The 1,153,433-nt window shown below is 47.6% G+C and overlaps 6 protein-coding genes, 2 non-coding genes and 4 pseudogenes across 18 annotated transcripts in view; 4 read left to right on the top strand and 8 right to left on the bottom strand.

Annotated features, from left to right (window-relative positions):
- Positions 1 to 284,882, top strand: part of TENM2 (teneurin transmembrane protein 2) — a 1,191,402-nt gene extending 906,520 nt beyond the window's left edge. For 8 of the 10 annotated variants that reach the window (XM_070414454.1, XM_070414451.1, XM_070414455.1 and 5 more), the window contains 26 exons: positions 10,448 to 10,679; positions 43,578 to 43,816; positions 98,823 to 98,945; positions 112,783 to 112,988; positions 131,371 to 131,566; positions 136,581 to 136,682; positions 150,736 to 150,930; positions 156,913 to 157,113; positions 158,717 to 158,929; positions 189,704 to 189,850; positions 213,052 to 213,262; positions 217,797 to 217,916; positions 220,818 to 221,079; positions 221,830 to 222,097; positions 226,000 to 226,143; positions 226,511 to 226,760; positions 234,016 to 234,036; positions 237,004 to 237,236; positions 238,405 to 238,559; positions 240,656 to 241,530; positions 247,404 to 247,579; positions 249,354 to 249,589; positions 266,243 to 266,539; positions 267,982 to 269,596; positions 280,734 to 280,864; positions 282,658 to 284,882. In XM_070414454.1, coding sequence (XP_070270555.1) covers positions 10,448 to 10,679; positions 43,578 to 43,816; positions 98,823 to 98,945; positions 112,783 to 112,988; positions 131,371 to 131,566; positions 136,581 to 136,682; positions 150,736 to 150,930; positions 156,913 to 157,113; positions 158,717 to 158,929; positions 189,704 to 189,850; positions 213,052 to 213,262; positions 217,797 to 217,916; positions 220,818 to 221,079; positions 221,830 to 222,097; positions 226,000 to 226,143; positions 226,511 to 226,760; positions 234,016 to 234,036; positions 237,004 to 237,236; positions 238,405 to 238,559; positions 240,656 to 241,530; positions 247,404 to 247,579; positions 249,354 to 249,589; positions 266,243 to 266,539; positions 267,982 to 269,596; positions 280,734 to 280,864; positions 282,658 to 283,419 — 7,610 coding nt within the window. In that variant the 3' untranslated portion in view covers positions 283,420 to 284,882. The remainder of the gene's footprint in view (positions 1 to 10,447; positions 10,680 to 43,577; positions 43,817 to 98,822; positions 98,946 to 112,782; positions 112,989 to 131,370; positions 131,567 to 136,580; positions 136,683 to 150,735; positions 150,931 to 156,912; positions 157,114 to 158,716; positions 158,930 to 189,703; positions 189,851 to 213,051; positions 213,263 to 217,796; positions 217,917 to 220,817; positions 221,080 to 221,829; positions 222,098 to 225,999; positions 226,144 to 226,510; positions 226,761 to 234,015; positions 234,037 to 237,003; positions 237,237 to 238,404; positions 238,560 to 240,655; positions 241,531 to 247,403; positions 247,580 to 249,353; positions 249,590 to 266,242; positions 266,540 to 267,981; positions 269,597 to 280,733; positions 280,865 to 282,657) is intronic. The other 2 variants (XM_070414453.1, XM_070414452.1) reach the window with 2 other exon arrangements.
- Positions 272,068 to 273,176, bottom strand: LOC139010042 (Y-box-binding protein 2 pseudogene; annotated as a pseudogene).
- Positions 284,883 to 302,210: 17,328 nt separating the features above from the next.
- WWC1 (WW and C2 domain containing 1) lies at positions 302,211 to 419,881 on the top strand. Its single transcript, XM_070414449.1, has 23 exons — positions 302,211 to 302,563; positions 356,134 to 356,243; positions 363,008 to 363,211; positions 369,973 to 370,049; positions 371,368 to 371,447; positions 376,765 to 376,894; positions 377,529 to 377,675; positions 379,137 to 379,210; positions 383,736 to 383,978; positions 386,483 to 386,572; positions 387,346 to 387,881; positions 390,911 to 391,019; positions 391,426 to 391,509; positions 392,819 to 392,905; positions 394,062 to 394,254; positions 399,481 to 399,633; positions 401,817 to 401,908; positions 408,734 to 408,842; positions 410,364 to 410,528; positions 411,076 to 411,168; positions 414,755 to 414,988; positions 417,873 to 417,994; positions 419,133 to 419,881. The coding sequence occupies exons 1-23, from the start codon at positions 302,445 to 302,447 to the stop codon at positions 419,197 to 419,199; spliced, it is 3,318 nt and encodes a 1,105-aa protein (XP_070270550.1). The 5' UTR covers positions 302,211 to 302,444; the 3' UTR covers positions 419,200 to 419,881.
- On the bottom strand, positions 319,439 to 319,548 carry LOC139011844 (U6 spliceosomal RNA). The gene has a single exon (XR_011471673.1). It is a non-coding gene; the product is annotated as a U6 spliceosomal RNA (small nuclear RNA).
- Positions 419,882 to 423,096: 3,215 nt separating the features above from the next.
- Positions 423,097 to 449,258, top strand: RARS1 (arginyl-tRNA synthetase 1). Its single transcript, XM_070414448.1, has 15 exons — positions 423,097 to 423,178; positions 424,513 to 424,647; positions 427,324 to 427,512; positions 428,432 to 428,540; positions 429,094 to 429,194; positions 429,785 to 429,906; positions 431,116 to 431,236; positions 433,863 to 433,992; positions 435,500 to 435,604; positions 438,470 to 438,648; positions 439,179 to 439,288; positions 441,756 to 441,861; positions 446,625 to 446,797; positions 446,942 to 447,189; positions 449,041 to 449,258. Exons 1-15 carry the CDS (start codon positions 423,134 to 423,136, stop codon positions 449,148 to 449,150), a joined length of 1,983 nt encoding a protein of 660 aa, XP_070270549.1. The 5' UTR covers positions 423,097 to 423,133; the 3' UTR covers positions 449,151 to 449,258.
- A 4,908-nt stretch (positions 449,259 to 454,166) lies between these two features.
- Positions 454,167 to 454,249, bottom strand: LOC139011978 (U4 spliceosomal RNA; annotated as a pseudogene).
- Positions 454,250 to 455,952: 1,703 nt separating this feature from the next.
- On the bottom strand, positions 455,953 to 456,670 carry LOC139010245 (large ribosomal subunit protein uL11-like; annotated as a pseudogene).
- Positions 456,671 to 456,694: 24 nt separating this feature from the next.
- LOC139010247 (ubiquitin-ribosomal protein eS31 fusion protein-like) lies at positions 456,695 to 459,034 on the bottom strand (annotated as a pseudogene).
- A 3,484-nt stretch (positions 459,035 to 462,518) lies between these two features.
- Positions 462,519 to 463,963, top strand: FBLL1 (fibrillarin like 1). Its single transcript, XM_070417082.1, has one exon. The coding sequence runs from the start codon at positions 462,667 to 462,669 to the stop codon at positions 463,831 to 463,833; it is 1,167 nt and encodes a 388-aa protein (XP_070273183.1). The 5' UTR covers positions 462,519 to 462,666; the 3' UTR covers positions 463,834 to 463,963.
- A 10,834-nt stretch (positions 463,964 to 474,797) lies between these two features.
- Positions 474,798 to 504,823, bottom strand: PANK3 (pantothenate kinase 3). 2 transcript variants are annotated; one of them, XM_070414446.1, is made up of 7 exons: positions 504,503 to 504,823; positions 496,657 to 497,009; positions 494,911 to 495,164; positions 488,597 to 488,773; positions 485,835 to 485,958; positions 481,779 to 481,904; positions 474,798 to 480,615 (listed from the first exon to the last, which is right to left on the bottom strand). In XM_070414446.1, exons 1-7 carry the CDS (start codon positions 504,528 to 504,530, stop codon positions 480,565 to 480,567), a joined length of 1,113 nt encoding a protein of 370 aa, XP_070270547.1. In that variant the 5' UTR covers positions 504,531 to 504,823; the 3' UTR covers positions 474,798 to 480,564. The 2 variants fall into 2 exon arrangements, with proteins under 2 accessions (XP_070270547.1, XP_070270548.1); XM_070414447.1 differs by lacking the exon at positions 504,503 to 504,823 and having other exon boundaries at positions 496,854 to 496,942.
- On the bottom strand, positions 487,643 to 487,776 carry LOC139011897 (small nucleolar RNA SNORA5). Its single transcript, XR_011471710.1, has one exon. It is a non-coding gene; the product is annotated as a small nucleolar RNA SNORA5 (small nucleolar RNA).
- An 18,996-nt stretch (positions 504,824 to 523,819) lies between the features above and the next one.
- Positions 523,820 to 1,047,875, bottom strand: SLIT3 (slit guidance ligand 3). Its single transcript, XM_070414445.1, has 36 exons — positions 1,047,332 to 1,047,875; positions 1,004,993 to 1,005,064; positions 998,693 to 998,764; positions 945,821 to 945,892; positions 680,065 to 680,136; positions 649,726 to 649,797; positions 629,074 to 629,145; positions 622,943 to 623,106; positions 614,079 to 614,220; positions 603,808 to 603,879; positions 597,639 to 597,710; positions 594,053 to 594,124; positions 583,578 to 583,721; positions 582,287 to 582,450; positions 572,692 to 572,842; positions 571,435 to 571,509; positions 565,148 to 565,291; positions 564,540 to 564,683; positions 563,071 to 563,234; positions 561,853 to 561,985; positions 555,157 to 555,225; positions 553,548 to 553,619; positions 552,740 to 552,811; positions 546,862 to 546,933; positions 545,867 to 546,030; positions 543,516 to 543,640; positions 540,237 to 540,334; positions 535,844 to 535,983; positions 534,478 to 534,571; positions 534,040 to 534,177; positions 533,422 to 533,662; positions 531,905 to 532,035; positions 529,020 to 529,174; positions 527,680 to 527,965; positions 526,416 to 526,624; positions 523,820 to 524,378 (listed from the first exon to the last, which is right to left on the bottom strand). The coding sequence occupies exons 1-36, from the start codon at positions 1,047,526 to 1,047,528 to the stop codon at positions 524,143 to 524,145; spliced, it is 4,572 nt and encodes a 1,523-aa protein (XP_070270546.1). The 5' UTR covers positions 1,047,529 to 1,047,875; the 3' UTR covers positions 523,820 to 524,142.
- Between the last annotated feature and the right edge of the window lie 105,558 nt (positions 1,047,876 to 1,153,433).

Genomic DNA, 1,153,433 nt, shown 5'->3' with positions numbered 1-1,153,433 from the left:
TAGCACTGGGTACCCCTGCATTCACGCTACAGAATAAGAAGGGCCGCCCTAACCAGTTTGGCTCAGGGGATAGAGCATCAGCCTGCGGACTGAAAGGTCCCAGGTTTGATTCTGGTCAAGGGCATGTACCTTGGTTGTGGGCACATCCCAGTAGGGGGTGTGCAGGAGGCAGCTGGTCGATGTTTCTCTCTGGTCGATGTTTCTAACTCTCTATCCCTCTCTCTTCCTCTCTGTAAAAAATCAATAAAATATTTTTTAAAAAAAGAAAGAATAAGAAGGGCCAGGAGCAATGTAATCCTGGGCAGACTTCTTGAGGAAGCTCTCAGATATTTGTTTCCTTGGGTAATTACCTGACTACAGGTATGCATGCGTGTGTGCGTGTGTGCATGTATGTGTGCATTCTTGTGTGTGTGTGTTTTGAAGGCAGAAAGGGTCTCCTAAGAATATCCCTAGTACCCCCGATACATCCCATCACCTCAGCAGCCACCTGCCATGAAAGCAGATGCAGCTTGAGGTCTGACATTCAGCTGACTTCTGTTTATCGAGTGTGGAGAAACTTTTGTTCCCTCGCACTATAAGGCACAGACCATGAGAGATTTGGGGAAAAGGTCACCCAGATAGTAAGTAATTCTGCTGAGCTTTGAAGTGAAAATGCCCAGGAACCTCTATTCTGCACTTGCCCTTTGACGGGTGTGCGCGGGACTAACGAACACTGGACAGCAGAGCTGGTGCCCGGCCCCTGCTCGTCAGAGTCTCATCTGGAATCAAAATCATATTTTATCTTTGTTCCATCGTCTCCCTGTGTTCAGGGGAAAGCACTGTGACCATCTCATAGACAGAAAGAAAAAGTATGAGATACACCCCACGGGAAACCTGAAGAGCTAAAGAATGCCATCTTGATGGAAGAAAATCCCTCTTCAAGTTTTATTTAAAAGAAAGAAATATATATAGTTTGGTCTTTGGAAAACATATTACTTTTCATGGGAAGGGAAATACCCAAATTTTGCCCAGCCTATTTTACAGTGAGACCTTGAAAAGCTATGCAATGAGCCAGAATGAGGGGAGTTTAAATTTTTGATGCAATTCTCTGCTCGGGCAAGTGATAATGCAGCTCAAATAACAGAGAGTATTTTCTGCGACAGCGTAACAATCAACATAATGTCTGGGCGTATTAATAATTTCACTCCTAAACTTCTCGATAGGGAGAGCATGGGCCTTAATAGCACTGGCGAGATCCTTGGGGCAATTGAAAAACCCAAAATCATTACTTTCCGCTGATAGGCTTGCCTCTCCCTGAGGATGCCGCGATACCAGGGGTAATGCAGATTTATTGAAATGCGCCGATAGGCGCTGCTCGGATGAGCTCTGCAATGAAATCTCTTTAGAAGGGCTCCTCTCACATATTTCAAGTGGTCTTTTTTCGTCTTTGTCATTTGGAAAGGAGCTAAATGGAGTTGACATTGATCTCGAGTGATACTTTCCTGATGATTTCAGAAAGCAAGAGTGTAAGGAGCACGGGAAAATGATGTGGTACCTATGATTAAAATCCCTTTTGACCTCTCCTATGTGAGAACTTGCCCTATTTGGGCAGAATGGTCCCAAACCTGCAATCGCTGGTTCTGCACCCAATTCAAGAGTTCCCTCCTCCCTCTCCCTCCTCGCGTGTGGGGCTCTCTCTCCACTGGGATTCCAGCCATTCCTGAGGCATCAGCACAAGTTCCAGGATCCCTGTGGGACTCTGTAGTGTGCAACAGGCGCTCAGATGGCCATTAATCACCTAACAATCTCCGTCTGAAATATATCCACAGCAGGAGGGTCCCAGCCACAGCTCCTCTGAAGGACCGGCTTCAGGTTGCCGGGGAAAGATGTTTGGGCATGGTCTGAACTCTGAAGTATTCCCCATCTGAGATCTAGCTGTGCGTCCAGCGGGGCTCACAACAGACATCTTGGTTATAAAAAAAATAGAGGGAATCACCATGTATGTGTAATGTCAAGAATAGGCGAATCCACTGCAGACTGAAGGGTCCCAGGTTTGATTCCAGTCAAAGGCACATGCCCGGGTTGTGGGCTCGATCCCCAGTGTGGGGCGTGCAGAAGGCAGCTGATCAATGATTCTCTCTCTCATTGATGTTTCTATCTTTCACTCCCTTTCTCTTCCCCTCTAAAATCAATAAAAATATTTTTTTAGGAAAAAGAATAGGCAAATCCATAGAAACAAAAAGGAGATTACTGTGTGCCAGGAGTTTGGGGAAGGTGGGACTGGAGAGGATGTTAATGGGTAAGGGGTTTCCTTGAGGGGTGATGAAATCTTCTCAAATCGGGTAGTGGTGATGGTTGCACATCTTGGTGAATATACAAAAAAAACACTAAAATGTGTACTTTAAAAAGCTGAATTTTATTACATCTCAGTAAAGCTGTTATAAAAAGAAAAAAAAGAATAGGTGATCAGGCAGAACCAGGGAAAACAGACAGATAAAAACAGAAGGGATGAGAGTTGTGTTCCCTGTGTCCAGTTGTCTCCCTGTGAAAGAGCCCTCAAAGAGCAATAAGAATTCACTGAATTCAGCTGAAGGAAGACCCATCAGATTTCAGCAAACAACTGGAATGGTCAAAGAACAGAGGCAGAGACCTGCTCTGGCCCTTCTCCCGGAGGCCCTCCAAAAGTAACCCCCAGGAGTGTAAGTTGTTCACTCACCTGTTTGATCATTCAGTCAGTCAGTCATCTATTCATTCATTCCTTCATCCACTGGGTACTAGTTCTGTGCCAGGCACTGCAGCCTAGCACTGGGGACAGAAAAACAGAGTGGCAGGCGCCTGGCACTGGGTGAGTCCACAATGTAGCAGGGAAACAGGAAAGCCCAAAAAGAATATGAAACCATGTGCCAAGGGTTATACAACAGAGATGTGCCCAGTGTGCCCTTGAGAGGGGCACAGGTGTATCACAGTTAAACACAAAATTCAAGGAAGGAAACATTATTTAACCTTCCTGCACCTCAATTTCCTCATCTTTAAAATGGAGAATAATATTTACTTGGAAGGTTATTATACGTTTTAAATTAGGTGAGATATGGCGAGCGCTTAACACAGCTGGTGCTTATTCGGTGAGGGCTGTTTTGAGATGATCGAAGATGTCCCTCCACACCCTGGTGTTTTACGAATGCAGGTGGAGCCGACCACATCTTGGTTTCTAGGCCTGCAAATGATCGCTCCGTACGACTGCAGGCCTTGCAGCGTGGATCTGTGTCCTTGAGAAAGCACTTGGAAGGTTTTCCTCTGAGGTCATATATTTTGTGGAAGCAAGAGAACAACAAATCATTGCTTATGAGTGAGTACAGCCATTTCCTCCTCGGGCGCTCTGTGCTGGTTGAGAGGGGCCTTTCCATCCAGGATAGCCCCCTGGTCCAGAGCTGTGCAGGCGGGCCAAGGATGCACTGGCCAGGGCTGTGGCCTCAGGCTCGGAGATGAGAAAGGACACATGACTTGGCCCCTTCTTCATCCTTCCTTCCTTCTTCTCCTCCCTTCTGAGCCATGCGGAAAGGCTGCAGCTTGTGACAATAGTGGCCAGATCTGACAAACACTGCAGACCAGCCAACGGCCCTGCAAAGCCAGCAATACCATACGTTGGTCAGTAATCCTATATAATAAAAGGCCAGGGACCATAAGCGTAACAACCAGAATGACCGCTCGACCAGTCACCATGAGGTGCATTGACCACCTTTCGGTCCGCCCCCCACCTTGGCCCTCGAGCAGTGGCGGGCAGGGCGGCTTGTGGCAGTGAGCAGGCCGGGCGACAAGCAGCAACAAGCGGCGGCAAGCTTTGGGCGCGCAATTTCGTGCGCTGGGCCTCTAGTCAAAAAATAAAAGCCCATTCCTTAGGAGACAAATCAGTCCTTGGATATCAAAACAGGGAAGAAGGAAGCAAGCTGAATCTCCAAAGTGCCCAGTACTTAAGAGACTAATCAAGAAATCTCTTTCCATCCCTTAGCAAACACAGGAGAAAGCTGGATCTGGACCCACCTCTCCATCCCCTGGTTTTTGGCAAAGTACCTTTTGCCAGAGCAGGGAGGACAGCTGGGACTGAGCTGGAACCCAGCATGCCCTTGTGTCTGCCTCTGGCAAACCTAACTGCTACCCATCCCTCTGCGAGCCAGCGCTGCAGCTCAGCTCGGAGGAGGAAGTTTGGGGAGGGCCTTTGGGGAAGGTGCAGGAGAGGGACCACACTGCAGTGTGGTGGTTCTGGCCTATTTCCCCCAACTCAGGCAGCACTGGGAGGTGCAGAGATTGGAGGCAGGCAGTTCCCTCCAATTTCTTGCAAGATTCAGTTCTGCCATTTAAGCAAATGTGCAAAGAGGTGGATTGAGACAGTTGTCCCCTGTATTTGCAAGGGCACGGATGCACCAAGGCAGGATCTGGTTCTTTGCCTGTGCAAGTGCATCCTGCGGCCTGGTGCTCCTTTGCATCTGGCAGAGTGGGAAAGAGACCTCGGGGTCGAATAGCAGCTCTACCTCTTACTAAGCCACGTGACCTTTGGTGCCTTACTTGACCTCCCGGAACCTCACCTGCTGGATCTGTGAAATGGGGATGATAGCAGAAACTGCCCCACAGGAGTGCATGGGAGTACATTGAAATAATTGATGTACAGCACTTAGCCCAGGACCAGGCACACAGGGAGAGCTTAACTCATAGCAGCTGTTTCCAATAGGAGTGTTGTGTAGTGATGAACATCAATTGCTTTGCTTATGGGAATGAAGCAGTTCTGAATCCCAAGTTTCATTCCCACAAGCTCTTCCACAGATTCTCTTAAGAATGCCTTTCTTAATGCCTGGGTCGTGTCACTTAGCCACTGTGCCTTTCTGCAGACAATCTGAAGGTGGGGTGGAGTCTGATGTTGGCAATTTTGCCTCCATATGTTGATTTGATCTCACCCTACAAAAAGCTGCCACTCAAAGAGCTGGGAAAACGGGAGTGCCCCAGGAGGTACGCAGCATTTGCCCCAGAGCCATAGTTGTTGTTGCTGTAATTACTATGATTCGTGTTATTAATTATAACACAATAACATATGATAGCATTTATTAATAGCTTGAAATGTGCCAAGAATTGTGCAAGCTTCTAATAGATAGTCTCATTTGATTCTCCCAACAGCCAAATTAGAGAAGTACAGTTATTATACCCATTTTCCAGATGCAGAAACTGGCTCAGAAAAAAAAAAAAATACGGAGCTTTCCAGCGGTCACCCAGCTAGTAGGTGGCCGAGCCCGGGGTTCAAAGCCAACCACCAGCCTGGCTATCTGCAACAGACTCTTCTTAGCTCTCACCAGAGGCTGTTATTCTTGAAAATCCTCACCTCTGATTTCCTCTGGCTCCCATTCAAGGTCACATTTGAACAGGGCGTCCTGGTGCCAGTTTTCATCAACCAGAGTCTGCAGAGTCTCTGCCAACAGCATCCCACGTGTAGCATCTTTAAATTGCTGTCAAGATAGAACTCGCCCCATAGACATGATTTGGTAGAAGGCAGAGAGTTTGTGGTTAATTCATCATCTCGGGGTCTGAGGGGTTGAAAAATTTAAAGACCAACATTTGGCATGGCTTCTTCCAGAATGAGTGAATTATTAGCAGGCAGGCAGGCCTCAACTTTTTATTCTGTCATACCTTTTATGATCATTTTTACTCTCTGGGAAAAAAAAAATTGGTGTGGACGCTAGAGTAAGACAAGGGTATCTAAGTTTATCCCTGCCCTCTCACCCAGGTCCCTCCACCCCTCCACCCCACCCCCTTGGCAAGGGTAGGCCCAGCCTAAATGCCTCCCTCAGCTGTTTATTTAAGAAGATGCAATAACAATGGCCAATTATAAAGAATTTACTCCCTCAGCTCCAAAGAAAATCCTTTCTTTATACGTTACTTCAGTGTGGGTGTGGGTTGTTTCTATAGGCTCTTTGAACACCGCTAGTCTAGTCAACACAAGAGTTGCTACTCCAAGATTTTCCAGTCCCCACGTCTAGCTTTGTTGGAATTGATATTGTTACCCAACAAAGAAGCACTGCTTTATCTTTCTTAAGACTCCACTGTCAACCTACTGACATTTAGGAAGAACAGAGTATGTGAATGGCATGCCTGTTGAGATCAAAACTTCTGGCAACTCCCCTGCAACGGATCTAAAAACACAGAAGTAGAGACCATTCAGGCAAACAAGACCAAACAAGCATACAGGATGCATTAAGTGCATATTCAAATGCTTAGATTGTCAATAGACAGGAAGCACCTTGTCCACACTTGGACTTACCTCTGCTGGGTGCCTCACCTGTCCCACCCTGTCTTTTCACAAAGAACCGATACACAGCTCCTCCCTAGGACAAAAGTCACCCAGTCCCTAAAATAAGTCCCAGGTTCTCAGCTCAAGGCATATCAGGTGCACTATAACAGGTTAGCCCCGAGATTTTAATGACAGTTGCTGCGAATGGCATACTGATTAGGTCAACACTATGTAAGCATTTATGTGACATAGTTATTTGTGGCTTAATTGCATTATTATGTGATTTCGTATTTATGTGCTAGAAGAACTATTAATAATATGCATATTAATAAAACCCAAGAAATGTGTGAAACACAGAGTGGCCGTGAAGGTTCTGGGTTACTCCTTTTGGTTTCACCATAGATCAGGGGTCTCCGTTGCCTTGGAGAAGGGCATTTTCATGTAGTTTGACTTTGTGGAAAGCAGTAAGCATGTTGCTGCCAGTGTTTGTATTTCTGGAATGGAAAGCCATCCCAGCCAGCAAGCACATGGGATGGCTGTAATGAAAACTGATAAACACAAGCAGTGCCTGAGATCAGCAGTCGTTGCAGAAGTGTTGTCGTGTCAGGGATACGTTATCCACTTAGAATACTAAGGGGCCCAGGTTAAACCAGCAGTCAAAAGCACAGATGCCGCCCTAGTGGGTTTGGCTCAGTGGATAGAGCATCGGCCCATGGACTGAAGGGTCCTGGGTTCAATTCCAATCAAGGGCACGTACCTAGGTTGCAAGTTGGATCCCAGCCCTGGTCGGGAGCATGTGGGAGGCAATCAATCTATGTGTTGCTCTCACAATGTTTCTCTCTCTGTGTGTGTGTGTCTCTCTCTCCCTCCCTCCTTCCCTTCCTCTCTCTAAAATTAATCGTGGGGGAGGAATATCCTTGGGTGAGGATTTACTAAAAATCAAAGATAATGAGGTTGTTCAGGTTGGTGGCAAAGCAGAAAAACCAACTGAGGGTGTTCAGCTCTATCCAGTTGCTGCCGTGAGAGAATACAGAGTCAGTACTTCTGTTCCTTTTTTATTTTCAAGAGAAGTCAGGAAACCGGAACACTGTACAAAATCTTGACTTTGAATTTTTGACAATACCCACCTTAGGGCAGCCGGTGTGTGACTTCTGCCCTCGATAGACGAAGTTTACTTCCCCTTCACAAGTCTGCAGCTCCATTTTGTCTGGCCTTTCATTCCCAGAAGAACTGAGCGGTGTTCCATGGACATGGTTTTGAGGGGATATTCCAGCCATCGTGTGGCATCTTTCACAGTTTCCGTTCATCCTTCCCTTCGCACTTTTACAGCAACCCTCCGGGGAATTACTGCTGTTTGCACTGTTGGGCAGAGGGGTATGCTGAGAATTAAAGAAATGAGGTCCTGAGCCCAGGTTCACACATCTTGAAAGTGGCAGACCCACGCCTTGAGCCCACCTCTTCAGATTTGACCTCCTAAACATGGCTGGATGCCGCCCCCCCCCCCCCCCCCCCCCCCCGCCGCCAGGCACTCCCACATCACCCCGCATAGACCCCAGTGGTGGCATTTGGCACTCGGCATCGTAATATCTTTCCCTTCTATCTCCTGTTCCTAATTGAAAAAGATGACTTTGGGATAGATAGATAAATGAGCAGATATAATCAATGTCACAGTGGAAATGAACAACGGTAATGAGGAGACCATCTTCCAATGCGGAGGATGCTGGGTAATTTTTGTGGTTCTCGCAATAATTTGATTTACTTGCAGCGAAATAGCATGTTGCTCCATAGGAGGGCTGGGTGAGTGGAGAATTATGTATGCTTTCATCCTCCGGATTCTTCTTTCCCCATCTCCCCCAGGAAGCTCTTGGCCTTCTCTATAGGAGAAGTGCAGAGAGCTGGACTCCCCCGGTGAACTGGAAAACGCACCTTCCACTTCATTTGGAACGTGCCAGGTCGGTGCTTGCCTCCCCCTCAGCCTCCCCCCTGGGGTTGTATCATCAGCAGAAAGGCAACCACAGGAATCCCACCCACACAGAGCGCAGATGGACAGAGAAGGGCCACACAGGCTGGAGTGGGCAGAGCAGCCTTAGCTCGGGGTGCACAGACAGGAAGCAGGCAGGTTTCGGTGTCTCATGTAGTGAATTAAATGCCTCACACAGCCTCTTTGTACTTTGGGAGGGTGTGTGGTCTCCAGAGCTGGAGAGGGGGAGCCAGAGGCAGAAGGAGATGGAAAGTTAGGGCTTGGGGGCCAGGGAGGGAGGTTCTCACTTGTACACTGATTCATCTCATCTTCCCCAGGCAAGTCTCATTATTATCCTCCTAATGGAGAATAATGACACCACTTGGATTGGGGGGGAGGCAAAAGGGGGGGAGGTGGTGAGAGAGGCGTGCGATTCATTCACCGTGAGTGAGGGGTTTGGCCAGCATCTCCGAAGGATCATGATTACATCACTTCACCCCCTTTTCTCACCTCTTTCCACTAATACGAGACAAATGCTAAATAACTATATAATAATACATTACTAGACAGAAAATATAATAGCCTGCTACGGCTATGAAACTCCCTCAAAGATATATTTAAAATGTCACCGGTGCATAATGTAAAATGCGAATTACAGGTTCATTTGGAGGACGCGATTTAAAATCCGTACCATTGTACAATGGCATCTCCCACTGGGTTTGCGCTTTAGTTGTCTTTTTCTGAACACCAAAAAAAAAAAAAAATCCTCCAAGTAATTTCGGCCCAGAGATGCAAACTTCGAGGACGTATTTTCCTTTCCTCCATATTTTCCTTTCTCGTTTTCATTGGCCAGGATGCTCTGCAAACCTAGTATCTTCTTGACACGTTGTCTTCTCCTGGGGATGAGTCTGCAGGCATCACAGGAGCCACGGGGTGTAGATTACACCTTTTGGAGATGTCGCCCCGCCACAGAAGGATACAAGTAGTTGAAATGTGTGTCCAATTGCTAGCTTAAATGACTTGAGCCAACTTCTTAAAGCCAGGACAGCAGGGGCTGAGGATTTCAGAAGTTGGCAGGGGCCAAAAATGACAAGGCTGGGCAGTCACCTGCGGAGCTGCCAACCCTGACTGGAGGCTTCAAAACATAAACTTCCTCAGAGGACACAAATCAAAAGTCATGTTTCCGCAGCCGTTAAAACCAACTCATAGGCTTATGCTGCATCGTGCACCACTTCCATTTTCGTCCCGCTTAAAATAGTCCATTGTGTGGATCGAGCGTGGGTTGCTCGGAAAACCCTGGGCGGAGTTGTCATATGTGGTCATAGTTACAAGGGACTTTGTACAGAGGTGGAGCTCTCCTTTGTGTGTGTTTCCTGCACGGAGGGGGATTTCAAGGTTGGGAAACAGGATGCAGTTTGGAGTCAAAGGTCATGGCTTGAAAACATCAACCCTGACCTTCTCTGGGGACAGAGTCCTCGAGGCTCCTCTCTCAGAGGAGAGATGGCATCAACCCGCTGGTTTGAGCAGGCTCCCAGGTGTGTGAATGTTGACTCCTTACAGATAAAAATGTATCCATATATGTCGGTACACGTATTTTTTAGTTAATTGTCAATCTTTTTTTAAAGTGGGAAATTTTATCTAAAAATCTAGATTGTTAGTTTTCTTAGAAAAACTAGATCTGTCCCTTGAGCCCTAATCCCGTCCTGGCCACGTGGGCCTGGGCCTGAGTGAGGGCTGCCCCTAACCCTAGCTGGTTCCCCTCCATCCAATAACTGGTCCATTTCTGGTCCTGCCTGACCCCTACAAGTGGTCAAATTTGCTTCTCTGTGGCTCAGAGTGTGCCATGTTCTCATTGTCTTTAGAAAAAGGAAGTCGTTTCACAGAATGTGCACGGTCTACAGGTTTACCAGGAAATGGAACGGGGACTTGTCCCAGGAATGATCAGCCTTGAACTTTCCATGCACGATTAATATATTTCAAATAACTCCACCAGTCAGCCTTCTTTTGCTAACTGAGTTTCTCATTCTTCACTTGATGCCAATGGAAAAAGGCCAATGGAAGCATGTTATTATGAGTAACCCTGGGATGCTTTACGTGGTCTTAGCTCTCTCTAGTTTGCAACTTTCAGCAATGGCCAACATAATGACTTTGGTTCCAGGCTTTCCTCCCCAGGTTTGCGGAGTGTCTGCAGCTGTAACCTGCAGTCAGTGATGGTTGTTTCTCCTTTTTCTTTCCAGGCCCTCCAAACCACAGCCAGTCGACTCTGAGGCCCCCTCTGCCACCTCCTCACAACCACACGCTGTCCCATCACCACTCGTCCGCCAACTCCCTCAACAGGAACTCGCTGACCAACCGGCGGAGTCAGATCCACGCCCCGGCACCCGCACCCAATGACCTGGCCACCACACCTGAGTCCGTTCAGCTTCAGGACAGCTGGGTGCTAAACAGCAACGTGCCGCTGGAGACCCGGTAAGTCCCCATGGCCGATCATACCCGTGTACCTACCTGAGCCACCCACACTGAGTCCCTGGGTGGCTCTGAGGTGCAGGGGGGGAGAAAATCTTGGCATAAATAAATGAGGCAAGTCTACCACCTCCTGGTGGTTCCCTGGGGAATTTGACCCTGGATGGTAGGGTGATACGTATTTCTCTGTTCACAGGTGTTTCCTTTCAATGCCTGTTTACTCTCTTAGCTCTTGTGTACCCAACTAATAGAATTAGCATAACATATTTTTCCTCAGAGGCTCATGGGAAACATGCTTATAAGGATATATTGACTGAAAGCTACTGATAAATTATGCATTTGGCCTTTCTTGAAGTAATAAATGAAGACTCATTTGAAATTAAGTGTTTGGGGAGACCTTGAGAAACAATCCCTGATTCCAGACTGACGGAAGTATAGTTTTAATTTATATTTCATCCAGCAAGCAGTCTCACTTTAATCCCTCCCGTATACACTGGCAGCCTGAGGGGCAAACAGTAATGTGTAAAAACAAACAAGAGAAAAAGGGGCCGCGCGCATGTTGGGCGGGGAGAGTTTCAAAGTGATCTTCAGGCCTGGCTCTGTTTGGGTTTGCCTTTGCTTCTCTCCTTTTCCCACTTCTGGTCTTTCCAAGTGTGCCCACCTTCAGGGCCTGGAACAAGGGTCACAGCGTGGCTGCAGGGATGTGATTGACAGCGAAGGCCACACGTGGGTGGGCCAGGCCTTTGTGCTCCCTCCCCGGACACCTGCATGGATTCTGTGCTCATGTTGTTATGGTTTTCTCATCTGGAAGAATCACAGAGAATGAACAGAGAAAGGGGCTAATTCATATGGACCCTTTCAAAAGTTCTCACACGGGTTTTGTTGGTGTTTTCTTTTTTAATATATTTTTATTGATTTCAGAGAGGAAGGGAAAGGAAGGGAGAGGTAGAAGCATCAATGATGAGAGAGAATCATTGATTGGCTGCCTCCTGCACGCCCCCTACTGGGGATCATATGCCCTGACCAGGAATCAAACCATGACCTCCTAGTTCATAAGTGACACTCAACCACTGAGCCACACCAGCCAGGCTCTAACTGGTTTTTAGACTTCTTTATTTTCAGTTTAATACTAGCTTTAATAAGGGCACATGTAATATTAGTCTTAACTGCAAAAATGTTAGCCACATTTAGAAAAAAACTAACTTACTGGGAATATAACTATATATTTCTAAATGACAGATGAAAAAATACTAATTCTTTTCTTGTAAGTTACTTAGGTTTAAGGAAAGATAGATATAACCTATAACTTTTTTGGTAACAACCATTGACTTTTCTGTGCTGACCTGAAAACAAGTTTACAAGCCATAGATTTTCATGTTGTTTCTTTGTTTTGTTTCTTTGTTTGTTTCACGTCAGCATCATCGCCTTTAATAGGAAAGGTCCTTTTTGTAATTGAGGTATGTAATTGACATATAATATCATATTAGTTTCAGTCGTACAACAGAATGATTTGATACTCATATATATTGTGAAATGATCACCACAATAAGTCTAGTTAACATCAGTCACCATAACAAAGTTATAATAAAAATATTTCTTACAATCAATTTTTAAGTTCTACTTTCTTAGCAACTTTCAGATCTGCAACACAGGAAGCTGGTACCTTTTTACCCCCTTCACCCATTTCTCCCACCCCCCATGCTCCCCCTCTGGCAACCACCAATCTGTCCTCTGTATCTATGAGTTTGGTTTTGTTTTTATAAGATTTCACATATAAGTGAGGTCATAAAGTATTTCTCTTTCCCTGTCGACTTATTGCACTTAGCATAATGCCCTCAAGATCCATCCACATTGTCATGAATGATAAGATTTTATTCTTTTTTTATGGCTGAATAGTATATTGTTTCTCATCTATAATATTTTTTGTTTTAATAAGGTCGTGAGCATTAATATGTTGTACACCATCGTCTCTGTCGTCACTCCAAGCTTTATAATATTTTATTTTCTGACAATTATAGGTTATTCTTAATCATGTCCACAATCTTCATCTCTAAGGCTTAAAATATGTAAAGTCAGTAGAAACCATGCATATATTACATGTAAGCAGTAGACTTAAACATCTGCACTGATTTAGTAACCCTCTAATAAACAGCTTTGCTGGCTGGTTTCCAGGCTGACGCTGCCTGGTCCAGCAGGCTGTACGCAGGGTGTCTCCATGGTCGATGGTCTTTAGGCTGGATCAGACTTTCTGTCTTTTCCTCCTTGTATTTAGGAACTGCCATAGACTTTGTTGGGCACTAGTCAGCCAATTTTTACATTGACAGACTGTTGTTTGAAAAAATAGTTTCTGGACATAAAGGCTACATAGAGTGGACTAGATGAAGAAGGCAATGGAGGCAGAGAAAGGCAAGGAGAAATGTAACAGCTGTTGGAGACAAGAAAGCAGAGAGGAAGGAAGCGGACACTATCCCCATGAACAACCCGTGTTTGTTGTGCACTTTGCATGTGCAGGACCCAAGTGCTCTGCATGCCTGTCTCCGTCAAGCCTGACAGCCATCCAGTGGGGTCCGAAGGAACCATTATTATCACCCTTTTAAATATTCGGAGTCTAAGTGTTACAGCGGCGAAGTCATTGCTGGGAGGTCTTGGGCTTCAGGGAGATGGTAAATTAGGAGCCATCATGGATGGCCCTCTGGTGGCTCCACCATGTCTGACAGGTGAATAACCACACACTTTCACTGGTCGCCCTAACTGTTACATGTCCAGGGCAAGCTCCGTCCGAGCGGTTGTTCCTCACAAAGATTTCCCCCTTGGCAATAAGACGGAGTGTGCTCACACTACCTCCCATCTCCCATTGGTTTCCCCGGTGATTTATTTTGAGCCACTTGTACTTGTGTTCTCTTGACGAGGATCTAATGGAAAGGACCAGCAAAGCCATGCCCTGTCACCTTTCTGTTTTAAGTTCTGCTAGATGTGGGCTTCTTAATGATGATTTTGAAGGAGGCGAGTTGAAGACAGAGCTTGGGGAGTAGACAGGATTGCTGAAACCTGTAAGCCTAGCAGGAGAAAACCTCTTCTGCTCTTTGGTCAGGACGTTCAAGGTCCCAGGATTAGAGAACGGGAGGCCCTTGGGATGGAGTTATTACCGGAAATCAAACACGGGATACAGAAGTCAGCAGATAATTAAAACGCCATTCATGGAACTGAATACATATAACATGGATGTGCAACTGGTCTAATGTTTAAAAACTTTGGCAGTAATTCAGAGGATTATTGAGCTTTATGTTTCTCTTTTGAGTATGATTCATTCGGGGTCTTATTAGCAAATATTTACCGAGTCCCTCATGTATACCCAGGGCTATGTTAGGTACCGGGGGGATAATGATCAAAACGTGTATCCTGTCCTTCAGGGTTACAGAAGCTACAGGAGGAGAAAGGTACATGAACAAAAGGATAGTGTGGTGTATACAATAATGGGAGTGTGGGAAGTGATGAACTCTCTCGGGATGGTCCGGAAATGTTTCACAGCTGAGGGACTGTTTGAGCTGGGTTTTGAAGGATGAGTAAGAGTTTACCTCATGAATAAGTAGAAAAAAAAAAAAACCTCAAAATTGTAGCATATTATTTGTTCCCATTCCTCACGGGCTTTTCATATAGTCTTGGAAACTGTAGAAGTAGACAGATCCACTCATTCAAATGCTGAAACATTGTGAGTTTAAGAGTCATTTTCTTACACAGAAGGAAGTGTAGGCATGGGAGCTCTGGTTTTAGGGACATGCTGCTGTACCAGGATTCCCACTCAAATAAGGGCTGAGTACCGCATCCAGGAGAGAAAACCAGCGAAGGCAAGACTTCGTGGAGGCTGGTCGCAATGTAGTCATCAATATTGAAGACGCAGTGGAACTTTACACACAGCTTCCCCACCTGCATGCTCCTGCACACAGACTTCTGGCGTGATGGAAGGATTTCCTAACCTTGCACTTGATGACAGACGCCCGCCACCCCCAGAGACTCCAAGCCAAGCCCAGTGTGTTTTCAGGCCCGTGAGGAACAAGCCCTTGCCGCTCTGCCTTGTTTTTTGATGTTCTGTCCGTCTTAATGAGGCGTGTCAGATCTCTGGGCTGGGCTTCATCCGTCGTTTTCCATGACAAGTAGAATTAGAGGTGCTGATTGAGGAGGCATGGCCAGATAAATGGGACTGTGCAAATGAGGAATTTTACACAAGACAAAGCATATAAGGAAAAGCTCTGTATCGCTGTGAATCATATAAGTAATGTGGATAAATGTCTGTTACCAGAAGTAGTCAGTCCATGTACTAAACCATTATCTAATCCAAGAGAAAACACATGGGCCAGAGGAACTAATTGCAAGAAATCTGTTCTGTCTTTTGTAACGTGTTACGTAACAAAATGACTCTGCCCATCCTCTTCCTCTCAGCCAACCCACGGGTCTTAGCACACAGTCCACATGTGTCTTTGGTGGATGTCGCCTCTCTCCCCTTCCTCTCTTTCGAGGGGCAAGGGCAGGAATCTGCGTGGCCCGCTGCTGCCTGGGGCGTTTCTGAAGTCAGCACCTCTCATCTAAAACAGTAGGAAGTAGCTCAGCGACAGAGCCTTCTTTTTCTTCTTGTCTGCATTTTGCTGAAGCAAGCTTCTCCCTCAGAACCCGTCTCAGCAGCAGGTCAGGAAAGAGAATTCCTAAGCAGGACGAAACCTCCCCGAGTTTCCTTTCGCCCTGAAATACCAAAAGCCCTCATTTTCATCATCAGGATCCTCAAGCTTACAAACCAGATTGCAAGTTGCTTTTTAAAGTGGTCATCCAGCCCGGCCGGCGTGGCTCAGTGGCTGAGCATTAAGCTAGGAAGTGCAATTCCCTGTCAAGGTGCAATTCCCTGTCAAGATGCAATTCCCTGTCAAGGCACATGCCCGGGTTGTGGGCTCCCTCCCCAGTGTGGGGCCTGCTGGAGGCAGCCGATCAATGATTCTCTCTCATCATTGATGTTTCTATCTCTCCCTCCTTGTCCCTTCTTCTCTGAAAATAATTTTAAAATATATTTTTAAAAATAATAATAAAAAAAATAAAGTTCATCCATGATCCATTCAAGAAACACCTATGAGAACCTACTATGTGCTGGGCACTGAGGGCTCAACAATGAAGAAGAAAAGCAAAGCCTTTCCCCGACAGATTTAAGGATGAATATAGACAGAGCGTGAGTGAGGGACCAGACAGGTGCCCCACACTGACACATGTAGTGAGTGCCCTGTGAAGTACAGAGAAACCAGACCCATGGGAAACTGGCATTTAAGCAGACCCCTAAGAATGAGTCGGTGTTCATTAGCCTTACAGAACATTCTAGGTGAGGGGAGGGAAGACGCCAGGAAGGGAACACTGAGACACCAGGAAGGGAAGCAAGCTGAGAAGGTGGCAAGGGCAGGATGGCGCAGGCTTGGGGTAAAGACCTTGGACTCTACCCCCAGAACAGTGAAAAGTCACTGAAGCATTTGAAACAGGAGAAGGAAATGCTAACATTGTTTTGTTTTGTTTTTAATGGTGGTAGCTTCCAGGTAGTAAGTAGATGGAGTGTAGGGTGGAAGGTGTAGCAAGGCTAAAGGTCTGGTCTGGAGGTGATTGCTGAGATGCAAGGTGGTGTGTTGTGGCTTCCAGCAGGAGCCCCGCAGCTGCGGTGCCCAGAGCTATGTGGCTTTCTCCGACCACGGAGGCAGGAAGGTACACACTCCCAAAAGTGAGGCCTCTGTTGAAGGAAGGATCAGTGGGAATGAATGATTGCCAGAAGTGGGAGCTGTGGGCTAGGTAGGTGTGAGCACAAAGACCAATGCTTTTGAAGTAGGGGCGGGTGGATAGCAATGTCTTTTGGAAAACGAAAGTTCGGTCTTAGACATGTGCAAATATGAGGCAACAAGAGAACTTAGCACAGCTGTTATTGGCCAGGCGTATTTTGATTCAAAAATAATAGTTGTAACACAGAAATTCCTGCATTTACAAATAATAGCATATTTGCTGCATCTGAAGCTCTCAGCAATTGATTTTTCTCTTTTAAAAAAATCTCTTGAGAAATTTTGTTCAATTTAACGGTTATTCTATGGTTGTACAGGTCTGTGAGTCACAATCCTTCTGTTTTTTTAAAGTTTATCTTTATTATTGAAAATGTTACAGATGTACCATTTGTTTGTTTGTTTTCCCATTGACCCCATCCACCCTGTATTCACCCCTCCCAGGCCTTTACCCCTCTATTGTCGTGTCCATGGGTTATGTATATATGCATATAAGTTCCCCGGTTAATCATTCCCCATCCACCCACCCACCCCTGCCTTCCCTCTGAAACTTGTCAGTCTGTCCCATGCTTCTATGTCTCTAGATCTATTTTGTTCATCAGTTTATTTTGTTCATTAGATTCCACATATGAGTGAGATCATGTGATATTCACCTTTCTCTGACTGGCTTATTTCACTTAACATAATGCTCTCCAGGTCAATCCATGCTATTGTAAATGGTAAGAGTTCTTTCTTTTTCACTGCTGCATTGTATTCCATTGTGTAGATGTGCCACAACTTTTTATCCACTTATCTGCTGATGGGCACTTGGGTTATTTCCAAATCTTACCTATTGTAAATTGTGCTGGTATGAACAGAGCGGTGAATATATTCTTCCTGATTGGTGTTTCTGGTTCCTTAGGATATATTCCTAGAAGTGGGATCACTGGGTCAAATGAGAGTTCCACTTTTAATTGTTTGAGGAAATTTCATACCGTTTTCTTCAGAGACTGCACCTGTCTGCATTCCCATCAGCAGTGTGTAGGGTCCCCTTTTCCTCACATCCTAGCCATCACTTGTCTTTTGTTGATTTCACAACCCTTCTTGTCAAAAACTTTTTGTTTGACACTTAGTTTTACATACATGACCCCATTTAATCCCTCTTACCCTATGCTAGGTGTATGTTACTATCCCTATTTTAAAAAAATATAAACTGAGGCTTAGGAAGGTTAAATGACCTACACATCTCCAAATAAGCAAGTGGCAGAACGGGGATTTAAACCTGGGCCCGCCTGATTCCAAAGGCAATGTTCTTTTTTATTGTTGTTGTTTTTTTTGATGTTTTTTTTTTTTTTTTTTGAGAGAGAGAGAGAGAGAGAGAGAGAGAGATTGATTTGTTGTTCCACGTATTCATACATTCATTGATTGATTCTTATACGTGCCCTGACTGGGGCTCAAACCCACAACCTGGACATATCAGGACAACACTCTAACCTACTGAGCTCCCCGGCCAGGGCCAACTGTCATGTTCTTAGCTACTATGGATAGTGCCTTTGGGGCTAGAAATGCAAAGCAAAACGATGCTTATTCTGATAGCAAACAAATTAACTTGCCCAAGCCATGGAAATGGTGAGGTTGATACATGGTGACACAGGGCACGAAATTCCCTAGGGGATGGACTCCGGCCTGTTGCTGGACATAGACTTGGTTATTGACAAAACCATAAGCCAGTTGGGATGTAAGGAACCCTGTCTGCAGCGCTGTGGGACTGGTGGCAGCCTAGCATGGTAAATGGGAGGCCTCCTGCTCCGTGGCGGTGGCGGCATAGGCTACGTGTGAGCTGACGCACAGAGCTTCAGCGCTCTGCATGGTATAGAATGTGAGAGCAAACTGACAGTCTAGAAATAAGAAGCACTGCTACCTCTTTAGCTCCTTGATTTATAGAATTTTTATCTTCCAGCCGGGCTCTGCCAGACAGGTGGGAGGAAGCCACGCAGCCACGGGTGCAGCGATTGACCGTTGGGTCGTATTTTGAATGTCATCGTTATTCCTGTTCGTGGGAAGTCGTGCAAAGCGCTCTGAGAAAGAATTGACGATCCTGTGCTTTACAGAGTGTACACCTGCAACTGATACCAAACAATACTGGATGTAAACTGTACCTGAAAAAAATGTAGCACTTTGGGCTTGATGGATGGCACCCAAGGACTCTCATTTTGGTATCAGGATTCCAGAAAACACACTTTTTGTCTTCAAGATGAAGGAAGGTTACCCCAGTCTGGATACCCTAGTGCAGTGGTCGGCAAACTGCGGCTCGCGAGCCACATGCAGCTCTTTGGCCCCGTGAGTGTGGCTCTTCCACAAAATACCGACTTCTGCGCATGGGCCACAAAGTTTCAATCGCACTGTACGTGCGCGCCCGCACGTGGTATTTTGTGGAAGAGCCACACTCAGGGGGCCAAAGAGCCACATGTGGCTCGCGAGCCGCAGTTTGCCGACCACTGCTCTAGTGCATGTTTGGGAATTGAGACGTGAGACCTTTATAGTAAGTAAGGTTTTCCCGGGGAAGCAGCAAGGTTGTTGAAACGTCACTATGCAGAACCCCAAGACTATTCCAAACTTGTCCTCTGATTTATTTTCCTACCTAAGGGATTAACTTCCTGACAGGATCACTGACACGCTCGATCTTGAGAATATTAAACCAAGGTAACCTGTTTACACTTTTTATGTTTCCGAGTGAGGTTTGGAAACTAGAATTCATTCTGAGCAAACGAAAAGCACGCCAGCACTTTGATAATTGGTAGGCAGCTGGATTTCTCCGTACTGTACACAACATTCTGCCCCCTCTCCATTCTCATCAGAGGCAACACGGACATTAATGAGACCCTCAGGTGAGCCTCTCAAGCTCAGCCTTATCTTATAGCTGCACCTCGCCTCTTTGACACCGTGATCCCGCCCAGCCACCAGCAGCTTTTCACGTCGCGGTGCACTTTAATTTTGTAGTTTTCTTAGTCTTCCTTGGAAACTGACAGCTTATTAATCTCAATAACTGAGCTGCTCGATAGGCAAGCTCTCCAATGAGAAAGCAGGCTGTGTCTTCCCTCCCCCTGCCCTTGGCAGGTGGAGACAAGGAGTTGGTTGTTGGGTAGAGGAAGGGGTGGGGTGGTAGAGAAAAAGCCAGTTAGGTGGCAGGGCAGCGGGGGGAGTACCCTAGACCCTACATTACTTTCTGACAATTGGCAGGAAAATAAAGAGAACCTAGTTTCGTCTGCAATTTATGGCTTGTGCTCTTAAACACACTCCAACCATTAATATGAAAGAAACCTAGGGTTGTGGCACGTGTGCAAATCACAAGGTGCATGAAGAAAGAAACAAGTGTTGCATCTTATTCCAGACCACCCCAAGCTGCTCTGGGCCAGGTCTGCAAACCTGGAGGCATCCTTGAAGGTAGAAGTGTCCAAGGAGAGGCTGTCCTTTTTACATTTGGCTCCTGCTGTAAAATTAAAGCCCTGTGAAGTGTATGAAAGCTTTGGGGACTTGAACTTCTTACAGGGCAAGTTAGCACAGCTAAGCCTCTGGGTGGAAAGCACTTTTTGTACAAAAGCCATCCCTCCGCAGCCTGGACCAGGGGACCGGATTATCGGTGGAGGCCACCTAGTGGTCATGCCTTGAAAGTGCAAAGCTGCCCTGCGTGTAAACGTGGAAAGCGCTTGGGTTAAATTCAGAGTTGAAAAAAAGCGGAGTATTTCCGTTGTCTGTCTGAGCTCTTTCACCCATCCGGCTAATATCGACTGTCACTCCCTCAGGGCATTTCCCGCAGCCTCCCCAGAGGACTTGGTATCTGGCTCAGACAGGGAGAAACCTGATGAAAGTCCTTTTCTAATTCTGGCTCCCAATGCTCCTTTTCTTTCCAGGGAAGTCAGATAAGGCATCTGGTTCTCCCAGGCAGGGCACGCCGGCTCTGCGGCTTCTCTGAAGTTTCCTTTGATTTATTAGTCTCGGTCTCGCCTGCCTTTTGTGAGTTGGGATCTTGTGTCCCCAGAATCTATCCGTCACGAGGCTCTGGGCAGGTCTCCGCCACTGGGGCTGCGTCTCCTAGCTGACAGGGGAGCGTTCAGGAGACTCTTTGTCAGATAGCTTTTCTCCCTCCCAAGCCCACCAAACAGTTTTGGGCTATTCCGTGAGCCTTGTTTGCAAATATCCACCTTTAGAGGTCGTGACTCTGCTAACCACAAAGGATTTCTCTCAAAATGGTGTGTTTTAAATCCTTACAGGACCCCTTCTTGCTCAGACTAGTGTTTGGGGAACCAGCAAATGCCCCCAAGTCCTGTAATCAGTGTTTCAGCAGTTCATGCCTTACATTTCCAATGAGAGCGAGTAACACTTCTGTTTTGTTAGCTTGTCTTGCAATTGCCTTTAAGTGTGTTACAGCTTCAGCGGGGGATGAGCAGAGCAGGTCCATTTTTCAACAATCAGTCTGTGAAGATGTTGCACACCAACCGTATGATGATTAAAAGCTTCTTAAAATTTTAATTTTTTTGCACAAACAGATTTAAACACCCTGCCCTGAGAGAAGGCAGGAAATGTTGCTCTCCTTTGCCTTGGTGTGCTTAGATAAGAATTTGAAATGGAAAGCTTAATCTTAGTGACATTTTAATCTCTTATCAACAAGATCCTCTTACTGGCCTTGGGAGCATGGTATGAGAAGGCACTGGGAGGGACCCTGAGGGAATCTACCCTACCCCAACCCCACCCTGGACGAGTCCTTAAAATGAGAGAATAAATGGTGGGGGGGGGACCCTCTGGCCATGGGGCAGGCTGTACACACATGGGCTTTGTGGGTGTCATGTAGCTGCTCTCTTAGTTGGTATCCTGCCTCCACCTACCGAAGCCTCCTGAACCCCAGGATCCACGTGAGAACTTACGGCCATGTAAAAACCTTTTCGCTTCCTGGAAACAACTGAACACTTTCTGGTCTATTTTCAGACGTCATCGTCTCCTCGGGGCCTGCGTCGTGCCAAGTATTGTATTAGGCACTTGGCACCATGTTACCCGGCTGCAGCCCTGTGGGACAGACACCCGCATCCCCTTCGGGCATGTCGGGAAGATGAAACGGGAGGATGAAGGGTTGGGACAGAATCAAGATGCTGGCAGAATTAGATTCAAGGCTGTAAACTGGGGCATTAGGCGTTTTCTCTCAGCCTTGCTTTTCTCTGTTTCCTATCATTAATCTCCTTTTTAACATATGTATTCTTTTATTGATTTCAGAAAGGAAGGGAGAGGGAGAGAGATAGAAACATCAATGATGAGAGAGAATCATTGATCGGCTGCCTCCTGCATACCCCCTACTGGGGATTGAGCCCGAAACCCTGGCATATGCCCTGACAGGGAATTGAACCATGACCTCCGGGTTCATAGGTCAAAGCTCAACCACTGAGCCATACCGGCCAGGCCCTATCATTATTCTTCAGCAGGCCTCCTTATGTGAGATCTTTGTGGGATCTACAGGCTGTATTCTCTTAGCATAGAACCTAACAGAAAAAGGATTTCTCCTTCCTGACATTTCAGTAACACTCCCTTGACCGAATTTCCTGGAGCCCAACTAGAGTCCTATGCCCACGACAGACCGGATCCCAAGGCCTGAGGAATAAACCATACTGATTGGCTAGACCTGGAGCATGTTCCCACATAGAGCCTGATAGGAGGGAAGGGGCGGGTAGAGAGAAGGGTGAGGCCATAACCAAACACCGTGATATTAGCTGACCATTTAAAAGAAAAAGAAGAAATAAGGTCAAGTGCAATACTAGTTTTGTCCCAGCTCAGCTGCCTTCTCCTCTTGCCTGATTATAGTGATTTTGTCCTCTGGGCACACTCAGTCTGAGGGGAAGGGGTGGAGGAATTAGGGGGCATTGGGTTATCTCACTTGCCTGGACACAGAACAGGTTTTACAGCTGATCCCATTATAAAGTGGAAAGAGTAACTTCCATGACTGCTTCCCACCCGCTTCTGAATCATCACCCTCTCTGGTTCACATCCCAAACATCCCACGACTTTACCTTTGCGTTCACTGCGGCCCCTGCATGCGTTTTAACTTTTATTAGTCTCCCGACGTCCCTTTAAAGCGATCATCTTCCTTCCTGCAAAAGTGCCTGGATTCCGCGTTTTCTAATTAAAAAGTGCTCATTTATTGTCTCACTAACCAGTGCTCTTTATGAGGGCTCGTGATGAGAAAGTTAACTCAAAGCAAACTCGATGCCTCTCCCATCACCCGAAAATGGCTGGAGAAGCAGTTTTACCTTCATGAACCTGAAGTGCTTTGGAGAATTTTGGGTTTTGCTTTTTTTTTTACTAAAACCACGAATGGGAAACATTTAGCTCCATGCTCCAAGCTCCTGTTCTCAGCAACGCATTTTATCTGCTTTGTGTTGAAAATGTTAGGCAGGACGATTTGCAGGGGCCAGTCTGCTCTGTATTGGACCATAATGCAGATAGCATCAGCCTCCGTGTACATCTAATTAGACAAATTAATATCCTAATGTCGATAATTATGCCCATTGCATTTACATTCCTGTGAATCGATTGGATATTTAGAAGTAGTAAGGCTCAATGAAGTAGGGGGAAAGGAATCACCCATACATTTAAACCCACCTAGAATTTCGGTCTGATAGTGTATGTGGTGTTGGCGTGGGTGTGAGAAGAAGGCAAGGAGGGCATAGTCCGTGGGTGTCGGGGTTTGCTTTGTTTTCTGAGTTTTCGCCATTGAGGGCCTTGTCTGGAATTACGAAAGTAGTGTGAGGGTGGGGGCCTCCTCATGTCCTGCCTGTTGCATCCGTCTTCAAATGCACAACCCCATTCCGTTTGGGGGAAAGGGAGAAGTGTAGAAACCTCTACAGAGCTAAAGCCAAAGGGCTGTGTCACAAAGGGAGAGGAAGGGATGGAGGGAGAGAAGCAGGAGAGAGGAGAGAGGGTGGGGGAAGGGAGGGAGAGGTGGGGAGAGGAAGAGAGAGGTAAGGTCTCTGGCAATAAGGATACAGAGACAGTACCTAGTACCTGTTGGGAAGTTGTCCTTGATGCTGACCACTACGTCAGAACGTAGATCGTGAGAAGGAATCAAGGTCAACATGATTGAGGTTGATGAATTCTTTAGGCTCCCTTGACTCCTGAAGGCCTCCTCTGAATGCCCGACGTGGGGCGGGCGGCCAGCAGGCCTCTGGATGGAGCTGTCCTCGCCTCTTTTCCTGCATGGTTCTGGGCCTATGTAAGCAGCCTGCAATCTTTATCTGCATTTCCTCCTGCAGAGGAATGGTCCAGAATTGAAGACAAAGAATTGCAACACATATTGCAACAGATTTTGTTTTGGGGTTTTTTTTTTTCCAGTTATTTTATTACAAATATATACATTCTCTTGATTGAAAAATTAGCAATTAATAAGATAAAAAGTACACAGTAGTAATCCATGCCCCTCCATTCCTATTTCTAGGAAAAATCTCACCTGAAGGCTTGTTATTTAGGCTTCCGGAAATGCTTATGAACGCCTGAGCATGTTTTCTAAGTTTAATATAAGTGGGATCGTGTTATACAGACCATTTGCAACTTCCTGTCTTAATTTCATGAGATATTGTGGAAATCATTGCCACGATAGGTAATTCCATGTAGACCTACCTCATTCTTTTCTAAAGTCTGTGTAATATTCCATAATGCCATCATTTATTTAGCCAATCTCTTCTTGATGGATGCTTAGATGGCTTTCAGGTTTTTGCTATTACAAAACAAAGCTGTAAGGAAAGAGGCTTGCGTAGGTACCTTTCTTTGCATACTTACACGATTGTATTTAAAAGTTAAATTCCTGGAAGTGAAATTGCTAGATCAAAGGGTATGGAGAATGTGCGTTTTGAATTTTGATAGATTGTGCCAAATTACACCCATCTCAATTCAAATGTTCCAATCTCTCCTCATTCCTCCTCCTTTAATGGCCTGAATGTCTTTAATGGGTTTTTAAAAAAGAGTCCCGAAGTCTACGGTGTTGGATGTTAAACATAGAGCTGAAAGGATTTTCTTTTTCAAGGATGAATGTACTAAGAAATACTCGAGCATTCTGGAAACTCCCCCTCCCCCCCTCCTTCTTGCGTGCCAGGCGTAGGATGAGAAAGAGGCCTGGCTGTGGGGGAGTCTGCCGCTCACTTTCCCTGGCTCCTGCTTCAGGGCCCTTCCCTTAATTCCCAAATTCTGTGCGCAGTGTGGCCTGCGAGATTACCCACACCTAAACTTGCCTGCCTTTTGTTTTCTCATTTATAACTTCCCACCATTTGAATGTGCCTCTTCTCCCGGTCTCCCTTGCCGCTATCTACCTAACGGGGATATTACAGGGAAGTCTAAGATGACCTAGATCAGTGGTTCTCAACCTTCCTAATGCTGCGACCCTTTAACACAGTTCCTCATGTTGTGGTGACCCCCAACCATAAAATTATTTTTGTTGCTACTTCATAACTGTAATTTTGCTATTGTTATGAATCGTAATGTAAGTATCTGATATGCTATATGTGTTTTCCGATGGTCGCGACCCACAGGTTGAGAACCGCTGAAGAGCAATGCCCCCATCGGCAGTGTTATTGTTCTAACTATTGCAGGGGAGCTGATGATCAAGGGCTTGAAAATCCCCAGGAAGACACCTCTTTTGTGAAATGAGAATGGGAGGGCTCTGTCAAGAAGAGGCCCTCAGGCCACACTTAGATAGTTACTTTATCTGAAACTCCGATTTTATGCTAAATAAGGATTTTTGTACTTCCCGCCTCCCGTTGGTAATCCCATTACTAGCTGTGTTCATAGGACTTCAGCTTAATTCCGCCAATATTTACAGAGGCCCTTTTAGGGGCTGAGGGTGAAGGATGAAAAAAGGTATGACCTCTGGGAATTACTGTTTAGTGAGGGAGATATGGCTGAGCAGATCATTTCTATTCATATAGGATGCCAGAAGATGAAGGTAAGCTCAGAGGGCTGCATGCATGTATGGGAACAGGTGATGGAGCCAGGAGGGGGCGAGGGGAGGGGCCAAGAGGAGATGCGGGCAGAGATCCATACCTACCTGGTCAGGGAAGTCTGGCCAGTAGGAATGATGTCTGAGTCCCATTTTGATGACAAAGTGAAAGTCACCCCATCAAAGGCGCATTTCGGGCAGAGGCAAGAGAATGAGAAAAGGCCAGAAAAGTAATAGTGTGCAAGCATTCTAAGTCAGCTAGCTGGGGACTCGGGACACAGTGCTCGAGAGGCCTCCTGGCTGTGTGAGGACACCTCCTAGGCCCAGTCAGGGCTGAATGGTTTGTTCTGGGTGGGATGTGGGGCCTGGGGAGGGGTCCTTGCGATCACGTTTGCAGGGAGAGGAGGAGAGATCTTGGCTGACATACCAGAAAGACAAGAACTGAAAGTCCAGGGCAGTTCACGGGAGGATCCACAGTGAAGAAAGGAAGTGGGAGAGAAGGGAGGAGACAGGGAGAGTGGAAGGAAAGAGATGTACACTTAAGGTAGGCAGTCTACAGACTCAGTGATTGCCATCTCCATGGCAGCCAAAGCCAACACTTATTGAGGGGCCACTAGGTGTCAAGGATGTGCCGACTCCCTCACTGAAGCCACACAATATCCCTATGAAACAGTTCCAGTCCTTTTCACCACTTCCCATACGAGGAAACAGATTCAACGACATGAAGTCATTTGCCCAAAGGCTGCCCAGGTTCCAGGTGTGACAGCCAGGCTCGAACCCCACACACTGCCAGTAGTTTACCCAATGCCCACTGCCCCGCCCAGCCTGACCCTGGCCTTCCTCCTGATTCGGGCCCCTGCCCTTTCCATCCACCATCCTCTCCCTCCTCCCCCTGCCCTGGCAGAAATGCAGACCTGGCTTTGAGGTTCATGTAACCACTGAACTTCTTGTCAAGCAAAACCTTAGAGCCGGGAAGAGATAACCAGTTCAGGACCACACATCTGAGGTGTCTGCAGAGGCAGCCTGCCCTGCACCCTCCCCTCCGGGTTTTGTTTCATCCTGCCACGTGCAAAGAAAATGCCTGCAGGTAGGCACCTGCCTTTTAGTCCAACGCGCCACCACCCTGTCAGGCAGCGTTCAGCTCGCCACGCCTCGGCTGTCCAACTGCATCTCCGTCACGACTTGCAAGATGGCAGTGACAAGCTTGTCGGGTACTTAAGGCAAGCGTGCATGACAGTTTTCCTTGACACCTGCATTTTTAAAAAGCCTGGCCTGGGGCCCTAGGAAACCCAGCATTTAAGAAACCAGGCGCCTTTCAAGGAAGCCAGGTTTGTGGAGTCTGCTTCCTGGGACTTGTCTTGTGACGGGGATGCAACTGCAGGATCCGCCTGAGAGTGTATTAAGGGCCAGGCCAGTATTTACGTGCTGATGCGAAATGACGGTTGCCTTTTTTAATGGCATTTTTTTGACGAGTGAAATGTATGAATCCGCTCTGTGCAGCGTCAGTGGGTATGTGGCTGGCCTACAAACACACTTAAATGGCACACTTCTGCGGAGCATTAATTTCTGAGTGTCCACCAGATATATGTAGGCAGACAGACATGTCACCGGGGTTGCCATAAAGCTTAATTAATATCCCTGAAGAGCCCTTAGATCATTTCACAGAGTGCTAAATAAGAAAATATTGTACCTACGGATATTATACCCATAAAGAAACACGGGTAAATACACTGATAGGCCATCTTAGATTTGGTTATGCCTCAAAGGTCTGATGTAGACTCCACTGGGAAAATAAATTGTTTTGAAGATAACCATCTTTTATGTGAGGTTTAAAAAGAAAAGAACAGAGCCCCAGACTTAAACGCTAGAAATCTCTACACACTGTTGATTTGGAAGAAGCAAATCTAATAGGCAAAAAAAGAATAGCAAGTTTTCTTTCTTGGTTTTGTGTTTGTTTTTTTTCACTGTTTCCCCTCTGCCAGTCCCTATATCTAGGATTGCTTTGATGATTTCAGAATTATTGTCAGTTATGCATCAACTCAAATAAACCAGGGTGTTGTTGTTTTCTGTGTAAGTCTTGAAGAAGTCCCATAAAATACTTAACCTGTCCCTTTTAATTTTTATAACACAGACATGCCTTCTTTCTTTCCTTACTTCCTTCCTCCCACCCTCTACCCAGTGACTAGGTCTGGAAAACTTTCTGAAATCTAAGAAATAACCATTATTGGTGTTTGTTTTGTTGTTGTTGTTGTTTCTTTCTGGGCCTTAGTGTACTCATTCAGAAATAGAGGGAACTAAATCAGAACTTCCCAAAGGTATACCCCATGGAACACCAGTTTTAAGACTGGGGAGGTGGGTGGGTTAAAATGTATGTGGTCAAATAAATAAATAAATAAATAAAATGTGGTCATATAAGTTAGCAGAATGATATTTAGGTTATTTAAGATATGAAAGGCTTGTGAAGATAGGTAGCAATCTCCTTAATTTCGTTTACTCCAGTGTTTCCCTAATATTATGGAACAAACAATTTCTTGACCGAAAACTAGTCATATGCAAATACACCTGGTGATCCAGAGAATATGCTTTGAGATCTTATATTTCAGATCCTCTCTGATCTCACGACAGAAGTAGGAAGCCCAGAATTTCTTCAAACCCTTCTTAAGAAAGGACTTTGTGATTTTGCTTCTCTCGGCCTAAACTGTTGAAACTCATCCACACCAAGACTCATTTATCAGCTGCTGCAATATTTAGGGCTGGCAAGTTAGTGCTCAGATATGCACTAACAATAAACCTTTTTATAAAAAATGTCATGATAGATAGCTTTCCTAGAATATAAACCTGTTAGGCTCTCGCTCAAACCTCTTTCCTGAAGTGGGAGCCTGATGACTCGGTGTGCTCAAACATTTTGTAAGATTTGAAGTGTTATTGCTCTTTCTGTGACTGCTGCTCCCTGGCTCCTTGGTGAGGGTCCCTGTTCCCTTAATTCATTAACAGTTTTCAAAAGCAAGCTCATGACATGGGTAGGATGCAAGGAGACTGAGGAAATGTTTAGGGCCAACCAGAATTTGGCCTTGCCGAGGAGTTCAATGTTGATCATCATTTTCTACATAGAGAAAAGAGCTAAAAGTTCCTCAAAAAGTTTAACATAGAATGACCATATAACCGAGAAATTTTTCTCCTTGGGATATCCCCAAAAGAATAAAAATAGGTGCTTAGACAAACACTGTACACAAATGCCCAGAGCAGCACTATGCACAATAGCCAAGATCAGGAAACAACCCAAATGCCCATCAGCAAATAAGTGGATTTAAAAAAAAAAAAAAAAAAGCTGTGGTACATTTATACAATGAAATACTACTCAGATGTAAAAAAGAAGGAAATCTTTCCCTTTGTGACAGCATGAATGGACCTGGAGAATATTATGCTAAGTGAAATAAGCCAGTCAGAGAAAGACAAATACCATATGATCTCACTTATATGTGGAATCTAATGAACAAAGTAATTTAACAAACAAAATGGGTGCATGATGCAGTGTGCCGATGATGTTTTGTTGAGTTATTCACTTGAAACCTGTATGGTTTTATGAACCAATGTCACCCCAATAAACTCAATTTTTTAAAAAAGGACAGAAAAGTTGTGGAGAATTCCCCCGTACAAGGTCAAGAAAGTGAGGAGGCTCTCAGGAATCATTCGAAAAGCCGCAGAATAAAAAGATGAAGATTTCTCAAATGATTTGAAATAGCTATGTGTAGGTATCATGAGAACATGGTCTTTATTTACCCAAATCTTGAAAATCTAGTGCCAGGGCATCCTTGAAGAAGACACTACAAGATAAATAAAGAGAAGTGCTGCGTCTGAGAGCTGACAGAAGACGTTCAATTTATCGGCTCCTAAAGACAGTATAAAATGAACTTTTCAAGATCTACATTGGTCATGTTTTATTCATCTCCTAGAAATTGATAGAATACCAAGCATGCACTCTTTCAGGGGCGGAGATACAGCGATGAGGAGGACTCAATCCAGGCCAACAAAAACGAGGAAACGAGTGAGCCAGCTACTCCAAGGGGTTAGTGTTGAATGAATGAGAGGCCAGGGTCTTTATCCCATCGCCACCACCCCACCTGTGCCAACAACAAGGCTGGTAACATGATGGGGTTGGAAAGGCTGAGCAAGGATGCCTTTCTGAGAAAGTGAGTTTGAAGGGAAGACTTGAAAGACCTGAGGAGGAGGAGCCACGCAAAGGGCGAGTTCAGGACCTTCCAGACAGAGGGAAATAAAATGTTAACGTCCTGAGGAGGGAGGAGACCTCAGGAGCAGAGTGAGTGGAGCCTGGGAAGGGATGAGATACACCACACCAGGTGCCTTGTGGGCCAGGATGAGCTGGACTACTTCCAAGTATAAAGCAACTGGAAGATTTTTAAGGCAGAGAGAAATATGATTTGATTTGTGTCTATAGACAACAACTGGCTCCTATGAGATCGGATGTAGAGGACCAAAGTGGAAACCCATTTAGAGGCTACTGAATGCAGTAGACCAGGTGCCAAGTGATGTAGAGGTATAAGGGTAAGAAGAGGACAGATATTTGTCAGAGTCTGAGAGGAAATCATCTGATGCTGGATCAGGTGAGAGGGAGGGACAGGAGCCATAGTGAAGCCTGGTGATGTATATGGCATGGCACCCACCAGATGCCACCCTCCAGGACGGGAGCATGCATTTTGTCCCAGTGGCTGAGAATGTTCGCAGCCAACAGATCTCAGCCAAGTTCTTCTCGGGACTAAACTTCAGCTGAAGAGAGCCACCTCTCCCAAGGTTATGCCCTGATGGCCGGTTCATGTGAGGGTAATAAAGCCACACTCCCTCAGCCCAAATTGGAGCAACTCTGCAGAGCCATCCCTGCTCCAGAGCTGCCCATGAGATTGACCAGGGCCCTTTCCAATGGCATCACAGCTCAGTTTCTCCCTCTGCCCAGCCTGCTTTCTTCACTCCCTCACAGGTGGTGTTTCCAAGAGCACTTTCTAACAAACAACCTGCATGCAGCTTTCTCTTCCTTAGGAAATGCTTCCTGGGGTGGCACCTGTACCACTGGTAGTGATGACTTCTGTGTTGTTTTGTTGTTCTTGTTGTTTTTTTAGAGACAGAGGAAGGAAGGGAGAGGGAGAAAGGGAGAGAAACATCAACGTGAGAGAAAAATATCAATCAACTGCCTCCTATATGTCCCCCACCGTGGATCGAGCCCACAACCTGGGCATGTGGCCTGACTGGAAATTGAATAGGCAACATTGCGGAGCACGGGATGATGCCCAATCAACTGAGCCACACCAGCCAGAGCGTGATGACTTCTTTAACCAACATGGGTGAAGCCTGGTAGAGAAGGATACTATAGAGTGAAAAGTCAAGAGTTGTATTTTGGTTATGTTAAATTTGAAATGTCTAATGATATTGAAATGTACAGAGACTAATAGGTGCCATATTGAGGAGTGGCTAGAATATTCTGGACGAAAACCAAAACCCTCAAGGCAGAGGGCAAAGAAGACAGCCAGGCCTTTTCAGAGACATGGACTGAGATCTCCTTGAGTCTGTTCTACCAAATCATTTTGGAGATTGAATGTCTCTAAATCTGCTTCCTTTGTGCAAGGAGAAGACAAAGTTTAAAACCTTTGATTTTGGACTAAAATCCAGATTCCATGCCCTCAAAAGTATTTGTAATATAGTTACTGTCCATCTTGCCTACCTCTTCTTTCTACCACTCACTCCCTGCATCACTGTGCTCCAGCAATACAGTTCTTTCACATCCTCAAGAATGAGATCTTTTCCACCTCAGGGACTTTGCACATGCTGTTTTCGTTGCCTGCCATGTTCTTTTCAGGACTCCTTGCATGATTAGTTGCTTCTTATCCTCAGACCACCCCATTTCTTTTTATCATCTCCTCAGAGAGGAGCGACCACACTAAGGTAGTCCCACAATTTCTCTGTCCTAGTTCCTGGTTTCCTTCATGACACTTCTCGCAATTTATAATTATCTGATGTGTTTGTTGGTTTGCCTGGACTTGAGTTTTGTTTACTTGGTATGTTTCTTCAGTCATAAATTCCAGATGAAGATAAAGATGTAGTCACCACTGTATCCACATGCTCTGTAGCTATTGGTTGACTCATAACTTCATATTTTAAATGTTGTATTCTTTCCAAGGACATGGGGGAAATATGCTACAGATACGTATTAAACACCTCCTGTGGGCCAGCTTCTGTGCTCACAAATTGTTTTCACGATTTCTTTCAGCCCTTCCAACAGCTCTGTGATGTAGATATTGTTATTTCCCATTTTTTTAGAGATGGCATCTGAGGCTCAGGAAAATTATCTTTCCCAGCATCACACAGTTCCCGGTGGAGCTGAGATTTGGATTCAGATGTGCCTCACTCCAAAGCCTGCCCATTTTCTTTCTATTTTTTTTTTTTTTAGATATATTTTTATTGATTTCAGAGAGGAAGGGAGGGGGAGAGAGAGAGAGAAACATCAATGATGAGAATCAGTGATTGACTGCCTCCGACACTCCCCACACTGGGGATCAAGCCCGCAATCTAGGCATGTGCCCTGACCAGGAATTGAACAGTGACCTCCTGATTCATAGGCCGATGCTCACACACTGAGCAACACCAGCTGGGCTCTTTTTTAAATTCTAATTTATTTTATTTTACTATTTTATTTTATTTTTTCTATCACCGTTTATCCCCTCTATGCCCTCCACTCTCCCACCTCCTCCCCACTGTCACCACACTGTTGTCCATGTCCATCAGTTCTCTCTCTTTTTTTTTCTTATTTGCTCAATCTCTCCACATACACACCCAGCCCGCCACACGGCTGTCTATACCATCCTGTGTGTGTTCCTTTAGCAGACATTTGTGAGCACCTACTAAGAACAGAGGAAGCAGAAGATCTAGCACCTGCCTTTGAGAAGTTTGTAATTTGGGGAGACAAGGCAAACACACAGGACAGATGTAATGGCATGAAGCAGAGTATGATAAAGGGACAGACCCCAAGGTTCCTTCAGCTCGACAGTTCCTTGACTCTCAGAATGATACCGGCGGTGAACGCGAGGGAAGAAATCATCCGCTCGTTGATAGTATCTGATGGCATGCATTCTTTCTTCATCTCGCTCTGGCTGCCGGTGGACGCCAGTGCAAGTCTATTTGAGATGTCTGTCTGTACACTCCCATATTATAGTGTACGGTGAAGTCAAGGTCAAGTGTGAAGTCAAAGTCAGAAGTCTTTGCGGTTTCTTTTTTTCCTTTACTACATTAAGACTCTAACCAATTAACTTGAAAAAAGTCAATAAGTTAACAACACCAAGGGGAGAAAAGCCTCCTCATTTTATCCCAAAGAGTGAAATGGATTTGCTCACAACACCAGCTTTCTTTAGTGACCTCAGTGACCTTGCCTGTTGCACTCAGCAGTATATCATTTCTTGGGGGGTGAGTGGGGGAGAATAAGTTTTGCCATGAGAAATGCTATGTCACATCACAGTGTGACACTATTTAAATATCAAGAGTTGAAGCTTCTATTTAGAAAAACGGAAGGCAATAAATTGAGTGGCTAATTATTCCAGCTGTGGGCATTTTGGGTCTGACTGCACATTTTGAAGAGGGCAACATAGAGGATTTTCCTGTTGTTCACGGCATATGCAAATGTGGTGATGTCCCCTGTGATCGGAAAGGTTCAGGGATCAGAAACCTTGAAGCCTATTTTCCCCTGAATCAAAATTAGTTTGAGGAAGCTTAGGGAATCATGATGTGAAATGGGCTTTTAATTATACTAATTGGGTTATTGGCTTTTTCAAACTTGGGAAGTGGCATTTTTTTAAAAAAACATTTTTAAAGTTTAATTTTAAAAGCAACAGTTCATTTCTCAACTCAAGCATAAATTCCCAACTGGGGGAAGAGAGCAAGCACATTAGTGAATCCTCCCTCCCTCCCCTTCCTAATAAAACGACTTTTGAGGGGCTGTGCTAATTAGAACAACTCATTCGTCCCACAAGGTGCTGAAGTGAGCTGGGCACTGTGCGAGGTCAAGGAGATCTAGTAAAGAGCAGGATATACATGATTGCTGCCCTTCAGTGGATTAATAGCTACACTTACTGACCGTTCACTGGACATCAAGATGAATGTGAAGCGTGTCATGTAAATAAACTCACCACTCCCCCAAACCAGCCCATGAAGTGGGTACTAGCATCCTCTCACTTTATAGGTGAGGCCACCGGGACCCAGAGAGGTTAAGTCACTTCCCAATGTCACATAGTGATAAGTATAGGAGCCAAACCCTGGTCGTCCAAGTCCAGAATCTGTAGGCTTAGTACCGCCTCTTTGATAAAATCCTATTGGTTTCAAACAGTCCTATATAATAAAGGGGTAATATGCAAATTTACCCTCATGCCCTCACAAGATGGCTGCCTACGACTAGGCCGGCAGGGTATTAGTGAGGGACGACCAAATGACTGAACAAGCAGGCTACATGGGGCAATCAGGCCAGCAGGGAGGTTAGTGAGGGACGACCAAATGACTGAACAATCAGGCTGTGAGGGGCGACCAGGATGGCAGGGGGAGGCATTTGGGGATGACCCGGCCAACAGGGGTGGGGCGGCAGTTGGGGGCAACCTGGCCAGCAGGGCAGGACTGATAGGGGCGACCAGGCAGGCAGGCAGGTGAGCAATTAGGATCTAGTGGTCCAGGATTGTGAGAGGGATGTCCAACTGCCGATTTAGGCCCAATCTGGCCTAAACCAGCAATCAGACATCCCCCGAGGAGTCCCAGATTGAAGAGGGTGCAGGCTGGGCAGAGGGGGACTCAACCTCCGCCCCCCCTCCGCCCCCCCTGCACGAATGTCATGCACCGGGCCTCTAGTTAAATCAATAAGAAGAACAATAATGCAGGGATGTTTATATGTGGGGGAAAGTCTGACTCTATCAAATGTTTACCAGTTTGTCCCTCAAGAGTATAGGAGCCTTTTGCTGTCTGGTGGTTTTTTTTTTAATTTATGTACTTGGGGTTTTTTTAAATAGTGTGTACATTTTACATTTGCAAAAAGGAAAATAAAGGCAGAACCCTTTAAAGATTACTTAGTTTTGCTAGTCAAGAAGTGGCTGAGCAGCACAGTATCCAAGGTCTCCTTTCTCATTGTCTCTTGTGCTTTTTCCATCTCATCCTGTAGGCTTCTCTCTCTCTTCCTCTTTCTCTCCACATCCCATTTCTCTCTCTCTCTCTCTCTCTCTCTCTCTCTCTCTTTCTCTCTCTCTATCTATCTCTCTATCTATCTCTATCTCTATCTCTATCTCTCTCCCTCCCTCCCGCCCTCCCTCTCCCAGGGTCCCACCCATTGAGTTTCCCTTCTTTCAGCACCATTCCTTCTCGTGTGGGAGAGTATAATAACGATTCCAGAAAGTGTGCTGGTTATTTAACCTCTCTCCAGCTAAATGTTTTATTATGACTCCTGAAAACCTAATTACAGTAACTTGACATGCCACAGTACCCTTTATAGGCTGCCTCTGTAGTAAACTTACTCCTTTAGAGACAATAAACCTGATGCTTCAAAGAGCACGGCCAGTACCAGTAAAATGTGATGAAATCTCGCGTTCTCGGCTGCACACCTGGTCTCCCTCACTGGTCCCACATCCCAATTCCTCCTCTATCCCTTCTCTGGGTTGTTTGTTTGTTTGTTTTATCAAATTTCAGCAATGGTATCTATGCTTTAAAATTTTTTAGAGCCCAGCTGGTGTTGCTCAGTGGTTGAGCATCAAACCTTGCACCAAGAGGTCACTATTTGATTCCCAGCCGGGGCACATACCCAGGTTGCAGGCTCAATCCCCAGTGGGGAGCATGCAGGAGGCAGCCGATCAGTGTGTATCTTTTATCATTGATGTTTCTATCTCTTTCTCTCTCTCTCCCTTTCCCTTCCTCTCTCTAAAAATCAATAAAAACATATTTTTAAAAATCGTTTAGGCTCCTGGCTAGGTGGTCAGTTATTTGGAGTGTCATACCATGCACCAAACGATTGCGGGTTCGATTTCCAGTCACATATGGGAGACAACCGATCGATGTTTTTCTCGCTCTCTTTCTCTCTCTCCCTTCCTCTTTCTCTGGAAATCAATAAAAAGATATCCTTGTGTGAGGATTTTTTTTTCAAAAACTCTTTTAGGAACTAATGGCCTGAGTATCAATATTTTCGTCCGCTGCTCCACACACCTGGGGGTTTATTTCCTGGGAAGTCAGTTTTCTCGGTAGAGCAACAGTGAACACCCATTTTCCTGATACCAGAGCCACTTTTTTGCACACGCGCTACATCAAAACCATTCAGGACTTTTGTTCGGTTTCAAGGAGAATGTTGGCGGAAACTGACCTCATGGGCCAAAGGGAACTCACCTGCACTGTCAGTCATTGGCGTCCCCCTTAGCTGAGTGCTGAGCTGGGGTGAGGTAGTGGGGTGCAGGTTGAGAGAGAGGAAGGAAAAGAGGGGAAAAAATAGAAACTTGACCTCTGGGGCTGAGACAATGCCATTATTTATGTAGCACGTCTCTGTTTCGAAGGATTGCTAGGACTTCCCCTTGAGAGTAAAGCCAAACCTGGAGCCGGTCGGCAGCCAGCCTCCTGGACCCCACTGGCTGCAGCTGGGAAATGCACAGGGTGGTAAGGGGTTGGCTGTATGCGTTCCTTCTTTGGTAGGCTGCGTGGCTAGTGAGTGTGTTTCCTTGTGATTGACACTTAAAAGAGAGAGGGAAGTCTTTTGTTGGGGCCTTAAGTCACCTTACCAACCACCTCTTCTCGAAGCTTCCCCTCGAGAGCAGCCAAGCTCCTTCTGATTCCCAAGGATAAAATAAAACCCCGCGGCATTTTGAATTGACAGCGCCCTCCTGGCATGGATGCTATGCACGAGTTTCTTGTTTGTTGGACTTCTTTGGAGAATCTCCCATGGTTGTTTCATCAGAGAACATGCATGGCCTTCATTCTCTAAGCCAAGCTGGCGCCAAAGCCTGGTTTGCCAAGAGTCTGCCTCGACTACGCATTTTTGCCGTCTCTCCGAAAACGCCCAAAAGGATGGCTGCTAGCTCTCTCGGTGTTCATTAAATGCTTTTGTTTTCACATGAGAAAAGGGGAGACATTTCTCCAAAAGATTGGCAGCTTCGGGGGACGTGATGGTGGCTGTATTCCTAAGAAATCCCTGGGACCCAGGGCACAGAGCTGGGCACCTGGAGGGCCGTCCTTCCTGAGTCTCACTACTCAATCGCATGGCCATTCTGCGGGCCTGCCCCGTGCCCAGAGGGACGCTGTGTGCTAGGACTGAAGCCCGGTAGCCCCCGTGGCTGGGGAAGGGTGTGCAGGCTCTTCTGGTGCTTTTCATGAGCCCTTGAGGGCTGGTTCTCTCTATCCCTCTGAGTGTCAGCAAACTCCAAGGACAGCACTTTGGAGGCCCCTCATTTGCCTTTCCTTCCCAAGACTTAAGTGGCCAATTCTGAGAGCAATTGAGTTGTGCTTGAAAAATGTCAAGTGCATTTGGAAGCGACGCATTTTTGCTGACGCCTGGAGTCCCGCGCTGAGCTCCTTCCATGACCAGCCGCTGGGGAGCAGTTCAGTTGGGGCGTCACGAATGATTCCTCATTTCCCAGCTGGCTCGGGGAACAACCCCAAGTCCTCTCAGCCTCCTTGGTCCTCCCAGTGGCCGTCTGGCCAGACGATTACCTATGGGTCTGGCTTCATTTTATTTATTCTTTTTTCTGCAACATGTGAGGGCAGTCCTTGAGTGCATCAGAACTTGCCCTTTTTTCAACCTGGAATTAGGAAAATTTTCCAACATCCAGAAAAGTTGGAAGAATAGCACGATAGAATAACCACCTAGTTTCAACAATTGCTATCCTTTTGCCCCATTTGCCTCATCTATCTGTACATAGAGAGATATAAAGATCTTTTTGCTGAATCATTTGAAAGGAAGTTGGCAACTTCATGACACTTCACCCCTAAAAACATCAGCACTCAAAACTTGCATTTAAAAAAATACATCCACTCACCATCTAGTGTCTGTAAGTTAGACACATTTAAAAGCTGCAGAAACGATTAGGGTAGAGTTTCTTAAACTTGAGCGTACATTCAAATCACCTAGGGAGCTTCGTAGGGGATGCACTCCCAGACCCCAGGCTTGGGTCTGGTCGGAGCCAGGAATTTGTACTTTCCTAACAGAGCGCTCAAGTCACCCTAAAGCAGGTATTTGGGGGACACAATCTAAAGATAGTTTCTTTAGAACCTTTCTTTTTTTGTTTGTTTGTTTGCTGAATTGAATCTTCTAAAGATTTGTAACACCAGGGTGTAACCATGTTGTGGCTGAAACAGGAGTCTACATATCTTTGGTATTTTAGTTTAATCGTTTGAAGCACCGGCAACTAGAAAGAAGAGATGTGATAACTGAGCGGGTTTCCTTTAGCTGTGACTACCACAGACACTGTGATACCCCTGAGCAGCCTGAGAGGTTTATCTTTTGAGGGGCAATGCCCGATGGGAAGTATATGGGTTGTTTTTCTGTAGAGGGATCTCGCCTGTATGTGTAAATGTAGACACTCACTTTGCAAACTTGTAAATCTGTTTGGAAAGCAAGAATCAATAGAGCAGAAGGAATCCTAATCTTAAAATAAAAAATGTTTATTTAATCTTTATGGTTGAAAGTATTACACATGTACCTTCCTCCCCGCCCCCTCCACCCCCCCCCCCCCCACTGACCTCTTCTAGCTTGCCCCGCCCCCAACCCCAGGCCTCCACCACTCTGTTGTCTGTGTCCATGGGTTATGCATATGTGCCTACAAGTTCTTTGGTTGATCTCTTCCCACCCACCTCCCCACCCCCACCTTCCTTCTGAAATTCATCAGTCTGTTCCATGTCGCTGGATCTGTTTTGTTCATCAGTTTATTTTCCACATATGAGTGAGATCATGTGATACTTGTCTCTCTCTGACTGGCTTATTTAAAAATGTTTACAGTCATATCCTTTTAATATTTATTATTTTGACCTTGGAAAGGCTGTAGGTCATTCATTTAACAAAGATTTGTTGAATGCCCACTATGTCCCAGGCTCTATTCTAGATGTTAAGATATAGCATTGAACAAATCAGACAAAATACATTATTATTTTAAACTTCATAGAGATTCAGTTCTAAATGATAGATGCAGGTGATAAAGATAGATGCAGATAGATGCATATATGATGAAGAAAAACAAAACAGTTATAACTGGATGGAAAATGGCTGATAAAGGAGTGAGGGGGGCCAGAGAAGATCTCTCAAGAGTAGTGGTGAAACGAGGTGGAGAAATAAGTCATGCATATATTTCCAGGTGGAGGGAACGGGCAAGTGCAAAGGCCCTGGGGCAGAAATGTGATGGATGTGCTATGATGAAGAATAGAAAAAGGACAATGTAACTGATGGGAGGATAAAGTGGTAGAAGATGTGGTTGGAAGGGTGGCCAGAGGGCAAGGTCTTGTAGGCCATGGGAAGATTTATTCTAAGAGTTATTGGAAGCCTTTTTTATTTATTTGTTGTTTGTTTGAGGGAGGGGGAGGAGTGGTGATTTATGATGTAATCTTTTTAGAAGGAGGTATGGAAAATAGACTGGATTGCAAGGGGACAATTTTAGGATCTTGTGAAGCAATCCCATACCACAGGAATAATGGCTATTTCCCTCTGTTCCTATAAATGACTGCATTAAAAATAACATTAACACCAACTTAAATTTCATAATCTTCATCTTGTGATTTCTCTCATGTTGCTGAAACGTTCCTGCTTCTAATTTACTGATTCTGTCAACAAATATGGCTGATGTCGAGCACTGGGGTTTAAGGCTCTGGACATCCTAAGAGTAATAGCTGGAGTATCAAGTGTCAAGGATTTCACAGTTTGACTTGGGACAGATACATTAATTATTAAGGTTATGACCTAGCCATTTTGGCTGAGTGCATAGAGCATTGGCCTGCAGACCAAAGGTTCCTGGGTTTGATTCCGGTCAAGGGCATGTACCTCGGTTGCAGGCTCCTCCCTGGCTTCTTTGTCCAGGACTCCAATCCAGATGTATCTTGCTCCAAAATTCTGCCTTTACACACTGTGCCTACTGCCTCCTCTGCTAACGGATTCTTTGTAACCTGGAGCTACTGGACAAGGAATACAGGGCCTTATGTATGAAAGGACCCCATGAGCCTTAAAATTGCCCCCTCACAACCCGAACCTCTCAGCTTCATTCAGGTCATCAAACATACTTAGAGTACAAATAACATTTAAATATGAGTTAGTTGTTTATTTTTAATGAGATGTTCATTTTCTGACATGATTGTTAGTCATATCAGGCCTGTTTGATCTTCGTCAAGGATTTAAATACTTTCAAGGTTTTGTCTGAAAGCAGCCAAGATACAGATGTGTGTAATGATAGGGATGTTGCCTCAGAATCCCGCTGGGCAAGCTTGCTAGCCCCAGTGTGCAGGGGCAGTATGGTGTAGTAGCTCAATTAGAGCTCTTAGATTCAGGCAGATTGGAGCTGGAGCTTTACAGACCCGGCTTGCTAACTCTTAGCTTCCATTTTCTCATCTGTACAACTGCAGTAATCATAGTACCTACCTCCCAGGGTTGATGTGAGTTTTAGTGCAAGTAAAACATTTAGCGTTGTCACTGTCAAATAGTAAGTGGTCCATAAATACAGTTGCACCTACTGAAGACTTGAAGAGAAGGGAATACCTGTAAAAGATTTTGGGATCTTAGAATTGAAGCTGAGTAAAAATCACAACACAGCGAGGGAGCTCCATTCATTCATGCATTCATTCATTTGCTCGTTCATTCACATCTCCCCTGCATGCCGAACGAACTTAGAGTTGGGCACATAAAGGTGAACATGTTACAGAAGGAGACACAGCCCCTGGCTTTCAGCTGCTCAAAGTCTAGACTCTACCTAACCTATGCTTTAAAGTCCACTAGTATATATGTCTTGGAAGATAAGCTATCATTGTAAAAGGTGTGGCAAGCTACATTTGAAGCCCTGAATGGCACACGATCAGAGAGTTGATGGTCCTTGAAGTGTCCTTGGAGAAACAGTCTCCTGACCCTAAGGAAGGGTTATATTAGGTGTCCACAGGAGACCCCATTTCCCTGTTGTCACCCCATGGCTTTAGCCACCAAGGGCAAAGATGTTTCCAAAGAAGGAACCACGACACCATGACCTAGAGAGATGGTCTCAGAACAGAAAGCAGGATGGAGGGGAAAACAGCTTAGGAAGAAGACTCAAGAGAGACAGGTTAGGGTAACACTCAAGAGCACAGACTTGAGCATAAGACAGAGCTCAGGGTTTAAATCCATGGATAGTTGCTTAACTTCTCCAAGCCTGATTTCTAATATTTTAAATGGGAATATTATAATATTTATTCGTAAGTAGTTGTGCCAATATATTTCACATGGTCTATCTTTGTGAATGACCCATGTGCACTTGAAAAGAATGTATATTCTGCAGCTTTGGGGTGAAATGTTCTATAAATGTCAAATAAAGCCATCTGATCCAGTGTGTCCTTTAGAACCACTGTTTCCTTGTTAATTTTTTGTCTGGAAGTTCTATCCAGTCAAGTCAATGGGGTTTTAAAGTCCCCTACTATGCCTGTGTTGTTGATGATCTCTCCCTTAAAGTTCTCTAGAGATTATATATATATATATATATATATATATATATACATACACTTCTATATTAGATGCATATATGTTTACCAGGGTTATAGCCTCTTGTTAGATCAATCCCTTTAGTATTATGTAGTGCCCTTTGTTGTCTCTTGTGATGGCCTTGATTTTGAAGTCTATTTTGTCAGATATGAGTATTGCTATCCCAGGTTTTTTTTCTTTTCTATTTGCATGGAAAAAATTTTTCCATCCCTTCACTTTCATTCTGTGTGTGTCTTTTGTTCTGAGGTGGGTCTCTTGTAGACAGCATATAGTTGGGTCATGTTTTTGTATCCATTCAGCTACCCTATGTCTTTTGATTAGAGAATTTAATCCATTTACATTTAAGGTTATTATTGATAGGTACTTATTTATTGCCATTTTAATTCTGTAGGCCTAGGTTTCTCTCTCTATTTCTTCTTCTCATTACAGCAGCCCCTTTAGCATTTCTTGTAATGCTGGCTTGGTGGTGATAAAATCCTTTAGCCTTTTTTTTGTCTGGGAAGCTCTTTATTTCACAGTCTGTTTTGAATGATAGCCTTGCTGGATATAGTAATCTTGGTTTCAGATCCTTGCTTTTCATTACCTTGAGTACTTCATGCTATTCCCTTCTGGCCTGTAGAGTTTCTGATGAGAAATCATATGATAGCCTTATGGGAACTCCTTTGTAGGTAATAGTTTGCTTTTCTCTTGCTGCCTTTAAGATTCTGTCTTTGTCTTTAATTTTTGGCATTTTAATTATGATGTGTCTGGGCATGAGCCTGTTCAGGTTCTTCATGCTTGGGGTTCTCTGTGCCTCCTGAACTTGTGTGACTTTTTCCTTCACCAGGTTTTGGAAGTTTTCTGCCATTATTTCTTCAAACACCTTCTCTATGCCTTTCTCCCTTTCTGCCTCTTCTGGCACACCAACTATGTGAATATTGTTATGTTTCATGTTGTCCCACAGCTCCCTTAGGCTGTCCTGTTTTTCAATTGTTTTTTTCTTTTTGGTTCTCTGATTGAATATTTTTCTACCCTGTCTTCTAATTCACCAATTTGATCCTCAGCTTCCCCTAATCTGATGTGTATTCCTTCCTATGTGTTTTTTATTTATACTATGTCATTCTTTATTTCCATTTTCATAGTTATATGTCTTTTCTCATGCTGTTGAGCATCTTTACCATCGTTATTCTGAAGTCTATATCAGATAAATTTATCTCCATTTTATTTATCTCTTCTTCTGGAGAATTCCCTTGTTCTTTCATTTAGGGATTGTTTTTTTGTCTCCTCATTTTGGCTGCCTGTTTGGCTTTGTGACTATGTATTAGGTTGATCTGCTATGGCTCTCAATCTCTAGTGCAATACAGTGTCAAATGCTGTTTCTGACTAATTAGATCAGGCAAAGACTCAAAGCCTCCAAAGACTGCCTCTGCCTGCAGACTGATTAGATTCCATCTTGAGTAGCCTTCAGGCAATGGTCCACAGGTGTGGCGAGAGTTTTTCCAACAGGGTGAGGCAATTGCTTCTGCCTGGAGGCTACTTGTTATTCTCAGCCTCTTAATGGGCCTCAGCACTCCACACCATAGGGGAAGGTATTTTCCAATAGGATGGGTCAACTGTCTTCCCCCCAGACAAAACTGCCTGGATAGCAAAAGTCTGTGTGAGAAAGATGACCTCAGCAGTGTGAGGGAATGACAGCACAGGAAACCAGGATGTCTGCCTTCTGAGCCCTAACCTCAGAGCTCCCAATCCTGGCTTTTGCTCACACAGCTCCAATCCCCCCTCCCTCTCTCTGCTGGAGCACAAGTGGCTGCACATGAAATTTTGTGTGTTGGCCCTTTAAGAGGATGCCTGCATTTCTAGCCAGATGTCATATGGGCAACTTTCTCACTTCTGGTGCTCTCTGCTGGGACCCAGCTTGGGATTAGACCCCAAAGTTCTCATTGGCAACCCCCCACAGCTGAGATATCTCTCCGGAACTTCCACTGCTGTCTATGGGGAGCCCATCCAGCTCTTTCGCACCTTCGCCCTTCCTACCAGTATGTGGTCTCCACTTTCTATCCTTGGTTATCAGGATTCTCTCCAGCTAGTCTTCCATTGATTATTCAGGATTTTTTTTTAAATTTTAGTTATAATTACAGTTTGGTCCTGGGAGCGTGTCTGTGAATCATCCACTTACTCCACCACCATTTTTAATCTCTCTCAGTAACTCGGTTTTTGTATTTGCTTTGACTACATTGCGAATCGTTGTGGAAGATAAAATCTAGATGCATATGGGAGAGTCTGTAATGATGTGAGTTTGCAGAATTCATGTGTGTCACCATCAAGGGTAGCATTTTGCCCCTTCATCCTGATGGGCAGGCAGGGTCGCTAGCCAGGACTGTCCTAGCATCTATAAGGCAGAGTGTGTGAGAGCAGTGACTGCCCCTCCCAGGTCACTGTGTGGATCCTGACTCTCTCCCTTCTCCTGGCAGGCACTTTCTCTTTAAGACCTCCTCTGGAAGCACACCCCTGTTCAGCAGCTCTTCTCCGGGGTACCCTTTGACCTCAGGAACCGTTTACACGCCGCCACCCCGCCTGCTGCCCCGGAACACCTTCTCCAGGAAGGCCTTCAAGCTGAAGAAGCCCTCCAAGTACTGCAGCTGGAAATGTGCCGCCCTGTCCGCCATCGCCGCCGCCCTCCTCCTGGCCATTCTGCTGGCCTATTTCATCGGTGAGTGGGGAGCCAGCTTCCTCTGTTGGGGGGAGGAGGGAACCAGGCCCTCTGTTGTCTGCTTTCAATGAGCTTGTTGGCTCCTGAAAGACGTAAGAGTGAGTGACAGACGGGAGTGATTTTTCCCCTCCTGAAATCCATTTCTATCTGAGGTGTTTCTCCGTGATTCTAAACGACAGTTCTCATATGTGAACTTAAGCATCCTTGCTATATTCTTTCTTGGAGATCACCTGAGAATTGTTCCTACAAACCCATCCCTCGTTCCCAAAGTAGCCTTCTAGTCTCCTCCATCACTGGATTTTAACCCAGGTGTATGCTCTGAAATTCATGAGCATTGGTTAACTACAGCCAAAAATCAAAGAGAAGAAGAATAGTGATCAGCATCTCTGGGAATAAACACCACATGCTACTGAATCCGAATCAGGTCCACTTCCCATGCCAGCTGTGCTTCTGGGAACTCTGAATATGACTTAGGGTAGCAGATTGGCAAAGTTGCTGGGGTATCTTTTTTCCCATGCCAAGGATGTTGGTTTGCATCCTTGGGGTGCAGCCTGTGTAACTATGGGAAGCAGTGAATGCCAAGAGCTTAGGGGCAGGGTGCCACATGCATGCGAGCATCCTGGGCTGGACACAAAGCCCATTCACGGCTCCTGGCCCCGACAGAGAGCCCCTGCTGCCACTCTGTCAACTGAGCCTGCCAATGGCAGATCTCCTGGCCCGGGCAGAGGCCACAGGGACATTTGTGAAAGTTTATTTGAAACACGTGGCAGTTCTGGCTTGGTTTCAGGGCAGTGATGATCGGCCTCCCCAATTTGTCTGTGCCATGTTGCAAAGCAAACCTAGAAAACAGCAAAAGGAGGCCAACTCCCAAACAGCTCCCAACATTTATGTAGAAACCCCTCCCACAGAAGAGGGGAAAAGACAGCCCTGCGCATGCTGGCTTTGCCCCTTCTCTCTGGGGAGTGGGACTCACACACCTCCTTCATCCTCAGACAGCCAGTATGGTGCCTGCCAGAGAAGGGCTGGTCCAGGAGTTCCAATCCCATTCTTCCCAAGCTTGCCTGATGGCAAGGGAAGGTGACTGTGCACCCCCAGAGATCTTAGACCCTGACCACGGCCGACCATTACTAGCCCAAAACTGATGTGAAGTTTTCACTCTCTCCCATAGTATCCGTGTGCTCATCTTAAAATGGAAAAATAAGTTTCACATTCCTTACCGGGCGCACCTCTCAGCAGTACCCTCCAAACGTGAGAACACTGACATCCCTGGGAAAGGCACTGTGTGTATCTGGGGCTTTGCAAACACCTTTGTACTCTAAACCCATCTCTCTAGGGGCAGAGGTTCAAGTCCGGTCTGCCTCTCACTTACCTCTTGAAGGATGGAGCAATAGGTTGACTTGAAGGAGGGGGAAGGGCATCTGTTACACCCTCAATCACTTGCGTACCCGTTTTTGTGTTGTTAGAGGTAGTTTTATGGGCTTCCCCAGATGATTGTTCAGTGGAAGTGAACTGAATTGCCTTCGGTTGCCTCTGGGGTTGTTGCATGATTCGGCTTTATGTCAGAAACTTCAGAAAGGGTCCATGAGCTCACTTCTCAGGCTTGATGTTCCGCTGGGCTGGTGGGCACTGCCAGCCACTGCCAAAACTGTCCTCGGCGTACCTCCTCCTCCACTGGCAAGAGAGAGATAGATGGCTACTGCCTGATTTATTGAGCTTGATAGTTAAAATATAATAGCTTTCTGTAGGGCGATCACATAAATGGGACATCGTATAGGGAGCGCTTAATGTTTTAATCGGGTGTGTAACTTGTAAATGATGGATTAGGAAACATATTTATTCTCAGTCTTGAGGCTACTGGAAGCTGGACCTGAGCATCTAAGGATGGTTTATTAGGTTATAATCCATCATCTCCTATTATGTATGCTTTAGGTAAGATTGTGCTCTGACCCTGGAGTATTGAAGAATAGTTTAATGACTCAAAATGAGTGATGTAATGAGCCAATTTACCCAGCAGCAATGGGGGAGAGCATGGAGCCATGGGGGCTACTCTCCACAGGTGATGGCAAGTCTGCAAGCGTGGTGGGAGGTCAAGACCGTGAGTTCTGATCTTGACCCCAGAGACCCCTTTCTCCTCAGCCTTCACAAAGTTGCTTTCCTTGTGGATCTTGGTTCCCTGAATGAAACGTGGGAACAGGGTGGTTATTTATGTGCAGAAACTCTGAAGTATGGTGAGGATTAATTAATGTGGGTGACTTTGAAGATGAAAAGCAGTACATTATTAATTACAGAGCTTCAGGGGCATACACAGTGCATTGCAAACACAGAGAAAAGTGCTGTCGGGAGCAGTGAGGGGTGGTGCCTACCTAGAAACAACCTTCGGGGAAGGAGGGAGAGGCAACACAAGGGCCAAAGCCCATTCTGGTCCATGTGGGACTCTGTGTTCCAGTAGAACATGACAGGTCCTCCGTTGAAGCACCGGCCCGAGGGCATTTATGGACAGGCCTGCCAGGAGCGGTGACCATGGGTCAAATGAGCTTGTTTGCACGTTCCAACCCATCAGAGGAGACTTTCCAGAAATGAGTAATCCGAACTCGTTCAGCCCCATGACAAGTTCTCCCATAGATCCAGCATGTGGGTGGTGTTGACGCAGGATAGCATCAGCTCTCCTGGAAATGGGAAAAGGTGGGGCCTTTTATCAACTCAGGGAAGGACCCTTCCCCCTCGTCCCCCAGTTCCTGATCTCAGAGCTAGGGTCAGCAACCTTTTATGATATACTCTCCATTCGATTCCCCCAGTGTACAGAACACCCTGGAATAAATTACTCTGAGGAGCTGCATGAACCACTCAGGGACCATTTGAGGCCTCATGCGGCCTCTGGCCCATGTGGTTCCAAGGGAATACCAGTTTAGGAGAAGCTGGAATGCAAGGGAGCGTCCCCCTTAAGAAGCTATCTACCATCCTTGGGCAGCTCAAGGACTTTCATTGCCAGCAACACCAGAAATCCCTCTAGATCCCGAAATTTCTGAGTTGTATGAGCAGCATAGAGCTCCTCACCTGTGTTATGCTGACTACAGTGTGTTTTTATCCTTACAGTGTACATAACAAGAACAGGTTAGAAACTTTCCCATTTAAAGCATGTTTATATAATTATGAAATTTGAACCATACCCACAGCCCCCAACACACACTCTAGCAGAAAATAAAATTGGTGCCACCAGCATGGCCCAGTGGTTGAACATCGACCTATAAACCAGGAGACCGCAGTTCGATTCCTGGTCAGCGTGCATGCATGGATTGCAGGCTCAGTCCCCAGTGGGGGGCATACAGGAGGCAGCCGATCAATGATTCTCTCTCGTCATTGATGTTTCTATCTCTCTCCCTCTCCCTTCCTCTCTGAAATCAATAAAAAAATATTTTTTTTAATTGGCACACAACAGTCATTTGACAAGAGTTGATGCTGAGGTCCAGAGCATCTAAGTCACATGGCTAGTTAACTGCAGGGTGGAGACTAGAGCCTTGGTTTCCTGATGTCGGGTCTAGCATCTTTGCCCTGACTACTCTCTCCTAAAGTTTACAGTTGGCCATGTTCTCCAAATGCTGCCTCAAACCTACAAGGCCCTGAATCATCTAACACCTTGGGCAGCAGCCAAGCCTCCTCAGTCTCCTAACCCGCGTCCCCAGCACCCAGCAGCCTTTCTCTGTAAAGAGCGAGGGAGTAGGCATTCTCGGGTTGGCGGGCCATGCAGTCTCTGTCACAACTGCTTGTTGTTAAGCAAAAGCAAACAAAGATGTAAACAAATGGGCATGGTTGTGCTCCAAGAGACTTCAGTTACGGACACTGAAATTTGAGTTTTATGTACTTTTCATGTGTCAACCAATACTATCCTTTGGATTTTTTTTCAACCAGTCTGAGTGTACAACTATACCTGTTTAGCCCAGAGGGTCTTAAAACCATACAAACAACCAGGTGGCAGACAGGATTTGGCCCACAGGCCGCAGTGTGCCAACCCCTATCTGATTATATTACTGTTCTTTTCCTAAGATTGCCTTTTCAGAGTGTTTTCACCGTTACAAAAGGGGGAAAAAATGTTTTCAAACTGGCTACGTCCAACCATATGTCCGCTGTAGGTGGGCAGGTGATTGACATTTTCTGACATTGCATTCCCATTTCACAATGAGTAATTACACCTGCCTTTCTGACCCACTCCCCAAACTCAAAGAAGAAAGCCACTTAGTTGAAAATTTTGTGTAGGATAAGGGTTCCCATCTTAACAGGCTGCTCCACACAGTGCTCCAACGCAGATAAAGTGGAATTGTCTTGCAATGTTGCCCTGTATTCATTGTCCTCCATCTTCAGTTAAACCCCATCTTCCTGGGCAAAACCTTTGCCTATTCAAAATCACTCAGGGCCTGCCGCCTTCTCGCCAAGGGTTTCCAACAGGTTGTAACAGCGCTGGGTCATCGAATAATGTCATCGTTTTCTGGCCCTAGGTGAAGGTTTCCTTACAGGGCACCAAAGTTTTTGCACAGCTTCCCCACAGCAAGAAGAAAGAGGCTTGCGAGGTATGACTTTGTTGTTTAAATGCAGATAATCCTGGAAATTCTAGACGAGAATCCACACAATGGCTCAGCGTGACTCCAGCCTCAGCCCATCCCCCCTGAGTTAAAAACATACACAGCATAACTGACAAAACTCCCCACCTGGTTGAGAAGGAGGGAGGCAGGGGGCAGAGAGAAAGATAAGCATTTGTGTCATCCTAAATTAGTTTTCAGCTCTTCGGATCTCTGCCAAACTAAAATACGTATATATAGTAGAAAGTCACCTTGTCTTTTTTCACTACGGTAATTCCTGCCAAATGTGAAACACTGTGTTTTAAGTCAGCTGCTCAGCACTGTCTTCTGACACGCTCGCTTTGATCTGGGAAGAACGCAGGCCATCAACATGTCAGGATGTTAAAAGTGCGGTAATTTGGGGTGCTTTCAGGTTTTGTGTTTTTTTTTCGAAAACAATGAGGGATTATTTTCTATGGAAACTAAAAGCTTGCAATGTGCTTAAAGTTGCTACACTTGAAAATTGATATGTTGAGACTCAGACTGATGAATGCTGTGTTCTCAGCTGCTATTTTGTGTGTATTCCCATCTCACTGAACAGAGCAGGTTTGGGGAAAACAAAGAAAATGACAGAAAATGATGAGAACAGCACACTTACCTGGCAGCCTTTGTGAGGACCCAGCCTGGGGGGGGGCGGAAATTGGTCCTCGTTCCAACTCCGGCTCTTTGTCCAGAGAGATGCTAAACCCCTCCCTCCTTTGTGAATTCCAAATCATGTATTTACATCTTAGTATCTAAGGGGCAAAATTCTAATGATTAAATCCAGCAAATAGCATTTCCACCCAACTCCAGGCCCAAATGGTCAAACCTCGCAGTTAGTCACACAAACAAAAAAGAGAACTGCCCACAAGTAAGCCAGGGGACCAGTTAGTGGCAGTTTTTTTATCTATTGGATATGCTAATGTGCTTTAAATATATATATATAATTTCAGAAAGGAAAGAAGAGGGACAGAGAGAAACATCAATGATGAGAGAGAATCTTGATTGGCTGCCTCCTGCACACCCCACACTGGAGATCCAGCCCACAACCTGGGCATGTGCCCTGACCGGGAATTGAACCACAATCTTCTGGTTCACAGGTCAGTGCTCAACCACTGAGTTGCTAATGTGCTCTTAACCAGGTAATATGTCCTGTCAGTGCCCTCACATAGGTGAGCCTTTGGCAGTGGGACTGCCACGTCATAACTGTACACCTGATTTCAAAGGGTTTGTCAGTTTACAGAAAGTCAAGTAAATAATTGGGGGGGGGGTGTTGGGGGGGGGTCCCTAATTGCCTAGCAGAAACATACATGGCAATGTTTGTATCTCATGTTTGACATTCAGAAAAGATGAGTTCCTCCACTGAGGTGGCATGCCTTTGTCATCCCTCTAAGACACCTGTCAGAAATCAAGGTAGTCAGCCAACATGGGCTGTCCATCTTCGTGGGCACACTCGGTGGATGCAAATGAGGAAGCAACTTTTGGTCCTGACTTTGTAGAGCATCTTGATGCTAAACTAGGGAGGAAGAAGTGAGTAGTTGCTACAACCCCAAGCCCCTCGAGGACAATGACAAGGAAACAGGGTACTGATATCAGCTGCCAACCCAGGACTTTGTGTCTCCCCAAAGTACACGTTAGGTGAAGGGTGTGGCGGGTTCATCACCTGTCCATCTATCCTTTGATCACCATTCTGGCCTCAGTCCTGGACTTCCTCTGGAATAATTCTCTCTCTAGCTGCCTACCAGTCCAACAGCTGTACTGGGAGGCTGTGACATTACTGTCCCCCTCTCCTCACACTCTGTTTGTTTAACTGGAGTACTTAGGGCAGTCACCAGGACCACAGATCCCCATGTCTTGAGTCGTTCGTTTGTTCGTTTATTTGTACTTGTTCCAGGATTTAGGATTCCGGGCACAACTTCAAACGTACTGTAAATAGATATTATTTCGTTCTGTGTTTTGCCTATAACAACATTGCAGAAGTTCTTGCCTTGCCGTGCTAATTAGAAAAGACGCAACTTGGTGTAATGGGAAGCTCGAACGTGGGCTTTGGTGTCAGAGAAACCGGGTTCAAGTTCTGATAGATATACTTAAAAGCCATTTGACTTTGGGCTTGCTATTTAATCTCCCTGCACCCCATATGTCATCATATGTGGGAAGTATCATTACTGTATGTATTCTCGAGGAGAGAAAAGGTTTCATTCAAAATGTGACATGACTTCTTAGCATTTCAAATTTTTATTTATTTACTTATTTTTTTGGAAAGAGGTAGACACAGACCACCTGTGACATGATTTCTTAGCGCTCAGAATTTTTATTTCATGTTTTCGGAAAGAGGTAGTCACAGGCCAGATGGATTGATGCACAGCCATGTGACTAGACGGGTCCACGGTCACGCCAGCAGACCAGTGTGCTGCCTGGCTGATTGTGAGAAAGCACCAATTAAGAGGTGTATTCTGATTTCAGAGATGTGAAAATGTGAAAAAAAATAGTCGAGTCTTAGAATCAGCGAGCTACAGGAGTACCTAGCACATGGTAGCCTAAAAGTAAAAGGTCAAAGTGAGAGGCAGCAGCCTTCATTTGAGATTTTTAAAAAAAAAAAAAGCTACTCAGAGAGCACTGATTCAGGCAAAAACCCAAATGGTGATCCCATTAGGTGACAACGTCAACAGAAGGGAGACATGTTTAATTTCAGCCCGGTAGTCATCAGTCTAGTCATCATATCTGCTTGCTTGCCATCCCGCCTGACAGTTCTTTGGGGCACAGTGTCCTTTAGGCCCAGTCCAGAGGCTATTTTGTCCTGTTTTAACACTCCGAAGCTTTGAAGCATAAGACACACAAGGCGGTTCTTCTGGGGTCACAGCTCCGGCTCCATTTTAAAGTAGCTTCGTTTATATTATTTTTCATACACAATAGAAACTCAACTAAGTGGAGTTATTGTTATTAATGTATTGGCTACCACACTGCCAGGCCAGGTCCAGTGAGAAGTATACTGACCCCAGGTTCTTAGGGTCATTGCATCCCCAGAGCAGTGCCTGGTGCCTTGTAAGCAATTGGTAAATATTTGTTGGATTAATCAATGCTGTTTAGGGGTAGGGCTGAGTTGGACCATTTGTGGAAGAGGTTATGAAGTACCCAGAATCCCCGCCCCCTGGTTTCACTTGTTCCTCCATGAAGAAGGGACGTTTCTGGTTCCCTGGTGTTCTAATTGCCTCTCTTCCCAAATTACATTTCCAAGTTAGAAAGCATTTAGGCAAAGGAACATGGTGGGGGGGGGGGGGCAGGGGGGGCGAGATGCATAAGCAGCACAGCTAAGCCCTCTGGCAGGAATCTGCGCCTCCCTGAAATTGAGGGAGCTCCTGAGGGAAGCTGGGAAGTGTTTGTGTCTGGCATGCGGCCACCTGTTTGGCAGTCAGATTACCAAAGTGTGGCAGGATTTAGTTGGAGTTCAAGGTGAAGAAGCAAATAATGGCATAAATCTGAAAGTCTGTTGGCTGCTTCTCTGTAAATGAGGATGTGCTAAGAAATGAAAGCAATTGCTCCAAGGCACCAAGTAGAGAAAGGAACTATTATATGGTGAATTAGGTCTGTGAGCACAAGCAATATGAAAGCGTTTGTGCTCTACATTGCCCTGCTTAGCTCTGTGGCCTCAGACAACAGAAACTTGACCCAAAAACGAACTTTCATAGCATTCATATTTCTCTTAAGGTCACCGTAAGCCAGGATTCCTGTGTCCTTTATTGAAAACTCAGTTATAGAAAATTCATATTTTGGTTGTTAAGAATAGACACCCAGAACTTTTGCCTGAGCCCTTTGCTCATCGAATAAATCATTTATTAAATTGATGGCTCAGAATAAGCATCATCTGCATTAGGAGAGCAGATGATCCGTGAACTATATTAACATGCTTAATATTACCATTAAAGGGGGGGGCAACGCGTTGCATATTTCATTTATTTTATTTTTTTATGTTATCAACTTGTAGCCTTAAATAAACATGTCAATATTGGAGTGCTTCAGAAAATATAACTGTACTAAGCTACATGTTGATAAGAAAAGAGCTTCGCTGAAGAAAATATTGTCTTCCATTCTTGCAAAGAGAAAGGAAGGGATAAGAAGCACAATATGGATCCTCTTTCAAAGGCTTTTCCTTCCTACAAACCAAAACTACGGGCCAGAAGGGAGGATCGGCTGTGCCTCCGGTCTTTGCATTTCTTTCATCGTGACTTTCTTCAGGGCGGGCTGTCAGGGAAGGCCTGTCCATTGGGATGGGTTTCCAGTGGAACCAGGTCATCGGTGGGAAGATTTGTACCAACATGTTGGGCACTCCCTCAGGGACGCTGATCTCTGTAAAAGAGAGCCACGGTACCTCGCTTTGGCCTTTGTAGTCATGATGCAATTCTGTCCGTTTGCTTACTTATATTACACCATGAGCGTTTTAGAGGCGCATTAATGAAGTTTAGATTAGCCTTGCTTCTATTCCACAGGGGAAGGTAAGTGGCAGTGTGTCAGATGCATCCTGTTCTTCAGGCCACGATAAACAAGATGACATCTTTCAAGGGAGTTCTGTGAGCCTTTGAATCAGATGTATTTTTGAAACCGGTTTTAAGGCCACCTTATGCCCCAGATTCTGCAAACGTCGACTTCTGGGGCGTTAGCTAAGTTAGAGTACATGTGTTTAAACTTTCTTTTAATGAGATTTGAAGACTTGCTGAATCTTGAGAGAATTGTGGGTTAAAGACTTTTTTCCCCCATGAAAAAAAAATTCTTGTGACTTTGTATATTAATTTTATGTGTTAATTATTTTACATTAATTTAATATGTATTCAGTGCATTATATAAAGTTTATGTTTTTCCATTGGGCAAGAAATTTTATTTAGGCAAGTGATTAGTCAGTCGCATGGTATGCTGGAATCCGCTGACTAGTCTCAGAATCTGGGACATTTTTACTTGAAATGTGTTTCCTAGACCTAGAGTCTAATAAGCAACCCCATAAAATAGTACAGTTAATAGGAAAGCTTAGAGAGCCTGGATAAGTTATGGTTTGCACAAGCGACCCATGCCATGGTGTTAATCAGGCACACACAACAGTGATAGAAGGATTCTGAGTTTCATTTTTCCCAATCCATCAAGACACAGAACCTTTTATTTAAAAGCTTTTATTAACTTATCGGTATGAATCAAAGGTCAGTCATTTTCCCCCTAGAAATGTGGAGTGATCTAACAATGAGAAATTGAGGATATTTGGGTCTATTTTTATCCAATCTGTTTTTGTGAAATGAAGGCATTATCTCCTCCTGAGTTTACATTAGAAACTTTAAAGCTTCTGCCCTGGTCGATGTGGCTCAGTTGGTTGGGTGTCATCCCATTCACCAAAAGGTTGCTGGTTGGATTCCCTGTCAGGACATATGCCTGGGTTTTAGGCTCAATCCCTGGTAGGGAGCTTGCAGGAGGCAGCCGATTGATGTTTCGCTCTCACATTGATGTTTCTCTCCCTCTCCCTTCCTTTCTCTATAAAAATCAATTTAAAAATCTTTAAAAAAAAAAAAAAAGAAAAAAACACCTATAACACTTCCAAGAAGAAAAAGAAGCCAGCCTGTAATTAACTTATACTTCTTGGGACCACAGCAATGAAGAGTGAAGAGCCAAAGAAAGAAGAGTAAATACTAAGAGTGGAATAATATTAAGACGAGAAGTAAGACAGGGGCATAAGAAACTGAATAGAATAATTACAAACATTAACTAGCAACACAAACTATGAAATACCATGAATTCAACCAGGATAAAACATGAAACAATTAAGAGACACAGCTATGGTGAAAAAACGACCCTCATCATAGCAAAGTACATGCAGTCTTCCGCACGATTTCCTGAACCAGTAAGTCCAGCCGAGGTAATGAGATGAAAAGCAATCCCTGAGAATTGCTTGGAGGTGCTGTTTCACCACCTCATCCGACATCATTAAACTTTTGGTTCCCTCATGAGCTACTTAGATAAATAACAGTGGACAGCTCAACATTTATCCAAATAAACCAGAAAGCCACCATGATAAAGGAAATTGAATTTATAGACACGGCAGGCTCTTGCCTAATAGATGAGAGTAATGTGTCTAATGTTGAACATCAATCTATATTTCAAATAAAGTGTATGAAGTGGGGGGGGGGGGGCTCTAAAAATACCTCCTACAAAATCATTTCTCAGGTTGGTTTTCTCCGGTTGTGTCTAATTGATATCCATGAAAATGATGCAAGAGCTGGAAAGAACGGCTGTGCATGTTGGTTCCCAGGAGAGTGCCAAAAGTTGGGGGTTAGAGATCACTTTTTTGTTTTGTTTTGTTCATCCTCACCTGAGGATATTTTTCCACTGATGTTTAGAGAGGGTGGAAAGGAGGAGGAGAGACAGAGAGATACATTGATGTGAGAGAGACACATCAACTGGTTGCCTCCCACATGCACCTCGACTAGGGCCAGGAATCAAGCTTGCAACCGGTACATGCCCTTGACCAGAATCGAACCCAGGACCCTTCCGTCCATGGGCCAATGCTTTATTCACTGAGCCAAACTGGCTAGGGCAGAAATCACTTTTTACCTTCAGATGTGTTGTCTTTGGAATGACCCTGGAAGTCAGGGAGTGAGTACATTTGTGTGTGTTTTTAATCAGGTGAGGGCATTTTCTAAAGTCTTCTTTTAGATCTTGATCAAAAACTGATAGGAGGGAGGAGAATTATTTTATACCAGATCCCTTCTCTGCCTTATCTTGCCAGGCTTCATGGTGTAAGGAAGGTCCAGTGGGGATAGTTGAGATTACCCTACAATTTTAGGTCCCAATCAAATTCAATGGATTTATGAACTAGCATCATTTCAGAGCATTTCCTAATTCCTAATCAGGCAAGTCTTGGTCTAAGACAGAACATGGATATTGTCAGTGTGATAGGAAGTCTTCTTACCCAAGTCCTGGCTGATGGGAGAGCAGGGGGTGCAGAGGAGTGGGGCAGTGCAGACAGGCAAAGGGATCTCAGCCCCTCTGTTCGGCATGTAAATGGTACCCACATAGCGCTACTCCCATTCTTTCCCGCATGTTCTGGTGAGGAACTTTTCTTAATATGTGTGCATTTTTTAAATATATATTTTTATTGATATCAGAGGGGGAGAGAGAGATAGAAACATCAATGATAAGAGAGAATCATTGATTTGTTGCCTCCTGCACACCCCACACTGGAGGTGGAGCCGACAACCTGGGCATGTGCCCTGACCGGGAATCAAACCGTGACCTCCAGTTTCATAGGTTGACACTCAACCACTGAGCCACGCAGCTGGGGCAATATATATGCGATTTAATGAAATGTTGTGATGGGTAAATTTGGTCTGACTTTAAGGAAACCCACATCTGATCCTGTCCCCAAAGGTTTCATCTCTCCCAGTGTTTGTCTGTACTGTTTTTCCCCTCCTCTCCTCTGGACAATCCACCTGTAAGTATCCTGGAGGGCAAGTTGCCAGGTTTATCTTGCTCCGTCATGTTTAAATTTTTAAAAGGAAAATATATACATTACAGTGAATTTCAGGCTTTTAACAAATTTGCTGGTCTACCGATCTACATCGTTTCCCCATCTCTACTCCCCCACCCCAACCTTGGTTCTCTAGGTGGAGGTCACTGGGGTGAGAGTGCTGCCTAGTGCCTCGTGCTCCCGCTCCTGTCTGGGAGGAAATAGCTCTACTTTTTGTGTAAGGATGCAGACGCTGATTGCATGGTATTTTATTCCTCTCTTCAAAACTGACAGAATTAAGCCTTCTGGAAAGGTCAGCTGACCCCCAGTTCTATCTGTAGCGTAGTGAAATACTACTGATGGCTTGTTTTAATGTCAGAGGAAATTGGAGAGTGGACCCAACTGAAATAGCCGTGACTACATTTCTCTAGAAGGAAGAAAAGCATTGTCCGTCATGTGTGTCTGACTCAGGGATTTATTAAACAGCATCCACCCAGGGTGAATGCTGTCAAAACACAAAGAAGGGGAGAGAACACCCAGAGATCACACGGAAGCCAAGCCCCAGGTCTTCCCATAATCGTGGAACGTCCCTGCTGATCTTGCCCACACCCTTTGTAATTCTTTCTTCCTCACACACTACTGCCTTGCTCCTCCCCAAGCCCTTCCCCAAATCCCCCCCATGCCTGTGTCTCCCACAGTATGGCCAAGCAAGACAACAAAACACAAAACCTGCTCATTCAGAAGACACCCAGAGCGAACTGAATCGGCGTTTGGCTTGTTGTTTCTCCGTTCAAAACTCACTTAGCAGGACGCAGATATAGCCGGGGCTTCTTGGAATGGCTGGTCTGGAATCTTTCTCAGTGGAAATGTAGAGAGAGACTCCAGACGTGAACACTGACTGGGTGTGAATTGCAGAACAACAGAAAGGATTCTTTATATTGGGCAAATGCTATCTGATTTATCTGATTTGCATTCATGGCATAGGCCAGGTGGCGTGTAGACCCTAACACGCAAGGAATATCTTTAAACAGAGGGAGAAGGGGAAAGTACCGCAGGAAAAAGCAAACAGGCACAAGAGGGGAAAAAGATGGGAAGACGTTCCTGTGAGTAACTGGAGTATGTGTGGCGTATATTTTTTTCTAGGAATATACAGGGAGAAGGAGGCCAGATGAATAGCTGAAGAGAACTGTAGCTTCCCCTGGCTTCTGTACAAGAGAGACCCACATGCTCCCACCACCAGCCCAGTGACTAAATGGAAGCCCAGGCCTCATGGTCGGCTCAGATAATCCTCTGACTTAGATTAAGCTAGTTCTTATGTTTCCACTGGATGATGAGGCTACAGTTTTAGCCCATCTGTTCACCGCCCTGTTCCCAGCATCCTAAGAGACTACCCATTTATCTCCAAAAGCCAAAGAGCCTGGTGTGAGAGGGGGAGGTGAAGCCAGTGGCCAGGACAGATTTCTGTAATGCTACACGGGAAGGCGTAGCATCCACCCTGATCCAGGATCGTGGACAGGTCCGGCGGTCTCAGCACACACGGGTTACTGTGGTGTCGTGACGGAAGGTTTCCCGTTTATGCATAAAGGCTCTCTGCATAGAAAAGAATTTTGATTTGGGGCTTTTAGGCCTTTGAAAGAGTAACACTGACATGCTCTCCCCATAGCCTTGGAATCCTAAAATAAATAATAGAAAAATTGCGATTTATAATGTAATTCCCAATACTAACTGGGCCCCGCTGCCTACATGAGTAATAAGCTTCAATAAATGTGTGACAGGCACAAGGCTCTTCAGTATGAAGAGTAGTGAGGCCTCAGAAATAGAAATAGGTTTTTCATTATATGAGGGATTATGTTCGGCCTGACGGTGGAGCCTGTTCCCAGGGCCACAGCTGCATTTTCTCCTGCGGTTGAATTAACCGGTAATAGCGAACCGGGCCGTGCAGCCTGAGACAGCCATTTGGTTCAGGGAAGGGAGAAAGGTCTCTTTCTCCCACTTAAATCAGGATTATCATTGTTCACAACACACTTTCCGTTAAACTTCTATTCATCTCTGCTAATGAGCTGCAATTTGGGTCGGGTTCCACCTGGTGCCCGCTGAAATCTGAGGAGACAGGGGTAAAGAGATAGGCATGGTTTGGGGTGGTGGTTGCTGTTCTGTTTTTACCCACGTATGCTCATCAACACATGTACGGGTATTTTCCTTTTGCACATGATACAAAGTTTTACCCTTTCGTTTCAAGCAGACGCAACTCTTCATTTGAGACTTTCCTAATACGGGAACTCAAAAGTCAGCACACCCACTCCAGGTCTGTCTGTCTGTCTGTCTGTCTCTCTCTCTCTCTCTCTCTCTCTCCATGTCGTTGAGGAACTATTTGAGCCCATCCTGCTTCTTGGTCACCAAGGAGACTGTGAGGTCTTCAAAGATGAGTTTCAGTAGGGATTTTTTAAAAAATATATTTTATTGACTTTTTACAGAGAGGAAGAGAGAGGGATAGAGAGTTAGAAACATCGATGAGAGAGAAACATCAATCAGCTGCCTCCTGCACACCCCCTACTGGGGATGTGCCCGCAACCAAGGTACATGCTCTTGACCAGAATCAAACCTGGGACCTTTCAGTCTGCAGGCCGCCACTCTATCCACTGAGCCAAACTGATTAGGGCTTGTAGGGATTTGAGAAAGGTTTGGGGATGCGGGGGCAGCAAGGGCCCCCATGGGGAGGGGAGTTGATGACCAATTTTGAGACAGGTTTTCTTTTTCAGACATTGTCAATATAGAATTTCCTACCTCTGTTCCTTCTTGACTCAAACAATGGCCATTGGAACTGAGTACTTCTAGGATTATTGTTTATCTGGAGCAGGAAACCTGATCTTGGTTGTAACTGCTCCTTGTTGTAAGGGTCGGCTGGGCATTGGAGGAGTCCAGCAAAGAAAGACTGGGGTTTGGTTTAGAAAGTTCAGCTCAGATCCCATCCCTGGCTAAGTGGGGGCTTTGGGGAAAGACAATTCAATGCCCTGGGCCTCGTTCTCAACTACAGGAAATGGTTGATGACAGTCATCATACCTTTTCATAGTCTTTCTGTGTAAACTTTAGAGTAGGTATTGATATTCTCTATTATTGCCGCTCTGTGCATTCAGTCAAGAGCACACGCCCGCACATGCTAAGTTGCAGTGCAGGAGTTGAGCTGTTGAAGTTCAGACAAAGTAGAAACTCCTCCCACAGCTGGAGGAGCGGAAGACGACTGGGTGGGAGAAGTCCGGGCTGACCCAGTTCTGGGAGGGCATAGAGGCACTGAACTAGAAGTGGACTGGGAAACATTCCAGGCAGAGGAACTCACAGCAGGGAAGGTGAGAGGGCAGAATTAATAGGCCGAGGTGAAGAGGAAATGAGCTTAGCCAGGGAGGAGAAGAAGGATGCCTGCTGAAGGGCAGTGGAAGAATCCTAGGGAAGGTGGAGCGGGAGCAGGTGATGGATGGCCTCCTTATGTGATGGGAGGTCTCGTTTGATGAATTTGGCAATAGGGAGGTGCTTAAAGTTCACAAGAGGGAGTGGAATGTGACAAAATCATGACATGATATCATGTCAGTTAACTAGTAGATGCTCTGTACATATCTATTCACTAATTGAGTGAAGGTTCAGGATAGATTGGTAAGTGGGACAGGAAACAGAGAGACTTTTTGAAAGGCTCTGGCAATAATCAGTGGGTGTGCGAGTTGGTGAGGACCCAGTTTAGGAAAAAAAACAACAACAAGTGAATCCGTGAGAGCCTTCTTCCAAAGAAGGAAAGACAGATTTGTCTGGTGTTGACCATGAAGGTGAAGACAGAAATATCTAATATGCCCTCCAGGTTTCTAACTAGGATCACTAGAGGAATGTTGTCAAGAATGGGGAAACTGCCCAGCCAGTGTGGCTCAGTGGCTGAGTGTAGACCTATGAACCAGGAGGTCATGGTTCGATTCCTGGTCAGGGCACATGCCCGGGTTTCAAGCTGGATCTCCAGTAGGGGGGCGCACAGGAAGCAGCTGATGGATGATTCTCTCTCATCATTGATGTTTCTACCTCCCTCTCCCTCTCCCTTTCTCTCTGAAATCAATAGAAATATTTTTTAAAAGAATGAGGAAACTGGAAAACTAAGAATTAGCCCACCATCTTTAAATCAGCACTCGCTTTTCTAAAAGCATGGTGAGCCAAAGCATTTTTTATTGGTGTGTAATTCTATCAGGGCTGGCGAGAAGCCATTCTTTTCTAATGCGCTCAGTAAATCTCTGTGTGCGGGTTCTTTATTATGAGGGCCCTTTGATCCAATAAAACCCACCAAGACCCCTTCAGAGGAATTCACTTTGGATTTGGTCTAAAAGTGTGGAGAGAAAAAGGAGAGCAGAACTGGGTTAAAACTAACCTCCAACGGCTAAGAAAACTCCTCCACCCCATCATGCTTATTTGTAGTGCAAATGCTGTGAACCAAAAAGAGGGACCAGGAGATGCCTTGAAACTCCGCGGGCCCATTTATAAACAGACCCGCGCTCCAGGACCCGAAGGCACTTGCCTCACAAATGCAGAATGTGGTCCTGGGCGTCGGTCGGGCCCAGCGCCCTTTTTGATTTGGGGCAGTGAAGCTTCCAACTGGAAATATTCAAAGGAGAAACTCACCTTTTGATCAGCTGCTTGGAGGCAGGTTGGAAATTATGATAAATCTGCTACATATTCACTGTATGAGCAGGTCTAGACGCTCATGCTGCTGCCTGCGTCTCCGCAGATGAGGCTGACTCACTGGACCTGGGCTGAAGGGTGAGATGGATGAAGTTGGTTATGGGTTTATGGATCTGGGCAGAGAGGGCCAGACAGCAGGGAATGGACCTTTGCCCTCCTCCCCCCACCCTCTCTCTGCACCACATTGAAGTCTCGATTTATTTTCTAGGCGTTAACGTTTGGCTGAAGTGCATGAAATACCCTCTCCGAGGCGAGGCGGCCCAAGTAAAACACAGAGCATCATGCGTACCTGGGGAATTTTAGAATTAGCTTCCAAACTAACCAAGATAATGTAGGCCCCAAAGGCACTTTAGTTTGCGTTATATGGCTTGTCTGTGCGGATGGTCCAAAATTTAGTAGATAATTATGTCTCTGCGTCTCTTTTGTCTCTATATCAGTGGTTCTCAACCTGTGGGTCTCGACCCCTTTGGGGGTCAAATGACCCTTTCACAGGGTTCGCCTAAGACCGTCAGAAAACACATATATAATTACATATTGTTTTTGTGATTAATCACTATGCTTTAATTATGTTCAATTTGTAACAATGAAATTAGGGGTCACCACAACATAAGGAACTGTATTAAAGGGTCGCAGCATTAGGAAGGTTGAGAACCACTGCTCTATATCCTTCTCAGCTCTTCTAGTCTCCTATCTGCTTTGTGGGAGCATGGCCATGAAGCCAGACAGCCCATTTCTGTTCAGTTTTTGACCCTATGTCATGGTGCTAGTCTTGAGGGAATCCAAAAGCAGTCACCCTTTCCCAGCCTGGCTGGGTTAAGACCGCTGTCAGACCCTTGCCTTCTCCCCTTCACCCTCAAGGGAGGCAATACTGTGATGCTATGAGGACCCACCCCTGAAGCCCGTGGAGTCCCACCATGTCCCCATGCCGCCACGAGAGGAAAGGTCCAGGGTTGGGTGTCAGGTGTTGTGTGATTTTCATTGCGGTGTACACTTCCAGCAAGCCCAGCAGCGCATCACAAACATGGAGAGTTATTCTCGATGGCTCTTAAATTGAGTCGACATACCAGCCAGATTAGAATAATCACAGGACAATACGGCGTTATTGTCTAATAGCATCTCTGTAGCCCACGACGCTCTCAAAGCCTCTTTAAAATATAAAGGAATCTGCTCTTGGGACTCAGAGACTGGCTGAGCGTCGTAAAACATCCAGGGGAAGTGCAGAGTGGAGTCTGGAACCGAGTGAGCAGGCTCTTCACCGTGGGTAAAATCGTAGGAGAACATCTTACACTACTCTTGCGCACCAATTTGTCATTTCTCAAGTGCGTAATGAATTAATGTGTGTGAATACCTTCACGCAGAGCAGCCTTTTCCTCGAGTTTCACCCTCTTCAGGGCTTCGTGGAACATACAGCAGAACAGTGTTTTACAATCTCAAGACCAAGGGCTCCCACAAAGATCCCGAGAGAAGCCTAAGTGGGTAGCAGCTCGAAGGCTGCGTTTTTGTAAGCAAATGAGAACCATGAAGGATAAGGAGGGATGTGCGTGGGGAAGAGCGCTTTTAAAACTAGTGCGAGTGAGATGCAAAGGCTGCTGGTCCTCAGCTCTACTGATTAGCAGGTGTTTCAGAGTCTCTGTGCGAGGGGAGCGCAGGGCTAGCAAGCCCTGGCCGTGCCAGAGGCAGGAGTGCCCTCCGGTATTCCAAGGTGGGGGGCAAGGACTAGAAAACAGCGCAGGCTCCACTTCCCTTTCATAACTGCTCTTTCATAGACACGTTTGGCTGTAATAGGGCTTTGTGTGAGGAAGATGGATTGGAACCCGCTGGGTCTTTTTGCAGAATATCAAATATTTTACCCATTAAGACGACTTGATTTGAAGAGTCCTTGGCACAGATTGATGGCGCAGTCCAAATATTTTCACTTCTTGTCCTGTCGACTGGATGGAGTTCAGTCACCTCAATCTCTGCTCATGTAGGAAATGGCCAGGGCCTGGAGATGTGTGGCATTCTTTCCTTTTTCTTTCACACACTGTGCAGGGGTACAATGCACTGGGGACCACTTGCAGATCGACCCCAGTGAGATGCAAGATGCTCAGTGACACTGTGTACTGCAGGACTCTCTTTGCTGTACCTCAGTGCACCCCCACCCCACCCTGGGAACAGTTTGCAATCTCTGGAGACACCTTTGGTTGTCACAAGGGAAGTGGGGGTGCTACTGGCATCTAGTGGGTAGAGACCAGAGATGCTGCTAAACATCCTACAGTGCCCAGGACAGCCTCACACCAAAGAATGTTCCGACCCAAAATGTTGATAGTGCCAAAGCTGAGGTCATAACTGATTTGTAATCATGACTTTCGGTATATTCTTTTTCTCCTTCACCACCAGAATTAAAGTGTTCAAATCTTTCTATTGCCCTGTGGGGGGTCAGCTTTGGTTCTCCATCGCTTACTCCTTTTGGCGTAATATTTTCAGACTCAAAGCCATCAATGCCATCACGAAGGCATCGGTGGTGCTAAGTTCTGAGAAGTTATTTGAACTGGTCAACTTTACGCTGTGAAAGGAGGGTTCGACTGAAGAGGTGTAATGACAAGTACCCCTGAATGTATGCCTTTCCCAAAGTGTCACCACTTTTTTCTCCATGAAAAGGACCATGAAGTCAGCCATTTATGAAGGACCTACTATGTGCAGAAACATCACATTCAATATCTGATCTAATCTTCCCAAGGACTCAATTTTCTTATTCTTAAGTAAGGAAAGAGATTCAGAGGGGTTAGGTAACTTGGCCAGGTTCACACACGAGTCAGTGGTTGGGATTTGAAATTCAAAACTCAGGTCTGTTTAACTCCAAAGTCCACTTTTCACCAATATGCATACTGCCAACAACTTACAAATATGTGCTTGGCGACTTTGACTTTTTGTGTTCCCAGAAGTCCTTGCAACCACCCTAATGACAACACTTCCAAGGAAAAGAAAATAGGTACCTCTGCTCATGCAAACAGCTTAACCTTGTCCTGAGAGCTAGGAAATGACACATTCCTTAGCCAGTTCTCCGCCTCAGGGCAGGTGGAAAGACTGGAAACAGGCAGAAAGAACTGGGAGATTAAATGAAATACACTTCAAAACTGAACGTGATGAGGGGAGCCCAAAGTCCTGGGCAGTCTGGTCAGTTAAGACAGTGTTCCAGTTAAAAATACATTCAACTTAAGTTCTTAGAAACAACCACCAAAACTCCTAACAGCGGCTTTAAAAATACAAGGCTCTAGTTTCCTCGCATAGCTAGCTAGCTAGGTATCGCGGGTTGGCAGCAATGGACATTGTCTGTACTGCTCAGGGGTGCCAACTGTGACATGCGCTCTTCCTCTCTCCCCACTTTGCCCTTCCCAGCACTTTCGTTTTTCTCCCTTGGTTTTGCTGCCTCATTGTCACAAGATGGCTGATGCAGCTCCAGACCTCATATCCACCTTCAGGGGGAAGAAAGAAGGAAAGAAATCAAGTTTTTTGTTGTTGTTTTTTTGTCCCTTTTATTAGGAAAAGCCTAACCCCACCCCATACACGTGCATGAACACACACACACTCATAATTTTAGTTGCTAATTATATCTTATTAATTAGAATTGTGTTCCATGGCTTTCCCCTCTTCACAGGAGGCTAGGAAAGCTCTTCTGGGCCCTTTGATAGGAGGCAACAAGGGACAAGAAGGTTGGAATTGTCTGATAAATCCCAAAACCAACAGTGTCTTATTGGAGTGATTTTTGCACTCAAAAGCTAAGTTTCTGCTTTTTCTGGAGGTAGATCCAACAGCTATTTCTAAGTAATCTCTTTTGGTTTTTGGTGGAGGGTTTTTGTTTGTTTTTAAATATATTTTTTATTGATTTTTCACAGAGAGGAAGGGAAAGGGATAGAGAGCTAGAAACATCGATGAGAGAGAAACATCGATCAGCTGCCTCCTACACACCCCCTACTGGGGATGTGCCCACAACCAAGGTACATGCCCTTTACTGGAATCCAACCTGGGACCCTTCAGTCCATAGGCCGACGCTCTATCCACTGAGCCAAACCGGTTAGGGCAAGTAATTTCTTTTGTGTACTGGTCCCACGTGGCATTCTGAAAGAGGGTGTGCTGGTTTGCTAGGGCTGCCTTCACAAAGTACCACCAAATGAATGGCTTATGGCAAACGTTCATTGTTGCACAGTTCAGGAGGCTAGAAGTCAAAGATAAAAGAGTTGACTGAGCCATGCTCCCTCAGAAGGCCCTAGGAAAGGGTCTGCTGCAGGCCTCTCTCTCAGCTTCTGGTAGTTCCTGGGCTCGAGGTATCACAGCTCCAGTCTTCACAAGGCATGCTGCCTGTGTGCCTACTGTCCCTATGGAGAAGTGTCCCCTTTTTTAAAATAAATTTTTTTATTGATTTCAGAGAGGAAAGGAGAGGGAGAGAGAGATAGAAACATCAATGATGAGAGAGAATCATCTATTGGCTTCCTCCTGCACGCCCCCTGCTGGGGATCAAGCCTGCAACCCATGCATGTTCCATGACCGGGAATCAAACCGGGACCTCCTGGTTCCTGGTCGGTGCTCAACCACTGAGCCATGCCAGCTGGGTACCAAGTGTTCCCTTTTTCTGAGGACACCAGTCATATTGGAGGAGGCTCACCCTAATGAGTTCATCTTCACGTCATCTTCTGAAAAAAGAAAAAAAACACTTCTAAATAAGGTCACATCCACAGATACGGGATTTGAGGCCTTCAACATCTCGGGGGAGAGGGGCAGTACAACTCAGCCAATAACACGGGGTTTTTCTGACCCTCATAGAATCATAGCAGTAATGATATAGTTAATATTTTGATCATTTACTATATGCTGGACTTTTCATATGAATTTTTTAAGTTTAATTCATCCCAATGCCATAAGAGTTCGGTGCTCTAACTTCTATCTTACAGAAGAGGAAACTGAGGCACGAAAATATTAGATGACTTTCTCTCATTCACATAATTAGTACGGGGGCCAGGTCTCAACTCAGTCTGACCTCTGAGTCCTTGCCCTTCGTCACCATCCAGTCTGCCTCTACCACAGCTATCCTCAGCTCTGCTCCTAAAGGCCAAAGAAGGGTAGGCACGTGGGTTTCCTAAAGCTTAAAAATGTCTTTTTTCTCAAAAGCTTTCTTTACTGCCTTAGAAACACACAAAAAAACACTGCATTCTGTGCTGGGCATGATGGCTCCTCTTATTCAGATGCAGAGCTGTCTGAGCAAGGTATTTCAGCATTTGCTAAAGTTCGCTGAAATGATGACATCACCTTTAATGGAACAATGAAATGGAAGGATTCCCACATTTAAGGCTAATGATTTGTGTAGGAACCAAACGTGCCACCTTTGAGGCAAAGGCAGGGGGCAGAGGGGCGCTTCTGGCCCTGCCCCCCACTCCTGCTCAGTCTTATGGGTGATGGCGGTTCTGTTCTGGTGGGCCCGACAGGGGGGATGGGCCCTTGGGGAGCAAGATGAAACAGTGCCGTTGATGGCCAAGCAGTCCATGCCCACGCTGTCCTTGGGGCCCTTCTGAGTCGCCGGGAGCCAGGCGTTGAGCTGTGTCAATGACCCAGCTTCCCCTGCTGGACCCGTACTGTTTGGGCGACACAGCCCCGTCTGGGACCCTCTGGCTATGAAGCAGCCTTCGCGGCCACTGCCAGTCGCCCGGGGCTTTGCCTTGGCCTCCTCCTGCAGCCGTTCCCCACGCGGAAGAGCAGCCTGCTTCCTCTTGAATAAAGGGCTGGAGACGTGGAGGGAAAGTTGGCATTTTTAAAGGCCATTGTGCAGGTTTCTCATTTCCTCCTGACGGGGGGCAGGCGATGCAGGAAATGATGGTGGAAGCCAGCAGCGCTTTATGTTCCTGTGGCCCCTCGTGGCTGTGTGGTAGACAGCAGGCGTCATTATCCGCGTTTTACAGCCTCGGAGCCGGCTCAGGTAGGGGAGGGCTTGTCCAAGGCCCACAGCGAGTAACTAGCAGGTGTGCGGCTGGTGCCCAGGTAGTCAGACCGCAAACACCGCTCTTTTCACAATAACATCAGCACTGCCACAGAGAACGACAGTCAAGTGCTTCTGATTTGAGCTGACAGAAGCTTCTAGAATCAGAAAGGGAAAGAATTCCACACGAGGACTAAACCGCTTACTCCAGGAGAAGTGTGTTTCATCTGGAGGGTGACAAGAGACTTCTCCTGGGATCGTCCCCTTCCCAGTGGCTTCTCTTCTGTGCTGAGTGTCCCCACCTCGTTCTCTGAGTCAGCAAACAGCCACGAAGAAACGTTCCCTCCCATTTTTCTCATTTTTACTCCTGAGGATAAAAATCTACTCTTTCAGCCCTAACCGGTTTGGCTCAGTGGATAGAGCGTCGGCCTGCAGACTCAAGGGTCCCAGGTTCGATTCCGGTCAAGGGCATGTACCTTGGTTGCGGGCATATACCCAGTAGGGGGTGTGCAGGAGGCAGCTGATCGATGTTTCTCTCTCATCGATGTTTCTCTCTCATCGATGTTTCTAGTTCTCTATCCCTCTCCCTTCCTCTCTGTAAAAAATCAATAAAATATATATTTTTTTAAAAATTTACTCTTTCAAATCAGAAGGGAAGGGACTGTTATAGCAGCTCATGTTTAATGAGCACTAAGGATGCTACAGGTTGAGGGCATCGCTTGAATCACTTGTCTAATCCCCTCCACATCCTTGTCGGTAGAAATAAGAATTGTCCCCATTGAACAGATGGGGAGACTGAGTCTTAGAAATTCTAAGTAACTTGCCCAAGATTGCACCACTGAGGAGAAGCAGAGTGAACTGGACATCAGGAGGCCTGGATTCTGTCTCTTTCTCTACCGTTAACCTGTGGTGTCCCCTTGACCAGCGTTTATCTTCCTAAGGTCTGTTTCCCCATCGTAACAACCATACCTTTACGCAGCACTTAACGGTGCAGGTCACTGGACTCGGCCATGTCATCTCGTTTCATCCTCAGAACAACCCTGTCTTTATCTCCATTTCATAGATGACAACACTGAGGCTTAGAGACATTAAGTCACTTACCCGGGGTCACACAGCCAGGAGCCGCCTAAGCAAAGCATCCATGCCCGTAACCATACTGCTCCCTGCCTTTCAACTCTGACGCTATCATTCTGCTGTTTTATCTGACTAAAGTTAGTGTGTATTTCTCTTCCCAAATATAGCAGCTCTACAGCGAGTTCCTGCAACACTTCATAGATGCAGAAACTTGATGAAATACAATTAGTGAAGGGAAGGAGTGTCTTCCAAGGCAGGCCTGCCGAATTCCAGGGCCCATGTGAACCTGGATTCTGTGGCACTGACACTCAGAAACCATGTTTATTGCCTCCTGACCTTGACCTCATAGAGCAATAAGGTCATGATCCCTGCTCAGTAGGACGTGGTGACTAACAGCAGACCTTCCGGAATCAGACAGGACAGGGCTGTAACCCCCACTCTTCCACTGACAGCTGTGTGACTCTGTGTGAGTTCCTTAACCTCCGTGAGATGGTTTTGTCATCTATAAAATGGTAATAATAAATGCATGCACCTCTGAGAATTGTTGCAGAAATTAAATCGCATGTTGCATGCACAGCTTTTGGCACAGCGGTGGTAAAGTGAACGCTCGTTGCTTGTTAGGAGGGGTTAGAGTGGAATTCCTAGTGTCACCGACTGAGCCAGCCCAGGACAATATCCACCTTTGCAGGGGCTTCCTCTCCTAGCAGGCACCCTGCTTATTGTTCCTTCTACCTGTGTGCACCATTTAGCACCACCTTCTTCTGCCCCTCGGGATTTCTTCACTCCCCTTGTCCTGACCCAGCTAGAGGGCCTCTTGTCCTTCCACGAGAGAAAAAGGGAGTAGGGACCATTCATCATCAGTTTTAGAAGCAGGGGACTGAGGTGGAAGAATGTAGGTTCAGATCTTCTTAGACCTGGGTTTGAATTTGAGTATCATCTAAACCGCCAACGGTCATTCTAAAAGGAGGATAATAATGCCCATACTTGCAGTGTGATCATTAAGATAAATAAGAGAATAGCGACGAAGCGCCCTGGAGCGTGATAGGAAAATGGCTGTTATTTTTAGATTGGGCAGTTGGCTTGCGGTGGGCCACTGAGAAGTGATCTGAGTTCTGCACATGTTCTCCGCTCCTGTCATTTGGCGTGGTTTTGTATTCTGAACTCTTCCCACTCCAGCTGGGGCTGGTGGGCCTCTGAGAGCATGTGATGCATGAATCACCTTGAAAAACATATGTGGCTATTTCATGTTTATTGAATAGAGAGAGACGTATCCAAGGAGAGCAGTCTGCCCCTCAGGATGCAAAGTTCTTCAGGTCAGTTTTGGCATTAAGTGTTGATGTTGGGCAAGTCTTCAGGGGTCCTCTTACCTCGTTCTTCTCGACATGTTAGCTTTCTTCCATTCCTTCTCCGTCTTCTCATCCTGTTCCCTTCCCTCCCTCTTCTCCCACACTTCTCACTTGCGAGTCCCAACTCTCCTCCCATTGGGTGATGGAAATCATGTCTTTTTGTTCAGCGTAAACCTTCTTTTCTGCAGTGTGGAGAAATTAACTACCCACCAGCATCTTGGAGTTGGTTTGTGGCAGTCATAGAAGTAATACATATTCACTGTTTTGAAAATTCTACTTACTATAGAATTTTGAATTACTGGTCTTTTCCTTTTCCTTTCTTCCTATTCCTCTCTGCTCCCAGCATTAAATCTAATTTCTTCTCTCGCTCAATTTACCCAGCTCACATAATGTGCCTTTTCATTTTATGAATGAAGATAATTTGTGAATAGAAGTTACTTCCAAATATTTTCTAAGCATTTGCTTTAACGTGGTCTTGTGAGCTTCCCCCCGCCCCCCACCCACCCCTCTTTCTTTTTTTTCCGTAAGGAAATAAGTGTTTCCAGGGAAATAGAGCCTGGAGGAAGAAAGTATCAGATTGCCCTCTGTTCTCAGGTCTTTTATTGATAACAATTTGGGTCTCTAATTGCTGAAGTGACTGAAAATAGGACTTGCTTCTCCCTTCTTTCCCCCCCCCCTACCCCCACCCCACCCCTAAGCAGGAGGAGGGCAATTTTCTTCAGATCCCTGCACCAGAAGTTCCAGAAAGAAATGGAATAGGAAGGAAGAAAGGAGAAGAAGCAACTGAGCTCTCAAAATAGAGCTAGTCTGACAGCTGGGGAGTTTTTAGGCAAGAGAATCCCCGTGTTGCTATTTTAATTTTAAGGCTTATTCTCAAGTTTGAGTTGATTCTGGGGTACCCACCTTCCAAGGACTGACTTTGTCCTTTATCCATTCATGCAGCAAACATTTACTGAATCCTTCCTTCTCTCTAAGTGATGCAGAGATGGGTGACCAAGTTCCCTGCCCTCCAACAGATTCCTTCACACACAGAGGGAAACAGATGTGCACGCAATCACTTATAACACCAGGATAAAGAAAAAAAACAACAACAACAACAACAACAAAAAACACACCCAAAGATGGAAGCCAAGGAAGGCTCCATAGGAAGTGAGTAGGAAGTAGAAAAGGCAGACTTCACCTGAAGGTATCAGGGAGTATTTCAGAGAGGAGGTGACATTTGAATTTTAGCTGGACAGGTGCAAAGGAGTTTGCAGAAGGATAAGGTCAGAGAAGTACATTTTAGGGGTAAAGAACACCAAGAACAGTGAGTAATGCCTGAGAAAGCATAACATTGTAGGGAACCACAGATAGTCAACAATGAAGCAAAACAGATACAGGGAGCTGAGGTGTCAGTGAAGAGGGGGCTGGATGGAAGGGCCAGTCCACAAGTACCATATGAACGTGTGTTGGGTTTGATTCTTAAGTGATGCGAAACCTGCTGGAAATACCTGATAGAGGAGGGCATGGAACGGTCTGGCATCCCCGTGCAGGTGGAAGTGAGGAGGACAAGACTAGAGGCAAGAGAAGCCAAGAGGGCTGTTTCAAAGCCCAGAAAGCAGAGCAGATGAGCCGAGCAAGGACAGAAGCAGGGCAGGCGGAGAGGAGAGCAGAGAGGGGAGACATTGTGTAGGCTGAGTGCTCAGGGTCAGTCATTGGCTGTACCTGGTAGAGAAGAGGGGTGCTCCAGGCAGGGCTCCATCAGCGTGATGAGACTCGCATTCTATCTTGGACACAGTGACCCAAGGCTGGCCCCTGGAAATGGGGGGACGGGGTAGCTAAGAGAAGTGTCCCTGCTCCTACAATTCAGTGACGTCTGTTACATCAGTGCACACCAGTTGGGCTGGATGGTGCTGGAGGTTCTGCAACAATGTACCTCCTAAGCTATTTTCACATGAGCCATGAAAAAGTTGGAAGACAGTAGAATTAGATTTAATAAACTGCCCAATGTTGCCACTGAATGAGGTTTTAAGGAAAACAGGCACTAGAAAGAACAAAGGCTTAAGAAGTACCTACTTCACTTCGCTTGAAATGGCGGTTCACCTACCTGGGACTTAATTGCCCGAGAGGAAGGGGCAGACAAGGGGCAGATACCCTGGGGGAGGCTGCACAGGGCAGGGTCGTCTCCTCCCGACCACTGTGTACTGGGTTCTCTGAGCATAACGATCCTTACTGGGCTTCAGGGCCGAGTTCCGGGTGCTCAGGGGTTAGAGCGTTAGGATTAACAGTCAGCATCGGATTGGGGGGATAATGTTAAGGATATAGGTAGGCTTTCTGGTCAAATTCATAGAGTCCTCATCTCACTCAAATACACATTCCCCACTTAGCTACAAAAGGCAGGGCTGGGGCTACCCAATGATCCCCCAAACATCTATAACGAGTGCTCGGGGTCTCCCATTCCCCAGAGATAAGTGAGAAAGAAGGATTCTTGAAAAGCCCTCTCTCTACAAGGCAGAGGCACAAACCCCAATTCTTAGTCAGTGTTGGACTAGGTCGTGCCTGATCCCGACTTTCCTTGTCTTCCTGCGGAGGTTAATGTTATGCTTTTCGTGGGGGAGCGGGAGGCCACTGTGCTCCTACAAGGCTTTTGTCAATCCGATCTGTCTGCCCCTCCTACTTAGCTCTGTTTTATATGTGTTTGGGGGCAGGGGATGTCATTTTGTCTCGTTTTCTTGAGCAATGTTGCCTGCCCGCTGAGGGCCACTTGCTTTTCGGCAGCCTGGGTACAGATGCTGAAAGTGACTGCCACTTCCCCGCGGGGCGTGTCGATGAGTGATCCATGGTTGGGGAGGTTGGAACTTCCACCAGGCGGCTTCCCAGACCCAAGTGCTGGCTTTTCTGAACTTCAGAAGTTGCTAAGAGACTGTGTGTGTCTTTGGACGCCGTCCAGGCTGTTCCTTCCACGCTCACAGCTTTGATGGAATATTTCCTCTCCCCGGTCTCGTTAGACAGGTGACATGCCAAACCAAAGTTAGAGCTGTTACAAGACATTGCTGTGAGCGCCGGTTCCGTGGTTTGCCCATTCATCTGCGGTGCTGGAAGGGAAAAAAAAGTCAAATCAAAAAAAAAAAAAGCAGCTCTGTTAAATAGACATGCCAAGGAACGAGGAGAAAAAGAAAAGTTTCTTCAACTTTTATATGCTCAGAATTGTGCTCACACGCACATTTTTGTTCCTTTTCTCTGTTTAAAAATTGATAACCTAGAAATAAAGTAGAGCGAGGGCCGGAGATGGTTTGTGGCACAAAGGTGGCACCTACTGGCAAGCCTGGGCGGAAATGTGAAGCGTAGATTTGTGCGTGACCTTGACCAAAGTTACATCCTCCTGAGGAGGCTTCCTAATGATTTTCCGTGTCTGCGAGGGCAAACCCTCTTTAGATGTATAAATATTAAAAAGCGCTTCCTAGGCATGAGGGCAGGGGTTTCAGGGCTACGGTAGGACTTTTTCTGCTTGTAACTAAAAACATCTACCGACCCTGGTAAGTCACCAGCAGCGCTGTCTGCTCAGAGGAGCAAATGATTTGAAACTGACAGGGCTGCACACTCAAGGGGAGTGACCTGTGAGTAGCTGTCCTTCCCTCTGCTTTCTAGAAACATCTACCCAGCTCCCCCAGGATGCCCCATCCTTCCAGGTCTCGACATTGGCAACCTTCCTTTGCTTCCATCTTGGGTATCTTTGCTTTATCCTGGTGCTGTTGGTTGTACATTTTGGTTTCTATGTCTTTACTCTGTATCCCAGTCCAAAGAACTAGTTCTTAAGGAAACTCATGGCTCCATCATTGACACACCCCGACACTGACTGTGCTGAGCAGGCAAAACAGTCCCTTCTGAAGGATTATGACATTTTTCAAAAAATAAAGGCTCTCCTATATGTTCGAAATGCTTTTTTTCTTTTTGAAGTGGACTCCATAGGGTTATTATGCAAGCGGCACAGAGAGGGGACTTACCCATTTGATAAATGGGAGAGAAGGAGTTGAGACCTACCCCTTGTAAGCCGTGGCCTCCAATCCTCAGAACAGCCCTATATAGGGGGTCCCATTACCCAACACATTTTATAGATGGGAAAACTGAGGCCTAGAGATACTTCATCCAGTGCCATGTAACCATTCAGTGGTCATATTAGGAGTCTTTTCTGACTCTAAAATCCATATTGCACCCCGGGTGACATATAGGAAGCCTTTGTTTGCTTGTTCATGCATTCCATAAATACCCATTGAGTACCCACTAATGGCCAGGACTATGGGGCGCAGTGTGAGGAGGGGCAGGGGGCAGCCTGTGCTGTGAAGCCGCTGTCTGGGTCACTCAGAGCCACCACAGCCCTACTCGTTCTCTGCCCTAAGGTTTCCTTTCACCCCTGAGGGAAGGAGTTGACACATTGTGAACATCAATAGTGACTGACCTGGTTTTGTCCCGAGGCCTCTCAAAAACAGTTTTCCAGGCGTGCCAAGCCCTAAACGCACCCCAGGTCCTCGTGCAAGAAGCCAGAACAGATGCTGCTGTGACTGTCCAGCCAACCTCAGCCGGGCTTTGTCTCCGGGGCCGGTTTTTTCTGCACCTCTTCAGTCCTCTACCTTGTGGGTTGAGTGTTGCTTCGTGCATTTGAAATAAATGCCTTCCAGGCACGGGTAGAGCAGGGTTCAGAGACAGTGTTGGGGTGAGAGAAGACAGATTTCTGGAGCTGGTAGGAAGACTCCATGCAATGCAGGGTTCCCAGCATGGGCCCAGTCACACCACAGCGTGGATAGTGACGGGGGTAGGGGTACAGTTGTTCCAGAACAAGTTTGGAATTGCTCCTGACTTTCTGGATGCTTGGTCAGCCCTGCCACCCTGTCCGCCCAGGGCCACACTTCTGGGCATCGTGCCTGTCCAGCCTGCACTCTGTGAGCAAGATCACAGGCGCCAACCTCCATGTCCTGCCTCTTTCCCGTCCAGTTAAACCCACCCCATTTCATTCCCCTACCCATCTTTTTATATATATATTGATTTCAGAGAAGGAAAAGGGAGAGAAAGGAACATCAACGATGAGAGAGAATCAGTAATCAATTGCCCCTTGCACACCCCATACTGGGGATCAAGCCCACAACCCCGGTCATGTGCCCTGACTAGGAATCGAACCGGGGATCTCTTGGTTCCTGGGTCAGTGCTCAACCACTGAGCCACACCAGCCGGGCCCCCTACTCGTCTTTAGTCGGTGGGAGAAGTTTGCTCACCCACCAGGGCCTGAGCAGCGAGGACCACGGATTAGCCCGACAGCTTTCACCCTGTCAGCAAGGGCCCTAATAGAGTTGGTAGAGAGGGTTCTTCCGAGGCGCCGGTCCTGACAAGGAAAGCTTCTGTAATCTCGTCTTTGTTTAGAAATATGAACTTCGGGGCCCTGCTGCCGAGAGTGTCAGCAGCCACGCTGATCCGCGGCCTTGGGCACATTCATTGGAATTGCTTTGAAATTGGATATTCAGAATTCAATAAGAATAAGCCGGCCTGATGGTACAGCTGCAGCATCTCACCCATCCAGCTGGGGAAGCAGCCACGGTTTCCAGACCCGCGACGCACACAGCCCGGGTGTGACGGAGAGATGGAGAGACAGGAGCGTGGGAGCTGCCAGAGAGCTCTTCCTGGCAGCCTGGCCCACCCCCGGCTCACTGCCAGCGGCTCCCGGAGCAGGGCCGGCATTGGCACCAGGGCTCCTCTCACCGGCCTGCCCAGGCCGGGACCAAGTGCCTGCTTCAGTCATGGCCAGGGTCCAGGGGGAGGGAGTGCCTCAAGGGCAAATGGATGGTGTTGAAAAAAAAAACAATAAAATCACAACGCACCATTTGTTTGGAGAGCGGCTGGACTTCCCAAATACTCCGCTGCCGATCCAGAGCTATCGGACGCGTAGGCGGGTTTAATTAAATCGTATGCAGATGTAGACAAACACCATAATTTGCCCTTGAGCAAACGCTGCGGCTTTTGCCTGTCAAGGCGGTGGTCTGTTTCCACCCATGCCGGGAGGTCCCTCTTCCGCGTCATTGTCCATTTGCAAAGGCTATTTATTCCACCAGGGACTTTAAGAGAAGACCTTTCTCACTTCCCTGTGAGACTCAGTGCTGGTTGACTTCCCTGCTCATGATGGGTAATCACAATGCTGAATAAAAACTGTGACATGCTGCCCTAGCTGGTGATCTCAGTGGTTAGAGCATTGGCCGAGCATGGAAAGGTCGTGGGTTGATTCCCAGTCAAGGGCATCGCGTACCTGGGTTGTAGGTTCTATCTCCAGCCCTGGTCGGGGATGTGTGTGGGAGGCAACTAATCGAGGTGTCTCTCTTACATCGATGCCTCTCTCTCTCTCTCTCTCTCTCTCTCTCTCTCTCTCTCTCTCTCTTCCTCTCTTCCCCTCCCCTCCCTACTCCTCCTCCCTCCCTTCTACTCTCTCTAAAAATCAATGGAAAAAATATCCTCGGATAAGGATTTAAAAAAAAACCTAGAACATGCCTATAAGACATATACATGTATGGAAGGATATATATATATATACACACACACACACTATATATATACATATATATTTTTTAGATAGATAGATGATAGATAGATAGATAGATAGATAGATAGATAGAGGAGAGAGACTTATAAGGAGAATCCATATGTGGGAAGTGTGTCTTGTTACCCCTCAGGAACTGTACTTGGCCCCCTCACACCCCAATGCATGAGTCTAGGGCTAGGCTCTTTGTTGGGACTGGTTTGTGTGATCCGCCTTGAGTCAGATTCTGGGAGAAATACCCGTGTTAACCTGCCGACTGTGGCACCGCTGCCACCCACTGTGCCATGCCTAAAGAGGGGTAATCGGGCCTCTGCTGGCAGGGCCATTGTTGGCAGCCCACTCCATTGGCCTGCGTTAGATTATCGCCAACCACTCAAGGGCCAGCCGTGAAATTTAATTTGGAGTTTTACAGGCACATTCTGAATCCGAAATCTCAATAATAACTTTCCCTTTGCTCAGCCTTTTAACTGTGAAATTCAGTCGGGGAGTTTCGAAGCAGCAGGTAATGTCACAGCACTCCGGAGGGATTTTGCCAGAATTCTACTAAAGTGCTTGCAAGTGTCATTTCCATATTTAACTAATTTCAGTTTTTAATTAGCTCCATGTGAAAAATGAGGGTTCACGCTGAGCTCCTCTGTCAGCACAGACGCTGGTTTCCTTTCTAGGATCTCAGGACAATTAAGAAAAAAACAGCCGATGCTACAGTAAGTGTGATCATGCGTGGCTCTCTCAAGCCAGCACCCCGCTCACGGGCTCCCTGGCAGGGAGAAGGTGGCGCTGCCGGGCTGGGCCGCTGCGCCAAACCGGGGAAAAGCAGTCCGGACGAGGGTTCAGATGCAAACTTGTGGATCCCAGGGCCTGAATGATTTCTGGGCTACAGGTCGCGTGCTCTTGTCCCTGAGTTCTGCACAATGACCTGAGATCAGTTTATGAAATAACACTGTCTGAAATAGCGAACTACAAAAATGGGATTTTTTATGGGGAAACAGCTTGTCTCGGTGCCATCTCTGTGCTCGGCTCCTATAAGGTCAGCTGTCCCTAGAAGGTCATCGATGTCCCTAGAAGGTCATCCAGTCGCAGATGAGTAAGGCCCTTGGCATATGAAAGTAACTGTGATGATTAAGTTCCAAAATGTAGGACAGACCTGGGAATGTGTTCATCCTACATTCAAAGTGTAAAATGTACCCTTGGGATTCACATGCAAATAGAAAACTACATCCCCTTCCAAAAAAAATGTATTGAGAGGTTCTGTTTTGCATAAACTGAAAAATATTTGATGTGATCAGGTTTCTGAAACAATTTCGAGGAAGCCAAACAAATGCAGGCCCTGCATATCATTTGCATAGCATCCATGCTAATGGCATTACTTGTTGAAAAGAAGATTCATTAGAAGTTTTTTAAATGTTGAACATGGAGACGTGTTTGACATTTCTCTTTAGTAGCAATTTTTGGAAATTGGTTTGGTTGGAACATAGAATCCTTTCCTTGCCCCCCAAGGTGTGAGTGTTGGGTAACGATTCCCCATTGATGATGGACATTAACAGATGACATGAAAAAATAAAAACAGATGACTCCATCTTGAGAACACTGATATCTCTAACAGAAACTGAAAATTGGAATTCAAGTGGCAAAAGGAAGACTCAAATATTGGGTCTCGGTGGTGTGCTTAGGGAGCAGAGCAGATAACAGTTGCGTTTGCTTCCATCGTCTCTTGTCTACTGATGAAGCGTGAGTTCCCAAGAGCAGACACAAACGTGTGGGTCCAGTGGACCACCTCTTTGGTGTGAAATTAGAGAAGCACATGTCCTGTGGGTTGGCAGAAACCCCACCGTTTAGAGATTTGCTTGTGTGAATCATACGTGATAAAAGGGAAGCATCACAAGACCACCCAGAGATTGTCTAACCTAAAATAGCTGCCACGTTGACCAGCAGTGAAGGCGTCATTAGCCACTGATGCCGAGGTGGGCTTTGCTCTCCCTATTTGGGACAGCTCCCACCCGCCTAAGCTCAGGGGTGTGACGCTCTTCCTCAGGCCGTGATCGGGGCCCCCCCTGTGATGGGGAGCGGATCTGTGAACTGAGAAAAAAACACACCTTCGGACTCGGCGTGGTCTGTTCTCCTCTCTGGGGAGGACTGTAGTGGGGAGCTTTGCTATTTCTTCGCTCGTCTCAAGGTGTGATCTCAGGTGGGCCTCTGCTGAGTCTCAGCCCGGCCCCTGCAGTCACAAGAAGCGTGTCTTGTTGTGAGGAGGTCTGACCCCCAGTTCCTTTGAGTGTTCGGGACCCCTCTCGACATGCAAAGAGCAGGCAGAAGCGGTGTCCACCTTAAATGTTTATCTACTGACATGGGATTAGCAATGAGCCGTCCCATGAGCTGAGAAGCACACGCTCTGAAGGGCGAAGTCAGAATGAGCAGTAGAGGTGGTGGACGGTCATGGGCTGAAGCCACAGAGAGAAGTGCTGAAATGGCAGTGCTTTCAGGGAATTTTATGTGGATTCTGGGCCTGATAACTAAGGTTGGAGGCCATGGTTGTGTCACAGAGAACTTTAATCTTACTCCTACCGGTCATCCTCTTATTAATGGATAAAACCAGTCTTTTCTAGGACAAGGTAAGAGAACAGACTCCACAATCCACGATGCCCAGCATCCAGTCCCGGGTTTTTCTACTTACTAGCTCCATGAGCACAGGTCATGTCCTTCACCTCCCTGTGACTCAGTTTCCTCCTGTGAAAGGACACAGTAATAGTACCTGTCTCAGGGGGGGTTGTAAAGATTAAATGAGATGGTTTTTGAACAGCCCTTAGCACAGTGCTCAGCAGAAGCAGGGGGTAAATGAAGATATTTTTCTATGCTAGGTTTGGGGTGCACAATAGTGAGCCAGACATACTTAGTTATTGCCCCTCCCAAATACACAGCCGCCTCCCCAGCTAGAACCAGTGCAGGAAAATCACTCAGTACCATTCAAGACTCAGCCAGCTTTCCAATTTCTACATGAGAACAGGGCATCGCATTAGGGGTGTGAAATGGGACCATCTCAGCAAAAATAAACTAATTAGCTAAAGCTACTTATTAGAATGATAATCCCTCCCATGGACAGACTGGTCACATGTGCACCTGACAAGAAATTAGCTACACACACACACACACACACACACACACACACACACACACCCCTGATGACCCTAAGTCACATTTCCCAGAAAGACTGGAGAGCCCTAAGTCACGCTCACCCAATGAGAGTTGGCTCCTGACCATGGTATGAAGCACAGGGCTCTGTGGGAAGGATGTTGAAGGTCAGCTCTGAGGTCATTGCCCCTTCATTAAGGAGTCTGTTCCAAGTGCACGAGGCTTTCCCAGAAGAAGAAATGTTATGTTCCCCTTAAATCCAAGCACACTGCACGGGCTTTGTGTTTCACTAAAACTATCAGATAACTCACCCAGAGCTTTTTGGGCACCGTAGCCTCTGCTACCAAATTGGAAAACACAAAGGAAACATGGTTCTGCTTGAAATCTTGCCCAGCACTGACCTTGACCCTGGACTGGCTTTGTGTGTCCTAAGTCCGAGATCAGCACTTCGCCCCATCACTCAGGGTTCTTTCTTGGACATTTGGCACCAAAAAAGTCACTCCTCGTCGCCAGCATGAGAAAGTGTTGCGTAAAGAAAAATTCAGTCAAACTGCTTGGTTTTCCCACTTTAGGAAATAGAATTGAACTTCAGCTTTGGGCGGCTCTATCTCGTGTTAAATATTCGAAAAGAGAATAAATCTCAGTATACGTTTTGTTTGCTGTCTTGCTTTTGTTTCTGGTTTTATTGTTTCCCTCTGCGTGGAATGTTTCGGGAACAACTGTTTGTTCTTGCTAAGAAGTTCGGCTCCCAGGTACTGGAGCAGATTTATGCGGTCGTAAGAAGACATCACCTATTACTTTGTGTAATAAACTTCCTTTCAGATGGAAGAGGAAATACGGCTGTGCCTTGACTGCAGAGCCAGTTCAGTAAATATTTACAGGGATCAACACAGTTGGCGCAAATGGAGCCTGCGGAGAGCTCGGGGCTCCAAACTTTGAGTAGGAAGGGGCAGACCTTGCACACGGTTGCAGTGGGCCTTTGAGGAGGAAAGGAACTGACGTCCAGCCCCAGGGAATGGGCTCAGACCGGCTGGTGAGCCCCACGCTGACTCCCTCAATGTCAGATGTCTCCAGGGAGCTTGCCGAGAGTGCAGCCCTAATTTTATCCAAGCTGAAATTTTCTGATAAATTCCTCAGGTCCCACCCAGGACTCCATGTGGTGGATAAAAAGAGTCACCCATATGCTTTACACCCCAGACAGCCAGGCAGTTTTGACACTTTGTAGAAAGTGTAGATGCCCGATCCGGATTCTCATCCAGGCAGAGAGCCATCCCAAGGCTACATGGAGACAGGACTTGGGCTGCGGGGCATGGACAGTGCCGTCCCCCATGAGAACTCAGTCCCTCTGCAAGGGTCCTGGCAGATTGTGGCAGACACAGCAGGGCAGCCCAACTCACACCAACTCCCTTGGCGACAGCACTGCCAGATTCAGTGTTAGGACGCCCAGCCGAACTGGAGTTTCAGGTCAAGAACGAATAATGCTTTCAGTATGAGTAAATATGTCCCAAATAGTGTATGGGAACTTCAAGTTTAACTGACATCCTGATTCTTATTTCTTTTTAAAAATATATACATATATTTTTAATATATATTTTTGTTGATTTCAGAGATAAAGAGAAAGGGAGAGAGAGAGAGAGAGAGAGAGAGAGAAAAGCATCAATGATGAGAGAGAATCATCGATTGGCTGCCTCCTACACGTCCCCCACTGGGGATCGAGCCTGCAACCCAGGCATGTGCCCTGACCAAGAATCAAACCGTGACCTCCTGGTTCACAGGTCAATGCTCAACCACTGACCCACCCCGGCTGGACCTGATTCTTATGTCTTAGTCTGGAAATTTTACTTGGTGGCCAGATCTATCGTCAACACCCTCTTCATCCTTTCTTCTCGGTCGCACCCTGAGCCCAGGTGGGGTCATAGTATGCTGTTCCCTTCCTGGCCCAGTGATTGACCCGGGGGAGGCCAGGGACCCCAGTGGAGACAAGCAGACGCCCTAGGCAAGGATGGAGGAAACACTCTTTTCTCTGGTGGCCCCAGGGGTTGCAAACATGACTGTGGCATTCTTTAGTGGCCATGGTCTCCCGTGCTTCCCCCACCCCATCTCCCCACTTTACCTCCGTGAGCTGCGCCTTTCCTTCTGTGAGCTGTCTAACAGCCTTCCAACTCACCCATTTTTTGCTTAAGCTAGGTGGAGCTGAGCTCTAATAGCCCTAAGCTAATACATGAGTTGCTCAGCAGCTCAGCCCAAACTCCTGAGTCTGGCCTCAGGGACTATAGGAAAAAGGAATTTGCCCTGGGAATGCTTACAGACGAAACCGCTACAGCTACCCCAGATGCCCTGCCACAGCTACCCCAGATGCCCCCCACAGCTACCAGTGTATCATGGCTCCGGGCAGCTCTGAGCTGAGAGCAGGATGGGAATGCAGTCATCCTGCCACACAGAGCGGGGAACCCCAAGGCCCACCTGCCTCCCGTCAGGGCTGCCCAGACAGTGGAGGAGGGGGCTTGCCTCCCTGCCATCTGGGAGCCACTGTCTGAAATATCTTCTCTCTCAAAATCTCTCCCCGCCACTAACCGACACAGTGCCTACAGTGTTCACCCTTAGAGTTGATACGTTTGGCTTCATTCGTGATTCTCCTGTAGCCTTGCACAGCCATTACTGGGAGAAAATCTAACGTTGTACTCAGGGCTGCGGATGAATTCACATATAAGTTCTGGTGGATTTTTAAAATGCTATTGAAGTGGCTGGTAGTGTCCAGGCAACATCCCCTGTACTGAGAAGGCGTCCATGCAAGTGGCCCGACTAAGTCTGGAGGTGGCCGTGAGCCTCTCGTAACTGGTCATCTTGGGCAGGCAGAATGGACAGGGCGCAGAGACTGGAAGGAGAGGAGACCTGCTCGAGGGACCGCCACCTTCTTCACCGTTGCACTTTGGCCCAGGTCTGGGTCTGGCATTTTCTCCATCTCTCCACCCTGGCTGAATCGCCCCTTTTTCATATTGCGTCTTCCAGATGCTCCCACGCCCTCTCTGGATGAGCAGAGCCCTAGGGCGCCCGGAGGGAGGGGTTGAGGAATTGTGCACGGCCTCCACCTTCTTGGAAATAGATAAGCGGAGCCTCTTCTTCCTTGACATTCTCTTCCACACTTTGCCGTCAGCCTGGCTTCATTCAACGCCAGCAGTCCTCAAACAGCATCCATCAGGATCTCCTGGAGGGCTTGTTCCACCACAGACAGCTGGGCCCCGTCCCTGCCTGCGTTTCTGATCTGTAGGACCGAAAGGAGACCCCATAATGTGCAGCTCTAACAAGTTCTCAGGGTGCTGAGGCTGCTGGTCTGGGAACCACAGCCTGAAACCACTGGCCTAGACCGCCAGCTTCTTCAGAGAAGCCGTGTCTTAGTCATCGCTGCACCCAGGACCTGACTCAGCATAAGGCGTGGAACTGAGGGGAGGGAATGCCTGTTACCCGAGCCTTCCGGCCACCCAAGCCTTTGCCCTGTGCACGGTCAACACTAACCCTGTGAGCGCCCTGCCTCTGCAGGTGGCGGTCCCTCGAGCAGGTCTCCTCTCCTTCCAGGCCCTGCACCCTGTCTATTCTGCCTGCCCAAGATGACCAATTACCAAAGAGGCTCCCGGCCACCTCCAGACTTAGTCGGGCCACTTGCATGGACGCCTTCCCGGTACAGTCCGTTGCCTGGACTCCCAGCCACACTACCAGCCACTTTAATGTGCTTTTTACACAATGGCACCTCCAGAATATTAACATAGGAGGTGGTAAAGGGCGCAGTCTGGGTGGAAAAAGGGAGGTTCGGGGCTTGTCTTGAAGCTGCATTGGCAAGGGAAGCACAGTGTTTTCACTTAGGCTGTTATTTGTGGTAGCTCGGGAGTTGGGGATGGAAACCATTTAGAGTCCCACCACCAGCTCCCCCCCCCCCCCACATACACACACACACACACACACACGAAAGCACCTTCCTCTCTCTTCCCCACTGCTCCTCCCAACCACTGCAGCGTGTGGCCACTGATACCCATGTACATGAAACATGTTAGTCAGGACAGCAGGTCTGAGGCTGCACTTAGCACGTCCCTCCGAAAGGGCGGCTCAGGAGCCAGTGCGGCAGGTAGACACAAATGCAACCAGGCAGGCGCGCTTCTCAGTGCCGGTGCCTGGCCTCTCCGCCCAGGTGCGCCACCTTCCAGGTCTCTGCAGCCACTTCTGTAAAGTGACTCTGCAGGAGGCGATCCCTAAGTATTTCCCCACAAGTATTCTGTGGTTTTCATTCAGATGGCAGGCGCTCTCCTATTTAGGCTCAGGCTGTCTGCTTGAGTCTTAGCTATTTGGAATCTGAGAGAGATTTTCCTCCAGACGGACAAGGTTATTTCTGGCCAGTCCACACAATCCCTGTTGTTTGTTGAGCTCTTAGCTCTGTGTCAAGCTGAGCTACGTGATTTGCATCCTTTATCTCATTTAAGGTCGCAAACCCCCGGTGAGTTAGAGTTCTAACATGCCCATTTTACAGAGAGGGAAACTGAGGGTCTGAGAGATTGAAAAACAAAGAGCAGAACTTTCCCAGAGCCTCAGGGCCAGGTCTGCCTGGTTCCAAAGCTTCTCTAACCATCATGCTCTCTTATTTCCACAAAAGTATATTTTACCCACAGTGCACCTGAAATGTAGTCTAGCCTCAGAAGACAGCATTCTTTTGGGGGGTATTTTTACTGTAAAAGGCGAAAAGTATTGTAGTTAGGAGTCCCCAAGTTCAAAGCCCAGCTCTACCACTACTGACAGAATGACCTTGGTCAAGTCACTCGATCTCTCTCTCTCTCTCTCATGGTCTCTTCAGTTAAAAATTGATGTAATAAAAGCATCTGTTCTCGAGATATTGTATTAAGTGATTGATATGTTTAAGTTGGACCATGTAAAATTATTGATATTTTACCATGTTTGAGCTACAAAAAACTAAAAATTTTATGTCTAAATATCTAAAGTTCTTAGAACAGCGTCTAGACATAGTAAGCACTTACATTGGTGTTGGTGTCATTCTTATTGAAAATTGCATTGAGGGTTTGCGGCGTCTGGGTATATATAGTAGGTGCCCGATGATTGCTGGTGAATTTGGGAGTTGAGTGGAAACTGGGTTGTGCAGGAACGCACTTGCAGTGGTCTGGGCTAAGGAGGCGCCCTCCCCTCAGGGCTGAGCAGAAGACAGGCAGGGAGCACACGGGCTCTCGAATGCTAATAGTTTCCAGACTCTTCCTGGCATCACCTGGCAGACAGTGGGGAAGCTCTCAGCAGGATGCCCTGACCCATGGACGCCACCTTCTGAAGCAGTCTCTGTCCTCTGGCCTTGAAGAAGTGAAGAAAAACTTCAAGGTGGAGGGGGTGGGAGGTTAAGTCTTGTGGTTTGCGTGTGTGTTGCTTTTATGCGGTTGGAAATAATGAGAAAAGACGGGCCTGGGGAGCCCTCCGCTCAGCCCGTTCCTCCGCTGCTGGTGCTATTCTTGCTTAGACCACTGCAGAGGGCAGGGAAAGCACAGGGTTAGTGCAGGGTCTTTGGGAGCAGAGAGACAAATGGCAGAAGGCAGATGTGATGGAGCAGGGGGCAGTGCTTCCCCAAGCACACTGTGACTTTGTGTGGTGTGTGTGCAAACTTTATTTCAACGTGTCTGTTTTAATGCATCACAAAACCTTATCGCTAAAACATCAAGCTTTTCATCTCACAGACATTATTTGGGGAGGAGGCTGAGTGGATTAACGTTTTCTGAATCGGGGGGCGATTTTAAAATGTGCTAAGGAAAGAGCATCAGTGGACATCAGATTTAGTGGAAAGCATGAACCTGGCCCATGATGACTGCGGTTAGGGAAACACTGATACAGGGGGTTGGGGCGGCGGGGGGGCAGGGGTGTTGAGATGCATCTGCATAGTCCTGGCTCTGGCACAGAGTAACTTAATTTCTCTAAGCAAGTTACTTATTTTCTCTAAGCCTCGGTTTTCTCATCTGTAAAATGGGAATAATAATTCCTGCCTCAAAGTTGAGTTTTTTGACAGGGGTGAGGTGGGTTGGGGAGGGGGGTGATTAAATGAGAAATGCCTTAAAAGCTGGTAGTAACTGAGAGCCTGGCACAGAATCAGAATTCAGTAGATATCATTTATTACTATTACCATTATTATCCTTAGCCTGGTACACTGTAAGACCTCAATTAACTGCATTTTTATAAACCCGACTAGTCAAGCCATTCTTTCATTCCATAATTATTTCTTGGATACCAGTATGTCCTAAACCTGATACTGGTTCCTGGGACAAATTCATAACTGGGGGGTGAAGACTCAGTCTCATCCCTCCCAGTACTCAAGGCTCAAAGTTTGGGGAAGGCGAAGGGGGAGGTAGGATGATCGGTAAATCATTACCTTGTAAAGCCATAAATGCTGTCAGAGGTGTGGGTATAAACTATCCCAGGATGCATTGAGGAGGAAATCAGCCCAGAAGAAACCCATTAAACTACTTGGTCTTACCAGGCCAGTGTGGCTCAGTGGTTGAGCATCGACCTATGAACCAGGAGGTCACAGTTTGATTCACAGCCAGGGCATGTGCCCGGGTTGCGGGCTTCATCCCCAGTGTGGACCATGCAATAAAAATAAAAATAAGAAAAGAAAAAAACAACCACATGGTCTAGAAACAGCTCCATCCAATTGCCACGTGTAGCTACTGAGCACTAAAACGTTCTCAGCGTGACTGAAGAACTGAATTTTCCACTTGATTGCATTGTAATTAATTGAAATTTTAAAGCTGGAGCAATATAAAATATTTTTCTGTTTAATACGCTTTTATTGTTTTGGCAAGACCGCCTTTCCCTTGAACCACTGAAAATACGAACCAAAGTTGGACAGGAGGTCATGGTTCAATTTCTGGGTGGAGTAAATACCCTTGTTTCAGGCTTGATCCCCAGTAGGGGATGTGCAGGAGGCAGCCACCAGTGATTCTCTCTCATCATTGATGTGTCTATCTCTCTATCCGTCTCCCTTCCTCTCTCTGAAATCACTAAAAACATATTTTAAAGTAAAAATAGAAAAACATACTACTACATTCATTTTTTGAATTTAATGTGATTAGTCACATATGCTCATGTTGTAGTTCTGTTGGACGGAACCTGAATGCAAATGACAGTCTGAGTTGAAAGGTAGAGACCGGTGGTCGGCAAACTGCAGCTCGCGAGCCACATGCGGCCCTTTGGCCCCGTGGCATGGGCCATGAAGTTTCAATTGCACTGTACGTGCGCGCCCGCACGTGGCATTTTGTGGAAGAGCCACACTCAAGGGGCCAGTTTGCCGACCACTGGCCTAGACATTCGGAGGAGAGACCCACGTCTGGTTAGCTATAGCTTGGGCAGTTCCTTCTGACAGACCTGGAGCGGAGCCTATCTGAGGCCCCGCCTACTTCGGAGGATTTGGTCCTCACTATGGGAACTCACAGAGTTGCCAGATTTAACAAATTTAAGAAAAAATAAATCTGGCAACCCTTGGCGTTAGGCACATTGCAGAAGTGCAGTGAGCCTCATTCTCTTCGTTTGTAAAATCGGGACGATAAAATACCTACCTCAGGAGAGTCTTATGTTACATTAATGATTAAATCAAATCAGAGAAGACCAGGAGGGATATATTTATCTATCTATTTTAAATATTTTTTATTGATTTCAGAGAGGAATGGAGAGGAAGAGAGAGATAGAAACATCAATGATGACAGAGGATCATTGATCAGCTGCCTCCTGCATGCCCCCCACTGGGGATCGAGCCCACAACCCAGTCATGTGCCCTGGCGAGGAATCGAACCCTGACCTCCTGGTTCATAGGTCAACACTCAACCACTGAACCCTGCCGGCCAGGCAGGAGTTGATATATTTATAAACTTCAGCCTAAAAGAGCTAAGTAATGTAAAGTTGGGGAACTCGACAAATGTGTTCATCTTTCTGGAGCTCTGAACACGCAGGTCTGAGGGAATGTGTATCCCAGGCTGGTGTTAGAGACACTGCCCCCCAACTGCAGGTGAATCGGAGTGCACCTGGATTTCGGTTTTCCACAGAATTATGTGGGGTTGGGGAGCATGAGCCAAAGGGAGGAGGGAGGTTAATCATGAACCATGTCCCATGTCTTTCTTCTGTCACTGAATGCTTCGTATAAGCCAAAAATGCCACAGCAGTTACAACGCTGCTACCTGTTGAGAGAAATGTGTACCTTTATCAGGAAAGAAATGTGTGGGACTTGAGTTTCGCATAAAACCCCTGAAATTAGCTCTATTAAGTAAATTGTCACAAACTCAAAATAAGTTTAATTGTGTCATTTATCTCATTGCAGATGAAAATGTGGTTCTTTTTTTAATGGCTACAGGTGACCTGCACTTCAAAAAGAAAGTATCCTTCCCCCCTCCCCCCAGCTTCTCTTTCTCTCAGTAAAAAGTTGTCCATGTTGATATTAGCATATCAGAGGACTAGGACTATGTATTTCTGGGAATTTCATTTCCCACTACATGATAAGGCCCTGAGAGATAGAACTAATTTTTTTTAACATGCGGTTCCTTTTCAGCAGAATCAAGTTTAAAGTGTTTCAGGTTAGACCTGTGAAATCCACTTAACTAAAAACCATTTAAGAGAAAGATCAAGCTCCATTTGCTAATACAAGATTTTTGATTTCTGAGTTTTAAAAAATCCTTGAGTGAACCATGTCAAGAATTAAATATTGAAAAGAACACCGGCAGCCTCCCCACGTGCCTAATTTGGCTCCGCTGAACAAATGATCAAATTGAGATGAGAATTATATACAGGATTTGCTCAACATCCTTATTTCTTCAACTCATTTCTCACTCCTGAAAAATTACCAAGTTCCCGTGCAGGAGGGAGCACGTCTATATTGACCATGGTGCCGTTGGTCCAGGTAGAAATAGGAAAATGGAGATTTCAGATTCTAGTTGTGAATGAACTTCTGCAGAAGACATAATTTATCATTGAAACCCAATCTGATGATTTTGGGATCAGAAAGGATCAGAATGCCTCCTTTGTTGACTAATTTATTAACAGGTCATTTTTGCTCATGCCCTACCTTACAAATGGTAATAATAAAAATTTTAAGTGGGTGAGAGAAGAAGCTTTCTCTGTGGTCCCTCATTTTCTCATTAATAAGGCATTGCCTTGCTTGTAAGTTTCAGAACTCTCTTTCTTTAGGGAGGTGGAAGAGGACAATAGAGAGAAAACCACGGAGTTGAGAGACCAAGGTTCAATCCCACTCAGCCAGTCATTGGTAGTCAAGACCTTGGGCAAGGCATTTCACCTAAGAAGGGCTCAATGTCATCTCTGCCCAGCAAAGGTCTGGACCCACATGACCTTTGAGCCCATCTTGACTGTGGTTCTGCCATTCTGATGCAATGCAAGAAGGAAGCCACGAAGCTTTCTCTGAGAGAGGGTTTATGCAAACGAGGAGGAATACATCCCCAGTCTTCCCTAGTGTTAGTTGAGTTGACAGTTGTCCTGCTATAAGCTGGGAAGGTGCAGTACACAGGCATTAGGTGTCACATGGCTCAGGTTCAAATCCCACCTCTGTCGTTTACCAGCTGCGTGTTACTTCAGCTTTCTGAGCCTCAATTTCTTTGTCTGTCAAATGGGAAAATAATATACACATATCATAACATTGGTGCCTGGCACACACTAAGGACTCAGTTAAAGTTAGCCATGATGCCATTGTGGTAATGACACAATGACCCCTGGCCCAGCAGGAAGTGAGACACATTTCTTCAGTTCCTCCTGTGTGTCTAATATGCCCAGACCCCTGCCTCCTGTATACACACTCTATAAGATCGGTGTGACCACCCTTCTCCCCATCTATATATATAAAAGCCTAAGCAACCATTCGACTGTTCGACCGTTCGACCATTCAACTGTTCGACCAGTAGCTATGATGCACAATGACCACCAGGGGGCAGATGCTCCAACCAGTAGGCTAGGTTGCTGCTGGGTCCCTGTCAGCCCTGAATCTGGTTCACCTGCACCCCAGGCCCAGAGAGAAGGGAGGAGGAAAGAGGGAGCCCAGTTCCTGGCGGAGCCCAATTCCTGGGTTAGCTTGCTGCTGGGGCCCTTTCGGCCCCGAATCTAGTTCACCTGTGCCAGATTCCCTTTCAATGTGCACAAATCCGTGCACTGGGCCACTAGTAGAGATATAATTACAGAGCAAGAGTATGTGGCTGGGAGCCTGTATTGGCTTCTCTAACCAGCTATCTGCCCTGTCAGTTTGAGCCAATTTCCCAGCACCTCTCCACCTCCATTGTCTCATCTGTGAAATGGGAGGAATAACAGTACCTACCTCTAGGTTTATTGGAAAGGGGAAATAAGGGAATGCTTATAAAGTGCTGGGCACCATGCATGACACTGAGCCAGCACTTTGCAAAATGTTAGCTTCTATTCAAGCTAAGGAACGTGGTGCTCAATCGGTTTGCACAGGGTCCTCTGCTTCTACGTAGTCATATGGAGATTCAGACCCTCATGGGGATGGATCTGTTAATCTCAGGGACCCCAGGTGGGGAGCTGGCTCTTCCTTCTCCCCATCCCTGAGGCCTCCCTGCCTCTGCTGCGGGCCTCAGGTTGCCTGGCTGTGGGCTCCAGAGTTCCATCAGAAGGCTCCCTAGTTTATGGGGGGCTGCTGGGGACTCAGGAAGGGAAATGAATCCAGACCCACCTCTTGTTGGCTGCAGCCTAGGGAAGGAAGAAATGTGCCCCAGGAACCGAGTGTGGCCCGCTCCCTAGCTGCCACCTCCCTGACCCCCTCACCACTTTCCCGTGCGGAAGGCTGTTTTCCACCCGAGAGTTCTCCCTCTTTGTTCCAGAGCACATGGCACCTCTACCGATCGATGTGACATCTTATCCTCTGCAACGCTCACCATGTCTGCTTCCTGGGGTCCCGGGGGCGCCTACCACATGCAGCCTGCGTCGCCGTTCCTTTGTGGTTGGGGCTCTTGCAGACTAGCCCCCCTTTCCCAGGGCTGCTGGTTGTTTTCTGAAAGAAAAGCAGAGATTGTTCGGGTTGTCAGCACTGAATGACAAGCTCCGGAGGGGGGTGGAGAAAAGTGCGCTTAGGTGTCTGTGTGCGGATCGCCGCGATGTGTTTTGCTATCACAAAAGCTCTTAAAATCCCAGACCATGATTTATTTGCTGAATAAAGCCTACCGATATTATCATTCTCTAAAGGTATTTTGATCACATGGGTCCTTTCTCAGAGAAAGAAAGGCTTTTATTTTATTTCTTTCCTGGGAAAAGCAGCAACGGGAACAGGGTGAATGATACCCTGTGTGGCGAATGGCTCCAAGCATGTGTTTGGTGCCTGAGAATGAGCTGGCTAAGGGGACAATGGGACACGGGACCATCATGCCAGTCCTCCAGGGCGCAGTCCGAGAGACCCGGCACCGGACAGAAAGTGGCTGTGAGCGCGCGTCTATCTTGCGTATTGATCCGCCTGGCGATGCTGAGAGCAGGGGCCCTTGTTAGAGGTCACCCTGAGCTCGCCAGACACCGCGCGCCCAGTGTCCGCAGTTGCCACCTGCAGTGCATCTATGGGGATGACAAGGGCAGGGATGACCCCAGCCCGGGGCTCCTTACATCCTGAAGCTGCAAGGAGCCCCAGTTTTTTCTCTCCAAACACAGGGATTGATTAATGCCGTACTGCTTCCCACTCGCTGTACCGGCCTGAGCCTGTCACAAGAATAGATTAATGCGCTGGTCCCTCCATGTGGATTCTTCTTGTCTCCAGAGTACACTGCTCCCTGGTCCCAGGGCTGCCTCATGCAACTGTCACCTCGTCCTCGTGGCGCCCGGGAAGGAGGGACAGAAAGCCTCCATGCATTCGCAAGGGACTGGAACGTGGGTGACACAGACAATACCCCCACGATGACCGTTTCTGCACCGTGGCTGGAGGACAAGGGGGTGCAGGTAGAGGTGTGAAGGCAGGTACATTTCTTCAGAGCCCCTCTGTCGCCCAGCGGTCCTGCCAGGATTCTGGCATCATCTCTGAGTCCTCCTTCCCCTGCTGTGTGATTCCTACACCACAAGCTTCACAGCCATTTTGGGAGATGAGAGCTGGATGTTGGACACAGGCACGTCGGTGCCAGAGCGCTCTTGGGAGATGGGTACGCACATCCCATTGCTAGCAAGGGCTCTGTGGGTGTAGCTTCCCCGCAGCACTTTGAAATTTCACTCCATTTAATGTATAATAGTACAGTGGGAGAAAAATCAGGGACATCACGTCACCAAGGCAGTTTGAAAGGGATTTTTTAAAAAACTCCTTTAAGACTTACAGCATTTCCAAGAACGTCATCCCTCCTGGCTTGCTTTGCATCTCCTCCTTTGAGCAGGTTTTGGCATTGGCAGCATCCCTAAGAAGGATGCTATTAATACATTGCAGCGGGCCCCTCCTCTTTGAGGAAGGAGCACCCCAAACGATGATATACACTAACCAGGGGAAAAGTCGCCAAACATAGTGCCCCTCGGCCTGATAGTGAATTATTCAAGTTACCACACGTGTCATTTCTATTGACAATGGCAATTCCTTTCAGTTAAACAGCAAACGGGGCCTATTGATAGAGGACTAGTGACTGCTTACAAAGGGAGGTGTCTGTCCCTGAGGGAGCCTTGACAGTATTCAGTAAGTGATGCTGTTACCACATGCCCTGTTGGTGTTGACAGCAGGAGAGCATGGGGTTGGTGGCTCTCGCTCTGCAGTTACCAGAGTCTAAGTCTGAATCCCAGATCTCCCATTTCCTTGGGCAAGTCACTTAACCTCCCTAAGCCTCGATTTCCTTTTTAGAAGATATAGATTTCATTACCACCTCACTGGGCTGGAATGGAAATACTAAGTGAGCTTTCATCCTGTTTAGAATCCTCAGTGCCATCCCTCTTGACTCAGGTAGAAGCCACTCGCTCTACTCCAACCTTGAATGTTCTTCCCCAGTTGTCAGCATGAATTACTTTCTCACGTCCCTCAGGCTTGGGCTGAGATGTCACCTATCACAGATGCCATCTTTGGCCAGTCCTCATTTAAACAAAAGAACTTTTAATTCCACCCCCCCAACCCCCCACAACCTGATATTCCCTAACCCTTTACTCTCTACTTTTCACTTAACCTGTTTTATTTCTCTGTCTCCCACTAGAATGTAAACTTATTAGCAGCTTTATTCTGGGTGCCTAGGACACACCTAACACACAGTAGGTGCTCAATAAATATTTGCTGGATGACAAAAAAACAAATAAATGATACAATTAACCTAATGAACCCAACACCTGGCAACTTGTCAAAATAAATGTTAATTGTCTCCATGTCACTGAGTAGGTTCATTTGCATGTGTTAATTTTCACGACTGTTGGCAGAAGTGCCACTGTTTGCAGGTGGCCTGTGCAAGTTGAGGGATAGCACTCCTGCACTTGAGCTCTGATTACTCCACGGTGGTTCTCTTCTCTAGGCAGTGGCACTTTTGGAATTGGCTACATTTCCCAGGGGAGCCTGTCATTGTTGACTAAATTGGCTGACTCGGGAGCTGGGAGACCCAGCCCTGACCTTTCCCATCATCCTACCTGGTCTCCGAAGAGCCTTTGGCCTCCTCTCTGAGGCCCCTGTGAGTCTGACGACGCTGAGCCACTGGACTCAGTAGGCATGGCTCCCCCTTCCCACTCCCTAAACCCTGCTTAGCTAACCTTCCATTTTCAAGGGGAAAGCCCAGTCTCTTCCTCGGGTTATGTATGGACAAGCCTGATCTTTAAAGACACCCCAGCAGACACAGAGCACCCGGGGCCCCCATGTTTGCCCTCTGTGATAAGCAGAGGCAGAGCAGCTCTCTGGGAAGCATGGCTGGTGTATTGATTGGCTCCTTTGTCAGGTTGATCCTCTGCCAGCCAATGAACATGGGAGATCTTAAGTGGCACTCAGCGGGGCCCACGCGTACTAATTACTATTTCAGACACCCCTGTTCCAAGCTGCCACTCCAAGGCGTATAATCTCCTATCCTGTGGTTGCTGGGGGATTTTGTTACCTGTAACCATCTCTTCTCCCTTCCTTTTGCTTGGGTTTCTTCTGAGTATGTCTTTTAGAGCCCATCTGGCACACACACAAAATAAAAATAACAACAAAAAAACAAAACAAAACAAAAAAACAGCAACTTCAATAAGAAAATATCCCCTAACTCCAGGTAAGCCTGTGTCTCATTCTTGCTGCAGGCAGGGTCTGTGTGGGGTCTGTTTGTGGTCTGTCCATCCTGCCTTGGTTCGCTTTCAGCACTCGATGGAAGTCCTCTCTACTTAGCCAGAGAGAAACTCTCAGAGTCTGGCTGCCTCTTGTGTTTTTTGTGGCTGCCTTCCCAGCTGCCACCTGGATTACGCGAGCTTCCACTGGGAGCCTTTCCCTGTTCCGTCCTTGCTGACCCACGGAGCCCCATTGTTCTGTCCGAGGGTCCCACTGGAGTAGAGCCTGTCACTTCGTGATAAATTGTGCATTTTGGCTGCCGGCGGGCGTGAGAACCGTTAGGGAGAGGGCCTCCCAAACTCATTTCACTTCTGACCCTCAGATGGTCCAAACAAGACCTTTTGGGGTGAGCTGCTGGGGCACCTGGGAGAGTGGGAGAGGGGACCACCCGCTGCATCCAGGATGTCTTGTTCTGTAGCATGCAAATTGATGAGGTCACTGTTTGCCCACAATCTTCAGGTGAAGAAGCAGTAACTCTGGCTCCTCTGAGGCCCCTTAGCTTTCTAAATCGGATTCTGAGAGTGGATCACAATTGGAAATATCATGACATCATGTTTAAAGAGCTATTTTGTTGTTGTTTATAAAACCAAAAGTAGTGGCCCTCAATGTGTCCTAACTCTTCCTGGCTGGGTTTTGGAAAGAATCCTCACGCTATAAATAAACAACTTCAAGGAAGGCACAGCGACCTGGTGTATGAAAATGGAATTTCTAACTTTCCCTAAAACCAAATGTGTCTGTCTAGATCAGTAGTTCTCAATCTTCTTTAATACAGTTCCTCATGTTGTGGTGACCCCCAACCATAAAATTATTTTCTTTGCTACTTCATAACTGTAATTTTGCTACTGTTATGAATCGTAATGTAAATATCTGATATGCAAGATGTATTTTCATTGTTACAAATTGAACATAATTAAAGCATAGTGATTAATCACAAAACAATATGTAATTATATATGTGTTTTCCGATGGTCTTAGGTGACCCCTGTAAAAGGGTCGTTCGACCCCCAAAGGGGTCGCAACCCACAGGTTGAGAACCGCTGGTCTAAATAGTGTCAGGTGTGCTGCTATAACAAAGAACCCCACACTCTCAGTGGCTTGCAACAGTAGCAGCTTATCACTTCACTCATTCTGTGTTCTATCACCAGTCAGCCATGGCTCTGAGCCACATTACCGTCACTCAAGACCCAGGCTGACGGTGTGGAAGAGGAAAAGAGGTGAGCATGCCCTAACCGCTTTGGCTCCATGGATGGAGCGTTGGCCTGCGGACTGAAAGGTCCCGGGTTCGATTCCAGTCAAGGGCATGTACCTTGGTTGCGGGCATATTCCTAGTGGGAGGTGTGCAGGAGGCAGCTGATCGATGTTTCTCTCTCATCGATGTTTCTAACTCTCTATCCCTCTCTCTTCCTCTCTGTAAAAAAATCAATAAAGATATATTTTTTAAAAAAAGAAAAGAGATGGGCAAAGTACGTGCCACCTGGTCATGGCCCACATCTGAGTTCAACAAGATGAGAAAATAGAACCCCCTTCAGGAATGGGTGCTGAGTACAGAAAGTGGTCACTCACCAATCACAGTGAGATTGTCCTAAATTGCAAGAAAGAGACCGTGTTTGCTGAGACCCTACTGCAAACCGGAATTTGTCACCAAACCACTGTGACACCTGCCACTGTAACCCTCCTTGGATTCCAAAATGCCCCTGTGATCAAATTTCACAGGCGCCTGTTTCCTGGCCAGTGAAAGGGGGATTATGGTAGTTCGCCCCTCAAGTGTTAGCCATGAGTCCTAAGATAATGTCCACAGGAAGTCTCCTCTGGTGCTGGCCACAAAAGGGCTTCAAGGACGGACCACCAGTATTAACATACTAATAATCAAAATAGCTTCTCTTCGCAGACTCATCCATATAGCTGCCAGCACTATCTCATCCCATCCTTTCCACCTCTGTGTTAGGTTTATTTATAAGAACACTAGAGGCCCGGTGCACAAAAATTTGTGCACTCGGCCGGGAGAGGGGGTCCCTCAGCCCGGCCTGTGCCCTCTTGCAGTCTGGGACCCCTCAGGAGATAACGACCTGCTGGCTTAGGCCTGCTCCCGGGTGGCAGAGGGCAGGCCCAATCCCTAGGTAGAGCCCCTGGTTGGGCTCAGAGCAGGGCCGATTGGGGAGTTGGGGCGCCGCCCCCTGTCATGCACAGAGCAGGGCCGATCAGGGGGTTGAGGAGCTCCCCCCTGTCACGCACAGAGTAGGGCCAATAGGGGAGTTGGGGCACTGCCCCCTGTCACATACAGAACAGGGCCCGTGGCGGGGGGTAGGGGGGGGGGAGTTGGGGCGCCAAACCCTGTCACACACAGGGCTGATCAGGGGGTTGGGGCGCCGCCACTGTCACACTCAGGGCAGGGCCGATGGGGAGGTATGGCTCTACCCCGTCTCACGTAGAGCAGGGCCCATGGGGGGGCGGATTGGGGCGCCGCCCTCTATCACCCATAGAGCAGGGCCAATCAGGGGGTTGGGGTGCTGCCCCCTGTCATGCTGATCCCGGTGCTGGGAGGCCTCGCGGCTCCGCTGATCCCGCCCGGCAGGGTCACAGATTCAGGTCCCAGACCGCAGACAGCCTTGCCTGCTGCCGCCTGCCTTCAGTATGCAAATTAGCCGCCATCTTGTTGCTTCAGGGTGGGGGTCCCCACTGGGGTGCCTGGCCAGTCTGGGTGAGGGGCTGAGGGCTGTTTTCAGGCTGGCGGGCGACTGGAGCTCCAAACCTCTCCTTTTTTTCTTTTTTTTTTATTCTGGCATTTATTTACCTTCTATGGCTGTCACAGGAGCTGAGAGCCGGCTTTCTCTCTGAGGCTCGGCTGAAAGCAGGTTTCTGGCCTTTGTTTTCTGTATTCGAAACAATGTTTCGACTCCAGCTCTGAGATCCCGGCTGGCTGACAGGAGGTTTCTGGGGTTTTGTTTATCTTCTATAAATGTTACAATGTTTCCAACTGAAGCTCAGAGGCAGGCAAGGCAGGCGGGGAACGTTGGAGTCCTCTGTCACTGAAGGAAGCAAGCCTCCTGTTAGCTTTCAGCTGCCTGGCTGCCGGCCGCCATCTTGGCTGACAGTTAATTTGCATATACTCACTGATTAGCCAATGAAAAGGGTAGCGGTCGTACGCTAATTACCATGTTTCTCTTTTATTAGTGTAGATGACAGCCTACAATCCAGCCCCTCCATCTTCCCCATGGGCATCACCTGTTCTGATAAACACTATGGGATGCCTTCCATGTGTAGGGCACTTGGCTAGACCTGCCAGGGGACAGATGCTTACCCCCACTGTCCCCGAGCAGCCATTATTCCACCTGTAAAGGGAAACTTTTACAAAGGGGGTTGTTCTCAGCCCCAGCCCCAGAGCAGATCAGTAGCCGAGTAAGAAACACAGTTCTCATTAGTCAGGAGACTCATTCACTTCATAGCTCCCCTGGGTTTTATCCTGAGGACACGCCAGCCCATCCCCACCGTTGTCTTACTCAAGAAAGAGAAAGAAGAACTGATTGAGAAAAAAAATGTGTAAACAAAAGCCTATTTCAGACCCTGCTGCCCTCCCCGCAAAAAGAAACAAGACCAGGTGGTTATACCCCTACTATAATTCTCACTTATTTACTTAACATTCACTGGAACAACAGGAAATATGCCCAAACTTGAGTCTCATTTTTGTGGTGGTGCCTCTGCTGGGAGGACAGAGCTGATCTCAGCAGATTTCGCTTCTCCATCTTACTTGCTGATCTTTTCTTTGCGCTTCTGGGAGTTGTCTGAGAAGTTACTTGCGTACTCTGACCCTAACCCTTCTCACCCCATCTATAGTTTTCTTGTTTTCAAAATACTTTAAAGAGAGAGAGGGATGCTATGCAACCCAAAATGTAAAGGGAGGACAGGTGTCTTTGAAAACAGCACAGTCCCCAGAATGCCCTGTTCCTGCGCAGGCGGGTTGGGGTGCCCTTCGCTCGCTGTGCCCCCAGAGCGAGCATGGCAGTGTGTGCAAGACAGAGTCCCGCCAGAGGGGAACGGTTTGGACAAGAGTTTTCATACTGAGGGGGCCCTGGGAGGTTGCCATCGTCGCCTGGTGGAGCCACCTCTTCCTTTCACAGCTGTGAAAAGCAACGCTTGGTTAGGCCTGAGCCCCCGTACACCAGCTATGCCTGTCTGTGTCTGCCTCAAAGCACAGAAACCCTCCACAGAACCACAGCTCTGGGGCCGCACTGAGCTGGCTCGAGGCGAGCCCTGATAGCCCAATCATTACATTTTTTTTAAAACCATTTTAAAATAGCTAATTCTTTGGTGCCCTTCGCCTTGTAATTACAAATCGGAAGCTGTCATTACCTAGAAGCAACCATGATTCGTTCCCACTGCCTCGCCTCTATGCCATGAGAATATGTCATGACTCCAGGCAGTAGGATCTGGTCTCCTCAAGTAGTGACCTCTGTATAATGGATACATTGCAGAGTAAAATTAGGTGTTACCTGGATGGAAAGTGTGAGTAAATGTCACTTATTGGTGTTTATCGTCCCAGAGGGTTGCAGCAGAGGGGCCTTGCACTTCAGAGTAATGTCTGAAACAGCACATGGTTCCTCGTGGGGACCGCGGGTGAGAAAGAAGCCGCTATACATACAGGGACACCTTGCCACCTTATCTACGGCCATCAATCTGTATTGTTGGAAGATAGGTTTTTAACCTTAATGGGAGGCAGCCCGACTTGAAGTGGTGGCAGGCCTGCAGAATTAATTGCTGTGTGAACAGTTTCCTAAGCATTGTTAATTGTGTTTCCTGCGGTTAATTGTTTCTCCCGTCCCTGCATCATCCCTGTCACCGGCCCTTTCTCTCCCGCAGCGCTGGACACATAGCAACAGCGTCAGCCTGTGTCCAGGTTGAAATGCCAGACAGACGTGGCGCGATTATTGTCTGAATGGGAAATGTGTAGGGAAATGAACTTCTTATTGATTTGCAAATGAAGCATTTCTGAGCCGAGCAGGGGCTTGGAAAGAACGCAGGTTGTTTAATCGGAGGCAGTCAAACAAAGCCCCTGGAAGCCACAGAGATGGGGGTGGGGGTGGGGGGGGCGGGTACACGGGGAGGATTGAGTTTGCTAATCTAACTGGGAAGTGGGGAGATGGGACAGACAGAGGGACAAGGAAGACCAGAGGAAGCTGGATTTGGAGGTTTGGGGTACACATTGAAGTAAAGCAGGACTTGTGCATACGTGCTTGTCTCCTGAGCAAAGAGAAGAGGCTGTGCCTGGGACCTGTCTCATTCACAGTGGTCAAGTGTATGGGTTGTTGTTTTGTTTTGTTTTGTTTTGGGCAGGGTGGAGGGGAGAAGAGGAATTGTGATGTTTTCAGAAAAGGGCCCCATGCCACCACCACACCCAAGCTTTTTCCACGATGGGCTGTAAAGTATTCATTTACTATGAATAAGGTGGACAGGAACCATATTTTTAAAGTTTGGAATAGTTGGGGGTGGGCTGGTCCCATCTCAGTAGCCTCGTCTTGAAACTGACATTTTGAGGGACCTCCTGGTCAGAGCCCCTGGACCCCCAGTCTAACAGCAGCTGCATCCAGAGTGTGGGAAAGCCGGGTATGACCAGCAGCGCCCTGCACAGCGATTCCAAAGGGGCATCTCCCCTTTGCGGTGGTGCCACTTGGGAGGTCTGGGCTGTTTTCTCCTCCCTCCGCTGGCCTCCACGGGGACCTCTCCACCTGGGGCTGTGAACAGCAGCAGAGACCTAACACCCAGAGCTGTGCTTTCTGTATTAGCTGTTCCCTGGGCCTGGGGCAGGCTACTTTTGAACTGCAGCTTCCTTAAAAGGCCAAGGCTTGGAGAGGACACCTGGCCCTCCCCCTTGACATTTGCATTGCTGAATTATCTGTTCATAGTCTCATGGCTTTGTCTCTCCCGCAGCAATGCATCTGCTCGGACTCAACTGGCAACTCCAGCCGGCAGATGGACACACCTTTAACAATGGGATCAGGACCGGCTTACCAGGAACCGATGATGTGGCAACGATGCCATCTGGAGGCAAAGGTGAGGTTACAGCTGCCGCTGGCCCTCTCGAGGTCACAGGAACGCTCAGAGCTCCCACCAGCTGGTTAATCCAAATCTGGGAAGATATGCAAAATGAGAGAAAGGGGGAGGAGAAGGAGGGGGAGGAGGGAGCATCGCCTTCCGAGGTGCCCCTGTTCAGAGCTGTTTGCTGTTCCTGTCTGTTGGCTGTGTTTGGCTGCAGCCGCTGGAGCTGGCAGGGTGCCTGCTTGGAACAATGTGCATACCTGTGCTATCTGCAGCCATGGCAGGCTCTGCAGCGCCTGGAAAGCATCCCAAGGCCTGGGCAGAGCAGCGGCCAGGCAGCAGCAGGAGAAAGTCCTTCCTGGTACAGAAAGCCCAGCGGAGGGAGCCCTCTCCTGGGGAGAAAGGTGCCTCCCCAGAGAGGAAGCCCCAACAGGCACAGCCTGGCAGATAGACTCAGACTCAGAGCAGCTGGGCTTTAGGGGAGAATGAGGAGTTTTGACAATTGGGGAGCCAAGCCTCTCTACTATGAACAGTGAAGGGGACAATGGGAATGTTTACTGAAGCAATCAGGCAACGGTATTCTTGCAGGGAAAGAAAGGTGCTGGCCAGGAGCTAAGAAGAAGAGGAAACAGATCCATGGGCAGCTACGGACCTGTGGGACAGACTAAAACTATTATTCTTGCACCATCTTTTCTCTCTCTCTCTCTCTCTCTCTCTCTCTCTTTTTTTTTGAGTTGTGTAGCCCTTTATTGGCAACTAAAGTAGAAGGAATGTGCTGTGCAACACAGGTAGAAATGGACTATAACGGGGGATTTGTTATATTCAAACTCAGATCGCTTACAAATGCACTTTATTCAAAAGCTTCTACCTTTAAAAAAGAAAAAAAGACTCCAGCAGCCAGTGGCATCATTCAACTAGCTGAATCTGGAGGAAATCACAGACGGGAGGGTTTCTCCAGACACAGAAATTCTCACTCTGCCTCAGCACACGTAGGCAGTGCACCCCCATGTTTCTTAAAATACCGCACAGGGACATTTCAAAGATGGGAATGGAACTAACATTTATTGGGCTCCTATTGTGTGCCAGGCTTAGCATTTCGTACCTTCAGCAGTTCTAAAGGGAGGAGAGATTATCTCGGAGAAACTGAGGCCCAGGAGGTTTGAGAAACTTGCCTCACATCAAATAAGTAGACAGGTACAAACCTGGACTCAGGTCTGTGCCCTGGGAATCTGTAGGCAAGCTTGCTGGAGTTTTCCTTAAATCAGCCGTTTTCCACAGAGAAGATTCCAGAATTCATCCTCCCTTACAGGTGTGTGTTCGTCAGCATCCCAAGATGCTAACGTTGCTGGAATTTTTCTCCCTGACGCTGTCCTAATGCTTAGAGTATGACTTTTGGTCTTCTTATCCAGTCTTTAATAACTGCTCTACTCATCTGTCCTAATCATAACCCTAAATTACCTTTAAGTAAGCATGAACAAGTTTTGTCCAAGGATGAAATTATATGCTTTCCATTATCAGGTAACTAACACGGCACCTAAAGATGAAAAGTAGACTTGGCCTTGACTGATCATGCCCTCCCTTCACTGACCAGAAAGCTCCAAGCTACGTGTGTTGGCCGCAGATTCCATCTCTTCACCTCCAAGACTTGAGATCACCTGCAATTTTGGTTTCTTTAAGACTGGCTTTCATTTTTGCCCACCAGGGGACACTTGGCCATGTCTGAAGACCTTTTTTTTTTTTTTAATCCTCACCAGAGGATATTTTTTTCATTGATTTTTAGAGAGAGGGAAAGACAGAAATATCAATGTGAGAGAAACACATCAATTGGTTGCCTCCTGCAGGCGCTGGGGCCAGGGAGGAGCCTGCAACTGAGGTACATGCCCTTTACCGTAATTGAACCCAGGACCCTTCGGTCAGCAGTCTGACGCTCTATCCATTGATCCAAACCAGCTAGGGCTGAAGACATTTTTTTGATAGTCACAGTTAGAGTAGGTGCAACTGGCATCCATTGGGTAGAGGCTAAGATGCCATTGGACATCCTGCAATACACAAGACAGGCCCCTCCCGTCCAAAATGGCAACCAGGATGCTCCTTGAGAAACCCGGCTTTGGGGGTCTCTCTTGTATTTTACCCATGAGTGTCCTTGGATCTACCTTCACATTTGTGAAGAATGCAGAATACATATTCGAAAATGGATAAGCATATCCTCAGGCACAGAAATGTCTATTGAATGTATATACATTCTGACATCATATACAAAGTCTTTTCACTTACTGTCCTTCACAAAAGGGGACCCCTGATAGGCATTGACTTCTGTGAGTTAAGATCAGCCACTCCGCCCATTTGTGATTAAGCCTGATCCTCCCCCACCAGCTCAGGCAGGCACCTCCCACAGAGAGTGAGTCCTGCATGAGAGCGTGGTGTCTCTAAGTCACCAATGAGGAAACACTTTCCATGGAAAGACCAGAATTTTTCCCCTCAGATGCAATAGGCTTCTGAAAATGTTGTGTAATTCGTGTATCATCACCAGTTCAGCTGTTTCCAAATGAGATATGAGACAGGTGAAAATGGTTGCCAAATCATTGTCCAATAAATTTTGTCAGTAGGACTCTTATGAAAAGGAGTGAGAATTTAAAATTGCTTCCAGTTGATGTAAAACTCTGAGCATCTTGTTTTTGAATACCGAAACAGTACTCTTCTGATGACTGAAGATATCAGATCCCTTCTTTAACTCGCTGTAAAGTTTGGTTTTATAAAAAGATTAGACAGGCCCTAGCCAGTTTTGCTCAGTGGTTAGAGCATCGACCCGAGAACTGAAAGGTTTGGGGCATGGACCTCAGTTGCAGGCTCCATCCCAACCTGGTCGGGGTATGTGCGGGAGGCAACCAATCAATTTGTCTCCCTCACATTGATGTTTCTCTCTATATATCTCTTTCCCTCCCTTCCACTCTCTCTAAAAAAAAATCAGTAGAAAAATATCCTCCAGTGTGGATTTAAAATATATGTTTTTTAAAAATGATACAATAAAACAATTAGACAGGTTTTCCTTTTTTCACACACGGCTAGCTCTTTTAGAGAGAGTGACTTGAGGTTTGAATTTCTTTCCACAGTGACCCCCCTCACTCCCACTCCCCAATTCTATACATTTAGCTCACCTGAATCAATGCCAATGGACTGCTTTTCCAGTGTTTCAAAGAGACAATCAGGAACTATTGGCAATAAGTTAATTAAATAACACCCCCTCCACTTTGGGTGGTGTACAACAATCCTTCCCTCTGCTAATGTTTTCACCAAAAACACCACGCATGGCCAGGGAGGTTAATCTTATTAAGCAATTACTGGGTAAGGATCCAGCAGCAGCAAATTGAAATGTAAGCAAAACACGGACATGCGAGTCCCATCTACGATGGCACGTCGATAGAGATTTCATTACCTGGTCTTTAGGAGTGTTTACATTTCTCAGATTTGGAAAGAAATCTAATAGACAGCGCAGCCCACACACTCTGATATGTTAGTGGAAACAAAGCACTTGATTAATTAGTTAGGAGAGTGTGTTCTTTGGCCTTTGTCTTCCCATTTCCATCTGTTGTTGCTCATGGCTTATTTTCACTCCGTTCTCTCTTTCAATTAAACCTTCATGGGGTTGGTTGTTGGGTTTCAGATCAAGAAGAGGGAGCCCACGCACTGCCAGAATCACTCACCATCTCGTGTGTATTTCTGTGTTAAGAGGAATGAACTCATACGTCTTCATTACGAGAGCTTGGAGCACGTTTTCTATAGAGCTGGGATTAGAGAAGCCTTGAGAACAAAGATTCAATACAGTGTTCTGACCTGGTCAGATAGCATAAGGGAATCCAGTTTGATTGGCTGGGCCCCGTGGCAACGTGCACAAGAGCTTTTATAGGGCACATCATAGGTAGCCAATTTGCTCATTGGTCTTAAGAAAGAGTAAGTTCCCAAGTAGGATTTCATGGATCATTCTGAAAACCTATCGCTCACTTTAAATGTAAGGTGTCCTTTCTATGAGAGGTCAGCAAATTGCATCTTGTGGACCAAATCTGACCAGCTGCCTGTTTTTGCAAATAAAGTTTTATTGGAGCACAGCCATGTCCCCTCCTTGCCTGGGGCTGCTTTTGTATCACAATGATGCAGTGAAGTAGTTGCAACAGAGACTAGATTGAGGCCCACAAAGCCTAAAAACACTTACCATGTGGCCTTTTACAGGAAAAGTTTGCTGACTGCTCTATGGCATTCGCAAACCCATTTCTACTTTTCTTGGTCTTACCTGGAACGACACAAATTATAGGAGGCTAGGAAGAAGAGACCAAACTCCCAATATATGAGTTTTCTCTTCTTGAGTAGAGTTGGGTATAATACAATCTTGATGACTTTGTACAAACAGGCCCTCTCTCATATAGGACTCTGCCGTGGTGCAGCTGGATATAAACATCAGCTTCGTCACTTGGCAGCTGCATGAATTTAAGTAGGTCATGTCCTCCCTCAGCCTCTGATTCCTCATCTGTGAAACGGTCCCCCCTCATGAGCACGCTGTCCAGCAGAAATGAGACAACTCTTGTAAAGCACGGTCTGTAGGATCCAGAAATTAATAAGAGATCCGTGAATATTAGTTGTTGTCATTGACATCTTATAGCTGGTGCATTGAGCAAGTCTCTGTAGGCTTCCACTTCTTATGAGGGGCTGTATTTTTGTTTGTTTGTTTGTTTGAGATAGTTTTATTGATTTCTAGAAAGAGAGGAAGGGAGAGAGGGAGAGAGAGAGAAACATCGATGTGAGCACCAAACATTAATCAACTGCCTCCTGCACACCTTGCACCGGGGATCAAAACCACAACCTGGGCATGTGCCCTGACCAGGAATTGAACTGGCAACCTTTCAGTGTGTGGGACGAACCCCAGCTAATTGCGCTACACTGGCCAGGGAACGTGCTATATTTCCCAAAGGCAAAGTCTGCCTTCAGCATATCATAATAAACAATCATGCTGCATCATCCTTTTTTTTTTTTTTTTAACCTTCTGAGTATTAGAATGAACCCAAATGAAGACTTCTTCCCAGACGTTTGCTTGACAAGGTCTGTGGGAAGCAGGAGGGCCAGTATGCTGGCCGGCCTGCCACGGTGTTCCTTGTCTTGCTGCAGCCTGAGTCCCATCGCTGCCAGCCTGTTTTAAGCCCCGCCATTCTCAGTTTATAACTCAGCTGTAAACATTTATTTGTGCCTGGAGCACATTTCTTTCCTCCCCTTTGAAAAAAAATCAGAATTTCCAGATGGTATGCAAGTTGGAAGAAAAATGGCAAAGACTGTTATGCTGTTTAGAAACATGTTTTTCTACACTTGCCCTTTCAGCAGAAACTTCGTAATGATTTTTACTAGTTGGCTTAGTGCACGGGACTAGGAGCCAGATTAGCAGGGAGGTTGGTAATTCCTTCTCGGGCTCTTGTCAGCCTCTCAGTGAACACAGCTCAGGGTTTCAAAATGATCACTTCCCTGCATGAGGCTTTTTCAAAGTCGGTGAGTCCCCAGAAGGGCGAGGGGTCATTTAGGTTGGAGCCAGTCATTACGACGATGACTTACTGTCCTTCAGTAAGTTCCCAAGTAGTGAAAACCTATCGCTCACTTTAAATGTAAGGTGTCCTTTCTATGAGAGGTCAGCAAATTGCATCTTGTGGACCAAATCTGACCAGCTGCCTGTTTTTGCAAATAAAGTTTTATTGGAGCACAGCCATGTCCCCTCCTTGCCTGGGGCTGCTTTTGTATCACAATGATGCAGTGAAGTAGTTGCAACAGAGACTAGATTGAGGCCCACAAAGCCTAAAAACACTTACCATGTGGCCTTTTACAGGAAAATAGTCTAGTGGAAAATAGACCAATAGCCTATGCACCGACACAGCTCCCCTCGCTTCGGAGGCCATGTTCTACCATTGTCACAGATGGGTACCGCTTACGTGTGTCACGTGGCTAGATTTAGCTTCCGATTGTCACCTGCAACTTCGTTCTAAGTTGCATAGTGTGTGCTATACCCGGCAGCCTTGTGACTTGGTGTGGGTATTAATAATGAGAGCCGGGTCCCTCCCCACCACAGTTGCCCTTGCTCGCCTTGGTACTCTTCTCTTTTGGGGTTGCCTTGCACCTGCAGGGGCTGGTGTCTGCTCTCTGCATGGATGCACACCTTGTTGTATCTTTGTACTCAGCCCAGGACCTGGAATACAGTCAGCAGAGTGGTTAGATAGGTGAGATTCGGTATTGGTCAGACATGGCTGTCAGTCCTGGCTCTGCCACTTAAGAGCCGTGTAACCTGAAGCAGGTCACTTTGCTTCTGTGGTTCTCTCATCTGAAAAAAAAAATGGGGGAGGGATCACAAAGGTGTCAGGAGATTACGTGGCAAATAGTAACCCTTCAATAAATGTTAGCTGCTGTAAGTCATATGAGTGAACTGAACTACAGAGCAATGCAGAAGCAAGACCACCTAAACAGCCAGATGTATAAGTCTCTATTGATACCATCTGTATGCCATCAGCATCTATAGACACAAGTGGTGAATCTTTTTTAATTAAATTCAAAATCTCATGGCAGTTAACTGGTTAACACTCTCAGGGACAAAGAGTTGGCCATTTTTACCTAAGGTGACAAACTGAGGTTTCTAAAGATCTAAAGGCTACGTACTTTCATAACATCCTTCAGTGCTTAGCGCCCCAAGCACTGAAGGATTTTGTAAAAATCATTATTGCCGTGGGATACCGTGACTGCCACCACGGGAGCAGTGACACTGGAACGGAAATCTGTCCATGACGAATGGCCACCCAGCGGCAGGGTGGAGGCCGATGGGCTGCTGGGGCCACAGAAAAGCTAGAATCCAGGGCAGTGAGCTAATGTCCTTAGGAGAACCTTTCCGCCCACCTCTTGGTTAAACACAACCCTCAGATGGTTGTCCTGATTCCCCAATAAATGGAAACAAGGTGTAATGACTGAAGCAATATTCTGAATTCAACTTTATTTGCAATAGATAAAAATATGTGAGGCAGAATAATCTGCAAGGCAGATTTACGCCAAGGTGCCTCCGGAGTTCGGTTAAGTTCAGGAAGTATGAAGATGAGGCTTCATTTCCCCGGTATGACGAGGAGGCCATTCCCGTTATCTCTTGTTTGGGGAATAGTCTCGCTGTTCCCATAAATGAATTATGGCAACGTTTCCTGAAATGATTAGCTCCTAATGTGGCTATGGAAGGCTGTCGATTTGCTCGGCATCAGTCTTATTTAACTGGTTGGGATTTTAGGTACATGTTTCTGAAATAGGCAATAGCTTCCCATTTACACGGGCAATCTTCCGTGGAGCTATAGAGAGAGGTGGGCTCTGCTGTGAAATTGATCATTAGAGTGTTTGCTCCTAAAAACCCAGAAATCTCATCTTTAAGCTGGAGATGAACCAGCCAGAACGATCGTGTGTGAAGCATCTGCTTCTTAGGGCCAAATGATCATCATCTCCACTTGTCACTTTGAGCTCACAGACAGACAGAAAAGTTTGCCGCAGAAGCCACAGCTCCGGGAGGTGTGGGCTGGCCTGCGTCCTGCTTGCTCACAACCCAAGGAGGGCGGCCAGACTTTCACAGAGTAGCTGCCTAGTTCCTCCTCTCCTGAGGCTGCCAAGTCAAGCCCAGCCTGAATCCATGGGACTCTGAGCTGCAGGCTGCCTGGATGAAAGATGATGGGAATGTGACATAGACCCCAATGTTGATGTTGACCAAAGATTACCTTGCACTGTCATAGATGCTCAACTAATATTTGTTGCATGAAAGTATGAATGAATGAATGAATGAATGACCCACCTAACATTGCTTTGGACATTCATGAATCATTGCTAAGTAAATGAAGTCTGGCTATTTTTCACTAACACAGGCTGCACAGAGGTAGTACCTACCAAAAAGCAGCCAGAATACATTTCAATGCCTGAAGTTTGGAACGAATGAATTTGTGACTTTGTTTTCTGGGGCCATAGCACCTTAATTCAGATGACAGTCCCTCCCTGTCTGCAGACATATTGACCATTCATTGTATATTGATTTTGGCGGCTTTGGAAAATGATGGCCTGTATCATTAAGGCCCACCCTGCCCCTTGGCCCTCTGTAGTGAATTATGCCTATACTAGGCACCCTATATTTTAAATTAGACCATCACAAATTGATCCTCCAAATCTGGGGTTGTTACAGTGTTTTTAGGTAACACAGCAATAGAATAGAAAGATGTAGCAGCACCTACAAGTCAGGTACGACATCTATTACCCTAATTACTCCTCAGAAGGAGCCCATTATACAGATGAGCAGGTAAACTCAGAGAGGGCAGTGAATAGCCTGAAGGCACACAGCTCAGAGTTGTCAGCACTGGGATTCAAGCCCAGGGCTGACCATGGCTGTGTCACACTGCCTTCTGAGGTCTCAGACATTCCCAGTGGGAGGATGCCCTCCCTGGAGGTAAAGGTATAAAACTCAGGACTTCACTTCCTGTCCCTCAATGGCAGCCTGTTAGGGACCAGCCGTGTTTGTGGTCCTAGAACAGCTGGCACAGCTCAGGAGTGGGTCAGTTTGTGGGAGAGTGGTAGCCTGGCCTATGCTGCTGCCCGTGACCTTAGGGGCAGCCCAGACCTTCACTCCTGGACACCAGCCCAGGGGCTGGACCTCCAGGGACAGTTACTGAAATGGCTCCTGACACTCTGGTGGCAGCAATTGGCAAAAATACCTTTTTTATGTCTTCTGAGGCAGTATTTACTAAATAGGTATTTTTTTTTTCATTGTTTTTAAAATTACAGAGGTTATACAACTCATTGTAAAGATTTTTTAGAAATATATAGAAAAGGTCTTTTCTCTTTTACTATAAAGAATATTAGTGTAACAATTGGGAAATTTGAATAAGGTCTGTAAATTAGACAAAGCGTTGTATCAGTGTTTATTTTCTGGTTTTTATAAGGTTACTAGAGGCACAGCACACAAAATTGTGCACAGATAGGGTCCCTAGGCCTAGCCTGGGATCAGGGACATCTTCCACCCGCTTGCCAGTCCCCAGTCCTGCCCCGCTGCTGCCACCCACCCTGGTTCCCCATGTGCCATCCGGCTATGATCGGAGCCTGCGGGCCGAGGGGAGAGACTGAGAGGTGGTCAATGCACCTCGTAGCAACTGGTTGAGTGGTTGTTTTGGTCATTACGCCATTATGGTCGCTGGGATTTTATTATATAGGGTTTTACACAAAAGATAACTAAGAGTTTACTCATGATGTTTCAAAAGGATCCACAAGGAAGTTTCATTTAAATGGTAAATATTCCCATAGAACTTTCAAAAGGTAGTTGTGTGTGTGTGTGTGTGTGTGTGTGTGTGTTTTGAGTCAGTTTACTTGCAACTGTGCACAGTGAGTCTTCCTTAAGGCGCTCATTTCATCCAGTAATCACAGGGGTTGGGTGAAAATGCCCATCAGATGGGCAGGCACACTTGATTCGGTTCAACGAGCGTTTCTAGAGCCATAATGTGTAGCTAGGGCAAAACACAGAGAACCCGGAGGTGAATTCACAGGTGAGCCTGACTGCAGGGAGCGTAGTGTCTAATAAGAGAGACTTGGGAAGGTATGCAAAACCAATCCTAGTACCTACAACAGGTGCTGTGGTAGTGTTAAGTGTAGCTAGGGAAACTCGGGAAGAACCTACTTTTCTGGTGTGGGTGGGGGGTGGGGCTGTAAAGGAAAAGAGAGCTTCAGTGTGAAGGTGAACTGCATCTTAATTTCAGTGCTACTCAATAAAGCAGGTTTTTCAATAAAATAAGCAAATCAATCAAGTAATCACTTCTTAGAGGGTCCCACCAAAAATCAGTAATGGAAACATGATTTCTAATTTTAAGCTTATTCCATAGTTATTTTGTTCTATTTCATAAATATACCCTCCCCTCTCTCTCAGTATACAGATAAATAGACAAACATGTATACATATCTACACATATACATGTATACAGACATATAGATCACACGGTGTTTGTCTTTTAGAAAATCCTTTACTCTGTAAAGAAAGCCAAATGCTTTCACATATAGTTTTTCATTCTTTTATTTAATTCAATGCAGCTAGCTGGCATTTATTTTACTATGATTGTGGTCTAGGAACTGTACGAAGCCCTGCTTTGTGTACTTCTGTTTGTTACTCCCACCCTGTGAGATAGCCACTCTTATCATTCCCATTTTATTAAAAAAATAAAGTAAAATAAAGACTGGAGGCCAAGAAAGGGTAAGCAAACTGCTGCAGGTCATCCATCAGGAAGAACCGGAGTCAGGATTCCAACCCAGTTCTGCCTGGCTGCAATGCCTGTACTTCATTGCCCAGGGGCACTGCCTCCTTTGGTGGGTGGGACATGAAGAAGGGGAGCGCCTGAAACCCTAGGGCAGTGGTTCTCAACCTGTGGGTCGCGACCCCTTTGGCGGTCAAATGACCCTTTCACAGGGGTCGCCTAAGACCATCCTGCATATCAGATATTTACATTACGATTCATAACAGTAGCAACATTACAGTTATGAAGTAGCAACGAAAATAATTTTATGGTTGGGTCACAACATGAGGAACTGTATTTAAAGGGCCAGAAGGTTGAGAACCACTGCCCTAGGGGGACGTGTGACACCTGAGAAGGCAGCCTGCGATGGTGGCATCTAACTTACTGAAGTCGGTGTCCTGAAGTTAGGGTCTCGTAAAAGAAGCGGGTCCCACTGACCTAAGAACTAAACCGCCGAGGCTTGTCCAGGCCACTCCCTGCACACCTGACATTCTCAAACTCCACTGAGGTTTCAGTGGCAGAGTATCGGCTCGTGGATGCTGACTTCCTGCTTCTTTTTCATATCCTGTCATGATCCCAGCAACCCCGAAAGCCCAGCAGACATAAAGGAAAGCCCTTCTTATTAAGCTGAAGGATGAATAATTTCTTTAAAATTTTTTATTTTTATCGACTTTATTGGGGTGATATTGGTTAATAAAATTATATAGGTTTCAGGTTTACAGTGGTATAATACATCATCTGTAGATTGTTATTGCATGTTCACCACCCAACGTCATCTCCTTCCACCACCATTTGTCCCCCCTTTACCCATTTCTTTAACTTATTGCCACACTATAATTCCTGGGGTTACTCTGGGTCGCTCTCCAACACCCTTGAACTGTTCTTCCTCTGGGATCTTTTTTAATACATTTCTTCCTCACTGGTTTTTTTTAACAAAGCCCTTCCCCTCAAAAGGCCTTAATTTGGAGGAAAGGCAGGGGGTCTATCTGAAGCAGCATTTTACATACAAATTAGTTTCCAATTTATAATAATCAGAGCTTCTGATCGACTGGTGATAATAAGTGTTTTCCCCTGGACTTGTCATTAGGAAAATAAAGAATACACTTTAGGCTTAGAGCCTTACAGATAATAATAATGATGATGAAAGCTAATTTTTATTTAGTATTTACTTGCTGCCAAAATTATTCTAAAAGCTTCCCGTGGACTGACTTGCTAAAGCCTCATAGCAATCCTGGGAAATGAATAATAATAGTGTTCCAACTCTACAGATGAGGAAACTGAGGCAGAGAGAATTGGTACATTTACCAAGGATCAAAGCTGGGGTTTGAACCAAGACAGTGTCAACCCACAGTCTCTGCTCTTACATATTACACAACACTCTTCCCCCTACAGGCGAGTATTCCATGTCTGTGAGCCAACATCAAAATGCTTGAGGAACAAGCCGTCTAGTCCCACCTAAACATCGGAACCACTCAGGACCTCCTAGTTGTTTCTTTTCTTTTTAACGATGTTATATGATGGAAGCTTCCAAACTTCTCTCAGGAGCCCGTCCTCTAGCTTATTTTTTATTCTAGAGGTCAAGAGTTTCTTCTTAGGGTCCAAACCAGTGTCCCCCCTGCTTTATTTTAAGCCTCTGTGGACTTTTTATTTCATCCACTATTGAGCTACATACAAATGAATCATCACCTTTCTTGCTAAAGAAAAGTGGGGGGGAAATAACTTCAGACCCTCAAGTCACTCTGGGGGGTGGGGGAGTTATAATTTAGATATGGAAACCTCCAGAGATCCATGTCTTATTTGACAGATGTAGAGACTGGCCCAAGTCACTCCCGAGTCCTGTCTCGGGAGAGCTGTGAGATAGGAACAGAGCCAGGTCTCCTCAGCGACGTAACTTCATTTCCCTTCCATGCTGGTCCAGTAACCATGCCGTCTCCTGACCACCCAAACCCTCCGCAATGTGTAGTGGCCACATACAGAGAAATATTTTCAGAACAGTCCCTCCTTTCCGGAATGCAGAGGGGAGCTTACTTCTAATCCTTTGCCCATTGACCTGGAGTCTTGTGCTAAGGGAAATAAGCCAGTCAGAGAAAGAGAAGTATCACATGACCTCACTCATATGTGGAATCTAATGAACAAAATAAACTGGTGATCAAAATAGACCCAGAGACATAGAAGCATGGAACAGATCGAACCTCAGAGGGAAGGCAGGGGAGGGTGTGTGGGAAGAGATCAACCAATGAACGTTTATGCATATATGCGTAACCCATGGATTAGACAATGGGACTGGGTGGGGAGGGGGGTGGCTGGAAGAGGTCAATGGGGACTTATGTAATACTTTCAACAATAAAGATTGGGGGGAAAAAAGAAGTTTCCAGACCAACAAGGCCATCAAACTGACCATTGAAAAATGAAAAGACCCTCAAAACAAAAATGTCTTTGATTCTTTTTGTGTCTGGTTTCCATTGGTTTAGACATTCTCAAGAAGGTAGGAGATTAATCTTATTTTGTTTTTCAAGTTCAGAATTCATTGGAAGGAACCACAAATGACCTTTATAAAACTAGGTTCCTCAGAAGTGTGGGAGGCAGTGGTGGTTTAAAAATCTTCTGATGATATAGGTAGTCCTGAAGCTCCTCTGATTAAAGTGATAAAAGATGCTGAGTGTGGGCAACTGATAGTTCCTTATAAGCGATTCCAAAGAATGGGGCAATGATGGTGCTCCACTGTCACCACCAGAGCAGTGTGGTTTCCGCAGAGTCTTTAAGCCCCTCCCTCTCACTCACGGAAGGAATTGCTCCCAATATTAGGTCAGCCTGAGATCAAATCCCCCTTTTCTACTGAGTTATTTTATTTCCTTTGGACTTATTTTTATTTACTGTTACTTCTTTTTTTAATTTATAAAAATGTTGGAGTGCCGAAACCGGTTTGGCTCAGTGGATAGAGCGTCGGCCTGCGGACTGAATGGTCCCAGGTTCGATTCCGGTCAAGGGCATGTACGTTGGTTGTGTGATCAGGAGGCAGCTGATCGATGTTTCTCTCTCATCGATGTTTCTAACTCTCTATCTCTCTCCCTTCCTCTCTGTAAAAAATCAATAAAATATATTTTTTAATAAAAAAAATGTTGGAGTACACTGGACTGGTTTGTGGCTGGAAAGAATAATTACAGGCTGCAAGAATTAAACATGCTGCCAAATTAATATCACTCTCCCTGCCCTGCTGATATTTTTTTTACATCCCAGTTACATTCAGGGTCGTTGCAAGCTTTGCATGTACTGAGCAGACTCCGGCTCTTATTATATTTGATCAGCAAAGGGCAGTCACGGAAGTTTGAGAAAGCATTATGCCAGTATCTCAGATGCCCTGGGGTCTGGGTTTATAGCTTTGTTATTTAATACCTGAATGTTTTAAGCTGTGACTTGAAGAGGAACTTGCCATGAGTTTAATCTTAATATGTTTTGTTTAAATCCTGGCATATCATTAAACAGAAATGGAGAGCCAGCTCATGTGTACAGATGCCGCTGACTTGACGTCAATCCCTGTTTTCCAGGGCCCTGGTCATTGAAAAACAGCAGCATAGACAGTGGCGAAGCAGAGGTCGGTCGGCGTGTGACCCAAGAAGTCCCACCAGGCGTGTTTTGGAGATCACAGATTCACATCAGCCAGCCCCAATTCCTCAAGTTCAACATCTCCCTCGGGAAGGACGCTCTCTTTGGTGTTTACATAAGAAGGGGACTTCCACCATCTCATGCCCAGGTATGACCATGCTTGATCTGACCATGAGTTATTGTTTTAAAAATACACACACACTTTACACCATCTAGGGTGGCTATCATTAAAGGGCGAACAATAACAAGTATTGGCAGGCATGTGGAGACGTTGGAACGTTGGTACCTTGCTACATTGGTACGTTGCTATTGAGAATTTGAAATGGTGCAGCCACCGTGGAAAAGAGTTTGACAGTTCTTCAAAAAGTTACACATAGAATTACCATATGACCTAGTAATTCTACCTCTAGGTATGTACCCACAGAGAATTGAGCACATCATTTCTCATAAAAACATACACATGAATGTCATAGCAGCATTATTTGGTATAACCCCCAAGTGGAAACCACCCAAATGTTCTTGACTGATGAATGGATAAACAAAATGCAACATATCCGTACAGTGAAATATTATCGAAACATAAAAAGGAATGAAGTGTCGTTACAGCTAAGACATGGATGAACCTTGAGAGCAGCTTGCTAAGTGCAAGAAGCCACATACACAGGGCCACATATTCTATGATTCCAGGTATATTGTCCAGAATAGGTAAGTCCACAGAGGCAGAAAGGAGACTGGTGATTGCCAGGGGCAGGAGAGGGTAGAATTGGACTGACTGCTAGTAGGTATGGCGTCTCTTTGGGGAGTGATATAAATGCTCTGAAATTAGATCGTGATGGTTGCACAGCATGGAGAATATTCTAAAAACTACCAAACTGTAAAATAGTGAGATTTATGTTATGTGAACTATGTCTCAAAAAACAGTAACAACCCTACCTGATGAAGTCAGCTTTGCTAGACCTGGGGGTGAATCCTTGGGTACTTAATGTTCAGGCGTTCTGGTTATTAGATTAATTTGTTAAAATTTCACTAGGAGACACTCCACTGTCTGAGAAAAGAGTGACAAAATTCAGCAGCTGTTTCTCTGAGACTTCCTGTTCTTCCCTGAACTGAGCTCCTTGGGAAGCCTTGGGCACTATGAAAGTGGCCTTATTCCCAGTGCTGGGAACGAAGAGATTGGATTACATGATGGATTTCATTGTTCCTCCTCTCACCCCTCCTTTAATTTTTCCCGGTAGGGATTGTACTATACATACCAATTGGGATAAATTAACATCCAACTAGCTTGGTTTTCTTTTCCAATAAGAATTGTATATCCAGAGGAAACCATCGTGGAGGTTTCCCGCCTCATTTGCTTTCAACGCCAGCAAGTCCATAAGGAAGTACATTAGGGAAATATTCCAGGAGTATTCCATCCAGTCAAAGATGACTTTAAAATGTTTTGGAAAGGTATTCATCTAGAAAAGTCCATTGGAAGAATTGAAAGCTTTACCGTAAACCCATTAGCAAAACTAAAACAAGAGGGCACTATTTCTTCATATTTAGTACATGGCAGGCATTGCTAATCGATGACTGTACGTTTTCCTCAGTGAACTCAGTACAGGTCCCTCCAACAGGATCCCTAAGGCAGCCACTAATGATCAACCAGTGTTGACTCTTAAGATGAAACTTATTAGCAATCCCATTTTTACAGCCTGAAATGATCGGTGTAAGGGACTCTTTCCTTTCTGAGCAGGGAGGGCCATGCTGTAGGGACCCGTATGGAAAGTGGTTGTCAATAGAACAAGCATCCATCCACACAGAAAAATATTTACTGGTCTAGGCACTGATTACCCAGAGATGCGTTAACGTAGCCCTGGCCAAGCAGAACTCCTGATACCAAAAGCACAGTTTTTTTTCCAAGAGCTTCTCATCCAGAGAAAGAGGAATTCAGCTGAGAGGAGTCCCAGAGGCATTTCTGTGACTTCCGGCCAGGCACATGTCAGAGTGCTGCTCTGGGAAGTTCTGCCAGTTGTGAGGTAGTCTCCTTGACCTTCAGGTGCCATTGCTCCTATTGCAGCATAGTGAAGGATTTGCAGTGGTGAAATCTGCCCTTTTGGCATTCGTCAAGCAAGTGTGAGCATGCCTCTGGGTACAGCTGAGCATAGCTTTCCTCTCAGCCAGTTGGATGCAGGGAGCTTGCTGGGAAAACTCGCTTCTTCCCAGCATTGTTTCCAGAACCATTATCCCCTTCCTTTGCATCCTCTGAGCAACGGAAAAGCCGGTGATCCTGGAAATCGAATAGGTAACTCTCTGGGACTGCGTGATAGTGGACAGTGGGCAAACAGATCTCCCCAGGTTCCCTGCTGTGCTGACAGTCAAGACTCAAATCCTCAGCGACAGTGTCTTTTCTGCTTTTGTGGCTACACCACACTGTCCATTTCCTGCCAACCCAGTGATAGTTCCAATGGTCATCCTCTCAAAATAGCTCTACTCCCAGGACAGGCCCATCACATTTCAGGGGAAGACAAATGAATAGGCATGGGCTGATGTGCATGAAGGGTTTCAGTCCAGCTGCCAATTTGGAAATTTAGTGTGCGTTGGAGGGTCAAGTAAGCGAGACACAGTGCAGATGCTTAGAAATGAACAAGACAGGTACAATATAGGGGCGCTCCTTTTAAAAAGGAAAGGAAGGGAAAATATGACTCCCTACACATTCTCACACCCGTTCACTGTCATTACATGCATTCCCGTCCTTTTGATGGGCTCCATTTCCTCCAGGAGATGGTGCTTAGCTCCTTGCAGGGATAGGTGACTAACTCATTATAGAATTTCTCATTTCTATTGGCATATCCTATCAAGGAACATAAGTTCTATGGGAATTGGCAGTCTAGCCAAGGTGACTCATATGAGCTGGAAAGACAGAAAAAGGTGGGGAGGGGAAAGAATATGAAATTCTATTGGCTGTGTTGCATGTAATGGCTATGCTTAAATTTTATTGAGTATTAATAAAATAATAAACCTTGTAGGCTCTGACCAAGAGCCTACAAGGTTTAGTATCCATGTCCAAGGATATTAAGTACAGAGAGAATCCTTTCTTACCTGCTGAAATTTCCCAAGAATCAGAGTCTGTCCCAGCTGACTTTTGGAAAGTGGTGAGAAGCTGTGATAGAGGCACTGTGGCAGAGGGGAGAAAGTCCTGGAGTAAGGGAGAACTGAGAATGGCTACGTATTAAGCAGGTGACCTTGGACATGTCCCTTAACTTCTTTTAGCCTCAGATTTCTTATCTACCTGTGTGACCTGCCTCACACTATTGTAATAATAAAGGTAAGATGAGAAAACATTTGGTAAACTAAAACACAATATAAAGATACTAGAGGCCCGGTGCATGAAATTCATGCATGGGGGGAGGGGGAGAGGGTCCCCTCAGCCCAGCCTGCACCCTCTCCAATCCAGGACCCCTTAGGGGATGTCCCTCTCACAATCTTGGACCTCTAGCTCCTAACTGCTTACCTGCCTGCCTGCCTGATCACCCCTCACTGTCCACCTGCTGGCCTGCTCTCTCCTAACTGCCTCTGCCTGCTGGCCTGATTGCCCCCAACTGCCCCCCCACAGCCTGTTTTCCCCCAACTGACCCCCCTGCTGGCCTGGTCACCCTACGCAGCCTGCTGCTCAGTCGTTTGGTTGCCCCTCACTAACCCCCCTGCCGGCCGGGTCACCCTATGCATCCTGTTCGGTTGTCCGTTTAGTTGTGATGGTCGCTTAGGCTTTTATATAGATAGATCATATGCAAGATATCACTGTACTAAGAAATTCTGTGTGGCCCTAGCAAATGCTGAATAGAAATAGGTGATTGTGTAAACATAGCTATTTAAAATAAAATTAATTTTCTAGTTTTATTGCTTCTTATTGAAGAACGAACTGTTTTCATTCAAGAAAAAAATTAAAAACAAAAGGAAGAATTTGAAAATATAATTTGAAGCAGACCCCTTTTGCCAAATATTTAGATAGAATTTTTGATATAGTAAAACATATTTTCGGGGGGGGGGAAATACCTCAGAATTGGAGTGGCTTAAAATGACAGAGGTTATTTCTTTTCTATTCAGAGCAGTGGTTCCCAACCAGGGGCACCTTCACCCCACCCTGGCGACATTTGGCGATGTCTGGGACTGTGGTGGGGTGTCACCCTGGGAAGAGGTGGGTGGGTGGAGACTGGGTGGGTAGAGACTGGGGATGCTGCTAAACACACACAGGACAGCTCTTCACAACGAAGAATTATCTGCCCCCAAAAGTCAAATGTGCTGAGGTTAGGAAACCCTACTTCACATGCCCGTCTTGGGTGGCACTGGGCTTTGTCAATGTCAACCTCATTCAAGGACATAAGCCTATGGAACCTCCACTACCAGACACAGGACTAGTTCTCAGCAGGAAAAAAAAAAAAAGGAGAAGGTGGTGAATTGTCCACCTATCCCTAAGAATTCTGCTTGGGAGTGACACATGTCATTTAAGCCCCTCTCCTATGGACCAAAGCAAGTCATCCTAACTTCAGCGGGGCAGGAAGTAGAATCCTATGATGCCCCTGGTTGGAGGAACACCAGATATGTCCATGAAAAGCCCTGATCACTTACAGTAAAATGTTGGGATGCCCGTCCTCCTGGCTAGTCTTTGTGAGCACCCTTCATTCTTTTCCCGAAAGCAACCCTTAAAGAATCTTACATGAGTGGTCGGATTGCCCTTCTGAAAGTCCCCGCCACCAGCAGTGAGAAAGTACCCATTTGATTTACTTGATCTGGTGCATAAACTGGGTATTATCATTGTTTACTCTTTGTCAGATTGAAAGGTAGACGTTATGTTGTCTTTTAAATGCAGCCTTTTGATAGCCTGCATTGCTTTTGTTAAGACCCACACCCCAAAAATAGAGAGTTGACCTAAGCCAATCAGAACCTACCGGCTTGAATTCTTTATGGAAGTGGTGTGTGTGAGGAAGCCTGGCACATCTTGCCAGATCTTTGCAATCCTACAAACAGTGTCAGATTTGCTCAGCCCAGTTCTAGAGAGGAAACATCAGACTTTCAAAAGGAATCAGAACCTGACCCAGCTAGAGTGCAAGGCACCCAGTAAGCCTCAGAGGCCGCGGCTGCGAGTCAGGATCCGGTAGTTAAGGCAGAGAGCAAGCCATCTGGCAGCTCCTCCCTGATTGCGGCAGGTGTGTCAAGCCAAGTGCAATCCTCTGCGAGAACAAGTCAATAATCGGCAAATTAGGTTCATGATTAGCCCCAGACAACAAGACATCATTCCCGCTTGGGAGCCCTGCCGAGACTTCGCCTTCTCCACAGTCCTGTTTAGCAAATATTACCAATGCCTATTTCATCTCTCCGATGGATGGAGCCAGGAGCCCAGTGACTTCCAGAGGCCTCCCAGCTGCAGGGGGTTGATTGGAGGGTGGGACTGGGGACTGAATGGCAGGAGCACGAAAGGGGACCGCTGTTGACCCGAGCGCTTTCCACTGGGATGCGTCCGTGGACTGGGAAGCAAAACTAGCCACACAGTAAAAAATGACAGCAGGGAGCTATTTAAAAGACCACAAATTGCCCCATGATCATACCCAGTAAATGCAAATATGGCAGCTCTGGCATGTGTGGACAAAGATCAAACATTCCCATTTGTCCTCATCAGGGGTTGATGAATTCCCCTCAATGGCTCTTTTTAAAAGTGAATTTGTAGATGGCGATGAGTGGTGTCAGCTTTGGCCACCTCGGGGTATCCCTCTCCAGTTTGAAAACTTGAAAACTCCAGTTTGACAAGAAATTCTCTTCTTCCTTGTTCCTGTCTTGCTTGCCAAAGAAGTAAATTGCACACGGTTTCATTAGAGGCGGCACTAACCAGGTCCCTGGGACAGTCGCCCGAGTTCCTGAGCGTCCTGGTTCTGTCGTGTCCTGGTTCTGTCACTGCACCACCCTCTTCGCACCCTCCCCATGCCCGTTCACCAGGCAGGTGGGCTGTCCCTGGACCTCATCCTTCCAGGGGACTATGGGCTGTGAGCCTGCTGTGGAGGGAACACCCAGGCTACACTGGCAGCTCCCAGAGCAATTGCATTTCACTTTGAAGGAGGCATGTTTGACAGACCTCCCTTTCCAAAGTCCTTGCACTGTGTGTGGAGAAAGGGTTTGTGAAACTAAGAGAATCTTGGATTCTTCTGTGTTGGACCGAACATGCTTTCAGAAAGCTCTTTCTCAAGACCCTGTCTGATTACCTGGTGGTATCAGCCCAGGAAGTGAAGCTGACACTCCAGTGGGTGGGTACCCTCCGGGGCAGCCACCACGGAGAGCTAAGGAGGAATCTCAGGGGAGGCTCGAGTCTTTCGAGAGAACTGGTCTTGACAGAGGTGCAGGGTACACACTGTGAATGCTTTTCCAGAGGGTCATGCTTGGGGAGAAAGACAAAAACAAAACCCATAAATAAGTCAGCACCCAATCACCATGTAGACTGAACAGAGTCTCAGAGGTACTGTAGTTCGGCAGTTTGCAAAATTTCTGGGCAAAAACCTTTAACTTCTAATGAAATCTTATATAGAACCCCATATATAAGTGGATAAAGTGACAGCTGTATAGTTTATAGTCTAAACCCATATTTGTTACTATAATGTTAATCTCTGTATATGTATGTTCATTATATATGGGGGGAGGAGAGAGAGAGAGAGAGAGAGAGAGAGAGAGAGAGAGAGGAGAGAGAGACTAAACTCCTACAGTGGTCACCTCTAGGAACAGGTGAGGAGAACAGGACTGAGAATTAGGTTTGAAAAGTACTTGTTTTATTTGTAATAAAGCATTAAAGGTAAGGCGAGCTCCCTTCCCATTTCCCACAACTGCGCTCACAAAGACTGAAAGTACATGTGACAAAATGTTAAGGTTTATTCATTTGAGTAGTTGAAATATGGGTATTTTCTACCATAGACTTCGCACTTTTCTTCATTTTAGTAATCGCTGTCTCTTTAAGAAAAGCAAATCTGTGACAAGCTTGAGTCTGTTTTGAGCAAAACAAGCCTTGAGAGACTATAGAGGATGACGTGATCTCTATATTCATTTCATTTATGCGCTTCGTTTTGTTTGCACAGTCTTGAGAAAAATCACAATGAATGTCTGCAAGTAGTTGCAAACAGCACAGTGTTTTCCTTAATTGTCTTTTGTAAAAGACTCTGGCTACTCTTCAATTAAGTTGATCCACACTCTTGAGGGGGGGCGGGAAATGATTGTTTGAAGATTAAATCACTTCAAATATCTAACAACTACTTTCTTGGCTTTAGATACACAAGTAGAGAAGTTGCACCCCCAAACGTTTCTAAAATCAGCTTTGAACCCCTTTATTTTTAAAAAATTGTCATAATGGGACATGTCACATGTTCATTGGAAATTGTATTCCTGGCTTAACCTCCTGGCATGACCTTGTACCCCTGCCCTGCCTGGCACTTGGTTGAACAGGATTCACCAGAACAGGTGCTTATACAACTCTGAGCAGATACACATCCGCGAGCGTTCGGAGACCAGTGCTTGAAACTTCCTAATATGCAGCGGAGCTAACGAAGTTCAAACCCACATTGGAAAATGTTAGGAAAAGGGTTACTCCAGGATCTTCACAGCCAGTACTGGCTGTGAAATGTTCACGGAAGCCCCTCTCAGGAAGGCTGTTCCCTAGGGAAGCAAAAGTTATTGTAAGTCACAAATGCCCATTCATCATCTGATCACTCATAGGAGATGTTCTCCAGGCAGAGGTCCCGCCCCAGGTGGCACTAGCCATGGTGATCACAGGCAACATTGCTTGGAGGGCTCCAATGTGCTGAGGACTGTTGTCACACGAATAACCTTACAACAACAGCCTCACAACAGCCCTGGGAGGGAGGCAGCCCCACTTGACACAGGAAAGAACTGAGACAGTTTAGGGTCACAGAGCTGGTGTGTAGTGGACATGGCAGTCAGGCGCGTCTTTTGTCTCCTCTCTGTGGGCGGTGTTCCCAGGAGCATCCTCAGTGCAGCGTAGACATGGTCACTGATGAAGTACAATGGCCACTCGGGCCCCAAACGGGAATTGCAGTCCCGTGTAAGGGATGCTGGAGGTCTGGGGTCTGCCTTAAGGGGCCAGGGGGAGCCTGGGCGAATGTGGGTCTGGCCGAGGAAGCACCGTTAAATACTGCAATGGGGGGAAGGAACCGAGGTGACAGGAGGCGCCTCCAAGGGGGAGATTGTGATCAGGTAAAGAGCAGCCGTGGAAAGTTTGAGGAAAGCATCCAATATGCTTACAGATGGACTTCTGAGTGTGTTGGGCCAGTCAAGCCGGAGGGATGCTGTATTGTTCTCGAGTGGTTCATCGATTCTGAGATGCGTGTGAGTGTGCGTGAGGCTGGTCTTCTGACATTTCTGAAAACAGGATGTGTTTTGCAATCGATGAAGCTGAGAGACAATGAAATGTTGGGTGTCACATTTCTGTGAGTGTATGAAAACTCGGTGTTTGCTCTGACAATTGGAGTGTAGTTGCAGAGATAGCCTGAATTTTCCTGAATATGAGATTTTTTTAAAGTTTCATAATTAGTTCTATTTTTCGAGATAAAGTCCTCATCAATCATTTTCTCATTGGTTAAAAAAAAAAACATTCATTTTAAGTGTCCTTTTTACTAATTCCAAATATCCTCAGATAACTAGATCTTATTGTACATACCAAGTCAGTGTGGAGATTTAAATATATTTTTAAGATATATAAATATACAAAATGAGATAAAGTTTAAATAAACATTCTGTGGAATGCCTGTGCTGCTCTTCAGATACAAACAAGCTTAGACATAAGAGTGTGGGCCAGTCCAGACTGTCTGGCCTCGAATTTCAACTTCCAGTACCTCCAAGCTGTGTGACCTCGGACAAGTCAGGCAGCCTCTCTGGGGCTCAGTTACCTCAGCTGTAAAATGGGGATAATACAATTATACATTCACAGCATTGCAGTAAGATGTAAATGAAGTCATCTGTATAAAGCACTCAGAACCGTGCTGGAATGCAGAAATGATATAAGCTATTATTTGCATGTTTTTCAAAGCATCCATAATGCAAGGCCCACAAGCCCCCAAACAAAACAAAACAAATTTCAATTGTGTGTTTTTAAGGTAACTTTTATTTGTGTTTTTCTCATAAAAGCAATATATGGTGATGTTAGGAAAAATAGAAAGCATTAACATATTTAGTATATTTTCCAGTTTTCTGTTCACGTATTGCAATCGTTTTTATAAATACAGGATCATAACATGGGTACTGTTTTTATCCTGCTTAATAATAGGGAGGGAACATCTTTTCAAATCTGAGTATTCTTCCAGGAACTCATTTTAAATGCCTCAAAAATAATTCATTGTGTAGATTTAAATTTTTTTAACCAACTCTTATCAACACTGTAATCATTCTACAGTAAATATCCTTGCAGGTATACTTTTGTGTGTTTTTAAATAATTTCCTTATGATGAATTCTTAAGAATGAAATTGCTAGCTCAAAGGAGTTACAATATGTCAAGCTTTTATATCAATAATAATAATACCCATAAGAATAGTTCACAGTGAGCATGCTTACCATGAGCTGGGCCAGACTCACCATGACCCTCAGAGGTGGGTAATTCTCTTATCCTCATCCTGAGGATGAGAGAGCAGAGACTCAGGGAGTTGACATAACTTGCCCAAGGTCACACTGTTGTCTGATGAAAGATCAGGCCAGGCTTTGGGAGAAACCGACCGGAGCCTGGGATCTGTCCCTCTGTAGTCCTCGGGAAATCATTCATCGACTGGACACATTCCCCATTTGCTCCCTCTCCTCGGGGATACATTTGATTCATGTTCACAACCAGCCCACAATAAGACCCTCCTGTTGACCTTGGGAGGGAGAGGAACCAAACATGACCTTTTGGATAAGCCATTGGCTAAAGACAAAGATGAGAACATGCAGTAAATAAGAAATCACGTCGGCGAGGCACTGAGAGGTAAGACCTCCATTCTTCTGGCCTCGTGGTAGAGCTTCGGTACATCTTGGAACAGCCTTGAGATATTCACCAGGATCCCTACACTGCTTCTCACTTGGTCTTCAGAGCAATACCTTCCACTCTTTTCCTGGCTTGGATCAAAAGATAGCGTGATAGGGGGCATGGCCTTGTGGGAAGATGAAATATAAAATCAGTCCATGCATGCACGCAACAAATATTCACTGAAGAAGGATGCAGAGATGAAAGCCATCAGCTCTACCTTTGAGGAGATGCGGACCTGGTGAGTGGAGTGAGGATGGCAGCAGCATCGTTGGGCCGTGAGATGCAGTATTGGGAGGAAGATAAGAGCTAGCTCTCGAATAAGCCTGGGCTGAATTTGAATCTTATCTGTGCTACGTTGTGTGTCTGTGATGAGTCTCCGCATTCAGTTTTGCCATCCGTAAAATAAGGACCACAGCCCATCAGGTTGTTGTGAGAATAAATGAGATAATGCCCAGCAAATAGAAAGCACCCTATGGAGATCAGTCAATCAATCTGACTGGTTCACAGCCCTTACAGCTCACTCACAGGTAACCTAGCAACCCGCGGTCTCTGCGGGGAGAAGGCAAGGCCTCGGGCTGAAACCAGTGGTGATAGGAAGATTGACTTTCAGCTGGTTCTCCTGAAGACTCTAATCCAGATCACAAAGAAGATCCTGTCTCCTCTCCATCCTTTTATAAATGTGGGAGGTGGCAGGGATTGGGGGACCTCTGCTAGGGCACCAGGCACAATGCATCCAGCCATGCCTAGCCCCAGCACAGCTCTTGTGGGATGGGAGAAAGTGGACAGCATGCTAGCTCGGTGCTGTTGTACATTTCTTGGAGCCAATGCATGTATCATCTACAGAGGTTGTTCCTGTTGGGGCACAATTAACACATCACTTGTTAGCTATTACTGTTACTGAAGAGTTGGGTACAGGAGGTTTAAGAGCATAAAAATAGGTCACCGGGCCTAACTTGTGTGGGATCTTAGGATGGCTTCCTGAGGGAGGTGTTACCCAGTGCCACCACTGACCAACTCCTGACATATGTTATCTCACTTCATCCTCCAGAAACGCTATTCTAATCCCCATTTCTCTGGAGAGAACAATGGCTGCTAGAGTCGTTAAGTAGCATAGCCAGTGCCATGGACCACAGTTGGTGGCCAAGCGAAATCTTGAACTTGGATTCAACCCTGCCCTGTCTCAGCTTCCTCATATACAAAGTGGGGATAATGATGCATATTCAGTGGGGCTATTGTAAGCATTAGAGAAGGGAGCACACGTGAATCACTTAGAACAGTGCCCTGGGCTTATTAAATGTTACCTCATTGTGTCATCTGAGCAACTAGTAAACAAAAATACAGGAAAACTGCACAGTATTTACTGAAATCTCCTAAAAGCATTTCCTAAAGAGGTCATGTCCTCTCGGTAGTTGTATCACCAAAACTCCGCTATAATGGTATAGACTTCTCTTTGGGTGTTATTTCCTTTGGGCCTAAATGTTTTTCATTCATCCAAGAAGAGGGATGTGGACTGTAACTTAGGAGATAAGTGACTTTTTTTGGAGAGGGATGAGATTTGACTGAGAATGGGAAAAGGAGAAGTGATAGAGGTATTTAGAATGGGTGGCCAGGGATGTCCTTCCTGAGGTCGTGATGTTTAGGCAGGTCAGGACTGGCAAGAAGCAGGCCGCTGTATGAAGGGGAGGAAGAACAGGCCAGGCAAGAGGCATTCGCTTGTGCAAAGGCCCTGAGGCTGATGGGCTTTGCATGTTCATGGAAGAGAGGTAAGAGCAGTATGGCTGGAACACCAGGAGGAGTTAGGAGGTTGGCAAAAGGAACGGCCAACACCCAGCAAAGCCATCCAGACCTTTCCTGGCATGCTTTTTTTTCTACTTCACTGGGGTGTCTCCCGGTCCTCAGGTGCCCCATCCGCTTCTGCTAAAGTCTGACCCTCACACTTCTGAGCTCTGCCTTCCTCCCCCATCTCTGCTCAGAGGCATCTGAGGACACCTCCACACCAGGCCAGCCGCCAGAGATGCTGGCAGCTATAGCCGGGTTCTTGGAAAACTTAAGTGAGTCCAAGTTCAAGTCCTCGCTTGGCCACCAACCGTGGTCGATGGCACTGGCTGTGCTACTTAACATCTCTACAGCCTCTGTTCTCCAGAGAAATGGGGATGAGAATAGCATTTCTGGGAGGATGAAGTGAGATAACATGTCAGCATTTGCCATTATACCTGACACATAGCAGGTGCCCAGAAAAAAATAATAATGTTTTCTTACTTTTAATGGTTACTTTTTCTACTGCTGCAAGAGGTCATGTGATGAAAGAATCAAGAATTCCTTCGTGGCCTGCCTGGTGTTGCTCAGTGGTTGAGCGTGGGCCCATGAACCAAGAGGTCACAGTTCGATTCCTGGGCAGGGCACATGCCCGGGTTGCAGGCTCAATTCCCAGTAGGGGACCGGCAGGAGGCAGCTGATTGATGTTTCTCTCTCATCAGTGTTTCTATCTCTCCATCCATTTCCCTTCCTCTCTCTAAAATCAATTTTTAAAAAAAATTTTTTAAAAAAAGGAGAATCCTATCATGTAGCTGTCTTCCTCTTTGTTCCTTATTTTAAGGTACTGTGTTTGGATCCTCTCTGTCTTCATCTACTTGATGCTTGTCTGTGGAGTCTGACACATGAGTTGTCACAATCTACAAACACAGATACTGTGTCCTCTCAGCCTAGGGGCCCTCATGGCTGGTAGAGGAGTGAGTGGCCCTGGCAGTGCCTGCAGCTGGGCCAGTCGGCATCGCATGAAGTGACTCGTAGGTAGAACTGAGTGTCAAATCCTGAAAAAGGCAGGTAGGGCCACGCTAAGAGAAGCCAGCCCCCACTGGGCACGTGTCTGCCCTGTCATCCTTCCATGCTTCCCTTAACACTCAGCCTCTTTGAAGGAGAGACAGAAATCATGCTGAGCTTTAGTGAGGAATAAGCCGGGCGCACTTTGCCACGGGCCTGGCTGGAGGCAGAAGGAAGTTCGCGGGCCCTCACAAGTGACCCGCCACTGCGGGTCGGCACTGAATGCAAACAGAAACCCCATGGCAATGTGGCTTCAAGTAGCCCTCGCTCACACATGCTGCTTCCCTGCAAACCTACCCACAGCCGAGCGTGCCCTGCCATCTGAGGTTGAATCCACACCCAACATCGGTGGGAAATGTCAGCATTCATTCTTCTCCCATCCACATTGACCCTCACCAGCAGTTGGTCCAGATAGCAGTCGAGCTATTTTTCCCCTCTCCTGGGGTCCTGGGTGCAGGAATAACATCTTCCTGAAGGGCATGAGCCTGTCCTTAACCTTGCCCTCCTTGGCAGGTGTGTATCCGAGTGGCTTCCAGAAGCATCTCTGCTGCACTCGCCCTGCCTGTGGGTGCCTTCGCTTCTGGGACAGTGACAGGCCCATTCCGCCGTCCAACCTCCTCTGCTCTCTTCCAGCTCCTCTGGAAGCCACTCAGTTACCTTAATTACCATTCCTCCTCGGTCTCTGCCCAGAAGGAGAGCGGGGAGGGTTATAATTGGATCAAATATTTGCTGGGGTTTATTTCTCTGCCTCTCAAGCGCTCATAAAAGTTGCATTTTCATGTCACTTTGGGGTATGACTGATGACTCAAAGGCACAGCCCTTGAATTGCATGCCAACGAAGGCCAAGGAAAACGAGAGAACTTTGGGGGGAAGGGGTGTTGATTTGGGGTTCTGTGCTTTAGTGCCAAGTCGAGAGAGACAAGCTGCCTTGGGAGACAGACCTCCTCCTGCAGCCAGCCCGTGCGCACATACCCCCCTTACTGGGATTTGATCAAGGGCCCCTAATCCTCATCCAGGGCTTCTGTGCATCTAGGAGGCAGAATGTGCTGTGGAGCAACCTTCTTAGTCAACCAAGCACAGCCCGGTCCCCTGAGCATCCCATATCCAGGACTGAGCCTGATGGGTCTCTGAAGCAGAGGTGACAGATGTCCCTGGTACTAAGCCCGAGCAATCAATCCCTAGTGCAGGGACATAGAGAAGGAGATCTGGCCAGGGCCTGAGCTTTTGGAAAATGGCCTCCTTTGAATGTCTGCCAGGCCGCCAAGCAAGCTGGCCAGGCCACCGTCTAGGCATCGGGGCGAACTGAGGCTCCCCCAGACCAGATGGCCTCAGCGCTAACCAGCTTCTCACTGCGCTCCTGCTCCCCCACCCTGGAAGGTCCTCTCTGTGTTTGGCCAGGCTGGTCCTCCTTGTGTTTCTAGCCTCCAGCCCTTCCTCAGGTTACAGCAGCTGTGACTGATGCTACGTGATGCTGGTTGGTACATGTTAACCTACGAATAGAGTAACTGTAGATTCCAAACCAACACACTTTCTAGAGCAGTGGTTCTCAACCTTCTGGCCCTTTAAATACAGTTCCTCATGTTATGACCCAACCATAACATTATTTTCGTTGCTACTTCATAACTGTAATGTTGCTACTGTTATGAATCGTAATGTAAATATCTGATATGCAGGATGGTCTTAGGCGACCTCTGTGAAAGGGTCATTCGACCGCCAAAGGGGTCGCAACCCACAGGTTGAGAACCGCTGTTCTAGAGGGAAAGAAGGAACAGGAGGTGTAAACTGGGACACTCCTGGGCGAACTGGGTGAACTCGACTCTCCACCCATAATAGGTTGGAACTTTTCCAACAGAGGATGCTGCCATTCCTTCCTGGGGGTTCTCTTACCACCTGCTAAGACATGGATTCGATGCTGGGACTGACTACCATCTCGGGGAGTGAGTTGGGAAGGAAGAGAAGCATGAGGTCAATATCCGGGAAGGCTCTGCTGAAATAACAAATAAGCCTCAACATCCCAGTGGCTTCATTTAATAAGTGGTCCTTGCTCACTTGTGTTATAATTTTGGGCTCTCCTCCGAGTGTTGATTCTAGGGTCCAGGACACTCCTGTCTTGTGGCGCCCACATCTTGGGCTTTAAGAGCGTCTGTAGGGGACTGCATGGGATGTTGAACTGAATACATCCCACAGCTCACGTCCCATTAACTGGAGCACCATCACATCCTTCCATCTGGTGGCAAGGAGGCTGGAAAGGAGCCAGACCGGATATGGACAACGACCGGCAGTCACTGCCACAGTGGTCACTACGGAACAGAGTCAAAGGAGGAAGGGAAGGAAGACAAGGAAACAAGCCAAGAGAGCCCAGAGGAAGAAAGCCCGCATTGTCCATCATCCTATTGGGAACTGGAAAAGTGAGGTCGTAACAGCCTTATGAAGTCACCTCTCAAATTGCGATGATATATATGAATACACAAACACCTTGGGCCACGGTGTCCCACCATAGGCATGTTCTGCACTGGGTGGTGCGTGGTCCTATGTTGCTGACTATAACACTACCCTTTTCTCTCCCATTCAAGAAAACCCATGAGAAACTAGAAAATTAAAGAACAAGTCTTTATTATTGAATACATTCCAACTTAGTTTCTTTTCAGTGGAACTCGTTGACAAATTCAGTGTTTTATTTGTTTGATATTTAACAAATATCTATTCATTAGACTCCACTGGAGATCCATTAGATATAGCAGTGAATTATAATCATGATAGCAGAAACTTTTAAGGCATGCTTAGCTGTGGTTTGATGTAGACACTATTATTAGCCCCATATTAAAAGTAAGTAGACTGAGGCGCAGAGAATTTAAAGGGCTTGGGCAAGTGTCACAGAAGTCACTGGCAGAGCTCGGATTCTAACCCAGGCAGCCTAGCTCCGAAGTCCCCACTCTTAACTACTCAGACCCAATCCCTGCCCTCCTGGGGTTTGCATTCTTCTGAGTAGACTGACAGTAGACATAACAACAAATTATATCAGTTTAGAGGGTGAGAAGTGCTTTGAAAAAAATTAAGCACAATAAAGGGCTGGGGACGCAGCAGCCACCGTATCATCACAGCCCATGCTCTGTGCGAGAGCCACCAGCTCGTGGATCCTTCCTTAAATGAAAACTGCCCTCCATGCTTCTTTGGCAGGATGCTGAGGGACCAGCCAGAATAAATGTCTTCTCTCTCCTCTGACAAATGCCTCTTCCTGGGGTAATTGGATTGGTGGGACAGTGAGCACTGCCGTGAGCCCTAAGCCATTTCTGTGCCCCTTGGCCAGTCAGCCAGTCCCAAAAGAGATGACGGATGCCCAAATTAATAATGAGCAATGGCCCACACATGAAATCACCTTCCCCCAGCGTTTCCTCATGGGGGTGATACCCCGGCCCCCAGATGAAGTACATTCTTCTCACCTCGGCGCCGAGGCAGTTCTGCTCATTCCTCTGGCTGACAGCAATTTGTGGGCATGGGTCCTGGTAGCTGGACGTTGATGAGGTTGCTAAGGAACAAATGTTTTGGTTACAAAGGCCTCCGAAAGCAGCATCGCTTTGTCATATCACTTCACATCATTTATTTTGTCCCTTAAAGACAGCTATGACCAAGGGGATATGGGTTTGAGGGAAGCTAAATACAAACACCCGTTTCCTGAGAAACGGGGGAAATTTCCACTCCCCAAGCAATGACTATCCAACCCCCCAGGTGTCAAAAACGAAGATCGTGAGCTTCTCTTCTATTATTATGATTTGCAAGTAAGTGACTCACAATCACAAAGTATTTAATTAAATGGTTATTATTGTCCAGGCACTGCCCTAAGCGTTACCTCATGCCATCCTTATAGCAACCCAGAAAGGTGGGTGTTAGTGTTCCCTCGCAAGCAGACCAGGAAGAAGGTAAAGTAGGTTTGCCCAACTTCAAAAGGCAGCAGATGGCAGAGTCGGAATTCAAAACCCTGGTTTGCCTGATGGCAAAACCTTTATACTTAGGATTATAGACTCTTTTCTTTTCAGTGATCACATTTCAAGATGGGAAAAGCCAGCAATTCTGATAACAGGGAAGTCACATTAGTAGAAGCCTGGAGTTTTGTTCTATGAAGTTTGTAGAAGGGGTTCCAGTTGATGTCTGTAACCTACAAAAAACCTTTTATGGAGGGAAAGTGGTGAGACGGAGCTTAATCTCACCGTGGTGGTTTTTATCTACTAAAGATCTACAGTTTGTCTTCTGAGAGTCACCGTGTATTTAAATGACTTTTTGGTTGCAGTGATTTTGAAAGAGTTCACAAGATGAGCCCATTTTTACCCCGGTCTTACCAATTTTCATGTCAACAAAAAAGAAACACTGGTGTCCTCTTCACCTTTTCCTTCATCCTCTCTGCCCAGCCCACGCTCAAACACTGTCCTCTCTGCCTTAGAAATGTGCCTTCAAAGTTGTCCCCTCTTCCCAAGCACTATCCTATTCAAGACCCATGTCACCAGTTTCTGTTATTCCTTCCCAACTGGTCTCCCTGATTCATTTCATTCTCCCTCTAGAACATCTCATATCCTGACTCTACATGCGAATGCTTCAAAACATTCCTTTTATTGCTTCAGTCACTGCTCAAGGACCTTCAGGGGCTCCCTCTTGGCCATCACTGTTCTCTATGATAGGCTTCTCATGAGTCGCACTTGCTGTCCCCATCCCCCCATCCTGATAGTCTTTGCTGACCACTCCCTCTCTCACTGATGACTTCCAGTTCTGAACCTGGTTTCCACTAAAATAGAGCAATGATGGCAAAGACAAAGAGATGGTTACTATTTCATTGCTGGGCTTTCCGAGGCCAGGCACTGTGAGGGCATAGACATTGCAGCTAAACAGTTCTAGGTCCAAATTTTTGCTTGGCCACTCAGTTGCTGTGTGATTTCTAACTAGTTGCATGGCTACTCTGAACCTCAGTTTTCTTATCTGTAAAAGAAGATAGAAATAACATCTACCTTATAAGGTTTTTGCAAGATATGAATTGGATGATGATGAGAGATTCTAACATGTATTTTGTATTTGCTCTGTGCCAGGCACGGTTCTAATTATTATCTTTTTCCACCCAGCCTGTGTTGTTCAGTGGTTGAGCATTGACCTATGAGCCAGGAGTTAATGGTTTGATTCCCGGTCAGGGAACATGCCCAGGTTGTGGGCTCAATCCCTAGTAGGGGGCATGCAGGAGGCAGCCAATCGATGATTCTCTCTCATCATTGATGTTCTGATCTCTCTCTTTCCTTCCTCTCTCTGAAATCAATAAAAACATATTTATTATTTTATTCCTCATAACAATCCTATAATGTCAGTACTATGATTTTCCCAGGTTTGCAGATGGAGAAAGAGCTGGAGAACAGGGAGAGGGTGGAGAAAGAAGATGACAAAAATGAAGAAGAAATCAAAACTTTGGGTTTTAAAGCTTTTGGGATTTTAAAAAGAGATTGTGACCGTTAGTAATACAACTATTAGCAGTAATTATAAGCATAGTAAATGGCAACTGTTACTGCAACATTTGTGACTCTCATTTTACTGGAGGAGCTCATTGTAAAATGTACTGGAAAGTATGTCTCTGGTAACTCATGGGGTGGGAAGGATGGGGGTCACAGGATTGGGTCTGCACCGAGTGTCTCACGTATCACTCTCTTCTCCTCCTAGTATGACTTCATGGAGCGCCTGGATGGGAAGGAGAAGTGGAGCGTGGTCGAGTCGCCCAGGGAACGCCGGAGCATACAGACCCTGGTTCAAAACGAGGCCGTGTTTGTGCAGTACCTGGACGTGGGCCTGTGGCACCTGGCCTTCTACAATGATGGCAAAGACAAAGAGATGGTTTCCTTCAACACTGTCGTCTTAGGTAGGTCAGGCCTCTCTGAGGTGACGTGCCACGGAGGAGGGGAGGGCAAGTTCTGGGCTTCTCTATAGGGGACACATCTCCCAAGGCGGTTCCTACTGAGTGGAGGACCCAAGCAGAATCCTTGATGTACTAGTGAGCCTCAGAATATCACCCACCTCAAATGAGCCCTGACTAAAACAGGAATAAAATAGGAATCTCGCCTAAATCATGCGAGATTCACCGTGGGTCCCAAGGATTCAGTGTGGTGAAGGCCTTGAGTCAGACCACCTGGCCCAGGTCCTGGCCACACAACCCAGGCAGGTCACTGGACTGCTGGAAGCCTCAGTTTCCTCATGTGGAACGGAACCTCTAGAGCCCGCCTCACAGGGCTGTTGTGAGGATTAAATAAGATAAACATATAAATCTCAAACATGTGATAGAGATATTAAATATTGACCACATCTACTCACTTTCTCTTAAAAATCGAGGAAAACTTGCCCTGGCTGGGTAGCTTGGTCGGTTGGAGTGCCATCTGTGCACCAGAAGAATACAGGTTCAACTCCCGGTCAGGGCACATACCCAGGGTTGCGGGTTCAATCCCCAATCAGGGAGCATGCGGAGGAGGGGGGGAACCGATTAATGTTTCTGTCTCACATCAATGCATCTCTCTCCCCCTCCTTCCCTCCACTCCTCTCTGTCTCCCTCCCTCCACTCCCTCTCTCTAAAGTAAGAAAAAAAATTATCCTTGGGTGAGGATTAAAAAGAAATTAAGGAAAGCTCAAACACAAAGCTTAAAAAAACTCAAAAATAAATCAGGGAAAAGACAGATATAAGAAAAAAAATCATAACTTTGTTCCCAAGTAGGTAAATATCAAAATGCTCTAATTAAGTACTTGTCATTTGGGGCTTTTTTTAGCCCTGCTTTTGATTAGCTATCAAAGGAAAAGCTAAGATTTTATCCAAATTTTCTTCTTATATGTGCATACAAGCCCTACAAGAGCCATTAGTTTGAGATTTCATGAAGTTTTCTAGAGAAAACCATAAGAATTTTAACAATCAAATAAGCTACAGATATTTTCATGAAATTTATTTTGTCATTAGATTTTAATCTTTTTACTAATGATAATAAGTGGTCCTGGGTAGGAACTTGCTGAATCGGAGCAGGTTGTAGACCCATTCCACAGAGGAATAAACTGAGGTTCAGACTACTAAGTCCCTCAGGGTCCCAGGATGTGAAAATGGTAGAAACAGCATGGGCTTCTGGGCTTTGCCCTTTGCCTTTCTGCAGCACCTTGTTGTCCCAGCAGCATCTGGTTGCGGATCTCAAGGGTCACTGGAGATGCCTGGATAAGGTGGTCTCATGAGGAAAGATCTGGTTGATCCAGGATTAAATCCCAGCTTGTCTTTCCCACATCCTCCCTAGAAAAGTCACTTACCTCCTGAGCCTCAGTTTTGTTTGTGGGAAGGTAGTGAGCAAGTCCCTGAAGGGTAGATGATGTGACATCATGTATGGAACACACCAAGGATGGAGCTGGTAGTCCCTATATGAGAGCTGATGGTGGGGCCTTGTACAGCTGTTTCTCTATTGACTGCATTTGAAGAACTTCTCTACTGGCCCCAGGATTTCTCTGAGGGCCTTGCTGATTCTTGAAAAATCTATGTTATCAAATCTGAAATTCTTCATCAGAATGACACAAAATCAAATGGGCTTGAAATTCATCCTCATTCCTTCTGCTCAGGAAAGATTGGCCCCATCAGGGCAGCCAAATGCTCCAAAGCAGGGATTGGCACACCAGAGCCCACAGGCTGAGCCTGGCCCACGGCCTGTTTTTACAAATAAAGTTTTATTGGAGCACAGCCATGTTCATCTGTTTATATATTGTCTGTGGCAGCTAAAATGACAGAGTAGTTGAAACAGTGACAGTTTGGCTCACAAAGCCCAAATATTTACTGTCTGTCCCATTCCAGAAAAACTATGCCAACCCCTGCCCTAAAGTAACATCGCAAATTCTGTATGACCAAAGTCCCCCGAGAAGTCGCCCACAGTCGGGAGATTTCAGCATCAGGTTTGGTACCCAAGGGGGGAAATGCAAAAGGATGAAAACCAGCTTAAAAAAGAAGACGCCGGCAACAACGTCGAACTAGTTTGAGATGTTGAGATTGAAAAAAGCAACCTTTAGCTTAGGAACAGGAGGAGAAATGATATCCCTTTTGTCACCTTGTGTTTGAACTCATGCATAACAGCGCAAATCACGCACTGCAGCTGGCTTAGTTGGAGTCCACAAGCACTTGGTTAATAACAAAAACAACTACCACACAGGGTACCAGCCCCTGGATTAGGCCCTTTGTGGGGACTGTCTCCATCAGCCCATGGCCTCGCCATTGGGAGGTACTGCCAAGACCCCGAGAAGTTAAACAGCTTGCTCAAGGTCTCACACAATTGGTAAGAGGTGGAGTCAGGATTCAAACTCTCCAGAGCCTGTGCTCTTAACCACTGTATTGCTTTGAATTCCAGCCAAAGAAATCCCTTTCCCCTGCACAGAAGGTTTTCTGGGGGTCAGATTATCTAATAACAGCTTCTGCCCCCCACCTCCTCTATCCACATAGACCCAGGCAATTGCCGTAGTGGGATGCCCTTCCCCCACACCATTACCCTCACCCGCCTGCCCATCAGAGCTGGGAATAGCTGTTCTCCCCAGAGGCATTCTCCCGTCTGGACTGCAGCTCAAAGAGAGAGAAAGGCAAAGGTAATCGGCCTAATAGTTGGGCAGACTCCTCAATACAGCAATGATAGTGATTGGCCCGCTATACGGGGCAAAGAACAGTGTTTTATTTGGTTCAGAGGGTCTCCCACACGTATCTATCATGAGAATGTTCTCCATCGAGAGCAGCCAGGAGCGCTGAAAGTCTGGTGATAGGAACAGAAGGGAAAATGTTAGACGGTGTCAACCAGCGGACACTCTAAACATACCTTTGACTTGGGAAAGTCTTGGGGTGCATTTTGGAGAGAAGCGGCCTGCTATCGGAAGAGAGTGTCATCTCAGGAGCAAAGAGATACACTCTCGCAGTGCGGGTTTAGGGGAGGCTGCGGCCACGTGTGAAATCCCACTGCCCTGGCTTCCTCCCATTGCCTGCCATTGTCTCCTCCGAAAACCTACACCAAGTGGACAAAAAGGAAAGCTGATAATGTCGGCAGTCATACTTAATTTGGGGGCGGAAAAGGGCCTGAAGAGGGTGGGCTCCCTTTATATTTCAGCCTTAATGTTTTTTGGTCAAAAGCTGGAGAAGTGCTTGAGATAGGTGACCTTGGGAAATTAAATGAAAACTGCTCTTTATTAAAGATTTTGCTTCTTTTGGATTCTTCTTCCCTCCTATGTGCACACACACACACACACACACACATGCATGCACACGCCCATTTTGACTGCTGTTGACCAAGGACTCACTGTGCACCAAGCGTGGAGGATACCCGAGTGAGCACTTCCGATCTGGTCTCTTTCTCAGGGAGCTCAATGAGAAAAGACAGGGATGGAAAGAGGCAATTATAAGAATTATAAGAATTTAGGAAACACTGGGGCAGACTCAGAACCCAGACACTCAGGAGCTAAATGTTTGCTAAACTGGGACTGTGGGGTACATGCCTCGGTTAAAGGGCAAGGCAGGCCTTGCAGCCCAGCGAGAGCCTGTGCAAGACCTCAGGCCTTTGGCATGGGCCTGTGGTGGCCATGAGCTCCCTGGACCTTCACTGCTTTGCCTCTGAAGTTGTTTGGTTTCAGAAAAGGGTCCTTTGGCTTCAGCGATGTCAGTTTCCACCAAAGCATCCGAGGCCCAGATAGGCTGTGAGAACCAATCCCTGCCTTGCTGCAGGAGTGATTTCTTAAAATACAAGCTGGATGGTGCCCTCCGACATTGAAAACTTCTCATCTGTTCCCATCGGACCCAGGATAAAATCCACCAGAGCCACGGGGGTTACAACAGCTGCGAAGGGAGACGCTGTAGAAAGCCCTGCCGCATGGTTTAGTTTTCCAGGGCAGAGTGGGAATAAATGGGAACTTCCGTTTAAAGGAGAAATCTGCTTTGCCTTCCAGGCAACAACAGGAACAATTAGACTTGAGGGTCTTTCACCAGATCCATGTCCCCAGCTCCCCAGGGGCTGCGTCATGTCAACGTTTGGGCACAGTGTGGCCTGTGTGTTTTGTTTCATCATCTTAGCAATTTGGAACCTGGAAGTCTATTTTAATTTAAAGTAAAATTAGGTAATAATAATCTTTAAAAAAGATGTGTATTTCTGTACAGCTCCAACTCAATGTGAAAATGTTCCAAATGACCCCTTTGAAGGTATTACTTGAGAGTACAGATAGAAAGATAAACCATGAAATCAGAAGGCCGTGTAGGTCAGAACAAACAGGGACTAATTGATTTTCATGAAATAAGATCCACAGAAGCTAGGCATGTAAGGGCTATTGTATAACCCAAAACTTACTACTTAACGAGCCCCCAAATCATGCCTGAATTGATCAATCTCACATAGGTAGGTTTTTCCTTGTGAAAATCCCTTACAGCAGGGCATATTTTTACTCTACAGACCTGGGGTGTGGAACAACTGCTGTCATGTGGACAATCACCCTCTATACCTGAGGTGATGCCCACTGGCAGTCCAGCTCTCAGATTGGCTGGATGACAGGCTGGGGGAGGAAGGGCTCCGAGTGTTTAAAACTTAATATTCAAACATGGGGAATTTCAGGTTTTATATCCAGATAAGTCGTTTCTTCTGAAAAAGCCAAAGCAGCAGCAAAATTAGCCCCACAGTCCTGCCTGGGTCCATCAGGTGGACAGCGGTGGTTACGTCCATGCATTGTCCAAGTTGCCCTAGTCCCCACCAACCCCTATTCTCTTCCTTCACTCACTGATGCTCCTCCCTACTGGTCCCCTGAGGTCGCTGTCACTGGTCTTTAAAACGGTAGGTGGCTGCTTATTAAGTTGCTTCACCAGCAAATGGAGGAAAAGGTAACTGCTAAACTTCTCTCTCTTTCAGATTCAGTGCAGGACTGTCCACGTAACTGCCACGGGAACGGCGAATGCGTGTCCGGGCTGTGTCACTGCTTCCCAGGATTCCTAGGAGCGGACTGTGCCAAAGGTACTTACCCCTACTTCCCTGCCATGGTTGGAAAACAGAACACAGGCTTCTCGGAGGAGCGGGGAGGGGAGGAGAGGGGAAAAGAGAAGGGGCACCCAAGTGGCCTCCCACCAAATCCCACTGGGACGTCTTGTAAGCCCATGCGTGCTAGAAGCCCTAGCCCTTTGGCAAAGAGTAGGGCTTGATTTATGACAATTGGCCAGTATACCTATAGGAGCAGGGCAGTTATCCTTGGCACCAAGGTGTGCTGAGGAGAAAGATTTGCTGAAAATGAGATGCTTGGATTTCCTGTAAAAGCAGAAGTGAATTACCATCACTCCTTTCTTATAATCATTAGCTTCTATGTAATGGAAGATTAAGCATCTCAGGGTTAGTAAATTTCGTTCATTCTGGCCAGCTATGCTCTTAATCTAGGAAGTGCTATTTATCTTGGTGGAATCGGTTTTAAATTGTATTATTAATTTATCTGCGCTGCTTTGCACAGGATTGCTGGGGCCCTGGGATTCTTGGGGGAAAGGTAATAAAAGAAAGAAAATGACTCTCATAGGAACAGGGGGTTTAAGGGCTGCATGCCTGTTTGCAAGAGACCTTGAGCTTGACCTTCAAGTGACACAATCAGACACAAGAGTAGCAGAGAACAGAGCTTCTCACGCTTTTGAGACACGGTGCACCCACATGTGCATATGCTAGATAAATGCAACCAAAACATTGAAAGGAAACTTTCACAAAGCAACACTTGCCTTTACTCTGTTCCTTTTCTATTCTAACCTACTTCATTTTTTTCTTTGACTTTTTAAATTTTTGTTTATCTTTTGTTTGTTTTCATCTGTATTATTGAAAGTACTACATAGTCCCCTTTTCCCCCCTACCCTACTTTATTTTTTAAAAAAATACTGGTTAAGTCGGGCTGGTGTGGCTCAGTGGTTAAACATCAACCTATAAACCAGAGATCATGGTTTGATTCCTGGTCAGGGCACATGCCCAGGTTGCAGGCTTGATCCCCAGTAGGGGCTGTGCAGGAGGCAACCAATCAATGATTCTCTCTCATCATCGATGTTTCTATCTCTCCCTCTCCCTTCCTCTCTGAAATCAATACAAATATTTTTTCTAAACACAGGTTACAATTATATTGATTTCCCACCCACCAATAGGTCATCTCCCAGTCTGAACAGCAGTAGTGGAGAGGGCCTGAGCCCTTGCTCTGCCATTAAGTATCTCCGTGACCTTGAGCAAGTGATCAAACATCTCTGCATCTTGACTTCCTCCTCTGGAAAAGTGGGGAGCCCCTTCCTGAGTTCGTTGTGAGCATGGTGTGACACACCCCACGCCCTTAGCAGAACGCATTGTGAGCCCTCAAAGGGTTTATTGTTTACCGCCTTTTAATTCATGCACATTATATTTACTTACATAACCTTTTCGTTGTTTGTATGTGCTCTTCAGTTAAAGACCATCCTTCCTTGAGGTTCTGAGAGCGAGGCAATTATCAATATATTAGTAGCTGTTCTGGTAATGCTCCATGGTGCCACCCCTCTTCCCATGCTCGCCGCAGGTGCAGGGGAAAATCCTATTTCACATACTCATAATATTTCGAGGACTTGCTGAACGATGACTGATGACTGAATGGGGCTTTTTTGTGCCTGAAGTTCTGAATTTGGTTGCATGTGTGTAAGGCTCATTCCTAAATGGCACCCATTAATGCGGAAGATTCGGTTAACTTGTCAGATACAAAAAGAAAAGACAGCACGAAGACACGGATGGTTCTCTCGGCTGCTCTTCCCCTTAGCACTCTCTGCCTATTGGCGTGGGGACACATCCCCACGCAGACCGTGGGGCCTGGACCTGGGGTTCCCAGGGGCCCTGATGGAGGAAGATGGTCAGAGCGCCGCGTCCCCGGGCTGGATGCTTTTCCTGGGAAGGCTTTACAGGAGAGAAAACCTCAGTATCATTTGAATGGCTCTTCTTGCATAATCTAATTTTCCTGGGAGTGAAGGCATTGATGGGGGCAAGGACAGAGCGGTCCTTTTACATGTGCCTGCAGACAGGCCGAGCACTCGGCTGCACGGTCTGTGAGCTGTAAATGTATATTAACACCGACACACATCGATGCATTATTAATCCCCAAAACCATGTGTGTTCCGGCGGCACATCCAGCAACTGGCCTTTCAGGCCTAAGTACCCCGGCCATTTAAGAACCCTCCGCTCTAAATCCATTTGCCGACGAGCGGCCACTCTGCATTATGGATCTGTAATGGGGTGTGCATTTAGCTGCTTAAAAGGACTCTCGGTGTGTTTTGCATTCACCACCTGTGCTGGGGCGGGGCGCCCCTCCGAGTGTGCATTAGCCGCGGTGTATAATTGATCCTTGCGAAACGAATATTGAGTGGCTGTTAAGAGTAGTTACTCCTGCATCCTCGGAAGCTGTTCCTGAAATCAGCCTTTGAACTCGGACATTTTAATTTCGCTGTTGATGCATACGGTTGACAAGATTGAAGCGTTTAAAGAATAAAATTGCTTTCTCCTTGTTTCCCCCTTTATCCTTGGCTGAACAGTGTTAGGAGGAAGCTTCTCTCTCTGTGCCCCAAAGATGTTCCTTCCATGGTATTTCTGAAATGGACCCAGTTTTGGCTCTTGCATTAACAGCACTTTCTTCTTTACTCCAAGCCCTTCTTGCCCGAACTGCATTCTTTCATGGACCACCTTAATGTTTTTTGCCAAATTCATGGGCCATCAGTATTATGATTTATTTAACACTAGAGGCCCGGTGCATGAAATTCGTGAACGGGTAGGGTCCCTAGGCTCTTAAAGTCAGCTCAGCATGTTGACATGGGAAATTTTACCTTAAAAGGAACAATGTTCAGTCCGGCCAGTGTAGTTCAGTGGTTGAGCGTCGACTGATGACTAGGGGGAGGTCATGGTTCAATTCTAGGTCAGGGCACATGCTCAGATGGTGGGCTCAATCCCCAGTAGAGGGTATGTAGGAGGCAGCCAATCGTTGTTCCTCTCTCATTAATCTTTTTCTCTCTCTCCCTCCCTCTTCCTCTCTCTGAAATCAATCAAAATATTTTTTTTTAAAAAGGAACAGTGTCCAAATCAAACATTTTTTTAAAGAACACTGGAATCAATGTAATTGGTAGGAAATATTAATCCCACCTGTAACCCTTTCAGCAGCATTCAATCCAAGTCAGCTTCTCACACTGATTTCCTATCGAGGATGCCAAAGTGGACCTGAGCACTGGGAAGCCATCCTTGCTCCTCTAACCCCTCATCTCCTGAGTCCTGGCTCCTGAAAAGTAACAACACCCACTAACTACACCTGTATGGTAATGTGAGAGCCCTGTAAAAACGGACACCCCGCTTCTAGTGGGTGAATGGAATGATCAGTGCCAGACTTACTTGGCTATGTTAAGCCTCTACTTCAGATTATTTCTAAACTAGAGGCCCAATGCACAAAATTTGTGCAAGAGTAGGCCTGCCTTCCCCCGGCTGCCGTCACCAGCTTCCCTCTGGCACCCGGGACCCAGGCTTCCCTCAGGCCACCGGCAGACACCCAGGACCCAGGCTTCCCTCACAGCCCCAGCTTCGTCTGGAATGTCATCCAGAAGGACATCCGGTCTTATTAGCATATTATACTTTTAATATTATAGATAAGAATCATTGTTAAGTACTAAATATGTTCCAGGCATTGTGCAGAGTACTTAATACATACTTTTTCTTCTTTATATCAACATCAAGTAAATCCTATTTTAACCACCTTTCCCAATGTTTATAGCATCTACACTAATAAAAGACAAAGATGCTAATTGACCATACCTTCGCTGCGCCCATCAGCCAATCAGAAGAGTATGCAAATTAACCCAATAAAGATGGCCGTTAAATATGCATACTGCAGGCAAGCCGGGGCAGCGCCATCCGCTGCCCGCCCCAACCCTGGGATCAGGCCTGCCGTGTATGTGACCCAGAGCGGCAGGGCAGGCATCGTGGGATTGGGCCTGCCATCTGCCACCCAGGAAGCAGGCCTAAGCCAGCAGGTGGTTATCTCCTGAGGGGTCCCAGACTGTGAGAGGGCACAGGTCGGGCTGAGGGACACCCCTCTCCCTGCCAGTGCACAAATTTTTGTGCACTGGGCCTCTAGTATATATATCTTTTTTATATATATATTTTATTAATTTTTTACAGAGAGGAAGGGAGAGGAATAGAGAGTTAGAAACATTGATGAGAGAGAAACATCCATCAGTTGCCTCCTTCACACCCCCTACTGGAGATGTGCTTGCAACCAAGGTACATGCCCTTGACTGGAATTGAACCTGGGACTCTTCAGTCCGCAGGCCGACGCTCTATCCACTGAACCAAGCCAGTTAGGGTTATCTTTTTTTTTCTTATTGATTTCAGAGAGGAAGGGAGAGGGAGAGAGAAATAGAAACATCAGTGATGAGAGAAAAATCATTGATCAGCTGCCTCCTGCATGCCCCACACTGGGGATTGAGCCTACAACCCAAGCATGTTCCCTGACCGGGAATCAAACTGTGACTTCCTTGTTCATAGGTCGACACTCAACCACTGAACCATGCAGGCTGGGCCCAATGATTACAGCTTTTTATATGTGAAATCATTTTAGCCTTGTGGACAAATTGTGAAAATAGTACACAGAGTTTCTATATAGGGTTCACCCCTAATGTCAACATTTTAAATTACCATAGTCCTATTATTGAAACCAGGAAATTAACATTGATGCAATGCTATTGACTAATTTTCAGACTTGTTTTTCCAGTTTTGCTCTTTTATTCCAGCCCAGATCCCACACTGCCTTTTCTGGTCACGTCTCCTGAGTCCCCTCCTCTCTGAGGGTTCCTCAGGCTTTTCCTGTCTTCTGTGCCTCCCATCACGTTGACCGTTTTGAAGGGTGCTGTCAGGTATTTTGCAGCACATCCCTCAGTGTGGTCTACCTGATGGTTTCTCGTGACTTGATGGAGGTTATGCATTTTTAGTGGGGTGCCGTGCCCTCCTCAGTGAAACCTATCAAAGATGCAGTTCTGATTTTTAATAAGAAAAAAATGTAAAATGTGGTTGTGTGTGAGTGTCAGTATGTATGTGTGTGTACCTTCCCTGTGCCCACCCCCCTTCCCCTTGCACATAAAGCAGAGACGCCGGAGGCCCTACCCCCTTGGTCCAGCACGGTTATTGGTGGCTGTCACAGGCTGCCACTCACAAACAACTTTTGAGCCTAAGAAGCTCCTGAGTGTTAACAGGAAGTAACCTGGAGCAGACAGGGTGAGGTAATGGTGCTACCAAGTACAAGGAGGAAGGACAGCTGGTCTCAGGTCTCCCACGACCCAGGACGGTGATGCCATCTCCTGGCAGTGGCCCACGATCATCCCCCTTCTTTCTGGATAAAAGCCCTCAGGAGGGCCGAGCCCAAGGTCCTCCCTCACAAATTCGCCTTCACCTTTGCTCCTTCGCTGACAGCTGTGCCAGGAGGCCCCAAGTTCTGCCAGTTTCTGCTGCAGGCAACCAGCAGACTCAGGCCCTCCTGCCAAGGGGAGAATTTGCCACGTTAGCAAGTGAGATCCCAGTCACATCTGAGCAACGGGATATGTGTCCTAGTGACAGAAATGCGGATTTACTCTCCTGACCTCATGCTGTGCATCCCGTGCCCTCGGATGCGCTCTGCGGGCGGCGGCTCCCTGTCTTCTTATGAACCTGCCAGTCTGCATCAGGCGCCTGCAGACTTCCTTGCAGTGAACGGAGGAGTCAGCAGGCATTTGCAAAGCCTTTCTTCCACAGCACCCACCAAGCTGGGGGTCTCGAGCAGCCCAGAAGTCAAAATGCACCTGACCCTCTCCCACTGAAAGAATACATGAGGGTCCCTACCCTTTATTCCAAATCATGGAGGGACTGAACTTACTCATGCATCTGACAGATGCTTAATATGTGCCTGCTATGAGCCAGGCTCTGTGCCGAGTGCCAGGAAGACCATGGTGAGCAGGAGGGCCATGGCCCTGCTCTCAAGAGCTCCCTGCTGATGGAGGTACAGGATAAGCAAGTGGGAAGTTCAAGTTCAACCCAAAATGCTGTGATGTGGGCTTTGAGTGCTGTGGTCATTATAAAGGAGAAGATGAGGAAGTTTATGGAGCAATGAAGTATGGATCTAAGAAAATAGCCAGTGAGCATCGGGGAATGCGCAGAGTCCCATGGAGAAAGCGTGTAAAGGAACTACACGGAATAGTGTCTTTCCCTGTAGAATTTCATAGCTGGTGCAATGCAGTGAGCAATCTGTTCCGATTCGGAGCTGAAGGAAAAATGGCCTTTCTTTCCTGGTAACTTGTGCCTCTCCTGTCCTCCTATAATTGTGCTTATTATTCCAGTTATTGTTTCGTCTGCAGTGTCTGGTTATTACTATTCCCCTTGCACGGCTTTCTCATTACTTTAATGCTATTTGTTGCGGGCTCGATGCTCTTTAATTATGATTCCTTTTTATTTTACTTTTATAGAAGGTCTTTCATTGACTTGCGCTGCTTCCTTGGGTGGTTGGAAAAGCCGCCTTGCATTTCCCAAGAGATCCAGGGCCTCCGAGGACTGTGCTTTGACACTGGCTCCTTGGCTGGTCTATTTGGTTCTGAACTTGAGGCCCCAACCGGCAGCAGACACTCAACACACCAGAGCCGTGCACGTTGGGTACTGCGTATTGAGTAGCTATTAGAAATGACAACTCCTGCTGCTGAGCAGCTGTCAGGGGAGGCCCGGAAATGGCACAACCATGGGAACCTAAAGTCTCCTCTCATTCTCCCTATAGGCTGGTTTCGGCTCCTACCCAGCTTCTGTGGAGTCTTGAAAACAGAGACCAGGGATCTTCCATTTTCCTCCTCTTAACCTGCAAATGTACCCACTACTCAGTCCTTCTTAGGTCTCCAACTCTCAACTCAAATTATAATCACCGTCGTCATTGCTGACGTTTATTGAGTTCCTACTGTGTGCTAGCCTCTGTACGAAGCAACTGCATACCTGTCATTTAATCATCAATAGCTCTGTTTTATGAATGGCTATTACCCCTTTCATAGATCGGACAGTGAAGCACAGAGAGGTTCAGTGACTTGCTCAAGATCCCTCAGCTGGCCCTGGCCGTTTGGCTTCGTGGATAGAGCCTCAGCCTGTGGACTGAAGGGTCCTGGGTTCGATTCTGGTCAAGGGCACATACCTTGGTTCCAGGCTCCCGCCCTGGTCAGGGCGACCAATCGATGTGTCTCTCTCACATCGATGTTTCTGTCTTTCTGCCTCTCCCCCTCTCTTCCACTCTTCCTAAAAATCAATGGAAAAAAATATCCTCGGGTAAGGATTAACAACAACAAAAATCCCTCAGCTAGTACGTGGTCTTGTTAGGATTCAAACCAGGCCTCTGGCCAGGACCCCTGATGCCAGCCCAGCCCTGAGGTTAACCATGGGGGATGTGAGACAGAAGGAAGATGTGCTTCGCAGGCAGTTTTTGTGTGGCCGCCCACTAGGATTTAGGTCGGAGCCCAAGACAACATTTTCAGGAGCGGAAACTAGGGTTTACTAGGTAGCAAGTGCAGAGCCAGCATTTGAAAGGAGGCCTGTCTACCTTCAGAGCCTGCTGCTCTGAACTCCTCTGTCCCCCCACCCCACTCAGCCAGGTATGTCCCATCACCTCCCACATCCCGTCGCCTGCCAGCTCCTGTTTGGCAGGCCTCCGACACGCTCTGCCATTTATGCTCTGTCTTCACAGCCACTACCCTGTCCGCTTGGCCTCAGATGGCATTCCTCCACCTCCTCGGCTCTCAGGACCTGTCACTGCTCTCCTCAAGCACCTCCAGATGGAGACCTGCTGCCACCCCCATGTCACAGGGCCCTTTATCTGCTGCCCCGATGCGGGCCCAGGCCTGCAACCTCTAAAACCTGGCCACTGACGGCGTGGCTCATGCTTCTCCTATTACCAAACAGAACTCACTTCCCAGGGCTTAAATCGGGCAGCCCTCCCCCAAGTTGAATTGCTTCTGGAGGTGGAAACTTTGTTTTCCTTTTTAAACTACTAGGTACGTCGCAGAGCAGCCTTAGGAAGCAGTGACTCGCCCAGGCACACACATCCTCGACCTGCACGCCAAGTTGGGTGCCTTAGGAAAACCTTCGTGTGGGAAGTAAAGGGGTCCTTAGAGAGGAGGCCGACTGAACGGTTGATGGGAAAGAGGGTGCTCCGCCCTGTCCTGTCTCTTTAAATGGGCTGAGTTGAACAATTTCCCCTTAATAACAACACTGATAGCAAAATCTTATCTATAGACTCTCATCTATAGATTTCTCACTGTGTGCCAGGCACGGTGCATAGTCCTGGACAGACATTACTTCATTTCATCCTCAGAAAAACACTGTGGGGTGGGAATCCCAGGATTCTCATCCCATTTGAAAGATTAAAAAGTCAAGGCTGAGCATAAAGTGTCTGTCATCACACCGCTGGGGAAAAGCGAAGGGGGCCCTGGCAGGTTGGCTCAGCTGTTGGAGCATCTTCCCGTACACCAAAAGGCTGTGGGTAGATCCCCATCGATGTGTCCCTCTCACATAGATGTTTCCCTCTCCCTTCCTCTCTCTCTAAAATCAATAAACATATCCTCAGGTGAGGCGTAAAAAAAATAAAAATAAATAAAAAAATTCGGGCAGCCTGACAGCAGTGAATAAACAGACCCTCCATGTCTTCCGGAAACTTCCATGCATGTGGACACCAATAATTTGCAAACTCATCTCGATGCTTGAATCGCAATCAGAATGAAAAGCTACTTCAGCCTGGACTGGAGCTGCAGAAAAAGCTTACTGTATGTGCTGAAGAATTTAAATATTCATTATGTAATTAATGCGGTTCAGTCACACTCGCGCGCACACACACAAGGAAAAACACCTTAAGACTTTTTTAAAAACCGCTTAAGCACTTATCGATTGAGAACTTTTATAACTCTCGAAATGGAGGCGTCCCCATATCTCTACAGGTATTTTAAATGAATTGAATTAATCATAGGCTTAAAAGTCTCTTGCGATCTTCGTTAACTTCCCTGGGTTTAATTAAAACATCTGTGCACTTTTAATTTATCGATTCATCCAACTCATATGTCATGTTTTTAACACACCCCAGCATGCTCTGCATCATTTTTAACCCGATTTCCACTTAACTAAAGCAATTAAATTCACCCCGGATTAATTAAAGCGTCTATACTGCCGCGCTTAAGTCAGCATGTGCTTCTTTCCCCACGTGGCTCCTGACTGTCATACATCTGACACACCTGATGAGGTTTTTGTCCTTCTAGAAATTCTTTCCTGAGTCGCTTTCCCGCTTATTAATGTGCCGTTTGACACGACGGGAGCGAGGAAGCCGGTGCACCTGCACTCTGCCCCTGTCTGTCAGAGGCGCCCTTTGCTTTCCTCTCTTCATGGGGTCCTGCTGGATCTTGCCCCCACTGAGACCAGCTAGAGATGGAGGAGACGCGAGAGTGTCTGAGTGTCCGAGTGGGGGGCCATTCGGGGTGAGGTGCCCATCGTGATCAGAATGGCTGGTGATCTTCGCATTTGTAGTTGCATCATCATTCCTTAGTTCTGCTTTCTAACTTCTTCACCACATGAAGTCTTTACTGCTGTGCCCATTTAAGAGGGAGGGAAAACCGAGGTACTGAGGTCAACAGGCTTCTCTCTGGGGTGCATTGAGCCAGGGAGCTATCCAGACGGTGGCAAACTGTGACCCCACCAGCTGTGTTTCACAGAGCAATTCCCTCGGCCATGACAGCCCTGAGCTTATCCGTCTTTCAGCTGTTTCCTTTTTTTTTTCCAATCTGATAAGCCAAGGATTCTCTCATTATTATTTTTATCTATACTTAATTCCAAATGAAAGTGCGTGTCTTTTCATACTTTTATTGGCTTTTTATGTTTATGTTTATATGTCCTCTACCCTGGTTTTCATTCCTCTGCCCTTTTATTGATTAGAAAACACCCTTTGTGTATTTCAGATATCAAACTTTATTCTGTAAAATGCGTTAAAATGTATTTCTTCCTGGTGTCGTTCATCTCTTAATTTTGGTTCTTCGTCATACAGAAGATCTAAAATTCATGTAATCAGCTCTGATCTTTCTCCTTTTCCTTCTTAGTTTCTAGAATGTATGTTTCCTTACATATCCCCCTTCCCAAGAAAATAAAATTAGCTTTAATATTTTTTCTAATAGTTCTGTAGGGTTTTTTCTAGTTACATCTTTAATGTATCTGGAAATAATTTTGAGTGTAGCATACAGTAGAGGTCAACTTGATTGTCTACCAAATGGGTTGCCAATAGCAGGAGCCTCGGAAGAAGTGAGACTCGCTTTACTAACACTGCTTTGCTCAGCGCCCAGCGCGGTCCAGTATGGAAAGACAATGGGACACAGTTTTGGCTTCAATGACACTGAACTCCATTTGTATCATCTCCGTGACCCAAACATTACATCCTCAATTGCTTCAGGGGAATCAAGGCATCTTCATTTCTCCTCATTTTCCCCTCCCACCTAACCCAGCTCTAACACCTATTAGGTTATTCATGAATATTATTCACTAACTGCGATGCCAGGCAACCAATTGTTAGTGCTATTTTGACAATTTAGCTGGTGTACGAGGTTCAAATATTTTCAAGTCTCTTTTCCAAATGGGTTTTCAATCAGATTTCAAGCCATTTTTAGAGGAGACATTATTTGAAATTCCCTCTGCCTGTATGATTAAGCCTCTTCAACCATTGCTACTTTCCTTCAGATATTCTCTCTACTGCAACTCCAAGTAGACAGGACTTGCCTTACTTAAAGCAGCAGACATGAGTGGCTTGTCCTGTTACTTCCCACCAAGTAAATACCACTGATAACTCATCTCATCCCTTACAAAGAACTTTGGTGGAAGGAAAGTAATCTCTAGCTTGATCATTAGAATGAGCTTTACTCCATTTAGGTGGATCTAAATTGTGTCATTTTTTTGTCATTGGCCTGTTAACTTGTCAGTCGTCAGTGACAACAGTAATTTATTTGTCTTCTACAGGAGCCTTAGAGCTTCCATTTACCAGGTTTAGTGAAACGGGAATAGTCACTTTGTACAAACATTTTAATTAATTTTAAGTAGAAGCTCGAATGCACGATGTTCTCCTGAAAGCCTTTAGGAAGAGGAGAGAGGGGTGGGGGACATAAAACACTCCGCACGTGATTCCAGAACCGCCTACTGCTCACAGCCAGGGAAGACTGAGGAAGGAACAGATGAGAGCTCTCTGATGCTCTTCTGTGGTGGTGGGTGTGTGTGTGTGTGTGTGTGTGTGTGTGTGTGTACGCACATTTGAGAACTACGACATTTTTCATGCTATTAACCCTTGAATTCCGTTTGGAAATACGGGTTGGAATTCATGAGAAAACACCCGTTCATGGCAAACCAGGTGACAGCTACTGTTTTGAGTCCTTGAGCACCGATCTCACTTACTACTTCATCAACTCTGAGCGACGATTTTTTAAAGGGGAAATTGGGTCTCAGAGAAGTGCAGTAATCTTGCCAAAATCCCACAGTAAGTGATGGGCTAGGTCTTGTACCCAGTTCTTTCTAGCACCCAAACCCTTGCTCTTGCCACTCCTATTCCATATTATTATTGGGCAAGGTGTTAAGTCAGAATTGTCTGTCCTGTAACTTGATATTTAAAAAATCATATGAAAACCGGTTTGGCTCAGTGGATAGAGCGTCGGCCTGCGGACCGAAAAGTCCCAGGTTCGATTCCGGTCAAGGGCATGTACCTTGGTTGCGGGCACGTCCCCAGTGGGTGATGTGCAGGAGGCAGCTGATCGATGTTTCTAACTCTCTATTTCTCTCCCTTTCTCTCTGTAAAAAATCAATAAAAAATCATATGGATTTCATGATAGTAAAAGTATGAGAAGAGTTATTACTACAGGACGTTTCCATTTCACATCCAGCCTCTGAAAAGAGGTCTAGGCTGAGCCTTCCATACCGTAATGTCTGAGAATGAATGTTACCCAAGGCCCTCTCCATGCAGGTCAACTGAGTGACCACTAGGGGGCGCTCATCTGGCATTTGCACTCTGCCCTGATGGCAATGGATTACTAGAGAGCTTCACTCCTCTTTGACCGGCCTTCTGCTTTTTAACGTGACATCAACCGAGCCACGAGTGCCCCACTTTCCAGAGAACATCACAGTGTTTTGCATTTTTTACCACACTCCCGGTGAGCATGCTGCAAACATACTGAAGGAAGGCTGCATTTGACTGGGGAGAACTCTCTGACCTGCCTATCCTCCTTTTTTTTTTCCCTGAGTAATTTAAATAGGTCACCTTTTAAATTTGATTTCCTAGGCACCTGATTTTAAATAAAATCCATTCTTACCTTCTAGACAATCCTAGTTTTTTTCACCGCTTAGAGTGTATGCAGAAGAGAAACCATTTCAATAGGAATAAAGAAAATAATCCGAACTGGCTTTTATCAAGGAATAAAGACAATAATTATTTGCTCCTTTTTTTCGATCCTCTTCCACCTCTCGGTGGAATAGACCCTCGGTCATAGGTCAGCTGCTCAGATGTTTTTGTTTTCGGTCAGTTCCCCAGAAAAAGGGAAGGGGTTTGCTGCAGACATTGGTCTGTCCACATCTTTCATTTGTGGCTATGCGGTGCCTGCCCATAACCTTCCCACGTGGGAATCCCTGATTATCAGAAACATAGGAGAAAGATTTCCTTAATCAAGTCAACATTGATGAGTGCAGCACCAGGAGGAAATCAGCCGCGATAAACCAGGTCCTGTCTTCGCGCAGTTTACCATGTCTTTGAGAAATCAGACACTCGCAGAGGAAAGCTAATTACTGTAAAACCTAAACAGAAACATGACAGTAAGAGGGGTTGATAGGGCGGGCGGGGCCGTTGACTAGGGAGTGATCTGATCAGATGTACAATCGTTTCGTGGGATGGGGAGACATTCACCACATGTTGAATTCTTGGACCCTTTGCATTGCAAATCCCAGGGAAACCAGGACATAGTATGACATCTCTGTGGGTCATTTCTGAAGGTCTCTGAATGCCAGGTCCATAGCCCAGAGCCATATCCCCATTTTAGACTCACGGAGAAGCCAGGTTGGAAATTTAGATTCTTTATAAACCGATCCGGAGGTGAGAAGTTCAAAGCCTGAAGGCGACCACTGCAATCCCACTCTCCATCTCTAAAAGGGCAGAATTGGTACAACTGAGGCCAAATGGGTGAAAACTGTGGGCAATCTCCTACCAGACAGTCCCTGCTGGCTTTCAGCTTTCTTCCCATCAACAGATGCAGAGGGTCCCGGCTGAGACAGGAACTGCTCACGACACCACAGCTCCCGCCTGCCCTCCTCTTTCTGGTTTCTGTAATAGGCCAGGCACACTCATCCTTATACTTGATTACACTCCACCGACTTGGAGCTAGCTGCAGTTATTTCTTCATAGTCTAGACAAGGAAACTGAGGCGTAGAGAGATGGTGGCACAACTGTGGCCCATCCCCCTTCCTTTCTAGGGAACATAATAGCAATAGGAATCAACTAATGGGGGGAGGGTGTGGGGGGAAGAATCAGCAAAGCGGGTTCTCAACCCCCAAAGCAACAACAGCAGCATGAGAGCCCGTACAGCTTAGCAAGGGGCACAGCTTCAAGTCGAGCCAACCTGGCTTCCAACCCGCTCATGGGTTCGGTGACTTGGGCCACCTGACTCTGAGCCTCACCTGTCAAACCTGTGAATCTAGCTTCCACCTTGTAGAGGGATTATGATGACGAGGATGATGGTAAGAGTAATTGCACATAAAGCGTTGTGCGCCCAGCCTGGCACATAATAAGCATTGAATTGTCAGTGACTGCTGCTGTCAGTAGAATTTTGCAGTGCTGGTGGTGCTGGTGGTGGTGATGGTTACTGATCATTTGAAGATGCCTCTGTACTTCCCCGGATGGCAAGCTCAGCTGAAACGCCAGGCAGGCTCCGCCTCCCGAGACCAACCAGGCCCTTCAGGCGCTGGCCCCCCGTGACCTGGTGCTCTGTCTCTGGTTTTGCAGCCGCCTGCCCTGTGCTGTGCAGCGGGAACGGACAGTACTCCAAAGGGACATGCCAGTGCTACAGCGGCTGGAAGGGCGCCGAGTGCGATGTGCCCATGAATCAGTGCATCGACCCCTCCTGCGGGGGCCACGGCTCCTGCATTGATGGGACCTGCGTCTGCTCTGCAGGCTACAAAGGGGAGCATTGTGAGGAAGGTGAGCTCCGTGGGGCGGGGCCGGGCTGGGCTAGTGGGGCGGCAGGCGGGGCTGGGGGGCGGGGAGTGTGCAAGCCCAGACTTTGACTCACCGGCCCAAGTCCCAGGCTCCATGCTCTGCAAAGGCAACTTCAACATTTTGCACAGAAAACTTCAAACTCTTTGGCTTTATGGACTTCTTTATTTTTAAGAACTCAAAGTTTGCCCTAGCCGGTTTGGCTCAGTGGATAGAGCATTGGCCTGTGGACAGAAGGATGCCAGGTTCCATTCCAGTCAAGGGCACGTACCTCAGTTGCAGGTTCCTCCTTGCCCGGGGCCCAGGGCGCATGCAGGAGGCAACCAATTGATATTTGATATTTCTCTGTTTTTCGCTCTCTCTTCCACTCTCTAAAAATCAATGGAAAAATATCCTTGGGGGAGGATTTAACAAAACAAAACTTGAAGCTTTGTTTTTCCATCATATTTCACATTCAGGATTACTTTGTATTCATTTCAGGTGTGCAGCACAGTTAGATGGACTTTTAAGTAGTAGAAGACAGAAGGCTTGTGGAATGGTTCTGGAAGGAATGTGTGGTTTTTCTTCATGTTAATTCGCTCCTTTTCGCTTTCGCCCTTTTTTCCCCTCTTTAAATTGCTTCCTCTGCCTTTGTCTTTCTGTCTTCTCTTTCCCACTGTCTTTCCTCCTCCCCTTCCTGCCTCTTTTCTTCCTTCCCCTTCCCCTGTCTTCCTCCCTCTTTTCTTTTGCTTTATTTAAAGAGCTCTGCATTGGGACTCCCTAAACCTATCCTGAAAAGAAGAAAAAATCCTTAATCCCCGCACCCAATCTTTCAGTCTTCCCCAAAGCTGTTTGTTGTTACTGTTCCTGGTAACCTAAGAGCCATATACTAGTGTATGTCTGTGCAAATACCTCTGAAAATGAATACCACTAGAAAGCAGTCAGGCCTGAAAGACCACAGGTGTCCCTGTCACTTAGAATCGCCCTGTAGGGGAAGTCGTCCTAGTTGCCTACCATCACAGGGTGGGGGACAGTGGTGGGTGTGTGGCGGGAGGGCTGGCAGGTACTGACCAAGAGCTCACTGGGGCACATGGGGAAGTGGCCTCTAACACTGTGGGTAAACGTCAGGGGGTGTCATAAACTGACTCCAGTCTTACATAACTTGAACAGAGACCAGGAGAAAGAGCCCTTCTCTGAAGTGCTCAGAAGCCACTCTGACTAGTCCTGAGGACTCTACTTAGTTCTTTCAGAAGAGTTAGTCAGTACCAAGGTGTTGGGAGCCCCTGTGGTACCTGTAAGGCAAGGGAACTCAGTCCAGCTGCCTCCAGCCACCCTGCTCTGTGTGTGCCCTTCTAGAACGTGGTATCTCTGGTTGTCCATCTATTGCTTCTCACATGGACTTTTAAGTAGTGGAAGACAGGTCCTCTCTGCCCCTCACCTACTCCCCTACCTTTGAATCGGTTTAGTGGCTGTCTTCCAGCTGAGCACACATTCTCTAAGTCCATCTCCCAGTGAAACATCCCCCCACATTTCAAACCGCCATTTTTTCTCCCCTGTTCCCAGTGAAAAAAAAGAATTGTCAGCTGACCCAACAATTAAGGGGAAAAGTGAAGTCCCCAGTGGACTCCATGGGAAACAGCTAAAGATGTCCAGGGGATCACCCAGGATGTCCCCACAGAAAAGATCCAGCTGGACACCTATGCCCGTGTTCTCTCTCAGCTGTTGACTGCCAAGGTGATAAGGAAGGACCTCAGGTGCTATGACGTTCTCAGATGCAAGTTCTCCGTTGTCCCATCCCATTAACCTATGGATCTCCAGGCTTCTGTACAAAATAGCCAACCATGACAGCCCTTACCACAAAGTAATGACGGTGGCTTAGCCTTAGAGACACACACAGACGCTCCCTCTGTGAAATCTCCCATTTCACCGTTTTTAGATCTATGGCTACAGGGAGTCAGCTTCCATGACATCTTCTTCTAAGATCGTTCTAATATATCAGTGGTAATGCCCTTAATGGGGCCCAGAAGTCTGACCCCCGGATCTTCACTTGTTCAACTCGATAGATACTTTTTCCCTCTTTATAAAAGGTAGCCTCCCTCTGTCTGCATCATAAAACCAAATTGGGAGTAGGGATGGAGGAAGTCCTGATCTAATAATCCTTCTTGAGAGGTTAAAGTTCTTAGAGATAAATGGACCGCAGGAGGCAAAGCTGCACTCGCTGAAAACAGGGGAGAGGCCAATAATGTGACCAGAAGGTTAAAGCCACCTCTTGCATCCATCATTTGGAGAGGAAAGTGCTAGAGCTATGACATTGCCCACCTTAGAATTTTTTCCCTCCAGTAAAGATTGTGCATATCTGTCTGAGTGGAATTTCAAGTGACTCCTCATCTTCCACACTCTCCCGACCAGTCTTACTTAAATGCCCAGAATGAATTAGCCATCCAACAAAACAAGGAAACCACTCGGATCATTACAAAGGGATGAAATCTCATCTATTGATTTCTCCTCCCCAAAAAGAATGAACCGAGTGATTCATATGCTGTTTTCAAAATGGGAAATGGAATCAGAAAGTCCGGATCAGCACTTTTTTCCTTCCATTTAGCTTTTTTATTTCTGATATTCATCACAGTCATAACGTTCAAACAATTTACCTGAAACGGCCGTGGCAATGAAATCAATAGTTGCCATCCTCCATTTTTTGCTGCATAAACATTGTTTTACTATTAACACATTTGCCAAAGAAAATGAAAGGACATGTTCGTGAGGTTTCATGCGATGATGTCTGGGGGAGTGGGAAGGTGATGAGTGAGGAATTGACATGTTAGTTGATGTCAGCCATGTTTTCATGTCAGTTTCACCGTTGAGTCATTTTTCAATGACATTTAACTTCATAAATGTAATTCATGGTTCTTCAGGGGTTTATAGTACTTATTGTTTGTGAAACTCCTTGACCTCCTTTTTTATCCTCGGGGATGGAACTTGCATTCACAACCCTTTTTCGTCAAACCTACAGAGGGCTCAAGACTAAATGAGTTCTAATGATCTCAGCTGCCGGGGGGCTGGTGGTGGAAGGCACATGCTACTTAGCTGGTAAAGGCCACTGTCCCCCTTTTAAGTATAACACTGTTTCTATTTATAAAGCTTCGTAACATGCCATCGTCCCTCCCGCCTGCTAAAGACTCTGAGGATGTGGCCACAAGACCCTCATCTGAAATTGGAACCAAATTTAAAATTCATAGTGAAACTGCCCCTCTTAAAGTCCACACTTAGTTATTCCATCAGTTGCTATAATTATATAGCACAATGGGGCATATTTACTGGTATCCTGACCAGAGAAAGGGTTAGCTCATATTTCTAGATGTAATAAATGGTTCCTTTTATGACATACCAGTCCTGGCTAATAAATCTCAGTGGATTTTCTTCCTCCCTTCATACCATAATTCAGGATAAAGAAGGGTGAGCTCATTTATCTGGAAGAAAAAAATGTCATTTTATTTATTTTTTTGTATATTACTTTTGATTTCATCCTTTTAAGAAAAAGATTGGGATATAGTTTTTTAGTTTTTTGAAAGCTCCTTGCTCTTGGCACCTCCCCAAACCTTTTAAGTGGGTAATTATAAATGAAGGATAATTTTGGAGGCACATAGCACATAGTGTTTTTGTGTACATTTCGATTTTGCTATGTTAGAAATGGGGTCAGAATAAAAACTAGAACTCAGGGATTTTCTTTTACTAGAAGAGTATGGAAAACGTGGATTCTGAATGAATTAGTTTATATTTTGCAGATCCCAAATTGCACAGCATTCTTCCTCAAAGCAAGAAGTCATTAACACCATTTTTCTTATCAGTCTTCACACTGGAAATTTGTCCCATTAACAACAAATGCTTATAGCAACATCTGTCATTCCTTCTTCCATGTAGCAATTGTGTATTGAACACCTACTATATCCCCTTAACACGTGCTAGGCAGAGACAACAAAGGCATTGCACAGCCTCTTTGCAAATGTCTTCTGTGTAGTCGAACCTTTCATTCATTTACGTGCAGATGTGCTCCACATTCTGAATGGAGCAGATCCGAAGGTATCAGAAAGGGTTCATTTCACCAGGAGTTATAATCCCCAAGACAATGACTTCAACATTAAAGTGATTATAATCAGAGCAAGTAACATCATCAGAACAGCTTCAACTAATAGTAAATCACTCAAATTCACCTGTCTGAGAATGTATACCTGATATTTAAAAAAATAAATAAATAACAAAACAATGGTAGCTTCTGTTTCCCCGTGGCTCAAATAGTTGCAAACTGATTTCCACAAATAATATCTTCCTGAGAATATCCTAATGGAATCCCGAGAAACACCTCTTAACACTGAAAATGCTTGTTTTTGCCTCAAGGGAGGGGTGCTCTTTGGAAACTTCATAGAATATTGCGATTTCTAACAAATCCATGTTCCTCAAGTCTGATGTCCACGTGGCATGGATAAGCTGAATAATGTCATATTTAGAGCTAATGCACACCATTTGAAAACGCATCATTATAGTGTTTACCATAAGAAAGAGAAAAGACACTGTCCTACGAAAAGCTGGGACCCCAAGGGCTTGCTCTCTCAGTGTCATGGTGAACGATTTCCAGGCCAAGAATCTTGCATGTTTTAATCCTGGCATTGGGCAAGGAGAGAAAATGAAAATCTTCTCTGAGAATCTGAACACAAGATGGCATGCACACACTGGAGGGAAGGAATGACACAATCCGTGTGGTCCAAATCACTTCAAGAGGAAAATTGGAAGAGGTCTCAAGCTAGGTGTGCCCCACCCCCCAGGTGATGGCGGAAGCAAATGCTTTCATCAATAGGCCTGTTTTCCAAGCTGTTAAAAATGGAGGAAAGATACGTTTTGGTCAAATAAGGCGATGAGACCTCCCTATTTTTCTGATCTACAAAGTAACATAGAGCCCCCTGCGAGACTATCCACCATTTGCCATTCAAACTCCATTGTGTGCAGAGCTCTCTTCTCCAAATTCCTAGGAATACCTAAGGAAGCTGGTCTTCTAAGTTGACCACCCTTGGCTGGCTGGATGTTGGAAGTTTGGGATTGCATCTCATGCACAAAGTCCATCCTCAAGAATTGCCTTTATAGCTCACTCCTCTTCTCACTTTGAGTTGATTTCAGAATAATAATCTTCAGGTGACCCACTGGATATATATCCACTCTCATTATTGAGATGGCCAAACAATCAGACCATGAAATTGGCAAGAACAACAAAATCTAACCATGAAGTAGTTCGATTGGCTGTCTAGTGGAAGGTTGGTGCCACAGCCGAGATTCACCCATCCAGTCCACTCACGATTCTCTGTGGGGAGGTTACCCCGTTGGATTATTTCCACACCCGACTTCAATTCTTCTATCCTGCACGTCTACTAACTCCTTCAATAGGTGTATGCTCAGAAAATGAAAACTCATTTCAGGCTTAGCCTAAGTGACACAGTTTAGAAAGTCAATCGTTTATGAATTGTATTGACTTTCTTTTTAGTCTTTTGTTACCTTCTGAAGTCAAGTATGAGTGAAGCTAGAATGAGCCTCTCTACTTTCTCTTCAATAATGAGGGGTAATTGGGTTTGGCAATGCCACACACATAGGTATCAACATATTCATGTTCCATCTTAGAAACTCTGATAGGTTCCACTAAGGCACCAATGTTTATAAATGCAAGGTTCTCAAGGTTGAATGGCACGCCCCTCTATCTGATTCATCCTAGTTCTGCTTGAGGAAGTCCCTTTTTTCTCTCACATTCTCTTCAAATTTGAGATTTGGTGTTTTGACAAATAACAAGTCTTGAATTCTTTAAGGGACCACGTCAGTATTACCTGGCTGTTCCACTTGCTTGCAGGGGGATAGGAACTGGTGAACCACTGGTGCATTCAGCTGGTATCTGGTGTCTCGTGGCCCATCCCCCATGAGTGATGGTATTTTCCTCTTCGTCTTTTCCAGTTGACTGCTTGGATCCCACCTGCTCCAGCCATGGGGTCTGTGTAAACGGAGAATGCCTTTGCAGCCCTGGCTGGGGTGGTCTAAACTGTGAGCTGGCGAGGGTCCAGTGCCCAGACCAGTGCAGCGGGCACGGCACCTACCTCCCCGACACGGGCCTCTGCAGCTGCGATCCCAACTGGATGGGTCCCGACTGCTCCGTTGGTAAGCCGTGAGATCTTCTGCTCACTTTCCCCAACACGTGTGTCCTGTGTCCTCCCGTGAGCCCAAATGCATGGGCATCTACTCCTCACGCTCAGCTGGGGACATAGGGCCTTTGGTCCCTGGACTTTGGTCTCTTAACTCTCTTCTCCTCCGTCATGAAGTCAGTGAGAAACAAACAAACAAAAAAAGCCACTGCATAGGTTCTCGTGCCTCATTGGTCCATCCCTGCAAAGGGATGAGGGGCCCCGGAGGGATGCTTCCGTTTGCATTATGAATTTCCTTATGTGTGCTCCCTAAAGGTACCAGAAAGCCAAACAGAACAATTCAGTCCCAGGCAAGCTGAATGGAACATCCTATAAAACAGAAAAGAGGCTCCCTCGGGTGCAGCGAGAACCTTCTATAAAACTCCGCAGTACTCCCGTGGCAGGCAGATAATGAAGTTGTGCTGTACACTTTGTTTTCCTAAAATTAAGAGTGTGTGTCTTACCTCCCAAGTGACCTTACAATAGAATGGTTCAACAGTTCAAGCCAGCCCTAGCCTTCCTGGGAAGGGCTCCCCTCACACTGACAAGTGCCCATCCAAGCAAGTGATCATGGTCCCGCCCCCTTCCTCCGGTAGCAAGACAGCTGTCAGATTGCCAGGCAATCAGGAAGGGAATCTATGCGGAGCTTTGCCGACCGTGGGAAAGAAATGAATATTTCATTGCCAAAAGCAAAAGAGAAGCGTCAGTTAACATGGGCTGTTTTGGAAACCGCTTGAGTCTGGCTTCAGCTCCGATGCTGGTGGTCCAGGCCAAACCCTGCAAAGGATGAGGGGAGGGGAGCCCACTGTGCTGATGACACGCTGTGTGACCCTCCCCCGTGGTCTGATTTCCCCTCCTGGGCCCCACGAGCCACGCCCCCCTCAGTAGTCCGTCCTGAGGATGAATGTCCGGCACGTGCTTGTCCTCGCGTGAGAGGTCTGGAAAGCCAGAGAGTGCATATCTGTCTGTCTGTCTCCTCCCCAAGCACAAAAGACTTTGAGCTCCTTTGAGAAAGAGGCTGTGTAAATGCAGCACAGCTCCAGGGCCATCGTTGCTACAAGGTGCAGGAATGACGTCACCATGTGGCCCCCAATGGGCCTTTGATCAGTTCAGGCTCTCAAGGGGGACAATGACCCAGCAGGCTAAGGAGTCAGGATTCCCAGGTCTCTTCTCAGGGGGGCACCTCCCAGGGAACTCCGCCAGAGTGGATGGCCACGCCGGCTCTCCTGTGGTAGCCTCGGCCCCACAGCAGTGGTTCTCACACTCTGGTGAGCATCAAGCCCACCTGGAGGACATGTTAGAACAGATTCCCGAGCCCCACTCCCAGTTTCTCATTCAGCGGGTCCAACCGAGGCACAGGCTCCCAGAGGACCATGCCGCTGCTGGGCCAGAGAACCGCTGCTCTGCAGAATCCGTAACAATGCACTCGTCCCCAACCAGTGGGGAGAAAGGCCTCCCAAGGTGACAGAGTGCTGGGCCGTGGGGCCTGCGCCAGGGTCCCAGGCCAGGTGCATGGTCTGGCCTCCCGCGGAGGGTGTCGCCAGGGTGGTGTTGAGCTGTAATCATTGTTTTTCTTCCAGAAGTGTGCTCAGTAGACTGTGGCACTCACGGCGTCTGCATCGGGGGAGCCTGCCGCTGTGAAGAGGGCTGGACAGGCGCCGCTTGTGACCAACGCGTGTGCCACCCCCGCTGCATTGAGCACGGGACCTGTAAAGATGGCAAATGTGAATGCCGAGAGGGCTGGAATGGTGAACACTGCACCATTGGTAGGCAAACGGCAGGCACCGAAACAGGCACATATTGCTTTATTTTCATAAATCGTAGATCGATAGTGATGGTCGTGCATTGCAACCGGCTGTTCCTTCAGGGACACGAGTGCTCTCCAACCTTCTCGCTGCCTCTCCAAATCCCCACGGGGGTGGCGAAGGGAAAAGCAAGGTTCCCTATTGCAAAAGGCTTTCCCTGCTTTCCAGAATTCAAGATTGGGAGGAAAGGGACCGAATTAGACGATCCATCCAAATTTCTGATCTTGGGGAGGGGAAATGCACATGCATGGGAAATTGTTGGGGCCTGGAGATTCAAGCTCCCCAATGACTGTGGTCTGCCTGTCACCCCTTTTTCGATGTTCGCGCAGCTGGCTGGGCCCCTGGATCCTTGCTTGCTGGCAACAATGGAACTCATTTATTTTAGACAAGGTTGGATGCAGGCAGGCTCCCAGGTTTCCTGGGTAGCCAAGGACCACTGTCATAGGTTTGAGCATTCTCTTGCTGTCCCTAGTACAGGCTTCCTCCTGGGCCCATCACCACCCCCGTCACTGAATGTCTCCTCTGGTCCCATTTCATTCTCACTCGGCCCCCTCTCTGTGTAAGCTTCCGACTGAGAGGGTTTTAAAGATCATTTCCTTTGTTGAGAAGTAATAGTTCTCAAGTGTTGTTTTTTTTTGGTGGGGGGAGCATTTGTTTTTTGTTATTCTTATAGTTTGAGTGGGGAAATACTTGATTGACTGTACCCAATGCCCCTTTAATTGAGGAGAAGGACGCCAAAGCTCTGGTTTCCACATCTCTCAGACAGTTGAGCGCCCCTACATCTTACCTCCAGTTTTCAGCTCTGCTGTTTTATCAAGTCAGGTCCGGGGTCCATTTCATGCCAAGCTGGCTAATTCACTTGCTTGCATGAAAACGCTCAGAGGTGTCTCCAGCCCAACTCCTGCCTTGCCCCCTTGAAGTCACTTGGGTTCTAGCTGTCAAGTTGGGGGCCCTCTTCTCTGTTCCACCCCAAAACCCTAGTCATAGGTTGTCCACCTGGAGTGAGAGACGGGGGTGAGGAGCTCATCCAGGGCTGACTCGTGGGGCCAGACTCAGTTTCCCATGCTGTTCATTTGGGCGCTCAGGCAGAGGTCAAGTGCACTCTGCATTAGACTTCCCTGTTCCATCTAATTGGACATCCAAGGGGCAGCCACGCCGATCAGGCCACGGCCGTAGCACTGGGACCCTGCCGGGACAGCCTGTTGGCAGTGAATTGTTTTTGCAATCTCTCAATGATGCTTCAGACCCTGCTCCCCCTGCAGCCACTTTCATCTTCAGCTCCCTGCAGAGTCGGGGGGAGAATTCAGAAGACTTTCAGGGGAGGGGTGTGCACAGCCCACTGCAGGACAGTTTGAGATTCTTACTAATAGCTTCCACTGTCAGGGACGTTCCCTGTGCTATATTTTTGCATGCCTACTGTGATTTTAAATACTTCCCAGTTTTCCATACTTCTGTTGTCCCTGACCTTCCCCCCAGAAGAGCTCTTGCCCCCCAATAATCTTTAGGTAGAAAATCTACTTTCTTTCCATCCACACAACCCAGCTTCCCCTCCCCAGGGCTCTCCCTTTCCCATATCTGCTGAGGATGTAGTGCCCCACAGGGATGCCTGCTGGCTCTCTCTTCCCTACCACCCTCTCTACTCTGGGAATAGCTCACAGAAGGGCAGCCCAGATGGATCAGAGTAAACCATGGCCAGCGGGGCAGAATCTGGCCTGCTGCCTGTTGTTCTATGGCTTTTGAGCTAAGAATAGTTTTTACATTTATTATTAAGCATTGAAAAAAATTTAATATCTTCTTGCACTTGACAATTACATGAAATTCAAGTTTCAGTGTCTGTAAACAAATGTTGTTAGTAGACAGCCACACCCTCTCATGGGTGTACTGTCAGTTTCCACATGTGTCGCTGCGTTGGATGATTGGGACCGAGGCCTCCTGGTCCACAAAGCCATTTGTTATCTGGTCCTTTACAGGAAAAAAAAAAAGGCCAATCCTGAATTAGAGAGTCGCACAATTCTTGATGGAGAGAGGGGAGAAAGAGAGGTGGGTCAGCTTGGATGAGGAGAAGGACCCCTGTTGTGGCTTGAAGGACATCAGGGGCCGAGAGAAAGGGAGAAGGTGCCGGTATCAGCACATGGAGTGGAGAGAAAACTAGAGTTGAGGTGAAGTGTCTCTGGGGCCTTTGGAAATGAGATGAGAAGATGACTCAGTAGAAAATGGTGAGGACATAGCCAGCAGAGAACACAGGAGATGTCTCGTTCTAGCTAGCCCTCCGGGAAGGATGCATTGGAAAAAGATGTTTCTGCTACTTGAAATGTTTGGTTCAAGATTCACTTCTTTGTGCGTTAAGATACATGAGTTCTTGAGAGTCATAGAGGAAATGCAAATGTATATGCCACGTCAAGCTCCCAAAATGAAGAGAGTGGTGATCCAGGCAAGCCTCTTGTTCAGAACAGTGATCGCTCGTGACTTTATGAGTTACTTACAACTGTGTAATTTTCAAAGATCTTTATCACCAAGTCTTTGCTTGCGAGAAATTAGAGCTCTCTGGTTTCATTTGTAGGATAGATGCTGTCTCCTCATAGCTGTGTTCCCTGGGGTTTACTCAAAAAAGAAAAGAAAAAAAATGGCCAGACATACCTTGGTTGCTGAGACTTGCTATTCAGAAGCTAGAGATGTTCATAGGCGCATAATTGCTTCCTTTGCTTTTCCACCTCTGGCCCCAGAGCTGTTGCGTGAAGTTTTCATCTTTTATTTTGAGCAGACACTCCTGTCCATTCATTTTAAGTAAATGCCACAATTTACAAACACAGAGAAAGGAAAGAGGGGCTTCTTGGTTCACTCCAAGCAGAACCTCAAATGCTATATTTTGAAAATAGAAATAGATAAGAATGAAATGGCACCTGGTCTGCAAACAATGTACTGGGGGATTGTGGGTAAGGGGGAGCACTGGGTGGCTATGGTTGGGGAAATTGGGTTGCCTGTGGCCTATTTTCAGAAGGTCATAGGGAGGTTGTTTGCTTGGGTCATTGCCAATAGTCCACTGGATAACTCCCATCAGCACTTGCGGATCAGATTTATTTTGCTGAAGGAAACAAGATGATCGATTGCGGTGGCGGGGGTGGGGGCGTGGAGAGGATGAGGGTAAAACCATAGACTTCTAACACAATAGGGTAGAGTCATCGGGATCTAGCCATGTTTGGCCAAATGCACTTTTGGAATTTTTTCAACCAAATCATATTTTTTATATTTGGAAAGTGAGTACATATCACTAGAGATTAAATATAAGGAATACCATTTTGATGGTAACCATTAGAGCTAAGTTATCGGTAGCCTGGATTCTACCAAGCAACAATTCTTATATTACCTCTTCTAACAAGTTAATACGAGGTATGGCTAAAAGTTACAGAATTGCATAAAGAAGAAATAAGCTTTGAATCCAAATCAAGCACAATTCATGTATATCTTTGCAATATATTAGCATTATTTGGATAGGCTGCATTTATTCTTATGAATAAGTCAGAAGGCATATTGTGTGGGTAGAATAGCTTTATTCTAAAATGGGTTGTTTTTTCTATAACCTGCCCCTATCACCACAGCCACCCCTTATTAATACAGGGGATTTAACTGCAGAAAACCATCCAAGGCTATAGCACCAGGGCATAAAGCAACCAAAGAATAGGTCAAAAATCACGACCAACTATGGTAAACTGAGAGAAGCATCTCTTGCATTATAAAGAAATAGAATAGATGTTAGTTGTGTTTTGTGAGCAGAATAGTTGGGCAGTACAGGGAGAAACCAACAATCATGTTGCCATTGAATGCAAGGAGGAAAGCTAATTATCTCCTGAATGTGGACTGTCCAGGCATCCATTCTGAATAATACAACCTAACATGCCCATAGAATAAATCCACCAACACTAGGCACCGACCCTGGGTGAACTGTAGGGTGTCTGGGCAGCGAGTAATGTCTGTAATGGTTATTTCAACTTGTTTGTTTTGTCTTATGTGATCCTGACCTCCAGTTGCTTTTCAGAATCATGAGGACTCTGTTTCTAGGACCGTGTGGCGCTGAGTGACCTGCCCATGTGCCACAAGTCAGAAAAGTTTTCTCTTTCCTCTGTCGCGCTGGGGCCCTTCTATTTTTCCTCTTTAATTGGTTGGGGGAAGAAATAGGTTCTTGTGATGTTAATAAGGAAAATGAGCCTTTACCCAAGGTAGAACCAGCCGTGAGAGGATCTGATGGGCTGATTAAGTGATTGTCATCTAAAGTAGACAGGTCACAGTCCAAGAGGGAGAGAGCTTCAGAACTACAGGGAACAGGTTGGGAAGAAAACGGCTGTCAAAATTAGCCAACTTCAGACTGAATGCGGCTGCTTCTGCATCGCAGTCCGGCTTCATTCTATGTTACGGAAACTTTCTTCTTGAAGCTATTACCCTTGAACATCGCACTTTTGTGACTCTACGCTGAGATCAAATTGAGATGAAATTAACCACTGTGGAAGGGTCTGTGGAAGCAGCTAATTCTCTGATTGGTTAATTAACCCATTCCTCTGGGGGCCCTGACTTGGAGTCTGGCCTAGGAGCTTCATCTTTTTTTTTTTTAAGTAAAACCCTAAAGTGATGGTCTTTCATGTTAAAAATTATAAACAACTCTTAGCAAAGAACAAAAGATGTCCCACTTCTGATTTGCCCCCTCCCCCGCCCCCACAATTTGGCCAAAATGTGAGCCTTCTTATTGAAGACCGACAATTGCCATGTGCCCAGAAGTTCTCGCTGAATCTGGGTCAGGCGGTCTGCATAGGTTTCTTACACAAACCCAGAACAAGGGCCAGGAGGTAGAAGTTACAGGGACACATTTTCACCGCACTGCAAAAGGTGAGCTACAACGAAAGGGGGAAACTGCCTCACCAATTTAGAACACACGTGGATGAGATCTCTAAGTTCCTGTCCACATGTCCGGAATTTTATTGCTTTTGATGCAAAATCATGAATGGGCCTGTTATAGCACAATCAGATCTTTCTTCTGTTGGAGCAGGGAGAGTTTCCTGTTTGGCTCCCTAATATACATTTTATATTAAAGGGTAGATCGAGCAGAGGGCTGGCTCAGCTGGTGATGTGTTGTTGAATTATTGAAGATAGTCAGTGGTGCTTTGCTGTTAGTCTGTCTGCTCATCTTAGTTCCCAGCTATATCCAGTTTATCTAGTGCATCGGTTCTCAACCTGTGGGTCGCGACCCCTTTGGGAGTCGAAGGACCCTTTCACAGGGGTCGCCTAAGACCATCGGAAAACACATATATAATTACATATTGTTTTTGTGATTGATCACTATGCTTTAATTATGTTCAATTTGTAACAATGAAAATACATCCTGCATATCAGATATTTACATTACGATTCATAACAGTAGCAAAATTACAGTTATGAAGTAGTAACGAAAATAATTTTATGGTTGGGGGTCACCACCACATGAGGAACTGTATTAAAGGGTCGCGGTATTAGGAAGGTTGAGAACCACTGATCTAGTGTATCTTTGGTGCATTGAAAGACATTCTTAGTCTGAATAACCAGGCTCCACTTCATCCATTTATATTCGTGTTTGTTAAAAGAGGGAGATGGTGTTAAAGTAGGGACTCATCTATCTGTGTCCACTGCTCTTGGACTCAGGACAATGCTAGTGTGATAATGAAGTGCTCAAGACAGAGGCTTTTGTGTGCATCTTCCCAAGGTCAAATCTAAGCAAGTTTCCTAATGTCTGTGTGCCTCAGTTTCTTTGTCTGTAAAATGGGAATGCTAAAACTACCTACCTCACTGGGTTATATGTAAAGTACTTGGCACAGTGTCCACCATACAGTAAGAGCCAAATAAATGTGAGCTGATGTCATCATCATCACCGTCACCATCACATCATTATCTAATACCAGTGTAAGAAACTAAAGGACAGGGAGGATTATCAAACTACATTCTCACTAACACATTTCTACTAATTTCAACCTCCTTTTGACCTATCTGCCTCCCATCCATCAGGCAGTTGATAGCATGTCAAAAATAACACCCACCCACTATTAATTTCCTAAAAAAAAGTTCTGTAACGTGGCTGGAACCTGGTTCTTACAGAGAAGCATAAACTGCCTCTCTTACCTGGAATTAAACCTGCTTCTCTTACCAAACATCCCAATAGTACCTGGAATCAAAAATCGGAATGTCCTTATGTTAATAGAGGCCTTTTGTGAAGTTGGAGTTGGCTACTTTCAACCAAAATTTCTCAAACTAGGTCTATGAGAACTTGTTTTTAACTCTGGATTGATTTTTATAATAAGTACAGTTTTTAAAAAAAAAAAACAAAAAAACACCTTTTTTGAAGTAGAAGTTTGGGATTCTGCTGTTATTGGATAGAATAAAATTTCAGAGATTAGGACGGATACTCTTCTCCTCTAAGAAGGAACCTGGCATCTCTCACATTTGAGGATGCTGCCAGGTCAGGGTCTCTTAGAACATTTTGTCCCTGCTTCTCCTTGTCTTACTCCATCTCGTTCCTCAGGGCTCTGGGTGCCACATTTATATTTGCGGTGGTGCTGTGCACAGGAACAACCCAGGAGGCTCTACTTAGTAACACACATCCCTTTGGGAGACCCAAACTCTCACTGATTTCTGTTCCTATTCAGCCCAATAAGCTCCACAATTATCCTCATTCCTCCCACGCTGCAATTGCTCCACTCCTTGGAGCAAAACTCCTGGGTAACATCTGGATAGTCTTTGCAACTCCTTGGCTCGTCTCCTGGGTTATCAGGAGCCACACAGAGAATCCCAGATGCTCATGTGAGAAGCAGATTTCGTGTTTCTTCCCACGTTGCCTGCCTCATGGGGATCCATCTCAGACCAGGCCGCTGCTGTGATCTCGCTCTGTTTTATAGCCTCCTTCAAAAGGCTCGCCTCGGTGGCCTTTGGAAAACAGGTGTCATTGTTGCACAAACCCACCAGCCAGAGGCCGGGCCCATTGCTTTCCTCCTTGTCCTTCCGTCGTGCATTTCTGTGCATCATTGTCATCGGACCCAACGAAGGCCACCCTGTCATTGACCATCTCTGAGCTTTTTCCCTCACGGGTAACAAGAAACCGCACCAAATCGCAGCTAGGAGAGAGCTAAGTATTTCATCATAAACATTCTCGGGATAATTAGAATGGATTAAATTACAAGAGGAAATGCATTTAGTTAATCTTTCTTCTAATTAAAAAAATATCCCTAGTTTTAAGTAAAGTGTTTGTTCTTAAAAACATATTTTCTTTGTAATCAGTTAAGGGGGAGGAGGCCTGGTTGGTCCTCAGTGATAGGAAGCAACATCTGCAAAGTAATTAAAAGCTGCCAGCCAGTGGGGTTTTTTATTATTATTATTGAGATCCTTACGGAGCCTGCTCAGTCTCCTCTGGTGGCTTTCACCACGGAATTCTCCGCAAACGACCTCATTCCGTGGCTCGTGGTGGCGTTACTGTCTTTCTGTTCCCAGGGTGTTGAAGATGTCATTGACTCCTCTTGGTCAAGTGCCAAGTGAGGAGACTAATTCGGTAGAGGTATATATACTTCTCCACATGGTCAGGGAAATTAGTCAAAATGAGTAGGTGACATGAGACATGGCTCAACTCAACTGCAAAACTTACTCCCACTCTCAACCCAAATATTTCTAGAAGTTTCTGTGGGGTCTTACATGCTCATGATTAGCCCATTCGGGTTCTTCCAGCTTGGTGTTCTCATTAAAGTCTGCTGCCTATGAAATTCACTTCAGGGGAACCCTACAGGACCCCCCCTCTATCAGGGTCCGTGCCAGGGGTGTGTGAGCCGGCACCCTTAGCCCCACTTAGCTGAAGTCACAGAGCAAAGGAGAGGCTGCCACCCTCCCCCACGCCAGGGCACTTTATCAGCTGGCTCCATCCATGCTCCTTTGAGAAAACAGCCTTTCACATTTTGCCAGTAGCTCCTCTTGCCTACGTCCAGGGCTTGTCCCCGGGCTGGGCTGCAGAACAGACACCAGGGGGTCCTTTGCTTCTACTCGTCTCCCCCGGCCCTCAGACACCCCACACACTCCCAGGGCTGGTGGGGGTTGCCCCAGTTCTTCACACGCAGCCAGGCTCCGAATCCCAGTTTGGACTCAGGTAGGAACCCTGGCATCTTCACAGCGATCTCTTCACAAAAACCTCCTGCTCCTCCTCCTGTATGTCAAGGGTTCCTTCCACTCTGCATCAGCTCAAGGGCAGATGAGAGCCCTGAGGTCTCCCACCCTCAGGACAGTTGTGTCACGGGAGGAATGGAGAGAGAACAGCTTCCATATCCTCCAGGCTCCAGGCTCCAGGCTTCCAGCAGTTTCTGGCGTGGCTCTTTGAGGCTGACGGCTCTAACCACCCAGCGCCACGCAGCCCAAATCACTACATCACAACAATTGCATCCTGCCAGACCCCAGAGAAAGGAAGGTTCTAGAGACAGAAAGCCCCACATCAGTGCTGCTCAGAAAAAAAATTAAAATTGATGAGACTCCCGGGCCACACATTTCAAGTGTGGCCGCAGCAGCACCTGCTCAAATTGGCAATGATGTTGGTCAGAACGTGGCCCAGAAGGGTCGTCTGTCTAAGCAGAGTCCTGAGCTCTGATACTTGTGAATGGCATTTCTTTTTTTTTTTTTTAATGATGCTTTAACATCAAGAGGAATTGCCAGACAGCCCTAATTGTCTAGAAATAATGCCGGAGGGTGGGGGCCCCAATGGTTATGAAATAACCGCCTCCCAAGCACCGAGGAGACTTTTGTACCTGAGATTATCCCAAGTGAACAAGGCGACCGCATCAGAAACACGCACTCTCTAAGGTCAGGAAACTCGAAGCCACCGGCGGCTTCTGCTTTGCAGCGAGCACCTGGCAGCAGGCAGTAAGCTGTTCCTCTCCGTGAAGGGCATGAGATCCCAGAGCCCAGATGTCACTGCTGACCGCCATGCCCATGGACTAGGAGAGAGACTGAAGACATTGGAGGCGTAAGAGAAACTAGCTTTTCCCTGTTACTGGGGAGCGCAGGCACGTGGAGTTGGGCCCCTTACGCATGTGGCTATCAACACCACGCCATACCTTGAATGTGCACTGATTTAACTTTTTAGTTCCATTTAATGGGGCCAAGAAAGCGCTGTATCCCTTCACTTACCGACCTGCTCTCTGGGGGTCTCATATGGGAAATGTTATCATAGCCTAGAGCAGTGATGGCGAACCTATGACACGCGTGTCAGAGATGACACGCGAACTCATTTTTTTGGTTGATTTTTCTTTGTTAAATGGCATTTAAATATATAAAATAAATATCAAAAATATAAGTCTTTGTTTTACTATGGTTGCAAATATCAAAAAATTTCTATATGTGACACGGCACCAGAGTTAAGTTAGGGTTTTTCAAAATGCTGACACGCCGAGCTCAAAACGTTCGCCATCACTGGCTTAGAGCCGCCTGGTGCAGGAATCCACCTACCCGAGTTAAACAGCTTGGAGCACATAATACACAACACCCACTCCACGCTCGCAAAATCTCCCACACGGCGTTTGTGGACTGTAACATCCTCCTCTCCGCTCACTATGAACACTCGCTGGCGATGCGTTGCTCTTGTCCTTATGGTGTCGTGAGCGGGTGGGGCTGGTGTGGGGAAAGGTGTAGCAAAGGAGTTAAATGCAGGAGCTCTGGGATCTCACAGGCCTGGCTTCGAATCCAGCCTCCATCAGCTGCAAGTTGGGTGGCCTTTGCCCAGTTATGTAACTTCCGTATCTGATTTTTTTTTTTTCCATCCGTCAATGAGAAACAATGACACCTAAGGGCGACTGTCGTGAGGACTTCAATTAACACAGTGTTGACACTCCATCAATGTTCACTTAGCCCTGGCCGGTTTGGCTCAGTGGATAGAGTGTCGGCCTGCGGACTGAAGGGTCCCAGTTCAATTCCGGTCAAGGGCACATGGCCAGGTTTCAGGCATGATCCCCAGTAGGCGGCGTGCGGGAGGCAGCCGATCAATGATTCGCTCTCATCATTGATGTTTCTATCTCTCTCTCCCTCTCCCTTCCTTTTTGAAATTAATTTTAAAAAATAATAATAATTAGCGCCACACCATCCTGCCTTGACCTTAGTTTGCCCAGTGTGTCTTTTCAGAGCGACCAGTTAAGGGAGCGTTAACGGTGTCATACGACCACACAAGGCAGGGGCCCAAAACCCCAGGAAGAGAGGCTGGTGGGAACCCTGATGGGTTAAGCCAGGTGTCTGGGCCCTCCTCCTGCTTCACTCGTGCGGGAGGAGCTTGGGATACCTGGGTTATACGGCCTAAAGAAGGGAGAACCAAGGGAGCGAGAGACAAGCAGGGAGAGTGTAGAAATGGCCCAGGGAGGATCCGACTGCCATTGTAACAACATGTGTGTTAGAAACAGAAGCCAGAGAACCACACGTATGTTATCGCGTGCATGTCAGGGCCCACACCTGCTCTGTCTGCTTCCAGCTGAGCAGTGGCTGCTGTGTTCATTCATTCGTGGAGCATCGGCTGAGCACCTGATGGGGGCTGGGTGCGGCCCGTACTTCCTCTGGGTGACCCCTGGGCAGCGGGGCTCAGAGAGAAGGGGTTAACAGAGGGGTGGCGACGGTCTGAGGAAATGTAGACCCCCCACTGCTTAGCCTCCTCATGAGACTTTGCTGTTTTCTAACTCAAGACACCTTTCCTGGAGTTTCTGCCAATAATTTTTGGTTGACTTCTCAGCATTCTTCCTCGCTCACAGCTTCCCAAGGCGATCAGGAAGGAAGGAAGCCTTCGACTTCAAATGGTAGTTTGAGTTCATTTGTTACACAGTGTAATTAAGTAAAAGAAAGCAGTCAGGTATCAAACTGTGTGGATACACACAAATGACTCCCTCATAACTGTTAATATTTTCAACAATGCAAGAAATTTAGTTAAATCAAATGAAGATGGCAACTCATTAAATTTTTATTTTCCTCCCTATCCTTATTTATCTTTTAATCCTCCATATATGGCACAACGTGTTCTTGTTAAATAACACTCGTTAATTAAGTCTCGTCTTCTCTTAGCTGTGGCTATATTTTTATTGATTAGGAAAACCTTCAGACGTTTATAATCTAATTTAGTTGGCTTACTGCTTGGGCATCTCTCAGGAAGAAAACCTTGAGGTTTAAAGGTGGAATGACTGGCGAGGGAAGGGAGTGGGAGAAACCGAGTTTTCTTTTCGTCCCCCCTGGCAGGAGGAGGCTGGGCCGGCCTCTCCTCTGTTAGGGGAGTTGGCCTAGATTTGGATAATGAGGGCACTATGAATTCAGTCTCTTTGTTGACTACAAGAAAAGGGAGGGAGGACAGAAAGAGTTGTAGATGCCAATGCCCCTGACTGGATGAGGCTAGAGCAACGTGAGTGCACCACGCAGGGAGTAGGACAGTAGGGAGTGGGCTCAAACTGGAAAGGGAAGCACATCTGCGCAGGGCGGACACGCCTACCTCCCCGCTGAATGTTGCCCGGGAGCCTAGTTTTGCCAAACTTTCTAATTCTCAATAGAAGCCAGAATTCAGGGTTGTTACGCATAGTCTCCCAATTCTCAAAAGTTGGCAAGCAATTCAAAGTTTGCGAGAGTGCTGTGCAGGTCCTGCAAACGAGACGGGGTGGGAGCAAAGGGAGCCCCCATCTGTGGCCATTGACACATTCCCTCTGCAGGTTGGAACTGAATCCGGGAACATCACTGGCCTGGATTGAGACTGGGACAGCTTTGGCTCCTTTTCTTTGATGGCCCAGCTCTCCTGGTGACCGGTTTAAGCTGGCGGAAGTCTCCATACCAGGCTACAATGGGGACACTTTGCACTTACACAGTGAATTTTCTCCAAGGAGCTCAAAAGACTTTGTGTTGCCTCAGTCCACCTCACAACAACCCCCAGGAAGCAGGCAGGTAGCTATTGCCCCCAGACACACAATGAGCATCAGCAGAGAGCATTGTACACAAGGCAGCTAGGTTGACTCATTGATTTAAATCCATGGCCTACATACTTGGCAAGCACAGCATCCAAGAGGCATGGGTTTCCCTTGACTTCCCCCTCTGCTGCCCTTTTTGGCTTTTCTTCCTTCCATCTGCTCTAGTTGACGGCTAAGCCCCACATCTCAACAATGTACAGGCAAACCCAGCCAGCAATCACTTCCTGTCGTGTGTGTGTGTGTGTGTGTGTGTGTACACATCTGTGTGTGCATGCATGTGTGTGCGCCCATCTGACTTCGCGGCAGGCGCAGCATGGTCCATCCCCACCCATTCCAGCACGTCTCCACACTGGTCTTTGGTCTGAAGCCACGCTCTGAAATGCTACTTTTGCAAATGTTCAACACCTAGAAACTTCAAATAGGTGTCTTTAGGATTCTAGACACGTGCTAATGACTCATGCTGCTGGGGGCTCCCACGTCACTTTATTCTCTTCCTTAGACCAATAGAATTTCCATCTCCCTCACAGAGCCAGCATCCGTGCCCACTCTTTGGCCAATGGGTTAACAGGAATGGCCATGTAAAGCTGTGATGAGGGCCCCAGCGCTACAGTGAAGGGCTGGGAGCAAAGATCTCTGAGTTGCTTTGAGTGAGACAGCCGAGAAAGTCACACTGACCAGCAGTGATTGGAGTTCTACCTCTGTCATCATTTCCCCTCTGTGACTGCCCAGCCCCTTCCCCTCGCTTCATAGGCATAGCGCTCTCTGCCCTGCTCTATTCAGGGGGATCTTCCCAGAGAGAAGGTTACCAGCAGGGTAACCTGGTGATCCTTCTCCCAGGAGAGCAGAGCACAAGTGTCCTGCATTTTACAGATTGCCCTGTTCTTCCTCCCAGATCAGCTCAGCTCCAGCTACCGTTCCCAGCATGATAGTGCACTGCAGTCACTCACCATCTCTGCCTGCGAGTGTATCATAAATACTCTTCAGAGGCAGGTGCAGAACCAGAGAAACACGTGGCCATTTCAAATGCGTGTGTTGGGGAGAGAACTGGACTTAGTGACCTTAGATGAACAGAGGCTGGCGTGCCCACCCACTTCCCACCTGACCCCGCCGATCAGACACTGACCAGTCAAAGCAGACTGCCTCCTCTGGGGGTGTAAACTTGAAAGATCCCACAGAAAAGTGTTGGCAATCTCTTGGTCTGGTCAGAAGTGCAGTGGATTGAGCAGCCAGATCCAATCATGCTGATTTAGCTCATCCCAAGAGGTCAAAATCAATATTGCATGTCTCTAAGGTGTGGAGATGTTTGAAGTATTTGAAGAGGTGGCTTTCTTTGCTGCCTTGGGAGAAAGTGACTTGGCTGTCTGCGTGGCTGTTCAGAACGGAAACTTTCAAAGGTCAGCGAGGCTCCTCTTGGGCTTCATTCATCGCGCCTCTCAAGGTGTCATGCCAACAAGTCACCGTTTGTATGTTTTATCCACATACACGAACATACATACATTCTTGGGAGTTAAAGGTCACCCTGTTGGGGACACCTCTGGTATAACAGCCTCAGGATGACATTCTAGAAATTCAAAAATGTCAGGGAAGCCCCCGGCATCCTCGGTGCTGCCGAATCCGGTGAAGCCCGAAGTGTCCTGTCGGACAGTGAATGGAACACCACGGGAGATGACCCCGGACAGTAGGTCTGCCGGCAGATTCAAGTCCACCCGGCTGAACTGGCCTTCGGGTCCAATTGGCTGCTACAGGCAATCAGGGACAGCCAGGGAGGTTCTCGTGTAGACGCACTGGTCAGCAGGAAGTGGCACTCCAGGCTGAGCTAGTGTCCGGCTAGACCAGCAGGCCACGTGGACGCCGGGTTCACTGCTCTCGGCACACTGGGACGGCTCTTTCTTGCCATTTGCATTCTGCTCCCATCACCAGTGAGGTTGGGTTACACCAAGTAATGCAACCTTAAAATATTTTCTGAGCAGTGAAGGTGCATATGACAGCGTTATAAAATCATGTCTTTCAGGAGACATTAATCCGTTACTGATCCTGATCACAGCGAGGTAAAAAGCCGAAAGCCAAGATCGTGAGGGGAAGGAGGTAGAGGCCCTGGAAACAGCATGAGACCGATTCATACAGCCAGTAGCTCAAGCCAGGCTGGGAACTATAGAGGCTAGAAATGCACATTGCTGGAGGGGAGGGGGTTTCCTGTTTATTTGTTTTCCTACTAGGCTGTGCCTTCACCCCTTTCCCTTGCAACCAACCCTTGGAACATGGTCGCTGGGAGAGTCCATTCCTTCAGTTTGGCCAAATGCTGGCTCGGGTTTATACCAAACCACTGTGGACTAAAATAACGAGAAAGGCCAAATAATTGATTTTTTTATGTGTTTTGAATTTACTGATTGACTAAATTCCCTTTTCAGATGATAACAGCTCACACAGCTCACACTTATCCAGCCCCCATGCTGGATTTTTCACATAGCTTCTCTCATCTACTCCTCATATCAATTTTATGAGGTAAAATCTATTACCAGCATCATTGTACAGGTGAGAGACCTGGCTCTGAGAGGTTAAGCAATTGGTGTAAGTCGTAACTGTCAGCCACGGGCGGGGGTGATGGGGGGGTTCTAAATCCGGGTTCACTCGACAGAGACCAGGGGTAGCCATTACACTGTTTTGATCACCTGCTTTGACCCCAGGTAGTGGCAGCAAGAGGATGATGTTGGAGGGAGCAGTGAAATGAAGGTATATGGCATCAGGGAGACAGCCTCTTCTGTTAGGAAAGTCACCCCCTGTAGGAGTGTCTCTTTGGTGCGGGGGGGGGGGGGGGGAGCAATCCCCCTGGCAGAGCACTTTGGGGTGTTCTGCTTTCCCAGTGCCCCCCAGACCAAAAATGCACTAAGTGATCTCAGATTCCGAAAATGACTCCCTGCTCTCAGCCCAGGCATCACTGGCCAGCGTCCCTAAATTCAAGCTGACTTTCTATCAGGAGTTCACATTTCCACCAACTTTTCATTAAATTAATTATTCAAAACAATTCCGAGTTCGCGTTCTCACAGCAACTGTAACTCTGCCATGACTATATTAAGGCGTAAATTGAACAGCATGTTTTACAATAAAGTTAATTTTATATTCACCAGAGAACTGAGTTATAGTTGCTGTGGGAACCATCATTTCGGATCTCTCGACTCTGGTGCATTTAAATTCTCAAGCTCAGCATTGCACAGCACAGTGTGTTCTGCATGGACGCTCGCTGCCTTCACACCTCGGCCTGGCGATCCTGAACTTGGAGACCTGTCCGGGTCTAACGTAGCAGCCTTCTAGTTTGCCCAGCCTTCTTGCTTATCCTAGTGCCTATGACACTTTACAGAGAAGTAGCCACAAAAACAAGATGATGCCCGTTTTATCTTGAAAATGTCGGTTTAGGGGAGGCGACGTCTCTTTGAAGCTCAGGTGGGGAGAAGCACCAAGCCTCGGGCAGTGTCAGTGACAGCAGGCGATGCCGTTGCACTTGTGCGGAGCCAGGATTCCCATCCAGGGTACCTGGGGATCTGTGCTGTATTATCCAGCACACACGGGTGACCTCTGAAAGGTCCAAGTCCTTGCACGTACTATTAATCACGCGGGCACGCGCAGCTGTGCATCAGAACTTATTGGAGCTCGGGAAAAGCTAAACCACATTTCCCAGAGCCATGTAAAACCCAAGCGTCTCTAAATCAAGACGCATTGCGGGGCCTCTCTAAAAGGTACATCAGCAGAACTGGGCTAGAACTCGGGCTGAGTCCTGCTGGTGTGGCATCCGTCGCACGCACCAAGGTGAAGACGGGGGCTTGTTGGGAGGGAGTAGCAGAGGGAGATGACCCTCTGAGATGGTCAGAGAGGTGAGGACTCCATCTACAAGGATTATCGATTGCTGGAGCCTTATTGGAAAGATCAGTCGTGCTTTCTGCCTCCTGGGGGTTGCTCTGCTGCAGTTTGGGAGTGTGGGGGAGACTGTAGGTCGGCAGCTGAGTAGCAGGCCCCAGTCACCATCCCATCATCCATTTAGCTAAAATGTGACTTAGCAGAAACCTACTGCTGTTCTGCATGTTTAAAATGTATTTGAAAGGAGAGATTTTTTGTTTCTCTGTAAATGAGAGGATTTGGAAGGGGACGTTCTTGCCTGCTAAGGGCAAGCTCGTTACGCAGAACTAAAGAACGGCACCTAACAATAGCGTAGGCCAGACTGTGGGGATTCTGACTCCCATTCTGTACTCTTTCAGAAAACAAGTCTCTTTATCCCCATACCGTGCCACACATAAACGCACCTGCTGGTGGAGACTCTTGCGAAATTTGTATCTAAAGACCCTGTAAGGGCCAGTGGCCTCCCCTCAAGTCCTTGATCAGCTAAAATCTGTGTTAAGAAAACGACTAGAACACTACATGCGAATAGAGTTGCAAAGAGCAGCAGAAGTTCTTGATGACTCAGGGTTACCTGGGTCACAGGGGTGGGAAAGAGTGAATGATGGAAGGCACTGGATTCATGTGTAAGGGTGGGGGTGGGAGACGAAAGAAAAAAAGAGGACAGATTGAAATGTTTTTATAGTTTCTGCACCAGGCAGGAAGTGACATGAAAGAAGATAAAATATGGTTACTGTATGAGGTCATTAGACACATCGTGTTTTGAGAACAAATCTTCAGAGAATTTGGAGAGATTGGTTGGTAAGGAAAGGTTAATAAATTAATGAAGATATATAGATAGATGATAGATAGATAGATAGATAGATAGATAGATAGATAGATAGAGGATGGATGGATAAATGGCTGGGTGGCTGGATGGAGGATGGGGTGGATGGATGGATGGATGGATGGAATGGATGGATGGATGGATGGATGGATGGATGGATGGATGGATGGAATGGATGGATGGAATGGATGGATAAATGGATGGATGGATGGATGGATGGATGGATGAAGGGATGGATGGATGGATTTGGATGGCTTGATGGAGATTGCTTTCTCTTTTAGTGTGTTTGAGTGTCACAATTCATATGGGTCAAGCTGACCCATAGGAATAAATAGAATGCAAAGGGATTAAAAGTCCAGGTATAATAACCTGGGATAGTTTTTGGGGAGGTCCAAGGAGACCTGATTGCCAAGAACTAGACAAAGCTGGTGAAATAAATGCAGCTGCATAATCTGGGGTCATTACATTAAGAAAGTTAGGAAGTTTGCTTGCTAGAGCTGTTCCATGTTAGATTATCAAGCCTGACCCTAGGGACAGAGCCTGGGTGACCCCCTAGTCCTCTGCTCTCCTCCACCCATGCCACCATTTCCCTTCACTTCCAGATGTTGTTTTCAATAGTAAAGCAACTTGAAGAGGCAGGAAGAATCATCACAAAAACCAGCCTCCTCAAGCTCATTTGTTTGCTGATCCCCAACTGAGGAGTTTAATTTGTTTGCATCCACCAGAGTGTTATTTTATGGACAGTGTATTTCATCCTCGGCAGTTGTGTCCCAAAAGTCTTTCCTTTTGTAGAGATGTGTAGCGAACCCTAACCACATATAGAATTAGCTGTGCCTCGTAGTCATGGTAGCAGGGCATGGTACAATGCCCAAACCACCACCAGGGCTTAGCAAGACTATCGCTAAGAGCCCCCTCCTGGCCAACCTCCCCATCTGCTCTCCTAGCACAAAGGGATCCTTTAAATTTAAGTCAGATCAGGCCACCCCTCTGCTCAAAACCCCCCAGTGGCTTCGTTTCATTCAGAATAAAGCCTGTATCCTTCCAGTGGAGTGCGAGGCCTGCGTGACCTGACCCTACCCCATCGCTCTGTCCTCTCATTCTCCCTGCGCTCACTCTGCTCCAGCCACACTGGCCACCTCGCTGTCCCTCCAACACCCCAAGTGCTGTATGCCTCAGGGCCTTTGCGCCTACAGTGTCCTCCGCTTGGTCTACTGTCCCCCAGATATTGGCATGACTTGCTTCCTCCCCCCCATAGACTTTTTACTCAAAGGTCACCTAATCAACAAAGACTTCCCTCACCATCCCATGTACAACAGCAATCCCCACCACACACCACCCCCATCACGATCCCCCTCCCTGTTTTTTCCCCTATAGCAATTATCATCATTAATATACTAGATAAGGATGTAAAGGGCTGAGCCCCCGGTACTCACTTTTTTTTTATTGTGGATCTCCCCCAATAGAATCTTTGAGAACAAGACATCTCTTCTGCTTACCACTGTATGCCCTGTGTCCAGAAAGCTCCTAGCATTTAGTAGATACACAGTATAAAGTCATGGTTCTACACCAGAGTTTGGCATACAATAACTCAGTGAGTTGGCTATTGGATTAGTATTCCTTCCTTAGAAGTCCTTTCACCCTTGACTCCCACACGCTACTCTCATCAAAGACAAGGAGACCAACGGCACCACTCAAGGAACCACCACCCAACTCAGGAGGACATGTGGAGGTGGCTTCCCATGGCAGGATCATTGTGGCACATTGTCTGGTTCTCCATCTTGGTCATGTTAACAGAGTGAGTCAAGCTCTAGACTGACTCCCTCACAGGAGCCCAGATTTATCCATTCATCCATCCACAGTGAAGAGGACTCACATCTCCTTCTCAGCGTAGTCTCTCCCTGAAAGGAACTCTATATGGGCAGTGAGGTCAAAATCAGAAGGTGGCTTGGGGAGCAAGGAATCAAAGCAAGGAGGAGACATTCTGAGGCCACCTCTTCCTGTAGAATCCTACCTGCTGGAGGGAAGCACAGTGCGTGGGCTCAGAGTTGGACGGGCCTGGGTTCAAACCCTGAGCTACCACTTTCAGTGATTGTGACCTTGGGCAAGTGCACCTCTCTGAGCTTCAGATTTTTCAGCCACAGTTGATGATGATGATAATTCATACTTCAGACGGTCCTTGAAAGGACTCAATGAATTAATAAGAATAGGAAGAGTTGAGCCCTGGTACCCACTCATCAACGGCAGGTGGTGTGACTTTATTTCCCTTCATCGAGCAGGACATGCTCACTTCTGAATTGACCTTGACTTGCTCTTGCTCTGTGGGTCCCCTTCCCACTCCAGGCAGACCTCTGCTCTCTGTCAGCATCCTTCTCTAAGCCTGGTTGAGGTTTCCAAACCCTGGGGTCCTTCACAGTCTCACCTCGGAGACCTCTTGCATTTTAAGGGGATTCTGTGGATACCGTGTCACATTCATTATGTGCTGACCTCACTCATGTAATTCTCGGGAGATTACCTCATCGTTCTCATTTCCATTTCAGTCTTCAGAGGGCACCTTCCTGGGATCTTTGCTGTATTGACTATACTGATCCTGTTTTAAATAATAGTGAACAGTCGCTCCTTACTGCCAATGCAAGTGCAAATCAGAAGCTCCCTAAGCCACACAGACCCTCCTGCTACCATCTCAGGTGACTTTTTTTTATAATACTTCCTATATAATAAAAGGGTAATATGCAAATCAATCCAATCACAGAACAATGAGCACTTATCACCAGGGGGCAGATGCTTAATGCAGGAGCTGCCCCGTAGTGGTCAGTGCGCTCCCACAGGGGGAGCACCGCTCAGCCACAAGCAGAGCTGACGTCTGGCGAGCGAGTGCAGTGGCCCGCCTCCGTGGCAGTGCTAAGGATGTCCGACTGCGGCTAAACCTTCAGTCAGACATCCCCCAAGGGCTCCTGGACTACAAAAAGGCACAGGCCAGGCTGAGGGACGTCCCCCCCTCCCCACACCCCAGAGCACGAATGTCAGGCACCTGGCCTCTAGTTTTAAATATATTTTTTATTGATTTTAGAGAGGAAGAGAGAGAGAAACATAAATGATGAGAAAGAATCATTGATCAGCTGCCTCCTGCACACCCCCTACTGAGGATTGAGCCAGCAACCCAGGCATGTGCCCTTGTCTGGGAATCGAACTATGACCTCCTGGTTCACAGGTCGACACTCAACCACTGAGCCACAAAGGTCCGGGCTCAGGTGACTTTTAACAACAACAACAATAATAAAATAATAATAATATTAAAAACAACAATAATAATCACTGTCAGTTCTTGAACATGTATTATGTGCATTTACAAGCAGTCTACACAGCATGCGTATTACATACATTTACACGTATTTACTTAATCAACTCATGCCTAGTAGGTGATATGTATTCTCTCTTTGAAACCCCAACAGCCAGGTACTTTAACTGTCCTGGTTTTGCAGTTGGAGGAACTAAGGAATGAATAATAATAAACAATTGTTTTTGCCCCAGATTACGCAGCCAAGGGATGGAGCCAAGATTTGAACCCAGGCAGCCTTCTAATAGAATGATTCCTGGGCTGACCTGATACTTTGGCCTGAGAAGGCAGCTGAGTCTCAAATCAGCCACCCAGTAAAAAGGTCTGTGCCCTCTCCCTTGCCCTTGAGTGCAGTTGCCTCGATCCCCACCATGCCTCCCATGGCCCCCAATGAAAAAAGCCAAGTCCACACTCCGAGTCCTAGTGATGACCTATTTTCCCAGTGCCTGACCCTAAACAGTCCCAGGTGAACAGGGACAGCTGGTCCCCCCAGTTGAGAGCAGAGACTGTGCAGCCTGTCCACCTGGTGTCAAATCCTGGGTCCACCACTAACCGACTGCAAACTCGGCCAAGTTACTTAACTTCTCTGTGCCTCCATTGCTTCGCCTGTAAAATGGGAATAATAATAGTAACTGCATTATAGGGTTGTTGTGACGATTAAATGAGCGAATGCATGAAAGGCACACGGAACAGTGCCAGGCACACCAAAAATGTCTATATGAGGGTTGGCTGTTATTGTTGTCATTATATTAAAAGCTTTCTAAAACCCATAACTACAGTCCTTGGGCAGATTCTTTGCCCTTTTTTAAAACATCTATAAGAAACACACATTTTAGTGATTTCCTTACATTTCCTAAAATTGTGCTGCAAACAGCGGCAACAACAAAAATACAAGGCAGTTTATCGTTGGCCTGATTTTACGCCAGGTAAAAGAGAGCCATCAGCCTGCAGTAAGTAACAAGTCCGTGCCCGCCGGCCTCCTAGGTGTTATTTGTATTTTTATGACTCTCCTGTGGCTATAAGGATGCTCAGTGGGTGTAGAAATTGGATGGTTAAAAATAACAAATAAGAAATCAAAGTCGTGCCTTTGTCCCTGTTTCCATACCCGGTAGGTACCACATTCATTATTTGCTGGGCAGCTGTGGGAATAGCAGCACCAGGTACAACAACTTGATTACCCTCCAAAAACCAAATTAAACCACTGGGCTTTCTTATTATAGTCGTCCCTGCCTTTGTGTAACACTTGTCACCCTCTTAATCCACCCGCGCACCTCGCTTCTGTCTCTCTGGGCTCTCTGTTCTGTCTCCTGCCGTCAGGAGGTGTCAGCTCCGTCCACATCGAAAGGCAGAGACCCGCTCCAGCACTCGTCCGCGGCGCTGTCATCGGCTTGGTTTTGGACCCTGGGCCACAACCAGCTGTTCCTTTGCTTGGGGACACGCCATCCATCCAGGGACTTGGGGCGTGGCTAGCAGGAAGCTTTTCCTTTCACCTGGCTGCCAAATCAAGGGCACAGTGAGGCAGCAGAGACACCGCACGGTGTAGTTATGTGTGCATTCAGCACATGGCTCTCCTGCAGGCCCAGGGCGGGCACTGGGAAAGCAGCCACATAGAGCAGAGTCACCGTTTCTGCACGCGGGAGGCGTAGCCAGCCCCTGGGACGGTGGACATTAAACCACTGGTTCTCAAACTCAGCCTCACATAGGAATCATCTGGGGAGCTCACAAAACAAACATAAATACTGATGCCTGGGTCTCCTCTTCAGAGATTCTGATTTAATTGGGGCGCAGCCTAGCATCGGGGTTGTTCCCAGCTCCCAGCTGATTCTTTTGTGCAGCCAAGTTGAGACCGTGGCTTTAAACAAAGGCTTCGTTAGAAGCACGGCAGGTGCTGTGGCCAGAGTCCCTGATGCTGTGGAAGCAGGTCATGGGTGGGGGAGCCCGAGCTGGTGGTCTGGGGGTCTCCCTGAGCAAATGCAAGCTGAGCCCTGAGGCACGGCCTCAACCAAAGAGAGTGTGAGGAGTGGCTCTGAGGAATGGGGATCTGCAAAGGCCAGAAGACCAGATGTCAGCCCTGTTCTAGAACCGGCAGGGCAGTGCGGCCAAAGGTCAGAGAGCAGAGCTAGGAGTGGCAGGAAGTGAGGAGAGAACAGGAAAAGGCCAGGGAACTCCGGGCCTCGGAGGCCCTTTTAAAAATTTAGGTCTTAGTTCTGAAGCCATGGTCCTCACAGGGAGCAGGCATCCGAAGCCCCCTCCCACCCATGGCTTGTTAACATGCAGATTGCCAGGCCCCGCCACTAGAGGTGCTGCCTCAGGGCTCTGGAATGGAGTCTAAGAGTGTACATCTGTGACACGTTCCCGGGTGACATTGCAGAAGCTGGTCCTAGGCCCACACTCTGATCTCAAGAAGTGGGAGGAGGCTGGTCGGTGTGGCTCAGTGGTTGAGCATCAACCCAAAAACCAGGAGGTCACCGTTCAATTCTGGTCAGGGCACATGCCTGGGTTTCGGGCTTGATCCCCAGTAGGGGGTGTGTAGGAGGCAGCCTATTAATGATTCTCTCTCATCATTGATGTTTCTCTCTCTCTCTCTCCCTCTACCTTCCTCTCTCTGAAATCAATAAAAACATATCTTAAAAATAAAATAAAATAAAGAAGTGAGAGGAACCCCAGGTGCATTCTCAGCAGGTGTCAGCATAGGCCAGGGTGAGGTTCACCCGTCACTAGCCCACTAGGTGGAATAAAGAGAGGGATGTTCCAAGGTGAGGGAGAAGCAGGCTCAGGCTTGTGTCGGGCCCAGTGCTATGGAGTGACCATGATTCAGTCTGAGTTCACGGGGCAATTGACATGGTCTTTCCCTCCCAGAAGAGCTATTTCTGGTTTCTGTTGCCTAAACTCTCAGTTTCCTCCCCCATGATCTTCTACTTAAAAAAAAAAAAAAATAGTAAGAGCTTGAAGCATCAAAACTGCAAAAAAAAAAAAAAAAATTAAACATGTCTTTCTTTCCCCTTCTTCAAAAAAAAAAAAAAAGGATTGCTTTTTTTAGATCATTTTTTCTGAGGCCGAGGCTAAGCCGGCTGCCTCCCTTCTCCCAGGCAGACGGGAAGGATGCTGATCAGTGAGAATGCAGGTGCGTGCAAGAAATGTGCAGAGTAGACAGCTGGATGCAGCTTTACATCACCTGCGGAGGCTCTGCTGCTGCTGGGCAGAGGGGCGGGATTTCTGCCTGCCGAGCAGAAGACGAGCAGTAGACCGTGCAAAGGACCACTGGCCTTCCAGCCCCTCCTGCCCCAGCATCCCCCACACTCGCCTCTGTGCAAACCCTTGAAGGCATCGGATGCTGTTGAAACAAACAGAAACATCTGCCTCTGGATTTTTCGTGTCTTTTCCACCAAAGTGGGGGCAGCTGTTCAAACTCAGATTCATGGCTGAGCGTCCGTGCCAATTTGTGCCTGGAAACAGAGGCCCTCCGCCGTGAGCGAGAGGGACGGCCCTGCCGTCTTCCTGAGACCGGAATGCTTCCTTGGCAGCCAGTCTTCTAAAATTAGTTGGCGTTTTCCCCAGAGTGTCTCCAAGCACCACATTAATTTCCTGAGCATTTGCCACGGCTGCTTCGTATAAATGGCCACTGAACCCCTGGTGATCCCTGGTCCCCAACCTCTCAGCTGTTTTCAACCCTTAAGAGCCTTGGAATGCAGTGGTGGACTCTTACCTATTTCCAGTGTGTGGCTGCTCCTTAATTCCAACAATGCACAGCTCTCGGAAAACAGTGATATTTAAAACAGTTTGGGGAGCTTGGCCAGTGTGGCTCAGTGGTTGAGCATCAACCTATGAACCAGGAGGTCACGGTTCGAATCCCTGTCAAGGCACATGCCTGGGTTGCTGGCTCGATCCCCAGTGTGGGCATGCAGGAGGCAGCCAATCAATGATCCTCTCTCATCATTGATGTTTCTATCTCTCTCTTTCTCTCCCTTCCTCTCTGAAATCAATAAAAATATTTTTTTAAAAATAATGATAAATAAAATAAAACAGTTGGGGGAGAGAGAGTTCCCTAATTAACATGTGAAAGTACAATTGTGCTCAAGAGAAAAGGCCACCATTGATTCTACCTTCAACTCCACCTTCAACCCTCAGGATTGCCCTTAGCTAAAGTGGAGCTGGATTCTCATGGTGGCCCTAGGGAAGGCTCTGTCCCTTTCCTGATCTGACGGGGAGGCAAAGAGAATGCATGGAAGAAAAAGCCTACCACTAATTATAATATTTGCGATAGCCAAAATCATAGCCGCACAAGCAGGTGCTGCTACCTGCTGAGCATTTACAGTGTTCTGAGCTCTGGGCTAAAATCTTTGCCTTTGTCACTTCATTTAACCCTTCTGGCATCTGATGACATATTATCATCAACCCTGTTAGGTTACTCACTCAACAAACATTTAGTGTCTGTTACGTGCCAACCGTTCTTCTCGACACTGAGGTGTCTCATTGAACAAAGGCGCACAAATCCCAGCCTTGTAGCAGGTTGTATTCTGTTGGGAGGGACAATAAATAATATGAATTCGTGAGATGTATCATTTTACTAACGGGGTGAGAGGTGAGTCGACCAACTCGAGGTGGCACAGACAGCAAGTACCAGGTTGTAATCCCAGAACTCTCTGACTCCGCAGCAAGGTTAAGGTTTTCTCTTGATCCAGAAAAGACTTCCCGCGGGGGGGGGGGGGGGGGGGGGGGGTTAATCCAGGACGCAGCAGCTCTCCTCGTGGTCTCTGACAGCGAGCAGGAGCAGCTCGCTTCTCTCGCTCTCCTTGTCATCCGTCTTCATTTCCATGCAGCCCGGTTTGTGTTTGCGCTTGCATTTCCATCGGGGCAGGGTGCCGGCCTCTCGGCTGTTCCCGGGTGTGCTTGATGCTGAATGTTAACATGCTGCTTCTCTTTCCATACCCCTTCCACAGCATTAGGCACTTCTTTCTACCTCCAAATTGCTGCACGCGGCAGAACATTTCTTGATGCTTTTTTAGAAAAGCCTTTTATGGTAATTATAGTTTTCTTCAAGCGCATTTATGCTCCCCTTTTTACTGTGCTGTAGACGTTATTTTGCTCATGCCTAATTTTTGTTAAGCCAAAAAGCCTGCCTACGTAGTAAGTATGTCGATGGAGGGTTTTGTGTGGGGTTTTTTTTCGGGGATGGAGGGGAGTGGTCATGTTGTTTGTGGTTTTTTTAGTATTTGAAATTTTATGTGTAAAGAAGCCTTGGAAACTATTTCATGTCTACTCTGCCAAAGGCATTGGAGATGCAGGTTTCAGTCAGAAGTCATTCATTCATTCATTCATTCCACTGACTATTGAATACTAGTTAATCCAAGAATAAATGAGGCAGATGCGGTCCCTGTCCAGACAGGCTTACATCATAACAGGAGTGCCCAGGGCTGTTGTTCAGTTGTACACTGCACAGTTCTAGGGGCACAGTTCAAATTGTAGTTAATAATGCTGTGAACATTTATTACAACAATTTTCCAACAGATGACAGTAAAGTGCCTTAAGGGGGGGCCCCTACATGAGCTAGCAAGTATCAAGGAGGTACCAGACCCTCACCATACATTGTGGTAGTTGGGATCACATAGGATAGGGTAAAGGTACCTGATAGGTGTAGCTAGTCAGGATTTGGGAGCTTTGGAAAGACTTCCTGGTGATGAATTCTGAGTGGGAATCAGAAGGATGGGTTGAAGTTGGGCAGATGAAGAAAGGAAAAAGGAAATCGGACCAATGGCTTCCATCGGACCAAAGCCTAAAGGGATATTGAGATAGGCTGACATGGTGAGAACCGGGTCATATAAGATTTTAAGGCAGGTTAAGGATTTCAGACTTCACCCTGGGGTCAGTGGAAAGCTGTAGAATTGTTCCAACAGTGTCAGGAATAGAGAGAAATGGATCATGGTGCAAGACGGGAGGCAGAGAGACCAGGTAGGAAGTTTGACAAGAGTCCAGTGCAGCGGTTCTCAACCTGTGGGTCGCAATCCCTTTGGCGGTCGAACGACCCTTTCACAGGGGTCGCCTAAGATCATCCTGCATATCAGATACTTACATTACGATTCATGACAGTAGCAACATTACAGTTATGAAGTAGCAACGAAAATAATTTTATGGTTGGGTCACAACATGAGGAACTGAATTTAAAGGGCCAGAAGGTTGAGAACCACTGGTCCAGTGCAATGTTGAGCATAGCTTGGGTTAACATAGTGGCAGTAGGGATGGGGGTGGAGGGCAGGTTCCAGAGACATTTAGAAGGAAGGACAGGTAGGACTTGTTATAGCTAAGAGGAAAATTAGGCCGGACTCAGTTGTTGCCTAAATACCTGAGGTGAGAGAGCTGGTGGGAGGGAGGGTGGAAAAGGAGAATGACCCCAAGGTTTCAGTCTTGGGCAGTGGGGTACATAGAGGTACCATTCATTGATCAAGGGATCAGAGTTTGTGGGGGGAGGAAGACAAAGGAGCTGAATTCCATTTAGTTTGAGATGCTTGTGAGTGAACAGATGGAAATGTTGAGGTGCAAGTTGGAGTCCAGGTCTGGAGTTGAAAATTCAGGAGTCATCTGAATATAAGGGAGTGTTTGGATTTGTTTGTTTTTAGTCCCAAATTTCTGCCATGGCCACTTTGGTTCAGTGGTTAGAGTATCAGACCACAGACTAAAGGGTCATGGGTTCAATTCCTGTCAAGAGCATGTACCTTAGTTGCAACTCTAATTTTTGTTAAGGCAAAAAGCCTGCCTATGGTAACTGTGCCAACGGATTTTCATTCCTGGTGGTTGGAATTTTGTGTGTAGAAAGTGTTGGAAACTGTTCCATTTCTACTCTGCCAAAGGCATTGGAAGTGTGACAGAATGAGCCCAAGATATCACTGATGCCCTTGAAAGTTCTCCCTGGAAGGTAGACTTTGACTTTGAGAAGGAGGCCATGCTATCTCCTCAGGACTCTCGGGAGAGTCTATAGGTAAGGGCCAGGCTGAAATTATCTAGGACTACTGACTGCTTTCCATTCATTCAGGTGCCCACTATGTGTGTGACATGAGGCCAGGCCCTGGGATCCAACAGCAAACAAGGAAGTCTCGGGCCTCAGGTAGCTTCAGGTCTAGGGCAGGGCTTCTCAGTCTCAGCACTATTGGCATCTGGGGCTGGATCAGTCTTTGTTATGGAAACTCACCTGTGCATTGTAGGATGCTGAGCAGTGGCATCTTTCCCAGGTGTGATCATTAAAAATGTCTCCAGCCTTAGCTGGTTTGGCTCAGTGGATAGAGTGTTGGCCTGTGGACCAAAGGGTCCCGGGTTTGATTCCGGTCAAGGGCACATACCTTGGTTGCAGGCTCCTCGAGCCCTGGCCCTGGTCGGAGGCAACCAATCGATGTTTCCCTCACATCGATGTTTCTCTCTATCTTTCCCTCTCTCTTCTACTCTCCCTAAAAATCAATGGAAAAATATCCTCGGGTGAGGATTAACAACAGCAACAACAACAAAAAAATGTCTCCAGACATTGCCAAATGCAATGGGGGAACGATGGGGGACACAGTTGCCTCGGTGGAAAATTATTGATCAAGGCTCATGAGAGATGAAGTCTCCAGACAGCCAGCTCTCTAGCTGCACAAAGAACTAAACACCTGTGCCCTGAAGCATTCTGCATCATGGTCTTGGAGATGGGCACTCAGGGAGTCAGCAATGCTAGCCTGAAAGCCAGAAGTCTCCTACAGGAGCCCTCCTGGATGCCAAGTAGGAGCCCATAGGCCCAGTCCAACTCCAGTGACACGATCTTCCCCTGGGAAAAGCCAGCATCCGATAACCCATTTGCCCTCCAGACTAATTGCTCCCTACATTTGTTTTCCCTTAAGCAGAAGCTGGCTTTGCACTTTAAAGACACAATGCATCGCAGCATCCTCAGAAGGCCACCAGCAGAATGAACTTGTGCTGGGGGTAGCTTGGGGTTGCCTAGCAACGCCACGCACCTACCAAGGCTGCTTTCTTCCTCTTCAAGCTAAAAGCAAAGTCCTGTCCATTAATTCCCAGCTGCCCCGAAACTTCTCAGAGATTTGCCAGCTTCCTACTGTTCGTGTTTTCATCTTCCTCATATGATGTGGAGAAAACCCGCTACTGTGGTCTGTTTATCTCACTTCAGTTGGTCGGGAAGGAGAAAAAAAAATGAAGAGAGAAAGAGAAGGGAGGGGAGCCTCATTCAATCTAGGAGCATACGTATTTTGAGTGCATATCTCTGACTGGCACGCTAGTGTTCTTTGCAAATTTAAATTGTATGTCGTGGACGTGGGTTTCCTACAGAATAAGGCTTCTCTTGAGACTTTGGGCATGATTTTAGTCAAACATGAGACCTCAAAGTAGCTGAATAGCAAAGCCCATATAATAGATGGCACGCTGAGCAAATGTAGGTGGTTCTCTCATTTAGTGTCCTCTCTGAGATCTGCTCCCCAAAACTCGACTGGTGGAAAGTGTACAGCTGGCGGTGGCTGGCGGTGGCTGGAGGTTGGAGGTATTCTCTTTTCCTGGAGGACCTGGGAATTGTCCCTGGGGCTTTTCCTCCGGAGTTCCCTTTTGCTCCTGCAGAAACGTCTGTGTCATTTCTCTGAAAGTGGGGGTGGCTTCCCCTCCCGGCACTGTCAGGGAGTGCGTCCCCGGTGTTCCAGGCTGGACCACGGTCACTTCCTTGGTAAGGAAGGAATGGACATGTGAATCTGGGCTTTGCGAGGGCCATGCAAACACGGTGCTTCGTGTGCACGCTGGATCCGGTGTAGGTTGTGCAGCAAAAAGAAAGCAGGTTCCCCAGGACCTTCTTTCTCTTCTCAAGACGCTGCAGCCGCCTTAGAGACTTGCCCACACGGAGCTTCTCCTCTGGCTTACCCTGCTCTCTCAGTCCTGACCCAGGCTACAGGGGAAAGGGTGGGAGAGAAGCAGCACTGAGGAGTAAAACTTCTTAGAGAAGTAAATTTCAACTCAATTCCAGATCCTCCAGGCCTTTCCTCTTAGGAGGAGTCCTTTAAATTCCCACCCCTGCCACATGTCCTCTTTCGGTTTCCTGGCATTCTCATGTAGGGTACTGGAGAGGAGAGAGAAACAATGCCAGGAGGAGGCCTCTGGAATGCTTCAGATTCAAAAGATTTGGGCCAGAAAGGCTTCAAATCAATTATCTCCATCATTTCAAAGCTCTTGATCCCTCTGCCATGACTCAATCCACCCTACACTTCATGTGGTTTAAAAAGAGATTAAAAGAGCTCTAGCTGATTTGGTTCCATGGATAGAGCATCGGCCCAAGGACTGAAGGGTCCTGGGTTGGATTCTGGTCAAGGACATGTACCTCATGTGCGAGGCAACCAATCGATGTGTCTCTCTTGCCTCTCTCTCTCTCTCCCTCTCACTCTCTCCATAAAAATCAATGGAGAAATATTGCCAGGTAAGGATTAACAAAAAGAGAGATCGGGGGGGGGGGGGGGGATGGAGATAGAGATGTCAGCAGATGGAGAGATAGAATTAGAGAGACAGAGAGATGCAGGAAAGTTAACTTTCTAGGGACAGTGAAATTAATGGTCATTTGGGATATATAAATGAAATAAGAAAACGAACCTAGATTACGACTGTAAATTTACTAGGAGTCACTGCATTGTACACTTAAAGCAGGTACATTTTATGGTATGGAAATTATGCCTCAATAAAGCTGCTAAAAGAAAGAAAATTTTTTTTAAAAAAAGAAAACTTATCTGGGAATTCTTGCCAGCAAGTGGGTTTTGCGAGTGTGGCCACATCCTACCGAGATTCGGTGCATCTCTCCGCATCTTATAAAGGGCGACAGGGCCACGAGGGAGACGACCCTTCTCGCTATCGCGCCCCCACCCTTCTTCTTTCTTCGTTCAGGCTCTGCGTGCGGAGGCTCAGGTCAGGACAGTGTAGCTGCCCTTGGTCTGGGTGCTGGAGCGATTAGGGAATTAGGTAGGCTGCTGATTTCACACATCCCCTGTCCCCGTCCCCCCCCCCCCCCAAAAAAAAAGAAAAAGAAAAGAAAACCATAAAATAAGCATTACTTGCACCCCACTGCCTCCCCCAGGCACATGTCCATTCCTCCCTCGTCACCTTCTCCTTCCGCAGCCCTCAGGTCCTGCAGTGTTTTTAAGTCAGGCCATAAGTAGGTTGAGTGATAAGCAGCCAACATTTTAAAGTGCCCCTGGAAACTAAATATTACAAAACAGTGCAAATAGCCCAGCAGAACCATCCAGTTCTTAGCCATCAGAAACCCATGATAATCACATATAAGTTTGTCTTTAAAATTCTGAAAGACAGGGGGCACTTTGGCTCCTTCCTGGGTTGTTAGGGAATTTTCTCTCTTCTGTAGAAGACACGTCTAAAAAAAGAAAGAAAGAAAAATACATGTTTTTTTGAGGTAGCATCTGTCCTGAGCCAGTGGCTGGAAATAACAGCCTCGCTAGTCCTGTCGGAAGCTCAGAGCTAGTTTAGTTTTCTGGACTGCTCCCCACATTGGGAAGGTTGCCTCAGTCCCCTACACACAGGTCAGTGTCATGGGGGCTCCCCTGCATCTGGGACCCCACTTCGTCTTGCACCTGCATGCATTGCCTGCTTCCCTGACTCCCAGACAGACACAGCCCCACTCTGAGACTGGCCCGGCGGCTGCCTGTGACCTTGCTCCCCCTTTGCATGGCGCCCCTGCTGCCCCAGCGCGGCCTCACGTCCCTCTTTCTCATCCTCTCCGTTTCTCCAACCAGATGGCTGCCCCGATCTGTGCAACGGCAATGGGAGATGCACACTGGGTCAGAACAGCTGGCAGTGTGTCTGCCAGACCGGCTGGAGAGGGCCCGGATGCAACGTTGCCATGGAAACCTCCTGTGCTGATAACAAGGATAATGAGGGAGGTGAGCAAGCGTCTTCTAATTCCCAGCCCCTCAAGAACAGAGCATGGCATCGATATGGTCGTCACGAGTCATTTTCCCTGAAAGATCTCCCCTATACTATTGTCAGATGTTGTCGTGACATTTCCTTTGAAGCAAACGCAGTGTCCTCGGGCCAACGGGGGCTCCTGGAGACTTGGGCTGCAGGCGCCGGGGTTTGATGCGGCTTTGGATTCTCAAGTACATGTCGCACAGAAAGGTGGCTGGGCCCTGGCTCTGCCTTTGCGTAACCCGTCCTGCCAGACCCTTCAGGCCTGGGAGTTACAAATACATCTCTGCCGCTGAAAATTAAATGCACCTCCTGCTGTGCTGAGCTGTCTAAGCGATGCATCCCTTCATGCAGCCCTAAGGGATGTTATTTCACAGATGAGGAAACCGAGGTCTAGAGAGCAGTTATGTATCTGTCTAAAGATAATTCAGACACAGCCCGGCTGGCGTGGCTCAGTGGTTGAGTGTTGACCTATGAACCAGGAGGTCACGGTTCGATTCCCAGTCAAGGCACATGCTTGGGTTGCAGGCTCGATCCCCAGTATGGGGCGTGGAGGAGGCAGCCAATCAATGATTCTCATCATTGGTGTTTCTGTTTCTCTTTTTCTCTCCGTTCCTCTCTCTGAAATCAATGATAGATAGATAGATAGATAGATAGATAGATAGACTCAGTCACTAATAGTAAAATTGGAGCCAAACCCAGCTCGGACTTCAGTCCACCTTCTAACCAGTGGTTGGCAAACGACAGCCTGCTTTTGTACAGGTCTAAAAGCTGAAAATAGTTTTTACATTTTTAATGGTTGAGTGGGGGGGAATCTAAAGAATAAAATTTCATGACAAGTGAAGACTATGCAGAAATTACATCTCAGTGTCCATATATAAAGTTTTATTGGAACCTAGCCATGCCTATCCAATTATGTCTCGGCCATAGCTACTTTCACCCCAGAGGTCAGCACTGAGTGACCGCATGGCTGACAAAACCTGAGCTATTTTTCTCTCGGGTGTTATTTTACTGGAAAAGTTCACCAACCCCTGTTTTAACCTCTGAGCTGAATTTTCCTATAATTCCCTGATGGAGTGAGTGCTAAGATTCTGGGAGCGAATGGGGTTGTGGTAGAATGTGGGCCACCTGAATTCCTGAGAATAGCATGCCATGTTCCGTGAACATAAGTACAGGTGTGGGATCCACCAAAATTGTTTCAGGTGTAAGAGGACCCATGCGTCAATTATTGGATTTAACAAAGGTGTGTATGTCCTGCTCTGTGCAGATCACTGCGCTCTGGGGTGTCAGCCCCTGCCCAGGGGGTCAGCTCCTGGGGTGTCCAGAGTGAGGCACTGTCCCTCAGGGGGATGGCTGAGAGAGTGAGACACTCCATCTTTATAGTCCTCATCCTCTTACTAGACATGGTGCGTTTCCACAATCTGTTATTGCAGTTGCACATGTATGTAACTTGTACATAAACAAACGTACCTACACAGTAGGAGTCCACCAATCAGAAAAGGGCTTATAGGCCTGGCGCAGCTCACAGAGCCCCGTTCATTCATTTCCCTTCCTGAAACAGAGCCAAAACAGAAGGCACTTACATTCATTTTTGAGTGAGGTGAGACATAAGTACATAATGCGTGTGTGTTTTTTCAAGGGTGAGAGTCCACATCGCACTGCTTTTCCTGTAGGGTTCCCTGTTTTTGCTCCTGGTCCCTGGTGATTTCACGGAGCCTAGCGGTTGCTAACAGACCAGCTCCTTCCTCTTCCGGAAAGAAGCTGCTCAGAGCTAGAAGCTAGAATCCGCACATGTCGGAGGGGACTCAGCCTCCCGAGGAAGCCTTGTGCAGCCCCCATCCCTCCTGGCCAGCCCTACCCCTGATCCAGGCTCCCACCAGGAGAAAACCGAAATCCCCAAGCGTAGAGCTGTTGGAGGCATGGTAGGCGCTTCCAGACTCCCCAGTGGGCACAGGTCAGGGTCCCTCCCAGGCGGTGGGCAGAGGCAGAGCGGCAGGCCACAAAAGCCAATGAGGCGGTGATTATGCTAAAGACAATCATGGCCTTGTTGTGGGAACCTCCCAAGGAAGTCATTAACCACCAAGAAAAAAAAAAAAACAACAGGCTCTGCACAGTGTTTATAAAAAGAAACTCCCAGCTAATTCAGAGTTGCTTGTGTCAGGTGAGATGCAGACACCGATTCTCTCTCACCTGGCAGAAGCAATTCACAATTAACTGAGTTCTTTTTTGGGAGGAGATTCCTCTGTGCAGAGTATCCTTTTTATGGCTAATTATTTCCCGGGGAGTTGTGCTAAGCACTTCACTGTTTATTGGTAAATATTAAAGTTACTCCTCATCTACTCCAGATCCAATCCTGCAGCACGCTAATTAAGTAACTTGTTTGTGTTTGTTTTCGGGTGGGGGTGGGAGTTCTGCCCCAGGCTCTGTCCTGCTTGGGGAGTTCTCAGAAGGGGCTCTCCGAGGGTTTTTAAATGTGCTAGTGGGTCAGAGCAGGCACCCTGCGAATGCGGTACCCACTTCCTCCCCGCAGCTGCAAGGAACACATTTCCTACACACCTCATGATGGGGGAGATGGCAGAGCACTCTTCCAAAGTGAGTTGGGAAAGACCAATCATTTTCCCATCTAGGAGCGCTTTTCGTTTTAAAAAATATATATCTCAGTTTAATGTGCTAGATAGCGATACAAATACGAATATGGAGATTGAAGCCCTAAACAGCCTTTTTCACCTGGGTTCCTCCGTGAGAGAGTGAAGCCCCTAGTACAGTGGGGCCTTGACTTACGAGTGTCCTGACTAACGAGTTTTTCGAGATACGAGCTGTCTCTCGGCCGATTTTTTGCTTTGAGTTGCGAGCTAAAATTCGGATTACTAGCCAGCTTCAGATACCCCACCGCTAGTTGGCGCAGCGAACGTCACAGTGAACACCACAACATCAGCCCAGCATTCAATTCATTGTAATGGTGAAAATTGATTTGACATACGAGTAATTTGAGTTACGAGCTCCGTCACGGAACGATTTAAACTCGTAAGTCAAGGCCCCACTGTAGTTCTGAAACTCGAACTTACAGCAAAACCACCCACAGGGCTTGTGTGGACACAGATTGGCAAGCCCCCACCCCCAGGGTTCCTCATTCTCTAGGCCTAGGGTGGGAGGCCAGAATTTGAATTCCTAGTAAATTTCCGGGGGATGCCCACGCAGGTTCTTTCTGAGAACCACTGTTCTAAGACGTCCATTATATGCCATGAACGAACTTCTCCCCATGCATCTAGAATGGTACTAGCGAAGTGCCTTCCTTGGACGACGTGAGAAAATGTTCAAATCTTTTCAGTAGCCTGAGGTGCTCAGAGGAGAAACCCTGTTGCCTTGAAATAGCCCACAAAAGCAACGCATGCCGCTTCCCTACCTCCTGACTCCCATCACTTTTAACATCTCGAAACGCCCCAGCCATGTGATGGCTGACTTAACCTCAGGGAGCCCTGGCTGCTCCGAAAGGGCCAAGCTTTACCTGCCGTGTCCCCGAAGAAAGAAGTAGAAACGGTTCAGACACGCCGGCGAGCAGACCGCCTTTTTAACAGTGCGAAGTCTCCACGTGCACTGCTCACCCCAATTTAAAAAAGAAGAGACTCTGAGAAATATTTTTGCTTACAAAAGACAAACACCAGCTCATTAAAGTCTGAGAAAGCACACAACATGTGCAGCAAGTGACAGGCGAATAATATTTAATTATCACCGCCAAGACAGAGGTGTGAGCTTCGGTTCCTCACCGCCAGGGGTAGGAGAGAGGGTGTGGGTGTCCTCTAAAAGTGGGAGCCGGGAGGTGGGGAGGTGTTGTTAGACTGTCTTGCCTGGAGTGACAGTCCTTACTCCTTCCCTACACCCTTTCTCACCCCGAACTCAGTGTCAGAAGCCCCAGCCCTCTGTCTATGCAAAGCCCAACTCCTATCACTTTAAGCCAGCCTGGGGCAGAGGCTTGGGGTGGAGTGGGGAGGAGAAAGCCCTTCCTAAGCTGAGCCTGTCCACAGGTCACCCTTGCATCAGGTACCTCCTTCCTACACTCGGGGCTGTTGTTGTTCCCCTCTGTTCTGCTTCAAGACAGCCCTGAAGTTAGACCTCTTCTTCCTTCTCCTGTCACTTCCTTGGTTTCAGATTCAGTGACACTAACATCATAGGGTTAAGAGCCTGGGGTCAGGAGGCAGTCTTTGTGTCCTACTTTTGTAAGGCATTATACTCCTCAAAGCCTCAGTTTTCGTGTCTATAAAATGGGCTTCACGTTGCCTCCTCCATTAGTGGGCAGGTGTGACGTCTCCGCGAGAAAATGCAAGCAATACATTTTACAAGTGCCTGGCTCAGAGGGTACCCTCACGTGTTGGCTGCTGCTAGCTTTCACCTCATTCGTAATGTTATTTTGTAGAACAAATGCTAAATCCACATAGATGGAGCTCAGCCAACAGTGTGCCCACAGCACATAACCCCTGAGGTTCTAACTAGGGCTCATCACACTTTGGTGTTGCATAACCACGCTGGAGAGCTGATTTAAAATTTAGATTTCCAGACCCTCGCCTTTCAGGTTCCTATTAATTAAGTCACATATGGGATCCAGGAATCCGCATTTTGACCAGGCACCCAGAGAATTCCTAGGTACGTGGTCTGCAGATGGTGTTTTGAAAAAAACACTTGTTTAAACAATGGTTTCCCCATGGTTTGCTGACCCAGCCCAATATCACAGTACCTACACCCCAAACACCTACCCCTAGAATTCCCAGGACACAGGAGTGATGTGAGAAAAGGGGAATTTTGTTTCAAGAAGAAATGAGCAATTGAAAAAACTGTGAACATTATTTTCATGTTTACTTCCTGAGTGAATAACTTTAGTATACTTTAAAAGTGCTCTGTATTCCTAGTCGGAGAGGTGACTGATGTTTGTTTCTGAATTTAAAAAGTGTCATTAAGTGTGAATCCATCCATTCGTCCATCCATCATTAGCCATTCATGGTTTAGCAAACATTTGTTGAATGTTTACTAAATGTTAGACTTTGGAAATACTAAGACAAATACGACACGTGTCCACAAAGAGCTCACATCCCTCTAAAAAGATAAGATGTATAAACATGTTATTATTATTATTTGAATCCTGTGTGTGAGGCGTGACGGGCGTGAAGCACCTTAGTGCAGTAGGAGTGTAGGGAATCAAGGGTCGTGGAGTGGGGTGTCAGCCGCAGGACAGGAGACAAGGCCCATCACAGTGCTGAGCCCAGCGTCTTCAGCCTGCCTCCCTTGAGGGCCCTCTAAACCTCAGACCTGTGTGAACAGTAATCCGTGGTGAGGACCCTCTGCCCACCAGCAGCTTTCACATTTCTCTCCCTGAACTAAGGACTCAGAACAGCGTTTCCCAGCCCACCTCCATCTGTGGGGCCTGATTCCTTGTTCTCCCAAGGAAGCTGCCTTGGGTGAAGAGATGAGGATGCTGGCCTGCGCTCCGCGCACTCCAGCCAGGTCTAAATGAGGAGGAATAACACTGGCGTCTGTCCAAAGCACTTGGAACAGACAAAACCCTCCCCTTGCCCACTGCCTCCTCCCTCCCCTCCCCATCCCATAACCATCCAAATTGGTTTGACATGATTCAGGGATGCTATTCCGGCATTTATCTCAATTGTTAATTAATAACTCACCTCGTCGGTGCATTGAGCAGAGCCAAGCTCGGGACTTCAGGGACTCCGGAAGAGTTATGGTTCTCAAGTCCAAATAGTCTGGTTTCTTCGTCCAGTGAGAGATAAAGCTTGGTGGACCCATTGTAAATGCCTTGATTAATGTGTGCAAATCATGTTGATGGATTGGTTGGGAGGGGGACAGCTTAAAAGTGCAGCAGTGCTCTATTAATTGGGTTGGATTGAGGATTCCCCTTGCAGTCCAAAGACCTGTGGCAAATGTAGCTGGAGCCATAAACAGAGTCCCCGATTAGCTCCCCGAGAGGAAAGCAATATATCTAATGCTTCAGAAGAGAACCTGGCCTTGAGGCCACTGCCAGCTGGCCAGGCGCTGGTCTCTCTTCTTTGGGAGGCAGCAGAACGAGCCCCACCTGAAATCCTAGTGGGCCACATGGTAACAGGGCGCTGAAAAGTGTTCAGGATCTTTCCATTGAAAGTAGATCTTCGACTTTCTGGGCGTATTTGAGTAGAGAGCCTTCTGTTTAGGAAACTAAGGACTGGAGTTCAGTTTTCTTTTCTTCTATTGAGGTTAACCAAAAATGATAGAATCCATGTTTTTGCATATAAAAACTCTCACCAGTAAGATTTTTGAGGGCTGGCATGGACTGAGCACTGTGCTGGGCTTAATACCGACCTGGGTACTGGGAACAGACAGCCATGGGTCTCTCTGCCGAGGCTCCACCCTCACCCTCTCTTCCTCCCCATGGCAGCCAGAGGGAGGGATTTAAGTTGTAAATCAGATCATGCCCTCAAATCATTTCTCATGTAGTTTAGAGTCAAGATCAAATGTTTCCCCTTGGCCTAGAGCAGGGGTGGGCAAACTTTTTGACTCGAGGACCACAATGGGTTCTTAAACTGGACCGGAGGGCCGGAACAAAAGCATGGATGGAGTGTTTGTGTGAACTAATATAAATTCAAAGTAAACATCATTACATAAAAGGGCACGGTCTTTTTTTTTTTTTTTTTTTAGTTTTATTCATTTCAAACGGGCCGGATCCGGCCCGCTGGCCATAGTTTGCCCACGGCTGGCCTAGAGGGCCTGCGATAAACGTCCTCTGCCTTCTCTCTCACGACCCCCCATCCCACCCCCACAGCAGCTCTGCTCACTCACTCTGGCCCGCCTCCCCCTCCTGCAGGTGCTAAGCTTATGCTGCCATCAGAAATGCTCTGACCTTGGCATTCTGTGTGACTGGCTCCCTCTGGTCACTCTCAGTTCTCAGCTCAAACATGGGCTCCCCGAACAGGCTGTCTTCACCTGTGAAGTCTCCCTCTGCCTCTCCCCGGTCTCAGCAACGTCACACTACTAACTCAGTCCCTCTGTCTGTCTCATATGTTGTCTGTGTCTTCACACTAGACATCAGTCTGGGAGTCTATTTCATCTTAGGTTTTCCATTTCACAGATAGGGAATCAGAGGGTTAAGAAGGTAACATGCAAAGTTGGCCTTTCAGCCAACCACTAGGATGGACTGTGTGTCCACACCAAAGCCAACTTCTCACTTCTCCTAAAACGAACAAAATTTGGGGCCTGTTTCTGAAGAAGGGTCAAACTAGTTCCGCATCGGTGGTGTTGCCAAGAGGCCTCAGAGGGAGTCCCCTAGATGATAAGACTTTCCCATTGAAAATCGCTTCCCAGTAAATGTACTTGGCCATGGAATTTGTTCATAAAAAAACTAAAAAGTGTTTAAAGTTTATGAGTTTACCTAATGTAGCACCTTCAATTTTTTTTCTAATCAAGTCTTTAGTAGTTAAACTGGTTATTCAGTGTCTCTTAAGGGATTATATCATCCCCTGATTAGATAACAAATCAAATATTCTCATACAATTATGATTCAAATGCACAATCTATTAAAAAATGTTAATAATTTAAATCACTATGGACTTATTTTAGGGAATTAAAGGATCAACACACAGGCTTAGCTGGTGGCCAAGAGGTAACATTTATATCATTAAGGCGCTTTGCCTTGGCTGGAGAAACTGCCTAGATTATAACAAGTACCCTCTTAGTTTCTGTGACCAGCATTGAAATTAAGGTTCAAGGGCCCTGGGGCCATGGTTAGCCCTGTGGCTCCCACAATGCTCTCCTTCATTCTGATCAGCTGTTCTCAACCAGGGGCAGGTTTGCTCTCTAGGTCAGCAGTCGCCAACCGGTGACCTGCGGACCACTGGTGGTCCATGAGGTCCAAAAGGTTGGTGACCGCTGCTCTAGGGGACATTGGCAATGACTGGAGATATTTTATGAGTCACTAAAGGGAGGTCAGGAGAAGGTACTACTGGCAGCTAGCAGGTGGAGGCCCAAGAGGCTGCTAAATATTTGATATGCAGGGGGCAGCTCCCATAACAAAGAATGACCCAGCCCAAAGGTCAACCAGGCCAAGGCTGAGAAATCTGGAGTAGACATTAACATCATCCAAGAACACACGTGAGGGTCCGGATGGTCCCAGAACAGGGAGTGTCCTCTGACTTCATGTCAAAGGGCATGAGGTCATGATGCATGGAGCACCTACAAGGGCCCAGGCCTGTGCTGCAACTCTACCCACATTGCTCAAATAAATCAGGACAAGAGCCCACAAGAGCCCTAAGAGCCTTCTTAGATCCTTTACATAGAAGCAGAAACCACGGTGCAGAGGTTTATCCAAATCCCTCCACTGAAACACGGCCACACCCAGTCTCAGAACCCAGGTCCAGTGCCCCCTGGTGGGCCCTTCCCAGCCCCTGAGTGTCGAGCCCGGGATCAGGCAAGGCAGACCAGAGTGCTCAGCACCCTCGGGCCCCTCAGAAACGCGAAGTCTGCAGCATTCTGAAAAGCAGCATTGGCCTGAGCTTTTTCCCCGGTTTGGGGGAATGCGTTTTTGCCGCAAAGTGCTTACACACCGGAATGCCCGGGGCTGGCAGGAGCAGTCGCTCTTGAAATCGCCAGGCATTCTCCACGGCACAGCAAGAGCGGCTGCCCGTGGCCCCTGCTTATGTCTTTGACTTCCCATCTTCTCAGCCAAGAGTTCTGGGGGATTGGAGCGGGGCCAGCACGGTGTGGCCAAATGTGAATCCAAGAAAACTGCACGGTATCCCCCAAAGCTCTGTGCCCATGCTTGCCTCTCTCCCCATTCACAACCAAGGCCGAACCTTTCCAAGGGCATCCCCTCCCTTTTCCAACCCTGGAGCTATGTCAGCATCAGTCTGCTCGGCCCATTTTCTGGAGCCCAGTGACCACCACACTAAGGGACACTGCCTCTTGCATTGATGGGATCACGAGGTCCAGGATGTCAGATGCAGAAAGGCCAAAAGATAGAGTCCCCAGCAGCCACGAAGCCCGAAAGGGAAAGAGACTTCTTCCAATAACAGAACAGGACAGGTCTGGGCTGGAGGCCTGGCTTCCTGGTTCTAAATTCAGTCCACTTTTCTCCATGCCACGCTGCCCCCAAAGGAACCAGTCACTTCCCTGGCATCACTGCTTTGATCTGAGGTCTGTCTCCAAACCAGCACCTAGATGAGGATGAGTTGGGGTGTCAGTCCCCCTGAGAGTGACACCTTCTTTAAGGTGGCACCCTAGGTGAGCCTTACTCTCCTCACCCCAAACCAGCCACACTCCGAAATCATTTATTCATTCGGCAAGTACATGCCAGGCCTCTACTCTGCGTGAATGAATGAGAGCCAAACAGGGTCCACAAAGAACCCGCGGACTGTTGGTGGTAAAACCAGCCGTGTTCAAAGGGCGCGTGGAAGAAGTAAGGCCAAGGGGCTAGGGCAGGCCAGGCCAGGGGCATCCCGGCTCCCGGCAGGTCAGGCTGCAGTTTTGAAAGCTACAGCGGAGTTAGATGAGGACAGAGGGCAGGGTTCTGTGGACAAAGAAAAGGGCAAAGGCACAGGGGCCAGACAGCAGTGGGTGTTTGGGGACCTCTGAGAAGTGGGTGCCGCTAGGGCGTGTGGAATGTGCAGGGGGGTGAGGCAGGGGAAGTGGGTCTGGGCAGACAGGGCTGGTGCGCCGTGCTGGGCAGGATGCAGTGTACCCCAAGGATGTGCTTTGCCTTCCTCCATTAGCTTCCTGGGCTCTAACATGGCAACCACCCCCCTCCCTCAGCCAGACGGCTGGCATCTCTGCTTGAGTTGTTCCTACACACACATGCGCACAGCAGGGAGAAAGAGTGGCCTTTCTTTGTGTCTCCTCCATGGCACGAGCGCATTCTCTCCCCCTGGGCAGAGGAGACAGCCCAGCAGTGCGGGAAAGAGGCTTTGGAGTCGGGTTCATGTCCCAGCTCCTTTACCAATTAGCAGGTCTCGCTCTCTCCGAGCCTCAGTTTCACCCTCTGTAAATGGGGCTAATAGTAGGATGCCGTGAGGCGTAGGTGATGCAAAACACGGTGGTTCCCCTAAGTGAGAATCACAGAGTGCTGGGCCTGCTCCCGGCGTTTCTAACAAGTGCCCCGGGGATGCCCACAGTGGAGAACCGCTTACTCCCGGGGTGCATGCCACGTTGAGGGAACTCGAGTGCCGGCAGTGATTGCTCCAAGCATGGCAGCTCTGGGCCGCCTGCTGGGGACAGACAGGCCAGAAGCCCCGTGCCCTGAGGCGGCGGCAGCTAGATTGGCGTGTGGACCCCGGGGACATCACCGGGCTCACTGAAGTCTCAGCTACAGAGATGTGGCTGTGGAGGGGGCTCAGGGCTCTAACCTCCCGGGTCCACCCTACTCTTTCAAGAGCTTCAGGAACAAAGAGGTTGTAGGCTAGGAGAGGGGGAGGGTGGCAGCTGGTCCTGGGCTCTTGTCCTCAGTGGCATCACTGCTTCTCCCGTTTCCACTCAGGACATTGGTCGCCTTGGCCAGCAGCCGCTGCTATGCCCTTACCGCCAGGCTCCTCAGGCACTGGGGTCGGGCCGACTTGTGTAAATTCTGGCTCTGGTTCTTACAAAGAACCTAAGGTGCCCAGGCCTCAATTCCCTCATCTGTAAACGGAACAGCAGCACCAGCCTCATAGGCCTGTTGTGAGGTTGGACTAGAACATTCATAGCAGGTGCCCTAATGCCACTTGATTTCAATGGCAGCTCTAAGCATGAGTATCTCCCTCTATAATGCAACTCAGAAACTCTACAAACACACATTGCCCCCAATCAGCAGCTCATCATCTCAGATTAACATCATCTCATCAGAACATTCCAAAATGAGAAATCCATCTTTTGGTCTCTGTTCTAACCTATCGCCCTCCATCCCACACCCACCAGCCCTGGCATGGGTGGCTCACTGACAGGTCCTGTCTGGTCAGCATGGGGCTACAGAAATCTCTGCATTAATTGCTGACCTTTAGCAGCAGAGGATTCCATTTAAACCACAAAGAAACGGAGGAGCCAGCCAGCGGCTTGTCCAAGGTCAGCAGCAATGCCCTAGTTTGAAAGCTCAGTCCTCCTCATTGTAAATGTCCTGCCCATTCTCCTCCCAGATCCGTTTTCTAAACGTAGTTGCATATCAGGTTTGCCAGGGAGTCCAAAGTGAAGTTCAGAGAGTTGGGACGGGAAAGGGGGATCACTCATAGAGCATCCAGCACAGGGGAGCAGATCCAGGGAGAATATTCCAGCCCCCCGGGACCCTGCCCCCCGAGTCTTGGCTCTCCAATGAGCCACACCAATGCCACCCCTTTCCGACTACCACCTGAGTGGCCATCCCTGGGGTCTTCCATGTGCTGCCTTTGTCTGTGCATTTTGTTGGGAAGATCTGTGGATGCTCCCTGTCTGGCCCCTCCTCTCTCTGTTCCTAACCCTTACGGCCACGGTTCCTTAATGTCTTTCCATCTCCACCCAGAGTGTGCCACCAACCTCGCTGGGCCCTCCAGCTCCTATTCCACACAGAGTTGTCAGAAGAATCCTCCTAAAAGTCCCACCCCTGTTCACACCTTCCCAGGGCACCTCACCTCCCACAGGATGGCACCCAGGCTGCAACAGTGGCCACCTTTGCTGTGCATGAGAGGGTTCCTGCTTCCACTCTGATCTTCCTTCTTCCCTCTATCCCTCTCCCTCCCATTGCCCAACATGCACCATGTTATTGTTCCTGTAACTCACACAATACACCCCCACCCCTCTGGGTGTTTGTACCTCTGTTACCTCTGCCCAGAATGCTTTTCCCCTAGAAATTCCCATGGCTTGTTTTCTTGTTTAGTTTAGGTTTCTACCCAAACATCACCTCTTCAGAAAGGCCATCCCTCCCCACCACACCACCATCTAAAACAGCAAATTCCCTCCCTCCTCCATCCCTCTCCAAACCTTTGCCCTGGTTTACTTTCTTTCAAAACACTATCACTCTGTCAAAGTCTTTTATACATTTACTAGAGGCCCGATGCACGAAATTAGCGCAAGAGTAGGCCTTCCTTCCCCTGGCTGCCAGCACCAGCTTCCCTCTGGCACCCAGGACCTGGGCTTCCCTCGCAGCCCCGGCTTCATCAGGAAGGTCGTCCAGAAGGACGTCTGGTCTAATTAGAGTATTATGCTTTTATTATTATAGATTATTTAATTGTCTATTTTCTCTCTAAAGCTCCAGGCTCCCTCTCTGTCTTGGTCAACTCATTATTAGATGAATTGAATGAATGAAAGCTTTAATGAGAAGTATCTGGAATAGGGAACAGTTGTCTTGTATTCAATAGATTATTTTAGGATGAATAAATTTCATTTTAAATTTAAAAAAAACACACACACCCATACAGACAATGATATCCAAGTCACTATATACCATTGACATTATTTGATTAATGCAAAGAAAGTCCAAATCTTAGCTACATTATTTCTTTTCAGTAAGACATGACCACATCCTCATTGTCAGCTTTGCTCACATGTCTGTCCACTTCCTATGGGCCGATGGCATAGGCCACAAGCGCCAGGATCATCCTCGAAGACAAGAGGAAAGGCAGGGCCCACTGAGAATCACTGCTCCTCATGACCCCAGACCTCCCAAACTGTGGCTTGCTGGGCATGGCATAGAGCAGTGGGGGAGATCAGCAAGTCCAAGGCTGGTCCCCAGCACTCACTAGCAGCTGCCCAACCTTGTTGAGTCACTTGGCCTCTCTAGGACTTGGTTTCTCCATCTCTAAAGCCAGAGTAAACAGATGGTTACATAGGCTAGCTGCTTCTGCATAGGTTTATTCAGTCTTTAGTAACAGCCCTGTGAAGCTGATATGATTATTTCCGTTTTACTGCTGAGGGAACTGAGGCTCAGAGAGGTACAGTAACTAGCCCAAGGCCACACAGCTAGTGTGTTGCAGACCTCCAGATTCTGGGATCATCACTGGCAGTACAATACTGGCTCCTGCCACCCACATGAGAAGATTAAATGAGCAAATCTGCAGGGAGTGCTCAGCACAGTGCCTGCAGCGTGGCAATGGCCACGTTTAGGAATTAGCACTTCTGATTTCCCTAATCCAGCCAGAGGCCGGTATGATCGCTGAGTCTGGTCTCTTCTCCCAGTTGGCAGGCTGGTGTTTCCTTATGCAGCAGAAGGAGAGACAGCTTGTCCCCTGCTAATTCTCTCAGCTCTGGGGCCAGCCCCCCTCTTCCCCAGGAGACAGGGTCTCTCCTCAGGCAAGACATACCTGTTCTGGCTTGTTGCTCCGAGGTGGTGACAGTCCCTTTTCGTTTTGAGGGGCCCAGCAGGTCACTGTCTGGCACCCCACCAGGCTGCCACCGCCTGCCGGGCCGGACTTCACTGGCCACGGCCTGCTTCTGTCTGACCTGTCAACGGGCTCTTCGAGATGGAGGTTGATGGGGTGGGGGAGGAGCAGACCAGGTCTGAGAGAGGCCGGACACTGCGGGTGGAGGGCGAGCGTTTGGGGAAATCGGTGGCTGAGATCAGAGGCTCCTGCTCTCTGTTGTCACTGGGTTTTGTAACAGAAAAGGGGGAGACAGCAGCAGCCACAACAGAAATCCCCCAGGTACAAAGCTCATGGCCCTGGGCTAACGAGGGTGAGGCTGAGCCAGAGAGGCCTGTCAGGGAATGCCCACGGTGGCAACCAGATCAAGTGAGATCATTTATTCCTGGAGGCTTTGTCTGTGCTGAGGAAAGATGTGGCGGGGGGTGAGGGGCGGGGAGCGGGGAGTAAGAGGGTGATGAAGATGAGAGACACAGAGAAAGAGAACAACAACCTGAAAACGAGGCTGTTTTCTGAAGTCTCAGCGCTTCTCCCTCAGTGTCCTCCAACACTGACAGGGTACCTTTCTATGACTGTGATTGGAACTGAGGGTTCAGAGTGTAGGCTTCAGAGGTAGACAGCCTAGGGAGGAACCGCTCCTCCATCATTTACTGGCTGTGTGATTGCAGGGAGGCCCTTAACCTCTCTGAGCCTCCGTTTCTTCATCTGCAAAATGGAAACCATGGGACCCACCTCAAAGTGTTCTTGTGCGCAGTGCTGGGTGATGGCTTGGGGGGGCTGGGGCAGCCCTGGAGGGACCCACCGGAGTCAGAAGTGTAAGCCCGGTGAAGTTAGGAGCTGAGGCAGAGGGCCGGCTAAAACATCCCGCATCCCAGTTTCCAAAAGAAGAAATCACCCTTCAACATGTGTTTAAGTCATTCCTCTCCCGGTTGGCATAGCCCTGCCTTAGATAGAAGAGCTTGGCTCAGGCACGCAGCATGTCATGGTGTCGGGCCCGATGGCTGCTGTGTGTTGGCCATGCGGGGTGTTTAACAGCCACAGACCTTCCACGCAGCTGCATGTGGGATTTGGCTTCAAGGAGCAAGACCCAGCCCACCATGGAGAAGTCATGTGGTCTTAGGAAGGTTATTTCATCTCTCGCTACACATCCTGTTTCTCATCTGTAACCAAAGGTGCTAATGATGCCGGGATTCTGGTGGGGATTTAATGAGGAGACGCATGTGAAGCGCTCAGCATGGTGCCTGGCACCTAGGAAGCTTTCACAAGTGCCAACCATTAGCTCTCATTAGACGTGGCTGCCATTGATGCTTTGTCATCCCACTGACTCCCAGGATGCTGTCCCCTCAAACAGGGTCCCTCTGCTGAAGGGCGCTGGCTTCGGGAAGCACTGGGAGCCCACGGACAAGGTCTCAGAGCTGAGGTGCTAGTGGTGGGGTTTATGCTGGGCCCGGTCACCCACAAGCCAACATTTTATGGAAAGGTCACTCAAGCCTGGGGCTGCTGCTTGTGATTATAGGGAAGATAAAGGTTTAGCTGGTCCTTTCAGAGATAGAGTCCCCAAACCTAGAGCCCTATGTTCTCATGAAGTACTTCCCAACCCGTATGGCACTGGACTATGTATGCTCTGAGCCAAAAGGGGTCCGTGGTCAGGAAGTGCTGCATCCCGACATTAGATTCATAATGCATACGCACATATCAAGGCTCTGAGAAGACCTGCTGTAAGGAAACCAGCTTAGCTTGGTCTCACCAACGTCTTACAAGTTGTATTTGACCGCAGGTCCTCCTAGCTTTCAGGGAAACCCTGTTAAAGAGACATCATTTGGGGAGCCGCTGTCGCCCTCAGGGCAGAGGTACCACTCTGGATATTTGAAGGGTGTTTTAAAAATTCAGAGCAGAAGGTCTTGAGCTTTAGTGAGCAAAAGGATCATCATGGCATCTTCTTAAAAATGCAGATTCCCAGTTTTCACTCTGAGGAATTCAGTAGGCAGGGTGACCGCAGGAATCAGCATTTTAACACCCCTATGTCAGGAAGCGCACCTTGACCAGCAGCAGGTTAATGCCTGGCTTCTAGAAATACGGTGCTCAGAACAGCAGGGTCGGCATCACCGGGGAGCTTGTGAGAAACACAGGCTCTGACCACAGAATTACAATCTATATATTTTAACAAGGTCCCCAGCGTTCAGTTGCTGGTTAGGATTTGAAAAGCATTGGTTTAAAAGGTTTTTGTTGATGGTGTTTGTTTCTGTTTTGTTTTGTTGTTCACTTACTTGGCGTTTTGGCAGGGGGAAAAACATTCAAAAACAAAACTGGACACACTCTGTGAGCTCATTGTCACCAAATTTCTACCATTCCATCCCCCAACCCCATGCATGCATGTGGGGTCGACCAGATGCCCCAGTAGCTTCACGATAAAGCCAGAGTCATATTGGAGGTCTCACCTGGATCATACTCCTGCCATGAATGACAGTGCCTGGGTTTGCCTAAGCAGCCTTTCCTTTCTTTCCCACATCCATCCTAAAAAGTAGGAAGTCCAGCAAAGCACCTCTCACTGGGGCCTCCACTTTGCCAGATCTCTGGGGGACATGATTGATCTTCCACTCCTAAGTCATCAGAAAAGCCAGGAGATGCTTTGGGGCAAGGAACTCTGGCCTTGGATTCAGAGACTGACAAAAAGAGTTGGAAAAAGCAAGAGGAACACTTCCAACAGGCCATACAGAGGGAGCACAAATACAATTTTACTTCTTGCAATATTTAAGAATGGCAGTTGCTCCGTGGGCAGAGGGGGGGACGCCTGCGGAACAACGGTCCATCAGGCAGCCTGAGTATTAATGGCAGGTGAAACCTTCCAAATGAGCACCCTGTCAGCCAATCTATTGCTTTAAAAGGTTGGCAATGCGGGAGACCTAACAGAGGCAATGAAGAACTAATCTCATGTTGCCAAGTTAAATCAAGTCAGCCTTGCCCATTTCTTTCACTTCTTAGTTACATCAAGCCAGAATACTTTCAATTATCCCTCACTTCCAACTTGTCAGGAGGCATTGGGTAAAATGCAAATGGAACAGTGCCCTTCCCTGGTGGCGAGCAGGAAGTATCATTAAGAGTAGCCTCCATTTATTGTGCTTTTCCTCTGTATTAGTGCGGTACTTTCATCACCTCATGTCACATGCACCATCGTTAGCATCCCTGTGATCTTTGGTGAAGTAGGTGCAGTTAAGTCCATTCTGTAGCTGGGAAAACGACAGCCATCACAGAAAGTCAGTCACTTGCCAAGGTTGCGTAGCTACCTTGATAGAATGATAGAACAGGTTCTAAAACCAGACCATTCTGACTCGTATTCTTTTTGCTATTTGTCTAACTGGGCAAGAGCCCAGCGCTACTCTGGGCAAGTGTGCCTGAGCTTTGCAGTGCCCTCCTTGAAATTTTCTAAGTGTTTTTCCAATGCCAGGGACTGGCCAGGGTCAGCGGTGCTGTCTGGGAGGAGCACCCCAACCCAGAGTAGGACCCCCATTTGCCATGGTCCCCTTTCAGGGTGTTCTCTGACCCTCTACCATTCCTCACGCCCAACCCCATGTATGTAGGGTTGACCAGATGCCCAGGCCCAATGCCCAACCTCAATTTCAGAGGGCAGATTGACTAGTAGATTGCTCCTGCTGGCTGGAAGAGTATTTCTTTTGCAAGATCATGTGAGATCAGAATGTCAGAATGATACTGATATGCTGATTTGGGCAAATCAAATTGTTTATAAAGAGAAATGCCTGGCAAAAGACTATCTGTCATGGGCCCCACACACATTAGGCATGGTCTCTCAAAAGCTCACCTTAACACAAAATAACTCCCAAGGCAGAACAAATCCTACAGTTGCCATATTTCTTTTCACCCAAAAGCCCCTTTATGTCTCTGGCTAAAATTCAGGAGCTTTTGGCCTTTGCCAGGCCAAAGCAAAGAGGGCCCTCCAGCCGCCAGCACTCCTCCTTCATTCCCATCACAAAGAGCAAACAGTATAGTTTTCTTCCTTCTTGCTTCAACTTGTTGCCTCCTTCCTTCTCTCCAATGCTTCATTGATTGTCCAGCTCTCCTATCATTAACTGATCTCAAACACAGCCCTAGGATTTACTGGGTGCATCACCTGGACGCCTTGTATTTTTCTTGGGGACAAGAGAACTTGGCAAGTACCTCGTTCTATGTACTAAACAAACTTAAATGGTGCCAAAAAGACTCAAAAAGAAGGAAAGACATAGAAATGATTCAGAGGCACTTAGAAGGTTACTAGGTACTCACAACTGTTCTGTGTGGATTATTTTAGTTAATCCTCCCAGGGCTCCTGTGGGGGATCACCATCATCATTACCACCATCACCATCATCATCACCACCATCACCATAATCATCACCATCACCATCATCATCACCATCACCATCATCATTGCCATCACCATCATCATGACCACTTTGAAAATGAGGAAGACAGAACACAGAGAATTTGATATCTTGCCTAAAGTCAGTCTATTGGCAAATACATAAAGTGCATAATCTTCAATACACACCTTGATGAATTTTTATATATACATTCACCTATGTAGTCAGGTGAATAAGATAAAGATCAAGAGTATTCCTACCACCCATAAAGTTCCCCTATATTTTTTCCCATCCAATACCTCCCCATAAAGGTGCTATAATTGCTAACTTTCTACCACTATTGATTAATTTTGCCTGGCCTTGAATATGCTATAAATAAAGCAGAATGTACTCTTTAAAGCCCACACTTTAACCCATCCACTCTATGGCCTCCTGGTCCAATGAGTAGGGAAGGTGGATTTGATGGTTGGTGGTGCCTCTCATGAAACCATGATCTGGAAATAGCAAGGCTCAATTTTTCAGCCTGAGCTGCTGACCAGCCTGGGCCTGTGTGCAGACCCTGCAGAGCTATCTATGGCATCTGAAGCGAATTGTTGGCATCAATTGGTGCCGCCCTGTAGCAAAATGAAACTGAGAAACGTAGATTTGGATGTTTCTCTGAAGCCTTTAATACCCAAGAAAGCCGGAGAGTTCACACAGGTTGGAGAGGGAGTCACTTGCATTCCACACTAAAGGGAACAAAAGGCAGGGAAAATTGAACAAAATCCAATGGTAAGCCACCAAAGCTTCCAGGTAGATAGTGTGGTCCCTGCAGCCCGCATTGCAGGAAGTGAATTCCCAGGCGTCCTGTTTCTCATGTTGATTCCTTTTCAAATGCTCATTTCAACCAACCAAATTCTTCCCAGCTGTAGGAGTAGACAGGCCTTCAGAAGTGATCAAGTCTCATGGCCACCCACACAAACACTTGATGGGCATCCACTGTCCTGTCTTCCGACTCTTTTTTGGAAGGAAACATCTCCTCCTTCTGATAAAAAAGACCAAACGTGATGATCTCATTGGTTGCCTTTTCCGACTTCTTATCCAAAGCTGCTTCTTAGCCACTTGGATAACTTACCCAGCTTCTTTGACACAGTTTTCAATTCTGTAGTTTGGATGGTATTGTGATAATGGGGATAATACACTTATTGAGTCTTCACAAAACACGCACCGTTCCATGTACTATGCACATAATAACCGCTTTAATCCTCCCAACAGCACTTGATCACATCTCCTTCTTCTTCTTCTTCATGTTGTACATAAGGAAACTGAGGCACGGTTTCCAAGGTCAGATCGGTAGTAGCTGATCTGAGATTCAAACCCAGATGCCCACAGTCTGCAGTTTATGGGTTACAGTATTCTGCTTTGTAAGGTTGCCAGGAGGATTTAAATCAAGGATATAAATCCTGTTCAAGCTATAGCACTGATTATTACCGTCAGTCATTATTAACTGATCACTACCTGGAAACAGCATTCTGGCCAAGATCCAACCTACCAAGCACATACCAGTAAATGACTCTAATAATGGGAAATTAATTTATTTTCATGTCCAGTTTTTATAAACTGGAAAGTTGAAAACTTCAGGAAGTTTCTGGTTATAGTGGTACCTACTATGAACAGATACTATGTGCCAGACTGATATTATATATGCATATAAATTCATTCATTCCCCATCACATCACCCTATGATACATGCACTATTCTAACTCAGGTTGTTTGTTGTTGTTGTTCTTTGTTTGTGGGGGGGTTCTTTTTTGTTGTTATCATTTTTGTTTGTTTTCATTTGCTGTTGTGTTGTTTATAACTGTTTTAAAGGTAAAGAAGTCAAGGTTCAGCAGGTTGATCCTCTTTCTAAGCTCACACACCCAAGGGGACTAGAGACAAGCTTCAAAACCAAATCCCTCTGATGCTGTGCAGATTTCTTTTTTTGGCTTTTTATGTTGGGAATTCTAACTGAGAGGGTTCAATTTAGCACAAATCTAATTTCTGCTTTCTATGCCTAAACGCTCATGGAAGAGTCTGGTTTTCTTTAGCAAAAGCAATAAAAAGAATGCCCTCTCTACTGTTCCCAGAAAGTGTCTCCATGCCCATATTTCTCTGAAACGGCCATTACAATTAGTGTACACGGTCTGCGTGGGGCACGCAGCCAGAGCTGTGATTTCTGTGTGTTCTCACAGAAAGCACCTAGATAATTCTCCACGGCCGCATCACACAGAGTGAAGTCAGTGAGTCACACCGACCCAGGACTCTGCTGTGGGCTGGCCAGGAGAGCCTGGGTCCCTTTCCCAGGACTGCTGAGTCAGAACCAGGCCCTTTGGGAGGACTCTGCAAGCCTCTGTCACCACCCTCACCATGGGGGAAGCCAACCAGACACACACGAGTCGGTAGAATAAAGAAAGAAAGAAATCGTCCGATGTCATAGGAGGGCTGTGCCACTCTCGGGCCCCTGTTGAATGGAGACGTTGGCAGCTCTCGGGCCCTGAACTGGCAATTCAGAACACTCTGATTGCCCGCGTGATTGTTTGCAAGATAACTGCGCGATTGTCAGTGACAGGGTAATTTACTGAAGATTGCCGTGTCAGACGCCACGCGAGGGGCTTGCTGGCATAAAGACGCGATTCTCATGACTGACAGGCCACCGGGAGATGGGAGTGCCAATTTAAAGTTCACAGTGTCGTCTGAAAGTGTTCGGCGGCGGCAGCCCGTAATCACGCAACATGATGAGGTCATTTCAGGCGTCACGTGTGCTCACGCCTAATAACAGATAGAACCCCAAACTCACCATCTCTGAAACAGATGGATGTAAATACATAGGAGGAAATCATTTATATGGGAGGTGGGGGTTCTGTCTCTCTCCTCCCCCCCCCGCCCCCCGCCCCTTTAGCATTTGCCATTTGCTCTTGCTGATGTGTTTGTAGGACATCTCCTGCCAGACAGGCCCTTGAATAAAAAGCCCAGAATACAAACCAACAAAATAGTGGGGAGACTTGGGGGCCACACTTCTGAAGTGCTCACAAGTCCAGAGTCACTGGCAGACAAGAGGGGGCTCGGAGAGGAACACGTTCAGGGCTTAATAGGAAAATTGTCTTAAGTTATTAGCTGAGCTGCTGAGGGTCTCCAGCTGGTGGTACGGAGTAGGTGTGTAAATGGGTTGGGGGTGGGAGGGGGCACGTTCCCTGCTTCCGGAGGAAAAGGCCACCAGAGATGGATGGAGCTTCTAATGCGAAGCGGCCGGCGGCCTTAAAGACATCTGTAGCGCTAGGAACAGTGGGTTTCCTCTCACCTGAGATGTTTCTGCAGCTGCGGAATGAAGCGCTGCCAACATAGCTCAGCAGGATATTTTTTAATCCAAAGGAGGCATTGTGCGGTAGATTCCCTCTTTCTAGGGAAGGTGGTCCATGGAGGGTGATGTGAAAGGATGGTCTCTTTTCTTTCCCTTATTCTGCCAAGGGCCCTGGGATCCGCTGGCCAGTAGGTCTGAAGCAGTGGCTCAGCTTCATCCCACAGCTGCTGGTAAAACCCTGCTGAACGTGGCGTGGGTGTGAGATTTGGGGTTCAGCCGGCACATCGGGCTGAGGTGTTCGGAGCCTCGACTTCGAGAGTCCCTGAATTTAAAGCTTTGTGTGCCTTCTCACCCTCCTGTGCCTGCATTTCTAGGAAATTGTGTAAATCTCATTTGTGTTATGAGACGCACGAGCCACATTTGCCTGTGTGGAAAATGAGAGGCTGGTTTTAGTCATTGAAAGCGGAGTAAAGCATGCAACCTCCTAATTTGTTTGCTAAAAAGAAAGTAGTGCGTTAAAATAATTGTACATTAATTGCTAAATTACAGTGGAACTTTGGTGGAATTACATATTTCAATTTTGTTAGGGGGCCCAAACGAGAAGGGTAAAACCAAAGAAATTGCACTGTAGTGAATGTAACGCACACAGCCAGGCCTCCGATTCAGCATCCCAGTACAAATGTTTGTCAAGTCACAGCCCAGGGTTTGCGTGCGTGTTCCTATGATACTAATTATGGCCCAAAAATGCCTTGGTATCAAATCCAGGAGGGGCAAGCAAGATATTCTCCAAGCCCTTCCACTGTGTTCCATCAATCCCCAGAAAAGTGAGTAAGGGATGGCCAGCTAATCCGCTCTAATAGGGAATTCCAAGGAGCACACACTGCCCTAAGCATCCCCACCCTCTGTGTTAATGAACAAGTGAGGAATGTGAAACAGTCGTATAGTCATTCAACAAACGCTTGTTGAGCGCCCAATTCGGTGGCTAAATGAGGCATGAATATAGAAATGAGTAAGACACTGTTCTTGCCTTCAAAGAGCTCCGTTTTCAGGCAGGAAGACAAGCATACAGAGATCATTAAATCTTGTACAAGAAAGTTGGCATTAACAACTGTTTCTAAAATTGATTGTGCATTAGAATCATGAGAGAATCGTGTTTAAAATGCAGCTTCCGGGACCTGTGCCTGGAGGCTGAGGCAGGCCCTCGATTCTCACAGGAGTGTGACGCAGAACCATTCTTGAGAACCTCTGATTCAAGGATACACAGAACAGGAACGCCTAACCTCGCAAGGGACACCATCAGGAAGGCTTCCTGGGGGAGGAGGCCACACCTCCCTGGGGTCTTAAAGGATGAGTCATATCTGTTTCCCCCACTACACTGTCAGCTCCTTAAAGACAAACACCATCATTCTTGGTTCTTGGTTCCCTGTTTTGTTTCCAGAACATGGATGGCACTCATTTGTTGAATGTTAGATGAGCAAATAGAAATCAGCCCAGGAAAGGGACAGAGGGGTGGAAATCTAAGCAAGATGATCAGGATATTCAAAGTCCTTCAGGTATGCGGTAAGGTAGCACCAGAAGCAATTATGTGAACTCATGGCTTAATTCCGGGGTGTTCAAGCCAAAGCTATTGGTTCAGCTTTCCTGCCAAATAAATGTAATAAATGTAAAGCTCCCTGCACCCGGTGCGCCACCTGGTCAGCAGAACGCTCCCTGGCCCAGCGGGAGCAGGATGTACTGCTTTTCTCCCCTAACTCGAGATGTAAGGAATCCCATGCATTTTGGTTACTTGTGCACTCATTCGCGCAGGCCCCTGAGAACTGGCCTTGGGTCAGTTTTTGTGCTGTGCTGTTTTAAAGTAAAGTGTATGTTTTTATTCCCAAGCACTCAATGCATACCTGCTTAGAACAGAAAAAGTAGAAACTCCAGGAAATAAAAATAAAGGAAGAGAAGCATATTCATCTACGATCTGGGGATAGCCAGTTGTCAACATTTCAATTATTTCCGTTCAGTCTTTAAGTTTTCTCTGCATATAAACTGGAATTACACTGGGATTGTCATGTGAAAGCACCAGGTCAGGCCTTTGGGCAGGGTCCCTGGCCTCAGGACAAAGGCGTTAGCATCTCTGAGTGGCTTTGTGCCACGAAGTGCACTAACCCGTCTCCGCCTCTGCCCTTCCAGATGGCCTGGTGGATTGCCTGGACCCGGACTGCTGCCTGCAGTCGGCCTGTCAGAACAGCCTGCTCTGCCGGGGATCCCGGGACCCGCTGGACATCATTCAGCAGGGCCAGACGGATTCGCCCGCAGTGAAGTCCTTCTACGACCGCATCAAGCTCTTGGCAGGCAAAGACAGCACCCACATCATCCCTGGAGACAACCCCTTCAACAGCAGGTAGGCACTCTCTATCCTCGCAGGCTGCTGAGGTCTCTGCTTCCCTCCCTGTGAGAGCAGGACCAAGTGCTCCTGGTTTTACTATGGGCCCAGGGGGCCTGGGAACTACCCCAAGGTCCAGTTCACAGGAGGCCCTATCTGCTTTGGGGGTCGATCTCTAGAGGATTTGGCCGTCAGAACCTGCTGGAGACACCTGTTGATGGCCTGGTTTTTAGATCATTTATAGGCGCTATTATTTTATGATATTATTGGTATTATTGAAGTGTCCCTTTATAATACCTCTGATTGTGGCTTTTGTTTGATCACTGCTGAAATATTTCATTCTGTGGAGTATTAACTTATAGCATAACTTATTCCGGCACCTGAGAGTCCGGATGATGCCAGTTGGTAGAATTTATTAAGGACCTGTGATGAGCCAGAGACTTTGTGTAGATTGTCTCTGATCCCCACGTCAACCCCATCAATTGTGTCTGTAATTGCCTGCTGTGTGCCAGGCATTGTGTTAGCCAGTGCATTGCAACTCTCCTTCCAAACTGGTGGGGTTTCTCTTGAGTTTATTTTTGCTCTCACTTGCTCATTTGAGGCTTATGAATATTCTAGGAACAAATTCTGGATTTATTTTATAGCCAGCTTGGCCTCTTAAACCACTCTCCCCAGGACATGTTAGAAGTGTACTCCTGTTCAAGAGAGCAAGGGGAAGGGTTGGTTTTGAGACACTGCCCATCCCCTCTTCTCCTCTAGGCACTATTTTTGTTTTTTGTTTTTTAACGTATTTTTATTGATTTCAGAGAGGAAGGGAGAGGGAGAGAGAGTTAGAAACATCAATGATGAGAGAGAATCATTGATCGGCTGCCTCCTACATACCCCACACTGGGGATCGAGCCCACAACCCAGGCATGTGCCCCGACTGGGAATCAAACAATGACCTCCTGGTTCATAGGTTGACGCTCAACCACTGAGCAACACTGGCCGGGCCTAGGCACTGTTCCTGATTCTGAAGGTGAGAAGAAGGACAGGAGACACAGGGATCTTCTTACGGCCTGCCTACATATAGCTCAGCTCACTTTTGGTAGGTCTGGGTTCAGACATCAGTTATGTCTGCAGATGGGAGAATGGCCAGCATGACCTTCTTGGGGATGTCCCACCCTATCTCCAAGCTCCTCCCACAGAGAAACAGCACCATTGGCTGGGTCCTCTTTCACAAAACCTCCAGGAACTAGGAACTTGAACAGGGTGGTCCTGGCCTCCTGGCTGCCCAGGTCATGCCTGCCATCTTCCATTTAGTTCTCTTTATTCTCGCTTAGTTCTGTGTAGTGCCAGGAGCAACTCAGGAAGTATGCTGTTTAAGCGGCTTCCATCCAGAAAACACCAGACTTCACTTCCTACAAGAGACCCTAACTTCATAAGGGGTTCTCTTGGAGCCACTCACCCCACCCCATTAGACTTTGGGGAGAAGGCATCCTCAGGCCAGGACTCAGACCCTGCGCCTCCCTGCAGAGGCTGGGATGGGAGGTGAGGGTAATGGTGGAGCTAATTAATCCAACAGCCCCTGAGAACTCCCTGGGAAGTCATGGAGCCCCAGTTCCTGGCAGCTCTTTGAACATGAGGGTTCCAAGCAAGGTCACCTTGGGCCAGCCACTTGAGCCTCTCTCTTTTCTGGTTTTACTAACAATAAAATAGAAGAGGGAAAAATAATCTCAGCCCTCTTCTATTTCAGCCCTGGCCACTCCACCCGCCACCCCCAGCTATATGTGTAGAATATACCACACACAGTCATATTATTTTAATACAAGAACCCCTACCTAAGAAAAATAAAAGAAACCACAAATCTCTGACCAAAAACGTATTTTTTCTGCTTGTTAAATCCTGGTTCTGGGGCAGGGAATGTTTCCTTTTTAATTATGAACATAATTCCCACTGCCAGAGACCCATGACCTGTCCTTGCACTGGGCCATAAGCATTCCGGTGTGGTGTGCATATGGTTTGCTATCCTGCAAATGCCCCTTTCAAAGGCTCTGTTTCTATCAGCTTCTGGTTAGCATTTCATGATTCCTACCCTCAACCTAGTCATTTCCTGATATTTTCCTTTTCATACTCTCTCCTCACCTGCTCCTTACAATTTCATCTTACCTTCTTCACCAATAGTCAGTCGCCACTTGCAGAAGACTCCTGGAGCCAAGATGCAGGAGAGCAGGCAGGGACTCCAGAATCTTTGGTGGCCCAGCCCCAGAGATCTGGGCCAAAAAAAAACTTGCTTTAGCAGTGGTTCTCAACCTTCCTAATGCCGCGACCCTTTAATACAGTTCCTCATGTTGTGGTGACCCCCAACCATAAAATTATTTTCATTGCTACTTCATAACTGTAATTTTGCTACTGTCATGAATTGTAATGTAAATATCTGATATGCAGGATGTATTTTCATTGTTCACGACCCACAGGTTGAGAACCGCTGCTTTAGAGGAAGCGCACCACCCAGTGAACCCACGCTCCATCACAATGGGCATGGATGCGTAGTTCAGAAACACAAAAGGTTACTTCAAGACATAGGTTGAAGTTCACCAAGCATGTGAATCGCAGTACATTGTCAAATAATAAAGAACAAAACTAGAGAAAAAAAAACAATTTAATCCAAGACGTCTAAGAAAGCATTTCCCCTAGATAATAGCATACAAAAATAACTAAAATGCCTTGACTCCACCACTATAATTTATAGAGCAGATCTCACTATCTAGATAATGTGATAATTGTTACACATCAATAATCATAAATAGGAATGTATGGATAGCATGTCTGAGCTCAAGCTTTTCTGCAAATCGACTGCCTAGAAACGATAGGAAGCCAGGAGCAATGAAGAATTAGAAAAGTAGGAGGTAGAAATCAGAGGCAACCCAGCTACTCCTATTCCTATCGCTCTGCCAAGTCTCATGCTACAAGAATGATTTAAAAGAACTACCAGTTGTGTAAAAAAGGGAGGGGGGAACTCCTAATTTTGTTTTCTCATCACAAGCACTTTGTACCTTGTGGTCATCAACACGCATCATGGATCTTAAAATCGTGCCAGGGAAGACCTGAAAGACATCTTAGTCGGAGCTAAGATAAGGAACCAGAAATTGAACAAAAGAATTATTTGCATAAATTAGTTTTCCACTTTCAAAAGACTCCGGCATTGTGGTTGGAACCAGCTAAAAATGGGCTTCGTTTGTTAGGCAGCCAGTAGCAGACAATTAGAGCTGTCAGTGGGACGTCTCAACCCTCCCGAGATCACCCAAGTGTTGGGGTTGAACAGTTGGGGGTATTGCTAATGAAAAGGAGAGGTGCTTGGAGAACGCATCCCTCCAACTGCGGGGTCTCCTGGGACTGCAGAATTAAGTGCATTCCAAAAATTGAGCCGGTTTGGACAAGATTCTGGCAAAGAGCGGGTCAGCTGGATTACCTAGTCCAGAAGCTGGGAGTGCGTCCAGGAACCTGGAAAACCCTCTGCCTTTGCCAAAGTGCCCAGTGGCTTAAAGGCCCGCAGGACAGCTGCCGACCTGCCTGGCAGGCTGGGGCTCAGTGCGAAAGAGGAGCGCTCGTTAGCCCACTTCTGAGGCCCAGAAATCAGGATTTTAAAAAGATTCCCAGGTGATTCTGATGTGCAGCCAAGGTTGAGAACCACTGGAATAGAGTGTTGTGTTGTCTCTGTGGCTTTGCGGATTTCCCAGGAGCAGCTGGTCGGACAGGAACCTTCTGGAGGAAGCTCTGGTGACTGTCGTCTGGAGAGAGGGGAGCTTCCTCTGACAGTGGAAAGGAGCTGAGTGGGATTTCAGCCACCTCCCCTGCCTCCGAGAGAGCAGGGATTTGATATGGGAAATACATAGTCACATGGTACCCAGAATCCAAGCTAGGTCTCCCAGGAGATAAACATATAGCTCCGATAGTCTCCTCTCCTCGGGCAGTCATGGACTGTGAGGAACTCTGCTCTTAAAGGGCAACAGAAAGCAATGTATGTAAATGTCTGGCCTCATCATAACCCTCCGTGTGCTCCCCGCCACCCCTGCCATCCCGGCCCAGAGGAGGAGGGAGCATTGCCTTCCTTCCAGACAAGAAAAGGAATGAGTCACAGCCGCAGAGGCACTCGCCCGAGCAGAGTACTCTGTGCCCGGCTAAGGCACAGCCTGGGTGACGGGGGGCAGCCTGAGGTTGGGCCACACCAATGTCACATGGAGCGAGGCCAAGGAGAGAGAGATGTGTGCGGGGGACCCCATTACCCAGCCCAGTGAGTGAGATGCTGCTCTGGGTGTCACCCCAGCGTGTTGCCAGTCCTGCTCCTCAGGTGAAGCAGGCAGTGAGGCATCCTCTTGCCCACACCCGTCTGTGAGGTGCAGTCATGTGAGCCAGAAGCTAATGTTGAGAGTCTTGGTCTTGCCTGAGGGACTAGATGAGGACGGGGTGGGAGGAACAGTGGCGATGAGGAAGGGGAGGGAACTGGACCCCCTGTCTCCTTGTTCTCCAGGGCATGGCTCTTGGCTCAAAGGCCTGTTTCTTTTTCTCTCAGCTTGGTTTCTCTCATCCGAGGCCAAGTCGTAACTACAGATGGGACGCCCCTGGTTGGTGTGAACGTGTCCTTTGTCAAGTACCCAAAATACGGCTACACCATCACCCGCCAAGATGGCACGTAAGTAGCTTGTGGGGCTCTCCCTTCTCGGGGAGCAGACAGAGCGACAGTGGTGCTGTTGGCTGCCCGAGCCTCAGAGGAACCACGCCGCTGCCCATTGCGGCTGGAAGGCCCACCCGGCCAGAGCTCTGTGAGGATTCCCCCAGAGATAGTTTTTTGCTTTTCGGTATGATATCAAAAATAAAAATACAAAATAGAACAGCCAAGCTATGGAGGGCTGCCAACAGTCCTCCTCCTTTTCCCATCTCAGGTAAACGCTTTTGTCTACCTGGTGTGTGTGTGTGTGTGTGTGTGTGTGTGTGTGTGTGTGTGTGTGTTGGATTCCGGGGAGAAGAAGGGGGAGCAGCTCTTGGAAGCTCACTCCTGTTTTAAATCAAAGGCATTGCCAGGTGACAGGGAGCCGCACGGCACAGCGTCCTGTGGTGAACCCCTTCTGCTTTCATCTGCGGCTCTCGGAGCTGTGTTGTCCACGCTCCTGTTTTGAGGAGGTGGGATGTAATCAGAGAAATCTAATTAAATACATTTAGCCGTCACCCTGCTGTGGGAAGGAGCCAACCTTTCCCTATTATCTTCTGATTAGAAACACGCACCCATGCAGCCCCCACCAAGATGAAAGCCCATCATTTTCCTAATCCATTGGGCACGGAGTTGCAATTCAGAGAAAAAGATAAGAATAAAAGAAACTTATGGGAAGGGGGAAACTCACTCACCCTGGGCTAAACCACACACACACACACACACACACACACACACACACACTTACATTCTATTCCAAATGGAAGAAGAGACTGTTGCTGTAAATCAGATGCAACACTTTTTCTATAAAACTGGACTCTGGGAAATCATAGCCATGTCGTGAAATGTGCTTCTTGCCTGTCTCTGGTGAAAAGTCTGGTCTTATTCTGTGATGCCCTAAGGTACCCTTACAGGTAGTTTCAAAGATTACCAGCCCACAGCAGCCCTATCCTCACTTGCCCACCTGTGAAACCCGAGGAAGACATCTGTGGATTCACACCACAGTCTCAATATTTGCTAAATCTCTGAGGATCTCACCCACACATTTCTGAGGACTGTGTGCCACGCAGAGCTACTCCGGCCCTTGCAAATTCTTAGAACCCAGGGCTCTTGCCTTGCAAAGTCCTGTCACAAACAGGAGGGCATTTCTGAGACCTCGCCCTGCTGTCTGTCCCCACTTTATGCTGCCCCATCTCCCTCAGCCGCTTCCTGACTAATTATGGCCCAATTCCACCTCCCAGGTCATCTCTCCAAGCTCCCGATAGGTGAATCTGTGGCTTGTCCAGGCTGCAAAGCCATGGGAGGGACAGGATGTGTTTGGGGGTGCTCTGAGGAGCCCCATTGTTTAGCAGCAGGTGGGTGCCGCTGACACTGGCGATTTGATTCTGTCACACCAACTAGACACGACTGCCCTTCAAGACACTTGCCTCTCTTCTGTGTCCCATTCAAAACCGTCCCGAGCAGCGTACATGCCCCCAAATAAATACAGGGGTGGACAAAAGCAGGTGTACAGTTGTGAGTATATGAAATACAGAGTTCATTCTTGTATTATTATTTATCTATTAATTGTTGTATTCTTTTTTATTACTAACCTACTTTTGCCCACCCCTGTAAATACACACATTTGTAATAAATAAGTTGTTATACTGCGCATGCTCTGTTCCTTATCCCAATATTCATGTGCACTGTACTCACTCCTTAAAAAACGCCAAAGGTGTTACCGAAATTGGGTGAAGCCTGTGGGTCGTGTGTTTTCGCTGAGTGTGACTGAGACGCAGGCTCTCGGGAGCTGCCGGGGATTTGGGAATGAACTGCCCTCGAAGGGTGAGAGCCTGTGGAGGAGGGACGCTTAAAACCGAGACTTCTCACCGTGAACTCCTCCCCGTCTATTATTTTACTTTACTAGCAATGCACCTCCGTCCAGCTCTGGAGGGACACACGGGGAATGACTGGCAAAAGCATCAGTAACGGGGCACAGGAGGTGAAGGGGTCCAGAGGTACACACTCAGGTATAAGATAGAAATGTCCCAGGGGGTGGATGTATCACATGGTGACTGTAATTGTTAATAATACTGTATTGTAGCTTTGAAAGTAGCTAAGAGATCTTGGAAGTTTTCATCAGAAGAAAAAAAAACTTGTGTAACTATGTGTGGGGGTGATACTAGGCTGATTGCGGTGACTATTTCACAATCTGTACAAATATCAAATCATGTTGTACACTTAAAATCAATGTAATGTCATAGGTTCCATTGTAGCTCGAAAAAGTTGAGGTTCTCTGAAACAAACAAAAGCCCAGAAACAGCCCCGGTGGGTGAGAAGGAAGCTTTAATGCCCCTCTCTGTCCTGGCATCGCATCGCTATAGCCCCGCTGTGTGTGAGCCTCGCACGATGCTAAGTGCTTTACACCAGGAGTGCGAAACACTGTCTGTAAAGGGCCAGGTGGCGAATATCTTAGGCTTTACATGACAGATGGTTCCTTGTTACACCTGCTCAGCTCTACCCTTGTAGCACACAACCTCTCCAGCAGATAAGTAATGAATGGGCGTGGCTGTATTCCAATAAGACTTTTTATACCCAAACGGGATGGGCCAGGTCTAGCTAGCCCCTGCTCTGCACTCATCACGATCTCTCCTTCTCAGCCACTCTGTGAAGTTGCTGTAATTATCCCCAGCTCATAGGTGAAGAAACGTGGGCTCAGAGAGGGTCAGTAACTTGCCCACAGACACGCAATTAGTAAGTGGAAGAGTTTGGGTTCCAACCAGCCCGTGGGCCACCAAAGCCCAGGCTCTCCCCCCGCATGCTCGGCCCCTCCCTCTGCTCTCAGAGCGCCTGCCGCGTCTGAGGGTGCGTTCACCGTCTCAAGGAGCCCACTTCCCGCCTCTCCAGGTTTGACCTGATCGCCAATGGGGGCGCCTCCTTGACCCTGCACTTCGAGCGAGCCCCGTTCATGAGCCAGGAGCGCACCGTGTGGCTGCCGTGGAACAGCTTTTACGCCATGGACACCCTGGTGATGAAGACCGAGGAGAACTCCATCCCCAGCTGTGACCTCAGCGGCTTTGTCCGGCCAGATCCGATCATCATCTCCTCCCCGCTGTCCACCTTCTTCAGTGCTGCCCCTGGGCACAACCCCATCGTGCCCGAGACCCAGGTAGGAAGGGCGGGAGCTGAGGTAGGACTTTCAATACTGCCTTGACCGAACCTGGCTGGCCACCCCGTCTCTCCCCGGGCGGGCCCAGAAACCAATAGGAAGGGGAGAAACAAAAAGTAAGAACACAGTAGAATCTGTAGTCACTGAAGAGAAGACTGAATCTCTCCTGGACGTTCGGGATGCTTCCAGGTAGCCGTGCAAGACTCTGGCCGTCACCAGCGCTTTTAATAAAATAAAAACAATATACAGATGTGTAAGCCACCTGCAAATCGCTTTTCACTCCTGTTAGTCACAGAGACACATGATAAGAGGCGCTTTAATGATCTACCTCGGGGCTGCAACAGAGGGCATATTCCATTATTGCCTCCCTGTTGCTTTATACCAATTGTCAGTGGAAGTTGCGGGTTCATATAATTACAGCCTCTCGTGGCCTCCTCGCGTGCAGCTAGCAATAAAGCCTGCTGTTCTTATTTACATCTTTTGCCAACCGCGTGGCTTTTAAAAAGAAACACAATGGTGACCAAGAATAATTATTAATCCAGAAATCATAACCTCGGCGCCTTCGCTCCATGGTGTAGGATAAAGTTTTGGTGTGGTTTTCTTTTTCCCATCAGCCTTGGGAAGTGGTTCTTGCACCCCACACGGGGCGGGATGCTTCCGCGAGGGTGGCCGCAGGCGGGCTGCCTCGGGGTCGCGAGCAGCCCACCAGCCGCGGGCGTTCGATGCAGTGTGTGTGCCGCGTGTTCTCAGGTCCTTCATGAGGAAATTGAGCTCCCCGGTTCCAATGTGAAGCTCCGCTACCTGAGCTCCCGGACGCCAGGCTACAAGTCGCTGCTGAAGATCACCATGACCCAGTCCACCGTGCCCCTGAACCTCATCAAGGTCCACCTGATGGTGGCCGTGGAGGGACACCTCTTCCAGAAGTCATTCCAGGCCTCTTCCAACCTGGCCTACACCTTCATCTGGGACAAGACCGATGCGTACGGCCAAAGGGTCTACGGACTCTCTGACGCTGTTGGTACGTTTGGGTTTCAAGCCCCTATTGATGCTTGAATTTCATCATGTATTAATTTGACCAATAGTTATGGAGTTTGTAAAATGCATCAAGAACTATTCTAGTAGATAGAGATGCAGTGGTCCATGAGACAGACAAGAGTCCCATCCCTGGACCTTCTGTGCTAGTGGGGGATCAAGATAATAAACCCAAATTAGATAAGAAAATACCAAGCAGTGATATGTGCCCATACTATGATTTGTACCAGGGAGGAGTGATGTACACTGGGAATGCCTTTTATCCATGGCGCTCAGGGAAGGCTCCTCAGAGGGTAACATCCTGGCAGAAAAAGAGAGGAGAATGAGGTGTGTTTGGAGGACAATGAGGAGGCCAGTGAGGCTGGGATGCAGTGGACAAGGAGAATATTCAAGATAGGGGAGAGAGGTGGTCACTTTCCGAGTGAGCACATGCAAATGACCCAGAATGCACCGTGAGGATCAGAAACTGGCGCTGGGGGAGCTGGAAGCCACGAGCTGTGTCTCAGGCTTTGCCTTTGAGGAGATCACATCACACACACGCGCGCGCACGCACACACACACACACACACACACACTCACTTATGAAAGACCACCCTAAGAGAAGTGTCCTGCGGTTACCAGGCTTTGAAGAGTTGTGGGCTGTGGATTAATGTCAATCTACCCAGTATAGTTTCCTACTGGGAGAAAGCTATCTGAGTTAATTAAAATCCAGATTCCTGTGTTGTTGGGTTTTGGTTTTGTTTTCTTTTTTACCAACAGGCTTGTGAATTTCAAGAACTGTAGTAAGTTACCAAAATAAAAAACCAGCATACTCAGCCATTTTCACCGTAAATGGCACCCTGTGTTTTGTGTTAGGAGTTTTATGGTTTTAGGTTTACATTCAAGCCTTTAATCCCTTTTGAGTTAATTTTTGTATATGGTGTGAGATAGTTGTCTAGTTTTCCCAACAGCATTTATTGAAGAGACTGTATGTCCTATCCCATGGTATAGTTTTGGCTGCTTTGTCATTAATTCATTGACCATATATGCATGGGTTTATTTCTGAGCTCTCTATTTTGTTCCATTGACCTATGTGTCTGTTTTTATGCTAATACCATACTGCTTTGATTACTATAACTTTGTAATATAGTTTGAAATCAGGGAGCATGATGCCTCTGGCGTTGTTCTTCTTTCTCAACATTCCTATGGATTGTTTTAGGATTGTTTGTTCTTTTTCTGTGAAAAAAGCCTTTGGTATTTTTATAGTGATTGCATTGAATGAGTCAATTGCTTTGAGTAGTATGGACATTTTAACAATATTAATTCTTTTAATCCATGAGCATGGAATACCTTTTCATTTATTTGTGTCTTCTTCAATTTCTTTCATCAGTGTCCTGTAATTTTCAGTGTGCAGGTCTTTCACCTCCTTGTTTAAATTTATTCCTAGGTATTTTATTCTTTAATTTTTTAAAAAATTTTAAGCAGGACAACTTGCTAGGTGGTGTTGTCTTCTCCATCAGATGATACCTAATGTCAGCTGGTCTTTTTCTTTGGTGATTTTAGCGGACATTGATGTTTATGGCTTGAATCCATTAGGCCATTAGGATTTGCAAATTAGTATTTTAATTCTATCATTACTTCCTTATTTATTAGCTAGAATACTTTCATTTAGAGATGCTTTCTCTTTAACTGCTTGGTTATTTGAGATATAGTTCAAATAAGAAAGGATAAAGGCTTGATTCTTTCCCTTTATTTACTAACTAGAGGCCCGGTGCACAAAATTTGTGCACGGGGGAGTGGTGGGGGAGTCCCCACAGCCCGGCCTGCAACAACACCAGCTTCCTTCACCCCGGCCTCCGGCCCCTCCTCTCCCTCCGAGCAGCTGGGGTATGGACGCTGGGCTCACGTCGCTGCGAGCCTAGCATCCCTTGCCTCAGCCTCCGGCCCAAGGCCCCTCCCTTCCCTCCACGCAGCCAGGGTGCAGACGCTGGGCTCACATTGCCAGGGCGATGCTGCCAGCGTCCCACCCTGGCCACTATGGGCACCACCATCTTTATCCTGGAGTGATTGTTAATTTACATATTACTCTTTTATTAGATAGGATTTTCAGTATAATAAGTCAGTTTCTTTAACATCCTCTAATGGTGGCACATTACTGTTTTTTAAAAATACCATTCTGCCTCTAGTCAGTTTGGCTCAGTGGATAGAGCATCGGCCTGCGGACTGAAAGGTCCTGGGTTCGATTCCGGTCAAGGGCACATGCCCAGGTTGCAGGCTTGATCCCCAGTAGGGGGCATGCGGGAGGCAGCCAATCAATGATTCTCTCTCATCATTGATGTTTCTATCTCTCTCTGCCTCTCCCTTCCTCTCTGAAATCAATAAAATTATATTTTAAATAAATAAATATACCATTCTGAACTCATAGAGTGAAGTGTCTCTAATATAGTAGTTTTAATCCATCGAAGTTATTTTCTTTACTAATGCTCAGATTGCACCATCTTTGGAAGCCTCTTCAAGCTGACTCCCAAATTCTTTCAACATAACCCCAGTAGATTCTTGTTCCTTCCTTTCTATCTGGTGTGATAAAATGGCCAGGCTTCATCTTGTTCATTTCTTGCTCTGAGTATATCTTCAAGGAGCCCTGATTCTTTTTAATGAGAAATCATATTTCAAGGCCACAAGCCAGACACAAGCAATTCTCTCTGCTGCTGGGACAGTCATTGTTTCTTGGAATTTTCAGAGAACAAGCTAGGAAATATATGGTTTTTCTAAAAAAGATCAAATGCATCTTCTGTTCCTATCGACACTCCTATATCTCAGGATTTAAAAGAAGCTGCAAGAATCCCCGAAGGTGACACACGCAGTTAAGAATTTAATGTAGTAGGAATCGCAATAATAACAGTGGCTCATCTTTCGAAAGCAGCGTTCCAATTAAAAATGTACGGCCTCTTGGTGTTCTATCTCGTGTCTCCTTCCTGCATCTCTCTGAGAAATTAAGGCCTCACTCGCTCCGTTTTCCACGTGGGAAAGGGAAGCCATGAGGAGGTCTGAGCCAAAGCAGAGTGAGGACTAAGCCCTTCATCTCCTGCTTCTCTCTCCCATTTGTCCCTGCAGCAAACACGGGGGTTTTTGCAGTTTCTGGGTTCTGTTCCCCACTAACTTGCCACAGAACTGGGGCTGGGTCCAGTGCCTGAGTCGCCCAGCACCCTCTGGAATCTGGAGTGAACATTCCGAGTGCCGCCACTCACCCAGGCTGCTGCCTCCAGTCTCCTGATAAATGGGCCACTAAGCCCTTGCCGGTTTGGCTCAGTGGCTAGAGCACTGGCCTGCGGATTGAAGGGTCCCGGGTTTGATTCCAGTCAAGGACACATGCCCGGGTTGTGGGCTGGGGGCAGCTGATCAATGATTCTCTCTCATCATTAATGTTTCTATCTTTCCTTCTTCCTTCTTCTCTGAAATCAATAAAAATAGCCACTAAGCTTCCGTAGGCCTTTCTCCCAGCGACTGCAAATAAATAACAAAACTATAATAAATGCACGCCGCGAACAGCGGGCTGAGGGAGATGGCCTCTCCTGTCCATCTCGGAAGGAGAGCTTCATCGGTTCTTAAATGATTCAGCTCCTGCCTCCACGTCACTGGGGTCATTTCTGAAAGCCAGCTCTTCTTCGGAAAGGTCTTTCCATCCCCGCGGAGCGCTACTGTGTAAAGTTTCAAGGTGGAATTCAGCTTGAAATTTGAATTTAATATCGTGTGGGATCGTGAGGAGAAGAGCAATCAGCCGCCTCCTTGGGCGGGATTTGGGAGCGGGCTGGGTCTTGGGGTGAACGCGTGTTTCCCGGGCCTGAGGAGTGCTCTGCTGTCATCAGTCAACTCTCCGGTCCCCGCCGGCCCTCCCCTCTTGTCTTTCAGTGTCGGTGGGGTTCGAGTATGAGACCTGCCCCAGCCTCATCCTGTGGGAGAAGAGGACCGCCCTTCTGCAGGGCTTTGAGCTGGACCCGTCCAACCTCGGCGGCTGGTCCCTGGACAAGCATCACATCCTCAATGTTAAGAGTGGTATGTGAGCACGTTCCCTTCCTCAAACACGGCCTCCTCTCTCCTGGACCCTTCTCTCCATTTCATTGGTAGTCTCTCCCCTTCCCTCGGCCAGTTTCATCAAACGCCCAAATACTCGCCGGTTTTCCCACCTTCTCTTTTTAAATGTCAAAGAATGTTGGGCTGGTTTTCCCAGACCGTCGGCTCATGTACCTCACAACTCTTCAATTATCTCTACAAATGCCATCCTACCCAACCCCATAGCCCGGGGTCTCCCCATCCCATCTCTCAGCAAAGGGAATCTTCCCCACATCACTTCCCGTCCCGTCGGCAGGCCCATAGAAGTGTCTCCCTAAGGGCCACACGGCCACCTCTGTACCGCCCGCAGGCATCCTGCACAAGGGCACCGGGGAGAACCAGTTCCTGACGCAGCAGCCCGCCATCATCACCAGCATCATGGGCAACGGCCGCCGCCGCAGCATCTCCTGCCCCAGCTGCAACGGCCTCGCCGAAGGCAACAAGCTGCTGGCCCCGGTGGCTCTGGCTGTGGGCGTCGATGGGAGCCTCTTCGTTGGCGACTTTAATTACATCCGGCGCATCTATCCCTCCCGCAACGTGACCAGCATCTTGGAGTTACGGTAAGCGGCCACACAGACGCCGTCTTTTGTTCTGTCGCTGCCACGGACACACGGCTCCATGGGTAATCGGTGGCTGCATTTGGGCTTCTCCAGAGAATAGACATTCCCTGTGATGGGCTGAGGTTCAAAACCTATCACCAGACTTGAGTGAGGGTTTGGGGAAAGGCTTTGTGTGCCTGTAAAACACCACACACGCATTTCAGACAGTTGTCAATACCTGAGTTACAAACAAGAAAAGCAATGTCAGTCCTGGTCTTTGGGTTGGGACCCGGGTAGCTATGTGTTATCAAACCCCCAGGCCAGAATCTAATACACACCAGACAGTGAAAGAGCTGCTCGAAGCTGTTGGTCCATTTTTGTGGTTTCTAAAGGGGCACTTTTTAAAAATACAGATTCTCGGAGCCCATCCCCAGAGGACCGATTAGTCGATCTAGAGGAGGCCAAGGCATCCTTTATCCTTGACTAGCTCGGTGGGAGATTCCAGTGCCTGTCAACATCTGAGAACCACCGATAATTATTTACTGGTTCACACGTTTATGTTGAGCAGCTCTATGTGTAAGCTCTCTGTAAATTCTCTGCATCTTCCCACTTTCACTAGGATGTGACTTAGGATGACGTAGAATAGGCCATGCTAGGCAGCTCCTGCCCCCTTCCCCGGTAGATTCAGTGCTTGCTGCTAAGTCTAAAGCCCAGACTCCCCTGTGCTGAACAGAGTTTCTTAGAAACTCTCTTTCCAGGGAAGTTGATTTTAGGCCATTGAACCTTGAGAAGTATCTGTAAGTAGAGAGAGAGATGAAGTCTATAAATAGGGGAGAAATATATTCAACAGATACTTGGGGAATGTATACTGTGCCTGGGACTGGCTGGCTGAAGGGGCCCGGGGGGAGGGGGAGCGTAGATAGGAACCAACAAAGTCCTAGTCATGTGTTTGTGGTCTGATATGGAACTTCAAATCATGTGGACAACTAAAACATAACTTCAAGTTGCATTAAATACTTTAAGGAAAACCTAACAGGCTAAGGGATATTGATTATAGTGGGAATGGAGGAGGGATGAGGAAGCTACATAAGGTAAAGTGGTCAGAAAATCCTCTCAGGCCAGGTGACATTTGAACTTGGTCCTGAATGATGAGGTCAGCCACAGGAAGATCTGGGGGAAAGGGTTCCAGGCAGAGAGAAGTTGTGCAGAAGCCCTCATATCAGCAAGTAACCTGGTTTATTTAATGGACGAATAAAGTCCAATATGGCAGAAGGGTGGTGAGCTCAGGGGAGAGTGTCTCAAAGAGGGTCAGAGAGGTAGGGAGGGGACTAATGCTTCAGGGTCTCATTATCATGTTGATGAGAATGGATCATATTCTTATTGCAATGGACAACCATTGGAGGTGAAAGTAGAAAGTAGGTAGAGTTGATGTGTTCTGATTTGCATTTTTTTAGAGACATTTCTGGCTACTGTGTGGAGAATGACTGCAAGAGTGGAGGCTGTAGCAGTTGTCCAGGACTTGGGTGATGGTGATATGGACTAGGGTGGTACCAAGGGAGATGGCGAAGTATATTAACTGGAATATATTTTCAAGATAAATCTGATCAGAATTGTTGATTGATTAGATATAAGGAATGGGAAGGAGAAAGAGAGAGAGAGAGAGAGAGAGAGAGAGAGAGAGAGAAGAATCAAGGGAGATGCCTAGGATTTTGACCTGAGCAATTAACGGGATGGTGGTCCCTTCTGCAGCAGCCTCAGCTCCCAGGTGTGGGACTTAGAGGAAGTCACAGGTTGCTCTTGCATTTTAATATCTTTGAGGCCCCTTCTGGGAGAGAGATCAATGACCTGAGCACCAGCAAGTGCTGCTGAGTATTCTTGGGAGCTGAGACTGTGCCAGGCCCTGGGAGAGGTAAAAAGAAAGGAGAAAACTGCAGCTCCACACTTAGCAGGTTGCAATCTCTGTGGTCCAGTGGACATTTCCTGAGTGTGATGGTGAGCCACGCCTGTGCTGGGCTCTGAGGTCCAGACAGGGATAAAACCAAAGCTCAAAGAGCAGCCATTCCAGGCTGAGATGGGCACCCAGGCAAGTGAGGCAATTCAAACTGTGTCTAGAAGAGCCAGCAACCAACCACCACAGAAGGACAAAGGGGGAGTTCATGTGAATAAGAAGGTGTAATAACCAAAAAATGAATGAGAGGAAGAAGGAGGCAAAATGGAAGAGGCTGGATAAACTCAACCTGCCAAGATGATAGCCAGACAAACCACTTTTCCTAGAGCTCCCCGAGGAGGTCCCCTTCCCAAGATGTTTATTTCCTCTTCTGTCCCAGGAGAGTCCTCTTCTTCTCAGGCCTCCTGTGGGCCATGGAGACCCAGGAGAGGAGGCAGGGCGCTGAAGGTAGCATTGTGCTTTCCCATGAAGGTCACGATTCTCACTGGCATTTGTCGCCCTCCACCTCTTCCTTGTCACTGCTCTTCTTGCTCAGCGCTGAATCAGCACCTGCCAGCTGCATTCCCACCTCCCAACCTTGACTCCTGCCCCTCAGCCTACTTACAATACCTTCTCTACCTCATCACCGAGCCCGTCTTTAAGGCTCCATTTGAAGGCCCCTTCTTCCTTGAAGCCCGATCTCCTTAGTGGAAATAATTCTCAACCTCGTCTGGGTCACTTTGTCTAATTTTCCACAAAAGTTGACAGTGTTCACTGCCTTGCTTTTTAGGTATTCCTGTGTAAATCTTAGGGCCCTAGTGTATGAGTCTCTGTGGAGCAGGCAGTTTGGGTATCTTTGCCCCTTGATGCCTAGAGTAGTATCTGATCCACACCAGCAGCTCCAAGACCTGTGGCTCGAGTTAAGGCGGACACAAACCAGTGTCCTCCCCTTGGTTGGAATTTGCCCTTGGTTCCGTGTCTCTTAGAGTTGTAAAGGCCACAGTATCAGTGATACCAGCCAAGGGCCCACCCAGAGCCATGCCACAACCACATGGTGACAATGACATGGCTGGAGGGCATGGAACTACCAATTTCCCTCGACAGCCATATGGTTTTTGTTGTTTCTTTTTTCCTTTTTAACCGCCTTTGGACGTGTTCTTGCTTTCATCAGCCAGGGATCCAGAGATGATTAGAAGTTAAGCTTTTACAAGAACACTGGTTTGATTCTTCTTTTCTTCCCACTACATACCTGAAAACAAAGGGCTGTCAATCCCCGCTCTTCAAAACAGTAACCTTCAAAGGGAGGGAGGAGGGAGGGAGGGACCTGTCTTGCTTATGTCTTTTCTCCACTGTGAGCTGGCAGCCCAATGATTCCATTTCAGGAGCCAGTGCCCATCCCTCTCTCGCTCACCCACCCCAGAGCCGTGCCTCTGAATCAGAATTTTATTTAGACGTTCCTGTGTGCTCTCGCTGTCCTTCTCCCTTCCTTTGCCTATGGAAAACACTCCTGGAAAACGTCCAGTGCTGGAAAAAGCCTTCTTTAGTGCCACCAGCACTGGAGACATTTTCAACATTCACTTCCCCCAAAAGCCTGACATGACCTGTTGTAGCCCACTTCCCTTCTTATAACTATCACCCTCTCCAGGTGATCCCTAGAAAACCTGAGCCCTGTGGAGCAGAATAAATGTCAGTCACTACCACCTCAGGGTGAATTTCTACCCTAGACAAATCTTTCCTTCCCTCCCCCCCCCCCAATTTGAGACTATCTTAGCAATTGGACCCCAAAATAAGGCAATAGCTGATAAGGGAGGGGACATTGTCCCGCTGCTTTTCTTAATGTGGCCCCTTTGGCAAACATAAGACTCTTGCACTTTCCATAATATTTGAAAGTCTATTTTTTAAATTTCCCAAAAATAAAGTTATATTATGATATTTATTATGTTTTTTTTCCAACTAAAACACTTGCCATGCTGAGATTCTGATGGCGCTGTTGGATTGACTCAACGGCATCATTGCATTGGGGAAGCTCTTTAGGGGAGGGAATGTCCGGCTCAGGGTTGTCAGTGCTGGAGAGGGAAGAGACGTGAGAAAGAGGGAGCATTGGAAGGAGGGCAAGGGCAGCAGAAATTGGAATAAGCCTCACCAGGCAAAGATAAGCTTTGCCTGAGAGTTCCAACCAGGACAGACCCTGCTGGATGCCAACACAGGATGTTCAGGAGGAAGATGGTTCTAGCTAGAGAGCAGACACTTTCCCTGTGTAGTCAGGGTATAAACACGGAGGTCAGGAGACCAAATATAACACAGCACAGAATAGCAGTAACAACATCACCATAAAACTTTGGGCAGTTTTTGGTTCCGTTTTCAAAGAGCTCTTTTACCAAAGACAGATCTAGGTTTCGTGCAATTTCAGAATGAAACTGAAATTATTTAGGATGAGAAAAGAAACCAAGGCAACTGCAGATTTTGAAAAGCTGACAATTACTCCAAACAGCACAAAATTCAGAAAAATAACCTAAATTTTTTATTAATTAACTACTCATACACGTCCAGGATACTTGTTTTCCTACACTTTTTGACTGCATCCTCTTTGATCGTCTCTTAATATGACAATGACTTTGTAACATCATTATCTATAAAAAGAGTAGAGAGAGATTCAGTCTTGCCTTCAGTATAGCTGGTCAAAAGTTGCTTCAGAGTGCTGATAAATTAGAAATTTTTCTTTGATGTTCAACGATTGATTATGGGCAAAGTCGTGAGAATTGTTAGAATTGTCAATGTTGGGAAAACTTCATCAAGCTTCTTTCATAGTATTTCTGAGCATTTCAGGTTTTTGTGTGCAGTGAATAATCTAAATATTTTTGGGACCGACACTCATCAGCCAGTTTGTCACTGATGTCCTGGTAATAGTGACTTCTACCCTGGGCGTTGCACTTCCTGTCAGGGTGGGAGATGAATCAGCTCAACAGGGAAGGGGCATTCCTGAAAGTCCTTCCTAGCCAGAGTGTCTAGCAATAACCTAACAAGATGGTGCAAGGAGGACATAGCAACCACATAAGCACATCCCCCTGAAGTAAACTAAGTGTGTCCCAACTCACTTTTATTTAGTTACAACTAAAACAAACAAACAAAAAATGTGGCCATTCCAACTCCACCCTCTTCTGTAGAGCGGAGGGAGTTGGAATAGAAAGGGATAACAGCTGCATAGCCCACAGACACAGACAATAGAGCAGTGAAGGCCTGGGAGAGGTGGGTGCAGGATGGGGGGGGGGGGGGCAATGAGAAAAACAAACAAACAAAGGGGACATCTGTAATACTTTCAACAATAAAGGTAAATTTTTTTAGAAAAAGGAAAAAAAGAAAGAGACAACAGCTGATTGCAGCTTTGTGATTCTGGGTAGAATATGAGGGGTTGGAACCAGTCCAAGGCAGGGTCTACCCAGCCTCATTCCCGCTCTCCATCACTCAAGAACCCATTTGCCCAGTCTACCTCTCTCCAGGACTCCTTCCTAAAAATCAGCTGCATGGGAATAAGTCATGTCCATATTTACTTCTTCTGTTCACAACAAAGACAAGCACACACACATAAATCACAAGACAGCCTGATGAGTGCTCTGCAAGGCAAGCTGAGAACGCTCGGAGAGACCCTGAAGGTCCGCAGGGGACTCATTGAGACTCCACCGTGTGAAGAGCTAATCCACCTCCGTTCTTGAACCTGAGACACCATTTTTCCCTCAAAGCATAAGCCTAAAAGCTTGGTGTTATTGAGGCCACAGACACAAAGCCTGGGCTTTGAACATAGGGATACATAACCCAACGATGCTGTTATTTTGGTTTCTTGCTAAGCACCCACTCTGCTGATGGCCCTAGACTGGAATAGCAGTGACCTCAGCCTTTCACCAGAGCTCATGTCCATGTGATCATTCAGACTCTGTACTCTCAGTGACTTGGTCCCCCACCCTTGCCCTTTTCCTTCCTCCAACATAGATACTATCTTAATCAACTTAAAGCAGATGTTCTTAGGCAATAAGTAGGTCAGGTTTGCAGACCCAAATCCCATCCAGTCTTTTTACAAAACCTTGACTTTAAAAAAAAAAAAAAAGTGGAATTGATATTGCAATAATTAAGAGCCAAATATGACTACCACTGGTGGCAGATAACATTTCACTTTCATTAAGCAATATAAAACAGACACACAGACTCCCGGCTCCCGCCCCGGTGCACCAGGCTTTGCAGAATGAATCTCAAATTGTACCATGTCAGTCAGAGCTCAGGAGTTATCAGCATCATTTAATTAACTTTTTTTTTTTTTTTTGCAAAAACCAACACGTTGGAATAAAATATAAAAATGTAATCCCTGTGCAAACCCACCACTAATGATGGCCCCCAGCAGAGGCCTGAGCAGCACCTGAGCAGGAGTCAGCCCTCAAACCCTCTTTGTTCTTTCCCTGAAGTCTCCTCCCTCAGCCCGAAGCAAAAGAAGGGTGGGGCTCCTTCTGCCTTAGCCTGGAGGCCTCAGGAATGGGGAGCAGTTTCTCTCTTTTTTTCTCTCTAATGCAGTTAACTTCCCACCACTTTCCTGTTGAACTTGCCATGTCTTTTTGTTCTTAAGAGAAAAAAAACAAACAGCAAAACTTTTACTAGTTTTCCAAAAAGGAAAGGTCTTTGGCTCCGATGACAATAGGATCTGATTACCTATGAATTTCATTTAAGAAGAACGCTGGATGGGGAGAGGGAAGGTAGCAGGGAGCAGGCATAGGAAATGGTTGTGATTCTCAGGGTTTGACAGTATTTGCCAAACTAAGATTGGGTGTGGGCAGGGACTTTCTCCTGGGTAGTACTGACTCCACCCTGTAATGTACCGATGGCAAGTAGGTGGCCCAGGTGGCACCAGGATCCCCATACACACACACACCCGGGGCAGATGTTACAGATGAGTCACGGTGCTTTTTATAGCTGAGCTTGAATTTGGCATCAGAATCTTTCTGCACCTGTCCCGCCGCAGCCATCACTCATCAGCAGGTGTTGGCATGCAAGAGGTCACCTGCTTGTCATCCCTCCATTGGCCAGAAGACCTGTCTTACCCATTGCCACCTGTGTGACATTGCTGATCCAGGAATGCAAGCATTCTTGCCTAGATCTCCCAATGGCCAGGAGGAATTCCAAATCAGGGGGCTTCCCAGGAAATTGAGCCAGGAGCTGTCAGCTAGAAGGGGCGGGGAGAAAAAGACGGCCTATTTTCGGTCCCTTTATAAAAAAAATAAATAAATAAACGAAAATGTGATGTTTGTTTTATCATCAGTTCTTCAGCTAACTGTTTGTTCTTTTTCCTTCTGTTTTCTTTCTATAAAGAAATAAAGAGTTTAAACATAGGTAAGACAAAAAACTCTTTCCTGTATAATTTGATATGATTCGTTTGCTTCCTTGTCTTTGCTTTCTGTTTCGTGCTTCCTATGTAATGTTGTATATTTTTATGTGCCAAATATGGTCACTTTTTTATGTGCTGATTGTGTGTTGTAGATATGATAAGCTTTGGCAATTATGAAATGCAGTCAAAAAGCAACCAAATAAGCTGACAGTAATTAGAATTTCCGGGAGATGCAAAAGCAAGATAATGAACCCTCGGCGAACTTTTATCCCAACTGCTCAGTGCGGTCCGTAATTGGGCTAAACAGTCGAGGCAAACTTCTGGCTTTTGTAAATGCTGGACTGGGTTCACAAAAGCTTTAATGAACTGGAAACGGGTCAAAAACTCATTTTCAACTCATTAATGATTTTTCCCCCTGGATATATGGTCATTTTTAAAAAAACAAGTTAATTGCCAATCTGCTGGTCAGAATGAATCCAACAGTTGGATGCGTTGGGGATTTTCATGGAGTTCAGTCACTTTTTAAGTAGTATGAAGGGTATAGACCGAGTACTTTTTGTCTCAATAGTCTTTGTCATTCAATCGCTCCAAGGTTAGCATGTAAAATCATACTGGTACCAACACACATATGTGTGCCTATGGCTCTGGGGAGCTTCCCCTTACAAAGTTAGGACAAGTCCAGGTTGCCCCAGGGCGCACTGAAATGGATGTAGCATGAGCTTTCTGGAAGAAAAATGATCTCACTTTTACTTGGGAGAAGAGAAAAAGCAATGCTTTTTAATACTCAAGGGAAATGTATTTTAATACTTGAGAGACATGCCTCTCCCTTGCGCCTTAAAGTGAAATGTGGAAGGCACTTCATGATGTCAGATCAAAATTAGCCAAAGGGTGGAGTCCAGATACCCACAATCATCCCAGTCAGTGGGAAAGCTGCAATGCATAGGAGGAGTCCTCTGATTTCTTCTCAGGCACCCCCAAATTGGCTGGTCATAGGCACCCCAATGGATCAAATAATAAAAGCAGCAGCAACACCCTGGAGGGACACCCCTCTTCAGACTCACCCCACTGGCCCTTCGCCTTAGCCACAGAAGTGGAAGGATGTCTGTGCATCTAGCTGAGCTTTCCTGCAAGAATCCTAGTGGGAATGAGCAAGAGGCCATGGGGAAGAAGGGAGCCCCAGCAAGCATGGCCCCACACCTTCAACTGTCTGCTCTCTGCCAGAGATGTTGAAAAGCCTCCTGAGTCAGGCTCCCTAGAAAGTCCAGAATTAATTAATCTTGCTCACAGATAGGCACAGATGTGCAAAGCCCCGATCCTTCTGCTGGCCACGCCAGCTACTGTCCACTCAGTAACAAAGTACAGCATCTAATTAAAAATGGCACAAATATCTCCCTTTCTACCCTCATTTGTTGTGTATATATGGATATTCTCTGAAGACTTAATAGCCAAAAAAAAAAAAAAAAGGAAAGAAAGGAAAGAGAAAGGAAGGGATCCGAGTAGCCTTCCCTTCCAGACTAGTTATCTAGGCTGGAATTTTAGAAAGACCTTGACTTCTAGTTCAATTATGTGTCTTCATAGCAAGCTGAGGAGAAGCTGGAATTAAAGATGGTCTCGCTTCACAGATTGTTCCTAAAAATAGCTTCCTTCTTCTTTTCTTCCTTAAATCAGGGAAGAACCCAAACGGGGGTGTTTTAATTAGTCGTTTACTAGCTGGTGTCTACAGGACACATGCATCCAACACTGTCACCGCCCTCGCCCACCCTTCACCTCTCCCAACTCCTCCCTTCCCATAATGCCAAACTGCAGTTGAAAAATAACTTTAAAAAAAAAGCCTGTGTTCATTTTAGGCATAGGGCACCAAAACCTCATCTGTCACACTAGGGCGGAGAAGTGTTCCTTGCTTGCATCACGGAGGCAGTGATTTTAGTAACCAGCATGGGAGGGCCACGAGTACCCATTCTGGCCTCAACCTCCAACCAGCAACAGACAGTGCAAAGGGAAGAAGCTGTAGGGTTCAAGCCAAAAGGAACATGCGAGTGGTCTGATTTGACTTCTTCATGACAAGGAATCTAGGACCCAGCAGAGCCAGAAGATTTACCTAAGGTCACCAGCCGAGTCAGAGTTGAATTGGAGTTTTCTGTGTCTCATTCCTGTCTACAAATCTTCCTCTGTCCTGGTCAATAACACATAGGAGATCAGAGAAAGAGGTCTAGGTCTCTGAGGCCTGATGTCTTCCTAAGACATTCCACACACCTAAGGTATTTGTCTCCTGACAAGGCTTAGGGCCCTGGCCCATCTTGGTCCATACCTGTGTCCTCATTATTACCCATGATTTAAAAACTGGGTCTCCAACCCCAGTAATTCAGATTCTGGACTTGGTATCCACAGGACATCACACTCCTTCACATGAACTTGATTCGTGTCCACACTGAGAACTAGTAGCGAAGATCTGAGGCTGAGGGCTGAGGTGCCTCCCATTACAAAACCAGGAAGACTCCCAGCAGCTGCGGGATGAATGATCCAGTACCTCGGAGGCACTGGGGAGGCACAGATTAAAAAGAGAACATTGTCCCAGGGAAGTGTCCCTAGATCCCCTTGAGAACATGTCAAACCCACGGAGGGATCAAGGAGGCTGACACACAAAACACACACACACACACACACACACACACACACACACACACACAGGACCAGAGTGGGGTCTTTCGCATCGGCTAAATGAAGCAATGGTACTCTAGCATGATGGGAAGCGATAGATTCTCTGATGGGAGCAGGTTAAGCCCAATTAGAAGTAGCTAAAAACCATGGTGTGTTAGAGCACTAACTTAATATGGTAGATTCTTTCCAGTTCACTAAAGTGGAAAGACATTGGCAATGGTTACAGTCGTGCTAGGATTTTTGTCATCTCTTCGGTCGAGCAGGCCAGCGGCATCACCCCTTTCCCATTTCTCTCTGTGTTTCTTCCACTAAAGCAACAACCCAGCACACAAGTACTACTTGGCAGTAGACCCCGTGTCGGGATCTCTCTACGTGTCTGACACCAACAGTCGGCGCATCTACCGAGTCAAGTCCCTGAGCGGAGCTAAAGACCTGGCCGGGAACTCGGAGGTCGTGGCAGGAACTGGAGAGCAATGCTTGCCCTTTGATGAGGCCCGCTGTGGGGACGGAGGGAAGGCTGTGGATGCAACCCTCATGAGCCCTCGAGGTAACGCCTGCAGAGGAAGGAAGCCCCCCCCCCCTCCCCCCAGAGAGAGAGCTGGCCACGAGCTTGGCTTTCTCCTTATTGGAGCTCAGCGGAGCCCAGGCACTCCTAAGCACAGCTTTCCCTAGAATGGCTTAACTCTGATCGATTGCTTTGGTGTGGGGGAGTGTCTTTTTTTAAGTGTATTTATTTTATTTGAAGTAAACTTCACCACCCACATATGCTACAAGTAGAAAGTGGTTGCTCCTGGAGATTTCTGACTGCAGCCAGTCACAGAGTCGGAAGGAGCCAGAGGTCTAGCTGTGTGGGCTGGAGACAGCACAGAGCCCAGTGGGTGGCCTCCAACCTCTCCCAGATGTTCCTGTTAGACAATAGTGCATTCAAAGTCTAAAGCACAGCGCCTGACATTTTATAAATGCCCAGTAAGAATGGGCATAATTTCCAAGGACCTGGGATTGGTGGGAGGGGTTCCTGGAACCAATGGATCTCTATTTGGAAAGGGATAGATAATTAAGGTTAAGGACAACCATTTGAAGGTCCAATTATTGTCACCATTTTTAGCTACCCTGAAAGCAGCTGGTGAGAAGCATTGGGTGTGGACATTAGAATAAAGATGCAAAAGATTAGATGACTGTGTCTTAGCGGGGGAAGGGTGGTCCTGGGACCTGCGTTCCCCCAAGGTGCTGATGTGCTAGGTGAAGTCAGGGCTTCATGGGGAATACTTCCTGGAGGGTATACTCTGAATGGGGAGTGTGTGGCTGCAAGAATCATTATTTCTCAACCTCAGTGTTGCAATCAGTCGTGAAGGGTAGTCAAGTAATTTACCACCAATAATTTTTCAAGCAAGGAACTTGGGAAATAACTGCTTTCCAAAAAAGAACAGATGCAACATTATTTCCCCATCCATTCATTTGCAGCCTTGGTTCATTTGCAGCCCAAGGTTTGTTCTGCAGTTCAGTGATAATACAGCCAGCACCCCAGGAATTATGCAGATCTCAACGCAGTGCTCATGAGAAAGGGGGTCACCTTAGAAGGTTGAGAACCACTGCTCTGAGTGTAATAACCTCTCAGTAAGGTCCCAGAAGGGAAGGCCCAGTAGGGCATCCCCACCTTCACCCCACAAGCTCTGCTCCTTGCCGAGAGACGCACTCCCCCCATTTGTCTTGCTCAGGTATCGCAGTGGACAAGAATGGCCTCATGTACTTCGTCGATGCCACCATGATCCGGAAGGTCGACCAGAATGGAATCATCTCCACCCTGCTGGGCTCGAATGACCTCACTGCCGTCCGGCCACTGAGCTGTGACTCCAGTATGGATGTGGCCCAGGTAGGACTCTCTCTCTATTTCTCATCACTAACTAAGCCACACCTGGTTCTTGGTCTGAAGTTCTCACCAGCAACCTGTCTGAGCGGAGTGGGAAGGGGGAGATATAGATAGAGATCACAGGTGTGTTTGCAAAAGGCTTGAGATGAACTAGGCAGCAAGACAGACTGGGAAATGTCAGGTAGGATGAGGGAGAGAGAGAGATTCTGCTCAGAAAAGTGGAGCTGGTGCCTACTGCAGCCGTGGCAGATTACAGGGTAGGAGTTCCTGTGTAATTGCCTCTCTTCTCCATCATTATTGCAGGTTTGAGAATGTACCGTGCAGTGTTATACGTCCATCAGAACTTCCCTGTTAATCTGAAATGATTGCATCCTCACTACATAAACCTTTATTTTGTGCAGTCAGAACTGGAACAGAGCCCTCTACACGATGCCCCCAAGTGATATTCTTTAGTCCGGGCTCTTGCTGCGGCAGAGAGCACAGGCTCACCCAGCTGGACAGCCTAGGAAACTGGACTAACAACCTGGCGTAGATAGATGTTGACCCTTCCTACAGGGGCCTTTCAACCCTCGGTCAACCTCATTAATTTCAGCTCAAATTCTACAACAAACTGACAACTTTCCACTGAGATTTTCATTTCAAATTCTGCAGAGAAGAAATGTGTTTTGTCCAGTTCATTTTTTCTTTTCTTTTTTTAATGTTTTCATTGATTTTGAGAGAGAGAGAGAAGAGAGGAAGGGAGAGGGAGAAAGAGAGACATGGATGAGAGAGAAGCATTTATTGGCTGCCTCCTGCACACCCCCAACTGGGGATCAAGGCAGCAACCCAGGCATGTGCCCTGACCGGGAATCAAACCAGCAACCTCTTGGTGCATGGGACGAGCCTCAACCAACTGAGCAACACTGGCCAGGACTGTCCAGTTCATTTTTTCAAGCAAACACCCGAGCTGTAATTTGCTGGCCAGCCTGGGCAGGGGCTCCCCTTGAGTCAGGGCCACATTCCAAACCTCACAGCTTCTTTCTGTGAATTAGATAAAGGGGTCGTCTTAAAATGAACATAGCTTCCTCCAGCCCACGGCTCGGTGAGCAGGATATGGGCTGGGTCACATTAGCCTCTTGGGCAGTGGACGACCAGTACAGTTGTGTATGATGACTCTGACCCTGACCTAATCACCTGGGGCTGAGAAGAACATCCTGGGAGAGCTAGTGACCTGCTCTAGCCACAGCTGACAATACAGTAAGACAGCGGTTCTCAACCTGTGGGTCGCGACCCCTTTGTTCTTCTTTCTCAAGATTGCTTTGGCTATTTGGGATCTTTTGGGGTTCCGTACAAATTTTATAACTGGAAGAATTTGCCGTGTGTACGGAAATTAGAACCTTTGGGAGTCGAACGACCCTTTCACAGGGGTCACCTAAGACCATCGGAAAACACATATATAATTACATATTGTTTTTGTGATTAATCACTATGCTTTAATTATGTTCAATTTGTAACAATGAAAATACATCCTGCATATCAGATATTCACATTACGATTCATAACAGTAGCAAAATTACAGTTATGAAGTAGCAAAGAAAATAATTTTATGGTTGGGGGTCACCACAACATGAGGAACTGTATTAAAGGGTCACTGCATTAGGAAGGTTGAGAACCACTGCAGTAAGAGATATGTGTTACACAGTCTCTTCTTCTCTGTCGTGTATATCATCATGGGCAGTGGGCAAGGGGTTTGATGATGGGCGGGTCTCCATACAGGGTGTTAGTAAAAAGTCCTTTTTCCCCAGCTGCATAAAACCAACCCAAGTGGCCCTAGCCTGTTTGGCTCAGTGGATAGAGTTTGGCCCTTTGGACTGAAGGGTCCTGGGTTTGATTCCGGTCAAGGGTACATGCATGGGTTGTAGGCTCGATCCACAATAGGGGGCATGCAGGAGGCAGTCTATCAATAATTCTTTCTCATCATTGATGTTTCTATCTCTCTCTCTGTCCCTTCTTCTCTGAAATAAAAAATATTTTTAAAAAAAACAACACAAGTGTCTGACACAGGTAAACACTGGGCACATTAGATGCTGTTCTTTAATCGGACGCCGTGTCACCCACAGGTCCGCCTGGAGTGGCCCACAGACCTTGCCGTCAACCCCATGGACAACTCCCTGTACGTCCTGGAAAACAACGTCATCCTGCGCATCACAGAGAACCACCAGGTGAGCATCATCGCGGGGCGCCCCATGCACTGCCAGGTCCCGGGCATCGACTACTCGCTCAGCAAGCTAGCCATTCACTCCGCTCTGGAGTCGGCCAGCGCCATCGCCATCTCCCACACCGGTGTCCTCTACATCACCGAGACGGACGAGAAGAAGATCAACCGTCTGCGCCAGGTGACCACCAACGGGGAGATCTGCCTGCTCGCGGGCGCAGCCTCGGACTGCGACTGCAAAAACGACGTCAACTGCAACTGCTACTCGGGAGACGACGCCTACGCCACGGACGCCATCCTGAACGCCCCGTCCTCCTTGGCCGTGGCTCCCGACGGCACCATCTACATCGCGGACCTGGGGAACATCCGGATCAGGGCGGTCAGCAAGAACAAGCCCGTGCTAAACGCTTTCAACCAGTACGAGGCCGCCTCCCCCGGGGAGCAGGAGCTGTATGTCTTCAACGCTGACGGCATCCACCAGTACACGGTGAGCCTGGTCACGGGGGAGCACTTGTACAATTTCACCTACAGCGCGGACAACGACGTCACGGAGCTGATCGACAACAGTGGCAACTCCCTGAAGATCCGGCGGGACAGCAGCGGCGTCGCCCGCCACCTGCTCATGCCCGACAACCAGATCATCACGCTCACTGTGGGCACCAACGGGGGCCTCAAAGTCGTGGCCACGCAGACCCTGGAGCTTGGCCTCATGACCTACGACGGGAACACTGGCCTCCTCGCCACCAAGAGTGACGAAACGGGATGGACGACGTTCTATGAGTAAGTGGGTTTATAAAGTATGTCCCGAGAGCGCTCACCCCACCCTCGTTGGCATCAGAGCTGGCCCTCGCCCTAGCCAGTTTGATAGAGCATCGGCCTGCGGACTGAAGGGTCCCAGGTTCGATTCCGGTCAAGGGCACATGCCCAGGTTGCATGCAGGAGGCAGCCGATCAATGATTCTCTCTCATCATTGATGTTTCTATCTCTCTCTCCCTCTCCCTTCCTCTCTGAAATCAATAAAAATATATTTTAGAAAAGAAGAAGAAGAACTGGACCTCACGTAGCTTCTAGAACTGCTAGGTCACGTTGTCTTTCTAACGTTCATATCTCCCATGGCCCTAAGGCGCCCATGGCCGCTCTCCCTGACTCCTCAGTGATTTGCACTGTGGAGCTTTCTCCCTGCAAGAGCTGGGAATTCCTCTTGCCTGCCTGTCGTCAGGGTGTCAGGATATTGGACACACGCCGCACCTGGGAGATCAAGTGCTGATTAACTCCGCTGATTATTCGTGTTTGCCGTGTGTACGGAAATTAGAACCTAAAAGGCAAGATCCTGGCGGGACTCCTGTAATTTGCCAATAGGTCCGGCCACACACTTGATTGCACAGACAGGTAGATAAACTCTGCATTTCCTCTCCAGCAGAAGCAGATCAATACAGATAAAGTGCTAGGTATATTAAAAGACGCCAGCGCCGGTCATATTTCCCCTCACAATTATCTCACACTTAATAGTCCCGCCGTGCGTTTTGCCAGAAAAAGCTGCTGCCCCTCATGCTGCAGGCGGCGCTTGGCCACACTGCCAGCGACTGCAGGTATTGACCGTTGGGATGCTGGCTGGAGGAAATTGCTAAGGCATCGTTCTGCCCATGGCTGCCTCAGATGGGGGTGGAATTTTCAAACATCTGGCTCTCCTGGATGGGGAGAGATCTGGTTAACCCCTATGTGTTCGGGGGTTTGCTTTCTGTCTGGGTGTTGCTGCTAGCTGAGAATTTAGTACGGTAGGGAGGGGTTGTCACAGAGGGAAGGGAGAACAAGAGAGAAACATTGTTGCTCACTCCTAAATCCAGGAATGTTCACTTTCTGATGGTAGTGACAGTGGGCTTGGGAGAATGTACAGGAAGCTGTTGCCACCTGCTGGGAATTTGCTGCATTGCAGAATCGCTCTCTCTTGCTCTGTCTTCTTTCTTTGGGCAAAGCTGTCTTTCTCAGATTTCTGAGGCATCCTAACATCCTTCAAGGCACAGGAACTTGACCAAACTTTACAGCCCGGTTACTCTGTCCCCAAAGGCACCATCCGAGTGCCATCTTTAGTTCTCACGCTAAATTAGGTTAAAGCTATGCAAGTGACCCAAACACCTCCCAGACCCTCATCTTCCCTCGAAAGACCCAGCGCATCTCAGTAGCATCTTGCCATTTGTCACCACCTACCATAGTCTACAGTTTAACTTGGTTGATTTTAGCCCTCTCTGCCCAGCACACACAGGTCCTGAGGGCAGGGATTTTCACCCATTTCGTTGCTAGCAATGTCCCCAGTGCTTTGTATCGTGCCAAGTACATAGTAGGCACTCAGTGAATACTCGCTGAATAACTGAGTCAAACGCAGCCTCTAGGGCCACACAGACCGAGGGAGGCCGGACTGGCTTTCTTGGTGGCCTTGAGATCCCATCGCAGGAGCGCACAGCTCCTTGCACACGTAGGCTCAAAAAGGCCTGAGGGTGAAGAGGCCCACTGCACGGGGAAGCAAGCAGAGCCAGAGGCAGCCGAATCTTCTTTGAAAGTTAAAGAGGACATGTTCCTCACCCTGTTCCTGGGAGATTCTGATCACCACCCCAATCCTCTGTTCCCCGGAAGTTATCCAATGCTTGCCACTTCTGTCATACCGAAGCCAGGCAACCTGCACATCGTAGGTGTCCAGGTAATGCAGGGGTTGGAACTCAGTCCTAGCCTGGGTCCCACAGAATAAGCACCCCCCCACCCCCCCCACCCCGGTCCCTGCTGTGCAAGAGCTGGGACTCTGTCTGTTACTGCATACTCCACTAGGTACCCCATGCCCAAACACTCAGAACAGTCATGCTATTCTTTATTGAGGTAAAATTGACATATAAGATTATATTCATTGTAGATGTACAATATAATGATTCATTGTTTATACAAAACAATAGCTACAATAAGCCTAGTTAATATCTCTCACCATACAATTATTAAACATTTTTCTTGTGATGAGAATTTTCAAAATCTACCCTCTTAGCAACCTTCAAATGTGCAATACAGTGTTATTAACTAGAGTCACCCTGCTGTACATTTCATCCATGACTTATTTTATAACTGCAAGTTTTCACCTTTTGACCCCCTTCACCCATGACACCCACCCACCCCACCTCCACCCCTGCCTCTGGCAAACACCAATCTGTTCTCTGTATCTATGAGCTCATTTGGGTTTTTTTAATTTGTCTTTCTCTGTCTGACTTCTGTCACTTGGCATAATGCCCTCAAGATCCATCATACTGTCACAAGTGGCAAGACTTCATTCTTCTATGGCTGAATACTGTTCCATTGCATATATAGTACACCATATTTTCTACATCCATTCAGACATCAATGGACACTTAGGTTGTTTCCATAGTTTGGCTATTGTAAATAATGCCGTAATGAATATGTGGTGCATATATATTCTCATGTTGGTGTTTTCATTTATTTTTTTTTTATTTCAGAGAGGAAGGGAGAGAGAGAGAGAAATAGAAACTTCAATGATGAGAATCATTGATTGGCTGCCTCCTGCAAGCCCCGCGCTGGGGATCAAGCCCACAACCCCCGGCATGTGCCCTGACAGGGAATCAAACCTCAACCTCCTGGTTCATAGGTTGAACTGGGCAAGTTGGTGTTATAATTTGAGTTATATGAGTTCTTTATATATTTGGGATATTAACACCTTACCAGATATATGATTTGCAAATATTTTCTCCCTTTTAGTAGGTGCCTTTTCATTTTATCAGTAGTTTCCTTTGCTGTGCAGAAGTTTTCTTAGTTTGATGTTGTCCCATTTGTTGATTTTTATTCTTTTTTTGCCTTTGCTTTTGGTGTCAAGTCCAAAAAAAAATATCACAAAGACCAATGTCAAGGAGCTGACCGCTTATGTTTTCTTCTAGGTCGTTTATGGTTTCAGATCTTACTTTCGAGTTTGTAATCATTTAATTTTTGTGAGTAGTGTGTAATAGTGGACAAGTACCATTTTTTGCATGTGGGTGCCCAGTTTTTCGAACACCATTTATTGACAAGACTGCCTTTACCCTATTGTGTAGTCTTGGCTGCTTTGTCGTTAATTAATTGATCATATTGGCGTGGGTTTATTTTAGCTCTCTATTCTGTTCCACATTGATCTGTGTGTCTGCTTTTATGCCAATATCGTACTGTTTGTAATAGAATTTGAAATCAGGGAGCATGATGCCTCCAGCTTTGTTCTTCTTTCTCAAGATTGCTTTGGCTATTTGGGATCTTTTGTGGTTCCATACAAATTTTAGAATTGTTTGTTCTATTTATTTTTTAATCGAGTAGTTTGGGGTTGTTATTGAGTTGTATGAGTTCTTTATTTTTTTGAGTATTAATACTTTATCAAGATATATGATTTACAAACATTTTCTCCCACTCAATAGGTGTCTTTTAATTTTGTTGATGGTTTCCTTTGCTGTGTGGAGGTTTTTTACTTTGATGGAGTTTTACTTATTGACTATTCAATAGGAAAGAATTGGACTTTTGATAGGGATTGCACTGAATCTGTTGATTGCTTTGAGTAGTATGGACATTTTTTTAAATCTTCGTTCTTTTACTCCATGAGCACAGAATATGTTTCCATTTATTTGTATCTTCAATTTCCTTCATCAGTGTCTTATAGTTTTTGGTGACAGGTTTCTTACCTCCTTGGTTCAATTTGTTCCTAGGTATTTTATTCCTTTTGATGCAATTGAAAATGGGATTGCTTTTTAATTCCTCTTTCTGCTATGTGGTTATTACTGTATAGAAATGCAACTGGTTTTATATATTGATTTTGTATCCTGCAACTTTACTGAATTTGTTTATTAATTTTAACAGTGCTTTGGTAAAGTCTTTAGGGTCTTCTATGTAATATCATGTCACATGCAAATAGTGACAGTTTTACTCCTTTCTTTCCAATTTGGATGCCTTTATTTCTTTTTCATGCCTAATTTCTCTGCCTAGGATTTTTGATGTTATATTGACTAAAGTGGCATCCCTTTGACTTGTTCCCTGGTCTTAGATGAGAAGCTTTCTGCTTTATACTATGGAGTGTGATGCTAGCTGTGGGCTTGTTATAGATGGCCTTTATTATGTTGAGGTGCATTTCCCCTGTACCCACTTTGTTGAGTTTTTATCATAAATGTATGTTGAATTTTGTTCTTTTCTAAGTCTATTGAGATGATCATAGGATTTGCATCCTTCATTTTGTTTATATGCTATATCAGATTGATTGATTTATGGACATTGAACCATCTTTTCATCCCTGGAAAGAAATCTCCACTTGGTCACTGCCTTCCAACATCCACAGAGCTTGACTCTTCCAAGTTCGCCGCAGAAGCAAAATTCCTCACTTCACTGAAAGTCAGGAGCCACATATGCATTTCTTTATTCCAGAAGCATTGGCCAAGCGCCTCTATCTGTGCTGTGTATCCTAGGCACTAAGTGGCTACCTCAAATAGGCCACAGGGTTCTGTGCACAAGAGTCCTCCCTCAGGCCCTCCTCCCTGCACCTGCTGCCCAAGCTCCCATCTCTAACTTTGTCCCTGTCTCCCTCCAATCCAGAGGGGCCCACACCGGAGGTTGAGTCGTTTTTCCTTCTTTTTAACCCTCCAAGCAAAATGATCTTCTACATTCCATCTTCCTTCTCATCCCTTCTCCAGTAGCAAAGCTGATCTCGGAGACAGCAAAGGCTTCGACATTTAGACCTTGAAATGAAAAGAGTGTCTTTCCCTTTCCTGGAGCTTAAGGAGGGCCCACACTTTCTGAATACAATGGATCTTCCAGAGTAGGGAAATGCCCCCATCAAATGGAACAATGAAGCTCCTACAAAAAGGAGGTGGGGAAAACTCAAAGCACTCCACACTTTGAGAAAAGATGACACATCAAAAAGGAGGGTTCAATTTCAGGTAACTTTCTGGTAGGAGCTCGATCGCTGGTATGCGAGACGTGGGTGCTGAGGACAACTGAGGTCAAATGAGTCACTGGGAAACTGTCTGGAAAGGCTGCTAGGGGAGTGGAGCCAGGGTTGGTTTGAGGCTATAAGGTCAGAGAATAGGTTACAGGCTGCCAGGCCTGCTGTGCTTGAGCCAAGGCCTGGAGGTGGCATTTGGCCCAGGCTGACTGTCTGGAGGACCGTGAGGTGACAAGTGGGTTGTATGAGTTGGTTGTATGAGTGTGGAAGACCTAGATGGGCATGGATGGTCTCAAATGCTAGGCTTAGGTTTGATTGAGCAACCACAATGGAAGAAGAGTGTGGTTAGCTCAGCAGAGAAGTGACATAAGGAAGCATCATTTTTAGGTTAATTTGGGGGCTTTGGGGGACAAAGAGCAAAAGATGCTCAGAAGCTGGTGTTCCCAGTAACGTGGAAGAGCATGATGAAGTGCACCTGCCGCAGGTGAAAGGTTTTCACTGAGCTGAGTCAGGTATAAGTGCCACCGCCATTTCTCAGGGCAGGCTGGGGTTTTGAGGATTGTGACGAGGGGCCTCAGACTGATGCACCACCTGGTCACCCCACCTTCCAATCTCTTCCTCTGGCCCCATGAACCTTTCTCTGTGTAGTTCTGAGGATTGGGAAAGCCTTCAGCCCCAACAGCTGTGTTCCAACCACAGTGTGTCTGTCCTCCAGCTATGACCATGAGGGCCGCCTGACCAATGTGACACGCCCCACGGGGGTGGTGACCAGTCTGCACCGGGAAATGGAGAAATCCATCACCATCGACATTGAGAACTCCAACCGTGACGATGACGTCACTGTCATTACCAACCTGTCTTCGGTGGAGGCCTCCTACACAGTGGTGCAAGGTAAGCCCCCCAATCTCAAAACCCACCCCCAGACCCCACCCAGCAGACTTCTAGAGATCTAAAGCACCCCTCCACTTGCTGTTTTAGTGAAATATCCACAGCAAACACACTCTATAAGAGCTCAACTTTGCAGAAAACGACTTAGTCAGATTCAGGAGAAGGTCATCGATACCAAACCATCGAAATGTTTGGAAATGTCTACAGGCTTATCTGAAAATATCAGTCAGTTTTCATCTCCACGTGCTATCCCCAACTCCTACCTCTCTCTCCATCACTCCCCACCGCCCCAGGACACATGGCTACCTTCTCAAAGGCCGTTGATTCTCTTGAGCCCCCCATGTTTGTGTGTGTGTGGCTCCCAGTCTGATTCTCTTTCCCAGGCATTTGTTTGTGGCGTCAGTTGTCCTGCCATCACAGCTCTTTAGCAATCTCTTGCCAAGACTGGGGTCTCAAAGGTGTCTGACCACCCCCTGGTTACTGTTGCTGTTCAACATGACACACAGTCCAGACGAGCACAGGGGCTGGTGAGAAAAGGCACTGTGCAGATTAATTTTTCTTTTAATTAAGATAGAATGTCAGTGGGTTAGCCTGTTGTCAGAGGATAAAAGTGTCCTCTCAGTAGATAAATGGTGACATTTCTGGACTGCGATCCCGCAGCAGAGTCTGTTTCGGCGACTCTATTTCTGCTCTGCCAAGTGATTAATGATGTAGATCCCGTCTCCCAACATGACGGCTGCAGGCGCGGGAGTGACAGGTACACGCGTGCTCACTGCCCCCGAAGCCCGCGTCTCAGGGGCCAGCCCAGCTGGACTCCTTTGGCCAAATAATCAGGAAGTGACATATCTGTAAAAAGGGTCTCTCACTCGCATTTCCTTCCTGGAACTTTCCGATAAAGGAAAAGGTCAGAAGTCTGATGGGCCCGTGGAAGTTCCATTCGGGCAGATAAGCGCCCGTTATCAGCGCCCGCTGGCACAATCTGCCTCATGCCAGCTGAACCTCCTTAGGGTTCTCTTGAGTGGAGGTGGCGTGGTGGTGGAGTCAGCAGCAGAGTTACCAGGGACAGGACGGTTGCTGTGTCTCTTGATTTTCTTGAAGAATCCTATACTTGATTTGCAGTTGATCTGATCTGTGGCTAACCATCAACCTCAGGTTAGATGGTAGACAAAAGGGAAAATATACATAAATATACATGTATATATATGATTGTGTGTGGTATCCAAAAATATATGTACACACTTTAAATAATTAATTCCAATGACTTAAATCTGAAAAGAAAGAAACATCAATTGAGCCATCAGGAAAAAAGTGTATATACTTTGGGGGAAATATATATATATATATATATATATATATATATATATATATATATATATGTGTGTGTGTGTGTGTGTGTGTGTGTGTGTGTATATTAGTAGTTTTTATTAATTTTTGTCCATTTGAGCTAACATATATGTTAAAGATCAAGGATTTGATTAACACAAATTGTGTAGGCAATAGACATCTTTAAATGCACTATTAATAGTCTTCAGCGAGTAAAGGAAAAATATCACGGCATAATTGTTTCTGGAGTGCCACGTATTAATAATGTTTTTCTTTCCACGGATCAGTAGCATCTCTGCTACCCACCTGAACATTGTGCGTGTGCTAATTGAAGGCCGCCTTAGACTGACAGCTGCGAAGCACCATGGAAACCTATAAAAACAGGACTTCTGTTCTCTTGCGACTGAGTGGATAATTTATCTCCCTGTCCCCGCCCCCACTTGCATTTCTCCAGATCAAGTTCGGAACAGCTACCAGCTCTGTAATAACGGGACCCTGAGGGTGATGTATGCCAATGGGATGGGTGTCAGCTTCCACAGTGAGCCCCACGTCCTAGCAGGCACCATCACCCCCACCATTGGCCGCTGCAACATCTCCTTGCCCATGGAGAATGGCCTAAACTCCATTGAGTGGCGCCTAAGAAAGGAACAGATTAAAGGCAAAGTCACCATCTTTGGCAGGAAGCTCCGGGTAAGTGGTTCCACTGAACTTGTCACCACCAAGTGGTAGGGGATGCACTTCGTCCTCGGGAGCAGAGGAAATGTCCCCGTTCCCGAGCCTCCCTGGAAAAGACAGGTCTTTCCCCCAGATGGTAGGAGCCATGTATCCCTCGGGGACTGACACCGTTTCCTGGGATTGAAAATGGGGGGACTGACCTTCTGCTACAGCTACAAGGTAGCCTGGGTCCTCATTTCACACGCGCCTTCTTCTCCCTCAGCACCCGCTGCTGGTTGGCCAGTTCAGCAGATGAACTGGTGCCAATGCCTCCCGGGTAATTTGCTAAACACTCAAGGAGTTGACAGTCGGGTGGAATATGTAGATGCAGGACCATCCTACAGGCTCAGCGAGAAGATAGAGGAACTGTCCCCCAGCCTGGGAATCAGGGCAGGTTTCCCAGGGGGAAGCAACCCACAGTAGGAAGTTTTGACCAACCCTTGCCTCCCCAGTCTAGGCAACTTACAAGTTGTATCTTTCAAAAATGAACACATAACAGCCTGAACCAGTTTGGCTCAGTGAATAAAGTGTCGGCCTGCAGACCAAAGGGTCCTGGGTTCGATTCTGGTCAAGCACATGTACCTTGGTTGCAAACTCCTCTCCAGCCCAGGCCCTGGTAGGAGCACGTGCAGGAGGCAACCAATCGATGTGTTTCTCTCACATCAATATTTCTCTCTGTCTTTCCCTCTCTCTTCCACTCTCTCTGAAAATCAATGGGGAAAATATCCTTGGGTGAAGATTAAAAAAAAAAAAATTAACACATAACATTTGTTGAGAACTTTCATGACACAAGCACTACCTTAGATGCTTTACTTACATCATGTTATTTCCAGCAGCCTCATGAGGGTAGCTATTGTCATCTCCATTTTTCAGTGAGAAAACAGAGTTTGGGAAGTTAAATAACCCATCCAAGGGCACGACGGGTAGAAAATGGCAAAGCCAGGACTCAGCCCCAGCTCCGTCTTTCGGTGTGTCTCACGTACCGGCATTCTTAACCGCCAGGCCACACAGCTTCCCGTTTAGATCCCTGGGCACCCAGGTCATCTGGGGCCTGCTCTGGTCCTTTATCCGGCACTTAGGACTGTCTCTGACCCCCAGGGGGGCAATCCTAAGGATCCCAGGCTTCATCAAATCCGGCACGTGTTCACTGAAAGCCTACTATGAGCCAGGCACTGTGCTATGTACTGGAATACAGGGCACACCACACAAAACCCCTCCCCTCCTGCAGCTCACTTACAGGGGTGGGCGGAAAGGGGCAAGAGGGCAGATAATAAGTAAATGAATCAATAACTGGAATAGCTGCAGGTGGAGATAAGCACTAGGAGAATAGGACACAGTGGAGCAGGGCAGGGTTTAACAAATGCTCGGAGCCCCTGAGAGTAGAAGGCTTGCCATCCAGAGAACTTGGCTCATCACTTATGCCGGGTTGTTGGGCTGAAATTCAACCGACCCAGGTGACCGCCCTGCAGAGCCAGGCGGTTCCATCTTAGGGTTCGCCTTTGTCTAGTTGGAGTCTAATTGTCCACGTCAGATTATCAGCTGGCTCCCATGTTGACTTCCTCTGCTGGCTCTATCTGCAGAGTCGCAAGCTGTGCACAGTATCTTCCTAAGGACAAAAATGGCCTGGCCAGCGTGGCTCAGTGATTGAGCATCGACCTATGAGCCAGGAGGTCACGGTTCAATTCCCAGGTTGTGGGCTCAATCCCCGGTGTGGGGTATGCAGGGGGGCAGCCAATCAATGATTCGCTCTCATCACTGATGTTTCCATCTCTCTCTCTCCCTCTCCCTTCCTCTCTGAAAGCAATAAAAATATTCTTTTTTTTAAAAAAGACAAAAATGAAAGGAGGTCATTAGCTAAATCCTGCGTAACTGGATTTCAAGGCTGTGTGATTGATTTTTAATACTTGGCATGGTAGAAGTTGATCATACGTAGTAATCACACCTTCTCGTGTAGTACTCAGCTATGCATTTTGACTGAGTTTTCCAAATAAAGATAAAATGTGGGCCTAAAACAAAATGGCTATCATCCCAACTCTGAATATTAACAACCTCAATAATGGGACTCTTGGTAATTAGCAGAAGTTAGGCACGCAGGTCTTATAACCGCATTTCTGCCAGGGTTAGATTTGCTGGCATCATGTTTATGCAAATCAGAACACAGCTTTATCTATCAACACCTCAACACTTAATTGTCTAGTGTTAGTTCCTGTAACAATAATCACATATCCATTTAGCTCTTAAATGAAAATCACTATGAGATTATAACAGGTCGAGTGGACTGAAAATGTAATTTGAAAATGAGGGAGAAAGCCTGGAATTTATTTGCATCTCATTTAGTTTAATTCAATTCATAAATTGTTTAGTGAATGAAATAAAAGCAGCTCACGGAGATTGGCGGGGAGCAGGTGGAAAGGCAGGGTGGAGTGGGATGTGGGTTAAGAGACCGGGGAGTGGCCCTTTCCTCAGATGCGCCCACGGCAGGGAAGTTTGCAGCCGCTCACCCAAGCTCTCTGGTGGCCCATGAGAATATAGGCCCTTCTCTCCTTACCTTTGGTCCTGACCTTTCTTTTCACTCCATTTTGACCCCCCAAATTTTTTTCATTCATTTCAAAAAGTGGACTCTTAGGAGACCATTACATGTGATGATTATAATTGCTTGCTTTCCTGGGTGGGTCTAGTTTTATTTTCTTCTAGGTTTAAGTCTCTCCTGTATTGGGACTGAAAATGAAACCCACGTTTCAAATATTTTTAAAAAAGATGTTTACTCAGTGCCAACTCTACATGCAGGATGATGGAGGGAGTAGACTAGAGGGAGAGAAAGAAAATGAAATCTTGCCACCAAGAAGCTGACGGTCTAGTGGAGAAGGCAGTGGGAGCAGTGTGATGTAAGCTGTCATAGAGGCTAATGTCCCGTGGGCAGGGACACTGCATGGGGTCGTCAGGAGAAGAGAGGCTGTGGCAGGGAACAAGCCCCAACATCTCGGGGGCTCGGCGCATCAAACCAGGTATCTCAGCTCTAATCGCTCTCTCTTGTGACCCTGCCATTGTAAGCGCATGGCCTCTCCGGTTACTGGGGAAGGGGAGGTGGGCTTGGATGACAAGGGCGCTTACTGAGCAGGGCTGGATGAGGACACAGTGGGGTCACTTCAACTCAGCCGCAAAGAGGCCCAGGAAATGCTGGTGAGCACTGAGCAGGGCCCGGCCGCCCTGTCAGGCTTGAGGTTTGACAGGCGGGCAGGAAGAGCTTCGTGGAGGAGTGGGAGTCAGTCCTGAGGAGCAGGAATTGGCCAGGTGAAGATCAAGGGAAGGCGTGATCAGCCGGAGTGTTGCCTGTGAGACAGAAAGAGGTCAGAAAAGGGAATGGCATTTCAGAAGCTTTAACTCAGCGTGGCCCAAGAGAAGGGAATGTGTTACACTGGGGTGCAGATTTTTTTTTTAAAAAATCGAGCTGGCGGGCTGCACATAGGAGGGAATAGTTTGCTAGGCTGGCATTTATCCTGAGAACGGTGGGGGGCTGTTGCAGGTTTAATTAGCAGAGTGATGGGTAGGGATGTGTAGTATTAGAAAGACCTCTCAGAGCCCAGAAATAAATCCTTGCTTCTATGGTCAATTAATATAAGGCAGAGGAGGCAAGAATATACGGCGGGATAAAGATAGTTTCCTCAGTAAGTGGTGTTGGCAAAACAGGACAGATACGTGCAAAAAAAAGAAAAGAAACTAGACCACTTTCTTACACCAGATACAAAAATCAACTCAGAATGGATTGAAGACTTACATGTTAGACCTGAAACCATAAAACGCCTAGAAGAAAACATAGACAATAAACCCTTTGACCTTGGTCTTAGCAATTTCTTTTTGGATATACCTCCTCAAGCAAGGGAGACAAAAGAAAAAAGTAAACAAATTGGAGTACATCAAACTAAAAGGATTTTGCACAGTGAAGGAAACTATCAACAAGACAAAAAGACAACCTACTGAATGGGAGAAGATATTTGCAAAGGATACATCTGATAAGGGGTCAGTACCCAAAATACATAAAGAACTCATACAACTTAACACCAACAAGGTCAACCAAAGACCTTGTATGCATATGTGTGAACTAGGAGGTCACGGTTCGATTCCTGGTCAGGACACATGCCCAGGTTGTGGGCTTGATCCCCAGTGTGGGGCGTGCAGGAGGTAGCCAATCCATGATTCTCTTTCATCGCCGATGTTTCTATCTCTCTCTTCCTCTCTGAAATCAATAAAAATATTTTTTAGAAAAAAAAGAAGGAAAAGAATGTAAGTTAAATATCTCTCTCTCTCTCTCTCTCTCTCTCTCTCTCTCTCACACACACACACACACACACACACACACACACACACACACACCAGATATATTCTGCATTCTCCAAAACCAAAATTCTCACAAGGCAAAATGCTGGCCCTGAGGATGGATCAGTAAGCGCATTAATGCCTCCCCTCCCCCCAGCAAGCTCTTTTCCTAGACTTTTGGAAGACAGAACTGAAACTGACCCCTTCTATTAAGATTTAAAACTTCTGTTCCATCCTGAAATGGATCTGGTGCGTGATTCACTCCGAAAAAGGAAGGCATGTAACCAGGATATTTCCTCCGGCTTATGATTTGCATCAAGATTGCAAAAGCAAGAAACAGCCACTTGTGTAGGAGGCAGAACAAAAGAAAAATTGCTTCCAAGGTAATCTTCCATCATGATATTGGTATTAGCGTTATGAGTACTCCCAGAGGAAGTGGGAGTTAGTAATTTTGTTTTGGTTTCCATATAATTAATATGACATTGCAATTACACGTTGGCTTGCGTTACTTTTGCTTTTGTGGCGAATGACTGTGACAGAGGAGCGAGGTATGAGGCAGCCATGCGTGTGTGCCTGGGAACACACACCCGTGAACCCAATTCTGCACGGAGCCCATTCAGGTAGATCTGTTGACAGACTCGGTCGTCATGAAAGCCTGGATTTCACCAGCTCCTTCCTGCTCCAGTGCACCCGCTCTGCACCGACTAACGTTTCCTTTTGCAAATACCCCGTATGTGCTTGGAACTGTACTCGGCACTGCGTGTTTATTGGTAAACAGAACAGACAAGACTCTAAATTGCGAGTAATGCTTGTGCAGAAAGAACAACTTGTAAGACATTTCATATTAGCTTAAAGAATACTCCATTAGAAGGACAAACTTCTGCAGACACGTTAAACAAGGCATTCCCCAAGCAAGTGTTACTTTGGGTGACTTGCTGTTTGGGAGGGTGCGATGGAAAAGGGGTAAGACCCTGGTGGAGTTCAGTCATTGGAATTGTGATGGCTGCTAGAAAGAAAACTGTAGGGTGAGCACAGTGGGAAATGTCTGATTTAGGTTAAGGCCACTCTAAGAAAATGGCATTTGAGCTGAGAACGAAATGAACAGGAATTTTCCAGGCATGGGATGGGAGGAAAACCTCCTGTGCGAGGATACCAGCATGTGCAAAGGCCCTGAGACATAAAAGACGGTTGCTTGTAACCTGAGCAGGAGGAGATCAAGGGCATGGGGCTTATTGGCCCTGGTGAGGATCTTGGAAATACAGAAGTCCTCCTCGGATTTCCCCTCTAGAGTAGGGTGGGGAACATCCGGCCTGAGGGCCACATAAGGCCCATGAAATCATTTGGTCTGGCCCTGCCCAGGCATGAGGGGTGAGTTAATGAAATGTTTAACCAAATAGAGCAGGCTAGTTGCTACGCTGATAATTTTGCACGGCCCGAGAATGATGTTATAAATACCCAAATAGCCCTTGGCAGAAACAAGGTCCCCACCCCTGCTCTAGTGAATGCGAAGGAGAATTCACCGGCAGGCTGACCGGCTGCTTCCTTCTAGACGCTGGAGACATGTGACATACCTGGCTTCTGAAAGTTAAAGTTGAAGGGTGACAAGTACAAGCTTGTTCTGGTCGTCTGGGCTGAGCCTCCATAGCAGATGCCACTCTTCTCTGCTATCTCCCTCCCCTTGGCCCCCTCACTACCTTCATTAGACTGTCCCAGAGCCTCTGACACGGAGTCCTCTGCCTGCGCGGGGGCCCTTGCTCACTCCTCAAGCTCTCCCTTGCTCACCAACCCACTGCCTTTGGGACACTGTCCTTGTCAGCCCGGTTCTGGCTGTGTCCCTCCTCTGCTCCCATTACCTCTTCCCTATGTTTACCCTCATTACCACGCTCATGTTTTCCATTGTTGGTTCACATGTCCTTATCATCCTTGGCCTGGAAGCTCCATGAGGGCAGGGCCATAACTGTCTTGCTCGATCTTAAGTGTTGATCACAGTAACAAGCACACAGTAGGTGGTCAGTCAATATTGAAAGAATGAATGAATGAATGGGACTTTAAGGTGGCATCATGAAAATCTGCTCGACCACTGTTGATTCCAGGTCTTGGTGGGGCCTCCCTGAGTGACTCTAATTGCTCTTTGGAATGAAGCCCTTCAGACATTTGGAGATCACAGATGTCCCGCCATACTTTCTGTTCTTGGTTTTCCATGTGGGAACCTTAGATCATCAGAGTTGCCAGGATTCTTAAACTACCTAATTCAAGCCCCTTATTTTAAAACGTTTGTTAAGCACCAAGCAATGCCAAAATAATAGAGACACTAAGAGAATTGAGATGAAGTTGCTGCCCACCGGAAGCTCACAGGCCACTACAGATCAGCACACTGAGGCGCGAGCGGTAAAGGTGCTGCTTTGCAGTGACAAAGCTAATCGTTGTCAAAGCTGCAACTCACAATTCAGGTCTTTCTACCTCACCACCATCCAAAATAGCAAGTCATCCAAAAGTAGTGTTTGCTTGGGGAAATACATTATGTAATGTGTTTGCCGAGGCTTGCCCTTCTGATTATGCATTATTTAAACTTAGTAAGTTGTTTTGTCTGCACAAGCACTGATCCCAGTGTAGCATTGAGTCTTGCTATATGGGAGCTGGGAGAGGAGCTGCTCTTTAACTTTTTATTTTTTAAATATGTTTTTTATTGATCTCAGAGACAGGAAGGAAGAGGGAGAGAGATAGAAACGTCATTGATGAGAGAGAAACATCGATCGCCTGCCTCCTGAATGCCCCCTACTGGGGATTGAGCCAGCAACCCCAGTATGTGCCCTGACCGGGAATCAAAACTGCGACCTCCTGGTGTATGGGACAACACTCAGTCAACTGAGCCACACCAGCCAGGTGAGAAGCTACTTTTTAAATCCCAGAAGACAGCCCTGGCTGATGTGGCTCAGTTGGTTGGAATGTCGGCCCATGCACCAAAGGGTCACAGGTTCGATTCCTGGTCAGGGCACAGACCCAGGTTGCAGGTGGGTACATAGGGGAGGCAACCAATTTATATTTCTCTCTCTCTCCCTCTCTTTTCCTTTCTCCCTCCCTCTCTCCCCCCCCCCCCTTCCCTCTCTCCTTTCCTCTCTCTCTCTAAAATCAATAAAAACATGTCCTCGGATGAGGATTAAAAAGAAAAAGAAGTAAAATAAATAAATCCCAGATAACCAGCCCAGAAAGAAATGAAGATGGCATCTGAGCCAGACCTCTCCTCTCGGAAGGTGAATAACTAGCCTCTCCACGGCAGGACTTCTGCCTTAAACGTGGCCAGACGCGGACACTCCCGGGCCTTCCTCGCTAGTGTTCTCTGCGTTTCCCTTACCGGAGGCAGGATGGGCAAACAGTTCTTCTGTCAGTCTCACTGCAGCCTCTCCTGCTGTGCTCCAGTGCCGCCTGCTGGGGGGGGGGGGGGGGGGGGGATCCAGCCCAGCGTTCATTTCCTCGGTTTCTCAGATCACCAGCTCCCATCTCTGCCCCGAGAGCTAGTTGGAGTCACCCGTTATGGGCCCAGCAGGGCCATTTTGACGCCAGCGTTTCCTTTTCCCAGGGTTTTTTATGAGCCTCCTTGTGACAGGCGGGTGCTTGGTGAGAGCCGAACATTCTGGCGGGGGGATCCCACGGGGGAAGCTACCCCGCAAGCCTGCCCTCTGCAAAAATAAAAAGCGCGCTAAATAGCTGAGTTTTATTAACTGGGAAAGCCAGGCTGAGGAAAATGCTCGATAATTAAAAATAATGGCTTCCTTACGAACACAAAATTGTATTAATTTAAAAATTGGTTTCTGTGTTGCTCCGCACCTACCGAGCCAGCTGGGAAGGGAACTGTGCTGATCCCGGCAGTGGAAATCATTCAAAATAACTTTTATGTTCTCCAGGAAGCCTCGGGGTTAATTTAAATATGGTTAGATGGGTAATTTAATTCAGGCGAAGAGGACGGCGTGGCTAAATTAAAGCTTCTGTGCTCTCGGAACTGGGGGGCAGGTGCACATGAGCCAGCCAGCCCTCCAGCACCCCACACCCCACAGCTGGGGCACCTCCTCTTCACACGTGGTGCCCTCGTAATTAACGCTACTTGCTTCTAATCAGATTGCACAACTGGCCTGCACTGCTTGGCTCAGCTTCCGGTGAATCCATCATATTTAATTATTAGAAGGAGTGGGCATTTTTATAGAAGTCACCAAGACGGTGACATAGGTGGCTCCTGACTTCATTCCCCCATAAGAGAAACTGACAACTGTTCACAGACAACCACCTGAGGAGATCGGAGAACACAGGTGAGGCCGAAGCATCCCCAGCCCTGAAGAGGCTAAGACAGTCGGCACTTTAAGGAGAAGAGGGGCAGCAACATGGTGCCCACGGGTGCCGCCCTTGGGCAGGCACAGCACCCTGCAGAGAGGTCACCCTGAGCTGATAGTACCTCCATAGGAGAGGGAGCCCAGAGGGGACCTCCAGCTGCCCCAACATTGTAGGGTCGCTTCGCGAGAACCCCGTTCTGGTTCCACCCCACAGAGAAGGCAGGGGGGTCTGATTTTGACGAAGAAGGAAGGAGGAGCTTCCAACAGCCAGCACTCAGATCTTGGCAGACCCAGCTCCCACCGGCAGAGCACAAGTCGCAGTCCCAACCAGCGGCTTTGCTCATCTGCAGCGCCAAGTTGTGGCACAGTCTGGGCAGGGAAGGCAGCGGGGTGATGGTCTGCCCTCGCCCAGGCAGAATAGCTGAGTCATGGCCCCAGCCCAGCCCCATCTGACTGGAAGGCCTGATGAGAACACCCGGAGGCTGCATAGCCCTGCAAGACTCAAGCCCACGGGTAGACAGGCAGAGATGACCATGCCAGAGCAGAGCCAGTACCAGGCGGGGAGGTCCCCCTGCTATGCCCAGGCAGGGGGAGGTTGTTCACAGCCCCACCCTCTGCTGAGTATAGCCCAGCCGTGGGCAAACTATGGCCTGCGGGCCGGATCCGGCCCATTTGAAATGAATAAAACTAAAAAAAAAAAAAAAAAGACCATACCCTTTTATGTAATGATGTTTACTTTGAATTTATATTAGTTCACACAAACACTCCATCCATGCTTTTGTTCCAGCCCTCCGGTCCAGTTTAAGAACCCATTGTGGCCCTCGAGTCAAAAAGTTTGCCCACCCCTGGTATAGCCCCTGGCCCTCCAGACCAGGAGGCCTATTTGGAAAGTTTGGGATGTGCCTAACATGGGCCCTCCTACCCTACCCAGGCAAGGGAGCTGAGCCATAGCCCACCCATGCTGAGTGTGGCTCCCAGCCCTGACCTGCCATGGGGGAGCCACAAATAATCCAACTTAAAAATGAGCAAAGGACTTAAACAGACATTTTCCAAAGAAGATACACAAATGGCTAAACAAATGAAAAGGCGCTCAACATCACTAATCATTAGGGAAATGCAAATCAAAACCACGGTGAGGTACCACATCGTGACTGTAGGAATAGCCATCATTAAAAAGATAAACCAATGCCGATGAAGATATAGAGAAAGAGGAACTCTGTGTACTCTTGGTGGAAGAGAGCATGGAGGATCCTCCAAAAATAAAAATAGTACTACTATATAATCCTGCAACTCCACTTCTGGGAATATATTCAAAGGAAATGAAAACACTATGTCAAAGAGAGAGCTCCATTCCCATATTTTCAGAGAAGAATTATTTATAACTAGAAGCCCGTTGCATGAAGATTCGTACAATAGGCCTTCCTTCCTCTGGCTGCCGGCACCAGTTTTCCTCCTGCACCCAGGACCCAGGCCTTTGGTCCGGCCACAGCGGAGAAGCCACGCCTCGAAGCTAGGCTTCTCCCCTCCAGCCGCAGTGAGGCTCCTCTTCAGTCTTCAGTCTTCACTCCAGCTGGAGCCTTCAGTCCTCCCTCTGTGTCTGGGTATGCAAATTAACTGCCATCTTTGTTGGGTTAATTTGCATACTCATCCTGATTGGCTGGTGGGTGTAGTGGAGTGACACCAATTTGCATGTTCCTCTTTTATTAGTGTAGATATCCAAGATTTAGAAACAACCTCAGTGTCTATCAATGGATGAATGGATAAAGAAGATATAAGATAAATAGGTAGACAGATGCAATGGAATATTATTCAGCCATATAAAATGAGAAAATGCTATTTTCAGCAGCATGGATGGACTTGGAGGGCATTATGCTAAGTAAAACAAGTTAGAGGAAGACAAATATTGTATTATTTCACTTATATGTAGAATCTTAAAAAAATAAAATCTAACTCATAGGAAAATTAGATCATATTATTTGTGATTACCAGAGGGGAAGGGAATTGGAGGAAGGAAAAGATACAAACTTCCAGTCATAAGTAACTAAGTACAATTTATATGGAACCCAAAAAGACCCTGAATAGCCTTGGCAATCTTGAGAAAGAAGAACAAAGTGGAGGGATCACAATACCAATAGCAAACTATATCACAAAGCCATTGTAAGCAAAACAGCCTGGTTCTGGCACAAGAATAGGCATATAGATTAATGGAACAGAACAGAGAACCCAGAAATCAACCCACACCATTATGGTCAGTTAATATTTGACAAAGGAGGCAAGAGCATACAATGGAGTCAAGACAGTCTCTTCAATAAATGGTATTGGGAAAATCAGACAGATACATGCAAGAAAATGAAACTAGACCACCAACTTACACCATACACATGAATAAACTCGAAATGAATAAAAGACAAATGTAAGTCAGGAAACCATAAAAATCCTAGAAGAATACATAGGCAGCAAAATTCAGACATCTCACATAACAGAATTTTCACCAGTACATCTCCTAGGGCAAGAGAAACAAAGGAAAGAATTTTTAAAATGGAACTGCATCAAACTAAAAAGCTTCTGCACAGCAAAAGAAACCATCCTCAAGACCGAAAGGGAGCCCACTATATGGGAGAACATATTCACCAACCATACGTCAACGATACGTCTGATAAGGAGTTCATTTCCAAAATATGTGAAGAAATCATACAACTCAGCAAAAGGAAGACAAACAATCTAACTAAAAAATGGGCAAAGAACCTGAATAGACACTTCTCCAAAGAGGACATACAGATGGCCAACAGACATATGAAAAAATGCTCAACATCACTAATCATCAGAGAGATGCAAATTAAAAATACAATGAGGTATCACCTTACACATGCCAGAATGGCTACCATTAATAAATCAACAAACAATAAGTGCTGGCAAGGATGTGGGAGGAAAGGGAACCCTTGTGCACTATGGTGGGAATGCAGACTGGTGCAGCCACTGTGGAAAACAGCCTGGAGACTCCTCAAAAAATTAAAAATAGAACTGCTATTTGACCCAGTGATACCACTTCTGGGAATATATCCTAAGAATTCCAGAACACTAATCAGAAAGGATATATGCACCTCTGTGCCGCACTATTTACAATAGCTAAGATCTGGAAACAGCCCAAGTGCCCATCAGCAGATGAGTGGATAAAAAAGCTGTGGCACATTTACACAATGGAATACTATGCATCTGTATAAAAGAAGGATCTCTTACCCTTTGAAAGGGCATGGGTAGACCTGGAGATTATTAAGCTAAGTGAAATAAGCCAGCCAGAGAAATACAAATATCACATCATCTCACTTATATGTGGACTCTAAGAACAACAATAAAAACTGATGAACAAAATAAATCCAGGGACATGGATGCATGGAACAGACTGACAGACCTTAGAGGGAAGGGAGTTGGGAGAGGGGGGTAGGGAGGGAAGAAATTAACCAAATAATGTATATGCATATATGCATAGCCCATGGACACAGACAATAGTGAGATGAAGGCCTAGGGTAGGGCGGGGGCCAGATGGAGGGGAGCAAAACTGAAAAAATAAAGGACATCTATAATACTTTCAACAGTAAAAAAATAATAAATGCCAACTAACTCTCCAACCAATAAAAATAATAACTAAGTACTGGGGACGTAATGCAAACTTGATGGCTGCAGTGAACAGTTGTTAAGAGAGTGAATCCTAAGAATTCTCATTATAAGGAGAAAAATAGTGTTTGTTCTTTTTTTCTTTTTTCTATCTGAGATGATGGATGTCAACTAAATTTACTGCTCTAATCATTTCACGATATATGTAAGTCAAATCATTACGCTGTACACCTTAAACTTATACATTAATATATGCCAATTACACCTTAATAAACAAGAAAATAAAAAGTTAATTCTAACCAGTGCTATAATAAAATCCAATTCCCAGGGACATGGTGAATTTGGGAATAAAATCCCCCCTTGAATTATCAATGGCTAATAGTTAGTGCTTATTACTTCTTCACGGTTGGTGCACCCAGACAAGGGGGCAAAGGCCTCGTCAGCGCTCATTAGTAACATCAAACCCAAATGTTGGCCATCAGAGGTCCGGGACCCCTCTTCTGTGCTTGTCCACTATTCAGTTCTGCAAGCTTAGCACCCTCATGTACTAATCTGTAATAATAAAATCGTAATATGCTAATTAGACCAGACATCCTTCTGAACGACCTTCTGGACAAAGCCGGGGCTACAAGGGAAGCCCAGGTCCCGGGTGCCAGAGAGAAGCCAGTGCTGGCAGCCAGGGGAAGGAAGGCCTACTCTTGCACGAATTTCGTGCATCGGGCCTCTAGTATAGTTTTAATGATAGTCATGCATGTGTATGTGACTTACATGTTGATCTCTGCCCTGATTATGTTACAGTATACATATACACATACACACACACACAGGCACGATTATATTATGGTTGCATGTACTATTCGCCTGTTGTTCTCTCCCACGTAACTGAAGACAGGGCCTTCTATCATACTGAGTGTATTTTTTTAAATATATTTTTATTAATTTCAGAGAGGAAGGGAAAGGGAGAAATAGAAATATCAATGATGAGAGAGACTCATTGCTCAGCTGCCTCCTGCACACCCCATACTGGGGATCAAGCCCACAAGCTGGGCATGTGCCCTGACAGGGAATCAAACTGTGACCTCCTGGTTCATAGGTCACCACTCAACCACTGAGCCATGCTGGCCATCCCATACTGAGATATTTTAACCAAGAGCACACATCAGAACCACCCACTTCTATTCCCTGGGAGCTGACTCTGTGCTATGGAATCAGTCCAGCAGCAGGATTTGCTACAGCAGCCCGCACGGTTTAGAATCACGTGCCTGATGGAATCACATGCGCTGGTCGGAGAGGCAGGACTGAGCCAGGTGAAGACCATGAACTCTTGCTTGGGGTCCTGGCTGCACAACTTACCACTTGTATAAACTTGGGCAGGGCATTTAAACCTAGTCGTGCCTTGCATGTCACAGGAAGATAATAACAGTGCTCGCCTAGGAGTGTTATTGTGAGGATTGAATAAGATAAAACAAGGGCAGTGCTCGGAGCAGGCTAAGAGCATCATAGGTCCTCAGGCCACATGGCTCTGTTGGTGGTGCTCATCCCACCTTCCACCACAGGCACCAAGCCTGATGGTGGCGCAGAATTAATGTTAAATCCTAGATAATAAAAGGCTAATGTGCAAATCGACTGAACAGCGGAACGACCAGTCACTATGATACACACTGACCACCAGGGGGCAGACGCTTAACACAGGACTGCCCCCTGGTGGTCAGTGAGCTCCCACAGGGGGACTGCCGCTCAGCCAGAAGCCAGGCTCATGGCTGGCAAGCACAGTGGCAGTGACAGGAGCCTCCCCCGCCTCCACTGCAGCACTAAGGATGTCGGACATCCCCCAAGGGCTCCCGGACTGCGAGAGTGCGCAGGCTGGGCTGAGGGACCCCCCCGCCAAGTGCATGAATTTCGTGCACTGGACCGCTAGTGAATAATAAATGCACTGGGGGCTATACACTGTTATCAAAGAGAAGCAAAAGGGGGGATAGGGAAAGGGAATGGGGATAGGAGATAGGAGATGGTGGGGTGTCACTAGCAGTTGGCTCAGAGAATGCTGAAAATCCTCCCTCTTGCCGCATCATTCATTCTGCGAATAAAACATTGGCGAGGGCTTGAGCTGGAATTCTTAAACTCGCAGGTCTGGGAATCTTCTGCAGTTGTCCCAAATGGAGCAACCCGATGTGGCCAAACTTCTGTCTCCAGATGAGGTGACCCCAGCCTGTGTGACTCTAATGTGGGATCAAGATCCCCAGTAATTCTGGCAGCGTTAAGTTTGGACTGGTTAAAAAAAAGTGCTACCCCTCCCCTGTTGCCTTCTTGACTGTTCTTCCCAATTGCTGCAAGTCTGATGGTGTGCATCTTCCGCTGAAAGCTAAGCTTCTTATAATCCCAAGAACTTGCCACCTTCATCCCTATATCCAAGTTTTTCCAAATGTTCTATCTCCAATGTTCTATCCCTTTCTCTCCACGGAAACAGCAACAGTTTGAAGAGTCGAATAGTCCTGGGTTCAAATCCAGCCCCTGAACCTGTCTAGCTATGTCATCCTCTGAGCTAACTGCCCATGTAAAAAAATAACTTCTACTTATGTTGTGAGAATTAAACTGGGATCAGGTATCTAAAGTACCTAGCACAGTACCTGTCAAAGCATCAGGGGCTTCTATCAGTTTAGATTAGTTTCAACTGCAATGTAACAGAGATATAGGAATAACTTGCTATTTTTTATGATCTAAAAGGAGTCTAGAGGTAAGCAATTCAAGGTTGGTATGGATGACCATTAAAGACACCTAGGTCGAGAGAGAGAGAGAGAGAGAGAGAGAGCGAGAAAGATCTAGACTCTTTCTCTGGGTGAGCCATCATCCTTGAGGTTTCCATCCTCAAAGTCAGCCCATAGTCACAAGGTGAATGCTGGAGCTTCAGAGATCATGTCCACATTCCACCTAAGAGGAGAGGAAAGCGGGGAAAACAAAAGGGTGCCTACTTCTTAGCTGAGTCGGCTTCTCCAAGGTTCCCAGAAGACCGAGCTAATAACTATCACTTAAATCATGTTAGCCACCCCTATCTCCAAAGGAAGCTGTGAAATGTCGTTCTTTACCTGAGTACAATACTGCTCTGCAGAATACGGGTGTCTGAGGTATCAGAGGTCGTCCTTGTCTCCCCATCATGCTGCAACATGAAGCCCTCAAGGGCCGCAGCATTGCCTTACAGTCTCTGCCTCAGTGGACATATCTCAGGGCACTCAATGCACATGTAACACAGGAAGCAGTAAACCTGGTTACATGTCTAAGTGGTTAACTGGTCAAAGTCTTTAGAGCTACTAGTAAATCCCAGACCAACCCCACCACGTCATTGCTGTGAGACCTTGAGCAAGGACGTAACCTCTCTGTTTCCAGCTCAGTTTCCTCATTGATCCAGTGATCTTTGTGAGCATCAGCTCAGACAATAGATGCAAATCGCCTAACTCAATGCCTATACATACTAGCCCTCGGGCCATGTGAAAGTTATTATTACCATCATCGTCACCAGCATCATTATTATCATTAAGTGCTGGTGAACCATTAGGGTAAGGTGAGGAGGTACCAGACATCTCTCCCGTCTCTTCCCTCTGCCTGTTTATATCCTCCATGGCCTTCAACAGTCACTCCAGGGACGTCTGGATTTGCAGTCAATTATATTGAAAGAGCCTGACTGAGTCGGCCTCATTTTATGCACTTCCAGCCATCCTCTCAGGACTAGCTAAACCTCAAGAGTCAGCCCTTCCCTTTTTTGGCATCTCTCAGCCCTGCTGAGGTCTCCCCACTGAGTTCTTGCATCCCTGGCAGTGGTAAGATTTTCTCTACATAGAAGTAAAGGAGTGCACGTAAGAATGAGCCTTCAGATTCCCAGGTCTTTGTAAAATATGGGTTTCCAAGACCTTCTCCCTACCCTCCTGGGTACTTAAGGCTTCAGAAGAAATCCTGACACCTGTTATTGCAGATTGTTAGCTGCTCAGCTGATGACATGGCCAAAAACGGTTCTAAGTGTGCAAATATACAAATCCTCTTGGCCCCTCGGTGGCCGTGCACTGCACATTTGTCGCCATCCACGCTTTCTACAACCTGGTGGTACCCTTGTAATTGTGCAAGTCACGGCCCATGTGACTGCTCCTGGCTGCCATGCCCAGATCAGCCATCACTGACCTTAAGCAGCCCCATGTCTGTATTCCAGTACATCCTACAAATATCGCCATACCGTGATGCAAGAGTTTAGAAAGCACTCCTCTAGGTAAATTCAGGGTTATTTCTTCCTCCAACGCACACTGTGCCCCAGCCGCGCCAACCACGTCCTCCATAGAAGACTGAGCTAACACGCCCAGGTGGTATATTTCAAGCCAGGCCCTTTGTGTTTGCCTAGGTCCACGGAAGGAATCTCTTGTCCATCGACTATGACCGGAATATTCGAACGGAAAAGATCTATGATGATCACCGGAAGTTCACCCTGAGGATCATTTACGACCAGGTGGGCCGCCCCTTCCTCTGGCTCCCCAGCAGCGGGTTGGCAGCCGTCAACGTCTCGTACTTCTTCAATGGGCGCTTGGCTGGCCTGCAGCGTGGGGCCATGAGTGAGAGGACAGACATCGACAAGCAAGGCCGGATCGTGTCACGCATGTTTGCTGACGGGAAAGTGTGGAGCTACTCCTACCTTGACAAGGTGGGTACCCGTGCCACCCTGGGCCAGCGGGGCTGTCTCTTGGTACGGCTGCTCTTTTTCAGCTGACCAATACACCTTGCTATAAGCCATCTGAACATCTTTACTTGGATTCCACAAGGGCTCCCCTCCTACTATCCCCCCTCACTGGGAAGGAGGAAATCTGAATGAAATGTTATTCATAGCTCAGCACTATTACCATTAAAAGCAAAAAAAAAAGTACTAGATACTCAGGAATGGCAAAACGGATAGACGGTCTGATTTTATTCCAAAAATCCTAATAAGTGCTGTTGAAGCTGACAGAATCATCCCGTTGGCAACATGGCTAATCATCACTTACAAAGTAGAAATCCTTACTTATAAATTAGAAATGGCTAATCATTTCTTACAAATTACTTATAAATTAGAAATGCCTTGCCCGAAATTTAGCCATCAGAGGAAGAGATTGTGCTTAAAACTCAAGCACACAGAGCAACGCCCTTCCTCTGGGCCAAGTGTTGAACCAGCCAACGGATCCTCTCCAGATTCCCTGTGTCTAAAAGTGCCAGGTTCAGGTCTCCGTGTAGGTCTGCGGAGGTTGGCCATGCAATAAAAAGAGGTCCCTTCAGGACACTAGTCATGACTTTTGAGGCTGCCCTGGTCATCTCGTCATTAGACAGAAGCTGCTGGACTCACCTTGACACAGGTCCATTTCCATTCCTTCCTTCCTCGCCTCCTGATTAGTGATCCCTTGCAGACAGAGCTGTTACCTCCTCTGCAAGAGAGGGGCTGCTGTCCCTTCGGTCCCTCCCAAATACTCTTCTCATTATGCCATAAAATACTGGAATGGTTGACCAGAGGAGGCAGGAATCTCCCAATGGCCTCAAGTTCAAGGCCATTTTTTTTACCCAAAGAATCAATGATTCTGAACTATTTAATCTTTTCAGTAGCTTCTAAATGGAGGCTGTGCTTTCTCTTTAATCAGGGGTGGCAGAAACATAGTATGTGTGTCACACCTGTCCCCTGCTGTGTCAGTGGCAAGTCATTACTAAACAATCTCAGGATTTCTTGTTATTGAGTCTATAGGCAAACTCAACCAATGCCTCTTAGCTCAGTCCTCCAAGCCCTCCAAGCAACAGCAGCATCACCTGGGAGCTTGTTATAAAAGCAGATTCTCAGGCCCCACCCCTCCCAGAACTAATGAATCAGAATCTGCCTTTTAACAAGGTCCCTGGGTATTTCACATGCACATTAAGGTTTGAGAAGCCCTGCTCCGGACAGCCACCCTGATCCATCAGAGTTGGCATGCCCGATGAAATCAACCTACTCATAATCTCTGGTCTAAACTTCCCCATCCCTCATGCCTTTTGAATGGACTTTTGGGGAAATGGCATAAATTCTGTCAGTGTGAGTGATTGGTCCTAAAAAGCCAACTCATGGGTTTCCTTCCCCCTTCCTTCCTCCAGTCCATGGTCCTCCTGCTTCAGAGTCAGCGTCAGTACATATTTGAGTATGACTCCTCCGACCGTCTCCATGCCGTCACCATGCCCAGCGTCGCCCGACACAGCATGTCCACGCACACCTCCATTGGCTACATCCGCAACATTTACAACCCGCCCGAAAGCAACGCTTCGGTCATCTTTGACTACAGTGATGATGGCCGAATCCTGAAGACGTCCTTTTTGGGCACCGGGCGCCAGGTATTCTACAAGTATGGGAAACTCTCCAAGTTATCAGAGATTGTCTATGACAGTACCGCTGTCACTTTTGGGTACGACGAGACCACTGGTGTTTTGAAGATGGTCAACCTCCAAAGTGGGGGCTTCTCCTGCACCATCCGGTACCGGAAGATTGGCCCACTCGTAGACAAGCAGATCTATAGGTTTTCTGAGGAAGGCATGGTCAATGCCAGGTTCGACTACACCTATCATGACAACAGCTTCCGGATCGCAAGCATTAAGCCCGTCATAAGTGAAACTCCCCTTCCTGTTGACCTCTACCGCTATGATGAGATTTCGGGCAAGGTGGAGCACTTTGGCAAGTTTGGGGTTATCTATTATGACATCAACCAAATCATTACCACCGCCGTGATGACCCTCAGCAAACACTTTGACACCCACGGGAGGATCAAGGAAGTTCAGTACGAGATGTTCAGGTCCCTCATGTACTGGATGACGGTGCAATATGACAGCATGGGAAGAGTGATCAAGAGGGAGCTAAAACTGGGGCCCTATGCCAACACCACCAAGTACACCTATGACTATGACGGGGATGGGCAGCTTCAGAGTGTGGCTGTCAATGACCGCCCGACCTGGCGCTATAGCTATGACCTCAATGGGAACCTTCACTTGCTGAACCCGGGCAATAGTGTGCGCCTTATGCCCTTGCGCTATGACCTCCGGGATCGGATAACCAGACTTGGTGATGTGCAGTACAAAATTGACGATGATGGCTATCTGTGCCAGCGAGGGGCTGACATCTTCGAGTACAACTCCAAGGGCCTCCTGACAAGAGCCTACAACAAGGCCAGTGGGTGGAGCGTCCAATACCGCTATGATGGTGTGGGGCGGCGGGCTTCCTACAAGACCAACTTGGGCCACCATCTGCAATATTTCTACTCTGACCTCCACAACCCGACTCGCATCACCCATGTCTACAATCACTCCAATTCAGAGATAACCTCGCTCTACTATGACCTCCAAGGTCACCTCTTTGCCATGGAGAGCAGCAGTGGGGAGGAGTACTATGTTGCCTCAGATAACACAGGGACTCCCCTAGCTGTGTTCAGCATCAACGGTCTCATGATCAAACAGTTGCAATATACAGCCTATGGGGAGATTTATTATGACTCCAACCCCGACTTCCAGATGGTCATTGGCTTCCATGGGGGACTCTACGATCCCCTGACCAAACTGGTCCACTTCACTCAACGTGATTATGATGTGCTGGCTGGACGGTGGACCTCTCCAGACTACACCATGTGGAAAAACGTGGGCAAGGAACCAGCCCCCTTTAACCTGTATATGTTCAAGAGCAACAATCCTCTCAGCAATGAGCTGGATTTAAAGAACTACGTGACAGGTGAGGACACTGCTGCCTCAGTTGGGCAGTGGCTCCCTGTGGGGTGGTTGTCCTGGTACACCATTGGGAACCTCAAAAGAAGGTCTTATGTCTTATACTAGGAGAATGTGGAGAACTGTAAACCCTGGGCTGTACAGTATCTAGGACAGTCAAGTGACAGCAGTACAGAGCAGTCACCAAGTCTGTTTGAAGATGTCCTGACCATTTGCAAGACCATTTAGTTGAAATAAGTTTTATAAGAGGCTTTTTACCCCCACAGAGGAAAACCACCATAGGAAGAGGGAAAGAAAGGGACTCTAGTGTCAGAACTATCTGGTTCCAATTCTCCTTCTTGATTTATAAACCAATGGACCATGGGCTACTTGTCCAATCTCTCTGAGCTGTAGTTTCCTTCTCTGTGAAAGGACACTCATAAAACCATCCCAGAGAGTGGTCTTGAAAAGTACATGAACTCTAATGTAGGTGAAGTCTAGTACCTGGCACTTAGTGGATGTTCACCAAAGGGCATCTGCTCATGCTGTTAACATCATCGTCACTAGTGAAGCAATGAGTTAGCCTCGGTATTGAGATGACTAAGACCCAGTTCCCCACCTCACCCTCAGGCTGGCAGGACACACATACAAATAACCAATGATAACACAAAGCAGAATTAAGTCTGTGCTACCTTACAGGTACCTGTTATTTATTCAACAAGCATTTCTAGAATGACCAGGCTAGTTTCTGGGGGAGACAATGCTGAACGAGACAAGCACCCTTCTCCTTCTCTCAAAGGTGTGTGTGTGTGTGTGTGTGTGTGTGTGTGTGTGTGTGACTTAAGATTTTAAAAGTTTGATGTACTACAGAAGGGCCCCAAGGGTCAAACTGGGCCTGATGAAGGTGATCTTGGTTGGCAGAAATGGGCTCAAGGCTGAAGAAGAACTATGAGCAAAAGTCAGAAGGACACAGGAAGCTTTGACAGGGTATGAAGAGGACACCAGAGAGGGTCTTCTCCACCTACATGTCCATCCATCCATTCACCCATTCAACAAATATTTTCATAGCATCTAACATATACTTAGAACCAGAGATGCAGTGGAGAGCAAGTTAAAGTCCCCGTCCTCGGGGAAATAAGCAAGGAAATCTGGATGGATGGATGGATGGATGGATGGACGGATGGATGGATGGATGGATGGAGATCCAAAGAGACCAACTTCCAGCAAAGAAGCCAAGGCCATCTCGCCTGCCCATGCATTATAGAGGAACAACACGGGGACCCCAAGTCCAAGGCCCCCAAGTTCCAAGAAACTTAACAGCTTTTGGCCATGGGCCAGAGAGGCATCAAGCCTAAGGGGCCCCAACTTTCCCATGACAAGGAATCACTTGTCCGTCCCCCAGATAGGAAAGGAAGCAGCAGTTACCAGGAGCACCGCGCAGCCCACTATGTCCCGTGCTGCAGAGAGAAATAGTTCGACCTTAACGATCAACCTGTGGCTATGCCATGCCTCATCGACAAGTTCCAGACCCTTTGAAGCCGAGCCGAGTACCCCACCCCCAACAGAAGCAGCGGGTACCTGTGAGCCCAGGAGCTACGGCCACGCTGGTTCCCTCCCATTCTCCCCCCTGCACCTCGTCAGGAGGCATTCCCATGCTACTCTGCCAGGCTCCCTCTCCTCCCTGTGGCTTAGCCTGGCTTTTGACCCCAGTTCACTGCAGTTTCAAATTAAAGCACCTCTCAGGAAAACACACACACATATGTATATAGTTTCAGATAATGATAAGTGCGATGAAGAGAAATAAAATAGTCTAAAGGGTTAGAGAGTGGTAGGCAGTGTCTACGTGGGTGCTCACAAAGGCCTTTCTGAAAAGGTGGCGTTTGAGCAGATCTTTATGAAATGGGAGGGAGGGGGCAGCGGGACTAACAGTGTCCCAGATGGAAGGAGGGGGGCATAGGAGAAGACTCTCCCATCGCCCAGACTGTGCTTCCCTAAGCCCTGCTGGGCGCTGGATACCTTAGGGATGGATCAGCCAGAGGCATATTTTTTAAAGCCCTCAAAATGAGCTGAACAGGTGCCTACAGCTGCCAAGGCCCAAACAAAATCATTCACAGAGTACACTCGACCTCACTGACCCCCTCAGCCACTTTCCTGGTTCTTCTGAAAGGGGGAAAAAAAAACCTTTATGCTATTCCTGGCAGCTCAGGGGGCACACGAAGTTCAGAGGTAGAAGGGACCCAGAAAATAAACTGGGGCGGGGAAGATAAACCACCAGCAGCAGTAAGAGCTGGCTGGCTCCTTCTCGGCCTGGTTTAGGGGAGGGGGTTGGTGCCTCTCAACACAAAGGATGGACCCCTTCCTTCATCCCAAGGTAGGGGCGAGAGAGAAAAAGCAGAAGGCTCTGGCTTTGGCCTCCTGAGTCTCAGGAAAAGGGGGGAAAGCCGGTGTTTTGAACTGGCAGATACCAGATGGTAGCTCTGGGTGTCCTCTGAGTTGGAATCACTGCTGTATTGGGGGGGGGGGGTCCCCCCTGTTCATGGGGGCTGAGGTGGGTCCTGGGCTGTAGGCTGTGGGGTCCAGGGAGCTGCTGCTGTCTTCACTGGAAGGAGGGGCGGCTTCATGGGCGCTGGGCTCTGGCCGGGAGCCGTCCGTGGGTCGTCGGTTGGGCTTGGTCTCGACGCCCTCACCTTATGGTAGGCTAGCTGCTGGGTGGCCTGGGGCGGAAGGACCTTCTGTATCTGGGCTGGAATCTGGGTGGGGACACCCACTCATCTCCTAGTTGTGGGCCCCCTCCAATGGGGCTGTGTCTTTAGGTTCTACCCGTTTGGTGTCCCTGGAGGCTGCCGCTGGGCTGGGGTCCGTGGGCCTCGCACAAAACCAGGTCCATAGAGGAAGGTGGTGGAAGCCACCCTCTGGGCCTCCCCGCAGGGTCTTCAGCTCGCTTCCCTGCGCTGCCTGTTTCCGCCACCACGGCTGGTGGGGCAGCTGGGCAAGGCCGGCGGTGAATCCATTCACCCATTCAACCAGTATCTACGTGGACTGCGGGGGGACCTGGGGGAAGCGAAGGGGCTGCCCTTCACTGGCAACCACCTAGGCCCAGTTACATGAGCAGTTTCTGCACCTTCTCTCCTTCCACAGTCTCTCCAAGGCTGCGCAGAGGCGGGGCTTCTGTAACAGCTGCCTGGGGACCCGAGGCATCCGCCTGGGTGTCCTTCCTGTTGATGGATCCGTAACCATTCGGACCTGGAACTGTCGGGCAGCACCGGCCAGTCCGTCTGACGCCGGCTGGGGGCGCAGGGGTCCCCAAGGCTGCCGTTGCGGGGGGGTGGGGGGGGCGGGGAGGCGCTAGGGGTGCGGGGTCCCAGCAGCGAAGCTCGAGGCAGCTCCGATCCCGCCGCCTGCTTTCTGTGGCTCCGCGGGCACTGGTCCCCCCACCGCTATCGCCCCAGAGACGCGAACTGGCGAGTCGCCACTGGGGGCCGCTGGCCACACAGCTGCCGCCTCTGCCTCACTCATCTCGGGGTCCAGTACCGGCCGCTCACCCCGCGAGGCGAGGTTCAGTACCAGCCGCTCACCCCGCGAGGCGAGGTCCAGTACCGGCCGTTCATGCCGTGGGGTCCAGGACTGGTCCCGGCCCCTCCCTTCCCCTCCCCTCCCCTCCCCTCCCCTCCCGCGGCTCGCGAACCGCCACCCACGTGCGCTCCCGAGCCTTGAGCCCCAGGGAGGCGGCTTTCCTCGTTCCAGGGCTTCAGAGCGACTCAATAAATGTGAATTAAATCAGGTTGAACCAAGTCCAACAAAATTAAATCCGGAAACTATTAGAAAGAGTCTGACATAAAAGGTAGTGTTAGAGAAGCCACGTGGTCTGGGCTGATGTTTCCCGTCCCAGCTGGACCCGGGAGCTGGGGGGAGAGAACAGGGCCAGGCGCACGCCCACACCCACACCCGCTGCCCCGTCAGGGGGAGGGGACCCGTGGAGCAGGGACCCCGCGGAGAACACCAACTCGTCTCCACTCTGCGCACGTTGCTCATCTGTAACCTCATCTCAATGAGCCTTCATTTGCCACTTAGGAGAGCAGCGGAGTGGTTGAACTTGCCGCTCGCCATTTAAGCAGAAGAATAATTAAGATGTAGTCGGGAGGGACGGGAAGCACGGAACCTTCTCTCTGGTGCTCAAGAGCATCTTGGCTGTTGGGAAATAGCTCTCTGAATGCAAGAGGCTCCCTGGAGAGCGGGCGGGGGAGGCCCCGTCAGCAGCTCCAAGACACCTGGGCTGGAGCAGAGGGGCAGCTGCCAGGAAGGGGCGACGGAGGTCAGGAAAGATTCCTTTCCCACTCACGGGCTCCAAAAATGCAGCCTTTTTAACAGTTGTGTGTTTTTTAATATTTTTAAATGTTTTTATTGGTTTTAGAGAAAGAGGGAGAGGGAGAAATAGAAACATTGATGAGAGAGAAACAGCCATCGGCTGCCTCCTGCACACCCGCTACTAGAGATCAAGCCCGCAACCCAATCATGTGCCCTGACCGAGAATTGAACCCGTGACCTCTTGGTGCATGGGGTTGATGCTCAATCCACTGAGCCACGTTGGCCAGGCTTAACAGTTCTTTTTTAAGGTGATATATTGATGATTGCTATATCGGTGATTAAATGGTATTAGTAAAAAGACAGACAGGGAGACAGACGTCACTCCCAATGTTAGCATCCCAGGAGACTCCCCAGTCCTGGACAAACCTGGACCAGAGCCCAGCCCAGAGCCTGGTCTGTCCTCAGGCCATGAGCACATCGATTCTGGCCTTGCCCATCACTTGCTGTGTAACTTGAACAAACGTCTTAACCTTTCTGAGCTTTCGGTTCTTTGTCAGCAAAATGGTGATAATAATAGTTCTCCCCCATGGGATTGGGAAAAGTAAATGAATTGTGACTTGTAACACACTTGGCCCAGCACAAAGGCGTATGGAATGCGGTTGCTATGCATACACAGCAATGAACTTGGACATGGGAACTTTGTAGATGAAGAGTGGGGACGCCACCCCTGCATCATTTTCTGGGGTGTGGGGGGAGGACTCTCCAGCTCTACCCTGAAACAGATCCAAATTCTGCTCTGAGTGGCATGGATTTGGCAAACCCGAAACCCCAACAAATTTGGAGCCAAGTGAACCTCCTAGGTGTCACCCACCATGACTTGCATTTTCCTCCCACCCCTTGTCCTGAGTGGGTCTTTGGGTTTATAACCCCAGGCACCTGTGAGCATAAAGTCAGATTTTGTGGGGTTTCCTTTCCCTCGGTGAGGAGGAAGGCGCCCCCTCCTCCCATCTATGCTTGCTTAGCACCAAGCTTCTGTGCTGACAGCAGGTTTTGGAGAGAGAACGTGCTTCCAGATGCATTGGAGAACCTGAGAAGAGGGAGGGAATGAGCTCTTAGGAGGCGCCATATTGCCAGATGTTTAAGGAGCCCGTCACGTACCAGTGACTTCCAAGGGAGGAGGGGGCTTGTGGTGCCAGGTGTGCCTCCCGCCGAATGGAGGAGGAGACCAGCAACTCAAATAAACACTTTACAGTAGGTTTAGACTCAGAAACCAAGCCATGTTAGAAGGTAAAAAAGGCAGGTGGCATGAGCAATTATTATTCGTGGGTGTGGCCCTTCAAATTCCTGGTCTCAAAGGCAGGGGCCAGGAATCACCTCCTGAGTGCTGGGGAGGATCCTACAGGGAAAAGGCCTCTCTTGCCTTTCAGGGAATTCCCTACACAGCCCACGTGTCTGTGAAGGTGTGCAGCTGAGGTACTAAGCAGCATGGAAACACAGATGGGGACCTCAGTCTCTTTTCAGTCCTCCTTGCATTCCTCCCAATCAGTTGAGGCGGAGAAAGTCTACCCTGGACACTGGGGTGTGTTTGCCACCTCATTAACACTTCTGATCTCCCTTTCTAATGGAGAGAGCAGATCTAAGACTCCCTCAGTATAGCTGGCAACAAAATCATGCTCAATTTAATTGCATCGATTCTGTTTTCTTTGTTTTAATTTTACAGTTATTTTCTGTTCGCATCAAGTGAGTCTGCTTTCTCATTGATGGTAGTAGCACTGTCTCTTTTTAAAAATCGACTGAGGGAAGCCCTGGCCAGTGTGGCTCAGTTGGTTGGGTGTCAACCCATGCACTGAAAGATTGCCAATTTGATTCTAGGTTGGTCAGTTTGTGGGTGTGCAGGAGGCAGCCAATCACTGTCTCGCTCTCTCATCAATAATTCTCTCTCTCTCCTCCCGTCCTCTCTCTCTAAAAATCCATTTTAAAAATAATTTTTGAAAAATTTTAAGAGTTTTCTTCAAAAAGAAAAATAGACTGGCTTAAGTGAAAAAGAAAACTTTATTTTCCTGAAATCAGGAAGTAAATGCCTGCGCAGGTGATATGTAGATATGGCCAAACAATGGTGCCGAGGCCATTAAAAAATGAATGGCCATTCAAAAACGAATATCCACAGTTGGGAAAGCCAGGCTCTACAGCATCTGGCACAAAACAGCTGCTTCGTCAATATGTGATTGTTGCTGCACTAAAGCCAGGCTTCTCTCTGCTGGATGCTAACACACTTTTGAAGGCAATCTCAAGCCTGTATTGTTAAATAATTCTTAAATGGGCTAGCGCTAATATATCATTGCCAAGTCGCTCAAGGGACTAGTCTGTGCCCAAGGCCACCGAATGCATCATGAATCCCAGATTCCCTCCCATTCAAGGGTTCTTACAAGCCTGTATGTTTAGTACCAAAGTCAGCATTAACTCATGACAGTCCCGGGGCAGACCTAGCCCCTTCACAGGCATGCTCTGAGGCAGGGATAGCTAGCTCCTCTGTCACCCTTACACCAGTCAGGGAAGCCTTTGCCACATTTGTTCACTGTTTACTCATTCATTCATTCATTCCTTCCAGGGACACTTACTGAGCACCTATTTTGTTCCAAGCGTTGTTGTAGGGCTTGGGGGGACATCAGTGACTAAAATAGTGGGGGTTTTTTACTCCCTGCCCTTGTGAAGCATACATTCTGACAATAGCCAATAGGTATAATACACATGCAAGTGATACAGCATGTTGGAATGTGACTACTGGGGGGTGAAGGCGATGAGCAGGGTAAGGAGACTTGGGATTTTGGGGGGTCAGGCAGGTGGTAAATGTGGTGGTTGGGGTTGGCCCTATTGGAAAGGCAGCATCTGAGAAGACTTGAAAGAGGTGAGGGAGCCTGAAGATACTTTTCAGGATGCGCATTCCAGGCCCTGAGATGAGTGTGCACCTGGCTTGATGGATCAATAGCAGAGGCTGGAGCTGAGGGAGCAAGGGGAGAAGGTGAAGTCAGAGAGACCTCGGGCGAGGGTCCTTAGAGACCATCAGGAGGACTTGGGCTTTTTCATGGAGAGAAATGGGGGAGTGGCATGGCATGTTCCCAGCAGAGGAATGGCAGGGCCTGCTCCATGTTTAAAGGCTCCTTCCGGCTGCTGTGCTGATAAGGCATGTGGGGTCCGAGGTGGAAGCAGGGAAGCCAGTAAGAAGTCCAGGCAAGAGGTGATGGGCCAGGGTTGAGGTGGTGAAAATGACAAGAAGTGGCACAGATTCTAGATCTATTTGTAAAGGATTGAACTATATGACCCAGCAATTTCACACCTAGGTATGTGATCAAGAAAACTGAAAACAGCCCACTGTGTGGCTCAGGGTTGAGCATCGACCTGTGAACCAGGAGGTCATGGTTCGATTCCCAGTCAAGGCACATGCTCAGGTTGTGGGCTCGATCCCCAGTGTGGGGCATGCAGGAGGCAGCCGATCAATGATTCTCTCTCATCATTAATGTTTCTCTCTCTCTCTCCCTCTCCCTTCCTCTCTGAAATCAATAAAATCAATACAAATATTTAAAAAAAAAAAAAAAAAGAAAACTGAAAACAGGCTTTTTCCTTTTTTTTAATCCTCACTCTAGGATATTTTTCCATTGATTTTTAGAGAAAGTGGAAAGGAGGGACAAGGGGGAGAGAGACAGAAACATCAATTGGTTGCCTCCCACATGCACCCCAACCCCAGGCCAAGGATTGAACCTGCAACCAAGGTACATGACCTTGACCAAGAATTGAACCCATGACCCTTCAGTCCAAGAGCCAACTCTCTAACCATTGACCAAAACTGTCCGGGGCTAAAAACAGATTTTCAACAAAAATCTGTGCACCAGTGGTCATAACAGCATTGTTCATAATAGTAAGGAAAAAAGGTATAAACAACCCAAATATTCATAAACTAATGGATAAGTAAAATGTAGTATATACAAACAATGGAATATTCTTTAGCCATAAAAAGGAATGCTAAGCCCTGGCCCATGTGACTTGGTTGGTTGGGTGTTGTCCCATGCACTGAAAGGTTTTAGGTTTGATTCCCAGTCAGGGCCCATGCCCAGGTTGCGTTTTTTTTGTTTGCTTGTTTTGTTTTTTTGCTTTTGTAATTCTTTTTTAAAATATATTTTTATTGATTTCAGAGAGGAAGGGAGAAGGAGAGATAGAAACATCAATGATGAGAGAGAATCATTGATTGGCTTGCCTCTTGCACACCCCCTACTGGGGATCGAGCCCACAACCCCAGGCACATGCCCTTGACCAGAATTGAACTTGGGACCTTTCAGTCCACAGGCCGACACTCTATCCACTGAGCCAAACCAGCCAGGGCAGGTTGAGGGTTTCAAAGGAGAATGGGAAGAGAATGGGAGACAATGAGTATAGAAAATTATTTTAAGTTTGAGAAACTTTTTGAAAGGGGGATAAGAAATGAGTGATGGCTAAAGGGAGAAGTAGAGACAAGGGAGGGATTGTTTAAGGTGGACATTTAGTAGCATGTTTGTATGCTGATGAGGTTGATCCATTGAAAGAAGAGGACATTGGTGACATCAGGGGGAGAGAGGTGCTGGAGAGATGTTCTTGAGTGGCCAGGAAAGGATGTGACCTAGTACGTAAGTGGCGGGTTGACTTAAACAGCTTCAGGAAGAAGGTGGGGAATATGGGCACGGATGCTGGTAGTTTAGGGAAACTCCCCTCTAGCTGCATCAGTTTTCTCAGGAGAATAGGAAACACGGTCAGCCGCTAGAGGGAGGAAGGGAAAGCAGAGATGAGAAGATGTAAAATCACCCAGGAGAATGGGAGGATGCCTGAGTGGAGGAAGGGAACGTAGTCAGATGGCCAGACAACTAGCAGCGGTTCTCAACCTGTGGGTCGCGACCCCTGAAAATACATCCTGCATATCAGATATTTACATTACGATTCCTAACAGTAGCAAAATTACAGTTATGAAGTAGCAACAAAAATAATTTTATGGTTGGGGGTCACCATAACAGGAGGAACTGTATTAAATGGTCGTGGCATTAGGAAGGTTGAGAACCACTGAAGGCACAATTAGGGTTGGTGGTCAGGAATTTAAAGTGGCACAGTCAGCATGATTACATTCATTTCTCCAGGAACATTCAGCTGCACAGCTCCTAACATGGAATAAGCAGAGACTCAAATTTAACCAAAACTGTGACTTCAACAAGCAAGTGTGAAGAAGTGAGAAAGGGAAGAATCTGAGCCTGTACACAAGAGAATGAGTCTAATGATTGGCCATGGAATGTGTGCTCAGTGAGAGAAGCAGAGAGACCAAGATGTTGAGGGATGAGGGAAAGAGGGTTAGGATGGATTGAAGGTCCTAGGGAGGGGAGAGGGTCAAGGAGTATGCATGTCAGTTTACAAAAATGAGTATCCTGGCAGTGGTCCCAGGGTGATGTGCATGAAAATGACATGACAGAAGATGAGAATGACTGGTGATGAGGTCCAGAGGATGAGAATGAGTGAGGGAGGATTATCAAGGAACTAAGAGGGCAGGGAGTTGAAGGATCAAGTGCTTGTATAATGAAATCACTAAAAATGAATTCAGGAACAGAGATGGAGAATGACAGTGGAGAAGAAAAGCATGAAGAAATGCAGGTGAGTGGCCTGTTGTCAGTAATGACTGCAACAAGGAGCTCTCATACCTCAGGTTCAGCGACTGTAGGAGAAGCACACAGACCAGTGTCCATGGGGGAGAGATGGTTTCAGTTAGAGCAGGAAGGGAAAGGGGCCTTAGGAAGGAGGTTGATGACATGGGGAACTTTGCTGCTGATGGACGTGAATTCCAGAACCCAATGGACATGTTTTGGGAGTTGGGTAGAAGTGGGAAGGGGACATAAGGCGTGATGTTGGGGTGCGATGGTGTGGGTGAGGCTGTGAGTATGGTGAGGGATGGATGTCCAGGACTCTCCACTGGTCACTGGGGGAGGAGGCCAGGTGCTCTGGGGGATACAGTCTTCCTATGAGAGTTGGGACCATTCAGTGGAGGGCAGGACCCAGGGGGGCAGGAGGTATGATTCCCAATGCAAGAGACTCGATCTTGCCCTCTAGCGGGAGGAGGGCAGTCTTACTGAGTGCACAGGGCTCTCTTTTGGCCTCTCCTTGAAAAGTAGTCACCTGAGCCAAGGGGCTCAGGAGCCAGAGGACTCTGCATTCCACACATTCGCAGACCCTCCTTCCCATCAAAAGCCAGCACAGGGCAGCACCCCACCCAGATGTCCTGCGCAGTGTTCACGATCACCACTTACCCATCCAGCTGATCACTGTATCTCTAGCTTCTAAACACACCCACTGGCCTGTATTAGAGGTTCCCTTAAATACTTGCCCAGGAGAATGGGAGGGTGACTGGGTGGAGCAATCCCCGTGCCAGGCTCTGTGGTAAGCCCTTCCCATGGGTTTTCTCCTTCAGCCCTCACAACAGTCCAACGAGATCGGCACAGGGGTTATCCCAAGTCCCATCTGAGGAGCCTGAAGCATAGAGAAAGGGCAGGAGCTTGTCCAAGGTCACACAGCGAGGGCATTTGAAACTAGATCTACGATCTACCTGGCTCCATCACTGGTCTTCTAAGTCACCACATGGGGGGCTAACGACTGACCAAGTGTGGGAGGGCATCTTCTTCCTCCAACCCATGCAAAGAAGCTCTGGGTCTGAACCAGGAGACCTTCACAGGCTCCTGCCTCCCTCTCCTGTTGGATTCACACCCACCCATCCGTTTCATTTTCTTCTCTTTCCAAAATCCCCTATTGCTTCCCACCCATGGTGATTTCAGAAGCCCTTGTTTTTGTTTCCACCATAGATGTGAAAAGCTGGCTTGTGATGTTTGGATTTCAGCTCAGCAACATAATTCCTGGCTTCCCAAGAGCCAAAATGTATTTCGTGCCTCCTCCCTATGAACTGTCAGAGAGCCAAGCAAGTGAGAATGGACAGGTAAGCGGGGGTTCCTGCCAAGAACATGAAGGACTGTCACTGTCCCCTTTTGCAAACAGAACTGCACGGGAGCCAAGGGCACGTGGGCAGAGGGGGAAACACCGGAGCTGGGTATAAAAGATGCATGAACCTCTGTGGCTTCCCAGGAAAGCCAGCGTCGATGCTGTCACCTGTCTGGCGCAACACGCATTTCTTCAGAACCTCGATTACAGCCTTAATTGTGGTATCATGAGTTGTTCAGTATATACCCTTGAGTGACTCCTTGATTAACAACAGCACAGAGAAATCTAGCAACCTACCATCTGCACTGCCTGTAATACCATAAACCTTTCGGCTTTTATGGGGCATCATAAAACGATGCTTTGCCGTTTCTGTCCCATTAAAGCATATTTTTATGCCCCGCATAAAACGTCGGGGTTTTATGGCCCAAACGTATACAGATTGAGTTTTCAGTACATAATCTGTCCTTGGTTTTCTCGGTGATGACCAAGGGGTGGTCATTTTCCACGTGGGTGCAGCTCCGAGCTCTGCCACAAGGGGACGGGCGGGGTGGGCGGCATGTCCCGTATCCCCCGCCACGGAACCGGCGCTCGGCACCATAAAGGCCCGAGAGGTCCCAGCTGCGCTGGAGAACGGTCCAGACTGTGTAATGAGAGCGACGAGGAAGAGCCGCTGGGTAATTGAGAACAGCCTTCTCTCCGTCCAGCCCCTCGGGGACCACTCAGCGGATGAATAGCCATCATTTCTCTCATTTCTCTAAGTGCCATTACCTCCCAAACACAGCCTCTTCCATTATCCCAGCCTGTCCCCCAACCACCAGTGGAGACAAGCTGTAATTTGTGAGTGGAGAACGGAAGGCCAAGGCGATAATGGTGATTTCCTCCCTTTGGGGAGCCAGGGCGAAAATCCCAGGCAAATGACTCAGAGCCCGGGGACAATCCCTCTGGCCCACGAAGCCAGGTGCACCTCAGACATGAATATGCTACAAACCACCCAGGGTGTCTGTCTGGTTAGAAGGCGGCTCCTGAGTGAGGTTTGAGATTTCTGGTTTTTTCTACCAGGGCGGGCCCGGGGGTTCCCCCGCTCCCAGCCATACTTTGAGTAGCAAGGTCTTAACCCAAGGAAGTTCATGACTATCCAGGGCATTGGCCTCAAAACAATCTAGGTCACGGCAGCCAGGTTCCCAGCTGCTCAAACACACACCCCACCCTTCAGGCCAGGATACGCCTGGGTGTGAAGTGGGCAAGGCAGCTGCCGAGCCCTCGGAATGCGGCGACTCTTCCTCCTCCAAGGGACAGACCAGGCGAGTGGGGAGGCCTGGGTGCAGGTGCCAGCGAGGTGGCAAACCGCCATACCGTCATTTTAGTTAGGGGCACAGTTCCAGCAGACAGGCCACACCACCAGAGCCCCGGAAACCGCCAGCCTGTCCCAGTCTCAAAAGGTAAGCTGAGTCCAGCCGGTGTGGCTCAGTTGGTTGAGCCTTGTCCCCTGCACCAGGAGGTCACCTGTTTGATTCCTGCCCAGGGCACATGCCCTGGTTGTGGGCTCGATCCCCAATAGGGGGCGTGCAGGAGACAGCTGATCAATGTTGGTGTTTCTATTTCTCCCTCTCCCCACCTCTCTCTGAAATCAATAAGAACATATGTCTTTTAAAAAAACAGTCAGTGCATGTCATCAAAGATGCAAACCTCAGTCTCACAGGGAGACCAAGCTTTTCCCTTGCTGATCCTTCTGTAACAAGCTTCCCAGCCCATGCCCACGGTCTCAGCTCTCATGTTTTCTTCTGCCCGCAGCTCATCACAGGGGTCCAGCAGACGACAGAAAGGCACAACCAGGCCTTCCTGGCCCTAGAAGGGCAGGTCATTTCTAAGAAGCTGCACGCCAGCATCCGCGAGAAAGCTGGCCACTGGTTTGCCACCACCACGCCCATCATCGGCAAAGGCATCCTGTTCGCCATCAAAGAAGGGCGGGTGAGCACGGGCGTGTCCAGCATCGCCAGCGAGGACAGCCGCAAGGTGGCGTCCGTGCTGAACAACGCCTACTACCTGGACAAAATGCACTACAGCATCGAGGGCAAGGACACCCACTACTTTGTGAAGATCAGCGCGGCTGACGGCGACCTGGTCACACTGGGCACCACCATCGGCCGCAAGGTGCTGGAGAGCGGGGTGAACGTGACCGTGTCGCAGCCCACGCTGCTGGTCAACGGCAGGACTCGAAGGTTCACCAACGTCGAGTTCCAGTACAACACGCTGCTGCTCAGCATCCGCTACGGCCTCACCCCTGACACCCTGGACGAAGAGAAGGCCCGCGTGCTGGACCAGGCCCGACAGAGGGCCCTGGGCACCGCCTGGGCCAAGGAGCAGCAGAGGGCCAGGGACGGGCGCGAGGGGAGCCGCCTGTGGACTGAGGGCGAGCGGCAGCAGCTCCTGAGCGCGGGCCGCGTGCAGGGGTACGAGGGCTACTACGTGCTTCCCGTGGAGCAGTACCCAGAGCTCGCAGACTGTAGCAGCAACATCCAGTTCTTAAGACAGAACGAGATGGGAAAGAGGTAACACAATCGCCGGCTGCCATCCCGTGTCTGGATGGCTCCGCGGGAGTAACTGTCCTCTCCTCTCCTAAGGAGATGAAGACCTAACAGGGGCACTGAGGCCGGGCTGCCTTGGGCACCAGTGGCAAGCAAGCTCACATTTTTTGAGTTCCAATGCTACTGACCAAGCGAGACGTCCCACCTCCCAAAGCAGACTAAAGCCCGGCTGACAATTCTGAGAGAAAAAAACAAAAACAAAAACAACAACACACAAAACAAACGAATGAATGAACGAACGAACGAACGAACACACGCCATGTTCCAAGTTCCCCTAACATACGACCCACTTGTTCTGGGTCTACACAGGAAAGAGACGCAAAATGTCCAAAAGGAACAAAAGAGAAAACACACACACACACACACACACACACACACACGCAAATAAAACGAAAAGCGAAACAAACACACGACTGAAAAACAAAGAGATGAAGGCGAGCAGGCCTCCTGTGCTATTACCTCACTGACTCGAAGGTGAGCGACGCAGAGACTCCCCTGGGACGGCATCCCCGGACCCGGCCCAACCAGCTGAGGAGACCCAATCAGACTGCTTGATGGACAAACTACTACCGACGTTTTTTTTCGTTTCAATACAGGTGCATTTAAAACACAACTTGTGGGGGGCGGCGATTTGTGCGTAGCGACTGGGGAGGGGGGCGTACACGTGAAAGAGTGAGCACTGGAAATACTTTTTAAAGAAAAATTTAAAGAAAAAAAAAACATGAGGGGGGGGAGCAGGAAAAGGAAATTCCTATCCAACGTCAAAGCGAAATAATACCGTTCAGCACTTAACGCTCAGGTCCCGACACCGTGGGGCCTGAGCTCACCTATGGGAGCGCAGAGTGTACCCTTCCCTTCAGAACGGCGGCTCTCGTCCCCGCAGGGGGATTTCATACTCTTTTGTCTTTGAAGACTCCATTGTGGACAGTAATCCGCAGTCACAGGGTGTAGTCCGTCTAGATTCCGTAGTTCGTGGGTTATCAGTTGCAGTAGAGGTGTGGCATCGTGACACTCTTGCTAACGGGCACCACTTCCGATCACCCTGTACATACCTTAGCCTCGAGGCACAATCACTGTTTCCGGTTTAAAAATTCTTAGTGTGTTTGTTTGGTCCAGAAACTGAGACAATCACATGACAGTCACCACGAGGAGAGAAAACAAAACAAAAAAAATTAAAAAAAAAAAAAGAAAAGAAAACCCATCAAAAAAAAACAAACAAACAAAAAAGTTTAAAAAAAAAACACAAAAAAAATGTCTAATAAGAACTTTGGTACAGGAACTTTTTTGTAATATACATGTATGAATTGTTCATCGAGTTTTTATATTAATTTTAATTTGCTGCTAAGCAAAGACTAGGGACAGGCAAAGATAATTTATGGCAAAGTGTTTAAATGGTTTATACATAAATAAAGTCTCTAAAACTCCTGTGGACACTGGTCTTCTGTGGAAATGCTTTGAGGGGAGGGCACGGTGCAAGTCGCTGGAGAAAGGGGGATGGATGCGCTGGCATGTTGAAGTTTTGGAGGAGTTTTTGCTGGAGGTCTCTCAGGGGCCCCAGACTGCTCTCCATTCTGGACTGGTCTCTCCTTACACCTGCAGCCCCCTCTCTCATGACACAGGTGGGCAGTGAGGACCCTCAGGCCCACCCAGGCTAAGTGGGTCCCTGCAGGCCTCCCAGGAAGTCAGGGCTCTCCCTGCTAGTTCTGGGAAGCGTTGGCAGGAAATTGACTGCAAACACCTTCACATTTTGGGAGACATGCATGTGTCTGTATAGTTCTGTGTGTGGAGTGTGTGTATGTCAAGCATGTCAAACTCGCTGCCCACGGGCCGCATGCCTCATTTATTTGGCCAGTGTTAGCCTTTGAGTTTGACATGCTTGGTGTATGTGTTCGTATTTTCTTCCAGATTAGGTCAATTTACTTCAAAATGGGCACACTTAGGACAACCCAAGTAAAAAGAGGACTTAGGATTTAGATGAATTTTTGTGCACCAACCCTAGTTAGAATATTATCATTCATAGCTAATATTTATAGATGCCGAGAACAGTGCTAAGTGCCCTGCACACAATACTTCCACTTAATCCTCAACATCAGCATACTGAGAGCTGGCCACGTGCCAGGGCCTGTGCTCAGTTGTGGGGATAAACGAGGTGAGTAGACATAAACAGGGGTCCTTGCCTCGTGCAACTCACGGTCAGGGTTGCAGAGAGACAATAGTCAAACAATGACCCTGGGAAGTGAAGAAAATGACAGGGGTGTTGGTGCCGGAAGGGATAGATTGCTAAAGCTATGGTTGCACATAAGTGGGGATGTGAGCTAGGCTGGGAGTGTCACAGAGGTTGCTGAGGTCTGAACGTGACGTAGGAGGTAACCAGGGGGAGAGGAGGACATGCGTTCCAGACCAGGGAGCAGCATATGCAAAGGGCCTGTGGTGAGACCACCAGCTGGGCCGGAATGCCCAAGAGGTTAACACGGGTCTGAAGATACAATGATTGAAGGCTGCATTTTTTCAAACAAACACAAGAGGGAGCCATTTTAATTTCACAAACAAGTGCTCTGTTGCTGGGAGGACAGGCAGGTCATCTGCCTGAGAGGAAGGAAGAGGCTGCCGGCCACTGACCCCAGGTGAAGGCACTCTGGGTGACAGAGGAAGAAATGGGAGTGAATTGAGCGGACAGATTGCAAAGCATTCACTGTGCAGGTGAGGGAACAGGCCAGTCATCCCCTAGCTCAGCGGTTCTCAACCTGTGGGTCGCGACCCCTTTGGCGGTCGAACGACCCTTTCACAGGGGTCGCCTAAGACCATCCTGCATATCAGATATTTACATTATGATTCATAACAGTAGCAACATTACAGTTATGAAGTAGCAACGAAAATAATTTTATGGTTGGGTCACAACATGAGGAACTGTATTTAAAGGGCCAGAAGGTTGAGAACCACTGCACCTAGCTGGTAAGTGGTGGGATCAGATTCAAAGCAGATTTCAAAACCTCTCCAGGGCGGTGGTCCCTCACCCCGAGCCCCTAAATCATGCTGCCTCCCGGCCATCTCGCCAGGTGGGTGTTTCCCGGGTGGAAGGAAGGGGAGAGAGAGGCTTTGCACCAGGTGTGGACTCATGTGCCTGTCAGCATCACCAACAGGTCACGCAAACCGGGGCCTGAACGTGTTCCAGAGACTTCCTCCTCAGAAGCACACGCAAACCCTGTACCCCGAGTGCCGAGGGTTTGGGCCATTATCCTTCAGGGAAAATAACAGGAGGCAGGAAACAGCTCCTCCCTGTGCTCGGGTCCAGCCGCCTTGTTTAACCCGACGGGCACCAGGACCACGTGGGCGTGAACCCACAGAACAGCCTCCGGATCGAATCCTGGTTTGGTGGAAGCTACAAGGGGCACTGACCACCGTGCCCTGTCTCCCTGGGGTACATGCAACCACGGGGCCCAGCAAGGCAGGGAGCTGATCTCAGGCAAGAAGCCAGGGGGCAGCCGGCTGAGCCCCAAGTCCAGGCAGGAAGACCCAGAGGGCTGGATGCCTAGCGAGGCTGACACAGGGTCATGTCACCCGAATTTTACTAGAACCTGAAACTCTCTCCAATGCCAACATCTCTGAGTGACCTGTGGGCAAGCACAGGATGAAGTGTCTGACCGCTTCCAGAAGTATTTGCGCACTGACATAGAATTCCGGAAGGCGGCACAGGGGACCAGAGGGGTACAGGTGCCCTCGGAAGTCAGCCCGCCTGGGAAAAAGGCCCGAACTCGACAATCACTGAACAGGGGGACCTGGGAAGGTCCCAGGGTATCCATTAGGCTAAGTAGCAGCAGCCGCTTTGCAAGACAAACAAACACATGTGAACAAACAAAAAATTGAACCCTCACTCATATGTGGTCCACGGTGGGTCAGCGATGGGATCTGGTTACTGTGCTCAGTCGCCCAAGGTCCTGGGCTCCTCCCGTCGGTGGCTCGGCCTTCTTCTCGGTCCTCAAAGGCCCCGGCCTTCATCCAGGCCCTCTGGATCTTTGACGTCCTCTCCATTCCGCTGGTTGATGGGAAAAGAGACCCAAGGTCACGTGTGTGACGATTTCTAACGGCCCCACCTGGAAAGGTGCACGCACACCCCTCCGCGCACACTCCCTAGGGCTGCGCGGGCCCCACCGCCCCCACGGGAGACTAGAAAATGTAGTCGGACTCTGAGCCCAGGCAGGGGAGGAGACGATGCTGGTGAGGCCGAGCAGTCTGCGCACAACGCAACATCCGTGAGCCTCAGTTTCCCCCGGGAAGGCCTGATAGATAGGGCTGCTGGGATGATTAAATGAAACACTGCCTAAGTCATTGACACACGTAAGTACTCAAGAATTCCTGGGTTTTATTATTTCACTAGAGGCCTGGTGCACCACAATAGTGCACTTGGGGGGGTGGGGGAGAGGATCCCTCAGAAGAGGTCCGCTTGCCGGCAGTCAGACATCCCCTGAGGGGTCCTTAGCGCTGCCGGGGAGGCGGGAGAGGCTCCCACCACCGAGGCTGCGCTCACCAGCCATGAGCCTGGCTCAGCCAGAAGCCGGGCTTGCTCCTCCTTAGTGCTGCTATAGGAGCACACTGACCACCAGGGGGCAGCTCCTGCATTGAGCGTCTGACCCCTGGTGGTTAGTGCATGTCATAGCAACTGGTCTTTCTGCTGTTTGGTCAATTTTCATATTAGGGTTTTATTATATAGGATCTTTGCTCCAAGCCCAGGTTTTCTAAACATGGAAACAGGCATGACCCATTCGTCATAGGGGAGGCATTTTCATCCAGGGTGTGGGGAGGGTGCTACCCCCGACCCCAGTCCAGGGGATGTGACCAGGCGCTCTCAGCGTGAGACCCTTGCTCATGGCCTCAGGGCTTCTAAGAACGGGTGACTTTGGAGTGTTGGGTGTCTCAGCACCATGAAGACTGGCATCTGAGCAGGACACCCATTGGGGCACAGTCCCCAAGCACAATGTTGTCCCAGGCACTGTCAGAATCAGGGGATACACAGGTAAATAAAACATGGTCCAAAAGCTCTCAGTCTAAAGCAGTGGTTCTCAACCTTGGCTGCACATTAGAATCACCTGGGAATCTTTTTAAAATCCTGATTTCTGGGCCTCATCCTCCAGAAATTCTGTTTCTTTGTTATGGAGTGGGGCCACAACATTAGTAACAAAGAAACAGAATTTCCGGAGGATGAGGCCCAGAAATCAGGATTTTAAAAAGATTCCCAGGTGATTCTAATGTGCAGCCAAGGTTGAGAACCACGGGTCTAAAGTATGAGACAAGCTCACAAGTCAATCAGTGGGGGGCACAGTAGGCTAAAAGCTGGCACAGAAGAGATGCATAGAGATGCCGAGCCCAGAGGAGAGGCCAGAGGTCTCTCCCGAGCACTGCAGCGAGGGGCTCCGGGTGGGAGAACCCCAGGTAGGGGTGGAGAGGGCACCTCGGGCCGAGAGGGGAGCGGGTGTGGCAGAAGGGAGAAGCGCAGAGCAATGGCTGTGCATGAGGTCCCTGGTTGCCTATGAGAATCACCTGGGAGCTTCCTATACTCGGCCACGACCTCCAGGTCCCGGGGCAATTAAACCAGAATTTCCACAAGTGTGGTCTGGGCACCGGCGGCCCGAGACTCCCCAGGTGACCTGCGTGTGCTGGACTGCGCCCCCGCCCCCAGGAGGCACGTGGCCAGAGACAGGCCCATCAGAGAGGACAAGGCAGTATGAAAACCAGGCCCAGACGCTGGACATTCTCCTGCCGGCCACTAAGGTGGGGTTCTCGTAACTGCGGAGAAATCCGCCTGGTAAATCCTTCGATTAGCAAAGTGGAGGGGCGGGAGGCGGGAGGCGGGAGGGCGGGGGAAGAGGAGGTTATAAAACACAGCCTGGGAGACTGCCACAGCCCGAGTGCCACAGCCCGGAGGAGGGTTAGAGGACAGAGGGAGAGCTCCTCACACAGGGGCAGGTGTGGGAAGGGCGGATGGGCTTCTGTCCCCTCTCGGGGTTGGGGACAGTGTCTTTAGAGCGTGGAACACCCAGGGCAGGATCTGGGGGGCTCTTTCCAAGGGAAGCCTCATCGTCGTCGTCCCAATGTTGCTTCTTCCCCGCCGCACCTGGGAGAAAGGAGAGCTCCTTGGGAGAGGGTTAGCTGAGCCCGGCTGGCGTGGCTTTGTGGTTGAGCACTGACCTATGAACCAGGAGGTCAGGGTTTGATTCCCGATCAGGGAACATGCCTGGGTTGCAGGCTGAATCCCCAATGTGGGGCGTGCAGGAGGCAGCTGACCAATGATTCTCATCATTGATGTTTCTCTCTCTCTCCCCGCCCCCCCCCCCCATTCCTCTCTGAAGTCAATAAAATCTATTTTTTTTAAAAAGAAGTCTAGCTGAGCACTAGCTGGTTTGGCTCAGTGGATAGAGTGTTGGCTGGCAGACTGAAGGGTCCCAGGTTCGATTCTGGTCTAGGGCATGTACCTCAGTTGCAAGCTCAATCCCTGACCCCGGTCAGGGTATGTGCAGGAGGCAAACAATCCATGTGACTCTCACATTGATGTTCCTCTCGCTCTTGCTCTCTCCCTCCCTTCCACTTTCTCTAAAAATCAATGGGAAAATATCCTCAGGCTCAGCCAGCCTGGCTCAGTGTTTGAGCATCGACCTATGAACCAGGAAGTCACGGTTCAATTCCCAGTGAGGGCACATGCCCAGGTTGCGGGCTCGATCCCCAGTGTGGGCATGCAGGAGACAGCCAGTCAATGATTTTCTCTCATCATTGATGTTTCTATCTCTCCCTTCTCCGTTCCTCTCTGGAATCAATAAAAATATATTTAAAAAAAATCTTTTCGGGTGAGGATTAACAACAACAAAGAAGTCTAGCTGAGGCTTACCTTCAGGGGCCTCTGGTATGCCTGAGTCAGGACTTTCCAACAAACTTCTGACCTACCGTGCCCACAGCCAAGCCCCACTTTCTGTCCTGAGGCTCCTGGGCAGCCCGAACCCTCCCCCCGATGCCCAGAACTGGCACTCTGGGTGTGAGGCAGCCCTTGAAAAGCCAGCTCCAGCTCCAGCCGGGGGCTCTTCCCAGAGACTGACTTCATCTACTACAGCGGTTCTCAACCTGTGGGTCGCAACCCCTTTGGGGGTCGAACGACCCTTTCACAGGGGTCACCTAAGACCATCGGAAAACACATATATAATTACATATTGTTTTGTGATTAATCACTATGCTTTAATTATGTTCAATTTGTAACAATGAAAATACATCCTGCATATCAGATATTTACATTATGATTCATAATAGTAGCAAAATTACAGTTATGAAGTAGCAACGAAAATAATTTAATGGTTTGGGGCCACCACAACATGAGGAACTGTATTAAAGGGTCGCGGCATTAGGAAGGTTGAGAACCACTTATCTACTAGTTCATATTCCCAAAGCCCCCCCCTTCCCAACTCTTGGCGTCCTCTTGGTAAATGGTAAGTTTTCAGTTAGGCCACTAGGTGGCAGCCTTTCCCGTAAAAACCTGGGCGCGGCCGGCCGGTGTAGGGAAGGTGAGAGGCAGCTAAATTGGTTGAGAAGAAAGAGTCCACCGGGGGAGCCCTGGGCCCAGGGCAGGGGCTCCTGAAAGAGGCCCCTGGAACTGGATCCAGGAAGCAGATTCCAAAGAGCAGCTGCCATGCGACAGCCAGACTGTGTTCTGAGCCGGCTCCACCATTCACTCCCTGGGTAGACTTTTCACACCTTCCTGCGCCCCTCTTTTCTCCTTTGTAAAATGGGAATAAAAACATCTACTTATAGGATTGTTTGAAAAGACTAATGAAAAGAATATATGCAAAGTGCTTGGCAGTGCCCAGCACTTAATAAATGCATGCTACACAGTCAGCTGCTGCTCAAGAACAATAGTGGGGCATCTTTGAGTTCTGGTCTTTGGTCTTTGGAGGGAAAAAAGAAAGTTTAAATCCCAACCGCTGCCCTTTCTAACCAGGTCTGGGCCTTTGCTGAACCTCGGAAGCCTCCGTTCCCTGGCCAGTGAGGTGGGTGTAATTACACCACCTCACAGGTTGCTGTAACAAACACCCAGTCTAGTGCCTGGCACGTGGAGGTGGCTACTGATCAGCCACTAACTATTACTATTCTCATCCTGCCTGTTGGACTTAGCAACACATGGGACTTCTGTGGCAAGAGCCACCTGCTCTGTTGGCTGCACAGAGAGAGATCTGAGCGTGCAGATGCACACACCCTCCCTGCTCCAGGCACAAAACACCTGCATCCCACGTCCTGGAGCTCAAGTGGGGATGGCAAGGAGCGGGCCCAGCGCACGGTCACTGCAAGGGAGGAAGCTGAAGAACGAGGCCTCCAGGCCCGTCACCGGCCTCTGCGTGACCCCTCAGAGCTCATGGAGCACCTTCCCTCACCCCTCGCGGCCTCACTGGGCTTACTGTTTGCCATCTTTCTGGCTCCGGAGCTCCATTTGTGATATGAGCCCCGCTCATGCCTCCCCGGGGGATGCCTCCCAGATGGAGACCATCCCACCACCCGGAGCAGGGAGTTCCTGCCCCCCTGCCCACGGGAGGGCTCAGCTGAGCAAGCCCAGGCAGTGGACTGTGCCCGTGTAGTTTGGGAAGTTGCCCCCCACCTGCCCCAGGAATTCCCATGCCCAGTCTAGCCCGCCAAAGGCACACCTGTGAACCTTGCCCCTGGGGGGAGGGCAGGAAGGGGCAGCCATGTTACTTGTTAACTTGCTGACTGGACATTCGTTTCTCTTAGCCCTGGAGCTGAGCGTGAGCACCGTGGAGAGGAGGGCTCCAGAGAGAAGGGCTCCTGGTCCTCATGCCCTCAGAATACCAGTGAGACCAACCTCCACTCAGATGAGCCTAGAGCTTTTCCAAGCTCTCAGGTGCAAGCTCTCATGTGCAGGTGCAATCTTCGCTATTTCCCCAGGGGGCGGGGGGGAGGGGTAGTGATGTTGTACTGGCCACTCTGCAGCTTCTGCAGCCTGGATTTGAATGTCAGGCAAGTCTGGGTCTGAATCCACAGGCTTACATACATTTTTGAGGCTGGAATGAGTTCTGGATGCAGGAAGTGCCGCCTCAGACCCCAGGAGACTGAGACCAGGGAAGGGGCCCCACTTGCCCACGAGTCCCTGTCAATTCCATGCAGGCGAGTCTTCAGCCTCCCAGGTGATTTCGGTCCTGAGGCGGGACCATGGGGTGGACATCAGAGGGACCCCAAGCCGCCCGCAGCTGAGCTCCTGCAGGGACATCGGGGAGCTGTCCGGAAGGATGGACCAGAGAGAGTCTGCACCCTGGACCAGGCCAGCAATTGTGACCCAAAGTCACATCCACGTCCATCTTTTTTTCCCCCGTATTTGGAATATGCTAGGCAGGTTTCGCCCCCATCTTTTGGGTTGTTTGTTTTCTGTGCTTCCACTGTTCACATGGTAAGCTCTATGGAGTACATTGGAGCTCAGGTATATAGCTCACCCAGAAAGACGGGTGTTTGCTGGGCTTCTCGGTTGTAAAGCTGCTCCAAGCCCAGTATCAGAGGTTCAGAGACAGGAAGTCAACAGAGCATCCTAAGCAATGCAGTGTCAGCCTCAGGCAGCCAGCAGCTGCTGAAGTGCAGGCGGCATTGACAGAGGCGTGTGCACTCCGTGACAGACGCCAGGCTACCTGAGATGAGTGTTGAATGAAATATAAAATACAGGTTGGCCAGCGTGGCTCAGTGGTTGGGCGTCGACCTATGAACCAGGAGGTCACGGTTCAATTCCCGGTCAGGCCACATGCTCGGGTTGCGGGCTCAGTCCCCAGTTGGGGGTGTACAGGAGGCAGCCAATCAATGATTCTCTCTCATCATTGATGTTTCTCTTTCTCTCTCCCTCTTCTTTCCTCTCTGAAATCAATAAAAACATTTTTTTAAAAAGGAAATATAAAATACCTACCTTCTCATTACCATTGACCAGTTGTTCACCTTTGTGCCGCAGTTGAGTTCTCTCCTTCCCCTCCCTGCCTCTGAAAAGCCCCAATGGTGACCGCACCATTTGAAAGTAAGTTGTAGACATCAGGACACTACACTCCCAAACGCGGCAGCTTGTGGCTCCTGAGCACAGGAGTGCTCTCCTCCGTAACCGTGACACGCTGTCACTCGAGGGATGCTTAACACTGACGCGGCGATACTGCCTACAGTGCACGCAACAGTCACACTTCCCCGGTTATCCCAGAATGTTCTTTGTAGCTTTTTTGTTGTTGTTGTTGCTGTAAGTAACCCAGGACCCACTCATGCACCACACACTGCACTTGGCTCTGTAAAGAAAGACATCGAGTTCTCAAACAGAGGCTTAGAGAAAGACACTTCAGACTCAAACTGAAAGGAAAAATCTTCCCATGCAGGACCCTTGGCTGCTGCAAAATCCTCATTCCTCACCACAGATGGGCGAATTATTTCTTGGAGGGGCATCTGGACTCCTAATTGTTCCAACAGATGAATGCCATCTGCTCCCTACAGGAGGGAAAGGGTTAGGAGGTGGTGTCAGGCGGTCTTAGGTTCTGTCCCCTAACACTGGCCCATGTGGGCTGTGCTGGGCCTGTTTCAGACACCAGAGATGTGGGGACAATAAAACAACCTTGCCCTCACGGGGCTAACCGTCTAGCTGGGAGGGACAACAGAACAGGGTAAAGTGGATGGAGGGACACGTAACCTGACCTTGGACAGAGAGCGAACAAGTCACATCTTAGCTGGAAGCTGAAGGAGGAGAATTCACAAGCTGAAGGGAGAGGAGGAGGGCTTTTTTTAAAAAAAAAAATGTTTTTATTGATTTGAGAGAGAGAGAGAGAAACATTGATGAGAGAGAAACAGGGGTCAGCTGTCTCCTGCACACCCCCTACTAGGGATCAAGCTTGCAACTCAGGCATGTGCCCTGACCAGGAATCAAACTGGTGACCTCTTGGTTCCTGGGTCGCCACTCACCTGCTGAGCCACACCGGCCGCCCGCCCGGGTGTGGAGGAGTGTTGTTAACAGACCTGTTTGAAAGTCCAGAGGCGAGGAGAGTCAAACGTTTGCAAACCACATACACAAGCTCAACTGCGCTCTGAGGGGAAGAGGCAGAAAATCGACACTGGAAGGTGGGCCAGGGCCAGCCCCAAACTGGGCCTTAGGTCACATGGCAAGGACTTATTCCAACGCCCGTGAAGCGCCATTGAGGGGTGCAACAGGTGTCCCGGGGCCTGTAGAGAATGATGGGGCAGAGGAAGCCCAGGTGGGAGGCTGCGCAGGTACATATTTTAAAAATGGAATCCAAGGCTCCTGTAGGTAGACGTACATAGGGAATCGGGAAAGGGAAGGCCTCCAGCATGATACCCAGGTCTCCGTAATTAAACTGATGATCTCACCAGAGGGGTAGGTAAGCTAAAACCCCAGGGCCAGGGGTCTGTTTTGTAAATAAAGGTTTCTTGGCACACAGCCAGGCCCTTGAGTTTACATATCCTCTAAGGCTGCTTTCAGCTACAATGAAAGGCTGAGTAGTTTCGACAGAGACCATATGGCCTGCAAAGCTGAACGTATTTCTTATCTGGCTCTTTAGTCAAATACATGTAGGCACTTTGTATTCTACACTGTCTTCCTGGCTACTCACCGTGGCTGTAGGTACACTCAGAAGGTCCCACCGTACGGAAGTCTCTTTCCTTTATGGAAGCCAACATTTTCCAAATGTATTTGCTCCCAGGCCATTTTTAAAGCTTTTTTTTTTTTTTAAATCCTCACTTGAGGATATGTTTTTGTTGATTTTAGAGAGAGAGGAAAGGAAAGATGAGAGAGAGAAACATCAATTGGTTGCCTCCCATTAATGCCCCAACTGGGAATCAAACCCACAACCTAGGTGTATGCCCTGACTGGGAATCGAACCTGAAACCTTTTTGGTATATGGGATGACGCTCCAAACAACTGAGCCACTTGGCCAGGGCCCAGACCATTTTATTTTTAAAATATATTTCTTTATCGATTTCAGAGAAGAAGGGAGAGGGAGAGAGAGCTAGAAACATCAATGATGAGAGAGAATCATCGATCGGCTACCTCCTGCATACCCCCTACTGGGGTTGAGCCCGAAACCCAGGCATGTGCCCTTGGCCGGAATCGAACCTGGGACCCTTCAGTCTGCAGGCTGACGCCCTATCCACTGAGCCAAACCAACTAGGGCCCATTTTTTAGTTTGACCCTGAGGAATGCATCTTTAGACACTTGTGTTAGAAAGATTGGGGGGTATGATGGAGGGGTAAAGATCGGTGAGAATACACGTTATGAGATCAATTAAGACCGTTAAAATTATAGGAATTAGACAAAAGGGTCTGAGCTAGGCAGGGCTTGGGTCAAACAGCAGGAAGAGATCTATGGGAGGAACCCGCAGGTTCCTATGTGGATAAGCATGCACAGAGAGCACAAATGAAGATAGGGAGGTCGAGGGCGGAGGAGGACCAGCAGGATAAGGAGCTGACCTTAGGGGAAGGAGTGGACGCCAGCTGAGACACACTGAGTGCTGTTGGCTCCGACTGAGCGATGAGTGTCTGCTTCCAGGGGGTGTTCAGGAGGCAATCGATCGATGTTTCGCTCTCACATCAATGTGTCTCTCTCTCGCTCTCCCTTCCCCTCTCTCTAAAAATCTATGTTAAACATCTTCAAAATAAATAAAGTAAAAATAAAGACATGAACAGAGCCCCAGGGGCCTGAGGGACTACAATAAAAAGTGGGAGCCCGGGGCGTAGGGGAGAAAGAGGGTGGGGCTGTGAAAGAACTCAGAAATAACGACTGAAGATGTTCCAACTTTGACCGGAGCCATCAAAGTGCAGATTCAAGACTCTGAGAACCCCACACCAAATAAACCTAAGAAACCCGCGCCAGGACACATCAGCTTCTGAAATCTAAAGACAGAGAGAGCGCCCTGGCCGGTTTGGCTCAGTGGACTGAGCGTAGGCCTGCGGAGTGAAGGGTCCCAGGTTCGATTCCGGTCAAGGGCACATGCCCGGGTTGCAGGCTCGATCAACGATTCTCTCTCATCATTGATGTTTCTATCTCTCTCTCTCCCTCTCCCTTCTTCTCTGAAATCAATAAAAAAATATATATATTTTTTAAAAAGTTAAAAAAAAAAAAAAAGACAGAGAAGGCCAGTCTTCCCAAGGCTGTGTCAGACCCTAGCGCCTGCTGCCCGAGGGTAACCAGGGCTGGGGGCAGGACGTCAATGACAGCGCAGGAAGCCATGTGTTTGGGCTCAGGGATCCTCACAAGATTGTAGGGTGACCACCTCCTAGGGCGGGTTCCCTGCACCCCCTCTTGGAAACAACCCCCTCGGGGGTGTTCGGTGGAAGGGAAACAGGGCTCCTTGGGTTGAACATACCAAATCTCTGGGCCTTTCTCCCTGCTCCTTCGCCTGCACTGCTCTTTCTTTGCCTCCTCACGTGGCTGCTGCTACAGGTTTCTGCCTGAATGGCACCTCCTCTCGTAGGCCTTCTCTGGTGCTAAGGTAGGTTTTCCACCAATCCCCACCCTCCCAAGTTTTTCCGTGGCACCTTCTTCTTGTCGACGACAACGTGCCATCATTTGCTCATTATTTGCTCATCGTCTCTCCTCTCAGCTGTAAGCCCCGTGGGACCAGATACCACGGCGTGTCCCGAGCACTTGCTTCATTGTCTGGTACACAGTTGACAGACCGGAGTCTTGTTGACTAAATGAATAAAGAGCTGAGAAGGGAAGGGACCCACCTTTAAAAGAACTCTGGTGTTTCAGGAGCTGAGCTAGCACTTTACCTCTATCGTCTCTCTAAGTTGTCACGAGTGAGCAGGGAGGTGGGTATTGTTGCTCCATTTGACAGACGAGCAAACTGAGGCTCAAAGAGGTGCAGTCTTACGCCCAAAGTCACGCATCGACCAAGATGTAGAGCCGAGTTTCATGCATAAATTTTTTTCTCCTGCCCATGTATTTTCCACTGCTCCACCCAGCCACCCTGTTATCTGGGCTTAAGCCCCAGCCTCCACTGCAGTGTCTTGTGACATTCCCTCCGATTGCTCATTGAACATTCTTAGCCAAACCAGGAGCAGTGGACAGGTAAAGAGCGTTTCGTCCCACCGGTCTCTAGGCAGTCGGGCTGGAGTTTAATTGAAGTGCCTGGGTACCATGGCGATGCACGCCGTATAAAGCGCTATAAATACCCTGAGAGAGGCTTCTCTCAGCCGCCCGCTGGTTGCCGCACCCACCCCCGCTCCCACCAGGGCTCCTCGGCTGTTGCTGGGGGGGAGAAGAGGGGAGCTCAGCAGGAACTCCCTCCCTCAGCTCACATGGTCTTTCTCCTCTCCACACACACACACACACACACACACACACACACCCGCAACCCCCGCCCTTGAAACTGAGATTTCATCTCCTCCTCCTCCTTCCGTGCATAATTCATTTCCTTGTTGGTGAAAGACACAGCTCCCAGCACTCAGTACCCAGAGGACTCTTGGACGGGAGAGTTGAAAGCCTCTCAGCCCCGGGATAGTCGTGTCCAGGAGAAATCCAGTTCATTTAATGCAGTGGTTCTCAACCTTGGCTGCACATTAGAATCACCTGGGAATCTTTTTAAAATCCTGATTTCTGGGCCTCATCCTCCGGAAATTCTGTTTCCTTGTTACTAATGTTGTGGCCCCACCCCATAACAAAGAAACAGAATTTCCGGAGGATGAGGCCCAGAAATCAGGATTTTGAAAAGATTCCCAGGTGATTCTAATGTGCAGCCAAGGTTGAGAACCACTGATTTAATGAATGAACCGGCAAGGAGAAAGGGGGAGAGGAGGCCAGCAGCACCGGGGTAAAATGCCTCTCCTCCCACGGCCACCGCTTAGCTTAGCCTATTAAATTCCCAGATCGCTAACCCCAGGTGCGGCTTGTTGCTGCACTGGTGGAGTTCAAAACCAGGTTGATCCATCTTCAGCTTAGAATTCAGACGCCCACTTCAACTCTGCCGGGTCCTTGGCAGCTCTGACCTCAGCATGTGCCCTCCCACCTCCAACCACTCCCGTCCTGGCTGCTCCTCCACTCCCTTCCAACCAGACTGGTAGTGCCCAAAGTCCCTCCTTTGTTGGCCTGGTAGAGCCCACACTTCTGTGAATTCACCAGTAAAACCCACTGGGAACTGAGTTGGAATCTTGGCTCTGTTATTTATGATGTGACCATAGGAAAGTCATGTCTCTGAGTCTCAGTTTATGCATCTGTAAAAGGGGATGAATAAGAGCCAGGGTAAGGTGTCATGAGTCATAAAAACTCCATCTCCCATCCTGGCCAGTGTGGCTCAGTTGGTTGAGTGTCGTCCTATGCACCAAGAGGTCACCAGTTCGATTCCTGGTCAGGGCACATGCCTGGCTTTCCGGTTCAATCCCCAGGAGGCAGTCAATTGATATTTCTCTCTTCTTCTCCCTTCCTCTCTAAAATCAATAAAACGTATTTTTTTTTAAAAAAAAGAAGAAAAAGGAAAGAAACTCCACCTCCCTATTTGTAAACTAAGTAGGCAATGCTAGACTTATTTCGATTTATTTTCAAGCACTGTATTAAGCACTAAGGACCCAGAGATAAATAAGAAACCATTTCTATTGCCAAGTTTCTTCTACGTTAATTTTCCCTGGCTTAGGACGTGTTTCCCCATCACTGAAAAAAAAATCAACGCATGGGCTCAATTATGAACTTCAGCAAATGCATGACTAAAGAAAGGGGACATGGTCGGCTCAGTCACAGAAGCATAGCCGTGTGTGTTCCTCAGATGTGTGGGAGGTAACGTCATGGCATCAAGAAAATCCTCAGCAGAGGTTTCCACAGCCTCCACTTTCGGGAGAAAACAGAAGCCAACAGGAAACTATTGCTGACATATCTGTTCCTTTTTTTAAAGCTTCATGTCTCCTCCTTCCCATCTTTGTGAAACGTGTTACCCTGACACGCTGAGATTCTCTGAAACACACGTGTGGAAACGGGTCTTTCTTCTTCGCTGTGGCCGTGGGGGAGAGGATATAAGTGGGTGTCTTTTTCAAAAACAAGACTACCTGTCCCGGGCACAGGTGTTTCCTGTGGGCCACCTGGATGTGAACGCAAGTGAAGAAAGGCTTGGCCTAGGGCAGTTGTGGGCAAACTACGCCCGGCCCGTTTGAAATGAATAAAACTAAAAAAAAAAAAAAGACCGTACCCTTTTATGTAATGATGTTTACTTTGAATTTATATTAGTTCACACAAACACTCCATCCATGCTTTTGTTCCGGCCCTCCGGTCCAGTTTAAGAACCCATTGTGGCCCTTGAATCAAAAAGTTTGCCCACCCCTGGCCTAGGGTCACTTCTGCCGTGTCCTCTAGCTTGGCTCTGGGGCAGCCAGACACCACCCCAGGAAGGAGGCGGGAGAGGCTGGGCTGCTGGCCTGTCCTTGGGATTCCTGCGGCTCAGTCACCTGTAGAGTAACGTCCAAGTCACGTGGCTTAGCCGGTTTTTCCTTTAATCCCTTTCACATTTGTCCTCAGCTTTGAAGAATGCCTGGGGATGATTCACCCACCATCACATGGGGCAGGCAGTCATCTGTTTTATGACCTCACCCGGCTTGCAGCTTCTGGAAGATAACCTGGGATTCTTTTGTTGGGGGGTGGGGTCGGGGATGGAGGTAAGAAGGGTGGACGAACAGACCAAGGCTTCAAGGAGGCAGTTCCTGCTCTGGTTTCGCTTTCCTGCTCCCCAACTCAGGTCTACAGGGTCCAAAGGTACAAGCTATTTGGAAGAGGCCAGGGCTTGGGCACCTGGGCTGGGGAGAGAGTTGAATTTGTCAGTCTAGAAGGTGCTTTCCCCCACCAGCGAGGCAAACAGTGAGGAGGCTTGATTGCAAAACAAGACAGAAACAAAATCAGTTATTCGGAGGGTTGTCACAAGCAACCACGTACACTGTTCAGGAAGGGGAATTGGAAGCGCATCATGGGCTTGTGTTGGGAAGAGAAAACACTTCATCGCTTCACGTTTCTTTTTTTTTTTTTTTAATATATATCTTATTGATTTCAGAGAAGAAGGGAGAGGAAGAGAGAGATAGAAACATCAATGATGAGAGGAAATCATTGATTGGCTGCCTCCTGCATGCCCCCTACTGGAGATCGAACCCAAAACCTGGGCATATGCCCTTGACCAGAATCGAACCCGTTTGAATTACTGTTCTAATTACTCGTGGGAGGTTTTTATATAGTGAAGTCATGGTCTAAGCAGAGGAAGTGTAGAGGGCTGTGGGAATTCCCCATGAAAAGATGAGGAACTCCTACTTTTGGTTGTTGGTGGCCAGTGTGAGGTCCATGTTTCCGGATTTTTATGCGTGGCATCTGTGGAATGATGGAGGGAAGGAAGGGCAAACGTTGAGTTGAGTCCGTAGGTCTGGCCTCAGGCAAGTAATTGACTTTGCAGAAGGCACTTGGAGGTGAGGAACTGCTATGGCGGTCTTCTCCGTTGAGACCACAGACCTGGGATTCCCTCCCTTGTTCAGCACACCTGGGCCCAGACAACACAAGATGCTGGTTTCTCGGGGAGACTGTGAGGGCTCAGCAAGAGGATCCACGGAAGCCCTGGGCTTCATCCCTCAGTCCAGCTTCCGGACATATGTCCAGGGCAAAAGAACGGTGATACACATTCAAGAAACACAGACAAGCCAGGGGACCCCCCCATTCAATCATGCCACCTTCTATTTTTGAATGACATATTTTTCATTTCTCAAGAAATATCGGGTCTGCTTTCTAATTTTTTTTCAAGATGAAATTTTTTGTGTGTTCTTTATTCTTTTTCAAAACCCCCTTCTTACCAAATATGTAACATACCTCAAGGCAGCAAAGAAGAGAACGTATGTGAAGCTGCTGGCACACAGCCTGGGACGGCTCCGTACTCAGTTTGGCTAACAACAGCAACATCATGACTATTATTTTTACAAAGTGCTCACCCTGACACCCTCTGGAAATCCTCTCGGGGGAGGGGCCCAAAGGAGAGCCGGCTACATTTGCAAACACTGGGGTGGAGGTGGGGGGATGGGTGAAACAACACGGGGAGAAGAATGGAGTAAGAGGGAGACAGATGGTGTGTGTGCTGGGGGGAGGGATCAGAGATCCTGTGAAACTTATGTTCCCCGATTTCCAAGAGTGTTTCTATTTAACCACTTCTTGCCTACTCCGGAGTCGGGGCCACCTGTGCCAAAAGCCTTGGACCCTCGGGGTGCGGAGAGCCAGGGGCGTCGGGAGGTAGAGGCAGAGCGGGTCTTGCTTAGCCTGCTGGAGCTCCCGTCTGGGTTTGGGACCCAGGTAAAGGGAGGACTCCCTTTGCCAGACCCGGGCCGCATAGGGGCGGGCGGGCGGCCGGCTGTTCGGACTGTCCCACGAGGGGGCGCGTCTCGGGCCGAGGACCCGCCCCTCGCGGCGCTGGGCGTGGGGAGGGGACCTGGAACCCAGGCGCCCGGCGCTCCGCCTCCCGTTTCCGGGGCAGCGCGGCTACCTGCACCGCCCGCGCCGCACCTGGCGGAGGCAGAAATCGCCAACCGAGCGAGCGCCGGGCGGCAGCGGGGAGGAGGGACGGCACCCGGCCGCGGGGCGGGAGCGGCGGCGGCGGGCGGCGTGGAGGGCGCAGCGCGCCGCGCGGCGGAGGAAGGCAGGCGGCACCCGCGCTCGGCTCGCTCAGCCCCGCCGGCCGGGCGCGCACCCGGGCCCGCACCGCGCCGCTGCGGGCGCACATGGCAGCGTGAGCGGCCGGCGGCGGGAGGAGCGGGCGGCGCCGGGCTGGGGCCGCGGGGCCACAGGGCCGCATGGACTGCCGCGCCACCCCGATCGGCCCTCGCTAGGGCCCCCCAGCCGCGGGCACCGCCGCCGCCACCCCCCCGATTATGGTGCCTCGGCGGCCGCCCGGGCCGGGTGCAGCCGGCCGGAGGCGCTGAGCCGGGGGCCCCAGCGGCGGCCGGGAGCTGCATGGGGGAGCGCGGGCCGCTCTTGGGAAGATGCCCCGGCCGGAGCTGCCCCTGCCGGAGGGCTGGGAGGAGGCGCGCGACTTCGACGGCAAGGTCTACTACATAGACCACACGAGCCGCACCACCAGCTGGATCGACCCGCGAGACAGGTAGGACCCGGGGGGCCCACACCCCCACCCGGGCCGTCTGTGCCCTGGGGGCCACCAGCCGGGACTACTGGCCGGAGGGCGGGGTGGCTCCGCCAACCTCTTGAGCTTTCTTTGCGCCCCCGCCCCCCCCCCCCCCTTGCCCTTCTGGATCTCCGCTCCGGCCCCCGTGAGCTGCTGGGAGGAGGGGACAGCAGTGAGTTGGCCCAGGCTGCCCCATCGCCATCCCTAGATGGAGGACTTAGGCCCCAGTCCGCACCTGCCCGGAGTTTTGACCTCAAGCTCTAGCCCCGCCTCCGCCCCTTTAGGAGAAGAAGGCGGGCGGGGGCGGGGGAGCGACCCAGCTGAGTGATGCTGGGGCTTCCCGGGGAGGCTTTCCCCAGCGCAGGGCGGGCAGCGGGAGGGGGCCTGGGAAGCATCTGGTTGCGGGTCGGGGGGAGGGCCTCGGGGTTCGGTGGGAGTCTGCTGGGGGAAGGACAGACGCGCGCACGGAAGGCTGGCTGGAGTGGGGGTTTTGACAGGTGCCTCTGAGGTTCGGAAAAGAGCACGGAGCCTCCGGTGGCCTGGAGGCCGGGAGTGGGAAGGGAAGGGAAGGAAGGAGCAGGGGAGGGCTGCTGGGGAGACTGGTTCTCCAGGAATCCACAGCAACTTGGGAGCTGTTGGCATGTAGATTGGGGCGAGAGGCCTCCGGCAAAGCCCTGCCCCTCGCTCTTCCTCCTCCCTTTCTTCCTCTGGGGACCGGGCTCCTCGGCCCTGCACCTGCGCGTCCTGACCTTGGTGGCCACCACGCCGGCTGTAGTACAGGATTTTTAAAAATTTTTATTTATTTTTTTGCTGAGGCAGGTGGAGTCCGAGATGCCTGGTGTGGCCTTTAGCTTCCAGACTTTCTCCCAGTTTCCACTGTTCGGCATTTCTTTTCTTTTAAATATGTTTTTATTGATCTCAGAGAGGAAGGGAGAGGGAGAGAGATAGAAGCATCAGTGATGAGAGAGAATCAATGATCGGCTGCCTCCTGCACACCTCACACTGGGGATTGAGCCTGCAACCCCCTGACCTTAATCGAACGGAATCGTGACCTCCTGGTTCATAGGTCAACGCTCAACTACTGGGCGTGCAGACTGGGCTGTTTGGCATTTCTTTGCACACAAGCACCCCCTCCCCATGTATGTGGTGGGGGGAGGGGAGGACCACCTTCTGGGACAGCTTTGTTGTCCTTTACTGACTCAGTCCTTAGTCAGAGTGTCTTAGGAATGTGGAATTTTCACCTGGTCGCCGGCTGTGACCTTGGGCATCAGGTGCCTCTACAGCAATGCAGGTAAATGTTTTGGACCCTTCACCTTGCTGGGTTACGACGTATGTCCCAGGAGGCTCGGATGGGTGTGTAGCAAGGTGAGGGTGAACAGAAAGAAAAAGTGTTAAGGTGTGAGTTCAGATTCTCAGGGTTCCTGTGAGCAAGTAAGTTCATTCATTCAACACTTCCTGGGTTTCTCTATGCTCAGTGCCATGCTGAAGGTCTCATTTACCGTAATCTGTAAGAGAGAATTTTAGTGCTAGAGAGCATTCCTTGGGCAAGCTGCTTTAACCTCTGGGCCTCAGTTTCCCTATTTGTCAGACGAGTGGTTTGCTGGGAAGGGAAGCAGTAATAGTGGAACTCTTAAAAGTTGGAAAGGATATAGAAGATCAGAGTCCCACTCCCATTTTCAAACATAGGAGAAAATTTGAGGCCCAGGGGTGTGAGGAGCTTGTTTTGATGTTTCTAATACTCTGTATGCCAAGCTCTTTTTAAATTTTATTGATTTCAGAGAGGAAAGGAGAGCGATATAGAAACATCAGTGATGAGAGAGAATCATTGATTGGCTGCCTTCTGCACGCCCCACAGTGGACAGGCCCACAACTCGGGCATGTGCCCTGGCTTGGAATCGAACCGTGACCTCCCAGTTCATAGGTCAACCCGCAACCACTGAGCCACGCTGGCTGGGCATCATATGCCAAGTTCTTGACCGGCTCAGAACTTTTAACCTCCAAACATGTTCAGGCTCACTTTCCTTCCCCAACCCCCTCGGGGCAGCCCCTTGTACTGCTCCCAGAAGAGACACAAGTTCGAGCTTGGGGTCACCTTGGGGTCTCTGATGAATCTAACTTTGGAAGTTTGGGGAAAGAGCTGAGCAGAGGGCATCTATTCCGGGCTCACCGGAATTTCCTTCCCGCACCCCGGGTAGGGATTTCTGTCTGCTGGTCCTGCCTGCGTGGCCTCAGGCTGATCACTTGAGCTCTCAGGTGCGGGTGCTTCATCAGTGAGAGAACAGGGTTGATGAGATGGTCTGGAAGACCCTGCCTGCTCTCAGGCTTCTCCTTACCCCTCCTGCCTCCAAGACAGAATTTGGTGGTGCGGGTAGGTGGGAGGGTAAGGGGGCTGTGAAGAGGAGGAAAAATTTAAAAAGCTAGAAAGAGCCAGACTTCTTTGGGGTGGGGGGTGGGGGTGGGGTAGAGGAGATAAATCCTGCCAAGGTGCTTACATCTCTGCAGCTGGTGAATGCTGGGAAACAAAATAAATCACGCACAAGATGCTTACGTGCGGCTGTTTGCGTTTGTCTGGGCTTTTTCCTTACCTGCATCAAGGAGATGCCTGCCCGTTCCCCTGAATTTAAAAGCCAGTCCAATGGGCCTTCAGTCAGAAAAGGGATTTCTTAGCCACCAAGAACAAAATAGCGTCTCGGGTTACCAACCCCGAAGAATGCCCTGGCACATTCCTCCCCGTGGGGCTGAGCTGTTTTGTGTGCTGTCCGGCCTGGAGGCTGCTGGGGGTAGGGAATCCAGTGTTCAGCGTTCCCTTTCACCAGGGGGTTGGAAGAGCAGCCAGGCAGCTGGCCCTGCCAACTCTGTCCCCTTCTCACCCAGGGGAAGGCTGGGAGGCCGGAATTCCTGAGGACGGTTGTCCCAACAACCGGAGAGGGTCCAGTGGGCAGCTCGGGCCCTGCCTACTGGGCCAAGGGCTCTTCCTGAGGCCCGGCCGCTGGGAAGGTGACGGGTCCCCCTGGGGCATGGGGTGCAGCCCCATGGAGTGGTCTTCCTTTAGCAGAGGAATAGCTCCAGGTGATTCTGGGAGCTCCCAGCCAAGGGCCAGCGTGGCGAGGGCATTTGACCCAGGGGTATGCCAAAACAAATACGCTGATTGTTCTCAGGGGAGGAATGGCCCTGCCAGAGAAGGTTCCTGAAGTCGGATTCCTGCCCATTCTGTGGTTTATGGTCAGACCTCCTTCCAGGAGCCACCTGTAAACTCCCCGCACAGTTTTGGGGGCTGTGTGATAAGTACCCAAGGCCCACACGGCCGAGGAGCTACGCGGAGAGGACTCAGCGACTTCCCTCATGACCTGAGGAAGAGCTTGAGCTACCCTGCCGTCTCAGAGATCATTGATGTTGTCGGAAGTTGGGCCTAGCAGTCACAGGCCTTAACCTCCGCTGGTCACAGACCCTTGTGAGAAGCTGACAGAGGTTAAGGATGCTTCTTGAAGACAAGTGTGAACATGGTTTGGGGCACATAATTTCAGGGGGCTCGTGGACCCCAGGTTCATAAATTCCTGCTGTAGATTAGCTTAGAAACCGCTCATCACTAACTGTGCCCCCTCCCGTGTAGGTAGGAAGTAATGATGACTTACTGCATCCAGGCCGTCTGCTGAGAGCTTTCCATGGGATTTCTTTTAATCCTCCTACCAACCCTGGGAATAGGTAGTTATCTGCCTGAGGAACCTGAGGCCGGGTGGGGGATTGGTGGGGGCGGGGCAGCTCTGAGTTGGGTGAAGCCACTCAGCTGTTGTGAAATGAAGGCACACTGACTTACGAACCCTCATTTCTAAGCCCTGCACCGCTCAGCTGCCTGCTGAATCCAGACTTCTACTCCATTGCCTAAGGAATTTGGCTTTGGGGAATGGACCTGGGACAGGCATGATTTCACTTCCCTGCAGCCATCCTGGTGTGGCCAGACCACAGTTCACCAGAGAGCAAGTGTGGATAATGGGGAAGAGGGTGAGCCTTTTGAGTCCTGGCATCTTGGGTCTGCCACGTGCTACCTGAGTGAGCCTGGCAAGTCACACACGCTCTCTGAGCCTTGGTTTCGTCTTGTGTAGGATGGGGAGCTGCATAAGCAAGCTGGCAAGGGCGGTTCTGAGCATTAAATAAGCTAAGTCGGTCGGGCAGCCGGCACAGAGCCTGACACGCAGGAGGCACTTGGGGATGCCAGCTCTTTCAGCTTTTACTAGAAGTACCTGCAAAACACTTACGCGGAGACGGAGTCTCGCCGAGCTCTGTGGCAGTTGGCAGACAGGTTGGGCCTTTCTGGTCATGTAATCCAGGGCTCTCATTTCACCGATGAGACGGAGCCTCAGAGACAAGTGACGTGCCCAAGGTCACACAGCAGGCAACCGTCAACCTCGAGTCGCTAGCACAGGTCTCTTTTCCTCTTTCTCTTACGAAAACTTGCTCCTAAAAATCAGATCCAGTTTCTCCTCTTCCATCGTAGTCGTTTGGGAATCTTTCACGCTTGGGGCTGAGTTCTTCCAAATCCCTTTTCACTGTGCAGACCAACACGTGTCTTTCCTAGTGTCACAGTCCTGGGTGAGTTGCGTCATAGGAATTTGTCATTTGCCAAACAGTTAAAGCACCAGCAATGGGCAAGTGAGTTACTATTTTATAATCAGTTAAAATGGATTTAAGGTTATTGTCAGACTACTTTTCACCAATTTCTTAAAGCAGGAGTTATAACCAGCCTGCCATGGAATTTACCTGAAGCCTCTATTCCCCATGCTTCTCTTCATGGTCCCCTAATACCTACAGATGTGCCTTCACAAGTTATTTGAGGGTTTTCCTTCTCTTTCCGTTCCCCGGGAGTCTACGGTGCATGGCGTTATCTTATGCCCACTATTAAGAAAGAAATAGGTTAAGAAGCACTAGTAGAGATAAGAGGAAGAAATAAGAGACTTTGGAACCCATAAACAAATAAAGTAATAATAAAATGCTAACGTGTGAACGTTTACTCTCTGCTGTGCACTGTTCTCTATTACCTCATTTAATCCTTTCACCGACTGTGTGAGGTGAAAGTACTATTATCTCCATCTTCGGACGAGGGAAGTGAGACCTAGAAAGGTTAAGTCACTTGTTCAAGGTCACCAGTAGGTGATGCACCCAGGGTTGGAGCCCAGGTAGTGGAACTCCTGAACCCAACGTCCTATTAGCTGTAGGTAGCACTTCCCGGTGCCAGCGTGCCCTCTTCTTGAGAGTTACCATTTATTCCTAAAGTCTGCTGTGCGTCTCAGCGAGAGATGTGGGCAAAGGAGGCTCCATCCGAGAAGCCAGTGAGAGAGATCCACGCGGCGGGTGGCTTAGGAGACTGTTGGGCAGGGACCCCACCTTCTGGGAGCAGCCGCTAACCAGAGCTCTGGGAGGGAGAGAGCAGAGACGGAGGCAGGGACACTCGGAAGGACGCAGTGTGGGTCAGGTTCTGAGTCGTTTCCAAGTTGCTTGGGTAAATGCTCCCGATGGCCAGCCAGGGAATGTGTAGCCGAGGCAGCTCCTCTCTGTCACCACCCCTCCTGCTTTCGGCCTAGCCACACTGACCTGGTTCTCCAGTCCCCGGGGACCGCAGGTAGCTGGGAAACACTGCTCTTTTGAAGAGAAGAGAATCGGGTTGCCTTAGTTACTGGGAAGGTTGGAACACCGGGCTCAGGTGCACATAAGGAAAGCCAGGCTAGAGTAAGTGGCCGTTGGGGGTGGCCGGCGGGTGGCCGGCCGGTTGCTGCAAAGCTCTTGGATGGAAGAAGCCTTGGTCAGGTTTTGATGGCATTTGTCAGGGGTAGTGGGGAGGGGAGGGTACCGACTTAGTGGCAGTTGGCTCCGTGTTGGGAGTTCTCTCCACCAAGAGGATCCACAGCCCCAGCTCAGTGAGGGGCCTGGATAAGGGAAACCCACTTCCTTTGGAGAAATGGCTCGGGTGACCTAGCGCTTCCACCGGGACAGGACTGAGGGCTGGATCTAGGCTGAGTCCCTGTGACAAATTCCCGCCCGGCCTCTCCCCGCACAGAGAGGGCCTGCCCGCCGCACACCCTTAAGTAGAACAGCGAGCGAAAGGCTCCGGTTGCCGCCACTGACAAGCCTCTCGGCCGCCTTGAATCCCTGTTTCAGAGTGAGATAAAAGGAGAGAAAACGCAGAAACTGGATACAGTGGCGTTTTGTTATTTAACCTTCGCCCAGCGGGCCATTAAGCCTCCAGCTCCGGAGCAGAAAGCCTCTTGCCAAAATGATGGGGGGAGATTGAGGAAGGGAGGGACAGGCGTTCACTGTTGTTGTGTAGGGGGAACATAGGACATTCTATAAAGAGGCTGGCCAGGAGAGGGGGTGGAGTAGAGAGAGTGGGAAGGAGGAAGAAAAAGACAAGTGTGGTGGGTCCCATGCCCCCCCCCCCTTCCCAATTCCCCTCTCAAAGCTTCTACCCATGACAGCTCGCCGTTGGGAAGAAATGGGATCTCTCCGTTTCAAATGTCTGCCTAAGAAAAAGGACCGAGGCTTAAGTTCTCGTACAATGGTCGGCCAGAAAAAAAAAATGAAGCTGCATCAAGATTAGGGACACCTTTGTTGGCTTTTTCTTCCCCCACTCCATTTATCACTCCCTGGCAGCCGGGACGCCAGGCCAGCACAGCTGCTGCCTTTCCCCGGCCGGCCGGCTGCCTGCTGTCACCGGGCCTGGTTCGGTGGCAGCCCTGCCGTCCCCACGCCAGCGTCCTCCCCGCCTCGCGGCAGTCACCTGTGTGATTCGTTCCTGGGGCAGCCCTTAGGATCCACTGACTGGGACCTGACTCGGAAGGGTCAGGTATCAAGATGCAGGGATCAGGTGGCTGAGATGAGGTGACTCCGGGGCAGCCGTCCGAGCCTGCATCTGCCGGGGCTTTCCTTGGCCGGCTCCAGCTCTGTGAGCACGTTGCCGTGTACTCCAGGAATTCCTTGCAAGTGCATTGTCTTTGTGTCACGAACAAGGAGGACGGTCACTGGCAAAGGTGATGACTACAAGGCTCTTAATCAGAGTTATCCAGAATCATCCTGATCCAGCGTCTGTCCCGGGCCAAGCACTGTTGATGATTATGTTTTTCTGGCATTTTGCAAATGGGGAAACAGAGGCTAAGAACAGTTGAGTGGCAAAGTCAAGGTCATAGAGGTAGAAAGAGGCAAGGTTGGCATCTGAATCTAGGTCCGTCTGATTTCAAGGCCTTACTCTTCGTACCACTGCACTCAGTGAATTTGGAGAGAAGAAGGGAGGAGAGAGGTGGGACAGCCAAGGGAAAGGGACTTTTTTATTTTTAATTGAACTCATTGGGGTGACATTGGTTAATAAAAGCATGTAGGTTGTCAGGTGTACTGTTCTAGAATACATCCTCTGTAAGGGGGAAGGGACTTTTAACTACAGGGAAATAAACAGAAACACTCCAATCCGCATGTAGACACCTTTTTCACGCTGGAGAAACATGTCTGTGGGGTCCCAGCCAAACGCTGGTTTGCCACACCTCACTGTTCCCTGCGGTGGGTAAGGCCTTCACCAGGATCTCCAGAGGACGCCACGTCCGGTCCTGTCTCTGTCCTTGATACCTAGTGAATGACCTTGAACAAGTTCCTTCTGGGCTGTGTGTGAGTAGCACCTGCCTACCCCGAGGGCTGAGCCGAGGATGAAATGGCACCAGACACGGCAAGTCTCAGCCCAGTGCCGTGTGCGCCTCAGGCTCCCTCACGGGAGCGGTGCCCACTGGGGCTCCTCTACCCGCCCGTGCATTGGAAGAGGAGCTGGAGCCAGTGTCCCGTCCTGGCCAGCTCAGGTCTCTTCCTGGTGAGCCACGGTGACATCAGCACCTCCAAGCCACCTTGGCGGCGCTGGTTACATAAGTAAATCAATATATCCTTCCCCCCTGGTCTTATCGGAGGCAAGCCCTGCTTAGGAATTTCTGCAGTGAGGTGACTCGCGCCAGTGAGCTGGCACCAGGCTGCGTGGGAAGCAGGGTAATGAATTGCAGTTGTCATGGCAGAGCTCAGAGGCTGGGGCAGGAACTGGAGGTCTCTGGGATTCACGGGGAACTGTTGGACCCCACGGCCCTTCTCTCGGAAGTCCCCTCTCCCCGTGCCCTGTGCCTTGTTTGAGAACCCACTGATGTTAGCCTCGTGGTGGCACGGAAGGGCACTGGTGTTTATCTGTCCCACCCAGCTGGGCCATTCACTCCACAGGTATTTATGGAGTGCCCACTGGGCTCCAGGCAACGTTGCCAGTGCGGGAGGATCAGAGCAAAGTCCCTGCTGTCACGGGGTGCACCCTTGGACGAGGGAGATGGACACACAGTTAAAGAGATAAACTGTAAGATGACGGGGGCTCGGTGTTCTCTTGGAGTTTTTTTTGTTTGTTTTTTAACACATCTTAGGAAGGTGGAGGGGCAGGCTCATCATGACCCCTGTGGGTAGTGGGGATGTGAGCTCAGACTTGGAGCTGGGAGGCCTTTGTGCCTTGGGTCGGGTACTGGGCCCTGGGCTAAATGCTGGGCGTGCGGGGCCACAGGGCAGGATCAGCTGAGGGATGGTCAGCAAGTTGTGCAACTAAGGGTAGAAATGCCAGGTTTGCCGAACCCCGATCGCCTTCCTCTCCTGTTTCACCTGGACACGGTCAGCCATTTGAAAATATTTCCTGGAGGCCTGTAAATGGATAGAGTGTCCGCAATATGCCTGGCAGTGTGGCTGCCCGGGGAGTCAGCGGTAATTAACCAACAAAAACGCTATCCTTGTGGAGCCTATGTTTAGAGCCTCGGTTGTCAAACAGGCCGAAGCTCAGAACCCCTGGAGGGCTTGTTAACCCCACTCCCACCCCCAGTGAGGCCGGAAATTTGCATTTCCAACAGCTCCCGGAGGAGGCGTTGACGCTTCACAATACCCTAGGAGGGGGGCCTCACATTCTCCCGGGTTTACAGCCTGGGAAACTGGAGACCCAGGTGAGGTCCCTCGGCCCTCCTTCTTATGCTAAGAGAGCTAACGGAAGTGGGTCCCCGACAGGCCCGTTTGCTGGCAACTCTGGGATTGCCAAGGGTGAGAACTATTGTTTTTCTGCTGACCTGAGGCCTGGGTGGTGGCAGAGCTCCATTATGAACGAAGTCACAGGGAAGCAGGAGGTCGGAAGGAATTTTCTTGACGTTAGAATGTATAGAATTATATATCCTTGCTGGGGGGAGGGGGCAGGACCCAAGGAAATGGTCTTCCCTATTTCTCAGTGGCCAACACTTTGCTGAGCTGCTCTTCAGTGGGAGGGTCCCGCCCAGGCCCCTTCAGCTCTAGAGGGCGTAGGGGAGGATTGGGGAAGAGGCCAGATCTTCCCCTCCAAGAACCCTCTTAACAGGGAGGCAGAGCCCAGGACTGTTCCTCTCGACCAAGACTTGGATTTTCCTCTCAGCCTTCTCACTAGCGACGTCTTTCCTGCCATGTTCAGTATCAGAGAGATTTGGGCTCATGTTTGCCTTCGTGTGAAAATCTCTCAACTCCCATTTTAGCTGGAATGCTTTGAAATAAATTGGTCGGAGTTACTTCAGAGTTGTACACCTGGGGGTTGGGCCTCCCTTTCATCTGCTCTCTGCCCTCAGCAGAGCCTGGTCTAGGTTTCAGGCGCACATCTGTGTCCCTGAGACGGCAGGAGTGTGGGGAGTGCAGATGTTGTCACCATAGAGATCTTAGCCCGTGGATAGGAACAAATAAGAGCGAGCATTTATTCCGACTTCAGATTGTGTCAGGATGTGGGCTGTGTGCTTGGCACGCGTCGTCCAATTTAATTCTTACAGCAGCTCTGTGAGGTGAGAACTGGTACCCTCTCCATCCTGCTGATGGAGGCTTAGAGAGTAGAGAACTTGCCCAGGATCGCACAGCCAACCAGGGGCAGTACTGGGATGTGAACCCAGTCTGTCTGCCCCCAAAATGCGTGTTCTTCACCGACCCGTAGGTCGGACCAGGCTGGTGAGCAGCCCTGACTTGATCCTGGGAATTCTGACCAGAGCTCCTCTCACTACTGTGATTGCCACAGGGGCAGCTTCTTCTGTTTGCTCGGGGTCTGCCGAGAACCAGACCTTTCTGTTTGCTCTCCCCTCCTGTCTTCGCAGGTGTCCCTCACTCAGAGCAGGGGGAGTGAGCTGTTTTCCTGAGCACAGTTGGTTTTTAAAAATCAACTGCATGCCCTAATGTTGCTCTATGTGTTTTATAGTTTATTAGCTTAACTGTCACACTCACCTTCTGAGGGAGGTCCTGTGACTGTCCCCATTTAGAGATGAGGAAGTAGAGGCACAGAGAGGCTAAGTAATTTGCCCAAGGTCACACAGCTAGAAAGGGGCAGAGCTGGATTCACGCTCAGGCCATCTGGCTCCAGAGCTCACGCTCTTAGGCTGCCATCCACGTCGAAGGGTTATTGTGAGAGTTACAGCATGAATTTCCTCATTTAAGGCATCTAGTAGAGAGCAAGGCTCAGAATAAGTAGTCAAAAATGTTTACAGTCATGACATCATTACAGCATTAGTTTGTGGGTGACTCATGGCCTTCATGGTGCTGGTCTACCTCATAACCCTCCAGCTCAGCAACCAGAGTTAACTCAGTGTCTCCAAATTCAAATTCTTGTGACCCATGCTCATTTGGAAAGATTACAGAGCTGGCCTTGAACTGGACTCATCTGATACAGGGAACCATGGCAGGGGTTGGAGAGTCGTGTGCTACCAACTTAGGACAGCAGCTGCCCACCCGGGAGAGGCCGTGGGCAATTGGCATCCCTCGGTCATTCTTGCTCAGAACCTCCACAGTAAATTGTTCTGAATGCTGTGGCGATTAGCAGGACCTGGTGGTTACTATGTCCGAGCACATGTTCGATCCTGAGCCTTGCTTCTGCCCACCCCCACCCCGTGGCAATCCTCCATTCATTGTGTGAGCCCGACCCTCTTAGCCCGACCCTCTTGCTGCTGGAAGTGTGGCAGGTGAGCCAGGGCCCCACAAGCAATGATGGCAAAACCCGCAGGAATCCATCCTCACCTCCTCACTACCCTCAGCCAGGAAGGGCCACTTAGAGACCTTCTCTGCAGCCTGAACTGGCTCCCTGCCCTCTGGGCCTGGGTCCCTCACCAGGAGGCTGCCCTCTGCTGCCCAGTGCCACCCACTCAGGCACAGGCTGTGGACCAGCACGGTGGCACTGCCTGGGAGCTCGTTAGAAATGCAGAATGCCAGACCCACAGAATCAGCAGCTGTGTTCTGACGTGATCCCTACGCATGCTCCTGTGTGAGCAGCACGGACCATCAGTGCTGCTCAGGTTTGCGTAACCCGCTTTTGGTTTTTGTTCTGTGGCTGGCTGTGCCGCTTACCAGCTCTGATCTAGGACTCACCATAGTCATCCTATCAGTTGTAAACACAGCGCCAAGGCAGCCGGTTCCCAGAGCCTCACGTGGGATAGAATAGGGATTGAAGCCGGGGGCCCCGTTGAAAGGGAATCCCATCTGCTGAGAAACGGCAGGGTCCTGAGGCCCAGCAGGTCCACCCGCGGGGTCAGATGCCAGAGGGCAGAGCAGATGCAGGCTGTGCAGGAGGTCCACGCGGCGCAGAACATGGGCGTGGGGAGCACGGGGCAGTCAGAAGGGGGAACCCTTGCAGGAGGGCATTGTCTGTCGGCTGTAACCCATAATGAGGACGTGGCCCCACGCACCTGGCAGAGATCGCAAAGGCAGGATTCTAGCCCTCATAACGTTGGCTAGAGCTGGGCAAGGAGGTCTGGGTTTCCCGATCAGCTTCCCAGGCAGGGGCTTGAACTAGCAAAATAAATGGGTCCAAACAGGGCAGAAATATTGCCATGAGGGGACTGTCAGAAACGGAGCCTTCAGCCACGGCTTAGGCTGGCTGAGCCAGCTCCTGCCCCTCAACCCCAGTCCAGCCAGGGGAGCCCAAGTGGGTCGCACTGGGGCAGCAGAGGTCAGGCTCCCGGTGCGGGGCTGGGGACCGGAGGGCAGGGAGCCAGCCAGCTCAGGCTGCAGAGAACGTCTGTAAGAGGCCCCGTGCACAGCCTGGCCCTTTCTGGGGCAGGGTGGTGAGGGCGTGTGGCCGGATCCCAGCGGGTTTTCCCGTCACTGCTCACGGGCCCTGGCTCACCTGTGAACAGCGTTCCGGCAGAAGCCTGGACCTTGCCCCAGCACATTCCTGGGATAACACCCACCGTTGTTAACAGTGACAGCCCCGGGAGTGTGAGCCAGGCGCCCAACCCCCGCCCGGCGCTCCTGTCCAGTTTGTTGGAGGTTATATGTATGTCTGTGTAAAATGACTGAAGAACGAGTCATTAGTGAGCTGTCCGAAGTCCCTTTGGGGGCATTCTATGACTATAAACCAATATTCCATCAAAGCCACAAATGGCTTTTTGCCCCATTCCTTCAAAGCAGGGTTTCTCAAGAGTGTGGTCCACAGACAACCTGCGTTAGACTCCCCAAGGAGCTTGTGAAAGAAACTCAGATTCCTGGGTCCTCACTGGAACCTGCTGAATTAGAATCTCGGCAGGGTTCCCAGGAATCTGCATTTTTAGGAATTTGCATTTTTAATATGCTACCCAGAAGATCCTAGTACTCCTTAAACTTGAAACCCTCTCCCTCCCCTCACTCACAAGGCGCTCTCTTCCCTGTGCATAGACCATGTGTGCACCCTGCCTGCTGATACTCCCTCGCTGTGCTGCTGCACACAGCTAATGGTCACCTCTTCTAGGAAGCCTGCCTGGCCATCTTTGTCCCAGCTCAGGGAGGGGCTAGCCATCACTCTTCTAACATGGATCTACCACATAGCTTTCATTTTCATGCCTGTGTTCTCTACGAGTGGTGAAGCTTCCTATCTGTCTCCCCAGTCCCAGCGCAAAGTTTTGTACATGATCAGCGCGAATGAATGAATGAGTGAATGAATGAATACAAGTGAGTGCGGCTGAGAGGCGTTTGATTTGGGGAGCTGCAGAGTGGAGGTTGTTGAGCAGATGCTTCCCAATAAGAAACTGCCACCCTCCAACTCTTCTCTTGGTCAGTTCACTCCTAGGTCCAGCTTTGAAACCAGAAGGCAAGCATTAGACCCAAGGAGAGCCCAGGGCTCAGATTGGCAGGGGCACAGCCCACCTGTTTGGGACAGTTTGCTCGCCCTGGGCCTGACCTCAAACCCAGGGTGGCTGGAATGGCAGGCCGGAGGAGTTAAAGAATAGAACTATCGGACCATGAACCTCCCTAGAGTCCTTTCCCCCAGCGCTTCTCAGAGTTTGCTACCATGATTTTCTGCGTGAGACTCTGACTTTCTGTTTGTCAAACCAGGAACTGTTGACCCAACAGAAATCACACAAAGATAGGAGAAGCCCTGGACCGGCTGTCCTAATCTTTTTGGTGAAGGGAGAGCCAGGCGCCTGCCATCTGAAGAATGCTGCCCATCACCAACTCTGGAAAACAAAATGCATTTCCTTATTCTTAAGAACTGGAGCACCATGAAACCTGCTTTACCAGTCCAGCCTCGCTGCCTCCCATCCTGCTTCTCTGGGTGTCTGTGGGGGTGGGGCACCTCTGGGGGCTGCTGGGAGTTGGCGGGAAGGGTGGCTTTGGAAAGGCCTGACCTGGAGGCTCGAGGGTCAGTTCAGATTGCTGTGACCCCAGGGGACCTCAGAACAGGAGACAGACTAACTAACCTCTTAATGTGTGAGGTCAGGGTGAGGGCAGCTCGCTCTCTCAGTCCCAAGGAGGGTCAGAACCTTGCTTGGTTCTTGGAGAAGAAAGGAGTGGCTGAATTCTAGGCAGAGCAGCTGAGGGCTCCTCAGCACATGCTTCTCGAATGGAATTGGTGAAAGGGTAGCGTCCAGTTTGGTTAAATGCGGGCTGGATCTGAATCCTTCCAGCGTTTTCCGTAATTCCACGAGGGCGGGAGTCAGGTATTATAAGTTTCGAGGTAATTAGTGGGCTTCTTTTGTGCTTTTTTCATAAGGATGTCATCTCTGAATCCACTTCCTTTCTGACCTCATCCCCAATTTCACTTGGTTTGCTTTCAGGAGGAAGATATTAGTGTTATCACTGGGTCAAGGTTTCATATTAAAAAAACAAAGTTCAGAAATCTTATTAGTTGCAGCCGCCCCCCTTTCCTCCCCCCCCCCCCCCCCCCCCATGTTGTGACGCTGCTGTTTACTGAGGAATTTTAGAGACATTTACCATTTCACTTGTCCTCCCCTTCCATTTGAGGCAGCTGAAGCCCAGAGAGGTTAGGGACTCTATCAGGATCACACAGCAAGTTGGTAAGAGGGTTAGGTTTCAACACAGGGCTGGCTCTGCAGTCCGAGTGCCCGTTGGTGCTGCATTGTCCCTGGAGGTCGCCGGGCGCATTGCGGTAACATTGCTAACACTCCCTGAGTTCTCCACCACTTTTCAGAGCGTTTTGTGTATGTGTCTTGATTGGAGAATTAGTTAAGCCTCACACTCTCCAGGGTGCAGTGGCTGGAATCCAGGCTCTGGAGGAAATTCCTGCCTCCTTCCTAGATCCTGCAGGCAGCCAGCTCCCACAGACCCTGCTCTGTAGTGAAAACGGGAGACGTGGCCCAGTGGTTGGCATGGCCTAGTGGTTTGCGTGACCTGGTGGTTGGTGTGGCCTGGTGGTTGGCGGGGCCCACTGTTTGGCGTGGCCTGGTGGTTGGCGTGGCTTGGTGGGTAACGTGGCCTGGTGGTTGACATGGCCTGGTGGTTGGTATGGCCCGGTGGTTGGTGGGGGCCCACTGTTTGGCGTGGCCCGGTGGTTGGCGTGGCTTGGTGGGTAATGTGGCCTGGTGGTTGGCGTGGTCCAGTGGTTGACATGGCCTGGCGGTTGGCGGGCAGCGTGGCCCGAGGTGCTGAGCAAGTGAGGTTGTGATGACCCACAGTGTCATCATTGGGTCATTTCCCAGGCACTGAGCCAAGGGACCTCCCCCTGCTGAGACCTCCTCTCCCATTTCCCCCTGTGCCTCCTGCCCTCTTAGGAGCCACAGCTATTTGGAGACATGAGCACAGGGGCCTTTGCAGAGAGAGTCCTCTTCTCTTCCAGCATTCCCAGTGTCCTCTCTCACGGGGAAGAGCGAGGCAGGATCCTGTGGGAAGGACAGGCGAGTGGATGGGACAGTTCAGATCTATTTGCTAGACTCCTGGAATACATCCCCTGAATGTCCCCATTGGCAGTCAGGGACTCTGCCTGCCTTTGTGAAGGGCCACACCACGATGAATGATGTGTTATCGGTGCAATGCCATCGCCGATGACGTCATGAGAATCCTGGCTTTGTGAGAACATGTGCACAGGCCGGAATGCAGCGATAGAGAGGCGGTGGAAGGGCCCTGTTACACTGCGTGACCCAGCTCTTATTGTATAACTCCCGGGCTTATTGGCCATTTGTCCCTGTTCTCTTTGACAAAGGAATTTTTTTTTTTTAACTTTCTGATTAGAAATCAGTATTGTAAGCTTGCTAATCACCTCTTTGGCTTGGCATGCGGACCCAGGAAAGGCCACACAGTACTTAATCTGTTTGCAAATGTTCTCTCGGTTCCCAGAAGTTCAGAAATGTAGTCAGCGCCTCATCTTTTAAAAAGTTAGACTGTAATTCAGGATCCTTCCAACTGTAATTGTAAATGTTCTGAGGTTTATTTCACAGATACTGTGTTTTAGTTTACTTTTTAAAAAGTTATTTTTAATTGGGGTAAAACATACATAACATAAGATATACCATTTTAACCATAGTTACGTTCATTGTTTTTTAGTACATTCCCATCCCTGTGGAGCCATCACCACCTTGTGAAAGATAAGCTCTTTTCATCTTGCAAAACTGAAACTCTATCCCCATTAAACACTAGCCCCCATTCTCTCCTCCCCGCAGCCCCTGGCAACCACCATTTTACTCTCTGTCTCTACAAATCTGATTCCTCTGGGGACCTCATGTCAATGGAATCTCAGCACTTGTCTTTTGTGACTGGCTTATTTCACTCAGTACTATGTCTTTAAGGTTCACCCATGTTGGACCTAGTATCAGAATTTCCTTGTTTAAGGCTGAGTAATTTTCCATCGTATCTATGTACCACCTTTGGTTTATCCAGTCCTTTGTTCCCGGACACTTGGGCTGCTCCCACTTTTGTTTTTGAAAAGTATTTACTTATTTTTTAAAATATATTTTTATTGATTTCAGAAAGGCAGGGAAAGGGAAAGGGAGAGAGAGACAGAAACATCAGTGATGAGAGAGAATCATCGATCGGCTGCCTCCTGAACACCCCACCCTGGGATCGAGCCCACCACCCCAGGCATGTGCCCTGACCGGGAATCGAACCATGACTTCTGGTTCATAGGTCAGCACTCAACCACTGAGCCACACCGGCTGGGCTGCTTCCACTTTGTGCCTGTCATGGACAAGGCCACTGTCATGAATAGTGTCTGCACCACTTCCCATTCCCACCAGCAGTGCGCACGGGTTCCAGTTTCTACACACCCCCACCAACACCCTTGTTATTTAACTATCCTAAATGGGTGTGTAACGGTTTGTCTTCTGGTTTTGATTTGCATTTCCCTAATGATTACTGATGTTGAACATCTACACCAGTGGTTCTCAACTTTGGCTGCACATTAGAATCACCTGGGAATCTTTTTAAAATCCTGATTTCTGGGCCTCATCCTCCGGAAATTCTGTTTCTTTGTTATGGGGTGGGGCCACAACATTAGTAACAAAGAAACAGAATTTCTGGAGGATGAGGCCCGGAAATCAGGATTTTAAAAAGATTCCCAGGTGATTCTAATGTGCAGCCAAGGTTGAGAACCACTGATTTACACAGATACTTTTTTTTTTTTTAATGGAACGCTTCATGAATTTGCGTGTCATTCTTGCGAAGGGGCCATGCTAATCTTCTCTATATCGTTCTAATTGTGTGTGTTTTTTAGTATATGTGCTGCTAAAGTGAGCACAGTTACTTTTTAAACAATATAACTCCTCGGATCATTTCGAAGCTTGAGAGGCAGTAAAACATACTGTTCAAGAAGCTAAATCCTGCTCTAACTGGTTTGGCTCAGTGGATAGAGCGTCAGCCTGCGGACTCAAGGGTCCTAGGTTCGATTCCGGTCAAGGGCATGTACCTTGGTTGCGGGCACATCCCCAGTAGGGAGTGTGCAGGAGGCAGCTGATCGATGTTTCTCTCTCATCGATGTTTCTAACTCTCTATCCTTCTCCCTTCCTCTCTGTAAAAAATCAATAAAATATATTTTAAAAAAAAAAGCTAAATCCTAGAAGCCAAACTGCCCGGGTTTCATGCTGACTTTGTGAAGGGAAAAAAAAGACATTGACTGAAAAGTTCCAAGATGATGGAACATAGCAACTCACAGATCTAAGAAGCTCACCCAACCCCTAGCATGGTAATCATATGGAAAACCACACCTAGAAATATCATAGTCAAATGGCTGGAAATGAAAGAGAGCAATAAGAATGATCTCTGACCTCTCGTCAGAAACAGTGCAAGTGAAAAAAGAAGTTGAGTAGTAATTTCTAAGGTGCTGAAAGAGGGGAAGAAAACTATTGGCCTTCAATTCTTTACCCAACAAAAGTATCCTTAGAAAATGAGGGTAGCCTTGGCTGGTGTGGCTCAGTAGGTTGGAGTGCGAGGTCACGGGTTTGATTCTCGGTTAGGCCACATACCCCACCCAGGTTTCAGGTTCGGATCAGGGTGCATAGGGGAAACAACCACTCTATGTTTTCCTTTCTTTGTAAAATAAATAAAAACATATCCTTGGGTGAGGATTTAAAAAAAATTTTAAGAAATAAAGATTTCTGCTCGGCCAGCATGGCTTCATGGTTGAGCTGTTGTTCCTATGAACTAAGAGGTCACCATTGAATTCCTATTCGATTCCTAGCCAGGGCACATGTCCGGGTTGTGGGCATGCAGGAGGCAGCCAATCACTGATTCTCTCTCATCATTGATGTTTCTCTCTCTCCCTCTCTGAAATCAATAAAAATATATTTTTAAAAAAAGAAATAAAGATTTTTTTTTTTTAAATGAGGGCAAAATCAATGCATTTTCAGGTAAAAGCTGAGAGGAATTCTTACCAGCAGACTCACACAACAAAAAATGTTAATAGAAATTCTTCAGGCTGAAAGAAAATGACATCAGATGGAAACTTGGATCTGCGTGAGAAATTAAGTGCACCAGAAATATAAAAGACTTTAACGTTTTAAAATTTGATTTCTTTAAAAGATAATCGACTGTTTAAACACAATAGTAGTATATTGTGGCTGAATTTCTTTTAAGGGGAAAAAAGAGTTAAACAGATGAGACAAATGGGGGACAATAGGCAAGTTGGTAGACGTCAGTCCAGTTGCATCAATAATTCATGAAAAGTAAATGGACTGCACACTCCAACTAAAAGGCAAATACTGTCAGGTTGGGTAAAAACAAGACTCCAGTGTTGTGGGCTGCCTACAAAAGAGTCACTTTAAATATACATATACAGACAGATTACATGCGATACAAATGCTAACCAAAAATAAAAACAAAAAACCAACAACCACTTGGGATGCCTTTAATGACAACATACGTACAAAGTATACTTAAAAAAAGGAGTATTACCAGATCCAGGGGGAGAGCTTTGTCATCATTGGCCAATTCAGCAATAAGACAGAATAATCCTAAGTGTATACACACCCAATAGCTGAGGGCAAAATACTCGGGGAAGGCTTGGTGGATACATTGCCTCATTCCGGGCCCATCTCTTTGAGCCTGTGAGGAGGACGGATGTGGGCAGAAGCAAGCTGAACCTCACGGTCTCATTCTGTGCTCAGCATGGTGACCACTGTGTCCTTTCTGTTCCTGGCTCGCCCTGGGGCTCTCTGATCACAGCCCTTATAGATAGTTCCTACCGGGGACTCCACCTTTTCTTGCCATAAGCCTTTTTCTGGAACCTGCCAGTCTCACATAAGATGTCAGCCAGGAGGCGGGGCCATGGTTCCTGTGGTTGGACAGGGCTGGGGTCCTGGAGTGATGGAGATGGGGTCAGTGTTTGTCGCTGGGGACTGCAGGTGTCCCAGGACATAGGGTGACGTGCAGTGTTTCCCCTCAGTCTGGCTCCTGCCTTTCAGACACTAAAAGGGGCTGAGTCAGCACTAGGTGGGGCAGGGGAAGGGATTAGGGGAGTTTTTGAGCAAATAATGAAAAGTCTCCTTGAAGAGGAAGAGGTTCCCAGATGGGGTGTGCTTGGTTGGCAGAGCATGGCATTGTTTTCAGGTGGGCCAATTTGCTGACAGCCCAGCAATGATTGGTTGATTAATTGATTGATTGATTTCTTTTGAACTTAAAAAAATTGTGGTAACATGCACATAACATAAAATTTACAGTCAAGCATTTTTTAGTGTACAGGTCAGTGATGACAAATATATTCATATTGTTGTGCAACCTTCCCCACCACCCATCTCCAGAGCTCTTCACCTTGCAAAACTGGAGCTCTGTCCCCATTAAACACTAACTCCTCATTTACCTCTCCCCTTAGCCCCTGGCAACCACCATTCCGCTTCCTGTCTACTCGGGGTGTTCCATGAAAGTGGAGTCAGACAGTATTTGTGGTTTTGTGACTGGCTTATTTCACTTAGCATAATGCCTGTTTCGAAGATCGTCCATGTTGTAGTAGGTGTCAGAATTTCCTTTTAAAAAAATATTTTTATTGGTTTCCAATAAAATAATTGATCAGCTGCCTCCTGCACGCCCGCTACTGGGGATCAAGCCTGCAATCCAGGCATGTGCCCTGATTGGGAAGGGAACTGTGACCTCCTGGTTCATAGCTCGATGCTCATCCACTGAACCACACCAGCCAGACAGAATTTTAAAGGCTGAGTAATACGCCACTGTATGTCCCATGTATCTATTGGGGTTGCTGCCACCTTTTAGCTATTGTGGATAATGCTGCTGTGAGCATGAGTGTACAGCAATGATTTCTTTCTGTTTAATTTCGTTTTGTTCGGAGGTAATGAGGTGAAGGTAGGGGTAAAAGTTAGTGGTTCAGGACACTGGCATGGCAACCTTATGTCACACTTGAGACTTAGAACAAAAAACATTTGGGCGAGCTTATCTTTCCAAAGCTGCATATTTGATGGGACAGAAACGTAGAGATCTCTGGGTAGTTGAGGTCTTCAAAGGCTGCCCCACCCTTCTACCAGTCCTTTGCCCTCAGGGTCCCCATAGCCACTGTCTGAGTTATGGTGTCATTCTGTGCATCCACTATTGTAACAGGCTAAGAGCGTGGCCAGGCTCCAAGATCATTTACCAACAACTCACGTCACAACTACTTTGGGAATTTTCTCCCCTAGAGCTTTCCAGAGCAAATTGTTCCCCTTCCCAGAACTTTTCATGGTTCTCTAATGCCCGTAGAAAACCCAACACTTGCCCTAGCTGGTTTGGCTCAGCGGATAGAGCATTGGCCTGCGAACTGAAGGGTCCCAGGTTCAATTCCGATCAAGGGCACATGCCCAGGTTGCAGGCTCAACCCCAGTTGGGACATGCAGGAGGCAGCCAGTCAACAATTCTTTCTCATCATTGATGTTTCTATTTCTCTCTCCTCCCTCTCCCTTCCTCTCTGAAATAAATAAAAATATATTAAAAACAAAAAGAAAATCCTAAAACTTCTTAGCATGACTCAGGGCTCCACTGGCCTTCTCACGTCTCTCCCACTCTTCTTCCCTCCATTCCTTCATTTATTGATTGGTTCAACTGTTCACCCTGTGCCCTGTATTTTGTGTGTGTGTGTGCCCTGTATTTTTGTATTTGTTTCTGACAAGCATGTCTAATATTGACTCATTCAAATGGTGTGTTAAAGGGCCCAGCACATAGTGAATTCTGAAATGTTTATGATTCGAGTTTTACCTTCTGGGCTGTCATTAGCTCTTCCTGGACACCTTGGGAGCTCAATCTTTTCATCCCCAATGGACAGTTCGGGAACTTGAGCTTTAGAAATGCTGAGAAATGGGGTTTCTCATTTTGGTCCTTGGATCAAATTCAGAATCAGAGCCAGGGTGTTGCTCTGAGATGGGGCTTGATGAGGTTCTGGGAAGCTGGAGGCAGCACGTGCAAACGCGCTGAGGCTCCGGATGAGCTCTGTCTCACCAAGCGCAGAGGAGGCCTTGCTGGGCCTGAGTTTGATTGCAGAACCGCGAGAGGCCAGTGCTGGTAGAGGTTCGCCTGACGAATGCCCAAGTATAAAATGGTGCGGGGGCCCTAGCTGGTTTGGCTCAGTGGATAGAGCGTCGGCCTGCAGACTGAAGGGTCCCGGGTTCGATTCCAGTCAAGGCCACATGCCAGGTTGCAGGCCTGATCCCCAGTAGGGGATGTGCAGGAGGCAGCCGATCAATGGTTCTCATCATTGATGTTTCTGTCTCTTCCTCTGCCTTCCTCTCTGAAATCAATAAAAAAAATATATATATGTGTATACATATACATATATATACATATATATGTATTAAAAAATACAATAAAATGGGTTCAGTGAAGCATTAAGTTGGCTGCCTTCCCAACTCTGGAGGGACCTAGAGTGAGAATAGAAGCTCATGTTAGAAAAACCATGCTTCTCCCTTTATGGGGAACCCAGGAGCAAGGAAGAAGCATGGCCCAAATCTGTGGCATCTGTGCTGATAAAATTCCAGATGCTCAGCTGGATCAGCGAGAAACTTGGAGCAAGTGCGTGGATGTGTCTGGACTTTTTCCTCTAATGTGTAACCCACCAAAACGCTGCTGCTGAAGACAGAAGTGGAATCAGAAAGACCAGTAGAAGGTTGAGTGACAGGCTCAAGGTTACCCAGCTAAGGTCACCCATGCTGAGCTGGGCTGCCCACAGGGTAGGAGGTTCAGTGCTGCGTCTAGCATACCACGCAGCCGGCTTTTACCACGTCTTCCATTTGGAGGCCTGAGCATCATTTGCAACCTGAGCTTCCTTTGCACCCTTAGCCAGGTTAGCCAGCCTTGGTGATCTCTGCAAGGTGAGGATGTATACCTGCCTCAAGGGCCCTACTGAAGGCTAGTGAACACGTCAGGTAACCAGCCAGCAGGCACCCAGGACAGAGTCGCTAGGAATGGTCTATTTTTGGTGAGTCCTTGCTTCATCGGCTCTGCCTTCACTTCGAGGTGCACGCAGTCATCACCTGGGACCCGCCCCATGTGGTCAGGATTCTTGGTTGACTGCACTTGAAGGTGCTGTTGCTGAAGGTTCTGATTAGATACCAATGCCACACAACCGTGGTGGTTTTTCCTCTTCTGATTAGAGCATTTCCATTGGTCAACACAAGCGATCGTGGGGGGAGTATGGGGAATTTCTTCACTTCCTGTTCTCCAAAACTATCTGCGTGACCTCACTGTCTGGTGACTTTGTTTGTCATGGTGTCTGGTACTTTCTCAGCCAGGGTCTGTCCTGGGCTGGTGTGCCCTCCCTGTCGCCCACCTCCAAGAAAACAGACACAGGGCATTGAGAAAATCAGCCAATTCTGCAGGGCCCAGCGGGGGCTCAGGATCTTTCCCCGTCTGTGAAGTCGGCCATGCCCTTTGGCTCCCCTTTGGTGAGGGGCTCTTCTCTTCCTCCCCCTACCCAATATCTCAGCCAGGAAGAAAGGTCTGCCCCAGAGTTCCAGGAGGGCACTCTGCTCCAGCATTGCTGTTTGATCACCAACCCCCCATCTCCCCCTGCTCCCCCCACCTCCTGGGAGCAGAGACCTGAGTTATGCTTAGGATGTTACCTCTACTGGCATCAAGGCCCAAGTGACAAGTTGAGAAGGCCCAACCAAGTCAGACAGCACCTAGAAGGTTTTGAGGTTTCTCATTTTCTGTGTTTAAAAAGGCTTCTGCTTCTTTTGAGACTGAACTTCAAAGGATGCATTCCAGGCCACACTTCCTTTTGGTAAATCTTAACCAGTGTAAATGTTTACTTTTCTGTTGTAAGTCCTGGGAGGTAGGGGGAGGAGGGATTTCTGGAGCAGGTGTCCTGCCAGCGAAAGTTAAAACTTAATCTGCCTGGTTTTGGGGTGTTTATAATTCTGGAGCCATGCTAATGATCCTGCAATTAGAAGACACAGCCTTTTGCCCTAGCCGGTTTGGCTCAGTGGATAGAGCGTCAGCCTGAGGACTGAAGGTTCCAGGGTTCGATTCCAGTCAAGGGCATATGCTCAGGTTGTGGGCTTGATCCTCAGTAGGGGGCTTGCAGGAAGCAGCTGATCAGTGATTCTCTCTCATTATTGATGTTTCTATCTCTCTCTCCCTCTCCCTTCTTCTCTGAAATCAATAAAAATATATTAAAAAAGAAGAAGAAGGCACAGCTTTTTGCCACCTTTGGTGAATTCCTGGCCCCTGTGCCCCAGGCCCACCAGAAAGGAGAGGAATTTAGGAAAACCTACCTTGCCCTGGTGGGGAGGTCAGTGCATGGAAATGAGAGGAGCAGGCAAAGCAATAATTAAGAGGGTAGGAAGATAAAGGGAAAAGCAACACGATGTATTCCTTAAAAACTGTGGCTTTGGTTAAAAATGTAAATTCTTCCAATGATTGCTAAAAGAAGACTCTGTTCCCATGCCACCTTTCTGTGGGTCCCCCTCACTGCACCCAGGGACATAATACATCCAACTGGAGGGTCTTGGGGGTTGGCCTGGGACCCACACTCTTCAGGAAAGACTTCTGAGAGTCACCTTGCTGCCTAAGAGACAGCTGAGCAGTGATGCTTCTCCCAGAACCAGTGGCAGGCCCTGCCCCCAACAAGATCAACGGAGGAGACTGATTGGTGGGGCGGAATGCCACAGGTCCCTCCTGTATCCTGGATACCAAGAGGGCGGAACGTAAACTGGGCCCAGGGACTGCATTCTTGAAATTTCCCTTTAGCCCAGGAGGAGCCTGCAGGGACGTGAACCTGACCTTGAAGTTCTTGCCTTTATTTTTTTTCCTTCTCTCTTAAAAAAAAATAGAGAGAGAGAGAGAGAGATAAGAGGCACAATCATGCAACACAGTCTTTCTGAGGGGGCTGCGAGGTGGGGCTCCTAAGTCAAGCTCCACTCATTACCCAGAACTGCCTCTTGCTGGAGCAGGTGCATCATCTGAGACTCCTGGGCATTGCACTCCCTGGAGGCGGTGAGATTCCTTGTGCGGGCTCCCTGGGCACCCACGGTCTCCGCCGCAGTCTCCCAAGTGAGGTGCCACAGAAGTTACCAAGTGCTGTGATGAGAATAGTAGGTGTTAATTGAGCATCTGTTAGTCTCAGGCAATGTGCTATGTCTGCTTCATAAGAGCTGGGCCTCCCAACACGCATAAGGGAGGAATTCTAATGGAGTTAAACAGATGCAGAATCAGGGCTCAAAGAATTGAAATGATCTGTCCATAGTCGCACAGCAGCAGGTGGAAGTGCTAGGAGATCTGCTCATAGTCACACAGTTGGGGGTGCAAGTGCCAGGATCTGAACCTGGAGCCGGGTAGGTGCTCCCAAGCCTCTTCCACTCACAGTCTTCCTAGGGCTTCCCATTCCCTAGCTTCTTTCTTTCTTTCTTTTTATTTTTTTAAGAATTCTTTATTGCTGAAAGTATTACATATGTCCCCCTTCTCTCCCCACCCATTGACCCACCTCCCCATAGCTCATTTCATTGTTTACCATATAGAGCCCAACCAGGAAGAAACAGTTACTCTCATTTCCCAAATACTAAACTGAGGCTTAGAGAACTTAAGTGACAGAACCAGGATTCAAACCCAGCGTCATGGGCCTGCACACCCTTGTGCTCCTCCCCCTCAGGGAACAGGGGATCTGGTCATTTAGAGCAAAGCACTTTTCTTCTTGGTCCCCAGATTCCCCGTAAAACAAGGACACTGGGTCTTCACACGTTTCTACTAATGGAGCCACGTCTTCAAGTGGACCCTCAGACCATCCTGTGCCTCCCACAGTCACTGCCCTAGCCTGCCTGGGTGTGTGGTGCCCTTACATTTCTCATTCTCTCAAACACAGACAGCCCTGTTTGGGAATCTCCGCAGGAGGCGACTTCCAAAGGCCTTTCCAGTGTGGTCAGCTATCTCTGCTTCTGTCATTTGGGATCCAGTACAAGAGCCAGGGCATGTCCTCATTTTTAAAAGCAGCACCTCATGGTCACCCACCTCTTTGGGTCCCCCCGGCAGAGGGGTCTGAGCCTGGCCCCAGAACACCCTCCCCGAGCGCATAGACACTGACTTGACTGCGGGAAATAGGGATGCACCTCATTGTCCTAAGGGTGTGGCCGGTGTCCTGACTTGCTAGGAAATCCATGTAAATCAGTGGTGATTGCCAGGAATGCTGAGTGGGTGTGGAGGCCTGCTCCCAAGGGGTCCCGCAGGTTAGAGGTGGCGTGGGGGTCAGGCCTTTCCTGGACCCCCACGGCCTCTTACAAGTGGGCTCAAATCCTGCACCGTCACTTCCCAGCTTTAACCTATGCTTTCATTTCTCCCGCATGTCAAGAAGGCCATGATGCCCATCTCGGGTTCCAATATTAAGCTAGAGGGTGTATGTACTCAACAAATATTAGCCATTATTAATACTCTTGATTGCAAAGCATGTGTTATTTCTAATGTGCCATGACCACAGTTAGGACTTGGCCCCGAGCTGGATATCCGTGGGTTATGTAGAGATCGGAATGGCATTCTAAGGAAAAGGACCTTCGCCCTATTCTCTGCCCTGCCATCCACACCAACTGGTGGTGACCAAATTATTGAAGTCCTGCAAAGACCTGAAACTTGTAACTTCCTGTCCCCCAAATGACTGTCTCTGGGGCAGCTCCCTCCCTTCCCAAGTCCTAGACCCCCCTCCCCACCCCACTCTCTGCTCTGGGGGAGTCTGGTTTCTACAAGGAGCCCGGCTGCTTCCTACATGTAGCCATGTGTCCTCACAAGTGCAGAGGGTCAGTGGCTTCCCTGGGGCCCTCGGTCCCTATGATGGCCAGCCTAGGTTCTTAGCACCTCAAAACATTTCTTTTTATTAAGATACTAGAGGCCCGATGCACGAAATTCATGCAAGGGGTTCGGCCTTCGCAGCCACGGCAGCTTGCCTTGGCCCTCGCAGCTCCGGCTTTGTCCGGAAGGACGTCTGGAAGGTTGTTCGGCTGTCCAGTCTAATTAGCGTATTACGCTTTTATGATTATAGATAATTGACATTCAACATTGTATTAGTTTCAGGTGTATAACACACTGATTCAGTATGTGTATACATTGGGAAATCGTGACCACAGTAAGTCTAGTTAACATCTGTCACCATACATAACAGAATTTTTTTTCTGGTGATGCAGACTTTTAAGATCTGCTCTCTTAGCAACTTGCAAATATGCAGTACAGTCTTATTAACTGTAGTCACCATGCTGTACATTCCATCCCTGTGACTAATTGATTTTATCACTGGAAGTTTGTACCTTTGACCCCCATTACCCTTTGCAGCCCCGCCACCCCAGCCTCTGGCAACCACGAATCTGTTCTCTGTCTCTATGAACTTGGTTTTGTTTGTTTTTTAAGACTCCACTAATTCTCACTGTTTTGCTTAAAGGTCTTGGACTTTTTCTGTGAAAAGAGAGATATTTGAGTGTTTAAAGGCAGCCTTGCAGATAGTATGTAAAAAATGTTTCATTGGCCTGGAAAAATGTTCACTTAGCCTGCACAATTTTTATTTGCCCTCCTTAGCTTGAGAGAGCCGGGTATCACATGGGAAAGAATGAGCTAGTAACACCCGGGTTCCAGTCCGAAAGCTTTCACCAGCCTTGTGCATGTTCTTTAGATCTGAACCTCCGTGTCCTCACCTGTAACATGTAAGCTTTACCTTGGCCTTGCAGAACTGTCCTGTGGGTCAAGGTAAGATAGCAGATGTGATAAAAATCTGTGTAAACCACAACGTGTGAGGTAACAACAGTTTCCTTAAGCCCCCGAGTTCCTGAGGCGTCGGATGAAACCATCGCCAGGAAGGCTCTGTGAAGAGGGAAAAGCTCTGTGCATCTCGGAGGCCGTGATCATAGCAGCAAGGAATCTCCCACAGCAGGAAGGGGGTGGGGGGGTTTGACAAAGCAGTGCAGGTGGCTCAGATCCCAAGGAGAGGGTTATTTTTTAATATATTTTTCTTGATTTTAGACAGGAAGGGAGAGGAGAGAATCAATTGATTGGCTGCCTCCTGCACGCCCACCACTGGGGATCAAGCCCATAACCCGGCATGTGCCCTTGACCAGAATTGAACCTGGAACCCCTCAGTCCACAGGCCGACGCTTTATCCATTGAGCCAAACCGGCTAGGGCAGGCAAGGCTTCTTTTAGAAGAGAAACTACTTAAACAGAGGCTAAACATATATAGTAAATATTGGGGGAAGAAAAGATTTTATTAGGACTTAATTTTGAGGAACAAAACAGAAAATTATGACAATAATTGTATTTTACGTTGCATTTAACAAAATTTAAGTTATAGTTGCAACTATGCCCCAATTCTCGGTATGAAAACGCGTTGATTTATATTTTGCATAATTACTTGGGTACATGAAGGAAAGCGATAAGGGGCAGTTTGCTCTTCTCATTTGGCGTTCCCAGCAAACTCCTAGAGAAGGTCATTTTTGCAGAGTATTGGAGAGAGCTTCACTAGTGTCTCAAGGGCCTCAATTAGTTCCTGATCGTCTTTGAAGTTCATCTCTTTGGAAGGGCCTGTTCTCTGTCCTTCATTTTGTTGGGTCTTCTCCTTAGTTGTTAACTGAGGAACCCTGTTGTCTCTCCTTGGGTGTGAGTGGAATAGCTCTTAGGATCACTTTCACCAACTTGGTGAAATCCTGCATCTGTTAGCATATCTGCATCTCCCTTTCAGTTAATATGCATTGTATTTGCATTGTTTAGTTAACTGCTAAGACATCTAACCAACACAGTAAGATGTTGTCTTAAAATGTTAATAAGCTGACCTGGCCCGTGTGGCTCAATTGGAGCATCATTCTGTGCACAGAAAGATTGCCAGTTCGATTCCCAGTCAGGGTACATATCTAGGTTGTGGGTTCAATCCCTGGTGGGGGCACGTACATGAGGTAATCGATCAATATTTCTCTCATACATGATGTTTCTCTCTTTCCCCCACTCCCCCTTCCCTCCATTCCCCTCTCTAAAAAGATCAGTAAAACATCCTTGCATGATGATTATAAAAAAAGTGTTAATAAGCTGGGCTGGACATAGATATTAAATGTGGAGTAATATTTGCTTTTTATAAGTGCTCAGTTTATGAGTTAAATTTTTAGATTATGATGATTTGTGCTTCCCTGAGTGATCTAAGTACAGGGATCAGAGTAATAATAAATATCCAGGTATTGAGTTTCCCATGATCAGGAGTGTGGGCTGTGGAGTCAGGATGCTTGGGTTTGAATCCCTGTGTCTACTTGTATGATCTGTGTGACCCTGGATGCTTGGGTTTGAATCCCTGTGTCTACTTGTATGATCTGTGTGACCCTTGACAAGATAATTAAATTATCAGAGTCTCAATTTGTACCACCTATATAAAGCGGATATTGTTCATTCCTAACTCATAGGGTTTTTATGAGTATTAAATGAGACAAATATAATTCTGTTCTTAATAAAGCTGCCTGGTGAGGGGAAAAAAATTAAGAAACATGAGACAGATAGTTGAGGTCAAGAACTTAGCTTAGTTCCTGAAACTTTGTATATCCTCAGCGGTGTTTGTTATTATTAAGTGTTGTTGTTCATGGTTTTCAGAAGCACTTCTTTACTCATCTGTGTCCCCGTTCTGTGAGTGACAGTGTCAGTGACAGTGTACATCCAAGCCCAAGGTCTAAAATAAATGAGGCTACCTCAGGAAGGAGGCATCTCAGAACCACGTCAAGATTGGGAACAAGAGTATTACCAGCATGCAAGGACTTTGTATGGTGCGAGAGGCTCTACCCAACATCACCTTGGTAGGGAGAAAGGACTGACCCTGGCTCCTAACAGAATCAGATGCCAGGAGAGGCATGCACCTGCAAGAGCATTGGACCCAGATGCCTCAGCTGGCTCTCCAGCTGCCTGGAGCTCTCTGCTCCCTGAAATTAATCAGGTGCCTTGTGTCTGATGTAAGAAGCAAAGAGGAGAAGGGTGTGGGAAGGGCAGGTTCTTGCAGACAGATGTCAGCGGGTCTGGAGTTAGGCTAGATATTTTGGAGGTGCAAAAACCCTGTAAAGAGATAGCACACACCTTGCATGCCTGGAATGCTTGTCGAGAGAATTAAAGGCATGCAGAATACATTGGACTACCTCCTGTTTTGCAATTAGCAAAGGAATTCAGCTGAACCATTGCTGAAAAACCTGTGCGACTGGTTAGGATTAGTTAAAAAGTAAAAGCTGGGGACCTCCCAGGGCCCAACTTTGGTATGCTGTTCGACTGAGATTGTTCCATAAATTGATGGCAGTTTGGAAATTATTGCCAGGCGTCTGTTCTTTTTTAACGCGACAATGGATGTTTGGGTCCCTGTAGAAGGATTTGAGCAGGGCCCGCGTGCTTGAATCAGGCACTGAGCCTCTCTCAGTTCTCAGATGCTTTTCTTCTGATGTTGGGGCACTGGACAAATGTTCTCAGGGTCTCTTGGGAGTCTCAGGGGGGCCAAGCAGGGCAGTGGAGGGCTGAGCAGAGCAGGAAATGAGCCTGTGGCCTTTGGCTTAGCCGGGCTTTCATCCCTAGCCTTAAGCAAATCAGTCTCAATCTGTGACACTGGTCTTGCACTCCAGGTTCCTCCTTCCTTTCCTATGGGGTCCTCAGAAATCACCCCAGGTATTGGCATCAACCCTCACCCAGTCTCTGAGCGACAGATCCCTCCCAGGCCAAGGTCAGGGTCTCGCCAGGTCAGCTGCAAGGACCGTGGAGCACCCAGCACTGTTTCCCGGGGCCTGCGATGCTGTGAATTCTTGAGACCCAGGAGGAAGGCGATTTCATGACAGCTTATTGAGGCCACTGGTCTTGGAGGAGTCCATTCTCTGCCTTCCCCACGCTCACCCTGCCCTCTCACCCTGTCCCGCCTGCAGAGGGAGTTTGGAGTTCTGTGCCACCGATCCCAGCAGCTGCTCTAGAGGATCTCCTTGAACAGCGGTTCTCAACCTGTGGGTCGCGGCCCCTTTGGGGGTTGAACAACCCTTTCACAGGGGTCGCCTAAGACCATCGGAAAACACATATATAATTACATACTGTTTTTGTGATTAATCACTATGCTTTAATTATGTTCAATTTGTAACAATGAAAATACATCCTGCCTATCAGATGTTTACATGACGATTCATAACAGTAGCAAAATTGCAGTTATGAAGTAGCAACAAAAATAATTGTATGGTTGGGGGTCACCACAACATGAGGAACCGTATTAAAGGCTTGCGGCATTAGGAAGGTTGAGAGCCACTGTCCTTGAGCCTTTTGCTGAGATACTGCTGTTGAAGAAAAGGTCGTGTGAAGCCCTTGCTCATCCTGCTGGCACCTGTTTGTGGGTCCCTCGCGTAAGTGGAGCTGAAACCCTGTCTTTGCCGTTCTGTCAGCTCATGGCTTGATCTGGACACAGCCTTCATTTTCCTACCTATGCCCTCAACTCAAGTGTGGGGGCAGGGGGTGCTCTGAAGAGGGGGCCGAGGCATCCCTGTGAGAATCTCTTTCATTTCTTAGCCGGGGTGAAATCCGATAGGTTTTGAGTGTGTGTGTTGTTGTTTTTTAAATAAAGTCATTGTCAAGTAAAGTCAGTTAAAAAACCAAATCCCTGTATATTCACTCTCATCAGATGTGCCAGGCACTATTCTGTCCACCGTCCGCTGCGGGTACGCACTGCCCTCTACAGTCCTGATGCCTGACCTTCGGGAGGTCCCTGTCTACAGGAAAGACTGTCAGTCATTTGGGATCTGACCTGGTGTAGAGGGTCAGAGGAGTGTGGTTCAGGTGATGCTGACTTAATTATTCGACTTTCCCACCATGATAAGGAGTATTGAGCACCTCCTGTGTCCACGCGCTGTGCCGATGCCCGCGTGCCTGAGCGCCTTGACCCCTAGGAGGTGGCTGTTACTGTCAGCCCCATTTGACAGGTGCGGGGTGCGTCACTGCGAGATGAAGTCATATGTGCAGGGCTGCTGCTCTGTGTTCATGCGTGTGTTCATGTGCATGTGTGTGCATGCACATGCCACGTGTGTTAGGATGCAGCTCGGTTAGACCCCAGTCGTCACCCTCACCCTCTCTACTGTTTTCCTGCCAAGGAGGGGCACATCCCCAGGATGTTTGCGGGCTTTATTCCGCCTGGGCACTTACCCAGGCTCCTTTAATCCGTGGCCGGATGGGACGAGCTGCTGGCACTGCTGGCAGAGGGAAGGGCCGCCCCGCATTGTCCTGCTCGTGAACACACCTCTTGAGGAGTTCCGGGGTGGGGCGGGAGCTTGGCCGGGAGCACAGGCCTCCCTTTATCCCACCTCGACATGGGGACATCAGATGGGCCCGAGGAGCCTCAGCAGTGTGCCAGCTGGGGGTGCCGGCCATCACAAACAAGGCTTCTCCAAGGAGGAAACCAGAGGCCCCTCCGGAAAGGTGGGGTGTAGGGATGAGGAGGTGTCTGGTTAGGGTCCACTTGCGAAACACAAAGAGAGCGGGACAGGAGCAGCCCAGGAAAGGGCCTCCAGAGGGCTCTTCCTGAAGGTGGCCTTGGAGGAACTGGGGTGCGTCTGGGGGTGACCTTCAAACTATAGTCTGGGTTCTTTGCTTGGGGATGTGGGAAGAAAGGGGTTTCTCTTCTGGTGGAAAAGTTCCCGGGTAGTCTGAAAAGTATAATAGCTCATGTGCCCGACTGCTTTCCGTATGCCAGACGGAATGCCTGCTGCATGCACACATCATCCCATAGCCCTATGAGGTGGGGGACTGTGGTTATCCCCATTTTGCAGGCGGGTAACTGAGGCACGGCAGTGTTCATTGACATGCACAAGGTTCTAGAGCAGGTAGATGGAGGAGCGAGGTGGGTTCTCCTCCCAGCTCTGCCTCTGAGTGACCCTGGCCAAGTCCCTTCCCGTCCCTCACCTCCGTTTCCTTGTCTGCAAAATGAGGTGACTGGGCACAGCGATGTCAAAAGTCCTTTCCAAACCCCGAGGCCGCGTGATTGTGTCACAGGGACTTGCAAGGTCATTCAGCCACAGAATAACCTTGTGGGGGCACAGCTCTTGGGCACCTCGATTTCTGACCCTCCTGCCCAGCTGTCCCAGGCACACCTGCTTCTGAGCAAGGCTTGTAAAATCTCCTTCTGTAAATCGTATCCCCTTTCTGTGGTGTTGTTTTCCAACTCTGAGCTCAAGAAACCTTTTCTGTTCCCTGTAAAAGCTCTGCCCCCCACTCTGCAGGGTTCCTCCTTCGGTATGGCCCTAGTTACCAGCCCTTTGGTATTTACCGAGCCTCAGTCACAGGACATGCCCATTTCCCACAGTCCGTGCCCATCTCCCACAGTCCGTGAGTGGCTACGCTAAACTGGGACTTACTCCCAACTTAGGCGCATAGTAGGTCCTCAGGGAGTGCTACTCCCCCACAACCTGGTTCTTCTTCCCTTTGCTTCTATTTGCGGGCAGAAGGAGGAGGAGGGCTTGGAGCAGGGCTGACTGCCTCGGGTCCATTGGGTGGGGGCTCCCAAGCCCATCTGCTCTTAGAAGAGTTGGTGTAGACCGGCAACTCCGCCCACCCAGCCCTGTGACCAACAGCAGCCTCCTTAGTCACGCCTCAGCTCTCAGCGCAGAACTGAGACCGGGAGGTTTGTCCAGTGACTTTCTCACTGTCCGCACACTCTCCACCCAGGACACGTGTTCGCTCCACGTTCTCTTTCCAGTCTTCCCGGGGTGGCAGCAGGTGCAGGAGAAGGAGCAGGTTTGGATCCAGCTCCCGGAGCTGCTCCTTTGCAGCCGCAGGGCCCTCTTTCCTGTCAACTGACCATAATCTGAGTCCCTGCCTCACGGAGGGTTGGGGTGTCAGAGGAGAGTGTGCACATGGGGTGCTGAGCACGCAGCCTGGCCTGGTGCAAGGGCGCAATATACACTAACAGGCACGATTGGAAAGGTGCTGTTCCACTTGTGGAGTGCTGACCACTGAGGCACAGTTGGCTTCCTGTCCCCTTTGCTGCCCAGCACTGTGACTTTGAGCAGGTCAGTTCCCTGAGCCTTAGTGTCACTATATGAGATATGGGCTCTCCGCTTTAGGCGATGAAATAAGAACCACACAGCACGCCACCGGCAGCTCTCTCCTGTGCCCGGAGACTCTGGTAGGTATTCAAGTATCATTCATTGGACCCCACTTGGTGCCAGAGCCTCCCGTTCTCCCCCCGCCCCACTCCGATTGTCAGAATAACTCTACAGGGTATTAATCTGTTGCACTGAGTGAGTGCATGGTGCGTGGTGGTTAAGAGCACAGAACCTGCTTCCCTGGGTTCAAATCCCAGCCCTGCGACTTTCCAGCTATAGGGCCTTGCGCAACTGGCTGAACCTCTCCATGCCTCAGTTTCCCTCTGAAAGGCAGATAGTAATCCTTAATTATACAAAGTAGTATCTTCACGTGATTGCTATGAGGAAGAAATTGAGTTAATATGTAAGTCTTTTTTTAAGAGTAAAAAAACATATATTGTTGTAAGTATTACATATTTCCCTCCCCATCCCCCCATTGACCTCTTCTACCCCCGCCCCCACCCCAGGCCTTCACCACACTATTGTCAGTGTCCATGTGTGATGCATATATGTATACAAGTTTTTTGGTTGATCTCTTCCCACCCACCCTCCCCTGCCTTCCCTCTGATTTTTAGAGTGAGGAAGGGAGAGGGAGAGAGAAACATCGATGTGATCGAAATATTGATCAGCTGCCTCCTGCAGGCATGCCTGTAACCTGGGCATGTGCCCTTGACTGGGAATCTACCTGGCAACTTTTGGTGCATGGGATAATGCCCAACCACTGAGCCACACTGGCCAGGGAGATATGTGTAACTCATAGGACAATACCTGCCTAATAGTAATGCTCTCTAAATGAGAACTATTATTGTTGTATTACTAACGAGGTGAATATTATTGTTATTACCAATGAGGTGAATGACTGAACTCCAAAGCCCATGTTTCTTCTATTCCACTAGCAGCCCCCCTCCCACTTAGAAACCCTTCTGTGTCTTTTGGGCCCTACTCGGGGCCTGGGACTGCTCCTCTCCTGCCCCCTCTCATCACTGGGGTCCCCAGACTCGCCCCAGCAGGCTCACCTTCCTGTCCTTCCTTCCCTAGGGGGAGGCTACCACTGACCTCCACGCCTCCCGGCCTCCCCTGGAAGTACCCCATGACTGGCCTGGTTCTTCCTTCCAGAGTATTCGTCCAGTCCCATGCTCTTCTTCCAGACCCTGAGGCAGCTCCTGCCTGTTGTACGTGAAGTTCTTAAGTAAAGGGGCAGGATGCTGCTGCTGTGCAAACGGGTGGGAACGCTGCCGAGCCTGAGCCTTCCAACCCCTGCCACCCTCGGGGAGCCTGACCTCCCTGCCCCTAGACCCGGTCTTCAGGCTGGTTCTCCATGGCCCTGTGTCGTCAGGCCAAGGATCCCAGCCCTCTTGAGGCAGTTCCTTCTGCCGCAGTGCCTGGTTGTGGAGGGTGAAGACATACCACGCTATTTACTTGGCTGAACAATGGCTGCCCTTCAGGACCCAGGCTGCTTCCTGCTTCCTCTCGGGAGCCTCCTGGGAGCCGTCCAGCACGGGCATCTCGCCTTTCTCTCTGGATCCTGTGGCACCTTTCACGGACCTTTCACTTCCAACAACGTCGTCTTTGTTCTCAGTCCTCCGTCTATACTATCGTGTGTGACTGAGTATGTTTATTTCCAGCTGGTTTTCACGTTACATATAATATTTGGTGCTGGGCATAGAGTAGCGAGGTAAAAGTTATGTGTTCATCAGCTTAGGCCAGTGGTCGGCAAACTGTGGCTCAGGAGCCACATGCGGCTCTTTGGCCCATTGAGTGTGGCTCTTCCTAAGCCTTAGGAGTACCCTAATTAAGTTAATAACAATGTACTACCTATATAGTTTAAGTTTAAAAAATTTGGCTCTCAAAAGAAATTTCAATCGTTGTACTGTTGATATTTGGCTCTGTTGACTAATGAGTTTGCCGACCACTGGCTTAGGCTCTTTAAAAAATGAATGTGTTCTTATCTCCTTTTTCAATATCGAGGCACTTGAGCAGACGTAAATCAGGGGTTCAGTGTTGAATCTTTTCTCATTGGTTTGCCTGTTGTCCAGGGAAAAGTGAAATTTAAACGATTTGGGTATATTTTGGAAATACATCATCACTTACTTTTTAAAAAGTCATTCTTTTAAAAAATACATGTATTTTTATTGGTTTCAGAGAGGAAGGGAGAGGGAGAGATAGAAACATCAATGATGAGAGAGAATCATTGATTGGCTGCTTCCTCCATGTCCCCCATGGGGGATTGAGCCCGAAACTCGGGCATGTGCCCTGACCAGGAATCGAACCATGACCTCCTAGTTCATAGGTCAATGATCAACCACTGAGCCATGCCAGCCTGGGGGGGAAAAATGTCATTCTTTATTTCCTCCGTTCTACATTTTTTGGAAACCTGGGGTGTGCCTAACACCAGCACTGTCCTAGGCACAAAAGTAAGTAATTATTCTGAAGTTTATGGGATCCTTGGGTCTGACATTTGCCCGTCTGCAGAGAGAGGTCTGGATGCCATGTAGTCCACTCTGTCGGCGAGTTTCTCCTCCATGGATCTGGTTGGGTCCTGTCGGTTCCTGTTCTTTGGTAGTTTCCAGTTTGCTGGGGGGGGGGGGGGGGGGGGGCGGGGGGAGTGGGTGGAGGGCAGCAAGGGTCCCGGGTGGGTGGTTCCTGTACCAGGCCCCGGAGTGGGACTGTGGGCTTTGCCTTGGGAGGGAGGGAAAAGGAAAAAAAATGACAAAAAAAGAAACACCAAACCTTTCCCCTGAGGGAGGAAGGGATGCTCATAGACCTCTGTTTCATTCATTCCATCTAGGTGGGAAGGTCAGATAGACTGTCAGTTAACATGTCAATCAAACAAACACAGTGATAGAAAGGAATGGGAGGGCACTCAGACAGGGCTGCCTGGGAAGGCTTCTCAGAGATGGCATTATCGCTGAGAGCTGATGGACAGAGGGCAACAGCCGTTCAAAATGTGGACAGACGTGTGGGCAGGGATGGGTCGCAGCATGGCATCCTGGGCAGGAGAACCTACTGTGTGAGCAAAGGCTGTGAGGTGGGAGTTAAGTTGCCGAGTTCTGAGAACTGAAGAAAAGGCTGCAGAGGTAGGAAGGGGCAGGGCTGTGGAGGCCCTGTGCAGGCCATGGCCAGGGGTTTGGGTGCATTCTGGTGTTGGTGGCCAGACGTGGCAGGGATTGAGCCGGAGAGTGACAAGACTGGATTTATTTATTTTGTCTTAATTTTAATACTTTGTAATGGAAAAGTGGCGAGCAGGAAGGAGCGGGCAGAAGAACGGAGAAAGCCACCAGTTGCAGAAGTGTGGAGAGAGAGAGGGGCTGAGAGAGCGAGGTGTCAGTGGTTCCCACGGGACCATGATGGGGACAGATGCAGAGATGTGGGCTTTTGGAAACCCAGTGGCGAAGGTCCAGGCCATTGACTGTGAAAGCTGGAAGCCCACGGGTCAGTTTTCCCTTCCGTGTAGAGCATGGAGAGTGAGCCTCGGGGAAGAATCCTGGCTCATCAGCCAGACCCATCCTGAAATCTTGCCACGGGGTTTCTACTGGTTAGACTTTCTCAGGAGACTTCATTTTGGGGAGAACGTAGAAGGAAGCAAAGGGGCCCACACTCCTGGAGCCCTGCCCTGTGCCGGGGAGCCCACTAAATGAGGTCCCAAGGCCCTTGCCCAGTCCCCCGACCTCATTAAGGCTCCTCTGTGTTGGTGTCTATGGACAAGAAGCTGGAGCACTGTCCAGCAAGGGCCCTCTTCATCTGGGAGCACAGTGATGGAGGCAGCAGTGGCTCCCGGGTAACTGAAACCTACAGACCATCCACAGGATCCTTTCTGCCCTTGGTGTCACCTGCGTCTCCCAGGACTGGAGCAGAGCTGTCCAAGGGCTGCAGGACGCCCGGGCCCGGGAGAGTTTTCCCTCTCCGTGATGATGATTATACTAATGAGAATGAAACAGGAGCAGGAGACCGAGGCTTGGGTTATCCATTCCCCGGAAAGGAGAATTGGCTGCTGCTGCACTTCTCCAGTTACCAGCTGGGAATGAGAGGGGAGGCCCATTGAGACCAGCTGGGAATGAGAGGGGACCAAGCAGTGGGCCAGGAGGGCTCAGGTGGCCCACGTCCAAGCCTGGCACAAACCAAGGAACCGGGAATCCTGTCCGTTTAGGAACGTCTTGAGTGTCGTTTTGCTCATCTGTGAAATGGGGGAGTAGTGTTGATGGGAATGATGCTGCCGTCGTGATGGTGATTTGAGACTCAAATAAGGTCACGGGTGCCAAGGCACTCCGAGGGCCCCACCACACAATTCTCTTTGTTAGGACAAGCCAGCCTTGGGAGGTAGGGGCCTGGCTGTGAACCCTGCGAGGAATCCCGGTGAAACAGTTCTCTCTCAGTTTGTTCTTTTGTGAACACTCACTCGGTGCCCACTCCTACGAGATGCTGGAGTTACGGTGACTAATAAGATGCTTTCAGGTCCTGGTGAAACTCATGGAGGTGGCTGACATAGAAACAAATAACAAAGTATACATATTGCAAAGAAGTCGTTCTCCAACCCCTGCAGGTGTCCACGGAAAGGTGTTTGGGGCAGAAGGAAGGGCAAGGGCAGAGGCATGGGATGTGTGAAGTAGCGTGGAGAGAGCAGTGGGTGGTCTCAGAGCATCCTCGGGGCATAGAGGTTCAGGGGGTTCAGCTCTTACTGTCTAGTATTATAACCATGGCCGTACCGCAGCTTGTGTTGTGACCTATCAATTTTCTGACTGACACCCAAAATATTCCAAGTGGGTCCCCATTTATCACTCCCCCTCCCACCAGCATTCCTCTAACGAAACCCAATGGGATGTAATTTGGGATGATTTATAATGGGTTTTTTTTCCCCATGATCTTCATACCCAGATGCTAGGAATGGGGGGGAGTGTCTAGAAACAATTTTCAAGTCTCCTTCGGGCCTTTCACATCAATCCCTAGATAAACCCCAGGCTGGTCCCTTCTGGGGTCTGCGGGCTTTAGGAGGAGACCCAGGAGGTCGACTCTTCCTCCCTGGGCAGCTGGACCCGGGCCACGCTGGGCACTCCTTGGCCTCCACGCTGCTCTGTGGATCCACTTCTCAGCAGGGTTCATGTAGTTACTGTTAATGCTTGTTGACTCTTAATATTTTAATGCTTTTCTATACTTTGAATTTTTCTATAAGAAAAATTTTAGAATGACTTTTGTATTAAGGGCTAGTAAGAGATTCTGATAAATATATTCTTGATAATTTTGGGGGTTTTTTTTGGGGGGGGGGTGTGTCTTCTTTCTGGTTGTAAAAGCAAAAACAGCCCTGTGGTTTGGCACAGTGGATAGACCGTCGGCCTGAGGACTGAGGAGTCCTGAGTTCGGTTCCAGTCAGGGACACATGCCTGGGTTTCGGGCTCGATCCCTAGTAGGGGGCGTGCAGGAGGCAGCCAATCAATGATTGTTTCTCATCACTGATGTTTCTATCTCTCCCTCTCCCTTCCTCTCTGAAATCAATAAAAATATATATATTTAAAGGCAAAAACAACTGAAAAAAACCTGAACTGTATCCCCAGCATGGAAGGGCAAACACTATCAACATTTTGGAATTTTTTTCTTACAGTCATTTTCCCTCTTTCTTGCAGGCAGGTATGATTTCGCTGTGTGCACAGTTTTTATATCCTGCCTTTTCCCACTTCTTGTAAAATTCTGTTGTAAACGCATCCTCCCTTCCTTCATTTAAAATGCTTCGTGAACATACATTTTAAACAGTTGCATCAAACAGGTAGAACCATAGTTTACTGACCATTCATTTCCTGCACACATTGAGGCTGTGTTCCTTTCCTCCCTCTGGTAAACAGTGCTGCATGGAACATCTTCGTCTCCTGGGAGGGTGATGACAGCAGTGTCGATGCGAAGGCTCCTTCTTTTAGGAGTCTCTTCAGGGTGCCTCTGTGACTCTTGTTCTGTCCTCCTTCAGCTGGGACCTCTGCTCCTGGGTTGAGGTCCAAGAATGAGCATCTCGTTCCATTTATCTAAAAGACAGTTCTTTTTCTTCTTGTCTCTTACATGCTCACCCACAGTGTTCCTGGTTAACTGACTTCCTAATATTTGTAGCCAAGGCAAGAGTGGCCCCCTACTTTTTAAAGTTTAGAACTATAGGGGATGGTGTTGAATTCTGCAGTATTTTTTTTAAATCCCCTCTTCTGGCCACCCAGTTGTGTAGAGTCCGCTGTCTCCATTCACTTCCTGAGTAGTCCTTAAGGCCTGAATTCAAATTCTCAATCTACGACTTAAGAGCCACATGACCACGGTCAACCTGATACTGCCTCTGTGGCTCCGTGTACTCATTGAGACCAGGGGGTTGTGATGGGAACCGCTTAGCTGGGAGGCTGGGAGAATTTACTGACCTGTCACACGTGTGACGTGCAGGGCATGTGTCAGTGTCATTGTTCCCTAATGGTTTTGACGCTGGGTCCTTACAAAGGGGCCTGTGGGCCACTTCTCAGGCACTGGATGTTCGTGACAAAGCGCTACCACGGGATGCCACACCTGGGGGGATTGGTTATGATGGAGTCCATACTCCTTGCTTTCATTCCTGGGGAAACGGAGGCCCACAGGGGAGAAGGGACTTGACCGAGGTCACCTGTCCAAATATAAGGTGTGCCATCACAGGGCTGCTCCGATGGGCAGGCAGCTGGAAGGCAGCCCCTGCACGAGCCTGCTGGGTGCTTGCTTGATGTCCAGACCTTGGGCGGGTGGGCTCAGGGTGGGGCTCAGCTGATGCTCCAGATCCCATCTATTGCCTGTTGAGCCCCCAAGTCAGTCCCAGACCAGCTAGGGAGCTGTGGAAGGTTAGGAACACCACATACAGGGTGGGGTCAATGTAGGTTTACAGTTGTTTGTATGGAAAATAATACAACAATTAATACATAATAATTCAAGGATGAACGATGTGTTTTGTGTACTCACCACTGTAAAGCTACTTTTGCCCCACCCTGTATCCCTTATATTTTCTTTTGTACCAGGCAGGTGATCTTTTGTCCTCCCTCTCCCCGCAGCACATGCCTGTGTGCCTCTTAAGCCAATTGGAAATTCATACATTCTCCCCTGGCACCAGAGCCGGAGGCGTCTGCCAACCTGTGGGTTTCTTTTCCGAGTGGCTCACCATCTGGAGTGGCCACCTGGCCTCCTTGTGGGCTGTGTGTGGGCGCGCGTGCGCCCGGCACCCATGTCCCAGGGCCAGGTATTGTGTCCCCTCTCTGTGCTTGAGTGGCCGGCTGAGCTGGGGCACAGAGGACAATGCCCAGAGCCCTCCCGGCAGTCTGAATGAATAATTCATATTGTATCTGCCGCCTTCCAGGGCTTCCCAAAATAGCTGTTTTAATTGCTTATTTGTTTCGCTTTTGACTTGGACCCCGCAGCCTTCAGCTCAGAGCACTTCAGTGGTTAAGGTTGACTTATAGGTAGGGCTTCCCTTCAAGTCTATTTATTTTCTCCTTTTGAAAGAAAGACGGGAAAAGAACCCCTTCGAGAAAGAACCCCTTTAAAAAAGCCGTACTTTGCAGAGGCGAAACCCATCTTTTCAACGCCTGCGTGCGGCTCCTTTGTGATTGGTTTCTGTAGGCCTCTGTGGCCCTGGCGAATAAAGAAATAGCAGTCAGATGGACCGACCAGGCGAGCTTCTGAGTGGCATCAGTCTGGCCTCGTGGTGCCACCAGCAAATGCTTGGGCGTCTGCAGCTCTCAGCTCCTCAGACGCAGCCAGCAGCGGCATCAAGGAGAGGAATCAGGAAGGCCCTACCTGCCCAGGGGAGCGGCCTGGAGGACGGCCCTGCCCTGCTGCCTGTGGGATTTTAGGGAGGTGGCAGTGCCAGTTGCCCCGGGGCTCTGGCAGGATGCCTCCAGAGTGACATGCATGGCCCAGCTTCAGAAGGGCTTCTTTCAGGGGTCCTGGTATAAGGGCCTGGAAAAGCGGGGCGTTTGGAGCCCCCATGTATGCATACGGGGCCAGCAAGAGGTAGCGAGACGTCGTTGGAAGGGCCTGAGCAGGTAGCAGCCATGTGTGGGTTACAGCGTGAGATGACAAGTGTCATCTGAAGACACAGAGAGCACCCAGAAGACCCCGTGTGGTTGCAGAGATGGGGCCATGGGCTTTGGCATCTAGTTCTGCACCTGCAGCTGAGCCAGGCTGCCTGCAGGCCAGGTGCAGGCAACACCCCTACTGCCCCCACCCCAGCTCTCCTCAGCCTTCTGTTTACACTTGTATGCAAAGGGAAAATGGCCGATTTAATGTGACGGGAAAGAAAATGATGTTCATTGAAGACCTACTCTGTGCAGAGTGGTTGAGAACCTGAGTTCCCAGATCAGATCCAAATGCCGGCGCTGTATTTCCTGACTGTGTGACCTCGGGCCCAACACAGTTTGCAGTACAACATGCCATGTTGTGCCGGCAGCAGCCTCATACAGCTCGTGTTTGCTGGCTCTCTTGATTGCATCAGGTTTCCACGTGCTTCATTTCATCTCGTACTGTTTTGTAATATACTGTGCAGGTTTGCCGCCTCGGAGCAGCAGGCTGTACCATCCAGCCTAGGTGTGGGTAGGCTGTACCATCCAGCTTGTGATTAGTGCACTCTGTGATGTTCACACAACAGTGAAATCACCCCGCGATGCATTTCTTAGAACATATATCCCCGTTGTTAAGCGGTACACGACTGTGCCACATTTCTGTATCCAGTCAGCTATGAGTGGCCATTGGGGTTGTGTCCAGCTTGGGGTTTTTACAATCGGCATAACATTGATTTTAAGAAGCACCACTGTTTTGTGTGCCACTAAGAAAGGACAAAATGCTCCCAACTAAACCCAGAGTTTTTAAATTAACGAGAATGTGTATTACTCATTGAAATAAACCTTTCAAACTTAGATTTTTTTTTAATACATACAAAAAAAAATAAAAGCAAAGAAATACATAAATAAAACCAAGCTCCATTGTTCCTAAAACGCCTTCCTATTCTAAATCCAGTTCTTTGGAGTCACAAATGATTGCTGTCTGTGCTTTTTGATATTGTCCCTGGTGCCCTCAAGAGAGGTGGTGTGGCAGCCCTGTTATGAGGACCAGAGGAATTCAAAGCTTGGGAGCTGGGCCCTGAGGCCAGCGTGGCAATTATGCAGAGTTAGCCTACTTTGCACTCCTGCTCCTGGAATGCTGCTAAACGGGTTGCTCCCCGCCTCCTCCGCCCTTCCCCCGCAACCATCTGGTTTCCAGGGGTTAAAAGTGCTCCACAGTTGTCTCTGTGATTCTGTCCCAATGACACCTTTCATGTCTGTGCACACACAGGCCGCCACAGCTCCTGGCTGACAGCGTTGTAAGGTGTCAGCAGTGGTGACACACACACCCCCATTTCGGAGATGTTAAAACACATTTACGAAGGTGCAGCTTGGAATGGTGGAAAGAGAGTCTACAGAAGGGACCCTGAATAGTGCCAGGTACTTGGTATACACTCAGTTACACTCAATGAAATGTAGCTTTTATTATTCATCATTATTACTATTACTGTTAGGCATCAGTTCCTTGTTGGTTAAGTGAGGGTGGTAGTATTTGGGAATGACTTCTTTTACATATAGCAGATGGTGCAATGCCTCGTACTTAATTGGCCTTCAGTGAAAGACGTCTTAATTATTATTTCTTTGCAATCTCACAATGCCCCTATGGGACACACAGGCCAGACAGTAGACTTCAGAAGGCGAACACTGCAAGGGAGCCCCAGAGACCTTATGTTCCAGATGGGAAGCCCAGAGAGGGTACATGCCCTGCCCAAGAGCGTGGCTGATCTGGTGGCAGGATTCAAATCCAGACCCTGTCAATCCCCTCCCAGTGCTCCGTATAGACCGTGCTGCCATGGAAGGGGCTCGAGGTGAGGCAGGATTCTGGAGAAACCTCCGCAGCTAATTCCGTTTCTAGCAGGAACAGCTCCTCAGGCTGCAGGCCTGGGGTCAGAGTCGGAGCTCAAGAAACAGAGAAATGGCCAAATTCCAGGCAAGGCTGTGCGGCAACTTTTGCTCTTAGTGCTGGATGCTCCCAGACAGCCCAGCCCCTGGGAAGACTCTTGGAAACACAGCTCATGGGACTGGACCCCATGAAGCTGGGGGCTGAGTGCCCTCAGGCTCCTAAATCCCCAAAGGAGGAGCTCTGCATGCCTGCCTGCCCAGGGTGTGTGGCAAGTGCTGTGCTGAGTCACTCCCAGGTACCAGTGCATGGAATCCTGTGAGAACCCGCGAGGCAGATTTCCCTGCCTGTTCTATATCTGTGGGGACACAGGCTTAGAGCTGGGGAAGGAATGTGCCCAGCTAAGGATGGGAACTGGGAGTCCTATTCGGTTCTGTTGGCCCTTTCTGTTGAGCACAGAACTATATTTTTGTTTGTTTTTTGTTAATCCTCACTGGAGAATATTTTTTCCTTTGATTTTTGAGGGAGGGATGGAGGGAGAGAGAGAGAGAGAGAGAGAAACATTGATGTGAGAGAGACAGATCAATTGGTTGCCTTCCACATGAGCCCTGTCTGGGGCTAGAGATTGAACCTGCAACCCAGGTATGTGCTCTTGACCAGAAATCCAACCTGTGACCCTTCAGTGCATGGGCCAACACTGCAACCATTGAGCAGTACCCGCCAGGGCTGGGCACAGAACTTCTGTAACCTAACTCCCAACTCGGGATTTCTTTGCAATCTCACAATGCCCCTATGGGACACGCAGGCCAGACAGTAGACTTCAGAAGGCAAACACTGCAAGGGAGCCCCAGAGACCTTATGTTCCAGATGGGAAGCCCAGAGAGGGTACATGCCCTGCCCAAGAGCGTGGCTGATCTGGTGGCAGGATTCAAATCCAGACCCTGTCAATCCCCTCCCAGTGCTCCGTATAGACCGTGCTGCCATGGAAGTGGTTGGAGCTCAAGAAACAGAACTGGGGTGGAGCCGAATGAGAGGCAACCATGTAGACCAGGTACTCGACTCTGCTCTTGGACTTTCAGGAAATTACTCTCCAATGAGCATAATTAAGGGTCTATCTCTCAGCATTTTCTCTGCATGAATGGGAGCTTCATAGTTTCCTATGGGTTCAGTGATAATTATTCTTCCAGTCTAATGAGGTTATAGCTATTATATAACTCATGTAACCCAGAAAAGGCTAGCAGTAACTATCTCTCGGAGGCTGTTCAGATACTCACCGCCTTTCAGATGGATTCTAACCCAGCCCCAGGCTGACTTGGTCTCTTGGTGTCATGCGTGTGGTGCAGGTCTGGGGCTGGTCCCCAGGTTTTAGTCTCAGCCCTGCCACTGCCCCTGGGTGGCCCTGGACAAGTTTTATCTCTGTGCCTCAGTTTTCTCACCAATGAAACAAAGGAATTAGAGTCTTAATCCTCACCCAAGGATATGTGTTGTTTCTGCTTTTAAGTATTGTTATTGATTTCAAAGAGGAAGGGAGAGGGAGAGAGAGAGAGAAATATCAGCGATGAGAGAGAATCATTGATGGGCTGCCTCCTGCACGCCCACACTGGGGATCGAGCCTGAAACCCAGGCACGTGCCCTGACCAGAATCGAACCGTAACCTCCTGGTTCATAGATCAACGCTCAACCATGGAGTCACACCAGCTGGGCGAGGATATGCTTTTTATATTATTTTATTTTATTGATTTTAGAGAGAGAAACATCGATGTGAGAGAGAAACATTGATCAGTTGCCTCCCGTACATGCTCTGACTGGAGATTGAACCCGCAACCTTTTGGTGTATGGGACGACGCTCCAATTAACTGAGCCACCCGGCCAGGGCTCAGTTTTAACATTCTTTAATGCTCCTGCATCAGGGGCCTCATTTGGATAGCAGTGAAAAGGATGATAATGAATTGGCTCACATTTATTGTATTCACATCATGTACCGAAGTGTTGTTTCAGGAATTATCTCATTTGATCTTCAAAGGACACTGTGAGATAGGTCTGAATGGTGCCTACGTGGAAGGGGTGTTATGTCTGTAAACTGCTTGGATTAGTTCCTGGCACATAGTGAATGCTCAATAAATGTTTTGGTGGTTTTGTTTTTTTTCTGTATTTGCACATGTGAAAACTGAGCTACAGAGAGTTTAAGTATCTTCTCCAAGGTCACACAGCTGGAAAGTGACAGAGCCTGGATTCAAACCCAGGGAGTCTGGCTCCAGGGCCCTCAGTTAACAGCCGCTCAGTGCTCCATCTTGATAAAAGACGAGAGGCAGGAGTAACACTTTGGACAGCAGGGGGACTGTCTACACTCAGAGACTGCCTGCCCCACCCTGTAGTAGACAAAGGTGTCTACAGGCTGAATTTGGCCCTCCTGTAGTCAGTTGGCCATTCCTTCTTGAATCCATGATCTGGTTCACAAGAGCTGTAATCTTAAATCCCAGTAAGCGAGCCAGGGAGAGGAATAGCAGCCCAGATTCAGCATGGTGTCAGTGAGCTGGAGGCAGCGAGACATGGGGAAGGCGGAGGAGGAAGGGGACAGGCCCAGGTTTGAGGTGTGTGAACCCAAGAACTCAGCAGGGCAGATGAAGGTGAGCCACTGGTTTGAAGAGGAGAAGGGGACTGACTGGGAGAGCAGTCTGGAACCTTCCCTCCAGCTCTCTGCCGCCTCTTCTTTTCCCCAGAAAAGAATTCCAGGAGTGGGAGTGACTAGGCCAGGAGAGTTTCTGGATAAACCAGCCCAACCAAATCAGCGAAGCAAGGAGAACTAGGGGTCGAAAAACCAGAATGTTGAGACAGGTGTTTTGAGCGTGGAGGGAGGGAATGGGGAGATTTTCAGAGACAGAGAACTTGGAAATTCCTGGTGTGACCACCTCCCTCAGCAGATTTTGAGAGCCGAGTCCCCTCCAGCTGCCATTTCCCATCTTCTCTGGTTTAATTTCCAAGGAGAGAGTCAGAGACCAGCTTCCCGGGAAAGGGCTGTGGGGATGCACAGGGCTTGTAGGCTATGTGCCTGGACAGTAACTTTGCTCCTGTTTCCCCGTCGTGAAAATAGGCAGGTAATACCTAACTCACAACAACAGCTAATGTCGGTTGAGCCCTGCGAGCCATGGGCTCAGCACTGCTCATTTGGACCAGGTGGTCACTCTGAGCAGATGAAGCACCTTGCACAGGAAGAAGCAGATTCAGGCAGGGTGGGTTCATGCCCCAGGGGACAGAACGAGGCAGGGACAGCCTGCACGGACCCAGGGGGCTGATGCTGCAGCCTGTGCGTTTTAACCACCACTGGGTATCTCTTGGGATGAAGAATGATGATGATGATGGTGATAATATGATGATCGCTAACATCTCAGTCCTAAAAGTGACCCGATTCTCACGGTACGCAGAGCACAGAAGTCGCTCAATAGGTTGGTTGACTTCCCTCATTTTACTGCGGGCTATTCCATGCCAGGCCGTGTGCTCAGCACTTTATGTGGGTTATCTCACTTAATCCCCACAACACCCTTAGGAGATTGAGATTTCTCAGTTTCACAGAGAAGGAAACGCCTCCCAACCAGGTTACGTAACACCACCCACGGTGGTGCAAGGGGCGGAGCGTGGGTTTCAGCCGAGTTTCACTGCTTTTGAGCCTCGTGGGTAGCATCGGCCCTGTCTCCCCATCAACCGTGAAATCCATCACTGTTCCCTTTCTTCTCCAGCCTCCCCTGACTACACCCCGTTGCCTCTGTCTCCCTCTTCCCCCCATTCCTTGGTCTTTCGGTCTGTACGGCAGATGCAGCACCTTATTAGCTGTCCTTGCATCCGCTGATTTTCTGTGGTCCATGGTCTCAGGTCGTGTAACTGCCACATATACTGTCACCTTCTTGCTTTCAGGGCAAGCCTTGACTCCCTGGCCTGACCCCAGGCTCCTGAAGGCAGAAGCAAGGCTAATCCAAACATTTGAGCCCCTGTGGTGCCTGGCACAGGACTGAGCTGTTGTGTCCATACAGTAAATTCTGGCTGCTTGGAAGAGTAGTGAAATGGGGAGCCCAGCCGGTGTGGCTCAGTGGTTGAGCATCGACCCATGAACCAGGAGGTCACTGGCTCGATTCCTGGTCAGGGCACATGCCTGGGTTGCAGGCTCAATCCCCAGCAGAGGGAGTGCAGGAGGCAGCCGATTGATGATGTTTCTTTCTCATCGATGTTTCTCTCTTATCCTCTCCCTTCTTCTCTCTCTCAAATCAATCTATATATATAAAAGCCTAAGCGACCGTTCAACCGTTCAACTGGTAGCTATGACACGCACTGACCACCAGGGAGCAGATGCTCAAAGCACAGGCATGGAAACATGGAACAGACTGATGAATCTCAGAGGGAAGGGGGGGGGGGGGAGGGTGGGAAGAGATTAACCAAAGATCTTACATGCATACTAGAGGCCCAGTGGGGTCTCTCGGCCTGGCCTGTGGGGATCGGGCCGAAACTGGCCGTCTGACATCCCCTGAGGGGTCCCAGATTGGGAGAGGGCACAGGCCAGGCCTAGGGATCCCACCAGTGCACAAATTTGTGCACCAGGCCTCTAGTAAAAACATACAAAAAAAAAAAAAAGAAAAGAAATGTGGGAGAAAAGAAGAGAGTGGAGGGGAGGGTGAGGCAGGGAGATTCTCCAGGTCACTTTCTGCAGCTGGGCAAGGGGGTGGTGCTTAAAGTCCTTACGAGGGGCCCCAAGCCCCTGAAAGCCCAGCTCTGCCCCTCTCTGCCTCACAGAGATGGGCCATCTTTAATGTCCGCCCCAGAGCCTGCATGGTGGCTACTCCCTTTGCCCCCCCCCCCCCCCCCCCACCGCATCTATCTGGTCTCCCTCCAAAGATCTCCTACCGGAAGCTTCCCATGGCCACCTGCCCCTTTACACTTGATCCTGTTGTGGGTTTTTTGGGGTTTTTTTTGCTTGTTTGTTTGGTTTTTGTTAATCCTCACCCAAGGATATTTTTCCATTAATTTTTAGATAGAGTGGAAGGGAGAGGGAGAGACAGAGAGAAAAACATCGATGTGAGAGAGACACATCGATTGGTTGCCTCCCGCACATGCCTGGACCAGGGCCAGGGACCAAGCCTGCAACTGAGGTACCTGCGTGCCCTTGACCAGAATCGAACCCGGGACCCTTCAGTTCTTGGGCCGACGCTCTATCCACTGAGCCAAACCGGCTAGGGTTCCGGTTGTCTTTTTTCTGAATTACAGTGCGTGGCTGAAATGACCATGTCAGTTCACGTCCAGGCTGGGGTGTCTCCCCGGCTGCAGCATGAGGGCCGGGCACTGTCTCGTCCACTCTGAAGCTGGCATTTATTGATGATGTTCACCTGTGTGTCGTGTGCTCCGCCCTCCTGGCAAACTTGGGCGATGGTTACTTTAATCATCCCCAGATTTGTTAAAATGAGTGAATGAAAGTGTTTTACAGAACTGAGTTAAGGGAAGGAAGGAGAGCCCATTCCAGTCTCCATGGTGTGAAAGGTGAAGGGCTCTCCGGAAATGATTCTGTGCAGCAGCCGGAGGCAAAGGCACGTGATGGGTGTGAAATCTAAGGTATGGGAACTATGCGTGTGAAACACCCCTGGGCGGGAAGAACCGGCAGGAGAGGTTCGGCTGAAAGTTTGGACAGTTCTTGGCGCCCAGTCTGGAGGGCCCTTTAGAAAGTTGTCCCTCCCAGCTGGCCCCTGGAGAGCGCGGGGTCGGGGCCAGCATCCTGCTGGACGCAATAAAGAGGTTACTGTGGGAAGTGTTGGGATCGCTCGGGAAGCACCAGAAACATGAAAGATACGTTCTGCGTTCCTCAGGCCCCAGAGAATCACCACCCAGTGTTAGACTTGGCAGAAGCCTTCCGCTTCTCCTCTGAGCTGCCTCCTGAGAAAAGACACGCTGTCTGAATGCTGAATGCCCGCCCGCCCGCCATGGCAGCCTGCTCCCGGGCCCTCTCCCACAGCCCATGGAGCTGGGAGCGGGACAGGTGTGCCCGTGTGCCCGGTGTAGGGTGATCTGGCAGGACCTACCTGTATCCAAGGTGACACTTCCGGGCCCCTTTTCCAGGAGGGCCTGTTGTGAAACATCCTAGAATGTTTGTGTCCCTTCACAGTTGGTAATTAAGCAGAGGCAGAACAGAGTTCTCGCTTGGCACCCTCTCTACCCTCCCTCTCTCTCGCCCTTCCAGCCTTTGGGTCATTTGACTTCATATTGGGGTTTTCTGCCGCCCAGGCCGTGGAGGCTGGAGCCTGGGATTGCACCAGCTTAGGGTGGGGTGATCACTTCATCACAGGGGGTGGGGGCAAGCCCCCCAAGTCCTGGCCACATCTGAAAACTGACATCTCTTCCCAGCTCACATTCTTGGCGCTTGGCCAAAGGGAAACATTACAAACCAGAGAAGTACCCGCAGTTTCCCAGGGGGCACTGGTTTAAACAGTTCCTCCCTGGCAGGAAGGGGTGTGTGTGTGTGTGTGTGCGCGCGCGCGCACATGCACGTGTGTATACGTATGTGTGTTTAAATCCCCGTGCAGCTAAAATCGCTTCTCTTCATCCTGTCTGAACGGCACGTCTCTGCACACTGAATAATTCATCTCCCTCTTGGCATTTGTTCCTGAGAGGTTCTCGCTGTCCAGGTTTCTTGTTAAGTTGCATAGTCTCCCAATGGAAGCTTTTCTCTTTCCCATGGAAGAGCTCTGGGCGGCCGGATATCAGCCCCCTGGCTTCCCCCATGGTCCCTTTGAAGGGAACCCTGAATATCAAATCAAAGCTGTCCTTTCTCCTCCTGCCCTCCCCTTCTAATTTTGGGTCCTCTTTATTCACTTTATTATTGTTATCTTTTCTAGCCCTCTTAGGCACAATGTCTGCATTTGCTGCAAGTTGGACTCAGCATTTTCCCCCCATCCACATGTCGGTCACATTAGTGATGCTTGTAGCCAACATTATTTCAGCTCTGACTTCTCAGTGGCCGAGGCTGGGACAGTCGTGCGTGGGTCATGTTTTGCTGGAAAAGTGATTGCATTGTTGATGCTTCACTCTGCCCCTCCCCGCTCCTCATGTCACACACAGAGAGCTCAGTGAATCACTTGTGTCGATGACTTTGAAACACTTAGCTGCCTTTTCATTAAGCAGCGTGTGTTACCCACGTGTACGGAATATGCTCCTAGGAAGGCGTAGAAGCTGAAGGTGCAAGTGGGCCAGAGCTCCATGCCTTGGGCCTGCTGCAGGCTTCCCTGTGCTCCCACTTGGTCCTCTGTATCTCTGGCGTAGCTGACGCTGCATTCCAGATTGTTCTGAGACTCACAGGGTCTCATGAATTTTTGTTAGCAAAGCCCAGGTTTGGGAATCAGGCAGCACTTCAGGTTATACTGCTGGGATGGACCAACTCTGTGATGTAGCTGTGATGATGCTCTCCAGAGAGGAAACATGTTGTATATGATTTGCTTTCTAGGCCTAGATTTAGCCATTAATAAGTATTTTAGTTATAATTGACAAGTGAACATTACAGAAAAATTAATTTTAAAAAGGATAAAAAACTTAAATTTCATTGAAATCTCTGTACTGAGATAACCTTTTAATGTCTATCTTTCTAATTTTTCTTCTACACACATAACACACACACACACACACACTTTTTTGGGCAAAATATACATAATAGTATCCTGTATATCTTCTCTTTCAACAGTTGTCTTTTGCATAGCATCCTTCCCTTTTAGCAAATTGAAAGCATCCTTCCATTTTAGCAAAATATAGAACACATTGTTATTTTTTGTTCCTACATATACATGATCGTATGCACTTCAGATACTTATTGAGAGCGAATTGTGGGGGACACAGGGCTCCTACAGATACTTATTGAGAGCGAATTGTGGGGGACACAGGGCTCCTACAGATACTTATTGAGAGCGAATTGTGGGGGACACAGGGCTCCCTTGCTCAGATGCACCATTGATGAAATTATTTCATCAGTCCCCAGCGAGGAATTTTGAAAGGTGATAATCCTCACACATATTCTGGGCAGCGGTCGGGAAGGGACATAGCTTCTTGGTTTTCTGGGTTGCAAACTGATTGTATAATAAGATTTATATCTCCACAGCCGGGCTGGGGGAGTGCAGGGCGAGGAATGAGCCTGAAGGAGAGGTCTGAGTGTGGTTGGTGCGAGCATGCCTATTCCCTCACAGCTTACCTGTCCTCAGTGATGGAGTAGTTCACCGTATATGCCTGGGGGGAGAGTTCCTTCAGGGACCCTTTCAAAGATTTGTTGGATGAAATGACGTGGGATGAGCTTTGGCTCTTGGGCATTGGTTCATTCTCCATAAGGAAGAGGGAGCAAACACTGAGAGATTTGGGAGTGGGGGAGACACCGCTGGAAGTGGCCATCTGTTTCTGAAATCTGAGCAGAGTATTGAGTGGGCTGCAGGCAGCCTCGCAGGAACTTTACCCAGACCTACCCAGACCCGCACAGGTGTCCCTGGAGGGAGCCAGCGAAGAGCATTCTTAGCTGAAGAAAGGCCCCATCCATCACCTGTGTGATTTGCCTTGGGGCTCAAGAGATGCATTGAAGATGTCGGCTTTCAAGAGGACCTTTTAGCTCACCGCAGGGGCTCTGGCGACACATTGCCTTGCTTGAAATCCCAGCTTGGTCTTCGACACTGAAAATATTATTTAGCCTTTCTTAGCCTCAGTTTCCCTGTGTGGGAAATGGGGATAATAGTAACTAATGTTTTGTTGTGCACTCATTTGTAGCGGGATCTGTGCTAAATGTTCTTATAAGCATGGCCTTATTTAAGCCAACCGACACCCCAGAGAATGATTATTATCCCCACTTCACAGATGAATATACTGAGTCTCAGAGAGGTTAAATTGCCAGACTCACACAGCTAATGGAAATGATGCTTATTGAACCCTCATTTAATGGTGATTAGCCTGTTGCATGTCATATATACCTCTGGCCTCATCCTCATTGTCTCCTACAATATAGCAGTAAATTTCCAACTAACAGAACTTTTGAGCCAGAGTGCCAGGAATTCAGTCAGTCGGTATTTGTACAGCCTACCAGACCATGGACATGCAGAGCTCATAAATGCACCAGGTCTCTCCACCGGGGACCCTTCAGTCTTTCTTTCCCCCAGGTATTTTGCTTCAAGTTTGATTTGGAAGGAGATTGCACAGGATAAGAGAGAGGGTGGATTCCTTTGGCTTGAAGGGAAGTTCTTTAAAAAACAACAACAAAAACCACAAAGTTTTTATTGATTTGAGAGAGAGAGAATCATCAATGTGACAGAGAAACATCAATTGGCTGCCTCCTGCATGCCCCCTACTGGGTATCAAACCTGCATCTCAGGCATGTGCCCTGACCCCAAATCAAACCTGTGCCTTTTTGGTGCATGGGACAAGGCTCAACCAACGGAGCCACCCCAGCCAGGCCTTGGAGGGAAGTTCTTGATCAGGATCGTAGACCTCATTGCAGTCATCTTTCTTCCTGTCCCATTGGACCTCAGTTTGCCAGTTTGCAGAAAGACCGGTGAAGCAGTCTCTGGGAGTCTGGAACTGGGAGTGGGTTGGGAGCAGACAAGAGAGGGAGGAGATGGGAATATGTATTTTAGGTAGAGGCAGCAACTGTAGAAACCCAGGAGCTGTCTGGAGGGGCCACTCAGGCGGACGGGTATGTCTAGATTCCTGGCACTCTAGCTGAAATACTTGACTGGCAGTTTGTGATGTCTTTGTTCCTTTAGTTGGGTGAGTTGCACGTCTGTCTGACTTAGCCACAAGACCGAGTGATTACTGCCACTTCACTCACAGCAGAACGGGGACTTAGTGGGTGGTTATTGTTAAAAGATAAGTTGGGGCTGGATTGTCTCGGGAAGAACAGCAGTGGGCACAGGCATTTGGGAACCAGCTCAGGAGGCAAGAAATACGGCTCTTGGCCAAACTCACAGGGCGGGGGCATCTGCTATTCTAGATGCTGCAGTAAGTCAGGTTTCCAAAGGGGAAGTGGGCATGACACCGTGCCATAGAGCTGGGAGGAAGACTGGGGGTGGGACGGGCGAGGGAGTTGCAGGCGGAGAAGCCAGAGAGGGCTGGAGTCCAAGTCCAAAAGCAAGCCTTGACCTTAGAGCGCTTTCCTGCAAACCCTTCGGGTCGAGATGCAGAACTGGAGGCCCAGAGAAGGAAGGTGACCTGTTCATATGTCTCCCTAGTTAGTGACCAAGTTGGAGCTGGGACACAGATTCCCTAGCTCCTTCCATGTGTTCACCTTCCTGGAACAACAGGGACGGATCTGGTGTCGTTGCCAGGTTTTGGGATCTGTTGGGCCAGCACCGAGTAGCATGGAGGCCAAGAGTTGCAGGGCTGATGGAGTCTTTCTCCTCTTCCTCCCCAGGTACACCAAACCGCTCACCTTTGCCGACTGCATTAGCGATGAGCTGCCTCTAGGATGGGAAGAGGCGTATGACCCACAGGTTGGAGATTACTTCATAGACCACAACACCAGTAAGTTCCTGGCCATCCTCCCTTCCTCCTCCCCTTTCCCCGATCCTCTACCTCCACGCTCACCTCCTAAGTCTGGAAGAGGCTCTTGAAGCCAAATTGTATTTTTTGGGGTTTTTTTTTCCTTCTTTCTAAAAAATATATCTTTATTGATTTAAGAGAGGAAAGGAGAGGGAGAGAGAGATAAAAACATCAATGATGAAAGAGAGTCATTGATTGGCTGCCTCCTGCACGACTGGGGATCAAGCCTGAAACCCAGGCATGTGCCCTGACTGGGAATTGAACCATGACTTCCTGGTTCACAGGTTGATGCCCAACCACTGAGCTGTATTTTGTTTTATGTACAGTTAGGTAGAGATGTCAGCGTAGGTATAGATAAATAATGTATGCTCAGATAAAATAACAGTTTAGAAGGGTTTTAAGTAGAATCTGAGACTCCCCCTCTCATAACTCATCTCCTCAATTCTACAGAGGCAGCCACTGCTGACAATGTTGTGTGTATCGTTCCAGAAATTTCCCAATTGTGTGTTTATGTGTATATATATACATACTAGAGGCCCGATGCATGAAATTTGTGCACGAGTAGGCCTTCCTCCCCCCAGCTACCGGCACCAGCTTCTCTCTGGCACCCAGGACCCGGGCTTCCCTCGCAGCCCTGGCTTCATCCGGAAGGTCGTCCGGAAGGACGTCTGGTCTAATTAACATATTACGCTTTTATTATTATAGGTATGTCCTTTTTTTACATATATCAACCTATGTGCATACAGACCTTCTTTTCCTCATAAAGGTAGATGTGTCATTGCCAGATCATTTTGGAGCAGCCAGAGCCCCAGCAAGCCCCCAGCAGCGTGCACACATAGGTGTTCATAGGGGTGTGGTGTGAGTGTGTGTGTCTCTAGCCCATCCTATGAATCAGCCCACCCTCACTTCCTGTCTGTGATCCTGGCATCCTGATGCAGATGAAGGTTCCTGGTGTCTTTGTCTCTGGGACTATGATGGAGGAATAGGCTGAGAAAGGGACAAGCATGCTGTCTGACAGGTGGAGGAGCCCTGGTTGTAGTCCCTGAGCCAGGGAGAGTCGAGTGTGCTTGGGCTTCATCCATTGTGCACCTTCTTGGCCAGGAGTATTCCTGCCTTCTGAAATTTGCTGCCCCATTTATTCGTGTGAGGAAAGAGGATTTTCTGGCTCACTCTCAACCTTGCGAATTGGAGAATTTCCTTGATCCTTTCAGGCAAAAGGAGAATGGAATGAAGTGGGACATGCCTGGCAAAGCTTGAAGGCTGAGAATAGGGCAGCAGATTCTAGCCCATGTACTGAGCGTACACTCTGTGCCAATGCTGGGCAAGGCACTAGCTAGGCAGCATCCCATTTAATCCTCCCAACTACCCTGTGGGGTGTTAGGATGATTATCCCCATCTTAAAAATGGGACTTAGAGGTAGTAATCCATCGCTGAATACTCAGAGCTAAAACATGGCAGAGCTGGGATTTGAACCGCTGCTGGGGAGCAGAGGGGTGCTTGTCCATCCACTTCCTCTGGGTTTCAGTAGCACCTGGCCATACCTTTGTCGTGCCCCTCGTCACTCTGTAGCATCGCCACTTACCTAGTGTTGCAGGTTCTCCTAGATAAGGCACGTAGTGAGTAGAAAAGGGCATACATGCCTGAGTGCGTGACGAAAGGATGAATGAGCGGACCGCTCCTGGCACCGAAGGGTAGAAGAGTTTCTGAGAGACAGCTAATGACATTAATTGCATTGTTGGGGGTAGCAGAGCTCTTTATTAGCGCTCATGATTGCATACTGGATAATGAGAAGTAAATATGCCTAATTGGGTGTGCATGGGGAATGAGGTTAATGCTGGGAGGGCTGCGTGGCGTGCTGGGTTAAACACTGATGCACAGGAGCCCTCATCAGGCCTTTCCTGTTTCTAATTGCTGAGTGCATCCCCCTCATTAAAACCTGAGGCAGGAGTGGGATTTTAAGGTGCTTCTGGGAGACGTTGGAAAAAGGAAGGAAGGAAGGAGTAGCAGGCCGTGGCAGAGTTTATTCTTGAGGGGATGATGGCAGAAATGAGGTGGGTGTATGGGGGGATAGGAGTACATAGGGGCCAGAATAGGGAGTATTCTCTATGGTAGTTTTACCAGCTATCAGGCTACTGGTTTCCTTTTGGTGTGAAGGTGCTCTCATTGGATAGAGGGCACCACCTCTGTAGATGGAGCCCGTGATGCCAGTGGCATGAATATGACCATCGAGACCCAAGCATTCAGACCCGTGGACTCAGAGGTCAATGACTGGAATTGCTCTCTTAAGAGTTACAGACACGTTAGAATTGAACAACAAATTACATCTACCACCCGACATTCATTCATTCAGCAAGTATTCACCTACCGCCTGCAATGTTCCAGGCTCTGTCCTGGGAGCTTGAGACACATAAGAGTCCCTGGCAATGATCCTTGCCCTTATAGAGCTTTCATTTCGGCAAAAGAGAAAATAAACAGAATAAATAAGCAGATTAGGTAGTGTACTAGACAATTATCAGCATTATGGGAAAAAGAAAGCAGAGCGTGGGGCTAATGGACTGGGTGTGTTTGAGGATGACAGGGCAAGGACAGGGAAGGACTTGTTGAGAAAATGAGAAGTGAGCTAAGACTTTAAGGAGTGAGGGAGCATTTCAAGTAGAGAGCATAGAGCAAAAACTAAGGTGCAGTCACATTTAGGGATGGCAAGGAGGCAGGATGAGTGAGGGATAGGAGGAAGGGCATCAGACCAGAGATAGATGGGGCTGTGGTCCATTTGCCATACTTTTCTGTCTTTTACTCCCGTGTGAGATGGGAGCCATTGGAGAGTTTCCAGCAGATGAGTGGCAAGTTCTGCTCTATGTCTTAAAAGGGTCACTGGCTGCTGTGCTACCAATAGACCTTTGTGGGTAAGGACAGGAGCAGGGAGACCCTGTGAGAGACAATTGCACGGTTCAGGTGACAGAGGACAGAGTCCCAGAGCAGGGCCATAGCAGTGGAGGTGGTGAAAAGTGTCCAGATGCTGGATGTATTTTCAAGGCAGAACCCAGAGGACTTCCTGATAGATTGCATATGGGATGAGGAAGAAAGAGGAATAAGTGACTCTCATTGGACCTCAGCAACTGGCACCATGGAGTTGCCATCAATGGGGTGGAGAAAACTGCAGGAAGAGCGGGTTTAGGAAGGAGGAACAAGGGTTCTTTGGGGCATGTTGAGTCTTCCATGCCTCTTACACGTCTGAGAGAGGATGCTGGCCAGCTTGCTATAGGAATCTGGGGCTTGGAAAGAGATCGGGGCTGAAGATACGTGCACGGGAGTTGTTGGCTATAGATAGTATTTCAAGACATGAAGCCAAATGAGATTACCAAAGGGAAATATCAAGACTGAAAAAGACCAAGGAATGAGCCATGGGGTCCTCAGACAGTAAAAGGGTGCGGAAAAGAGGAAAACAAGTGATTCTGAGGAGTGACCAGAAAGGTTTGAGGAAAGCCGAGGGTCTGGGCACCACGGGAAGGAAGTGTATCAAGGCAGGGGGGCGGGGGGGGGGGGGGGCGGGGGGGGGGTGTTGTCAGCTCTGTCAGGTCAACGATGAAGAGGCCTCAGAGTTGACCACTAGCTTTAGTAACCCAGGAGACACTGGTGACCCTGACTGTGGAGGGCAGCTTTAGACAAGGACTGGGGGGCAAAAGTCGTGAGTCTGGGAAGAAAATGGAGGAGAGGAACTAGAAACAGCACATATACTAGAAACAGACACATTTCTGGTAGACAGTTCTTTCCAAATTATCACCTCTTCTCGCCCTAGCTGGTCTGGCTCAGTAGATAGAGTGTCAGCCCTCGGACTGAAGGGTTCTGGGTTCCATTCCAGTCAAGGGCATGTACCTCGGTCACAGGCCCGATTCCCGGCCCTGGTCAGGGCGAGTGTGGGAGGCAACCAATTGACCTGTCTCTCTCACATCAGTGTTTCTCTGTCTCTCCCCTTCCCTTTCACTCTCTAAAAATCAATGGGGAAAAAATATCCTCTGGTGAGGATTAACAAAAGAACAACCCATTCTCATTATTTCATATGTCAGTATTCCCATTTACATTCATCATGGTTAGAGGGATTTGATTGGCGATCACATCATGTGTTCTGCGAAGCAATGTATGTGTAAGGAAACCAATTTTATTGTAGGCTAATGATATACAGGAGTTAAGTTCCTAGGGCCGCTTTTCAGCATTATGTGAAATGACAGTGGACAAAAAGACATTATTCGAGGACCTGCTGCATGTGTTCTTGGACAGGGTTGAAGCTTTGATTCTGTTTTTTGAAGCTCCTTGGCTGATTCTCATAATCTGCTAAGACTCAGAATTACTGGATGAAGCACCAACTTTTTTTTTAAAAAATAATTTATTCTGGAAAGTATTACCTCCCCCCCCCCCCCCCCCCATTGACTTTCTCCAGCCCGCTCAACTTTTTTTTTTTCTCCCAGCAATTTTACTGAGAATTGGAGGTGGGGGGAAGGCACTCTCATGGGCTATTTGTGAGAATAAAAATTGGTACAGTCTTTTGAAGGTAATTTGGTACTATTACTATTGTAAATGTGTTTATTCTCTGAGCCAGTAGTTCCTCTTTTAGGAACTCTATCCTACACAACTAATAGACAAGTTCACAGAAGTATGTTTGTAAGAATCATCACTGCAGCATTGACTGTGGTAGCAAAAGAATTGAGAGCGCCGAATCCTAACCACTAGACCACCAGGAAACCTAACAAAAGAATTGAGAACAATTCAGAAGTTTCCCATGAGTGGTCTGGGGAACCACTAGTACCCTACCGTAAAGAAACCTAATACCATACCATGGAATACTGTGCTGTCCTTTAAACAATTGAGGTAAGTGAAAAATATAAGCAGTAATACAACTAAAAAAATTATTAAAAATCGAGGTTAATCTTTATACACTTACTAGGAAAGGTGAAAAGCTTGTCCCAATATATATGATGCAGGACCACATTGCATTAAAAATAAGTTTGTGGCCCCAGCTGGTTTGGCCTAGTGGATAGAGCGTTGGCCTGCGGACTGAAGGGTCCTGGGTTCCATTCGGGTCAAGGGCACATGCCCGGTTATGGGATCCCCAGTAGGGGCGTGCAGGAGGTATTCTCTCTCATCATTGATATTTCTCCCTCTCCCTTCCTCTATGAAATCAAGAAAAACATATTTAAACAAAAAACAAATAAGTTTGTGTATATATACACATATATAAAAACAAATTTGTAGCTAAGTAGGGGACAATATCTGCAAGTGTGTGAGCTCTTAACAACAGTTACCTCTGGGGAGTAGGATTAGAGAGATGGAAACTCTCACTTCTTATTTTATAAATTTGCAATTGAGGGAATTATTGATCAAAGGGTTAACATTTCCTTTGTTTTATTTTGTAGTATATTTCCAAAAAATATAAATTTTAAAAAGTTACAAACTTTAAAAACAATATTCAGCCTGATCCTGACAGGCCAAGTTTCCTTTGAAAAGTAATAGAGTTCTTTGGGCAAAGTAAAACCGGTCTGCAGGCTGGGTTCACCACCTGGCCATGATGATAGAATTTTTGGTCTGTCAGTCACCCCTGACTCCACCCCCCAACTGGGAAATGTCGGAGGAGTGGATTGTCAATGGGCATTGGCTCTTTGACATTGCTTTGACCTCTTCTACATCTCTTCAGCTGCCAGCTATCCCTTTTTATTTTTTAAATTAATGTCTTTTAGTCAAATTGCCACTGTACATATTTATTTTACACATAATTAAAAAAATAAATGAAATCACTATTGATAATTTGCTAAGTGTCCTCTTAATATTTTGGAGAATGTCCATATTTATTTTGATAAACATAGAATTATTTATGAAGTTTGTACACTGTATTGCCACTCACTTTTATATCATAAGCACCTTTCCATTTTATTAATTTTTTTCAAGGACATTTTTTTTTTTAATGGCCGTATTAGTGTATCATGTAAATATAACATACTTATTTGAGCATTTATTTTCTGTTTGACCTTGAGCAAGTTACTTAACCTCTCTCTGTTTTCTCTTTTGTATGATGAGGGCAGTAATAGAATCCTTTTTATAGAAGTAGTGTAAGGATTGAACGAGTAAATAGATATAAAGTAATTAGGATAGTGCTTGGTATAGAATAAATATCAAATAAGTGCTCTTTGTTTATTTTTGATATTATCATGGTTTTGTACAAAAGCATCTTTGCTTTAATTTCTTATATTACTTATTATTATAATGAGTTACTATAAGGGGAATTATTGGTCAAAGGGTTAACATTTCAAGGCTCTTCATGTACATGGTCAGATAGCCCTCTAGTTAAGGCTCTTCTGAGTTACATTTCTGGTAGAGCATGGGAGTTCCTATTTCTTCATATCCTCTGAGGTGTTATTTATCTTGCTTTACTTTGCTCTTTACCAAAACAGACGACCTTAAGCATCTGTAATGTCCTTGAGCCTCTGCCTAGATTAGAACTCAATTCTGGTCTTTCTCCTAGCCATGCTCAGACAGATTGACTTTGGGTTTGGAAATTGATCCTGGTTTATTTTGTGTTTGTTTGCTTCAAAGTGAAGAGCCTTTGTTGTATAACAGGTAAGTAAGTTTAACCCATTCACATTTATTGTGGTTTGCTATTCATTATGCTTCTTGTTTTCTGGTAGTGGATGCCGCAGGCCACCAACCCAACAGATACTTGTGAGGTGCTGACCTAGAGTCTCTGGGGTCTGTTCCAGAAACCACTCAGATCGAGGACCCCCGGGTGCAATGGCGGCGGGAGCAGGAGCACATGCTGAAGGATTACCTGGTGGTGGCCCAGGAGGCCCTGAGTGCACAGAAGGAGATCTACCAGGTGAAGCGGCAGCGTCTGGAGCTTGCACAGCAGGAGTATCAGCAGCTGCATGCCGTCTGGGAGCACAAGCTGGGCTCCCAGGTCAGCTGTGAGTACCCCCCCCACCACCACCACCAGGGCCCACCCTCCACCACCACAAAGGGAGGAGGGAATGGCTGCCCCAAGTCCTGCCTGTACTGCCTTGCAGATCTGCCCACTTTCCTCTTTCTCCACTCCTTGTGCAAACCATCTCTTCCTGTGCCCTGCCATGATTCATTTGCCATTTTCCTTCCATTTTCTTTCATTCGTCATCATCTCAGAATGCCAACCAGGTTACATTATCTCCTTGTTTACAACCCTTCAGTGGCTGGAGAAGTGATGGATGGAGAGTTAGTGTTTAATGGCTCTGGAGTTTAAGATTGGGAAGATGAAAAAGTTCTGGAGATGGATGGTGGTGATGCTTGGACAATGTGAATGTACACTTAAAGGTGGTTAGAGTGGTGAATTTTATGTTAAATATATATTTTACCACATTTAAAAATATATATATGTTTTTATTGATTTGAGAGATGGAGAGATAGAGAAAAATATTGATGACAGAGAAACATTCATCTGCTGTCTCCTGCACGCCCCCTACTGGGAATCAAACTAGCAACCTCTTGGTGCCTGGGACAACTAAGCCACATCAGCCAGGGCTGTTTTACCCCAGTTAAAAAAAAAAATCTTCAGTGACTTCTCATTGCTCTTTTCATGGCCTATACAGTGATCAGGCCCCTGCCAGCCATGCCCACCCCATCTCATGCTGTCAGTCATTAGGCTCACCCTCTGCTCCGGTAGTCTGCCCTGCAACTTTTCCCCTCGTCCTTGCTGTTCCCCGGCTTAGAATGCTTTTCTGTTGATCCTTTTGCACAACTGGTTCCTTCTCATCCTTCCAGTTTTATCCGTCATTGCCTCTGAGAGGCTCACTGTAACAACTCCATCAGCAGACTCCCCTCCCCAAAGTTAGCCCAGCCACAGTAGTGCTCTTCATCGCATGATCACAATATATCTGCTTATTTGTCTGTCTGCATTTCCGTATGTGTCTGCCAGGGTTTTTCAACCTCAATACTACTGACATTTTGGGCCAGATAAGTCTTCCTTGTAGGGGCCTATATATTGTGGCACCTTTAGCAGCATCTCTGGTCTCTATCCACTAGATGCCAGAAGTAACCCCACCCCAAGTTGTGACAACTAAAAATGTCTCCAGACATTGCCAAATGTGTCCTCTGGGGCAGAATTCTCCCAGCTGAAAACCACTGGTCTAGGTAACATGATTGCCTTAGAACATCTTAATGGCTGAATAAATATTCTTTTTGGTTGAAAACACTTTCCATAATGTCTTGAGAGTATGGACTCTGGAGCTGGACTGCCCAGGTCCAAATCCAGGATATGCAACTTACTAGCTGTGTGACCTCACACGAGTCATGCCACTTCCCTCTGCCTCAGATTCTTCACGTGTAAGTGGACATAATAACAGTATCACCGTCAGCTATGGGGCTGAAAGTAGTTAACAACAGTGAAGTGCTTGGAATAGTACCTGTCGTATTCTTAAGCTCTCAGATAATCACAGTTATTATTTGATATTATTAATTCATGGACATGACAAAAATTTTGAACAGATGCTTGGAACCAGTAAGATTGAACTCATGATCAATGGTAGGAAGTTAATGATGCAGTCCTATCATGTGACTTCCGGGTGTTCCCGAGAGCACCATCAGGCTCAAAGACACTACTGTTTTGAATGTTAAAGAACTTCAACCTGGCCCTTGCCGGTGTTTCTCAGTGGTTAGACCACTGGCCCTTGAACCAAAAGATTGTGGGTTTGATTCTAGGAAACGTGGGTTGCATTGGAGAGGCAACTAATTGATGTGGCTCTCTCACATCAATGTTTCTCTCTCTCCCTCCCTCCCTCCCTCCCTCCCTCCCTCACCCCCCCCCCCCCCCCACTCTCTCTAACACAAATGGAAAAAATATCCTCCAATGAGGATTCACACACACACACACACACACACACACACACAGAACTTGTATTTGAAGGGACTAGGGTCATCTCAGGTAACCTGATCAGAGATCCAAACCAGCCAGGAACTGGGGCATCCCCCAGCCCAAGCGTCCCCAGTTAGAGAGAGGTGGCCCAAGCCTCCTCATGACTGTCTTTGGGTTTTACAAGCCAGGTTTGCCTTCCAAGTCCAGCTCTTGAGCACGTCGATAGACCGGTGAGGCCACCTGCCTGGCTTCTAACGCAGATGGCATGCCAGGGCCTGTGAGAGTTTTGCCACCTGCCCTTGGTTGTTGTGTGCCCTGCCGTGGGGATGGAGACTTTGTTGTCACTCCTGCTACAATCCCTAGCTCGATGGAGAAGGAGACGAGAACTACCATTTAGTGTGTACCTGTTCTATTCCTGCAGGGCAGTGTGCTGGGGGCACTCTACATGTGTCATTTAAAGTAACCTCCCTCCCCACTTGCACACACACATAGACACGTACAGTCCTGCAAGAGGCTGCTGTTCTCATGCTACAGGTAAAGAAACTGAGGCCCAGAAAAGGGAAGTCATTTCCTCCCGGTCACATTGGTAAGAAGGGTTGGAGCTAGCCTTCATACCCGGGAGCGTCTGGCCTCAAAACCAGTTCTCTTCATTTAATGCACGTCAGCCAGTCAGCTTCCAAGGTTCTTGCATTACACTGGGGTCCTCCCGTCCCCTGAAAGGTGAGAACTTAGAAGAGCTGGGTTCTATTGGACCTCACCGTGTTCCTTCCTCACTACAGGTTAGAGGAGATTTGAAAAATAAATTATTGGGAGCCTTAAGGTTAAAAATGCCAGTTGAACTACCCACCTGATTTCACTGACTCCTGAAACTAGGAAAAGATCAGAAAAAAGATCTTTAAAAGCATGCACACGTGGGGACAAGGAGACTTGGAGAACAAAGTAGCAATACAGGGTTTGGCCAAAGTAAATTTACAGTTGTATGTGAAAAACTGAACTTATTCTTAATGTTATTACTTATGAATTATTTTCTATATAAGCAACTGTAAACCTACTTCTGCCCACCCTGTATAATGTGGAAGCTGGAAGGCAGAGGGACAGGTGACAACCTATCTGGTAGACAGACCTATCTGAGAAAAGAAAAAAATGGCCTGGTAATGGAAACAACAACAACACTATAATCTGTAAAGAACACCTGCAGTCCTAGCTGGTCTGGCTCAGTGGATAGAGCATCGGCCTGCAGACTGAATGGTCCCAGGTTCGATTCCGGTCAATGGCACATGCCTGGGTTGTGGGCCCGATCCTCAGTAGGGGGTGTGCAGGAGGCAGCCAATCAATGATTCTTATTATTGATGTTTCTATCTCTCTCTCCCTCTCCCTTCCTCTGTGAAATCAATAAAAAAAATATATTTAAAAAACACCTGCAGAAGCCTTGCGAATTGGGAGGAGCACCTATTTCTGGGAGTGGAATTGGGAATAAAGTGAGGAGGGTCTTAAGTAAGAGGATTGGATGAAAGTTGCTTCTGAAACAGACCACCTGATCTCCTCCCCAAATTGGTAACTGCCCAGCCCCAACCTGCAAAAGACGGGAGGTTTATTTTTTGGAGAGAACAAAAGGGAGTTTGGACGGCAGGACACAAGGCAGGTTCACTGCGGGGCCGCACCAGACTGGACACGTGGTGATTAAGGGAATGTCGACAGGCAGGATTTTGAGACCCCAGCCCCCAGCTACCACTCGGTTCCCAGACTGGTGCCAGGCCATTACCTCCCAGGCTGGACAGTAGAAGAGTCTGGGGAAAGCTGAACAGAGAAAAGAGATAAAAAGAGAAAAGATGTAAAGATACTGACATTGAGGATTCCTGGATGAAGCAGAACAGCCAAATCACGTATCCCGTCACCCAGTCAACAAGCTCCAATCCAGCCAGCTTTTAGGGCCCCCACCCTTAGATGTGAGCCGGCAGCTGAGATCCAGATGCCTGAGGGAAGCCTCGAATGAGAAAAATAAGAGATTAAAACAAACACATGGCGATGGGAAGGCCTTGGAGGGAACAGGGAGTGTGCATGGAGAAGAAAGCTACACAACCATGAAACACGAACAGGATGCTGCATTTTATAAAAGGGACCCACAGAGAACACAAAGGAGCCTTTGGCAATTAAAATACTTTGGAAGAAATGAAAATATCTGAAGGAAGACTAGAAAGTAAAATGGAGGAACTCTTCTGAAAAGCAAAACGAAAAAACAATGAGATGAAAAATAAGGGGACAATATAAAGCACCAGGCCAGGAAAACTGAGTAATAGAAGTTCAGAAAGAGCAGAGGAAATGGGGAAAGAAGCATCAATGAAATTATTCAGAACAAGTTCTCAGAACAATTGGAGGAGAGTTTTTAGATTGAAAGGGTTCAGGGAGTGCCCAACACAACGGATCAAAGTCAACCACACCAAGTCATACCATTGTGCAACTTAAACACTGGGGACGATTCAAGATCCTAAAAGTTTTCCGAGAGAAAACCAGGTCCTAGAAAAATGATTAGGACTCAGAATAGCTCTGGGCTTCTGAATGGAGGGTGACCCTGGAAACCTAAAAGACGATAGAGCAATGCCTTAAAAAATGTAAGGACAGTCATTTCCGACCTAGAATTTTATATCCAGCAAAACTACTTATAAACTAGTGTAGGAGAGAATGAAGGTATTTTTAGAGATGCAAGATTTCAAAAAATTTACTTCCTTCTCATTTTGGTGTCCTGCCAAAATGAGGGGCTAGGCCCCAGAGGGGAAGGCATGGTATTTAGGAAAGAAGAGAGTGGCAAGGAGGGGATCCCAGGATGCCAACTGTGCACGGAGAGCAAGCAGCTCACTCTGAAGCCGGCACATGCCTTGGCAAGACAGAGCTAAAAAGAGGAATGGGGTGTACTGGCCTGGACTCTGAGAAGATTTAGATAACTGGCAGAGTGTGAGGTTGAACCAGTGATAAGTTTGTAGGCAGTCATAAAAATGACAATTATTAACTCTAGAAAAAATAAATGTGCTGGAAAGAAAAAGTGATCATTGTCGGCTACGTGCTTCTGCCCCGAATAGTGTTTACAGAGTAAAAGTAATGCAAACACTGAAGCTTGCTTCCCCCCAAACAATGTGTGGCATACGGGCTGCGAAAGGGAGGAACCTAAGCCTCCATCCCCCAGAGCAGCGGTTCTCAACCTGTGGGTCGCGACCCCTTTGGCGGTCGGACGACCCTTTCACGGGGGTCGCCTAAGACCATCCTGCATATCAGATATTTACATGACGATTCGTAACAGTAGCAACATTACAGTTATGAAGTAGCAACGAAAATAGTTTTATGGTTGGGTCACAACATGAGGAGCTGTATTTAAAGGGCCAGAAGGTTGAGAGCCACTGCTCCAGAGAGACAAGTTTAAAAATAACGCCTAACACTGAAAAAAATCTAGAAGCAGCAAAGCACACATATTGTTAAACACAAGAAACTGGCTGAACACGTTTAAATGGTTCTCTTTTAGGGAGTGAGATATGGGGATAGGGTTCTATGAAATGCATATATATATTTATATACATATATATGTATTTATATATAGCAAAACCTGTATGGTGTTGGACCATTAAACTGTGTTCAGATACAGGATGGGGCAAAAAAGTAGATTTATATTTGTGAGTACATGAAACAGTTCTTGTATTATTATTTTTATTATATTTATTTTTTGTTTTGTTTGTAAATTAAATATATTTTTTATTGATTTCAAAGACGAAGGGAGAGGGACAGGGAGATAGAAACATCAATGATGAGAGAGAATCATCCATCAGCTGCCTCCTGACACCCCATACTGGGAATCGAGCCGCAACATGGGCATGTGCCCCGACTGGAATTGAACTGTGACCTCCAGGTTCATAGGTTGATGCTCAACCACTGAGCCACGCAGCTGGGCTTATTATTTTTTAAAAATATATGTTGTTATTGATTTTAGAGAAAGGAAAGGGAGAGGAAGAGAGAAATATCTATTGGCTGCCTCCTGCACTCACCCTATTGGGGATTGAACCCCCAACCTGGGCATGTGCCCTGACCGGGAATCGAACCATGACCTCCTGGAACCGTGACCTCTGGGAATCGAACCAGTGGGACTAGGCTCAACCAACTGAGCCACACTGGCCAGGGCTCTTGTATTATTATTTATTAGTTATTACATTATTTTTCATAGGAACAACTGTAAACCTACTTTTGAGACTTGAAAGCTGGTCTCTAAGGTCCTGTTGAAATATAAAGTCCTTTTTGTTGGAGGGTTAGTGAGGGGACACGAACACAAAGGGGAAGCTGACAGCCTCTTTCTTAATTGGGTACTTAGTTACTTTTGGTATATTTCTTTCTGGTCTTTCTAGGTGTAGCATGTGTGTATTTGTTTACTGTGTATTTTTTCCTAATTTGTTATTCTTTTTTTATAGTTTTTTATAAACTATTGTTTTTAGATAACAATAAATTTTAGACATTTTTCCTTGTTCTGTATCCTTCTGCTCCATCATTTTATTTATTTATTTAAATGTATCTTTATTGTTGAATGATTACAGATGTCCCTCCCCCCCCCTTTACCCCCTTCAACCCCTATGTCCCACCCCCCTGGCCTACCGCACTATTGTCTCTGCTCCATCATTTTAAATCACATACGTTGTATAGTCCCCATTTCATGCATGTACCATATTTATTTAACATACCCCACATGGTTGGACATTTAGGTTATTCACGAATACTCATTCCTTTCTGGGTTTATCTAGATGGCCAAATAAGCCAATTTTTCCAAAGTGTGTTTCTTCTACAGAACCTTTTTCTCCTTCTTTTTCATTGCAGTGGTCTCTGGCTCGTCGTCCAGCTCTAAGTATGACCCTGAGATCCTGAAAGCTGAAATTGCTACTGCAAAATCCCGGGTAGGGCCTCTTGGTCTGTGCTGTTGATGGGGGTCATGGAGGCAGCCTTAGGTTACTAGCCCACCTGTGAGACAGAGTGGATGCTCCGACCAGGCAGGGGCAGCCAGTGCTGGCTCACAGGCCCTGAATAGTAACAGTAGTAGCAGCAGTAGGTTGTCGTCATAGTAACGGTAGTGGTAACAGCAGCCACCCTGTCGCTAGCACTCCCTGTATGCAAGGCACAGTGCTGAGAGCTTCATGTGTAATTCCTCATGTCCTCATGACAGCCCCGTGCAGTAGCTCCTGTCAAGATCTGCATTTAAAGATGAGCAAGCAGAGGCATGGGGGGGACGTTATCTTGCTCAGGGCCACAGAGACGCGGGTGTACTCCAGGGTTCGTGGTGTAGTGTGCTATCTTAGCTACTGCTAGCCCTCCGTGATCCTATTTAACTACTTCGTGGTACCTTTTACTGATGAGGAAACTGAGGCCCAGCATGGTGCTCAAGGTAAAGCCAGTATTTTGAACACTGGTTTAATTCAGTTTCAGATAGGTTCTATAAACTCAGATGCCTGTAAGAAAACATAAAAGGGGGGAGATGCAGGGGGAGGCAGTAGGAAGCAGTGGGGACCTAGAGAGGTGAGCCCTGTCTACCAGGGTAGTTGAATTTCAGCTCTAGCCTACTGTGGCCATGCAGGAATGTGGGCTCGGTGTTGGCAGATCTTCTAGTATTTTCAGAGAACTCTATATCTAGGCTTAGTATGTGAAATTTCTCAATATTTAATTATTAGCAACCAATTCTTTAAAACTTAATAACACGGCAGGCCAAACAAAAGCATTCCTGCTGGCCGGATCTGGCTCCCGGGCCAAGTCTCCCCCTGAAGTTATTGCATTTCTTTTTGCATCCATGCACAGCACTCCCATGCCCAGGACCTGCTTTCAGTAACTCGCGGCTCGGGGAATTGCCATCATCCACCAGAACAGGAAAGGGAGGCTCAGAGAGGCGCCATGGCTTGAGGCAGGTCACCCAGCCGGGCAGGGGGAAGGCCAGGCCCTATCCCATCAGCCAGCTCCTGTCCACTTCCTGTTTCCCTGGAGCGAGGGCTAGCTGTGGATGACCCGCAGGGCAACCAGGCTGGGATGCCAACTGAATGGGCAGCTGCAGAGACCAAGGCAGCACTGGGGTAGTGCGACCACGGTGACCCAAGGGTTGTTGATCTGAGTCATTATATAGGGGCGGCGGGTAGGGAAGGGGGGCCTCTGGGCTCCCCTCAGGGAGAAGCAGCTTGCAGCTCCACATGGCCTCTGACCTAGCCCCGTGTGTGGTCTTCCATCATCCAGGTCAACAAGCTGAAGAGGGAGATGGTTCACCTCCAGCAGGAGCTGCAGTTCAAAGAGCATGGCTTCCAGACCCTGCAGAAGTGAGTCCACCTGCCCTCTCGGGCTCCCCACATGCTCCCCTCCTGCCCCCTTCTCTTCCCCGCCCCCCCTTCTCGAAATGTGGCTCTCTGATCACTGGGTCTCAGTTCTTTCCACTGGCATCTACCGAACATGCCATCACCGAGTTCGGGTTTTAGAGAGAAGCGGAATCATTTCCGAGCACAGAGTTCGCACCGTCCCCTGAATTCCTGAAGCCGGCAAAGGTCCCTTCCTCCGTTCAGTTGAGGTTTATGAGCCAGTTGTAGAAAAAAGTGTTGAGCATTTCTGTGTCCCCGTCTCATCCTCTCCACCAGAATCCCACATGCACAAAAACAAAACCAGCTCTTTTCTTTCCCCCACGGCCCCGAAAACGGAGCTTCGTCTGGTGGGCTCCACTGAGGGCACAAGCATCTTCCACAGTGAATTATTGGAAGCACTGCTGGGAGTACGTACTCGATGCCATGCACACTGTACTTTGGGGTGACTTGGGAATTTCCAGGGAACCTGGACCAAATGAATTTTTCACTTTTAGAAGCCGACTTGCAGCTAAGCAAGATAGAGCTCTGTTGGGGTTTTTGTCATTGTCATGATTGTACCAAGAGCAATTACCCTGTGCCCGGAGCACTTCCATGTTTCTGCATGGGTGACCTCGTGTGATCCTGCCTACCGCTCCGTAAGGAATGTTCTTTTAGCTCACTCCATCTTGTAGATGAGGAAACTGAGTCACGTAGTAGGTGCTCAATCAGTGTGAGTTTACTGTTACTATTAACCACGCGTATGACCCAGACTGAGGCACTGGGCACGCCCAGCATCTCCCATGGGCTCCTCGGGCGGTCATCCTAAAGGAGCCTGCTAGCTCTCTTGGAAGCTCCAGGGGGGGACGTTCAGTAGCTTTCTCTGTGCTCACGGACATCTCACTCAGAATCCAGGGTAGTCACTCTGTCCAGACAGTGGCATCTGTGGTCACTTGCTCTCTCCCTGACTCATCCTCTGAACCTCAAGTCCACTCCCATCTATCTGTGGCCAGAGTGCCAGGCCTTTGGATTGGATAGCTCCCTCCAAGTCCTATTAGTCTCGGGAACTGTGACCACCAGCTGAGGGACCTGCTAATCTTATTGACATCTCCCCCCCCCACCCCCACCCCCCCGCCCATGGCCAAGCTCCCACTGCCTGGGGTGACGCACCATGAACCTTCTTCCCCCAACACAAGGTTTTAGAAAGTATGGCATTGTATTACAGGTTGTACACAAGACATTTTTTATATTATAAATTCTGGTTTTCTATATAAGTGCTTATGTAGATATGCTATTTATATATGCATATCTATGTATGCCAATCCTATCTCTCAAACCAGATTCTAATCTCTTTAAGATAAGGGACCTTGCCCTAGCTGGTTTAGCTCAGTTAAAGCATCAGCCCTTGGATTGAAGGATCTTGGGTTTGATTCTGGTCAAGGGCGTGGACCTCAGTTGCAAGCTTGATCCCCGGACCTGGCCAGGGCTCATGCAGGAGGCAGCCAATTGATGTCTCTCTTTCTCTCGCTCCCCTCCACTGTCTCTAAAAAAATCAATGGGAAAAATATCCTCGGGTGAGGATTAACAAGAACAAAAGAAAAGATAAGGGACTTTGTTTCTGCTTCTTGACAATCTTCAGTGGTGCCTCCTACAGTGGAGGGCAGTGATGTGAGCTTAGAAAATGCCTGTTTTTGACCTACAGAGCAAGTAGCCTCCTCAGGCCTCCGCTTAGCAGTGGGGCAGCTTCTGAGCACACACCTTAGGGGCTCGTCCTCCCCCGCCTCCCCCTCCTGCAGTCCTCAGGAGCTTCTGGTGAGAACCCTTCCCATTATGCTCTGAGCCACCACAAACCTGTTTTACCACTTTGCCACCCTGTCGCAGCATTGAAAATTCTTGTCGTTTGGTAAGCTGAGCTGAAACCCCAAAGACAAGCCTCCTATTTTTCCCTCTCCCTCCGCCCTCCTGATGTTTGATATCAGCCCCGATACGACTCCAGTGCAGCTCTGGCTGCCCACGCTCTAGCCGGAAGCCAGCTCCTCATGTTCCGTGCCAGGAACATCTGCTTTAATGCACACCTTGGCTCAGAGGGGTAGGAATGCAGCCTCAAAAGGTGACGGCCGGGTTCGAATCCCAGTTCCCTGGGAACTTGGGAAAGTGACATCAGCCCTCTGTTAACTGTAAAGATGGAATTGGAAAATTCACACCAAATGCGTGACAGTGCCTGGCACCCAGGGGTGGCCCAGTAAGTGTAAGGGGGGTGGGTGGCTGCTAGCGAGTCGCCTGCTTGAACTTGGGAAGGAACTCGGCTGAACTGGAGGCTATTCCAGGATTATCACTGTGCCTCATTCTCCTCCTTCCATTGTCTTTAGGCCTGAAGAGAAGTTTTTGTTCTGCCTACTTTATAGATGAAGGGGGGGGGGGGGTAAGGGGGGTTTAAAATATACCCAAGACCTCCAAACTGGTAAGCATCAGAGCAGGGGTTAGAACCCACAACTATTGGATTCTGAAGCTCATGTCCTAATACGTCCCTTCCTGGCATCCTCCCAGGTAACCCCCACCCCATCCAGAAAACATAGCCCCTTAATACAATCACTTCCTCCCACCCTTCTCTCTCTCTCTGCATTCCATGGGGGACAGTGAAACGTACTATTTCTTCAATTCATTGTCACCTACCCATTTTCAAAAGAAAAAGTCGATGGGGACTGGAGGGTACCTCTTAGGGGAGAATGGAAATCAAGACGAAAGCTGGGCATGGGGGCTGCCCGCTGCCTCGAGCCCGTGTGAATAGGAAGGAGTTGAGGCTTGGCACACCGCCCCCGGGCAGCATGGTGTCTTTCTGCGTGTCCCCAAGGCCGCCCTGCCCGGGTGAGAGCTGCCTGGACAGGACGGAGAAGAGGTGGCTTCGGTCAGAGCCTTTGCCCGCTTCTCTGTCTGTGGCTGTGCTGTGGCCACCGGGCTCCTGTGACTGCGGTGCACAGAGAAAGGACAGCTGCTCAATTTGGAAATCCTAAAACACACACACCCCTTGCACCCCCTCCTCCGCCTAAACACACAACTTTTCTTTTTCCTAAAAAAAAAAAAAAAAAAAAAAAAGATTCATTCACTGTGTTCATAATGGTGACCCTTTGTTCCCCTCCCCCATCCCCACCCCAATCCCAAAAGAGTTCCTCTCTGAGCTGCTCTCGAGCCAAATTCCAGAGCCTGGGTTGCTAAGGCCCCTGAGAGAAATCAGGTAGAGGCTGTGCGAGGAGCCGAGGCGCAGACAGACCGCTTCTGTCTCGCCCTGCTGGGCATTCACAGCCATCCTCACTGCTGGCAGAGGCCAGCCGGGCACAGCCCCTCCCCGGAGCCCCCAGCCCCTGGATGTGCTCAGATAAACGGTGTCTCCCCTCACCACCACCCCTTTGGGGGCAGGGCCGCCTCCAGACCTGGACACTCGCTCCCGGGACCCTCCTCTCCTCGGAGCATCTTGGGCGGCCTCCGCTGCGGAAAGCTCCCTTTAGACCAGTTTCTCAAACTAAATCTGAGACCAGATTTAAGGTACCCGAGCTCGCGTGACCTGGCAGGCTGGCCCAGGCCCGAGTCCTCGAAAGGAATGGATGGGCTATTTTCAGTGGGAGACACAAATGGGGCTTTGTTTTCTTTCTGAGGAGCTGAAATAACGGACAGGGAGCAGGAGGGCTGCGCTGTGGAGACCAGGACGCGGTCCCTCCGTCCCTCTCTTCTTCTCTCTCCCTCTCCTGCCCAGAGACACAAGACAATGAGACCAGGATGGAGACCTGCTCCAGGTCCTGATTCCCCACTCAGGTTATTTTTAGCTCAGGACGGGTTGGCGTCTAGCTGGACACAGAAAGGAATGCCCCTGAGCAGTTTCTGCTCCTTGAATAATGGGCTTGTGGTGTTCCCTCCACTGTCAAGTTGCTTTTTCTCCACCCTGGATCGAAGCCTCCTTGCCTTTGGCAAAAGTGGGAAGCAGTTAAAACTCTGTGCCCTCTGAACCTTGTCATCACCCCAGCCTCCTTCCCTGGGGGCTGGGACCCCGGCCATCTCTGGTGTGGTCTGACCTTCCGAAAACATCATGACCCTTCGCTTTTTTTATTTTCCCCCCATCACAGTGAATCTGTATGTAGGACCTAGATGAGCCGGTGAGTGCTCCAGGCGAGAAGTATTTTAATCCTTTACATTTGTCTAGAGCAGTGGTTCTCAACCCTCCTAATGCCGCGACCCTTTAATACAGTTCCTCATGTTGTGGTGACCCCCAATTTCATTGTTACAAATTGAACATAATTAAAGCATAGTGATTAATCACAAAAACAATATGTAATTATATATGTGTTTTCCGATGGTTTTAGGCGACCCCTGAGAAAGGGTCGTTCGACCCCCAGGTTGAGAACCGCTGGTCTACAGCTTGCCGGCTCCCCGTTCACCACCCCATTTTTATCCCCCTCGATGTTCCTCACTGCTCTGTGACATGGCTGGGCAGGTGACATTATCCAGCTTTTTTTAGAGGAGGAAACAGGCTCCTGGTGGCTGAGGGCCATACCCAAGGTCAAGATGCTACTGGCATCCAGTGGGCAGAGGCCAGGGATGACATCAAACATAGGACAGCCCCCTACAAAAAGGAATGATCCGGCCTCAACTATCAAGAGTTCTGAGGTTGAGATAGCCGGATTAAAGGACTGGTCTATGCCAGACACTAAAGCTATTCAAACATGCAAGCCTGCCAGAGTCAAGGACACAATCACACAAATTATTAATTATAACACAGTGTAATGAATGCAGTGTTGCAGCTAGGTGCAGTGTGCTCTGGGAACACCTGGCCCAGCCTGCAGGACCCCAGGAGGTAATCCGGGAAGGCTTCCTGTAAGAGCTGACACTTAGAGGACCCTGGACTTCAAGAGTGGTCTTGCTTCTACAGCCCCACACTAGGGACATTTGCAATTGAACATGGCCCTTCTGTGCCTTATTCCATAGGCAGGACAGAGAGAGGAAAATTTTTGAGAGAATGAAGCTCTGTGGTCTGTGCTTTTCTCCTGGGACACCCTGTCTCTCACCTCATCATTTTTTTGTTTTTTTACAGAGAAGAAGGGAGAGGGATAGAGAGTTAGAAATATCGATTAGAGAGAAACATCGATCAGCTGCCTCCTGCAAACTCCCTACTGGGTATGTGCTTGCAACCCAGGTACATGCCCTTGACCGGAATCGAACCTGGGACCCTTGAGTCCGCAGGCCGACGCTCTCCACTGAGCCAAACGGGTTAGGGCTCTCACCCCATCTTTGACCTTTCCCGTTGATTGTCTCCTAGAATCGACAAGAAGATGTCTGACGCTCAGGGCAGCTACAAACTGGATGAAGCTCAGGCTGTCTTGAGAGAAACGAAAGCCATCAAAAAGGCCATCACCTGTGGAGAAAAGGAAAAGCAAGATCTCATTAAGGTACCAAAGTGCCCATGATGTGGGCTCCATCTCCATGTCTCCTGGGCACCTTCCTATGCCAGGCAGTTCAGAGCGCCGAGGCTTAAGTCAGATGGACCAGGGAACCCTGGCTGTCAGCTTCTCCATGTCACAGCTCCCTCATGGGTAAAGTGGGAATAAATCCTGGGTCATTCCTGGCAGGGCTGCGGTCAGGATTAAATACAGTTGTGGTAAAGTTACTGAGTATGGACTGTGCTAGCACTTTACTCTGCTCGTCTCGTTTAGTCAGCACGATAGCCCTATGAGATGGGATCTGTGATTATTCCCATTTTGCAGGAGAGGACAATGAGGCACAGAGAGGTTCATGAACTAGCTCAGATCACACAGCTAGGAAGTAGCAGAGCCAGGGGATCTCAGGCAGTGTGGCTCCAGAGCCAGTGTCCACACCAGTCTTTCCCATGGAAGGGGCCTGGCACAGTGCCTGGCACCTAGCAAGTACCCACTCACTGCTGGCTCTTTACAGAGAAGTAGGAGGCATGGGTGAGCCTCAGTTCCTACTGAATTACCAAAGGTGGCAAGCAAGGCACATGGAGAGTGAGAGACCCAGCACTCCCTCCCGAAAAGGTATGTCACTGACCCTGTCCTCCCCGTTCAGAGCCTTGCGATGCTGAAGGACGGCTTCCGGACCGACAGAGGGTCCCACTCTGACCTGTGGTCCAGCAGCAGCTCTCTGGAGAGTTCAGGTTTCCCGCTGCCGAAGCAGTACCTGGACATGAGTTCCCAGACGGACATCTCGGGGAGTGTGAGTAGCAGTGCCTGTTGCTGGGGGCCTCGTGAGGGACCGCCCCCAGGAGACTGTTGGGATGATGGCCACCTCCTTGTGACTCACCTGGGGAGCCGGCTGGTGGCTCTCAATGGGGCTGGCTGCTCTCTCTCTCTCTTTCTCTCTCTCTTTGTTTTCTCATTGATTGTTAAGAGAGAGTGGAAGGGAAGGGAGAGGAGGAGAGAGAGAGAGAGAGAAACATGACACATCAACTGGCTGCCTCCCGCACTTGCCCAGACCTGGGGCCAGGATCAAACCTGCAACCCAAGGTATGTGCCCTTGACTGGGAATCGAACCCGTGATCCTTCAGTGCACAGGCCGACACTCTAAACACTGAGCTACACCCGCCAGGGCTGGAGCTCCGTTCTCTTGCAGAGCTCCTGGCCCCAGCGTGACAGCAGATGGTGGTCTAAGGAAAAGCCGGCACTGACTCCACATCCTTGGTGTCACTGGGCCATGTGCTTGTGTCTAGACGCTGCACAGAAAGGGTTTTTGAAGGACCAAGTGTCTTTCCTTCATGCTGTTTTGCAGCACTATTCTGTGTTTCTCACCAGCTGGAAAACAGGGCATTCTCCTCCTATTGGTCCTAAAACAATGCGTGCAGCTTGCGGACCACTGCTGACTCCCCAGTTCCCAAGCTCAGTCCGGTCACCATGGTGAATGGTGCAAGCTCTGTCCAGACGTAGCTCGTGAAAGCAAGAGCAGGCAATCCGTGGCTTTGGGGAGCTTTTGTTTCCTAGAGCAGGTGACATTGAACGAACTTGCTGCCCGGCCTCTGTGGCTAAAATGCTCTTCCTATCTGACTTCTATAGCTGTGTTCCCACTTGTGATGAGAAGCTATGTCCACGTCTGATTGGGTGAGCCTTATAGCTTCTTGCTGCTCCCGACAGCAAACAGGCCTTCCCCTTTCCTCCCCACCACCCATGTGCCAGCTACCTGCCGCCTGTGGGCCGAAATATTTGAGAACAAGCTGTGTGCCTCCTTCCGGTTCTAGAACCTTCTCCTTGCTCACCCAGTGTTTCAGTCCTGACTGCAGCCTCCTGAGTTTTCGGTCGACCTCCTCCCCAGTGCCCCCAGAATGGCTTTTCTTGTGTATTGGCTGTCCCTGACCAGCTGTCCTCCGTGCTTCTGTGGCTTGAATGGGCTCCAAGCCGTTTGCGGCTGCGAGATGATATTCTGGGCCCTCAGCTTCTCTTCTAGGCGTGACTGATGTCTGCGTTTGGGGCTCTTCCCACGGCCTGAAGGAAGGAAAGCGTTTTTGCCACCTAACTAGCTTCCTTGCAATGCGATGTGATGCGATGCGCACAGCCAGCTCAGTAATTGGGGGCTATTCTTAGCTACGTCCCACGAAAGCCTCACATATTTCCTGAGCTCCTGAAACGCCCCTGGGCACTGGCCACCGCAGCCACGTAACCAGCCTGACTCTGTTCTTCCCTCCAGTTCGGCACCAGCAGCCACAATCAGTTGGCGGAGAAGGTCCGATTGCGCCTTCGGTATGAAGAGGCTAAGAGGAGGTAATTGGGGGCCGGGGGTGAAGGGTCCTAACAGTAGAATTACTGTGGCTGAGGGTCCGCTCTTGCCTCCGTTTTACACGCCTCGTCTTGCTTAATCCTGCAGAGATTGTGAAGATAGGTGTTATAATCATCATGTTGTAATCCTCTCTGAAACTCAGAGAGGAAGTGACTGACCCACAGACACTGAGCTGGATAAAGGGTGGAGCTCTGCTCTGAACACACGTCTGATAAACCTCAGAGCCTCCTTATCTTTTCACCTGCTGGCCTCAGTGTCTATCTTCAGGGTTCTCCAATGATCCTCTACGCAGTTTGGTTTGAAGGAACACAACTGGGGTTTTAGCAACAGGCCAAAAGGACTATGGGTCCTACCCCTGGGAGCAAGCTGTGCTTATAAACCGCGGGGTCCCTGGTGCCTAGAGAGGTTCTGTGGCTTCACAGAACCCCAAGCGGTTGAGTTCCTCTGCCGCAAATAAAAAAACCTTTTTTCTTTTTAATCCTCACCCAAGGATATTTTTCCATTGATTTTTTTAGGGAGAGTGGAAGAAAAAGGGAAAGACAGGGAGAAACATCGATGTGAGAGAAACACATCGATTGGTTGCCTCCTGCACGAGCCCCCACCAGGTCCCAGGCCAGGGAGGAGCCTACAACCAAGGTATGTGCCCTTGACCAGAATCGAATCTGGGACCCTTTGGTCTGCAGGCTGCCGCTCTATCCACTGAGCCAAATCTGCTAGGGCACACAAATAAAATAATACTCAGAGAAGACATATTGAGAGCATCTGTTAGTGTCAGACATTGTACGAAAACATTCACATATAAAAAATAATAAAAATTTAAAAAATAAAACATTCACATATGCATTATCTCATTTAATATTAAAAGCAATGTATAGGATAGCTTGTATTATCTCCATGTTAGGGAAAAGAAAGGTAAGATACAAAATATTTAATGATTCTTCAACGTGGTGAAGTCAGAATTAGAACCCTGGACAATCTGGCCTCAAGTCCATCATCTTTCTATGCACTGAGCCAGCCTTGCTAGGAAATAGCCCACAGGACATTGTGTAGGTGAATGAAGCCAGGCATATGCATCCACTTTCCTTACATTAAGTTCCTGGCCAGGGACCTTCCCAAGCCAGTCCAGGTAGAGTGTGGCAGTGCCCAGCTCTGGCCGCTGTGAACTCCCTGGGAGCAGCAGAACCCTTTGCTGCAAGGCAGAAATTCGATAGAAACTAGAGGGAATAAAAAAAGGGGGGGGTGGATTTGTTGGTTTATTGAACTCAAGTCCTGGGTAAGCCAGCTTCAGGCACAGCTGTATCCAGGGACTCAAATGATGATATAAAGACTCAGTCTCTCTTCTTTTCTCCATCCTGCCTGCCTTTGTGTTGAGCTGCAGCATTTCTAGGCTTACCTACTACCAGGTTAGCAGCCCCAGTGGAAAGAGCACCACCCACCTTTCCCAAAAGTTGTAACAAGTTTGGAGTCTGAGACGCCCTGGCTTTTCTGGGTGAACCAATCATTTTTGTAGGGTGGGGAGAATTGGAATGATCGGAAGGCCTAGGCATGGGTAATGTGCCCAGTTCTTGGAGGGAGATTGATGTCAGCTTTGTGGGAACCAAACGACTTGAAAATTTGGGAGGAGTGACTTCCTAAAGAAAATTTGGAAGATTGTGACCAAAAGAGGGAGACAGGGGATACTGGTCAGTAGGGAAAAAATGTTCCCTGTGCACTATTTCAGCTCCCCCTAGAGGTCCCATAAAACAACAGGACTTCCGCGTTTGGACGGCCACTTCTAGTGCCCTCTGAAGGGGACTGCTCTGAACCCTGGATCTCTTCCAGCCTGTGGTGATGCCTGTCTTAGGTCATCAATTCTGGGGAGACTAAGATTGGAATCTTCCCTCGGGTTGAGCCATTCAACTTCTTATCACAGAGAGAAGTCCTATCACAACTTCTCATCACGTCCTGCCTCATCTGCCTTTATCCAGCTTCCTGCCTCCCCTCCACCCAGAGCTCTCTGCAGGAGTAGGGGACCGAGCCAGTCGAGGGGGAAATCAAGGCTGCAAGACCTGAGGGGTGGAGGCCAGGGGGAGGCTGTAGTGCAAGGTCAGGTCATTGTATGCCACGCTTGGTCGCATGTGCATTTCTGGGCAGCAAGTCTGGTAGTTTCCTCAGATTCTCCAAAGGATGCAGGGCCCGAGGTTTGAGGAGCACAGGCGAAGAGAAAGAGTCACTAGAAAGAACATGCAAGAAAGCATCCATCACCCCTCCAGTGTCCCACGTGTGGTTGAGCTGCTGCCAGACCTGGCCATTCCACTGCCCTCAGAGCAGCTGGAGAACAGCAGCGAGGGCTGTACATGTGAATGTGGAATTTAAATTAATTAGCTCTAAGAAACCATGCGTGCTGAGACACTTGGCTGGGGAGCGGGCAAACCGAGAAGTATCTATGGAATTTTCACTGCACAGCACAGACATCTTGTCTCCCACCGTGTTTTGATAAACTAATGTTGAGCCACATTGTCTGCAGATTTGATCAAACTGGGAGTCCAGAGGCCTGGGCTCTCAACAGGTCAAAGCCATGCTGTGACTCAATCGTAGGTGAGCCTCTCTGGACATGTGTCCAACAGGGTGACCACCAGGTCTCACCTACCCTTTAGGGGCTGGGAGAGGCTAGGACATGGTAGCTAAAAGCACTTTGCAAAGGCTAAATCCTGAAGGATCACATGACTGCCTTTAGATACGTGTCTCAGTGCTCTTGATTATACTGTGAATCTTAATTTGGCCCAGTGATAATCAGACCTACTGTCTGCAGGCACTGGGCAGTGTATAAAGAGCCCTGAATGGTATGTTCTCACTTGGTCGTCAGAACCCACCTCGTAGGCACGGGATACTCAGTCTCAAAGAAGTGAAGGGACAGGGCTCCCCACTCCTTCCTTAACGTTATTAAGTACCTGCAGTATACCAGGGAAAGTGCTAGAAGCTCGTGATGCCAAAATGATTTCTTAACAAAAATGACCTTTCATCAAGAAGGCCAGAGCCAAAACCCCAGCTCCAGGCCTCAGGCCCCAGGTCCATGGTTGCTCACAGGGCGCTGCCACCACACTCACTGGTTAGCAGTTGTGGTCTTAGCTATGGTTGTAGGGGGCCCGTGACTGCCACTGGTTTAGTACCTGTTATGTACTAAACAGATGCATACTTTAAACATTTATAATAGTAAAAACGTAACATGCCAATTAGACCAGATGTCCTTCCGGACCAAGCTGGGGCTGTGAGGGAAGCCCAGGTCCCGGGTACCAGAGGGAAGCCGGTGCTGGCAGCCTGGGAAAGGAAGGCCTACTCTTGCACGAATTTTGTGCATCGGGCCTCTAATTATGTAATAAATACATAATGGCTCATTTTCACAATAATTCTGAATGATGAATAATTGTTTTGTTATCTTTACGTGTGAATATGGAATTTAAATTAATTAACTCTAACAATCTGTGCCTACTGAGACACTTGGCTGTGAAGTGAGCAAGGCTCAGGGAGTTCGCCCAATGTCATGTACCCGATAAACGGTCAGACCAGGTACCAACAACAGAGGCAGCGGAAACATTTATTGATCACCTACTATGTGCCAAATAGCGCGCTCTGAGAGTTTATGGATGTGTCACAAAGCCTTCAACCACAACTCAGGAGGAATGGTCGCTCTCTTTAGAGAGATTATGACTTGTCCACGGTCACATCGCTAGTGGTAAGAGGCCGTTGCCTGGTGATGAACCCAGCTCTCGATTCCATTCTGCCAGGCTCGTGTCCCCCTCGACCAGGCCTTGTTTATGCCTCTACCCCATCCCTGCAGCGCCTGCTCATTGTTGGCACTTGGCAGGCACTGCCTGGGTCTCTTAGATAAAAATATGTTCCTGGAGACGACATGCTGAGCCAGTGGTCGGCAAACCGCGGCTCGCAAGCCACGTGCGGCTCTTTGGCCCCTTGAGTGTGGCTTTTCCACAAAATACCACATGCGGGCGCGCACGTACAGTGCGATTGAAACTTCGTGGCCCATGCGCAGAAGTCGGTTTTTGGCCTGGGTGAGTCTATTTTGAAGATTTGGCGTTAGAAGAAGTGGGGGGTGGACATATAGAGAGGATGAACGGAAGGAGGTAGACGAAACAAGTATACAAGACGAGTGTGGTTGGGAGAGTTGGAAGGGGTTGACCTCAGCGAACGTACCTCGATCAGATTGAGGACGTTTTTAGCAAAGGCCAGCTTAGGAGTTCCCTAATTAAGTTAATAACAATGTACCTACCTATATAGTTTAAATTTAAAAAATTTGGCTCTCAAAAGAAATTTCAGTCGTTGTACTGTTGATATTTGGCTCTGTTGACTAATGAGTTTGCCGACCACTGTGCTGAGCAAAACGAAGTCAGGAACCATCAGGCTGCTCGGAGGATGTCACGGCTCCTTGTCTCTCACAACCTTGGACGTGCCATCTGTTACCCTGCTCCTGCAATGCCGCGGGCACACCGGTCATGCCCCCTTCTCGGCCCGCAGGATCGCCAACCTGAAGATCCAGCTGGCCAAGCTGGACAGTGAGGCCTGGCCTGGAGTGCTGGACTCGGAGAGGGACCGGCTGATCCTCATCAGCGAGAAGGAGGAGCTGCTGAAGGAGATGCGCTTCATCAGCCCCCGGAAGTGGACGCAGGGCGAGGTGGAGCAGCTGGAGATGGCCCGCAAGCGGCTGGAGAAGGACCTGCAGGCAGCCCGGGACACCCAGAGCAAGGCGCTGACCGAGAGGTGGGGCTGGGCCGCGGCCCGGAGGGGGCGTGAGGCCCTTCCCTCACTGCCCGTCCTGGGGCTGCCAGAGGTCCTAGTGTTTCATGAAAAGTGTTAGGATTTTTTTTTTTTAATATTGAAAACTAATCCAAAAGGTTTTTTTAATATATGTATTTTTATTGATTTCAGAGAGGGAGGGAGAGAGAGACAGAAACATCAGTGATGAGAGAGAATCATTGATCGGCTGCCTCCTGCACACCCCACACCGGGGATCGAACCCACAACCTGGGCATGTGCCCTGACCGGGAATTAACCGTGACCTCCTGGTTCACAGGACAATGCTCAACTGCTGAGTCACGCTGGCCGGGCAAATCCAACAGTTTTTAAAAAATACTATGAAGGCTAAATCAGCTTCTTCCTGTGGGCCTGACTGAATCTGAAAGCCACTGGTTTACATTCTTTGCTTTCAACCTTGTAACAAACTTTATTTCCTTCATTGTCACACCAGTTTGCACACCCACGCTGCACAGAGCACAACCTCGCACCCACAGGAGGTCCCATAATCTCCAACTTCTCATTCATTCATTGATTCATTGTGTCCATTATCTGTCATGCAGTCCTTCATTTACACCTCCTGGCAACACTGAGGTTGATCTCCGTTTTATAGATGAGGAAACGGAGGCTCCCCCAACATCCCTGAGTGGCAGAGCTGTGCGTAGATCCCAGGCTCACTGGCTCCAGAGCCCATGCTTGCTTTAGGCTGCTGCCCACGTAGAGGGTCTTTTATTATTGCCTTCAGCCCCTGGGTGGCTTCCCTGGAACTGTAAGTTCTCACAGCCAGTCCGGGAAGCCAGGATCTCCACTCTGCAGCAGCTGCTGAGCGGGTGACTTGAAGGTCCCCCAGGGCAGGGCCCTCTGGGGGACATGCAGAGGGAAGCCAGGGGCATGTGGGCAGGAGGAGGGGAGAGCCTGGGTAAGGGTAGGAACAGGCTGAAAGCTGTGAGCCTCTGCAGGCGAGAGGAGAAAGCTGACTCAACAGTCTTCGAATCTACAGCTGTTTGCTTCCCGACCACGCTTGTCTGTCTGTGTCCATCCCTCTGACTCTTGTCTCCTTAGGTCTCTTTCTGTTCCCACGTTCCTCTCTCTCTCTCCTGTGTCTGGAAATGGGAGTATTATGCGCCTCATCTTCACACAATAGCCTTTCCATTCAAGATGCCTCTGAGGACAGGAATAGTTAAACCACTCCACGGGGCCTGCCAAACCCCAGTCACAAATCAGTCAGAATGACAGACACCTCGACACCCCTCGTCCTAACCCCTCCCCTCCTGTAGGGCCTCCCACCACTTCTGAGAGCGGCTGTGCATTCAGGCGGGGTGCTTGTTAGAGTGCGGGCTCCCCCGGCTGCCCCCCAGGGACTGGTTCCCCAGGCCTGGGATGCAGCCCAGGCTCTTGCATTTTTAACCAGCACCCCAGGTGCTGAGCTCAGCTTGTGCACCTTCTGCATCCTCTGCCTTCGGTGCTTGATGTGTTCTTGGCCTCCCGGCACGTGCCCGGCATCACACACAAATGCCATCTGGCCCGCTCGGCCCAGCGCCTCTGGGAGGAGGCCTCGGCGCCTGCGTGTTGCTGCCGGCGGCCACACCCTGTGCTCAGGAAGTCAAGGCCACCTGACTCCTGGCTCCCCAGCATCCTGTTGGGGCTTCAGTGGGGACCTGCTTTTACTCCCATAACATGCCTCCGTGGTTTTCTCCCAGAGAAGAGGATAATGGAGGTAGAAGTGGGGGCCCCAGCGGCTCCTTGACCTCTTCCTTCCAGGGCTTTGCTCTTAGGGAGGGTCAGGGGTTCGGCCCTGTTCGTTCTGTGGATAGTCAAGGATTCTGTTCCTTTCGGGCTCCGTGTGCCCGCCTGCTGCCTGCCCTACCCCGGGCAGGACTCTGGAAGAACAGTGCCAGGGACGGTGGCCAAGGACCATGCCAAGGCCTCTCTGCCTGCTGCTCCAATGGTCTTTTCTGGAATTTCACAGGTTCCATTGACCATTAATAGTCCCCGCCCATCCCTGACCACTGCTCAGGTGTCTAGAGCCAGCTCTGTGTTGAAGGCCTGGGATGCTGGTGGAGGGTTAGTGTGGTTAGATTTTTCCATGGAAATGGAGGGAGGTAAAGTTGGGTAGAATCCTAATTCTGCCACTAATTCTGTAGCTTTAAGTAAATTATTGGACCTAAGAACAACTTCTTCATATGTAAAGTGGTAAAAGCCATTCTTACCTCGTTAGGGTTATTATGCAAATGAATTAAAACATTGTCATAGCACATTGTTTCTAGCACAGCACTTGGTATATTGTGTCTGATGATATAAGCCGTTGCTATGGATTATATGGGGAGCTCACATCTCCCCAAACGTCACAGGGAAATGCTTCCAGAAGGTTCTTGTGTGTCGGTGTGTCCACCTCCATGGGTACATGCCTGTGATTCCTCTTTCAGGGACACATTCTTCAGGGCTCCCCCTCATGCCTTCTCTCCCTTCAGGTTGAAGTTAAACAGTAAGAGGAACCAGCTGGTGAGAGAACTGGAGGAAGCCACCCGGCAGGTGGCAGCTCTGCATTCCCAGCTGAAAAGGTGAGCGGTGGGCAGTGGGGACAGTGCTGTCCGGGGGCTGACCAGGTGCAGGCGTCCCTCCTGCACGACACGGAGAGCAGACCTCAGGCCTGGGCCTTGGTGGGCAACTGTGTCGCTGGACTTTCACAGCATTTGTTTTTCTCAGATATTTCTCTTTTTTTAATATATTTTTGTTGATTTCAGAGAGAAAGGGAGAGGGAGAGAGAGATAGAAACATCAATGATGAGAGAGAATCATTGATCGGCTGCCTCTTGCTGTGCTTTCAGATATTTCAACCGTAGCCTTTGTTATAAGTGATCCTGCATTTCCACTTACCCTTAGGATATAGTTTCCTTTCTATATATATATATATATATATATATATATATATATATATACACACACACACACACACACACACATATAAAAGCATAACAGAGTTGATTTGAATTAACATATTATTTTGGGCTAGATTAAAATATGGGAAAATACCATGAAAATGGAAAGCAGCCAGCGGAGGTTTGGGAAACAGAGATACAGAGGGGGAAATGAGCTTTAAGGCATTTGGCTTGGGTTCGAATCCCAGCTCTGCCAGTTTCTGATTGGGTTGCCTTCTCGGGGTATCAGTTTCCTCTAGTGAAACGGGGGTGCATGGTCTACCCTGGAGACTGTCAAGAGGGTCCGGCGAGATCATGCACTCTGAGTGCTTAGGTGCTTTTCAGAGCTGGGCAGGATGTCCCGGCTGTCCCAGCTGCTCCGTGTATCCTCACCCTCCATCCTCTCTCTGCCCCCAGCCTCTCGAGCAGCATGCAGTCCCTGTCCTCGGGCAGCAGCCCTGGGTCCCTTACGTCCAGCCGGGGCTCCCTGGCTGCCTCCAGCCTGGACTCCTCCACCTCCGCCAGCTTCACTGACCTCTACTATGACCCCTTCGAGCAGCTGGACTCGGAACTGCAGAGCAAGGTGGAGTTCCTGCTCCTGGAGGGGACCACGGGCTTCCGGCCCTCGGGCTACATCACCACCATCCACGAGGACGAGGTGGCCAAGACCCAGAGGGCCGAGGGGGGCGGCCGCCTGCAGGCCCTGCGCTCCCTGACCGGCACCCCGAAGTCCATGACTTCTCTGTCTCCACGCTCCTCCCTCTCCTCCCCGTCCCCGCCCTGCTCCCCTCTCATCGATGACCCCCTCCTGGCTGGAGACGCCTTCCTGAGCCCCCTGGAGTTTGAAGACCCGGAGCTGAGTGCCACTCTTTGCGAACTGAGCCTTGGCAGTGGCAGCCGGGAGAGGTACCAGCTGGAGGAACCCGGAATGGAGGGCAAGCAGTTGGGCCAAGGTAGAGAACACAACCACGGCGGGTGGGCAGGAGCCTCCAGGAGGGAGGGAGGGGGGAACTGTGCTCAGGCCTGGGCACGGACCACAATGATAATCATGATCATTATCATACCATAGGGCTTATGGATTTCTTTATTCATTCAGTAGAGTGTACTTACATGTTCTACGTCTTGGGCTAAGGGTTTTTCCATGGTGGATTCATTCATTCAGCAGGTAATTATCATTAAGTACATTCTGAAATGAAATGCCAGGCCCGTGCGAATGGTTGCACATGGCTCATCCATTCATTCAGCAGAGGTGCCATGCGCCAGGCACTGGGCTAGTCACAGGGATACAGTATTGAGGACAGACGGGTCCCTGCTCCCATAAAGCGTCAGTGCAAATGAAGGCCCAGGCGGTTACTGTACAACCAGGCCAATAAAAGCACCGGGAAGAAATTACACTAGGGGATGTGATGGAGGTTTTGAGGTTGGGTTGTGAAGGAGGGTGGCCTTGAACCGGGGTTTCCACAAGGGGAACGAGCCAGCCTTGAGGGAAGCAAGAGCAAGTCTCTGAGGCCAGAGCTAGGGGTCTGCAAGAGGGGCCAGGCGTCGGAGTCACCAGCAGGGCTGGAGACGCAGGGGGATTCTGGTCCCAGAAGGCCTGGGGGCCTGTGGGAAGGAGTTTGGGTTTTATCCTAATTGCAGTGGGGATCCATGTGAGTGTTTGCAGCCAGGGAATGTGATCTGACTCCCATTCTGTATGGGGTCGGATTGAGATTCATGTTGGAATGTCCCAAACAGAAGGCAATGCTGAGGATGGCAGCTAAGACTTATTGAGAGAAAGCTGCGTAATAAATCATAACAGCTAGCATTTATCGGGGTGCATCAAAGGTGGGCGATGTGATTTATAGGGTGCAATAGCTTACTTGTATTGTGCCCACTTCACAGATGAGAAAACAGCAGTTTAGAAAGATGACATCACTTGCCGTAGGCCCCCCTCCCCACACACACAGAAGCGGGAAAGCAAGGATTGGAATATGGGTGTTTCTTTGACCCAAGAACCCAACATCATTGTTGTCACTCTCCTCTTAGCATGCGAAGTAGCCAAGGGTGTTCGTTCCTGGGACACTTCGGCGCTCTGGCCCCACTGTGCCTGCCTGACCTTGGGTGTGAAGGTCAGGACTGAGCAGGTGCTCAGTAAGCTCACCTTCAGCTCTGGCCTTTCCTGGCTCTGACTTACTGAGTGCAGGTATACAAGATACTGTTATGCATATGTGCTCATTTAAGCCTCACAGCAACTCTGAGGTATGTGCTGCTCTATCCCCATAAAACAGAAGAAAGAAGTGAGGCACGGTGAGGTTACACGACTTGTCCGAGGTCAGTGTCACAGCTAGGAAGCGGAAGTGTCAGGATGGGCGCCAGGCCTTCCCGGAACCCACGTGAAGCCAGTGCCGGCTCTGTCTGCCTCAGGTGCCTGCCCCTGCCTCCTCGAGTGGCCAACTGGAAGCTGGACCCATCTGAGCATCGAGGCTACAGGAATGGGCAGGAGGGCCATGTGGTGCCCAGAATTATCCCTTTGTGTGCAAGGGAGAGCCAGATTCCCTAGTTAATTAGAGGCTCTGCTGCATGAGTTTCCTTAGATGAGGAGCTGAGAGACCCCTAGGCTCCCTCAGCAGGAAGGGGGTCATGCTGTGTGCTCTCAAACAGAATAAAAGCAGGCTTCCTCCTACAGCAGGTGGCAATTTCAGACAATTGGTCCCTGGAGAGGAGGTGCAGGTGGGACCTCTAATAACACTTGACCCCAGCCGACACTCAGACCCCAGCCGGGAGCCAGGAGTGACTCCCCTCCTGCCCCCACAGTGTCCTTTCGGGCCGTGGGCCAGAGACAGCCCCTCTTAGGATGGCGTTTCCGTCATGCCACCTCCAGAACCTCCCTACAGTGATCGATGCCAGGCTGAGCCCAGACGCTAAGCAGGTTAAGGGATTAGGGCTGCCGTTCAGTCAGCAGACAAATTAATCTCCGTAAGTGGTTTAGCGGAGGGTGGAGATGTGGGGGTCTGGAGACAGGAGGTCTGCAGGCTGCAGCAGGTGTGGGCCCCAGGCTGGAAAAGCCACCCCAGGTGGCTGCTTGCATCTCCCAGGCTCCCACCACATCCCTTTCCCCAGCTGCTCACCCCCAGTCTCTCCAGTCTGCCCCCACTCCCCCGCCTCCCCCCCCTCCCCAGAGACTTTTGAGGGCCTCCGTCAAGGGCAGGAAGCTGAGCTGAGCTAGGGGTGGAATGGGACAGGCTGAGTGGGAGAGCCAGTGCTTCTGTCCTTCCCGCCTCTCCCTTGCCCTTCCCGAGGGTCCAGGTGTGTAGGGATTCACCCGGAAGGCATGGGGGTGTCATCGCAGTAAGGACCGAGGTAATGGGTTTTGTAGAGCGCTTTCCCCACACCAGTCTATGCTGCAAACTTCCCTCTAATGTCGGAGTGAGTCTTCCCAACAGCCCTACAAGGTGAGTATCCCCCCCATTTTACAGATGAGGAATCCGGGCTCACAGACGTGACATCAGTGTCCCAGTATCTTTTTAAAATATATATATTTTTATTGATTTCAGAGAGCAAGGGGGAGAGAGAGAGAGAGAGAAATATCAGTGATGAGAGAGAATCACCAACTGGCTGCCTCCTGCACTCCCCCTACTGGAGAGTGAGCCCACAACCCAGGCTTGTGACCTGACCAGGAATCGAAACATGACCTCCTGGTTCACAGGTCAGTGCTCAACCACTGAGCCATGCTGGCCGGGCAGTGTCTCAATATCTTGAAGCAGTAAGTGGTGGAGCTGAGAACTGAACCCAGGCAGTTTCACCCAGACGTCAAACACAGAATCGGATGCTACCTTTCTTCACCCCGAAGCGAGGCGGCACCTGGCTGTCGAGTTCACAGGTGGTTGGAATTTGTCAGGACCCTCTTAGGACAGAGGATGGATGGATCTCAAGTGTGTGTTGCAAAGGCAGTGCCCTGGTTCTGAACCCCACCTTGCCACCCTTCTCCCACCTCTTCCTCCAGCTGTGAATACGGCCCAGGGGTGTGGCCTCAAAGTGGCCTGCGTCTCGGCTGCCGTGTCGGATGAATCCGTGGCCGGGGACAGTGGCGTGTATGAGGCTTCCGTGCAAAGGTGGGTCCCTGAGACCTGGGTCTCTGGGAACTGTGATCCCGCAGACGTTGGGCCCCCAGGGTGTGTGGGAGGGGCGTCCCCTACAGCAGGGCATGCCCCAGGGACCCCACCTTTCCCCAGCAGCCAAAGATGCAGGCAGGGCAGCTCCTCCCAGGGCTGGGGTGCTTCAGATTTGGGAGAGGGCTAGTTTCGTGGTCGCCATTAAGGGGCATAAGACTAGGGGAGCACGTACTAGAGAAAGGGGAGCCCCTTCAAGTCCGACCAGGAGCGATGGTGGGAAGGCAGGGTGTGTAGGGGGGCTGAGCAGACCTGCCAACCTTTTCTCCTTGAGCGACCGCACCTTCCCGGACAGAGCCCAGGTCACTGCAAGGGATTCTGACGCCCGTCTTTCCCGCGTGCCTTCCAGACTCGGTGCATCATCAGAAGCCCCTGCTTTCGACAGTGAGGAGCCAGACGCGGTGGGAGCAACCCGGGTTCAGGTTGCCCTGCAGTGAGTAACGGGGAGAGGGGACAGAGGGTCTGTGCAAGGCCTCTTCCTCCTGGGCAGCATGTGCCCAGCCCGCTGCCCAGGGAGGAAGGCAGAGCAGCAGGACCTGCTGACAGGGTGGACTCCTAGTTAAAAGGGGCCACCCTTCCCGTGCCTCCCAGCACCCATTTTACAAGAGAAAAATGAGGTTTTGAAGACCTTGTTACGTGCCCCGACTCACTGTGCGGGCCAGTGGCAGAGCCAGCCCCTGCCTGAGCCCTTCCTGCCTCTCGTTGCTGTGGCTTTTGTCGCAGCATCTCAACCAGGTCTCCGCCATCTGGACCGAAGTCACCCCCTGGGGGCTGCAGCCCAGATGGATGGTTCTTGTTTTCTCTTGATGGGGGATGGCCTCAATTGTTTTAAAAAAGTTTGCCATTTTAACCATTTTTTTAAAAGTGGTTTTCGAGAGAGGAAGGGAGAGAGAGAGAAACATTGATGTGAGAGAGACACGTTCATTGGTTGCCTCCTGAACGTGGCCCAACTGGGGATCGAGTCCACAACCTGGGAATGTGCCCTGACCAGGAATCGGACCCACCAACCACCTCTCGGTGTATGGGATGACACTCCGAACAACTGAGCCACACCAGCCAGGGCCTCAATATCTTTTTAACAGATTTTTTAATTGATTTTGAGAGAGAGAGGAAGGGAGAGGGAGAGAAACATCAATGTGAGAGCAAAACATGGATCAATCCCCTGCCCCCCTGGTACCCCCAACCGGGGATTGGGATTGAGCCCGCAACCCAGGCATGTGACCTGACTAAGAATCAAACTGGCAACCTTTCTCTGCAGGGTCTCAACACCCACCAGGGCCTCAGTATTTTTTTTTTTAATAAGAATTAATCAGGAAATTTCACACAAACTTCTGACTTCCCTTTAAAATTCGTCCTTCCCTGCTCCTGCATTCCTGCATAGCAGCGAAGCAATGGCCTGTGCTTTCTGACTCACCACAGTCTCCAGAGCTGCCCGCAGCCACATCTGTGATTATTAAGAGAGAGACAGCCCAACCGGCCTGGCTCAGTGCTTGAGCGTCGACCTATGAACCATGAGGTCACGGTTCAATTCCCAGTCAGGGCACATGCCTGGGTTTCGGACTCCATACCCATTGTGGGGCATGCAGGAGGCAGCCGATCAATGATTCTCTCTCATCATTGATGTTTCTGTCTCTCTCCCCCTCTCCCTTCCTCTCTGAAATCAATAAAAACATATTTAAAGGAAAAAAGAGAGAGAGAAATGCATTACCCACAGGTGCTTCATGTGCCCCTTTTCCTTGCAGGTATGATGAAAAGAATAAGCAGTTTGCAATATTAATCGTCCAGCTGAGTAACCTTTCTGCCCTGTTGCTGCAGCAGGACCAGAAAGTGTGAGTATCTAGCGGACAAGGTGGAGTGTGTGTCTTCCTCTCCGCAGCCATCCCTGGGTCGCTCTCCTGCTCGGACAGCGGCCTCCGTAAACCCATTGCTGGTATTTCATGCCTGTGACCTTGACGCTAAGGGTCAGGCAGTGAATGTGGATACAGGCACAGTGGCAAACACGCCCACTCTCATGAGAAGCCCTCTGGTCCCTTCGGTTCCTTCACACATACGTCCTGAGCACCTACCATGTGCCAGCACAAAGAATGGGCCAGGGAGCAAATCCCTGCACCTGTGAACTTGAGGCCTCGTGAAGAAGGTGGCCATGGCCCCTTCTGTCTGCTCTGAGCTCAGGTGTTCCCCACAGAGACAGGCGCGCCATCCTCAAGCGTCAGCGCCATCCCTGTGCTTCTGTCGGGATTTCCCTGAAATGGATCATCCAGCAAATACCTACCCCTCTGCCTGTTGGCTCCTCACTGCAGACGGGTTCTGTTTCATTGAGCTCGTCTGTCTACCTGTTCTCCTCTCGCTACACCCTAAGCCCTGAGGACAGCAGCAGGAGCTCCTATTTCTGTGGTCTGCACCCAACCAGCCTCCGGGGGTGCGCCATGCGGGAAGGAGGGGGGCAGGAGGAAAGCCAGCCCAGCAGAAGGAAGATGGGATAGCACCGGGGTGGTTTTCTGTCTCACACTCACCCACGCAGCACTGGGATGGGGAACCTTCTGCATAGCTCATTGGTCCTCCCACAGGTATCTGGGCGAGAGAGCCTAAGAGCGAGCTGTCTGGGTCCAAGGGTAAATGCATCTGTGATTTTGTTCGGATGGCACGTTCCCCTCCGCAGGGCTCGTCACACTTTGCCTTCCTACCAGCAGCGGTATGAGGGCTCCTCGGTGGTAACAAGCAGCCTCGTCCGTACGGCACGTGGACCTTTGCACGCTGCTGGCCTCAGGCTCCCCATGCGTTGAGGTCCTAAGGACTTAGGAGATTCAGGGGGAGGAAGAGCAGTGCGTTATCTTTAGGGGCCCTCTGTATCCTTCACACACACCTGCGTGACGACCTGAGAAATGACAGTTGTTCACTCTGGCATTTGCAGCATGCGGTTAGCCCCACATGTCAGGCCCAGACCTGGGCTGACCCGGGCTCTCCTGCGTCTCTGTCTCCCTCCAGGAACATCCGTGTGGCCGTCCTTCCCTGCTCCGAAAGCACCACCTGCCTGTTCCGGACGCGGCCTCTGGACGCCTCGGACGCCCTCATGTTCAATGAGGTGTTCTGGGTGTCCATGTCCTACCCAGCCCTTCACCAGAAGACCTTAAGAGTCGACGTCTGTACCACTGACCAGAGCCATCCGGAGGATTGCCTGGTGAGGGCTGTGTCTGTCTGTCCTCTGGGGAATGGTGCATCGTGTTCTTCAGGGAGAAGGTCTGGAGAAAAGGCTGTAGGCTCAGCTGGGCTTCTGGGCAGAGACCTTTCCACGGGCAGACAGCACTCTCAGACTTATTGGGGATGGGGGAGCTTGTTTCACAGGAGGAAGAGTGACAGCCCTGAAAGTGTTTTTTAAGATGCCAGGACCTCGACGATAACTAGCCGCATGCCGTGGCTTTACCGTGCGGCACTGCAGGAGAACACATATACAGGGGCTCAGATCCCACCTTCACCACTCGAGGTGTAGCTGGGTGACCTTGGGCAAGTTACTTAACCTCTCTGGTCCTGTTTTCTCATCCATAAAATGCAAATGGTAATGCCTGCCTCGTGCCCACTAAAAGAGTCGTTATAAGGCTTACAAGAGACAGTTCATGTAAAGCACCTACTCAAGTGTCTGGCACACAGTAGGTTCTCATTGGATGGGGCCACTGCTAGTCCACGCCCTGGAGCAGAGCCCCTCCAACTTCCTCCTCCTCTCCTCCTCCTCCCCCCATTGGCAGAAGTCAGGATTAGAGAGGAAATAGCTCCGGGTACATTTGTGTTCCAAGAAAGCCATTCCCTAGAGCCAGGCTGACCCAAGTACATAGAAATGTTGCTCAGTTTTCTCATCTGTAAAATGGGGCTTCGAAGCTAACTCAGGCGCTTGTTGTAATGAGTTAAGAGAAGTGGGGAACCTCCTTGCTCTCCATCCCCGACCCTGACGTGTTTGTGCTGTGAAACCCTGGTCTGCCAGGGAATTGAGGGCCGCAGCTTTGGAATGTTGGCCCTGAGGCTGTCACCAGCCCTGTGCTTCCCTGCGCAGCCCTGAGTTCCCTAAGACAGTTCATCTCTCAGTCTCAGTTTCCTTATCTGACAGGTGGCTCTCTGGGGGTTAAATGAGGTGCTAAAGCAGCACTTCCCAAACTGGTGAGAGACACGCACAGGTTACCCAGGGCTCTGGTTAGAATGCAGAGTCTGGTTCAGCAAGTCTGTGATGGGGTCCGAGGTTCTGCATTTTGACATGCCCCCAGGAGATGCTGGCACTGCTGGTGCCCATAGCAAGGATGCAGAGCAGTGAAGAGTCTCCCTGGAAGCTGGTTCCTGTCCCTCCTCAGCTGGGTACATCACTGCATCTGCGGTTGTCATTATTACCGACAGTTAGGCAATAGTCAGCATTTATGTGGCAGGCCATGGGCTAAGCTCCTTACGTGTATTCTCTCTATTGATTCTCAGTCAGTCTTATAAAATAGGTCCTATTATACCAGTGAGGAAACTGAGGCACGAAGAGGAGAAAGGACTTTCTCAAGGTCACACAGTCAGGAGGTGGCAGGTGGCAGGTGCAGAGTTAGAACCCAGGCAGGTTCGCCTCTGCAGCCCACCCAGGTCAGCCCCTCCGTGTGTCCTCAGCGCCGGCACCATGCTCCCTGGAGCCCACAGGTGGGGACGGTGGCCGAAGGGTGTGGCAGGCATGGAGGACGGTGAGTGACAGCAGAGCGCTTTTCCAAGCCCGGGCTCCCCCCAGCCTAGCGTTTCCGCAGCCCTGGCCATGCCTAGATGAGCAGAGACTCAGTCCTGTTTTCTTCTCCTAATTGGACGCCTTTTATTCCTCCTCCCTAATTGATGTCTGGCCAGTGCCGGTTGCCATGGCAGCAGCCAAGCGCTCATCCCACCGTGGCTTGTCTCCATCCTCGGCCAATGAGAGGCCTATTTCTCCGTATCCTGTGGGGAGATGGAGTGTCAGGCTGTCGTGTTCTGGTGGCTGGAGGAGGCGAGGAAGTGAGACACGAGGGGAGAGGGCTGTCTGCTTCCACGCAGAGGCCCCCTCACCGCTGCATTTGCAGAGTCTGAGCCATCTCGTCCGCCAGGCCACAGTAGTGCCCATCCTGAGTGTGTCCGTGTGTCTAGTGCTGGGCTAAGAACTTCGTGTGCAGTGTCTCGCTTCATCCTCACAGCAGCCCTGGGAAGCAGCGTTAGGATTACCGCTGTTTGACAGATAAGGGATCAAGGCTAAGTAACTTACCTGTTTGACAGATAAGGGATCAAGGCTAAGTAACTTACCAGGGCCATCCAGTGAGTAGGTGGAGGAGTCTGGGTGTGAACACAGATCCCACGTCCCTTGTGCCGAACCATCGCACTGTCCTACTTCTCACAGGGTCACTGTGTGTGTCCCTCATGTGCCCAGACCCAGATTAGGGGTTTGGAGGAGGACGTGGCCTGCCTTCCCCAGTATCGCAGGCCACAGTCCTATCTGATGCTCTAGCGTGGCCTAACGGGTCACAGGCTGTCCGGTGGGGCCCTGGTCGCCCACCCCCGACCACTGAGCTCAGTGCCACAGGTTCTGTGAAGGCAGCCCATTTCCCGGGCCCCACTCATGGCCCGTGGATAACCGGCACTGTTGGGGTCCAACCCCAACGGGTCCAGGGATCCCCAAAGGTGTGGACGGAGTCGGCGAAGAATGAATGACATGGAAACTGGTTTCAGTTCATCAGCATAGCAAGGTTCTCCCTCCAGGATCTCCAGCGAAGTTCTGGCTAGGATCTCCAGCGAAGTTCTGGCTAGGATCTCCAGCGAAGTTCTGGTCAGGATCTCCAACCAAGTTCTGGTGCCATGTTCTCTCGCTAGGTTCTCCAGCCAGGTTTAGTCACCAGGTTCTTTAGCCAGGTTCTATCCAGGTTCTTTTGCCATGTTCTGTCTAGGTTCTCCAGTGAAGTTCTGTAGCCAGGTTCTGTCCAGGATCTTTTGCCATGTTCTCTGGCTAGGTTCTGGTTAGGATCTGATGAGGAGCTGATGAGGAGCTGATGTTTATTGTCTTGTTACATCCGTATTTATACCAGCCGATTTTAATCCTGTCAATTTCTATTACAAAGGTTAGGGCGTTTCTTATCTCCATTCCAGGGAGTAAAGATTATGTAGCTCAAGCATGATTGTTTGTAGTTAAAGTGATTAACTACCCGCCTGGCACTTAGTTAAGGAGCTTTATCCCCTCCCTAACTTCAGGGAAAAATCCCTACCTGGGAAAACAACCTTTCTCGGAGAGGTGACCTTGGTTAAAACACATAGTGCTAAAGGGAGCAAACATATTAAGAACAGTATGCCATATACGCCAGGTCCCTTGAAACATATGCTGTGCAGACATTTCTTCTCTGCAGCGACTGTGTCAAGCAGCAAGGATGGACCAGCTCCCGGCACGGCACGGTGGCTCCCCACCCTTTCTTACCCTGCCACCCCCGCGTGGCACAACCCCAGGCCTGTCGCAGTGTACTCTCTCCCCCTGCGCAACAGGAGAAGCACTCAGCTGTGCTGGGTGGCGTCACTTTGTCATCATGTCTCGAAGCTCCCATGAGCCCCGATGCTGCTCAGCACTATTCTCGTCTCCATAGACAGTTCCCTCCCCGCTCCTCCCAGTGCTGAGTTCTTGCCCTCTCTCCTCCAGCCTCCAGCAGCTCTGTCCCCACCCTCCAAGGGGCCCTGGCTTCACTCAGTGAGAGGTTAGATGGAACCCGAAGAGTTCCCACAGCTTTCACCACCTCTAGCTGGTCTTGTGGGTTCTGCCATTTCTCCTGGTTCTAAGGATGGGCCCTCCCCACCCCCATCTCTGGCCATTCTCTCTCATGGATGGCATGGCCACCGTGATTCTGCTCTCTCCTGTCTTCAGGTCTGCCGCCTCCACCGCATCTGGCCGGTCAATAGACCAACATGCTGTTATTTCTCCTATGCTTCACAAGACCTTTTTTTTTTTTTTTAACCCCATTTCTACCTGCTCCTGTTACCTTGGATTTCAGCCCCAAGGCTTGCTCCAGCCTCCTTGTGCCCTTGAATACACCTGCAAGCTCCCCGCTCCAGGCCTTTGCACTTGCTGTCTCTTCTCCGAAATACTGATGGGCAAGGCTCACTCCCTTGCCTCATTCTGGGCTTAACCCACGTGCCACCCACCTCAGTGAGGTCCTTTTTTTTTTTTAATATATTTGTATTAATTTCAGAGAGGAAGGTGAGAGGGAGAGAGAGAGAAACATCAGTGATAGAGAATCATTGATTGGCTGCCCCTGCACGCCCCCTACTGGAGATTGAGCCTGCAATGTGGGCATGTGCCTTTGATCAGAATCGAACCTGGGACCTTTCAGTCCGCATGCCAGTGCTCTATCCACTGAGCCAAACCAGCTAGGGCTCAGTGAGGTCTTTTTGCCACGCTGTGGACAATCGCACTCCCCTCCTCTCTTATCCCCTCGTATACCCTTCCCCTGTATTATTTTCCCTGCTTCCATCACCTAACATCTGTCTATAGCACAGATTTCAGGGTACACGTCATTTTCACATTTTATCATCTCTGAAGGTAAGATGTAATTTATACTAGATGGCGGTTCCTCTCTATTCCGTTGATTTGTTGTAGTTTGTTTTATTCTTAAGGGATCTATTTACATGATTCAAAGAAAAAATTGTTTAGAAAGGTTTACTATAGAGAAATCCTCCTCTCTTTATCCTGTCCACCCCAGTCCCCCCACCTACTATATAGGTAACCACATTCATTGGCTTCTTTTTTCTCTTTCCATTATTTCTTTATATATACACACACACACACACACACACACACACACACACACACATATTTATTTTATTGATTTCAGAGAGGAAGGGAGAGGGAGAAAGAGATAGAAACATCAACGATGAGAGAAAGTCACTGATCAGCTGCCTCCTGCACGCCCCACACTGGGGATCGAGCCCACAACCCAGGCATGTGCCTTGACTGGGAATCGAACCATGACCTCCTGGTTCATAGGTCAGTGCTCAACCACTGAGCCACACTGGCCGGGCTCCATTTTTTCTTGTTGTACATAGGATCATGTGATCATGTTCACTCCCCCTTGTACCTCAAATATTTCTTATAGAAAATGTGGCACACTATATATTCTGTTCTGCATTATCCTATTTTTCTCTTTAACAATCTAGCCTGGGGATCTCTCCATTTCAGTACCTAGAGATAAACATTTAATAAGCTTTTGGCAAATGAGTAAACCAGTGAATGGATAATTCGTGAATGCATGATTGTTGGAAATGATCAACAACTAGCCCTCCCTTCCGCCCCGGAAGCTTCCGTCCCACCCAGAGTGATGTTTTCCATACGGGAGCCAAATTCCCCAGCTCTCCTTGTGGGCCCTGCTCCTAACTCTCCCTTTTCCCTCCTCAACAGGGAGGCGCCCAGATCAGCCTGGCTGAGGTGTGCCGGTCTGGGGAGAGGTCGACTCGCTGGTACAACCTCCTGAGCTACAAATACTTGAAGCAACAGAACAGGGAACCCAAGCCAGGAGGAGCCCGGGCCCCCACCCCCGGGCCTGAGAACACGGTGAGTGGAGGGAGGGGGGCCTCCGGCACAGGCAGCCCCTGGAGGGAGTGGCCTCTCCCAGGAGGGGGGTGGTGGGTGAAGGGACAGGGTAGGAGAGATCTCCCCCACCTGCAGCTTTCTCCTTCCCGATTGTGCCCTCCCCTCTGTGCTTTCCTTGCCCTGATACAACTTGTGTGGTGAACACCTTCACTCACCACATTTTAAACATGAATTGGGGAAGAAAAGAAAAAACTGTGGAGGGTACAAAATTAGCCTTTATTGAGACCCTACTATGTGCCTAGTGGAGGCTTTCTGTAAGAGGCAGAGGGAAACCATGGGGAGAACAGCCAGGAGACTGGGGTGAAGGGTTTCTTTCTCTTTCTCTTTCTCTCTCTCTCTCTCTCTCTCTCTCTCTCTCTCTTAGTATATTTTTATTGGTTTCAGAGAGGAAGGGCAATGGGGAGAGGACAGAAACATCAATGATGAGAGAGAACCATTGATGGGCTGCCTCCTGCATACCCCACACTGGGCATCAAGCCGGCAACCCAGGCATGTGTCCTGACTGGGGAATTGAACCTGACCTCCTAGTTCATAGGTCGACACTCAACCACTGAGCCACGCCGGCTGGGCAAGAGACTGGGGCTTTCTTAGTTGGGTGTCGGTGGTCAGTCATTTTACCTGTCAGCTTCTACACTTGTGATCTGGGTCAGAGAAGGTTGTTAGGAAGCTTTGGAGAAGTGCCTGTAAAGAGCGCTTGATCAGTGATGTCTCTTTTGTTATTAGTTTTTCTTTAAAAATCTCACATTTGCCTATTTTTTTTAGTTAAAAAATACGTATTTTCATTTTAGTGTGGTACACTTTCACCTCTGAACTGTCCTTAAACTCTTTCCTGCACTTGGAAAGCCCACATCCGCTGGCCACGTAGACGGGCCAGGGCTCTGTTGAGCAATGAAGTTGCCCTTGAACACAGAGTGATGGGGTCCCCAGAGAGCATGTTAGGGATCCTGCTTCTTCCCTCCATCAGTACTTGGTTACTTTGGGCAGTCACTGCCTAGAATTTCAGTGGACGGGATGGGCTAGGTCACCCAGGTAGGAGGAGGGTCAGAATTAAATCTATTTACTTCTCATCATCATCATCATTTTTCGTCATCATCATCATTTTCTGTACTTCCTTTTTTGTCAGGCACTGTCCCTATTTATGTACAGTTTACCAAGGTTCAGGGAGGTTACCTAAGGACAAACATCTAATAAGCAACAAAGCTATATCGCAAACCCATGTCTCCCGCGCTCCAAACATGTGACCATGAGCTGGCAAAGGTCTTAACAACAAGACCCCTCTGCTTTCTAGAGCCTGTTCTTGGATAAGTCACATTAACCTGAGGCACATTCGTTTTCTCTTTCCCTTTCCTCAAGGGAATAATCATAATCTCTCCCAGCCAGGATGGCTGCAAAGGTTCAGTTAGATGCTACTTGTAAGCCATTTACCAGTGCCTGGCACATACCAGGCCTTCAGCTGATTTTAGTTCCTCTTTCCTTCGCCAAAAGACAATCTGGCTTTATACTACCAACTGCATCTGCAATTAACCCTGTGCTCAGAAAAGGTCAGTTTTGCTTTGCTGTTAGCAGACACTGAGTGCCATTTATGTGCTAGGCACTCTTTCATACCTTATGCGTATAATCTTCATAACAACCCTTTGTCACAGGTTATTAGGAAACGGAGTTTGAGGGGTTAAATAATTTAACTCACACCAGCTTTTTCACTGTAGATATCATTCAGTATAGATGTTCTTCCTCCAGGAAGGCTTCCCTGAATGCACCCCCCTAAGCTGACTTTGCCGTTGCTTCTCTGTTCCCAACCATCAATCCTTAACGTCTGGCATGGTCCCTATCACATTGCTTTGTAATCGATGGTTCCTTTGATGGTCTCCCTGGCTGTACTGTCATCTCCTTACAACCAGGGGCCTATAATTCGGTCTCCCTCAACTACTAAACGGGGCTGTCTTCCCAAACTGTCCACACACAGGGTTATTTGCAGGAGAACTACAGAAAGAAGAGCCAACGTATTTCCAACGTATGTGACCTGGGGGCAAGCTGCTGACCCACTCTGTGCACTGGGAGGGCCTCACCCTGAGAAGCTCCGATTCTTGCCAGGAGTGGCGGCGTCCAGGGTGTGCCAGGGAACCCATCGGCCTTTGTCTCCACAGGACGCTGTGTCTGCTCTGCTGGAACAGACAGCGGTGGAGCTGGAGAAGAGGCAGGAGGGAAGGAGCAGCACCCAGGACCTGGGAGACAGCTGGTAAGCAGGGGTGCCCTTGGGCCTCGGGAACTGATCTGGCTTGGACGTGGGCCCAGGGATGAGCTCCCTGAAGGCGGGTGCCACCAGGAGAGTGTCCCCCTGGAAGACTCAGAACCTGCTTCCTCACGGGCTCTGTCCAGGCAGCCAGGCAGTATGTAGTCCAGTACAGCGGTTCCCAAACCCCTGTCCTGATTTGTCGTTTATGTTCAATGAAGCACGCACGCTAGTTCACATCTCATGTCATTGGTTTGTCTGGAAGCGCTTACATTTACTTTGGTTTAAAATTTTTTAAGCTGTATACCACTGTCAGGAAAAGAAGTATAATGTGCCATAATTTGGAGGTTCTTTCAGTAAGGAATTGCATTTCACTACGAGGAACAGAGCAGAAATAAGAGTCTTAAACAGATAGTTTATTTCTTCGTTATGGGAGAAGGCAATCCAAGGCTCATCTGTTAGCTGCAAGGTGCTACTGGGAACCCAGGCGCCTTCTCCCATTCTGCTCTGCTGTCCTCATGGTGGGCCCTCCATCATCAAGGCTGTTTTATAGCCCAAAGTGGCTGCTGAGTCACCGGCCATCAGGCAGGCATCAGGAAAGAGGACGAAAGAGTGCCCTTGTCCCTCTTAAGCGGGGAGCATTCCTGAAAGCACTTTTGAGCCAGTTGGCCTATCTAACTGCAAGGGAAGCTGGGAATCGAGGTCTATTCGGTTGGGTACAAAAATCAGGGTTCTGTTAGTAAGGCAGAAAGTGGGAATGGACACTGAGGAGGCCAAGTCTGCCTCAGATAGTGACTGTGGAAAATTAAATGTAATGAAAATAAAACAAGGGCATTAAAGTGTAGCTAGGTGCATTGCTGGCTACCGTTTTAAGCCGGAAGTCTCCCCTCCCCTTGTTAGAAAGGAAGCTTGGTCAGTGTTTCAGCTAGTGGTGGAGACCCTCCATGATGTAATCTGACAGAGAGCGAAGCGGAGACAACTTTCTCATTGTGCAGTTCGGGACCCTTTAATCCCTTGTAACCAGACAGAAAGGTCTCTTACACCTTAAGAAACAGTGATGTACGCAAGGGCTCACTCTTAGCTTCATCGTTTTTTTGTGTAACCTTGGGCAAATCATTTTTACCTTTTTTTAAAATTCTTACCTGAGGATATGTTGAGAGAGAGAGAGCGAGGGAGAGAAACATTGATCGGTTGCATTCTGTACACACCCCGACTGGGGATTCAACCCGCCACCTAGGTATGCGCCCTGAGCCACCGGGCCAGGGCAGCATTTTTAACTTTTTTTTTTTTAATATATTTGTATTGATTTCAGAGAGGAAGGAAGAGGGAGAGAGAGATAGAAACATCCATGATGAAAGAGAATCATGGATCGGCTGCCTCCTGCAAGTCCCCCACTGGGGATCGAGCCCACAACCTGGGCATGTGCCCTTGACTGGAATCGAACCTGGGACCTTTCAGTTCGAAGGCCGACGCTGTATCCACTGAGCCAAACCAGCTAGGGCACATTTTTAACTTTTTATTGCAGGATAACATACATACAGAAAAGTTCACCTAAACGTCCAGTACAGCTCAGTGAATTTTCAGAAACCAAACTCCCTGTGGGACCAGCATCCAAATCAGGGAGCCGGGCGGGCATTCATTACCAGCTCTCAGGTAGCCCACACCCTGCTTCCTCCCATCACTGCCTCCACCTCAGGGCAGCCACTCTCAGGCAAGCCATCCTAACCTATCTGACAGCATCCACTGAAAAATGGGGACATGACACCAATGACAGTGCGTCGTGGAAAGGCCAAAGGAAAAGCCACTAATGAAGATAAAAGGGCTCACGGTAGACACTCAGTAGAGGGCAGGAATTACGGTTAGGCAAACAACAAGCATCACTGCGAACCCTCAGCCCGAAAGGGAGAAGGCAGATTCCATCCTGGACATGAACACAGCCTGGAAGTCTCGTTGGGCTTCCGTGCACTGAACTCAGACCAATAGGGATCGGGAGGCTCACTCAGCCGACTTCCTGTGCGATCCTAGGTCTGGTGGGAGCAGGGGTGCTGAGCGTCAGTACATTTTAAAAGCTCCCTGGGTGATTCTGATTGCAGCCTCCATTTCTCATCTGTGAAGTACAGATTTAAAACATAGCCATGCCCTAGCCAGTTTGGCTCAGTGGATACAGCATCGGCCTGCAGACTGAAGGGTCCTGGGTTCGATTCTGGTCAAGGGCACATGCCCAGGTTGCGGGCTCAATCCCCAGTAGGGGGCGTGCAGGAGGCAGCCGATTGGTGATTCTCTCTCATCATTGATGTTTCAGTCTCTCCCTCCCTCTCCCTTCCTCTCTGAAATCAATAAAAATATATTAAAAAATTAATAAATAAAACATAGCCATTATGCATGATAAACACAACACACAGGAGGCCTTCAATACCTCTTCTGTATGTCTCTATTACGCCCAAAATTATACATTTGATCTCAGAAGGAGTCTTTGCTTTCTATCTGTTACTCCAGGGCTCACGCATGTTTTCTGGAAAGGGCAGATAGTAAGTGTCTGCTTTATGGGCCATACAGAACCTGCTGGGTCTGTTCAACTCGGCCGTTTTACTGTGAAAGCAGCCAGAGATGGCACACACGGCAGCCTCCGTGTCCCTGCCACCGAAACTTTGATTGTGGACACTGACATTGAACGTCACAGCATTTGCACATCATGAAATAGCACCCTTTTGATTTTTTTTTCTAGCCGTTTAAAAACATGAAAACCATTCATAGCTTAGATTGTCCCGAACAGGCTGGATTGGGCCCTCCGTCTGACCCCTCTCGTAGTCTCCTTTTCTGTCCTGCATGTAACTAAGGGTATGGCAAGGTTCCTGAATTTTTTATTATTCATTTGTTTGTTTTAGGGTTCTCTCTAAATTGTCCCAATTCCTTTCTCACTCCCCCTCTGTCTCCCTCCTTCCCAGTACCTTCTCTCTCTGTCTCCCCCCACCTTCCTGTCTCCATTCTTCCCCCCTCCCTCTCCTTCCCTCTCTCCCTCTCTCTAGCATGCTGCTGGGCTGGGCTGGGCTGCACACAGGCAGAAGTCTGGTGCCGGAAATAGGCCTAGGACCTGTCTTCCAAAACCCTGGCGCGAGATCACTGGTTTTCCCCAAATTCCAAGCCTGCATTGAGGCTTTTCACGCCATTGCCTAGCAACCGCCTTCTGTTCTTTCTCCCTTTGTGGCCCCCTCTCTCCCCACCCCTGGCCATTCAGACTTCCCTAGACACTGACTTACAAAGAGGGCTGCGAATCCCGTAGCTGCCCTATGAGGAAAACCCATCTGCAGCCCCCTCCTCCGGCTGCAGGCTTCTTTGGGTCCTGGAATGTTAACTAGCCTTGCTGGGCCCCGCTCCACTCTGGCGTCACGTGCGAGGCCTCTGAGAGACCAGCCCTCTGTTCTCATTTCCATTCCCTCCTCCTGCACCCAAGGCTCAGGGTGCCATTGCCACACCCTCCTCTTTTTTGTGGGGAGGGAGGGTGAGGTTTCTTTAGTGCACATAATCAGAAGACTGGATGTGTGTGTGTGTGTGTGTGTGTGTGTGTGTGTGTTTTAGATTCAAAAGCAAAACAAAATTCTAAACAATATAGGATCATATAATCACAAACAACGCCGGAGTGAAAATCCTTATGTTGACCTCCTTGGGAACATGTGCATATTTGTCTAGGGCAGAAGCTGGGAAGTGGCCTTGCAGAATAGCTCTCCGATAAGATTGTTCTAGTCAGTGCTCCCACCAGCGGTGCTTATGAGTTCCCCTAAACCAGTGGTCAGCAAACTGCAGCTCGAGAGCCACATGCGGCTCTTTGGCCCCTTGAGTGTGGCCACGAAGTTTCAATCGCACTGTACGTGCGCGCCCGCACGTGGTATTTTGTGGAAGAGCCACACTCAAGGGGCCGCAGTTTGCCAACCACTGCCCTAAACCGACACCCTCTCTGCCATCAGTATAATCCGACTGCAGTACCGAATCAAGGATATTTTAGCAGAGACTGCTAAGTTGACTTCAGAGTGTAAATTGCCTGCCCTCATTCACCCCCCACGGGGATTAGCCTGTTTCCCCTACCTTCACTAGCCCAGGGGATTACCAGATATTTCTTTTTTTTTTTTTGAACTCCAAAGGATGAAAAGATGCCTGTTTTAATTATCTTTCTCCTTCCAGTTGAGGGTTGTTTTTTGTTTTTGTTTTTGTTTTTTTTTTTCCTTTCTGGAAGTGTTTAGATCAGATTCACAGTCAAAAAGAGATTTCCCTCGTGGTTGAGCACTTAGTGGGCTTGGGTGGAAAACCAGGCTCCCCACTTAGCAGCCCGTGACCCTGGACCAGGGCTCCCAACGCTCCGGTCCTCGGCTTTTCAGTCCATAAAACAGAGGCAGTCATCGCCGGCTGCACTGTCGAAGGGCCTTAGCGTAGCACCTGGAGCTTATTAAGCCCTCGCTAAGTGGTGGTTAATGTGGCGTCTGCGGAATTCTTGGGGAGGTGCCCCTGGCGTGTTCCCATGTATAATGGCTCTTTTATAAGGAGACAGACAGGCTGCGGGTGTGAAGGAGGGAGAGCAAAGTCCCCCTCTAAGTGCAGAGGAGGTTTTCATCGTGGGGCTGGGGGTGGAGATCCAGGGCCTGTTCTCCGCACGGGAAAGTCCCGAGGGAGAGTTTATGTTTATCCACGGTCTCCCGGAGCCAGCTAACTAGATGTCAGGTTTTCTGCTTTTGGCTGGAATTCCTCCTGCTCAGTGTGGTAACGCTGTCTCATGCTGATCAGAAGCCTGGCGGTTATGTATGTCTTTGAGAAGGAAAGATGGGAACCGAAATAAATTACTAATTAACAAATGCAGTCTATTTGTCACAGCATCTCCTTCCAACCGTGGAGCCCCTGGGGAAAGGATAATTTTGAAGAGCATCAACCAAAAGGAAAGTCTCTTCAACAAATGATGCTGGAACAATTGAATATCCATATAGAAAACAGAAACTTTGAGCACGATGCACAAAAATTAAATCTGAAATGGATCATGGGGCTGAGCATCAAATCTGAAATTATAAAACTCCTCAGAGAAAATAGAGATTTTTTTTTTTTTCAACTTTAGGGTAGGCAGAGATTTCTTAGGACATAAAAAGCACAAACGGTTAAAAAATTGGTAAATCCGACTTTGTCACCATCAACATCTTCTGTTCTTTGGAAGATACCCTTTTCGAAGATTAAAAAGTGAAGCAGCCAACTTGGAGAAAATATTTTCAGAGAATTAATACTATCCAGAATATAGAATGAATTCTTCCAACTCAATAATGACAAGACAACCCAGCTTTTCAATGGGCTAATGGTTCTAACAGACGCTTTGCCAAAGAAAAATATATGGGTGGTCAATAAATGCATGAAAAGATTCTCTATGGGAAAGTGCTGATTAACAACCACAGCGAGCTGTGGGTACACACCCAGGAGAATGACTAAGTCTAGACGGGGAACTGGAATCCTCGTAACATTGCTGGTGGGAATGTCAAGTGGCATAACCACATTGGAAAACCAGTTTGTCAGTTTCTTAAAAGGATAAACTTACTGTATGGCCCAGCAATTCCACTCTCAGGTATATAGCTGTTTTGGTCTGAATTGTGTCCCTTGCAAAATTCATAAATTGAAGCCCTGGTCCCAGGACCTCAGACTGTGACTGTCTTTGGAGATGGGCCCAGTAGAAGATGACGAAGTTAACATGAGGTTGTTAGAGTTATGGTGGGCCCCAATCCAATATGATCGGTATCTTTGTAAGAAGAGGGCGTTTGGACACATAGACCCCAAGCATGCGCACACAGAGGGAAGGCCACGTGGCCACGTGAGGCCACAGCAAGAAGGTGGCCATCTGCAAGCCACAGGGAGCGGCCTCGGGAAACCAAACCTATCCACACCTTGGTCCTGGACTTTTAGCCTCCAGACCGGCAATGGATAAATTTCTATTGTTGTTTTTCTTAACTATAGTTTAAAAATATATGTGTGTGTGTGTGTGTGTGTGTGTGTATATATATATATATATATATATAATTCATTTCAGAGAGGAGGGGCGAGAGTAGATAGAAACCTCAATGATGAGAGAGAATCATTGGTTGGCTGCCTCCTGCATGCCCCCTGCTGGGGGGATCAAGCCTGCAACCCGGGCATGTGCCTTTGGCCAGGATCGAACCTGGGACCCTCTAGTCAGCAGGCCGATGCTCTAGCCACTGAACCAAAATGGCTAGGGCAAATTTCTGTTATTTTAAGCCACCCTGGTGGGTGGTATTCTTAGGGCAGCTCTGGCAAATAAACACTATCCAAGAGAAATGGAAAAGAAATTTATATCCACGTGATTGTCTGTAGAAGCTTTATTTACAATTGCTAAGAAATGGAAACAATCCAGATATTTTTCACTTCCAGTAGCTAAACAAATGGTGGCATATCCATACCATGGACTGTTCCTCGGCCATAAAGAAGAGTGAATTGATACAGTCACCGGATGAGGCCAGAGACAAGCGCACACACTGTCTCCTTCCATTTATATGAAATGTTAGAAAAATGAGATTTCATCAGTAGTGACAGGAAGCTGATCAGTGCCGGGCTGAGCTTGGGGGGGAAGTTAACTGAGAAAGGGGATGAGGAAGCCTTTCGGGGTGGAGTGGTCTAGATGCTGGTAGTGATGATACAGGGAATTACATTGGCCCAGACTCGTCTCACTATGCACTAAAATCGATTTCCTTCCTTCCCCGAAAAAATGTGTCCTCTCTCCTGAAAGGGTTTAAAGGCCGGTGAGCAGGTCAGAGCCGTCTCTGAGGGAGTAACCAAAGTTCTTTGTCATCACAGGAGGTTCGAGGAGGAGACCAGTGACAATGAGACCGCAGCGGAGGAGGGAGAGGAGGAGGTTTTTGCCGAGAAATCCTCACCAGATCCGGAAGAGTGCCCGGCGGTAAAGGTAGGGAGGGCTGGGGCGATGAGAAGGGCTCACTTGGGGGAACTAGCCCTCAGTCCTTGAGCCCAGGCAATCACGAAAGGTTCAAGATCGCATGTTGTCCTCCAGCATCAGGGACACGCCCCCCCCCTCCATTGAGTGACCAGCAGAGGGCGTACGGCAGTGTCCCTGCCTGTAATCTGGCTTGTTTCCTTAACAGTGAACCTGGAGAGGCTGACGTGCCCCCTCCTCGCTCCTGTCGTCTGCCTCGCCGCTCCCTCCCCCCCCTCCCCCCCGCCCCCGTTTCTCTGGACAGACCCCAAACTTTGCAGTCAGATGGGTCTGGGTTCAGATGCGGGCTCTGCTACCCCCCAGCTGCAGAATCCTGGGCAGACGACTTCATCCCTCTCAAGCCTTCATTTCATTGTCTCTGAACTGGACACAGTAATACTCCCCTCGAAGACAGGTTCTAGGGTTTTGAAGGAATGTGTTTCCTCATTTGGGTCCAAGTGCAGGAGGAGAAGAGAGTCCGAGGGTCAGTCCCTTGCCTCCTGCTTCCCTGCTGCTCTCGGGTTACATGTGACAACAGCACTCGCTCTCCAGAGGTCTCTGTTCTTCCACCTGCAGGGCTCCTGGACATAGAGCTCCCGTTGTGCTGGCAGGGCACCCGGGGGTGGAGCTGAAGGTGGTGCATGGCACAGAGGTTCCCTGCCAAGGGCTTCCCAGAAGCATCCGGGGCTGCCTTTTAACCCACACCAAGGGGAAAGCATTTTGAAGTTTCTCCAGACAAAGGGGGCTCCTTTTTCAAAATTACACAAAGGTGCTGTTAAGGCTAAGGGAGGCCCTGCCTTTCCGTGGTTTTTGTTTGCTTACCTTTTACTGGTGACTACCATGAAAGGACGCTAGAAAGCCGGGTCCCCTAGCCTGGCCAGTGAGGCTCAGTGGTTTAGCATCAACCCAGGAACCAAGGGGTCACCAGTTGGATTCCCAGTCAGGGCACATGCCTGGGTTGCGGGCTCCATCCCCAGTAGGGGCGTGCAGGAGGCAGCTGATCAATGAAGTTTCTCTCTCATCAATATTTCTATCTATCTCTCTCTCTCTAAAAATCAATAAAAACATATTTTAAAAACAAATTAAAAAGAAAAGAAAACCTGGTCCCCCGGTTTAAGTAAGGAAATTTGCTGGTTGCCTCCATAATTCCAATAAAACATCAGCAGCTCTTGGCTGGGGCAGCGGAGGCCTTGGTGTGGCTTTGACAAAATGTGTGTGGCTGTGAGGGGGTGACATTCAGGCCATGGAGCTTCAGGTACCTCTGCTGTCACAGGAGCTTGTTTGGGGGCTGAATATCCCACCAGCCCCAAACACAGTGTCCTGGAGAAATAGGGGACAGCCTCAGGCCTGGGGTGCTGTCCTGGCTGGGCAGGGTGGGCGCCCAAGAAGCTCCCAGCTGTGTCCGTGGGACAGAGGTGAAGTGACAGGCGTGGGGAGCGTCTCAGGGCCGGTGGCTAAAACTCCGTGGTCTCAGAGCTGTGACGTCTTCCTCAGGTGGACAAAGAGACCAACACAGAGACCCCTTCCCCGTCGCCCACAGTGGTGCGGCCCAAGGACCGGCGGGTGGGCACGCCATCCCCAGCGCCATTTCTTCGAGGAAGCACCATCATCCGCTCCAAGACCTTCTCCCCTGGACCCCAGAGCCAATACGTGTGCCGGGTAAGCAAGTGTGTGGCCCTTGCCCCTCCCACAGCGCCGGCTTCCTGTGGGGTAGCCTTCGCCTCACAGTTCTGGGTGCAAATCCCGGCTACTCTCACCGTGTCAGTATCCCTGGCGAGTTGGCAGCAGTATAGTGGGGTTGACACCAGACAGTGTGAATCTTCCCTGTTGCCTACAGAGCCCATCTTTATGGCTCAGATGGAACCACTGTCAATCCCCCGGGGTTGTTGGAAGGATTAAATGAGCTATGGCAAGTATAGCAGGTTGCAGCATGCATTGTGCTGAGTACATGCTCGATGAACGTTCACCCGGAAAGGAAAGAGAGGCCGAATGAAGCTGCCTCCCGCAGGCCCAGGGAACAGAACTCTGAGTGTTTGCACCAGAGAGAAAGGGCCGGGCTGGGCGGGGGGCGCCACCACCCGCCTGGCCCCGCCACCACCCTCCTGGCCCCGCCACCACCCTCCTGGGCCCGCCACCACCCGCCTGGCCCCGCGTGCCTTCCGAATGCACTCGGACCTTCACTGACTGCCATGGCTCTTTCTTGCAGCTGAATCGGAGTGACAGCGACAGCTCCACGCTGTCCAAGAAGCCACCTTTTGTTCGAAACTCTCTGGAGCGGCGCAGCATCCGCATGAAGCGGGTAAGGCGGACTCCTCGGAGCCCCTCGTGAGCCCCTCCAACCTCACTTCCCCAAGCACATGCCCGGGTGTCTGACCGTTGCTCCGCGGCCTCTGGTGTGAACAAGTCACTCTTGTAACGGTGGTGGTTTTTGCAAATGGAAGTTCACGAACTATAAGGCCTGAGTAGGCCCTGGGGAACGTGCCGTAGGGGGAAGGTAACATTATTATCCTGAGGAATAGGTTAGATAGAAGGGGCCTTCCTGGCTGGAAATCGCCGAAGATACCAGGGTCACCGATGGAGCCTGCCTCACGGGAGACCGCTCAGTGTGTCCGTGCGTCCAGCTGGCTGAGCGGGTCAGGGTTCTGACAGCCCTCCCAGCTGGCAGAGAAGCCGGGCATCCCCAGCACTGACCGGAGGCAGGGGTGTGAGCGGGCTTCTCTCCATCCAGCTGGAAGCACACAGGGCAGAGGCCACAACAGTCGCTGTAGAGAAACCTCGCCTTTCCTTATGGAGGCGTGGCTGAGGGACCGGGGTCAGGTGGCGTTAGGCCCAGGACTGACTCCTGTTCCGGACTTTCACCCGCCAGGGCTGCAGGAGATGCTTGTAGCTCAGACTTTGCAGCAGTTCCGCTGAGTTTGCAGAACTAAGAGAAACGTGGCTGCCAGCGTATCAGAAAGAGAAGTAGGGGGAGCAGGAGAGAGATCAGAGTGAAAGCACATGCAGGGAAGGCTCCTCTGCATCCCCTACAGATCCACTGAGGCCAGAGTCAGGAGCTGGTCCTCCGTCAATCCCCTCCCCTCCCGTGAATCTCCAGAAAGAGTGAGAGTGAGCAGGAGAAGGCCGTGCAGAGGAGGGTGCACAGGAAGGGGAGAGAGTGCTGGCTGAGGGAGAAGCTGGGCATGGCCTCCCTGGGGTGACAGGGACGGCCAGCTGCCCCCCACCCCCTCCCGTCTTCTGGTGGGTTCCGCAGGGTCTCCTGGGGAGCTTGTCGATGATGCAGATTCCAAGGCCACACACCTAGACAGTATAATTCGGCACCAGGAAACAGCGTTTTCAACAGGCTCCTCAGCGTTCTGGACGGAAAAATGCCGTTGTGTGCCCCCAAACTCCCTTCCAAGGCGGGCCCCACAGAGTTCCCCCTTCCTGACCTCCTCTTCCGCTCAGCCAAGGGCCTGGCTTGCTAAGGGAGCCCTTGACGGTGGTCTGAGCCCCATTTCCCCCGGGTCCTCTAACTATGCCCAAGGGACAGGAGAGTCCAGAGGCTGGGCCCGAGCCTGGGTTGCTGCCATTCTTCCACTCGCTACCTGAGCTGTGCCTCTGCCTGCTTCCGGCAAGGTTCTGAGCCTGGACATCAGTCAGAGCCAAGCAGAAGAATCTTCATGTCTTGCTTTGGGAACTTGGGCCACAGATTTCTGCAGTGGATTTCCTGGCCCTGCTCATTTATGAGCACAGACTGGACCGTGGTCCTCCTGGATGAGCCTTAGAAAACTTCTACCCCGAGCTGTTTGGTGTTCCTGAAAGTGTGCTTATGCAAGTGGAAGTGAGGGTAGGGCTCATCGTAGCCGTTTCCGTACCATCTCGCAAATCCTTTTATTGGCCATTGTATTTGTTTCCTGTTGCTGCATAACAAATTACCACAAATTAAGAGCTGAAAACAACACACTCTCTCACAGTTCCCAGAGGGCAGGAGTTCAGCACAGGCCAGCTGGACCCTCTGCTCAGGGTCTCCCCAGGCTGAAATCTAGGTGCTGGCTCATCTGGAATTTTGAATAGAGTGAGAGTCACATCCCCGCCCCCTCGGGGTGCTGGCAGGATGTATAACCTTGCATTTCCTCGCTAGCTGCAGGTCTGGAGTTGATGTTCAGTCCTTGCCATGTGGCCCTCTCCATACATATATTGCTTCTTTACGGCGAGCAGATCTCCAGGAAGGGCAGTTCATCATTGAGGAGCTCACCTAGTTAGGTCAGGCCCACCCAGCATGATTAAAGTCAACTGATGAGTTACCTAATCACAGGAGTGATATCCATTATCTTCACAGGTCCCACCCACACTGAAGGGGCAGGCATTATATTGGGCGTGTCTGTGAGGGGGTGGGGGTCTTGGGGGCCAGCTTAGAATTCAGTCTCCCATAGTCACTTAACCATTCTCTTTAAATCATTACTGGGTTTTGAGAGGAGAGTTAATGATTATACTAGTATTACTCGGGATCTTATGCATACAGATAACTAAAGAACTCAAATGTAGCTTACAAATGAAAAGGGCAATTTATTGGCTCATTTCATGAAAACTCCAGGATGTTGGACTAGTCTCGGGCATGGATTGATGGCAGGAGTTGAAAGAATGTCATCAAACCTCAGTCCCCCCCTCACGGCATTGCTCCCTCCACATAGCTTATTATGACTCTTTTTTTTCTTCTTCATCTTTTTTTAGCTGAATTCTTAATCAGGGTCACTCCATGTGACGGTGAAGATGACTGTGATCAGTTCTAGGTTCATACTTGCCGGCTTGAGAATCTCTGTGTAAAGACATTGCCTTTTTGCCAAGTCGCTCGCAAAGGTCCCAGAATTGAGTTTTATTGTCTGGGCTGAGAGAACATACTCACCCCGGAAGCAATCACTGTGGTTCTGCTTTGCCAGGTTCAGGTCACGTTCCTATCCCTGAAGCCCCACAGGAACCATGTGGGTTGGGCATGGAGGAGGCGTGGGTCCCCAAGGAAAAATGATGGGTTACCTGTGAGACTGGGGGCGTAGATGCTGCACACGCAGAAACAATGGATGTCCATTGCGGGAACACCAAGTCAAGAAGGGGGACAGACTTGCACTGAGGAAGCAACTTGAGGGCAGGAGACAGAAAAGCAGGCTCTGACTGAGACTGGGAATGTGGAGGACACGGAGAGCAGGGAGCCAGGCACCGTGTGGGGCGTGAGGGATGGGTCTGGAGCCCACTGCGGGGGTGGAATCTCCGCTCTGCTACTCACAATGTGTGACAGCCTCTGGGAGCTCGTCTGTGCAGGGGTCACCATCGGGAGGGACCTCATAGGGTTTGCGCAAACGAACTGGGGTCATGGAGTCAAGTGCCCAGGACCGAGCCTGGGACGTTGCCGGGGCTGACCAGCAGACCCTGAGCGGCGGAGGAACAGATGACTCTGACACACATTTCTGTGAAAGAGAAGGCTAAGGGACTGTTTCGCTTTAGCAACTGAAACAGCCCTGATTGTCTGCCTCGTTAGCTTCTTATTGTAACAACAGCTTGAACTAAGATTGATCTCTAGATACAATCAGCAAGGTGAGTATTCTTGAGAAAGCACATGCTTCCACAAGGTCGGGTTTGCAGACTAAACATAGAGATTCCAGTAAAACACCCCGGGGCTCGGACTTGTTTGGAAAAGTCAAGGAAGGGGCTGCTGCCTTCGGCAAGGTTCCCTCAGAGACCCCCGACCTTTCGGAGAATCCTCTTCACAGACTTTCCCACCAAGTCCCGTGCTTCCCCACAGGACATAACCATGCTCACTAAACATGGGCTGTAGAGTGGGAGAAATCGGGCTGAGGGCGTGGGGGCATTTTTGAAGGATGACTAAGTAGTCAAAGCCATTCTCACCCCCACAGCCTTCATCTTTCAAATCCCTGCGCCACGAGCGCCTGATGCGCACCTCGCTGGACCTGGAGTTAGACCTGCAGGCCACCCGGACCTGGCACAGCCAGCTGACGCAGGAGATCTCGGTGCTGAGGGAGCTCAAGGAGCAGCTCGAACAAGCCAGGAGCCACGGGGAGAAGGAGCTGCCCCCGGGGTTGCGCGAGGACGAGCGCTTCCGCCTGCTGCTGAGGATGCTGGAGAAGCAGGTGAGTGCCGCCCGCCTTGGGGTCCGTCCGCTGCGGCAGGAGCAGGCGGACACCACAGACCGGAGCTCTGAATGGGTCGTCCAACCCTGAGACCCACTGAGAGAGTTCCCGCCCCTGGTTCCCTTTGCCCAGTAAACGTTACCAACTCTTTTTTTTTTTTTTTTTTTAATTTCAGAGAGGAAGGGAGAGGGAAAGAAAGAGGTAGAAACATCAACGATGAGAGAGAATCATTGATCGACCGCCTCCACACCCCCTACTGGGGATCAAGCCTGCAATCCAGGCATGTGCCCTTGACCGGAATCGAACCCAGGACCCTCAGTCCACAGGTCGATGCTCTATCCACTGAGCCAAACCAGCTAGGGACGTAGCCAACTCTTGACCTCACAGCCAGGCCCTTTTTACTGCATTTCCGTGTTGATGTGCACAAGCCCTTATTATCCATTCACATGTATTCCTTTGTGCGACCCTTCATCAAATACTGGCACCTCATCTGGCTGGAGCACACTAGCCGTTCAACTAGGACAGTGACCCGCCCTGGTGCCTGCCCACGCAGTCCCACCCAGCAGGTATCACCCAAGCAGAGAGGGGTGGGCCATGCAGGGCTCAGGACTAAGAAGCAGGGAACACAGCCTGCTCACTTCTCCGCCTCTCTGTCCTCCTGCAGTGAGTTTGAGGGAATGACAGTAGCACACCATGAGTTTTATCAGGGTAGCGCTGCTTTCACAAACAAGTTAGCATGCCGGAGAAGTCCCTCAGAGCACGGGACCTCCCAGAGGCAATTTGACTGGGGCCATACCTGGAGGGCAGGAGGGCAAGGGAGCGCCTAAGGAGAGGGGGTTGGAGAGGGGGCATCGTGATGATGTCACTCAGCAGCACCACAAGGAGTCTCTGGGTCAGAGAGCAGCAGTTTGGGGTCCTTGATGGGCCCAGGTGTATCTCAGTGATGGCGAACCTATGACACGCATGTCAGAGGTGACACGTGAACTCATTTTTTTGGTTGATTTTTCGTTGTTAAATGGCATTTAAATATATAAAATAAATATAAAAAATATAAATCTTTGTTTTATTATGGTTGCAAATATCAAAAAATTTCTATATGTGACACGGCACCAGAGTTAAGTTAGGGTTTTTCAAAATTTTAAGTTTGGCCCTAGTGAGCTTTGAGCTATAACAGGTCCCAATCTACCATGAAAAAGGAAGCAACACTGGGCTAGTAGAGGCCATCTTTGACTCAGTTTCATAACACCTGCCACCCCCGGATTGGCGCGCAGGGCAGGGATGCCAGACCTTTGCCAGTTCTGTCCGCGCGCAGCCAGGCAATGCAGCGAGCTCCGTGAAGAGGGCGCCTGCCTGGATTGTTGGGAGGGCTACCCGCTGAAGCCCCAGTTCTTGATGCAGCTGGTGATGCCTTAGAGCAGGAACGTGGTGCTGGACTTCCTGGGTCAGGACTAGCGTCGGAGCTTCAGGCTGACTCAAGCGATTCAGAAAGTCCCCAAATGTTTCTTTCCAATTTATTACTTATGCCCTGTGTACTTATATCAGGGATTTAATAAGAGCATTCAGGGAAAATGGAGAATTAGAGTTCTAAGGATGAGAAGGGAATACATATATTTTTAACCTAATTGTGGTTGTCTATCACATTTACCTTTGAGCTTCCCAGTAGCCAAGGCATAGGAAGAGGTAAGAAAATAAGTGTATATGGGCCTCGCCTTGAGAAAATCTGACCTTTCAATTATAGTAAATTATGTACATGCAGGACTGTCTGGGACTGACAGTGATCTGCTAAGGAGCCATTTAAGCAGTGGCTTTACTGACCAGAGTTCCGGCTGTGTGCAGTGTTGGAAAGATGGATATTTTAGGGCTCTCGGTGACGTGTTCAGAGGCACTTACGTAGGTTTGCATCAAGAGGAAGGGCATATCCCCTAGCCAGTTTGACTCAGTGGATAGAGCGTTGAGCCACGCACTGACCTGTCCTGGGTTCGATTCTGGTCAAGGTCACATACCTTGGTTGCAGGCTCCTTCCCTGGCCCTGGTCTGCGCTTGTGTGGGAGGCAACCAATGAATGTGTCTCTCTTACATCGATGTTTCCCTCTCTGTGTCTCTCCCTCTCCCTTCTACTCTCTCTAGAAATCAATGGAAAAATAGCCTCGATTGAGCATTAAAAAAAAAAAAGAGGTAGGGCCTTGAGCACACGGCATGACTTGGAATTGGGTTTGTGCCCAAGTAACATCTTACTTGTTTGACGTTAAAGAAATTTCTTAACACATTGTGGACTGATCACGAAAATTCTCGCTTCGTATTACACAGTGTTTTTACAAAATATCATACTTTAAAACAGATATTAGCTTGTAAGGACATGTAATAAATACCTTCAAAATGCAACGGGTATCTAATTTTAAAGCATGCCTTTAACATTGATGTAAAACGTTTTTTGTACTTGTTCAGTAGGAACTTACCTGGCCACTGGGTAAAGCTAGCAATAAAACTACTGGTCCGCAATGTGTAACATGTCTGAAACTCCGTTTCCTGGGCTGTCAAAGAGAGGTCATTATACACTCGACCTTTCTGGTGGCCCAGAGGATTAGAGGAAGGAGCACACATTTCCCCAGACAGCCCGTCTCCGGGGTCCCCACAGGTGTTCAGGTTCCTGCCGCCCGATACCTGGCCCCTGTCGCAGATGGTGGGACCACTTTGCCTCCTCCTTCGGAATCAAGAGGGTCCCACAGTGGAACAGGAAGGGGGAGGGTGCCTGGGTGTGGCCCACAGACTTCTTGACTACAACGAAGTCCCCGTTTGTACTAGAAAGTTCTCCGTGGCCGGCCCATTTCCGGAGGCCCAAAGGACTCCCCCACAGCCTCACGGCTTTGCTCGCTTTGCCCTGCAGATGGACCGCGCGGGGCACAAAGGTGAGCTGCAGGCAGACAAGATGATGAGGGCGGCCGCCAAGGACGTGCACAGGCTCAGAGGCCAGAGCTGCAAGGAGCCCCCAGAAGTGCAGTCTTTCAGGTAAGCACGTGGGCGCCCAGCCAGCCGCCCGCTGGCCCACCCCGCCGGCCCAGCCTCGGTCCCCTGCTCCCTGTCCCACGGACCTTTCTCTCTCGCTGTCACAGATGTTCAGCCCCTGACCAGCCATCCCTGGCGGTCTGTGTGCCTGCACTGCCTTCCCTGGCTGTCTTTCTCAGTCCCCAACAACTCAAGCTAAATTGTTAGTCCCTCTTGTTTAATGAATGGCCTTTCCTTCTCAGCGTTTCCATCACCAGTAATTGCTGATTGCGGAGGATGGGCTGCATGATAAATAAGCCGGGGGTGCGGGTGCCCAGCGGGCCTCCTGGCTCTGCCTGCCGTCTGCCGGGACCTCGGGGATGCGCTTTCTTGCTGTGCTGGACCCCAGTGCCATCTGTCCTGGCCTCCCATCCATAAAGGGCCTTGCATTTAGACTTGTGACGTCCTCTCAGATAAGACTAAGGAAACATTTAGAATGTACTGTAATTTGTATGACCATGTTAGAACATCTCAGTTTTTTAACCAGTTGAGAATCTAAAACAAGCACTAGCAGTGGCCCAAAGGGCCTTCTAAGCCCAGGCCCCTGATTTTAACTAAAGGCCCCTGGTCCTGCCAATGTCCCCTAAAGCAGGAATGATTTGGGTCCCCCCTGGAGACATTTGGCGATTCGGGGTTCTTTTTTTTTTAAAAAAAATCCTCACCAGAGGATGTTTTTTCCATTGTTTTTTCAGAGAGACTGGAAGGGGGAGGGGGAGGGGAGAGAGGGAGAGAAATAGAGAGAGAAACATCAATGTGAGAGAGACACATCAATTGGTTGCCTCCTGCATGCGCCCTAACCTGCAAGCCAGGTACATGCCCTTGACCGGGAATCAAACCCAAGACCCTTCAGTTTGAGGGCTGGTGCTCTAACCATTGAGTCACTGGCCAGGGCAGTTCGGGGCATATTTGGTTGTGACACTGGAAGGAGGGGTGGGGGAGCTGTGACAGACATTTAGGGGGCGGGGGCGGGGATGCTGCCTCGCATCCTCCCACGTACTGCATGGCTCCGGCTGCCAGGGATGGCTGCCAGGGATCACCCTGCCCGTGGTGTGCGTAAGGCGAGGGCGAAGCTCCTGCCCTGAAGGCGTGGCCTCTGTTACAGGGAGAAGATGGCCTTTTTCACGCGGCCGCGGATGAACATCCCCACCCTCTCCGCAGACGACGTCTGAGCTCCAGAAAAGTATTTCCTCTGGTCCGGGGACCCTGCCATGAGCAGAGACTGTGGCCGCGTTATTTATGTGGTGTTATATGAAGGTTCTGCGTCCCGTGTCCTCTAGCGCTCCTCTGGTTTGAAGATGAAGATTTTTTTTTAGTTTGGGTTCTATTATTAAAAAAAAAAAAAAGAAGAAAATACAAAAAAAAAAAAAAAAAAAACCCACAGCATTAAAACGACAAGATTGTATAGTTTGTATATTTAGGAATGTATTTTTGAGAAAGAAAATTTAAATGAACTAAAAGCAGTGTCCAGTTGCTGCTCTTCTTAAAATAAAATGGTTTAGATTTTTTCTTTTTTTTTGTACAGCTCTGCCTTCTAGAGGTTTCATGCAATAAGTAAGTCATGTTTTGGGGACGGTCACCCTAAAAGGACGCCCCGCAGACATCACAGCACAGCTGACCTTTCCTACCTAACATATTTTGTACAATATTTTAAAATGCACAGCCAGCGTTTGGCGGATTCTGGGGTGTGCCTGTGAATCTTCACGAGCTGTGACGTGTTTTTACGCGGCCGCCTGAGGTGGAGCTGGCCACAGGCCTGCCCACGCTGTCTCAGATGCCCAGTGAAGCCACTGACGTGAGTGAGGGAGGGCTTTTCATTTTATCTCCATCAATAAAGTGGCCTTTCTGAACGAATCTCCTCTCTCTCTTCCTCCCCCCGCCCCCCACACCACCCCTCACTTCACCTGTGTTTCCCTGATTTTTGACTCTCCCCCTCCCAGTCCTTCCCTTCCCACCCATCCCCCATCCAGTCCAGGTGATATTCTCTTTGTTTTGGCTTGGTTTGGTTAGGTTTGGTTTTTTGCTCACCCCTCCACTCATTTGCTCATTAAATGAAAATGACTGTTGCAGACGATTGGAATTCCATCCTTAACAAACAAGCAGCAAAACCTCTTCCTCCTCCCATTCCCTGACATTATCCTGTGCAGCCTTCCTCCCAGCGTGTGGCACCGGCAGCCATGGCACAATCACTTGGGCCAGCTTGTTACAAACACACACCCCCGGACCCTCGCCCTGCCGGGATGGGCCCAGCACTTGCTTTTATCCATGCCTCACTGTCAGCCCAAAGCACACCGCAGTTTGATGGACCCGCTGGTATAACATGAGAAGCCCAGGCAGAGATGGATCATCCTGTTAGAACGCCACTCAGGGGACACTAACATGCATGGCCCTCTGCAGGCCACGGAGAACCGTCGGGGAGGTGTGATGAGGGAGTGGAGCCCTGCGCTTGGCTGCGGAGGTTTACCCCCACCTCCCACTGCGTTCCTTACCTGCTGCTTCTCCTATGGAGAAGGTACCTACAGTGGCATAAAATCCACCATTATTCCCCACATGGGATCCCAGCTGGGCCAGTCAGAGCCCTTCCCTGCATTAGCCACCTGAAGATTAAAGAGTAGATTTTCTTGCCCGGCTGGCATGGTTCAGTGGTTTTCAATCCATGCACCAAGAGGTCACTGGTTCAGTTCCGGGTCAGGGCACTTGCTCAGGTTGCGGGCTCAATCCCCATTAGGGGGCCTGAAAGAGGCAGCCGATCGATGTTGATGTTTCTCGTTGGTGTTTCTCTGTATCTCAAATCAACAAAACATTTTTTTTTAAAAGTAGATTTTCTCTTCCCAAAGCTACCCGTAGCCATGGTTCAACTTCTGGGTCCAGCCCTGCAGAGAGAAACAGATGGAACAAGCAGGGAAAGCGTGGAGGGTGGGGGGGGGATGGGGGGAGGGTACCCTTGGGGTCTGAATTGACAGACACTCGAAGTTCACTGCATCCTCGTGTGTCTGTAGTCTGCCTGGTGGCCCATGGAGGGTGCCCAGTAAAAACTCGAGGGCCGTGCAATGGGATTCCTTCCCTCGGCCACACCTTTCTCTGTGTCCAGCATTCCAAGCCATGGTCAGCCCCTCCCCCACCGCGGCAGCAGCTGCTGAGAGCAGAGCTCCGACTGCCCTCTGTGAATGGCAAAGGCTACGTGGAACACATCCTCCTGCCCGAGAAGTGTGTGCCAGTGTTGCAGAATTCACCAGGCGACCGGAAAGTACACAATGACTACTTTCAGGGAGATTCAGGGAAAACCCTTTATTTAAAGCGGCGCTGCTGGCTTGGAGATTCGAAGATCCAGAGCCTGAACCCCTTATACCAGGGGTCCTCAAACTTTTTAAACAGGGGGGCCAGTTCACTGTCCCTCAGACCGTTGGAGGGCCGGACTATAGTTTTAAAAAAAACTATGAACAAATTCCTATGCACACTGCACATATCTTATTTTGAAGTAAACAAAACGGGAACAAATACAATATTTGTATTTGCATGTGGCCCGAGGGCCGTAGTTTGAGGACCCCTGCCTTATACAATGAGACTACTCCTTACATATATATTCCTACATTTCTTTGTTTCCTATCTGTTTCCTAGTTTCCCGGCTTTTGTAGCAGGCTTTCACAGCCCCTCCTGAGTCAGTTAGAATGTATCTACTAGTAAATGCCTGGCCTGGGTGGCGCCAGCGACCCCCCCCTTCCCTCCCCTCCGGCCAAGCTGCCAGATTCCCGGCCTGTGGCCCCTGCAAACTGGGAGCACCCAGGAAAACAGACTATTGCCCAAGGATGGGCAGTGACTTCATTCTAGGCTAACAGTGTGCACTAGGACACCGGTCACTGGCACAGATTCAGATTGCTAGTGCCCCCTCCAGGGTTGCCCCCTATATTCCTCCTCACCAGTGCTGTTTGGGCTGATGGAGCATCTGTGGGGAGAGCCAGACCACCTCTTCCGAAGGCAGAAGGCCCTGTGTCTGCCCTGGCATTGAAGTCTCTGTAAACAGCCCCTGGCCAAACACCAATCCATACATCCTGTTGTTGTATGCAGAATAAATAAAGTCACTGTACACACAATTGTGCACACGTGTTCTCCAGAATCTTCAGGAAACAGGAGCTTAGAGATGTGAAATGCCCTGCTCAGGGTCACTCGGATAATACATGGCCAGAGCAAGGGCACAGCCCGCTCTTCGGACTCCCCAAGTTTCTGAGTCTTTCAGTTCTGGTTTCTGTTTCACAGTGTTGTGGTCACGTGAGGCCCCAGTCGCAGGGACTTTGAACATTTGCTTTACAGGAATGAAACCGTGAAATCCTGTGGTTCCTCTGCGTGGGGGTATGGAGAAAGGGGGTGGCTAGGATGCTAGCTGAGAAAACCTCACTGGATCTGATTGTCTCGTTCATAAAACCAATTGTTGCTTTTTGACTACAAATGTTTTAAAAATATACTTACTTACATTGATCAACATGAACATACAGGTTTCAGGTGTGGGTTTCTATGTTGCACGATCGGTTTATTGCACCGTGTGCCCACCACCCAAAGTCAAATCTGTCACCTCTTTTTTTTTTCTTTTTAATTCAACTGCAAATCTTTTGCAATTGCCATTGGCCCCGGAGGTCAGCTGCGCCCTGGCTCTATTTGTAGTGTGCCTGGTGAACCGAGGCAAGCGTGCTCGCTGGCAATCTTTGTGCTTCCTGCCTCTAAGAAAGCAACCTCCATGAGAATGCACAATAAATACTTGGTGAGTACCTAAACAGATCGTATAGTTCGGTGCCCATTTCACAGACGGGTAAACTGAAGACGTTGAGAGACAGAAGCTGTAGGTAAGCGCCTCTGACTACCCTAAGTCCGTCCAAGCACACAGAGCAGCTCGGGTCCGAACCGCATTGCCCTCCCACAAAAGCCCAGTGTCAGGGCGGCAGCCCCAATCCCGGCCGACTTCCCGCGGGTTCTCCCCGCAGTGCGTCCTGGATCCCGCCAGGGGGCAGCAGAGGCGGCGGCGGCGGCACCCTGTCAGCCTCGAGATTTCCGCTTCCGGAAAGTGCTGGCCGTTTCCGCTTCCGGCTACTTGTTGCGTGAGACGCTGACAGGAGGATGGACGGGCTGGTGGCTCAGTGCTCCGCGCGGCTGCAGCAGCAGGTCGGGCCGCAGGGGGCCAGGGCGAGGGCGTGGAGGGGAGGGACCGGCCCCGGCTCCCGCCCGAGCGTCGTCGAGGCGGCGGCAGAGCGGCCGGGACCGGCCCGTGCCCCTCAGGCGCGCGCAGCGGGGTCCCGGGACCCGGGCGGTGGTGCCTCGGAGGCGAGCCCCCTCCCAGGGGTGGGAGGGAAAGAACCCATCGTCCCAGGGCCCCGCCCTCTCGTACACCCTCCCTCTCCCAGCCAGCATGTCCTGTTGGGCTGGAGCCTGGCGAGCTCATTACAGCCGCCCCTCGGGGTCCCTCCTGCCCCGCGCACACGCGTGGCTGCAGGGGTTGCGTGTGCCCTGCAACCTCTGGCGGGGAGAAGAGAGGCGCCGTGGGTCCGGGGTTGCAGCTCAGCCTCCCTTCTCTCCGTGGTGCTGAGCAGGAGGAATTCTGAAAAGCCCAGGGCAGGGCTCATCGCACGGGACTTTGCTCGCTGCCTTCACCGTCACAAGCTCACAGTGAAAGCGAAAGTTGGGCAGTGCCTTGGGTGGGAGGCAAGGAGCTCAAGTTAGTCATCGCCACGTCCAGGGAACGGGTTTATAGCCCTAACTCGGCAGCCCCGAGGTTCAGGCGGATCGAGCAAACCGGCAGGTCGGCTGCTCCGGGCATCTGTTCTGGGCCAGCGTGGGGGTGTCAGTGCTTCTTCCCTGGCGGTGGGAAGGATTATAGACACAGTTTCTGAAGGGTTTAGCTCAGCACCTGGAAGGTAATGTTTGCTTATTTATGCCAACTGTGTTTTTGTGTTGTTGGGGTTTTTTTGGAGCGGGGGGGAGGGGAGGTGTTTGGTTTTAGTTACGTCCTGGTAAACATTCTTACATGTCAAGGGACGTCCCTCTCCCTCGGTAACAGCAGTTCGGTTGGAAGCTTCACTTCCTTGCGAGTTGGCATGTCTTTGATTTTAGGTATCAGAGTAAAAAGCCTGGTCTGGGATCTAAGACACTGGAAAGAAAGGGGGGGAGGATGGGGGGAAGATCCAGAGAGGGCAAAAGGCAAACACTTGGGCCAAAGAAAGAAACCTGGGACGTGAGGCTTACCCCATTGTGTGCTTCACACTCGTATTTTTTCTTTCACAAGTTTTCCGTATTGTCCAGGATAATGTGCTGATGTCATCAAAGAGCTTGAGGAAGGACAGTCCCCACTTATCAAAGGGAAAGTCCTCCGCCCCTATCACCTTTGCCTTGCCCATGCCTGGTGGAGAGGGGAAAGGAGGAAGTGAGTTTACAGTCCAGTGGATTACATCACGGAGGCCAACTGTCATACGCGGCCGAACAAAGTGCCTTTTCTTTTACAGGAAAGAGAGATCAAGTCTCTGACGGCTGAAATTGACCGGCTGAAAAACGGTGGCTGTTTAGAAGCTTCTCCGAATTTGGAGCAGCTGCGGGAAGAAAACTTAAAATTAAAGTATCGACTGAATATCCTTCGAAAGGTGAGTCCCCTGGCTCTGGTTTCATTCTACAGTTTGAATTATTGCCTCTCTTTAGAACTCCTTGCTATTGAAGATTCGGAAAGTTGGCTCTGAGGAATTTGGACAGTTTGTCTTCCAGGGCTCTTAGAAATGTTTCCTCGTCCTGAGTGTTTGGCCAGCTTCAAGGTAGGGTTAAGACTTCTTTTTTTTGAGACATTTTTTAAAATGTATTTTTATTGATTTCAGAGAGGAAGGGAGAGGGGGAGAGAGAGAAACATCAGTGATGAGAGAGAATCATTGATTGGCTGCCTCCTGCGCACCCCCTATTGGGGATTGAGCCCGCAACCCCGAGCGCAACCTGGGCATGTGCCCTTGACTGGAATCGAACTTGGGACCCTTCAGTCCGCAGGCCGACACTATCCACTCCGGCTAGGGCAAGACATTATTTTTTAACAGTTCATGGCTGTGCCTTTTAACAGGATACTTTTTGAATTTTAAGTAAGTGCCTCAATCAATGGGAAATGTTTCAAAATACATTCACAGTCCTCTTCTGCCCCAAGTTGGTTATTTTGCTATTTTATTTTTATATTTTATAGTGTCATAGTGGTTGGGTTCCTTTTCCAACTTAATATTTCTGAACAATTTTTTTCCATGAAGCTTGTGCTGTCTTTGTTATTTAATGACCTCACCATCTAATAGTGTCTATCAGTCTTGTTCAAAAAGCTGAGCTTGCTTCTGTTGGGTTTAATCTTCTGGCCTGCCTTTCAGGTCTGCTGATGACACATCCTCGGGGAGGACCTCAGTCCCATGCATGTTCTCCTGTGTGTGTACTACTCTCAGCCGGGCTGACTGGCACGGTGTCTTTTCCAGTCGGTCCCATTTATTCATCTCAGACTCTGCCTGCCCTACTCTCATGAAATCTTCTATTGCCTATGTGTGCTCTGTTCTGCTTCAGATAGCTTTGTCTTTCTGTCTTCTAAAATCACAAAATTCCTTTTCCATGGAATCTTCCCTAAAATACCTTACCTTTGTCATTACCTCATTCTTTCCACACTTACTTATACTCGTTTCTCTATTGTATTTTTATTTTTTCAGTTCAAAAGTATTAAGTGCCTAATATGTGCTCATGATTATGTAAAAGATACAAAAGGACATACAGTGTATTCTAATGCACATGTGCCTGATACAAATTAGCTCTAGTGTGTAAGTATGAGAACACTGCCAGTGTAATGTGGGCGGCACGGTGGTTCTTTCACAGATACTGTGGTCTACTGAGTAATAGCTCCTGAGCTGAACACAAGGTACACAACAGAAAATAGCAAGCCAAGAAGAAGAAAGTACTGTGTGGGACGCCCATTCACCCCACTTCTATTCCTGGAGCACTCTGCCATGTGCTCTGACTTAGAAACACTTATTGGATGGTTTATCTCAGAGGCATTTTACCGTTGTTTTCATTAATTCAGCACTTTCAACTCTTCCTTATCCCCTTTCCATTAAGCTGTCCTTATTTGTCTTTAAGATGAAGTCTCATGTTTTAAAAAAATACGTTTTTATTGATTTCAGAGAAGAAGGGAGAAGGGGAGAGAAACATCAATGATGAGAGAGAATCATTGATCGGCTGCCTCCTGCACACCCCCTACTAGGGATCGAGCCCACAAGTCTGGCATGAGTCCTGACTGGGAATTGAACCGTGGCCTCCAGGTTCATAGGTTGATGCTCAACCAGTGAGCAGCACAGGCCAGGCTAGGCCCAGTTCTTGACACAGTGCTACTCAAATCCCAGCTTTTATTATTTTTGCCATTGTTACTGACATTTTGATTAACATAAAATTGTGACTAGTGTGTAGGCAACGTTTTTATTTGTATTCCATTAAAAGCATATAAGTTCAGTCACCATTTTTTTACCTGTTGCATAGCAGGTGCAGTGCTAGGTGTCAGGGATGGAGCCATGAATAAGTACTTTTCCTTCCTCCAGGAGTCTGGTAGTGGAGACACATAATTCTGAGAAGGTGTGATAAGTGTAGTAATAGAGGTAACTAATTATATACCATCTTAAATGAAGGTATCCCACTTCACAGAAAATGAGAAGTAGGAGTAGGAATAGTCCAACATGGGATTATTTAACAGTAAGACAAAACCACCTGTTTTTCTGATATTTAGATATTACCTATCACATTTCATGACTGGAAGAGGTCAACATTTTAATTAAGAGACAACATGAATACATTTTTTTACTTTTATTATTATTACACTTTACAGTTCAACATTATTTTGTATTAATTCCAGGTGTACAGAATATTGGTTAGATAATCATATACTTTACAAAGTTTTTTTTACTTGTTTTTGTCCATAGAGTTTTTACTTCCAGCATTTTATATATGTCAAATTTTGTACTATTTTTTCGGAACTCTAGAGAAGCTAAGATTTGGTCAGCTCTTCATACTCCTTTCTCTCAGTTTCTGTTCTGTTAAGATAACTATAGAAAGAGAGCTTGGGGCATTTCCTGTTTCTGTCTTACATGTTCTACGGGATAGACTTGTCCTGTTACATTTCCTAGCATACCCCAGATGGGAGAGCATCGCATTGTGAGTGTATGTTACCTTTGGTCTTCTCAAGGTATTTGAAGGTTTCTCAAGGTATTTGGGAAAATTTTATATGATAATTTAATATTTTATTGACGTACTTTTTTTTTCCTCAGAGTCTTCAAGCAGAAAGGAACAGACCAACTAAAAATATGATTAACATCAATCGCCGCCTACAAGAGGTCTTTGGCTGTGCCATTAAGGCTGCGTATCCAGATTTGGAAAATCCTCCTCTACTAGTGACACCAAGTCAGCAGCCCAAGTTTGGGGACTATCAGTGTAACAGTGCCATGGGTATCTCTCAGGTGAGTGCATTGTGAAGAAGCGCTCTGGGTCATGTGATTTTCTTACACGTTAGCTTCCTCATTACCTTCTATATAAGTAATAGCAAATTTTTGTTTCCTCAACGAAAATAACATTTCCCACAATTCTGAAAAACTTGAGAAAAGGGATTTTTTTTTATTTTTAAAAAGCACAGATTTGAATATTCAATTAAATTTTGTAAGTATTCGCAATATTTAAGAGCAATAGTGGGTACTGTTCTGTTTTTGTACTTCCCTCCTGTTGCAGCCAGGGTTGCTGTGTGTTACTGGTGAGTGATAGAAGGTGAGGGAGTAAACGTTAGCCATTTACCACCCAGCATTTCCATCCAATATTTGATGCAACTGTGGTGTCTTTGAGGTAGGCTGATGGATTTCATTTCCAGTCAGTATTCCCTGTTTTTAACAGCTGCCTTGTCTAATGTGTTTGTGGTTAATTGCCCAACTTTGGGCATTTTCGCTTTCCTTTCTTTGTTGAAGAGAAAGGGTTCAGCTAAAGAGTTCAGATTCTTCCCTCCCCCCGAGATAAGGTGTGTCTTCATTGGGGTCAAGTTTATAAGGGTGGTTGTTATTACCCAAGTCTGCATATTGGCACACTCGTGATTTGAAAATTAGAAATGTAAATATCTTGGAAACAGAGTAATAACTAATGTCTTTGTAAAAATGTTATAGACGTGTGGCAACTCATTCTGAAGTGGAGATCACGTGGTTTGGGCACTTTTGTGTTCCTCTTGAGACTTGATGCTTGATGCTTTAATCTGTCCATGTACAAGGTCATTGGGCTTCTCTGCTTCTGCCTTTTGATTGGTCTGTGTCATATGCATCTAATGCTTTGTCAGTTGTGCATTTCTGAGTAACTTGCTGAAACCCGTTGTATAATGAATCGTTTTGTATTGTATTGTAGATGCTCAAAACCAAGGAACAGAGAGTTAATCCAAGAGAAATTGCCGAAAACATTACCAAACACCTCCCAGACAATGAATATATTGAAAAAGTTGAAATTGCTGGTCCTGGTATGACAATGTTACCCTTCTTAAGTTGTTGTATTGATGCTGAGCCCTTTTTGGAATAAAAATGAAAACCGTAGCTAAATATAAATGTAGGATTAAGTCCGGTATACTGAACAAGATGGTGAAAGCACCTTGGATTGAGAGTTAGGAAACCGAGGTTTTAGTCTAGAATTAGCTGCCTGATCTTAGGTGAAGTTTCCTTACCTCTCCATGATTCAGTTTTTCTTCAGCAAAAAGGTAGACAATGGCAGATAAGTCTATGGCTAAAAGGCGGTCTATTTTTTGTTCAGAGGTGAACAAATCATTTGCTGAGAGTGAAGGGGCCCTGAATTAAGTCAGCTCTCAGGACAGTGGGAAGGTCTGGAATAAGTGCTGAAACCGAGCTGACATGGGCCCTCAAGTCAAGGCCCCAAGTGGTACTGGAATCCTGAAGAGTTTTGCCAAAAGCCAGATTAGCTCTGTGGAGCCAGCATAAGTGAGATTGAGGTCTTTGGGAGAAAGCAGTTCTTAAAGATAGGAGGCTAGCTGATTTTTTTTTCTCTCTGCTGTTCATTAGGTTTTATTAATGTCCACTTAAGAAAGAATTTTGTATCAAAGCAGTTGACCAATCTCCTAGTGAATGGTGTTCAACTACCTGCCCTTGGAGAGAACAAAAAGGTATATGTACAATTTTTAATTGATATACTAATGTAATACTTAAGACTATGAAAAGTGCTGTAACTGGGAATGGCTTTTACTTCTCATACTGAGGTTTAATCACTAACATGTGAGATTATGAGCATAACTCAGCGTAGCCTTTTTCCTGGACCTTGCTTGTTACATGATTTTTCTTTTCACTTTATTTCATAAGGCATTTGAAGCAACCAGCTGATGTTTTTGAGATATTGCTGAAACAAAGCATAGATAATTTGTATAAACGAATTCAATTAATTATGGACAGGTAGATTCATCAGAAAAACAACGCAGTTGAAGTATAAGCCAAGCTATTATTTAAGTCTGAGTTTGTTATTACATGTTATTAATGAATGTGTTAGCAGAATAAAATGTTTCTGCCCCATTTAAAAATTTATTTTTATTGAATGTATTTGATATATAACATTGTGCAAATGTAATATGTATGTGTTGTTTTGATTTATTTATATGATATGTTGTGATGTGATTGCCTCTGTACCTGTATTTATCACATTACATAATTATAGTACAACATTGTTATCTATAAAAATCTCTCTTTTTGTTTTCTATTCCAGGTTGTAGTTGACTTTTCCTCTCCCAACATAGCCAAAGAGATGCACGTAGGCCATCTCAGGTCAACTATCATAGGAGAGAGCATGTGCCGCCTCTTTGAATTTGCAGGATATGATGTGCTAAGGTATATACTCTTGCCTTTGGAACGTTCTATAGCAAATGACAAATGTCACTTGAGAAAAAATCTTTGACTATATCAGTGTTTTATGAGTGTGGTTCTGCTCTTAATCATCAGTAGGCTTTTTAAAAAAATTATGTCCTGGGCCTCTCCTCTGAACTAGTAACTGGGGGTGGAACCAAGGAAAAGGTACCCCCGGCCCCATTCATTCCACAGTATTTCTTGGGTGCCTCCTGTATAGTAGGGGTTTATATTTCAGTACGGGGAGAGGTAGGCAAGGGACTTGCAGGCCATGGCAGGAAATCGGGATTTTATTCCTTAGTGTAATAGGAAGCGACTGGAGAGTCTTAATTAGTAGAACCAAGTATAGACATACCTTGGAGATACTGCAGGTTCAGTTCCAGACCACCACAATAGAGCCAGTACCACAGTAAAGCTATTCATAATCTTTTTGCTGGTGGAGGGTCTTGCCTTTGATTTTTAAAAAATGCAACTTCACCCTAGCTGGTTTGGCTCAGTGGATAGAGCGTCAGCCCACGGACTGAAGGGTCACGAGTTCTGTTCTGGTCAAGAGCATATACCTTGGTTTCAGGCCCGATCCCCAGCAACCAATCTGTTTGTCATGATGTTTATATTGATGTTTCTGTATGTGTCTCTCCCCCTCCCTTTCACTCTCTCTAAAAAAATAAAAATAAAAAAATAAGTAAATAAAAAATGCAACTTCTGTGAAGTGCTATAAAGCATGGCACAATAAAATGAGGCGTGTCTATAATCTACTTCAATATTACTTTGGCTTCCGTGAAGAAACCAGGCAAAGGAGGAATTACTATAGTGATAAGTTAGAAGGCTATTGTAATCCAGTTAAGATGTGATGTGGTGGTTTGAGACTAGTTAAAAGCAGTGAGGGATGAGAAGTGGTTGGATTGGCATGTTTTGAAGAATTTTGTCCATTGACATTTGAGAACCACCGGTACAAATTACACTGAGATAATTGGTTTAAAAGTTAAATTTTCATAAAATTATAATGACCAACATGGGCTCAACTATCATTGTCCCAGTTAACTACACAATAAGCAGATCACAGTCTATTGGTAGAGACTTCATTCATTCAGCAAATTTTGGAGACCTGTTGTATGCAGTTTGTGTTACTGGATGTACAGGCACCTAAATATTAATGTTTGTCATTTTAAAATTTTGTTCTCTGATTGGTATCAGATTAAACCATATAGGAGATTGGGGAACCCAATTTGGCATGCTCATCGCTCACCTGCAGGATAAATTTCCAGATTACCTAACAGTTTCACCTCCTATTGGGGATCTGCAGGCCTTTTATAAGGTTTGATATCATTTATTATATTATTTGTGTGTTTACCATTAAGTCATAATTATTCATTTTCCTTAGGGAGTTTAGATGGTATTTGAAGCTGCTGTGGACCTAAATAAAAGTTGCTAAACTCCCTACCCCTTAACACATTCTTTGCTATTGTATTGGTGTATGCTAAAAATTAAATTTTCCCACTTTACCTATTACTCAGTGAATTTAGGAGTTTGTTAACCAAAATACATTTTAGTATTTAAAATATTTTTCCATCGTCTCCCAGTACTTAAAATGTTTTTGATGCTGTTGTTTTCTCAGTTTTATGTATTTTGAAAATGTTATTAAGTATATGGAAGAAGAGTTTTTATTTTTTTATTTTTTAAATAAATCTTTATTGATTTCAGAGAGGAAGGGAGAGGGAAAGAGAGATAGAAACATCAGTGATGGGAAAGAATCATTGATTGGCTGCCTCCTGCATGTCCCCTACTGCGGATCAAGCCTGCAAACCAGGCATGTGCCCTTGGCAGGAATCAAACCTGGGACCCTTCGGTCTGTAGGCTGACGCTCTATCCACTGAGCCAAACCAGCTAGGGCTAGAAGAACAGTTTTTAAAAGACAAATTTACTGCCCTGGCCTGTGTGGCTTGGTTGGGCATCATCCCATGTACTAAGAATTTGCTAGTTTGATTCCCCATTGGGGTCCATTCCTGGGTTATGGGTTCAATCCCCAGTAGGGGGCATGCAGGAGGCAGCCAACTTATGTTTCTCTCTCCCCCTCTCTCTCTGAAATCAGCTTTTAAAAACATTAAATCTCTTTTTTCTAAAATTTACCATAAATCCTACCTTTAAATTAATCACTGTGGTCAACCTTCTTTGATTTTTTAACTTATCCATAAATTTTATTACATTATTTGTAATCTATATATATAAAAGCCTAAATGACTGGATGACCAGCTGGTAGCTATGATGCGCACTGACCACCAGGGGGCAGACGCTCAACGCAGGAGCTGCTTCCTGGTGGTCAGTGCACTCCCACAGCCAACCTTCACCCGCCCCCCATTGCCGACCAGCCAAGGGACCCCACCCTTGCACGAATTTGTGCACCGGGCCTCTAGTTATAGTATAATTTTGTATTATACTTAACATTTTATTATAAACTCTTTCGTGTTACTTTATAAAATGACTGCATGTTGTTTTGTTGGATTAGTGTACCAGAGTTTGTTAATCTGTTATTGATTTTCCCCTCCATTTTGGGGGGCTCTTATCTATTCAGTGAACAACTTTGTACATGTAGTTCTTTTTTTTTTACTTTTTAAAATTATTTTAACTTCCCAAGAATAGGATTATTACATTAAAAAATAAATATGTCCTAACCAGTTGGGCTCAGTGGATAGAGCATCAGTCTGTGGACTCAAGGGTCCCAGGTTCGATTCCGGTCAAGGGCATGTACCTTGGTTGCGGGCACATCCCCAGTAGGGAGTGTGCAGGAGGCAGCTGATCGATGTTTCGCTCTCATTGATGTTTCTAACTCTCTATCCCTTTCCCTTCCTCTCTGTAAAAAATCAATAAAATATTTATTTTTTTAAAAAAGTAAACATTTGTGGGGCTTTTTGTTGCTTGTGTTGAGTTTTGTTTTGTCTTTTAGTAAATGTTTTCTATTGAAAACAACCAAAATGTTTACTGATATGAGACAGGTAAAATAGCTAGTGTTATAATTATCTGTTGGAGTTCTGTGCTCTGAATAATGAAGCAAATCTATTAATGCAAGAAGATGTTTATATTACATTGCTAAAATTTTAAAACTATAGTAAAAGAAAAGTGCTGTATTTCCAGTTTTTGTTAAAACATATAGGGGTGTATTTACAAAGAAATGTCTAGAATTATATACCAAAGTTTTGTTATTACTGGTTAGTTTGGGGTGGGATTAACTAACTATGTACTAGTATATATATACTTTTATTTTCTTTACAGTAAGCATGTGTTGCTTTTAAAATTAAAATAAAACGGTGAAAGTAACTTTATTTTTAATTTTAAAAAATATTCAGGCCCTAACTGGTTTGGCTCAGTGGATAGAGTGTCGGCCTGCAGACTGAAGGGATCCGAGTTCGATTCCAGTCAAGGGCACATGCCCAGGTTGTTGGCTCAATCCCCAGTAGGAGTGCTGGAGGCAGCCAATCAGTGATTCTCTGTCACCATTGATGTTTCTATCTCTCTCACCCTCTCCCTTCCTCTCTGAAATCCATTTAAAAATATATATATTTAGGACCACATCTAAATGGAAAATAGAGTCCAGTAAAACCAGACCTACCTGCTAGCTATTCTTTATTTTTCCACTGGAACACAAAAGCATTGTTGTGAGTAGGCTTTTGTGAATTAGAAAAGTTAGAGGTAGTACCATGATGAGAATTTTGTATTTTCAAGTAAAATGATTTCAAAAGAAATAATAGCATTCTTTGACACATTCGTTTGTAACAATATTCTTGACTATGAGATAGACTACTTGTTCTGATGTTCTAACTTTCACTTCCTCACTCTTTGGCTTTTTGGTGGGTTTTGTTTGTTTTTTTGAGAAATGAACAAATGCTTAATCTAGAATACAGGGTTCGCTCTTTTTATAAACCTTACTTTTTTTTATTTAAATACAGGAATCCAAGAAGAGATTTGATACTGAGGAGGAATTTAAGAAGCGAGCGTACCAGTGTGTAGTTCTGCTCCAGAGTAAAGATCCAGATATCATAAAAGGTTGGAAGCTTATCTGTGATGTCTCCCGCCAAGGTGAGTTTCTGGACTTGGTTCATTCACTCAGCAAGGATGCTGCATGTCGTCTCCTTGAGTCTTTATTCAGATTTGATCTTAAATGACATGTTAAGCTTTCCAGGACTGGCAAATAGACTTTTAAAGCAAGTTTATTAAGATAAGCAGATAGGCCGTAACCGGTTTGGCTCAGTGGATAGAGCGTCAGCCTGTGGACTGAAAGGTCCCAGGTTCGATTCCGGTCAAGGGCATGTACCTGGGTTGCGGGCACATCCCCAGTAGGAGGTGTGCAGGAGGCAGCTGATCAATGTTTCTCTCTCATCGATGTTTCTAACTATCTCTCTCCTTTCCTCTCTGTAAAAAATCAATAAAATATATTTTAAAAATGCTGCTCTTAAGCATTGAAACTTGCTTATTTTATTTTATTTTATTTTATTTTTATTTTTTTTTTAATATATTTTTTTATTGATTTTTTTACAGAGAGGAAGGGAGAGAGATAGAGAGTTAGAAATATCGATGAGAGAGAAACATCGATCAGCCACCTCCTGCACATCTCCTACTGGGGATGTGCCCGCAACCCAGGTACATGCCCTTGACCGTAATCGAACCCGGGACCCTTCAGTCCGCAGGCCGACGCTCTATCCACTGAGCCAAACCGGTTTTGGCAAAACTTGCTTATTTTAAGAAAAAAGATAAGCAGGTAGAAAATTAAACTTTCTCAGAAATCAGAAAAAAAATTAATTAGGAAAGAAAGTGGAAGAGAAAAAGACCTTTGTTCACGTAGCAACCAAAGCTATACAACAAATGGGAATAAATTTATCCAGAGATGTATAGGACTGAGACGAAGAGAAATACACAGCAGGTGTAATAGAATGTTTGAACAGAGTATCATGCAAAGTCCCCTACTTACTGAAATTCATTTGTCATTATAAGACAATTTCAAGTTTTCAAGCTTGACAAAATAATTGTAAAGGTCACTCTGAAGAATAAGTAAATAACAATAGCTAGTAAACCTTTAAAAAGGAAGACTAACGATGGCTGTTTTGCAGCACTAGGTAGTAAAATGTTTTATAATGCTACTGTAAATAATATTGTGTCACTGATGCATGGCTAGACAGTCAGTTAAATGGTTCAAATTAGGAAGAGGTAAAAAGAAATTGAGTAAATATTTGATCTTCAAGTAGGAAAGGCTTTTCTTTCTTTTTTTGTTCTTTTTTAAAAATAAAAGTTTTTTAAATTACAAACGTATATATTCTTTGTAGGAAAAATGTAAATGTGGACAGGAAAAAGAAAAAATTACCTATAGTCCCACCCACTGTTAATATTTTGATGTGTGTCTTACAATATTCTTGCCACGTTTTCAAAATGGCAGTATGCATATAATGTTCTGTATCATACATTTTTAAATATAATTTTCTTCCTTCCAAATGGTTTAATTAAACAATAAAGTTATTTTACTCTAAGATGCATGTTTCCTCTTTGTTTAAATTCCTAACCATTTTCTTCACTTGGTGACTTTTTTCCCTAGAGTTTAATAAAATCTACGATGCATTGGACATCTCTTTAATAGAGAGGGGGGAGTCCTTCTATCAAGATAGGATGAATGATGTTGTAAAGGAATTTGAAGATAAAGGTGGGTGCTCCTTTTATATTTTAACTCTGATTATGGAAATTTTCAGACAAACGCTAAAGTGGAGAGACTATTATAGTCTCCCCCTCCCCCACAACTCCATGTACTTGTTACCCAACCTCAACAATTAGGAATACAGAACAAACCTTATTATGTCTGTTCACTGCTTATTACATCATGTAATTTCACCCGTAACTATTTTGGTATGTGTCCAAATGAACAGGCTCTTTCTCCCATTTCAGAATCATTTTACCATTACCACTCCGTGAAAATTAATGATGATTTTTTATATTAGTAAGTGGTCCATCAGAGTCTAAATATCCCACATTGATTCATAATCTATTTAACTCATGAAGTGTGGTGTGTGTTTTTTTCAGAGTCTGAACATTACATTTGTTTAAAATATACTTAAGTTCTGTAAATCCATGGGTATCGCTTCTTTTCCTCCTTTTTTTTTCCTTTTGTTGTTGGAAGAAACTGAGCCATTTGTTTTACAGAATTTTCCATATGGTGTTATTTAACATAATTACCCTCTATTTTTAAAAGAGGCTTGATTAAATTCTGGTTTGTGTTTTCTTTCCTTATTTTGTCTTTTATTTGCAAAAATGTAAACAATGTCTGGTTGGCTCTTTTTGTGATACTAAGATGGATTCCGGGGTTTAGGTGTTGTCACCTAATCTGTCATTAAATCTCCCCACTGGACTTTCCCAGCGGTTTTAGGAGCTATTGATGATGATGGCTTTGATCCATTACTTCATTAGAGGTTGGAAAATGGTGGCATTCTGTCATTCCTTCTTTGTTACCTGCAATTTCTTGTGTGCAGAACTTTGTCATATAATTTTGGTTACTCTGATGTACAGTTTATATAAGACAGTAGAATGCTTGATTTGATTTTTCTCTATCAATTTTCAGAATAATAAATTAGTTTCTTAGCCTCTTCTAGATATGACAACTGAGTTGTTCTTAGCATTATTATAAATGAGGTTTAGTATCTTACCTAATAATAGACAAACATGTAAATTGACCCTCCCTCTGCTGTACTCACCAGCCAATCAGTAGAGTATGCAAATTAACCCAACAAAGATGGTAGTTAATTTGCATATGTAGGCGCAAAGCAGGGGAGTGAAGACTGAAGGCTTTGACTGGAGCAGCAAAGACTGAAGGCTCTGGCTGGAGTAGGGCCTGGGTCCCAGGTGCCAGAGGAAAACTGGTGCCGGCAGCCAGGGGAAGGGAAGGCCTATTGCACGAATCTCTTCATGCAGCGGGCCTCTAGTCCTATATAATAAAAGCCTAATATGCTAAGTGTCCAGTCAGCCGTTCAACCAATCAAAGTGTAATATGCTAATGATATGCTAAGGCCTCTCAACCACTTGCTATGACATGCACTGACTACCAGGGGGCAGACGCTCCAACCAGTAGGTTAGCTTGCTGCTGGGGTCTGGCTGATCAGGACTGAGTGATACAGGCCGGACATGCCCTGGAGCCCTCCCGAGGTCCTTCCCCAGCTGGCCAACCCTCTGCATTCCTCCCCACCCCGATCGTTCACTGATGGGGTCCCTCGGCCTGGCTTGCACCCTCTCACAATCCGGGACCCCTCGGGATGTCGGAGAGCCAGTTTCAGCCTGATCCCGCAGGCCAGACCGAGGGACCCCGCTGGTGCACGAATTCGTGCACTGGGCCTCTAGTATTTTATATTTTTCAATCACTTGCTTTGTTATTTTTTATAATGCTCAAATTATTCCATTTTTGGCTAATGGATTTTAGAGAGAGAAACATTGATTGATTGTGTCCTCTACATACCCCAACTGGGGATCGAACCCGCAACCTGGGTATGTACCCTGACCAGGAATTGAACTGGCAACTTTTCAGTGCATGGGACAACACTCAACCAACTGAGCCACACTGCCCACACCACCCCGGGGCAGGACCATACTTTTATTTTTAATTTTTATTTATGGACTGATTGATTTTAAAGAGAAAGAGAAAGATTGATTTCTTGTTTCACTTATTTATGCATTCATTGGTTGCTTCTTGTATGCGCCCTGATGAGGGCTAGAACCTGTAACCTTGGCGTATCAGGACAATGCTCTAACCAATGGAGCTACCTGGCCGGGGCTGGAACCATACTTTTAACATAAAATTTTAGCTCATTTGCTTAGAGAGTGTTACTGATACACTAAGATTGCAGGTTTGATTCCCTGTCAAGGCAAATACAAAAATCAACCAATGAATGTTTAAATAAGTGGAACAACAAACCAATGTTTCTCTCTCAAAAAAAAAAAAGATAAAAATTTAAAGACTCTTTAATGAGAAAAGCACAGAGAAGGTAGTAACTTCCTTAGGTCACATGGCTAATAAGTGATAAGTCTGATATTCACCCTGAGGCAGTTTAACTTTTTTAAAAAAAAGCAAAAATAATAGTATTTATTGCACATAAGACTTAGCATAGTATTTGGCACACTGCAGCCCTCAAATATAGCTGTTAGTATTGTCATCATGTTCTTTTAACACAGTTTAAGAGCCAGTGATAGAAATTGCATCTCTCTCCCAGGAAAGGCTGTAGCTCCAGCTTGAAAACAAAGCATGGATTTACGTATGCTGTGTCTACTGAGTGGGTGGCTCCAGTGAGGTGTTCTACAAAGAGTTTGGGAGTGTCAGTCCAGAAAATGGTCAGGATATCTCACCTGTGCCCTGAAAATACCCTGGGTGCCAGACAACCTTGACAGTAGCCATTTTGCAAGATGCATAGGTCACGGAGAGAAAAAAGTCATGTAATGTCTGAGCTCTCTAATAAATATCCTGTAATGGCTAAGCATTTATATTCTTTCAGGGTTCTTTTAACATTATTGATAAAGATTATTCTTCTAGGATTTGTGCAAGTGGATGATGGCAGAAAGATTGTATTTGTCCCAGGATGTTCCATACCTTTAACCATAGTGAAGTCCGACGGAGGTTATACCTATGATACATCTGACCTGGCTGCTCTTAAACAAAGACTAATTGAGGAAAAAGCAAATACGATTATCTACGTGGTGGACAGTGGACAAGTGAGTTTGTAGATTCGTATATTTTCTTATATTGACTAGAGATGAGACGGTCTGGTGAGGTTTGTGGCACTTGGCACTTGAAGACTAAATTTTCCCCAAAGACTGACATTCAGAACATCATTTGTAACATAGGAGAAAAAACACGGTTTGGGTTTGGCCATACTTGGACACTTCCCTGCTTTTCAGCTTGTCTCCATAAACAGGAAACTGTTACTTCTCTGAACCTCAGTGACCATTCCCAACTGAAATGGTGTTGTGTGACAGAAAATTTAACTGAAATTAGTGTACATGAACCTGCCCTAAATTCAGTTGCTTTAAAAACCTTTATACATAGAAAGTGTACCAGTCCTGCTCTTACTGTTTCTCATATGGAGGTAATAAAAATAGCTTTTACTAGTATATTACACTTGCCTTACAAGATTTGTGAGTGATTTGAATTTTATAAACTTTTATCCTTAAGCATAAGAGCTGTAAGTCTTTTTATTATTAGAAAGCTTACCAAGTAACTTTCTATTTCTTTTCTTTTGTAGGCTGTGCACTTCCAGACAGTATTTGCTGCTGGCCAAATGATTGGTTGGTATGACCCTAAAGTAACTCGGGTGTATCATGCTGGATTTGGTGTGGTGCTGGGGGAAGACAAGTAAGTCTGGAAAACCTAAGGGGCCCAAATTTCTTTGAAATCAGAGTCTGTATTTCATTTGATACCATGTTAGAATTTTAAAAGTCCACACTTTTTAAAGTCTACATATGTTCTAGTGGTGAACCCAGCTGAGCTGTTTTGTACGTATGTCTTATCACTGCCAGAGGATGTAACCTTTTAGGGGGGTTTATACAAAGTTGAAAGAAAACCAAACTATAGAATTAATAGTTTTCATTCCCACAGATCTAAATTATAAATTCTATCACAGTACCTCCTTAGATTTCCAACAAAATATTCGACAGTATATTTCAAGCATTTTGTAAATGTCTGAGTTTTAAGGTTCACAGCTTCCATTTTTATGCTTATCTCAAGTATTTTTGAGACATGTTACTATCTATACTTTCAGTTTTTCTATAATCCAGTTCTTTCCCCACATTCTGCTTAACTTTTATGATAAGAAGGTAAATACAAGCAAATATTTATATATAGTGTTCATCAATTCCAAGGCACAAATTTTTTTTAACATTTTACATTCAATAGAGATTCCTTAGCTATTTAATTAATATGTCTTTAAAATCTGTGGCATTTTAGATTTGGTGACACAGCTCAGATACTACCATTAAACAAAGACAGTAATGCTTACAATAACCACATGAAGTAGCTCTAGCTCAAAATGCTTGACTGGCCAGTGTACAAAAGCCCCAATTAACATAAAAGGCAGGTAGGTGTGTCAAGGTATTATTTTAGATGCTGATTATCTGGAGATCAGAGGCCTTGGCATCAACAGCAAACATGTTTTAATTATAGTGTATGAACCTTCTGAAGAGCTGCACACTTTTGCAATCAGAAAACACTGACTGGGACCTCACGATGCTCATGGTCCTAAGAAAGTGCTGAGAAACTAACCAGTGAGTTGAGTGTTGTTTATAGCATCTTAGTTTCGTAACTGTTGAATTTTTGGATGAAAATTTAGATGATTATTCCTATAGTTAGGTGACATCATTAAATTGGCTTTTATCTTTTATGTTTACCACCAAAATATATCTTGACACTTAACTTCCTTATCATGTAATAGCTAAGGGGTTTTTGTGGTGGTGGTTTTACATTTCTGCGCTCTCAGCATCTTGTAATTATGGCATCCTAGACCATTAAAAATGAAGACGAATTTCAGTGATAGTTAACCACGTTAACTGGCTCCACAGAGAATTGCTCTGCTTCAGATGATAGGTTCCTTCAGGGAAGAAGCCACGTTCTAGGTACCTTCATGGACACACGTTGGAGCATCCAGCTGATGCATGCACAGCAGGTGCTCAATAAACAGGCATCCAAGGAATAACAGGGGTGATAAATAAAACAATAAATCATTTATTGTAAAATGTCTTAAAGCTGAAAAATCTCACCAAAAAATAGGTGGCAGAATCTCTGAGCATTTTAGTGTAAATATTTAAATATGATAGCCTGCCATATTTACCCAGGTAGGAAGCAACAAAAAAGATCAATGTTTGCAAAATGGTGATGGTAAGTAAGACTTCACTTAGTCCTTTGACTAGGCTTTATAATGGATATCATTTCATCAGACAAGATTTGCAAGTTGTTGGACACTCAAAGAGGGGATGGCATAAGGAAAGCCATGCCGTATTTCCTGTATTTCTGGGAAAATAAAGGTGTTTCAATTCTATGATAAAGGGCAAGGAAATCTTTTTTTTTTCTTTTTCTTTTTTTTTTTTCAAGGAGGAAGAGAGAGGGAGAAGTGATAGAAACATCAATGATGAGAGAGAATCATTGATTAGCTGCTTCCTGCACGCCCCCCACTGGGGATTGAGCCCACAACCTGGGCATGTGCTCTTGACCGGAATCGAATCTGGGACCCTTCAGTCTGCAGGCTGATGCTCTATCCACTGAGCCAAACCAGCTAGGGCAAGAAGATCCTTTCTAAGGCAACTCTGAAAATAAAACTTTAATGGGAAGTATCACAATTATTTTGGTAGGCTTTGTGAGAGATAGAAAAAGATGTTTCATTTATAGCATTGTTGTTTTTTAAGCTCTCCAGCTGATTATAATAAGTATTCAGAGTTGGTTACTGAATAGAGAAATGCAAATGAGATTCCAGTTAAGAATTCACCTACTTCCCAAACATGTATTTTATTAATAATTTTACTAAGAAAGTAAAACAGCTAAGCCAAACTTAGTGTTCAGGAAAATAGACAAAATAACAAATGCTGTTTTCCGTCGTAGGGGATGTATTAACGATGAACATGTCGAGAATGCTATTAGGAACCTAAAGCATAGAATGCTTTAAGCTGAGGGCTATAGAGGAAGGACACTTGAAAGTATCTGTTTGTTTCTTTTGGCATCTTCCCTGATTACCAACTGGAATAGGGCAGTATCAAACCTTCATTTTCAAAGATTTCTAAGTCGGGTCTGTTTCAAAATCTATATAATTAGGAATGTCAATAAATTTTTTTAGGAAGAAGTTCAAAACACGTTCAGGTGAAACAGTGCGCCTCATAGACCTTTTGGAAGAAGGACTAAAACGGTCCATGGACAAATTGAAGGAAAAAGAAAGAGACAAGGTAATTAAAGGCTTATGTGCATATGATGTACCATGCATTGTGTTGTGATTTTGTTTTTGTTTTATCGATAGAACTGGGAAGGAGTCAGTCCATTTACAACAGGCTTTATTACTCAGATCTTATTGCACAGTAAGTTTGTTTCGTGAATTGCTGAATATTTATTTTGAAAATACAGTTTTGGCGTTTACAAAACATGGCTTCTTTGTTAATATGGCATAGTATTTCTGCTTCTTTTTTTTTTTTTTTTTTTTTTAAATCTTTATTGTTCAGATTATTACATTTGTTCCTCTTTTTTCCCCCCATAACTCCCCTCCTTCCAGCTCCCACCCCACCCTCCACCCTCACTCCCCACCCACTGAGTTCATCCATAGGTACATGATTTTTGTCCGGTCACTTCCCGCATCTCCCACACCCCTTTTCCCCCAAGAATAGTCAGTCCATTCCCTTTCTATGTCCCTGATTCTATTATAATCACCAGTTCATTCTGTACATCAGGTTATTTATTCACTTGATTCTTAGATTCATTTGTTGATAGATGCATATTTGTTGTTCATAATTTGTATCTTTACCTTTTTCTTCTTCTTCCTCTTCTTAAAGGATACCTTTCAGCATTTCATATAATACTGGTTTGGCGGTGATGAACTCCTTTAGTTTTTCCTTATCTGTGAAGCTCTTTATCTGACCTTCAATTCTGAATGATAGCTTTGCTGGATAAAGTAATCTTGGTTGTAGGTTCTTGGTATTCAGCACTTTGAATATTTCTTGCCATTCCCTTCTGGCCTGCAAAGTTTCTGTTGAGAAATCAGCTGACAGTCGTATGGGTATTCCCTTGTAGGTAATTGAGCCTCTTTCTCTTGCTGCTTTTAAGATTTTCTCTTTGTCTTTTGCTCTTGGCATTTTAATGATGATGTGTCTTGGTGTGGTCCTCTTTGGATTCCTTTTGTTTGGGGTTCTCTGCGCTTCTTGGACCTGTAAGTCCATTTCTTTCTCCAGGTGGGGGAAGTTTTCTGCCATTATTTCTTGAAATAGGTTTTCAATATCTTGCTGTCTCTCATCTTCTGGCACTCCAATGACTCTGATATTAGTCCGCTTAAAGCTGTCCCAGAGGCTCCTTACACTATCTTCACACTTTCGGATTCTTTTTTCATTTTGCTTTTCCAATTGGGTGTTTTTTGTCGAATCTTTGACTTGATTCTTGTGCTCCTCTGGTCTGCTATTGGGTATAATATTCTTTATTTCAGTCCGTGTATGCTTACTTTCTAATTTCTTTATCGTAGCATCGAGGGTCTCATTAGTTTTCGTGAGGCTCTGCACAAATTTATGGCAAGCCCTCAAATTTGCGATTCTTAGCTCCATATCCTCCATTTCTGTCATGTTTTTTTGTCTCCGCATCTTTTATGCTTTCTTGGTGCACCCCCTTGTGGTCTCTGTGCACAGTCTTGTTCTAGCCAAGCCTTAATTGTTGTAGTTAACACTAGTGGGATTTGACCACCAGGCCGACTGGCGGTGGAAATCAGCTGTGGGAAAACTTCAGTCCTCAGGGGAGGCGCTAGTCCAGCCCTTGCCTGAGGCGATCGGCAAATGGCTGTGCGCAGGGTTTGGGCGGGGCGGGCTCAACAGGGCGGGGGGGAGGGAGCAGCTATGGCCGCTCTCAGTCCGTCCCCAGGGGCTCTGCCTCTCTGTCCCAGCAAACGCTGCAAACCTCGGAGGGGCCGTAGCCAGACAGTCCCGCTTCTCCCGCTTGAGTCTGGGTCCCTAGAGACTCACCCGGATCTGTAGCCCAGAGTCTGAGACTCGCTCCTGATTGAAAACGACAATCGCGCCCTCAGCCGCCAGCCCGCTTTGCGCGCGCACCCTCACCACCGCACCGCCGTACCTTTAAATTTTCCACACTGCGCCTCCGCTGAGCGTCGGAATGCTGTTGTTTTTGCTTCTAGTTGAAGAGACTCTCCTCAGCCAGCCTTCCCGTGGTTCTGGTTGATGTCCGTTCCGACTTTTAGTTGTATTTTTGAAGTGGTTGTCCACGGCGGCAGTCTCCGGTGTTTACCTATGCCGCCATCTTCGATTCTCCTATCAGTATCTCTGCTTCTTATTGGTAGTTTCCGTCATTGCTTTGAACCAGTGATGGGAAAGTATTGCAGACTGGGGCAGTTTGAGTCTCCAGTCTGCATCTGCTAAGCTCCTTTCTCTGGGAGCATTTGTAGAATAGTCATAGCAGACTACCACCCAAGGCCACTGATGCGCCATCAGAATAGGCAACACAACAGGGAGGCTTATACTTAACTTTATTAAAAATTTCCAAGGAGCTCCCACCCGCAATATATGATTATTCCACTTGCCTCATCCTCACCAACACTTGATTTGTCTGTTTTTAGCCTTTCTTTTGTGTGTAGTAGCATCTCACTGTGGTTAAAATTTACATTTCCCTATGAGCAATGATGTTGACTAACTTTTCATATGCTTATTAGCCATTTAGATATCTTCTTTTGTGAAGGGTTTGTTCAGTCTTTTGCTCAGTGTTTGTTTTAAACGGGAAATGTTTATTACTATTTATCCACACATTTAGCTTTCCTGTGTACTTTATTCCTTCCTACAGTTTTTTTACTTCCACCTAGGATTATTTTCTTCAGTCAGAAGGTCTCCTTTTAGCATTGTGTGTGTGTATAGTACAAGTCTGCTGGTGACAAATTTTGTCAGTAGTTGTCTGAAAGCATTTTTATATTGCCTTCAGTTTGGATGTTTTTATTGGGTATAGGATTCCAGTTTGTCAGCTGTTCTTTCAGCATTTCATTTTTATTTTTTTATGTTTTTTAGAGAGAGAGGAAGTGGGAGAGAGAAACACCAATAGGCCTGCCTCCTGCATGCCCCCTACTGGGGATCAAGCCCATAACCCAGACATATGCCCCAACTGGGAATCAACCGACGATCTCTTGGTGCATGGAACGACACTCAACCACTGAGTCACACCAGCCAGGACTCTTTCAGCATTTTAAAAACAATGTTCCATTGTCTTCTAGCTTCCGAGTTAATTTATCCAGTTTTTTTAATTTCTTTTTTATTGAGTACAGAGAGGAAGGGAGAGGGAGAAGAGAGAGAGAGAAACATTAATGATGACATAGAATCATTGATCAGCTGCCTCCTGCACACCCTCCTACTGGGGATCGAGCCCCCAACCCAGGTATGTGCCCTTGACCAGAATTAAACCCAGGATCCTTCAGTCTGCAGGCTGACACTCTGTCCACTGAGCCAAACGAGCTAAGGGTATCCAGCTTTTAAATAGTTGCTTCTGGTGTAAAGGTTAGTCTACTACAGTGATGGCGAACCTATGACACGCGTGTCAGAGGTGACACGTGAACTCATTTTTTTGGTTGATTTTTCTTTGTTAAATGGCATTTAAATATATAAAATAAATATAAAAAATATAAATTTTTGTTTTACTATGGTTGCAAATATCAAAAAATTTCTATATGTGACACGGCACCAGAGTTAAGTTAGGGTTTTTCTTTTTTTTTTAAATATATTTTATTGATTTTTTACAGAGAGGAAGGGAGAGAGATAGAGAGTTAGAAACATCGATGAGAGAGAAACATCGATCAGCTGCCTCCTGCACATCTCCCACTGGGGATGTGCCCGCAACCCAGGTACATGCCCTTGACCGGAATCGAACCCGGGACCTTTCAGTCCGCAGGCCGACGCTCTATCCACTGAGCCAAACCGGTTTCGGCAAGTTAGGGTTTTTCAAAATGCTGACACACCGAGCTCAAAAGGTTCGCCATCACTGGTCTACTATAAGCTACTTAATCAAGTTCAGAACAGAAATCCTTAATTACTTACTTGTGGCCTAATAATAGTTCAGAATGTGTGACCAGCCCAGCCAGAGTTGGTCAGTGGTTGAGCGTCGACCTATGAACCAGGAGGTCACACTTTTTAAAAAAAATACCTTTTTCAGAGAGGAAGGGAGAGGGGGAGAGAGGGATAGAAACATCAGTGATGAGAGAGAATCATGGATTGGTTGCCTCCTGCATGCCCCTTACAGAGGATCGAGCTCAAAAACCCTGGCATATGCCCTTGACCGAGATCGGACCTGGGACCCTTCAGTCTGCAGGCCAAGGCTCTATCCACTGAGCCAAACCAGCTAGGGCAGGAGGTCACATTTTTATTCTCAATCAGGGCACATGGCCTGGATTTCGGACTCAATCCCCAGTTAGCACCGTGCAGGAAGCAGCCAGTCAATGATTCTCTCTCATCATTGATGTTTCTATTTTCTCTCTCCCTCTCCCTTCCTCTCTGAAATCAATAAAAATACATTAAATTAAAAATGTATGAGCAGATATTGGCAAAACTACATGAATTCTTTCTCTTACTTTTGACACCGTTTTGAGTTCAATTAATTACTTGACCCTAATTTTTAGTTTTTATTTTACTCTCTTGTTTGCTCTCTGCTAACTCAGAATCTTTATGGAATGAAGTGGGTATAACTTAATAATTGACTGCACTTTTATATCTCCTGAATACATTGGAAGAAAATTAAAACTGACACCTCATACTTTACATATCAAGTTTCTCATAGAAACATTCTTTGTTATGCAGAGCTGATGAGTTGTATTTTCATTATTTTCTCTGTGGATGGGCTCATGTTGTTCCACAGTTCAATGATAAAGGAGCACCATTAGATGCTCCCTATCCCCGTTTTCTGCCCATGAGACACCAGGACAAAGGCAGTGGTCAGTAAGCTGTGAGGCTTGTTTTTGTTTCTGCAAAAGGTTCTAACCCCAGAGGAACTGAAGGCTGCTCAGACATCCGTTGCTTATGGCTGTATCAAATATGCTGATCTCTCCCATAACCGGTTGAATGACTACATCTTCTCTTTTGACAAAATGCTGGACGACAGAGGAAACACAGCTGCTTACTTGTTGTATGCATTCACCAGAATCAGGTAATTGTGGGTACACCATTGTCTTGTTTCAACCCAGAATGACAGTTCTTACATATATCAGTCACTTCTTATTCCATGTTTTCATGTGAAAGAGAATGTGCCTAACAGAGGAATGGTGATGGTGGGTATTGCCTGATTTTCCAGGTCTATTGCTCGTCTGGCCAATATTGATGAAGAGATGCTCCAGAAAGCCGCTCGAGAGACCGAGATCACCTTGGACCACGAGAAGGAATGGAAACTGGGCCGGTGTATCCTACGGTTCCCTGAGATTCTGCAGAAGATTTTGGATGACCTGTTTCTCCACACTCTCTGTGATTATATCTATGAGCTGGCAACTACTTTCACTGAATTTTATGATAGCTGCTATTGTGTGGAGAAAGATCGGCAAACTGGTAAGTGCCATGTCTCCTGGTCACTTTGCAGAAGGGACACCTAAAGGCATTTATTTGAATTGGGTATAGGTGGTTTTCTTTTCTTTTCTTTTTTTTTTTTTTTTATTAAATTTTTATTGTTCAGATTACATTTGTTCCTCTTCCCCCCCCACCCATAACTCCCCTCCTTCCAGTTCCCGCCCCACCCTCCGCCCTCACTCCCCACCCACTGTCCTCATCCATAGGTGCACGATTTTTGTCCAGTCTCTTCCCGAATCTCCCATTCCCCTTTCCCCCCCAAGAATAGTCAGTCCATTCCCTTTCTATGTCCCTGATTCATTATAATCAGGTGGTTTTCATATATAATGACAAAATTGCACTAGCTCTAATAAAAGCATAAATGGAATTCTTTCCATTTCCATATAGTCTATAGTTTTCCCACCCCTGGGCACATGGTATGAAACCGTAAGACTCCAAAGAAAACAATTAGAAGACCATTCACTAGGAATAGGATAATTTCAGTGTGACTGAGGGTTCCAGGACAAGTCTTTGGGGGTTCTTGATAATGCAAAACTGCCCTTGGGGTGGGGGGAATTATATATTTTTTTACCTTAGGCTTTCTGCTCTGTCATGTTACAAAGTTAATGAAATAGAGTGAATTAATATGTCACAGGGCAAGTAGATATTTCTGAGGTTCATGCCCGTGAACTGAAACTTTATTAAGAAAAAACATCTCACCATTATCATGATATTAAAGTTTATACTTACATAAGACCTTAAAGCCTGGGAAAGAACTCTAAATTTTAAATGGGAAGATGAAATTTACACTTGTAATAATTTCAAATCTTGTATCTGTTGTCTTATCCTATATAATAAAAGCCCAGTGACTGAAATGGCGGAATGACCAGAACAACCAGACACCAGAACAGCCCTGCCCCCCACCGAGCAGTTAGGGGTGATCAGGCAGGCAGAATAGTTAGGGGTGATCAGGCAGGTAGACAGAGGCAGTTAGGGGCGATCAGGCAGGCAGGTGAGTGGTTAGGGGCAATCAGGCAGGCAGGCAAGTGGTTAGGGGTGATGAGGCAAGCAGAGTGGGTTAAGGGCAGTGATGCAGGCAGGCGAGTGATTAGGGGCCATGAGGCAGGCAGGGGAGCGGTTAGGGCAATCAGGCAGGCAGGTGAGTGGTTAGGGCTGATCAAGCAGGTAGGCGGGCAGTTAGGAGCCAGCGAGTCCCGAATTGTGAGAGGGATGACCAACTGTCAGTTTAGGCTCAATCCACAGGAATCCCTGTGGGATCGGGCCTAAACCTGCAGTCAGACATCCCCCGAAAGGTCCCAGATAGCGAGAGGGTGCAGGCCGGGCTGAGGGACCCTTCTCCCCCCCACCCCATGCATGAATTTTGTGCACCGGGCCTCTAGTTATCAGGTAAAAACAGACTTCTTGAACAGAAACACCTTTAAAATATATATTTTATTGATTTTTTACAGAGAGGAAGGGAGAGGGATAGAGAGTTAGAAACATCAATGACAGAGAAGCATCAACCAGCTGCCTCCTGCACACCCCCTACTGGGGATGTTCCTGTAACCGAGGTACATGCCCTTGACCAGAATCAAACCTGGGACCCTTCAGTCCCCAGGCCGACGCTCTATCCAGTGAGCCAAACCGGCTAGGGCTTGAACAGAAACACCTTTAGTTCTTTGATTGTTTCTGTAGTTTAAGGTAAAGGTGATTCTAGTTAAAGCCCAAAAAACATCTATGGGTTGTTGGGCTATTCAATTCTCAGTAAAATCCAGAAGTAGCATAGATTCTTTAATAACGATTTTCGGAAAGAAAAACAAATTAGTTACTATCTTTGTTGTTCTGTCTTCTCAGGAAAAGTGTTGAAGGTGAACATGGGCCGTATGCTGCTGTGTGAAGCAGTGACTGCTGTCATGGCCAAGGGGTTCGATATCCTGGGAATAAAACCCGTCCAAAGAATGTAATCTTTCTAGGTTTGAACACTGTGTGTTTTTACCAAAGTGGCCATTCGCACTGTTGGCTTTTTTACAATCATGTGGATATAAAAACAAGTAAAGGAAATTTGTCAACTATCTATATAACATGTGGTTCTTTATCTCTAACAACTAGGCTTCTGAAAAGAAAAAAAAATTGCCATCACAAATGTGTTCTTTCTGCTGAACATTAAATCAAAATGACTTGGTGGAGGGCATGGAATCACAGGTTTTGTGTACCACGGTGAGTGTTGGTTGCCGTGACAGGGATGTTTTCATTAAATTTAATTAGATAAGGAATCCCAGTTATTGAGCCCCACTATAGGCTCCATGAACTTTTCAAACCTTCATTGTTTATCCCTTATTCCATTGTTCTATCATAGATACTTTTGCCTATTTAACAAGTGACAAAAGTAAGGTTCCACAGAAATAAGGATATTGCCCTGGATAGCTCGGGAACAAAATTGAGATTCATATCCATGTATATCTAACTCCCAAATTTAAGCTCTTTCCATTTAGTATAAGATGGCACTAGCAATATACTAGGCGTGGGTTCAGAGGAAGGAGCAAGGAAATAGAGCAGACTGGAAAATTTCCTGAAGGTCCAGATTAACTCAACGTCTCATTGGTCATAAGTTGGTCCTAGTTGCAAGGGAAGCTGAAAAACAGTTTCATGAAAATCTAAACCAGCGGTTCTCAACCTGTGGGTCGCGACCCCTTTGGGGGTCAAACAACCATTTCACAGGGGTCGCCTAAGACCATCGGGAAAACACATATATAATTACATATTGTTTTTGTGATTAATCACTATGTTTTAATTATGTTCAATTTGTAACAATGAAATTGGGGGTCACCACAACATGAGGAACTGTATTAAAGGGTCGAGGCATTAGGAAGGTTGAGAACCACTGCCTTTGGGGATCAAACGACCCTTTCACAGGAGTCGCCTAAATACATCCTGCATATCAGATATTTACATTACGATTCATAACAGTAGCAAAATTATAGTTATGAAGTAGCAACGAAAATAATTTTATGGTTGGGGTCACCACAACATGAGGAACTGTATTAAAGGGTCACGGCATTAGGAAGGTTGAGAACCACTGATCTAAATGACAGATTGCCATGATTTACTTAGATCAGTCAAGATTCATTTCCTGAGCTTGGTATATTATTTCACTCCATGAAACTGTAGTTCTGCTAGCAAGACAGCAGGTGGAGAAGTATATTCTGGTTGTTAATCCTCACCTGAAGATATATTTTCCATTGCTTTTCAGAGAGAGTAGAAGGGAGGGAAGGAAGGGGGAGAGAGAAACGTCGTTATGAGAGAGATTCATCAGCTGGTTGTGTCCTGCACTTGCCCCATCAGGGGGCAGGGAGCAAACCTGCAACCCAGGTATGTGCCCTTGACCAGGAATTGAACCTGCGACCCTTCAGTGCATGGGCTGACACTCTAATCACTGCCCTGGGCACACCGGCTAGGGTAAGAAGGTAGAGATTTTTTATGACAGTGAGGGGTCAGCAGAAGTTAGGCTAATAGTGATGCCTGAGACATTAGTTAATGTAATATTCCAATACACACTGAACTGAGAATTTAAAGAAACTAACACAATTCCTGAGAAACAAGTGCTTAATAAAAATGAATGGTATTACTCCATGCTGTTTCCAAGGGTCTCCAACTTTAAAGAAACCTTCGAGTTGATCTTAATAAGTTATAACAATAATGGTATGTAATAAAATTCAGGTTATAAAAATTTTATTGAGGCTAATGAAAGTACATGAGTCAGTTGAAAATTTTTTTTAATGTATTTTTATTGATTTCAGAAAAGAAGGGAGAGGGAGAGAGAGAGAGAGAAAAAAAATCAATCATGAGAGAATCATTGATTGGCTGCCTCTTGCACACCCCCTACTGGGGATTCAGCCCACATCCTGGCATGTGCCCTTGACCAGAATCAAACCCAGGACCCTTCAATCCACAGGCCAAGGCTCTATCCACTGAGCCAAACCCTCAGGGCTCAGTTGAAATTTTTTAAAATTTGCTTTATTTTGTGTTTGGCATGCTTTGCATTTCCATATCAGCCAACAGTTTCATGACATAGGAGAGCCCGTTTGTGGGGATTTTTAGATAATCAATTTATAGAAATTTGCTGTTTATAGGACTTGTAGCGTGGACAAGCCACCTAGCCTCGATCTCAAGTTTCTTATTCTGATTTTTGGCATTTTCATTATGATGTGTCTGGGCATGGGCCAGTTTGGGTTCTTCTTGTTGGGGGTTCTCTGTAACTCCTGTACTTGTGTGACTTTCTTTTACCAGGTTAGGGAAGTTTTCTGCCATTATTTCTTCAAACACATTCTTTATCCCTTCCTCCCTTTCTGCCTCTTCTGGCACACATGTTGTCCCACAGCTCTCTTAAGATCTCCTGTTTTTTAATTAATTTTTTTCTTTTTGGTTCTCTGATTGAGTGATTTTTTTCAACCTTGTCTTCTAATTCACTGATTCGGTACTCAGCTTCCTTTAATCTGCTGTGTATTCCTTCCAATGTGTTCTTTATTTGTGCTATGTCATTCTTTATTTCCGACTATTCTTTTTTCATAGTTATATCTTTTCTCATGCTGTTGAGCATCTTACCATCATTATTCTGAAGTCTGTTTCAGATAAAAAAAATTTTAATTCTTTATTGTTTAAAATATTACATATTGTCTCCTTTTTCCCCCATTGACCTCTCCCTGGCAACTCCCACCCCCTAGAACATGCCCTCATCCCCCCCAGTGTTTGTGTCCATTTGGTTATGCTTATATGCATGCATACAAGTCCTTTGGTTGATCTCTTACGCCTCCCTCCTCCCATCCTCCCCTGCCTTCCCTCTGAGGTTTGACGGTCTGTTCGATGCTTCTCTGTCTCTGGATCTATTTTTGTTCGTCAGTTTATGTTGTTCATTATATTCCACAAATGAGTGAGATCGTGTGATATTTATCTTTCTCCAGCTGGCTTATTTCATTTAGCATAATGCTTTCCAGGTCCATCCATGCTGTTGCCAATTTTTTTTTTAAATATATATTTTATTGATTTTTTCACAGATAGGAAGGGAGAGGGATAGAGAGTTAGAAACATGGATGAGAGAGAAGCATCGATCAGCTGCCTCCTGCACACCCCCTACTGGGGATGTTGCCCGCAACCAAGGTACATGCCCTTGACCAGAATCGAACCTGGGACCTTTCAGTCTGCAGGCCGACGCTCTATCTACTGAGCCAAACCAGTTAGGGCAACTGTTGCCAATTTTAAGAGTTCTTTCTTTTTTACAGCAGCGTAGTAAGTATTCCATTGTGTAGATGTACCCAAGTTTTTTAATCCACTCATCTGCTGATGGGCACTTAAGCTGTTTCCAAATCTTAGCTATTGTAAATTGTGCTGCTATGAACATAGGCGTACATATATCCTTTCTGATTGGTGTTTCTGATTTGGGGGGGATATATTCCTAGAAGTGTGACTACGGGGTCTAATGGGAGTTCCAGTTTTAATTTTTTGAAGAAACTCCATAGTGTTTTCCACAGTGGCTGCACCAGTCTGCATTCCCACCAGCAGTGCACAAGGGTTCCTTTTTCTCCACATCCTTGCCAGCACTTGTCATTTGTTGATTTGTTGATGTTAGCCATCCAGGTGTCAGCTGGTACCTCATTGTTGTTTTGATTTGCATCTCTTGGATGATTAGTGACTTTGAGCATGTTTTCATATGTCTCTTGGCCTTCTGTATGCTTTCTTTTTTTAAAATATATTTTTATTGATTTCAGAGAGGAAGGAAGAGGGAGAGAAAGATAGAAACATCAATGATGAGAGAGAATCATCCATCGGCTGCCTCCTGCACGCCCCCTACTGGGGATCGAGCCCGCAACCTGGCATGTGCCCTTGACCAGGAATCAAACCCAGGACCCTTTAGTCTGCAGGCCGACACTCTATCCACTGAGCCAAACCAGCTGGTGCTATATGTCCACTTTTGAAAAGTGTCTATTTAGGTCCCTTGTCCATTTTTTGATTAGATTGTTTATCTTTTGTTAAGATGTATGAGTTCCCTATAAATTTTGGAAATTAGACCCTTATCGGATATAACATTGGCAAATATGTTCTCCAATGCAGTGGGCTTTCTTGTTGTTTTGTTGATGGTTTCTTTTGCTATGCAGCAGCTTATTTTGATGTAGTCCCATTTGTTTATTTTCTCCTTAATTTCCATTGTTCTAGGAGCTGTATCAGTAAAGATATTGCTATGATATACTATGTCTGCTATTTTGCTGCCTTTGGATTCTTCTAAGATTTTTTATGGTTTCCCGTCTTACTGTTTTAAGTCCTTTATCCATTTTGAGTTTATTCTTGTGTACGGTGTAAGTTGGTGGTCTAGTTTCATTTTTTTGCATGTATCTGTCCAACTTTCCCAACACCATTTATTGAAGAGACTGTCTTGACTCCATTGTATGCTCTTGCCTCCTTTGTCAAATATTAACTGAGCATAATGGCTTAGGTCGATTACTGGGTTCTCTGTTCTGTTCTATTGGTCTATATGTCTGTTCTTGTGCCAGTACCAGGCAGTTTTGAGAACAGTGGCTTTGTAATAAAGCTTGATGTCTAGTATTGTGATCCCTCCAACTTCGTTTCCTCCTTTCTCAGTAGTGTGGTGGCTATTCGGGGTCTTTTTAAATTCCAAATGAATTTTTGGAGAGTTTATTCTAGGTCTGTGAAATACACCATTGGTATTTTAATGGGGATTGCATTGAATCTATAGATTGTTTTGGGTAGTATGGACATTTTATTTTTATTTTTTTTGAGGGGGTTAGTATGGACATTTTAATGTTGTTGATGCTACCAAACATGAACACGGTATATTCTTTCATTTGTTTATGTCTTCCTCTATCTCTTTTTTCAATGTTCTGTAGTTTTCCGAGTTTGGGTCTTTTACCTCCTTAGTTAAATTTATTCCTAGGTATCTTAATTTTTTTCTTGCAGTGGTATATGGGATTTTTTTGTTTGTTTTGTTTTCAGTTAGCAATAATCGCGCCTCAGATAAACATCATTGGCTACAATACTGCCACTGTGCAAAGTATGGGATTTTTTTTTTTTAGTTTCTCTTTATGTAAGTTCATTATTGGTATATAAAAAAACCATAGATTTCTGGGTGTTAATTTTGTATCCTGCTACATTGACGAATTCATTTATTAAGTCTGGTAGTTTTTTGATGATATTTTTAGGGTTTTCTATGTATAATATCATGTCACCTACAAATAATGACAATTTTACTTCTTTTCCAATTTGGATGCATTTTATTTCTTCTTTTCTGATATGGCTAGCACTTCTAGTACTGTGTCGAATAGGAGTGATGAATGTGAGCATCCCTATCTTGTTCCTGTTCTCAGGGGAAATGGTTTTAGTGTTTGCCCATGGAGTATGAGGTTGGCTGTAGGTTTGTCTCAGATTACATTTCTTATCTCTGTTTCATGTATCTCTTCTTCTGGAGAATTCTCTTGCTCTTTCATTTGTGGGTTCTTTGTTTGCTCATTTTGGTTCCCTGTTTAGATTTGTGACTATGTATTAAGTAGATCCTGTACGCCTCCTAATCTCTGGTGCCTGACAGTGTCAAATGCTGTTTCTGACTAAAAGACTCAAAGCTTCCAGGGACTGCCTCTGGCTGCAGACTGATAGAATTCCTCTTACTGTGCACTCCGGCAGTCATCCACAGGTGTGGCAAGAGACTTTTTCAACAGGGTACGCCAGGGTAACTGTTTCTGCCTGGAGGCTCATTGTTACTCAGTCTGGTCAGGAGCAAGGTGTTTTCCAATAGGGTGGGTCAGTTGTCTTCCGAGTGCCGCCTGTATAGCAATTGTCTGCATGAGAAAGACCACCTCTGCCGGTGAGGGAATGGCTCAGCACAGGAAACCAGGGTATCTGCCTTCTGAGCTCTCGCCCCAGAGCCCTTGATCCTGGCTTCTGCTCACCCTGCTTCAATTCAGTCCACACTGCTGTTCCTCTGTCGGAGCACAAGATGGACGGCTCCACAGGGAATTTTATGCGTTGGCCCTTTAAGAGGATGCGTGACTTTCCAGCCGTCTCTCCCTGGCAGACAGACATTATGTGGGTACCTTTCCCAGTTCTGTTGCTCTCTGCTGGGGGCCCAGCTTGGGATTAGGCCCCAGAGTTCTCAGTGGCAACTGCCCACAGCTGAGATATCTCTCTGGAACTTCAGCTCCTGTCTGTGGGGGCCCGGGCAGCCCTTTCACACCTCCATCCCTCCTACCAGCCTCCATGCGGTCTCCATTTTTGGTCCTCGGTTATCAAGGTTCTTTCCAGGGAGTCTGCCGTTGATTATTCAGTAAGTTTTTCTGTATTTTAGTTGTAACTCCAGTTTGGACGTGAGAGGGTGTCTGCAGCATCCACTTACTCCACCGCCATTTTTAATTTGTCAGTTTCTTATTCCGTAAAAAGATAAACTGATGATTTCTAAGGTTTCTCCTAGAAAGAAGACCTTTGGAACAGTAGCTCATTACTATAGATTTAAGTGTGTCTCCCCAAAATTCATGTTGAAGCCCTGACTTTCAGTGTCTGTTTTTGGAGTAAGGAAGTAACTAAGGTTAAATGAGGTCACAGGATGTCGCATTAATAGGATAAGTCTCCTTATTTTATTATTTTTTAAATTTATTTTTTGCTTTTTTAAAAAACCTTTATTGTTGAAAGTATTACAGATGTCCCCCTTTCCCCGCTCCCCCTTTCCCCCTCCACTTGGTTCCTGCCCCATCCCAGGCCTTCACCACCCTGTCCGTGTCCATATGTAATGCATATGTTCATATAAATTCTTTTTTTTTTTGGTTGTCAAATGATCTTTAATTGAAACATTTTTCCTTTGTAGTTCTTAACTAGCCGGACATTCCAATGCACCACTGTTGGTATTATCTATGATGTCATGAGGGTGGCGGCCATCAACATTGCACCCCACAGACTGGGCAGTTCCCAGGATCTCTTTAATGGTTCCAGAGAGTTCTCTAGCTAAAGATCAGTGCCGCGTCTGTCGGGCAATGCTGACAATCATCAAAAGTGATATTTCCACTGTGCTTCATGTTGTTTTGCTTCTTTCTGTCTCTTGGCAGTTCTTTGAGGGCTTTGATGGTTAGAGCAGAGGCAGAAGCACTACTTCAATCCGGGCCTGTCTGTTCTGAATGGTCAGTTTCACCGTAATCCTCAGACCCTTCCAATCACTGGTTGCTTTGGCAATGTCATCACCAACCTTTTTTGGAGACAGGTCCAGGGGGGCTGATCTTGGGGGCCAGGGCAGACGTGGCACCCACTTCCCCACTGGTGCACCTCAGGTGTACGACTTTGATTTCATTGGGGTCGAAATATAGCGGCATGGTGGAGGCAGCTGGTGTCTGATGAACCCGGATTCCGAACGACCAAAGAAAGTTGCACCTGAGCCTCTTTTGAGCCGAAAGCCATATAAATTCTTTAATCTCTTCCCGGACCCCCCCTTTCCCTCTCTCCCCTCCCCCCTTCCCTCAGATTCTTCAGTCTGCTCCATGTTTCCATGCCTCTGGTTCTATTTAATTCATCAGTTTATTTTGTTCATTAGATTCCTTGTTCATTTATTTTGATTTTTAGATTCAATTGTTGATAGAGATGTATGTATTGCCATTTTATTATTCATATTTTGATCTTTTTTTTCTTCTTTATTTTATGTTTTTTAGTTTGTCTTTTGTTGACCCAAATACAATGACTTGTCCTCTGGTTGGTTGAAGCAATAGGTTGGACAACATTTGCCACAATAATGTCTGTCAGAGTGGCTGGCCATAAAAACTTCAGCACCACATTCATCTGAAGGGCACTCCCGGCGAGGGCGACTGATTTTTCCATTCTCATCCACTTTGTAGTATTTCAGGACAGCCAGCTTAACCTTCTTTCTCTTATGCTTATTCTTCTTGGGAGTGGTGTAAGACTTCTTCTTCCTTTTCTTGGCACCACCCGAAGTCTCAACACAAGATGGACAGTGGACTCCGTTTGAATGTTGTAGTCAAAGTATGTCCATCTTCCAGTTGCTTGCCAGCAAAGATCAGTCTTCGCTGGTCAGGAGGAATTCCTGGATCTTGGCCTTTACATTTTCCATCATATCCGAGGGCTCAACCTTGAGAGTAATGGTTTTCCCCATGAGAGTTTTTACGAAAATCTGCATCTAGGCGGTGACTCCACCACAGATGGTGGATCAGAAAGGAAGCTCTTCTTCTCCTTAAGCCTCTTTAGCATTTCATGTAACACTGGTTTGGTGATGATAAACTAACTCCTTCAGCTTTTTCTTGTCTGTGAAGCTCTATCTGACCTTCAGCTCTAAATGATAGCTTTGCTGGATAGAGTAATATTGGTTGTAGGTCCTTGCTTTTCATCACTTTTAATATTTCTCGCCACTCCCTTCTGGCCTGCATAGTTTCTGTTGAGAAATTAGCTGACATTTGTATAGGTGCTTCCTTGTAGGTAATTAACTGCTTTTCTTTTTTTTCTTTGAGAGTGTAAAGGAGGGAGATACAGAGAGAGAATCATCAATATGAGAGAGACATGCCTCCCGCACAGGCATTGACCAGAGCTGGGGATCAAACCTGCATCCAAGGTACATGCCCTTGATCGGAATTGAACCCAGGACCCTTCAGTCCATGGATGAATGTTCTGTTCACTGAGCCACACTGGCTAGGGCATACCTGCTTTTATCTTGCTACTTTTAAGATTCACTGTCTTCAACCTGTGGCATTTTAATTATGTCTTGGTGTGGACCTCTTTGGGTTCATCTTGTTTGGGACTCTATGCTTCCTGGACTTGTATGTCTATTTCTTTTACCAGATAAGGGAAGTTTTCTGTCATTATTTTTTCAAATAGGTTTTCAATTTCTTGCTCCTCCTCTTCTCCCTCCAGCATTCCCTTGATGTGAATGTTGGCACATTTGAAGTTGTCCTAGAGGCTCCTTACACTATCTTCATATTTTTGGATTATTTTTTCTCTTCTGCTTGGGTGTGTTTTGTTTCCTCATATTCCAAATCGCTTACTTTATTCTTGACATTCTCTACTGTTGATTCCCTGTAAATTACTCTATTTCAGTTATTGTATGCTTCATTTCTGAAAGCTACTTTTTTATGTTGTTGATGTTCTCACTAATTTCCTTGGAAATCTCAGTAAGTTCCTGGAAGTTCTCATTAATTCCTTGAGTATCCTTTTAACCATTGTTTTGAACTCTGTATTGGTAGTTTTCTTGCTTCCACTTCATTTAGTTCTTTTTCTGGAGGTTTCTCCTGTTCTTTCACTTGTGATGTGTTTGTCTCTGCATTTTGGCTGCTTCCCTGTGCTTGCTTCTATTCATTAGGCAGAGCTGCTATGTCTCCTGGACTTAGTAGAGTGGCCTTGTTAGCAGGTGTCCTGTAGGGCCCTGTGGCTCAGCCTCCCGTCACCTGAGCTGGGCACTTCAGGTGCACCCCCGTGTGAACTGTGTGTACTTTCCTATTGTATTGAGCCTTGATTTATGTTGGCGATACTGTGAGGGATTAACCCTCAGGTCCATCGGTTGGGAAAATTAGCTTCGACTGCAGCTGAGGAGCTGCATTGCGGGAGCCAACCCTACAGGGCGGGACTTGCTTCTGTGGGGCTCTGGTGCTCACTGAGTTCTCCCCTTGAGTGTGTCACTCGTGTAGGTGGTAAGGTTGTAATCCGGCATGGTAAAAGTTGACCACCAGGTACACTGGCTCTGGGCTTCTCAGGAGTTTCAAAGTCAGCCTCTAACTGCCCTGCCTGAGGCCACCCAGCATGAGCTCCAAAGCAATCTGCAGATGGCTGCTACTTGTGTGGAGTTTGGAGTTGCCCAGGAGAGGCCACACTGAACCAGGGCAGGTTGCCTCTGCCAGGCCTAGGTTCACTTATTGAGAGGTACAGGGCACGCTGATGCCAGCTGATGCTTATTTGAGAGATGTTAAGGAAGTCCAAAGCATGAGGCAAGAGAGGCCAGTTGTATGGAAAAGTCACTGGAAATGGCTTGAATGAGCCTATAAGTAGGGAAGGGCTGGGTCTCAGGGAATCACCACGAAGGGGGGAAAGTTGTGAGCCAGGTTAACGGAGATTCAGATATGGGGCATCCTGTCAACTCTGTGGCATGGAGGGCTCAGCAAAGGAACACTGGCCTCTGCCAGCACTTCTCTCTGGAAGAAAGCTGCTCCTCCAGCTCTTGACCTGAATCCAGACAAGTTAGTTCCTCCCCAAATGTCTCAGGTTCCTTTTAAGCTGCTGCCCCAGCGCTGGAGCTCAGAGGGAGTAAGTCTGGGTAAGTCTGTGCATAGGCCCTTAAAGAGGAACTGCCTGGGACTCCTGCAACCTCCGTGTTACTCAGCCACACTCCCCACTGGTTTTTACAGCCAGAAGTTGTGGCAACTTCTCTTCCCAGCCCTGAATCAAACAGAAGGTTGACCCTCTCCCAAGAGAATTCTCCTGCCTGATGGCCTTTGAACTGGGTCAGCCTTTTGTTTGATATAGGCCTTTGACAGACAGCTGGATGAGGCCCACCCACATTACAGAGGGCAGTCTGCTTTCCCCAGTCTACCAATTTAAATGTTTCTTTTAATCCCAGAACATCTTTACAGGACAACTCAGAATAATAGTTGACCAAATATCTGAGCACCCTGTGGCCCAGTCAAGTTGACACATAAAATTAACCATTACAGGCTCTGATGTGGGAGAAATCCAATTCACAGCATCAGTCATAGCTCATCATTTTAGAGAACACTCCTCAATTTGTAATGCGAGCAGGTACCTCTAAGTAGAGTGTTTTAGGTGAACCATCCACCTCTGGAACCATCTATTGCGCTCTCTGGCCCCTTGTCTACATTCCAGCAAATAGACTTCTGGTGCCCATTAGGGAGGCACGCTGGCCCGCAGGGAAACTGGTACTGCTGTCCATGAATTTGAGACAAGAATCCTGGCCCAGATGGAATGTGTGTGTGCACCTTCAGTACCCACTGCCTGACATTCCTCCTGGCCTTCAAGTACGTTTTATCACGCTCTGGAGTAGGCAATTAATCCCTCTGATAGGGCGGTCTGCCAGTTGCTTACATCACCTTCCCCGGCTCTTGGGTTGGCTTCCTGGCGGGGAAGCTGGCTCTAGTCACCAAAGTAGCCCAATTGGTATCGCTGTCCGTGGTGCTGACCAAACCCGAAAACTTCTGCATTGGCGTGTTCACTGTCCTTGGTGCCAAAGGTTCTTTTTTTTGTGTACTCAAGACGATACTGCAGACTGAAAGAACGGATTTTTGAAATATGGACCAGAATTCAAGGATAAATATGAGATTCTTGGCTTCTGCTGAGGCACATTATAGGATTTAGGGCTCTGAGCCACTCACTCTGAAGAATCAACAGTTTCTTGCTGCCCCATGCTCCCAGAACAGGTTCTGGGATTCTGCACAGTTTATGGAGCAGAGCTAAGAGAGCAACCAGGGCTGGAGCCACTACACCTTAGCAATCCATGGTTAGAAGTTTCCACTTTCTGACTTCCTATATCTAGTCTGTCAGAAAGTCCTGTGGATTCTATCTTCTAAATATCCATTGCTTTTTTTTTTCAGAGAGAAAGGAAGAGAGGGAGGGGGGAAGAGAGAGAGAAACATTGACGTGAGTGAGATACAACACATTGAACCAGGAATCAAACCTGTGACCCTTTGGTGCCCAGGCCAACACTCTAACCATTGAGCCACACTAGTGAGGACAATTCTATCTTCTAAATATCTCTTGTATTAGTCTACTCATCTCAGCTCCTTCACCCCTTCCATGACAACAGTGTTCATCACTACCCCTGCTCCACTAGTCCTAACTACCATCACTGGTCATTGCTGAGATTGTCCCTTTAGGATAAAATTTTAGCAGTTAACTAAGTCAAAGTTTAGGTTCATTGTTTAAGTGTTTTGTTCAAGTATGTGTACCAATTTGGACTCCCACCAACCTTGTATAAGAGTGCCAGAACCGCCTTAGCCGGTTTGGCTCAGTGGATAGAACGTTGGCCTGCAGAGTGAAGGGTCCCAGGTTAGATTCTGGCCAAGGGCACATGCCTAGGTTGCAGGCTTGATCCCCAGTAGTGGGCATGCAGGAGGCAGCTGATCAATGATTATCATCATTGATGTGTCTATACCTCTCCCTTCCTCTCTAAAATCAATAAAAATATATTTTAAAAAGAGTGCCAGAACCATTCTCAAGTGGTTAAAGTTCTACAGCAATACACTGATTTAAAACAAAACGGCACTTATGTATATGTAAACTATACCTCAATAAAAAGATTGACCAAAAGAGCTTGGCCAGTGTGGCCCAGTGGTTGAGCATCGACCCATGAACCAAGAGGTCACAGTTGGATTCCTGGTCAGGGCACATAGGTGGGTTGGGGCTGGATCCCCAGTAGGGGGCGTGCAGAAGGCAGCTGATCGATGATTATCTCTCATCATTGATTTTTTTTAATCCTTTCCCAAGGATATTTTTCCATTGATTTTTAGAGAGAGTGAAAGGGAGGGGGAGAGACAGAAACATTAATTTGAGAGAAAGACATAATTGGCTGCCTCCTGCATGCATCCTGACTGGAACGGGGAATTGAACCCGGGACCCTCCAGTCCGAGGGCTGACGCTCTAGCCACTGAACAGCCAGCCAGGGCTCATTATTAATGCTGCTATATATCTCTCTGAAATCAATAAAACATTTTTTTTAAAAAAAAGATTGACCAAAAGAAATGCATTTAGCCCGCCGGGGTGGCCCAGTGGTTGAGCGTTGACCTGTAAACCAGGTCACCGCTGGATTCCGAGTTGCGGGCTCGATCTGGACTTGATCCCCATTAGGGGGCGTTCAGGAGGCAGCCGATCAATGATTCTCATCATTGATGTTTCTATATCTCCCCCTTCCTCTCCCTTCCTCTCGGAAATCAATAAAAATATTAAAAAAAAAAAAAAGAAACCCTTTGAGGCAGGTTCTGCTTTACAGATGGGATGATGAGAGGCAGCGCAAGAAACTTGCTCAAGTTCAAACAAGAACCGCAGAGAGGGTCAGTGAGCTTCCCGAGACCACACAGCACGCGAGCGGCCCAGCCAGACGAAGCCCATGCTTCTCTCCCCCAGTCCTGCCCAGGCGCCCGCTTCTGCAGCCCAGGAGAGGTGGGAGGGGTCCCTGAGGAAGCAGATGGGTGGGGGAGGGGAGAGACAGCAGGCGGCAGGCCACGTCTGCAGCCAGGGGGGCTTCCGGGGGCTCCCGCATCGCCCCTGCGGCGGATGCGATGACGCCAGTGCCTGCGTCAAGGGCGCGGGTGGAGCGGCACTGCGGCACTGCGGCACTGCGGTGCGCTCCACTGCCGCGCTCGGCGTCCGTGCCGCGGGAGCTGGGCGAGCAGTGCCGCCGACCGCCGCCGCCGCCAACCTTTGTTCCTGCGCCAGCACCGCCGCCCGGAGCCACCGGCCACAGCTGAGCACCGGTGCCCGGGGTGCGCCATGAAGTCCTCTTGGCGCGGGGGCGGCTCGGGCGGCCGCTGGGGTGGCGGCTGGGGCGGAGGACGAGGCAGGGGAGGCTACGGCGGTGATGGAGGTGGCCAGGGCGGCAAGGGCAGCTACGGCTCGCGGGGCCGTACCTTCAGCCGGGGCCGTGGGCGCGGTGGCGGTGGCGGCGGCGGCGGCGACAGGAGCAGCTGGGACCGCAGCGGTGGCTGGGACCGTGGCGGCGGCGGCAGCAGCAGCGGTGGCGGCGGCTGGGATCGCAGCGGCGGCTGGGACCGCGGTGGCAGTGGCGGCGGAGGCGGCGGCTACGGTGGTGGCGGTGGCGGTGGCGGCTATGGTGGCGGCGGCGGCTACGGTGGCGGCGGCGGCGGTGGCGGCTATGGTGGCGGGCGGCGCGGCGGCAAGAACAAGAACCGCCGCAAGAAGGGGATGAGGGTCGTGACGGTGGAGCCGCACCGGCACGAGGGCGTCTTCATCTACCGCGGCATGGAGGACGCGCTGGTCACGCTGAATATGGTGCCGGGCCAGTCGGTGTACGGCGAGCGGCGGGTCACGGTGAACGAGGGCGGCGCGAAGGTGGAGTACCGCACCTGGAACCCCTTCCGCTCCAAGCTGGCCGCGGCCATCCTGGGCGGGGTCGACCAGATCCACATCAAGCCCAAGTGCAAGGTGCTGTACCTGGGCGCCGCCTCGGGCACCACGGTCTCCCACGTCTCCGACATCATCGGCCCCGACGGCTTGGTCTACGCGGTCGAGTTCTCGCACCGCGCCGGCCGCGACCTGGTCAACGTTGCCAAGAGCCGCACCAACATCATCCCGGTCCTGGAAGATGCGCGGCACCCGCTCAAGTACCGCATGCTCGTGGGGATGGTGGATGTGATCTTCGCCGACGTGGCGCAGCCCGACCAGTCCCGCATCCTGGCTCTGAACGCCCACACCTTCCTGCGCAACGGGGGCCACTTTCTCATCTCCATCAAGGCCAACTGCATCGACTCCACCGCGTCGGCCGAGGCGGTGTTCGCCTCGGAGGTGAGGAAGCTGCAGCAGGAGAATTTGAAGCCCCAGGAGCAGCTGACCCTGGAGCCCTATGAGCGAGACCACGCCGTGGTGGTCGGCGTCTACCGGCCCCTCCGGTCCAGTTCCAAGAGCCGCAGCAGCAAGTAGGGCCCGCCGGGACTGTCCCTGAGAGATCTCCCCCAGACCTTGCCGCCTTCAGTGTTACCATGTCTGTGTTTTCTTTGTGTGCTGTTTTGCTCTCCTTCGCTTAACTATTAAATGGCATAAAGAAACCGTATCCACTTGTATCCGTGAGCCGGACTGGGTTTTGCTGCAGAAACAATCCCTGCAATAGCTGGGGATGGGGCCCATCACGCCAATCAATCAGGGCAGTGACTCCCCAGGGGCTCACACAGCCTTCCTCAACCCCTGGGGGGAGGCGGGAGGGTCAGGAAGAGCTGGACAATTGCTAATGAGCTTGTAAAGTTGCCCTTGGAACTGAGGGGCACTTCCTATACTTTGGCCAAGTTACTAGTCCCTCCAGGAAGGGGCGTTGGATATTGATAAACAGTCCTATAGCCTAACACACCCAGTCTGTCTTTCTCCCATCTCCCTCTGCTACCCTTTTCTTAGATTTCAAAACAGCAAAACAAGGTGGGGGGAAGGGGCGAGGGGAGGAGGGAGGAAGTGGATCCACCTCCCAGAATCCCACTGTGAGGCATCACATACCCAAAGTGGCATCGCCAAGTGTTGAGAAACAACTGGAAAAATGACTCCCAGGAAGACCCTGTCTCTGAAGAGCATTTCCTGCAGACCCTGAGCTGCTGGACTCGGTGCATCTCATTGTGGTTCTCACTCCAGGGAGAGGGAGCAATGCCTGGAGCGCTGGGCATGCTCCAAACGAGGCCTTAATGAGGCCTTTCATTTACTCATTCACTCACACATTTGGAAAATCCCCTTTGCCAGTTGCCAAGGTGGTGGCCCCGTAGTTGGGAGTGACTGCTCACTAATGCAGCGTTGGGAGAGTGGGTCCCTCAGACCTGCTCGGGCAAAGATAACCGTTAGTCTGCGTTTTCTGAGGACATACTTTTTGAACCAAAAAAAAAAAAAGATAAATCAGATTTGTAATAAGGCAGCCACCCCTTCACTCCTCCCCCACCCAGTCCCCCACCACACCCACACAGCTACAAAGTGGGGGTTGGGGGGGGAGCTACCATTCAGATTTGTTGGCCAGACTGATTCAGGAAGACGATGGATGAAGTACACATCTATAAAAACCCGAGCCAGGCATTTCCCTGGAGGGTGAACTCCTGCCCAGCCGGTGTGGCTCAGTGGTTGAGCGTTGACCCATGAACCAAGAGGTTGCTGGTTTGATTCCTGGTCAGGACACCTGCCCGTGCCTCAGTACTGGGCATGCAGGGGGCAGTGATTCTCTCTTATCATTGATGTTTTTATCTCTCTATCCCTCTCCCTTCCTCTCTAAAAATCAATAAAGGAAACAAACAAAAAAGCAGGTCCTAAGGAAAAAAAAAAGATAAAATGTAAAGTCTTCATTACAACCCTGCAAAGCTAGGATCCTGACTCCCACTCCACAGGTGGGAGACTGCAGTTCAGACAGATGATGAGCTTTAGCTTAAGATGCCCCAGGTAAGGTCCCAACCAGAAACCAGAGCCACAGGAATCTGACTCCAAACCCTACAGCCCTTCCACGGAGGTCTATGCTGGCTCACGCACTTTGAAAACCCTCTCTCCAATCCTAGGCTAATTAATTCATTACTGGGTTGAAACCCTGAGGCTGGAGATGGACTCCTAGGGCACAGGGAGATTCCTTTCAAAACCTTACAGGACCCAGCCCTTCCTCAGATGGCTCAGCCTCCACGAGCAGCCCTGGGTTCTTTCTTACAGGTGTCTGTGGCCCAGGACGGGGACAGAGCATGGGGACCTGGCTTCTTTCTCCTGCATCAGCACTCACACGCGCGCACACACACTCTTCAGTCTTTGAAGTGGGACCACATTGGACACAGGGCATGAAAGCAACCTCCTAGAGTGTCTCTGCATTGCAGATGGATTCCTGGCCAATGGAACGACACGGTAAATACCAAGAGGAATATGGGAGTCAGGACTTAGGGACGTGGAAGGGAAGGTCCAGGCTGGAGGCCCCAGTGGGCAGTGAGGCCCAGGACACAGGTAGCAGTGACACCGGCCCCCCGACCTGCCCAGAGCCGAGGATGTGAGAGTTCCCAGGAGGCAGGAAATGGGGGTCTCTAAGTGTCCTAGGCTGCTCAGCTGTCACAACAAAACCCTGCAGTCTGCGTGGCTTCTGCAATGGACATTTATTTTCTCCCAGCTCTGGCGGCGGCAAGTCCCGAGGTGAAGGTGCCAGCAGGTGGTTCCTGGTGGCGCCTTCCTCCTTTGCTGCAGGCTGCCTTCTCCCTGCGGCTCCTGCGGCCTTTCTCTGTGTGCGCCGGGGTGGGGGTGGGGCGGAGAGAGCGATGGAGGGAGAGGGGAGGGGGGGAGGAAGAGCGGGGAAGAGCAATCTCTGGCGTCTCTCCTATTTTTTTTCCTTCTTATTTAATTTATGAGGATGACACTTGTTAACAAAATCCTACAGGTTGCAGGCGCACAATTCTGCAACACATCATCTGTATCCTGCATTGTGTGCCTCGCACCCCAAGTCAAGTCTCCCTCCATCACCACTTAACACCCCCTACACCCTCCTCCCCCTCCCCCACCCTGTCTCTCATCTTCAGACCCTTATCAAATTAGGGCCCCACCCTGAGGTTCTCATTTAACCTTAATGACCGCCTTAATGTCCCCGTCTCCAAATACGATCGCCTGGAGGGTTAGGGCCTGGACATTTGAACTGAAGGCAGCACCGGTCAGCCCACAACCCGAGGGCTGGATGGGAGCTTTCAGCTACAGGAGCCCGCCTCACTGGCTCGTGAGGCCTGACGCAGGAACCGCCGTGCAACCTGAATTACCTGCACGGAGCCCTGCGTGCCGTCCCTCCTGTCTTTCCTCTCAATGTCAGTGTAAGGTAACAGGCAGCTGAGGACTGCGAGTTGGCAGAAAGGCCGGGGGTTGCGTTGGGGTGGCGAGGCGCTTACAGGCCTCCTGAGAGGTCTGCTTCCCATGAGGAGCTGGCGAACTCGCTGTGAGTGTCAGAGGACAAGCAGCTGGAGCAATCACTCCCGCAGCAGGTGCGGGAGGGAGGCTGGCGCTCAGCCGCGGGAGCTGAACCTCGGGCCCACAGCAGGCGGCAGGGGCCAGCGGGGAGCACGCAGGTCCGACCTCCCGCCCCGGCTGCCTCTGGGAGGAAGGGAGGAAGGAAGGGAGGAAGGGAGGAAGGGAGGGAGACTGGGGAGGGAGAAGCCCCGGGGAACGGACCTTTGTCCAGAGGAGACTGTCTTACACCAGCTGAAACCCCTTCCTTTAAATCGGCAGTTCGCCTCCCAGCTGCAGCCCTGCTCTGAGCAGCAGGCCGCACGTCTGAGCCGCAGTGAGTACGCTCGGGTTCTCCTACATTCGTATTTCTCAAGCACTTCTGTCCTAGACAGAGCGGGCTGAGCATGTCTCTGACTTTAACATGCATTGTTTTAAAACTAAGAATGAGAGCAAGCACCGGAAAAACCGAGCCGGAGATGTTCAGCCTCATGCATGGCAGTGGAATGGGCGCCGGCGTCCGAGCCCCCCCGATGTTGGTGGGGCTGCCTGTGCGTGGCCTGCGCCTCTGTCTCCCCATCCCGGGCCGGCGCACACCCTGGGAGGCCTCAGGAGCCAGTTTGCAGACCCCCAGGCCTCAGGCCCCAGGGGAGTTTCAAACAGCCTCCTTCAAGCCACGCCTTGGACTTGCGTTGCAAGTGGGTGCAACGTCCCCTCTCGGGAGGATGGCCTGGGGGAGACGAGGGGTTCCCTGGGCCTGAGGCTTGACCCACAAGCTGGGGACCCACAAGCTGGGGACGTGGGCTCGCGGGGGGGGGGGGGGGGGGGGCGCGGGCATGGCAGTCGTCCCTGTGGACTTCCTGCCCCTGGGACTGAGTTCAGACAAGTTGGTGGAGCTGGAAAGAGGGCGGTTTGGGATATTGTGGAGCAGACTCTCTGTCTTTCTGTGTCAGTGAAATGAAAATCAGATGCTCTAGGGAAGGCCTGGCTCCCACCAGGCTTAGAAGACCTCACAGGTGATTCTAATGTGCCTGCAGGCCCCCCTCCCCCCCAACCCCGTCTAAAATCCCGTGATTGCAAAAGGCAGGCTTAGGACGGTGCTTAGAATAACAGCTGAGCTTTGCTGCGTGCCTGCTGGTACCTGGGGCCTCTGAGACAGCACGGATTCCAGGGGAGGGTTGATGCCTGTGCCGGACACCAGGCTGTTGACGTGTTTGTGTGGATGGTGCTGGTCAGAAGCTCTGCTGAGCCGGGGCGGCCCGGGTCCGAGTGGCTCAGAGAGCAAGGAGCCAAACATGAGAGTCAAGCGCTTACAGGTGGTCCCCGCTTACGGTGCTGCAACTGGCGGCTTTCACCTTGACAGTGGTGTGTGCGAAGGCTGTCTGTGTGCAGTGGAAACTGTGCTTCAGATTTAGAATTTTGATCTTTTCCGGGGCTGGTGATCCCTGGGTGTGGTCCTCTCCCGGGATGCTGGGCTGAGCACCCCTGGGCAGCCCGGCGACGGAGGGACCCCCTGCAGGTGCTGGGTCGCTGGGGTTTTTGGACACTGTTTTGTGTTTTTCTGCCCAATTATGTCTACAAACGCCCGTCTGTGTGCCAGGCGCGTTCAGCCGTGGACGTGAATGGCGAGGACTCGTACGACCATTGTGCTTTGCGCTTTCAGTGCCGTATTCAGTAAACACACAGGCTTTCACCGCTTCGTTATACGGTGGCCTGTGTTCGATGCCTTTGCCCATCTGGGGGCCCATGTGAGTGTTCCGAGGCAGGCCAGGCTCTGGGTAGGTGAGGTGCATATTTTCAACTTCTGGTATTTTCCACCGCCGATGGGTGTATCAGGAGCATCTGTACTGACTCCCATGGAATGGGCAAGAGGCTAAACTTGGAGAAATCGCTGACCCTGCTCCCATTCCGCTTGTCCCACAGAATGGGGTCCCCTAGTCGAGGGTCAGGGTCATCTGAGCTCCATGGGGGTCAGCTCGCTCCAAGGGGCCCCAAACAAAAGGCTCTCGCATCTTCTGGTCCTGAGTGGGTGGTTTGGGAGCGAGGGGGAAAGGCTGGGAGTGGGGGAGTTCTGGGCACTGTCAGAGGGGACAGGCATCTTCAGGGCCCCCCACTCTCCCTCCAGGAGGCAGAGGGGCCTGAAGGAGACCTAGCAATGGTGGTGATGGATAGGAGCCAGGTGCCCTGAGCCCTGGACTGAGACCCCCCTCAGAGACCACAGTGGACCACCTGTGCCCCAGGCCTGGCGTGGGAAGGGCGGCCCCCCACCCCCGGGAGGTGTGCCAGGGGAAGCCTTTGTGAGCGCCTCCCTTCGTCAGGCCTGAGACACTGCGTTGAAGCTGATTACACATAGTTACCGCCCCTTCCAGACTCTGCGTAGGGTTCCCAATACTTAAGTTGGTTTGAATGGGCTTTTCTATCACTTGAGCAAAAGACCTTGTGTTTCTTTCCACAATCTTGCCTTTTTCCCTTTTATTTCTCATGTCTGCCATTTTCAGTCCCTGGCGGCCACCAAGCCCCCCATCGGCGACAGGTCCAGGGCCACTGTCCTTCAGGCACCTCTCCACCCCTGGCCCGCACCCGAGCCTCTGCCTGGAAACAATACGCAAGCATCCTGGCTGCGTGCGGCAGCCACTGTGCGAGGCCGAGTGTTCCAGCTCTGCCACGTGAGGAGCATTGCTGAGGCAGAAGCCGGAGGTGGTTTCTATGGAAACGTTGTCGTTCTCACCTACTCATGTGATTTTTAAAAAAATGTTTTTATTGATTTCAGAGAGGAAGGGAGAGGGAGAGAGAGATAGAAACATCAATAGCGAGAGACTCCATTGGCTGCCTCCTGCACGCCCCACACTGATTCAGCGCTCAGAACTCTCCCAAAGCCTTTTCCCCTCGCTCCCAAACCACCCACCCAGGACCATAAGATGCCACAGCCTTTAGTCTGGGGCCCCTCACAGCGAGCTGACCCTCATGGCACTCAGATGGCCCTGACCCTCGACTACATCAGGCGTGCACTCCGACTGGGAATCGAACTGTGACCTCCTGGCCTATAGGTTGAGGCTCAACCACAGAGCTATGCCAGCTAGGCCTACTCATGTGATCTCTAACAAAAATATTTTTATTACTATTTGTAATATTTTAAACAATAAAATAAAATAATTAAATAAATAATAAAATATTTTTATTGATTTCAGAGAGGAAAGGAAAGATAGAAACACCAATGATGAGAGAGAATCATTGTTTGGCTGCCTCCTGCAATGCCCCCCAATGGGGATTGAACCCACAACCTGGGCATGTGTCCTGACCCAGAATTGAATCCATGACCTCCTGGTTCATAAGTTAATGCTCAATCATTGAGCCACACTGGCCGGGCTACTCATATGATTTTAATCTTCTCCCAACCCAACCTCCTTCCTCCCCACTTATTTGCCCCCCTCACTGCCTTTAGGAGCCCTTAATCCACCCCCACGAGGACTTCTAACACCCTTGACACCACCTTTCATCACCCCTTCAACCCGCCTGCCCACATCCTCACTCCCTCCTTACCTGGCTAAGACTTCGTGGTCCATCATTAGTCACTTCCATGCTTAAGTCCTTGTCCCTCTGTCTTCATTTCTGCTCGCAAACTGGCCAGGTCCCTTCTGAACCCACCCGTTTATTGGAGTAAATTATTAAATGGAAGCAAAGCTGCCAATCTGTGCTACTGACACTTGGTTTTCCAGCTTCTCCTATGACCAAGTTCATTGGCACATTACCTACCTTTGAAGTTATCAGGCGCGTTGTAGGATTTTGTTCTTCAGTGGGATTCCATTCCTATCAGCTGGGATACCTATACCAGGGGGGTTATGTTGTGGTAACAAGCCCCCGGAGTCTGTGCCTAAATGAAGAGTTTTCTCCCTTGTAACACAGTGCCTTCATTATTTTGTGGGGGGTTGAGGGAGAGGGATCTCGGTTAATTTTAGTCACTTGGGGTGGGCACAGAGCAGCACCGTCTTGAATGCCACTGGCTGTGAAGCTAGAGGGGAAAGTGGGCTCCGGAAGGTCTCAAGCAGACCACTTCCAGTCGCTAGTCAGCCAGCACTAGTCAGATCGACCTGCTCAACCACAGGGAGCCAGGAAGTGCAGTCCTACTGTGTGTCTGAAAGGTGGGACTCTGATCCCTGCTGAACTTGAGTGATGACCACAAGAGGTAGATTGCTAGCCAGCCTCATTCTGCATCTGGAGAGGCACATGGAATTTACAAAATTTGTCTGAAAACATATGCCTAGTAAGTCATATTCTTGAACCCATGCTCAAGAATACGTGCTTTAAAAAAAAATTTAGGTATAATTAACACACACTATATTAGTTTCAGGTACGCATCATGATTTGGTTTTCAGAATACTTGCTGTTCACCACTACTCAACACCGCTTCTGAAGCTGTCAGCAATTATAGTGTTTTTTGTTCTTGTCATATAACTTAATTGTATTGTAATGTGCTTAATGTGGTCTAATTTTTAAAAATTTATTGAGACGCTATGGTCTTGCACCTGATCAGTTTTTTTTTTTTCTGATCAGTTTTTGTAAATGTTCCACGTGTGCTTGAGAGAATGAGTATGTTCTCTCTTGTTGCTGGATGCAGAATGCACCATGATGTCCCTTAGCTCAAGCTTGTAACTGTGGCGTTCCCTTTTGTTTTGCTGGTTGTTTGCTTGAACTGTCAGGAATTGAGAGATGCTGAGCTCTCCCACTGTGACGGCAGTTTCTAAGGCTTAGAATACATACTGTAGGTAAATCTATACACAGAAAGCAGAGAGTGATTCCAGGGAGCTTAAAGCTGGGAGGGATGCGGCATTGTGAGATGAAAAAAAAAAAAGTGTACGCTGTATACGAAAATTCTAGAAAAGAGCAATTGAATCCAGTGACAGAAAGCAGATCAGCGGTTGCCAGGGAACGGGAGTAGGCAGGAAGTGACTAGGATGGAGGCCAAGGGGACTTTTTTTTTTTTTTTTTTTTAATGTTTTTATTGATTTCAGAGAGGAAGGGAAAGGGATAGAAACACCAATGATGAGAATCATTGATCGGCTGCCTCCTGCACACCCCCTACTGGGATTGAGCTCACAACCCGGGCATGTACCCTGACAGGGAATTGAACTGTGACCTCCTGGTTCCTGGGTCGACACTCAACCACTGAGCAACACTGGCCAGGCAAGAGGACTTTTTGTAGTGATTGAAGTATTCTGGAGTGATGGTTACATAGGTGTATAAATTTATCAAACGTATTTATTTAAGTGTTATTGTACTTAAGCCATACATCTTTAATAAAGTTGAATATTAAAAATAAACAAGTCCCACATGGCCGAACCAGCCACTTCTTGGGACATGGGTCGACGCTCAACCACTGCCATGGAGCCACCCTGGCCAGGCAATAAAAATATATTTTAAATTTTATTTATGTATTTATTTATTTTTTAGAGAGGGATAGAGAGATAGAAATATTGATGAGAAACATCATCGATCGGCTGCCTCTGGCAGGCCCCCTACTGGGGACTGAGCCCACATTCTGGGCATGTACCCTGACCAGGAATCAAACCAGTGATCTCTTGGTTCATGGGTCGATGCTAAACTACTCAGCCAGCTGGGCAAAACATACTTAAAAAATTAAAAAATAAACAGGTCCCAAACCAAAGGTTAACAAAAATCAATAATAGTTACAAATACAACAAAATGATTTTTTGAAGTATTGAAAGAATTGTCCTGAGCAGGTGTTCTAGCGAATGTGAAAACACAGGCTATCACACACACCCCTACATAATATGTACTGACTTAACCTTTTTCCAGGATTAGGGCCTTGAATTTTCTGAAAGGCATGTTAGATATGATAAAAATGATTTTTGCGAAGACATCAGGGTAACTGACTCCAAACTCTTGGAGAGGAAAAGGAGTAAATGGGCTCTTCACCCCCAAAGAACACGCCTTTCATGGCTCTGCTAATCTGTTACTATTTCCAGAGACGTGGTTTCTGTTTAGAGTCCCGACTGGAAATATGCACTTACTCATCCAAAGGCCCAGTCACCTGCACTTCGGGGTGTGCTGTGACCCTCTGAGCAAAACTTTAAGAAGTACCAACTTTTAAAAAAAAATATATATATATTTTATTGATTTTTTTTTACAGAGAGGAAGGGAGAGGGATAGAGAATTAGAAACATTGAGAGAGAAACATCGACCAGCTGTCTCCTGCACACTCCCTACTGGGTATGTGCCCGCAACCAAGGTACATGCCCTTGGCCGAAATCGAACCTGGGACCCTTGAGTCCACAGGCCGACGCTCTATCCACTGAGCCAAACCGGTTAGGGCAAGAAGTAACAACTTTTATGTAAAGGAGAAGATAAGGACCAGCCAGGTTTTCTAAATTTATTTTTTTGGGGGAAAAAACAACCCAAAACCCCCAACAAAACAAAACTTTATAAAGACACTCAAAATCCAGAAATACGAATTTATAAAATGTTTAGCACAGGAGGTGATTAAGACTTTAGATGCTGAAACGTGAACAGTGTTTGCTCAATATACAATACATTCAACTGAGGAACATGCAAACAGAAGCGACATCTTGTTTTCGAAGTTTACTGGGTCTGGCCTGGCCAGTGTGGCTCAATGGTTGAGTATCGAACTATGCACCAGGTCACAGTTCAATTCCAGGTCAAGGTACATGCCCGGGTTGCAGACTCGATCCCCAGCGGGGGTGGGAGAGGTGCAGGAGGCAGCCAAATGATGTTGTCTCTCTCTCACTGATGTTTCTCTATCAGTGAAAACATATTTTTTTTTTTTTAAAAAAACTTACTTGGTCTGTGTATAGAATACAATACAACCCCTTTCCTCCTACCTGAACGTTTATTTTATAGCCTCGAACTGCTTTTGCTCTTCATAGTTTATTTCCAATCGCTTCTATACTTCTACACCTCATATCTATTATTTCCACACCAAATTCACCATTTTCTCCCTTAGTCTCCATTTTCATCCTCGTTCAGGTTTACTGGATTTTTCTTTTTAAATAGGCAGGTTATGTACTTCACACGGCCGTCTTCCTGTTTCCAACCATTCCTATGTGCCTGCAGCCTAGCCCAGGGGTGGGCAAACTTTTTGACTCGAGGGCCACAATGGGTTCTTAAACTGGACCGGAGGGCCGGAACAAAAGCATGGATGGAGTGTTTGTGTGAACTAATATAAATTCAAAGTAAACATCATTACATAAAAGGGTACTTTTTTTTAGTTTTATTCATTTCAAACGGGCCGGATCCGGCCCGCGGGCCGTAGTTTGCCCACGGCTGTTCTAGACAGTCACACAATATGAAAACATGGAAGTCAATTTTCCAACTTCATTCCTCACATATTAAGAAAGGTAATCAAATCCCCCCCCCTCCCTTTTACTTGAATCTAACAGGCATTGCCTATTAAAAATAAATGGATGAAGTCCTGGTTTAGAGGAAACATGTATGAAATAAGCCTCTCTGAGCTGTGTGATACCACGTGCCGTGAGCACCGGCACCTCTCCTGTGGAGCACGTCTAGGCGTGGAGGGACGATGTGAACACACTCACCTCTGAGTGGCGCAGCATGGCCTCCAGCCAAGGAAAAGCAGCACTTTTCACGTTTTATTAATTTGCATTTTAGATTTCAAGGTTTGCATCTCTGAGGAACATTGGCGCTTCCTAATGTTGTGGAGAGGAAGGTGGTGACCATCTTTGTTACTTCTGTCTTAGATGGGCGGACTGGAGAGGTAACACGTCTCTACAATGAATTCACTCAGCACACTTATTTATTTATTTATCGCCCGCCTTCTCTGTGCCAAGCACAGGGATGCAGAGGTGACCAGTCTGCACATAGTCCTTGCCTCGGCGTGTACATTGTGCTGTAGCCGACTTCAGTTAGACCCGACATTGAACCAGAATGGAAATGTGGGAGCACAATATGTAAAATAAAGAATTCATACAAAGATGCACATAGTAAACAACTTAGTGAATTTATTTGGAAAGTAGGAAATAAGCATGATTTTAACATTTAGAACATGAACAAAACTAGAAAAAGTCCAGCTACAGAAAAGAAGGCAGAATGCTGAAGTTGGCTTCATGGCCATAGAGTGCAAACCAGCCAAATCCTACAGTGCAAACAGCCAAACCCAAGGTTCTCTCATGCAAATAAGCATTAAGGAAGAGGAGGAGAATGTTTCCAGAACAGGCCACAACAAACAGTCTAAAAATTTACATAAGAAACTGTACATAAATGAAAAAATAAATTAGACAATTTACAAAAAATGTCTTATAGGTTACAATAGGCTATAACTTAGTTTGTTATGAATAAAATTTGTAGCACATCATACATTTTTACATCAGATTCAGTGTTAGGATTCCAACATGACAAAGCTTAGACAAGGACAACTTGACAAGAACAACTTGAGAGAATAAGGCAACTTAAACTGAAATGGCTTGTAGAAGTAAAGTTAACACACACAAACATCTCTTTATGATTTGGTCAGTAACTGGGCAGAATTAAGACAAATGCCATTGAACTTCAGTAAAAAGTCAAAAAAAGTGAAAACACACAATGTATAAAAAAATGATAAACCCATCTTAACATGACTTACATCTAATTCCATTCATTATATTTGGACAAGGAGACTAGAGTTACGTGCTGTTTCTAAATGTTGTAAACTAAAAAGGGCACCTCGTAAAAAACACGGCAGATTTTAAAATGGCTTCACACCTGCGACAACTGCTGACCGCGGGCACAGCAGCCATGATGCAGGGGGGGGGGGGGGGGGGGCGCAGGCTCAAGTGACCTCAAACCATCTGCGTTATCTACTCATACTTTACAAATGATGTTAAGCAGATGTGCCCTTTGATAGCTACTGGAACTGTAAGCCCTGCAACGTGTGAAAGATGTTAAGAAATAGCAAAAAAAGAAAAATAGCACTATTTTAGAATTGAAATTTAGTTGCATATTTATATAATTCAAAATCTTGATTTTGACCTTCATTTATGCCTTTGAAAAATACATTCCTCATTAGTTCTTTTAAACACAAAATTAGTGGCAGCTGTGGCAAACAGACTGAAAATGTTTAAGAAAAATAATCTTTGATTATAGTAAGGGCCAGAATGTAAATAAAGTTATAATAATGCACATATAATGTTGAAGTTAACACAACAAAAATTCCAGATATGTTTACACACTTTAATATATGTATGTATCCCTTCATATTAGTTTAAGGTATATCTACTTGCTCATTATAGGCAGTAACATAACATGATAAATAACTAATACCATCCTATTGGTTGGGTGAGAATTCAAGTCCAGTACCTATCAACATATACACATAAAATACATCCCAAGACATGAGGCCAGCATCTGAACCGACTGGGTCAGTCACTGCAGACGCTGCCATATGAGGCAAGTACCTGCCTTTCCCAGGAACTTGATGGTAACTGATGATCCCACTGTGACAAATCAATGTCCTTGTTTTACAAATAAAGAAAACATTTAAAGAAGTTAGGCCAGTGACCGGTGCTATCTCTAATACAAAACCAAATTATGACCCCACGTCCGCTGACCACACAAGACTGACAACCCGAACAACAGGGACTGCTGAAGACATCGGAACTTTTTGAAAGTGGAAATTACTCAAAAGCTGTGATGAGTTACTTTTCACAACAGTTTTTAAAATATAGGCTATTAAAACACTTTAAAGGAAGAAAATTCTTTCTTGGGTCTGCCAGTTACCAGGCTCAGTACTGAAAACAGGTAGTGGTAGTACAAAGCATACCATTTTGTGAGATTATCTGATGAAAAAACAAAGTTGGCTGAATTCCTCCGGTGTGAGAATAAAACACAGTAAGATAAACCAACTTACTAGGAAATAGGACATCATTGACATTTCATGGCAAATCATCTTAAACAGGTCAAAGAGTATTATTACAAAAGGCAACATGTTTCTAGTATTTTGCTTATACTAGTACATACCACAACGCAGTAAGTTAAATGAAAAATGATGCACATTCTTTTTTTCTGGTGATTATTCTTTCAGTCTTTTTCTAAACTACATTCTCAAATGCAATAGATTAAAAAGCATTAAGTGCTCAACCAGAAAAAAATAATACACAAAAAATATGAAAAATTTTCTATATAATACAGACTGGTTACAAAGGACATTTAGAAGCTATTGCTTTGCTAAGCTTTCCACCCAAGAATGCAGCCTTAAAAATCAAGGCGAGCCTGGCTGGTGTAGCTCAGTGATTGAGCATCGACCTATGAACCAGGAGGTCACAGCTCAATTCCCGGCAGGGCACATGCCTGGGTTGCGGGCTCAATCCCCAGTAGGGGGCGTGCAGGAGACAGCCCATCAATGATTCTCTCTTATCACTGATGTTTCTATCTCTCCCTCTCTGAAATCAATAAAAACATAAAAAAAAAAAAAAAAGACTAAGAGTGATGAGCTACTCTTAGAAGGCAAAAGTACCGCTGGACACAGAGGAAAAACTTCCCTCTGAGCTGCATCCTTTCGCTTACAGAAATGAAACTTTCAGAAACCAGAACTTATAACACAGCAATCACATTTGCACACAAAGGCAAAAAACTCAGGAACCCTTGCAATCTAATATTTGGCAAATATTCTGAACTTCCTAAAGGCCTGTCAATTACCATGTGTATTATTGGCAATAGCATTGACTTTTCCTATACTAAGAGTCCACGTATTTAAATAAAGTAGCTGAACAAGGAACTGCCAGGCAAGTCCACCAATACTTTGTCCTGGGGAAGTTGGGGTATGGAACTGAAAGCCACTAGTTCTAAAACTCTCTAATTAAAAGGCAATCTTTTTTTGGGGCGTGACAAGTTCTATCTAGACCTTGTGTTCTTTACTGAGCCTCAAAATAAGTTGATAGTGCTCCTGCATTTGAAAATGTTACCCAGTTTTTACAAATGAAAATTAAATCCGAAAGTTAAAAATTCTCTTGTACATGACTCAACAAAGAATAGGGCCTCTTTTTAATCCCTTAAAATTGGCTTCTCAAAAGTAAATTAGATAAGATGGGGGGGCATTTAAGTCACTGGAATCATCAAATTTGCTTCAGTGTAGGAAATACGCGCTTTGGAGAGTGCTGCGGGCAGTCAGAATGTGTGCTGGGCACTTTATCAGTATCACTGGGAAAGGAGACACCATGATGGATAGGATGCAATGTAAGGTATTTTTGGAATGGTCAGAAATACAGCTTGTCTGTATAAAATTAACTATCCAAACGAGCTACTTCCTATCCCTTGTTTTTAAAAAATAAGGTTCCCATATTTCTCCCTCTCCAACATGCTTTTTAAAGCCAAATTTTAAGAGCTAGTTTTAAAACTGCATTAATACAGTAGCCACTACCCAAATCTGGCTACTGAAAACTGGAAACATGGTTAGTGTAAATTGAGATGCGCTCTAAGTATAAAATACAAACTGGTTTTGAATACCAAGTGCAAAAGACCAAAACGTAAAATATCTAAGTAACTTTTAATATTGATTACATGTTGAAACAATAGCATGTCGGATATTTACTGAATTAAATTGAAATATATGATGAAAATGAATTTCACCCATTTCTTTTTACTTTAACTGTGCCCACTGGAAAACGTAAAATTTCACATGCCTCATTTTCTTTCTATTAGCGCTGTTCAAGAACACAAAATGGTGAGGCATTATAGTGATTGGGATTATAACCAAACCTATTTGCCATTGTATTCTCACATGGAGGTCATAATACAAAAGTAGAATCTTGGCAGCCTTCATCATAGTTCTGTGTTCTTATTATTCCAGTCATTCTAGATTATCCATGAGAAAAGCCAAGTGCAGAGTGGTGAGACGGCACTCCCCTTTACATGCTTGTTAGCAAGCACCTGCAGTTCTTGAGGACAGAAAGTAGGAATCATAGTCCCAAATTAAACAAAGTATTGATCAAACTAACTTGTAGAGACTTTGATCATTCCATTTCCACCTAAGCCTATGGCTGCTAATGTACCGTTTGCCACAGAAATATAACTTGAAGTTATGGTCTTTTAAAATATTCAAATATTCAGAATTAAAACTTTTTGTACCAATGCCCAAATCACAAACTTTTAAAATAAGTTGAATTGGCGGCTTTTGGCTGAAATATCTTGTCAATACAAAGGAAACATGAAAGAAACGTTTGGTCGGAGGTTTTCAAAATATCTACTGAATGACATGAATCCAAAGATCTAAATATTCTAAATTCTAAAAAATTATGCTGACATACTTTCTCTACATATTCACCAGTTCTCATATTAATGTCTTTAAATAAAAGAAAACCAAATTATAAGTATTTGAGCACAGATTCTGAAAATTCTAAGCACCTCTTGATAGTCTAGTGAAAACTGTTCTCCATGGAGCAAACTGTGTTGTGTGGAAACAGCACAATACTTCTCCGTAAGGGAAACAGCTGTACGTTCTTCAAAGCACATCAGACTTACTGTAACTTACGGAGGTGACTAGCTTCCCAAGCCTCAATACTTCATAAAAACCATGAGCAATAGTTTAACGACGTTGCTGAGCTCTAAAATGTTACTGCCAAAGTAAAAATCTGAAAAGGTTTATAACATTATAAAAAATGATTCAAAATAGAGAACAAATTCTAAGGCAAAGGGATTTACAGTAAATTTAGGAATTATAATTCTTTTATTACCAGGATGTACAAAACACTGATCCTTTTATAATTCTGCAGTATGGCCTTTGAATTCCAGTTTCAAAACAACTCTGACTTCTGTAACATCAATTTAGAATAAATGTGATTTTGTTGCTGTCCATAATAGAATTAAGTCTTTAGCTTTGATGGTTCAGACCTAATTAGACAGAAAGGACTGAGTCTGGCCCTGAGATAAATGTGGCACAGAAAGAACTCTCCAATGCATGCAAACCATACTTCATTAGAAGAGTCTTTGGGACCTCATCATAGGACTTTCAAATAAATAATTAAGCTTCCAATTACAAAATATTAACCACTGTAAATGTACTGATTAACAATGAAATCGAGAAAGTGCAATGTCACCAAATATGTGCATTTTCTAGATTCATTTAAAATTCAGGCTAATATTTCAATTAAATTATGGCATTTGAAAAAGGTACTTCTTTTAAAAAGGTTATACTTCTGGGCAAAGATCACATAAACATGTTTTTTTGGGGGGGATATGTTAGGAAAACAACAATGAATAATTAGTATTGCCTTGACACTTCTAAAATCACATAAAAATTATCATCTTTGATTGCCATTTCAATTTTGATACAGGGTATGTTACGGTCTGCTTACTAATACCCAAAACATAGAACAGACTTGTAACAAATATTCAGAATTAATTATTTTTACGAGATAAACATTTCTGAGCCTTTTAAGATTTGTTTGAGCATACAGTACTGCAATGTTGGCTACATAAAATAGAAAATCTTTTTGAGAGAAAGCTCAATAATCAGAGGCTGTACTGCATTTAAGGATTTAACACTGGCTATATACAAAAGGGAAAGCATTTCAATTAGAAATACTTCACCTGCTACCGAGTTCTTGCTGTTACTATGGCAACATTTAGCAGCTTACCATTTTGACATTTAAAAAGCAACAGGAATAGTGCTACTCTTTTATCCGTTTCCAGTGACAAATAATGCAGCAATTATGCCTGTGGTTTTCAGTTCCTCTTGGATGACATTTATTATCAGAGATAAACCTGATGCTTTTAGCTGAAATTTGGCAGCCCAAGAAGTGCACCAACTGCTCCAAAGTATCCCTGTATAATTTAAAACAATTATTAATGTAGTGCAGCTCTTAAATTATCATACAGTACGAACCACTATTAAGAACACATTTATATTATAACAACATCTATTCAGAAATCTACCGATTTGTTTTGTCAGCTATTATAAAAAATTTTAAAATGTATTCTCAATAAATACACCTTTTAAATACCTACTTTTAAAGTGTGGTTTAAAAGAAATTAAATGTCTTTTTATTGATTTTATTGATTTCAGAGAGAGAAAGAGAAAAGGAGAGAGAAACAGCAATCATGAGACAGAAACATTGATCGGCTGCCTCCTGCACGCCCCCTACTGGGGATCAAGCTGGCAAATCGGGCATGTGCCCTGACCAGGAATCAAACAGTAACCTGGTCCAAGGGTTGACGCTCAACCACTGAGCCACACCGGCAAAGCAAAGTGTGGCTTTTAGACACTAAAATTTCTAGGGCTATTATTGCAATTCTGTGCCCCCTCCCCCCCTTTCCTCAATTAACTTCCCTTGGCTAAGCCTGCCACTTTCAGTGACTCCATCCCGCATGCAGCAACTTGGTGTTTCTCATTCTGATCTCTACAGTGAGAGCAGTGACAGTGAAATATGCATGCTTTTAAGGAAATGCTCTGAACCCATGTTATTAAAACTCTTGTAACCAGTTGACTGACCAGAAACAAAATAATTCGAGGTAAATTTACTTAATCTGAAATATTATGTAAACTGATATTTGCTTAGATCAAAATTTAACTGGCTGTAGTGAATATGAAAAAAAAAAAAAAAAAAAAAGAATAATATACTCCAAAATGTTAACAGTGGTTATCTCTGGCAGTGAGGGTGAGGTTGTGGTGGGAAGATTCATTTTCACTGCTAAATTATATAGTTTTGTATTGTTCACATTTAACATTTGTTACCTCAGGGGAGAAAATAAGATCCACTAAGTGTACAAGCAGCCCAATATCTAAGGAGCTGATACTGCTCTCTCAGAACTGTGAAGCCTCAACTTAATGCGGTGCCTGCCAGGTTACAGTAACCCTGATCCCCCAATTCAAACTGCAGTGAGGAATCAATATACAATTTAGGTAAATTGCAGTTTGTACTTTACACAAGAAGCCTGCATATAAAAGCATGCTATTAAAATTCACAAACATTATTTTGCTGTCATACCTCATGCTCTAGAAACAATGCTTTCAGTTGTCCTTTTGACCAGTAATCCAGTGCATATGCCAAAAGTTTCATCGAGAGAGTATTGACTCGTAAAAAGTTTCCAACAAAGACAACTCTGTTTATTTTCTAAAGGAAAAGAACAAATAAAATGACTTTAAGAAAGAATTATAAGTAGGTTTCACAATACAAGAGGGTTTACAAAATCTCTACTTAAAAATGTAAATAACTACCACTTGCTAGTGCCTGCTACATTCCTGGCATATACTTCCATAATCCTGTATATTTAAAAACATGACTTTTGGACATTACTACACACCATGGAATGTACAGCTAGAGTGAACCCAAGTGTAAACTATGGACTCTGGATGGTGATGGTGTGTCAGTATAGGTTCATGGGTTGTAATGAGTGAGTCAGTGAGCTGCTGGATGGAAACTGGGGAGGTTGTGCAGGCGGGGTCAGGGGTATATGAGGACTCTCTGTACTTTCCACTCATTTTTGCTGTGAACCTAAAACTGCTCTAAAAAATAAAGTCTATTTTAAAAAAGAAAAGTTCTGGAAAAGATGCTACTTAAATGATTATAGATGAGACCTGTTTGTGAAAATGGCCAAGAAATAATTCATTTAATATAGCAATTTGGAGAGGTGCTATTGTTGAGATTAAAGGAGATCAACCAAAGAAGAGTTAAATGTGTTTAGGATTGCCCTCAGGGGATATAGTGTCGGCCTGTGGACTCAAGGGTCCCAGGTTTGATTCTAGTCAAGGGCATGTATCTTGGTTGCAGGCACATACCTAGTAGGGAGTGTGCAGGAGGCAGCTGATCAATGTTTCTCTCTCATCCACGTTTCTAACTCTCTATCCCTCTCCCTTCCTCTCTGTAAAAAAAATCAATAAAATATGTTAAAAAATGTGTTTAGGATTAAAAGCAGCTGTAAACTTGGCCAGTATGTTGCAATGTATGCTCAACAATGACACGCAACCTGTGGACTTTATACAGAGCTGGAGAGCAACACTGACTGGGTATGGCATGCACACCGACCACTAGGCTTCCCGTCTAACCCATCACATCATTCTGCTAAGATCCCACTCACTAATTTGGCTCCGTAGGTGTTTCTACGGCTAGGAACTGGTTTCTCCAGAATATGTACGTCCAGAACACCTATTTCTACTCTTACTAATAAATTGACCCTTTGAGTATACATGTTTGCACACTGGATTTGCCAGCGTGAACTCTGGCCAGAATTATTGTTAAGACAATTGGCCAGTGAAAATCTAGACATAGGGCTAAGAAAATAGGTCTCAAAAGTGGACCCCCAAAACTGAGGTTAAAATGCCTGCTAGTGATTCCCTCAACCAACTTAACTACACTATTATTAAAAACTAAAGAAATAAAATTCTGGATTTAAATAATAATTCAGAACATTAATTCGGGTTTTGGCACAGCTGTTCTCTCTGTGGGATCCTCTTTCCCCCCAAAATATCCACATGTATGATTCTTTTGCTTCCTTCAAATCTTTGTGCAAATGTCACATTTTCAATAAAGCCTCCTCCAACCACCCAATTACACCGCAATCTGTCCTCTGCCACGCTCTGGTCTATTCTCAAATTCTCTTTGTCCTGTTTGATTTTCTCATTTCGAAAAACAGCATTTGTTACCTAACACAAACTAAATACTTATTTACTACATCACTCGAATAGATGTAAGCTCCACCACGTCAGAGATCACTGTTTCCTTCACTAATGTAACCCAAGTGCCTAGAACAGTGATGGTGAACCTCTGACACGCGTGTCAGAGGTGACACGTGAACTCATTTTTTTGGTTGATTTTTCTTTGCTAAATGGCATTTAAATATATAAAATAAATATCAAAAATATAAATTTTTGTTTTACTATGGTTGCAAATATCAAAAAATTTCTATATGTGACACGGCACCAGAGTTCAGTTAGGGTTTTTCAAAATGCTGACACGCCGAGCTCAAAAGGTTCGCCATCACTGGCCTAGAACGATGCCTAGTACATGGCGACCTGTACATATTTATCCAACGAATAAGTGAATGAATGAAGACTAATAAAGGGTTCCTTTACAAAGCCAAGTCTCCATTCAGTTAAAAGTACTTGACATTTACAAAAATTCAATGGACTCTGGCCGGTTTGGCTCAATGGTGGAGCATCATCAACCCACACACCAAAAGGTTGCTGGTTTGATTCTGGATCAGGGCACATGCCCGGGTTTCGGGCTCGATCCCCAGTAGGGGGCGTGTGGGAGGCAGCAGATGGCTGTTTCTATCTCTCTATTCCCCTCCCTTCCTTTCTCTCTGAAAATTAAAAAATCAATTAAAAAAACATAAATTAAATGGACAAATATATCTACCACATGAAGAAAGAATTGTATATAAAGTCTCCTTCAAATAAAAATAACCCAAATATGAGATAGGTCTAGCTAGCAGTACATGCTTTTTGTAAGTATACGAAGAATGAGTCTCAATGCCTTCATAGCCCTGTACAATGCTGCTTGATCCATATGCAACAAGGCAGCACTGTAAAGAAGCCGAGGGCAGTAAGAAAACTTCCAAGCACTTCACCAATCAAATGCAACAGTACCAGGAAAAAGACAACACAAAACACACTAAAACACACTGCCTTTTTCTCTTACATCTTTAAGAGATTTAGGTCATGTACGGCCATGTGCCGACTAACGACATTTTAGGATCACATATATGATGATGGTCCCAAAGGATTACAATGGAGCTGAAAACTTCTATTACCTAGTGATGTCATAGCCATCTCACAGCCGTCCTGATGTTGTAGCACAACACGTTACTCAAATGTTTGTGGTGATGCTGGTGTAAACAAACCTACGGCACTACCAGTCGTATAAAAGTACAGAACAATTCTGTACAGTATATACAATTTGGCAATGATAATAAATGTCTGTTACTGGCTTAAATACTTACTAGAGGCCTGGTGCACAAAAATTGTGCACACTCAGGCGGGGGGGGCGTCGGGGGGAGTCCCTCAGCCCAGCCTGCACCCTCTCGCAATCCGGGTCCCCTCAGGGGATGTACAACTGACGGCACAGGCCCACTCCCCGGGGATCGGGTCTAACCTGGCAGTCAGACATCCCTCTGGCAGCCCAGGAGCCCTTGGGTGATGTCTGACTAAGAGCTTAGGGAGTGTGCCTAAGCCATCAGTCGGACATCCTTAGCACTGCCGCGGAGACGGGAGAATCTCCCGCCACTGCCACGGAGCTTGCCAGGCGTGAGCCCGGCTTTTGGCAGAGCGGTGCTCCCCGTGGGAGTGCATTGACCACCAGGGGGCAGCACCTGCATTGAGCGTCTGCCCCCTGGTGGTCAGTGTGCATCATAGCAACTGCTCGTTCCACAGTTTGGTTGATTTGCATATTAGCCTTTTATTAGATAGGATTATACTATATTATACTATACTATACTATAAACTTCTTACTGTAATTCTAGAGTGTTCTCTTTCTAAAAAGAAGGCAGTTTGCTATAAAACAGTATGCCATTTTACACCAGCAGCAGCCGCAGCCTCATAGATCTATGGGTCTCTTGGTTGCACCATTTTTCTTGTGCTTGATTTAATCTCATGTTGTTTGGTACAAGTAATATGCTGTATAGGCTTGTAGCCTAGAGTAATAGCTCTGCCATCCAGCCTACGCATGTGTAGGCTGTGCCATCCAGGTTTGTGATAAATGTGCTCTATTATGTTCACACAATAATGAAATCATCCAATAACGCATTTCTCAGAATGTACCTGTCATTAGGCAGCACGTGACTGTATTTCCGAGAAGGCAAAATGTAAATGTCTATTTGTGCTATTTCTGATTTGAATTACCTGCTACTTTCTTGAAAGGTCATGTAACAACTGGGTACATAATATACACACTTAATGAGTGTTGGGTGTTAACATACATTCATGAGTCTTGGGGTTTAACGGATTAGGTCTCTATCCTATAGGTCTCTGTAAGAAACATGAAGAAGCCCTGCTATATGTACATAAAACTCCAATTCACATTTTTCATATATTAAAATTTTCTTACCTCGTTATCAGCACACATTCGTGCCACAGAACCAATGTTATTGGTGATAGTAACTAAAGTAGCTCTTGCTAGATCTTCTTTACTAACAGATTCTCGCTTCTCCTTATAAATCATGTTGCCAAAACTGCAGAGAAATGAAAAAACAAAATCAAACCTGCTGATAAAAAGCAACATTTCATACATACAGAGAATTTATCCTACAGATAAATCTACACAAATACAGGGTTATTAATTGAACCACTAAACTGAACATACCAAAATAACAGAACCTAAACATCACCAAACAATGAAATAGCATGAAGCTGTTAATGAGAAAGAAGGGAAGGGAAGGGAATAGAGGCAGGAGAGGGATGGGAGGGAGAGAAAGAAGGTAAAGGAGGCAGAGAAAGACTAGAGTGTGTGTGTGTGTGTGTGTGTATATATATATGTGTGTGTGTGTGTATATATATATGCTGTTAGAGTATATATATATGCTGTTAGAGTATATATATTGCCCTAGTTGGTTTGGTTTAGTGGTTGAGCGTCAGCAGCCCACAGACTAAAGGGTCCTGGGTTTGATTCTGGTCAAGGGCATGTACCTCAGTTACAGGCTCGAGCCTTGCCCTGTGTCTCTCTCATATTGAAGTATCTCTCTCATGTTGATGTTTTTGTCTCTACCCCTACCTTCCATTCTCTCTAAAAATCAATGAAAAAATATCCTCGGGTGAGGATTAAGAACAACAAAAGTGTGGAATAACAAATCCATGTCTCTTTCTATCTCTCTCCCCCTTCCTCTCTCTCTATAAAAATAGTAAAATTAAAAAAAAAATCAATAAAAAAATGTTGAAAAGTATATATAGCAGTGGTTCTCAACCTGTGGGTCGCGACCCCTTTGGGGGGTCCAACAACCCTTTCACAGGGGTCGCTTAAGACCATCGGAAAAACACATATATAATTACATATTGTTTTTTGTGATTAATCACTATGCTTTAATTATGTTCAACTTGTAACAATGAAATTGGGTGTCACCACAACATGAGGAACTGTATTAAAGGGTCGTGGCATTAGGAAGGTTGAGAATCGCTGATATACAGTATGCTAGTCAATGGTATATAAATGTTACCTTCTAAGTAAGGGGAGGATAAGGATATGTATTTGTATTTGCAAAAGATTTAAAATGGAAATGCAACAGATTCAGCAATCCTACCTCTGGGTATTTATTTGAAGAAATCCAGAACACTAATTTGAAAAGACATAATCATGGAAAGAATACTCAAGGATTAATAAAAATGGTCTTCTATAGGGTGCACTCAGGAAGACATCTAAGATCTAATTCTCAAACTACATGAGCCTTCAAAACTTGGAATCTAAACTGAGTAAGAAGAAGCCCCCTTACAACTTCCTGATATATTTAACGCTTTCTAAAACTAAATAAGCAACTTTATTTTTAAATTTTCAATTACAGTTGACATACAATATTGTATTAGTTTCAGGTGTACAACTTAGTGACTAAACATTTATATAACGTAGGAAATGATCACTCTGATAATTCTAGTACCCATCTGACACCCATACATAGTTATTACATTTTTATTGACTACTAGAGCCCTGATGCACGAAATTCATGAGGAGTAGGCCTTCCATCCCCCGGCTGCCAGCACCGGCTTCCCTCGCAGCCCCAGCTTCATCCGGAAGGTTGTCCGGTCTAATTAGCATATTATGCTTTTATTATTATAGATATTCCCTACACTGTACTTTACATTCCTGTGACTGTTTTTATATCTGGTAATTTATATATCTTTTTCTTCTTCTTCTTTTTTTTTCTTCCTTGATGTCTGTAGCCAAACTTATCCCTGAGGCCCAGCAGAGGGGATCAGGGCCCATGCACCACAGTGTTTCTGTGGCAGCCTTCTGGGCCAGTGCCCGCCATGGGTGGGCAGGCACCGAATTTGATATGGCTGCAATTTATACATCTTAATCCAGTCCTTTTTCACCCATCCCCACAATCCTCTTCCATCTGACAACCATCAATTTGTTCTCTGTAGCTGTAAGTTTATTTATTTGTTTTTTAGATTCCACATAAGTGAAATCATATAATAGTTGTCTTTCTCTGTCTGACTTATTTCACTTAGCATAATACCCTCTAGGTCCACTCATGTTGAGGCAAATGGGAAGACTTCATTCGTTTTTATGGCTGAGTACTATTCCATTGTATCACAAGTTCTTTATCCAATTGTCTATCAATGAACACTTAGACTGTTTCCATAACTTGGCTACTGTTATTAACACTGCAATGAAAATATGGGTGAATATGTCTTTTCAAATTAATGTTTTGGATTTCTTCAGATAAATACCCGGAAGTAGGATTGCCGGAACTTGTGGCAGTTTTACTTTAAATCTTTTTGAGGAACCTCCACACTGTTTTCCATAGTGGCTGCCTCAATTTGCAACCCCACCAACAATGCCCCAGGGCTCCCTTTTCTCCACATCCTTGCCAACACTTATTTGCTGATTTGTTGGTGACAGCCATCCTGACAGGTGTGAGGTGGTATCTCATTATGGCTTAAATTTGCCTTTCCCTGACAATTAGTGATGTTGAGCATCTTTTCATATGTCTATTGGCCATTAGTATGTCCTCTTTGGAGAAATGTATGTTTAGGACCCCAACCCATTTTGTAATTGGATTGTTTGGAGTTTTTTTTTTTTTTGGTGTAAGTTATATGAGTTCATTATATATGGATATAAATAAACAACTTTAATTACAACACAAGTGTTAAACTTACCTAGATGCTACAGCCCAACCTGGCAGACCAAATCTTTCATAATCTCCTCCATAAATATCACGGACCAGCTTGTCAGCGTGGGTGCTGTCTCCTTTGGATGCCATTTCAAGAGCCTCTTCAAAACTTTCACAGCCAGTCAATAAACTGCATAAGCCCAGAAAGGTACCTCCTCCAAGGCTAAAGAAAATAAAGAAACTCTATGAGCTGCATTTACACACTGTATTCTTTCTCCAGAGTAAAAGGGTGGAGCACTTATTTATTCAATAAACACATAGAAACAACATATTGCTAATGCTTAGTGCTGAAATATTAACATGAGGAAAGGTTAAAAATGCTTAGCAAAATCTAACTGGTCAGGTCAAAGAATAGAAGAAAAAAGATCACTCGGTGGAAACAACATGAGGACAGGAGGGTCTTTTATTTTATTATTTTTAAAACATTTTATTTTTATTGATTACAGAGAGGAAGGGAGAAGAAAAGGGAAAGACAGAAACATCAATGATGAGAATCATTGTTTGGCTGCCTCCTGCATGCCCCGCACTGGGGATCTAGCCAGTAACCCTGGCATGTGCCCTTGACCGGAATCGAACCCAGGACCCCTCAGTCCGCAGGCTGACGCTCTATCCACTGAGCCAAACCGGCTGGGGCAGGAGGGTCTTTTATATCTTCCAATAACTTCACCTGATCCTTTATACTTTTTACTGCTAACAATAAATGTTTTCATGTGCATGTGAAAGGATTAAGTGCTAAAAATGTGTACCATCTGAAGTGAAAGGAGAAAACTTCTGATTCTACATGATTTCCAGGAAATGATTTTGTGGAAGGCCTACTTACTTGGCCTAACAAGGCTGAAAGCAGTTCAGTGCTACATTACCATTCACAGGACCCAGAAATAAACACAGCGAGGAGATTTATGTCACGCTGGGCATCATGTTAAGACAGAAGTTTACTTGGTTCTATTATTCTTTTGGATATGCTCACAAAATAAAATCATGTCTCTCTAATCCCTAAAATCAAAGCCCTCGCTCCCTCATCTCACCTAAACTTTAAACAGGTTCTATCCTCGAATGACTGTTGGAATTTAGTGAACAGGCTGAATTTCTATCTTTTAGAATTGATTTAACACATTAAGCGCCCAGCCTGTTTTGTCTTCCGGATGGAAAGTATAGTGTCAGTCACTGGTGACTGATAGGGCGCTTAACGTGTTAAGTAGGTAATATAATCGTCCCCTCTTATCTGTGGGGGACACGTTCCAAGACCTCCAGCAGATGCCTCAAACCGCAGATTGTAATGAACTCTATTTTTCCTATATGTACCCATAATAAACTTTAATTTATGAACTAGGCACAATAAGCGATTAACAATATCTAATAATGCAATAAAACAATTCTAACAATACACTGTAATAACAGTTATGTGAATGTGGGCACTCGTGTCAGGGGACCCTGGGCTGACGTCCTCCTGTAGGCTCAGTGCTTCTGGGGCACCACGTCGCCATCAGTCAGAACACAGGTTCTGCTCGCCTTCCACCCGTGGGTTTAATGCCTTTCCCACTAACTAAGCCCTTATCACACACGGTTGCTGTAATGTTGGCAGTTTGAGGTGTGGTAGCAGAACTAGCAGGCATTTTTCTCCTTCACAATTTTAGGCATAGAAAATTTGTTCCCCTCAACATATGATTTATTTTCTTTCTTTATCAAGTCAAGAACTTTCACTTAAAGAACTTTTAGGCTTCTCGTTGGCATGTCTGGATTTCCGGCATCACTGCTCTTGTGCTTTGGGACCATCATTATTGAATAAAATAATCACTTCCTATAAGTGCTGTAACTCCACCACAGCGGTTCTGATAACCGAGATGCTACTCTGTGACTAAGGGGCAGGGAGTGTACATACACAGTGTGGAGAGATCAGACAAAGGGAGGATCATGGGCAAGACAGTGTGGAGATTTTATCATGCTACTCAGAACAGTGTGCACTTTAAAACTCATACTCTGTTTAACTCTGGAAATTATCTAATAGACAAAGATGATAATTGACCACCTTCACTACGCCTCCCATTGGCTAACCAGCATGATACGCAAATTAGCCACCAACAAAGATGGCGGCTAATTTGCATACTGCAGGCAGGGCGGGACAGCGCGAGCCGCCATCCGGGCCCTGTGTGCAGTCCTGGGCGGTGGGGCTTAAGCGGCACAATCGCGATGCCTAAGCCCTGCCCCCAGCTGGGATCCCAAGGCGATTAGAGAGCAGGAAAGTGCCGCCCATAGGCAGCACCCAGCAGGGCGTGACCCTGGGTGTCCTGGCAATACAGCGATCAGTGAGCAGGAAAGCGTGGCCTTCAGGCAGCTCCCGTGTGCGCCTGCTCCTGGGTCACCGCTGTGATCCCAGAGCAGGAAAGCATGGCCTGCAGGCAGCACCCCACCCTGGCCACAGCTCAAAGGAAAGTACAACACGCAGTGGAGGCCAGGAGCCTGAGATATCAACAGAGAGGGGCGCCTGCTCCAAGCCTCCAAGGTGTGGCTGGGGGCAGACCCCCAGCAGACACACACACACACACACACACACACACACACACACACACACACGACAACTGGTCCGAGCCTACGTGGCACAGCTGGGGGCAGGCCCCAGCAGACACACACACACACACACACACACACACACACACAGGACGCCTGCTCCGAGCCTCTGCTGCCAGGCTGTGGCCGTCAGTAGGACATCCACTGAGGGCTCCCGGACTGAGGGGCAGGCTGGGCTGAGGGAACCCTACCCCGCCAGTGCACGAATTTCATGCACCGAGCCTCTAGTGATTTAATATTTTCGAACTACAGTAACAGAAACTGCAGAAAGCAAAACCACAGATAAAAGGGAACTATGGTACGTTCCTGTAATTCTTTGGCATAATTACAATGAAGGTAGATTTTTAACCACCACAAAAAGAAAATAATTTTATTAAACTTAAGTATTATTTAAATAGGAGTGCTACTTTAAAATATAAATGAGGTCCTAGCCGGTTTGGCTCAGTGGATAGAGTGTTGGCTTGCGGACTGAAGAGTCCTGGGTTTGATTCCAGTCAAGGGCACATGCCTGGGTTGCAGGCTCGATCCTGGTGGGCGGTGTGCAGGAGACAGTCAATCAATGATTCTCTCTAATCATTGGTATTTCTTTTTTTAAAAAATTAAATCTTTATTGTTCAGATTATTACAGTTGTTCCTCTTTTTTCCCCCCATAGCTCCGCTTCACCCGGTTCCCCTCCCACCCTCTGCCCTCCCCTCCCCCACTGTCCTCATTCATAGGTGCACGATTTTTGTCCAGTCTCTTCCCGCATCCTCCACACCCCTTTCCCCCCCAAGAATAGTCAGACCACTCCCTTTCTATGCCCCTGATTCTATTATAATCACCAGTTTATTCTGTTCATCAGATTATTAATTCACTTGATTTTTAGACTCACTTGTTGATAGATGTGTATTTATTGTTCATAATTTGTATCTTTACCTTTTTCTTCTTCTTCCTCATCTTAAAGGATACCTTTCAGCATTTCCTAATGCTGAACTCCTTTAGCTTTTCCTTATCTATTTGGTGGTGATGAACTCCTTTAGCTTTTCCTTATCTGTGAAGCTCTTTATCTGACCTTCAATTCTGAATGATAGCTTTGCTGGATAAAGTAATCTTGGTTGTAGGTTCTTGGCATTCATCACTTTGAATATTTCTTGCCATTCCCTTCTGGTCTGCAAAGTTTCTGTTGAGAAATCAGTTGACAGTCGTATGGGTACTCCCTTGTAGGTAACTGACTGTCTTTCTCTTGCTGCTTTTAAGATTCTCTCTTTGTCTTTTGCTCTTGGCATTTTAATTATGATGTGTCTTGGTGTGGTCCTCTTTGGATTCCTTTTGTTTGGGGTTCTCTGCGCTTCCTGGACTTGTAAGTCTATTTCTTTCAGCAGGTAGGGGAAGTTTTCTGTCATTATTTCTTAAAATAGGTTTTCAGTATCTTGCTCTTTCTCTTCTTCTGGCACCCCTATAATTTGGATGTTGGTACGCTTGAGGCTGTCCCAGAGGCTCCTTACACTATCTTCATAATTTTGGATTCTTTTTTCATTTTGCTTTTCCGGTTGGGTGTTTTTTGCTTCTTCGTATTTCAAATCTTTGACTTGATTCTTGTGATCCTCTGGTCTGCTGTTGGGAGTCTGTATAATATTCTTTATTTCAGTCAGTGTATGCTTAATTTCTAGTTGGTCCTTTATCACAACCTCGAGGGTCTCACTAGATTTCTTGAGGGTCTCATTAAGTTTATTGGCAGTTTCTAGAAAATTCTTGAAAAACCTTAAAAGTGTAGTTTTGAACTCTATATCCAGTAGTTTGCTTTCCTCCATTTCTGTCATTTGCGTCCTGTTTTTTTGTCTCGGCATTTTTTATGCGTCGCTGTGTTGATAGAGTGGCTTTCTGTGCTAAGTGTCCTATAGGGCCCAGTGGCTCAGCCTCCCCAATTACCTGAGGTAGACACTCTTGGTGCACCCCCTTGTGGGCTTTGTGCACAGTCTTGTTGTAGTTCAGCCTTGATTGTTGTAGGTAACACTGGGAGGGATTGACCTCCAGGCCAATTGGCTGTGAGAATCAGCTGTTTCTGCAGTGGGAGAACTTCTGTGCTAGAGACACCCCTCCGGGACAAGACTTGCTTCAGTGGGGCTTTGTTGCTCACTGAGTCTGCCCCGAGTGTGTCCTTTATGGATCCGAGGAGCTGCAATCTGGATGGTCCCACTCTGACCACCGGGCACACTGGCTCCTGGATCTCTAAGGAGGTGCTAATCTAGCCTCTTCCTGAGGCTACCCAGCAGAAGCCAGCTGTGAAGCAATGCAAGTTGCCGTGGGGCCTTGGGGCATCTGCAGTTTATTAAGTTATTTTCAGATTGCAAAGGGCCAGGCCTTTCATATGCAAAAGCCTCCATGCACGGCTTGGGCGGGGCGAGGTCCCAGGGGATCAACAGGGCGGGCGGAGGGAGCAGTTATGGCTGCTCTCAGTCCTGCCCTCAGAGGCCCCGCTTCTCAGTGTCCCGGCAGTCGCTGCGAGCACCTCCAAGAGAAAGCTGCCCTCGAGTTCCGACTGATGCCAGACAGTCCCTTTTCTCCCATATGAGTATGGGTCCCCAGAGGCTCGCCCGGAACTGGAGCTCAGAGCTTGAGACTCCCTCCCAGTTGAAAAAGACAACCGTGTCCTCAGCCACCAGTCTTCTCCGCATGCACCTCCGCACCTTTGTATTTTACTTCCGCACGGCACCTCCTCTGAGCCTCAGTGTGCTTTTCTCTTTCCTTCTAGTTGTAGAATTTCCACTCAGCCAGCCTTCCTGTGGTTCTGGATGATGTCCATTCCGTCTTTTAGTTGTATTTTTGAAGTGGTTGTGCGAGGCAGCAATCTCCGGTGTTTACCTATGCCGCCATCTTGGTTTCTCCCCTAATCACTGGTGTTTCTATCTCTCTCTCTCCCTTCCTCTCTGAATTCAATAAAAAATATATTTAAAAAAATTGAAATGAGCTTTCTACAAATCAATCTGAAATATCCCCAAATCGATCTAAATTAAATAAAGGAGTCTCCACCCTCCTTAAATGTCAATTAAGTATATATCAGAATGATAAGAAAAAATTTAAAATCTCATTTCACATTCATATTTCAGGTACTATAGAAAATTTGAAGGGATATTTGGAACATTAATATTATCCCATAAAGAGCGCGTACTAATTCATCCTATAACGTTACCCAATACTGTGCATGAAACCAGCAGATGGCAAGCTTTAGGCTTAAATACACCTATAAAAATGTAAAAAAAAAAAAAAGGGCAAGAAAAATGCTTTGGAAAATAAAAAAGTCACTGGAACCATTCCAGACAAAAATTCAATTTATGTTTTTATTGAATTTAGAAAGAAAGGAAGTGAGAGGGAGAGAAAGAAAGAAACAGTGATATGAGAGAAACCTTAATGGGATGCCTCCCTTATGCACCCCAACCGGGAATGAACCCGCAATCTGGGTATGTGCCTTGACCAGGAATTGAACCGGCAATCTTTTGGTACACAGGATGATGCTCAACTGGCCAGGGCAAAAATTCACTTAACATTATGGAAGCTTTAATGCCAATTGGCAATAACCCAATATAAATATTTAATGATATTAAATTGAGTCATTACATGATATTATCTGCAACGCTTTAATTTATATTTGCACATCTACATTTTTGCACAAATATATATTTTTCTGATGAATCTAGTATTAATATATTGATTTCGTAACACAGTGTGAATGCTGCAAAAAGAAAAACGTTATTTACCTTGTCCCAGTTACTCGTTTGTAGTTGTCTTTGGAATGGACTGCTAGAATACTGACTCCCGAGCCAATGTTCACTACCAGCAGCGGATAGGGGTCGTCCAGGTTAAAAGGCATCTTTTGGCATCTCTCAGGTTCTGAGGCATTAGCAAAATAATAGCACTCTGCTTGTCCATTGAAACTGACAGAATCTATATACAGCAAGCCCTTTACAAGACAGTCAAGTTCATCCAGTTTGTGCAGGTGGAGGTTTCCAATCTGCAAAAAAAAAAATACCAACAAATTTTATAAAGTGAACAAAACCAGCATTCAAAATACTGACTCAATTATACTGTACTAGAGGCCTGGTGCACCAAATTCATGCACGGGGGGTGGGGGTTCTCCCTCAGCCCAGCCTGCACCCTCTCCAATCTGGGATCCCTCTCATAAACTGGAACGGCTGGCTCCTAACTGCTCACCTGCCTGCCTGCATGATCGCCCCTAACTGCCCGCCCCCCCCCCCCCCCCCCCCCCCGGCCTGGTCGCCCCATACAGCCTGCTGTTCAGTCGTTTGATTGTCCCTCACTAACCCCCCCACCAGCCTTGTCACCCCATGCAGCCTGCTGTTCGGTTGTTACTGTGAGGGCGTCCTGACCAATTTGCATGTTACCCTTTTATTAGTATAGATAATTTTCATGTACTTTACAAAACTTCAAAATCCTCTATGACCCCCACATTTTTACTTTTTTCTTTTGTGTCAAATTCTCTTTGGGACTTTATCTAGTCCAGTGGCCTCAGTGACGGTGGTTTTATCTCTGGAGGCATTTTGGAAATCTGTGGGGACATCTTAGTTGTCATGAAGATGGGATAAAAGGACCAAACTAACATTCAGTGACAGGGACTTGGGATGCCTGACATCTTTCCTGGCTTTTGGAACATATACCCAAACAAACCGGTCTCAAAGTGATAAAATGTATGTTTAAATTACTCAATAAATTGAAATCAGGATTATCAATCAAAGAAAAATAATAATGAACATTTAGACTCTTAAACAATCCTAAATTACAAGGAGGGTAGTTTATGTGAGCCATATATAAACGATCACTTTTGTTCTATTAACACTTTTCTTACATGAACTGAGAAATTAAATGGCATACATGCATATTTTCAAGGAAAAATTTTAGTAGTCCCAAATACCAACTTTTAAATATTGATTCTAATGAAAAGGCTAGAAGCCTGGCAAACCTCTACTAGCACATAGCCCAAATCAACACTTACATAGTCCTCTTATCCAAATAATTGCCAAATTGCCTTTGAGACAGTAACATAAAACCAGGAAAAAAGGGGTAACGGACTTTCAATCAAGTGTCTACTAATCAGAAGACACTGGCTTCAGGTGGGGTTGGGGAAGGAGGTGGCTCTGGGGAAGATGACTATATGGCTAATACTCAAAAACTGCAAACACAATACAATAATGGTGAGAATTCAAGCCACATTTCTATCTGGCTTTGTATACTGCCAAATTCATTAAAGTTCTTTTTATTGTTGCAGTCCTAAAAAGAGCAGGTTTTTAGCAAATATTATATACAGCAATGACCCCAAATCTGGCACTTCTTACTTATAAAGGTGTTTAAATGCCCCAAATCAAAAGCTAGTCATGAATCAGCAGGAGGAACTAAGCTAAGAAACACTCTGGATGGAAACCTAGCCTCGTATTTAAAAACTGAAGAGACTGGGTATCAATTTCTGGCTTTGAGTAACAGACACCTACTGTGCGAAAATCTTTTTCAAACTTGTAAGCACCACCTCCTGTAGCACATAGCACCGTGTGTAATGTGGAGAAGTTTTTATCTCTTCCCATTTGGATAAAAGTAGGCAGGTCCTGGGTTGGAAATCTGATAAAGTGCAGGTTCCCTCTTCGGCCAAAAAGTGTTAAATCCTTCAGTTCAAGGTGTACATCCCGAATACCTGTGGATCCGTATGCTACATTAGAAGTCAAATATTTCCGGATACTTTTCAAGCTCTCAACTTCTTCTTGTTCTTCCTCTGCTGTGATATCAATCGGTTCAAAATATGAGAGTTTTACTAGAGTTCCCCCAATGTCCATGCCAAACCATGGGAAAGCTGTGGATAAAAACAGGAAAAATATATAAGTATATTTTGGGAAATGCAAATTAGAAATGAGTTAATTAGCCACAAACTTCATTTACCCTCAATCATTAGTCCATAATATTTATGGGTTATTGTCCATTGGGTGTACCTGTGTATGTATGGGGTAAAACATAACACCTCTTCTCCCTTCAAAATGTTTTTACATCTTTTCTAAAAGCCCGTACAGAGAAGGCCCAGGGCCTTTTAATTCCTATCAAGGCATTCCTTTTTCTTTATGAAATACTTATAAACATATTTTTTTAAAAAAGTAAAATAAGCCCTGCCAGCATGGCTTACAGCGTTGACCTATGAACCAGGAGGTCATGGTTTGATTCCTGGTCAGGGCAGGTGCCCAGGTTGCGGGCTCGATCCCCAGTGTGGGGCAAGCAGGAGGTGGCCAATCAACGATTCTCTCTCATCACTGATGTTTCTCTCTCTCTCTCTCTCCCTCCCTCCGTCCCTCCCCCTTTCTCTCTGAAATCAATAAAAACATATTTTTTAAAAAGTTATGCATCAATCTTCTCCCCCTCATTCAAATAAATCAGTAGGAGCAAGCAGCAATACTGACGGTCACAGAGGGGACATTCACAGCCAAGTGTTTGCTTGGATAAACACAGTTAAAGAAAATAATATGGAATAGGCCCAATTGATCCAATAAAGCAGAGATTCCTTCAGAATTTTCCAAATCTGTTGAGCAGATATTAGGGTACTTTTCAATGGGCATTAGATAAAATAAGGATCCTTCTCATGTTACATAACCAAAATGAATTCTCCCATTTGATTAATGCTTGATTACAGATTTCATGGGAGAGGGGGTAGAAATCATTACTGCCACATACAGTAAAATTTGGGATAGAAAAATCCCTACAGGGTGATATTAAGCTAACAATCTTTTATTTTCTAAAAGTCAAAACACATTAAAATCACTTAACACTCACAGTTGTTCCTTCTGGGCCTTTGTCAGTGTCAAACACACAGGCATCAAAACATACATACAAATAAAAATGTTACTCAGAGAGCAAACTACAAAGCTGAGGCAGCATAACCAGGTTCAAAGTTCATGCCATTTTCATTTCCAGTCAGAAGCCTAACTGCTCCTAGGTCATAAATACCTGAATGCTGTCATTCTGAAAAGCAAAAGTCCAGTAACACGTGAAGGACTTTTAATTTTTACAATAAACCATGAATAAAGTTCTAAAGCAGCGGTTCTCCACCTCCCTAATGCCGTGACCCTTTAATACAGTTCCTCACGTTGTGGTGACCCCCAACCATAAAATTATTTTCCTTGCTACTTCTTAACTGTAATTTTGCTACTATTATGAATCGTAATGTAAATATCTGATATGCAGGATGTATTTAGGCGACTCGTGTGAAAGGGTCGTTCGATCCCCAAAGGGGTCGCGACCCACAGGTTGAGAACCGCTGTTCTAGAGACACAGGAGGTTCTATGAAGTAACTAAATTAAATTTGAAAAATAATGCAATTTCCTTAAGGGTTATTGCCCACAGAGGTAGCTTTTATATCAACAGTGCAAAAAACCCATGATTCCTCTCACATCTAGCCTATTAGCTATGTCTGTTCTTTTAGTGCTGTCTGCTCTAAAAAGGAGGTTAACTAGAGATTCTATATTGCAGATGATATATTTCTTAGTAAACTAGAACATTACATGTCCTTTCTATGATTGCAAATCTTGTGTGAATTTTGGGACACCCTATATTTCTAGTAGATCTCAATTACGCCAATTTTCTTACTATTAGGAAGGTAGGGACTGAAACTCAGCCATTGCCCCCTCCCCCCCCAAAATAAATAAATCACTATTTGCATAAGGATAGGGAGGGAGCCTTCCAACTCAGCAGAGTTCTGGAATTCATTTCCTTATACCAGAGAAACAATCACCATTAAAAAGTATGGGGGCCCTGGCCGGTGTGGCTTAGTTGGTTGAACAATGCCTGTGCACCTAAAGATCCCTGGTTCGTCCCAGGTCGGGGTGTGTATCGGAGGCAACGGATGGATGCTTCTCTCACTTTGACGTTTCTCTCTCTCTCCCTCTCCCTTCCTCTAAAATCAATAAAAAAATATTTTAAAAAATTAAGTTTCTCTTTAAAAAAACAAACAACTATGGGGGAGGCAACAGAACACAGAAGTCACAAATTCTTAATTATGATCACGCCTACCATTTAGCAATTGGTCTAATGACCAACTATTACATTTTCCAGTGCATTAAAAAAGTTATCATTTTGTCACTGACAAAAATAAGTGGGGGTGGGGGCGGGGGCATGGAACTCAAACATTATTTATCTGCTATGAAAATGTTAGTTTCCTAAGAAATCAGACAAGTAACTAGCTTTTTTGCTTCTAGCCAAGGGACAGGCTAAAAGCAGGTCATCAGTGCACAAGGAGCCTACTTACTGCATATAACCTGAACATTTCTTACCTTTTGAGAATAAAACTCTCCACTGCCAAGGTGAAAAAATGAACCAAAGGACACATTTAAAAAACAAAACATGCATTCCATAAGTATACTTTATTGATGGCAAATATACATTACCTTCTCTAGACTGAGAATTTCCTACAATCTCTTGTGATCTGTGTATTTGGTTTAAAAAAAAAAAACCACACAAAACAATAGCTACCATTCTATTTCTGACAGGAGCCTAAGAGAGCTGCCAATAGTTCCCCATAAATTACAAAATATCCGGAACTACCATAAGCATAGAATACTACCAAGAATTCTGTTTCTTATCAGATAGATTATGTAAACAGCATTAGATATCTAGCTACCATCTAGCTAGACTGTTAACTTCAAAAAAAGCTGCTATTATAAAAGTTTGGTATCTTGCTAAGTACTGGTAAAGGGGTGGGAGAGGATCATTAACCCCTAGAGTGCCGGGGAGCGCAATCGTGCTCCTCCTGTCTTTTGCCAAAAGTGCCGGGAGCGCTATTGCGTTCCTCCAGCAGTGTCACTATTAGATGCTAGTAATTCACTCTTTATGTGGGAAAAAAATTTAAAAACCTTAACTCAAAATGCCTCGGCAATTTTAGCATAGTTCCTAGGATATTGGTTGGCACTCAAAGGGTTAAAGACATATTTAACTGCTATTGGCCCAATGCAAATTTCAGCCCAAAGGGATCCTATGCCAAATTAGATTTGCATTTCCCTTATAGCTAGTTACACTGAGCATCTTTTCAGATACCTGTTGGTCATCTGTATGTCTTCTTGGGAAAAGTGTCTGTTCAGGTCCTCTGCCCATTTTTAGATGGGATTTTTTTGGTTCTTGTTGAGTTATATGAGTTCTTTATATATTTTGGATATTAGCCAGTTATTGGAGGTATCGTCTGTAATATGTTCTCTATTAGGTTGGATGCCTTTTTGTTTTGTTGATGGTTTCCTTTGCTGCGCAGAAGCTTTTTAGTTTGATGTAGTCCCATTTCTTTATTTTTGCTTTTATTTCCCTTGCCTTTGAGGTCAAGGTTCATAAATTTAGTATGTTTTCTGAAAGTGATAATTCTTAAGTAGTGATTCAACTTACAAGGCCAATCAAATTATACAGACACAAACTACAAATAAATGCTATTATCATTCTCTCTGGCTTTGACAAAAATTTCAGGTACCTTACTGCTTGGGTTAGCAAAGCACAGACTCCAAAACCTATATCACATCAAATTAAAAATATATATATATATGTACAATGGGAAAAATATTCTCAGGTGGGGATTAGCCAAATATATATATAAATAATACCATCACTTTGTTAATCACGTTTACATGCCACACAAGAAAAAAAAGCTGAAAAAGCCTTTACCTTAATAAATCATGTCAGTCTAGGTGCAGAGCAACACATGACTGTTCAGTTTTTTGGTATCTTTAATATCTAATATTTAAGCGGTGTGAAAAACCGCTTATAGCAAAGGAAACAAATATTGCCATTATTTTGGTTCTCCTATTTTAACTAGCAAAAAACTTTCATTAGGTTAATGTTTGACTTCATCCTTCTCCTGGAATGTAATTCACACATAATTGCAAATGATAATCTTTTTGTTCTATAATCTTCTAGAGCAGTGGTTGGCAAACTGCGGCTCGCGAACCACAAGCAGCTCTTTGGCCCCTTGAGTGTGGCTCTTCCACAAAATACCACGTGCGGGCGCGCACGTACAGTGCAGTTGAAACTTCGTGGCCCATACACAGAAGTCGGTATTTTGTGGAAGAGCCACACTCAAGGGGCCAAAGAGCCACATGTGGCTCTCGAGCCACGGTTTGCCGAGCCGCAGTTTGCCGAACACTGGGCTAGAGGATGAAACCAATTCCTTTTCCTATTTTCTAGTTAAATACATGCATTTGTAAATAACCTGGTCATATATTAGAGATGTATCTAAAAGCAACTGTTTTCTAAACCTTAGGTGGATAATGTAAGAAAGTGTGTGAAGCCAAAGTTACTTACTTAACCAGTCTGAGATATAGCTTCTAGTTAGTGGTGTGCTGTAGGAGCTAAATGATCAATGCATATAGTGCCTTACACATACTACGTGCTCACTAAATTTATAATTTAACACATTAAGCTCCATGTCAGTCACCAGTGACTGAAACGGAAAGGAAGACAAAACAGGCTTGGTGCTTAACGTGTTAAAAACCCTATACAAGTACTCAAAAACAAAACAAATACATATCTAATATCTAACCCGAGTGATTAAAAAAATTAGAAGTAACACTTCCCATGTATATATATTTCTTTTTTTTTAAATTTTATTAATTTTAGAGAGGCAGGGAGATAGAGAGAGATAGAGAGAAACAGACATCAATGATGAGAGAGAATCACTGATCGGCTGCCTCCTGCACGCCCTCTACTAAGGACCAAGCCCACAACCTGGGCTTGTGGCCTTGACCGGAATCAAACCTGGGACCCATCAGGCCGCAGGCTGATGCTCTATCCAATGAGTCAAACCAAACTGGCTAGGGCCCTACTCAATTCTTTATGGTAAAATAAAGAACATCTTGGGTTTTTCTGTGTGTGAGAAAGAAAATATGAACTGTCCTGGAAATATATATCCCTGAAGCCCTAACCGGTTTGCAGGCTCCTCCCTGGCCCAGGCTCTGGTCGGGATTCGAGCTGGAGGCAACCAATCAATGTGTTTCTTTCACATCGACATTTCTTTGTCTTTTCCTCTCTCTCTAAAAAAAAAAAAAAAAAAAAAAAAGGAAAAATATCCTCAGGTGAGAATTAAAAAAAAAAAAAAAAGAATTAGGTCACCATTTATTTATTTATTTTAAAGCCACCTTTTATATTAAGAAACTGAAAATGTTACTTTAGACTTCTAAATCAAATTAACTGGCTAGTTTTTCAGCATGACCCTATTTTAACATTAATGGTCCCACAATGTAGTAATAGCCAACTTACCTTTAATCAATAGGTGTTTTTATTTCTCAACCTAAAGCTTATTTTATAAACTTTTAATTATCACCTTTGCTGAAAACACTTTTGACTGAAGTGGTATTCATACTTGAGTGTAAGTTTTCCCAAATCTAAGTAACCAAATCACCATCATGGCAAGAAGAAAATAATACCTTAACCCTACCAGACCGCTGTACCGATTTTTCGGTAATTTCCACACAAAGGTGGAATATTGGCGCTAGATGAAAGGTAGACCTATTTTCTACAATGTCTCCAAGTTCCATCTTATTCTAACCACTTGTTTGCATGTAACTAACATTTTTCTATATCATGTTGGTTTTTTCTCTTTAATGCTCAGGAGCCCAGGTATAGGGGACAGTTAGGTTCAGGGCCTCAGGTCTGGTAGGATTAAGAGTTAGAATCTGAGCCTGTCAGAGGTAAACTCATTCCACTAAATGGAAATTCTAAGACAAGAACAGAAAAGGTATGTGTTGAGGGAAGGCTTGTCCAAGTGTTTTACATACTGCATGTATTCAAGATTAGTTGCATTCAGCAAATGTAAATTAGAAGAGTTTCTATATTACTTCTGTCATTTAAGCCTTCATATCACTGTTTTAAAGAACTCTTCAGCACAAGAAATCATCATTAGCGTTTTTTAAAAATTAGCAAATGTAACTCCCAGGTTTGTGTTTCTAAGTATTTAGACTATGCCCTATGGGCGCAGAAGAAAGAATACGAGGCTATGAGTCAGCGGACCTAGATCTAAGGCCCTGACCCTCCTTGGTTGGCGCTGCAATCGCAAGAGTTACTCTGGGGCTCAATAAGTTCAATTTCCTCATCTGTAAAATTAAGATCAAATTATTTTACATTTAAATAACAATCAGCAGTTTTCAGCGTGCTCTGTTATGTTGCCTCTCCTTTGAGGTTCACAAGAAACCTGATGATAGCCCTAGTTGGTTTGGCTCAATGGACTGAAGGGTCCCGGGTTCGATTCCCGTCAAGGGCGTGTACCTTGGATGCAGGCTCTATCCCAGCCTGGGTCAGTGCCTGTGCAGGAGCCAACAAATCCCCATCTCTCTCACATCGATGATTCTCTCTTCCCCACACCCTTCCACTTTCTCTAAAAATCAATGGGGAAAAAAATATCCTCAAGTGAGGATTAACAAAACAAAAACAAAAACCTGATGGGCGGGAAAAGCTCAGTGTTCCCTTTTATCAGTTTTCTGAGATCTGTTGGTTCACTTGAGATACTCCCAAACCTGGAGAATATAAACACAATTCCACAGTTCTCCACATTCCGAGTGGCTCTGGAAGAATGCCCTTAAAGAATGACAATCCCAATAGCTGAGTGATTAAATAAGCCATTTATGGAAGAAGTCAGAGGTTTTTAAAACGCTAAAATTAAAAGAAAGCAAATAAAAGTTCATCTGCTCGTCCAAAGAATGTCTTGCACATACAGTTGTAAAACTGAGTGTTCACCAAAATACTTCAGAGTGGTTAAGAGCAGTTAACCAGTAACAGTGGTTGGCTTGGAGGGGCCGACATACCTGCGATGTGTATTATCTTTTTGTTTTTTTAAACAAACATAAACTAGTTTTTATGCTCAACAAGAGTAAGTCACCGGCGGGTTACAGGCACAGGCCTTTAAAAGCTCTAATTATAACAACGGTGACAACTCCCTGGAGCCCACCGGGATTTCAAGGACACAAGCAGAAAAAGCCCAGAAACCAGCAACTGCTCCGGCGCAATTTTGACAGCCAGGACCACCCATTTTCAACACGACGGCAGAGCAAGCTGGGAGCGGGCACCGGAGGCTCCGGTTAAACACTCCCTCTTGCACCGCCCAGGCCTCGGGGAGGAAGTGGGAGAAAAGGGCAAGGGGGGAGGCAGGCGTTTGCACGCAAGTATCGGGGGGTGAGGCGGGGGACCTCCAACCCTGAGCCCTAATGGTCCCTCTGCCCCAACCCGTGCAGGGCACCGGCCGTGGGCGACGGGCTGGGAACCGGGCCGCTCTGCCAAGGGGCTTCCAGACCGGGCCCAAGGCGCTCTCCCAACCCAGGGAGCCCAAGCACCGCTTACAGGGTTTCTTGGCATCCTTGATCTTCATGGCGACGGCCTGAGGGGCGAGGGGCAGCCTGGGGTTCGGTGCACGGAGTGTGGTGGTGGTGGTGGCAGCGACTCCGGAGGTGGCTAGGCCCTGCGAGGAGGCCCAGCCAGTTCTTCCCCTTTAGCTGGCCGGGCGGGGCCGGCGGGCGGGCCGAGGGCGGGACGGAGGCGTTTGAGGCGAGGCCGGCCCAGGGGGTGGCCCCCCAACCCCTGAGAGGGGCGGCCAGGACCGAGCGAGCTGGGGAAGGCCGCCGGTCTCGCCGCTCCGGGGGCCCACCCCCTGCAGCTGCTCCAAACAAAAGGCCCCGGTCCCCCAGCTGCCACCGCTGCACTGAGAAATAGCCCGCCCAGGCTGAGCGCCCACGTGACGCGAGCCCCCCTTCCCCCAGCTGGCGGCCCGGCTGCTGGGGATTGTAGTTCTCTGGGTCGCGAGGCCCTGCTCTTTGGCTGCAGAGGTGTAGATGGACTACAAAGCCCAGGATGCATTGCGGCCGCCCCTTCGAGGCCCCTCCCATTCTGGAGATCGCCTTAGAGTGGTCCCAGAGAGAAGGGGGCGGGGCCTTAATCACGCCAGTGACGAGGCGACCAATGGTGACTGGTGTGGGCGGGCCGCGGAAGTCCAGGTCTTGGGCCTCTGCCCGCGGTGGAAAGAGCAGAAGGGGAAGGAAACTCTGCAGGTACTGTCATGGCTGTTCTAGAAGTTGCCGACTTTCCCTGGAGGCAGAAAAGCTGGTCCTTGTGCCATGGAAGGCGCAGAATCCAGGGCTCTAGAGCCACTCTTAAGACAGACTGTGAAACACATTTACAAGGGAACCCCTGCGGCTTAATAGAGACACCTCAAATACTGGCGCTGGAGTAATGATGTTGTTAATAATTCCGGCAATAGTAGTAATAGGTGACATTTGTTGGATGCCTGCCGTGTCCAAGGCACTCTGCTAAGCGCTTTTGGTTTACTTTAACAACTTTGTGTACTATGGACAGTTATTCTTCGTGATGGTGTCTATCACGCATTTTGAAGATGGGCAGGATGTGAGAAGTTAAATCACGTGGGGAGCGCATGCTCTTGGTCACCATTCCAGGGTCCCCTCAGGGACCCTGCAGCCCAGCTCCTTGCTTCCAAAGGGGAAATCGATTCCCAGAGAAGAAAATTAGATGCTTGAGTTCTCATAGGAGAGTCAGGACACCCCTTTCCCTCTGCCTCCTAGACTCTGAGTCCTCCAGCTGGAAGGGGAAGGAACAGCATTGGGATCTCCTGGCTTTCCCTCCACATCTGACCCCAGTTGGCTGACCAGGAATTTCATAACCAGTGGTTTGAGACTTGGCAGTGGAGGTCTGAGCCTTCGTGCCCCTTCCTTGAACAGGATAAGCCAAGGGTTATGAATAAGGCCGGGAGGGGACACACATTACCACATAGGCGGCACGTTCTCAGCGCTGGCACGTGGCAAGGTACTTTCCTTCTTAAACTTTACATTTAGTCCTCACCACCACCCTTTGAAATATAATTATTAAGAACTCAAACTTGAGTTCACATTTTGGTCCTACAGCTTGGTAATAAATTTAGGCAAATGATTTCATCTCTCTGGCTGTCATTGGAAATAATGGTGCTGTTAACGTAAAAAACCATTGGAACCTGTGAATAATTTTTGTGAGTTTATTTGAGCCAAACTGCCGACATATGCCGGGAAGCAGAACCTCAACGAATTGAGCTAATGCTCTGGAGAATGGTGGGTTACATCTGTATTTATACATTGCAATCAAAGGAGGTGATATAGGTGGGTTATATGAAATCCATTGGTGATAGACTAGAGAGTCAGGAGAAAGCAAAGCAGGGAAACCCCTGGGACTGGGTAAAAAGTAAAATGATTGACACATACTTAGGTGGGTGCAGGAACAGTTAACATGATAATGAAGGAATTTGTGGTATCTGTCCTGGTGCCCAGCACATTAGGTTGTGCCCCAAGGGGTCCAGAAAAAGGGACATTTCAAAGGGTATGTTATTATAGATGCAAAAAGACAGTTAGGCTCAGATAGGGTAAAAGTTGACCTTGTCAGTGAAGATACCAGCCTTAGGATGTAACTACCCACCATAACTGCTTTTAGTTAAAGTTTAATTTCAGACCATCCTTTGTGGTTACTTTAGGTCTCTGAGTTTGTCTCTGAGTTTGCAAGACCTCTATGCAGGTCTTCCCTGAGCTGGTCAGGTTAGCATGTGGCCCCTGTTGTCCACAGTGCCAATCACATTTCATGCCACTGAGATGGGGGTTAGATGAAAAAAGGCATACAAAGTGCTTAATGCATTGCCTGGCATATTGTCACCATGGTATGGATAAGTAAGTGCCATCCAGGTTTATTATTGCATTGTTGTTGTTAACCTTAAGACAAGAAAGAAAACTTAAGCATTTATCCTGCTCAGGTAAGGATTTAGGATGAGACCCTAGGTTTGATTGGTGCTTTGTGCTTCCTTACCTTTTGTTGTTTGATCCCAGGTTCCACATGTGTTGTTTGGAAATATGTGGGTTTTTTTTTTTAATTTAGATTTTTTTAATAGAAACATCATTCAGACCTCCCAGATAATGTGACGTGGTAACGTAGAGCTCTGAGTGGTAGACTTAACCTTGTTTACCCTCTTGTCACTTCTTCCCACACAGAGCCCTACATGTTCTCAAATGATCCTGTTTTCCCACAATTTTATTGGGTGAGAGTCATGATTTCTGATTTGACATGGCTTCAAAGAGTGTTCACTATTCTACATGATCTGTCCACTCATTCTGTAAGTCTTGTGTGCACACCCTGTTCTCTATCAACATGTATCTTTTGGTTGTTTTCCTGTCTCTTTGAAAAATACATATATACCTGTGTAGTGTGTGTGTGTATATCTATCTATCTATCTATCTATCTATCTATCTATCTATCTATCTCGATTGCTTGATTTCAGAGAGGAAGGGAGAGGGAGAGAGAGGTAGAAACATCAATGATAAGAATCAGTGATTGGTTACCTCCTGCATGCCCCCCAACTTGGGACCAAGCCCGCAACCCAGGCATGTGCCCCTGACCAGGAATTGAACTGTGATCTCCTGGTTCATAGGTTGATGCTCAACCACTGAGCCATGCCGGCTGGGCAATTCCTGCCTCTTTTTGATAGCATTAGCTATCAAATGGGAAGTGATACTGTACCTTATGATAGGCTGGCTATGGTCTGTCTACGGGGAAGGAGAGCTAGAAATAAGAAGCTATCGGAATTTGGGTGAGTTTTGGAAATACAGTCTTGTTAGTTTCTGTGGCCACAAAGATAAGCGCACACATGAATGACTTAGCCAAACGTAGCTTAAAAGTTAGGTTTACACCTGTGATGTTATATGCCAGAAAAACAGTGAATTTCACATAGTGAGAATTCTAATCTTAGATCAGCCATGGAATTTCTGTGTGACCTTGGGAAAGTTCCTTTCTCCTCTCTGCGCTTCAAATTACCCATCTGTACAATGAAATGATTGCCTCAGATTTCTTCCATCTTTGCTTTTTGAGGTTCTCTTTTCCAGGAGCAATATGAGATGTGGCCAATTATGTTTTCCTTTAAGTTTTCCCCAGTGTTATTAAAACGGACAGGTCACCCTGCTTTAGTTTCTGGCCAGAATCTTTCTTCCACAGCCCCTGTCGGCTGTCAGCCCCAGTCCCTCCCTCCAGCACTGTCTGGTTGACTACATTTTCTCTCTTCTCTAGTATGTTCTCAGACCCTTCCTGGCAGAGTGAGTGTGGGAGCTGGGAAGAGCATCTTGTCTCAATATTTATTGTCTACCAGACACGGTAAATCCATCCCATCTTGCAAAGTGATAGAGTGCCACGACCTGCACGGCTAGGGTTCAGGATCTGAAGGAGGGGCCAACACACAAATGAAAATACTATATAAGAAATTATGAATTTAGAAGGCATGGGGGACCAGGTGGAGACCTCTCTCTTGGAGAGGCACACTGAAACCTGGCCTTATCCACTTTTTATTCAGTTTTAGATACACATCTTGTCCTCAGTAAAGCACGGCAAACAGGTAGCAGACAGACCATCTCTAAGGTCAATAAAGATCAGTAAAGATCAGTGAGGTGCAGTAAATAAACATTTACTTTGAGGCTATTAGATGAGGAAGCTGCTTCGAGCCACCGCTATTTCAATATGAACAATGGTGCTTGGTGTTAGCCCTGCTAACGCTCAAGGTCCATTGGCCTTCCGCGTTCCTTGGTGCACTCTCAAATAGTATTGACAGTGGGTGGCTTCCTGCAATAGAGGATTCCTGACACAGTCTCATTTTGCTTTTACTGAGGAGGTATCCATGGAGAAAGGTGGTACATCGGATCTAATGATGACTGAAAGGGCGAGGACTAGGCCCTCCATCTTGCCCCAGGGTAAGGGCTATGCCCTCCATCTTACCCTGGATCCTCCATTTTTGGGCAGCCATGTGCTCGGCAAGGCTTCTTCCCGGAAGCCCAAGCCTCTGCTAGCCACACCCAGGACTTCTTTAACTAACTAATGACAATCAAGGGAAGTGCGCACCATAGATATGACCATATCCCGTGTAACAAGACATGACTTGCGCCTGGCCAATCAGCAGGGCCCACAGTCCTTTCTCCTCCCCTTACTCCAACCCCCTATAAAACCCCTCTCCCCACAGGGCTGGGTCTCTCTCTCTACCACTTGCTGCTGCGTCAGTAAGGAGGGTAGGGGAGCCAAGCCCGGGCTTGAATAAAGACTCTTTGCTTTTGCATCGGACTTGGCTGGCTCCCTGGTGGTCTATTGGGGATCTTGAAATTTGGGCATAACAATGACTATGAGGTCTCCTGGCACGAATTAAACACACACACACACACACACACACACACAGCTTCAAAGCTCAGACAAAGCTTGTAAAAATGGATTCTGTCTCTAGATGGTCAAGAACATGCTATAATCAGTCCTTGGATCCACACACTCAAACAAGCATCCCACTGTGGGAAAGTATCATTAGTATGAGTATCATTGGAATCATTGTTGTATCATCATCATCACCACTACCACCATCATGATAGTGGGAGTGCAGTTTCATCCAAGAAATATCAATTGAGCTTTAACTATGTTCTAGGCATGCTGGGGGGAAGAGAGGTGAAAAAGAGAGAAACAGAAATCAAGTTACCAAATCGGTGAACAAGAGGAGTGATGAATGATGATGTGAAGGAAATAATCAGGGTGATATGCTAGAGGGCGCTGGGAGTTGCGGGAGAGGAGGAGGCTCTGTTTTAGTTTGGATGGTCAGAGAAGGCTTCTCGGAGGAGGTGGTGTAGGAGCTGAGATCCATGCAGGTTGCTGGGGAAGGCAGAGGTGTGACTAGTACTGGAGGTAGGTTTGGTTTGAGGAGCAAAAGCCAAGTACGTATGGGAAAGAGAGAGCAAGGAGTGAAGTGACTGGAGGTGAGGTTCGAGAGGCGGACATGTTGGGCCTTGAGGGCCACTGGAAGATTTTAAGTAGAGGAGTGACATGATCTGTGATTTTAGAGGGCTGCTCTGGCAGCTCTGTGGAGCATGGGCGGATTGGCGAGGTGCCCTGACTTGGAAAAGGAAAGACTAGTCGCCTCAGGCTCCTCCCTCACCTTCCCAGCACAGGCAATCAGTTGCCAAGTCCGAGGGGCTCTGGGAGCTGTGTGGGGGCTTGAACCAGGGTAGTGACAGTAGAGAAGTGCTTGAGTCAAGAACTTCATTGAACTGCCCTGGCCCATGTGGCTCAGTTGGTTGAGTGTCATCCCATGCACCAAAAGGTCCCTGTTTCCATTTCCACATATCGAGGTTGTGGGCTCCATCCCCAGGAGGGGGCGTGCAAGAGGCAGCTGATCGATGTTTCTCTTTCACATGGATGTTTTTCTCTCTCCCTCTCACTCTCCCTTCCTCTCTCTCTAAAAAGTAAAAAAAAAAACAAACACAAAAAACCCAAAACAAAACATATTTAAAAAATTTCATTTAACAAATGAGCTCCTACAGTGTGCCAGGCATTTTTCTAGGATTAGGGAGTCAGAGAAGAATAGGACAAAGCCCCCGCCCTCCTAGGACTAACATCCCAGATGGGACAGAGACAGACAAGTGGACAGATGTATACTATGTTACTTTAGATCAGTGGTTCTCAACCTTCCTAATGCCGCGACCCTTTAATACAGTTCCTCATGTTGTGGCGACCCCCAACCATAAAATTATTTTCGTTGCTACTTCATAACTGTAATTTTGCTACTCTTATGAATTGTCATGTAAATATCTGATAGGCAGGATGTATTTTCATTGTTAAAAATTAAACATAATTAAAGCATAGTGATTAATCACAAAAACAATATGTAATTATATATGTGTTTTCCGATGGTCTTAGGCGACCCCTGTGAAAGGGTCGTTCAACCCCCAAAGGGGTCGCGACCCACAGGTTGAGAACTGCTGCTTTAGACAGTACAAAGAGATGGCATGTATTTAGTGTAAATGCTGTGAAGATGATGAAGCAGGAGAGGGGGATCAGGAGTGACAAAGCCATTTGAGATAGAGGTGGTCAAGGATGAATTAGATGAGATGGATGTAGGGAGGGAAAGGGAGGCAGGAAGAAGAGGTTTTAGGGTTTGGCTTGAGCTTTGGGGTCAATGGTAGAGCCACGTCCCAGGCAGGAGAAGCACGGGGAGTACACCAGTGGGACATCAGGGCTCTGCCTTGGCCTTGTTGCTCTCCAGGGCCATGCTGTCCTCAGATTGGTGATGCAATCCATGCTTTGTCATACGAGCCAGCTTGTGTGGACAGTTGACAGTTTGCATCTGAGAGGCCCTCAGCTTGGTTGTTGCATACTTCCGCCCTGCCCAGGAATGGGTCCTCCCAGACATTTCCTTATGTGGCCAGGAAGAGAGCGTCTCTCCAGAGCTGTGTTCCACCTGCTGACCTCCACCTCCTGGCACTTTAACCTCAACAAGCCCATCCCTCCCGTCCTCCTCCTCCTCCTCCTCCTCTCATCCCTCTTCTCTTGCCTAAAGGCCCTGCTCAGCTGGCGGTACCAGCATCCACCCACTCACCCAAAGAAAAGTTGGGAGTCATCCTGGGCTCCTCTCACACCCTCACAGCCCACATCCAGGCCACCAAAGCCTTTTGCTGTTACCTCATGTCTGGTCCTTCCTGTCCAACCTCATTGCTCTCACCTGAGCACTAGCCTCTGAATCTCACATTTATATTCGTAAAGGCCCGTTTTGCCTCTTAGCTGGCTTTTCCCCAACCACCCTCCCTATCGATGCCAGAGTGAGTTTTCTTAAAAGACAATCAAACTATTATTTCTAGGGCTTAGATCCATGCCTCTCCCCCACATTGTCTTCAGGAATAAATTCCAGCTTTTCGTTTAGGATATAAGAGTCATCATGAGTGGCCACTGTGAACTTATTTAGCTGCATCTCTTGCATCTACATACCCTTCATTATATGCTCCAGTAAGACAAAAACTGCTTATAGCAAGCTGAGAGCTGGCTATGCCTGATGACTTCACCCCCTTTACACGAGTAAGGCTCCCTTGTTGAGTTCCCATTGAACTCCTAGTCATACCTTAAAACCCAACCCAGAAATTCTCTTCTCCAGAAAGACTTCCTTCCCTCTATGTTATTTCTGGTCCTTGTACATGCTTCTTTGCCACTCATCTCACACTAATGTTGTGGTCTGTTTACTTGCCGGTCCCCTTCAATACCAGAGAAGTTTTTTGAAATCTAGGATTGTGACTTACTCTGATTGGTGTTGGGTCTGGCCCAGAATGGTAGCTCACAAGTAATTAAATTGGATGCATTTGGACCTAAGTCCTTCAGAAGCAACCTGGAAATGATCATCTTTCTAGAAGCTTACAGCAACCAATAATTATTGACAACAAAGGCAGTTTAGTTGGTGCTTTATGGGGTAATATTTAAGAGAGCATGACCTGGGAGCCTGCTGGAGGCTAGCAACAGTATTAGCATAATGAATGCGAGAAGTTGGTCAGAAGGCTGATGGACATCTTCAGCAGGGCTGAAGATCTGCATATTAGTACAGCTGAGGGCAGTTCCCTACCACTGGGCAGTAACCCAGTGGTTCTCAACCTTCCTAATGCCGCGACCCTTTAATACAGTTCCTCATGTTGTGGTGACCCCAATTTCATTGTTACAAATTGAACATAATTAAAGCATAGTGATTAATCACAAAAACAATATGTAATTATATATGTGTTTTTCCAATGGTCTTAGGCGACCCCTGTGAAAGGGTCGTTCGACCCCCAAAGGGGTCGCGACCCACAGGTTGAGAACCGCTGCCCTAACCTGATAATCCTTTATTGTTTACCAAACCTTACGTTTGATATGTATATCTGCTTTGCTAAAGGGCAAAATGTGTTAATAAAAATCCGTGAGTCCAGAGATTCAGGGAGTCACCCCGCTAGAGGGTGAAGCCTCCGCCTGGTTCCCCCAAATGCCTTCCAAATTTATATTTCTTGTCTAGTTTCTCTTCATTTATGCACAGCCCTTCTCCAGATTCCTGAACGCTTGCTGCGAAAAGACTGTGGCAGGAGCCATCATGTATTTCCTAATGCCATGTTTCACCAGGGGCAGCTCGAATTACAGCCGGCCTCTCCTGGGCCTGGAACACTCATGAGAGTGTGTTTATCAGGGCTTTGACCAGGTTAGAGCAGAGTGAAAATAGTTTCCCTCTGGAGAGGCTGGGAGTGAGAAGTAGAAAACTCTGGCTGTTTTATATACTCTCTCAAATTTGTCCCAAACCCGCAAGATTTCCTTTTTTGGTTGCATTCTCTCCTTTGCATTTTACAGACTGGCCAGATCCTCACGTTCATTATGGAATATTTCCTACTTTTCACATTACAGGAGACAACAGTGTCACCAAACCTTCTAGCACACACAAGGGTCCCCTTTCCACGAGCTTCTAGTAGCATTTCCCTCACTTTCCTTTAGACTTCCACTAACTTGCTCGTGGAGGCCTCCCCGCCTTCTGTCTGCTGGTCAAACACAGGATGGATGGTTGTGATATTGTGATTTGGACGTTGGAATAGGGAGCAGAATTGCAAGGCTGCCACATGTTTCGGTTTCTGTTATAGCAGCAACCCTCGTCCACTACCAAACCCAGTTCCAGTTATCTATTGCCGTGTAATGTTTAAAAAAAAGGAACAGGCCAGAATGGAGTCACTTTTGCTAAGCCACCTCACCCAACCAAAACTTAATAACCAACCTAATTGTAGCTTCAGCCTCTTCCAGGAGTGGGATTTTATTTTTTATTTTTATAAAATATAATTTTATTGATTTCAGAGAGGAAGGGAGAGGGAGAGATAGAAACATCAATGATGAGAGCGAATCATTGATAGGCTGCCTCCTGCACGCCCCCTACTGGGGATCCAGCCAGCAACCCTGGCACGTGCCCTTGACTGGAATCGAACCCAGGACCCTTCAGTCCACAGGCCAACGCTCTATCCACTGAGTAAAACCAGTTAGGGCAAGGAGTGGGATTTTAAACCAATTAGCCTGGAATTTCTTGATTTATATGGGTGAGATAATTAGTGTGTCAAAGCCCCTGACATTCTCTTCCCCAAAAGAAGATGACCTAGCCTAAAAAAATAGCTTTCTTTTATTTATTAAAAAAAATTTTTGCTAATGACTTTCCTGCCACACCCTCTATTATCATCGTAATTAGCTTATTAATATTAATATTAATAACAGGAGGAGAGCAAAGGGGAGGCTGGACATTTAAGCATGGGCACCTGGGCTGCTTCACCACAAGCTACGGCTTCATGCTCCCAGGGACCCACCAGTCCATTTCCTGCAGATCACTGGGGGAAGGGATCGAACAAAAGGGGGAGATGGGCACATGCGCAGTGAAGTCGGGGTGACACCGGAGAGGAGCTTGTCTGTCAGTCTAGCCTGGGAAGCCATGGATTGGCTAGGGTTGGACCCCATCAGAAACCCATGATAGAGTTCATTTGAAAAAGCTCCTGGTTAAAATTTCCCGGCAAGGTTTCCTTGCTTGCCCTTGTTCTACACTTGCTCTCTCCCGCTCCGTGACCCGCACTCGCCATTTGCTGGCCTGTTCTCCATTGTCATCTGGCCTTAAGCAGCTGCATGGTCCATGCCCACACAGACCCCACACCCACCTGGGACCTGCAGCTGGGAACACAAGCTGGACTGGACTGGACTTTCCTAGGGAGCAGAAATTCTGGGCAGTGGCCTTAATTGTGGCTCTGCTGAGGTCAAGATTGGACTTCTTCCATGGTGAGACGGACAGAGATGGGACCCCCCCTTAATTTTACATCGTCAGTAAATCTTCCCACAAAACCCCATCCTCCCGTGGGGGGCCTCAGGAAATTATTTTCCTCGCGGCACCTCAAGAACTCCACTTTCACCAACAACACTTGTGCTTAAAAAGACCTTCCAGTGTGTACAGCCCCTTGGAGCACCCTTCGCGTTGTTAGATGGGATGCTGTCCAAGTCATGAATCACTTAATAAAGCCAATTAGTAGATCTTCACATGTACTTGGTTGAATTTTGCTCTTTAACAGCTACAAATCACCCCAAATACGTGACTTGAAACAAGAATAATTTTATTTTGTGGCTCATGGTCCGTAGGCTTGACAAGGCTCATTTAGCCAGTCCTCAGTCAGAGTGCTTCATGAAATGGCCATTGTTTGGCTGGGGCCACAATCATTTGAAGGTCAGTTTAGGCTCCACCAGTGTAATCCCTCCTCTGGGGATGCATGACAGACTGAGCTGGTTGCCTAAGAGCCACGCTGAGAGGCCATGGGCACTTTCCGAGCCAAAGTGGACCTGGGATTGCTGTACTGGACCATAGGCACGATGGTTAACCAGAGCAAGCCCCCAAGCTACAGAGAGGTCAGAGAGCAGGGGCATCTGGTTCCTGGTGGCTTTCCCAGCTCAAGTCCGGACTGTGCTTCGTTTCCAAAATCCCTCTGCATTCTCAGCGTAAGCTCCTCTTTTTCCTGCAGTTGTCCGGGAGAGATTTCTCTTCTTGGCACATGCAACGTGTCACCCTGACCAGGACCCGGGAAGGATCTGTGTTCTTCTCAAGGAGTGATAGGAAGAAGTGAGCATGTAGTGCAGGGCCACTGACTCTTGCGTTCATTTATTTATATCCATTATTATTTTTAAAAAATATATTCTTATTGATTTCAAAGAGGGAGTGAGAGGGAGTGAGAGATGGAAACATCAATGATGAGAGAGAATCATTGATTGGCTGCCTCCTGCACACCCCCAACTGGGGATTGAGCCCACAACCTGGGCATGTGCCCTTGACCAGAATTGAACCTGGGACCCTTCAGTCTGCAGGCTGACGCTCTATCCACTGAGCCCAACCAGCTAGGGCTATATCCATGATTAATTCAACCAAGTCTCTCTTGAACTTCTGTTAGGTGTCAACTTCTGTTAGGCACGGGGTACGAAGTTGACTGGGCACAAGATCGAGTGAGAATCACTCAGAGCCAAGTTCAGATTTCTTTGCCTGTTAGTGGTTGTGTGAAGTCCTCACTTAACTTGGGGTTCCATTTTCTCACCTGGGAAATGGGCCTCACTTTGTGGAGTTGGGTGTGAAGACTAAATGACACATGTGTATGTGTAGTTCATATGGCACATGAGAAGCCCTTAAATATTTGAGTTTTTTTTTCCTTGTTCTCTTACATCACAGTTGACTTTTGGGGCTGGATAAGTCTTCGTGTGGAAGGCTGTCCTGGGCACTGTGGGATGTTTAGCAATATCTTTGGCCTCTACCCACAAGATGGTAGTAACACTCGCCACATGGGTCCCAGGGGTGGACACAGCGTGGGGAAAATTGCTCCCATCTGCAAACCACCACTTTAGATAAAAGCCAAAGTCCGAACGTCTACCTCTGCCTTTGATTTCCCAATCTGTCTGATCCCCTTTCACTGGGTTTTTGTGTCCAAAACTCAATGGCATCAGGAGGAGAGTAGACACCAATACCAAGTTGGTATCGCTGGGTGTTCCAGAAAGGAAAATCTGCATGACCCCCTCCCTCCCTCCTTCCTTCTCCAGGAGCCAAGTCCTGTCCTGCCTGTTTAATTGGCTCCAGTGACTTCAGCATGAGGCAGGTCTGTTGACCCACCATAGCGCTGGCATGAAAAACAGGCCGGGCCAGATCTGACAGTGCAGAGAAATCGGAGCCTTTCCCCCTTGCTGCTCACCCCGGCCCCAGCTGGGCCATGGCTTTGGTGACTCACAGCTGGAACATACTTGACATGGCCTGAGGGAGAGGAAAGGGATTCTGTTTCCAGCAGTTGCTTCAGGATTTCTCAACAGGGAGCCCTGGGCAAAGCAATCTGATTGTGTAGAAACTGAATTTGCATGGCATGACTGATTTATCCAGAGATTGTGTTGCATAACTATAAAAACATCTTCTACACTTGATGTAAGTTTGAGTCAGTTGTTTATGATCAATATCATATTGATGATGATAATGGCTTCATTTGGGGTGAAGGCTTTTTCTTTTTCGTTTTTTATTGATTTCAGAGCGGAAGAGAGAGGGAGAGAGAGATTAGAAACATCAATGACGAGAGAGGATCATTGATCAGTTGCCTCCTGCACGCTCCACAATGGGGATGGAGCCTGAAACGTGGACATATGCTCTGATCTGGAATTGAACTGTGACCTCCTGGTTCATAGGTCAACGCTCAACCTCTGAGCAATGCCTGTCGGGCAGTGATGGCTTTTTCTTGACGTTCTCCTGTTTAAGCCTGTGGACTAGGCCTGGCCTGGCTCTCTGATGTCTGTCTCCCCACATTCTCCCTTGATCATTCACCAGCCTTCTGCTGTTTTCTTAGCCGCTAAGGTCCCTCAGGGCCTTTGCACCTGGAGGGCATGGTGGAGCACCAAGCGTGGTGGAGGGGATGAGCAAAATCACTGTGTCTGTAACTTCAGTGTTGAAAGTATTTAGTACTGCTTTCCATTGACCATCAAAATGACCCAGAGGTGTACTCTACGATAAACAGACTTGGATATAAAAAGCTACCTGCTCAGGATTGATACTACGAGGCATTATCAAGAATGTGACAAACATCATTGCCACAGATTCCTTTCCTTTAGAGCAGTGGTTCTCAACCTTCCTAATGCCGCGACCCTTTAACACAGTTCCTCATGTTGTGGTGACCCCCAATTTCATTGTTACAAATTGGACATAATTAAAGCATAGTGATTAATCACAAAAACATTATATAATTATATATGTGTTTTCTGATGGTCTTAGGCGACCCCTGTGAAAGGGTTGTTCAACCCCCAAAGGGGTTGCGACCTACAGGTTGAGAACTGCTGCTTTAGAGCAACTGCTAGAAAACACGTTGGGGGCTTTGGAGGCAGGCAGACCTGGGTTCCAATCCCTGCCTTCACGGACTGCCCTTGGAACCTTGGGCAGGTTCTGAGTCTCCGTCTTATCTATGAAATGGAAATAATAAAATCTACTTCATAGACTTTTAAATATCCCTGTGAATAGAGGATACTTCATAAATGGTAGCTAGTTTTTATCGTAATATGGTTTACACCAATAATTTAAACCAAAATTTGATTTTTTTAAAGAAATCACTAACCTGTACAGAAGCATCTACCCTATATAATAAAAGCCTAATATGCTAAGTGTCCAGTTGTCCAGTTGGCCATTCAACCAATCAAAGCATAATATGCTAATGATATGCTAAGGCAGCTCAACCGCTTGCTATGATGTGCACTGACCACCAAGGGGCAGATGTTCCAACTGGTAGGTTAGCTTGATGCTGGGGTCCAGCTGATTGGGACTGAGTGAGATGGGACAGACACGCCCTGGAGCCCTCCCGCAGTCCCTTCCCGGCTGGCCAACCTCCTGCGTCCCTCCCCGGTCCTGATTGTGCACCAGTGGGGTCCCTCGGCCTGGCCTGTGCCCTCTCACAATCTGGAACCCCTTGGGGGATGTCAGAGAGCCAGTTTCGGCCCGATCCCTCAGGCCAGGCTGAGGGACCCCACTGGTGCACAAATTCGTGCACCGGGCCTCTAGTATTACATAAACTGAGGCCACCCAGGAAGCGAGTTGTGTAGACTGGTCACTTGGAAGCAGTTCCTTCTCCGTGATCCCCCTGAGTGCCTCAAGATAACCCCACCGCCTCCAGTCCCTTTTCCCCTGAAAGCAGTGTCTTTGGGACTGGCAGCCTGCAAGGTTCTGGGAGCTCACAGGAGGCCAGGCCCCTTGGCACACCACGTGTCTCCTTTCTCGTTGCCTCTGGTTTCAATAGGAGGGTGTCATGTTAGTGGGTGAGGAAGAAGTGAGAGGAGGGAAAAAGGAAAAATTTGAACTTAAATCCAAGTCTGACCCAGTTCTCATTGGAGCCCCAGAAACCACCTTCCTCTTTTGGGCAGGACAGACAGAATGACAATCAAATCATCACTGGGCTTTGGCTGTGTTGGGAAGGGGGTCTGTGCATTTTGCCTGCCCCATATACATTCACTCCCTTTAAACATAACCTGACTTTTCTTTGGGAAACCACCCTTCTCCTACTCTCCACCCCCCGTCCAGGTCAGCGTGCAGCCAATCAGCACATTCCATTCCTCTGGCCACAATGATTGATTCAAGGATGGCAATATAATCCCAAACTAGACCAATGAGGCTGATATTTGGCATTTTTATTGGCCTCCTTTCCCCCCATAGAGCTGCTAAGCTCCAGAGAGGTAAACCGGCTTCTTCTGCTTCAGGCCTCTAGGGGGCGCTTAGCGAAGAGTGAAGCCAAGGAGACAGAGACACCATGCTCACATTGTCATTTTGAGTCGCCCCCCCCCCCCGCCCCCTCCGTTCCTCGATTCTTTTCTTAAATCAAATTTTGTATTGGAGCGAGAGGAGGAGGCAGCCAGGATGCGAGGGGTCTGGGAGCCGTGTCCTGGCGGAAACCTTTAGGGGGACCAGCAGTGTTCCCCCTTTCAGGAGGGCTGTGGCCGGGCATCCAGTCTCGCCTCATCTGGTCTGGTTTGGTGTGCTCTCAGGGCAGAACGAGAGCAAAGATAGGTGGTTATGGAGGAACAGATGGTAAAGATAGTTCCAATAGTAATTGCTGTGAAAAGTCCTAGGATGGGAGTGAGAGCCCTGTGACTAGAGCTGTCTGATTCCAGGAGATTCCAAGAGGCTGGACAGGCCTTACCAGGAGCGGGTGGCGGGGGTGCAGATTTGCACGGACTTGGAGCTCCCGGCTATTTTGAGAGTTTCGGATTGGATGCAAGAGTTTTAAAAATATCATTGACCTGCGATACCTTGAATGGCAAGCTGGAACTCTTGTCTCACGAAGTCTGAAGAATAAATTTCGTGGACAAAGGATTTTGAGCAAAAGTGTGGCTATTGATTGTAAGTGTATACAAGCTCCCGCACAGGGAGGGGTTCCCACATGAAAACAGAGAGCCCGTGAGTGTCTTTGTCTAGGGGTGTATAAATGCTGGCAGCTTCTTTGTCCGTTCATTCCACTTTCTAATTGTCCCCCGTGCTTTTCCCAGCTGGCCCCGTCCCCCATTCCCCTGCGTGGCATCGATTTCAAAGTTTCAAAGCTCACCGGTGCCGCCCGCCCTTCTTTCCCTTCGCTTGTAACATTCCTGGAACAGTCTGGCGGCTTGGAGGTGTCGCTGCCAGTCAGGCATGCATTCCTCTCCCGTGGGCCCCCCTTTTCCCTGCCTGCTTCTCCTGTCTCTAAAATCCTCTCAGTGGGAACCCCCTGCACATCCCCCATTGGAAGTTGGGTTCATGCAGGCCCTTTTAACCAGGTAACTTCTCCGGGCTACACGTAGATTTTATCTGTGCAGGTCCTTTTCTGCAGACCTTGGGGTGGCTAGTGGCAGCCTCTAGACCCTCGGCGTTCCTCATGCTCCAAGGCCACAGGCTCCCCAGGATGCCCAGGGCTGGGGAGCTGAGGGGTGAGCTCTACCCCCTCCCCTCAGCCACAAGCCCACTGGGAGCGCTCACTTGGCTGTATCGCCACCTCTGGCACGGAGGTGCGGGCACCGCCTCCCGTGATGGCCTTCGCGAGGGCAGATGCTAGCGAGTGCTGTGGCCACGCTTCCTCCTGCTTCCATTTCCCAGGGTTTCACCCCACCCCTATGTCCCAGTTCTTCAGAGAGGCCTCCTCCCAGCTGTGCTGGCCTGTCCTCTCGATTATATTATCTGCCGTTGTCTTTCTTGGTTTTGCTGGTTGACACCCAGTCAAAGGTTAAAGGTTAAGCTCCAGGAGAACAAGCACTTGGCCCTGACCATCCTGGGGGGTCTCAGTGCCAAGGCCTCACCTGGCAGGTAGCAGAGGTTCCCGAGATGCCGGTGGAAGGAATGAACCGAGGAGGAAGTTTAATCAGGCATCCAAGTGCCCACGAGTCTCCCCTGAACGGAGGGGCTTCCTCCCCCTGACCCCCGGCAGACCCAGGCCATGGGCATCTCGGCTCCCATGTCTGGGAACTCTGTTCCCACTTTGTTGTCCGAAAAACCAATTTTTTCACTAACTCCACCACATACTTAACCCAAACTTCATACATGCAAGCAATCTTTCCCCCAGGGAGTGTGAAGGTCAGGAATAAAATAAAAACACAGCACAGAGCAGAGCTGACCTATGGTATCACAAGAGCATCTGAGAGCTTGCCTGTGACCCATCCATTTATTTCAGTGACATCAGAATATGACAGTCTGTTGGGAAAAGCACATTTTTTTTATTCATACTGGGGTAGTGGCACTATAACATTGTTTTAAAAACATCTTAATACGTTTCCTCTAAGAACCTGTAGTTGAGTTAGAGAAATAAGCTTTGCCAAATGCCCATTTCTGTCTTCCTTGGTCCTGGCCAGCTGGCACCTCTCATCAGCTTTCCCCAGTGCTCCCCTGGCATCGTCTAAGCCAGCATGGAAACGTGGGCAAGTGCACCAGCCCGCAGTGCCCAGCCTCCTGCCGTCGCGTGCCCCGGAGCTGGCTGGGGGGAGGGTGGGGTGCGTTCCTGACACCTAGCAGCTGTCCCGGGGCTGTCTCAGGCCTCACTCTGCCTGGGTGCCCACTGGGGAGGCACCTGCTCTATTCCTGCCTCTGGCGTTAAGTTGCCAGATGACCCTGGTCTCAGATCTGGACACTCCGCTCTCTGATTCTCGGTTTTCCCACCCCCCTGGGACCCCGTGGGCTCCTTCAGCTCTGCTATCGGGGACACTGTGAGTTTTGAGGGACAGGCCAGTTGACACTAGGGATTCTGCTCCTGGCAAAGGCAGCGGTGACTGTGGAGCCTCTGGGTTCATCTGGTGGTAGATTTGTCTGCGGTGAAGGGCAGGGTTAGCATTCCTGTCCGGCTGTGCTGGGCTCCCCTAGAAGATTTTCTCCTTCGCTGGCCCTGGGGGATCTCCCCTCCTTCCCTCGCCCCTCTCCTTGTCCTCCTCTCCTGACGTGTCAGACTGGAGTTCCTGCCTATGAGACTGGAAAGGCAAAGCCGGCTTCACAGAGGACCTATTGGCACATCAACAATAGCAACAACAACAGTAATAATAACCACAGCGTCTTACATGCAAGGTTTTTTAGTTTACACTTTACAAGAGTGTTTAAGTCCATCATCTCATCAGTCACGTGAGGGCCTCTCAGAGTAGACAGGAGGAGGACCCTCCCTTCCTTTTCCCTGAGTCCTGCGGAGGGGCAGACAGGGCCCGAGCCCCCTCTTCCGCAACGTGTGTCCCCAGCAAACACTGACCCATTAAGTGTGAAAATTTCCCAACCGAACTCTTCCTGCCCCGTGGGACTCCCTGTTCTAAGAATTTGGTTGCTCAAATAGGAGAATTTTAATCTCCCCGTGTTAGAAAAGCTTCATTTGGGGGTGGATTTTTTTTAGTGGCCTTGCATTTGGCACTTGGTAAAGTCAGGGCTTCCGAAATTGAGAGGAAGGCTCAAAATCCCTCCCCTCCCCCACCAGCCCCCCTGAGAGAGAGAACCTGGTCCTTCTGGCTGGCGGGGTGATTGGGGGCTGGACTCGGGTTTGGACCCAGGGGTGACGGGCAGAGAGAGGCCTGGACTCCTGGGGAGGCAGAGGGAGGCCACAGCCCCCGAGAGTCCTTCCGGAGGACAGGGGCCCCGGTGGGCTGAGCGGCCCAGGTAGGCTGAGCGGGCTTGGTGCCACCTGCCTGTGCTCCTCCATCTTCCCTCCGCTCCTTCCTCCCTTCTGGACGCTCTGAGCCTTCGGTCCACCATCGGTCCTCTCAGACCCCCTAGGCTCATCCGTGGGCCCTCAGAGCGGGGGTCCACACTCTCCCCAACCCCCACAGGGGAGGCTCCCGGGAACGGGACGGAGGGCTGGGTGACGGGAGGTGGGCAGTTGGTGGGAGGGGCCCAGCCCGAGGGTGGCAGGGGCAGCTGAGGTGGAGGAGAGGCAGGGCCCAAAGGCCGCTTTTGCTCACATTCCCGAAATGGAGGACGCTCTGTTTAGACTCTGGGTCCCCGGGAAGCAGAACAAGGAGCAAGCGAGGCCGAGGGGAGCAGGAGAAACAGCAGAAAAGCTCTTTCCTTCTCTGGCTGGGCTGCCGGCTGGGCTTCCAGGGCCCGTGTCTGTGCTGTTCGGGGAGGAACCGGAGCGTGGAGTCTGCCTCTGGCCGCTCTCCCACAGCAGGTGGGAGGCCTGTGGCAGGTCCCAGAGGCGGGGAGGCCTCTCCTCATCGAGACGTGGGCTCTGCTGCTCTGCCCTTCCCGGGTGGGGGGGTGGGGGGGGCAGGAGTTCCGTGGGTAACGTGGGGTGCGGTGGCAGCGCCGATGTGCATGGGAAACCAGACGTGCAAGGGGGTCTCTGTCACTATGTCGGTGCCTGGATGGCCCGGTTAAGGCCTGGGCCCCAGAGCAAGAGCCTCCAAGACTTCCCAGCATCGGACTCCGGCCAGGGCTGTGGGCAGGCTTGGCTCCGGCCCTGGCTTCCCGCCCTCCTGGGGTCACAGCCCAAGCTGGAGGGAGGAGAGGCCACGGGACTCAGTTCCTGGGGAGGGAAGGGAAGGGAAAGAGCAGCTGTTTTAAATTTTGGCAAAAGAGCCCGAGTTCAGATAGTTTTGCAATGGAATCCAGGGCCACTCAGGCAGGAGGAGCGGGGTCTGCAGGGGGTGGGGGTCACAGAGGAGGCCCGTGCCCCAGGGCTTTGCCTGGAAGAACTGGGCATCTGGGACCTTAACAGCCAGGACTGAACACTGTAGAGGAGTCACGTCTCCTCCCCCCTCTCCCCTCATTCCTGAGCTCAGTTTCTGCTGACACCCTCTTGTTTCATCGACATAAAAAGTTCCTTCTTCCTCACACAGGCTTTCACTTCTTTATTCTTATCCTTCCGTTTTAAAACATTTTTATTAGTCTTTTCTCTTAAAACTTTTAACAGCTGTTTATAAAAACACGACAAATCCGCAACACAAGACAACTCGGTAACAATAGCTCACTATATGATACATATACGCGGACGGTGTGATATATTTATATAATAAAAGATGAAAATAGTCACTTTCCATAATAAAAATAAGTTCTATTTTTTGTTTATTTTACAATATACTTAATATTCTCTTCTTCTTTCCTCTGCAGGCCCCCGTGGCTGTGCCGGGGCCGCCGAGCCGGAGGGGCGGACGGAGGCCTAGGCGCAGGGCCGACAGCCGCACTCTAAGTGTCTCTCCACCTCCTCCACGAAGGAGGAGCCGTCCGTGCACTGGAAGACGTATTTCCGCCGCTTGCTGCGGGTGGGCAGGCAGCACTGGGGCCCGCAGCCCCCGCGGCACTCCACCACGGGCACCTTGGAGGCTGTGGCACACGACGCGTAACCCTTCTGGCGGCGGATCACCTCTCGGACGACCTCCCCCAGGCACGGGTTTTCTGCAGAGGGCAGCGGGGTAAGGTCAGGGCACTGGTGGGGCAGAGGGCTGGCAGGAACCAGGGTCCGTTCCTGGGCAGCGTTCTGGAACTCTGTGGTCTTTAGTCACTCACTCATCTGCCCACCCTGCTCTTCCCACCCCCCCCTCTCCCCCCCCCCCCCCCCCCCCGCAGCCATCGCCCACACTCTCACCCCCTACAAATCGTTATCTCCATGAAACTGCCCCTCCACCTATCTACCCATCCACCCTCGGATCCATTCATCGACAGATAGAATGAGGGCCAGTCCCATGTCCCGGCAAACTGATTGCACCCCCTGCTTAAAGTCAGATGAAATGCCCATGTTAGAAACAAAACCCAGGGGATTCTACCTAGCAGTTGGGGTTTCTGGCTGCTTTGGAAAGCAGGAGGCCTGGCAAACGGGGCCCACTTCTCTGCATTGGAGTGGTGGCTGGAGCCCAGGGTTTAGATGGGGTGGCTCTAGGTGCCCCGCCCTCACCCTGCTCGGTGGTGGGGAGCCTGGACACGAATGGTACCTGAGAGGGCTGGCGGGAGCACACAGCACAGGGGCTGCCGTGGGTGGGGGAGGGGCTCTAAGCCTGCAGGAACCCTCTGGACCCTAACCCACCTCTCCTCTCCACCCCTCCTGCCCTCCCTGCACTGGGAGCGCCCCTGCAGTGAGGCCCGAGGCCAGCAATGGACACAGCCAGATGCTCCGCCACACAGCCTCGGTTTCCTGGTCTGGAAAATGGTTGCCCCATGCTCTGTCCTCCCTGCTACTGCACAGGCTGGCAGGAGTCCAGAAAGGGCCTCGTGCTCTGCCCAGAGGTTGGGTGTGGGGACTAATGGGAGAGAATGTTAAGCGGGATTCAGATTTGTAAGTGATGGGATTGTCAAAAGGTCCAGAGAGAGGCTAGGGGGAACGAGTGTGTGGAAAGTGCAAGGCAGCAGCGATGGGCATTGGGATGAAGGAACGGAGTGCTGTCTGTATTGTTTTGGCAATTTTTCTGTTTAATCTGAAGTTATTTCAAATGCACTGATAAATTTTTGATTAAGAGTGGTAGTTCAGCTGGGTATAAAATGTGAGTCCTCTACTGTCAGGAGTGTGGTGAGGGAGGGGAATTTTCTCTGCAGGTTCTGACCTAAAAGGTCTCCAGTGGGGGCCTGAGACTGCACTTCTACCACCTCCCAGGTAAGTCAGTGTGCTGGTTAGAGGTCTACACCTTGTGTGGCTAAGTTAGGGATTCGTTTTGAAAGCAGGCATTTCAAGGGGTCAGAAAGAAGGAAGAGTGGAAAGGAGATGGACAGAAGAGAAGTGGGAGGAGAGGAGAGAGGCTAAAGGGAGAGAAAAGAGGGTAGAAGGCAGAGGGGGGAGAAGGGAGAAAGAAGGGAATGGAAAGAGGGGAAAGGAGTGAGGTGAGGAGAGGGAAATCGGGGCTGGGGGAGAAGGGAGAGAATAGAAGGGAAAAGGTATAGCAGAGGACAGAGATGGGAGGAGGAAGAGAAAGGATATGAAAGAGGGAAGAGGCAAGAAGAAAGAGTAGAAATAAGAGGTGAGACAGGAGAGTGGACGATAGGTGGGAGAGGAGAATGGAAAGAGAGGCGGGAAGAGCTGACAGGTAGGGCAAAGGGAGAGAGGGAAGCAGGGAGAGGGAAGAACAGAAAGGGAGAGGAAAGAGGATTGAAGAAATATGGGAGGGGAGACTAGAGAGAGGAGAGGGTGTAGGCTAGGGCCGTGGTCGGCTCTTTGGCCCCTTCAGTGTGGCTCTTCCACAAAATACCACGTGCGGGTGCGCACGTACAGTGCAGTTGAAACTTTGTGGCCCATGCACAGAAGTTGGTATTTTGTGGAAGAGCCACACTCAAGGGCCAAAGAGCTGCATGTGGCTCACGAGCTGCGGTTTGCTGACCACTGGGCTAGAGGGAACGGAAAGGGAAGAGAAGCAGGAGGGGTTGTAGGTTAGAGGGGACAGAGAGATGGGAGAGAAGAGGGAGGGAGGTTGGGCCATGCAGCCTCCAGGTGGCACACAGCAGGCCTACCTTGTTCGCAGTGCTCCCCTCCGAAGCCAGGCTGGCACAGGCAGTAGGGCTCCCCTCGGTCTGAGACGTGGCACTCCCCGTGGTGGCATTTGAAGGCTGAGCAGGCGCTGGCGGAGTCGTTTTTGTGGTCACACAAGGCCCCTCCGTAGCCCTCGGCACACTTGCACACGTAGGAGGGCCCGGTCCTCACACACTTGCCATGATTGCAGCTGTGGCAGACGAGAGGGTGAGAGGGGAACCGGGGCGTGGGTGCTACGGGAGGTGTCTTCCTCCATCTCCGGGCTCAGACCCAGACCCAGCTCCGTGGGACCGTCTCCATCCCACGCTCCACCTCCAGGCGGCCCCGTGGCCGAGCATCAGTCATTCCGCACTCTGCGGTGTCCCAGGGGCATTATCCAGTGTCTACGTGGCTGCGGCCACCATGTGGCCGGCTCAGAACTCACGGGTCCCAGCGGCAGTCACTGCTGGGGAGCGTCTCGGCTTTCTCTAGGCATGTCAACTGCCTGCAACCCTCACTGCTCATGTTAGTGCCGTGGGCACCACCAGGCACAGCCACCCTTGTTGGTGCCAGGCAGCCAGCATCGCTCTGGGTGTGAACTAAATCCCCCCCTCCTGCTGCTCCTGTGCGGTGGGTCGCCTTCTCCATGTGGCACAGGGGCAGGAACGGGTGCCCAGTCTATGTTCTAATCACGGGCAGTGCTGTCTCTGCTGGGGTGACGGTGAGAGCGGGGTTCCCTGCAGACTCAGAGCCACACACCGCAGAGCTACGCAGAGCCACCAGCCCTCATTGCCAATTTACGCCGCCACTTCCCAGCCGGTCAGCCAACCCAACCACTGGTCTTGGCTCTGGTGTTATTTTTGGCTGATTCAGATTTCTTAGCACTGAGACTCTGGGTCTCTCAGTTTAACACTGGGCAGGGCACACAGTAGGACCTCTGAATACTGTGGGGTGAATGCGAGCGATTAAGCTGTGAATGTGATTCGGCTGTGGGTGTGCACACCGGGTCTTGGAGGCAGCCGAGTCTGGGCTGAAAGTCCCTCCTCCCACTGGCCCAGCTGAGAGGGTGCCTGTCTGCCCAAAGGGGCTCCTGTCTGATTCGCAGGGAGGCAGGTAGAGGCACCTGATGCCTCGTCCTGGGCACGTGTAAGCTCTGGACTCCTCGCAGTCACACTGATGCAGGTCCTGCCTACAGTTTAACCACAGTCCCTCCAGCTGCCATCAGGGCTACTTCTCAGGTGGGCGGAGGGCGGGGGGGGCACTGACCTGTGGCCCAGGCATGGGTCCAGGGCCTCCTGGTCGCACAGCGGGCCGGTCCAGCCGGGGTGGCACTCGCAGACCACGCTGTCCTTCTCCACCGCGCGGCACAGGCCGTGCTTGCACACTGTGCAGGACTTGCAGCCAGGCGAGACCCCCAGGGACTGCGGCGGGAGCGCCTTGAAGTCCTGCAGCTCGTTGTTGATGCGCACCTCGTGGATGCAGCCGTGGAAGCCGCCCAGCGGCCGGTCGGCCCCCTGGCGCAGGGCGGAGAGGCCCGTGGAGGTCGGGATGCCTGTGGGAGCGATGCCAGGACAGCGGCCTGAGACCCTCCCCCCTGCCCAGCCCTCCCCTTAGAGCGAGAGCGCGCTCTTCCCACGTCCCTGCTAAGCCTTCGCAGCCCTGGCCGCTGCTGTGCCAATGGAGGGAATGGGCCAACGCCCGGGATCCTGTCCACGCAAGGACATGTGCCCACTGTCCTGCACTGTGACTCAAAAACGGGAAAAGTTGCCATTATTTACATATAGGAAATATCCCGTAAAAGTCCATTTTTCAGGCTCCTCTAGAGAAACAAAATGTGGCCAGCCACAGCCATGCGGCCACGGCCCGATGGAGGACCACGCACAGGCAGGGTGCCCACCTCCCCCGCTGTCCCCATCAGGCCTCTGCTGTGTGAAAGCCCCCCCACCCCGGGACACTGCAGGGGAGCAGGAGCTGGGGAGAGAAGACGCGGGGGCGGGGGGGAGGGGTGCAGCCTGGATCCGTGGAACTTCGGGATCTTCACTGGGAGAGACGCTCTGGACCCGGGCTCTCCCTGGACCACTCCAGCCTCCACAGCGGGGCTCCCTGGGGGCCCTCTGTGTTGAACAAGCAGTTCTGGTGACTGTTTTGGACACCATCCTTTCAGAACTACCAGCCCAGGGCTGCCGGTGCGGGGTCGGGGGTCACTTCTCCTTAATCTCAAACAGGTTCTTCCACGCACATCAGCTGAGCCTTGCAGTGTCCCACAAGGTGGCAGAGCACAGGGAATGTGACCTGAAGTCCAGGGATCGCAGGGCATGGACCCTGCCTTCCTCTCCCCCCCCCCCCCCCCCAACAACTTGTGGTTCTCAGAAGGAGCCCTGCGCTCTCTCCTCTCCTCTTCTCCTCCCCATGCCCTGGCTAACTATTCACCCTTTAGGGATCAGCTTGGTTGTCACTTCCTCCAGGAAGCCTGCCCTGATTGGCTTTGCAGTGGGTGCCTACATGAGCACAGGGGAACCTCAGCCAGAGGGCCCGAGTGCAGGTGCCTGAGCACAGAAGGCAGGTGAGAGGTGGAAGTGGTGGGGGTGGCAGGGGAGGGGCTTTACCTCCAAGATAGAGGGGGCTGTTGATGCCCACTGCTGGCTGCTTCTGGAGCTTTCCCAGGCTCTTGGGGGCTCCTTTGTCCACCACCAGGTTCAGGGTCTGGTTCAGCATCACCAGCTCCACGCTGTGAAACTGCCCGTCGTTCACCGTCTCCACGCTGGGCAGGAGAGGAGGAGAGAGGTTGGCCACGTGCCTTCCACAGCGGGCACTTGACTGCCATTACTTGCACTTCATTTTACTTTTTATTTGCAAATAAATTTAAACTTACATTTTATTTGCAAATAACTTCAAACTTACCAGTATATGTTGCAAAATAGCCCCGTTTGCTTTATCATTTTTCTCTCTCTCCATCTCCACACACATGAATACACACACACACATGAATACACACACACACAGTTTTTCTGAACTCTTTAAGATGAGTTACATTCCTGTGCGGCTAAGGACAGGGATGTTCTCTTCCGTAGCACATGGATGCCATATGTGTATCGAATCAGTCTGTATTCTAAGTGGTCATTGGACCCTATAAAGCCTTCTATAACATTTTTTCCTTCCAGTACAAGACCCAGCCTAGTATCTGCAGTCTCTCCTGCATTTCACAGAGCTGAGCCCGCTCCACCCTCAGACGCCTCCATTGTCGCCTGCTGCACACCGTGGGGACCAGGATGTGCTTCACACATGCTCCTCCACTCGCTCCGTTTCTCCCTTAGGTATCAGTGAGGATGCAAGGCCAGCCTCGTTCTGAGGAACGATGTACACGGAGTTGTTGTGTGATGTTTATCTTTTTCTAGGACACGAGTAACAACGACCTCGGAGGTGAAGTGGCACCAGCTCGTCTCTGTCCCACCTCAGTCTGCCTCCATCTCTGCTTTATTGTTTAGAGCCGTGAGCCGTGGCCTTTGAAGTAAAACATCAGCGGAAGCGTGGCTCTGCTGCAAAGGCAGAGGAAGGGTGGGGAAACCCCATCGATAATCCACCTGCTGTGAACTCCGAAAGAAAGGACTGCACTGTGCTTGGATCCCCACAGTCAGCCCCCTGAGAGATGCTCAGGGGTTTGGGGAGGGAGGGCTCTGAGTCTTCCCCTAATCCACTGGGCCCTCAGAGGTGGAGGCCACAGGAGGGGCCACTGGTATAGAGCCGGCTGGGTGGCCCGCTGGGTCACACATAAGAACAGGCGCTGAGCGGCCCGTCCAGTTCGCCTTTGCTTTTAACAACAACTCTGGGCATGTGTTGAGCCCTTAACAGGGGCCGCGCATGCTACTCAATGCTAAGCACTTGACCTACACTCCCACGTGGGAGGCGCCATGCTTTCTCCATTCTAGAAATAAGAGACTTAGGTGACCCTGCCAATGTCTTGAAGTGGGAGTGGTAGAGGCTGGACTTACATCCAAGCCCCCGGCCACAGGACCCTATGCCACTGGGGGACGAAGCGTCATTTCAGGTGCTGGGCTCGCTCACCTGGATGCTGAGTTGTGACCACGAGGTGGCGACAGTATCACAGGAAGAAAGGGCTGGGATTTTAGTCAACAGCCTGCACTGCACACTGCTCCCCCAGCACCCCACCACTGCTGGACCAGGGTGCCGTGGACTCTGTCTGTCTGTCTGTCTCTGCCTCGCCCTCTGTGCCCCAGCACCGGGGAGGGCAGGCTTGGGTGGGAGCCTGAGCTGGGTTTGAATCCCAGCTCTCCCACTGACTGACTGGTGTGCCTCTGGGCCAAGGACTTCCTCTGAGCCCGGGTTTCTCATCCCTGAGATGCGAGTGCTGCTGCCCGCTGGGCTTGTGGTGCGGAACCAATGAGATGAGACCTTGGCAAGGGACGGGGCTGTGGTCATGACTTGGGGAGCATGCGCAGCAGGCCAGATAGCGCTCTCAGCTGCTGCTTTAAAATGGCCAGCATTTAAACACAGGCTTCACACAGAAACCTGGATTTTTAGCTTCTCTTGAGAATCTGCATCCCCACACGGCAGCATCTGCTGGAGCCGAGGTCAGCGGTCCCAAGGCTGGTACCCTCGAGGCTACCACAGTCCCCACCACTCCCTATTGCACACCAGCCCACGCTCCCCAAGTCTGTCAGCTTAGCCCCTTGGCCTTCTGGGTAGGAAATAATGCCTGAAGCCCCTCTGACAAGTCTGGGGATGGACTTGTCCCCATTCTGGGCCAGGGCTGGGCTCAGGTGGGCTTTTCTGTGTGTTGGCCCCGGGCCTGCAATAGAACCTCAGGGGCCCCCTCCCCTCCTGCGACTGCAGCTGGCAGATGAGCATGGCCAGGCACCTGCACGAAGGAGGCCATGGACTGTAACATACGAACTAGCACGCCTGCGACTTCACAGATGTCACTGAAGACGGAGCCACATTTAAAAAGCGAGCAGACTTAAAGCTGATGTAAAGCAGCGTGTTCAGCAACAGTACGGCCGATGCACCGATCGTGTAAAAACCAGGGCGACCGGGAAGGACGGACGCTCAGGGCCGACTGTCCTTCAGAGCCGTCTGAAGGTCACTTTGGGAGTAGGCCTGTCCCTGGAGCTCTGGAGCACCCGCCCACTGAGTTGCATGCTAATCTCCCCGTTTTCTTTCTTAAACTAATAAAAGATTAGGGTGACATTTTGAAAAGGGCATCTCATTAAGCAGCCTTGTCCCCGTTGGAGCGCAGGCCCCTGCGGTAGCTGGCTGGCCATTTATCTTATGGAAATGAGGTGCCATCTCCCGGGCCTTCCTCTCCTGCGTCTTCCTCCAGCACCTTTCTCCCCCAGCCCCTCCTCTCCTGGGAGGAAAGGTGTGTGTGTGTGTTGGGGGGAGGCAACGAGAAGAGGCAGCAGAGTCTCCCTGGCATCGCCTCCCAGGGCGGATGCAGGCGAGCAGGTGCGCGGTGAAGGGCCTGGGGTCCTACCTGTACACGGTGGTCGGCGGGGAGCTCAGGCTGTCGTAGACCAGCCGCACGTGGCCCTGGTACAGCTCCAGCGCTAGGGGGTCGTTGTCTCCCTTGTAGAGGAGGATGCCGTTGTCCTTGTCCGTGGCCACCTGGGCAGAGGGATGCGGTTAGGCTCCCCGGGGCCTGCCCTCCCAGCCCACCTCCCGGAGACGGCTTCCGGGTGGCATCTCTGAGCGACCCCAGCATTCACGTCCCCCTTTCCTCCCCCTCTGGACTGTGAACCCCCAGAGGAAGGCCTGTGCTTACACCCCAGCAAATGCTGATTCAGTTCATCACATACCTGTGGAGCCCCCATCACGTTATGTTCATACTCACCCACCCTCCCAGCCGTCAGCAGCCCTGCGCTCTGGTCTAGCGCTCCCACTGGTACATGGTCACACCCAGCCCCACCCCTGTCGGCCCAGGTCGGCCTGAAGTGTGATGCTAGTTATAAACTAAATGCTAACAGTCACTATTGATTCCGTTTACTATGGACTGGGCGCTGTGCTGAGAGTCACCTGGGGAGTTTTTAAAACATCAGTGTCTGCGCTTCACCCCAAACCACTAACACAAGTCCGGAGGGTGGGGCCCAAGCAGGGACCATCTGAGAAACTCCGGGCGAGTCTAACGTGCTTCCCAGGCTGACAACCATCGGCTCCAGAGGGCACCCCTCTGTCAGGCCCGCTGCAGGGGGGTTCTCTGCCTGCAGCTCCCACCGCCTGGCACACACAGCCTGGAGGACTGGGCTGTGCAGCAGGTGGCCTGATAGACATCTGGGTGTCCAGGTACTAGACTGCACCCCTCTTCATCCTGCCCTGTCGGCCCCTCACCTTTCTGCCCTTCTCCAGGCAAACTCCTAGTCCTCCTTCCAATCTCAGCTTCGTTATCACTGCCTCTGGGGAGCCCTCCCGGATTCTTCCCAGCGGCCGGGATCCCCGCCCCACCATGTGCTCCCACAACACCAGGGCTGTCACTGTCCCTTTCCTTGTCATCCTGCTCGGACAATGGGCTTGCCCGTCTTGTCCACTATTGAACGCCCATTGCCCAGCGCAGTGCCTGGCGTGTCACAGCTGAATGAGTATTTCCTAGAGCAGGGGTGGGCAAACTTTCTGACTCGAGGGCCACAATGGGTTCTTAAACTGGACCGGAGGGCCGGAACAAAAGCATGGATGGAGTGTTTGTGTGAACTAATATAAATTCAAAGTGAACATCATTACATAAAAGGGTACGGTCTTTTTTTTTTTTAGTTTTATTCATTTCAAACGGGCCGGATCCGGCCCACGGGCCGTAGTTCGCCCACGGCTGTCCTAGAGGAAGGAGTCAGTGAGGCTGGAAGTGGGGCTGCTGGAGCATAGGAGCTGGTCAGGAGCCGGCCCAGACCCCAGAGCTGCGTGCGGCCTTGATGCTGCTGCAGGGGGCAGGGCTGCACGGCCTGGGGCCTCCCTGCTGTGCTCAGGGCAAGAAGAGCTGGGCGTGTGTGTGGGGGGAGGGCGCACCTGCAGGGAGATGTTGGCCTGGGGCCGGACCTTGGCGGAGGCCAGTTCCACGTAGGAGTCCTTGCCCACGAAGTTGACGGTGATGAGCTTCTCGCAGCGCGGGCCGGCGAAGCCCGGGGGGCAGCGGCAGGTGGGCTCCTGCTGCACCACGATGCACTGCGCCCCGTTCTGGCACTCGTACTGGTCGCAGGGGCTGGTCTGCAGCAGGACCATGGGTGGCGGGTGCTCGCAGAGGAGCCCGCTGGGGGAGGGGGAGACAGGTGTTCGGCCAGAGCCCGAGCAGAGAGGGGTGCGTGATGGGACCGGGCCTGGGCCCCGCCCGACACTAACTGGGGCGGGTCTTTTCCTTCTCTAGGGCCCAGGCCCCCATCAGATGGGACCATGCCCGAGCCTGACATGGGCTGGGCCTCAGGTCCAACCCCCGAGTGGCTGCCCGGGTGGCTTTTCTCGCCTTCTGCACACGGGGCTGACAGCCTCTGCCCTGGGCCTTGGAGGGGCTGAGGACAGTGCGGGGATACAGGTGCTTCGGAGACCCAGGGCCGGGGTGTGGCCCTCCCCCTCCCCCAGCCCCTGCCTGACACTGGCCCAGGCGGGCTCCTTCCCCGGGCTCCGCCATACCTGAAGCCCTGGGGGCAGAGGCACGTGTAGCCATTGACCGCGTCCACGCACTGGGCCCCGTGGCGGCACCTGTGGGCTGCACAGTCATCGTTGTCCACCTCGCAGAGCTTCCCGCTGTAGCCGGGGAGACACTCACACCTGGAACACAGAGAGCGAGGCTGTTCCACGCCGCCAGCGCCCACGGCCGCAGGGACAGCCCCACCGATGCGGCTGCGGACAGTCCGGGCGCATTCCCCTCCCGACCGAGCATACAGGGGCATCAGGGCTAGCCTCGCGGAGCCACGGAGGCAGGCGCCGTGAGGCTGTGCACAGGGCAGGGGACCCCGTCCCCCGTGATCTCCGCTTCCTCAGTGGGTCTCTCCTGCACCAGCCCCGGGAAGGGGACATGGTGAAAGGGGAGAGCAAGCTTCTGCCGCAGACCCCAGGAGTCCGCCTGACCTGAATCCTTTGTCCAGCGAGATGCACTTGGCCTCGTGCTGGCAGAGGTTCAGCCCCGGCACGCAGTGGTCCATCACCTCGTCGCATAGCTCACCTGTGGGGGTGGGGAGGGGGGCGGGAGAGCATGCAGGCCTCAGAGGGCGTGGGCTTTGGGCTGGCATTTGCTCTCCTGGAGCGTCCTTGCTCCTGGCCCTGCTTGGTTTCTCCAGTGACAACGGGAGATTCCGGATCTCTCCCGGGCGGTCACAGCACCACCATTCGGCTGTTTCTCCCTAACCTTGGGCTACACTTATTCGTTTTTCCCTCCACACTGTTTATTGAGCGCCTCCTCTAGGGCAGGCTCCAAGCCAGGTGGCAGGGACACGGCAGTGAGGGGTCCTGTCCTCCCCCATGGCCCAGGTCTGCAAACACGCAGGCAAGGATGACCCAGAGGTGTGAGCAGGACGACAGGCGAGCTCCAGGGAGGCCTTGCAGCTTCTTGGTGGATGGATGTGGCTTAGAGCACAGTCCACCTGCTACAGGCAAGCCAGCCCCTTGGATGACCAAGGGGAGCCGCTAGGAAAGGCGTCTGAAGGCCTGGTCTCTGGATACATCCCTTTGACGTTCACAGCACCATGAAGTGCCTGACGGGTCATAAATGCCCAGAACGGCTTCACCACTCATGGTACATGTAACCATCCTCACTAGGGCTATTAATATAGGAAATGAAGGTGCTATTGGCGTGTTGTGGTGGGGAGAGTATCAGTAATTATCCCGAGGAATAGCCTCTGGCGGGAGCCCCCGCTTATTCCCCACGAAAAGGGGCGAGGTTCCTTCTCTGTGGCCCCACGAGGTGTCAGTTTGTGTCCTATTCTCTCTCTCGCTCTCTCTCTCTCTCTCTCTCTGTCTGTCTCCGCCCCCCCCCCCCCCCCCCCCCCCATGATGAATTCTTGTGAGAAGAAGCTCTGTCTTGCTCACTTTTGCATCCCCGGCTCCTAGCAGTGTCTGGAAAGTGTAGATTTCCAGAGAAGTCTGACTAGACCTGAACACAGCACCAACAATGAGCAGGCCTCTCTGCCAGCCTCGAACACCCCTGCTCTCCAGGCTCCCAAGGGAGGGGTGGCCACCAACTGAATGAACAGACAGCTGGGAGGGCCCTGGGAACTGTTCTAGAGAGGGAAGGAGCTAGTAGTTTGTGGGGATGGAAGGACAAACAAAGAGATGGGGCCTTGGGGAAGCCCCTCGTGGGGTTTTAGGGGTTCAAACCTCAGTCTATGGGGGAAGGAGGAGGGGTCCCTGGAAAAAGCTAAGAAAACGGTGTGCTCAGTGCATGATGCCTCCCCCTCCCCCCATGCACCAATCCCCACTCAGGCATCAGGGGCCTTACCTGTGTAGTTAGGCGGGCAGACACACACGTAGTTGTTGATCCCATCCACACAGGTGGCGTTGTTCTCGCAGTCATTGTCCTCACAATCGTCTGGGTTGATCTCACATCGCTGCCCCTCAAAGCCCAGCGGGCAGGAGCAACTTTGGGGATGGGCGGGGTAGGGAGGAGGGGAGTGGGGTGGGTTGAGTGGCAGAGAAGACAGTTGGGGGGTATAATTAGTCAGGTTTCTCTCTGGATGGAGTTTCAAGGCAGAAAATCAACAAGGAAACAGTGGCCTTAAACGACACACTAGATCAGATGGATTTCATTGATATCTTCAGAGCATTTCATCCCAAAGCAGCAGAATATACATTCTTTTCAAGTGCACATGGAACATTTTCTAGGATAGACCACATGTTAGGACACAAAACAAGTCTCAACCAATTTAAGAAGATTGAAATCATATCAAGCATCTTCTCTGACCATAATGCTCTGAAACTTGAAATCGATCACAAGAAGAAAACTGGAAAACACTCAAAGGCATGGATGCTAAATAACATGTTACTAAACAGTTACTGGGTTAACCATGAGATCAAGGAAGAAATCAAAAAATACATTGAAACAAATGAAAATGAGAATGCAACAACCCAAAATCTGCGGGACACAGAGAAAGCAGTCCTAAGAGGGACATTCATAGCATTACAAGAAAAAGCTCAAATAAACAATCTAACTTTACACTTAAAGGAACTTGAAAAAGAACAATAAACAAAGCTCACAGTGAGTAGAAGGAAGGAAGTAATAAAGATCAGAGCAAAAATAAATGACATAGAGTCTAAAAAAATAAAAAATAAAAAAGATCAATGAAGCAAAGAGCTGGTTCTCTGAAAAGATAAACAAGATCGACAAACCTTTAAATAGACTCATCAAGAAAAAAAGAGAGAGGACTCAAATAAATAAAATCAGAAGTGAAAGAGGAGAAACAACAAACTGACACCAAAGAAATACAAAGGACTGTAATAAAATATTATGAATGACAAATTGGACAATCTGGAAGAAATGGATAAATTCCTAGGAACATACAACCTTCCAAAACGAATTCAGGAAGAATCAGAGAATCTGTATCCAGTGGTTCTCAGCCTTCTGGCCCTTTAAATACACTTCCTCATGTTGTGACCCAACCATAAAATTATTTTCGTTGCTACTTCATAACTGTAATGTTGCTACTGTTATGAATCGTAATGTAAATATCTGATATGCAGGATGGTCTTAGGCAACCCCTGTGAAAGGGTCGTTCGACCGCCAAAGGGGTTGCGACCAAAGGTTGAGAACTGCTGGACAGATTGCAACTAGTGAAACTGAAGCAGCAATAAAAAACTCCCAACAAACAAAAGCCCTGGACAGGATGGCTTTTCAGGAGGATTTTACCAAACATTCAAATAAGAACCAACACCTTGCCTTCTCAAACTATTCCAAAAAAAATTCAAAGACTCCTAAGCTCATTTTACGAGGCCAGCATTATCCTAATTCTAAAACCAGATAAAGATATGACAAAGAAAGAAAATTATAGGCCAATATCCCTGGTGAACATAGATGCAAAATCCTCAACAAAATATTAGCAAACCAAATCCAGCATTACATTAAAAAGATCATGCACCATGATCAAGTGGAATTTATTCCAGGGATGCAAGGTTGGTATAATACCCATAAAACAATAAACATGACATACCACATAAACAAACTGAAGGTTAAAAAACTCATGATCATATAAATAGATGCAGAAAAAGCATTCAATAAAATCCATCACTCATTTATGATAAAAACCCTCAGCAAAGTCAGAATAGAGGAACATATGTCAACATAATAAAAGCTGTATATAACAAATCCACAGCAAACGTCATGCTCAATGGGCAAAAACTACAGGCATTTCTTAAGATCGGGGAACAAGATAGGGATATCTGCGTTCACCACTCTTATTCAACACAGTACTGGAAGCCCTAGGCACAGCAATCAGACAAGAAGAAATAAAAGGCACCCACATTGGAAAGGAGGAAGTAGAACTGTCAATATTTGATACAGTTGCATACAGTGGCTTCTACAGACAATATCATCTATGGGTTTTCTATATATATATAATATCATGTCATGTAGAACCCATGTATATAAATTACCCCCCAAAACTACCAGAACTGATAAATGAATTCAGTAAAGCAGCAGGATACAAAATCAATATCCAGAAATCAGTTGCATTCTTATACACCACCTAGAGGCCTGTTGCACGAAAAGATTCGTGCAATAGACCTTCCCTTCCCCTGGCTGCCGGCACCAGTTTTCCTCCGGCACCCGGGACCCAGGCCTTCGCTCCGGCTGGAGCCGCCTTCAGTGCCTTCGCTGCTCTGCTAAGTGCCTACGTTTGCAAATTCACCACCATCTTTGTTGGCAGTTAATTTGCATTTCTTGCTGATTAGCCAATGGGAGGCGTAGCGAAGGTACGGTCAATTACCCTGTTTGTCTATTATTAGATTAGATAATGAACTATTGGGCAAGAGAAACAAAAGAAAAACAAATAGGACTACAGAGTTTTGCACAGCAAAGGAAACCGTCAACAAAATGAGAGATAACCCAACGAATGGGAGAACATATTCACCAATGATACATCTGATAAGGGGTTAATCTCCAAAATTTATTAAGAACATATAAATCTCAACACCAAAACTAACAATCCAATGAAAAAATGCGCAAAAGATCTGCATAGATACTTCAAAGAGGATATACAGATGGCCAATGGACATATGAAAAGATGCTCAACTTCACTAATCATCAAAGAAATGTAAATTAAAGTCACAGTGAGATACCACTCCCTCCGCTGGGTGGGCAGACCCAGGCTTTCCCCCTCCAGGTGTGTTTCCTGGTGGGGGCCCAGCGGATGCCACTGAGAGACTTCTTTGGCTTCTCCAGCCCTGCTCTCAGAAGAGGGTGGGGGTGTCTGGCCTGCTCCAGGAAGGAAAACAAACTCTGCCTTGCCTTTCATTTTTCAAGACTCAGAGTTTGACGGGGCGGTCTGGCAGGTGGACGTGTGGGTGGGCTGGGTGCCTGGGGAGGAGAACTGGAGCCCAGAACCTGACTTCCTTCATGGACCACACAGCAGCCCGGGCCAGAGTGCCTTTGAAAATCAATCGTTTGCAACCTGAGCTCTAGGATGTCTGCAGAGAGCTTGGCATCGGGCACCCCCTCCTGTACTGCCCAGCCCAATCGCTCACTGGTGGGGGGTGGGGGGTAAATGAGCCAGTTCTCACCCATCTGCTTCTGCCAGGGCCCTGGGCTGGGAAACTGGGCATCTGGGAGGGCAGGAAGCAGGAGGGGCCCACGCTTGGCAGGGGTCTAGCAGCGCCCCTCCTGGGACAGGGGTGAGAAGAACTTACATGGCTTTTATCCCTTCCTTGTTTTAAAAACTGTAGTGGGCATTCAATGTTATATCATTTTCAGGTGTACGACATAGTGAGTCAACATTTATGCATCGTATGATGTGCTCGCCACACCAAGTCTAGTAACCACGTGTCAGTGCAAAGTCACCGAATATTATTGACTATTTGCCCCCTCACATTTTTCACCCCACCCCACCCCACCCCCACCCCCACCCCCACCATCGGTTTGTTCTTTGTGTCTATGAGCCTGTTTTTGTTTTGTTTGTTCATTTTTGATTTTTTAAAATTCCACATATAAGTGAAATCATATGGAATTTGTCTTCCTCTGTCTGACTTGTTTCAGTTAGCATAATGCCCTCTGGGTCCACCTCCGCTGTTGGGAATTGTAGGGTTTTGTTCTTGTTTATCTAATATCCAGTTGTATACATCTCCTTATTCCATTCAGCTGCCCCCTTCTTCCTGAGCTCTGAACGCAGGGACAAGAGGTGGGGCTGGAAGACTCGGGAACGAGAGTCAGGACACATGCCCCAGAGCAAATCAATCTCCGTGCCTCAGTTTCCTCATCTGTTCAGTGGGGCCAGTATCTGGGAGGATTTAGAACACATTTGACTGGCCAGTATCTGGCACACGTGAGCATGTAATCAATGGAGCCTACTATTAATGTTATTTTTATGTCCCAGAATATAGAGTAGTGGCATCACCAGGCGGGTGGCTCTTTGAGCCACCATCTCCCGCTTCTGACCTTAGTTAGCAACTGCAAAACCCTGAGTCCTGGCTGCATTCGAGTCCCTGTATCAGTGCTTACTAACCGTGCAACCTCCTCCCTCTAACGCCTCAATTTCCTGATCTGTACGGAGGGTAACACAGGAAGAGCCTGGCAACCACCCCCACAAAGGGCTCGGCCCAGCGTGGGCACACGGACCCTCAGTGCCAGCTCTGCCCCCGCAGTTGGCAGGAGCCCAGGGGAGGGCAGGCCAAGGGTGAGCTGTTACCTGAAGCCGTCCTTGTGGCTCTCGCTCAGGTGGCAGGTGCCGCCATGCTGGCAGGGGTTCTGGACGCAGGTGTTGATGGGCGTGGCGCAGTCTTTGCCCTGCGGGGAAGGGAGAGAAGCACCCAGTTAGGGAGGCTCTCAGGGGCTGCCGTGACCCAGGAGACCCCTGGGAGTTCCCAGCATCCTCTGGGATGGGGCTGGGGAAATGGCAGGCCCTGGGACACGCCTGCAGTGTGATGGGAGAAGGCCGCAGGGAGCCCCTGCTGCTGGGGGCTCCCTAGTGAGAAGGGGAGGCATGTGGAGGATTCAGGAGTCTGGGTCCGCAGAATTCACACGGTTCTCTCTCTTCTGTTCTAAACCCCAGGGCACGAGCATGGGCTTTGGATACAGAACAACCTGGATTCACATTGCAGCTTCGTCTCTTCTTGGTTGGCTGACCTTGACCTTGTAGAAGCCCTTTAACCTCTGTAAGCCTAGCTCATCCAGTTGCTATGAGACTTAAACCAGACCTTTCTTATAAGAAAGTACTTAACATTGCATAACACATCTAGCACACAGTAGGCGTTCTATACATCCTAGTAGGTGATATTATTATTAGCCTCACTGAGGCTTGAATATAGTCCACAAGGAGGGCGTGGCCAGAAGACCTTGTCCCTGTTAAGTGACAACCCCCGAGATTCATCTCTGATTAGCCTGGACGTGGGCCCAGGTGCTGGTATTTACACTAAAGTTCTGCGGGTGATTCTCATGTCCAGCCTGAGACCCTGTGACTGAGTTCGGGGGGGAGGGGTCCTTTGGCACAGGCGCCTCTGGAGGGGATGTTTGAGCTTAGAAGGAGCCACCTGGCCACAGAAGGGACAGCGGGTCGCAGGCATGAGGAAGGGGCTAAGCGGGGTGGCCCGCAGCTTGGCCCCCTGGCTCCAGCTTCTCCCCTGGGACCCATGGGCCAGTGCTACACCCCAGTCTTGGCAAACAGTCCCTCAGAGGGCCTATGGGGCCTGGGGCGGTGCCCGCTGTGTTGGTTCCTGGGCTGTGGGCACCATGCCAGGCAGGGGTGACCACAGAGCCCTCCCACTGTCATACCACCCGCTCACCATCTGCCTGAAAATCCTCTCCCCTCGCTGCTGCCACCAGGGCCTAGAAGAGTGGCCTGGGCTTCCTGCCTGGCCGCCGCTGCCCGCCGGGTGCAGGGCTGAGGTGGGTCGCCGGCCTCCACTGTCCCAGCAGCCGGAGCCTCAGGCCAGTCCCAGCAGCCCCAGGCTGCCTGCTTCCCTTCCTGCCCCGCACGTTAAAGGGCCAGTCAGGGGTTTCCGGGAGGGGCGGAGAATGCAGGATGCATGGGATCGGGTTTATCCTAAATCACAGCACATAGGAGCATTTTCAGGGGTCAGTGTGGCAATCCCCATTTCCACACGGGTTCAGGGAGCACGTTTCCACTCCAGGCCTCGTGCTAAGTGCTCTGTATTCACCATCGCATATGATGTTCACAGCAACTGTATGGGGCTGGTACGGCTGTGACAACCCCACTTTTGCAGACAGGGAAGCTGACTTGGAAAGTGCGATGACAGGTCGTGATGGCAGTGAGCGGACCAGGCAGCAGCTGAACCCCGACCTCAGTCCAGAGCCATCCGGGCCCCTGTGCCGGCCACTCGTCCCTCAGACACGGCTGCCGAGTGAGGCAGAGCTGGGTGCACACCTGCTCCGGCTGCCACGTGCCTTGAGGGGGAGACACGCCTGGGCCTTGTTCTCACCGTCTATGATGGGGATACCTACCTACAGAGTGGCCGGTGATTAGCAACCACCTATATGAAAGGCACCTGGCGAGGCCTGGCAGCTCCGTAAATAGCCATTCTGATGATGAGGAGAAGGACTTTTCAGGTGCTGATTGTTCAGAAATGTGTGTGTGTGTGTGTGTGTGTGTGTGTGTGTGTGTGTTGAACAAATGAGCCATGAAGGGCAGGGCAGGAAAACCTGAGCAGGTCAAGGTGGGCAAGGTGGGACCCCCCTAGCCCTTGCCTGGACCAGCCTCTCTTCTCTGGGGACTTTTGGAACCCTCACTGGGGCTTGGGGGCGGGGAGGGGGGGGGGCGGTGTCTCCTCCATCCCCTTATGCTGAGCACAGGAATCCAGGAAGCAGAGCTAACACTGACAACGCGGCAACTCAGCCTGCAGGTGAGGTTTCTGTCATGCGCGACCTTGAGGAATAACCACCGTTGTCGGTGCTTGGCTAATGAGCCCAGCTCAACTTTCTTCAGCCTCGTTTTGCTCAAATCCACCAGCTCTGTGATGCTCCTTGTCTCCCCGCCCCCACCCGAGTGTGTGCCTGTGAAGGACATGGCCAGGGCCCATGACTTCCTCTGAAGGAGAGTGGGAACAGCCACCCCCACGGAAACCTCTTCCTGTGATGGGGCCAGGAAGGCTGCCCTGAGACCTTGCTACTCAAAGCATGGTCCCCGGACCAGCAGCAGCCGTGGGCCTGAGACCAGGTCTGAGGAGTCAGGGCCTGCACGTTCGTCAGCTCCCCGGGTGACTCCTGCGCCCACGAGAGTGAGAAGCACTGTTCGGAGACAGGGAACACCTGTGCATGCAGCTCCCTGGCTGAAAAAGGATCAGCTGGAATATGCATTTTATTTCTCGTCCTTGCTGGCTGCCCTGAGCCTGTCGGTGGGTGGTGTGGTGGCCCTAGGCCTTTTTTTTTTTTCCCCCAAAATTTTCCCTTTATTGATGAAGATATTACAAATGTGTCCTTATCCCCCCAATCCTGCCCTCACCCTCATTCCCTGTTGTCCACATCCATCGCTTATGCTTATATGCATGCATACTCAGAGGGAAGATAGCGGAGGGTGGGGGTGAGGGGGAGAGATCAACCAAAGGCCCTAGGCCTTTTAGTCCCCCACCCTGTGTCCTCCTCCACTGGGCTGGAACCTTTGGGGGCTGGGTGTCCTGAGGGCAGAGCTGGGGTGGGGGTGGGGTCTGGAAATCCCGTGGAAGGGAAGCCAGTGGAGTGGGTTTAGGGATGCCTCGCCCCGGAGGTCCCTCTGACTGACTGACGTTCCCACGTCTAACTAAGGCAGTATCACACTTCCTCCTCGCCTCAGTTGCTGTGGAGACCAGGGGGTCCCGGTGGTTGGCATGAGCGTGATGAAACTGGGCAGCCCTCCCCCAGCAGAACAGGCGTGTTACCAGCAAATGCCGCTTTGGGGGTGCCTGTGACACGGAGTCACTCTGGCTGCCCTGGAGGCACAGGCGTTGCACTTGGCTACAATGCTGATGCTGCCTACCTTGTAGCCGTAGGGGCAGGCGCAGCGGTACAGCTCCACTGGGTCCTGGCTGCACGTCCCGTTGTTCCTGCACGGGCTGGAGAGGCAGGCGTTGCACTTGGCCACAATGCTGATGTCCACTGGCCCTGGACAGCAGAACCGCAGGCGGTTGGTGGCGGCCCCTGAGAGGGCTCCGTTACACCTCCCTTCCCCTGGGCTCTGGCCCCTTCCTCAGCCAGTGGCAGCCCCTCCCCCCCATCCCAGCCCGCACATCCGCCCAGCCAAAGTCCCATCAATCCAGCCACTGTCCAGGGAGGGGAGGTCACAGTGGGACAGCATTCAGAAGCACCACTGCAGTCACACCAATTACTGTAATTAGCCTGATCCTATTCGGGTGCTAATCTGCAAACAATGCACCGTAATTAGAAAACCCTGTGTGTATCTTTTTTTTTGTTCCAGATGGTCTGGGCCCAGGCTCCTTTGGAACCTCCCTCCTCCGCCCCAAATGCATCCCCCACCCGCAACCCCCACGGAGGGGTCAGTGCCCGGCTATGGAGGACACAGGGTCTTGGGACCATGGAAGCAGAGCCCGTCACGGCGGGAGGAGGAAGACACAGTGGTGAGGACACAGCCACGGTGCTGACAAGGGCGGCCGTGCTCGGGACTCTGCACCCACGACGCTGTCACCGCGTCCTGCTCTCCAGCTGTGAGGGCTGCAGGGAGAGACGCGGTCCCTGCAGAGCTGGGCTGTCGCCAGCTCGGACAGTAGCCCCGGATGAACAGGCCCTACTTCATGTTAGGACTTTAAGTGAACCCAAGACCATCCATTTGGAGACCGGGTTAAGTCTGAGCTGGCGGGAGAGGGGCCGTTTCGGGTTGGTGACCCTGGGTTTCCATTAGGACAGAGACTGCCCCAGGGAGACGGTGTCCCGAGGACACGTGTAGAGGGTGGTTAAAGTACCTGGTAAAAAACCAACCAAACAGGCGAAAAACAGTACGGCTCTACGAGGTGAGCAAGGACGTTAATGGACAAGTGTAACACATGTGGGAAGTAAATTTTTGAAAAAAATCAGTTTCTCCAGTAATCAGAGACAGAAAAAATATAAAGAGATATGATATTTTAGCTATTGAATTAGCAATGATTACAAAATGAGATAAAATGAAGCCAGAAAGTGAAAAGTGCACTCACATGGTGCCACTGGGGAGTCAGCGGCTGACAGCCCTTTTTGGAAACCAGTGTGAAGGTTTTAAACATCAGCATGCACCTGGCTCAGTAATTCCTGCTTCAGAACCTTATCTGAGGACCCACTTTTAAAAAGAGCAAGAACTTAATGCAGCAACAGTGAGGAGGAAACTGGAAATACTCTACGGCAGTGGTTCTCAACCTTGGCTGCACATTAGAATCACCTGGGAATCTTTAAAATCCTGATTTCTGGGCCTCATCCTCCGGAAATTCTGTTTCTTTGTTACTAATGTTGTGGCCCCACCCCATAACAAAGGAACAGAATTTCCGGAGGATGAGGCCCAGAAATCAGGATTTTAAAAAGATTCCCAGGTGATTCTAATGTGCAGCCAAGGTTGAGAACCACTGCTCTACGGGTTCAAAAGGAGCTGGTGGGGAGATGAGGTGAGTATTACCCCTGGTGCCCAAGTGAGGTTGAGGTGGGGGTAGTACTCCTGGGGCCCAGAGAATCCAGGTGGATAGTACACCTGGGGCCCGTGAGAAGCCTGGTTGACAGTACAGTCCGGGGCCCAAGCCTGCATTCTGAATCAGCAAGGTCTCCCAGCCGTGGCCGTGAGAAATGGTTTCACCTCTCATTTTTTAAATGAGGGTGATTCTAGTGTGCACCCCACAAAGGTTCTGAGAAAGTAAATACATCAATACATGTAAAGTGAAAATGAAATGAAACAACACGTGAAAAAGTGCTTAATAGTGGGGATAAATGGTGATGGAAAGAAAATAAAGAGAAAGAAAAAGAGAAAGTACTTAACATAATGCCTCCCTCATAATAAGACCCAGCAGTAGTTTGTTATCATGACGATGCAGTCAGTCTAAGTCACAAATTGCTGGGGAAACCCGTGTGCTTTAGGAATGCTGGACAGCAGATGCAGGCTGAAGAATTTCTCAGCGACGCGGAGGATGGAGAGAAGGCAGGCAGGGAGAAAAGTCAGGGTGGGCCTTGGGGAGAGCATGACAACGGAGCCCGAGAGGCGGGTCCACGTCCCTATCAGCCTCTGCGCCTGTGACCCGTGGCAGACAGGGCGGTGGCACCAGGCGTCCCATCTGCTCAGGGCCAGCTCGGACAGGCTGCTGGAGGCAGAGCCGAGCCCGAGAGCGGAGGGCTGGCGGGAGGGGAGGCGTCAGCACCTACCTTTGCACTGGAATCGGTGGGTGGGGGTGGTGAGCAGGAGTCTGTCGGCCATGGGCTCGGGGCTACTGCAGCGGGCGATGCCGGGCTCCTTGTACCCCGCCTTCACCCACTCCGACAGCCAGCGCAGGCTGCAGTCACAGTGCAGCGGGTTGGTGCCCAGCGCCCTGGGGGCAGAGCAGGAAGTCAGGGTCCCCCCACCCAGCTGGGCCCCAGGCTCCATACCCTTGGCCCTCTGAAAGAGCAGCGTCTTTGGGCTCTGGCTAGACTGGGCGTGTCTGGCATGAGCACCAGAGGACTCCAGACTGTACCTCCAACCCCTGGAGATGTTTCGACCCCAGCCAAGCCCCTCCGCCTCTGAGGCTTTGTTCTCGCCCACCCCAGTAAGACAATCCTCCACTCGACCTCAACGACCTCAATCCCGGAGCGGCCAGGAAGCTCCCCTGCCCACCGCCCGGTCCACAGGGGGGCGCTCTCTGCGGAGGAGGTTTGATGCCCAGCCACACCGAGGGCGCTCTGAACACACACCCTCAACATGCCAGTTTGGGACGTTGAGTATTTTGAGCTGAAGGCGCTTGAGAACCGGCAGATGGAGGAAGGGCTCTGACTTCCCCCTTCCTGCCTACAAGCGGGTCACTTTCCCGAGAAAGGTGCCCCCCTGCACCAGGAGGAGAACACTCTTATCACCAGGGACTGGGAGTCTCTGAACGTGCAGACCGACTACAGTAACCCTGCTCTTTCGTCAGTTTTCCCACATATTTCCTAGTCCCTGTCCCCCAGTGTATGGCCCTACCCCAAGCCCCTCTGTCCTGCCGTAGCCCCACAATTTATCGTTCTTTGTGTCGAAAGGTGTGTCAGCTTTGGGCCCCATGGCTTGTTCGGGTCATTTCCCTCTTGCAGCCGTCCATGTACATTAACCGTGGCTGCCATGGGCCGTGGCACTAGGTGATGTTCTGTTTGAGTGGGTGCATGCTGGGGAGAGAGCCGGGGCTACTTACAGATGGGACAGGGATGGCAGGTCGTTGAAGGAGCCTTCGGGGACGCTGGAGATGTCGTTGCCGTGCAGGGTTCTGCAGCAGAGCACAGGCAGGAGGTTAGCGCCCAGAGGGGACCTGACTCGGGGCCCTCGTGCTGTCCCAGGCTGGCCCAGGCCCCTCCGTTTCACTGGGGGTCCCACTGCCAGCAGCAGGAGGCACTGCGTCCTTTGTGGCCGGTGCGTGGATGTCCCCTTGCCCCCCTCAGCAGCAGGGACTCGGGGGTAGAGGGTTTGGGAAGGAGAGGACGGACTGCTGTACGGCACGGGCCTGGGATGGGTCCAGTCCCTTTTCGCTGTGGAATGTTGGGTAAGTTACTTTACATCTTGGGCCTCCATTTTTGCACCCCCCAAAATGGAGAGCTATCTCCCTAATGGAGGCCTGGAGTTTCAGAGGTGATGCAAAGAACTGTGGCTGAGACCGTAAGTTCTGCATCCAGGTTGCTTCCATTCACACCCTGATTCTGCCACGTGCCAGCTGTGTGACGGTGGGCAGAGTTATCACCCTCTCTGGGCCTCAGTGTCCTGTTGTAAACTGGGAATGAAAGTAAAAATATTTGCCCCAGAAGGGAGTGGTGGGTGCATTAATCCATGCAGAACCGAATTTCCTAAGTGCTAAATGATGAGCCTCCACTGGTACTTGTGACAGGGTTTTGAAGAATGTCTGGTTCCAATCAAGAAACTGGTTCCCTTTTTAGCCACTTTGGGAGATTTATGGGGAGTGAGAAATGCTATCGTCCCAGCTCAGGTGACAGAAGACACTGTGGAAGGTGCCTGGGAGCCTCACACTCGCCTTAATGCAGTGGCTCTCAACCTTCCTAATGCCGCAACCCTTTAATACAGTTCCTCATGTTGTGGTGACCCCCAATTTCATTGTTACAAATTGAACATAATTAAAGCATAGTGATTAATCACAAAAACAATATGTAATTATATATGTGTTTTCCAATGGTCTTAGGCGACCCCTGTGAAAGGGTCGTTTGACCCCCAAAGGGGTCGCGACCCACAGGTCGAGAACCGCTGCTTTAATGGGACTGGATGGGCCTGGTGCATTTCCTAACAGCATGTCCAAGGGGCCAGGCAGCCTCCCTCCACCCTGCGGAGGTAGCAGGAGCTATTCTCACCTGCAGAGCAGTGCATATACTGAGCTTCAAGTAAATGCCTGGAGAATAGGTCCAGGGAGAAAACGGAATGAACTGTGCTTTGCTGCTCAAGTCACAACGCGAGCAAATCCACAACCCACGGATTACACCCTCCACTGAAGGATCAGCCTTTAGCTGCACACCCCAATCCCCCAGCCGATGGCTCCCTTAGGGCCTGGCCTGTGAGATGCACAGACTCTCAGAGGCGGCGTTAGGGACGCTGGGCACAGACCCCTGTGCTGTGAAGGGAGCCGCAGTGAAACGAAGGGGTGTGTCAGGACGACACTGGGGAATCTGCTCTTTTGTTTCCCTTGTAGCTGCTGTGAGCCTGCTCCGGGCTTTGGCAGGAAACAGACATGAGCTCAATCATCCTTAATACAGAACAGAGGCTCTCAAACCCGGGGCAGGGAGCTGATTGCAGGCAGGCTCTGCTCTGTCCCCAGAGGCTGGCTCAGGGGGGTGGGGTGGGGCCAAGAGGCTGTGTTTCTAACAGGCTTCCGGGTGACGCTCCGAACCCCGCTGAGCTGGTGTAGGGTGTCATCCATCACCCTAAGCGCCCGCCTCCCCTCCCAGGACGCCGGGCAGAGTGCGCAGGTGGCTCCTCACCTCCCGTTGCTCCCGGGTAAGAAGGTGCTGGAAGCACTTCCTAGCACTTTCGTCATCTCTGTCCACCTCCACTGCATGTGGTTATTTACGAATCACACGGCCCCTGCCTGCCATTAGCTGGGATCACCTCATGGCTGCCTGCTGGTTGGCGAAGGCCCCCCAGCCCGCCGTTAATCATTTCCGAACGAGGCCTGGGCTCCTGGAGAGGCACGGAGCCCTGATTTAAAAACAGCAAACGACCCAAAGGCAGCGCTGGCGCAGGGACTCCTGCAAGTCACGCTCCCATTTGTTATGAACGGAGCTGCTGAGCTCCCCATAGACTCCCGAGCAAGGGGCTGTGATCTACCAGGACAACACGGCGGAGGACCCCTGCCTCCCGCCGGTTCCCGCTCCTGGTTTGGCTCCCAAAGAGTGGCTCCTGCACATCTGAGCACCCTCCTACAGCCCTGCACCTGCTGCTGAAGTTTTCAGCTGCCTGCATCTCTAAAGTCTCCTTTTATGCACCAAAGGGCCACGCCAGGAGGTGTGGAGGTCCAAAGGAGTCCCCTTTTGGTTCACCAGAATTAGCTGATGTTCAATAGCTGGTCAAAAACGAAATGGGGCTCGGGGGCTGGGTGGAGGGAGGCAAAGAGGGAGGGTGGGGGGGAGGACCTCTGTGATACAGTCAACACTAAATAAAAAATACTTCCTGTAAAAAATCGAAATGAGGTTGTCTGAGAAGGGAGTGAGCTCTTGTCTCTGAAGGTAAGCAAGCCAAGGGCACATGGAGCCCTGGGCAGGCCTGCTGTAGGGACGGTCTATGCCAGCGTGGGGCATGATGAACAGCCCCCTGTGCGTAAACAGCGAACTCCATCCCACTTCAGGGATTGTCTTAGGAGCTAAAAATACCGAGGATGATGGATGATAATCCTCGCCCCCTTCAGACACACGCCAAATTAGCCGCCTGTGCTAACCGAATCCAGGTGGCTCCTGCAGCCATCGGGGGCTGGGAGTGACTGCAGGGACCACACGCACGCAAGGCATGTGGCTTGGCGTGGGGCACAGGCCAGGGAACACACAGATCCCCGGAGAAGAGCGCGGATGTTCACGAGAATGTTCTCATCTGACTTTCTTCAGATGAGGAGTGACGTAGGACAAGCATGTTTTCACACAATGTTTTGTACTCAGGGCTCCTGGACCAACCTTCTGCCACGTTCTCTGAAATGTATTTATATTCATCTGCCAACACACACACACACACACACACACACACACACACGTATACACATGTATATACACACATGCACACACACACGTATACACACGTATACACACGTATACACACACGTATACACACACATGCACACACAGACACACACGCACACTTTCTGGCCTTTGTCTGTGGCTGAATCTTGAGGCTCCTTCTCCTGCCCCACCCCAAACAGCCAGCATCCCTGGGTCACTGGTCATTTCTGAATTTTAATCAAAATTACGAATCCCTTGAAAAATGAGAAAATCTACAAATGCTTAAATGCAGTTGCATATATTGCAATTCCTGATTTCAAAAAAAACAACCCTATCTTTTTGTCCCTACTCTCTCAATTGTAGATATGTTACTGTCTTCATCCATTTCTAATGTCACCTTCATTTGTTACAGAAACGACAAGGCTAACAGTTAGCCCTCCATGAGTTTTTTCAAGTGTCTACGTTCCCCGATGGCCCCCCTTCAGAGCTATCCGTGTTTACCAGTTATAATTGTAACGTATGTGCGGATTAGGTTTATTTTTCCGCGCCCGCACCGCCGTGGAGTTTCCATCTTCTCACAGTAACTGCCCTTCATCGACTGGCTGTGTGATGTGTTCCTTGCCCGTTTCCCCACGGTGGCACTGGTAGGTAATATTTAAAATTTAGGTTAAAAATAACAGTGCAGCCAGGATCTTAATGCACAGAGCCTTTCCCTCATGTTGGATTAGGCTGCAGCATAAATTCCTCCATGTGCAGTTACTGGGAAAAGGGATACAAATATCGTAAAAGAAATGTAGCCTGTGAACATTTTTATTTTTCCTGAATTGGCTCTTATGCAGCAGATGACTGCTCCCCACTGAGGTGGAGGGCTGCAACGAAGGCCTCTAAGACCCCATTTTATTTACAAGATGCCACGATTCTAAAATCACGGCGCTCAAATCCTAGTGGCCCTAACTCAAGAAGCAGGCTCAGCGGGCTGCGTGTGTGAGTGCACCCTGATGAACTGACCGCTGCAGGGGTGGGCACGCCGTGTGCTGGCGTGGGCACGCTGTGTGCCGAGGAGGGAGAAAACAGGGTGACGTTCACCCCACTGCCTGGCGGATGGACAGATGGACAGGCAAGCATTCATTCTCTTTCTCCCTTTTCTGTGTTGAGTTGCCCCCAAAAGAACTGCTCTAACTATGAACATGTGCACAGGGATCTCATTAAAATCAGCAGGTCACCCCCTGGCAGCAAACCCATGCACAGAGCTGGAGGCTGAGGTGGGAGACAACAGGTTGAGATGGAGGGGGGACGGTGGGAGGTGGGGGCCCCCGGCTGGCGAGATGAGCCCACGTCCTGTGTGCTCGACGGGAAACAGGGGAATGGTTCTGCTGATGTTTCCATTCTGCGCCCCCCCAGAGAAGGTGGATAATAAATAAGTGACAATAACAGATGGCGCCCTGTCGGCACGGGCACTTCTCTGCCCCCAGAGAATTGATTTTTAATAACAGCGCAGATGACGTGTGGCGGAGTTGTCGCTGACACCGGTGTTTCGTGGGCCCCCATAAATCACATCAGCCTGGAGGCTCTGGAACGGACCAGCTCACTGGGTGCTGTTTGCTGACTGACTGGCCCTGGGTGCTGGGAAGGGCCCCAGGGCTCGGAGTCAGAAGGCTGGTTCCTGCCACCCTCCTCAGTTTCCCCATCTTAAAAATGGGCGTAAGCCTCTCAACCGCATGCACTGCTGCAAAAGGTTACATGAGGCAATGGCCATGAAAAGCCCATAAAATATGATTACCACTATTATAGTAACAATGGGCCAGAGGGTAAGAAGTTGGTAAGTTTGGGGCAGAATGTCTGGCACCTCCGCTCTCACGGGCATCATTCAAAGGATCCTCTTTGTGCCAGACGGAAGGCACCAGAATCAGGGGTCACCAGGCCTCGGGCGGAGGTGCCAGGGAGGTGCTTTTGCAAGTGCTGATGTGGGAACAGTAATAACAAATGAATATTTATGAGGTGTTTCCCGTGGGCCTGAGCGGTGCTTAGTGCTTTCTGTACAGTATCTGACCGAATCCTCGTAAGGATTGAGAGGCAACTAGCATCATCGTCCGATTTTGTGGATGAGAAGACGTGCGGTGGGGGCGGGGCAGAGCTGAGCGTGGGAAGAGGTGGCCCCATCTGCCTCAGTGGGTTGCCCCGTCTGTGTGCAGGGCAGGGCCAGGCAGGTGTCATATGGTGAGGAGGGGGTAGGGGGGAGGGAGAGGGACAGAGGGACAGAGGGACAGAGGGACAGAGGGAGGGTGCAGCAGGCAGGAATGCAGAGGCGAGCCCTGGAATGGCCAAGCCTCTCCATTTCCCTAGGGTTTGTATGAGAAACCTCCTGATATTTAAATGTTGGCAACTTATTGACACTGTTCTGTAAAAAAGAGACCCTAAGAGCAGACTGTCCAATTGCTGACTGACAGCTGTCTGCGGGCCAGGCCCCGAGCTCCCAGCTCACGGGTGCAGGGTTTCCCTGTGCAGGGTCACAGTGCTGGCCTCGCCACTCTGAAGCCGGAGGGACCAATTGCGAAACAGTGATCCTCAAAATAGCGGCCCCAGGCCTCGCACGTGCTGTGTAACCACATCCCCTAAACCCCACAGGGAGGCGCTACAGGTCCCAGTTACGAGTAAACAGGCAGGAACTCAGAGGTGGCGGCTTGCTCAAGGCTCCCCATGTGGTCGCGGTCTGGAACGGGGAAAGGCGAATGCTCCTTCCTCCCATTCAGCAAGTGAGGGTGCTGGGGGGGAGGTCACGGTAGGGGAAGTGGGGGGCCTGGGACCACGGAGAGCGGGGAAGGAGTGCTCAGCATTGCCCCTGTCACCCGGTGCAGGGCACCCCGTACTCACAGCACGCGCAGGGATCGCAGCCCGTGGAAGGCGTGGACGGGGATGCAGCGCAGCCGGTTGTAGCTCAGGATCCTGCGGAAAAGGACACAGTGCCCTGTTGGTCTTCCCGTCTCAGCTGCTCACAGGTGCACTGCCCACCCTGGGGCCATCAGAGCCAGAGGCTTAGCTTCCCCATTTGAATGTACTGACAAGAGCAGCTTAACAATGAGAGGGTCACCCCCACCCACGGAGGGTCACCCCTGCCATGGAGGGTCACCCCCCACCACGGAGGGTCACCCCCGCCACAGAGCACCATCCCCTGCCACAAAAGGTCACCCCCGCCACAGAGGGTCACCTCCGCCACAAAGGGTCATTCCCCGCCATGAAGGGTCATCCCCCCACGAAGGGTCACCCCCCACCACGGAGGGCCCTCTCCCACTGCCAGCGAGCTCACTGGCTGCCTGTGCCCGGTTCCTTCTGGGTCCCCTGCAGGCTGGCTGCCCAGCCAGCTCTGCCAGCGCCTGCCTCTACTGTAGAATGGTGAGTGTTCTCCGTGTGCAGAGCTCATGGGAAATGAATGGGCCTGAGCAAAGTGTAATCGTGTAGGGAAACGCCCCCTGGACGGAACCTCACACGGCACAGAAGGAATCCTAGAGGCCTCTCCAGAAGGCCTGCGGGCCAGGCCCTGTCTAACGGCCAGGCAGCGGCTCTGTTCTCCTTCTGAGGTGAGGGCCTGGCCCGGGCAGGGCAGCCACAGGCTGAAGATCATGGAGCACAGGGCTGGCCTGAGGGGTGGGGAAAGGATGGCCCAGCCCTGCCCTGTACTCACAGGGTGGAGAGGTGCGACATGTTACTGAAGGTGTAGTTGGTCAGCACGCCAATGCTGTTGTTGCTCAGGTCACTAGGGAAAGGGAAACAAAAGGGTCATATTTACTGTTAGTTGCCTCTGAGGGAGCCATTCCCAGCTTCCACACATGCCTGCCATCCATCCATCCATCCATCCATCCACCCATCACCCACCCAGTCATCCAAATGTTCATATTTTATGCACTCTTTATTCAATCATTCAAGCAGTTGTTGTCCATCCATCCATCCATTTAGCTATTCAACTATTCCATTCCATGTCTATCCATTCATTTCATTCTACCAGCAACCATAACACATAAGACGACACTCCCTGATTCTAGCACATTTCCCCTGATCATTTCTTTTTTTCACTGTCCCCTGCCCTCCCTCTCGTTTGGCGCTCACTTATTCCCCTTATCAGATTCTCTCTTGGGGGACGAGGTGGGTGGGGGTCTAGTCTCTGCCGACTACAACCTCCAGCTTCTCCTCAGGGACAAATCCCAGGCAGTGGTTTCCACAGCAGCTGCACGTGAGAATCCCCTGGGAGCGTCTCCACCCTCCGAGGCCGGGGTCCATGCCCACAGCGTCTGATCTGATTGATCAAGCGTGGGCTTGAGCATCAGTATTTGAAAAAGCAAGCACACCACTCAGGTGGTGCCGACGATCAGCTGACACTGGGGACCACGGCTCTGGGGCGGAAGGGTCTCTAGAGCGAGGTTCTCAATGGGGGGCACATCCCCCCCACCCCCCCCGCGGCATCTGACAATGTTTGGAGACATTTGTGTCACTTCCAAGGGGAAGAGGGCTGTTGGCATCTGGTGGCCAGAGGCAGGGATGCTGCTGAAATTCCCACACTGACCACGACAGCCCCGCCAGCAGGAATGATCCGGCCGCTAACGTCCCTAGTGCCGAGGTTGGGAAGTCCTCATCTTAGACTGATTTCGGGCTCAGGTGGGAAGCCAGGATGAACAAGGGGACAGGGCGCTTCCTTCCGCCTTTCTTCAGTGCCCCATTTCCCAAGGGTGACACTTTCTGAAAGAACTCTCTTTTCCCCTGTGGACGGGCTCCCTGCCCCCGCCAGGCCCCTTCTTGGCGAGGCAGGGAAGCTGTCGAGGGACGGGGCTTGGAGACCAGCTGGCTCCCCAAGCCACACCCATGCCCAGCAGCCCGCTCCTCATCTGAGGGGTTTCCTGGGTCTCGGCAGACAGAGAGCCAATAGCTGCTACCACCCTAAGGAGCCTCAATTAGAACCTTCTACTTACAACGTTTTCCGGGCAACTAAAGGAGGAGGAAGAAGAAATGCCCATTTATGCTTTGGGCAAATCTAAGTGCAGCCACAGCTGGCGGGAAACCGGAGACAGAGGGATCTCAGGAATTTAACGGGGACCCCAAGCCGAGGAGGCAGGTGATGCGATGGTTGGCAATGCCAGGCACCGGGTATTTCTGCACGTGGTTCTCACTGGGGCAGGCTGAGCCCTCAGGCTGGCCCAGCCCTGCCAGCTGTCTGTCCCTGCCCCACCCGAGGAGCCTGCAGCGCCGGCCTCCTACTCCCCACATTCCTCAGCTCCCCCAGGAGAGAAGCGGGCTCTTACATAAGTGTCAGATGTCGGAAGGCGGACAGCTCCCTGGGCACGGCCGTGAGGTGGTTTCCTTCCAGGTACCTGAAAGAGGAGCAGAGTGACACGGGCGATGGGCACCCCACGCCGTCATTCCCCCGGAGGCGCCATCCGGCCCTGACTTCCAGACTGGTAGGCCCCTGGTTTACTCTCTCACAGCTCCCCCACCCCTTCAAGGCACACACCGCATTTGCCATTTAATATCTGTTTGTGTGATTATTCCACCAATGACCTCTCCCCTACTATTGAGGTCCTCGTAGTGATTCTGCTTTTCTTGCCATGGCGTCCCGTGTGCTCTGGGCAGCAGAGAAAGTGCTCTGTGAGATGAAAACCCCAGTGTGTCCAGGGGGCAGGGGCTGCGAGGGGGCGGCTCTAAGAGCAGAATGTCCCTGGCCACCTGGCCCGGCAGCTCAGGAAACGCGAAATCAAAGGTTCCACTTCCGAAATGCAGATGTGGTTGTGGGAAAGCCCTCTTTGTAGGGAGACTCCACAGCTGCCTGCAGCCTGCAGTCCAGGGCCCCGCGGACACTTTCCGAAGGCAGCATAGGTGTTCGCCCTAGAACTAGCAGGGAGCATTTCCAGTGGGTTAACTTCCGTGTTGACTTGCATGTATCTATTTATTTTTTAAAGTATATTTTTATTGATTTCAGAGAGGAAGGGAGGAGGAGAAAGAGCTAGAAACATCAGTGATAAGAATCATTGATTGGCTGCCTTCTGCTCGCCCCCTACTGGAGCTCAAGCCCGCAACCTGGGCATGTGCCCTTAACCACAATGGAACCTGGGACCCTTCAGTCCGCAGGTCGAAGCTCTATCCACTAAGCCTAACCAGCTAGGGCAACCGGCATTTAAATACTGTGTCAGCCCTAGCTGTTTTGGCTCAGTGGACAGAGCATTGGCCTGCAGACTGAAGGGTTCTGGGTTCGATTCCAGTCAAGGGCACATACCTAGGTTGCAGGTTCCTGGCCCTGGTTTGGGGCATGTGGGAGGCAACCAATTGATGTGTCTCTTTCATGTCGATGTTTCTCTCTCTGTCTCTCCCCCTCCCTTCCACTCTCTCAAAAAACCAATGGGAAAAATATCCTGGGTTGAGAATTAAAAAAAAAAAATGCTGTGTCAGCCCCAGCAGGAGGACAGGTCTGCCTCGCATGAACATCCACACAGATCTCTGTAAAGAATGTTCCCTGTCCTGTTAGAGCTTTGCGGAGCTAACAGGTACCCCCACAAAACTCCTGGACCTGCTGGCTGGTGAATGAGAGGGAGGGTAGGCGCCTTCCAGGGCCCTCACTGTGGGCCAGCATTTCCACTGGGCCCTGGGCTGACAGAGCACAGGCAGCTGAGGCTCACATCCTGGCCCCACCAGCTCATAGCTGTGTGACTTTGGGCAAGTTGCTTACCTCTCTGAGCTTATGTTTTCTTGTCTATAAAGTGGGGCTTATAAAAGTCAGCACCCTGGAGTGATTATGAAGGTTAAATTGGAGTCTCGGGGGAGAGCTCTCGGAGCAGCCTGGCAACTGGTGTGCAATGCACTCTGAACGTAACATATATACGGAGGCGCACACATGTCTCCATCCGACGATGTGCGTGACCACGGGAAGGTAGACAACCAGCCCTGCTGTCCAGTCTCTGTTCTTCCAGACTAATATTTCCAAAGCGAGAGCCAGATCATGTCCCTTTCCTACCTAAGCTGATCCCATGGCTTCTGAGCTCCCGGGATGGAGAGCCAGCCCTCATCACGGCCGACAAGAGCCCACATGTCTCTTCAAGTCTCCAGCACACACCACCTCCTTTCCACTCTACTCGCTCCATCTCATGGCCCCTCGGCTTCTTGACCTTAAGGTCTTACCACCTTGTGGTCTTCATGAGACCTATTCTCTCTCCTTTCCCCCTTTATTTTCCTGAGAAGTGCTGTTCTATTTCCTCTCGGAAATGTCTAGTTCATGGGTTCATATTGTCCTTCTCCCCTAGTCCACATTTCTGAGATCAGGAGGGCTGCTGTCCTCCTGGCTCCTAGGACAGATCTGGTACAATAAGCTCAATAAACACTTGGTGGAGTGAAGGGGGCTCCCTCAGCCCCGCCCCTGTCCCCCCAGATAGTCATGGCACTAGAAGTGTCCTCGACTGAAGCCATCTGCTCAGGGCTTTTCAGAGCCCGTGCCAGGACCCTAAGTGCTGCGGCGCCAGAGCCGGCCTGCTCTCCGAAGATGTGATCAGTGCCCTCCGCTGGCTGCAGGCGGTTCTGTGCCCCTCCCTGGCCAGGGAAAGGCAAGGAGGCAGTCTGTGATGGGCAGTAGCTCTGTAAGTGCTGGGGAGCCTGGCCAGTGCTGGGGGCACAGCGAGCATTGCTAGGGAAGGTTGGACCCAGCGGCAGGAAGGACCCAGCCAGAGCCACTGACCAGGGCCCACGGCATCATGGCAGGGGTGCTGGGTTTGCCTTCTCCCTGTGTTTGCCAGGAGACCCGTGGCTGGCTGGCGCAAATCCCCAACAAGTCGGGCCCTGGGCAGAGTGCACGGGACCTGGGCCTCGGCCAAAGGGGAGGAAGAGTCTCGTGGTTCAAGGATGAGCCTTGGGGTCAGGCAGACCCTGGCTCAGGTCTAAGCCCTGCTGCTTCTTGGTAATATGATCTTAAGAAATTACCCCATCTTCCTGTGCCTCAGTTACCTCATCTGCAAAACGGAAGTAAAAATATCGACCTTGTCAGTTGTTGGATTAGATGAGGTCACATAAGAAGATACCTGGCATTCATAGCCCCTGGCAAGCAGTGAATGCCCTATACACGGCAGCTGCAGAGAATCCCGCAGACAGGACTCTGCCCTGCCTCCCTAAAGGCCCCGGGGGGGGGGGGGGGGGGGCGGGGGCAGGGTTTCCCAACTCCTCCCCATCCCAGGCGCATCCTGTCTGCTTGTCACTCACTGCACGGCTCCGCCCCTCCTCCTGCATGCATGGCCATCGCCCTCACTGGGTTTGAGAGAAGGAGACAGCTCGGTACTCCCAGACCCCACCCTCTAACCCCATGGAGCTGCGCAGTGCGAGGCCAGGTCCCTCCCACCCTGTCCTTCAATCAACGACTCTTGTCATCTCCTGCCACACGCACTCTCCAGGTGCCCTGTGTCCTCCTGGCCAAGCCCCATCCCTTCCGGGTCTACAGGGCTGTGTGTGTGTGTGTGTGTGTGTGTGTGTGTACGTGTACATGTGTGTGTGCGCGCGCGTGCGCGCGCCAGCCTCTTCCCATGGTGCCCTCTGACCCTACTCGGTTCCCAATAGAAACCCTTTCTTCCAACAGGTGTGCCTGGGGACAGATGGCACCCTGCCCTTCCCCTCTCCTGGGGGTATCAGTGGTAGGACAGCAACCCAAGAGCATGTTCCTCAGATTCAAGTCAGCATCAAACTCCCTGGGTACACCCCGGGGGTGGACTGCGGCACCCCGGGGTTTGCCCCTCTGCTCCAGCCTCAGGGAGGTGTGGGCCTGCGGGTCTGTTTCCAGAACCAGAGGCCTGGTGTGAGCAAACACCCCCTTAAGTGGCGCCAGCAGATGTTAGGTGTAAATGTTCCCGGAATGGCAGGCTTCTGTGGAGAAGGCTCGAGGCCCAGCAGTGATGGAACTTCCTGAAGCTGAGGAGTGTTTGTGTCAGGGACCTTGGGGGCTGGGCTGCGCCACATCCATCTGCTTCCATTCAGCGTCCAGTAAGACCCTGGAGGCTTGCTTTTAAACCCGGAACTCGCTGCTGACTTCTAGCAGGTGTCTCTGTGGATTGTTTGCCTGCTTGTATGTAATGGCCTGAGTGGTTCTCAAAGTGTTGTCCACGGGACCCTGGGGTCCCCTGGACTCTTCTGGGGTCTATGAAGGAGGCTAAAATGATATTTGCGGTTAGATTAAATCACGGTTTTTCCTTTTGTGCCGTGTGAGTAAAACTGCTGGCACCTCAGCATGAATCAAGGCAGCGGCACCAAAGAGTATAAATAAAAGCCAGTTTCATTTAAGAATGCCCTCGATGAAGAGTAAAAACTGTTAACTGCATTAAATCTCCAGCCTTGAGCACACCTCTTCAATATTCTTTGGGTCGAGCGGAAGTGTGCCTAAGGCATTTTTGCTGCATGTGAAGTGCTGTTGGAAGAAAACCTCCCGGGCACCTGAGTTACAAGCTAAACTAGCCCCCGCCCCTGTAAACCACTGCTTTTACTTAGAAGAATGACTAGCAAACAGGGTCTTCCTGAATGGGCATTGAGAAGACAATTTCTTAAGAATGAACAGGGTGAGCCTGCCACTCCAAGAAAAAGGGCTGACAGCAATTGTTGAAAACGACAACATTTGAGCTTCCCAGTGGAAATTAAAAATTTGAGAAAACCTGGAACTGCCACATGGAGCGTGACTGCGTGCCTTTACTCAAGGACTTCTCTGTGAGGTGGGCCGTGATGGGAATGGCTGTGGCATTTCTGGTTTATATGACCCAGCGTGTCAGCATGGAGAAGGACAGTAACTCGGTGAGCCAGGGTTTCCCAGTCCACAGTGCGTGCTGTCACAGGACCGGGCGTGGGGGGCGTCCCACTCAGAGTGCCAGGTGCAGCAGCGGATTTAATGGGACAGCACGAACGCACATGGACATGGTTTCGGGTCCCACACGGCAAGTAGCCGTTAAGGTGGGGGAGACAGAGAGGGGCCGTGGGGCTGCAGATGGCTGGCTGCGGGGAAACCGCTCCGTGAGCTGCCCGCTGCCCGCTGCCCGCTGCCCGCTCTCTCTGCCTGTATCAGACGTCCGCACCTGCTTTGCCCTTTCTCCTTCTCAGTGAACGGACATTTTGTTTTGTAAGCTGGCAGCTCTGCCCGAGATGGCCCAGGATGCCCGAGGGAGCTGGGAAACCGGCGTTGGACACAGCGAATCTGGACTTGGGGACTCAGCCGGCATCCCTGAACCAGAGGCCTCCGGGCCTCAGCTTCTTGGGCCGGCAACTCTCGTGCCCTCTGGCATCCACGTTCCTGCCCTCTGCCCCCTCTCCCCTCCCGGAGACCGAGATGGTGTGGGATCAAGGGGAGGGCTGCTCGCCATGGTGAGCTTCACAGACCATCTGGCCAGGGAAGCGCCATCGGTTCCAAGGCAGGCAACTAGGCCTCCTCCCCAAGCTCCGAAGTTTACTCTACAATTACAGCCAATTATCTGTGTTATTCCAATCTCTGCTTCATGAGCCGCGGGAAAGCATCCACGGGCCTGTTTTCACAGCAGGTTCTTCTCTTTGACCTGCGGCACTCGGCACTCAATTAGCCCAGAAAGGGGTCACTTTATGCAGCCCCCCCCCAACCCCCAGCCCAGCTGCCTGGGAACATCGCGGGGCTCACTGCACGTGGCACGTGCTCACACGGATCTCCAAGGGCAGGGCCTTGGCCCAAACCCGGGGCCGACTCGGACTTTCTAGTGCCATCAAGACCTTTGTTCCTTCCCCTGGGTTGGCGGCCCCAGTTACTGTCTCCCTGAGTGCCAGGAGGTGCCAGGAGCCACAACACTCACCCAAGACAATGGCACACTCAGGCCCCAGCCAGGAGGCAGTGGGACAGTCGGGAGGTGTCTGGGTCTCCTTCTGTTGAGGTCTGAGGGCTCACGCAAAGCTGGCCCGGGAGAGTGCAAGCCTGAAGGGTGGTGTGTGGGTGGGTGGGTGTGTGTGTGTCCTGCTAGGGCAGGTGTCCCTCCCGCTCTGCCACTCAGCCCTCCCCTTCTCACTTTCTGCTCCTCCCTTTCAGACCAGGGCTCCAGCTTCACCCCCAGAGCAGCCTCCTCTAACTTTCACGTGGAGGTCAAGGCTCCCCCTTTACGATTCCCAGCAGCCCTGTCCCTCTTGTGCAGCACAGGCTGTCCTCGCACGGAGCTTCTGGGACCAGCGAGCAGATGTGCTACCTCCCTGGTAAACCTCACCCCACGAGCAGAGGGGTCACACCGGGTGGCTCGCACGGCCTCCCCAGGGTTTGCAGCGTTCCTGACACACGAGCGGGAACGGAAGGATGGAGGAATCGAGAGTGGTGTGGTGTGTGAGTGAGCACGCTGGCCTGGCCTCAGCTTCGCTGCTCCTGGGACAGGTCTCTTGCCTGCGGGGCTGACTGAGCTTTCGAGGGGCAGAAATAGGTTCTCTGCCCAAGAGTCAGAGCCCTGCAGGGAGGGAGCGGCTTCTCTTCCATCTAATGGGGAAGCTGGGGCAGAAATTGCCCTGAGGAGCTAGTGCCGGGAGTGTGGGCTGCGGAGTAAGAGGCTCCTGGTCGGAGAAGGAACAGACCCAGAGCTACATGTCATCTGTGAAATGGGCTGCTTTCCGGGTGAAGAGGGTGGTGTTTGCAGCAGCGCGTGGGGAGCCACGGCGCCCGCTGGACAGTGTCCTGAGATGATCCTGTGTTGTGTTGGGTGTCAGACGGAGATATTGGTGGGGAAGCAAGAAGGTGGAGTGCAGAGCGGGGGATCCGGCGGGGGACACAGAAAACGGGGCACTGACCCTCCCACGTGTTACCGGCCAGGCAGAGGCAGGGGTGGGCTGCTTCCTATCCCCTGTCTGAGCTGCTGCCAGCTGCCTGGGAGGCTCTGCTCCATCTTGCAGGGTCCATGTAAGAAGGGGCCCCGGGCAGCTTTGTGGGACATGGCGGGCGGGGGGGAGTGATGATGCTGGTAGGGATCCCGGGGTGCTCAGGGGGTACTTACAGCTCAGTCACATCCTTGGGGATGCCTTTGGGGAGGGCATGGAGCCCCCTGTTGCTGCACCGCACCACTGTCTCCACGCAGGTGCACTGCTCGGGGCAGCGAGGGCCCAGGTGGCAGCTGCTCTCGTCGTTGCCTGTGGAGAGCCCGAGAGTCAGCGTGGCGGGGGACAGACTCCGTGGTGGGGGACAGACTCCTTTGTGGGGACAGTGAGCAAGCTGGTGTCATCAGTAAAGGGAAGCCCTTGGCTTCCAGCGGGCCCAGGACAAATGGGCCTGCTGGTCTCACTCTCGATCAGAGGAGGAGGAGGAGGAGGAGGAGGAGGAGGAGGAGGAGGAGGAGGAGAAGTGGTGCCTGGCCAGGGAGCAGGGCTGCCTGTCTTGTATCGCATTTGTCATGAAGACTCTAAAAACTTGATTGGCCAGAGTATTAGACAGGAAAGAGGTCACTGCCAACCGATCAGAAATAAACCAAACTGACTAACGAGTGGTGGGGGTGGGGGCAGAGCCCTGCCCAGGCCCTCCCTCCCCTCCTCCTCCCTTTCTTCTCTCTTCCCACAACACAGCACCTCTAAGGGTGACTGTCCCACCCTCCAGGACATGTTCACCTCAGATAACCTTTAAACCAGCTCTGTATGTGAATCGCTGGCCAGGGAAAAACTGTGCTGGCTTGAATTTAAGCAGACAATCTGCCTCTGGCATCCTGACACTCGCAGCCTCGATGCCCAGGTCTTCTCACACCTGTCCAGCGACAGGAACTTGCCGGGAGCTCACCGGGAAGTCCATTTCTCATGAGCGCACACCCGGAGCCTCAGCAAGGCGCCGGCAGGAACCGAGGCCGAGGCCCAGGGCACCGTGCTCAGCGGTGCGGGCTGCGCCCTGCATGGAGGGCCGCGCCCCTAATGGCACCATCTCACTGTGGACTCGGCAGATGAGGGTATTTGGGTCACAGTAGATGGCTGTATGGTATCTTGTTGTCACAGATCCATATATTATGACAAACTTCTGACTAATGGGAGTAAACTGTCTTTAGAAAGAGGCACCTTTTCTTAATTTGCTCTAAGGAGCCAGGTGGCCGGGCAGCCGCCTGCAGAGCCCTTTCGAGCCCCAGCTGCATGCCTGGGGGCGGGGTAGAATCGGGCTCAGGGATCCTTGCCTTCTGGTATACCCTGCCCCCCCTCACCCCCGCCGGCTGCGCCCCTGCCAGCCCCGGCTGCCTCACCTTCGCAGGTGAAGTCCTGGATGGCCACGTCCTGGATGGGAATCTCCTTGAGGAAGAATGGCTTCTGACACCGGGGGTTCCCACTGACGACCCGCCTCTTCCTCAGCCACTTGCCGAGCCAGGCCAGGTGGCAGTTGCAGTTGAAGGGGTTGGATAGGAGGTTTCTGGGAGGAGAGAAGGCCCTCTCTGGGTGCTTACCCTCTACCGTGGGAGCTGGCCCAGGTCCTGTTCTGCACCCTGGGGCCCAGCTCTCCAGCGGGTCAGGCCCAGGTCCTGTTCTGCACCCTGGGGCCCAGCTCTCCAGCAGGTCAGGCCCAGGTCCTGTTCTGCACCCTGGGGCCCAGCTCTCCAGCGGGCCAGGCCCAGGTCCTGTTCTGCACCCTGGGGCCCAGCTCTCCAGCAGGTCAGGCCCAGGGGAGGAGGGAGGAGGTCTGAGAAGGGAAATGAAGATTCTTCTGAATCAAGATGTAATCTTTGCAAGTGTCATTCCGGACCTCGGCTGATGGCCATGACCGGGGCCCTGGCCACGCACGTCCTCTCTGCGGAGCCCCAGCTGTGAGCTCCCTTTGGCTCCTTAGCCAACTCTCTCACTCAGATCCTTCACACATGGAGGTCCTCCTGCGGGGACAGGCCCCTAGTGTCCACCTGGCCGGCCCTCCTCAGCCTCCAGTCCTCGGCCTGCAGGACCCTCAGAGCAAATTCTCCTCCATCACTCGCCTTCATTCCTCCGTGGCACCCACCAGAGCTGGTCATGATTGCCCCACGTTTGCCCCCGAGAAGAGGCCCCAGGTCTGTCTGTCTCTGTGTCCCCTGGCACAGGTGTGACACCAGCACAGACACTCTGTGCATGTCTGCTGGATGCAATGATTGGGTTGATGGAGGGACAAAGGGATGATAGCACCTATCACTTCCAGTGTGTCACTTAGAGAAATGGAACCAGGCAGAGCACTTTATAAATCCTCCCCTCACTTGACTGGTCACAGCCACCCTAGGACGGAGGCAGCGTTATTCTCATTTCACAAATGAGGAAAGTAAAGCCACTCAAGTGCCCTTTGGCCCTTTGATGGGACCCCTCGAAGTTGGGCTTTCACGGTCCTGTGCATCTGTTCTGCTCCAGGCCACCACAGGGCCTTTGCACAAGCTCTTCCCAGGGGAGGAGTTGCACTTCCCACTTGACAAGCTAGCCCCCCTCCTAGAACACAGCGCCCGGTTCCCCGACAGAGCCTATGCTGGTTTCCACAGCACCGGGGCCTCGTTCTGTGGTGACTCACTGTGCTGTGAGCTCCAGGAGGGACCACACCTGTGCATCCTCAGACCTAGGTGTGCCCGGCACACGAAGGGAGCCTGATAAACGGTTGTTAGGTGGACAGATGGGTAGATGACCTTGGGCAGAGATAGCAGGGAGCCGGGAGGGGAGAGGCCTGCAGGGGAGGAGCTGGTGAGTGTGCAGTGGATCCAGGAGGACTTACATGGTGGACAGGGAGACCAGCGTGGTGAAGGCTCCGGGGGTGATGGTGCTGATGCGATTGTCATAGAGGGACAGCAGTCTCACTGAGCTCAGACCAGCGAAGGTGTCATTGCTCACACAGCTGATCAGGTTGCTCCTCAGCATCCTGCAAGGAGAGGGGTGGGGATGCGAGAGCACAGGCATTACCCTCTCCTTCCCACAGCAGGGCCACACCATGTGGTGTGTGTGAGTGTGTGTATGTGTGTGCTTGCAGGCATGCTTGTTGTGTATGCATTTATCTGCATGTTGTATATGTCATTTTTATGTACGTGTGTATATGTCACTGTTAGTGGGTAAATGTGTTTGCGCGCCTCTATCAGCATGTTTCTGGTATGATTCTCTGTGTGTGTGTGTATGTGCGCACGCGTGTGCGTGTGTTGGGGCTGCTTAGCATGCTCAGTTCTTCCCCATCATGGGCTGGGAATGTCTGAGGCCTTTGGCTCCAGGAGGAGGGGATTCAAGAGGCCAGACTGGCGCCCGGACCTGGTCTGCCGCCAGCCAGCCTTCCCAGTCCCTCGGATGCTCCCCTCCCACCTCCCTCCAGGCCGTGGCCCAGGCCCCGGCACTTACAAGGTCTTGAGGCCGCTGAGGCCACGGAACATGCGCCCGTGCACCATCTCCAGCTGGTTCCCTGTCAGCATCAGCTCCTGCACGCCTGCTGCTCCATCAAAGGCGCCCTCTCGCACCTCCTTGATCTTGTTGTTACTGAGGTTTCTAGAAGGAGGGGCAGATGGGTCAGGACAGATGCAGGCAGGGAGTCACTGGCCCTGCAGCCAACCCCTGGAGTGAGGATGGGGTGGTGGGGAGTGCAGCCTTGGGCTCCCAGACGTTTGTCTCCAGCACCTGTGCCCGGGGGCAGGGACCCCGGCCCACACGGGGGGAGGGTGAGGAGGGGGCTACCTTTGTGAAACAGACTGTGCGGGGCTTAAAGTCTTTTCAGGGTCATCACCTCTTCCATGCCCGGGGACTGCTAGTTTTACAAAGGGGCTCTCTGTTAACTACAGTCACCAATACTGTACCGCACACTTGAAAGTTGCCAAGAGAGTAAATCCTAAAAGTCCTCAACTCAAGAAAAAAGAAAAGAAAAACATGTTGTAGTTATGTATGGTGACGGCTGGCAACTGGATTAATTGTGGTGACCATTTCACGATGTGTGCAAATGTCGAGTCATTATGTTGTAACCTGAAACTAAGCTATGCCAATTATTCCTCAAAAACACGAATAAACAAAAAAGTATGCAAAACAGGACAAACAATAAAAAGTGTGTATGGATGAAAGAAAAGGTGATTCTCGAACTTCCTGTCTTCAACAGATGCCCTGGTAAGCAGCACTTCCTAAGAGGAGGGGGGAGAAAAAGGCTCAGTCCGCCCCCCCCCGCCCCCCCCCCCCCCCCCCCCCGCCCCCGCCACTCCCCACGGGCTGGGCGTTTGCAGAACTCCTAGCTCCCTCACCAGGCCAGATCACAGACAGAAACTGACACGTCCTAGTCTCCACGTTTTGAGCATTATTCTGTGAGGGGTTTGGCAACAGAATCACATCAAATTCTCATAGCAAGGCCTACCAGATGGGTGTCATTATTACCACGGTCTCATCCTGGGGCTAAGGTGACTGAGCTCAGAGAGCTTGAGCAACCTGCCCGCAGTCACACAGCTGAGACAGGAATGGGAAGCCAGGCTTTCGGGCGCACGCAGAGTCCTCCAGTGAACCTACGTGACGGTTCCTTAGGTGATGTGGGTATTGACTTTGTTTTCCTAGAGGGGGCTCGGTCCTGTCACTGTGAGTAGGCTCTCCCCTCCCCTGCGAGGTTCAGTCACCACGCCAGGCCTCCGGAGACCTGAACAGTGACCTGTAGGGCCACTGGGGCTGAGTTCCCTGGCAGGCGGGGGACCAGTGGGGGCCGGGGGCCTCTGCAGACCATCCCGAAATGCAGCGCAGGGGCAGGAGGAATGGATGGAGTGGAAGGTGAGGGCATTGACAGCCTGAGGGAGGAATTCAGCTGCCCGAGCACACAGCAGCCAGAGCCTTGCACCGGATGGTGGTGGTGGGGTCTGCGGGTGGAGACGCGCCCGCTAACTGGCCGAGCACCTGAGGTTGTTAGAGCTGAGGGCTCACTAGAGATGGCCCAGCGGGCCCACTGTGCTGCTGGGCATGCCGAGGCCCCGAGAGGAGAGGGTGCTGCTCTGGGTCCCAGAGCACCACTCCTGTCCCTGCACTGTCGCTTCTCCAAGTGCTCACCTCGTGGGAGCTCTGTGCTGAGCCACAGCGGCCTCAGGGTGTGGAACTGGGCACCTCACGGCCCCAGGCAGGCCGCCTGCCATTGTTCTAAGTAAGAACCGGCCCTGCAAGGTGCTATAGTGGCCACACCTGTGGGCAGGTATGGAGGACACAGATGGCATCTCAGTCCCACTCTCCAATCTGCTCCCTCTGTTCTTCCTCATCACCAATCTGCTCTCCTCCCCCACTTCTATCCTGCTAAGGACATAGGAGCACACCCCTCAGAACCCCTCCCCCAAGATCACGGGGAGGGGGGGCAAACGGGGGGCTCTCCCACTGGATTTCTGCTCGCTGCCTGGCTGTCCTTAATCGCAGCTGCTTTTCTTATAAATCCTGTCGTCCTGGTCCAGGAATGAAGGTAATGTTCTGGGGAGACTGCAAATTACCCCCCAAATAGACATAGGAGGCTCCCCCAGCAGCTGTAACTCATGGAAACGCTGGAGGACACAGGTTTTGCTCCTGAGAGTCAGGCTTCTCGGGGATTGAAGTGCAGGGCCGCGATGACGATGGATTGCAGCCGCGGTGCAGCGAGGGCTCCCATCGCCTGACATCTGGTTCTTTAAATGAGCAAAATTAGCATCACGTTCCTGTAAGGCTCGTGAACTGCATGTTCTCAGGCTGGGAGAATGGAAAACATCAGGGAGGACAAAAGGGGAGAGACTGTTCCAGAAGACCAGGCTACTGCTCTCTCTGCATCCATCCCAGTGGTGTTAAAAACAACAGGCGGTCTGGGCTGGAGCCCTGTGCGAGCGAGCCGGCCGGGGCAAGCACTCGGGACGCTGAATGAGGGTGTCGGGGTGTCTGCAGACCCTCCCGAAGGGTCCCGCTGGGCACTCTGCTCAGGGCTCTGCCGCCCACGAGAACGGAGGGTCCCCCTGGGAGGATCCAGGAAGCCCCGCCCCAGGCCAGGGTGCTTCAGAGGACGCAGAGGCAGAGGGACCTGATCCCGCTGCGAGCTGCTGGCTGAGCCTCTCAGACCTGTTCTAAGGCTTCCCGAGAGACACGAGGGCCCCGAGGCTGGGACGCCGCTGGGAGGTCTCTCAGCTTGCAGGGCAGCCCGTAAACCAGGCAACGGGAAGGACCTGCCGTGCTGCTGAAGCCCAGGCCAGGTGGACGGGCAGTGGGGAGAGAGCAAAGGGGTTCTGGGAACCGAGGAGTGGGTCACGGTGGAGCAAAAGCACCTGGCGCACTGGCGGGTCTGGGGTGTCCTGGTCACCTCCATGTGGACCCCTCGCTCCCCTGAGGTGGACTCTCTTTCTGCAGCGGGGTTGCAGCTCGAACGTCCACAGGGTCCAGGCAGGTGACAACGCTAGGAGCAGGCCCAGGGGGTGGGAGTGGTCAGCTGGGAGCAGGCCCAGGGGGTGGGAGTGGTCAGCTGGGAGCAGGCCCAGGGGGTGGGAGTGGTCAGCTGGGAGCAGGCCCAGAGGGTGGGAGTGGTCAGCTGGGAGCAGGTCCTGGGGGTGGGAGTGGTCAGCTGGGAGCAGGCCCAGGGGGTGGGAGTGGTCAGCTGGGAGCAGGCCCGGGGGTGGGAGTGGTCAGCTGGGAGCAGGCCCGGGGGGTGGGAGTGGTCAGCTGGGAGCAGGCCCAGGGGGTGGGAGTGGTCAGCTGGGAGCAGGCCCGGGGGGTGGGAGTGGTCAGCTGGGAGCAGGCCCGGGGGTGGGAGTGGTCAGCTGGGAGCAGGCCCGGGGGGTGGGAGTGGTCAGCTGGGAGCAGGCCCAGGGGGTGGGAGTGGTCAGCTGGGAGCAGGCCCGGGGGGTGGCAGTGGTCAGCTGGGAGCAGGCCTGGGGGGGGGGAGTGGTCAGCTGGGAGCAGGCCCAGGGGGTGGCAGTGGTCAGCTGGGAGCAGGCCCAGGGGGTGGGAGTGGTCAGCTGGGAGCAGGCCCGGGGGTGGGAGTGGTCAGCTGGGAGCAGGTCCTGGGGGATGGCAGTGGTCAGCTGGGAGCAGGTCTGGCGGGGGGGCGTGGTCAGCTGGAAGCAGGTCTGAGGGGGTGAGTGGTCAGCTGGGAGCAGGTCCAGCGAAAGGAGGAGTGGTCAGCTGGGAGCAGCCCTGGGGGATGGCAGTGGTCAGCTAGGAGCAGGTCTGAGGGGGGAGTGGTCAACTGGGAGCAGGCCTGGGGGATGGCAGTGGTCAGCTGGGAGCAGGCCTGGGAGGTGGCAGTGGTCAGCTGGGAGCAGGTCTGGGGGGATGGCAGTGGTCAGCTGGGCGCAGGTCCGGCGGGTGGCAGTGGTCAGCTGGGAGCAGGTCCGGGGGGTGGCAGTGGTCAGCTGGGAGCAGGTCTGGGGGGTGGCAGTGGTCAGCTGGGAGCCGGCCTGGGGAATGGCAGTGGTCAGCTGGGAGCAGGCCTGGGGGATGGCAGTGGTCAGCTGGGAGCAGGCCTGGGGGATGGCAGTGGTCAGCTGGGAGCAGGCCTGGGGGATGGCAGTGGTCAGCTGGGAGCAGGCCTGGGGGGCGGCAGTGGTCAGCTGGGAGCAGGCCTGGGGGATGGCAGTGGTCAGCTAGGAGCAGGTCTGAGGGGAGGAGTGGTCAGCTGGGAGCAGGTCTGGGGGGGTGGCAGTGGTCAGCTGGGAGCAGGTCTGGGGGGGTGGCAGTGGTCAGCTGGGAGCAGGCCTGGGGGATGGCAGTGGTCAGCTTGGAGCAGGTCCGGGGGGTGGCAGTGGTCAGCTGGGAGCAGGTCTGGGGGATAGCAGTGGTCAGCTGGGAGCAGGTCCGGGGGTGGCAGTGGTCAGCTGGGAGCAGGCCTGGGGGATGGCAGTGGTCAGCTGGGAGCAAGTCCGGGGGATGGCAGTGGTCAGGAGAACACATGCCCCACCTAAGGGGGGCTGCTCCTCAGGGCAACTCAATCAGAGCCATTTGGGAATGTGGGTCCAGTTCTGCCAGATCTTCCGGTTTTCCAGAAATCCTGATGTTTTGGCGTGTGCCAACTCCTGATTTTTAAAAGTGGGCAACTGGTTCTTATTAAAAACATATTCGTGGCCGGCAAACCTACCCAGGGGCACCCGGTGGCGGGGGCTGCCAGTTTTTAGACTCCGGCTGAGAGCCTCCCAGACAGAAACGGCTGCAAGTCACCCGAGAGCCGCCATGACCTCACTCTGAAGGTGATGTCATTTGAAAAGTGGCCTCCAGTTACCACAGTGCTAATGACCCCGTGGGCACCAGTTCATCCTTCTGCATCCCTTACCACAAGCGATGCTCAGGGAAACCTCATCATTCTGACATGGGCACACGGGCTCAGAATGGTCCAGAGGGCACAGCGAAGTCTAAACCCCTAACTGTGTTCATGCTCCTTTTCCCTGTCAGGGTAGAGCTATGAATGCATCCTGGCCAGGCCAGCATGGCTCAATGGTTGAGCATCGACTTATGAACCAGGAGGTCATGGTTTGATTCCCAGTCAGGGCACATGCCCAGGTTGCTGGTTCAATCCTCAGTGGAGGACATGCAGGAGGCAGCCGATCAATGATTCTCTTTCATCATTGATGTTTCTATTTCCCTCTCCTCCCTTCCTCTTTGAAATCAATACAAATATATTTAAAAAACATGAAGAATATACCCTAGGGTCCTGGTCCCACCGTCCTGAGGACACTTAGCAGACTCAGGCATAGGCACAGCTGGCTCTGACCACCAATGGGCAGAATTCAGTGGACCCAGCACCTCTCGGGGGCATAGGGGTGGTAGCAGGTCCCAGCGCATAAGGATCTCTACTTAACCAAGAGTTGCCGTCAAGTTATCTATACATATAATCTATACATATAAAGAGGTAATATGCAAATTAGCTGGGAAGTCTTAACGGGTCATGACTGGACCATTAGCATATTAGCTCTTTATTAGCTCCTATGCCTGCTGCAGGGCGTTGCTCCAGAGATGAGGCAGAAGCGGGGAGGTGCTGGGAGAATGCAAGACCAGCCTGAGGTGACTCAAGGGTGGGTGGTGCCATGGGAGAAGGCAGAAGGGACAAGGTGAATTGGGAAGGGTTCCCGGATTGGAGAGGGTGCAGGCTGGGCTGAGGAACTCCCCCACCCCGGTGCACAAATTTCGTGCACTGGGCCTCTAGTTTTATATAAGTGGTTGCAGCTGGAGGCTGTTTGGCCCAGGTTTACCCGGTTGGGTCACCTGGCTGGCTGGCCGGCCAGCAGTGTTTATATGGATTTATGTACGCGTGTACCTCCCCTCCCCCCACACACACGTTTGCTGCCTCTGTGCCGTGTGCTCCCCACCTAATGGCCCTGCCACCACTCCTGGCCCCACGCTGCTCACTGACTTTTGACCTTGGACAAGTTCCTTAGCTTTCTGTGTTTCACCCGAGACCCCCATGTCCCGTTGCTGATCCTTTCCTGAGTCCCTCCCCGCTCCCTTGGGGCAGATGCGGGTTGTGGGCTGGGGAGCAGGATGAGCAGAGGGCACGTGGGGGGCAGGGATGGCATGGGGCACACACCATCACAATATCGACGATTTAGAAATAGTGTTCTGTTTGGTCTGTGTCTACACGCCGTGCCTTAGTGCCTACTGCCCAATAGGGCCACCTGGAGCTGAGGGATCCGCCCCCGCCCCGCATTCTGCCCAGCCTGCCAATTGCCCAGCTGACTTACATCTTCCGCAGGTTGGGCAACTTCTTGAAGATACCGGTGGCCTCCAGGACAGATATCTCGTTGTCGTTCAGTCGCCTACATGGGAAGCAAGCAGATGAGGGGGCGGCTTAGCTGAAGATGGATGGGGTTCCCTCTCCCGAACCTTCCGAGGCCCCACCCAGCACCCCCATGGCTTCAGCTGAGTTGCCGCCTGGACCTCACACTCGGCCCATATCAGCCGAGCCTGGACAATGTAGTGTCCACCCTGCAGCCCACGGGTCGGGAGGGTGGAAAGGGGAGTGCGTGAGGGGCAGGAAAGGGCGAAGGCCAACCCAACTAGGTGTGTTGGGCTTTTGAATACTCAGCATCCATTGCCAGTGATCCGCCTTCACTCAGGAAGGTACCAGTGACAGCCACACCCCCAGGAAGGCCTCCCCATGTCCTCCCAAGGCGCCCAGCCTCTCGGCTTTTTCTGAATCCTTCCCTCTGCAGGGGCTGCTTGGGGATCCCAGGCCCCCATGCGTAGGTGCTCAGGAAGAGGACGGCCAGTGAGGCGGTGCCTTGCCCTGTCCTGCTGTGACTTGTGAGGCCAAGAGAAGGAGGGTGAGGGTCATGAAGGCCACCATCGTTTCCCTGGGGCTTACTCTGCGCCAGGTTCAAGGTGAGTCCTGTGCTCACATTCTCTGATCTAATCGTCCTGGCGGTGGGGTCATTGCCTCTACTTCTGCAGCTAAGAATCTGACCTTCAGGTCTGAGAAGCAGCTGCCTAGTATCAGGAAGACTGGAGAAGGCGGGCATCAGACCCAGGTCCGCCAGCCCCCCACCTCCCAGTGCTGTGTCTCTCCCCGCCCCCACCCCCTGCAGGTAACTTCCTAGCGCTTCCTTTTTGGATAAACCATCACACCCCTGTATCAGCATACTTGGAGGCACAGATACAGCTAATCATCCTAGCTGCTCTCTCGCTATATGACAGTTACTTGTTTACTATCCGTCTCTGGTTATACTGTAAGCTTCGTAAGGACGGACTGTCCGCTCTGTTTGTTGTGAAAGCTGGTGGGCCTAGCACAGTGCCTGACTCACAGGTGTTCAGGAAATATTTGTAGAATGACGGACTGTCTTCAGGTGTGAGCAAGCTGTCCCCAGGGGATGCCTGGGCGGCTGAGTCAGGGGGGCACCTCAGGAGACTCTGCCAGGGCTGACCCGAGGTGACTTGGGGTGGAGGACGTAAATGGAGTCCCCCCCCCCCCCCCCAACCTCCCTGCCCCGGGCGGCACTTACAGATCGGTGGCGTATTCAGGGAGGTGGCTGGGGATGCGGGCCAGCTTCTGGTTGGAGCAGTCCACAACGGTGCCCTCGCAGCGACATTTCTCGGGGCACACGAGGTCCATGAAGCACTCGCTGCTGAACCGGCTGCGGTAATCCTCTGAGCCTGGGTGGGCCAAAGAGGGAGGGCGGCGTCACCAGGGTTCCCGCACCCGGCGAGGTGTGGGCAGTGGGGTGGGGGTCCAGGGACAGACACAGCGCTGCCCGCATTTGTGGGCCACCTTGCTGGTGCCCTCCCGCCCCCCAGCTCTCCATCTGGGCTGCCATTCACCGCTCTCATCCCCTGGAGGCCCCTCCGAGGGCGCATGAGCTTTTGGGGGGCCGGACCTCTCAGAGGAGCTGAGGGAAGCTAGGACGCCTCCTCCTAGAAGTGCTCCAGGCACATGTGTATGGAATTTGGCTACAATTTAGGGGGCTGCTGAGTCCCGATGCTCCTCGTCCATGGACCCTCTGAATGTGCGTGACAATCGAGTGAGCAGACTTTGATGGGGTTCTGACGGGGGCTACACCAGGGGCGGGAACAAAGTAAGGGGAGGGGTCACACATTCAGGGCCCAAGCAGGGAAGGGGACGATAAAGGAGGCCCACATAGGGCCACCCGTGACCACCGACACCTGGCTCCAACAGCGGGTGACAGTACCGAGGGCCGGGGCCTGGGGATCGGAAGGCACTGCCCCAGAGCTTGGGGATGTGGCCCTGTGTTCCCTGACATTCCTTTAAAAATATGCTGGCAAAGAGTAAACATTTAAAACACAGGGAAGACAAACACCAGCCCTCTGAGGGTCAGATCTGCGGCCCCCCCGGCCCCGACCTCCGTGAGTGAGCCCTGCTGAGCTACAGTGAAAGGCCAGTTCTCAGGAGCTAAGAGTATCCGAAACTAAGGTTTATTTTTTCGAAATTTGGTTTTCTTGAGGTTGCATAGTAAGGGTAACAGGGCCAACCACGCGCTGTCTGAGTGACACCCTGGGAACCGCTTTATTGATCAGAAATGCCCCCTGACCCCGGGCAAACCTCCACGAGGCAGACCACAGGCCACACCCGCGGGACGGGGCTCTGTTCCTCCTGTGGGACCAGCTAGCGGATGGGGAAGGTCTTCATTAGCTCGCATCGACGGTCCAGGAGCGCAACGCCAGTCACAAAACAAGGGCCCGGTCCACACGTGTTCAGGGCATCAGCGGGTGCCACTGGCTCGTCGGGGTCCGAGATCGCGAGCATCATTTCCTCGTGCAGCCCACCCGGCGCCCCTTGGTGACCCTATCTGCACCGCGAGCAGTGTGGGCGCCGGCAGCACCGAGCTCTCAGGCAAGAGAGGGCGTGGGTTTGCCTAGGCTTTGCCACAGATTCGCTTTGGTCTCTCCACATGCAAGAAGGGAATCAAGCAATCGCCCGTCTCACGGGGGTCTCATGGGGGTTGTTGTGACGGTGCAAGGAAGACCGAGGCACTGGAGGGTCTCCTGGGAAAGGGGCAAGAGTTGTGTAGATGTTTGTGATTCTGCCTGTTTTTTCTAGAACGTAGTGGAACACTGGGCGTGTCGGAAGCCACTGAAACATCCGAGTAACCCGTGACAATAGCTGACATTCACTGAGCATGGACTGGAGCTGGGCACTACTCTTTGAACTTCAATGGGTGAGCACATTAAGGCTCTGAGGGCATCAGGGCTCCGTTTTATAGATGAGGACCCATTTTACAGATGAGGACACTGAGGCCCGCAGGTGCTCAGTCACGGCCCGGGGATGAGGCTGCCGCCAGGGCCCACGTGACTAGCACCACACTCTACTGCAGGCGTGCTTCCCGACAAAACCTCCCAGGACTGGTCCGGAAGCCCCACTAGGTGGGGTGGGCTGAGCTGCAGTTCCTGCCCTGGGCTACGGTGAGGTGGGAAGCAGGCGGCTCCCACCCTCTCCCTTCTCCCATGATCAATCTGTGCGAATTCCTGATTGACAATGGATCTGGTGGGTCTTTGGCTCTGAAGTGAACCTTCTCCCTATCACAAGGGGCCGGAGGTCTGGACCTGTCTCCGCTTCCTCCTCACTACCCCCCCCCCCTCCCCCGCCACCGCCGTCACTCCAACTTCCACCCCCAGGTTCGTGTGAGCAAAACCTGTCACGGATCCCCATGGTTTTTTGGGGGGCGCTTCCTTATCCGATGTCTTACACAAATCTCTTGCCCTTGGCCTGCCAGCATCCAGCCCACCAGATAACTCTGACCGGGGCCATTTCCCCCAGAGGCACCGGGGAATTTCATTTGGCAAACCCTGCTAAGTGGCAGCCCTCTGGGTTCCCTGCCAGTGGCTCCATCGGCAGGAGCGTGCAGGGGCATTTCGCACATATGCTCTGCTTGTCCTTCGGGAGGCGTTCACCTGGGATCCTTGCAAAGCGGAGGAGCCCTGAGAGCTGGTCAGAGGCAGAGAGACAGGAGGGAGCACCGTTTGCTCTTGGACACGCTGAGCCCGAAGACGGGCACCGCCGGGCCGTGTCCGGGGACAGCCGCCGGGTAACGTGTTTTCCTTTTAATCAAGGTGAGAGCCGCGTGGTTCCCAGGAATCGCTCTCTGTCATGTACTTGGATTACAACGGGCAGACCTCTGCAATGGAGCCGCTGACCCATTTTAATGAAATGATTTTGCAATTAGATTCGATGGACTAATGTGTTCTTCCCAGCATCCCCCCTGCGGTGTTTGTTATTGCCCTGGTTTGTAATAACGAGGGGGTCGGAGTGTAATATTTCGTGTGGGTGGAGGCCAGAAGTGTTAATCATGGCGTAGGCACGTAAGCAGAAGGGTCCGTCCCCAGGCACAGCCCGCCTGAAATGCCACCTCCATCGCTTCATTTTTCATGATCGAAACGACCCGGGGTTTCTCGGAGCCATTTGTTCTGCCTAATGCTCATAACCACCAGAAAGTATTTTTAACTTTCCCAGGGCTTTAGAAGTCGGTTCCCATCTCACTGCGCATTTGTCACTGCCAGAGACGCTGAGCCAGGGAGGGTAACCGCACCAGGCAGCCCGGGGCTCTCTCCGGGGCGGGTTCCGGCAGGAGAGCGCTCGGGGGACTTGCAAAGGGGCCATAGAACGAAGCCCGAAGCCCGGTTGAACCGGGTCTTGGGAGAGCTGACGTCACGGGCACTCCTCCTCCTGCCCGGGTGGTCTCCTCCCCTCCCGGGCAGCTCAGAACAAGGACACTGGGTACATGATCACAGAAAAGCTTTAATAGATCGGGTGGGGAGGGGGTGGAGGTCCACGGCAAGGCCATTTTATTACGGACCGACCCCTGGCTGGGCAGGGAGGAAGCCCCAGTCGCCCTCTATGATGGATGCGGCTGCAGCGCCAGACTGGCCCGGCCCAGCTGCTGTCACCAGCCGTCTGCTCTCTGTCATCCTTCCGGTGGAGCGGAAGTCACAGCTCCGCCATCACCTGATGACCATGGACCTGTCCAAACACACGCCCAAGGCTCTCTTCCTCTACCTCCAGTATCTCTAAGGCGGGCAGGATGAAAGAAAGAAGGAAAGGAGCAGGAAGAGGGATGGGGGCCGCGGGAGGCCTGCAGGCTCACCAGCTTGGAAAGAGAGTTATGTGGACAAGCGAAGGGTCATAAGTCATGAGTGGAGCCAAGAGGACATTGCCAGGCGCAGTGGGCGAAGACGGGGAGCAGACACCGGCGGCTGGAAAATGCCAGCTGTGCTAACGGTGCCTGGGAATCAGGTGGGTGAACAGCTGTCCCAGGCAGCTCTCCCCGCTATTGTGAATGTAGCCATATGCCTGAGGCAGAGGGAGATGCCAGTGGCCCATTGGGCACAGCCTGGTCACATGCCTGCTGCTGAGGCCCAGGGAGGTGCCAGCGGGAGGGTACTAAGATGGACACACTCCCCAAGGCCTGGCCCTGGCACGGTGGGCAGCACCAAGGAGCTCAGAATGCCCCCCGACCCTGTTCAGAGGGAAGGGGATTTCTCCAGGCCCAAGGACTTGTTCTGTACCATATGGATCTTGGCATATTCACCCCAAGAGGAGGACCCATATAAACAGCGCTGCTTGCTCTCTTTCTTCCTCAAGTTATTTTCTATTAACAGAGGAAGCTTGAAAGGGAATGTTAAAAAAGGACATTTCAATTCCCCATCAACTCAAGTCAAAGTCTTTTTGATGTTATGATTCAAGGCAATGGGACTGGCCACAGGTGGGAAGGCTGAGGACTGCAGACATAAAGAACATTAGAACATTCACGGTGCAGTCAGGGGGCCTGGGCAAGTCGGTGAACCTCTCTGAACCTCGATGTCCTCATCTGTAAAATGGGACTTATCGACAGGGTTGTCGTGAAAACTGAACACGGTAGTGACGTAGGACAGCGCAGTGCCTGGCCCCCAGGAGCACTCAGTACATGGTAAGGGATTCAGAGAGGATCACAGGACTCCCGGGTACTCAGCCAGGCGGGCACGTGGCTGCGCGGTAACCTGAGAGAGGAGATAGTCGAGTCACACATCCCCGAGGGAGCCCAGAGCCCGCTCCTGGGTCTAGGCCAGGGTTCGGTTCCCACCATGGCTGTCTCTCCTGGGAGAGGGCACAGGCTCCATGACATGCACCATCAACACAATCCTCTGGTTACACTGGGTCCAGGATTTACCAAGAAACAAGCTGAATGGGAGGCGCCAAGACCCCTCTCTTCATTATCAGACAGCAGGTGTCTGCATAGGCGTGTGGCACTGAACTAACACCATGGAAAGAACCTGCGCTTGAAGATCAAGGGAATAGACTTCAGTCTATACGGGCCCAGGGCCCAGGTGCTCCTAAGGAGTGGGGGTCAGGTTCAGAGGAGTCTCCCAGGTTCCATCAAAGTCTCGGACTCACGCCCATGGCCCCCTTCCCCTGCTCACAAACCTTCCCATAAAGACGGTGGGTGGGGGCGGGCCTAAGCACTGTGACCTTTGGGTTCACTACACTTGGGTAAAGGACCTTGGGCTGGGCTTCTTCCCCGAAACAATGGGGCATAGGCCTTGGGTGTACCTGCTCCCTTTGCGTGGAAGATACGACCGATGGTTTCTGAGCTTGGACCTGTTTCCTCTACCCGGCTGGCATCCAGACTAGATTTGGGGAGCGGCGGCTCCATTTGGGGGGATGTGGATACACATCTTAGCCTGGCCTCAGGGTGCTTCTCTGCCCCTTTCCGCCCGTATCTCTCCCTGGAGGGGAGGCACTCGGCGGTGTGAAGACTCCCACCCTGCCCAAGGCTGCCCCGAGGGTGTGGCGGGTGGCGGCTGCGGTGTCCGGAGCAGAGAGGTGTCCAGCGGTGCGGTGCGGCGGGCCATGCTGCAGGAGAGCGCGGGGCCTTCCGCGGTGCTTGACAGAACCATGTTCCGTTTCCATCGTTCCACCACATGGTTAGATCAAGCACAAAGGAAAGCCCTACGGACCGGGCAGTCAGGTCAGGAAGCAGCGTCAGAGAGAGGACAGCTCAGTGGAAGCAGCGTGGAGAGGCGGGAGCCGGAGGAGGCCCCACGGAGCGTGATTAGTACCAGGAGTGGGGGCCGCGGGAGCACTTCCGAAGACAGGAGCCCCCGCCCCGAGCCCACCCCAGGAGAGACACTGGAGGGGGGGGAAGGGAGGGGGGAGACCCAACACCTCCAGTCAGGATGTCGGGGAAGAACGCACCCTTCTCCAGAGAATGAAAGTAGCGGGTGTCTGTCACATCACAGCCTGAACTGAGCCTCTGCACCCCACGCGGTCACCCCTCTGATCCCAGACGACGCCAAACTCGGCAGAAGGGCCTGCTGTGTGCTCAGTCCCGAGGCCCCCACAGCAGACTCCCCAACAGCCTGCCCAGCTCCTTGCTAGAGACGTGCCACCATTCCCGGGGGCCTGGCAAAGCCGCTACGATCTCCAGGAAAAGCCCCCCGATGCGTCACAATTCAGGAGTCGCCTCAGTGTCCTTCAGGGTCCCCAGAAACCCCCTGGCTGATGGACGTCCCTCCCAGATTGCCTGAGATATAATGGGGGGGGGGGGATGTCCGAGGGAAAATACACGTTTCTAGCAAGGGAGGCAGAAGGGGGAGCCAATGGGGCCCCGCACTGGGACGAAGACCGCAGTCACAGGGGTCTGAGAACACGGATTTCAGAGGAGGTGCCGGTGCTCCCAGGAGGGGCCTCTTTCAGATTAAGAGGAGGAATGAGGGGAGGACACCAGTTCCAGGCCCTTGGTGAGTTCCTAAATTCTTCCATGTGAATCACGGGGTGGGGGTGGGGGTGGGGAGGCAACAACCAAGTATTTCGGATGTCAAGGCCCAGGTGAGGATGCCGGGCTTTATGTCCCTGGGATCCTACAAGAGATCGGGCAGCTTTCGTGCACCTGCTGGCTCGGGACTCCCCCCACCCCCACCCCCCAGCCACTGGGAGGAGATGTGTGTACCTGGAAGAGACCTGATCCAGGGCCAGGTGACCCCCCTTGCCCTGCCCTGTGTTGGAGGGATGGGGTCACTGTCCTTCCACAGTGTGCTTTTGGGACGAGACCATCTCAGCATCTGGACGTGCACAGGTGTCTGCAGTGGGTGGCCAGGCAGCCAAGGGCACTGCGCAGCTCTGGGTCTGGCCCCTGGTCTTCCTAAGCCCTCCCCTCTGACCGACCAGAGTTGGCCGCTGTCATTCAGACCCAACCCCGCCTGGACCCCAGATAGGCAGGGCTCTGTAAGTGCTCTGGTTTGGGGATCTGGTGCTCAGGTGTGACAGGCCCTCGGGGCCACAGCAGGGACACAGCCCGCTCCTGCCCCAGCTCCCAGCCTGAATACCAATGAGGCTTTCCTGCTCTCTGGTCTCCTCAATGACAGCCAGGGGAGGGGCCAGGGAGAAAGCTATGGAGTCTCCACAGCCCGTCAGAGCTGGGTGTCAGAGCTTGTCCCTTCTCCCGTGTGGCTCCGTCTCTCCCTCTCTGGCAGGGCCTGGTGAGCCAGGGGCTCTAAAGCTCTAATTCCCTGAGTGCCACGCTGTCGGCCACCTTTGCATATCTGGCGTCCCCACCTCTGGACTTTTTGCCAGGAGAGTTGCCTCTTGCTGCCGGGTGCCCACACACACAGTGGCGGGGGGTGGGGGTGGGGGAGAAGGAGGGAAGACGGCATCTTCCAACTGCCCGTGCTCCCTGGGGTGGGCTCGGGGTCCCCACAGCCAGACGGCGCCCTTCCGGGAGGACGTAATCTTGGGTCAGATCACCCCAGCTGGCAGCCTCTGCCTCTAGCCTGACCTGCTGCTCAGGGAGGTGGGCGCGGCTGATGGAGCAGACGCAGGGCTGCTGGAAGCCCAGACCCACCATGAGGGGCTTTATGTGCTGCAGGAGCCGCCCTCAAATTGGCTCCTAATTACATCAGCTGCCTCTGCAATGGGGCGCTTTTAGGGGGAAGTAAAACGCAGAGTTATTATCTGTCAAATCCACTACGTGTCACCTGCCCCTCCTCCTTTCTTCCTGGAAACAGCGTTAGGGCTCTGGCTCTGCTGCCCAGCGTCTCCCAGAGCCCAGGCCTCTGAGGCTCAGCAGCTCTCTCTCTCTCCCTCCTCTGCAGCTCAGAAAACAGAAGCATGCAGAATGCTCTCGCTTTCTCTGCCTTCAGAGCAATAATAGAGGGAGGGGTGTCCATCATGTCTGCTTAGTACGGATTAAAACAAGATATTTAGAGAGGGTCAGGCCAGGGGCCGCCCTTTGTCCTTGTCTGTTGCATGTGTATTTCCCACCATTCCTGCCCCACACAGAGCAAGCAGCCGATCCTGCCGTGCAGAGGCAGGTAGGCTGGGGCGAAGCTAGAGTCAGAGCCAGGCTCCACCGCCCTGTGTCCTGTGTCTACTCGCTACTTTCTTTCTCCTACTTGACACCCCCCTCTCCCCCCATCTCAGCCTATAGTCATGCTTGTGTCTCTGGGAGACGCCAGTCTCAGACCCTGCCCCCCAGAACCCAGGCATCGATCTGGAGCCCGACACCAAACAGGACCCCTGTGAGAGAGACTGAGGATCGGGTTGGACCTGCCTTCCTCTCCCTCTGATTGCCCCTCTTCTTGAGCACAACTGCCTGTCAGAGCGAATGAACGCGGCCGTGGCCAGACAGGCGCGGGACCGAGGGGACAGTGTCAGTCAGGAGGAGAGGCCCCTGGGAGGGATGGCTGAGCCTCAGGGGCAGCCCTGGGTGGGAGGAACTTCAGACAGGGTTCAGGGATGGGGTGGAGGGAGGAGCCATTAGACTGGGAAAGACAGTCATTCAAGCAGCTGGTCCTCCTTCCCAAATGCTCTTCTCTCCCAGATGCTGCGAGGAGCAAGCTAGACCGGGGTCCGGCCCCGCCTCCACCATGGCTGGCTGTGACCTCGGGGTGCCTGTCACCTCTGAGCCCTGGGCTCCCTCTGCTGCAGGGCGGGGCCAGTCCTGCTGGCCACACAGGACTCTGGGAAGAACCAAGCAGAGCAGGCGGCACAGTGCTCACCAAGGCGAGAAACTGCTCTCCAAGCAGACATGCTGCTCTGGGGAGAACACCGGGAGCAGGGCCTCCTAGTGCCCAGACTCCCTGTTACCCCCAAGCCTCTCCGGGTGTTTGCTGCTGTTGAAAAAATAAAAATCAAATAGCTGAAGTCATGCACGTGCTGGCTTTTCTGGAGACGTGGACTCAGGGGTCTGACTCGGAGGACAGGAAGGGCTTGCAGGCAGCAGAGGCCTGCCCTCGGGCCCTCTCCGGGCCGCCCAGCTGGCGTTGCCCGGGAAAGTGTGCTTCCGCACGGTGCTCTGGGGCGGGGAGAGGAGAGGTTCTTGCTGACACTCGGATTGTGAGGCTGGTGCAGCATCTCAGCACGTCCCGCTATCCATCTCTTACCGCTGGGAACGCAATGCGGCTTGGTGATTTTTTTCCAGGAGCAAATGACACAAATGACAGTCATCTTTAACTGACCATTCCCCTAACTACTGGGTCAAGGAGGGCGACCTCCCTTTCCAGGAAGAGCTGAGGGCCCCCTGCCATTCAGCCGGTGTCTCTGCCGGGGCGGTGGGGAGCCAGGCGGCAGAGGGAGCCTGGGGACCGGAGGGCAAGGCTTGCTCTTTGGCGATCAGAGTTACCAGTCTGGCGGGGGGAGCTGGCAGAAATGCCTGTGAAACCTGTAATCCACTGTGGTTGAAGGGCTGCACCAGGTGGTCTTAGAGGGGAGAAGAGGCCCCCAAGATTGTACGCTGCCTGCAGCCTGGCCTGTGCAATACCTCTCTACCTGCCACTTGGGGAGCACACTTTAGACACTAGGAAAAAATGGGTAAAAAGCCCCCCCCAACCTCTAGCTTCCACCTAGCCCCGGAGATACGCTGCCGCCTGGCCTCCGTCTCTCCTGAAACCGCGCATCCCCCTGCTGCCCCCCTCCCCGCCCCATGATTTTACTGTGTGTGTGTGTTTTATTTTAAATCCATAAGGTAATTGGTTTTCTGCAGGACTAACTGAATTTCCCCAATTTAATTTGCAAAGCTGCTCCCAGGAGCCACTGCAGCTCGCTGTCCTCCAGATCGGATTACGGGCCTCCGGGGGCGCCGAGGGGAGGTGGGCCCGCCCTAACCTGATTACCTGAGCAGCGGAACTTCTTGCTCTTGACCTGGCTGATGCGCTTGTTGGCCAGCCGCCGGGGGCTGCTGCAGCGCGCCCCGCTGGTCTCGATGGGGTTGTCCTGCAGGTAGTCCGCCAGCCACTTCAGATGGCAGTCGCACACAAACGGGTTTTGGGCTAAGTGGCTGGGAGAGGGAGGGGCGCTCATCAGGGGTGACCTGTGGTGCCCACACCACCCCCTCCCGCCTGGTGCTGGGCCCTGGCCATCCAGTGCATGGATCCCTCCCTCATCACCCCAGGAGGCCTGGGGGACACGGGCTGCTTCCAGAGGGGACCAGAGAGGGGCTGGGGACTCGGCCTCGCCCACCCGGGGCAAGACCTGCCACGGATACCCCCGACCCACACCCACGCCAATCCCGATGGGCAAAGCGAGCTGCAGGCCTAGGGTGTGTGCGTAGAGAAGACTGTGTTTATGTCTCTGAGCTGTGCCACACAGGCGCATAAGGCAGCTGGCAGGGCGACGGGCACATGGGGGTGTTCCATAAAAAGCAGCGGCACGGCTGCTGTCATCACGCCGTCGTGAGCGGCACCGTGGCCTCGCTCTCCTTGGCTCGGTAAGAAAACCCTGCAGAGCTGCACACAGTGCCTGGCACGTGGTAGGGGGCCAATAGGTAGCAGCTGTTCCTGCTCTTTATTGGTTCCTGAATCTTGCTACGGGCCAAGTGCCAGATGACTCAGACGCCCCAGGCTCACGGCCAGGCCACCGGCTGGGGTGAGGGTCTCAGCGTGGGGCTGGAGCATCAGAAACATGGCCCGAGACCTGACCTGTGCTAGGTGGTCAGCGATCTCACGGACCTATCTGTGAACATGCACAGTGCTTGGGAGTGAGGAACTGCTCCCAAGGCGGGAGGTGAAATACTCCCAGGGTGCCCGTATCAGAGGGTAGCCGGGTGGGGTGGGGTCGGTTGTGGTGGGTTATCCCTAGAGAATATAGTGGCTGCAGTGAATAAGAGAGCAGTTGAGGGGCAACTCTGCCCGGATTCAAATCTGGATTCTCACTAGCTGTGCAACCTTGAGTAAGTTACCTAACCTCTCTGAGCCTTGGTTTCCTCTCACAGAACTGGGGGATCATAACAGCACCTACTGCAAAGGGTTGTTATGAGGCTTGGAGGTTTGCATCCAGGGGAAGAACCAAGTGTGACGCCCTGCATGGTGTGAGCTCAGAACAGGGGAGCTGTACCGGTGCCCACTCTGCCCTCAAGCGGGGGTCCCCGTGGCCACGTGCGGGTCCCTGCGGCCTGGGCGTACTCACAGCGTCTGGATGGCCTGCAGAGGGGCGAAGAGCCCCTTGCTGATGGTCTGCAGCTTGTTGTCATAGAGGGAGAGCAGGTTGAGGTTCTGCAGGTCCTGGAACGTGTTCACCCGCAGGCAGTTGATCTTGTTAGCATTGAGGAGGCTGCAAGTACAAGAGAGGCGGGTGACTCGCTGACGCTGGTCGTCAGCCGTGGACCCAGGGCTGATGCAGGGACCGGGCTGCAGAGCTCCCTCGCTCTCCTTGCAGCCGGGCTCCTGCTGCTGAACAGAGAGAGAGGGACTCGCCTTCCTGTGGCCACAGACACTTAGAAGATGCCTGGGCATGGGAATGGGCATGAAGGGGCACCATGGCCACTGTGCCGCCCTCTGCCATCATCTGGAGCCACCCCTCGCGCCCACGCCCAGGAGGAAGGCTGGAGATGGCGCCCACGTGTGTGGCTTTCTGCTCTAGAATGCAGAGGTTCCAGGACTAAAAAAAAAAAAAAAAATCATATGCACAACTGTTTCCAAGCTGTAGTTGACTGACTAAAGGCCATTCTGATTCAGAAAAGTCCTTGGTTCTTTGGGATCACTTATTCCACTGGAAATCTGATGAAGTTAAAACGCAGTGGTTCTCAAACTTCTGGCCCTTTAAATACAGTTCCTCATGTTGTGACTCAACCATAAAATTATTTTCGTTGCTACTTCATAACTGTAATGTTGCTACTGTTCTGAATCGTCATGTAAATATGATATGCAGGATGGTCGTAGGCGACCCCTGTGAAAGGGTTGTTCGACCGTCAAAGGGGTTGCGACCCACAGGTTGAGAACCGCTGCTATAGAGCATCCTCCCAGAAAGCACACATCCGTGGGTGGGCTTGTATTGCACTGTTTTCTCACTCTCTCTCTCTCTCTCTCTCTCTTTCTCTCTTTCTCTCTCTCCCCCAACCCCCATAGAAACATGCCTTTTAGGTAGAACTCAGTCCGTCCAGCACAGGCGATGCTGTGAGGGGTCAGGGAGTTTTCCAGATGCAGCTGGAAAGTCAAGCAAATTTGGGTCCCCTTAGGACCCACACTCCCCAGACTGACTAGTGGTGCCCTTGCCACTGGCTTAAATTAACCTCCCAGCCCCTCTTAAATGGAAGCAGGGGAGGGGGAACCGAACTAACCAGCTAAACGTGGAAGTTTTAAAATTCCTATTTTCAGGGCTGGCCCAGAGCTTCCCTCGCGGGGAGCAACCCACGAGGCTCATAACAGACTGTCTTGTCTCCGGAGGCCCTTGATGCCAGGGTCCCCGGAGCTTCCGCTGGCAGCGGTGGGGCTGCCCTGGCGGCGGAATCATCTGTGCCACCTGTTCCTGCTGCAGCCGGTGTGCGGGCAGCTGCGGCCGTGACAAGTGGAGGAACTGCCTGTGTAATCTGGCAAATAATGGGCAGGGTCCCCAGGGCTCGCACAGATGTCCTCCTGCCTCACGCTGGAAAGGAGCTCCTGTTGCTGGAACACGTCTCGTGTTTGCCAAAGTGCCTTTCTGACGGCCTCCTCTTCTCACAGTCGCCTGGGCAGATGGGCAGAGCGCGCCTCTCAAGTCACAGGTGGGGAAACCGAGGCCGAGTGGGGAGGGGCCTGTCTGAGGTCACATGTTGGGAGTCGTTATGATCACTGGGGCTGCAGAGGGACCGTGTCTTCTGTACGAAGGCCTCACCTCCTGCCCACACCTATCCCCTTTGTAGCTCCCTCGCCCTAGAATGTCCTGTGCTTTATAGATCACATTTTAGTCCAGGCCCCTCCATGTGGGGCATTCTGAGAAGGATGCCAGGGAGCAGAGAAACAGGGAGCAAAGCTAGAGAGCCCACAGGGCCAAGCACCCAAGAGTCAGGGACAAACGGACCACACACACACACACACACACACACACACACACTTTTTGATTGGTTTGTTTAAAACAAGAAGTATGTGGTAAATGACTTGTTCCAAACTTTGATATTCAGGGCCTCCCGAGGGCACTGTCTGGGCTGGCGAATAGTGAACCATTTAGCAAAGAGGCCCACTCAGAGGTGCCGTCCGATGGCCCAAGGATAGGATCCTCCCCGCAATACAGTGCAACATCCCACATGTAAATATGTTCATTCAGTCCTCCAAGTGTTTAAAATCTCTCTCTCTCTCTCTCTCTCTCTTGCCCTCCCTCCCTCCCCCCCTTTCCCCTCTCCCCTCTCTTTCACACACACACATATATCATATTTCTATTTTCTTTTGAAAAAAAAATTCAAAATCTGGGTCCACTGAAGGCAGCTATGGAGTGGCTGCCCCTTTCGATAGAACATATGCCCTGTTTGCCACAGGCCTCACTTCTCCCTATTGTCTGCCCTTCACTATTCCACCTACCTTGCCTGCCTGCGTAGGCATTTAGATTTGAGACGCTAGTGCAGATGCATAAGCCCAATTGCAGGGCTTGGTTGTGGGGAGTGCAGGACGCTGGTCAAGGCAACCGTGACCTGCCTTGAAAGAATCCAAACTGCATCCGCTCTGGCACCCTCTGCTCCCCTCAGAACTTCCAAGGCTTCTTTTTCAGACCCAGATGCTTTCTCATTCCCTGCTGCTTCCAGATCTCTCGGCATGGGGTGCTATCTCTAAGATGTGAGGCGTCTCACCACCCAGGCTGGCAGAATTACTCGCCAAGACAGCACGGTGGGCGGCCTGCGTGGAGCAGGAGCTCAGGGAAACACGAAGGGTGCTGGCTTGGTCCCCTTTGCTCTCCCAGGATGCCTGGCTCCTAAGGCACGACTCCGGGGTGCAGGGAAAGGCAACATTAAGCTGTGTATCCAGATCGAAGTGCTGACGGCCTCACTGATCCCAGCCCGGGAGGCCTGACAGCAGGTCCCTCCTCTCTCCTCGGGAGGAAGGCTGGCAGCCACTCCCGCCTCTGCTCCGTGCATGAACACGGACAAGTCGGAGGGGCATTTAAGAAACACCCGGTCATGGAGCAAATAGAGAGCACACAGCTACTGGAAAGGGGTTCGGCAGCTCGACAAGAAGGCCTGAGCACAGGCCTTCTCCCTCCTCACTGCGCCCTCTTTCTTGATCTGCCCTGGTTCTCGCCCCTGAGACATGATGACAATCATGAGTCATCTCGGGAGACCACGGTCTGTGTGCAGCCAGGTGCCACGCACTCTCCATAGCCCTTTCTGTGCCGTATTTCCTCTCACCCGCATGTCCTCATTTTGCCGATGAGGAAACTGAGGGTCAGGGTGGCCCCCCCAGCAGTAAGTGAAGCTCCAGCCACTCGACTCCACAGCTCATCTCTGACCCACTACGTACAATCCATATTCTCTCCTCCTGGCCGATGGAAGGGGGTCCCGTCCCTGGGGAGGGGCGCTTTTGCCTGGCTCTGGAATACACTGGGCGCGCCTCAGGTGGACGGGGTCTGGTTGGGTCTGAAAGACGCTGCTGGCCTCTGGGTTGTGTAGAGGCACCTTAGGAAGGACTTGGCACCAAGCTGGCAGACGGGCTGCTCAGCACACGGCCGTGGGCACGGAGGGGCCGGTCTTCACTGATGGTTCGCCCCTGCACCACGCAGGGCTGCGGCCTTTAGGGACCACTGGCTACATGCTGATTTGGGGGGTGGTGTGCTCTTCTGTGCTCCCCTCTCCTGAGCTCTCAGTCTCCTCTGGGCAGGCCAGGGGACAACGATGAAGCAGAGACGACAGCCTCCCTCATGGAAGAAGGGGCGCTCCAGCTTGCCGTGGTCAAGAGGCTGCTCATATGCGAGCTTAGAACTTGGATGCCCCAACTGGCTCCCAGCCTGATGGACTTACAGTTGGAACCAGAGAGTCAGGGGGCTGGGGCCATGTCGTGTTCATAACTATTTCCCCAGAAGCAGATCCAACCGTGCTGTGGGGACACCTGCTCCCAGACCCAGCACCCAAGGGAACCTCAAAGTCATATAAACAAAAGGGAAGGCGTGCTGTAAGGATCAGGCCAGGTGAGCATCTGTGGTCACAGGACCTAACAGGTAAAAAGTCCTATGTGTGGCCAGGCACTCGCCACGCGCCTGTCCAATATTAACTCCCGGAAGCTCCCCACAGCCCTGTGAAGTAAGTGTTCTCTCCACCTGACAGAGGGCACCCCTGGGACTCAGAGAGCGCAAGTGCCTTCGCCCAAAATTGCACAATTAGCAACCAGTAGATTGAGAGCTGGATCCATGCCACCTAAGCCCACAGACTTTACTCCTGGCCACCGTGCCCCCGACGCTCAGCCCACTCCCACGAAGGGACCGGGAATCCCCGAGGGCCTCCGGGAGGCGGGGGCCTCATCCTCCCAGCCACTCTCAGCCACTTAGTAATGAGTCCATCACAGAACCAAACCAAAAGAGCCGGGCTTCGCAGAGGAGATGAAGGCGAAGGGTGCCACCTCCTAAATTCACTTCCCAGGGTAGCTCTGCCGGCACCCGCCGCCCCTTCTCGGAGCACTTTCAGCGTCCACATATGTTCCGTGTCAAGAGGGATTAGCGCTCAGCCCATCGACTAACCAACACAACATGCTGCGGAGAGATAATCCTTTCCAGGAGCTGCGCCTGCAGGCAAAGCCAGGCAGGAACCAGGAGCCGCTGGGGACCAGGGCGTGGAGCTGGGGGGCGTGGACCAACCCGTCCTGCTGAGGAGGGCTCCGGCCTCCGGGCCTCCCGGCCTCCTGTCCTCCTCCTGCGGGGGGATGGGCCTGGCCGGGGCAGGAAAGCTCCCAGGAGCTCATCACTCCGCAGCTTGCACTTCACTCACTCAGGTCCAGGCAATACGGGGAGATGGACCACAGGAGGGGAGTGAGGTCCACCCTGATCAGCGAGAAGCACCCACCACACCCAGTCTCCCAAAGAGGCCACCGGGCAGACCACTGAGGCCCCTTAGCAACTACCCTGGGCCGGATCTTTTCGTTGCTAATTCCCCCAGGGCCCACAGCCTTGGCTGCTAGGCTGGGAAAACACAGACATCTGGGGTCAGGTTTAAGGATGACTTGCATTCAAATCACCGTGGCAACGCCAGCGGTCCACATGTGGCTTCAGTGGCCCAGAGCTATCTTTCCCGGGTGTTCATATCCTCATAGCTGCCGTGGGCCGCGGGAGACAGTGGCCTCTCTCCTCCTGGGATAGGGGGCTTGTGTGGAAATGCCGAGTGCAAACTCCAAACTCCGCAGTGCAGGGCCTTCTCTGAAAGCTGGTGCCAAGGAGGGGTGCACCAGCTCCTCCCCAGAGAACAGGGAAGCCCCTCCAGGAAAGGGGGGCAAAGGGCGGGCCCAGGCTCCTGCCAGGGCGGGCTTCACGGCGACCCTGTTCCTAACTTGAGGCTAAGGAGTCACTTGCTGCTTCACACACACTCAGATGCAGGTACACGGGAGGAAAGACGGCACCCACAACCGCAGGGCATGGAACACTTTCTAATAAAGGCTCTTTGTGGTTACACACAGACCTCTGTGTATCCCGGGCAGTATTCCGCACCATCACACATCGGCATAAATGGTTAGTGAGGGCACCGGTTAGGGGAGCTCCTCTGGACCCCTGATTAAGCTGCCGGCTAGAGAGTCAAACCTCCCTCATTAATTTGTCTTCATCTTTAAAAAAATTTCTCTACAATTAACCTTCTGCCATCCTGAATTTCTTTATCCATTAATTGTAGTGAGACCCACTCTCCCGCCTCAGAACAAACATGCTCTCATCCTTCCCCTGTGAAATATGGGAGATTCAGTCTGACCTTTGGTAGCTTACTGAGGCCTGACCCGGGAGGAGCCTGGCGATGCCTGGCACTGTGAGATCGGGGGACTCTGACCTGTCCAGAACCTCCTCTGCTCTGTGCATGGGTGTTCTGGGCCACGTCATGCTACACGCTCACTAGAGGACACGGGGGAGTCCTCCTAGTCCAACAACGGCAAGGAGACTGTCCACATCTCTCCTGATAATGACTGCACCGCTGGCCACTGGTTGTCATGGTGACGCCGGATGCAGGGGAAATTGCAAATGCAGCAATGCCATCGGGTGGCCTGTCTGAAAAACAGGATCTCCTTCAGCTCCACAGACTCAGGGGGGCCCTGGGAGCAGGGTGCACACAGCTGGGCTCTCCCAAGGCAACCAGCGGGAAGCTGAGATCCGGAAAGCTGGGTTGGGGAGCCCTCACCTGTTCTCAGGAGACCAAGGGACCTCCCCTGGTGCCACAGGCTTGTCCCTCCATCCCCCAACAGCAAGTCGGGGAGGGGAGAAGGGAACCTGCCTATTGATGGCTACCTGGTTACTAGTAAGTCCTTTAAGAGGAGTCCACCATTCACTCAGTGACCAAGCATGGAAGGTCCCAGGCTTGAGTCTCCCCAAGGGCTTTCCTTAGGAAGCTCCGGTGCACAGAGGGAAGAACTCCTCCCTCCAGGATGAGTCAGAGAGCATGTCTGCCTCTACTGCTGGGAGCATCCTCAGCATCTCCCTCTCCCCAGTTTAAGGACCCGCAGCTCCTCGATCACCATCTCCCAGGGCTCAGGGCAAGCATCGGTGGGGCGGCGACCCCCAGTCAAAGCACGTTCCATGGAGACGAGGCATCCATCGCAAGAGGAGCTGACCACAGCCCCTTCCTCCTGGGCGGAGTCAGTGAGGATTCCTGTTCTGGGTTTCCCCAGGTAGTTCTGCGGACCTGCCGTGCCTGGGTCTGCAGCAGGAGTGTCTGGAGTGGATTCCAGAATCAGACTTACATGCTGACGATGGCCAGGTCACTCAACCCTCCAGTGCCTCAGTTTCCCCATCTGTAAAGTGGGCTTCCATCATTTCTGTAACCATGCGATGGGATGGTGCACGTGACGTTCCCGGGCACAGGTCCCGGAGCATATTAAGCATTCAGTAAAAGCAAGCACGCTTATTGGCGGCAGCGGCGATACCAGGGAAACAGCTGGCGAGGGAAAGTGAGCTGTAGGGAGTGATGTTTTGCTCGCTGCCCGGTAATTGGCATGTTGCTTGGCAAACTCTGAGATCCTCAAATGGTCTTGTCTGCCTTCCAAGAAAATCAAACAACAGGTGCCTGGCTTGTCTTAACTGATTCCAGGCCCAAGACAGTCTGGTTTGGTTTAAGACCTCCTGGAGCAGGCTTCACGTTGGATGTGGCCAGCGTTCCACAAGAGCGTCCATCTCCAGTGATGGCCGGCCCCAGGTGAGTGGCCTTTCTACGCACGCCACACAATCACTACATGGTGCTCTTTTCCCCGGAGGAGGGGAAGGGGGAGGGGTGGTCACAGCATAGCCTTCAGATGCCTATCAGAGGAGGAAGTGACCTCTTTTCTTGCTTGAGGGAGGAATGACCCTTGAGCTGCAAGGTGAGGGATTTGCGGGGGGGGGGGGGGGGCGCTCCTCGGGCTGTGCACCCAGGATCACCAACTCCATGAAGTCCCAGGAGCCCAGGAGCCTGGGGGGCAGAGGGATGGAGAGGAGCTAGAGCACACCCCTGCTTCTGGCGAGGAAGAGATGGAGGGAGCCTGGGACAGGTCACGTCTCCGGTTGTCCAGCTGCTCCCATCCTTGGAGTCCTCTCCTTGGATTCTGAGATGTCTCAGGCCTCAGCAGTTTTGGAGGCAGTCTCCAAGCACACTCCTCGTTCCGATGGGCACCTGACTCCCTCCCCAGCCCCCTGCTTGAAGCTGACCGGCTGCCCCGCACCCCTCGAATATAATGAGGGTCGTTGCTAATAACTGATGAACGTGCGTTTGTGCAGTGAACGTCTGCAGGAACTGACGCTGTTCAGATTAAGCACAGGGAGACATACCAGCTATTTTGAAAATGATGCAGGAAGGTGTGTGCGTCCCAGGCTGGCAAGTTTGGTGGGAAGGCTGAAATGTTTAGAGAATGGGGGAGGGGAGGGCAGGCAGGACAGCGATGACCACACACCCACTTTCTTACTGGCAGCATCGTGACAGGTGCCCAAAGGGAAATAGCCAAGGTCACTCCATGGGGGAAGGCGTGGCTTTGTGATGCGTGGAGAGACAGAGAGAGGAGAAAAAACACAAACCTCTCGCAAAGAGCCTGGGAGTCCAAGGAGAGGAAATTACCGACTGGCAGGGCATTCTAATCAGAGCCGTCTTATCAGAACGTCTCCCCGTCTAACGAGGAGAAAGCCAGTCTCCAGCGGGCTGAGCGCTAACTTAGATCTAATCAGGCCTCCTTCCAACTCTCAGCAGGCCAAACCCTGTGGCGGGGACCCTTGCTGGTCCTTTCTGCAAACAGCCGGCCCGAGCTGTGTCAATCTTAGTCGTGTGGTTGTGTGTGTGTGTGTGTGTGTGTGTGTGTGTGCACGTGTGTTTCTTTTCTCCCAGCTACTCAGCTCCATCTGCTTAAAATCATGATGTGAAGCTGGAGTTGCCTGCTTGGCCCAAGCAAAGCCCTGACAGTCTATTAACCCCTGACTGCTGCAGCTCCAAGCTGGGATACATTTCCTCTTTTAAAAACACACATTTATCGAACCTTCCCTGCGTGCCATGTATTGTGCTCAGCTCCTGGACGCACGCTACGTTTCTCCTTCACACACGCAAGGGCATTTTCCTCCTCACACCAAACCCAGATTATAAAAGGACATTGGAAAGGCTCCTGCCCCAGCCCGTGGAACACCACATCCCCCCCATCCACCTCGAGGCCAATGCTATGGTTACTCTTCTTTCAAGGGAATAATCGCTACAGTTAACTGGCCTTATGGTGGCAGCCAATTTCTTTGCCACAAGCAGAGAACACCATCTGTGAATCACCCAACGCCCAGCGGGGCCCTGTCCTGTCCTTCTAACAAAGGCCTCCCAGGCCCTCGGAGGGCTGGGACCCCTGAATACGAACGTGCCCTGCAGCGAGGCGGACGTGAGACAGAGCAGAGGGAGATGCAGAGAGAAGGCTAGCCTTCCCCTTGCTCTCAGCCTGCTGCTCTGATGGACGTGCTGCCAAGAAGCTGGCTGGCACCTCCTCGAGACATGACTCACACACTGTGTTGTCCGAGAGGAATCTGTCCAGGCTGAGCCTTAAAGGACACCGGGAGGCAGGGAGCAAAGATGTGAGGAGGGAAGGGCTGGAGGCACAGCCTCACTTCCTCTTACAGGAAGCATCTTGGGCGCTGCCCTCCCTCTCTCCATCCTCGCTCCTGGCCTCTCACCCCCTGGAGACCCGCTGGACTCCCTGGTCTGGAACCTCACACTGCAGCTCCGCTCAGGAGGTCCCTCTTCCCTTCCTCGCTGCCTGTGACTTGGAGGTGATTTTATTTTTTGAAAATATATTATTATTGATTTTCAGAGAGGAAGGGAGAGGGAGAGAGAGAAACATCAATGATGAGAGAGGATCATTGATCGCCTGCCTCCTGCACACCCTCTACTGGGGATTGAACCGGCAACATGGGCATGTGTCCTTACACAGTTCCCGGGAATGGAACTGTGACCTCCTGGTTCATAGGTCGACACTCAACCACTGAGCTATGCCAGCTGGGCAGAAAAGACACACTAATACACACACACACACACACATATGCACACACACACGAACACATTCACACACGCACATACTCATTTGAACTCAGATGCACACCTCGGTGAGCATACATCCCGTGCTAGTCAGAGGGCGGAGCCTTCTGAGCCACAGGGCCACGTGAGCTCCCTGCAGTTTCTACACCTTATGCTCTCCGTTGCTCACAGGATACTCGAGAGCAATTTCTGATCCCAGCAGGCATCATGGTGCACGGAGCCAACATGGGCACGGACATGCACACATACCGCCCCCCCCCCTCCCCCCGCCACAGAATATGCATGTAGATGCTACAGCTACCTACTCACAAAACAGAGGCAACTCCCCCACATCATACAATCTTAAAGTACAGGAGGAGCTGAATTCCTCTCCTCACCTCTCCGCATCAGAGTTCACGTATCTTCTTCAAACACGAAAGCACAAATGACCAGAATGAAATACAAGCAAATAAATAATCCCAGAGCTCAAAATTCAAGGCAACAAATCTTCCTTAAATTAAATAAACGCTTCCCTCTCGGCCATATCTTACCAGATGGAGTCACATCGGTGACTGATTAGGCGCCTCTCTAATTTTCTCACCCCCCTCCGCAAGGTCGCACGTCTCCCGGCAGCTCCATGGCTTCAGGACTGGGGTTTGGTGTATGTTTTAGTTCCCTGTCCCTAGCACATGCTCCTAAGATCCTACTCCTTGTAGGATTCAGCTCGGGCCTAATCTCCAGCCCCCAGCCTATGGTGAGTGCTATGCCTGGGCCAGGCTCCCAGCCGTAACCTGTAGGTTTGTTCACACTGACCTTGGACTTCCTCTGCCCACTCCCTGGCCCTCCTTCCAATAAAAGGAGGTGCTGCAGGTAAGGGGCACAGCTCAGATTTATTTTTTCCTGTTGGTGGGTGGAGCGTCAAAAGAAGACTCTACAGAGCAAGGCTCCAAGTTTGCAGGATGGAGCCTGCCAACGGTCCCAGACACACATACAGCAACCAGTTCCTACTCACAGCAGCTGCAGGGACACTAGCCCGTCAAACAGCCCCTTGGCAATCTCGGTGATCTTGTTCCCGTAGAGCACCCTGGAAAAGAACGCAGAGACGGCTGTCACCATGATGTGTGGCCACCGGGACCCATGTAGGAGGCCGCCACCTCGGCCACTCGGGGGGAAGGGCTGTCAGAGTCCCCTTCCCCATCCGCCTCATCCCTTCTCGTCACCAGGGAGGTGGCCGCAAGTGCCACCTGGGCTAGGGGCACAGGCTGCCCGGGAGGTGAGGAGAAATGGGCTCTACGCTTTCGCTCCTGGGCAGCCCAGCCCAGTAAGCGGCCCCCAGTGGGAAGAAGCAGTCCCTTTGTGGTGCCGCTCGGACCTGCCAACGTGACTCACACCCGGGCAATAACTATGATGTGGGGGAGGCTGGCTGGCCCTGTGTCCGCTCCCCTTCAGTATTGATCAGGCTGAGCCCAGCCTACAGGCCGTTTCCTTTTAGTCTCCCATCGCATCCTGGGAATCCTGAGCGGAGTCCTCCCATCATCCATCTGGACAGGCCTCTGGCTGTCTGGAGTCCCGCCCAGCTGGCTCAGAGGCTGCGGAGTCAGGGACTGGCTCTCAGGAAAAAGGGGGGACAAGGAACTGTGAGCTCGCTCGGCGGGATGGCGGCTTCTACACTCTGCCCTCCTCCTGTCCTCTGAGCCCCCAGAACCCAGCACGCCGGGTTCTTTCAGCCCTCACGCTGGGTGTCCAGGCACGGGCTGGTCTCTGGTGACTTGGGAAGCTGGGAGGAAGGCTGCTGGGTCTTCCACTCCGGCCGGTGCCCCGTGGCTCCCGCTGGCCCTCGGCCCAGGCGCGAAGACCCTGGGCCTCTCTCTGCCTCACCCACGGCATAGACGTGCTGCCTCTCGGGCCCGGCCTCCTCTGAGATGGAGGGAACTTAGCTGAGGAGGGTTTGGTGTGTGCGTGATTTAATTCCCTATGGGCCCTGAAGCGCACTGAACGAACACAATTCACCCCCCATCCAGGCTGCTGTGTGTCTTTGAGGAGGTAAAATGTGAGGGTGAGGAGATGGTAAATGGGAGAGAGCAACCAAACCCGTTTTCTAGACGCCACCAGGAGTGAAGAGTGAGCGTCTCGCTCGGCCCCCGGGTGTGTCTCATGAATGTTTCAACAAGTTAATGACTAAATAAAAGCCAGCATGATGGCTCAGGCTCACATTCTAATTCATATTAACGTCCCGCCGCTCACTGTGCCCAATGCCGTAATGTCACTGCCTGCTCGTCTCCTGATGCCCGAGCTTCCGCACGGCAGAGCTGGTGGGCGGCGGGACCAGGGGTCTGGGCAGGGGGCCCCACATCATCCATCCCGCATCCTGGGGGCCCTCCCCCAGCCTAGTGGGTCCCAGCACACCCTGCAGGCTGACGGGGCTGTGGGTCCCCAGGTGGCATCTGGGTGCGGACCCTTCCTGCTGCCATCTCCACACCCTGCAGCTTGACCCCGCCCTCTCTTCCCTGGGAAGGTTCTCCTGAGTATTTTGATTACTGCTTCTCACTACCTGTCACCCTATTTTTACTGCTTTCTCTCTTCTCATTATATCATGTTATATTACTGATATATAGGGTGGGGCGAAAGTAGGTTTACAGTTGTTTGTATAGAAAATAACCAATAATAATACAAGAATAAACTGTGTTTTGCATACTCAGAGCTGTAAACCTGCCCCCCGCCCCTCCCCATACTTATTTGCTGTAGGAACATTGTGGGCCTCCCGCCAGCCCTTGAAGACAGGCTGTGGTGACGCCATGCGGCCTGACTGGGCCCTAGAGCTGAGGACGGGCCAGGTGTCCAGCACAATCAGTGCTGAAGGACTGAATGGACAGGGATGGGTGGAGGCTTTCCGGCCCTTTCCCGTGGCCACTCTGGGCTTGGACTGAGTGTTTGTGTTGAAAGCCCACGAGGCCCGGGTCTTGCCTGTCCAGGTCACTGCCATTCTCAGTCCCCACACTGCTCCTCAGCACAGAGGGTGACACTGAGGGGTGAAGGCTTAAACTGGGGGTGAGGATGGGGGGGCACTTCCCTTAAACAGGGCCCCGATACAGTTCAGAATCGGCCAGCGGCAGGCCAATTTCCAGTCCGGCAACCATATTTTGAATTTCTTTTCCTGCAGGACTGAAGCATCTCGCTGTCTTCAGACTATTCCCACATCCTGGCAGGGGGAAACTGGACCAGGGGACCAGGCCGGTGGGGCAGGGGTGGGATCCTGGGGGCACAGGGCCGCTCTCCCATCTCCTCTGTGGTAGTCAGACGTGAATCTCACACGCAGTCCTGTCTGATATCCCAGCCAGATGTCCTACCTGATAAATGAAGCTAATTTTCTCTGCGAGCAGCAAGGCCACGGCTGCATGGAGATACCTCCCTGACCTCCCACGTTCTCGGTGGGGTGGGGCCAGGTGGGGAGCTGTGTAGCTTCTCACCTGCCCACTGGTTAATGAAGCAAACAGGCAGAGCGTGGGCATCGGCCTCTGAGCCGCCACACTCCGGCCCGGTGGGCAGGCCACCAAGGACAAAAGCAATACCGACCGGTGATGCCTTTCTGTGTCCCACTGTTTACTTTTCACCTCACCCCCGCGGCAGCAGAGCATGAGGATCGTGGATTCTGGGGCCGAATCCAGCTGCTCCCGCTGGTTACGGAGGACTTTGGATGAATTACATGTGTCTGTCCACCGAGGTTTCTTTTGTACCATAACTATGTGCCAGGTCCTGTTTGAGATGCCAGAGATCCAGCCAGGATTGAAACGATAAAACTTCCAGTCTATGTGGAGCTCGGATGGAGTCTGTCTTAGAGGGTGCTGTGAGGAGGGAACGGCAGGGCTCCTAGCACAGCACCTGGTACACAGCAGGCGCTCAATAAGAGCTGCCGGTTGTTCTAGTTGCTGTGACCACTGTCACCGAGTGTGCATTCGGCAGGAAGGTATCACTGTCCCCTGTGCCCAAGGGTGAGTCACTGACAGTCAGGACAAAGCCCCGCCCCTTCCTGCCCAGGGGTAGGGTGGGAGTGGGGGTTTCTGAGCCCAGGACAGGCAAGTCTTCTGTTCTACCAGTGGGCAGCCCTAGGGTTCCCAAGCAGAGGAAGGAAGGACTTGTGGGGGGGCGGCTGATGCTTCCTCCAACACCATGAGCTGGTTTGGAGAAAGAGTCTGAAAACCAGGGGAAGAACATGAGCTCCTCTCTGGACCAGGCCGCATTCGTGGGGCAATGGGTAATAAACATCGGTTATAAACATCTGTTACAAGCCTCTCCCCACCTCCCCGGAGAGCATGGCCCAGGCCTGCGGGGTGGGAGGGGGAGCGTGGTTAGAGTAGAAGATGCATTGGAATTAAAAGCCAATAACTGGGAAGGCTGCTGGGCAGTTAATCGATAGAAATAATGCATTTGGGTTGTAGAAATATTCCCCAAGATCAATTTCCCCTGAAGAAATATTTGTTTCCCTTACCAGGCTGCCACAAGTGTGTAAAGGAACATAAAGCCTTGACAAAGCCTCCTGAAAACGATGGATGTATTCCCCCCTCCCCTCCCCCCATCCCTGGCAACTACTCCCCACTTACAGCGACGTGAGCGATTTCAGACCCTGGAAGGCATCGGGAGCGATGTCCGATATCTGGTTCTTGCTGATGTCTCTAAAAACATGAACGTGAAAGTCTGAGAACGTGGCTCAGAGGTATAACGGCCATTCCTACATGCGAATCGAGCATTTCGGGTATTCAAAACGGTGAGAGCTAATTCACCAACCAATTTATTTAATCAGAGCGCAAGAGAAGGGCTTCAAGACCATTCAAGTCAAAATACACAGAATGTACTGCATGCATCTCCCTCTCCTGACTTCAAAGCACGCCCACCCCTGGCCCCTGCCCTCGATGGGCTTTGCACATGCAAGCCCTCCTTTGGCAGGTGGGAAACTGCGCCCAGTCAAATCAGGGCCTTGTCCAGGTCACACTGACAACAACGACAGCACAAATGAAGCAGAACCGGCCCCACCCAAACACAGGCCAGGGGTCCTCTAAGTGGCCCGTTCTACCTCACGCCTCAGCAAACGCTCATTTTTCTCCCCAAAAGTCCTGAGTCATTTCACCTCCCCAGTGACATTTCCTCCTTGACCTGGGAGGCTCTGAGCAGGACTTGAGGCTTCACTTGGCTCAGGGCATCCTCCAGCCGTGTGGGTACCTCATCAAGAGGGTCCCACAAGACGGCTGAGACCTGGACTTGGTGCGGGCAGTGCTCCCTGCATAGGAGCAGCCCCAGGCCCATGACGTCCAGGCTTTGTGACACTGTGAGCGAGAGGCAGGCTGTGTGAGAAGGCAGCTGGCCTGGCCTGGCTGGTGGAGGGGCTTCGGGGCCTCCTCAGAGCAGGAGGCTGCTGTGTTCCAGCATCCCAGGGACCTCTGAGCATCCCAGGGACCTCTGAGCATCCCAGCGACCTCTGCGCATCCCAGGTGTTGGGGTCCAACCCCAGCGGGTCCAGGGGTCCCCAAAGGTGTGGACGGAGTCGGCGAAGAAGGAATGACACGGAGTCAGTGTTCAGTTGATCAGCAGCCTAGCCAGGATCTCTAGCCAGGAACTCCAGCCAAGTTCTGGTCAGGATCTCCAGCGAAGCTCTGGCCAAGTTCTGGTTAGGAACTGATGAGGATCTGATGTTTATTGTCTTGTTACATCTGTATTTATACCAGTCGATTTTAATCCTGTCAATTTCTATTACAAAGGTTAGGGCGTTTCTTATCTCCATTCCAGGGAGTAAAGATTATGTAGCTTAACTACCCGCCTGGCACTTAATTAAGGGGTTGTATCCCCTCCCTAACCTCAGGGAAAAATCCCCACCTGGGGAAACAACCTTTCTTAGAGAGGTGACCTTGGTTAAAACACATGGCACTAAGGAGAGCAAACATATTAAGAACAATATGCTATATATGCCAGGTCCCTTGAAACATATGCTGTGCAGATGTTTCTTTCCTGCAGCGACTGTGTCAAGCGGCAAGGATGGACCGGCTTCCGGCACCCAGGGACCTCTGAGCATCCCAGGGACCTCTGTGCATCCCAGCGACCTCTGTGCATCCCAGCAACCTCTGTGCATCCCAGTGACCTCTGAGCATCCCAGGGACCTCTGAGCATCCCAGGGACCTCTGCGCATCCCAGCGACCTCTGAGCATCCAAGGGACCTCTGTACATCCCAGCGACCTCTGCGCATCCCAGGGACCTCTGTGCATCCCAGCGACCTCTGTGCATCCCAGCAACCTCTGTGCATCCCAGTGACCTCTGCGCATCCCAGGGACCTCTGAGCATCCCAGTGACCTCTGCGTACCGGCCTCGAGCTCTTGCTAATGGCTCTTCACGGAGGAAGACTGTCTCTCAGGTCACTGGCTCTGGAATGGCCTCAGGCCCCCATGGCTGGACAGGGAGATGCTCCAATCTCAGCGACAAGGAACCTCTCCCGCTCTTTCCCTCTAACAAAACAAATCAATAGGTCCTTGCTCTTGTGCAGAAGAGGGCTAGCTGGGGTCTTGGCGGGTCAACGAGGAGATGGGAATAGGAAGAAGAAAGCACATCGAAGCTGATTCCTGAGCTACTGCCTCCTGCACATCCTGCCCTGCTTCTCTCCCTCCAACATCCTCAGAGCCCTGCCGCCCCCTCGCCAGCCTCGCTCCCTCCCCTCCCCTCCCCATCTCCAAGGCCTGCAGGTTGAAGACACTTCACAGGTCAGGCGTCTTGGGCAGCACTGCAGGCTTATCTCTTTAGCTGCCGAGACGGCCTCTGACAAATCCACAGATTGTGCCTGCGAGCTCGTCGGCTTACCCCGGCTTTCCTCAGGCGCTCCATTTTTGTCTAAGGGTCTTAACAAGCAAATGCCCGGATTATCCTAAGCTCGCTCACCTTCAGCACCGCTGCCTAGCAAGGAATTTCAGGCAAGCACACAAGGTCTGCATTCAGGTCTGAGAGCAACTATTTCATTGCTGTTGTTTCTCCTGATCCTAGACGTCCCCCCGAGGTACTCAGACATCTAGCATGCAGAGGGAGTTCTGTGGCCAGTGGGGAAGCCTTGTGTTAGCCGGTGAGGGCCACCTGGGTTCCAGTCCACAATGAGACTTGGTCCCAGCCTCTGCAGCACTAGGTGCGTGTCTCGTGGTTTTGGAGGTGGTGGGGACAAGGAATAGTCCAGGTGGGAACTGACCCTGTGGTCACTTCATCCTCATCCTAACTCTGCGGGAAGGAAGCGGCAGCCCTGGGGGGTGAGGAAGCGGGGATCGGGAGTGGCCGGATGCGGCTGTTCAGGCTCAGAGCCGGCACTTGGAGCGGCCTTGCTCTCACCTCGATGGAGCGGCTCGCAGAGGTGCTGGACAGGAAGGCAGCCGGAACGGCTGAGGGTGCCCGCCTGTCTCCATGCTCGGCCCCTCCCAACCTACCCAGGGTGGCCCCAGAGCAGACTCTGGGTGTCTGGGTCACTCTCTACCGGTGGTCCTCAACCTCAAAAACGTCATGGAGGCGTTTATTAAAAGGCAGAGTCTGACTGGGTTGGCTGGGGAGTTGGGGTAAGAAATCTGCATATGTTACAAATTCCCAGGTGCTGTCCATGCAGGTGGCCCCTGAGTCAGACCTTAGGCCACAGTGTCCCAGAATCTGGTCAGTCTCAGACCCACCCAGTTTCCTGGGATTTATAAACTCAAAGGCTGAGAGGGCGTGGCCTTCCCAGGCAGTTTGTGACCGAAGTAGCCGATTCCAGGGCCGACAGGGGTCAGCGGGAAAGAAAGGTGTGTGACAGGCAAGCTGGAACCCGTGGGACGCTGCTCTGCCTGAGATGGTGCAAATGGAGAGCTCAGCACGTCCCGGCCAAGCAGCACAGGTGTGTCCCCAGGGTCAGGGCCACCAGCTACCCAACCCCGTAAGGCCCAGGGTCCTCTCCGGTGCCTCCAACTTTCTCTAAAAATGGCTTCTCTTCCTGGATACAGGTTTTAATCTGGAAATGCTGCTACACTAAGCTGACCACAAGAGATGGGTGGGAACAAAGCCACTCATTCAGGCAGAATTCTTCACCGTCGTCTTATTATTAGAGATAAGAGAAGGATGCAGATGAGGGGAAACCTGGGTTTGTTGGATCATAGAGACAAACTTGCCATGCACACCTAGGAGGAATTCACGCTTAGGGCTTTAAAATCCGTCCTCACCAGGCGTCCTGCTTCCCCCCAAGCCATCGCATGTCAGCAGGAGTTTCTGGACTTCTGTTAGAGAAATGCTAAGCGGTCTCTCTTCCCTACCATTCCCTTGGAGAAGAAGGGGCCTCAATAAGAGTGATCGGAAGTTAGAGTCCCTTCCCGGGCCGTGGCTGAGAAGGCCGTCTGAAGTTTGCATACACAGATCATGGCACGTCCAACAGGAGGAAGACAGGGCAGTAACATACAGCCCAGCTCTAAATTACCTGGACTTCACCAAAAAGTAGAGCAGGAACTTAAATCATGCAAGAGATATAGGCTGGGGCAGGGACTGAACTTGTCATTTGTCACTGAAATTACTATCTGGCTGCATAATCAAGCTGGGCTTTAAAAATGAATTGGGGGGGTAGTTATGGAGAGTGAGCTGGGGAGGCAGGGAGCCAGGAGATTAATGGGCCAGGGTTTTAAATATTAAGGCCTATATTTATCCAGCTCCTCCGGCAGGAATGCTGCCAAGGGGAGGGGAGAGCGTGCGAGGGCTGCCTCATTAGGCCGGCTTCCACTCCTGGAATTGCACCAGGAGAAGAGCCTGTTTGGTTTGGATTTCCAGGGAGATGGGGAGTTGGCTTCCTGAGATCTGAGGGTGAAGCCTATCAGTGCCACTGCTTCGCCGGGTGTTTATTTTTGACATAAAAGGAGTCAGCGGGCACTTAACCTCTTTAACGTGGGCCTCGTCCTCCAGGGAAATGGATGCTTCAGCCCCGAGTGGAAGGGCACAGCCAATCCATGCACATCCCCTGCCTCTCTCCTCGCTCTGTGGGGCCAGCAGGGGTAAGTGCAGTGGAAACGGCGCTGTGATGGCTGAGCTGTAATAATGATTTCTTAGCCTGGAAGAGGGAACGGCGTCGCCTGTCCCCCTCCCCAGATTCTTAGCTATGACGGGGATGGATGGGCCATTTCTGAACCCTACTAGTCCCTGCAGAGGGCCCAGGTCTGGTGGCTCACAGAGCAGTGCTCACGGGGCCATGTGATGGGGAGAGTGGTGCTGACGTTGCCTCAACAGCGGGAGGAGGACCATCATGCTCTCTGTGCTGCTGTGGGAGGGAAGGGGCAGAGGTCTGGTGCACCAGGTGTTGAGCCTGTCGTGGTGGCAGTGATGTTGGTTAAGGTGGTCACGGTGATGGTGGGTAATCACGGGCATGTCACAGAGCTGGAGGATAAGACCCTTCTAATCTCACTTAGAAAGACTAGAAAGGTCTTACCATAGTCTAAAGCAGCGGTTCTCAACCTGTGGGTCGCGACCCCTTTGGCGGTCGAACGACCCTTTCACAGGGGTCGCCTAAGACCATCCTGCATATCAGATATTTACATTGTGATTCATAACAGTAGCAACATTACAGTTATGAAGTAGCAACGAAAATAATTCCATGGTTGGGTCACAACATGAGGAACTGTATTTAAAGGGCCAGAAGGTTGAGAACCACTGGAAGGGTTCATGGGATCTAGGCCAGTGATGGCGAACCTTTTGAGTTCGGCGTGTCAGCATTTTGAAAAACCCTAACTTAACTCTGGTGCCGTGTCACATGTAGAAACTTTTTGATATTTGCATCCATAGTAAAACAAAGACTTATATTTTTGATATTTATTTTATATATTTAAATGCCATTTAACAAAGAAAAATCAACCAAAAAAATGAGTTCGCGTGTCACCTCTGACACGCGTGTCATAGGTTCGCCATCACTGATCTAGGCCTTACCTGCCTCTCCAACACCCACTTCATTCCTCACTCACTCCACATGCACACTCTCCATGCACAATCCCCATTGCACACTCCCCTTGCACACTCCCCCCACACACTCCCCATGTACACTCCCCTTGCACACTCCCCCACCCACATTCCCTTGCACTAACACCCATGCACACTGCCCACGGCCTTTTACGAATCCTTCCCCCGAGCCTGGCATGACTCACTTCCTCTACTCGGCCACTTGCACATATTAGCCTTCAGGACAAACCCCCCTGAAGCCCACCCACCATCACTCTCTGTGCCTTCCCTTGTTTTACTTTCTGAGCGTAGCAATTTCCAGGGCTGAAGTTAATGTCTGTGCTCTCTCACTGACATGGAGGCCCCACGAGAGCAACACCACCTCAGTTCACACGCCAACCACAGACTCTAACCCAACTCCTCACCCCCAGCGGGTGTTTGTTGAGTGGCTGTGTGTGGTGGTAGCAATGCTGGTGACAGTGCTGCAGAATGACACGGCCACTGTCACCGTCCATAGAAGCTCCTATGCTAGGTCCACATCTCAAAGCCGGGGAGCGATAGGAAAGGTGACGGCATTTTTAGGCCAAAGGAGCTCCATCCCCGCCCAGACCACTTCCTTTGCTCTCGTTGGAGCGGCCCTCGCTGTCCAACCAGGTGTGTGGGTGTCAAGACCCTTCTATCTCCCGTCGGAACGCAGCACTGCTGAACCTTAGCTCCCAGGCTTAGGGCACTGCCCGGGTAAACGAGATGCACACGACATGCTACCCCCAAACTGAACACGCGTGGGCTCGTTTGTGCCGGGTGGAGACTCACATTCGCTTCAGCTTCTTGTACGGGGTGAAGGCTCCGGCAGGGATGGACTTGATGGAGTTCTGCTCCAGGCGTCTGGGAAACAGAGCAGAGGAGAGTCAATTAACCGCCTGCCCTTCACTCGGGGTCGCTGGGGGCCCTGAGGGCAGGAGGGTCTCTCCCACCAGGTGGCACACATTCTGGGTCAAGGAGGCCAGGCAGGCACCGTGCAGAAGCCAGAGACGGGTGTTCTGCTGCATGGAGCACCTGCCTGGAGCTAGAAGAGGTGACATCCCCTGAGGACCCGGTTCCTGCTCATTGTAACCTGGCTCCAGAGGCAGCGGCTTCTTCAGAAAAAAGCTCTTGGGGTAACAGATAGAGCGGGGGGGAAGTCAGGGGAGAGAGAAGAGAGTTAAAAGCGAAGGACCGGGCCAGCCCTGCTTGGTGGAAGTGTGTCACTATTCTCGTAGAACTGCCACCCTGCTATGGGGTCTTGGACAGGCACACAGTGGCTGACTTCATGTCTGGGTTTCTTTTCTTTTCTTTCTTTCTGTGTTTTTTTTTAATGAATAATTGACATATAACATTATGTTAGTTTCAGGTGAATAGCCTAATGACTCTATTTATTTCTGTGTTTTTTTTTTTAAAAATATCTTTATTGATTTCAGAGAGGAAGAGAGAGGGAGAGATAGAAACATCTATGATGAGAGAAAATCATCCATCAGCTGCCTCTTGCACGCCCCCTACTGGGGATGGAGCCTGCAACCTGGGCATGTGCTCTGACCATGAATTGAACCGTGACCTCCTGGTTCATAGGTTGATGCTCAACCACTGAGCCACACTGGCCGGGCTATTCCTGGGTTTTTCAATCTGCTGTTCTAATCTGTGGAGAAAGAGGCCTCCCATCTTTAGCTCCTGCCTGACATTCATCAAGCTGGCTCCCCGACACCCTGGAGACGTCAGGGGACCCGGCTGGACCTCTCACTGCCCTGGGCTGCTGCTCGAATCCAGGGCTCTCACATCTTACAGACTCCCCTGAAAAGCGTCCTCTCCTATTACTCTGGGAAGACGAGAGCTGCTGCAGGCCCAGGGCCCAGAGCTTCCGTGGAAGAGAAGGGGCCATGGGGAGCCAGCGCTCACTTCCATTCTTTATTCTTTTGTCTCTCAAATGACTTCCTGTCACCAGGAACAGGTGTGGTGGGAAAGGGCCTGGGCGGGAGGCGGCCCCTATTAGAGCTGATGAATGATGGCCCGGCCCAGGCTGAGGATGCAGCCTCTCCCCTCATCCATCTCCCTCGTCTCCGAGGTGCGGATCTTTTCATCACCTCCTCATTTGGCGAGGAGGCTCCCCAAACCTCAGCTGGAAGACACAAGGAAAGGTGTGTGTGTGGGGGGGGGGGGGGGGAGGGAGAAGAGGAAGCCACGGGAGGAACCGGCTCCCTCCGAGGCCACATCTGGGGGCTGCACACTCCTGGCTGGGACGAACCTATTCATCTTGAAGAGTAATCCCCGCGGCAGAGTGGGGGAGACAGTCGTATTAATTTGTGCCTCTGCGATCTCATCTTCATTGGGGAACAGAGTATCTGTTACTGGAACGGCTAATGGAGCAGTTTGCCAGCAATTTTCCCATTTCAAACAACATCTCGGCTGCTAATGGGGAAGGGTTTGTCAGGCCAACCCATAACACAGACAAATCACTCCCCAGGCCAGAGGGAGGGGGAGGCAGGGGAGAAGGAGGGGTCGGGGGGGAGCAGAGAGGGAGCATCGGGACAGATCATTCCAGGCTGCCGGGTGAAGAGTGTGCAGACGAGACTGCACGGTCTGCTGAGAAAGCCTTTGCGGCCGCTGGAGGGGCGGGGAGTGTGCGCCGCGGGGCACGTGGGCGCAGGCTGGCTGGGCAGGGACCTGGCTGGCTCACAGTGAGCCACAGAGATGCCGCGAGGTCTCAGAGGCCTGGTCTCACAGCCACCCACCTGGGCCACTCAGGCAGGCCGCCCTGGCTGAGCAGTTCCAAGGACATTGGCGTTCTCCAGATAAGCAGAGTTCAGCAGGGTTTTCTCAGCTCAGACAGCAGCTCTGTGGGTCTCTGGGGCTGCCAGGCAGGTGGCAACTGCTCTCCAGGAATCCTGAGATTCCCCTGCCACTCGGGCGAGGGACTGCGGCTGATGGTGCCTCAGGAGGGAGCCACTGCCTCTCAGCTTTGCAAGATGACACGACCCGCTGCTCCTGGCTGGGGGCCAAGAGCCCGTGCAAGTCAGGTCAGCGTGGGGCGTGCGGTTCCTAATCACGTACCTCCACTTAGGGGAGGTGCAAGGCGGAGGGAGGGACAAGTCCGTGAGCAGGAGGGGACACCTGCCCCCCAGGGGTTGAATCAGCTGGTGGTTTAATCCAGCTCAAGACGGTCCATCACGGAACCGAGCTTCATTGCTACCATCCAGGAAAAGCTGTTGTTTAGTATGGAGTGGAGTTGATTTATGTCCATTGTCTTTTTTCATCCTTACTCTGCCCAGGCAAGCGGTTGGGCCCTGTTTTGTGAATGAGGGAAGGAAAGCCGAGAGGGAACCATCTGTCCAAAGTGACGGAGCCGGTGGGGGGCAGCACTGACACGCCTCTGCTCCTGCCCACTGATCACACTGCCTCTCCATCGTCTAGGAAAAGGGGAAACTGAGGCCTGAAGTCACCAGAAAGTCTGAGGGGTTAGGAGGCCAGGGCCCCTTCTGAGACGCCACACAGCCTCTGCAGCAGCAGGTATTTTGTGCAAAGGCTGTGGGAGATGAGGGAAGAAGGAAGAGCGATCTGAATGTGTATATCATATGCAAACAGAGTGCAAAGGTGTGATTTTTGAACAAAGAACAGAGTTCTGATCTGAGCCTGTTAACCTGCAGGGACGTGGCTGTGCCCCCCCTACTCTCGGGACTCGCACTCTGGGGAGGGTCTTTGCTGTTGCCGCTGCGGGTGCTGCTGGGGGTGCTGGCTGGGCACCCAACTCCACTGAGATGCCAAGGCCAAGAGTCGCAGGTTAACATCGGCATCAGAGTTTGTCTTGGGGAGGGGTGGGTCACTGTGAGTAGTCAGCCACTTCAATGTAAAGGCCAGGCTAGCCATAATAGCAGCATAAGTGCTTAGAAGTCAGGTATTAGGCTGAGTTCAACAAGGCTTATCTGACAACAATTAACCTCTAGGAGGCGGACCCTACGCACTACTGCCATGTCCACTTCAAACAGGAGGAAACTGAGGCTCGGAGATGTTATGTCCCTTGTCCAGATTCATGGAGCCGGGAAGAGCTACGGCGGGACGCACACAGTTTCACCGGCTCGAGAGCCGCGTCTCCGTCACTGAGCTGTGCTGAAGGCCCTTGGAGCTGAGGCCTCTCCATTCTTTTAGTCACCGCCCGTGCCCATCCCCAGGGAAACGGCCCTTCCATCAGGGAGCAAGGCTGTGTGCACACCCGCCTCTATGCGCAGGTACCCCTGGTGGTGGTGACACAGGGCCCAGTCCTATAGCCGGCAACATGCATGCAAAGATGCGTACTCCCAGCGACAAAAACTCAGAGCGGAGGACAAAAGCAGCATTAACATCAGCAAAACCCGGCACACTCAGGGATGCGTCTGAAGCCAATAGCTGTTTTAGGTCTCACTTAACTGGCACGTGTGTCTTTCTTTGTCTGGCAAACACCCTTCAGGCTGCCAGCTGATCTGATAAAACCGGCATAAAAACAAACACAGATCAAACATCCGAGCCTCTTCTGCCCAGTAAAACTCCGGGAACACCCGACGGGGATTTCAGCCATGCGCGGTCTGCATCGATTTGCCCTAGTTACTTGGTGCTGCCTTAATGATCTGTCACTTGCAAACTCACCACTGAACACAATATATTTCTAGCCACACGTAAGTCAACACCATGCCAGGGAGACTGCCTGGGGCTGCCAGTCGCCTGGCAGAGAGGGCCTGCAGCTGGGCTGGACCCCTGGCGGTGATGTGGTTGAGGCAGTGCGGACGATGAACATCCACCGTCTACTGAGGCCTTCTTCTGTCAGACACTGTGCTCGTCACATGTGGGCTCATTCATTCTTTCCACAACCCAGCAAGGCAATGGTATTATTAATATACCCATTTTATGGATGAAGAAATCGTGCTACAAAGAGGCCAGTTTGCCTGATGCCAAGTTGCTGGTAAATGGCAGAGTCTGCATGGAACCTAGAGTGGTCTGGTGCCAATGCCTGCATTCTTCACCCTGGGCTACACTGCCCACTCGCAGAAGCCACCTTCGTGAAAGCTTGCAGTGGTTCTAGTCTTTCCATCTCTAGTCTTCCCTGGACTTGGGAACTCTTGCTCGATGTCCAGGTCCTGCTAAAGGAAGGAAATTCCATGTGTGTCCTTCCCCAAGGTCACCCTGGGCCGTTGGAGAAAGGCAACATTGCAGAGCCCAGAGGCCCCATTCCTGGTGCTCCTCTGCACCTGCATCAGGGCTGAGGGGAGGTCGTGTCAAGGTCATGTTGCTGGCCTCTCCCTTTCTCTACCTTTGCTCCTGGTGGTTCTGCAGTGAGTCCTGACATCCCCACTGAGTGTGTATGCTTGGTAACAGCAGCGATGAGGATGCAGGCATCTGTGGCCTGAGCCGTTGCTAAGCTGCTCTGCAGAACACCTGGTGTCACCGGCGGGAACAGAGGGACCGACGCAGAGCCGAGTCTGCTCCTACTATATGCACATGCTCAGAGGCCTCCAGCAGGGGACATTTTTTTTCATCTTAGAAAAAATGAATGAAGAATAAACAGTGTGGGAACTTGAGCCTAATCATCCTATCATGTGCTATATGTATACATGCCCATAAATTTTTTTCTTTTTAGATCTCATTTAGATCCCAAACATTGTGCTACTTTCTACATGTTGTTGTTTAATCTTCATAGAAAATCTCTAGCAGATACCATGAGCTCCATTTTTCAAAGGGGGGACCTGGGTGAGGCAGGAGATGTTAGAGAAATGTGTCCCAAGTAAGAGGCGGAGCTGGAATTCGCACCCAGGACCGTTTATCCCAAGGCTCTGCGTTATCCTGCTGCCTGATCGGCTTCCCCTTTTCCTCCTGCCCCCCACCCCCACCTGCTTCCCGTGGCAGACCCCCAGAAACCTGGGGCTCTCAGGGCATTGGAAGAATCACTGGTGTCAGCGACTTCCAGGGCCCTTCAGCCTTTTTGTTCTATTGGCTGCTTTTCTGTTCCTGTTGTTCAGTTCTTTCTCTCTTTCCAAATCCCCTGCAGATAGGGTCATGGGGGAGGGGATATTTGCTTTTGTGAAGCAGCTGTCTCCCCAGCCCAGAAGGACCCCGGGGTTGAGGTGAGGCTAGGTGGAGAGTGGGGCGGCTTCCCCCAGATGCTTTCACTTATAATTGACCCCGAAGCCCACCACAGCCTTTTCCCACCAGATACACTGCCCTGTCCTAGCGAAGGCCCGAGGCACTGGCGGACACTGTGGGGTACAGAGCAGAAGTGGAAGAAGATGGGGCTCCGGGTGCAGACGGCCCCCCTGCAGCCCCGAGGACCCAGGAGGTGGGCTGGAGGTGACAGAACAGGAAACATGGGGGATCGGGCTCTCCCCAGAACTGCCCCTGCTGGGGGCTGGAGCTGGTCAGAGAAGCGAGCGGGAGCAGCAGGAACGGCCGGCCAGGAGCTCCTCCGTTTCGAGGAACGAGGAACGTTTGCTGTGAACCGTCTCACTGCGGGCTCTGGGGAAGAGAGCTATTTTTAGAGGAACTGGCTCTGCTGTGGGGGGAGACCAGCACACACTCCTCTGAGCGGCTCTGCCTCTGAAAAGAACCTAAAAGAGGCTGCCAGATGGCCTGGCACGAGAGGAGCTCCTCCCAACCCAAAAGGTTGGCGAGCACGGAACCCCTCCCAAGGTTAAGAGCATCACTACCAGCTAAGAATCGAGAGTCGGGAGCACAAAGTCTGACTTGGTGCCAAGCATCCCGAGGGAGAGGGAGAAGGATGGGTTGTGGAGGTGGCTGTGCACACGAGGCGGCAGAAGGAGAAGAAGTCACATTCGGCTGACTTTGGGATGATAAATCAGACACTTCCCAGTCATCCTGGGGTGCAGCCTGCAGTTTCACTCTCCGCTCCCGTTTTTCTCATCTGTCAGCCTCCCCCGCCTGCTGGGCTTCTCTCCCTGCCGAGGCGATGCATTTTAGCGGCTTGAAAGACCTTCGAGCCGCCACACAGGACCCTGAGCATCGACTTTGTTGCCTTTAGGAGCGAGCAGGTTTCCCCTAAAGTTCCCCCCCAACCATAGAGTCTCGCCTCACCGACTTTGATGCCTCAGCTTCATTGCATCGCAGAAGGGAATGAGGCAAATGCAGCAGGAGAAGTCCCGGGCAATCTGTCTGGTGGGCCTGGGTGCCCCAGGGCAGCAGGGGCAGGGGCAACCTTATTTGCAAGTCCCCATACCTTTGCGGGGAGGTGAGCCACCTCCAGGCTCAATTCATCATGCAAGCGGCTAGTCTAGATCGCCAACCTATTCTCTCAAACTTAATCTATCCTCTCCCTTAACTTTCAAAAAACTGACTTAGCTTTACGGAGGGACCTCTGGTACAGGTAGGTCCAGGTGCTATAACATGGTTTCTAACCTCTCCCCATGCCTAATAAAAGTGGTGGCCATAGCAACAGCAGTAGTACTAATTGTAGTAGTAAAGTGACAGCAATCGTTGCTAAGGCAGCGTATCTCCTGTGCCAGACCCAAGGCTAAGCATGTGACAGCATCCATTCACTCACCCCCACAAGGATCAGTAAGAGGGTACCGGTAGCCTCTGCTTTCCATTTGAGAAAACCAATACTCAGAAAGGTTATTTGCCGATGGCAAAAAGTCAGGGTTGCAGCTAGAATGTGGGGGTTTGCCTGCATCCCTGGCCTACACTTTTAAGAACCTGGCTGCTGTTTGCAGTTGCTTATTTTTGGAAACACTCTAGCTAGGCTGGTCATTCCCAGACTTTTGGATTTCATAGGCTAAGTGGTTAAAGAGCTTTTATTTTGCCAATTAAGGTAATCTCTCTCTTTTTTTCTGTGTCAGACATAATACATATTTATATAGAAATATGCATTTATAATTATATAATAATTACACATATAATTAAACACATTTAAGACATACACACTCACACATATTCTACTTTCAGTGGCCATCACTTTATAAAATAAAAGATATTTAAAAAATATATATTTTTATTGATTTCAGAGAAGGGAGAGGGAGAGAAAGAAACATCAATGATGAGAGAGAATCATTGATTGGCTGCCTCCTGCATGCCCCCTACTGGGGATCAAGCCCGCAACCCGGGCATGTGCCCTTGACCGGAATCAAACCTGGGACCCTTTAGTCTGCAGGCCGACACTCTATCCACTGAGAAAAACCGGCTAGGGCAAGGGTATATTTTAATAACAACAATAACAACAGAATAAGAAAGTCCAGGAATTTATAATAAAGGACCTTCCTTTAAGTAGAATATTTTTGCTCAATGGATAAACATCAAGTTGGCCTTATTTTTCTCAGTTTATTCCAAATAAGAAAAGATTCAGTACTAACTAGGGAGCCCTTTGGAAACCGCTGCTCTAGCTTGTTAACATCCCCTCTAAAATTCGATGTCCAGATGCCAGCTCAACAGCCTGGCTATGGCCTGGCCTGCCTGCGTCCCACCTCCTACACGGATATCTCCAAGTTCTCTCCCACACACCTGAGCTGTGTGCCTCCGAGGTTCAGAGACAAGGAACAGGTGAGGAGGGGGCAGGCTCCGAGCTCCTGAGTCAGGGGTGGGGAGGGGGCTGACGGTTACAGCTTGACCTCCTCGACTGGCCTCTTTTATCCGCTGTGGTTTGAGGCCTGGTCAAGGGGGGATCTGTGCCTGCCAAAGAGAAAACCTGGCAGATGGGGCAGAAAGGAAGGGTCCGTGGGAATCTGAAACGACATGTTGTTGGCAGGAATCCTGTCTTGAACACCCATCCATCTCGGGAGGGCCAGGGTCCTACCTTCGCATGATGGAGAGGGAAGGGGGCGGGCTCATGTAAAGAAGAGTAAAGGTTAGCTGGGTGGCGAGAGGAATGTGGCTGGGAGGAGAAGTGGAAGGACCCTGGTGGGGGGAGAGAGAGAGGCACGTGGGGGGGAATGAATCACGGGAGGGAGAAAAGAAGGGAACAGGGTGCAGAAAGGGAAGAGAGTAAGGACAAGAATCAAGAGAACGAGCATGAGGTATGAGCAGAAGAGGCGCGGAGATCTAAGGGAATTCCACGGGAAGAGGGCCCTTCGAGGCCAGAGCCGGGGACCGGGAGGAGTGAGGGAGAGTCACGGTCACGCGTGAGGGAAGTCTTTGTGGATTCTTGCTGAAAGGAAGGCTGAGGGCTGAGTGAAGGTGGGTGAAGGCTCAGAAAGGGAGGGTATCAGGTTAAAGGGACACTTGGCTAGCTAGCTCCTGGCTACAGGAAGGGTGTGGACGCACGGATTGTGTCCTCTGGGGCTGGGGAGGAAAGTGCCAAAGGAAATCAGAGACAAGCTGGCAAAGCAGATGGAGAAAGAAGAAACTGGAGCTCCATGGTTGTAAGTCAATCAGGGTGAAACCAAAGTCCTTAAAATGCCTCCAGGATTTGGTCCCTCTTACCCCCTTGAGTCATCCCCCAACACTCCCCACTGTGTTCCCTCCACACAGGCTTCTGGCCCACCAGGCACACCCCTGCCTCAGGGCCTCTGCACAACACTCTTCCTCCAGACATTCACTTTTTGGGGTCTCATTTACCTCACATCCTTTCCTTGTTTTTTCCATAGAACCTACCACCTTCTGGCATTTTATCTAATTTACTCTGCTTTGTTTATTGTTTGTCACACTCTCCCCACCACCGGAATGCAAACACTGTGAAAGCAGAAATTTTATCTACTTGTTGATGCTCCCCAAGTACAGAACAATGACTGGAACACAGTGAGCCCACAATAGATATTTGTTAAAGGAATGTATGAATGGACGAGTCAATGGCCATCGCTGGGAACACAGGGCATGCAGAGGAGGAAGAGGAGAAAGAGGAGAAAGAGGAAGAGGGGGGGGGGAGAGATAAAGCAGAGAAGTGAGGGAAATGTGTGTCTCTTATTTGGAGGGATTTTATCTAATGATGTTTTCAGTAGGAGGGTTTTATCTAATCATGTTTTTAATAAAGTTGCCCAAAGGTGAATGTAGAAAATGAAACAGTTATTGTCATATAGCGTGATCTTGGGGTCAATGCTGACTGCCCCTCCGCTCAATCCAGAATGAGACTCGGGCCATGTTCTCAGCAGAGGGACGAGGGATGAGGTGGAGCTATGTGGGCAAACCTATGTTACTGGGAATTGGGAGATCTGTGCACACACATGAACATGCACCATCTTGTCCCCACATAAAGACCGTCTAGAGGACAACCATCAGATCTGAAATGACGGAGGGCTCAGTCTCGGGCTCAAGGGCGCAGCTGTGACACCAGCTCCTCACCCGGGTTCTCCCCACCACCACCGTCGGGCACTGCCCACGTGCTCGGATTGCATGCAGAGCTCACACAAAGCATTCCGCTCAGTTTCACAGTGAGCCATTGGGGATATGTAATCGTCATGTTACTACAGAAGAGAAAACTGAAGATGAGAAAGAGCAATCCTTTTGCCTGAAGTTCTCCCCCCCCCCCCCTTAGTAAAGAGGGGAGCCAGGGGGCTCCAGGGGGCTGGCAAACTTCTACTACAAAGGACCAAACAGGGCATATCAGGCTGCTGGGCCGAACGGCTCACCCCTGCCTTCCCCGCACAGCCATGCACGGTACGTAAACAAGCGGGCGTGGCTGTGTTCCAATAAAACTTCATTTACAGTCATAGGTGGGCTCCACGGGCCATCACTTACTGCTCTAGGTCTGTGTTCTTTTTTTGTTTGTTTGTTAATCCTCACCACAGGGTATTTTTCCCCCATTGTTTTTTAGAGAGAGTGAAAGGGAGGAGAGAGACAAGAAAGAAAGAGAGAGAGAGAGAGAGAGAGCGATGTAAGAGACATATTGATTGGTTGCCTCCCACATCGATTGGTTGCCTCCCACGTGCCCCAATCAGAGCCAGGGATCGAACCTGTGACCCTTCAGTCCTGGGGCTGACACTCTAACCAGTAAGCCAAACCAGCTAGGGCTAGTCCATGCTCCTGAGCACTGACTGGCATAGCTGGGAAGCCTATAGGATAGCAGAGAGACCCGTGAGTGTTTTAACAGTCAGCTCCCACAGCCCAACGCGGCCGGTTCCTGGAGAATTGGCTGAGGCAGGGGCACTTACATTTCGACGATGCCCTCTGGCAGGTTGGCGGGGATCTCCGTCAAGCCCTTCCCCCGGCAGTCCACGATGTTATTGCTGCAGGTGCAGGCCGAAGGGCAGGAGATGGAGTTGGCATTGCAGGATGGCGGCTCCGAGTGGGGGCCTGTGGGGCCAGAGCACAGTGGTCAGCTCGTGCAGTGTCAGGAGCCGAATGGGCTCCTGGGCCCCTTCACCAGCTACCCAATGAGGTGGCACTACACGGTCAGCTACTTGGAAAAGGATCACCAGCGGGCATCGTCCGCATCTTGCAGATACAGCTGCTTCTGGCTACACATTCAGCCAGGAGGAGAGATGCTGCCCTTGACCTGACTATTTCTGGATTGTTCCACCTGCTCTGTCAGCCTATCACCCTCATCTTTCAGAGAAAGAGCTGCTCTCTGAGTCAACCACACACAAAAACATGCCACGAGCTGACCCTGGGGCTACTGTCTCAGGGTGCCCCATGTCTGGTGACCCCGGGGGGGTGTTGGAGTTTACCTGGGACGTGGATGCTGAGTATAGGCACACCTTCATTCCTTCCTCTAGTGTCTGGAAGTCACTGTCTAAACCAGTGGGAGGAAGGGAGGAGGGTGCGCATCCCCGTGTGGGGCATTGGTGTTGTCCAGGGTCAACACAGGCGTCAGCAGCGCCATCCAAGGCCCTTTCACACAGCGTTTGCATACAGAGAACAAGCTAACAAAACTGGCCGCATTAGGAAAAGGCGAGTAAGTTACCTCGTATTTCGGAGTCAGCTCTTAATTTTGCTTCAGTCGAGAACTACTGTGAATTTAAACCAAAGTGGCAAAAACCCAAGAAATGGCATCTGAGGAGCTTACTCAGAAGGCGAGTGTAGATAAACATACGCGTCACAAACTAACTCGAGATTCCGTCACGTCACGAGGATCTCAGTCACTCCCGGTGGTGGCCACACCGAACCTCTAACACAAGAAGTGAATGCGAACGCTTTGAAAAGACAGCAGATAAGTTTTCAAATAGGATTAGTTCTTCAGAGTGAGGTCAGGATCCCAAACCCGCGGTTAGTTTTTCAAATGTGGACACTGAGGTCCAAAAGGCAGACTCAGCCGAACAGCCCTCCTGGACCTTGTCCCAGGCTGCTGCGTCCAGCAGGGCTGCTCTGCGTCTGTCCATGTCCCTCCTCCCAGAACAGAGGGCCGTGGGCAGCACCAAACTCAGACTAATGCAGCAGATCTCCTCACTGGGCAGGCACAGGACGTGAGACACAGGGGAGGATGGCGGGAGTCTGGCCTCTGTCCCCTGGAGGAGCTGAGGGGAAGCCGGGTGGGTCCAGCCACAGCAGTTGAATCACAGGACCGACTGGGCCTCGGGCAAGGCCTCCTTCGGACACTGAGTGACACTTGAAGTGGAGGGTCTGCCCTCCGTGCTCACTAGTCCCCCCTGGGGGTGGCCCTTCTGCAGAGACTCAACTTGATGCCTGATGCCAGCCCCGTAACCAAAGACTCTTATTTCCCTTGGCCTCACCTTCCCACACACACACGCACACACACACACACACACACACACGCACACACGCACACACGCACGCACACACACGCACGCACACACACGCACACACACGCACACACGCACACACGCACACACACACACACACACACACACACACGCACACACACACGCACACACACGCACACACACACACGCACACACACACACACGCACACACACACACACGCACACACACGCACACACACTTAGAAAGCATCGTCTTAGCTGGACACTTGAAAAAATATTCTTGTCTAGGGTACAAGGACTTCAAACTCTCCTGTGTCACATTAGTGGATCCAGTGGAGACCGTGGAAAATGCCAGAGCGATGATGACTTACACTAAACCCCCAGCTGCAACATTCATCCCAGGAGCTCGTGACGCATATGCTTATCTTCACCTGGCTTTGTTTCCTGGGAAAGGCTTTACTAGTACATTTCTGAGGAAACAGCAGCCCAGAGAACCAGCCTGCCTGAGCCGCGGGTCAGGAAGGGGAGGGCGAGTGGCTGAGAGTGTGGGCTCTGCAGTCCCAGTGCCTCTATTTGAATCCTAGTTCTATCACCTCATCCTCCGGTCCCCGTGCCTCAGTTTCCCCCATCTGTAAAATGGGGGGAAATAGCAATGCATATTTGGTAGAATGGTTCTGTTGGAAAGGCAAAGGAAGTTAATGCATGTAAAGTGTTTGGAAGAATGTACAGCACAGAGGCAGTGCTTAGGAATGCTTGTTGTTGTTAATGTCGTTGTTATTCTTATTAATGTTATCAACAATGGCCTGCAGGACCCCCCTCTGAGCTTTTTGCTACCATCTCGGTGGATAGGGTTTGCATTGCAGACTTCGGAAGTCCTTCCTGGGTCTAAAGACTGACTATTCCTGTTCTTTGGAAACTGGAAGCAGAAGGAGTAAGACACCTCCCAGTGCCTCCCCGTCCCCTGAGCACCTGTCTTAACGGGTGGCAAAGGGGACCCACCATGTGAAGGCTCCTATCCCTCACCCACATCCCGAGGAGGTGGAATGAGTGGCCCCAGATGTCAGGGCTTTCACAGTGCCGATGGGGCCCCCAGAGAGAACTGCCAGGCCTGAGCCTGCACACCAAGGGGCAAGCACACCTGACAGTGCCAGGGACCATGGCCACACCCGGGCCTTCCTGTTGGGGAAATGCCAGGGCTCCTCAGAGGCGCAGCTTGGACTCCTGCCCATCCACCGAGGGGAGGGTATTGGATGGCTGTCCCCCTTTCATCTGTCAATATTACGTGGTTGGAGTGTTTCAGAAGAAATGGGGGGAGGCATTATACTCAAGGGCTCATCTGGGTAACAGGAAGTTCTGAAATGGAGTTTTTCAAAGGCACTCAGACTCTGATGCTAGAATCGGTTCTGTTTAAAGCGGACCAGGCTTCGGCCTTCGTCCCCTGGGAAGAAGCCGGTCCTACGCAGGGTAGCTCTGTCCTGCAGGCAGCGTGAGCGGCATTTCAAGGGGTGTTGTCAAGGCTTTTAAAAAAGCCTTTGAAAACGATCCTTAACAAGGTCACTAACAACACCTTTAATTACTCAGAGAGGTAATTATAGCCCCTGAGAGCACCTGGCTGGCAGCGCCCCAGCCGGGCATCCACACACAGGGAGGGCTTCGCTCTCCTGTAGAAACAGACAGAACACCGCAGGCTGAAGATGGTCAGCGCCTGATGGACCGAGCCCTCTCCATCTGGGCGCTGAGGGTGGAGCCGGCAGAAGCCCCTCCCCTTAGCTCTGCCTCTGGACAGACTTGAGTCTTGATGTCAGTTCTACCAGGGCACTGATGGTGTCTGTCTCCTTCCTGTTCGACCCCTGTGCCTGAAACAGGGCTCGGCAGGAAGCACCGTCTCAGTACCAGGCCTTGGGGGAGCGAGAGGATGAAGCATGGATGCAATTGGCCCAGAAGCCTTTGGACGTGGGGGTGAGAGGTCCTCCTGGAAGGGCCTTGGGGAGGCCCGAGTGCCCTGGGCTCTGGTCAACAGGGTCAGCCACAGAGCGGGGAGCTTGAGGGGCTCTGGTAGATGGGACTCCCATGCCTGAGGTCAAAGGCTTTCTACCAGAGCTCCCAGTGCTGGCCAAGGCCACCTGCCTGCCCCCAGCTCACTGGGCGCCTGGCTCACCCACACGGTAAGGGTGTCCCAGGCCCTGCACCAAACTCCGCCAGCAGGTCCATCACTCCCAGCCTTTCCCGGCCATGCATGCTGAGGGTGGTGGGGGAGAGGAGAGGGTAGTGAATTCCAAGGGGGCAAAGTGAGGAACCCCCTCCCTTTCTATCCAGTGAATTCTATGACTACAAGCTGAGAAGCAGAGAGAAGTGGGAACGGAGTTTTTACATCGGGATAGGAAGAGCCTCCACATATCTTTCATGGGAGGGACTGTCTGGGTATGTGCCTGCCGCATGCACGTGTGTTCCTGGGGCCGAGGAATCATGGGGCAAGCCTGTCGACGGGCACCACCTCCTCCTCTCCCTTAAACTAGAGCCCAGCGATGGACCAGCACATGGAACCAGTACCGACATTCTAAGGCACTGGTTATGAACTCAGGAGTGCAGGCAGCCTGACTCTGCATGCCCACCTCCTTAACTGTGTGCCTGCCTGCCTCCTTAACTGCGCGCCTGAGCTCTGCCCTGCAGCTCTCCCGTGGCACTAAAGGCTGCTGCGTGGAGGCTGGGGGGCCATCCCCTCCAGACCAGGGAAACGGACGGGGATGTGGGCCAGCACCTGTCTCCCCACTGGGGCCTGGCCCACCTTTCCCCCTTTCCGCCACTTCAGCTCTGGAATTTTCATCTGGAGCCAAAGCTACCTCCGTGCCAAAGCGGGAGGAAAGGGAAGGCACTTGGTGATCGAGGGCGGGAATATGCTCCCAGCCAGAGCTCTCACGGGGAGAGTGCCATGATCGCCAGCCTGGACGGGGCATTGGCGATCCTGTCTCTGCTGACCGCACCCTCTCTAGTCTCGAGAGGCAGGAAAGGCAGCGGGTTGACCAGGGAGACGCTCCCGCCCAGCCTCCACCTCATCAGTGTTCTCCTAACTGGCAGATGGGGATGATCATCACGCTGAAAGCGAAGGCCCTAACTTCTCTGCCCAGATGGTGGGGCAGAAGCCACTGAACTTCACCCCAGGAAGGGCTATGGAGACAGCGAGGGACCGGAGTCCTGAGAGACAGAGTTCTTGTCCAAGGACACAGTGGTGCCCAAGCTAAAAGTTACCACCATTCTCCTAAAAGCAGCTCAAGGCTGTAGGATGTGTCCTACGTGCCAGAGACTGCATTAAGGGCTGTGATGATCCCACTGGATCCTCATAAAAGCCATGGAGGCTCTGTTATTATGATTCCCATTAGACTGACGAGGAAACAAAAGAACAGGGAGGTTAAGCAAACTGCCCAGCATGTGTTCTTACCATCACCTCCGCCAAAAGACAGCCAAGCGCCTCTCTTTAGTGCCCTGGAATTGAAGGCCCTCACAGCCTCGGAGCCTCGGGAGGTGGGAGGAGGAGGCTCGGCTGACACACGGCCGTGTAAGCCACAATGCAGTGGCTGGGCACTCCTGTGCTGGGGCCGAGTTTATTTCTTTCTGTCTTTAAAGAGAATGTTGCCCAGAGGAGCGCACAGAGCGGAAGAGTCCAATGGCCTCGTGAGCATGTGGAAACAAATTAACTCCAGCATTCAAATTAAGCATCCCTGTTGGCCTCTGGCCTTTCGAAAGCCAACAACAGGCTGTGATGACAATGGGACTTGAGCAATTATGATGAGAATATAAATGCACGCGATTCAAATGCCAGAGGCATGATAATTTTGGGAATGGCTATAAACCTAATAATCTCATCCTCGCAACGTCCAATTATGGGGTTTTAATTAAAACCTCCTAAGGAGATGGGTGGCCAGTCAGGCTTACCTTAGTTATCTTTATACTTAGTAACTGGTCCCAAATTTTTTTAAAAAAAGGGGGGGGGGAGGAGGAGTTTCCTGTTTCCAGGGAGATACACCCATTTCATTTTTAATAATAAAGAAGAAGATGTTTGTTGAGAGGCCCCTCATTACTAGAAGACAAGATTAATCTTCCTGAAAAGGCATCTCACATTCAAAGGCCGAGGGCAGATGAGTGGGAAATGGCACAACCGGATGAGTGCCAAGATGTTCAGGGGAAAGAGGCATGGACTCAGGAGTCAGATGTTTAACTAAGCCCCTTGATTTACAAAGGGGGACCGGTAAACACTTTCTCAGATCAAGGTACCAGAAAACAGACACAAGGAAGATAAAGCTGAGGGCATAAACCACCAAAAAGCCCCTTAGGTAAGGACGGAATAAAACAAAACATCTTGCAACTCACATCGCATGAGCCGAGTAATGGCCAGAGCAGAGCCTTTTCTCTGGGCTGTTCTGTGAACTCAGACCCAGCCCCCGTCTGGCCAGGCCCAAGGAGCAGGGGCCAGGGACTCTCCTCGTCCTGCGCCCTAACCTTCCGCTTGAGCAAGAAAAGCTAACAGAGAAACCAAGCAGTCCAGTTGTAGATCACAGAAAAAACACGAATAGAAAATAAAATAAGATAGAGTCCCGCACCCCTGTGAAAAGTTCCCAGTTGATTCCCCAGAGGAAAAAGTAAATGCCTTCGATTGGAAGGGGACAGTCGGCAGAGAAGATGGGTTTTGTCGAAGTGCACTGCTAGAGGATTTCTGGGTTAGCTGGAGTGAGAACGAGCCCGTGGCCAGGGCCGAATAGAGAGGACTGGGCCCAGACAGTGCACTTAATTCTAAGGGGAACATCAGGTACTAGGGCAGGAGGCCCTCACAGGCCGAGACGAAAGCGCTCTCCTGTCTCTGTGGTCCTGTGTTTGACAGATTTTTTTATACCATCGAATGGCTCGGGGAGGTTATTTGTGCTGCCCTGACTGGTGCAGGTGATGGAGCAACATGCAGGGATGGCTGATTGGTGCCCCAAGTCTTTCTAGTCTCCTGAGCAGATAACCACAACTTTTGAAGAGATGTCCTTGCCCCCCTTTATTGGTTGAAGTCTTCCTCCCACAAGTTATTGAGGGAAGAGCTTGAACGAGCTAAAACAAAATTGGGTCTGCACAAAACCGCCTCATCTGGCTGCCCTGCTGGGCTCTGCCACGGGGTGGGGCCTGCACCCCCGGCAGTGTGTTTGGGGGGTGGTCAGTACATGAACACAGCCCTTCTCTGGGACCTTCCTGTGCACAGCCCGTCTTGCTCCATGCTGCTCCCTCTGAAATCCTTTTATCACAGCCTCCCAAATGACCTTGAACAATTATTAAAGAGGTAGCACATTTTGGAGACGGTGGTCATCAGCAACCCACTAATAATGGTGCTGGTTCATTCATCATGGATGTTCAATGCACCAGCTCCCCCAGACCATTAAGTCTGCCTTCGACCTTCCCAGAAAGAACCTGTACAGTGCTCTCTCTTCAACCCCTGAGATCCTGAGAAGCACCTACAGAATCCCTCACGGATTGGGGCCCCAGTATGGTGCTCCCCTAAACTCATACCATGGCAAGAGGGTGGAGATCAATAGCATGTTCACGTCTGGAATCTGTGGACTAAATTCTCATGTCCTCAAAAGATGCCTAGCTTTGCACTAAGAAGCTGCAGGGACCATCCCATGGGCCTTATTGCTATAAACAGGGGAGACGACAAGGACGCTCCTATGTACCCATTACCCTGCCTGGGCGATCGAGGCGTTTCACAGGAGGGAGATTCAGGGGTGCTGACAGGCCCAGGACCCACAAGGGTCAGCCTGCCCCCCTGGGCTCTGGATCCTGGCCTTGCCACTCCTCAGATGGGGAGGTGCCTCCGTGATGAAGCGCGTTCGCGATCTGCGCAGCGTTAAACTTGGCACCACCTTTCCTGGTGTGTTTTAACATTCTCTCTAATTAGTTTTCCTCATTAGCTCTTGGATGACTCCTGCACTCGGTAATTATTTCTTTCACTGGCACTTACACTGATATTGTCTCCTCTGCCTAATAATTACTGTAATTACAGTCACTATATTTGAGTTTGGTGCTCGTGTGATAAACGGTTGTATTAAATGTGTTTGATGGGAAGTGATTTCTGAGTGGGCGTCTATAGGAAATTATTGAGGTGCTGCTCTGAGATACGTTCCAATGTTTTTGGATAATCAACTTGATGAAGTAGTGACATGACAGGAACAAGCAGCAGAGAGCGCGATGCGGCTGAATTCACGGAAAATCCTTACTAGATTGCAATCATGCCTACGGGCAGAAGTGCCAATCTGCACCCTGGTCACACCGGCCCAAGCACATGCGGCCCCAACCCCTTCCACACTGAACAGGGTGGCAGTCCAGGAGGGCGAGAGTGCAGCCCCACAGTGCCACGCCCCCGCCCTTCTTCCTGCGCGTGGACTCCCCAAGACCAGCCTCCGGAGGCTGCTGGGCCCCAGCTCTGGGACTGGGCTCCTGGGTTCCAGGAACGCCTCTGGGACAGTCGTCTTTTTTTTAATTTTTTTTTCTGGAGGAAATAGAGGGATTAGCTCTACATTTTTTTTTGCCCCTGGAAAAGGGAGAGTTGGTAGAACTAGAGGATGTCAATGAAAAGTAAAAAATGAACAAGCAAGCAAATTTAGGATGAGGCTGAAAAGCTACTCCATCCTCCTGTATCTCTCAGCCGCCTCCCATCCCCGGAGACGAGCGCTGCCTCAGTTACCTGTGCACAGTCTGTTCCTGGGCTACACGGCAATCCGCTCCTGTGACACTTCCAATGCCCAAGGTCAACTGCTTCTGTTTGCTCAGCACATTCGGGGGCCCACTGCACTGTGCTAATTAAGCTCCGCTTATTAGCTCTCACCTCGTTCTGTGCATGGTGCTCAGGGCTTTATATGCATTATCGCATCCAGTCCTCCCAGGCATCCCTTGAGTTATGCACTATTATTATTTCCATTTTGCAGACACGCTAGGTAACCTGCCAAAGTCACATCCTAGTGAGGGGCAGAGCTAGGGTTCCCAGCCACACAGGCTGATCCTGAAGCCTCCGTGGTCCTGCCTCCCAATTTCGATGAGCGACCGGATGCCAGGAACCTGTTTAGCAAATGCTGACACGCCTAACAAGTGTGAGGTTTCTTAGCCCAGATGGATAGTCAGGCTTAACAGAAAGTGACGCATGAGCTCTTTGAGCCTTTTCCTTCAACAAATGACAAAAACCGTCTTTCTTGGAGCCCCTCGAGGCACCCCAGGGATCTCTAAGTGGCGACAGAGTGCTGGGGAAACCTTGGGGGTTCCACACCGAGCTCTGGGCTGGGCGGGTGTCCAAGGCCAGGGTCAGAGAGAGCCTACGGGTGGGGCAGCCTCACCTGGGCACACGTACTCCTTCTTCTGCACGTCTGCCACGTTGAAGCCCCTCAGGTGCACGGGCGCCATGCAGAGTGTGAACTGGCCAACTGTCCGCCGCTGCCGCAGCCAATCCGAGAGCCAGGCCAGGTGGCAGTCGCAGTGCAGGTGGTTGGAGTGGAGGCGCCTGGGAGAGGAAGGGACAGAGGGAAGACGCTGTCACAGGCTGAACGGAGGGGGCCAAACCTTTCTCCAACGTGATATCCCCAGAAGCCCCAGGAGCATGCCCTTCTGCACAACCGAGTCACCACAGGAGTCTCAACCCTAAAGTCGCTGAATCACAAACTACAGTCATCGCCGCGTGCAGGCTCCATCCCACGGATGCCTCCTGGGTTCTGAGCAATTCAGTTTCTTAATAGTCCTTCCACACTCTTCTCCCCCGCCCCCAAGCCCCCCAAAGCAGCCTCAGCACAGGAGGGGAGCGTGGCATCATCACAGTGACAGTCCTGAGCGAGCCAAACTTCAACGGGGTGGCTCCTGTGCAGATGGCATTGCTGGAGCTATGATTATGAGTTATTGACGGCTTGAAACAGTGTCTCATCAATGCCACAGTCTATGGAGGCACTGGGCTGAGATCTGAGGTGCTTTTAGCCTTTCTTTCTCTCCCCAGGTGTTCCTTCAATGACCCCCTGCATGTAATCCCAGTGAGCCCCAAACCAACACCACTGGGTGCCCCATCAGGTTGAGCACGGCCCGGAGAGAAGGTGTGCCCTCTCCACCCTCCTATTCCAATAGGGGGCTGTCCCCACCAGACGCCTGCAGTCTCCACAGCCTCTCCACAGTGCCCTGCGTCTGCCTCCCAGCCCAAGCCCCCCTGGCACACCTGCTACCCTGACTGGCTCAGGGACCCCTGGGAAGACCCCCTAACCAGTCCCAGGACTCTGGCTTCTCCCTCTAGTAGCTGTGATTCCAGATCAGTTTCAACTTGAGTGAATAAGAGGCCAAAGAGCCGCCTGCAGGTCCCAATTCCAGGGGAATCCTGTCTGGTTAAATGGCCCGGATTTCCTTCCCACTAACTGGGGGCAAACTCAGGATGTGCAGGGGCTTCTAAACATCCTTCCCCAAGGTTTCTCTCTCAGGGGTTTCCAACCTGCTCGTTCCACCAGCCCAGGTCATTGGGAGTGGTGGGAGGAGTTTAAGTCACATCAGCTTGTCATACACTTGGCTTTCCGATGCAAATGTCAAACACCCAGCCCTGGGCATGCTAATCAGCCGGCAGTGTCGGGACTTCCACTCGGTGTCCAGCCATGAGACTGAGTGCCGGCAGGAGCAGTGGTCAGGCCACCTCTGCCTGAAGTGGAGAGAGCGGAAGGGCTCTCGACCACCCTCCACTTAGTGCAAGGTCAACATTGCTAACTGTTGGCCACTTGTGCCCCCCATGGAAGTGAACCTCTGTCCAGCCAGGTCCAGTGGGGGCCTTGCAGGCTAGGGGGCCCACATCCCATCATACCAGATGGACTAAATGAATTCGATTCCCACACATAATGTCATTTTTTTCTGCTGAAAAATATTTTAAAAGATTTTTATTTTAAAATGATTAATTTTGATGGTGCAATTTTCTTTTTGGACTCCAGAGCCAATAATTAAGGTCAAACTTAATAGGCTCCTAGGTCCAAGACACAGTGCCTACCATGGGACCCAAGCAATTCGCCCTTTTGAGCTTAAAGCTCAGACACCCCCCCCTCCCACTGCTCTACACCCCTCATGCTGCTGAAGGTGCTCCAGAAAGAGATGCAACAGGTGGGAGGGGTTAGGGAGGCAAAGTCCTAAGTTGGGGGAAGGACCTTAGTTTCAAGAGGGAACGCAAGATCACTGCCTATTCAACAAAGATGACCCCTTTGTGCCGGGACAGAGAGGGCCTGGCATGAGCTTGCAGGTCCCTCTTTCCTAAAGAGCACGAGGAGAGGGACTTCCTGGAAAAGGGCAGCATCAGCGAGCTGCCAGAGAGAGAGGGGTCTCCATGGCCGACCACCCCCGCCCCCTAGGGGCTAGGCTGCCTGGGATGATGGTTGGTGGTCTGCTGGGAGGCGGGCTGGTGGCACACACAGGCTGAGGGCCTGTCCTGGGTGCCAGGAGGGAGCTTTTGCGTGAGAGTTTGGCTTTCCTTAGGAAAGGCCGTGGAATGGAAGCGGAGGACACAGGGGTTCAAGTTGAACCAACGAGAGTGGGCCCACGAGTCGGATCAATGAGAACGAATTCCTGTCGGTTCCAATCAGGGTAAGAGATCAATGCAAGAACAGAAATGAGGTTTAGGTGAGTCGGATCCTTGCTGAGTGGATTACTTTCTGAGATAATCAAAATGTCAGAGGTCCCCCTTTTGGAAGATTCGATTAGGTGGGTGCTGCCTGAATTCCCGACGGCCAGCCCCAGCCACCTCTCCCCTGAACCTTGCTCCCTGACCCTTTGTCCGTCTTTGTAGGGGCCTCTCCTCTCCCAAGGGGGACCCTGGAGAAGAGGTGACCAAAAATGACCTGGAAGCCACGTGAAGGCTCTTGTCCAAAGCCTGGGGCGGTTGGTGGACTCAGTTTCCCACCTGCTGCACACTTACCCACCAGGAATGCTGGGAGAGCCCAGCTGGGCAGGCTCTTTCATGCTGCCCTTCATATCATGTTTGGGAGACCAGGTTGAGTAGTGTCACCCCCAGTGTGAGCCTGCACTGCCAGGAGGAGTATTCCTCATCCTCTGGAGTGAGAAGGAAATGATTTTAATGACTTCCAATAATCTTGGTGGGTCGGGTCGGCAATGACATGGGGGCGACACAGAAGTTCCGGTCACCTGCCTTGGCCTATCTGGGACCCGTTCCTCTGCTGAACAGGATGCGCTCAGGCTCTGAGGTCACACTGCCTGGATGTAACACTGGCTCTGCGCTTTCTGACTGTGACTTTGGGGGGCGATTTAACTCTGGGCCTCAGGGTTAGCCTCTGTAAAATGGGGGTATTAACGATGCCCCCTTCCCACGGTTGTTGTGAGGATTGAAATGATTCCTGGTGAGTGCTCAGCACAAGGCCTGGCACACCGTGATGTTGGAACTTATTATTATTGGGAGGAGATGAGCCTCAGACTCCTTCTCCCAACCTGGGGCCCTGCCCAAGGCTTCAAGGTGGCTGGGTGCTTCCTGCACGTGGTCGCGTGTGCTTTGCTGACGGAAACACCATACTCCAGGTCGGCAAAACCACCTTCACAGAAGATAAGGTGAATGGATACAAATGCCAATTTGTAATAGGTGCCTTTTAGCCACAGACGCTAAATTAAATTTCCAGCAAATCCTTTTAGAGGGAGTCAGTGTTCATTTTCTATAAAATGTGGCTTTCTGAATTCAATATAAAAGCTTTCCTTTAGAAATCCCATTTATGACTTCCTTCCTCTCTCCCCTCCCCCCTTCTCCAGCACCAGCCCCCCACCCACCCCCTTAATCACAGGGAAGGGGATTAGTCAGCTCAAGTCTCCAGGGAGCTCTGCACAGAGCCATCTCTGAAATTAAACTAAAGAGAAAATGGCACAAGGCAGGGAGCAAAGGGAGCCGACGAGACTGATTGATTGATTTGAACTCATCAGATGAGTGTTCAGGACCACAGGGAAGGATGACAACAGAAACAAGGAGAATAAACTCTTCCATCCTCTTCCCAGACCCCATATCCTCAAAGAAAGCGCCCGAGATCCAGACCTGGCCACTCCCTGCCCGCTGCCACCCACTGTCCTAGGGACCCAGCCCAATCTCCGCTACTGCTGCTCCTAAACTGAAGGTAACAAGAGGGGAAGCAGAAGTCACAGGGGAGCAGCCCCAGGAGCTGGCTGCTGATTTCTGCAGGGAAAAGCCATATTTCTCCTAGGCAACCCACTCGCCTGGGGACACAGGCCCAGCACCCTGAGACCCACAGCCCTGGCCACACTCTTCTCCAGCCCATTGGTGATTTGATGGGAACTTTGAAAAGGTCTTTGAAGACCCAATGGTTTCTCCTTCAAACTCCATCAGTGCACCGTCCCATTTTAAAAGCGGGGGAAAGGGATGGACTTTCTTGGCTGAATTATGTTATCACACGAGGGATCAAAGGAAGGGCTGGGGAACAGTGATGGAATCTGGACCCAGATTCTTCTTCTTCATAACAACTAGTATTGGTTGAGTGCACACCATGACCAGACACACCTTGGTGCACTGCATTCTCCCAACAGCTCGGAGGCAAGCATTTCACCCGCTGTCCGTGAAGCACAGAGAGATGGAGAAATTGCCCAGAGGAAGGGTCACCCCTTGCACTTACACTCAGGTCTGCATGACTTCCAATCGGTGCCCTAGCATACTCTGCATTGTTTCCTCACACACTGCTCCATTGGTCTCCACTTCATTCCCACCTGAGATAAGGTCACTTTTTCACCCTGGCAGGGGGTCCTCAATGCTTATTAGCATCCTATGAGCATTGAAAGCTCCTGGAGGGCTAGTGAAGAACAGATGGCGGGGCCTGCCCCAGGAAATCTGATTCCGTGGGGCTGGGGTGGGGCCTGGAGTTTTTTTTTTTTTTTTTTTTTTTTTTTTTTTAACAATTTCCAGGTGATGTTGGCCCTAGTAGTCTAGGGCAGCAGTCGCCAATCTTTCAGACCTCATGGACCACCAGTGGTCCATGGACCACCGGTTGGTGACCGCTACTCCAAAGGTTTCCTTAAACCAGCGGTGGCCAACCTTTCGGACCTCACAGACCACCAGAGGTCTGTGGTCCACTGGTTGGCCACTGCTGGTCTAGGGACCCCACTTTGGGAACGACTGCTCTAAGGATTTTCAAACCTTTGTGGATTCCATGTTGCTTAGGGGCCATGGGTAAGCTAGGTGCTTAGTACTTGCAGTCCAGATCTCTGGCTAAATAGTGATGATACTGATGACCATGATGATAATAATAAACCATTAATATCAGTTACTGTCCACTCCATGCCAGGCACTTTACATTCACAGAGGAGGCAAGAGATGCCCCGGGGCTAACCATGTGTGGATCAGGTCATGGGGCAGAGGTAATGGACACGATAGAAGATGCTAGAGGGCATTTTCAGAGGAAGATACTGTGCTCGCCAAGAGCCCAAGGCAAAAATCACCTGCTTAACTAATGGGAAAGGAGATCCTGCCACAGAACACCTCCTGTAGGCGGTGCTGTCCCTGGGCCCCCATGAATGGCTCCTGTAGAAGGGTGAGCCCGGGCTGTATGTGCCTTCAGCCTGATTTCAACGGTTATTCTGAGGTTGTCCATTCCCCTGGCTTCAGGAAGTCTGGCCCTGTGCTTTGGCCCTAAATGTATTTGGCTGAGAGCTCGTGGGGGCTGACTCTCCCCTACAGCTGTGATGCACGGACCACTGAGACCCACCAACAAGAAAATCAGAGTATGAACCTCTTTGCAAGGCCAGCGGAGCTCAAATGCAAAGATATGTACAAAAGGGGTTCTGGCTGAGTAGAGGGGGACCCCCTGGTAATAGGGACACTAAATCTGCTCTCTGAATGGGGCTTCAGGGGAAGATTTGCCTCCTGAGTACACACCTTGGAAGGATAAAGAACTAAGTTATTGTGTTCCAATGTCAGCTACCCTCTGGGGCAGGTGGGCAAGGCAATGTGGTGGGTGGGGGCTGGGAGGATGGGGACAAGGAGCAGCCAAGGCTCCCTCTCCTCCACGGGCCCCAGAGGGAAAACTATTGTGATCACTGGCAATGGGTAGAACCACCAGGGGCATGACATTAGCTAAGGAGATGGTGAGTCATTGGGTCCCAGTGCTCTATGTTGTGACAAGGGAACACCAACCTACTTTCCCATCAAGATGGAAAACACAAAGGGGATTCCCACAGCCCAGGAAGGGTCCCAGGATGAAGAGCATGAGTCTGCCTGCTGCGGAGGGTGGGTCAGACCACGGATGACACCCTGGTCCTTCCCTCCACCCCCGTGCCCTCGCTCACCAACACCCCCTCTGTCAACGGCAGAGGAGGCAGCATCCGGCCAGAAAAACCCACTGGTGGGTCCTAGCACGGGAGGTCTCACAGTAGGTCTTACCCGGCTGCGCTGTGGGCTACGTGTGATGGGGAGCGGGGGTGGGGGCAGAGGGGGAGGAGAGCGGGGAGCTTTACTCACAGGGTTCGGATCTTCGGCATGTGGTTGAAGCTGGTGACCAGGATGCGGCTGATGTTGTTGTTGTTGAGGGTGCTGCGGAGATGGAGGAAAAAGGGACATGGTCAGCAGGGGCGGCCTGAGGGGCACTGCGACTCGTGAAGGCGGGGAGGGAAGGATGTGACTGCAAGAGGGACCAAGGATCCCTAGCTGGGGCAGGGGGTGGGGCAGCTGGAGACAGGCGGAGGGCTCTCCCTATGATTAGGGAATCTGTGACCCCTCCTCCCCTCTGCTGCCCACTCAGTACTTACTGGCCCACCTGGAGCAATAGTATTGCTTCCTGAAACCCGACTAGGTGCTGGGTGCCCCATGACAACAGCTCTCATTCCCACACCTGCAACACCAGCTGGTCTCTCTGTCCTCATCTTAGAGCAGGGTGGGGGAACATCCAGCCCTCGGGCTGCCGAAGGCCCGAGAAATCATTTGGTCTGGCCCTGCTAAGGCAACTGCAGGCGGGACTCGAAATTCAATAAATCTAGGAGCTTTGTCCATAGCAACATACATTTATATTAAGTGAATTATATTAAGGGAATCATGCTATAAATATCCAAATGGCCCTTGGCAGAAAAAAGGTTCCCCACTCCTGTTTTACAGAGAAGGAAACAGATTTATATCGCTCAGTAACACACAGCCCTACAAGGGAGGCATTCCCCTCGCATGAGAGACGAGGGGGCTGAGCTACATACAGAAAGGTAGGCCGGCTTCCCAGGGACCCTGGCTGCTAAGCTCTGGAGAAGGGACTTGAACCCAGCGCCATCTGCTGCAGACCCCTCGCGCTGCCTCAAAGGATGCCACGTGGCAAGGTTATCCTGACTCCTCAAGCTCCTCTTATCCATCATAAGGGAGTCCGAGAGGCCAGGGGCTAGGTCTCCTCTTCCTGTGCATGTCCATGCCGTGGCTGGCAACTCCGACAGCAGGACATTCACACTGACTGGGTTCTTTGTAAGTAAAAGGAAAGAGAGAGATGTGAGCTCCACAGATGGGTCAGCATGAAATGAGGCTGCCAGAGAATGAAATCGGGCTGGAGGCACGTACGGCCGGGCTGGCCCTTCTACCGGGGCCTGTCGTGGAGGCCCGGGGACAGCACGGCCAAGGCACTGCCTGCAGAAAGTGTCCTGTGGCAGGACCCCGCCAGGTGCGTTTAGCCTCAGGCTCTGGGCGAGCACACGATCTTCCTCTTAAAATGCCCTCTAGCATTCTCTCTCTCGCACATTACTTCCGCCCCGTGCCCCGATCCACACATGGCTCGAACTGCGTCTTATATACCCTAGTTGTGTGGTCTTGGGCAGATGATCAGCATCTCTTACCCACAGGTCTTCATCAGCAGACCTTAGTGGAGAGAATCTGGTCCTGCCTGGTCATTCCTCCCACCCCCACCCCCTTGCCCCCCAGAAATAGAAACAGCTTCGTCCAGCACACTACGGCCCCCATACCCGCCCCACCCAAGGGGCCCTGCACAGATCCCTTTCCCAGTCCCCGGTGACTGAGCTCACAGCAGGATCCCAGCGATCCATCCCCTCTGGCTTCAGGCTGTTCCTCAATCCCCACCCCCTCACCCCCTTCATACTTGGCCTGTGTTTGGCCGATAAGGCCAGCGGGGAGTCTGTTTACATAAAAGCACAGAACCGAATACTTTTCCTCCCCTCCCTCCCATATTTATTATGTACCTACCGTGTGTCTGGCATTATTTTAGGCGCATCACGAGGTCAAAAGGAATGAACAGACCTGCTCGGCCCACTCTGCAACTCTAATAACGTGCCAGTGCAGACACTTTGCCTTTTATGAAATCGAACCCACAGAGCTGCATGTTTTCCGTGAGCGTGTGTGTGAGTCCATCCCATCTCCACCCACTCAGGAAGCCTTCAGATCATCTCATCAGACAGGGCTGGAGACCCTGCCACTCCCATCTGACTGGGAGTTTCCTGGGGGTGGGAACTATGCCCCCCAACCCCTCTCCACCCGGTTAGAAACACCTTAAATGGCACCTTTGTTTCCCCTTCTATCCATCCCAGAGTTCCAGCGCCACTACCAGCTACAGTCTGAGCATCCTCCGTACTCTCGGAGGCAAAAGGAAGACGCCTTGGCAGAGAAGTGGCTTCCTTCCGGCCCGGCCCAGCCGCTCAGCGCCACTGAGTTCACAGCCAGCCCTAATTTAGCTGAACAGACGTGCAGTTATACGCAGGGCTTCGACTAACTGCGTCCGGCAGCGGTCCGGCAGCGATGACTTATTAATGTATTACTACACTGATATTTAAATGCGAGCCGTAATGAGGGCTATAAAACATTTACGATGATAGCAATTATTCCAGGACCAAGATGACTAAACACAGTGTTCAGACTTCCATGATTTGCTGCAGGGGGCTGGCCAGCCCCTGGTGGTGGAGGGTCGGTTACCTCTTAGATGCGGATCTCCAGGGCAGCTGGAGTGTCTGCTTCCCTAATAAACACAGATTTATTTGATTTCCAGCCTTGGCGGCCAGGGCCTGTGCAGGGAGCTCTGTGCTCCGTTTGGCTCGGGTGCCCCTGCCTAAGCAGCTGGCATCTGAAGGAGGCGTCGTGGTCAGCACAGCGGAGCGGAGCGGTGAGCATGGCCTCGAAGGCCCAGGCCTGGGTTAGGCTCTGGCTCTGCCACCTGTAGCCTGGGCAGCCCCGTTCCCTTAGCCCCATTAGGTCTCCTCCTTTATGACGTGGAGGTAATCACAACAGCACTGGCTGCATACAGCCTGAGTGGTGATTAAAGGATATGATACTAATAATTGTCTGTATGGGCTGAGGGCTTATTGCATGCCAGGCCGGCGCTGGGCTACGGGCTCTAGCTGCACCATCTCACTTAACCTCTCCCCCACCCTATGAGGCAGGCACTCTGTCATCATCTCCCTTTCCTGGATGAAGCAAGCAGTGGTACCAGGACATGAGTCCAGACAAGCCTGACGCCTCTATGTGTTGTTTACTGCTGCTGGAACAGGTTACCAATAATTTAGTGGCTTAAAACAACACAGATTTAGTCCTTATAGTCTGGAGGTCAGACGTCTCAAATGCGTCCAAGGGACTGCATTTTTTTTCCAGGACCATCAGGAAAAGAACATTTTGCAGTCTGTACAGGCCACCCATTCCCCGGTGCAGGGCCCCTTCCCCGAGCCATTCAACATCTCCTACTGTTCACTGTGACCTCCTGCTTCTCTCTAAGGAAGACCCTTGTGACGCAGGGCAGTTGGAGCCTAACCGGGTAATCCAGGCCCACCTCCCCCTCAGGAGGCTCCATCCCATCTGCCAAGTCCCTTGCATCACAAGTCCCTGGGATCAGACAGGGACATCTCTGGGGGAGCATTATCGGCCGACCCCTATGCCCTTAAGATCGGCACGGAAAGCACGCTGGGTAGCACACTGCCGGGCACAGAGGTAATGTTATAACATTAGCGTGTTTAGTCCTTTACAGTTTACAACGCACTTTCACCTTCATCGAGTTTGACGCCAGCAGCACTTTGAAGTCGCAACTATGCTCCCACTTTACAGATGAGCAGATTGAGGCCACGAGGCAAAGGACTGACGCAGGGCAGCACGTGAGCTGCCGCAGGATTTGGCCCTGCTGCTCTCTTTACCCCCAGTTCCTCCCCACCTGCCCACGCCTCCTGCTTCCAGGGCGGGCTTGTTTCTCCAGCAGGGCTGTTCTCTGTCTCTCCACCAGGGACCCAAAGCTGGGGAGAACCGCACAAGCCTCCCACCGCCTCTCCTTCTATCAACTGCCTTAACAATTAACCAGCAGAAAAAGAAAGGGGTCTGACAGTGACCCGCCCCCACTGGATGGCTGGTTCGGGCTGAGCCGTCCTGGCCTCATCGGCGTCACCCTATGTACCTCCCCGTCCTGGACGAGTTTTGCCAGTTCCAGCGTCTGGTTTCACCCTCCCTGCTCTGCTCCCGGGAGCTACTCTGACAAGATATGCTGTAACCCAAGTCATAGGCTTTCCCCCAAGTAAGTGCTTTCGATTCAGCATTTTTCAAGTTCAGGGTCAAATTAATTGTACGAAAGTTCAGGACTGTACTGGCCTCCCTTTTTGCACCATCACAAGCTACTGAATGGGCAGTTCAGTATGAACCAGAAATAAGGTGCTTCCCCCCACAGGATTTCAAAGACAGGCCATCTACCGCCTACTATCTCCCGTAGAACCCTTCCCCACGAGAAACTCTCTTTACACTGAGACTGAGGTGGACCCGAGACTGTCTTGTTTCTCTCTTGTCTGGTCAGACGTGGAGCATACATGCGTCATGGAGAGGGATTGTTTCCTTAATAGAGTGACCCTTCTGGACAATGCTACTGCTACCAAAGGCTCTCGCTCTTGGCTCTGAGCACTAGAAAGAGGGTGTTCCGCTTCCTTTCCAGGGCCCGAGGGGATGAGTGAACTTACTATCGCTTCTCCGGTGCACACATTAAACCTTAACGCCTGAAGAAGTGTGTGCTTCCCTGTGCCCCTCAGTGAAAGGCTGGGTCCTGCGGCAGGACAAGGCCCCCAGGAGTGGCGGATGGTGAGGGAGTGGCACACATCTTGGCCTGTTCAGGGCTTGGCCAGCTCCAGCCCCCAGGCCAAATCTCGTCATCCACGGCCTGTTTTTGTAAATAAAGTTTTACCCTCTTGCTTATGTACCATCTAAGGCTGCTTTCGTGTCACATGGCTGAGTGGTTGCTACAGAGACCGTATGGCCTGGAAGCCTAAACGAGTTGCTAAGTGGCTCTATACAGACAGCATTCCTTGACCTCTGGCCGCTCGCTCTGGGCAGAGCTCCTCCTGCCCCTGCTGTCGATGCACTGCGATGGGCCGGGCCAGTCACCTGGGAAGAAGGTCTCCCTGCGCCCAGACCTGCGAGGCTGATGGAATCGGAGCGTGGCAGGCCCTGCTCAGGGACAGGCTGGGGCACCCACCTTGGGCTGGTGCAGAATGAACGTGGGCCATGGGTCCCAAAGTGTGGTGCCAGGCCCCCCAGACCCACCGGATCAGAAGCTTGGGGGGGTGGGTGGGCGCCTTCTGTGTTTTAAGGGACCCTGCAGAGGAGTCCCAGGCCAGCTTGAGTTGGAAACCACCGACGGAGAGAAGAGCGAAGAACAGCCTTGAGCTGAGTGTGGAGGCAGTGCACAGGCGGCCCCCTGGCTGCCTCTGGGACCAAGGCCTCTGTGGGGAGGACAGTGTTTTCTGCTCAGAAAGAGGCCCGAGCTCTGAAACAGTGCTCAGCCCTCCATGCAGGTGTCTGTCGCCCTTGGAGAGCCCAGTGTGGCGTCTGCCTCAGCTCCCCTCTGCTCTCCCCTGAGTGGTGAGGTGTGGCCCTCCCCTGGCCCCTCCAGAGACCTACCTCGGATCTGGAGGCCCTGCGTCAAGCTGCAGCCACGCCACCCTGGCAACCTTAATAGGCTGACATTTCCCTCTGTCTCCTCCCATTAGGCCTTCGCTTGATCACTGTGCCTCCCTGGCTCTGGGCGTAATCTGCGTGTCGTGTGTCCATAACACTATGTAATTGCTCTAATGCAGCAGCATTATCTGTGAGCATGCATCGCCTAATTGCAAAGCCAGGCATCCACAGTGAGTGCCTCGGCCATCTCCCCGGCTGCCAACCTCCCTGGGGGTGCTCTGGGAACCCCTCTTTTTGCCTCTGCTCGGGTGAGGATCCAGACGCCCTGGCCCATCATCCCTACCTCAAGTCTGGTTACTCCTTAAGTCTAGACAAATACGGTGGTTCCCTCCTTAGCACTGCCCAGGAAGGAGACTCCCGGTGAGTCATCGGCAGCTATGGCAACAGGATGTCCTGGTTTGTCCTCACACCTGTAGGCACCCAGTGGCCAGTCCTCCAAGCCCAGACCTAAGTGCTTCTGAGAGTGCTGGTGCTGAAGGCACGAGGCCAAGCACTTTCCCACGTCGTCTCATCTAATTCTCTAACCATCCCGAGATTCCACTGCCATTTCATTTTGGACCCTAGAGAGACCAGCGCACTCTACCCGATCACACAGCTAGAGAGAGCGGAGCCAATATTCAAAGCGGGACATGAATGACCATTACACAAACCGCCTCTTACAGGACTGTCGTTGGACAGACGTTGCTGTCCGATTCCCATGTCTCCCACAGTGGAGGCGAGTCACACAGGTGAGCGGTGGACTCAGCCTTCATTGCCTTCAAGGTGGCAGGGACCAGGGACCCTGGTGCTCACCTCTCTGCCGAGGCTGCTCAGAGCAGCAGCAATGCTGACCCTCCTCTTGTCGGGGAACAGAGCGCGCTCAGCACAGAGAGCGAGGGCAGCGTGGAGGCGGCACGGGGAGAGAGGGCGATTGGGTCTGGAAGCCTTCTATGGTCAAGGCTTGGCTACCGAGTCCAAGTGTTGCCCAAAGCTGCCCTTGCTGTTGGCGCGGCTGACGGAATTGTCAGGAATACCAAGAAGCCCCGAGAGTCCAGATCCTTAAGCAAAGCTCAACTCCTGTCTGCCTGGAGCAGGCAACGAGTCCCTGCGGCCAATGGGGAGGAGGGATGAGAGTCGGAGGGAGGGAGAAGAAGAGGGGCGGGAGGCCACCTGCCCTGCATCACCTGCTCTCCTGGCCCATCCTGGGTGCTGCCTGTTCCTCACTGCCGTCATCTCCCCGCGGACCGTTTAAATTAAAGCTCATAACCATTGTGTGGGCATATAATGAAAGCAACTGATGCTGCACTGATTAGCCCATTACTCTCCACTGTTAGAAAACAGTGATCTCACAAGGGGCCTCACTCACTGACGTATAGCAGTCGGCCTCCCATTTGACACCTCAAATTAGCAGCCAAAGCAATAACAGCTGGGGTTTTTGTCTCAATATTTGTACCCGACTCCAAAGCGATTTGGCACCGGGGTGAGCGTTATTTTTAAACACAGCACTCTCACCGCCAAGTAACATTTTAAATGGTCTCCAGGTGTCATGTAAAACCTACAGAAAGGAATAAAAACAGTCCACTGCCAATCTGGGCCCTTGATGCCATGGATGCTTAGCAGAAGGGCCTGTCTTTGGTTCTCCCTTCATTGTATACTCACGTTGTGACAGACAGAAACTCCGCCCAGCAGAGCCTCGCTGTGAGAGAACAACAGGGAAAAGATGCCTCCAAACTAATTGTAAACCACGTGGGTTTAAAAAGGGAGAGATGCCTTTTCAGATCCCGCCGTTGCTCAGAGAGATGCTGGTTGTGTAAGTCTACACGATGCTCCGTGCTTGTGGCCCCTGGATGCTGAGGAGCTCTTACTCATGTGTTGAGAACATCACAGGTGACGCCTGGTGGTGGCTCAGAAAGACTCAACTGCCTGCGGAGGGCCAGCGTAACTGCAAAGTGTACCTTACCCGACAACACCAATGAGATGGCCTAGTCTCCTAATTCTATTTCATCTTCTATAAACTGAGGGCCTGGATAGGCAGTCTCATCTGCTACCATTATTTAGAAACCAGGCAGCTACCGGGGTGCCTGGAAACAGACAATTTCCACTTCCGCTGCACTGGGTGTCTAGCCCCGTGAGAGGAAGAAGGGGAAAGTGTTTACTCAGCTGCGTGCACACTAAGAGGGACGGAGCGCACACCTGTTCTGCCCCTGGGTTGGCACATAGGACGACTCCATGAATAGATACTAAGTGGATGAGTGAGTTTCAAAATGTGAAGGGTCCTGCTTTTGGCATCTTTTGATAATACACATTTCCACTCTGAACAGCCTCCTGGGCTGACCGGGGAGTCACGAACTCAGGTGCCTATGGGAGCGAGGTGTGACAGTTACGAACTCAATTGCCTACGGGAGCCCAGGCTTGACCTCTGAGTCTGTAAGTGGGCTGCGTGGGGCTGCAGCCACCACCACTCCACGACACGATTGTCACTTCTCGTGTCCAAGGATCGCTGCTACTCCGGGACGTGGGTGCTAGGCTGCCAGCTGTTCCCTTTTGTTTAAAGAGAAAGCCAGGCATCTAGAGGCTTTATGTGAAGTCTCCTGCTTTTGTTGTACTGGTGAACCGTAAGGAACAAAAGTCCACATGGAACATACCTGGGGCTGGATCTGGCTTGCAGATGCCCGTTTTCGGTCTCTAAACCAGACAGATTAATTTAATAATTTGAGTCAGATATATACATTTGACACACACATATATATCGCATGATATATATGTATCAAATATGAGTTTAGCGTATATGTATATAATGGAAGAACATTAATGGCATTACGGTGACGTGGTTAAAGCCTCTGTCCCACATGCATCTCCTGACGGGCAGTCACTAGCTGAGAGACCTTCTATTCCAATGAACTCCCTTTAACTGGTTGAAACTTATTCAATGCTTTCTTCCCCCACACATCATTACTTGAGGACAAGTCCCTGAAGAAGTTTCTGTTTATAGGGCAAAACTATGTTCCTCCTGGCAGGTGTAACCCCGCCTGTTTTCTGCCCGCTACTCATCGGTTCCGTGGCTAAACATACCAGTCCGTTCTCATGTAGAGTTCGGAACTGAGCCACTTCAGACCTGTTAGCAGAAACACTGCACAAGATGCATGAGACTCAGTTCCTGGGCTGGGTGCCGGGTGGTCCTGCTTTTACCCTCTGATAGTTGTAAGGGGGCGGCGGCTCTCTCAGGGAGCTGGCTGCAACTTACACCTGGGCCCGTGGGGCTCAAAGATGGGCAGGGGTACCCAGTGTTTCCTCGCTGGGCTCTGGTCACCACCAGGTGCCAGGACCAGTGACGGGGAAACCCACCTCTTTCCAGATTGCTCTCCACCAGACAGAAATCTATTGGGGTCCTGGGGCAATTAGCCCCTAATCAGTGGCCGCCTGATGGGAAGGCCCTCACGCTGAATGTAAAATGTTCCTTCTGGCAAAATGCTGGAGGCGGAGGGATGGTGGGAAGGCAGGACATACAGGCCAGCTTCATTCACTTTTGTTTCCTTTCTGCTAACACAGGAGGGAGGTAGGTGGCCATCTAGAGCACTGGATAAAGAGTCCGCAGACCCGTCTCCTGGCCTAATTCTTCTGTGAAACTTCCCTGTGGTTGTGGGCAAGTCACTTAACCTTTCTGAGTGACTTTCTTTCACTTAAAATGAGGCGGTGGGGCCGGCTGACCCCTGGGCCTTTCCAGCCTACAGTTCCCCTCTCCTGTTCCAACTGGGCTGGTGCTGGCTCTGACATGCCACATCTGGAGCAGTAGCAGCCTTCCCGACAGCAGTGGAAGGGACGTGGACACCCAGGTCTGTATAAAGATAGCACATCTGGCCAAACTCAAAGATGCCCGCACCCTCCCCCCCCCCCCCCCCCCCCCCCCGCCCCAGTTGAACAAAGTTACAGGGTCGGCTCTTTTTCTTCCTTTGTACAGACACCTGGCTCCGCTGCTGTGCGGTTAACGGGCCTGCTCCCCTAACCGGCTGCCACGTCTCCAGCTCACGTACAGAGAAGCGACGGGTCCAGACATGGGGGCGACTCTCCTACCTGCTGACTTTGTGGAGCCATTTCCAGAGCCAAGAGAAGCGAGTAACGGGGACCAGGAAACATTCACGCCGAGAGGGTTTACTCTGGTGGAGACGGCTTTATAATCATACTCCTGGCTTTCCATGAAAGTGCGTCTTTTGGGGGAATAAGATCCAGATGTTTAAATTAAGATAAAGGGCAGAGTGTAGTGTGAGGGGGAGGGAGTGGCAGATATTCCAAAGTATTTAGTTTCAGAAAATACACTGTTTAAACATGGTGCTTCTTAACGAATGGGACGTGACCGCAGAGAGTGGGCGCAGGGCTGGTGAAAGCGGGCCTGGTGGGAGCCGTGGCGATCCGAGGGCACGCCCTGCCCAGATGGGGTGCCCGCCACGCAGCTGTAAACCCCACTGTGCAACAAGTGGCCATGAGCCAAAGGTGGCGATTTAAAATTAAACAAATTAAAATGCAGTAAGATGAAAGCTTCCGTCTCTCATTTGTAGCCACGTTCCAGGCGCTCGAGAGGCCGTGGGCCTCACTGCACCGTGGACACGCAGGTGCCAGCCGCCGTCGCCCGCAGCGGCCCATGGCAGAGCGCTGCTCCGGACCATCCTGGCCACCTGCGGGCCCAACCACTTCCGGAACTCATGCAGAGTTGAACGCAGAGACTTCTACAGGGGTCCTCAAACTTTTTAAACAGGGGGCCAGTTCACTGTCCCTCATGCCGTTGGAGGGCTGGACTATAGTTAAAAAAACAACAACTATGAACAAATTCCTACGCACACTGCACATATCTTATTTTGAAGTAAAAAAACAAAACGGGAACAAATACAATATTTGTATTTGCATGTGGCCTGCCGGCCGTAGTTTGAGGACCCCTGGACTTTTACATATAATCACCGGAGTTTTAAACATTGGCAACTAATTACTATTACTTTTTTTTAAAAACACTGGAAAGACCAAAACAAAACAAAACAAAAAATCAAATCCCACATCTGCAGGGTTCATTCAACCTAAGGGCGGATAGTTGGGGTCCTCTCATTAGTTATATGTGGAAGGAGAACGGGGTGTCTAGAGTGTCTGCAATGATCCCAGATATAATCTGGGAGAAGCGGAATCCTACTCCCTCCATCCCTCCTCCTCACCACCCTGCTCCTGAGTGTCCTCGCAGACGGGACATGGCAGCTCGGGGAAGGGTCGGAACGGTGCTCGGATTCTCCCAGCTCTGCCTCTTCAGGGCCTGGCAGAAGGCCATCCGGCAGGAGGAGGGCCATTTCCTGCTCGAGTTCCTAGGATCTTGGCTTTCCAGACCCAGTTCTGCAGAGTCAGGGACTCCTGGCCACAGGAAGCCGAGCCATCCAGGAGGTCACGGTTTGATTCCCGACGGACGTGGCAGCAGCAACAACAGGCAGGTTTGGTTCTTCGTAGGGCTCATGGCCCCCGGTCTGGAGACCCACGAGAGCCAGGAGATGAGGGCGGATCAAGGAGCCAGGTACTCCCTGAACCTGCTCGCATACTGGCACCAAAGCTGGCAGCAGAGGATGGAGAAAGGGCACAGGCTGACCATCGGCCAGGAGCACGTTTCCCACCGGGTGCAGCAGCTCCGTTTTGGGGTGAACTGATCCCCATATGCATTCGGCAGCTCTGCGGCATTTCCCCACTGGCCTCCTTACCTCTCGCTGAGAGAAACCCTCCTGGAATCTTTTTACAAAGATGCTGAGCTGTTCCTCCATTTCGTTTGAGGCGGGACACAGCAAACCACAAGGCTGCTCCCCAACCTAGTTTGCCAAGCCAGGACGTCAGCCCAGAAACCTGGAGGCTGGAGTCCGTGGCCCCTGGGCCGTCCGTTGCCCGATTCCACCTAAATGCCGTTCATGGGAAGTTGGTAATGGGAGTCCTACCGATTCAAGAGCCTCTGTTGGTGAAGAACAGTCCAGTGACCTTCGCCACAGCCTCTTAACCCACGAATTCACAGGACACATCCATTTTGAGACTAAACTAGCCTTCAGTTAACAGGAAAAGGGAATCAGACAGAAACCACTAGGTGCTCCCATATCCTAGTTACCTGAACTGTTCAAGTGCTACTTATTTAAATGGGAAAAATTATCTTACATTTTTCTTAAGCTGATGTTCTCAAAACCAAGCTAGTCATTTTAAGAACATGACTATGATCACCCAGTGGCTCAGTGGTTGAGAGTCAACCTGTGAACCAGGAGGTCACGGTTTGATTCCTGGTCGGGGCACATGCCTGGGTTGTGGGCTCAATCACCACTAGGGGGCATGCAGGAGGCAGCTGATAGATGATTTTCCCTTTCCCTTCCTCTCTGAAATCAATATCTATCTATCTATCTATCTATCTATCATCTCTCTCTCTCTCTCTCTCTCTATATATATATATATATATTTAAAACATGTGACTATGATTGAACTTCGAGCCTGGGTGACTGAAGGAGGGGTGTGGTGTAGCACAAGCAAACCTTCATAGGACACCCAGTTCCTTTCCTAGTATTCTGGGGGCCCAACGGAAGTGATCAGTGCTTTCCACAATGTTCCATTTTAATCCCAATTACCTGAACAAATCACAATTTGCAGCATAGCTCCAAAAAAAAAAAATCATGTTCTGGAGATATTTTAAGACTTTCATTAAGCCATGACAGTTTTATATTCAAAGCTATATCATGACTAAACACTCTGATTCCAGAGTCTGTTAAAAAAAAAAAAAATCTCCCAGAGAAACCGAGGTGAAACATTCTGTAAATAAATGAAAACGAGTCTTGTCTGTTCGAAAACATCAATTTTCACCAAGGCTGTAATTTGCTCATTGTTAATAAGAAAAAAAAAATCACCATTTAACTGGAAGAATAAAAAACCAGAGGTAACATGAGAAATCTTCTGTTCCAGTAAAATACTACATTGTTCAATATTTGAGATAATTCTTAGCTCTGTTCAGGGCCAACATGTAGCAGAAAATCTAGAGACGGGGCAAAGTGGGCATGCATTTGGTTAATTAATTCCTACTCAATGTGGTCCCGTGTCCTTTGACTTCCTGCTCTGTGCCAGGCTTGTGCCAGGTACGGAGATAAGGTGGCAGAACAGGGCAGGGCTGCTTTTCAACTGCACTTGTTATGAGAGGCCTGATTGGGTGTCTGTGACTTGCCAGACACACACCTGGGGTGTCTCCTTTAACCGGCATCGCAAGCCTGGTACACAGCTTCTGTATTACAATACGGAAATGAACCCCTCGCACCACCCAGCCTGGTGAAGCTGGAGGGCGGCCCATCCGAGGGGAGGACTCTGACGCCCCCATGCTCCGCTGTGGCCTCGCACCTCCATGTGTGGGTGGTTCTGTGGACTTGGATGTGGTGCCGATTAAGTGGAGGTCACAGGATTAGTTCTGAGGGCCCTGTGGGTCAGAATCATTTTTCAAAAAGAAAAATGATTGGTCCTGAATTATTCTGAGCATTTACTACACTTGTTTCTCTGGGGTGCATTTTGGAATAAACTTTTCAATTTTCACTTTTTCATAGCAGAGCGGTTAGGAGCCGGGGCTCAAGGACCGGGCAGAGTGGGACTGGATGAAAAAGCAGCCCCCGTGCAGCCAGGGTCGCTCCGGGCAAGTCCTCCAGCTTTCCCAGCCTCAGCTCCCTCCTGGGGAAAGTGAGGTGAACAAGAGCCACGCCGTGAGGTTGTGGCGAGGATGTACGTAAAATGCTCCATTCTAATATCATAGTGCCTAGGAGACAGCCTATGCAAAATATGCAGGCGAGAGCAGTAGCTGTGATACTTATAATGCCGACACTAATAATTATCTAGTATCGCTGTACTGCAGCAGTCCCCTCTTAGCCACAGTTTTGCTTTCTGTAGTTTGTTACCTGTGGTCGACCATGGTCCAAAAATATTAAACGGAAAATCCATAAACAAACAGTACAATAAACAATTCATAAGTTTTAAACTGCGTGCCGCTGTGAGTAGCGTGATGACATCTCGCGCCCTCCCGCTCCGTCCCACCCAGGATGGAATCGCCCTGTGTCCCGCGTACCTATGCCGCACACCCTACCTGACATCAGTCACTTAGCAGCCATCTCGGTTATCAGACCGACTGTCCTGGGATCATGTGCTTGTGTTCAAGTCACCCTTATTGTACTTAGTAATGGCCTCAAAGCGCAAGAGTAGGGATGCTGGCAATTCAGAAATGCAGGAGAGAAGCCCTAAAGTGCTCCCTGTAACTGGAAAGGTGAAAGTTCTTGACATAATGAGAGAATTAAAAAAAAATCGTGTCCTGAGATTGCTAAAACCTACGGTAAGAACCTCTATCCGTGAAACTGAAGAAGGAAAATGAAATTCGAGCTAGTTCTGTTGTCACACCTCAAACTGCCAATGTTACAGCCACAGTGAGTGGTAAGTGCTTAGTTAAGGTGGAGAAGGCATTAAACCCTCAGGTGGAAGACGAGCAGAAACCGTGTTCTGATCGATGGCGACATGGTGCCTCAGAAGCACTGAGCCTACCGGAAGACGTCAGCACGGGGTCCCCGGACATGAGTGCCCACATTCACATAACGGCTATTACTGCTCAGTTATAATTGTTCTGTTTCGTGATTAGTTAGTTAATCTCTAACTGTGCCTCATTCATAATTTACACTGGGAACAGGTGCCCCGTGGGTGGGGGGCTACTGCATGGGACATGCTATCCTACTACTGTTCATCCAGCATCGAGTTCCACATCCACAGGAAGCTCAGCCAAAGCAGAGAACAGCCGGCCACCTGCCTCAAGCTCTGGGCTTTCTGAACTGGACTGACAATGTCTATGAGTGTCCCTACGGCCAGTGCCCAGCACCCCTGAGCCAGGACCGCACCCCACACTAGGAGAGTGAGCACATCCTGACCTGGGCATCAGGACTGTTGTCAATTTCTTCCCACTGACTCCTTCTTATACCAGCAAAGAACGCTCTTCTCCATTCTTCTGTGTTTACCAGTGGGGCCCAGGGCCGGGCCATGTCGTGCCCGCCCGAATGTGGATGAATTAGAACTACCCTAAAAATCTGATTGATCCCACCACTGCCTTAACTCTTGAATCTCTGAATGTGGGCTGAGACGGGGCTCAGTGCACAGGCGGACACAGGAGTCTGGGGAGCAAGAAACTGGGCGGTGGGTGTTCATCTACTTCTCAGTATTTGCACAACCCCAATCAGAACTGATTTACTATCAAAGGGACTAGGAGGCTAGTTCAACTCTCGAGAACTTCCTGGAAGATGGGGCATGAAGACCTTGCTTGCTTCTGTGGGGTCCTTGCTCAGTCTGGGAGTCCTGGACTCCACGCCCCTTAGCTGCGTGTCCGTGCGCACTCAGCAGTTCTGGTGACCTCCGGCCCAGCGAGTCTGACCCGCCGGAGCGCCTGCCTGCCCTCTGAGAGCTCTCCTGTCCCTGGCGCCTGGCGCTAGACTAGCTTGTGGGGTGTCCGCACTTCCATGGATTACAGCAGGGTCTGCCTGAGCTGGCAGCAACCCAGAGGAGTGGAGGCCAGTGGGAAAGGGGCAGCCACACCCCATGGGAGGCGGGCTTGTGCACCCAGCCACACTGACCATCGCGATGCAGGAATGAGCCCAGGGCTGCCAATGCTTCTGGTTGCTAAAAGCCCAAGCTGGAATTTTATGAAAAATACAATATATTTTAAGTATGAAATGCTCTCTTCCATTGTTAAAGAACACGTTACGAGATTAAGTAAAACTCATCCATAGATGCAATATGGTCTGTTGTCTAGTTCCAGAGAGAGAGCTGAAAGCAGGACCTGGGGTCAAAGTCTGCCCTCCCTCAACCTCCAAAATAGGAGAGGCCACTGAAGGACGGGCTAGAAAGACAACTACACTCAGGGTCCCCGTGTCACCAGGGGTTTCTCCCAAAGGGCCCAACTGCAGGAGGTGCCCAGGTGGGCAAAGAACATGGGGCCCGGGGCCTGGAGGCCCAGGTGCCAGCCTCTTTGCTACCACCAACTTGTCCTTGGCATCCCCTGGCCAGAGCCGGGACTCGGGTGAGGGAAGTGGGATAGCCGAGGTGCGAAATGCTAGGAGGCCTCGGCTCACTGTCGCCCGGCCTTGCTCTTGGCCTCTCTGTCCCTTTTCTCTACAGACACCAGGGCCAGCCTAGAGGAATGTCACCGAATTTCCATGGATTACAGCAGGGCTGCCTGAGCTGGCAGTAACCCCAAGGAACGGAGGCCTTGGTAATGACATAAATGGGAAAAGGCCTTCCAAACGGCACCCTGGTTACCTGCAGACCCGAGGATCCGCACGCAGTTTGCTGGGCCTGGGATCTCTCCGGGCAGACCCTCACCAGGAGGTGACAGCCTTTCAGGACATGTCTGCTGATCTTCTGATTTGCTACATGCAGTCAGGAGACAATATCTCAAAATCTTTTCTCTCCTCCCGTAATACTACTGAAAAAATTAATTAACTATCTTATTCATTAGGTCTTCTCATTTTTGTTTCATTTGTCCATACTCTTAATTTTTTCTTTTTCATTAAACGTTTTTCTAACCTGGGCAGGGAAGAGCCTGGTATAATTGATGAGTTGCCCACCCATTCTCAATCTCGCTAGCAGGGACCAGAAACCCACGGTTCAGAGCACGACCAGCAAGGATTCCTGCCCGAAGGGGCTGGAGATGCAGTCTTGGTGTACTCGATGGCCGTATACACATGCCTTAGAGCAGCGGTTCTCAACCTGTGGGTTGCCAACCTGTGGTCAACCCTTTCACAGGGTCGCCTAAGACCATCAGAAAACACATATATAATTACATATTGCTTTTGTGATTAATCGCTATGCTTTAATTATGTTCAATTTGTAACAATGAAAATACATCCTGCATATCAGATATTTACATTACAATTCATAACAGTAGCAAAATTACAGTTATGAAGTAGCAACGAAAATAATTTTATGGTTGGAGGTCACCATAACATGAGGAATTGTACTAAAGGGTCGCGGCATTAGGAAGGTTGAGCACCACTGCCTTGGAGAAAGCCGAGTTGTGAGTTGCCAAATGAATAGAACAGGTGGAAACGAAAGGGCAGTGATGTGGGTAATAGAAGGGCGTCGGACCCACGGGGAAACAGGCCCCTCCATGAAGAACCTTAAGTGCCATACAGGAAGTTGGGGCTGTGTTTTGGGGCAGTTTGGAGAATGGGGCCCCCAAACTGTTGGGCGCCAAAGTCAATTGGTGGCAACCAGAAGTGAGACTATATCATCCCTGGGACTAGAATGTAAGTCAGTGAAAAGTGGGATTATTTTCTTTCCTTGGTGAGTTTGATTCATCTTCAACTTTGCGGGGACCCCTAAACTGGGGGGAGGGGATGACAATTCTGCAGGCTTGTGGGAAGCGCCTGCATTCTCCTCACCAGGATTTTGAGTCCTGGGTCGCCTGCCTGGCCCGGCTCTCAGGACCAGCTCACACCACCCACGGCGCATGGTGGCCACGCTTCAGGGGAGCCAACCCTAGGAGAGCCCTGGTGACACAGCTCAGGGGGCAGCTGGTAGGATGCTGGTCACTCGGGCAATGTTGCTGCTGGGCGGGCAGTTCCCTGGCTTCCCTGACATGGGCTATTCCTCTGTACAAGGCGGGCGGCGATAACAGCAGTTTCCCAGCAGGTTTCTGAGGATGCAGAGAGCTCACGGGTTAAAGCACTGGTTGTGTTATGTGTTGGGGATGGGGCACTGCCCGAATGTCAGCTCCAATCACTAGCATTGGGATTCCTCTCCTGTGGGGGCTCGGGCCTTGAGAAGTTTTGCCTATACCAGTGGTCGGCAAACTGGCTCGCGAGGCACATGCAGCTCTTTGGCCCCTTGAGTGTGGCCACGAAGTTTCAATCGCACTGTATGCGCGCCCGCATGTGGTATTTTGTGGAAGAGCCACACTCAAGGGCCGCAGTTTGCCGACCACTGGCCTACACTATGCTTTTCCTTTTAGCCCCCTTCCTGGCTACCTGACTCCTTCCCTTTGTCCTCCATGCCCGGTGCTGGGCATCCCCCACTGGGGATGCGGACAAGGTGGGCAGAGTTCAGTCTTTTCCAACCTGTACCCCTGCCGCTCCCCTCACTGCAGAGAGTGGTTCCTGTTGACTCGCCTCCCAAGTTCTCATTCCTTGGAACAGGGGAAAGAAGTCCTATGGCATTTCCCTCACAGGGAGGACGAGTCACGGGGCGATCCCGCGTGAATATTTCCACTAGTGCAGCTGACCCTTGAACGACACAGGTTTGAACTGGGCAGGTCCACTGACCCAGGGATTCTCTTCACTAAATATCTGCACTGTTTCCCATCTGAGGTTGGGAGTCTGTGGACGTGGAGGGCCAACTGTATGCATTGCTCTACACCATTTATACAGGGGACTTGAGCATCCATGGATTTGGGTATCTGTGGGGGGCCCTGGAACCAATCCCCTGAGATACTGAGAGACGGTTTAAGTTTTGGGGGGAGTCCAAAGTTATATGCAGATTTTTGACTGTGGGCAGGGGGGAGGGGGAGTCAGCACCCCTAATGCCCATGTTGTTCAAAGGTCAACTGTAGGTGAGGTCCACAGACTTCCCTTGAGTTAATTTTGAGAGCTTTCCACGAGGTCACCCCGAGTCTTTCCTTGTTTTGTACTTCATGCTGCACGTCAGAGAGAAGACACACCTGAAAGACTGCATCTTGTCCCTTAATGTGCAGATGTTACAGCTGCAGGTGCTGAAAGATGACCTGCCCAGGGACCGCGGGCTTCGAACTCCATCCCTTCTCTCTGCATCTCTGAGGAATTTATTAAGTTAACGCACGATGCCCTCCCTTAGTTCCTATTTATGTCATTGTCAAGATTCTTTATGGTGCCAAGTTGTGATTACAGGGAAGTATTACAAAATGTCGATGCCTAGCTGAGATTTGGGAGGTCTGGGGGTGGGGAGGGGAGGTCCTTTAGATGGAGATGTCAGCTCCAGCCAGTTTCAGAATAGCTCCCCACTAAGATGGATGGTTCCAGAGCTGAGTGCCTCTGCTGGAGATTAGAAACCCGTGGACTCACTGATGATGATTAATTTTAAGTACTTAGCCACGTGAAGCCAAATGAGCGTGTCTTTAAAACAAAGCTATTGATCTGGCTTTGTTTGGAATCGCAAAGATAAACTAATCAGATCCTGCGGGCTCTGCAATGACGGGGAAAGAGAACTTTTCATCTCAGGCTTGTAAGCTTCCAGTGTGAGAGACCCGGTGTGCCTGGATACTAGCGTTTCCGAGTCCAATTGCCCCCTGGATGGGGATGGGGCATGGTCGGGAGAAAGTGAGGGACCTGGAAGAAACACTATTTGGGGAGCCCTTCCTATGAAATAGATAAGGCGCCTCTTCTTAACGTGAAGAAAACAGGCTCGGAGAGGCTCAGTAATCTGGCCAAAGTCCCACTGAGTCCCGGCTTCCACACCCAGGTGTGTCTGATTGTCAGACTGCCCCTCCCCCTGTCTTCCTGGTGAGGAGACCCCACCACATCTTGTAGAGGTCTCCCAGCTGCTCCGTGGCAGCTGGTGACTTCCATTTCCTGATCTCTTCCCAAGGAATTTCCTCATCCGTCCCAAGAATAGGGTGCTATGCTCCTAGCGGCCCTCTGCACAGAGGCTTTCTTTCAGGCTGGGAGAATCGTGCCCACCCTTCTCAGCTCCGGCCTCTTGATAAGAGAAGCCCTGGGTGACTACATTTGGGCACATGCATTGGTTGCGGGTTCCAGGGTCAGAGTGTGGTGAGGAGGGACCACCCCTGTCAGGAGTGAGCGCCTCCTGCCCCGGCTGAGGGTCTGCCCCTTCTGTGCTGGGATGCTCGGCTTTCATCAGTCCCAGCGCTGGCAGCAGCAGCTCCCCTCTATTTCCCGTGATTCCTCTTGGAATCACCTTCCTCGCATGCAATGTGGAGAGGCTCTCTCCAGCCCGTTGCTATCTGCGGGGCCAGGTGCCAGGTGCCAGGGGAAGGGACAGGGAGCCCTTCACTCCTTCTTTTATGTGTAAAGGGACATTTTAAGATATTTACTCGTGTATTTGTCTGACATTTATTCATTCTCCTGGAGTCAGAGCTATGCGACCTGGTGACTAAGTAACTTCGTATTTTCAGGGATGCTCAACAGACCCCACACTTAGCATTCTCTGGGTGGGACTGTACCATCAGAACTATTTTTAGAACCAGGCAATTATAGAACTTGGAAAGGAGAAGGGACCCCCAAGATAGAGCAACCAACCCCTTCATTTCCCAAATGAGAAAACTTAGGCTCTGAGCGAGGAAGGGACTTGCCCAAGGTCACGCAGCTAATTAGGAGCTGAGTGGGGACCGGACCCCGCATCTCCTGACACGAGTTCTGCTGGGCTTTCCTGCCTTCCTCTCCAGCTTCCCCCAAACCAGGGACGGTAGCTGGGGTGAGAGCGATCAGAATGTTTTCTCACACAATTCAACTTTAGTGTGAATGACCCGAGATGACTCCTGGCTGACTCCCTCCCCCTCGTTGCCCTCCCCTCCCATAAGTCAGGTTTCCTTACAGACCCATTTGAAAATCTGGAACCCAGAAAGGCAGCTTCATGCTTCCAGATAAAGTATACAGAGTGGGGTTCTGGGAGGTGTCCACTTCCTCTCATCCTCCCCTCCCCCCTACACTTAAGGTCGCTGCTTAAAGTTTGGATTTGCACCTGAGGCGAGAGCCCAGGAGCAAAGGCGATGGCTTGACTTGACCTGCTGTCTGGCCTCCCCCAGTCCTGCGCCCAGATCCCTTTTGGATTTTGGGTGATTGCCCTGACCCCTGGTGCTACCCTCTCTGGTCTCCCAGACCTGTAACCTGCCTCCTGCGTGCCCACACTCAAGACAGGCTCCCCGAGACCGCGCTGGCAGGGGCTGGGGGCTACTCCAGCCCATCTGTTTTGCCCAGCAACAAACACCGTGGGAACAGTGGGGAGAAAGGGCTCGGCTGAGACTTCATTAGCAGGAGCCCCAGTTTGCGGGAGGTGGGAAATCACACTTTGCTGCCTGCGAACACTTTGGCCAAGGTGAGCCGGAGGGATCTCCCGGTGCCCGATGTTAATAGCACTGCAGCAGCGGCCCCAGAAACGCACCCGCACGGAACCCCCTGCACACGCACTCCCCCTGTCTCCTCCTCACCCGGACACGCACACGCACACCAGGCAGCGGCCGCACAATCAACTCACAGGATCTCCAAATCGCGCAGCGCTCGGAAGGCTCCATCTTCAATGCAGCTGATGTGGTTGTTGTCCAGTTGCCTGTGGAAAAGCAAGGGAGAGCGTGAAGGCTGAGTGTGGGCAGCGCCGAGGAGCAGCCGGCCGGCATCCCCGGTCGCCGAGCGCCGGTCCCTCCACCCCTCGCAGGCTCTGCTCGTCCCCGCCAGGAGCTCCCGCAGAGCCAGCCCGTCTGCCAGGCTGCTCCGTCTCCTCTCTGACTGTCTGAGAGAACTACACAGACGAGCGCACCAAAGGCTGTCAGGTCTCAGTAAATATTAATTGCGCATTTTTTTTTTTAGGCAGAAGGGAGTAATTTCATTACATTAGGGCATCCAATCCATTACGAGCTCTTACCGTCATGTCACTGAAACAATTTCATTAAGCTAAAGGCCTGTAAATCATTGGAGGTCACTGCTCTGCCCTCCGAGACCTCCCAGAATGCTTTCTTCCCTTTCTCCCTCGCCCTGTCTCCTTTTACTGGAAGTGGCAGTCTCTGACACAGCGCTAAATCTCAAGGCTTTATCTGCCCACGAGCGGCGAGGGTGCATGGGGAATATACCGATTCCAAATTAGACTCAACTAATCTAATTTTATAGTCTTTTTATTATTCTAAGCACCAAATGTCTGTGGTGGTTTGATGCCTCTGTGCTTTGTTACGGGGCCCATCTGGTAGGTCATTCTATGGAAGCATTTTCTGACTAACTACAGATTCCCTCAAACTGCACCAACCATCATCAGCATTAAGGCAATCCACTGATGGAGGCGCTCCTGGTGGGGGGAGAAAAGGGAATATCGTCACTGCCTTCAAGACGGGCCACTTACATTTAAATTGGGGAGAATTAAATGCACCTATTTTAGGACTCGGTTTTCATTTCCCTTTCCATCCTCTGAGCATGAAAATCATGTCTTTTAAAAAGATGCCTCGACTAACAGACAGCCTAGTTGGGACTGAGGTATTTTAGTTGAGAGCCAGCAAACAGATACCATTATCTCTGAATCAAAATGCCTCTGATGCGTGGGGATATTTACCGTGACCACGTTCCAACTTAGATATCATGCATTAGATGACTCATGTGATTTCTAAAAAAAAGATGTTATACAGAAAGTGGTTATTGGCACCAGGTTGTCGATGGCAGTTTGTGTGCAGAACACACCGTGGTTTTGGGGAGCAAGGGGATGGCCCAAAGAAGTAGGGCTGTCCTGAAAAACTCCCTCACAGACTCTTTTTTTCTTTCCTTTGTCTCAGGAAAGATCAGCCCCTCTCAGGGGAGGGATCTCCGGGGCTGCGATTTTCATTTGTAACTTGCGATAATCTCTCCCAAGACAACTCTCTGCAAAGGACGCGTCCAAGCGACACTGGGCCACCCTCATGGAGCGTTTCACGTTCTGCTAAAGGCGGGATTAAAATTAAAACGCTATGATCGTTGGGAAAGTATAGATGTGGGGCTGTGCGATGAACAGGAGTGAAGTACATGTAATTAGAGCGATTAGTGCATCCCGGCAGATGGGTTCCACGCGATACGCCGAGGAGCTAAACCATCTCAGATGCTCACGATACAAGACACCAGCCACCCAGAATTTAAACGTAAACAGGAAATGGGCGTCTCAAGGAGCAGAGGCACTTTTTAGGGCTTTAGGTCGACCAGTTCTACACGTGGTGGTCTAAGCCCTTGCTGCTGCCTCCTTCCTGGGATCCCAGAGCTCCCTCTGCCCCCACTCTCCTGAGCCTCCCGAACAGGAGTTTATGAGCGCCCTTCCACAGGTTTCCGTAAGTGTCGCCGCCGATTCCCTGCACAAGGTCTGTTAGGGGAGCCTACCTAGTACTGCTGCCTGGCTTCCGGATTTATCATCAGTTGAAAGGCCGATGAATCAACAACCGCTGCCCCACGCCAAGGCCACCGGACCTTACCCAGCAGAAATGCAGTGGAGCTGGCTTTTGGCTCCAAGAAATGACTCAATAAACATGCTGAACTCGGCAAAAACGGAACCCTCCTCCTAAGTAGAAAAGTCCCTAAATCACCAGGCGGGGAAGTCCGGGGCAGTGCCGAGAGAGGGCAGTTTGTGGTGCTGTCCACTTTTGTGAAGACGTTTTAGCAAGGGCCCTGCTATTAGAATAGTCTTTATTTGCTGGATTTGTGAAGAATTTTCTATTCTTTTTCTTTTAGGGAGCACTAGAGACCAAACGGGATACTTTAGATCAACGGTTCTCAACCTGTGGGTCCAAACTCCTTTGGGGGTCGAACGACCCTTTCACAGGGGTTGCCTAAGACCATCGGAAAACACATCTATAATTACATATTGTTTTTGTGATTAATCACTATGCTTTAATTATGTTCAATTTGTAACAATGAAATTGGGGGTCACCACAACCCTGTATTAAAGGGTTGCAGCATTAGGAAGGTTGAGAACCACTGCATTAGATGTATAGAGTTTTACATGGAAAGAATGCAGTCTGCAGGGAAGAGGTGAAAGGAGAGAGAGAGAGAGAGAGAGAGAGTGAGAGAGAGAGAGAGAGAGAGAGAGAGGTGGTAGAAAGAGATTATAAAGGGTGTAGGGAAAGGAGGTGTGGAAAAGATTTTTAAAAATCCACTGCTCAGTGTCCCATGGGGCTCCTCCAACCCAGGACCCTGACGCGGTGGGGACAGCGTCTGAGGACCCTGATCACTGCAGGGCTAAGCGCAGAGATGCCCAGTGTATCAGCACTTCCATGATGTTTAAATATTTTCAGTGTGCGTACCAGGTGACGCCTAGTTGTTTATTAGTAACGTGAAAACCAAGCTTTAATATAAGCACCCCTGAGGGTCTATTTTATAGATCAAATTAGAACATGCAAAGCCTGTCAAAATTTAAAATATTTATGTTTAAGTGTGCTTTTCCAGAAGACATTTATTTATTATAATCAAGATGGTCTCCTTTCCTTCTGACCAGATAAACTAGACCGGGCTCTGTGGTCAGATTCATTCCCAAGACGGGTGGGGCATTATGCGCGTCTACAGGGTACAGGACTGACGAGGGTCCCGCAGGGCCAACGGAAACCTCCATGGAGTCACCTCCCAACTGTTAGATGAATCCAGGGCACGAAGCACCTGGGTGTTTGTAAAAAGCCATGCATGGTTTTGCCCCCAATGCCGCTATTTCCTGCAAATGAGCCAGGTCCTTCAACAAAGTAAGCACACACTGCTCCCGGCAAGGTGCCTTTTTCTTTCCATAGCACATCCCAGACCCACAGAAGTTGGCCCCGAAGCACAGGAGAGGGGAGGCGACATAAAGCAAGCCCCGTGTGTCTGTGAGAGGCAGGGAGTGAGGGCTGCTGCACACACACAACCTTCCGGAGCCCAGGCCAAAGCATTGGACCTCGCAGTGTGCTTCTGGGGGTGGGTGGAGGCTGCCCACGTGTGTTCTAAGCTCTCGGGTCAGAGGTCCCTAAAGTGCTTTTTCAAAGGTCCCCTCCAAAACACATGAAAACAGCCCAGCAGCCACTCACACAGAACCCGTTACTCAGGAGGCCTGTTCAAAGTGGGCCTGGGCGGTCTTAGGAGGCTTGATGGCACCCTGTCCGTTCTCCTCGGCCGTAAGTGCATTCCACGCAGCTGCTGCTCCTTTCTCCTTAACACCCAAATCACCGACGCCAGTGCCCAGCCTGGTGCAGGGAAGTCACCGCTGGTCACGGTGGCTACGGAACGAGTTCTCCATGGACAGGGTGGCAGGGCTGGGTCCAGGTAGGGGAGAGAGCTCCCCGCCATGGACCACACTGCGGGCTGTGACCCTGGAGCCCTCTCAGGACTAACAGGCAATGACCCCGCACGCCCTCTACCACCACCCGGGGTGCTGCCTGTCTGCCATGCAGACGCCTGCTGGGGAGCACTTGGGAGGACACCTGGGATAAAGTAAGATTTCCACGGGCTCAGGGTGAAGGTGAGGAGTGGGAAGGCCGGGGAGGGAGGGCAGGCTGGCTATTTTTTGGAGGCAACTTTGCCCGCCGCTTTACACAGAATACTCAGTGATTTACACTCTCCTGCCTGTGAATAAGCCCAGAAGCCCCAAAACGCTCTCGATATTAAATTAACTGCTCTAATTTCCCTGGGCAGCTCGGATTTCGGCAAACAATGTGAGAGCTAAAACGATGCCGCAGTCCATTTAGAAAGGGATCCTCAGACAAGAGCTAAAGGCAGACTCCCCGAGAGGAGCTTCCCGGCTACTGTATTTTTATTCTCTGAGAATATAAACAAGTCAGAAAGGAAAGCCAGCGTGAGTGAGGACTCAAAATAAACTCCACACACAGCGGACAGGGAGACAGCGCTTCAGTAAGAATTCCCTTTCATACACGCACCGCTACCAAGACGCCTCTCTTTGTATCACAATTTCAAATTCCATAACTGAGGCAGCACAGGCCTATCTAAATCCTTAAAAAGGGGCTTTAAGAAACCCGATTACAAGATTCAGAGCAATCCGACCATCTCCCAACCACCACCACCACAGAGAAGAAAGAAAGAAAGAAAGAAAGAAAGAAAGAAAGAAAGAAAGAAAGAAAGAAAGGAAGAAAGAAAGAAAGAAAGAAAGAAAAGGAAGAAAACTGCAGGGTTTCAACGACGCATTTGAGGCCCCATGAGAAATACCTTGAAAACAGAAATCTCTACAAACAGGCTTTGAAGATCTGAAAAAACATAGAATTCCAAGCTAGTTATCTACGTGCAAGGTCTACCTCCCGGAGCACATCCATCCAAATGCTTGCTTCTCATCCAGATGCTCTGGGCCCCTGAGCATCTCGGCCCATGGATGGTTAACCTTCCCAGGTCCAGGGCAGCCTTTCTCTCTGGGACGGCAGCTAGAGTCGCTGCGGCCCTTTCATGCTAACTCAGAGAAGTAGCTAAGGTTCAGCACCCTTTGGAGTTAAAAGGTTTGCTAATTTCTGAGCAAAACTACACAAAATGCACAAAATAAGTGGGAGGACTTCTGCAATGAAATTCACAAGGGAAACCTTACTGGAAATTGAGAGCAAGTCCGTGGTCTCGGAATCTAACGATGAATTAACCCACGCGAGCCACGGCAATAGTCTCATTGGAGGTTCACCCAGTGTTAGGTACCCGGGATGGAGAAGGAGGGGTAAGACGTCCTTTGAAAATATTTGGGAGGAGGTTACCATCCACTCGGCTTTTACATCTCAGCGATCTTAGGAGATTTAGGATAATTCTAAAAATGAAACTATGTTGAGTTGGGTTTTGGTGAAATATATGTGTTCATCCATATACATATTTGAAGTGTACTTCTTCTACACCGAGGAGAAATAGAATGTTGCAGTATTTTAAAAAAATAAACCTGTGGAAGTCCTACTTTTGTAAGATAAGCCAGAAGACAAAACATGAAGTAGCCTTGACATGTGATTTCTTTTTCTCTCCTTTGGTCCAATTGTCCTTTAAGCAGAAAACAAGAAACCTAGTAGCAATTCTGAAGGTTTTTTTTAAAAAATATATATATATGACAGTTTAACGTTTTGAAAAAAAAAATCATTATTGAAGAACAAATTATAGAAGCATTTGTCTGCTGCTGGCTGGGGTCTTCAAAAGAAAACAAGAACAAAACTCAAGGTTATTTTAACTAGTAAGAGGGGAAAAAAATTATGTTCAAAAGAAATGCATACACTTCATATAATTGAGTACCGGTCAGACTTTGTAGGCAAATCAAACACTTGATCTAACCCGCAGTCCGCTAATGAATTGTCACTACTTCTCATCATTAAGGAGCTACTGTAATTCCACATGAAAACCACATCTCAAATGAGAAGAAAAAAAAAAGAGGTGAATCTATTATTTTGCACGTTTTTGTACACTTGCCTACCAGACCTAAGAATACATGCACATAGATCTATTTACTGATCCATGAATTATTTATGTATCCACAAAGACTCCTGTCTAGAGAACCGGCAACTTTATGCCTATTTCTCCTACATAATAATCACATGTAGTCTCGCCCTATCGTGTGTAGGTAGGTAGGAATGCATATCACAAAACAGGTAAAGTGAGTGATGGTTGACTGCCGAAATTGAATGCACCTGTATCCGGTCACAATCACAGATTTATTCAGATAATCAAGTGATCGTTAGCCTTCTAAAGGCCTCAGCCAACCAGACCGACTTCATAAAGGACAGGGTCCCAGGTTAATTAAGCTCTCAGATCAGGGCATCCTGCCGAGACTTGGTTACGAATGGAAGCATGACTCTATTTTAACAAGCGTCGCTCTGCGCACTGTGCCCCTCGGCTGGTGTAATGCCTTATTTAGTGCAGTCTATGTCATATTATCTCTCAGCAGGAGAGTAACTGCATCCACTCCCGTAGATGCCTGTGAGAGTGAGCTTGCAACCCGCAAACACCATGATGGATTAGCACCGAGGAGGCAGGCCGAGCCGGCGGAGGAAGGGGTGTGTTACACATCGCTGGGAAATAGCAACAGCCCCACTGCTCTGTTTACAGTTTCCGGTTTGCCGGGGATTTGGCAAATGAAGTTGTGCTGAAAAAATGCGGGGGGCAGGACCCCTGCAAAATGATTTAGCACGAGTTCTTGTTTAATTTAGACGAGTTTCAATTTGAAACAAATTTCTGGCAGTTCTAGATAGAACAACAACAACAACAACAACCAATCAAACAAAAAAGCAAATCAAAAGAAAACACCACGGCTGGAGGGGGTCAATGGGGATAAAAAGGAGACATATGTAATACTTTCAACAATAAAGAATTATTAAAAAAGAAAACACCCCATTTTCATGACGAGAAAGTCTCATTTGTTTCCCAGGAACTTTTAGACCAAGGGACCAACGAAACTTGGTTATTGATTACAAAGTGTGCTCTCAGGTTTTGAGGCTTGTGTGCCTCAAAGCCATTTTTTTTTCTTGTGTCAGCCTGTTGTGAGGACCAAAGGGCTTTGTACCTGGGATGTCCAACTTGCCAAGCTTTGCCTGGAACTGGCTCTGTTTTAGCATCAAAGCTTCTAAATCCCATCCTGGGACACTCATCAGTCCTGGGCCAACCTCGATGCTTGTTCACCCCCTCATACTCCTAGAGCCGACACCACTGGAAATAGATTCTCCCCATTCCTTCATTGGTGTCCCTAAACTTTTCGACTCACAAACCGGCTTTTAGTTATGTCCGCTCTGAAAGGCTCCCTACCGCATCCTCCGCAAGACGGGCTGGGCTGTCCCTTTGCAGACACACCTACAACTAGCCTGGTGGGAGCCCTGGAAGTCGCTAAAATGTTCTTTGTGCATCTTCAACCCTCCTCATGGGGAATGAACATTTCTTTGTAAGAAGTATCCCCTTTTACTCTGAGGCCTTGAAGATGCCATGAATACTCAAGAGGCCAAAGGAATGAAAGGCTGTCTCCATAGCGATTGGGGCAGCTTTCTGGTTTCCCTGGTTACACTTCTGAGTGATAACCATCTGGGGCTCCTCCCTGGCACAGGGGTGGAGTGAGAGAGACCACGGAAAGATGGAATGTGCTTCTGTTAATGGGCCTGAAAGTTCTCTCTGACATCTCTGTTTTTTACTCTTTTGTTTTTATGTGTGTGTGGTTTTTTTGTTTGTTTGTTTTTTGTGTTTTTTTTTTTTTTTTTAAAAAAACAACCAGCACAAATATAGTGAGTTTATAAATGTTTTTACATTCGAGAAGGGTGCAGAAATTTCCCCTTTGGGCTCTAGAGATAAACTATCCCAGAGTGTGAGTATGATCAGGAAGCACCGCCAGAGCAGAGAATTTCTTCCTGGACAGACACAGCATCGAGCCCAGGCAGGACGCTGGCTTTCATTCAAACCCAGGATCAGAAGCGGTAGGAGCAGGTCTCCCTGACAGTGTGTGGAGGATGCATCACAGGGGCGGGGGGGCGGGGTGGGTGGGGGGGGGGTGGGTAGGGACGGCCTCCTAAAACCATGGAAGATCTGTTTCCCTTTACAAGAGTCACACGGCTCTCTCCTGGAAATTGAAGACTTGCTTGAATGTACTCACATTTCCAACCCATACTAACCTTGTGGAGGCTCTCAACACTTGCTACCCATTTTATAAATGGAAGACTACGGCTCCTGGACATTGTAGCCATGTGAACAAAGTGATTCATCTCTGCCCCTGTGATCGGAGGGCAGAACCTCAGGTCAGAGGTCATTCTCGGGCCCTAAGGTTTTGGGTTCTCAGGGACCTTTCACTCCTTCCTTCCTCCCCATGTCTCCCTCTTGGAATGACCGTGGCCGTCCTGGGCCTGTCCCACCATTGTGCTCTGGAAGCACAGGCTGAGAGCTAGAGAGCAATATGCTGGGAATGAATACACCCCAAATCTCATCCATACCCGACTGAGAGGAGACTGAGACGCCATTTTGGACTTTAGACTTCTAGATTGATGCTGGAAAGAGCTGGGACCTACTGGGATGGAATGAACGTATTTGCATGTGAGAAGAACATGAATTTTGGGGAGAGGGCAGGGGCAGGATGTTTGTATTCCCCTCCAAATTTACATGTTGGCACCTGTTCTCTAAGGTGATTGTATTAGAAGGTGGCACCTTTGGGAGGTAACTAGGTCATGAAGGCAGAGTCCTTCATGAAGGCAGGGTTCGTGCCCTTAGAAAATGGGCTCCTCACCACATGCCATTACAGTGAAAAGACAGCACTAGGGAGTGGACCATCAGCAGACAGAGAATCTGCCAGTGCCTTCGTCTTGGACTTTCCAGACTCCAGAACCACGAGAAAGAAATATCTGCCACGAATAAGCTAGCCAGTGTGTGGTGTTTTGTTATAGCAGCCTGAATGGACTGAGACCACCATCCATGCCCCCAAGTCTCAGCTTCCTCACCTATACAACGGGGAGAATAACACTTCACCCAGAAGGACGTCTTGAGTATGAAAGTAATGAAATGTATGCACTCAGAAAAGCTGCTGTGGCATGGCTCACTTGTCTTTGCTTTGAAATAAATAGTATTAAACACGGGACTTCATCTTACATAATCTCTGAAGCCTCTTTTGGCTCTGAAGCTATGTGGCCGGAGGTCAATTCCTTAAGAGATTCTCAAGTAAAAGTTCCTGTTCATCTCACTTGGGTCTTCCTGGGATTTGAGACTATCCCTTTATCCCCTCTGCTTCCGTCCCAGACCAAAGAAGCAATTATTGAGAAGTTCAGTATATGCTTTCCGAGCCGAGGGCAGCAGTTCCCGCACACGTGTTTTTTGTACTTCTCCAGCTACTATGAGACTGAAATGTGAGAAGCCATCCAAAACCTACACAAAATACAGATTTCCCTCTTACTGGGAGAAGGATGTCGACGGGCCCATATTCACAATTCCCATAGGCGAGAACCATGGAGAGTAAACGCAGAATGTAACCCCATTTCTTGGTGGTCATTTTCAATTAATAACCATTCATGCAATGTACTGAGCACTTAAAACAGGCAAGTGCCGTACCATCATCTATGGTATATAATTTCTTTTAAAAAAATATATTTTTATTGATTTCAGAGAGGAAGGGAGAGGGTGAAAGAGATAGAAACATTATTGATGAGAGAGAATCATTGCTCGGCTGTCCCTGCACACCCCACACTGGAATTAAGCCTGCAACCTGAGCCTGTCCCCCGACCAGGAATCGAACCGTGACCTCCTGGTTCATGGGTAGATGCTCAACCACTGAGCCACACCAGCCGGGCAGTGTATAATTTCTTAATCTCAACATTCCCCAATCTGTACAGAAGCCTTCAGTAGCCCCCTACACAATCACAGTAATAACTGCACATAGTATCTATTTACCCTTTTAAGGTCATCAAGTACTGAGCTGAGTGTTTCTGCCTATCTCGGTTGGGGCTCACAACAGCACGATCCCTACTTCACGGAAAAGGCAGGTGAGGCATTGAGAGTTCCACCTCTGCCCCCCGCCCACCCCCCCCCCCCCCCCCGCCCCCGGGTCTGTCATGCGCACGATGACCACAGGCGCTGCTGCTCCTCCGTAAGAGGCCCGGCCTGCTCAGTATGGCTGCTCCCCACCCCTCCACGCAATCTGTGACTACCCTACCGAGAACCTGTGCGTTTCACGCCTCCCTTACGCCGGCCGTCCTGCCCCTGCTCCATTTGGGGACTCCTTCTCGCAGAAACTCAAGCAAAATGAACTCCTCCCTCCAAGCCCTCCTGGCCCTTTGGCCATCCCTCCACTGAAGCGCTTGTTTCACAGCTGTAGGATGAATTTCAAACAAATGAGGAAACCGGCGTTCAGAGAGGTTGTGCGGCATCATCAGGAGAACTCAGCGAATGCATCAGAAAGTCAGGTCCGAACTGTGCTCCTCAGCCGAAGGCTCAGGCTCCCTACCATGTTATCCTGCCTGCCTCTGACTCTCCAAGTGCAGAGATGGGGAAGCCATAATACCACTGTGTCGTGGTCTTAACTCAGTTATCTTAGGTTGGGAAGAAGTTCCTGAAAAGAGTCCAGGTCTTACCCAGGAGACGGTGGGTGAGGGCAGTACACTCCACGGTGTCCCCTCACATCCCCTGTGTCTCTCCATTAGGTTCCCGGGGTTCCCAGGACACTTGTCTTTCCCAGGATCACGGGGGAAAGCTGGCCAATTTAGTTCCAGTAGCTGGGATGATAGGCAGGCACTTACCCCCCACCCTAAGGAGGTGACTATCACCTCCTGGACATGGAGGGTGCCTCCTGACCAGGCTGGACAGCGTAGTGCTCTCCTGAGCAGGGGAGAGGCACGCCCGGGAAACGGCTCCCTGAACTCCAGGCCGGTGGCAAACAGTCCTTCAGGGGCATGGCCTTCCCCAGGTGACACAGGCCAGGGGTCCTGAGACAATTGGGTGCACGGACCAGGTTATGCACTGGGAAGTGCGAGGTCAGTGCCATTAGCAGGGTATCACTCACAGGCATCTCTCTGGTAGCAGAAGCCAACTAAAACCCTGTAAGCTCGGCATAAGGGGGGTGTCACGGTCCCAGTGATTCACTGCAGAGAAAAGGCACGTGGAAACCCCGCACGTGGGCAGCCTGAGACTGCGCCACCTGGCTCAGGGCAGAGCTGAGACACTCGGAAAGCCGCCTCCTGCCCGGTACTATTACTTCTAGTGAGCAGTGGACGACGCCTGGGCTCTGCCACAGCAGGAGGGCAGGGGCAGGATCACCTGCTCGGGGCCGCACCTGCCCCACAGGTGCCAAAAGGCAGAGACAACCCAGATGCCCATCAGCGATGAATGGCTAACCAAATTGTGGTCTATACCTAATAATACTCCGTCATAAAAAGGGGTTTCATACTGACACACGCTACAACATGGACGAACCTTGAAAACACTGCGCTCAGTGAATGGGCCAGACACTAAAGGGGGTTTCCTTGGGGGGGATGGAATGTTCTAGACCAGTGGTCGGCAAACTCATTAGTCAGCAGAGCCAAATATCAACAGTACAACAATTGAAATTTCTTTTGAGAGCCAAATTTTTTTAACTTAAACTATATAGGTAGGTACATTGTTATTAACTTAATTGGGGTACTCCTAAGGCTTAGGAAGAGCCACACTCAAGGGGCCAAAGAGCCGCATGTGGCTGGTGAGCTGCAGTTTGCCGGCCACGGTTCTAGATGAACATGATGGCTGCACAACATTGGGAACATACTGAGTGCCACTGGACTGTATCCTTTCACATGCTGAATTCCGTTATGTCAATTGTACCTAAAGAATAAAAGAGGAGCCACTCCCTCGGTGACAGGGAAGACCTTTGTGAGAGAGTCACCGTGTGAGGGGGGCTTCCCTGCGACATTGCAGAGACAGTCAGGGAAGCTGGGCCCGATCTCCACTCGCACCTCAGGCGGCAAGCTCCGCCATCGGACGGAAGAGCAGTGGGAACGAGGGAGAGAAACATGGGGGATTAACGCACCCACTTTTGGGGATTATTTATAGCAAGTTGTAAACTCTCCTCGCTTGCTTTGGGGAAACTATGAATTGCTCCACACTTGGGGAAAAAATAAAACAGGTTTAAGCGAAGAGAATGAGGGCAGTAAACTAAATGGAAGGGGAAAAATCGTCTGCTCGACTCCCAAATATACGATGTTGTGGGATTATCCACTTTGAAAAAATGTTTAAATTATTTTTCATTTTTCAGTGACAGTTGACATACAATCTCCTATTAGTTTCAGGTGTACACCCCCATGATTAGACACTCTGTAAATCTATACCTTATTAAGTGATCATCCCGATAAATCTGTATTTTCCACTCTGCAGCTTGCTCCTCTGTAGGTACACAGATAACAGCAGATTATATTTACATTTCAGAAGCTACTTCTTTTCTTTCTTTCCTGCTTTCCTCAGGATGGTTGTCCGGCTTCCCTCTCTGAGGAGGCTAGCAAGGAGGCCTGGCTGCTACCTTTGGCAGTGAGAGCCGGTCTCTGACCAGAAGCCTCAGTCCTGGCCTCTGGGCTGGGCGATGGGAGCCCTGGGCGAGGCTCCTGGGAAGGGCCAGGTGAAGGTGGTGGTGGTGGTGGGGTGCCATTTTCCCTACAGTTTATCTCCCAATTCTTACAGGACAATTTGCAGCAGTCACATTGGTCTCACTGAGCTGAAAAAATCCCCAAAAAGTTGAACAGGACGGAAGAGCCAGAGGAACAAAGGAGAGGAAGGGCTGGAAGCCAGAGGGGTCCCTCTGAGCGGCCCCCCACCTGGTGCAAGGGAAGGGCCAGTTCCAGAGACAAGCAGGTCTGGAGCGACGGTGTCTGGCATCCTATTGCGGCGGCTGCTCTTTACTGGCTGCATCAAGCCTGAAGTCAGCGTCTAATTCCTCCCCTGATTCCGGAAAAGGGAAATCAGGACACGGCTCACACTTCAGGGCTGAGGATAAGCACCACACTGGGGAGAAAGCACCTCGTTTCTCAGCAGTGGCGTTTTATCAAAGAGCCTGAGGTTAGTGGGAAAGGACAAGCATCCTTGACCTTGCTGGGCTGGGACCTAACGGCTCTGGACTGAAATTTCCCTCTCAGTGCCACAAAGGTGTGAGGTCGGTGACTTCTCCACGCTCCCCCAGCCCCGCCTCCCGGCTGCCATGCGGAGCGTTAATCCGCCCCCAGCCCGCACAGGAGCATTTTCCCATTTTGTCGTGACAGGTACCATCCAAGGAGACAGGCTTTCTCTTTAACGCATCGTGTTGAGCATGCAAATGTGAGCTTCCCCGGTCGAGAACAGTCAGGGTGGGGATGCTCTAATGCACGGGAGGCTTGCACAGGAGGTTAAAAAAATACGGTAGGAACGAGACACGGTGTTAACTTCTGCCAGACAGTTGCACGGAGAGGCATGCGCTCAGCAGCCTCCCTGTGCCCGCAGGTAGGGGTTCGTGCAGCATTTCCCAGGCAGACACCCCACCTCTCCAGGGTTAGAAGTGGGGGGTCGGGCCGCTGTGGCTCCCTCTGCCTCGTCTCCTTGAGATGTCTCCTCTTCCTGGTCAGAAACAGCACCTTAGTCATGGAGACGACTTCTGAGGAAAGTCAGTAATATTTCCTGTGGCCTCAGAAAGCTAAGGTGACACCAACTGAGAAAGTGGCTGTTGAGTGAGCTGCCTAGAGGTACCTGGGAGGTGCCGGGGCAGAGAAATCTTCTAGGACTTTCTGAGATTCGCCACTCAAGCACCTTAGAAATGGCCCCTCGCCCCCTTCAGAAATGACCTCTCACTTGCACATCCAGCCAGAGGCCAGCCCCGTCACAGCCTGGGGTGGGAAGAGCGAGGGCCTCTGAAGTTGGACCTGAGGGGATGTGCTCATTTCCAGGTCAAAAGTGCTGTTTTCTCCACCACCCACACTTCGCCCAGTGAGTGTCCGGCTCATGCACACAGTCCTGGGAGCAGCGTCCCCCGCAGGTTCCGCTCCCTTGGCGGTGGCGGCTGGCCTTCTGCAGTCTGGGCCCGACGGGCAGGAACGGATGTGTCTTCTTACACGTCCTCAAGTTCCCTAATTCTATCTTTTTTCCTAAAAAAATTCCTTTCAAATGTGCCACTCAAGGTTCAGTTTCCCATCCCAGGTCCCTTACATCCTTTCGTGGCACCCACATCGGAGGACCAGGCTCAGCGTATATACAAAGCACTTCATCACAATACACTGAGGTCCCTTGTCCTTGGCCAGCCCGGGGGTTGGGGGTGCAGGATTCACATGTGAAATGTAAATGGGGGTGACCACCGCATGGAGTGTTCTCTCAACAGAGCGCCAGTGAGACCTGGGGTGGGGTGAACACCAGCGAGCCATGCCACCTCACAGGGCCTCAACACTGAGAAGTCGGAGCCCATCGGAGTCGGGGAGAGGGCTGGACAAGCAGAGCTAACATTTTCTTTGTGCGTGATGGATAGCCACCGCGGAACTGGTTCCTGAGCTGATTTCCCTTTGGTCAGCACCGCGGTGGAAGCGTGGGGTCCATCTCCATCACGGTGCCTGTACGAACCCCTCCAAGAAGAGCACAGCCCCCAGAATTGTGTCTGTACAAAAGGTTTGCATTAACTGTAATGAAGCAAATGGCAAAATCAATAAAGCGGGAATTGCGCGCCTGTCATAAAGATGATGTAAATCCAGGGTTCAAGATGGTTATGGAGCTATTCAGAATTGTAATTAAAACCAGCGCCATTTTTTTTCAAGATAAAAGCCCCTTTGACAACCATAAATGCAAGCTACAGGAAATTTTCAACAAATATATTCAAAATTAATGTATGGCACAAAGATGGCATAAATTAAACTGGGGGTAATCCATAAGTCCGGGCTTCAGAATGTAAGAGCAAGTAAAGAGATTTCGATTTCGCATTTGGTTTACAGGCAATGTGGTTTTCAATTTTAATCAAGTTAAAGCTTGACAGAGCACTTAGAGACCCTGAATGAATGGCATATTTCTGACAACTACTTTTCAACGGGACTGAAAAGGCTGTCTCTGTATTTGCCCAACTTGAGATCTGACAGCATTTGCTATTTTATGCATCTTACATATTAAAAAAAAAATCTAGGATGGGTGTGTGTAGGGGAAGAAGACCATTTTGTTGATTTGCAAGCGGGGGAAGAAAGTGTGGGGCGGAAGAGGGGGCTGAGCTGACCAAGTCTTCCAGTCCGAACGAGCTATCTTCCTTGGTCTTATTTTCGGAGCCCTGATGGCAAAGTGTAACACTGAGGTTTCTTGGGAAACATCCACCCACCTACCTACCTCTCCATTCACCTGACTTCAGGGCATCACTGCTCTCAGGTCAGTAACAGTGTCACCTACAATGGCCTGCGGTCCTCTGGGTGACTGTAACTGTGAAGCCACAGTATTCTGGTGTGGGGAGCAATCTGAGAGATCACCAGGTCCAAGCCCATCCTTTTTAACAGGAAAGGAAGGTCTAGAGCAGCGGTTCTTAACCTGTGGGTTGCGACCATCGGAAAACACATATAGCATATCAGATATTTACATTACGATTCATAACAGTAGCAACATTACAGTTATGAAGTAGCAACGAAAATAATTTTATGGTTGGGGGTACCACAACATGAGGAACTGTATTAAAGGGTCGCGGCATTAGGAAGGTTGAGAACCGCTGGTCTAGAGAGAGGAAGAGCTACTTAAAACCCTAAGCTAGCATTTGGCAGAGTGGTCAGGACTTGATCACGAATCCCTTAGGCCACACTGTTTGGAGAGAGAACAGTGTCATATGCCAGGGTGATACGAACAGTGTGATAACGTGTGATGCACCAGTGGAAAAAAGAAGACAGTAAATGAGATTGAATTACATTTGTCAAGTCTGAAATGCCCCTAAAATTCAGGGATGCTTGGTTCTTTCAATCCCTTTTGGTTTCCCAGTGTGGTGAGGAGGTAGGAATAGAGGGGTCCTGGGAGTTTAGGGGTGTACCATCATGTTTTATGTATTTAATTTTCTGTATTTTATGGGAGTTGGACATCTTGGGAGTGGGGTGGGGTGGGGTGGGGCTTTCTGACTGGGGAGAGACTGCCCCTCCCAGAGCCAGTTAATTCCTAGAGACAGTGATCCTGTCTTTCATATCCAAGCTAACCAACCCAGAGTCCATACCCTAACCACTACCTTTATCTAACTGCCAGGCACCAAGCAATTCCTCCCCTTCCCTGCGTCACCCCAGGGCCAGGCCTCAGGGCACTAGGCAAGGCTGCTAAACCCCAAGGCCCAGTGGAATTATTCAAACCGGCCACTCCCAGACGGCTTACGCCGCCTGCCTGGCTTTCCCCAAGGAAACCTCAATCAAGGCCGCCGCTGCCTCCGCTCTCCCGGATCCTGCTTCTGCCTCCCGGCTGCTGCTCCCTGTGTGGCCCCCACAGCATGGCCTGCCTCTCGTATCTAGGAGACCTCGGGTAATAGGGAACTTTTCCTTCAATGGCCCCCACCTCTCCGTGTTATCACTCAGTCACCTTTATGAGTTAAGCCCCTGGCACAGGTCAAAGGGACCCAGGTTTTGGTCACGACTCCTGCCCACTGAATGAATGATTCTGCAAAGATTTAATTGCCACATTTTTTAAAAAAGAGGTGTGGGTTTTCCTTCCTTCAGGTCCTCCCGAGCTTGGTTAAGTCTGACTCGAATTCCAAGTCCTCCATTCAACAGGCCCAGAGGCTGGCAGCAGTGGAGGGATTGCACGCCGGCCAAACCACTTATTATAAAAGCACAGCTCAGACTTGTCTCAGTAGCAAATGGGCAGAGAAAGGAATCCATTTTAGGAAATCGAATTGCCTTAAGGAGCTGATTTCAGAAAAAGGGCTTGGATTGATAGTCTACCGAGCAGGCTCGCCTTCTGCGACGGACAGGCCAGCGGAGAAAATGTGCACACCCACAACCCAATTGCACGGGCGACAGCGGGCTCCCACACTGCGCCCGGCCGTCGGTGAAGCAGTTTCAGGATGGACCAGCCCTTGGTTCGCAATGGCCTGCGACGTGTGAGGAGGACCCAGCGAGGGCTGATTCAAACCGTCCAACTTCAGAGACACACAGTAAGAAAGATGCTCAAAAGTCAAAGCAGGAACCTCTAGTTGGGGGGCCTGGGGCTTTCTGTGTTCAGGGCAAAGATAAACCCTTTCTAATACCTGCTGCTGGCTAGTGGCAGCGAGCACATCTCAATGGCCAAGGGACGTGTAACTGGGAGAGACTGGCCTTCTCTTTAGAAAGAGAACAAGAAAGGACCAAAGCAGAGGTACCGTTGAGAATCCTGGCTTTGTGGTCTGTGTGTTTCCCTGTAGCTGGAGAACATACCCAGGGCCGCCAGGGTCAAAGGAATCCCTTGCTGGATTTAAGGCCTGAGCAGTCAAAGGCAGATCAAAAGGAACTGGCGGGACTTAAGGAAGCTTTTGGGAAACCCCTTTTGTTTCAACCCCTGTGACATGTCTTAAAGTTCCAGTGCTGAAAACTTCAGAAACGGGAGTCCATTCACTGAGGTTTTCCGGCCTGGCATTCTTCTCGCTGTATTGTTCTAGGGCAGTGGTTCTCAACCTTTATAGTGCCGCGACCCTTTAATACAATTCCTCATGTTGTGGTGACCTCCAACCATAAAATTATTTTCGTTGCTACTTCATAACTGTAATGTTGCTACTGTTCTGAATCGTAATGTAAATATCTGATATGCAGGATGTATTTAGGCGACCCCTATGAAAGGGTCGTTCGACCCCCAAAGGGATCTCGACCCACAGGTTGAGAACCGCTGTTCTAGGGTGAGTCATTCTCACTCGGCCACACCCTCCTCCCCATTCATTTCTCTCTTGTCTGTAACTGCTCAAGATCCTCTATAGAATGCTGGGGTTTTCTCTACCTTGTTGTCTGGGGAGCTGGGAGTGAAGGAGGAGAAGAAGAAGACCTTGCAGGAGACAGCCGTACAGCAAGCGGGGGCGTGTTCACAGAGCCACAATAGATGCGGTCTGTTTACAACACCACAAAGTTGGATTTGCCTGACAACTAAATGATGACTCAGTATGTGTGTCTCCCCAGTGGACCAACGCACCAGCTCCTTTCAGCCACCACGCAGTGTCAGGAGCACACTAGGAATCTGGGTGTGGGATTGTTTTTTTAGAAAGAAGCAAGCAAACATTTGCAGGCTTGTGAGCTGAATATGCTTAAGCAAACAAAAGCCATACGCAGCCAGTGATCTAATTGACATTTCACTAGGGCCAGAGGACGAGGATGGCCCCACGGCAGGCAATTTCATTTTTCAAAGGTCGTGGGGTTGGCTGCTGGGGATTGGCTGTTGAAAGATATCTCAGGGCCGGTCAAGGCCACAATCAGAGAGACCCAAGGAATACAGATAATTCCCCTCATTCAAAACTGTCAGCCCGTGGGTCAATGTGGTTGTACTTATGCAAATGGCAATGATCACAGTTTCCAGTTACGCAGGGTCAACTGTGACATAGACAGGTGGCCTGGGGCACGGCTGGCCATAAGTCCTGAGAGTTCCTGCTCAGGAAAAGGCCCACTCTGGGATTTGGTCTGTGGGAAGGAAGTGAAACTGGGCTGAGGTCAGGTGGATTTCTCTAACTCACACATTTTTAAGACGTGAAGACAAGCACTCGAGGAAGGAAAGCTCAGAGAGCCTGGGAGAGACTAGCGTGAGAAGCAGCGCCCTCTGCCCCAGGCCCTCCAGTTCTGGACTTTGCTTCCCAGCAGCAATGATTAGAGTTGTCTATAACTTTGTCCACACATATTTCACATATTTAAAGGATATGAGGACAACTACAGGCATACTGCTTTAAAAGCAAACATGGTAAGGAACTGCACCGTTGTCGCATTTACCAGCTTCGGCTGCCGTCCCATGTCATATATAACGGCTCGTCTACTTGAACTGCTCTACAATAGCCCCGTGGGGGACATGCCACGGTTCGTCTAACTAGTGCCCTGGGATGCTTGTCCACAATGACGCCTACCCATACATCTTTTGGGTTTGTAGAAGTTTATCTTTAAAATACTATAAATTCATAAAACTCACTGGAGGGATTGAGGAGTGTGTGTATTTTCACCATTGATAGCCGTGGCCAGGTTGCTTGATAAGGGTGTTATACCAAGTAACATCCCCGCGGCCAGTGTAAGATATGCCTTGCATGCCTGCCAAGTCAGTGTCCCATCCACTCTTCCCCAGCACCCAGGAAAAGAAATCTCTGTAATCACATCTAAATTTCATGGGGGGAAGGTGGGTGCACTGCCTGGGACCAGGATAGCCAAGGCCAGTCCACTGAGGAAGGCTTTCTTCCAGAATCCTGTCGGCTTCCTAAAACAACGGGCCATGGGACAGGTTCTCCCGACTCTGGTATTTGGGGCCATTAAGTAATGTATGTTTGCTGTAGAAATATTGGAAAACAGGTAAACTAAAAAAAAATCACTCTTAGGTATTTACCCAAGACAAATGAAAACCTAAGTGAATGTCCATAGCAAATTTATTCACAAGTAGAGGCCTGGAGCATGAATTCATGCACGGGTGGGGTCCCTCAGCTTGGCCAGCAATCAGGGCCAATCGGGGTTGTCTTGCCCAGTCCTGATCAGACTTCTGGGGGCCGGCTGGCTGGGGAGGGACCTTGAGAGGCCTCCAGGGAGTGTCTGACCTTCTCACCCAATCCCGATCAGCCAGACCCCAGCAGCAAACTAACCTACTGGTTGGAGCGTCTGGCCCCTGGTGGTCAGTGTGTATCATAGCGACTGGTCAAGTGGTCGACCAATTGGTTGGACACTTAGCATATTACACTTTTATTATACTAGAGGCCCTGTGCACAAAATTCATGCACTCTGAGGGGGTCCCTCAGCCCAGCCTGTGCCCTCTTGCAGTCCCGGAGCCCTCGGCAGTTGGATATCCTTAGCACTGCTGACCACCAGGGGGTAGTTCCTGCATTGAGCATCTGCCCCCTGGTGGTCAGTGCACATCATAGCAATGGGCTGTTCTGCCATTAAGTTGATTTGCATATTAGCCTTTTATTATATAGGATAGGATAATAAATATTTGGAAACAACCCAAATACCTATCAGCAGGGAAGGATGCATGTATTGCACTGTGTCTGTACAATCAGAAAGAACAAATTACCAACAGACAATGCAAACTAAGATGCATTTCATGATATTATGCCGAGGGAAAGAAGCGAGATAACATAAGACCACATGCTGTATGAGACCCTGTACATGAACCAGGCAACACACAGTGACAGAGCAGAGGTGGGTGGCTGGGTCGAGGCCTGAGGTGAGGTTACATGACTATATGCTTGTCAAAACACACTGAACTGTATAGTTAAAATGTACATATTTTATGGTAGGTAGAGTACACCTCGACAAAATTAAAAAAGTTAAAATCATATAAATTCCTACCAGTTAGTTAATCTTTGTTAGCATCTTGGTTTTTATCCTTCAGACTTTATTTTCCATGCAAATATACATATACTGGTATATTCGCATTTTAAAACGTACCTTTTATTTTATGTTTTTAATAAATGGGAACATGTGGTTTGAAAATCTGATTTTTTAGAAATCGTAACGATATATTGGCTAAATCCTTCACAGTTTAATTCCTTGTGTGAAACTGATTTTTTCATTCCTAACAGACAGGAGTGGGCGTCACCTTGCCGCTCAGCCCAGCGGCAGGTGAAGCAGCTGGCGGAGTCAGCAAGTCTGAGGAAGCACCGGGAGTACGGGCCTCTCTTTTTACGATGCCTTTTTCTCTCTCCCTACAAGAGTGTGGGTTAAACTAGCCTCGCCCTGATGGCGACCCTCTCTCCGCCTTGCCGGGGACAGCGGAGTCAGCACAAGCTGAAAGCTGGGCCAGAGCCAACCACAGCACGCAGGGCGCGCACAGGGAGGCACCCCGAAAAGGTTCCAAGGAAAACCAGAGGTCCTCCACCCGCCACTGTCTGGGGAAACAAAAGCCCCAAAGTAACTGAAAGGGAAGCCTTGTGCTCAGGCCTTACTCCCCGGGAGGCCTGCCCTTCTCCAGGCCACTGACAGCATTCCGAGGGGCTGACAAATTAAGAGCAACACAGGCGCAGAGGGAGCCCGCAGGAGCCCAGCCACAGCCTTCATAGCCTGGAGGCCCTTGCTTGGCACACAGGGCCAGGTTTCTCTAACCCTCCAGGCCCCCAACTCTCCTTGCAATTCCAGATGGATTTCCTACTATTGTTTTAAGAATAGTTAACAGTTTGGGTCAGATTAACGCTGGTTCAAATTTCAGCTCTGCTGTGTGGTCTTGGCAAACTAGCCTTGCTGAGTCTAACTTTCTTACCTTTAAAGGACAGATAATCCCACTTATTCCATTGGACTGGTATCACAATTAAATGAAATAATAATAATAATAACTAACACTGGAAGCGCTCCGTGCTAACTGCTCTGCAAACATTACCTAACTTAGGTACTACCTTTAGTTTCCATGAAAACAGCCAAACTTGGAGAAATTAGCAACTTGCTCAAACCAGACGCCCCTCACTCAATGCCAAGTCCCGATTCCGCCTGCCAGTGGTTCCCCAACGGTACAGAATCGGCCGAGGATCGAGTTAAAAGTGCCAAGTCCTGCTCCTCGACCGGAAATTAAGATTGGTTCAGTCACTGACAGGACGCAGGGCGTGTGTTCTTAATGAGGTCCGGGGGATTGAGGAGCAGGTGGCATTCAAATCCCATCTGGGAAACACTGCACATGCTACGATGAAACAACGCGATGGTCACTTTTACAAGGATTACTTTAAAAGGCGCGTGGAGGGGAATTCCAGGGCGGGCCAGGCAGAGACGGAGGAAGGGGGCTGTTGGACTGTGAGCTCCGGACTCTGGCCAGTTTTCAAAGAACAGGCGGTCGATGACGGGGTCGAGCCGATGCTGGGGGCAGCGAAGACACACTGGCTGTTACTCACCACGTGCAGCTCTATCTGTCTAAATGAACAACCGGGAGCCGAGGTCGACAAATGAGAGCTGGACTCCGCCTGAGTGCTGTTCGCAAGTACCAGAAAGTGGTGTGAGCCATGGCTAAAGGGACAGGCCCTGCCGCCGGCTCCAGCAGGTGCACGGAGGCCCAGCTTTCACAAGTGTTTTTTCATCTTTCTAAAAGAAGCAAGCTTAGAGTTCTATGTGAAATCATCTGATTCTGAAATGTTGGCATCTAGCTCACCATCTTTTCCAACAGTGAGTATCCACACGGTGCCGGCTAAATCATACCACCTGTGGGGCAGGTTCACATGGATTTGTCAGTTCTGATACGAGGCGCTTCAATAACAGACCCGCCCCCACCCTGAGAGGGGCCCAGCTGAGATCTCAGGCTCTGCAAACTCCACAGCCTGCACACACGACTTCTTGACTCACCTACAGACATTTCCTGAGCCTTGTGGCTGACCAAGCCTCCCCCCACTGAATCCTTCCCGAACCAGCCATGTCCGAGAGGCAAAGCTGTTTCTCTGGTGCAGGGAGCAGGGAGGCCGTGTGGAAATGCTGGCTGAACTCAGACCTCCTGCAGAAATGCCTAAGGCCCAAGGATGTCCGAAAGATTTCAGAGGCCCTCAGCTGCCTTCCAGAAAACAGCTCCCAGCCAACATCCAGAGCTCTCTTTTCCTTCCCTCCGAAGGTCAGTCCAGTCTAGATCCTCCCACCTGGGTGTCCAGCTTCCAGGAGCAGGGGCCTGAGTTATCCTCACCCCTTCTCTGCCACCCCCCATCTGGCCCTGGCCTCCTGATTCTGCTGCTGAGTTTGTCTCAATGACAAAGCTACCTCCTCCCTGGTGGAAGATGGTCTCAAGGAGTTCTCACACTTTACAAATGCCCAGGGACCCGACAGATTCGCTCTCTATCCCAGTGATGTTCTGAGCTTGCTTGTTTAAATAGGACGCTTTGCTACACAAAATCTCATGGTGAGCCCTACTGCCCGACAGAGGCTATTTAAGACTTGATCATGATTGAAAAGTAACTTTCCACTTGTGGGTTCTTGAAGCACTGGAGTTTCTCAGAATACAAACTGAAATCCACTGCTCACCACACGTCAATGACTTACTTTAACATGAAGAAATGAAGACCGTGAGGTTAAGTGGCAGCCTGAGGGCAGTATCGGTATCTGGTTCTTATTGCTGCTGTAACAAGCACCACAAATGTAGTGGCTTTACAACAATGAGAATGTACTTTCTTAGTGGTCTGGAGGACCCAGGTCCTAGGTCAGTCTCCCTGGGCTCGAGCCAAGGTGTGGGCAGGGCTGTGCTCTGCTGGGAGCTCTCGGGGAGCACCTGTCTCCCTGCCTTTTCCAGGAGTGGTTCTGTCCTAAATCTCTGTAGCCTGTGGCCTTTTCTCCCCTGGCTTCCAGCATGTCCTCTTTCTCACCCGAGGAGAGAGTAGAGGAGAGGGAGGAGGAGGGAAGAGAGAGAAACATTGATTGGTGAGAGAGACACGTCAATTGGTTGCCTTCTGTATGCAACCGAGGTACGTGCCCTTGACTAGGGATCAAACTCAATACCTTTGGTCTGTGGGCCGACACTCTAACCACTGAGCAACCAGCCAGGGCCAGCATGGCCTCTTTCTTCTGATTACACTGGGTCCACTTGAATAATCCAGGATAATCTCTCCCTCCAGCACAAGATCCTTAATTTAATCCTATCTGCAAAGTCCCTTTTGCCATGCAAGGTACACAGTCACCTGTCCAGGGATCAGGGTGTGGACACCTTCGGGAGGGGCATCAGCCCTGTGACAGGCACTCAATGGACCCGCCCGCTCAGGCCCCTGTCTGTTGTAGACACTCGCTCTTTAGCTCCACTTGGCCTGATTCAGGCCCATAATCTCTGAAGAATCGCACACACAACCACCTCTCCTGCTCGCTGCGCTCCAGCCGTGAATCTATGGCAACTCATACACCTCTGCGCCTTGGATCAGGTTGGTGATTCTTCACGTGCTGGTGCTTCCCCCTGGAATGCTATTCCCCTGGGAAAACTCCTGCTCATCCTTCAAGACCCAACTTCATGTCACTTCCTGAGTGAAGCCTGAGTCAGGCCTGTCTCCCTGGGCTTTCCCACCTTGCTGTACCTCCAGCAGTGTCCTGCACCTGCCCACTTACTGTCTGTGAGTCCTCCGAGTATAAGGATGATGCTTTATTCTGTCTATAATATTACTCTCATGTTAAACATGTTAACAATTGTACATGATTTCTTGTATGTAATAGGTCAACTGCAAACACTTGAGGAATGAAAGAATAAGTACATTCCTTCTACTTTTTTAGTCTGCCTTACTCTCTGCTGAACTGTTTGGGGATTCCACTGTGATTGAGACAGGCAGGGTGCCTGTGTACACACATGCATTCTGAAATACTAGAGGCCTGGTGCACGAATTCATGCACCAGTGGGGTCCCTCAGTCTGGCCTGCAGATCAGGCCAAAACTGGCTCTCCAACATCCCCTGAGGGGTCCCAGATTGCGAGAGGGCGTAGGCCAGGCCAAGGGACCCCACTGGTGCACAATTGGGGTGGGGAGGGGCATAGGAGATTGGCCAGCTGGGGAGGGATAGCAGGAAGGTTCCAGGGTGTGTCTGGCCAGTCTCACTCAGTCCCGATCTGCCAGACCCCAGCAGCAAGCTAACCTACCGGTTGAAGCGTCTGTCCCGTGGTGGTCAGTGCACGTCATAGTGAGTGGTCGAGTGGTCTTACCATATCATTAGCATATTACGCTTTGATTGGTTGAACAGAAAACCGGATAACCGGACACTTAGCATATTAGGCTTTTATTATATAGGATAACTGGGCAATGGGGTAGAGAAGAGGGGCAGTGGGTACTGGAAAGCTGCTTTAAATGGGTCAGGGAAGGCCACTCTGGAGAGGAGGTGACATTGAGCTGACATCTGAAGGATCAGAAGGAGCCAAATGTGCAGAGGTCTGAGGGCTTAGCAGGTCCCAGGCAAAGGAAAGAACAAGTGCAAAGGCCCTGAGGCAGGAAGGAGCCTGGTGTGTGAAGGGATGAAATGGTGCATAGGGAGCATGATGCGCTGAGAGAGGACCCAGACCACATGCTGCCTTGCAGGGCAGGACCAGGAGAGTGAGCACTGGCCCAGGTGCAGGGACAGAAGGAATGGTTGCTGAGATCAGCAGACAGAGAGGCTGCCAATGGAATGGGTGCTTCGTGCCCTCCCCACACCTCCCTCAGCCTCACGTAAGATCACTGCCTGCTCCCTGGGGCGGAGACGGCCCTCATTCATCTCGGGAAGCGGGAGGGCAGTGCAGCCACACAGACAAACTAGAGAACACAAAGGCTGCCCGCTCAGCCTGTGCTGAAGCCGTCAATTCCGAATTCTGTGCGCTGCCAGGGACAGGGCTATTGATTTTCCCTTCTGGAATGCATGTCCTACAGAGTCCTGGCAAATAGAAACCGAAAAAACAGGAAAGCACAACTGCTGAGGAAGACAGGCCAAAGGGACATAAAAAAACCAAACAACAACCACCTATACAGGTTTTTACCTTTTCCCTATTACGCTTGGCTGGACTGTGGCTTGTCATCTCTGCCCCCCCGTCCCAATTAATTTTCTCCCGATCTCTATGTCTTTCTGATTCTTTCTTCCCTCTCTCCCTCCCCCTGCCTCACCCCTCTCCCTCTCCTTCTCGCTTCTTTCTTGCCATCCCTTTGTCTGTTATGGCACCTACCACAGCGTTTACACACAGCAGTAAGACAGGTGTTGTTGAGTGTTGGTCTATCAGGGGTGGGGAACCTTTTCTCTGCCAAGGGCCATTTGGATATGTGTAATATCATTCATTCATGGGCCATACCAAATTATCAACTTAAAATTAGCCTGATGTATTTGGTCATACATTTAATTAACTCACCCCTAGTGCCTTGGCAGGGCCAGACCACATGATTTCACAGGCCTTATAGGGCCCGTGGGCCAGACGTTCCCCACCCCTGGGCTATCTACAGGCCAGTCTCTCCAAGCGGCTCTTCCTCCACATCAACCTGCTCATCAAACTGCCTGTCTCTTTAAATACAGCCTGTCTCCCGCTTCCAGGCAGCAGCAGAGTGGGACCAGCCCATAAAGTCACCTTTTAGTAACTGCAGAGTGGTGTCCCCAGCTAATTACTTTCTCTCATCTCTGGAGAAGCAGGAAGCAATTAGGGGGTTCCTTGCACTGCCCGGGGGCAGGGTACCCCGTCCCCTCAGCACCAGTGTGCAGGGTGGTTCCACACTCCCACAGGGTCCCAGCGCCTGCGTCTTTCCGCTCACTCTGCTGAGAGCTGTGCGCTTGCCTCCCTGCCTCTGTGAGTCAGACCTCCGCTCACCAGCAGCCCCTGGTACCACCCATTCTCCCTGCTGCTGGCATGGCTGAGTGAGGAGGGATTTGTGTGCACAGACGTTCAATGCACAGAGTCCAAAAGACGGTCGCACATGCCACTGAGGGCAGGCTCGGCGGGGAGGCCTCGGCCCGCTGGGGTCTGCTGACTTTTGGCAAATTGCACCGCCGATTGAAACTGAACTCTTTCATCTGGAAAGTGGGGACATCACAGACTCTTCCTCCTTGAAGGGGAATGTTAGGGCAAGCAAAGAAAAGCCATGTCACAATGACAAAGTGACAAAAAGTAGAACGTCTTCCCTGGTCAGCTTGGCTCAGTGGATAGAGCGTCAGCCTGCGGACTGAAGGGTCCCAGGTTCGATTCCGGCCAAGGGCATGTGCCTGGGTTGCAGGCTCCATCCCCAGTAGGGGGTGTGCAGGAGGCAGCTGATCAATGATTCTCTCTCATCATTGATGTTTCTATCTCTCTCTCCTCCCCTCCTCTCTGAAATCAATAAATATATATTTTTTAAAAAGTAGAAAGTCCTGGATTTTCTCCTCTTTTTTAAAAATTATATTTTTATTGATTTCAGAGAGGAAGGGGGAGGGAGGTAGGGAGGGAGAAAGAAAGAGAGAGAGAGAGAGAGAGAGAGAGAGAGAGAGAGAAACATCAGTGATAAGAGAGAATCATTTATCAGCTGCCTCCTGCACGCTCCACACGGGGGACTGAGCCTGCAATCCAAGCATGTGCCCTGACCGGGAACCGGACCATGACCTCCTAGTTCATAGGTTGACGCTCAACCACTGAGCCACGCCGGGCAGATTTTCTCTTCTTAATGAAGCACATGGAATCATGGACAGGCCCAATTGCGGTCACTTCACAACCCGCTTGACCAATAATGTATCTTCTACTCCTATTACTTAAGTAATAGTCTCAGCTCACACAGGGGCAGGGGAGGGCGGGCCTGGGAGCTGGCTCTCGAACAGACTGAGGAGGGGATGGGCATTCCTGGGATTTAACAGTTGCCACTCATCACTCATAAGACAATCTGCCTGCGGGTAGCTGAGGTCTAGTAGGACGGGCAGTGCTTCCCTAACAGGTTTCGTACAGACGTCATTTCTGCAAAGCGCTTCCCATTTTGCATGTACGGATACAGATTTAAACGCACAACTTCATTATCGCCTTGACCAGATGTTCCCCTCTTTGAACTTGCTCCTCAGCTCCAATCCGATATCTCTAATGACCCACATGACCTTTTCTCTCACGACTGTAAGATTATTTACAAGTAGTTGGACTTCCTCTTATAAAACCCATGGAAGCTGAGGCCCGTAGACCGGCAGGAACCGGATGGCACGTCGGCCCCGAGTTTCTGAGCACACATTGTCCAGGGAGGACGTGACAGCACTCCACGCCCGACTCCTGCCCTTCCAGCCTGGCTCTCCCGCCTCACCTTCCAATCTCCGTGGGCTGGAAGCTCCAAGGAAGCGGAGCTCACAGATCTATCTACTTCACCTTAGGTTTCCCCCAAACTGGCATTTAAGAGGCTCAGAAAAATATTCTGATGGCTGCATGGATGAATGGCTGCGAGAACCTGCCATCATTCTCTGCGTTGTCAGAGCCCGTAGCGCATCGCTTTCTGCTTCTTTTTCCCTGGTGCCCGTAACTCGCTGTTCGACAAGCTCTGTTGAGTTGGCCCCCACGGATTCCTCCTTTCACTTCCGACGGCTCCATCCCGAGTGCCAGCCCTGATCCCTCATGTTGAACTCCAGCTCCATCTCCAGCCCAGCCTTCCCCTTTCCACCTCCTCCTGTCCTAGGTGTCTCTTCCACAGCCAACGATTTCATCGAGGCCTATCCCCGGCCAGAAGCCCGCCAAACTCTTAGCATCTGCATCTCAAGTCCACACTCCTCGCAGGCAAGGCTCATCCACCTGGCCTCCTCTTTTTTTTTCTAACCTCATCACCTATTATTCTGCCTCATAACCACCCCACTCCCACCAGACGGCTCTGTCTGTGTCCTTGGGGCTCACCTTACACAGGTTTCCTCCACACTTTCCACACACAGTTTGCCTCGTCTATGCTGTGAATTCTGATCATTGTTCAGGCCCAACTAAAGTCTTTACAATGATAACAACTGTTAGGTCGGAGGGAGCCCGGGATCGGATACATGCGGACATGAGATGAGACAATGGACTTCCTCTGGAATTTCTCACAGATCTGGAATCTCTCACAGGTCAACGTGCCAGACACAGATACCTGCTTCTCCTTGAAGTTCACAGAGATCCCCACACAGATACTGACCCATTCCTGAATGTGCTGCCCACCCCCTGCGGCCGAGACTCCCTCAGTTGAATGTGTGATGATCCCTGCTGCGGGCACTTCCTCAGTTCAGGCCCCCGCCCTCACCAAACACCTGAATAAAGAGATGTCCCTCCCTCCCTGAAGTCGCGAAATTCACTGGCCCCACCTTTTGGGCCGGTGGGTCTCGCCCGAGAACGCAAATAAACTTCTCCTTTTTCTTTCTGATTCACTCGATTCTCTTTCTTTTCCTCGCCGCCGCTTTCCTGGGCCACCTAACAACAACGAAGGAATATATAGTAGGAGCTAGAACTTTCTAAATAACTTCCATGTTGGCATAGCACTAAGTTATTCATACGCATTATTTTATTAATCTTCACAAAAACTCCAGAGATTAAGTACAATTCTTATCCTCATCTTACAGTGGAGGAAATCCAGGCTCAGAAGTGGCAAGTAATGTGCTTAAGGTTGCTGCACAGAACAGCTGGGGATCAGACATCAATCTATCACACCCCAAAGCCGTGATACTAGCAGCGCTGCCCAACGCTATTTTCTTCTCTGAGCTCTGATAGCCCTTTACTATGCGTAGCCACTCATGTGCCACTTTTCACTCGGGTTGTTAAATCACAGGACACTTTCTTGTGTTCCCATGTTTCTTGCCCCCAGTTCCACCTGAGAACAGGAATTACCCTTTTGGGACTTATAAGTTCTGGCCAACAAATGTGTGCTGACCGAACTGATGAGAGGTGTCAGGTGACCCATCTGTCTTTAGTTCTGCTGGTTAATTCATCCGTTAAGCGGTGAGTTTACTGCCCTCCCCTCTCCCCACAGGACCACATGCTGACCCCGGGGAAAAACCAGAGAGATCATCGCTGCTCAGGCCCCTGAGTGACACACTGCTGAGTGGTCAGGAAGGAGGCCTGACGGCAGCTCCCGGGTGACTCGGGAACCTGTGCTTGCAGAACCTTGGATCTTTGCACTTCTGAGGCCTCTGTGAGGTTAAAGATGTTACTGAAAAACAACAACAATAAACCCCAAGCCCCCAGATGCCACTGAGGCCCACTGTGAGATTTAACCACTTCCTCGAGAATCAGAAATGCAGAATTACACAGCCCTGTTCATACATCACCACGGTTTGGGTGTTTTTTGGTTGTTAACTGGCCTGTTTAAGATTAGAGCCATGAGATCCGACAGATAGACAGACCACTTTATATACGTAAAATATTAATCTGGGGCTCAACCTTCCAGGAGCTGGCTGACCCTGAGTTCAGCGCCGCCTGTCTCTGGGCCTCAGTGTTCTCAGGCTGACCTGGGGGTTACAGGGTCTCTACTTCCCCTCCTGCCGTCTCCCAGGTTCCACCACAGTCCTCATCTTCATCACCATCATCATCGTCATTGTCATTATCATCATCATCATCATCAAGGCTCCCATTTGTTGAACATTTACTATGTGCCACGCAGTATTTAAATATTTTCTCACTTGCATCAGCACCCCCACCAGGCTATCAGCTCAATTTTATAGATGACGGTGACACTGGGAGAAGCAGAACTGAGTCCCAGGCCGCAGAGTTACTGCAGGGCCAGCTCTGACCCAGGTCTGAGACGCTGACACTCATATGTGGGCCGAATAGCCAGGAAGAACAGGACTGTGTGGAGCCGTCGTCGTGGCTTTCGACGTGTGCCCCCTGGAAACCACTGAAGCACACCCCTCAGGGTCTCCAAGGCGCCTGGCCCAGGCCGCACAGGGCGCAGCCTACCGCCTGGTTATCCCCTCCCGTGCACCCGCTCTGGCCTGAGAGCCACATCTGCAGCGAAGCAGCGAAAACATTACTTACAGGTTCTTCACGTCGGCGATGCCGCGGAACGCCTTCCTCGGGATGCCCAGGATCTGGTTCTCGCTCAGATCTCTAAACAAGAGGAAGAGAGGCACCGAGTTAGCCACCAGGCCGGCTCTGTCTGCATCTCATTACGATAACAAAACCCCGTGCAGGCTGTTTGGGGGACTGTTTAGTCTCAGGCCCCAGGCTGCCACAGCCTGCGCATTGTTCCTTAGAGATGGCTTTTGCTGGAATGGTTACCAGGGGGAGCCGCTCGCCTCCAGGGCGGGCTCTGTGGGTGGTCTCGCACCTCCAGGCCAGGAGCCAAGCCGCTGGGTTATTTGTTGCACACACTGCACCCAACTCTCTGTTTTGCCACCTCCCAGAGACGACCCCTTGCCCCTCCTCCCGCACGTGTCCCTCCCCCATGGCAGGGTCAACACCTCTCCATCTCCCATCTCTCAGGGACCCGCTGCCTTTGTCATCTGGGGGTGGGAATGGAGCTGGCCTCCTGATTTTCTGACAGGGACCAACCATCTCTGCCGCTTAGAGTCCTCTGGGCCTCCTGGGTCATCTTAGTGACAGGCATGATGAATTCAAATTGCAGTTCCACAAAACCATCCAAAGTGGGGGTCCCATTGGCACCTCCCCCCGCATTAGGCAGCGCTAAGGTGTTGCTTCAAGGAGGGAGGGCAAGGAACTCTCCAAGCTGGCTCAAACCCAAACCTCCTGCCGGGTCCTCTTTAAGAGTTCCCCAAGCCTCAGTTTCCTTTCCTAAGACCCATAAGGTCTTTTCCATTTTGTTTTCCAGTTTTATTTATTTATATATATGTATATTTTTGCGAGACCAAACACAGGCACTTGTTTTCACTCATACCTCAGGCTGCCTGGGATCTCAGCGAGTAATCAATCAAACATACATGTATATCTATAGCGACATAGACCAATCATATATTATATACCTCCACACACGTGCATATTTGTAGTTATATCTCTCCATTATTTTGAAGGGAACACCAAAACCTTCAGATATTAAGGCAAAAAAATTTTTTTTTACCTACCCAAGACATAACCACTGTTACCAATTAGGAGTAATTTATATATACATTTCACCAATATGATCTCATAGCATATAGTCTGTTATAACTTCTTTTCCACTTACTATATTGAGAACATCTGCTCATGTCGTTAGCAGTACATCTATGCCAACACGTTTAATGCCTGTATATCATCCACTTGCTTAGACGGCTATATGGTCCCACACTGCTATTTTTGGAAACACTAGGATGAACTTTCCTGTCCTACAGGGAGCACGTGCTGGGTCACAGGTAAACACGTGTTGAACTGCCAGGTGTCCCAGAGTCGGAGTGCACCCAGGGACACCCCTTTACCCATTCCCATGGACACCTAAGCAATGGCTGTAGGCGGCTCCAGATGCAGCTGGAAAGAGAGGCCAGACCACCATCCTCCACCAAAACCTGGGCCTCTGGATGGACATTTTGCCCGGGGGCAGGAGGGAAAGTGGAACACGGAGGCGAGGGGTGCATTTGCCTTCTCCCACCTCTGAGGTGAGCTGCCACACTCTGAGTGACTGGCAGACTCTGAGACCCTTGGGGGTTGTCTGGGACCCTGTTAGGCTCCAAGGCAAGGCTCAGAGTTGGGGTTGGGTGCAGATCGGAATACGTGTGGCTTCTGGGGCTGAATAAGAGGGTGCCCCCCCCCCCCCCTCAAATCCAGTTTCCTCGGCCTGCAACTGATGTAAGTCAATTTAGATGCACGCAGGGCCTGGTTGCAGGCTCCCCCGGCTGGGCCTGATTCAATGAGCAGGGCTCCAGCCTGCAGTCGGGCGCTGAACAAAGCCCACGATGACAGCAAAGGTCGGCAGTGTCACCGAGGCCACGCCTCTGCTCTCCATCAGCCTCCAAGAGAAGGGGGCCGGGGTCCTGTCATCCAACTAATGCAATTTCCACGGGCATCTGGGCCGTCCCCCAGGCTCTGGCAGCCACAATGGGCCCAGTCTTTTCTGGCGAGCGGAGGCTGGTCTCCAGGACAGCCAGCTCTGCCCCCTGCCTCCCAGGCTGGGCTGCTATCCGTGGCCACTTGGGCCACACTCAGGCCACACTCGGCGAACAGCTGATGATCAGTATACAGGCGGGGGCAGCAGACCCGAGACAGGGTTAGAACCGCCCGCTCCAACCATGTTTGGAAACGACAAGAAGGGGCACACACATACCCCAGCAATGCACTACCCCTCTGAAGCTAAGGCACCCCAACCACACAGACAGAACAGCGATTGCATGAAGGTCCTGGTTTGCAGGACGGTGGGATGCAGAGGAGAAAGCAATATTTAAGCAGACACATCTGGTGGAGCTGCTGGGAAATCTCCCACAAAAGTGGCTACAGAGGCAAAATCTTGTGCTTGGGTGGGGCGGCCACTTGGGTTTCTGCTCACTGTTTTCTCCGAGTCCTGCTCCGAGTCTAAGGAGCCCAGGCTAAGCCGCCCACCACCACTGCCTGCCTGCCACAGCTGAGCAAAACAGTAGATTGTAGGGAATTTATCTGTTCTCCATGACAATCTGCTTATACATTTTATTAATTTCATTTTCCATTGAGCCTCTCCTCTCCGGCGGACAATACGGCCGCCATCCATCTGTGGGAGTGTGTATTGATTTCATAAATACCTCCAGTAGGCTGACAAACTGACGGCTTTAATGGTGTTACTGATGGGGCGTGGAGGAGGCTCGGGGCTGGTGCTTCATTTTCGGTAACTGTCCCTTCGCAATTATCTCGGGGCCTTTGTGAGGGTTCCTGAGGGTGTGTTTATCTCAGCGTGATGCCGGAGCACGGAGCTATTGTTAAGTACGGTCCCTGCGAGAGACAAGAGCCACCATTTTCGGCTGACACTTAAATAAAAATAACAAAATCGATCCGGAGTGCTCGAGAGCCTAGTTCCGGCCAATGACTTGTTGGGGCTGGAGTACCTCACCCTTCCTGAGGGGACATGTGGAGAAGTGACCAGAAAAGGAAATTTGCTTTAAAAAAATAAAAACACAAAACATTAGATGGAAGGTACGAGATTGGCGTGGGGTGGGAGGGAGGTGTGCTGGGGTTCTCCGGGGAGATAAAGGGAGAAGGTTGGTGGGAAAGGCTTTCCTGGTTGGGAAGTGGGGTTATGAATTGGGACGCCTTTCTAAGTGATTAGGGCTCTGCAAGAAAGGGAACTGCATTAGCTAAAGTGCATTTTCCTGCTTCCGGAAAATGATTAACCGACAGATTATTCCATCCAAAAACTCAAGACCAAAGAGGACTTATTAAGGAGACAGTAAGTCAAACAGAAGTTGGCAAGAATCGATATATCCCCCTTCTGCCCCTCCACCCCCTTTTTAATTTACTAAAATGCTTTGGACACAGATTAACTTTCTTTGCAAATTTATTATTGCTCCATCTACCCCGAAACGGGAACTGCGGACACTTTGCTAAATGGATTGAAAGGTTGTCTAGTTCCAGCGGAGCGTAGGGAACGCGTCCCGGGCTCTCCCTGCGATGCCAGGCTTGCTTTGTTCTCAGAGCAACAGTGGATGGCAGTCCCCGCCTCCCCCAGCCCTGCCCACCCCACGGTTAAAGGCAAGATGCAGAGGCAGTTTGTTCCCCTGGGGATGATGTGCTTATCCCGGTCATGTTCGTGCTTCCAGGAAGTCCTGTCTGTGTTCAGCAGCAGTTTTTGGGAGGTGGTGGTGGGGGGAGGTGGGGGTTCGCTCCCAGATATCAACCTCCAGTTATCCAGAAGGTACAATATGGGGCTGGAAGCTCCCTCAACCTTGGAGAATTCTCGTTTCTGACGTGGGTGGAGCCACTTACTACTTATATCATCATGCCGACCGCTGACACGCCCCATGCCTCAGTTTCCTATGTTTACAGGAGGACAGCTATTTTACAAACCTTAGAGGCTAGTCGTGAGGATAAAGTGAGTTGATACCCGTGTGCACTTTGCACCTGGAGCCCTGTAGACAGGGAACGGCTGTGTTTATTTCTTGGATCCCCCTCCCCCATTGAGTCCTGAATTCCTCCTGCTGAAAACATAGTTTAGCATCACCCTCAGGACATGTGCCTATAATTCTTCAAAGAATAACACACACAAATGCTGCTAATATTCTTTCCATAAGATCCGGGGGAGGGATGAAGGCTTCCCTCCTCGATCATCCAGAAAGGAGGACCCATTTTTTAGTCTAGGACAGTGATGGCGAACCTATGACACACGTGTCAAAGGTGACACGCGAACTCATTTTTTTGGTTGATTCTTCTTTGTTAAATGGCATTTAAATATATAAAATAAATATAAAAAATATAAGTCTTTGTTTTACTATGGTTGCAAATATCAAAAAATTTCTGTATGTGACACGGCAACAGAGTTAAGTTAGGGTTTTTCAAAATGCTGACACGCGGAGCTCAAAAGGTTCGCCGTCACTGGTCTAGGAGAACGGGGTCTGCCTTTGTGTGGACGCTCTCAGAAGCAGACACAGACCTGGGAGGGCTCACAAACTGCTCCTGGGAGAGACCACGAAGGGAGGGAGGGTGCAGAATGGAGAAGGGGAACACAGGACACTTAGGTCCAATCCTGGCTCAGCCCAATCCCCTGGACGCTCCTGTCTCTAACCTCTGCAGCCCTGCACCCGGCAGCCCTTGGTTAGAGAGAAGTGCCAACTCCCCCACTCGCTCGGCCTGTTCTCCAGGGGAGGGATGAGCTGACTCCAGGAACCCAAGGCCAGTTTGCTGCAAAGTCCAAGAAGCAGGAGATGGAGCCAGTGTCAGAAAAGGGGGCCCCGGACTCCAACCCAAAGCATTTCCTAAGAAGGTTTCAAGGGCAGTTCTCCTGAATCAAGAAGTCCTCAGAAGATTAAAAAAAATCATTCCCCAAAGATGACATATCCAGGACCAAAGATCAAGAGGCCACCAAAGAACATGGAAACAACCCAGTCCCCAAACCCCTTGCACTGAGACCAACAAGGTGCCTTTTCAGAAAGAAAAAAAAAAAAAATCAACTCTTGATTAGCAAATTTGGATCCACTATAATTGGAATCATGACTGGATTTGGGACCAGGGCAGTGGATTACCACTCTCATTCTCTTTGGGCTGAATTTATATTAAAATTACTGTCCTAGTCACTGCCTAGTAGGAGGAAACCTGCCCACTGGTAGAGTAGGTATCAATCAAAATTCATTTAGGGACTTCTGAATTTCTGATGGATAATCCGTGAATCTACAATTTCTTGTACTCTCAGTACTACCATCCCAGACAAAGGTGACCCCTGCTCTCCTCATCCCCAGCTCCCATTGTAGAGTAACTATCGCACATCACTCCGCTCTAGAAACCAAGAGGAAGGTATCGCTTTGCTTACTTATACAGCAGGAGGGACAGACATGCAGGAAAAACTGTTCCCTGGGGATTTTACAATGTGGACTTCAGGGAGGATTCATTTTAAAAGGCACATTTCTTTTGCAGACGATTTATCTTAATAAGCAAGATTAAGTGTTTGCAGTTGGGTCACTGTCAAAACCAAATGCATCTAACCCAGCTCAGAAGCCCTGGTGCCCCTAGTGGGGTGTCTGGTCAATGGCATCCTTTGTCCCAGGGAGATCACACGGAGTAACTGAGTCATTTCCTGAGATCCAGAGAATCAGAATCTCAGTGGGGGACAAAACACCACAATTATCCCCACTGCTCCAGTTGGGCTTCTGAACATTTCACGGCAGCAGGAGTTTATATTGCTTGCTCCCCGGATGCTCTAAGTTATTGAATGAAAGACATCAATAAGAGCTCCTCGTGTCATGCCTTCTCTGAGAAGCTCATGAGAAAAGTCCTACCCTTCAGATATTTCATACCAGCTGAGTAAATGTCAGCTCAGAGTCTTATTTCACTCACACAGTAGGCACTCAATTCATTTTATGAGCGCCTACTATGTGCTACACCATGTAACGTGTTGAGATACAGAGGTGAACAGACCAAGTTCCTGTCCTCCTGGAGCTGGCCTTCTCATCAACCCCTGATACAATTGCACAGACCCCTTGCGTAGGTGAAGGTAAAATAAACACCCAGACACCTCAAAAGGCAAGAGCTGCTGTTCAGCTTTTCCTCTGCAACAAGAAGAAAGCCCGTATGTATCTCAACTCACACTGCACATTGTTCCTAACCAACATGGAAAAGAATGCACAGCTTGGTTTGACACGAGGCCCCGAATGCCCTTTAGATTTGGAGGGGGGCGGGAGGGGGGAAAGATGGCACTATCAGTCATGGCCCTAGTAGGGAGGCAGGCCTGATTCGTCAAGTGCTTTGGTGTTATCTTTCCAAGTGGACAGTCGGATAGAAATCAGGACAGTTCGAAGATGTTTCCAAGAGTTGGCATGTCAAGAGTTGACAGTCCTCACAGGAGGACTCAGGGACTCCCTTGTCAGTGTTCACTGATGGTGCTGCGAGAAATACAGATGCCTTTATAAAAAAAATTAGGTGTGATCATGGCATTGTGGATTATGTTTCCTTTCACAGATGGTTCAAGGGGTGGAGAATGGCAGGTTTATATTCTAGAAAGCCACTCTGTGGCCCAGTGTGGAGACTCTGAAACCCTTCCCTGGGATCCCAGCAACGCGGCAGGAGAAAGCAAGCACAGTACCCTGGACCCTCCCAAACCTGCAGGGATTAGGATCTTCCTGGTGGGCCTTGTGGACAGGCAATTTCCCACAGCTCTCCAGAAGGGCTACAGCTAAGGGAGAAAGCCCTGGCCCGTAGGCCAGGAGCAGGACCGAGCAGCTGGGATGCGAGAAGGTCCAGAGCGGTGACCGTGACGAGGCCTGGGTTCAGCACACGGTGCTAAGGGTCCCTCGGGGGCCTGAGGGCTGTGGGTGCTGCGAAGGCTGCACTTGGCCTTGGGGTGTGGGTTTGTCTGTGATGAGTTACCAACGGGGCCCTGTTTTGTCTCTTTATGGGCAGACATTCTGGAGATCGCAAACTCAGGATGTGCGTCAGGATTACCCAGGTTAAAGTGAGTAAGTAAATCAGGCTGAATGTGGGCCATAAAAGCATCGAGGGGGCGAGCTGGACAAGTGCAGGGCCCATCTAACTCAATTTCCCCCAAATTATGCACAAGCAGCCCTCTGTGCTGGCCAACAGAACACTCGAGACCGGGGCTGACAGGCGAGGAGGCCATCATCTCTCCAGGGGAAATCAGCTAATTCTGGAACGGCATTCTCCCATGGGAATACAGGAGACACCCATGCAATTTACATTTTTTTCATTAGCTGCATTAAAAACAGTGTAACAGTTAAAATTAACTTTAATAGATTATTTTACTTAACCCAATATATCCAAAATATTATCATTCCAACATGCAACAATATAGAGATTATTAATGAGATACTTTACATTCTTTTTTTAGACCGAGTCTTTGGAATCTGGTGTGTACTTTACGTACATCTCAGTTCAAGGGCTCCACAACCACGCGGGCTGGTGCCTGCTACACTGCACTGGGCAGTTCTAGAGTAAGGTGGGGAGCCGGATGCTGTAGCTGGATGCCTACTCGTTGCCAAGCGGGGGAGAGAGTTTCAGATGTGAGAACCAATCTGTGGGACTCCTTGGGGGTTTGGGGTGTATAGCAAGAAATATGAAGGGGAGCCAGTCAAGACAGAAACCTCTGGATTCAGGGAAGCAAGCCATGGCTTGAACTGAGCACAGGGCCTCCTTCCAGACACCGGATTGAATGTGACCCTCTCTGAACCAACACCCGTCAGGGCTGGCAGGGCTAACCGATGCTTCCAGCCCAAACAGGAGCTTCCTCCATTCCATTCCCACATGCAGCTCAACCAAGAAGGCTCTCCATGGTCACGAAACAGCATTACAATCGACGGATCATCCCCTGCCAATGGGGCAGAGGCCAGGCCCCTCAGCAGCACACTGACTCCTGGGATTACCACCATTTACCCACAAGGCAGTGCTATCAGACGGACTGGGAGCTGTCATTATCAGCCCAGTTGTGCCTTCTGTTCGGTCCAGACGGCCCTGCCTAACGAAGTGGTCCAGGAAGCATCACCGGGGCCCCAGCTACAAGCATCTGACTGGAATCAAGTCTGTGCATCCATCACCATGTGCCCTCCAGGGGGCACAGCCGCGATTTCGGTGCCCTTAGAGGGGTGTGCAGAAATCTGGTGCTGAAAACCATCTGCTTGCAGGATCTAATTTTGTATCTGATAGTCCCCTGCCAAGTTTTAGGCCCAATGAGGTGTTTTGGTCTAATTTATTGATTTTGGTTGGGGGTAGGAGGCGGGTGTGGGACGTGCCCACCTAGTTCAAAAGGATGTTGACTAGTGTTTTTTTGTTGTTTGAAGCTATGTGTCTGCCCAAAGGAGTTTGGGTGAGAAAGCCTATTTCTGTGCGGTCACCCTCCTCCCGGCTGACATGCCGTCCCCACCCCCTCTGTCCCCTGCGTCCCTCTCCCCTGGCCGCCCTCTGAGGCTTTCATCCGTAATTTGATTGTCGTAACTGACACTGTCAATCTGAAACCCGGCAGCATGTCTAATGCTGGCTGGACAAGAGGACTGCAGGGGGAGCTGAGGGAGGCAGATTCATCTTGAGAAGTAGTTTTATGTAAATCGATCCTCTGGCTGAAAGCTGGAGCCAAGCATTTGCTGATTAATTGGAGAATCGTCCTTGTTCCCGTGTCTTCTTTAGAGAGATGGCCCAAATTGAGTCCTCTCTTCTTCACAAAGACATCCCCATGCCAAAAAGCTTTTGCAATTAGGAGATGAAACCTCAGGAGCAAGGGGGAGGCAGTGTGGGCTGGGGGTTGTTTATGGAATTGTTCTGAAGTGAAGTGTGCGAGTTTGTCTGGCCTCGTGATTCATCGCTGCCCTGGGCACCCTCATTTGCCTCCCAGATGGTGGCCTGATGGTCATAGGTCCCGAGGCATAATATCCCATAGGTGACGCCTGCCGGAGCAGTAATCAGCGACATTAGGGAGGTGGGGGGTGTGCTCTCCCACATGGCTTCTGGTGGGTTCCTAGTGTGTATTTTTGGTTACTGCTCTGGCCAATGTCTGTTGGCATCAGGGAGGAGGAAGCGAGTCTGTGATTGACACAGTCCCTTGTTGGTGTCTCTCTTATCTTTTCTGAAAAAGCAATCTCGAGCAAAATGCCAGATCATCCAGTGCTGTGGCCCTTTAACTCAGGAACTGTCCCAGGGAGAGGTTAAGTCTGCCATGACCAACAGGCTAAAGGTGAGTTAGGGACCTGGGTGCAGGTAGACGTGAGCCTGGATCGGAGGAGGCTGTTTGCTAAATACACGCGGAAAGAAGGCCAAGCTCCTAAGGTGACATGGCCGTTCCCGCTGGTACCGTCACTAAATGATTAGTGTCATGTGCTCAGAGATTTTGGCGGAGCATGAGGCCTGACACACAGCTTTAAAAAAGTGTTTGTTGAGTGGATTAAAAAAATAAGCAAAAATGATTCCATGCCATTGCCTGGTCAATGGGTCATGAAGAATAAATCTCAAGCTATGGGGATCCCCCTCCCCCAAGTCCATATTGTCCCTCTACATTATAAAGAGCTCTGGCCTATCCCCCCATCCTCTACCTCTGTCTCCTTGGTGGCATGTCCTGCTTGAGAACTAATGCCACTCAGATAAAGTCTCCAACGGGAGAGGCGTAGTGAGGGAAACAGAGACGTGGGATGAGCAGCTATGCTGGGAGCTTCGCTGAGCAGAACTCCGGAGAGAGTTGAAACCTGGCGTGAGGGAGCACAACAGGTTTGGAAATGGCTTCGATCCAGAAAAGGGCCGCCTGCCCGACAATGTTTCATTTCCAAGAACAGCCCCCCCTCCTGCCGGGGCTGAGTCCTGGCACTCACTGAGCCTAGGGCTAGGCTAACGCTGACAATGAGACTCTGGGACGGAGGAGGCACTTCGGCATCAAGCTACAGGGGCTGCTCCGAGGGGTGACCGGCAGCGAGAATGCTTGATCACCTGTGTCGTCATCTGCTCTGTGATTAGTCTCCTTCCCGCCAAACTGTGCAGAAGGCCTGGAGACCCTCATGGAGACTGCGCATTCGCAGAAGTCAGCTTGGGGCTGGCAGAGGGAAGAAGAGAGGCAGCCCAGAGGGCTACGGGACTGCAGTTGAAACCACTCCCTAATTCTTACCCCTGTGACCTCCAACTTGATCATGAAGAGAGCATTCTTGGCGCTCTCCTCTGGATCTCCTATGTGTGCCTGACTCTCAGACAAATGTTCTGTAGACTAAACAACCCCTCCCTTCTCCTGGCAATATGGCCCCGGGGATACCCATCTGGCCCTGGGGTTACTCTTCTCTTTACTGAAGAAATAGCAGATGCTGGGTTGGGTGGGGGTGGGGAGAGATTACGCCCGGGCTGCAGCTACCCAGAGGTTGGCATTTGCAATGCAGAGCTGCAGCTCAAGGGAGCGTGGCTCGTATGTGCCTGTTCTTTCCTATAACTTTTCAAAACCCCATTAAATAAGTGAAACCTCCATGGTGAAGGTGAGATGCTATCCTGGGGCCATCTGCCTATAAAATCAATACGGCTTCAGAAAGGCTCAAAATTATCTCCTACTGAAGCAGGAAAGCAATTCAGCAAGAGCTCAGCCCCCCGAGCTGCAGGGCCAGCGTCTCGTCTCGAGGCGAGTGTGGAGGTATGCAGCCACGGAGGCCATTAAGCTACGTTACTGCCACAAACGGCATTTCTCATCGTGGCTGCCTGCACTACGTACTGTTCCATCCAAAGCAATTGTAGGTGCTGCTAATACCTCGCACCTGTGGAGGTCCTGGGTGTGACCACAGCAGAGTAGATGCTGTTCTCTTGTTTATTTATATAGAAACATCAGTTCAATAGATTTACACCGAGTTTGCAGTTAACACTAATATTTAATCCCAGCCCTGCTTCTGGCCATGTAGCTTGAAAGGCACTAGACACGGGATGTGAGCGGAGGAGAACCCAGTGAACGGCGATGATGGAATTAATTAGCGATGCGTGTGAGGCTGTTGCCACTAGTCTTGTGCCAAGTGCAGTGAAAGAGGGAAGGACCTCCCTGGTAGGAGGTCCTGCATGTGGCCAAGACCCCAGGAAGGGTGAGGAACGAAGGGAGAGCATGGCTCAGGAACCTGGAGGACCTCGGTGTGAACTCCAGCTTTGCCTCTTGCTATGTGTGGCTTTGTAGGAGCCTCAGTGTTCTCACCTGTAACATGGGGACAATGACTATACTATGCCAGAGAATGATGAAATGGCTAATGAACTTAGAGCTCTTGAATGCTACCCGGCTTTCATAAATACTAATTATTGTGAGTACTTGCATCTGCCTTCAAATACTGTGAGTAGAAGACAAGAAAATCCCTGCAAATTCCTTGGCCCAGAGAATATTACACAGGAACCCTAAAACCATAAGGCAGCAATTCCAGGTCAAGTTCAACACCAACAAAAGCAGTTGTTGGGCCCCACTTGGCCTGCAGCGTCTCAAAGCTTCCCCGGGCCCTGCAGGAATCTACCAGGCTCTCCCGAGGGTGGGAAGGACGTGGTGGCAAAGATGGGGGCAGAGTTTGAAAGCCACACAGCTCTCTGTAACCCAGGCAGCTGGCTGGAGAGGGAGGCTGTGCAGCAGCTGCCGTGCACAGGAGAAGCCGGCGGAGACTCCCACGGAGAGGATGGGAAGGGGGGCAGGTGGGGCAGCTGGGGCAGCTGGAGGCACAGCCAGCAGGGCTAGACTGCGAGGTGGCCCGACGCTAACACAGGCTCTGGGCTTGAGAGTGGAGTGTTGATCGGGCTTCCCCTTCCCAAGGAAGCTGGGGACCTGGGTGAGCTGCAGGGCCGCCGGAGCCGGTCAGGAAGCAGCCCTCGGAGAGCAGTCACAGTGGGGACGGGAGTTGCACGTGCTACTAAAGCAAGCTCCCTGCCTGTCCTCACTCCCTGCGTAACTCCTGGGCTCACATTTCAGTGCGGGGTCATCGTTAGTAGGATAACTGAATGGACTGCGGAGTTAGGTCCAAGCTGAGAGAAGGAAAAGACACAGTGCATGGGAGGTGACAAAGGGGACAGCAAGTGCGAGTCCCCTCAGCAGAGGACCCCGCTGCCCCAGGGAAGATGCAGTGGGTCTGTCCTCTTTGTTATCCCAAACCCAACGGAGGCCTCAAGGCTGCTCCAGAAAAGACCGGAAAGTCAGCCTCTGAGTGACTGTGGGGAGGGGCTGTCTGTGAACGAGAGGCCTTCTTTAGATGAGCTGTTGGCAGGCAGGACAACCCAAGCTGAGGGGGAGACAGACAGACAGCTATAAAGATAAGAGAGAGAGACTGAAAGACAGAGGAACTGAGAGAGAGAGAGAGAGAGAGAGAGAGAGAGAGAGGAAGAAGAAGAAATGGAGGAGGAGGAGGAGGAGGAGCAGAAGGAGGAGAAGAGAGGAGAGAAGAGGAGAGGAGAAGAGAGGAGAGGAGAGGAGAGGAGAGGAGAGGAGAGGAGAGGAGAGGAGAGGAGAGGAGAGAAAGGGAAAGACAGGCAGGCAGAGAAACACAGACCAAGAGGGAGAGAGCAAGAAGACTGACCCAGTGAGACAGGGAGAGTAAAACTAGAGAAAAGAGAAGAGGAAGCCGGAGGGAAAGGCACACAGAGAGACAGTCTTGCAGAGAAAGAGGCACAGGTGTGAGAGGGAGAAGCAGGATGGAGACAGGTACACACACACACACACACAGAAATAGACACGGACAGGCTGAGAGAAGAGAGACAGGAAAGCAAGAGGCAAAGGACCGGAGCTGCATGAGAAGGGGTCTGTGAGGCTGCAAGAGGCTCCTCTCCAGAAGTCCTAGCATTGGGGCTTTCGCAGGCTGAGGGGACCAAGAATGGGCGGCGGTCCAAGGTCTCGCTCTCACAACTGACTTGAAAGGCTGCTCTGGGGGGGAAGGGCGTGTCATCTTGGCTGTGGGGACCCTGCACTGAGCTCCGGTCTCCATCCTCCAGCCCAGCTAGGTCTGCCCAGACACCCCCACCACCGGAAAAGTGTGCCAGCGTCCCCCTCAGCCCCATCTCCAGCTCCCAGGCCTTCCTCCTGCGGGAGGCAGACGCCAGGTCCTGGCACAGAGCGCTTGCGGAGGTTTCAAACTTTTTACATTACAAAGCGAGTTTTTAAAAGCGCCATAAAATTTCAAGGCGATACTTAATGTTCACAGGGCAGAATATATGGATCTCTGCCCACCCCCTAGTATCTTAAGTTTACCCAGAGGACCGTTTTATTTAATTAACTCGGTGCTTTATTAATATAAATATTCTCCTATTGATCATAAGAGGGCCTGACAAGCACTCAGGCTGGGTATCCATCACCCGCCCCCTCAGCAGAGCCACTTAGCGGAGTGCTGGCTCGGAATTGGGAGAGTGGCAGGAAGGGGTCCCCCGGGACGTCGGGCAGATGGATCTATAGCGCTTTTATGGAGGGAGCCCCTTTTTTTTAAAGACCCAACTCCTCGCTTCTCTTAGAGCAGAAAGCATATGGAAATGAGATATGAAAATGGTCTTGGCTTACATGTATCAATTAAGCATGTCAATACCTTAATTAAATCGCTCAACTTAACGAGATTATACCAATGAATATGTTTTATAGTTATAATAGCTTTTTTGGCCACTGTTCAAAATGTCAAATAAATTGTAAAAAGGGGATTAAAAAAAAGGACATAATTGACGTCCTGAACTGAAGCCAGTTTTTTTTTCCTTCCTTCCTTCCTTCCCCCTTTATTCATGTGGTTTTGGAGAATATATATTTATATATAAATGGACCTCATAATGGACTGGCTTTTCACGAGTCTTTTTAATCCTTCAATTTTAAACCTTCTTATCAACTTTTCTAAGCCTCGCACCCTGAACCTGCGGACACTCTACCTCCTTCTGGTCCTCTAGGCTTGCTTTTTAAACAACCTGCAACAAGAGGTCCCTGGTACCCCCTCTCCCCCCTCCGAGAGGAAACACACACCCTCTGCCCGGACAAACAAAACCCCAAACAAAGCCGGGAACAGGGTGAAAAGGCTCTGACCCCGAATGAAAACACCGGTGGAAGCAGTGGCCATCTCTGAGGTGAAAGCCGGGGTTAAAAGCCTGTTTTCTCTACTGAACAATGTGGCAAAGGCGCCACGAACCTCGCGTCTTTCTTCTTAGACTCTCTCTGAGCTTTTCTAAAATCGTTTCTGGGTCAATCGTTCCGGCACAGAACTGCATGCAGTCTACCACCCTAAGGAGAGAAAACCTAGACTTGTACCAACAAAGACAAAACGTGAGAAGGAAATCACGGAGAAGTGATGGGGTGTCTGCCCCCCTGTTGGGGATCCTCCCAGCAAGTCACGGACAGATGAGCAGGGCTGTGAGTACCGCCACGCAGGCTCAGAGTCACTATCCAAAACTGGGGCTGCGGAAAAGAAAATGAAAGAGCAGACAGAAATGATGTGGGGACACTCATGTGAAACACACAAGTGCATTTCGAGCCTTGGTTAAGTGCTCGGGTCCTGAAACCTCAGCCAGGCCATCCGGATGAACGCTGCCCTAAAGCAGGTGACAGGCAGATGGAGGTGGGTGCCCCTGAGGCTGTAAGGTGTGAGGGCTGGATCTGTGACCCCCTGTCCTTCCGCGGCCACCCCGCTCCCAGCTCCCGTGAAGGATGGCTCCAGAGTCTCTGGAGAAAAGCAAGAACCCATCAGCCCTGCCAGCTTGATTTCCTTTGCGAAGCCCCAGCCCAAGCAGAGGAAAGGACCAAACCTTGACCATTGTTGGATACTAATCAGAATGAAGCATCTTTGCTCAGAACCCATGATGCTTAACAAATGTTAGAGCTAAAAGGCCCAACCTTCTTGGTTTGCAAATGGCAAAACTGAGGCTCTGAAAGAGAGAGGACCTGTCCAGAGTCACACAGCCTGGGGCAAGGCAGGACCCTGTCCTGTTTTATACTGAGGGGCAGAGGGGCGGGGGTCTGGGTGCAGCAGCTGTCATTTTCCTGGTTGCCAGGGACAACCTGGCTGATGTGGCCAAGTGGCTCTTCCTCCTCTGCACTCTCTCAGCAACACACTCTGCAACATGTGAAGAGCCTCTGAATGCTCTGCCCACGTTTAACATCGATTCCTCCACCCGTCCATTCATCCATCCACAAACATTTATTGGGCGCCTACTATATGCCGGGCATACTGTCAGGCACAGGGATAGGTAGTGAACTAGCTCTTTGTTCATGGAGCTTATAAAATTGTAGGGAAGACAAACATAAGGACACCGTGTTACAGATGAGTATTTATAATTCAGTCAGAGGCTATGAAGTATGAGGTGCTGTACAGCAGGAACGTGTATAATAGGAGACCTCAATCCGTGCCGGGCAGCCAGCCAAAGGGAATCTCCAATGGACACATGAGAGGTGAGTAGGAATCACGCAAGGGACGACTGTGTATCCCCGGGGCTGGTGCGGTGGTTCTCAAAGTGCCGCCTCTGGACCAGCGGCTCTAGTATCACATAGCACATGTTAGAAACTGGAATTCGCGGATATAATCCTAGATGTTCTAGGTTAGAAATTCCAGGGGTAGGGAACAGCCCCCTGTGGTTTTTATTTTCCCCAAGAAAGTAATTGTTTTGATTTTTCTAGTGAAAATTTAAAAACATACACAAACGTAGAGAGAACAGCATAATAAACATTAATTTCAACAATTATCAATATTTTGATAATTTCATTTCCTCTACCCCCCCTCCCCCCACATATATACACTTTTTTTTTCTTTCTGGAATATTTTAAAAGCAAATCTCGGACATCATGTCACTTTACCCACATGGTTTTCAGTATTCATTCTAACCGATAAGGACTTACTGGTATGTAACCATCTAGCCTTAGTGCATCTAACGACGTAGCAAGTCCTCCAAGTTGGTTTGTAGTCTAGGTCTGACCAAGTCCGGGCACTGCATGTGAGCCACCTGTGTTTTAAACAGGTCCTCGGGGGACGCTGGTGCAGGTGTGTGTGTGTGTGGGGGGGTGAGGACCCCTGGTGTGGAGCATGCTGGGAGAGGGCGTGTGTGGCAGGACGCAGTTCAGCACACAGCATGCGTAATCTGAGAAGGTGAGCATGGCCAGCAGGGGCGGGGTGCGGGAGGGGGGAGGGTCGTGGCTGAGTGGAGGCTTCGGGGGGAGATGGGGGTGGTGGCAGGTGGGATCAGGTCTGGACTTCATCCCAGGCCAGGAGAGCCACGGAGGGGTCTAAGCAGGGAGAGGGGTGTTCTTCGCTGAATGCCGACCAGAGTCCTGCAACCAAACCAAGCAGACCTACGGGAGGCGGCCGTCCCTAGGCTGCCATGGAAAGCCAATGAAAAGCAGCTGGCATTTCTGCTAATTAACATTTACAGGTAAATTTCCATTTAAAGAGCCACAGACTGTCCCTCTCTCACCAGGAGCCCCTTCTGCATCTCCTTCTCTGCAGGGAGTCCCACACACCCAGTGGGGCAGGAGGTGGACGGATGAAGAGCTCAACAGCAGCTGCTCCCTGGGGGTGTGGCCGGGGCCCCGGAAACCCAGCGTTCTCTCCCAGCACATCCCCCTGTCGGGGATTATCTGTCTCAGCATTTCCACTGAGTTACTAACCTATCGGTCACGTCATCTGAGGAGGGAGCTGGGTCCCGCTCTCCTGGCCAGATGGCTACCGCACTGCCCCATGATCTCGGCGTCACGGAGAGACAGGCAGGACCCCTGGGTCCCTTGCTCTTGGTTCTAGCTGCCCACTGCTGCCCAGGCAAAAAGAGGGCACTTGTGGGGGGGGGGGGAGGGGGGCTGAATGGCTTCGGGATCACAGGGCATGGCCGGAGCACACTGCCCCCTCAGAGCCCTCTCAAGTCCCAGCCCCTCTGTCCTTTCTGCCATTGCCCCGACCCTGCCTCCACCACATACCCCTTCCTACTCTTCGTAAATATCAGACACCACAGGTGGGGGGGTCGGTTCCTGCCAGCATGCTTTTCTCTAGTCCCGTGGGTTTGAGATTACCACCTAAATGCAGGATTTTGGTGAGTGCATTTCCATGGTGCTGAGATGTACAAAACAGAGGCCCGGTGACCGGGAGCCGGCCGGGCTGCACCTCCAAGCTCGGACAGCTTGAGCCTGACCAGCTGCTTTGACTGCTCAGGAGGAAGCAGAGGCACAGAGGCCAATGCCATAAAGGAGGCCCCCAGCAGGAGGGCTCTGTCACAGTCTGTGGCTCCTGCTTCTGGGCCTCTCCTTCCCTCACTCGGTTTCCAGAAGCTTCCAAAGGCTCAGAGCAGGGGAGATGGGACCCAGTGCAGATTCTCAGTTTTGCCTCATCTGCACTTGCTGGGACCACACCTTCTAGGTAAGAAAAACGGCATTTCATTTCCCTCTCGGCCCTTCCTGCTAAGTTTGCTTGGGGTGATAGTCTAGTGAGAACCCATGCACCCCCGCCCCCATAGCCTAATTCTCCACTCCCCAGTCTCCGTGTGCTCACAGCATTAAGCAGGGCTTCCCTCTGAGAGGAAGCTGCAAAACTTTAACCACCCCGACTCTCACCTCCTCTTTGGGGCTAATCTGGAAAACTGTCCTTTAGAAATAATCACGATGATGATGATGATAATAATAATAATAATGGTAATAATACATCGCATGTACATAACCGGTACTTACCCCATTGCAAGTATTCTTCTAAGCGTTTTGGCATAGGTTTCAATTTCTCTTTTCTATCAGGAGAACAGAACAAAACCTCCCAGACGTCACTGCCAGCTCTGGGGGCAGGCACAATGGCAGGGGGCGAATTGCCATGGAGATAATAGTTCTGACAGACACACGTGCATAATTGGAGGGACCCATAACAAAAGGCCTCATGCCACTGGTCTCTGAGGGAGGGCAGTTGCTATAGTGTTGGCAGCACAAGAGTGCCCTGAGCTGGCACAGAAGTTCTAGATAATCCTGGGGTCCCTCAGTGTGATCATCTCACAACTTTCTTTAAAAAGATGGAGATTTCCAAACCCTGCCCTCAACAGGGATGCAACCATAAAGGACCATAAAATCCTGGGAGTCCTGGCTTACGTCGGCACTCATACTCAGAGAGACTAACATCTGATGAGCACCTACTATGTGCTGGCTTCAACGTCAAAAACAATAATGAAGGTACCACGGTTCAATCTTACCTATAAGGACACCACAGTTAAATACCAGGCAGCTTACCCAGGGGCACAGAGCAAAGAGGAGTGAAGATTGAACGTGTCGGTCTGACTCCAAGACCCTTGTCCTGCCGTTGGGAGACCACAACATGTACTCGAAGGAGCCTGGTTCATCACAGCCATGTGCACCCTCGCTCCCTCCCATACCAGCCAGTGAGAAAGAAAGACCGATGTAGGTGCCCATGAACACAAAGGTGATGTCTAGACTTTTCAACCTTGGGAAGAAGACGGTAGCTTCCTGGTTAAACACTGTCAATGATTCTGGAGTGAACTAGTACTTTATTTCAACACATTTCACATTCCGGGGTCCCACTAAAGCTTTAGCATTAACAAGGTGTGCGGGGCACAAAAGAGGCTGAAGAGCCAGTCTCTTCTGAGAGTTTAACTCATGTCCCACGTCCCGCAGCATAAACTCACGCATGGAAGCTGGTTTCTGAGTAAGCTCTAGGTTGAGACATTGTGTTAGAAAGCAAAACTTTAAAACTAACCAAATACAAGGGGCCGGTGAGGACTCGTCTGGATGCTAGAAACAGCAAGCCCGGAACCCTAATTATCAGCAAGTCCTAATTTCTGCCCACACCCCTCAGAGTTGGCAGGAACGGGGTTAGTGGCATTCTCTCATAAAGAAAATAACACATCCCCCTCCCTCCTTCCCTCTATATTTGAACGTTCAAGAAATGAAAGAATGAAAAATAATATCTTAACACATCAGACCATGCTATGATGCTTAAACATACGAAGGCATGAACACTGCCAGACCACATGAAAACTAAGGCAGGTTTGGTGCCACCCTTCGTTGCCTTGGCGTGGCCCATTGTCCCCGGCAATAAAGGAGCATCACAGGCAATTTATTGGGAGCGATTCTCGAATGAACCGCATTTGCTGAGAGGAGCACATTTAGCATTTGGTGATTCATACATGGGAAACATTATTGTTCTGGAAAGGAGCTTAGAATAAGTGAGATTGAGAGCCCAGGGGATAAAAAAACCCCCAAGAGTTTAAGTTTAATTAAAAAAAATGCAGGCATTCATTATGGTCTGTGCCTGGCTATAGGCACAAAGGCAAGTGCATCAAAAAAGCTGTCTAGACACCAAGCCCTTAACGTGGTTATTGCTACAGCGAGGAGTGGGGCTGGAGAAGAGGGTTAAAGCAAATTGCCCACATTTTTTCTCAATTAAAAAAAAAACAGAGGGGAAAAATATATGACCAAGATACGTATACTTAACACCTCTTGACATTTCTATATTTTAAATAATTTTTATAAGAAAGTTGAAATGAAAGGGAGTGGTTTCACTTTCAGAGTCCCTTTTACTGTCCCTGGGAGCCAGGGAGGATTTTTTTATACTTTCCCACCAAGTATTTCAAGCCTCTAGGCTCCAAGTGGCTGGTGCCAGCCGCCTGCTCTGCCAGCCATGGGTCCATGCAGAACCACAGCTGTGAGTGAGCTGGGGGTGTGGCCTCGCCTAGGACCTCAGGCTGAAAGGCAGCCCATGGAGCAGAACTGCCCACGGTCCTCTCTCCTGTTTGTGCTGCGCAGTGGTTGGTGCAAATTTCCCTACAGCCTCCCAGGCAGAGGACCTTTCTTTCTTATTTCCCTGGTACCTGCATGAGTGCAGGTGCAGCCTTCTTCTTTGGAAAGTTCTTGTTTCCATTACACAGGCAGTAGCAGAGATAGCTTGAATAGTCTGTTAATCAGAAGTGATTCAATGGTATTGAGGCGTGGCCGTGGGTGTGCAAGGACCCGGCCAGGGAGGGAGGAGCACCACCCACCATGACCTCCGGGTGCCGAGAGGATGGGGCCTTTTACTTCCTTCTTTCTGACGCTTGCTCATGTCCAGTTTGCTCCAGTCCCTTCAATGGTGGTATCATATGTATAATAAACAATATACGTAGAATGAAGACATTTTGGAAAATATAGGCTGGTAGAAGCAATTACCTATAATCTTCCCTTTCAAAATAACCACTGTAAACAATCTTCTATTCATAAGTGTTTTGTGTATGTATGCTTATACACATACACATATGCATGTAAGTAAGTATATAAGTAAATACTCATATTTAGAGAGCAAGAAGCGGGGAAAGCTTTAGCTTTGTTCTCTTGTCATTTAATGCACAGGGTGGGAAGGAGACTCTTCATTGTACACTGCTTGTATTATTTGGATTTTGAGCCATTTGAACGTATTGCCTATTTTAAAATAGATTAAAATAAAATAGAATTCCACATTGCATTAAGCATTTCCCATGCTCTTCTTTTTACACAGTTGTGCTGTATTCTTTGCAAATGTTCTATCAGGGACAGTGGCCAGGTCAGTCCCTTTGGTCCTCCAGACCTTCTCACACCCTTGCCCCATTTTTCCTCCTAATCTGCCTGAGTGGCATGCGGCCCATGGCTTGGTCTGTGGGGGGCTGAGGGCAGGTTTTGGCAGAGCTGATGTCACTCGATGGATACGCGTTCTGGTGTCAAGAAGGATGAGCGGAGCAGGAGGACGGGCGACGCCAAAGAGCCTAAATGAACAGTGTCTCTAATTCCCACACCTCCCACCACGTACTGCTAAATGGAGCCTGGACAGAGTGCTTGGACTCATTCCTTTTATGGTGGCTCCTGAGACCTTTTCCTCCTATGACAAGGGATTTTGGGACACCTATAGTTAGGGTAGCAAACTGTGCAAAGAAACACAGTAAAGTACCAGCAATTAAAAAAAAAGGGCATTCTGAAGACCAGCAAACAGCCTGGAATAATAGACTAAAGCAGACCAGGTAATAAAGTTCGCTGCCACACATTGAGAATGAGAGAGGAATCTCAAACCTCTATTTCAAATGAAAATACTCCCCATGTTCGACCTGCGGAGGAACTGCAGACACCTCTTACAGAGCGCACCCCCACAGCCCTGTGAAGAGGCTCCCCAGGGATGCTCACTACCCCAAGCCTTGATTTGTGGCCTCCCTGACAGGTAAGGAGGTGACATGGCAATCACATCAGGGTGGCCGCACAGTCTTTTCACTTTTTCTCCCAATACGCTCACGGGTTTCTCTAGCGAACCCTATACACACAGACACCCGTCCTCCAGCCACACGTCCATCAAGTCCATGTGAGTGTGAGGAACCAGCATCTCAGCCGGCAGAGGCTACGCCCCAAGCTGCTCACACACAGAGGACCAATATTTAGGCCACAGTTTTACTTTGTAGCAGATGTTGCACTTTCTTTAAAACACACACACACACACACACACACACACAAACACTGAGCCAAAGTTTTAAAATCCTGAAATTTCTATAAACATCTGGATTTTGGGCTCTTCTCAATAACTTCAAACATCCATCCGTCTGACCCTGTCTCCCAGGGCACGAGGCTGGTGGCCGCTGCCCTGTGTGGATGGCGCAGGCAGTTTTGGTTGGAGTTCAGCCTCACCCACAGAAGTCCCTATTGCCTCCTAACGTTAGGTCCTTGTGTCCGCTGCCATTTGTCATGAAACTTGCATGGTTGTTCTTCTGATCAGAGAGAAATGAATTTATTATGCCTCCCACTTCACTCAGTGACTTTACTTAAAGGCATTTGAGTTGTAATCCCCGGTTCTGAGACTGTGGCCTAAAGATGTATTTGGGTATTACCAAGAGTAAGACACACAGAGAACAAAACAATTGTCTCCTGCTTTCCTCTCCACGGAGGCGGTGCCCTAACAGCCCCTTCTTGCATCCACACCGGGTTTCTTGTCTGGGTGGGAGCGTGTTCGAAGGGACTAAACCGCTGGTCCTCGGAGCCAAGACGCTGGCCCTGACTACCTAGACTTGGCTCTGCAAAGAAGCCGGCCTTCCCCGTTGCACGATCTGCTTTAAACCCATTAACCTAATTTGTTACAAATGTGCAGCACTTCCCTCCTTGTTAAATGGGGACAGATCGGTACATGATTTCAAAGCCGAGAGAAGCACATAATCAAATGATTTTGTGCAGAACCAAACCATCTGGGCTGAAAGCAAGCTTCTTAAAATAATTGTCCCCCCCCCCCCCCCCCCGCCGTCCCGCCTTGGTGGCTACGTTAGAGTACTCGCTCTCTGGCTGAGTCAGTCGCGCTATGTAGATGCAGTCTGTTTATTTACAGGGTAATGACACGGAAGGCTCAATGTATAACTTACTCTCTGCTGTCACAGAGCAATCAACGCCAAGACCAAAATATCTAAATGAGCAGAATTTCCATTACATTAGCTTGCTGCTGTTGTTTAAAGAAACATTTCTACCCATAAACACACACATGTTTATGTAATGACCTACGTGCATCGGTATGTTTACACACATACACACACATTTGGCCATGCGGCAGTGATGGGTTAAACCCGTGGTCGGCAAACTGCGGCTCGAGAGCCACATGCGGCTCTTTGGCCCCTTGAGTGTGGCTCTTCCTAAGCCTTAGGAGTACCCTAATTAAGTTAATAACAATGTACCTACCTATATAGTTTAAGTTTAAAAAATTTGGCTCTCAAAAGAAATTTCAATCGTTGTACTGTTGATATTTGGCTCTGTTGACTAATGAGTTTGCCGACCACTGGTCTAGACGAGTCTCAACTGGGCTGACTGGGCACTTCAAGTCTCTGCCTCCTATCTGTTCCATGCCAGTAGGCTACCTCAGGAATGTCCTCATGGAGATGACAGAAACACAAGAAAGAGCAAGGCCTCTCGAGTTGTAAACTTAGAAGCACCGTATTTGCACTTCTGCTTCATTCTATTACCCAAAGCCAGGCACATGGTCAAGTCCAGAGACAGAGGCAGAGGACACTTCAAAGTTAAATGCCCAAGGGGGTGGATGCAGAGAGGGTAAAAGATCATTCAATCCATCAGCAAGACCTATCAATTATACCTTAGAAATACTTTCCACACCTGTCCAATACTCCATCTTATTGCTACCACCACTTCAGTTCACCATAATCTCTCTTACCTATCACCAGCTGACTGCTCTGTCCAAATCTTTCTTGTCCATTCCTTCTCAGACCATTCTCAATGCAGCAACGAGAATAAACTTAAAAAGAAAACCTGCTCTGACCACTCATTTAATTAAGTCTGCCAAATGGTTTCCTATTGTTCTCAGGATAAAGGTGAAAATCCTGAGAAAGGCCTGAATTGTTTTCAATTTTCAATGGAGGGGTTATTTTAAAGCAAATAGATGAACCTGGTGAAAGGGAGAAAGAGTGAAGAGGGAGTGTGGGAAAGAGGCTTTGTAATGACTTCCATGTGAGGACAGCCTGGGAGCCCTTCTCCAACCTCATCTCCTTCCATCCTTTCTTTCACTCTATGGTTGGAACACATCATAATTCCCCAATTTGTACACTATTTCAAGCCTGGGGGGTCTTACTTGGACTGCTCTGTGTCCAAGTAGAGAAGTAGAGTTCTTTATCCCTCTGTTTGGTACGGCTTTAAGACCCTCTACCTTATGCCCTAAAAAAAAGAGGGGAGAAGAGTGCAAATTGGTTTGGCTCAGTGGATAGAGCGTTGGCCTGTGGATTGAAGGGCCGGTGGTTCAATTCCAGCCAAGGATGAGAGGGAGAGAGAGAGGGAGAGAGAGAGGGAGAGAGAGAGGGAGAGAAGAGCCCCACGGCCAAGGTAAGCATTCAATTATAGACTGGCTGCTGCTAAAGCCACGTTGGATCTAGTGGTCTTTTCCAGTGAGCTCCTTACCGCTGCCTGCACCTCCGCTGCACCTGTGGGGCTGGAAGACTGGATTAAGTGAGTTTCCCCTGACCTAGCTGCTTTATTTGAACCTCAAACTTGTTTATAAATTCATTGTTAAAAAAATGAATCCTTGTCTGTGATTTAAAAAACGACCAGATGGGTAAAAAGTAAAACCGATCTTTTTCTCCCTCACTCTGAATTGTACTCTCTTCCTCTACAGATCTTAACATTATCTTGTGTATCTTGAAAATGGAATATATCTACTGGCATATAAACATATTATTTAAAATAGCCCCAAGTAAGAAAATAAGATACACACTGCTCTACATTTCTCTTTTCTAACAGAACTATAAATGTAGCTGTACCCACACATGCAGCGCTCTCTCTCTCTCTCTCTCTCTCTTTCTGATAAATGGCCACATACTACCCCTTGCTCTTATGGGTATGCCAAAAATTATTAACTGGTCCCCTACTGCAGGGTGCTCCCAGTTTTCTGTAAGGACAGTGAAATTCAAGGCACATATATTTTGGAATATTTTGGGAAGAGATCTGTTATAAGAATTCCTAGCAGAGCAATTGCTGGGTCTAAAAGGGTATATGCACTTAAAATGCTGTATTTCCCAAGGGGTCTCCAAAAGGGCCCTCATTCTATTTAGCTTGAGTAGTTCACACTGACTCCATAGGTCATGGTCCCCAAGAAGACTCTGAGCTAATGCCGTGGGCAGCATCAGAATCTGCCCAGGGCTGGGGGAAAATTGACTCTTGGTTCAAGAGGACCCGGCGGCAGCGGCAGCATTAAGCTGTCACTGCATGTAGAAAACGCAAAGTATACACAGAACGGGCACCTTCCCCTAGCGACGAGACTCCTGCGGCTCCGCAGACTCTAGCCACAGCCTCCCGGGGCCTGAGGATGAGCACAGTGGTCCTCCTGGGAGGGAGGGAACCTGGCTTCTGGTCCCAACTCTGCCCCTCACTTTGGCATTCCATCCTCTGTCCTTTAACTTCCCTGTTATGACAGGTGGACTCAGGGCCACAAACTCAAATATTCACAGGAGGAGGTGCAGACCCGAACACGGGGCTGGTGGAGAAGGCCTGAGCCCTGTCTGAGGACCGAGCCGGGCTCCACAGAGGCCCGAGCGGTGGACAGAGGGCCCACTGCCGCCGGTCTCCCAGTTTCCCGTGGGAACCCGGAAACTCGGATTTCCTACAACATTTCTAGATTTCATCTTTTAGAATCTAGATTTTTAAATGCTAGAAACGAATTAAAAATTTAAGAAGTTCTATTTGATATTTCATATACAAAAATCCACGACTTCACAATAACACTCAAAAAGAAAAAGTTTAAGAACTTCATTTGTCACTGCTATGCAACACTTGATTCTGAAAACTGGTAGCTAAAGAGAAAGAATCAAACATTGATCTGGTCTTTCCTGTAGGAACTGTACTTTGGTGACCAAATGGCCCATATGAATTCTAATAGATGTAAATAGAATGGTAGGGAAAAAAATCATTTAGTAGCCTCCCATTAAATAACTGATTCAGGCAACAGTGATCAATGGATGCTAAAACCTTTCAGTTAAAGCTGGATTCCCAGGGTGCAAATAGACACGGAGTATTGCTGGTAGGGAGGGTGGAAAAGTGACTTTACAATGGAGGGATCAAGTTCAGCCCCCTGAAACCATCGATCCATCTTAGCAGGAGAGCCGTGAAACAGTGTTAGCATCCTGAGGTGGTACTCTGAAATACACAGTGTCACTTATGGTCTAGTCCCATAAAAAAATTTAAACCTGACTCTAAACCAGCCTAATTAACTAGTTGCTAAAAATATGGGGGACCGAGGAATGAGTTAGACTATAGCATGGAGAAGCCAACAGAAACATCCAGAAGGTGGGGGATGCTTCAGGATCAGGTTGCCTCAAGTCAACTGCATGAGAAAAAAAAAAAAAAAAGGAGAAGAGAAAAAAAAAATCTGGTTTTGAAAAGGAGAGTTTAGACCCGTGGGCAAACTACGGCAGCGGGCCGGATCCGGCCCATTTGAAATGAATAAAACTAAAAAAAAAAAGACCGTACCCTTTTATGTAATGATGTTTACTTTGAATTTATATTAGTTCACACAAACACTCCATCCATGCTTTTGTTCCAGCCCTCCGGTCCAGTTTAAGAACCCATTGTGGCCCTGGAGTCAAAAAGTTTGCCCACCCCTGGTTTAGACCATCACTACCCAACTGGAATACAATATGAACCACGGATGTGAGCCACAAATGTAATTTAAAATTTTCTAGGCGCCACATAAAAAAAATAAAAGGAAACACATGAAACATATTTACTAATATATTTTATTACACCTGACACATCCAGAATATTCCGCATGTAATCAATGTAAAGTTGTTAGTGAGCGATTTCATATTCTTTTTGGGCACCATCTTGGCAATCTGGTGTGTATTTTCCATTTTCGGTGCATCTTAATTTGGACTGGCCAGGTTATAAGTGCTCCCGAGCCACACGAGTCCAGAGGCTACTGCAGTAACAGCACAATTCCAGACTGAAAGACGCATAGCCAGTAAATGCTGTGTTTGAATTGTAGTTTGAACAGAACTGTCCAAAAATATCTTAGGATAATTGGAGGACTGGATATTTGATAACAGTAAGGATTTATTACTCATTTTGTTAGGTGTGGTAATAATTTTAAAATCCTGTGGCAAAATTACAAGCACCATCCCACAAATAGCCAAAGATCCTTAACTCAAATCTAGGTGATGGCTATGTGAGGACTTTTCCAGGGGAACATTTGAGGATGTGGATGCATGTCTGCCTTTGAATTCCATCACTCTGGGAAAGGGGAGAATAATCAGTAAGCAGAGAACTCTCACTAACAGGGCTTTTTGCTTTTCCTTGGAAAAAGGGGCCTTTGATCCTACAGTCCGGAGGTTGTCTGCCGAGGCCTGACACACACACACACACACACACACACACACACACACACGGCTGCCGCTGAGGCAGCAGAACCCCATGAAGTCAGGACCCGGCTAAGCTCGGAGCCAGAGGGTGGGGGCCCCTCTGGGCGCCAAGTGCGTCACTTACCGGACTCCAGGCAGGACGCGTCCAGCACTGTCCTTCATTAGCACTAATGGAATTTCAAGGTCAATGACCCGTCATAAACATCAGCCCTAAATTAAGTGTATCCAAGGCTCCTTGCCCAGAGGTTTTTAATTTTTTTTCTTTCTCTTTTAAAAGCCAAGTTGCTTGGGAGATAGGGGAGTGTCAACAATACAGTTAACCTTTCAGATGAAAACATTATCAGTTCTATTGATTTAGATCATAACTTACTTCCACTTAACTCATCAAAACGGATTGCCAATTTTAGAAATAATGCATTTCTCAGTCTTAAAGGTTTTTTTTTTCTCTTCTTCCCCATCTCACTTTCTCCAGGTAACTTTCTCTCAGCTCCGCAGAGAGGGGATCCTCACCCAGGAGATAGACTGGGTCCAGACTGCTGACAGCACCAGAATGCCACCCACCCCCACGGAGCCTCGAATTATGGATAGCAGCTTCTCTGCCCAGCATCCCCCTGCCCCTCACCCCCATCCTTCCCAACAGCTGGGAAGAGCCTGCAATCCTTGTCACACAACGTGACGAATAGGCTCAGCTTCAGAGGCACGAAGGGGACGGAAATCAATGAAAGGCTCGCTAAGCAGGAGCTTTCCTAGCCCTTCAGTGGGATCAGGAGTAACTAGGACCAGACGGCCACCAACATCATCATGAGGGCCTGAGAGATACTAAAAGAATCTGAAATCAACACCCTCTCTAAGGTCAAGTGTGTGGCGAGCTCAGATTCCAGGGCCAGAGGCAACAGTCATTCCTAGTTAAACCGAGACGTGCAAGGCAGATTTGGGGCTGCTCCAAACTCCTCCTGCCCAGCTGGGTCTGGGGCCTGTGCTTGGCTGGATACATCAGCTGGGTTCCTTGCCTGCTTCCCGCTCTGTGTGGTGCTGCAGGCAAAGGAAGAACTGCTTCCCTGACATAAATGACAGTCGAAGGCCCATCTTTGTTTTTTACTGCAACTCCACGCTGAAGAATTCCAACCAGCACTCCAAACAGGGCACATCTTGCTGCAGACAGGAATGACAATTTTTTTTTTTACAAGATTCTGTCTGTATTGATGAAAGATGGCCATGGCCCTTCCACCACGGCCCCGTGGCTCCCCGCCAGCCTTCTCTGAGTCCTGGGGTCTGTTGTAATGTCTCCTGTTTCCCATCAGCAAACAAAAACCCGGTATTGGTCTTTTGTCCATATCATCTGCAGAAGCACTCCCTCCAGCGTGGAAGGGTTTGGCGTGTTCAAATCTAATTTTGCTTTGGAAAAGCCAAGGAGTCCTCTGAGGTACTATGGTGCGATTCCCTCCCCGCTGGCGGGAAGGGTTAGCTTTGTCAAGCTAATACAATCTCCTCCTCCAAGACAGACCAGCTCTGACTTGAAACCATCTATGAATAAATAGCGCAGCTTTCCCCCAAGTCTTTCCATTCATCTCAGCGGAGGAAGGAGGGAATATGGATTATCATTTTGATTACAAATATATTTCTATCTAGAGGGAGATCTCTAAAGGGCTAAAGACACATCTGTAAATTTAAACAGTCTCCAGTTAGCCCTGAAGAGTTAAGGCCTCTTTTTTTTTTTTTTTAAACATCCTGGAGCTTCAAAGATGTTATATTAGACAGATGTCACGTTGATATAATAAACAGCAATGCCACATCTAATGAATTAGGGGGAAAGAGAACCACATGCTGAGATTTTTCAGATGAAATCAGGTAATGACAGGGAAGAAAAATGAAGCCGCATTCAAAAATGGCTCAAGAGTCCAAAGTTCAAGGTGTGGAGAGAGAGACTTGACTATGCACTGCATTCGGCTTATATTCCTGTGCATTTCTGCCTGATGTTCCGATTTGGGTGAAAAAGAAAGAAAATGGAATTTAAAGGGTCCCCAGGGCTAGTCCTACTTTGGAAAGGAAATTGGTATATCAGTTGTCACTGAGGCCCCAGCCTCGTCCAGGGCTCCACTAAGGAGAGGGATGTTGAAGATGTTTTATAGGAGGTTTGTGAACCCGATTTGTGTTTCCAACAACTTCCTGGCACTTGCCATTAATTACGATCAGGTGGGAGGACTCAGTGCTCAGCGGCCTGGGTGTGGGACAGCCGTGGCAGTGCACATTGGGCTTGGAGCAGACGGCTCTTCCTAAAGCTCTTGCAGCGGTTCTCAACCTGTGGGTTGCAACCCCTTTGGTGGTCGAACGATCCTTTCACAGGGGTCGCCTAAGACCATCCTGCATATCAGATATTTACATGATGATTCATAACAGTAGCAACATTACAGTTATGAAGTAGCAACGAAAATAATTTTATGGTTGGGTCACAACATGAGGAACTGTGTTTAAAGGGCCAGAAGGCTGAGAACCACTGTCTTAGGGGAAAAGATGCCGTGACCTCAGTGATGCATTCAAGGTCACACACAGGTGGCAAAGCTGTTCTTCCTGTCTGGCTCAAAGAACTCTCACTTTAATTCGTGCCTGTCTCATTTTTTCTTAAAAATGTTCCGATGACACAACCATGTCCTCCTCAAAACGAACAGAAAGATGTGCCGCCCCCCCCCCCCCTCCCCGGCTCCAGGAGCACTTAGCAATCCCTATGCAAATAGAGTGTGTTCATACCCTTTGCCCCAGCCATTCCACTTCCAGACACTCATCCTATAAACAGACTCAGAGTAATGTGCAAAGGTCTATGCAAAAGGATGTTTGCTGCCCCACTGTCTCAGCATCTAGGAACAATTTCTGCCTCTATCCCTGATTACCTGGTTAATGTGAAAGGAAACTCTAGTGCATTAGATAACAGAATACCATGCCGTTTATTTAAAGAGAGGGGTGTTCTGACATGGAAACAGCTATGACACACTGTGAAGTGAAACAGCAAACCTCAGAACTCCATTCATTACTCACAGACGCTTTCTGGAAAGACACCTAAGCTTTTAATAAAGGCCAATTCTGTAGAGAGGAATGTAGGAGGGGGCAGGACTTTTATGTGTAAGTTTAGGTAATATGTGCTTTTTAAAAAACAAAAAATATTATTATTTTTATAATGAAAACCTTTAGAAAAGTCCCCTACTTGAATAAAGATAGACCGAATCACACATTAGGCTCTTCTTTTCCGGATTAAACACCACCAAAGTGCTTTCATTTTCAGTAATAATAATAATAATATTATAATAATGGATTCTACATATTAACTATTTAAAATCACTTCCTTATTGATAAAAAGTGGGAACATGGACGTGAAGTACCTTTTCTATGCCATGTTTTGGTGACTTACCCTCTATAACAGCGGTTCTCAACCTGTGGGTCGCAACCCCTTTGGGGGTCGAATGACCCTTTCACAGGGGTCGCCTAAATACATCCTGCATATCAGATATTTACATTACGATTCATAATAGTAGCAAAATTACAGTTATGAAGTAGCAACGAAAATAATTTTATGGTTGGGGGTCACCACAACCTGAGGAACTGTATTAAAGGGTCACGGCATTAGGAAGGTTGAGAACCACTGCTCTAGAATATTCTTTCCTCTATTCAGAGACTTTGCTTTGAGAAGAGGCCATGCCCACAATCCACGCACACTAAGCAGTTTCAAGGGTTAAAATCACGTGGGGGTTTGGGCTTTTACTACATGGAAGTGACTGTCATTTCTTTTTAGCAGGAAACTCTGGCACCTCGAGTTCTCCAAACAGCGAACTCTGTAACAGTGGCCTTGATTCTGGGAGATAAAGGATGTTTGGAAAGCTGGTCCTATTTGGGCAGAATTCTCGAGGAGGACAGTCAAGGGCTACAAAGAGAGGAAGCTGGCCCTGCCTTCAAGGACAATTCGCTACTTATTTGATGAGTTTGGCTCGTGTTTTGGGAGTCGGCGGTCTCAGCAAGCTGGCCCTATCTGGGGGGACCCTGCGTCTATGAACCTCACTGGAGAGGGGTTCCCAACTTGCCCTCCCCAGGACGCCTCACACGATGGAAGCACAAAGCCTCACACCCCCAGGCCAGCCTTGCCCAGAGCAAGAGCAACCGCCTCACTGGAGAGGGGAGGAGAAGCTCAGAATGATATTCACTGTGAGACGGCCATGCTCGGGGGGCCATGCTCAGGGGGTGGGGGGTGCGGGGGGAAGGCACAGGCGCCCGCCCCCCGTGGGGCTGCATCTCACCAGCTCCCTTCCTCAGTGTGCATCACCTTCCGGGCCTTGTGAGGCCTGTGTACCAATTCCCAAAGCGCTGCCTGCTCTCCCCTCGTTCAGGCTGCCTCTCTGAGTGGGGACGAAGTCTCTCCTCTTTAAATCCTGTTCTAAGTCAGTTTCTCTGTCTGTCTGTCTCTCTTTCTGGCTTATTCAAACTGAGTCTCTCACCCTAACTTTTTAAGAAAGAGGAATTGCAACCATCATCCACTGTGTCCCACGCTGCACCCCCTGAGGGACCAGACGTGAGGCCTCCCTTGTGTAGTCACCTAGAGCCTATGGAACTGGTTCTGCAATCCGGCTGTCAGGGCACAGGGCGAGGCTCCGGTGGGCAGGAGCTAGCATAGCGACCAAACGCAGCAGCTCTGGAGGCGGGCTGCTAGAGTTAAGTCCCAGGTCTCTGATTTAACATCCTCATTTTTTCTCTCTCAAAACCTGTGTATCTCGACATCACCTGTCACCAACATGTGGAAGGAAAAATGATAGAGAACCTCTATCTATGGGGATATTTCTCTGCACGGGATCGTGCACAGAAACCAGCTTTCCTTTCCCTGGCTCCTCTCTTCCCGACCTTCTTGAAAACTCTCATGATCCTACACTCTTCATGTTGCCAAACTTCCCTCGGGCTCCCACTCCGAGGCGTGAGGGGCTAATCCATTCCCCTCACTTGCAAGACGAGCAGGGCAATTTTATGTGGTAAAGATATATGGGACAAGCCAACCTCAAGTTCACATCCGGTAAAGCATTTCTCTGTTGGCAACATTTTCACAAGCCTTGCACAGCTATAAGTTTAATTAAAATAAAGGGGTGCTGTGCATCATTGCTCCGCGTCCTTGCTGATGCGGGGGCAGGAAGGGGACAATGAGTGTGCCGGTTCTCCTTTACTAAAAGAATTATTTCAGCGCATCTCAAATAAAGGCCGCCATTAGCAAAATTAAAAGTGAGGGGAAGCTGGTTTTGGGAAATGCACACACACGAGTGCCCCTCTCCTGCCCGCCTCCTGCCCGTGGCGGCGTCTCCTCCTGTGCCAGCTCTAAGCTGCCCATGCACCCTGACCAGGCACCCCGCCCAGGCAGCGTTCTTGGTCTTCAAGTTCCCAAGCTGATTAGCATAATGATGGAGTGACAAGCGGAGGGAGAACAGTGTATAGATTCTGCTGGTACAGCCTCGAATGAAATAAGAATAAAGGTCAACCTTTACTGAACACATAGTACGTGCCAGACATTGTTTTAAGCACTTGATTCATTCATGCTTTTTAATTATTTCAACCACTCTTCGGGGGTGTGGGGGAAGGGAAGCAGTACTTACTGAGCACATTGCCACATCCTAAATGCATTCTGTGAGGTTTCTCTCTTAATATTCACGCCAACCCTGCAAGGTTAATGAAATGAACCCATTTTATAGATGAGCAAACAGAGGCTGTGAGAAGTTAACTGGCCCCATATGCTGCAGCGTTAGTGAGCCAAGGAGCAAGGCTTCATTCGCCCTGAGACCTTTCTTCTTGCAAACAAAATGAATCCTGTATGAAACATAAGAAGTGGCTGGCAGGAGCTGCTGTGAGTAAAAAGTCTGTAGAGGTGAGAGTGTGTGCCGTGTGTCTGAGAAGAGACTGACCATGACCAAAGGGTCCCGAAGGGGAAGAGAGAGGGACCGAGGTCACAGAGACAGGCTGGCTTCAGACGCAGATGTCAGAACGCCAGGTGACGGGCCATGAGCTTCAGTTTGGAGGCAAAGGGCAACCATCACAGGTGTTTAGGCAGCGCGCAAGGCAGAGCTTGATGAGGTCTGATCAGGCAGCGAGTATACACTGCTTGCAAGGGAGGTGCCTACGCTGGTGAGGGGTCTGGGCCTGAGGCTGGGGCGGGCCGCCAGGAATGAATGAGAAACCGTGGGTGCTGCTCCCTAAGGGAACTCCTGCTGCTCTCCCTCAGGATTGGACTATTTCTGACAAATCTTTTGAGACTCCTTTGATACCTGAACATGTTACCAAGCCTTGCTATCTGAACCACGAACTGATTAGACACGAAAAGCAGGGACATTTGCATTTAAGAGGCAGTGAGTATCTGAGCTGACAGATCATGTACTTAACAGGTTGAGAGAGGGATGCACGGGGTGGGGTAGGGGGGCGGGGGGTGGGGAGGAAGTCTAGGATGACTCCCGCCTGGAGCCCTTGTGCCCAGGAAAGACTGTGAAGGCACAAAGGGCAGGGAGATGCCCAGATTGAGAATGTTCCGAGGAAATGGTTTACTTTAACATACCTTATACAATATTCTATAAGCCAGAGGCCTGGGTGTCCGTCCAGATGGTTCCCTTTCCTTAATTTTTATCTCACCAGCCACCAAGTCTTATCATTTTTACACCCAAACATCTGTGTTATCCACTTCTCGGTCTCCCTGGCAGGACCCCACCCAGTCACCCCCTCTTCCTGGGCTGCTCCAATCCCTTTGGTCCCTTCCTGACTCTCCTCCTGGAGTCAGAGGGCTGTTTTACACACATAAATATGATTAGGTAACCTCTCCTAGAGATCTTTGAAAGGCTGCTGATGAGTCCTTAGACAAGGCCAGGCATCAGCTAACTGTGGCCTGGAGTCAGTTCCCGGACACAGCCATGCTCATGCACGCGAGGACAACCCACGGCTGCCTAGGTGCCGCACAGGAGCTGAGTAGCTGCGACAGAGCCTGTCTGGCCCTTTACAGAAAGCGTTTGCCAACCCGTGGATGAGACGGGAGTCCTTCACACGGTCCACGAGACCCTGTAAGATCGGATCCCCACCTGCTTCTCCGGTCTCTCCTCCATCCCTGACCCACTTGCTTTCAACGTTTCAGTTGTCCTGGCCAACTTTCCTCCTGTCCTCACAGGGGCCACAGATGTGGGGCTAAGTGGCCGTGCATGGGCATGGCCTGCAGAGCACCCTAACTCTGTGTGTTTCTCGGGGGCAGGCCTTCTGGATTCGAGGTACTGCCAGCCCCTGTCCTCGCCTGACCTCCCCTTCCTGGGACCAGTACCTTCCCTGTCTCTCACTCCTTCTTCCTCAATCCCTCCCTTTAGGAATGAGGCCCAAATCAACTGCTGCCCCTCCTTTCAACTCAAACCAAGGTAACAGATACAGGGGCATTTGAGTTTTGAGCCTTACTGCTAAGTGAGAAAGCCTTTCCCCTTTTCAAAACCATCTGGAGGTCCATGAGCAGTGGAAGGACTGGGCAGAGTGGAGGGGAAAGGGTAGAGAAACCCCTGCCTCCCAGCCCTGAGGTCCCACCAGCCCTGAGGGACTCCTCCACACGGTGCATATCAGGCCTGGTTCTAGATTCAGAGCCAGCCAGTCGCTAGGAGCTGGGAACGGTGTGAGGAATATTCTCGTTATTTTGTGTTGACTTCCCAAACCATGTAAATGAGTCTGGGCTCCAGTGTAGGTACCAGGAGCCACTCAACTCTAGGTAGTTTATTTACTTATATATCTATTTATTTTTTAAATATATTTTTATTGATTTCAGAGAGGAAGGGAGAGTGAGAGAGAGAGAGAAACATCAATGATGAGAGAATCATCAATCGGCTGCCTCCTGCACACCCCACACTGGGGACTGAGCCCGCAACCCAGGCATATGCCCTGCTGCGGAAGTGAACCATGACCTCCTGGTTCATAGGTTGATGTTCAACCACTGAGCCATGCCAGCGGCTCTAGGTAGTTTAAGCAGGAAGACCAACAATGTTGTGAGCATCTATCCATTTGCAGCAAATTGCTGGATGGGCCGGAGGAGCAGGTTCCAGGCTGCACCTCGGGAATAGGAACCCATGGGAATGGTGTGCAGAGCAGCCAGCGAGGGAGCTGCCTCTCTGCACAGGCTGGAACCAGGCGGGGGATGGGGGGGGGCACGGCTGGGGAGGGGGGCAGTGGTGGGAGAGATAAGAAACAGCTGCCAGGACTGCTGGTTCCAGAATCAGACCCTCTTAGCTGCCGTGTGGGGATTTAGAAGTGACAACCAGAGCTGTGAGCTGCGGGCTAGAGCCCCTCCCTGCCTGCAGGAGCCGGGCCAGCAAGACGGATCCCTGGCAGGCCGCCCCCTTCCCACCTCCTCGGTTCTGGATTCCAGTCTTGGACAAGTGTATTCGGTGGCAGAGGCTGTCACCCCTCCCCCTCCCCCCCTCTCCGAAGCCCTGCTCGGGGCACCTGGGGGCTGGTTTCCAGCTCTCCCATCTCTGCAGAAGAGGCAAGTGCACCAGGGAGATGCTGCAGGGAACGCTGAGTGAGGCCATCTGCAGTCGGTCTCGTAAAAACACAGGCGCTGCTTCCCTGACTATAGAAGCACCGAGCTTCCGGGGGTGATGTGCTCAGTCCCCAAGTCAAGTCCAGGTTTGCCAGCTCTCAGAGTCACTGCTTTTCCAATACAGGGAATGAGGATGTCATTTGTTCTAGTCGGGCTGTAACTAAGTGAGGTGTCCATCTTCTTATGGCACCCCTCCCCCCCAGCCCCCAAAAACAAAAAAAAACAAAACACATTTTGGAGCTCAGCTAGCTGCTGGGAAACTGATAAAACACCAGCCACAGGGTCAGCCTGTGAACCGGGATGGGGAGGATCTGGAACTTCCACCAGCTCTTCCCGAAACACGCCATCCAAAAGTGATTGGCACGGAGTATGCTTCATCCCACAGGGGGTTCCATGGCGACTGTGTCTTGTTCCAGGAGCAGTGACTCAGAATTCAGGATCGTCATAAATCGACAAGCCAAAGAGCAGAAGTCCGAGTCCATCCACCCAGCCGTGGGGGAAGGGGGGGAATGAGGTCCGGAGAGGGACCCCATTTCTCCAGGAAGCACACAGTTTCAGGAGGGAGCAGACAGAGTTATTCCGTTACTCAGGACCACTGCCTGGGTACAGCTCTCCTCATCTCTCACTGGGCCTCGCAGAGCCCACTCCCTGAGTTGTATTTCTAGCCTCTAATTCTTCTTCCCTGTCGCCACACCTATGTTTCTTCAATCTGGACCCAACTGTGTGAAACGCCCTGTTTAAGAACCTCTGGCTTGCCCTTGCTTAATAAAGTCCACTCAACAACAAAACCACCCAATTGAAAAATGGGCAAGGGACTTGAAAAGACTTTTCTCCAAGAAGATAAAAAATGGCCAACAGCCACATGAAAAGATGCTCCACAGCACTAGTCATCAGGGAAAGGAGAGTCAGACCCACAATGAGATAGCACGCTACACACGTTAGGATGACTGCTATTAAGAAATTCTTTCCTGATAATAAGTGTTGGCGAGGATGTGCAGAAACCAGAACCCTTGGGCATGCTTGCTGGGAAATAGCTTGGTGGCTCCTCACAAAGTTAAAAATGGAACTACCACATGCTCCGGCAATTCCACTTCTGCGTTGGTACCAAAAAGTACTGAAATCAGGGGCCTAGAGAGATACTTTGCACAGCCATGTTCATAGCATCATTATTCACGACAGCCAAGGGTGGAAGGAACCCAAGTGTTCCTATCAGCAGATGAATGGATAAACAGAATGTGTGTACGGACAATGGACAGTTATTCAGCCTAAAAAAGGAAGGCACTTCTGACACCTACTGCAACATGGGCCGACTTTGAGGAGATTACGTTAAGTGAAACAAGCCAGACACAAAGGACAAATCCTCTATGATTCCACTTATAGGAGGTACCTGGAGCCATCAGATTCACAGAAACAGAGAGTAGAGTGGTGGCTGCCACAGGCCTGGGGTGGTGGGGAAAGAGGGTATGAGTTTCAGTTTGCAAGATGAACAAGGTTCTAGAGATGCTTGTACCACAATGCAAAGATACGTAACACTAATGAACTGTACACTTAACATAGTTGAGATGGTCCATTTAATGTGATGTGTGCCACAATTTATGGAAAAGATATAAAGTCCAAGGTACCTGCTGTGACATTCAATACCTGAGGCCAACGGGCTCTAGCCGACTGTTCTAGCTTATCTCCTGCTTCTTCTTGAGATGACTTCACTGGCCACCCCCGAAACTCACATTACTCTTTCACATCTGAGTCTTTGCTCAAACTATTTCCTTGACCCGGAGTGTCTATTTCCCCAGATGCTTACCAGATGCCCCCTCGCTCATTCTGTTGACCTCCCGCTGAGTTTAGCATCAAAATCACTCTTTACTGTGGCCCACGAGGCCCTTTGTGATGTTGCCCCTGGACCACTTGCCCTCTTGCTCCCTGTTCAGCAATCACACTGGCCTCCTCTCAGTTCCTAGAACACCCCTATTCTTTCCTGCCTCAGGACACTCTGTGCCCCTTTTTCCATGGTTAGTGGCTTCCAACCCTCTCTGTTTCAGCCTCACTCTCCAGGGAGACCTTCCTGCTGCTCCACCACCCTTGCTCTGCAGCCTGCTTCCTTCGTGGCATCTGTCAGAACTTGCATTTGCATCACATATGTCCTGGGCCATTAGGACTCTGCCTGTCATGCCTGCGAGGATGTCAGCTCCGTGACATTGGGGACTGTTCACTGCTGTACTGAGCACCTACGAATACCTGGATGCCTGGAGTATGCTCAGCAACCAGTTAGTGCACAGGTCATTTCTGCCCACAGTCCGTCTCAGCTATCCAAGCAGAACGGATCCCTCCTTATCAGGTTTGGTTTGCACCTTCTTCAACCGCTAGCACCTCCCCTATCATCTGTGTCACAGGCAGCGCGCACGTGGCTACTTCCCACACCGAAGGAGAGCTTCAAGCCACGGATCATACATACTTCATTACCTGTGACGGCGCTTGGAACATAAGAGATGCTCGGAAAGGTTTGTTCAATGTGGCTTTTTCCAAACTTTTGTCATTTTTTTCACCTTCGAGATTTTTGTCATGTTTACTTTCACTTCCCTTTAAAGCAGGGGCTGGGAACCTTTTTTCTGCCAAGGGCCATTTGGATATTTATGACATCATTCGCAGGCCATACAATATTATCAACTTAAATATTAGCCTGCTGTATTTGGTCAGACATTTAATTAACTCACCCCTAATGCCTTGGCAGGGCCAGACGTTCCCCACCCCGGCTTTAAATTCACTGGCATTAAAAAAAGTGTTTAAAGATGAAAAACAGTAATATCAGTGAAGTCAAGAATTTAATGTGCTGGTTGTATTTTCTCTATTGTGCAGTAAATGAATGCATAAAAACATTTAAAAAATATATATATATTTTATTGATTTTTTACAGAGAGGAAGGGAGAGAAATAGAGAGTTAGAAACATCAATGAGAGAGAAACATCGATCAGCTGCCTCCTGCACACTCCCTACTGGGTATGTGCCCGCAACCAAGGTACATGCCCTTGACCGGAATCGAACCTGGGACCCTTTATTCTGCAGGCCGACGCTCTATCCACTGAGCCAAATCAGTCAGGGCCATAAATACATTTTTGAAAGTTTCCATGTACCCCTGAAGGTATGTGGACTGTCACTCTTTGGAAAACCTGGTTTAAAGAATGAACACCTTGATCCTGGCTACTCTGGTGGCCTTCCCAGTTCTCCGGCAAGGACTGGATTTGGGGCCAAGCCCAGGAAAAGGGCATCAGGGGCTGCCGTGTATATCACATTTGCTCTCTCTGCTTAAAAACCCACCCCATGGGCCACTTCTTGCCCCCTTGTGTATGTCCGTCCAACTCTTTCTAGAAGGAGGAAAGGCCAAACCTAATTTAAAAATCTCTAGCATTTGACATTCTACATTCTCCTTTGGAGAATTTCTTAAATTTTTTTTAGACATTTAAACAGCCAGGAGTGAATCTAATGAATATTTTAGGTGCTATCTTACTTAAAATAGAACTTTTAGAGCCAAAGCGTTTTTCCATCTGCTCTCCCATTCTCTCTTCATAATATCTCTGGAAGGAAGTGGATACGGGCACTGTTTCATGGAGGAGAGAACAACCCAGGCTGAGACCATCTAATACCTTTGCCCAAAGTCCCTGGGCTGGTCAAGGTCACACACCTTTGGCTTGCCATTAGGTTATATGTCATTGGCCTGGACCCAATAATAAAGAATAACATATTCATTAAAAATACTGAGTGATACTAATGAGAGCAGCTAAGACTTGGTGAGGGCTTACTATTGACCAGCACTGCCAGCACTGCTCTAAGGACTTGCTCAATCCTCACAACGACCCTGGGAGTGGGTGCTCTTATTGTGTCCATTTCATAGATGCGGAAACAAAGGCTAATAGAGGTGAGGTCACCCGCTCAAGGTTACACCAGCAAGTGCTTCCCAGCCCCACAGAATGTCCTGTAATAATAATCCTATCTAATAAAAGAGTAATATGCAAATTAACTATCACTCCAACACAAAGATGGCGGCACCCAGTCCTCTCAGCCCCGCTGAAGTCCTACAGTCCCAGGGGCAGCTGCTGAGAGCAGGGCCTGCTTGGCTGTCCCGCGGCGACCCAGGAGTGGCCAAGCGGGCCCTGCAGACAGAGAGAACCATGGGGAGTGGGCCTAAGCTGTCAGTAGGACATCCCCTGAGGGCTCCTGGATTGGAGAGGGTGCAGGTCGGGCTGAGGGATCCCCCCCTACTGGTGCACGAATTTCATGCACCGGTCCTCTAATAAGAATAATAATAAGAATTATTATTATTGTTGCTATTGTTACAATGGCAATTGCTAAAATTTATTGATGGGTTACTGTGTGCCAAACAACTATATTGTACATTTTATGTGCTTTGAATCATTTAATCACCAGGACAATCCTATGAGTTGGGGCAATCATGACCTTCACTTTACGGATGAGGAAACTGAGACACATGGCGGTTAACCAACCTATCCAAAGCTATAATGACCACTAACCAGTGGCAGAGGAGGGATTCAAACCCAGGCACACTCCAGAGCCAGCGTCAGCATGGGTTGGAGAGAGCAGGGAGGAGATCCTGAGTGAGTGGGAATGAGACTGCCCAGGGTCAACGCTTTCTCCAGTGATCAGGAGGGATGGGGTCTCTATGACTGGCAGGACTTGTCTGAAGCCTGCATGGGAAGTCTACTTGTACATGATAAAGCCTGGCTCCGGTGGGGAAGAGAAATGCTGGGGAAGACTGTCCAGCGTGCCCCCTTTAATTTCCCCTGCACAGGGCTGCCAGGGAGAGATGTGCATGTAAAAGAGTCAAACAGGCAGATACAGGTGGAAGCACACGGCTTATTGCTGGCCGTGCCAGGGCAGGCAATCTGGTGTCCAGTGTGGACTCGGCCACTTCTAGCCCGTGACTCTGAGCAGTGACTCAAACCTCTCCCAGCCCCGCCTCCTCCTCTGCTCAGGCAGGTAATGGCTCCCCTGGGTCCGAGTGGGTGGGAGGTGAAGGAGGCAGAGCCCTGAGAGAGCCACGCTTGGCATCTGGCACATAGGGCGTGCTCAGCAAGTGCAAGCCCTGCTACTGTGACTGCACTAGCAGAATTCATGAGGAGGTCGGGGGCACTGTCCTCCTCTCCCGGCTGGACACACAGCCCTGCTCAGGGTGGCCAGCAGCCACCTGCCGCTCAGTTCACACGAGCAGGCGAGCTCCACTTCTGGAAATTCTCCAACCGGGAGCCCCGGACACACTGAGTCCCCTGTCCTGTTTCACGGAGCCTCGTGCCACGAGTGAGCTGCGTCCTGGTCTGTAACGTGTGGCTGTCAGGCCCGTGGAGATGAAATCTCCAATTTCAGAGGAGAGTGCTGCAAGTCCAGAGAGAGACCGAAAAGCCCTCCAGAGTCTCCCAGGCTGGTCATGCCTCTGCCTCCCTCGGCCATACCTTCTCCTGCCCAGTGCTGACGACCAGCCAGGCCAGAGACCTCCATGCCCCCATCAGGGGAAACCCAGGGGACCCTCCAACTGCCCTACCGTCTGCCCAGGATTTGGCAGGAAGGAGACAGGCAGAGATCAGACTCCCCGGAGCAATTCATCAATGCATCTGTCCATCTGTCCATCCGGCCACCCATCCACCCTGCAGACATTATTGTACATCTGTTCTGTGCCCGACACTGTGGCTGTACCTGAGGACGCAGGGGTGAGCACCACTGAGCCTGAGGGGGAAGTGGGAGAGAGAGCTTTCCCCTACCTGCCCCTCCATAACCATCTCAAATCACAAGTTCAGAGCTCAGATACAAGTTCTCTCCGGGAAGGGAAAGTGTGTTCTGAGAGTGTGGAATAAAGCCAGTGACCTGGGCAGGTTGGGGACCTCCCAGCCAAAGGCCTCGCCTCCTGGCCTCAGCCGCTCTGGCCCACGTGGCAGTGCGTGTTGGTGGATAAAGCAGTGCCTGTGGCCAGAGGTTTGTGGCCGGGCTGTCTGTCAGCACAGGGAGAGCTGCCCAGGACATGGTGGCCCGAGACGACTCCTGAGACGGCTTTAACAGCTTCCTGGAGATGTTTGCACCTTGTACTCAAGCTCTGGAGCCAGACTTTCAAATACCCTTTGACATTTCCCTCTGAGTCACAGAGCCAAGCACCTCCTGCCTCCTTGCCAGGGAGCCTGCCTGCTTGCCAGGCCCACGGCCATTGCAGTGTTCCTGGGGGGGCAGAGGGGGGACGGAGAGGAGATGGTGGAGGTTGGCAGTTTCAAACGGCGGGGGGGGGGCGGGGGGGGGGATGAAGGGGAGGATCAGGACGATGCTTTATCACAGGACCGCAGACTGGTGGGGAGGGGAGGCTGCTGGCTGCAGGCTAGTGTGGCTGCTGGGACTGGCTGGGACCATTTCTCTCAATTCAGCCCCAAATCTCAACTCCCTACCCCATTTCCGACACTTTTCTGTTTGGTAGAAGGCACCACAAATTTCCAAGTCATTTTTCTAGCCCAGACAAGAGGAAGAGAAGGGGCACAAGGAGAAAAAGATGCAAACATGTGGGTTTCTACTCCGGGAGTCCTCTCTTCCTGGGCCTACCTCACAAGGAGACAGAAAAGGTGGTATTTCTGCTCCTGTCATTGTTGGACAGATTCCTCGCACACTGCAAAGCTCTGGCCTACTCACCCCAGTCAGGCAGCTAACGTGTGAGGTGGGTAAGCAACAGGGACACCCAGGGGGCAGCTTGGTGAGTCACCAGTGATCGCAGAGGGGAACGGACCTTGGGCCCACCCAGTTCCTACTTGTCTGACTTGGGCCAATTTTTACCCTCTCGGTCTGTAACCATGTATTTAAAATGGGGAAGTGTGCCTCCCAGGGCTGCCGTGAGACTGCAGGAGAGAAAACATTCGTCCATCTGTCCGTCCATCCATCCATCCGGCTAATAGTTACAGAACCTGCCGTGGAAAGACACAGAGGTCCATGTGACAGTGTTGGCCTTCAGGGGCTGTCAGGCTGATGGGCGAGACAGACTGACACCACCCTGCGATCCCGGGGACACGAGGTTGCAGAGCCACACAGGAGGAGGGGCAGGCATCCTGACAGAAGAGCAACTGGCCTTCGAGACTGAGTAAGTGTGTTTTAGGAGGGCAGAGCGCCCGTGCAAAGGTCTGGAGGCAAGAGAGCCTGTTTGGGGAACTAAAACAAGAGCGATGAATAATGATTGACTATCCTCGAGCACTTACTGTGGGCCAGGCTCTGCACTAAATACCTTATATATATTATCTCATATATCTTTAAATACAACACAACAAAAAAGAATAACTCTATAAGCTAGGTCTTGCCCTCATATTGTGCTGAGACTCAGAGTAGAGAGAAAACGTGTCTAAGGTCACATGTTACAATGTTTTAAAGATGGGATTCAGATACAGATTACCTCCCTCCAGGTCCTGAAATGGAAGCACTGCACTGTGCACTGTGGGCTGGCCTGGACACACCTCTTCCAGGGAGCCTTCCCTGACTTCATCAGTCTGCAGGGATGCTCTGCTCCTTCCCTGGACAGGATTCCACTTTCTCTCCACAACCAGGGAGCACCTTCCTCACAGGCAGCGGGACCACCTCCACTCTGCTATTTTGGGGGGTCCCATTCATTCCTTTGTTTTAGTTCTCCCACGGCACCTGAAGATGTAGTTGTTGACTGACCATTCTTTTGTCTCAGTGCAGTTCTGAGGAAATGATCTTTTTAAATGAAAATGCCCGTTGGGTCCACCTGTGCCTCTAACTCCTGGCCAAAGGGATGTTTGAGTGCGTTTCAACTTTAGTGGTGTTTCCATAAATGGTTATGGGTGTATAGGGTTCTGATGAGCAGCGAGGAAGAGAGCTCGGCACAGACCACGCATTCTGTTCTGAGCTCCCAGGGCCCCGGAGAAATTCAGAGAAACTTTATGGCTACACTCATGGACCCCATGCCGTGGTTTGTCTGAGAAGCATCCTTTGCATTTGTGCTGATTTTTGTTTAAAGAATAGTTTTTCCAAGATGGCAAACATTAAAGAAGCAAATCTCATTATATTTGTCTGGCAACCAAAAAGTGCCACAACCCCTCCCCCCCCGCCCAAAAAATAACACCCAAAAAACAACGCATCAGACTGAAAGCGAATTTCAAGCAATGAAGCAAACCTGGCCTAGCACATAAAGGCTCTGGAATCCCATAGTTATAATTAGTTTCCCCTCCAGTTAGGGATGCTTAACCTAGGGAGGACCACATGGATATGAAATTAGTGAAGTGGAACAAAAAGATTCTAACCAAAGCTGACTAAGGTGCTCGGATCCTATTGTGTGTGAAGGATGGGAAACCAGCCACCGTTAGGCCAAGTGCGGAGACGGGTCCAGCTCACTCACATGCCCCTCCCAGACCACAGCGTTTCCACTCAAAGCAGGCGGTCATTTTCAAAGACCTTTCAAGCCCTGGTGTCCACCCAGAAGGAATGGCTGTCTCTAGAAGGGACGAAATGAACTCAAGAGCAGCCTAGCTCATCCTGGACGAACAAGCGTGGATGAATAGTTTCTAGTAAATGACACCTGCTGGACTCACACGGCTTTCCATGTGCAGGACCCCCTGCAGTGTCCTGTCCCCAGGCTGAGCGACATGCTGACACTGGTTCTCTCTGGATGTGGGGTGATGTTCAGCAAAAGGAGGGAGCTTCCAATCATTTGGTCCTTTAGTCAATCAACGCACAGTCACTGAGCACCTACGGGCTTGTCCTGTGTCAGAAACCGGGGCTACGGTGGTGATGATTTAAACGTGGTCATCTCTGCTCTCCCAGGGCTTCCACACAAGTAGCTCTTTAATGATAAATGGGCTTAGTTCTATGGAAGCAAGTTTGTGGCACACAGAGGTGCATATGGGGGCCAAGGTGCAGTCAGAGAAAGCTTCCTGGAGGAAGGGACACCTGAGCTGGGGTTGGAAGAATGAGTGCACTCTTCACCCAATGAAGTTAAAATGAGGCCTTGCAGTGGGAAGAAGTCCTGCACACTGGAGGGGTAGGGGGAAGGCCAGTGGACCCGAACACACAGGCCGAGAGGGCATATGCGTTGAGGATGTTGGGGTGAAATCATGCAGGGCCCCATAAGCCCATGTGGGAGGATTTTCATTTCTGCCCTATCAGGATGGGGGCATTAAAGTGTTTTCAGCAGGGGAGGGGGGGGATCAGATGTGCATCTTGGAAGAGAGACGCTGAGCCTGTGGAGAATGGTTTGGGCAGGGACAGGAGTGCATGAGGAGAGGTGACTGAGGAGGTCGCAGGCCAGGGAAAAGTGGTGGCAGCCTGGCCTTGGGTGGTGGTGATGGGAACAGAAGTGGATCAATTATATGCTTCAGAAGTACAATCAACTAGACTGATGAGATACAGCGTGGGCTGCAGGGGAGGTGGTATCTAAGATGGCATTGGCCTCGTGCAGCTGGAGGGGAGATTCTGACATTCTCTGAGCCTGGGGCACTGGAGGCCTATGGGATTGGGGAAGAAGGTCAAGGACTTGGGTGAGGATCTCAGATTGGCCCGTCACCAGCTGCATGACCTCCCTGCACCCCGGTTTTCTTCCCTGAATAACAGGGACATCAACAGCTACCTTGGGTTTCTTTTAAGGATTAGAATAAAGTATGGTGTCTAGTACAATGCCTGGTGTATGGCAGTCTCTAATAAATGACAGATGTTAGAATCATTATTAATATTTTCTAATGCAAACCGTCTGATTCACACTAAAGCTCCTGATCCCAGAGACTTTGGCTGGAACCTCTGACTTCCAGAATGCAAGGACTCAACGGCCATACTCCTAGGGAGGACCAGCACATCACAGACACCGTAGGTCTGTGTATTTATTATAGTTTCATCCCCAGAATGTCGTAAGAGAGTCCTTGTTCTAACATTTGTCTGACATGTAGGAGTGAACTACTTGGAGGAAGGGTGAATTCCTAATTCATGTAATTTGCTGTAATTCTGTCCATGATGAGAAAACATGAGGTGTATTCCGGCAAAATACTAGGTGGAAAAACACCTTAAAAAATTCTGTCAGCCTTGAACCATTAGTGTGGATGGATTTTTAGCACCTAACCTTTATAGAGAATGTTTGATTTTAATACCAGACATTAGTGTTAGAGAGAGGGGGCATTTAACAGGAAATAGATGAGAATACATATAAAGTGCTCAGCACATTCCCTGGTACCTAGTTAGTGACAGGTACACGGTGCCATGAGCGCACTGCGGCTAACGAGGCATCATCGTTTTCTAGAATAAGACCTGGCATCTGAGGATTATCATTTATAAGAACCCTCTCAGAGCACTTAGACACCATGATTTTATTTTTAGTCCCCTCTCTCTATTCTGCTGTATTCTTTCCTCTATATAATAACTGTAGCAGAACAGTCATCTCCAATTTGGAAGATAGAGATATTTGTGCAAAATGAAAGACATGATACACCATTCACCCCCAGGTCCACTGCAGGACAATGACATAAAAAATGTCCCCACCAGGTATATGAACCCCTAGGGACAACACAGGAATGGGAGCACAGGGGCAGGCATGCAAGGGACCAGAAATACAAAGAAGACCCCAAGGCCGCAAAGCAGCAGCAGGCCAGGTGGAGGCACCTGCCCACAGGAAGTTCAGTCCGGTTGCAGGTGAGGGCTGGACTGAGGAGCGAGGTCTTCAGGGTTACTGATGTGCTTGGGGACATCTTGCCACTCGAAGCCAGTGTCACCTGGCTCCCGATTTACTACATTGAAACGGGTAACAGAGAGGAGCACAGGTGTGCACCTGGCTCAGGAATTCCTGCTGGAACTGCTGTCTGGTGAACGGCCCAGCAATACAGCCAAACTTGTCGATTCACACACTGCAGAAATGTGGAATTTTTTGCTAATCCAGAAAGGCTTAAGATGATCTAAGTGTATTATTCTATGAAGGCAGTCTTGGCTAAGCAACTCGCTAATGCAGACAAGACAGAGGGAGACATATCAGAAAAAGCAAGCCTTCAAAGCACATTGGACAACTGGACAGCTTTAGTGCTCGCCCGTAAAGTGAGCTGCTGTAAGCATCGCTATTGCTCACATTTTGCAGTAGGATATATACACATACAGCGGGATGGATCTTTTTGCATAAATGTTCTATAATCAAGAATTGTCTTAAATGCACATTATCTACTTTTATGAAAGGTACTTTGGTATACAAAAAAGGAAAATGTAAGACCATGTTTTATGCCATTAGTATTATTCTCCCTCTATTAATCATAGTAACAGCTACCATCAATAATAAAAATGTATATTAAAAATTAGTAATAACAGATACCATTAATTAGGCACTTTCCGTGTGCTCGGCACTCTGTTAGCAATGTTTCATACATCACTTAGTATAATTTTATTATCTAACTTTTATCCCCGTTTTATAAATGAGCAAACTGAGAGTAGGGGTTAAGTTGAACAGCCAGGGTTCCCAGGTAGTAAGTGGCAGGGATTTGAAAGGATCGGACCAAGTCTAGAGCCCCTGCTCTCAGCAGATGGGAATGCAGTGGGGGAGGATGAGGGAAAAGCTAAATAAAACTGTCAGGCCATAAACGAGAAGTGTCAAATGAGATGCAGGTGAAAAATGCTAACGGAGGTAATAGCCCTTGGTAAGTGCCACTGGCTGGCCTGGTAATAGCAGGTTTGTTCTGTTCGGGTCTTTGTCTTGAAGAAGTATGATGGCTGCCCAGGGCTTAAGAATGAGAAGACGGAAATGATGGAATGTTTCTGGATGGCGCTCCTACAGGTTTGTCATGTTGAATGCCAGATGTCACGGTCCTCCCTGCAGAGCGGTGATGCCAGACAAAGTGGGTGATTTCCCACGCTGTGGCTGCGGATAAGCAATTAAGAAGGACCACATGCTTGACTATATTTATCACCATTTCTATTCAAACGACGTCCCTGATAGCAAAGCAGGAAAAAAACAACCACCCCAGAATCTCCAAGACACATACAGTTATAAAGTACTTTTATCATCTCTGTTAAAAAAATAAATGGAAGCAACTAGAGTCTTCAGATTCTTTCACAACCTGGCCTATTTTGCAAACACCAACCATCATATTAAAGGTATCAACAAGATGAGGGTGATTTACTTCCAACCTGGAGATGTGAAATAAACTACTAGGCAGGTTGCATTAAATCAATCCCGACATGAATCTTCCAGATATCAAATCTGGGCTTTCCAGGACAGTTTTATTTGCTAATAAGCCTAATAAATTGAGAGCTGCCAGTGTAGTCATGAGACATGTACCTTGACTAGTATAAACGATGTTAAGAATGCGGTTTGCAGCAAGCAGACGTGGCAAAGGATGGGGCTGTGAGGAGGAACAGGGTGTCTTAGTGAGGCTCTGGCTGGTCTGCCCGGGTCTGCAGATGGAAGCACTCAGGACCCCCGAGGACTGTTGTCATTCCGGAGTGAGTTATAGGAGCAAGTCAAACACAAGACGCCCGTAGGAAAGCGAACTAGCCCCGGGGGCTTGGACAATTAAAACCTAGTCCGTTTTTACTTGGGAAATCTTTGAAAGGCGATATTCTTGTTTGCCTGCTTATTTGTTTCTCATTATTCAGGCCTTTTGACTCACCAGGAATTTGTCTACAATCTAATTTTGTTCCACTTTTTCTGGGTTCCACAAAGTTTGCGATGGATGCTTTTCTTGTCTCCCATCTCTACCCGGTTTTCTGACGCGTTCTAATCAGTCAGTGACTGAAATCAAGATGTGAGGTCCATTCAGCTCTCAGTTGGAAGCACAGCAGAGTCAGAGCTGAGTTCAAACTCTGGCTCCACACGTTAACTAGAGTAGGTCATGTCACCCATCTGAGACTTGCTTTTCTCTGCTCTCTAATAGGAGTAAGAAGGACTATTCCATAGCATACCTTTTAGCATTCATGAGATATTCTTTGTAAAGTGCTTACACAGTGCCTGGCACATAGTAAGTGCTCAATAAACTATAGCTAGTGTCATTTCTATGTTGTATCTAAGGACACTCCTTCTTACTATGAATGTTGGGTTCAAGGCTTGTTCCTAAGTAGAAAAACAAACAGAAATCCAGTCTCTAACTTGCCTCTTTCAGATAAAGGAGTGAGGAGTTGTAACTTTCCATGTTAATATTCTCACCTCCCCAGACACAAGAATCATGGAAAGGGCCCAGTTTTGGGAGCTGGATAAATCAAAGGCCACTAGCCAGGTCTACTTGAATAGGTTACAGCTACTTAAGCAGGTTACAGACCCGCCACTGAACACAACTTTTCTCCTCTGTACAATGGTAATAATAAAAATATTTATCTTGGGGTGTTTTTCAGGATTAAATAAGACTATTTATACAAAAAGAGTCTGCAAATTGTTAAGCCTTGGACCTATCTGTGATGTCTTCTTTTAGCATCTAGCACGGCCTGGTATATAACAAGCAGTCAATTGAGAGCCTGTTAGCTGTCCCTCCAATCCACCATATCTGCACCATTCTTAATGTAAGTAGTTGGTATATGGAGTGGGGAAGGGAACAGGGCCAGTCTCCAGGGAGACCACACAGCCCAGGCCTGGCCCAGCTGCATCCCTAGCAACTGTGGACACATGACCAAGCCAGACCCAACCATAATAAGAAGTCCCAGAACTTTTATAGGAACTATGGGGGAGGGGGCTCTTTTTCTTCTGCCAAACTCCATGCTGAAGAGATAAGCGTAGAGACTGGGAGCCACCATGTAGAAAAAGTCCCAATGACATTATTAAGCTACTAGGTCCAGCCTTTCCTGAACCCCTTGAATTTTTAGTTTTATGAGCCAATAACTTTCCTTTCCTTTTTTGGAAAAGTAATTTTGAATTTGGGTTCTATTATTTGTAGATGCGAGTCCTAATTATACTTCAACAGTCTATATTGGTTTTGTTTGTTTACTTGCTTCTTTAACCTTGATTGCAAGCTATAAGTGCTTTAAGGACTAAATATTTGTACAAAATGTTGTATCTATGTGTATTCTCTTGGGGAAAAGGTATATAGAATCAATTGCCTGTAGCAATCTAGATTTCTGCTCATGCACACACCTTTCTTTCCTGGCAAGTTAGTTTCTTCCCTCATCTTCACTGTAATTACACCCTGAATATATCAGTCTCCTAAATCTAAAGAGTTTTTGATCATAATCTCCTTGACCTTCCCTGGGGGTCCTGAATTGCTGACCACCAAATGAGGCCATCAAGATGGCACTAGACAAAAAGGGACTGACCGGCTGGTCCGGTTGTGCCTCTCAAGGCCTCTGGAGTTTTGTGAGGTCACCAGAGCCCAGGGTCAGGATGTGTAAAGAGATGCCAACTTTCTAGACAATTCTTGGCACTTGCTGGTGGCTGTCTGGAGGTCAGTTTTGAGATGTGTTGGAAGTGCAAGCTCAGACTAAGCAGAGAAGTGCATGATGACCCATTAGCAATGGTTGCACTGGGTTTAGGAGGGAGAAGTCAAGGCATTGCTGATCCCTTAAAGACATAAGGAGCTCAGATATACTTACTCAGATTTATTGATTGATTGATCAATTGATTGATTTCAGAGGGAAAGAGAGATGGAATCATCAATGATGAGAGAGACTCATTGATCAGCTGCCTCTTGCACACCCCACACTGGGGATCAAGCCTGCAACCCAGGCATGTACCCTGACCAGGAATCCAACTGTGACCTCCTGGTTCATAGGTGGATACTCAACCACTGAGCCACGCCAGCCAGGCTCTACTCAGAGTTTTAATTCTTATCAGAGGAGCTTGGGGCCCCAATAAACTAAGTCATGCTAAGTGAAATTACAAGAGACTGGCTGGTAATTTACATCTTTTCACTGACCATAATATCCATATTTCTAACTCCCAGATCCTCAGAAGTGGCTCCAGCATTTATTCTAGGAAGGTGAAGTGATGACCATTTTCTTCAAAGATGGACTCTAATGAATATGCCAGGAGAATGGTTTGGGGTAACCCTCAAAGAACAGGTCCATGCTGTTTTCTTCCTGCAAAATTGTCGTCAGCTCGGGAAGGAAGTATTTAGCAACTCAATTAGTTGTTCAAAACTGATACCTGATATATTTCTCATGGTCAATAGAGGAAGAAAACTGATCTCAACCAAGTTGGTTAATACATAGTCAACTGCCATGAGCTGAACACAACTTTTATGTTTAAAATACACATGTAAACTGAGTTCACATGTGTTTGTGGAACGCTAGGCTAGGAGGAGCAGTTGTGAGCAGTAACCTCAGTTCTGGAACCATCTAGTTGGGTGACCATGGATTAACCTCTCTTGAGTCCCATTTTCATTATCTGTAAAAGCATCATCATAATGCCTCTCTATCCCAAAGCATCGCTGTGTGGTTCAAATAAGAAATGTGAAAGTGCTTTGTAAAGCTATGAAACATTATGCAAATACAGCGTATTACACGGGCACACACTCTCTCCAGACAGGCTCATATGCACACAGTGAATGAATAATACATGAGGCCGTGGGTCTCCGATCCACTCTGATCAATAATCTCCCCTCCACTCTCACACAGAACATTAGGGACAGACATCTGGAATTAGTGCTCTGACAATAGCTACAATGGCATTGAAGAACCGTGTTGAGAAAGGGAAAACAAACAGAAACTGCTGACAGTTGCTTTAAGCCACAAACTCTATCTGAACAAAACACCTTGGTGAATCCCTAAGCGGTAATTCAATAAACAAAGCCATTCACTCGGTTTTACCCCTGAAGTCCTGGGTGGCCCAGCAGCGCACATTCTGAAGGTTCACTTTGTTATGCACAGTCCCCATCCTAGGACTAATCTTTTTATAATGAACGTAATCCAGTTAGAACTCCCTAGAATGGCCACATGTCAAAGTAATTGGATAACGGCCTGAGATTTCGTAATTATTCCTACTCTTCAGGCAGAGCTGGTTTGAGTCTGCCCGCCCCCCTTCCTATCACTGACAGCCCTTCCTAGTGATAAAGCTGAGGCCCAGGGAGAGAGTCACATGAGCTCTATCTTGGGGCGGGGCGGGGGGGGGGGGGTGAACAGGGGTGCAAGTGGAAGAGAACTGAGATAGAGGGGAAGGGGAGAGAGGTGGAGAGCTGCTGCTCCTGGTAGCAATCTATCTGTCTCTCCTAATAGGCTGCTCCTGGCAATAAGAAAAGGCAGCCTTCAGAGGCGTCGGTGTCCCTGCACCATAGGGAGGAGCAATTAGCCCAGTTGAGAAAATGGTTTCGAACAATTCTGCAGCTGCGTGGGCACTGCTTCCCTCCTCATTTTCCAATTTGCCTTCCCGCACCGAGCATGCCACACTCGCCTCTGCTCCCATCTTCCTCAGACACAAAGACACAGGCCGCTCTCGGGGCACTAGGCCCGCAACGCTCAGAAAGAGGGAACACGGGCTGAGTCAGTGATTATGGAATTAAGATGCCAAAGGTGTTCCCTAAAAAACAGAAATCCCAACGCACAATCAAACGGAAGGGGTCCTTCCACTCCCAGTTTGCTCTTTGACTGTCTAAGGGTGGGAGTGGTGAGCAAGCCTGGGCTTGCCGGCCCCAGCTGCTTCGTGTGTGGGGACTGGATGGCTCTTGAATACCAAGGGGGCCTCCCACTTGAATCCCTAACTTTCTCTGAGCTGAGAATGGTGGGCCCACTTCAATACGCCCATTTCAATGCATAGAGGGGTCTGTGCCTCCAATCACCTAAAGGATGCTGATGAGCTAGAGTGGCAGGACCCCACCTGGGAGGGGCCTGTGATACCAGAGGAGCGGAGGCGGGAGGAGGGGAGTGGTACCTCTCTCTGGCTCAACGTGTGTGCGGGGAGTGGGCGCTGGTAAAACTGGCAGCTCCTGTCACGGGAGCGAGACTCCAGGAAAACGCTCACACTGCCCGTAGCCGAACCACACTGGTTGGTATTGGCGCTGTTTTACTAATTTATCATGTGACATCTCATTCCAGGCAGGAAAACCGAAAGGAGCACAAAGGCTTCTGGATGGAGTCCCCTCTGGATGGAGTCCCCTCTCAGGGCGCTGGAGAGGCCGATGGTCTGGCCTCCCTCAGTCACGGGGTCTCCTCGCTCCTCAGCCCAGAGACCCTGCTTGGCGCTCAGTTCGCGGGCTTGCCTTTTCCTATGTGCTAGGTCTGCTTCCAGTTATTTCAAATGTATCAACACCGAGACGGGAAAGAAAATCCCCTGACTGCTTTAGGGCTCAACTCGGGTGCGTCCTCCCAACACCCGGATCAAAACACATGCACATGTGGCTCCTCGAGGAGGCGGCGGCCTCTCAGGAAACTCAAAACCAAGCGAGAGGAAAGGAGGGCACTGGTCCTGGTAGGTCTGGGCCAAATCTCTTGATTTGCTCTAATCTGTGAGCCAGGGCTTCCTTTCATGATTGGATTAGAGACGAGCTTTTCCTCCCGGGCTGAGGCCTTGGAAAGCTCTCTGCGTCCTCTCTCTAAATTCCTTGTGAGAACAGCAGCCGCACGGTGTGTATTACGTTTCGTGTGCATTAGTCCCATTTAATTCTTCATACTGCGAGGGAGTCCCATTTGATGCCGGTGGTGGGACCCTGGCTCTGAGGCCAGAGGCAGCTTCCCCAAGTTCATGGCCTGCGTACAGAGGCCGGGGTGTGAGCTCACAGCCGTGCCCTTGACCACGGCATGCGCTGGCCTGGAACCTCCTCCACTGCTCTGACGTGGTGACTCGGGCCTGAGAGGGGCTGTGTGGGTGGGGGTGTGCTTGGCTGACCCCAGTTCTCTCAACCACCCTCGCCTCCTCGTGCTAGAGAAGCAGTCCTGCCCCAGGACATGCTGGACCATAGAGCCTTCCTGTAACCCCTACCCCCTACCCGCTATCATGGGGCAGCACCATTCGGCCTGGGGACATGGAGCCCCCACCTCCCAAATGCTTGCAAATAGGCCCATCCCTGCCTGCCTTTTCCTACCCAGCCTCCCCCAGCCCTCAGGGCTGTGCTTCCAGGGGGGTTTCCCGGCTCCTAAGTGCTCCCCAGCGCCGTTCACACAGCACAACAGTGACATCCAGGGGAGAGGCTGGGTGACGCAGGGACCGCCGGCTCCAGTGCAGGTTCCGGGCTGGTTTCAAGCACACAGACCCTGAATCTCAGAGATGGGTCTGGGGCTTGTAGGTCAGCACCCCCTGCAGCCTGCCCGGGTCCTGCTACACCAGCTCCATGCCCTCCCCTTACTCTCCTCCTCCCCCAGCCTTTGGCTCAGTGACTCCAGCGCTTAGGGAAGGTGTCTCTAACTTGAATACATAGCAGCTCCAAACTCCTCCCCATTCACGAAAATCTTTTTATCAGCACCACCTGATGATAAAAAGGTGCTTCTGGAACTAAAAATTAGCTCAGTACTTCCCTCTAGAAAAAAGGCTTCACCAGCAAATGGCACATGTGCCAGGGTGTCTTATTATTGCTACTGTGTCTCCCCCTAGCACTTTATCACCCATGTTCACTGGGCTGTGCCCTTCACTTTGATTTGTACTGTAGAGTAAAGGTTGTCTACGGAAGTGAGGAACATGCACCACACACAATCAGACCACACACACACACACACACACACACACACACACACACACGGACCGACAGAGACAGAGAGAAACATGAAAGCCTTTAAACACTGAAGCAGACACCAGGGGCGACATAAACTAAAAGGCTGAAAGAGAAATGCAGCAGGAGGGAAAACAGATCCTCGCCTCTGCAGGGCCATTTCTGAGGGCATTTGGGCAGGTGTCTACCCATTCCCCATCCATGGCCGGGGGTGTTGTCTGCCCACTGTGTTCCTGGATGCTCCCTGATCCCTCAGGAGCTGCCAGCAGAGCTCTGCCTGCAGCCTGGGCACCCCCGCTTCACTCCACAGGCCCCTTGCTACCTGCTTTGGCCAGGAGGTGGTGGGGCTGAGAAGCTGCGCAGGCCCCAGGCCCACAGAGGCCACATGAAAGGGACCCCAGACTTCCCTGCATCCCTGCCCAAGGAGGGAGGGGACCACCACCCGTCCAGGCTGAGGGAGGCTGCAGGGCTGCCGGCAACACTATCAAGACTAGGAGCCCCTGGCTGGACACACTGACCTGTGAGATCCCCTTCCCTGGGGAGTGTTCCAAGGGGAATTCTCTGCTTTTAACTCTGAACCAACCTGACCTGGTTTGGTGAAGCTAAGCTTCCCTCTCAATAACTGTCCCCAGAGCACCAGCCACAGCAAGTCCAGGCATCATGGGGACCGTTCATCACAGAGATGGTCTCCCTCTTCCTATAGCCAGCCCATCCTCTGGAGAAGACTTCCTCCAAGAATTCTCCCCAAACAAACGCCAAGACCACATACATGTGGGGCCAGACATAGCTGACCAGATCAGGTGAAAACCACCACCATGACATACCCGACACACCCACCACCACCACCATGACACACCCACCACCACCACGGTGCCACGGTCCAGGGAAGCTTCCTGGGAACTCTTCCTCACAAAAGCCAGTGTAAAGCAGAGTCGCAGCGAGGTAACGTTGCCCTTGAAATTCCCTTAAATCACCCAGAGAACACTGCAGCGGATGGTTCTGAGTACACAGCTCTGGATAGTCATATGTACATGTTGATACATGAATCAGGGATGGGAGCATTTTTCTTAAAGGGCCAATGGTCAATATTTTAGGCCTTGTGGGTCCTACAGCCTTTGTCACCACTATTCAGTTCTGTTGTTGCACATGAAGGCAGCCCCAGATTCCCTGAGCATGGCTGTGCTCCAATAAAACTTTATTTACAAAAACAAGCAATTTCCCAGGCCATAGTTTGCCACCCTCCATTATCTATATCTCTCTATATAAAAGCCTAAGTGACCATTACAACCAGTCGACCAAATGACCATTGACTGAACGACCGGTTGACCTGTCGCTATGATGCACACTGACCACCAGGGGGCAGAGGCTCAATACAGGAGCTGCCTCCTGGTGGTCAGTGCACTCCCACAGCCAACCTCCCGCGGTCCCTACCCCTGGTGGCCAACCTCCCGTGGGGAGGGACAACTGGGCGAGACGGCCCTGATTGGCCCCAAAGCTGGCCAGACCGAGGGACCCCACCCGTGCATGAATTCATGCACTGAGCCTCTAGTAATACAATAAAGAGGAAAGGACCCATATTACAAAAAACAGAAAATCTGCCTCAAAACCCTGCCACCCAAGGACGTGGGGTGGGGTGAGGAGCAGATTCCTGCTTCCCATCTCAGGCTCACCCCAGGCACACACTGACCAGCATGGCAGGTAACCCCGCCCCAGTGTTTAAACGATTGATCTGCCTCTTGCTGCTCAGCACACAGAGTTAAATTTCGTAAGTTGACTATTACCCTTTACGAACCAATATATAAATATAAAAACAAACACTGAGCCTGTGTGGTTTTGTTTTTTTCTAATTTCAGTGAGTTATGCTGTACCCTGCAGCTGTAGACTATGGCACACCTAAATCATAGGTGGCAGGAGGGGACTATGTGATCAAAGCCAGGTTCTATCTCGGGAGATGGGACCACCAGAGGAAAGTCAGCCCCCGGCAGAGGCCTGGCAGGCAGCTACTGTGGGTAGAGGGTTTCTCCCTTCCTGTGCTCAGCAGGGCAGCCACGCCACCGTGTTTGTAAAATGGTCAGAGCACAGAAGTTCTTGTGAAAACCTTTCTTACAGATACTTGGCCGAGAATTTAAGGCCTAGCGACTTCATGTCACCTGGTTCAAGGAACAACTTATTCCCAGCTGTAAACCAGGTTTAAGAAAAATGCCACTCAGGCAACAGGAAGGAGCTGCAGCGTTTGACGGCAAAGTCCAAGAAAGGAGCTCGGGGCTCCTGGCCTGCTCCTTCCAGAAGGGAGCCTGCTTCCTAACCAGGGGCCCTGCTGACCAGGGTGCTGACACCTGGCCTGCCGGACCTGTCACTCTGTCTGTCTACCCCTCCACGAGCCACGCTCTCACCCGGAGAGACCTCTGCCAGAGAAGATGCAGACCCGAGGGCAAAGGGACCGAGGTTCTCAGGTGCACAGACTGCTGTGTGGGCAACACATCCACAGCCCGAGAACCAGGTGGAAGGTCACCAGCACCTCTCTCCTCCCTGTGCTTCCTCACCCCGTCATCCAGGCTCCACACCAGGAGACCCACCTTCCCCCGCTGCTCACACCTGTCTTGAATTTCCGGGTGTTTCTTGGGGAAGTAGGAGACAACTCCAAAGACTTGGGAAATAGATTTAATGAGAAATATTCCCCCAAAGTTCCCAAGTGCTGTGGGTTATAAATGAGGCCATGAATCATGGGGCTGCCTGTAATATTTCATAAGTGGTGTTGGAAAACGGCCTTTAATAAACTTGGGGGAAGATGGATCGCCTTCCTGAAGAAGCAAAAAAAGGATCTGGAGGCATAAATATACGCAAAGACCAGCTTTGAGCCCTCCCCGGCTAGGAATCGAGGCCGCTCTCCCTCCCTCTGGCATTCCCGGCAGGCCAGCTGCGCGAGCTTTATTGCTGGCGCTCGGCACAGTTTACATTCGGGCTGATTGTTGGCACCAGAGGCACATCTGGTATTACTTCCCCCGAGTTGCTGCACGCCTCCCCAGCTCCATCATCCTCAGAAATGCCTGCAAACGTTTCCCCTGCAATCTTGGAGACCTGAGGGCTGACTTTGTGGGGAGCCGGAGAAAGATGAGGAGGAGAAGGAAAATAGAGAGGAGGAGGAAGGAAGAGGAGGGAGAGAAGGAAGGAAGGGGTCGCAGAGGAGGGAGAGGAACAGGAAATGCCAAAGAGTATAGAAAAGAATGAAGAGGGTGGAAAAAAATGAGATCCAAAGGAAAGGAAAGGAAATATTACAAGGAAGAAAAGACAAAGGAAAAGACAGTAAGAAAAGGAAAAATGAGAGAGGAGAGAGAGAGAGAGAGAGAGAGATTGAGAGAGAGAGAGAGAGAGAGAGGAACAGGGAGGTGGACCTGACAGAGGACAACACCCTTTCTGTGCACAGCAAGTGGATCTGACGGGGGGTGGGGGTGGGGGGGTCCTTTGCTCAGATACCCTTTCCATAGAGATTTACTGGTAAGTACAACCCAAAGGGATGTTTCTTCTCCTGCTGCCATGGCTGCGGGCAGATTGGTACGATTGTCACTCATTCCTTCAGCATGCATTTCTGAGGAACGTATTATGCCCACGTCATGAGGGTTTTGGGGAGGATGCAAGTGCTTAGCAGAGGGCCTGCCCCTAGGAAGGGCCCCACAGCAGCTTAGCACTAGTATCCTCCCAGATAGTCCTCAAGGAGTTTGCCGTTAGGAGGGGACAGGGAGAAAGCGCAGGGAGAACACTAGCTCCTCTTTCTTTGCCCATGTCTGCACAGGACAGGTCAGTCGGAAACACACTCAGCAGGCTCTGTCTGTGAAAGGACGCGTCGTGGCAATTAAATGAGATCATTAGCGCAGAGCACTGAGCAGGTCTCCGGGCACCTGCGCGCTTCAGAAGCTGTTCTCTCCGCGCAGGGCCCAGAGCCCAGAGCCCAGAGCTGTAGCGGGGGAGGCTCGCAGTCACCTTGCCGATGAACGTAGGTGCTGGATCACACTCGCTCCCACACTCTTCCGGGCTCCATAATTGACTCTCGGCCCAGGGAATTGGGGCAACAGACTCAAACATTTACTGTGCACGAAGAGCCCTCATCCATAAATATTTATTTGCCCTTCAAACGTTTTTCCTGCTGCCGGCAGCTGAGAACCAAAGAAATGCTATATTTAAGCATCCAATTTGACCACGCCTAGAAGCAGCCGTAATGGGCCCCCAAGTAGGTTTTTCCTGTGGAGCGGGGAGCTGAGAACATTTTACTTCAAAGGTGTCATTTCTGCTCTGAGGAAACAGGTGTCGCTCCAGAGCCCAACAATTCACTGGAAATTGTCTTATTCTGGAAGCTCCGGCTCAGGAAGGAAGGAGGCCGTGGAAGGTGATAGAATGCTTTGGCGACCGCCTCCCTGGGTCCTGGGAGACCGGGAGAAACACCCCTAATTCTGCTGGGCTGGGAGGGACCCAGGATGGATTCGGACGGGAGAAGCGGGTCTGGCATGCAAGGCTCTCCACTTGCGCTAGCTATTACTATGCCTTTTTTTTTTTTTTTTTTTAGGAACAGTGGCTTAGTTTCGGTTGGGGCCTGGGGAGCGAAAACACTCCTCGAGAGTAAGGAGAGCTCCTTAAGAGGAAGGAAGAACATTCCTTTCCGACGTCATCACGTTTTAAGTCAAGTGGGCATATCGCCTCCATTTCACAGATGAGAAAACCGAGGCTCGAAGACAGCATGTGACCTTTCTGAGGTCATTTGAAGCCAAGGTTCTCAGTCTCCAAAGCCTAAAATCAAAGGGAATTCAAACTCCCACACCAGCAGGGGCTGTGGGTGAGACGGAAGAGGAAGTGGCTGGAAGGAGCCCTTGGTTGGTACCATGAAGAATAAGGCACAGCTGCTCTCGCTGATGGCTGCCATAGATGCACAACCCATGGACACCCACAGCGATGTGGTGGGGGCCAGAGGGAGGGCAGTGCGGGGCTGGGTGTAGAGGGTCAAAGGAAAGGAATGGGGGACATCTGTAATAGTATCAACAATAAAAATAAAATATAATTAAGAAATAAAAGATGTGGCTCCTGGTGACCAAATCTTCTGATTTCCAAGCAAAACAAAAACTCTGGATTTTTAATGGTGACACATTTTTTAAAAAGTGGCTATGTGGTCAGATTTGACCTGATGTCCTAAGTCCTCTACGTCCCTGCTCCCCCTCCCCCCACCTCTGTCTCCAGGGACTTCTGAATGCCTCCTGGCCTCACTTCTCCAAGGCACACCAAGGCACTTCTCCGCCACCAAGGCACTTTCCCAGGTGGGGGCCAGCTCGCCAGGTGTTTCCTATTTAATTTTGATGTGCAGGTTTTATCAAGAGCAATTTATAAGTATGACACTGTCAGTGGTGGTCTGAATGGCTTCTCAGACTAATACAAAGGCTGCCAGAACCCATTAGCAAATCAATTGGGTAGCCTGGCGTTTCTGAAAAGAAAATTATTTTTCTGTTTTTGCAGGTTAGACAGCAGAGCTCCCCGGAGGCTTCCCAAGAGGGACTCCGTGGGCTGCTTCCTCAGAGTGGTGAATACTAATGGTTTGGACTAAACTGCTTGCTGCTCCCCCCGCCCCCCCCCCCCCCCCCCCCCCCCGCCACACACACACCTTCCTCTCCCAGGCAACAGGCTCAGGTGGCTGGGCCAGGCTGTTCTGAGGGTGAAGAGATGGGGAGGGCATGAGCCAAATCCCTGGCCCTCACTACACGCTGAGACACACTCCAGTATCACACGGCTTTTGAACTGTGCGTGCAAGGGCCACGCTGGGGGAATATGTCATCCCAACGCCCAACTCCAAAACTGTTGGGCCCAGAAAGGACAGTGGACTTCAGGCCACTGCTGAAAGGTTCAAGGTAAGAGCGGGGATTAACAAAAAAAAGATGTTTATTGATGTCAGAGAGGAAGGGAGAGGGAGATTGAAACATCAATGATGAGAGAGAATCATTGATCAGCTGCCTCCTGCACGCCCTACACTGGGGATCGAGCCTGCATCCCAGGCATGTGCCCTGACCAGGAATTGAACGGTGACCTGCTGGTTCATAGGTCGATGCTCAACCACTGAGCCACACTGGTTGGGCAAGAGTGGGGCTCTTAGAGACTGTTTTGATGTGAGGAAGACAAGAGCCAGCAGAGCACCAGCAGGGAAGGGATCCCAAGGATGAGTCTGCTTAAATTTCCTTCTGTGACATGTGATAGAACCATCCTTCCTGCCCCCTCTACCCCTCCCCGCAAACCCTGAAAGGATGTTTCCACAGGTGGCTAAGATTTCAGATTTGGGGCTGTGACTCCCACTGAATCTGGTCTTCCATTGCTCGAGAAGCATGAGGAGAGATCAGTCAGCAAAACTTTTGGGTTGTATCCATGCCAGCAAACGAGCGAGGCAGCGAGCTGCTGGTGTATACAACACAGACTCTGATGTAGCCACACCAGACATAAGGGCAATTCACTTTGGGACTTGGGGGAGGGAAGGACCACACAAATGGTATCTGTAAAACTAGAAATCAAGTAAACTTTCCCAGCGAGAATATTCCTTTCCATCGTATTTCAAGTGTAAAGTTGTTCATCACACACATCACGCACACCCACTATTGGAAGCAACAAAAGATCAAAACTCTCATTCAGAAACAAGCCACTGTTCTCCGAAGGGCATACAAAGCCACTGGAGTAGGAGAAGGTCAAGGTAAAGATGTCCTCTGGATGTGAGATTAGGACAATTTGGGGAAACCTGCCTGTGTTTATGTAAGCAACAGTAAGGCGGACGCAAAGTACATTTGAAGAAATAATAAGGTTCATTAAAAAAAAATCAAATGCCCTTTGGCCAGCCGTGAGAAGGCTCAGTCAGCTGATCCAGGAAGAAGGCAGCTGAGTGTTGAAAATATTGCTGAGACACCCTAAGGCAGTGATGGCGAACTTATGACACGCGTGTCAGAGGTGACACGCGAACTCATTTTTTTGTTGATTTTTTTAAAAATGGCATTTAAATATATAAAATAAATATCAAAAATATAAATCTTTGTTTTACTATGGTTGCAAGTATCAAAAAATTTCTATATGTGACACGGCACCAGAGTTAAGTTAGGGTTTTTCAAAATGCTGACACGCCGAGCTCAAAAGGTTCGCCATCACTGCCCTAAGGTCAAAGGCTTAACCTCACTCCGTCCCAGGTCTGTGTAGTCTCTTCAGGTCAAGCAGATGTTTTTGATAATCTCAGCCCCGTTGAAAGCATGTGCTGCTGGACTGGCTGTGAAGGGCCTTGAGAGTATCTTGTGAGCATCCTGCCCACCAGGGTGCACACATCCACCCCGGGGACCTTGTTCACATGCAGATCCCGGTGCAGGAGGGCTGGGCTGGGGCCTGGGGTCCTCTGCATTTCCACAAAGCTCCCAGGCGATGCCCATGCTGTTGGCTCTCAAGCCCACTTTGACAGCCAGGGCCCAGCGATGGCTGCCCGACACGATCGTGCCCCAGGACCACCTGTGCAGCTGGTGTACTCATGTATGTTTCAGAGGCTCTGATGACCTGGTACTGAGGTGTATATTTTTACAAGCACCTCGGGTAATTGTGGTGCACCGCCCCGCCCCCCAAACTTAACCTAACATTTTAGATTCTTCTTCCTACTTGTGGCTTAAGATAGAAACTGCACAATGAGTGGTGCTTCTCTTGGCTTACATTAAGGATAAGGGAACATGACCCCACTCTCCTAAAGTGGCAGACATTGCTAATCAATCACAGCTGTGACCACCCTGAATGTGGCCCTATCACCCTCCTGTGTGGAAGGCTCCAGGCAGGCATAGCCGATGGATTCAGGTTGGGATTTGAAAAGAAAGTGGTTGCCTGCTGGAATGGTGGCAAAGGAGAACTAGCACTTGTCTGGGAATCTGGAAGCCTGAGTTCGAATCCTTCCTCTTGCACTAATTTGCCTGTGATCTCATGCAGGTTGCATCTCACTCTGGGCCTCAGTTCAGTCATCCATAAATGAAGGGGTTGGCCTGCTCCTAGAGAAGTACAGCCTCATCCAAGAATAACATCCTAAGTTCTGGCAGGTGTTCAAAGCCAGGTGGAGTTCATCAGGGGAAAGCGAGGCCCTGTCTGTGTTTGTTAATATGACTGTGCGGCCAAACTTGTGTAAGAAAATTCCCCCACACATGGAAACTGCCCGGAGAGGCCACTATTCCACATTGTCTGTGACTTTGTGGATAAAGTGTCAGTAAGTAGGAGAAAAAGCAAACACCATATCTTTTGCTCAAATTATGAGTGACATCCTGGCAGAGGCCCTACCTCAACCGGCTGCCTGAAGCAGGTGATCCCTCTAGAACGGAACCTGAGATGTGGGGGCCAAGAAGCTGTCCCAGTGAAGTTGGCTGAGGGATTTGGAGCCCTGAGGACAGGGCTGCTCAGTTCTTCTGCAGCCTCAGGCCCCAGCTCTGTCTTCCCTGTGCCTGGGAGTCAGTTCCAAGTTGCTTCTCCTCTGTTCAGCTCAGATATGCAGGACTCCAGCTGGGCTTAGTGAGACATTTGGCATTAGTGAGAATCATGTCACCCACATAATAACAACAGGGGACATTTATAGAGAGCTAGCTCTGTTCCAGGAAATATATATATATATATATATATATATATATATAGTGTAATATGCTAATTAGACCAGACATCCTTCTGGACGACCTTCCGGACGAAGCCGCGGCTACAAGGGAAGTTCGGGTCTCGGGTGCCTGCCATCGGCTGAAGGGAAGCCCGGGTCCCGGGTGCCAAAGGGAAGCTGGTGCTGGCAGCTGGGGGACAGAAGGCCTACTCTTGCACGAATTTCATGCATCGGATCTCTAATATATATATATCCCACGTTCAAAGGCTGTTAAATCGTGTTATTTACCCATATCTTCAGAAAAAAAATCACTTCTACTGTCGTGGTAAACAACCTGCTTCCCTATTTATAATGGTCTGGCCCTCTAGCAACTTCAGCTCGAAATTATAGCTAATTTGCCTACAAACGTCAGGTGGTCATAATAATCTGGCCACTGTGTGTGTGTGTGTGTGTGTGTGTGTGTGTGTGTATTGATTTCAGAGAGGTAGGGAGAGGGAGAGATAGAAACATCAATGATGAGACAGAATCACTGATGGGCTGCCTCCTGCACAGCCTGCACTGGGGATTGAGCCCGAAACCTGGGTAAGTGCCCTGACTAGGAATCAAACTGTGACCTCTCCTGGTTCATGGGTCAATGTTCAACCACTAAGCCAAAACAGTCAGGCCTACACACTTGTTTAAACCCTACATTTTCTGCTGAATTATAGCCTCTAGGAAGGGAGGGCCTTGTCTTACTTATTCACTACTGTACCTACGGTGCCTCACCAATGGAGGCATGCAGTAGGTGGTCAGAGACGCTGATTTATAATGCATGCACAAATAGTTGAGTGAGTACCACCCAGCCGACAAGAGTTTAGAAGCAATGCCTCTTCCCTGGAATTTTAAGCTTTCTGAAAAGAAAGAAGTTGAACATATTTGTACAATGCCAGATAATGTGCTAAATGTTTTCCGTGATCAGTTTCTTTAATCATCAGAACAACTAAATGAGGTACCATTTCATACCTCCTTCACACATGGGAGAAACTGAGGCTCTGCAATCTTAAGTAATTTGCCCCAAATCATATAGATTTAAAAGGCAGAGCTAGAATTCAAACTCAAAAGCAGCCACCAACTCTGGAGTTCCATGGTCATCCTGTGACTGTGTTCTTACTAATATGAGTCCAAAGTTAAGCCAGTCCTGATCAAAGATGCCTTCAGTTAGAGATACCTTCTTGGGCTGGATGGTTTGATTTGGGAGAAAATAAAGAACAATGGCGTAGGAAAATGTAGACAACATAAAACTGAGTGTCAGCAGTTACGGATTTTAGCGTGGCACTTTTACTAAATTAATTATGTAGTCATAGGAAGTTTCTCCCCTGGTTGGAACCATTATAAAATAAAGAAGCGCAAGCAAATGCTGGCTGATGTACTTTCCAATTCCAATGGTCTGTGAGCCAATAAAGAAAGAGAGCCCAGAAGAGGCCCGGAGATGTAGCAGTGGTGCTGCTGGAGTAGGTGGAGAGGACAGCAATGAAAGCAGATATGACCCCGCCTCTGATTTTATCTTTCTAATTTTTCCCAATGTGCCTAAACCTTGTGAAGCTTCAAAGCCCTTAAGTCATTGACATTCATGAGCTCAATGACAGACACTGGTCATTGTTTCTTCAGTGCCGCAAGTAATGCTAATATATTAAGACAGAGCTGATATATAAAACCAGGTTATGACTATTGGAAGCAAAATATCTGAGGGGTCTAGCAAGGACTTTTAGTCACAGGAACAGAGAATACTAATGGCATAAACCCAAAATGGATTAAAGACTTAAATGTAAGACTCAAAACCATAGAACTCCTAAAAGAAAACAAAGGCAGTAAAATCTCGAGCATTTCTCTTTGCAACATTTCCTCTGACATATCTCCTCGGGCAAGGAAAACAAAGGAAAAATAAACAAATGGTACTTTATCAAACTGAAATGTTTTTGCGCAGCAAAGGAATCAACAACATGAGAAGATAATCTACTGAATGGGAGAACATATTCACCAATGACCCAAAATTTAAATAGAATTCTCATATAACTCAACACCAAAAAAAGAAAACCTTACCCCCAAATCCAATTGAAAATGGACAGAAGACCTGAATAGACACTTCTCCAAAGAGGATAGACAGATGGCCAATAGACATGAAAAGATGCTCAATGTCACTAATTGTCAGAGAAATGCAAATTAAAACTACAATGAGATGTCACCTCACACCTGTCAGAATGGCTATCATCAATAAATCAACAAACAACAAGTGTCGTTGAGGATGTGGAGAAAAAGGAACCCTCATGCACTGTTGGTGGGAATGCAGATTGGTGCAGCCACTATGGAAAACAGTATGGAGAGTCCTCAAAAAAATTAAAAGTGGAACTGCCTTATGACCCAGGGATTCCACTTCTGGGTACATAACCGAAGAAACACAAAACACTCATTTGAAAGAATACATGCACCTCTATGGTCATTGCAGCATTATCTATAACTAGTGGCCCAGTGCATGCATTCCTGCACATTGAAAGGAAATTAATTAGAAAAATATATTAATATTGCAATTCGCCCTTTCTCTATAATAGAAGTGTCAACCAAATTTATAATCGACAATGACAGGTCAAAACACACGTGTGTGACAGGCACCAGCAAGTGCTTTATATGTATCACGCATGCCTGAGTCAACTTAGCCTTTTATATATGTAGAATAAACTTGCTTAATTAGACCTGCTTTCTGGTGTAGCTAAACTTTTTCCAGCCCAGTGAAGCACCCCAACTTCTCTTTCAGGTAATTGACAGCAACACAGCAGTAAATATCAACACAGGTAATTGTCAGCAACACAGCAGTAAATATCAACACGCAGGGAGAACAAAGGGTAAACTATTTAATTGCAGCAGTGTTTGACTATATTCTGCACAGTGAGAAAACCTGAAGACATTTTCAAGGTCCACTGTTTCTTACTTCTTTTCAGTCGGGTCAAATTTCTAAACTTTCTAAATCTCTGTTTTCTGGCTAATGAAAAGAAAATAGGATTCTACTGAGTCTCCTATCTACCTACTCCAGGACTTCTGTGAGGATCAAATAAGATGAGGCACAGGAATACACTTCACAGACATTTGGTTAAAGTGTGAAATGTTTGTACCTGGCTATAAAGCAAGTTGTGTTCCTGGATTGAAGAAACTGCAAGGAGGCTAGTCGTCGCTAGGGAGAGGAAGCCGGGCATTGCTACATGACGTCATTACCCGGCGCCCACAGTCACCTTTCTGGGCTGGACTGGGCTGCGGGCCATATTTTGCACCATGGGGTCTTGACAGCAATTTGGTGGGCTGTCGCTCTGGGGTGGTGGCGGGGCTTGTGTCCCACTTGGGGGAAGCCAAGCGTTGCTCTGTGGACCCCAGGTCTGCAGTGCCAGTGCGCATGACAGCAGCTCCCGCATTGAGCATCTGCCCCCTGGTGGTCAGTGCGTGTCATAGCAACAGGTTGGACAGTCAGACACTTAGTGTATTAGCCTTTTATATATATAGATAGCCAAGCTATGGAAGCAACCCAAGTGCCCATCAATAGACGAGTGGATAAAAAGTAGTGGTTCATATATACAGTGCACTATTACTCAGCCATAAAAAGAATGAAATCTTATCATTTGAGACAGTATGGATAGACCTAGAGGTTATTATGCTAAGTGAAATAAGTCAGTCAGAGAATGACAAATACCATATGATTTCACTTACATGTGGGATCTAAAGAACAATATAAATGAACAAACAAAATAGAAACAGACTCAAAGATACAGAGAATAGACTGATGGTTGCCAGAGGGGAGGGGAATTGGGGGACTGGGTGAAAAAGATAAAAGGACTGAGAAGTACATATTGTTAGTTACAAAATAGTCCTGGGATGTAAAGTACAGCATAGGAAATATAGTCAATAATCCTATATAATAAAAGCATATTATGCAAATTGTCCCCTTGACCGGGAGTTTGTCCAGGAGTTCAATCAGGGGATGGGGCCAACCAGGAGAAGGGAGGGAGGCCCCGGCTGGAGGCAGGCAGCCGCTAGGGTCCCTACCAGTGCATGTATTTTGTGCACTGGTCCTCTAGTGTTGTGATAAATGTACATAGTGCTAGGTGAGTACTAGAAATACTGAACACTTTATAAAGTATATGCTTGTCTAACCACTATGCTGTGCACCTGAAACTAATAACATTGAATGTAAACTGTAATTGAAAAAAATAAAAAGTAAAGTCAGACCCCTAGAGCATTGGGAGGTGTGGACTAGAAGCTCACAGAGATGTTTTGTTTGGCCTATGTAGTATTTTAATCATAAAATTTCGGCTAAAAATCCAAATTTGCAGATTTTTTTGGGGAAAGAAAAGAAGATCTGAAGACTGTGGGCTTGCACTGTCACGTGGTAAATATTGGACGCACCTGTACCGGGCAAGAATCTTGTTACAGGTAAATGAAAACCCAAGCCAGATACCTGAAAAGCCCAGAGGTGGATTAGAAGGCAAGGTTGGTTTGATTTAGAGGTCAATAAGGTCACCAAGGACCCAATTTGTTTCTGCTTCTCCTTCTTTCTTTTAAGATATTGGCTTCATCACAAGGCTGGCTCCCTCATGGGGGCAAAATGGAAGTTGTGGTTCTAAACTTCACAACTGCATTTGATGCTATTGAGAGAGAAACAGCTTTTATGGCTGCTACCCATTGGGGGAGGGGTGGGATTGATGTTGTAGAGATAGCTTCATTGTCCACTGGATCCAGCTGTCCCCCTGGTGGGTCCATACCCTCTCACTCACCACGCTCTCCACCATTCCCCACTGTCTGGCTCCCAGCTCATTTTAGCCATGCTTCCCAGGTATTAGACAATGAATCTAATTCATGCCCCCTGCCCCCAATTAAATGAAAGAACATATAGGCACTTAGAAACACACCAATGCTCATTGGAATCATTTTACAGATGGGAAGGTCAACTCCCAGGGACATGGAGCATGTTCCACAGCTGCGGTTCAGGCAGGTGGGGAGTTAGCCCCGAACGGCTTAGCTGAGAACAAGGGGATTTCACACTGTCTGCGTGTCCACAAGCTGGATGTGGGCCTGACTCACTATGGTCCACTTGGATGAGAAAGTCCCACTCAAGAGTTAGCTTCCAAGCCGTGCATAGAGGGAAAGCGATGGTAAAATCAAGTCAGTTCAGGGTTGATGCTCAGAGGCAGCCTTTGCCCTGTCTTAGAGGTGAAATCTAGTGCGTTTTCTGCTGAGCACTGGGCTGAACTCCTAAGTGGGGTAAAAAGCTCCCAAAAGTGAGTGCAACAGTGCCCCGAGATCCCACACCAAGCAGCTCCAGGAGGACCTGGCTCGAACGTGGGTGCTCCCGGAGCTGAACTGCAGGTAAACCCATGAGCACAGCTCGGTGGGTTGCTCGACAGTTGAGTCAGCAAAGTTAAAATGAATGTGCATGGATCTAGGACAAGAGAGTCTTGAGGATGATGTCAGGTCAGGAAAGGTGAGCAACAGGGGCACCTTCTAGAGCAATGGTTCTCAACCTTCCTAATGCCGCGACCCTTTAATACAGTTCCTCATGTTGTGGTGACCCCCAACCATAAAATTATTTTCTTTGCTACTTCATAACTGTAATTTTGTTACTGTTATGAATCGTAATGTAAATATCTGATATGCAGGATGTATTTTCATTGTTACAAATTGAACGTAATTAAAGCATAGTGATTAATCACAAAAACAATATGTAATTATATATGTGTTTTTGCGATGGTCTTAGGCGACCCCTGTGAAAGGGTCGTTCGACCCCCAAAGGGGTCGAGACCCACAGGTTGAGAACCGCTGTTCTAGAACATGCTGAGCATCCTTGGCCTGGAAAGGGGCACTGGGCGTGGTCGGGTGGACAGCGAGAGTGGAGAGGAGGGATCCTGGTGGGGAGGGAGGAGCTGGAGCTTTACCAGTTTGCGGAAGGTTAACCTTGCCCCCTGCACTCAGGGCAGATGTTGGGCTGAGATGGGGGAGGGGATAGGGTCAGGCAGCAAGGCTTCTGGTAAAAGCCTGCGTCCTAGGGGCTGGCAGTGTGGCTGTAGAGATGGCTGATAATCTAATGAGCCCTGACCTTGAAAACCTTTAGCCCCTTACCTGTATCATGAGGAGTCCATGGATAATCTCTAACAGCCCCTTTAGCTCAGAAAGGCTTCATTTCCAGAACGAACAGAAAGAATTGTCATTCCTCCCCCCTCCTGCCCCGTTCACCACAGAACAACCCAGTCGGGGACCAACGCATCTTTGATTGGAAAAAGCCCTGTCGGGGAGGAACCCCAGGTAACAGGATATGGTTCTGAAGATTACTTCAGTGCAACTGCAGGAGGAAATAGCCAGCAGATTCACTCACTCGTTAAGAAAAATGTATTTTGTATCAACCATGTCCCAGATACCGTTTTCGTGCAATGACAAACAAACCTCACAGAAGAGAATTAACACTATACGCAGACCATCTATACACAGACCCTGCCCTGTTTCTTGCCCCAGGAATGATGAGGAAGGGAACCAAGATCAATAAAATAATGTAAGTAAATACAAAACTACAGTAGTAATAAACGCTCTGAGGGGGAAATACAGGGTGTTATAGGAGTTAGAGAAAATGGCCAGAGTTAGGGGGCCGGGGTTGGAGTTGAGAAAAGGTGAAGAGGCACAGGGAATAACGCTTTCCATGCATGCGCAAAGGGTCTGTGGCAGGAGGAAGCAGGAGGATGGACAGAACTGATAAAAGGTTCAGTGAGGTTGGAGAAAATGCAGGATAACTCAGGAGAAGAAAGAACCCTGGGGTGTAAATATAGGGGTAGTTTATGCCATGTTAGGAACTTTATCTTAAAAGCCATAGGATACCATTTAAAGTATGCATGTGTGTGTATGAAAGAGAGACAGACACACACACACACACACACACACACACACACACACACAGAGAGAGAGAGAGAGAGAGAGAGAAAGAGAAAGAGAGAGAGATGCTTTGAAAAGACTATTCTGGCTGCTGGATGGACCCTGGAGGGGAAGGTCAGGGATGTGTGAGGTCATGAAGCCCATGGTCCTGCTGTCACCTCCACTGCCCGGGGCTGTGGTGTGTAAGCATTCGTATGGGCAGACCTCAAGCTCCAATGCTCTAACCCAATGGTCAGAAAACTGGGGCTCTCAAGCCACATGCGGCTCTTTGGCCCCTTGAGTGTGGTTCTTCCACAAAATACCACGTGTGGGCGCACACGTACAGTGCGATTGAAACTTCGTGGCCCATGCGCAGAAATCGGTATTTTGTGGAAGAGCCACACTCAAGGGGCCAAAGATCCGGATGTGGCTCGCAAGCCGCAGTTTGTCAACCACTGCTCTAACCCACCTGCTCAAGCCCTGCCCCTCCAGGGGTCTCTGGCTAGTTTTGGTACCTGTGGGGTTCAGGGCATGTCTTTAATGATGCGGCTTCCAGATGCAGAAAGCACAAGCATTCTGCTTTCTAGGCAGGACTCGGCAATGAATTCCTGCCTTGGAAATCAACCATCACACACACACACACACACACACACACACACACACACACACCGGTACCTTGCATATCTGTCAGAAATCTTTTCCCTGGACAAATGATGATTTATGGGAGGCTGCTCTATTTCCCGCCTTTCTCTTGTTCTATTTTAGGAGAATATATCCAGACCATGTGTTTTTGCTTAGCCTGACACATTCCAAGCAAGCTTTTTGTATTCCATGTGCTGGTGAAAGGTTCTCTCTGAAGAAGTAGAAGTAAGAGAGAGAGAGAGAGAGAGAGAGCGAGCCCCAACCTCTGTCTTCCCTGGGTGGCTAGTGGAGAGAGGTCAATGTCCACACATGGAGGTCCCAGGGGGTCCCCAGGGAGCCTGGGCAGCCGGATTCTGCGGAATGCCAACAGACTCCCATGTTTCACAAGAACACCCCACTTCAGGCATGAAGAAAGCTGTGGCCTTTGACTACCAAGCACTTCCCCTCCGTGGGGCCTTTGCACCCGCTGTTCTCACTGCCTGGAATCCTCTACTGCTCACTGCCCACCACTCACCTCCTCAGCTGCAACCACACCCCCCCCAGCAACCACACACTCCTTCCCCGACTGCCCGTCCACAGCCTGTGTCCCTGCCCCTGTCTCTCAGCGCCCTGCTGCTTTCATGGCATTGCTCACTATTCTACTTAGTTCATACTTATTTTCACCTTTGTTTCATTTGGCCAGGGGTTGGCAAACTGTGGCCCATGGGCCACATCTGAGGCCCTGCCTGTTTTTGTAAAGGGAGCCGCACTGGGGCGTCATTCTCACTCCTGTCTTCACAGACTGCCATGCACGGCAGAGCCGAGTTGCTGTGAAAGCGTCCGAGACATTTCCTCAGAGACAGAGTTTGGTGATCTTTGTGTTTGACAGTAAACTCCATGAGGGCGGAGACTAAGTCTGTCTTTCATATGAGTGTGTGGCTGGTTTGCAGCCCAGGGGGAGGCCCATCAGAGGCACTTGATGGGCACCTGCTGAAAGACAGACCTTAAAGACGGCGGGTCAGGACTGCTGTGTCAAGGGCCAAGAGGATGACCTGCATTTTAAAACCCTTTCTTTTTCTTACATTGTTTAAGGGTTGCCTTGAACTTAGTTTGGGGTTAAAAGCCAAAGAAGATTCTTTAGTTCCATAACATTGTGCCTTTAAAAAAGAACAAATGGTAAAGTTTTAAGAGAGAGGAAAAAAAAACCAACAAATGCTCAAACTGCATTTTAAAAGACCAACAAAGCCATAAATATTAACAATTCTGATTTATGAGGCCACAGAGGGTTGTCTCTGGTTACAACGCAAGCTCAAAGCAGGCAGCTCAAATGGAGAGAAATGCCGGGGAGCGGGTGAAATAAAAGCATTAGCTTGAGTTTTCTCCAAGTGGGCAAAGACTTCCTTTCCTGCTGATAAAAGCAAGCGTCTGTGCAAATCTTAAGAAAGCATTTGGGAAAACGCTTTTTAGCCAGATCAATATTAAAATATATATATATATATATTTTGGTTTCAGAGAAGAAGGGAAAGGGAGAGAGAGATAGAAACATCAATGATGAGAGAATCATTGATAGGCTGCCTCCTGCACACCTCCTGCTGGGGATCCAGCCGGCATCACAGGCAGGTGCCCTGACTGGGAATCGGACTGTGACCTCCTGGTTCATAGGTCGACGATCAACCATTGAGCAACACCGACCGGGGCCAATCAAAATTTTTAAAGTCACTCAGTCACAGGAAAAATAATTTATCTGGACTCAGTGATAGAATACTTTGGAAAGTATAATTTCAACAGAGACATTCAATGTGGGTTTATGTAACAGAGCGTTTAACACCTACCCCGTTGGAGATACGTTTCCTGGATAAGTTACTACAATGGGAGATAAGAGAGAGGTAGATATTCACATCCATGTCTGGAAGGCCTGAGGCCCAGGGTCATGTATGAATGGCCAACAGAACGTATAAGGGGTTATTAGGAGCCTGCTGAACACAAGCTCTCAAAGCAAACGCATTTCATTTTGCAAGCTGAATAAAAGCTAAGAAGCCAAGTAGACCGAGTGAACGTTACTGCTCATAAATAAGCAGAAGCTGACAAAATGTTCTACACAGTCAATCTTTGGGACTTCTGGTCACCTAGCAGTATTTTTTTTTAAACCTTTGGGCCCACATGTTGTAATGGAGGCAAAACTATCACACGCACTAGGGAGAGCACAGAAGAAACAGTGGTCAATCTGTGTGAGTGCCGGAGCCACCTGGAGACCAGCGAGAGGGACCCTTTCAACATATGGCCATCTGTTCCTCATCCCTGCACATACCGCAAAGCACATTTCCTGTGTCTACAGGGCCCTTCATACGTTTCTAGTGAAGAAGGCACTAAGGTAGATACCATTGATGTGTCCAAAAGAGTCTGGAGATAGTAACCAGGCCCAGAGCCAGGATCAGTGTGAGGCAAGTGCAGGCACCTGGGACACCATTTAAGGAGGCGCTCGGCCGCAGGTGCCAACCCTGCCCTTACCCATCCCCAAGAGTGAGCGCCTCCTTAAATAGTGCGCCCTGGGCATCTGGCTTATCTTACTCTAGTCCAGGATCATTGTTTTTCCTTCTTCTCTGAAGAACTGAACCCAAATGGATCATTCTCAAAGAGGAAAAGTGATTTGCTTCTTTTAGAGCAGCGGTTCTCAACCTGTGGGTCACGACCCCTTTGGCGGTCAAACGACCCTTTCACAGGGGTTGCCTAAGACCATCCTGCATATCAGATATTTACATGATGATTCCTAACAGTAGCAACATTACAGTTATGAAGTAGCAATGAAAATAATTTTATGGTTGGGTCACAACATGAGGAACTGCATTTAAAGGGCCAGAAGGTTGAGAACCACTGTTTTAGAGGGTCACGAAAGAAAAAAAATCTTTAGATGGCAAGTATCTATTAAAGACAAAATGTTAAGAACAAAATTAAGGCATATGTTTATTAGCATACTATTTAGAAGATAATAACATGCTAATTAGGCATGGCCATTTGCTCACTTTAACAAGGGAAGATACTAAAGCACTTTAAGATACAATACAATATACAGTTGGAGTATTATAGAATTGCATACCTTAAACCTATATGATTTTGTTAACCAATGTCACTTCAATAAATCCAATAAAATCCAAAAAAACCCACTTCAAGCAAAGCTAAAACAGGAGATGTAGTTAGAGATTATAACAGCTAAGAAGCAAATGTTGACAGGGCTTTTACTCCTTACTGATATGAACATGAGATAGCTATAAAATGATTAAGTACTTGATCCATTCCAGTCAAACTGTATCTAATTGTGACTTTCACTGCATTTTGACAGCAGGAAGTGAGGTCAGGAAACTATGACCAGCCCTAACAGGTTTTGCTCAATGGTTAGAGCATCAGCCTGTGGAATGAAGGATCCTGGGTTCAATTCTGGTCAAAGGCATGTACCTTGGTTGTGGATTCAATCCCCAGTAGGGGGCGTGCAGGAGGTAGCTGATTGATGTTTCTCCCTCATCGATGTTTCTAACTCTATTCCTCTCCCTTCCTCTCTGTAAAAATCAATTTAAAAATATATTTTTTTAAAAAAGGAAACTATAACGAGTTCGGCCTCTTCAAACACGGGTCCCTTATGGCATTTCTCTAGTTGGTCATCCAAAACGAACTTCATGCCGAACGCACTTTGACACAGCAGTGCTGCAAACTGATATCATATGGCTACAGGCAGAATTCTTCTCTGTCACTTATCAACAACGACACCTGGAAGGCCACTGGCTTCCTGAGGGCAAGCCTTCTACTTGATTCTGAGTTGGCGCTTCTGGTTGAATAGCTCGACCATCCCAACTGGCATGTACTGAGCTGTGTCTACCTTTCCGATTATGAAAAATTGGGAAGCACACTCCAGCTCCCTCTGAGTCCCCCAACCCAGTTTAGTTGGGGAAACAAGATTTGCCTTTGAAGCCACCCATTAGGAAGGTCTCAACAAGGAAGAATCAGCAATAGCATATGTCTCTCTTACCCGAGGCAGGCCAGGGCTCAGGTGCCCAGTGTGCAGAAGGCCTGAAGAGAGGCTATATTGATTATGAGATGCAACTGTGAGTTTTATTACCTTCTGGGAAACATGACAGCACGAGTTCCGTGCCAGATGTAAGCACTGGGTGCCACGGTCCTCTGTTTGGATTGGAGACACGTGCTTTGAATGTGGGACACTTGTAAGTCTCCCCAGGTGAGTTCCCATCTTCTCTGCACCGCTGACGTCAGACTTTCTTGTGCCTGCTCTTCTCGGATGGGACCCAGATAAAGCCCAGTCTTCTGCCTAGAAGAGGCTGAGGAGTTGGCTGATTTCTTTATTTGAAAGCCAGGGTGATTTTTATGGGAGGAAGACAGAATCTCAGGACCGTGCTTGGAATCACGGGATGTATGAGACAGGAGGCGGACTAGAGGGAGCACACCCCTTGCTCTCCTTGCTATGAGTGTACCCTCCTTTCTACCGTGTCAGCTCTGATGGCAGGAGCCGTCTCTCGATTCTCTACATTAAACCCGACAGAGAGAACCTCCCAGTCACTGCCATCACCTGGATGTTAAATGCATTCTCTTATATGTGTTCTGATTCCCCCAAACCCATCTCCAAGGGCTCTAAACACCCCCGGTTCCTAAACTCCTCAGCCTGGAGAGTGCTGTCGGGGGTCCGGACAGAGTGAGGTCATGGTGTTCCTTCCAGCCCCTCAAACTTGAACAGCAGTAACTTTTTTTTTAAATGATGATGCCTGTGAAAGTGAGAGGCAGAGCTCTCTCTCGCTTCTGGAAGGAATATACACGGGTAATGCCTTTCAGTTGGGCAATCTGGCAATACATCTCGAAAGCGCTTCACGTGTGCACAGCCTTTATTTGGTAACTCGTACGGAAATAATCTGACAAAACTACAAAAAGTTGTATGTTCACTGGAGCACTTTTGATGATGGAAAAAATCTGCAAACCACCTAAACAACCCAACCGCAGGAGCCTATCACCACAAGGAAAGACCAACGACCATTAAAAAAAAAAGATGTTATTCATAAACTTAGAAAAATGGTCTGTATGTATTTTTAAGTGAAAAGGGAGGTTTCCAAAGAGTATGCATAGTGTAATCAAAAGCTATAAACATAAATGTGTGTGTGCATGTGCCTGTGCGTGTGCGTGTGTGTGTGTGTGTGTGTGTGTGTGTGTGTGTATGCGTGTGAGGGAGAAGAAGGTCTGGGGAAAATTGTACCAAAATATTATAGTGATTATTTCTAGGTGTGGGATTATGAGTAAATCATTTTTGTTTGTTTGGCTTCTCTATGCAATTTTTCTACAGTGAACTTCTACATAGCACTACTGTAACGATTTTTTAAAAACCCTTGCATTCCGCTGGCACCTCCGTCTCAAATCTTTGAGGGTCTTTATTACCTTCCTTGCCCCTGTCCACTCACAGCTCTGTAGCTACGACATGTGATGTGGTCAGCTCTGCTCTGCAGGCCGGATACGCGCCGGTTTCCCACTTTCCTTTCTATCAGGCAGCGCTGGCAGGAGGGCGAGGTCTGCAGGATCACACGCTCGCACCCCCTGCTAGCATCTGTGTCAGCGCCAGATTCTCTCCTCAAGCCTCGCTCACCTGCTCTGGCAGGCGGTCAAATTCCTCACTCCCTGGGCCTTGGAAGAGAGACCGGGTTTTTAAGATTCTTCACCACCCTCCTCCCTGACCATAAAGATAAAGAATTATTTATCTCTCCCCTCCCGTTAAATATGGCATTCCTCCTCTCACAGCCTCTCCCCCCCTCTGCTCCTCCAGGTCAGTGGGCTGGGCTAGTGCTCAGCACCGCCATTATCAGCGAACGAGCCCACTCTGCTTCCCAGGGCCCTCGCTCGGCCTTACCCCGTCTCCCAACACAACATGTAAATCTTCTCTTGCGCCTCTCCTGCTATCCTGGAATTCCAAACTCCTCTCTCCCCAAATATGGCTGGGAAGGGAGCGCCAGGCTCCACATTTGGACAGCAGCAGAATCCCATCCCTGTCATCACCCTGGCAGACACCGTCCTCCGCTGCCATCACTGTCAACAGCGTCATTGTAAACTTGGGAAGGTATCTTTGTAGTTGGCTCTGCTGGGTGCATTACAAAGGAAATGGTTCTGCAGACCGAGTTCTATATTCTTTTGAAGTATTCGTCTTCTCGGAGCATCAATCTCACTGGGGAGAGAGGACATAAACCTCAACTTGCTCCTCTATAGCCATCCGGCTCCCACCTCACCTGTCCACCCCAAAGACTTCCCTAACGTTCGAGTAACTTCTCTGTTTACCAAACCTGTTTCCTCCTCCGCTGTGTCTACATTACATACCTTTGCAGGTCTTTGCCCTTCTGACCATGATCTCCTAATGCAGCGGTTCTCAACCTGTGGGTCGCGACCCCTTTGGCGGTCGAACGACCCTTTCACAGGGGTCGCCTAAGACCATCCTGCGTATCAGATATTTACATGACGATTCATAACAGTAGCAACATTACAGTTATGAAGTAGCAACGAAAATAATTTTATGGTTGGGTCACAACATGAGGAACTGTATTTAAAGGGCCAGAAGGTTGAGAACCACTGTCCTAACGGAACTCAGGGAAACTTGGAGGCTTTGACTCAGACAGACTTAAGTCCATCTTAGCACTGACACTTCCTCACTGTGTGACCTTGTTGGGCAAGTCACTTTGTCTCTCTGATCTTCATCTACAAAATGGTGACAATAATGTCTACTGTGTATTATGTTTTCAGAAGCAGAAGAAAACACAGTTGGAGTCTGGGACTGGGGCCTTGCTTTCCTGGTCTAGACATCAAACTTGAAGGAATAATAATAATTAATCATCTTGATGCGGAGTCATTTTCATCTTAACAGCAGAGTGGAACAAAGTCGGTTGAGGAATAAAATGAAAGGACTGGTGCGAAGTTTTTGTGTTTGGGTTTATCTTAATCCCCGAGCTGATTCTTCGTTTTCCTCTTTAAACAGACACAGTGGAAGCAGTTAAATGAGCGCCACGCGAACGCAGACACGCAAGGGGCCAAGGTGAGGCTGTGATAAATAAATTATACCGAGGTTTTCGGCTTTAATTTTCTCCTCGGTTGACATGCGGTACCCGAGCTGCATACACTGCCCAGGAGCCCGCGTTTCACTGGACAAACATAGACAGAGCTAACCCGTGCGGTCCTGGCACAGGCGGTTCTATTGTTGGACTCTGTTTTTCTCAGAGAAACAGCAGTAAGATGAGCCCTCCCACTCAGGTTGTCCTGAAAACAGCCCCAGGCTACCAGATGGGGCCGCTGCTCCGTGTGGCTGATACCGCACACACATCTAGATGGCTTTCTGACAGGCTAGGAGTTGACAGCTTGGTGATGGGACTGAGACACTGGATTTGTCTGACAGGTGCAGTGTCCTCGAGCTTGCTTTCCCTGCAGCTGCCCCGCTCCCGGGGATGGGAAGAGGACGCTTATCACAGTCTCATTAGGGTCCTCGAAACACCATTTCTCACAGTGAAGGGAGGTTAGTTAACACCCTAATTCTCCCTCCCACCCTTCCCTTCACAAACAACAAAAACAAAAAAAGACTCCTCTGACCTGAGCAGCGTGAAAAAACCCAGAGAAGCAGAACCTTGTGGGAGCCCAGCATTGAGCCGCCTTTTGCCCACAGGCGAGAGTTTAGCTGCAGCATTTTGTGGGTTTGAATTACCTCAAATTCACTCCCTACCTCCACTTAGTCCCTTTCTAAGCAGGTTTTCACCCCCCGCCCTTAAATCAGAAGTTTCTTTTTCTTATCATTATAAGAGCCTGGCTTGTCATGACCACTTCCTGCCTGTGTGACCTTGGGCAGGCTACATCCTCTCTCTGGGCCTGTGTCCTCATCTGTGAAACGGGGCATCACTGATTCAGCAACTATCAATGAACCCCAGCCAGGCGAGCACTGGGCAGAATAGCTTGTATGCTGGTGGGTCAGTGTAGGACCACCTCCTTCATTCATTCGCCCAGCAATGACTGCACAGCTACAGGCCAGACGCTGCCCGAGACACAGGAGAGACACAGGAGACTCGAGGTAAACGAGGCAGGTTCCCTGCTCGCATGGAGCTGATGTGAGCGGACTCGCTGACAAAGAGCAAGGACAGGTGCTCGGTGCTGGCACGTTGTCACTCTGCACCATACTGCGGCCGGCTGCTCTTATCATCTTCACTATTATCAGGTGTGAATCGCCTGGGGTCACAGATCAGTGTCCCTGCTGTGTCTCTGCACCTGAAAACATCCAGCACCTCTCCAAGCCTCAGTTTCCTTATCGGTGACAGTGGTAGTAACACCTACTTTTAGGGGCAGAGAGTAAGCGAGATGACCTCTGTGAAGCACCCTGTGGCGTGACGCCCATAACGGGGTTGGTGCCCTTTCTCTCTCCTCCCTTGGCTGTCTTCTGCGCACGCATACCCGTCCCGGCCTGTGTTCACTCACTGGCCTGCGCCTCGCACTGGGTGTGAGCCGCATGCAACATGTCATCCACACTTCAGGGCAGCTGCTATCACTCTGCCCTCTCCTCCCCCCGCGGGCTCAAATGCATTCTTTCCCCAGTCCTTCCTCCCCACCAGCCGTGCCACAAATATCCCCCACATGGAGTTTGAGGTTCCCTTCTCCTCTCTAGGTGTAATTTCCTGGTAAAAGCAGAGATTAAGAAGTGTCTGGCGGAGACGAAATGCCGGCAGTGACTGGGGTGAGCTTTCCTTAGGTGACCTTTGGAATTCTTTCCAGTGCAGGGATGCTAAGCTTCAGCTTAACGTTGATTCTCGGCATTGTCCTTGCAGAGCCCAGAGGAGTGAAGGGACACAGATGGCTTCCTGCAGTCTTGTTTCGTGTCTGTCATGAATGTAACTGCAGTTTTCTAACTGTTGGCTTCTGACTCATGGTCAGAAGCAAAACCAGCAGAAATAAATCCCCCCCCCCACCCCAGTCTTCATTGAAAAATTTTAAACAGCTTTATTGAGACATAATTCATATACCTTACATTTAACATGCACAATTCACTAGTATATTCACAGAAATGTGCAGCCGTCACCACAGTTAATTGATACGGTTCTCATGACCTCAAAAAGAAACCCCATATCCTTTAGCTATCCCCCCACCTCCCTATCTCTGCCCTGCCCCCAGCCCTAAGCAACCCCTAATCCACTTTTGGTCTCTGTGGAGTTCCCCATTCTGGGTTCTCATAGGAACTGCATCATACAACACACGGTATTTTGTTACTGGCTTCTTTCACTTAACTTAATGTTTTCACGATTCACCCATGTGGTAGCATGTACCAGTACTTCATTCTACTTTATGGCTGAATAATATTCCATTGTGTAGATATACAATATTTGGTCTATCCATTTGTCCAGTGTGGACATTGGGTCGTTCCCACTTTATGAATAATACTGCTGCAAATATCCATGTACAAAGTTTTATGTTTCCATTTCTCTTTAGAAATAACTTTTAAAAACTTCTCATGGAATAAAACCAATAGGATGGGAACGACCATTGTCATAACAGATAATATCTATTGTGTTAGTTGGTGTCAGGGACTGAGCTAAGTCTATCTCACTGGATCTTCATAGATGAGCTTATGGCTATCTGGCCATCTCACCCCTAGTTTACAGATGGGGAGCCCGAGGCCGAGAGAGTGTGAAGGACATAAGAAACTCCCAGCTACTATCCAGTGTGTTTCTTTTCTTAGGAGAACCAAACATGAAAGATACAGGCTGATCCTAGAAAACTTTTCTTCCCGAGGGTCACGTTCCCTGTGACACTTAGCCCCGCCCACCAAATTTTATACTTATTCTTCAGAAAAGAATATTCACTTTCATAGCCCCCCCGCCCCCCCCCCCCCCCCCGTCCTCTGATGACTTCAATACGAACAATTAATGCTGCAGAGACTGCGTGAACAAACACATGCATGAACAGGCAGGCACTAGGCTTGTTCACACCGTGATGAAACGGAAGCTCAGTTTCTACACGGAGTTACACATGAAGAAGCGGTTAGGCAACCGCACATGGTTAGAAAGGAATTCTCATATTTATTTGGATCTCTTATTGGACTTATCTGGGGGAAGACTTTCAGACAAGCTTTTTCCACATCTCCATGTGTCTGGTACATATCTCATGGATGCTCCGAACACTCCTGCTTGCAAGCACACCCCATCCCTCAGTCAATCCTGCCATTTACCACCTCTCAGGTCCTGTCCTTCTACCCATTTCCCAGATTTTACATCACCAGACATTCAAGAATGAGGTTAGTAATGGCAGGCCTTCCTTTGGAGAGTATAAGACAGGGAGGCAGCAGGAAATGGTGGAAAGCAATATAATGTAGTTATATTTTCTTCTTATAATGAATTCATTTTTCACTTTATTTGTTCATTAGTAGGAAAGGGAAAATCCTGACTTGTCAAGGGGTCCTGCCAAGATCCTTTGAGTAACAGATCACCTCGAAAGGCAAACAGACACATGAAATGTATTGTGCACATGAATAGCAGAATACGAGAACGAATAACTTTACCTAGTTTTGACTAGACTGCCAATGACTGACGTCACATAGATAGCTGATCTTCATATTTCACAGATCCAATCTTTGCAATGTTTTCTTGCAAACATTTTTTTTAACCCCAAAATCAATACCTGCAGTACTTTGCGGTCTCTGTAAATATGTGAAGAGCGGCCAAAAAATTTGAGTTGCCCAACACAGAGGTAGGTTCCCAGCTCAGGTGATCCAAGGCCATGCTCCACCTTCCTGAGTCAGGTCTCCTACAGGGATGATGGGGTGGGGTGGGGCAGAGTGCAGGGACAGGCAGGGCAGGGCAGGCTCTGGCTCTCAGGCCAAGTGAATGGGCTTTGAATCCCAACTGTGACATCTGTTTAGTGGGGTGCCCTTAGGCAATCCACTTGATACTTCTGAACCCTGTTTTCTTTCCATAAAATAGAAAGAACAGAATTTACCAGGATGTTGTTTTTAGAAATTAAGATGATAATGTGTGTGTGTGTGTGTGTGTGTGTGTGTGTGTGTTTTGTGTGTCCGCATACACATGCGCACACGTAATTCCCCTAGGAACAATGATTCAGCTTTCACTAATTCAGTAGTTCAAGGTGACTTTACAGAATATAACTACCATAAGTAACAAGAATCGACTACATATTGGTTTCATGACCCTGGGGGACTAGGATGGTGGAAAGGAATCTACACCAATTCCTAGAAAGTAGCATAATGTTCAGGATTCATCTGCCCAGGTCCCACAAACTCAGATTTCTGTCTGTTTCTCTATTTAAGATCACAAAAACTTACACATGGAGACCTTAAACTTTAAAGATCATCGGTTTCCTTTCAGTTCCCTCACCACAGACCCTTTTTAAGAGTGAAATTTGACATGAAAACTTTAATATATAAATCAGATAAAAGCAGAGCTGTATCATTGCAAGAAGGGGCCCAGGGGACCTGGAGTCCTGACAGAAATTTCCTCCTGTCCTCTCCCTGCCGGGCTCCTGGAAGGCCCCTCGGGCATGTCCCGGGAACCCAACCAAAGAATGTGAAGGCCTCTGCCTGACAGCCTCAACGCTTGTTTGAGTAAATTTAGACTCTAAGAGGTACATTCCCTAAAAGTGTAAATTAACAAAGCTCCCAACAGTACGGCCCTCCAAGTTCTGCAAGGTATTACGATTCCTCCGGAGTTGTCCACCTCAGGCACCAAATTGCCAACGAGACCTGCCTCTCATTTACCTTCATCTCCAACACACATGGCCTCTAGCACACAGTGAGGGAGGATTTTTCTCAGATGACAGGAGGACATCACAAATGTTAGCTGATTTCAGTCCTAAAATGGCTTAGAGTCAACATTTTGTACACTCTGCCCATTTGTAACAATATTAGGGGGCAAGGTTAGACTTCTAAATTCAAAAGACTTTCATGAAAAAATATAGAAAACTATAAAGCCACAATTATAAAAGCATCCATTCTCCTCTTGTTTGAATACTTTAAATTATACATTTAAAAAAATACTGGAATCTATCTACCAACATCCCTCCCTATCTATATAAATATTTTCACTGAGTTTGTTCTAAAGTTTGGAAAATTAAGATCAAGTGTCTTGTTCAAGGTCACATGACTAGTTTGTAGTGAAGCCAGACCTCAATCTGAGGTCCTCTGCCTCTTGGTTCACTGCCTTCCCGGCTCTTAATCCTATTTACTGAAGTCATATTAGCAAGTGCATAAGAAACAGAACTGTCCTGCTCAGCAGAAAGAGAGAAATCCTTTGTTGACCCCATCATTTTCCAGTTTACACTAGATCTTGGCCTCTATTCCAGGGAAGCCTGGGTCTCTAAAGAAAACAAGATTTTAAAAAGTAAGTTCCTGTTTGGCTTTTGAGTTTTGAAGGGACCAGGTTCTAAAGATTAAGGTATTTTCGAGGGTACATTGATTGTGCAGATGTTCATATCACTGCTGACTTTAAAACAGACACTTGGCATGCAATGGGCTATATTGTATTCCCATCCAAAAAAAGTTCCACTGTGAATAGCCTGTTGGGCTCTGAAAAAAATCTGGAGAGAAGAGGAGAGGTGGCTCTTTAAGGAACAACAAACAAACAAACAAACAAAAAACCAGTTAAAATGTGGCCACCTCTATCCACAGGGAGGGCTGTCACCACTTACTCTCTGCCCTGTCCCTTTGCCTACAGACAATGGCTCAGCCAAGCCAACCTCTGCTCTGCCGAGGTACTTTCCTGTCCAACTCCCAGGAATCGATCCCAACTGCTGCAGGGGTTCCAGGAAACCCCCAGAGGAGGAGGTCTGGTCTTCTACCTGCCCGCACACCTCTAGCCTCTCCTCTGATGACAGGGAGAGGATTAGGCGTGTCTCTTCTAGAAATCCTGCTCATTTGCTGGGTCTCCCTCCTTGGTCTCAGGGGCTGGTCTCCCACCATCCCCTTTTCCAGCGTTGGCCACACATCCCCATGGCATCCTCAGACCAGTGCTCTGTTACGTAGAAAAGTCACTCACCACGAGGGACAAATGGACCCTTAAGCAGAACTGCAGGGACACATGGGAAGGGAATTCTGGGCACAGTACTTCCCTATACCTGGCAGATGATGTCCAGCCCCGCCTGAGCCTGCACAGCTGCAGGTGGAGAAGCAAGTGAGGTGGATGCTGGACTCGCCTCACTCCCCGAGGAAGCCCTGTGTCCACCCAGGCTCTCCAGGGCCTGGGGTAGGGGCAAAAACCAGGGCTTCTTCTAGTCGGCTCTGACTTGAAAGTCTGACTTCTGCTCAAATAGATCAGCTATGGATCATCTGGTCATCTCACATGGGTGGGCCCTGCCACGTCACCCCAGCCAGGAAACCCAAACCCTTGTCCTTCTTTTATGAACATTACACCAACCACCACCACCCTCCCCCCCCAGACACTGCATTTATATAAGATACAGATGAATGTGAAGATAGTGGAGATGGAGGGAGGTTTAACAAAAGAGAAACAAACTCATAGATACAGAGGACATTTTGATGGCTGCCAGATGGGAAGGAGGTTGGAGGGATGAGTGAAAAAGGGGAAGGGACTAAGAAGAACAAATTGCCAGTTGTAAAAACAGTCACCGGGATGTAAAGTACAGCACAGGGAATGTAGTAAATAATATTGTAATAACTATGCATGGTGTCAGGTGGGTACTAGGCTTATGGGGCCGGGGGAGCACTTTATAAGTTATATAAAAGTCTAATCACTGTTACACACCTGAAACTAATATCATAGTGTATGTCCACTGTAATTGCAAAAAGAATTATTAAAAATAAATCTGAAGCATATCTGTTCTTAAAAAAACTCATCCATCTACCCACGCAAGGCTCCACCTCCTACATCGTCTGTGAATTCTCTCCTTGCTCCTCTCTCTCTCAAGAGTCCTCTGGTAACCTATCCCACATCCTCCCATTTCATTAGGCAGAGCGATTGAACTCTGCTGAGCCCCACCTGCACACGGAAGTCCTCCTTTTGCCAGGAGTCCATACCTCTCAGTGGGCCCCCTGCTCGGGCCCATTCATTCTCACTCACCCCACAAGCACAAGGCAACAGGACAGAGATCCACTTCCACAATTGGTTCTACTGCTTTAAGAGCCAGAGCAGCTAGGGTCGATTTTAATTTTAATCAGTAATAACTATATCTCCATAACCACCAACTTCAGCCTCACTCTGGCCAGTGACTCCATGACCACCACTGAGAACAACATCAAACACGGTGGGGACCAGGGGCCACCATGGCTCCGAGTGCTTTCATTCACCATCTCGTGCAGTCCTCAGGTACCTTGTGAGGTAGGTGCTATCATTACCTCCTTTTCTGAGAGGGAAACGGAGGCTCGGAGAGAATGGGTAACTTGCCTAAGGTAGCAGAGCTGAGGATTTCCCTCCCAAGTTGCCTTCTTGATTCTTATGTTATACCCATTTGCTCTCTGCAGATTCCACTGTTTTTGACACTTCTTGGGAAACTGAGGACCCAGAATTCCCAGGTAGGTGTAGAGAAGGTGGTGGGGCCGCATAAGCTGTGCATGCCACTGCCTAGTGGGCTAGAGAGCGTTCTCAGCCTCGGAGAATGTGGCATTCCATGCTAACCAATCATTTGAAATTCCTGCCATAAATGAAAAAATAAACACGCCGTTGAGGATATAATTCAGCGAACCTCGCTCCCAAATGAGGCTGATTGCAGATAGAAAGCAGATTTTCATATTTACTGGATGTGACAGCTGTAGGAACTAAATGAATCATCTGTCTATCTCCATCGCCTCGTTCCTCCTGAGCTGTACGGATCTATCCCTGGGGCTGTCTGTCTTCCCATTGCAGGAAGACGGATCAGTGCAGTTTCAATTATTAATTCCATGTTTGGATCACAGTAACACCGGTTCCAGTTCAGTGACCTGCAGTTCCTATTGATTTAAGTGATGAATTATCTACACTGCAATGTATTATTAACTTTATTTTGTCTCTTATTCCTTCCGCATTCATGCATCAAAATAATAAAGCACCATTCACAGGCTAAAAGGATCCATTTCCCTTCTCACATTTCCCATAAGGGTGAAGCCACCACACAACAGAGAGGTAATTACACAGAGCTGGGGGTGGGGGCTGGATATTTATTTGGCCTATAAATTATTTATCTATGCTGTGAACGTGCGGGGAGGGTTGAGACAGGGATCTTGAGTGGTGGCCCAGATCTGAATGGAGAACAGTGGGATTTCGGGGGGAAGTTAATGAAGACAAGTGAAGATTAGAACCTTGGAGATTCAACAGAAATAAAATAGCCTCCATCAAAAGGTCATGTTCTGGGAATCTATCTGCCCATTCTGAACCTGACAGGATGGGTGTGGGCGAGGTGATGGTGCAGTGAAAGGAAGGAAGCGAGGGAAGAGAGCATTGTCAATTTCTCTTGCACTGTCCTCTATCCAGCTCTGCTCTGCATGCTGCCATAGCAGACCTACCCAGCAAGGTCAGGTCTTAGTGAGACGTGGACCTGTGGATACAGCACCCTGTCCTACCACTTGTTGAGAAGTTGCCTTTCTCTGCATACAATCTAGTAGGACCTTTGCTTGGCTAAACACATGGCCCAAGTTCAGCCAATGAGAGTCTCCATTCATGGCATCTGAATTATAGGCAAAGGGACCGAAAAAAACAGAATGTAGTTGGCATCTTTCATTAGCTCTGGTGCCTGGGCACAACTGTTGAGTGATGCCTGCTTTTAAGACCCTGTGAAGACGATCAGTGCCTGTCTTTGCAAGCCCTGTTTTTAACGTTCCCTTTGATTCCAGATGCTCCACCCCATGTGTTTTCAAAAAAAATCCCCTTTTATTGAACTAGATTTGTTGTGTTTTGTTGCTTTCAACCAGAAAACTCTGGCTAAGCAGCCAAAGGAGTGTCTGGAGCGTCACTGAGCCCTGAGGGACGGCAACGGGGAAGAGGGAGGTGCTGGGATCTTGTCCACGTCTCGAGCAACAATCAAGCAACAACCACACACATGGGAGGTGTGCAAGAGAAAGAGGGAACGAACTGCTCTGTCACTTTCTCCCAGTTCGAGTGCAAACTGAACCCAACCTCCCAGCCTCCAGATTCCTGGTGGGGTGACCCCAAAGCCAGAGAGCCTGGAGAGACACCCCGTCTGGCAACCCCACCCAAAGGGAAGACCTCAGCACGAGCTGCCTGGGGCCAACCACCCGCCTATGAGTCAAACCCAGAGCGGAAGGGGAGACATCCAAGACCTCCCAGTTGGAAAGGGAAGGGGAGGAGGCTGACTGCGTAACAGTTTCCATGGGGGATTACCTGGCCTCCCCCTTAACTGGTCGCCCCTTAGAGGCTTTGTGGGAGGAGGCCAGGCTCACCTAAGGCTGCTCCCATTTTGTGACTCACGGCTCAGGAGGCAGCCTTCATATGAAACGGATGCCACACCATTTTATTGTAGTCCCTACTTGCCACCCTTCATTCACCCGATTCAGACATAAGAGCCTTGGGCCTTCCATCCCTTTCTTCTCTGCTCACTGCCCCTCCCAAAGTGAAGAGCACAGAGCTGGGGGCTCCAGAGGCAGAGCCTGATCTTACCATCAGCCTAGCCCCTACAAGAACTCCAGAATGGCCAGCCATGCCAGAGAAATGAGTTCTTCCTCCTTCCTGAACTTCACCAAATAAGGAGAGGAGGATCAGAAAACCAGTGTGATTAGATTATACGGAAGAGGGTCAAAGATTAAAAATCGCTGCCTCTCATTATTAGAGCAGGGATGATAGATTCAGACCAGAGCACAAAAGAAAATACATTATTTCAAAACAGGATATGAAACCCAGTCCCAGGTGATTAGTCTCTGTTAAGTAAATTTACTATCTAATCTTTTAGCTGTCTCCCGAAATTGCTGGTCCAAGACCCCCCTCCCTCCTCAGTTGGAAGCTCAACCTTGGGCGGGTGCTGTCATCCGCCCGGACTCCGTCAGCACGTTAATGGAACTGGGACTCGTCTCACGGGGATGGGGGGTGCGTTGGGGGGCTGGAGCCAAATGCACCTCATAACAAAAACAGGATGTGCGCGCCTCAGCCCAGCGGGGGAAGGACAGGGATGGAGGGGTAGGGTGTCGCGCTGGTTGTGATGCAGAGCCAGGCCCATCAACTGGGAGACAGTGCTGTGGCATTACTTTGGGATCCTTCTGGAAAAACTAGACTCTCCTCTGTCTATGCAGCCCCAAGGGGCCCACATGCCAAGGCATCCCCTGCTCCCGGGTTGTTCTCCAACCAGAGCAGCCTTCAAAGCTTTGATTTTAAATGAATGCTGCTCTGCGGGCCAAATACCGCAGGCCTGTGCTGGGGCCCGCAGAGGACAAGATGTGCACTTGGAGGCCAGACAGGCTCTCGGCACCATCCGTGCCTGGAGAAAACAAAGAGAAAACAGAGCCGGTGAGGGAGAGCACCTATTTCTCCGTATCTTTCTTGGCTTGGGTGCCACCGTTAACACGGGGCCCAAGAATCTGAGAGGTAGGGGATGTCAAACCCAAAGCAAGCCCTTCTTTCTCTATTTACCAAAAGGAACTCTTTCTCTCTTTCTCTTTTTTCTATGCTTCGCTATTTTCTCACCGTCTGTTTAGTCTAAAAGGCTGAACAATTGCACAAAGAAAGTTCTCTCCAAGAATGAGTTTTCCAGAAAAAAGCTCTTCAGAGCAGCGGCGTGTGTGCAGGGCTGGCCGCAGCCTGGAGAATGGGGCATGTGTTCAGCAGGAGGGGCCGGAGCGGAGCCGGCTCCCCGAAGGATTCCTGAGGTGCTCTGTTTGTGTGATTTATCCCTTCTGGAAAATCCAAACATACAAATGCGCCTGCTGCAGCAGCCAGGCCCCGGCAGGGACGGCTCCCCACAAAGCGCACGCATACCAGTCTCCGTCCCCGGGGGCTTTCTCGGTCTGAACCTTGTGGGTTTCAACCAGAGCACATCCGAGGGAGGGAGATGTCGTTTTGGGGGGATCAGCGGGTGTCATTCCTCTTCCTCCCCTTAGCCCGCAGTGCGCTTCACAAAGAAGCCAGGGGGAGCAGAAAAGGGGCTTCTTTTCGGCTCCTGGGATTTCAGAACCTGACATCGTCATCTTGCTCATCAAGGAAGAAAAGTACCCAATTCTGAGGCCCCACACTTCTAAAGAACGGGAGACAAACCCCTAACTGTTTCTTCTAGTCATCGTTCGTCCACAGGAGATTTTATTCACATCACAGAAGAGCCGGGCCAGCTCTGCATGCCTTTGAAACTCCAGCCCCCGCACCTCTGCTTCCCCCTGAAATGGAATGGAGCCATGTCCGGGTTTGAGGCTTGTGTGAAAGCTGATGGGGATGACAGACAGAGCTAAAAACGTGTCCTCGCTCATATGTCATTTGTCCAAGGTGCAGGCCGCTTCCTAGGCCAGGAACTGTGCTCAGGGATTGAAATGCAGGGTTGACCTTGAGTTTCAAAACAGTGCTGTGGCCCGACCGGGTAAATCAGTTGCTTAGAGTGTCGTCCTGATACGCCAAGATTGCGGGTTTGATCCCTGGTTAGGGCACATACTAGTACAAGAATCAACCAGTGAATGCAAAAGTAAGTGGAACAACAAATTGATGTTTTTCTCTCTCCCTCCTTTTCTCTCTCTCAAATCAATAAAACAACAACAAAAACCCAGTCCTGTGAAGTCACACTTTTATTTGCATTCCTATAGTGTTTGGAGGCAACTGAAGCTCAGAGAATGTCAGCCCTTAACCAAGGTCACCCAGCTTGGCAAGGACAGAGCGAGGCTTAGGACCGAGGCCTATCTTTCTCCACAGCCCAAGGTCTTGTCTTTCCTTAGCCACTTGGGCAGTATGGCCAGGCTTCAGGAAGGCCTGAGAATACTCCATGCCCTGATCCAGAGCTTTCAAGCCTACAGACTTCACCTAAGAAAATAGTCATAGGCAGGCAAAGGTCTATTCATAATGATGCTCCCTAACACTACAGATAACAGCAGAAATTTGGGGGGAAAATAAGGTATTATATCCATGCAGTAGAATACTGTGCTCATTAAATCACTAGGACAAAAGAGTACTTAATGACACCAGAATGTTTACAGTGTAAAGTTAAGTAAAAAAAAAAAAGAATGTGTAACTAAATGTCCATCAGCGAAGAGTGGTGCATCCATTTGGCATCGCCGTACAATGTGATACTATGACGCTAAGGAAAGAATGAGAGCTCTGTGTAATTACTGACTTAGAAGGATTTCTGCTTTTGGCTAATTTGAATTTTCCCTAAAAATGTATTATTTTTTTAAATAAGAAAAGAAAGCACTAAAAACAATTTCCAAGAATCACGTGCAAGGTACTATTTTTAGAGACTATCTCCATATATGACTGCGTCATTATGTGTGTGATAATCATGTTACATATGAGCAAGGTTGCTTTTGTTTATCACATACATGTAGTTTAGATCACACACTGGTTTGTTCACCAATGTGTGCTTGGCACATTGTGGGGTGCAGGCTAACAGGTCCGATCTTGGTAAGTGGGGAGATCTGAGGGAAGCAGTAGGATCTGAAGATAGAGGGTGGAGAGACAAAGGACTGTGATGAGGCTTGGGGGCGCCTGGGAACGAGCAGGGGGCTTATTCCTTCCTCTTAAACGGCATGTGACGGAGTTCCATACACAGCCCCTCCCTCATGCCCATTAAAGTAAAATAAAATAAATAAAGCCTCAAGTGGCAGGGCCAGCCAGGCCCGCGGAGCCAAGCGAGGGCAGGCCTGACCAGCTGGCGTCATTCCCAGCCAACACTGCCTGACTTTGGTTACTGCAGATGGAATCGAACAGGTTGCCCATTCAACTGCTGTCCCTACCTCTCCTGCCCTTTACTATAATGACCCCAAGACTAATTTCATCTCCGATCAATAACTCCATGCCCAGATCCTAAAGAGGCATCGTCTGCTCTCATCTTCAACTGATGAGTGGATTGAATCAATGTCGGGCATATTACTCCGATAGCCCTGGATTATTGTATCAAAGGCACCTGGCTTCCCAAGAGGCTTCTAGGAGCCTGGCTATTTAAGGGCACTGGAGGTTGGAGCTAGGACTGGAGTCCCATTGACTCCCAGGGGATCACAGCCAGTCCAGGAACTACTGATTACTGGTCCCTGAAGATGTGCAAACAGAAGTTGAGAGTGAGTCGTTCAGAAACTTCTATAGCAATCTGACATTGCCAATCCTAGTGTGTGACAATCACCTATACACATTCTATCGGTGACCAACGAGCATGGGGCTGTAATTACTTTCCTTTTCTCTTATTATGTGTATTCTGATGTTTTTTTTGAAATAAATGCTGTTCTAAGCCTGTTTAGTTATTAAATATCCAGGCTTTTATTTTGTATGTCATTTTTAGTCCATGCTTCAGTTAAGTCATTTTTATTATGTTTTAAAATTGTATTCATCTGTAGGTTAGGGTTTTTCTTTCTTAAAGGAAAAAGTCTATTTCCACAGAAGTTTGGGCTCAGTCTTTGCAGCTACTGTTTTCACTAGAGATAATCCAGAGTTGAGTAGAGCTGGCATTTGGGGCACAGCTTTGGTTTGGAGTAGAACCCCAGCTGGGTGGCACCTGGAGGATGACCAGGAACTTCTAAGAATGTCCTTGGGCAAAGGTGACGGGAAGGTCCATGGACTGAGAGGACCCTGCAGCATAATTGCCTTGTTTTGTGCTGAGAGACTCCTAGTTAAGGCCCTTATTTCGAACACAGTCCTTCTCCCCTCTGCCCCTGCCTTCTTAAAATTCCACTCAAATGTCTTGGTCTGCATAACTGTGCCCAGCCACATTACATTTTTATTTAAAACAAACTCTGCCACAAGAAATCTATATAAAAATGGTGGGGGGAAGGGGCCTAAGACATTGCTACCCATAACATGTAACTTGTTTAGTTTCCTTTGAGAAAGAACAGCCATGCATTTTTCAGCGAAGCTGCCTAAGCCATGGAATAATCAAACCTGGAGAGTGAGAGGTGGTCATACGCTGTCCTGGAGACCTGGGCGAATGGATGCCCTGGTCTCAGGTGACATTGGATTTGACCTCAGAAGGCTAAGTCAGACTTCTGATATCTACTGGCTCCAGAAAACTTAGCGATCAAAATGTCACTTTCTGGATGTTAAAAGGCGCCTCACTTTGCAGAGCCCTCGCAGCCTTATCCCCCAGGTAAACTCAGGTAAACACCCCAAGATCACCTGCAGCCAGGGATTCCCTGACTGGCGACACTCCATCTTCCCACATAAGTCAAAGGTAGGTTAGTGCTGAGGTTTCCTCCACTTAGCCCTGCAATCCCGGCCTCCTGGGATGGGGGCAAATACCTTTTTCATCATAATACTGTGACTTCTAAGTGGGACTTCAGTGTTGCCTTGTTTCTCTGAGGCTAAGATTCTTTTCAGGAGGTGGCGGCGGAGGACAGAGGCCTGTGGTCCATTCCCCACTCTGCCATTTTTAGCTGTGGGCTTCCGAGGGAATCACCTAACATCTCTGTGCCTTGGTTTCTTCATCTGCAAAATGAAGGAACCTGCCCTAACCGGTTTGGCTCAGTGGATAGAGCGTCGGCCTGCAGACTGAAGGGTCCCAGGTTCGATTCTGGTCAAGGGCATGTACATTGGTTGCGGGCATATCCCCAGTAGGGGGTGTGCAGGAGGCAGCTGATCGATGTTTCTTTCTCATCGATGTTTCTAACTCTCTATCCCTCTCCCTTCCTCTCTGTAAAAAATCAATAAAATATATTTTTTAAAAAATGAAGGAACCTGATCCCTAGAGTTACTGTAAAATTATAAGGCACTCAGACAGTGCTCGGCATGTAGTAAGCACTAGTTGTGGTAATTATTTACTTATTTAAGAGGGTATAAGCTATTTCTAAAAGGTTTTTGTAGGTGCATGATATGGATAGAGAAACTATAGAAAACTTTTTATTTCTCAAAAGAACAACCTCCTCTCCCCCCAAATTTGAGTCTTAGAATGAAACTACATTAGGATATCATTACCATATTAAACGGAGACCAAAGAAAAAAGAAAAAAGACAAGAAAGAGAAGTGGAGACGCTGATAGGAAAGATAACGGATGGACGGACGGACGGAAGGAAGGCAGACACTGTAAAATGCACTTGCGACAAACCCAAATATCACTTGACTTTGAAACTGAGTACAGTCCTACCTCAGAGATATTGCGGGTTCGGATCCAAACCACCGCAATAAAGAGAGTACCACAATAAAACAAGGTATCCCAGTACCATACACAATTTAAAAATAATAAAATAACTTAAAATAAAAAATCCCAAGGGAGGAAACAGACACGTGATATGAATTAAAAATGCAGGTGAACATGAGGAGAGGTGAGAACTCGGGGCCCGCTGGGCTGTCTGTGCCTGATGCAGACTTCTCACAAAGAACGTTCCTCGATCCCAATCCTCTCCCTGAGAACAGCAAGCGCATCTGCACTGCCCAAGTTCAGTCAGGTCACCTGGCCTGCTTCCTGTCCGGACGCTCTCTCAGGTGCTGTGTCTTTTAACCGTCTGGCCTCCGGTCATTGTGAAGTTATGGCAGCTACAGCCACGCTGTCTGTACAAGGCCAACCACAGAAGAAAGCTTTTTCCAGGCCCCAAGAATCATCCATGAGGCTGCATGGGCCAAAGGGCCTCTTTTGGGGAAAATGTCAGGGTGACTCGGAAAACCTCTTGCTTGTCCCATTTACAATGCCCTCCACTCCTTAATGAATTACTTCCAGAATTCAGAAGAAGATGACTGGAATATGAGACTGAGTTTTAGTTAACTCGATAGGAAGGGAGTTACAGGGGAAATCTGTCCATGATACAGGACCCCATCTGCACCTCGAGGTCCACGGTAGGAGCAGGCTTGCACTTTCTACTAATAAACTTTCAGAAACAATGATCCAGAAACATCACACAGTGAGGGAAATGCTGAGAGAGAAGCAACAAGAAACTGGAAAGGAGTCACCTAAAACGTTCAGATCTCTGCACCCTGCTGGAGGAGCTATTTCCTGGCCCAAGTTCACTTGAACCCTTTCAACAACCAGCTCAGGAGTCAGGACCTGACTCCCTTTCCAGCTGCCATCTGAGCTGAGCTAAGAACATGCCATCCTGGTCCTCAAGGTGACTGCCGAGCCTTCTGGATTCTGCAAGGTCTTGGGAAGCAGAGAGAAATTAGGCTTCAGCGATCTCTGCTCTGCTGTTGTCATCAGCAAGTCATCAGAAAAACATAGTGGCTTTGCGTCTGTATCCCTAACTGAAGGGCACAACAGGGACGGGAGGCATCTGCTGACAGATGAGTTATCTCCCAGTAATTTATTTCCCTGTTTTTGTATTTTATTTGTTGCAACGGCTTCCACTTTTGTTTGCACAGCCAGTCCGCACACTTTTCAGTTCCTGCACATGGGTGAAAGCATGTGGCCCTGGCTGAGCCAATCAGAGCTTCGAATTTCTCTGTCCCATGACCCAGGTGGAACCAATGGGAGGAGGGTGTTTGCAGGCATACTGGAACAGACAGAGGCAGGGATTCTCTACTCACCTTGAACCTGGAGGGTGTGAGGGCTGAGCTGTGGTGGCCCCCTTGCCACCATGAATAGCTGTCTCAATGGAGCCCCTGGATGAAACTGTGAGGGTGGGAGGGGAGAGAGAGAGAGACAGGGTGTGGCAGCTGTCCCTGAACCCCTGATGAAGTCATCCTGCAAGCTGCCCTACTCCTTTCTGGGCTTTTCAGATCCATGAGGCTTTTGTTTTTTAATTAAACTTGGGCTGCCTTTCCCTAAGACTCTGTAACTGAGAGACGCTAACCACTCTAGTAAGGCGAGCGGTCCAGCCTCCCAAAGAAAACGCTACTTTCCCCTTCTTCCTACAGAGACTCTGCCCCGTCAAGCAGGTACACTCAGCTGAGGAAACCGGAATACAGCATACAGCTCAGTCTTTCACGTCGTTTATTACATTTCTTTCTCACAACTTCTCCTCCCACAGTGCTAAAAGCTGCTGAGGTAACTTCCACGGGGCAGGGCCAAAGTGGTGGTCCCCCTACGACAGAGGAGGCCACTGAAGCCAAGAGAGCTGAGCTGAGGTGGGGGGACCCATAGAGGAGTCAGACCACTGCCTGGCCCAGCGATGTGGATAGGGAAGGTCACCCTCGGCACTGTGGGTCCTTCTCTCTTGGGTTCCCTGGTCCTCCTCCCCACCTTGGCAGCACAAGGTTAGTGCTGAGGTTTGGCCCACACTGGCAGCTGGAGGGAGAGGGCTTTCAGCATATTCATCAGCCAGAACAGGCAGGGAGGCTCCTGTCTCAATACCCAGCATCCTGCCCATCTCTCCTCTGCACAAACCCTTCCATGATGCTCGCATGACTTCCAGACATGCTATGGGCACAGCCCTCCACCTCTCACTCTCAGTTTCCTCATCCGTAAACTGGTGGTAACAATAACACCTTCCACTCTGGGTTGTTGGAAACACTCTGGATACCATATGCAAAGTGCTAAGCTCATTTATCACGTGCACAGAACAAGTTCAACCCTTGTTAATCTAATCACAGCCTTAGCTGCACAGTGTTTAGCTTGCTGCCTCAAGCCAGGTAGGAGCTGAATGGATTTAACCCAGAGGCATTTCCTTCTCCGTGGTTACCTGCACTCTCCCACATTCCCCCTTCTGGCCACCAGGTGGCAGCCTATCCATTAGACAGGAAGCTTCTACTGCCAGAACAGGGAGAGGATGATTTCTTATGGAATATATAGATGTTTTCTTTCTCCTTTTTGGTGGTGGAGGGGAACGAAGATGGACTGAAATCCTCAGGCTCCTGGTGCCATTTCCCGAGGTTAATATTAGCACCAAACAGGCCGAAATGGCACAGCTGAAGCTGATTGCACAAGTCAAGTACACACTGAGGTTGCAGCTTTGGAGGGATGTGTCTGGCACCTGTCCCCTCCTTCCATCAAGCTGGCTCCGTGGGAAAGCCTGCCGGTTTAGAAGTCCCTGCCAGGCTGGGCTTCCCAGGCCCACAGCCAGGGAGGCTGATGTCGGGCACTGTTCTGTCCAGGGCTTTCCTAGTTTAAAAACAAAGTCCTGTGTCCTGGGATGTCCTTCGGTCCCAGGCAAACCAGCACCGTTGGTCACTCTAGAGCAGCGGTTCTCAACCTGTGGGTCGCGACCCCTTTGGGGGTTGAGCGACCCTTTCACAGGGGTCGCCTAAGACCATCGAAAAACACATATATAATTACATATTGTTTTTGTGATTAATCACTATGCTTTAATTATGTTCAATTTGTAACAATGAAATTGGGGGTCACCACAACATGAGGAACTGTATTAAAGGGTCGTGGCATTAGGAAGGTTGAGAACCACTGCTCTAGAGCAAGCGTGTCAAACTCAAAGGCTAACACGGGCCAAATAAACAAGGTTTAAGTGTATGTGGGCCACAAAAAAACAAAAGCTTCAATTTTCATAGAAATGTAGGTTTATTTTGATAGAGATGTGCTGAATACAAAGGGCTGAAATAAATGAGTCATTGTTAATGTAAAATAATAGAACATTTTAATAATTAATATTTTTTCTTGAACGTTAATTTACCAGACACCGAATAACTGCACAAATTAATAAGCGTGACACAAATAAACCTATTTTTCTTGTTCTCTGAAAGCGAAATATTTCCTGTTGTGCACACCAAACAAGTCAGCCCAAGACTAATGACGTGGCAATCGGCTGCTAAAATATTCGCTGCTGGTATTAGTGGAGGGAAATGGTGCGCCTGCGGGTAAGGCGCGTAAGGGAAATGAATGCAACACGATTACAGTAATCAGTCATTAGCGAGCGTTGTAGTTCGTTATTAATAATTATGTATAACAGGATATTGTAAAAATTAAGTTATGAGATTTTTATTAAAACGGTTCTTACATACAGCATTATTGGCTTGGCCGCAAAAATATTCATTGTGGACTGATGTGGCCCGTGGGCCGCGAGTTTGACATGCTTGCACTAGAGTCTCTAGCATTTCTCTGCCCCACTGCTCCTCTAATTTAACCACATGGTGCTTCTTTTTGTGTCCTCAATTACATGGGCATAGAATCTGCCGAAGCCCTGGAATCTGATAATTTTATATTTGGAAGGGATACAGTCAACGCTCATGTTCCCCAGGCTGGGGAGAAGGGAAAGGGCTTGCCCAGGTCACATGACTGGGCTAGCCCGGAAAAATCAGAACATCGTGTCTCATCCGCAGCCTGGGCTCCCCATCCACCTGGAGCCACAGGGTACAGAGGGAGGGTGTCAGGCTTCCTGGCACTCTCTCAGAAGAGCTTCTGGAAATTAACAACCCAGGGCAGGACGCCACCAGGGAGGTAAAGATCTAACTTAAAGCAAACTTCACACCAGATACTCGGGGATGTACTTAATGTGCTCCTCAACGCGCACATTGTGTAGGAAGCTAAGCGGTGGGGTTTAAATTTAACCTCGGTGGCAAACCACAGATCTCACTGAGGGAGGTTGGAGAAGGACCAACTGGGGGGTTCCCCTGGGGGGCCAGCAGGGCGAGAATTGAGCCCCAAAGCCTTCCTGGGTTTGGCCTCCTGAGAAAAGAATGCTCCAGCTTTCTCCTGGAATCTCTCCTGCGCTCTCTACTCAGCCGTGCTGGCCCTTTGCCGCCTTGTTCACTTCAGAAAGCAAAATTTTCTGGATTTTTTTTTCATTAAAAAATCCTGCTGAAGCAAACACCAGCTCTCAGTATTATCAGACATTTACATCTCCACAGTCTCAGCCCTGGTACTAAATCGATTTGCCTCACAGACACACCACTGCAGTCAAGGTTTTTATCAGAAAGCTACACTGAATGCAGGAAAGCTTGGCAAAGCAGGATAGAGAGAAGGCTCCCTTACAAAGACACCAAAACCTGGCAGACCCAGTCCAATACATCTTTTTTTAAAAATATATATATTTTTATTGATTTCAGAGAGGAAGAAAGAGAGATAGAAACATCAATGATGAGAGAGAATCACTGATCAGCTGCCTCCTGCATGCCCCACACTGGGGATCGAGCCAGCAACCTGGGCATGTGCCCTTGAACGGATCAAACCCAGGACCCTTCAGTCCACAGGCCAGTGCTCTATCCACTGAGCCACACCGGCTAGGGTTGGTCAGTATACATCTTAAAGACACCATCTCTTTTGGTTAAAAACAAAATTCTTATTAGTAGTAAAAAATTTAGAAATTGGTTTTCCAAAACCAAGTTCATGGCGAATGAAAGTATCTGCAGGAGGAAGAAACAAAGCCAAGTGACTCTCCTACAAAACAGAAGCTGAGCTGTACACTCAGGCGTATTCGGCACTTGACTGCAATCTGCCAAGAACATGGCAGAGAGGCCTCAGCAAATGTCCCATGGGATTTGCCACACTTGTCACTTGGGCTCCCCACGGTCAGAAAGGAGGAGAGTCCCACCGGGGAAGGCGGTGGGGACACATCCCAGCGAACCCCTGCATCTAATACAATTCCCAAAGTTTGCCGTGTGCGGTAGCTGGATGCTGAAAGAGCTGCAGTGGTTCTCAACCTTCTGGCCCTTTAAATACAGTTCCTCATGTTGTGACCCAACCATAAAATTATTTTCATTGCTACTTCATAACTGTAATGTTGCTACTGTTATGAATCGTAACGTGAATATCTGATATGCAGGATGGTCTTAGGCGACCCCTGTGAAAGGGTCATTCGACCGCCAAAGGGGTTGCGACCAACAGGTTGAGAACCGCTAAGCTAGAAACATCTGAGTTGTAACCAACACTCACAAGAACGAAAAGGCAGCTACAAGCAAATGCAGAGCACTTGGGCAGATGCGCTGGAAAAGTACACTTATCCGCTGCCCTGTCGCCCCACTGAAGGGGGGATCACGGAGGATGAGCTGAGGAGCAGGCCATCAGCTGAGCAAACTGGAGGGCAATCCCAGGGCTGCCAGAACCAGTGGGGAGAGGGCACCCTGACCAAGTCGTTCACCTTCTCAGGTTCAGCTTCCTTTTCCTGTAAAGTGATGGAGTCAGGTGGAATGTCCTGGGAAGTCCATCTTACCTCTCCCAGTTCAGTGAATAACTATGTTGCTGGCACATAAGGGTCAAGAGATTAAACAAGAGAATTCAAAGTTGAGTAGACAAGGAAGTCCAGGCCCATTTCATGAAAATTCCATGCCCACCTCTCCCACTGTTTATTTGGGTTCAGAACAATGTCTTGAGCTGCTGCTCCAGACCCAGCCTGCAGACCCTAAGTGCCTCTCCCCTAAAGATGTGAAGGGGATCTGCTCGACTAGGAACGGACTAGAGCCCAACTGAGTCCAGATGCGCTTCCCCTGGGGCCTTCTGCCCCACAGGATGTCCGTCTTCTGTCCTGGGCAGCTACAGCCCTACAGGCATCCAGGCCACGAGCACCTTCTCATCTGCCCCACAGCCTCCTCTCTCGCCCACTCGCCACGCCACCGTTGACAAAGGAGAGAGCAAAGAGGCCTGGGAGGGTGGGACCTGGCAAGAAACTCCGGTCCCAGCTCCGAAACATTCCAGGGAAGCCTCTGTTTTTTTTTGTTGTTTTTTTTTGCCTCTGTTTTCATTCTACATGTTTTTGTTTTGTTTTAAGTGATGCAGATCCTGTCACTTCGATTTCACTTTCATATCTAGGCCTTGATCTCTCCCATACCTTCCACCATCACCCGGCAGCCTGGAGAGTATTATCTTTTTAAATTTGATGAGAATCAAAAAATTTAAAACAACGTGTCCCTGTCTCAGCCAACAGCCTGAATGTCATGACTCCAACAAGAGACTCAAGGGGGCCAGGTACAGGGCCCTTTGGGGAGGGACGCCCTGTCCCCCTGGGGTGGGTCAGTACGATGTCTGTCATCTGTCTGCTGGTTCATCCGGGGAACCCACTCTGAGGAGGCTTTAGGGGGGAAAAAACAACAACAAAAACGAGCACAAGTTCTCTTTGGAGAATACAGATGTGAGAGGTAGCATTAATAATGACGTCTATCGCACGGCTGGCGTGGCTCAGTGGTTGAGCGTCAACCTACGAACCAGGAGGTCATGGTTCGATTCCAGGTCAGGGCACATGCCCGGGTTGCGGGCTCTATCCAAAGTGCAGAGGCGGCTGATCAATGGTTCTCTCTCATCATTGATGGTTCTATCTCTCCCTCTCCCTTCCTCTCTGAAACCAATAAAAATATATTTTTAAAATAATGATGTCTATTATGTATTGACTGTTGGCTAAGTGCCAGGCCCTGTGCTAAGCCCTTGTTTGCATCATCTCCTTTCACTGTCACTGCTGCCTTGCGAGATGGGCACTATCGCCTTTATCCTGTAAAAGGGGAAAGTGAAGCTCGGAGAGGTCAAGGAATTTATCCAAAACCACACAGTTAGCAATCGGCACGGCTAAGACGGGAGCCCAGATCTCTTTTTACTGCAAAAGCCATGCTCGTCCTAGACACTAGACTAGAGTGCTTGCTTCCCAACGAGATGACTAAATTGGTGACAGCTGGCATTTATGGAGCGGTTACTCTGGGCCCGGCTGTGGGTTCCAGAACTTTGTCTTCTTTCATCCATTCAAAAGCCTTAAACAGCAGGTGCCATTCGTCTCCCCATTTTAGAGGTGAGGAAATTGAGGCTCGGAGAGCTCAAAAGGAGAACGGGGTGGGGATAGGATGGGAATTACTCCAAGGTTCCTGCTCTTACCAGCATAGGCAGAGCGCCACCCTGTCACCTGGCTGCCAGGAACTCATTTTTTATTTAAAAGAAAAGAAAACAGCAATCTGCAAGGGCCCATTTAAGAACTCAGTGTGCAAATAGGACCTGCCTGGGGAAAATTTATTGAATTTTCCTGAAAACGTGTATTTTACCCTTTGGCCCAGGAGAGCAGAGGGCCCGAAGGCCCAGGCTCAGGAGGGCATGGCGGCCCGGGTGCTCCTCGGGCAGGAGCCCTCTAGGAGCGGAGGCGGGCCACTGGCATGATGGACCACAGCCGTGTGCCGTGGTGTTGACTTCCAGCAGCAAAACTGTCGTCAGGACTGGGGAAATGCAGTGGCATGTGGTCTCTGGGGAGACCCAGGAAAAGGCTGGCCCTTCTCTCCGGGGTTGCCTGGGACCCCTGGGAAGGTCCCCTGAGAAGGTCCCCTGGGAAGGTCCCCTTTAGTCTTTCTATAGCAGGGGCGTTGTTTTCCAGGGCCCACCCCCCAGAGATGGGGGAGGAGAAAGCCCCTCTCAGAGCGGCCACCCCTGCGTGTCCCCCTCATACAGACCCAGCCCAGACTCCCGGGGCCTCCACCCCCACATTCCCTCTTGACACGGAGCTGGCAGTTCCCATCTGCCTCTGACCCTGAGCCTGGGAGTGGGGGCGGGGCAGGCTGTGCAGACCCATTCAGGGCCCCAGAGGCCCTGGCTGGCAGGCGCTCATTTTTTATTTAAAAGCAAAGCAAACAGCAATATAAAAGGGCCCATATAAGAACTCAGTGTGCAAGTAGGACCTGCCTCGGGGCAAATTTATCGAATTTTCCTGAAAACGTGCATTCTACCCTTTGGCTCACAGCCATTGCATTTGCCTCTGGACTTGCCCCCTACCCCACCCCCTCCCGGGTCACCATTTAGTGGTTGAGAAGTTGCCCCTTGCTGAAAAGAGAGTGACCCCCCTGTGTTTTATTCAGACGGGGAAGATTTCTCAAGTTTGCTCACTCTCCAGCCGGAGCCCCCGGAGGGGACACAGAGTACAAGGCGACCTCAGGAAGTGGGAGCAGGCTGTCTTGGGGAGGGATGCAAGGACCCTCAGCTCTGTGGGGCAGGGAACAAGGGTTGCAGGGACTCCGGATCCTGCTGGATTCTGCTGAGTTTTACTTTCACTTTATGCAAGGGCTAATTAACCTGGATTTGTAAATGGCTTTTTATTTACTTTTTCCTGTGAATATAATTACAGCTTGAATACTGTGGAGAGAACCTCTAAATCAGCCAGTGGGCTTCAAACTCTCATTAAAAACCTATGTCGGTGGAGCAGTGTGCAGAACATCAAGGACAGAGGAAAGCGGCAGTTGCAGAAGGAGGGGGAGGCCTGGAGCCCTGCCCACGGTGCGCCCTGGTCCCTGCCCCTTTCCTCCTGGCCCCTGACCCCGAGGTATTCTATGGAACCTCAGGGTTCCGAAGAATGTAGTTTGAGAAGCACGGCTCCAAATACATGACTACTCCTTAGGACGTATTTCCTGGTCTCTGCCATCCTGGATCCCTGGACATAAAAGGGGAACTGTGGTTTCAGATATAAATGTCGTTACGACTTCCGTTTTCGCGGGGGCTGATACAGTGCCCCCTTGTTCTGGAAGATGCCAGTGGGTATTAGCAAGGGCTCTTCACATGCAGCACAATGGTCACCAGAGCTTCAAAGACTTCTCTTCTCTGGAAAGGGTGATAAGGTGCAGGACTGATCCCGAGCCTCTCAAGGCGGGTCAACTTCTGGGGCTTCAGTAGGTGGTGGTGGGGGGTTGGGGGGGAGGGGCACATCAGGCTCCTCAGGGCCCAAATGAAAACAGCCCTTGTGAGCTCCCTGTAAGCCTCAGGTCTGACATTTAGAGATTTATCTCCCTTTTCAAACCAAAAACACACATTTCCTCTCCACCTCCTAGGGGACTGAGGAAACCTGAGATGTCAGCCCAGTGAACAATGGCCAGGCCCTGGGGAGCTGGCCGGCTGAGGACAGACCTGGACGAGGCTCTGGGCTGGTCCACCCCAGCCCGGCCAGTCAGGGAAGAGCTCTGCGTGTGGGTCTGCACTGCACAGCCCCAGGCCTGCGCCCCACCTGGGAGACCCACCCTGGCTTCTCCAGAGACGCTGCCCGTGATCCTGCTGAAACAGACAGGACAGACAGTAACCCCCGTACACAGCCGTGGGGCACGAGGCGGTGAGGTGAAAGGCCAGACAACAGAATCCCCCAGGTGGGCACTGGCGCTCACGGGCTCACGGTGCCCTCGTTCCCTGCTCTGAAGTGCTTTCATCTTCCAAGGATTTTCCATGTCAAGTGACTACGAATTTTTCACCTCCTCACCAAAAGGGATGGAGAGGGGTCTTTGTGTTCTCATATACTTTCTCAATAACCAGGAAAAAAAAATCCTGCCTGAAGGATGCAAACGGAATAAAAAGGAGAACAAGTGTTGACTGGCCTGGCAAGCCAGCGCCTCGCTCCTGGCAGTGCCCACCTTCTCTGCTGTGTCAGCTACAGGCCACGTAAGACCGTGCCCAACTCACCCACCTTCCCTCCTTCCTGGCAAAGCCCTTGGATTTGCCCTGCTGTTATATTATGAGATGAGTAAAACAGAAGCAAAGCGCAACTACACAGAATGTAAGTTCTTGGCAGCAGCTTAGCGAGAGCACCTGGGATGGCAGTGGGGGGGTGAGGGAGAACGCGGGGGCTGGGGTGCTGCTCTGACTTTGCCCTGCACGGACAGACACTCTGGGGAGAGAGGCCTTTACCAGGCCGCCTGCAGACACACTTGTCCCAGAGGCACTGAGTGGGAGGGCTGTGAGCTCCTCGGGGCCTCCAGAGCCCCATGGACTGTAGACTCACGACCCCGAAGAACAAGTGGGGTGCACGGGCCCCTGGGTGCTGCGAGGGACGGTGCAATGCTGCGCTGGCTGGTGACGACCCTGGCAGGGCTTTCTGGGAGGCACAGAGAATCTGAAGGCACCTTCTGGATTCCTACAGAAAAAGAGCCCCAATTCCACCGTGATTTTCCACTTTCTCACCTGGAACTTGTTCGTACCCCAACAGGGTGAAAGGCACCACCCCGGATTCAGTTATCTGTCCATCTCAGTCTCCTCTCACCCCCACCCCCACTATTTATTTACACACCCACACAAGCCCCGCCTCGCCTCACAGATTAACAGCCTCCCTTTCCCATCCCCTGGTCTCAGTGGTGACAAACAGCAATGATATTCAGTGCTATCAGGCTCCACCCTGCCAGGCTTTCTACCCTGCATGCATTGTCTTATTTAATGTGCACAACAACCCCTGACGTTAGGAGCTGTTACTATCTCCACGTTTCCACCAGGAAACGGAGGTGGTGCAGAGAAATCTGGTGTCTTGTGTAAGCTTTCACAGTTGGTAGGGGGCAGAGGCAAGATTCAAACCAGTCTTGCTTAACAGCCCCATCTTTTAGGCGCACCATGGATGGCAGTTTGCAGCCATACCTCAGGATATCCACAGCACAGCCGAGCACACCGCCCCAGTGTGAGAGTTCGCTGGCCTTCCTGCACGCGCAGCGGAAAGTGTGCACAGGGCAGCTGTGGGGCTGGGTGGAGAAGGGGGCGGGGTGGGACAGGATGGGGAAAATCAGCCACTGGATCATCCAACAGCATGGACCCTCCAAAGGTCCCTTATTCTGCTCTCAGATTCATTACGTGATTGTCAGATGTACTTCCCCCATTCCTAATTGTGACGTCTTAAGTCACGGTTTTCGCAGGCTAACACTAAACCTAGCTTGCCTTCCCTGGGCACTCAATGATTAAGTGATGAACGAAAATGGTTGACTTGTGTTAGGCGCTAAGGAGAAATAAAAATTTGGCTACTTCACTGCCAGAAAACTGAGAATCATCAGTGTCAAGAAGGGTGTTCCCCAGAGAGCATCCACTTGGCACATTTGCAAAATAAGTGATCCTGGTTCGCTAGAAGTACATGGTTCCCATGGACGGGGAACCTGTGGTCTCCAATGCAGCTTCCCTTGCTACCCGTGCCCCACTCCCTTTTGTGGCCTAATTGCTTACTTGGCAAACCAGCATCAAGCTGGCACCTGCCAACTCTGCACACAGCCGGGCTCCCAGAATGCAAGGCAGGACGCACTGCGCATCTGGGCCTCTGTTCTGGACGGAGCCTGAGAACTACAGCTCATCTCCCAGAGCAGGATCACTGTTGAGTCCAGTTCCCCCAGCGCTAGACATTCTTTCTGGCTCCCGACTGTGAGTAGCTTTACCCCAGATGTTCAACGGGAGACGGCCAAGGTCATCGATGCCCACAAAGCTCGCGGAGGCTCCACATGGCCAGGGCTGGGGAAGGGGAGGAGTGAGGACACGTCTGTTCTGGGGGCGCTTTTCCCCTTGGTTGGCCTTATCTATAGAGGACCAGGGGCTCTGTTCTTCATGTGATTACTGTTTCTTGAATTTGGGACCATTTTCCAATCTCTCTCTCTTCCCTTCCCCCTCCCCAGGGGGAAGCTGTCAGTAACAAGTTCTAGGCATCGCTTGGAATGCAGAGATGGCTCCTGTCTTCCCAGTTACAATAGGAGAAGTCATCCAGATGGTCTCCACAATAAAATGCCACCAGAACGTGTACTGTAAGAATGAAATACTCTGCCATGGCGTGCAGTGACACATCCCTCGTCCTTTCCCTGATTCATTTCAGCTTTTAGAAAGCACAGACAACTCCAAGATGCCTTCAAAAGGATCTGCAAGATGATAGATATCTTAGTTCATGATTCAAATAAGCTGACTTTCCTAGTTTGAATGTTTTGAGCCAAAATTTGATACCACCCTCATGAACTCAGGAACTCAGAAACAGCCACTGAACAGGACAGTGCGAGGTGGACTTTGCAGCAGTGCAGTCCCTGGAGGTTCCCAGCATGACCGGTGTCCTCAGTTCCACACCTGAGGAAGCTGAGCAGGACCAGATCACCTGGGAACTGGTTAGAAATGCAAATTCCCGGGCCCCACACCAGGCCCACTGAGTCAGAAACGGAGAGGGAGCCCAGCCACCCGTGTTTTACTGAACCTTCTGGGGGTGCTAGCTGAACTTCCAAGCACGAGAGCCTCGGTGAGGGGCTCCAGGCCCTGAGCTCTGTGGTCAGACAGCCCTGGGTTTGGACCCCAGATCCTCAGTCCCTGGCTCTTTCTCCTGTGCTGCGGATTTCATCTTCCTTAGTGTGGTTCTCGGATCTGATGAATAATAATCCGCATCTCACAGGGCCGTCGGAGCAAGTGAAAGAACACAGAGCCTGGTGCGGGTGTTTGGGGTGCTTGGTGAAAACGAATCACAAGCCCATCCCTTCCAAGTGCCAGACCAATGAGAACCAGGCGGGCGAGACCAGAGCGCTGGGCTTTATTGCTGATAGAGCTCCTCTGAAGAACGTGACTCAGGTGTGTGGCCACCACTCACCCCTGGACTTCCCACTCTGCCTCCCAGCACTTTGGACAATGGCCCTGGCAGGGTGGTCTTGGTGGTGGTGGGAATGCAGAGGAGGCCCGTTTAACCTGAATCATTGCCGCTCAGACCCCAGGAGTGAGGACAGAGGAGGCACCCACAGGCCTCACAAAGGTAGTCCTGGCCCCACCCCAAGAGCCAGCCCTGTGGCTGCAGGCACAGAGTGGATGCCCATCTGGCTGATCTATACCAAGGAGACCTGCTGGGCTCAGCTGTGCTCTTGACTCAAAACCCTTGTCGCTTAAGGTTCAGAGTAGGAGGGAGTGAGGGAAGGAGTGTAGAAGGCAGCCTGAGGCCCCTCATGATTTCTCCTCTTGGGGCCTTGGTGGTGCTGCCCCTCTACAGAAATAGGAGGAGTGGGGGTAGGAGTGGGGTAAAGCATCCCCCATCACTTGCAAAAAAAAAAAATCAGTGTTTAATCGGTGCTGTGATCATTACTAAGAAGTTAGGTGATATTTCCAGATTGCTACATGGAAAAACTGGTAACACTGCTGCTTCCTGGCAGGTAAGAAGAGCAACCGTCAACACACATGGAGAGCTGAGTTTGGGCCAGGCGTGTAGGATTCAATGTATTAACCCATTAATCCTTGCACCACCATGACAGGGCAGATATAATATTATTCACTTCAGTTCCACACATGGGGACACTTGAGGCACAAGATGCTCAGCCGGTAGCCAAGGTGACAGAATCAATCAGTGGGGACCCCCAAATTCAAGTTCAGGGGTCTGCCTGCAGGGCCTGTGCCCCAGCCCTGGTGCTGTAATGCTGACCCACCAGCCAGCTGGGGCATGGCTGGGAATTCTGAAATGCGTGTATGCCCCGGCCTTAAAAAAATTAGTTACGAACATAAAGAATTATAAAACTTATTAACATGACCCTTTCCAGAATTGGAAAGTTCTTTCAGTTTCCCTTATGCTTACGTCTATAATTCAGAATTCTACAAGGAGAAAAACAATAGTGGAATCACAGAAAATGTTCAACGACTCCAAAATAACAATGACACAAAAAACTAATTATGGAAGCTTTATGGTGTTAGAATTCTGGACATAAGCTGAATCGTAAAATGCAGATTGAATATTATAGGCTTGGCAAGCACTGGCTGCCTTAGAGAATGGTCGGGAATCACCTTAATACAAATGTAGCCACGAAAAGGAATACACACCCCGGCCAGTTCTCAAGACGCTGAGCAGACAGTAGGCATCTGATGGATACTGATCAACTGAGAAATGATTTTTCTCATCGTCATTTATTTTTTCCCAGATACCCGTTATTGGAAGTTCTGAAGCCTCCCTTGAATAACTTTTCCTGCTAATCTGTTATTTGAGTTGTTTCAGAAAAGACATTTTTTAAGTGAATTCTACACCGAGCAGGGTCCTGGTGCGAAGCCCATCACTTTGTCATCTTAGTGACAGGTCAGAGGGGCAGAAATAATCCCATTCCATTGAAAATCATGCTTTTCCGCAAATACACAGCACTTCTCACACTTCCCACCACTTCCATGTTTACCCACACTCTTTGCTAATTTTTAATGAACGTCTGATGGGAATGAAATGAAAGAAATCTCAGCCAACACTTGCAGAATGTTCTCACATCTAGTGCCTCTCCATCATCCTAATCCTGAGAAAATAAAGTCCTCCAACTACCCCCACTTATTAAGTTAGGGTCACTCTCCCCTACTAAATCACTTATATTTACCTTCTGCTTGGAATAAGGGGGAGCTCCCCCCCAGCATCTTTCAAGTTTCCCTTAACAATAAAAAGACAGATAACAATGGAAAATAGCTCTAAGAGGTACAGCACATTCGCGGCTCACGTCTCTACTGCTTTTTCTCGTCCAGTGTTTACAATGGGCCATTTCAGCTTGTTGCAATAGAGTGGGAATGAGAAAGTGAAACCGACTAGAAACAGACCAATTTCATTTTTCTGTCAGCATCTCATGACAGGCCAAAGATAAACCTCATAAACTGTGAAAAATGACCAATTTTTGGTTTTGATAACCTAAGCTGGGATGAGGACCAAGGAGTTAACATTTCAGGAACCCAGGAGTTTATCTCACTTGTTTTTCAGTGAATACTCCCAAATTAACCCATTTCCCCAATAACTTCAACAAGCCAAAAGGGAAGTTTTAGACTCCTGGCGATGGCTCTATGTCTAGGCTGACTGGTGCCAAATAAAAAAGTTAACCCAAAGTCCTCCCCCACTTTTTTTTTTTTCTGACACGCAGAATTGCAAGGCACCAATATTCCCAAGAAGGGAGGCACCGGTAGACACTGCAAACAGTAGATCTGTGAAGTTGTGGGGGGCTCAAGAGAGGACTAAGAAGCACAGGGTTGGCAAAAGCAAAGAGGCGGGATTGAATATGGGATTTGTGGACTTGGGGAGGACAGTGAAAAGAAGTTTCTAGAGTAGTAAACAGTGGAGATAGCACCAGAGGGAAGCTGGACTTGAAACCCCAGCTAGAGGAGTTTGGGCACAATGTGGTGGCCACAGGGAACCATCGTGTTCCAGAGCAGGAGGGCCTTACGATCTGAGCGGGTGCTAGAATGACAATGGTGTGCAGGCCACAGAATGAGACTAGAATCAGGGTCTAATTTACAAACGTCGCAATCACTGGGGTAAGAGGTGACGGGGGCTGGATTCTCCCATGTTTTCCTCTGTGATCGAAGTATTTCCCTGTTCACCATCAGCGGATTTTGCCGTAGATGCATAGAACCTGTACCACTATTTACTTATTTTATCCTTATCCACTACTAATTTGACTCTTATATTTACTCAAATAATGTTTAACCTCATCTTGACCTGCAATATCTGTGAAACCATAAACTTGATCTATTAGTTATTTATATATTAACCCACATGAAAATAAGCACATTGCTAGTAAAATAAGAATTCTGTCTGAGTTAGAATCATCTCGGACTTCCACTTGGTAGGAAGCTGCCGTGGTTCATAGGTTGCTAAGTTTACTGGGGTCCCAGATGCCTTTGCTTAGCGACTAAAATCTACAGGCCCCGTTCCCAGAAAACGGCGCATGCAGTTTTCTAGATCGTGTCAAATTGTCACTCCCCTCTGGGTTCAAACCCTCCTGCCTTATCTGAGGTTTGCAGAATATGAACCTTAGCTTCCCATGGTCCAGGTTACTTGGCGAATTTTCCCGAAGGTCACAGTGGCTTTGGATGAATGAAAGCACCAGAAGAAAAACAAACAGCAGGGAGCCTATTAATGGTTGATCTCCAAAGCCTTGTGATGACCTTCTCCTCTCCAGAGGACAGTCTGAGCGTCAGTGATTTACCGCAGCCCCCTGGCTAGAGAAGATGTCCAGGCATCTCCCCGTACCTGCGCCTTGGGGCTCCGAACCTAACCCAGCAGGGATGAATGAATGGGTGAATGTTACAGCTGTGTCTTTTCCTACATCCTGATGGTCTACTCTAACTGGAGAATGAAACTGGGGACGTATACACTCTAGGGGAGTCTGACCCCACTCAGCTTCTAGAATGTTCTGTGGGGAGGGCTCCCCAGATGCCCTTGCTCTTTTCTGAGACAATTGCCACAAGGAAACTCTTCTTATGGAGCTGGTCTGCGTGGGCCAGAGTGGGCGAGGGCAGCACATACCCCGGGGCAGAACCTGGAAGCGAATGGACCGGCCCCAGGAGGTGAGCAGCCCATCATGCTCCCAGCCTGTTGCTGAGAGAGGCATTTGGTCTCACCCATGGCCTGTGATTGCTCTGTCAAATCAATTCAAGACACGATAAAGATATAAGAGCTAAGCAGCACCAGCAGGGGACTCCTTTTTCTTTTAAGGCTCCTTGCCAGATAAAACAAGAATAAATATGAAATGGCTTCATGTTGCAAGCATGAACTGACGCTGGGGCTGCGGCTGATAAGTACAGAACAGCTAACCAGGCTCTGACACAGCCACGCCGGAGAGGGCCACGTTCTCCCTGAAAGGGGGGTGTGGGATTCATCGGGGCGGTGGGGAGAGAGCTGTCTGGAAGAGGTTCCTCCCTCGTAAAAAACTCAGGCCCCTGCTGACCGATTCTCACGTTAGGAAAACATTGGTAAATCATCAGCATAATCCAAGAATCACTCCTTTCCTCTGCTCAGAGCGAGAGGGCCCTTCTCCTCTTATCTGTTTCTAATTTTCTCCGTGGGTGCTGCTCCCAGGCCGTTAATTGAAAGGATTTTTGGCTGGAAGCCCATGTCCTGCCTGGACAACCCCCCACCCCATCAGACGGGCTGATCCTCTGGGCGGCTGAGAGAAGCAGCAGTGGACAGGAATGGCCCCTTCGGAGTCCCTGCTGGGTTAGGTTCGGAGCCCCGAGGCGCAGGTACGGGGAGATGCCTGGACATCTTCTCTAGCCAGGGGGCTGCGGTAAATCACTGACGCTCAGACTGTCCCCTGGAGAGGAGGAGGTCATCACAAGGCTTTGGAGATCAACCATTAATAGGCTCCCTGCTGTTTGTTTTTCTTCTGGTGCTTTTAGTGACCCCTCTGGGCCCTCTTCTGAAGCCAAGTCTGATGTTGCTCAGCCTGGCTGGAGGTCAGAGAACGGGTTTGGAGGCTGTACACCCCTGGCCTGAAATGCTGTCCCCACGCCTTCCTAAGCAGGGGCTTTGGCCATGTGGGCTACCCACTCTGGGCTTCAGTTTCAGTGAAATTGAGAGAAAAATCAAATAACTGCATCACAGAATGGCTTTGGGGCTTCAATGAGGCGATGCATGTAAAATGCATAGGAGAGTTCCTGGCACATGGCAGGCTCTCAATGAATGGTAAGCAGCAGAAGCAGAAGCAGCAGCAGCGACACCACCAATATCTCCCCGATGACCTGGCCAGCGGTGAAGGTGAATTAAGAACAGATGCATTAAGTTCAACTCAACTCAGTGCCATATACGGTGGATTTGCAAATGGCATTCATGACAGCACCAGTGTATACGTCCCCAGTTTCATTCTCCAGTTAGAGTAGACCATCAGGATGTAGGAAAAGACACAGCTGTAACATTCACCCATTCATTCATCCAAAAAATATTGTAACTGCTACGGGCCAGACGCTTTTCTGGAATGGCAGCTCCAGCTGCGAGCAGGACAGACACGATCTGCTTCTGTCTGGGAAGCGCTCTGCCTTGTGGCTGTAACGCAGCCTCAGCAGACAGTGCAACCAACCTGCATCAGTGCTCAAGGTGAAAGCCAAAGGGCAGAACACAGAAGTCATCAGGGCCATAGCAATTTAGGTGTCGTACTTTCCCCAAAATGCTCCCGGGAAATCTAACATGTGTTTGCTGCCCTTTCCTCGGTGCCAGGCACGGGGGTAGGCCAGGAGTGTCATGGTGGACGAAGCAGGCACAGTCCCAGGATGGGAGGTTAGGGCTCAGAGTCTGACTGAGTGGAGGGAGAAGAAACAGCACCCTATGAAACGGCAAGGCCCGATCCCCAAGGCGTCTGCTGTTTCATTCTCTTTCAGGGCCTTACAGCATAGCCATCCACCAGCCAGGCCACCTTCTGCAGCGGGGTGCACGCAGAACCTTAAAGCAAGTCTGCATGCTCTAACATCGCCTTCATGTACAGGATACTCTAAAAGATAAGGAAGGCAAAGATCGCCTTCCACCATAGAGATGGACAGCAGCTAGGGAGCTCAGTAGGTCTGAGTTGTATTCCATTGTCCATATGGCTGGTTCCCTACCCCTTAACAGCAAGATTCCCCACTGGACCCATTAGGAACCTACCCCTCCCTCCTTCTTTCTTCACTAGCCCCCAACCTCCCACATTAGCACATAAGTTGTGGTCTGGGACTAAGAGGGTTTTGTTTTTTAAACAGTTAAATCTTTCATTGCAGACCAATTAAATTTTAAAGACTCTCCCTCCTCCCCCCATCTTCCTCCCTCTCCCCCTCTCTCCCCCACCTCTCTCTCTCTCTCTCTCTCTCTCTCTCTCTCTCTCTCTCTCACACACACACACACACACACACACACACACACCTCTCTAAGCACGAAGAGCTGATGACAGCCTGGTGTTTACTATTAGACACAGGATTTGAAAACCCAATGAGAGAAAACCTAGCTCTTTACCCCCATTTGTTTTTTTCCTGCCTAAAGGTCCTTAAAAGAGAGATTGCTCTACCAGGAATCCCAAGTGCCTCCTCCAAACATTCCTTTTACAAGCCTGTAAAGCCAATCCCTTCGGCCTCCTCAGCTGTCACAGCCACCCCCCTACCTCCCGCCCCGGCCCCGGCAGAGTGTGAGGAGGCACGTGGGGCTCCCAGGAAGTGGCCTGGGCTCTCAGAGAGCCCTCCTCTTCTGTCCCACAGCTCTGCCCACCCCACTGCTCAACTGCCACCCTCAGACCCACCAGGCCTCAGAATTGTGGACATTTTCCTATTCTGTCACCCTGACTCTGCCCTGTGCATCAAGGATGAAAGGGCAGGACGTTAGGTGACCCCTCTGGCGCCAACCTCATTCTACACATTCTGTGATCCAGAAATAACAGACTTTAAAGTGAGCTTAGGCAGAGAGGATCTAGGAGTCTCTGGAAAGGTGTGTAAGTGTGTTTGCACTACACCTGTGCATGTGTGTATACTCTTGAAAGTATGTATTTTGGGGTGCAGAGTCTGGGAATGTTTGCCTACATCCACTGCAGCCTGTCTGCTTCAACTGCATATGTATCAACTTGCTCTGTGACCATTTCATCCTGACTTTCTCAAAGTGGAAAGTTCCTCTCAACAGCTTTTCTTTCCAGGATTCATCAGAGCTGAAGATGTCCTCTTCCCAGTGCACTTATGTGGTGTACTCACACATGTGTACCTGTACACAGGCACTCACATACACACGTACACAGGCACTCACATACACACGTACACAGGCACACACTTTAGCAGCCTCAGGTTCCCCATCACTTCTGCTGGAACACTCAGAGCCAAGGAAGTCTTCTCTGGGTGTTAATTTGGACATTACTCTTTCCTGCTAATCTCCCTTTTCTCTGCTGCCTTAATGGCACAGCCAACAGTGACCTCCTCGCCAGCCAGCCAGCCAGCCAGACAGCCAGCCAGCCAGACAGCCAGAGTTCTGTGCTGGGCTTCGTGGAACCTGCTCCAGGGGATCTGGCCACTTTCCTTTGGTGTCGGTGGGTAGACAGCAGTCGTCCCGCCACGATGTGGGGCATATACTCTCAGCTCTAGATGGTTCTTGGTGACGTGAAGATGGCTTGACCCTTCTCCTGAGTGAAGTCCACAGAGATTAAAATCCAAAATCAAGGCCAACTCTTTGTGATGGGAAGGAATCATCTCTGCCAAGATGTGAGTTAGGAAACACCCTGGGTTCTGTGGAAAAGGGGGTCTCTAGACTCCTATGAAACAAGGCAAGTGATTCTCATGCCACTCATTTCTGGGTCACCACACAGTCTGTGGCCACGGAGCTGGGAGGCTGGGCGAGGTCCCACGATAAGGAGGAACACACAGAGAATGGGGCCTGACTTCCCTGGCCACACAGAGGAGCGCGGGGGCTGGAGAAGAGGCTGTACTGGTAGCCAGAGCTGGCCTGGGAAGAAGCTGGGAGAACCCAGGGCCTGTGGTCCTGGCCAGGTCCACCTGTTTATGGAGGAAGCGGGGCTCCCAGCTCAGGTACTGGCTTCCCTTGCAGGTCTGGACAAACCACTGGCCTCTCTAGGTCTTGCCACTGCCTTTGTAAAAGGAGAAATCATCCGCCCTTCCATTTTTCACAGAAAAAGTATTCCAAAAGCAATTACAGCAGACATTTGCCTCACTCTCATTACGGGCCAGGCGCTGCAGGGGGTGCTCTGACACACTTTCTCACCGGGCCCTCGCACCCGCTCATGGCAGACACGTGCATGTGTGTTGCTATTTGCATTTCTCAGACGAGGAAGCCAACGTTCAGAGATGAGCTCACTTGTCTGAGGCCACACGGATATGAGTGGATGAGCGGGGATTTGAGCAAAGGCAGTCTGACCTTTCCGCACCCTAGGTAACATTTCAGTAAGAAATTACTGCTCTTTTTAGAAGAAACCAGAAAAGGTAAATTAGAAGAGAGATGACCTTGGAACACAAAGCAAATACGGAAGACCTTCAAAAGGCAGCAAACCTGAACACCATCTCCCTCCTCTTAAAACGCCCACTTTATATCCAGGCACCCCCCCCCTCTCCCCCCTCACCCCCACCACACACACACACAGCTATGGAGACCCACTAATTCACTTTCCAGATCCCGGCAGCCATGTCTCTGGGTGACCATAACTGGGTTGAGTCGGCTGTCGATGTCGGCAAGGCTCTCGGAAAGATATCATTAGCTGGAAATGATGCCAAATGTCACACAGGGAGTCTGCTGCAAACACTCCTCCCTTCTTGTCAAAGGCAGGATCTCTGCATGGCCCCAGCTCCTTTCTGTGCAGGCTCTTCAAGCCCACGCAGCTCTCCACGCTGAAGAGGAACAGACCAACAGTGACGCGGGGCATCTTATCTGCTCTGCTCCTGTCATCAGGAGCAGCCACTTTCCGGAAAGGTAGGTCGGTGAGCCCTGCAGCTGACAGATGCCACATCCCAACATCACACTAAGTAGCTCGAAGCCACCAGAACAAGTTCCACCAACATCCACTGAGCTCCTCCTTCAGGTCAGACAGCAGACAGGATAAAGCATGGTGCCCACCCCTCCCCAAATTATAGAGGAGAAGACCAGCGAAGAAATCACAACATAGGGTGCAATTAAATACATGCTACATGAGCATCATTTAAATTCTGGCTGGCACTTATTTTGAACTATTAATTTGTATTTATTTTTCATCTATTTTCTCCTCAACCAAGTGGCCGATCAGCCTTGCCCGCGTTGCCTCAAAGATGGTAGGTCCATTGCAGAGAGAACAGTCACTTGAAAGATGCTCCCTGGCTTTCATATTCCAAAAATGATGCCCCGAGTTGAATCAGTAGGGTTTATGGAGGAGGAAGGAGGACAGAGAGGAATTGGAGGGAGAAGCAGAGTAAACTGCAGAAAGAAGTTAGATAGAGAGAGGCTTGCTCCCAGAATAGAAAGAAATATCCCAGGCTGGGGGCAGAGGTAGGGGGAGAATAAGAGAGAAAGAGAGAGAGAGAGAGAGAGAGAGAGGGAGAGAGAGAGAGAGAGACTGGGATTATTGGGTGCTTAGACAAACGGGACATAATCTCATGACTCTTGCCTGAGCAAGACCCCCAAAAGCAAGGGCTGTGTGGTATATCTAGGAAAATACAAGACCGGAGGTAATTCTGTAAAAAAATTCTCAGGTCCCCAGTATGACCACAAAGAGCTGCTAGCCCTAAGGATGCCATATGGAGGGAACAGGGGCATCCCAGAGGCAACTTGCTTGGTTTCCGCCTTACCTTGAGAATGCACAGGTCCCTAGCACTGTGGCCCAGACTGACGGTGGAACCCCAGCAATTCCTAGCATAGTGACCTGGTGGCCTGGAGGGGTAGAGCTAAGGCTGCCAGACACAATATAGAATGGCCTGTAGTGGGTGTGCTGTGTGTTGTTGTTGTTTTTTTAAATTATGCACTATTTATTTATTTATCTGTGCTGTATTTTTTTAAAAATTATGTACTATTTATTTATTTATATGTGCTGTGTTTTTATTTGCTAAATCTGGTAACCCTATATTGGGCTTGAAATTGAAATTAAGGTGACAAAAATGATGTGGAAGAAAATTCATACCTGAGTTTGTAGAACTGAATTTGTGCACTGGGACTGCTACCCGTTCAAATTTAGTGCCTTTATCATGAGAGCGCTTTACAGTTTAGGAAGCTCCTTCACATGCACTGTGTCGTCTGGTGCTCCCACTAACCTGGTGAGATGAGAACTGTGGTCTCATTCTCTCCAGAAAAAGAACCAGGGCTCAGGGAAGCTAAGCTCGCTGAGGACGCTCAGTCCACGTAGTCTAGAGCTGTAACCAATCCTGCTCAGCTCCGGGCGGGGGATCTGCTCTGGGACCCGGCACCACCTCTGCATCCCAGCCTGGTTCAGGCTCCAGCCTTCAGAAACGGCACTCCTCAGTTTAGTTCCAAAACGCCTCTTGCAAACTTTTGTGAAGCGTGACATTTTAGGGGTGTCCGAATCCACGTGCCCGCTCTCTGGTTTGCAGAAGACCCAGAACTAAGACAGTTTTACTTGGTGAGGTGACCTCAGTTAAGTCTCCATTGCCTGTGGGTTCCAGGATCACACGCCTGGTAACAGGCCGAGCTACTAAGCCTCTGAATTCATCACCTTCCGGGCCAGGGGACAGCCACTATGATGGGATGGCTTCCCTCTGACGCTCGGCGACGATGGGGTGGATGGTGATTTCTGGAGAAGGGAGCTGTGCGAAGAACGAGGACAGACATTTGGGACACCTTGTAGACACCCGAGGGCACCAGGCTGCAGATGCTCTGTCCAGCACACTCCCAAGACAGCCGCTGCCTGGGGGGAGGGGCCCGCTCTGTCAGAGCTCGGGGTTTGCACACCCTAAAATCTGTACTTATGGACCTGGTGCTGCTGCTAGCAAATGGGCCACAGCTGCTTTTGACATTAGAAAAGCGGATTTTTAAAAAAAGTATGTTTTGGAAATAAAAGACTACGATCCTGGGGAAGCCTAATGTATACCACTCCCCACTTGGATAAAAACTTTATTTCTCACCCAGCTGGCATGGCTCAATGGTTGAGCGTCCAACCAGTGAACCAAGAGGTCATGGTTTAATTCCTGGTCAGGGCTCATGCCCAGGTTGCAGACGCAATCCCCAGTGTGGGCTGTGCAAGAGGCAGCCAATCAATGTTTCGCTCTCATCATTAATCTCTCTTTCCCTCTTCCTTCCTCTCTGAAATCAACAAAAATGTATTTTAAAAAAATTCATTTCTCACTCTACTTAGAGGACTTCAAGGGCAGGGGAATGTTCTTTTCTTTAAAAAAAAAAAAAAAGGAAAGATGAGTGTTAGAAGATAGGAACCAGTTTTATTTTCATTTTTTAGTCTTTAAACCTTGATATGTCATAAATATTATTTATTACCCACTAAATAGTTAATACTAGCAAGAATCACTCTTCATTGGTTGGTGGAAGCCATTTTTTGGGTGTGGGAAAGGGCAAATTCTAGAATGGGAAATGAGACAGGATTTTGATGATCATCAAAACATTCATTATAAGTATCTGATTTGTAATATTTCCAAGAAAAATGACACAATGCTCTGAGGGCCTGTGATCACTGTAGCTGAGTACTTCTCTCAAGGATCTATCTCGCTGACTGGTAGCCACGGCCTGGAGACATATCCTCGGAGGGACACACCCCTGAGGAACTGGGGCAGCCTGGGTGGGTGTCAGGACTCACAGCCACCGTGTCTGGCATGTGTGTCCTACTCGGAGGGTGGGGCTATTCTTGCCTGCCTGGCTTACCTGGATGGTTGAAGGTCAGCAGGACTGAGCTCAGTGCCAGGGCTCCCGGCTCCCTTCCTCTGCCCAGAGCTGCTGACTTGTAAACATGGAGGCTCTGCTAAGCACTGGGATTTCATTAAGGGCCTTGTTAACATTTACTGGGAGTCCAATAAAGAAAAGATCCAGCCTCGGAAATCCTTCCCCACCCATGTGTCTCTCTCACCGTGTTCCACCCTGATGCCAATCACACTTACTCATCCATTAAAAAGCTAACAACTGAGCTAATTCTGGAACGTTGCCCACATAGCATATCTTTGGAAATCACTTCAGAAAATGCCTTTAGAAAGGCAGGTCACCTCTTTCCAATTGTCTTATGCTGGCAATTCCGGCACCTGCACAGAGAGGCAGTGACATGTGAAGAATACAGACTCTCAAGTCAGACCGGGATAAGTCCTGGCCATTGTCTATTACCCGAATGACCTTGGGCAAGTTGTATAACCTCTGAGTCTCACTTTCTGCATCTGCAAAATGGGACTAGTGCTATGACCTATTGAGAGGTTTAAGCAAACCAGTGCATGCCAACTGCTTAACTCAGTGTTTGGCATGTGGCAAGTGCCAAAAATGTGTTACTAGTAGGGGGTCTTTGCTGGCACTGGCTATCTTCCCACTGTATTGTTCTGCTTCATGGATAATGAGGTTTTGCCAGACACATGGGAGCTAAGGGGAGCTAAGGGGAGCAAAAGACACATTCATGCTCCTGGACTCACCAGTTGTCCCATCCATCTGTGATGTCACAATTGGAGCTGCAGCCCACAGTTCTGAACTCTAACAACCCCGGCAACCGGTCCTCACTCCCCACATGCTTTTCATCACCCACTCGCACACAACATCTGGGCGTCTGCTTCCATCCTACCATTTCAGCAGGATCAGAGCAGCCAGCATCTGCATGAGGTAAGCATACGGGGCCCAGAGGATCTGAGACAGGAAACCCTCTCTCAGGGAAGCTGAATTTGAGCAACATGGGACAGAGGCAGTGACATCTCTTTGGTTCCATAATTAAAACTGAAACTGGATCCCTCTGCTCTGGAAGACCTGACCACAGGTTTCACTTTTCAAAGGGCTACCTGGATGCTTATGAAGGGCCGACTGTCCCAGATTGGGTTACCCAATTCAGCAGCTGCTTGACCTCTCCTCCTTAACCCGGCCCGAGGTGGAGACTCACCTGGAATGAAAACCTGGCTAAATAGTAGGTAGCCCAGGGCAGCCAGGACCCAACGCAGCTCCTGGGTTGTCAAATGTATATATAGGGTGTCCCAAAATTCACGCAAGATTTGCAATTGAATTGAATGGCAAATCTTGCGTGAATTTTGGTACACCCTATATATATAAAAAATCCTCACCTGAGGATACTTTTTCCATTTTTTTTTTTAGAGAGAGTAAAAGGGGGGGGAGGAGGGGGAGAGAGAAAGAGAGAGGGAGAAACATCAATGTGAGAGAGACACACACACTGATTGGTTGCCTCCTGCATGTGCCCCCATGGAGGCCGGGGATCGAGCTTGCAACTGCAGCTTGTGTCCTGAGTGGGAATCGAACCTGAGACCCTTGGGTCCGTGAGCTGACACTTTAACCACTGAGCGAAACTGGCTAGGTCAGTTGTCAAATATTTTTTGAGCAAGGCTGGTTTCTCCTACTTGCTCAGGTCTCTGCCCAAATGTCCACTCCTGTCTCCTTCCTGTACCCCCAACTATGAAGGTAGTTAGGAAGCTAGAAGTGTCTGACAAAAAGGAAGGGAAGGGAAGAAAAGGAAAAGAGGAAGGATGGGAGGAAGAGAGGGAGGGAGGAAGGTTATTCTTTCACTCTTAATGTCCCAAAGCTTTACGACAGACTTGTGGACTGACTATACTCTTTATGACATCATACACAAGAAGTGAGTATTCTATAATAATAAAAGCATAATATGCAAATCAACCGAATGGCCGAACAGTGGAATGACCGACTAGATGACCTTCCAGACAACCTTCTGAACGAAGCCGTGGTTACGAGGGCCGAGGCAGCCGGGGCTGTGAAGGCCTACTTTTGCATGAATTTTGTGCATCGGGCCTCAAGTTCAAGATAACTTTATCTGGAAGTGTCCCCTACCATTATACATATTCACATTCCCTCCCTCCCCTCCTTTCCCTCTAACGATATCTAGTGAATTTTCTAAGCGCGTGAAAGGGAAAGTCAGTATAAATGTGAAGTATGGGTAGGGGAGAGCATGGTGACATGGCAGAAAGGACAGGCCGAGACTGATGTCACCCTAGCTTCCCTCCCATGGAGCACATGCTGTCCTTGCTGCTCTGAGCTGGGGAGCGGTGCTCCCCATGGAGCTCCAGGGAAGGAAGAGGAACAGGGAGGAGAAGGGGTAGCGTGTGTACAGGAGGGGTACGAAGCATCCTCAGAGGCTGCGATGACTGTAGGCTACAGAACAAAACTTCAAGGAGGGCAAAAGCGAAACCTGGTCACTGGGGAGGGCTACACATCCATACAAACATGGCCTGCAAACCAAGGAAGCGAATGCAAACAGCAGCACCCTAGACAAGCCGACCTATGGGCCCGTGTGGATTTTCTGTATATTGTGGTGATCGTCACTGCCCGCCGGCCATTCTTATCCTTGACACTGACAGGCTCAGGCCGGTTCAGGGTGGGGTCGTGGTGACCCTGAATCCAGCTGGAGAGCCCCTGGAGGCATGTGTCCAATGGCTGTGGGGGCCTCTGCCTAGGGAGGCTGGGATTCCGAGTTCCAGAAGCCAGTTAGCAAAGGGGTTCCAAAACCCAGAGTTTGGCAACCTGCACGCCTGCATGGACAGGTAGGGACAAAGTCTCTGCCACGACCGTCCAAAAGTGATGCACAGTCTATAGCTGTGTAATCAGAACTCTCTTACCTCATTGATAAAACAAAACATTGTAATAGGTCCTTTCTAAGAATCTTCCAGTTTAAAAATACTACACTTCTACCCTCTCTGCTCTCTCTCCCCCTTGCTCTTCCCCTGTCATCTTCTGCCTTTTTCCTTTCCTCCCTCGTGGCCAATTGCCCTTTCTCTGCCTCACAAGGGCCAGTGACCCCCGCAGCAGCGAACCAGGGAAGTGGGCAAATCAGCAATGGTTTTCACAAGGTTTGGAGTAGGCGATGTCCCGCGGTCATGATTCAACTTTCTAGTTCTTGGACTGAAAGGCAAATCCCAGGTCTCCTGTTAAGCAGTGAGTAAGAAAAAGCAGCCAGTCGGCAACCGTGGGCTCCAGATTGCGTCCTGGAGGACCAGAGCAATAAATACTGGGACACGGAAACAGATGCGCGCAGAAATGCAACATTTGTACTGCAATATGTACAGACACAGAGCCATTGTGATGTACACCCGACATTAATACAGTGTTGTCTGTCCACATTATCCCTAAATATAAAAAATAAGTCAATGAAAAAACCCAGTTCTACTGCAAAAATCAAGACTCACGTAGTGGGTGAAATACTAGCAACTAAGGAATCATGCTGATTATGGGAGGGATGAATTTTATGGATCCAGGAAGTCTTCCTAGGAGAGGCCACATAATGTGGGAATTTAGTGAAACGTAATTAATATTGTTTTTCATTAAGTGCATCTATTCCTCTAAATTGAGAAATCACTCCATTTGGGAAGGGCCCTTCCATTAAACATACATAATACATGTAAATACACATTTCATTCAATCGTCACAATAAAATGTTAGCACAGTGTTAAGAGCATGTTAATAGTCACACAGATTCTGCACTTCCTGGCACCTCAGTTTTTTCATCTGTGAAATGGGACCAATAACAGTATATACTTCAAAGGGTTGACATGCCTTTTTAATTACAAAGTTATATAAAGCACTTACCGTAATGGCAGGAACACAGTAAATGCTCCATAAACGTTATTTATTGTTGCTAGCATCATTTTCCCACACATGGTTACTAAGGCCTGGGCAGAGTTATGTGACCTGAGGTCACGGCTAGGATGGGGCTCGGACCCAGCTCTGTCTGTCAGCACCCACACGCTGGGGATGTAAATTACCGCTGCTGCACTCAAGTGTGCTTCATGGCACCTGCTTTAAACGTTCCAGCAAACTGGCCGCCTCCAGGGCATTTGTCCTGCATCTGCCTTTATACGTCACTATGAATCTGCGGTTTGTATAAATCTGCCCTGGAAAGGTCATGCTGGTTTGTGCCTGACATAGTCAGGCCTGAATTCGCATTTCTACATTGAGGTAGCAGATCAGGCCGCTTCGTGCATCCTCGGTGATTTCAACACTGTGACCTCCTTGCCTGGCCTGCATGCTGGGCTCTTCTGGGACACTGCCTTCTGCCCCTTCCTTAATGACCCAGCTCACACCAGGCACTGGGGGTCCCTAATACAGTCATGCCAAGAAATGAGCTCAGAAGAGTGATGGCAAAGAACAGGCAACAGACCCGGGAACGCAGGAGGCCCCATAGGTAGCACATGTGCCAGCTCTTGCTTGCGGCAGGACTGGGAAGGGCAGGCCCGATGCGTGCTGTCTGCAGCCGGCTCCTCCAAGTCAGCGAATGCTTCCCTGAGCTTCTGCAGAGCCCACGGCCAAGTTTCCTGTGGAAACGGACGACCTCAAAGGTGTGTGCTGCAGAGAAAGCTCTAGGAAAAGTGACCAAGACGGCAAGGATAACCAGTCCTTTGAGGAAGTCCTAAAGGAATCTTGTCTATCAGAAAAATAAAAAAGCCTAAGGACTGGCTTAGTGTCAAGAGGCTCCAAACTTTTATTTGCCTTATTTGCTGTTATGAGGAAGAGAGAGAATTCAGGGCCACTGAGAATCACAGAAAGGAACATGGGCTTAAGTGGGAGGAAGGGGTCTAGTTGGATAAAAGGAAGTCCTTTAGGAATGCGAACTGATTAGACTGCTAGATTTCAGTTCTACCCAGAAATCTTCAAACTCCAAAACTACAATTCCAAAACAAAACAGAACTCCCTCCTACCGTCAGGACCCTGCCTGCTTCCTAGTCATACTACTTGTCCCAGCATTACCTGCACCATTTATACCATCTGTGTTAGGATCATCTGGGAAGCTTGTGTACATGCAAGTTCCCAGGCTCCACCCCAAACTTCTGAGGCAGGGGGTGGGGGTGCCCCTTCACCCACATTTTTACAAGCTCCCCAGGTGATTCCTGTGCACACTAAAGCTGTTGGACCGTCCCCTCTCCCCCTGTCTGCATCAGGGGCGTGAATCAGCGGGAGGAACTCTTTCTTTGCATTTTCTGATTGTATACATCTTACCAGACTCCTCAGAGGGCCTCTGGCAAGAGCACTCAAATAAGAATAAAAGCTGCCTTTTCCAGGGAGACGCCAGAGCACCACCCTGAGCCCAGGGCACTGCCAAGCTGCCGAGCTGCCGAGCTGAAGGAGAGGGTTTGGCTTTGGCGACCCTGGTTCACAGACAGACAGGTGAGGGGGCTGCCTGGCCCCCTCCAGGAGGGATTGGGAGAAACTGCAGTGGAGGGCCAACTGCTATGCCCAGGAGTCAGATCCCAGCACAGGCCTGCCATCCTCTACTAGGAAAAGAAATCTTAGCCTCATATACCTCTCCCCTCTCTTACCTGAGCTGGGTGGTGAACTGAGGAAACACTTATTGATTTGCTCGTCACTCTTCCATGCTTTGCAGCCTCTTGCTGAGGGAACTGAAAACATCCCCAGCAAGTCTGATGATAGGCGACTGGCTAATTTCAGGGACAGGAGGGGGCTCCACGCAGGCTTCTTTTTCCTTATATTCCCGCTATATCTTCGGAACACGGACACACGGGCTGGCATATGGGAATCCCTGTGGTGACGTTCTCAAGGTCACCGGAACCCATTTTTGCCTCCCCACTGGGTGCCCATTAGCACCGGCTTTGCTGCCCACCACGCCTGACTCTCCTAGGCCAATTTGCCTGTCCTGCTCTGGGGCTGCTGGGTGGCAGGAGGGGAAGTGAGTGGCCAAGGCTAAGTCACCCCCTGCAGAGGGAGAACTTTTAAGCCACAGTGGGGAGAGGAAGGGCAGTGACTTGGCTTTAGAAATCACCATTGTCCAGCTGGGTCGGCTCATTCCCCAAGACTGTGAATCTCTCTTGGCAGTGCAAACACTGTCCCTCCTCAGATGTGGGGGTCGACACTTTGCAGGGGAGGGAAGTAAGGGGTGGAGCGCCTCCGGGAAGTGAACTGCCTACAGTCCGAGTCTGGTTGGAAGTCTTGACTCCCTACTCCCTGCTTCACAACCAGTTGTGGGCTGTGCCATACATACGTGACTGGTTAGTAATTAATCTACTAATTTATTCACTTAAACTAGAAAGACCTAAAGGTCACTCCCACGCCCTTGGATCCTGATAGCTTCCTTGGAGGGGAAAGAAAACTTAAGCCTACGGAGACAAGTGGGTTTGTGTTCTTTCTCAGGGACTCCACAGGCTCATGCCTGGTTACATCCACAAGAGCCAGAAAAATGAAAGGCTGTGCAGTGTTTAACAAGTGGTGATCACCCACCACTTCTACTATTTGCTAAAGACAGCTGAGGAGCATCCCGAAAAGGCAGATTCCCGGGCCCCACTCCAAAGGCACTGAGGGTGGAATCCTGAAATCTACATTTGTGATAAACTCCCTCTTCACCCTTTGAAGCACAATCAAATCCATTTCTCTTTTATAAAGGATTAATTAGGTAAATTTCTGACTCCTTTTAATCCATTTTCTTTTGCTGCCTCCAGCACTCAGAGAAAACACACACTTCTTTTTCGGTTCTTTGCAAATAGTCTGAAATGTGTCTGTTCTGGGTTTTGTTGGGAACAAGTGTTGTCCCTGTCTTGAACAGAAGCTGGCAAACTGGAGTCCTTGAGCCAAATTTGGCCCACTGCCTGTTTTTATAATAAAGTTATCCTGGAACACAGTCAAGCCATTTGTCTACACACTGTCTGTGGCTACTTTTATACTACAATGGCAGTGGTGAGTATTTGTAACAGAGACGGTATGTCCTGCAAAGCCTAAAATATTTATTAGCCGGCCTTTTGTAGAAAAAGTTTGCCCAATGCTGGCTTAGCAGGGTGGCAGAGCACATAACTAGACTACATTTCCCAACCTTCTTTGCAGTTAGGCATGGTCATATGACTGAGTTCTGTCCAAGATGATGTGCAAAGAAACAATATGAGCCTAGACTGACCTGGACTATCAAGTCTCCCTGAATTGATCCTCCGCTGCAGACAAGCCTGGTCTCGATTCTAGGCAGCCTCCTGCTGAAAGTGGCAGTGCCTCGTGAAGGAGCCTGGGTCTCAGTCATTACTTGGAGGCAAGCCATTTGCCCATCAGAAAAATCCATTTTGGACTTTACATGAGAGAGAAAGAAACCCCAATCAGTTTAAGCCATTGTACATTATACTGAATTCATTTGTTACAACAGCCAAAATTAATTTGACTTAAACATGGAGCCTCCTCCCAAGAGGGTTAAGGAATGAGGTCCTTCCCTTATTCAGAACACCGTTAGCGCCTGAAGAAGCATGGGTGGGAAGTGTAGGGACTGCTACCTGTGCACAAGGGGAAGAGGGGCTAGAGGAGAACCACAGAGGGTAGTGGTCGGGGAAAGTGTTTTTGCACAAGGTCTCTACTCACATCCCACGGCACCAGCACAATCAGTGGGTTCTCCCATGGCTGACATCTATCATCTACAGTCCTGGAGGAGGAGACAGGGCCCTTTCCCTGGGAAATAGTTATTTTCTGGGGAGATGGACCCACCTAGCATCAAGGTTAGAATCCTGTAGGAGGCACGAGGTATGGGGAAAACAGTTCTGAAGGAGGTGTGGCAGACTTGGCACTCAGATTATTCCCGCAAAAATTAGCTGTGCAGCTTAAGGCAAGTTGCCACCCCTTTGAAGTCATGATGTTCCCATCTGTGCAAGTCTATATCTTCGAATGTCAGAACCAGACTGGATTTCAAGTATAACTAGTTGGTGATTTCCAGAGCAAGTTTTAAGGCCCCCATATGATCCTTCAGAGGTGCTTCCATATCTTCTTTAATATTTAAGGGGTGGACATCGGCAGAATCTGGGGTTCAATCAGCACAGCACGATTTTTAATTTATTTATGGTGGGATAGTACTGTGGTGTGATAACTGATGTGTTCCACGCTGCACCCTACAGCTCATGGACAGTTTCTTGTACTCTGGCAGACAGGATACATTCCACTTTTGCTTTAGGGATGAACTGTATCAGCACAGCATCAAGAATAAAGACATTAATCCGTGGCTTTTAGCTTAAAAAAGTCTAGACCTCTGCTGTCCAGTATGGTAGCCACTAGCTACTTGTATTTAAGCCAGTCAAAATTAAAAGACTGGCTTATCAGTCACTCCAGTGCATGTAACCGGGGCTACCATCATGAACAGTTCCCTCATCACAGGAAGTTGTTGGACAGCCCTGATCTGAACCCAAAGTGTACTAGGGATCCTACCTGATTAGTCCGAATTAGTAACCTCCCTCTTGCAAAGATTTCTTCAGCTGGGGAGAATATGAAAAGGATGGTGAAGGGAGCGGAGACACAGATGAACGCATGGTAAGAGACCCCTTTCTCTCCCAGTGGAAACGTTTATATCCTGAGGTTGATGAATGTGATCCTGGGTACATCCTGCGTTAGGGACCTCATGCATGCTATTATATTTATCCTCAAAAACAAGCTCTGAGGTAGGTCTAATGATTTTCTTTTTATGAACAACCAGTGGAGGACCAGAAAGGTGAGAAACACGGCCAATCTGGTAAGGAGCTGAGCCGGGAGCTGAATCCCGAGAGCATGGCAGTGCCTGTGAATGCTGCGTGGGGAGTGAGCACCAGGGGGCTCCACGATGGCCCATTCGCCCTGGGAGGTGGGCTGCTCCAAGGTAGGATGACAGCCCAAGGCCATGGAGCCCTGTCTGTGCCCCATCTAGTAAGCAGCAGTGTGAGTTCTCTTCTAATAAACTACACTGCCCCCCAATGTGAGGTGTGGGCAGATGCACATTCTCGAACTTCAAGAGATAAACTTTTCCACTGGAGGGAGAGAGCTATTGGTCAAGACCCTCTCCCTCTTCCTGGACATTTCGGGTGGACTAGGCCATGATTCTGCTCCAGATGGTGCTGCGGCTCCTGTTTCCAGAGCAACAGCGCAGAACTAGGAGAGCACGCGTGTTTATCAGATGTGGGCGGGGAGGCGAGCAGCGGTGTTTGTCGGTGGGAATGCAGTATGACACAAACAGCCTGGGCTCCGGGCCTTGCCCAAGCTGTTGCACACACCACATCCTCCAGAAGCAAACTGACGACAACCATGGATAAACCATCCCTCTGCTCGTCTGTAAAGAAGAGTAGCAGAGTGATGAGGGAACCGAGAGACAAAATAAAGAAGACACCCAAGACACAGGCATCTTCAAGCAATTCCTACCTAGCGCAAGGAATCCTCATAGGGCCATAGGATTAGAAGTCTCCAGACACTTCCAATCTCAGCAAATTAGAGGACAGCTTGCAACACTGACTATTTCTCATCAGGACACTTTTTCATGAAGGGGCCAGTGCTTTCTGGAGGAAGGCCTGAATGAAGGGGAACGTTTCAGGGTAGAACCCTCTCTCTTGCTGGGCCACAATCAGAGAAGGGAGTTTAGAAGGCACTTCTCTGGGTCTGGGTCTGGCGTCAGCTGGAGAGGTAAGAGAGGAGTTTGAAAAATTATTTTGAAATCCATCCCTCAAGGAAGGAAAGGGATGAATTCAGAAACGGCTCCAGTGCAGTAATGCAAGCGGCAAGTTAGACCCCTGAGTTCCAGCTTGTTCCAGAGGTCAAGCCGCCTACGTGTTTCCCCCATCTCGGCACTGGGGTGGCTTTTGTAGAAATGATGCGCAAGGGACGAAACCAGGCAGGTGGAGAGCAGAAGCGGAGAGGCTCACAGCCCTTCCCCCCGGCACATGGTCAAGCCTCTGTTCTTGTTCTTATCTTGGGTCTCACGCATTTCCTTCTGTGGGGAATCCAGGAGCCTTGCTCCATACCTGGTAGAGCCCGGGCATCCGGGAAGCCTGACCCTTTCTGAGGTGAAGAATCCAAGTGACAGCTGAGACCAGCCCCCTCCTTCCCAGAGAGGGAAGACAGCTCCAGGGCCTCCTAGAGTCACGTATGCAAATAATCCAACAAATGGCTTAACGGCAAAGTTGTCAGAAAAACAATTTCCAATTCCATCACCATGGCGACAGTTTCATCAAAAAATGTAATCTGAAAATTGTCTTCATTTGGCTGATGAGAAATAATAAATAGGGCTCCTGGGGCCCAAGCTTTGTATTAACTCTCACTACCACTACCCCCCCCCCCCCCCCCCCCCCCGCAGCGTCACCTTCTTACCTGGCTTGGTCCTTGCATCGCTACAGCCACCTGTGATTCCCCAGGACACACTTGAGCCGTGGACTTACATGAGAAGTGGCCCATTCCTCACACACCCAAACCCCCAGCCTACCTCCCCTCCCCAGGTTCTTGCTGGCATTCATTAACCTCTGACCCGGGTTTACGGCTGTCCGCAGCAACTCCACACCCAGGGCATTTATGGAAAGGTCTCTGGGCCCCAGGTTGGGGTGACTCCCGGGAGAGAGTGCTCACAGGAGAGACCACCGGGATGTCCTGAGTCAGGAATGGGCACTGTGACTCCCTTCTGCTCTCAGGGAAATGGCCTGACTTTGACATTAAAAGCTGAACTGCATTAAGTCCGAGGCCTCCTGAAACAGCATGTATGCTTTGCCATTTCTAGGAGAACTGAAGTCCAAGCAACTGCTGGGAGTGTGAGGACTCCAAGAACAGGGACTGAAAGAGGTGCACAGACTGGTGAGTGCGGGCGTGTTTGCTACTTCCTTGTATCGACAAGCAAACGCCAGGTACCACCCAGGTCCATCAACTGTGCACTAGTGAATTCTGACCCAACACCCAAGGGAACACATGCTAGATTATGACATACAAACTGCTGAAGACCTATGGCTATTGACGTGGCAAGGTGCCCACGGAATATTACTGTTGTCTAGAAAAAAAATCAGGCTCTAAAACAACATACAACACACAGCACACTCCCATTTGCAGTATATCCTGCCATGTAAATGCACATAAGGAAAAGAGGAGAAGGCTATGCACCAAATGTTAATGACTGTTACCTCCAGTGGCTTCTTCTTTTTATCTTTGTATCATTTTGGAACCCAAAGCAGTATTTTATGCAGTGAGTTTGTATTAATATTGTAGTTAGTTGAAAAAAAAACACCCAAACCACCAAACCCTAGTGCTATGTTTGGATGTACTTTTCAAGAACAAAGGGCAGGGACCAGGTCTCTACTGCAGCAGGCACTGTGGAGGGAGATACAATATAAGGACCACAGGTCCCTTCCCTCGGGGGGGGCTTGGAGTCTAAACGAAGGGGTACATGAAATAACCACGAAGTCAGTCCCAGAGCTTCCGGAGCAAATGAGCTACACGTCAGATAATGGTGGGCCACATTCACATGGGTGGATGTAGTTTGGAGGGTAGAGGAAGAGCTCATTAGGGTTCCCAGCCCAGATGGATGTGACATTGGTCAAGTTGCTCATCTGCCCTGAGGTCCAGTTTCCACATTGGGAAGTGGGGTGAATCACAGTGGAGGATCCACCTCAGAGCATTGCTGTGGGGTTTAGATGAGGTAAAGACATAACACAGTGCCCACAAGTGGGGGGAGGGGCATCAGGGAAAGGCCAACTATTATTACTTCCCCACCATTCTCACCAAGGGCTCTGAGAAAGCAGGTGTGGAGCGGCGGTAGGTAGAAGAAAGAGTGCCCTTTGGTGCCCCGTCCCCTGGATGCTCGCCACCATCCACCTTCTTATAAAAGACCCTTCAGCATCAGTGTTTAGACGTGTTGTGAATTAAATGGCTCTCGCTTTTCCAGGACCATGGAAGTCTGGCCCACGCGTCCCTGGCACAATGCGGTTTTTAGTGTAGAGCTTAGTCTCTTGGTGACTTCATCTGTTGATGAAGCCAGTCCATGCCCACCCCGCCTTCCTAAGCAAATGACATGCCCCATTCCAGTCAAAAGGCACCTTTAATCTGATTCCTTTTCACTCAGCTCCCCACCATGACCCACGTGTCATGCCATTCCCCCGTTCCCCTCCTGAAAGTAATCAGCCTGGTCCAATTTGCTTGTATAAACAGGAGGCCAAGGTGGGGGACGGCACTTGGCCATGGCGGTTCTGGTTTTTATACATCCCCCCACCCTGTTTCCTGAGACCTTTCAATAGAGCCAGACTTGGAGGAGAGTTATATTAAACAGTTTGACTCCAAACCTAAACAGCCCCTGAAGCATTAGTGGTTCAAAGATCTCCTGGTGCATTTATGAAAAGACACTGATCTGGGAAGAGGTGTGAGCCGACTTGAAATGCGCTGAGAAAACTCCTTTGCTGGCAGGAGGCAGAGTGGTTTTCATTAAGAAACTGCCCTTTATCTCGTCACATTATTGACCTGCCCAAGCCCGGTGGGTGCCTCCCTGGCCTTGAAAGGAGGCTGCCCCTGGTTAGATACTACGAGCAAGTTTTTCATTTTTAAGACAGACACAAAGGACAGGAGTGGCTGGCTCTTCTGAGTCAGAACCCCAAATTTCCCTTAAAGTCTACGTTTGTGACCACCTCGGATGCATGAGCACTTTGGGAACCCATGGGTCATTTCCCCAGCATGTGATTCCTAGGACTTGTGAGAACCTTGTGAGCCCTGAGGCTCCAGAGCTCTAGGAACTTGAAATGTCAGCTAGAAGAGGGTCCACTCCTTACTCAGGGTCATACCCGCCCAGGAGACCATTTATCAGCTTCGGAACAGTGTCGATTGCCTCAAATTCCTTTCTGTTATTTACTAGCAGGCGACCTGAGATCAATTCCTTCCCATCTCTGCCATGAGGGTCTCATCTAGGAATTGGGCCTGATTACTTCATAGGACTATTGCAAGGGTTAAATAAGAAAATGCATGTAAAGTGCTTTGCACAGTGCCTGGCATATAGTTGACACTCTATAGATACCAGCTGTTATTACTGCTTGTTATTGCTGTATTACTCTTTATGCGGTCTAAAAATTATAAGTGGCCTTTTGCATTTATGGGCACATGTGCATTTGCCTGGGAAGAGGTCCATACATTTCATTTTCATTTTTCCCTAAAGGGGAAGAACCACTAATCTAGCCAGACTAACCCTCTCCTTTAATTGATGAGGCAAATCATGCCTGGAGGTTTGGACTGCTTTTCTGAAGTCATGTGGTAGGACAGACGCAAAGCCAGAGCTAAAACCCCAAATTCGTTGACTCACTGTTTAGTGCTTTGTTAAATTCTGGAACCATCAGCAAAAGTAGCCCAAGCCTTACCCAGCCTTGCCCAGAAGAAGCGATCTGTAAATAACTGAGGTACAGGACTAGACACACTGGTGGCGTGGAGGCAGAGGGAATGTTGGTGGTCTGGAGGTGTGATGTCTGTGGAGTCCTTAAAAACTACTTCACAACAAGGATCAACAGAAAGGAGGGTTTGCAAACCAAAAGAAGGAATGGATGGGGCCCCAGTGCCAAACTCCCTGGCATTTCCTGTGCTCTGGAGCAAAGCACATTTATCCCATGAACCATCCGTAAGCTTTGTAACAACCAAGAAAATATAGGCTTATTTGACTTAGGAAAGACATATCTTTTAAGTTCTGAGTGGCTGTACCTCCTCTTGCAGCCCTAGAACCTGGAGGTTCCCAGTTTCTTTCTTTGCCCGGGTTCTTTGAAATCCTTTGCTATTTCCCCAGTCCACTGGTTCTCAAAGTGTGTCTTGTGAGCACCAACATCATGGTACCAGGAGCTTGTTAGAAACACGAGCTTTGGGGAACCTCCTTACACCTCTTGAGTCAGAGACTCCAGGATGGGGCTCAGAAAGGTGCTTTAGCAGAGTCTCCGGGTGACTGTGAGGTGCACTCATTTCGGCCTCTAGTGTGGCAGGGTAACCTAGCAAGAAAAAAGGACTTGGAAAAGCCTTCCAGAAATCTGAATCCCTGGGATACATTTTTAAATTACTTTTGGTATGAAATAAAGTGGAACTAGATTAGTAACCCAGGCCCTCTTGTATTTTGCAAACAAGGGATCTTGGAGGAAAGTGGAAAGTAAATTTCGAGGCCTTTCATCTCAGTTAAAATGACACGTTCATTTAGCATTGTGTGAGGAGGGAGGGGGGAGGGCGGTGGCTAAACTTGCGCAGGAGAATACACAATTCCAATGGAATCCACCGTAATTTAGGGGCAATTAGCGTCTGCACATTCTCCATCCATGAGGCTTCATTAATCCAGTTAATCCTTATCTTCTAATCAAAAACAAACATCCTTGAGTGTACTTGGGATCCTTTTAACACGTTCTGCCCACCTGGATGCTGTCCTCTGCCTTGTAATCCAGGGCTTTTAGGAGGCACTTCAGCTCCTGGAAAGGGGGGGACTACCCCTCGTCTTGGCTGGGTCCTGCCAGCCCCTTGGAAATACGCCCTCTCCCAAGCTGCACCCTGCCTGAAGCACGCGTTCTCTCCTAGACCTGCCCTCCCTCAGTCATTATTCAAGGCATTCTTCATACTTCCTTGTTATTTTGGGCAGCCTTCCCTGACAACTCCTTGACCGCCCCTTGGCTAAGTAATGCAAGTGCTTGGATAATACTAATGCCTTGCATTGCTAAGACACTTGGCTGTTTCCAAAGGCCTTTTTTAGATGCTGCTTCGCTTGATCCTCCAAATTACCATAATGTCATTACCATTCTCCACTTCCTCGCCCACTCCACCCCCCTGCAATTTGCAGATGGGGCCACTGAGGCTTCCAAGGGTTACATGACCTTCGAAACTCGCACAGCTTGTAATTGGATGACAAGGTGGGTTCAAACCCAGGTCTCCTGATCCTCAGACGAAGATCTTCCTGCTGGAGAAACCAGTCTCTTCCTGACCACCCACCTAAATCCATAATGCTAATGAATAATGCATTTGTTCCTCACTGTGTGTATGTCTTTGGGATGTCTTTGTATCACTGAAAATCAGTGCCTCTTCCTTCATTTAAAAGCCCTCAAGGAGAAATAATATAATATGGCAGTTCAGGCTCAAATAATGTAAAGTGCTTCTACCTATTCAAAATTTTTTCATTTTTATCTGATTTTGTCTACAAAGCAATCCAATGAGCAAGTAGGATAAGCAGTTTTACCCCTATTTTAATGGAAACTGAAGTTTGGCCAATCAAAGCAACTCATTGGCTCAGAAGTAGAAAGTAGTATCACTGGGAATAGATTACAGATTTTTAATTTATGGTGCTGTATTTATCTACTAGATATGCGGTTTTAAAATTGTGTTCCTGAGAGCCCCTGGAGTTCTTACACACTACCTCCGGAACTTCTGGGGGAGCAGTGGGAAGGTGGGATCAGCAGGGCTCTGGGAGTCTACCCTGGGTGTAACTGGAATGTTCTCTCTCTTAAGAAGCAGCGTGGAAGCCATTGGCAGGTGCTCATTTCCTGCGTAGAGTACCCGGTATGGTCAAAGCCTGGTCAGGTGCAGACAGGAGCTACAGGATAATACTCCCAGGCAGTGCTGACGGGCCTCGAAGCTCTTGCAAGCATGGACCTCCTGGCTTGCGCTCGGCATAGGCAGTGAAAACTGTACCCTGTCCTCAGGAGGGCCAGCTACCTCTCAGCCTTTTTGCTATTCTGTTCATTACTTCAACAAATATTTGTTGAGCAATTACTCTGTACTAAGTTCTGTGTTAGGGTACAGGACTGGAGCGGTAGAAAAACCAATATGGAGGTGATTTCATCTCTGCCCTCATGCAGCTTCCCACCAATAATTGCAAATCATACTAAGAGCTCTGAGGCTCTGAAGGAAAAATCTGTCTACTGCACAAAGAGTAACGAGGGGGGAGCTCATCCAATTATGGAGTCAGGGAATTCCACCTCCTGAAGATAAGTCCTGTTGCATGGGACAACCTTGTCTATATTGACAAGACAAGCATGTGGTCTGTTTGAGGAGTCACATGAAGATGAGGCTGCCGGTGCCCAGCGAGCAAGACCAGAGCACCAGGAGCTGGGAGATGGGTCAGGAGGAGCAGGACTCATCCTTATGCAAAGCAAGATGGATAGCTGTCACAGGGATCTCAGGAAGGAGTGTCACTGTGGATGGACAGGGTTTCAAAGACGATGTTGGCTACTGTCTGGAGAAAAACATTGAGGCAGGTGAAGAGTGTAAGTGAAGGGATCTATGCGGAGGTTATCAGGGTGGTCTTCCTCCGATGCATCGAACCAGCCCCATGAATTTCTGGAATTGGAAGTAACAGTGGATGCTCTTAGTGTGGAACAAGTCACCAGAAAGGAAATGCAGTCACACAGTGATGGGTGCCCTTGAGGGAGTTTATAACTCAGTGTGGGAGAGAGAGCAGGCAGCACAGACCAAACTTGAAAGAGCAAGAATGGTATCAACTTCCAAAGGCCTACCTTAGATGGCGGTGATTAGGTGCCAATCCTGCCAACACCATGTCTTCGCTGTGTGATGTGGGACAGGGCATTTAACTAACCCCTCTCGGGTGATTCCATCTCTGCCCTCAACTTTTCCCATGTGTGACAAAGGGCTAATAATCCAAGATCAGCAAGTTATTAGGAAAGCCAAGTAAATAATGCGAGTGCAAGTGCTTTGCAAATGGTAAAGCATTATTAAAATGCAGGATGTCATTATCGTCAATCATGTCAATGTATACAAAGTAATTATAATTAGAGTTCTGAGTCAATGTGGAATAACATTTTTATCTCCAATTGCATCCTCAAAATAAGTTACCAGAAACCAAAAATGTTTGTGTTCTTAGGCTGGTTAGAAATTTTACATTTCATAAATCTAACTTTACTTTTTCAAATGCTGAAAATTGTACCATTATTGAATAAAATAATTTTGTTCTTTAGAATTATCACATTTACTCAGAATTATAATTAAAATGATATTTGTTTCAAATTACATTCCCCAAACCTTAGTCACTTATGTACCAATGTTTTAATTTTCACTACAAATGTGAAAATATTAACTTGATATTTTACTTAAATTGAATTTACATAGATTAACTTACACCTTTTTTAAACAAAAATTTCAACCTAAAGAATATTACCAATGAAATGACAGGTTGACATGCTAATTACATTTTCCTAATTCACATTAAGATAGTTACCGGTCTATTAATGTATAAATCAACGACTATCTAACTGGCTCTCACATACCATCAGCAGTAAACACTATACTTGGGAAACAATAGCTTACACCATTCATAGTTCAGGTCCTTTTTAAATATTAAAATTAATAAGGCCAATGGTTCTTACCATTTGAATCATCTGGGGAGGTTTTAAAACTCTTTATGCCAAGCTAGATTCCAGATCAATTAAATCAAAATCTCCGGAATGGGACCCAAGCATCAGTATTGTTTGAAGTTCTCCGGGTGGACTCAAGGCTGGGAACCTCTGACCTAGATTCTTGGATGCCTTCCTGGCCTGTCTGGGCCTCCAAGGACTGGGCAGATAATGAGGATAGACTGTAGGGGGAGGACCTGGTGTCAATCACTGGAGTCAATCACTGTTTTGGTCTCATTTAGAAAGGGACAGCTATCTGGATAAATAATAATAGTAGCTGTCGTAACATTACTAATAATGAGCAACATTAATTGAGGGCTAACTTTATGTCAGTTACACTTCTCAGTACTTTATAAAAAACACTTCATTTAACCTTCACAGCAACACTGCAAAAGAAGCACCGTGATGACTTATTTCTAAGATGAGGCCCAGAGAGGTGTAGTAAGCTCCCCAAGGTCACACGGTAGAAAGTGGTAGAGCTGAAAATGGGAGGCTCCTTGAAAGGAACCCGTTTCTATAGTTTCTTACTTAAAACATATGTTAAAGCCTAGAATCCTGACACATAAACTCCACCATCTCCTTTCTCTGCGCCTTTATATTAGGTTTTCTCTCCCCATCCCTCATTTTACAGAGGAGCACATTTCATCAATATGGAAAGGAAGACCTATAGAGATGGCATGATTTTCCAGGTCACATAACCAACCACATGTGTGGTCTCGTGAAGTCTCTAAGTTCCCCTGGACTTGGCTTGCCTCATTTGAGTTGCAAAAACAAACCCTCTGCCTTGAAGCCCTTCATGTTGGGAGAAGAGGAGGCTTCAGTGTTGGGTCCCCACAGCTCACTGCCCTGGCGGACACTCTGGGGAAAGGGAAGGATGGTAGCCAGCAGCCCCACAAGTCACACTTCTCTTTGTAGGATTCAGTTACACAGAAGAGACTTCAGTCTGAATAAACAAGACCAGATGAACACCTAGGGGCTCTCAGAGTCCAGCCTCAGTTTTTAGCACCCAGCTACAGGGAGGGGAGAAGAGCCTGTTGTTTTCTGAAAGAGAGATGGAGGCACCACCCTCCCATTATGCAGCAGGGTTGAGTAAGGGGCATGAATCCGATGTTGTTTGAGTGCAAAATAAAGCAGGGGAAAATCGACCTCCCTCTCCCTCCACAAAGACCATCTAAACACGTTGCTTTTCATTTCCGAATAGGGCAATACTCTTTTTAAGGGAAATGTTAAGCCGGGATTTGAGACACGATGGGCTGTGTAACTTGATCTTTGGCCCTTTTATTGTTAATAGTATTTTTTTTTTTTTTTTGGCAGGGTTTGTGCAGAGATGTGGGAAAAACCAAAGTCATGTAAATGAGAATCGAGACACACTGATAAACCAAGCGCCAGGCCTGAGGTCTTAATTACACAGGAGTCTAGATGTCAAAATGAATGCGGCTTATTGACGTTCAGAGATTTCACTCAGTATTAACTTGCACGACCTTCTTCCGGGGGCAGAGAGCAAAGTGCAGGTTTCTCATTACTCAAGGCCACGTTCACAAATAGCAAAGGGCTAGGGTCATGGCCGGACACTTTTCTGGGTGGAATATATCCCTGAACTCTGACACCCACACCTGCTTGCCGGGGCATCAGCAAGGCAAGGTGTTTCCAGCTCGGGGGTATGCTGCTGCCAACTGACCCAGGGTTCCGGAAAGCAAAGTTCTCCGGTGGTGTCTCCCCTCCTACCCTGTACCCTGCCTACCCAGCACTGGCATCGGCATCATCTCCTTTCAACAATGAATACTCCTGGGAGATGCATAAAAGCATCAGTAGCCACTTTTAAAGGTTGAGAAACCTGGAGTCAGTAACTAATGAGCATTTACGTTGCTGAGGATGGGGACACTTGGGCGGTACAGCTAGCTCCCACAAGTTGTTCCCGGGGACTAGGATTTGGTGAGGTTTATGCCTCCCAGTCCACAGACCTTTTCATTGGCTGACATTATGGCCATCGTCCTAGGGGGTGCAGGCTGTGTTTTGAAAAGGAGAGAAGACCACATTCAGGCTTGGGTATAACCAAACAGTTCTCAGTGGGTGTTAGGGTCTTTGCCTTGAAACATAATAATAATACACCCTTTCCCTCCACCCGTACTAATTAAAGTGTCAGGATGGGGCCCCAACCCCGATCTGACACATGACATGACGTCCCTTGTAATCCGACGTGTTTTGCGCCAACATCAAAGCCGCGTCAAGGATAATGGGGCGGGATATTTAGTGCATGCCTGCTGCAGTCTGACACATAACTCCATTCCGCTTCATTCGCAGGCCCTCGCTCACCAGGAGATTAACCCTTCAGGCCGCCCAGTGAAAAGGGACGGAGCAGGCCCTGACAGGAGCCCGGGATGCAGGGGAATTCAAAAGCCATCCACCTGCTCAGGGAAGACTTTGCTGAAGACTGCCACGCTGTGGCCTCGTCCTCCTGGGGACATCTGTGGCAAGCGTTTTCTTGCCCACTGATGCGGCACTGGCTCGTCTATGACTTCCTCATGACCTTATTTTTCACTGTCGTGCTTGCACTGTTGTTTAACAGCTTTGTGTAATGGTCTCTTCTCACTCCAAATAAACCGCAGTGCCTGGAAGGCAAGGGGTGGCTTCCATACGTGTCTATCCTCCCAGACTTTTCCACTTACCCGTGAAGGGCCGGTGTGTTTTTTTTTTATCCTTGTAATTTGCAATCTGCCATGTACTGATATTTTTGTAGAATACAATAAAAATTAGGTATTAGAAAAGTGAACATGGGCATGATGTCTTAGCAGCGCCTGATTCCTGTGTGTCTAACGGCTTACTCTCCGTTTCTGTACTTACCAGCCCTGGACCAGTCACACAGTCTGCACTGGCACCCACCTGTGGACCACACTGAGCAGCGCTAACCCTGAACACCGGAAGGCCTGGCGCGATGGGGAACGAAGGCTACCTCCTCACTATGTTAACTGTTGGCTGAATATACATATACATATATAATAATATGGATATATTACATATATACATATATATGATATATTCATGTCAGATATAGCTATATGCACATACATTCAATTCACTTATACTTTACACCAGCAATTTTCAACCTTTTTCATTTTATGGCACATAAACTAATTACTAAAATTCTGCAGCACACTAAAAAATACATTGTTGCCAACCTGAATAGGTATAATTTTTATTCATTCACACCAGATGGCTATTGTTGTGTTGGCAGTTGCCATTTTTTTATTTGACAGTCTAAGGGAAAGAGTCAGTGCCCCTGACCAACTATATGACACTGAACTTCACTGTCCCTTTTAATAATAGCCAATGTTTGATTCACACTGTCCCCTTTTAAAAAATATTTTTATTGATTTCAGAGAGGAAGGAAGAGGGAAAGAGAAACATATCAATGATGAGAGAGAATCATTGATTGACTGCCTCCTGCACACCCACTACTGGGGATCAAGCTTGCAGCCGGGGCATGTGCCCTGACTGGGAATCGAACCCTAACCTCCTGGTTCATAGCTCAACGCTCAACCACTGAGACACGCTGGCTGGGCTCACTGTCCCTTTTAATAAAAATCAATGTTTGACGCACATGGGTGGGCTAGAATTTGAAAGGAAATGATCATCTGATTTATGGCAGCATCATACATTTTCAAATCACAATTTGCAATGAGATTTAGATGCTTTGACTGGACCATAAAGAATTTAACTTGGAAATAAAAATAAAAAAAAAAGAAATGAAAGAAATCCCACAATATGTAATGTAATTCCTACTGATGACCCCCGGGACGCAGTTCAACTTCCGGGATGCAGTCCATCAAGGCTGTGTGATCGCAGCCGTTGGCTCTGTTTAGGAATTCCCCTACTCCTTCATGCGTGTTTACACAACTGAATGCTTTTCTACATTGGCTCAATAAAGCATTTTTTTTCCTACTGCAGTGGCCTTTCTCATCTGTATTTATCTCACAGTGAGGAGGCTGAGCTTTCCTAACAGCCCATTGTGGTAACGGTAATGCTGATAAATTGTGTACAAACAGCTCAAATATTTCCCAGGAAATAAAACTGAAAAGAAGAGGCTTTGGCTCCGACCAGCTAAGACAGCCTTGCATGTTTAGAGGTTAAGAATGAGATGTGGGCTTCTTCTGTCGGCTAAACTCTCATCCCCCTGCCCTTGACAACTTAATTTCCTGCCCTTTTTGGGAGACAGGAGGATGAATATTTAGTGTAGAACATGATTGTGATTAAGCTTCCAAATGTATCTTCATCTGGATCCCAGCTGGTGTGGCATCTCAATTACTCCTCCGTCCCCCTGTGGAACCGCCTTATTGATGTAGTGAGCGTTGCCTGATGGCACAAGATTAAAATGTCCCAGGGCTCTCCGAAACTTCTGACCTCATCAATTATCCCGTAACAAAGGGGAAAAAGAGGTCCTGTGCATAGATCAGGACCCGAAGAATCCCATCAATAGGCTTCCGACCACTGATTAGCTCCACTCCAAGCCCAGAAATCTTCCCCCCAGCGGCTCCCTTCTCCTACACCCCATCTTTGCAAATGGATGGATGCATTCAAGTGGGGCTGAGAGAGAGATGGGGTGGTGACTAATAGCAGTGCTCTCAATACACATGAGGATGGTTGCAAAACATTCAGCTCCCAGCATTTCTTTACTGGACCACAATATTTCCTATTTGTCACTCTTCCCAGGACTCCTGCTAACATTCTGCCCAAACCAAAGTAAATTACGGGAGTACGGACGGTATCATTCTCCAAATCAATTCTGAGTATCTTGGATATTCACATATGATTTCTCAATATCATTCCTTTTGAGAAGAGGCCCAACTAATGTACATGGCTCTTTCATTCATTCACACTGTCATTCATTCCACATTTACTGAGCTGTGTGTGGCCTGTGTGCTAAGTGCTGGGGACAGATCTGCAAACAAGCCATAGGCATAGGACAAGTTCCCTGTCCTCAGGGAACACAGTCCATGGGGGTGACCGACATGCACACGGGTAATCACAACAGAGTGTGAACGGTGCTGGAAGGAACCAAGTCCCCGGGACTGTGGGGACAGGCAGGAGTGGCATCTAGATCAGACTGGGAGGCATAAGCAGGGATGGCTTTTCAGAGCTTTTCTTGTGATCTATTCTGTTTGCAGTGGCCTCAGCACGTAGACTAAGTCTTCTATAGAACAACCACATCCTCGCCTATCTTCCCTTTCTCTTCTCTCTTTCCTTCCTCTTTCTCTCTTTCCTCCCTCCCTCCCTCCCTCCCTCCTTCCCTCCCTCCCTCCCTCCCTCTTTCCTATTTTCCTTCTCTTCCCTTCCTTTACTTTTTGTCAGCCACTCCTTAATTCTTGCACTTACAATCTAGTGAAACATGACATATCCATGAAGCCTTGGGAAAGGGAGGCAGGCTAAAAGGTATTTTTGATCTTTTTCCTGCCACGAATGAATATATATATTATTGATGAGTGGCTGTGGGTGATCAAATGCTATCCTCAGTGCTGCAGACTGTGGTCGCTATAGGCGTTCGGAGGACGGGGCCGTCGAGGGGATTGCAGCACTCGGGAGATGCTTCAGAAGAGGAGGAGGCTGAGCGTACTTTCTAAGATAAGCTAATGTGAAGTCCGCCTATTAGACAAGTTCTTCATTTCTAGCAAGCAGACTTATGAGGGTAGTAGTAGATCCTAGGAACCCAAGTGGGTGGGCAGACAGCCCCTGGGCCTCTTCCTGGGGTGAACAGGATAAATGGGCGATGGACCTCATCACTCATTCAGAACGCGCAGGTCTACAGAAGGCACTCGCTCCTAGAGGGAGGCTGGCCGCTCCACTCACCTTCTTGGTTCAGTGACTGTGCATATTGCCAGTACACAGGGGATGTGCAAGGAAAATAAAAAAACGGAGGAAAACTAGTTGGTAACAAAGTGGGATAGGCCAGCCTATTGGGCTGACTGGAGAGTTTTCAAACTCTCTAGAACCATTCTTCCCGACAGGGACCAGGGAGAAAAGAGAGCTGCTCAGACACCTCCATGCGGACCTGCTTAAAACAAGGCAGCCCGCACATTTAAAATCCTCAGAAACCAGGCAGGCGGGGATGGTCGCCCGAAGCACTATGAACTCATGAAAATTTAATTCAACCTCAAAGTCAGCACCAGTAAGGACTGTTCTAAATGACGAAAAGTTCTCAGTTGCATTATTGAAAGCACTGCTCTGGAGTGACCAATTAATTTCAAAGGCTCCACGCTCCGCCTTGGCCGTTATCAAAGACAGATGTGCTGCGAGGGTCCTCCCCATCAAACCCGGGGCCCATCTGCTCTCCCAGGGTTATAATTGAGATCCTTATTATCGTTGGAGCATTTTTGCTTTCATTTTAACCTAAACGTTTTGGTGAGATTTCCCTTAAAAGCCCAAATGGAGAACAAGATTAGTGAAATCAGTCTTTTTTCTCCCAGGAGCCAGTAAGTACCGCCTTTTACCAGAGACCCGGGGCTCTCTCACACACAGTCTGGTCACATCAGCTGGGGTGGGGGGTGGGGGGGTGGAGGCGGTGTTGTTTGTTTGCCACACTAGCATTTGCCAACCTGAGAATAAAGCTGACATTTCTTAAGCGCAGGCAGGAGATAAAAACTTAGGATTCCAGACAGGTGTGTCTCATTTTAAAAATATATATATATATATATATATATATATATATATATATATATATATATATATTATTGATTTTTTTTACAGAGAGGAAGAGAGAGGGATAGAGAGTTAGAAACATCGATGAGAGAGGAACATCGATCAGCTGCCTCCTGCACACCCCCCACCAGGGATGTGCCCGCAACCAAGGTACATGCTCTTGGCCGGAATCAAACCTGGGACCTTTCAGTCCACAGGCTGATGCTCTATCCACTGAGCCAAACCGGTTAGGGCAGGTGTGTCTCATTTTAAGAAACCCACATTTTCCAAAGTAAAAATGATATAAACCAGATTAAACTCGAAGTGATTCGGTCATTTACGAAAGAGGACTCGCCGTGGGGTTTCTTAAAAGTCAGATCCCTATTCTACTTAATAGGTTTCATTGTCCACAAAACAAAAGTAGGAAGTGTTTACTCGCACCATTCTGGAACGCCTGTTATTAAAGATTGTACTCCTACTACTAATGGCTCCCCTTACTGAATGCTGATACTTCACATAAGTAATCTCTACTTCACAAAATAGCCCTGGAACCCACATAGCAGATTCTCACTTTACACGAGACAAAAATGACTTGCCCAAGGTCACACCGCCGAGCGGAGCTGGAATCAAAGCCCAAGTCTGTGCCACTGTGCACTTGGGAGAATCATATTCAATGGTCACACTTCAGCGTATGACCACTGTACTGTAAAGTCTCATCAATGTGCTGGTGGAGATCCATGACAGCTTAAATTTGCTAGAAAAGTTTAAATGACAACATATGCACAGATTATCCACACATATCCACAGGAGCTGGTGAGTTCAGTGCTTGCTGGAGCACCTTCAGGACTTACTTTAACGATAACAACAATTTATACGCGATAACCCCGACACATGGAAGTGATAGAAATGCACAAATAAAATACATGGAAATATTTTGTTCCCTTAAATTGGTTTAGTATAACTTGAATATCGCATTCTCTTTTGCAGACTCTTTACACAAACTTATGCTCAAAGGATAACAGATGATCACAGATTATCCTTGATGTGATTAGGCTTTGCTTTTATTTTATTCCAAACTCAAGTTCTTTGTCTATTTCATTAACCCCCAGGGTTTACAAATAAAGAGAAGCAAGAGATTGCCTGTGGAAGCAATGAGCTCCTCCTCGCTTCTCTCCAGTTGCCTGGACGGGAAGGGTGGCTGATTTAAGAGGAAACAGCTACTCTGTGTATCCAATTCAGGCCTCGGAACTAGGAAATACGAGGAATCAAGAGGGATCTTGGTCCCGAGAAGACATGTGAATTGGGAGCTGCAGATTGGGATGACACAGATTCTGGCCAGGTTAACATTAAGAATATGTAACTATGAGAGACCCAAATATTAACATTTTCCCACCATTTTTTGTTCCATTCTAGAAAAAAAGGGGATCCTAGATAGAAGAAGCCTGTGCTTATAGGAGCAACGGGTAGAGAAAAGTAGAAAATGCCTAGAGTGGCCAAATCAATACACATCAGAAAGGGTGTCACGTCACATACAGTGGGCACATTCACTAGGACGGCTACACAAAAAACAACACAACAAAAACAAACAAAAAGGGGACAATAGCAAGTGTTGGCAAGGATGTGGAGAAACCGAACACTCACACATTGTTGGTATGCATATAATGATATGGCCACTTTGCCAGTTCCTCCAAAAGTTACACACAGAATTACTATCTGACCTAGCAATCCCACTGCTAGGAATATGACAACTGAAAACATACATCCACACAAAAACATGTACACAAATGCTCATAGCAGCATTATTCAAAGTAGCCAAAAGGTAGAAACAGCCCAAGTGCCCATCAACTGATGAGAGAAAAACAAAACGTGGTACACCTAGACAGTGAAGTCCTACTCAGCCTTAAAGAAGAAGTGCAGTACTATTACCGACACAGCCTGGATGAACCTCAGGAACATTATGCCAAGTGAAGGAGTCAGACATACAAGGTCACAGATGGCATGACTCCCTCCATATGAAATGCCCAGAAAAGGGGACAAAAAGTAGATTAGTTGGTTAACAGGGCTGTGGGGAGGGGGCAGAGGAGGGACTGCTAATGGGAAGTGGGTTTCTTTTGGGCATGACAGAAGTGCTCTGGAATTAGAGAGTGGGCCTGGTTATATGACACAGTGAATGTACTAAAACCCACTGACCTGTACACTTGAAGACGGTAAATACCCTTGTTACCTGAATTACATCTCAAAAAAGGGGGGAGGGGGAGGAAGGGGTTTCCTGGAAAGAGAATGGCTCAAAATAGTGATGCTTCCCCATGGCCCCTGAGCTCCTGGCTCTGTGCGAGGGTCTGAAACAGCTGCAGCTGCACCCATGTACGCGGTGGCTAGGTTCTCCCTGGGGAAAGGCTCCTGGGAGCAGGGCATTTTATTTCCAAGAATTCCAGGTACTCGGCAGCAGTGGGTGCTTGTAAAACTTGAAGGCATCCTAATTGGTTTTAGGCATTTCTGACCGCAACAGAGGGTGACAACGCGCTCCTCTGTGCCTGTCATGCTACACGGAGCTGAGCTTGAGATGAGGTGGGGAAAGAGATGATGGTGGGAGGGGAGCCCAAAACGTGCAAATTGAGTGCAGTTACACGTGCTGCTTCCTGGCTGGGCCTCTGCTCAGCCCTAGGAGAGCGCTCTGGGTGCTGCTTCAACAGCGAGCAAAAGAGAGCTCAGCATTGATATTACTTCTAAGACTTTCTCCAAATACAGTCCATGTAGAAGGCAAAGGACTGAGATGAAGTAAGTTACCCCCCAGAAGTACCGATATTTCAATATCTGGGCACACCTGAACACATCTTCAAGAACATTGCTAGGCACATGGTAGGGACTCAATAGGTAGTTACTGAATGAATGAACATGTGCTTATTTACTATGTGTCGGGTACTTCACTAAGTTTTTAACTTATTATCATGTGTTAAAGGCACGGAGGTATTAAGTGACTTGCCCAAAGTAATACAGCTTGTAAGGATTAGATCCCGGATCCAAATGGTATCAGGCTAACTCATACTTCCTATAGGAAGCATAGGAACCAGGTGAGTAGGGGTTCCACACTCTGTGTTTCCGTAGCAACCGTGCTTACCCCTTCTCAGCATCCACCACCGCAGACTGTAGGTTTATGCTCACTTTCCCATCGTCTCCCCACTACACTGTGAGCTGCAGGGTACAGGGACTGACTGTGTTCACTGCTATATTCCTAGGCAAATAACACAGTAGTTAGTGTATCACTCAACACAGACATACTGACTTAACGAATGAATATGTCTTGATGAGTGGGAGTTATATGGACTGAACAGGGAAGGCAGAGGATGAGATGGGCAGTGGGTGGAGGGAGGCCCCTACCCCACAAGGCCTCTTGTTTGTATGCGTAGCTACAGGTAAAGGGGTGGTATTGCCTAGAGGGACTGTAACTAGCCAAGGATCTCAAAGCAAATTAGGGGGCACCAGGGTCTGCAGTGGAACATCTGTACAGCACATTGTGAGCGCCAGATGAAAGGCATGCATGGAAAAGCAAAGATCACAGCATAATTTTTGCAGAAATGAACCATTCCTAAATTAATACAAGAAGGGAGGTGAGGCTCCCGGAATTGGATACACTGCAGAGGATACTGGTTCCCTCTGACATTGCTTTAAAAGTAAGTAGGTAAGTCAGGAAATAGAAGGCTCCAGAGAGAGCAGCCTTCTCTTTTGCATATCTGAAACCCCCAGATCTGTAACCTCAGGGGCGCACTCCAGGCAGAGCAGCATTGAGAGGTGGCCTGCATGCTTAGGAAAGCGCGAAGAAAGCCACAGAAGGGTTGGGAATCACTTTCTCCTTGCCCTTCACCAGAAATACATCCCTCTGAGCACGGAATCTGTTCGACATAAAGGAACAGCGCCCTCAGCCTTGCACGAAGGCAGGCTCACTCTTATCTCTCCATCTCTCCTCCTCACTAAGCCCTGTTCTTGAAAGTATTATGAGCCCCATGTGTGCAAAATTAAAAACAAAAGTGATTTCTTTTTGGAGATAATTCTCCTGCCCTTTTTCTCCATCCTCTCCCAACAGCCTCTGTTCCCGGCCTAAGCCCTACTTAGCGCTGGGTGCCCGTCCCAGGCTGCCAAAAACACCATTTGCTTTCTATATATTCTGGGCTTTGCCACAGGGAGTCTACTCTGGCCACAGTCAAGACACACTAATTCTGACATTGTTTTTACTGGCAACTTCATTTCTTTAAGGAGGATTCGAGTTCTATTTGTAGATTGGGAACACACACACACACACACACACACACACTCACACAGCAATGCCTCACTGATAAAATATACTTCACCTGGATGTCCTGTAGGTGTTGCAATCTCATTAGGAAACCACACTCGTTGACAACTCCCCCACCACCTCCTCAGGCCACTTCTTCATCCTGATCCTGGCAAACAACATCCCCATCCACCCTACCTCCACAGCTGAAGACCTCAGATTCCTTTTCCCCTAGGCATCTCTGTCCCCTTTCAAGTGTCTCCACGTCCTTAGATTTTACAGTCGAAATGTCTTTGAATCCAAACTTTTACCCCATCTCTGCTACCTTCTGTGCTAACAGAGGCTCTTAGGCCCATCTTTATTGGGGTCTCTCCTTCAGCAGCCCCAGGATCATCAGCTCTTCACATTGAGCCGTGTGCACATCATCTCCCATGATGCTCCTTCCATTCATTTGTTCCTCCCGCATTCCCCCTGATTACCTTGTCTTTCCCTGAATATGATGTGTGCTTGAACGTTTCTGGGCCTTGGCACACCAGGTTGTCTCTGTTTCTGCTGGGAGACTTGCTCCCCTGTCCCCGCCCCGCTTCTGCTTCTCTGGCTCCTTTCCCTGTGCTGTAGCAAACCAGGACATGGCTCTGTGAAGGTCCTCAGCCATGCTGCAGGGGGCACTGCACTGTCATAGGCCCTCCTAGCACCCCTAGGGGAGAGCGACTTGAGAGCAGGACCAGGTTACAGTCAACTCAGCATAGTATCTAATACATGTTTGTGGAAGGAGGAAAGGAGGAGGAAGAAGGAATGAAAAGAAGGAAACAAAGTGGGAGAAAATGTCAATTTCTGCTCCATCACTGCTCGCAAGATCCACAGATTGCCTCCAAACCTCCACTGGTTTCTTTTAACGCCCCTGGAATGAAGTTGAGGCTACCAAAGAGAAATGAGGAGACTCCAAGCACAGACTCTGCAGCGGACACAGGTATGAATGTTCACACTCGGTCCTGGGCGGTCTCACTTAACCTCGCCGAACCTCTCAAAGCCCCAGCTTCCTCCTCCTCACACACAGACTCATCAGCTTGTCTACACTGAGTTGCCTTAATGTGTGGCCAGTGGGATAAGGTACAAAACGTTCTGATAACAGATCCAGGCATTAGTAAGCATTCACTGGATGATGGTTTTTACTATTTTTTCTTATTCTTGCCCCTAGTGATCCTTTACCGGATACAGCTTCTCAAGCTATGACAACTTCTGCTCTGGTGAAGCTGGCAGTCTAGCTGGTGTGACAGACACGGTGCGACAATAAAAAAAGGAGACTCATAGTCTTAAACCAGGCTCATCAGAATTTAAGCATTCCCCATAAACGTGGTTGCTCGCAGCAATAGCTACTTAGTTTGCCTACAGATTTCTTTCAAGGAGTTCGAAAATTGTCCCTTTTAGCTTTGAGTTTAAGGAGCGATGAGTTCCAGTATAATAATACACATTACACAGCACCGTATTTTTGCTTCAGTTAATAATCATGTAACAGGTACCATCAGTAGCTCACATCTGCAGGTGGCGTGCGATTCTCCCAGAAGGAATCACAATCTGGGAAAGGGAGCCGGTTCCCTTACCGCACGGGTTCCGCTGTGCGGAAACATTCCCCGCTTAGTTAAGATAGCGTTCTTGAAGCGTGGAATCCCCAGCTAGCCCGAGCCGGGCACAGCCCTCAGAGCCGGGGCCGGGAAGTCGAGTGACGCCACGACCAGCACATGCTGGGCTCTCAGTGGATGACTGACATCCGTGGACTGAACAGAGAGGATGGACAGGCGGGTTTCTTATGAAAGCCAACAGCCTGTGTGGGGGCCCCTGGAACCGATGGGGCAGACGGGACCATTTCATACGGGCTTTCTTGGGGGATGTGAAGATGTTTGGAGTTGAAGAAAAATGTATTTGCCTCAGTGTACAAAACAGTATGAAATCAAAATGGTAGGAAGCAAAAGAATAAAAATTGCTTTACTTTTTCTGCAAATCGGTGGTATTGAATGTGTGACAGAAATGCACTTGACTCTGTTTGCTGAGGTGGGAGGTGGGACTCCTTTGAAAAGAAGAGCTTTGGGGCTTTTGCACTTGGGAGGGTGACCGGAGCAGGTTACCGGGAGTCGATACCCACGTTCCCTGGACACAGCTGTTGTTTTGTTTGACTGCTGGCCTTTAGGTTGTTATTAACCCTTCCTCTGCCTCCCTCCAAAAGCTATAAAGGCAAGAGAAACCAACCGGCAAGGGACGTGGCCACGCGGACAGGAAGACCCGAAACGTGGAGAGACTGTAATTTTCCCAATGTCATGAATGGAAGCAGCAGACGTACCCGTTTCCCCACAGGAAGCCCAGCCTAGGGCCCGACTCCCTGCTGGAAGCTGGGAGGCTTCTAATGGGCCCAAGATTGATTGTCCTGGTCAGAGGAAGTGACACAAAGATAAGAGACACTGGAACTTGGCAACATACTTACATCTGTCAGACAAAAACTTAAATTCGGAAATGGGTGAGAGAGAAACAAAATGAGAGTGTTCTGCAGCTCCCAGGTGCGTTTGCGGTGCTGTGTCTGCCGTTGTCGCTTCCATGTTGGTCACGACATCTTTACCCGGGAGGTGGCAGCCTTGCAATGTTGGGCTTGGACACTGGCTTCCTGGCAGAGTGGAGCCCTTTATCCCTTTCTGGTTCTTTCCCTGCCTTCTTTCCACCTTTCAGGAAAGGACATGGCTCCCGAACAAGAGATAAACGAAGAGGTGTGTAGAGGGGAGTGATTTCTCCCACCAAGAAAGGGACAGCCAAGGATTTGCTGGACCACACTGATGTCAAGGGCTCCCTCCCACCATCCTTCCCACTTAATGCCAAACCTAACCAAAAGAGAGCCAGTCACCTGTGAGGGATGCAGTGCCATGCACCTCCTTATGTACAAATACCCAGTCTATGAGCTCTTTCTGGAGAGTGAACACTGAGCCTTATCTGCCCATTATCCGCTGTCTTACGTTCTCATCTCATTTCCTCTTATCTCACCTTAGCCCCCCCTCTTTCCTCCCTCTGTCCATCCATCTAATAATTATTCTCTCTGACCAGCTTTCTGAGCACAAAGTTGGCCCACGTTTCTTTGATATTGTTGGGTTTATGCCCAGAGAATTCATTCATTCGACAAGTATTCATTCAGTATCTGCGACAGGCCAAGCACTGTGCTAGGCTATTGGAATGTGGTGATCAAGCAGGCCAACATTGTGTCTGCACTAATGAAATTTATAGTCAAATAAAATGCCAATTAACGTCAGGATTTTCCTAACCACTGCTCCCTTTGAACTGCAGACCCTGCAGCCTTTAATAGCACTATTTTTTTTTCAACCACATAACACTTTTCATATTGAGTTTGCTGATGTCAACTCTAACACTTAGATTTTCTTTCTGACTATGAGGAACACACATGGGAAAGAGGATGTCCCAGGCATCACGTTCAGATCACATCCACCCTTTCTAGAAGTTTCCATGTACCTGGAACATAATGGAAATATGTGTCAAATGAATTTGTTGGTTCCATGTGTTCTATGTTTCATGTTTCCATTCAGCGTCATGCCAGCCCTCTGCTATCTTTATGGGGCCTGGTTTGTAATCTGACTTAACCTCTGTCTTATCTGATTCTTTTAAATCCAAAAATACCACTAGAAAGCCATCAAGATCTACATTCAAAAGATGGGAAAATTGAAAGTTGGCTGTACCAGAAAGTTCAGGTCAACTTATGAACTTGTCAGAAGTAATCAGGATTAGACTTTGTGGGTCCTTCAGAACCGGAAAGGAAAAGGAAATCAGACATCCAAGGGATCAATTTAGATTCATAAAAAAAAGAAAGGAAGGAAAATGAAAGCCAACAGAATTAATGCTAGTTTGATTCAAAAAATAAATTGCCAATTTTTTTTCTAGCCTTTTTTTCCCTCCATGAGACACTGTGGGCTGTATATAAAAGAGTAAATCAGAGCTGTGGGTGCTGAATCTCAATTCTCTATTTAGGTTTCCTTCTGCCCAGGAGTGACTCCAAGAAGGAAATGAATTCTCAGTGGGGGATCCTGTAGTTGATTAGCTTTTACCTTCCAGAGGAGATGTCAATCATGTTAATTGGAATCAATAGACAGCTGTTCAGGGGACCAGGATAATTAAGCAAGTCATAAAGGGTAGAATTAGAGTTCCCTTTAAAAATTAAAAGGGATCCCACTGTTTGCTAACATTTCAAGCCACTTCGGCTGCCCAAGACCTATTCTGATTTAAACTTGCTGATCAAAGAGAGGCCACTCTCTTTTTTTTGGAGGGGAGGAGCAAGGCAGTGCTCATCCTGTGGGAAAAAGGAAAATCCCTCTTTGGAAGTGAACTTCCATGGCATTCCACGGAGAAACTAAATTGGTTGGGTTTTGAGTGTCTGAGCCAGGTTGTTCTACAGAACTGGAGAGAGAGAGAGAGAGAGAGAGAGAGAGAGAGAGAGAGAGAGAGAAGAATGAGTGAGTACGCACTCCAGCCTTCTGAGCCCTTGTCCATTTCAAACTTCCCAGTGTGCCCTAAGCAACCTACAGAATCCATCATCTGTGACCCAGGTCTTCCTGGAGGCGGCGGCACAGAGAAAACTCCACAGGAACAGAAGGAAAGGAGAATCCTGACAGCAGATCACAATGACAGGACATCCCCAGGCCCTTTCAAAAAGATGCCTCTCCTGCCAGAGACCTTTTCCCCAGAAGTGCTTGAGAAGTTTTATGCCCCTTTTAAAACTTGAAAGAGAGCTCACACCACCCCTATCACCCCACCCCCCATCCCAACACACACACATTTGCTTAGAGACAGAGAGGGCTCCTTCACCCACATGGCAACATGAAAAGAAAATGAAATTCTGTCCCAGGCCTTGTGATTTTTTTTTTCTTCCTGTTCCTGAGTCAATGAATGCCAGATGTTCTCACAACACGTCTTCATATCTCCAGCACAGCCTGCGAGAATACTATTTATTATTGCGCAGAGGTCAAGAAGCCATAACGGAGTTGGAAGAAGGCTGTGGTCACTCTTTGTGTCTCCTACACTTAGGAGATATATGTGGCAAGTGTCGGAGGTGGCTCTTCTTTCTACATAATTTACTTCATTGGGGCCAATTAGCAGGGTCAGATTAAGAGCAGAGGTGGTTTCCCGCTTTAGGCAACGGAAAGCTAGTCAAGGCCAGAGAAGCAGACAGGACTTCCCAACCGTCCAAGAGCCAGAGGAGGGAAAATGGCCAGTAAGCCCATCTGTCAACGATCTGTAAAATGTGGCAGGTCACATCCTCTTTGGCCTTGACCTGGCAACGTCTCAGCCCCAATGCTGAGCCACCAAGCTGCTGAGGTCTTCCGGGGTTGAGCTGGGTCTTACGTAGAAGGAAGGTGGGTTTCATGCTGCACCACCCAAGCTTCCTCTCAGGCCACCGCTGAAATACTGTATCATCGCCTCTGCCCGGTGCCTACAAATTCAATCGGCCTTTTCATGGGGATCACCCACCCACCTCCGCCCCACTCCATTTCAAAGTCTGCTGCAGAGAACCGCGGCCTGCAGGTAAACATGCTGAAAGGCACGGATGCCCATGGGGAAGCGGGTCGCTTTTGGTCTGGACATCAAAGAGGCTCAGCTGTAGGCACCGGATGAACCATGTCAGAATAAGACCCTGGATTATGGGGGCCCAGGCGAGGGTGCTCTACCTGTAGAGTCTGCTGCTTCCTGTGCAAGTGAAATGCTTCCTCTTCTGAAATAAGCCCACCACTAGTCTCCCTTTTCTAAGGTTTTCTAACCAAACAAGACACTATTGATTTCACCCTGGCTCCTGAGTGAATGAACGAAGGGTCAATAGATTAGGCTGGGAAAACAGGTTTCCTTCCTTTCCCCCACCAGGAAAACTCAGATTGTGTCTGTGGCTCCAGTTTATAAGAAATTAATTGAATTCCGTAAGTTGATTTCCATTTCAGCTTCTGGTCTGAATTTTGAGGAAGAGAATACTCCCTCTTGCTTTCCTCACGCAGTTGCCTCCTTTGCCATTACCTTCTCTTGAAGGGAGTTCTTCAGGTTATGAGATGGCTTGGGAGGATGTGCTAAGTATTTTGTAGAAGAGAAACAGGGATCTCAGGTTCTACGCCTTGAATGATGTATCCCATACTGTTTTTTAATATTTTTTTTATTGATTTTTTTACGGAGAGGAAGGGAGAGGGATAGAGAGTTAGAAACATCGATGAGAGAGAAACATCGATCAGCTGCCTCCTGCACACCTCCTACTGGGGATGTGCCCGCAACCAAGGTACATGCCCTTGACCGGAATCGAACCTAGGACCCTTCAGTCCGCAGGCCGATGCTCTATCCACAGAGCCAAACCAGTTAGGGCAGTATCCTATATTTTAATGAATGGCTCTACCCATCTACCTGACTGCATAAACCCAAAAGATAAGAATCCTTCTAGATCACCCCTCTCCTTCAAACTTTCATACCCACATAGCTTCTAAGACTTATTGAATCCGTTTCTATTCAACTCCTTTTTCCTCTTCTTTCCATTCACTCCCTGTTATGGGTTGAATTATGTCCCTAAAAAAGGTATATTAAAGTTCAAATTTCTGTACCGTGGGTGGAATATTTGTGTTCCCTCCTAATTCATATGTTGAAACCTAATGCCCATTGTGATGGTATTGGGAATTGGGGGTTCTCTGACACATCCTCTCCACTGGGGCCAAAGTGACCTTCCTAGAACACACACCTTACACTCCCCTTCTGAAAGTTTACATTTGTTTCAGGATAAAGCCCAAACTCCTTATTATCATGAAGATCCTTAATCCAGCCTGTTTAGTTCCTGCTGCTCCTTCCTGGGAATCCTTGACTTCAGCCATGCAGGGACATCTGTCAGTCTCTCTTGGGTCTCTTAAAATTTGCTTTTCCTCTGCTTAGACTACTTCAACCACTTGTTGCGTAGCTCCTATACTTCCTCCAACACACAGCTCAAGGTTTAGCTCCTTTTGAAACCCTTCTTTGAAAGCCCTGAGCGAGGGCCCATGTTCTGAGTATAAGATGCATACTTCTGTTATATTTCTGACCTTGTTCAATAGCTATTATGGACTTTTCTAGATCCTGAGTTCTTTGAGGTCAGAGACTGCCCTGTGGCCCAATACATGGCATACAGGCTGGCAAACAGTAGGGAATTAGTGACTGTTGAACAAATGAATTTTAAAAATGACTGACTGAATCTCTAGTAAACTTCAGCATGGTTATTTCTCAACTGACAATGAAGACCATCAGCTCGGGGGAAAAGGAGTCTGTCTGATCCATCAAGTTCCATGAAAACTCCAACCCTGAGCCAAGCAGACACTCTAGGTACTGGGGATACACGTGGGAATAAGGCAAAGCCCTTGCTTTCTGAAACCTTCCACTGTAAACCGGGAGATGGATAATAATTGAGTGATTAAGTCAGTTTCAGCTAGAGATGTGAGGTAAAAGAACTATAACAGGATACAACAACCCGTCCCAGGCTCTCGGAGGAGGTGACATTTGAGATTAGACATGGCTGGTGTGCTACGTCAGAAGCAGGACATTCAGGCAGAAGCTGAGCAAAGGCCCGGAGGTAGCACCATCTTGACAGATCTAAGTAAGAAGAGCAAGCCGAGCGGAAGACGCTGCGGCTTAGGGAGAGCGCTGGGCAAAGGTATGAGAAAAAGCTAGAGAAGCAGGCAGTGTCCAAAACGTGGAGGGCTCTATCCGCCATGGGACATCACTGGAATTTTCTCCATACGGTGGGCCACCGGAGGTGGGCTGAGCAGGGGCAAGAAGTGATCTTCTCTGGCTCTCAACGGAATGCTCTGGCTTCTTCGTGGGCGTGGATTGCAGAGGGCAGAGTGGAGTTGATGAGGATGGTGAGGAGCTTTCACAGAAGTCCAGGAGGGAGCTGCAGGGGGCTGGGAGGTGGCAATGGAGTGGGGGGTGTCCAATACTATTTGCTCTGCTAAGAGTACTGCTCAGACAGGGGTCTGGGTAGGTTCCGGAGCCTTTGCTAGGGGCAGCAGGAGTCTCACTTTCCCCTAAGCTCATGGATGAGGAGGGGCCCTACTTTATTCGGGGGACGTGTGGATTCTCGGCTGGGCAGATTTCCCAGCACGGAGAAGGGTAGAGTCCAAGAGATTCCTTGATTATCATACTAGTTCTTGTTCCTTCTGTCCTCCATTAAATATACATGTTGATACATACTTACACAGCCATGCACTGCCTTCCCAAACCACCTCTGGAGCACCCCGGGATAACTGATTTGTCTTTTCAATGTGCATTAAGTTGAGTGATTTTGACATCACATTGCCATCAATAGAGAGGTTTGACTTACAGATTATTTAGTGCTTACAACGGATCGTTGGCCACCTCCCAGACACTCTTAGCGGGCAATCTCTTAAAAAAAACAACACATTAAATGAGGCTCGCAGTGATTTCAGCATTAACTGCTGGCGTCCAGGATTTGTGCCTATTTGAGGCAGAGTTCCTGCCGTTCTTGCAGCTGCTGGTTTCATGGTTTCCACTTTATAATCACTGTAAGGGACGGGAAGAGATTGGCGGAGCTGATGGTGCCCCGTGGCTGACTTCCCCGCCTCCTGGAGGAGAAGGGCGCCCCAGCCGGAGAGGCAGCGTGGTGCCCCAGAAGGAGCGTTCAACCGTCAAAACACACAGCTCTTCCCAGCTGTGCCACCCGCAAGCTGTGTGACCTTGGTGGGTCTCTTAACCTCTCTGGTCCTCAGTTTTCTCAGCTGTAAACTCAGAAAATGCTATCTACCTTACCTATTCCCAAGATGATAAGAACAAGCATGTTGTAAGCGAAATGGCGTTAATAATTTAAAAATAGTTCCTGCTTTATTTCCCTCTGTGTGCCATTCAGGTCTGATGTTCCAGGGAGGAGAAGGGCAGCTGCGCCCCTGCCACCTCGGGAAGGTGAGAATAGGATATGGCATAGAGGTGAGTTCCCTCCAGTCAGCGGGGGGAAAGGTGCTCTTTTGGACAATAGGGGAGAAATTCACAGGGGATGAGACTTGGGGGAAAGGGGATATGGTACCCCATCACCTGAGCTGAGGTCTGGAAGGATGGATCCAGGAGACGATCCCCCAGTGGACTGGGAAGAGGCTGAGCATAGCAGGGCTTTCCTCTCGCTTCCATATTCTGGGGGGAGGGGAGAGGGAGGAGACCACCTTGGTAGGTGCCCTGGCACCTGCAGGGGGCAGCTGGGGAAGCCTGGCATTGGTGGTTTGCTGGGCGTTGGCAGAGAGAATCCAGAAACAGAACTTGGAGAGTAGAAAAGCAGGTCTGATGAGTGCCCTGAGGTCCTGCTGGGGGATGTAGAGGGTGGCTAAGAGAAGAGAGCTGATGGGTCCATGAGGAGGGTGTCACGTGAGGGGTGAAAGGACCCTTTAGCAGAAGCCCAAGGGAGGAGGAAGCTAGGGTGATGGAAAGAAAACAGGTCCGAGACACAGAGCAGCTGGGGAGTGTAGGGGGAGCCAGGCACAGAGGGTGGGGTGGGGTCATCACAGCTCCCCACTGCTGAGAGGAGAGACCACAGGTTTCACGGGCGTGGGCTTCCGCCACGGGTGCCAGATGATCGGGAGGAATGAACATCTTACCTGCACCCCTTCCATGAGAGGTACATCGGTTTCCCTCTGTGCCTCAAAGACACTAAAGCACAAAAGAGATGGCGTTCCTTCCCATTGGGAAGTGGGGGACTTCCTCCCTCCCCTTTCAGCAGGATGGGGCTGGAGATCGGCTACAGGAAATCATAAGGAACCCTGGTTGCTTGCCTCACGGTGCAGTGAATTAAATGAGGGGCCCCATTCCACCAGGTAGAGGAATGGAACTTCCTTCCATGTCAGAGGTGGGGGCTGCCCTGTTCTTGAACACAAGGTCTGGCCCGCACACGGCCTCTCCAACATTCTGCCTGGCAAAGAGCTCCCTCTCAAAAGGCTGCTCCCGAGCCTGTGGCACCCGCTATGTTAATATGATGGGGCAGAATACTGCCCTGGCACATATGCATTCGTGGCCTTGCTCCCGCGAGCATTCCCAGGCAGGTTCCTTGCTGCCTGCTTGCTTATACTGCCCTGCCTGCAGTTCCAGGGAGAGGCACAGGCCAGCAAGGAGAAGCCCGGGAACTGAGCCGGTTTACACAGGAAAGGCAGCGTTGGGAAGAAACTGGAGGGATTTTCAACTCAGGCCAGGGAGAAAAACCCCCTTAACATGGTGTGGATGCTGTGTGGCTTCAGTAGTGCCTTTGGTGACTTTCTCAGAAGCTTGGTCCATGGAGCCCAGGTAGAAAAGCTTTGAATTTATTTTTTCCATATAATGTGCATGTGGCAGGATGTCGACTAGTGCTGCGCACTGAATTACAACCCAGGTCTGCTTGCCCCTTGGGTCTGTTTCGTTCTACATATTTCTTCCCTCACTCACCCACTATGATAAATGCCATTCTTCTTAGACAGAGACTCACTTGGCTCCCCACTGTCCACCCATAGTCCTGGCTGCAGACTGCATCTTGCTAACCCACAGGTGAGGGCTGAGACACTCCGATGCAGCATTTGATCCTGGTCGATCCCATCTCCGCTTGACCTTACAGAGCTCTGCCGGGGCCCCACCCAGGAAGCTGGGAGCCTGGGGTGGCCTTCATTTCTGTCATATCAGGACTAGGAAGGCTTTAAAGCAAGTGTCACTGAGATGCCACCAGCTCCTGGGAAAATGCTGGAACATCATTCACCTAAGGCAGTGGTTGGCAAACCGCGATTCGGCAAACCGCGGCTTAAAAGCCACATGCGGCTCTTTGGCCCCTTGAGTGTGGCTCTTCCACAAAATACCAGCTCTTCCACAAAATACCAACTTTTGTGCATGGGCCACGAAGTTGCAATCGCACTGTATGTGCGCGCCCACACGTGGTATTTTGTGGAAGAGCCACACTCAAGGGGCCAAGGAGCCGCATGTGGCTCACGAGCCGGAGTTTGCTGACCACGGACCTAAGATCTTCGCTCTTGCCCTGAGCAACGTCCCACTTCCCTACAGCTGGACACCGGGTAGCACTGATGGAATCACTCCTCATCCCCACCCTCCACCCTCTGTTGGCAGGAAGGTGCCCAGAGAGGCTGAGTCTATCCCTTTGCTTTGAGGACAGAATCTGTGTCATCCCAGAAAAAACTCCAGGCAGTTCATCGTACAGAAACTTTGCCAGTTGTCCTTCTAGGCAGACATATTAATCTGTCATTTACTGCTGGAAGATGAACCCATCCAATGGGTTTGGTGCTCACTAAAACCACATTATTGCTCACTGAATCCATACAGATGTCATACTGAATGCTTAACCCTATCCCTTACCTTCATGGGGTAAACAAACACTCCCAGCTCTGAGTCCCCACTTGGGCCTTTGCCACCTGGCCTCCCCCGCTCTCTGATTCCATCTGCCTCTACTCCCCTCCCCCCTCACTGTGCTTCAGCCCCACTTGCCTCCTTTCTGTCCCTTGGACTTGCCAAGTCGGCCCCCTTTTCTTGCTCCTGCCACCAGTCACTAATACATTATTTTCTTATTATTTCACACTTTTGGAAATTATTCAATTTACTCCTGAGTTTGGTTCTTATGGTTTCTTCCCAAGATGTAAATTCCATGAGAGCAGAGACCCTGTCTGGGAGGTTTTGTTGCCCGTGAGTCCCTCAGGCACAGGGTCAGGCCCAATAAGGTGTTCTTCTTACTATCATTTTCCCATTAAAGTTCCCTCCCTGCCTTCCTTACGTGGAAAAGTTCTCAACACAGCCATAGAGGAGAAAAACCTTTAACTGTGAACAAGAAAGAGGTGAAGGAAGATGAACAAAGAGTGTGTGTGTGTGTGTGTGTGTGTGTGTGCGCAACCTCTTCAATATCCAGCCCCTGCTAAGATGTTCCTTCCATTTGGAATGGGAACTTCACTTGTATGAACTGCATTAAAAACGCACCTGCTGGGTTGTCTGCCAGCTTAACTGTGACACTCAGACAAATTAGCACATTGATGGCTACAGATACAGATGTAGGGGGAAGTCTGGAATCCTAAAAGCCAACCTAGCCCAGCACCAGCTGTGCCCAGAGGCCACGACTTGGACTTGCCATGACGGCAGATGCGGGACCCTGATGGCCAGTTCTATACCCTCCAATGTACAAGCTCAGCCTCCTTTTGAAGGACTGCTCCTCGGCACCCCACTTGACCTATCTCTGGAACCAGGGGCTGTGGATTTCTTTCCTACCAGGAGCAGATGATACTCCTGGGCGTTTCTCGTCAACGTCTCTCTTCCTCCAACCCTCCCACGTTCCCTTAATTTTTTCGTGGCTGACGGAAGGAGTAGGGATGGGCTTGTCAGAACTGAGGCTCCCAAACACTGCCATATCCCAGCTGGCTGCTGGATGCTCTCTCTGGTCCTCAGGCCCTGCTGGCGACTATGGGCTCCACACACCATTCCACCTGGGGCCACAACTGACTTCCTCCCGTGCGTGAGAAAGTGGGAGCTGCGGTGAAAGTTTTATGTGTGCGATGTGGACACCATAAACCAGAACCCTGGCAGGATCTAAACCTGTGAAGTGCAAAGGGAATTCAAATACCAAGCCAGCCGTGCAGGCAGGCGGCCCTGACGCTCCCGAGTGTTCGTCTCACACTAACAGCTTGCACATTTATATTATGGTACTGGAAGCAGTGAGCAGAGGAGTGGAAGGTGTTAACAACTACTGCAAAATATTTCTTTAAGGATACATTTCCTCCATTTCCTCTCAACATAAATTCTGACAACACAAATGTAGTATTTATCCACGAAATCATGTATCTGGGAGGACTGCTTTTAATTTATGGAATGATTTGGGAAAGCAGTCCTTTAATCTGTACCGGGAGTAGTTGGTTAATGCGATGTAATTAGCAGGGTAAATTATTTTCATAAGGACAGGGTTGAAGGCACAAAACTAGTCCATTGCAAATGAACACCTTCTCTTCTGCTTGGTGCCAGAAAAATGGATTCCATTGCTCTCCTTTAAACAGACACACACGTGCTCTTTCTGGATTATTAAAAGTCAAACTTAACTCCTCTGGCTCACCTGCGACTCCTGGAAGGACGCTAACTGAAGTGGGAAGGGGAGACAGGAGGACAGAATGGTCTTTGCCTGCTCAGACATTTCTTGGCTCGGGGCCACTGCCTGTCGATTGTTTGGGTGGCTGAAATAGAAGCTGTCTTCTCTGTTTTAGTCCAATAATAACAATGGTGGTCCCATGAGTGAATGCCCACTCTGTGTGAGGCCCTATAATGGACAAGTATTTTTAGATACACGATCTGATTTGCCCATCACAAGACCCAGCAGGTGTATTAACCTTTTTTTACAGAGAAGAAAACTGAGGTCAGAGAGGTAAAATGATATATTTCCAGTCACACAGCTGGAAAGTGACTGGGCCAAGATTTGAACCCAGGTCTTTTGCTGCCGAATTGAATGTACTCTGTATGCAATGCTGCCTGTACGCTGAGTTACCGCTGCCCATGCCTGACTGCAGCTAAAAGCGAGGGCTATTTCTCCCCTCCGTGCACCCCTCCTGTCCTGTGAAGCTGGATTTCCTTCGATGTTGACTCAATCCTAGGAACACTGTCTATGTTCTAGGGCTTTGCTGTTGAATCCTTTTGGACATTTCATATAGACTCCCAGAATGTTATAGCTATAAGGGACTCAGTTGAGCCTTCTCATTTCAAAGATGGTGACAAAAAAGCTTCAGGGGGCTTTTCCCTGGCAGTTTTAGAACCCAGCCACATTGTTCACCTTGACACTATGAGTTCTCTCCTTTCACTCCTATTATTTTAATTTTATCCTCAAAATTTCTCCTTTGAGGAAAGTGTGGAAATGACTGCTATCACTCTTGAAGAAGTGGAAGCCCAGAGAAGCAAAGTTCACATAGTTATACAGTCATATGGAATACGGGTGGAAAGGCTCAAAACTGGACCTGTAGATACTACCCAAAATTCTCAAAGATGATTCCTTGGAGCGGGGGCACTGCAAAATCATTTAGTTTGGCCCCGCCAAGGCATTAGAGGCGAGTTAATTAAATGTCTGACCAAATACAGCAGACTAATTTTTAAGTTGATAAGTTTGTATGGCCCATGAATGATGGCATAAATATCCAAATGGCCCCTGGCAGAAAAAAAGGTTCCCCACTCCTGCTAGAGAGTCTCAGGTGTTTATAAAGATTAAGATTAATGCCTTTCACAAACCAGCTTCAAACACAGTCACATCTCCTCTCCAACTACCAGATAAGCATTCACCACCCACCCTTATAACAGCTACTGTTAATAGTGTATAATGCAGGGTGCTAGAAGAAATTCTTGCTCCATCCCAAATGGATAATGTGTGGAAGCCATCACACAGAGCATGGCCCAAGAGTCACCTCAGAGTCCTCATAAATCTATTTCCCTCCACTTGGGTGGCCCCTCTGGAGTGTTTTTAGGGTGGAGTCAACCTCCTGGTATCCCCAGAGGTTCTAATCCTGTGTCCCGTGGGAATGAATTGGAGGAGCCTGACCACCAAAACGATGCTCTTTTTGACTTGACCTTTGTCCTGACCTTTGACTTGAACATATCAGGCACCCCACTCATTGCTGGGGAATGTGGAGGCCAAGCCATCTTCCCCGAGGTGTCCTTAGGTCCTGGGAGCACTTTTATTCTCATGGCACTGTGGGCTGGGAGAGAGGAGGGACATCTGCAAATCTCCCACGAGGGCCTGCTCCATGGAGGCTGGAAGACTTCTTCCTAACCCAGCATGCACCTCTCCTCACTGTCCCACTGCAAGGAGGGAAGAATGGAGGGTGAGGGAGACCCAACGGTTACATCCAGGCTGCTCCAAAGTGACATGATTCAGTAGAAAATTGGACATGATTTTGCACAGGATCTTGAGTGATAATAAGGATGTCTTTCAATGGCTGCCATTTTTGTAACCAGCACTGTGTTTTATAAGCTTTATCACATTTGCTACTAGAGAAAACTATCTCACTTGAGAGATGAGGAAACTGAGGTTTAGAGAAGCGAGGCAACCTGGCCCACGTTCACACAGCTAGTAAGTCGCAGAGCCAGGACTCGAGCACGGTCTATCCATAATAACACAAATAACGCCAGAATTGGTTATTAAGTTTAAAAAATATTTTGGGGCAGGCTGGAATTTGTTACATCAATTTTACTAGACGTGATTGCAATCTCCAACCCAGAGTTGATCCTATCCTCCCAATTAGCATGAGATTATAGAGCCAGACAATGGGGGAATATTTTTTTGGTAAAGTAGGACTACCCTAGCCACTCAAAAAATAGTAACACCAAAATGAACATCACAACACAAAATGGGCAAAGGACAAGAAGAGATGATCCACAAAATAAGGAATCCCAATGGATGAAAAAAATGTTCAACCTGACTTGTATAAGGGTGAGTAGGGGGGGAGCACAAATTAAATCAGCTACTATTCCTACTGTCTTGAAACTAGAAAAGAATATTAATCATAAAAATTCTAATTCCCAGTGCTGGAGGACATTAGAAAAACCTTAAAATGCTCTACTTCCTTTGATCAGCATCTAAAATTTTCACCCAAGAAAATAATCATGGTTGTGACCAAATATCTTTAAAAGGATATTAATTATAGTGTTGCTTATAATAATACACACCTTAAGAACCATTTGAATGCATAATAATATGTATAAGTTAATAAATTATGATACATGTATATAATGACATACTGTGTAGACCTTAAAAATGATTTTGTAGAGGATGATTTAATGACATGGGAAAATGTTCATGATATATTGCTAAGGAAACAATTTCTGAAAAAATAAAAATAGAGAGATAAATATATGCCTAGAAAAAAGCAAGAAGAACAAACATGCAATATTAATAGTAAAACAGATTGTGGTTGTTATTCTGTTCCTTCTAGGCATTTTTAAAAATTTCTACAATAGCCACATTTTTATTTATATAAAAAAATACTTTTTTGAAGGATGAAGATTAATGACTCCAATAGGCAACGGGACTCCTTCATTCTGTACAGGACAATCCATTCACCTCTGCCCCTCTAAGGCAGAAGAGCTGGCAGACAGGAGGAGGAAGTTAATTGTTAGCTCAATGGCCAATATGGATACGCCTGAGCCTTTGAGCCAGCCTTTTGCATGCTCGCACGCCTCCAGCTAGTGAGCTTCCCAACACACATCCCAACTGGTGACCTACATATAGCTGGGGAAGTACTCCAAATGGCCTAAGCTTGTTAGAAGCCTCTGACGCCAGAGGCATGCACTGGGGGGTGTTGCAAGCAGCACTCCATAAAACACAAAGCATGAGCTCGGAGAGTCCCCCCTGCTTTCCTGTGTCTGCGGCTTCCCAGCCTCTAACACTGAATGACGGCTCTGCCCTGCGCTGCGAGGAGAGGGGCTGGCTTCAGCCAGCTCCTGCTCACACGCAGGGCATCACACTGGGCTGGAACACTTGAGGGGAATTATTCAGTTATGATCTTTATTAGCTGCTTTTAATCACAATAATGAACTAATACAGCAGTACTTATGCTTGGGAAAGTCAAAGAGGATCCATTAAAAATCTAATTAAAAGCCAGTCCTTAAGAAGAATCATGGCTTATTTATCTCTCTATTAGGTAATATAAACTAGTGAACTGTGCAGCTTGGAAATTTTCCACCAGTCGGGCTGGTAAGGACTATTCCCTGTTAGGCTCTAAAAGTGCAATAAATCTTGCTTTAAGGGAACTCTCATTATGTTTTGAGAAGAGAGACAATGAGGGAGGGAGAATGAGGGAGAGAGAAAAAAATGTTAATAACGTTTTTTCATTTATTATCTTGCCATTTTCCAAAAAAGGGCACATATATGTATTTCTATAGAAAAAAGGATGAAGAGTAGTCTGCTGGTAATAGACTTTTGGAAACAGATTGTGGTTAAAAAATTACCTACAATGGGCCAGGCATTGAGCTACATGCCGAGGTAAAGAGAATGAAGAAAAAGGAAAATAAGGTCGGCCACTCCCATGAGGCCTGAGATGAAGTCAGAAGTCAGTACCGATCACCAGAGGGACTTGTTTAAAGTCGGCTACAAGTTATATAGACTCTGAGCTTCCTAGTGGCCAAAGCGAAGACAGATACAAAAGTCCAAAACATATCAATTGTTATATAGAAATAAAGCCCTTCTGGCAACCAAAGGCTGAACGGAATGTCTTAGAAAGGGAGTCCCCCTAGAACAATGTCCCGGACAATACACTTAGAGAGGCCATAGCCTGGCAAGTGTCAGAGGCCTGCTTCCTATGACGCCCTGGGCACGTCATGTTCCTTGTGATGCCCCTTGTTCAGCAACAGCTACTCTCCAAAGGCCTGAGGGAATGAGGTCTGAGACCCGAGGTGCCTGATGAGACAGGCAGGGAGGAGGCTTTCGATGGCAGAGCACCCCTGGGCGTGTACACGTGTGTATGACACACACACACAGCCACCCCAGCGGGAGACGCTTTGCCATGGGGAAACTCCTAGTAAACACCTACATTTTAAAAGCCTCAAAAAAAGGGGTGCAGAATCCTTTTGTTATGATCCCATAGGAAATGGTTACCTTCTAAAGTAGCAGTAGCTCAGGGGAAGTTCCATTTCAATTAAATAAGTCTGTTGGGTTTGTTTTTAGCCTCCACAACATACAGGAGGCTGAGTGGAGAGGCGCAAACGCTGCTCCAATAGAGTAGAAGGCACAGAGAAGAAATGACAAGACCAGCACTACCCTTTCCTGACTAGCGAGACATGGGCCATGTGCTTGAGGCAAATGCTCTCCATTAATCCTCACAAGAACCCTTAGAGGGAGTTACAACTACCATCCCCGGCTGACAGGAGAGGCACAGAAATCCTCAGTGTCAGAGACGGGAGCTGAATGCGAACCCGACCCCAGACACCATCCAACACGGCCAGGGACTGTCTTCCAGATGCTCTCAGACACCTGGCTGGCAGGAGGAGCAGGTGGAGAGGAAGGACCACTGGAGGCCCCAGAAAGCGAAAGGCAGGAGATGTGCAGTCAGTGGCTCTTTGGGACCAGTGCCAGCAGGAGGAGCAGGGGCATGGAAGGTTCATTCAGTCCCCATTTGACCCAGGGGCAGCTTTGAGCACTGACCATCTACCAGGCCCACTTCACAGGAGAAAGGGGGCCCCTGCCCTCTGTCCCTGAGGAACTCAGACCTGTGGGAATGGTCCCAGTGGGCTTGGGAGCCTGAGGGCTTAGCATCCTGTACGTGCAGGAAGATGATTACAGGTAGAGGCAAAGGTGTGATGGAGCATGGCCTATTGGGGTTTTGTAGGAGAGGGGAGAGGAAAACAGGGACAGGGTGAGGAGACAAGACAGACAGGCAGATGGAGTGAAAGAAAAAATAAAGGAGTGTGGAGAGTGTGTAACTTATGAGGACAGAGAGGCAAGCAGACACCTGTCGCATCCATAAACGAATTTGGGCTTTACTCTGAGAGCAGTGGGGAACTGCTAAAAGATTTAAAGTGGGATGAGGTCAAGGTCAGATTGGGGTTTGAGAAAGGTCACTCTACCTTCATATGGTGGAGCCACAGCAAGGTGGGATGGAGACAGGTAGCAGAACAGGCCAGGCAAAAGGTTATGGGGCATGAAAGCGGGCAGCGGCCATGGAAATAGACAAGGAAGGACAAAGGAGAGAGGCAGCAGGAGGGCGGACGGTTCTAGCAGACTCTGTGCTGGGTAAGATGGGAGGTCGGAGCACATTCCTAGGTACTGACTGAAGGTGACAAGTGACTCAGAAGGGAGAGGAGGCTCTAGGGGGTGGCAACGGGGTGTTTGTGGGGCTTGTGGTGTATCCAGGTGATGCAGTGAGGAGGCAACTGGATGTTGCTGGGGTTCAGGGAGCATCCCAGGGAGTAAGCACGGCACACTGCAGAGATGGCCCTTGGAGAGGAGACTCCTGCCGCTGTGCCCAGGACGGATGTCTCACTCTGCTTCTGGCCCCGGGGAGGACACACTCGATTGCCACGCATTCTGTGCTGGGTGTCCTCTCAGTTGGATTCTGTCACTGACCCTATGTTCCACAGAGGACTCAAATTGGAGTATTTCTCCTAAAACTCTCACCAGGGAAAAGCAAAAGGCAAACTTGAACTAATTGCTCCGCTGGCGGAATGACCTTTAGAAACAAGTCTGAACTTTGTCAGCGTGCTATCGGTATTTCCATCAGGAAGTATTTCAACCAGAGAATGTTTGCCGACTGGGAGGACCAAGTGTTCGGTTCAGCGTCAGGGTTCCTGTGCTAATCTGACCTTCTGAGGTATTTAAAGATGCAAAGGCCAGATTCATCACTTGAGTTCCCATACCCGTCACGTGAATGCCAGCGAGCTATGTCTACCAACACAGGCCGAGACTTTTCCCCCCTTTCCTCCAAAAACAAGCCCAAGGTCCTCACTGTCAAACTGACCTCACAAACTGTTTAGAACCCTAAGCTGCTGAGCCTCCTCAGTCGTCACTCGTCATCTTCCTTAAAAGGTGGCGGGTATAGCAGGGAGACGCCTGGACTCTGGGGCCGGCAGCCTGGGTTTGAATCCTGGCTTTGCCACTTCCCAGATGTGCATCCTGGAGCAAGCTCCTTAACTTCTTTAAGCCCCAGTTTCCCCGTCTGTAAAATGTGGCCAGTAAGAGAACTCACCTTACAGATAAGGTAACTAGAAGGCCAATATGACATCACTGTCGGTGGCAGTTTGATTTTTAAAAATATATATATTTTATTGATTTCAGAGAGGCAGGGAGAGGGAGAGAGAGATAGAAACATCAGTGATGAGAGAGAATCATTGATCAGCTGCCTCCTGCACATCCCAAACTGGGGATCCAGCCTGCAACCCGGGCATGTGCCCTGACGGAGAATCAAACTGTGACCTCCTGGTTCATAGGTCGCCGCTCAACCACTGAGCCGAGCTGGCTGGGCTGCGTAGTTCGATTTTGATATGTGTAGCTATCACGATCGAAAAGTCGTTACTACGGTAATCACAGAGAAGGTGCTGTGTTAGCGTCAGTCCCTGACGGGGGCCCTGCAGCTGACATGAACCAGGGGCTGTGCTTGTTTTTCTTCTTTAGAAACAGAAGCAACAGATAAAATCATTCCTGCACAACCCAGGATCTCCAGCTCTATTTCCCTGCTCACAGCAGCCGCAGCAGGAGCAGTTCAGGGTTTAATTAAACTCTTATTTTGTGTACAATGAAGGAGGAGAAAGAGCCTTGGAGGGAAAGGTAGTTCATAAAGCGCTGATTACCGGGTGGAGGCGCCCCGAGTGACAAATGGCTACGCACTAACTAGAGGAGGTATTGGAAGAGGGCTTTTTCTTGCTCTCAAGTTTTCTCCAGGCTACAGCCCCTCTGATGGAGCTGCGTGCCTTTCGGACACGCTCATTCCCCCTGATTACACAGGCCTCCACATCAGGGGACCTTCTGGGGCACCCAGGTGACAGCACATTGTTGCTGGGGGTGAGCCTAGAGTCCAGGATTGGAACTGAAACTCGCTGTCCCATCTCTTTCCACCGCCAAGGCCATGTGCTCTTGAGTTACCACCATGGCTGACTTGGCTTCTTGTGTAGGAATGAGCCCCTCCTGCCTTCTCAGTTCCCGTACGGGCGGGTGGGAGGGTGGGACCGCGCAGGCAGAGGACAGGTATTGGGTCATTATGGTCAGAGGAGAGAGGGGGGATGTGCCAGGTGCAGGTTCTCGGAATGTCGCAGGGAAACACTAGAAGGTAACAAAAGCGGCCTTTGATGTTTCTTGGATCTAAGTTGGCTTGAGTTGGGGCTAGAACAATAGCTCAGTTTTGATCTCCAAAGAGCCAAAGAGTCCTTTATTAACAGGCATTGGAATTACTACCTCCAGATTCCAGAAAACATCAAGAGGGAGAGGCGGACGGCCCTCGCATGAAAATACTGTGTCAAGACGGGGGCGCTTGCTGCAGCGATGGCGGCGTGGTGGTGGTGGGGACGAGTCCTTTAGGAGCGGGCCAGAGAGGAGCAGAGAGTGACAACTGTGGGAAAGAAGGATGTTACTGAGAGCTGTCCTCCAACCAGCCCTGTGCTGAGTGTTCTGCACACAGCACCCCCTTTAGCCCTCACAGCAGCCTAGGCGGCCGAGGTGCGCCCCAGGGGTGGCAGGCACCGTGCTCTCCTGCGTCCCGCACCGCACAGGTCCAGACAAGGGGCGTGACAACTGCATGGTCACGGCCCTGGGGGCAGGAGACCTGAGATCAGCCCTGGACTCACTGCTGTGTGACTTTGGAGAAGTCACAGCAGCTTCCTGAACCCCAGGTACCTCCCTCTTGTATCCAAAGAGGTTTGTAAATATCTGCCGGTCCTTCCCCAAGGGGCCGAGAGGAGTGAACGACTTACAAGTGTTTGCTTCTGTATAGAATCAGCTCTCCCATTATGCACATCTCCTTGCTCCTGCTTCACCAGGTCTGTGATGCAAGGCGAGTACAAATGAAGATGTGACTTACCCAAGGCTAAAGTGTCTCGGCCCAAACGGGGCCACCGTGCTGAGGCCAGCCTGCCTGGAGAGGTTTTGTCATCCTGACACAGCCACCCAGAGAGAGGGTTAAGGATGTTTCTAGATTCCAGCGGGACCGGGGTCAGCACAGAGCAGCAGGAAGGTAAAGCTCCCACCAGCTCATCTCCATAGCGGAGTCACTGGCTGGCCTCAGACACAATCCTGGTGTGAGCACCTGGACGCTCTTCCTGCCGCCTCCATCACCCTCCCTCTTGTGCAGCAGACCTACACTCAGTAGCAGCCCAAACTGCTCCCCTGAAGGGTGCCTGCCCCTGGCTGAAACGCTGCCGGTCCCCGCAGCAGGCCCTAGCCTACCTGGAACACGCAGGTGTCCTCAGGTGGCCAGAGGGCTTGTGCAATGATTACAGCGCATTCACCTGATACTTACTGGTAAACGCTCACACAGTGTAGGGAGCACGCAAGGCACTAAAAATTCATCCTTCAGACCTGATACTAGGCTTGTAAGGCTCGTTTTATTACACTGCTGCCCCTGGCCGAGCCCCCAGGTCACCTGGTTCTCCCTAGGAGTGGGGGACTCGGGCTTCTAATTCTCCTTCCAGAAGGACCGGCACAGTAAGAGGCAGGGCGGGGCTTGTGTTCTTGATGGGCACCACTACAGGCAAGCGCAACCCTGCACACCCCGCCCCCCCTCATCGTTCTTCCAACATTTGGGGAACTCTCTACATTTGGAGACTTGGTGAGAGACAGAGCCCCTTCCTACAGGAGAACCAGACAATGCCAGAGAGGTGCTGCCTACACGCCCTTGCAGTAACAGTAGGGACACGCCCTGAGGCTCTACCGGTCAGGCAGCTCCGATCCCCAGGGAGTGAGGAGTGGGCTCAGGCAGATCCTGGGGAGTGAGGTGTGGGTTTCGTGAGAAGTGGGAATTTGGAAGAATGTTTTCCAGAGGTTGAGCCAGATGGAGTTTCAGGGCAGTGGTGGCTGGAGGAGCAGTAGGGTGCACCACCCAGTCTCTGGAGCTGGGGGGCGGGGAGGGGCGGTGGGTAGCAGGGTGCCCTCAAGGGCAGGTCTCAGGGTGATGGGTGTTGTTGGCTGGGAGGGCTTGAGGTCTCATTTTCCATGTCTCAGCAATTCGCTAGGCCCCTAATATCATTGTTAAAGCATTCCTTTTCTGCTAAAATCAGAGACTAGGCATCTTGAGTAATACAACAAATGACCCAAATAATAATGGTGGTAACTATTTATTGAATATTTCTACATTCCAGGCATTGTCCCAAAGTTTATTATGTAAGAACTCATTTACTTCTAATACTCTGTGAAGCAAATGCTATCAGTCACCCAGTTTTACCTGAAGAGGCAGGTGGGAGAGGTAAGGACTTAGCAAAGGTCTCGAGAGTCGCCCTGCCCTCCTGGCCCCGCCCTGGAGCAGGCATAAGCAGGGAATTCGGGGTTCCAGTCCCCGTGCTCGGGGCTCCTCACTGCTCCTTTGTGTTTGGACCTGGGGTGAGCCTTCTTCAAGGGGAACCATTTACACCATCACGTGTTCTCTGTGAGGCTGAAATCTCTCCCAGAGGGACCAGAGTGTGTGGCCTTTTCCCTAGGTCAGCCTTGTGACAAACAGCTTGAGTCGGGGCTCAACATGGGACAGGCCCCATAGGTCCTTGCGTCCAGAGCCACCTGAGGGGCTTGGGGCCCTGGGACCAGCTGGGAATGTCACTGCTGACCTCTGAACCACATCCCGAGACGGACTAAGTAGGCTGAGCGCTGAGCGAGTGGTTCTCTGATGCAGGAAGCCCTTTGCAGGACTCCACTGCTGGGAAGTCGGCTGTAAACACAATCCATCACCCGGAGGCTCTGCTTCGGGCCGGGTCATGATCCGTCACCCGGGAGTGACTAATTGTCTCGCCCTCGTTCTAATTTTGGACCAGACACTTTGGGGTGATCATTAGGTTTGGCATTTCAGCCGTCTTTTCTCCTTCACAATCAGGTCTAAAGTAACCGTGACTCAGGTAGAGGGAGGAAAGAGGGGAACCTGTTGACAGAATGACTTTCCACAACTTAATTATTAAAAATGGAAGTGTCACTGTGAAAATATTAAAAGTAATTTAAAACAATAACAACACTTCCCAGGTGTACTTTTCTCAGGCCGCGTCTTTGTTCACACAGCAAGTTTGTTGCCTGGCTTGCTGGGCCGACTGCCAACTGTGTTCTCCCAGGCACACAGGACGGAGGCAGGTCTGTGAGGCGCAGAATCCTAGGCCACCTCGCTGTCCTTTCTGGGAGCATAGTTTGGGGACCTATCTTCACTTCGCTTCCCCTTGGGCACTGTGTCCTGTGCATTCACTACCTGCTCTGCCCCCAGGCATCCACTGCTTCAGCTGAATCACGTCAGGGTACGAAGTACAGGGTACGTGATGTCCAAGTGCAATGACTTCAGGGGCCCCGTTCCGACCCAAACTGGCCAGAAACAGCAGAATAAGGTGGGATTTTGAAGCAAAAAATCCAAAACCCTCCTTTTCCTTCCTCCTGTTTCTGCGACTTCATATTCCTCTTCTATTTTCTTTGCTTCTCTTTTCATCTCCACCCTCAAATTTTATACCATTTTGAATCTCATGTATGCCAGGAACTCTGCCTTCACAAATAGATTTCTCCTTGAACACACACAGCCAGTAAATGAATGTTTTTATTCCCGTCTTACAGACGAGGAATCTGAGACTCGGAACAGTCAAATGGCCAAGCAGAAAACACAGATCCCTGTGTGACAGGAGGCTGGCCGCCTCCAAACCCCTCCTCCTTCACCACCACTGACCTTGTCCTCCCTCCCTTGTCCTCCAGCCACCCTTCCCATCACTTTCCTTTCTTTACCCTTCCCCCCTCTCCTTCTAAGGAGCATGCCTAAAACAGAAAAGGAAAAGGGAACACGCAGTGAATATAACTGGGCTAAGGGTTTTACACATAGTATCTCAATAACTAATTCCAACAATTCAATAAGGTAAACAGTATGCATTCACTCAAATAGATACAGGTAATGGATGCTAATGGTATGACAGATATCATGTTAGGTGCTCCGAGTGAAATAAGTTAAAAATAAAAAGACCCAATTCCTGCCCTCAAGTCCCTTATAGTCTAACAGAAACTCCCATTATCATTTGTTTTCAAAAGTTAAAGAAACTAAGGCATAAAGAATGAATTCACCTCCTCATTGTCATAGTTCACACCCAGCATCCTTCTTTTGGACTCCAGATTTCAAGCTTTCTAATGGCACAGAATTCTGGGATATCAGAAAAAACAACAACACAGCCTCCCAGACGCAGCCTTCACTTTCAGCTCTCCGAACAGGAAAGAAAAGAGCGAGCAAGGGAGAGAGAGGTGGGGGGAGAGAAAAGCAGATCCTTGGCCCCCATCCCGCTGTGTCCTAGGCCATGAGTCACTGTGAATTCCTTCCTTTTCCCGCTGGGAGGGAACAGGCTTCAAGGGGCCCCAGGCTTTGAGGCTGGGGGTTTGCCCAGGTGGTTGTGTAAACCGGAGAATTACAGGGTGAGGCGTGTCACTATGCACCTGCCTCCTTTCAGCTGTTTTGTTTTGGGCTTTCACAGCCTCTAGCTAAACAAAGAAGCTTTACTTCGCACCCTTGGTCTCCCAACTGAGAGACTTTCAGCTAAAAGGAAGACTCCTGCTGACCTGGGCCTGGGAGCAGATCAGAGAGGATCCCAGGCTTTGAGGGCCCACAAGACGATGGCGATGTTACTGAGAGTCATGATGACAGCATTTAACATTTACTGAGCTTTTATGTGCCAAGCACCGTGCCAAGCGCTGTTACATATGCGTTTACCCACGTAAATAATTCTGTGAGGAAGGTACCGTCATCATACCCCATGGAGTCTGGGGCTGGGTGATGTGACATAACTTGCCCGAGACCACGTTAGCAGGTGACGGACCTGGGACTGGGCTGCAGAACCTGCACATGCACCGCATCGCCCCCCCCCCCCCCCGCCCCGCCCCGTTTCTCTGGAGAAAGCTGTAACACACGTGGCAGGCGCTCAGTGAATATCAGTTTCCTCCTCTCTTTTTACAACATTTCTGGGGAAGTTGTTTTTCACAAATCTCTCCCTTCTACCATAAAGCCAACTCTGCGGTGAGGCGGGGAGACGTCCGTCTCTCCTGCTGCAGATGAGCACGGAGTCCTCAGCCGGCTGCCCCCAAATGTCACCTTTGTGCTGCCACAGTCTTTCCCTGCTACTCCCAGATCCCCAGGTGATTCTGGGGCACGTTAACCTTGAAGAACCACTGCGCTAGAGACCATTAGGGTTTGAATTCTTGGAACAACCATTTATCATATTTCATGGTTTTAAAGAAAAAAACACTCAAAAACATAAAAAGCCAGGCACCCTGGAGGAGCTGACAGGTAACCTCTGACCTGTGGCTTAGGATAGGAAGGAATGCACAGCCAGCTCTGTGGCTTGGACCGCCCCCTCCCCCACAAGGGCTCCCCTCCCTGGGGGCTGTGTGGACTTGTAAATGGCCTGAGGAGAGAGGGGGAGGGCAGGAGAGGGCTCTGCACACTCACAAAGGGCCTGGGCCAGGCCTGGTTAGCCAGGTGCCTGCCACTTACAGGAAAACAAGTTTCTCAGGTTGAAGTTTACCTCCTGTTCTGGGGACCCCCTGGAGGGGTCGATGCCTTTCTCTTTCATTAAACAAGGGTAGGAGGTGCTCAGTGGGGTGGATGGAGCTGGGAGGAGAGGAGAGGAGGAGCATTTTATGTCATGCAGGCAGGGGGCCAGCTGGACCTGGCTTCCCAGCCCGGGCCAAATTGAGCCAGAGAGACCCTCAGGTTCATAATTCATCTTAATGAAGGGCCTCCGTAAACCTGCCATGCCCTCGGGTTCCGGCAGGAAGCTCCTGGCCGTTCTGCTGACACGGGTCCCCAGTTGTGCAGGTGCTAACGGGTCCTTTCCTCCTGGGGTTTTTATGGCCGGTTTTGCAGCAACTGAATGCTTCGGAAGGAACCGTCTTCCATCAGGGCCTCCAGGAGAGGGGATGCTGCTCTGAAGGGCCTGCTCTGGGAAGATCCCAGAAGCCACTAGAAACTCCTCCAGTAGCAGCAGCACACATCCTGTTCAGCAGATAGCTCGAGGGGGCATCCGGAGTGGGTAGAGGCGGTCTCAGTAAGAGGCTGAATAGAATCAATTTTATTCAAGGCAGCGAATAGCACCCCAAATTTATAAAAAATTCACCCTAGGCCAGACCCTGCACTGTCTCCCTCCTCATGAAAGCTTGCTATCAGCTCAGGATCTCAGCTGAGGAAACGGAAGCTCAGAGTGGCTGAGTGATTTGCCCAAGGCCACGCAGGTGGAGCGGTGCAGAGCCAGCCTTTGAATGCAAGCCGTCTGACTCCGAACGCCACACGTCATAACATGTAACGAGTAGTGTACAAAGTAATATGTATTAGGTTTCCCTTTTAACATCAACGCTCTGTCAGCTCCTAATTGCTGATGCATTTTGCAGATGAAGACAGAGCCCAGAGAGGCATAGGATTTGCCCAAAGTCACACAGTCACTGTCCGCAGCGAGTACTTACTCGTACTCTGCAGCCTGTGGCCATTCCAGCAACTCCGTCCTTGAGTGGAGCACTCTGATGAACAAACCACTGCTTCCCGTGCTGCTTAAAACCCTCCTCCTCCTCCAGCTTCATTTATTTTTCCCTGTATACCCCCAGGAACGCTCACAGATGTGGGAGATACACGGCTCATGTTTTAGGCTCCGAATTTTTTTTTTAAAAATCTACAGAGCTTCCAGGTTTCATTTTTGGCCAAAGATTCAGCTAAGATAATGTTGGAGTAATTATTTTTTATACTGGATGTCTCACTCATTTCCAAAAGAGTAATGCGACGGTTTATTTAAAAAGTAACACGCAGACTTCTGCCGCCACCCTATAAACTTCACAGGGTTGGATGTTTGTCTATGGACTCTCTATGTCCTGCTCTTCCCAACACAACACTCGGGGTCTGGGGAAAGTGTGTGTGTATGTGGCAGAACGGGAGAAATGACTGCGCCAGGACAATTTGCCATTTAATCAGTTCAGAGTATCCTGGCAACCGTGGAAACGTGGAGAAATGAAAACTTTCAATGTGATGATGTTTAACACCTCTTTCCTAAAAGACCTGCTGTTTATCTTTACCATCTGATCCGTACCTTCATCAGCAACTGCATGCCATTTCCTACTCCTTCAGCTGAGTTTACTCCCGCTCCTTCCTGGCCTGGATAACACCATCCACACAGTCATTGCTGAACTGTGTTCCCCGCAGCCAGTACAGGGCATATCCACAATGTGCACTTGCCCGTTTGTCTTTGAAAGGGGCCCAAATTTTGTCTTTTGTGATACTGATTTTTAAGCTGGTTATTAAGAAACAAAAGGTGCAGAAAGAACTGTTGATGCTCCACCCTTTCCTGCCTCAGAGAGTCAGAGGGCAAGGCCTACTCCAGGGAGGAAATCTTAGGGTGTCTGCCTTAGCCTAACTTGAATTAAGTATGGGAGATAGGGAGGTGCTGTTTACTAGATCAATCAGTGTCCAAAAATTTACCTGCCATGTAGGTTCCCACTCTTCCTCAACTGCCTGTAAATTGCCTACTTCCTTTGACATGTCAGGCCCCTCCCTTCACCCCCACCCCTTCACCCCCCCATTTCTACTTTGTCCAAAGTGACATATATGCTCAATTATACATCACTACTAGTATCTTTAGAATTTTCGTGTTTATGTGAATTCCCCATGCATACGTATTAAAATTTGATTTTCTCCTATTAATCTGTCTTTGTTAATTTGATTTTTAGCCTAGCTAGAAGAACTTACAAGGTGGGAGGAAAAGCATTTGGTTTTAGCCCCCACATCTTACAGCTCCAAAGCAAATGGAGTGATCACAGAATCAGATAATTTGGTTTTTATGGAATAACTACCCTACGTGCCATAACTTAACCAAATAAGAACCTGGCTCCTTTGGTTGCTGGTAAGAAGCCCTGTCACTCGGTACTATTTGGAACCAACTGATGACCCCAGCGAGGGAAAGGGACACACAAAGCCCCCAAACCAAACTAAGCTCATCATTGACCCTACTTCCATATACATTATGTGTATCTGCATTTACCTACTCAATACATGTGATGATCTAGATATGTGTGAAGACAGATGTATGGGCAGGAGGGGCACCTGTATCTGTTTCTTCAATAGAATAGATTTATAGTGAAAGACTCTGGGTTAACTGGGATCTTAAAGCTTGGTCAATCTAACATCCCTCTCCCCATCTAAAACACATATACCCAAAGATGAGATGGCAGAAGAAAAGATTATAACTTCGGCAAAAGGGGGATGACGTTGAATGCCATCAACATGCCTTAGTTAAACTTAACACAGTCCCAAGCTGGCAAACAGGAAATTGCCCCATGAGCTCCTGCTCTTCAAAGGGGAGCCTGGCCCCTGTGTTTGTCAGTTCAGAGTTTACTTAGCCATCTCTGTGCATCAATCTGGGCTCAGCAGGGAAGACCAAACACTGTCAGGGCTGGAGTCAGCCATCACCAGCCTCTGGCAAGGATAGGGCAGTGCTCAGAGCCCTGTGTGCCAGGGAGCTGACATGCCAGCCACCCTCCAGGAATTTCTCCTTCCCTTCCCAATTCTTAATGCCTCTGGCAGAGACCTAGAATTCTAGTCTGCTGGGCAATGAAGGAGGTAAAACTCACAGAGGGCTACCGAAAATACCCACCCAGAGCACAGGGGTCCCTCCTGGTCCCCTCAGCTGCCTCAAGTAATAACCCCCATCTCTTAACGGCCCTGTGTCTTGCTTCTTGGGACTTGCCCCTCTTGGAGAGCAGTCTCCATCTTACTAATGCTCATGCCTGGCATTTGTTCTTTTCCAAATGTGTGCTTATTTGGGTGTAAGAATCAAAAAGAAGAGTCCCAGAATCCTCACTGCTTTTGTTTTGTGTGTGTGTGTGTGTGTGTGTGTGTAGGAGAGGTGGTATAACTCCTTTTCCATTTAAGACCTGAGTTGGGAAAATTACAGCCCACCCAACCTCTCATAGATGCTTGTAATACTCTTTAGGGGAAACAAAAAATGAAGGTGTGGCTTACATTTAAAATCGGGGTATTTCATGCACAACAATTGATTTCCAGTGTATTTTGAAAAAATAAAATCAGAAGCGGCTGGCAAGCTGGGTCCATACCCCTGCGTGACAAACGTTGTGTTGAGCTGAGCGGTGGGCGGGCCACGACATTTGGCGGGGTGGGTAGTGCCGGTTCAGGGGCCCAAACGGGCTGAGTCAAAGCTGGGCCAGTTGGCTTCCACAGGGAAGAAGGGCCCCTTTTCCTAATTCACACAAAGGCTCCCTGTGGGCCGGGGTGGGGGTCAGTTCCCTTTCCTGGCCACCTGACTGAGTTCACCCATTCATGCTACCTGCCACTCACAGCAGGAGTGTCTACTCCCTGCACAGACAACAAGAAACGTGCAGATATAAACTTTTTACAAGTTCAACAGCACCAACAATACATTAGATTTCTACCCTGGTTTTAGAGAAATTTCTTACTGGGTTGCCATCAAATCCAATCTTTGCTAGACCCCAGGTTTCTTGCTTTCTTAAACTCAGCCCGACTCCTGCTCAGGCTCACTTGCTTCCCTGGGTCCCGGAGAAACACAAAACTTGCGTCTCAGAGCCAGAGCGGATCAGCTGGAAACACATGTGGCTTATTACACCACCGAGTTACAGAGAATGAGAACAGCCGAGAACAGCCGGTCCAATTTCTTTGTGGAGTGGCCCGCTGTCTCTGAGGCTGTCAACAACCTGGGCCTTCCGCATTCATGACATCTTCTGACCCAGTGAGCAGGCCTGGGCAATAAAATGCAAATCATTCTGTAGTCAATTAATCCCCCTGAAACTCTGTCAACGAATACAGCAGTAACAGAGGAGGAAAAAAAGAGTTGTTCTCTCTGGTATTTCCCTCAGAGATAACCTGCAAAACTTAAAGGACTTTCAGTTTTCCAGATCCACCTCAATCCCCCAAATCCAGGCCACATGCATGGCTGTTTAAGCCTTAATGAAACAGAAACAAGAAGGAGGTGGCTGCTGTGAGTCAGAACCACCTAGTGTCAACACCCAAACCAAACACAGCCTGCCCAGCTCAGCAAGACAGATCGCAGCCTTAGAGGGACCAGCCAGCATCGGCAATGCCTGCCCATCCTAACACTAAGCCATCTTCTCTCCAGTTTCTGGAATAATAAAACATCTGTGAGAATTCCTCCTGTGATTTTCACAGCTCGATAGAGAGCGTGTCCCAGGCACAGGCAGAGATGACGTGGGCATCGCCAGGCAGCACCATCTTGCCTTCTTTCAAAGGTGGCCCGATGCTGGCATTTTTGAACCTCAGCTGACTTGGCCACAGAGTACCAGCTGGAAGCCCGGAGAGTGAGCATCAACTTTATCCCATGGGTGTTCCCCAAATCATGTCAGAGGCTCAGACTGAGGTAGTGAGCTTCTGCAGCAGAAACACTGGCCCTCATCTAAAAGCCAAGGGTGGCTCCACTCACAGCCACATGTCCTTCAGAAGCTCAGCATCCTACACAATCAACTGCTATGCACTTGTGAGGATGGTCAAGGCCACGAGCACAATCACTTGTTTTTGCGCTTAGAGGTTACACAGTCCCCCCTCCCCCCTGCTGTTTTGCACATGAACAAAATAGAAATGACTTGCAGGAGGGCAAAGAGCTAGGAACAGAACCCAGGAATCCAGAATCACTGCCTGGAGTTCTGAAAGGAATTAGTATCACCTCAATTCCTCCTCACATTCTTTCTCTTCTCTTGCATCCTCTTCTTCCCAGGCCACTTACAAGTGGGGACATCCCTGGCTTCTAAGAAGGTGGGCAATGGAGGCAGGAGGCCAGGGAGGTTCCCTAGATGTCTTTGTACGTTTGTAGATGGTCCTACTGCTGTTTTCCAGGCTGGCTGCTCTCCAGAAGGAAACAAAGGAAATGGCTGTAGATGAGGTAGAAATTAAGCAGTTGCCCTTCCTATTGTTGCGGGGGGTGGGAGTGGGGGGGGGGGGGCTGTCTATCTGGTATTGGAGGTGAGAAAAGCCTGTCCTCCCTCCTAACTTGTTCTCATCTTGGCCAGGTGGTATGTGGAAGACACAACATGTATTACAAAGGGTCCAGCAGGGATTTGCAAAATGCTGACATCCCCACTGCCCCCTACAGACCTGTCAATGTTTTTTGTTAAAAGTTAGTCTTTGCCTCCACAAAAACAGCAACAGTAACAACAAAAACAATGGGCAGTGGAACAGCCAACCCCCAAAGAATCACAGCATAAAACCAGCATTTCTGAACCAGGGATTTACAGCCAGCCCAAGAATGAGCAGGACCAGAGAGAGGGCTGTAGTGTGGAGGGAGCAGTAATTACACCACCACCGAGAACTAGACCCCTTCCTGGCCACAGCCACTATCTTCTCCATCCGCCACTCTGGCTATCCGCCTTTGAGTTCAAGGGCTAGCCCCTGTGTGGCTGGAAACTTCCAGAAACCTCCTTCACTTGCTGGAACCGAGATTTTCTCCTGTGGCCTCTGTGTCCATGTGTGCCACTTCATTTTGTAAGAAGGAAATTGGTTGCTCAACCATGCAGCAGCTTTGCTTCTGCACCTGGGCTCCAGTGGCTAACTCAAGGCCTACCTTAGGCAGCTGCTAGCTCAGACTACATTGCCTTCTGCTCCAAGGAAACAATACCACTTGCCTTCTTTTCTAAACCCAATCTCACAAGACCCAGAACCACCTGCCTTCTGCTTACCTCTCTGCCCCTCTTGGTGAAGCCCCTTACTTGGGCTGTTGGTTCTCTACTCACATCTATCTTCTTTCAGACCCTTGAGAGTGTATCTTGTGCACCAGGGCTGGTGCATATGCCTTACGCTCTCTCTGCAATGTGTAGCTGGGTTCCCTCCTCACTCAGCTCTCAGATCTCAGCTCAGACACTGCTCCTCTGGGAGCCCTGATGACCTCCATCCTGGATCAGGTGTCCCATAATTGTATTTTTCTAAATCCATCCTACTTCCCCTTCATACACCGACGTTGTTTGCACTCTTATATTTATTTGGGTGCTTAGTTGATTAGTGTCTGTGTTTTCCATTTCAGTGGGCTCCAAAGAGTCTGTGTGGCTCACCATTGCACCTCCTGGCACAGAAGTACTCCTCCACCCTCTCCTAGACTATCCATCCTTCAATCTAAACTTGGATTTGGCATAGGTCAGGGACCTACCAGGAACATAGAAACCACTTTAAGTATTTCCTACAGGAAGAATTTTATGCAGGGAATTGGTTGTGTGGTGATAGAGGAGCCGAGCCACCAAGAGAGGATGCTGAGCTAGCCCATAGATAAGCAACAGCAGGAAGCTGTTCTCACCCCTAGGCTGGAGGCACAAAGGGAACAGGCTCTGTTACCAGAGCCCAGGGACCCCTCTGGTGGGAGATGCAACCACAAAGGAGACATAGCCACTACCAGAGAGGGTGTTGAGACAAAGAAGAAGAAATATCCTGGCTTCTCCTTCCCAGCCCCTACCCCATGCCTCTCCTTGCTGGGACACAGATGGAAGCCAGCTCACATGAGAACCTGGGAACCTCGGCTGGCAGGTACTGGCCCCCCGATCCACAGAGTAGGGGGGAAATGGAGAATGGAAACAAGCCTAGGGCCAGAAGTCCTTAATTCCTATGGGATCTAGGCTTAGGGTCCTCGGTAGGCTGAAAAATTTCCACCCCTAAGATATATTCATTTCCTAATTCCCAGAAACTCTGAATATTACATTACATGACAATCTTATTTTATGTCCTATATGATGCAATTAAGAATCTTGAGAGGAGGAACTTATCTTGGATGTTCTGAATGGGCCCTAAAAGCCATCACAAGTATCCTTACAATAGAGAGGCAGAGGGAGACATACACACAGAAGAAAAGGTAATGTGAAGACAAGAGATCGGGTGATGCAGCCACAAGCCAAGGAATGCTGGCATCCACCCAAAGCTGGAGGAGGCAGAGAGCAAATTCTCTCCTGGAGCCTCCAGAGAGAGAACAGCCCTGCTGATGTCTTCATTTCAGGCTGTTGCTCTCCAGGACTGTTGTTTTAAGTTATAAGTTTGCAGTAATTTGATCCAGCAGTTTAGGAAACTAACACCGTGTTCCTCCATACGTTCCCATCAGCACTCCCTGTTTACCCCTGTAGCCTACTGTCTCTTTGCATTGAAGTAGTCTATTCCATTATCTTATCTGTCGTATTAGACTGATCGTGAGGGCAGGACTATGTCTTACCCTAGTTCTCAGCATAGTGATCAGCATATAATGGAGACAAATACATATTAAATTGAATTTAGGTTTTATGCCACACCTGATCTTTGACCAAAGGAAGAGGTTAATAGATTCTAATATTTCTAGACATGACCCAGACTCTACTCTGGAGGTTTCTCTACCCTATAAATCTTTGAAGGCCCTGCAAGGGACTCTCTCTGCTTTAAGTGGCAGCAAACACTGTCCCATGACAGCTGTGTTCCCACTCTTCCTATCTATAGTCCTTTAAAGTGATGGCGAGCCAAGGGGAGAAAAGCACCTCTTTTTCTCTTGAGTCATCCAACTCACAGCCATGGGCCAGGTCAAAGTTTCTCTGGAGTCTTCTGTGTTAACAAGCTAGAAGCCAAGCACCAGTGTTGTACAGCACTTTTCTAAGTAGTTAATTAACAAGGGGATAAGCTACCTTGACGATCAGTGAAGCAAGCAGCCTCGCTGTGCAGTCTTCAAGAGGAATGGGATTAGTTTCTAGGGAGACAATAGGAAAATGACAAGGGGGGCAGGCTTGATGGGACCTGCGGTTTCCTCAGTGCTGCTCCTTGCCTGACTCTCCTTCCCACAATGCAAAGTGGACATGTGCAGAGTCATGCAGCGAGGCTGCCCTGGCCTGATGATTACTGATCACTCAGTGGGCGGATTTAGAGTCTGCTCGCAGGTGGAGTGAGCTGGATTGAGCGCTTTGCGGAAGTCACATTACCCAAGGCTGACAGCCTAGGCAGGTAACAGGTCCCAGGGAAATCACTGATTGGACCTGAAAAGTGACTCAAGAGGTGGGCGGGGTTGGTGAGGATATAGGTTCTGGATGATCCACAGGAGGCAGGAGGTAAGCTGTGGCAGTTGCTGAAGGCGAAGAATGGTGAGCAGATGCCCATGCAGAGTGGCAGCATTCCAAGGAAAGGAAAGATAGAACATACGGGGTATGTGCCACCTTATTTTATTTACTCCTATGCTACTCCGCTCTGCTCCACTCCATTCCATTTTCATTTTTCTTTCCTCTCCAAAGCCTCAGGGGAAGGTGCAGTTCGCCTTCCACTCTAGGAGTCAGAATGGCTAGGTCACTTTCCCAGCCTCCTTTGCAACTAGAGCAGGCAGGTGACCTAGGCTCAGCCAATCAGATGCGCCTGCCTGGGATTTAGCGTCTGCACTTTTGATGAAAAAGCAGTAGGCATGCAGAGTGCTTGCAGGCATGGCAGCACAGCCCATTTCTGGGGCAGCAGTGCCAGAGAGAAGGCTGTCTACTGGCAGGACCAGCATCCAGGGCTGGCAGTGGCCTTCTCTCCATCCTGGCCCTTCATGGTGCTGGTGCACCAACTGCCCTTGTTCCTACCCCCATCTGGAGCTCAATTTTTAGATCTCTAGCAATTCTGAGGCCCACCGGATTTATTTTCTATAAATAAATTTGCTGTTTACCTCAGCCAGTGTGGATGTCTGTTCCTTGCAACTATTAGCCCGGCCTGATCCGGTGTGTCTACTGGCTTATTTCGAAATGGTTTGAGGAAGTGAGGAAAGTTTGCCTTGTTTTATCCAGAGCAGAGTTCTGAAAAATGATCTGCATTTTTTTTTCTGTCACAGCATAAAAGGTTGGATATATTTGTCAGGCCTCTTTGAAGTAGAAGTGACAGAAACTGGTTTAAGAACAATGAACATTTATTTATAACTTTAAAGTATGGGGGTTAACAGGATCCGGGTACAGCTGGATCTGGGGAAAGTAACGTCAAGCATTGCTCTCTCTCGCTTTCCTCTTTGCTGGCTGCATTCGTAGGCAAGCCCTGTTCTTACAGTGGTCTCTGCCTCCTCCAGGCTTGGATCCTACCAGCTTAGTAGTTCCAGTAGGAAAAAAAGGTTTATTTCCCTCAAAGCCCAGCAAAATCCTGGGACGGACTATAACTGGGCAAACTCAGGTCACCTGTCCATTCTGACCTGTGGCCAGGGCTAGGTAGGGTGGGGGACAGGGGCTGGCTAGCCCAGGTTGGCACTGTGCTGTGGAGCCAAGACAATCACTCGGTTAAATGTTCTCAGATTTTGTTTGAAACCCTCATGCACCCCTGCCCCCCAACAATCCCAACTGTTGTTGGGAGACTGTGTTTTCTGCCAATTAATGGGAATTAAAATTTTCCTATAGAGTAACTCATGCTTTTTAAGGTTTTTATTCTTTTACAACAATTAACATATTATTAGTAGACTTTACTTGCGTCCCCCGTTAGTTGTGCCAGATATGAGACAGGCTAGGCTAGCTGATCATAAACTGATGCTTTATGCATTTGTCACCCTCTTGAAAAAATTTATATTGCGATGCAAGGGAGTAAAAGTGACCTGGTATAAGGACTGCCTTGAATTGGCTATAATTTATTAATGTTTAAGGCAGGTAAAAATCGGTTATTATTTGAAACCAAGAACTTATAATAGAAGTAATTACTACTGGTATCTGATGTTTCTTGAGTACACTATGTTCCCAGTGCTGCTCTAAGCTCTTCCTACCTGGGAACTCCCATCATAGTGCTGGCATACTACAAAACTGGGGTCATTATTAAACCTACTTTACGGATGGTGAAATTGAGGAATAGAAACATAAGGAACCTGGCCCCCAAATCACACAGCTAATAAATGCTAGAGCCAGGATTTGAGTCTAATATTCTTACCTACTATGTGATCCTCCCTCCATTTGTTAACCCAACTGTATATTCAAAGAACCCAGGGAGGCGGGGCTTATCCCTATCTTACAGATGAGGATACCAAGGCTCATGAGATCCCACCATATGTCCAAGTTCACAAAGCTAATAAGGGCTTTGGCCCAGAATTCAAAGCCACTGTCCTTAACTACCTCCTAACATACTATGAATTCCCTAGGGATAGAACAGTGTTGACACCCCGAGGCATAAAGGTGTAGAAACATTTCTTTAGAACAGAGGGTGGCGAACTATGGCCCATGGGCAAATCTAAGCTGCCACTGTTTTTATAAATAAAGTCTTATTAGAACATAGCCATCCCTATTCATCCTCGTACTGTCTACGGCTGCTTTCTAACAGCAGAGCTGAGTCGTTGTGATAGAAACAACATGTCCTGCAAGTCTGAAATAGTTACTGTGTGACTCTACAGAAACAGCTTGCCAACACAGCCTGCCCGGAGAGGACCCGGGGTGGCTCATGCTCACAGGGACCACCGTAGGGTGGAGAGAGACAGCAAGGGATGGCTGCTTCCCTACCGCCGGATCCAAAAGATGAAGTCTGACAGTCATCTCTGTTGCTTTGAAACCTTATTTCCTTGTGTCTGCCAAGTGCTCAAAGCCAGGGCACACCCTTGTTCCAAACCAGAGCCCGGGTCTGCAGTTTCCTCTTGTACATTGTGCAACTACTGCTCATCCCGGGAAGCACTTTTAAGTTCTCCAACTGGGTGGATTTCCTCATGTTAAAAATATGAATGCAGAGTCGTCTCACCCCAAACCACATCTGACTGGCACTTTTACATGTTATAACAACTGTTTTAGAAACGGGCTTTTTTTTTCTCCTAAAGCTAAACACCACATCTAGTCGGTTTTATGAAGCTCTGAGAAGCAGAGCCAGTTCTCTGGTCCCCTAGTGCTAGAACATAATGTAAAGACTTCGCAAGACCCAAGGGGGTGGGATTGAGAAGAGTAAGCCTCCACCGCTAGTCTGGCAGGCCAGATGGACCCCAAGCTCTGTCCAGCCTCATTGTAAATATCCATGACCTTCCCACCTGCTGCCTTTCTCGAATGTTCCAGTGTGACAACAGGTGTAAGGCTTTAAGTCCCCTTCGGGACCTCTACTGTAAAAAAGGACTCCCCTCTGTGCTAACTGTCCGCTTCTCCTCCCCAGTCCTCACCTTCTCCTGCCTTCCACAGGCCACACCAGTTACCGCCATCACTGCCTAGCGACTCAGTGACATCAGTACCTTCCCAGCCCCATGGTTTTGCTCTTGGTCCCTCTGCTTGGCAACGTGTTTCTATCCCAGGGTTCCACTTATCGAAATCATGTCCATCCCTCAATCCTCTGCCCAAGAGTCTTACGTTTTATATACAACACTTCCTAAATCAATTTTAATTAAACAAGAAATATATGAATGCATTCTCCCAGTCATAATGTAGAGCATTATGGATAGGGCTAAAGTCTCTATTGACAAAAACCTCCAAGCTCCATTCTTCTTCAAAGGTGAGCAATATTATCCATTTGTTGCATGTTTTCCCAGAGTCCTTTCAATGCATTTGCATATTCACATATGAACAAGTAGGAAGTATACACTATGTTTTGCATGTTTTACACAAATGGTAACACCCTTGGTTTTTTTCACTCAACAATCCCTACTGGAGACTTTTCCACATGACGCATCTATAAGACTCAATAGGGTAGCAGGTATTCTTTTAATCTGCCATAGTATGAGCCCCAGCATTTCTCCTCTGATTGACAGACTGTTCCCAGGTATTTGACAGGGAAATGATGATGTTATAAACATCCTTGTCTATGCCTCCTGTGCACTTGCGAGTGTCTCCAGGGGAGATATGTTATTTATTGTTTTCTAATTGTTTACAGCAGAGGTTGGCAAATGTTCCTCTGTAAAGGGCCAGCTAGTAAATATTACAGGCTCTGCAGGCCAACAGTTCCTGTCACAACCACTCAACTTTTGCACTGGTGTTTTGAAATCAGCCATAAACAATACGTAATGGAATGGGTGTGGCTGTGTCCTAATAAAATTTATTTACAAAAGCAGCTAGGGGGAAGGATTTGGCTCACAGGCCATGGATGCTGTACTTTGCTTTAGAGCTTACCTTTCAACTAGAACACTGGTGCTTTATGGCTATTTCTAGACACCAAAGCACCAATGGTTACTAACATTTACTGAGCCCCTTAGATGTATCATGCCCATTACTATCTGTTTTGCCTATATTATCCCATTTAACCCATGAAGTAGCAGAATCACTGAAGCTCAGGGATATTAAATAATTCTTTAAGGTCACAAAGCTGGTAACTGATGGAGCCAGCCTTGCTATCCAGGCAGCACGGCCCCAGAGTTCACGTGCTTAAACTAACTGCGACACAACAATGCAAGTCACAGATGGCTTGGGCAACTGGGAATCTGGTGGTTCTGGTGGACCATTTCCCCAGGAACATGCACATACATTTGGCCTCAAGTTTCAGGCCATTCAGAGAGCTCCCAAGTGGCACCCATGAACGTCAGGTTAGGATTCCTTATAGGACCCAGTGTGCTAGCATCCAAACAGTGCTGAAGCACCCCCCTACCCGCCGCCTGTTCTACCAACAGCGGGCACCTACCCTGCCTGCAGGGCCTGAGCCACTGTAACTCTTAACTCCCTCTCTGGATAGAGATCCTTGCTTTTCTTCCACACTTGGTCCATTAAGTTTGAGAAGTGGCCATAAAACTGGCCTGTGGTTCACCCACTAAAGGATGAAAGGAGGATGGATGGATGGATAGAGGGGTGAGTAGGTGGATGGGAAGGAGGGGGGCCGGGTAGAAGGGCGGAAAAGGGAAGGAGGGAGGGAAGGGGAGGAAGAAAAGAAGGGAAGGAGGAAGTGAGGGAGGGAGGGAGGAGAGGAGGGTGAGAGAAGGCAAAAAAAGAATCCATTGTTAAATGTATATGCCCTTTTTAAATTTTTTCTCCTTATTATTGAAAGTATTACAGATGTCCCTCTTTCCCCCCATCGACAGTCTCCCCCGACCCCACCCACACACTTTATTCAACACTTCATGAGAACTGCGATATATGCCCTTGGCAAATAGTATTTCTCTATTTCCCAATATGATTTCACTTCTTAGGGACAGGGGATGGATTAAGACTATCAAGGGCAGGCTATCAGGGAAATGCTCATTCTGCAAGAAAAGCAGTTACGGGACACTGTGCCCTTAGCCGCCACGGGCAGTTCTGGCCACAGGCGTCCCTGGGGAAGCAGGCGAAGCGCAGCAGCAGGGGCGCTGTTTGACCTTGGTGTCTTGTAGTTGGCTCTGGAGCCCCCAAAGGTCCCCAGTGCTGGTTCTCCTCTGCCCTTTGTTAGGTCCAAACCCAGATCCCCAGGCACAACTTGGAGAATAAAGTGCATTTTCCACGCCGTCTCTGCCAACTGGAAAGCTAGACCTGCCAAGGCCTGAGCTGTTAAAAATATAAGTGGGGAAACCCCAAAGGGGCCTGAACGAGGGGCCATTCAAATGTTCTCCTCCTTTCTAAGTTTTTTAATATACTTGACAAGCGCTTACTCCCAGTTTGGGGAAAACCTGTCAGAAGAGATGCCCAGAGCAAAGCAAACCTCTGACTCTGGGCAAGCTGCCCGCCCCCTTCTGATGGTTATCGCGGGGCCCCAGCTTGGTTTTATTTCTTTTGGAGAGCTGGTTCCTCCTCACACATGGTGTCCCATGGCTTAGGGTTCATTTTCAGTCACAAATTACTCCAGGAAGAACTTCCCTTCCCACGGAGCCAAGTGACCAAGTGTCTTTCCTTCTACAAAAAGAACCTCATCTTTTTTAATGTGGGGTAGCCCTTTCCCAAATCACCCCCATGGTGCACACTCCCCCTGCACATGCAACTAGTAACCAAGCACAATCTTAGGCACCTTTTTGGCCTGAGTGTGAATCCGTTCATTGTAGATGCAGAAGGTTTTTCTCTCCTGAGCCAGAGACTTAGGAGAGACAATTTTAATGACATACACCAGACTATGAAAAAATGCTGATGGGCACAGAGCGCTCCATCAGCTAGTGGATTCCCCACCTATGATTCCACACCTTGCACGATTCCAGTTTTTGATATATTCAGTTCTGATAACCTAGCCAGAGAGATGTTGCATACAGTTTGGTAGTCATGAAACAGCTCAGCAAGCAAACAGCAGCAAAAGTGGGTGAAACTGACGTGCCCACCTACGCATGCGTCAACGATAAAAGAGTTGCATGTGATGGCCACTCCACTGCACAGGCTTATTACAATGGGGCAACTGTTCCGGCACAAGAAGCAGGACTCACATGGTCCCAACCTGTCTGCTCTTTTCCCTCTCACAGGAGCATTTTCTGAGAAGTCAGAGGAATTCTGCTGATTACATCTCCAGCTTGGCCACATTCCAGGGGGTGGGAGGGTCGCACCTGGGCAGCAGGAGAAGGCCAGAGCTCTGAGCTCGGATGCCTGCCCTCTCCTAGCAGCCGAAGCTCAGGGCCTACTCTCAGGAGCTGGTGAAGGTTTCACAAATTGGCCGCCTCTGCTTAACCGACTCTAGGATGGCTTGAAGACTTAAGCAAGCATCTTCTCCCAACCTCTCCCACCCCACATCTACCAGTCTTTTGCCATCTCACCTTCTGACTACCCTTCCTTGTTTCTGGAATTCTCTGATCAGCATGGAATGTGCCTCCCTCTGAGACTACAGTTTGTTTGTACAAAGTAGGTGATTTATAGATGCAGCAGCCCCAGAGACAGTGGCCTCCACATAACCTGGCGGGGAGGAATGACTCAGGATTCTATGGGTCCTGTTCTGTTCTTATCCTCATGCTTGTATGTGATGGTTAATTTTGTGTCAACCTAACTGGCCATGGGTACCCAGATTAAACATTATTTCTGGGGTTATGTGTTTCCAGATAAGATTAGCATTTGAAACCAGGGGCTCAGTAAAGTGGATTGCCCTCCCCAGCATGGGTGGGTATCATCCAACCCGTTGAGGGCTTGAATAGAACAAAAGGTGGAGGAAGGAGGAATGGGCCTGTTTCTGCCTCATTGATGGGACATCTCACCTCATCTTGTCCTACCCTCAGGTTCTCGGGCCACTAGTCATTGACATCATTGGTTTCCCTGGGTCTCCAGCATGCAGATGGCAGATCGTGGCACTTCCGGGCCTCTGTAATTGTGTGAGCCGATTCCTTATAATAAATTATTACCTTTCTTCCCCTGCTCCTGTTCTGTTTCTATGGAGAACCTTGACTAAAACTCTCGTACGACTTATTCATCATCCATTCAATCATTTGTCATTTCTTAGTTCAATCAATTCTTCCCTTCCCCAGGTATTCTCCCTTACCTGTACACTTACTACACACTGGGGATATACACATAATAATAATTAGCATATGCCAAGCCCCTACTGTGTACCCCTCACAAGGCTGAATGCTTTCTGAACACTATGCCAGTTTATCCTCCTAAAAACATTTTGGTGAGGTATGCTTATTAGCCCGGCTTTACAGATGTAGAAACTGATCCTCTAAGTGGGTCGCACAGCTACGAAGTGCTGGAGCTGGGGTTTAAACCCAGGCAGTCTGACTCCACAGCCCATCCTCGCCCTAACCATGACAATGGCCTGCCACACAACCTTGTCTCAACCTCAGGGCAGTGGGCACGGTGGCCAGGTAGTGTGGGGACTGAGATATGTGTGACAAACGCTACTGGAGGGGCGATGTTCTGGAGGGGCACCTATCCCTGCCTGAAGGGAAGGAAGGCAAGGACTCTAAGAGAAGGGAAGGAAGGAGAGGACATCTAAGGTGAGCACCGAAGGCAAATAGACATTTGGTAGCAGGGAGAGGAAGGTCCAGATGCACTTCCTGGGTTTAGCTGAACGAAGGCTGACTGACCAGGAGCCACATCCCCTTCCCTGGGAAGCAGATGTTGGAGAGATGACTGGCCTTTGGCCTGGAACGTCCTTCTCTGTCGCCTCCACTCATCTAATCGCACTGTCAAGTTCTCCTCCGCACTGCGAATGCTCAGCTGCAGTGATAACAGAGTAGAGTGCGCTGGCCATAGAAGCAGGGATGGCCTGCCTGGAGTAGAGCCAGCAGAGGGCAGGATCCAGAACAAAGCAAGAAGAGACCAGGAAGGATGCAAATGTGAATCCCCCTGGGCCCAAGCGACAAAGATAAACACCACGGGTGGGACAGGGAGGAGAGGGCAGCAAACACTGTGGACTTAACCACTGGGTGTAATCTTGGCAGGAGCACATGAGCTTTGAAGGCTCATCCCTTCAAAGTAGGTGAGCCTCAGTTTACCTATTAGTCAAGTGGGGAATATGATGCCCACTTCACAGGGTTGGTATAGGCACAAAGGAAAGGGTGGCAAGAAAGTGCTTTGTAAGTGAAGACAGGAAGGTGCTCTACAGTGTAAGGGAGTCCAGAATATGGGCTATGTTCTCAACTAGGCAGGAGAGTAATGGTATCTCAATAAATGGTGTGTGAGGCCCCTTCCAAGGCTGAGGGTGGGGGGAATAGGGAAACAAAGACCAAAAAAAGTCTTTTGACCTTCCTCATGACCATCTGCCTTTGAGCGTCTATCCATGAGCCGTGGTGGAGGGAAAGACTGGAGCCAACACTAAGGCCTCCCATCTCCCGTGCTCCTTGGCTAAGTCCAGGCACCTCCACCCTCTCCAATGGACCTTGGGACACCTCAGGGTTGAGGACCAGGGTGACTCAGCAGTGTTCACCATGTTCCTTGGAGGATGACAAGCTGACACAGGGAAATCCCACTTATGGAGGAAGCCTGCTGGCAAGAACATGCTAGTTGCTGCCTCTCTAAATGCCCTCCTGTTTTATAAACAAACAGCCCAGCGTGGGAGCCAGAGTGAAAGTCGACAATTGGAGGCCTCCTCCCTGGGGCTCATCCTGGCTAACTGGTTTTGATTTCTGTTTGTTTGGACAAAGGAAAAGTTAATATTGAGCATTCAGTCTCATTCCAAGTCCTGTGGATGTCTGAAATTATTGTTTTCAATTTGATGGTCTTAGGGAGTAAAGGAAATCTGGTTGTCACCTTCCAAGAAGAAAGCCATGAACAGGATCAGCAGGGGGGAAGAAGACCTGTGATTTGCTGCACAATATTTCATACAGAAGCACAGCAACAACCTTCCCAAGGTCATTACTGAGCTCTTGCATGGTCCCTCTTCACAGGATAGAACCTGGGCAAAATCATGAGGCCAGTGAAGTTTGTTTTAATGCCCTAGTGCCCTCCACACCTCCTACCATGAAAACCTGCTCCTGGGGAAAGTCCCTGAACTCACTCACATTGAAGTGTGATAGAAATTAAATTCTTATCCCACATACACTATATAGGGATCCAAGCTTTAGCTACTTGAAAGGAAATTTTAGACTTCCAGATCTGCCTTGGAGACCCCTTGTCACCTGGCCTTGCCTCCCCTCTCAATCCATTCTCCACAGCGCAGCTGGAGAGATCTTCCTAAAGTGGAAACATAAGTCATTTCTCTGCTAAAAAATAAAAAACCAAACCAAACAAAACAAAAAACCTCAATGGTCTTGAATCATTTTCAAGAAACATGGTCTTGATGATCCTGCCACTCCTTATGTCTCTGGCCTCAACACCTGAGAGCCACCAGGTGCCCAGCTATGGGAAACAGTTTTCTCTTCATTCTGCTCTGCTTAACACAGGACCTTTCTTTGCCCAAGCGATTCCCACTGCTTAGAGTATCTTTCATCTTCTTCTCCACCTGTCTAACCTTGTATGCAACCTTCAAGACTCAGCTCAATGCTTTCCCACTTTTTAGTGGCCTTCCTTGCCATCCTGACTACCCCAGACTCAATAACCCCGGAGAACCTGCCTTTCTTCTGTCCTAGCACTTACTATGCAGGACTTGGCTTTTCCACTTACACACTCGTCTTCTCCAATAGATGGTGAGCTCCTTAAATGAAGCAACCCATGTCTTATTCACATTGACCTGGCCTCCGACAGTGACTCTTAACTACATGAATGAATCCTGTATTTTGGAGAGCAGCCAACTTTCCCAGTATCCCTCGGAATTTTTCTCCATTGTCTACATGGAACTGGCTGTAAAGGGGAATATATGTGTTGGGGTGGGGTAAAACTGGAGATTACATGCCCTGTCTGATGGGGAAAGTTAAAATCACCTCCAGTCAATTTGAGAATATTGCTGCCAAATCTTCAGACATTTGGATTAAATATGAAAATATGTAGACAATCATACATATATGTGTGCCTACACATATATATACACTCACACAAAATTTGGCCCACAGGTCATGTATTAGTCAGGATTCTCCAGAGAAACAGAACCAATAGGAGATTAGATATAATATGTATATTATTATATGTGTTTAATAATATACACACATATTTAGACACACATGTATCACTCACACACACACACACATACACATACGCACACATTTATTATATGTAGGCTGGCAAGTCCAAAATCTGCAGAGTGATGTCCCAGTTCTAGTTCACAGGCAGGCAGGCTGCTAGAGAACCAGGAAGAGTCAATGCCCCAATTCAAAGGCCATCAGACAGGAGAATTCTCTCTAAGTCAGGGAGGGCCAGCCTTTTTGTTCTATTCAGGCCTTCAACTGATTGGGTGAGGCCCACCCACATTAGAGAGAGCAATCTGCTTTGCTCAGTCTACTGATTTAAATGTTAAATCACCCTCACAGAAACACTCAGAATAATGTTTGGTCAAATATTTGGGCACCCCCATGGCCAAGTCAAGGTGATAAATAATATTAACCACAACAGGTCACTTCTGTTCCAAATCAGTGGATTTCAAATGTGTTTTATCTTTCAACCGCTCCCCTCTTTTTCTTTAAATGGAATCTTTTCCACAACTCTATTATGATAATGACCATGATAATACTAGTAAATGGTAGCAGTAACATTTTTGAGTGATGATTCGTCCAGGCCTTTTTGCAGAGTGTATATACATCACCTCCCTGACTCTTCATGGCAATCCTGTGAAGCAGGCACCATTCTTCTCTTCCCCACTGTACAGAGGTGGGAACTGGGGGCAGAGAGCAGGTGGGATAACATGTTCAAAGCCACACAGCTTGTAACCGGGAAGGCTGCATTTGAGCCCAAGGCATGGGATTTCCCCCAGCCTGCTAGGTACAACAGGCAAATCAAGCCCGTGCTGAAAAAGCAGAGGGGCAGCCCTTCCTCCCTGGATGGGGAGCTCTGAGGAGGGGGTTGAGAAGCCCTGGCTCAGGTGATCCTCAGAGTCTGTGAGGAAAACCAAGTCAAGGATATGTGATCCTGCGGTCCCCAGCACAGGAAAGGTCGGCTCTGCCTGGCGCGTTCTGAGAGCAAGTGGCTCTCGGTATCCTGAGTTGTCCCTTGGGTCGGTAGCATATGTGGAGAGTCAGACCCCTTTCACACTCTGGGCCATTCGTTTTCCATTGGCAAAACTCAGGGATTAAATCACACACCTTCCCCAGGTCCCCTTGCTGAGACTGCGAGACCAGGGCCTGCCCCCTTTCTAGGCCCCGATGGAGGAGGAATCGCCTGCAGCCAGCAGTGAGGGAGCTTTCTGAAAGCATGGCCAGGTGTCCCCCTCACACCCCTCCAGCCAGGGGCAGGCCCACACAGGCCTGGGGCTGGCCATGCTGCCCGGAGGCCTGGACTCCCAGCCTTTGTCACACACCAGCAGCAGGGCAGCAAGACCCAGGAGGGAGTGAGCATGGCTGGCCCCGCGGCCCACCCTGCGCCCAGAGGGGACCTGCCACTTGCTGCTAGGCGCTGGGCTTTCCTCAGACCGGTGTGTGAACTGCAGAGTCACTCCCTAGTAGGGCTGGCTACAGCTTGTCGGGGATCCTGTTACTCCCGAAGCCAGTTCCAAAAACAATATGAGGCCTGATATATTAACCCTGATTAAATTGGCCCACAACATGCTTTTCACTTAATTCACCTATTTTTCTTCTTGCCCCCCCTTCTCAGGGCTCCACCCCTCAAAGCTCAATTTGGAAATAACCCCACATTTGATCTGAAGGTGGGCCCCCTGCCGAGAGGTGCACCCCTGAAGCCGTGCCGGCAAGGAGCCAAAGCCCGGGAATCACCTGTCTTTTGTGCATTTTTACGTCTAAGCCTGGATGAGGGGGAAGGCCCACAGAGCGAATGCACGGGAAATAAATACGCCTGTGCAGGAAGGCCAGGGCCCAGGACGCCTCCGCTCGCTCCCTCACATTTCCCCGTTTCCTCCTGTACATTTTCCCTGACATCTTTGCACAGGGTAAGTCTGATGAGGTGCTCACCTGTCAAAATGAAAAGGCTTTCAAAACTAACAGCCGATTTCACACAGGGGCCCTGTTGAGTCTGAGGTCAAAGACCTATTGAAGGCGGTGAGGAACTTCGCGTGGCCAAATGGGTCCACGGTCGGCTTTCTCCGCGGACACTGAGTGCAGGCAGTCATTCCGCCCTGGGCCACACGTGGAGACTCAGTGCCTTCTCCTGGTCATGAGCTTTGGTGAGTTTCTCTCCTATTTTGGAGGGGGGGACTTAAGGAGACCATCTACCCCCTTGTCTGGTCTCCTGGCAACCAGGGTGCCATCTGAGAACCACACAAAGATATCACAGGGCGGTGGTCAAAAATCAGCAGCTCCACGGGGAAGTTCCCAGGCAGAAAAGGAAGAAAACCATAGAGTTTTCCAAGGCTGGGCCCGCCCGCCAGCAATCCAGTCTGCCCTTCTCAGGGGGGCCCTTCTTGACTGCGGGCGGCATTTTGAAAGCAACACGCACATTTTAATGTCAGGAGAAGAATTAGTGTCTCAGAACAGCCTCAAATATGATCACATGTAATTGTTTTATAGGTGCTGGCACAGGTTCAGGGAAAAATGGGTTTTTAATACCAAATCTTTCTATTTCTCTTTGTTTCCCTGTGATTTGTGGGCTCTGTGAATGGCAGGTTCCTGGCAGATCCACAATTTCGATTTCCCCTTTGTTTTCTCACGCTCTTGGAGTTCAGGGTTTCCTTCTTTCTTTTCTTTTTTTGCTTTCTTTTTTTCCCCCATGCATCACAAATGCTGTTTAATAGGGTGGTTTTCTCCCCACTGGAGAGACATCGTTTGGATAAACCACACATAAATTTAACCTCTCTCCAAAGAATCATTAAGGATTCTAATGCACATGTATGTAACATGCTCACACGGACTGAGGGCGCTTTTCTTTTTCCTTTAAACTAAGGAACTACCCAATGCATGGCTTCCTGCCCCATCTTTATCCCCATGGAAAAGCAGTTTTCAGGCAAAGGAATGCAGGAGGGCCATACTCTCCCCTAGGCCCTCAAAGGCTCACCAAGTGTTATGGAGGCTGAGGACATCTCTGGCTAGAGGGCAGCCTCGGGAGGCACCAGGCTTCTGAAGATAAAACTCATCCATCAGGCAATGCCCTCCAAGGTCATTCTTGGATAAACCAACATGTTCCAGGGCAGAGGGAAGTAGAAAGAACAGGATTCACTGATCAGGGTTGGCAGCCTTGCGTTTGTATCAGGATACAGAGGCCACGGAGACTCTTTAAAACAGATGTGTGCTTTAGAAAAAATCCCTGTGGCTACAGTGTGGAGAGGAGACCACAGAGTGACCAGGGCTGGGACTGGTTCAAGAGTATGGTGAGTGGTGATGAGGGTCTAGACGAGGGTGAGAAAGGGGAGGGGAGATGGGGGGCTCGATGAAGATTTCTGTCGAGTGGACCCTTCTCCTTAGCATCACAGGTGCAAAGTGGGTCATTCTGATATGATCACCTTGACAAATTTCAACATTAACATATATGCAAAATGCCATTTTAAAAAGAACCAATGGAATGCAAGCATCATCTTGCCCCTGATCCTTTACTGTCTCCGACCTTCTCCTCATTCTCAGTCCTGAGCTTCCCCCATTCCTCACGCTACACACCCCCTCAGGCTCCCTGCAGCATGCTAAGGCATTGCAACACACGCTGACAATCCCCTGGCTGGATGTCTAGATTATGTCGAAGTGACCATGTGTCAAAATCGCTAAGTCAAAATATCACCCATCCTTGTGCTGAACTTCAAGATAAGCAAAAGTCCTTTAGCTTTTGCAGATAAATCCTCAAAAGAGAAAGCTGAGGAGACGGCCGTTCACTGTAGAAAGCCGTCTCCGGAATCTCTAGCCAAACCCAGCTTCCCTGGGTGTTCCAAGGTCACGCGCATCTCAGAATGAGCTGCAGGAGCAGGTGAGATGCTGCCAAGAGACTCAGAGGAGGCAGCACCTGTCAGCCCCTCGTCCAGGGCTGCCCACCCTGTGCAGGAAATGGCCCCCACTGGGTGTCCTTGCAGCCACTTCAGGCGGCCTTAGTTTGCTTCTAATTAGTGCCCCCTCATGACTGCCCATATGGCTGGCCCCGCTCCTCGCTGCCAGTGAACGCACGAATGAGTCTGCCTGCCTCCCTCTCTCTTTCCCATACATGACCCTGCGGCTCAGCTCACACTCCTCCCAGCTCAAGCTTCATTCCCCAACTCAAAGGTGTTGGGGGTGAACGGGGTAGAACGCCAAGCTCCCCTCACACTTTACAGGCCCGAATGCACTTGTTGGCTTTTTTTTTTTTTTTTTACTAGTACCTTCCTAAGAGCTGCTCCCTGCATACTGCCCTGGTGCTAAGAGTTGTAACATTGGTCTTTTCTTCCAAGTACATATGGGTTTGCATTTCTGAAGGCTTGGGAAAAAAAACTGGTTATTCTAAGCTGTGTCTTGAACATGGAAAGAGGATTGGTTGGGTTTCTATGTGGTGAAAGCTTCACCCAGGGGTGATGGCCCCGGCCAGGTGGCCTGGCAGGGCTCTTCAGGATGATAAATGGGAGGCCCTGGCATGCCGGGATCATGCTGAACTCATTATGAGCTGAGCTCACACTGGACCGGGGGTCATTCTGGCCCAGGCAAAATGAGCGGGTTTGATACATGGCTTTAAACATCTCTTTCAGTTCCAGCACGCTGGTGTCTGCTGACTGGGATGGACAATGTGTTGTGTCCTTGTGTGGGTGTTGAGCGTGGCTTGTTACAAAGTAGGTGCCCAGGCCTGGAAGCTCAGGGGGGTGGGAGTCACGGGTCTGTGCACAGTAGCTCCCTGTGTCCAGACACAAGGCACGCTGCCGCCCTTGCTCAGTGCCCGCGTCCTGATGCTGGTGATAATGGTGGTGACATGACCCACTGCCGGTCTGCAGGCCCCTGCAGCTGGTGGAAAGAGCTGGGCTTTGGAGTCTGAAATCCTGGATCTGCCACTGATTAGCTGCTTGACGTGGGCAGGCGGCTGCATTAAGCTCTCTGAGTCCCCCTTTTCCCACTCCTGGGATGAGGAGAAAGCACAGTACCCTTTCCCTCAGGAGGCTATGGGCCAGCCACCTTGGGTTCAAAGCCACCTCAGGTTCAACGTGTGACCTTGGGTGGGTTACTTTAGCTCCGCATCCTCACTACAGAATGGGAATAATGGTAGCTCACTGAGTCTTTTCTGGTCACCCCCCAGATCTGTTTTCCACCTCCTCTTCCCCTCCTCCCCCCCGGCCTTCTCTGAGCCTTGGGGAGGCTGACTCAGTGCATATCACCATCACCTTTGCCCCGATTCCAGCTGGGTGCTGCCAGTGGGCCTCATGGGCCAAAGGACAGAGGTCAGGGTAGTTGTCCCTTGGTTCCTCTCTGCCAGGCTGCGGTCTGGAGGTGCTGAGTTCTGTCCCTAAAGCCACAGCTCCTGTTGGGTGGCCCTTCTCCCATGCTACTGTTCCCACATTGTTCTGATAACCCCTCCTTCCACTTACCTCTCAGGCCTATGGGTGGATGTAGTTCACTGTGGTTGCTACTCCCTCCGTGCTTAACCATCACCACCCACAGGTCCTATAACCCATCTATATCTTCTGTCAATATCCCCTTCCTTAAGCCCTCCTTTAAAATTACCTTTAATTTTGGTAAAATATATATAACATAAAATTTACCATTTTAATCATTTCTAAGTGTACAGGCTAGTAGCATTAAATATATAATATTCACATTGTTGTGCAAACATCACCACCAGCCACCCCCAGAACTGTTTTCATCCTGCAAAACTGAAACTCTGTACTCATTAAACAGTAATTCTTCATTGCCCCTCCCTCTCCATCCAGCCCCTGGCAACCACCATTCTACTCGTATGAGTGTAATCAGACAGCACTTATCTTTTGGGACTGGTTTATTTCACTTCACATAACTATTCTCAAGGTTCATCCATGTTGTACTGTAGCATGTGCTAGAATTTTCCTTCTTTTTAAGGGTGAATGATATTCTATTGTATGTGTGTATCACATTTTGCATATCCATCTGTCGATGGAAACTTGAATTGCTTCTATCTTTTGGCTACTGTAAATGCTGCTGCTATGAACACAGGTGTACAAATATCCTTACACCCTCTTTAATTATCCCTTCTACCAAACCCTCAGGAATATATAGTCTATACATAGTATCATCATGTTGTTTTGAGTAATTGAGTTAATATATCAGAACAGTGAGTACTCAGTAAATGCCCCTACTGCTGTTACCAGGCAGGTTCTCTGGGTGGCTGAGCCTCCACATCTTGAGCACCAGCTAACCACATTCCCTGGTCAAGTTAGGCTGGGCAACATGACTGCACCCTGCAGAGGGGATGTGACTGGAATGGGGCACCCCCTGCCAAGCCTAGCCCCTCTAACCCTGTGCCCTCCCATCCTGTATGTCTTCTCCCTTTCTGTGAGCTAGACTCCCGATCTGCAGGAAGATCCTGGAGGCCACACGTTAAAGGTGGCAGAGCTGCCGTCAGCCTGGGTCCCTCCATGTATGGAGCAGAGGAAGGTGCTGGTGCCATCGTCCATGTTTTACAGATGATAAAACCAGGAGATTTGGTAACTTGCCCAGCAAATAGCAGGGCCTAGATTTGAACCCAAGCCAGCAGTCTGCCCCAGGGTCCACACTCCTAAGTACTGCTCTACACCGTGTCTCTTTTAAAGTTAGGAACAAGGTGTCGCCATTATAATTTCCTTTTCCCAGATAATTCCCAGACTCGCCTGGGTGGAGTTCATGGTGCTAAACACTGCACCAAAGTGCCTGACGTTCCATTCATTGCATTGCATTCCCGCTGGGGCATGGGGGGCAGGAAGGAAACAGACCAGGGCTGGCAGCAGCGTCCCGGCCACCTCTGTGCAGCTCTTGGGTGCTCTTTTCTCCTAGAGCCTGTGACCCGCTCTAAGGACTTGGGACGTAGACTGAAAAAGGAGGGGTGCTCCCTGGCTCCATGGCAGCAAAGTCGGGATTACCTGCTGACATTACAGCTGGCAGCCCCTGGCTGCTGGCACCCTTTAAAAGAGAACACGGTGGCAATTTTCCAGCTAAATTCTCTCAATTAGGCAGTTAGAGAAACATTATCCACCCCAGGATAAAGCTGATGAAATGGAGGGGCAAGCCTGGGGGAGATGGGGTGCTAATCTGTCTGTGTTGAGGCCCACAGCCCAGAACACATATGTCCAGGGGTGCTCTGTGTTCACGGAGAGGCATGTGCAGAATCTGAGGGCCTGCTTGGAGGCAAACGCATGATCCGTCCACCTCAGCCACTCCAAGGGCCCCACCTTCCTCAGCTACGAGCAGGAAAGAGCTCTAAAACCCCGAAGCTCTCCCAGCTCTGGTCTGGACTGAGTGGGCAAAGGGGGAGGGGGAGCAGAAGACAGAATTACATGAAGTTAGAGCCGGAGAAGGCTTCTGTTCCTAACCCTACCAACTTAACGTAGGGGCTGGAAAACTGAGGCCTACCAGGGAGAGTCCCAGGCGTGACGCAGGCCAGCATTCTCGAGCCATGCTCAGAATCCCAGGCTCTTCATCAACAGAGCCTTTCCTGTGTGTAGGCATTTCAGACCCATCATCCCAATTAATTCTTACAACTCTGGGAGGTGGGTCCAGAGTTGCCCAGGGTTGCACACTGTGGCGGGACTCCAGCCTCCACGCTGCTGACCCTCCTGATCCGGGCCAGTGCCCCTGACCTCCATGCCAGCCCACCTCCTCTTTGCCAAGGCCCACCCAGCACACAGGCACAGTGGGCCCTGGCGAGGCTGAGACAGTTTCTTCGCTTTATTCTATAAAGCAGTGAAAAATAGGGCCCCAGACTGAAAGTGCCAAAGGACAACAGATTGAAAGAAAGAGAGAGAGACACAGAGAGAGACAGAGACAGACCCTCGGGTCAGGGCTGTCAGGGACGGTCTGTGAGGGATACAGACGTGAATGCAACATCACTGCAGTTGGCCAAGGGAGGCCATTCTGAGCAGAGATGTGGTAGAGCAGGTGTCCAAGGGGCCGTGAGCCTTCTGGTCTGGTTACCACAGAAGAAGGGTAGGATGTGAGGCAATAAACATGGGTTGGGTTGAGACCATGCTGTTAGGGATTTGGATGTCAAAAACAAAGAGAGGACTTTACTGTAGGGCAGCGGTTCTCAACCTGTGGGTCGGAACCCCTTTGGGGGTCGAACGACCCTCTCACAGGGGTCACCTAAGACCATCGGAAAACACATATATAATTACATATTGTTTTTGTGATTAATCACTATGCTTTAATTATGTTCAATTTGTAACAATGACAATATATCCTGCATATCAGATATTTACATTACAATGCATAACAGTAGCAAAATTACAGTTATGAAGTTGCAATGAAAATAATTTTATGGTTGGGGGCACTACAACATGAGGAACTGTATTAAAGGGCCGCGGCATTAGGAAGGTTGAGAACCACTGCTGTAGGGGAACTAGGGAGCTATTGGATGTTGGGGACAAGGTGCCGAGGTATTTCTCCAGAATGACCAACCTGGTTAAGGTGTTCAGGATGGATCTGAGGAGGGAAAGAGTAGAAGACATTAATAATGGAGTGGAAGGGAATGATGAAGGCCATGCTGACAGAACATCGTGGCCGACTGAAAACACATAGGCAACCAGACCTGTTATCATCACTGACAAGATGACAGTCAATGTGCATGATATTCTGTGAGTTACATTTCCTTGGGCCACACACACTTCTTCCCCTTAACGAAATGTTGATGTTGGAGGGAAACCACTCTAATCAAGGCCTAAGTATGAGAAGAGGCTCCCACTGCTTGGCACCGCACTGGAGAAAAGTCCTCAAGCATGAAACGGCCCCATTCTCTGATTCCCACGGCAATCACAGCCTGATTATTGATAGGGAATCTAAGGAAAGCAAAAGGGAGCTGACTTGTGGAGGTTTCCCTGGGCTGGCCTCGGAGTCCACGGAGCCTTTCAGATTTACATAAGCTTTCGGGGAGGGCTGCAACCTCCTGTCCCTGGCGTTCCCACAGCATCCAGGATGGGCTCAAGGACCCCGGACCAGGACACACCGCCAATCAGAGGCTGTCCTGGGTACAGGAGGGACATGGCTTCCTCTGAAGAACTGGCTGCGGGTGAGGAGAAGTCCTTCGGAGTCAGGGCCAGCGTGAAAGGAGAAGGCACCAACAAGCATGAGTGTGGTGCACTGTCCGGGGGCACCAATAAAAAGAAAGAAAACACTGCCTATAAACTGCCCGGAAATATAACTTCACAATGAACTCACAGTCCATAAAAGGTGAGCTCTGTGCCCGGCCTCAGGGAGGGGAGAGCCAGACTGGAAGTGAGTGAGCAGAGATCTCGTGAAATTACTTCCTGGATGCAGATTCTCATCACTGGGCCATTCACAGCAATTACCTTGGATGGTCCCCCGCCCCCCTCCCTCCTCTGCCCCCACACCTCTTGCCAGCTCAATTTTGCCAGTGATTTTGAAAGTCATGGATATGTTTCATTGGGACTTGGCTCAAGTCTGCCAGGAAAAGCAAATTCGGGCCAGAAATAGTAGAATTTGGACATGATGGCAGAGCCAAGCTGCCGCCAACTGAACTTCACCTCAAGTCTGATGTGGGAAGGAGGAATGGAGGATTTCTAGGCACTGATGGGTGGTGTTAGCCAGAATTCTGTTTGTTTAAAACATCTGACCCAAACCACAGCCAAGGTTCCCATACCCTGAAAATGCCTGGCGACTCCGATTCCATGCCACCCGGAGGTCTCCCTTCTCAGGAGGAGAAGGCTCGTGTTCTCCTGCACAAGGAGCTCTAAACACTGCTGGCCAGAAATAGATTTAATAGATTTGTACCTCTGAGGTTCTCTCCCTTGCCCATTTAAATAGCACTTGAGAGTCCTTCAGAGTGTTTTAAGCATGAATTGACAGGACAGGAAAAAGACGTTCTGATACGGGCTCAGGAAAAAGTTGTGGTTCTTTGATTCTAGGATGCATGCTGTCCAATTTAATATTTTTGAAATGTGTACCTTTCCAATATATAACAGAGCCTTTAAGTCCCCAATAATTTGTTAGATGAGTTCTATGACGTGTTCAATGACGTCTTCTATGGGGGACTTTGTGGGCTGGGATGAGCACTTGGCAAATGGTGCTAAGACCGAGTATTGATTTTCTCTGAGTTTGTTTCTCCTATGAGTTGCCTCTGGCCTGAATGTTCCCTTCAATCTTTGAGGGTTTCTTCACCTTTGAGATGCCAGGTGAGACTAAGAAAGGAAAAAGAAACCCTAGGCAGGACCAGGCCACGACCAGGCTGTTGACCCAGGACAGTGGGGTCAAGGAGCAGAGCTCAGTCTACATTTTAGGGTAGAGCTACATGATGAGTCTCCCAAATGCCTGCCCTGGATGACTGGAGGGACCCGGCCCACGAACTTGGATGGTAGTGGTCTGTGGGATTCAGGACCTTGGACATCACTAGGAGATGGAACAGATTTTTGAAGGAATGGGTGTGTCATTTGGTACCTGCAGGAACCTGTTGTATGCAAACCTGCCACTCTGATAGTGACTCATTTTGAGAGTAGGGGACATTCTAGCTACCTTTTCACCTGAATGGCTTTTATGATATTCTTCAGTTTGCTTCTGTCCCAGAAAACAGACTGGAGTCTCACGATTTTTTAAAAATGATTCCAGTGGTGTTCTTAGTTTCTAAACTACCATTTAGGAGCACTTACTATATACTAGGCATCATGGTAGGTCATTCCACATAGATTATATTTATTTCTGAGTTAAAAGTTTCCCATACCCCATGACCAGTTAGTGCTCGGAGCTTGTATTTGAACCCACGTCTGTCTAGATCTTGTCTACTAAACCATGGTACTTGGCCTGCCTCTGTAGTTATTAAAAGCATCAAAGCTGATACATATGGAGGTCAAAGACACTGGCTGACCCAGAGCAAAGGTCTTGGAGTTCCACCAGAACAGACTTGCTCAGCCTTGCCTTGCAGATGACCCCTAGGCCTTATCCAAAACTAAATCTCCCACAGGAACATTTCCTCTGTGTGGGCACATGCTGCTCTCCTGGGAAACAGCATCCGCCATAGAATGAATTTCTGATCGAAGTTGACAGTTTGATAAAGGGACCTCCACTAAGCACAAAACCTGGTTATGTTGGAAACGACTAGAAACTGTTATCATGCTGATTAATGATGCTATTGTTTAGAAAAATGATTAACCCAGCAGGTAGGACCCAAGGGAATAAAATAGTGACTAATCAATCTCAAAAGAGTTCCCAGGTGATGTTTATTTCGTGAGAACTGGAGGGAATCAAAGATACAATCATTTTCCTTGACTTCGATGCTCCATCCAGCTCATGGGCAGGCAGCAACAGCAATCAAAGCCCATCCATATCCCACCTCAGGGGCACAGTCGGCAAAGACTCATGCAGGGGCAGCAGGAAAGCGAGGGGGAACTTGCCTTTGGCTGACCACACAACCTTGGTTGGCTGCCAGTGTGGGTGTCCTGCCTTCCCTCCGATCATAGCCTCCACTTTCTCCAGAGCCAGTGCTCACCTGGATTGTTAAGTAATTCCCTTGTTCATCAGACTTGGATGGTTTTCTTGCACCACTGCCAAGTGGAACTGGCCCTTAATTATATCAACTCATGAGACCACACCAAAGACAGCCTTATCAGAACACTCATTTGTCATGCTATTTAAAGAAAAAGAAAGAAAGAAAAAAACAGCTGCCAAGATGACAGTCAGTGTCCAGGGGAGGCCTAGAAAAGCCTGCAACATAAAGCTCTTCGTAGCTGCACCACTCATCAGCTTCCGAACCCGGCCTTGGATCTGACTACTTAAGACCCGACTTCCTGTGCAGGAACAGAACCGAGCCAAGAAGGATATCTTTTTAAGTAGTGATGTTAAGCGAGTCCTACCGTTCTTTCCATTTCAAATTAGACTTCATTTGATATGTGAAGAAACACATCTGATCACAGATATAAAGTCAGAGTGCTTGTCTTGGGGGTGATGGCATACGATGAAAGGTGGAGAAGTAACAGGGACCTAATTTTCTAGCCTTCTCCATCTTCCCCATACACTTACTCTGAGAACACAGCTTTGGAGAAACCCTAGGCGAGGGAAGTGATTTCTATCAGAGTTCCACCCCTAGCCCAGGAGGAAAGGAGGTGGTGAGACAACAGAAACAGAAAGTAAGATAGATTTAAATGCTGCAATGCTGCTTTGAAGATGGTGGAAGGGGCCAGGAGCCAAGGAATGCAGGCAGCCCCAAGAACCTGGAAAATGCAAGGACATGGACTCTCCCCTAGAGCCTCCAGGGGGAGTGGCTGGCCCTGCCAACATCTTCGCTTCAGCTCATTAAACTCCATTTCAGACGTTTGACCTCCAGAACTGTCAGTTAACAAATCTGTCTTGCTTTGTGCCATAAAATGTGTAGTAATTTGTTACAGCAGCAGGAAGAAATTAATACAGCATGGAATCCAAGACTTCTCCTAACTTGCACACATACCTGCTCTGTGTCTAACAGCATAGCTGTGTTCATCTGTGCACAGCTTCTCACTGTTCTTCTATTTACCACACTCTTGGTTTGCCTGCCTCTGACCCACCGCCCACCTCTCAGCATCCAGCTAGGGCCCTTCTGCCTGTTTCAGTGTTGCTGGGTCTAATCCTAGTGTTTTGGTCTATGGATTGATATAGGATACCCTCTGGTAACCCTAGCCTCCATTTCTTAGGAATTTACTACTAGATCTCGTTCTTCTCATAACTATTCACTATACTATATTTCTGCCCCATTTAACAATAAGGAAGCTAAAATTAGATAGGTATTAACTCTCCCAAATTTACATTGCTACTATGCCCTAGGGTCAGGATTATAATCTGGATCTGTCCAACTCCAAAATCTATGTTCTCAAGGCCTCTTCAACATAGCCATGCTCATTAGCCACCCCTGTGGGAGGCCTCAGGAGCTGTGACCCAGAGCCTAGGACTTCCAATACCTACATCTTCCTGATAAAAGTCAAAACTAACTTAACCTCTACTTGATTTCATTAGAGAGAGCAAATCCAAATCTAAGTTATCAAGTGGCATACTTTGTATAGCTTTAGATTCATTAATCAGTGACATAAAAACTTCCCCCACTCCCAACTTCCTGCCCTCATGGACTCGTGTCTACTGTGTTTATGTTCAAAACACCTGACTTTTCTACTGGGAGACCCTTCCCATGACCCCTGATGGCCTGTGTACCCCAACTACTGACTGACACTGAGGCCATCCTGTCCTGTCAACGTTCAATGCTCAGAACTGAAAAAGCCTGGTTTACACAGTCATCAATGCTGAAGGGACCATTCATCTTCTTTTTAAAAGATATGTTTTTATTGATTTTAGAGAAAGAGGAAGGGAGAGGGATAGAGAGAGAAACATCGATCCCCAACTGGGGGAATTGAGTCTGCAACCAGGGCATGTGCCCTGACCAGGAATTGAACCGGCGACCTTCTGGTGCATGGGGGATGCTCCCCACTGAGCCACACTGGCCAGGGCAGGGAGATCATTCATCTTGATATCCCTTGCTGCTCTGTACAACAGTCACACCTTATCTGAGATTTCGCTTTATGAGGTTTCAGTTACCCTCTGTCAACTGTGGCCCAAAAACATTAAGTGAAAAATTCCAGAAATAAATAATCCGTAAGTTTTAAATTGCGTGTATTTCTGAGTAGTGTGATGAAATCTTGCGCTGTCCTGCCTGGGATGTGAATCATCCCTTTGTCCAGTCTCCACGCTGCATACACTACCGGGCCATTAGTCACCTAGTAGCCGTCTCAGTTATCAGATGGGCTGCCACAGTATCGCAGTGCTTGTGTTCAGGTAACACTTATTTTACTTACTAATGGCCTCAAAGCCACTCACATAACCTTTATTACAGTATATTGTCATGCCTGTTCTATTTTATTATTAGTTATTGTTGTCAATCTCTTACTGAGCCTAACTTATAAAATAAAAACCTTGTCATAGGTACGTATATATAGGAAAACTAGTATATATAGGGTTCGGTACTATCCAATGGGGATCTTGGAGTGTATGCCCTGCAGATGAGGAGGGGCTACTATATTTACTTTTGGAGGCATTTCGTGAGCTAAACACAATCTCATCATTAACATTCTCAAAAACCCCACTGTCAGTAACAATTGGAGACATTTCTTCTGCAAAAAGTGTGTGTGTGTGGCGGGGAGAAGCAATCAATACTTCTGGTTTGAAGGCTTCTGCTTATGAAGGATATTTCTGTAAGGCATCCTTAGCTAGTCCTTCCATCACAGAGCTATGGGGCTTCATAGTGAAAGGGCCCCTAGTGATAACCTAGAGATGCTCCTTTCAAGGACAACGATGTCCTGAGGTTACCCAGGAGCTGCCCGGCTTCCTAGTTCAGTGCTTTCTCTCTACACCCTCTCCCCACTCCCCACATCACCATTACCTGACACTCCAGTTCTACTGATTTCTCAGAGAATTCTAGAGCTGCACATGAGACACCCTAGGCTACTCCCTCTGCTTACCGCTGAGCCAAGAGTGGGCAGTTGACCAGCTTGGCCCCAGACTGCCCTGCAGGCGATGCTGCTTCTAAATCCTGCCTCCCTGAGGCCCAGGTTTAGGTGCTCCCAGATAGGAGGGTGTTCTGAAATAGACTTCAAAGTGAAGGCTGTCGCAGGATCACTGGGAGCCCAATCAGTTATTACACGCTTTGACTACACAAGTCAAGGTCTCAGACCACACTCTCAAGGGGAGAACCTGGAATAGCTATTTGGCAGTTCTGTCATTATTTCAACCCTGAAATTAAAACAAGCCCCCCCTGCCCCCCCCCCACCCCCCCAGTCTCTGGGGTCAGAAAAGCTATTTCTGGAACATGCAGGTGCATCAAAGCCCTAGGCTCCCATAACCCAGCATCCTCCTGGCTCATCACAGCTTTACTCTGACTTGAGGGAAGAACTCCGGGAGCCATTCAGTTCCATTATTGCATGCTTACTGGATAGCTCATGCTCTCTCTATTAAGCTACATCAGTTTTCCCCAAATAACAAAGGCGAGACCATACAAAGAGATGTAGATTGGAAAGAGGTGAAAGAATTTGACCATCTTCCACCAAGAGGACAGTCACATGGTCATGGTGCTTCTTTCTTTAGGCCCTGGTGACACCATCACCACCCCTTGGAACAATGAAGATGACCTACATCCCATTAGTACAGGGGCGGGAGGGTGTTACTTAGCTGAGGTCTTTCATTGGTCAGGGTCTACTATTGACATTTCCAAGTCAAATATTCTTCCCCTAACCCTTTCTATCCCTAGGACTTACGGAGTTAAGCACATATATGGCCCCCCAAAAACTGGTCCTTCTGAAGAATGTGAACTTCACCCATCCCTACAAAAGCAATTTCTAAAATCTGAACGTGAGAATGAAGAATCTTGCTACATTTAGACTGGGAAATAATTCCCCTTTGTAATAGTATATGGTGGTTAGAAAGATGGCCAAAATGATTAACCTGAATCCAGAGATGGGGGTGGGGGAAAAGAGAGGGAGAGGGAGAGAGAGAGAAGCAGAGCTGCTGGTCACTGCATGAATGAAAAAACAGGCATATCTGGGCAGGTAATTAGAAAAGTCCTTTCCTCTGGGAAGACACAGTCCAGGGATGGTTTGTCAAGTGGATCAAGAGATGAATGTAGACCCACTGATCCCTTCTAAACCAGTGCCGGCACAGTGCCAACCTAGCCCACTGTCTAGAGCAGCGATTTTCAATCTTATTCATCTCATGGCACACATGAACTAGTTACTAATGTTCTGCGGCACCCCAAAAATATATTTTTGGCCGATCTGAGAAAAAATAGGTATAATTTTAATTCATGCAGACTGGATGGCTACTGTTGTGGCTGTTTTCATTTATTTTTACTTGACAATTCAGGGGAAAAGAGGTCAGTGCCCCTGACTAAGTAGTCAGGTGTTGAATGTTTTAAACATTCTTGCGCCGCAGCAGTGTGCCTGCCACAGCACACCTATTGAACGCTGCTGGTCTACAGCAACCCTAGAGAAAAATATAAATGGGTTTGATACCTGGCTATAGGTAGAGGTTTTAGAACTAGAGTGATCAAAAGTCATTAGGGAAGGAAAAAGTTTAGAAAACAGAAAAACCTCCAAGGAGAAATAATCACCAGTAACATTACTTTGAGAAATGATGGCCATTTAAACCTCTGGTGCAGTTTTCCATTCTTCTCTCCACATAGAGAGAGAATTCCAATGTGGCAATGTACTGCACCTACTGTTTTATGGCCTTTGCTGTTTGCTTATTACATCCTGCCTATCTTTGCATGCGAGCTAAAATACACCCCCAGCATTACTTGCAACAGCATTGCAGCATTCTCTGGAACTGTAACGCATTTGACCAAGCCTACGGTGGGAACGACAGGTTAACTAGGTTTCTCCCTGCCTGTCTCAGCCATCTGCTTGCCATGAAAAGCCATCTGGCTGGAAACAGAAGCAAAGGGAACACCCAGCCTTGAAGTCAGAAATGTGCTATGATTGGTTAACAGTGTAGGGTGGGAAACGCTCTTCTTTGAAGAAGGTATCGGGGGCAAACTAAGTCCTTGCACCTTGTTCCTGACTTGCAGAGAAGGTTTACTTCCCCTCCCACTGGTCACTCCGCCTCCACCATTAGGCACATTCCTGGCTTCCACACTCACAGAGCCAGATGCCATTGTTGGAGTCTGTTGACAAGTGGCAGCTGGCTGAAACGGAGACAGCTTGTTCTGCAACCCCTCCCTGCAGAGCGTCCCCCTCCACCACAGTGTTTTCCCCAAAGCAGAGAGAGGACGGATCAGAACGTGACTTCCATTTATGCCTGGGCACCATCGAATTCCTACCAAGAAATGCATTCCTTCCATACCTGTCCATCAGCTTGAGAGGAACAGGGCTTGGGTAGGGAGGCTCATATTTCCTGAGCAAAGTTCTTTATCTTTCCTCAGGCAGAGATGAAGCCAGCTTGCTAAGAGATGAAATACCCTTCTGGCCTGGCTGTTGGAAGAGCATGTCAACTGATGTCCCAGAGTTCACACTCCTCAGGGACTGTATTTTGGAAAGCTTGCTTTTGAGTGCATCTCACAACAACACATTTGCGTTAGGCCCATAGGAAGAAGGGGCCCCATGGAATTATAGCAGGACACACTATGTTTACCGTAGGAAGATGGTACCAGAGGCCATGCTAGATTCCAGTTCTCCAATGGTACACAATTTGACATTAAAGGACCTTGTAGGAATATTTTCTCATGCAAAAACCCATGATAAATTTTTATTAAAAAAAATGGGGGCTTCCTATTTATGTTCTGAAGTGAATTGTTCACTGCCCTAAACAATTAAAAAGCAATAGTATCCAAACAAAGAAGAGAGAGAAAGAAAGAAGGAGAGCGGGAGTGGGTGAGAGGAAGAAGAAGGGTAAAGAGGGAGAGAGAGGGATGCAAGACCTCGTCCAGGGAAAACCAGAATGTGGCTAAACGCAAAATATTTACTGGTTCTTAGAGCCTCATCCCTCCTTTATCACCAATGAGCACAATATGTTAACAGAAGAAAAACGACCATGATTTAGAGCCAAGGAACTTTAGTGTGGACATTATTAAAAGCACAGCCTGGGCTGGGATGACCCTAGCAGATGACATCATGGCTGACACAGGGCACTGCCTTTCACAAGCAACCATGGCAGCTCTGCCCACACACAGGCTCTGCTTGGCACGGTGATATCAGCCACTGAGGTGCGGGGCAGGGGGCAGAGTGGAGCTGCATGAGCCTGCATCTGGAGCTCTCCTCTAAACGAGGTGGGAACGAGGCCCCGAGGAGTCAGGGACCCCAGGTGACAGAGGAGGCAGCATTTGTGGAGGTGGGTCAGATGGGGAGTGCCTCAAGTCTTGTCCTTGGTTGACCAGATTTTCTGCCCAACTTAACCAAACGACCCCATGATCCATTAGTCACTCTTTACTGAAGTCCACTGGGAGTCGTCAGGACTTCACGATCCACATAATTACAATGAAATGTCTGCACTGACGTCAACCATTCAAGTGATTTAGACAAAATGTTCCCCAGACAAGTGGCCATGGCTGCATCCTCAGAGCTGGTCTCAGTTGCTCCTGCTGACCCCAGTGGCAGGCTGCTCAGAGGCACACATTTGTTCCTCTAAACCTTTTGGAAAACCATTTCAAGATGGTGCTTCTCACACACCATCATTATCAGAATAAAGGGGGTAAGATGACCAATGAGGAAGATGGGAAGGGGTAGAGTCATAAATCAGGGACTCCAAGGCAGAGAACAGAAAAACAGGCACTTTCCGTGAAACCCTTGGAGACATACTCCAGACTGCATCTTCCCCTCTGATCAGAAATCCAAGTGTGTGTCAGTTCTTAAGGACGGCAGTAGCAGCGAGGCCCATGAGCATCTGCTGTCTAACCACATGGCTTGCCCACGCACAGAGAAAATGCTTTAGTTTTGTCTCTTGGGCTCAAATCAAATCTCCCTCAAATCGAATGTGGAATGGCCAACTTTCTCTAAAATCAGAACAGCTTAGTTAGAGAAACAAAACTGGAGGTAGACAGTTGGCATTAAACCATCAAGCTGCTGGTGAAAAAAGATGGTATCCAACGGGGTTATCTAACTCTCTTCTCAACCAATCAGGGTCTTCCCAAACCAGATGCTGTTCTGGACATGAGAGTAGGAGCTCTGGTTTTGCTTAGCATCATATTCTCAGCATCTGGTAGAATGCCTGACACCTACGCGTATGTGAGTGAAGGAATGAATGCGTGAATAAATGAATAAATCAGTAAAGCAGAAGTTTCGTTGCTGTGGCCAAGTCAAAGTGTAAGTCCAGAGAGCAAGCAGTGACATTGGACAAAGCTAGAAAATTACTAGTGTTTGATAAAATGGGTTCCCCCTTACCCCAAAATGTATAAAAAGCCTTAAAATTGTTTTATAATCTTTGATCCAATAACTCCACTTCTAGGATTTTATTTTATAGAAATAATCTAACATATAAGGAGAGGAGAGCTCTACTTTCAAAATATTTCTCTCAGCATTAAAAATTAACAAAATGTATCACAGAATGATTAAATGACCTAAAAGATTATTTAAGTGAGAAACTATTATGTATTTATTTAAGAGTTACTTAAGAAATAAGTAAAATCCTTATGATGGTATTACATAAAAAGTATTTAAAAGTACATAATATATTCTGAAAAAAATCATAAATATATAGAAGGAAACAGGCAAAATATAAGTGATAATTGACTCTGGGAAATGAATCATGGATAATTATTTTATACTAGAGGCCCAGTGCACAGATTTGTGCACTGGTGGGGTCCCTTGGCCTGACCTGTGCCCTCTTGCAATCTCGGACCCCCTCAGGGGAAGTTGGACTGCTGGTTTCAGCCTGATCCCCGCAGGCCAGGCTGAGGGACCCCACAGGTGCACAAATCTGTGCTCTGGGCCTCTAGTATGCATATAAAATCTTTGGTTAATCTCTGTCCGCCCTCCCCCCTCCCCCCCTTCCCTCTGAGATTCATCAGTCTGTTCCATGTTTCCATGTCTATGCATTGAGTGTCTGCCCCCTGGTGGTCAATGTGCATCATAGCTACCGGTTGAATGGTTGAATAGTCAGACGGTCACTTAGGCTTTTATATATATAGATAGATTCTAGGAAGATGCTATTTTCTGAAAATTTCAAATGGGATGGAAATATACATAATTACATATATGTGCATACATATATTTAAAATATATTTAAAAAATAAACTCAAACTAAATTTAAATTTTAAAAAGAAAGTGCCCCAAACACCACCCTTTTAAGAAAACAGCTGGGAATTTAGTATGCTCTAAGAATTGACCCTTTCTGGGTTTTTCCATGTTGTAACCTGATAACACTTCCAGGCAACAATTTGGATATTGTTTCAGAGAGTTCTCTGATCCCTCCATGTTGCCCGTCAACATACAGTGGGGCTGGCAAACGTAATGACAAATTTCTCTAGGCATCACAGAACCGGGTGGTAGAAGCTCACTCTCATCCCTCTAGGGTTTTTATTTGGTCATCAGAAGTAAAGCCTGACTTTTGGGAGACACAGATGTTTATGGAAAAAGGCAAAACTAGAGGCGATGGAGCACCATCAAACTGTGGTTACAAGGCTCTGGGGTTGGAACTGGACATGCGGGCAGGAGATTATCAGCTCCCGGTAAGCTGTGTGTTCACTGAACCTGCCCTTCTCCATACTCAGCCTCAGGACGACATGCCGCTCCGGTTCCCTGTGTCCTTGCACCCAGGGAGCACCCACCCAGCAGTGCTGCCCTTTCTGATGCGCTGAAACGACAATTTCTCTTCACTGCTAGGACCTCCAAACCTTAACTAACTCTCAGGTGAGTTGGTTATGGCTCTCGAAATTCTTGATATGACCTCATTTGGACATTTGTGATAAACTAAACTAAATCAATACACTGGTTGTCAAGGTCATGTGAAACAAGCAAAGACAGAGCTGCCACAGACCACAGGGACTGGGGAGACATGATGACTAAATGCAGCGGGTGCCCTGGACAGGATCCTGGTCCAGGAGGGTCATTAATAGACAAACTGGTGACATCCAAATAAAGCCTGGTGTTTCATTAACACCAATACACACATGTCAGCTCCTTAGCGTTGACAAACGTGCCACAGTGGTAACTGTTAACAATGATGTGGATGAAGTGTCTACGGATGGGGGGTATATAGATGCTCTCTGTATTATCTTTGAAACTTTCCTGTAAACCTGTTACTCCAAAAAATAAACAAATATATCAAAGCCTCCAAAGAGATGGTTTTAAGCTAAGCAATGGTCATTGTTATCAGGCTCACTGAATATTTGGCTTATCAGAAATCCTGTTGAAATGGCAGAAAGAGTGTTGGAATTAGGGTGAGCAGATTTGTTTCAAAACTCCCTGCACTTTTCAGTGGGAACCTGGGGAAGTCATTAAATTCACAGCACTCCAGTTTCCTCACTGGTAACATGTGAATAACAAAACCTGTTTGATAGATTTGTTGAAAGTATCTGAGGAAACATAACGAGGAAGGGAGGTAGTGCATTCGCTGCTATATCCCAGGTGCCTAAAACAGGGCCTGGCACAAAGTAGCTACCTGACGAATGCTTGTTACAAGAGTGAATATGTGTAAAGAGTTCAAAATGGTATTCCGCTTCAATGTACTGTTGCTATTAGTAGCAACGTCAAAACCTTATAAATCCTATTGAAAACAGCTTGAAATATGGGGAAAGGATGAATGCATTATAGTGTATGAAAGTGGTATATTACAAAGCAGTTAGAACAAATAAATTGGGCTGAAATGCATCACCACCATCAGAGTTAACATCCTGATTAACATCATGATGAATGAAAAAGAGTAAGTTACATGACAATATACAGTTGATACTGTTTATGTGAAACATTTGCAAATATACAAAGGTTGCCATATATGGCTTATAGATAGTGAAAAAAATCAAGACAGTGGTCATCTCGAGGAAAGAGCGGGGACTAAGGACAGACAGACCACTGTCCTTCCCTTCTGATGCACAGTCAGGTCACAGGAGCAGAGCCTCTGGCTTGCACACAATGCAACCGCTGACAATTCCAAGATTGAGGTTAGCTGGCCTGTTAGTCGCATTAATTATCTGCTACTATGTTATTTAGTTGCTAAGAAACACACAAAGAAGTATGTATTAAAACAGCATACTTTAGAAAAATCAGCCATGGGAAGAAATACTGGCTTTAAATTGCATGCTTGCAATTGGTTGGCACCGTGGTTTTCAAGGTGGGGGTTCCTGGGCTGGCAGCATCAAGGTCACCTGGGAACTTGATAAAAATGCAAAGTCCCAGGCCCCACCCCAGACCCACCGAATTCTGAACTCGGGGGGTGGGGCCCAGCAATAGGTATTTTCCCAGGTCCTGCAGGTGATTCTGATACTTATTCCACAGGAGAACCACTGGATTAGTAGAGTCTGCAGAGAAGGGTTCCTGTTCTGCTGAGCCTTCATTAAGTCCCTTTATGTTTGACTTTGTTTCTTCACCTCTTTTTTCCTAGATGATTGTTATTAGTTATGCATTATTTAATAAGAACATTAAATAGAACATATGGTACACCAGATAGTTGTATTCCTATGCTACTGATCTATACAAAACCAAAATAAATAAAATCACGTTTGCCATTAAAATAAATCTTATAGCCATAGTTGAGGTTAAATTAGTATTAATGTATATTTTATACTAGTGTCCCAGTGCACGGATTCATGCACATTGAAAGGAAATTAATTAGAAGAAATATTTTAATATTGCTATTCGCCCTTTCTCTATAATAGAAGTGTCAACCAAATTCACGATTGACAATGACAGATCGAAACATGCGCATGTGACTGGTGAGAGCTTTATATGTATCATGCATGCGTGAGTCAACTTAGTCTTTTATTTGTTTGTTTGTTTGTTTGTTTTTTAATCCTCACCCAAGGGTATTTTTCCATTGATTTTAGAGAGAGTGGAAGAGAGAGGGAGAGACAGAAACACTGATGTGAGAAAAACACATTGATTGGTTGCCTCCTGCACACACCCTGGACAGGGCCTGGTCTGGGGAGGAGCCTGCAACCGAGGTACATGCCCTTTACCGGAATAGAACCTGGGACCCTTCGGTCCACAGGCCAACACTCTATCCACTGAGTCAAACTGGCCAGGGCAACTTAGCCTTTTATATATATATAGATAAACTTGCTTAATTAGATTTGCTTTCTGATTTAGCTAAACTTTTTCCAGCCCAGTGAAGCACCCCAACTTCTCTTTCAGGTAATTGTCAGCAACACAGCAGTAAATATCAACACGAAGCAGATTATTATTGTAGATTATGCAAGGAGAACAAAGGGTAAAATATTTAACTGCAGCAGTGTTTGACTATATTCTGCACAGTAAGAAAACCTGAAGTCATTTTCAAGGTCCACCATTTCTTACTTCTTTGCAGTCAGGTCAAGTTTCTAAACTTTCTAAATCTTCATTTTCTGGCTAATGAAAAGAAAATAGGATTCTACTGAGTCTCCTATCTACCTACTCCAGGACTTCTGTGAGGTTTAAATAAGATGAGGCATGGGAAAATGCTTCATAACTTTGGTTAAAGTGTGAAATGTTTGCACCTGGCTATAAAGCAAGTCATATTCCTGGGCTGAAGACACTGCAAGGAGGCTAGTTGTCAATAGGGAAGGAAAGCCGGGCATTGCTACATGATATATTACCCAGCGCCCACAGCCACTGTTTCCGGGCTGGGCTGTGGGCCGCATTTTGCGCCATGGGGTCTTGGCAGCGTTGGCTGTGATTTGGTGGGGTATTGCTCTGGGGTGGTGGCGGGGCCTGTGCCCCACTTGGGGGAAACTGAGTGTTGGTTTGTCGGCGCCAGGTCAGTAGTGCTGTTTATTTTTAAATGGCCAGTGTGCGCCATGGCAGCTCCTGCGTTGAGCGTCTGCCCCCTGGTGGTCAGTGCGCATCATAGCGACTGGTCGGATGGACAGACACTTAGCCTTTTATATATAGAGATTACCTAAATTTGCCTGGAAAAAGGTTAGTCATATTCCCCTGCATAAGAATTAGCTTTAGCTATTTAGTGACTCTTTATCTTATATGAAAGTCTGGGATTCATATATGGATCAGGTCCAAATGATCTCTAAATTCTTTTTTAATTCTGTAAGTTTATGCCATACACCACTTTATAAAATTATATGGCTAATTTTAATGCATATCTTTTCAAGTTGGAGAACGTAAGGAAAGAGATCACAGTCTCTACTTCTTACTATCCTCCCCTTAGGCTCACTCTGCAGCTTAGCTACCCCCAAACCATCCACAACGGCTCTCCGTTGCCTTCCTCTTCTACTGGGATGGTAAAACTAAGATGTGCTCTCTCCCCACCTCCCTTGCAGCTAGGTACACCCTTGTGAATCAGTTCTGGCCAATGGGATGTGAGTGAAAGGATCTCACTTCCTAAATGAAAACAGCCTAGAGGGAAGGAAGCCCTTCACGGTGTCACTTCTGTGCAGCTGCCTTCTTGCAAACATGAAGATGAAAGTAATGTGGGAAGGACGGAGGCTCAGGAGGACAGGAGGATTTTGGCGTCACCCTGAAACAGCTCCTTCAGGACTTCAAAAGCCCCTATTTCTTTAAGTCACCGCCTGACGTTTGTGTTCCTGCAGCTGAGGTACCCCCGTGTGCCCAGCACACCCAAGGCTGTCAGGAAAGCCTGCGGATGCTAACAGAGACGGAAGGAGGGGAAGGAGGAAGAGGAAACCAAGGAAGAGGAAGACATGGGCAAGTGGGACAGGCAGCTTAAAGAGAGCCAGGTGGAATTCCTGAGGTTGGATTCCTAAACGGAGCAAGTTTTGAGCAAGTCTGTAAAGTGAGAAAAGGCCTGGAAGAGAAGAGAAGGCATATCACACCTGTATTTATACAAGAAACTTTATTACAGCCATTAAAACACCAGTTTGATGTGCTGGTTGTGCATATTTTAATGCACACTAAAATGGATATGTGACCATTAAAATAAAAATATATATTGGTCCATGTGCCACCAAAAATCCTCCATCTTGTGAAGGCATAGGGGCTTCCCTGGCCCTCACGGAGAGCCCTGGCCGGAGGGCTTGCCGCTTTAGGTCTAGTAAAACAGCAACACGAACCTGGAAAGATCCAAATCTAAGAATGCTTGGACTTAGCAGGAACCAGTACTTCTCCGAGAGCACATTCTGTATCAGGCCGGAGGTCTTTATGTCTGCTCTCTATCTCCCTAAGCTGCACCAAATTTCCCTGCGAACCCCAAGTACACAAGGAAGTATAATGAACGCAAAGGGGGAGGAAAGGCTCTAGTCTCAGGAAGGCTCTGCGACCTCCAACCCTCCAGGACATTCATTTTACACCCTGAGCAGAATGGCGTGTGCATTTTAATGTGTATTTGCTAGATGCTGAGATACACAATCCTGTGCAGCATGGCACATTTTAAGACAAATGCCCTTTGGTATTCTGGTAGTTTTCCTTTTCAAGCCATTCCCTCTGTCTTCTCCTGCTCTCACACCTTCTTTTTCCTTTGTAAAGACCTCACACAGTCCTTTCCTGTTTGTGGAGTGGCCACTAGACAGACCAGGGAGATGCTAGGCCAGCAGGAGGCACTGATCTGTCAGGCATCCTCCTCTTCCTCTCCTTATCCCAGCGGAGATATCTGCATCTCTGCCTCTAGGCAGGAGCTTCCTGCCCCTCCTCGTGCCTGTCCCCAGCCCTCCACCCTCAGGTCTGTCTCTATGGGCATGGCCAGCACCACGCCCGACATGGCTTTACAGGGCTCCTCTGTGGCATCCTCCTAAGAACACGCTGTGGCCTTGGTCCAGCTTCTTGGACTCTTGAGTGGTGAGCCCACCTTTGCCATCTCCTGTGAATGCAAAGCCTGGAGCCTGTTTGTCTACCACCCACGGCTGCTGAGCTGCATCATCTATGCCCAGGGCCATGGGAGTCAGCTTGCGAGCGGTCTCCATGGAGAAGGACAGAGGTCACAAGAGAAGCCACCGAGAGAGACATGTCAAATGTATCAAAGGATGCTCACAGTTGACAGGGATCACTTTCCTTTCTTAAAGTGGAAGAAAAAAAAAAGAGAGATCTTTGTCTCAGAAGCTAGATCAAGGGGGAGGGAGAGGCAGAACGGGAGGGGAAAATGACATCTGTGTCAACTGTTTATTTTGGTGACTGCCTGCAAGTTGCAGGCAACATGGCTGAGCAAAGCTGTCATGGAAACACAATTCTGTCGCAGATGACAAGTTGGCATGAAGACCATGTAGGTGGAAAAGAGGTACGGGAAACAAAACTACCTGTCAGGCAGGCAGGGGGAGGGAGAAGACCTACCCGCACATACTTTCCCGTAATTAAATGTCAGATGTACACAATGCAGTAAAATAATTAGCATGGCGTAATTACTGTTCAGATGGAGTCCCGTGTATGTGCCAAACAAATTGCTGTACTAGAGCGCAAGCTGCTAAAACAAATTGGGTCACTTAATTTTTACATGTAGCAGCCTGTTTTATTGTTTTCTAAGATGCAAATGTTTCATTAATAATGCAGTCTCTCTAAGTGTGCAAAGCTCTGGGCCACCGTGAAGGCAGATCCACTGGTCTCCCTCCAGAGGCTTTGCAGACAAAAAAAACAACCACCACCTGACCACTCTCTTTCCACACTTGCCCCTCCATCGCCTCTACACAGAGTAGCCAAGAGGACATTTTAAGCCATAAATCAGATCGTGTCACATACCTGTGTTAAGATCTTCCAGTGGCTCCCACTGACCTGGGAATGAAGCCCAATGGGCTCCTATGCCGCTTTGTGACCGGCTCAGGCCTCTCCCCGCCCTGTGCTCCAGCCACACTGGCTTTCTTTCCGTTCAGGTTCAAGTCTTCTTTGACCCAATGTCTTTATCCTTGCTGCTCCCTTTGCTCAAAACACTCCTCCTCCACTCCTCCATCTCCTGCCCTCCAACACCCACCCCTCTGTAGTTGGCTGATTCTCTTGACTTACATTTTGCATCCTCAGGGAGACCTTTCTGACCATAAAAAGTAGGCCCTGCCCTGACCCCTGCCCCAGCAGGTCTCTACTAGAGCTCTGGGCTTGCATCCCCCACAGCATCGGTCACACTCTACTAAAATTTTATATGTCAGTTTGTGTTTTTATTTCTTTAATGTCTACCTCTCTCATAAAACTCTAAGCATCTAGAGCAGTGGTTCTCAACCTTCTGGCCCTTTAAATACAGTTCCTCATGTTGTGATCCAACCATAAAATTATTGTTGTTGCTACTTCATAACTGTAATGTTGCTACTGTTATGAATCATCATGTAAATATCTGATATGCAGGATGGTCTTAGGCGACCCCTGTGAAAGGGTTGTTCGACCGCCAAAGGGGTCGCTACCCACAGGTTGAGAACCGCTGATCTAGAGGGTAGAGATCACATTTATTTTTCTGGCTAGAAGGTGTGTGTGTGGACATGCGTGTGGACATGCATGAGTACATGTATATATACACATATACATATGTTTATTTTATAGATATATTACATAGATTATATACATCCGGGCCTTTACAGAGCTCAGGAGCCCATCTCACCTAGCCCAGCCCTATCTGTGGATGGGCGAGGAACCGAACAAGACATTTACTCATTGGACTAAAACAAACGTTCTCTCTCTCTGCCCCCTTCCCACCCTCTGTGCACACACAGCAAAACAGCCTGCTTCAAAGCGGGAGGCTGGAGGAGGGTATCTATTTCTGGCAGGCTCCCCGAGGAGGCCTCAGGGGGCTGGTAACTGACTCCCCTCCCCTTCTCCAACCCGTCCAAGCCTCGCCTCTCATTAGCCCACCCTGGATCTCAGACCACCCTCTCTGCTCAGCTCCCAGCCAGGATACCCTCCTGCCAGGGGCTTTTTCTGGCTTGCTTCCTCTCACTCACATCCCCTAAGTAGGCCCTGGATGTGGGGCTTTGAGAGCCCAAATGGGGAAAGTCCTGGGCACAGTGGGATGAGTTGGTTACACCACAGAAGCCTAAACTATGATCTTGCCCCTTGGGCTCCTCTCATGACCTTTAACTTTGTTTCCAGGCCTCCTGAGCTCATGTCTCCTCTATCTCTGGTTTACTTGCTCTTATTTGGCCCTTGACTGGGGCACAGACCAAAGGCACTAGAGATAGACACCTGGGTTTGACTCCTGGCTCTACACAGCCAATCATATGCAAAAGCTCAGGCCCTGCTAAGACACCACTCTCAGATTACATAAACACTGTAGGCCTCAGTCTCCTCATCTGTAAAATGGGTCTATGAATTGTACGTATGGAGGCTGTTGGTATCCCACCCAATCCTCCCTTACAGTCCTCCAGATGCCATGAGGTTTGGGTGCTCATAGCTCAAGGCTGCCTTGGAATAGGGGAGTTCCTCTCCCAGAAAGGCATGGGAAGTTATGCCCCACCTTCTCCCAGGAGGTGTGACTGACGGCCAGTGACTGATTGACACAAGAGAACAGAAGCCCAGCCCCGCTGCCACTGGTGAGAACAGGTCTGTGGTGCCATTCACATGCCAGTATTCCCATGGATGGGGCTGAGGCTAGCTTTTTGCAGCCATGTCTTTGTTTGGCTCCCTCCCCTGTCCTAGCCCTGCTTCCCTCACTTCCTGAAGGTTTTCTCCTGCGGCACTTCCTCATCCAGTTGCTTGCAAAAGCTCCGGCTCTGCTTCTAGGGAACAGGAGCTAAGACACCTGCCTCTCAGGATCGCTGACAAGATTAAATGAGGGCGTGCACATCAAGTGCTTACAGCAGAGCCTGGAGCCGAGGTTCCTGTACTGTGGCTGCTCTGTCCTGACCTGTGCGCATTAGTCTTGTCCCGTGAACTGCAGGGCATGCCCCTCCCCTCCCAACCCACGTGGCTCCACACTTGCTGTTGAATGCCCTCATGCATGACACACTTGCATGGGCATACCCAGGGCTACGCCAAAGCTGGGAGCCCAGCTGCTATGCAGTCCCTGGCTTGCAAGTCAAGAGAATGCTCCAGGTGGAAAGGGCCCTACGTGACACCATGATGGGGGGGAATTGTTCTAATTTTTAAACTAACCATTTGAAAGCTTCGATAGTATTCTAAGGAACACATTGTTCACAACTGATCGATTGATCCCTTAGAACTGCTGCCTGCCTCTAGTCCGCAAAGCTGCTTCCCAACCAGATCACAGACAGAAGTGTCGTCCTGCATTTTCACTGACAAGCCCTGTCCCGGACCCCAGCCTCTGATGTAGCACACTTAGATGAACACCCTGCGGAAAGAGGGAGATCAGTTTTTTTCTGCAACGCAGTGCAGATTTTAGGGAGCCTTTCCTGAGCCCCCCCCCCCCCCCGTCACCCACCCCCCACTGTGCTGTTAGAAGAGAGACAGAGAACTATAGAAGAAATCAGGGGCGCAGTCCCATCCTTGAGAAACTTGGGGCATGTGATAGGATCCAAGAGTCACCAGATATTTATTGAAAGAGAAAAACAATGATTAACAGCCAACCTTTACTGCGCATTTACTGTGCACAAGGCGTTTTGCTAACTGCTTTGCGTGTATGATGTTGTTTAATCCTTACAGCTCTTCTGTCCTCCTCCTCCTCCCTCCCCAGAGGGATGTCTGGGGCCCTGAGAGGGCAGGGAGCCTGCTCAGGGTGTGCCTCTAGCCGGAGAGAGTAAGGCTCATCCCAGCAGCCTGGGCCAATGCTCTCAGCTACCAAGCTCCACCCCTCCTAGCACTAGCCTGACCTCCAGGGGCTTCCCGCTGACTGGTGGGAATAGGAGCAAATTCTAGAGGAGGTGGAGTGAGTGAGCAACTCTGGTCAACAGTGAGTGATGGGGACCGCACCAGGCACTGACAATGTCATACCGTGCCAAGTCGTGAGACTCAAGTGCTCGTGGGAGAAGCGGGGCTTTTTTTCCCATTGCCTCTTGTCAGCAGCTAGCAACCCCTCCGGCTGTGCCAAAAATCGAAGACTGTTACAGGGAAGAATCTATCTGCCGGCGTCCCAGGGACCTGCTCCGAGCCAAATACCCTCCCAAGCAAATATTGATATATTAACCGCAGCTCAAACACCGTGAGTGCAGTGAGCATGCCTCAGCAGGGAGGTGGCTGGCCCGCTGCCACTGCCCACCGCCCTCCTCAGCGCCAGCACTGGGCTCTCCTTCCTGGTGCAGGAATCTGCGGGCACCTCCACCTGGGCTGGAGCCACCCCCAGACCAGAGGAAGGGAAGGGCGGTGGGGTGAGGGGCGGACGGGAGAGCCATGCAGGGCTGTTCTGCAGGGTCCAGGGAAGACCCATTTCTGAGGGGTAGTAACAGCTGGAAGAGTCATGTAGGCCAAAGGTTACTTCAACCACCCCCTCCCCCACTCAAAACATCAGCATTCCCCGCTGCCTCCTAAGTCAAGTCTAACACCCTCCGGATCTGGCCACGGTGTCTGGCAGGAGCCCACTCTCGAGTCCAGTCTCCCTTGTGTCATCCTCATGTCCTCTGCAAACCGAGCCTCTTGCAATATCCTAGGCAATCCCAATCCTCCCCTTCACCACGAATTTCATTACCTTTTTCCTTTCTTTTTGCTTCTGTATTGGTTAGAACCTGACCCATCCCTTTAGACTCAGCTCAACGCCACCTGTTCCAGAAGCCTTCACTATCCCCTTGAGTTGTAACCTCTCTCTCTCTCTCTCTCGTACAAGTAGACTCAGGTCTACCCCAATTCCATCCCCCAGATCACAGAACTCTGCACTGCCTGCTATATTGTCAAACAAAACCAAAAGAAACAAAAACAAAAACAAAAAAATCCACTACCTTGAAGCTGAGTTTAGGAGCTTAAATTCCTCCACCTCCACCCTCTGCCCTCTTTGGGAAAGCTTTTGTCCAGGCCATAGAGACCTTTAAAAAGTTCCTGTAATACAGTCAGGTCATGAGTGTGCATAATTCCGTGGTGAGTGCCCATCCATTGCACAGTCACTGTGAACATAAACTAAAACTTAACCAGTTAACTTTATTTATACTCTGGATGGAGCCTTCTCTTTTAATAAAACAGAATCCGTTAAGGATTATAAACAAACAGTGTTTTATGAACTAAAACTGCAGTGCACTAGTCACTCAAGGGCAACAACTGGGCTCTGGGAGGCTCCGCCGGCTATAAATAAAGATAAGGCCCTGCCAGGCATGGGTTTGGGCAGAGTAATTGCTGACTCCATAATCAGCTTCTCCCCTCCTCCTTCAGGCCCACAAATCACTGGGGTGTTGGGTCACTGCCCACTGGATCCAGCCCAGGGACAGAGAGAAATGGCAAAGCAGTTCATTAGCTCCGAGACAGTGCAGACTGGGACTCATGAACCGTCTAGGTTCTGAGTCAACTACGGAGCACTTCTCCTCGAAGCCCACATGACTGGACAAGTCGGGCATAGAGCATCCATGGGCTGAGCCTGCGTGGCACTCTGACCATGGGCCTTCAGGGGGTGTCTCTGCTAAACCACCCACCTTCCATGGAAAACACTGCTCCCACCCCCAGCACCCACACCTCAATCCACCCCAGCTGAGGGCCATAGCAATTGGTCCAGGTGACAGGCATGTGTGCCCAGCAGGGCCCATGAGAGTCCAAACGGGGGGCTGTTCAAACTGGAGCTGGAAGCACATGTTTTTGGGGCTCAGGAGATTGCCTCTCCTACTATGCAGAGAAAGCCCATCCACAGTGAAAATCCTCTGAATGACCCCATGCTGCTGGAGGCAGGTTGTACATTTGTCCAAACACAGAATGTATAGCACCGAGAGCGAACTCTAAGGTAAACTATGGACTTCCGGTGATAATGACGTGTCAATGTAGGTGCATCCTGTGTAACAAATGTCCCACTCTGGTGGGGGATGTTGATCATGGGGAAGGCTGTGTGTGGGGGGAGCAAGGAGTAGATGGGAAATCTCGGTATCTGCCTCTCAATATTGCTATAAACCTAAAACTGCTCTAAAATATAAGGTCTTAAAAAAATAAAGGAAAAGGAGAAAAGAAAGTCTATTCTCCCCAGGGAGAAGGAAGCCGAGATGCAGAAAGAAGCAGAAAGGAAGAGGGAATGATTCCTAACAGCCAGTAAGTCCCCATTTTTGTATAACTTGTATCTCTCTGCTTCTTTATCCCAAAGAGTTCTTACTAACACTCTTTCGAGTAACTATGATATCATTTATTGAGCACCTACTAGGTGCATGATATTGTTATTGTTGCTATTTACTGAGGGGTTACAGTTTGCTAAGGGCTTTCTGTGCATTGTCTCATCTAATCCAAACACCATCAATGAGCAGGCACTCTCTGCTTCCTTTAGTGGATGTAGGAACTGAGGCCTAAAGAGGTTAAGTACCTTTGTCAAGGTTATGTGGCTAGCGATTAGTATAGCCAGGATATAAACTCAGTCTGACACCAAAGCCCATGCCTTAACCCCACCACTAGCTTGCGGCAGTTTGATTTCAATTTTGTTTGCATAAACAATATGGATGTGTGTGTGCACGTGCGTGCGTGTGCATGTGCATGTCTGTGTGAGAGAGTGGGCTCGCAGGCAGAATCACGTAAGTACATGGTAAAATATGGGGAGATAATACAGACATATCAAAGCAGACGATCCTGCTATCTCACATTGCCAGCATTAAATAGTAGCATTAATTTGAGGACTGTGATCTCACTGTAGGGAAAAAGCCTGGTGCCCGGCAGGATCTCAGTCAACACTTGCACAGACAACACAGCCACAAAGCCGATCTCTCACTCTGTGGTGTAGACAAGAGAAGGCAGTACCATTTCCATGTCATGGGTGGGAAAACCGAGGTCCGGGGAGCTCCCAACTGCTGCCGGTTACCTGGGACGCTCACTCCCTTTCCCTCTGCGCTCTAGTCCACGGTCCTGCATTTTCTGTCCTTCGAAGGTATCACGCTCACTCTTGTCTCAGAGACTAGAGACCTTCCTTCCTCTTTGCCACACTGACCAGGCTAAAGGAGGTCCAGTCCCGATCTCACCTCAGAGGTCCTTTTGTTGGGGTCCTTTTCCCTGACCTCTTTGATGGCCCCGGTTTCCGCTGCCCGAGACCCTTTCCTGTGCAGCGTGTTTTACTGCTTCTAATGACACATCTGGGTTATTATTTCACCCACATACCACTAGCCCAGCGGTTCTCAACCTGTGGGTCGAGACCCCTTTGGCGGTCGAACGACCCTTTCACAGGAGTCGCCTAAGACCATCCTGCATATCAGATATTTACATTACGATTCCTAACAGTAGCAACATTATAGTTATGAAGTAGCAACGAAAATAATTTTGTGGTTGGATCACAACATGAGGAACTGTATTTAAAGGGCCAGAAGGTTGAGAACCACTGCCCTAGCCCATCTGATGCTAACTCCGAAGGCATGGGACATCCTTGTCGGGCTCACTATTTTATCCCAAGAGTCTAGCAAGCTTTCCACACACATGCATTTGATGAAGGAGGAGAGAATGAATGAATGTGCGCTGAGGATGCTGCTGGAATGAAAGGTCCCCTCACATGTAAGACCCCTAGGAGAGGTCTGGTCCCTTTGGGGAGCCATGCCCACCACCGCTGAGCCTGGCAGAGTCTCCTCCTCGACTTCTATGGCAGGAGACAGTCCACTCACCAAAACCTCAAAATCGAAGACCTATGAGATGCCAAGTCTTGTAACCTGGGCCCAGAAGGACGGGCTGTCCCACACAGGACCCTGTAACAGAGAAGCCAAGGAGGAAAACGTCGCCTGCCTGGGACACACGCTCCTTCTCGCCCTCCCTCTTTAATCCGCCAGGGAACACCTTTTACATCCAGCTGATTATGTTTAAGCACGGGCTTTGTGCCCTTGCCTTATAATTACCTCCTTTTTAAACCCAGTTGCAAAATTAATTGCCCCTTAATGAAGCAGGGTAGCAATTAAGGGCAGCGAACCTTGTGAGGAAGGAGAAACACATTTGTTTGAGGTGCACCGTCAGGAGCCCGACTTTGCAGGCATTGTCGTTAGGGCTGTAATTATTTTCCGAGGCTGTGTGACACCTCCTTAGCCCTGATCCCAGCTGCCAGGCTGAAGAAACCCATCGTTCCTGCAGAGTTCATTAGAGTCCAATTTGGAGTTTCCTGTCTCCCCGACAGCAGAGAAAATACGATTTAGTGTTGCTCCATGCCCACCAGGTCCAGCGCCTTCCCAGGAAAGCCATCGCGCTGTGTGGCAACCCTCCCCGGGCAGCACCGCTCCTGAGGCACAGTGTGCAGATGTGCACAGCCCGAAGCTGCAGGCAGTGACTTCCCCCTGACCAAGTGTCTCTGGGTTAGAGGAAGCACACCTGTAATCAGCTTTGTGGGAACGAGGCTGCGACAAGTTCTTCAGAGCCAAGTGGCCAGGCTACATGGGTTGGGTTCCCTTCACCCTTTAGGAGAGCGCATGACCTTAGACGAATAAGAAACAAAGGGAACGGGATACGCCTGCACACTCCCAAGCAGTCTGCTCCTGCCCGGCTCTGGGCTCTGGAATAATGCTCCCGCCTCAAAGCTGAGATGACAACAACAGTTCCTACAGCCCCATGAGGAACGCAGCCACTTCACTCCACAGCACAGAGAAACCGAGGCACAGAGAGACGGAGCAGCTCTTCAAGGACACACAGCCAAGTGGCAGAATTGGAACAAACCCGGGCGTTGGCTCCTACCGCCAAACCATAGTCCCTCTCCAGCGCACACTGGCGGCTGTGGAAGCACCAGGGACTCAGTGGGTGGCCCATGACCCTGCTAACTAATGGCAGTCTCTGTCTCAGGATGAGGGCATCTACTGCCCTGATGGAGCCTGGGCCCTGCAGGATTCCGCCAGCTCAGGGCTTTAATGACTTCCCTTCCCCTGGTTCTGGATTGACAGTGGCTGGAAGTTCAAGGCCCTCCACAGGGTCCAAGCCTTCTCTTGCCCTTCACCTACCCTCGTCCACTGCCCACCTGCTTGGACCACCCCAGCTCCTCCTGCCTCCACAGCCACCTGCACGACTCTGTCCAACTCTCTCCCCGCTTTTCTTCATGTTGGTAATTCTTCCAAACCCAACTGGTGCACCCCACGTCTTACGACACCTGTGCCAAACACCCACCTCATGGAGACCGTTTCTTCCTTGAAACCTCTCTAGCCCTCCGGGTTTTCAGGCCTAACTTGGCACATACATTTGCAAAGCTAGTATAAAAAATACATATACATGTATATACATTAATGCATGATACTAATACATTGTCTTTTTATGCAGCAGGATCCCCGAGCAGCCACTTACTAGCTGTGTGACTCGGGCAACTTGCGTAGCTTCTTTGTGCCTCAGTTTTCTTGTCTGTAAAATGGAGTTAATGATGGTGCCTTCCTCACAGAGTTGCTTGCAGTTAATACAGGGAAGCTCCTTAGCCCAGTGCCTGACTCATAGGGAGTGCTCAGTAACTGTCAGCTGTTATTATCCATCTGGATTACAGCTCCGTGAGGTTGGACACATGTCTGATGCCCGTGTGCAAGTACGACTAACAAGTGCGTATCTGTCTGTGGACTAGCCGGAGAGTCCTTGGACCTCTGCCCTTTTCTTTCTAACCTGCTTTGGAGCAGCCAGAGTGGGAGAGTGGAGAGACCCGGAGCCTCCTGCTTCTTAGCGGAGGGTGTCTGGTCCAGCCGACCCCAAGTCCAGTGTTCCCCGGCCTTGGCTGTCCTCCCGATGCTGACTTACCATCCATTCCAGCCAGCGAGCAGAGCCATGAGCCTCCCCCTCTGCCTGTGTCCTCCCTGACCCAGGGCTGGCACCCTGGACTCCTAAAGCCAGAAGAGAGCCCTGTGTTTCTCAGAGAAAGACCCTCAGCTGGTACATCCTGCATGGTTTTGCAGATCAGAGTGAAACAGGAAGAGATGTGGGTTAGCAGCTTTGGACGACACCCATCACATCTCCTGGTACCCAGGTCCCAGTCTCTGCACCTGCTTCCACACAGCTCCACGCTCCAGGAACAGCCAGGGTCTCCCAAGCCTCGGACACGCTGCCGCCCATGTTCAGGGTCAGAATCATTTAGGCGTGTTCTGATGTCGCTGGAAAACCCCAAAAGGTTTTGAAAAATGGAGATGATCCCTGCAGCCAGTCCAGGGCCTGTATTTAACTTTGCAAAATGCTCCAACCACACACATGCTTGGGCTGTTGCTCAGCTTCTCTCTCTTTTTTTAAAAGGCCAGAGAGGAAATAAAAATGAGTGATGACAAAATGTCCACATGGGTAGAAAAACAGAATAGCCTGAAAGCTCCAGGGCAGGAACTGACACAATTTAATTAACGATTTGGAATAAACATGCTTGGTGCCGCCAGCAGAGCTGTTTGTTTGCTTTCACAAAATAATGCTCTTAATAAGTCTGAGATTAAACCTTCCAGAGATTAGTTAAATGCAACACCTTGACTTGAAATGTTAGAAATGGCCAGGAAGGCACAATATTTTCTTTGTACACAGTTCGGTGGCTGTTGTCATCTTGCATAAATAGTTCCGAACCTCTGTTTTGTGTGGTATAAAAATTGTCACTAATTGTGATTTGGCATTGTTGCTCTATATAAAACATATATTTCTTAAGCAGTCTAATAACCGCTTAACAAGGAAATAGGATGGATCAAATTTAAACTGTGGCAGTGGTAGAGCTGACACATTTAATTATATTCTTAAAATCCTAAGTTGCTGCTCTCCAAGGAGTTTGTGACTAACATTGTCATTTAATAAAAATCCAACTAATCACAATATTTGCCATTTATTAGAAAGTTACTATAGCCCAACACGGTATCACCATACATCTACTATTCACAAAAGTCCTTCAAAGGAATCTCTTTATACCCATTTTATAGAGGAGAACACCAACCCTCAGGAAGCTAAATAGCTGGGAAGTGGAGGAAGTAGCATTTGAAGTCAGGCAGCTCTAACTCTAAAGTTCAGCCACCAGCCATCTTGCCTCCTAAAACAGAATAAAAAAAACATAGCCTTGGAAATGCTAATCAAACGCTAATTTCATGACAAATTAAGAGGAAATGATACTAACAGATTTTATTTGGTTGCTTAAAGAAAGGCATTTTGTACTCAATGATTGTTTGGGGGTAAAATCACTTTAACTGGTCTTGTTAGAAAAAGATACTGCCTAACCTCACAAAGGAATACAGCACAGGCTTTTTGTGGCCATGGGGTAAGACTCCTTTATTAATTCCAGCTCCAAAACTCTGTTTGTGTCATCTGTGCTGCAGCCTGGCTCTTCCCTTGGAGGGCTCTACAGTCACTGACTTTTGACTTTTCTGTGGATCAGTAGGAGGCCCAGCCCCCAGAGGCCCCTGGGGCACCCTCTAGTGGCTATGAGCACAAGTCCTTAGAATCAAAGAAACTGGGAGCTTAAAGGGGCCAGTTTTAACAACTTTTGCTTGTGTCTGAGAAAGGGAAGAGGAGCAAATTGTCTGATACCGCACAACCTGAACGATCAAGGGCATGAGTACTGCAAAATGACTATGCAATGGTGTCCCAGCATAGGAACGTCCTGGGCACTCCCTTCACCATCAGATTCTAACAGATTCTCTCCTGAGTCGGGTGATCGCCAGGAAATCGGAGCTGTAGGCACAAGGGTGCAGCAGGCTAGACAGGATTCCCTACTCCTGCTGACCTGCTGGTACTCCAGGGACAGTGCCAAGTGGTCTCACGGCAGCTCTCATTTAACTCTGTCATTCCTGGTTTACAGGTGAGGAAACTGTAGCTCTGAGAGACGAAGTTACTCGCCCAGGATCGTGGAGCCAGGGACTCGGATTCCAAACCTGGCAGTTAGATGCCAAAACCAGGTTCTTTTTCGTTACATGTTAATGTGCAGTTGTATGTTGTAAATATCCCTCATACAAGCAACAAATAAATAACTGGTTTCTGTTTTATAAAGACTTCTGCAAACTAGCAAGGGATTTTCTGATTTTCCTCCCACATCCTGTTGTATTCAAGACCTCAAAGTTAATTACTACACCAGACACTCCACGCAGAGATAAACATCAGGGCCCCTGGCCTTGTGTGTCTGCCATTATGATTTGGTCCAGGCAAGGCCTGCAAATGGCTAATGAGGTTAAATATAAAGTAAGATAAAGCTGTGAGGCTGTGCAGGTTCTTGGGGACAAGCAGATGACACTTGGGTCTAAACAAAGGTCTAAATAAGGAAAGAAAAGTTATCTCTGTCCCAGGCTGAGTTCAAAGAAAAATTTCCTATGGTACTCCCATCCCCCCCGCCCCACACACTTTTTCTTCCCAAAGGCACACCCTCTCACATAGGCAGGTAAGGGCTTGGGTGGAGCAGTAGTGCCTCTTCTAGACACTCTAACGCCTCTGTGCCTATGCAATTACCAGGATGTAGTCAGTGAGAGGGATGGCCTGGGAATCAGGTGACCTGGCTTCTGTTCTTGGTCATTACTGAGGCTTTGTGACCTTGAAAAAAGCTCCCCTCTGAACAAGACGGGTCCGATCTACCCTTCTCCGAAGGCCCTGGGGATGTAGAGCAGTGTCCAGCTGTCACTCCATAAATCACTGGTCATTCTTAAACAACTACCCTTGCATATGGCATTGGGAATTGGCAATTTGAACTCATGCCAGAGGTGCTGGAAACATCTACTGAAATTAAGTTCCCAGCAGTTTCCAGAAAGCAAAACTCAAACCTTTCCTGCCCTCAAGAGAGAGGTGCCTGAGCATTTTGCAGCTGGACTTCCGGATGTGAGACGTCCAGCAGTAGAAGAAACCCAGCAACACAACTTGGGACTTGGAAGCCAGGTGCGGCCGAGGAGTCGGGGCTGGGAGTGCGGGAGAAGGTTAAGTGCGAGAGACACTGGGATCAATGTTTTAAATGGAGGCAGCAGTCACCCCCGGCTTCCCACTGAGCCGGTGGCTCCCTGCCTAGCTGAGGCCACCTCTCTCAGTACAGCAGGTGGCTATTTCATTAAATGCACCATTTGCAGCCCTTCACTGCCTGGGAGTGTATTTGCTCCACCCTGCACGGCTGTGTGTCCCCCTTTATTGGGATCAAACCTCTTGCCCTCATTTCTGACACTTCCCTGAGCTCCATCCACAATCCCACTGGGCGCGGGTTCTAATGGCCCATTACACTGAAGGTGCGGCACTCCAAAGAGCTGGCTCACTTTAACAGTCAGCCTGGAATAGCAGCTTTGGCAGGAGGAGAATCAATGCCGGGGCAGCCCTCCTGTCAGGGACTGCGTGAGCTTTCTCGGAGGTACAGTATGGGGCAGCGTCTGAATGTTGTCAGCCCTGGCAGAAGGGGGCTGGCCAGGATTTCACTTGGCATCAAGGTCATCCTCCTTGGGAACATTATTTAGTCAGATGACAGGGTCATTGGCTGCAAACTTCCCAGGGTCATGATTTTGAGCAAGCCAGGAAGCCCAGGATAAGGAGCTCAGGTCTGCTCCTTCTAGTCTCTGAAGGTCTAGCCCCCCTCACAGCATATGCCAGTGGTCAGGAAAAGGGGTGAGAGCGCGGCAGATGAGCAGTGGTTAAGGGCATATGCTTGGGAGATGCCTGTGGCTCTTATGAGCTGAGTGACCTTGTTCAATCTTCTGTGCCTTAGTATCCCTATCTATAAATTGGGGATCATCAAAGCTCCTCCCTGGGACTTGTTTAAGGAACAAAGCAGATAAAGCATGTGTAACAAACAGCTCAAGATGAGATCTCAGTACCTGTGGTTGTTGCCGTTATTATGACTGAATGGCCAGCAGACAGCAGTTCCCTTGGCCAGGCAACACTGGACCAAGGAGGCCCCATGACAGCGGTATGAGGAGCCCTCAGTTTGAACTCAGGGGGCCTTGGCTGGAAAGTGGGCTCTGCAACTTACAGTGCACGCTCATTCAAATCGGGCAGATTCAACTACGTGCATTTGTCACAGAGAAGAGGAGAGAGAAAGCCAACAACTAAAATAGTCACCTGCCACACCACTCAGAAGGCAAATGCCCGGTGAGTGTGCAAGGGGAGCGCAAAGTGTCACTCCTACCGGCTTCTCACATGCATGCATCTGAGCATACCAAGCATCAAGAAACTTCCTTCTTTTCATAACATATACCTTCTACACGCAAACACACTCTTTGAGGGGGCAGTCCGCTGAAGAAACCGACCTCTTCCAATTCTGGGGGGGCCCAGCGCTTGGTGGGGGGTGGGGGTGGGGAGTTGTGTTATTTTTCAGCGTCATTTTGACTATGTTATTTTTTACCTTCTGTGCTGAGTGTAGGGCAAGCATGTCAAACGCAAAGGCTAACACGGGCCAAATGAATAAGGTTTAAGTCTACATGGGCCACAAAAAAGCAAAAGCTTCAATTTTCATAGAAACATAGGTTTATTCCGATAGAGACATACTGAATACAACGGGCTAAAGTAAATGAGTCATCGTTAACATAAAATAATAGAACATTTTAATAAAAATTACTATTTTTTCTTGAACATTAGCTTGCCAGACACTGAATAACTGCACAAATTAGTAAGCATAATGCAAATGAACCTATTTTTCTTGTTCTCTGAAAGCGAAATATTTTCTGTCGTGCACACCAAACAAGTCAGTACAAGACTAATGACGTGGCCATCGGCTGCTAAAATATTTGCTGCTGGTATTAGTGGAGAGAAATGGTGTGCCTGCGCGTAAGGCACGTAAGGGAAATGAATGCCATATGATCATAGTAATCAGTCATTAGCGAACGTTGTAGTTCGTTATTAATAATTATGTATAACAAGATAATGTAAAAATTAAGTTACGAAATTTAAATTTTTATTTAAATGTTTCTTACATACCATTATATTGGCTGGGCTGCAAAAATATTCATTGTGGGCTAAATGTGGCCCATGGGCCGTGAGTTTGACATGCTTGGTGTAGGGGCTGAGAGTGTCAGTGCAGGGCTGAGTGGCTCCCACACTGCTGTGTGGGCATGTGATGTGAACCTCAAGATCCTCATCAGAATAGTGAGGGCAACAGGCCTGCTCATTGTATCCAGTGCCATCAAAGATACGAAATCCATCTGTGCATTTTCTAAGCCACAGTGACAAATACAGGGAATAATTATTTCCTTCCCTGACACTGTTGGTGTCCTGGTCTCAGGCTAAACAGAGGGGTGGGGCGGCGAGGATCACAGTCATCCCCTGCAGGCCACATTCCCAGAGCATAGCAACAGGCACTCCCACCAGAACCCCAGGGGAGCAGCCTCCCCCAAATTAGGTATGAGCCTGGTTTAGCTCTTTGCCATTCTCAGCTTCATGTCTCCAGAAGGGTGGCACTTTCCCTTTTCCAGGTTAAAAGCTTCTAAAAATACCTCTGAGGCACTGAGGTCCCCAGTCTTCCCTGCTCTGATTTCAACCCAGTTCCCGCCTCCTCCGGTGTGTGCTGGGTGAGGCCTCACTTTGCTGATGTGTGCCAGGTTTCAGACCTCACAGCTGAATACTGACAAGTTGCTTCCAATCACGTTACATGGCCCACCCCTCCGTCTGGACCCAGAAGCGGGGCAGGAGGACCCTACTCAGAGCAAGTTTCCAATATTTGGAAAATGGACAATGATTTTTCTCTCTCTGAATAGCCCCTGAAGTCCAAAAATTTCACATCCAACTTCCAGACTTTACAAAGCAATGGACATTATATTGGGGAATTTGCAGGACCCTTGGTGAATTCCCGTCTCTTGACAAATGTTGTACCCTGTAAACTGAGGCAGCAGTTCCATTTGAGTGAAGGGCTAGTTGGTATTGCAACACCCAAGTCTGCTGTTTTCCCATCTCCACTAACAGACTGTCAGACAGTATTCAGATACTTGGCATTTTTTGGAAATGGCTAGGCCTGGGCTTTCTCTTTGGCTCCAGGACAGGCTGTGTCAGGCATAGCTTGCTTGCATTCTACCTGGGGGGCTTGTCCTGAATCAATGTTAGGAGTGAATTATCACTGGGCAGAGGATCTTGGGATTTCTGCCTCATGTGCTGGAACTCCCCATCATTTACCTGGCCTTCAATCTCCATCCTGGACTCTGGTTCTTGGTTTCAAAGTTCTCCTTTGGCCTGACCTAATCAAGATGAATGATACAGCACCTGTGTCCCTTCACTTGGGGGCTCTGCCTCTGACTCTACCCACCAGCTTGACCAAGTCCCCTGACGGTGCCAGATTTTGAGACCTCTGGGTAACAAAGACTCCTCACTTTTCATACCTTTGTCCTGCTCCCATTACTCCCAATTTTACTACCCCCCTCTGCCCCCGGGCTGACAGTTCCTTGGCATTACCCGAGGCCATTGCTTCCACTCCCCTGGTTCTGCCTGTTGCCGTCACCCACCGCTGAGCATGCCTCTGCCTCTTCGGCCTGGTCCCAGGTTCCTAGGCCCAGCCCCGCCTGCCTGTCTCACCTCACAGCTGGGAAGGAGGCCAGGCCCGGCGTGTCCTGAGAGGAAGCATAGGCTCTGGGCTTAGACTGACAGCTGCAGATCCCAGCCCTAGGGCTCAGTTGGCTGTGCGACCTTGACCATGCTCCTCAGTCACTCTATGACTCAGTTTCCTCACTGCAAGATCAAGATATCCTCTTGGCGTTGCTGAGGGGATTTAATGTGATAATGAATAGAAACGATAGGGTGCCCTAAAGTACACAATAAATATTAACTATTATACTAATTATGTGCTGTCGGCATTTGGGAATTCTAAAATTTATTTTGAAATCTGTAGCAAACTGCCAATGAGAATCAGAAGAAATGAGCATGATTCGTTGGAACATTCTTTTTGAATATATACACTCAGCAAGGCTTTTCCAAATTAACCTTCAAGGCAATCTCAGTCCAAATCATTTGGCCATTCCTCATGGAGAAAAAAAGGGTGCTTTACTTAGGAACATTAAAAGAGGAAGTCGTCTAAAAATCAGCTCTAAGACTTAAATAGTATGAGAAAGTTCAAGACAGACATTTTGGCTGAAAAACTTCATCAAGACCTAGTAACTACAGCGTGCATGAGCGGTAACCTAGTGATCGGCGGCTGGCATGTGAGCTGCTCACCCCTTGTGTCTCTGAGTCAGATAAGGACCAATTACAAAGCACGTCCACATATTTGCCTCGACAAGAGGACAATGCACTCAAGTCTTCTCTATCAACGTGACCAGCCTTTGGAGGTTGCATTCCTACTCAGACAAAGCAAGACTGTTCCAACCACTGTCAACACCTCAGTGTCTGCAACTGATAGCGATCGGAGCCTTTCTCCCGGCTCAAGTCACGTTTACATAAGGCAACATCACGAACAATTTGGATCTGAAATTAATTTATTGAAAACCTCAATGCCCCACAGACCGCTAATGGTAGAAACCTTTTGTCTCAGGTAAAATCAAATCACTAAAGCAAATGTTCCGTAAATGAGTAAAGATTTCAGTTCTAATGTGGGTACAGGGCTGCAACTGAGAGAAGGCAGAAAGCAGATTGGTCTTAGTCTTCACTTTGGTGGGAAGTGCCCGGATCCCTGTGTAACTTGGGGGACTTGACTCTTGGGGGAAACCAAGGCAGTGTCTTTGGACTTTTCCTCACCTTTAAAATAAAGGTTTTCCGGGGACATAGATCTGACGAAGACAGCCAACTGTCCAAGTGACGGATGCAAATGGGTGTTGCCTTTTCCGAAGGCCCCGAGGTGGGCATGAATGGGGAGGGAGTTGGCTTGTGCACTTTGGTTAGAAGGACCATCGTGACTTCTCTTCAAAGCTGTGAAACACTCAACTTTGTTTACAGCAGCCTATCCCACAAGCTGTCTCCCCAGGATACCCTCCATAACAAAATGGAACTATGACCAGGTAAATCTGGGAAACACTGCAGATTATACAATGCACTTCGCACATTAAAGGTTCGTAGCTAACTTTTTTAACCTAGTATTTCTCAAATGTTTTTGACTATAGAACCTTTTAATTTATTAGCCCGTACAAGCTTCAGGAAGCATTGCAGGGTATGTCGGGCTTATTATTGTAAGTGCCCAGGTCTTTCTTCTGACTGCTAAGGGGGAAACCAATGACTCACCCCAGCTCATTCCCTCCTGACAGGGAGAAAAAGCAATACAATGGCAAAGGGAAGCCTCTGTAAACACGGCTTCCTCTAAGACAGAGGCCACAGTACACATACGCATGCACACAGAAGGCCAACCTGCATCCCATTTAATGGCCTTTATGACCTGAATCAAGGACGTCCTGATTGATCCCCATCCCCAGTGGCTACTCTGACAAGTGTTCTGCTTCAGCCTGTCAGCAGTACTCTAGCTCCAGCAGCCTGGTCCCGGCCTCAGGAAGGGGAGAAGATTCTCAGCTGTGGAGGTGGGGCGGCCCATCCACATCCCTTCTCTGCCCTGTCCTGGGCTTGTCCTCCTATTGAGAGCAGCTTTTCATCAATAGTTCAGTGGAGAGCCTTTTCCATCTCTATTCTGATGGGCACTAGGCAGAATCTTTACAAATAACCACTAGGGAATTTAAAGTGGATTTATATATGGACAAACCTTGGCCCAAAATATTAAATGGATCTTCCCCGTGAGAACCATAGAAGTTCCTGATGAAGTACCAGCATAGAGGACTTTACCTTCTGGGATGATGGAATAGAGTAACTATTTTCTTTTTCTTTTTTTAAACCTGCACCCAAGGACATGCTTATTGATTTTGGAGAGAGGGGAAAGAAGAGAGAGAAACTTGTTTTCTTTCTGTGCATGCCCCGACTGGGGGATCAAACCCACCATCTAGGTATGTGCCCTGACTGGAAATAGAACCTGCAACCTTTCAGCGTATGGGATGAGCTCCCACCAACTGAGTCACCTAGCCTGGGTGATGAACTATCTTCTTTATTCCACTTCTAGGAAGGTGGAATAGAAGCACTTTTTTCCTTCTTCCTCCCACATAGTTCAATTTACAGCCCTGGACATGCTACGAAACAAATATGAGAAGACTCAAAAGGTGGAGAGAAGAAAGTTTGGCTGGAGATGTGGAACCTGAGGAATGACAAGGTAGTGTGTTCCTTGGGTTGTTTGTTTGTTTGTTTTTCTCATATATTCCAGACCTCATGCTGGTGCAGCCAGCAGCCCTGATATGCTAATGAACACAGACAAATAAAGCCTGCTTTACTAGGCAAAGGAGCAGAAAAGAGACAGCCTAGCAAATAGAAGCCTTCCAGACAAAATACCTGCTCTACTCTATCAAAGACCACAGAACTTGTAGTCATAACTCTACCAGCACCGGCTGAGTGGGGAACCTGGACTTCCATCCCCATCAGTCTACCAAGGCACCTGAACCCCTTGCTGGAGTAGTATCAGAAAAGGTCACCTATCCCTGCTGAATGGAAATGCAGTCTCTCTCCATGCTGTCAGCGGAAACCATGTGTAGAAGCTGGTCTTTTAGACTCACCTTGTAGTGCATAATAAGGTGCCCTCCACCAATGACCTAACCACAGGGGTGCTATCAGAGGAGTCAGAGGGAAGGTTAGTACTTTCACCACTGCCCAGCAGTAATGAGGCCTCCCATGGTGTTGGGGAGGCCATCTGGGAGCAGTAATGAGGCACTCTTGCCCTCCCAACCAGGTGGCATCAATAGAGGCCTAGTGGGGAGATGGAATTCCCACTCTCATCCAGCCATACAAGAAGCCCTATCCCCCAAGAACCAATGGAGGCCAAGTGGGGAATCAGGACTTCCACCCCACCTGGCAGTGACAAGGCAGTGCCACCCACTCACTGCCAGAGCAGTGTCAGGAGCCAGCTAAAACAGAAGACTTAAATAAGAGCTAGAGCAGCCGTTTGAAATGAATAAAACTAAAAAAAAAAAAAAGACCATACCCTTTTATGTAATGATGTTTACTTTGAATTTATAATAGTTCACACAAACACTCCATCCATGCTTTTGTTCCAGCCCTCCGGTCCAGTTTAAGAACCCATTGTGGCCCTCGAGTCAAAAAGTTTGCCCACCCCTGATCTAGAGTCTCATTATATAATAGCCAAAATGTTAATGTTCAATAGAAAATCATTCATCTTTCCATGAACAAGAATTGCCACAACTTAAATTTGAAAAGACAAACAAAATGTGCCAAAGCTGATGTGGACTTTAAAGCAGCCATCATAAAAATGCTTTCATGAGCAATAAAAAACATGCTTGGTACAAATAAAAAACTAGAAAGTCTCAGCAAAGAAATTGAAGACAAAAGAAGTACCTAATGGAAATATCATAACTGAAAAATAGAAATATCAAAATAAAAAATTCAGAATGAAGTTGACAGAGAAAAGAATCAGCAAGCTTAATGATAGGACAATAGAAATGCCGGATATGAACAGGGAGGAAGTAGACTGAAAAAACACATGGACAGAGCCTTAGATATCTAACATTTGTGTCACTGAAGACCCAGAAGAAGAAAGGAAAGACAGCAGAGCTGAAAAGTACTTGAAGAAATAGTAGCTGAAAACTTCCCCAATTGGCAAAAAGATATAAACCCACAGATTCAAGATAAGCAGATTTAAACAGAATAAAAACCAAAGAAATCCATGCCAACACACATCATAGTGAAACATTTAAAAACTCAAGGGGAAAAAAATCTTGAAAGCAGTGAGAGAGAAACACCACCTTACCCATAGAGGAAAAACAAATCAAATGACAGATGATTTCACATCAGAAACCATGAGTTCCAGAAGGAAGTGGAACTGATATTTTCAAAGGCTGAATAAAAGAACTGTCCACCCAGAACTCTATAGAGCAAAATATCCTTCAGAATAAAGGGAAAAGTCAAGATATTCTTAGATTAAAAAAAAACACAGCAAGATAATTTGTCACAAACAAATATATCCTTAAAAATGGCTTAAATAAATTATTTAAACAGAAAAGAAATGAACTTCAGAAAAAAATGGGTAAAGTAAAAATATAACTAAATTTATTTCCTTCTCCATTTAAGGTTTTTAAGTTACATTTAGTGGTTGCAGCAACAATTATTGTACTGTCTGGTGTGGTTCTCAATGTATGTAGAAAAGTATTTAAGAATTATAAGTTGTACAGGTAAAGGGACATAAATGGAGGTAAAGTTTCTACACTTCATTCAAACTGGTAAATTGTCAACAGCAGTAGAATGTGATAAGTATATATAATCAATACCTATAAAAGCCACTAAAATGCTATATCAAAACCCTATAGATGAATCAAATGGAATTCTTTTTTTAAAAAATATATATTTTATTGATTTTTTACAGAGAGGAAGGGAGAGGGATAGAGAGTTAGAAACATCGATGGGAGAGAAACATCAATCAGCTGCCTCCTGCACACCTTCCACTGGGGATGTGCCCACCACCAAGGTACATGCCCTTGACCGGAATCAAACCTGGGACCTTTCAGTCCACAGGCTGACACTCTATCCACTGAGCCAAACCGGTTAGGGCTCGAATGGAATTCTTAAAAAAAATGCTCATATAACCAAGAAGAAGATAGGCAAAAGAAAACAGAGAAGCAAATGAAAAGCAGAACAAACAGAATATAAACAGCAGACTTAATAGATCAATAATTACACTAAATGTAAATGGTCTAAGTATACCAGTTAAAAGACAGAGATTGATGGATTTTCTTTTTTAAAGAATAATGTGTAAGCAGGGGTGTTATGTGACTACTTCCCTTAAAAGGCACTGGCACATGCCTCCTGGAAAATGTATCTGATGGCTGCCACATTGACTTAGACGACAAGAGTAAGGCCATTACATAGGCATAATGGAATAAATAGCTGAAGCAACCAGTCTCTCTGAGTACTTGTTACAGCAGAGTTGCTATACGAACTCTGGACTTCCTCCCCATGGATTCTTGGTTCAGAGAGACCTAGTTATTGTGGTGTTTTCAATTCCTTGCAGTTGAACATAATCCTCACTGATACCAGAGTTATGCTTCCTGTTTCTATCACTGTGCTCTGCCCTTCACAGATATTATTTGAATGAACTGGGGAGGAAGGTACCATCAATTTCCTCATTATTTCATGGTAAGGAATCTACTGTTCAGAGGAGTTAAGTGATTTTCCCAAGGTCACACATCTCATCTTCCCAGTGCAAATCTGATTAAACTCTAGGGTCTGGGATGTGTACCTCAGCAGTGTATTGTGAAACCCAGTGAAATCCCTAAAAAAAGGCTTTTCTCATTCCCTTTTACCTGGCTGAAAGGCTTCCATTCACAGTCACGTGGGACCATGATGAGCTGATAGAAAGCTTTTACTCATCAGGCATTTCTAAAGAGTTAGTGGAGATTCTTTTTGAATCTATTATCCTTTTTGGACATAATCAATCAGAATCCTCATTCATTCAACAAACATTTATAAAGGCTTCATGGCCAGCCTTGAGATATGCTAGAAGAATGAATCAAGTGACTTGACCCTGCTCTTCCTGAGATCCCAATTAAGGGATGGCACTGAACTTTTTTATTCTGAAAGTTCATTTTTCTCTGATTGCTCAACTCCAAGCCCAAGATGTCAAACAGGCAGACTGTGGGGGTTCACTGAATTCCGGTCTCCCAGAAGCCCCACTGTTCCATCCCATGTACACTTTGTGGAATCCAGGTCAGTTTTTCCTTTTCTATCTCTAACATGGCAACCAGAGACTTTGATGTCTCACCTCACAGAGAGAAGAAAGGGCAGAATCGCTTCAGAGATGATGGCCAAAAAAGCTTTGAGATCATGCCAAGCCTCACAAGCATGGCCTGGTCCTTCCTCTACATTCCCTAGAATAAAAAGTGGATTTTTCTAGCTTCCCTCTGACTCCCACATCCCCACCCAGCTCCCAGCTCCTGGCAGTACCAGCACTCACATCAAGGGATAACAGTCGAAATCGCCTCCTTCTTCTCTGAAAATAAAATACAGCAACCGTTTGGCATCCCAGTGGCGCCCCAGTCTCCTGACCCCTGGCTGGGTCCCAGGGGATTTGTGGTCGGCTGCTAATCAGAGCCCTGGCCATAGCCATTTCCCATGACATAGCTGGAATTCTCCCACTGCCTGCCCTCTCGGCTTCAGTTACTCGGCCAGCCTGAAACTATTTGCTTCCCTCCCGCCCTGTCCATCACTGCCCCTTCCTTAGGCTGTGCCTGTGCACCCGCCCGCCTGCCAGGCTCCTGAGGCCCTCAGCGGGGGAGCTGCAAACCTCTCTCCACTTTTATTACTGACCCGCAACCCACCTCCTACACGCCTTCAGCCCACAGGCCTCTTTCAAGCACCCTCCTTTTGAGCAATGATAAACCCTGGTGCCAGAGAAGTTTAAAGAGAAACAGCTACTCCCAACTGACCATATTGGTTATCAGAAGAGAGGTCAAGCGTGTGATTTTCAAGCTGTAGTCATGAAACAGTTGTCTTTTCTATAAACCAGGAAACCAGTCTCTGCTCTTTGGAGGGTCCATTCCTAGCCTCCCTGGAAATGGGAGAGACTATTTTCCAACAACCCTTATAGTACGGAGCGTGTGTCGCCTGTAGCCAGGCTGCTAGGCTTGCAGCCCAGCTCCACAGACTTAGTAGCTATGGGACTGCAGGCAAGTCATGGAACCTCTCAGGACCTCTCAGTACAAGGAAGAAAACAAGAGGACCACCTCCTAGGCTTGTTATGGGTACTACATGAGTTCATATTTGGAAAGGATGCTGGCAAGTGCTTAGCACATAGCAAGCGCAATATCTGTGTTTGGTAAATACTATGCATTTTTGTGATGCTAATTAATTTTCACAACAGCTTGATGAGTTCATTATTCTCTCTGTAGAGAAAACACTACTGGATCTCCCAGAGTTGTAGAAACTTGCCCATGGTCAGACAATAAGTGGGAGATCTGGGATTTGAACTTGGGTTGTACTTGCCATGATGACAGTGGTTCTCAAAGCGAGGTCCCAGACCACCCAAGAACTTGGTAGAAATGCAAATTATCTGGCCCCACTCAGACCTACTGACTCAGAAATCCCTGGGGTGGGCCCAGTGATGTTTCAAGAAGCCATGCGGGAGGGAGGGCATGATGCCAGAGGTGGAGCTGCACTCTCGCCCTCCTCCCCCTCCCCCCCCTCCTCTCACAGCAGGAGACTCTTTCTTCCTGTCCCCTGGGAATTGGTACAAGGTGAGCACATCTCTCAAACCACACACAGAAACACAGTCTTCTGGGTGTGAAGTGCTGTGCTAGACACAATGGGGACACACACAAATGTGAGCTTCCTGCCTACAGGGTGTATTCCTTAATCATCGAGCCCAGACAAGCATGTGCACAGAGTTATCTGACAGCAAGGCCATGCTAGGAGTCAAAAGCATCAGCGTGCAGAGGTTGAGGATCCGACAGAGCTGATTGCCCATTCTGGCCTCCACTCTTCCCAGCTGGAACTTCAGTGACATCCCCTGACCTCAGTAGGCCTGGCTTCCCTCACCTCCCCGTGAGGCTGCACTAAGGATGACATGAAATTACGGCAAGCACCTTGGATGGTGGCCAGCACGTGGTACAGGGCTTAGCTACTAAGTGGCCGGGGGCATCATTAAGATTTGTCACTAGATAAAAGTTTTATTTCCGATTTGTGATAGGATGGTGAGGAGGGGGTGGGGAGATGGCTCTGAGGGAATATGACCTTCAGAGTGTGGGAACCTGACCTCGATTTCAACACAGGGTGAAACTCTTAGAGATGGGTGAAGAGAAGAAAATGGTGCCATGGGTTATTAAAAAGGGAAACCAAGAAGCATGTAACCAGGCTACAGTCAGTATGTCAAAGCAGTCTTATTTACATGACTTTCACCTTGAACAAGGAGACTCAAATGCACGGAACTCTAACTGCACTCAGCATCGCAGACACAGGCTCTCTGAGCCAGGCCGTTTCATCGCTGGTAGTGTAGGAAGAGGGCTGGAGATAGAACTGTGGCTTCCCTTCCTCTGGACACTCTTTGCTGGAACATCCAAGACATAACTCATGTTCTGGGAAAAGTAACCGAAAAACCCCCTGAGTTCTTATTCTCCCACATTTCCTCCCTGTTGCGGAGGTCTGAAACCTCATCGAAGGGCAAAAAGTCTAGAAATTTCATTTTCTCTTTGCCCGGGACATATCAGAAAACACTAAAGATGTCCAGGACATATCAGAAAACACTAAAGATGTCCAGGAACAATCTCTTGGACAACAGGAGGATGGGTGACAGATCACTCCTGTCCTCTTCCAATCTTATGACCTGCAGGCCAGTTTCCATTAAAGCTCATCAAGGCAAGCTCCCCAGACATCCACCCTGTGGGTTCCTCCCAGGCCTGGCAGACCTGGTGCTTGTGGGCGCTGAGAGCGGCCCTGGGCAGAGCACGGAGGGCGAGTGAGAGGCCATGGGAGACGCCCCCCACCCCCCACCCCCCGCCGTGATTTCTGTTGTGGAGGAATTTTAGCTAGGTCAGATGTTTTAGTGGCTCCTTTTCAAAGCCAGGGTAAAGCAACCAAAAACATCTCAACGTGATCACATATTTGAATGTCTAGCCTATTGTTTTAGAATGTTCCTTGAAGGCCCTCTAAGGCACCACCCTCAGACTCCCCACCACGACCAGTAAACACAAGTCAATGGGAGGGAAATGTGACCTTAAGTCTTTCCCGCTAATTCAGTTCCCTTGGAGAGAGCTTGGCTTCCAAGGATCTCCCTGGAGGGTGGGGGCTGGACCACAGCATCTCTTCCTGAAGCAGCAGTGGAGTCGTGGTTCCCCGTTGCCGATTGTTTTAGTAAAAATTATCTCTGTGGCTTCCGGCTGTGCTTCCACTCTGGGTGGGATGGTGAAGAGAGTGATTTGTCTGCTACATTACTCAGCCCCAAAGTATATGGCACTGGGGACAAACTTGGCTTCTGCATTTTCCCATTCTCTCTGGGGTGTTCTCTCATCTCTGGGAGCCAGCCTGTGCCTGGGCCCTACCCAGCCCAACCCTGCGGGCCCTGGCTCTGCTAGATAAAGAGCAGTTGTTTGGGTTGGGGGCAGTGACCGTGCCCTTCCCTGCTGGTATGCGGAGCTATTGTTCCCGGAGCCCATGGAGGCTTTTACCCCGGGCATTCCTAGATCAGGATTAGCAGATCTGAGCCTGTCTCACTGGGTTGCTTTCCACTTCACTTCAACTGCAAGACCACAGGCCCTGGCTTCCCGTGCAGGGCTGGCTGCCCTGAGGTGGCAGCCCAAAGCTTCGCACAGGGACAGAGATGGGGGCAGGTTCACTGTGCAACCCAGAGAAGATGCTGGGCTCCAGGGAGCCTGGGCATCAGCCCCAGCCTCAGAGGCACCTGGTTGTCTCACCTTTCAAACAGTAGTGACAATGCAGGTCCTCCTGGACTCCGGAGAGGATTAAGGAAGGCGACATACGCATGTGTGACAACGGCAGAGCACCAACACACAATAGCTGCTCAGCGAACGCTAGATCCCTTTGCACCGTATACAGTAGATGAGCACCTGGGAGGCACCTGGGAGGCACCTGCATCAGCTACCCCCCAGAGCTGGTGGAAGAAACAAGTAATGCAAAGTATTCCAAAGAATGAAAAACCTGCAGAGGGAGGGAAGACATGTGACCCGTAGATGTGTTATGAGTCCTAACTTGTGCCCAGGCTAACCCGAAAGAGAGAGTTATTATACACTGACTGCTAACCGAATCAGAAAGAGGCTTCTGCCGTGTTCCCTTTGCTTATCTTGAACATGACTTTCAGAAAGCCACAAGCAGGGGGAGGGGCAGCAACTTCTTTGCTTAATCTGCCAAATGTAAGCATAGCTAAACTAACATTTATTGAGTATATATGATGTGAAGGGGGCTATTCTAAAGGGTGCTGGGGGCACCCTTACATTTCTTATGATTATGTTTCATCCACATAACCCAATCCACTCATTCATTCCGCCATTCATTCACTTAGTAGTTCTCTTTTCGCCGATATCCACATGGCACGTTCTCTCATCTTTTTCAAGTCATTACTCAAGTGTCACCTTAGTGAGGGCTTCTCTAACTACCTTATCTACAATGCACCTCGCCACCTGTAATTGTCTCTGTGATTCTTAGCACGCATCACTCTCTGAAACGTATTATGTTAACCTTGCTTATCTTGTGTACCCTGATTAGAATATAAGTGTTCTGTTACATTCCCAGTTGCGTCTCCAGGACAGAATAGTGTCAGAGTGTCAGCTCAGAGCAAGTGTCCAACAGATACGTGCTGGGTGAAGGAAATCTATGGTTAGGTCCTATTAGCATCATCATGCCCGTCTTACAGATAAAGAAGCTGAAGCACAGGGAGGTTAAATAACTTGCCCAAGTGCGGCCAGTGTGGCTCGGTGGTTGAGCATCAACCCTTGAACTTGGAGGTCACGGTTTGATTCCCGGTCAGGGCAAATGCCCGGATTGTGGGCTCTATCCCTAGCTAAGGGGTTGTGCAAGAGTCAGCTGATCAATGATTCTCTCTCATCATTGATTAGTTGATGTTTCTATCTCTCTTTCCCTCTCCCTTCCCCTCTTTGAAATCAATAAAAACATATTTAAAAAAAATACTTGCCCAAGGAAACACAGTAAAGATCAAAGTTCTGATTTGAATTCAGGACTCACACACTATATTTTTTCACCTTTCAGTCTAAGGTCAGAGTCTGCACTAAGCTACCATCTTTCCTCCTCCTCCTCCTCCTCCTCCTCCTCCTCCTCCTCCTCCTCCTCCTCCTCTTTTGGGGTCACTGCTTTTGTTCTGTGGAGACCAATGACTTCCCTAAAGGACTTGCTCATGCCGAGATGTAGGCTCCTTTGCCTACATGTTATTAATGAGAAAACTGCTGCTCGGTAGATGATTCACTAAGCATAGTCACGTTCAGATGCTTCTTGTAGCAGTGGACACATCAAGGTACACAGCAGCAGTGTTATCGTTGGCAGGGCTGCGGAGATCCTAAGCAACAGGGCAGTGGCGTGAGGTGGCAGCACAAACCTGAATCCCAGAGCCACACACATGTCAGTCCGAATCCTCCTGAGACTTTATAACAACAGAGCTGTGGTCGAGTCAGTCCACCTCTCCCGGCATCTGTTTCCTCACTGATTGAGAAAAAACTTGGTGGATTTTGGTTAGGCTAATTCAGTAAGCACTTAACAGAGGGCTGGGAATGTGGTAGGTGCTCCAAACATATTATTTCCATGACTTCCTCTGCCCCCCTGCCCAATATTACCTTCCCTAATGCTACAGGTCTCATCTCTCCCAGTTTCTGGTTTATGTCAGTAACAGCACTGAAAATATAGGTGAGAGAAACTCAGGAATGGTAGAAATGAGAAGAACGATGCTTCCTATGCAGGAAAGTCTGTGCCTGTTCTGGAATATTCTCCAAAGAGGCTTTCCCACCTCCCTTCCCCCATCCCTGTGCTAACAACAGTGATATTGACCAACAGGAATGTGTATTTGGTTCTAGGTCCTGCTCTAGGCACTTACGTGCATTAACTCATTTTATCTTCCTAGCAACCCTATGAGCTAGGTAGGTACTGTTATCAGGGCCCTTCACAGACGAGAAAATCGAGAGCCTGAGAGGTTAAATATCTGCCCAAGGTAAGCAATAGAGGATTCAAACCCAGGCAGGCTGCTTCTGGCACTGTCCTTTGCCCACTGGGCTGCCTCCTAGCATCCCCTGTGGCCCAAAGTGGGAATGGAGCAGAGAGAGGAGGGGCAGAGGGTGCGAAGTGCTCGGGTCCGGGCGGAGGGGGGCACACAGCTCTCTGGAACACCACCTGAGGAGCTCCTAACCTCTCCCCAGTGAGGACCTGAATAATGTTCTGGTGAGGGTCCTGGCCACAGAGCCGGGCATGAAGGAGGGAGCGTCCTGGGGAAGCTCCTCTTCGTCCTTCCAAGCATTGCTCCCACACCGAAGGTCCCCAGAGCCCAAATCCCTCATAGCCCCATGGGCTGTTCATTCTGCCACGGGTCAGCCCCTTTCTGCAACTCATGGTAATGAAAACCGTTTCCAGAGAGGAGGAGATGTGTCTCATGAAACCGTGAGTTAGTACTTATTCCCAAAATTGATCGCACAAATCATTTTTAGTTAGGTGAAAAATAACTTTCTAGAAAATGATAAATATTCTACTATCTTGTTTTCTATTGTTCCAAGACTGACGAGTCCCAGAGCCGCGGGATTGCTCAATAACATGGTAAATTCTCTCCCCTTTTGATGGGAAAAATGCATCCCGCGGAGTCAGAGGATAAAACAGCAAACATTTACTGAGCAGCGTTAATTAAATGCTGTGCACCGTGCTAGGAGCTTTACATGCATCATCTCATTTAATGTTTACAACCGCTCCAAGAGTAGCTTTAGTAACACGACTTCCAAACAAAACAATAAAAGGGCATCTCTGGGAATGGAATAGCTTGTCTAAGGGCCCCAAAGTGGCATAGTCAGGATTCAACCCCAAGACCTGGATTTCAGTCTTAAACCACCGTATACAGAATCCCCTTCAAGCTCTTAGCTATAAGGGATGTGCCTAACAGCTGACCACCGATGTCTGACCTGCCTGCATCCCTCAGGAGGAACATCGGGAAATGGTGACTGGAGGCTCCACTGACCCTCTTAGGAGTCACTCACTTAAGATTCATCCCAAATCCTGTGACGCTGGGACGCCATCAGCCCAGAGGGAGCACCTTTTCTAACACCACAGGGTGTTGTAAGGGCTGGTTGCACGCTAGTTGCCTCAGATTCTGGGCAGGTTCCTCATCTGTAAAATGGGGGGTTTGAGCTCCATCGGGTGGCTGTGCCTAGGGAAGGTGCTGCCACTCTCAGTCCAGGTCCATGGCAACCACGCAGAGCATACCCAGGGTGCCTTCCTGAGAGTGGATGGGCCTCAGAACCCTTTTCAGTAAATGACCCTGGGCACCGTTTATCTAACCACAGTTGGCATTCAAGATGTAATCCATTTGCCATGCCTAAAAAAAATGCCTAAAATAGAAGGTCTCTAAGGACCCTCCAGATTAACATATCATTTTCTAGTATGTCTACACACGAAGTGTATGAAAACACACATTCTTCTGGAATAAATAATGGAATCATCTTTCAATGACATAATTCGGGAAAATAAATTAGCTGGCTTGTCCTAAACCTTTCCATGTGAGAAGATCCTGAGCCCAGGGCCCTAGAGATGTCAAATGCGAGGGAATGGAAGATGTTTTCATGGGGCAGAAAATTAGGGAAGGGATGCCTGGCAGGGAAGTCTCCTCACCACAAATTGGTCCCTATCAGAGAATTGCTGCTTGGTTTAGGGGGTAATTAGCACACCCCAAATCACTTGCCGGCAACAATACAATTAAGACCTGGAGACAGAGGGCCCTAAACTTGAGAGAGAAGCTGTGTCACCACAAAAACAGGGCTCTGACCACGGGGCTCCAAGATGAAATGAAGTCATTGTTTCAATTAAAAACAGATCTATGCATTTCTCTAAACCCCCCTATTTGCAAAGTCCCATTAGGCAGAGGAGCTTCAAGGCCTGATCTTGACCCTGTGGTGCCGGAGGCTGCACTGACTTCCCATCAATGGCAGGCCTGTGATGTGGGCAGGCAGCTCAGGCATGCCCTTCCCAGGAAAAAACACGGTCTACACAGGCAAAGGGCTTCCTGGGGCATCCAAGGTGGAATCCCGTCTGTTTCCCTGACTACACCCACATGAGGGCATTTGGCCTTGCTGGACTAGAGGTGGCAAATGTGTATGGACTCCCACGTTGAAAGGCTTATTCTGCTTCCATGTGTCTCGGCTCTCAGAGTCCCAAGAAGAGCATCTGAGGCCCTTGCTGTTGCTGGACACCCTATTCTATTGGATGGAGGTCACGATGTCTGCCCTGCTGACTCCTCAGGGGTGAAAAGACTGTGCAAACCATCAAAGAAAGTCCAGGAGAGTTTTCAACAATTTCCAAACCCAACAAAGGAAAAGGGAGCTGTGCTCAGGGCTGCTCTTCATCCAGGGGAGTGAGAAAGAGGCCCTTCTGGCCAGCCTTGCTGGGGGTCCCTACCAGCACTAATGACGCTGGCCTCGGCCTTGGGGGCCGCGTCATCTCTTCTGAGCAGTGGGGAATGAAGGTCTTGTCCTCAAACTCAAACGGCTACAAGGATTATGAAAAGGTACGAGCAGGGCCCATGTGGACAGAGAGTGATGGGAATTTTAGCCCCTGGAGAAAACATGCTCCTCAAAATGGTCACCCAATGCTTGCTCTGAGGCCTGTTACTGTATGCGAGTCAGGGCCCAGTGCTGCTGCCAGAACTCCCAATGTTGGAGGGGGAACAAGCAATCTGGATTTTATGTGAGATCTCTCAATTTTTAAATATAGTCAACTCATTTTTTAAAAATTATGCAGGCCAAATACAATATACCTGTGGGCAGGATTCCAACGTGGGACCACCATTTTGCCATTTCTTTAAATGAAAGGGCAGTTGCAAGAGAAGAAAGAAAAGGGCTAATTTTTTTTTTTTCAAATACTTGACTTTAGCCAATTAAACAGACAAGAAAATTAAGCAGTTCTTCTATGTGTTCTACCGTAGCAGATACATTACACTTGGGAGAAAGGGCTGAGAAACAGAGGAGCATCCTGTTTCCTAACACCGAAGATAAACAGCCGTCCATGAAAACAATAAAAAATATCATGACAGGACCGATCAGTGTGGTGCTGACGATCACGCCGGGGCATTCAGGGGACAATGTGGAGTGAGACTGCTACAAAGTCCTCATTGAATGGGGAGGATTTGAGGCGTGAAGACTAGACACAAGAAACTGATGCTTACTGAACACTAGGCAGTATGCTGAATGCTTTATAAGGATTACTTCATTTAAAGTTTGCAAGAATCTTCTGATTTAGAGCCCTCACTCGTAAGAACCACACAACACTGTCTCCAGACGTGGCCAGGCCTTGGAAGAGAAGCAGGCCTACTAGGCAGGGGGAATGGCAGGAGCACTGGTGATGGGTCTGACAGGTATGTTGGGGGCAGCAGGGGGAACCTGAGTGCATGCTGCTGGGTTCCTCTGTGTTTGTGTGTGCTGGGCAAGGGTCCAGCACAGGAAGCCAGAAGCGGTGGCAGCCCTGAGGCTGGAGTAGTGCCCCCCTCACTGAAGCCTCAGGACAAAGATTTCAGCTGATGATGCCCCCCCCCCCCAAACAGGAGGTATGTGGGCCAGACCATATTCCTGAGAATAGCAGAGTAGGAAAGGTTCCTGTTCCCAGTGGACTGTAGCTCCCATCACCCAGAATGCCTCAGGGGCCAGCAGAATGCCTTGGGGCCAGATAAATCCTCCAAAGACAGAATCAAAGGGCAAGTGTTGAGGGTGGTGGGCCAGGAGAGCAAGGGAGAGAACCAGCAAGTTCGGACAGGACAGGCATGGAGGGGAAATGCCACCTTTCTTCTGGCAAATCAGGGGAAGCTTTGAGAAAGAGGTGGGGTGTTAAGAAAGCCCCTGAAATGCTTCTCGACTTCAGGGGAAGGAAGAGAATGGAGGGGGACCATGACACTGTATCAGAACCAATAGTAACAAGGCTCTTCTTGAGAGCCATGCTGAAACTGCAATTAAATAGGGCCTCAGGATCACCAACCTAGACTGACAAATATGTGGTCCATTTTTGTCACCATGGCACACATACCCATGTAAACACCACACACACACACACACACACACACACACACACACACACACAATCTATATATATAAAAGCCTAAGTGACCATTTGACTGAACGACAGGAATGACCAGGACAACCTGAACGACTGGTCAATCAGTCGCTATGATGCACACTGACCACCAGGGGGGCAGACACTCAATGCAGGAGTTGCCCCACTGGTGGTCAGTGCGCTCCCACAGCCAACCTCCCACAGCCCCTCTCCCCGGCCCGCTGGCCCCCCCATCAGCCCTGATCAGGAGGCCAGCCAGCTAACCTCCTGGGGTCCTTCCCCCTGGCCAGCCTGCCCCCACCCGCATAGGCCTCAATTGCTGGCCAGACCAAGGGATCCCACCCATGCACAAATTCATGCACTAGGCCTCTAGTGTGTGTGTATGTGTGTGTGTGTGTGTGTGTGTGTGTGTGTGTATATATATATATATATATATATATATATATATATGGAGCAATCTTTTTGTTGGATGTACCTAGGCATGGAAGAGGTCAGATATATTTTTTTCTGGATCTTTTCATGGCTATTTTACCTACAAATTAACCTAATTTTAAAAAGTCCTAACCTCACATTTTCTCAGTACCAGTTCTATAAAACTCAAATCCCACCAAATGTGTCATGAACATAGATTCCATAGTCAAAAAAATATTTGAAAACTAGCTGTATAGGTATTTTCATCTCTTAGAAATTCACAATATATATATTAACAAGGTAAAGGCTCTGAAAAGTCCTGCAATCAAGAAGCCTTCCATATTTCCTTTAGCACATTCCCCAGGAAACTTTTTTTTTTTACTGCACATGTATTAAGATGTTGAAGCTGATGTTCATGTCCTCTGCCTCAACTACCTCCAAGGTAATGAGTTCCATAAAATCAACATCTTCCCTATGGCACTTCTTCCCATTTATTATGGACTGAATGTTTGTGTCCCCACCCCAGCCCCCAAATTCAGATGTTGAAGCCCCAATCTACAATGTGACAGTATTTGGAGGTAAGACCTTTGGGAGATAATTAGGTTTAGGTGAAGTCATGAGGGTGGGGTCTTCATATTAAAACTAGTGCCCTTATAAGAAAAGATAAGAGAGTAGGGGTACCAAATGAGTCTCAGAAAAGAAATATGAAGTACCCATGTGATTCCATGTCTGTGGTTTCCCCTCCTCCCGCTCTTGGTACGGGGAATGGTTCAGATGTCAGGCCGATTGGGTTCTCAGCCCCACCACTTACACATTAGCTTGAGCAAATTATTTATCACCTCTGAGCTCCATTTCCTCTTCAGTAAAATGGAATAGTTATACCCACCTCACAGGATGATGAAGATTAAATGAGAAAGATGATGGCGTTTAGAACAATGCCTGGTGCTTTGTAAACACTAAACAAATGGTAGCTGCTGTTACATAGTTGTATTATTTCCAATATGCCCTCTGTCTTTCCAGGTTCAGAGCCCAAAGGCTATTTTGCAAAAGATGCTTTTGGTTCTGTTTTTAACCTGAGATTTCTACGCTGTAGAGGGCAACCTGGTGACATCAGCAGGCCTGTGGACACACCACCTTACCCACTTCCACTGCAGATGTTCAGGGCATCAGTGTCAGCTCCAGGCTGCCCCAAAGCCCAGAGACCTGCTCCCAGAGGGTGTGATAACCAAGGCTATCTTCCCACCCCACTGCAGCAGGGCTGGTGGCATCCACATCCCCCCAAGGAAGCCATATCGACCACGCTCTCTCTCTGGAGATCGGCATTGCACAGGCGATAAAGGCCCTGGAGTCAGCTTTTCTCAGACAGGTCTTCTCTGGTTTTCTCTTGCTGCCTGACAATCAACTGTATGTTTCCAAACACGATAAAGTACTCTTGGGTCTGCTCCACCGTCTACCTCACCAGGAGTGTGGGTTAAAGAACACAAGACCCCTCGCTTCTCCTCTAGCTTTTGTGTTTCCTGTGATTTGGCTGCTCACCTGCCCCCTTTCAGCAGCCCTTCTGCGGAGAGAGGCCAGGCCTACATAAATCCTCCCCCATGCCAATGCCTGCTCCCTTCTTTTTCTTGGGAAGCAGAGAGGTTTAGCTGCAAAAAGAACAGAATTTAGAGCCTGACAGGCAAGATAGGAATCCCAGTTCTGCAATTTCCTCACTGAATGATCTTGGGTAAAACACCTCACCTTTCAGAGTCTCAGTTCTCTTTTCTGTCAAATGGGCTCAGAAAACCTACTAAGCCACATGGTTGTTGAAAAGCCACATAAATAGATGCAGATGCGATACAGAGCTTGTGATAACCAAGCTAGTTCCCATGGGATTGAATTTCCTGAAAGAAGAAAGTTAAGGGAAGTGATCAAATAAATCTCTTCATGTCCATAGAAAACATTTGTTTGAAGGCTCTTCTGGTAGAGCAAGGATTGGCAGATTTTTTCTATGAAGGGCTATCCAGTAAACATATTTGGCTCTGGGGACCATACAGCCTCTGTCACAATTCTGCAGCTCTTCCATTTTAGCACAGATAGGGCCTTGGAGTATGTAAATGAGGGGGTGTGGCCATGCTCCAATAAAACTTCATTTACAATAGCTGGTGGCAGTGGGCTGGATGGGCCCATGGGCTGAATTTGCCCACCTAGACCTGAGATGTTCAGAGAATTTAAAGCCGGTAAAGAGCATCCCCTGGACGAGCAAACCAGAGAGCCAACATCTTCCTGTTTCCCCTCTTAGAAACCCACCCCTCAGAGAGGAGGAACCCATGCCAGCTCTGAAGTTCCCTCTGTGCCTTTGAGAAACAGGAGGCTTAGATTTATGGGCTTGCCGATTTGTTTCACGTAATTCTGTCCGTAATTACACCAACTTCCACCAGCAGCCATTAGGAAAATGGTCTGGTCCTTTCCCCTGAGTAATATTTCCCCCACTGAAATCAATGGAGGGTGCACTTCTCTCCCATAAGTTAAGCATATTATTTGCCTCATCACACAAGGCAAATGTGGTAGCTCCGAGCTATTAGTCTATCGCTGCAGCAATCAGAGGGCTAGGAGCCAAAAGTAATTTACAACGGGGAAGTAAACAGGGTCCCAGATAAATAAATAGGAGGCCGGGGCTGGTCTGGAGCCTGAGAAGATTAAGTAATGAGAGCATCGAGGGAGAGATTTAGTGCTAAGTGAGCTAGGACCAGAGCAGCCTCCCATGGCGAAATCAAATTATATCACTGGAAAGAGAGATTGCTGAAGTCCCTCACGCTGAGCTGGGAAATCGGCATTTCTGGAGAGGGGAGGGCTGCCATCATCAACATAGCAATTTGGGACTGCACACTGAAGTCTGGCTAATTAGCTTCAGGTAAATGGGTTAGATGTGACAGGTAAGCAGGGTGCTAGGCAAACCTGGTCAGTTCCTAGTGGCTGCTGGGTAATAAGGAACAGGCTGGGGTCTTTTTCCTTAAATGCACCGGCTCCTTAAGAAGGATGTGCCCTCAGAAAAGTAAGTGGCTGGGATGGGAAGGAAGCCGCTGCTGATGCTGGCACCAAGCTGACATCAGCTATTTAACTTCTGAAATTCCCAGGGGGTGGAGATTCAGGTGTGCCAGGGCCTGTCCCTCAGAGGGCGGCCAGCTCTGAGAAGCAGCCTCCATCAGACACTCCAAGACTTCCTCTTCTCCCCACTCCCCACTCCCCACTGATGCACCTCCATTCTTCCAACACCGGATGGGAGCCTTTGGGAGTAGCCCTTACTCCTTCTTTTGTTGACTCTGTCCTTGGAATGGCTCTCATGTGAGGCTTGCCCTCTCAATTCCCTTCCTCCGTGTGTCATGACAATAACCACATAGTGCTCCCCTAGAACCTCCATAGGCAAAACTTGCTCATCGTTCCTTGGATGAGCAAATTTATAGCCAGTATTACCTCTTTCAAAAGAAAATCCTTTTTCTTAAAAGATAAACTGCTACCCGAGTCAGCCTGACCTCTGGAAACATCAACCCTTAATCCCTTGTAAGCCAATAATCCTCATTCCATGGTTTCTCTTGCCTGTCACTTAATGAAAAATCATGGCCAAGGTAGAAAAGGAATCTTTGGACTGGGCGCACAGCACCAGACCAGGAATCCGAGGGCTGGGGTTGGTGAGTTCCCCAAAGCCCCGTGCCTCAGTTTCCCTAACTAGAAAATAAATGCATTGGTCTAGAAGTTCTAAAAGGTACCACGCAGCTCTGGCAATCTATGAAGATGATGCTTCTTGCCTCCCGAGGGGATGCTGTACAGACAAAAGCTTACGTAGCGCTTGGCACAGGATGGAGAGGCACATGTGTGATGAGAACGTTTTCCATCTGCCTCGGGAGGAACCAGAAAAAGACAAAAACAAACCTAAGATATATTTTCCCCCACGGAGCCCTATTTTCTTTCTTTCCTTTCCTTCTCTGTATCTCTGTGTTCACCACCTCCGCTCCACGTTTCCTTTTGTTGTTGCTCTTCCTCCCTCCCTCCTCTCCTTCATTCCAGGTTTCCTTCCTTTCTTTCCTCCTGATCTTTCCCTTTGTCCCATTCATCTCTAAAGGGTGCACCCTCACTGAAAAGACACAACCTCTTTTCCTCGTGACAGGGGTCTAAAGGTGGGGACCGTGTCGAGTGCTCAGAACAGCAGCATGTCTCACTATCCCGGGAGCAATGAAGAGCCTCACAGGCCTGCACTCCCAGGGCCACCTGGGTGAGGGCCCATTGCTAAATGGCCACCGGCTTGCAGAAAGGAGATGAGAGGACAGGGCAGGGGCTAAGTGGGGGAGAAGGGGAACAAGCAATAGCTTGGTGTTGCAGGTACACCAGTCAGAGACTTAGAGAGGACTAGTTTGGAAAACACTAATATTTTGATGTTCCAGTGTGGTTCTGGTTCAGTTATTTTAGAAGACATGGTTCACTTCAGGTTTGGATTCATTCACCAGATGTATTTCGAACAACCTCTGGTTTAGATCTCAGATCAACAAAGAAAATAATTTGGAATGTTAGGTCAATGTTCAGTAAATTAGTGTAACGTATTCTTCTTTTCAGACCAAGGTTTGGTTTTTGTTTGAGTCCCCACAAATCTTCTCCTTTTTTTCAAGCTAGACAATCTCTTTTTATGCCCATTAAAAGTAAAAAGAGAAAACCAATGAGGCCTGGGGTTGAAGGAAACACAGTTTATCTATCTATTTCATTGTATCACAGAATATTATTCCCAGGTTTTTGAAATAAGCATCCAAAAACCACATTCCCTCCCCAGATCTCAGTCTTGGGCACTGCTCACACCTACTAGCAGAGAGTCCTGGCACAGGCTGCTCCTCTCTCTTTGGTGGGAGCGTGAAATAACACCCATGGCCCTTGAAGTCAGCTCACCTCTGTGTGCATGGCCCACCTGTGTAAAGGGACTCATCCCCCCAAGGTCCTCTCAGAATCCCAGAGCAGGTCCCTCTATATTGTAAACCCAAGTAATTTGTCTTGCAAAGAGTGAAATAGAGGTTGGAAACTGGAGAATAAAATCTAGTGTGTTCAATTTATCCTCACCCTTGTGTGTGTGCACGTGTATGTGCATGGGTGCACATATGCTATTAAACAGTCATTGGGGGCTTTTTCAGGGCAATGAGGAGTGAGCTCTGGTTTGGAACAGAAGGTGCCTTTGACCATAGATTGAGAGGAAAAAGGAGATTTTGGAGACCAAGTTCCTTCTCTTATTCACTCATTTACTAAGTGTTTATTGAGTGCCCACTCTGTGGTAGATGCAGGATAGGCAATTATAGAGTCAGCAAAACAGATAAAAGCCCTTCTTTCAAGAAGCTTACATTCTGCTGGTGGGTGGGAGAGCAGAAAATAAGCACATAAAAACACACACAAATGAGCAAAAGAATTTCAAGAAGTGGTAAGTGCTATAAAGAAAATGGAATAGGGTCATGATATAGACAGCGATGAGAAGGAAGGGATGCTGCTAAACATAGGGTAGTCAGGAGAGCCCTCTGCGGGAGGAAGGTTTGAACCAGGACCTGAATTTTAAGAGAGAACTGGCTATGCCAATATCTGGGGTCATCGTGTTCCAGGCAGAAAAAAATAGCAAGACCACTGCTCTGCGTTGAGAAAGAGATGGGAGTGTTGGAACAATAGGAGGAAGGCCCGAGAGGCTGCTGTGTGGTGGATGTGGGAGAGAGGACCAGGATGGTACCAGGAACTGACAGGTGCCAGACTGTGTAATGTAGGGGCTTGGGTTCATTCTTAGGACACTGTGGTTGAAATGGGGGAGTAAGAGATCTGATTTGTCTTGAAACTATCATGGCGGCTATGGGGTGGATGACGGGTGAAGAGGGAATACACATAAAAGCAGGAAGATCAGTGAGAAGGTCCCGTGGTCACCTAATCAAGAAAGGATGGCAGCAGAGATGGGGGGGGGGTGGCAAACTGGTCATGCATGTTGAAGATAGAGCTGAGAAATTCCACCCAATCTCCCCACCACCCCTGTGAGATCCTCCACTTGGGGACTGTCCACTTGCAGAGAAACTGGTGAGTCGTGTACTCCCTTGGTAACTCCTCTTTCTCTGCTGCTGCTGCTTTCCAATCTCATTAGACCTTAATGATCTCTCATCCTTCACTCTCATTTAAATAAAGGAGTGCCCTGCACAGGGGAAGAGGGTCTGCAGAGAACACCATCAGCAGTGGAGGCCATAACAATTATTCCCTAAGATAATTTTGTTCAGTGGCTGAGCCCCTGTGTGGTGAAATGGAATAAAAGTCCCCGAAGGTCTCGGGTAGAAGCCTGAGCCGTGCACATCTCTTCCAGGGAAAAGAGATGCTCTCTCTGGGAACTAGAACCCATTCACAGTAATGATTTGTGGTCTCTGACACAGATCTGCCACTAACATCTCTATGCACCTAAAACGCCAATGATGTGCCAAGGAGACAAAGCTCCTCCCCGTTGAACGGCTGGTACACCCTTCCCGACCCCGGGTATCTCCGCACCGTGTTGCTCAGGAATTTGAGCTAATTTAAAAGTTGGTATCTTGCACTAGAGTGAAATTATGTCTGTGCTTTGACTCAGCAGCCTGGAAGGGATCAATCTTTCAGTATCTGTTTGGGATTCTCTCACAGAGAGAAGGTTTTAAGTGTATGTATGTGATATGTTATGTGTAAGTGCATGTGCTTAAAAAATAGGACAGAAGGTGATGTGGAGACACAGAAAGGAGATGATTATGGCCATGATATTAATAAAATCAATGATCCAGCATCTCTTTCTATGTTGTTACTACTGATTTCCATTTTTAAAAGCAATTCTTAACTTTAGGCCTCTCTCAGCATCTTGATCCACAGCTTGGAGTTTCCGGAATCCCAAGTTAAATGAAACCGAGATGGAGGGGATCAGTCCTTGGTTAGTCTCTCACCCTCTCAGAAATGCATCTTCTCCCTTAGAATACTGTGGCCTCTAGAAGTCAAGGTGCTCCCTTCACTAGGAGGCATATTGGCATGATTCTATGTATATTTCAATCAAAAGCTGACTCACTGACAAAAAATTTGCGAACAGAGCTCTAGACACGCCAATGAGAGGCCAAAGCATCAGTTCAAGAGCCAAACACTTCACTTAGTCAACCATGGGGAGAGTTGCTGGCTATACACCAGACAGTGCCAATCAAGACGAGGCCAGCCTTCCAAGCAGGCTTCATCACCCTAAGTAGGGTGAGGGGAGTTAGAGAAAGAATGATGGGAAAAAAGAAACATCATGAATAAAACATTAAAATATTATTCTAAACCATGAATCAAAAACTCAGGTCCAGCACGCCACATTCAGGCAAGGAGCGTGAAATTTACTTAAACTTCTCCATTTCTATTTGGTTTGGACAGTGCTGTGTTATCATAGTTTTGCTGTTGTTAATACAGTGTCAACACTTTCATTACAAGCTTCAATCTCCAGGACTTTGTAAATGGACTGTAAACCTTACAAATGGAAATTAATGTTCAACATCCAGGATAGTGAGCCCACAGGAAAGCCAGAAGAAAGCCAAAGTTACAGACTGTTTTGTGAGTGTGATTTGAAATTACGCTAGTATTTGGGGCATCAAATTAAAATGCTATTTGTCCTCTCAAGAGATTCCCAAATGTTTGCTGAAAATGAGAGATGATTAGGCTCTTTAGAAATGTTTCTGTTGATCCTGAATGTGATTCAAGAACAAATATTTCAAGATTATTAGATGCGGGTACATTGGCATCATTCAGGCAATTGGAGAATGTGTGTTTAGGGACTGCCCACCTCAAAAGGCTGATACTTTTCCATATACAATGTGGTATTTCCCTGACATTTTTAGTTCTCTTGACAGTTTCTAATTCCAAATAAAGAGAATGAGGGCCCCAGGGTGTGGGTGAAGCTGGCCCCTGGTTGCCATCCTCAACAGAGGGCTGTGTTGCCCCTGGGAGAGCACAGTCTTTATTTGAGCGTCCTTGGTGATGGCCACACACTCTGGCCGAGGCTGGCCAACTCTACCACATGCCACAGGGCGCTGAGAGCAGCACATGGTTTTGTACAGAAACATTCCAACTCTGCAGGTGGGTCCCGGCCAAGGAAGTCTGAGAAGAAGCCAGGTGGCGAGGAGCCCATGCTCACACCCTCTGGGCTCAGATTAGACATGCCTGCATTCTATACTCAGCATCCTAACCACCAGCATGTTGCAGCAACACACACACACACACACACAGTAGGCATTCAGTGAATGTTTTAGTTGTCCCTGGTCATACAGCTCTCTTCCTGAGATTTGGGCAAGAATGTCCCCAACCGGGATTTGACTGAGTTCCAGGTATTAGATGGGTGTTTGTTTTATTTTTCCATTTTACCAACTTCCTGTTTTGTGTAGAGCACAGAGAACTCCCGGATGTGCCAGGCTTTTGGAGGCATGCTTGAGGAATTGAACTCTTCTTGCTATTAGCAGTTTAATACACCACCCCAACTATGATTCAGGAGGCTTCCTGGAGCCCACACCCATCTCACTCTGTGTCTCTGCTTTCTTCCTTTTTCTGTAGCAGTTCAGTTCGTGCTGACGTTTCACCGTGACCATCAGTGTCCAGTGCTTTTCAAAAGATTGGTCTGACTCCCTTCAAGGATGGCTTGTCTCACCCGATCCATGGCATGACTGGGGAGGGTTAACCTTTGCACTCATCTTCAGAAAACTATCATGGAACCCCCACCAAGTAAACCAGCAACAACCCTTACCTCTGAATCCAAAACAACAACAAAACCCACCTAAGTCCATGAAATCACTTAAGCCACACCTCCAAAGGGAGGGAGACTCAAAATGTTTTATGCAGCAACCTATAAGAAACTCATTTTGTGGGATGTTTCACATTCCAGCCCATGGTTTATTCCCTCATATATCCCTGCCAGTAATATCAACCAGATGTGGCAAAGAAGTCTGTGCAGAATTGTAAAAATTACAAGCACATTCTGTAATTCCAAAGCATTGTAAAGTCACAGCTTGGTTTTCTTTCTTTCTTAAAAAAAAAATACAAAGTAAAGTAAAACTTTCCAAGCTGGCAGAACGTTCTCAGCTCAACTATTGCCTGATCGCTTTAGAGTCGTTCTGCTGGCCCAAAGGGCTAAAGGATTTGAAAATGTAAAACCCAACTCTATTTTTGATAAATTGTAGGGAATTTAGAAAGGTCTACTTGAAAACATGCATTTAAGTCTATAAATTTCTCTCCTTTAATGCTTCAAGTCTTAATACCCTAGATCTCAGATATGTGCACGTGTTCACATACACTCATAGGAGCATAAAAGTGCAAATACGGAGCCTTGAAAGACTGTTTTTCTTCCCTTTATTTCACAGGAGGCACATGATAAAGTAGAAAAACAAAACAAAACTGGGGTTCAGAAAGACCAATGGTTTATTCCTAGTGAGTTAAACTCCTCAAGCCTCACTTTCATAATCAGTGTAGTAGGCATAAAAATACCTTCCTCACAGGAGGTTCAAAGAACATGGCATATGCATAAGGTGCCTAGCACATAGTAGGTGCTCAAGAAATACCTGATTCCTTCCCAGCTCCCAAATCTATAAAATAACAGGATCTGCACTAGATTGGTGTTTCTCAAAATATGCCCATGGACGACACACACTGAAGTCACCCAGGGCACCTGTTTTCAAAGTCAAAGCCCTAGGTCCATTCCAGACCTATCAAACTAGAGTTCTGGGGGTGCCTGGCCTGGGAATCAGCATTTAACCAGGACCTCAGGGTTGTTTTTTCTCTATGCTCAGTTTGAGAACCACAGTAGCCTCGATCCTTGCTCTGCAAAGTGTGGTCCTAGGTCCGAAACATCATCTGGAAATAGGTTAGAAAGACGGACTCTTAGGTCCCGCCCCAGGACTCTAGAACCTGAGTCTGCATTTCCACAAGAATCCAGCTATCCAGCTGCATAGTGAAGTTTGAGAAAATCTAGTCTAGAGAACTTTCATTTCCAGCTCTGGAATTCTATGGTATGAGTCTACAAAACAATTCTAAGGATTAACCTTGTAGTCAACTCTTTGGGTACGACAACAGGCTCCCATGCTCAGCTGGATAAAGCTTAAATGAAGGAGAGGGGAAAGCAACTTTCTATGCCTTTTCTTGTGGCTCCAGTTTAAGGCACTGCAGAGAGAGTACAACTCACATAAAACATAAACCCCAAGAGTGACATGGCACCCACTATGATCCATTACCTGTCCACACGCAAATTAAAGCTAGGCCTGTCGTCCAGCATGTGATGAAACTTGCAATTGAGGAAGCATGCCATAAAGCAAACCGAAGGTTGGCCTCACCGTAGTGTCAGGGATTGGGGGAATGGAGAAGGAGGGGGAAACAGAGCTCCTGTTTGCAAGGACATTTTCCATGAGCTTTAGGTGGCTGTGCCCTTGGAAAAAGTGACCCCATGTCTGTGACGGTGAGGCTGGTCTCGCCATCTATGTCCTGGCCTCTGAAGGCTGGGCCAGCATAGCATGGGAGCAGGTGTCTGCGCTCCAGCTCCAGGAGGGCAGGCAGTCTCCGAAGGCCTCTCCACCCTGAGGGAGTGGTTTTCCCATTGTCCTGTTATCATTGCACCACATCAGATCACAACTCCATTGGAAAACCGAGCAGCATGGTTTTTGTTTTCTGCACTGGTTTTCCACTTTTATAGCACCGTTTTACATCAACACGGAGTTTTATGGAGACACATATTGCATGCACTTATGTTTTAAAGTGCAGTGCAGGACTGTAAGACTAAGGTGGCTGCAAAAGAACCTGCCAGCAACAGAAGATACTCCCTACAGGACCAGGGCTCCAGTCGTTCAACAGTCGGGGCTCACCTAGGGCCGCAAAGGGATAAAGGAACTAGCAGGGATTGAGCTTCCACCAGGTGCCTGGCACCGGTTACTAACTCTGACAATGGCAATATAAAAACTGTGGCTAGACATGTGGGCTCTGGAGTGAGGCAAGCCTGGCCTTGAATTTTGATCCTGCCGGTGACTGGCTCTATGCCTGGGCAGGCTGTCTGAATCTCTAGGTCCTAGAGTCTAGAACTCTTGTTTCTTTAGCTCTAAAATGGGGGTAATATAGTATCTAGCTTCCTAAACCTGAGATTGAGGAAGAGAATATATGTACTACTAAGAGCAGTTCGCAGAGCACCTGACCCACAGGAAACATGCGATACACACCTGGGAACTATTATGTGCTAATTTGCCCCCTCCCCCTCCGCCCCCACCAATTCATATGTCAAGGCCTTTGTCCCCAGTACTTCAGATTGTAGCTGTATTTGGTGATCATGTCTTTAAAGTGGTGATTAAGTTAAAACGCGGCAATTGAGGGGCGGCCCTAAGCCTATATGACTGTCCCTTATGGAAAAAGGAAGAAACACCCAGGTTGAGCGTGACCAGGGGGACAACCTTGCAAAGAGGCAACAAGAAGACTGCCAAGCAAGATGAGGACAGAGGCCCCAGGAAACTACCCTACCAGCACCTTGATTTTAACCTTCTAGGCCCCAAATGATGAGAAAAAAATCCTGTTGTTTAAGCCACGGAGTCTGAGGTACTCTGTTGGGGCAGCCTGAGCAAACTAAGACAGGGACTGTGATTATTCTTCCTCTTGGATAGCTAACCCACTGGAGACTGAGGAAGGTGAGGTCCTTGCCCAGGGCACCAGAGGGTCAGATTAAACCCAGGTCTGCGTGGTCCCCAGGTCCCTGTTCTTTGCTCTAATATTGGGCTCCCTCAAAGAGACATTTGCTCACTTTGCTGAATGCAGCTTCCAGTTTGGTTGGGGATATAGGACATATACACACATATGGCTGTGATAAGAGCAGAAAATGGTAAGTACAAGAAAAGGTACGGGTAGGAAGAAATGAGAGTTGAGAGGAAGGTTCACTCATTAGAAGTCCGTTCCCTGGAAACCACAACCTTTAACACTTAGAGAGACATTCTTCCACCATGATCAGAGGCCGGGGACTTGGGCTAAGTTGCTTGGCCACATTTCATATTGATTTCAGCTGCCTGGGGATTAACTTCCCAAGTCTCTGCAACTCTGCTGACCCAAGTGAGCGACAGCAGGTTTAACCCCAGTGGCATTTTCTAAAAGCTGTCAAATGCCTCGTAGGACTGAGTAGAGAATAATTGGAGGTGTCCGTCCCACTGCAGCACAACTGCCCGTCCAGCCCCAGGTTTTCAACCACTGCCAAGTATTTAACGGACTCTTTGGACCTGAATCCAGGAGAGCTGTGCCAAAAGGACCCTGGTGATCTTCTCGTCCTCAGATGACAGAGTCAGATTCTTAAAAAATAGTTGTGAACCACTGTGTTCCTCATCCCCACCCCAGCTCTCTAATCTAGTGAGATGCAGAAGGGTTGTTTTAATCGCTGTTTTCACCTTGTCTTCTGCTCCTGCTAAAGTATTTCTAGCAACGTTAACTGCTTAACCTCCAAATAACCAGCAGTCCTTCCCTTCCTCTTTCATGTGCAGATGAAAAAGAAAGCTGGAAGGGGATGCACAAAACAATTAATAACCGATAGCCCATGTAATAGATCCCGCTCCAGTCCGTCCTCTCTAGATGAGACAACAGAGGCCCAGAGAGGTGAAGTAGCATGCCTGAGGCCACACAGCCGTGGGAGGCAGAGCCACCACGAGGGCCAGGAACTTCCCCACCCCCAGTGCAGTGCTTCCTTCAACCCTCATCTGTTTGGGAGCTTGGATTCTTTGCCAGGTGCTGAAATGTTGAAAGCGCAGATGCCAAAGCCCCAGCATACGCACCGCTCCATCTGCCAGCTAGCGAAAGGTAACCACAGTCCTCTCTCCCTAAGCACTTCTATGTGCCACGCGCTCTGGTACAGACTGTGCATGGTTATTTCCACTTATCCTCACCGCAACACAGAGACGTAGGTTCTATGATTGTCTGTGTCACTGATGAGGGACCCGAGACCCAGAGAGGTTAGGGTCAGTCTCACAGCACATAATTGGCAGCCCCTTAACCCTTTCACTTTGCTGCCCTCTCTTATGCTCAGCTCTTGGTCAGGAGCCAGGAGCGAACCTGCAAGGGCAGAAGCACAGTCCCCACACTTGAGAACATTATGATCTAAATCAGGATGGGAGGGAGCTAATGAGTGCCTGAGGCATGACCAGGACCCTGCTGGTCATGCAGTGGTACCTAAGTCCCAGGGCACTCCCATGTTTTCTCATTCCATGGCCAGAGATGCACTAATATACACAGGAGTCAATGGATCAGGTGGCGCTGGGTATGAGGGTGTGAGAGGGGGGGAACCAGCCAAGGCCTCACAAAGGCCCTGAGATTTATGACAGTTCCATCCATTATCAATCCTTTGTAGCCTAACTTTGGCTCTCCACGGTGGTCAGCATGGCCATGTGGCCTGGTGGAAGACTGAAAGGCTTTGCAGTGACACAGGCACATATTCAAGTCCTCATTCCATTGTATCTGGTTATAGCAATTTAGGGACTATAGGAATATAGGAATATGAGCTTTGGAAGTAGATTTAATAATGATTCTCTCTCCATGACTGGTGTGAAGGTTAAGTCTCAGCATTGGGGCAGAGTGCCCAGTGTAGCGCTGATTCTTAGAAATATGGGCTATATGGGAAAGTAATTGAAACTCTGAGCTCTAGTTTTCTCATCTATGAAATGGGAGTATGGAGGCAGGGGCTGATTCTAGTGGAGAAGAGCACAGAATTGGGGTCAGATTACCTAGATTTGATTCCTGGTTCTGTCACTAAGGAGTTGTATGATATTGGGAAATTTCTTTAACCTCTTGAGCATGAGTTTCACATCTATGGGATTACCTACCCTACAGGGTTGTTAGGAGTATCAAATAAATGAGATGTAAAGTGCTCTGAACAGCCCCTGGCACTCAATGTGCTTGCTGTAATTATTATCATGAAGAGTTGTGGAGAGGGGCCGGAGCACTCAATTAAAGCCTGGGGAACTGCACAGAGTAGATATTCAGCAAACTTGTAAGTGTCTGTTGCTTTCAAGTGTGCATCCCTACCCCTGTCTTCTGTAACAGAATCATTCTTTCCTCCAAGAAACCTACTGCTGGACCTTGCACACTCTCCCCCCGAAACAAGGTGACCCAGACTTCTTCACCCAGAGCACAGCATCTCATTGCAACATGGACATGTGACCAATTTAAGCAATCTGCAGGACTATTCCCCGGGGTCCCCTCGGAGTCTTCTGCTTTGGGCTGCCATCATGGGTGCTGTTCCAAGGGATGGGGAGAGGGAGGTGAAGTCCAATGACATCATCGAGCCCCTGGGTCCAGTTGTTCCTAAAGTCCCCCTCCACCAACCAACTATCAGTGGACTCCTCAGGCATATGAACTAAGATATCTCCTCTGTGGGTTAGACTAACTTTAGTCACATTTCTGTCACGTACTAGTTAGTATTACTGTTATAGTAGCAAAGGTTCTCAATAGAGATTATTTCTCTTTACTATCAACACTCAAAACATGTCTAATTGCATGTCCATAGCCTTTCCAAAAGGCTTTTTTTTAAAAAAAAAAAAACATTGAGTACTAAGCAGTTTTTGTCTATAGGTCTAATAAGAAAGGGTGCGTCCGGATTGCTTCATATCTCACATGCACACAGAAGAGACAGCCACACAGTGTCCACGTTTAGTATCCCCAGAAAATGGCTATTGAGAGGCAGTGCTCTTTTACAACAGAGCCAGTGGCATATGTGTACACACTCATGATTGCACATTTATTGATTTATAATTTGTACCCTGCTTACTTCCAAAAAGGCCCTGGAGTGGCTGACAAATTAAGACAAAGACACAATAGGGCCATTAAGAAAAATCAAAGATCAAGCCCAGAGAGAAAACGGGATTGCTGATTATAGCCCAAACCCAGGTTAATATAGCTGCTTCAGTGAAAAATAATTTATTTAGTGCTTAGCTTTCTGGCAGCCATTCAGAATGTGTCATGACAGGCACAGAGAACTGGGCATCCTTCATGCCCCCAGCTCAATACCCACTGCCGACGCCAGGCTGGAGGAAGCACCGGGAAAAGCCTACTGAATACATGAATGAGTGCGGGAGTGAATGGCAGATAAAAGAGCCAGAGCTCCCTAAGAGCACTGTTTATATCCTTAGGCCGTACCACTCATCTGTTCGCCCACCATTCAGGAGTGCCTGTGTATGCCACTCTGCCAGGTCGGCATCTGGAGCAGGATGGATACCAAAATGAGTCAGACATTGTCCCTGCCTTCCTGGGGCGGCTCTCTGGCTTGAAGAAAAATCTCAGTGCAATGTCTGTCACTGTTCACAGCAACTCCTAGTTTCTTCACTGCTTCCCAAGAAAGAAGGTCAGAAACAGAGGCTGGAAAGATGGGAGTTGTAGGAGGAACCATAGTTATCTTGGTGATTACACTCATACAGCACTTTAAACCCTTGAAAACACACACACACACACACCATTACTTTATCCGATACTTACAGCTCCTGGCAAGGTAGGTAGAAGAGGAGGGTGTGTCTCCTTTTTCCTGGTGAGCATACTTAGACACAGAAGGGAAAGTGGCTCTCCCAGCCTCTCTCAGAGAGCGACAGTTAGGACAGTTCCCTGGGCTGTCCCACACCCCGTGCTGCCTGCCTGGGTGTGGCCCCCAGGAGCTCAGAAACAAGTTATCATCACCCAGAATGCCTTCTCTGCCCAGATCAAGACCAGCCCTGCACAGTATGGGCATCACCTGATGGTGTGGACATTACAGGTCCCGTGAGCAAGAACCAGCCCCCGACATCCTGCAGTTACTAGAACACTCAGACCCCACTCGCTCAAAGCCTCCCAGCAGCCCCAGCCCGGGCACCTTCTGTTTCCCTAGAAAGTGATGCTGAGAGTACAGGTGAGTGGCAGACAGTCCGCACTATTTAGCTAGGGCAGGTTGATAAGGCACCATGTGGTGCTGGGTGGAGAGATGGCTATCAGGGGAGCATTCCAGGGAGGAACTACACGGAGGAGAGGAAATTCAAAATCAGGGTGATTTTGCTGTGTGTCCACTTGGTATTGCTCATTCAGTCCTGCTAGACACATACTGCACTTTGTCCACCCTCACGCCCATAAAAGTGGATTCAGAGTTGAAGAGTAGAAAGAGGGGCATAACCTTCCCCACGTTTAGCTAAGTCGGCCAAGTGGACTGAGCAAGGGAAATGGAATACACAGCAAGAGGTACCTTGACAAAGTATATGGTGTATCCTAGAGAAGGCAAGAGAGGTCGCTGTACCAATGACACATCAGCCAAAGCTTGCTCTTGTTCCAACAAAGAGCCCCTTAAAATACATTTATGTATATAGTCTTGCTGTGTGTAACATGTAGATAGAGATGGAGATACAGATTCCTAATTCAGAACTCATTCTTAAGTGCACACACCAACATATGTTTCGTATTTCCCAATTTATCCCGGAAACTATATGCATTGTTTGACTGCATAAGTAGGTATTAAACACACAGCCATTGCAAATGGGAATGGTGGCCACCACTCTGGCACCTCCCCAGTAAAGTTAGAGTCTCCCCAGCCAGGCTGTAAATTTCACTGCCTGCCTGCTAAGCAGCCAGACATGGTGCAGCTCCATTCAGACAGGCAAGCCTTGGGCAACCCAGTTCACCCCATAACATACCCTAGTCCATGCCAGCAGAACTTAGAGCTCAAAGCCATGGAGCTGTTCACTGCCAATAATTAGCACCTGCCTCACACCCACTGCACGTGAATCACAACCCCCTTCTTGATGTATGTCTCTGGCTTCTGAGCTTCCAAACTCACACTGAACAAATGCACAGAGGCATCTCCAACTCTCCCCTCCTCAGGATATCCTGGACCATTCCAGAGACAAAGCAAAACTCAAGGTGTTTCTTTTCCCACAAAATCACAGGCCTCCAGCCCCAGGGCTCTCCGACTGGCAATGGTGGGAAGCAGGCAGCAGGCGGGACTGGTCTAGCCAGCAAGGTGGTGACGTTGAAATACTTAGTCCAAACCCATGCCCTCTGGGACACTACCACTGCTGCCTGCCCCCACTGGCCACACAGGCCGCCAACCTTTGAAGGAAGGGGGCAAGGAAATCGGGCCTGGAGGGGAGCGTGGGGCACAGCACATGGATACCCAAGTCTCCCTGAGTGAGGCCTAATCGCCAGGTTCCGAGCAGCCCGGCGCTCATGAAGGCAGCCACATTCTCCACATAACCAAAGCCAGGCAAGAGAACATAGTTCCACTCTACTCACAGTCTGGTGAGCTTTGGTGTGCTCTGGAAAAGCAATTCTGGAAGGACTTGGAGCTTATTCTTGTTCAGACGTCTAAAGAGGGAAAAAAAGAATGAAAGTATGTCAAGGGGGCATTCAATTGGATCAAATGTGTTATTCACAGACATTACTTCAATCAATCAATCAATCAATCAATAAATCAATCAATAGGTATTAGGAGACTTTCTAGATCAGTGGATGTGGGATGCTCAGCATGTGTAAGGCAAACTCCACCTTGTGGAGCTTGCGGTCAATCCAGTTGGAGATATAAGGCAAAGGTCCTTATAAGCAAGGACAGAGCATGCGTCCTGCCCCTCCCCATCACAAGCTGAGGAGAGACACCACTAATGGATCACATTCTTTCCCACGGACCCCAGACAAGCCTCTTGAATTTTTCTCACCACGTGCTCCAGATAGCTAGAGCCAAGTGACGGAACTGGCATGTGAAATGGGTCCTTAAAAAGAAATAACATAAGAGAAAATATTCCAGATCCTAAGTGGTGAGGGGGGAGGGACAGACCGCAGTTGCTACAGAACAGTGAAGAGGGTGAGGGAGATCACCATGGATTCAGGGGCCCAAGGGAATCCCTGCCAGCCTGGCTCTTCGGACCAGAGCAGGGCAGGGCTGCATTTGACTTTTGTGGGCCCTCAGCACTTTTTTCCTTGTTGGCACCTTCCTCCATAAAAAATACGTACGTACATACATACATACATACATACATATATATATACACATAATATTTTGCTACTATGTTAATATAAAAACAAATATATTAATATTCTATATTATAACATGTACTCTGATCTGAAAGCTCATATTTATTTTTTCTTCTAAGTTTAGAAGAAATTAAGACATTTTCATGGGCCCCTAAAAGCATTGTTGGCCCTGGGCACTGTCCCCACCGTGCCTCATGACACAGCTGGCCCTGGGTCAGGGACCACGGTCGAGGTGGGCAGTGTGGCTGGAGGTAAAACTCTGCCCAGGCGGGATGCCCCTTGTTGGATGGTGGCAGTGGAGCTACACTCTCGCCTGGGAATGGTCCACGCTAATGCCACAGAAAATAAGGCATTAGAGTTTCCGGGGGACGCCGAGCATTGTGGTGGCCTCCATGCAGGCTGCTCTCCTGGGAGTATGAGCCCAAGGAGACCCGGTCTCATGCTCCCTACCCTGCCTGCCTCTGCCCTAGCATCTCTACACAGTCTAGTTTGCAAATGCCTCAACAGGGTCCCCTAATCTTCCATTCCCTGAGCCCCCAGAACCCCCTGGAGGACAAGACAGTTCATAGCCTGGCTGAACCCTCCACGCAGGGTGAACTGTGTATATTTGGTTACTTGGGGGAACGGTAGCCTCCCATTTGCCAGCGAAGCGAACTGGAGGGGATGGAAAAATGAGCTGCTTCTCACCTACTGACCCCAAAGCCCACGCTCCCCCCACTGCACCAAGCAGATATATCCCCTGAGTGGGATTTTGCTATTTCCCCCCTTTCATCCCAGGTGATGGCTGAAGACTTCAGAAGGACAGGGGACTAGAAAGAGGTCACAAAGGGCCAAGCATGTGAGGGGGGGCATTTAGGACCTCAAAGAACAGGGCTGCTGTTAGCAGTGCGCTGCTCAGCCCGAGGGCTTCACGCTCTGCGGGGCAGGTGTGCAACAGCGATGCTGTCCCCAGGCTCCTGACTGAAGAGGGACTGGAAACCCTCACATTCCTGCTTGCCCCATCGGCGCCCTGACTCCCGTGCCACTGCTCTTTTTTTTTTTTAAGAAGTTTAAATGTTATTTTTCAATTACAGTTTATACTCAATATTATTTTGCATAGTTTCAGGTATACCGCATAGTGTTTAGGCAATCATATACTTTACAAAGTGTTCCCCCCAACATTTTCAGTGCCCACCTAGCACCAATCCAGGCTCTTTTAAATGTGTTTATTTTTCTTTTAGGTTGTGGTAAAAACAACAACAAAAAAAAACAAATCACAGAACATAAAGTTCACCATCATAACCATTTTTAAGTGTACAGTTCAGTAGTGGTAAGTATATTCACACTCTCGTGCAACAGATCTCCAGGACTTTGTCTTATAATACTGAAATGCTACTCCCAATAAACAAGGCTCAGTTCTCCCCTGCTAGTGCCATCTCACCTTCTGTCCCTGTGAATTGGACCAGTGCCCTAGGACCTCTCCTGGTATCTGCTCTTTGTGTGTTCCTGTCACTAAAGTGTAAAGAAAGGGGGAGACCAGTGAAGAGCAGAATGAGGGGACTCTAGTTCCTTATTTAGAGCAGTGCCCATAGAGTCAGTGGTAAGTCCCTTTAAATCACGTGTGAGTCCTGGTCCTGGAGAGAGCATGTTCATATGACGGAATGGTTAGGGCAGGGTTCACGTCTGGTTATGTCATGTTCTTGCTATGGGACTTGGGAAAGGTTATCTAGCCCACTGAGCTTCGGTTTCCACCTGAAAAATAACCCTACTCACTGGGTTGCTGTAAGCCTTTTAAAAATATGCTTTTGATTGATTTTAGAGAGAGAAGGGAGAGGAAGAAAGAGAGTGAGAGAGAGAGAAACATCAATTGGCTGCCTCTCACATGCCCCTGACCAGGGATTGAGCCCACAACCTGGGCATGTGCCCCTACTGGGAATTGAACCTGCGACCTCTCAGTATGTGGAATGACACTCAACCAACTGAACCACACTGGTCAGGGCAAGGTGGCAGTAAGTCTTAACGACACAGTGCATGCATAGTGGCTAGCAGGCGGTAGCAATCAATATGGTGCTTATGGAGTCCTAACTACATGCCAGATGCTACACTGCATGCTGGATGGGCAGGATCGTGGGCAGCAGAGCTCTGAGGTAGGAGTCATTATTATCCGCATCTCATTGATAAGATCTGAGGCCTAGAGAAGCTGAGCACATTCCAGAAGGCCAGTGCTCAGCAGTGGTGGAGGCAGGATTTGGACAAGGTGGCCTGCCTCCAGCGCCCTGGTTCTGAACCACTCAACAAACACAGCTATCTTCTCCTTCCCTTTTTGTACTCCCCCCTCCCCAGCCCTCCCCATTTATCCAGGGTTGCCACCGCTTCCATCCCAGCCTGGTCATCCATCCACCCTGAGTGCACTTCCCTCCCTGAACAGGACTCTCTTGGAGGGAGGTCCCTAAGGCCAGAATTAGGTCTCTATGTGGCTTCATCTGGAACCACCCTCTATTGTCACAGCCACACAAAGCCTGGTGGGAGTTACACTCAGGCAACCAAAACGCCAGTCTAGGCAAAAATCCTAAAATCCAGCCCACTGCTGCCTGTGTGCTAAAAACCCAAAACCAGAGTTGAAGCTAAAAATAAAACCAGCTTGGCTCTAGGAAGGGAAGGAATCATTTTCAGTTCTTTGCCGGTATTTGTGGCTGGACAAAAATAAAAACACAACCAAATTTAGCTGTTTGTGCTCTGTCTGCCTCTTTGTAAACCCTGAATGAGGAGTACAGGGTGGTGGGGCGGGGTGGGGCTCTTCCCCCCAGAGCCTCAGGGTCTTTCCACTTCAGTGTGGGCAGGCAGGTTCTCCATATTACAAAGAGTTCCACACCCCTTTTCATTTCTAGCTCATTCCAGAAGTGATTCATATTTACTCAATGAACCAAGCCAGTCTGGAAGTTCTTCCTTGAAGAGCTGATGAGGGCTCCCAGATGATAAGGTGCACTTTTCACATGGCTGCTCTAAGAACAGCTCCTGAACAGGGAAATAAACAGAATGAAGTGTGCCTTTCTCCTGAGAGGGACAGGTGATCACTGGGCTGCCAACAGCAGCTTTTGGCCACGGCACCTTCCATCACTCAAGCCATCTACTCCTCTGTCACCCTGGGCCCAGAGGTGGAATTCTCCTGCCATAGTTCAAGCTGGAAATAAACCCGTGATGCCTGGATGGAGAAGAGAACTGAAAGGGACCCGTATGAGGACAGACCTCAGGAAGTCAGGAGAGGGGCCACAAGCCAGGTCAGTGATGGGATGAAGCCCATGGGGGAAGGGTGGTTCCCAACTCCCTCTAAGGTCAACACTCTTCCTCAGCTTTCTTGATGGAACAATGGGGAGCACCAACATCAAAAAACCCACGGGCTGCTAGTTGCAAGGTCAATGCTTTTCAGACTGAACTGTGAAGCTTCAAGAAACAGAGCCTTGTGTTTGCAGTATTGCTGATGACCTTCCTGGAGGTGCCTGGGTATAAGATCTAATTAGAGGTTGATGCCATGTGGTTTGTGGAATTCATTCACTTATTTATCCATTCAACCATCCAACCATTAATGTATCCATTTAACCAGCTACTATCTGTCCATCCATCCATACATCCACTCACCCACCCACTTATCCAACCATTCATTCATCTATCTATCTAATATCCATCCATCTCTGCAGTCATTTTCAATATAAATGTATACGATTAATACAATTTAGCCCCTTCCAGCATCTGCATGAATAAAATAAAGATGAATAAGAATGTCAGATGGCAGTGGAGAAGACAGACATGACAACAAGAAGTTACACCATGATCTTGTTGGGAAAGTTATTGTGGGAGCATAGAGGAGAGGTGGCTAACCCAGACCTGAGTGAAGGAAGGCTTCCCAAAGATAGTGGTTTAGAGTTTACTTATGAAGCATGATTGTGACTCTTCGGGAGAAAAGGAAGAAGGTTCTAGACCTCAAGGGCAGTATGTGCATGCATGGAGGGCTAGGAGACTGAGGAGCATTCGGGGGACAGGCCTGCATTACTAGAATAGCAGGTGACTTGAGAAACACAGGGATGCAGCTGTAGAGCTAGACAATGGTCACATCACGAGGGCACCTGTGGGTCATGACAAAGGATCTGGGCTTGGCTGTTCACTGAGAGCCATAGAAAAGGTGTGAGCAAGGGAATGACAATCTGGTTTGGATTTTAGAAAGTTCTCTTGAGTAGCAGTAAGCCTGTTTTGAATGAGGGTGAAAGTGGAATCAAGGAGACCAGTTAAGAGAGCTCTTGAGTAATCACTGTGACTGTGTGAGGACCGGGTTAGGATGAGAGAGGTATTGGAGTTTAGGAGATATACATGATGCATAATCAACAGGGGTTTTGTGACAGAATGCACATGAGGGGTGAGGGAGTTACAGAACTGGAGGTGCTAAAAGTGACCCCTGGAGCTACTGCTTGGGTAACTGATCAATTGAAATTACCAATCACTGCTGAAAGAAACAGAGAAGGGAGGACTACCTTGCAGAAGAGTCAAGATTTTTATGTCACGGGAGTTTCTCAAATATGTTCTGACAACTAATAGCAATAGCTAGTAATAACACTAAGACCATGAGCCAGGCATTTTTAATCACTTTACTACCTCAATTAATTTCCCATAGAAACACTCCGGGCTAGTACTCTTAGTCACCCCATAATCAGGAAACAGAGGCCTACGAAGGTTAAGGCACTTGCCCAAAGTCAAACTTGACTGAAATGGTGGTGATGGGATTTGAACCCAGACACCTGATACTAAACCTGTGCTCTTAACTACTATGAATAATGATGATATTTGAGTTAACTCTATACACTGTCTCAATTTATGACCTAATTGTGGGTGTCATCTTCCCATATTCTTAAGGTCCTTGAGAGTGGGAAATACGTCTACTATCTGCTTGGTATCCCAACTTCAACTGACACAGCCCTCAGCAAGCTTGCTTCAATAGGATCCATTGAATTTCATGAATAAATCATAAAGTAGAAGGAAGCCTGAAGAGTCAGTACCCTTCCTGGGCTAGGTGAGGGGAGCCAGCTGTTTGGAGATGAATAGGACTCCCAGAGGGCCCACTTGCTTGAGTCTGTCTGCAACCTCCAGAATCTTCTTGGAGATTGGGCTTCCAGACCCATCGGCCTTACTGACAGGCCAGGCATAAAGAGGGCAGGGCTCAATGCTTCCCCTCACTAGGTTAGGGTGGGGTGAGAGGCTTCCAGAATAGAAAGAGACATGGTATGTCAGCAGCAGGCCAAGCACCACAACATGCACGGCAAGTCCCTTCCTTTTCTCTAGGGCCTGAGGGAAAGAGAAAGTCAAAGTGTGCTGACTCCTCAAAGTCACCAGAATTGTTTGCTTTAGTAATGAAATCAATTGGGTCTCCTTCCCTAGGAACTCTCCTAGGCAGCCTCAATGACCTCCTGGTCTACTGGTACGTTCAGAAACACCAACCCGTCTAAGCAACAAGGGCCCAGTTGACTTTGTTATTCAGAGCAGAAACTCTGCCCTCCCCTCACCCCCTTCATGGGTGAATGGAGGCCCCCAGGACTCCTGGTGGGAAGGCCCAGGGAGGATGGTAGGGTTTAGGACAAGGACGGAACCAAACTGCAGAGGCCTCAAATCCCAGCTCACAGGTGGTGCCATCATCCGTGAGGATGTACAGTTGTCACATCTGGGGAACTCTGTGAGCAGAGTCAGAAGAGCAGAGAACCCTAATTTGGGGCTGTTTCCACAGTTGCTTGCTTTAGCCACTGACAGCCTCGTATCTTCTTGGTTTCCACACCAGTCAAACAAGTCAAAATCAGGTTATTCTCTTGCTATGAAAATTTTCATAATGCAAATGGGATGTAACCTGATCAGTCTAGTAGGGAACCTGATTAGTGATGCTCGTTGGTTTACACCACTGTGGGCCTTGGAAAAAAACCCCACATGTGTGAGAAGAACGCTTATTTGCCTCCATACCCATGACCACTTTAGTGGGGTTCTTCTTTGCCATTAGGATTTCCTTTTTAAAATTTTATTTTTATGTTTTGATAGTAGTCTTATTGAGATCTAATGGAGCTTCTTTTTAATAGCACCAAGCCACAATTTATTTTGATGGTTTGGAAGCAAGTTGACTTAAGTCTGGTCTTTCACGGAATTCAGCATTTGCTCAATGACATTTAGGTTGGCTTATGCCAATTCTAAAAATCTGTTATTTTTAATTAGTAACTTAAAAAAATGTCCTAATAGCAATTAAAAACCTTTATTTTTGACATTTCTGTAGGAGAAATAACTTGGATGTCATGGTCCAAAACTCTTGGCCCTAAGCAGTTTCTTCCTCATTGAAGTTGTTTAAGAGAATCCTTTTAAAAAATAAGTTAAAGTTTATTTTAGAAACACAATTATTATGTAACTAGAGGCCCGGTGCACAAAAATTTGTGCACTGGGGGGGGGGGGGTGCGGGGAGGCAGGGGGGTGTCCCAGCCCAGCCTGTGCCCTCTCGAAGTCTGGGACCCCTCGGGAGATAACGACCTGCTGGCTTAGGCGGGCTCCCGGGTGGCAGAGGGCACGCCCAATTCCTAGGTGCAGCCCCTGGTCGGTCTCAGAGCAGGGCTGATTGGGGAGTTGTGTCATGCACAGAGCAGGGCGGATCGGGAGGTTGCGATGCCACCCTCAGTCACGCTCAGGGTAGGGCCGATTGGGGCGTTGGGGCACCGCCCCCTGTCACACTCAAGGCAGGGTCGATGGGGAGGTTTCAGCGCCACCCCCGTCACTCACAGAGCAGGGCCCATCAGGGGGGTTGGGGCGCTGCCCCCTGTCACTCACAGAGCAGGGCCCATCAGAGGGGTTGGGGCTCCGTACCCTGTCACACACAGAGCAGGGTCAATCAGGGGGTTGGGGAGCTCCCCCCTGTTACGCACAGAGCAGGGCCCATCAGGGGGTTGAGGAGCTCCCCCCTGTCATGCACAGAGTAGGGCCGATAGGGGAGTTGGGGCACCGCCCCCTGTCACACACAGAGCAGGGCAGATCAGGGGGTTTGGGAGCTGCACCTTGTCACACTCAGGGCAGGGCCAATGGGGAGGTTATGGCTCTACCCCGTTACACACAGAGCAAGGCCCGTGGAGGGGGTTTGGGGCGCCACCCTCTATCACCCACAGAGCAGGGCCGATCAGGGGGTTGGGCGCCGCCACTGTCACACTCAGGGCAGGGCCGATGGAGAGGTTATGGCTCTACCCTGTCACACACAGAGCAGGGCCCATGGGGGGTGGGGGGTTGGGGTGCCGCACCCTGTCACACACAGAGCCGCAGGGCGATCAGGGGATTGGGGAGCTCCCCACTATCAGGCACAGAGCAGGGCTGATCAGGGGGTTGGGGCACCTTCCCCTGTCACGAACAGAGCAGGGTGGATAGGGAGGTTGTGGCCCCATCCCCTGTCACACACAGAGCCGCAGGGTGATCAGGGGGTTTGGGCGCTGCCCCCTGTCACGCTGATCCCGGTGCCGGGAGGCCTCGCTGCTCTGCTGATCCTGGTGCTGGGAGGCATATTACCCTTTTACTATATAGAATAGAGGCCTGGTGCACGGGAGGGGGCCGGCTGGTTTGCCCTGAAGGGTGTCCTGGATCAGGGTGGGGGTCCCCATTGGGGTGCCTGGCCAGTCTGGCTGAGGGGCTGAGGGCTGTTTTCAGGCTGGTGGGTTGACTGAAGCTCCCAACCGCTCCTTTTTTTCTTTCTTTCTTTTTTTTTATTCTGGGCCAGCTTTAGCTCTGAGGCCTCGGCTGCTGAAAGCCGGTTTCTGGCCTTTGTTTTTCCTTCTGTATTTGATACAATGTTGTGGTCCGGCTGGCTGAAGCCTGGCTGACTGAAAGCCGGTTTCTGGGGTTTTGTTTAGCTTCTATATTTGCAACACAGTTGCTTAGAGTTGCAGCTGAGAGGCCGGCAAGTGAGGCGGGGAACGTTGGAGTCCGCAGTCACTGGAGCAAGCAAGCCTCCCTGTTCGCTTCAGTGCATGGCTGCCGGCCACCATCTTGGCTGACAGTTAATTTGCATAAGGATATGCTGATTAGCCAATGGGAAGGGTAGCAGTTGTACACTAATGACCATGTTTCTCTTTTATTAGTGTAGATAGCAAAACAGTATCTCATTAGATACCTGAGAGGGCTGAATGGCTTAACCTCTACAATGAGCTTTTCATGTTTCTCAAAGACTCAATAAATGATAGCTGTTGCAGCTGTTATCATCATCATCATCATCATCATAATCATCCCTAGATGCTCCAGGAGGTCAGAAATACTGGAGATTTATTCCTCCTTCATAGATGACTATGCTGGTCAGCAAGACTATTGGCAGTAACAAATGAACTCCAAAATCTCATCGGGTTAACTCAGTAGATACAGATTCCACACTCACATAAAACACTTGCTCCATCTGGTAAGATGCCGCAGAGAACTTGTGACCTCCAAGGCCAAAGTGCCTGAGGAAGAGATGGAGGAAGGAGCCACACCAGCTCATAACTTCCTTGACCTAGTAGTGATGCATGTCACTTCTGCTCTCCGTATATTGGCTAGAACTAGTCACATGGCCAAACCTAACTGCAAAGGAAGCTGGGAAATCCACAGGGACACTTGAATATTTGGTGTGAACTATCATAATAACCTACTTGCTTTGGCATCAAAGCAATAATATTGATCTTTTTGTTTCTTCCTTTTGTGTTTTTCTGTCAATATAGGGCACATATGGTGTGCTAAGTGCTGTGTGAGATGTTTTATACATTATCTCAATTTACCCTAAAGCGACTCTTGAAGTAAACATTGTTATTGTCATTATTTTACATTATGTACATAAGGCACAGAGAAGGTATGAAACTTGTCTGAACTCACACAGCTAATAAATAAGGTTTAGATAGAGTTCTCTCTGACACCAAAATCTGTGCTTTGAACATCATCATTCTTTTTCCTTAACCCTTTGGTGCCTGGTGGACCGGGAGGCCTCGCTTCAATTCTAGGAGAAAGACCAGCAACGATGAATATATGCCCATTTTATAGCTAAAGAAACTGAGTCAAAGCAGACTAGAAAACTGAATCTGTGCCCCCTTCTCCTTACTATCCAAAGCCCATTTAATGGTTTCAGAAGAAGGCTCTGAAAGCCTCTGAAAATTACTGTCCCCAGGGCAGGAGGAGGAATCCTGACCCATCTCTTAAGAACATTTACCTTTGTTTCCCTCTCCAACATAAAGGGTCAGTCCATGCAAAACTTCACCAAGGGTATTCTCAGTCCCAGCCAGCCCATGCAGGTAACTTTGTTCCTAGCTGTATATACATAGTTCTAGAGAGCTCCGGGGCTTGCCAGGGATCTCACGTTGCTGGGATCCAACACACGATCAGGCATGAAAAGAAAACAAACACAAAGACCTCTAAACAACCCTTTTGAACTTTCCCCCACCTCACATTGGACCAATTTTCCTCCAATTACACGGTTGTTAAGGAGAATGCAGAGCAGACCAGTGGCCCAAGCCTGCCTTGCCTCTGACCCCTGTCCCAGCTGCTGCTGTATGCCCAAACACGATCCAGAAGACCTTGATTTCCAGGAGGAGAGCAGGGGGTGGGGGAAGAGGGGCAGGAGTCCTGTCTGGGAAGCTGCAGCTGGACGCTACTGGCTTTGCAGGAAATGAGCCAATGGCCCTGCATGTTCTCTTGTTCCAGGACACAAGCCCTAAGTCAGTTTTTCCTAAAACAATGTAGGGCACCCCAGGGGCTGTGACCAACAGGCTACTTTATCTAGGACTAAAGTATGAGCAGGGGTCTCTATGGATCCCGCATTGGATTGTATATGGAACTACAGTAGTACACCGAGAGCTCAGACTTTAGGAAAACATGTCTAGCGCGGGAGAAAACACATATGTATGCATGTGTGTGAATGCACAGACACATGCTACATACACTGCAAACATAATGCACATGCAACTTAACAGAGTCATGCATGTCCTTCAGAGCTGGCCGGGTGCATTCCAGACCGCCGACCACTTGGCTGTGGCCAAAGCTCAGATCCCCATGCGATCTTTTCACCCCACATTTCATAATGGGGCCAGCAGGGCAGGCAGCTGCCCAGACTCAAGAGTCAGGCCCCTGTCTTTCCTGGACCTTTTCTGAGGTACTCTCATCTTGCATCTCTCTCTACCTACGGGTTTTGCACATACTCCTCCTTTCTCTGGGAATTCTCTTTATCTTACTGCCAGGGTGGCAGCTGCAGAGGTGTTAAGATGAATGTATTTTGAAGGTAGAGCAGACAGAATTTGATGATAGACTGGAGGTGAGGTATGAGAAAGAGGGATATTAAGAGTTGATGCTTAGGAATGAAACTTTGGAATGATTGTTGCTGGAGATGGAGGAGGACTGTGGGTAGAGCAGGTTCCGGGGGTCACGTTATATTTGATAAGCCTATAATCACTCAAAAGTAGAGACCTCATAGACAATTGGATAGGCAAATCTGGACTTCAGGGATAAGACCAAGATAGAGATGTAGATGGTACTTAAAGCCACGAACCTGGATGTGGGCATCATGGGAGATGAAACAAGAAGGGAAGAGGAATAAGGACTGAGTCCTGGGCTGCACTAGAGACCAGAGGTTGGAGGGAGCAGTTGCCAGTATGGTAGGAGGAGAAGTGAGAGTAGAGTTATGGGAGTCAAATAAGAAAGGCCCCGAGGAGAGAGGCAGGGAGTGGTTGGTTATTGAATGCTGTGATGAGGATGGCACTGGATCTAGCAATGTGGAGTTCATTTGTGACCCGGGAAGAGTAGGCTGGTACAGAGGTAGACATGAGCTAGTAACTGGAGTGGTTCAAGGAAGAGTGGGAGGAGAAGATCAAGGGAAAATAATTTTGAAGGGTGTGGTTGATAGCCAGCAGGAAAATGGGGGTCAAGAAAGGTTCTGTTGTTTTTCTTTTTTAACATGAGGGAAATTGCAGCATGATGATATGCTGAAGAGAGGGATCCGGAAAACAGGAAAACATTTAGAGTGAGGCTCATGAATAGGTGACGGTAAATTCCAGTGCACAGGAATGGAAATGACCTCTGAGAAGGCCATAGACAGGTCATCAGTGGCAACAAAAGGGGAGGAAGAGGCTAGGGGAGAGTGTGTGGCAGATGTGTTTGTGGGGATCTGTGGAAGTCTCTTCTGACCACTTCTACTGTCTTAGTGAGAAGGAAGCGAGATCCTCAGGAGAAACTGAGGTGGGTGAGTGAGGTGTTTGATGACTGTGGAGAGAAAGTGAAAAATAGTTGTCTAGGAAAGAGGAGGATAGTGAACTGATTGGAAAGGCTGGAGGGCTGGCGGGAAGCACCAAGTCACACTTGAAGGTAGTGATTGTGAGCTGTGAGATTCGTCCACATAAGCATGTATTTATTCTCCAGCCACATCAAGGTTGCCTTGGTGACAGGGTGCAAACAACCCAAGATTGAATGTACCAAGATTAGGGCTTCTCCAGGTAAGCATGATGGAGGAAGATAGGGACAAGGGAGTTGAGGGAATATAGTACTTGGGAAAAAGGGCCATGAAATCTATGTTGGTTAAGAAAGTAAGGGAGGCCCAGCAGCATGGCTCAGTGGTTGAGCATCAACCTATGAACCAGGAGGTCATGGTTCGAGTCCCGGGCAGGGCACATGCCCAGGTTGTCGGCTCAATCCCCAGTAGGGGGCGTGCAGAGGTGTTAAGATGCAAACATAATGCACATGCAACTTAACAGAGTCATGCATGTCCTTCAGAGCTTGCCAGATGCATTCCAGCAGGTTTTGGGGGTCACTTTTTATTTGATAAGTCTATAATCACCCAAATATATATATTTTTGGTCTTATCCCCAAAGTCTAGATTTGCCTATCCAATTGCCTTCCCAGAGGAGGCAGCCGATCAATGATTCTCTCTCATCACTGACGTTTCTATCTCTCTCTCCCTCTCCTTTCCTCTATGAAATCAATAAAAATATTTTTTTAAAAAGAAAGTAAGGGAAATTGCTGTGGTCTGGATGTCTGTGTCCCCCTAAAGTTGTATATTGAAATCCTAACCCCCAAGTGATGGTAGTAAGAGGTGGGACCTTGGGGAGCTGATTAGGACATGAGAGCAAAACTCTCAGGAATGGGATCAGTGCCTTTATAAAAGAGGCTCCAGAGAGCTCCCTTGCCCCTTTTTCCTGATCTTGGACTTCCCAACCTCCAGAAGGGTGAAAAATAAATTTCTGTTGTTTATAAGCTACCAACTCTGTGGTATTTTGTTAAAGAACCCAGAACAGACGAAAACAGAAGTAATGAGGTGGACTGGGGCTGGGCTATGTGTTAAACAAAGCATCTCTCTGAGCCTTTGGTTCCTATGGAAATCAAAAAGAATAAGTGGGTTGGATGAGCTGATTCCCAAGATCTCTATTCTATTCTCCTTATTCTGAGAGTTGAATAGAATACTTGGATTCTAAATCCAGCTCTACATGAGCTGTGTCCTTAAGATTTAACCTCTCCATGTTTCAGTTTCTTTGTGGTTTCTTTGTGTGAAAAACAGGAAAAATGACACCTACTAGAACATCCATTCAAATGTGAAGTATTGTGAGAAGAGGGATTTTTGTTTGTTTTGTTCACTGCAACTCAGAGCTTAGAATAGTTTCTAGTATCTAGAATGTGCTGAATAGATATTTGCTGGTTGGTTGAATGAATGAATGAAGAAGTGGATACCTACTTCACCGATCCCACAGAATTACTGAGCAACAAATGAGGTGAAGATGGTAAGCTTTGTGTAAAACTTAAAGTCTATATAGCTGTGCAATGCTGTTCAAGCACCAGGGTGCTGGCTGCTTCACTTCTAGCCATTAAAACCAGGGACCTCACTAGGGACCTCCCAGGGTATTGCAATCATTTACTGGAGGGATGCAATGGTAACAGTCAGGACTAAACACGTTGCCACAGTGCTTGATAGAGGTCCTGAGAGTATGGGGCACGAGGCACACACCAGCTGACTTGTATAGGGGATGAGGGGAAGCAGGGACAGCTTCTAAGCTGAAGGAAGCCAGCGGGAGGGTGAGGTCCCTATACCACTAGAATGAGGTTGCCATATCAGCAACACGAGGGGTGATAAAAGGAGGCCCCCAAAGGCTCTTTCATGTCTGTGCTGCCTGGGAACCAACACAGGAGAGATAAGTTGGGGGTAGGAGGAGGATGGAGAATTCCTTATAAGTTAGTATTACTCCACAAAAGCCCAGTCCATGCAGACACAGAGCATGCCTTGAGCAACCTATGGTCAATGTTCAGCCACTTCTACTAGGAATTAAGAGAAAAATACTTTAGGCAACTGGATTTTTCACACTTATAGTCCCCCAAGCAGTGACCCAGCTGGTTCTAAAGTGGAAGGCATGTGCACAGCCCACCACAGACTTGCCATGTTCTCTAGGCCCCTCATCTGGGTCTCCAACCTTCTGACCCACAGGTAGGAAAGTGACAGATGCAAATTTAAAGAGAAATCCTCTGGCTGGTAGATGTCATAGAGGGCAGGTGTGACTCAGCACAATGTTCCTGGAAGTGTACTGTTTAAAATGATCCTGTTTGAACCCGTTGGCCTTTTCTTTTGTTTTGAGAAAGTTCAAAGTAAAAAAAGAAAGAGAGAAAAAGTCCTGACAGCAAAAGGATTCAAACATTCCTAGCCTGTGAATGACAAATTCTCCTTTCATTTCTGTTCTAAACACTGGCACTCAGCAAGCTCCGTTAATGATGGCACGCTTCTCCGGGTGTTTATCTAGGTATCTAGATATATGTCTACATATCTAGCAACAAAAGATCTTTTAAGCCTTCTCAGGCATGAGCCAAGGAATGTAGACTAATTATCTGTGACCAATTCTCATCTAGAACTAATTAGAATTTTACTTTCTCATAGCATTTCCTTCCTGGTTCAGGTCCAAGTTTTTTCTTCTTATTTTTTCCCTGGAAAAGGAAGCAAACCTGGATATCCTTAGAATGGAGGGTGGAAAAGGAACACAGTGAACAAGCAAAGGAGCACTTTTCAGCTTGTACTTGCATTTTGATCTGATTGAGTCTCCTTTGGTTAATTCCTGGTTTTGAATGCTTTTCCAGCCTGGGAAGAATTTCTCAACCCTCTGGCTATGACATTTGAACTGAAGTCTGCAGAACAGTTTAACAACCTCTGCTCACCTCTCTCACTCCCACTTTGGGCGAGCAGACCTCCATCCCCACCACAGCTTTGAGATCCCATCCAAACTTGCTGGCATCTCAAACTGAACCCCAGATGTTTGCTTAGCGAGAAATAAATGAATGGCCCAAGCTGTGGACTGAACCAGTGATCCTCACAAATAGATTCCAGGTGTGTTGGCATCTGGACTGCTATCTCTCGTTTTCTGTTTTACATGCCTGCGCATGTACATACACACACACACACACACACACACACACACACACACACACCACTCATGATACCAGTTCTACCCTGAAAAGAATTTGACACCATCTCCAGATGTAGATCTGATGTAGGATGCCAGGACTAGTTATTTAAGATGAAGTACATCTTTTGAATCATGGACAAAGGCAAAGGGCTCCAAACATACCCCCCTTTGCCCTCTAATCAAAATCATGACACATTTGGTGTTCAAAATCAGCTTAGGTCTGATAGAGCTGAGAACTGCGGAACTATCTTAATTGGCACCAATTTTCATTGTGAACCTTAGCCACCTCCTGATTTCCTATGCAACTCATCTTAGGGCAAATTTAACAAGCACCTACTGGTTGCCTACATGGAGCAAACAATGTTGAGAAGAAAAAAGAGAGAAGGCAGGATCTCTGCCCTCAAACAACAAAGATCCTGTTGAAACAGCAAAGTTCAAGTTACTGAACCGAAATTGATTAAAACATTCAGTGATAACTAAACTCCTATTCTGTGTCATGCTGTGGGGCACACAACCCAGCAAGACCCTCTCCTTCAGAAGCTGATGGTCAGCCTAGCGGGGGAGAAAGATAAGTACATCGATGACCACATGCACATGCGATGTGTACTTAGAGAGGTGGAAATACAGCAACTGTGGGAGGAGTCATGGAGGAGGCAATATTTGATTACTATTGTTAATGAAAAGGAGGAATGAGCAAGGGAATGAGAAACAGAGGAAGGGCAGAGAGAAGAATACCTGGTGACCATTTCATGCTTCACGTGAAATGATGAGAGAAGCATGAGCTGGGACACTGGGCAATGGGCTTTGATTGTAAGTGAAGCAGGACGGGAGGGCCGATTAGGCACTAGGGATTGGTGGAGGACCAAGTCTTGAAGGACAGGTAGAAAGGGATAGAAGCTCCCAGGCTCTGAGTGAAGTATGAGCAAAGCAAGATACACAAATAGCAAGGGGACCATTATTATTCCCAGTAATGGAAATAGAGATGAGAATAAGACTAGACAGGTGACAAAGCTGCAGGGACTTGTGGGAGGCCAGTATGTCCCCAAATGCAATTATCATACTCCCTGGGGACTTCAGAGGCAAATGCACAAGTATGTTTAATCAGCATATATTATTGTTTTCAGAAAGATGTATAACTTTCATGGTATTACTACTTACGATGAGGCTAAGAAAAAAAAGTTACTTAGCATAAAGTCAAATTAAAGAAAATACTAAATAATAATAATACAGGTGTAACACAGATTGACCAAACTATGATGTGGGTAGAGAAATTACTGGCATTTGGGGAACCCTGTATTGCTAAAGGGCTATTCACTGAAGTTTCTCTAGCAGAATCAGCATGAAGAAAGGACCACTGTAGGAAGGAAACTCAGGTGGGGTATGCAGGATGTGTTGTTGGGGAAAAACAAGAGTTGATGGTGGGAGAATATGAAGGAGACCATTTTGTGAGGCAGTATGTGAGTTTAAGGGGACCATAGATAGGAATGGATAAAAGAAACAAGAAGATGACAGGGTCAAACTTAATGGCATTGGATGAGTTCAATTGTAATAGAGAACATGGTCGATTGGTTTATTTCCGATTCTTCCCTCCTTCTCTGCGGCGGAATTATATATCCAATACTTTGGCCACGTGTCTTTACAGCATCTCCTATTAAAGTGGGCCGAGTATATATCTCCTTGCCTCACTGATGTTGAGGTTGGCATGTACCTTGATTTGGCCAATAGAAGATAGGTGGGGAGATATAAGCAGAGGCTTTAAATATGCTCCTGTGACTTGCCTTGACTTCATCTCTTCTCCCATCTTCCACGAGAAAAATATACCATGGATAGCCACCAGCCCAACAAGAAAGAGAAATTTCATGTAAGATCCAGAACCCAATCTACAAGTTGATCCAACCCCAAACAAGACTAGCTGAGATCAGCGAATATCAGCTAAACCCAGCCAATCCATCATCTGTAAGCAAGGAAAATAAATATTTATTTTTGTAAGGCACTGGGGTTCTGGGGTTGTTTAGATAGAAGAGGAAATTGACTAATAGAGAGGAGAAGGAGTTGAGTTCAGATTTGCAATAGTCTCCTGACTGCTCCTCCTGCTTCTCTCTCACCCCCTACATCTTATTCTCCACTAGCAGCTAGAGCAGGGGTGGGCAAACTTTTTGACTCGAGGGCCACAATGGGTTCTTAAACTGGACCGGAGGGCCGGAACGAAAGCATGGATGGAGTGTTTGTGTGAACTAATATAAATTCAAAGTAAACATCATTACATAAAAGGGCACGGTCTTTTTTTTTTTTTTTAGTTTTATTCATTGCAAACGGGCCGAATCCGGCCCGAGGGCCGTAGTTTGCCCACGGCTGAGCTAGAGTGATCCTTTAACAACCCACATTAATCAAGTCCTTCTTTTGCCCAGAACCCTCCAATGGCTCCCATCACACTCAGAGTGAAAGTCAATGTTCTTGCAATGGGCCACATGTCCTTATAGGATCTATTCATCACCCTTCTCCTTTACCCATAAAACTTCACCTCCTTTTACTCTCCCACATTCTGCCTCTGCTCCAGCCACAAGCTTCTCTGATACTCCTGGGACACACCTGGGTGCACCCTTCCCTGGGTCTTTTCCTGGCTTTCCTCTTCCCAGAAAAAAAGTCCTTCAGATATCCAAATGGCTAACCTCTTCACCTTTTGTCTTAAAGCCATAGAATGAATACCGTGGGCTGCTCTGGTGAGAATCCAATTGGATGTCTCCTCAGTGATGTCCCACAGGCATGTCTAACATGGGTATGGCCCTCTTCCATGCTTCACTCCTTTTCACTTGAAATTCTTCATGTGCAATCAATTGCTAACTAGGAAAATTGCCTCTTGACTACTAGTATGTCTCCAAAGCATTCTCCTCTACTAACTCTGTTGCCACTTCCCTAGTTCAAGCTGCCATAGTCCTCCCCTGCATAACTAAAATGGACTCCCCATTGGCCTTCCTGCCTCCAATCTTGCTCCTCATCCTCCCACTCAACTCCTAAGTCCAACCTTCATATTCCAGGTGGACTGATCTCCCTATAATACAACGTAATTATGTTGTTCCCCTGCTGACGAGCCTTCTATAGCTCCCTACTGCCCTTAGAAAATCACCAAAACTTTTTCATCCTGTTTGCAAAGCTATGTGTCATCCATCCTCTGTCGCTCCAACTATGATGAATTTCATTCGGCTCCTGAATGTATCCTGCTCTCTCTCACCTCTGAGCCCTTACCAATGTTTTCCCTTCTTCTCTACTTCTTTACCTCCAATTTAGCCTCCAGGTCTCAGCGGAGCTGACAGCATCTTCTAGGAAACCCGTTTGACTCTCCTCTACTCCTATGATCCTCTGAAATTATTCAACTGTACTTCACTTTCCTATTGACTTGCCTCTTTCATTAGAGAGGGGGGGTTTCACTGAACGGTCTCTCTAGATCATGTGGGCAAATGTTTTCTGCAAAGAGCCAGGTGGTCATTACTTTAGGCTGTGTGGTCCCTGAGCTGGTTTGTCACAGCTACTCAATTCTGCCAACATAGCACTGCCTTTAATAAACAATGCATAAATGAACAGGTATGGCTATGTTCTGATAAAACTTTACTTACAAAAACAGGCAGTGGGTGGGATTTTGCCCATAAGCCACAGTTTGCCAATCCTGCTCTAGAGTGTCACTGTTCCTCTGGGGATAGAAGAGTACTGACACATCAAAGGGGCTCAATAAAGATTTCTTGACTAAGGAAGGAGACTGAATGGATATAATCAAAAGCCAAGCTAAAGCTTTTTCAAAAAACTATTTTCCTAGGATCAAACTCATGCTTTAAGAACTCTGTCTCTTCTTGTTTGCTCATGTCTAAAGCCCAGCATGCACATAATATCTATTGAGGGCCACTCTTTTAACATATTAAGCGCAGCCTGTTTTGTCTTCTGGATGGAAAGTATAGTGTCAGTCACCGGTGGCTGACTGGGCGCTTAACGTGTTAAATACTCTACAATGATTAATCTATTTTATCTTCAAAATAACCCCATAAGCTATGAACAACTACCTTCCATTTCCTTAGGAGGAAACATCAGAAAGATTCCTCAGTGATGGGGCTCTGCCTTGCCCTTGGTAGGCCGCTCCGACACTGGAGACCCTTGCCCTGCCTGCAATCCAGCCCCTTGGTTGGGGGCTTCTTCCTCCAGTGTCTGGTTGGCCTGCACCCATGCCTCCCCTGGACCTGCTCTGCCTATGCAACGTGCACCCAGCTCACTGACTGCCTGACCCTCTGATTCCCGTCCACACAATCTCTAGGTCTGACAATGCTTGACTCTTCCCCATGGGTTTCTCTATCTGCTCTGAGCACCTCTGACCCTGTGAGCTCATCCTATCACTTTTTCCTTTCTCACTTTTTTTATGCCCTTTTAAGGAAGTTTTAATGCCAGCATGCCATGTTTCAAAGGCCAACACACAATTGATTGTATCTAGAACTTGAAATGTGTGAGAAAAATCCAGGAGATGAGAAATGCTGTGATAGAAGCAGTAGCAAGCTCAGCGGTCTTCCTACGGAGATTCGGCCAATTACTGACAAGACTTTCTTTGGCTGAAAAGCTCACCATTGAATGAAACTCGGGGAAGAACACGCTGTAATGTTAAACCCCAAAGGGCTGCTCTTTGCTCCGAGGCCCTGATTTCATCTGTAATTCCTCGATGATTATCTGAAGTATGCTTCCCTTGAGAATGTAAGGGCTCCCAACAAAAGCAGACCCCTCATTGAGAAGCTGGAGGCAGCACTTTCAGCCTGAATTTGTTTTCCCTCCTACTCTGGACATGGGTCTCTGCCTCTCAGCCTGAACTCAGCAGCTTGCAGAGCTGGTCTGAATCTGACTTATGAGCAGGTAGGCATCGCCATGGCAGGATGCTCGGCTTGGATGTTAATTGCTCATTAGCCATCTGTGCGTGCTACGCCTCGGCTAACAGACAAGAGAGAGAATGTCAGCCGCCGATACCTGGGAGTCCAGCTACCGACACACGTGGAAACCATCCAGTGAGACCTCAGGTTCAATCCGCAGCTTGGCCACATATTTATTTCTCACTAAAATAACATCTGGCTTTCATTTTTTGGTGACAACTCGTTTGGACAAGACCTTGAGTAGGTTAAAAAAAATTAGACTTTCCACTCTTCTCCCAGCCTTGGGGAACTAAACTTTGTTTAAGCTCTTTTGTGAGTCAATGGTGTGAATAAGGAATTGGTGTGGGGAACGTATGCTGGGATGTAAACAAGGAGTTATTTGTTTCCTCTTAGTAAAAGATAATGTCTCTGAGGAATTCATACACTACCCACTTGTATGCAGAACAGAGTTCCTGGAGAGAACACAGGAGATTACACAAAGTTCCCAGGAGTCCACAGCCAGAAATCCTAGGGATGGACTCTGTGGCCAAGGTATTTTCGACCCCACTGTAGGCTGACTGGATTTGGGATGCATGATGAGTTGTGCAGTGACCTAGAATATGACACATTGCCACAGTCTGCCAGTCCCAGAAAGAGCTAGTGGCCCTACTACAGCCTGGGGTGCTTGGGGCCCCCCACTATATTATAAACTCCATGAAGTTGGGGCACTCTCTCTTTTGTTCTTCATTGCATCCTCGACACCCAGCAGAGCATCTGCTTGTAGTAGGCACTCACAAATGCTTGTAAATGAAGGAACAAATGAATACAATACACAGGTTTTACTGTGATTCCAACCCTACTTGTGACCACATCTCTTCTCATAATCCTGAGGGGTGGGAGGTCACCAGCCATATGGTAAAGAAGGTTCCTCGAGACAAACAGATAAGACTCCTTGCCAAGACCGGTTTGGCTCGGTGGATAGAGCGTCGGCCTGCGGACTGAAAGGTCCCAGGTTCGATTCCGGTCAAGGGCATGTACCTTGGTTGCGGGCACATCCCCAGTGGGAGGTGTGCAAGAGGCAGCTGGTCGATGTTTCTCTCTCATTGATGTTTCTGACTCTCTGTCTCTCCCTTTCTCTCTGTAAAAAAATCAATAAAAATATATATATATAAAAAAAAAAGACTCCTTACTCATTGGACCCACAGAGCAGAGATGGAATGGGAGCTCGTATCCTGGGTCTCCAGGTTGGGCAGATCTGAGGAGGAATTTGGTGAGGTTACACAGGAAGTGAGACTTCGGTGTCACACATCCAAACTTGAAATTTAATTCAGTGCCTACTAAGTGCAGAGTAGGCAGTGCTAAGTGTTTTTGGAGATTTCAAAGAACAAGAGAAGGAGGGAGATGTTATTTTCTCTTGGACTTGGGAGATGGTCTCATAGGCCATGCTCTTCTCTACCACAGACTATTTGCACATGTTGCTCGACTATTTGCATGCATACAAAGGCACCTCCCCTCATTCTATTGAGTAGCTTCAGACCTTCGCTCAATCAGTACTACCTCAGGAAAGCCTTCCCTCACCGTCATCCCACTGGCCTAGGTTAGACCTCCCCAGGATGCCTTTATGCAACCAGGTACTCCTGCATAGTACTTATTTTATATTGAATTTTTGTGATTATTTGATTAATAGCTCTCCCATACTACCTGTACTGTCCAATACAGTATTCCACTAACCACATGCGGCTATTTAAATTAAAATTAATTAAAATCCCTCAGCTACATTGGTCATATTTTAAGTGTTCCATAGCCAAATGTGGCTAGTGGTTATCATATTAGACAGTACAGAGGAAGAGCATATCCAGGACTGCAGACCCTTCTATTGGGCATTGCTGTCTAGACTGCACACTCTATGAAGGCAGGTACTATGACAGCTGTTACCTCCATTACATGCTGCTATAAGTGGCACAGGACCTACCATAGAGTGACTGCTCATGCACTATTTGCTGAATGAGTGAGAAACATTATGACTGACCAAAGGAAAAAGACTAGAACACAAGGCAGCATTATTCTTTGCAACATGGGAGCTCAGAGTACAAGAGTATCATGGAATAAAGGGTTGTTCTTACAAGTGATACTCTAAAGGTTTAGTAGAAGAGGCAACATTTGTGTTGGGCTTAGAAGAGTGGGTAGATTTTGACAGCAGAGAAGAGGTAGGGTATTGTAAATAGTGAAAGAAAATAGCACTTGAGTACAGCCATGGGATCAGGAAAGTGTGTCATGCCTGGGGAAGAGCAATATTTCATCATGGAGGCTACAAGGAGATTTAGAAGGAAGGACTTGGAATGGCATACTGAAAAACATGCGCTTGATTCACATGAAATTTCAGGTAAGATTATTGTCCTCCTATGATGTGTCAGTGCTAAGTGCTACATACATGGCCTTATTTGATATTTGCAGCATCATTTTGGGGTAGGTACTATAATGATCTCCATTTATAGATGAGAAAACTGAGGTTCATATGGGCCATTTTGGTTCATATGGGTTAAATAACCTGATAAAAGCCATGGGGCTAATAAGTAGCAATGATGTGATCACTGAAATAAGCTATATAAGAGTAGGGATATGCCTGTCTCACTTCATTGTATTGCCAGCACCTATCATAATGCTGGAACATACTAGAAAGGAAAAACTGACCAATCATGTTTGATGGTTGTGCCTCCAGCTGTAGTAGAGACAGACAGAAAGAAGTGAGGCAGGACTGCAGAGGGGTTAGAAGTGAGAGCATTAAGTTCAATCCTGGAGACGAAACTAACTCTCTGGGTTACCTCGAGTGAGTCTCTTGACTCTGTGTACATCATCTGACCAGTGGCAATAATAATAGTACCTTCACTTGACAGTGGTAAGAGCTTAATGAGGTAGATAATTCACATATCAGCTATCATGTAAACAATGGCTATATGATGAACTGACAAGGTGATCAGGGCCTTGTCCCTTTCTCTGGGTTCTGGAGGGAAGGGATGTCAGAGATACTAAGCATGTTTGAACCAACTTGGGACTTGACAACCACAGGATAGCTGGGGCCTAGGAAAGAATCAAATACTCCAGGAAGGATGTGAGCCTGGGGAGAAGGAAAGGCTAGATGTGACCATGATCAGAGATGGGAGGTGCAAAAAGAGAAGGAGGTTTGGGTGTAAAATAAAGGCCATGGTGACTTTCCCTGGGCCCCGCACCCAGGAAGGAACCCAGCGAGACTAGGGATATAGACAGGCATGTCCAAGGCCCCCTCTCTGTCCAGTACAGCGATTCCAGACAAACAACAGAGGGGCTAACCTGACTAACTTACTAGGAGCAGAACAACTGCCCAGAGCATCACAGTTATTGGCGTCCCACTTGCTGAGAGCCCCAGAGAACATTGTCTTTGCCAAAAATGGGTGAGCTGATGGCTGCCAGGCAAATGTGCATGAGGTCAATTGTTAGACCCAGCCAAACAGATAACACACCAAGCTATGGCCGTGTGGCTTCCTGGTTTGGTGCCTAGTCAGTTAGAGCACTGTCCAGGGACTGGCTTCATCAGCATCACCTGGGAGCTTTGAGACATGTAGAGTCTCAGGTCAGGCCCCAGGTCTGCTGAACCTGCCTCTGCCTAAGTAGCCACATCTCCCGATGACTCGTGAACATTAAGGTCTGAGGGCTTAGAGCTCTGCAGACAGGCTGCCTACCTTCTGGTTCAGCACTTACTGCATCTGTGACTTCAGGCAAATGATTTAACATCCCCAGGCATCCAATTCCTCTTCGAGGCAAAGGGAAAAACAATCAAACTGACTCACTGAGTAGTTCTGAGCCTTACCCAAGATTATGCATATGGAAGTGGTTAACACAGAGCTTGTAACTGGTAAGTGCCCAATTAATGCCAGCAATGGTTATTAAAAACTCAGCACCCAAGATGGGAAGCAGAATGATGGTCCAACAGATTGGTCTTTAGGTTATAGAATGTTTTCAAAGAAATGAAACAGTAAAACTAAGATGAATCTACCACCGACCCAGCCACCCTCCCCAGGTGCATGTATTTATCACCCCCAATGTTTGGGGCTCCACCCTGCAGAGCACTTGAATCAGATCTGGCCCATCTTCTTGAACTTATAGTTCAAGACAGACAAGATTAGGCCCGGAGCCAACATAAACATGGAAATGAGCCCCGAATCACTCCCCTGATTAGATCAGCAAACACACGAGGGCTACATAGGACACATTCCCAGAGGACAGAGGCAGACACGAATGGGGTCAGGCCCAGGCTCTGCCCAGCAGTGATTTAGGGCCAGAAGCAACAGAAAGCCCATAGCACTGGACTGGCCGACCTGCAGCATAGACTGTGCCCTTGGTTGACAACAGAGGCAGAATATGTTTTCAGAATAACAGCAGCAATACCACCTCACCTTTCTTAAGTGCTAACCAGAAGTTTTCTGAGGGCTTTATACGTTTCAACCAATTGAATCCTCTCAACAACTCTATAAGGTCCAGACCATTATTAACTTCATTTAACAGATGATAGAACTGAGGCTCAGAGAAGTGAAGTTACTTGCTACAGACCAGAGGTCCTCAAACTTTTTAAACAGGGGGCCAGTTCACTGTCCCTCAGACTGTTGGAGGGCCGGACTATAGTTTAAAAAAAAAAACTATGAACAAATTCCTATGCACACTGCACATATCTTATTTTGAAGTAAAAAAAAAACAAAATGGGAACAAATACAATATTTGTATTTGCATGTGGCCCGAGGGCCGTAGTTTGAGGACCCCTGCTACAGACCATCACACCATCAGGAAGGGCAGAACTAGGATTTAGGTTGGGTGCTGAATGCACCTCTCATCTCATCTGTGTCTTTGTTGAACACTCACAGGTCCCCTGCTGTCTGTCCATTCCCTATGGCCAGAAGCTCTCTGTGCTGCCCAGAAGAGGCAAGACTGAGACAGGAGCAAGGAGCTCACCCACCTTGGGAGGGAGGGTTTCCAAGCCCCCTAAGGGCTTCTCATCTTACTCAGCCTCAGCTACAAGCAAGTGGTGACACTTTCTGGGACGCCTATTCCTATTCTGAGAAACAGCGACATGGAAATTCAAACGATGAAATCACAGAAGCAGTCTGTCACCAGAAGTGCCAAGACAGGCATTTGTCAACAATCGTCAGCAGGATTATAGGTGAGTGCTCACTGACCGGCTCCTTCCCCCGCTGCTCCCAGAAGCCCTTGGAGACCTCAGGTTGTCAGAAAGCCTCCAGTTGCAGAGATGCAGTGTCTCTGTGCTAAGAATGAGGCAGAGGGAAATGTGGGGATTGTGCCTCCTGCTCTGTGCCTGCCTTTTCAACCCAGGCAGCTCACTCACACACCAGGCAGCCAACCGACTGACCCTGGGGCTCCTAGCCCGGCCCCCGTTCTCCAATTGTGTGTCCTGACTCCCTCCTCAGACATGGCATCCCTCTCTCACGAATCCTCTGCACTTATTCTTTTCTCTTTCTGCCCCTTTCTTGTCCTTGGGACTGCATGCTGCTCTGGACACCACAGCGCCCTGTGTGGCCAATGCCTCAGGGGGCCCCACGGGCAGAGAAAAGACACCAAAATCAACCCACTTGCCAACAGGCCCTCTTCATTCACAAACTGGCAGATGGATCCCAGCCAAGTACAAGAAAAATCTTAATTTGGAGGTTTTAAAAAACTAACTCCAAGCCCACAGAATGAACAACACCAAGAATAAGTGGTAATGTAAACTATGGACTTCGGGTGATTATGTCATGTCAATGTACTAGTAGGTTCATCTGTTGTAACAAATGCCCCACTCTGGTGGGGGGCGTTGATAATGGGGGAGGGTGTGGAAGGGCAGAGGGTATAGTGGAAATCTCTGTACTTGCCTCTCAATTTTGCTGAGAATCTAAAACTGCTCTAAAAATAATCATAATAAATTTTTAAAATGTAAAAAATCATTTTCAAATGGCTAGAAAAAATTGGATCCATGAAAGGCTTTGGGGATATGTTTTGTTTTGCTTTGTTTTGTTTTTTTGCCTTTGGGACCTTCTGGTTTACTTCAACCACACCCAATAAATGATTATCTTCTCCATTTGTGGATAAAGCTCTGATTGGTGAATGAGATCACACACACACACACACACACACACACACACTCATACATTTACATAAGACAAATTTCTGGAAGCATACAAAAGAAATGACAATGGCTACATTTGGGAAGGATAACCAGAAATCACGTAAAGCATAAAGCAGGGACACTTACATTTTACTGACTTCTAATCCTTAATAGTTTTGTACCATAAATATGTAGTAACTGCTATTCTCAATTTCAACAATAGTCAATAGTAATGATTAAAAAATGTGAACAGCCCTAGCTGGTTTGGCTCAGTGGATAGAGCATCAGCCTGTGGACTTAAAGGTCCCAGATTCAATTCCGGTCAAGGGCTCAGTCCCCAGTAGGGGGTGTGAAGGAGGCAGCCTATCAATGATTCTCTCTCATCATTGATGTTTTTATCTCTTTCTCCCTCTCCCTTCTTCTCTGAAATCAATAAAAATATATTTTTTAAAAATGTGAATATGTCATGTCCATACCAAACTGGTTCTTCAAACCAACCAAAGCACAGTGCACACATGTCCACAATGAGGAACAGTGCCCTTCAGGACAAACATACCTCATCTACCTTAAACCCACCACCCACAATTGCTCCCCTCCTGTGCCAGCCCCTCTGGTGTCCGATCCCACACTTGAACTCTACTCACACTCTTTGTTTTAATCCACTGACCTGGTTTCTTGGTACAAAGGAATTTGCCCAGGACATTGCCTCACACGTTTCCTTAGAGTGCTGACTTCTGGGTCCCAAACCCAGTGGGTCCCACCCCAGTCGCTGGAAGGGGTCAGGGTCCTGGACTTATTTTCTCCATCAGACGAGGATGTCTTTGTGCTAGCTTCTGATTACCTTGTGTAATTGAACTTGAACTCTTTTGGAGATCCAAGAGGAAAAGTGAACCCATGTACAGATCAGCGTTCAAAACCCTGGCTCACACAGACAGAAAAAAATCTCATGACTAACTCAGCAAATAGGGCTAAGAAAATAAGTGCTTCCCCTCTGGCCCAGGCTGTTTTGTTTACGCACTACTTCTTCCCATTCAACAGGCTGTCATTATGTGAGCACCAATAAATTGGGAAGAATTGTGGACACAATATATCACTGTGCAGCAATGCCAGACATGAAGACCACTTAATGCAGAACAAAATCAGGGAGCCCACAAATTAGTCACTACAGAGATGCAAAGACAATGCTAGTCTATTCGCTGCACTCAGCAGTATCACGCTTCTGAATGGGTTTAAGGTCCCTTAGAGGGGTGCATGGCAAGGTTTCTTCACTGCCCCTGTGACGGGGGATGGGCCATCACGGGCGGTGGCGCATCAGACCAGCAACTCCCATGCCTCAAGACAGACTTTTCCCTCTGTCGCTCTTCTGACCTTTGCCATCAGCTCATGGTGCTATGTCTGCCTTTCGCCATGTCCCCCGCATCCTCCTTTCAAAGCTAATGCACAGAGTGGGATGGACGTGCAAAGTTTAATGGGAAGTTCATGATTCCTCACCTTGTCTCCTCATCATGCAGAGAGTTAAGGTTGTAAGGAGTGGTTGACATCTCAGTCTCACTTTTGTGCAGACAATGGGAAGTACACAAGGATGTGTGTGTGAGAGCAATTTCATTAAACATCCATTATGGCCTAGCTGGGCAGTGAGCCATGCAAGCTGATGACCAGGTATTGTCCAATATTCAAAGCCCTTGGCTTACCTCCCCGAATAACAAACTTCCTTGGGGATGTGTATTTAAGTACATCCAGAATAGTGGCTTTTGATATTCTAATCATGTACACACAACCTTATCATTTCTAGGTATCATTTGTATTATTATGTAATTAATATGTTTCTGTAAATTAACTCACCTTTTTTACTAGTATTTTACTTAAATGCCGGCTTCACTCTCATTCTAAGCAAAAATACTCATAAGGCCATGCTTTTTCAGTATTTTTGAAGAGCTATTTATCTAATACACATCACACAAAAAATCCACGAAAATGTTAGTTCTGTCAACATTGCGGTGCGCTTGGAAGGAAATTGTCAGTCAGAAGCCAATAGACTCAATTGTGTCATAACACCTTCCAGTCCCACCAATGCTAGCGAGGAATAGTACACACAGTAGTGCTCAATATCAACCTGCTGATTTGAATTGATCTCAGGTTCCACTTAACCAAACTTGTCTGAATTGTGATTTTATATATATATATATATATATATATATATATATATATATGTATATTCCAGGATCTAAGCAAATTATTTCCCTGATTTCTAGGTCTTGAGACTTGGAAGCCACTGGAAAAACATCTTAGTTATGAACTTCTTGGTTCAATTAGAAGCCTAAGGCAGAGTTGGGGAACATCCAGCCCAAGGGCTGTATAAAGCCCGCAAAATCCTTAGGTCCGGCCCTGCCAAGACATTAGGGGTCAATTAATTAAATGTTTGACCAAATATAGTGGGCTAATTTTTAAGTTGATAATTCTATATGGCCCAGGGATGATGTTATAAATATCCAAATGGGCCTTGGCAGAACAAAGGTTCCCCACTCTGGGTCTAAGGAAACTGACAGAGTTATGTCATGACTTATTCTTAGCAAAACAAGAAAGCACTCAGGAAAGCAGAGCTTGCAAAAAGTGACACAGAACTTTGAGGGAAGCATCTTCAGGAGGAAGATGTCTGCAGATCCAGACCTTTCATGTAGAGCTGGTGGGTGCATGGCCATGCCACACAGGTGGATGCCAGTGCTTCAGCAACTGTCATCAAGGGCCATGGAGAAATCCCCCAGCCCACCCTGCATCAAAGCTGGTTCTTAACCCAAACGGCCGAGGCATGGATGTTCACTCAACAAGGACACGAACAAATCCCAACGGAAGGTCTGCTTCTCATCGAAGAAACCCAACTGTGCCTGGAGAATCCAGGCCACTGTTCAAAGGGTGACATAATAAATTTAGCTGCATAGGCCATTAAAGGTAACTGTGAATTCTGCCCAAGGTTCTCCCCTGCACCCCCGTGCTTTTCCCACAGCTGAAACACAGGGTAGAGTGGAATAAGTTCCATTTTAGGAGGCTTAGTGCCTGTTTTCACTGCTTCTGACATGCCAGGGGCCAGGGTGGGGGATGCTTCTGCAAATGATTTGTTGCTGAAGCCGAGACCCCAGGAACATGGGCCTGGGATTGCTGCAGAAGGCCTTGGAGTGGGGCTGCTTGGACCTCCATGTAAAGACTTGCAGTAATTGAGCCTGCAGCCAGCCATAGCTGGGAACATCTCCTTCTGCTGGCTGCTTGCAACACCTAATTTCACCAGAGAAGCCCTGTTAGAGAGTAATTTCTGTGCTCTTCCTCTGTGGGGTTAGCAACGTGGGTGTGTTTACAGGTCAAAGAGCAGTGAAAGAGATGTCTCTTTAGGGATTAGTGCAAATCAGACTCCCACCTGATTGAATTTAGCTCGGCTCAGCCCCTATTCTGCAACCTGTGTGACCTCAGGGTCAGAAAATAAAGTAAAAAGGCAGAGCTCAGGGTTCTGGAAGCATCTTGCAGGGAGTAAAATACCTAGCCTCTCTTTTAGTTCTCCTTTGGTGTTTTTAAGAGAGACCTTTGGAGATAAAAAAGATTTTGAAATTCCAAAATGAGGTACAAAATGGGACCTTGTCAAATAAATCAACCGAGAAAAATAAAACCAGCTAAGAGTTTTTTTTTTCCCCTCCCAAGAGCTGACTCAGAGATCCATTTCTGTAGCAATGCCTGCACACGTGTCTCCCAGGCCATCTGCAGAGATATCTGGGAGGAATGGGAAGAGGTTGCACAAAACAGGCGGCTGTGAGGCCTCTGCCTTTGGGGTTACCCTCAGAGCCTGTTCAAAAAGTTCACAGAATAATCAGGCTTTTGACTTTGTAAACACATCTCATCTTTGCCACTTAGGTGTTAAGAAGATGCATAGGACCAGGTAACTGCAAGATCACCCACTTTGGAGGTAATAAGAGCTGCTTTCAAACCTTGCACAGAGACTTTGGTTAAATCATGCTGGACCTCAGTTTCCTTACTGCTAAAATGGAAGCTATAATAATCACTACTTCATAAGGTTACAGTAAAGATTAAAATAAAGAGATGTATAAAATGCCAATCACATAATAGGCTATCACTACAAAAATTAGGTAGTATATAGAAAATTACTATGAAAGGAGATTGCCCAGCTTACCAACATACTTTACCGACTCAACTTGGCTCCAAATAGTTTACCCACTTAAAAAATGAAATGCACACTCTAAAAAGTAATGTAATACTCAAAGTTCATATATTTTATTTTACATTAATTATACATCAACAAAAATATTTATTACTAAGAAGGATGTTCAAAATAATATGCTGCTGAACATTCACAAACATTCCAAGAATACCTACTATGTGCCAGGTCTTCCATCCCAGTCTGGGAACAGGTGAGGGCAGTGCTAGATTTTTAATATATAAAAATCTCTTCCAAGAATGGAAGCAAGTATACATTTGAAGATGGACTAGTCAGCTATTCAATGGGCTCCTCACTGGGTAAGTATATGACCTCACAAGGTAAAGACTATAACCGGTAGGCACTCAGAATGAGTTCTAAATGTCTGTCATTCCCATTGAGGGGGCAGTGAAGGAGAGCTCAGCAGAGCTTACCTACCAGGAGATGGGAGGGACATGGTGAGAGGTAACTATAAGACGGTTGGGTCTGGCCACACCTCAATCAGTGTTCTACCTGCACTTTCGAAGCACTGGAATCACCAGTGACACTGCTTGAACACATGGCTGACATGAATAAGCAGGGATCTGGCCAGGCACAATGTTAGGTGCCAGCGACACTGTGCTGGGCATGAACACGTGGTTTTCATCTCAGGGGGCTTTACAGTCTAATGAGGGAAGCAAACGTCAGCATCACTAAGGGATATATAAATACAGACTGAGATGAGCAAAGGGTCAGAGGCCTATAGGAATGTGAGAGAGGGGAATTTAACAGCCCGGAGAGTCGCAGAAGTGACCCTGTTGCTGAGGGCTGAAGGATGAATGCTGGTCACTAGGTGAGCAGGGAGGGACAGGAGGAGAGGGAAGGGCAGAGAGAGGCTGGAGAGAGAGAGGTGGGGCCAAACTACATAGGGCCCTGAGACCCATGCCAAGGAATAGAAGTTGATTTTAGAGCCAAAGGAAGCCGAGGAAGGATTTTAAGCCTGGTCTGTATTTGAGAAGCTCACTTCACTTGAAATGCTGTGGAGAACACTTTCCCAGGGGTCAGAGTGGAAGCAGACAGGTGAAAGAGGAGTTCTGTGGTCCTTCAAGCATGAGATGATGATGGCACGGATGAGTTCAGTGGCAGTGGGGATGGGGACAAGGGGAGAAGAGAGGGGCCATAATTAGAAGGCTGCCCCCACTCTCATGCTCTCCAGTCCCCGTCCAGTCCTGGCGACCCACTGAATATGGCAATGTCACTGTGGAATTTCCACTCTCATGTCAACTACTCACTCCCAGCTGGACAATGGGGGCTCTGGTGACTCAGAGCTGGGCAAACCCAGGGCTCTTATGGGGTGGACTAGAGACAAGCTTAATGGTTGGGCTTTGGTGGGGTCAATCTCGACCTAGATATGCCTTTGGGATACAGGACTGACTCATCCTCAGCTCCTGTCTTCTCTCTGCCCATCTCCACCTTCAGGATGGAAAATGAAGTGGCCTTAAACCACTTCCTCCCTACTTGGTCCCCAGCTCAAAACCAAAGTCCCACAGAGATCTGGAGCACTTGCTTTGTCTTACCCTTTGGTCCCAGGTGCCAGCCCTGCTCTGTGGGACTGAAATCAAAGCATTCACCTTTGCTGAGATTCCTCTGTAAGATGCTGATAATGATCCCTGCCTCGCAGGACAACTCAGAGAATAAAGCCATACAGTGTCTGGACAGCTCAAGCACTGTGTCTGACTGAGGAGGTGCTTAAAAAAATGTTTGTGCTCCTCGTTATTCTAAGGGAAGGTTAAGGCCAAAGCACAAAATGCCAGCCTGTTATCCTCAGTCCCTTTTGTCACAATCTATAGAGGTGGTAATGGTGATTCTCAGGATGCTCAAGGACTCATGGAAGATTCATTTTCAGTTTTTACTACGATCCAAGCCTAGATTCCCTCTGACATTTCGCAATTTGGATGCTGAAGGGGGAATTTTAACATTCTGAGACCAGGGGGGACGCCTCGATGAGATGGACACTGAGACTGGAGGAGTGTGGCAGTGGCTTTATCTGATCTCTCCACATCCCTCTGCATTCTTCAGTCCTGTTACTACAGCCCCCACCCTATAGAAAGTGGGGTCCAACTTAGAAAAGGGTGGGTTTCAAGCAACAGCACAACTACAAGATTATGGGTAAGTGGGAGGCATGGAGGCCCCTGGGCAGATGGAGGGTTTCCTTGTACAGGGCACTGGGGTAGCCTCCCGGGAGGGCCACTGGGATATATAGGATGCACATACTGGAGCATTCATGAGTTAGGGAATAGCGGACTAGTCCATCTTCAAATGTATACTTGCTTCCATTCTTGGAAGAGATTTTTATATATTAAATTATGTCACTTAAATCTGATGATAATGATGATGATGTAATTAACTGTTAATATGTATTAACCTGTTACTTTGTTTTGTGTCAGATGAATTGCTAGACATAGACATGCACTATTCCATTGAATCCCCTCAACAACTCTAGAGACAGTAAATCTATTACCCTTTTTATATGTGAGAGGTTAAGGGACTTGCCTAAGGCTGCATGGCTGGCCAGCGGAGAACTCCAGAGAGAGTCCAGGGAGGTAGCCTGAGGACACAGCCTGTGCTCCTAATCACTAAATTCACTTCTAACAAAAACCAGCATTTTAGCAACACAACTTGGGTAGCCCTCTACAATCCTCTACAAAGGGCTGCAGTCCCAATATGATCTCATTTGATTCCACAGAAACAATGTCATAGCATGTGCCCAGCTTCCCAAGAGAGGGCCTGATGGCACACTGGTCTGGAAATGACCATGACTTCCCTACTTAGTCAAGTATAAATGGCACATGTGCACTCTGTACAGTAGGCAGCTCTCTAGCACATACATATCAAATAAATAAAGCAGTACAAGAACCAATCACATACATTTAATTACGTTTTATTTGTTCAGGCGCTCCTGGGAGAGGAGCCTAGCAGGGCCGAGGGAGCTATGGGATGGGGAGGAAACAGCTGCCGAAATCTTGGGGAGAGGAGCTGAGGCCTGAAAAAGCCCACAAGAGAGGGGTGCTGCCCTTTAAGAGGTATTTCCTAAATGACAGAAGGAGGAGGACATGCTCTGAAAACACGAAAGCTGCCAGGGAGTGAAATTATTGGGTGACAGAAGTGAGAATGGCCAAACAGAAATTCTCTACGTAATGACACGGGTGCCATCGACGGGGGCCTCTAACATGAAGCCCTGTAAAGCAAAGTGTCCTGGAACCATTTAAAAAAAAATAAATTTATTTAACATAGCCGTCTCCCTACAGAGCTCACATCGCCAAGACAAATTGTTTAACAACTTATATACTGTTTTGTGATGTTGGGTCTCCAGGCCCTCAAAACAGAGCAGCGTGCTCAAAACATAAATTTTAAAAGAAAAAGAAAGATCCTGGAAAGCCCTGCATTTACCACTTTACAGCTCCTAGGGCTTCCTAGTTAGAGCCTTAATTATGGAAATTCTCACTTGAATTACATGATTTATTTAAAGCCCTGTCTTTGCAGGAGAATAAAATCCAGGTTTTGAAGCACCTCTCAAAACAATTTATTCTTCTCCACTGACTAACTACTTTGGCCGGCAATCATGAATTTATAGTACATTATGCCAAAGCAAAACACTCTAATAACTTAATCAAACATTTAAAATCCAGCTCACAGCCATGTAATATACAAAAGCAGTTCTCTCAGCTCTCTTGTTAAAGGTAAATTACAATTTTTATTTCAAACTCCACATCTTAAAGAAGTCGAGAGAGAGAGAGAGAGAGAGAGAGAGAAATACATAAGCATTTTAAGATTTTAAGTTGGCTGACATATATTCCTAGGCAAATTCTTCTTGAAATGACAAAAGTGATCCTTCAGATATTCTTAAAAATCTAGCAAAAAGAAATGAGACGAAGAAAGAGAATAAAACCGATGAACCTAGAGAATTGGTTCTTTCAATCTTCAAGGCATTGAGAGAAAGAACTGGGCACAATTCTAAACTGGTTACGCAGCAGTGCTCCCACTGGAATAATAACATAGAAATATTAATGAGAATTTGCATCATTTTGTCTGTTTGCCTTTTTATAGTATGTTAGTAGATACATAGTTTCTGACAATGCCCTCACTCCTATCAAACAGAAAGTACTATTAAGTTCACTCTTCTGATGAAAAAAAAACAAAACACACACAAACACAAAGAAACATGCTTTGACACATTTGATGGGAGAACAAGGGCTGAAAGGCAATTTGGTATATATTTGGCATGGATGCTCGGCCTAAGAGATGGAAAGGGCCAATGAGTAAAGTAGTCAGTTGGCCCACTCGCTCAAATGAATTGCCCTCTTTTCATCACTCTTGGCCTGTGATGATGATGAAGACAGGGAATCTAAGGATGGTTCAGGAGGATGGCTAAGTATAGGGAATAATAACTGCCAATCACTGTAAAGCCCTTCACATGGATAAGCTCATGAGAGCCTCATGAAGTGGGGAAATGGAGTCAAGTGCCACATGTGCATTTAACTGCTGGGAGAACCGAAGTGTAGGCACCCTGTAAAAATTAAAGGCAGAGAAGGTGAGAAATATAAGGTGTAGAAGGCCCTGCCAGCCATTCTGCATAATGAACCTGTGCCCCCAAATGACCTTGAATGAAAGATGTGAACCTCCTCTTCCCTCAATCTCAGTCCTCACGTGCTGCTCCTGGTGAACATTCTGTTGATGGATCCCAGGGGTCAATGGTACTTTTCAGTAGAAAATGGTTCCTACATGTTTTGTTTTTGGGAGATGGAATTGTCAATAACTTTGAATATTGTCCATTTTTATCTTCTGTGCCAACATTAGAAACAAGCCTTTGTTTAAAAGGCATCTCAACTCAACAGTGATTATCCCTATTAACAGATAGTACTTGTAGCTATTAAGAAAGCTGCTCAAGGTCTCATGGCTGGTAAATAAAATGAGATTTACCCAGGTTCAAACCCAGGCCTCTCCTAACTCTAGAGTCTATGTTCTTTGTCTGTAAGAGCCACTCACTTTAACTATATTAGCAGTTCTCAGGGCCTGTGGAAACTTCTAGAAAGTGGCCCTTGCTGTTCTTGCCTCCATCCTGAGCAAACCCCATCTCAGAGATTCTCGGGGAACACATATCAGTCATTTTCTCCCCAGTTCTGCTAAAGGGGCTGCAGGGAAATGCATCTGAGTATTTACAATGAGCCAGACACCATGCTACATTCTTCCTATGGATGCTGTTTTGTTTTCCCCACAACCCTACGAGGTATAGAGATGTTTTATAGATGAGGCAGCTGAGGCTAAGAGAGTTCATCAATTCATCCAAAGTCACACAGCATGTAAATGTGGTCCGCAACGCAAGAGCCCATGAGCCTCACTACACTGCTATCCTTTCTACTTCCTTATCTGATTAAATTTTTGGCATCACTAAATGTACATTCCTGAGTTTTGTTCTCCTGGGAAACAGTCCATGTGACAGTTTGAAGGTTTTAGGTTTAAGTCTTCCAACAACCTCCTCATCTGCCTTAGTCCTTTTAATGCAACCAGAGCAGAGGAGCCTGGTGGGAGAGAATGGACCAGGCTGGTCTATGACTGCAGGCCCACAGTCCTGCCTGGGTCTGCTGAAGGCCTCAGAAACCTTCTCCACCGTTTATTTTTCTCCTTAATATTTCCCTAGTTTTATGGCTTCCCTTCAGTCTGTCTTGCAATCCTTAAGGAACCAATGGAGAATATATTCCCAGGTAGAAATTATGTGTGTTTTTTTTAATATAAGGAATAATAATATAAACCAATTAAAAATCTGTCAACAGTGATGTTTCTGGTGTTGGCAGCTTAGACACCCACACAGACAGTGGGTGTGTTTTTTTTTTTCAGGACTTAGAGTAATTTAAGTGTAGACACCGCAGGCGATAAATTTCACAAAGAAAACCCTGTCCATGATTCTGAGTTAATAACAATGGTCAGGCTTTGATGTTGATACAAATGAGGCCGAATGAAGAAAAAGCCACATTCATGGGCTGTTTGAGGGTCTGGCCTCTAAATGATCAGCTCAAGGAACATAACACATGTTAGCGCTGGCGGGACAAGCAGGGTTCTATGTACCGAGGAACAAAATAAACCTTGCAATAATTTAAATATATATATATATATTTGCCACACATATGCATTTAAATATATAATATAATTATTTACTTTACATCTAATTAAAGGGTGAATGTGAACTGTGGGTTGGAGCTAAGGAAGCCATTGTGTTCTGCTTTTTGGAAAAACTGAGCTAACGCCAAGGCAACTCAACCCCTCAAACCCCACACGCTGCGCTAACATTTCATGGAAGTCCAGTCCCTCGCCAGCTTGTTTCTTTGACTGCAAAATGAGGAAACTGGATCCCATAATATCTCAACCTCCTTCCAGCTCCTGGTGGTTGCTTTCCTCAATTCAAAATAGTCCTGAATTCAAATCTCAGCATGGCAAGTGACTTTAACTTTCTAAGCTTCAGTTTTGTTCTCTGTGAAAAGGACATATGAAGGACACATAACTTTTAAATATACATTAAAATATTTTTTATGGAAAAGTATTTAAACATACAGAAAAAGAGAAATGTATTCTGAGTACTCCTATGCCTACCACTCAGACTCAACAATTGCTTTCATTTTGCTATATTTATTTTATGTATATATGCATGTATGTATGTATATATGTGTATATTTTACAGAAACATTTCAAAATAAATTATAAATATCAGGACACTTGATCCCGAAATACTTTAGCATGCATCTCAAAAAATTAAGGAGAGTCTCTTATATAATTAGAGTACCATTATCACATTTAGCAAAATAAGTGATTTCCTAACATTATCTGATATTCAGTCCAATTTCATATTTCTCCATTTGTCCCAACATTGTATTTTATACATTCATTTCTTTAAGCTAAGCTTCAATTAAGAGCCATGCGCTGGATTTGATTGTTATATCTGCCTCTAAAGTCTCTTTTGAAAATAAATTATTTTTGAAGTGTAACATATCCAGAAAAACACACACATCAAAACGGTAACACTTGAAGCATTCTGTATCCAGTGACCAGACCCACAAATCCCTACCCATATCTAGAAACTGAGGATGATATACCTCAAAAATCCCTTCGTGCCACTTTTCTTTTTATAGCCTCTAATGATAAATACTACCCTGACTTTTAAAATAATAGGTCAGCTCTGCCTGTTTTGAAGATTATAGAAATGGAATCAGGTGTGTGTAGCCTTTGTTACTCATTCTGTTTCTGAGATTTATCATGTTGTTACATGAAGCAGTTTTTTGTGCTGTTGTTTTAATTTTCAATCTGTTCTTTCTCATGTTGATGAGCAATTTGGCTTGTTTGGAGTTGGGGCTATTACGAATAGTGCTGCTACAAACATTCTTGTGCCTGCCCTTGTGTGAGGTGTAGATCCAGGAGTGGAATGGCTGGGCCATGGGTATGTGTATGTTTAGCTCTAGTTGACACCGCCAAAGAGTTTTCCACACTCATTGTACCAATGAGTCCCCCCAGAAGTCTATGATGAATGTAGTTTGTTTCCCATCATCACCCACACATTGTAAGTTTTAGCTATTCTGATGAGTATGTGGTGTATTTCGGTGTGATTTTAGTTTACATTTCTCTGAAGAGTAATGACACAGAATCTTTTCAAATGATTCTTTTATAGATTGCCTATTCAAAACTCTAAATCATTTTTCTACTAGGTCATTTGTCTTTTTCTTCTTGTTTGGTAAGAGTTATTTATATATTCTCAATATAAGCCCTTTGTCAGTTACATGCACTGCCAATATCTTCATCTACTCTGTGACATGCTTTTTCATTCATTTGATGTATTTTGATGAATAAGAGTTATTTATTTTGAGGAGGAACCAAGATGGCGGCATAGGTGAACACCTGAACTTGCTGCCTCACACAACCACATCAAGACTACAACTAAAAGACAAAACAGATACCAGAACCACAGGAAGGCTGGCTGAGTGGAAGTTTGACAACTAGAGGGAAAGAGAAAAGTGCATCGAGACTGGTAGGAGGTGCAGAGGTGCGGAAGAGTGGAGGTACGGAGGCGCGAGAAATGGGCTGGCAACTGGGTGTGCTGTGATCTTTTTCATTCGGGAGGGAGATACAAGCTCCCGACTGCTCTGAACTCCAGTTCCGGGTGAGATTCTGGGGACCCAGACTCATATGGGGAGAAACTGGACTGTCTGGCATCAGGCTGGAACATGAGGGCGGCTTTCTCTCAGAGGTGCTCGCAGTGATCATTGTTCCTGCATGGGGCCACGGGACACAGAGACCCAGGGACCTCTCCAGGGCAGGGCTGATGGGCAACCATTGCTGTTTGCTCTGCCCCGTGATTCCCTGAGACCCCGCCCCACCCAATTTACAATACAACCCCACCCAAGCTGTGCACAGAGGCTTTTGTATATGAATGGCCTGGCCTTTTACAATCTAAAATTTAACAAACTGCAGCTGGGTTAAAGAGCCCCAGAGCTTCCAAAAGCAGGCCTAAGGCTGGACAGAAGCTTGCATTGCTTTACAGCTGTGCCTCATCTGGGCACCTCCAAACCCCAAACAAAGAGGAGGAATCTGCAGATCTCTCTGTAGCTCCTGCTGGGTGGCCTCAGGCAGTGGCTGACTTTGCACCTCCTTGGAGATCCAAGAGCCAGTGTACCCAATGGTCAGAGTGAGACCATACCAGATCACAACTCTTCAGATCCATAAGAGACAAACTCAGGGGGCAGACTCAGTGAGCACCAAAGCCCCATTGAAGCAAGTCCTGCCCTATAAGGGTGTTTCCAGCACAGCAGTTCTCCCATTGTAGACACAACTGGTCCTCACAGCCAATTGGCCTGGAGGTCAATTCCTCCCAGTGATACCAACAGCAATCAAGGATTAACTACAACAAGACTATGCACATAGCCCACAAAGGGGTGCACCAAGAGTGTCCACCTCAGGTAATTAGGGATGCTGAACCACTGGGCCCTATAGGACACCTAGCACACAAAGCCACTCAATCAACACAGGGAAGCAGCCAAAATGCGGAGACAAAGAAATATGTCATAAATGACAGAAATGGAGGAAAGAAAACTACTGGATATAGAGTTCAAAACCACAGTTATAAGGTTACTCAAGAATCTTCTAGAAACCTCTGAGAAATTTAGCGAGACCATCAAGGATATGAAAAAGGACCAATTAGAAATTAAGCATACACTTACTGAAATAAAGAATAATATAAAAAGATCCAACAGCAGACTAGAGGATCCCAAGAATCAAGTCAAAGATTTGAAATATGAAGAAGCAAAAAACACCCAACCGGAAAAGCAAAAAGAAAAAAAGAATCCAAAAATATGAAGATAGTATAAGGAGCCTCTGGGACAACTTCAAGCGTACCAACATCTGAATTACGGGGGTGACGGAAGAAGAGAGAGAGCAAGATATTGAAAACCTATTTGAACAAACAATGACAGAAAACTTCCTCTACCTGGTGAAAGAAATAGACTTACAAGTCCAGGAAGCGCAGAGAACCCCAAACAAAAGGAATCCAAAGAGGACCACACCAAGACACATCATAATTAAAATGCCAAGGGCAAAAGACAAAGAGAGAATCTTAAAAGCAGCAAGAGAAAAACAGTTAGTTATCTACAAGGGAGTACCCATACAACTGTCAGCTGATTTATCAATGGAAACCATGCAGGCCAAAAGGGAGTGGCAAGAAATATTCAAAGTGATGAATAGCAAGAACCTACAACCAAGATTACTCTACCCAGCAAAGCTATCATTTAGAATTGAAGGTCAGATAAAGAGCTTCACAGATAAGAAAAAGCTAAAGGAGTTCATCACCGACAAACCAGTATTATATGAAATGCTGAAGGGTATTCTTTAAGAAGAGGAAGAAGAAGAAAAAGGTAAAGATAAAAATTATGAACAACAAAGTGTCAACAAATACATATCTATCAACAAGTGAATCTAAAAATCAAGTGAATAAAAAATCTGATGAACAGAATAAACTGGTGAATAGAATAGAATCAGGGGCATAGAAAGGGAGTGGACTGACAATTCTCAGGGGGAAGGGGGTGTGGGGGGTGTGGGAAGAGACTGGACAAAAATCAAACACCTATGGATGAGGACAATGGGGGGGTAAGGGCATGGGGTGGGGTGAGAACTGAGTGGAAGGTAGCTGTGGGGAGAAAAAAGAGGAACAACTGTAATAATCTGAACAATAAAGATTTATTTTTTTAAAAAGAGTTATTTATTTTAATGTAGTCCAAGTTATCTATTTTTTCCTTTAGTTTAATGCCTTCTGTATCTTGCTTAAGAAATACCAACTACCTGAACCATGAAGATATTTTATTTTCTAAATGTTATTGTTTTATCTTTCATGTATAATTCTATAATCTACTTGTAAGTGAGTCTGTGAATGGTATGAGGTAGGGTTTTCATATGCATCTCCAATTTATTGACAGATCCGTCCCAAGCTGCTTCACAGTGCCACCTTGGTTACAAATCAAGTCTCCTTCCCTATCTGTGTCTTCAAGACTATCTTGTTCTTCTTAGCCATCTATAATAATAAAAGCATAATATGCCAATTAGACCGGACATCCTTCTGGACAACCTTCTGGATGAAGCTGTGGCAGTGGGGGTCAAGGCAGTGGGCCCCAGCCACGGCAGCGGGTGGAGGTCGAGGCAGCGGTGGCGGTGGTGGGGGCCAAGCCCCTTACACAAATTTCATGCATCAGGCCTAGAGTTTGCATATAAACTTTTTACAGTGGTTCTCAACCTTCTGGCCCTTTAAATACAGTTCCTCATGTTGTGACCCAACCATAAAATTATTTTTGTTGCTACTTCATAACTGTACTGTTGCTACTGTTATGAATCGTAATGTAAATATCTGATATGCAGGATGGTCTTAGGCGATCCCTGTGAAAGGGTCGTTTGAACGCCAAAGGGGTCTCTGCCCACAGATTGAGAACCGCTGCTTTAGAACCATCTTAACAATTTCTACAAGCTATTAACATTTTGATTAGGATTTCACTGACTCTGTATATCAATTTGGAGAGAATTGACATCTTTGAAATACTCAGTTGCCCAAGCCATGAACATAATGCATTTCTCTATACATATATTTGAGTCATCTCTCATTTCTCCCAATGAATTTGTCATTTTCTGTGCTAAGGTCTTACACGTCTTTCATTAGATGTATATTCATGGGAAGTTGATATTTTTGGTGTTACTGTAAACATCATTTTTAAAAATTTCCTAATTATTTGTCGCTGATATATAGACATTCTCTTGCTTCAGTTTTTTTGAAGGCTTCAGTTTTGTGTTTTGTTTTTATAATTCCGGTTATTTTTATTTTATTTAATCCTCACTGGAGGATATTTTTCCATTGATTTTTAGAGAGAGTAGAAGTGAGAGGGAAAGACAGAAATATTAATCTTGTGTCCAATGGCCTTGGGAATTCAATTAGGAATCCTAATAATTTATCTGTAGGTTATTTTGTATTTTCTGTGTACTCAATCATATCATCTGTAAATGATGGCATTTATATATATTTCTTCTATTCCATCTTTATATCTGTTTCCTCCCTCCCTCCCTCCCTCCCTCCCTCCCTCCCTCCCTTCCTTCCTTTCTTCCTTCCTCTTTTCTCATTGCCAGGACCAATTTCTAATGCAATGTTTACTACAAATCATGATGACAGGCATCTCACCGAGGAATATTTTCAAATTTTCACCATTAACTATGATATTTGTTTTAGGTTTTATGTTAAAAAGTTCTATTTTTGACTTCAATATTTTAAATGTGTTCAAATCATGAATTAGTATTGTATTAAATATTTTGCTCTTCATTTATGGAGATAAAAATACATTTCTCATTTATTCTGTTCATGAGATGAATTTCATTGTTATTTCTGAAATAACAAGTTTATTTCCTGTTCATTTTGTAGCCGGTGGTGGGGGCCAAGCCCCTTACACAAATTTCGTGTTACAGTAACATACATGTTAGCAAGGACCCAGAAGTCATCGATTTTGTGTTTCTACATCCTTTAAGTTCTTAGAGTACTGTGGACGTAGCCAGCATAGGGAAGGAGAGCAAGCATGGAGAATCAAAGAGAGCACAGCCCTTCTCTCATTGTATGGAATCTCAAACTCAGTCACAGGTCACACCTGTCTCCCAGGGAGTTTTGACCGTGCAGACTCTATCTGTCCTTGAGCCAATGTCTCTCCACTCTTTCGGTTGCATGAAACTTTTCTCTGGTAGACACCTTGGGAAAGGGTCCATGAGGTCCATCAAGGAATCATGATGTCCATAGGAATTATGATCTGAGTGTTCATAATAGTCTGCTGCCATTACACTTGAATATATGTATAGCTCTGCTTCACATTTTATTAAAAAAAATAAAAAGTTTATTTCCTCAAATAAGTTTATTCAATTATATTCTGGCTTTGGTGAAAAAAGTACTGGAAATCTGATTTTCTTTCCATTTTAAGTGTCTAACTGATGAATGCTTAAGGACTTTTTTCCCTTTAAAATCCAGTAGTTTTATTAGAATATGTTTGGTATTAAACCTTCAGGATCTATTTTTCTAAGCATTCAGTGTCCTTTCAATATGTACCTTCAAATCATCTTAAATTTCAGGAAATTTTCATTGCTATTAGTTTTGCTTTGTTCCATTGTTTTAGTTGTCTTTCTTTTTAAAAATTCTTTATTGTTTAAAGTATTACATACGTCTCCTTTTCCACCCATTGACCTCTCCCCGGCCACTCCCACCCCCCAGCACATGCCCTCACCCTCCTACTGTCTGTGTCCATTGGTTATGCTTATATGCATGCATACAAGTCCTTTGGTTGATCTCTTACCTACCCACCACCCTCCCCTGCCTTCCCTCTGAGGTTTGATAGTCTGTCTGATGCTTCTCTGTCTCTGGATATATTTTTGTTCATCAGTTTAATTTGTTGATTATATTCCACAAATTAGTGAGATCTTGTGATATTTATCTTTCTCCAACTGGCTTATTTCACTTAGCATAATGCTCTTTATATCCATCCATTCTGTTGCAAATGGTAAGAGTTCTTTCTTTTATACAGCAGTATAGTATTCACTGTGTAGATGTACCACAGCTTTTTAATCCATTCATTTGCTGATGGGTACTGAGGCTATTTCCAAATCTTAGCTATTGTAAATTGTGCTGCTATGAACACAGGGGTGCATATATCCTTTCTAATTGGTGTTTCTGATTTCTTGGGATATATTCCTAGAAGTGGGATCACTGGGTCAAATGGGAGTTCCATCCTTAATTTTTTGAGGAAACTCCATACTTTTCCCCACAATGGCTGCACCAGTCTGCATCCCCACCAGCAGTGCATGAGGATTCCTTTTTCTCCACATCCTCACCAGCACTTGTCATTTGTTGATTTGTTGATGATAGCCATTCTGACAGGTGTGAGATGGTACCTCATTGTTGTTTTGATTTGTATCTCTCAGATGATTAGTGACTGAGCATGTTTTCATATGTCTCTTGGCCTTTTGTATGTCCGCTTTTGAAAGTGTCTATTTAGGTCCTTTGCCTATTTTTTGATTGGGTTGTTTATCTTCCTTTTGTTAAGACGCCTTAGCTTTCTTCCTCAGAGATTCATATGATGTTAGAACGTATTTGACTGATTTCTATATCTTTTATTTTCTTATAAATCCTTTTTACCTCTATATTAATTTATTGTTGATTTTTAAAACATGCTACTTGCCATTTTCCATTTCTCTTAAAGCATTATCCATTTTATTTGCTCTTAAATTCCTCCTAGATTAGAATGTATGTATTTTTTATGTAAAACAGTAACATTTATTTCACTCACGAGTCTGTAATTTAAGTAGGGTTTGGCACAGTCACCTTTTATTTTAAAAAAGAAACTTTCTATATGAGATTTACATAAAAGTTGGGAAGATAGTGCAGAGTAATGTACCCCACACCCAGCAAACCAATACTTATTCAGGCTCCTTTAGTTTTCAGCCTATCTTTATTTCTGTTTTAGGGTACCATTCGGGATGCCCCATTACATTTAGTTATCATGGCTCCTTATGCTCCTGTTGGCTGTGACCGTTTGTGACTTTAGTATCGAGGAGTTTTATGGGTGATTTTTTAGAATGTTCCTTAGTTGGGATCTGTCTGATGTTTTTCTCATTATACTGGGGTTTATAGACTTTTGAGATGAAGATCATGGATGTAAACTGCTATTTTCATTACATCATATCAAAGATACATACTTTCAACATGACATTACTTATTGTATTGACCTTCATCACCTGGCTGAGGTAGTATGTGCCCCTTTACTATCCCCACTGTCTCCTTTCCTTTCATACTCATGAAGGGAGTCCTTATTTGAAGCCCCAAATTAAGGAGTGAGCAGTTATGTTCCACCTCCTTGAGGGCAGGAAATCTACATAAACTACTTAGAATTCTTTGGCATGGGAGGTTTCTCATCTCCCCACTGATTTATTTATTCAATCATTTATTTATATCACTAAGGACTCATGGACTCATTTATTTTATACTTTGGTTATAATCTAATTTATTTATTTTGTTGTCCAAATTGTTCCAGCTTTGGCCATTAGGAAGTCTTTCAGTTTGTGCCAAAGTCCTCATAAGCCTGTTTTTTTTTTATTTGTTTGTTTGTTTTGTGTGTTTTCTTTTTTTGGGGGGTAGTGGTATTATTATTAATATTATTATTTTTGGTTTGTTTGTTGAGCATTTCCTTCTTGGCACAACAGATATCATACCCCAACCCCAGAATCAGCCAGTTCCTCCAAGATACCTTGGTTCCATTTTATTGGAGCATGGCATTAGAAACCACAACTTGGCACGAGGCATGCTCATTGCTACTGCTGTACATTGCTTCTAGGCCCATTTGCTGACAGAGCAAGGAAATATTTGCTTGCAAACAAACCTGTTTGTTTTTTGTTTGTTTTTTTGCAAATAACCTTATATTTATTTGTATACTAGAGGCCCAGTGCACTAAATTTGTGCACAGGTAGGGTCCCTTGTGGCTGCCAGCCAGGGCCTTCCTTCATTTGTGCCGCTCCCTGGTGGTCAGTGCATGTCATAGCCAGCGATCGAACTCCAGGTCGGTTGAACTCCTGAGGGCATACTTTGCATATTAGGCTTTTATATCTATAGAGATATCCATCTATATTAAGTGACAGTATCATATATTAAGCTAAACATTGGTTCATACTGATGTCCCCGACTCTAATCCATTACCACATGTATCCTTATTGCTATCTTCGTTGCTTATCTATAACCACCATTTCCACAGTGAGAAACCTGTCCCCACCATCCACCATCCATTGTTCAATTGCAGTATACATGCACAGTGATTTCAGAATTGTTAACCTGTACCCCTGCGGGAAACAACTGAACAACTAGAGTACAGTTCTTATGTGCTGTTCCTTTTACTTTTAGTCTTACACACTCCAAATCTACCTTTTCCCTCATCACTTTCCATAAGGTTGACTCATACAGCCATTACAGTCTGCATTCCACTTTGGGATCTTCCAATTTCCAAAAAATTTTTCAACGTGCAAGAATTAAGCTTCACTTTTTTGTGTTGTAAAATTCTATGTTCTTTGATAAATGCATATCAACCACTTCAGTATTCTATAGCATGGTTTCACCATCCTAAGCCCCTCCTCTCTCATGCTTCACCTGTTCAACCCTCCACCCCCTCTTCCCCAATCCCTAGCAACCACTGATCTGATTTGCATGAGACTCCATTTAGCTTTGTAAGAAACTGCTGAACTGCCTTCCAAGTGGCTGTACTATTTTGCATTTGCATTATTAAACAGCAATAAATGACAGTTCCTGTTACTCTGCTTAATTGCCAGCAATTAATAATGTCAGTTTGTAGTATTTTAGTCATTCTAATAGGTGCACAGTGGTATCTCATTTAATTTGCATAACCATAGTGAAAAATGATGTTGAGAATTTTTCATTTGCTTATTTGCCATCTATATATCTTCTTTGGTGCAGTACTTGTTCAGATATTTTGCCCATTTCTTTCTTTCGGGGCTAGGACGGTTTGTTTTCTTACTATTGAATTTTGTAAGTTCTCTCTATATTTGGTATGTAAGTTCTTTATCAGATGTGTTTTGCAAAAAAATTTCTTCCAGTCTGTGGCTTGTCTGTTATTCTCTTAAAAGTGCCTTTTGCAAAGCAGAAGTTTTTAATTTTTTTTACAGTTCAATGTATTATTTTTCATACTTTTAGTGTTATATATGTATAAAAAAAAACCTCATTCCCAAATCAAAGGGAATGTAGATTTTTCTGTTATGTCTTCTAGAAGTTTTATAGTTTACATTTAAGACTATGATCCACTTTGAATTTAATTTTGTGGAAGAAGTAAGGTTTGTATCTAAATTCAGGGTTGTTTTTTTATATATGAACCTCAAGTTGTCCCAGTGTCATTAATTGAAAAGACTATTCTTTTTCCTTTGAATTTTCTTTCCACCTGTTAAAAATCAGTTGACTATTTTTGAATGGGTCTATTGTTGTGATCTCTATTCTGTTCCATTAATTTCTATAGCCATTATTCCACCAGCACCATGCTGTCTTGATCACTACAGGTTTATAGTAAGTCTGAAATTTGATAGTATAATTCTTCCAAGTTTGTTCTTTTTCAGTATTGTATCGGCAGTATTTATTTTGACATGATTTTTTTTATTTCTAAATTGTTTCTTGAGTTCTTCACTCCTCCTTTCAAATCCTACTTTTTTTTAATCATCTAATTTCTGAGTTTTTAAAATTCAGATTTTATGTTGTTCTTTCATAGTTTATGTGATCTTCAAAGTGTGTAGCTAGTTTTATCTATTCTATTATAGTTTTCATATGTTTTGTGAGTGCCTTTTTCTTTCAATGTTTTCATTGTTTCTATGGAGGTTATTATGTTTTTATTTTTAATTTTTGTTATAAAAAATTTTGTATGAGCTTCAATCATAATCCTTTTGGTTGTTTTTTTTTTTTTCCTTAAATAAAAGAAATTCCCTCTAGTTTTATGAAGGAGGGGTGAGAAAGTGATAGATTTTCTACCTTCAAGAGCTTAGAGTTCCTTCTTGGTTTCTCTTGCAAACTAATGAAAAACATGGCCTTGTATTTTCTAAATTATGAATCTCCTGGTAATTTCTAACACTTTCATCAATACGTTCTCTTTTCATTTCTACTATTTTTCTGTTCTAATTAACTACTCTCACGAGTTCTTCTCAATGCTAGGCCTTTCTTTGAAAAAGAACCGTGTATTTGTTAGTTTGAAGAGTTTATAGGGCCCAGAATACTCTTAATACCAACAGTCATTATCACATTGCCATCCCTTTGTCCCATGAACTGGACCTAACCAAACTCCCTTCCAATTTGGCAGCTTTTCTCAGATTGACCACTGTGCTTTACAGTAAGCACATACTGGTAACTGAAGTGATCTGTTCTCAGGGCCTTAAGAATTTCAGTTGCCTTCCCTCTGCTTTTCCCCACACAGATGAGATAACACAATGGTCTTGTAACCATACACTGTTTTCCCCCACCTGCTTATCTTAGGGGTGGGGGTAGGGATTTCCTGGGACACTGTCAACTAGTTTTATAGTAGTGCTGTCTGTGTGTCTTTGGGTTTGCTATCCTAGTTGCTCCATATGTTTTTATTTGGGAAGGGGGACTTTCAAATATTAAACCAACTTTGCCTTCCTCAAATAAGCCAAACTTGGTTGTAATATGTCATTTTAATGTATCACCGAACTCATTTCGCTAATAATTTGTAAAAATATTTGTGAAATTGGTTTGCTTATATTTTTTCTTGAAATATCCTTGTTGGGTTTTCTTATAAAAGTTATGCTGTCTAAATTATAAATATCCATTCTTTTTTTATAGATTTTTGTGTTAAATTGATATTTATTAATTAAAATATAGGTAGCATTTATTGGTGAAGCTATCTGAACTTCAATGTTCTTAGTGGAATATTTTAATTAAAAATTTAATTTCTTTACTAGATGTAGTACTATGCAGACTTTCTATCTCTTCTTGTTTCAGCTCTCAATTTCACTTAATCATTAAAATCATTGAAATAACGCTGTCCAAAATCTCCTCTGATTATCATTTCAATCTTGGTAAAATCCATAGTTATGTCCAACCTTTGATCCCTCATATTGGTAATTTCGTCTTCTTTCTTTTTTGTTTCTGATCAGTCTTGCCAGTTCTTATAATTTTATTAATTATTTTTAAAAGTTTGACTTTTTAGAGTTTTTCTAATATATATAAATACATGTTTATATTTCATATACTTCTGCTCTTACTGATTTCCTTTCTTCTACTTTGTTCTTTCTCTAGCTTCTTAAGATAGATATTTTCATCAAAATTTTAGCCTTAGTTCTTTTAAAATATATATATATATAACATATATCATACATGAATAATATAGCTAAAAGGCTATACATTTTCCTCTAAGCATGGCTTTTACTGTAATTCACACATTGTGATATATTTTATGATTATTAACATTCAGAAAAATATATCTTAAAATTTCTACTGTGATATTCTCTGAATCAGAGGTTATTTAGAAGTATATTACTCAATTTCCAAATATTTGAAAATTTGTATTTATCATTTATTGATTTCTTAAATATTTCTGTGGTGGTCACAGAAAATAATCCACATGATTTCAATCCTTTGATATTTGTTGAGACCTGCTTTCTAGACTATCTATAATAATAAAAGGGTAATATGCTAATTAGACCAGACGTCATTCCGGATGTCATTCCAGACATTCTTCTGGACAAAGCTAGGGCCGGAGGGAAGCTGCTGCTGGCAGTTGGGGGAAGGAAAGCCTACTCTTGCATGAATTTCGTGCATTGGGCCTCTAGTATTTGATAAAAGTTCCATATGCACTTAAAAAGACTGTTTATTCTTCAGTTGGTTGCTTTTGTTATTATTTGCTTTATGTGTCTTTACTCCTTTCTCATTATGAAATATCCCTCTTTACCGCCAATAAAGTATCCTGTTTAAAGTCTATTTTATCTATTTATGAATAGAGCCACAACAACCTTCATATGTGGTGTCTTTCATGGCATTCTTTTTGAAGAGGCCAGGGCAGTTATCTTATAAAATGACCCACTCTACAGTATTTGTTTCCTCTTAGTTTTATTTAACTTGTTCCTCTATCCTGTCCACTTTCTGGAAACCAGAAGTGAGATTTAGCTAAAATAGGTTAGGTTAAACATACTTAGCAATAACACTTCATAGGCAGTGCTCTGAATTTTATATTTTGTCATGTCAGGGATATGATCATTCTAGCCTCATAATATTGTTGGATGGATTAAATGAGAGGATATGTGTCAAGTGCCTAAGATGCTATCTGACACATTATAGGTAAAGAGCACAGTTTCCCAACCTTAGCACTACTAACGTTGTGGACCAGATAATTCAGTACAGTGAGCACTGTCCTAAAAGTATTTGATAAATATTCCATAAGCACTTACTATTATGCCTTGTGCAAGGCTTTGAGATTAAGAGCTGAATAGAACATGAATGCTGATCTCAACATACTCATAGTTTTAGGGAAAGATAATGAGGCAAATGGGAAATTAAAATATGGTGTGGTAAGTGCTGTAACAGAGACAATCATGTGCTATGAGAGGAAGGGCACCTAACTCAGTCTGGAGCAGGGATTCATTCACCGAGGAATAAAGAATAGAGACTTCTGAGTTGAGATCCACAGGACAGAACTGTCTCCCCTTTCCCATTAAGGCTCAAGAGATCAAACCAGTAATGACTGTTGTGGATGAAAATAAACACTCAAGAAATAAATGATCAAAAACCCATATAATTTCCAGTCTGTATGTCAGGGTACGACCAATAAAGATTAATCTACTAGTAAGTATACAGACACAGACAAAGTAAGCCAGGAGTGAGAGCTAAAAATGGCACAATCAGCCATCTACTTCTTCAGTTGTTGTATTTTCCCATTCTCTAGCTCCCAGTCTGTGTGGGGTCACATTGAATGACTGAAACAAGATTAACACCAGTCAGGATAATGTCACACACACTCCTCGGTGCCACAGAAAGGCCTTAAGTGAGGGTGCCTATCCAGCTGCGCATACTAGTCAGCTGCCTATACTTCCATTCTTCCTGCTGGCCAAGTGCTTTTTCAGCTTGCCTGCAGTGTAAGTCAGAGACTGGTTAACTGTCCACTAAGCCTGTTTCCTCTAGTTCCTGTGCATATCACTCAACTATCTTTCCTAAACTCCAGTGAGTTCTAGGCCAAGGCATGTATGAGTGAAAGTGACATGCCCTCCTTCTGGGTCTCGCCCATGAAAACTTCCCATGTGCAACCCTTCATGCTGTTTTCATTTCCACAGGCTTGATGCAGACAAACATTGATACCGTAAAAGGCAAGGTTTAAAGATGGCAGAGCTTGGAGTGGAGGAAACCCATGTTCTTGAGAATCCCCTGGGAGGAGAGAGGCCCCGCAATGAAGAATGCCCTTCCTGGGCTTGATATGAATAAGAAGTAAACTTCCACTGAGTTAAGCCATGAGATTTGAAGGTTTATCTAGTACAGCAGTTAGCCTTACCCTCCTAATAAGCCAAAGTGGAGAAAGAGGCAGGTTTACTCTGCAACTGTAACCCCTCTAGCCCCTGGACACGCACAGTATTTCATCCATGATCACCAAGCCAAAGAGGAGTGCCTTGGCCAGAACTTTTCACTGAGATTCCCTTGAGGGAAATGGGTATGTAGGAGGCTATTTGCAGGGCCATTGCTAAAGATCACACTTCATCTAAAGTCTGCAGCACAGAAGTATGAAAGGATGTGGGCTTTGATGTTGGACAGATGTGGCTTTGAATCTTGGCTCCCCCCTGACAATTCTTTGGCTCCATCTCTCTGGGCCTCTGTTTCTTCATCTGTAAAATGAGGGTAATAACACCTCACAGGAGTTTTGTGGGTATAAAATAACAGCATATAAAACACTGGCACAGTTCCTGGCATTTCCAAGGTACTCAATTAGCTCCCTTCTGACAATCATGAAATTAATGAATTGGAAATTTATTTATCCTTCTAATCAGAGGACTAGGGAAGAGCTAAGCTAGCCTTTTCACTAAGGACTGTATATTTATCCTTCCATAGAAATGTTGACTGTTTCATAGAAAGAAACCAGGTCCAACAAATACTTGCGTGTGTTTTTCCTTGGTCTAAACAAGGAGAAGAATTTAAGCTTTAAGAAACTTAAAAATAAAAACATAAACAGAGGCAACATTCATTACTTTTATAACTATTTTCCCTTATAAGAAAGAAATGTCATATTTCCAGACCACAGCAGCAGAACACACGCTGGCCTTTGACCCAGCAGAAGAGAACAAAATGAGACAATTTACACAACAGGGGCGGGGGGGTGATGGATTTTGCTGGGTAACACCCCTACCCATTCCCCTGTTGTCCCAGATGGAGTGATCACAAAGCTAACGAGTTGGCGGCAAGACCTCACCTTTCCCCAAGCCCATCTCTGTAGATGAAATTGAAAACAGGACAGGTAAACAGGGAACATCCTTCCAGATAAACCGGCAGAGCAGTGAGCTGCTGCAACCCCCCTGTACCTGACTGCAGGAGAAGGAGGCTGCAATGTCAGGTCAACCAGGATGCGGAGGGAAGTGAGGAAGAGAGCCACCCACCAGCATGACTAAGTGCTCTTGGGGACAATCCCTGCTCAGAGGGCAGAAAGCAAATATCCAGATGTTAAGAGCTGCCAGATGTGATTAACTGAAGAAAGGTGAAGCTGCCCACTTAACCATCTGAGCAGCTCCCCTCATCAAAGTGACCCCAGACTTTTCTGCAAAAGCATTAATCAACAAAACAAATGGAGGCTCCATCCATCTCCCATCTTGCCCCTTTCCCTCTCCCCCTCTGATGCAGTCAGAACCGCGGCCTATTTTTAAACCACTGGCAATGTGTTCTGCCGTGGAAATGTGTGGGCTCCCTGACACAGGCTAATGCGCACTCAGAGAGAGACACGGGCCCTCCACAGGCATCGCCCACGTGCTGTCCTTCCTCTCCCATGAGAATGGGGCAGAGGGAGCGCAGGCAGGAGGAGAGGGCCTGACTGGGGAGCATACTACCTGTGCAGAGGAGCAGGGGGTATCCGACACTGGTTTCCATGACGGGGAACTAACTGTGGGCTTCCTTCCTCCCCGAAAGTGAAGGCTGAGGCAGCCAGAACTAACCCCACATACAAATGCCAAGAGAGGGTTCAGGCTGAGAAGAAGAAAAACAAACCCAGGTGCCAATTCTAGCATCTTTTAAAGAAAAAGTGTTTATGTGAATTTCAGTGTCTCTGTGACATGCATCTAATGTGCTTTAAATATAATAACAAACATTTTATTAAACACTGGAGACTTTTTTTTTTAGTAAGGTTGCAATGAAGCCAATTTACAAAAAAAAGAAAAAAGATGACTTTTCAAGAAAGGAGGTTGTTCTGTACTTACAATCGCTCCAGCTGCTTCAGATCCTGGAAGGCGCCTCTCTCGATGATGCTGACCTGGTTGTCTTCCAGATGCCTAGAACCACAGAGGCAGTGAGGGTCAAGGACAAGAAGGGCTCAGGGATCCTCAGGCCAGGCACAGGCCATGCAGGCATGGTCATCCCATGACCCTGGGGCCCCCAGCTGGGATCAGAATGGTGGGACCAGAGTGGTGGGACAAGATAATTCACATCCCAGCTTGGTGTCACGGTAACCAGGGTTTCACTGCCTGCACACTTCTACCTGACAGATTGGTTTCCATGCCTCTATTTTAAGAATGTTCTCAGCAAATGTCCCCCCAAGCACTGCAGGATGTTGCACAGAAAAGGAAGAGGTAAAAGCTGCTTCTTATAAAAACTACACATATAATCAGCATCTCTTCCCTCGGAGCTCCCTCCCTCACGGATTCAAAAATACTTCACCACAAAGGGCCTTCTCTGCTCACTGTCTCAGGGTCAGCTAGTAGAAAGGGTGAAGCTATTGTTGGATGCCTGCCTGCAACGAAGGAAGACCAGCCTGGTGCCAGGAACTCCTTTCCCAGTGCTGCCTGTGCCCATCAGGAGCGTGATGGTCACAAAAGCTAGGGCTCCCAGCCACGGGCTCTGCTGACCTCCAAAGTCTTCCATGCAGGTGATTACAAAACTAAACACTCTGTTTAAAGTGAATTAGGTGCGTGCATGTGGCATATCCTAAGAATCGAGCGTACAATGGAACATTTGTTTCCCTAATTTAAAAAAATAAATGGCAGCTTAAAACGGATTAGCTGGACGGTTAGGAAAGGAAGCAATGAAACTACATAGTTTCCATCCAGGGCTGGTGGTTGAATGGGATGAGTGTAGATCAGCGGTTCTCAACCTGTGGGTCGCGACCCCTTTGGGGGTCGAACGACCCTTTCACAGGGGTCACCTAAGACCATCGGAAAACACATATATAATTACATATTGTTTTCGTGATTAATCACTATGCTTTAATTATGTTCAATTTGTAACAATGAAATTGGGGGTCACCACAACATGAGGAACTGTATTAAAGGGTCGCGGCATTAGGAAGGTTGAGAACCACTGGTGTAGATGGAAGTGAGCTTCTCTGGAGGGAGGAGTTTAGGAAGGGCTCTGGGCTCCTCTGGATCAGGTAGGAGGAGAAGTGCCCAGAAGCACCTGAAGCCAAGGCAGGAGGAAGGCAGAGCAGCCTGCAGAGGCTTAGCTCTCCATTCAGACGGATTCCTTCCATCACAGCCTCCACCTTGCACACCTCTGAGATGTTTCATAACCACCCCCAAGCCCCAAACTTCTTAGGGTTCACACTTGGGCCTTTATGTTTATTTTCAAGTCCATCTATATGCATGAGGACCAGGAGGGTTCATCATCATACTCCCAGACCTCACATTTGCCTGGACAGCAGCCACTTAATAAAGGCTTATTGAATGAATGAAAACCTAAAGAGGACTTAGGGCCACAGCACATACTGATTTTATATCAAGGAAAAGGCTAGTCTAGGCCACATGAAGTTTCTCGCTTAGACTCTCAGAGTGAAGGGGGTATTTTGGAATCAGGATATTTCTCTCTCTCTCTCTCTCTCTCTCTCTCTCTCTCTCGTCAAACCACCCTTTCACAGGGGAAAGGGTCGAGAGAGAGAGGGAGAGAGAGAGAGAAAAACTCCTTTTGAAAACTCAGCTGTCCCATATCCAAATACCAACAATTGGCCAGAACTGAGTTTGGGTCGGCAAGGCACACAGACTCCCCACTTTGCCACAGTCCTCATCCATTTTGACTCATACATTTATGTTACTTCAGGCCTCTGATAGGCTCCCCATTTTATATGGACACCATGAAACAGAGAGATTAAGAGACTTGTCCAGGGAGAAATTATTTGTATAAAGTCACACAGCTAGTTCTGGTGGACTCTTAACTCCCACTATAGTGTGCTTGCCAGATTTGATTTAGATTTCCTTTCCTTCCTTCTTACCAGCTGATGGTAATGACACTGGGCTATCTAGTCAACCTCTCTAAGACTTTTTCCTGTAAAACAGGAAAAAAAAATTAAAAACATCTCATAAGTGAGCTGTGGCTGGTATGGCTCAGTTGGTTGGAATATATATATATATATATACACATACATACACACACACACACACACACATACATCCTGTATATCAAAAGGTTGCGGGGGTTCGATTCTTGGTCAGGGCACATACCCAGGTTGCAGGTTAGATCCCCAGATGGGCTGCCTATGGGAGGCAATGGATCAATGTTTCTCTCTCACATCAATGTTTTTCTTTCTCTTGCTTCCTCTCCCTTCCTCTCTCTCTCAAATCAATAAAAGCATATCCTTGGGTGAGGATTTTTAAACAAATCTCATAAATGAAAATAAAAATGGAGCAAAGTATATAAATTATCTAGCCCAGGATCTCGAGTATAATTAGATGTTTAATAAATGTTATTTTCCTTCCCTTCTCTTCCTTTTCCACCCCGCCATATGGCAACGAGGGCCTTGGAATGCTAATAGACTCACGCTAGCACATTTTGCTAAACAGGGAACCAGTTCAATATTAGTGACGGATGGTTTGTTCAGCTGGGTTTTTACCATCTATCAATCCATCACACGGCTTGTTGTCATTACTTCCCAATTATAACAAGGAGCAACATAGGGAGGCTGAGTGTCACAGCCCCTCTGGGTTTGGAAGGAGTCAAACTCCAACCCCCTATGATGAATCTCTTAGTTCTGTACTAATTAATCTAACACTGCCAGCCTCTTTCAGAAAGAGGGGTAGAAAAATGCAAATACATCTGTGTAGATAGCTGCCCCTTCCCACTTTGCTGAGGCCCCAGGGAAGCTAACTTTTATCAGCTTCATCACATCAGAAACTTCCTCAACTCTGGCTTCCTGTTGGGTTCAGCCAGCTGCAGTCCCCAGCAGGAGACAGGAGGGTAGAGGATACTGAGTGAGGTTAGGAGACTTATTCCCAGTTCCCTCCCTGCCAGCTCACCTCAGGTTGACTTCATCTCTCTACCCAAGACCACAGGTCCTGTCAGGCAGTCTCTACCTTTGCTAGGGTAGCCACTTCATCTCACTGTTCCTCGAGGCCTAGAGACCTGTTGCCGCTAGCAGCCCCAGGGAACTATACCATCTCTTCCTTCCCACACCTTTGCCAATAATTCCTTATTCACTCTCCTCATTTGTCCTGTGCGAGTATCATCTCTTTCCTGGTGGGATCCTGACTGATAGGGTACCGGGGGCCCCTTCTAGAACCACTTCCTACATCTATCAGAGTCCAGCCTAATACTTGGCACTTAGGGCTCAATGAATAATCAATATTTCATGAATCGATGCATTAATGAGCTGTGAACCATCCACCCTCACTTCTAGGCTGAGATCCAGTTTGGAGCTTGTGCTAAAGCCGATGATATCACGCTCATGTTACTGACCAGAGAGGGGTTCAGGGGATCCAGGAAGAGCTGGAACATCCATGGCTCCTGTCTGTTCTGAGTTAGGAGGACACAGACTATGTTCAATTACAAAAAAAATTGTAATTTTTTTAGTTTTAACATTGGATCAGAATCGGAAATCGCTCATGGGATGATGGCTGGGTGGAGTTTGGCTCTTTATTGGCCCCATTTGGGAGAAAGCTGTTTCCCACATTGTGGGCATAGCAGAGTTCTTGCAACAGACTACTGAGAAAGGGAGCTAACTGATAGCACAGCAGAGTCCTTTTCCTACTCCTGCCCCATGGGAGAAAGAACTGTGAAGGGCAATTCTTACATCTTCTCTTTGAATGCACTTTATTTGGGAAAACGGCCTTTGGATGAGGCCAAAGTTCCCCAATCTCTGTTTTATCTGCTTTTGCCCACTCCCAGCACCGTGGTAACCCATTCTGCTAGGAAATGGGTGGCACGATCAAATTATTCAAGACCATCAAGTCTTTTCTGGTTTCACGATAAACTGTAAATAAGAAACTGATACAGGGAAGATACCAAGGTGGGGTGAACGCTTTTCAAAAAAGATAGTTATTTAGGCTACTCTGCTAAACAGCAAAGATTAAGGAAAAATACCGTTGATATGTCTGGGTATTTTATTGGTGTTTGTTAGAAAGCACTTCCACTATCCCACCTGCCTGATGCTTGTCGAGCATTAATGGGCCACTTGAATAGGACTGCCTATGAATTGATGAGACAGTGAAACATATTATATTGATAGAGTCTATAACGTGGGGGAAGGGAGAGGGTTTTGGCATCGCTTATCAAAGTAAGATTGTACCCATTAACTGAAAACAAAATAAGAAGAATGTACCAACAAACCATAGTCAAAGGAATGTTGTAGACCATCCGGAAGATATTAACACGATCTTATGTGATTATTTTAAACTTTCTATTTGCAGAGAGAAGATATGGAAATTGGAATTTTTATTAGTCTTTCTGATGTAATGGTAAGAAAATCAAAGGGTTATTTTTGACTCTGTTAGAAAATGAAGCAGTAGGTGAAATTTCTGACTTGTATGAAAGGAAATCTTTCACAGATGCCGGGGGGTTAGAAATGGGGAAAAAAAATGAGAGAAGCTAAATGTCTATTCTTTAAGCAGAAAAATTACCTGGAATCAGGTGTTTACTGCCTATATCTCCTCAATAAAAACACCCTAACACTGAGCCCTGGAATTCCCTCATTCCTGTCCCAGTCTCAATTCTGAGCACACATACTTGTCAGAGCTGCCAGTCATCTGACAGTCATATGACTGCTTAGAGCAAAAGACAGACATGGCAAGGGCTGGGGTCTTCCCTCCAAGGATGGGAGAAGGCCGTGTGCTGGCCGAAGACTGGAGAACACGCCGAGGGGAGAGCATCTGATGGCGGGAGGCCCCGCATTTGGATCCCAGTGTCCTCACACACTGGTGCTCAGGGACACTGAGGAAACAGCTTGCTCCTCCGTGGTGCATTTACAAACAGGTAGACTATTGGTTTTCTAAACTCCATATAATGCAAGGGGCACTGTGTGGAGGTGAGAAAGCACACATCCTGGGTTCTGATTCCTCCTCCCTTGCTTACCTGCTATGTGGAGTTAGGACCACTTAACCTATCTGAGCCTCTGTTTCCTCTGGACATGTAGGGGTTAACAACTATATAACATAGAGTTTGGTCTGTGGAAGGTACCACATATATCTTAGTTTATCATCATCATTACTACTATTAATTCTCAATCAGGAAAACAGTGTTATACAAGTAATACTCCATAAGCTGCAGGGAGACTAAACAGACTATTCATGAAAAGGTTAAAACCGAAAAGCATCATATGTGCAATTATGAGAGCTAGAAGGACTTTTATTTAAATGGGTAGAATTGTATTCCCCCTCAAATCCAAATGTTGATGCCCTTCCCCCTAGTGTATTCAACCTTCTTTTGGAGATGAGGTCTGTACTGTGTAATCCAGTTAAAATGAGGTCATTAGGATGGGCCCTAGTCCAGTATGATTGGTGTCCTTATAAAAAGGGGAAATGTAGACATACATACATTGAGCTAAGACAGTGGAAAGGGCCCCAGGGAGAAGACAACCATCTAAAAGCCAAGGAATTCAGTCTTGGCCAGTTGGGTTCAGTGGTTAGAGTGTTGGCCTATGGACCATAGCGTCACAGGTTCGATTCCTGGTCAAGGGCATGTACCTTGATTGCAGGCTTAATCCATGGCCCTGGTCGGAGTGTGTGTGGGAGGCAGCTTAGACTGAGATGAGGGATCACTATTTAGAAATGAGACCTCATATTCCTTGCTCCCCCATTTTGCAAATGCCAATCTCACATTCTGCTACCTGTCTGCACAGCTGGGTGTTCAGCAAGGGCTCTGACCCTGTCTGGCTCTCTCTCTCCCTCCCCTCCCCTCCCCTTCCCTCTCCATTAAACAACAAGATAAATAACGTTTGTCCTGATTTCTCTTTTAATGCACACGCTGGAGAAGAAATTATAATCTCTTTGGAAGGGAAGAATGGTTAGTCAGTCTGACATTGCTGTCATCCTAGAAGCTGGGCATGTTGACTTATTCATGTATGGCCTTCTGTTTTCCCTGTCACGGGACAGAATTCTTCCATTGGTCTAGCCCAGCCAGCAGCAGTGAGACACAGAGTGAGATACCTGTGAAAACCCGGTACCTAATGAAGGGTTTTGTGCTACAGAATGGCAAATTCCTGTTGCCCAGTGCTAGGGGGTATAATGTTAGGGCAATGGAACCCTTTCATAAGGCTGAAGAGCTAAATATAAAAATGTGCTGGAGAGTAATGTGCTACTTACAAGACTCGAAGGTTCTTGAGTCCAGCAAAGTCCATCTTGGTGATCCTGGTGATATTATTTCTGTCCAGGTCACTGAAATGGAGAGAAAATTTGGGTAAGATTTTTTCAGGTTACATTTATGGTCTATTCAACCCAGACTGGCTTGGACTGGAGGGATGTTGCTTGTCAAGAAGAAGGCAATTCCAATGATTAATGATATCCCCTGAGCATGCCCAACTAACCTTAAGGGTATTGTATGGAATAAGCTATCCATTATGTCTGTAGTAGAGCCTGTTATATGTAGCTGCCTGGCTTCTGTTGCCCCTTCACCAGGTCAGAAATTTTTCTTTGGCAACGCCCCACCCCCAACTCACAGATCACGTCATATAAGTGGGGCTGAACCTTCGTCTCAGCTCCAGGGATAAGCTCCTCATCAGGCCAAGATTATGTGCATCTTTGCCCCCTCTGACCATAGTCATTGTTTCAGGAATGCACATATGACTCAAATTCTCAGTGGGCTCTTCTGTACTGGGGCTGCTAAGCTGCTCAGAGCTGCCAGCAGCCATCTTTCCCATGAAGACAGAGCTTTCCAGAGTTAGGAGATAAAAAAAGGTTGATTTCTCGTGCTATCCTATGAGGCTCTGGAGACACACATGCCTGAAGCCAGACACCTCTGTATTTGGAGATTACGTGGAGCCACTCTATCCCATCCCTCTTACATTTTGACTTAAAGTAGTTTGAGTTAAATTTGCCATCACTTGAAACCAGAAGAATCTTGACTGACTTTGATACCTAGCCAGTACTTGACTATTTCCCACCTAGTTTGAGGACTTCACAAGGACAAAGACCATATCTCATTTAACACCATAGCCCAATAAGGTAGATTGTGTGCTGGGCACAGAGCCAAGGTAACTTTGTTAATTTCCTACATTAGGTAACGACAGCTACATGGATTACTGCTGCCTCAATTTGTAGGCTTAAGATCCTAAAAATGGTCCCAAAGAGAAGGATTTATTAGAGGAGAACTGAAAGCATTATGGTGGGTTTGTTGGGGAGAAGGGAGTACCATGATGGTTGCAAACCAGGATTAGGGAAAAACAAAGTCAAGAATAAACCTGTATAAATGTGTTCACTAAAACTATATAAGAAGACTGGACACAAAAAAGGACCATAAATAACATTCTAATTCTTAATAATGAATGCTGAACAATTAATTCCTATTTTCCATGCCTTCCTTATGAGAAATTTTCTGGGGCTTTGGCCAAGTTCGAGCTTCAACAAGGTACATGTAAATGATCTTGCTCTGCTTTTTAGCTAAAAGGACATTTTCCAGTGATGGGTTCCTATATACATGTTCTCTATAGTAATCCCCCCTTTTCCCAGCATCACTTTCTCTAGTTTCAGTGGCCCATGGTTAACTGCGATAAGAAAATAGTAAATGGAAAATTCCAGAAATAAACAATGCATGTTTTAAATTGTGCACCACTCTGAGTAGTGTGATGGAATGTCACGCCTTCCCACTCCTTTCTGCCCAGGATGTGAATCATCCCTTTGTGCAGTGTGAATGCTACTGGCCCATTAGTCACTCAGCAGTCAACTCAGTTCGACTGCCATGGAATCACAGGGCTTGTAACCCTTATCCTACTTACTTATGACCCCCAAAGCACAAATATGATGCTGGCAATTTGGATATGCTAAGAAAAGCCGTAAAGTGCTTCCTTTGAGTGAAAAGGTATGAGGTACAGGGAAAAAGAAGTACACAGAGGGTTCAGTACTATCCATGGTTTCAGGCATTCATGGGGGCCTGGAACATATGCCCTGTGGATAAGGAGGGACCACTGCACTTCCTTGGTTTTCCCAGTCAGGTCCTGAGGTTGTCACCCTGCAGTTGGACCTCAGTGAGACTTGTGAGATCTGCAGTTGTATAAAAAGAACGAGGAAATAATTTTCAGATTCTCGCACTTTGCAGGAGGAAAAACCAAGTTTGGGGTGGGATTCCTCTCCTGATATAAAAATAATACTGAAGGAAACATGAAGTGAATCCTTGAGGAACCTCACCTGGGAACTCCCCACTCCACTGTTCCACTATCTAAAATAGCAAAGTTGTTTCTTAACTAGCCTACAATGGAGAAGGGCAGTATGTAGACTCCTCAGACTAAGGTGAGTGCTGGTGAAGGAAGAGCAAGAACTGCACAGGGAAATAGAAAAGGGTTGCTCACGCAAAGATTAGGGACCAGCATGCAGACAGGGATCTGTGCATGCCCATAATCGCCCTGAGTATTTTTCTCACCACCCCTCACAACTGGGAAGGTTGTTTGGGGGCCTTTACAACTGTGAATATGACAATGCAACTAAGGGTTTCATTATGGGACACAGCATGGTATCTCAGCAGCTAATGCCAGTGGCTGTGGCACCAATATTCTTCAATTAATTTTTATTATGTGAAGGGGGACACAGTGTGCTGCTGAGATGCTGAGGACTTGGAGTTGGGTTGTGATGGGACCATGGGGCTGCCGTGGGAACATAGTCAGTGTCTGGGAGGCAGAGCTTCAGAGGCAAGCAGCCCTGAGTGTGAATCCTCACCTTGCCACATAATGAGTGACCTAAAGGCAGTTCACTGCATCTCCGAGGCTTAGGTTCTCCATCTGCCAAATGAGGGTGACAACCTTGACCTCAACAGTTTTTAGGAGGGTTAAATGAGATGATGCATGCATAGCACTTATCTGACACTTGTTAAATACTCAATCATGGCAGCTATTGTTACTATAATTAGTTGAACTGAATACCCCCACCTCCACTCTGAAATTTCAGTGCACCAAGAGCAGCTGACTGCCTCACCCTAAACTCTGTGCTTAGAGATGAATCTTGGGATCCTCAAGAGACTCGGTTTGCATGCTATCTTCCTCCAGGTGAAAAGAGGGGGCATTTTTGTGGTTGATAGGAAGGGAGCACCACGAGTGGCCCCTCCCGCTGCCTCTCCCTCGAAGCATTTCTATGACACCTATTTCCATGGTTATTTCCATGGTAGCTTCTCCTCCCTGATCCATACGATACTGCCAGACTGCCAAGGAGAAGGTCAGGGAGCACATGGGCTTTGAGGTGAGACAGGTCAGGCAGGGTTCAAATCTCTGTCCACCCCCTACTCCCCGTTCTGTGAGCTTGCATAATTCACTTAAATTCTCTGAGCCTCCATGCTTTCTGTAACTCTCTCCTACTTGCAGGTCTTGGAATGGTGAGACGTACGAAGCCTGGATAGCAAACATGCCTGGCTAAAAATGGGAATTAATTAAATTGCCACTGAGAAGAGGCTGCACTACTTCATGTGCCCATCCTTCCCCCAACCCTATTGTCCCAGTCCAGGCTCCTATGGATCCTTAGATTTCTCAGCCTTCACCTTTAGCCTCTGAGGGAATCAGAGCTCAGCCTAGGATGAGTTCTGAACCATCTGCAGGCATGGTCCCACCTGGAGTGATCGTGGAGAGGGAAACCATTACAGTGTCTAGATGTGGGGTGAGGAGGCCAAGTGGTTTTAAAACATGTCTGCAAATGATTTCTTTGACAATAAGTGACTGCCTGTCTGTCTCTCAGAGCAACTGCATTGGAGCCCTGAGCTGCCATGTGAAAAGACCAGAAGACCATGGGAGGTGAGGGAGAGAGAGAGAGGGAAGGGAGAGAGGGAGGGAAGGAAGGAGGGGAGGAGGAAGGAAAGGAGGGAGGGAGAGGGAATGAGAGAGAGAGAGAGAGAGAGAGAGAGAGAGAGAGATGCCTGAGGAGCCCTAGCTGCTCCAGCCCTGGCTGTTTGGATCTTTCTAGCCTAGAGGTCAAGCACGTAAGAGCAAACACCTTTGCGATTCCAGCTGCAGCTACCATCTGGCTAGAACTTATGAAAAGCCAGATCACCCAGCTAAATGGCCTTGAGTTCCTGCCCACAGAAACTGCAGTAGAGAATACTAAAATGAGTGCTATGTCTTAAACCATTAAGTGTTGGAATGATTTGTTTTGCAAAAAATGGAGATGAAAGAGAAAGGAAAGCCACCTTCCAAATATTTAATTTAGCATTAACAATGGACCTGCATTCACATGACTCTCACACGTCCTTTCTGAGTCTTGCCTGCCACCCTTGAAACTCTCAGTGGTGTCTTTATGGTCAGCAATAACTCACAGGGGCTGAAGGCTCCCGTGTCATTCTAGGAATGAGGTGAGAATTGGCTCTGCTCTCAGGCTCTGAGGAGTAAGACTGCATAATTAGGGCTGCCCATCCCTCCAAGTGGGGCTTGCGATGCCATGGGAATCACCCTGGTGTAATACAATAATCACAATGAGCAGGTGCCATTCATTAATATTGTGGCAGACTGGCAAGTTGTCCACCAAACCATTTCCCTCTGTCTGGTGCACAAAGAGAGACTACATTTCTCAGCTTCCCTTGCAGGTAGGGGCAACTATGTAACTGAGTTCTCACAATTACATGGGCAGAAGCAATATATGCTGCCTTCAGGCCTTGATCCATAAAACATCCTGTTCACCTTGGGCTGGAGTCAGTAGATCCAGTGGAGGACTCCACGCATCTACTGATTCCAGCCCAAGGTGAGCATATAGAAAGAGCCTGAGTCCCTGAATGACTGCATGGAACAGAGAACTTCCCTTCCCTGCCTCCCCATTTACTCACATTAGACTTAGACATGTTTCAGACATAACTTTTAAGACACTGAAATTTTGGAACTATTGGGTATAGCAGTCTAGTACATTGACAAGTGCAACAATTTTGAGTCAGTAGCTCTTCATCCTTTTTTTCTTTCTTCTCGTTGCAACTGCTCTGAAAGGTAGGTATTAGACATCCTTCAACAGATAAAAATACTGAAGATCAGCCTTAATAAGAGTTGATATTTGCTGGGCCCAAACTATGTACCAGGCATTGTGCTAAAAAGTTTATGTTCATTCTCTCTAATCTAGACAGCAATCCTATGTGATAGATAGTATTATTTTCCCATTTTTCACATGAGGAAACTGAAGCTTAGTCTCCCCTACCTACACCCCAACTTAGAAGATTTTACCAATAAAACAAGTTGCCATGAGATCACACAACCAAAAAGCAGCAAAGGCTGGGATGTGAACTCGGGCTCATGCTTTATATCACATCATGCTGCTCATCTGCAATTAGAGTCTAAGCACTTTCCACTGCGCCAGTTAACAGCTGACTGAAAAAAAGGAATAGAACGGAACAGAATCCCCCATCCCTATGTCTTGAAGAAAGCACAGGGGCACTCCCAGTGGCTTTGCTACTCCCCACTATGGCCAAGACGGCACACTTCCTCGTCTGTTGCCCAGGGAGTTCTGGGCCTGTGGGAGTGCTGAGCCCCTTTGCAAGCTCCAGGCAGAAGTGCTTTCTTGCTGTGTTTGCCAGTGTCTGGTTTCTGCCATGTTCCTCATCATCTGCCATGTTGCCTCCATAAACAGGCATCACCATGGTAATCTCCTGCATTATTTTCCCCCATCCCAATCATAAATCATGAACCAACACTGTGACTTGCAGCTCTGTGGTATTTTCACATCTGTTTGACACCTTGGGTGGGGTGGAAGAGGAAGAAGAATTTAGAACAACATCGGAAAAAATGAAACAAAAACGTTCTAGGCTAGGCCACTGTCCCTATCTTGGCACATATGTATCCATACCCTTCTTTTGATTCATTCTGTGGCATTCCAGCAATTTTTTTTTTTTTTTTTTTTTTTTTTTTGCTGTGGCACATGTGGGAAGTGGGATCAGCAAAAACATCCCCTAGTGAAGCTGTTAGCAGAGCGTGGAGAAAAGGGCTTCAATTGTAAACCCAGAAGATGTTGCAGAGGAAAGCAAGACATTCCTTCTTTCCTTCCATCTGTTTTTCCTTCCTTCCTCTCCCTTTCTCCTCCTCACTTCTATCCTTTCTTTTTTCTGATCATGCACCTTTATTCAACACTACTCTGGACCTGGCACTGTGATGGTAGCTAGGAATAGAGTGTTAAACAAATAAAGGGTTTCTTTCAGGGAACTTTTATTCTCCTAGTAAGAATGGAAGACAGATTCTAGGGTGCCCTCCCTCCTGGTATTACCACCTTGTGTAATCCCCACTCCTTGAGTGTGGGTAGGACTTGCTTCTAATCAATATAATACAGCAAAGGTGGTAGGATGTCACTTCTGTGATTACATCACACACGACTATAATGCCTTGTCTTGCTAGGGGACTCTCCCTTGCTACCTGTGATGAAGCAAGTGGCTACATTAGGGAAGCACATAGGCAAGAACTGAGAGAAGCCTCCATAGACAACCAACAAAGACCTAAGAATGACCAGCAAGAGCCCAAATCCCTCAGTCTAACAGGCTGAAAAGGACTAAATTCTGTCAACAATCTCGAGAGCTTGAACATGGATCTGTCCCTCGTTGAGCCTTCATATGAGACCTCAGTCCCAACCAACACTCAATTGCAGCTTTGTAATACTTTGAAGGAGCTAGCTAAGGGCAAAGGCTGAAGGGAGAACTTTCCAAGTGGAGGACAGAATCGTAAAGGTCCTGAGTAGAGAAAGCATTTGGAGGATCTGAGCCACAGAAAGGAAGTCAGGTATTGGAGCAGAATGTCACCGAATAGGATCACAGAGGCAGGTGGCACCCAGACTGTGAAGCATCCTTGAGGCAGACTTCAAGCTTTCAGCAATGAAAGGACTGAAGGGAAAAAGGGGTCCAGCAGGAAATGCCTGATTTAACAGCCCTCAGCCTCTTTCCCCTGACATCAGACCTGCCCCCTACAACCAGATTCATTTCCCCCAATTGCCAATTCCTTTCACGGTGCAACAGTAGGCAGGTGGGGCTCACTGCTGTTCTTAGCCTGCTTCACTTAATTCTTTCTTCTTTTGGTCCACAGACATTTACTGAGCACCTACCAGATCGGGGAACTGTGCTAGGCACTCCATCAACAAATACATTCCTGCTATTGGCTGGCTTTGAAAGCTACTAACATCCTTTTCCCATCCAGACCCTACCACTACATCATGGGTTGAATTGTGTTCCCCCATAAGGTGAAGTCCTAACTCCAGGTACCTGTGAATGTCACCCTATTTGGAAATACGACCTTTGTAGATGTAATCAGGTTAAAATAAGGCCATTAGGATGGGTGCAAATCCAGCATGAGTGAAGTCCTCATAAGATGAAAAAAACACAGAGACACGCTGGGAGAACCATGCAATAGCAGAGGTAGAGACTGGAGTGACACAGCGGCAAGCCAGGGACTGCTGAGGACTGAGAGCCACCACCCGAAGCTGGTAACACACAAGGAAACACCCTCCCCTACAGACTTCAGAGCAAACATGGCCCTACTGGCTCTTCAATTTCAGACTTTTAGCCCCTCGAACTATGACAAACTACGTTTCTGTGTTTGAAGCCACCCAGTTTGTGGTTCTTGGTTATGGCAGCCCCAGGAAACTGATACAACCTCTTTTCAGACCTTGTGAGGCCTCCCAGCGCCGCCGCCCCCCCCCCCTCCCCCCGGCAGCTTTCCCAGCCTCTCCATCCTCCGCCAATCTCTCCCTTCCCTGACCTCCTAAACGTCTGCATCATTTAGCCTCCACACAACTCCTTTCGTGCTTTCATCACATTCCCTTCCACCGCGTGTGCTGCTGCCTCTTCCTGTGTGTGTGCCTCATCTCCCAAGAGTGTGCAGCTCTGTGGGAGCCAAGACCACAGACTATCCTCCCCTCCTGTCCTCCCAGACACCTTGGATGAAGTGAGGCCCCTTGAAGACACTCAGAGACTCAGAGAAATGTACATTAGTTTTCTCTAGACGCTGGGCGAAGAGTTTTGTTGTTTTTTAAAACATTTTACATTTTGCTTATTGGGGCGGTTGGTATTTCCCACAGTAAATATGTATTACTCATGCACCCTTCCCTCCCCACCAAAAAATGTTGGAAATGTGTGATCCAATTGAAATAGGATTTCTCCCCATAGCTAGTGACCAGCCGAGCCACAGCCACTCAAGGATCTGGAAATCTGGCCAAAGTGAGATGTTCCTTGATAAGTCCGAGGGCAGTTCTTTGAAGCTGCTCAGACTGTCCTGCCCTATGGGTGTCTTCCTGTCCTTGCATCCTCTCCCAGCCCAAAGGGCTTGACGCCATCCATCTTCCATGAGGGTGCAGAGGAAACAGCATGCGTTCAAGAACCGTTCCAGAACTGTCCAATCGCCGTCCGCCAGGTCAGGCAGCCGCGTGTCCCTGCGGATCACCCTCACAGAGCTCCCGTCTCATGCTTTACCTCTCCCGACTTGCACAACAGGAGGCATCGTTTGACTGTTCCCTGACTTCTGCACTGCATTCTCATCCATTACATAACCACATACAAGTTCAAAAACACACGCATTCGGGAGAGAAATGACTGAGTTTGATTTAAAAAACTGGCTTCAGACTACCTCAGTTGTTTGGGAACTAAGCCTCCCTGGGCTAAATTTCTGGCTTGGCAACACGCTTGCATATATAATTTTACACCTGCAAAAGTCTGCAGCCAGCGCTGCGCAGACAGCTACCTGCAGGGAGGAGAACAGTCCAGAGCGAGGGGCAACCTGGATGGTGGAGGTGGTGGTGGTGAGGGCCCTGCAAGGAGGAGGGGTGGGCTGGGTCTCTGTTTTGACTGCTCTTTCTTGCAGGAGGGCTCCCTGCTGGCCTGCCTTGCTCATTTCATCCATGCTCTAGCAGGAAAGGGCCTGCCTGAGGCATACCTAGCTCTTTGCTGGAGGCAGTAGAGTAGAACTTGCAAACTGGTGGCCCAAAGGCCCATTCTGGCCTGCAGATGTGTTTAGTCTGGTTCTCAGTATGGGTTTAAGATTTGTAACTTAATTGCCAATTTGGGAGAATGTAACTTATAAATCTGGAATCCTGGGTTGTCTCCCCCAAAATTCGGGGCCACTGTGAAGTGGAGCTAAGAAGACTGCCCATTTTGGATAAGGCATGTGCTCGGTAGTCCATCAGTCCACCTGGTCTGCTTCCCTAACTGATGGACCTCCTTGGGCCTTACAGGCATGTCAGTTTGAGATCCCTACTCCAGAGCCCAATGTTTCAGAAAGCAGGCCTGAACCAGAGAGCCTGGACTCAAATCTTAGCAGTGGTGTGATCTAGGGCAGGTTCTTAACCCATCCCCAGGCTTCTCTTTCTTCATCTATAAAATGGGTGTAACAGTAGCTACCTCTTAGGACAGTGGTCGGCAAACTGCGGCCCATTGAGTGCGGCTCTTCCACAAAATACCACGTGCGGGCGCGCACATACAGTGCGATTGAAACTTCGTGGCCACACTCAAGGGGCCAAAGAGCCGCATGTGGCTCGAGAGCCGCAGTTTGCCGACCACTGTCCTAGGAAGCTATGAGGATTAAAGGATAAGACAAAGTGACTCTAGAATGGCAACTTACTCCTTTCTGAGCAATGACCGCCAGGTGATGCCTATCAGTCAAAAAAGTTCATTTTTTGTCCCACTTTATCATGAACAGAAATCTCAAGCTTTTCCAAACAATCCTCAGAAGGCCTGTTCTCAAAACCTTCCCTACACTGCATGTAGAGCCCATGAAAATATGGTTCTTCAAATCCCTGGAAGTCAGGAAACAGAAACCTCAGAAGAGACTGGGGTCAGCCTTTGGAAATGTGACAAGAAACGTCAGGCATGGAATGACAGGACACCGCTATGTGTTCACCACACTTTCATTTTCCTCCTTGGTAAACAGCGAGGTGACATTTCCTGGAGCCCCTTGTATCTAGGTGGGACCAGGAGACTGGTTTCTTTCCAGGCAAGACCATAGAACATCTCACACAGCATAATCCTCTCTTCCCCTTCCTTGTCTTCCTTGATAAGGTGGTATCCTCATACGGAAGAAGCCTGGGTTCCAGAGTGACAGTGTGGAGTACAGACCACGACCACTGCCCACAGCAACTGCACGGCTTACTGTGTTTTGCCACAGATATATCTGGGTTTCTTTTTTCCTGAAGCATAGCCTGGTCTGTGCTGACTGATGGCACATGTGCTGTTTCTACCTTATAGCATGACGTTGGGAAAACTACCTGCCCCAGTTTTAAAAGGTGGAAAATGTAATGACTGATCCCCAGGGTCAGACTCTCACTGACCCTGAATTATTCCCCAGGATAATTCTCATAGGCTTTGAGCCCCATTAACAGACATTACCTTAAACTATGCTTTTTTTTAAAAAAAAAAAAAAAGAATGCCATCTAAGTTCTCATCAACAGAGCTACAGAACCTGCATCCTGCCCACATTAGGGTCTAAATTACTCATCCTGCAGAATGAGTAATTACCATTCGAGAGCCAACGTGCACGGGGTATTTACCATGTGCTAAAAACTATGCTAAGCACTTCACATTCACTGCCTCTTATACTCCTCACCACCAGCCTGTGAGGTCAGTGCTATTATTATTCCCATTTCATGAATGAGCAAATGGAAGCACAGGGAGATTGATACCCATATGTATGGTCATAAGCTGATAATGACCAATGAGCATCTATATCCAGGCATTCAGGTGTCAGTGCCTGAGACTTTAGCAATCAACTTCAAGAAATAAATACAGAGTCCTGAAGAGTAAGAGACCAATTGACATGACCTAACCACACAATTTTTGTAACATACTAAAAATTTTAGCTAAACTAATAAACTCCAATTTCTTGGGCATCAGGGCCATATCTATTTATATTTGAATCCTCAGGGTTCAGCACAATGCCTAGCACATAAAAGACATAAATAAATATCTGTTGAGTGACTGAATGATCTGGACCTGAGCTTTTTTCTTTTTAAATATGTGTTTTTATGGATTTCAGGGAGGAAGGGAGAAGGAGAGATAGAAACATTAATGATGAGAGAGAATCATAGATTGCCTGCCTCCTACATACCCCACATTGGGGATTGAGCCTGCAACCCAGGCATGTGTCCTGACCGGGATTCAAACCATGACCTCCTGGTTCATTGGTCAACACTCGACCACTGAGCCACGCCGGCTGGGCTGAACCTGAGCTTTTTATTGACCGTTTTATCGGAGTTACATTTGTTCCTCATTGACCACGGATTCAAATCCAAAGTCGATGTTCATATTTCATTTACACCAGTAAATCTGGGCACCAGTTCGAACTAGAGTGACCATGTAATTTAACATCCAAACTGCAATGCTTTGCACATCAAAGACTGCCTTTAATAATTATATCAGGAGCTGAACCGGTTTGGCTCAGTGGATAGAGCGTCGGCCTGTGGACTGAAGGGTCCCAGGTTCGATTCCGGTCAAGGGCATGTACCTTGGTTGCGGGCACACCCCCACTGGGGGGCATGCAGGAGGCAGCTGATCGATGTTTCTCTCTCATCGATGTTTCTTGCTCTCTATCCCTCTCCCTTCTTCTCTGTAAAGAATCAATAAAATATATTTTAAAAAAATAATAATAATTATATCAGGAAAACAGGCAAAGTTAGAACTGTCCTGGGCAAATAGTGTTCCTCATTACAGCCACAAAATACCCATGATAGAGGTGAGTGGACAAACAAGGGGGCCTGTTCCCCATGTCCTTATTCTTATGGAGTGCCCCCCGTTTTTGTCCACTTTGATCAGACCACTTTCAAATCTATACTATTTGGCCCTGAATGGGTGGTTCATTTGGTTGGGACATTGTCCTGTGCACCAAAAGATTGCAGTTTCAATTCCCAGTCAAGGTACATAGCTAGGTTGTCAGGGCACATACCTAGGTTGTGGGTTCAATCCCTGGGCGAGTTGCATACTCTCTCTCTCCCTTCCTCTCTCTCTAAAAATCAATAAAAACATATCCCCAGGTAAGAATTTTTAAAATAAAATAAAATCTATTCTTCTTGTAGGACACATCGTGGTTGTCATTCTCTGAAAGGTGCAGGTCTCCAAGACTGACCAGCCATACAGCACACACACTATTAACTGTTAATCTAGGTGCAGTAATCACTTTAAGAAAACAGGAAGGGGCAGCCCAAGGAATGCAATGGTTGCAGGAACATAAATATGGATTGCGTTGGAACACACTACATACTTTGTATAAACACTAATAAAGTAAGTTCAGGCTGAGCTGTGACTTTAAAGGAAATTCTTCCCATAAACATGTCCTGCCATGCCCTAATAACTCTTTAATTTGATGCACATTTGGGAAGGATGATGCGAAGCAATCACAGAATAATGTTAAGGTCTGCTGCGAAGGAGGAGTGGTGGAGGGGATGTGATGCAACTTGGAGCTTCACCATCCGCCACAGAGTTGGCTTCTTTGCACATTTCACACATGGAGGGAATTTGCAGGAGTGACATGCAGGAAATCAGAGACAGGTCTTTGCAGGTTAAGCATAAGAAAATTCTGGATGTCATCTCATGGCGCCATGTAAGACTCCTGGCTAGTCAGTTTCTGGCCTGCCTCTGTTGGAAACAGCAAATGTGCCTTCACTTGCATGTGGACTCTCCATTTCCTAGACCAGGTTCTTTGAATTTCAACTGGACTAGAAGCTCCTTGAGAACAGATAAAACTTCTTATACATCGAACGTCTTATGCACAGGCTGACACAGCCTCATGCACCTGTGAGAAGGCAGAATGGCACAGTCGATGACAACCAGACCAAAGGCTGCAGCACCAACCAAGGCTCAGGGCCAGTTCCATGACTCACTAATCACATGGTTTGGGTGAGCCACTCTTCTCATCTGCAAAATGGGGTAATAGCACTTGCTGAACCTCAGGGAGTTTCTGAGATGATCAAATGAAGTATTATAAGATAAAAGGCTTTAGAAATTAAGTAAGAGTTATACAACTGTAGGAAGTTATTACTGTCAGGAAAGTATAATAATAATGAACAATAACAGTAAAACAGTTTTGCCATGTATTGAGGTCTCATGATTTATCAGGCACTTCTCATCTCCTTCAAGTTCTTAAAATTCCTATGAGGTGTATACTATTATTATCTCCACTTGACAGAAATGGAGGTCCTGAGAGATTAAGTAACTTTCCCTATTTACACATGTTCTACGATCGACAGGGTAATGATTCCAGAGAGCAAGGCTGGATTGGCATGACTTCATGCTTTTTATTCCTATGGCTCCCAGAGAATTGAAATAACTAATTGTATACTTTCTTATGAGCACCTGGAGGGCAAGCGCAGTGTGGAAGCCTCCTCCACATACCCAGCAAAGGCGTGGGGAGTTAAGGCTCTTCAAAGGGCTGTAGTTTCTTCCTCTCCCAGCCACTCTTCCTTATATACCAGCTCTTAGCATCCATGCTCAGCCGCATTTGGCCAAGGACACAGCTGACTTTTGTCCAGGTGTATGGCACTGGTCCCTCAACACATCATGGTTCTTCACCTGCACCAAGGTCAGAAGCCTCAGCCTTGATTCCTGGCTGCCTGGAAGTGTATTCCAAGTGGTTTGTCCATCCAGGCCACCACGCTCATTCCAAGCACCATCCCTTTGTGTGGGCAAGGCTCCCCTTTGTAATGCCCTCTCCCATGGACCAAAATGATCAGCAGATGTCAGGAAGCTTGCCTGGGGAGTGGGGTCCCACCTCAGTAATGTGCTGAAGAAGAAGGGCATGAAAGGAAGACAATGATGTCTGTATAGTGAGACACTGAACCAGGATGGCCCCACCAACCCCATTCAGGCAGAAGCCACTCTCTTCATGTGACACTGATAGGGCAAGGGACAGGGATCATGGAGAGAGAGAGAGGGAAAGAGAGAGAGAGAGAGAGAGAGAGAGAGAGAGAGAGAGACCCCCATGTGATTCTTCTACCGGTTCTGCATGTCCAGACCAGAGAAAGGCAGCTCTCCCTTTCATCATTCCTGAAACCATATCTTACTTATTATGACAATTTTAAAAACTTCTCTGATTATTCCTTTGAGAATCCAATTTGTTCCCTTTGTAAAGAGGAAATAATTCTCTTCTCAGTTTGGGAGGTGGGGACATTCCATTTATCTTCAGGGGGGAAATCTGTTTCCCATTACAAATCACGTCTGTAGGTCTATTTGCAAAGAATAAATCTACACTTTCTGTGGAAAAAGAAATTCTCTCTTCCCTCTCCCACAAACATTTGTGAAGACCCACAAGCGGGAGGCTCCTGCTCTCTTCGCAGCCATTGTGACAAAGATTGAATTTCCGCCCCTTGCTCAGAGCAAGGGAGACTTTTGGCTCCTCTGAAAATCAGCAGTGTCCCCAGGTCATCCAGCATACCTGTGAGAGCTGCCACGGAGTTCTCATTCAATCAGCATTTAGGGATGTAGACTGACTGCCAGGACTGAGGTCCTGGGAAGACATGGATTAAAGTAAATACAAGACCCTCCAAATCCCTGAGCTCTAGGACCAGGGTCAGTAAACTATGGACAAATCAAACCCACTGGCTGTTTTGACTACAAGCTAAGAATGGGTTTTATGTTTTTAAATGGTAGAAGGAACTCAGAAGACTAATATTTCATGACACAAAAAAAGTATATGAAATTCAAATTTAAGTCCCCATAAATAGTTTTCATGGAACACAGCCATGTTCATCTGTTTATAGACTGACTATGGTTGCTTTCGTGCTATCTGGGCAGAGTTGAATAGTTGCGGCTGAGACTATATGATCCCCAGAGCCTAAATATTTACTGTGTGATTTGCTGACCTCTGATCTAGGAGCTTATATAGTCCACTAGGGTCAAAAACAAGAAATGACAGTGTTATGACTGTTTGTCTCCTCCCCCCCCCCCGCGCCCCCCCCCCCTCCCGCCAAATTCAGATATTGAAGCCCCAATGTGATGGTGTTTGGAGGAATGGCCTTAGGGAGGTAACTGGGTTTAGATGAGATCATGAGATTGGAGCCTCAGGATGCGATGTGTCCTTATAAGAAGGAGAGACACCAGAGCACTCTCTCCATCATGTGAGAACACAGAGAGAAGGCGGTTGTCTGTAAGCCAGGAAAAGAGCTCTCACCAGAGCTCAACCATGCTGGCACCTCAATCACGGATGTCCAGACTCCAGAACTCTGAGAAATAGGTGTCTGTTGTTTAACCCATCCAGTCTGCAGTATCTATAATAATAAAAGCATAATATGCTAATTAGACCAGGCAGCTGAACGACCTTCCAGCTGTCATTCGGACAGCCTTCCAGACAACCTTCCAGATGAAGCTGCATGGTGGGGGTGAGGCAGAGGTGGCTGCCATGGCAGGTGGGGGCCAAGGCAGAGGCGGTTAGGGGCTATCGGCAGGCAGGGATTGGGCCTACACCAGCAGTCGGACATCCCCCAAGGGGTCCTGGATTGCGAGAGGGTGCAGCCCTGGCTGAGGGACCGCCCCCCCCCCCCCCGCACAAATTTCGTGCACCAGGCCTCTAGTTTTGTTATAACAGACTGACCTAACTAAGACAGGCAGTAATCACAGTAACAAGAATAATAAAAACCAAAACATTAACATGGAAGGTGATGTGTGCATAATGGTTAAGTGTGGGTACCAGGGTCACACTGAAGCTTACTGTGTACTTGGTAGCCTGACCTAGTGTCATGATTTGGGAAGTTATTTAAATTCCCTGACCCTCTATTTCCCTATTGAAAAAGAGATAATCACAATGTCCTCCTCCCTGAGTTGGGCTGAGAATTTATCAAGTTTATACATGCCAACATGATAGAACAATGCTGAGCCCATAAGTGATCACACCTCCTTGCTCTTCTTATTACTAGCCCTGCTGTTTGTACAACTCCAGGGGACATTTTTTTCAAGAGATAAAGTACGAATAGAACATATCATGTGCAGTGCACAGTGGCTCAGAAGTTCAGCAACATGGTGGACCTGGTTCTCGCTATTATGACAATGATATCTGCAGAGAGTTTTCAGCAAAGACGGGGAGTAGACGCACCATTCCAGATGGAGCAGGCAGGTTCCAGGTATTTTTATTGCCACATGATTCACTCTATTATTATGAAAGAGACTCAAGAATATAATGTCAAATGAGCTGTGGGGACTCCAGCCCAGACTCCCAATCTCTATGCCTGTCTTTCTCCCTGCCCACAGCCCCTGCTCAATCATCCTGGGGTGGGTCTCCAATACCCTTTCCTGCGATTACACCTTGCTCCTGATCCCTCAAAATCTCAGGCTGTGGGCTATTTTAAGCCCAAATTAAAGACTCCTCTCTCCTGAATGGCTGCAATTTCAGTCTGTGGTTTGTTCACTCTGACGTGGCTTGGGGCCTTGGCTCTGGTGTGTGGGGCACTGCAAAGGGGAAAATTGTTTTAGGAAGGAGGCAAGGGGCTTTGCAGAAACCATTTCACTGCAACACACTGGGAAACACAAGCACATGGATGGACAAATGAAAAGAAGAAAACAATGAGAGAGTCCCATACATCTGGAGAAGGATGACACCACGTCAGAAGGAAGAAAGAACTAGAAGCTATGTTGTGCTTCAAATCTTGAAGAAAGAGACTTGCCACTTTAATTCCATGAGGCCAAGCCTGCGTTTCTTGATCAGCCTCCGGAAGAAAGAGCCTTTGAGGCAAAAACAGGCCTCTATATCACAACATTGCCATACACCCTAGCATTGCAGGGTTGAGCTCAAGAGTTGAGACCATAGGCAAAGCCACCAGGGCCTGCCCCTGAAATCTGGACCCATAGTCCAGTGATGGGCAAATGAGCATCACTGGACTAAATAAAGTAGGCGAGGGCAGATGGAGACCAGAAAGAAACAGGGTGGGAGCAGGGCAAAAGCCCTCCAAGCTCTCCACGTCAACATTCTCTATCTAAGCTGGAGGAAGACTGGACAAGAGCGCTCAGGTTCCCACCCTGTTCTTTCTCTCTGCCCCGCACTTTGTGTGTTTCTAAAGGGACAGAAAGGGACAGATGAGCTTCAGGTCATACTTGGAGGGCAGTGTCACTACGATTTCTTCCCTATAGCATTTGCAGCCTCGTCAGATGCCCACACTGGCCCACCAGCCCAGGTGAATTCCCAATTTGGCTAGCTTCATTCTAGAAGCTCAAGGGGGGCTTCTTAATCAGCAACACAGATGAAGCTGGTTCAGGAAGAGCACATCTCCAGGATCATGAGTCCATTGTGGGCTTTGATTCTTCAGACCCTCACATAGCCATGAGGGACCCTGGAGCCCTTTAGCTAAATGTCTACCACACTAAGTGGCTAAAAGTAGGTGTCACATTGGCTGCCCACCATTGAGTCCCATTGTACAGAACTCGCTTTTTTGGCTTAGCAAAGAGGGTTTTTAAAAACTACGTTTGGCTCAGCATGTGGTCCCAGTTCACTATGGGCCCTATTAGCCCCATTACTCCCTATGGCTTCATAGGCTGCCCAATTCACCTATTTATATTACCAGTCTGGCCTAAGTAGGTGACTAATTTGACTCCCAACTTTATAACGACCAAATGCTTTCCCACCTAGTAAAAAAGATGTGTTAGGAAAGAAACCGAGTCTTATGTACCAGTCCTTGCTCCAGTGCCCAGAATAGTGCCTTGCCCAAAACTACTTCTCAAAGAACAGTGAACAATTTGAATGTACGAATGTGATCATACCTCTTACACACAGCTTCTGAGACCACATGAGAAGAGAGAAGAGAAGGAAAGGGAATGAGAATTACTCACCCAACTATCTCTCTAGGTGACTTGATCCTGCAAGTCTACTGAAGCACACCCCAACTGCCCAGAGACAAACTGATGGAGATGTCTTTAAGTGAGCCAAACCTTGGCTCCAATAAAATTGAGAACAGCTGGCACCTCTGAATACCCTGATCCCTGGGGGTCCGGGCTGAATACACACGGGTAAGTACCAGTCCTTTCCCCTTTTGCTTCTTGTCATGCTTAATTACACCAGGATTGTGCTGAGTCAAGTAACCTGCTGGGGTAGGGCCCATGCATGACCTTTCCCATTGCTCTCAGCCAGCTCATGGGTCTCAAGTAGCCGTGTGCATTTCTACCAAGAAACCCAAGAATACTCAGTGCCAATGCACATATGCCAAACGCTAAACCCCACACCTCAGTCTCTGGGAGAACGGCCCCTTCTAAACTGAGGGTGAACAAAAGAGCTTTGCAGCAGCCACACCACCTGCATTCAGCCTACCACCTCCTGCCTTCTGCCCTGAAACTGAGCCCCCCCTGGCTATGCAGTGTGACAACCAGCAGTCGGCCAAAGGCAGGCATAGGGGAGGAAGGTAGGCATGCTCAATGCTCTCACCTGCCCTCTGGCTTTGCCAAGTTTTTAACCAAGGCTTGACTTCCAATCCCTGCACCCTCATCCTAGAGGCAGAGATGCTCACTCTGCACCACTCAAGAAGGAGCACATAGCCCTGCACTTCTCCACACACACGTGCACCCCTATGCACGTACATATGTGCCTCTGTAAATGTGCAAGAGAAAATCATGCAGCCAAATGCTCCAGATTAGGGTTTTCACCCTCAGCTGCTCTCCAGAATCACCAGGGGCCTGTAAAGTCTTGCTGCTCAGACCACACTCCAGAGCAGCAATATCAGAATCTCTAGGTGTAAATATCAGGCATCAATATTATTTTAAAGCTCCCCAGGTGATTCCAACATGCAGCTAGGATTGAGAATCATTGCTGTAGGTGGACTGAAAGCCCTGGAAAATTGAGGCTGAGCTCCTAAGCTGGAACTGGGCTCAAGATATCAGGCAGACCTGGAAACTGTTGACCACAGAGCCACAAAGTGATATTCATTCTACAAACACTACTGAACACCAACTATATACTAGGCCCTCTCCTAGGTTTCTAGAGATTGTTTCAAGAGCTGTTCTTCCAGAGATCAACTGGCTTGCAATTTAGGTCTTAGCAAGGTTGGTCTCTGAATCAAGCAACCAACCAGGGGACACTTACCTAACACCCAGTAGGTGCAAAGCTCTGCAAAAGGGCTAAGAAATACTAGATGAAATTCCTGACCCCCCAGGAATTTAAACCCTAAATGGAAAAGCCTAAGAATTAGCACACTGAGAAATAAAAACACAACATAATATATAAAGGAGAAATAAGTGTGCAATTGAAAAATTCAAAATAACAAATACATATCAAACAACGACTTTGTGCCAGGCATTGTATAACACTAGAGGAAAATAAAGAGAGGATCCCTGGGCTCAAAGAGCTTGGGCTAGAGCAGTGGTTCCCAAAGTGGGTTCCCCCAGCCAGCATCATCAGCACTATCTGGAAACGATAAAAATGTATATTCTTGTGCCTCATCCCAACCTACTGAATCAGAGCCTGTGGAGATGGGGCCCGTCAATCTGTGCTTTACAAGCCCTCTAGGTGATTCTGCTATCTGCTCAAGTTTGGAAACCACTGGTCTGGAAGACTAATTAATATCACAGGAGTTGGAAAAGGGAAGACACATTTCCTGGGTCTAGGGTTGACGAAAGCCTTGTAGGATTTGAATCCTGGTTCTGACATAATTTGGGGAACCTTAGGTAACCATTTTAACCTCCATATAGCCTCTATTTGGTCAACTGTAAAGTAATAATAAGCAGAATGAGGTAATGAGGTCTACCATGTAAAGTCGTAATGATAAGTGCATAGGATAATGTGTACCAGTCACCAGAGCAGTGCCTGGGGCCTGGTAAGTAAACTCCGTCATAATTCAGGGGAACTGTTCAGCAAATGAATGTTGACTGCATGAATGAGTGAACTAATTAATGCATGATGGATGCTGACTGGATTTGGCAAACCTGGGAAAGCAACAAAGAATGAGAACTTCATTTAATGGGCAAGTGAGGGGATGTTCAAGATAGGAAAAGGGTTTCCCAGACGAGGGTTCAGAACACCTGGCAGATCTTGAGACTGGCATCTTCCTGGCTCTGCCTCCACAGCCTCCTCAAGGAAGGCTTTCCTGCCACAGCTGCCAGTGTGTTGGTTATGCACCTGGGCTCTGGAGTAAGACTGGGTTCAAGTATTTGCTAGTTGAGTGATCTTGGGTGAGTGATTTAACCCCATTAAGCCTTAGTTTTCTCTTCTGAAAAATGGATATATATATATATATATATATATATATATATATATATACCAACATTGTAAGAGTTGTGAGAATTGAACACAATAATGTCTCTAAAGCAGTCGGCCCGGTGCTTTAAATATAATGAGTGATCTCTAATCATTAGCTCTTTGTATCATGGCACACAGCTGGGTGCTATCCTGACCTCTGCTAACTTGTGGGTGGCAGGAATTTTTCAAGCACACCAGCATTAGTACACTCTGGTGCCAGGTCCAAAGAACAAAGTGACTATTTGGTTTCTTCATAACAGCAGTAGCTGCCAGGTACTGGGCAGCTGCCTATGTGCAGGTTATGTGCAGGTGCTTTGCATTTATAGGTGCTTACACATGAACCCTGGACACAGGTATCGCTGCCCATTTAACAGATGAGGAAACTGGAGTTTAGTGACTCATCAAAGTTATACAATTCTCAAGTGTCAAAGCCTGGGTTAAGATTTAGCTCTAATTCCGAACCCATGGTCATTCTACTACCATAAAACCACCCCCAGGTCCCCCCCCAGAGGGATATAACTCAGCACTCTGAGTCAGGAAGAGGCAAGTCACAGGTGGGCTGGGGACAGGATGGACAGGATGGTGGACCTGCAGGAGATCAGGTTCCTGGATTCTAAGACTGCTCCCCCCTTGCTAATAATGATTAAGTATGCATATTGCATACCTGTGTGTTGATCGAGGGAGGATTGTGGAAGGGAGGGGAGGCAAAGACTTTCCTTTCCAATCCTAAAATAGTTATCAAACCTAAACACAGAGGGAGAACAACTGAATAAAACAAAAAATTCACATCCGCTTTTAGAAATCATTTTCTTCCTCTAAAAGAAGCATTCTGGCCTGTGAAATGACACAGCAAGATGAGCCCCTTTTATCTCCTCCTAGGTCTATTTCCTTAAATGCCAAATCGTCTTCTCTCTTTTCCTCCCAGATACCAGCTGTGATTCTGCTAATGTCCAGGGAGATCTGTAGACCCACAATGCCTCTTCCTGAAGATTTGAACTGTGTTGTCACTAAATGGAGAGAGATGTGGCTGGCTTCCTGTCTTCCCTTGAGAGATTCTAACAAAGATTCCTGGAGTCCAAATACAAACTTGAGACTTCATCCTCTAACCTCCTTGGGTTCAATTGGTCCAAAGAGCCACCTGGATGCTCTCAACCGGAACAAAGAGGACACAGCTTGGTTGGGGCTCTGAGTTTGTAGAACAATTACTAACAATTCACTCCCCCTCAAATCTTATCTTTACCTGCAATGGGCCATGTTACCTCCAGCTAACCCCACCTGCCAAAAATATGACTGCATTTTCAAAATTTATCATCTTTGTGTTCCACAGTTGCCATGGTAGTAAAATCTACACTCAACAGTCTCACTGCCATTTCCAACTACAAATGAAACTAGCTGTTCCCAGTTTGGTTCAGCAAAAAAAGAAATGTGCATCTACTATATGCCAGGCCCTGTGCTAGGCATAAAGCCTGGGTGCTGAGATGAATAAGAAAGGGATTTCGATAAGATTTTGCCCCTTTAAAAAGCAAACTTTTTGTTTTTCTTGTGATGAGGTTTGTTAAATTAAATCATGGTCAAATATATATAATAATATTGACCATTCTGACCATTTTTAAGTGCACAGTTCAATGGCATTAGGTACATCCACAATGTTGTGCAACCATCTCTATTGTCTATTTCCATCTCTATTGTCTATTTCCAAAATTTTTATCACCCCAAACAGGAACTCGGTACCCAATAAGTCCTAACTCCCTAGTTCCCACTCCCCTAGCCCCTGATACTTTCTAATTTACCTTCGGTCTATGAATTTGCCAATTCTGAATATTTTATGTAAGTGGAATCATACAATATTTATCTTTATTTTGTCTGCCTTATTTTGCCTAACAATTTTTCAAAGTTCACCTAGAACATAGCATTTATCAGGACTCCACTCCTTTTTAAGGCTGAATAACATTCCCTTACATATATACACCAAATTTTGCTTATTTGGGTGGCTTCTAACTTTTGGCAATTGTGATTAATGCTGCTGTGAATATTGGCATATGTGTGAGTCCCTGCTTTCAATTCTTTAGATAAGCTTAGAAGTAAAATTGCTTGATCATATGGTAATTTTATGTTTAACTTTTTGAGGAACCAACATATTACTTTCCACAGAGGCTGAACCATTTTATATTGTATTTAAATTTCTCCACATCCTCACTGACACTTGTGATTTTTTGGACTTTGAAAAAAAAAATAGCCATTGTAGTAGGTGTGATAAGGTTGGGGTTTTTTTTGTAAGAGCAGATCAGTGAGGTAAGACATGGCTTGTTCACCAGAGCATCACAGGTGCACATGGGTGGAGGAAGTGTGGCCTTGCTGAGTGACTGACTGACTGCATGAATGGGCCTCCTGTTTACAGAAATGATCACTCCCTTGGACTTGATGTCCTGCCCAAGTCTTCCCTGGCTCTCATGCTGCTAGGATCTGGAACTCGCACAGGAGACCCCACTCCACAAAAGAAACCCAGGGAGCAACTGAGTTCACAAGTATACCCGGACTTTCACTGAAGGACTGTCTGTATCATTTCTGCCTTTGTTTCTACCCGTAGGAATGAGTAAAACCTGATGCTTTAGAATCAAGGAAGCCTAGCTGGTAGCACCTCAAAAGAAACCAATGCTGTGGGTCAAAGGGACTGCCTGAATCATAGCTCTACCTTTTGTCACATGTGTAACCGCAGCAAACTAATTATCCTCCGTGGCTCAACTTGGACTTAATCCTATTGTTGTGAGGATTAAATGAAACAATAAGAAACACTTAACATAGTGCCTGAAACAACACAAGTCTCACTAACAGTCAGCTCTGATTGTTACTATGGAGCCGCAGTATTAGTGCACAGACCCCAACACCCTGCCCCGGGGGAAGCAGAGAGGGCTCCTTGAGAAGGGCACACCCGTCCTGTTCTCTCCTCGTGACCCTCCAGGTTGACCGCAAGGACTGAGGGTGCCTATCCTGACACAGCCAGGGCTGAGGACCAGGAAGTCAGCCTGGTTTCTTCTTCACCTGGTCCACCAATCTCTCCAAGCTCATTTTGGCAAGGGGTTTGGGGAAAGAGCAGGGCCACCACCACACAGCTCCGCTGCAGAGACTCAGAACCTGCACCCAAGAGGTCAAAAAGATCCTTCAATGTATCAAAACCTACAGGTGGGCCTGGAGTTGGGTAGAGTTTCCAAAGAGAAGGTTGAGTGACAAGCCAAAAATTCAGTAAGAACAGCAAGGGACTGTACCATGAGGACCCAGGAGAAAACACAGCAGGAATGAGCTGCGAGGCCGGACAGGGTGGTATTTCATGCTGGCAGCTCCGTAATTCTTACATGCGTGGAAGGCAACAGCATTCAGCGTGGCCTGACAGGAAGCTTTGTAGTAGACTGAAGCATATTGAAAATATCAAAGTCCCATGGAATGAAAAATAGCTCCTGGGCTCTATACTTCACCTGTAACTTAAAAGTTTTATTGTACATGGAGACCCTCAAACCAAAAGCCAAGCCACTAGGGACGAAAGAAGGAGTATTACATAGCAGGACCCTGCAGGTGTGTGGGAGCCATGGCGGTGACTGGATAATAACAATGGATCCTATTTATTGAGTCCCGTGTTAGGTGCTTTCCACACCTGTTCTCGGACTGACATGGGACAGCAGCACCACGTTAGGGGTGTTAGCTCCATTTTATGGAGGAGAAAAATGTGAGCTTGTGCATGTATTTGTATACATACTGAGTCGAGAGAGAGAAAGAAAGAGAGGGAGGGAGAGAGAGAGGTAAATAGAGAAGGTAAGAGAAAGAAAAATTCTGCAACTTAAGTATCATATATTAGGATGAACTCTATAAAATTACTATTATTCAACCTTTCTACCAACAACAGTGACATTTCCATTGGATTCAACTTAATCTAACACCTTAGATATAGTAAAAATTTATATTAAAATTTATATAAATTATATCATACATTAAAATATACATATATTTAAAGTATATATAAATTATGTCACACATAAATGTTATTTTATCGACATAGTATAAGTTATATACTGCCTAAGAGGCACAATGCTTAGTGGTCGAGAATGTGGATTCTTGAATCTGACTGCACGGGAAACTTGGCTCTGCCACCTACTAGCTGTGGGACATTGAGTAAACCATGTATACGCTCAGTGCCTTTGTTTTCCTTCTACAAAATGAGATAATAATAGCACCAACCTCATAGGAATGTTGTAAAAATTGAGAGAACACAAGCAATGTGCTACAACAGTGCCTGGCACACACCACCTATCAGCAGGCATTGTGCCTGATCCTGTTCACTCATTCCTTGCAACAGCCTTTGGCAATAGCCAATGCTATCTTGACTTCACAGCGAGAAGCCTGTGTGCAGAGTTAGAGATTGGCCCAGGATTATATGTCTCGCAAGAACGCACCAACAATTCCAACTCAGGTCTTTCCGAGGCTCAAAGCCTGCTGCTCCTTCAGAGCTGCCAGCTTCTCCTGGTGGTCTCTCTGCACCTTCCTTTACCTCCTGGTGGGAGGAAAGGTTGGGCAGGCTGGCTTTATGGTTCCTTCCAGCATCACCATGCAAGGGGGCAGAATCAAAGCTGCAGCAGCAGAAAAACAGGATCCAATGCTTTCTGTTCCACCGAATGCAGTTTCTTAGCCAGGTGGCCAGAAGCATTTCTGTATTTAGGATTCCATTTTTTTTTCTTTCCTGCTATTTCTTTCCAGAGTTCTCAGTACATTTCCCAATTAATCACTCCCACTTAATTTCCTAAAGCAATCACATCTTCCCCGAAGGCAAGCGGCCTGTCTCAGGCAGAAGCGCACACACCAGCTGGCCCCTCGGCTACGTGGGAGTGTGCGAGCAGTCCTTGGACACAGACCAATGGGTGGCACCGACGTAGGAAAATGCAGCTTGGGAGCTACACTCAGAAGACACTTTTCCCATCCTGGTGAATGTGGGTTTCCTGGTGAGCAAAAGGGCCACAGATTTGGTTCTCGGGGGAAACCCTAAGAGGCAGAAGATCCGGCCGGAGCATCCCAGGATGCAGGGAGTCTTCACCAGCAGCTACTCTGCGATGCTGGCGAGGCCAGAAGGCCCAGGTTTTCTCCCCGCTTTGCTGCTTATTTTCTGTGGAAATTTGGCCAAGCCTTTCCTTTTGGTTGAGCCTCAGTTCTCCTATCTTTAAAATGAGAACAGTAATATATGCAACGCAGTGTGGGTGTGAGGAAAGAGCCACAAATACAACAGCCTAGAGAAGCCAGGAAATGATATCAATGAGGGGAGCTGTACTGAGCAAAAGAAAATAGCATGACACCAACTGGCAGCTGACACACATGTCAGTGTTGGAGTCACTAAGGGAGAGGTGGGGACTGTGGTGAAATGGAGACAAACCTCATCTAAAAGCCAGTAAATTTCTGCCATGGAGTCAAGCTGAACCCTGTTGCCAAATTTTCCAATTTTTGAAAAAATGCTAGAAATAGATTTTTATGTGAATTCACCCAATCTGAAAATGTTGGCAAGAAACTGACATGTAAAAAAACTAAAACTAATTATGTGAGCCAATATCACGTGGGCCAAATAAAACATGTAGGACCTAGCCTCCTAGCCACTGGTTTGCAAACTCTGTCAATGTAAGTATTAATTGAGACAATGTAATACATAAAGCACTTAGCCATGCACATGACACATAATAAACACCCCATAAAGGATAGCCCTGGTTATTATTATTACCATTAACTTCACTGTAACTCAGAACCCTCAACTGTAACAATGAATGTAAGGATTCCCAGTAGCTGTCTAGCTCTCAAGCATGTAAGAAAATCTCTGAGGGCACTACAGAGATTAACCACAACATTAATGCTCTTTATTAATTTAAACACACTTCATTGACATTAGGCTAGAGCAGTGGCTCTCAACCAGAGGTGATCTCTGTCCCCTGGCAGACATCTGGCAATGTCTGAGACATTTTTGGTTGTCAGACTGAGAGGAGTGGGGATGCAATCTAGTGTGTAGAGGTCAGGGATGCTGCTAAATATTTTTTTTAAATGAACAGGTGGCCCCTTACAACAACAACAAAAATCCAGCCTCAAATGTCAATAGTAGTAAAGTAGAAAAACACTGGGCTAGGGGGAAGTTTCCTTTTGTACCCCCTTTATAGAAAAAAAAACTTTATAAAAATAGAGGTTGGATAGGTTCCTGCACAGTAAGATGTAGGAGATGGGTAGGGAAGAGGGGTAAGAGAAGATGGGCAAGGGGAGGAGGGGGTTAGCAGATGAGAGAACCAGCATCTATAATTATCTCCTCTAAGAGGCTCAAGGCCCCACTTTTACTCTGCTTCCTATAGAATCTTCTCATTGTCTTAACAACCGTCACATCAATGCATTTCCTTAAAAAATGATTTTGATTTTGAACCTGCATCAATTGGAAAATGGGCTCTGGGGAAACGGAGGACTCAGGAGATGAACTGCTTGAGCCAAGGTCACTCAGCAAGCTGCAGGGAAGATCTGGGGGAGAATCCTCATGGGTCCTGGTCCACGTCCTTCAGAAAGACATCACTCAAATTTGTTGTTGCCATGGTAATTATAAATCAATGTTGTCTACCCATTAAAGCAGTTAATCCATGGATGTGAAAGTAATCACATTTTTGTGTATTCCACAATTCTGGCTACATTTATGACTGGCCTTCACCTCAAATGGTATAAGTAAGTGAGGTTGTATAATACCGCGGTTGTCCTGCATCACTATGACTACCCCAAACAAAGAAAATTGTGCTAGAAGCGAAAGCAAGTGATTATGGTTCACCTTAAGAAAGGAAATGAAAACAGAGTAGCCTTTATCAGTTCTACATCATGCCAACATTTTACATACTTTTTTAATGTTCTCTATAATTTGAAGAATGTCCTTAGGTCAGCTTTCTCAAACACTGCTGCACAGCAAAAATACCTGGGAGCCTTACAGAATCACAATACCCAGGAAGTACCCCAAAATCAATACATCAGAATGACTGCAGATGAAATCTCCCCAGGAGATTCCAATGTGCAGCCCAGTTTGAGAATCAGAGTTTTGGAACTCATTATCCCTATTTTACAATGAAGCTGACATCCTAAGAGAAAAATGAACTTGCCTAAGGGCACTCAGCTGGTGAATAGAAAATGGTGATTCAAATCCGGGTCTGCCTTTCTCCAAATGCCAGGCATAATCTTTCTCATTATGCCACGTTCTCCCCAGAAGTTTGTTGTCTGTGGCTCTCTCTGAGTTGTTTAGTTCCAGGAAAGTTAACAGGGACCTCTGGATTCAATGGGAATCTTAAGAACAGGTCTGGGGAAATGGAAAGTGGGCATGTCTGGTCATTTCACAAGTGCTTAGATGAAATGGCAAGCCATCAAGTCCAACCTCTTTGTCCCTCTGGTCAAGATTTCCAAGTCCAGGAAAAAAGCATCCAATCAACATGACTTAGGTCATGAGCCCATCCCTAGACTTGGAGAGGGTAAGGTCCCTGATCAAATCCACCTGAATATATTCCATGGATGCGGAAGATAATATTCTTCTAGGAATTGAATTCTGGGCAACCAAAACATAACACATGCCTACTATAATGGAGGGGATGGACAGACTTATAAAAGCAAGAAGACATGACAGCCTCTGAGGCTTTTGGGAGATCTTAGGGGGGAGAAAAGGAGGAGCTCTAGTCAATGGTTCCTAACAGCCTCAAATCCCACAAACTACCTAGAGAGACTAAATCCGGTGTCCTGGGTTGGCCCCACACAGACAAGGCTAGTATAGTTGGCCAAATTTGAGCTAGGAAAATAATGCTTTAAAAAAGGCAACAAGGAAAACAGACACAAGGTCTGAGTTAGCATGCTTGCCTGTAGTTACACAGCAGAAAAACAGAGGAGAGACTCAAAGAGGAGACAAGCCATGTGGATATCTGAGCAAAATGGTTACTCTAGGGCAGTGATGGAGAACCTTTTGAGCTCAGCGTGTCAGCATTTTGAAAGACTCTAACTTAACTCTGGTGCTGTGTCACATATAGAAATTTTTTGATATTTGCAACCATAGTAAAACAAAGACTTATATTTTTGATATTTATTTTATATATTTAAATGCCACTTAACAAAGAAAAATCAGCCAAAAAAAGAGTTCGTGTGTCACCTCTGACACGCGTGTCATAGGTTCACCATCACTGCTCTAGGGTCAAAAGCCAACTAGGGTAATTAACACCCACTTCTCATGTGTTCAAATGGAGTCCTGGCCGAAGCTGCTGGACTTGGCCTGTGAGCACATTTTCATGTGAGGCTCTTTATCCCAGGAGGGTGTCTTCCTAGATCTAGGCATCAATGTACCCTAGCGTGTAGTGACTTGAGAAATTAGGCAACTGTCAGATATCAACATTAAGTAAATAATTGCTCAATGCATAAATTCATGGGTGAATCAATATAAAAGAATTATAATTTTTAGCTGAGGCTACTCAGTATATAGGTGAAGTCCCTACTGTGTGTGAGGGACTGAGCAAGAAGCTTTACATGATAGGCTTCGCATCCTCACAATAACCCTAAAAGCGCTTACTATTATACCCATTTTACAGATGAAGACCCTAAGACTCCAAGAGATGAAAGGACTTAGCAGTCACAGAACAATAACAATGGGATTCGAACTAGATGGATCTACGCTGAGCATCTCTGTGCTGACCACAGTGCCATGATGCCTCACAACGTTCATTAGCATCAAGTGTGTACTGGGCACTTTGTCTGTATTATCCCTAATTCTTAGAACAATCCTTGAGATGGGTTTTATTGTGTCTATTTTTTTTTTTTAATAAGAAAACAGAGTCTAGAAAGACCACGTGATTTGCCAAAGAGTACATTTTAAACACAAATTTTTTTTTAATCTTTTGGCTTTGAAGCTGAGGGTCTATCCACCTATCCAATTCAACTTACTTTTTGAAAATGTGTTGACTTAGGGTTATTTTCACAGGCACTGCACTAAGCCACAGCGAAAGGCACAGCTCCTGCCATCCAGAAGCTTTTGCTCTAGTTAATAGATGCATTACACATCACAGGAAATACAGATGATAGTTACATGGCTGCGCAGGTTTCAAAACATGATGGCACAACTATTCTCAGAGCTGTGAGCCTCCCCTCAAGAAGTCAGACACCTCTAAGGCCACCATGCTGCAGGCAAGCTCAAGCCACAGAGAGAGGTCACATGGAGGCACTCCAGTCAACAGTCACAGTTGAGCTCAGCCTTCAAGTCGACCCAGCCTCGGTGCCAGATACGTGAGCGAACAGCGTGCAGGCGATTTGAACACCCAGCCATTCAAGTCTCCCCCAGTCATTCCCACACTCTTCAGCTGAAGCCTCAGACATCAGGGAGCAGAGGGAAGCCATCCCTACTGAGCCATATCCAAAATCCTGACCCAAAGAATCACGGAGCATAATAAAATCATCATTGCTTTATAGCACTAAGTTTCGGGGTGGTTTGCTAAGCAGGGATAGCTAATCGGAATAACGGCTTTTAGGGTGGTTATTTAATACCAGGCACTGTCCTCTGAGCTTGACACCTATTACCTCATTGGACCCTCCCAGCAGCCCAATGAAGCAGGTTATTGTTAAAGAACATGCCCAAGATTGCTTGGCTTGTGATGCATTCAAGCCCAGGTCACACTAATTCCAGTATTGATTCTCTAAACTGTTCTGCTACAGGGGAAAGGAAATTCTGTCTGTTCTGAAAGTCTACAAAGCCCAAAGCCAGTCAGTTTTAAGATACACCGACTGCTATTTTTGAAACTAAACATCTTTTTCTTTCCTAATTTCAGAAGGCTTACTGTGGAGCTGAGCTAATTATTTAAGCCTTAATCAAGGACCAGCCCCTCCCTGAAGCAGCTGTCCTGGCCTCTCTTTTGCCTCTAGCAAGTCCCTTGGGTTGGTTGAATGTTGGCTTAGGTCTAAACCCCAAATCCCAGCCCCCAGAAGTGAGGATGCATAGGGATGAAAGGATCCTTGGAGATCTTCCAGTCTACCCCCCTCATCCTCTTTAAAAAGGAGGAAACTGAGGCCCAGAGAGGTCAAGGGACTCGTCCAAGGTCACTCGGTATGTCAGAGGTACAGCCAGGTCTCCACATTCCCAGGCAAGTGTTCTCTCCACTACACCATGCTGCCGTTGCTAAAAATTCCCCAAGCTCCCTCCTCCAGCCCTCCTCTCCACAAAGCTGTTCCCCCACCCCCCCACACACAACTATACACAGTCACATTTGGCAGGAGGTGCTATCGGCCCCACTCTGCTCATGAAATGCTGTTTTGCAATGGGGCCTCTTTGTTCATTAGCAACACAGACAAAGAAAACTGGAGTGCAGTCTTCTCGGAAGGAGATGTTTCCTGTTTTAGAGGCAGAAGAGAGCTTCCTGACTGACTAGGGCTCGAATCAGCATGCAGCTCCAGTCGGAGAGAACCCAGAGGAGAGTTAAGTCTTTGCAAAATTTCTAGAACATATAAGGAGGACCCGTAGCAGGAGGAAGCTTATGGGAAACATTTCAGAAAGTATTAACATGTATGCCTAACCACAGTGAACAGCACACTGGTTATTACCATCAGTGGTATGAAGGAGTTGGGGGGCGGGGGGAGCACTAGGGTCACGAAAAACTTTCAAGAAATAAATGGCCTCCCCATTTTTGATTCCTGCTCCAATCCTGGTTCCCAGCATTCCTTCTCTTACAGTTTCCCTCGCATTCTAGACCCTAAACAAGCTACCTTGGTGCTGCGGGTTCTCAGGATATGATCTGCAATCAGAAATCACCCACTCTGGCTCCACATTAGTCTTTTTTATATACGGTACTACATTTGGTCCCTCTTCTTGTTTCCTGACCTTCCCGGATTGGCAGAAGTTTCCTATGTCTCTGAGAGATCTTTATTTAGGACCAAATGCTGTGAAAGAGGCTGAGAGGAAAGCAGGGGAAACTTCTCATGAGAGCAGCTCACACCACCAAGCAGAGGTCCCCTCCTCTGATGCTCTGAGACATTCGTCTGTCCAGGCGGGCTGAGATCAGTGGGGAGGGGTAGACCACTGATCTCCAGAGAGACATCAGAAGCCCGAGAGCATCTTTACTAGGGAAAAAGATGAGAGGGGGAGGGGCAGGACTGAGTTCCGTGCCAGAAATTCAGGACTTGTAAGCTGGCAGAGATGGAAAGAAAGGTGCCAACGTCTAATGGGAGATGTAGTGCATGTGTTCCTTAGGGCTACTGCAAGCCACACGTCTTCCATTCCGAAAGGCCAGGTGAACGCTGCCTGAATCACACCCTCCTGCATGCATCCATCACAGGTCTCCAGGCACATGGTAAGATCTCCAAAAAGAAACTGGGCCAAGTGACCATTCTCAGACCCTTCCCCTCCAAGCTGAGCTCCCCCACAGCCGACCCAACTCCTAGGCAAACCTGTCGACGCAGCCAATTTTAATCCAAAGTTCCGTCCTTCATTCCCCGCTGTGAATATTCCTACCTGCTCTAAGCTAAGCGAGAAGAATACAGGAATTAACACCATAGGGAAACCGTGTCCAGTAGTCTAGTTATAGCTTGTACAACCCAAGAGGGGAAGGCAGCCTCCCAAAGGAGGCCTTGTATCTTGTTATGGCCTCAAAGGCTGCAGTGCTGTGTGTCAGTGTTTACGAAATGCTTCTCAAATAAGGTCAGTGCTCTACAGAGTTAGGATCCTAATAAAACACAGAACTGTGCTGTTTGCCAGCTTGCTTCGGAGACATACTTGAATGCTATTTCAGAGACAATTGTTCTCAGAATAATATTTTCCCCATGAGTTTTTTAATTCTATTTGTACTATTTTTTTAAAATGAGGTGTGAATTTTTCTACATATTTGTACCCACTGAATGGGCTGAGTGGGGCTTGCTTTCATCTGTGGTTCCTGAGGGCTTGGTGTTACATCCGTCATTGTTCTAGCATTTCCCCCGCCATCCCATAAATCTCCTCTCTGAACCTAGCATGGTGGCCTTCAGCTTGTCAGTCATTTTGGTGGGAAGGTACAGCCCAGACTGATTTCCTATTATTTTGAGCTGTTCTAATTATGAGAACATTTCCCTTGTTATTCATCATTGTTCCTGGGACATAGTAGGGCCAAATAACTCCTTTAAATAACTCCATCCTTCATGGAACCCCTTCTTTGGTTGTGCTTTCTCAGAAATTGATGCTTATTAATTAATAAATAGTTATTAACTCATTTAGGCAAAAAGTCCACCAAACTCCACCTGGTTGTGTTGAGGACATGGCTGATGTGAGGCTATGTTTGCAGTTGTGAAAGATTCAACTTGATGAGAGTTCGAAGACCTGGTGACTGTGAGCAAGGCTTTTGAGCATTGAGTTTCCTTATCTGTAAATGCAAGATTCTAAAATGAACGCTGATCATCTTTCAGATACAGGATTTAGTGGTTAAAATCAGACATTAAAGGTGGACTCATTAAGGTATTTGCATAGCACTAAATTTAGGAGGCATATGTAGATATCTGATCTCATTTTAACAATGCATTAGTTCCAAAAGAGAAGTGTCATTCCTACTATTCTAAAGGCTACAAATGGGACAACTGGGACTCAGAAAGATACTCCTGCAATGTCCCCCATTTTTTAAAGAAATGGTGAAAATCAGGATTCTGACTAGGTCTTCTTATTCATTTAAGGCTACATCAAAGTATATTCCCCACTGGTCCCCATTAATACGACTTAGAAACCCCCACATCTAAAATAGTTTTCAACCTACATTCTAGAGTTGAGCAGAGATTGGGGGAGGGGGAAAGGATGTCAGGAAAGTGCTAGATCATCTGGAAACCTCTGCCACACATTTTGGAGCAGGACACCTCTCCAACAAAATCATCATCACTGAGCTTTCAACCACAGAACAACCTGCTCTTTTCTCTGCACAGGCTGCAGGGAGCTCAGGAGCGTGCTGTACCTCATCATGCACAGAATCCAGCCCCGGAGTACCTCTACACACCACCCTGGGCATCACACGAGGCTTCAGATGGCCATGAAGATGAAGCCTGAAGTTGTTTTCAGGATTCAGCCAATAGGCTGGGAGTATCCAATTTCCAGTGAAGGGCCCTGCCACAAAAATCTTCCTGCAATCCAATCTCAGGACCTGAGGCTTAGGTGGTGAAAGTCCAAATTTAGTTACCGAGGCTATGGAGCTACATGAAGGGCAGGAGAGAGCAAGAAGCCAAGCTGAAAGGGTCGAGGGAAGGGTCAGGGGCCAGCCAGGCTCAAGGAGAGATGCGCAAAATGCAGAAGTCCATGGTCAAGCCCACAAACCTCAGATGAGAAGCAGTTCATGGACTCTCCACCAGGCAGACCAGCCTGAGTGAGGGCATACACTAATTGTAGAGGATGGGGAGCAAGGAGGAACTAGGGGGCAGACAGGAACTAGGGAGGCTAAAAAACTCAAGAGGGAGGCAAGGTGGGTGGTTCAATGTGCTGGCAGACTTTCAGGAACCACAACCCACACTGCTGCCAAACTGCAGAATGCACCAGGGGTCAGGAACCCAGACTGGCATTCCGGACAAGAGAAGAGGAGTCTGAGCCCACACAAGCAGTGACAAGCCATGAAGAGTGAAGCCACGTGAACTCCCACCAGGATGCACCTCACTTCCGTTCTGTTTCAGTAGGATCTGATCTCAGCCTGGGGGAGCCTGGAGGTCACCGCTGAGAGTGCTACATCTCACTGGATGGAAGACAGCACCTGCCCAAAGTAAGCAGGCACTTGTAGAGGAAAATACTGGTCAAGCAGGTTCATCAGAACTGTTCTTGGAGGATCTATCCCCTCAAATTCCAAAATTTAAAAAAAAATCATAGTCATTAGCCACATAACCACGGTGATATTGACTACTATTCTGGATTCTGTTCCAAATGCCTTTATTAGATAAAACTTCCTAAAGTGAGGCTCCCATCCTTTAAAATAGGGCTCATGCCCAATAGGTGCCAGTTAACCATGAACATTTGTGCATGTTACCACATTCCCATTTCTACCTATGCAAACCCTAGTCAAGCTCCAAGTCAAATACCACCTACTTCCCCATGGAAGTAGGCTCTTTCGCCAGATGTCCAGAACTTCGCATTGGCATTCCTCTCTAGATGCCTTGCATCCGACAGGTGCTTACTGATTCAACTGGGACTCATTTTTCTCCTCTGGTTGTTCTTTGAGAATGGAGTTTAAATGTCAGAGAAGGGGCTGACTTAAAAGATCTGAGAAGAATGACATGACCAGTGGTTGGAGCACAGGCCTGAGCCCAGCCTGACTAGATGAATGCTGATTCACCTGCTCCTACCTAGGGAAGTTCCTTCACCTCTCTTAGTACAATGAGAACAGCATGAGTTCATGCCTTGCATGACTGCTAGATTAAGTGAGTCCATGCATGTAAAGTGTGAGCACAGTGCCAGACACACAGAGGGGCTCTCTAAGTGGTAGCTATGGTGATGGCGGTGGTTCTTTACAGAGGTTTGGGGAGAGCCTGTAGGCCTCAGTCCTTTATGCTTCATCCTCCCTCTCATTCAGTCCCAGCACTACTCAAGCAAATAAGCCCAGTGCCAATGGGCACCCAAGATGGTAAAGGAATTACTGTGAGAAACTGAGTCTTCTCAGATGAGCTCTGCTGTTGACAGAAGGGCCCAATTTCTCAAGCTAAAATATTTTTCAAGAGAGAATAGCACACACACACACACCTATGTACACACGTACACACACACACACACACACACACACACACCTTATACTGGTAGGGCTTCTGGCACCGGCCTAATAGGTCAAGGATGAAGCTAAAGTTATGATGGAAAAAACGTCATGAGAAACAAAGAGTTTATAGAAAATTCAGCAAACAGAGGAATTAAGCATTAATAGGAATTGATTCCAGAGAAAATATGAACAGAACCCCAGGGAAAGAAGATGCTATGGGCCAATAAAACCTCGAGACTTTAATCCATCCCAGCCAGAAAGAACAGGACAACATACTTAGGGAATCCACACCCCAGACCATGGAGAGACTTGGAAAAAAAGCAGAGAGGACTCTGTGATTATGACAACCTGGATAAAGATCTATAGAGCAAGCTCACTGATTGCAGAGGAAATGGGAAGAGGAGTGGTTAAAACGCTGCATGAGAAACTCAAAATGGGAAGTGTTCCTGAAAAGCTGATGAAATGAAACTATTTGCCAATATTTAATTAGGAGAAATGCAAAGTGTTGCACTTAGACTCCAAGAAGTCAACGGCACAAGTCTGGGGTGGGGAAGATAGGATCCACAGCAGGGAGGGCTGGCAGGCGCTGGGGGTGCAGTGAACAGCCTGGTTAAAATGAGCCAAGCCAGGGGATGGCTGTCCAAAGTGAGCACGTCCCTTGAAAACACACTGATGAAAGTCAAGATAGCGAGAGAGCGGACAGACTCATTATAATACAGGCAAAGAAGATGGGAACCCAGTTAGAGGAAGATAACTAGAAATGGGGAGAGAACCTATCTCAAGTCTAACAGAATAGGTGAGGAAATTCTAAAAATGTCTGGGAGAAAAGAGAAGCCTTGGGTAAGTGGGTGGTGAGAAACACAACAGCAATATGATTTTTGAAATCCTATCATTTGGAAGAAGAATTATACTTGCTCTGTGTCACAACAAGCAGTGGCAGATAAGTTCAACCCCCAGACAAAGAAAAAAAAAAATTCTTAGAACTGTTTTTAAAAATTGAATAAATTGCTTTAGGAAGAACTGAGTTCCTCACCACTGGATGTAATCAAAGGAGAATGGCCATTTTCTCCAAAATTATGTTGGTGGAAGAGCAACACCCACATGGTTGGAACTTGGACAGGAGAATCCCTTTCAACTCTGTCAATCTCTATTTTTCCAAAACAGGCTTTATCTTGAGCATTCTCTGGAGAGAAGACCACAGTCAATAAAATTACGATAGGAACACTTGTGTAGTGTGATTGAAGCGGTCAGTGTAAGTTCATTCAATACTTCCAGCACCCTATGAAGGGGGTATTATTATTCCCATTTTACAAATGAGGAAACTGAAGTCACCCAGCTAGTTAAGTGGTAAACCAGAACTGGAGCCCCGTCTGGGTCTGGCATCCACACGTTTACCCACAAATATCCCTAGTTCCCCCCCCCCCCCAACCCCCCATATTGAGGACCTTTAGTCACTCACCTCTCCACAAATGATACAGGAGAGAGCTGTATGGAGATGATGCTGGCAACAGAACACGAAGACCACAGTTGTGGGGAAGAAAGTACTTCCTGTGGCAGAGCTGCAATAGCAGTTGTTACAAAACACAACCCAGGTCTTCCAAACAGAATCAGAGGTTTCCTATTAAGTAGGAGCTCCTTCCACCTGGGCGAGGCTGATTTAAATTTCAGGCCAGAGAGTCCCGAACAATGGAGAGCCTTGAGAAGTCAACACCAGGAACCAGGCAGGGCACCCTCTGCCTCTCCCCCATCCGGAATTAGTGGCGGTTCAGAAAAGCTTCCATGCCTTTTTTGTTTTTTTGTTTGTTTTTGTTGTTGCTTTCCAGCAGTTCCAAAAAGGGTTAAGCCCACCTTGCATAATGAGGGTGGAGCATGCTAGTAAATGCAGCTGTTTCAAGTAAAAGCAGTCATGGAGGCAGACCCGGGAAGTCAGTACAAGAGGGTATTTAGGGAAAGACAGGAGGAATGAACATTGGAAAACAAAAAAAGTCAGGGCCAAAAATTCCCTATGAAAATCCAATCCCCCAAAATAAATAAATAAACTGCATTCCTCATTTAAATAGACCACAAAGCAGCAAGCCCATGGCAAAGATAGAAACCACTTCAGCCTTAATCCCCTCTTTGTGGAAGGGAGGCCAACCTGGGCTTAGGAGAGAGGAGAGGGAGGAAACCAGCTGGAGAGTGTTGGGCACCGCCTGCATGCGGGTGAGGAAATCACCTCCACTGGCCACATTTAAGGTGGGCATCTCAAATCTTCCAGCTGGATGGGGCCCCAGCCATGGCCACCATCATTAAGAGCTTGTGGAGAACTATGTGCCAGGTACAGTGTGAAGCACTTCCTGTACATTATTTCAGTTAATCCTCCCCAAGAGGAACACTCGCCATGCACACTTTACAAGGAAAAGGGACCGGAGCTGAGGAGGCACTGCACTCCGCACAGTGCTGAGCGCATTACTCGATCACCTGGGGCCTCGTGCACTCTATCCCACGGGGCCAGTGCAATTATCAGCCTTGTATCGCAGGTGTGGACATGTGGGACCAAGGCATTAAATAGCCTGCAGCCAAGAGTGGAGAGGGTACAACAGCAAAGACAGAACAGAGCCAGAATTTAAACCAAAGCCATCTCCAAGAGCCCAATCCCGAAACCCTAGGCACTGGGCTCTGAAATCTTCTTGCCTTGGCCTTTTTATTTTATTTTTAAATTTTTTTATCCTCACCTGAGGATATTTTTCCATTGATTTTTAGAGAGAGTGGAGGAGAATGGGAAAGACAGAGAGAAATATCAATGTGAGAGAAACACATCAATTGGTTGCCTCCTGCACACACCTAACCAGGGCCAGGGACCCAGGAGGAGCCTGCAACCAAGGAACCTGCCCTTAACTGGAATCGAACCAGGGACCCTTCGTTCTGCAAGACACCACTCCATACACTGAGCCAAACCAACTAGGGCTACCTCTGCCCTTTTAGTTGACCAAAAAGATCCCACAACTCTCAGACCCATCATTCACACTTTCCAGGGGAGAAAAAAACCCTGTAACAACAAACAGAACTGGAGAGAAACAATATAATAATCAAAATGGCAAAAGTGCAGAAATAATATAAGACCCAGATGATCTGCAAAAGCAACCCTTAATAATGATCCTACAAATACATCAATTAATAGAAGAAGTGCAGCAATCAAAAACCACAGAGAGTGCAGGATGATGCTGACGAGTTCCTGATTAGAAGGTGATATGATTTAAGGGTTCAGGATTTCTAGCTCTTTCCACAGGAATGTGCACAGTAGGAGTTTTGTAAGGTTGCTAAGCAATGCCTGGCAACCAGACTCTGGGGTGAATCACTCATTAGGAATCTTTGATAACTCTAGTAAGGGAATAATTTTAGTTCACAAGAGTCAAATTTTAGAAACCCTTAATAGCTCATGAGTTACAATAACTAGTAAGCTGTCTTTAACCATGCATAAAAATACAAATCTATAATTGCCCATCTTTCATTGTAACAACTAAAAGAGACTTTTTCTTTTTTTAGAGAAATCATTCACTTAGTCAACCCATATTTGTTGAAAACCTACTATGTGCCAGGGACTCTTCTAGACATAGAGCAGACACTAGAGAACCATAAATGGAAAACCATTAATGCTATTCTAGAATTCTATCAGGAAAACGAGGCTGAGAGAGGTAAAGCAACCTGTTCAGAGTTGCAAAGCACTGTGCTTCCCTGAAAGGCCACCTGGCCGTGTTTGGCTCACCGTGATTCACCAGCTTGCCCCTGGCCCTCTGAGCTGGCCCTGAGGGCTGGGAATGCCAGGACACAGGGCTTGGCTGTTGAGCATCTTGGAAAGTCTCCCACTTGACCTTGGGACCTCTGTGGTCAAGTGAGGGAAAGCCTATGACACAGTGTGGGTTTTTATTGGACCCAACCACTGGCGAAGCTTGCCGTCATCTGGAGTGATGGAGAAAATTAAGTTACCACATTCTCACGTTTCAGCCTTTCGCCCGTTTTCCTTCACAAACAGGAAATGTTTATTTAAATACAGCAGTCTCCAGCATGTTCCGGAGCCAAGTGAAAAACCAAAGATGTCCACTCCTGCCCCGCTCAACTGTTCAGGCCACCACCTCGCTGTGGGTGCAAAGAGAGCCTCTGCCTGCCTTTAGGCAGGACGGGGAGAGGGGGCCCCACGTGAGAATTCATTTTCATCTGTCTCCTCTTTTCCAGGCCGAGATTGTGGTTGGAGAAGAATTACATCTGTGAGCTCCTTTTGTGCTCAGAAGGGTAAATGCAACATCTGTTTACTCTGTGCTCCATGGTAAATGTTTTGTTTCAGGCACCACCATTCACTTCCTCTCCTCCTGTCCTCTATCTTTGCTACACGGATAATAAATTACATTGAATTCCCCTCTGCGTTTATTTAACTTTCTTGTGGGTGTCACCTCCTCGTTGAGGGGGAAAAATTGTCAGTAGTTTATAAACGACAAAGAGTTTCTCTTTCTGTGAGATGTACTGACATTAAGGAGAAGGAGCTGGAACATAGACCCCCAACTCTGATAGCAGCTTAATTACGAACAATTCAACAGGCCCCATTGCAGGACTGAAGCAAAGTCCAAATGGTGACCACATTATCCTCACACAGGTTTTCTTTAATGGTGTACCACAAGCAGACAAGGCCTCAGAATTAAAAAATACCCAGAGAACAAAGCACAAGTGTGCGCGCATGGGCACATACACACACACACACACACACACACACACACGTGCACACACACACACGTGCACACACACACACTCCCCTTCAGAAAAGCCTCTTTGGAGGGTAGAGCAGCAGGAATGAAGAAGGGAAAAATGTTTTTTCTTTGTTATAAAACACAGTGTAAACGTGTGAGATCAGAAAATGAATTTTAGGAAGATCCCAAGCATCTGACAGCAATGCTGACAAAACATATGCCCATGAAAAAACTGAGCCCTGAGAAGTTCAGAAGGCTCACGAAGAGATGTTTCCTTCTCCCTCCTTTGCTTACATTCTTTAAGTTGAATCACAGGCTTTTTTTTTCTTCTGTGTATGCAATGTTTTTATACACAGTTACTGGAATGCAGTAGATACTCAAGTAATGTTTGTTGAATGAATGAAGGAAGGAATGAGAAACTTTTCTTTAAAGAAATCCTTTGCATAGATATGCCAAATATCTCCCCAGAAGTTTGCAGACTTCAAATGCTATATCTGAGTTGACTGAGAGTGAAGGGTGGTGAAGGACTATGGGAGGGCTGTTCCTAACCCTTACATTCATCCTGACCTAGCTTGCTCCTAAAGGCTGCCCCTTCTCCCCAGGAGGGCAGAGCCTAGAATGAGGCCAGCCTTGCTGCATCACCCCATTGCACCCCAAAGTGGCACCAGTGTCCAGAATTAAGGCATCCAAGACTCAGGTATTCCAAAGCACCTCCTACTCTGCCAATGCCTGCCAGTGACCATGACTACAGCAGGGGCCCATGGAAATGCCAAGGACTCTAGTCTCCGCCCAACTCTTCTCAGTTGTAGAGCAGATGAGTCCTCTGGGGTGGGGTGCTCACTGCAGTCCTGCACCTATGAAGCTCGTGAAGACGTCCTACGTGTCAGGAGGGAACGGCCCATTCTCCTCTGTTTCCCAAAATGCAGCAGGATTTTGAAGATAGGGGAGAAGTAGTCTCAAGACTCCCAAAGGAGAGCTCAAGTCAATGTGAGCTAGCTGTTGTAACACATACCTGAAGCAGCAGCAGCAGTTGCCTATTCTAAGTCCCAAGCCCAGTCAGAACCCTCCCAGAACTCTCTGTTTATAGATCTTGGCCTAAACTGACTCTTGTTCCAAGAGGTCCAGCAGAGTAGTAGAGGTGTGGACTTAGGAACCAGACATGCTCGAATTGGAACACTTAACTAGCTACATGACTTTGAGCAAATGACAAGATGGCTTAACTGTAAAGTGAAATAATGAGCATTACCAGTATCCAATACAATAATCCAATATAATAAAAGGCTAATATGAAAATCGACCAAACAGAGGAACAACCGGTCACTATGACACGCAGTGACCACCAGGGGGCAGACGCTCAAGGCAGGAGCTGCCCCTTGATGGTCAGTGCGCTCCCACAGGAGCTGGGCTCATGGCTGGTGAGTGCAGGGGTGGTGGCTGGAGCCTCTCCCACCTCTGTGGCTGTGCTAAGCCGGCAGTTGAACATCCCTCGAGGGCTCCCAGACTGCAAGAGGGTACAGGATGGGCTGAGGGAACCCCCACCCCCCAGTGCACGAATCTCGTGCACCGGGCCTCTAGTAACTAATAAGACTGTTGTAGGGAGACAATGAGATAGTACATGCTAACAAACTGAGGCAGGAAAAGCATTCATCAAACATTAGCTACAGTTATTTTTTTCACTAACTCATTTGGAGCTTTCAGGAAAGCTCCAGGAAAAAGGAAGGCAGTTCTATTGTGTCTCCACCCAAGGATATATAAAGAGGAAGATTAGAAATGAGGTGGCAGGGAGTGATGACCAGGAATAACATGCTCTAGGACAATTCATCTCAGACTTAGCACCGTTCTCTTCCAGCCTAAAGTCAAGAAGGCAGAATGCATCTACCCTAAGACATGTGGGGAAAAAGGATGGACGGAGAGCAAGACACAGAGGAAGTCTGCCACACCAGAGCAAACTCTCACCCACTTCTGGGCTGTGTTCCCAGGCCAGTTCCACCCTTTCTCCCCCCTTCCCTACTCCCCAAACTGCAAGCTAGGAAGAGCCCACCCTGAGTCCAAGTTTTGAATTTGGTCTGAGGATCAAAATGATAAATGTTTCCAAAACGTTGACATATGAAATGTAAATATTTGGTTGCACAATTGGGGTTAAAACGAGGGTCAATCCACCCCACTCTCGGAGTGCCTCTCCTCCCGCTGCCAAGCCCAGGACCTGAGGCTGAGTGCGGTTTATAAGATTATAGCGCTTGGTCTCATTTAAAGGGTTGTCAGCATTTCCATTCTCCTTCTCTGGCCCTTTCGGGTAGGCATTTATAAGCGAGCCATAAAAAATTCACCCTAACTGCAGCTTGGCATCTCCGAGGCTGCACTCCAGGCAGGGCGGGTTTTGCGAGCACCCTCTCTGAATTCGTTTGGTTCCTGAGAAGTTAGACCTTCACACACACTCTCAACTTTCCTCGCAAGGGCAGCCAGACAGCGGCTGGCCCATTCTGATCTCCAAGCCGATCACAGACTGGGCCCTCTCTCCTCTCTCCTCTCTCCGCGCCTGCATCACCCCTTCTCCTCTGCCCCTCTTTCAGGAGCGCGGATCCCTTATCCTCACCCTAAGACCTCCTTGGCTGAAACGTTCTCTTCTCTGTCTCCTGCCAGCATTCTCCTTGGAAGCTGTCAGCGGGCCGTGTCTGCAGCCCTCGCCCCTGGAGAGGCACTGCTCTTTGCCCACCGCAGGGGGCTTGGAGACCGCTCTCCCCAGACCTGCCCAAAGCCACAGACCCCTGTCAGAGAGTGAAGGATCCCATCCAGGAGGGTGAGAGCAGAGACGGCAGACAGCCTGGCCAAAGGAAAAGGCAGAAACTGGCGCCTGGGGGCCTCTCTGTGGGACCCAGGTGGGTGGCCCGAGTGGGGCGGGGCAGGGGTACTCACAGGCGCTCGGCGTTGCGGGGGATGCCGCGAGGAACCGCCCGGAGGCCCAGCCCGTGGCAGTCCACGCTGGCGGCGGAGCAGGTACACTTGGTAGGGCAGGCGGCGGCGGGGGCCAAGCTCAGGACACTCGCCAGCGCCAAGGCCAGCGCCAGGCGGGCGCGCACGGTGGCGCCGGCCCCTGTCCGCCCGGGGGCCATGGTGTGCAGGGGCCCGCGCCCGGAGGAAGCTGCCTCCGTGGGGCAAGATGCGTAGAGCCCGGGGAGACGCGGGGGAGCACGGACGGCCTGGAGAGCAGGCGGTGGAGTTGGTGCGGAGGAGGAGCGAGCTCGGCGCTCAGGCGCACGGGGCGCAGGAGGAGCGGGGCGCGCCGGGCGAGGGAGAAGGCAGCAGCTCCATCGGCGGGGCCGACGCTGCCCCGCTGCACATCGCTTGGAGTGCCCAGGTGCCGAGCGCCCCCTGGCCCCGCTGGCCCGCTGCCCGGGGTGCGGACCAGGTCGGGGACCTGGGGCGGCAGCTCAGTGGGGCACAGTGCCCGAGGAGGTCCGCCTTGGAGCTGGGCTCGAGAGCGCGGCAGTGGCGGCCTGGGCACAGGGCAGCCGGGTGAGCTGGCCGGCGCTTGCTCTCTCCATTCACTGAGCAGGGCAGACACCAGAGACGCGGGCCCACCCCTCCCGCCCCCCACAAAAAACGCCAGCTCCGCCTCCCATTGGCTGCGCTGCGCGTCATGTTGACTAAGTTGAGAACTTTGCTAGAGCAACCGAAGCCCAGAGGGAGGGGGCAGCAGAGGAGGGAGAAGGAAGGAAAGGAAAGGGTCTCGGCCAGCCGGGCCCCAGAACTGGGACTCATTCACCAAGGACAAATCAGGCTGGTGACGCTTTTTCTTTAATCTGGCACTGAGCTAGGCACTCTGCTCATATTTTTTCTTTCGGTCCCAACAGCAGCGTCCCGCAAGGGGGCATTTAAGTAGCCCCATTTTATAGTTAAAAAAAAAAAAAGCTCAGAGAAGTGACGTGACTTGCCAGAGGTCACACAGCTACTAGGAACCCCAAACCGCTGCACTCTCCACTTCACCCACGTTTTTACATCACAGTCCATCAAAGCTGCATCACTACCTCATCAGAAAGATCCTCAAAGATCCCACCTAATCTTGACAAAGATCCACAACTTATTCCTAAAGGACCTACTATACTGACACGAATGCACTCCGCAGCCACACATGTCACAGAATATGGCTGTCCCTGTTGTTCAGGTCGCTGATGACAACCCCCACACCCCCCTCATGCCTGCCCTGCTTTGCCCAGACCCAGTGCCTGCTGTGCTGCTAAAAGTAGTGATGCTGCCTCTATAGTCCTTGTGTTTCTGCAAGGTGACCCTGGGCCAACCATGCCACATCTGGGGCGCCCTTTCCTCAAAGAAAGGGGGCCGCAGCCCTGTGCCCACCTCACTGGGTAGTGTGGAGCATCAAAGAAGAGAAAGTGTTTTTGCAAAACAGCCATTCACAGAGGAGGCAGCGCCTCTGCCCCCAGCGCCTTCCTACTTCAGTGCCTGCCCTGAATTGGCCAGGTCTGAGCTTTTCCAGATGCCTGTGGGGAGGAACGCATGTGTTAGAGGCTCCATAAATACTCGTAGGAATGATTTTGTTTGTTTGTTTGCAGGCAGAGAGCAGGAACTGGAGGAAGCATTGCCCAGACTTCCTTGGGGTCTGCTCACACTGGAAAAGTCTGAATGAGCCCTGCTCATACACACATTCACACATACACACACATGCTTACACACACTCGAGCTCACACTCATACTCAATCACACACACACATGCACATGCATTCTCAGAACACAAACATAGTATCGCATGTACTAATGACGAAAACTACGCCACTGGGAACTCTTTCCTTTTCTTTCATGGAAATGCTATTCTGATTCCTTCTACCTCATTTTCCATAAGGAAACTTTCAATTATTTGACCACATCTTGTGAATATATAGTAGAGGTGCAGATTTTATTTTATTGTACTTAGCAGATTTTCAAAGTCTTAGTTCCAGGCACCTAATTGTATGTATGTGCATACACACATGCACACTTCAGCCTCCATCATTCATAAACACATTAGGTGCAATTTACAGCTGTTATTCTTGGGAACAGCTTTCCCTACAGATGCTATTGTGATCGCCCTCTGGTGGCCATAGAGGTCTTTGGGCCTCTGGTCCTTAGGGGTGATTTCAGCATTTAAGAACTCTAACCATCCTTTCCTCTGAGGCTTTCCTCCAAACCTTGAACTAATTTAGCACCAGGTCTGAGGCAGATGAGAGAGCTGGGCAAAGACCCAAGGGCACACGAGCATGTCAGACAGTCTGGAGCAGAAAAGAGTTGGGTTTTCTTTGTTTTCCCAAATGCACACTAGAGCATGTTCCGAATCCCTGCAGGCTGGGCCGGGGTCTGTGCTCTGAGCATAGTGGGGAGGGGAGGCTGTGTTTCCATTTGAACTGCTGGGGGTTTCATGAGCCACTATACCTTTAGGTGACTTCATAGGCGTTGAAACGTGCTTTTCCCTGGGAGCACAGAGTGCAGGGGTCAATCATCCCCAAGGAAGAGGCAAGTGTAAGAAACAGGAAGTATTCAAGACACAGGCTCCACAGGATCAGGGGCTGTTTGGGCTGGAACAACCTCAGAAATCACCTGACCCAGCGTTTCTGCAAGTGCATTCTGATAACTACTAGTTCTGTGTGTTTCTTCATGGGTTCATCATGGGGTGGGGGTTGTTTCCTAAGGCAAAACATAGGATGAGAAATGCTGCTCATTTTCACCTATCTCAGAGATGTGCATCACAGACGAGTGAATTTAAGACCCCAAGAAGTACTGTGGTAAGGAGATTGGATTAAGACCTGTTTAACCCTGTTTTCCAGGATAGCTGACCCCTTTACATGTAAACTTAAAATTCTTTGGACTATTTGGAGAACCCTCAATATCATTAAACCCTCTATGAACTAACAGGGAAACTGAGTCTCAGAGAGGAGAGAAGTCTGGATAAATCCTTGGGAAGTCAGGCTGTTGAGTCGGATTTTTTTTTTTTTTATGTCTAAGTGTTAAAGATGTTTTTACACTCTGTGATGTGATTTTTTTCAGAGTTCCACAGAAGCCTCCAGAACCAACTTTCAGATTTTTCTCTTTTTTTCCCCATAGGTTTCTCAAAGCAAACTGCCCATCCATTCTCTCTAGATAACTCCTCTACCTGTTTTCTGTGCCTTGGTAAAAGACGCCATCATTCATGGGCCAGAGAATCACTAATGGAAGTTAAAAAGGCCTTTGGGTGGCACACAACATTTAGGACACTTTAGAAAAGATAAGAACCAAGGCAGGATCTAGGTGCCACATCCAAGATTCCCAAATTCCCAGGAGGGAAAGACTGATTGGCCTGACTTAGGCCACATGATCACTGCCTTGGCCAGAGAAGACCAGAACCTATGGGTGACAGTTCCACGGAACCTACACTCAGCTAGCAGGTAGGAGCAGTACTCTCAAAGGAAAATTGGGGAACTGTCAGCTAACAAAGCAGGGGAATGAGAAGACAAAACGGCACCAAAGCACCTTTCCTCTGTCTCACACCATAGCCATGCAGTTCCTGAGCCCTGTCAGTTCTCCCCATCATTGTCACTTGAGTTTGACCCTCTTCATTTTGGAGCCTCCTGCCATTGTTCAGATTCTTCAGGCATCGCCATTGCTCACATGGCACCCACATCCATTCTCTAACTTCGTTTGTTCCACCAGTCCATCCTTACACTAATGATCAAAGGATTTTTTTTAATATGCAAACCTGGACAATGTAATCCTGAACTTGGAAGTAGATTTCTGCCTCTACCACCTCATCTCCCATCAGTCTCTGACACCACTCAGTGTCTCTCCTGGATCATCCTTCTCTGCTCTTTCCTATCTGGCGAACCCAGACTCAGTTTAGCTGGCCATTTCTCCAGGAAATCTCATTGGTCCAGACTCTCAAATTCTCAAGGGCAGTGGCTCTATCCAATCCATTCACTCCAACATTTTATTATAAACACTTCAAGTATATAGAGATGTCTAATCCATTTTTGCATGCCTGATATCTTTGATGATTGATGAATGAATAAATGAACAAATAGGTGAATGAATAATCTTCCTAGTAAGCTAGCTTATTTGACATTCTGTTGTTGCAGTTTTACTTATTTTGATGAGTGTTACTTGATCTTTTGGAGGAGGAGGAGGAGATTACGTTCTTCCAGAATTTCTGGGGTGGGGGGTTGAAAATTATACCTGCCCCCCACTCCTTTCTGATTGTTTGCTCCCACCCATTGACAGTTTCCATTTGTGCTGGTCATTCTCTGGTGGATTATCCAGGTCACTCTCTGCCCACTGTCACCCTATTTATCCCTGGGAGGCTGACCTCTACAGGCTGCATCACCTGCCCTCCCTTGGGTCTGGCCATGTGGGGAACTAGCTCAGAGAGCTGGAGTAGAGGCCAGGACTTCCTCCACAAGGACAGCAGTTTGACAGTGGTTTACTTCCTCTGAAGGTCATAGTTCATGTCCTCCAGCTACCATTCCCACTCCCTTATCTCTGTAGAGGGTAGAAGAAGGTACAGCTTCCCACTGTTGCTAAACCTGGGGTAGACCCCCATCCCTTATTGATTCCTTAACCCTGACTCACTTTTCTAAATAGTCCCTTCACTAACTTTCTTCATTTACTCCTTTTAGTTATGTCATCTATTAGGGACCCTGAAACTGGTACATTACTTCATGGAGCCACTGAAGCAGATCTTAGAGGAGTAGGTGAACAGGGAGGGAGCGGAAGGAGAATCCATGAAAACTCCAATTTGAGATTAAAACTGTGATCTCTATTAAGTCCTCCTGGGAGAGAGAATAACTCATGTACATCAATTTTTAGGTCATTTCTGGAGATCAGTGTTAAGGGAAAGGTACCTGGGAGGCAATTTTTTTAAATGCAAATTGCTTCTTTCTTTCTCCCTTGAGAATGAAGGAAATAATAAAAGCTCACTGCCAGTGAAACTATTGAGCTTCCCCAAGGGGCAGGGTCTACTCTGACTAGATAAATATTTGAGGAATTAATATACAATTTTAAAATATATAACCGATCCTGGAGAAGATGATAGGGCCACAGAACTTTCCAAAATCCAGATCCACCTATAGTGGACAAGCATTACTTGGTCTTTACTCCAACCATGTAACTGTGGTTCAGAACTTTCTTATTTTTATATGATCTTGCCAGATGTGGGGTCAGGCTCCTGGTCCTCAGTGCCAGAGTGCTGACCTGAGAGGCCTGGCAGACAGGTAAGTGCAGTCATGGGCTTCTCCAAACTATGCAATGAAGATTTGTCTCATATTTGAGCAAAGCAAGAACTATCACTGAGAAAATGGCTCTCCAATTTGAGGAATATTAATCACCTAATTAACCAGAACACCTGCTCATAAAACTCACTCCACCCAGGAAACTAAATTAAACAAAGTGTGAGGATGTGCCACACAGACTTGGTGGTGGCATCTGCATTCTTGGCTGGCCTATTTGGCACTGGGGTTCACAAAACTCTCTAGTCAGCTTGACAGAAACTTCAGAATGCCAGACTTGTTTAGCAAGGAATGATTAGTGCAGACTCAGAAAACTACTCTTGCAACTCCATGGATGTCCCTGATGTGCTTGGGCATGTTCTGAGTGTTTTACATACAGTAACTCTCTAATCCTCACAACAACCAAATGAAGAAGGCCCCTACTGTGGCCAAAGTTAGCTGAATGCTCACAGATCCAATTTCTTCTTCCTGGATACACAGGACGACTACATTTCCCAGCATCCCTTGCAATTAGGTTGGGGCCATGTGCCTCAATTTGACCAATGAAGTTTGTGCAGAAGTGATGCATGCCACTTTCAGACTTGGTCTTACATAAGCAGGCAAACCTTCTTTCTTTTTGTGTGTGTGGGTTTTTTTAAAAATATTTTTTTATTGATTTCAGAGAGGAAGGGAGAGGGAGAGAGAGATAGAAACATCAATAATGAGAGGGAATCATTGATTGGCCGCCTTCTGCACACCCCCTACTGGGGATGGAGCCTGCAACCCAGGCATGTGCTCTAGACCGGAATCAAACCCCAGACACTTCAGTCCACAGGCTGATGCTCTATCCACTGAACAAAACCAGCTAGGGTGAGCCTTCTTTCTTTTTTTGGCTGGACAAATACAGGGTATCCATTGAAGGATCAGAAAGTGCCCTGAGATAATGGTAATGCCACACACAGGAAGACACTAGTATTCCTGAATCAATACACAGAAGGCAGTGGCCAAACTTAAACTCACCATTGAGTCTTGGAGGATGTTTATTATAGCCATTAGGCTGATATGTCAGTGTAATCTTGGCAATTATATTTTCCCAAATCACAAAGGACCAACCTTGCAGAAAGCTACTATTCTATATGGTATGATTTCAGAAATAATAGGAAATTCTCCCCTCCCCAAAATAATACCTCCTCCTATTGGTTAATTGAGAAAATGCTTTTAAGTAGTAACCCTCATTATCTTCCCTTAATTTATTTCTTATTTATTCATTCAACATATATTTACTTCCTAGTAATGTTATACATGACACAATGAGACAAAGTAAACTATTGCACTCTCATGGAGTTGATTATGGGCAGCTGATATATAACAATCAATTAAACAAGAAAGTAAATATATAATTACTAATTATAAAGTTTTAGGAAGGCAATTAATAGGGTGATGTAATAAAGACTAATTGAGTCTGGCAAAGTTTCAAAAAAGTGGTCAGGGGAAAAACTCAAAAGATAAAAAGCTAGCAATGATGTAATAAGGGATGGAGTCAGTAGGTCACCAATCCAAGAGACAAAGCAGCATATGCACAGATCCTACAGTATGAGTGGGCTAGTTGGAGGAACATAAAGAAGGGAGGGCGCTATGGGTGAGTCCTAGAACATGAGGGATACCTGTTCTGGGAAGGTCAGAATTATTTCTCCTTCACTGTTGATTGACCCCAGTCTATGTGAAGTGTTATAATGAGTGATATTACTGCTTTGATTTGTGTATGAAGAGAAACCTAAACTCTTGGATTAATCTGACCTGGCATCGATTCTATTGCAGTTCCAGGGGTTTTTGCATACAAGGGAGCTGGTAAATTAATTAGGAGATTTGTATTAAAGCTCTGTATAGGCAGCATCACATTTTTTTTTCACAGCTTTTAAATTTTTCAAATTAAAGCCAGAAATTTGTCAGATCATATTTTAAAAAGCAAGACCCAACTGGATGATAGTTATAGGAAGTCCACTTTAAATATAAAAGACACAAAGAGGATAAAAGTAAAAGGATGAAAAAAAGAATACAGCAAGAAAACACTAGTCAAAGAAAGTTAGAGGGGCTATAATAACATTAAACAGAGTAGATTAGAAATAAGCATTATTTCTCTGGATAAAAAAGGAACATTTCATAATTATAAAGGGGTCAATTCACCAAAAAGACAGAAAAATCCTAAATATGAATGCACCCAACAACAGAGCTTCAAAATACATGAACACAAAACCTAGTAGAACTAAACGAAGAAATAGACCAATCACAGTTATAGTTTGAGGTATCCACACTCTTATCTCAGTAATTGCTAGAACAGGCAGCCAACAAATCACTAAGGAGATATTAGAAACTTGAACAACACTAACAATCACACAAGCCTAATTGACATTTAGAGAACTCTCCAGCTAACAGTGGCAGAATACACATTATTGTCAAGTCCTCTTGAGATATTCAACAAGATAAACTCTAGTTTGGACTATAAAGAAAGGTACAATAATTTTAAGAGGATTCTAATTATATGAAAATATTTATTTGGTCATAATAGAATTAAACTAGGAATCAAAGACACAGGGATATGTGGAAAATCGTTTAAAATGTTGAAAATTAAACATCATTCTTATAAATAAACCATGGCGAAAGAAGAAGTCACAAGAGAAATTAGAAAATATTTTGAAGCAAATTAATCTGAAAACACAAATTATGAACATTAGTGGAATGAAGCTGAAGGAGTGTTTAGAGAGAACATCTTGTCATTAAAGACTTATATTACCAAAGAATGGAGGTTGAAAATCAATAACCTAAGATTCCACTTTTAAAAACTAGATAAAGAAGAACATGTCAAACCCAAGGTAAATAAAAGGGAGGAAATTATTAAATAAAGAGCAAAAATCACTAAAATTGAAACAGGAATGCAATAGAGAAAACCAATAAATGAAAATTGTTTCTTTGAAAAGATAAATAAAATTTAAAAAATACTTTAAAAATAATATTTATTTAAAAAGAGAGAAGACAGCCCTAGCTGGTTTGCCTCAGTGGATAGAGTGTCAGCCTGTGGACTTAAGGGTCCCAGGTTCTATTCCAGTCAAGGGCGTATGCCAGGGTTGTGGGCTCGATCCCCTGTGGGGGGCATACAGAAGGCAGCCCATCAATGATTCTCTCTCATCATTAATGTTTCAATCTCTCTTTCCTTTTCCCTTTCTCTCTGAAATCAATAAAAATATATTAAAAAAATAAAAAGAGAGAAGACATAAATTATCAATATTAGGTATGAAATAGGGGATATTTCTATATAGCCAATTAATATTAATAGACTATTATGAAAAGCTTTATGCCAAACATTTGATAATATAGATGGCATAGACAAATTTCTTGGAAGACAACAATTACAAAAGCTCACTCAAGAAGAAATAAATAGTCAAATTAGCCCTATTAAAAATTGAATTCATACTTTAAAAACCTTCCTATAAAGAGAACCCAGGTTAGATGGTTTCCCTGGCAAATATGACCAATTTTATACAGCCAAAAAATAGAAAAGGAGAGAACACTTTTCAACTCACTAATTAGGTCAGAATTACTCTGATACCAAAACCAGACAAAGACATTATTTAAAAATAAAAATTATATATCTACATCCTTCCTAAATTTTAAAAATCTTTTACAAAATATAAGAAAATGAAAGTCAGTAATAAATAAAAAGGATAATACATTATTATAAAATAGAATTTATACCAGGTATGAAAAGTTGGTTTAATACTTGAAAATTATTCAATGTCATTTACTACATTAACAGAATAAAAAGGAAAAAGCCTATGATCTTCTAGGTAGACACAGAAAAAGCATTTGGCAAATTTTCACATCTATTTGTGATACAAATTCTCATTAAACTATGGAAAAAGGTAACGTCTTCACCTTGATAAAGGACTTCTACCAAAAATTACAGTTAATAGATGATAAGAGAGTGAATGCCTTCCTCATAAAATCAGGAACAAGGCAAGGATGTCTGATTTCACCATTCATTTTCAACACAATACTGGAAGTCCTAGCCAATGTAGTAATATGAGAAAAGTAAAAGACATACAGATTTTAAAGAAAGACATAAACTTCTATTTACAGACATGATTATATACATAGGAAATCCCAAATAATCTACTTATAAGTTTAGTAAGGTTGAAATAGCCAATATATTAAAATAAATTGTTTTCTTAGATACTATCAATGAATAAATGGAAATAGAAATTACAAAAGCATTATCATTTACAATAGTATTAAAAACATGAAATACTTAAAGGCAAAACTAACTAAATATATGGGAGATTTAAAAGCTGAAAATGACAAAATGTTGATGAGATGAAACCAAGAGGACCTCATAGATGGATAGATGTAATTGTGCTCATTGATTGGAAAATTCATTATTGTTAAAATGTCAGTTCTCCTCAAATTGATCTGTACATTCAGTGTAATCCCAATCAGATTCCCAACATAAATTTTTTGGTATAAATTGACAGGGGAATTCTAAAGATTATATAGAAAAGGGTCCCAGGTTTGATTCTGATCAAGAGCACATACCTAGGTTGCAGACTCCTCTCCAGCCCTGGCTCTGGTCTGGTTGGGGCTTGTGCAGGAGGCAACCAATCAATGTGTTTCTCTCACATTGATATTTCTCTCTGTCTTTCCCTCTCTCTTCCACTCTCTCTAAAAATCAATGGAAAAATATCCCCGGGTGAGGATTAAAAAAAAAAAGACTTCCTATAAAGATACAGCAATCAAAACGGTGTAGTATTTGCAGAAAGAAAGACACATAGATCAAGGGAATAGAATCAAGAGTTCAGAAATAGATCCACATATATAAGGAAATTGATTTTCTACCACAGTGCCAAGGTATTTCAATAAATGAAAGATAATGTTTTCATCAATGGGTGCTGGGACAATTGGCTATCTATATGCTAAGTAAGTAAATAACCTTAACCCTTTTCCTGCACTCTATTCAAAATTAGCCTGAATTAGTCCATAAAATCTTGGAGAAGACTAGAAGATTGTTTCGAACTTGGGTTAGACAAAGACTACTTAAATAAGGTCTATAAAGCACAGGCCATAACAGAAGAAAATTAAAAAGTTGAACTTAATCAAAATTTTTTAAAAATCTGTCATTTATAAATATTTTAAAGAAAATAAAAAGATAAGTGACAAACTCATAAAGTTAGCGGCTTAAGACAACAAAAACTTCTTCACTTACAGATCAGAAGTCCAACATGAATCTCACTGGGCTAAGATCAAGGTGTTGGCAGGGCTGTACTTCTTTCTGGAGGTTCTAGAAGATAATCCCTTTCCAGCTTCCAGAGGCCACCTACTATCCTTGGCTCATGCCTGCCTTCTTTCAGTAACTTTTATCCGAATCCTCACTCTTCTGGTTTTCATTTCTGACTCCTTCTTCCACATTTAAGGACCCCTGTGATTAGACTGGGCACAGGTAAATCTTATTTTAAGGTCAGGTGATTTGCAATCTAATTTCATCTGTAAACTTAATTTCTCTTTTCCATGTAACCTAACACATTCACAGATTCTGAAGATTAGGAGATGGACATCTTTGGGAGCCATTACTCTGCGTACCACATAGGATGTGCATATGTTCAGCTTTATTTTACTGTGTAATACTTTTCCAAAGTGTCTATACTAATTTAGACTCTAGAACAGTGGAGTAGAATTCCAATTGCTTGATCTTTACCGAGGCTTATTTTTTTTTTTCACTTTATTTTGTTGGTGTGATACTGGTAATCTCACTGAAATTTTAATTTCTATTTCCCCGATGACTAATGAGGTTTAGCATCTTTTTTCAGTGTTAACTGGCTTTTGGAAAGCTTCTTTTTGAAGTACTGACTTGAATATTTTGCCCATTTTTCTATTGGGTTTTTCTCTTTATTATTAATCTGTTGGAGTTCCTTGGATACTATGGGTAGCAATCCTTGTCAAATATATGTACTGTAAATATCTTCTCCCACTCTGTGGCTTGCCTTTTCACTTTCATAGTGGTGCCTTTTGACAAATAGAGGTACTTAATTCTAACATAGTTCAACTGTATTTCAGTGTACTATTTTATGGTTATTCTATTTAAGAAATACTTGCTTAAAGATATTTTCCATGTTATCATTTAGAAACCATATTTTTTATATTTAGATCTACACTACATCTGGGATTTTTTATATAATGTGAGGGGTATAAATCAAAATTCAATTTTCTCATATTGCTATCCAATTGATAAAAAATGAATTTGTTGGACAAACAGTTCACCTCCTACTGCATTTCAGTTTCACTTCTGTCATAAAATAAGTAAACATGTATGTGTATACCTTCTATTGATTTTTAAATTTGAAATGCAATGCTTTTAATTTTTAAAAGATCTGCCAATTTCTTTTACATGTAGTTTCCCCCCCAAATTTCCAAAATAGTACTCTATATTTCTGTAAATATTACTTCAAATATTCAAAAGGTACTTTTTAATATAGTCTCTATCATGTAGTCCCATTATTTCAGACTTGTGGAGCAGTAGTTCCCATTTTGTTATGTCAGCTGATCTCACAGTGGATTGCTTCTCTATGTAGCTTTATTTTTTGTATGCAATCTTCTTTTCAGTGAGCAGTGTGTGTGGGGGGGGTGGTGCGTGCACAAAAAAATATGCTAGATGACTTTGGGCTTAACACGTAAGAGTTTATTTTTCTCTCATGCAAAGTCTGAAGCTGCCTTCAAAGCAGTGCTCCAGCAATCCAGCTGTTTCTATCCAGTGGCTAAACTGCCTAAAAATGCAGCTGCCACTGTCATTGAGGAACGAAAAAGGAAAAGTAGGAGATCTCATGCCTTCTTTTCTGTGCTTCAGTCTAGAAGTGACCTGTGTCAACTTCCACTTACAGTCCATTGTTTATAAATAAGTCACATGGCCCTAACTGCAACTGCCCTGGAAATTGTGGGGAAGCACATGAATATTTGGTGAGCAGTAAATGTTTCTGCTTTTTAATCATAAACATCCCTTTGCCCCTTTCTTCCCAGTTGTAGAAAACATTCAAGCCCTCCCTTCCCTCCAAGGGAAGCAACACAAATGTAGAATCAGTCATTTCATCCAGTTCAAACTCCATCAGATCAGGACATGGTTCCCTTTGATCCAGAAAGACAAATATCTGCCCCTCTCCCCAACACAGTGGTAGAACATCAGCAGGATTTCAGTGAACACACCCATCCATTCAGAAAGGGGGACAAGGGAGATGCACAGCAGTCACCTGTCGGTAGCAATGCTGAAATGGCACTGGGCAGATGTTGTGAGGGCCCACTTCAACAGGCATAGAAATGTCTTGGTTATTATTCAGTTTCTTTAGGAATGTTATATAATATCAGATTCTTGGAAGGCTTATTTTCCAGTTAGCAGTGTCACTAATTCTCCCTCATGGTTGACTACTTCTACCTTCTTGGGTATTTTGTAATTTTTGTTTGTGAGCTGATCATCAGCAGGGATTTATGTGTGCGTGAATGTGGTAGTCAGTCATATGAAAGTATTTCTGCAAACTGCTTCAGGAAATTCACCAGTCCAGGGCTGCTTTTTCCCCCAAAACATCAGTTTCTCAGTTGGAGATTTTTATGTCATAAGTAGGGTAAATTTAAACTCACATTCACCCAATTTAAGTTTGGGGATTTGATTTCTCATGGGAAATTTCTGACTTCACTGAGCCACAGGGCATTCAGTTAAAGACTTTCTAGTCCTTTTTTCAATCTCATTGCCTCTCAGAGATAATAGGTATCCTAAAGATGGTCTGCATCCTTCCCATTTGTGTATTTTTACTTTGTGTGTCTAAAATAGTATATGTTATTGAAATATATATACTATTTAAATATATGTTTAATATATACATTTAAAATTTATATGAATGCCATCATATTTGTGGTCATTCACCAAAACTTGTCCCTTCCCCCCACCCATAAGCGTATATTCAACATGTAAATATACTGATGAATAGAAATATCGAGCTCATTCATTTTAATTGCTCTATAGTATTTTACTATTAAAAATACCCTCAAAAACTCAACATTTTTTTTTCATTTTTCTGTGAATGGAAACTAGGTTGTTTCCAATTCTTCACTATTACAAATTATGCTGCATGAATATTCGTTGTACACATTTGTGGAAGAGTATTTGGGCTGTATAATTGTTATAGAGGTATTGGGTACCTCCATAACAATAGGATTTGGATATCTTTAAATGTATTGAAGATTAAAAAATTACTACCCTAAGTGGTTGTGCCAATTTATATTTATAAACATTTTGATAGACAATATAATGTTGGCTTTTCAATATCCAAGTCAAACTTGGTTTTGTTAGATCTTTAACGTTTTTCCACGGGATAGATATAAATGTTATATCATTGTGGTTTTAATTTGCAATTATAAGATTACTATAAGATTGAGGGTTTTTTATGATTATTGACTTTTCATGTTTCTTCTGTGAGTTTTCCACTTGTCTATTATAATTAATGTGTCATTTATTGATTTATGAGAGACTTTTATGTTTCTGAATGTAATTCTTTGTCAGCTCTGTGAATAGTATTTCCTTCCAGTTTGTGCCTTGAAGGTCTTTCCTGGAGTCGTAAGAAATCCTTACTTGGTTGATGTTTATGCAGTCTGTTGCTAAAATGTATTGTTCATGCTTTTGCACCTTGCTCTAGTGTGGCATGGACACCCCAAGAGTAGGTGGCATTTCCATGTTCCTATAGGACCCATGCAGATCTTGCACTTAAAGCTGGGCTGACTTCCCCACTGAGCTGTGTCTCTGCGGCTCCTGACTGCCAGGAGGATCCAGGGTTCTCTGGCCACTGTAGATCTTCTGGAGCCACTTCACTTAATGCTGTAAGAATGTAAACTAAAAAGATTGGAGGCCTAAAACATCACCATTTTAGCAAGAACTTATTAGTAGCTGTGGGAAAACTTCCTATAAGCCTTTCACAAACTGGAAATGGTGCTTAGATGCAGGATCACTGAATTGGAAGCTTTTTTTAACATGGAAGACCTATAACCTATCAAAAACATTGCACAATGTTTCTACCATAACTTGTAAGGTTTAATTTTGAGAAAGTGTCATAGAAACAGGGCTACAATTTATATTTGAACCACCACACATGTACACTATCTCTTGGTTGTTATTTAAAGAGCACAGAAGAGCCTTAGCTGTGCACTCCCAGCAAGGGCTGCCTTCTCTTGAAACCTCATTCTCACTATGTCCAGTTAAGGATACATGAGTGCAATATAGGAACCGACAATATCAGATGCTGTTCCAGGCTCAAATGGGCATCACTGATGGCCCCAGACACTGGGGGAGAGGGCCAGAAGAAATGGCACTGAGAATGTGGATTCCCCCAGAACCTACTTCCTTTCTTCCTGCTGATCCTTCACAGAACTCAAGCTCTTCCTCAGCCTGATACCATGCCTGGCCCCAGCAGTCGTGCCTGCTCAGCATTCCTGCAGATGGATATCATTTTCCAGAATGGAGTTCGGAAAATGATATTTTTCTTCTGCCATGATAACATCCCCACAATTAGGGTGTGTGGGGGGGATGGGGGGCTAGAAACTGATATTTTTCAAGGTCACGCTTCATTTTCCCCAGCATGATGCAGTCTGAGGAAAAGGTTTTGGTTTCTAAGAAGCAGTAGGGAGGGACTCTAGGAGCTGAGTATCTGCTGCGGTCTGTGCCTTTGGGAGTTTGATGAGTCTTTTGCAGTCTCCTTAAGTGAGAGAATATAAAATCCTGCAGAGAAATGGTTCAACATGCAGCCAGTTGGTGAGGATTTGTCAGATCAATGAGGGCCAATTCTGAGTTCCCCATAGGGCTTCCTAACATCCTGGGACACTCAGCTGAACTATCTATTAAGAATATTTTCACAAGTCATTTGTGTTAGATTATAGGCTATAAACTGCTTATTGTTGCCTGTCCACCATAAATATAAAGCAATTATTTTTAATGCAGACATCTGTTGGGCTGGCTTTTTCAAGATGCTTTGCCCAGGGACTCACATTCTGCTGTTTTCTCCTTCATCAAGTGCATTTCTGATTGTGTTTCTGCTCCACTGCATACCACACACATGGTGGTGGGGGGTATAAATTTTCCTGGCAGAGTTTTGTTTGGACAAGGGTTTCTATAAATATCCAAAAGGAATTGAAGGTGCAGAGGGGCGATTTAAGTTATATGAAATCTGGTGACTCAAGCCCTCATCACAAACTCTACTTTCTTAAAATGACCTTGGAAGCACCAACCCATTTTTTCTAACCTCTGGCAACAATATTTTGGAGTTTGGAGAGCTACCATGCAGGAGCTGTGGTCATGGAAAATCACAGACAACAACAGAACTGCAGCATTCCAGTGGGAATAAATACTTCAAACCCTCTTGCCTCTTGCCCTCCAGTCTCCTGCTGGATCTTTCATTGGCTGAACCCAAACAGAAGCCAGGAAGCCCAAGGAATCCATTAAGATCAGCATCCCCCACCACCAGGAATAAAGGAGAAGAGAAGAGAGGAGAGAGGAGAGGAGAGGAGAGGAGAGGAGAGGAGAGGAGAGGAGAGGAGAGGAGAGGAGAGGAGAGGAGAGAGAAATGGAGAATAACCATCACAGAAGGCTTTTTAGCCTGTAAGCAACATGATCAGATTTGTATTACAAAATAGATTATTCTAACTCCTCTGAAGAAGACCAATGGTCAAGATTAAGAGTGGGAGGGCCTTAATGAGGCATCTATACTAAATAAAGGAGCATTAATAAGTGGTAGCTTAAGCCAGAGTGGTGACTGAGTTGATGAGGGAGAAGTGAACCAATTTAGGGATTTCTAACATAGCAGAGCTTGGCCAAGACTGGAAGAAACTCCACAGGCTTCAAATCACACCCTTTCATTGCTGTGAAACAATTAAGGCTCATAAAAGAGAAAGGATTTGAGCCAAAGGCAGAGTTTTCTCCCACCCCTTCCACCCTCTCTACCACACTGCCTCTGTCCATGTGCTGTGCCTGGAATAGATGCTGCTCCTTCATTTTATTCCCCAGGACAAAGTCCTTCCTTCTTAAGGCCTCTGAGGGTAATCTTATCAATACTCACACTTAGCAATACTTGACTCTATCTTCTTAACTGTAGTTTTTTCAACTTCATGACCTCCTTGGTAGGGTGACCTGAAATTTAGCAGCCTTGTAGAGTTGTATACCTTGAGCTCACCTCAATGGCTAGATCAGGATAAACAAGGGATTCTGGAAAAGCAAAGCATGATCACTTTTTACATTTCTAATAATCACTTTTTATATTTCTAATAGTGAACAATTTTTGAATGTTTATTCTATGTCGGACAATATTTAAATTCTAAAATCAAAAGGGTAGTATCTATATTTAAAACGAGCCAGCTGAGGCTCAGACAAATTAAACAACTTGATCAAGATCCAGTGCTGGTGAGTGGAAAAGCTGAGACTCAAACCCAGGTCTCCCTGCCTCTAAACATCTATGGTCTTAACCATAACTCCACACTGCCTCTCACCTACTGGATATAGCAAGGTGTAGGCTCTCTTGGTTGGGGAATTGGGATTGGGAGGGAGCATTCCAGGCATCAAAGAGAAGGTAGTGGTAAAAAGTCAAGGATGGTGACCATCAATCCCTTCCTTCCTGTGTGTACATGTTCCTCTTTGTATCAAGAACAGTTGTCTAGCATGCATATAAGCATAACCAATGGACACAAGACACTGGGAAGTATGGGAGGCTAGAGGAAGGTCAAGGGGAGAAAAAAAAAGGAGACATATATTATACTCTTTGTAATACTTTAAGCAATAAAACAATTTAAAAAAAACAATTGTCTAATTTCCCTTATCTTGAATCTGGGCTGGTCTCAGTGACTTTTTGTTTCAATAGACAGAAATATGGGATTGCTGAGGCTAGGTAACAAAAAACACTCCCTCTTTGAAGCCAGCTGCCAAGCTGTAAGTAGCCCAAGATACATGGGAAGGTCACCTGTAGATATTCCAGGTGCAGCCTCAGCTGAGAGCTAAGCCAAGAACCAAAATAAATGCAACCCATTTGAATGAGCTGTCTTGGATGTCCAGGCCAATCAAGCTTTTAGATGACTTTAGCCCCAGCCACTATCTGACTACAACTATTTGGAAGAAGTCCAATTGAGAACCACCTGGATGAGCCCAGCCAACTTAAGAATTGTAAGAGATATTAAATTGTTTTACTTTAAGGATAGTTTGTCATACATTCATGGATAGTCAGAACATAAGGTAAGGTCACTGACCCCATGGAAACAATATTTAGACAAATGGAACTTACGCATTCTACACATTCCCTCTCCTATGCAATTATTGATAAGGAGCCTTTTTCCTGGAGGCTTTCCCTCCTCTCAACAGATCTGGACCTCACTAATTTGGAGCCCAGACTCCTTAGTCTGCAGGGGTTTCCTTTCCTGTGAATGCCTCAGTGTACAAATGAGAGCAGGTAAGATGGGAGCATCTTTGATTATAGCTCTCTGCTTCCACTTGTTCCCACACATACTCTCCACCAGTATGGAAGGAGGATGTGAAACAGATTCTAGGAGCTGCAGGACTCAAGATGAGAAGTAGACAACCAGGAATGAAGCAGAGGACAATGTGGGCCTTGCAGGAAAGCTTTCATCCCAGAAAGGAAAGAAGCCACCCGTACATTATCCTTGCCTAGGACTAGATTAAAGCCTGGGGATAGCAGGGTTTTTCAACATCAGCATCATTGACATTTTGGACCCGATAATTCTTCCTTGTGGGGATTGTTCTGTGCCTAATAGGATGTTTAGCAGCATCTTTGACCTCTAGACACTAGATGCCCTCATTGTGACAACCAAAAATGTCCCCAGACATTGCCAAATGTTTTGGGGGTGTCAGGGAGAGTCAGAATTACCCCTAGTTCAATACCACTACCTGCTTCCTTCTTTCTCTGCTCTGAAGACTTTTCTCTGGGATGCTGAGCAAAACCCATCCTTCACCCTTCCAATTGCATGACCAGCACAGCATTACCTCATGTATTTCCACCAGCCTTCCTTCTCCCCAGTCTTCCCCCAGCCAGATGGCACTCAAACTTTCCAGAGGACATTTTATAGACATGCTGTGGTGTTTCAGGATGAGTCTGTCCTATATCCGAGGCTATGGATGATACAGGCCAGATTGATGGGTGAGCCAGTAGGCAGCTATCCACAGCACCAATCAATAGGGGCCAATGAAATGTCACTAGAGTAAAATCTAGGGTAGAAGCCATTTAACTCAGGTCTCCACACATGACTGCTGACAAAACTGGTGAGACATAAATTGGTTTAGCTGCAATTAATTAAACACTTGCTACTCCTGCCAGCTTATCTCTAGTGAATTTTTTTGTGTGGCAAGTACATGTGTATAAGGCCTCACCACTAACTTTGAGACTGGTCCTCAGAGAGTTCTCTGCAACAGCCCAGCCTGCTGAAATTCAGAAAATGAAAAATTCACAATATTGTATGTGCTCTTTCCTGGGGGTGATTTATTAGACTTGTCTAAATTTAAAGAGTTTAATATGCCTCTCCAGAAACTGTGTCATTCATAAAATCATATGTAATATGTACATGAAAAATAAATATTATTTATTTATTTTTGTTAATCCTCACTTGAGATGTTTTCATTAATATTTTAGAGAGAGTGGAAGAGAGAGGAAAAGACAGAGAGAAACATTGATGTGAGAGAAACATATCGATTGATTGTCTCCTACACATGCCAGGGCCCAGACTGGGGAGGATCCTGCAACCAAGGTACATGCCATTGACCAGAATCGAACCTGGGACCCTTTGGTCCACTGGCCGAAACTCTACCCACTGAGCCAAACTGGCTATGGCTAAATCTTTATTTTGAGCATAGAAAATTACCTTTATTATTATGTCTATTCCTACTGTGTATAAAACAGACATGTAAAGAATAATAGTATAGATAGGCCTCGAATTATTCACCTGACATGTCAATATCTCAATCTGGTCGGAGTACATAGATAGGGCTGATGGGAAGTGAAGGGGCAGGACCCAGATAAATTGCACTCTAAACCTTTTGTTTTTACTCCTATTTATTTCCATGTAAAATCAGATCAACATGAATCTTCAAAATAACCTTAAGAATATCTAAGAACAGCATAAGATACCTACCATTTCACAACTGATACTGCTATGTAGCTGAGAAAATGTAATCAATTATTTTCAGAAATTTTAATTGAGTGCCTATGTGTTGTCAGGATTTATCCCAGATGCTAGAACAACAGGTAGACATATTTGGAGTCGTTTAAGAATATGTGGGTAGAAGTCGTAGGGAGATAGATTTATATTTGTAATAACAAAGCACGTCTTAAAATTGTTCAATTATTCTGTTGCACATCACCTTCCAATATGCTTCTCAGCCCTTTGCTCATATGGCTGTTGCCCCAGGGATCACACTTTATTCCAGTTAGTTATTTATGAATTTATTTCCCCCTGGTAGTTCGTGAAATGCCCAAAGAGTGAGAACACGTGTATTAATTCACTGCTCACATATTTATTCAACAACAGTTGCTTTGAGTACTTTGTCTGTGGCTGCTATTGGCATCTGGGGAGGCCAAGATAAATAAGACACAATACCTGTTCTCTAGGAGCTCACAGTAAATTAGGGAGAAAGATGAGGAGCAGCACATTCCTGAATGTATTATTGAGGTATTTACTGAGAAACAGGAGCACCAGGGGGGAATACCTAATTCTGCTGAGGGGGTGACAGTGAAGGAATTTATCACAGAATTGATAACTCTTGAGTTGCATCAGGAAGGACAAATAGAAGTTATCCAGGATTTTATACCCAGTTTCTAGTACAAAACGAGTCCTCAATTCATCTCTGCAAAATTAATGAATAATACACAAACAAACATAGTGTAACAGAGTATTTTTTCCTGTTCAGCATCTATTACCCTTGATTCTGGAACAGAACCTCACCTCTGGCTCCAGAATTGGACCTGTGACGCAGGTGGTGGTAATCAAATAAGGAACAGATCCTGACCAGTGATTAGTTCAGAAGTGTGGATGTGGTTGAACTTCCACAAGACTCATCTCAGGACTTGGCTGAACAGTGCAAGGACAGAATCTTTCTGTTGACCTGGAGCTGTGAGGATGTCAGCCTAGGGCCGTGGTCGGCAAACTGCGACTTGCAAGCCACATATGGCTCTTTGGCCCCTTGAGTGTGGCTCTTCCATAAAATACCACAAAATACCACGTGCAGGCACGCACGTACAGTGCGATTGAAACTTCGTGGCCCATGCACAGAAGTTGGTATTTTGTGGAAGAGCCACACTCAAGGGGCCAAAGAGCCACATGTGGCTGGTGAGCCACAGTTTGCCAACCACTAGCCTAGGGCATCTGGGGACATCTTGAAAGAAATCTGCCTGAGGGTGAAGTTACATAGAGGGAGCAGGACTAAGACGTGGAGAGAGAGAAATTGGGTCCTGATGACATTATTTTAGCTCCTGATTCCAGCAACATAAGAAGTGGGTCTAATCCTTTCTCTTTTTTTTGGGGGGGGGGCTGATCTTTAAATTATTTGGGGGGGGTGAGGTAGGATTTAAGCCAGTTTTAAATAGCTTTCCTGTCACTTGCAACCAATCGTGTGTTGACTAATAGAGATGAATAGCTATCTAGAATATGAGTTGCTTCCCTCATGAGTTCCCCATGTGCAGAATGATTCCTGCAAAATCAATGTCAGTCTATTAGAAAAGTTAATATGGAGGAGCCCTAAGTCCTTTCCAGCCTTGCTGATTGAGGCTAGAGTTTGTGTCTCTGACCTGAAGCAGAGAGTGCATGTGGAAGAAAGGACGGCAGGAGGGGAGGAAGAGAAGCTGAACCATAATATCAACCAGATTGCCCAGCAAGCTTTCAATAAAGGCTGGATTTGTTTGACCTAAAGTATCATTTCAGAATAACAATTTTCTGCATTTTTGGTGAGTGACAAGATTGACTCAAACCAGAAAAACAACAACTGACACACCAAACATTTTGTTAAAAAGAATTAACAAGTGTGCAGGTTGATTGAGAGAAAGAGATGTGGCCTGATACATGGCTGCGCAGGAGGGTATTCTTCCACTTCCTCTTTTCCCTAAATGCACAGGAATACCACCGAAGTCCAAAGTCCTCCAGCTTCTCAATAAACACTAACATCGTCACCACAGTGCCAACCTTGGCAGGGACCAGAGGAGAAAGTGCCCACTGGCCCGCCTCCGGGGGTTTGAGTCCAGGGACTGAGGAATCATTTGTGCAACACATTTTGGGGCAGGAGAGCAGATGTCTTTTTGGGGAAAGCATAGACCCAGAGAAGATGCATTTTATGAAGAAGAAATACAAGTAAATAGTTGACACCAGAAGACAAGAGTGTCTCCTGACTGTTGAGAAACCAGTGGACTGGTTCTATTTATAAAGATGACATATTCCACAGAACTAGTTTTCCCTGTTACTAGAGGCCAAGGCACCAACATATTCCAGGCACATGTGGAAGGGGATTGGGATGTGGGTTCAGGGATCCGACCTCTTTAATGAATTCATTCTGGCTCTGGGTCAGGACACATGCAGAGTGTTTTTGTATTTGCTACTCTCAATAACTAGGGCAGACAGAGAAGCGTAGCCTTCCTCTATATTTCTAGCCCTTCTCACCACCCTATCAGTTTCATCTTTCTTCTTTTTTGCTTGCCTGATTCCCTTAGCTTCTTTTCATTCCCTCTTAGCAGAAAGAACACTCCCAACTAGTTAAGAGGCATGGATTCTAGTTAAGAGGCATGGATGCCTATTCAACATTAGGCATCTTATTTAATCTCTGTGGTCCTCAGTCCTCATCTGTAATATGGACTCAGATAAGTGTTTAACCAACTCATATTCCCCCAAATATAAAGACTGTAATGCATGTGTGAATATTAATGACTCTGAGATATATTTCAGTAAAGTATCATGTTTAACTTTGTCTTGCCAAGCATAGCTCAAACTCATTTGAGAAAAAAAATCTTAAAAAAATAACATCTAGCTAAATCTTGCTATTCTATGGTATACAGGTTAAAAAATGCTGGATGAGGCCAATACTTGGGTTGGTTTTCTATACTGTCTTCTTACCATCCTTCTATTTAGAGAGGTTGGGTACAAAACCTGTATTTTTCAGCTTCCTTGCAGCTAGGGTTCCGTATTTTGTTTCTATTTTACCAGTTAGATGTACTCATGTGAGATGGGGAAGACATTTTCATGGGTACAATGATTTAAAAGTTCTCTAAAAGCCTGGTTCAACTCTATGGGACCTTTATGTTTTCTCTCCTGGCCATACCTTCTCTTAGGCAAATAGAGTATCTCTATATATAAAAGCCTAAGTGACCGAATGACCAAACGACCAGTAAACTGTTCGCTATGATGTGCACTGACCACCAGGGGACAGATGCTCAACACACAGGGTCAGGCTCCCTCCTGTCTGGATCGGGCCTGCAGGGATTGGGCCGAAACTGGCTATCCAACATCCCCCAAGGGGTCCACGATTTCGAGAGGGCACAGGCCAGGCCAAGGAACCCCACCAGTGCACGAATCCATGAACTGGGTCTCCAGTTTATATATAGTGGATCTAGTTCATTTCTTCTCTTCTGCGTAGTAATAACCCCCCCACAAAATGAGACCCACGACAAATCAGGAAAGGGTAAATGCTAGCTGGGATCCTCTTGCTCTGAAGTTTCCATCATCTATTACAGTTTATTTCTGATTCATGTTCTTGGGTTCTTGCAACAATTCCATTAAGAGAGTTGTTAAGAAGTTGGGACAGTAACCAGGATGCCCCATGGATCCTCTGGAAGCCATTATGAGACTAAATTGAGCTGGGTACAGAGAGACTGTTACCCCTCAGCATCCTCTGTTGTTAATTTTATAGGGATAATTGTATTTCTTATCACATGCCAGGAGCATCTTAAATGCTGCTCCAACTTTAAAAGATAGCTCTGGGAGGGCAGAGACCTAGCTTTGGCTCCCTAATGATTTAGTAAGCAGAAGTAAACACTCTGTCCCTTAGCACCACCCAGCCGGCATGGCTCAGTGGTTGATCATCAACCTATGAACCAGGAGGTCACGGTTCAATTCCCAGGCAGGGCACATGCCCAGGTTGCGGGCTCGATCCCATGTGGGGCATGCAGGAGGAAGCCAATCAATGATTCTCTCTCATCCTTGATGTTTCTATCTCTTTTTCCCTCTCTTTTTCTCTCTGAAATCAATAAAAAGTAAAAAAAAAATTTTAAAGCCACAAAAACAACAACAAAAAACAAAGCACCATTTCCCTTGACTGCCAGTCCTTTAGACAAATAGGAGACTAATGCAATGAGTTTTAAAACAGCTTTTAAAGTGAGTGTCAGATACTATGGAGGTCAATCCTGACCTTGACTCCATGAAGGTTAGACATGGGAGGTTAGACTCAACAGAACATGGGATGAAGGTGGTACCTCTGGGCTGGTCCCATAGCAACATTGGGAAGTAGCTAATACTTGTCTCTTTCTTTTTCCAAATTAAAAAAAAAAAAATCCATTTTCTAACTTTCACCACCAGAAACCTTTTCTTACTCTCTGCTGCCCCCTTGAATTGTATCATGTTTTAGTTCTGTCCTCCTTCTCAGGGCAAAGAAAAATAGTAAGCTCACTTATCCTGGGGCTGTGGTTTCAACCCTGGCTGCTCATCAGCACTGGGTAACTTAAGAGAGCATAGATGCCAGGGCCCCACAGCGAGAAACCCAACTCAGTTGGTCTTGGATAGGTCCCAGATATACTAACTATTTCAAAGTTCCCACGGTTGAGAATCATTAGGGTATTGTTACCTAAAAACGCCTCAGCAGAGAGAATCATGGAAGATGTTCCAGGGATGAACTAATCTTGCTCCACACCTACTCAAAATTTCCATAAAGCAGATTGTTGCCATTCATTTTTACTTGCAAGCTTCAGTGTAGCCAAATTGGAAGTGTGGCTCTTGCCATAAATAAGAAGCTCATAAAATCTTGTAATAATGCCAAGGTTAGTTCAGTGTGGAGCCTCTATCTAGTAGCTGGTTTCCTGTTCCAGAAATTCTGTGCCCATCTGTCTGCTGGCTTGATTGTGCTCAATTACCCACCCTTGAATACCCCTAGAAACCGGTTTTCGTCTTCCGCCTGGTGTCCTGTTCATCTAACCTTCTAGTACTACTAACCTGATAGTATCAAATAATAAGAAACATATGGGCTTTGAGTTAGAGCTTGTTCAAGTCTTGACCCCACACTCAGGTACCTTGGAAGAGTTATTCTGAGCCTTGGCTTTTCATTTGTAAAGTAGAAAGGATATTACCTATTATGTCAGTTCAGGGTTTGACACATTAAATACTCAACAATTGTGAGGTCTCTTTCTCCCCAATCTCACTATTTACCTTGTACTTACTTCCACTTGTTGTTTATGTGACCAGTAATCCAAAGGATTTTTAAATATAGGATTTGGGGTATTAGTAAGAAGACATGTTTTAGGGACAGTGAGACATTTGTGCTGCAGTTGAAATGACAGCCTATTGGTCCCCACTAACTCTATCTTAGTTCCCTCAATAAGGGGAGTGACCAAGGCATTCAAGACAGTGAGGGGATGGAGGGGGAGGGGGAAATGAATGGATGCCGTGGCAGGAGTGATCTGAAGAACCCTCTGACTGTCACTTGTGGGAAGCTGAAAAACACTCCTGGAGAAGACCTGGACAGGGCAGACTGCCAGATGTCCAACTAGGAAGCAGAAATCCTGGCTGGAGTCTATTTCAAAATACTGTACAGAATCTGAATTTGGGAAAGCATTAAAAACAATAAATTACCCCAAATAGCAAATTTAGGATTCAGCTGCCTCAAACTGTAACAACTTAGGCACTTATAAAGGAGAAATATTCCAGATGGCAAAGCGGAAGGATGAATTATAGAGAAGGAAGTGGCTAATATCCTGTGCAATACTTTGAAGCAATGCAAAGAGAGAACCTTTCTTGAAGGGGCAGGCTGGGGGAGCCTGGTGTTTCTATGAGACAGAAATGGGGTGCCATTTAATCAGGGTCAGCTGGCCCCACTGGCCAGCCCTGTGTGCTCAGGCTCAGATTTGATTACGAATTGCCTTCTCTCATCAAAGAAATTCTGGAACAAATGTCTCTGGTGGTCTCAGGAGGATGTCTGGAGTGACCACATAACACATATGGGACTATAACTTGACATGCTCCATCTGGCTTCATTGCTTAATTCAGGGTTCCATGGGCCTAGGTATGATTTAAAATTGTTTCTGGTCTCTTTTCATCTGAACAGGTAAACTGAAGGCAGTTCAAGGAACTTGACTGCTTCTTGATCAAAGAGGCTTTAGTTCTGGCTTCTTAAAATATAGCCCTCAGACTATCTGATCTGACTGCATGCCTCAGTGTAGCCTGGGGGATTACTAGAAATAAAGCACCACAAATCTCCCACATCAGAACCTGCATTTTAACATGATCTGCAGGTGTTTCATGTGCATGTTTAGGTTTGAGGAACAATGTTCTAGAGATTTCATAGACAAAGGATGGATGTTGGCCCATGAAGATGTCTGTGTCCTTCAGAAAGGACACTGCCCATTGAGGTTAATTATTTTAAATAATACTGTACTTTGTGGAGTCTACAACTTCCTAACAGCACTGCCAAGGCCTTGACCTCAGTACTACTAATAAAGGCCTTTTGGTCTGAATCTAGGTCCATAAACACAGGTCCATCCAGTGCTCAATCTCAGCTTCAGTTACTCCGTCCTCTTGTTTCTCCTCCTGTTCTCATGAAGTAACCCATCCCAACGGAAGGAAAGTCATGGCATAAAATAAAGTTGCATAAAACCCTACTGGTTTCCCATCATACTCAAAATCATTCAGATTGCTTATTGTGGTCTTACAAGCCCCTTGAATCTGTGGCACCTGACTACACCTTAGAATTTATTTCTTGCGCTCTCCCATTCTGCTCCAGCCACTCTGGCCTTTTACTTCTCAAAACACACCAAGTTCATACTCCACTCTGAACATTTACAGTATTGTTTCCTCTTAGGATATCCTTTCTTTTTTAACATCTTATCATTGCTGACTCATCATTTATGACTCAGCACAAATACTATTTTCCTAGAAAGACTGAACACTGCTACCCTACCTGAAATTCCACTCATTTCAAACATCTCTATCACATTAGTGATTTTCTTCATTTCATTGGATGTTACCTGATATTTTCTTGTTTACATTTACTGATTTATTTTTCCTCCACCACCACATATGATATAACCATTAGAAGAGCAGAGAATAGGTTTGTCTTACTGACTGCTGTATTCCAAGTGCCTAGAACAATGCCTGATAAAGTATTCCTGAATTCAAGTGAATGCTATCACTAGGGTAAAACAATTGACTTTTCAGTTATCTGGGCATTCTTGCTTTTCCTGCTCTAACCACTCTACTCCACTCATGGATATCTCAAACGGATTTAGATGGCAGAACCCGAATTAACGATGTTTTAGGGCCATAGGATTGAGACAGTTCATGCTGCGGTCACTTCAGACCTACATAATATTTCAATTCAATGCAGTTCTGTGACCTCTTATTGACCACGCGCCCATGCACAAGGAACAGTGAAATATAAAGGCAAAATATAAATACGAAGGCAAAGGCATTCCAGAAAGACAAAATGGCATGTGTAAAGGTACAGAAGCAAGAAAGGGGGTTGGGGAAACTGCAAATAGTTTGGCGATGCCAGATGCAAAGTGCACAGTTTGAGCAAGCAGAAGAAAACAAGGCCAGGGAAGGAGCCAGGGAACTTATAATAATACATCTGCTTGAGGTGTTGGGCCTACTTTATGTTTGAGGTCAGATGCAAGCATCTTGGATTCTTTTTAGTCCAAAAGAGCCAGCAATGAGTTTAGTTGAGAGCATGTTGCAACCTCTAGCCCTCCTCTGTGCTCCCCTTGGGCACTGTGAGCACCATACCCAGCAACCTCCAAAGCCCCCACATGCTGGACCTATTAGGCACTGCATACTCCACTGTCTGAGTCATTTCCCCCTCTGCCAATGATGGCAGAACCCAGAGGAACTCTCCACTAATTGAATTTGAGATGACGCACTCTAAATCAGGGACTTGAAACTTGAAAACCTCAGCAGCAATACCTTGGCAGGAAGACTCTCTTGGTTCAAATTGTCCAGCTTGTTGTCTGGGGAGCCAGTGGGAGAGGATAGACTAGGGTTATTGGGGCGGCAGAGGAATTTGGAGCAGGAATTTTGGGTTTTCTCAGAGAGCTGGAAAGACAACAGCACCCACTACATGTCATTGCTTGTTTGAACTCTAGCTAGTTACTAAGAGCTAAAATATGACATTTAAACATGTTTTGTTTGGCACACCTACTTTTGTTTACACTATTTAATGCTGTATTTTAAAATAAAGAGCTTTTGTATTGAATTCTAGATTTCTGGATTCTCTCAAATATTTGAAATACCTGGCAAGTGAATATTTGAAATACCCATTGCAAGTGAAGAACGGGTGCCCTTTATACAGGCTATGTGCTCCCAGGTTTCCATAGTTCATGCCCCAAATTTTTCATTTTGGTGCCCCTGTACTTATACCCAGAATGCTTCACTGGTTTACAATGCTTTGTTGGTTTTGGCCACTGTGGGCATTTGAGTTTGAAACCCCTATTCTGATGCTGTCATTGAGAGAATAAACTCTGATAACATTTTCAGTAACAGAAGAAAGGACCTTAAAATATCTCTTTGGAAAATTTCACCTGCTTAATGTTGAAAAATCTATTAGAAAATAATATAATAAAAGGACATGAAAATGACCAATCTTTACTCCCTATTTTTTCCTGGCAGAATACATAGTACTTACACCTGAGGCTGGCTCTATATTTTCTTTATTGTCTTATGTTTTTCATCATAATTGCATCATGGTGTGTATTTAATACCTAATAAATAGGGAAGGAATGGATTGGTGTTGTGGTCTAGGTCTTATACATCTGGTATCCTCCCCCAGGAGACCTGACACCCAGGACAGGACATTTTGCAATTTCCTCCTTCTATTCATGTTTTAATGCTCTCTTTCCTTCTATTTGCACTCATCTGTCTGTTTCCAAGAAGTGTTCCATGACTTCCCCAAGCTTGAAATACTAGCTTTCTCATCTCTATTCAAAATTAGTACTTATTTGCTTTTCTTATATAACTTCCTGAGTTTTTGTTTCCTTCATGGGAAAAAATAATGTCTACTTCATAAGGTCATTATGAACATTATGTCTGGGCATGGTAAAAATAGTCAATGCCAACACATAGATCACTTACTATATACCAGGAAACCTTTGACGTGCTTTGTATACATTGACGTATTTAATCTTCATGACATCGCTATAAAGTAGGTTCTGATGGTATAATGAAGCTGAAAAACAGAAAGGGTAAGCAACTTGCTCAAAGTCACCCAGCTAATAACTGCTGAGGATAGCCGCACACCTCAGTAGCTGGACCCAGAGTGTATGACCTTAACTACTGGCAATATTGCCTCTCTTCTGAAGAGAAGTCTACAATATATGGGAATAAACTTTGTGTTCAAGATTGTAAACTGTCCCCATTATCCATTTTACCAGTGGTATTTTATATTTTTAGTCACATGCAGCCAGATTAAATCCTACTTGCTTTTAAAGCCTGAGCTGACTAGCTGAAAAGAAAGGTGGAAAGAGAACTCTTAAATGATTTAAATAAAACTTGAGAAGTGAGGTCCTCTGTCCTTCCTTCCCTTATTTAGGCAGGAGAGTCTTCAGGCAGAGAACACTTTTGAAAAATAGCTTAATCATCAGATCCCTTCTGAGAGCTCTTGGCCTTCCAGAAAGTACCATATATCCAGCATAGATGCAAAACATCCCTGAGGTGAAGGGAAGACTTGGAACTATCAGGATGTGCATGGCGTTGGTTTTCCATGCCATCATTTTCAGATGAGGATATAGTCCCAAATCTAACACTAATTTACCTGCACAAGTTGGCACAGACTCTCTTATATTTGTTCTTAATTTCTCCATCTATAAAATGTAAGATTGGAAAAGACCATGAATGGCCAGCAGATTTGCTTTTGCAGGCCAGATACAGTTAATTTGTTGTATTTGCCTGGAGAACTTAAAGCCACAAGTTGTACTTGACCAGACCTATCTACCACTGGAGAGAAGAGTGTGTCGGCCTCCAAGAATTGGCCTCCCTGGATTAGATGATTCTCCAGGCTCCTACATTATTTTATGTTCATGTAAAAACAGCTACAAGGGGAAATGAGAATAACACACCCAGAGATATTAATAAGGTTTTTTGAAGGATTGTGAGGAAACAAAGTGTGACTAGAGAATTATTATTTACACTAGAAGTAGTGAAAAGTAGAATTGATATTTCAGAAAATCAAATCAGTAATGTGGTAGATGAAGGTAAAATTAACACAGAGAAAAAGAACAAAGTGGGAAGTGGGGCAATAAGGAGCTGGGTGTGATTATAAAAATGCAACATAAGGGATCTTTATGGAGATGGAACTGTTCTGTGTCTTGACTATGGTGGTGGAAAGTGGAACAACATAAGTAATAAAATTTGACATAACTAAGTACATATATACACTTACACACACACAAATGAGTACAAGTAAAACTGGGGAAATCTGAATAAGACTGGTTGATTGTATATGTGTCAGCATCCTGTGCATGATGCTATACTATAGTTTTGCAAGATATGACCATGGGAGAAAACTGAATAAAAGGTACAAAGGTTCTGTCTGTATTATTTCTTACAACTGCATATGAATCTACAATGATCTCAAAATAGTTAATTCACACATAAAAAAGAACAAAGATAGAAAGTCATTAAGGGAGAATTAGAGACAAGAGATTACAGATGCAATACAGACAATCATTCTGAATGATCCCCTCCCATTCATAAACAATTTCTTGAAAAACATAAAGGAGACTATTACAGTTATTACTTTTATGTGGATCTGGGTACAAAGAAAATTCAATCATCATTGTACTTGCCCTCTGAAACATGCTATACATTCAGTTAATGGACATTTATGGATACATGGTAGGAAGAATTTTGCACTAGGAATGTACAAAAATATTAAATCAGGCATGACCCCTACCCCAAATAGCCCATTAGAGATGAGCAGGTAACACTAACAATAAAGGCTATGAGTTTTTAATGATCTCAAAGATTCCATTAAAGGCAGAATTGGGATTTTACTTTATGTTTGTGTGACCCAATGACTATGCTATTCTCTATGCTCACTGTCTACCATTTTTCAAGATGAAGGTCAAATTATGCAGCCACCATGAAATCTTCTATAAACATGTGCTTATTCACCATTCATTCACTCACTCATTCATTAATTCATACATACATTAATCAACAAATATTTATTGACATCCTCTATGTACCAGACTTTATGCTAAGGTCATAGGATACAGTGATAAGAAAAATAGATAGGAATATATCCTCAAGGACTTTCAAGTCTAATGGGGGAATCTGGTATTATGCAAATGATCAAATGATCAAATATAGAACAATATGTGTCCATGGCAAGGGCTATAAAGAAAAATTTCTTACATATGTTTTGAGAGCATGTAAAAAACCTATTTGACATATTCAGGAAATAAGTGAAGTATTCTCCAATGAAGCGATCCTTGTAAAGAAATCAGAAGAGGGACTAAGAGTTATTGGGTTGAAGAATGGAAGGCAGGCACTCCAGGAAGAAGCAGCAGCATGTGGAAAATTCCTGTGGAGAGAAGGGGCATAATGATAGGACGGACTCACAGAGGACTACTGTGGAGGGAGTAGAGGAGTGTGATATAAAATGAGGATGGAAACTTAGGAAGGGCCAGGACATGCCAAGCCTTCTCCCCATGCAGGGAGTTTTGCCTTCATCCTAAGGACAAGAGTACACCATTGGAAGGATTTGAAAAAGGAGTGATAGGGATGTGATATGTTTTGAATTTTCAATCAATTTGTTATTATTATTATTATGTTTTGCCTTCTATAGCCAAAGCTGTTAATGTGAACTTCTTAATTATATTGTCTTACACTGCTTATTGTGACATCAAATCACAAAATATCATCTTCCTAATAAGAGGGAGACACCTTGAAAATTGAAGCTACTTCTTCAACCTCATGTTTATTGCTGCATTCCACTAAAAAAGAAAAAATGCTGACAACTGGATATGCCATTGATTAAAATAGCACATCTATTCCAAAGATTTAAAAATGTGATTAATGAGAATCTTTAACTTGATGAAATGTTATACTTCCTTTGATTCCCTTATGGTGCCTGGTATAATACTGAGCTGGCCATAAATGAGTAGGATAGTGCTAGACATCAAATGAGGAAACTGAGTTTGCAACTGGTTATGCCATGCACATATTCAGGAAATTAATAAACAAGCATGGCATTTTGAGTCCTAGTCCAATCCTCTGTAAAATGACCATATGACCCTTGAGGTTCCTCCCATAGCTACATCTTTTCTGTGTAACAGCTGCCTGTCAACAGCTCTAGGAAGATGACTTCGAGGCTTTTCTCTGCTGGAGGTAGTACCTGGCGGGAGCTGTAAGACCCACTTACACTTCTCCAGATCCACACAGAAAACTGAAGATTCAAGAAATCTAGTGACCAAGGAATGTTTTCTGCAGGCCCCATGTTAACCGGAAGATGAGAACAAACCATGAGCTATGTTAAGGGTTCAGTTCTATTATCCCAGAGATCAAGATAAAATCCTATATTTATGGTTCTAAAAAATTAAACCTCAGCAATATGACATTGGAGAGACTTGGCTCAACCACAACAAATATAAAACCAACTTCATGACTTAAGGTGATTACAAGCAAAATATGAATTAACATTTGACAATCTATCACTTAACCTTGGTTGCAGTCAAAGAAACTGAGGGTCATACACAATGAAGATGATTGTCTCAAAGTGTTCTAGGCTGGTCAATTTGTACCTGGAATTGCACATTTAAATCTAAACATCATATTTTGAAAAAAACCTTGACAAACTGAAAGGCATCTGGGAAACTTTCCAGGATGGTGAAAAGTGTTCAAAAACTTATGCAATAAGTAAGAAATGCCTTGGAGGTGCTAGGGAAGTCTACAATAGAGAAAAAAATGACCCCTGGGAGACATTATAATGAAGAATCCACCTGGAAGAAAGATTTGAATTAGGCTGTATACCAGTAAATACAAAACCAAAGACCTTTCAAGAAAGATATCTGTCAGGATCAATGGATGGAAGTGAATGATAATGAAGTCTACCATTTACCAAGCACAGAGCTAATATGTATCTTATATTCTTTATTACTTGCAGAAGCCTTTTAAGTAGCAAGAACTACTACCTTCATATTATAAGTTAAAAAATCAAGCTTAGAAAAATTAAAATAACTTGCCCAAGTTTCTAAAACTAGTAGGTTCCTGAGCAGTAATGTATCTTTACACCCTATGTTGTAGGTATTATTTTAGTTACAAAAGAACATGAGTTTCCAAATTTGCTAACGGCCAATGGTGACTACATGGAGGAACAGGCTTAAAAAGCACTTAATTTACAAGCACAGTTCATTTTCATACAACAATGGCTTGTGATGGGAATTGTTAGCCTCCCTTACAGATAAGGAAACTGAGGCAGAGATAAATACAGCAACGTGCTCAAGATCTTAAATAACTGAGATAGGATTATAACCCAATTCTATGTGGCTTAACAACTGTGCTATGCCTTCTCTCCCAAAGAAAGAATTTTCTAGGAACTAAAGTTCTCAAAAAATCATTGAAGAGACAGTCAGCTCTTCATCTCTGAAATGGTCCCTGTGAAGGCAGAGCCATAGACTGAGATGTCTGAAAACTCCAAGCCTTTATGATTCTGTCAAATTTCCTTTCAAATTCCATTTTTTTAAAGCATAATTTTTCGTTTCAAATTTCTTTTTTCAAGCTTATTTTTTTTCAATTTTTGAGATTTATTTATGTATTTATTTTTATTGCTTTTTAGAGATAGAGGAAAGATGAGAGAGAGAGAGAGAGAGAGAGAGAGAGACTTATTATTTCACTTATGCAGTCATTGGTTGATTCTTGTACATGCTCCCACCCAGGTGCCCGAAAACTTGGCCTATTGGGACAATGCTCTAATCAACCGAGCTACTGGGCCAGGGCATCTAATTCATTCTTCTCAGGATGTGCTAAATACCAAATAGGTGCTCAGTAAGTTGCTGTTGACTTGAATGGAATTGAAATCTGCTCTCTAGAAGAGGACCCTTGAGTGCATTGCTGTGGGCGTTGTGGCTTTGCAAGTGAACTTTCTAGCTATTTGTGTCAAGACTGAATTAGAGGGAGGCGGACCTCTCAGCACAGCTAGCAATTAGAGTCCAACCCACAACTTCATGCGCTGGATTGGCGGCTTGCATGGGAAGGATAGGGAAGGAGGCACCTTCAAGGGGCAATAGAATAAAAGTAGGGACAGCCGTGGGCAGCAGCCCTGGGAGCTGTGGTCACAGGAACAGCCTGGACAGCTGGCCTCAGTCTTGATTTGGATTGAGATGTTTATTCTGCTCTGCCTCCCAGGCCTCTCCCTTCCTGCCCCAAGGGCTGTCCACTAGAGTGACTGAGAGGTGATTAATTGGATACAGACTTTCAGACCCAGCCAAGAACTATTCTCAGACTAAGATTCATATTGGGGGAGGGGGTGAAAGATACCCTCCTAGTGGAACTGTATTAAAATCACCTCCTGTGGCTCATGCCTAGTTTTAAGGTTATGATCCATGAAAAACTCTGAATTCAATGCATGCCATACTAAGCTTTTGCCTGAGCACATATTTAACTGGTGCTCTGAAACAGGAAATGTAGGGATAGTCTTGACTGGGGGGTTCCCTAGGAGCAAATATTCTCAGAGGAACATACACAGATTGTCCATGTGGCTTTGGAAGGGAGGATAAAAAAGTCCTTTTGTTCCATGGTCTACTCACTGGTTATCAGAAACACTCAACTCATCACTTCATTGGGTTAAAGCAATGTGTTCTCAAATTATTTGGTTTCAGGTCCCATTTATTTTCTTAAAAATAACGAAGGATCCCTCTCTAGCTGGTTTGGCTCAGTGGAGAGAGCGTGGGCCTGTGGACTGAAGGGTCCTGGTTAGATACTGGTCAAGGGCACATGCCCCTGGTGTGGGCTCAATCCCCAGTAGGAGGCTTGCAGAAGGAACCAGTCATTGCATTTGATGTTATGTGGGGTTCTTTAAAAAAAAATTATGGAGGATCCCAAAGAGCTTTTATGGGACTTATACCTCACAATATTTATCACATTTAAAATTAAAATTTAAAAACAATTTATTAATTCATTTTAAAATAACAATATACTAACATAGGTTAATTTTCTTCCTAAAAATATATTTTTTAAAACAAAAATATTTAGTGAGAAGACTGTCATTGTTTTACATTTCTGAAAATCTCTTTAATGTCTGGCTTAATAGAAGGCAGCTGGATTCCAATATCTGCTTCTGCTTTCAATCTGTTGTGAGATGTTTGGGTTGAAGGTTATGAAGAAAATTCCACCTCACATAGTATGTAATTGGGAAAGGGAGAAGTATTTCAACAGCCCCTTTAAAGAAACTGTGGTGATTCCTTTCTTACTTCACCAAAACAGGTGAGTTAGTATGGAACTTGACCCCATACCAATGAACTTTTCTTACTCTATTACATTAAAATCTATTGATCTGTCCTGCACTTTGAGTAGATCTTTTACTCTTAATGTGGCTTTCTAATATCAGACGTTCATCGTTTGGAAAATATTGATTCACTGAGTTATGCAGATCTCCCAAATGTTGGTACATTTCATTCTACAAGATTAAAAAAATCTCACATGTGTCAGTGATCTTATCAGAAAAAAATCTTCAAGTATTGCGAACCTGTCAAGCTCACAGTGGCAGATACAAATTTTTCAAAATTCTAATTTTCACTTGAAAGCTCAGATTTTATCATTGACATCACACACTGTCAGTTGTTTTCTTTGAAGTGACAGACACACTTTGTTCATTTTTGAGGACATGTCTGCCAAATACTCAAGTCTGAAAAACCAGTTTGTTTGTTAGTCATTTTTTTTCAAGGAAAAAAAGGTGTTCGTGTTCCAGGCAAAAGTGGCTAGTTCCGTTCACAGCTCAAACAAGCTTCCATGTGCTTCTGCTTGAGAATTTGGTAAGCAGCACAAGTGTTTTATGTGTGTTTCCCATTTCATCACAGAAAATGTTTAAAATAGATCTACTCATGGGTTGAGATTTTTAAGAAAATTAACAATACTGCTTCTTCAGAAATATTCTTAAGAAAACTGCCTTTTAGTTTTTCCCATGGGTGTGTGGTGCTGAAGAATGCAATGACAGTTGAGCATCCCTGCCTTGATTTGTTCTAAGAACTAGCAATTATGTCCACAATTGCTTTTGCACCATCAGTACAAATGTTAACGCAGTTAGAATGGCCAATAACATCAGAGTATTATTATGAAAATAGTTTTGACTTTGCAGACCTCCTGAAAGGTTCTTAGGGACCCCCAGAGGCCTGTGGATTGCACGTGGAGGGCTGTTGGGCTAAAGTGTTGAAAGATCTTATTAAAATGCAAATGTCATCTGAGAGCGATGGTAAAATATGAACTCTTGGCAGTCACCGTCAGCTTTGTGTGGAGGTAGGAGAGTTCAGCAAATATGACCCTCAAATCTAGAAATCATATAAATCTGGGATAGAATACCAGATGCCACACTCTCTAGCTTTGTAAGTCATATAATTTTTAAGGTCTTGGGTTTTTGTAATCTGTAAGTGGGAATAATAATTCTAAACCCTTAAACTTTCTATGAGGATTTAATATAAGTGCCTAATGCATAGTACATTCTCAATAAATGTTAACTGCTTTTATAATTTATGTCCTTATAACCTAGAAAGAATGGGATAAAAGACAGCTAAGTTTTTATAGGTTTCAGGAATAGAAAGCTTCCTGGAGGTCACAGGGTTCAAATTTCCAGAGTATCGACCAATATTAGCCATCTAGGTGGCACACAGAAAAGAGATGAAAAAAGAACTAAAGACAGCCTTCACTTTTTCATTCATCCATTCAACAAATATATGATGATCACCTAGTGTATGCCAGGCTCCAATTCTGCACAAGAAAAGCCACAGAGTAATGACAGCAACTGGTACAGTGGGCAGGATGTGGGATTTAAATCAGAAAACCTGGCTTTTGGTCCCAGTTTTGTACTAGCTGTGTCACCTAGGGCATGCCCTTTAAATCCTCTGATTTGGTTTCCTTGTTTGCAAAATGAGGAAGATAATAAATGCTTCACTGTGAAGTTTCAAAGAATAAATGTAAAAATGCGGTTAAAGCAGTCTTTCATTATTTCAGTGCCTGTGGTTCTTGAAGTGACTCACCTTTTAATGTTTTGAAAAGCAGCATCACATGGAGGAAGACATTTCTCTGCCCTTGATTTCTCTGACTCTAAAATGAGATAATAATACCTGCCTATGTTGAGGGGCACTAGTATATACAGCACCAATATAATTAGTGTGTGTCCCATGTTAGGTGCTCAACAAATAGCTATGATTTTGTGGTGAGATAGATATACTTTTCATGGAAGCTGGCACATGATAAACAAAGAAAATAAATGACAGAGAAGGACTTTTTGCATAATACCAAATAATAAAATACACCAGCAAAGATTTAATATTGATAAAATAGAAGGTTTGATTATCATTTAGAGACTCATTCTATGGCAAAACCATGGTGAGGGCCTCTTCTTGCCTTCCTCCCTGCATTCTCCAGACCTAACTTCCTACCTTTAAGCAGTGTTGGAAACAGGAAAGCTGTATAAAAGATAAATTGTGCTGGTTTGAGCAAATGATTAGGCAGAACCTTGGTGGGGGGAAAGGAGTGAGGTGTGTAGGAAACAAAGGAATTGAAAGGATTAGGAGTGTGTGGGAGCAGAAGAAGAAAGCAGCGCCCAGAAAGAGATGTGGAGTGCTCTGCTGTCCCTGGGGGATGCTGCATGGAGCACCCTAGGAGACCCTGCTACCCCAGGTCTGTTTGATGAACTGAAAGTTGGAGAGAAGAGCATAGAGAAGTGTTCTCTACTCTCTACCTCAAAATAGGTTGAGTTCAAAATAGGAAGTACCACCAAACTCAAAGACTAAACAAATATTCACCTGCATTTCTCATAGGAGTTAGACACGATGACAGTGAATCCACTTGGTTGTGAGCTGTATTTTTATATTTTTAAAACAAATATTCACACAGTACTTATTAAGTACCAGGAACTATTGTAAGTTCTTCACACATATTAAATCTTTTAATATGAATATATTAGGGTGCCTTATTTATAGACAAAGAAACTGTGGCAAAGTAAGGGGCAGATTCTCAGGACCCAGAAAATCAAGTTCCAGAGTTCAGACTTGTAGTCCTATCATTATAAAATGAGTAAATGGAGCTGCAATTATTTTGATACAGATAGCAGGAGTCAATGATGATGTGATGATGATAAGGAAGAACAAGGAGCTATTGTCAAAGGTAATCTGTACACTGCAGGGTAAGACTGCAGACTAAACAATATGGTTACTATTCCTATTCTTCAAAATGGAAAGAAGTGTGTTTTCACTCCCAGTTCAGCGTACTGAAGAGGGGTGCTCTGAAGTCTGCACAAGAGGCAGCTCAGTAGAATAGGAGAGTGAGAGAAAAGCCAGAGAGCTTATTCATATCTCCTTTCATATCCAACCCTTTATCCTTAACTTCCCACCCTCCCCCAAACTTCCTATAGAACTGAACCAGGCTTGCAAAGTTGCTGCTATGGAAGCCCCTAGAGATAGATGGAGCCTCAACCTTCAGGAACCCTTTATCTCCTACTTGAAAAGAAATTGCCAGAGGATCATAAGAAAAGAGATGTGGATTACATTTCTCAGGGACTTCTCAGCATTAAATGGATTTTTGGAGATCGGAAATTATTGTTCACATGATCCTGTGAATCCAAATAACTCTAGAAAGCCCCTTTATCATATTTGCCTCTCAAAGTATTCTCTTGTCCAAGAATGCCATCCAGGCTCCAGGCAACCAGGCAGTGAAGTTGCCTGTCCACCTGGCCTGGCCGATAGGCTTACAAAGGGAGAAACAGCCCACAAGGATCATCTCAAATTGAATCAGGCTGCTTCCTTCCAACCAAACCAGGAAAACTTCTCAATTCTGTCTGGGTGACCTTGCATCTATAATTCTTCATCTGTAGAATGGGCATATTAATGCCTGTCTTGCAGGGGAGTGTGGTTTGGGATTATAAAGTCTAGAAGTAAAATAGCTGGCCACATAGTAGCTATTATTATAAAAACTTTAGAATCTCTTGCATATTCTCCCCCACTGCAACCTAACATCAAGCCAAACCAAGTCTGTGAGAGCTGAGATTTCTAAGAAGAGACTGGGGACAGGCAGAGACTGTATCTGGGAAGTCTTGTAGAACACTGTAATTATTTTGATCACTATGCTAATTTATGCAAATAAGGGCAGTCCAATTTATACATTGAGAAGACCACTTTTGCTAGTATATGGGTGCAAAGCTCCAAAGAGAGGACTGAATAGGTAAAATATATTTGAGAATCATCTTCATATAAATGGTGTGAATTTATGAGAATGGCTATGCTCACCTAGGTGAGAATATAAAGTAAAAATAGAAGGAAATAAAAGGGATCCAGAATAGATCCCTACAGAACACTAAAAGAAACCTGCTATGTTTCATATTAGAATATAAATTCCTTGGGGCCAAGAATATATACTTTATTCACTCCTGGGTTCCTAGTGCCAGACCCACACTAAGCACAGACTAAATGCTGAATGAATGAATGAATGAATGAAAAAATGAATGAATGAATCAGCAAATCAATGAAGTAGGTGATGTCCTAAAAAGTGTCTCTGATTCTGATATTTTAGACTGAGTTTCCGTGTGTGTGTGGGGGGGTGTTTTCTGTCAAGTAGGAGTAGAAAGTTTTGGAGGGCAAACTCAGCCCCTGAGGAAATATGATGACTATTAATCATCCAGAGAATTTTCACTACTGTAACTCCATGGCTCCCACTGTCTTTTGCCTGAGGAAGCTATTTGATGTTCAGGCCTCCACACAAACAAGTATTTAAGGCATTAAGAAGAACAAAAATGGTTTAGTTTAATTACATGCTTTCAACGCATTGGTTCTGTTTAATGAGGTTCATCTCCTGAGACACTTTAATCAAGATGCGAAATAATCCTCTATGAAAGGGACTGACATTTCCACAGAGACCTAGATGGGGCCAGTTCATCTCTGATAGCTGTCAACCCCTGCATTTCCCTGGTAACCTCTTCATGCCCCCACTGCCTTGCTTTTCTTTAAAATTCAGTGCACTTGCCCATTGCTTCTCATGCAGCTCTGGCTCCCACAAGGGAAAGACAAAGAAGCAATTCCTCTCCCAGCCTCCCTTTTTAAAAAAATTGACCAGCCACCTGGTTTAGATTTGCCAATAATGGTATGTTGCAGACTCAAAAGGAGGCTGTTCAGGCACCCTGCAAAAAAAAAAAAAAAATTAAAAAGAGGAATGTTCCAGCTGGTCTCTTTTCTCCCGCCTCTCTGGGTGGAAGCGGTGGGAGAACAGTGCAGTGGTTCTGAACACTGGCTTTCAAGCCAGTCTGAGTTGAACTTGTTCTGCTCCTTATCTGTGTCTCCTTGAGCACATTGTTTCATCTCTCTGTGTCTGTCTCCTCATGGGTAAAATGGGAAGATAACGTTACCTATAATTTAGGGTTTCAGGAAAAAGGAAATTAAATAATAGGTATAATGCATTTAGCACAGTCCCTGGCCTAAAAGTAAGTGCCTAGAAAATACATACTATTATAATGGAAAGAACCTCTCATTCTTCTGTCCTTCAAGCCTTCACTGAATACAACCTCAGCTTAGCATTCTAGGAAACTCCAAAATTACTAAAGAAATGATAACTGGTGAACCAAAATAGGGGTTTTCCCAAATTGCTATTATCACTCTGGATCTCTCAGATAGCTTTCTTATGCTTTAAAAAGTCCAAGTCATATCTTGACATCCATAAGCAATCAAATGCAGATTAAAAGTATGCAAGTGATATTAATGAAACTTTCCCCAGATACCCACAGATTAAGAAAACATGTTCATAATCAGAAAGAGAGCCATGTGCCCAGGGCATCTTTATCACATCCCTGGTGCAGAATCTAACAACTAAGGATTCTACTGATGCATACATATGTAAATTAATCTCTAGCTGGCTGAAACTCCTTGAGGGAGAAGAAATAACAGACACATGTTATTCATGCCTGGCATTCATATTACATGCGGCCCTATCTAGGCAACATCCTGGAACTCACAGTGTTTATATTACTAAAGCTATTTTCTCCAACCTCACCATGTTCCTTCTGGGAGCTCTGTTCTAAGACAGATATTAACAAGTAAAGCTTGTTTAATGAGGGTATCTAGAAGAGAGAAGAAGGGTTGAAATCGAATCATGAGTATGTAGCAGGTGTCTTTTTAGAAAGACATTTGTTTAGAAAACTATTTTGATAACTAGCTTTGGTGTGGAAGTTAAGACTCTGTGGACATAGCTTGAAGGAGAGAGCTCTGAGTAAGTAATGAACAGGAATTTGAATATTGTTAGAATAAAAAGTGTAGGAAGTAGGGAGAATAATGAAGAGAGGGAGCTAGAACAATATGCTAGAATGCATACTCTAAGAAAAAGGGAGATAGATAATAAATTCATTCTGGTGTCAGAATGAATGAGAGATTTGAAGAACTATAATATCAAATATTTATTTTTGAATTGTGTGTGTTTAGAAATGGAAATTTCCTCTATTACCACTATCAGTAAAACCTTCCACGCACCCACATGTGTGTGGTTTAAGGGCCCAAGAGGATGAGTTTGATGTCAAGCTCATGTTTTGGGTAAGAGTTTAGAAGACCTAAGGCAAAGAAATATCAGTGAGACAAAGCTCTGTGGAATTAGGAACTCAAAGCCAGAGGTCACCTTAACAACATAAATCCCCAGGAATTCACAGAAACCTTGGGTTGGGCCTTGGATTTTTCACAGGATATGGGATTGAAAGCTCTAGCCAATTTTATTTAAATCTCAAAGGACAAACTGTCCTGGATTCACATTGCCTTTTTATGAGGAATGATGGAAGTTACTGGGCATATCTGGCTTAGAATAAACCAGGCCAAGATGCCAAGAACCAAGGTACCAAGTGGATCTATGAGCTATAGTGCAATATGTGAAGAAAGACTCAGGCAAATAAAGGAAAAACAAAAATAAAAAAGCTTTATTCCATGTACAGAACCAGAGCTAATTCCCTAAATGTTTAGATTATTTGCCATAATATAAAGGAAGAATTTTCCAAGAATAAGATTTTTTTTTCAATAATGGAGTATACTGCCTTGTGAAAATGGTGAATTAGTTGCCTTCTCTCTTTAGAGGCTCCCTAAAAAAGGGTTTCTTTAATGAGTTAGATTGGAATAGGAGACTTTTAAAATCCCTTTTTAACACTAAGATTTTTGTGCTTACATTTAAACAAATACTTATTGGGCACCAATACTGTACCTGACACTGTGTTAGGCACTGAGATACTATGATCAAAATAACTTACCCAAAGAAAAAGCAACCTAGTGGAATTCCATGAAATGTAAAATTCTAAGAAATGGCTCTATCTATGTAAGGCAACTAAAAATATTTAATGCCTAACACATGCCAGGCATCCTATCTAATAATAGACAAACATGGTAATTGTCCGTACCTTTGCTACGCCTCCCATTGGCTAATCAGCGAGATATGCAAATTAACCACCAACAAAGATGGTGATTAATTTGCATACGTAGGCGTGAAGCGGCTGAGCGAAGACTGAAGGCTGCTCCGGCTGGAGCAGCGAAGGCTTGAAGGCGGCTCCGGCCAGAGCGAAGGCCTGGGTCCCAGGTGCCAGAGGAAAACTGGAGCCGGCAACCAAGGGAAGGGAAGGCCTATTGCACAAATCTTTTCGTGCAACAGGCCTCTAGTATTATATAACTGATTACCTTATCCAATCATCCCATCAAGGCTAATTACTATTTATCATTTTGCTGGTGGAAAATATAAAGTTATAAAGGTTAGTACAAATTTACTCAATATGTGACTTTGGATGATTAATTAAACTTTACTTACATACATTTCTTCATGCGTATAATAATAGCATCCAAGGCTGAGTTCTTGTGATGATCATACTGAGTTAAACATGTAAAGTGCTTGATAATTCATTTTGGTGATTATAATTTTATTACTGTCATTATTGTACAGCTTTCAGTAGATGTGAAAGTGAAACACTGGTATGCTTCTTTTAAAGTGCCTTGACTTCACATACAATGGGACAAGAAGAGCACTTAAGAGAGCTGGGTGACCTTTATTTCCATTGAACAGTAAAACTAAAGCCATAGAACCACTGGATATGGTAGGACAGGCATCGGGATCTCAAAACTGATATCTCATTTCAAGTGTCACTAACTTGGCAATCATTCCTGTCAATGGGAAACTTTCTGCAGAAAGATATTAAAGGAATAAATTACCTCATAGGCTTCATGACCTTTTGTTCATTCTATATTTTGAGAAGTTAATGCACTGTTGTTTCTTCTATAGTCCATGTAATAATATTAGAGAGTATTAAGTAGATGAAGACTAGAAAAGCCAACAGGATTTATTTTCCAGCAATATGCAGAAGATAAAACACAAAGAAGATTTAAAAAAAATACTAACCAGTAACTCTTCCATAATCAATGAAAAATTGGCTGAAATGTTTACGAAGCAGAAATAAATTCTAACAACTCTTTAACAGTTTCTTCTCAACCCCTTCTAATTATCTTAGCCACAGAAGTAAACCTGAACTAGAAAAATGTTTTCTTTCCACTTACATACTTTGAAGTACTCAATTGTGTTGTTTTTATTTTTTTCCTTTATTGATTAAGGTATTACAAATGTGTTCTTAACCCTCCATTGTCCCCCCATCCCCCTACTCATGCCCTCACCCCCTGGTGTCTGTATCCATTGGTTATGCTTATATGCATGCATACAAATCCTTTGGTTGATCTCTCGCCCTTAGCCCCACCCTTCCCTGCCTTCCCTCTGAGGTTTGAGCATCTGATCGATGCTTCTCTGTCTCTAGATCTATTTTTGTTCATTGGTTTATGTTGTTCATTATAATCCACAAATGAGTGAGGTCATGTGATATTTATCTTTCTCTGACTGACTTATTTCACTTAGCATAATGCTCTCCAGCTCCATCCATGCTGTTGCAAATGGTAGGAGTTCCTGCCTTTTTACAGCAGCATGGTATTCCATTGTGTAGATGTGCCAAAGTTTTTTAATCCATTCATCTGCTAATGAGCACTTAGGCTGATTCCAAATCTTAGTTATTGTAAATTGTGCTGCTATGAACATAGGGGTGCATATATTTCCTTCTGATTGGTGTTTCTGGTTTCTTGGGATATATTCCTAGAAGTGGGATCACTGGGTCAAATGGGAGTTCCATTTTTAGTTTTTTGAGGAAACTCCATACTGTTCTCCACAGTGGCTGCATTCCCACCAGCAGTGCATGGGGGTTCCTTTTACTCCACATCCTCACCAGCACTTGTCATTTGTTGATTTGATGATGCTAGCCATTCTGACAGGTGTGAGATGGTACCTCACTGTCATTTTGATTTGCATCTCTCAGATGATTAGTGACTTTGAGCATGTTTTCATATGTCTCTTTGCCTTCCTTATGTCTTCTTTTGAAAAGTATCTATTGAGGTCCTTTGCCCATTTTTTTATTGGGTTGTTTTTCTTCCTTTTATTAAGTTGTATGAGTTCTTCTAAATGTTGGAGACTAAACCTTTATCGGTGATATCGTTGGCAAATACGTTCTCCCATGCAGTGGGCTTTCTTGTTGTTTTGTTGATGGTTTCTTTTGCTGTGCAGAAGCTTTTTATTTTGATGTAGTCCCATTTGTTTATTTTCCCTTTAGTTCCCATTGCCCTAGGAGTAGTATTGGTGAAGGAATTGCTTCGGCATCTGTCTGAGATTTTGTTGCCTTTGGATTCCTCTAATATTTTTATTGTTTCCCATCTTACGTTTAAGTTCCTTATCCATTTTGAGTTTATTTTTGTGTATGGTGTAAGTTGGTGGTCTAGTTTCATTTTTTTTGCATGTGTCTGAGCAAATTTCCCAACAGCATTTATTCAAGAGACTGTCTTAACTCCATTTTATGTTCTTGCCTCCTTTGTCAAATATTAGTTGAGCATAGTGGTTTGGGTCGATTTCTGGGTTCTCTATTCTATTCCATTGATCTATATGTATGTTCTTGTGCCAGTACCAGGCAGTTTTGAGAACAGTGGCTTTGTAATACATCTTGATATCTGGTATTGAGATCCCTCCTACTTGGTTCTTCTTTCTCAGGATCGCTGCATCTATTCGTTTTTTTGTTTGTTTGTTTTTTGTTTTGTTTTTAATTCCAGATGAATTTTTGGAGAGTTCTTTCTAGATCTGTGAACTATGCTGTTGTATGCTGTTGGTATTTTAATGGGGAGTGCATTGAATCTATAGATTGCTTTGGGTAGCATGGACATTTTAATGATGTTGATTCTACCAATCCATGAACACGGTATGTTCTTCCATCTGTTCATGTCTTCCTCTATCTCTTTTTTCAATGTCCTGTAGTTTTCTGCGTACAGATCTTTTACCTCCTTGGTTAAGTTTATTCCTAGGTTTCTTAATTTTTTTGGTGTGGTGGTAAATGGGATTGCTTTTTTAGTCTCTCTTTCTGTAAGTTCTCTATTGGTGTATAGAAATGCCATAGATTTCTTGGCGTTAATTTTGTACCCTGCTACATTGCCGAATTCATTTATTAAGTCTAATAATTTTTTGATGAAGTCTTTAGGGTTTTTTTATGTACAATATCATGTCATCTGTGAATAAGGACAGTTTTACTTCTTCTTTTCCAATTTGGATGCCTTTTATTTTTTTTCTTCTTGTCTGATCGCAATGGCTAGCACCTCCAGTACTATGTTGAACAGAAGTGGTGAGAGTGGACATACCTGTCTTGTTCCTGTTCTTAGGGGAAATGGTTTTAGTTTTTGCCCATTGAGTATGATGTTGGCTGTGGGTTTGTCATATATGGCTTTTATTATGTTGAGGTATGATCCTTCTATTCCCACCTTGCTGAGAATTTTTAATTAAGAAAGGGTGCTGGATTTTGTCAAGTGCTTTTTCTGCATCAATTGAAATGACTACATGATTTTTATCACTCAATTTGTGTATGTTATGTATCATGTTTATTGATTTGCGGATATTGTACCTTCCTTGCATGCCCAGGATAAAACCTACTTGTTATGGTGTATGATCTTTCTGATATACTGCTGGATTCGATTTGTTAGAATTTTGTTGAGGATTTTGGCCTCTTTGTTCATGAGAGATATTGGCCTGTAATTCTCTTTCATTGTGTTGTCTTTATCTGGTTTTGGCATTAGGGTGATGATGGCTTCATAGAATGAGGTTGGAAGTGTTCCTTCCTCTTGAATTTTTTGGAATAGTCTGAGGAGGATAGGTTTTAGTTCTTCCTTGGATGTTTGGTAAAACTCCCCTGTGAAGCCATCTGGCCAGGGCTTTTGTTTGCTGGAAGCTTTTTGATGACTGCTTCAATTTCTTCCATAGTTATTGGCCTATTCGGGTTTTTAGATTCTTCCTGTTTGAGTTTTGGAAGGTTATATTTTTCTAGGAATATGTCCATTTCCTCCAGGTTGTCTAGTTTGTTAGAATAGGGTTGTTCATAGTATTTTTTAACAATCCTTTGTATTTCTGTGGGGTCTGTTGTTATTTCACCTCTTTCATTTCTGATTTTGTTTATTTGGGTCCTCTCTCTTTGCTTCTTGGTGAGCCTGGCTAGAGGTTCATCAATCTTGTTTATCCTTTCAAAGAACCAGCTCTTGATTTCATTGATCCTTTGTATTGTGTGTTTTTGTGTGTTTTTTTTGTGTGTGTGTTTTTTGGTCTCTATGTCATTTATTTCTGCTCTGATCTTTATTATTTCCATCCTTCTGGATACTGTGGGCTTTTCTTGTTGCTCTCTTTCTAATTCTTTAAATTGCAAGGTTAGATAATTTATTACCAGTTTTCATTTTTTGAGGTAGGCCTGTAGAGCTAAGAACTTCCCTCTCAGGACTGCTTTCATTGTGTCCCATAGATTTTGCTTTGTTGTGTTTTCATTGTCATTTGTTTCCAGGATGCTTTTTATTTCTTCTTTGATCTCTTTGGTAACCCAATCATTGTTTAATAGCCTGCTATTTAGCCTCCAAGTGTTTGATTTTTTTTCATTGTTTTTATTGTAGTTGATTTCTAATTTTATGCCATTGTGATCTGAGAAGATGCTTGTTATGATTTCTATCCTCTTAAATTTGTAGAGACTTTGCCTGTGTCCTAATATGTGGTATATCTTTCAAAATGTCCCATGTGCCCTGGAGAAGAATGTGTATTCTGTAGCTTTGGGTGAAATATTCTGAAGATGTCAATTAAGTCCATCTGATCTAGTGAGTCATTTAGGATTGCTGTTATTTTTGCTGATATTTTGTTTAGAGGATTTATTCAGTGGTGTCAGTGGAGTATTAAAGTCCCCTACTATGACTGCATTGCTATTGATCTCTCCCAGAAGTTGTTTTATGTATTTGGGTGCTCCTGTATTGGGTGCATATATGTTTACTAAAGTTATATCTTCTTACTGAATTGCTTCTTTAGTATTATGTATGGCCTTCCTTATCTCTTGTTATGGCCTTTACTTTGAGGTCTATTTTGTCAGATATAAGTATTGCAACTGCAGCTTTTTTCTCATTTCCATTTGCCTAAAAAATTTTTTTCCATCCCTTCACTCTCAGTCTGTGTGAATCCTTTGTTCTGAGGTGGGTCTCTTGCAGACAGCAAATATATGGTTCATGTTTTCTTATCCATTCAGCTACCCTATGTCTTTTGATTGGAGCATTTAATCCACTTACGTTTAATGTTATTATTGATAAGTACTTGTTTGTTGTCATTTTTATTCTTAATATTTGTATTTCTTATTGCCTTTCTATTTCTTCTTTTTACAGCAGTCCCTTTAGCATTTCTTGCATTGCTGGCTTGGGGGTAATAAACTCTCTTAGCCCTTTTTTGTCTGTGAAGGTCCTGATTCCACCTTCAATTTTGAATGATAGCCTTGCTGGGTATAGTATTCTTGGATTCAGTCCCTTGCTTTGCATCATTTTGTATATTTCATTCCATTCCCTTCTAGCCTGGTGTGTTTCTGTTGAGAAATCAGTTGATATTCTAATAGGAGAGCCCTTGTAGGTAACTTTCTGTCTCTCTCTGGCAGCCTTTAAGATTCTTACTTTGTCTTTGGTGTTTGCCAATTTAATTATGATGTGTCTTGGTGTCGGTCTTTTGGGGTTCATCATGTTTGGGACTCTATGTGCTTCTTGGACTTGTGTAGTTTTTTTCTTGCCAGTATCAAGGAAGTTTTCTGTCATTATTTCTTCAAACAGGTTTTCTATTCCTTGCTTCTCTTCCTCTCCTTCTGGTATCTCTATTATGTGAATGTTGTTTCATTTTGTGTTGTCCCAAAGCTCCATTAGGCTCTCCTCTTGCTTTTTAAATTTTCTTCCAGTTGCTGCTGTGTTTGAATGTTTTTTCCTACCTTGTCTTCTAATTCGCTGGTGCGGTCCTCTGCCTCTTCTAGTCTACTGTTTATGCCTTCCATTGTGTTCTTTATTGCAGTTATGTAGTTCTTCATTTCCTCTTGGTTGCTTTTCATGTTGGTGACATTCTCATTCATCTCCTTATAATTCTCATTGAGTTGTGAGTATTTGTCATTGAGTTGTGTGTATCTGTCACCCAGCCATTTGAGCATCTTATAACCATTACTCTGAATTCTTTCTCTGATATGTTACTAGCCTCAATTTCATTTAATTTCCTTTCTGGTGATTTCTCTTTTTCTTTCCTTTGGGGATTGCTTTTTTGTCTTCCCATGTTTTGCTGTAATGTTTTAATTGTAGATCCATTTGCTTTGCTACCCAGGTTCTTTTGGGGATGGTGCTACTGGTGTGATCTCTCAAGTCTCCTGGGCTTGGTAATCTAGCATAGCTCCCTATTTGAGCTACTTGGGTTCTCTTGACATAGGCCTGCAAACTGGAAAAGCGCCACTGCAGTGTCTAGAAGTCAACAGCCATGGAGGGGGGTGCCCCAATTTTTGCTGTCTTGCACCTTGGTTGAAATTGCGTGTGCCCAGCGGGGACTCACAGCAATGCCCAAGAGCTGCCTGTAGAGGGGTGGGTTTGGGAGGCCTGTGTGCTGGAAAGGTGTGCAACTGTAGTGTCCAGAGTTCTGCAGCTGTGGGATGGGAAGACTCAGTTTTTGCTGCTGCACCTGTGGTTGGCTAGGCACGCACTTCCCATTGGTGGCTCACAGGGGCACCCACGGTGCGTTTGCCAGCGCAGTGCACTGAAACACTCTGAAGGGCCCTGGTGCTGAAGCCGCATAATCGAGGCATCTGTGGGCAGGTATCCAGGATGAGTGAATTCAGAATTTCTACTGCTGGGGGAGTGCATCCCTGTTTGTCCAAGATTGCACCCTGCTGGGCCTCACAGCGGCTCCCAAGAGAGCCCTGTGGATAGATGGGCTCAGGGGGCCTGCTCGTTGAAAATGTGCAACTGTGGCAGTACCTTTGCCAGTGCAGAGCTCTGAAGCACTCTGAGGGGCCCTGGTGCTGAAGTTGCGCAGCTGGGTTGTCTGTGGGCAATTATTCAGGAAGAGAGAATTCAGAATTTCTACTGCAGGGCAGTGCACCCTTGTCCGTACAAAATCACACCCAGCAGGGGCTCACAGTAGCTCCCAAAAGCTGCCTATGGAGTGGTGTGCCCTGGAAGTCTGTGCACTGGAAACGCTTGAATGTGGTGTCTAGAGGTCTGCCGCTGCAGGGGGGGGGGGGGGGGGGGGGGGGAGGTGCATTTACTGCTGTGGGAGCAGTGCACCTTTGAAGGTGTAGGTCCCAGGGTCCTTGGGTCTGCAGGTGGGGTAGCAGGATTTTGGCTGGAGTGGCTGCTGGGTCGGGGACAGTGTCCAAAGCCTGTCTGGGTGGTGGTGCTGATGAGTTCCTTGAAGGCCACTCTCCCCTTCAAGATGGCGTGGGCTCCATGCCCAAGTCCCACATTCTGGGAGTGCCTGCAGCGGTGGTAGTCTCTCCATGTCTAAGAGAGCCTGGTCTGCCAGCCCCTGCTGCTCCTGCCGGATTTAACTGTCCCTCACTCACTCACACACACACACCACACACATCCACACACTCTCCTTTCATCCCCACACTCACTCACATCCTCCCCCTCACATCTGTCCTGCTAGCCACCATCTTTTCGATCTATATAATTCTTTTTTCTCCTCCAGAAAGGTTTAATAGCTGCTGCATAGGTATAAAAATTAGTAAGACATAGTCCTTACCTATAACATAATGATAATAATAGCCATTTTAATTGAGAGGACATTATATGCCATATATTTTGCCACATATTTTATTTATATATCATTTGGGTCTCACAACAATATTTATGGACTCTATTTCACAGATGAAGATATCAAGTATTGGGTAATGGTGGATTAGGTAATTCAGACTAACCTTCTTGCTGAAGATAATTTTAAAAATTCTATAATATGTAAAATATTCTCTAAAAGCATCACAGAGTGATCAAATTGAAATGGGATTACTAGGCAAAGGTCTGGGAAAAGCCCACATCGAGAAATGAGAGCCTACATTTTGTTTACCGTTTAGGCCAGAGGACACTTACTAATGCAGTAGAAGTGAGTGAGAGCCTGAGTAGTACCTTTTACAGCATCATATAGGTTTAGGGAAACAAAAGATGAATTATAGGGCTTGCCAAACTTAAAGGTCCTCAGAAAACATGGTACACTATGGAATGAAACTTGAAAGAATTGGATCCTAGAACTAATGATGAAATCACATTAATTTGGAATACTTTTAATTATTCCCGTAGGCACCTAAAAAAAGCAAATGGCAATCCTCTCTGGACAAAGATAGTAACATGATGGTGATAAAATTATTTTTGCAAATGAATTTTCATATATAATAGCAAGTACACAGTCAACAATAACTAGACCAAAAGGAAACATGACAACATAAAAAAACACACAGTAAAAATAACTTTAAAATATAACAAATACCCCAAGTAGTGGAAATTCTAGGCATGGACTGTGAAAACAATTAGCTTACTATTCCCATAGATATAAAGTTGAATTTAATATTTTCAGCAAACTACTAAAAATTATTAAATCTAGTTTTTCAGATTTAGAAAATAACTTGAAATCCTAGAATTAAGAGAGGAACTTATTGGTTAGATTCAATAGCTTATAAAATAGAACTGAAGAGAGAATAAGTAAACTGGAAGAGAGGGAAGAGGAAAGTACTCAGAAAATATCATAGTGAGAAAAATGTATTGAGTACAGTAGGGTAAGTAGGATCCCAGAAGATATAATGAAGAGGTCTAATATACCTGTGACCAGAGAAGCAGGAGAATTGGAAGGAGAAAAGAGACAAAATAGGGAAGAAAGGATGATGGGCTGTAGCCTGTTTGGCTCAGTGGATAGTGTCTGCCTGCAGACAGAAGGGTCCTGGGTTCAATTACAGTAAATGACATGTACTTCAGTTGCAGGCTCCTCCCAGCCCAGGCCCTGGTCGGGTGCATGCATGATGCAACCAATTGATGTGTTTCTCTCACGATATTTCTCTCTGTCTTACCCACTCTCTTCTACTCTTTCTAAAAGATCAATAGAAAAATATCCTCAGGTGAGGATTAAAGACAAAAAAGATAAAAGAAGGGATGATGGCTGAAAATGGCCCAAAATTGATAGGATATTGATTCACAGGTTTTAGATAACCTAATAAATCCTAAGCATAATATAAAAATAAAACCACACCTAATGGTTTTATTCTCTCTGAATCACTCAAAAGAAAAAAAATATACACAGAGCAACTAAGATTGAAAAATTAAGAGACCAAGAATAATACCTACTACAAAAATAGAAATTAAGGTATCCCCACCTACCCAAACATAAATGATTCAGACGAATAGCTACTCAACACATATGGTGCCAGCATGTATGTGAGTGACAGCAGAGGGAAGCAACAGGGCATTTGATTGTCCTAAAATGAGAACCATAACACCCTCAACAGTTATTCCCTGGAAAGTGTAAGAGAGCTATTTGAGATTGAGGAGCTAAAATTCAGAAGCTTAAACTTTTCACATTATAATTTAAAATTAAAGGCAAGAGATCTATAGTAAGGTTTAAATGGAGCAGCTGGGGCACTAGAAATTCTCAAAACTAAACACTTCAACTTTCCTTTCAAAATGAAGCCTCCCACTGAAGATAAATAGCTGGAAAAAGAATTAAAATTTAGTAGGACAGTGTTAATAAGGTCAAACAAAAGAGAAGAACCAAATAAAAGTGGAGAAGAGGAAAAAAGCCAGTCTCATAAAATAATGAGGCCATATTTTTTTTAACATTTACAAGAACAATAGGAGGAGCTCTTGAGTAACAAAGCTAGAAAAACTATTCAGCCTCCTTCCTAAACGTTTAATAACACATTTCATGAAGTTATCAAGAGAAAAAAGAAAATAAAGAGCAGAATAACATCTCTATAGACACTGAAACTGCACCTGGAAGACATGTCCACAAAGACTGTACCCTAATATATAAAACCAAACTAAAAGACATTAAGAAAATAAAGATATCAAAGAGTAGCATACGGTAATCCCCCCCCCCCCCCCCCGCCCACACACACACACCCCATCTTCAGTTTCATTTTCCATGGTTTCAGTTACCTGCAGTCAACGGAAGTCTGAAAATATTAAATAGAAAATTCCAGGAATAAATCATAAATTTGAAGTTGCCCATGGTTCTAAGTAGTGTGGTGAAATCTCATGTTGGCCTGCTCTCCCACCCGGGATGTGATTCATACCTTTGTCCAGCAGATCCGAGCTTATATACATTGCCTACCCATTAGTCACTTAGTAGCCATCTTGGTTATCACAGAAAGAGAGAGACCACATTCACCACATTCACATAACTTTAATTATAGTACATTGTTATCACTGGTCTATTTTATTATTAGTTATTGTTCCTAATCTTGCACTGTGCCTTATTTATAAATTAAACTTTATTATAGGTATGTATGCATAGGAAAAAAAGGGTTTGGTCCCGCCTATGGTTTCAAGCATCCACTGGGGGACTTGGAACATATCTCCTATGAATGAAAGGACACTACTGTACATCAGAAATTTAAAAACTCAGCATTGAAGTGATGAAACTCGAAAAAGAATGACAAAGAAAAGACAATGTATTTCAGAAATAAAAATTAAACTAGAAGAAGCACAGGAATAAACAAAATAAAAAATTCTTTAAGAGAAATAGAAGGTGAAAAGGAAAAAAATCAAATTGAAATGAAGAGACTAAAATTTGAGAGAAAATAAAAGAGAGAAGGTAGGCAAAAATGAATGTTATAAAAGGAGTATCCAAAGAATAAAAGTAAATCAGAGCAATGTAAAACATTGAACTATAATTCAAGAAAACTTTGTAGAAATTAAAAGAAAGAAAACAGAAGTACATATTGAAAGGACACGATACTTAGCTGGGAAAATCAAACCAGAACAACCAATACCAAATATATCCTAGAAAAGCAATAGAACTTTATAGAAATATAAAATTTTCTTTGGACACCCACACAAAATTACCAAGTAACTTATTTAAAAATATCATATTGTCATTTGACTTTTTAATAGCTATACTTCATGCCAGAAGATATTGATGTAACATCTTAAAATTCCCATAAAAGAGAATGTAAGCTTATTAGTCATTCAAACTATCTTTCAAGAATAAGGGCCCAAGTAAACCATGAACATGTGAGCATATTATTCACATTAGCACTAATTTCCTTAAACTACTAGATGAGAGGCTTCAGACAACCAAATGATTTGTCTGACATATGAGAGTTATTGGTATAATACAGTTACATTTGATTAATAATTTCTGTCATCAGAAAAAAATATGCTTCTTGATGAAAGGACTTAAAATGTCTGAATAGTCTTAACAAATAATTGACTCTACATGCAATAAATACATTAATTACAAATTTCTGAGAAATACAGGGAGAAAGGAACATGATAAGTGATACTCCAGAGATGATATCAGAGAAAATAAGTTTATGGGGAAACTCTGCAGAAGAAAAGATGGTAGTCTCAAAAAAAAGAAGAGATAAAAACTATAGCTTAAAAGTAATTAAAAATCTTAAGCAATTACCATGTATAAAATGTATTAGGGTCCCAATTCAAACAAATGAACTGGGGGAAAATGGAGATTAAAACAGTCATTTAAGATCAAGAAAGATTGATAGAATTTGCTCAGTGGATCTGCAATAAAGGATATATTAAAGGCTGTTCTTCAAACAGAAGAAAAATAGAGGCAGGAAGGAACAATGAACATTAAAATTGGAAATAATCTAAATTAAATGACTAAGCAAATTAAAATAAAAAATAAACAAGGTCAATATATAAAAAAAACAATTACATCCCTAAATTAAGTGGCAATTTGAAAATAAATTTTATAAAAAGATACCATTAAAATTAGATTAAAAAATCAAATTCCTAGTAATGAATCTAACAAAATCTGTGCAAAACCTTCTCACAGAATATTATAAAACATAAAGAGAAAAAATTTTAAAGTCCTAAATAGACAAAGATATATCTTGATTGTGAATTAGAAGACTTGCTATTGCAAAAGTATTCAATTCTTTCCAGATTCATTTTCCCTTTAAAAAAACCCCTCAAAATATTTTCAAAATATTGAATTTTTTCAATATGATTCAAAAATATAAATAGAAATGCAAAGGGACAAGAATAGCAAAGAGAACCTAATGAAGGAAAACAAAATAGGGAAACTTGCTCTGTTGGATATCAAGATTTAGAGGCTTGGTGCATGAAATTCGTGCACAGGTAGGGTCCCTAGGCCTGGCTGGCAATCAGGGCCAATTGGGCCTGATGGTAAAAATGAATTTGACTCCTACCTTAACATCATAAACAAAATATCAATTCAGATGGATTATAGACCTAAAAATGAAAAGAAAACAGTAGCATTTTATATTATAGTAGAGGAGATTATCTTTATGACTTCAGTTTGAGACAAAAATTCTTAAATGCTACAAAAACAACAAAAACACAAACAGCCACCAGGTTGATAAACATGATCACATTAAAATTAAGAATTTCACTTCCTCAAAATGTACCATTAAGCAAATGAAAAGGAATACCACAGAGTGTGAATAAATATTAGTAAAACATATCCCCCAAAAGGCTCATATCTTAGGTACATAAAGGACTCTTATGAATCAAAATTAAGATATACAATTCAACAGAAAAATAGGCAAGAAAAGAAAAGTAAAAAAATAAAAGAAAAATGGAGGAGACACTCTCACATGGTTCTTTGCAAAAGAGAAAATCCAAAAACTCTCTACCTTTTCGTAAGAAAAGGTACACAACCTACCAACAATCAAGAAAAGGCAAATTAAAAGCAAATGAAATATCATCACACACCTAGCAGAATGGCTAAAACTTAAAAACGTGGAGAATATCAAGTGTTAGCAAGGATGGGAATTCTTATACTCCACTGGTAGAATTATAAGCTGACACAATTTGGAAACACTTTTGCATTATTTACTAAATTTGAAGATAGTAGATGATTGTGACCCAACATGCGTGTGCCTGTGTCTCAGAGATATGGACAAGAAGGCTCATAACAGCATTTCTTGTCATGGCCACAAATTGGAAATAATCCAAATGTCCATCACAAGTATAAACAAACTGTGGTTATAATTGTACAATGGAATGCTATACAGTAATAAAAATGGGTGGATCACAGCTACATACAAGGTGACTGAATCACACAAACATAATATTGAGGAACAAAAGCCATGTACAAAAATATGTACTAAATATTTCCAATTAAACAACAGCCAAAACAGAAAAAAAACAAACTACAGTATTTCAATATATTTAGGAGGTAAAATTGGAAAAAATATAAGATATTTTTAATCTTATAAGATATTGCCATATAATTCAGAACTGTAATTACATTTAGGTGAGAGAAATGAAGTGTGATAAGAAAAGGGTACAGAGAGGGCTTCCAAGGTCTTTGTAAAGTTGTATATTATGCTTTGATTGGTGTGACCTAGTGTGTTCACTTTACAAGAATTCATTAAGCCCTGGTCCAGTGGCTCAGATGGTTAGCGTGTCATCCTATACACTAAAATATTGTGGACTCAATTCCTGGTCAGGACACATACCTAGGAGGTTGTGGGTTCGATCACCTGTTGAGGCGCTTACAGGTAGCAACTGATCAATGTTTCTTACCTTTGTCTCTCTCTCTCTCTCTCTCTCTCTCTCTCTCTCTCTCTCTCTCTTTCCCTCCCCCTCCCCCCCTATCTCTTTCCTTCTCCCTTCCTCTCTCTAAAATTAATAAACATATCTTTGGTTGAGGATTTAAAAAAATTCATTGAGCTGTATATCTTTTACACATTTTCTTTCTCTGTGTATCTATTTCACTTTATACAGTTTTAAAAGAGATTTTAAAGAAATACAGGAAACCAAGGCTCAGTGATTTTAATTGCATTTTCTGAGGTGCTGTGCCCATCAACTCAAGATTGCCCTGGTCTCCCTGACCCTAAAGCCTATGCTCTACAGCACTATATGCAAGTTATCATCTAATAAGACCATTAGCTATATCTATTATACAAGAAAGAAATGAACAGTGATATAAATAAGAGAGGCAGAAAGAAAATCAAACCAAGGAAAAGATAATATCCAGCAGGATTATTGGAGCAGCATCATTGAAATGATGTAACTTGCAATAAATCCAAAAACCATGGCACTTAGGATTCTAAAAGCTTTCAGACCTAGATGGATGTTGTTATCCCGACCTAGAAAGACAGATATGGTGGCAGTATTGCATCTGGTAACCCTCTCCAGCCCTCTCTGGAATGAATGAAGGTAAGTCTCAGTGTGAGAACAGGGGGTTTGAAGACCTGAGAACCCAGTTTCTTCACTAACAGGAAATCATAGCTGCCAGAAGTAAACTATGAAGGATTTGCAGTCACAAAATTGTTCTCATTAAACAACAGCTTAATGAGTTAAATGAATGAGCCCATATGGATTGAATTTCTCTAGCAAATGTGCAGATGGGCTCAAAGCAGGAAAACATATGAGAACAACCATTTCTAGAGAACAGATCAAACCTTGTGGGATTAGAGCTTAATTCCATCTAAATGGAGGGGACTGAGAGCTTAATTCTATCTAAAAAACGAATCTGCATATCCCCTGCCCAGCTCACTTCCCTTCCCCACTGCTAGTCTGATCCCCACTGTCAGCCTGATTCCCTACCCTAAACCTCATGTTTCTTCACAGGAGCCAAGCTTCTGCATCTCCCATCTGGCACACAGAGGAGTGACTCATAGTAATAAATACCAAGAAAGAAGATGCACTTCGTGAATACAAGTGAAGGAGTGAGATAGGCATGAAGCACTCAACCCTCCTTTCCACAAAATAAATAAATAAGCAATGCCAACAAGTTTTCAGTGATGTGCCTTCTTTTCACGCTCCCTGCCACATGCCCCAGTGCTGTCACTGCATCTGACAGAATGACAGGGCAGAGTGACTCGCGAGGTCCTTTCTTTCTGAACAGGCAGAGGCATGGTGTAACTTTCAGAAATGTTCTTGATGTGCTCCTAACCCTGCACAGTTGGCCCAGCACCTGTGAAAAGAAATACTGTCTAGAAGTTGTACAGAGGAGCTGGGGTGGAGGGTTTTTGGATTTTCTTTTAGTCACCACACTTATGGGCACTTTTGGGTCTGCTCATCTCTTTGGCAGCCTCTGCAGTTCTTTTCAAATCAGAGAGCATTTAAGGAAGGCCATCTCTGTTGGCTTCTCTGGCAGTGGCAAAGACATGACCTAGACCCAGTGCCCAATCTCAGGAAGCAGTCTAGCACAGTGATGGCGAACCTTTTGAGCTCTGCGTGTCAGCATTTTGAAAAACCCTAACTTAACTCTGGTGCCGTGTCACATATAGAAATTTTTTGATATTTGCAACCATAGTAAAACAAAGATTTATATTTTTGATACTTATTTTATATATTTAAATGCCATTTAACAAAGAAAAATCAACCAAAAAAATGAGTTCGCTTGTCACCTCTGACACGCGTGTCATAGGTTCGTCATCACTGGCAGGAGAGATAGACTCATTAAAACATGAATGCCATTTAGAAGGATCAGTATTACAATGGAGAAAATGAAAAGGTACTAGGGGGATGGTTAACTTCTACCTGAGAGAGCAGGAGAGCTATCTTAGAAGAGATGACATTTGAAGTGGATTTTGAAGTGTCTACAAAAAACACAGTAGAAGGGCGAACCCAGACAGAGAATATTGCAAGGCTATGGAGTACTAATATTAATATTCATCATTCCCATTTACAGATAAGCAACTGTGGTTGGAGAATTTATGCTGCTACTGCTTGAAGGAACCTGGATAGTAAAGCACAAGTTTGGTCATTAGGTTAGATTGTCCTTTGGGATGTAGGCATCCTAACCAAGAGTGGAGCTAAGATCCATAAGAAGCTAATCCAACCTGCAGACTCTTTCACTTCTGATAGGACACCAAAGGTGTTAGAAGAGATATGTGTAAATGGCTCATCTCCACTTGTGAAGAAATTCTTCCTTGTAGGAAAGAACCAAAGACAGGTATATAAAATCATGCTGGGCATAGATTGAGTGAACAGAAATAGGTTTATGCAATCCTAGAAAACTAGACCCTGAGGCATCTGATCAATAGTAGCTGAAATACTACTTTATAAAGCAGACAGGAATCTTCTTTAGATTTTGAAAATAATTAGAAAAATACCCCAAAACTATTAAGGTAAACTTCTGGATAAAGAGCAACATTTTTGGGATATAGAGCTACTATCAAGAACACCCATTTCTAGCTGGGCTCCAGGTAACCTGGTCCCTACCTGCCTATCCTATAGCCATGAAAAAAATGAGAGACTAGCTCTGCCAGTGTGGCTCAGTGGTTGAGTATTGACTTATGAACCAGGAAGTCGAGGCTTGATTCCCAGTAAGGGCACATGCCTGGGTTGAGGGCTTGTCCCCCGGGGTGAGGTATGCAGGAGGCAGCCAATCAATGATTCTTTCTCATCATTGAAGTTTCTATCTCTCTATCCTTCTCTCTCCCTCACTGAAATCAATTAGAGAGAGAGAGAGAGAGAGAGAGAGAGAGAGAGGGGCAGGCTTCAGAGAATTCCATAGGATAATGCTTGTCTTCAATTTAGCATATTTATATACACTCACTTGTTAACACTTAATAACCATAACAACAACAATAATAATATTAGCCATCACTTAATGGGAGCTGACAATAGGCTGCCTTAGCTCAACTCCCTCCCACCAATCCTATGGGATTGTTTTACAAGTCAACATAAGCAGAGAAAAGGGGACTGGAGCCCTGAGTTACTGGACTCTCTTCACCTGGGTGTTAAGGGAAAGTATGAGAAGAGCAAATGTGTCCTGGAGATAATCAACAGCCTTGTCCTGCAGGGATTCCAGGAAGCTGAGCCAGGAGTCAATAAAGACCTTATACAGGTGCTAACCACATCTGTCACTTTGTGGGTGTCAGCACACAGAACATTTACTCTGCACTCCATGGGGGAATTTGACTGGAATTCCTCACAGGACTTCAACGCATCTCCAAAGCATCTCAGAACAATGGGAGTCTCTCCAGAATGCTCTGCCTGTCTGAGATCTTACAAAGAAAGGTATGAGCCCATCTAACCACATGAAGCCCACACTTGATTGCAATAGGGAGATGCTCACAACTTTGTCATTCGGCAAGAAGTGGCCAGAATCACTCATGGATCTGTTCTTTATGACATAGGTTGGTAAGTCTGTTTCTGGATCCTTAAAGGGACATTGACTTAGCCCTGGGATGTTTTGAAGGAAGAGGAGCTTGGTTCCTCTGGCCCAGTCCCTGGGCCTATCTCCAGAAGGGGAGTAAAGACAAGGCCAAGTGGGTCTCAGAAGGAACTTTGACTCTCCTGGACCTTGAATTAGAATGAATAGGAGGCTCTGCTATACAGGGTAATATTCTCCTGCTGCTCCCAAAGACCTAAGAAACAGGTTACAACCCCTGCGCTCTCCTGAAAGAATCCCTCGAACCTCCATGGTCTTGGGAGGGAATGTTTTCTCTGCAAACCCAGAGTTACCCATGCTTAATTCTACCACAGGATGTTTTTTTTTTAATTTAGTTTTATTGCTTAAAGTATTACAAAGAGTATCACATATGTCTCCTTTTTTTTTTTTTAATGAGGTGGAGTCTACCACAGGATGTTTGTATCATTCAGCAGCTCAGGCCATTAGTCAAACTGCTAGAGTTCAAATCCCAACTCTGCCATTTACTGTGTTACCTTGGAGAAGTGGCTTAATAACTGTGCCTCAGGTTCCTCAACTGTAGAGTGGGAATAATACAAGTACATACCTTGTAGAGCTGCTATGAGACTAAATCATACAATACATGTAAAGTGCATACATCAATATCTGGCACACTCCACACTTGATAAATGAGCTACTATTATTTCTTATGACTTGTTATGATCACCTTGTTCTTGTGTACCTCTCTTTCTCATTGATCTTTGAATATCTTCAGGATATACTAGTAGTTCTTGTCTTTTATTACTGCATCACTACCTAGCATAGAATTCAGCATGTGACAGACACTCCATAAAGTCTGTTAAATTAAAGAAGATTTTATTCATTCATTCTTATCTATAATAATAAAAGCATAATATGCTAATTAGACTGGACAGCTGAACGACCTTCTAGAGGAAGCTGGGGCTTCAAGGGCCGAGGCAAGGCTCTGCCACTGTGGCTGTGAGGGCCGAGCCCCTTGTGTGAATTTTGTGCATTGGGCTTCTAGTTGAAATAATACTGAATTTATTAAAGAGGTGTCTGAAGAATAGGAATATGATACCAACCCAGTGCAGGATACATTCATTCCCCTTCTCTCCCACACCATATGGGGACTTAACAGGGAAGGAAGCTTTCACCTTAAAACATCAAAAAAGTCATACCATTGCCAATCTGTAGTCAGCACAGAAGAAGGTTTTGATTCTAGAAGATCGTTTCTATATAGAAGAAATCCTCTTTGTAAATCTTTCCTTGTTCCATAAAATAGAAACTTCTCCCTTTTCCAAAATATATGCTTCCTTGCTTTTTATGTCCCTCTCTACCTTTTGCCAAGGAATAAGGAATGGTTTATCTGATTTGTGAGCTGAAAACTGGAGCAGAACTTGCAGGGCTCGGCCCCTTCTGGGTTGACTCTCTGGGACTGTCCACAGAGTCTGAGCGTTCTCTGCTCTTCTTGAGTGCCGTGGAAGGTAAACTCACCTGAGCAGCATTTCCTCACTTTGCATATGAGTGGGTACGTAAGTCTAATTTTAGGTGGAAAGGGAGAACCCCATTCTCAACAGGCAATACAGTTAAAATCTTAATTCCTCTCTGCCCTCTGTACCTATTTCCCAAGTGGTTCCAAAGTCAAGGGGTTAAAACACTAACATTGCCTATCAATAAGTTAATGTATTCACCATTCAGGAACCCAAAGAGCTATAGTTGGGAAAAGGTGAGGCATTCCAGAGCTTCAAATATAAGAAAAGCCAAATTTCAAAATAGCTTTCCTTTGAAAAGTAATTAGTAACATAATTTACAAAAGTTAGTTTTCATCTTATTGTGACTTTTATATAAAGGTTATCTTATCAGTTAGGGCTCCAGGGGCACACTCATTGAAGATGGTTCATTTACAGAGGAACTAATTGCAAAGCTGTGGGAGGAATGTAAGGTAGTATTCTCAAGCCAGAATCTCCTTCTCATCTTCCATTCCCTTTCTCTCCCACAACTGGGGACAAATCTGGTAAACAATGCTAGACAATGTGGCTTAATCTACTTCCTCCTTTAATAGATTTGGCTAGGTTTGTAGAGCAGACCATACATCTATTAACCCATAATCTTTGTGGCCAGGGATAACCAGCCTGCCTTGAAAGAGCAAGGCCCAAGCCCTAGCCAGTTTGGCTCAGTGGATAGAGCATCAGCCCGCGGACTGAAGGTTCCTGGGTTTGATTCCATTTAAGGGCACATACCTTGGTTGCAGGTTCCCTGGCCCTAGTTGGGAGGCAACCAATCGATGTATCTCTCTCACATCAATGTTTCTCTCTGTCTCTCCCTCTTCCTTCCACTCTCTCTAAAAAAAATCAACGAAAAATCATCCTCAGATGAGGGTTAAAAAAAAAAAGGGAGCAAGAATAGCATAAGCAGACAGAAATAGAAGGAAGACCATACCTGAAGTCTGATACTGGTAACTCCCCGACCAGAAGGTGGCCCAGTTAATGTTATTTATTCTACCAGTTGAGTCAGCTGACTTCCTTGGGAAGGATAGAGTATGTATGTGGAGAAGAGGAGAGGAACAGAATTTCCTCCCCTCTGGACTTAAGCAGAATTGTGGAGGGAGAGGAGTAGAAGTTCCCTTCCACATCAAAGGCCTTTCCTTAGTTTAGGATACCCCAAAAAGCCTACTCCATTTAAGAATAACCTAACCTAGAAAGGATCATTCACCAAAGTTAAAACTGACCCTGGACTGTGTATAGGCAAGGAGGGTGTATCTACATTATAATGATGTATCTGCACCTACTCTTTCTGTGATCGTAGCTTGACAGAGCAAGTCCTAGTGGAGAGAGCCAAATCCTCATTCCCTTCACTCACAGGATCACATGGTGGGGACCATGGAAGTACACAGAAAGAAGAACTTTGAGCTCCCAGCCCCCTTCCCTACTCATCTCAGAAATGTGTCACATCAAAATCTCTAGGGAAAGGACATAATAATTTCATGTAAAAATTCCTCAAGGTCCTGATAGGAAGTTCGTCTAGTTGTCCTCCCAGAGATAACGGAAATGTGTTTCCTTTCCCCAGGTCCTAGGACAGGCTTTATTAAGTCATTCCTCAGCTTTGATTTCTAACACTAGGTAACCACAGTCCAGTGGGGTTTTCTCATATCCTGCCTGCCAATAATTAATCAACTTCTCTTGAGAGCTCTAAAGAGCTTTAATAAGGCTAAGTGATTATACCCAGAGTCAATCTTGTCTAATCATCAGATCTAATGCTTGGATAACTTCTTTCAAATTACCAGAAGCTGTTCCTATTGAAATGTGTATGTCTGAAATAGTTTTTCACATTAAAAAACAAAACAACAACAACAACAACAAAAACCCCACACACCTAGAAATCCATGCTGTAGACTAATTATTCACTCTGCTATCCTACCCATGACTTGCTAATTTGTTGAAGCATCAATACTGTCACAAACCTGGGGCTCCCAATCTCATGACAAATAGGGAGAGATGATCTGATCACTTAGACAAAATCTCATGGAATTTTGGTTCTTGCAGACAAATACTGAATCTCTGCCATGCATTCAGGCATCAGCATCACAATTTGAAAATGACACATTGTGTTTGATGTAGAAAATGGGCCTCTGAAAAGCCAGGAATGTACAGAATTTATATAAACCAGAATTAACTTTCTTTATGTATTGTCACCACATTTTAAAAATCCCCAACTTCTGTTTCACTGTGGTCAGCCTTGGGTTATCTCCAAATGCTCATCCTATCCCATCCCTATACAACTTCTTAATTTTATGGACAACAACAAGAATAAAAGTCAAGCCCTGACCGGTTTGGCTCAGTGGATAGAGCGTCGGCCTGCGGACTCAAGGGTCCCAGGTTCGATTCTGGTCAAGGGCATGTACCTTGGTTGTGGGCACATCCCCAGTGGGGAGATATTTCTCTCTCATTGATGATTCTAACTCTCTATTCCTCTCCCTTCCTCTCTGTAAAAACTCAATAAAATATATATTTTTTTAAAAAGTCAAAACTTTATGCAACTAGTGATGGCCTCTATTTAAGAGATTCTTTTTTGTTGTTGTTAATCCTTACCAAGGATATTTTTTCATTGATTTTTAGAGAGAGTGGAAGGGAGAGGGAGAGACACAAAGAGAGAACATCGATGTGAGACACATCAATTGGTTGTCTCATGCACACACCCCAACCATGGCCAGGGATTGAGCCTGCAACCTAGGTACCTGCCCTTGACTAGAATCAAACACTTCAATCTACAGGCCGATGCTCTCCACTGAGCCAAACCGGCTAGGGCAAGATATTATTTTTATAAAGAAAACTCTTTAGGCATAAGGGATGAAAATAGAAATCTCCTATGATAGTGATTCTCATACTTTTAGATTTTACTGGGTAATAAAATGGCCCAAAATACTTTAGGAATTGATAGGATTGTCAACATTTTAGTTTACTAAGTGAGGACATTATAAACAATTTTAAAATAAATACCATTTAGAATTATCCATTACTTCATAATAGGAGGGACATTGAAACACTAAAATGCAAGAAAACTATAATACCACGGTAAATTAAGAAACAGCAGTTGGCTGTAGTGCACTGATTTTTAAATAGACATTTTAAAACTTTTTTAAGTGTTGAAGAATTGCAGGATACATTTTAATTTGCAGTGTTATTTTGTCTGTAATTTATTTTGGTACAAGTTTGGTCAAGTTGGGGATATACATTCATCAGAGGGAGAGAAATTAAAGCTCAATCATCCCATTTTTATTTTTATTATGGACCTTCTTTAAAATCCAGATTGACATGTAGACTAAAATAGAAATAATAGTCTTTTGATGAGGACTATTGTAGGTTGAACTATGTCCCCCAAAGATATATGTTCAAGTCCCATTTCCAGTATTTGTGAGTGTGACGTGATCTGGAAATAGTCTTTGCAGGTGTAACCAAGTTAAGATAAAGTCATACTGGATGAGGGTGGTCCCTAGTCCAGTGATTGGTGCCGTTATAAGAGAAAAGCAAAGGGCACACACAGAGACACAGACCAATCCAGAGGGAAGATGACCAGGTGAGGTTGGAGGCGAGCCGAGGAATGCCAAGGATTGCCAGGAACCACCAGAAGCTGGAAATAGGCATGGGAGGATTTTCCCCTAGAGCAGAGGTTCTCAACCTTCCTAATGCCGCAACCCTTTAATATAGTTCCTCATGTTGTGGTGACCCCCAACCATAAAATCATTTTCATTGCTACTTCATAACTGTAATTTTGCTACTGTTGTGAATCGCAATGTAAATATCTGATATGCAGGATGTATTTTCATTGTTACAAATTGAACACAATTAAAGCATAGTGATTAATCACAAAACAATATGTAATTATATATGTGTTTTCCAATGGTCTTAGGCGACCCCTGTGAAAGGGTCGTTCGACCCAGAAAGGGGTTGCGACCCACAGGTTGAGAACCTCTGCCCTAGAGGTTTCAGAGTAAGCACGGCCCTATCAATACCTTTATTTTGCACTTTTTGACTCTAGAACTGAGACAACATATTTCTCTTGTTTGAAGCCACCCAGTTTGTGGTACCTCATTACAGCGCCATAGGAAATGAATGCAGACTATTCTGGGTGAACTAAATGGAGTAAAGGAAAAGCCATTCCTCTTCTAGTTGCTGGCTCTGCCTTCTTGCTACATGGCCAAGGAAAGAGCAGGGGAGGTGCCTGGGAATCTGGACATCAGAGGTTATAGGAAAGTGTGTCCAATTCAGCAGTTCCTCATGTGGGAACTGCAGTTCTCAAGGCCCTTCTCACTCATAAATAGTGAGAATTTTATGTAAAAGGATTGTCACACATCTTGTGCCAAATCAGCATTGGTCATCAGTTTTCCAAATCAATTTTAAAAAATAAATAAAAAGCAACCATGACAAAGAAGCAAGAACACTGTGCATTTGTACATTCTCAGCTTTGTATAATAGGTTTTCTTAAAGCAAGCCCCCTCTCCACCCTCCTCCCCGACACCCCCATTGACCAAGAAAGGCTCTTCTGGAAGCTGCAGTCCAAATGGCCAATCCTGAAGGGAGAACTCAGGGGCCTTTGGCCTCCTGCGTAAAGAATTATATTCCTCTGCCTTCCAGGCTCTTCAGATAAGTCCATTAACCCAGAGTTTCCTGCAGGGCTCAGCTGTCCCCGGTAGCGAAGGGGGCAATGATCTATAGGGGAACGACTATCCAGGCCACTCAAAGCACTTAAACAAAGCTAGGAAAGCAGCTCTCAAACCAAACACAAGTGTCCCCATCTGTGTTTGCCCTCCTCCACTCTTGTTTGCAAGCCTAGGGAGGGCGATGTCTTCCCAATGGCTCCTGGGTTATGGAATGTATTTAAATGCCTGGTTCAAAACCCTCAGCCACCCCTCTCAAATTTGACAATTGTTTAAGCAGTATTGTTTGAATGGATGCAGATGTTCAGCTCATCTCTTGTTGGGAGGAGTGTTTCTTTAGAAGGAAGAAAAATGGCTTTTTTTCTTCTTTCTCTTTCTTTTTTTTTTTTAGACACATATTTTATCTTTATGTTTGTATCAAGAACTGCCAAGAGATGCATCTGGTCCCCAAATCAAGAATCTTACACTCCTCCTCTCAAATCACAGCTTTCCAAGTGCCTTTCTTTGTGAAATTTGCCCAAACAAGCTGTAGGCAGAGCTCACTGGACAGATGACCCACACCGTATAGAAAAAAAAAAAAAAAAAGGAAATCACTTTCTCCTCTTTGCTAGGAAGAATGGCACCAATGGCATTTTTTCATGTCACCCTGCCTTTTACTTTTTTGTGTAACTCATTTTCTGATAATATTTTCAGCAGCTAGAACAAATGCCAGTTTAATTAAATTTCCACACCATCTCCACCCCCCCCCCTTATCCAATTAGTGGGTTCACTGGCTCCTCAACAACCTTCAGCATCTGCGTTTTCAGTGAATGCTCAGTTGCTTCTAGCCTCGCCAAAAAAATCTGTTACATATTAAGTTATAATAAGATATAGGCAATTATAGTAGCAGCAGGGCAAATAGATTTGTATGGTTCATTATAAGGGCTTTCTGGAACATACGTAGTATAAATAGCCAGTTTCTGGGGCAAAGCATCTTTTTGGAGGGAAAAATATATAAAAAAGATTGAGTGGGAGGAGGGGAAGGGGCCATTATCAGTTACCCTAAGAAAATTTTAAGAAACCCTACAGAAGAGTAGCTCTCTGTTATTTAGATGGGTAATGTTCCAACATGTGAACCAAAAACAGAAGTGAAAGATAAAAGGACTTTTAATGGAAAATGGGTGGTGACCTGGTTTTCATTGTTAGAATGAAAGAGGAATACCACTGTTATGGCATTGAAGTAGACTGAATAAGCAAGGGGAATAAACTAACAGTAGAGGAACATCTGAAACGTGATTGAGTATGTGCTACACACTTTGCACATGATATCTCATTTAAAACTCATGACAACACTGAGAGATATTAGGTTGAGAAACTAAAATGACAATTTCACAGAGTTCACCCTCATAGCTAGCTATATATATATATATATGCCTAAGCAACCAAAATGACTGGAACAACCAGAACAACCAATCACTATGACACGTACTGACCACCAGGGGGCAGAAGCTCAATGCAGGAGCTGCCCCCTGGTGGTCAGTGTGCTCCCACAGCCAACCTTCTGCAGCCCCTCCCCCCCCTGCTGGCCAACCTCCCACACCTTGATTGGCCCGATCACCAGCCAGACCGAGGGACCCCCCACCCCAATGCATGAATTCGTGCACCAGGCCTCTAGTTGTTTTATAAAGGAGAAAGTTGAGGCCCAAGAAGTGATAGCTGCTCAAGGTCATCCAGAGGCTGTCTGGGTGTTATTTCCTAGACCATGCTATTTCCAGGGTACTATGCCAGAAACAAAGGTCCAGGGTCAATGTAGAAATAAAGTGGAAGAGGAGACTTCTTGCCTGTCATTTTATAAATACCAGTGAAGTCCTTCTCTTAGGTTAATTAATATATTAAACAATGAATGTTACTCAATACACATTAGGTTATATTTGCCATTTAGCAGGCTTTAATAGCAGAATAAAGGAATAGTATTCTACTTGAAGCAAGGGGGGTTGGGGGAGGAGAAGGCTTCCATGGCAGGAGTAAAAATGTGCCAAAAGGACTGAGGAAATAAGGAAAACAGATTGGTTGAATTCTTGATTTTGTCTAATAGACCCTGAAACTGGCTGACCTTAATGCCACAGATCTGCCTCAAGGACTTAAATAAAAAATCCCCAATTGAGAAATATAGTATCATCCTCTTCTTTACTATGTTTAAGAAAAAATGTTACTTTCTCAGAGCTGCACCTGGAAAGAACCTGGAGAAATCCTATTCCTCCTCTCACTCAATTCATCCCTAAACTAAAAGCGTTGTTTTCATTTTAACTTCAAGGAAGGTGGTTCTCCAGCACTTCTCTACTTTCCAGATGGAGAACTATTTTTTAACCAATACCACTCTGCAGAATCCATTTTATGATTCCCAGGATAAATTCAAGGCATTTTGCCTGATTCTTCAGCCCAGATTGAAAAGTGGGGTTGAAAAATCCCATATAAGTAAATACTCCATGAGTTTATTAGGGTTGAAGTCACTGAGCCCAGAATATTATCGAGCTCCCTAGAGAACCTATAGCAGCATGTGAAAATGGCTTTAAAGAGATGTGCCAAGATGCTGACCTCTTTCCCTTTGAGAAGATTCTGAGCCAATGTTGGCCACATGAGGGTAGAAAGTTGGCCTGAATAAAACCTGCATACCAACTTAGAGTGAGGGTCAGCTGAACCTGCAGATGTCATCAGCAGTCAACCAAGGAGTAGAAACCTGCTTGCTAAGGTGGGAGAAAGTGGACAGTGTTTTTTGTCTGAATGGGGCCTACTGATGTCAACTGGGCCACCTGCTATAATTTGTGTTCTGTGTCTCCACATTTGCTGGCCTCCCAGGGAAGCACATGGTGCAGTGGGAAGTTCTAGATTTGGAGTCTTGATCAATGACTTTGGTCTGTTCGGTCTATTTCTACACACTACCTACATGTACTTATTTTTAATCAATACATTTCTGAACTCTCCATTTTCTCATCTCTGAAGTGAGGGATCCAGAATTCATGACCACATACTCTTCAAGCAAGCCAAGGTTAAATGCCAGAATTCATAGAGGCTGCTCTAATAAAATTACTGGCAGAATTTAAGAGCTACAAATTGGATGTCACACATAAGACAAGGGCTCTGGAACTGACCTCTCCAGACTCTTGGTCCCTTTGTAGTGACACTAGTTAATTACCAAATCCCATTGGCAAGGACAAAGCAAAAATAATTTGTACAAGACATATCTCTCAGAGGGACTGTCCCACCCATGATCCTAATGAGAGGGCAAATCTAGGCTGCTATGTTTAGTACCATTGGGCCCTACCAAAATTTGGCCAGAACTGACAGAACAAGAGTTGAGCAAGCAATCGGCTATCCAAGGAAACTTTGGGCCAAACAGGGTATTCCATCAAGAATTTGGAATCTGTGAATTGAATGTTTAAGCCAGGAAGGGTGAAGAGAGGAACTTAAAAGGGTGTCACAGAAAAAAGTCCAGAGGCTAGGGAGAGTAGTCAGGATAGATCATGAGCAAATTAAAGTTATAAGGGAGTAGAAACTTCAAGTAAGCAAGTAATTGATATCTGGTCTTCAAAGATTGTCCTCCAAATCAACCACTCATCTTGATATTCATGGTCTTTTGCAGTCTTCTCTCCTTGAATCTGGACTGACTCTGTGATCAGTCAAATATGGTGGAGGTGACAGATGTGATTTTCAAGGACAAAGTTCCATCTGGGTCTATTGGAATGCTGGCCTTTGGGATGCTTTTTCTTAGAACTCAGACACCATGTGAAGAAAAATCTAAGCCACATGGGGAGGCCACATATAGTGAGTCAATAGCTGTAGCTTAACTTTCAGCATCAGCAGTTAGCAACAACTGCTGCCTCTGTGAGTTAATCATTTTGGAAGTCTAGCCCAGTTTAGCCTTTAGATCATTATAGCTGCCATCTGACTGCAACAACATGAAATACCCAGTGAGAACTATAGATTATAAGTCACCTCACAGAAATAAGAGAGACAATGATCATTGCTATTTTGAGCCACTAAGTTTTGGAATGGTTGGTTGTGTATCAATAGATAAGCAGAACAGGTCAAAGAGAAAGGAGCAGGTAGACAGAGAAATACAACCTCTAAGAGAGATATTGTTTCCCAAGACTGCCTTGGTGTCCAAAATTTCTAGTCCTCAACAGAGACACATCTATCTTCAAAGTCCCATTCTTTTATTTGAAGCAAGTTAAGGAGATCTCTTTTTCTTATAATCTAAACAAACTAAAATCCAAATGGAAAGAGACTAGGGATAGGCTAATGAGGTTTTCAAAAACTCTATAAATGTAATGAGAAATATAAAGATAGTGTAGAAGTTTCTGTTCATGAACCCAAATTTACTCAAATTAATGAAGGCAGCCTGTGAAGTGATCTAATCACAAAGCCTCAAAGGTGGAGCAGGAGAGAACCAAATTCCTACCCCACCAGCACTCATTATCAAATTCTTGATCATGAAGAGATGGGCACATTCATGTCTGCTTCTCCTTCGTCTACCTCTCTTCTCTCCCCCAAAAGCCCCAGGATTGAAAAGGTTGAGAATTGCGTTTAGCTCCCCTTCCTGAACAACCTGCACTTCCCTTAGGGAAAGGTGGTTTCAGACTTCCCACTTTCTCTATGCCATGTCCTTCTTCTTCCCTGCACAAGACACATGGCTAAGCATCAGTGGTAGATAAAGTAAGAGGGGCTAGAGGAAGTACAAACACTTGGGGAGATGGTTCATCGACTTTTATCAGATTTGTTAAAAGCAGCCTCCAATATGAAACAGGTAGAAATATCTATTATTGCTCAGTGCCCTGGGCCTTGCTCTAAACTCAGCTTCCTAACCTATATTTGAGTAAAAATAAATAAACATAAAATCTTTTCAACAACATACCTTTTCTTCCCCAGCCCCTCCAATGCCTAGAAGGGTGTAAATTACCATATCTTGGATAGTTTGAGGAATGAATGCTGCTAGGACTCATGTTACTTTTCTACAGAGTGAAAAGGAAAATGCTCCCACAAGCTCCGTCTCACCCAAGGTTACAGAGAAGCAGTGGGTGAGCAGGGACTAGGGTGCATGGCATTCCCTACCAGCCTATTCCTTATGTAGGTGATGATCAAAGCCTGGGCAGACAGCCAGGTCACCCTCATTTGCATCATGAAAGTCACCTGTCGAGCTCTGCTCCAGAGGCAAAGAGATCAAAGCTGGGAGTGTAGCTGGGGGCAGGGAGGAAATAAAAGATTGATTTAATGAGATGTATAAAAATTCTCCTCCATCCACATTTTAGTAATGAAAGTGGGGCTGGGATGTGACAATTATTCATGTTCATACCACGCGTTCACATCATGACCCCCGTTCGCCCTGCCAGATGGGTCTAATACAGCTTTGCCCAGAAAAAGAAAAACAGGAGGAAAAGGAAGACTGAGAAATGTATTATCAGAAGGTTCCCAAGCACCATTACCACCTCTGTGGAGAGGTTCCAAAAGGGGGTAGGTTTTGAATTCTTTCAGTCCCAGTTCAGAAATGATATGCAGAAGCTCAAAACCTAAAACAGAAAAAGGGCATCTGCTGTCCTCAAAATGAGGTGGGGGTAGAGGGTTTACACTGGAGCCCCCAACCCCTCTTTCTTGGTCACTGAAGAAACCACAGAAGGCAAATGGAAAATAATTGCTCCAACTTTGGGCATTTCTATTGCTGAAATGTACTGAAGTTCATCAGACTTGAGCTGGACTTTGATGAAATGGGGTGGGGGGGGGATCAGTGAGAGTAAGAAGAGATGTCAAGCTTAGTGGCAAGCTGAGATATTAACATAGCATATAAAATTCTGGGAATGGACATATTTTCTGGCTGGGAAGGTGATGAGGGCAGGAGATATATTGATTGTGAGGTCCTTAGAGAATTCTCCATCTAACACTCTTGCTGAAGATGACGTCACTAACCCCCATCAGAGGCCAGGCCCCAGGGAGCTGTGGCTCACCACAGAAGCAGCTCCAGTTTCTGGGTAAGAGGAGCCAAGTCCTCTTTGGCCCTGGTTGCCGAGTGTGGGCGTGTGAGGGAAGATTTAAGGATTAAGTGGTGAAAATGTTAAGTGAACATGGGCTCCTTATTCATTGTCTAGCTCTTAAAATCTTTCAGCTTTTTTTACTGCAATACCCACCCAAGAACGGCTTCTGTATTTGTTCCTCATATTTCTAAAAATATAATAAAAGTTGCCTTGGAAACAAACAGCTGGCCTCACTCCCCATGACAGGTACCCTGATGCATTTGCAATCTGATCGCTAGCTGAATCTCCTCACTGTCTCACAATGTGCCTTCCTTTCACACCTTTGTCTTATGTATGCATGTGTCTCTTCCCAGATGGCTTTTCTACCTCCTCTACAGGAAATACTGTCACCCACAGCAGGGAATCTTGGAGTTCTGGGTTCAGATTCTGACTGTCCTACTTAATGTTTATGTGACTTTGGGCAAGTCATTGAAACGCTCAGAGCCTCCGCTTCCTTGTTTAGGGTAAAGATGAAAAGAGTTAACAGATCTGTGGCTAGCTCTGTGCCAGTCACGTACCATGTTCTTGTAGAGAGTTGCTATTCTCCTGGCAAACTCCAACTCCATTCCTCAATATGTAGCTCTGGGGAAACAAGCCCTGAGAACCTCCAGTGACGGGGGGCTCACTTCTTCACAAGCAAGGCTTTGTATTATCCACACAAACTTGCAGTTAAATTGCAGCAAAGCTTATTTCCACCAGCAGACGCTGAGGACTGAGCGCCACACATATATTTTATGCAGGTCGTACTGCATAGGTGAGGTAGAGAACCCACTGTCCCTATGTGTCTGACTCCTCTCTGATGGAGTCACAGCAGCGACTGAAGGAGGAAATTCACCTTCTTTAGGCTCCACATGGAGGAGGAGAAAGTCTCTAAAGATCTCTGTCCCTGTCTCTGGATTCAATAAATCCTATCTCCACTAATGTAGCAGTCGGTGATTTTCAAGCTCACTAATTTCTAACACCTTTCATCTAGGCCCAAATGTTTTGTGGTGTTTTCTTTTTTTAAAAAAAAATATATTTTTATTGACTTCAGAGAGGAAGGAGAGGGACCAAGCCTGCAACCCGGGCATGTGCCCTTGACCATAATTGAACCTGGAACCCTTCAGTCCACAGGCCGACACTCTATCCACTGAGCTGAACCAGCTAGGGGTTTTTGTTCCTTTGTTGTTGTTGTTTTTGCCAAGAACCCATCCCAAGCATCTGGATCTCTGAATGTAAAGCAGGTATCTTGGTTGGTAGAATCTCACTAAGGATAGTGGGAAGAAAGAGCTCCTGAGAAACAATGAAAATTATCTGTGATCCAGACACATTAAGGCAGCAGTTCTCAACCTGTGGGTCGCGACCGCTTTGAGGGTCGAACGAACCTTTCACAGGGGTCGCCTAAGACCATCCTGCATATCAGATATTTAAATTACGATTTATAACAGTAGCAAAATTACAGTTATGAAGCAGCAACAAAAATAATTTTATGGTTGGGTCACAACATGAGGAACTGTATTTAAAGGGCCAGAAGATTGAGAACCACTGCATTAAGGGCTTATACTCATAGCAGCCTCAGAATGATAGGGTAAAATGTTCCAATGAGCAGGAAAGTCAGAGAAGTGGAGTTTGCAACATTCAGGGCATCTGTCCACAAGGGCAGTTCAGCAAGGGGAAAAGCTGGAATCTTTATCATATAAAGCCAGACAAGAAGAGAAATTCAGTATGAGATGATATATTTCTCAGTCAGAGGAATTTTTTGACTACTGCTGCTACTAAGAGCCCTCTACTGGGTTACAGATCCACCCAACACTTTCTGCAAGCCATCAGCCTCAAAACACCTGGGCCACATAAAGACATCATTTATTTATTCATTTATCATTCTTTTAGAAATTGCAAGTCTAGAACCCAAGTATCAGCACTGTTCTAAGTCCTGGAGATACTGTTAAGAAAACAGACATCAATTTCTGCCTTTGAGAAGCTTACATTCTAGTGAGGCATTCTTTGGCTAAAGCACAATACCAAATTGAGATTCAAGGTCAAGATTCACAAACTCAATGCCTCTGGAGGCCACATGGGTCACAGTCATGAGTAGTGTAATCTAATTGCAAGGCAACAGGGAGTGGTGAGGACTGTGAAGACTAGAGATCTCCTACTTCATCAAAAAAAGTAAGCTGCTGTTTGGTTCCAGGCAATTATTTCCACATAACAATGTAATTCCATTGCTTCCAGATTTGGTTTGTAAGTATAAGCCAGAAATCTAGATTTCTGTGAAATTCTCCAATTTTTAAAACCTGGAACAACTTGAACTAAACTCATCTGAGGGACAGGTCCTGTCTGAAAGACATCTGCCTGTGACTCCTGCTCTTGCCCAGTGGGGAATGCTGGGAATTGAGGAGTGCAGTTAGTCAACTACAAAATCTGGAGTCCAAAACACATGGTCCAAACTAGCTTCACTACTTTCTACCAGAGTAGGAAAAGTTGTTTTTTAAAGGCAGGTTATTTAAACTCCTTGAGTCTCAGTTTCACCACAAAAGAGGAATAACACCATAAAAAGGTTACATTAAGCAATAAATAATAGGTGTATAGCATTCATGCCTAGTACTTAATAGTAGCACGATATATGTTTAATTGTTATAACTGTCAGGGTCCTGACAGGAAATACATGAACATTCAAAGATTTTAAATAAAGGAGTTCATTCTACTTACAGAGGCAAAGACAGGGTTTTTTTTGGCGGGGGGCGGGGGGGGGGAGGGGAATGCATAAAAGCTCATGAAGAACTCAGGCTAGAAATATTGGAAAGCCAATAAACCTGGCCTGCAGGAGAAAAGGAATAAACAGTTACCAGAGTCCAGTGAAAGAGCTGTGGATGAAGGCACTTGTCCAAAAGGAATATCACCCCTGCCAGCACTGCAATGAGGTGGGAGGGAGCAGGAGAGGACACCCTCTCCTTCTAGTTTCCTGGTGCTGCATCCCATCAGCCAAACTAAGCTAGAAGCCATAAGGCAAGAGCAAGTGTGTGGTGCCATCTGCAGAGACCAGTCTCCCAGGACACAGGTAAGCGTAGAAAAGAGCAGAGCGTGAGTCAATAGATCTGAAAGAAGACCAATTGCCCTATACTTCTTTCCACTGAGTATGCACCAACCCTCTTTCTCAATCCCTGCATGCTAGGAGTAAGTATTCAAGTGGAGCTATCTCCACTCTACCTCAAAAAGGTTCATGACTTTGAACTTGTCAAGCAACCCACAAAACAGTGCTCAAAGAAGTTGGGAAGCAGGTTGTCCTGCCCTTATTGCCACCTTGGATAACGAGTGGGGAATTGAGTAGGAAAAGCCAAACCTCAAGCAATGCTTTTAAAAATATCAGTTAGCACATGGTAGGCTGCAAGTAATTGAAAAGTCGTGGAATCAAACAAGCCCAGAGGTGGGGCAGTGATTGGGTGGAGCTTGGGCAGATCTGTGGGTCTGATGGCTGTCATGGGAAGACCACAGCAGTCTCAGGATTCACATCCAGACATAACAGTGTTTAGGAGAAAGAAGAGTTAGGTTTTGGTGGCTCAGCTAGGAGAGAATGTTCTTTTCCAGTGCTACCAGCAAATTTCTCATCACATTTCATGAGCCCAAACTAAGTTATTCATCCATTCTTACATCAATTTCTATGTCCAAGTAAATACACATGATGACTGTCTTAGAGATGGGTTATCAGAAACAATTTCTATAGCAACAAGAGTGGGTGGGATTTCTCTTATCGAGTGACAATTTTCTCAATGCTCCTTTGAATGGTACATCATAGTACCGTTTAAATATATAGGCAAAGGGTAAATCATTACATACAACAGATGCCTGGGTGCATTAAACGTTAGTTCTCCTGATGAAACCCACAGAAAACAACCCCCTAATTTTAGTGCCTCTTAAAAACACAGGTTTATTTTCCATTCATGCAAAGTATCCAATGAGGATCTGCTGGAAGCTTGGTTCCATGTCTCCTCAGAGACCCAGACAGATTGTGCCTCCACCATCCAGAATACTCCTGGTTGCTGTGGCAGAGGGGCAAACAGTGATTTTTATACTGCCTCATAAGCTTCCACCTGGAAGCGATACATGCCAATTTCACTTGCATTTCAGTGACCAATACAAGTCACACAGCCACTTCCAACTTTAAGCCAATAGGGAAATACTTGGAAGGAGGAGAAGGAAAAAAATGTGTTAGCAGCCCCAGTACTAGCATACAGTATTGGCAGGAGCTAGGTGAAATGGAGAGTCACAGTATCCTCGTAGCAGTACAAATTGGCACAGATTCTCTAGAGAGCAAGTTGGGAACAGGTGTTAAGGGTCTACAGAGAAGTTCATTCTCTTCTTCTGGTAACCTTCTCGTAGGAAGCAGAAACTCAGACAAAGATTATGAATAAAATATATTTTGAAGCACTGCATCTACAGACCAAAAGCCAAACTATCAGAATGCCCAACAGCAGAGTATAGTTAAATAAATCAAAGTATATTCATGTGATAGGTAAATCTCTAGTGCTTGAAAATATTGCTTTTGAAGAATGTTTAATGACATGGAAAATGCTCACAATAAGTAAAAGCTAAGTGAAAGATGATAAATTACACTGTACATAATTATATCAAAATAAAGTACCAAGAAGAAAGACAAAGGAAACACATTAAAATATTAGTGAAGGCGATCTCTAAGTGAATATTACTATCTTCTTTGTGGGTTTTTTTATATTTCTTTAGTTCTCTATACAGGTGAGCAAGCATTTTTTAATATAATTGGGAAAAAAGACTATTAGAAACATTCATAAGGATATTCACTACAGCAATTTTTGTAATAGCAGAAATTGAAAACATCTAAACACCATCAATTGGGAGTTAGTTAAATGAATTATAGTTCAGTCAAATAATAGACTATGATGAAGCGCTTAAAAATTAAACTCTATTTGATCTGCTATGGAACATTTGCTAAGATATATTAAGAAAAAGCAAGATGTAGAAAATTAGGTGTAGTATTCTGCCATTTGTATAAACATGCACACACACACACACACACACACATTTCTGAAAAGAATGCACAAAGACTGGTAAGAGTGGTTGCTTTTGGGTGGGGAAAGCTAGGAACTAAAAAGCTGTTTTATAGCCATGAAAGGGAGACTTTCAACTCTAAATCCTCTTCATTATTTGATTTATTTTAAACTGTGTGTATGTGTGTGTGCATGATTTATCTTGAGTTATATTTTATAAACAAATAAATATATCAGATCCTGGCTCCAGCAGACACATCATAACTACTGGTTACCTCCCTGCCCTTTTTCTATCTTTTTATCATTTCATTCAGAGCCTCTGTCCTATGTTGCGCTGTAGCTACAGCTTAACAAAGCTTAGGAATTGAGAATGAATTTCATTGATCTGTCTGCCAGACTCAGACACAGGGAACACCAGTCATCCTTCCCAGGAGCTTGTTTGCTAAAAACACAAAGACTTCCACTTGGCTGGTATTGAACATTTCCTGTAAACAGTTGACATCTTGAGCCCAGGCCTTTGTGTCTGTCCGAGGCCATTTATTTCTTAAAAGTTACGTATATCCATGGATACTGAGCTGGACCAATCACTGTGGACAACGCACTGAAAAAAGAGGGTCACACTTTCTGAGGAAAGAGAGGCTCCAGTGCTGATGCAGAAAATTTAGCTCTCAGGATCTCAGCTTTTCTGGGAATGTTCTCTGACAAATGTGACAAATGCAGCAACTACCTGATCCAGGCACCAGGGATATAGTAGTACCTGGAACCAAAGAATGAGTTCTGCTCTTGTGGAGTTTACATTCAAGTAGACACACACAAATAATAAGCAAAATTTAAAAAGTAACATATGCAGTATGACAAATGCTACGGAGTTTAATAAAGCAAGGATGCGAATGGGAAGTGAGGCCAGAGAAAGGCCTCACTGCAAAGGTGAAGCTTGAGTGAACATTGAAGGCAATGAGAGGGAGCCCCGTGGATATTGGCGGAAGTGACTGAGTTTTATGCCCCAGTTCAGAAGAAATAGAGCCAGGTGAAATACAGGAGTAACATTTTTAAATTTCTGTAATAACATGCTTTAAGTTTTATTTCCAAGATCGGCACAGTTATAATAAATAATCTAAATGCCCAACACTGGTTATGTCGTGGAACAGCCATGGAAAGGATTATGATCTAGTCACTAACAACCAGGAATTTTAAAGGATATTTAATAAGGTGGGAAAACACACTCAAAATAAAATGTCCAGTGGGGAAAGTAGAGTGCAAAATTATATTCTAGTTTGTCTTAGTCACTGTAATAAACTAGTTTAGCACCCAAAACAGTGCTTGATACATGATAGATATGTACAAAATAGTAATAAATACTCATTGATTAAATTAATTGTTAAATTAAATATACTGAAAAAAATTCCTAGAAGACACATCATATCATTAATGGTGGCTGGACTTCAGTGGTGGAATTCTTGATACATTTCTGTGGTTTCCAAATTTTCTATAGTGAAAAAAGGGTTACTTATTTTATAAAAGATTTGAACACATAGGATTGCATCTAAGCCCCTCTGCCATGGACACATTCGGCTGCCCTTGCCCTGATACAATATTAGTGGCTACAAAAACCCACAGATTTCTTCACCTAACCTGAAGCTTCTACCATCAGGAAACCAACCTTCTTAGGGAAGCATTATCTAAGAACTTCCATTTATGGAATGCATATGTGCTATTCCTTGTATATTAAGTGTTCTTGGCTTTGGCTGCACATTAGAATCACATGGCAGCTGTCCTAAACACCAATTAAATTAAAATTGTTGAGGTGCAACCAAGGTGTCAATATCTTTTGAAGCTCCCCATCAAATTTCAATATGCAGCCAGGGTTGAAAATGACTGTTTTATGTATGTCTTATTTATTCTCTAAGGTAGGTATTTCAATCCCCAATGTATAGATGAGGAACTAAGGTGCAAAGACGTGAAGGTCAGCTTGCCCAAAGCCATATGCTAGGAAGTGGGAGAGCAGGTAATTTCACTGCAGCCCTGCTGGAAATCACTTGGCCTGGTGTTTTTACTTGAAGCAGCTAATATGCAGAGAGGGAACAGGAAGAGATACATACAACAGATTGGTGGTTATCAGATGGGTTGGGGTAGACGAAATAGGTAAAGGGAGTCAATTGCATGGTGATGGATGCTAACTAGACTTATCCTGATGACCACTTTGCACTGCATACAAATATCAAATTATGTTGTACACATGAAACTAATGTTATATACCAATTTTACATAAATAAATAAATAAATAAATAAGTTCCAGGTTTGGTTCTTTCTACTTTCACTTTGGTGAGATGCAGGTGCTTCCTTCTCATGCCAACACATGGCCCCTAGAGGTACAGGGTCCACTCTCCACTCAAGGATGCCTGAGAATGCTGGGACATTAAAAGAGGGCTATCTGTATGGAATGGTTGGATGCAGGCAGAGCAAAGTGTTAAGCCTTAAACTCATTACTTGATTACTGGGGACCATCTGCCTGATGGCTGGTCATTCTCACTGGCTGGCAGTGACAAAGAGAAGTGGGTGCTGCCTTAGCTGCCACTTGGCTTTGTTGATGATTGGTTTCTTCTGTGTTCATCACTCTCACACTGTCAGGTCACCTTCTATTTCCTCAACCCAACTGGCATTTTTCTAGTCATAAGGCACAAAACCTGATCTACATGTATCTACTGGAATCTTCCTTCTGTCTCACCTTTTGGGAATTGTTAGCGTGAGTTTTGGGCCTTTCTCTCTTGGCTGCACAGTGGGGTGAGTCATACCTTGTGTTGGGTACAGGTAGGGTGTATGGGCCGTCAGGGTCATATTCTTCTTGTCTTATTGACTCAATAGCAGGGAAAACATGGAGGGAAACCAAGATGACTGATAAAACAACGCCTCCCTGTGACAAAGACAACAAGCAAGAGCACTCAATGAAGGCTTTAAAATGCTTCTTTTCATTCCAGGGTGAATGTATGTGAATGGGAACTGGGTGTTACTAATATTACTGCAGTTATTATGTCTCAGCTTTAGTCCACCTATATTAAAGCTCAAAATAAATCTCCTGGCCAGAGCCTGGCCCTCTAACAGTTGATTTCCCTTTCAGGCAGGCCAAAGAATTCCCTTGGCGGGCTGCATAACCCACCAAACACTCTGGGCTGGATGGAACACATTGGCACAAATGCAAAAGGTCACTTTGGATTCAGCTGAGCTGGCGAATGCCAATGAGCTGGAGCTCCCTGAAACCTCATGCATGTTTGGCAGCTAACTTCACCATCCCATCGGGACCAGGCCTCCACCTCTGCAGCCCGAGTTGACCAAAGTAGAAGGGTTTGCCTCATCAAGGGACCCCCTTTAGGATTGTTCACAAGAGAACCTGTCAAACCAAGGTTCTCAACCTGCTGAAAGCACTGTCCAGGCTGTGTTGTAGCTAGCTTTTTTTTCTCCTGCACATAACCATTTATAGATTGGGTTTCCCCCTCCATGTCATAAGAAAAACAATAACAGGAGGCTCATGAAATTGCAGAATCATGGAACAGGCACACCCTCTCAGCTCCATGCAGGAGCCAAATTCTTCACTGTTCCTAGGGCTTTTACCCAAAAGTGAACTTCAAAGAATTAGAAACATAAAGATCCACGTGTCAACAGATCTACATAATATCCTGAGAATCTCATTGGATTGGGAAGCCCCATACCCCCTAAATATTAACCTTTTTACCCCAATCCCACTGTCTGGCCTAAGTCTGTTGAGACCTTGTTCTTCTATTAAAGCATACAGCTTCCTGGGAAAGGTTTTGCTCTGATATCAGCATCTTTTGGCATCAGCAAGTTTGTAGTGTGTACAGGGACTGCTTACACTCAAATCCAGGTTCCAGCACTTACTAATTAAGACCTTTTCTTGAAATTTTCTGGGACTCAGTGTACCCATCAGTAAAATGGAAGTTATAATAATATCTAGTTCATAGACTGTTGTATGGATTAATCAAGTTAATCCATGTAAAGTGCTTAGAACAGTGTCTGGTACATAGTTAGTACTCAATACGTTTACTTATTTTTTTTCCCCTAAAAGTAGGCTTTCATCAAGAGTGGCATTTAGACAAATCTTCTAGGGAAAACGGACAGAGAAGAAGGTGGAAAAGGACACAGAAAAAGAAAACCTGAAATTGAAATGCCATCTTGAGATTATGCTCTTAGTAACTCACAGACAGGTACACAGACTGAGATAGAGATGGAGACAGAATTGGGGGCCCCAGCACAAGGGGGATAATAGTACTGACAGGGTTCTAAAGAATGTGTGAGTGATAAAAACAATACTTTGTAATTTTAGGGGTTAAACTTGCATTAAAATTATAAACATAATGAATGTTTCTGAGAAATTTGAAAGAATACAAAAAAAAACCATTTAACCAATATATCTACTATCTACTGACAATTTTGATGTATTTAATGCCAATCTTTCTTCTGATGCAGTTATATTCAAAATATGTATTTTGTTCTACTACATATCCAATTTTAACAATATTAGGATCATATTTTAAACTACTTTCCCCCACTTAACAGCTTGAGCACTTTCCCTTCATTATATATGCCTTATAATGACATTATATTCCATCATATGGATTCAGTTATCCAATTCACTATAAACATTTAGGCTGTTTCCAATTTTTTTATTATTATTAATCATGCAGCAATGAGTATCCACGCACATAAATCTTTATGTGCATGTCTGGTAACTTCCTTAGGATAAATTCCTAGAAATAGAATTACTGGATCAAGAATTGTACTCATTTTGAAGAACCGTGATACATATTGCCCTCTTTCTTGCTGTAATAGTCATGAAATGACATAGTCATAATTCAAGCATCCTTTCTTTACTCCTCTGCTTTCTTGCTTTGGCTAAGTATTTCACATCTTTGAATACTCAGCCCAAGCATCACCTCTCCTAGGAAGCCTGCCCAACCCTTCCAGACTGGTTTAGATGCCCCCTTTCTATATTCTTATAACCCTTGCCCTTCACTTTAATGTAGCATTTAGCATACTAGACTGGACTTGCTGGTCTTCCTGGCTAGACCAGAAATACCTCTAATATAGAATAATCTCTATCATCCTGGCACCTGGCACATAATAGATACTCAATAACCTGATGGAGTCATTGCAAAAAAGCACCTGAGTGGGCTGGTGCTCTATAGGGAAAACCATCCCATTATCCCATTCATTACATTCTACAAGTTGCTACCTATTCAACACGGCTGCCCAGTTCTATGACCAGCACGGAAATGTTAAATGTTAAAGAAGCAGCTTCCTATCCCAGAAAGAGTGAGCATTTCTGAGTCACATAGACCCCTGTCTGAATCTCTGACCTGTCACTTACTATAGTTGGGAGTGTGGAAAATTCATTTAATCTCTCTTGAGTCTTAGTTTCCTCATCTGTGGAATAGGGATAGTTGTGGTAAGCAGAATAAAACCTCCCCAAATATGTCCACACTCTAATCCCCAGAACATGTGAATATGTTATTCTACATGGCAAAAGGGACTTTGAGAATATTTAGAATAAGGACCTTGAAAAGAAGAGATTATCCTGCATCATCTTGGTGGGTCAAAATAACTGTACGAATCCTTAAAAGCAGAGACTCTTTCCTGGATGTTGTCCAAGGCAGAGTGTAGCAATGAAAGTATGTCAGAGAGATGGCAACATGAGGAAAACTTGACCTACTGTTGCTGGCTTTGAAGATAGAGGAAGGGGCCACAAACCAAGAAACTGAAAAAAGGAAGAAAACAGATTTTTCTCTAGAGCCTCCAGAAAGTGATACATCCTTTCCAACACCTCAAATTTAGCCCAGTAAGGCCCACGATGGACTTATAATCTGCAGAAGTTAAAGATAAGTTTGTGCTGAAACCGGTTTGGCTCAGTGGATAGAGCGTCGGCCTGCGGACTGAAAGGTCCCAGGTTCGATTCCGGTCAAGGGCATGTACCTGGGTTGCAGGCACATCCCCAGTGGGAGATGTGCAGGAGGCAGCTGATCGATGTTTCTCTCTCATCGATGTTTCTAACTCTCTATCTCTCTCCCTTCTTCTCTGTAAAAAAATCAATAAAATATATTTTTTTTAAAAAAGGTAAGTTTGTATTGTGGTAAGCCACTAAGTTTCATGGTACTCTGTTACAACAGCTATAGAAAACTCATACAATTTTATAGGATTGTGATATGTTTCAAAAGAGAATATGTTCTTGTAAGCTAGGAGGCCTCCCACACAGCTCCCTTCACGGTTTTTCAAAAGAGGGCAGGAGATCAATATTGAAAATAAATATTGTTTACATTTAAATGTCTCACAATAAAGTAAGCAAGGATTCAATAAACAATAGTCCCCTGACTGCAGGAGATGAATGTCTTGCATCCATTCTCCACCCACCCGCCTTTTCTCACCATTTCACTGAATCAGCAGCAGCTAACTGGCACAAGCTCCTCTCCCTATGGCCAACCAAAGGCCTGGCTGACAATCCCAAAACAGTCTCCACCTTCCTGTCTAGTAACACATGTCTTCTGTCCTCACTGCACTGACGGCAGAATTCCTAATGGATTTCTTATGCCTTGGAGTACACGAGGGCCAGTCAAATTTTGAGTTCAAGATTTGTCGCCGCCATTTCTTGGTTGTGTGACCTTGGGCAACCATTACACCTCTTAGAGTCCTAGATTTCTCTTTAGAGAATTAAGGGCAACTCCTATTTTATATGGTTGGTTGGAGCAGAAAAAAGAAAGACATTTGCAAATTGCTTAATACAATGCCTGTCACATAGAAGTTGCCAATAAATGGATTAATTTATCCAAAAATATAAGAGAACTAAAAAATAAATATGTATGTACATACACATAAGAAATATATTACATATAAATGTAATTTATATGTTATTACATATAAATATCACAGATACATATATAAGTATGTATATAAACATATCTAAACAAATATACATATATAAACATATATATCTCCAAAGTAAAATCCAAATCTTTCCCAGTCCAGTGAGGACCAGATAGGTAAAAGAGGCACGGCAGTTAAAAGATGATGTGGTAAGTACTAAAACAGAAAGATGTACTCTGCATTATGATTCTGAGAGGAGAGGCAATTTTCATGGTCAAGGAAGGCTTCTGGGTAAAGTCACTTCTAAACTGAACCCTTTAGGACTAAAAGGAATTGGGTGGGTAGAAGACAGAGGAAATAAATATATGCAAATAGAATAGCATGTACAATGGCCTAATGCAAGGGAGAAAAATCAAGAAATGAACATTTAATATTACAGAGTTGGAGAGGAAAGGAAGTATAAAGAAATTACTTATTGATATAATTGTTATATATGAGTATGGCTATTACTATGGGGTGTGTCAGACAAAAGAAATCTTTGCATCTGTACATAGCCTATTTCTCTCCCCCACCTGCTAAGGAAAACTCTCAACCCTATTCTTAGATTTAATGGGAAGATTGGGGTAGTCAGTGAAGTAGAGAAGTAAAAAGGGTAGAGAATAATTTACCAGAAGGGACGAGAACCTAAGGGAAGAGAAAGATTCATGATGAGGGGCAGAGTACACCAGCTTTTGTGTTTTCTTGAGAAGCTGTGGTAAATATTTAAATTAGCTTCAATTTTTCTAAGGATTGGTTATTTGAATTTGATTCCATGCCAAGAGTGGACTTTGTGGGGTCTGGTTTTATATAGCTTTCACATATATGTATAAATCCAAACCTTCTCCAGCCAGACTAATTTTATTTATTGTTCCTTCAAAATACCTATCTCTAACCCTTTACTTATGCTGTGCGCCCTGCCTGGAATGCTTTCTCTATGTCTCTAAATCCATCCCATTCTTCAAGGCCTGGCTTATGCTCCATGAAAGCTGTCCCAGCAGAGGAATGCTCCCTTGACAAATTTAATGCATTTGTTGCCTAAATTGTAGCCTTTAGTGCTTATCTTCCAGAAAATCTTCATGAAAACATCAAAGGAAAATGTAGAAAAAAATGCATCACATCCCTTAAGACCTAGGAGGAATAAATACTAGATACGATCCCTTCCAATACTTAATTATGGGTATAATCAATAATATTGCAACCATGGCAGGAATTTTGATTTCATCTCTTAACCTTCTGCATTACAATGTTAGTGATCATTTTATGTCTAGAGTGCATCTTTCTGGCTTTATATAGCATGGGCTCTTACAAGTCTTATAATCTGTAGTAGAAAACAGTGTCTCAAGTAGAGAAGTTAATCATTAAATGTTAATTACTCCCTTGAGCAGCTTAAAGCTCCCTGGAAAAGGGTTATATCAATAAAAAAAAAAAAATCCCCAACAATGTAACGAAGACCACAAACTCAAACACCTTTAGGACCAAAACAGATTTTGTAAATGAATAAGTCAGGTGAGGTGTAGGATGATATGGACAGGTTCAGTAATGAGCTGGCACAGTTGTTAACAGCTTGCAAGGGCCAATTATTATACTGTCAGGACTTTTGTGAACCAGTTGAAACAAAGCTTTATTAATTTATCACTAAACATAAATTATATTAAAAATAAAGATAATAAATTGTCCCAAGTTATCACTTCTTAATTATTTTACTAAATGTAGATTTTATCTGTGCTTTTGAGATTGTTTGTATCTGTCTGTTTGGTGGAAAGGCTACCTGTGTGTTCTTGTGCATCTCTTCCCAGTTCCTCCTTCAGTGAAGCCAAGTTGGTAGATTGAAACTGACTATGGTGGGAGTTTAGACATTTCAGAAATTGGCCAACCCTAAAAATCAGGGGTTGGCTTATTGTTTTGTTTATTTTCTAGACTGAAGAGAGTGATGACAAAATGGCATTAATGCTAAAATTTAAAATTGTGTTCTGTTTATAGTCATTACATACTCAGCACAAAAACTTGAGGAAATCGGTTTTCTAGTATTCAAAACCTGGTATGTGATTCAACAAAGAAGTCACTCATGTCACTAAAGAACAAACAAAGCTATTCAATGATAGATACAATATAGGATGCCCAGTTAAATCTGAATTTGAAATCAACAAGGATATTTTTAGTACAGATATACCTCAAATATTGTTCAGAACATACTTATACTAATTTATTTGTTGTTTATCTAAATTCAGATTTAATGGAACCATCTGTATTTTTATTTGTTAAATCTAGCAACCATAGGCATATATCTTCATTGCTTCACTTTCTTCTTACTTGTTAACATAAACAAAAATATCAACAGACATATACTCAATGGGCAAAACCTAAAACCATTTCCCCTAAGAACAGGAACAAGACAGGGATGCCTACTCTCACTACTCCTGTTCTACATAGTACTAGAAGTACTAGCCATTGTGATCAGACAAGAATAAGAAATAAAAGGCATCCAAATTGGAAAAGAAAAAGTAAAACTGTCCTTAATTGTAGATGACGTGATATTGTACATAGAAAACCCCAAAGACTCCATGAAAAAACAACCAGACTTAATAAATGAATTCGGCAATGTAGCAGGATACAAAATTAACACCCAGAAGTCTATGCCTTTTCCATACACCAATAATGAACTCACAGAAAGAGAAACTAAAAAAGCAATCCCATTTACCATTGCAACAAAAAAAATTAAGATACCTAGGAATAAATTTAACCAAGGAGATAAAGGACCTGTACTCAGAAAATTTCAGGATGCTGAAAAAAGAGAAAGATGAAGACATTAAAAAAAATGGAAGAATATACCATGTTCATGGATTGGTAGCATCAACATCATTAAAATGTCCACACTAGCCGAAACCGGTTTGGCTCAGTGGATAGAGCATCGGCCTGCAGACTGAAGGGTCCCAGGTTCGATTCTGGTCAAGGGCATGTACCTGGGTTGCGGGCACATCCCCAGTAGGGAGTGTGCAGGAGGCAGCTGATCGATGTTTCTCTCTCATCAATGTTTCTAACTCTCTACCTCTCTCTCTTCCTCTCTGTAAAAAATCAATAAAATATATTAAAATAAAATAAAATAAAATGTCCACACTACCCAAAGCAATCTATAAATTCAATGCAATCCCCATTAAAATACCAATGGCATACTTCAAAGACCTAGGTCCTAGAACAAACTCTCCAAAAATTCATCTGGAATAAAGAAAGACCCCGAATAGCTGCAGCAATCCTGAGAAAGAAGAACAATGTTGGAGGGATCACAATACCAGATATCAAGCTATACTACAAAGCCACTGTTCTCAAAACTGCCTGGTACTGGCACAAGAGCTGACATATAGACCAATGGGACAGAACAGAGAACCCAGAAATTGACACAAGCCATTATGCTCAATTAATAATTGACAAAGGAGGCAAGAGCATACAATGGAGTCAAGACAGTCTCTTCAATAAATGGTGTTGGGAAAATTGGACAGATGCTTGCAAAAAAATGAAACTAGACCACCAACTTACACCTCACACAAAAATAAACTCAAAATGGATAAAGGACTTGAATGTAAGATAGGAAATCATAAAAATCTTAGAAGAAGCCATTGGCAACAAAATAGCAGACATATGCCGAAGCAATATCTTTACCAATATAACTCCTAGGGCAATGGAAACTAAGGAGAAAATAAACAAATGGGACTACATCAAAATAAAAAGCTTCTGCACAGCAAAAGAAACCATCAAAAAAACAACAAGAAAGCCCACTGCATGGGAGAACATATTTGCCAATGTTATCTCTGATAAGGGTTTAATCTCCAATATTTGCAGGGAACTCATACAACTTAACAAAAGGAAGATAAACAATCCAATCAAAAAATGGGCAAAGGACCTCAATAGACACCTTTCATAAGGGGACATACAGAACGCCAAGAGACATATGAAAACATGCTCAAAGTCACTAATCATCTGAGAGATGCAAATCAAAACAACAATGAGGTACCATCTCACACCTGTCAGAACGGCTATCATCAACAAATCAACAAACGACAAGTGCTGGAGAGGATGCGGAGAAAAAGGAACCCACATTCACTGTTGGTGGGAAGGCAGACTGTTGCAGCCACTGTGGAAAACAGTATGGTGTTTCCTCAAAAAATTAAAAATGGAACTTCCATTTGACCCAGTAATACCATTTCTAGGAATATATCCCCAAAAAACAGAAACACCAGTCAGAAAGGATATGTGCACAGTTTATAATAGCTAAGATTTGGAAACAGCCTAAGTGCCCATCAGCAGATGAGTGGATTAGAAAACTGTGGTACATCTACACAATGGAATACTACGCTGCTGTAAAAAAAAGAAGGAACTCTTACCATTTGCAACAGCATGGATGGAAATGGAGAGCATTATGCTAAGTGAAATAAGCCAGTCAGTGAAAGAAAAATACCACATGATCTCATTCATTTGTGGAATATAAAGAACATTATAAACTGATGAACAAAAACAGATACAGAGGCAAAGAAGCATTGAAAAGACTGTCAAACTACAGCAGGAAGGCTGGGGAGTGTTGGGGCGGGGGGTGTAAGAGATCAACCGAAGGACTTCTCTGCATGCATATAAGCATAAACACTGGACACAAGACACTGGGATGGGGGGTGAGGGCATGTGCTGGGGGGTAGGAGAGGCTGTGGGAAGGTCAATGGGGAAAAAAGGGAGACATATGTACTACTACTAATACTTTAAACAATAAAATTAAATTAAAAAACATTCATGTTAGAATTACACTTAGTTGCAACCCAGGTGGGCTATGGATAAAGGAGTTGATAAAAATTAATAAAATAAACCTGTGAAAATCAATTGGCTATGTGAAATTTATAATAAAGAATATTATGTATTTCATTATTTTTAAATTTTGCTATATATCCTTTACACCAGTAAAATTTATAATAAATGTATGAGTGTATATACATACACATACACACATTTTATTAATTTTTGGAGAGCTAGTCACTAGATATTCATCAGTAAACTGCTAGAGACATTGAAATGGTGATAAACCATCCCCTGAAAATGCATACAAATTCACTTTTTTAAAGCTATCCTGCCAAAAAAGTCACCCCACCCTCCTCCAACTGCTACAGTATTTAGCTGTGTCAGACCTAAGACAAGGCAAGATCAGGGCCCAAAGGACCTTTGATGGCAGATTTCACACTAGTGAGAAATCAATCATCTCCAAAGCATCTAAACACAAACAAAGAAATAAGTTATCACCCTGCTTAAAGGCTAAATTTAAAAAGAACAAAGGAAGCTCATTCCTCCCTAACCCCTCACCCTCATTGTGAGTCCCATCCAACCATCTGAACTACACTGCACACCACACCCATCTCCACCCAACTACCCACTTAGTCTGAGGAGGCATCTCTGGGTGCCATCAGGCTCTGACGAACGGAACTCATAACCCTAAGCAGACAGGATTCCTATTCTTGCCAGAGTGGTGTTCTTAGGAAGACTGATGCAGTTGGTGAGCCTTCCTAGTTATGCTTCTACTGCAATTCTCTATGGCTGGAGGCCACCTGGACTTCCCTTGGGGCAATCTTGGAGCCCAGGAGCCCCTGGAATGGAGATCCCTGCTGAATCAACATGGTTAAACACATGAAAGCAGGAAGCATGCCAATGAGGTGACATATTTAGACTGTCTCATCCCCAGAGAGGCAGATTGGCAAGGGCAGAAAGCAAGACAAGTTGGGCCTCTAATCCAGATGCCTGTAAAGAGCCAGGAGCCAAACAGCCCATGTTCTACATTCCAGGGCTTAGCTCAGCTCCCATTTGGTTCTCTTGCCATTTACTTGCTTTGTGTTAGTAACAAGAGAGACTCAACAAACTTCAGAACAATAAATACTCCATTGCTTTTACTCTCCCTCCCTCCTCTCCTCCTTCATTCTTCTTTCCCTCCTTCTGTCTCTCCAATGAGCAAAGACACAACAGAAAAATAAAATAAAGAATAGAATCTCTTATGTGAGGTAATTGTAGTAGTAAACACTTGATACATTCCCAACTTTAAATCTATGCCCTAAATCAGCATTTTCCACAGGATGTTCAGAATGATGTTTATGTATATTTTATGGAAAAAAAAATGAGAGGAAAATGCCATAGTCAAATAAGTTTGGGATATTTTAGGTTTAAAGTTTTTATTATATTTCTTTACAGAGGGACTTCTCATAGGCTTTAATATACAGATGTGCTTTGGGAATTTATTCACCAGAGTAAAGTCCAGGAACCCCTTTTCATGGAATATCTTATAGAACCAGTGTTCCATGGAGGAAACTTTACAAAACTCTTTAGGCTCCAACTATTTACAATCACTTCTCATTGGTCAATAATAGACTGATGTTCACATTTTCATGAATTTGTTCGCCTACTCTCTTCCCTTATGTTCAACTATAAAAGGATTTCTCTTTCTTCAAGGCCCTTTGGGTGCTCTCAGAGTCCTTATCACAAAACTCTTTTCTCCATTTTTTACTCAAACAAGACTTTCTTGCTACCAATGTCATCATCAATACCACAAGCTCCTGGAAGGCACTGGGGCTCAGTGGGGAGGACCTGAACTAGAAGCTACCTGGCCTGGAGTAAAAGTCTGGCCCCAGTATCTGAATCAGGCTAGTTTACCTTTTAGAGGCTCAGTTTCCTTTTATGTAAAACTAGAGGCCCAGTGCACAGATTCGTGCACCGGTGGGGTCCCTCAGCCTGGCCTGCACCCTCTAGCAATCTGGGACCCCTAGGGGAATGTCAGACTGCTGATTTTGGCCCAATCCAGAGGGATGTAATAGTGCGTGAAGAGGTAGGCAGTGGGGAAGGAGCCCAAGCCCCAGCTGGGCACCGCACCACTCCCACTCATCTGGGCCCCACTGTGCCTGCCACCGCAGCTGTGGTAGCACTGCTGCAGAGGTGGGAGAGGCTCGCGCTGCCGCAGCTGCACTCTCCTGCCATGAGCCCGGGGTCTGCCCCCTGGTGGTAAGTGTGCATCATAGCGACCAGTCAAATGGTCGACTGGTCGAACGGTCAACAGGTTGCTTAGGGTTTTATATACTATATAAATGGGAATATTAATATTTTTGTCATAGACTTATGGTGAGGATTTCCTGAAAGGGTTTCATAAAAGCACTTTGTTATCATAAAGTGAAACTGAAAAGTTATCATTAGCCCCATTTTTCCTAAATTCCTTTGATGATAAGGGCACTTACCAAAAAAAGAGAGAAATCTGAGGAGTCTGTTTCCATGGGTGGGAACTAGAATCTGTGATTTTAAACAAGCATCCCAGGTGGTTTTTACCATCATTGAATTTAGAAGATAATTATCTGAAAGAAATGAGGAATGAATTGTAAATTTAACAGCAAAAGCTACAGGTAAGTGGGAGATACTAGGTTGGGGTGAGAGAGCTGAAGCAAAACACTACAGTATTCCTCCGATTTATTACATCAGGTAGTCATGTGAATATCCCTTCACTGGGCAAAGCTAGGCTAAGCATTTGATCTTTTATAGTAATTCTTGGACCCACTCCAAAAAATATATTATTAAATATCCCACTGGTCAAGATTTATCCAAAGTAGCCTTGGTTACTTCTTTATTTGAATTTTGGATCTTTTTTAAAAATAAATTAACACCTTGTGGGTCATCATAAATATAGATGTTAGTTCAAGAAATCAATCTCACTGCTTTTCTGATCAAAGATTTGCTGGCATAAGAGAACGCACGCGCGCGTGCACACACACACATGCACTTCCCTGCACTGTCTGTACCACATTTGACATTTATAACTTTTTATGAAATTTTTGAAGTGTTCATGTAAGAAAAAAAATGACCCAATCTCTGAAATAATCTTTCTCTGTGTATTCTTTACGCTGCCTGCATCCAGGAGCTGGGATTACTTAAAGATTTTATTTCTCTGGTAGAGAAGCAAGGGAATAAAAACAATATTTGCTTTATTAAAAATAAACACCCCAAACAAAAACTCATTATTTCTAGAAAATCCCCTCCCATGTCCAACTACCAAGGGAGCCTCTACTGCAACTGATTTCTTGAAAAAGTCCAGATCAAAGCCAGGAAAATCTTGTAGCCATTAGACTGTAATCTCTATGAATCACCAATTTGTTTTCATGACTTTGCCTGCATTCCTTCTATATTCTGTAGTTTATTTTGTTCAATGTTTTCAGCAACAGCTTTGCCAAGCCCCAGAGTGTAGAAGCCATCCAAGCAGGGAGTGTGTGTTCTCCACTCCACAGCTGCCTGCCTAAGGAACAAGACTTGCATTTGCCTTCTCTCGAATCCCACTCTTTCCCTGTGTGGTCACAGGGACAGGCAGAAAGCAGTCAGGCCCAAACTCTCATGGAATAAGACCTTACTCCAGTCAAGGAGTCCAGTCAAGGATGCCATGAGCAAATCCTGAGCATTAGGTACTTTCTTTCTTATTACTCAGGCATCTTGCAGAGTCTGAGGCTTTGAAGAAAAGAAAGAAAGAAAGAAAGAAAAGAAAGGAAGAAAGAAAGAGAGAGAGAGAGAGAGAGAGAGAGAGAGAGAGAGAGAGAAGAAAGAAAGAAAGAAAGAAAGAAAGAAAGAAAGAAAGAAAGAAAGGAAGAAAGGAAGAAAGGAAGAAAGGAAGAAAGGAAGAAAGGAAGAAAGGAAGAAAGGAAGAAAGGAAGAAAGGAAGAAAGGAAGAAAGGAAGAAAGGAAGAAAGGAAGAAAGGAAGAAAGGAAGAAAGGAAGAAAGGAAGAAAGGAAGAAAGGAAGAAAGGAAGAAAGGAAGAAAGGAAGAAAGGAAGAAAGGAAGAAAGGAAGAAAGGAAGAAAGGAAGAAAGGAAGTTAAGAACTGCAGTTGTGACCAGTTGGCAGTGGCCACATTGTGGCTTAGTTAGTACATAAATAGTTTACTTTAACTTAGCTCTAATTTACCGAGTCTCTCCCTTCTCTACTCCTATACACAAACAATCCACTTCTGGTTTACAAATATTACACATCTGCATGTGTAACCACACTCTTTCTTGTTAAATAGATATTTATTTCTCTTTCTGCCCAACATGGGGAACTGGTTTTGACGTAAGCTAGCCAGATCAGCCTCTTTTACTGTCCTAAGTAAAATGGTATTTCTGGATCAATCTAGGTGGGTATCTAATTTATTCATTCAACCATCCATTCATTCATTGATTCATTGAGTAAATATTATTAAATATCTATTCTGTGGTGCACAGGCATTTGGATAGGCACTGGGAAGGGTAGGTACATTTAATACATGGAGTCCTTGCTCTGCTAGAAATGTACTGTCTAAAGGGAGAGACATACATTAAACTAATGATTGTACATATTTAATTTTTTTTTTAAATTCTACTAAGGGCTGCAAGGGGAGTAGAGGGAGCTTTGAAAGTTAATAAAAAGGTAACTAAGAACCATATATTGTATGGTTCTATTTACAAGCAATGCCCATAATAAGAGATCTGGACAGAGAGAAAAAGTGCGTTAGTGGTTGCCTATGGCCGGGAGCTAGCACTTGGAGGGGTTGGGGATGACAGCTAAGGGGAGTAGGGTTTCTTTTCTAGGTAATACAAATGTTCTAAAATTGATTGTGGTGATGGGTGTACAACTCTGTATATATATTCAAAACCTTGAATCCCTCTCTTTCCATTCACTGCCACTTTCTTCAGAGTTAGATTTATTCTCAGGATTATGTCCACATATAGCTATTATAGTCTACGAGAGGCCTGATGCACAAAATTTGTGCACAGGTGGGGTCCCTAGGCCTGGCCAGCGATCAAGGCTGATTGGGGCCTTCCGGCTGCTGGCCCGGGCCTTCCCTCTCGCAGGGCCTCCCCTTGGCTGGCCCCGCCTTCCTGCTGGCTACCAGCTGGGGCCTTCCTTCTGGCTGCCAGCCACCAGCAGGGGCCTGCTGGACAGTGGAAGAGGCCATGGGAGGTTGGCAGGCGTGGAACGGGACCGGGGAGGTTGGCCAGCCGCAGAAGATCGGCTGTGGGAGCACACTGACCACCAGGGGAAAGTTCCTGCCTTGAGCATATGCCCCCTGGTGGTCTGTGCATGTCATAGCGGCCAGTCATTCTGGCATTCTGGTAGCTTAGGCTTTTATAAAAATAGATAAGCCCAACAACCCAAGGACAGGGCCTTTACCTTCTAGCTCCAGCCAAAGTCCAAAGTAGGTTTTAATTGAGCTGCCTTAGTTACATGTGCCTATTCTGCATTATTCGTTGGTTGGAGAACATGATACTGGAATGAATACATGCCTACACCAGGAGATGAAATCAGTCTAACATAATATCATGCTCTGCAGATGGAGGAAGAGATGGTTCTTTATCACAGGCAGAGAAACTGGGAAGGCAAACGCAACAGCTTCTCATCTCAGAGCAATCAGTTGCTGAATATATCCTTGGAATAAGAATTTTGGGTTGAGGGTCCACAGCCCTTAAGGATATAAACTCAATACATTTCAATTATTATAAGCCTACAAAATTTGAAACTTTTAATGGATTCTACTAGTTAAATTAAAAACAGTCATGAGCCATGGAGTAAGATTTTAGAAAGTTAATATATTTGCAAGTTGACTTATGTAGATGTATTTAATTCATATCAATAATTCTAATTTGCATTGTGGGTTTGTGTTTGTTTGTGTGTGTGTTTTTGGTGGTGGTGGCTGGGGTGAGGTTGGGATTTTCATTTGGTCAGGTTTGATTCCCAAGTACATATATCAACTTCCATAAATCCTGAAATACCAAGTGATATGTAATAAAAAGTAGCCAAGTAACTTACATCATGGGATATTTCTGCTAACAAATGAAGAGGAATCATAGGCAACACATTTATCTGCTAATTACTGTTATAGGAAATTTGCTTTGCTTGCAGGAAAACGTAATCACACAATAAGGGCAAATGCATGGCTGGAAAGTCTTACTACCCTCTCACATGCAAACATCATGAATTGATCACAGTGCTCTTCCCCCTGTTACCCGATGTGACCTTAGAATCCTCCCCAACAGAATGCTTCATTTGACTACCAATACAATGTAGTTGGAAACTGTGTGAGCTTGGAAGAGTTATTTAATCTTACTAAGACTTAGTTAACTTGCTTATACTTATAAAGTATACTTGACAAGAGGTAGCTATGATGATGATGATGATGATGATGATGATGATGATGATGATGATGATTGCCTTTAGATTATATATAAATAGAACTGCCTCCGAAGTTTCTCTCCATAGGTTAGTGGTGAGGAGAGCTTGGTTGCTATGCAGTGCATGGTGGGGACACTGAGCTACAGACATGGCTCTAAATGGTTTATTTCAGACTCTTTCAGTGCATTGGAATAGGGATTTCTAGTTATTAGCTTGTTTGCTTGGATAAATGGTCAAGATGAGAACATCCAGATGAAAAAGTGTACATTCTGCAAGAGCCATGGGGGGAGATATTGTCCATTCTGTCCTGCCGTGTCCTTTATACAATGACTCATATGATGAATGCCTAAGTTTGGTTCCAGGAAAAAGTTTGTTTCTACAGAAAAATGTGTGTGCTTTCCATTGTCATAAAACCAAAACTAAGTAACCAAACATGTTTCCACTTTGCCTTCATTGCCAGGAAGCTTGTGTCAAAAATGTACTATCCAAGAGTTATAGATAGCCAAAATCAGGTGCGCAAAGACATCAACTCTTTTTGATTCCTTCAGATATTCCAGTTTTCTTATCCTTAAATAGTTGATTTCACACTGATTGAATGTGCAACTGTCTTTAATCCCACTAGGAGAATTGGGTCACTTGACCTTTTAAGGTCTCTTTCCAATATAAAATTTCATGAAATGTTCAGTAAAATTAAATCATTAGAGTAAAAATGATTAGTCCCAGAAAGGACCAATAGCCTCTGGCATGCAAATAAACAAAAGAGAGATGAAGGGAATTAAAATGCATTAATAACCTACTGTAGAAACAGACTCATAGATACAGAGAACAGACTGACAACTGGGGAGGAGTTAGGAAGGCTGGGTGAAAAAGGTGAAGAGAAAAAAACAAACAAACAAACAAAAAACCTCACAGATACACAACAGTATGGTGATTAACAGAGGGAAAAGGGGCAGGGGAGGTAGAAGACGGTCAAGGGGGATAAATGACAATGGAAGGAGACTTGGCTTAGGGTGATGAACTCACAATACATTATACAGATGATGCATTATAGAACCATATCCCTGAAACCTATATAATTTTATTAATTAGTCACCCCAATAAATTCAATAAAAATAAATACATAAAACCTAAAAAAAAAGAACTACTGTAGGTTAGGCAGTCTACATATGACTAGTGTTCTTGGGCTCCCCAACTGGTGGGTATAAATGTGGCCATGTTGCCGTTTAGAGCCATGTCTGTAGTTCAGTGTCCCTACCATGCACTGCATAGCAACCAAGCTTCAGAGTTCTCACACATGATTCCTGAGAGTGACTACAAGTGTCTTATGAATATTCCATAACCTCAAGTTGCTACTGTCATGAATATAGGATGTTGGCTTGTCCCCATTCCTGCCCACCCTGACTGCTCTTCTGATAGGCTCTGGCCTACCTAGGGTGATGTCTTCTGGAAAAATCCAAAACCTGAGAACCATTTGGAGTGCCAATATATTCCTTTCCTCTTGGCTCTGTTCCATGAAGTAATAAAAAAAACCTTGTCCCATCCCTTGTAGTTGAATATAAATGGATACAGTATTTATGAAATCATCCAGGAACAGAGTATCGAGGGAGAAGAAAATTGTTTTTAGATCCAAGCCTTAAGGAGCTTCAACTCAAGTTAGCCTAGAGAAATAAAAAAGAGACGGAGGATGCCCTAGCTGGTTTTGCTCAGTGGATAGAGCATCAGCCTGTGGACTGAAAGGTCCCGGGTTCGATTCCAGTCAAGGGCACATGCCCAGGTTGTGGGTTCGATCCCCAGTGGGGATGTGCAGGAGGCAGCCAATCAATGATTTTCTCATCATTGATATTTCTATCTCTCTCTCCCTCTCCCTTCCTCTCTGATTAAAAAATAATTTTTAAAAAAAAGAGATGGAGGAGGAGGGGTCAGAAAGGTGGGAACAAAATGCAGGAGGGAATGATGTTGTGGATCTCGTGTGTTTTGCAAAGGAGGACCCACCCTTTCTATGGAATATTCTTATGGAATATTCATAATACACATGATATCAAACCTTCACAGCAATTTGAGGCAAATACTATCTCTCCTATTTTATAGAAGGAGAATCTAGACCCAGACAGGTTCATTTTATTTTCCCAAGATCACAAGCTAGTTAGTGTCAGAGCTGAAGCTCAAAACCAAGTCAACTGTTATGCTCTTTCCATGACACACCTGTGTGAAATGCACTGCAGAACAAGCCTTTCCTGTTCCTCTAACTTGGTCATATCTATTTCCTGAGACGACAACAGACCATATTCTATTATAATGCTTCCAATGTCAACTTCTAACTCTGACAAATGCCAAGGACAGCAACCATGGCTTAAACATCAGTCTCCCAGCCTCTTATTTGGGCCCCAGCAGCAAAGGAGGCAGATTTGAAACTGAGCTGGAGTTTGGAGGTTTTGCTTTTTAGTGGTGTTATTTTCTATCATAATTCTAACATGCAAATATGCTTCACACAAATCATAAGCCACATATATATGGTATTTTTGGCTTCATTGGAGCATCAGAAAAGAATGGGTCTTTGGGGATTTTATATTTGCTAATTCTAACTATAAGCCAACATCAACACCTAAAGTAAAATTAAGAAACTCTCTTCACTGAGAGAAATCTCTCTCCATCTGTATCATCTGTGTGAAGTAAAGAGGCTAGAAATATTCTGAGAGTTATGAGAAAAATATTTTTGAAGGAAAAATGTATTTTCTGAATGTCATACTAGGTTCTGGCCTTCTGGCAATGTAGTCCCCTTGACTCCTTAGAAAAGGGCCAACTGTTTCTTCGCACCCTGTTATAAGGAGACGTGCACTGAGGCATCCTGTGCAGCCAGGAAACTGTTTCCCCAGATTCGTAGACTGTTCGAGGCTGTAAACACCCTGAAGACCCAGCCAGTGTTTTAATATTTATTTTTAAGATATGGACTCCTTTGTGTGTATGTGCAAACATAACAAGTTGAAAAAATATTATCTTGACATTTGACATCTTAATCCCTCTTAGGGAGGAAGCTATCATTGTTTGGACAATAACTTGGTAAACATACTTGGGACATGACATCAGCAGGAACCAACACCACAGAGGAGAAAGAAGACAAAGTATTTGGGGTGAGAATAGAGGAAGGACATGAAAAAAAATTTTGTTTTTGTTCCTCAATGGGAGCAGAAGAGTTAAGTGAGGAGAAAAAAGAATGGAGAAGAAAGAGGAACCAGGAATTTAAAATAATAGCCTAAATGTATATTTTTATACATATATGTATACATACATATACACAGGGATGGGCAAAAGTAGGTTTACAGTTAGTTGTGAGTACATGAAACAAGTAAATGAAACAATTAATAAATTAATAATGAAGGACTTGTATGTATGCATATAAGCATAACCAATGGACACAAGACACTGGGAGGGGGGTGAGGGCATGTGCTGGGGGGTAGGGAAGGCTGGGGGAAGGTCAATTGGAAAAAAAAAAGGAGACATATGTACTACTATTTGCAGTACTTTAAACAATAAAAAAAGAAAGTAACTTTATGAGAGGACCAAATTTCAGAATGAAAAATACCGTATATACGTAGTGTACCAAGGAAAGCAATTTTTTAAAATTAAATATATATCTTACCTAATAATAGACAAACATGTAAATTGACTATACCTTCACTACACTAACACTAACCAGCCAATCAGGAGAGTATGCAAATTAACCCAACAAAGATGGCGGTTAATTTGCATACGTAGGCTCCAAGCGGCAGAGTGAAGCCTGACAGCCCCAGGGCCAGAGCAGTGAAGCCTGACAGCCTCAGGGCCGGAGCATCGAAGCCTGGCGGCTCCGGTGCCGGCTCTGGCCAGAGCCCGGCCAGAGCGAAGGCCTGGGTCCCGGGTGCCAGAGGCAAACCGGTGCCAGCAGCCAAGGGAAGGGAAGGCCTATTGCATGAATCTCTTCATGCAACAGGCCTCTAATATATATATATATATATATATATATATATATATATATATATTAAAGTCTATGTTTCACATACAACTGAAAACCTACTTATGCCAACCCCCGTATATGCACTGTTCTAATTGTGTTACTACTTATATTAACTCATTTTATACTGATACCAATCCTGTGAGTAAATATTATTTTCATTTTAAATATGAGAAACTGAGGCACAGAAAGGCTACGTAATTTACCCAGATACTAAAACTAGCAATATGGAGCGGGCAGGGCATCTGTAAAATGGCATCTTAAAAACAGTAATGTCTCACACTGACTGCTGTGGCTCAGTGAGTTGGAGAATCGTCCCATACACCAAAAGCTGGCAGGTTTGATTCCTAGTCAGGGCACATACCCAAGTTTCAGGTTCAATACCTGTTCAGGGCATGTTCGGGAGGCAGCTGATCTCTCTCTTTCTGTCTCTCTCTCTCTCTTTCTCTCTCTCCCCTTTCTGTCTTCAAAATCAATTAAAATAAAAAAATAAAATCTCTGAAAAACAGTAATGTCTGTTATTCCATATGAAGTTAATTTGCCTTGCTGCAAAATAAAACTTCTTCTTCATTTCCAAACCTGTCCCCACTCCTACCCAAAATGTCTTCTGTATAGTCTACAAGAGTTGGGTGATTTAGTCTGGAATTTCAGAATTCAAAGAAAGGGCCAAGTCCCATGTCTAAGCACAGGGCAACTCGAAGGGGTAATGCAGCCATCTGACAGGGGAGGTCATGAAAATACATGTCCCACATCCAGGACCTCTCAGAATCTTGGGCAGGGTTTTGAACTTTGAAACTGGTAGACTGTAAACAATTTAACCTGGATCTCAGAGAGCAAGGAAGTCCCAAATTCTATCTGAAAACACAGGCAGAAATAACACTCCTTGGCTGAAACTGGGTGGGGCCAGTGCTCTGCCAGAATGGCCTCCCTTGTGCCCCAACGTCGCCTCTGAATCACCACACAGATCATCAGATTCCACAGATTTAGAACTTCCCTCTAACTGAGGAACACACTGACAAGAAGGACACTGTACCCCAACAAACTGCAAAGTGGATTTTATTTAATTTTTCCCTGACCAGTGCTTTTAAAACTGTCATCAATTTTTAAAATGAGGGAATTTTGCAATTTAAAGGTCAAAATTTCTTGCTTGTCTTTCAAGAGAGATTTTGGAGTTGTCTTTCAGGAGAACAAAACTTCAGCAGACGTGGGTCTCACTGCCCGCTGTGCAGGGGCCATGAAATTTCCAGTGACAGGGTGTCCACCTTGCCTGCTTCATTCATTTACCAGATGACCAAGAGCTGAATTTGAAGCATAGCCAACAGAATTAGACCTGAACCTAAACCTCTGGCTTCCCTTTCCAGAGCTTTACTGTATCATAAAGATTAGATTCCAGCCCCCCAATTTTTCTTACCAGTGTATCCCGGTATTTAGTACAGTGTTTGGCACATCAGAAAAATTCCATACATATTTTCTAACTCATGGATAGATGAATGGATGGATGAAAACTCATAGTGTGCAATGGGCAGAAGGAGGTATACCCCCATTTCTCCTCCTACCACTACCACCGTCACCAAAAACCTTCACAGACAGAGCAAGTAGCCCTATTGACATTGCCTCTTTAGAGAGAACCTGTCCAATGCAACTACTTTACCAAGGCCTGCAGCTCTCCACCTAGGGGGAAAAACATACGCACCACCTCTTCTTCTTCAGTTATCAACTGTGCCAGCCAATTCCCAGGGTCATGCTTCTCAGACTGGGGAAGATAAGCCAATGCAAAGCAAAAGCAGGGGTGTGGACAACTCGGAGGGTCTTCAAGAGATGGGGCCCAAGGAATCAGACACGGACTCATCATGATAAAGCCCAGATCCCAAGGCACAGCCTTGTGAAGCTTTGCTGTTGGCTGGATTGTATTTTGAGCCTTAATTATTATTCTGTTTTATACTTGCAGTCTCGGAGCCTCGCTATTAAAGTGCTTTCAAATGTTTGGGAAGTCAGTCGCGTTCACGTTTATCCTTTTACTGTTTGGTTGACAGGAACTATTTGTAAACGGAGCACCCTGCCAGTTACCAGCATTTATTTGCAGTTATATCACAAATGTTTTTGAAACTTGTGTTTATCTATAATTTGACACATCAAGAGGACTTTTGCTCTTGGCCCGAGCTCCTGCCAAAGCAAATGGTTATGTGCTAAAGTTGCTTTCATCAGACTTTCACAGACCTAATGGCTGACTCTCGCATCTCCCTCGCCACAGGGTTACCCAAACTGATGTTAAGAAAGCAATTGAACACATATGTGACAGGTTGGAGAGCCCAAGTCAAAGCAAAGAGGGTGGGGTCAGGGGCAAGCTCAGCTCGGACTAATGTTTTAAAGAAAGGTCTGTGTTCAGAGAAGCTGGCTCTGACATCCACAAAGGCAATTTGGCAGACGACCTAGTCACTCTCTCATCCACCTCTGTACTATGATGAGTGTACTTTCCTCTGTTGCTAAACTCAGAGGAAGACGTGTTGGCACCCGAAGGCATGTGTTTCACTCGCCTTGCTTACCCACCATTGCAGTTAAGCCCTGGGAAATCCTATCTTGGCTGATTTGTGGAGAAAAGCTCTCTGTTGGAAAGATGAATGCTTTTTGTGATGAATTTGGAAAATCATAGGACTTCGTTGCTGGAGGAGACCGTCAGAGATGATCTAGTACTAACCCCAGTTTATCTAATTCATGCATTCACTCAGCAAATATTTACCAAGCTCCTTCCACATGCTAGGCACCAGTCAACATGATGGGGAAATACTGGAAGCAAATGAGACAAGACTCCTCTTTTATGGAGCAAGTAAACAAATAGCATAATTTCAGGGAATGTTACTTTCTATAATACAAAAACACGATAATGTGATAAAGGATGATTGGAGAAGTGGTGACTTTTCAATAGGGAGACCCTGAGAGAAGGCAATATTGGAGCTGAGGTTAAGGGATACAAATCTAGCCAAGCAAGGAAAGACAGACAGAGGAAAGAGCAAGTGCAAAGGCTCTGAGATAAAACAAGTCTCGCCTGCTGGAAAACAGGAAGCTTGCCATGAAACTCGGGCTTACAAGGTGAAGTTGGAGAGGAGAAGGACCAGGTCATCAGGGCCCTGGGGGGATGATGAAGCAAAAATAGTGAAGGAACCGGACTGAATGTCTGTCACACAAAATGGGCAAGCACAGGCAGACTCTCTGCCCCTATTCAGAACTTGTTAACCTAGCACACATTATCCTATATAATAAAAGGCTAATATGCAAATTGTCCCCTTGACCAGGACTTCGACCAGGGGGCGGGGCCTCCAACTGCCCACAGCCCCTCCCCCTGAGCCAGCTGGACCTTACCTATGCACGAATTCGTGCACTGGGCTTCTAGTCCCTAAAATAAAAGCCACCATCCTTTCTCTCATTATATTTTCCCATCAGATTTGTGCTCTAGGAGACACAGGATATGGGAAAATATGTATTGGCACAACACAGAGAGACTAATCCAGGAATATGTCGCTTTCATAATGAAAATGACTCTGGATCGAAATGCTTTCTCAGCGTGAGTTGTTTCAGGTGCTTGTTTCTTCATATGCGTTTTCAATATTTTTCACTCTTTATAATCCAGGATAGTAGGAGAAGAGAATCCCTATACCACCATTTCCCTAAATTCATCTATTTGTGAATCACCTTCAGATCTGGTACCGTATCTGTATCTCACCTCTACTATTTTTTACTTAATATTTTTGTTTGAGCTGACTTATTATTTGATATTTCTTTCTACCTGCCCCAATAACATCCATAAAATTATGAATTTGACATGCTAGCTATTTTTCATCTTATTACACATAAAATAAATATAATTTGAAAGTTTAGAAGTTCCATTTAATGGAGCTTGCAGGAAGTTTCTCGGTGAGTCAGTGAGTGAGTGGTGAGTGAATGTGAAGGCCTAAGATATTACTATATATGACTATTTATAATCATTGTGCACTTAGGGTACACTAAATTTATTATAAATATTTTTCTCATTAATAATAAATTCATCTTAGTTCATTTTAACTTTATTACTTCATAAACTTTAATTTCTTTAACTTTTTGACTCGTTATAGCAATTAGCTTAAAACAAAAACACATTGTACATCTGTACAAAAATATTTTCTTTCTTTATGATCTAATTCTATACACTTTTTTCTATTAATTTTTTTTTAACTTTTTAACCTTTATGGTTAAAAACCAAAACACAAACACACACATTGGCCTAGACCTACAAGGGATCAGGATCATCAATATCACTGTTTTCCTCCTCCACAGCTCATCCTGCTGGAAGGGCTTCGGGGGAATAACATGCATGGAGCTGTCACCTCCTGTGATAACAGCGCCTTCTTCTGGAACACCTCCTAAAGGGCCTGCCTGAGGCTCTCCTGAGGAAGTGTTATTCTTTTCAGAAATATGTCCATGGTGTTTTGCTTGGTTTGTTTCTTTTTTCATCATAGATTTACCTGTAAATAGATAATTTACCATGAACATTCCTCCTATTAATGAAAACTTTTAAGTGTTTGGGCCCAACACCTAAACTTTTTAAGGAGCTTGTTGAGGTCTGCAAAAGCTTCTGCTAAACTCTCCACTGTGGTCCCTTTTTTCTTCGTTAGTTTCCTTTTCTCTTGCCCCTTCTACAGTAACACATTCATGTTCCAGTTCCAATACCTCCTCATTAGTCATTTCCTCAGAAAATACTTCTATGAGCTCCTCAATATCATCCTCATACACATCCAAGTTAAAATTGATTGCCATCTCAACTATAGCCTTGTTGATTTTTGCAACTCCCTCATCCTTGGCAAACCCTTTGGAGTCATGGACAAGCCTCTTTTTAAATTTAATTTTTTTGTTAATCCTCACTCAAGGAGATTTTTCCATTTAATTTTAGGGAGAGAGGGAAAGACAGAGAGAAACATTGATGTGAGAGAAACACATCTATTGGTTGCCCCTGCATGCACCCCGAACAGGGCCTGGGCTGGGGAGGAGCCTACAACCAAGGTACGTGCTCTTGACCAAAATGGAACCTAGGACCCTTTAGTCCATAGGCCAATCCTCTATTCACTGAGCCAAACTGTCTAGGGCTGGACAAACCTCTTGAATGTGTTCTTGCGGATGTCATTGATACACTCTTTGGTGACATCACCCTAGCCCAAGCAAAGTTATAAATGCAGTCAGAGATGGTGCCATCCTTCCAGAATTGCATCAACATCTTTCTCAGCTGCAGCAATAGCTTAGACAAATGCCCTCTTCGGGTAGAAGGCTTTAGAAACTGCTAAAACTTCTTGGTCCATTGGTTGGATTCAGGTGGTATTTGGAGGAGAACTACCACTCTGATACTGGGATGAGGATCACCAATAAAAGGAGGATGTCCAGGAACATTATCAACAGAAAGCAAAATCTTGAAAGGTATATTATTCTCCAAATAGTACTTCTCCATTCTGCTGGCGTAGTAATTCAGGAGGGCATGTTGGAAGAGGAGCTGGGTAATCCATGACCATTTATTGCCCCTGTAGTACACTAGCAACCTGTGCTTATTGATACACTTGAGGGCCAGGGGTTCTCAGTGTACTAGATCATATAGGCAGTGGTTCTCAACCTTCTGACCCTTTAAATACAGTTCCTCATGTTGTGACCCAACCATAAAATTATTTTGGTTGCTACTTCATAACTATAATGTTGCTACTGTTATGAATCATAATGTAAATATCTGATATGCAGGATGGTCTTAGGCGACCCCGGTAAAAGGGTCGTTCGACCGCCAAAGGGGTTGCGACCCACAGGTTGAGAACCGCTGACATAGGGTTTTAATTTGTAGCCTGCAATATTGCCCCTAAGCAAGACTGTTAGCCTCCCCTTAAAAGCTTTGAAACCTGACATTGACTTGGCCTCCTTATTGATGAAAGTCCTTTCAGGCATCCATTTCCAGAACATGGAGTTTTCATCCATACTGGATTATTTGCTCTGGCAAGTAATTTTCCTCCACAACAAGCTTATCTAGAATTTCCAAAAATTCTCCAGATGCCTTCACATAAACACTCACAAATTTACCACTCACTTTCATATTAGGTAATGAATAATCATTCTTGAATTGTTTAAACCACCCAGAGGTAGGAGTAAATTCAACATTGTAGTTGGGTCCAATCTTTTCTTTCAACATCACAAAACTTTTTGTTTTGGTTATGACCGTCATGGTGCTGAGAAGGATAAGCTTCCGTGTCTGCAATCCAGGTCATTAGAAGTTTCTCCATGTCTCATACAGGTCCTTCTTAAATTTGTGTTAGCCTCACTGCCTTCAATGAAGCAGATCCTTTAACAGCTTCGGTCACTTTGTTCTTGTTCTTCAAGGTCTCTTAGCTATGGTGCAATGGGACATGCCTGACTGGAGAGCAATAACCATCACTGGTTTTCTGCTTTCATAGTCCTTAATCACTTTTAATTTTGTTTCCAGGTCAGTCACTGGACATGATCTCTTATTGGCAACATCAGCAGTGGATTTTGTGTGCTTAGGAGCCACGATGAACAAAAAATATAAGATTAAGTCGATTGTAAGAAAAAATGATGCAATCAAGAGTCACAGTAAAGATAGGTTATATGGTGCTGCTACTGGTATAACACGGCATATTGTTTTACAATAAACATATTTTTTAATAGAAAGAGTACACTCTAAAATAGCAATTAAAAGTATAAATGTAGCAAATACATAAACCAGTACCATAGTCATTTATTATCATTATCAAGCATTATCTACTACACATAATTGAATGTGCTATATTTTTATATGACTGGTAGCACAGTAGGTATGTTTACACCAGCATCACCACAAACATGTGAACATTGCATTGTGCTATGATGTTATGGCATAACTAGGAAATAGAAATTTTTTATCTCTATTGTAAATTATGGAACTACCATCCTATATGTGGTGCCTTATTGACTGAAACATTATGTGGCTCATAACTATACTTCATTCCTTTTTAAAATTTTATTTTTCATTTTTAATTGATTTGAGAGAGAGAGGAAGTAGAGAAAGAGAGAGAGAGGGAGAGAGAGAGAGACATCAAGTTGTTGTTCCACTTATTTATGCATTCATAAATGCAAACTTTGCATATCGGGAAGACACTCTAACCAGCTGAGCTACTGGGCCAGGGCTGTACTTTATTCCTCCTGATGGTTGAATATTACATTGTATGGATATACCACTTTTACGTATCCATTTATCTTTTGAGGGACACTTGGGTTGTTTCCTTCCACTTTTTGGCTATTCAGAAACATGTTGTATAAATATTTTTACACAAGTTTTTGTGTGGACATATGTTTTCATTTCTCTTGAGCATGTCAGTAGAAAT

This window comes from Myotis yumanensis, unplaced genomic scaffold, assembly GCF_028538775.1.
Source record: "Myotis yumanensis isolate MYYU_CA2020_CCGP unplaced genomic scaffold, mMyoYum1.0.hap1 SCAF_5, whole genome shotgun sequence".
NCBI lineage: Eukaryota > Metazoa > Chordata > Mammalia > Chiroptera > Vespertilionidae > Myotis > Myotis yumanensis.
This window is presented reverse-complemented; position numbering and strand designations above follow the sequence as displayed.

Bases quoted from the DNA above. Each gene is read 5' to 3' on its own strand.
- WWC1 (XM_070414449.1), top strand. From the start codon at position 302,445: ATGCCCCGGCCGGAGCTGCCCCTGCCGGAGGGCTGGGAGGAGGCGCGC. The intron at 392,906-394,061 runs GTGAGTATCTAG...GTCTCCCTCCAG, and splicing joins CTGCAGCAGGACCAGAAAGT to GAACATCCGTGTGGCCGTCC. The intron at 417,995-419,132 runs GTAAGCACGTGG...CCTCTGTTACAG, and splicing joins CCAGAAGTGCAGTCTTTCAG to GGAGAAGATGGCCTTTTTCA.
- RARS1 (XM_070414448.1), top strand. From the start codon at position 423,134: ATGGACGGGCTGGTGGCTCAGTGCTCCGCGCGGCTGCAGCAGCAG. The intron at 429,195-429,784 runs GTATATGTACAA...TTTCTATTCCAG, and splicing joins CCCTTGGAGAGAACAAAAAG to GTTGTAGTTGACTTTTCCTC. The intron at 441,862-446,624 runs GTAATTAAAGGC...TTTCTGCAAAAG, and splicing joins AGGAAAAAGAAAGAGACAAG to GTTCTAACCCCAGAGGAACT.
- SLIT3 (XM_070414445.1), bottom strand. From the start codon at position 1,047,528: ATGGCCCCCGGGCGGACAGGGGCCGGCGCCACCGTGCGCGCCCGCCTG. The intron at 1,005,065-1,047,331 runs GTGAGTACCCCT...TCTCCATTTCAG, and splicing joins CCCCGCAACGCCGAGCGCCT to TGACCTGGACAGAAATAATA. The intron at 561,986-563,070 runs GTGAGGCAGCCG...GGCTCTCCACAG, and splicing joins CCAGGACTTCACCTGCGAAG to GCAACGACGAGAGCAGCTGC.
- PANK3 (XM_070414446.1), bottom strand. From the start codon at position 504,530: ATGAAGATCAAGGATGCCAAGAAACCCT. The intron at 497,010-504,502 runs GTAAGCGGTGCT...TTTTATCCACAG, and splicing joins CAAGGATGCCAAGAAACCCT to CTTTCCCATGGTTTGGCATG. The intron at 495,165-496,656 runs GTAGGTGTCTGT...TTTTTTTTGCAG, and splicing joins TTGAAAAAGATTTTCGCACA to ATTGGAAACCTCCACCTGCA.
- FBLL1 (XM_070417082.1), top strand. From the start codon at position 462,667: ATGAAGTCCTCTTGGCGCGGGGGCGGCTCGGGCGGCCGCTGGGGTGGC.